Consider the following 1,153,433-nt stretch of genomic DNA (forward strand, 5'->3'; position numbering starts at 1 on the left):
GTCACTTTTCCGTCGAGACGTTGAAGTCACCAGACTGCAAATTTAATAACAGTAGCGCCACAGCCGTAACAATTCCGGCAATCACTATAATTAACTAAATTTATCGTCAATAAGTTTACAATTATTACTTCTGTAAATTTCAATCACTCTAGCCAGCTACTAAATTAGTTTAGGTAGACAGTAGTGACTAGATACTCATATTAATAAATTAATATGAATGTTGACTGAGCGTAAAAGTTCATAGTGGAACAATTTTAATCTAGAACATACGCAGATGCGATTAGGCTGGGCGAATATGATATTGATTATTTTGGTTTTATCCATTGAACTTACATAAGTACATTCAGTCTGTCGGTTTCCTTTTCTTCCCAAATTCATTTAACTGAATAAAAACATATTATTTTTGATAAATATTTATTAATACAATAAAACAAAACTATGTTTCATCTAAAAATGTATTAATTAATAAATAATAATATATGAGTACCTACAGTATTAAAGTATTCGTATCAACTCCAATTTTGATGAGTTGTATTGAATTTCGAAATTTAATTTTTGATCTTCAATATTTTTTTTTCGTTTATTCGGTATCATAGTGTATCTTAATCTTCTATCTTCTAATATATAAAAAAAATATTTGTTTGTGGGTTTGTTTGTTTGTTCGTTTTGAATGCACTGCCATACCGTTCATCCGATTGCGATCAAACTTTGTCAACTTATTGCTTGCACTTTTGCAAAGAGTATAGGCTATACTAATATATAAAAATGAATGTCTGTCTGTCTGTATGTCTGTCTGTCTGTGTGTCTGTCCCGTATGCGTTCCTATACCATTCATCCGATTGCGATGAAATTTTGGTAAGTGGTTGTATGCATACCCATGAAGGTTTCTGAATTAGAAAAATCATCATCTTCTTCTTCTTCTTCATTCTATTTTCTTTTATTCGTATGGTTCCTATACCATTCATCCGATTGCGATGAAATTTTGGTAAGTGGTTGTATGCACACCCATGAAGGTTTCTAAATTAGAAAAATCATTATTTTCTTCTTCTTCTTCATTCTATCTTCTTTTATTCGTATTGTTCCTATACCATTCATTCGATTGCGATGAAACTTTCATCGGTTGTTGTGGTAACACCCGTAAAGGTTTCTGAATTAGTACAACCATCTTCTTCTTTTTCTTCATTCTATCTTCTTTTATTCGTATGGTTCCTATATCATTCATCCGATTGCTATGAAACCTTCATAAGTTGTTGTGGTAACACCCGTAAAGGTTTCTGAATTAGTACAACCATCTTCTTCTTCTTCTTCTTCTTCATTATATCTTCTTTTATTCGTATGGTCCCTATATCATTCATCCGATTCCGATCGTCAGTGGTTGTGCCAACACCCGCGAAGGTTTCTGAATTTGTACAACCATCTTCTTCTTCTTCTTTATTATATATGTATTCTTTTATTCGTATGGTTCCTATATCATTCATCCGATTGCGATGAAACCTTCATCAGTTTTTGTGGTAACACCCGTAAAGGTTTCTGAATTAGTACAACCATCTTCTTCTTCTTCTTCATTATTTCTTCTTTTATTCGTATGGTCCCTATATCATTCATCCGATTGCGATGAAACTTTCGTCAGTAATTGTGCCAACACCCGCGAAGGTTTCTAAATTAGTACAACCATCTTCTTCTTATATTCTATCTTCTTCTATTTGTATGCGTTCCTATACCATTCATCTGATTGCAATGAAATTTTGATCAAGTGTTGTGCTCACGCCCGCAAAGGTTAATGAATTGATAAAACTATTTTCTTCATCTTTTTCTTCAATTCTATCTTCTTCTATTCGTGTGCGTTCTTATACTATTCATCCGACTGCGATGACATTTTGACCAGTTGTTGTGCGCACGCCCGCAAAGGTTTTTGAGTTAGTACAACTATCTTCTTCTTCTTCTATTCGTATGCGTTCCTATACCATTCATCCGATTGCAATGAAATTTTGATCAAGTATTGTGCTCACGCCCGCCAAGGTTTCTGAATTGAGGCAACCATTTCTTCTTCTTTTTCATCTATTCTATCTTCTTCTATTCGTATGCGTTCTTATACCATTCATCTGATTGCGATTAAATTTTTGTAAGTTGTTGTGCGCACACCTGCAAAGGTTTCTAAATTAGTATTATATAACATACAAAGTTCGTTTAATCCAATTTTGGTTTGTTAGTGCATATTAATAACATTAATAACGTTTGCGTATTTTGGATTCGATTTTAATTTAGTGTTCTTTTGTTTGACCTTTACTCCTATTAGAATTATTTTCATATTGATATATTGTATTACACAGATATTTTAATATTAAAAAAATAATTACCTCTTATTATTTTTTAAATATCTAAGATAAATATAACCACGAAGCGACCCTGTGCGAAGCCGGGTACTTCAGCTAGTATAACATAAATTATTTATAACAATTATATACACATCTAATTTAAAATTAATCCCGACAGAAAAAATAGGTACTGTATGTTATTTATAATGCATGAGATACGGGTTTCATAATTTGATGGAGTTTTATTGTATTCTTTTAAAATAATTGTTAACTGAACGTGAAAACATTGTAATAATTAAGCACTCATATTGCTGTTAAAGTATAAAATGTGTCTTGCCGACTTGCAAAAAATTTTTATACACAAAGCGGCTATCGGTGGCTATCGACGCTAGTTTATCATATGCATGCATTCATGCGGTTAATTGTTACAATAAGTTGACCGTCTAAACTGTCCAAAAGTGCTATGTAGTAACAGCCCGTCTCTTGGCTGTATTCAATTTTAGAGTTTGACAGTTTTGACTTTTAGACAGTTAACTTATTGTAACAATGAAAATACTTCAATACATAAATATGATAAACTACCGTCGATAGCCGTCTTGTATATAGAATAAACCCGTTTGATTTGATTTCACGTCCAGAACATGAAGCAAGTGATTATCGATACAATTATACAATACCCGATACAATTAGACGTCATACTAATTGGCTTAAATTTTAACTAGGTATGTACCAAGAAAGGTCCTCTGACACTGGTCACTGATTAAGTTAGCTATGAGTGAATTTACAGGACGTATAAAAGGACAAGTGTAGATAGGCAGCCTATAATTCGGCATTATAATTTATCTGAAAAAACCTGTCAGATTTATTTAAAACGGTTTATAACTTGCACTCCAGTAAGTAATAATTAGTAATCACAATGCACATTAAAAATGGCCGTCATGGCATGAGTAACAAAATCTGAATAACAATGGAGCGATGTTAATATTCCTAGAGTTAATAATTTAAATTATTATAAAAATAAGGTATTAGACTCCATGTGTTTATCATTCAATTTATTTGGTATATACCTACCTACCTACTTAATTTGATGATTTCAAATTATTTTTGCTAAAAAAATATTATCATTATTTATTAAAGATTTGAAATTCAGTCACCATAAATAACCAAAGTTCAACAAGTAGCCTGCGGATACCACTGCTTTATATTATTATCGGCGAATAAAAGTGATATTATACAGAACTTACAGCCAAAAGCATTAATATCCATTTTTCACCTAAAATATAAATAGGTATGTAGTATGTACTATGTAGGTACCTATTATAAATGATGAATGCGACTAAAAGAAGAGATGATTATTTTTCAATATTTTGCTTCTTAAATGATTAGTAATTTTATTACACGATTTTATCATAATATTTGTAGGCCTATAGTTATAATGTACTTTCATTATATCAGATTTGATTACAATAGAAAATAATTAAATAATTTGGTTGTTACCTTTAAAGTATGTTAAAATTTAATAAAAAATGGTATTACAGTGTGAATTATTAAAAATATTTAGTTATTACAATATATTATATTTTTATAGTATATATAACTAGATTTTAAAATATTTTTTCGTATATTTATCACCGTCTCAGTAGCGGCGTTCAGTTATTTTGCCGAGAGGCTTCTATGTGGGCTGGTTAAAACTTTAAGCGATAGACATGGCTCTTTTAAGCACCTCGGTGAACGTTGATAGGGGCGTTTAGATAAGGAACACGGCTTAAAGGGATTTATGTTGTTTTTTGTCAGCAATGATTTGTCGACGCACGTCCTTTCCGTGTGATACAGAGGCCGATCTTTCTGATTTATCGCGGTGACATCCCATAAATTGCTTCATACAAATAAGGCAGATACTATTAAACATATTGCAACATGAAAAAGATATATGCGTGCTTTTTTTAACTGAATAAGTACATTTAATGATAATAAGGTATTTTAGCTAAGAAAACGTATGTATATTTTGAATTGACTCTATAATCTGGTGTGGACCTTGATCGCTTCTCGATAAATTTTCTATGTTTTTTTTTATAAGAAATAGTAAGTTATTGATTATTCTATAATTCTATTATGTTCATGATATGGGTCTGAACACACATTAAAAATAATTTCTAACTAATTTTATAGATGCAAGAATCGAACTCACAGGCCACGGTTTCAGAATTGGACATTCTGCCTTAAGATAATGGCGTAGATAATACCACAATAATACAATTTTCAAGATTTATTACAGGATACAAATTATTGATACATATCGACTACCTCATGGAATAACACACTAACTCTAAATTATCAACTTTTCAGGAGAGCAAAAAAACCATTCAAAAAAATGTGTAGCAAAAGCCGTTTATTATGTGCAAATATTATTTAAATTATAATTTTTATCTTTAAATAGAGTATCATTTAAGCATACAATCAACTTTTGCAAGACAATAATTTGGGAAATAATACCCTAAATGTGTTTTTCCACGTTAAGTTTGACAACTAAAATATTACATCTAGATTTGGTGTGATTTTTCCCGTTTATATATTTATAGAGGGTGTATATATCTATACTTGGTGTGTTTTTCCACGTAATTATTTTTTTTTTCATAAAAAAAGTACCACGTAACTTGAGATGGTGTTTTTTTTCATGCTAATTCTGAAAGATAATCTTAAATATCTCGACTTAGAGAGATTTTTGTTTTGACTTTTACGGGGAATGACATACTATGTGCTCTTAGTGTTTTCTCTGTCGATGATATTTGATTAAACCAAAAATATGTTTAGATATTCTGATGGAATATGAAGAGATTTTTTAATTAAACAATATTTTATCGCAATAAACTGTATTTTAACCTTGAGGAAATTGTTTTACAGAACATAATATTATAGTAAAATAATTGCAAAGTTACTTAATGAATATTCCACTCAACATAATAATGATTGGTAGTATAAATTAAGAAATGATAGGATAGTTTGTTACCTATATATTTTACGTAAATTACGTTGCAGCATTATAAACGTTATGTAAATTAAACTTTTTTAAATTAAGTATAGGAAAACTATCATATAATATACAACTGTATTCTTAAAATTAGATTTAAAATATGTAAAAATAGTACTTATAAGACTTCTATACTTATATGCAGCTACTTATTTCTATCGCACCTCACTTAGCTGTTTGTAGATGCCAAAGGTAACAATTAATAGCCATCCTATCATGAACAGTGAGGTTATAGATGGCATATTATTTTCTCTTATAATGAAAGACTCATACTTCACTTTGTGACACAGTTAAAACTTTTGTAAATCAAAACATGCTGTAACAGTTGTAATGTGATTTTCTTTTGCACGATTTATATCACCCTGTTTCATCTCTCTCGAACGTTCTGTAAATAATAAATGTTGCTGATAATCACTTTATTTTTTATTAAATATTTAATTTACTCAATTATTGTTTCCGTTCCTGTTCAGACGAAGAAATACGAGAAAAATATGCCTTTATATTGGCGTTCAGTGGCAATTGGAAATTGATATTATTTTGATCCAAATCATATGCTATATTGGGGAAACATTTTCACCATATTCAAATTCTCGTCTTAATATTCTTTTTGGCTATTTTTTCTAACATAGTGGGATTCTTTTCTTATGAAATATATTATTAACATGTTCAATTATACTATTTTTTTTTGCTTCCTTGAGTGCATGAGAACGGTTGTTGTACCTGCCTTGACTATACAATAGCAATTCTGACTCTTCCTTTTTTTAAAAGCACTCACCACCCACATATTTGAAATTGAAAGTGTTTGTAAAAACATAGTTTTACATACTTTTATTATTTCGTTATTGCATGACAAACCATAAATAAGTGCTTTTAAACGTCTTAAAGAAGCTGGTAGTTTTTGGGTTTTCTTTTGCACTGACTTGTCATATCGTAAGATGTAATCCCATTGTTTCTCATGATTGCCAATAATACAAAATGAATCAAAACTAACTTGACGTTCGGATTCACTCATTTTTTGGGCACATATTTGAATTGGCAAGAATTTTTACATAGTGCTTCCATGGTATTCAAATATTCTTATATTCATTCACATATTCTTCACCTGAATTGAATGCTTTTTTGGCTTTCTTCCTTTTGCACAAGTCTTAAATTACAGCTCTCTTCTTTTTCTCGATTCAAGTGTGTCAATTTATAGTGAAAATACTTTGTACAGATGCACTAAGTAGGTACAACGTCATGTCTGATGACGTGATGTCTACAAGTGCATTTATGTTTCTAGGTGGAAAAGTACTGACAGAAGTATACTGTTATTTATTATGCTCTAAAATAGAGCGATATATTTCATTCTGTGTAAGATCTGCTGGAGATTTCGTAATTTCTTCGATCAAATCATCAATCATTCCCAAGTCTCCTCCAAATTTTTGCGTCATAATGGCACACTGGAAGAACAACTAAAACCCGACAATCCAGGATCACTAGGACTATTCGGAGTCTTCAGATGGGGATAAAATCAACCTGGACTATCCAATTTTCACCCAAACATGCAATAAACCTTTTTGACTTTTTTTACTACCATATTTATCATAAAAGTATAGTAAAAAGGTCAACACATGTGCAAAAATAGGCAAGTATTACCTTATTTACTTATCACAAGTCGTCGTGGAATCAATACAAGAAGAATAATTATTGTAGGTTGTAAATTGGAAACTAATGGTGCAAATATGCATTTATACGATGCTTACTAATGATAGGAAGACGTTATAGTTTATATTACGAAACACAGAATATTATAAACATTGAAAATCCTGTAGGAGCCAATAGTACAGACAGAATATTTAAAGTTGAATCATTTATAATTATAACCTAAAAATGTGTTGTCTGAAATAGGAGATTTATTTTTTTATTGTTTCCATCCTTTATTTTATTAGTATCTTGAGCTTATTGTAATATTCGCCAAGATCTAGTTGGCGACATATTAATTAAATGGAATAGTTCATAACTTAAATCCATTAGAATTTAAATTCAAATTCCAATAGTACCTACCATAGGCCGATAGTAATGGCGAAGGGTGGAGGTATGCTGTAAAGATTCGCTATAAATAGTGCACACTAAACTTTTTTAGTCATATGTATTTGTTTTTATTGAACTAAGACTACAATTTACAGATGGTGTTAGTTAGTTTTTAAAAATCAATTAAACCCTGCCTAAACGAAACCATAATAGTTTTGGTCTAAGTTGGGCAATACGACAAAATTGTGCACACTTTTTCATTCATAGTTATTTGTTTTCGTTGGATTAAAAATACATATTACACATATTGTTGGTTATTTTTTTAAATTCATTAAGCCCTGCCTAAACCAAACTATAATAAATAAAAAATATTATTCTATTTATAAAATATTCAAAGTTATGTATGATTTAATTGCATAATTTTAGATATTTTATAGATACACATGTATTTTTTGACTATTATCTATTATGGCTTGGTTTCTCAGGGTTTAATTGAATTTTAAAAACTAACCAACACTATCTGTAAATTGTAGTCTTATTTCAATGAAAACAAATATGTATGTCTGAAAAAGTTTAATGTGCTCTGTTTATGGCGGATCTTAACAGCCTATCTCCACCCTTCGCCACTGGCCGATAGTATTAATAATAATATTAAAATTAGTCATTTTTTGTACACAATAACAAAAATAATACAATTTTACTGTCACAAAAGCAATTTGTGATAATGAAAGTAGGTGCGATTCATTACAAAGGATAATGATTTTTCAATACAGTGTTGTTATATGTTGATAAAGGCGAGATTTGAAGGTGAAAGTTGAATTAGTGTCATATTCCACGGTGAAATCATAGTTAAATGATACACTAAAATGATTTATGTAGGGAGCATGTATATTTTTTCCGAGTAATAACACACCAACTACAAGTGGATTATTATTCCATGTAATTTAAGATTTTACAAAAAAATGTTATATAATCATAACTCTACTTACGAGTATTATTTTAAACAGTGTTTTGGGTGTTTTTCGAGAAAAAAATCCAAAAAAAAATTGGCTGGTGTGGTATTTTTTTCTATGCAACAATAGCTCAAAAAACATAAAACACACTATTTCGAATTGGTGTGTTATTACATGAGGCAGTCATAGATACGAATGCTCTTAAATCTACATCGAATGTATGTAATTTTCTACGTTTATTATTTATTATATGACATAACAACGGATCTAAAAAATATTATATAATATATTGTTTTGTACTACGTGAACGTACATCATGGAAATTAACTATTTTTGAGTATTATGTTTTTTGTAAAAATTATAAATTATAATTATTATTCTTACGCGCTACCGAAACATAAAGCTGTATGGATATAATAAGTAGGATTATCTAAGTGATTTTATATTGGGTTTTCTTTACCAACGTGGTTCTAAATTAACATTTTATCTTTATTTGCCGCCATATTTTTTACGACTTCATGGTGTAAGTAAGAATACTGTCAGTAGTATTAATGAATATCTTTTTGTGGACGTATTACACGAATAATGAGTTTTGAGATGAGACATTTAAATATAATTATTTCTATCGTTACTGGTGGTTTAAAGTTGCCTGTCTTACCTACCAAAATAAAATGTCATTGATTTCATATATAATATTAGGTGGATAAAATGTTTCTACTTTATATTTATTCAGAGGGGGTGGGGGGAAAGAGAATTATTGTAAAAAATTCAGTGTCTAGAAATGTATCATTTTAGCAAACGAAAAATCTGTATTATTGCGAGTATTTGTAGATTGCTATATAATATAGGTATACGATTCCTACAACCTGAGAAACATTTTCTGAAGTGGGAAGATAGAATCCTGTTTTTCCGCAAGATCGGTCGTCATGAATGTTTAATAAGTGAAGCTACTGAAGCGACACCTGGCGATTTCAACTCACGACTAACAGTCGGAATTGCTTTGCCCGCTTTCCTGCTATTTCAACCTGTTCACAATCAAACCATTGAGAGATCCATTAACATAGCAATATCAATTACATTTTTTAGAAACGCTGTGAATAGCTAAGTGGAAGTCTTATAATAAAGAAAAAGCCTCAACCCATTTTCAAAACTCCAGTGATTTTAAGATTAAAAAAAATGTTTTCATTTATAAACTTTCAATTAAATATTATTTTGTAGGTATCGTGTCAAGACAATAATAAAAAAAACATAAGTATGAAGAAAAAAATCGATTTCGTCATATGGGTTGATTGATTTTAACAAATAACAGCACATATAGAAAATGCATTACAATAACTCGGGAATGTAAACATTTTTAATTTTTATTGATGAAAGTTTCATACTACTCTATAGTAGGTGATTTTAGCGATGTGAGTTTTGCCCTTTGTCTCTCTAGTCTCTGTGCATATGACATGACCACTGGTTCTGCAATCTGATATGAATTTTTAGCGGCTCCTAAAAAAATCCTAACAGATTTTTTACAAGAACTAGCTATTATCCATATACACAACTGGGATGCTATATATATGATATTAAATTATATCACCTTGTTCGATCCTAAGGGATTTATATGGGCATCCACAGAGTGGAGGTTTTATTAAAAGATTTTTGTTTTTACGAGAGATGATTGTTAGTCATTTGCTTAACCTATTAGCTTACCACACTTTCAATGCACATTAAACACATCATGTAAATTTGCCAAACCTGGATTCAAATCCGGGACCTATGTGACGTGATGGTTGTATTTTTTTTTTTAAATAATCATGTGTATAATTATGTACCTATTTAGTTTATGAATAATGAATATTTATATACAATATTTGTAGGTAAGTAGTATTTACCACCAGTTTTGGATCGTATATTGGATCTAGACAAGTACTTTAATGGAATCATTGAAAGAAGTACATAAAGCATTTTTTGGAATTAAAAGAAATAAATATTAATAATATTTATTTATAGAATCCTATATTTGAGGAAAAATAAAGGTACGTACTGCGCGAGTTGTCTTCTGTACTATTTGATTAATATATTTATTTGTTTGACATTCCAGAAATAGTTGTGATTCGTGGTTTTTATTAAAAAAACCGTCAGAGATTTGTTAAATTAACTGCTATTAAAATAGTTATTAGTGTTTTATTTTAAATTGATGTAAAATAGAGTTTGTTTTTAAAACAATACTATTTTTTATTGTTCAATTATATGCATAATATTTTCAAAACATGCAAATAATTAATTCATAATATTATAGTATTTTATATATAACAGTATTTTATTAAAACATACATAAAAGAGTTTGCCTCCACCCCTGTAACTACAGGCATTAAAATGATCGATGTATTTGATACTATTACGTATATAATCAAAGGCTTTTATATTTTTGATCATTTTCAATATCCACAACGTTCACAAAGTGTAGCTTATTCCTAGTGAATATGGGTACGTCGGCAGCATTGGATGAAATAATCCAGCGGGATGACACATCTGACACTGGCGCCATAGTCCATTGTTGAAGGCGCATTCTCTCGGATGAGCACACATAATATGAGGCTTCTCTGAAATGCTGTCAAAATCTATTTCTCACATCTCGTCATCTGGCGTTTTCCAGCCTGTGAGCTTCTTTTGTTTGAGTTTCCACGCGTGGAAATCGTAGTGGCATGTGCAATTCAAGTGGTGCGAATATTATTTTAATGAATGCATCCAGTTGGATATTTCAGCATAATTTTATTTATATTATAGGTATCTGAATCTTTCAGATTTTAATTTATATTAAATTATATCATATAATATAAATTAAAAAAAGGACAAACTTATCAATCTATTAACTATAATATTATTTTATAATTATGTAGTACAATTTTTCACAGTAAAATATTTGATTCTAGAGATGTGATTGTTATAATTTTTATTATGGATTGTAGATATGTTTAGCTATTTTTGCCAAAAAAAAGATATTTGTTTTTATCAAATTCATTCTTCAAGATTATTTTTTTCTAGGAAAGAGAATTTTGAAATCTCGAGAAATAAGAAACTGTTTCTGTCAAGAATTTTCGAGATGAGCAATGTTAATAACATCCTCTATGTATAAGTCTTTATGAGGCACAGTTATTTGATAACGGAGGCCTAATTACAGTATAACATAATGTATGAAGTTTATATTATTCATAATAAATATAGCCATATTCGTTAAAGTATGTAATCAATATAAAACATCAACATTCCATACGTTTTAAGATTGTCTATTTTCGCCTTATGAATTATCTGTTATAATATATCTTCTGTCGACAATATATTTTTTTGATGTAAGTGTTGATTATAAAATATAAAATATTTATAATTTATTTTGAAATTAAAATGGTAACGTTAGAAAATAATAATTCGCTTAAATTATAAATAATCTTTTAATGTATGAAAATGATAAATCATATATAATGTTTTTTTTCAAAACAGTTATTTAATTAAAAGAGAAAAAATTGTTAAGTTTATTATTTCTCAGACTTCACCGCGAGCATTATAATTTTCTCAGGTGTCAACCTAGGGAAATTTACTAAGTATTGAAAAACAAAGTTCTTCAATTCAGTATTAGCATAAAACGAAAACATATTGTTGGAAATGAGAGAAATATTTGAGACTAACAAAGTATTGTTTGATCAAGTCGTATATTACATTTATTTCAAAGAATGTAGCCAATATAATATATATGCGAATTATTTACGTACGATGGAAAGAGATAGAATGAAAGGCTTACCACGAGATTTTATTTGTTTCGGAGTAAACAAAGCAAGTGAACGATGTTTACTTTGATGTCATTTTTCACAATGGAAAGTATTTTTGGGAGCTTATAAAAACTTTTATTTTCTACGTTTTATGAATAGCTTCACCGAGTTTTGTTTAAAAATTAGAATGTATTCATTGAAATATATTAACATACAAACAGTTATTGTAAGTAAACCTTGGAATCATATTTAATTGGTAGAATTCCATATTTAGACTGCATACTAAGAATTGAATTAAATTCCACAAATTAGTTGTTTTAGTAGATAAGTATTAATATTGTCATACTATTATTAAGAGTATAGACTAGTGGATATCAAACAATGGTATGTGACTTTCAGAGGTAGCGGATTGCAAAGATTATTTTGGGGTTTCCGTAGATAGAAAAAACTCATTTACTATTAAGTTTATATACTATTAATAAATATGAGAGTGATTGGTTAGGCCAAGTAAATCAAGAAGCGGCTTGATTGTATCACTTTAATACATTTTAACACTATACATATTTGAGTAAAGTCTATTTAATTAAACCTTTCGTTTGGATGACAATCATGTACGTAAATAGGGAATCGCAAATGAGATCATCACGCATATTTTAATATTTTGATTTGGCAATAATTCTTCATGCTCATTATTATTGGTTATGGAATATGTTTGCAAAACCTTGTCAAAAAGTTCAACTGCAAATTTTAATGAAAGTTCGTATTTACATATTTTTTAAAGTGTTTAGTGATGTACAAAGTTAGAAACAAATATTAATACTTTCGACCGAAGGTACTTGATGGAATTTGAATTTAAATTCTAATGGATTCAAGCTCTGTACTATTCCATGTAAGTCGTTTTTTGCGACCCGGGTTTCGCCTTTCGGCATCTTCAGGCGTCGTGTACACTCATCAAAGGCAAACACACACTGACAACGAACACCCTTAACTCTACCTTATATAGTAAATCAATACAATAAAGTCGCAAAGTTCAGGGTCGCATAAAACGACTTACATGGAATAGTACAGAGCTTGAATCCATTAGAATTTAGAAACAAATGCTCACCACTGAGCTACGTACAACTCTTTAATAATTAGTAATAATGGTCGTGAAACACATTTTGTTGAAATAATTAAGTCATTAATCTACTAAGTATGCTGATTGATATATATTTAATAGATACATTATAAAGACAAAAAATAATAAAAAAATATTTCTTGATTTCATTTAGGTCATTGATATATTACGTGTACCTATAGACATATTATCAGCCAAGCTGCTTATTTACTACCTATTTTAAGGTATTGATACCTTGTCAGTGTTTATCAAAATTTTCATTTTCACTCCAGTACAAGACACCTGGATGCTACGAGTATCATAGTTATATTTGTTTAAATATGATATATATTTATGTTTATTACGTTATTACAACAAATAAGTATTATTATATTTTTTACCAACATTATAATAAAGTATAGTAGGTAGGTACTATAGTGATATGTGTATAATATAAAACTTCAATAATATTATATTAATTACTGTAATTGTAATAGATAAAAAAAATATTGTACTTTTTTCTGTGAGTAATTTAATAACGAAACCAGTTATGCGTGTTATTAAATTATGTGAAATAAATATAAAATTGTGTTTCATTATAATCAATATTGTGATTTTTTTTGTTCCATAAATTAAATTTATTTTAATTTAAAATATTCAGATAAATCTTTGCTAGCGAAATTCATGCCCACTACCCACACGACCCACTAGTCGAATTATATTACGATCGGCAGCAAAACTAGTGTTTATAATTATTATTATAGTGAAAATATTCAAGGAAAAAGAATAATACACATAATATATTTATTACAATTCTACTTTAAGTTATCTTTTCGTATGGCAATGTTTGCATGTCTTGTTTGCCTTTTTTAACTAACTTTGCCTAACCACTTTTTTACAATTTGTACTTCGTTAGCTAAGAAAAATATGTTGTAACTATAATAATAATGTAAGCTAATTTCAAAATTTCGTTGTTTCAATCATTTTCCTATCAATATATACTGTACAGATTTAAATCTAAAAAGAATGTTTTTCTGTGTAATAATATATTATTCATAGAAAACAGATCAATTGCAAGCTTTCTATTTTAGTTAACTTTACTTTGACCAAATTGAAGCCACACCTTTCGGTATGGTGTTATATTGTAAGTAATTTTATCATGTTTAATATAACATAATATGTTGCAATAATGCCTATAAAATTTGTTGTAATTCATTACAGGCAGTTCATTTATTCCCTAAATAAAACAGTTCCTATAGTTCTGCAATCACACTACACCTTACAAGCATACTGTTAATAATACATGTACGTTTTATATATACATACATACATATAATATATACCTAATAACATATTATCCACGCTCAGTCATCTGCCACTCTTGACCCTTGGGCTAGATCTGGTTCTTGACCTATTTTCATATGCTCCCATGTATGTTTATTATTATATTATAATTAACATTATATTTCATTAAATAATGTAAATATATCAGTTTGTATATCAATTTGGTATTGTTACTATCATATTGTTGTTATTACCCTCACCTCGCCTCATTTATGAGGCCCACGGCTGTTTTTCAATGCCTACTAATTCTGGCTTAAACAGGCTATTCCTGTCCGCCCTCCCCTATAAAGTAAGTACTACTTTAAAGTAACATGATACTTCAAGATTACGGCACACAGTCATACTAGAGTAAAAATTGTGATATATATATATATATAATTATATAACAATTATAAGATGGATCGTATTTGTTATAATTAACAATGTATACTTTAACTTTTGATTAATATTATTTGCGTAACTGAGTATTGTTTTATTGCTCATCAGTCAGTATCCGTATAGTATAATAAATAATAATAATAAGTTGTGGTATGTTAAGGAATATATACATACGCAGCGACTATTATAGCAATCACTTCAATTGTGTTAACATCAATATTTGGTTGAAAGATATTATAAATAATCTAGATTTTTTACAGCTAGTATAGTAGGTACTTATCAATTATTTTAATGATAGGGATCAAATGATAAAAAAAATAGATCTTGATAGATACAAAAAGCTAATATTTATCAAAATATTAAAATACTCTGATAGAATATTTTAAGACAATGTAAGTACATGTGGCATTACAAATATGTTAACTTTTATTTTAGAATCCGGTAATTATTAATTAATAAAAGTAGTGTAATATATATATAGTGTAATATATATCTATAAAAATACTTTATATGTATCATCATTAATAATATATTTTCCAGTAATTTCCAAGCAGGATATACAGAACTCTAGTCGTGTCGGAGTTTTGCAATAAAAGGCAAACTCTTCCGAAACAAATACCTATAACTTAGCATCTTTATTATTTATATTTATTTAAAACAAGTAGGTTAGACGCAAATTAAAAAATAATTATCAGTAATTTTTACGACGTATAAAATTATGTCAACCAGATACAGGTTCTATAGAAATTTAAAAAATATTTCAAAGATTCCTCCAACCAAACCAACAAAATGGTTAAAAATCATAGTATAATCGGATAATACTGACCTTTAATCACTATATTAATTAGGTATTTATTTATCTATTTCGTTTTTTTTTTCGAAAATACTTAAATGATAAGTACCTGCAACATATTTCTTAACTTTGAAACAGCCTTTCAGTAGGTATATAACTACGGTTCGGTTGCCGGAAGTGTTCATTACATCCCTTAGAATCCTATGCAGGCACGGCACGACACCGGGGGGGGGGGGGTAATTTAGATGTGGCTTTGGAGTGTGCGGCCTCACTACGTAGCCCCATCAGGCTTGGCTGACAGGTTGGCATCTCCAATAACACGTGACGCGGATGATTGGAACTAATTGCCACTCGGTCGGCCATTGTATTCCGGCGACTGCATCAGAGGTCAGGATTCCACTAGCCAGAGATCAAAGGACAAATTTACCATAATATATCATTATGACCAGATAAACAAAAGATTTATTGCGCTATTATAATGCCAATATCATTGATTATTTCAATAAATTTAATTGCTAATGTATAATCACTTATTTTATTCAAATTGCTTTATATGCAAATTAAACAAAATATATTATGATAAATATATTTCCAAAATTGATAAGACAATTTCACGATACCTATATATTTCGATTTTGTAGTGGTTGTTAATAATGTCTTAAACTCATGCATCCTAACTATCAATATAATATTTTCAATTAAGGAAATGAGTAAAAGTACAATCTAAGTAAAATTGAGGGTTTCTGCTGTGTCCTTTATCATATCATCAAAAACTATTTCGATTTAATTGCATGTGCAGCCAAAATTTAAAACATAGGTAAGGATTATTGTATAAATAGCATACAAGTGTGTAAAGGCGTTCTGCTCTGTTTCTCAATGACAAAATATAACATAAATTTATTTAAAATAAATTTAGAATTTATTGTACCTACATACAATTACGTTTTTGAACTGTGAATTTTGGAAAGATAAAGACAATTTCAGAATACAGTAAATTATGGTATGAAAATAATATTAAAAATCATAATGCAAAATATGTATTACTTAAAAAATATAAGGCGAAGATGGTAAACCATTACTATCGAGTCAAAAAAAGGTTAAGAAAGGAAACCTTACGTAACAAAAATTTGCTTACACATACATAGATATTTTGGCTACTGTCACTCAAATGTCAGCTTTATAAAAGAAAAAGGGTATCAGATATAATTCGTGTATATAACTTATACTAGGTATATTTTTTGTATCGGTGTATTAAACAACTATTTAAAAAATAGGCAGAATTTTTGAAAACTGTCAAAACAAATGACTCAAAAATATTTGAACGGTAAAATACAAAATATTGTCAATTACTGAAATTATACCATAAACTAACATAAGTATTTCAATATTTCTAGTATTTTAGTCTTCTTAAAATACATTAGCCAATAACAGATAGGTAAAGTATTACGCTGATAATCGAATCTTAACACGGTATATAAAGATACTAGGGATAAAAAGAATACAACGTTTTACATAACAATAATAAAGCCTTTATTGACGCTTGATCCCAGATTTGAGTGCTGGAGCTTATAAAAAAGGATGAAAGAGAGCTGGCAGTATTTTTAAAGGATTTTTTCAAAATTATCTACGTAGTATATACGTTTTTATATAAATTAATTAGTCGTTGTATTAAATATTTATTAATAGAGTGAATTTTCAATGCTACTATACTATTATGGGTAATAAAGGTATATCAATTATTTACGTGCATTAATTAATATAGATTGGTATTTATTATAATATATAATACAAGTATAGTAGAGATATACTCATTATTTTGTCATCAATGCTATCATTTATAATATACGTTTATTTTTGAGGGCGATTGAAAATAAATGGTAAAGCATTTCTCTTATTTCAAACGAAATACGTATTTTTTGGATTGTAATCAATACATTTCGTAATTTAATACAATGATAACAGTTGAAGGATTTCACTTCAAAGCACCGAAAACAACACAAGTTAGTAGACTATACCATGCACTTAGGGAAGCCATCGGCCATAATTACCATGTCCAATTGTGCGTAATACGATATCTGCATCAAATAGTATAACAGTAAACATCTGAATAGATTAGATTTCTACCTAATAAATAATACACCGAACAGTAATTTATGTCACTCCTATTGTTATATATCCGTATATTATATTTTATGTACATATCGATATGATATAGAACATGGTATATGTGTATTATATTATATTTTCCTTATATATTTGCTTCAACTGTGTAAAGTTTTGTTTTATTTTACACTGCGACAGGTAGCGAGGCCTTTTTACTGTAGTGTAGTAGTGTAGCTTATTAATAGTAGTGAAATAATCAAAAAAACATTTATGTTTGAGAAATTTATATAAATGCATTGTAATTTCATCGCGGATCTAACCCGGAACCTCTGGTATAAGAAGCCAGTGTTTTACACATTGGACAACGAGGGTCTTTAAAAATTTAATGATATACAGCTATCTTAAATAAAAAGTAACGAAAAAAACTTCGCTTATATTTCAATCATATTATTTACTGATATCATTGTAGTAAATATTTATCGTAAGTGTCAATACAATGCGTAAACATAAACACCTTAAAAATATCTCTCTCTTGTGCGATTGATTGCTCAAAATCAATATTTCGGTTAGATACCAAAACAGATGAAATTGAAAAAAAAATGTAACAAGCGATTTATGCTAGACACCGGATTTGAGGCCTAGCATACAAATTGCTGATTATTTTTATTGTCTTCGCTGGTGGGAGGTTTATAGAGGCTTTCACCTATTTTTCAATTGACAAGATTTTTCAGAAAAATATAGAATTGATATTTCATTTTTACAAATTTAAATTATATTTTGAATCAACCAAAATAACATATAATATGTATTGCAAAAGAGATAAGGTACTGTTAATATCATTACAATGGCAGAATTCTCCTACGCTACATTAAAATGGGTGTAGTGGTAAGCACATTTCCCATAATCACAAATACTACTGTTATTATTTTCTCTCTCTCTAGTTTTACATATACCTACCATTATATTTTTATATGTGAGTCCTTGTACTAGCAAAATTTATGTGGTTTTATAAGTTTAATCAAAATATTAGTTCAAGTAACCTGCTGAAATATATTCTAAGCGCAAATACTAATCTCAATTATTAAAAAATATAATCTAATGGTACTGTTCGGTTATACGGAATACAGCGGGAAACGCATTTTGAAAATAGCCGAAAACTGGATTATTTTTTAGTTTTACCTAACCTAACCTAAACTAACCCAAACTAACAAATAATCCAGTATATCCGGTATTTCCAAAATGTGTTTTCCGCTGTATTCCGTATTACCGAATAGTACCTACCGAAGTTTTTAATGAAAAGTTAAATTAAACTAGACTTGTTTAACTAGTATTAATATACACATGCATTCCCTTATTTAAATAATATAGCATATATTAGGGGGTTTTCATATATTTGTCACTTTTACTTACCACTTTACAACATAACACTTAACACTTACGTATAACACTTAACACTTTTGTCATGCAAAATTCCTGTTTTGAAATAAATTATTGTATACGAGATTTTATTGTGCTTAATAGATATGATAATTATTTTCTGCTTTATGTAATATTAATTCTTTAAAAATATTTCACTAAATATACCTAGTAACTTTATTTTCACTCTTTATGAACAGTGGTTGTTCGTCATTTGGTCTAGTCAAAGTGTTTTTACTATGTATTAAAGACACACAGAAAAAAACATAAATGAATTTGATTTGACGATAGTCTCGAAGATAGATGTTCTGCCGATAGTCCATCGTGGGCACAAAATTTCATATTTAAAATAAATTTAAATGTGTAATAAGTATCTATTATTTCTGTTTATTTTGTAAATGATTACAGGAAAGAGCCCTTGTTAGATGATTCAAACGAATATAATATGTACAAATACTGTAAGTGGTGCATTCATAACTACGCGAACAATAGTATATTGTTACTATCATGCAGTAATTGGCGATGTATTGTGATCGACAATAATGCCACAAAACTCATTTATGTGCATCACGTAGTCATTATAAAATTATATACAACATTTTTCTATATGCAATAGTGTGATAAATTTTCCTAAATAAAATACAGCCGAATAAAAATTCACTCATAATGCTTTGACTAATAAAGTTCTCGTCTCTAAAATCACGGATTATAGGTTTGAACTGATAGCTAGTAAAAACCACACAACGTTTTCTTTATTCAGAACAAGGGTCTAAGGTATTTGATGAATGGCGAACAACCACTTTTCGGTTTGTTTACACAACTTCAACTTTTTGTAAGGATATGTATCCACTACGGGAATTACCGTTTTTAATTTTACAATATATACAGCAACAGTTAAAAATACGTAACTCATGTATTAATCTACATCTAATTATTTTGGATATGTATTTACAAAGTGTATTACAGTGTGAATGAAACAGATTCTTAAAAAGATAGGTTGTCAATAACTAGCTCAACGAATTAGGGACACATCATGTATCTTTGCCTATCCCCTGACTAAGTGGCATATTCAATATCTCGATAAGTCCATGTAAAAAAACTGCACAATACAATATCTGTTTAAAAAATCGTAGTTTGCTGTTGTGTATATAATAATAATGTCATTGTATGGTAAGTATTCACCTTAAACACCGTATAAAAAAATGCATCACTATTGATATTTTGAATATTTTCTTTAGGCATCCTAATCATTCGTTAGTATTTTATGTTGTAACTTCAGTCAGCTAAATTCTAATCCATGACTAACTGATCACAAGCATAATATCTTACAATTGTGTATGTTATATGATTTTATATTTGGTACGAGGGTGGGTCAATAAGTCCTTAGAAAAGCCGACAGGTGGCGCGACTAGTACTGTAAGCGGTTTGTTTTCATGCAGCGGCACTACCGATTCAGTATGCAGCGAAGTTTCAATCAGATTGGTCGGGTTGTTGTGTGTTTCTCGTACATTTAAAAAAAAAATTTGCTTGTGGAAAATGGAAAAATGGAAAATGGAGAAAATTGAATTTAGAGCTGTTATTAAACATTTTAATATAAAAGGGTTAACAGCAAAGGAAATAAAAAATGAGTTGGATTTAGTTCACGGCATATCTGCTCCTTCACTTGCAACTATTTATAACTGGTTAAATGAATTTAAACGTGGTCGTACATCAACAAAGGATGAACCACGCTCAGGACGTCCTGTAGAGGTGACTACACCAGAAATGATCAATAAAATCCACGATATGGTGTTAAGTGACCAAAGATTAAAGTTGAGTGAGATAATTGAGGTTACAGGGATCTCAAAAGGTAGCGTCATTTCTATTTTACATGACAAATTGGGCATGAAAAATATTTCTGCAAGATGGGTGCCGCGTTTGCTCACAGTCGACAATAAACGCAATAGGGTGGTGGCCTCTAAAGCCCTGTTGTCGCTCATGCAACGCAATCCGGATAAATTTTTTCGTCGCTTTGTGACTGTAGATGAAACATGGATACACCACTATACTCCCGAGACGAAAGAACAGTCAAAGCAGTGGATTGCGAAGGCAAACCATGTCCAAAGAAGGCGAAAACCGTAAAATCAGCTGGTAAGGTTATGGCTACTGTATTTTGGGATGCACGTGAAATTATTTTCGTTGACTATTTGGAAAAAGGAAAAACAATAACAGGGGATTATTATGCATCTTTATTGGACCAGCTAAAAAACAAAATTGAAGAAAAACGGCCTCATTTAAACAGGAAAAAAATCCTCTTTCATCAGGACAATGCCCGTGTTCACACATGTTTACGATCAATGGCTAAAATTGAAGAATTGAAGTTCGAATTGGTCGACCACCCACCGTATTCGCCAGATTTAGCCCCCCAGTGACTTTTTCCTTTTCCCAAACTTAAAAAAATGGCTAAGTGGACAACGTTTTTTTTCAAATGAAGAAGTCATCGATCGGACAAATGCTTATTTTGAGGACCTTCCGAAAACTTATTTTTCTGACTGAGAAAAAATTGAGAAACGTCTAACCAAGTGTATTGAGCTCCAAGGAGATTATGTTGAGAAATAAAAAAAAAATACAAAAATCAAAACTGTTTTAATGCTTTTTTCTAAGGAATTATTGACCCACCCTCGTATTTAAATATTTGAAATAACATCAATTGAAAATAGACTAAGTATCTAGACATGGTTTGATTTACATTATAATTAATTATAATGTAATATTTTATAAAATCAAATATCTGTAAATTTATATTTAATTATTTATTTTTTAATAAGCATTTCTATTGAGTGATCTAGTATAAAAAAGCCATAAGAATTTGAATAATTGTATGAGGTATTGCTTTATTTTGTTTGTTTTGGAATTATCATAATATCAATAAATATAAATGTATCACTATTTTACATATTCTGTCAATGATCCTATTGATGAATCAATATACTCGTACATAAATAATGATAATAGAAAATATTTATTTCAAGACTGTTCTTTTCAAAATTCTAAAAATAATGAATTTTCATTATGAATTTATTGGTAGAATTTCATTTAAGTTTGGAGAAGAATGACGCGTAGTCTTGATAATAGAACTTACTATCGACATTAAACAAAAGGTAGTAATTATTTATTTTACGTTATCGATTTGAAGATTTATATTCATAAAACCATCAGTTTTTTCGTGTTTCTAATCAAAAACTTTTATTGACTTTGAGGCACAATATCAGACAATGTACTTCTAAGCCCAGTGTGAAAGAATTTATTTTATCGGCTGCTGAGTATAACGTATAAACGGATGAAAAGAAATCTTGGTGCATCCTGAAAGGTAGTTAAAATTTTATAATGCTGAAACGTGCTTCAGATGCAAAATAAAGATTAAGAGAAACTGAAGTATAATGTAATAAAAATAAAATAATAATAATTACGACGACGTATTAATTTAGGGTTAGAAGAATATGTTACTTGCAATTGTCATTTTTATATATGTATACAGAGATAATTAAATAATAAGTTCTTCTAAATTAATCTAAATTAATTATAATGTTTGAAAACTGTGTATTACAATGTATTCTTTAAATATAAAAGTTTATATTATATTATGATATATTCATATACCTGTGATAGATTTAAAAAAATATTTTACCCTAATACGAACATAGTTATATTGATTTATTAGAATTGTTTAGACTGTTCGAAAAATATAATTGTTTAACGATACCTACCACTTTTTTTATTAAAGATAATTATATAGGTATATACTTAGGAAAACATCTTGTTATAACAAAATGAATTTGACAAAGAATTCTCTCAATTCTTTTCTATGATATGGACGTACGGACGCTAAATCAAGATATGTCACGGAGAGAAGAAGTTATCGAGATGTGGCTGTATAAACGAATCGTCAAAATTCTTTGGACTGACCGGATGAAAAATGTTGAAGTTCTCAATAAAATGCAAAAGGACCTCAAAGTTTTGCGTAGTATCAAAACGAGAAAACTACAGTACCTCGGCCACATTATGGGAGGACAGAAGTACAGCATTCCCTAACTTTTCATCCAAGGAAAGATCAACGGTAAACGTAACAGAGAACGACGCCGTATTTCATTACTTAAAAACCTTCGTGATTGGTACAAGTCCAACTCCACTGAACTATTCCGGATAACAGATAACACAGATAAAATAGGCCAAATGGTGGCCGACCTCCGCTAGGGGATAACACAATAAGAAAAAGAAGATAAAGAAGTAACATTACCATGAATATTATTTCCATACAAATTATATACTTATACAATTTAAAAATAACAGTATTATAATATGAGAAATTATTATTATTATGTTCCTCTATATTACAATAATTATAATAATATTTCCTGCAATATGATAAAAATAACTATACTATGGAAAAGTTTTAAGCATTATAAAATACCAAATGAATAATACTAATAACTTCTTATACAACTCTTAAAAATACAATAAAATCAAAAATATGATGTTCTGAATATTTTTCGCCACGATTCTTCCCTCACAATTCTTCGCCAGGAAAATTTTTCTCTGCATTTAATTAATAACATATTGTCGATATATGTGCGTTTTCTTTAATAATATTGTTTATATGAATTGTTTTACATTTTTTATAAGTTGTATTGTGTACATTGATTACTGTACTTTCTGACTCTTGTATACAATGTGTCATTTTATAGATGAATTTAATCGAGTTATCAGAAAATGGTATTTGAAAAATTATTTCATATTTTTGATATATGTAAATACAAATATTAAGTATTTCTATTGAATTATATACTGTCAAAAAATATATATATATATATAGTATGGAGAGAAAATTCAAAGTAAAAAAATATGTTTTAGGACCTAATTATAGTTATTATTTTTATAAAATGTATGAGTTAATACGTAAAAATAGAATCACTAAAAATTAAGAATCCTTTCTCTTAGCAGGAAAATAAAAAGATATAGTATACTATTCTTAGCGAAATATATTATTCAAGGTATATTATCAAAATTTATTTAAAAAAAAACGCGATTTGAATACGTTAAAAAATAACCAATTATTTTGGCATTACCTAGGAAAATGTTTAAAGCTTGCTAAATATCTCACAAACTTAATAGCTAAATACTAAAACAATAGAAGCCATACAAATTTTAGATAGATAGAGCTCATTATTTAGAACTCTTTTGTATTAAAATGTATGATCCATTGTTGATATTTGATAATTAATTGAAATTAATTACGAAACAAAGGCCGCAAACAAAATTTGGCTTTGCATAAATTGTTCTCAAAGGAATGAAGAAAATCTTTATTATTTTCACTTTGAATTTGTACCTTAGTAAATAATCGGCTTTAAAATAACATTTTAAGGAAATCAGCCTCTCTACTTTCTTTTACCCCTTTCTACCTACTCACCCTCACTTTAAACCATCTGGCTCATTCTTTTCATAGCCCTAGAGCCTTCATTTTCTATAGACAGGTTTTTTTACGAGGCGTCCGTGATAGCTATTCTTCTTCACTCTTCATTTACGGTCATTGCTTTTCACGAGTAAAATGAGGTATGTCTAAACATATTATTTCCTTTTGTGTTTATAAAGGATTAGTTTTCATTACAATATGTGGGTTATAACTACTTATTGTAAACGAAAAAAATAACAGAACAACTAGCGGTTGTTTAATCATATTTACGGCCTTTATAATTGTTGTATACCTATGCTAATCTAATTGTGAATAAATTATATCTAAAAAAGTGATAATTTAAGAATGAATAGGTTGTAAAATAAAATACCTATTAATAATAATATATTATATAAATTATTCATAGGTAACGATTTAATATGTCAAAGTAAAAATACTGACCCAGTGATCAAAGAAAACGTCCCCACAGCAATTTATGAATATTAACAGCCCAATAAACCACATCCACACCGCACATTCAGTCTTAATCAGGCATATCATGGGAACCAACGTTTGATATGAAGCATCAGCACTATTTTAGAACTTTTTTTTTTTTTTTTAACTCCCACCTCCACTACCGTTATGTATATGCAGCCACGTCATACGCAGCCGGCTAACATAACCCTTACGTGTGCCAGATCAAAGAATTTAAGCCCTCATTTTGTCCCGAGCAGAGCCGCACGGGACTGGTGATGCAACCTTGCACCGAAGTGCGAATGCATGATGTTAATTTATATGGCAACTATCAGAGTAACTTTAATTTGAAGAGTCGCAAAGAAGGTCGAGAGTGTCCCGCTCCCCGTACGCTCTGGCGAATTTAGTAAAGGCCGCAAAATTCGCCTCGGTTGCCACCATGTCCGCGTGTCCTATTGGGCCCGAATGGGGTCGGACCCGGGAAAACAACTCTGCTCGTTCGAAGCCTATAAATGAACAGTCCCACAAGACGTGTTCTGCGTCCTGCTGGTCGTGTCCACATGAGAAACCCGACCCATGTCTTGTCAAACCAAACCCCTGCAGTTTGGCCGCAAAGTTTCCATAGCCAGTCATGAATTGACTAGTCCAGTGGATCGGCACCAGTCTTCTCGTCATGTGTCTCACCGAGACATCTGGAAAGTATAGAAAAGTCTGGCGGCCTTTAAGGGAGGCCACCCATCTCGCCTGCCATGCCGCATATGCGGTCTTGTAGACCAGCTCAGATACAGTCGTTGTGTAGCTCACGCCCTCCACTCTCGATAGCGGTATCAGAGAGACACCGGCGAGAGTTGTATTGATCCTCCTTATAAGGAGAGTGATTGATCCTCTAATCTGAATGTGCAAGTCGAGGGGAAAGACCCCCGCAAGGACCGCCAGGGCATCCGTAGATGTAGTCCTATAGGCCTAAGTAAGGCCAATTAGAGCAGCCCTCTGTCCGCTAAGCAGAGTCCTTTTCACAATTGTCAGCGAGGCTTTGGTGTGCCATACGCTGGAGGCATAGCCAGCGATGCCCATGAATATAGCCTCGTAGGCGATTCTCAGGGCCCGAGGATTTAGGCCCCAATTGTTGCCCGCCAGGCGAGCAACCTTCTGATAGACTGAGTTGGCCTTAGCCACAATAACTTTAGCATAATTCAAAAAGGCCTGCTTCTCGTCCAGAACGACCCCCAAATAGGTCACTTCTCGAGAAAACCTTATAGCAGAGTCGCCGAAACGCACTGCGGGTGATCGCTTATTTATGTTTATCCTTGAGCTGCCCTTGAGGAGGATAGCTTCCGTTTTTCCAGGTGCAAATGCAAGCTTATTAAGCATACCCCAGTTTAGGATTCTCGATAATGCGTCCTTAGCTACGCACTCGAGTGTCGGACGGCTCGACGAGCCAACTAGTAAAAGAAGGTCGTCAGCGTACGCGACGAGAACACAGCCCGGTGGCAGAAGTAACGTCAAAACATCGTCAAAAAGTATATTCCATAGCAAAGGGGCAAGCACTAAACCCTGCGGACACCCCATGGTGGTCTCCCTGTAAATTAATTCAGTGCTAGAGTCGTATATAATTTCCCTTTTATTAAAATAGCTTTGCAATAGGGCAAAGAGGTACCCCGGGATCTGTCGGAGCCGAAGCTTAGACAGAATTAATGGCCACCATGCGGTGTCGAAGGCACCAGCTATGTCCAAAAAGAAGCCTGCCACAATGACTCCTTCTGAGTCCTCAACAAATTTCTGTGCAAATCTGATGGCGTCCTCAGTAGACTTACCGGGTCTGAAGCCAAATTGCCTATCCGAGATAGTGTAGATTCTCTCAAGGTGGTCCTCCGGCCTTCTGCTGATTAACCGCTCCAATATCTTACCTAGCACTGGCAGAAGAGTGATTGGACGGTACGCTTTTGGGTCATGCGGTGGTCGTGTGCTCATCTTAGGTATAATCCTAAGGAGACCCTTCTTCCAACAGTCTGGGAAGACGCCCCTGCTCATGCAGTCAGCATACAGCCCGACTATCTCATGAAGCGCTCGACGCCACGCCCTTCTGGCAATCACATTGTTGATCCCATCAGGTCCGGGGGCTTTTCCCGCCCTGAGGCCATCAAAAATTAATCCCACCTCCGACTGAGTAAGCTCAGGAGAATGCTGAGTCTCAAACGGCAAGATTGCAGATAGTCTAAGTTGACAGGTTCTGTCATCCTCATGTGCCGTAGGTATGTCCTGTGGAATTAGAGCTTCCAGCAGTATGGATGCAGACTCTGCGCTGTCCATCGCAAAGGTGCCATCGGGGCGCCGCGTAGCCGCCATGACATTATCAGGCCTTGAGCCCAGTTTTATCACGCGGAAAGGCGGTCTCCACGGATTATAGCCCCCCATTTCAGAGACAAAATCCCGCCAGTGCCTTTTCTTGGCTTTATTTAACTTTTTTTAGAATTTTGCCCTTGCGAATTTATAAGCAATCTCCGTAGGTTCGTTATTTCTGGGTAAGTCGTTCTGATATCTTCTAGCTCTTTGCAATTTTCTTTGGGCAAGTCTCATGGTCCTTCTCAAAGACGTCAATTTTGGTATCCACCATGGCGCAAGGTTGGGTGGCCTCAGAGAGGTTCTACCCAGCGTGGACTCCGCAGTTTGAGTAATGAACACAGTCAAGTCATTGGCTCTTTGGTGGAGATGGTCAGCCGACATGGCAGAGGCCAGTCCACCAATTTTGACGTCAAAAGCATCCCAATTGACACCGCTCGTCCGAAAGCGCCTGGGAAGTAGTACGCTCTCGGTTTGGCTCAATGGAGCCGCATCTCCCGCAACTTTGAATAAAAATGTGATCAGACAGTGATCGCTAGCCACCGCGTCCATGTGGAACTGCCAGTCCACGGCGCGTCTGGCAACGCCACTGGATGTTAGAGTGACATCAATATGTGACTCACCATTTCTGGTGGAGAAAGTGGCCGGCCCGTCAGGGTCATTTAGCACTGTCAAATCAAAGCCGGCCAAGAGCTCCTCGAGTGGCTCAGGACTGTCCTTGTTAGGTCTGGGCAAAGAGGGGGCCCAGAGCAAGGACTGGACGTTAACATCCGCCCAACAATTATCTGCTTGCCTCTGCAAGCATATAAGATTTTCTCCAGTTGTTTTGTGCAATACAGGGTAGAAGAACTGTACTGAAAATACACAGATATAACTACAATGGAAAGCCCCCTGTTATTAGCAATCTCCGCCACCGTGAACCAGAGCTCATTGGATAGATGCGAGAGTTGCAACACAGTCAGTGCGGTGTCAATTACAAATATACAAGCTAGAGATTTCGGGGTAGCTTGTATGATACGGCCACCGCTTAGGCCCTGATTGGGACCAAAGGAGTATGGCTCTTGTATCATAATTATGTCCGTATTCTGATTCCGAGCAACCTCAAGCAGCTCGGCAGATGTGGCTCGACCTCTGCCCACGTTGATCTGAGCGAAGGAGATCATTGCGGACCGTAATCAGTGCGGCTTCTTTCCTCCTCAATAGCGTGTAGGCGCGCGGGACAGTCGGGATCGGTGGCCAAGTGGCCGTTCGGTTTCTTGTGGCGCGTGCACGCAGGGCACTTGCCCGGTTCGTCAGCGGTGGGGTCAGTCTGCTCTGTTATGCCTTTCTCTAGTGCAGTGGCCGCACGTTGTAACCTTAGCGTTGCAACCCTTCGCCATGTGTCCGTATAAGTGGCACTTAGCACACTTGACTACTCCGCAAAAGTCACGCACAGGGAACGAATTCCACCCCATGAAAAGTCTGCCATCATTAAGCAGCGCCTCTCGAGCCATTCCCGGGATTGACATTATCATACGACAACGTTCGGTCTTCGGTCCCGTCTTGTGGCTCAGTTTGGTTCCAGCGTAACCCTCAAATGCAAGGCCAGACGCCTCTTGGGTGTTGTTTATGATTGCCTCCTTGAGCTGCTCTTCTGTCGTCTCAATGGGTACATTAAAAATTATGACGCGGGGAAGCTTTTTCCCCGCGACTTGGGCCTTTAAGCCGGCGTCAGTCAGGCCAGGGGCAGCCATGAGCCGCTTAGCCTCGTCGTTACTTTTGGGATGCACGATGATCCCGCCTCCCCGGATCTTACGTACCCCGGTGATGTGCACTCCCAAAGTTTCAGGCACTATAGTTTTCATGACTGCTTTCTTTGTGGCAGTCGATTCTTGACCCTCCTTAGTCGGATAAAACATCACCCCCGGCCTGGCAACAGTTTAGTTGGTTGAGCCTCTCTACGGGTTACGTCACTCCAAAGAGCCCTGGGAGGAGCATTAGAAGGAACCTGGATGATGGCTCTTGTTAAGGAGGCACGATCCTTCACAATTGCCTTGTGCGCCTCCAGCTCTATCGCCATGGTCCACGTTTCAGTGATTGCCATCTCGAGCTCCGCGGCTACTGCGTTCACGATTGCTCTGGCAATACGACTGTTCTTCTCGAGAGTGGCAAGCGCCCTCTTGATGGCAATCGTTGCCCTGGACGCACTCTCCTGAGACTCAGAGAATACTCAAAGCCACGAGACTGATCTCCTCGCAAGATGCTGAGGCCGAACCGGCCCTTGACTTAACGCCCTTGCCCTTTGTAGTGGAAGCGCTCTGCTTGTCTTTCTCTTTTTCTTTATCAGGCCTTTTATCCTTGACCTTGGAGCCACGTCCGACTTCCGTTTCCTAGTGGACATTCCTTCCACTTGCATGGGGTCCCTTTTGTGGTTGACCATGGCACTAGGTAACACTCGTCACACGTTACTCACTCAAACACAATTTATCGCACAATAAATATTATTGTTACGATAATTAGGTAAACTGGAGCAATAAAATTATTCAAAAACATTCACAAAACATTGGCAAGGAAAAAGTCACAATTCCCGGGAAAGTCCAAGGGGAAAACACACAAAAAGTTTCACAAATCATATTCCAAGGGCAGGCAAAGGTATTAGTGAAGAAACGGGATCAAAAACTTGTGAATAGCAGGGTCAAAATTGAAGATAACGAAAGCGAAATAATAGCGATGCAAAAACACGTCCGCACAGCTCGACAGTTCAGTCTCTTCTCACTATTTTAGGACTACGAATATCAGCTCAGTGGGTCTATTCTATGCTTATCGACCGCTAAAGTGATAAAGTGATAAATATTATCAAACTTAGGGTAGGTTTGTATCAAAATATTAGCACTTATTGTAACAATTACACGAAGTTGATTTTTATTGTTGCAATAAGTGCTATATTTTAACAGCACCTATCTTGCTGCTGTTAAAATATTGCACTTATTGCAACAATAAAAACCAGCTTCGTGTAATTGTTACAATAAGTGCTAATATTTTGATACAAACCTACCCTAAGTTTGATACTATTTATCAATTTAGTGTTCGATAAGTATAGAATAGACCCACAGGAGTGATTATGCAAGGTTGAGGTTTCTATGCATCTAAGTTTGCTTAGATCGAGTTTAACCTATTAAATGGCGGGAGGTATATATTAACATGGCGGGCCGCAAATTTTAATAAAAAAAAACTTTATAAACATATTATATTTATGGATATGTATTAAAATTATACCATAAAGACTTTTATTTCAGATAACCATTATTTCAAGAAAACAAGCGAATGGGTCTGGTATTATGAGTGTAAAGTAGAGATAACAGATTGTAAAGAACCTACCTAAACCAATTTTTAAGTCCATGAGCAAGTGAATTCATTTTTCCGAAGTCTCTTCGAAATTTTAGTGTTGAATGATGTGCCTTGATTTAACTATTAAAAGCATTTATTATTATGTAGAGTTTAAGGTAAATAACATATTTTCTTTTTAAAATTAGAGGTATTGTTCATGATTATGACTATCATGCATATGTGGGATCCCCCTAATCTAATCTCCCATATGTAGTGATCAAGTCATCTTCATTGGGGGTAACTTGATTTCTCTTCCCTTGCCTGATATTTTGTTAAATATATATTTTTTTAAATCAGTTATCCGCATTTTGTGAATTATAAATGAATACATAGATAAATTTTGCAACTATTATGTTATAAAGAATTACTACAATCACAGTAGGAGAAAAGTTATAACAACAAAAATAAAACGAGGATCAAGTTTCCCTCCTTTCCCCTAAAACGTATATACTCGCTCATTTTCCATGACCGGCTTTGTGCAAACATTATTGTAAGGTCTTAAACACACTTGTAGCATACATCTAATTAAAAAGATTTAAGTATGGCCATGGGAGAAAGGAGCGTGAAAAATAATTAAAAATTAAATAACACGATGTAAAAAAGTTAATATAACACTGCAGAATAATCCAAGTGAATATTTTTTTACGTTTGGCGCCGTAAATTTTATAAATGATATATATATATATATTTGAAACAAAATTGGTCTTTGTGGCGACCAGGTCGGATGATCCGATGGGTCCAATAGATGGTTGCTTGGGCCCAATAGCAATAATCTTGGACAGTTATTCCGTTTTCGTACACATTTCATGACCTTCCCACCACATGCATATATTGGGTAGCTGACAAAACTAAACTCAAAGAGCCTGCTGGCAAAGACACCACGTCCATTCAAAAATTGTCTGATGTAATGGTCCGCAGTCAAAATGGTTATCTCCATTTTTTTCACCAGGTCGTCAACACCGCATATTATATAATAGTAATATAATAAATGTAGATACTTATTAGCATAGGCGACTGACAGCCTTCTCCACTGCTTAACTGCAGTCCTTTCGACATCTGAACTGTGCCACTCTTAATTTTATCCATCAATGTTGAAAGACCCCTTCTTCATCTTCTCCAAATTTTGACCTAATCAAATACTATCAGATTTTATAGATTATCTTTGTAGACTGAAGACTTTATGACCTAAAATCAAAAGCCTCGGCGACGGCAAATCAGGGAGAGTTTGTCTTAAATCTGGAGTTGGCCATACTTCTCTAAAGTTATATTAAATTCTGAACAAAATAAATTGACTTTTTCTCGTACTGTTTATAAAATGAAATCCAACAAGCTAATGCTATCTATCTAAACGTATAACCGATATATATGACAAATTTAGTATGAATTAACCATACTTTTTCAATTCATTGTTATCTTGAGTTATCATATTATTCTGAAATTGCATTCGCGTATTACATTATTTGTTCAGCTTATAAATATTTCTCTTAGCTTAGATATATAATTATATGTTTTATACTATTTGAAAAGTATTTTTTTTAAACCTGTATTATTTTTTTAGTTGTATAGATTTATTAAAATAAAAAGGAATGTTTTATATTTTTTAAATTGATTAAATTTTGCAAAAATACCCACCTCGATCAAATCACGTAAGACAACTTAATAATCTGTAAAGGTTAATGTTGGAAAATACAAGAGAATTAGTATTGTTTTTATCTATATCTATCTAGAATTAATTAATAATGAAAGAGGCTAAGAAATATTATTTATTGTACGAAAAATACAAATCAATTCGTATTTACCTAATACTACAGAATAATATTACTTATGTAGGTAATGGTTTCATTATACGAAAACAATTTCGTTAGTTAACTTTAATATAATCCATATCTAAGAGATACTTGTACATATTATATAATTTTTTACATCAGTAATGTTACTTATATTTATGGATTGATTATGAATATATCTTAATGTAGTGGTTGATTTAGTGGATAATTGATTCTATCGCGTATTTTGTATTGAATATTGAAATAAATATTCTTGAATTTTCAAATAAAAACTTTTCCATTAAATTTATAAAAAAAAATATCCTTACGTTGTCGGAGTAAAAAGAATCTATCTACTACTTAAAACAAAAAGGTGTATATCAGCCGAAGTTTCTGAGGCTCTGATTATATTGATACTCAATATAGCTGTACGTTAAGATGAAGGATCACCGAGGCCATAGAAGAGAAGAATCAAAAGTGACTACCTACCTACCCGATTGTTAGCAGCTAGTGACTGAAAGGGGAGGGTAGAAGGGACTATCGGGGGTCGAGAGGAGTCAAGAGTGGTTCGAGACGAGAGGTGCTTTGATTAAAATGCTTATACCCTCCCCTTACACCCTTTTTCATCTCTTTCACCCTCTCCTCTAGTGACCCAGCGGCCTTGTTTGTGTCGAGATTGAAATTTAAAAATTTCTCTCTGCATCTTTTTTGAAACCAGAATGAAAGACTTTCTCCGATACGGTACGATTGATCTCACATACAACGCACTTTGCTTTCTTTCGGATGCCTAAGCCCGATGTATTTATTTTACGTCAGAATTTATTAGGGTGTGTTTTGATATGCTTTGAACATAATGATACATTCCTCAAATAAAAATGTAAAATATATTTTAACTTCTAGAAAAAGTTGAGGACAAATTAAATACAGCTTCCTTCACAAGATTTTTTATGTAAAACAATAAATTGTATACCGTTGATTTTGACATTGCATCGGTGTAATCACAATATATATTATTAACACTTATTTAATATATTAAAATATATTATAATAGTTATAATCAATAAAAATAATAACTATTATTACATATACTATTATTCAATTAAAATTAAGACAGCAGGTAACAGAAGTAATCTATTTGAATAAATGTATCCAAGTTCTTACAAAAATAGCTAAAATTATTTTAAGCAATATTTTGTTTATGATATAAATATTTTTCAATCTGCCCTATTAGTAAAAATTATAATTTAGTTTTTAAACCAAGGTTAGGTTGATATTATAATTCCGTTATATAAAAAAATATTTTTATTTTTAGGTTTTAAGTTTTCAAAATCATAACATTCTCGGGTTTTAAATACAATCGCATTTAATCCAAAATTTAGATAGTATTATAAATCTTTTGGAGAAAAAACGTTATATGATATATTTGTTCAATTATTAATATGGTGTGGTGAAATTTTCTGCGTTTTTAAAGTTAATATAAATAATAAAGTATGGAATTTTTATTTACAATTTTAATCATAATAAGTGTTTTATATCAGTGTGAAATATTATACTAAATTATTTAGCCTGTAACCTTAAATGGCTGTACGCAGAATAATGTAAAAGCGTCCACTAGCCTTTTTGTGGATTTTTTTCATATCTTTCTTAAAAAATCATCTCGACTTTTTTAATATGTCTGTCATGGCGAAGGAAAATAAAGGAAGTAGGTAAGTAATCACAGCGACTCCTCATTTTGTGGCAACCATTGTCTGCGGCGATGAAGTGACTCATCTTCTTTATTCTTCTCATTGTTATCATATTTTCATACTGCCACCATACCTCTTCAATGTGAACGCACCTTCTTTTTAGAATTTCATTGTGATACCTTTTTGAAAATACATCGTGGCAATATGAATTATGCACTACGTTATGAGTAGATAAAGTTATGTCATATTAGATTACCACTTTGTACAAAAAAGCAAGGATATTCACAATAAAGTAAAAAAAAGTCATATTTTAAAAGGAGTATGTTTTTAAAAAGTTATCATTTTTCCAATTATTGCAAAGCAATTATATCGACACATTCAATTTGACAATGCCTATCAGTACTTTTTACACGATATAATTAGACAGTTTTTTCAAAGTATCGAAGAGTATCCATACTTTTACTATGCCATATAATATATAAAATTGTATGTTAATTATTATATCCTACAAATATTAATTAATAAAGATATCATGTCTTTATTTTTTTCTGTTTTACCTAGAAAATTTTTGAGAGAAAATGGTAATAAGTAAAATTAGTTGGAATTATCAATAAAGAAAATATGTTATTTTCATGTCACAATGATATAAAAATAGGATATTTATTACTAGTTTTGTCATTAAAATATACATTTCCGGTACAACTGGCGTATAGTATTTATTAGGTATATTAAAATAATGATAATTATACTGTTATATATCTAATATTGTAAAGTACTACGTAATATGTCGATGAAAAGCTTATAAAAAACTTGGAAAAAATTAATTTAGACAGTTGTTATTTTGTTTGTAATCATATTTTTGTAAATAATACGTTTGCAAATATTATCAAGATAGAAAAAAATTAACACAGTTTTTAATAAGTTTCTTTATGAGTGCTTGAAAGAAATTTGATAAGGCTTTAAGGTTGATGAAAAATTTATAGCGCTTTGTAAACTCACTCACGTTCGCCCAGTGCTTAAGTTGTCGGAAAAGAATATTAAAAAACATTGAAATGTTATTTTAAATTAAAATTCTGTGTTAAGTTGAAGGTAAATGAGTAGTAACTTTTTATCTTACACTTTTTTTTTAAAATAATATAAACATATTCTTGAGCATGGGGCATAGAAAATATTTATTGTACACTTTTTTTAACTATGTTTGTGTGATATTTTTGAAAAAGAGAGAATTGAGAGCAATTTTAAACTTAGACGGGCTCGGAAAAATCAGAGTTTTAATTTTGAAAGCCACTACTTTATGTTAAATGTGTATAAAATAGTTGTTTACAGAGGGATATTTTTTAAATTAAGGTATCTATAGAAAAAATACTGAAATTTTCCAAATATTTCCAGGCTTTCACAACATATCTTATTTTACCATCTAATCCAGATGGCAAAACATGATATGTCATGGCAATTGATCAAATTACATAGTGTTTGTTGTATTTTTAAGTTGTTTTTAAGGTTTTTTTTTTTTTAAAAAGAAAGAAGACTGCATGTTCTGAAAAACATAATTTTATTGTAAAAAAAAAATCACATTGTATAACAACGCGAAAGACACAAAGCTTACAATTATTGTTTTACATTAAACATCACCACTGGTTGGATCTAAATCTTCTAACTCGTTAAACTCTAGAACCTCTTCCGTTATGGGTAGCTTTACAAGGTATCATACATGTCATAAATTGTCTTTTTATCTGGGATAAAAGTGTAAAAATGTAGGAAGCCAAAATAAGTCACGTCATGACATATATCGTAGTTTTCCATCTTAAGAAATTCAAATAATGGACAAATCACATATTGACACAGCTTATTTCTTCGAACATAATATGAGACCTAGACGTACCATATTTTGACAGCTTGTATATTTCACCTAGACGAGTCTGATGGTATACATAACTAATTTGCCAATTTGACATATCGGGTATTGCCATCTTACTACAGATGCTATCTCTTTTTATTCTAAAAGGAAATGATTTAAGTCGGAATTAGTAGTATTTTTCTTCAATAGTTATGATATCTAAGGAAAAATATTATTGTGCTATTGAAATCATTTTCACACTTCATTCAATAAATCCTATATCTCGATAATATTCATTCGATATGTTTCTTTTTATTTGAGTGCACACAATAATATGTGCGAAGAAAAATGTAGTTTTAATTTAAATATTTTCACAACTAGGTAAGTATCGTTAGTATATATTGATAGCACATACTATTAATATTAGTTATTTATCTGTAAATGTATGGATGTATGGACGTTAGTTTCATGACTTAATTTTTTGGCTTCGTTCTAATAGTATAGGTAAGTGATATTCAAACAATATTTCTTAGAATCTCGGGATTATATGTAATGATTTTAGTAGTTTATATTTAAAACGTGGGGTTCCGTCGACGTTGTAAGCTTAGAGAATACTTATATTAATATTTGATAGTACAAGTATTATTGTTATTTTATCGATGAAGGTATATAACATATTGAATACATTTTATTTCGTGATATTTAGATAATCATTGATGCGTGATTATGTATTTTTAATATTTTATGGGGAGTATCTCTGATAAATTTAAAAGGAGGCCCCGTAGGTAAATACAATCTAAATAAATTAATTTTTTAGATTTGACCTTTGGGATTTTGATCCAAACCCCAATTTATGTACCATTATTAGTACAATTAAAATTATTAATAATACGAATATACGCACACAATGGCCGAGCGGTAATGTGCCGGATTTTAATATCGTGAATCCTGGGTTCAAATTACAGGTCTGGCAAAATCAAATATTATTTTTTAAATATGTGATGGACCCAAAATTTGGACCGTTGAGCAAATGGCTATTTCTCTACATATATTTTTCGTAAAAACAAAAATCTGTGAAAACAACTTTTTTTCTATGATCAAACGTGGTGATGATGTACTTATACGAATTACTGAAAAACCACAATTGTCATTATAAAAACTATGAATTGGTTGAATAAAATTGAAATTAAATTAAAATATCTGAAAATATTATATAAAACGACAATCTTTCTGACTTCACTTCAACAAAAACTGTAGGACAATCGGAACGATTTTCAAAGTTTTGGGTGATACTTGCGATGTTGAATGTCGCTATTTTGATCTGTCAAACTTGATATCACGTTTCACAGCGGCGTGCATTTTGGCGGCGCAAGTTTTCCTCGCCGTATAGCATAGAGTCAGCACAAAATGCTTGGCATCATGTGCTCTTCAACCGATATTTTCCACTTTGAGATTGAAAATAAGCCGCACGTTACTGAAAAACAAACTTATGCACCAGACGATAAAAAGTGATTACCTAGTCATAAAACGGAAATTATATGTTCACCTTCGGTAAATGAAATGACAATATATTGTTATCTCACATGAACCAATTGATTATTATAAAATTTATAAAATTTTATCGTAATGGTTATTTCAATGGAACGTGATTTATTTAGATTTATCTTCTTCAATTCTAAATTTATATAACCAATTAATAATTTATATGTATATTAACTTTTTTTAAAGTACATGTTTTAAGATTTTGACGGATACCAACGTAGAGAAAATTTTATAACATCAATGAACAAAATTATTGATATATATATAAACGAAGCAATATTTTCCAACAATCACTTGAAATAACAGCGACATGATATTATTTTTTCCTGTGACTTAAAACTAACATAACATTTATGGAAACTCTCTGGAAAGGGTGGAGCGATGCCCCGGTACGTTCCGGTCCCACTATAATACTAGTTGGAATAGCCTATACACAAGAATATGTACATTAGAAATATTCTACAATAAAATAAACAAACTGAATGGATTTCAAAACTACGTAAGTCATATTATTTTACTAATTTAATTGGATCAGTAGCTAAATTGGTAAAATTTACAACTAAAAAATAATGTATGCACTCCATTCGGTCTAAGATATTTTTGAGGACCTTTTTAATGATTATGAGGCTTTTCTAAAGAAGGTACTTAATATAATATATAGTGAATATACCTATATACACTGAAATTACGCATTTAGTAGAATATTTGCAAATATTATGCATTTTTGTTTTGTTTACTGTATTCCTAAGTTATATAATATAAACCATTTAAACTGATAGTGATACTTTTTTTCAAACAACGTATCGGATGTCACATATACTACAAATGACCCCAGGCGGGGACCACGTTCCGATGTCAGTGAAAAGTTATGCAACAACCGAGATGTATGGCCCCTGTGTACAATATTGAATTTATTACCGTGGAGTTACCACGGTTTGTACCCGCGGGAAATGCGAAAACTACTCACGGAAAAGTGGTTGGAACCGTGATCGGTTGCTTATATTAAGCTGTCATTCATTTGCATCGCAAAATTCTTTATTTTCATCACTTTGAAATTGATATATCTTACCATAAGAGTTTACTATACAATTTTATTTCTGATATAGCTTATATTGTCATTGAAAATTGATATTTTGTATGTATACTTTTATGTATGTTTGTGTGTATACTTTTTGTATGTATACTTTTAAATACAAATAAATGAACTGTCAAATAACTTTTTATCCTATTCATGCCATGGAAAAACAGAATTAATTAGGGTAGTTAATTTAGGGTAAACAGAGTTAGTTTAGGGTAATACTATAATATTAAATAAATTATATATATTGCTTTATATGGGGATATATTATAGGCTTGAAAATAAATGTAACAAACACGAAAGTTATGTTCAACTGCTTTGCGGGCCAAAAACAGATCTTCATCAATGGCACTCAGCTCGAACAGGTAAAAAACTACATCTATCTAGGACAACACGTGTCTATAGATGGATGTATATTTGATGAAATTGTTCGCATAGTAAAGCTAGGCTGGAGTGCTTTTGGCCGCCTGAATAATATCTTCAAAAGTGACCTTCCACTGTGCCTAAAGCGCAAAGTGTTCAACCAGTGTGTGTTTCCCGTGATGACATATGCATGTGAAACATGGACCCTAAGTAAAAGAGAGATCCAGAAACTTAGAGTAGCACAACGCGGTATGGAGAGGTGCATGCTGGGCATAACGCGAAAGGACAAAAAGAGGAATGAGTGGATAAGGAAGCAGACAAGGGTTTGCGATGTGATAGAGTTCATTAAAAGCCTCAAATGGAGATGGGCTGGACACATTGTTAGAATAAGAGACAATCTTTGGATGAATTAGTCATTGGATACCCAAGGGGTACAAAACGCCCGCAAAGTAGACCTAGAGGCCGCTAGATTGATGGAATGATAAAGTTCTGCGGAAGTACGTGGCAAAGCAACGAACAAGACCAAGAGAAGTGGAAGCAGCTTGAAGAGACTTTCATCCAGCAGTGGATAGATTCAAGCTGATGATGATGATATGGGGATTAATAAAATATGATGACGTAAATTTATTTTAAGCGAAAACATATAGTTATTTGACTATTGAATCAATCGGTTACAATATTAGAATAAGAGGAATTAAGATTAATATAGATACATTTTAATTGTAAAACAATGATAAACACATTACACACAAACGTCATAGTTTAAGCGTATTTTACGTGTTCATTGTATAAGTTTCGAATACGTTGTCGCATTTAAATATCAAATGAAACTTTGAATTTATCAAAAACTCTAAAATGTATTTAACAATTTCATGAAATTCTATGTGATATTAAACGTTGCAAATAATTAGATCAGAGGTTATTAACCTTTCATGAATATTTTTTTAAAATCGTTTAGGTACTGATATCATATTAATGTCCTGAAAAGTAAATTGAAAAATCGACATATAAAACAGTAGGTTGTGATATACATAAGCAAATACACATATTGTAACCCATTATTATTTTTAACCTTAAATTGTATCTAAATTTATTGCCAATAGTATTTTTTCGTGGCAATATTTTTCATCTTTTAACTAATAATACACAACCAGTCTACTATAGCACAGAATGTTTCCACCTATAATTAACTTTAATTCATCAAAAATTGAAATTAAAATTAAAATAGTGTTTATTCCCCATATTTTGGTTAAAACATATTTACACAATATGGTCTTGAACTAAAAGGCAAGTTAATAAAATAATTCTAACATGAAATAATATTTGCTGTAAGTCCGTAGTAGGCGACAATGTTCATCACCGATAACCGCGTAATATTCCTTCATTCCATGTTGCTACAAAAATTCCAAGTGATACTTTATCTAAATTAATTCACGGCTCAATTAAATCATATGAAATATTTTTTTAACTTCATTACATACTATAAAGTTTTAACTTATAAACTTGTAGCAATCATACAACTCAGCATTACATGGATGACATGCTTTAATATGTATGTTTTGTTGTCAAAACAAAGCAATTGAGTGAAAACGATCGTCAGCATTTCCTCAATCACAACTAGATCGGTAGTAATTGCGACAATACTTTTTGTAATAATATAGACTTATTTTAGTATAAATAAGGACACTCCATAAATCCTTACTATCGTCACGAGTCCGTCATTTGACATACTATTCTCACATTGAGTCTGGCCACTCGATATAGTCAACCATCATTCCAGTCGAGTCCAGTCTCTCAGTTCATTATTAATATAATTAATCTACCGATCACATCGATCTAACCAGTACATTCGTATCCGCAATAATAACCTCATGCTGTCATCATTATTATTGTATTTATGTATTCTTGTAACGATAAATAAACTTTCTCCTCACAACAACCAAGCAACTATGACTTTATTTTCACACACTTCATCATCTCCAAAAACTTTTGCCAATTAAAACACAGTTCTTCGTTAGAAATGTCTGAATTAGAGAATTAAGTATGGTCTAGTATTTAGCATATGCAAAGAGGATGTCCCAGAGGTATGGAAAAATGCCAGCATTGTCATTCTTCACAAAAAAGGTGACAGAGAAGACCTAGAAAATTATCGTCCAATAAGTCTACTCCCTATTCTCTACAAGACGTTCACAAAAATTCTCTCAAACCGTCTGCAAAATGTACTAGACGAGAACCAACCAAGAGAACAAGCCGGATTTAGAGGAGGATACAGTACTATGGACCGGGAATGGGACGATTTGGCACCGCGAACTGGCCTCCGCCGATTGGCCTCCGGTAATTGGCCGCCGGTACAATCGGACGCCGGCCCAATTGGACGCCGACTCAATTGGCCTCCGGGAGGATTGGACGCCGCATAGTTGAATTAAATGCGCAAAGGAATAGACGTACGTTACGATTTGTTGGAGTAAATAAGCAAGTCAGTTTAATATGCTTCTATCTTCTCAGTAGTTGTACCTTATACATTTCGCGCTTGACACATTTTTAATATAGATTGAGAATAATTATTATGCCTTATGATGTTTATTAAAAGAAAATAATTCTTGCCTCGCTAAAACTTAAAGATGTGCATAATCAATTAATTTATTGTCTATACATGGGTACTTATTTATATTTACAACAAATATTAAAAATAATGTTAGATGTTAGAATGAAAATTACATTATATTTCAGCGTTTTATCGACTTAATATTATAATAAAGCTTAAACATGTATATTATTATGCATACATGCGTCTTTTAAGATAATATGAAATTACAAACAAAATATTAGGTAAGTTATCTGCTAAGTATAAATGTTTCAGTAGTTTGATTGATAAACTACTTAGGTACTGGGTGCCGGACGAAATCCCGAAGGCCGAAATCCCGAATGCTGAAATCCCGAATGGCCGAAATCCCGAAAAATAAAAAAATACAAACATCAATAATTGCGCAATTTTTGCAAGAGAGACAAAAGCCCATTTTTTGTGGAAATATAAAAAAATGTAAAATACAAACATCAATAATTGCGCAATCGTGAGCGCAATTTTTGTAAGAGAGACAAATCCCATTTTTTCGGAAAATGGGATTTTCCGATTGCGCAATTTTTTTCAGGAGAGACCATTTTGTGGAACGAACGGATTTTGTGTCTCTTGCAAAATTGCGCAATTCACGATTGCGCAATTATTGATGTTTGTATTTTACCTTTTTTTTATATTTCCACAAAAAATGGGCTTTTGTCTCTCTTGCAAAAATTGCGCAATTATTGATGTTTGTATTTTTTTTATTTTTCGGGATTTCAGCATCGGGATTTCGTCCGGCACCTAGTACCTAAGTAGTTTATCAATCAAACTACTGAAACATTTATACTTAGCAGATAACTTACCTAATATTTTGTTTGTAATTTCATATTATCTTAAAAGACGCATTTATGCATAATAATATACATGTTTAAGCTTTATTATAATATTAAGTCGATAAAACGCTGAAATATATTAATATAATAATAATAAGTAATTAAGTAATAAGTAATTTTCATTCTAACATCTAACATTATTTTTAATATTTGTTGTAAATATAAATAAGTACCCATGTATAGACAATAAATTAATTGATTATGCACATCTTTAAGTTTTAACGAGGCAAGAATTATTTTCTTTTAATAAACATCATAAGGCATAATAATTATTCTCAATCTATATTAAAAATGTGTCAAGCACGAAATGTATAAGGTACAACTACTGAGAAGATAGAAGCATATTAAACTGACTTGCTTATTTACTCCAACAAATCGTAACGTACGTCTATTCCTTTGCGCATTTAATTCAACTGTGCGGCGTCCAATTTTCCCGGAGGCCAATTGAGTCGGCGTCGAATTGGGTCGGCGTCCAATTGGGCCGGGGTCCAATTGTACCGGCGGCCAATTACCGGAGGCCAATCGGCGGAGGCCAGTTCGCGGTGCCAAATCGTCCTAGACCCCTATGGACCATATCCAAGTCGTCAGAGAAATCATAGAGCGGTACCAGAAATACAAACTGACACTATGCATGGGTTTTATAGACTATGAGAAGGCGTTTGATTCGATAAAGAAATGTTCAATACTCGACGCACTCAGAAAACAAGGAATCCCTGGGCGCTATATAAATATTTTCAATAATATATACAGTATTCGGTTGCTTATATTAAGCTGTCATTCATTTGCATCGCAAAATTCTTTATTTTCATCACTTTGAAATTGATATATCTTACCATAAGAGTTTACTATATATTTTGTATGTATACTTTTATGTATGTTTGTATGTATACTTTTTGTATGTATACTTTTGTATGTATACTTTTAAATACAAATAAATGAACTATCAAATTACTTTTTATCCTATTCATGCCATGGAAAAACAGAATTAATTAGGGTAATTAATTTAGGGTAAACAGAGTTAGTTTAGGGTAATACTATAATATTAAATAAATTATATATATTATATTGCTTTATATGGGGATATATTATAGGCTTGAAAATAAATGTAACAAACACGAAAGTTATGTTCAACTGCTTTGCAGGCCAAAAGAGATCCTCATCAATGGCACTCAGCTCGAACAGGTGAAAAGCTACATCTATCTGGGGCAACAAGTGTCTATATATGGATGTATATTTGATGAAATTGTTCGCAGAGTAAAGCTAGGCTGGAGTGCTTTTGGCCGCCTGAATAATATCTTCAAAAGTGACCTTCCACTGTGCCTAAAGCGCAAAGTGTTCAACCAGTGTGTGTTTCCCGTGATGACATATGCATGTGAAACATGGACCCTAAGTAAAAGAGAGATCCAGAAACTTAGAGTAGCACAACGTGGTATGGAGAGGTGCATGCTGGGCATAACGCGAAAGGACAAAAAGAGGAATGAGTGGATAAGGAAGCAGACAAGGGTTTGAGATGTAATAGAGTTTATTAAAAGCCTTAAATTGAGATGGGCTGGACATATATCTCGAAGAAAAGACAATCGTTGGACAAATCTAGTCATCCAGTGGTATCCAAGAAGTACAAAACGTCCACAAGGTAGACCTAGAGGCCGCTGGATCGATGAAATGATAAAGTTCTGCGGAAGTACGTGGCAACGCAATGCACAGGACCGAGAGAAGTGGAAGCAACTTGAAGAGGCCTTCATCCAGCAGTGGATAGATTCAGGCTGATGATGATGATGATGATTTAAAGGTACAGAGAAGTTATTGTGACTGTAAAAAACTTAAAGTGATAAAATATTATTAAGACCATTTTATTATTTGCAGTTGATAGTTAATATAATTAATGTGTTGGTTACATAAAAGCCGGTTAAAAAAATAGATACAAAGAAAAGCAGTAATCCTCGTGTTGTTCAATTTAATACATTGGATTAAGCAGCGTCTGCAAAAGCCTGCGCAGTGAACTCTTGACTACAAACTCTTTTAATTGAGTGTCACAGGGCATTATGTAAACATTCATTACATAGCGCATGCAGCATTAGTGAAATTCCCCTTCCTTAACAAGTGACCGCTTGTAAAATATTACCCGATGGCTGTATACCCAGTGCACCCCCCTGTCCCCACGCATAATTGGGGTTGGGTTAGGTTATAGTGTACAGCAAGTTTAATGCTTCGTAACTGTCTTACTCCGGGTGTAATAACCTGTAAAACGCCCTGCATTCTGTGAAAGAAGGGGCGAAGGAAGTGAGCAGGGGAGGAAAACTGCTCTAATGGGTCTGGTAACGTTTTAGTCCGTGAAAGGGTTAATGTGCTACGCAGACGTTTAATCCGGCAAGGCATCGCAGCAAGTAGTTTCACCACACAGCGGAGCGATTAGTTTTTCAACATTTTATTGCATTTTTTTCCAACATATAAAATTACATTAGTTGTGCAAAGAGAAACCCTTGGACAGTCGTATTATATTACCTAATACTAACGCAAAAATATACGTATACTAGAGAAAGGGTCGAGTATTATTAGTTCAATAAGTCAGGTTTATTTTACTACCGTTTAATAACGAAAAAAAATGTACATACTACATTATAACATTTTCGGACTTCAAATATGTACACATCATTTTTATAATATTAGTATCGTAACACAATAATTATGTTTATTATAGTAATACACTTTGAATGCTTTCATGATTTAACCAACTCATATCCTAAACCTAGATGTGTATTATAAGATTATATTATAAGATTTGGATTTGTTTTTACCTTTGTTATGCTACTATAATTAGTCACAAAATTTTATGTATGATTAAAACGTAAAAGTTTAGTAATTTCTTAGTACTTACCTATATTAACATAAAAAATAAAATTGTAGATCTATAAATACCTACCGTAGTAGAAAAAAAACAATATTCTGTTAATTGAAACCAAATAACCTACATATTTAATTGATGATATCATAGATAATTTAATGTTAAGAGATAATTTTCTTAACATCTCTGTGATAGAAATGATAGTTTTCTTTTTGGTTTTACTATTTAATTAAACACGTCAAGCTTAATGCAACGTCATGTATTAAATTTTAAAAATAAAACGCAATACAAGAAAGATTTTTTTGAATCAGAGAGCTCATTTTCCAGCCCAAAAATTAAGATTGGCAAGACAAAATAATGGTTTCGTATAAATCCAAATTTTTCTAATTGATAAGATTATCCATCTCACCACCAGACCTAAAATATGCATATATAACAAAATATATAATGTATACATATTATATTCTTTACACTACAACATGTAAACTTTGAAAATTGATGAATACAAAATTAATAAACGACATAGTTTTTTTTTATTGTGATTACTCATATAAATGTCTTAATAAAGTTTGACCTACCTTAATACAATTTTACCTTACCTACTCTCGAAAAATTGAAATTACACCAAAGTGGTTGAAAATTTACTTCAAACCTCAGGCTACATCACCAGTCTTATTAATTTAAGAGTATTAATAACACTGTTGACGGCAAACTTGTCGTTTTAAAATAGTTCAGGTAGCGTCAACAATAATTATTTTGTACAATAATGTAAACTTTAAAAAATGCATCATTAAATGCATATGCTCAAAGTATTAAATATTAATTTATTATGTATGAATAACATAAATAACAATTTATTTATTTATTAAATTTCTATTTTTTATTTGAATAGTGGTAGGTAAGTTTTGTATAATTATAATTATTAAAACGCAGTAATATATTAACATACATATTTCACACAATTTAAAATTATCATGCACAGTTTCATTCACTAAACTAAACATTATAAACTAATAATATTGTAGTGTCAGTAGATTATGAGAAAGTGAAAAATATAATTATTGCTTTGTTTTAATTACACCATGAATAAATTGAAAGTCACTCCTATTAAATTACACATACTTTACTTTCATTAATTAGCTGAATTGCATTTTTTTATTCAGTCAAAACGTCAAAAAAAAAACAAAAATAAAGTTAATTGCCTGGCAGGTGAAAGTCATCCATAATGTTTTTTTTAATCTACAAGTTTCCATGAAATCAAACTAAACTTTTTAATATTAAAAAAAAACTTCTTACTATACTGGCATTAAACCTACAACATATAATCAGTAAAAAATAACCCTATTTACTTATTATTTATATTATTTATAACCATTCACTACGTGCTTATAAAAATAATATTTGATATTTTATAACATTCTCAAATATTTCCAAGATTTGTTTTTATCAGTTTACTATTCTTATTCTTTTGGTGCCGTTTTGTTGGTGGTTGGTGACTAAATTATAGTTAACTTTAAAAAATATATAATACATTAATCCATCCATGATACAATTTTGGAATTCTATTTTATTTTTTTCTAAATTCTGAATTCAACATTCAAATTATGAGGGTACTTTATAAATTTATTGTCATTATACCCATTCAAATATTTATTTTAGAAGATGTTGGGCAATATTAATTACATGTTAACATAAAAAGAAATCATCCATGTTATCTGATTGTTTATTAATGAAACAATTTTAAAAACAACAAAATTAAAATATGTTACCAACCAGTTTAAAGAAAATGCAGTATTTTGGAAAAAAAACCTACACCAATCAATATTCACTTAAAACTTATATCTTCACCTATAATGAAAAAGGGTTTTATAGAATAATAATAGAATAATACTGAAGTATATAAAAACGGTGTGTTTAAATATTTTGTTCATAATTGGTTACGTTATGAACCGTCGACAGTTTGCGGCTTCTGATGTCTCAGAAAGATAACAGTTACAAATTATATTTAACGACTCAAGTTCTACGTCTCAGGCCACAGTCAGTGGATGTTGGGAGAAGTAGAACTTGGCCGCAAACCGGGGGAACTTATTTACCCGGATTGCAGTTATCTCTGAGCTGAATGCAAACGGGAAATCCCCTATTTCTATTCTTTCGGGGATTTTCACAGATTAAAATTAAGCATATGAATAATTTAACTTTTTGAACTTAAACCGCCAGAAAATAATTAGGGTTTATAATTTAATGGTTCAATAATTATGGTAATCTGTAAACTAATTTGAACACCAAGTTTCAGAAATAATTTTCTGAATCACTGAAAATGATCTAATAAAGTATTTATAAATGAAAAGATTACATTGACATATTTTACTATATTAATGAATTTTTGCGTTTTTTTAATGTATGCGTATAGACGCATCCTCAAAATTCCTTGGACTGACCGGGTGACAAATGTTAAAGTTTTCAATCGAATGGGGAAGGAACGAGAAGTTCTACGTAGTATCAAAACTAGGAAACTATAGTACCTCGGCCACATTATGAGAGGACAAAAATACAGCATTCCCCAACATGTCATTCAAGGAAAGATCAATGGGAAGCGTAGTAGAGGACGGTGCCGCATTTCGTGGCTTAAGAACTTCCGTGATTGGTACGAGTGCAGCTCCATTGAACTATTCTGGGTAGCAGACGACAAAGATAAGATCGCCTTGATGGTGGCCGACCTCCGCTAGGGGATGGCACAATAAGAAGAAGAATGAATTTTTTCATTGATAATATTTTAAGATTTTCGTGTTGTGATTGGAGGATATAAAAGCTTGTTTGTTTTATTGTGCTTAATGATACGCATTTAATATAGGATATTTTAAAAATGAATATTATGATAAATTATGTAGTTTCTTTATTTTTGGGTTAAATCAGTTTTAATGTGAAACCAAGCTGCCGCGATGTTGACTTGTACTTAATTGTAAATTTAATCAAAAGGACCATTATTTATCTGAAAGTAAGTTAGTATAGGTACATACGCTGCGCAATTCAGATGAATAAAAGGTCGTATAAAAGTGCACGCCGTGGTTATATTGAGTTGTTTTAACAGGAAACGTTCTGTAAGGAAGGTAAGCTTACCTTTTTCCTTTAATTTCCTTTTCAAACTCAACGTGGATGAGAATTAAATGCAAATGTTTACAAATAAAAATGCGCTTTTGCAAGATTTGTGTTCTCTATACAATCGTATACACAAGAATATACATTGATAAATGAACAAAATTTTATAAACAAAGATTATGAAATCAATATCAACAAAAAATATTTTTTCTTGCTACTAAGGCAAATTATATAATAACACGCACTCCACTAAAAATGAATAAAATTACCTTTGAATGAAATAACACACTAATAATTATGATTACACTACATATTGGATTGTAAATAGTAAAGATATAAAAAAGCCTAACAATTACATAGTACTTATTTGTTATTTTATTAATATATATTGTCATTACAAGACATAACAGTAAAAAATGTTAATTATGTTTTTGAGGTTTCATTGAAAGATGAGAAATGATTAAATTTATATCTATAAAATATATTATAATTATATTTAAGCTGATTAAAAATAATCTTTAGATAAAATATATATATGTTGTGAAATTTATAAGCACCTAAGTTAATTTATCTATAATTAATAATGTTAACTACTTGTTCCGACATATTATGTAATATTTTTGGTTTCTCTAATAAAAATGTTTAATTTTAGTAGCATAATACACGAATATAAATTCTCCGAGGTATGTACACATTTTAATTGAAAGTCTGCGGCTTAAAAAAGTTTTTTTTGCGGCACGGCATAATGTTGGCACTTGCAATTTACAAAAACAATATGAATTTTTCAACTTGCAGGTATGCGGTAAACTTAAGGTCCCTTATTTCTCATTCCATTTTGGCGTGGCAATTAAATGACGTTTTATTTTCTGCGGTTTATGAAAACCAAATTTAATTACATTAGGCGGCAACGGAAGTGACTTTTCAGAAGATATTATTTTTATGTTTTTAACCTGCCATTCGCAGCGGAAATTAAAACAGTTATTATATTTTATGGGCTGTTAGTAAAACGATTTTTCGCGAACAGAAGCTGAAATTTGATTGGTTTATATTGAAATTATATTTTTTATATCAAATTGTGCAAAGTCGAAAATGAGTAGCTACATAAAATAACTGATTTGATTACGAGGATTTATAATTTTTTTTATTTTTCTTAATAAAAAAAAACCACCTCGTGTTATATGAAAATGTAAATTACAGTTACCTACACAGAACAAATTTACTGTTGTGGTTAAGAATATAATATCTAATTAAATATTTGAACTCACGACTGTACACGGTTTAAACCAAATGCCGCCTATTCGATGCTTGCATTCTGACGGTGCTGTTTTATGGTAGCGAATCATGGCACCTTATAAAGACTCATGACAACCGTATACTGAACTTCGAGAACATATGTTTGCAGTGGATACTGGGTGTGTGGTGGTATTACTTTAAGAGTAATGAGAAGATACGAGAGAAAACCATGCAGTCTTTCATCACACTGAGAGTGAAATGGTGATAAAAGGCCTGGCTCGGCCATATGCTGCGGATGCCAAATCAGAAATTCATCTTGATTTGCTTGTTATTCAAAACCGGATTCCGGCGTGCGGAAAGGCCGCTAAAGACTCTCTATAAAGTGTATACGGCAGAGCTACCGGAAGCTGTTATGACCAGGAATGTCGCAAGACTGGCAAGCGATAGGGATTCTTGGAGGCACCTTCTGTCCATATGCTCCAGTTAAGAGTCGAACATGGCCGAAGAAAAAGAAGAAATATTTGAACACAAAAATAATACTAATACTATACTAATAGTTACTAAGCCAACAGGGTATATTATGTGACATTTTTTGCGTAAATTAGTTATCAGTTGACGTTATATGATTCGTAAGCATCATAAATATAATCAACCTAAATGTATGCACTACTGAGTAAAGACCTTTCCAAGCTGATTCTATTCCGGTCCAGTGGATTTAAGGTCTAAATTTCATAAGTTTTCCACCTTTTGGTTATTACAAACAACTAGATTCGTCTAGTGATTATCTCGTATTTAAGCTATGTGCCCAGCTTATTTCATTGGACATGTTTTGCTATAACTCTATTATATTGCATACCATTGTGCATTCCTTTGTTTGAACAATCTTTTTTTATCCCCATGCAATATACTCGGAATCTACTTCTCAATAGAACACGATTGCAATTGAGAGCCATGTTCCACGAGCTTACTGCAAGTATACACTCGTGTAACTTTTAAAGAAATTACTTAGGCGGGTAAAAGTATTCATGTCCAAATATGTCTTTCAAATAATTTCATCATATATATTATGTCCATCAAAAATACTTATTGTCCCAGAAAGGTGTAGTTCTTCATCTGTTTAAGTTGAGTGCCATTGATAAAAAAAATATTTTCCATCAGCCGAGTAGTTAAACATGACTTATGTATTTGTTACGTTTATATCAATACCTACTTAGGAAATGTCTTCACTTGGAAAAAAATACAATATTATATAAAAATGTCATCAGCAAAACACATAATATACCCATATTAGAGGATTATTTTTTGAGATTTTTATTGATTAATGAGACATGAATTAATTAGAATTGGTAAAAAAATTATATTAGTCGAAATTATTGTAATAAAAATATTATTTATTTATTATTTCCTGTAAATTTTGTGAACCTGTAGACTTTCCATCATATTATGTAAAGGGAAATTTATGTGTTAAAATAATAGAAAATAAAATGCTGTAATTAATCATGTTAAATGCATACTAAAAAATATTGTCATTCATCATAATTATCACGAAATGTCGACATATTATATTTCTACAAAAACATTGAAATTTTTTTGAGTTCTTACTAATAATTTACTTACAATTAATACAATACCTACCTATAAGAAAATAATTGTTACCAAGAAATGCAAAGGCTTTGCAAACAGAATGCGTCATATTTTTTTAACGATGAACAATATTTGTAAGTGTTTACTAAGCATCGTAAAGTCCTTCTAGAATTCCCCGCATCCAGTTTTTCTTTAAATTAAAAACTACAAAGTAATAGAAAAAGCGCCTTGCCTTGTGCACCTTAGCAACACTTGAGCAATTAAAGCGAAACGTCATACGACCTCTGAATAAGTACACGATTAACCCTTTTATATCATACAAAAACCATTTTTTATATTATTAAGGAATATTATAATACTATTATATGGCATCTAGTTGCTTCTTCTTATTATTGTTGAATTTTTCTTTATTACATTTACTTGAAGGTGTAGATGAGATTTAAAATTAATATGTAGTTTTAAGCTTATCTTATAAATAAAATTATATGTTCAATTTAAAATTATTTGTTATAATATTTTAAATTGGAATTAATCTTTGAATTTTTTAAAAACGTTTTTAGATATACACATACGTATTGAATAATTATTATATATTCTTAAACTAACTGTTGGTTATAGGTATTTACTACATATTATTTTGTTCACTCTATGTTCCAAATAGCATAACACTCCACGATTTTTTTAAACTTTTAATACATAAAGTGATGACTTAAGAAAATACATTGATTTATTTTAGTCTGTTTATGATTAATCTATAAAATATATATTAATCAAGTGCTGAAATAATGATATAAATTCATTTACTACTTTCTTGTAATGAAATGATTCTTTTTCTATTAGTAGACGACTCTTTTCAATATATTTTTTAGAGAGAATTTGAATAGGATAATGGATTTTAGTTACACGCCGATAATATTATTCATATTAAATAGAAAATTTGTATTTCAAATATTCAGATGTAGTGTAGATTATTTACATTGGTATCTAATTATTTACATCAGTCACTACTTTGAATGCATATATTTTCATATAGTTATAGTCGTAGATTTATAAATTGTGGTTAAAAATAACTTTCATGTTGCTATTTGGATTATACTTTCTTATACTTTTATACTTTCTTTTATAATTTATTATAAATTTTGATTGAATTGCATGGCGATGTAACAAAGGAAGAGAAAACATATTGAGGTGAAATTCACAAAAATAAAAATTGAAATATGGCTATATTCAACATGTAGGTGTATTTAAAAAAATACCCAAAGCACCCAATTTAGTAAAATGGCCGCCTATCATGCCGATGGTTTGATCTCGCGGCTGAGAAAAAATAATACATAGTTTGTAACGTGTGTTTGATCCAGTGTAAGCACCTAATGACTCCTCCACTGTGTGGAGACCCATATGCTCTACTTGAAAGTGTAACTGGTAATTTTCTTTTACTTTATATTTATTTACCTCATCAATATAAACACGTGTGTTATAAATTATTATAAATTAACCTTGATTTTTTTATAACAATGGCAGTAGGATATTCAAAATATAATATTTTCTAACTACACCCAATTATATTTATTTATAGAGCAATGCAAGTATAGTATTCCTTTGTTCATTATACAAAGAAAGATCAAGGGTATACGTAGCGATTAGTGTCCTACAACGGTCGTAATTCGAACAAGTGCAGTTCAACCAAACTGTTACGTATAGTAAATGTTTATAAAGATCACCCTAAGGGTGGGCGGGGCAATCTTCGATAAAGGAAGAAAATATAATAAGGAGGAAAACGATAAAACGTTAAATGGATGTAAATATTAGCATCCACCAATACTTGTGGGACCAATAATCATTCCTAGTAGATAAAAGTTACTTAGCAGAACGAAACATATTTTCTGGCTGCGATAAACTCAACTTATAGACTCTGGCGGGTTATTTTGAAAGAGACGGTCTTTCTCTGTGAAAGGGCGGGAGGTTTTACTGCGGCCGCCGCATTTAATCTATTTAACTCGGATACAAGTACGCGGACGGAGCGAATTTTTATAGCCCCTGCGACACTAGAACCAGACGATTAAAGGAACTCTTCGCCATCTGTCTTGTCGACTTGGAAATGATACTTGACGTGTTGGCGTATTTTTAGTGATAAAAAACTGCTGACCTGTGGCGCCATATAACTATATAAGTTATCATCTACCTTTCTACTTAAGTAAAGATATTTTAAGTTGAAATAGTCAGAAGTAAGAAAAACTTAGTTATGATTTGAATTTTATTTGGTTTCATCCCACGTTACGTTTCTTCATCCGTTATGTGGGCATATACCATTGCGTAACAAATTTTAGATGCCCTTAAAAGTATTAGTGAGAGTTCATATGGAGAAGCCTTCAAGAGCTTCCTTGGTGTACACCGGAGTACGAGTGATTTCTATTCTAGTATACCGACCGTTGTCAAGCAAACAGACCTTTTCACTCACCGGCAAGCAACGCAAACTTTTGAAACTGAGAAATTTTCCCTCTTAGAAACAATGACCAGTCAAAATGATGACCGGACGCACTACTGCGCGAGTCTAAGAACTTTTAACTACAGCCTAGTGCTTTGGTAATAATATTTGTATAACCTTTAAAATCTCAGTATGTACTATAATAATTATTGCACATATTTGTGGAATATAATATGGAACATTATAATATGTAAGAAGTCAAAATTATAACATTAGTTTTTTAAATGGTGATAGTCTTAGATTACATTCCAATAATATATCACGTAGGTAAAAAATCAAATCGAGGTTGCTATTGGGTAGGTATTTATGTGTGGAATTATTATATGCATATTATAATCTTTTATTTAAATTGGATTTGTGCATGCTATTGGTGAATTATTTACATAATTATTTCTATAATTTACACAACACAAATAATAATAAATAAAACCTTAATTATTTACTAGGTATTTATTTACTACTAAGATTGATGAGACATAATATTATACATCGTGTGTATGTTAGGTATAAGTAAGAAAACATATTAAAAATGGTTTAAAATAAATATAAAACCATATTCTTTACAAAAAAGTAAGTACCTACCTATTTAATATGACGTGGTATAATATTTGATGTTTTTATTAATACGGTATTTTACTTACGGCCAAAAAAGTAATGGTCAAACAAATATATTTTGTTATTGTTATATTAGCATATTTATTTATTAAAATTTATATGAAACTCCGCTTATCATTTTGAATTTATTTATTTTTCATTAATCATTCATTTATTAACGTGAAGTAAACAAAGTTTAATTTTTTTTTAAACAAACAGTCTGAAATTTTTTTTCGTGTTTCTTTTGAAACCATTGATAATAAAAACAGAACCATAGATATGCAAATATCCACAGATTCTGAATAGGCAGGTTGCCGTTTATTTACGAAAGAAGTTTTTATTTCACGGAGTTTTCATATTTCAGAATTTATTTATCATACACACAAAAAATGAAACAAATGGAAAACACATTTTGCTAACACGAGTCTGTAAAAGAATATACATTTTATTACACAGCTACTGTGTGATTTCAGAAAATAGCTTCAGGAAAGAAAATATTTAAATATTTAACAAATTATATCCGTGGTATATGTCATCAAAAATCCAAAAATGAGTTAAGTATGCAGATGTCTAAAATTTCAATCATTCTATGGAGGAGAACAATCACAAGTCATGAAAAAAAAATTGCTTATACCCGTTTTCGATATTTTAATATGGTACATGTACAGAAATATACAGAAAGCTGTTAAGAAAACAGTGTTATGTGATTTATACCTCTACTCCCAATTTGCTGTGGCGTGAATTAATACTGCAGTGCTGTTTGAATCAGCGAAATATACCAAAATAGGTTGGACAATGCCTATAGATAAAGCATAAAAACGCCAGTTTGATGCACTTTTGTCAAAAAAAACTCTATTACAATGAAATTATATACACTTGGACCTATTTTCTTTCTTTGTGACGTCAATGTTTTTTTCCGGTAAAATCATAAGTTATGACTCTTATGAGTGATATTTCAACACATAAAACGTATCATAATAAGCGTGCATTCTACTTTACATTGACATGTTATTGACGTTTGTAATAGTAAGTTATTTCAATGATTATTATACAAAAAGGTTAGATAAAGAGGAAGCCAACTTGGATCCAACCAAAGGGGTTTTTTCATTAGATCTCCGGCTGTGCCTACCAACCCTGATGTTAGTATTTAATGTTGCTTTCTATAAACGCCTACTTTGTACATTCAAATTAACCATCTACGATTGTGATGATAGGCATTCATGGAGTTAAATGGTGGGTAAATTGCACCTGTCTCAATAAGCAATAGTCAAATCAATTGACCATAGATTTTTGATAGGTACCTGGGCACAATCACATGGAGTGTAACAGTGTCCACTCAATAATAGAGAGAATAAAATATGAAGAAAAAACAACTAAGAAGACATACTGATATAAAATCCACGAGAATGGTGTCAAGTAGTAAGATCAGCGGGGGAAAATATCCATGTTTATGTTATGGATCGAGATCAATTTTATGAAATTTCTGATTTATTGAGGGTACCTTTCCAAAACCGCAAAGTTAATACGGAAAGACAGAAATATTCATGGTTTGAAATAAAATCGTCAGCTGAATACAGAACTATTATAACTCACATTTGAAATAATTTAGAAAGGAGTTCTTTGAAACAATCTACTTACTTACTTATCACTTGTATAGATAAATGTATCTATACATCATATTTTAGTAGGAATGTTGATGAAAATAATGATGTATAAATGTGTCTATATAAATAATAAATAACATAAATAGGATGTTTCAAAACTACTCCTGTAAAATATTTCAAATGTGAGATAAAATAGTTCCCATTCAGCTAACGAAGTGGTTTTAATACAGAAATTTGGAATGATTTATTTCAAAACAATTAAAAATACGGGAACTGTATTTAGAAAAATGAGTTATATTTGATCCAGATTTTGAAAAGAAGCCACTAGTGACTAGATTAAGAAGATTTAATTTTACGTTAAAATTAAGGTAAAACGGATGGATATTATATAGTGGATATGTAGGTACTTTATAGTGCTCAATTTTATATTTCTTCTGAATTTTTCAAATGTGTAAAACAGTAAAATATTAAATATCATTTCAGGTTTCATTATTTTAGTCATATAAAAACTGTAACTGTAAGATGTAATAATCTTATTTGATTGTTTTACTTAAGATATTGCATTGTTACTTCACGAATAAATTAAAACTTTAATGACACATAATCATCTTCTTATAAACTATCTATTTCACATTTATTTAAGTCCTAGTCCATACCAAATTATGAAAAAAACTTGATAATAATAGTATTATGTCAGCTAAGTGCTCGAATTTCATTCAGGAGAATAGGTATATGTCAATTTTTAGACAAATTACTAATAAAAATGAAAAAAATATGCAGATTACATAAACATTATTTTTTTATATTGTGTATAAAATAAAAATTCCATTAAAAATATAAATATCTGATTTGATATTCAACTTTTAAGTTAAAAATAATTCTCCTGCAAAATACACTTTTGTGACATATACCTCTTCTCCTTTTGACCACGGATATTAGTTATTACTATAATTTCTTTTATTTTGTTAACTGTCAATTCACGGTAGAACTGCATTGTATTGTTGTTTTTATTTAATAAAACGCATTTTTTTGGAGTACTTATTCCACTTTTAATCAAGAGATTAGGACCGGTTTCGTCCGCCTCAGAGGGACATTTTCAACTGAATACATTTTTTAAAACAATATTTATCAAACAAAATCCAAAGCGATAGAAATAATATAACAATAGGTACCTATATAAATAATTATCCGTCCAATAATACCTTCTCAATAACAGATTAATTTAAAACTAATGAGGTTGGACATTAATATTTCATACTACGTCAGGGGCATTAAAAAAAATATTTTAAATATTAAAAAACCACAAAATATGAAACAATCTACACTTACAATTACATTAATATTAACAAATTATTTGTTGATATATTAATGTCCAACCTCATTTGTTTTAAATTAATCTGTTATTGGGAAGGTATTATTGGACGGATAATTATTTATGTACCTATTGTTACATTATTTCTATCGCTTTGGATTTTGTTTGATAAATATTGTTTTAAAAAAATGTATTCAGTTGAAAATGTCCCCCTGAGGCGGACGAAACCTGTCCTAATCTCTTGATAAAAAGTGGAATAAGTACTACAAAAAATTGCGTTTTATTAAATAAAAACAACAATTGTTACTATAACTTGGCTATTGGCATGCTCCATACCTCTCTCCAGTCACTCTATCTGTATCGTAATGAAATTCACGTATTAAATACATTTTTAATTTAGAATTGTTTCTTCTGGTAATTATTATAAAATATATTATATCTTATTGCAATTTATATTTAATTTAAAGTGTGACCCAAAGGATCCCCAAAGATGTCGAAGTAAACATTATTATATTATAATAGTGAAAATAAACATATCCAAATGGTGGAAACAAAGGAGAGTATTTTCACTCTCAAACTAAAATAACCTTTAGTCATTTTTGTTGACAATTATCTTAAGGTTTTATCCACAGTTTTATCATAGAGGAAAATTTATTATTTTTTCACTTACCATTTTTTTTAAACTACATACTGATATATTCCCTATATTTGCAACTCAATTATAATGATATACATACCTATGTAGTGTTATATTATTTATATCATTAATATGCCATTTTTCATGTACATTCTCATATTTAACTAAAAACGTTGTTGTTTTTCATTCTAAAGAGTAAGTAAATAAATTTCAAAAAATATTTCCTAATATTGACGTAGGCGTGCTCTAGTCTGAAAAGTTAATTTAACCATGTTAATATATTTCCATTATATTGTGACAGTGTCACGTGTTACAACTAATAGGTTGAACTGAAAACAGACAAAGATTAAAAAGTTTTTTTTCACTGTAAGGTAAAATATATTCTGTTCATATGCAATAAGGTGGTAACATTTACAGTATACAATATAGCGTAACAGTTAAAAAGCGGTCTTTTACGTCTTTCAATTTGTTACGTGATCCGTATTTATTTATGTGAATGGAGAAGACAGGAGCATCGATCATTTTTGTCCATGATGTATTTCTTTTTTTAAGTGTTTTTATTGGAATAGGATTAACGACACTAGGTACAAACTACCATTTTTTGGGAGCAAAAAAGACAGGTCATATATTTATATAACTCTGTCTAGTATAATATAACATAGAATAATAATATTGTAATATACAAAAAATGTTTATATTGTAAATATTTAGGGAAACATCAAATCCATCTTAAAAAGTTGGAGTCAGTCAGTGATACTGGTTTATTTTAGATATTTTATAATATTAATAATATATTATCTAGTATTACATCTGAGAGTAATATTTATTTCGGATTTTGGCTCCGTCAACTTTGCTAGAATAGAATACTTTAAGCTAAAGAGTCAAGCTGTATTTTTCAAAAATTACTTTATAATTACTCAAGATAGATTTCGATTTAAGGTTTTTTTATTAATAACAAGCTGAAATACCCGGTTTCGCACAGAGTCGCTTTGTGGATACATTTATCTTAGATATTTAAAAAAAATAATAAATTATTATCTTTTTAATATTAAAATATCTGTGTAATACAATATGGCAATATGAAAGTCATTCTAATAGGAGTAAAGGTCAAACAAAAGAACACTAAATTAAAATCAAATCCAAAATATGCAAACGTTATTAATAGTATTAATATATAGTAAAATAAATCAAAATTGGAAGGAACAAACAAACAACAAACGTTGTATTTTATATAATACTAATTTAGAAACCTTTGCAGGCGTGCACACAACAACTGACAAAAATTCCATCGCAATCGGATAAATGGTACAGGAACGCATACGAATAGAAGAAGATAAAATAGAAGAAGAAGATGGTTGTACTAATTCAGAAACCTTCGCGGGTGTTGGCACAATTACTGACGAAAGTTTTATTGCAATCGGATGAATGGAATAAGAACGCATACGAATAGAAGAATATAGATTAGAAGAAGAAGATAAGAATATAGTTGTACTAATTCAGTAACCTACGCGGGTGTGGGCATAACAACTGACGAAAGTTTCATTGCAATCGTAACCGCAAAAGTAAAGACGTAAGTAGAGAATCTAAAGTATTACCAATTTTAAAATGAACGAAAATATCGTGCATTAACATACTGTGTCTAGTCTATTTACAATCATGCCAATAAAAACTAATGTTATGGTATGGTTCATAAGTAGATAATATTAATAAGTATGAAATTGTATGCAACATAAAAAACCAAAATTTTAATACAAGTTAACATAATATTATGTTAATAAGACATGTATTTAGAGTTTTGATTCTTGGTAGTCAAACTAAAGCACATTACATTGCCTGAATGTTAAAAGCTGTATGGTCCCGTCAGCGAATAAAAACCGGCGTTAAAAAACACTACTATCAACTTAACGAACCAGCTAGCTGGGCTGACGTAACTCTTCTTTATGATTATCCCCCTCGACGTTGGGTTCGCAGCAATGCCGAAGCGAAATTTCACACAGACAATTACGTTTGTTCACCTGAGACTTAATTGCCTCTCGCAAATTTCAGGCACCTACATCGTTTTACATAGTACTACATAGATTGATATCTGGATTTTGTCACCGTTGATGTAAGTAGGCTGGTGTAGTAACACGAAGCATTGACGCTCTTCAAAAGAGAGTGTGTAATAATGAGGTGATAAAAACGATAAAATGACGCAAAATGGCTCATAGTAGCGTTACCTAAATATTACGCCGAGAATAAACTGGGGGTTAACGATCAGCTGATAAAAACTTCGTACAATTTGTCGTGTCTGTAAAATTTTATTTGTCAAACTATTTTTTTTGTCATCAACATTATGTGTTTACAGATGCTAAAATTATATTGTATCTACTATTTATATTCTACATTTAGTTATGTGTTGAAAAATACTTTTAGACCGGGTACCTAATTAAATAAAATGGCCTTCACAACTTTGATTTTCTGAGGCAGGTGTGGCTTTAACACATACCCTGTCTTAAAATAATAACAAAGTAAACTTATGATGCCAATTTAAATGTGGTAACGTTAAAGTTTTTATACTAACACCATAATATCAGTCAAACAAAAATAGATTACGTTTCTAAAATAAAGATTCGTTTGTTATACCAAAAAATACTGTTAAAAATAATATACATAATAATTATTTGCACTGAATGGCTTTTATACCCACAACAATAGCATTTTGGGTACTCTACTTTCTGATTAAGCTATCGATGTACTCTCAAGGTGATATTAAACATCTCGTTAATATTTGACACCATGTTTTGTAATTATGAAAGAAGGTATAATAATAGGGAGAAACTTTGATTAAAGAACGGTATCCGGATCTCTATAATATTTTTATTGTTTACATATTTTTGTTGTATTGAAAATACTCAATAGAAATGTTACTAAACTATTTCAACGAATAATTCATAAAATTTGAGACCACTCAGATATATTTCTATTTTTTTATAAGCATATCATATGAAAATTACTACATAGTTAATTTCGTCGTAATTAGATAGGATGCCCGTAACCTAATCTTAAAACATATTGGCGCGAATCCAGTGAATATAAGCTCAAGTCACATAAGCCGTCTTATTTTTTCAAGTAAGATTTATTTAGTATGTATATATTTGAGGTGCCTTCAAATTACTTATGTAATTTAAAAAAATGACACATTAAATTCTATAGGTATAATATTATATATTTGATTAAAACAATACGATATAAGAAAACGGTAAATAATAAAATGTATATATACAAAATAATAGGAAAAAACATACAATCAAAAAGTTTTTGTATATTTTTTATTTTGTATCTCTTCAAACGATAACATAATACAATAAAAAAATTCAAAATATTCCAATATTATCTATTTATTTTTTAATTCACTATGATTTTTGAACACGTAAGTGCAAAATATTTTTTCAGTTTACCTACACTAAATCGACCTTTGATTTTTAATTTATTTCAGTACAACTTTGCAACAATATTAAATAAATTTATTAACCAATAAACGATTATCAATATAATAATAGCTCAAAAATAATATTATATGTTTCTTTTCACATAAATTATAAATTTTGTACTTTCATAATGGTTATAAATAAGCTAGGTGTCAAATTGGTTACCTATTATGAACTTAAATGATATTAATAAAAGCATTCTTCTGTGAAACGTATTTATTGAATAACATTGAATGAACTCTCAATAATGTATTTTAGATTGTCAGCTGAACCAGGAAGGATGTAATTAATTGGCGTTCTCTTCAGCTACACAGTAAAGGTCAATCTTCCTATTTCAATTTAGAGTCATAGCTACTGGTAGATAGCTGCATCATTGTACCGTAATATCGTTACAAGCTAACTGCATGCAGATGCAGACTACATGCATAATAATATGGTAGTAGTATATACGGCACAGGGCAAACACAATACATCTATTATAATGTACAGCTCTCAACAATGGGACATTTTACATGTATAATTTACTATTATACTAATATATTTAACGTTAGAATAAAACATAATTATAATTTATTTTAAATAGCGTACTTTAGAGTAATACACAATATTCTGTTTTGTTTTACTTTGATTACTTTTGTTGACTTTATTATTAGTCACAAAGTTTTTACTGCTGTAGGTGTCTCTGAGTACGGTACAGATAATTATAATCGTTATTAACAAGTTAATAATAAAACCCTACTCAAAATACTATGGCATCGTTGCTATGCTCAAAGAATTGAACTAGTAATCTGGCATATGTTCATGTGTAGAAATCCTTAAATCAACGGTTTCATACAAACATGCTAACTGTATTAGCAGAAAGTCATTTATGTGTGAAGATTATTGATACTCTATATATTCCGAAATCATCTACAATAGTTACGCGTACCCAATTGCTTTATGATTGTGGCATATTAAATTTCAAAATTTAATGAAAATAACCACAACTATAATTATCAACAAAATGCAATACTAATCTTTCAGAGTGGTATATTTTTGATAGGGTAATTATTTTTCATTTAGAGTCTACCTGAATCTGTAATTTTTATCATTGACTAGATTTTGGCTGCCTCACGAAGATTTTTTTAAATACTCTTTTTATGAGAAATCGATGTTGGCCACTTGTTCATTCTATTAGGACATTAGGTCATTGCTTTAAGTACAAATATATATTAAAAACCAATAATTATTATTTTTTTCCATATTTTACGTTTTCTATACACACGTAAACTTATTTTACGGCTTGTATGTGCAATAATTATTTGATAAATTGACAAAAAATGGGATTACTTATAATGTAGTTTATTGCTTAGCTTTTTTTATTCCCCGCTGAATAAAAAACAAACCATTTTTCACTCGCAATCATGAAAGTGAACTTACATGATAAACTGAATAAAAGCAAGCAGTGCGCTGTTTGTTTCTCCAGTGATGAATCCCCGGTAATTTTGCTTTTTGGCAGATGAGGTGGGTAATGCCAAATTGCATTACAGTAACCACCCTCCACATCTCTGCTGGTACTGAAGCAGACATATTTCGGATATTACGAAATGCATATTTAAATCCTAGGTTGAAACTAGTGCATATAGCACACAATAACGGATAATAATAATTTGTTAACCTTTTGAAATTTATTCACGCAGCATTCAAGATTTTATTTATTAACGGTGCGTGGATAAATTGAATATTACTAACCCAATGTTCTTATTTTCATTTGATTTATTTTATTAAAATTCATAATATTTAATATTAATTTTATTTTTAACCTTAATTACAAACTTAATTATTATCTTAATCTATTATTCCTTGAGGCTAGGTGAATTGAATTAATTTAAAAAAAGATTTTTTCATAGTTCATGTATACTGTATGGTCAAATATAAATACATTGGTAGAACAGCAATGGCAAACCTTTTAATGCTTAGGTGACAGAAAACAAAAACATATTTGTACTAATGACTAATATTTGGGAAGAGAATATAAACTAAGAACATCATTATGTATTCTATATTAAAAATAGAGAGTATCAGTTGTTTATTCTCTTAAGGTGCAGGATAAACCTGTCACTGGTAATGACAATTGGGAGGGTGATAACTATGTTCAACCAAATTGCTTCGGGTATTGATATATTTCACTTGCGTGAGGGTGAGTTTAGGTGGACGCTATTTTATAAATTCTTCATTAGAAAATTAGCTGTACTTCTTTGAACTTTTATAGAAGTATAATTATTATATTTTCACACTGCTTTTGTAGGTTTATATTATGTTCTCTTTTTATATTTTAATTTTTATTGTTTTTATTACTTTTTTCTTTATAATAATGTTTCATGTCATATTGTGAACGTCCTAAACTTATAATTTGTAATGTCTACAATATGTAAAAAAAAAAAAAAAATGTAGCCAAATAAATTTGTACTGTTATTGTAAAATCACAGAAATGCATATTCTGCTAATTGTAAATAAATTATATTTAATTTGAATAGGACGTATCACAAAACCAATTAAACACGCTGGTGCAAACACAATTAAATTCATTGTTTAGGTATTTCCAAGAAGAAAGTATGAGCATCCCAAAACATGTACCCATTCGTTAGTGAATATCCATTCATTTAACTCAGATGGTTGTTCATAATAGTATGGTGGCTGTCCAGTCAGCTGTGTTAATAAACACAGAATTGCAACTATGATGTGGAATAACAAACAATCTCTCTATAGGAATATAATATTGTTTAATTAATTTCATATACAAAGAAAGCAGAATTTATACTTGCACGACAGGTGGGTATGGGTGCCATAGATTCACCACCGCTATGCTAAGCTAAAGAGCGTGTTACAATTATATGTAAAATACTGTTAATCTATTTACCTAAATACGAATATTTTATTTGTATTCTTTGTAGTTGATATTAATATAATATAAATGCTACAATCAAATGAAAAAAGACGTCAAATAACAGCTTAATATTGAGTATAAAGAAATACCTATCGCAAGTATTGCATGGAAAAAATGTGCCTATAATTATAATATATTATTTTCTTTATTATTAATTACAATTACAGATTTAACCAGTATAACATAAATGAAGCATACAATAAAATAATAATGTCGACGAACGTAATTTTATTAATGTCGTCACGTAGTGATAAACTACTCGTTACGAGTGAGGGCGGTTTTTTAGAAATATAAAGAGAATTATATAGTGTATTCCCTGTAAAAGTATGTTTTATTCAAATAGGCATGTGTGTTTTCAAATCAGTACAATGTGTCTGCTATGTTGTAGGTTTATACTAAACGTGAGGGTTCTTGTTTTGGTACTTTCGCAGCACAAATGTATATTGTGGTTAGACATCATTGTGGAGTTATGAATAGAAGTGTGGCAGACGAGCAAACACTACATACTCCAAACATATTAAATTTTCATGTCGTGAAAGTTTGATTTAAGTAATTGCTATCAATTTTGGAATGATGCTTAGAGACATCAAGTAGCCATTAATTTATTTATACGTAGTATACAACACGTATACAAACAAATGCGCAGTTTTTAGCGGGAATAAACGTATTTTATCAAACAGAAATAAAATTATCTTAGGGCTGGTAAACTATTATAATATATATACCGAATATTGCAGAAGATACCTACATATTATTCTTTCTGTAGAGTAGGTACTTAAATATATCATGGTATTTTTTTATTTGTTATTTATCACAATTATTTTTAATCTCATTGGGCGTACGAAGAGGAGAAAAGTATATTTTTTGTATATTATAAATGATTTGTATACCTATATTTTATAGTTATTACATTATTATTATTATATCAATACATCAATAAAATGATAATAGCAGCATTATCGTGGGCTGAGATGTTTTTTTAAATTATGAAGTCATTGTTTATCTCTGGTACTCTGTGAAAAACACAAATAATATAAATAGTGAAATAAGTCGTCAGATCAACTAACGAGTGCCATTATGGTATCCAAGGATTTAAAAAGAACGGGTAATTTCAAGGAAAAACCAAAAAAATTCTATATAAAACTGTTCTGAGCCCAGTATTAACGTATGTCATATAAATGAGAGAAAGGTAGTTATATTTAAGATATATTTTCAAGATGATGACATTTCAAGGTCGAGGTTTAATAAAGAACTACAAATATTTTATAAGGACCAAAAGATGACGTAATATATTATAAACACTATAAAGGAGAGCTATGCACCTACACATTCCTTGAGAGCAAGATGAGACCTCCTGGGCGACCTATGGCTGGATTGCGCCACACGGGATTTAAGAATGTTCGGTTTAAGCATCTGGAGAGTGTCAGCATTTTTAAAAGAAGCCAAGACCCGCCTAGTGTTATAGTGAAATGATGATGATTATTATACATGTTCCTTCTTCTTTCAACTCCTTTTCAACTCTATTAAACATTTGATCTCTTCCATCGCTTTCCTCCATTCAGCGTGTTTCTCGACAGTCCCACTCTACACTCCAGTCATCAGAGATGAGGGTATATTACTTCATACACATCATATATCCTTTCGAATGGTATTATTCCTATCATATTTACAATAAAAACGATTTGTGGTGCTCGCGTTTTTGTAATGCGATAGATATGGCTTGGTATTCCAGTCCCAATAGTTTTATATTTGATTTAAATTAAGAAATTTTTTCTGTACTTAACCGTATACAAAATCGCACTTTAAAAATATTATTGTTACTATAGATTCTAATAAGTAATATTTTACATCAACGCGTCATAATATTTTCGGCTCGTGAAATATGAAAGCATTTCATCCACTAGAAATAGATATCTCTTATCTGAACTAGCATCATACGCCTTCATCAAATTCTCAGATAACGATCAACAGGGGAGCCTTATAAGGCAGTTAAGATAGCTACAATTCCCTTATTTTGTGAGCCTGTTTCATCCTAATACGGATTTTATTTAGAGAGCTGAGAACACCATTATTTATGAGATAATTACTTTTAACAGTTTGTTTTGTGAGTGTTTATTAATATTGTTTCATGTATTGTTCCAGTCGTAATGTAGATTTATTGTTCCTGTCTGTAATTAATTTATATTATTTCAAGTTAAAATCGTCTGAATAGAAATAAAGTTTGTGTTAAAATATCCTGCTGATTTTTAAATGCATGATAATAATTATATAAGTAAAATTTAATTAAAAACTGAAATGTTTTATATATCTTGATTAAAATTAAAATTTGAGTATTTGTGCTTTTCTCCTCACTTGGTAAATAATAGGCTTATCCGATAGTTTATTTATTAACAGGATTCGAATTAAACATGTCTAAAAAGGTTAATTGCGCACAGGAGGAATTCTAAGTGACAAATATATTTTGTCCCTTGTGCGGGTTTCCACTTTGTACATATGGTAGGTGGATATATTATATACATCGTATTGTGTGTATTATATATATTTCGAAACCTCCCAAAATTTCACAATTAAAAAAAACAAAATAAATATAAAAAAATCGATAAATTTTAATTGAAATAATAAAAATATTGTGGGACACTTTATCTAAAAATTATATTTCATTGTTGGTTTTTTTTTGCAAAGCGTTTTTCTTTTTGTTAATTGATTATTATATAATCACTTAACATTTTTCAGACAAAAAGAAATATAGAGAAAACTTAAAATTACAGGCAGAATTACATTCTCGTTTTACATTTAATAAAATAGTATACTTAGTGTACATAAAATATATTAAGTCAAGCTGACGCTTAAACGCAAAATATTTTTTACTATATTCTGATACATTAATAAGTCGACTAGTAAAAATGGAATGTTAAAAATACCTAAACATATTTTTCTATACTTTTACATTAAATTTCACTGGTCTAGTTCATATTGACTTAGTATACAGTTTCCAGCGGCGCTAAGGGGATACATATACTAACAAGTATCATCCCGTTGTTCCCTACAGTAGGTGCAGCTGGGAAATTCAGGATAAACGTAATGGCGACCCGCATATTGACTGCGAGCTCAATTTGTACCATTCGCTTGAAGCTCTCAGTGTGTTATCCGCTTTATCGAAAGACTTGAAATAGCCAAATAGCAAGCATTTTACTGTTTGTTAGATATTTATTTCATCTCATGAGAATAGAATATGCGTGCGCCTATTTATATAAAATATATATAAAATTGTATTTACCTAAATAAACTGATATTTTCCTAATAAGTATGGTGTTGAAAATTAATCGATATCTTCTGTCTCAACTCTTATTTCAATTTTAGATGAATTATTTTTAAGTCATCAATATTTTTTCATCTAATTAACGATTTAGCGAATGTCGTTGATTGTGAAAAAGATTAAATATTTAATAAGATTCATCATTTAAATTAAAAATGACTGCGGTTAATGCAGGTAAAATAAATTGTTATATTATATTTGTTATATTGTAAATTTATTATAAGCTGAAAATAATAACACATACCTATACGTAAATTTAAAGAAAAAATATAACTTGGTATAAAATTCAAGTAACTCGCTGTAAAGATAACGTTGAAAAATTATTTCCTTATCATAAAATTTATATTATGATAAATTGAACCAACAATTTATTAAATGTATATAATATTGACTTATTCCATTAAGTTTCTACCACAACCATTTACATATAGAATAAATATTGCAATATATTACAAGATTTTGGATGTTTACATATTTTTTTTTTAGAATTATTATATAACCATGTCCTTGCCTTTTCGTACAAGGTGATTGTTAGTAATTTTGAACAATCACATACACCCAGGCTTTGAGAAAAACATATAAACATTGTGTCCTCACTGGGAATTGAACCCAAAACTCTCGGGCGGAAGGCCAGCGCCTTACCCACTGCACCACGAGAGCCACCTAGGATGTTTACATATTATTAATATTAGGTAGTACTTCGTTTATATTTGCACGTTTATTTAAATACGATTACATCTGTAACGTTACCAAACATTCTACAATTATTATACTTGTTTTTATTCAATGTAAGTATTACAATAATTTAATATTAAGCAGATGTTTTGTATATTGAAATGAAAAAAGAAAACTTTATTTATTGTAGGGAATTATTACAATTATTGTTGTATCTTATTTTTATATTCAAACGATTTTTTTCACATCAATAACTGACAACTGATATACAAATAAAAACTGATGGCCACTAAATATACTATCGTATAAAGATATTGTGGTATTAATGAAATTAAAATCAGGACGTGAACCTAAAATGTTGAACTTGTATACCGATGGGATGTAGGTTCAGATAGTCTCCTCGAACTACTTTGGCATCTTTGACATAAATATAGAAGCTTTACTTCTAGATATCCCTCGAGTGATCGACATTTCCTACTGCTAACCGATGTATGCTGAGATCAATAGTGGATTGAAAATACGGAAATACGGTATACATTTAGAATTCTTTAAGAACATCCTGCGTAATCCAGCGCCATATTTTTTTATCTGATGACTGATGATGGTATAATGTGAGGAAAAACGCGCTAATCGAAGGACTGTGTAAATGATGATTTGGTCACGCTTAATAAAACAATGAACTTATTATCGTTAGCAATTACCAAAATATTGTAATAACTACTTAGTATTCTGGGAAAGATTTTGGTACACATCCGCCAAAGAGAATGAGAAACCACATAATGTCCAAATTAGAAAATAGGTGAGTTTTCTACCTTCTTCGTGTACATACCAAATTCACACACGTCGATGTCTTTTCAGTAGAAACTAAAAAGCTGTATCATGGATTACAAAAATTCGAACCACATTTTCCACACACACAAGATCTCTCCCAAGATTGCGGGCATATTTCTCGCATGAAAATACCAAATGCTATCAGAATTGGTGACGCTGACATATTATAAGCACACTTCAGTGGATGGCAAACTTAATCTTGGTTATCTGCTCCTGAGACATTCCCAGGCTAAAAAAAACTGCTGATGCTTTACAAACAAACGTAGACCCTCATGATACACTCGACTAAGACCGAGTGTTGCGCGGAGCGAGTTGGTTTGGAGGGATTTATTTTTGTGTTGCCATATAATGTTTCGGGATTATGACCGAATTTTTTTCATCATCTTTGTTTTTATAATACGAAAGTCTAAACTACTTGTCTGATGCATAGTTATTACCTCCACGGTGAAACTGTGTAATCTGGACACTTACGATGATGCGTATATAATTTGAAAACACTTCTGAAAAAATATATAATTACTATAACAAATCATCTCCTATATATTATTATCCTAAGAGATTTTGGAAAATGCACTAACAGCTCATTTAAGCGACATTTTATTATTATTTTTACATCTTCACTTCGAAATGTGCGCTACCGATTCATCTACCGATTGAATTGAACACATTTCAGAAATTTTCCATGATTCTACATGTACGTGACGTTTATATCCGATATTTTCTTACACACCGTATACAATCGCCATATTTACTATTTACGCCTCACAGAATGACGTCTTCGTCGCTTAAGACCTTCTAATCCTTTATTCGACAAACGGATTCGATTATTTTTATTCAAATATCGTAATGTAGGCATTGGCTCACTTTTTTCCGGTGAAAAAACCATAATCTTAGTACAATTCACTACGTATAATATCTTTTGACAGCGGGGTACGCCAATGTCCGCCATTTCATAGATAACGTGATATTCCAAATTTGATTTTTTTAAAATACTTTGTGACTGTTCACTCATTTTTTTTTATTGAATAATTACCTAGGCTACTAATTTCCATAGATCACAATATAGTCATATTATACTAACAAAGTTGCCATTGCAAACAATGAAAGAAATTAATACGAATTGTTATAGTTATCAAAATGTGTGATATTGTATAATATCTACCTATTTTTATCGTCCCTATCATCATCAATCTTGACCTATCCACTGCTGGTTGAAGACCTCCTCAGCCTTATTCTACTCCTTACTTACAACGTAACAACGTCGTTTTTGCGCTCTCAGCATTTTTAAAGAATACCTATTATCATTTGTTGGTATTAACAGTCAGTCAACAATGCCAACTAATGACAAATATGTTCAGTGTGAGGATGTGTCGGTTCCTGAGAGAACATTGCTTTAGGTGGAATTTTTAATGAAAAAAGTGGAACAGCTGGAAGAAAAAATTAATAATTATTCGTGTTTGTGTCAGTGCGTACGTCTTCCCCCGCTACCGCCTGCCGCTCCGCAGTTAAAACCGAAGCCACTAATTGCACCGACGCTAATCGGCGTAATCGACGTTAATGCAGATGTTAATGAGCCCAAACCACTGACAGCTCAAAAACACTTAAAGACCCGTGCAACAACTATAATAACAAGATCACAAAAAATTGCCGGAGATTTGAAGGACACAACTCGTGCAAAGGAGACTTCAGCGGGAAAGCGAGATGTCACTCCCAAGGCCTCGACGTCTCAGAAATCTGATGGGACACCGGTATCAGCAAATGATGTGTCTCTTGGAAACTCCACTACCGGTGAAGAATGGTCAACGGTAGTGAAGAGGAAGAGGGCAGCCATTGCGATTCGTGGTAGCTTTGGTGGGGCGGTGAGGGGGGCGGAGGTGGTTAAAAATTACCACTTCTACCTTTTTCATCGCGACACCACAGTTGCGAACTTGAACGACTATATTAAAAAAATTACTAATTGTACTGCTGATTTCACAGTAGTTAAACTGAAGTCAAAAGGTGATTACGCTTCATTTAAGGTAGGGATCCCTACTAAGCTAAGTACGTTGGTTTTGAAGGCGGAAAATTGGCCCCGCCATTCATTTATTAAAGAATGGGTTGCCAGGATGGAAACACCACGGCTACCGAGTAGCTGACTTAATAATAACAATAAAAATAAGAATTGCCCTAAGCAATTATTATTCTACTACCAGAATGTTCGGGGCTTGAAAACAAAATCTGTCGATTTTTTGAGCAATGTTTTGGCTGATGACTATGACATCATAGGTTTAACTGAAATATGGCTCAATGATAGTGTTTTTAGTCGTGAATATTTTGGAAGTGAGTACTCAGTCTTTAGGAGGGATCGAGACTCCGGCGCAGGCCACAAGCAGGGTGGGGGTTGTCTTTTGGGGGTCAGAAGTATGGAAGGGTTACAGGCCGAACGTTTCCGTGCTTTGGAGACTCAAAATGAGGACCTTTGGGTGAAACTGACCTACGACGGAGACACTATTTACGTTTGCGTCATTTATTTTCCACCAGCAAGTGACTTGGAGGTGTATAAGTGTTTTATTGAGAGTATGCTATCTAATATCAACTTAATTGGAGATAGAAAGATTATTGTAATGGGAGATTTTAATCTATACTCAGCACGTAGTGGTAAAAGAGTCAGCGATGAACTTGAATTTCTATCTTCTGTTTTTGGATTTTCTCAGCACAATGATGTCTCTAACTCTAGCAATGGACTTTTGGATAGGGTATTTAGCAATATCGACTTATTGCTTTCACGATGCACATCTCCTCTTGTACGCGAAGATGTGTATCATCCAACTTTAGTTTTTCTGCTCAGGTTTCGGTCGACTCGTCCGCTTCAGACTCCAATTCCCTCTTACAAAACCAACCAATTCGGCGGGTGGAGGTTTGAAGGCGGAAACTTCAAGCTACTTTACTCATTGATGAGTGAAGTGGACTGGATTGAGTTGCTCGAGATTTGTGATGTGAATGAGGCGGTACAATCTTTTTCCAATATTGTGTATAATATTTTTGATCAATGTTTTTCGAGGAAGTCGCCATGTCGTGGTGGAAGGCGATACCCGAGGTGGTTTTCTCGGCAGATTATTGGGGACATTAAGGTCAAGCATAACAATCATACAGTATGGAAGGCTGGGCATGATCAGACTGACTATATCATGCTTGGCATCTATCATTCGAAAGTGAGACAAGCTGTTCGACGGGCCTATCGAACATATATGGAAACGGTAGGAGATTCCATTCGCGAAAATCCTAAATTGTTTTGGAATTACGTAAAATCGTTAAGACGAGATGGTGGGTTTACTGATAGGATGAGTTGGAAGGGCCAAGAGGTGACCGGACATGGAGTGGCAGAAGCATTTGCTGGTCATTTCAAGTCTGTCTACGCAAGTAGTATTCCAAATCTTGATGTTGCCTCAACGTCAGGAAAACCGTCATGTGGTGCCCAATCCGTCGATATTTTTTCAATTAATGAGGGCGATGTACTTCAGTTTATTAAAAAACTGAAAAATACTCGCTCTTTTGGACCTGATTATGTTCCTACATTTTTTTTAAAGGGTTGTATTGACTTCGTTAAAGGCCCGCTTTCAAATATATTTAATCTCGCAATGGAGACAGGTATCTTCCCGGAAACGTGGAAGATGTCGAAGGTTACTCCAATCCATAAGAGTGGTACAGAGTCATCAGTGGAGAATTACAGGCCGGTAGCTGTTCTCTCTGCACCAGCAAAAGTTCTTGAGATGATCATGCACAACATGATTTATCCAAAAATTGAGTCATTCATAATAAATGAACAGCATGGATTTAGAGCAGGCCGATCAACGGAAACTAACCTGATGGTATTTACCGATTATGTGTCATCGGCACTGGATAGAGGCCACCAGGTTGACTGTTCTAACAATGACTTCTCGAAAGCATTTGACAAGGTCGATCATGACATCCTGATGGAAAAACTCCAACTTATTGGATTGTCGGATCGATTTTTGAAACTATTCGGGAGTTATTTTAGGAACCGTCAACAATACGTATCGTACGGCCTTTATCAGTCACAGACCTTTTACACATTTTCTGGTGTCCCCCAGGGCTCAAACTTAGGGCCGTTGCTGTTCACGATTTTTATAAATGACATAGCATTGGTAATAAAAAATTCTATGTTTTTGTTGTTCGCTGATGACTTGAAACTCTTTTTGGAAGTTGTCACCTTGGACGATTGTCGTCAGCTCCAACTTGATATAGATAATGTATTAAATTGGGGCAGGCGTAACAAACTAAAATTCAATATTGATAAATGCAATCTTTTATCGTTTACCAGAGCCTCAAAAGTGTTGTTTTTCCAATACTCGATGCATGGCAGAGTTCTGTCACGAATATCATCTGTAAGGGATCTTGGCATTACGTTTGAGAGTAGACTGACATTTATTAGCCATATAGTTACCATTTGTAACAAAGCGCTTAAAATGTTGGGCTTCGTCATGCGTACTTCCCGGGTCTTTTCAGATGTTACGGTATTAAAACTTTTATTTAATTCTTTAGTTCGAAGCAGACTTGAGAGTGGGTCTATTGTTTGGGCACCGCACCAGTTGAAGTATGGCCTTATGGTGGAGAGGGTACAGAAGAAATTCTTGAGACTCCTTTACTTGAGGTTGTATGGATACTATCCGTGGCTTTATCCAACTGACTTTCTCTTAGGCATGCTTACATACTGCAGTCTGCAATTTAGAAGAAATCTTTATTTAGCTACGTATTTTTTTCGACTTATACAAGGTATAAATGAGAACTCTGCCATTCTGGGCAGTGTTGACCTGTGTGTCCCTGATAACTATCTTAGAAATAGAGACCACCAGTTGTTTATTCTCCCAAGGTGCAGAACCAACCTGCCACTGGAAATGCCAATTGGGAAAGTGATAACTATGTTCAACGAAATTGCTTCGGGTGTTGATATATTCCACCTACGTGAGAATGAGTTAAGGTGGATGTTGTTTTATAAAATCTTAAAATAGGGTCTGCTTAACTCATCCGGTGTACTTCCTTGTACCTATCTAATTCATCTACTGATATATCTCTTTTTTTTATGTAATACTGTTATATTTATATATCTTTGTTTCTAAATGTCATGTTGTGAACGTCTTAAACTTATAATTTGTAATGTCCACAATATGTTAAAAAAATAAATGAATTGAATTGAATTAAATGAATTGAATGAATTGTTATATTTATCAAAATCAGTGATATTATATTAATATCTACCTATCTATATATAATGCCATTATTATCACAAGCCTCAATAAATCCACTGCTGGATGAAGGCCTCTCTACGTTGATTGTATTCTTGACAGTATTGAATTTCTAATGCTATTTATCTACATATTCATATCGTCATCATAATCATCATCATCATCAACCAGGGTCAATCCACTGCTGGATGAAGAGTTCCGCAACCTGATTCTACTACTATTGGTTTAACGAATTTGTGATATTATACATATTTCTATCCATCTTATCATCATCAAGATGAACCAATCCACTGCTGGATAATGGCCTCCCTAGCCCGAATCTACTCCTTTCTGTCATATGAATTGCTGTATTTATCAAAATCAGTGATACTATATTTATCTACAAATTCATTTTGTTATCATCATCATCATCAACCAGGATCAATCCTCTGCTTAATAAAGACCTCCATAGACTGATTTTACTGCTTTTTGTTATATGAATTTCTGTATTTGGGCATTTTCGCCAAAGTTTGTACATTGCGTTTTTGGCATGTCCCATGACTTTGATTGATTTTTTCATAGTTATTATATTATAGAATATTGGAAAGTTATGTATTTTTAACATTCAAATTTATTAATTTACTTTATTCGGTCAGTTAAATACAACTGTCTGACCTGTATATATTTTTAATTGATTATTTAGATCGAAAGGTAGTGTGTTTTTACCATGTTCCACCTCTAAATTCAAATAAACAAAGTCTGATTTCGTCATTAATTTTGAGTGTGTAAAATTTAATTCGAAGTGTCTTCAACAGCTTATATTATATATTTTTGGAAAATATACAGTTTTTCCGTAAATTTGGACCAATATTGAAAAAAACGTCACGTTTAAAGTGTGTCCTAGGATATTTGAAAAAGTGGAATTCCACATTCCGTTACCACGATTTTAGCATGAAGTCGAAAAATTTCCACTATAAATATGTATTTTTTTAATGTAGCAACACTTTTGTATAACACTGATCGCCATTTACAATTTAAATTGTTGGTGTGTGTCGGTATCGCTATCGGAACAGGTTGCTTTCTGGGTTGGTCATTTAAGAAGTTCCACTACTGTTACCATGATTTGTAAGGTAAGAAATCACATATTTCCATTTCACATACTATACATATGGAGCTTATCTTTCATACTACAGATATAATAAAACATATCGCAGGTTTAACAATAAAACTAAGCTAAATTTTGGCTTCAACCACTTCTGAAACAGAATCCGTTACTTCCATTCCGAAACTATATTGGTGGTAACGTATATGTGGAATGTAAAAGTAACGAAATGGAATGCATAAAGTTGGGTTTACATTGTGTGTTTAGTTCTTCATAAATTATAAAAAGTTTTATTTTGTCTGTTCGTATGAAAAACAAAAATATTTTCATTAAAAAATATATAAAATAACCTGACTGTATAATAAAGATTAAAAAAGTATGTGATATGTCTGAATACGCAAAACTAGCGCAGACAAAAGTATGGAGAGATAAAAAACAACAGAAGGAAAAGAAAAAAACACCAGATTGAAATAATTGCGAGACAGCCACTGGCTCTGTCATACTCTTTCTGTTAAACGCCACCAAAATTTTAAAACTTCTCCATACATTTAAGGCATAGAAATTTATAAAAATGTATGAAAAAGTATTTTTTGCCACGTTTAACAGAAATGTGTACCCTATTAGATTTAATGCCTGGAACTGTAGGTATTCGCGAAATGTCAGAAAAGTACGTCTTGATTACAATCAACCTGTATAGCTACATTTTGATGATGATGAATACAAGTAAATTTCAAGACAACATACAGTCGAACTTGGTTATTACGACGAAGATGGGACCGACTGAATTTGCTTGTTTTGAATAAATACGACACCCGTCAGCATTCGCGCCCATGTGCTCTGACCACTAAGCTATACGTATAATATCTAATTGCAACAAAGTTAATTAGTGGTTTTTACAATATTCTCTGGAGCGCTTTTTAAAATGCGTACGTTTTTGAAAATTAACTTTTTTATTTTAAATTAAAGTATTGAATTACGAGTACATTAATTATTACTAACCGGTATCATCTATTCAAATTTTATTTATAGTTGCGTACGTACGTATTTGCATTTTCTAATAATTGGATAAACTATTTTTTTATACAACGAATATTTTACAAGATTTAAGAATTTAACATTGAACATACATAATTTAAAAATACTTCCGAGAAGTTGTTTGTGGCTCATAAATATTAACGATGACTGTAAAAATTATGTAAAAGATTTCGATAAAGAAAAGTAAAAATACACAACCGCCAAGGGAAAAACCTGGGCGGATATGAGTACAAAGTAACTATTAATAATAAAATCATATTTCGGGATTACATCTATAGTGACAACATGGTGGTAAACGGAATAGCTATATCAATGTGGCTGAAATGAAAAAGAATCATGCTTATAAAATTTCGCTCTCATGAATAAAATAACATTATACGTTCGCCGAAATGTCCGAAACACCTTGACAAAACGTACTGTCTGTCCACTACGGACACTAAAATTTATGATTCGACCCTATACCGTATCGTCTCATAAAAACAAACGCTTATACACGGCAATAGGACAGGCGTGGGTCGGGAATGAAACTGTATAATGCCGCCTTGGGACACAACCCATAGCGCACTTGCTCAGACAGCCAAACCGAATGGAAAATATACAGTAGGTATATTATTTTATATTTTACAACACAAATATTTTTTTCTAAAAAAACGCCAAAGGAAACTTTATCAAATGTTGGTACGTGGAATATTATAACATAATTTATGTTATTTATTTCGGGTGAGTCAAAAAAGTGAGCATCAGGCTCATAGAATAGGCAAAGATGAGATCAGTTGCGCGTTAGCACGTTGGGGTCGCAAGGCGGTACTAAAGGCGATGCTATATCCTGTTTACAAGCGTTCGTTTCCGATGATAAACGCACAAGGGTACTTATTTTCTTTTAACTGTTTACAATTTTCCGAATATTTTTTCATTCTATTTTCAGTTACCCCTTACGTATCAGCTATAATAAAATATGGAAAATAAATTAGTGATGTCGACGATTTATTTGAATTTCCAATATTTTTCAGGAAAGTGGTTTTATATAAAAAAACATTATATTTCTTTTTCAAATGATTTCACAACATAGAGTGAAATTTATAAGTTTAAAACCCCAATCATCCTTATATATAAAATAAAATGAATGATACGATGTGATTATTTTTATTATTGATTATTCATTTTTAAAAAATAGAATTGTTAAATGATTATGTTTATAATAGCCACTGCTTATTTTTTTAGGATGCTATTTATTTTTCTGAATTTAGGTACATTTAGTTTTTGAAGTTATACTTCTTTTGGCGCATTTGGGAAATCAGATCAGAGTGTATATTTGGCGTATGACATGTAACACACAATTTATTTTTTCACACGAAAAAAAAACGCACTCGATTGGATTCGAACCACTGATTGTTCGGTTATCAGCCGAACGCACTATCTGTACGCCACAGTATGATACTGCAATCGTGATGATTATAGAGTATAATATTATAGTTTAGAATTGTTCCGTTGCCTAGGCAGCGAATTTATTATTGTCGGCCATTTGCAATTCCTTACGTAAACAAACTATTAAACGTCAGAGTGACAGTTGGTACTTTAAAAATAAAAACAACGAGAAATCATTATATAATTTAGTAATATAAGTAAAAATGTATAGAAATAAACCCACGGCGTTTCAATAAGCGGTACTTTTTCTTGAGTGTTTAATTTAACAAGATAATTAAGAGTAAGTCAAAGAACACAAGTTTTGTTTTTGTTCTGTTACGCCAATAAAGTATAAATTCTAACGCGCGTACATAAGTACACACCGTTTTTTTTATATAGGTACATAATTATGTTTATTGTAATATAATATATTATAAATAAATTGACCAAATATTATACTAATATTAATACAATTAGCGCAAATGTCGTAATCTGGTGTAACTATTTTTTTTTATAAAAATGGTGATGTCACATTAATAGTTTTCCAACTCTGGCTGTTGTGCGATATGACGTTTTCCATAACGAAATTCAATAGTTTTAGCCAGTAGATATTCGATATTTTTGGTGGATGCAGGGCTCAAAATGGACCTGAGCGTCGTCCCTGGTCGTAAAATCGGCAACTTTGTCGTTCTGTCTCGTGAAAAAAATATTTTAGCATTTGAGCTAGAATGGGCATATAACAAAAAATCTAACACACCTCTTATTATAAAATACACATTAAATTGGATAACTATGTTACTTTTTTACAAAATTGACGAGCACTCTGGTTCGTAAAATTTTCCATTTCGAGTGCTGGGTGAATGTTGTTGTTAATCTGTTAACGTATCCGTAAGATCGTCACTTACTTGTTCACGCACCTACACTTTTTTTCAAATAAGCGATCTAAAAAGTTTGAGCTGCTAAATCGGGTAATTTTGATAGCTTGTGTATGAGCCAAAACGTGAGGTTAAAATAACCATCAACATTTCTACTGTGATATGGCACAATACTGTTGAAATTAAGTTTTGTCCATTTCGGGATCCAAATAGAATTAAATTGTATCTCTGTAGCATTTACATAAGCTGTAAACAATTATATTACAAACAGTAGTTAGTCACTATAAAGAACTGTGTACAATATACATTGCCTGTCCATACATATTATTATATTACTGTGTTTTTATGAACAGGATAATATACACATCGTATGCCAAATAAAACTGTTTAATTATTCTAATCTTATTCACAAAAATACGGTCGTACATTTAATGAAATTATACGTACGTAGGTACTGGAGTAGACTGTAGTAAAATATTTACTACAGTTTAGCCATGGCTCAACACATAATACTGTTGATTAGATTACACAACTATTAAAAGTCAGTTAAAAGAGTGTAGTTTCTAGGTTTTTGGTTTTATTTTACCAAATTATTTCTATTTCTGCCAAATACTCTACGTGTGTTTTATGGTGTCAATCCAAAATCTTTCGAAATCTAAATTCTTTTCAGTAATCTCAAAATCATGATTTTTTACATGCTATAGTCTGGTTCCAGGAAGACGGTGTGTATATTTTCTTCAAAAATAACCATAATCATAAATCAAGGTAGAAATCAAATGATGGGAAAACCTCGACTTCGCTGTTTTGTGAAATAAAAATGGACGTGTTGGAGGTACTGAGTATGCAAGTCAGGGTGGAGAATGAAAATGAAAGAGGAAAAATAGTGAGGCCATGGCCCGATTTTGGTTGTAGAAAAATTGGAAGAAGAAGTGTTATAATTTTAGATCATAATAAATATAGGTCAATCATCTTTTATGCATAAATATCGTACCAACAATAATTAAATTTTTGTGGAATTTTGTGGGGTTTCGTGAATTTATTATTCTTGGGTTTTCAATTCACCAATATCGGCTGTTTTGTTTATTTTTATGTCCACTGAGATGACAATGGGATTAATCACTCATGATATTTTTTCCAAAATTTTATTTTTTTCTTTTTTTTCCCAAACAACATTTCTATAAACAACAATAATTTTCGCACGTTTTTGTGGCGTATTCGTTTTCGTGATGAATTTTTAACTACTCGGATACATATCCGTCAACAAAAGAATGAGTAATGAAGTTTAAAAACGACTGTATCTTCCAATATATGATAATATGTGCGCTACTTGATACAAAAATATTTTCATAAAGGTACTTACCTACATAATAATATATATCAGTGGCGAAGACTCCATACAAGGCGATTATTTAAAGCCTACCTTCTTAAGAAAAATATTTTTAAATGTTATATTGACATATTAAATAATATAATAATATATTCAATATGCTCAGGGACATCTATCGTATAATTGTCATAATAATTTTACGATATTTTCCACTATTTCAATAAGCACCATTTATGGCATGTCTCGAAGGTTTAAAAAAATAAGCGACATCTCGTTTCGCTTAACAAATTGTATGGATTACGTTTGCGTGAATCGAAAACTTTTTTATATAAAGTTTGTTTCTCATAATTTCAAGACGTCTGCAAGCGGCCCATATAAATTGGTAAGCTATTTAAGGAGCGCTTACGCTTACATATTACGTAAGTGCACATTTATTCAAAATAATTTATAAGATAATTTAAAAAAATAATTTCTAGGGATTCAATCACATATAAATATTGATTGTTGTTAAAAATAATAAATAATAAATCTATCTCGTGATTTTTATTTGTCAGTTTATTCATAGACTAAGACAATTTATTCAGCCAATTATGTAAGTTGAAATCTGATATTGTATCTAAGTCTGTGTTTTAAATATAGAAGTATTTTAAAGTGTCTAGTTTACGAGTTAAATTATAAATTGTTATGGAACAAATTCACAACAACGGATATTTTCAATATATTTTGAGCGTATCTTGCGTTTATATTTAAGAAAATACATAATTCAAATTCATTGCTTAATTTTATACCATCAGTGAGCTTTTGAAATTTCATCGGTTTTTGTGTACCTACCTATTCATCAGTAGTTATGTCGGATTATCTTCTTATTTCCCGTAAATACATCTAACAAGTGTGCTTTCTCTACAGCCTTCCTGTTTCCAAAAGTCACCCTTCGCCACTGATATATATTGCATTCAATTAAGCATCGTATATGTTACTTTCTCATACATCTATTTAATCAAAAATTTTCTTCAATTAATTATTATGCTCTCTCAAAATTGCAAATGTTCTAATATTCTAACAGTTTCCTATAATTTATGACACTATAACTTAATTAATAGTACTTGAATTAATCTTATATTTTATAATAAAAAATAACGATAATAGTAATAATAAAATATTTTTTGCAAGCTTTATTCTTAAATTCTATTAATTTAGTATCTCCTATATATTATTATCCTAAGAGATTTTGGAAAACGCACACACTTTTTTATTTAAATACCGTTTTGTTGATTATTAAAGGAATTAACTTCAATTTTCAGAGTCCCAAATCTACTTCCATTTGAATCAGGCACAATCTGATAAAACTCGACACAATCACAGATAATATCGTTTTTAAATCGCCTTTTACATCCGTCACCATACATTTTCGCATCTTGCTGTCCGTGTACCTCAAATTGATTATAATGTCGTTAAATACTTTCTATATAATCAATATTGCAAAATATCTAAATTAATATTCCACAAAATTATTCAAATCTGTAAGTAGCACATTGGCGTATTCTTGAGTTTTAACAGAACATATGCCTCACTAATTATTACGAAAATATAATCTAAAACTACTTCACTGCCACTTATCTGTCAAACTGAAATATATGATTGATTTTCAATTGTTTTCGCCTATAACAAGTTCATTTGACGTGTCAGAACTCAAATTTAGAATTTGCAGAAACAATCGAAAAATGTGACATTTCTATTAGCATGTTAAATAATCAATATCAATCAAGATGAGTTTTCTATTAATTAATAACAAATTTGATTTTTTTTAATACTTCTTTGTGGCTGTTTACGCACTATTTTTTATTGAATAATTAATAACCTAGGCTACTAATTTCCATAGATATAGTCATATTAATTTGCCATTGCAAACAATGAAATAAATTAATACGAATTGTTATAGTTGACAAAATTTGTGATATTGTATAATATCTACCTATTTTTACCATCTTTATCATCATCAATCTGGACCTATCCACTGCTGGATGAAAGCCTCCTCAGCCTTATTCTACTCCTTACTTACACATGAAAATCAGTGATATTATACTATCTATATTTATAATGCCATTTTTATCACGAGCCTTAATAAATCCACTGCTGCATTCTTGATAGTCTTGAATTTCATCATCATCATCAATCCACTGCTGGACGAAGGGTTCCGCAACGTGATTCTACGACTATCGGTTTAACGAATTTGTGATATTATACCTATTTCTATCATCCTTATCATCATCGACCTGAACCAATCCACTGCTGGATAAAGGCCTCCCATAGCCTGATTATACTCCTTTCTGTCATATGAATTGCTGTATTTATGATATTATATTTATCGACATATTCATATCGTCACCATCATCAACCACAATCAATCCACTGCTGGATGAAGGGTTCCGCTACCTGATTCTACTACTATAGGTTTAATGAATTTGTGTTATTATACCTATTTCTATCGTCCTTATCATCATCGACCTGAACCAATCCACTGCTGGATAAAGACCTCCCTAGCCTGTCATACTCCTTTATGTCATTTGAATTGCTGTATGTATCAAAATTGGTGATATTATATCTATTTATATTGCCATTAACATCATGAGCCTGAATCAATCCACTGATGGATGAAGGCCTTTCTAATTTGTTTGTATTTCTGTCGATCATATGAATTGCTATATTTATCAAAATTGCTGATATTATATTTACCCATTCATAATATCGTCATTATCATCATCAACCAAGATCAATCCACTGCTGGATGAAGGTTATCCCAACCTAATTCTACTCTTCTTAGTCACATAAACTGCCATATTTTTTTTAAATTTGTGATTTTATATACCTACCTATTTTTATCGTCATCAACCTGTATCAATCCACTGCTGAATGAAGGCGTCTTTAAGCTGATTCCACATTTTTAGGTTTTATAAATTCCTGTTTTTATCAGAATTGGTCTATTCCTCTCAGATGTAATATGTATTGCTTTATTATTTATTAACATTTGTCTCAATATGAATGTCCCGCACCGGGAAACTATATTGGCTAAGGTTAATTTTGAATTCAAAATTTGATTTTTAAATATTATTCTATTTTTTACATATATTTATTTTTTATAGACAATGAAACAAAACAATGTTTAAATTTGTTTTTTATGCTGCTAACCTTTTTTTATTATGTAAATAGGACCCAAAAGAGATTAATATTTGGATATAATGGGTCGCTTTTTATGATAATCACATAATATTGCTGTATATTCGAATGAATGAGATGTATAATTATTTATCATATTTAAATGCACATACCTACACATATATTGTATTAAAATTAATATGTCATTAGTAGCAATCGGCGATTGTCAGCTGTTCTGCTAGGCCTAGCAGCCTGAAGTGGTGTCAGGTGATATTGTGAAGGCCTGACTCCAGAATAGACTACGCATATGACTCCAAATTTGTATTGGCAGGGACGAGATGCAAATCGTAAAACTGACAAATCAGCGAAATGTCAAAATGTCTGACGTAAATGAAAATCCATCCCGAAGGGAAAACTATGGCGCCGTTTATGCATACTTCACAATTATATTAATATACAATACCGCCAAGCCATCTGCAAGACCTAGCGAGACAGACTGGCGAGAGCCAGCTGGCTCAGCTAGTCTCCTATATATTATTATCCTAAGAAATTTTGGAAAACGCACCAACGGCCCATTTAAGCGACATTTTATTGTAATTATTACATCTTCACTTCAAAATGTGCGTTACCGATTCATCTACCAATTGAATTGACCACATTTCAGAAATTTTCAATGTTTTTACAGGTACGCGACGTTTATATCCGATATTTTCTCATATACCGTATACGATTCGCCATATTTCATTTCACGCACAGCAGAATGACGTCTTCGTCGCTTAAGACCTTCTAATCCTTTAATTGACAAGGCGCCACTGTCCGCCATTTCATAGATAACATGATATTCCAAATTTGATTTTTTTAAATACTTCTTTGTGGCTGTTACGTACTATTTTTTTATTGAATAATTACTTATGCTACTAATTTCCATAGATCACAATATAGTCATATTAAACTAACAAAGTTGCCATTGCAAACAATGAAAGAAATTAATACGAATTGTTATAGTTATCAAAATGAGTAATATTGTATAATATCTACCTATTTTTATCGTCCCTATCATCATAAATCTTGACCTATCCATTGCTGGATGAAGGCCTCCTCAGCCTTTTTCGACTCCTTACTTACACATTAATTGTTATATTTATCAAAATCAGTGATATTATATTATTATCTACCTATCTATATATAATGCCATTATTATCACGAGCCTCAATAAATCCACTGCTGGATGAATGCCTCTCTACGTTGATTGTATTATTGACAGTATTGAATTTCTAATATTATTTATCTACATATTCATATCGTCATCATAATCATCATCATCATCAACCAGGATCAATCCACTGCTGGATGAAGAGTTCCGCAACCTGATTCTACTACTATTGGTTTAACGAATTTGTGATATTATACATATTTCTATCCATCTTATCATCATCGACTTGAACCAATCCACTGCTGGATAATGGCCTCCCTAGCCCGAATCTACTCCTTTCTGTCATATTAATTGCTGTATTTATCAAAATCGGTGATACTATATTTATCTACATATTCATATTGTCATCATCATCATCATCAACCAGGATCAATCCTCTGCTTAATAAAGACCTCCATAGACTGATTCTACTCCTTTTTGTCATATGAATTTCTGTATTTATCAAAATCGGTTATATTATATTTATCTACATATTCATATCGTCATCATCATCATCACATCGACCTGAACCAATACACTGCTTAATAAAGACCTCCCTAGCCTGATTTTACTCCGTTATGTCATATGAATCCCTGTATTTATAAAAATCGGTGATATTATATATTTTATCTGCATATTCATATCATCATCATCATCGACCTGAACCAATCCACTGCTTATTAAAGACCTCCCTAGTCTGATTCTACTCCTTTCTGTCATATGAATTGCTGTATTTATAAAAATCGGTGATAATATATTTATCTACATATTCATATCGTCATCATAATCATCATCATCATCATCGACCTGAACCAATCCACTGCTTAATAAAGACCTCGCTAGCCTGATTCTACTCCTTTCTGTCATATGAATTTCTGTATTTATCAAAATCGGTGATATTATATTTATTTACATATTCATATCGTCATCATCATCATCATTGACCTGAACCAATCCACTGCTTAATAAAGACCTACTTAGCCTGATTCTACTCCTTTCTGTGATATGAATTTCTGTATTTATCAGAATCGGTAATATTACATTTATCTACATATTCATATCGTCATCATCATCAACCAGGATCAATCCACTGCTGGATGAAGGGTTCCGCAACTTGATTTTACTACTAAATTATACCTATTTCTATCGTCCTTAAAATTATTGACCTGAACCCATCTACTGCTGGATAATGGCCTCCCAAGCCTAATTCTACTCCTTTCTGTCATTTGAATTGCTGTATTTATCAAAATCGGTGATATTATATTATATCTATTTATATTTCCATTATCATTATGAGCCTGAATCAATCCACCGGTGGATGAATGCCTCTCTAAGTTGTTTGAATTTCTGTCGGTCATATGATTTGCTATATTTATCAAAATTGCTTATATTATATTTACCCATTCATAATATCGTCATTATCATCATCAACCAAGATCAATCCACTGCTGGATGAAGGTTATCCCAACCTAATTCTACTCTTCTTGGTCATATAAACTGCAATATTTTTTTAAATTTGTGATTTTATATACCTACCCATTTATATCGTCATTATCGTCATCAACCTGTATCAATCCACTGCTGTATGAAGGCCTCTTTAAGCTGATTCCACATCTTTAGGTCTTATAAATTCCTATTTTTATCAGATATAATATGTATTGCTTCATTATTTATCAACATTTGTCTCGATATTAATGTCCCGCACCGGGAAACTATATTGTTTAAGGTTAATTTTTAAATCAAAATATGATTTTTAAAATATTATTCTATGGCTCTGAGCATTTATATTTTATAGACAATGAAACAAAATAATGTTTAAATTTATTTTTTATGCTGCTAACCTTTTTCTATTATGTAAATGGGACCCGAAAGAGATTAATATTCGCGTTATATTGGATCGCTATTTATGATAATCACGATTGAGATGTATAATTATTTATCATATTTAAATGCACATACCTACACATATATTGTATTAAAATTAAAATGACAGTGGTAGCAATCGGCGATTGCCAGCTGTTCTGCTGGGCCTTGCAGCCTGAAATGGTGTCAGACGATATTGAGAAGGCCAGACTCCAGAATAGACTACGCACATGACTCCAAATTTGTATTGGCAGTGACGACATGCAGATCGTAAAACTGACAAATCAGCTAAATTTTCAACTGTCTGACGTGAATGAAAATCCATCCCGAAGGGAAAACTATGGCGCAGTCTATACACGCTTTACAATTTTTATATTAAAATCCAACACCAAGTCACTATGACAAAAAGCTGTCTCCAAGACCTAGCGAGACAGACTGGCGAGAGCCAGCTGGCTCAGGTAGTAGAATAATAAATATCTATAACGGTTTTCCGTTGAGTTTTTGAAGCAAGTAATAATTTCATGTCCATAAAACACAATTTCATATAATGCAGTGGCCATAAAGGAAAATTAAATTGCTATAAGAGTTTACCGTTTTTTTATATGGCTTTTTTTGTTTGCCGCTAAGTGATCTTACGCTATCTCACTGGGTGTGTTTTTATGTCCTGTTTCTTTACCCATACTCAAAGGATGTTCCTCGTAGAACTTATTTATTTTATGACTGTCACGTACTAGAAACGTCAAGGCAACGCAATTTTTATTTATTACTGTAGCCGTAAAAAATCGTACCTAAAGATTTTGCTAAGCATTCGAAAATGGGAGTGAGATGAAAATTTAATGACCCTAGTGATAAAATATTGTTGAAATACATCTCCATCAAACTATAAAATAAACATATTTTGTAAAGACATGTAGAAAATTGCATTTTGAGTTTTATTTGTGTTAAAATTTTTAAATTTAAATTGTAATTATATAAAAAAACGTTAAACATCTATTTCACAATAGCAAAGTCTAATATCTATGAAAATAAATCTGAAAAGAGGTGACTGAGGCAATGGTTAAATTAACTGCAAGTTATTTTGTATTGTAGTCATTTGTCGCCAACTTTACATTATTATCGCCGATATTTGTGAAAAAGTGTGCATTTTAACACAATTTTAGACTAACCCTAATACTAATGTAGCTATATCATACCTACAAAAGAACAGCACAACTTATTATATATAAATTGGCAGTGAAATACACTGAATCATCATTATTTAGAATACTTAGATAGACATTCACAAAAAATCGCATGAATATGATAATTTTTCGTACATGTCTTACAATAAAATGTCAAAACATGTCGCCATCTTTCATTTCGCCAACGCACAGAATAATCATTGTCATATGGCTACTAATTCGATCACATTAAAATTCGAGGAATCAAGATGATGCGTTGTAATATAAAACGTTCATGTGTAAGTGGAAGAGTGGATGGTAAGTAGCTAATATTACTAAATACCTATACGATAATATTGTCATTATCATCAGCCGGGGTCGATTCACTGCTGAACGAAGACCTCCTCCAGCTCGCTCTATTCGATCCCGAGTCCTGCGCTGTGACGTGCATCTACCAAACTTTCTGAGAGTTTCTCGATACCTACAGCAGATTTTAGGGCATCTCTGTGGTTGTCTAGTATCCCTTGGGTAACACTATATGACGGTATTTGTCCAGAAGTTGTCCACTCGTCGAGAGACATACTCAGTTCATTATCATTTAATCTACCTGACAACCTTTATTCTATCGCATAATCTTCGTATACATTGGTCTATTTTGTGGTCATTTCGCGTTATGCCCAATGGTGATATTGTATTTGTCTCATTTCCTTGCTATGCTTAGCATAAGTTAGCATAATGTGTTGTATGAGTAGCAGCGTTGTCAGATGTCCCGATTTTTGCCAGACGTTCCGCTTTTTAAACAAAAATAAATTGCCCCGCGCGGGACAACTAAATTCACGATTATTCAACAAATACAAAATACGTTCCCTGAAAAAAAGACTAAAAATATTTTCAAGCTAATTTAATTAATATTAATTAAGCGAACCAACATCTACTTATTGCTATACCGAACGGGTATTTTTTCAGATGAATTTAAAATGATCAGATGCAAGAAACATACCAATATTATGTTCTATTGTATACTATATTGTATCTATACTAATTATTAAATTTATCATCATAATTTTTATACTCATGTACCCACTAAGCAGCGAAAGAAACTCTTCAGGAAGTATAATCTCCTGCCAAGTAAAAATAGATCAGTGTCGGAAAAATTATTATTTTGATAGTTAAAGAGTTTTGTAGTTTGTGTTGTACCATTTAATTGATATTATGGAACAAAACATTAGAAATATTGAATTATGAGTTTTTAAGTGGTCCCGTTTTATGCTCCTTAAGGTAAAAATCGCGATTTGGCAACGCTGTAGGTACATGTTTATAATAAATAAAGTCTGAAAAAAGCAATAACAGAAATAGTGTGAACACTATAATATATATATATATATATACGTAGACTACAATGTTATAAATTTGATATTAAATTAATTTTATATTACCCCCTTCTGACAGGATTGCCATTATTTTGTGATAAAAATATTATGCTATGCTACTATGTGCCAGAAAATAAAATTTCTTTGTCTCGCTCTTCGTTGTGATGTGACGTCGAAATTCGCAAACGTTTGCCAATTTCTCGCGGAAATATCTATGAACTCAATTTTGGAATATTGAATAAAGAAACTGAAAGGGAATTGCTATTTTATGGATAGTACTTGTTTGGTAGCACACGAAAGAGTGTGTATTGTGTTTCGTATGTATTTTATCGAAGCAATCATCAAATTGAACTCATTTCGGAATATTATGCGATATTTTCATATTGAAAATATAATATTTTGTTTGTTGTAAACATGTATTTTTTTATATTTGCAAGGAAATTAATTGTTTTATTTAAATATTATCGATAGTATAACAACAACATCATCATCGTCAGTTGAATCAATACCAGTGATGTGCGGTCCATAGATGCTGTAAATGAAGAGCATCTCAAAAATTATCTATACAGTATTATTTAATAATATTTTGTATTTATTTATTATGAAATAATACACATGCAGTTATACATAATATATTGTGCTATTGGAATCTCTTGTGATATTATTAAGATCCCATATTTGACATGGATACTATTCCACTGGTAGCACATATTGGCGTATATATAACGTGAGGTCACCTTTGAAGATACCATTTAATCAATAAAATATGCTCCATGCCAGTTTGATTCTGCAACCAATCTCGTCATATTTTTACCCCTATCCAATATACATATTATTTTGTCGCCTGAAATCTGCGTAGTTGTTAAACCCGCTGGATTTGAGTGCTATTGGTTACAATGGGGATTCGGTCAGCTAAGCAATTTGTCAATACGTTTGCTTTCAAGACATTTATTTTTATTGCAATATATGATAGAGAAAACTATATATATACATAAAACAATGAAAACTAATAATTTAACCATGTTGATCGCTATGGTTTATTACCTGTTTTTAAATGCTTATAACGCATTTGAGATGTTTTTCCAATTCCGTCAAAAATGGCAACTGTCTTCTGAAAATATGAATTAAGGTAGTATTTGATTGATGGGTGGCGTCATAACTTTTGTAAATTATAGTTTTGACGTACCCGCTTGCACTTATTAAAATAATATATTATAATTATTTTTTATTTGAGATTTAAGAATATTATATTCATTGTATACGATTTTCATAATTTGCTTGTGTCTGAGACTGTTCTAAATTATATATATTTAAAACAAACAATTTAAGATGAATTCATGATAACACATTGAAAATAGTTTACGTGTATCTATTAATAAATTTAGTTCTTAACAAAATACCTAAATTTAATGGTATTAACAGGTTCTGTGTATCATAAGGATTAAAATGTCTGGTTAATATTATATCCAACCATTCAAATTGATATCTCTAGTCATATAACAATCATTAATCTGTCAATCTTTCAGAAGATGTACGAGAAATAAAAGAAGTTTATTAAAAATAATATTATATATTAGTCCAACATTTCAGAAATAGGTTTATTTAAAAACATGCGAAATGCTAAATTTTGGTTTACGGATATATAATAAAAAAAAAAAGAAAATTCGATTATCGCTTCACGAAGGGGCATATGGACTACTACAGTATAGGTATTTTATCACATCATTGTACGATGATTTTCCGTTAGTCATTCATAAATTACTAGTAGTAAGTAGATATAACTATACCTGGGCCGATTGATCAATGACTAGAGCAGTCCCCAACCGGGAAAAATGTGAGTGTTTTAATATCACTCGGCTTAAGATTTTTTAACGATTTTTATCACAATATTTCAGAGACTTTTTTTAGTTATCTCAATTTTGTGTATGTCTTGCATAATAAATGGTGTGAACTACATTCTTCGTATATGTTTGTAGTTATCTAATGTCGAAGGCTTCGTAGCGACTTGCTACGAAACCTTCAGCCATAATCACTGATGCGTTTTTCACCTACAACAACAGAATACGATAATAGAATAGAAATGCTAAAGCTAGTCGCCACGTAAGATCGCTTTAAATCCGGTTTTGATATATGACTTAATGATAGATAAAACTTAAGATATACAAAGCCTTTGAAACATCCTAAGATATTATTAATATTGAATGCGAAGTATACATATTGTGATACATACATAAATATTGAAAATAACACATTCTTTAACACGTTTATCCCACATTTATCCACACTCAATAATCGTACCTTAGTACAGCCACACCCACAAGGTAACCGACTTCATTTATTTTTGTGTTCTTTGCCTACCACTTATTGATACCTTTTGGATTTAGGAATGGTTATCATAATATGCGTATAGCATTGGTATATTACTATCAATAGCGTATAGCCTAAGTAAATAATGATTTAATTGTCGAAAATTTTATGATAGATTTGAATAAATTGTATTAATGTAAATGGAGCTAATGATTGAGGCTGATTAAATACGATTGCTTAATTTAGGAAGGTGGTAGTAAGTACTAATATATACATATTTGATTCAGTATAAATGCGCATATAATATACTTTGACTATAATGTGATTCCTCAATACTCGAAAAATATATCTCAGTAGATACTTCTATCAAATTTTCTGTGTAAGTATTTTATTCGTATTAATTATTGATGCGCTCACTTGGCATGATAAAGTCATATAAAACTGACAAAGATTTCGAAATCTCTTGTATATTAGTATCGTAAAGAGAGGTCTCCCAGTCGCAATCCACTCAATCAATTTCATGCACTGGCGAGCGGGCAAGAGATCGATCGTTCGTCTCTCACAAACTGCCATTGGTAATAGACGACCCACAAGAGATGAGCAATATATTAGCATGTAATGCAGGCGATCCATTGACAAGCCAAAAGCCCGCGAACAATAAGTTACCGGATTCGTCCACACTATGCTATTGATCAACAGATGATCAACGAACAATTGTGATAGTTAAATCTACAGTAGTATCTTCCAATTAAAGAAAAATATTGTAATATTTTTGTGAAGGTTTACATCAAATAATAGATATGTACAAAAAAAGGTCATTATCTTTTGATAATTTATGATTTGCGTGGAAATGATCTGGGGCATATCAATATATATTGATGACGCACTGTGTCTATTGTATTATGTGCCATATATTTTAAAAAAATACATGTCAGTAGATATATAGTACGGAAGTACATTATAGATAGAAAATACAAATAAATTGTATGAATTAATAATCCAGAGATTAGCTGGCAGTAGGTTTGGACATAAAATATGCCAGAGTAACCTCATACTGTCCATTAGCGTAAAGTATTAAACTGACGTGTTTTTCCAGTAATAAAGAATATATGAGTAACATGTATCATAAATTCAAAAACTAATAGTATCATACCGCGGTAAATATATAATAGCAAGATGCTTATTACTGGTTTAAAAAAATTGTTGCAACGCAAAAAATAAATATCTAACTCTTTCGATCTCAAGGAAAATTGAAAAAAAAATCTAATTTTGTTTTATCCTATTATTTTGAAAGTGTTCTACGATATACAATATTATACCGTAACGCTCATCTTCGTGAATTTACCAATATTGAATATAACAAATCACCCAAAAAATCTAATTGATTAGTTTTATTGACATGTTGATACAAAAGTAACAATGGAATTAAAAATAAACAAAAACCTAATTTGAACGAAACGAAAAGATATTTCCCAAATCAGAAAATAAAATACAATATTATTTCAGTTTTCCAACATATCTTATATAAAATATTCAGTTCACGATCTCAGACATTGAAAACATTTTGATAATCTATTAAGTATATAGTCTCTACGACACGTTTTTCATATGTTTAAGAATAACTACGTGGAATAATAAAATAATTGTGATACCGAAAATGATACTTAGTTAATTGAAAGTACCTAGTTATCTTTGTAAAGTAATCATCATAATAATAATATGTTAGATGTGAATAGTGCTATCATGTTATTTTTGTAAGATTATGTTCTATTGCAATGAAGATCTAAATATATTTTATGTCAGAAGCAAAAGAAAATATTGAAAAATTAATATCGTTAAAAGTGAGAGCTTTATAACTCCTTTATACGGTATTATATCAGTGTGAAATAAGATTGTCAAACACATCTGCTCACACAAAAATCAATGTCAAAAATTATTCCCGACTTCTCTAAATTCGAGGAAAATGAAAAATGATTTGAGAGCAAAGCAACTTCACGCGACACTTGATTGATTTCCTAAGCACTTTTCACTGAGAGGAATTTACGGGTTAATATCATTTTCAGATATTTAAAATGTTTAATTGACGTGTTTTAATATTTTGACAGCTTAGCCTTTCCTCTTTCAAAGTATTGAAATGTCTGATTTTGATATGCGCTTGGTATAACAATATTATATAGTTTTAAACATAACTACCCACTTAAATGAAATTGAAGACGTTCTATAAATTATAATAATCATTATTGAAATATTCTAATTTAATTTAAGATAACGAAAGATGAACAGAATGAGAAAATAGATTGATTCAATTTGATTTTTTTTTCATATAAAATATGTAACAAAATGTTGGCGCATTCCCTTTCAACCGTACCTCACCTCACTACTCTTACGTTGCTATCTGACTAAAGTAAGTATGTACTCATGATGAATCATGGAAAAAGATTTATTCTTGATTAGTTTTAGTTTCACTTTTGAACCTTTTAGGATATTGAATACGTAGTCTATTAAACTGGCATAAACAATATAGTTATAAATCCTATAAGTTTCATGAATATAAGTCTAAAACGAAATATTTTTTTTTTCTACACTGATGAAAAGGAAAATATTTCAAACGCTAACACTTTATTATTAGTATATATTTATACGAATTATTTGAAAATGAACTGGTTTATATTTCCACCATCAAATATTTACAAAATAAGTAATTTCAAGCGGTACAAGTATTATCATTCTTAATATTGATACGTCTTTTTCGGGACCTTATGATTGAAGATATTGACCCAGATGATTTGGTCGTCTGATAGGTTAGCCTTCTACGTGATTCGGCTCAATCCCTCTCGGTATTCAGTGGCAATAATAATTGGTTTAGTCCGTCCATCTGGAGGGAGTTCTTTCTCATCCTCTTCAACCTTCGATTTAACCAAATATCTTAAAAATTATCATTATTAAAAATATCATCCTTCCTAGGGAATCCAATTCCGAGCCAAAATTCTGATCCCGGGATTTCGGGATTACAATTTGACAATCCCTGGATCCCGGGACTGGTCCCGGGATTGGCATTTTTTCCATTGTTAATATAAAATTTTTATATTTACAAATAACATTGATAAAATCTTAGATTGAAATGATTAAAATCTTAAATTATACTAGATAAATATATCTAGTATAATTTATACTATTTAAGACATTTATTGTTAATATTATATACGTCCAATCTTGGAAATACACAAGTTTAATGGAGTAAATAATATTGTAATATAAATAATAATGTGAATTTAATATGAGATTGCTGTTTCTGATAGTAAAGACATAATGAATGGATTAGCGAGATTCAAAATAGTAAAGCAAATAATCATGGCGTACTTATGGCCTTTCCGCTTCATAAATCTAATTAGTCGGCCAAATATGAAACTGCCGTAAAACGTATGATATCATGGTAGAATTACTTTGTTAAAAGTGCGAAGCATTGTTTTTTTCCAATCTTTCTCATTTTTAATAATTTATGTGAAAAAATAAAATGAATCGGCAACCTACACATGGATATAAATCAAACTTCATTCAAACAGTTTATTTCTAATGTAGTTATTTTTTATTAAAAGTATTTTTTCTGTTTTATTTTCGCTTTTATTTTATTTTCCATAAAAATTGATAAAAAAATCAATCCCGAAATCCCGAGATTATGTTTATCAATCCCGGGATTCATAGGTATCGAAAATAGCTCAGGATCCCTAATCCTTCCTACCGGCCATATGACCAAAAAATTAGAGTCCGGCATTTAGGTGTAAATTACACCTAATCTATTTTAATATGGTAAAATATGCTTTGTTATCACTATGTAGGTATACCTATTTGCGTATATTATGAAAAATACTACGTACTCGTATTCTACGTCGCTTAAAAAATTGTTCAAAAAATTAAGACGTATTTCGTTCGCCGTAAAAGATATGGCTTATTTCTGTATTTACATTGTGTATTCTGAAGGGTCATTTTAGTAGAACCAACTGTCATTTATATCTTTGACCAGGACAACTGACAATATCACAAAGAAAAAGTTATCAAAAAAGTAAGACAGGAACTCTACTCACATTTACTTTTGCCGGACACCAAACTCATTGTTTTTTTTTTGTTGATATGCTTTGTCCCAAGTTTTTTTTTATTATTTATTTAGTTATACGTTTTACGTGACATTGCGGCAGATGTTTCTACCCTACGTGATTCCAATTTTGATTCAGGGCGTCTAACGTCCTCCTAGCATTCACAACACGGTAATCAAATTGTCTTGAGAGACGACAGGTGAACGCGTGTTCATACATATTTATTCTACAAGTGAATCCTCATAAAAAAACTCCTATAACGATTTCGCTGGTTTAAAACTGTACCCTTTTATATACAATCTAACATAGTATAATATTGTTGTTCCTTTTGTGGAATTTTGGTAATATTAGGTTCAACAGGAATCTTAATTAATTGTTGACACGATTATTTTAATGTTTGTACATAAGTTTTTGTATAATGTTTCAACAAACTATTTTTATTAATAATAAAAATAACTCAATGTAGTATATAGTATCCTTTAATCGTACTGGTGGTTTTATATACGTGGTCCTCAAGAACTAACAGGTTTGGAGACTCCTATGTCTAATACCAGTGCAATAAAACGTGATTAAGTGTTAAAATACAACAATAATAATTAGATTGCCAGGATTCTTATATGCGATTGCTATTTTTTACTCGTTAAATTTTTATTTTCATTCTAATATAAATTTTGAATAGTTCTCAAAATACTGAATGTCCATACCCTAATTACATTTGAAACATGAATACATAAAAACGTAGGATTCTGAAAATACTGGTCGATAGTTTCTAGTCTCCATAGTGTCTTTAATAAAGGTTGTTTTATTTTTATAACATAAACAATCATTATTGTTATGTCTGCTCTAAGTTCAGTGGCAGTCAGAGCTTATTGAAAATATAATTCATTTGTATTACTTTTGTCAAATTCGAATTTTCTCAATGGATTTTCTTTTGTTTATTATAGAAAATTTTGACATTTGATCGACACTCTTTGGTTATTTATAAAATATAAAGTCACTATACAATGGATCACAATAAAAGAATAATAATATTCATTTCATTCAATAAACTTCACGAATAGCTAGATATTTGAAACTTTTAGAATATATCAGAACACGATGATAATGCATTCTTTTAGCCATTTTAAAGCAGAATTGAATTCATTTTCAGTTAATTCTGTTTTTTATGGAAAGTTATTTCGGAAAAAAATCGTAAAAAGTAAAACACTATTGTTGGTTGCTAAGGGGGTCCTAGCAACTAAATTATTAATATATACTTGCGTTACTATGGAAATCAATATGAAATGTCAAAATGACATTTCAGGATCCTATATTTATTCAGTATTTCTATCAAGTACAAAAAAAAGTATATAATAATACATAGAATTGTCAAGTTTATATGATTCAACAGAAATTTAAAAAACGTGGTATATAAAAAGTTCTTTTTATCTTGTAATTATTTTTAATGAAAGTTATGAGTGAAATGTATTAACTTTAAGGTTTTACTAAAAACGTAACGGTCCTCCCCAAGTATGTAGTACCTAGTTACCTTAGTAAACATTTCAACATAAAATAGCATAAGATTTTTTTGTGAAATTTTACATTGTTTCTAAATAACTCATTCAGTTTATTTACGTAGAATATACTTGATATATTACTAGTCAGAGCTGAACGTATTATGCTAATATATCATGAGTTTATACTTGAGTGCGTAATTGCGGCGCAGAGCAAGTAGTGATGTTTAATTTATGTGCATACATTATTTAATTAATGTATCAAAATGTTGTCACTTCAATGGAATGAATGTTTAATTATATTAATTGCATAACAGCTGCATTGTGTTAAAATTGTTTACATAATTTGTGATTATAAACATCACATAACATTTATCATTTTTATGCATTATACAAATTGAGCTATTAAAGTGTTTAGTATTAAATTTAAACAATATTCAGAATATATAATTGGTATTATGTACAAAGTAAATCAACAGATGTGCCGCAGTGCTGTGTGAAAGTCGAAAATGAAGGATTTGCTAGTTCCTAGTTAATCTGTAAATTTGTAAAACCTTGTCTTTTCTTACCTTAGAAATTAACATTTAATCACAACATATAATATAATACTAACACCATAAAAGAATATTGTTGTAATCGAAGTAATATTAAAATCGACATTGGAGCCATATTTTTTATATTAACGCATCTATTCCATACACAAAGTTGCTATCTAGGGTAGTTTATCATATTTATATATTGAGGTATTATATTTGTTACAATAAATTAGCCGTTTAAACTGACAAAACTGTCTATCTCGCTTTTAAAAGTTTTTTTAAGTTGCTGTTAAAACATAGCACTTTTTGACAGGTCAGACGGTTAACTTATTGTAAAAATTAACCGCCTCAATACATACATATGATAAACTACATTCGATAGCCGCATATAGCAGCGTTGTGTCTATAATATATGCGCAAATGCCCATAGTTATAGCATTTTTTCAAATTATTATTATTTTGTCAACATAATAAACATTATAACTTAAATATTCATCAAATTTAACAGATAAAAATTTCAAATACTATATTCGTTAAATTATTCAAAAGAGTTTGTAATTGACTCAAATTTTTGTGTTCCGTATTTACTTTGATGAATATTGCATATTTTATGATGGTTTACTATTATTATTATTATCAAAAGGCCCATTCCTTCGTATTTACTTAATTATTAAAATAGTATAAACAATGAAAACTTATACCTACACATTTAAGATAAAGTAGATACGGTCGGTAGGTAATGAGTTCCAACGTCAATGATAAATACCAAGAAAAAAGTTGTTGTCTCTTAAAGCTCATAAATGATAGTAAGAAGGTATTTTTTTAGATAAATAAGAGAAAACATACACATTTGCAATAACAATAAAACAAAATTAACTAAGTATATCCCTTACACATACATTCTTCTGAAAATGCTGACATAAATGATGATTGTTTGTACAGTTAGGTGGCAATCAATAATGTGCCAAGCAGTATAAACATACCAGCTAGCTATTTTATTAAGGGTGTATTCATAGTGATTTAGTGTTATAATGCTACTACCTTTTATCCAACGACAAAAAATATTTGGGACTCTTAACACGTATATAGGTAGGCTATAATTATTTTAATAAATAAGTATTCTTTCAGCCATTGCATATTAATAATAATATCCGAATTTTTAACCTTAAAATAAATTAATCGCTACATTATCTAATTTGATTTAAGAAACAAAAATCGATTGCCAAAGTAGCTTGATTTGGAAGAGCGCTGATGAGTAGGTATTAAAATTGACCAATAGTTAAAATTTGTCGCTATTAGTATGTCACGCCGTAGCATAATGGATAAATGCGACGGATGAGGCGTAATCTCGGGAGATACAGGGTTCGATTCCCCGTCGGGGTGACTTACTTTTTTCAAAAAGATTTTTTCTATTGGTTATAATATACTCTCTCAGAAAGTGTTCTTCAAAATTATATATGTTCATTACTTGTAATATTTAATTCATTCGTTAATATTATAGGTTCAAAAGTTTCTGACTTATGAGACATATTATTTAACTTTTAGTTTTAATAAGAAGGCAGCCAGTGTTTAAAAAAAGGTACCAAATAAAAATAAAATTAAATTACCACGTTCCCTCTTAATTAAAGCACATGGGTCTCCATAAATTGAACATCAAATTTATAGTTTTTTTTCACCAATCGAAAGTTCAAACTCGAAATTGACGGTATATTTATACAAAACGGCTGTCTTTCCATCTTAGCCGATGTGGGTGCAGAAAAAAATATTTATCACTTTCAACTATTAATTAATATTATAACAATATACAACTAAGTCATATTAAACAAACAAACGAAACAGAATGAAAGAAAATTATTGAATAAAAACAAAATACAGTTGATGCGTCACCATATTTCGACTTATTATGACCTCTTTTGGCTATTTTGTCTTAGCGAAATTATATTTGCTCGTTTTAAAATTACTGGAGGTGCCCATTCAAATTGAAGCATGTTAATGTTTATCAGTTGGTGGAAAAGAATATGTATTTTTTAAATTCATGACAGAAAATACTTATTTGGTTTACGTGTTTTCAAATAATATGATTATTGTGTTAGAAACATATCACCATAGTTTCACGTAAGCTCGCATGCTAGAAATACCAAAATATTCAATACAAAAACATTTTGATAATTATTTGTCATTTATAGGTTCAAGCTACTAAAATCAAAGATACGTGAATCACGTGACTCTTAAAATGCGTAAATCTACGAAATTAAAAAAAATATGTTCTATCACACGTGAGACTGGTGGTGTGGCGTGATATGCGTGAGATGACTTTAGTATATTTTGTATAAAGTATATTTTGCTAACTGATACAATTCGTTTCCCACTCAAAGTGTGCTACGGGATGGGATCATCTATCTTATAACATTTTAAATACCAATTAAAACAAAATTAATATTTTTCCCGTTACACGAACTTATCGTGAGCTCACATGCGCCCAAGTGCCCTGATGGTAATATGTTCACGGCATTTGATGAACTGATTAATTTCCCATTAAACAGTCTTTGTTCATCTACAATTTTACGGTTTTTCGATCTCATTTTTAAATATATTTTAACATATTCCGATAATAATAGTTAAATTGAACATTAAACTTATGGTTTTCACAAACCTTCACGTGGGTTGCATGTATCCTACGGAGCTGAAATAAAAGTTAATAATTAAATTAGTTTCAAATCATTTTATGTGACAAGTTTATTTATAGTTAAATCTACATAATATTCAGCGTCAAATTTATTTGCCATAGTTAAATTTTTATAAATATATATATATATATATATATTTAATACCTTTCAGTCATATTACAAGGTTTTAACATACGGTATCGAATCATTATTTTAATCTATTAAATTATAACTAACAATACGTTAGTAACTAAAGCAATATCAGTATCATATTAATATGTTCTTTGTGTAACCAGTTATATATCTTATTATAAATAATTTTGTATATAAACTAAATAAACCGAATACATTTTAGGAGGTCCGCAAACGCATGGACAAGCACAGGGGCCTGTATTGGTGGTAGAACCTCCCTCGCAATTGATCTTCAGCAGTTCGAGGGGTGCACGAGGTGACTGCGCTGCTCTTGGAAGTCCACCACCTACAATCACGTGGCTTATGCACGATGATACATTAGTCACCAATATACCGGGATTAAGGTAAATACATATTATTCTTCTTTCCACAAGTAACCTATTTTGCTGTTAGTTATCGAATGGGCTTTATTAGTTCCAGATATTTAACATATTTTTGAACTCGCCTCAAAGCTCAAACTTTGGGCCATTTTTCACAATTTATTGTATGGCTATTGTTTCATGCCTGCATTAGATAGTACTTACGGCCTTATGATGAAGAAGGTTCAAGATATGATTTCAAGACTCCTTTACTTGAAGTTGTAAGAGTTACGATCAGTGGCTACATCTGACTCATGGCTGCATATACATGACGGGTGGAGATCGAGTAACTCAAAGCAATAACTTTACATTATCCATGCTTACACACTATAGTATAAGAGTTAGAAAAGATTTTTGCCTGGCTACTTATTTTTTCCGGCCTACACGCGGTGTAAATATGAACTATGCTGTTGTACTACCTTCTATTGATGTGTGTTCCCTGATTATTTATTTATTCTACAACGGTGCAGAACTTATCTGCTATTGGTAATGCCAATTAAAATTAAATACAAGTAAAATACCATATTGCTTCGTAAGTATAGTGGAGGCTATATTAACAGACTTTTTTAACGAGAAATTTAATACTAGTTACTCATACGCCCTCCTAAGATTCAAGGCAAATCGGGATACCAATAATAATGTTTGACTAAATCAATTCTAATATTAATATATTTCAATTATGTGAGAGTAAATTTAGACGAAGGAAATGTTTAGAAACTCAGTAACTGTTTTTTTTCCATAAATGTTTAAAGAATCGTTGGTTTTTGTATTTATTATCCCTTTATGCTGTTTTGTGTCTTAATATTATTAACACTGCTACTCATTATTGTTATTTTTTCATGTCATAATAGTAACACCATGAATTTATAATTTTAAACAATTCTTTCCAATAATAAAATTTAAGGAAAAGCCTTTTTTGATGAGAGCTATTACTAACCGTAATTATTGCACTTCATACAAAATTCTGTTGTCAAAGAATGTATTATACATTTAATAATACACAAATAAACAATTCTTTGATCATATTTGGTGAAATCTGCCGTTAACACGGGTAATCAATCCAGTCGTTGATTAAATTACATACTTCGTTAATTGAATAGTATGCTTAGATATTTGATATTAATTTTAGTCCATACTTAAGTATCTTTTACTCATTATAAGTATTATGATATTAATTATCAAACGTGTATTATGAATTATTATCTAACGAATTAATTAATTAAGAAAATAACATTGTGTCATAATATGATAATTATCGTATAAACAAAATGCAACATAGCTATTTTCTTCTCACTAAAAAGGCTGAAAGATGAATATTTCATTTGACTTAAACGCTTTTCTGCCTGATTTTGGAAAATTCTTATTCATTATAATAATATATACTTTAGTTACGCTTATTGTATCTTTTATATTGAATTAATTTATATAAAAGTAATCACAAAAAGTGTCTGAAAGTCATGAATATTTTCATTGTTGTTAGTGTAGTAAAAAAACGGAATAGAATTAGCATTATTCTACTTTGTACAAAAGTAGCAAACCTTTTTTCAAAAGCTTTTAAAAAGTTGATTAACGCGATTATTCGGATTTTATAAATGGTAGGATAAAACCTGCTATTTGTGAATTTTAATTTGGGAATTAGAAATGCTCATACTAAAACCACTGACCTCTGCTCTTTAGAAGTTCTCGATATTCCAAATTCCCATTTCACCCTTATCTTCACCGAGAGCTTTCAGACAGCCAAATAGGAGATACAAAACTAAAGATGAGTGACGATTTATAGAAATTATGATAAATTCATTATATGACATTATATATACGTATGTTTACCTAGTAAAATAAAAATATCTAGATTCTGAAAAAATATGATTCTATTAATATTACAGGTACCTACTAAACATACAAGATCCTTGGAGTATGTAGATAAATAAAATATTGGATTTCAGGATTTGTCGAGTTTGTTTTATCTGTACAATACATAATATTATGTGGAAAATGAATTGATAAGTAATATTTAGCAGTGGCGAAGGCTCCATACTAGTTGATTATCCAAGAAAACTATATCTTCAAGTATTTATTTCAACTTTAAATACATTATTAAAACGTGGAATATTTTAAAATATTGAGTCATCTACGGTCAGAATTTGAATTTAGAATGGCGACTGTTTAAATTAGTCAAGTCAATTAGAATCAAACAAAAAATTACACGCGAGTAGCGACATCTGTTTTTGTTCTTTGAATGACATCATAATCGACAATTTTTTTCCATACTTATGATGACTCATCTCTTCAGGCAAGTCTACAAATTTTGTCTCGTTTGGTAAGCGCTCGAGATACAGCTTACAACTCTTTATGAAAATTTTATTGTCTATGCCTGCCGCTTTAAGCAAATAATAAATAAATAAGATGATTTAAAAAATTATTTCTATTGGGTTCAATCAGATATAATTATTAATTGTTTTTATAAATAACAAATAATTGTATCTCGTGATTATTATTTAGATTAGTTCAGTCATAGACAAACATAATTTATATCATTTTAATTCAGTCAGATTGTTGTTCCAAGCACGGTGGTAAAGTTTTATTTTGTTAGACAAAATTCAGTAATTTATTGTGTTCTGAATGTGGATAGATTATCTTATTTTGTACCCTAAGTCATTTGTCAGTGCTTTAAATATATAAGTATTTATTAAATGTCTAGTTTTTCGATTGATTTTGAAAATTGTTGTAAGTACGACAGACAAAATTTTAAGAATATCATTCTCGAGTTTGACGTTTGTTAAAAAAAATCATATATTATCAAAGCTGGAAGGTCAAGGGTTCATTTAGATTTGCACACAGCAAAAAAAACTTATATTTAGATATTATCACAACAATTTATATCATAAATATTCGTTTTTAACTAACTGGCAGTTATAAAATGTGTATAAGTGTGTCGTTGTCATTTTGGTGTGCACCTATTCATCAGTAGCAATATCGTAAGTATTATCTTCTTATCTCCCGTAAGTATACCTTATAAGCATGCATTTTTTCTCTGATCTCCACAGCCTACCTCTTTCTAAAAGTCACCCTTCGCCACTGATATTTACGTGTGTTTTTTCTCTTTTTTCTTTTTCAAGCACACGACAAATGATCACAAAACTTTCGAATTTAAATAAAAAATTTCTTACACAAAAAATATTTCACATGATAATTGTAGTTTATAGGTGTGGATGTTGTTAATAAAATGTAAGGAACATATATTATTTTGAAAAAAACACTTTCTGATAGAGTATATAATAACCAATAGAAAAAATCTTTTTTGAAAAAAGTAAGTCACCCCGACGGGGTATACTCGGGAGATACAGGGTTCGATTCCCCGTCGGGGTGACTTACTTTTTTCAAAAAAGATTTTTTCTATTGGTTATTATATACTCTATCAGAAAGTGTTTTTTTTCAAAATAATATATGTTCAATAATCAGAATGATATATTCTTAAATCTTGTGAATTATTCGTTGAATAAAAGAAATAGTTAATTATAAATTATTAGCAAGTGCAAGTAGCTACATCTAAAAAAATATTGGAGAAATTCCACGACGTCGGTTAGTAATCAAAAGTAATAGTAATATACCTAGGTACTTTGATTTAAGAAACAAAAATCGATTGCCAAAGTAGCTGATTTTGGAAGGAACGCTGATGGGTAGGTATAGAAATTGACCAATAGTTAAAATTTGTTCGCTATTAGTATGTCACGCCGTAGCATAATGGCTTAATGCGACGGATGAGGCGTATACTCGGGAGATACAGGGTTCGATTCCCCGTCGGGGTGACTTACTTTTTTCAAAAAAGATTTTTTCTATTGGTTATTATATACTCTATCAGAAAGTGTTTTTTTTCAAAATAATATAATATGTTCAATAATCAGAATGATATATTCTTAAATCTTGTGAATTATTCGTTGAATAAAAGAAATAGTTAATTCTAAAATGTAAGGAATTACACATTTATATAAAAAAAAAGTTTTATCGATGAACATGTTTACGTCCCTTCAGAATGCATTGATCAGTCTCAAAGCCCTCACTATTCTGTGCCCGATAAACCTGACACAAATATTATATGGTTTTAGTTTTGGTTGATGACTGTACTGTGACTATGCAGGTAATTTCTTATTCTTCGACGACGTTCATTCTTTAGTTGGATCATGAGACAATTGCACAGTGCCTTTAAGAATCCCGATCGCTCACCAATCATCTTGCATCTTCCCAGGGCATGCTGGTATACCGTTACTCTGCTGTATAGGTGCAATCTGTGGATTGTAATAATTGGTGGTCTTCGAAAGCTCCGGAATCTGGTTGATTTGAAGACCGAGCAAGCCAAGTTGGAATTCTCTTGAGGCAACCATTGCACATAACTGAGTCAGGCTCGTGTTTTTTGAGAGTTTGTTTAATGTTAAATCGTTTAATGAGAGGATGTTTAGTCCGTTTTTTAATGTCCTCGTTACTCCTAAAATTATACCACCATACACCTAATATCTGCCGCAAAAACGTATTATCTTAGTATACGATTCCTCTGAACCTTTGTATGGTGTGTTCCGTCAATGCTACAGTAAATCATCACCGTTAGAATGAAAGCGTTGAATATTTGATTTTAACCGTGGGCAGTTGTGAGTACGCAGGTAATTTACAGTTGAATATATATTTATTTAATTTTATTATATAATATTCATATGGTTTAAGTATTATACAGATAATAGTGCGAGTAAGTTATTAGTACACATTATTATACCATGTTAGTACTTAAGAAAGTAATTAAAACTTTATAATCAATGTGCAAAGGTATAGTATAGTAATTATATAAATATATATAATTATTATAAACTAGCACTAATCTAACTCTCATCTTATGGATTAGCCTTTGAACGTTGTCGTTCTAAACCGCTAATGCTTGGCATCAGAGCTGAGGAGGAGGGGTCTGCCAGACCAGGGATTCTGTTGCTTGTAGTTGTTTGTTTCTTGGGTCCGAGAAGGGTTTAAACCACTAACGGAGTAAGACCCTCAGGATCAGAGAAAGACCGCAGCTGTCTAATTGGATACTGCGTCGATTTCTTTAAGAACTAACTCCCAACTCAGACATAACTTCAAACTTAAGCGGAGTAGTATCTAATTACATTATTTCAAAACTAATTAAAACAAGAAATTTATCATGTGGAAAATACTGAAGAATCTACTTCATTAGAAGTATGAAATATTTTCACACTTATGATTTCAATAAATATTACTGAGATGATTAAACTTTATGTAGGTATAACATTATTTCTGGAAATACAAAAATTATTTAAATATTTTAATGTATAATTAGGCTGTGGAATTTTTATAACAGTCTTCTTATCAGTGTTCTTATTATAAAAACGCTATTATCATTTTAATAGAGTTGGCAGAAACATATAATTAAAAATAATTATAAAAACTGTATATTCACTAGATATAAAATATGTAACATTAGCTTGAACAACATTATTAAAAAATATCATAACAATACTTATAATATAATAATACAGTGTTATATTAAATATACGAAATTTATTAAGTATCAAAATTTGAGTGCTGTCGGTTAGAATACAAATACACTTAAATTATAATAGATTTAAGTTTTGTACTACCTATTCCATTTGAGTCGTTTTTTCCGACCCGGGTTTCGCCTTTCGGCATCTTCATGCACTATGCGCCAATTATTGTAAATACACACTGACAACGACTACAGCTGATTCTAAATTATATAATAGATTAATACAATAATGTAGTTAAAAACTTTATTAGCTGTCTAGTAAGTCAAGGATCACTATAAAAATATAACAAATAAATTGTGAATAGTTAAAGTATTTGTAAAAAATAATATTTAATATATCATTAGATACCTAATCACTAATAATATATTCAATAGGCGTATATATCGTCAAAACCTTACATAATAAATATACAAAACTTAAACCGATTAGAATATAACTTCAAGTCCCATCAAGTACCACCCTCATCGAAAGTATTATTATTTAAAAAGCACATGTCATGCTTGTCGAATTAATAATAATCATTATCTTCACTTTAAAACATTTCATATTTTTAATAAGTTCAAGCAAGAAAAAAAATTATTATAATTCTAACAGACTCAGCGTAAGGTTATTTTTATCTATTTTATACGTTATAAGCGATCAATTTTCTTAAGTAGAGGTGGCGCAAAAGTAACTTTCAAATTTGTTTTTCTAATCTATTATGAACAAAATTAAAATATAAATACAGTTCTCCAATATAAATGCTTGGTCGATTAAATATGACTGATTTTTTGTTGCTCAAAAGAATGAACATTATAATACATTGTTTATAATGCTTCAAATACACTCTATGACGATCGCTCATATATATGTTGAAAAACCCGTTTCTTGTGTTGGCGTCCTAATGCACAGGGGTGTTACAGAGTGTAAATACGATGTCATAGCTGTCATACAATATGTATGTATAATGTGTCGGAATGGCATAGATTTGATCATAGACACTAAATCGCTCTTAGCATATATGTACCCGATCGTCATATAGTATATTTGAACGTTAAGCTTATCACGGTTAATTCTTCATAAATAATTATTTTGAGCTCTTTATTGTTTATGGTTTATTCATGTATAGTTTTCTTTAATGTAGCCTTGGAAAAATAAGTCTGACACAATCAATTTTCATGACCACCGAGGTGAACTAAATATTCCGTTTATTTAAACAAAATCGTTCGAAAAATGTTCTGTTAAAAGTTATATTTTGTACCCAGTTCTACAAGTACAATTATTGGTAACTCTATCCTGTTGAAATAGAATGAACTGATTTTGTTGCGAAAAACATCATTGCCTTGTATTGATAGTACTCGTACAGAGTAGCACTGTGTTATTATTACCGATAGTAAAGAAAACGTGACGTATACATTTTGAATTACACTTTAATATTCATTCAGGTTAATTTGATATTGTGAGTCCAAGAATATACATATTTATTATTGCCCTTTGTAGTTAATTGGTGGTTAACTTTTATGAAATTAACATTTTTTTTTTGACAAAATATCAGAAGATAATTAATTTTAAATGGTTCATATTTTAAGAAACTTAAATATCAGCGGTTAATTTATTTTAAATGTTCACGTCAAGTCGAATTTCATATATTATTCCGTGTCAAGCCTACTGAGCTTTCGTTTTTAAATTAATTGATTCAGCGACGTATATGTATGTACCTACGTGTAATATTTTCACGAGCTTTAAATGGTGGAAATTTAGCGTGGCGTATTTATGTACGATCTTTATCGCTCTTAAATCAACAAGTTGGCGCAATTCCATCGCCTGTTCGAGCAAGCCGGTGTCCTTATATTATAAAACAGCTACACCGACACAATATTAGTTGTGCTCCTAAGTGTGTAGAATAGCAGTTATACAAATTCGGTTAGCACAAGCGAAGCAGTACGGTAATCCTCAATATGTGTTTGAAAGACACTAAGTACACAAATATTACAATGGTTTTGAAATAAAGTTTTTTTTGTTATTTATATTGACAGTTATTTTTAACTATAAAACCATCCTCGAAACGGTCGACTATAACTTTTTCCGACTATAATAATCATTCCAAATATGGGTTTATAGCTCAAAATAGCGGTCAACATAAATAACTAAGATTAAGTAGAATTAACAAAAAAAAAATGTTTCAAAACCATTATAATGCAGTTACTACTTACTACTACCTAAATTACAGTTCAATTAATTCACTTTATGACAACCTATAAATCAATCAGATCCCGATATTCCAACAGTAGCAACGTAGTCAGGAGGCGAGAGACAATGCTTTGAATTATCCCATCTCTAATAATCATGTATATGCAGCCGCAATTTCTGCACAGCCATCTCCCATTACGCCATCCTCCATGCGATATAGCAAAATTTTCAAATTCCTCAAAGTAGGCTATAATCGTAGAGATATGTGGTAGTGCTAGTTACAGAATGTCATCGAACAGGAAGTTACACAGTATCACTAGAGGTACCTTATGATAGTCCATCAATGGATCAATGACAGCAAGTTAACGCCCTACTTGCTTGTAGTTACTAGCACTATATCGAGAAGAACTACTGCTTCAAATAAATTTAACTGCACTGAAAAACAGTGTATGCAAGAACACCGAACTTTACGAACCTACCAGCGGGCATATTGTGATATTAATATTCAAAATCACCAAAACAACTCGGTTACCTATATGGGCATTTTAAATACGATTTTCTCTTCATATTTTTAAGATCAATTTTTTGCCGATCATATTTAAATAATATCTAATAAACTTTCATGTGGAGTGGGCAAGCTAAATATTTTTGTAATATTCATAAATTATTTATTAACAGTGATTTATTGTAATAATATTCTACTCATATGTAATATTAAAACCAAAATTTTAAATTTGCATTAGGTTTACCAATTTTATTTTTACTACTAAATGGCATAATATCGCTCACTACACCATTTTTGCTCCCATGAGAAATTAGTAGTACCCGATAGCTAGTTTCAATATTTCTTTTAAATTTTTACGGATATATTTTCAGATAGTCAGATAGATATGCTTTCCTGGCATACTTTCATTATAAGCGTGGCAGTTGTCTATCATTGGTTGTATTTTATGGATGAATTATAGCAGTTTTGCGATATTATGATCGAGCATGGACGCCTCCGATTCATATTTGTACTACTCTCATAATATCAATAATTAATCGTCGATATAGATAAGTAGTTATATATAGATTGCTAAAGTTAAGATAATATTATGTATGTACATACTATTATCACGAAATAAAAATAAAACCGTTTTGGATGCTAACGTATTTTCACTTAAAAATTTTATCCTGAAATGAAAAAAGTTTTTTTACGTAGATAAAGAAACGTCTATTTTAATAAATATAATTATATGAAAAAAAAATGCTAACATTATAATATAGGTAATTCTTTCTTTCTTCTTTCAACCATGTCCGATCCTAATAGGATCATATGGGCCTCCACAGGGTGGAGGTTTGTATTAACAGATTTTATTTTTTACGAGAAATGGATGTCAGCCACTTGCTCAACCTATTAGGTCCATACTCTGACTCATACACAAATTGAAAAACAATATGTGTACTTGCCAGACCCAGGATTCGAACCTGGGACCCTCGACTCTATATGCCGGAATTTAAGCCACGCGGCCATCGTGGTAATTCTACCTATTGAAATATATTATGTACTTTATATTTCTCAAAAAAAATTATTATTCAAATAATAAAAACTTTTAACTTGCTTATTATGCTTTTACAACTATTAATGTACCTAATTAGGATATTTTCTATTTTTTTCTATTTTATACATAGTTATAATAATATGCCTAATAAAAATATATTGACCAAAAATAAACATTTAAAAAGTTTTCCGATAAGATACAATATGATATTTTCGCACAAGCATGGGAGTAGAAACTAATACCAGTTTTATAAAATAAAATGATTATAAATTTAACAGTGAGTTGAGAATCTGTTTAGTGTTAGGTGTATCCTATACACCTATATACACTCTATATTAAGTATATGTCTAGCAAATAACATTATTATATTACAGCCATATAGAGAATATCTACAAATACCCTCCGATATCAATCACGAGGGAATTAAACATACTGTAATATGCCTAGCCCAAATAAATTAAAGCACACCTTAACGAGATAAATGTACAATTAGAAATCTTTATAAAGGTTGTTTATTACGTAACATTCATATCATGTAATATGTTAAAACAGCTATGATAAAATGTTCTATTTCATTAACTAAGTGTAAATTAATGTTTGGAAAAATGTACATATTATTATGACGTATTTATATTAAATGAATCTGTATATAAATTAAATGACAGAAACTTACATAATGTATCCGTATATCTAACAAGCAATCTTCGTAAACGTCTGTAAGGATAGTGCATTCGACAATAAAAATCCGTATGCTGCATTTGGGAATGAAAATAGTATTTTTATATACGACCAAACACAGTGAATTCAATGATAAGTTAGTCATAAATGGAGACGTTAAAAAGTATAGATACTTTTCTTTAGATGTAACCTCCCTAGCCATAACCAAGATCTTCTAATAAGCATAATAATAATAAACATGTTGCTTTAATGCTACTTAAGCGTTCATATGACTATTTATGTCGTTTAAAATTATAATTTTATTGTCAATGACTGTGGTATACTACGAGCCTTTCATGATTCAAAAAATAATCACACCCGTTTTACTTGCAATGATTTCTTGAATGATAGAAACCGTTTTCATTCCAAGCTACGATATCATGATGAAATAAACAGGTTACCATGTTGAACGCTAACACTTAAGAACAATATTTTTCACAAGCGTCAATCACAAATAAAATGTTTTAAAAAGGAAGTTTCACAAGGTTTTGATTGAATTGAAAAAGTTAAAATTTCAATTACAGCTATAATAAAGGGAGTCGACGATTAGGTTTCCTAACTTCAGTTGAATTTGGCGAAACTTAATTTTCAAAGTTCAATTTGGAACGAAAGTATTTCAATAGTCAAACGAAAGAATGAAGCCATTTTTGGTTTGGTAGACTTTTATTTATTTTTCGAGAAAAAACTTTTACAAAATATAAACACACCGTTAAGTTTGCTTGAATAACTTAAGTATACCTATTTGTGAAAATATTGAATTTCATGTGATATTACTAAGAATAAAGTATACATAAATTTTTCATTTTGACTACCTATTTGATAATACTCAATTTTATTTATTTTACCTAGAAAATGTGTGTTTTTAATTTTCTTCGAATAGTAGTTTATTCCACTAATAAGATGTTTTCATTATTATATTGGTATTAATCAAATTATTACATTTACCAAACAGTCCACAATAATGTCAGGACCAAAATTTTCTTGATTTTCATTCCAAATAAGACTCACACTAAAAAATAACTAACATATCTACCTAATTACAGTAAAGTTGCAATACAAATCACTCATGGATAATTTATATAACTTAAACTTGCTTAAACTACACTATAATAGTTTAGGTATGCTATGAGCAATCCGACAAAAATAGTGCACACTTTTTCAGTTACTTATTTGTTTTCGTTGAATAAAAATACATAGGTATTACAGATGGTTTTTGATAGTTTTTTTAATTCATTCTGCTCTGTCTAAACCAAAACATAATCGTGAAAAATATTCTTCTATCTATAAAATATCTAACATTATGAATGGTTTAATGGCATAATTTTATAGATAGACGAATATTTTCTGACTATTATCTACTATGATGGCATTGATTAGGCAGGGTTTAACTGAATTAAAAAAAATAGAAAATACGATCTATATACTGTAGTATTAGATAAAAAAAATGATAATATAGTTATGAATTATTGATCATCATAAAAATAAATGCAATACTATTATTATTTTCAACGTAGTTTGGTAACGAGGAATTATAATGAAATATCACCAGATATGAAACGTAGAAAATTACGTTTGATCCTTTCAACAGAATTTTTAATATTGTGATGGCAAACGAGCGGAACATAAATTTTAAACAAATATTTCATGTTGAGCCGTTATTAAATTTGTTAAAATTTATATCAATGTTTCACTTTTTACTACAGTTGTTAATTTATTTTTAATCCACCAGGCTTAACCGTTCACTGAACATCTAAACTGGAAATCCAATTTACAATGACATTCAATTTTTATTCTTTACAATAATCTAAAATAATGAGATTTGCAATGAAGAAACAAATGATATAGTTTAAATATATCGTGGAATCTATAATTGTAACTAAAAGGAATAAAACCTAACTTCTGTTAAATAATACTTACATAATAATTATCTAAATAATCTATTTTTCGAATTTAAAATAATATTATTGCTATAGATATGTCTGCAATAATCAAAAAGATAATATTAATGCATTAGGACCCACAAAAATGATGATTTTCGTTAAACTATTTTAATTAAATAATATAGAAAATAAAGCTAACATTTTTATGTTGTCTTTGTAAGTATGGGGATTAAATTGTAGAAAAGATACATTTTAGAATTATTATTAGTCTCTTCGGCTAATAGTGGGGCGTTTGGATATTTCCCAATTTATATGTCAGAAATAGTTACATAAAAAAAATATAATCTTATAACGTGTACCTTATATCAGAAATCTTAATCTTTTTAAAATTAATATTGGACAGTGATTATGTGCGACCATTTAAATTGAAATACAAGATGATGATCTTTCTGTGTATGTTGAGCATATGAAGCCATTTAACGAAAATATGGGAGTTAGATTCATTATTAGATCCGAGAATTATTTATATCTATAAATGGTTCTAGGACAATTACCCTGGAAAAGAACACCCCGGTTAATATCACACGTGTAACCACCCCCCCCCGTATAAGAATAAAAAAGGTATCTAAAAAAGAATTAGCGGGGAGGTATAATTGTGTGTCGGCTATGGTTGATGATGAGGATGATGAATAATGGTATTATGACAATTCGTAAAATAAAAATTAGGTAGGGACCTACTAACACAATATACAAAGATGAATGAAACAATTCTCACGAATTTTAAAAATTTGATAAAGATTATATAATATATAGTCTTTTAGTAGTTACTATTTATAGAGATGCAAGATAATATAACATTTTGTATGATGGCGACATAGATTAATAAAAAGCATAAAATAACATAAAAGCGTAATAAACAATAATAAGTTTATCGAATATGAAAAATTTCAACTAAAATATACCATGTTTTACCATTTTTTGAATATATTGAATATAGGATGGCAACACTACACATTTTTTGTACTTATTGGCACAAAATGCATGTGCCTTAAAACATAAAATAAAAAAGAGTAAAAACGAGAGGTAAAAAATCCATAAAGCCATAACGGCGATTCTGCAACGCCGTAATCGAAAAACATTCATCGCCGCTGTAGTTCGCCAATTCACATAAAATAAATTGCAACACATTGACGGCGAAAATTTCACTTGTTATTTATTTTTACATTAATATGGCTATTTTATACTATACATTTTTTTCACCATTTATTTTTTCTCAGATGCGGCATACAATATTTACTATGTGAATTAAAAAAATGATTAGTTGTATTCCATATATTCAACCTAACTACTAGTTTATATTACACATATCATTTGGATTATGTGTCAAAAGTTTTAACCATTTTTTTCGTCTAAACAAAGGCTTCCAATTTGGTTCACAATATGGTAATATTGCAATGAAAATGTATTGTGTTAAAATTTTATTATGATATATGGAAATAAATTTAAATGTCACAACCCTATATGATATTATTATTTAGTCGATGGTGATGCGATTCATTCAAATATTATACTTAATGCACTTTGGTTTTTGTTGATAAAGTTAATCATATTATTAATTTACATATATTTTACTTACCTTACAAATATTAACAACCAGCCGAAGCATGGAATATCTTTTAAAATTCCAAAAATATAACAAAATTCTATATAAAGGAACTTAAAATAAATTCTGAATGTCCATCAATTAATTTAGAATATCCACCGATTTCTGTTTTGTAAACTATATTAAAGCTTTCGAGTGTGTCGAATGGTATAAAATATGGTTCTATCATTTACTATTAGAAATGGGTATACTATATATAAAAATAGATACGTTCCTACTGTCTATAATATGATTACGCACTACATTCCAAAGATAGAAAATAATTATTGTTTAATTTGTTATTGTTAAAGATAAAACACGAACACAGTAGTCCGGATTAATTTTATTTATATTAAGTAGTTCACATTATCCTTGTGGGAATACCCTCCATTTCAGTTATGTTTGTTTTGAGAATAGTAAATAATAGTAAAGTTATGAAGAATGTACTGTTGCATAGGAATCCATACAAGCAATATGGATAGTTTAACCGAGAAGTCAGCACAGCCGTGTTCTCTGTTGATTAACGCGCCCTGCGGCAGTATCCGTTGAACGGACCTCACACTCTCATCGTTTAACCCCGGTCTCTTCTGCAGCAACCAACCCCTACATTAGTCTGTAGTCACCAACGAAACCCATATTTTATTCCAAGCATTTACAAAGCTGCCGACAAGTTTCCTGCATTCACAACTTGTGTACTGGGTCTCAGCTAGCGGCATTCACTGCCTGTAATCCACTTAGCATTCCGAAAATCGTTGCTGTACCACTCGCGATTAGTAAATTTAACCTAGGAATTTCTTCGTCAGGACACGGAAATATTTGATACGTATGTAAATTTAATACAAATGCAATCAAATAGTAAGCAAAAAATACTTGTTTGGGTACATCAACTATTGATATAAAAATAGTTCAAATATGAAATAATTTATAACATTGTATTAGTACTGAAAAACTACAAAATAATCCAGGTATGAGAAAATTAAAATTTATATATTTAGTGTGACCTTACTGGGAATGAAACCAGGTACCCCTGATGTGAGAAATCAGTGATTTACGTACTGGACTATGAATGCTTAGCATCATATTGAATTGGCTATTGAAATATGACAAATGATGATACAATATCTATGCAATCAATAATTATTACATTTTAATGATTACAACTTGTGTGATTGCATTAAAGAAAAATATATTTATTTATTTAATTTATCCTTTTATTTATATATAGCCATAGGTATTAAAAGTTTTAATCAGCATATAAATTATTAACAAATTTAGTTATTGTTTTATACACACATTATAATGGAATGTGTCTAAAGATATTGCATAAATATAGAAAATAAAGCCTTTTTATGTTTGCTTATTGAAATCGCTGCACCGAATTTTAGTTTGTGATAAATGTCATTGATATTTCAAATATTCTATGAAAATTAATGGTAGGCTTAAATTCATATTTTCAATAGAAAATTTATCGGTACGTTTTAACAAAAATATTATCTAACTTTTTTATAAATTTAATTTCCATCAAGTACATTTCCATGTATTCTCAGTCGACTATATTTATAAATCCTATTGTATACCCGGTATATGTACATTGTAATATTCTTGTTATATTTTTTAGATATAAAATACAATAAATTTTGTTTTGAAAGCTTTATGATATTTTCGTATTTATTAAATACAAAAATTTGAAAACATCATAAATTCTGTGGTTATATTATAATATCTATATATATAAAAATCTCGTGTCACGATGTTTGTGGTCGAACTCCTCCGAAAAGGCTCGACCGATTTTTATGATTTTTTTTTATGTATATTTGTTAGGTATGAGAATAGATCAACAAGTATATTTCATACCGCTAGGTGATTAGGGTATCTCTATCCAGAAAATTTTTTCTTTTATTTTTTTGAAAATTTCTTTTTGTATTTTTTTTATTATTTTGCATCAAAAAATACCTCTAACCCCAAATTTTCACCCTCCTACCCCCACCCTCTCATTTTTGAATCGCGATTTTATTATTTTTGTATGAACACATTTAACCGTCGTTCGTATTTCAAACAGAACGAAATTATTTGTGTTGTTGAATGACAGATGGTGCTACTTCCGAGAAGAATTCAAGAGAAGCGTCGCGTCATTTTGACATTTCATTCGGCATATCACAACGCAGTGCGTGCAAAATTTTGTACGATTTATTTTAATTTATCTATTTATATGCGCGTGTATTACAGTGCATAATGCCATCAAGACGCAAGGGGGCCATTTGGGCCGTCGAACGAATAAAGCAACAAACATGCAAAATAGTAGAGCAGAAAGAACAGACGAACAAATCCAACAAAATAACAAAAACGTGCGTGTAAGCATGTCGCAATTGCGTGCATCCCAATCACAAGAGGCACGAGCTGAACGAAATCAACAACGACAATTGGAACGGAGCCAAGCGCGCCGGTTCGTAGTTAACACACGCAGAGCAAATAACCGACAACGCCAACAAGTACATCGAACATTTACATCCGCTTCGTTCCTTTGTCTCGCATTCGAGTACGAGCCAGATATTGAATATTCCGCTCATCCGAAAGTGCTGATTGGTGCTATGGACAAAGAATGTCTCCATTGTCATGCGCTCAAATTCAAACATGAGTCAGCCGGGATGTGTTGCGCATCAGGAAAAGTGCAACTACCAGAAATTGAGACACCACCAGAACCATTGAACGGCTTGCTCATCGGCACGGTTCCAGATTCAAACCTGTTCCTGAAGTCCATTCGCACATTCAATTCATGCTTCCAAAAGACTTCGTTCGGAGCAACAGAAATAGTTCACAATACTGCGGCAAATGGTCAACAATTCCATTCTACGTTCAAAATCAAAGGCCAAGTATACCACAAAGTAGGCTCATTGCTGCCAATGCCAAACGAACCACATAATTTTTTACAAATCTACTTCATGGGCGGTGAGGACATCAATCATGTGGATGCACGTTGCGGCTACAATAGCCTCAATTCGCCTAATGCCAGGCGTATCGTCGGCGAACTGGACGTCCTGTTGAATGAGCACAATGAATTATTGAAATTCTTCAAAGCACACATGCACGAATTGCAAAGTGACAATCACGCTATTGTCATCAATTCTGATAAAACACCAGCTGGAGAGCACGTGCGTCGATTCAATGCGCCTGTTGTTGACGACATTGCTGGAATCATGGTTGGCGACCGCACATCGACGCGAGAAATCGTGATTCGAAGAAGAAACAATAATCTGGAGTTCATCGCTGACACACACCGTTCATACGACGCTCTCCAATATCCGCTAATTTTCTGGAAGGGTCAAGACGGATATTGCATAAACATTAAACAACGAGATCCTGTCACAGGTAATTCATTCATTATGAACATCATTACTCATTTTGAATTGAGAAAATGAATGGTTGATGTTTTTTTGTTTTTATCGGCGGTCATCGTCTACAACGCTCTATTCCTCTTTCTGTCATATATCCCATCCCCACACACTTACGATACATTCGTTATTTTTTATTTAACAACCAAAATATTCACTAGAAATAATTTATATGGCAGAACAACGTTTGCCGGGTCAGCTAGTAATTTATATTTTTTTCGTACTCAATTTAGAATAACATAGGTACCGTGCTTATAATTATTTTGTGTTTTTTTTATAATATCATGTTCTATTCCAAATTGTTTTTTACTGTGCTAATAGATATTTGCTTTTTTATCTCAATACATTTTTTTCTCATGAACTTTTTAGATACAAAAGAATACACAAATTAGAAAAAATAACGTATAACCTTAAACTTAAACTAATTTTCCAATTTTAAACAATTTAATTTACAGAAATATTGAAAAAAAAATAGTTCAGTATACTACGTAAGCGTGGGTGTTTTTATGACTGAGTGTAGTCCTGTTGGGAAAATTACAAGATATACTAATAGTTAATTTAAGTAACATACTAAAATGGTTATTTTTATTTAGTTTTAGCTTTCATACTCATAAAAAATTGTTTGCTTCAACGTGTTTGGTAATATCAAACTTTGCTGTTATTGTCATCACCTACGACTAAAATTTTATCTATGATCGCTAATTTCAGTTCTATAAATTATGTTTTACTCGTGAATCTCTAAAGATATTAAAATTATAAGCATTTGGTTTATTTTATATAGGTGCTACTCACTTATTGTTTCAAGGTTAAACCAAAGTAGAACATTATTCAGAATATATTTTCATGACGCTCAACAACTTATGTACATTCAAAAATGTATATGAGGTTAAACGTAGGATTCTTCGTATAAAACATTTCATTCCTTATGTAGACATTTCCAGTGTCTAACTCGACGCTAACTACCCTAATGGATAACTGATGTCCCGCTTGCCGACACTTTATCCCCTACCCCTCTGCCTCGCGACCTCAAGATTTTTCTTCCCTTTGGCGATCACCGCATCAAACTCGTTTGTTCTCGCTACGATAATAATTTCAACGTTTTATTTTTTTCTACCACTTTCCGAGTTCTTTTACGCATTTACGTACCCGTCAAAAAGTTTTCGCGGATACTTTTTGATACTTTAGATGAATTCGACCATAAAAATAATACCATTTTCATTAAATAATTCCAATCGCCACGTTGAAATTAACCTAAGATAAACATGATTTCATTGATTTGATAGAAAAAAAAGTTCATAGATTTATATGATTGCTTATAAAACTGATTAAATGATTTTATATATTAGTTGTTCCTATATTATAAATATTTTATTTTAATTTTATATATCCTGTTCATCTATACAGCTGGCAGGTAGTTTTTCTACTATATTTTAACGGCTTAACATTAAAATTGCGCTAATTACGTGATTTATTTCTTCTATTGCTCACGAATTACATTGATTAAATTTAATTATTATTTCCGTTATTATTTCTGATTTCTCTTACATGAAGCTTATTGCATCATTTTCACTGACTCGGCGTCGCTCTAACTACTCATACGTCTGTCAAAACTATCAAATATCACGCTTATGTTTATTGGTATCATCATCATCATCAGCCTCTTCAAGTTGCTTCCACTTCTCTCGGTCCTGTGCATTGCGTTGCCACGTACTTCCGCAGAACTTTATCATTTCATCGATCCAGCGGCCTCTAGGTCTACCTTGTGGATGTTTTGTACTTCTTGGATACCACTGGATGACTAGATTTGTCCAACGATTGTCTCTTCTTCGAGCTATGTGTCCAGCCCATCTCCATTTAAGGCTTTTAATAAACTCTATTACATCGCAAACCCTTGTCTGCTTCCTTATCCACTCATTCCTCTTTTTGTCCTTTCGCGTTATGCCCAGCATGCACCTCTCCATACCACGTTGTGCTACTCTAAGTTTCTGGATCTCTCTTTTACTTAGGGTCCATGTTTCACACGCATATGTCATCACGGGAAGCACACACTGGTTGAACACTTTGCGCTTTAGGCACAGTGGAAGGTCACTTTTGAAGACATTATTCAGGCGGCCAAAAGCACTCCAGCCTAGCTTTACTCTGCGAACAATTTCATCAAATATACATCCATCTATAGATACTTGTTGTCCCAGATAGATGTAGCTTTTCACCTGTTCGAGCTGAGTGCCATTGATGAGGATCTCTTTTTGGCCTGCAAAGCAGTTGAACATGACTTTCGTCTTTGTTACATTTATTTTCAAACCTACTTTGTTGCTTACTTCAGCGAGTTCCTGCATTCTGCTTTGGAGGTCTTCTGAGTCTTGCGAGAAAATTACTATGTCATCGGCAAAGCGCAGATGACTCAGGTATTCTCCATTTATGGGGATCCCTTTGTCATTCCAGTCAAGTTGCCTGAATAAGTCTTCAAGGGTAGCTGTAAATAGTTTAGGTGAGATTGTATCACCTTGTCGGACTCCTTTGCTGATAGGAAATCTGCGCGATGGTTTATGGAGAATTACAGATGCTGTTGCGTTACTGTATATATTATTGAAAATATTTATATAGCGTCCAGGGATTCCTTGTTTTCTGAGTGCGTCGAGTATTGAACATTTCTTTATCGAATCAAACGCCTTCTCATAGTCTATAAAACCCATGCATAGTGGCAGTTTGTATTCCTGGTACCGCTCTATGATTTCTCTGACGACTTGGATATGGTCCATAGTGCTGTATCCTCCTCTAAATCCGGCTTGTTCTCTCGGTTGGTTCTCGTCTAGTACATTTTGCAGACGGTTTGAGAGAATTTTTGTGAACGTCTTGTAGAGAATAGGGAGTAGACTTATTGGACGATAATTTGCTAGGTCTTCTCTGTCACCTTTTTTGTGAAGAATGACATTTTTAAACTGTAAGGTTTAACACCGGCAGTGATCACCGGATGGTTTATTGGTATATTTATATATAATAAAATCGTTTTTCATTTATATTTATATTTTATATATTATATATATTTAAATTATTTAAAGGTACATATTATGTAGGTAAAGTTTTAGTTTAAAATATTTTTCGGTACAGTTCGGTTATGAGGAATACAGCGGAAAACACATTATGAAAATACCCGATATACTGGATTATTTGTTAGTTTGGGTTGGTTTAGGTTAGGTTTGGTTAGGTTAGGTTAGGTGAGGTTAAGTTAGGTTAGGTTAAGTAAGCTTAGGCTAGGTTAAGTTAGGTTAGCCTAACACATAATCCAGTATATCAGCTATTTACAAAATGTGTTTGCCGCTGTATTCCTCATAACCGAACTGTACCTATTTTTCTTCTTGAAGCATCTCTTGGCATTCTCGAGATAGGTCACAACCATCTCGACTAACTACTCAACTGGGTACTCATTGTCAAGAACAGTTTGATATTTCACTTATATCACAATGATTCTATAGCCATAAAATGCCGCGTCTTCCTCTGCCATGTAAATAGAAGTTATTTTCTTGGATAATGAGGAGGAGAATCATGTATGATTGTCTTTTCATCATGTAGATAAGGTAATGTAAGTTTCTAGTTTAAATACTATATAAAACTTTCTCTTTTACATTATTATTTGAGAATGATACTATTTATACTCTGTAAACCAAAAAAAAATACGTATTTACTTACTTTTATAAAACCATTTCTCGGAAGCTAAATTATTTAATTAAATAAATAAATTAAACCAATGATGTAATCGGCCAATCGTCGGTTTTATCGGGAATTCCGTCAATGCAGGACTCTCTTTGTGTATGTCAACAGAATGACATGCGTCCTATTAGTATTACGAAGATCCCATGATAGTAAGGAAAACATAGTTAAGAATGTGACTGATCGATACGTTCACGGCATCTTACCTGAACATATTAGTTGAATCGTTAAGCTCAGCACCAACTTTGGCGTAGCTAGGCCAACAAAACCAAAAAATACGGCTGCCTGTCATCAAATTATATCGCCTGTCCCGAGTGTTTAGATACATTTGGGAAATCTAAACAGGTAATACAGTCGCTTTTTTCAGTACTCTTGAGATTCCAGGGGACTAAAGGAAATATTATATTCATATATATTAAGGGATAACTAGGATGTTTATAAACATTTTTATAAATATATTAATTTTACGCTGTTATCTATTAGCATTTTGTTTTACTCATTTTATTGTTATTATAAGTATATTTGAAATCATATTATCCATACTATATAGACAAATAAATGTTTATTATATATTCAGTATTTTTAGTAGGTACATCATTCATACAATGATAAACTAAGTGAACTTTTTTTGTTTATACCAACAAAAGAAAAAAAATGTTATTGAAAATCTGTTCATATTTTTATGATTCCACCAAAAGTTTGACAAAAGTATAGGCAACTAATATTTCAGCAGAAAATTCTGATGTCAGATGACAATGGGTTCATGGCGTGACAGATCAATCACGCCCTTAACACGAAGGCTTCATTCAGTGAAAGCGGAACACGGTTCTTTCCAAAAGCACTTTACCTTAATCACTTTTGTTTGTAGGAAAAATAATCATATTATTATTTAATAATTGATTATTCTCGTCAGAATCCTATCACATAATAGCATCCATAAATCTTAATAATATTAATAATTGTATCCATATTATTACATTAAGTCATGAGAGTGCTGTTTTATGAAATAATTTATTAATCACGCATATTATTTTAATTTGTAAATAATATCGTCAACTCAACTAATTTATTGAGTGCGATTTAACAGTTTTGAGATAATTGAGTTTGAAGACTGAATCCAAACATATGTGATGTTTGTATGTACGAAATTATATAATATATTCCGGGTACTATAGAGAGAGATATTGAGATTGATAAAATATCGCAATATCCATTATAGATAGAACAAAACCACATATATTTTGTGATAATTGACAGCAATTAAAAAAGTATATTTCACTTGGAAGAAGTAAGGGACCGACCGAGTAAAAATAAATCAATACTATTAAAATGTTATTTTTTTTTTATTTATAGAATTCAACATTGGATTCTTTAAATGTTCTAACACAATTATTGGATACTTTTGTAGGTTTTGAATATAAAAGGCGAATTTATTAAATTTAAAATATAAACAAATGCATGTAGAATACATTATTCGAAAATAATCAATAAGTATATTGTTCTCATATTCGTGAATTTTTTTAAAATCATATTGTATCAAAAGAAAGGATATGACTTTTCTTAATACTCAATTTCAATCGGGTGTATTGAGACTTGTATAAAATCAAAACAACAAGGAAACGAGATAGAGAAAGGGCTCGTGCTAAAACCGTCGGGTTTGGAGCCCTCCAATCGCAATAACAACCGAAAGCAGACGTGTTTCCATAAAAGCCGCATTACTTCAATTGTTCTCACTGACTCCCATACAGATGTTCAAATATTTCTGAGAAAATCATGTTTCACTCGTTTCCCCTGAGAGCGTCCTGAGGCTACGTTGTTTTATAAGAAGATAACAGCTGAGATAGACGGTTTTGTATTAAATGTCATTTTCACAATATAAATAATATCATAAGGAATTTATTTCTTGTCCAAAAGTCATGAATAACAATTATATGAAATATAAATAATTAATAATGTTCCTAACGTTTAAACATAAATATTGAATGAAATTATCCTCTATTGGTGAAACTAAGTTAAAACATTTTTCATATAAAACACGAAATACACTTTTTATCACGGATTGTAGCCCTGTATTGATAGTTTAAAAATGATTGATGAAATATTTCAATCGTCAATTTTAAATAAATTGGCTAAAAGTAGAGACAATATTGAGAATCAAAAATAAAGCAACTATAAAATTAAAAAAAAATACAAATTGTAACTATTTTTATATTTTTTTACCTCATTGAAACATGCTTTCTGAATTACTTATATCATTCACACAGGTATTTTTTGACTGCCTGATTTATGATTCTTCGTAAATTCTACGATATATGTACTTAAATATACAGTAACCGGTACACAATATACGTGGCGTAACTTGGCATGTACGTAAAATCATTAGTAAAGAGAAAACCTGACAGAAAACAATATACCATCCTGTCTAAATAACAACGTACTTATCAACAAACAGAATCACATATAGTAATATTATATATAATACTTATATACGTGTAACACAGTCTGCTTGTGATGATACGAAGTATGTAATGTTATACAATTTTACTATCATCTATCATCAATATTAATAATACATATAATTAATAGAAGATGAAAGTACTATTTGGTGTGTAACAAAAAGAAATATTGATTAAGTATAAAGTATAGAATGATGTTATATCAAATTAAATTAATTATTTCCTTTTTACATTATTTTGATAACAATTAAAGATTCAGATTTATGGTACATACGGTTACTTATTAAATAGTGTTTATTATTATTATATTATTAATATCAACCGAAGGTACTTGATGGAATTTGAATTTTAATCGTAGCAGCGCGGACGGTACAGCTGTTGTGTCGGCATTAGATATGATTAGCATGTTATTTAAATGTGGTAATTAAATGTTTCGCGCGAATGAGTTAATTCTAATGGATTTATGTTTTTTACTATTTCATTTGATTAGAGGTGGTATTTGAATTGTATTACTCAAATGAAATAGTACAAAACTTAATCCATTAGAATTTTTATTATTATTGTATAATATATTCTCAAAAGAGATTAGATATCTTACTGTTAGATACTCGTACTCTATCTATACTCTAACTATTTTTTGAATGTACTACTAAATAATAGTAAAGTTGTAAATCACGTATTAATATATTACCATAATATATTAAGATGCAATATTTCCCAACATTTCCTGACCTTTATTCTGTAATATGACATTATGGTTTTGCGATTGATAGAATGATTGATTAGAAAAATCGATGAATATTAATTATAGGCAACTACAGCAACAATATATTTAAAAGATTATTACCAGAATCGTTTCCATTTTGGAAAGTGGTAAAATCATACCCAGAACGTGTATTCGAGTCATGAAAATGCTCTGCGTAAAATGGTAAAAGCTAGGAGGTTAGTTCTGCGCGCCCCGGTGCGCCATCGATCTCGCTGTCAGCCCCTATTTACGCTCCGATACACCAACCCTCGTTACTGGACACGGCCGTTATTAGATTTGGCCGCTACGTAACGGCCGTTAGGACGCACGTACCTTGCGATGCCGGAATATGCAAGCGGACCGTTAACTCAACCTAACCGACGAATATTGCTAATGCATTGCTAAGATTGCATCTGAAATCGAATCACTACGGAATATATTTTTACACGTATATCAGACTAATAAGATAACGATGGTTTACTACGTGAACATGATTTATTTATATTTTTTTTATAAATTATCAATTTTATTATTTTACCAGAAATATCCGACGTGTTTTTGAAAATGTTTCTAAGTATACGTTTCAAATTTTTAAGAACATTCACAACCCTTTGAAACTGAAACTTTTTCTATTGTCGATATTTATAATCAATGATCCGATAAATAATATTTATTTATGCGTACGCATACCATACTATCAATCTGAAAAGAATTGGAGGGGTGTTTGTCCCGGGCGTTACTATTTTGGAGGCCTACATTTTTAAAATAGTTAGCAATGGATAATATGACTAATATCATTATTTCATAAATATCAATTAACACACACTTTTAATTACGTATTGAGATTCAATTTTGAAGCATGTCTGTGAATGTAAAAGAATGAGAAATATCATTTAGTGTGTATACTGAAAATAATCAATAACATTCTACGAATAACAATGTAAGTAGGTACCTACATTAAATAATTTTAAAATAATTGCTAAGTTTTCTGGAATGAAAACGTGAAAAGTTTTTTTTTTAAATATTTTTTGTATGTAAATAAATAATTGATATTATTTGCTTCCTCATAGTTTTGAATTTTAAAAAGGAGTGTTTAAATATAGTGGTTGCCCCAGACTTTACATTTTCTCTGAAATTCTGTGTACATATTAATATGCATACTATAATAACATGATATTATATATCATTAAATAAGTTACTTATTTCCATATAATAAGATTCAAGTAAATAACTTATTTTGTTATAAAAGCCTTAATTACAACGGAGCCTTTGTTGCAACGTTTTGCAAAAGCTTTTATAATTTCTTCAGTAGACAATTACCTACTAGTGTAGGATTTGTTTGTATGTGACTATCCGACCCGTGTAGTACATCCGCCGTTTAACGACGCGTATATTGCCAATAAAGAGCTTTATATGTATTTTCCTGAATATTTGGTTCATTTGTATTCTCTAAATAATGAATCTTTATACACACTTAAGTTAATTTAATGTATTCTCTTCAATTGTATCATTAATAAAATAGACTACTTATATTCATATATCTATGTACTTCGATAAAAATATACGATTATGCCATTTATACAAGTAATACGTTATATTTATTTTTTAATAAATTTACTGTCGTAATATGAGGCTACTATAATACTTATATTGTAAAATAGAATTCTAAAAAATAAATTGTATTTCAATACTAACTTAATTAAACATGTAACGATTTAGCGTCAGAGATTAGGGTAAGCACAATATCGCGCCATTTCCTCGGTTCAACGTCGTGGTTCGAGCATCTTGCCACACCACACCTGCAGCATATCGATCGATCGAGGCAAAGGACCACGACTGTTTTACTCTGCAATCGCAATGTCGTGATCACATCGGTCACCGAGGCCTGGTACGACTGCCCACTTAGTCGAATGTAATATATTGTATCCCTAAACCACCAACTAAAAAAATATGTAAAAAAATATCAGTAAGTAGGTACCCATTTTAATATTTCATACGAACTTTTTTTTTGTCTGTGTTAAGAAATATATCTAATGACCAGTTTTTTTCTCTGAAAATTTAGGCCCATTCATAAAATTTGATTTACTTCAGCATTAAACTCACATTTTTTATAAAAATGTATCCGGAAAGTATTTTGTAAACGAGCTTTTTTTAAAGTCTGCTGGTATTTAAACGTATAAAATTCTTCCAGCACGGCATTTTTTATTTGAGATTAACTCTAGAAAACACTTTTATGATGAAATGGAACATTGACAGTGAAAGATTGACAAAAAAGATAAATAGCTTAAAAGCATTTTGAAAATACGTACACAAAACAATGATATTTAAGTCATTCATTTCTATCTATTATAAACTTTTACAAAATTTCGCCTTTGGATAAAATGTTTACCATATTTTTTATTAGTTTGAAGGGACTTATACTTAATATACCTACATCTATTTAACTATTATAGTAAATAATCTGAATCTTGGACGTATGTCATTATAAGGGTTTTAGAATCTGGAAACATTTTTTAATATACTCCAGCTGCAAGATAAATTCATTTCTATAATTAGCTTATGTACCTACTTAAATACTTAAAATAGTATTATATTTATTTATTTATTTGCGTGTCAATTTATAATATAAAACTATAAGAACATGATTTCACATCGTAGTCGAAGAATTTTTGAAAATACTGTGTGTAAATTGAGAGCGAACCACTACCTGTTATTCTTAAAACAAAAGGCATTTTTATAATCCTTTGACCTTATGATTTTTACTGAATTGGTCATTGATAAAATAACTAAAAATGTAATTTATGTGTTGCGTTCAAAGTCTCGTTCGAAGTATAAATGATAAGTAAGTAGCCGGTCTTTGATTTTCAGGTGAAAATATACTTAGGTATGCATTAACTGTTGGCAATAAACTATTCCATCAATATCTGGTGGCTATGACATGTACATATACGAAAATCATTACAAAATGGCTGCTCTTTATTTGACTCAACCAAAAATTGTTATGTCATTGAATATTTTCTGTTGATGCAAATACCAAATGCTAGAAATGCATTCAATTATTATATGTAACTCTAATTCTTACTTTAAAAGAATGTTGATAAGCTCAAGATGTTTGTATACGAATTATTACTTTTGAAGATGTTTCGTGCTTAGAAATTATCAGTAAAATTTATCAGGTACATTTTGAAATATGTTCACGACTTCGATCAAGGTGTATTTTCTATTGAAATGAAAGTATTAAGCAAAAAAGTAAACAACAATAAATTTTTATTCATTGAGTATAAGATAGGGTGCAATATAGAACAGTAGAAACAATCAAATATCAGAGAAAAACCCTGTTATGGTAATATAGTATTCTTTTTTTTATTATTTAATTTCAAACTTATATTTAAAACGAAAATTAGTAAAAAAAGTTGTTTCGGATTTTTAGGTTTACGTCAAGATAAAAAGATGAAATAATTATTTTCTTAAGAACAATTGTTAATAAAATAATGAAGCGAATTTTAGCAAGGGCTACACAAAATATTGAAAAAAAATGACAATGAAGCTAATGGATACGTTATAATTATACCGGTATTATGATGAAATTAAGATTATCTTACTGACAAATATTAATCATAAGATTTTGGTTTCCTCGAAAAGCGCTCAACGTCGTTTACAGAAGATGCCTCGGGACAAAGACGTCGTGTCGTTTTTATGTACCAATCAAATAAGCCCGTCACAATTATCTCAGCTTTGAAATAGGGGCACTGTTTATTTGCGGATTCGATCGCAGAACAGAGCTTTAATACTACTATTGACATTGACAAGGGAATAGCATTCGCACATCACACATTTCCAACCTAATGTTCCAGAATCATAAAATGAATGCAATATTGTGCTGTAGTAAAATATGTACGTTTCTAGTACCTATAATATATTGTATACAGTATAAACAGCATTAATAAACATTAGGATATGTTATAATATAAGAAAAATAAATAGCATTTCACACATATTGCAATAATAATTGTCATTGCTTGTTTATTTAAAACATAAACTAAATATTATTAGACATATTATCTACATAGGCACAGTATGAAAAAAATAATTAACCAGGGTTTCGAACCGTAATTTTTTTTAGTTCCGTTACAAGCAAAAAAAATATATATCGGTTCGGTTTCGGTTTTCGTTTCGAAAAAAATAAGGTTTTTTCCAGTTTTCGGTTCAGCTCCAAGTGACTAATTTTTAAATGTTTTCATTTGTATTAAAAAATTATTTTCTACCATAATTTAGAATGACCATATTTTATTGACGTAATAGTCTCACAGTCAAGACCCAGGACGTAAGACGTGTTGCGCCTCCGATAATTTACCGACAATAATTATTGTAGTAGGGAGTAAGATCCGAAAAACCGATAGTCTTTTTTGGTTCTTTCGGTTTTCAGTATTCTGTTCAGTTCCAGTTCAAAGCCCTGAAATATACGTTCAACAATAATATCTTGCTCCATACGTTATGTAAAAAAAATCTCAATATAAAATTTATTATATTCGATATAAATATTTCTATGACCAAAGTACATCGAATATTTTATGTAAGGACATGAAATAGCAAAGGACTTTTAGATTTAGGGAGTAGATACTATATAACATCGTGTATATAATGTCTATATAACTGTAAACAAGTTTTTTATGACATCATGACAGTAAGTTGTTTCTGTAAAATTTAAATATGTAATATTAATCATAAAATGCTTCGACAGCTAAGATATTATATTAAATTTAGAAAGTATGTTTATACGTTTTTATTTATCATAATAACCACTCTAGAAAACATAGGTTCTAACAAATATAGTTATTTTTATTTATATAATCTTAAATTTACTTTTATAATAAACACGAAAACATCATGGAATAATTTCACATATTATGATCATTTACACAAAGTTTTTCACGTAGCAGTTACAAACGCTGTAATTATTCAGCTGTTTCATGATGCGGGCGCGTTCCATGATTGGAATGAGGCTGTGGCAGGAATGGAGTTGGAACGACACGTTTCCCGACTGACAAAGGTCCGCATTGATCCAGGTCGCTTAGCAATCATTTTGTTGCCCACCTACTATGTGTATTTTTTCCATGGCTGTTTGCTTTTTTAATCGATTCGTACAATCAGATTGACGCCATAAAATTCATTTTCTTCTCAAATATCAAAAAAGTTATCGATTTAAAAAAATATGTTTTTATATTAATACATAAATTATTTACGAGTTACAATTAGTTAATTTATAAAATAAATAAGATTTTATAAATTGTGTTATTTGCTTTCTACGTAAGTTCATAAATTTCTATTTAAGCAAGCTGTTAAGGTTAATGGGCTTAGATATTCATACAATATAAATAGTAATAACTAGTCGTTTAGAATAGTGGCTTAGAGTATTTCATTATCATCTATTTAACTCAATTACACATTACGATTATAATATTATTATGTAATAAGTATTATGTATCTATCAACATTGGCATAAAAGCTTTTGTGCTTATAATACAACATTTTATTTAATAGCTCATTTTAAAATACAAAAATCCCTAAATAGAATTCATTATTTAGTTACCTAAGGTAATATTTATTTTCCTGCGATTTCTGTAAGAATGTGATAAAGGTTGAAAATGATTCTCGTTTAAAATAATGAATAAAGTGAAGCGCTAAAATTGCTGATTCCTTTTTTTTTAATAAATTTTCATCTTATCTTGTTGTATAGGTATTTAATAATTATTTATTCAATACTGAATAAGCAAAGGATTTAAGAATAGCATTTGATTTGTATTAAAATATGTACATTTAAATTTAGAATGGGCTGAAAAACATACTTAAATATTATTAGAAAAATCTACTTAAAAATGAAATTGATTCAAAATCATTACGAGTTTTACCACGTATAATAATTATGTCAGTTCAGTAAATTAGTTTAGCAGTTGCTAAAATAAGTTTGTTTGATTTATTTTTTTATTTTTCTGAGACTGCTTCAAGATAGGTATTTATATTTAATAATAATTTGACAATTCCAAAAACGTAAAATGTCGATAATCTATCAATGTGTAGATCAATTTGCCATAGGCTGATTTTGTATTAAACCCCTAATTTGCTTTGTTTATTAATAAATTATGTTTTTATTAAATACAAACTGTTATCAACACTGTTTTTACCGGATTAATAGAATTGTATTACTTTATTTAATATATATTACTGCAAATAGAACAATTTTATTTGATCAATGCTTTTTTTCAACTGTACTAACCATGGCAAATAACATGTCAGTTTTGACAATGATGTTGTTTAAACCATGATTTATTATTGTATTTAAGTAACAACAATACTTCATTCTTAATTAAAACTGATATACGGCGGGAAAATCTCATTTATTTTGGAGCGTTTGGGCTTAATTATGTTGCTTGAAATAATTTTGTTTACTGTTTGATCCTTTTCTTATTTGGTACGAACAAATTTGATACTCCCGGGTGCTATAGAAATAAATTGGTAAATAAGCCAGAGTACGCAGATGTTTGATGTAAATTAAAGAGACTTATTTCCAACTGTACAAGAACTACGCTACATGCTAAACGGGAAAATACATTTTGTTTCTTACGTAGAAAACACATATCTCTTAAACCTTTTGTTAAATAGATATAGATACATAAATGTAACATGATATACCCAAAGTACATAATAATATCATACAAAGTTTGGTGTGAAAAGCTAAAAAATACACACTTAAAATTAATTTAAGTTTTCAATTTTTTTTATTCAAGACCAAACGTTTGAAGCACAATTTTAAATATAATATTTTTTATATAAAATGAATACAATAATAAACTCAATAATGAAATTGTTACTTTTAAAGTGAATATCGTATAAATTTAATAAATCATATAGAATAATACAAAAACTAACAATATTGTAGATATTTAAAAATAAAGACACAAATACCTAAATGAAAGAATATTTAAACCAATATTTCCATTTATTATTATTAAGATATAATACATATACCTACTTATATGAAACTGAATATGAAATATTCAAAACCTTAAATCTCGCTGCGCTTGTATTAAGTAAATCATAAAAATATCCTTATTGATTCTAGAGAAAATTATAAAATTTTTACTTCAACCGATGATCACTTATAATATCTACTAAAAAACCAGCCATAGAATTCACCCCGTACGATACCCGGCCTTAATCGGGTGTATAACGAGGCTTAATGAGTGACAAAATGCGTCTACAGTCTTGGGAGCAATTATCCAAGAATAAAATTACGACGCACTCAAGTTAAGTATATTTCTATTGAATTTCTTTCTTTCAATGGCTCATTGGATTTCGGACTCTTGTAGATCGGGCTACCTCTCTGTAACTGTATAAAATTCTTATCAAACTCTCCTATTTATTAGAATATAATTAAAATAATTCATATTGGCACAAAAAACCACTTCTTTTAATTTCATATTTAACCTCTTTGTTCTTAACCCTTGTCCGCTCTCTATATGAAGCATATTATATATTAAGCGTCTCATCGAAGAATTCCTATCACTTGCCATTCTTCTTGCGTCTTTTCACGTCATAATAGCTTCATGTAGCTCAGTATACCATCATCAATGTTGTTATTCAGTGGTATTTTAGGTTTCCGAAATCCTGTTGACTTGAAGAGAAGGCAAATCAGACTCACTTAAAGGGGATGCTTATACTATCAGAAGCGAAAAGAGGCACCTAACGGAAAAATACGAAGCTTGCAATTTGAGATTTTTTTTGATAATTTACAATTTCAACTGTAGTAATTAATAAATATGTATCTGAAAACACTAAAAAGATTTTTTATTTTTTTTTAAATTTAAAGATAAACTGGCAATTGTAAAAAAATGTAATAAAATGTGAATTCGTTGCAGGGCAAATCTTATTATTACATTATATTTTATGGCCATATTTATTATTAAAATTTAGTTTATTAAGTTTTAGATTTTATGTGGTGTAGATTTTTGACTAATTCATCGTTTTAATATTTTTTATATATATTTTAAAAAACATCGATTTTAAAAAAAATATAAATGTGTATAACTTGAAATCCTTTTATTAAAACTAAATTTTATTTTAGGTATGGTCACAATATTGAAGTTTGAGTTGATATAAATAAAAATGATTTCAAGTTATACACATTTATATTTTTATAAAAATCGATGTTTTTTAAAATATATATAAAAAATATTAAAACGATGAATTAGTCAAAAATCTACACCACATAAAATCTAAAACTTAATAAACTAAATTTGAATGATAATAATGACCATAAAATATAATGCAATAATAAGATTTGACCCTGCAACGATTTCACATTTTATTACATTTTTTTACAATTGTAAGTTTATCTTTAAGTTTAAAAAAAAATAAAAAATCTTTTTAATGTTTTCGGATACATATTTATTAAATAATACAGTTGAAATTGTAAATTATCAAAAAAAAATCTCAAATTGCAAGCTTCGTATATTTCCGCTAGGTTCTCTGCTGGCATGGTTATGCGCTGGCATGCCGAACCAAGTTACTTTAAATATTCGTAAGGTTCCATAATCTACTACAGCATTCATAGAATTGAACACACAGTATTTGGTTCGGATACAGGTTAACTAGATATTTCCATTCCAGTGCTCTATATACATAGAAAATTAAGACCGTTGACACTCTGAATGTACTATTCATCATTAATCACAGATATTTTTTTGTAATTGGGGTACATGTTGGTTTATTTTACTTATACATAAGTATTGATAATTTAATGGTGGTAATTAATACTACTAATTTTAAAATAATCGTACGTTAACATAAGAATTTTGCATATCCTGATAATTTAGTAACATAAAGCATGAATTATTAAAACAACTGTTATTGGTGAGATTAGCGAACATAGCTGCGGCGGATGCGATCTACAAGTAATGTATTATGTAGATAGGCCGGAGAGGATTGGTTGCCCGCCCATTATGTTAACCCGATCAGCGTTATCGGTCCTCTACACTGAATTATGCGTTCCTACACACCCTTAATGACAAATAAAAACTAACCCTTCTTGAAAATCTGAATAATTATTCTTTTTATACAAGCAACGCCCAAATATATTTTATGACTTTGTCACTTTTATGAAATTTATATGATTTTAATATTCTCTTGATGGTTTCTGCCATCATAAATAAATGTCCAAAATTTATTTATGTACATCTTCATAATATCAAGTATTTGAAAATAAAATCACCCAAGAATACTTGGAGCGGTTAAAGAAAATCAAAGGTGGCGCATTCGCACGAATACTGTGTTCTGCAAATAATTTGAGCCCAATTTCGTCAATGTCTTCAGGGCACATAGACTAAGATGAACCAGTCACCGTCAGATGTGATAGAATTTGAGCTTCTTGGCCTTCTTGATCCCTGGGCTACCGCCGGAGGATATGGGTAGATAGCATAAAACTGGATAAAGATGTCTGGAAGATGCTATTATACTCGGCCATATACATCAATGGTCTATATCACTATCTTTATATCCCAGCGTAGTCGTAATTGATTTCCAAAGGATTTATAAATAGAGCTACTTACGGAGATTGCGTACCCAAAAATATTCCTTTTAACGACAATTTCCTGCCCTTTTCATTTCCTTGGATGTTAAGATGAAATAAAAACAAATTTCTCCTTACGCAAAATATGAACTGATTATGCGATTTTTCTGGGTTCAATTGTTGATATAAGCTTTTTTGGATTATTGGCTTGTCTTGAAACCTCAACTTTTGTGATTTGTTCTGAAAAGCTCTGTGAAAGCTCAAAAATCATTATTATACGCCAATACACTACATCTTAGAAGCATCTATAAATTCTTTCAATAGTCCGTTACTTAAATGTCCAGGTCTTGACTACATAGAACAGTGCAATTTTTTTTTATCAAAATCAAATCCAATATTCAATCTTTAAAACAGAGTATATTTGTATGGAAACTGAGAAAATTGTTGGCAATTACTCGACAACTCTTAAAATTATATTTAAAACGCAAAGCACTACCTACAAAATACTTAAATACCAGTCGATTTTATACCATTTCAATTAAATATGGTTTATAGTTGGTATCTATAATATCTCTCTGGGTATAATAATTAATTACAATTATCCAATAAAAGTCTGAGAGTAGCTCGATTGGTAGGGCGTTTGATTTATAGTAATGATTCTTGGAAACGATATTGCCTGCACTCTCAAAAATCCCACAATTACAAAGAAACATTTCTATAAAGGTCACATCTATGCGAAGGTACCAAAATATAGCTTTAAAATAAAATCTTTTAAGATTATATTTGATTAATTATGACAGAATTAGAAATGTATCTTAAAAGATTCATGAGCAGTATTGATTTATTGTTTCTCTGAAAATATATTAAATAAACGCCATTTATACGACTTAGAAGATATTATCTCAAAATACGTATTATGAGGATTTGTTGTGAGCCATTCAATTCATTGCGCCGAAAAAAATCGTGACTTAGCATTCGGCCTGGTTAAAGAATATACAAAACTGTCATAAATACTTAAAATTATTTATTTTTCAAATTATAAATAATAAATTAATAGTGATTATAAATAAATTTATTTTAAGTATCCACGATGACAAGTGGTAGATTGTCTTCTTCTGAAGCTGTGGGTTGCGAGTACATTACAGGTCAACTTAAATATTATTTTTTCAATGTGTGTTCTGATCCAGTTAATATAAATTTCTCATTAAAAAGGCGCCCGTAATGGCCGAGCGGTAATGAGTAGGCTTATAAGTTTATGTGTATTTGGTTCGAATCCAAGGTGTTGCAAAATCACATATTGTTTTTTCAATGTGTGTTTTGACCCAGATAATAGGTAGAGCAAGTGGTTAACTAAAATATTTACTTGATACATAATATGAACTTTAGTTGAGAATTTGGCGATATTAATATTATTTTTAATATTTTTTTGATGTAATATTTGTACACAATTTAATTACATAAAAGACAATAACGTAAAATAAATTTCATTCGTAGGTAATAAACTATTCTGACGAATAGAAATACTTATTGTTACCCAACCTGGCAAGACCATTAACTCCCTTTGTTTATTGTCGTTGTAAAGCTCTTAGATGTGTGATCTTGACATATTGTGTAGCTTATTAATCTTAACAAATGGCCGTTTAATCACGTGGGTTGACCGCACTCTAGTAAGACTAGCCCATAATGTAACAATAAAATTAATATAAGGTAATTTAACGAATTGCGTTAACTTATTAAATAATATACCTAATTCTTTTGTAATGGCGAAGATATCATTAGAAAAATATACCCATCTTAAATGCAATTTTAATGTATATTGATAGCTGTGCTAAGTAAAAAGACAGTATTTTTGGTTTAAGTGAAATGAGAACTCAAATTTTAAACAAGCTTTTCTTTTATAGTATGCAAAATTATTGGATTGTTTCAACATACTCTCTAAAAATACACTGTCTATTTAAAGATTAAGTCAAAATAATCAATTAATTTTACATAATATAAGAGAAAATGTAGTTTCAAATTTGGGTTAACATTAACTAAAACCAAAAATACTAACTTTATACTTAGCCAGAAAAGCAATATTAAGCATATCTACTGGTTTTGTAAGACAAGAATCTAGAACTATTTTATTAGTAGATGCTTTTATTTACATCATACTTAATAATATTTATACATATATATATACTATTATATATTTAACATATCCGATACTAAAAAGATCATATTATAGACCTCCACAGAATATAGGTAGTATTAACAGATTTTTGTTTTTACGAGAAATGAATGGTACCCACTTGCTCAAGCTATTACAACCATTATCTGAATCTAAACACACATTAAAGAGTAACATGTAAAATTGCCAAACCCGAAATTCCAATCCGGAACCCACGACATTATATAAAGCCAACAAGTTACCGCTCAGCTATCGTAGGAGTAAATAATTTATTAGTAGATAGAAAAATAGACATATTTTAATATTAGACTATTCATATAATGGAAGATCTCTACAAACATAGCTTGGCCATAATATAGGTGAATGATGTCAAATACCTACAAAAATAATCGAGATATAAAAGCAAGTTCGTTAGAGATGTATTTTCTCCCCAGGTATTTTCAATCTATATGGTGAGCAAATAATGAGAAGAGCTCTTGAGAATTGGAAGAAAGACGTCGCTGTTAGGGGTAAAAAGCTTTTTAATTTTAGATACGTAGACAAAACATTGTTAATTGAAAAATCGATGAAAGAATTGCGTACCTTGTTCAACTGGATTGAAATAAAATTGTAATGATGGGCTAAAGATAAACATATTTAAAACAAAACTAATGATTAACATAGAATCAATGTAATACTAAGTAGTAGCTTAGATGACTGTTGAAAAATATAACTGTGGTCAGGGAATATGCTAACCTTGAATTTAGCCTCTCTGATACAAGTGGATGCGAGACTGACATCAAAATGGGAATAATTGCAATGACAAGAAAATGCTATATCGAAATTGCAATTATATTGTCTTTCCGTCTTCCGTCACTTGAATGGTATAGGTAAGAGAAAGAAAAAACAGTTTTAATGTGGTGCTTCAGGTGCTTGAGACGGATACTGAGCTTATCATAAACGACCATACTGACAAATTAGTCCATCAGCGAACTCTACATTTACCACCTTACTCGTTTTATCTGCATTGCTCCCACTAATTATATGGTCATAACAATCTGAAAAAATCCCATAGTATTTTGCTAAAGCTAAAGCCAAAGATCGGAGAGTTACGAAAAACTCCCTCTAGGTGATTGGACTAAATACAAAGTGACACGTGTTTTGTCAAATGATGTCTGCTAGATGTCAGATGATCACATCGTCATGAGGTCCGAACGAAGAAGAAGAAGTTAATTACATTTAAGTTTTAATACAATAATTATGAAATAAAATTTCTTAGCTTGAACAAAAACCGTATTTGATAATCTAATAATTGAAATTATATAATGATGATATTTATATTGATTATAGGAACTTATATAAAAATATACTCAGAGTAAATATGATAAATATCTTCAATTTATCTTTTTGTTTTTGAGCTACAACTGAAGAAACTCTTGTTCCTCATTCTTTCTTCTACATTTTTATCGTTATACATCGTTATAAATCGATCTTTTGAGAATGGGCTCCATAACGATCTCGAAGAAAGAGGAAGAACACGCGGTATTAGGTCAATATCTAAATAATCAGGCATGGGAAAACTTTTTGGATGAAGAGCCACATAAGGTATATAAAATAAACGGCGGACCGCAAGTTAAATCCTATTCTTACACATACATACTCGTACATTGTTTATTCTCATGAGAAAGAAATTTTAACATAAAAAAATAATTGATTCTCTAAGAGTCAACAATTTAATGAGACGAATGAATTAGCATTTTTCAACATTTTTTAATTTTAAAATTTATGCTTAGAGTATTAAGAGTACCTACTGATATTGATAATTGAAAATGTTTGTTCACATATTATTATGTAGGTTGATCAAAAAATAACAAAAATTTTTCGAGCAGAATCTTTAAGTTGTTTGAATTTGTCCGAATTAAGAGTGTTGTAAAATTTGCAAATTTCTTCTCGACTGTACAATTCATGTATTTCGAATTTAATTTTAAAAAAAGTCGTTAAAATGGAGAAAAAGCAAACTTTTTCAGAAATACGATCAAAACTCGCTGACCCCACAGAAATACTGAGGGCCGTAGTTTTCCCAGGTCTGATCTAAATAGAAAAAAAACCGACAATGAGTCTTACGTAATATCTGAATAATAATCTGAAAGTCAATATATTATCATGTCATATTTTGGATGTCCAGATATTTTTTATATTGAAAACATTGATTTTTCTATAAATAAAAATATTAAAGTAAATGCTTATTATTCATTACATTTAACGATGTTATGCTGAATAAATTCGGTTTTTGCTAGTTTCTCTTGCGGTTAGAAAATGTTCGTTACCCCAAATATACCCTGTAGTATTATAATCCAGTCAGGCACATTTGCGGTATTGTATTTTAATGTCGCATTATGTAAAGTCTAGGCTTTATGGGCATAATAAACGTTAGCTAAGTAATAACGACCAAAGCGTTAACACTTCAAAACAGGGAAATAACAATTTTCCACGATTTACCATTTATGTTGTCTGTAGATATATCGATCATTGGTTAAAGTAAAAGAAATAAAGTTTGATTATTTCTCTGAATGATTAAAAACAAACTACAAAAGTAGAGGAGGAGAAATATCTATTTATCAAAGAAATATAAAACAATGACTAGTTATTGATAATTCACATGATTGATGACTTGAAATAATTACTACGCGTTTAATTATTGAATTGTTATTTTATTAATATTATTACTATTGAGCAAGGATACTTCAAAATTTGAATTAAAATCCAATAAAATTTGAATTGTTATTTGTATACTATTATACTAATTTGAAGTCTCTGTGGATTTAAAGAATTGTTTTTACATTTAGCGCTTTATGAACAAAATCATTTTTTTGATAAATTACGGTGTTTATAAGTTTTTCTAGAGTAATTTTTAGAACTATAAAGGTCAATGACATTGTATGAATAAATTACAACTAGGAACACTATTTTCTATTAAGGGAACAAATAATATGTCATTTATTAAGCTGGGATATTCGCGATAAACGGGTTATGTTGTAAGGATAAAGGAAATGCAACCCTAACAAACCCAAAATGAAAAAGCATAATTTTAAGATAGCTTAAATACGTTAATAGAGATGCCACTACACTGGGTCTTCTAAAAATAAAAATACAGCTCACGTGAAAAAATATTATCTGCTAAGATCCATTCAGAATTTGATGGATGTTGAGAGTTAGCTTTCTTATGCATTTCCAGATCATGCCCACGTGACGTAGCTTCACCGTGCAGATAGTATTTACCCACTTTCTAGGACTCTAGAATAAGGTTGGCTTAAAGACTAGGGAGGCCAGGTTGAGACTCTTTTGACGCATCGTAGAACATGACTAAACTAACAACAAATTCTATCTAAATGCCATGAGTCGTATGGTGTTTTGAAATGTGAAATTTGGCAATGTGAAAATATGCAAGCGCTGAACAAGCAACATTTTGTTCTAACCTAATACAAGAATTGTGGATTTCAAACATTCCGGATTGGGTATTACTCCAATTCCATTCCTATTTATATTAGGCTATAATTTCTAGTTATATTAGGTGATAATAATCTCGAATATGGTAATAATTAACATAAAGAACATTAGTACTGGCACTAAGCATATGCAAGGTCTCACCGATTTATTTCCATAGCAAATATTGAAAATTGTTATATTCTATTTTCTCAACATATTATTATCACGATCATACTTAGATTACAATCATAATATGTATGCAAAATATGATTTGATAGACGTGGGAATAGGGAATATGTTTACTAAAAATTGGTTAAACTGAAATAGGTATATATTTCACGTGTGATGTATTTGTTTATATTATTAAGTCTTGATGATTTTTAAAAGCTATCATCAGACAGACTAGGAGTTATCAATTATATTAACTTTTGATAAAAAAACAAAAGTTTGACGAGTATTAAATTAGCACCCCTTAAATTAGGATGCCCATATTCAATGTAATTTTTTCATTTAACCATGTCCGATCCTAATAAAATCATATGGGCTTCCACAGAGTAGGTGTTTGTATTAACATGTTTTTTTTTTTACGAGAAATGGAGGTCAGCCACTTGCTCAACTTATTAGATCCATTCTCTGACTCATACACAGATTGAAAAACAATATGTGTACTTGTCAGACCCAGGATTCGAACTTGATACCCACGATGCTATAGGCCGACGCTTAAACCGCGCGGACATCATGGGTGTACCTTATATTTTATTTTATATACAACTTCTACAACATTGCTAAAATATTTTTTATTTAACTTATAAGAATAAAATAATGTTTGACACAATGAATATTTAATAATATTCAAATAAATTATATCGAAATCAATTACAATATATTATTTATTGGGATAAAGAAAATTCCCGTTTAGCATTAGAACTGAAATAATATAAAAAATATATATCCGTGTATTAATCTTCTAATAAAATCACATTTCAGAGCTGGAGACTGGAATGGAGTGTAGGAAATTCCGCATGGAATTTCCAACAACGTGACATAAACGAATTTCAGTAATTTTTATCCTCTAGGAAATTAAGTTTTACACATTTTTTTGAATAAATACCGAATTCAGAAATATTCTATGCTGCGAAAAAATGCGCGAATAAAAATTGAGTCTATACTAACAGCTTTATTATTATGTTTATTCTGTATTTCGTAGGAATATAAACAAAGATATTTCTTGTATCGCGATATTGTTAAAATTGTTTCCTTTTTTTTAAATTTAAAATATTTACCCTTTTTTTTTTAGATAATTTGAATAAAATTTAAACATTCCACTAGACGCAAAATGATCTGCAATTTCCAGACATAAAAATGTAGAAATGTTACTGTGAAATAACATATTATCTAATTATGAATTGGTAAATTATAATTTTACTTAGCGACATTAAATCCAATTAATTGTGGTTTATTATTGTTAATTTCATACTAAGACAATAATCTTTTTAGAAAATTAATATTAAAATTATTTTATTTTTGAGACCAAGAATATAGTTATTTAATCATGCTTGTGTATTTTTAGTATAATCATGATAATAAAACGGGTGAAATAGTGAGATGACGAGCGTAACGTCCTGCATCTGAGCTGTATGTATAATGATCGACGCATCTGGAAAAAAAATCATGCTCCGGTTTGGGCTTTATGTATCAGTGATCAAATCTCTCTAAAAACGAAATAGTTTTCTGTCTATGTATATAGTTTAATATTGTTACGATACAGATAGTAGAAAAATGAAACATACAAATATTTCTGCAATATTTCGATGTAAGATTTTAACAACGAATTCAATAAATCAAACACATTTTTAGTTATTATTTACGGAAATATATCGAGATAAACAAAAAAACATATTAATTATATTTCATTTATTGGACGTTTAGCACAAAAAGTTTCACAAAATTTTAGTTTTGTCTTAAGTTTTAAGTACGTAAGTAATTATTAAATAAAGTAATTCACTTTAAAATACTGATGTAATTCACAATTTATTTTGAATTTCTTTTATTATATTCTTAAATACCAACTTACAGTTAAATCATAATCAAGATTTTAATTTAATTAGGTTTTACTTAGAAAAAATATAAACAGGGGAATACACAAAATTAATATACTCGAGTAGATACTTATATAATTTACCTCACAGTTTATTTTCCCTTAATAACCCGCTACCAACATTCTAAAGTCTTAATAATCATTGTAATCTCCGACGAATGTCAGTGTGATCTTTATATAATTAGATTAACAAACAACCTAATTCTTGCGGGTGGGAGACGCTTCTGTCACAAGAGGATGGAAAACCGGTAAACGGGAGAAAATAGGTACACGCAAGCTTTATAATGGGACATACCCATGTCTGTCAAAAGGGATTTCAAAACACGATATAATTACCAACAAATAAACAAAAATATTTTAATACTGTTTACATGTTGTTAACTTATATTTTATGTAATTAAGTTCGTATGTGATAAAAATCAAATTTATAGATCTAGTAACATCATCGTAGATTTATATTCTACTTCTTAAACATTTTTTTTGACAAATGTTAATAATTATAAAAGCAACGTATATTATCAAAACGGAAGATAAACTTAAAGGTTTTTTTTATGAGGAATGATTGTTAACCGTTTTCCCTAAAATGTTCCTATTCTATATTAAACAAACATTAAAAAATAATAAGTATTTTTTGAAAGAAACAACTTCAGACTCGAGCGGTCTACCAACTGTGCAACCGGAGACATAAGATTATATTTACTTGGTAAACCATGATGGCCGCCCATATTACAATAGTTTAATTATTATTACTTAACTAAAATTAAGTGGGGTGGAAGGTCAGCCCCTTATAAGAGGCCAGAAGCTTATAATAGTTTACAATTTGTTTTATCTCTTTAATATAAGTCGCAGAACATGTTTTACATAATGTTGGGTATGATAGTAGGTATTTAAATAAAAATGATTACTCTAATTAAATTGTTATGCATAAGGTTAAGGTTATAGGTAGGTATTTGATATTGCACAAACATTATAATTTTTAGTATCAACTCGTGAGTACCTATTGCAAAGTTTATTGTAATGTATTTTCTAAAAAAAAATCTATGCTCTCTAAAATGGGTTGTCATGTGCAGTTAGAGATAATATTTTGAGATAGCATCGCTGACTTTAAGATATTATCAATAAATCTATTGTACAAATATTAGACCTCACTTATCAATCGATAAATTTAATACATCTTGTTGTTTTATTATTAATATTAATTTAGCATTCGAAGGTTGTCCACCTCAGACGCTATGGATCGCGAGATCGAATCCCGCATGTGGCAAATTCAAATATTACTTACAGGTAACTTAAAATCATAAATGTTATAAAAAAATTAGGATACCTTACTCTGCGGGTCTCGATTATCATTCGTTAAAGAGGCTAAATTGTTTTTTTACCTTTTTTAACAAGAATTAACTGTTTTGAATTATATTAATGTGTATATTTTAATTTTAGTATATATTGCTATTATATATCTAATAATTATAATAGAAAACCACAGAATTATGATTTTTCTATATTTTAAATATTCCACCTAAAATATAAAACAATACTAATACGAGTATTTTCAGCTCATGTACTATTCCGTTCACGGGATACGGATATTTGAAGTTTTTATACACCATTATATTACACCAATATACTAAAATGGTACATAGTCAATTCGTCTGATTTGGTTGATTTTAAGCTTATATTTGTATTTTTTGGTGCTGAATACTAATTCATATAAAACCTCCCTAAAGCTAGGTATAAAATTTAGTTGTTAAATAAAAAAGGTATTAATTTTCTTTAATATATTTTTTTCAGTAAATATGTCTGACTGAAAATAATCATCTTTGATTCATCAAGCTGAAAGACCGGCGTTCCAAAATATTTTTCACAATTTTCATTATCGTTTTTCAATTTCATGCAAATCTTTGGCTATTTTATGTTAAAAAAATAATAAAGCTACCATCTGTGCGTTATTAATTTAAGCTTCCGTTTCCCCTTCAAAAAATGCAGAGCGATCTTTATCGCATTAATAAAAATTTTCTTCCAAATTTTCTTACTCGAAAATTATTCAAACCTTCGACTATTTGCTTATTGCTTATTCAAGGAGATAAACAAATACAACATAAATCCACTGCCTTTGTTTCTTACCGATTATTTTGTATCAAAAGGGGTATCCCCTTTCATACGGCGGAGATGGAGTCCCGCCCTCATTGTTTCTGTTTAATTAATGATATTATCTTTTGTTGTTCAGTATCGCAAAATAGGCGGGAAAAAAGATAACCAACTTGAAACGATCCAAACGCAAAACATTTTTGATACTAGCCTACTTTTACCGCAGCCTGATTGATTTACACACTAACAAGAAAAGCCTCTTAGTTATGTGTACGTGATCAAAAAAGACACGCTATTAAACTTAATTACTGACCTTCGTAGGAATAGCTTTCTATTTCCCTCCAACGTAATACATCATATATTATTCTTTTTTGTAACCGTAATTCTTCACCACTGAGATTCACTATATCAGCTGACCGAGATAGCTATATTGTCATTGAAACTCTGTCATTTTTTTGTGCACTTGTGACCATTAATTTAAAGATAATAATATGCCCGTGTATTCTTTCTACTTAGCCGTTTTTGTGAGTCGGGACTCTTTTATGTAATTATTTAATTTTGACTTTATTAAAGATAGCTTCCTATTTCTTACCAATGTGATACATCACATGTTATTTTTTACTGTTGAGAATCATAATGTTCACCGATCAAAATAGCTTCATTATCATCGACAATCCTTGGCCATTCTTTTAAGCACTCAGAAGATCTAGAGATTATGTTTGTGTCGTCCTTTACCTGGCAGGATTGGAATCCTTCCACGTATTTTAACGAGCCTATTTTGGATAATCAAATCCTTCAGAATGTAAAAGATCGCGCGACAGCCTTAAGTATCTATACGTAAAGCTGAAGATGTCGCAAGGCAAAATCCTAAGCTCTGCAATTATAAAAAATACAAGGTTTCAATATCTTTAAATTGTTTTCCATGTTGATCATTGATGACCCGTGATCCGGGGACCTCATGCGGCTTCAAGAATATTCTTTACGGTCCGGAAAAGATTTTTATCATTTAATATTTATTTATGACCTCCACAGAGTAGAGGTTTGTATTAACAGATTTTGTTTTTTTACGAGAAATGGATGTCAGCCATTTGATCAGCGTATTAGATCCATACCCTGACTCACACACAAATTGAAAAACAATATGTGTACTTGTCAGACCCAGGATTCGCCGCGCGATCAGGCCGCGCGGCCACCGTGGGTAATATATAGGTATCAAGTATTTTTTAGTTTTTAAAATATACTTCCTAGTGAATGTTTATTTATGTCACTAATAATGATTAACCCTAAGAAATGTGAAGGACGCTGACAGTGTCTAGATACATTGTATTGCTCATCCACGTTTATTTAGAACATACAGTGGCCATATTTGTATAAATACAAAGCCGTGGGAAAATGAATGTTATTTTTTAATGAGTTTTTGATCCAGTCCAATTACCCAATGGATTAAGTAAATGGCCAAGAACATTCCTTATAAAAAATTTGTTAATATTAGATCATCTCAGTAAGTGAAAATATTTTCGATTGTAATGATACAATACCGTGTAATTCTGTACTGTAGATAGGTGTTATATAATTATACTACTTACAGTAAATTGCATTGTTTCTTTAGTATTTGAGTTCAATAAGTATTGTTGTAGTCGAGTTCAAAATTTGGACATACATTTGATAAAATCGTAAAGTCATCAACCTGATGATTTAAATATCAAAATTTGATATAATACATGTTTTTCATATGAGTTTTATCAAGGAACTAACGCAACAAGAACTGTGCAAAATTTATTAATTAAATTTATGATTCATTTATCGAAATGTGACTAAAAGACAAAGATGGTTTCGTCGTTTACCGAAACTATATACTTGAAGCTAGACTGAGAGGTCCCCAGGACCTTAATGATGGTGTGTTATAAACGATAGTAAATCAAAATCATGATATAATGATGAAATATTTAGCAAACCAGCTCCAGTCAGCCCATTAAATGATTCATTAACATTATAAAAAATGGTAAGGTGTCTAAACTGGGATCCTCGTGAATAGTTATCCAAAATCAATCATCAACAAAAAATGACCATCTACACATCTAGCATCTATAGTCTGAAAAACGAATCATCAGTAAAGAATTGTATTTTCAACAATTTAACTGGGTAAAACAATCAATTGAATACAAAAAAACAAATCCTAGCCAACAGGAGGGATGTAATTTTTAATTACGATAATGTCGTCCTATAATGTTTTATACTGCATATAAACACCTTTTAGAACTAAGGCAGTTTAAATGGGGTCATGACACATCTACCATATTCTCCACCATCCGATTCCACCACACCTTCTTCTCAGCCTACAGAATCATATTGGTAGACAACAGCTTAGTACCTATGAAAGATGATGTCAGACAAGGCGTGATTTATTTTTTAGCTCAAGATCGAGAGAATTCAAACCCCAAGGAATTGAATATTTAAGGACAAGATGAGAAAAATCTTAAATGATAATGGAAAATATGCCCTGGATTAAGATTAAAAAAGAAACAAAATTTTATTGTATCATATAACATGTTTTTAAAATATCGCATTGTTTATGCGACGATCCAATATAACTTCCATTTTGTGTCTTTAAAGGCCTATTATGATTAGCTACGGTTAGGGGCAGTTATTATTAGTAATTTATATTATTTACTTTTTTATGTCATGAATAAAATCATATAATAAACCTTAAAATGTGTGAAAAATTAAGAGATAATGTGTATTTTTTATTGTTAATTTAGTCCTGATTCTGATACGTCATACCAACTTTGTAATTAATATATTAAACTCTACCCGACATGATCTAGTTTATCGTGTTGAGTTCTGTTAAAGTTAAATTTTAAATGAATATATTTTTAAACAATTTATACCTATATATACATATATATATGTATATAATATATATATATATACTGAATAAATACTATGAGTTAATCTTTGTACCACAAGTTTGTCACATCATTCTCACAAATTGAAGGATCCACATACCTACTTCATTTTGAGTGGAAATGGTGGAGAAGAAAATCGTGTGGGAGTAAAAATATTTTTTTTACGATTTTGAACAAAAGCGATAAATTTAAGTTGCGGTAGACCACGTGTATTACTTTTATTTAAAAATAATTATTGATTTACGATACACGTATGTGCCTAAAAGCAGTAATAACAGGAAGCGTATATGAAAGTAACAAACACACATTCCGTTGCACGCCTGAAAGAGTTTTTTCAAAATAAATAAAATTAACCAACGGGGACACTGTCATTCTATCGTACAAAATTCAGGTACACAATATACCTAACTGTGTTGAAACCCGCTTCATATACTGCGGCAGGATTAGCATTTTTATAAAGTGGAACACGCCGAAGCGCGTTGTGGCTTTTTTTCCAACTCTATGTATTGTGTATTTTATTTTTTTGTACCTAGTATTTTCGTCGGCGCTATGTGGAATTCACATTTGTCATACAAGGAATTACAGAACCAACATTTTAGACTTGCGGGTTTTAAAGAGTTTTGTTTTTTTTTTCATTTGACGTTTGTTCACAATCATAATTCAAAGAGAGGTTTTGTTTAGATTCTGGTAAACTTTCTTCAACGTACCTAATTTATTATTTTACAGTTGTCTATAATGAAATACATTTTTTTGCGACTTTTAAATTCAAAAATAAAAATTACTATTGTATAAGAAAAAGTCTTCATTAAATTACTGTTAAAACTTATATTCAATTATAATAAAATCAGTTTTATTAAAAAATCAGCTAAATTGACTCAAGCCATTTTTATTTTACAAAGCTTTGGTGCAGTACTAGATTGTTTTTAATATACCGGATGCTGATATAAACTATCTTACAAATATTAGATTAAACCACTTGTAAAATATGCATTAAAAGTTATGAGAAAAATATACTTTATGTTACCGATTAGTTAAGTAAATGGTAACTAAAGAGTGCTACGTTCGGTGAATAATTGGCAGAATGTCAACTTCAAACCCCATATATCGCAAGTTTGAATCCGGAGTCATTTATTTCTGAATTCAGGTGTAGTATTTTTAATAATAAGTGGATTCAGAGCACGTATGGAAATAGTTAACCATCACTTATTATTGTACTATTTTCAACTTCTATGGGAGGCTACGTAAAATCACAGTAGGTTCAATAATTATTAACGAAGAAACTATAAACATTTTATTTTTACAAATCGACTGCTTAATCTGCAAACTGGCTAACTCCATTTGGAGTTTGGGATTCCAAAAATACCCTTGGATTTTTTTTACAAATAAGCTGCACAATGAATAAATACACTATTTCAGGCTCCCTTTTATAAATAAAGGAAAATTATATAAAGAGCGGAGTTGTTCCATTTATGATATTGAAAATTTGGCAACTGCTGTTTTGTGTGAAGAGTGATAACGCATTTATTTATTGGTTTAGGAATTTAAAATTTTGTGTGAGATAACATGCTTTATAATAAAATGCCATTTTTAGTCAAAAATGGAGTTAGCTGGTTTGCAGATTAAGCAGTTGAAATATTGAAAGTTACTGAAAATAATAGTATTTCACAAGCATATTATGTAATAAACTGTGTAATTATTATTTTTCAACTGAATATTTATTTGTATTATTAAAATGTATTCATAATTTTATTTTTCAGATAGTCAAAAATACTTTTTCATTAAAAAATTCTATTAAAAATGAATAATTAACAAACATCTCGTATAAATTATTGTGTTTTATTATTGTAGGTCCCTAATTGGTACTAAAATTCTAAAATTTTTATCGTGTATCATAATATCAATCGAAACTTTCGTACTCACAATTGAGCCAATGTCATCAGAATATACTAGGTTGCTAGGCGTGATAATAACCATAGTAACGCATACTGCTTTCGTATTTTCAGAATAGCATTGGACAATGGCTCGCTGGTTTTCAGCGCGTTTCCGGCACTGGAGTTCCGCCAGGACGTCCATGGCATCGCATACCGGTGCCGCGCCTCGAATGCCGCCGGCGTCGTCCTCTCCAGGGACATGCAGGTTACAGCAGGTAATAAACACTTGTCATGTCATAATTAATTGGATATTACATAATCATGTCGGACATTTTTGAAGAGTTCACCTAATCCTCGATAAATGATGATGACTTATTATATAAATTGAGTTATTTTATCGGTAATACAAAATAGAATGTATATTATGTATTTAGGTTTGAGTTTATAATATCAAGTTTTTTGCTCAATAAATTATATTTTGGTTATTAAACCATTGTTAAAACTTAATTAATAAATGGGATAACATTAGCTTATATATTTTATTTATAGGAAGAGTAATATAACGTCTCTGAGCTGTACCTGTATTGTGACAATGTTGTCATTTTTTTTTTTGTTATTGTTTATTTTCTATTCATTTAGGGAATTGTACTGCATACTTTATAAAAAAAACTCTCAATATTCTCTACACCCATAAAATATAATATAGTTAGATATTTAAACATCATACTTATCATGTCTCATTTTCAATTTATATATATATAATATATTATACTTTTACTCGTATAATGCATAAGCAAGGATAAATTAATAATTTATATTAAAATAATACACAAACTATAATATTTATTTCATTTAAATTTACGATCATGATCGGACCGATTAAAGTAGTTAAAACTGGTTTTGCCCATTTTATGTGCAATACTATTATATTGCGTTTTACGTTTAGCTACAAACCATTCAAGTGATAAACACTGCATTCATAATATTCTTAAAAATAAAATAGCTCCAAATAAAAAAAATCGTTTTATTAGGTATTTAACATTATAAATACCTATTATACTATTATACTTAATATGGACGTATACCAAACAAATTCTTAATTAATACCTATGGTTGAACGGTTGATATAAACACCTAATAATATAATTCATAGTATTATTATGTACTTCTAAGTATCACAGTCAGTTTAAAAATATAAAAAGGTGATCATTGCTAATATTGTCATATTATCATACCGCTAATTAGAAAAATAGTATATATTATCTAAATTAGCCAACTGTTGTAAATCTGTACAGCAGCAATGCTAGATTTACCATAGATTTAATTAAAGGGGCCCAAGAGTTTTCGAATTGAAAGGAGCTTCAGAGCATGGAAAGATGAGTTGAAATAATGCTTTAAAAATATTTTGTAATCACACGACTAAATACATATTATTTGTCGGTGAATTAAATAATATATATATTTAAGAAATCTTGTGATATATTTCATTTGTTGTTTTTACAACTCGAACATGCGTAATAACAACTATGCTTAGCAAATATATGGTAGTATTCAGTAAGCAAATATATTTGTTTTTTAATTTTAATAAGTTGGGTTTTATGTAGAGACTACAATGTAAATACGGCCCTGTAAAGTAATTTCATAATTTTATTTTAAAATAAATTATATTGAATTGTATTTAAAAATGTAGGTTTTCGATAATCAAGAGTACATTAATGATTACAAAATATGAAACAAACGGGTCTACTTATTGTCAACCTTGGTACATAATAATATAAAGATTAAAAAACGTGAATACGTTTCTTTATTTCCTTTTTAATGGGTAAACCATGCTCGTCACCATGTTTTTGCATACATATTCCACGCAGTGCCAATAGCACTATGACAAAATTCTCGAAACATTTTCGCATTGTATAGTTTATATTTGGTGCGCGTAGACGGTGTTTCACATTATGGGCTGAGTGCCATTACACGCGGCAACCTTTCACGATAACACGATCACTTCAATTAGTCCGGCACAGTGGATGTGAAAGAGGAACACGGCTTTCAAGAGGGCGGTGTAGAGCGACTGGATCAGGCATATGCAACGTACGGCTCACCGAACTCATACATAACGTTATCAATGCACCAATCGTCAAAATTGGAATAGTACCTATTCGTTGAACATGAAATAAACAAGCATTATTGATAATGTTGCACAACGTATTCTAAATACATCGTGAAAAGAAAACGCCAACTAGGTACTCGAAAACGCATATATATTATATCGAACAAAAAATCGTTATGACCCAACATAATAAGAGAATAAATAAAATTTATAAGTTGATCTAAAATTAAAAAAAATATCGACTTTCTCGTATTGTTTGAAGAAGATACGTGATTTTAAAAAACCTTGAAACTAATTAATATGTTGCTATAATATGTTAACCCACTGGAGACAGTGAATTTTTCAGGATCACTTAAAAATGCACACATGATTACTAAATTATACTTTCTAAATATTTATAGGTATTGAATTCTACTATTTTAATGTATCTTTGTATATCAGTAAAATCAAAAAAACATGTCATTAGGTTGTTTTTTAGTCTTTTTGTATACAAAATTACATAAATAAAACGTCCATGATATAAGAAAATGATAAAAGAAAGATATACTAAAGCTGGAGCTAAATATAATACCCTTTAGGATATTGAAAACGTTGAGGGCCATTATACATTTTTTACTGTCATACCTACTAAAGTGATCATTATTTTGACAAATTTAAATACAAATAGATTTTATAGATCCAATAATTAATTATTCGAAAATATATTAATATTCACCATATCCTGTATCATGTGTAATTAGAAAAGTAAGATCAAATGCAAATTAGCTTTTATTTGTGATTGATCTTATTTAGTTACCGATCTAACTGTCGTTTACGCAACTAATTATTAGTTATTATACTTTTTCGGGTTTTATGTTGAAGTTTCTTCATATTTTTTTAGTTTCCTGTTGCTTAAGTACCATTTTTAATAATCGCGACATCTTTTAAATGTTCTGGTTACAACTTTCTGGTGCTTATTATAATTATGCCTTCCGCATAGCTAAAGGTATTCTCGACATGAATTTGTTGGACCATCAAGTAGGCTTTCATACTTTTTTAGACGTCGATGAGCCTCATTAAATTATTATTTTACATTTTATCAATTTGGACACACAGACTATTAATTTTAGAATTCTTTGGAGACGTATTATTAAAGAGCCGGTAATTTTCTTTTGTTTATCTTATGATATTAAGGCACCACCCTTAAAACTCTACGAATGCGCCTTCTACGCTATATCTCAACAGTATCATTATTCCATATATATTTTTAAACTTTATATTCTATCTATGGTGAAAACCAGATACCCAATCATGTGAAATTTCATTTATATTCATATTATCATATCGTGTTTTTGTATGTAACAGAGCGTCTTACATGGGCTAAGTCGGCGGAGCATTGAGCGGCGCGCGCAACTCAAACGTATAACCGTGTGTGAAAATGTTCGTAGACAAAGTCTTTTTTTGGTTATACGCTTATACGGTTATACGTTTGAGTTGTCCGTGCCGCTGAACGCGTCTACCTTAGACGAGCCGTTACTGCTGTTACTGGCTGCATATTATGCGATTAATCTGCTTTTTGCAACTTCTGGTGCTTGCAATACATGAACCAATATTTTAACCATATCCAGTGCTCGAAGTTATGTTAAAACAATCTATATTTTATATGTGACAAAAAATCAAAAATAATCTTACTCATTTGGCCATAATATAAAATAGTAAAAATATGTAGCTATATATTAGTATATTATACATAGCTAAATATGTTTAATATTGATAACTACATAAATCATCTTTAATTTGTAATATTTAAAACCCCACCAAATATTCATTTTTCATTTTAAGATTTTCATAAAATACTGTAAAATGGTTAAAAAAAAAAACACAAAAATCATAATTTTAAGAGTAAATCAGAACGAAAATCGATTTACTGTATTTTATAAGTTATAGTTTTGAAGTTATTATGATTGGATATTAGGTATTTTTATATATTTAAAACGTAACTAAATGTTTAATATACCTGGTGTAAATGAATCAATTTGGTAAGAGAAGGCTGGATTGGGGTCTGTTCCGGCCGTGTAGAGTGTAGAGCATATACACTCGACAGCGGTCAGTGGTAAGGTGCAAATATTGCCTCATGGAAAACGATCAATGCCACTGTACAATATATGTATGCCTCTAGTATACATATATGCTTAATACCTACTTTGATAGGATTAAATCTATACGATTTCACTGATTTGACAATTCAAGAAACCTTTCAATGATGCCCTATCTGGGTGTTATGTGTTATTTACTTAAAGAATATATTGTGTAACAAAAAAAAATGTTTTTATTAAGATGCATAATTTATTAAGATATTTGACAAAGATATATTTTCTATTTATCCGGAATAGTTTCATTTTAATGATAGAAATAGAATAATTACGATAAAGATAATTGAGGTTATTAATAAAATTGGTATTAATTGTTACCAAAAAAATAAGTGGGTTGTAAAAACCAAAGAATAATTTACTACTAACGTAAAGTGAAGGTGTACTTTATATATTATAATATATATATATATATATAATTTTAAAAGAGGAATATTCTCCCCCGTTTATATAAAGTTCAAAAAATATTTGAAGTTTATTATATATTATTTAGGACATATAAAACTAATTAATCCGTAGTCATTTTCATTTCGCTGATGCCATTCTTATATATTATTTTGATGGTACTCTTAATTATTGTTATTTTAGAAAAATCGTTTTTTTGTATAAAATAAATTATTCAAAAACATTTTGCTAAATGAAAAGCTTAATTAAGTAAATTTTAATGAATAAAATTTATTTATTTGACATAATATAATGAACATGAAAAAAAATGATGAATTCAAAACGTTTATAACGTGACATATTTTATATAAAAAAAGTAATAACAATATGAGTTTAAAAAATTACATGAAATCACACCGAGTGAATTAATATTTGGTAAGTATATCCAATTTTGAAAAGTTATAACACAACGTCCACATAAACCCACCCTCATAGTGAAATATAATATGAATATTCGAAGCTATTTGATTGAACACTGCCATTGCCATCCCATTACCAATGGCATTACCAATTATTAACATATTTTGTACTAATTACAAGCGTATAATTATTATACAATGAACCAGTTAGATGAGGTTAGGTTACTATCAGAATTTTATAACTATACTACGAAAAACTATGAATAGATTTAAATTACTAGCTGATTTGTTTGTTTATAAAATTACATAACGCATATGAAACTATCAATAAATATCAGTAGTAAAGTGTGCCTGTTGAAGATAAGTAGATTGTGGTAGATAACCGAAAAAAATTCATAGGACAGCTATATTTTCAGTACTTGATTTTTAATTTTGTTGATCATCAGTATTTTGTTAAACAAAAATTCTTTTTCACCTTTGGCATTGAGTTCAGTGTGCCTAAATTAATATATATGTTCAAAAAAAAACTATCAATATTCCGTCACCGGAGAATCCATTAGGTTTAAATACCTACAGCCTTAGGTCATGTGTAATAGTATGACACTGGTTTTGCCATTATATGTGTAAGTGTTTTTTTATAATACGTATTTTATCATATGTATGGGTGAAATGTTTGAAATTACTTACAGGTAAATATTATACCTACAGCGTACAGCCAGATGTTGTTGAAAATTATTTTTGTAAACTATAACGATGAAGTTTCTATTTTAATATTTTGTTATTAGGCAATTAAAAATTATTTTTTAAAAGAATGTAGGCTTTAAATAATCGCCTAGTATAGAGTCTTGGCCATTCATAAATACAATAAAAAATATTATTAAACGGTTACAGTAATTTAAATAAAACCTTAACCGTTCAAAAACATCTAAATGTACCTAATCATAACGTTTCAAGTGTAAATATCAAATTTTTATTTCATGTTATTTAATATTTAAGAGTATAACATATAAGCTTAATGCTGCTCAATTAGATCAAACTACTACATTAAGATCACGTGATGTTTACCTATCTGGGTAAAGGCATCAACAGCTGCCCAAACAAAATGGAGGCCATTGTAATAGCACAAGATATTCTACAAACAGTCGATAATTATCTTTCAAAGAAGAAACACAATACCCCTAACACGCATCAACATAATTTGCTTCGTGTACTCGATCGTTATAAATATAAGGAAATGCCCAGATGTAGAATTAAGACAATTTTATTTTATTACCGACGATCTCATAAGAAAAACTTAATTTTATGTAATAGTACCTACGTATCGTCATTGTAATTGGCTCTACAAACCAGTCTCAATCCAGCATGCAAGGAATTTTAAAAATAAAAATGTTCTAAAAATACTTCGGAACAATTGTTAAAACTACGTTTTTTTAATGCAAAAAAAAATAAATGCATGTATATAGCTTAAGTTATTTGAGGAACACAACATTTCAAAATAACAAATATCACACAAACACTTTTTTTCGAAAACGTATTAAATAATTGAATGCAATGCAAATTATATTACAAAAATATTATGGTGCCTAAAATACATAATTTAATAAAAAAAAACAGGGTTGTTGTAAATTAAATTATAATATTATATTTTTCAATTAATGTTTCTTTTGTGTTATCTTATTTTGTAGAATTTGGGACTCGAATTATTATTTTAAGTATTAGATACATTATTATTTAACAAATAATGTACAAACTACAAAGTATTGCTAATTTAATAACACTTGAAAGATTTCAAAATGTTTTCTTGAGGTTAAGGTAAACAATGCAAGCTTTTGTATCCAAAAAAGGTTTTTAAAGTAAATGAAAGGTTTTCGAAACTTTTCTCGTCAAACACTTAAAGCGCTTTTCTTTATCTTGTCCGGACCTTTTTCAGTACTGAATTAACGTTCACTTTAACTTATTCTGCAGTTGATTTATTTAACAGGTAAGCTCGAAATATCTTGAAGAAAAGTACGAAGATATATTCATTGAATACCAAAGCTTTTATCAATTTGAGCAGATGACATTTAAACTACAAAGTCTCAAGAATGCCTTTAAAGTCTGCATATTTTGAATTTTCAGATTTATTAAATTACTCAAAACATTCCTTTATTATAAATTTTGAATAAAATAAAGCATCAAATTAACATAATTTTATTATAAATAAACTATTTTTTTATTCAGTGAATAATTCACAAGATTTTAGACTGTAACATTTGCTTTTGACCATACATAATTTGAAACCGCATATATATTATAATATATTATATTAACATCTATCGACAAGAAAAGAAAACTGTCTCGGTTGATAGTGAAGTCACTCGTCACCGAACACTTGTCACAAACTGGCGTGTCAATCCGAAAGTGATGTAAAAATAAGGAACTTTAAATCATTATAATATAGTATAAGACTACGATGTGATATATCTATATAACAACATAGTCGGGTCTCACTGGTAAAACAATAAATATCACATCCAACAATAGTTTCACGTGTTATTAATAAAACATGTATCAGATTCATTTATAACCAACTACAAAATATGGAAACCGCAACGTGAAACAGCGTAGAACTACTACATATATATACATACTAGAAGAGTCTTTAACAAAAATAAGACGCCCAGCGGGAAATATCCTGCGTTTGCTGGATTGGCGCCAATATGATTTACCAATTAAGCCACGTACGTTCTATCTAATTACGAAGAAAATAATCAATACCTAGTATTTACGTCTCCAAACATTTTAAACAATTTTGGAACTGGATTGAGTCAAGTTATAAATAATAGGTACTTATTTTAATTGCAAGCCGACGTCACGATCTCTCTAAATTATAGTTTTAACGTACTTTCACTTGCAAATAATTATTTAAAAGACTGTTTTATTTATTCAACCACAATATTTGAGAATGTGACAATCTTTATTAAGATTTTTTTTGTATGTATTTATCTGGGATGTTTTCAAATTACGTATAATTATTTTTACTAAATTATTATATTTAAAATATTTTTTGGTACCTATTTAAAAATGTACTAAAATGGTACATACTTAAAATAATCAGAAGTCACATGTTCAAAAATATTCTTATAATAATATAAGATTATTATAATAAGATATAAGTTACTGGTCTATTTCTATACCGGAAGACGTTTTCTTTTGAGACAATATTATTATTTGTACGTATTTGTCAAAAAAGCCATAAAAATAAACGAAATCCTCTCATAGACATCCGAATTTCCATAACAATTTTATTTCATATAAAAATAAGGCGATTCAAAAGGGATGCGACGGCATGGTGGGAAAAAAGGGAAAAAGTCGCAAATCCAATCTTGGTCATCGGAGGCGTGCCTTTATTTTGCTCTTTTCTTGTACCTATGCATTATTACAGCTGCTGTAAAGATACTATAGCGTATAATCTAAAATATTAATAATAAAACTAAGGTGTATGATTATATTTATTAAAGCAGGAATATTTTAAGATTATAAGCAGGTATGAATTATGATCAATATCCTTTTAAAAATATTTATTTTAATATGGTGTATGATAGCACGGGGCACCTACGTTAGTCCAAATGTGTTTATAAAAATATGAATGTCTATAAAATGTTGTAAACTCTATATTTATTTATATAAGTGTGTGATATTATTATCTTTTATATTATTTTTAATATAGCCATCAGAAAGTATCCATTTAATTTGTTGTTGACGGAAATTTATTAATACATGTATTACGTAAGTTTGATATTTTTTAATTTATGTTTTCTGGAAGAATAAAAACATGATTTAATAATTAAATTAAAATAAATAATAATAAATAAAATGAACACATTAATTAATGAAATATGTAGTTTATGAGTCGGGACCTAATTATTTATTTAAGATCAAAAAGATGCTACTAGTTATAAGTTAAATTATATAGAGAACAATATCATATAATAAATATAATATATTAAACCGTAATCTTATTTAATATTCTCCTCCTCATAATAATATGAAGATAGAAATCATAATAGTTTTTAAAGAAAATTAAATAAATATTAGATATACCTTGGCGGATTTTTTTTATGGTACAAGGTTTTATTTAGATTTATTCAAAATTTGTCGTCGTACAGCTCACACTAGTGTTAAAACTCATTTAGTGCTAACACCACGACTGGCGCGTTTGGAGTAGTTGGCCATTAGAGATAATTAACGTGTTATTTCAATGTGGTAATTAAAAGGTCAGCAGTGATTGTGTTTTAATATATTTTTTGATTTAGAACAGGAATGATAATTTTCTCCCTCAATCTTCTATTCGATTATATTTTTTCACGATTTTTGTCTTCCTCTAATGTACAGAATATCTTGTCCCATACTTACCAATTTAACAAGGTATATAAAATGCAATAAAGCAATACAAATATACGAAAGCTTAGCGCATGTATTTTAGATTTTTGTACCTAGCATAAATGAAAATCTGAAATATTATTCAATAGACATCACACGAAGCTTCGCAATGCCTGACCTGTGCGCCCACAGACTGGAACATTTTCCGGCGCCTCCAGTTTACAGTGTCCCTGTCCTTTTTATTTAATTTAGACGCCCGAACGTGAGGGACGACTTCACCCTTCGGCCGAGAGGAATTTTTATCAGCACCTAGCGTCACTTTGTTGGGGGTTTGATTGCAAACCAGGATACAGCGTTCGGCAATTTTGCAGCGAAGCTTTTTATCGTATTTTTATCGGGTACCTTCGTTCTTCGGGTGGGCTGATACTGTAAAGTTGGAGCTGTCAATGAAAATCCTCAGATTGGATTTTTCAGATTACTTCACATTGGCGTATAATATAGTGCATTAATGATAAGCAAACTTTAAAATGTAAGATTTGGTGTAAAAAATCATCTATTAATATATATATATCTAGTCAATATAACAATTTTATATAAAAGGGACGTATAATGTGTATTGTTGAGTAGTGCGAGTTAAAATCATCTATATATTTTAAGATGATTAATAAGATATGGGTATTTAGTTAGAGATACTTATCTTTGACACGAAATAATTTGATGCAACAATTTGATTTTGTTGTAACAGATATAGTGCATCATTCAATATTATAATACACTTTACAGGATAAGATTAATTATAATAATTAATATATTAATTTATTTATAAATGATACAGATTATGGGAATAATATAATAGTTTCATTATGTTTAATTCATCATTTTTTAAAAATCATAAATAATCATGTCCTTGCTTTAGTACAAGGTGGCTGTTAGTAATTTTGAACATACACAAACACCAAGGCTTTGAGAAAGTCACATAAATATATTGTGTCCTCATAGGGAATCCAGCCCAAAGCTGCCGGATGGAAAACCAGCGCCTTACACAGTGCACCACGAAAGCCGAGAGTATTAAAATAATTGATAAACACATCTAGTATTTCATATATATTTTTTAAATATACTCAAAAAGTAATGAGATATTTAAATATTTTTACTGAAAAATGTTTCTTGTGTACTACAAAAACAACATGGATATAAATCCATAAACGTAAAATAAACAATTAACTGTCGAAATTGATATTTTTAGCCTCACTGCATAGTGTATATACCATGTAATACGTTCTGGGACATTTTCACACAAAGTGACAAAATGTATTAAGGTATTTTCTATTGAAAAAAAAATACATTCAAACAGCTTGAAAAGAAAATCACGTATTAAATTCAAAGCATATCCATCGTGTGCGACGAAGCAAACGTGACACGTCACCTCAAAAATATTTCTTTGTAGGAAACATGTCACATATGACAAGAGTAAATTATTAATGTACGAAATTTTTATTTCACTAAATAACAAGGGTACAGTAAATTTAATGTGCGACTGATTGATATATAATGATGTTTAGTTTGGAATCAGATATATACGTAATGACAATATATAAACTATACTTACATATCGTTATATCTCTGTGTCAGCAATCAATCGGTATATAAATTTATCATTCATAATATACTGTTTGATTACCAGTGATAAGCATATACCAGTGATCATTGTAATTTAAAAATATGTAAGTAGGTTAAATATTTACTGCACTACAATGTAGTTATAGATATACTTATATATACCCATATTCAATGAAATTTATATTTTACTCCCAATATTCATTTATGCTGGATATGTATGACACCACTGTCTTTACAAATGATTGTATTTTCTTTTATTTTGTTAACTGGTGAAACTGCATTGTATTGTTGTTTTAATTTAATAAAACGCTATTTTTTGTAGTACTTAATCTACCTTTAATCAATAAATTAGGACCGGTTTCGTCCACCTCATAGGGACATTTTCAACAGATTTCAATGATTGTATTTTACATTTTAACCAAATTTATAAATAAATCTTTTATAAGGAAAACATTATTTTCAAGAGATTTGACGTTTACTTGGTGGTGATTCATGATTTTTACAAATTTATCTATCAATAAATATTTGTGATATAGACTAACATCTATATCAAGTCTTTTGCGTCACGTGTTTTTTGTGCACTGGTATTATTATGTTACGTAGTCTTCGCCTATTGACTTATCGTAGCAGATACTATATCTCTGGTACCATTGAGAGGAATTAAAAGCTTTCTTTTCTATTTAGCCTCCTTATAATATTTCTACTTTTTGAATATTGCTTTTCGTCTGCTTCCGTTTAGGTTAAGGCATTTTAATGTTATACACGCGATATCAAACATACACTGAAATATGTGCGCGGGGAATATGGTGGCGGGGAAGTTGAAGGGAAAGTTGAAGTTTCAGAAATTACCGTGGTGACGTAGAAGACTCAATATACAAGTCGTACTGTATACATACAACTGACTTTCTCTTAGGAATGCTTACATACTGCAATCTGCAATTTAGAAGAAATCTTTATTTGGCTACGTATTTTTTTCGACTTATACGAGGTATAAATGAGAACTCTGCCATTCTGGACAGTGTTGACCTGTGTGTCCCTGATAACTATCTTAGAAATAGAGACCATCAGTTGTTTATTCTCCCAAGGTGCAGAACCAACCTGCCACTGGTAATACCAATTGGGAGGGCGATAATTATGTTCAACGAAATTGCTTCGGGTGTTGATATATACCACCTACGTGAGAATGAGTTTAGGTGGACGTTGTTTTATAAATTTTTAAAATAGGGTCTGCTTAACTCATCCGGTGTACTTCCTTGTACCTATCTAATTTATCTACTCATCTATCTCTTTTTTTAATGTAATCCTGTTATATTTATATATCTTTGTTTCTAAATGTCATGTTGTGAACGTCTTAAACTTATAATTTGTAATGTCCACAATATGTTTAAAACAAATGAAAATTATTTAATATTATATTTGTTTTGACGCAAATACTCGTAGTTAATATTTTCACTTATAATTATATATTTTTTACGTTTATTTTTATAAGTGGATATTATCATTTATATAATTTAAATTCTGTAGAAATATAGCTGTATAGTAATATAGATAATATATTATACAATTGAAAATAAAAGAAATGTCAGTAGAGGGGCCGGGAATGTTGAATGGGAAATCATGAAGAGTAGAAATTATGGGGAGTAATCACGGTTTAAAATGTTTTTGATTTTTATTATATCGCTATTGTCATAAATATTACGTCACTAATAAATTTTATTTATAAAAAAATAGTTCATAATATTGTTAAAACCAGAAAAACATAAAAAATACCATAATTTTTATTATCATTATTTATTTGGAATACATATTCTAAGAATAACTAGCTCTTATGAAAAAGTAGTCCACTTAAAACTAGGCAATATCATAACTATATTGTTTTGTAAAATATATTATTATTTTTTCATAAAAATATTTTTTCTATCTTTATAATATAAGAAGTGTGTAACCGGATGTACGTTTTTATGAGTGCAAAACGGTCGCAAGCTCACAAAGAATATTTTAATTAAAACGCCAGATGCTACCCCTTTTTATTGCCCGGTATACTTCGGTCACAAACTACGTTCTAACATATTGATGGAAGCAATAAAGACACTTTTATGAACATGCTACACGATTTCCAATTACTTTTCTCTTAAGTCAGAAACAACAAAGAGCTTTAGCAAGATTCGTGTTAACAATGGCAAAATTTATATTAAAATATATATTTGTTATTTGGACAAATATTTATTAAAAATAATAAATAATTTTACAAACTGAAGTACCCATACGTTAGCGAAGTATATACATATTATGTATTGTTCTCTTAGTGTCTGTTGTTAATATATAACTTTTGAAAAAACAAAGAACATATTAGAAGATAACTTAACTATCTTTTATACCCCGTTTACACGTGCATGGATATACTGCTGACAGTACGTATTATCGCGGCCATAATAAAAATGCCCATGTATCTAAATGTTTTAAGTTTGCATGCATGCATCAAAAAAGTTTGGAAGCTTCTGAATTTTCACATGGCAGTTGCGATTTGTTCGATATCTGCGCCTGCGCAGTAGAACGATAGTCGCGAACCTGCCGGTAAAAAACGAACTACACCGCGCAGACTCATTCTGAGGTTAACCGATGTTCACGACCTGTCAAATAGTACTATAAAATGACAACATTGCATCTCGCTTACTCTTGAAGAATGAGATTGGCGAGACATTCAGCATTTTTACGTGTAAACAGTTATTATTGTGATACTTTAAAATACACACTATTGCTGCAAGTAAATCCATGCGCGTGTACAGGCGCTGTTATTCAATAAACATCATAAAAATGTTATATTTTTTATCGGACATACATAATTCGGAGCATGTTAACATTAAACCTATTTGAAAAAACAGGAAAAAAACATTTACTCTTGCAAATATAGTATTTTCTTTTTTTATAATTTGTAGTCGTAGTTTCAAAAGTTTATGAGTCTATTACATTTCTATTGTTAGCCCATCTTCTTCTAGAGTTTTCCTGCTATTGCATGTCCTACCTCATAAGTAGTAATTTTGGGGAGGTGGGTTTCATTACCTTCTTTTCTCCTCATCGCATTTCTACCAGTATCGACATTATAAAAGGCGTTGTAGAATTCTACAAAGCTACTCACCAAGTGATTCCAGTTCCTTAAAACAGTCTAATAATTAACTTTTAGTACCATGATTTGACTCTTCACAGTCGCTTGCCATTATTTGTTTAAGCTTTGTTTGAGATAGAATCATTCCCAGACTGAAAAGTTGCAAGCCTATCTTCCAACTCAATCTGAAATTCAGCTCTGTCTTTTAAGTGTCTAAGAACTATCATTTTCGGTTTCTTTAAAAGGATGGATTTTTTAAGTCAAGAGCAATGCGGAACCGCATTTATATCTTACCACAAGGTGGTCTCTACTGGTATAGAATCGGTTAAGTACCGTTCAAAAATACTATTTATTTTATAATTTATTTAAAGAACTGCATTTTATTGTCGTTTTATTATTACATATATTATATTGTCTAAAATCGAGCATTTTGTGAGTAATACAATTAATAAATAAAAAATTATTCCTGATATTGTTAATAAAAATAGGGCAAATAGTATATATATTTATTGTATGTAATACAGGTTGAAAAAACCATTAATTTTACTGCTTTTTTTACTTTATTTTACTAACAGAAAAATCAAGCGATGTCAGTTGTTCTGGTAAAAATATATGGGGGACCTTTTAGAAAAGAGAAATTGAAAATTCACACTCAATTTAGTTGAAAATCGGAGCTATGTCATGACATTTAGTAGGTACTTAATAACAATGTGGTTGTTTTAAGTTTGAGAATGTTTGTTAGGGCATTAAAAACATTTATATTGTGAATACAATAGTCTTCACATGTGTTATTACTTGTGTGATGTATCTTTTGTTCAGCCTGAAATATTCTACTACAAACAAAATACAAAGTGAATATGGTCAAAAAACCTAAATTTTTACATTCCTAAATTCTGTTTTTTGTTTATGATAACCGGAAAATTACTCGTATCTTCTAAATATATTAGAATAAGAAATTATTATATTAACGCAAAGAAATTACAATATGAAAGTATTATCTTGACAGAAAAAAAAAATAGTATACTTGTACATGGTGAGGTAAATAAAATAATAATACAATGGTTATATAAATCGTAAAAAATATCATGACGTAACTCATTTATATATCTTATTAAATAAATCTAAAAATTTATCTCCAAGAATATTATTTATTTTATTTCATAGAATTAGAGAAAAAAAATCCCCCGAGGTTCCTTTTGTTAAATTTTTTACGTCAAGTCATATTCTTTTCAAAAGAAACTTACAACAATTTCAAAACAAAAGAATACTTTCAGACTTCCTTCTCACTCTCCCCCATTTTCCCCTCGTACGCATAACCACTTTAAATGTCTACCTGTATTCACTTCTGCCCTAAACCTGGCTTTTGTATTTGCTTCAGACATTTTTATGCAATAAAGTAGGAGTTGCAAAATACAACATGTCATCACAAAGACCGTAAAGTGGCTATAGAGCCTATCTTTCTCTAGCAATCCAGCGTCTCTTTTATTCAGCGGTCTTACATCCAATCTTCGAAATTTCGGACTACATTTTTCATCACAAAATAGCTCAAATATCTTGTTAAGTAAAACTCGTCTATCTTGCTCTATTGTAAGTGGCCTTTATTTTTACATGATTTAAAATACTTTAAAATTGTCCTTCATACTTATTAGATACATTAAACATTACAATATTTTATATAAAATACTAGGTATAGTTTTTGCATTAGAAATAAATAAATATTTTCAATTAAAAGCTAAATAATTAACAAGGGATAATGATAATATATGTATATAATACGCCCACGATGGCTGAGATCTGACGAGTCGACCTATAATGTCGTGGGTCCCGGGCTTGTGTTATCATCCTGTGCTTAGAAAACATTCACATGTTGTTTTTTAATGTATGTTTGAACCCAGAGTATGGATCTAATAGGTTAAGCTAGAAGATAACATCAATTTCTCATAAAAACAAAAATCTGTTAATACAATATCAACTCTGTCGAAGCCCACGTGATCTTAGGATTGAACACGATATAAATATAGTTTTAACATTTCTTTAAAAACAAAGAATGATTTTTGGGTTCTAAAATATCAATTGAAATTTGAGCGTTTTTTTATAATCTATATATATAAAAGAAAGTTGGGTTAGTTACAACATTTACAAGAACGGCTGAACCGATTTTTACGATCTTTGCATTGTTGAATTTGTCTCAGCCTCGAATAGCAGAATAACTATTAAAACATTGGAAAAATTCACGGGAAAAAAAATATGAAGAAAATTAATTTTCTCATACATTTTGACATTTTGAACAATGAACGCGCAATCGAAAATAAAAGAAAATCACAAAAAATTTAAATCCATATACAACGATACATGACAGAAAGAATAAACAAGAAACAAACAAACAAATGAAAGGCGTTGCGTGCATTATCTATCCTTTGACAGTTGATTCAGTTCAGCCTTAGATAATCCCGAAAGACTTTGTTGTATACTCTGGCGAATTTTGGAGGAAGTTGTCCTGCCTGAATCTTTTTTACTTCTTTGACAGCGTCCAAAAATAAAGCCAAGGATAAAATTACATGATCTCATTGCTGGTATTGCTCAATATTTACTTACCAATTTCAAAAACCATCATTTGAACTTCATTTGACAATCGATCTACGTGAATAATCGAGCCGATTACCAGCTAGGTGCGCAAATAGCTATTTCGATCGTGATTTTCAAACGGTAAGTTGCCTTTGAAGATGTTCACTTTGTGATGTTATCAAATTTGTGTGTGCATCGATAACTGCTTCATTATGTAATTTTGAATTATGTGATTAATTTTCCAGTGTTTATCATTTGATGATTCGTCAAAATGCTGACAACTATTTGCTGCGATTTTGTCGATTGCTTAAAATCGAGACGGAGCGCCTCACTTTCATTTGGTTGAACCAAGTCAAACTGCGATCGGAGGAGTATATTCATTTACGCGATGCAATCAGCACCGTAGGAGATGCAGCTAATGTTGGTCGATTGATTATTCTATCGGCGATGTACATTGGCAGCCCACGTCATATGCATGAATATGCGCAAGATGCAATGACATATGTTCGTCATTACGGTCGTCCAGATCTATTCATCACCTTTACATAAAATCCGAAATGAATAGAAATTGTTCAACTGCTACTCCCCGGACAAACATCAAGTGATCGGCACGACATCACCGCACCTGTGTTTAAACAAAAAATCCTGTCGCTGATGAACTACATTGTTAATCATCGCGTCTTTGGGGATACTCAATGCTGGATGTATTCGATTGAATGACAAAAACGAAGCTTGCCGCATGCACACATTCTTATTTGGTGAGTCGAAAGAATTCGACCAGACCAAAAAGATGACATCATATGTGCCGAGATTTCTGATCCCAAAACCGATCCAGACCTGCATGATGTTGTAATTACTTACATGATTCATGGACAGTGTGGCGCCATCAACCCCCAATCACCGTGCATGGTTGACGGCAAGTGTTCCAAGCGTTATCCATGAAGTTTAACGGCGGAGACTATCACTGCCAATGATGGTTATCCACTGTATCGGCGTCGATCACCCAATGATAACGGTAGAACTATCACAACGAAAATGAAGTGAAACGATATCGTGGTCGACAACACTTGGATTGTTCCGTATTCGCCACTTTTTTTCCAAAACATTCAAGGCGCATTGCAACGTGGAGTTTTGCAATTCAGTGAAGTCCATCAAATACATCTGCAAATATGTCACCAAAGGCAGCGATATTGTAGTTTTTGGCGTTCAAACTCCCAATACCAATGATGAAATCACGCACTATCAAGTTGGTCGATATGTGAGCTGCAATGAAACAATTTGGCGTATTCTCTCATTCCCCATTCATGAACGTCATCCCACTGCTGTACATTTAGCGGTGCATCTGGAGAATGGTCAACAAGTTTATTTCAACGCATCGAATGTTGCTCAACGTGCTGAAATATCTCCAGCGCCAACATTGACCAGTTTCTTTTCGATTTGCCAAAGCGATCCGTTTGCACGAACGTTGTTCCATTCTAAGATGCCACGTTATTACACTTGGAACGCTTCATTGAAGAAATTTCAGCGTCGGAAGCAAGGCGATGCGGTTCCTGATCATCCGGATGTGCATTTTACTGATGCTCTTGGTCGCATTTACACAGTTTATCCGCCGAAGAATGGCAAATGATTCTACTTGCGGTTGTTGCTGGTAAATGTTCGTGGGCCGACATCATTTGAATCACTTCAAACTGTCAATGGTGTAGTGTGCCCAACATTTTGTGCTGCATGTCAAAAACTCAATTTGCTAGACATGACAATCGCTGAAGCATTTGTTTCTGCATCTCCAAGTCAGATACGCACATTATTTGCTATCATTATTTCGACATGCTTCCCATCAAATCCACCTGAGCTGTGGAACAAGTACAAGGATGACATGTCAGAAGACATTTTACATCGAATTCGTGTCAGTTCAAAGAATCCCGATCTCGAAGTGAATGAGGAAATACATAACCATGCTTTGCTTTTGATCGAAGACATATGTTATCTCATGTGCGGCAGTTTTTTAGTCAAGTTAGGAATGCCAACGCGACATCGTGGAATGAATGACGCTTTCAATCGAGAATTGGAACGTGAACATGAATATGATTGAGATTCATTGAACCAATCAGTTCGAACGAATGTACCACTGTTCAACCCCCAACAGAAGGAAGTGTACGATACGTTAATGAAGGCAATTGATGATGAAAATGGTGGCTTATTTTTCCTCGATGCGCCCGGTAGAACTGAGAAGACATTCCTCATGTTCATGATTTCGCCACTGTTCGTGCGAGATCCGAAATTAATGTAGCAGTTGCTTCTTCCGGGATAGCGGCCACGTTGCTAGGAGGATGCTGAACGGCTCATTCAGCGTTGAAATTTCCGATAAACCTTAAAACGACTCAAAAACCGACATGCAACATTGCGAAACACTCAGCAATGGCCAAAGGTTTGGAAGCAAGTAAAATCATGACCTGGTATGTCACCTACCATCACAATGGCGCACAAACGCGCATTGAAAGCACTCAATCGAACTATGAAAGATCTGCGATCAAGATGTTTTGGAGGCGCAATGATTCTACTATCTGGTGATTTCCGCCAAACACTACCAGTCATTCCAAGATCAACCGCTGCCGATGAAATAAACCCTTGCCTCAAATCATCGACTCTGTGGCGCTATGTGAAGAAACTTCAGCTGTCGACAAACATGCGTTGCATTGCTAAACGATCCATCTGCCGAAGATTTCTCCAAGCAATTGCTGACTATCGGTAACGGCCGTGTTCATGTCGACGAATCGAATGGATAGATTTCGTTTCCGCTGAATTTTTGCAATTTCGTCTCAACGAAGGACGACCTCATCAACAAAGTGTTCCCGAACATCATTGCTAACCACGACCAACAAATCACAAGGCGAATCCTTGAGTGTTTGTGGCCTGAATCTAGAAAATGAATGTTTCTCTCACGGTCAATTGTACGTAGCATGATCACGTGTCGGCAAACCATCCACTTTGTTCGTTCTCGCACTTGACAACAAAACGAAAAATGTCGTATAGCACAAGTTACTTCAATGAAGGGAATCAACCCGAGTGCAACCCATCCACCAAATAGTTTAACAAAAAGTAGTGCAACAATGCTACGCGAATCATATCTATTCACTTCAATAAAGCAAATGCCTTGCTGCCACGTGAATTACATTAATTTCAATGTAATTAAAATACTTTTCATTTTGATTTGATTTTTGCACATTTATTGAACTTAATTAATTTTGAGTATTCATAAAAACTGAATTAAATTCTGCTAATAAGTTAACACAAGATTTCTTGATTCAGAGGCGGTACGAAGTTCGCCGGGTCAGCTAGTTATTTATAAATAAAACATTTACATTTCATAATAAATTGTATTATATAGAAATCAGACAATTTATTTTACCAAGTTATTTATACAATCATAATATATATATATATATATATTAATATTAATAACCATGCCCTTGCTTTTTCGTACAAGGTGGTTGGGTGGGTTAGTTGCCTTGATGTGGAGCTAATGAGCTTCCTCCATTTATATCTTTAATTTTCTTTATGGTCAGGATTAAATATTTTGTGTAGCTTGAGTTGTTCTATTGCTTAGTACTTCGTGAGGCTTTTGGAGGTCAATTTCATGATTATGCTATCTGCATCGAGTCCTGAAAGTCCATTGCTCCCTTTCTAGTAAACGACAGTCGCTGATGACATGCCACACAGTTTGAGATGTGTTGCCGTCACATGGACAACAGTCATCATCCCTCAATTTAAATCTTTTTAGATAAGCTCGCACCGCTCTGTGCCCTGTTAGTATCTGTGTGAGTTCGTGTGATATTTTTAAGTAACAAGTTTAAAACAATCATATTGTTCTATCCATTTGTGGATAAATTATCATATTAGTCAACTTTGTCGATAATTGCGTCATCTAAAATATTTTTTTTCGCGTTAGCTTTGGGGAAAAAATATGTAAATCATCAACCTATTCTAACATATTTTTTATATATTATAATGAAGAATGAACTGTAGTTGTAAAATATAGCTAATTTGGCAATGAGCCTAATGAATATTGGTTTACGTTGTTTTAAGCTTTTATGTCGGTACGTATGAATTTAATTGAGTTATAATATATAATATATGATTTAACAATCTCAGCTATAATTTTAACTTACGTAGTTTTTACCCGAAACTCAAAAATTTATAAACATTTAATTGGCTTATGCTTAATATGCATAAATATGTGAGTGAAAACAATAATTGGGAGTTAATTTGAAACTGTATTTGTCATTCGAATTACACAAAAAAATATGAGACGCTTTTATCACACTTTCCGCCACCCCCGATGGAAATTGTCACCCTCCCTTCCCCACCCAGGACGACGTCAAGTGTATCGGCGACAAGGGAAATCACAGCGGCTCGCATGCCATACAAGTCTTTTTATTATTCATTCGCCACACGACGGCTGCGAAACAAACTTTGCGAAAGCTCAGAAATATTTGCTCACTTAAGAACTTTCCGACACGTCAATTATGATCGAGCTTATTAACTTCGATCTGAGAAATAGTTTACGTAACTTTTACGGTAAATAAATTTGAATTTCGCTGACAGGGCGCTTTAAAATAAATCTACCTTCAAGGTATGTTACAAACAAATTTGCTATTAATACAACAATTCTCATACTATGGTTTCAGCCAACTTCTCTTATATCATAGTTATTACAAACTATCGAATAATTATGATATAGTTACATAATAATGATTGTATAATATTCTTGGACTTTTAAATTGTCCACCCACTTGTATTGCATTATTTTTATACATTATTAGAGCTGATTTAATTTTTTTTACAAATTTTAAAATATATAGACACATCAAACAAAAAAGTGCAATAGTTTTGATCACATTTGTTATTCCATAATTTTATAATTTTATAATTTGGTCAGCTTTGGTTTGGGCGAACGGTAACGTGTCGGCTTATATCGTGGGTTTTGGCAACAATTTATATGCTGTTTTTTTTAATGTGTAGGTTAAAAAAGCGACTAATATCCATTTCTTGTCAAAAAACAAACATCTATTAATACCGTAATAAATGATTTTCTTAGGATCGAACATGGATTTGTTCTTCATTACTTTTGTATTACCATAATAAAACATAGATTAGGTAATTATTACTTTGTAAATTTTCATTAAAGGGTATTTTAAACCTTCGATATTTACATGAACCATTTATTATTATTTTTAAAGATATAATACAGTGAGTATATTCATCTGATAGAAATATCCGATAAAGATAAAGTCAGTTTTCGCTGAAGGTCTACCTAAATTTAATATAAATTGAAATCCTCTAAAATAACCTCTGTATCAAAAGTCCATTACCACCTAAAGAGATAGCGAAATTTAAGCTCTGTCAACAACATAATATTTAAGCATGTAACATGTTTCATTGAACTAACTAATTTGGATAAACCTCAGACAAATAGGAATACATAAGAAAAATACAATCCTGCCGTTGTCTAGTTGTCAAAATTAGTATTTTTAGAACGTTTATTAAATTTATATAGAACTGGTCACCGAAACTGAACTAATTTAAAAAATCTTATAGTTGCACGTAATTCCATTAATTCGGACACGTACTCTGATGTTAATGCAGCAACTTTATACAATCTTATTTATAATCAAATATTATTACATGAAATAGGTATGTATTTTTCAAAACACTTTCTAAATCTTTATTTTTTAATTATATCGAATAAAAGAGGATTATTGAAAACATATGACGTATACTACACGTAATAATAAATCGCCCCTATATATTTTATTATGTATGTATCTATATTCATTACGGTTAATTAAATAGATTGATTGTTTGATTATCATTTTATATATTACTACGTATTAAAATTAAAACTGTGTATCATTTATATTTGTATGTCATTTTATTAAACGAAGCTTAATGTGTTCTTTTTTTATATTTTTTTAGATTATCGAATAAATAATACATGCATTATTTTAATTGTAGTATAAATCTTAAAAAAATATATATTTCGTTAATATTACAAACTTAGATTTAAAATCAGATCCAGTGTTTATTCATTCAGTCCCTTTTTAATGTCAGAATATAGATTTTATTAAATAAAAAATAAGATGATCAAATAATCAGCAAAACGCTAAAATTGCCACTAGCTTTCTATAAAAAACTCTCGAATGGGTTTTTCCAAAACAAATATGCAAGCTAAATACGGATTCTATATTGAAAATCTCAGTTTTAAAAAAATAAAAGTATGTTGTGAAAGGAAGAAAAAAAAATATTTCTCTAAAGAATAGTCAGCAAGTTGTATTTACGACGGAATTTTATTGGATACAAAGTTTTTAATAAGAATACACTTAAAAAAAACACAAAAATGAATGTGTAAATAATAAACGAAAATAAAAATAATATTAGGTTAGTATCTACAAGAGATTGCAATCCTGGAATTGGAATAAAACAAACAAAAATATGTCACAATATTTGTTTTTGCTATTTGTACAAAATTAATATGCATTTTTTCTAATAAACAACTACACAATTATTAAAAAAAATACATTTTGGGAAAATATTTTATTTTCATTGTACGAGGAAGTAGTAGTAGCGAAATCTATCATAATCAGGAAAAAATAGGTAAGCTTGAAACTATTTTAAAGGAAATATTATAACAAAGTATTAACTATTTTGGAAATAAGTAATATTCACTAAATTGTAAATAATGAGAGAAAAATATTTATTAGAACGACCAGTACGTGAACTCATAAAATATGATATGCCATAAATATGAAATTATAAGGATATTTCTAAATTGTAATTTATATCGATTTTAATATTAAAAAAAAACACTTTAGTTGAAAGTACGCCATGTTTTACGAACGTAATAATATAAAACGTTACAGCAATCTCAAATTCAAGCATTTTCATCACCAGTATTGCTATCTTGAGTATCCTAGGATTGTATTGTTGCTTTACATAAATGTTTAGAAATAAAACATAATATTATATTATCTTTGTGCGAATGATAAAGAATTATAAGTTTGATTTTTTACAATTACACACCTAATTAACTATCATACATACCTGTTCCGTACATCAAAGTGAAATTGTCTGAAGTTTGATTTTACAAAAAAAAATAGTGAAGTAGTTACCTAATAAAAAAATCATAATATGACAGTAAAGAAAACATTCGATTCAAAAACAAAAATGCATTAGAAAACAAAACCACTAAAACAAAACCACAGAAACAATATCACGGAACTATTCATAATATAATAAGTCACAGTAGGGCCACTATGACACCAATCCACACAACAGCCTCCTGTTTGGCCTAGTGTATGGCTGAAAGTCCTCCGGAGAAGCCATACATGCTGCATAACTCCTCGATGTGCTCCGTGATCTAAATCTCACCACACTCAAAAAGTGAGGAGTCTTTCAAACCCCACTTATACATCATATAAACATAACTGGAATGCTCACACTAAATTTGATTTAGATATACGAAAAATTTATCTAAATTATTACACCCATCAGGTCTAATTCATATTTTGAGTCTATTCATCACAGAAAACAGTTTGTTTTTTTAAATATAATGCCCTAAATTTCATTTTTTGGCATTGTCTGGATCTCGGGTACAGAATAAGTTAGTTCTAAAGTTAAAAAGGGACGATTCAAATCAACATTTTCTAACAAAACAAAACGTGTTATAGTAGCTGCTTTATCTATAGATTGGTAGAATTTTTTTTTACTCAGATGACGATTATCATTGGATGAGCTGTCAATGGCCATTTAGGTGGACAAAATTTATCCTCTTCGTTAATGAATTACTTCGATTCAATGTTATATAATATCATATTAATAATTCACTTTATACTTTTGCTTATTTTTATTTATTTACTATCGCCATATGAATATAATATAAAACATTTTTACCGACAGTTAGTTTTAAGTACCTAGCATTACAATAGTAAATGTAGAGTGTATATATAATATTTATGTACAAAGTAAGTATTTTCACGAATTTATTCGTATTTAAGATTTTGAGAACTAAGCTAAATTCCTCTATACCTATAAGTAGTAGAGTGTATATATAATATTTATGTACAAAGTAAGTATTTTCACGAATTTATTCGTATTTAAGATTTTGAGAACTAAGCTAAATTCCTCTAGACCTATAAGTTAACATTCATGAGAACACTCAATAGATTGTTGGAAATCTCTATATGAGTCCCTCGTGGTTTTAAAGAGGACAATCCTGAATCATAATGATATCCAATTAAACTTTAAAACTATTTAATCTGAATGATTGGTGGGAGTTGACTTATTATCACATAAGGAACCACCAAAAAATATATTTTCAAAGAGATCAAACATTTATTTTTATCCAGTCGTATTATATTGTGTATTGATAAAATGTTACAATTTTAGACATGGTTACCTTGAAGGCTGAATATATTACCATTTTGTAGCGCATTCTATTTTTGGTTATTGAATAATGGACCCTTTTCCCCTAAATTATTAATTTCAACATTCATTTCAGTGTGAGTGTGAACAGGTACGCCTGTAACGGATTACCTATAATTTCCCAAATTAACACCGAACGCCGATTTTCCGCTCGAAAGCGTAAAATCAGCTTTTTATTCATAAAACACCACAAAGATAAAATAAACATAAATGATTCTGTGTTAGTATTCCATCTGTGTAATAACAAAATAATGATGATAACGGGACGTGGACTTTTATATTAAGAATCGTAAATTGAAGTTTTTTTTAATCAGCGTCAGAAATATTTTTATTTCGTTATCCTCATTTTTCAAGGTTATATTGCTACAGTATTTAGTATCTAGGTACCTTATATTTTTCGTCAACTTTTCAATTTATCAAATAACAGTTTTTTAAACTTACATATCGATTGTTTATGGTATATTTTTAACAACTAACACGTAATAAATAAAATGAATCAACAGATTTGTTCATGTAAAATATTTATAAAAAAGGTTATTATACTCGTACTATGACAAAATACTAGAGATTAATTTCTTTAAATGATACAACTAAGCGCTCATTTTTGTTTATCGTTATTTCTATAAGTAAAATAACAACATGCTTTGAACTCAAAGGCCAGAAATACTGTTATTAAAATTTGAGGATAAGCTTAACTGGCTCTAATTAAATTTGTGCTTTGAGGCTGTATCGGACCGAAATTGTATCTATGCAACATAATATCAGATAAAGGCATCAAAAGCACGCGACGTGCTAGTATCATTGTGAAAAATAGGGGAGAATAAACTAGACATTACGTAGGTATTTAAAGTAGAATGTGCATGCAACATTTTCCCATTTTATATTTTACTAGCTAAAGTACCACGTTTTGCACGAGGTCGTTTTAAGGGCACACATGCTTACCTAGAGTTTCTGTTTTTTCATTTAAAGTTGAACTATGACATTGAATACTAGGTATGATTTTTAAAGTGAAAGTGATATTATGTTACATCTCTTTTACGCATGCTAATATGATTAAAAAGTTATTCTTTCTCTTTCTGTCACATTCGAATTTGTTTACCGAAGTTTAAACATTTACTATGCGTATTAGCTGACGTGCTTCGTCGTTTACAAATTATACATAAATTTAAAAAATATATGTATTTATAATATTAAATATATTTTATAATGTACACAGATTTTTTTAACAACTATATTATATATACTTTTATTTATTTGTCGCATATTTAAAAAGTTCTTGCTATATTAAAATCTTTTTTTTAGCCGGCCAAATAAATCCGTATTTTTGGCCATAGACTAGTAGAAAAATCTCTCTGCTCTGCTGTCAAATATTATGTTTGCAAATTGCAAGGTACCTAAAACAATTGTGTTTTATATCAGGAATAAGAAACACTATCTGTAAGTACAATATTATGTTATTTATTACTATCGTAGTATTCTGTGTGTTTTGCATATATTATTCAAGTGTTTATTTATTGTTTTCTTAGTCTATACATACTTTCAATGTTTCATAATTCCGACGTAATACAATCCTTTTTTTGAGGTTAGTTACATTCATTCCAGAATTATATAAAACCTGTGATTTCATATATATTTGTTTGATATAATCTAAGGCGTTCTAGTTGTTATTAAACATGTTACCTACCTGATTACTTTATTTTAGTTAATCAATCTTTTTTGATGCTTTGTATTATCACTAATCCGTTTTAATTACCACTCTTCAAACAGTCGCCAACCATAAAAGATTAAAAATCACACTATTAACAGTTCCTATGTTATGTTTTTTGCAGATGGAGAAAATGTCTACCGAGATCTTTGCTTGTCGACGGTTTCATATGAATAAGATGGAATGAAATAAATCTTTTAATTAATAATGAAATAAATCCGACTTTCGGCATACGTTTCGAACATGGCGTGATTTATGACGTCGACCATCAAGCATATACACCCATTTTATAGATTTAATAGTACAATTACACAAGGTAAATATAAAGTGACTAATGTTTAAAAAATAAAACAATTTTATAAAAACATTTTTGCACTAAATTTATTATCGATAATGATATAAAAGTTGCTATTTTGATTCATAATATAAAATATAATATAATTATGCATATCAGTTACTTGTATCATACTAGGTATGTCATTTGGTAGAGCTTACTCTCCAAGTCTTGTCTTTTTCAGCCTCAATATCACTTTGATATTAGAAAAATTGTCTTTCCAACACCAATGAAAGGTGCATGTATCTATACACACACATTTCAAAGGCTTTAAGTTTTCTAGATGCTGTATATTACTTCTTCTCTTCGGCTATATCCGCATCTTAGTTGCAGCATATGGATACAATGCGGCGCCTCCAAGAATCTCTGTCACTCTAGTTTTTTTGCATCGTTCCAGGTCATACTAGCAGCCCGTAACTCTGCCAGATATGCTATATAGATAGTGTTTAGCGGCCATCCAGAACGCCGGAATCCGGTTGGCTTGAAGAACAGGCAAACCAGATTGGGATTCTCTTCAGGCACCCGCAGCACGTGGCCGGGCCAGGTACAAAGTTGCGTATTCACTCTCAGCGTGATGGGAGGCTATTTGGTGCGTTCTTTTATCTCCCGTTACTTCTAAAATTACCGCACACCCAGTATCCGTCGTAAACATCTGTTCTCGAAGCTCAGTATACGGTTGCTCGGAGCCTTTGTAAGGTGCCATGACATAAAAACTAGTAAGATATTCAAAATAACTGCTAGAATGAATACATTGTTGAAAGGAAATGAAAACTGATAATATGATATATCAATTAATTTGTCCATCTGAAGTTGTAGATAACAGCTAATAATTATATGCCAGTAATTAAATGCTGACTTCAAATGAAAATTGACAATTAAATATTGAAATAATATATTACCAGTTTTGATTTTTTTAAGTACTATACTATATCCATGGTTCATATTACAATGTCATAGTAAAACTTAGAAGAATAAAATATGTCGTAAGACGAAATCAATCTTGGGGTTTTAATATAAGTTAAATAAATAGTACACAGCTAATTTGTTATTACTTTGAATACATGCCATGTCTTTACATTAATAAAAAACAGAAAAACAATTTAATAATGTATAAATATCTAGTTAGACACGATGACCTCCATTTAATTTCCTCTTATTTTAAAATTCACCAAGATATATTCTAATAAGTAGGTAAGTATATTACATTTGTACATATAATAAGTAAATCAAGTACTTAACATAAATAATTATACTGTAAAATTAAATTACAATTGAAGCAGTATATATGGACCCCACAGAGTAATTAACAATATAATAATTTATATAATTATATCGGGTATATACTATATTGACACATTTTAATGAAGTCTATTTTTCTTGGTACCTACGTTCAATGATAAATGTTGTTTTATATTGTAACATAAACAATGGTAATATGCATTGATCTTTCTGATTTTTAAACTGTGATATCTATTTTATATATCTATTGATTTCTATGTGTATTATTGATACATTATTTATTTCAAATACAATAATTTCAAAACTAACAGTAAATAATATATAGAAAGCGTCATGTTGTTTAGTTGGAAAATCTACTAGGAAATTCCATCCAATCCAAATCCAATTTTTACCAGGTGGGTACTTGTAGGTCAGTTATTTTTGGAATAAAATGAATCCCTTAAAAAATATGAAATAAGAATAGAATGATAAATATTTGTGAAAATTTACCAAATCAACATGTTTAACGTGAATATTTTCACACTAAAATGATAAATATTGTTAAGAAAATATACACAAACAGTTCATTCAGAAGTTATGACGTTTAAAAGATCCCGCGAGTTAACTCGTGCATGGCACTGATCAGTTATGAGGTGATATCAGTTATAATCATTTATGAGGAATGGTTATAAGCCATTGGCACAACCAATTTGGTTTTTGACCTTGAGAACAAAATGTAATTTTTACACGGGACCAAACTCCACGGCTGCAGAGACGAATGCTTATACAAAATATGGCACAGTGGAATCGCCAGCAAGATCTTTAGGTATCATTATTTAGATGTAAGTATACATATTATTTTGAATTTCATAAAATTACACTCGTGGGTGTCTAGTAACAGTAAACTATATTAGTAAATTAGATATATCTTGATGAACTATAAAATAGTGATGTAATATAGACTTGTTGAAAATATATTAAGCATAATAAAATTTAAAATAAAAATTTAGAAATTCAGCCTTTCTGGTTCTCTAATATTCATAGATCTACTGGTTCTGGGATCTACTATTTCTGGCAGTAGACAATTCATATAAAAGTGATATATCTTTTTTTCAATCCAAAATGTCTCGTCTTTTTTGATTAATTCTATTTTAACAGGAAAATTATGTCCCGTCCAAACTCCAAATAAACAGACATCTTTCTTAGTAATATGAAGCTGCCCCTGAATCTGGAAGTACCAATCGTGAATTTTATCTATTACCATATTCCTGTCTTTATCTACTTTCCAAAATTTAATTTTTTTCTGTACAATAGCTTCATCTGCACTTATTCCAGCAGCTGAGAAAGGACATTTTATTTCAATAATTGTATCATCATCGCTGACGCCATCTGGCGTTGCACCGATAAAATCATACACATCATCGATAAACAATCCACATCTCTCAATCTTAATTCGTTCTTGTACACTAAGCTGTTGTAAAGCTATTGATTCATTTTCTTTACCATATTTTACCGCTTTCACGTTGGCTAATGATTGGCTATATAATAAACGTTTTACCAAAGGCCCAAATTTTGTATTTTCTCGCCGCTTACACACCTTTCCAAAAACAGAGGCAGTAAGAAGGTTTCGTCGCCTTTCTAGCCATTCTGCACATTCAGATTGTAATACAGTGCGTCTTTCTATATCCCTCCTCTCATAGTTTGTCAGTTTGAGTTTTTTCAAAAAAGTTTCTTTTAACAATTATTGATATTGATTTTTGTCCATATCAGGTTTTTGGCAACTCTCTCCATAATCTGGATTAGATAAAGGAACAGAATGTATTGGTTTTCGCCAAGGTTTTCCTATTTTTTTTTTATTTATTTTCAACCTTCTTGATTCTAAGCGATTTATGAAGGCTTTTGGGCTATTTTTATAAACTTGTTTTTGAATTGTGCAATGTAACTTATTTGTATTAAATGCGATTACCGCCGCTGCACATCGTCCCATGTACGATTGTCTTTGAGAGTAGTTAATTCTCTTGCCGCCTACAAATTTTGCAATCATGTTATTAAAAGATTCTGAAATATTAGTAGAAAAATTATAAATTAAACTTTTTGAATTTAGCACCAAACGAGAATTATATATCATTAATTGAGAAAATAGACTGCATTCTTTTAATGCTGGTACATAATTTACATCAAGCATGTCCTCTGTATTTGGTTCATTTGTACAAAAATATGGTAGACAAGAAGTATGGTCTCCAAAAACATGGTGCGGTCCATTAATTAAATCTTTTTTCAAAGCGATAACCTTTTCTTCGAAAGTACTATCTTGTAGTTTTCTATACTTGATTGCACCTATGACGGCTTTCCGCAGACGTCTTTTTCTTGACGCAATGATTTTTCTTACATTCAAGGGATATCTTGTGTCTTTGGTTAATGCCTCTATTTTGCCACAATAATTTCTAATTAAATGGTTTTTACATTCAACTTTCTCGACAGTTACATTCGGATAAGGGTGACAATCAAGAATTTTTTTGTATGTGCTGGAATCTCCATCAGCAATCAATTTTGAATAAATCAATCCATGTGTATTAATAGATTCTTTAAAGCCTTCTAATATTGCTGTAGATTCCATTCCAGCTGACGGACCGGTGTAATTTAAAAAGCATTTATGTTGTTGAGCAGGGATATTTTTATTTTTAGCTTTGGCGCACAAATCGCAATATTTATTTTTCACTGACATGTACAAAATCTTCCCGGTTCTTTGACCAATGATCGTGGCAGCGCCAGATGCTGCGGAATAATTGCATCTGTATGAACGTTTCGACCAACAGCCGTCTGCAACAACTGATATCATGGGAATACCAGAAGAATCGACGTCACCATTTTCGATTGCAAGTTGTCGCTCTTCTTTCGCAGCGTTTTCCATACTCTTATTTTTGGTTTCTTCAAACCACTCGTACACCTTCTGTTGACTCTTTCTGTATGTTCTTGCTGTAATCGATGGTACATCAATTGCAGAACACATTTCTTCCAGATTTGAAAATCCACTGCCGATACTGATTATACTGGATACAAATGCGTCACACAGATTCATTTTGTTTTCGTTCATTTCAGTGGTATATAATTTAAATTTTTTACCACAAAGTTTACATTGGATAAAAAATGTACTACTAAAGTTTTCCCGATTTTCCCCAAAAATTTCTAAATGAGATAAATTACAATTAAATGGAGAATCATGGTGGCTAATTAATTGAAGTTGTTGGAAAAAATATGAAAAGTCTATAATTCTACGGCCTTCTACACGGAATTTAGGACTTGAATCTTCAATTTCATTTTCTATAATAAATTCTTCGTGTTCGTGTTCAAATGTGGGATGAAATTCTGGTTCAGGTAGTATGCTTTGAGGATTTCCATGCTCAGGCATAGTCTTCGGCAATATATCAATACTATAATACATTCAAAAATATTAGTTTAGTAGATAGTTAGATAGTTAACAGAAAACAAAATGTATAGCTGGTATTAATTATTGTACCAGATTATAATTTTTGTCACAGACACACTAATTTCGAATAAGACGTGGCAAAAACATAATATAAAAAAATATAAGTACAAATGATCATTATACTTAATTGTGTGTATTAATAAGTAATACGCAAAACTTCCTTTTGCAAGATAAATAAATATTGTGAACCAAAATTTTCTGTGAAATGTGGTTTTTTCAACTATGTATGATTATGTCAAATTATAAAATAATAATTTCAAGCCTTTGTGTTTTTAATGTATTAGTATTTCCATCTTTTCTCCTACGTCTTTTTTTGGAACTTCCAGCCATCGGATAGTGAGTTCGTGGCATTTTTTGTAAGTACAATCGATATTAAATAATTGTGATAATATTGTTAGGTGCCTATGTCAAAAACCGAGGATGAAAATTTCGCATTCCCGCTGAAATAAATGACGTTCATAGTATTGCCAGGCTAAACTTTCGAAATTAAAGTTAGTTTTTAAAAAAAAAATTACATTGGAAAATATTATGTAAGTACAGGCATCCATTATTATGTTATTTGATGAAAGTATTCTTTAAAATCATCTGTATTATTATAATCTCGCAAATTCATAATTTAGTAAAAGTTAAATTTTCTGTAATATAAATATCAGTAGGTACCTAACCTAGGTAGATTCATAATTTGGCTAAGTAAAAAATATAGATATTTTTACTTCGCGATGTGTTTGAGGTGTTCTAAATTATGTAAGTATGTTTAATAACAAATGTGAAATTCGTAAAACCTCATGTGTATTATTTATTAAATAAAAATAGTAAAACTAATAGTAGATACAAATGGTGAAAAACTTCTTTCAATTATTTACTAAAATATCAATCCAATAATATTTTAGTAGATATGGCAATACTGGACGACCTGATATATTTCACTGAAATAAAATAAAATCTATCACAATTTATAAAATACATACCTACTACAATCATAATTATTTTGAATGTAGAGGGAGATAGTTATAGAAAGGGACAGAAAACTGATTGCTATGTTGCAATATTAGGCAAAATAGATTGCAACAGTGTTAAAAATTGTAATGTATGATTTAGTATGACATAACGTAAAATTGACGCAAATACAAATTTCTTCAGATTTTTTTTTGTTTTGTCCTCAAATGTCAAAATATGTTTTCCTTTTGAATAATTTGTCCGAATTTATGTTTGTATCACCTATTTTTGTGCTCAATTTGTAGCATTCACTTTTATAAACATATTTTTATACAATATTCGTGGATTGGCGTATTTTTTTGGTCATATGAAGTGAAAATAGCACCAGCTAAAGATTCCATACATCTAACGCCAAATTTGCAGGCGGTCTGACGTCCCATCGAGTTGGTCAAATATTTCGTGAAATGGTTGTTTTTAAAATGTATCTATTTAGTATTATAAATTTATATTTAACAAGATATTTCATCATTTATTCAATGATTAATGATAACCCTTCTGATACGTAGCTTTAGATTATTTGGAATGTCTATAATTATCGCATATTTTAATAACAAAATATCCAGTCGATTCCGTTAGATTTAGAGCCAACAGAAACTGCAAATATTATAATTATACTGAATATATTTTACTACATTATGTTTGATAACATTAAAACTATCTATAATAAACGGTTTGACATAATATTTAGTGGAAAAAACGGTTATCAACACAGTCCATTAATGTCACAAAAATATGGCCTCGTTGTCCATTATTACATTTCAAGCTTCCAAAGAATATTATTTTACGTCATAAAAATACTTTATGCAGTTATCAAATGTTTAACATAAATATTTGCCGATGAATAAGCTTCATAATTATATAAATAGTTTTTCTATAAATCTTACGTAAGATTCAGGCTTAACCTCCGAAAATACCAGAAAATAGCTGACATGGAACACCTTCCCCCTTAATTTAAACATAAAAATAATTGTATTTAGGCAAACAATATATCAAATAAAAGAACACCAAATTAAAATCGAATCCAAAATATGCAAACGTTATCTTCTGATGTGAGAAAAATTAACTACCATCTTCCAGGCATCTCCATCACGAAATCTCTCTCACTAGTTGGTCATACTCAGTTTTTCTGCGTACTTCTTGATGTTATCCGCCCATGTACTCTGCGGGCGGTCCAGGGCTGAGTGCCTACAAAGGTTTATTTAAACTTTATGGAGATATTTACAGATTAGGTATAAATTCAACTTAATTCATTTCATGAATTATATATTTTATTTATAATCGTTTTCTTTTCATTGTTAATTAAGAAAACTATATTAATCAAACATAAAATCTTATTAACTTTTATATGGTATAATTAATAAACAGATTGAATGCATAAATAACACCAACCATACAACAAACAGTTGACTAAGATCTCGACCCTACAAAGCTGAGTGCCTTAATTATATCTCTTAAATGATGACAAAGGAAAAGGTTGTATATGTATTTCAGGTATTAAAAAACCACTGTTAGGTATATCTAATAATATAATATATTCACACACGTGCCTTTCACGTGTATATATTCTGTAACAAAGGTAGGTATTACGTCATAATATTTTTGTAAAATCAATATTTAACATTATAATTTCAATAAAAATAAAAAATAATTTCGACAATGAACGCAAAAAAATACAATTAACATTATACTATTATCGTATGTAGGTATATAATATTAACATCAGTTATTTTAACTTTATATAAATAGTGAGCCCTTATACTCTGGATTTTACCTCTAGTTTATTACCATCGATAATGGTTTATGTCCGTTTCCCTTCAACCTTATAATAGACAAACTGATCGAAGAAGTTATATCGTTCAGATTAGTCTACAAACTTAGGATTAAAGAGGAAATCCTCAATAATGTTTACTACATAGACGATGCTATACTTATTGTAGAATCAGAAGACGACCTTCAAATTATGCTGCACAGATTTCATTAGAAAGCACAAAATTCAATTTGGCATTATTTATTTATATTTATTATAGTAATAATACGAGTATATTATATTATAAAGCAGAAGACGGAGCTGCCCTTCACGAATTTCTCAAAGTATTAGGCTATGCGGATGATCTAGATTCTGTTGGTGGTCGGGGAAAAAGATGACATTAATTTACGAGATTTAATGCACTTCTAAGGAGGATGCAACTTAACGAATAAATATTAAAATAAAGTTTAAATGAAACATGCTACATATATAAATTTATTATTGGAAATTTCTTGAAAACCATCAATTCTGCACCAGTTTTGTGATTTTTTTGAAGATTTTTAATTATTATATTATTACAAAATTATAAAACTTAAACAATGTACTTAGTACTATTTATATTTCCATTCTCTGAAGAAATTTATTCAAATATATAAAACTCGTAGATTGATATCAACAACAAAGAAATAAACACCAGGTAAAACAAGTTTTTATTATGTTGATTTATATAAAATATGTACAGATTTTCTTAAATATAGTCCGAATTTACATGGTAACCGTCGCTACGCCCGATTCTTTTTTGAACTCTAATGACTGTAATAAAATTATCGATTCGTCAAACCTTTGATGCCTTCAGCCTATATTATCAACAAAATTGAATTCATTAGCAGTACCCGCACGCACGGTCGATTTGGCGCGAATATTTTAATAGGCCCATTGTGCGTCGCACTGCCGTTCTCACTCTTGGCAATAATTTCTACAATGTACTCGTAATTTATTCGCTGACATGTGCACACTATGTACTCTGCATACTGCACAGTGTAGTGCGGTATATCGTTAATGGCCAGTCATTCACATCATCGACAAGTGCAAGCTAACACGAGAGCCTAAACCAATTCCACGCTCCAAATTGAGCCGTTTCAATCATCGATCTATATACTGTTATGCAAAGTTTTTAGTCATAAATTTCAGTTTGAAATAATTATTGGTGCATTAATTTAGTATGCATTACTACAAATTTACTGGTTAGAGAAAATTACCAGACAGAGGTAATCATAAAACAGTATTGATTTTTTTTCTGGAGTTTTTATCGAGAGATGTCCTCCAAAAACAAAATCAGATAATTTACACATTCCTAAATTAATAAAGTATGGTAGTTTTATTTTTATAGACATTCTCACTGGTCAGCAAAGCAAATAGTTTTTACTGATCGAATCCTAGTTATCAAAACTATTTTATTTCACTATGTAGGTATAGTTTATTGTTGTTTTACTTAGGTATCCCTATATAATATTATTTATAGTGTGGATACGTATTTCTACGTAAATTTTTACAAGGTATTTTTCTATATAATTTTCTCTTTATGTTTTTAATAATTATTTATTTAAAAAACACTTATAATAACAGTCATATAAAGTAAAAGTTTAAAATATATAATACGTACAATAATATTGTATATACGTAATAAAGTATAAGACATGCGAATATGGAATATGGATAAAAATATATTATAATACTTACCGTAAATGAGAGAAAATATATGTACTTACGTAATATATTATACACAAAAAATAGAATAACTATAATGGTATTTTTATATGATAAATAATAAAAGATTTATCGAATGAAAATGTGTCATTACACGATAGTAATAATGATTTATTTGTATATTGATATAGGTGCAAACTACCATAATATATGCTTAAACTGTATGATAATATTTATACAGCCGATATAAGACTATCAAAGATTTTTGTCAAATATCTTTCATACAAGATATTTTATAAAATCTTTTATCACATATTCAATGTTTTATAAAATACATCTGTAAAAAATATATATACCACATCACATTTTATCAAACATAAGACTACGGTGTAGTGTTCTCAGGCCATTGTTACAGTAGCTCGTTTTAAAATATAAATCAGCAAGAGATTAACCAACAAAATTATCGATCACAGAATACAAAAAAATATGAAACGTTTTTTAACCCTTAGTTTTATAAAATATTTTACGCAGTGTAATAATATATAATTGTGTTTTATAAAAGAAATGCTATAACATATGTGATAAAATATCTCTGACTTGTCTAAAATCAACGTAACAGATTTTTTCCGACGAACTGTTAAACTGTCATTATTAATATGTTATATCGGCAATAGTAATCGTACAAGAAGTTAAAAAATCTTATATATTTTTGGAAGGTGTGTATTAAATTCTTCCTGTTTATACTCGTACATACATACTAATATTATGGGACAAAATTTGTATCCTTTCCATGTAGGGATATTTAAAAGTATATAATATTTTTTACGGTCTGTGTATTATATTGCATCGTTTCCAATTTTATTCTCTAAACCTTCACTGAAAATGAAACAAACAATACAAACGTCAAATATGAATCCGAAAATCCAATGTATTATTTTGCATGAAAAATTCATCACGAATCATGAAAATGCCAATGCGGCAATAATTCAAAATTTCGTAAAAACGTCAATACATTGATATACGAACCAAGAGAATGGTAAAACATGCAAAATGTTTTCAAATGGTATAAATTTTTATCAGTCTGGAATTCAAACTACATGTGCAAATAATGGCTATTATAAAATTGACAGATTTACGAATAAAAGTTTTTTGAGTGCCGTATAATATAGGTACCTAACTACATTTTTGGGATCTCAATATTAACTAATTCAAGAGTGAATGATACTCGTTTAATGTATTCTAATATCTATATTATAATATAATATTGATACCTCCACGTTTCTACGGGCATGGAGGACCCCTTAATAGTAAATCACGAGCGAAGATATGGATGCCACATTCATGTTTCTCATATCCCGCCAAAATCCTTCCATCGCCGTTTTATGCATAAAATGCTCTTTAGTAATCAACTATAAATGTTGCTTCTTTTGGGCTCAATTCTTAGAAATCTCTGTAACTTTCAGTCTGCCTGCCAAAAAGGTAGCTTGGACGACCCTTACGGTAAAACCCAGGCAAAAGCCAAACATTCGCCGCATGCAAGAATGATAGAGAGGGGTGGTCGTTCAGGGGTAGATTGAAAGAGACAGCGATAAAGCTCAAAAGAAGGAGAGCTAGCCGCAACACTGCAGGTAGAAAGCTAGTTAGCGTAAGACTCCCAAACGCGACAGGCTGTGTGCCCTGTGGAAGCTTAATTTTTAATTGACAGCCTAGGCGCCCATTTTTAATAAATTTAGGGCTGTTAAAAATTTATAAAGTGTGAAATTGTTAATGTGTAGTAATATTGTGTTGTGTATGTAATGTGTGTTGTGTAATTTTTTTCGTGAACCTAACTAATTAGGTAATAAAACTTTCGGCAACGATTGGTGCTACGAACAACGTGCGTTCATCATTTTACCCTCCCGTCAATCCTGCATTCATCCCCAACTGTCAACGCTGAACGTGCTCTACCGGACTAAAAACCAGCTACCATAGACCGCCCTGAACTATTCTGAGCTAGTCGAAGGGTGGAAGCTGGTCGTGTGGCTCCCGCGTTCTGTCGACGGCGCGCTGAGAGGGCTTCATTGACGCCCGGTTGACCGGAGAGTCGAGCTCTGAGGTCGGATCTGCCGTGCGGCCCCGACTCCCCTCCCTACCCGGACTTCCGGGGTGTCAATCTTGGCGAGCCCAACGTGGACCTGTGACAGTACTTGTCATGTTGGCAAGCATCTGTCAGAAATAGGGCAGTGAAGAACCGAAGGAGCTTCACCGAACCGATATCCTGAAATGAAGAGTCAGTGCTAAATTTAGTGTGCTTAAAGCGTTTGACAGTTGACGTGGACAGTGACATTTTGACATTTGTGACAGTGGGAGGACGGTTGTTGTGGTTGACGACTGTAATTTTGACGTTGGTGGTGTTGTGATAGTCCGCCATCTTGGGACGGCTGAGTCTGTTGACATCCGCCATCTTGGATCGGCTGTGAAGGTTGTCAACTGTCACTTTGACGTTTGTCGTGTTGTGATAGTCCGCCATCTTGAAACAGCTGAGTCTGTTGACATCCGCCATTTTGAATCAGCTGTGAGTGTTGCCATTTGTTACTTTTGACAGCTGTCATCTGTCAGTTTGACAGTAAGACATTTTTTTTCTCGAGTTTATATTTTTCTGTTGATTTTGCAATACGAACAATTGCCAGTGCGTGCAAATAAGGATCAATGACACTAATAATAAATTTTAAATACTAAATTTATTTTTAACTATACGATGGATAACTGCGATACGGACTTGATGGAAGTTATTGAGTGTACCGTGCAGTGTATCTGCGAGAAGACGGCGCGGACCAGGAGGGATGCCGGCTACGAAATGTCCGTGGAGAGGCGTGGTACGCCAGCGCGGCGCGGACGACGCGGTAACAGACCGCCACACAGCCGGTTAGCGCCTATAAAGCTCTAACTGGAGAAGATGACGAGGAAGGAGACCCCCTACGGAGGAACGACCAGGCCAATATAAAACTTTCATTTTAATTCATATTTCATATTGTTGTTTATTTTCGTATTGTAATGTTTGTGTATTGTTATCATTGCAGTGTATGTCTTATTGATGTGTCATTTTGTTGTTAGACCTACAATTTAACTACAGTATATGCCGCAGTTTGGTACTGCATTAACCTATGTTGTCGAACACGACGGAATAAAATAGAATAATTAAATATTAATGACCTTATTCACTCAATTAAGATGAGATGAAAAATGTTGAAAATGAATCTTAATTCTCATTTATAAATCTACCTTGGCCAGGTTGATGACTCTGTATTGCGTATTTAGTACGGAGATTAGTGTACTAAGTATGATAACCATGAATACTTATTTTAAATTTTGTTTTGTAAGCACATTTTGTTAATTGTATCCCTTGAATTTTGCCTAGGTTAATTTACTTAATGACGACTCATGTATGAGCGTGTGACGAGAAGTAATAACGGTCGTTAGCGAGGAGCGTTTGTTAAGGAGGAATGGAGGTATTGGGATGAACTGCCGTGGACCGACGGAATAGGTTTTAGCTACGCGCATCTTCTTACGGGGCGGTTGACTAGATGATGGCGCCGTCGGCTGGTTGGTTGACTCGTTGAGGTAGGACCATGCCTCTCGATCGGGGATTGATCGAGGAGGCATCTGTCGTCTCTCTGTCAGGATTAAGGCGAGCCCATGAATGTAGTGACATTGAGCACGAGTGCCAGTGTGCGCAATAGAGTAGTGAGGCGGAGGGTGTCGGTGTGTAACGAATCTGTTCGCGCCAGGTACGCCATAATTGTGTTTGTATTTTATTTGTATTTTCTTTGTGTCACGAGTCAACAGTCGATCGCGGCCGGATATTCTAGTAATGGATGGTGTGTCCCCCACAACTATCCCGTGAGTTGGTGTCGTGTGATGGGGACAGATTTTTGAGGTCTAACGGACGTGAATTCGCAGCATCTCTGTGATAACTTAGCGCGCGTGGTAGATAACGATATGCCTTCAGCCGTGTCAGAAAGGACGCATGTATGTACGCATGTAGATACAGGTGATGAAAATAGGGTACGATTTTTAGTGTGCGCATTCGTTAGGTAGGAATAGTTGTGTTAGGATGAACTGCCACGGGTCGACGAGATGAGTCTTAGCTACGCGCCTCATCTTGCGAGAGCCCACTGTGGAAGTAACCTGCATCTAGGTAATGGTACCGATCGTGAGCGGGAGACTTGACGTGTCGTGTGTGTTGAGAGGAAGCCTAGATCGCGAAGTGTAGTGCCGGCCGAGTGATTCCGCCGTGCATGAATGGGTAGCGAGGCGAAGCTAAATTTGTTTTTTTTTTATTGTGGCACCTTGGTTTTGTCTTCTGTCGGGAGTGATTGACTGAGAGGCGCCGTTCGTCACTCCGGCGAGTGTGTGGGAGGCCGGCTCGTACGCCTTCGGTAAGACCCTCTCACCCTTGTGTGAGAGTCCGTTGGTAAACCCCTGTCGGCACAGACCCTCTCACCACCGCAGGGGCCGTTTTTCGACTCTTCGTCAAGATACGACTGGCGGAGGGCGGTATTGAGGTGTATTTTTATTATGTGTTGAGGGTCCCTTATCGATCGGTGGCCGGATATTCTAGTAATTCGATATGCAGGGTCGGAATGCCACAACCCTCTCGTGAATTGTATGTCGCTAAGTGAGGATGAATCTTTAAGGGCTAGCGGACGTGAATCCGAAGCATTGCTGTGATTACTTAGCGAACGTAGTAGATAACAATGGGCTTTCAGCCATGTCAGAAAGGGCGACACTTCAGCATTCGCTCGCTTAGCCGCGAGGCAGAATGGCGTCGTTGTGTCTACCCGAATTACCAGAAAATCTAATTCCATTTTAATTTTTTTTTTAATTAGTAGTGGGGGGGTGAAGTAGCGAAAAAGTGCAGTAGTGTAGTGTTGAAGTAGGCGATGAGGATAGGCCCTCAGAGGAGCTAAAACGGGCGATGCTCCACCATCTACTCTTTCGAAGAAGAGTGGATACGGGTGGTGTGGAATCTACCCTTATAGTTAGAAATTCAAGGTATTTATATAAAGGTGCAAGGGGAGGCCTTCACCGAGAAGGATATAAATCGAGGAGGTTTCAGACCACGGAAATCGGTGGGGATAGCCACCGTAGACGTACGCGACCTAAAACGGTGCGTAGAAATAAACAGGTAGAAATTAAAATAGCACGGACTGCCGCCATACGAGTCGAAAACGTCGTTGACGCAATCGCTCGCAACCTAGCGATGTGGGTACTTCAGTTACCCGCCTTCTTCTTGCGGTTCGAAACGTAGGTAGGAAGCTTGCATCAGGGTCACCTCATGGCGGAGGGACGGGTTTTTAAGGTTTTATACTTTGTTTATTGATTGTAATTGTGGTTTTCATCCTAGTTATGTCTTGAATTTCTGTTGTGATTTAAAAATATGTTGTTACTAGCGTAGTGAGGCAGGAATGATAGAGTTTTACCCAGAAGTCGATTGCTGTTAAATTGTCTTCTTTTTTCTTTTATTGTAATGTGTAATAGATGTTGCTTTGTGATTATGCCTGTCAAAACATAATTTCTCGCAAATGTAGCGTCACCGAGTAAGAATACCGGTGTGCGTAATTGGTAGCGAACTGAAGGTGATGAGCCTGTAACGATGTCGTTCATGCCAGATTCCACCTTGTAAGATTGTGCTTTGTTTTTGTAACCGCTACTTAGGTGACAGGATAAACTGAGGCTGGTTATCACTGTCCACCGCGGGGGCGCTGCAGCGAGGTATACTCTGCTGGTGGTTGAACGATGGGGGGCGATGTTCACGCTCTGAGCATGTGGGCGAGGGATCGACCACGCAAAGGTCTGTCTGAACCACTCGCCTCAGCTAGGGGCGTCCGTCGACCCTCCCTCGGGATATGAACGGTGGGGGATAGTCTCGTTGGTAAACCCAAAGTAACTGTAAACGGTTGGGTGTTGCGACCAAATGGCGAGGACCCAGAATAACCGTGTGTGAGTGCTGCTTAGTGCTTGTTTATAACCATGAAAGTTGTAAGCTTAAAATAGAAGTCGCGAATGTAGCTGCGTCATGGAGACTCGTGACGTGTGCGAAAGGTAGCGAAAGGCATTGTTTAAAAAAAAAAAATATTTTTGTAATGGAAAAGGGTCGTTATTAATAAGATTAATTAATAAGCTCTTCAAGCAGGATACGGAGGCGGACAATGACGTCCGGTCTTGTAATGTAAATTCCTTATAGATACGAATTATATTTCATGTCTGAAAAAAAAACTATGTGAACTTAGGTTGCTCATGGCGACGCCCCGATGCCTTTCTTGAATTGTAATGAATTACTTGCGAGAATATAATTTTAAACTGACCCTAAGAAGGGCCCGTTATATGTAAACTTATTGAGTTTGGTCATGTCACCGTCAATGAAGTAAATGGGGCAAGGAGCACACCGCTGTGTTGCGGTAATACGAGCGAGGATGGAGGGACGATGGCGGGAAACAGAATGGGCACTTCGCTCGAATCTGAATGGGGCCGCTTGATACCTCCACGTTTCTACGGGCATGGAGGACCCCTTAATAGTAAATCACGAGCGAAGATATGGATGCCACATTCATGTTTCTCATATCCCGCCAAAATCCTTCCATCGCCGTTTTATGCATAAAATGCTCTTTAGTAATCAACTATAAATGTTGCTTCTTTTGGGCTCAATTCTTAGAAATCTCTGTAACTTTCAGTCTGCCTGCCAAAAAGGTAGCTTGGACGACCCTTACGGTAAAACCCAGGCAAAAGCCAAACATTCGCCGCATGCAAGAATGATAGAGAGGGGTGGTCGTTCAGGGGTAGATTGAAAGAGACAGCGATAAAGCTCAAAAGAAGGAGAGCTAGCCGCAACACTGCAGGTAGAAAGCTAGTTAGCGTAAGACTCCCAAACGCGACAGGCTGTGTGCCCTGTGGAAGCTTAATTTTTAATTGACAGCCTAGGCGCCCATTTTTAATAAATTTAGGGCTGTTAAAAATTTATAAAGTGTGAAATTGTTAATGTGTAGTAATATTGTGTTGTGTATGTAATGTGTGTTGTGTAATTTTTTTCGTGAACCTAACTAATTAGGTAATAAAACTTTCGGCAACGATTGGTGCTACGAACAACGTGCGTTCATCATTTTACCCTCCCGTCAATCCTGCATTCATCCCCAACTGTCAACGCTGAACGTGCTCTACCGGACTAAAAACCAGCTACCATAGACCGCCCTGAACTATTCTGAGCTAGTCGAAGGGTGGAAGCTGGTCGTGTGGCTCCCGCGTTCTGCCGACGGCACGCTACGAGGGCCTCATTGACGCCCGGTTGACCGGAGAGTCGAGCTCTGAGGTCGGATCGGCCGTGCGGCCCCGACTCCCCTCCCTACCCGGACTTCCGGGGTGTCAATATGATAATTTCACTTCAGTAATGAATTCTTAAATTTATAGATTTATTAAAAATGAAATTGATTTTGATTATAAATCAATGATACTAGCATTTATAATTTATATGATATACATTAAAATAGAACATTTTAAAATTATTGACAATGACGAATTTAAAATTTTAACTGAAATATCAATAAGAATGCAAAGAATAATAACAAATTATACTGAAAAAATATTAAACAATTGTGCTATATTTTTTTAAACTAAAATAAAGAAAATATATTTGTGTGAATCTACTAAGTACAAGATGGAAATATTTTATTTCATACAAAATATTTTATGCCCATACTCTTTAAAAATCATAACAAGATCAACCTATGTATCGATACTCTTTTCTATTATTTATGTTGGGTTATATAAATAGAAAAATATTTTCAAACATACTCTTTTTAAGGAAGTTTATACAAGAAAAATATGCAAAGAACGTTGTTATTGAATTCCTGAATGAAAATTTTCATAAGTGCTCTCAGTCCTACCAGGAATGCTTTGTAGAGCTTTGGAGTATGTATTTAATAATGTTAGCTTCTTAAATATTATAGGTATGTAGGTATAAGTTTGTGCTTAAGAAAAAATTAAGTAATTAATTAATATAATAATGAAGACTTTACTTAATTAACATTCGAAAAATACTAGAAAATAATACAATAAAATCGTCGTAGGCGTTCGCCTGAATATTATACGTTAATTTAATATATTATATTCAAATTGTATATTTTTGGATCTATAAATCGTTTAATAAAATCTAAAATATTGCAATTAGATAATTTAGATTTGAATAAAGACATAGTAAAGAATTAATTAATATTATACAATTAAAAAAAACTCATTCATAAGGAAAACGATACTATCGATTGGGTGAACTTGATTGAGTTTTAATATTATATTTAGTATATAAGTTTAATATTATTTAATTTGAATTGTTTTTGGGAACCCGGGTTATGTTTTTTTTATTTCTTAACGTACCTATTATTTACATCCATCCGCCTATGTTGTTTTTACAATATTTTATTTAGGATATTAAAACATAAATAGTTCAATATTTAAAAAAAAGAAAAATTATTATTTTCCCATAACTGGGGGTCCATAATTCTGCTTTCCAAGTATGCATTTTTTCAATACAAAAAAATATATATTCTGTTTAACACACGTGGCTAATTGATAGTTAGTGGTATAGTTAGTAATATAAGTGAAACAATCACAAACACACAGACTTTAAGAAAATCACATAAATATATTATTGTGACCTCACCGGGAATCAAACGCGGAGCTTCTGAATGTAAAGCCAGTGCTTGACACACTAAATTGCGAGGGCCGTAATAATTTTCAGTATAGAGTAAACTACTCTAGGATTTTAATCAGGGATACAATGTTACTCATAGTCGATGTGTATTGTGCCTGAATATGCCTTCAGGTGAAAAGCTCAATTAGAATTTACACACATACGAATAAACTATCATTAGATAAATAATCATATAATTAGTCAAGTTCTGTAAAAATGAACGTCAAAACAAAACACGTTGTAAATTTTACTCGATAATTCACAAAGCTTATTAGAGTAATTAAATACTAATTATTATTTAAGAAATATATATATACAACATATAGTTATTCACAATAATACCTAATATTTTAATGTTATATGTCGTATTATCCAATCAATATTTAATAATACCTATTTGAAATTCTATTGTATGTAACATATTTTATATTATAATATAATATTCCAGTATTTACTTATACCTAGTATTTTCTAATAATTCACAGTGGTTTCTGAAGACTCAACTCCTCGAGTAGTTTTTACTCATGCAAGCTTAGGAGCACCTGCCGTTCTGACGTGTGATAAACGTGATCACATCACTGTCACTTCCTGGCTGAGAGATGATGCTATCCTGGTACCGGGGCCGCCTGATTCTGGTGAGTTATTTTGTTTAATGACTTATTTAATGTAATGCTTTATGTAATGTTATCAGTAATCACATGCTTTGAACTATATGATGTTATTCTATGCTCAAATTAAAAACAATGCATGAATACCAATTATTGTTATTTAATCGGCAGCCTTTTTATTGAAGTAAATATATATTTTATAACCAGTCACAATTATTTTATTATCTCTCATAACAATATAAATATAATGATGATTTTAGATGATAGCATCATTTACATTTTTCACGCGTTCACTCTCATATTAGCCAAAAGTATGAATATTCAAAAAGTTTTTTGTAAAATACTATATCTTTTCTTCAAAAACATAAAAACAAGTAGGTAGCCGTCTCACGAAGCTTAAATAATTAAATGCAGTAAAAAATCATGTATTCATGTTGTGATTTCGATTAAATTTTTCGTTAGAGCTTTTAACGAATATTTTGTATTCAAAAGCAAAAAATCACTTTAAATTGTAGTTTATTGAATACATAAGTGACATACTATATTAAATTACATATACCAGCAATATATAATATATATCTCGTATATAGATAAACATATATAAATATTAATATTATATAAATATTACATAGATATTATTACTTATATTTTATTCTATTTTTTATTTTACATACTTACATTTAAAAACAAAATAATTAAAATATATACCTACGTTAATACTGAAAAAAACATTTTTGTAAAAGTTTTGAGAAGTATGGAAAGGAAAACTTGGTTAAGGCAATTATTTTTTCAGTCATAATTGTTCAACTTTTATAATGCAATACTTTTTGTATTATCACGTTTGAGAGTATTTTGATGCTATAAGTTCAAAGCGTTTTGTTTTATGGTGTTACATAAATTATTTTTACGATGTTAGGGTAAACTTTGTAGCAAAAGAGTGTTTCTAAATGCATACAACTATTTCCTACTCTAATAATTTCACGCGATCAGTTTTAGATAAATTCTCTTAATAAAGTATTTAAAATACAAATAATCATTATTTATAAAATTAATTATTAAAACCTTGGCATCACGTTTTTAAAATGTCTCTATGAAAGTTAATTTTTATACAATTATTAAAATAAACATTATAATTATTTTATAGCTACTAATGAATTTTTTGTACTTAATTTTTCATAAATATAATATAATATGATAAAAAACATGTTTTAAAATAAAGCGTGGTGAAAAAACTAATAATATGAATATAAGAAAAATATGAATAATACCATCGTGATATTATAATAATAGCTTTATAAAAAAAATAATGACCCTTATAAAACTCGTCAGATGCTGTAAAAGATTAAAGCTTAGTATTATTTTTCATGGTGTAACTACAAGGGGCATAGAAGATTATTCATGTTTTTTTGACAAGTAAACAGTTCTATTCAAATCAGTTAACATTTTTTATGCCTTGAATCTTTCGCAATACTTCCCTTTAAAGATTTTTCCGTAAAACGTCGGGAATTGATGCTTCGCCCTGTCTGATAAGAATAAAAAATGGACTTTTAATAAAAGATAAGCCTCGTTCGCATAAGCTTTTTTAACACTTTCAAACCTGAATAGATACTCCCTGAAACTGTCAGGAAACTTTTTATCCTCGTTTCTCAATACGCCAATTGTAAACTTTTATTATATTGCAGGATTTAAAAGGATCATTAATTATGACCCACCTTCAAACAAGAATAAAAATCCTCTAAACATTCTATTTCAATATTATATTACAATATTGAGCTTTATCAAAAATAATAACCGGCAACAAATTAAATTAATAATTTTGTACTTAATTATTATGAAAATATACATTAATAATATTTATTTTGAATAAAGATTAAATTTAGTACACACGATGTATTACTGATTTTTTTCAGATTTTAAATTTACGTAACACTGAAAACTTTAGAGACGGAATTAGAGTTTCAATAATGATTTTAGATTATTAATAAATTGTAATATTATGTTTATTGTTAAAAATGTTTTTAAAAAAATAGCCAACACATCTTATTTATTGAAAAAATATGCCTTAATGTACAGAAAATTATACACACATTGATGACTTCGCTGTTCCTATAAATATTTATGGATTGAGATCAATATTAGGTGTTGAGTTTTATTAAAATCATCATAAAGTCCAGGACTAACTGTTGCATTTGATAAACATACTATGAGAAATGGAAACTGTATACATAATTTACTATTACTAATGAAAATATTATGAAATACGTGCATGCTTTATTTTTTAAATTTAATTGATTATAATTAATTAAAACTGAAACATAATAATAATCAATCATTGTATAATAGTTTTTTTTGAAAAACGTATATGAAACAAATAAACATTTAAATTATAACTCATATCTATAATATTTGGATGATCATTCTGGTTAATAAAATAGGAATCGTTTTTCTTTTAGGTCATACAAAATGTCCTATTGTTTCATACAAACGCCAGTAATGTCTACCCCGTTGAATCTACGGCGTAGATAACGACATCCATTATTTTCATAACTTTTTATTGCAGACAGATAACACCACCAGTTGCGTATTCCCTTTGGAGATTCATCTCGCAAAACGATCGCTATCTCTGTCAGACGAGTCAGAGGCCCTCTCTTTCTTTCGTCTCCAGCCCATTCAAGCGAACAAACGCGGTCTTATCAGCTGGGAAGCACGCGCACCTTATTCTAGTCACTTCTCACAAGTGGTTTCTAAGCTGTTCTGCCCCGAGTTATTGTATCGCTTAAGAATATCTAATTGATGCTTTGAAATATACCCCAAAATATTAAATTTGTGGGAAGCCGTTCTTACAATACACATTACTATTATTATGACGCATTTCAAAAAACACTCTAAAAGGTCAAAAATTATCGACATATTATTGTTCTAATTATTCATTATTTTTGTTTTATACAGCCTTGAGAGTTTGTCCATGTATGACCTCATGCCACTGTGAGGGGGTGAGTTCTGATAGAATATCATGATTTTCTACAAAATAGTGAGGTAGGGAGGGGTTGTGAAAAATATGACGCCATAAACAAATAAAATATAAAGTCGTATTTTTTAAAGAATTAAATTGTCAGTCAGATAATTATATATTTTAAAAAAACATTAAAAACGTGTGAAATCATTTATGGATTGCCAATTAATGGCCACTAAAACATTATAATGTCGTCATCATTGTATTATTATTTAACTAGGTAGGCACTATCACTTTGTTTAAATATCACCACATACTTGATTAAGGGGGTTGGTCTCGGTGATTCACTGTCGTAACGAAAACGTTTATATTTCAAGGATAATATTAAAATATTAGATCCATATTATAGCTATTTGAATTACTTGTGATATCTTAAATGCATAAAGTACTGGCTTCTTATACCGAGTTTGATTCCCTGTTCGTGATACATATTATATGTAATTTTTCCAAGTCAGGTGCTTTTTTGATTGTTTCACTACTGTATTTAGTCCCATCTAGCTATTTAACGCCTATTTTTTCAACGGTAATTATTGTTAATATGTAACTGTAAATAACACCATAAAATAAATCGAATAAGACACATAAAAACGAAAAAAATAATTGCGAAAGAGTACCACGTATAATGACACGTAAATGGACTAATATCTATTATTTAATACATAATATTTGCATAATTTTAATCATATTTGAAAATACACTTTTTTTCAAGACCAAAAAAAAAGAATTTTCGAGCGGATCATCTGAAGGTTAAAATATTATAATATTCATATAATCATTTTTTTGGTGAAAGTAAGAGTTCTTTTTTTGTAATATTGTAAGCAAAGTTATTTTTCAATATTTTCAAGAGGTTGGCGAAAGCATTATACTGTGGTGGGGCTTTATATATTATATTTCAGATTATAGATTATCATTATTTTCAGAAATTTTAAATTAATACTTTAAATAACATAGGCAATTAAATTAGTATTATCCGAATTGTTGTCGATTTGATTCTATTTCAGCTTGGAAATTGCGTGTGCAAAGGGCTGAAAGACATTTTTATTCTTGTTTAGACAATCTGCTCATAACCACATACAATAGTTACATACTAATGATTTTAAATATTTTTATAAACAAACTTTATTTAAAAGTTGGTAAACTAGTTATATAATGTTTGAGGCTTTCACAGTTGTTTTTTATCGTAGTATATTCTTGGGTTTTCACCGTGTCTCCTTCTTCCTTCTTTACTCGACGTTTCGGGCTCGTTGCAGAGGCCATTATCAAGAGATATGTTTTATGATGAAATGTAGTGTATGTATGTGAATGTAAACGTTGCTCTAAGAATGTCAAAATGAATCCGACGAATTTGACTTTGAGACCAAGATATTGGGTCGGAATAAAGGATATTTCGCACGATTGGTAAAGGAGGCCATTGAAATCCACAGAAACCCTGAAAATATCAATAGGGATGATGGATTACGGTTAAAAACGTCATGGCTTCCGGCACTATCAGCAATATCTAATATTCGAGCCAGTATCCCCGGTCGCAATGATTGACAGATTACTCTGAGCAACGTTTGCTCTTAGATAATCGGATTCATTTTGACATTCTTAGAGCAACGTTTACATTCACATACATACACTACATTTCATCATAAAACATATCTCTTGATAATGGCCTCTGCAACGAGCCCGAAACGTCGAGTAAAGAAGGAAGAAGGAGACACGGTGAAAACCCAAGAATATACTACGATGGTGACATGACCCGGCTCACGGCTAGCTCAATAATGCTACCGGGCCGTCACTGAGGAGACTAGTGATGAACTAGGAGAGGTGGATCTCCTTTGTAGTATCACAACTTTTGAATTCCCGAATAAAACTCTCAGCTGGTGTGGTGCCGAATTTATTCAGGTACTAGAGTTCACGGTCACACAATAAGGTTAACTGTCATTGTTCCCGTAATTAAATCTCATTAAAGTATCAGCAAACTATTTATTTGTTCACTATAGGATCTCTGTGAAATCTTTCACGAGTTCCCAAAAAGTCACACCTAATTCAGAGAATGTATACGCCGATATTCTTTGGATATTTTTAATTCAAGAAATATTTTCCCATAAGAAAGAAAATATAAATTATTCTTTGGTCACACAGTATTGGGTTTATAAAAAAGAATAGAATTTATTTGTTGTTGTTTATAAAGTTTATTTATGTTCACAGCAGGTTTACAAATATTTATTTGTGTTCACAAACTTGTTTACAAAAGGTTTACTTAATGTTACAAATTTATTTAATAAAATTTGTTTTTATGTTTACAAATTTATTTACTAAAACTTGTTTTATAATTATGTTTACTTAATAAAGTTTCAAAAATTTATTTTATAATCCCGAAAAGATTTGTAAAATTTATTATTACAGACTGAGTTTATTAATTTGTTTTTATAAAACAAATCCGATCGCGTAATTTATCCCGATTACGTCACCTCGTAGGATGAGTAATGAAAAATAAAATTACTCCGCGTGTACGTCACTACCGGCAGATACGTGCTATTCGCGCTGCGTTTTAGCGGCCGACGTCACTACCGACAGATACGTGTTATTCGCGTTACGTTTTGCCCGCCGAAGGGGGGACTTACTGGTACGTAGGAATCGCGAATGTACTGAGAACCATGTCTCACAAGCTTGCAGTGAGGACTGCTGCTTGCTGAAGATCGCTGGTGAAGAGTGTAGAAACTAATGATTTTACGGGAAAAGTGGTCGCCTTTTATACCCTTCGGATAGAGGTTTAACAGGAAACAGTCCGTAAGGGATAGCAGATCTATATCTTTCTCTCACGGGATGAATTTACGTATATCTCCCGTTCCTGGCAACTTTCTAATAGAGATATCTTCTAATTTAGTCGGGTTAAATTTACTCTACTTTATTTTCGCAAAATTAAGACTTAATAGGGGTGTTTCAAGCACCCTCTAGAACATGTCCCTTAAATGCGCAGTTAGGATGACGTAAGCAAAATAGTTGATTTTATATGATTTTTCGTGTTCAAACGAAGGGGAAAGTTTCTAGCTTTCCATCGAGGTATCGGAATAAGTATTCGGGTACTAAATAAGGGAATGGCAGTCTTTAAATTTAAAATGTCAAAATGAAAGGTTGACACCCACGTACTAGTCCTTTCCACCACTCTTGGCCTTTTTAGGCCAATAGAATTTTACTAAGTTTTAATAAAACTGTTTGGAGCCGCAGAAACTTTCTCATTCGATATTTACTTTTCGGACGAATATTATTACGAGAAAATACTATAATATTATACTTAACATTTCAACTTAAATATATAAATGCTTAATCCTAACAAGATGTTATACACGAACAGTTACTAACTTATTTAATCTTGCATAGTGACTTTTATATAGTAATATGGATGTAACCTTGAATCTATTTTTACCTCGCGAGCCAGCACAGCTGGGCCGTAAATTCTAGTCGGACAGAATTCAGTTAAAGTTCAAGGTCACACGCCAATTTGTATTTTTAGTTGCAGTATTTAATTCTTTTATTTACCCAAGATGCGATTAAGATTTATTATTATTTATGGGTAGAAACCCATCTATGCCAGAATCTTAAGTTTTTCCAATTGTTACTTTTACAATATTCGTTATAGTCAGTATGTTATAGCATTAACAAAATCTATAATTATAATTACGCGTCTATAAATATAGGTACGCGTTTACAGTATTTTTATAACAGTAGTTAGCTTCTATCTTGTATTGATAAAATTAGTATAAAAATTCTTTATTCACAATTATACAGTATATAAATTTATAAATATTCAATTTTCTTTTCCAATTTTCATACACTTCTATTATTGCTATAAAAGTTATTGAAGCATGTCCTTGCTAAATTTTACGTAAACAATCTCTCCCATAACTTATTTCCTAAGTTTAATGGAGATTTCCCGGAAATTTATATTAAAAAATACATCGCGCTGATATTTCACGACGTGACATTTCGAGGTCTGTGGTCACAGCGTTCCAATTACACTGGAGCACTCTTGATTTTCGGAGGCGAAAATTTTTTACGTAAAATTTTATTATATTTACAAAGAAAAGGTTAACAACATACATTTTACTTCCTAATACTAAACGATTACGCTAGTGGTTACCTGTTCATGGTCTTTTTGACCATTTCATTCTTGATTCTTCCATAGTTTAGAACCATGGGACTTATATATCCTGTCTGAACCGTGTCGTGAGGTTGTCGCAAGGCTATTGAGAAGTAGAATTGACTACAAGGCTAGATTTGTATAGTTATGTCGTTCAACCATACTCTGCCACAAACACTAACTGAAGGTCGGCGTTTCTGCTCGTGTCAATGGTAAACTAGTTCATTGAATAATTATGATTCTTGTGTAGAATATCGGCATTCCGTTTCTACGGGAAAAATTGTTTTTAAATTTTGTATTTTACTTTATTTTTTAAAACATTCATCAAAAAAGTATGTAGTTTTGGTCTCTCTTCGGTGACGTATTACTGTATATTATATATCATATCAATAATTGGACAAAGTGTTTACCCTTACCCGGACCAACACCTGATGTATATATAAATATATATATAAATCTATTAAACATAATACTAGGTTAACCCAATACCTGTACTTACAACACGTCAGGACTGGGGTAATGATGTATATTAATAACACTAGAAAATAAATATTAACATTGATATGTATGTATGTGAAATGTAAAATTTTCTCAAATATAAAACGAACATAACGCTGGTTTAAAGGTAAAACTCATTATGTTACATTTTGATGTTCTGAGATAATGAGGTTTGAACATATTTTTTGCAATTAAAAATCCAATTTCAAATTAAGATTTTTTCTTCTTTTTGCATAAAATGTATAAAAAATCAGAGAATACATTGAAGGTAATCAGATTCTGTAAAAAAATTAGGAACATTTAAAAAAAAGAGTTTTTGTATATAATGAGTTTTTCCACACACATGTTTGTTAGTAAAGTGATAGTATGTCAATACTTTGGCAAGGGTTTCGCAATGTTTTTTATTGTTTTAGATTCTTTTTGAGTAGGTACTTACTAAATTTAATAATAATAAAAGAATAAAAATATTTAAAAACAGTTTTATTTTAACCAAAATAGGAATTCGTAACAATTAAAATTGAAAACAATTAAACATACACTGAGGTTAATAATAATTATTTCACATACACTGGTGATGATAATAAGGACAAAACAATAATTATGATAAATTGAGGGATAAACAGCATTAAAAATATTCTTTATTCCTCAACAATGTCTTCCAATACGTCTGGCTCTGGTAATGTGTCTAATGTGTCGCGATCAATAGATGGTAAATTTTCGTACCAATATCTTAGCTCTTCCGGAATGTTACCGTTTTTACACAACTTCATAAGATCCTTTTTTCAAATTAGATATTGGTAATATGAATTGATATGCACCTACTAATTGTAGAATAACATTACTCCGTCTCCCTTTTCCCGCTGCATAAATTTTTCTGTAAGGTCCTGTATGGTTATACCGATATTGGATAATTCCAGGTATTTTTTTCTCATAATGTAGACATTTAATTTGGAGCCACATTACTAGCTCTCCATTATCATCTATGTTTCTATTATTTATTATTTTAAATTTCTTCGTCGTATCGGGTCTTCAATAGCTATAATGTGTCGCTCCAGAAGTTAGCGAAGATAACACCATTTTCCTCGGCTTGTAAGATATAGTCGAAGTTGCAGCTTACTGGACAAGCCTTGCATAAAAACAGGTGCTCCATGCTTTGCATTTAACCACACTCGCAGGTTGGGTCATCAAAGAACCCCCATTTCACCATGTTGTCTCGGGTGCGCCCTACCATGGTTCTCAGTCTGTTTAGGGCTTTCCATGTGTGATACCTAAGACTGGCTCCATGTGGGAGGTGCTCTGCTGGCTTTACCTAATCTACGAAACCCTCAGAGGCTAGGTTCGCCGCTCATGCGGATAGTCTTATCTTATTCGGGTGGGACGGTCAGACGTATTGTTGTCGCCATAAAGCCTTTTATGGATTTTAGCCTTGTTTTGCACATTTGATACCCATGCATGACGAGAACTTTAGTGACAGGCGTAGATTTCAAGCACCCCGTCACGATCTGGCAGGTTTCGTTAAGCGCAGTCGTCCACTTGTCTCGTGTGCGCAGATATGTGCCACACCGGACAGGCATACTCGGTCACCGAGGTGCATAGTGCAAGGGCTGAGACCCTGAGTGTATGTAGTTGAGCTCCCTACGTATTACTGCTTAGCTTTCTCATAATACTTTTCTGTTGCTGCTGTCTTCATTTTAGTATTATTGCAGTGTTGCTAATAGGATCTAAGGTGATTCCCAGCTATTTGTTGGCTGTTTGTGGGTTCTAAATGTACCCCATCCCAAACGACATCAAGCAATTTCCCTGCGTCCATGTTTTGGAAATGGAACGCTACTACCTGTGTTTCACCTGGATTTGGCTTAAATTGATTGAGGTCGTAGTATGTCTTTAACTCGCTTAATGTATCTTTAAGCTGTTTCTCAATCACTTCGAAGCTATTGCTTTGGTATAACACGGCTAGACCATCTGCATAGAGGAAATGTTTTGTGTTGACTCCGATTGGCTGACCATTAGTATAAACGTTGAACAGTATGGGTGCCAAGACGGCACCTTGTGAAAGGCCGTTCCATTGTTGTCTCCAACGGCTGCGTTTTCCGTCCAGTGTTACAAAGAATCTTCGTTTGGCCAGAAGGTTTTCAATCACTCCTGTTATTTGGAAATCATTCCGGAGGTTGTAAATGTAAAGTTTACTCAGTAGAATTCTATGGTATCGTACGCGGCTGTTAAGTCTACGAAGGGAAACTCTTAATGTGACCGAAAACCAGTTTCATGTTTGCCTTACTAGTTTTATTGGCTGGACTTTTTTTCCCCTCTTCGGTCATTGTTTCTGAATGATCCAGTTTCGCTTAATCCAGCCAAAGCTGTATTAATTGGTCCATTTGAAATTCATAACATTTTTAACGTTCAGGCAGTATTTACATTAAACTTATTAACAACATCATTCTGATTATTTAGTATAAGTATCATTTATTCTCATCTTGTAAAAAAAAATCAACCAGTAATATACAGTTGGCACAAGATGATAGTTATCGACAATGCAAACCACAGATAATACACTCACTAACTTACTCAAAGACCTGTTTACAGTTCAGGAAAAAATCATTATGTGCGGGAATGACTTTTTCCTGAACATAAATCTTAAATAAGTACTGATAATGATTTCTTCCCCAGTTTTTTTCCGTTAATAAGCTAGCTATCGTCACAGTGACTTTTTCCAGCAAGAGATATGGTAAAAATTAGTGGATATAATGAAAAAACTCATTTTGGCCAAAAGTGCACATAATGAGTTTTACCTCCAAACCAGCGATTATTTAATTATTTACCCAAAAATAATATTTACTGAAATATAATAATTTCTCCTAATGATCCATTGCGAGAACCGAATGGGTTGGGCGATTGGTTAACAAATATAAAATATAACATTGTAATAAACTTATTTGTGTTACTCAAATTATATATTCGATAAATATTTTTTTTCAAGAAATAATTCAGAAGTTTCGAGACTGAGAATTCAAGATATTATTTTTTTAATTTTTTCTTTACTTATGTATAATATTATATCTTAGGTGTTTTCAAATGGTGTACCTACATATAAGGTGATATTCAAATTTTATTAGACTTCTTTCACTTCGAGAAAGATTGTTTTAGTCAGGAATAACTATAAAAATAAATGAAATTTTGTTCATAATATGAATAAAATTTATTGTATACCCTTTCAAATAGTAGCGTATCCAGTACTCATTGTAGACATTGCTGATTGTAGTATTACACAGTAAATATTGCTGATTGTGTATAAATTATATAGGGTTGGTATTTATATTATTTTATTAACTCTTAATATTAATTTATAAGCGCAAAGATCAGAATCGGTAGTGTGTGGCTATTAAATGATAAGTTGGGAGGGTTGAAAATGATCAAGCCGCAGTGAAAGATTATTTGGAGCCTTTTGTTCAATGGGAATAAATTTACTTTGAAGAAGATGAGTCGCTTTTCATCCGCAGCTGGAATGAACGTTTTTAGTAACTCTTTTTTATACAATAGGTACGCCGAGGCTTACTTATATCCGGTGGATATCTAGTTGGCTTTTAATGAAATCCATCGTAAATCGTGAGCATTTTTGGGAAAGCGCCAATATTGTTTTCCGGAAAACTAAATCGAATGGAGTTTTTACAGGAAATGTTAGTAGGAAGAGTGTAATATTATCATCAGCTTGAATCAATTGATAGCCGGACTAAAACATCTTCAAGCTTATTCCACTATTCTCGGTTGTGTACATTCCATTACCATTTACTTTACCTATGTCGTCAATTTAACGGTCTCTAATTTTTGGACACATTGTACCTCTTAGTATGACTAATTATATTTTATTAGAACTAAACTATATTGTGCACATTATTATTTTTATAATTAGGCAATATGATGATAGTATGAATAACAAAAATTAATATGTATAAAATCGACATTTTCATATTGGCATTGTATCATTTTTGAGAAAATAATAATAAATTATACCCAAATAATTATTAGTAAGTATGTTAAAATCATTGTTACATATAAACTGGATTAAAATATTAAATTGGTAAATATTTTAGCGGCATTTGAGAAAAATTTAATTAAATTAAATTTTAATCATAAAATTATAACATATTATAATAAGATGTGATCGTTTAAAGAATTCACATCTTATTACATGTTTTATTATAAGTTTGTCTCTGACTTTAAATAAAAAATATTTGTCTTTTTAATGTTTTTTATATAAGTATTAATTAATTAAAACACGTTAAAATGTAAATTTTCAACAAATTGTCTCAAATTGCATGCTTCATATTTTTCCGCTAGATTTCTCTTGTAAGCGGAGCATTCATTAAGCATGACCTTTGAAGATGTCGAAACATGAATTAAATACTTTATAATAGTATGATTTGTACTTGTAAAGCTGTATATGTATTATAATTAATGATATATTGAATTTCTACAGGACTTCGAAGGAGAAACTAATTGGGAAAGTGTTAGCATATTTACCGCTTCACACTATAACGTACGCGATATAAGGATCGCTGTAATAAGTTTCCATTACAATAGGAAGCTATCTTGGCTTAAACGGGAAACGGCGTCTCTTTAGGGGTTAACTTTAGCATTGTTGCCACATAGCGCGATATTCGTTGGTGGAGTTGCTAGTCACAGCGACAAATCAATTTACTGAATCGCCGCACCGCGCAAGTTAAGGCATATAAATTCCTTCGCTTTGTTCGATTGTGTGTACAAACGGCTGATAAAGTTATTATTACTTGGCTAGATATCGGAAGTTCAATTGGAGTTTCCTCATTCCGTTATAGGTAGTTGATATATACACGATGCTTAGAAACTTATCTGTATCCGGTTAAATAAAATGTCTATGGTATCAGTGATATTATTTCAAAATAAATGCCAATGATAATTTTATAATGCTCATATTAATAACTCTACAGTGGCAATAATAATGATGAGCATCATTTTCTCTATAATAATTTAAATTCATATCGTTATCGATATAGCATTAACTGACAAATTCGAACTCGAATCTTTTTCAATTACAGGACATTTTAGTATCATTGCTATTTATACGATGCATATTACTTAGGGCCGTATGCATGAGATTCCAAATTAGGTACCTTCAACCTAAATAGTGCCAATTTGCATGCATGAACGCATGACGTCACATTTCGTCACAAGTCAGAATAGTAGCCGTTTTTTTTTTTTTAAATATTTATCCCCTTTTTATAATTAAATAAATGAAATGGTCAAGAAGTGTGGAATTACCTAGTATCCGAACTGCACTGTATAAATTGAATAACTATAAATGAATAGTTAATATAAACTATAAACATTTTTTTTTACAACTGTACAGTGTTTTTATAATAGAATTGAATATCGGACAAATTATTCCCAATAAACATTAATTATTGAGTAATCGAATGGCAACATAGGTTTGCTTTCTGCAGTTAGTTTCACGTATATTAGGTATATTATGACTAACTTCACTTTTATTACGAGATGTCAAAACGGAATAAATGACGGAAATGAAAAGGATTTAGATAATAATATGTAATGATCTTTGTGTAATATTATCATTTATACCAATCACCGTATGACAATCTTGATTTTATCAGTGTGGTTAAGACTTTTGCCTTGTTTATTACAGTTATCTTAGAATTAACTAAGTAGGTAGGTACCATAATATTTTGAAAGAATGCAGAATGCTTCCAATTATTCTAATTGCATATTTTAATGCCAGATACAGCAATACCTGTCTTTGCGGTCGTTTAGCGGAGGTATTTTATCGTAATCTTACGTAAATCCATCTTATCTCTCCATGAAAAATACTGCGTTTTTTGATGTAATCGAAATACGAGAGCATTGTACTCGTACCTACTATCTAGAATTTTAGATTATAGACTATGGATCAAAATTGTACGTATTTTGTAAACAGTACGAGTAGGTACTGTTTTAAAGTTCACAAATGTTTTACAGATTCTAAAAAATGAACTAGGGTCTCAAGCAAACGTCTGTTGTAATGAATGCATTATTAAAATGACATATAAAGCAGCCATTTTGAATAAACAGTGGTGACGTGACGTGTCGTCATATCCCTACATCAGAAACAGTAAATCAACCTAAATAGCGGAAAATTAGGTATTTAGCTTGAAGGTAATTTGAAATCTCATGTATTCGGCTATTAGTCAGTGCAATTTTATAATCTCAATTCGTTGCACTACGCTACAATATTTCCTTTATTGTATTAAATGTCAATTCATAGTGATACTGCATTGTATTATTGATTTATTTAATAAAACGCAATTTTTTTTAGTACTTATTCCACTTTTATTATTTAATAAATTTGGACCGGTTTTGTCCGCCTCAGTTGAAAATGTCTGAGGCGGACGAAACCGGTCCGAAATTATTGAATAATAAAAGTGGAATAAGTACTAAAAAGTTATGCGTTTTATTAAATTAATCAATAATGCTGCAATATTTGTTTATCAATGTAGAACTCAGTAATGTATAATATTCTCTTGAAAGCGTTACCCTCCCTAATAGGCCAATAAATACAACGGCAAATTTTTCTATAAAACGTGTTTAACTTTACGATTTGCTACTATATAGGTACTTTAAATAAATATAATTTTAATAATTAGGTACATATATAAAAAAGATTTCATACTAAATAATATGTAAATTATTAAATGAAAAAGAAAATGTGAAAAAAATCAACATACTACAATAATTTAATATTCTTACGTATATTTTAATCATAAACTAATGATTTACTCATTATCGTAAATTTGAAAATTTGATTTAACTTTTCATATTTTCATACACGTAAAATAATCAATGAATTATATTAGTATTAAATTTAACGTATACGAAGAGAGTCATATTGCGTTATGGATGTAAAATAAGTAGAAGGGATTATAAAATATATTTGAAAGCCATTTAATATAGTTTCTAAAATGAAAAGTTTTCAATTATCCATTGTTTAACTTAATGTAACTTTTTTGAAACTGGCTGTAGTCAACTTCAGGATACGATTTCAAAATATTATTATATGACTTGGCAAATGAAGTAATTGGATTATATCTTAGACTATTATTTAAGCAACACATACTATAGTCAATTTTCTGTTTATTTTAAAGCTCCTTTTGAACTATGCATATATAATAGAATACATAATGATAGTTGTTATTAGTGGGTGCATATTTATTTTAAATTACCATCAAAAATACTTTTGCCTAACTAAAGTGGCATTTAAATAAAACCCAAATCAATCTTAACTGTTTTGAAAATATACATTTTTTATCGATTATAAGTACAAAGGAGAAAAATGTAAAAGTACTTCAACACAATATAAAAAAGAGTATGAAAAGGAAGGTATCTATATAAAAATCAAAACGGACATGCATGAAAAAAATGTTATAATATAAAAAAATGTACTAAGTTGTTGTATGGTAAATTTCTTTTTACCGCAGACACTCCGTTATAGCGGCATTTAAAATTCATTGAAAAATACGCCATGAAACGTATCAGATCGTTGAGATCGCTACTGAGTGAGCGAGCGTCTAAGTACTCTAAGTGAATGCTTTTTCAACCCCTATCAGGATGTACTTACAGGAATTGTTTCACAAACTAGACTGCATTATAATATTTATTTATGTATACTACAGGATATAAATTACCTACATATAGTTGTGTAAAAATATATATAAAAAAGGCCTTCCATCCGGGAGTTCTGGGTTCGAATCCGGTGAGGTCAAAATATATTTACATAATCTAATATGTTATTTCTTCAAGCCTGGGAGTTTTATCACTATTATTGTGCTTCATGGCCTGTTGTGGAGTTTAATAAAGAAACAAAAAAAAACAATTAACTGCACACACCTTTGTTTTGAGTTTACGTTAAAGATTTTAATAGTAAAACCACCCTGTTTGAGAGAAATAAAATATAAACCAAGTTTTTATTTTTAATAAACATCCATGTGTTTTAAAATAACATGAAATACAATGTATATACCTACATGTGAATGTAAAACTTAATAATAATCACATCTTTACCGAAAATGCAATTTATTAGTTTTTTTGGATATACATAAATAAAAATTAATATTTTTCTTTAAGGGTTTCCTTTCAAAATGTTTACTGTTTTTTTAATTGTCATTGTCATCTTGTAACGAAATGGTATTTTTGTCATTTAAATAAAATAGTTACACATCAAATATATTTTTAATGTAAGTTGAATAGAAGATAATGTTTTTTTTTCCGAAATATAGATTATAAAAAAATCACAAAATATATCATTGAACGACCACGGTATATGAATTATTCAAAAATCGAGAACATATGCAAATAATTATATTATGTACATCGTAAATAACAAAAAAAAATGCTACAGGCGATCTTCGTTTGCTACTAGGTATAGTTTGGTCGAGCTGCACTTATACTAATCACGTAGGTTTTTATGCAAAGATATATAATGTTTACCTATTTTTCATCTTAAATGACACTTTTAAATTTATAAAATAAAAGTGGTTTAAAAATATTGATATTAGTTTGGTATTCTAGTCACACTATTGTTTTAAATTCCCGATTCTTACCGATTGGTTCATCAATGACAATATATTTTGAAAATACGTGTAGTATAATGTTTCTAAGTTATTATTATAAAAAACGTACGCTTTTACATAATATCTCCTTCCATGGGGAGAAGGTTTTAATTTTAACAGATTTTTAACGAGGAATAGTAAACACCATTTTTTTTTAAACTGATCCTAGTATTGGATCATATTTAATACACATTGGAAAATACAACATGCATGTTGCATCACGTAATGTCAAGTATATTAATTATTATAACAGCAATTTTCACTAATTTCATTATTAATTTGTATGAAGATACTGAATAGGATTTCACATTTACTTATTCAGCAATCAGCCTATCACAAACTACCGTCTGTGCTCTGTACAATCAACTATTTTGAAACCAATTTGGATAAATCTTGCAAAATTTCTGTAAAGAGATCGATATTTAAATTAAATTAAATTAAATGATTCCTTATATTTATTTATATGGATATTTCATTATACTATAAATATACATATAGGTAGTTAAATAAATAATGAGTTACAAAAAGTATATTTTATTAGTACAACGTTATATTATGTAATATGTAATTAAAATGCACCATAATTTGATGATATATTTTATATGCATACATGATATTTTTGAAACGAATTATATGTTTTTGATTTATATAACTACCTATATAGAAAATGGATACGAATATAAACCGTACGGATTTTTTGTTGTTGTATGGTTTTGTATTTTTTACATAATCCTGTACCTATATATCTTTGAAACAGAAATAAAATAAAATGAAAAGGACATAACAACTGCAAGAAACATGTTCTTTAACTCCCTGCCAACATTGTTGGAAGAGATCTGAGTAGCTTGAAGAAGAGGTTGGTGAGTTGCATCGAATGTAAGAGTATACATATTGTAGGTGGAGAAAGCTTGAAAGGAGAATAATAAATATCAGTAATGAGATGAAGAATAATTAATCACATACATTTTTAGGACACTCAAGTACCTAATACTAAATAAATATTAAAACACTATTTGATTAAAATGGAACATCTATCATCTTTATAAAATTTTGGTTTACTATTTCTCAAGGTAGTTCCCTATTATCTAACCCCCGAATGTACCTTCTCCTGTCGGCCACCCATTACTCAACGTCCAACTCGAATGAACTCAATTTGAACTTTCGCACTGACGCCATTACCTCTTGTATTCGGTGGATGATTACCAATAAGGGAATATTGAGTTATTTGTTGAATTCATTACGTGCGTTACTATGATTACTGGTACAGCGGGGATTTGCAAATTAGATTAATACATATTAAATCAGATACGAAACATATCAACGGTTGGAAGCACATACGTCATACATCCATTTTTGACAATTAATACTGAGTTAATATTGTAGTTTAGTGTATTTAGTTATTGTCTTTACTGTGTCCAATAATTGTATAATATGGAAGATGTATTGTTATTGAATAATCTGGATTTTAAACTTGAGAATTGATGCTTAATCTATTCATGTTATTATAAATAAATATATTTCGATGACAACTCGTTTTTTTGTGAATATCTACAACATCTATGCTTAAAGACATCGATATAGAGTATACATTGCCAAATTATGGAGGTATCTTAACACAATGCTTACGAGCCCTTTTAATTAATTTTGTAATTAACGTGTTAATTTGCATTTGAAAAGTAATTAGCAAAAACATAATTTTGTGCGACCCGTAAGCTATGGGTTAATATACATTTACAAGAACTGGTATTTAACTATGTAATCAAAATATTAACAGTAACTGAATTAAAATTTAGAAGTAGATTAAAAAAAGCAGTACATTAATAATTCAAACCCTCTCTCCATAGATCATGATACGAACATTCTTTATAATATATGGAAAAAATAATGCCCCTAATAGTGTCTAATAACACATAAAATTTTAATATTTTTTATTTAAATATACAATTATATAATATATACTATGTCGAATAATTGATTCATACAAGGTATCTAATTATATTAATAATACCAATAAACGGTTTAAGTGTCACTATATCATTTTTTATACTCAACAAGTCCGGGAATTCTCTTTTGAAAATTCTTTTCATAAAAAATTCTCGCAGTTATACAGATAAATGAAAAAGTTCAACTTCCGGTTTGAACTCACTTTGAAAGTTTTCCAATTTTTCCTCGAGGCAATCATTATTGAAACTAATAACTCTTCTCAGAGTGCGATCGCCTTCCACAACTTCTACTGCTTTCAAACGCTTAAGAAACTGTTTATTTCTTCTTTCAATTTACGGAACCTGTATTGAAACTTTATCCTACTTTGTTTATAAAAGTTTTGAATGAAAATACTTCATCTTCATTCATTTAAATTAAATAAAAAATGAATTACCAAACGTATTTAAAATTTATATAATTTAATTTTTATATTTGAAAAAATACGATTGCACGTATAGTTTATTAATTTAAGAATTGTAATATCCCATACATTTTTTTATTTCCGGTATTTCGGTATAAGATTTTAGATATTAGATTAAATATAGGGATTGGAACAGTTTAAAGTGCCCACCACCACCCGTCATATATGCACAACCGTGGATATGCACGGCCGCTTTCTATGACGCTTTAAACGTGTCTGAAAGAAGTGATTTTAAGTGCTCATTCCGTTTCGAGACGGAGCCGCACGGGACTGATGCTGCAACCATGCACCGTAGTGCTTAAAGAAGAAAGTTAAGAAAGAAAATTTAGGGATTGGAACAAAAAAATTAAATATTCATAATTTGGAAACACCTCATAAACCTACCTATATAAAATCCTAAAAATATATGCACCCGATTCGAATTCGCATCCCTCGGATTCCGGATAATTTGCTTTCTGAGATGCTTCCAAATTATGTATAATCAATAAAGAATGTTACATTGTCAAATATTGTGCGTAGTTAATTAAACATAAATATTGGGTGCCTTTTTATTTAGTAGCTGTGCGTAAGCAATAATGCTTACGGCAATAAATTCAAGGAAAAATCATACTTATCAAAAATATTTATAGTATGAGTGTGCGAGAAGTTTTACAGTTACATTAAAAAGTATTTACTCGAAAAAAAAATATTATAAATTATGCTAGATTAATCATAATTTTTTCGGAATTACTTAAAATCATCTTCAAGCAACAGTCTTTAATCTTATGCGGAAACATCCGACCATGTCCGATCCTAATAGGATCGTATGAGCCTCCACAGTGTAGAGGTTTGTATTAACAGATTTTGTTTTTTACGAGAAATGGATGTCAGCCACTTGCTCAACCTATTAGGTCCATATCTTGACTCACACACAAATTGAAAAACAATATGTGTACTTGCCAGACCCAGTATTCAAACCGGAGACCCACGGCGTGATAGTGCGGAAACATATTGATATTTAAAAAAATACACAACAGAAAAATCTAGTAAATTGACTTATACCTACGATAGATGAAAATTTTTAAATTAAAAAAATAGAGACTGGTTGTATTTAATAACTTAATATATTATTCGCTTAATTATTATAAATAATAATATGCTACAAATGACTAAACTAGAATCAATTAAACCATTTTTAAACACAGTATTTTGGGACTTCAGCGACCCGGGATTGCCAACCTTAATAATTATTTGAAAATCAAGTAAAAGTTTTTTTTTATTAAAACTTTTATAATACTTATAGCGGTTCCTTAATTAGAGACGTTAATATGTTTTACTGAATTTAATAAATTTGGTAATATTATTTTTTTCGCCATAAAACATTAAATGTAAAATGTGTTAATGCATTCCACTTCAAAGAAAATATTCAGATTTACGATCAAACAAGCAAAATAAAAACCGCAAGCAGTACAAAATAAAAGGGTAGATATTTGAAATTGTAGTGACAACGTGTAAAAGGGAGAAAAATTGAAAAATGTTAAAGAGAGGAAGCGAAAAAACGCTGGAGGCTGGAACACAATCCCAGGCCTGGCGCAAGCCGAACCGCTTAATTGCATTATTTTCCATAATTTATCGAGAAAAAGTGCTAATGGTGGAAACGACGAGGCGGATGAGGGGTTAAGGGCGTTTTCAGACAACAGGGGCTAGGGGCATGCGACCCCTCACTTGCCAAATAGCGCCTCGTGATCGGGTAGTTTTTCAAAATAAAGAATATTTGCAATTGAAATTATCAAGAAATTTGTGATGTTAGAGTCAATATTATTTTGGGTTGGATAGTCTATGAAGTTTAAAATAATACAAAATTTTTGTTGAAATATTAACACACAATATGTCACACTGATTGTGTATATAGGTAGATATATATATATATATATCAAATAAATAAAATTGATGTGCGTAACATATATTATTATGTTCATGCCATCGCATATATTTTTATTCTGTTATTTTCTCTAAATAAAATGGAAAAATGCAAAATAAATCATATAGACAAATATGTATATTTTGAGTAGAGGTAACTACGTCTATCAAATACAGCTTAGCTACATAAATGCCTTCATGGTAGTTCATGTTTATCGTAAACTATTTATATATTTATACATTTCTACTAATATTTAATGCCTACTTTTAAAATAGATTCATATTTATATAATGTACAGAAAAAAATATACAATCGATATAATATTAGAATTTAGTGATGAATAATTTATAGTTTTTATAGTTAATAAAATTTTGATATGACAGCAATGAAATTAAATAATAATATGGTGAAATATTGTTTTTAAAAAGTGAATGCAAATTAAATTATAATAAAAAAATCTTTCCATCGTTGTGCTGAAACAATTCAACTTAAAAATTATATTATAATAGACTACCTACTTATGACTATATTATTATTTTAATGGGTACTAAGTTAAAAAAAAAAAAATTATGTACGTATATTAATGATCAGTATTGTGTGTTGAGCAATTTGAAATACGTGATTTAATATTATATAAGTATTAACTGTGCGTGCGTCTCTGAATAAAATAAAAAAAGAAATTGTGGGGGCTCTAAAAGAATAAAGAAGCAAAGACCTCAATAACAAGTATTCAGCTACCGTGGCGAAAGTATTATGGCGGTATGGAATGAAGCAACTTAATAAGGAAAACCAAGGAGGGAGGCATTCGCGTGATTTATCACATTGTTCCCCTATATCTCTCAGGTTCATAGCATAATGGGGACTTACTCTTTTGGTTTTTTTCTCTCTTAACGCAAGCAATTTACTCGAAGATTTTGCAAAACAAAATCCAGCAATTACGTTCTTACGTACATGAAATATTTGTAATATTCTCTGAGAATTTAAAAGGAGAGAAGTTATAATTCATCATATATTTTTTCAAAGAGAAAAATATAATAACAAAAAATATTTTTTAGGCCTTACTTACATCTATGTGTTCAAAGTCAACTTAAAGTAAGTTAATGTCATAAATAATAAATAATTACAATATACAAAGAACTTTTTATATACCACGTTTTTAAATTTTCTGTTGAATCATATAAACTTGACAATTCTATGCATTAATAAAAACTTTTAAATTTAATTTTGACATTTCATATTGATTTCTACAGTAACACACGTATATATTAATAATTTAGTTGTTAGGACTCCCTTAGCAACCAACTTTCCATACAAAACAGAATTAACTGAAAATTAATTCAATTCTGTTTAAAAATGGCTAAAAGTATTAAATGAATACGTTGTCGTCGTGTTCTGATATATTCTAAAACTTTCAAAAGTCTAGCTAGTCGGGAAGTTAGTTAAAAAATTTCAATCGTCCAATACAAATCTTGGACAAACAAGAAAAAAATGTACTGGACACACAAGAAAAAAATATTACTAGACAAACAAGAGTACGAGCTAATTAATAAAAACGTATAAAAAATACTAGGTTTGTCAATAAAGAATATTATTTAATGCTAACTATTAAAAACAAAATAAATAATGATCTATAAACAATAAAATATTAGTTATATAATAGATCAATGAAAATCTAGATTTCAATAGTATATCTCATATAATTATGTTTACGTATAATTATAGTACTTACATACATAATTTATTTTGTGAATAAAAAATACGGATAAGTCTTGTAATATCTATATAATTTATATATTATACGTTATACTTTATTTATAAATCAATTAATTCCGACCATGTCCGATCCTAATTAGATCATATGGACCTCCACAGAGTGGAGGTTTGTATTGCCACTTACTCAACCTATTAGATCGATATTCTGACTCATACATAAATTTAAAAACAATATATGTAGGTACTTGCCAGACCCAGGTTTTGAACTTTGAACGACGCTATTGGCCAATGTATAAGCCACGAGGGCATCGTGGATGTGATTAAACATCATTAAACACCAACAATATAATCAATAATTTATTATACAATTAACTATAAATACGTATTGTCAGCTATGCACAATTAAAAGAAGAAATATTTATTTTATTTGAATAATTTATGATTAGATATTGAACAGAAACTCGAAAATATTAAAGTGAAATTTTACTCAAAAATTGATTGTACCTAGCTAAAATTTACATTTAACAGTATTAACATACCATTTCAATTAATTTAGTTTTGCGAATTTTTGGAAAATTAATGAAGTTTTACAAAATAATTGCGCTTTGAAAGTTTTCACATGGTAAATTGGCGTTTCAACATTTGTAACTATGTACAAAAGGATCTGAAGCTAGCCGCGAACTGCGGTTTTCAGCAAAGCTCTCCCACGAACTTTGATTTTGTAGCTTTTGCTCAGCGACGGAGGTAAAGGGAACATGGCAAGAGTGAGAAACTAAACGTCAAAGATCGGTTCGAGATGTTAATTTACATTTGAAACCCCTCGGTGAGCCAACAACTTTGGAGATCGAGTCCGCGGCCTGTTCGGTGACAACTCAAACGGTATTTAGTGATTAAAGCGGTTCATTGTTGCCAAATATATCAAATCTCTATCGTTTATAACCTAACCACTAGGCAAACAATCCTTTGTGTGGGTATAATAAATTCGTTATCGGCTAAATATTAGGTGAAATTTCTTGATTACCAAGTTGTGGCTTATGTGTTGTAAGCTCTGACTAAATCAAATAACTATGTAATATGTAGTGTTGATAATTTAATTTATTTATTTAATATAAAATAGCGCTCGGTCGTTATAAATAATGCTTAATTCATTTTTAGTTATAAATCTATGTACCTACATACAAAAAAATATACTGTTTGAATTTTTGAACAAAGCTAAAAGACATTTTAATGGTCAAACAGTTAGAAAAAAATGAATTGTTGGAATTGAAAAATACACGGAAATATTTTAAATTACAAAAATCTAACTGAAATTGGTTACAAATTTTCTTGTGGCAAATGGAGTTATGAAACTGAATCAAAGCTCGACTCAACCAAAGATAATCCTGAAGGCTTATTAAATTTTGTATAACTCAGAATGTGTTAAAATAATTATTTTGAATATCGTTTTAGACTGTTTCATTGAATAAAGTCTAGATTAAACTAAAAGGGTAAAACATATCTGTACTAAAATTAAAAAATTATTTGATAACAATTGTAAATAATAATAATATATTTTTATATTTGATTATCTAAATGGGTACATGTTTTTGTTGGAATAAAAAATTTTTTTTTGCTGAAAAAAGATCTAAACTTTACACACACTATAATAGTAGCATACTGACAACTTAAACACAGATACTGGAATTATGTACCTACTCTATAGAGTATCTTAAGATTGCTAACTACTACTACCCCGCATTTCGCCGCTTAGCATTTCTGAGACGATTATATTATAATACCTACTCGTACACCATTTACGACCACGTCTAAAGCTGCATTTATATATGGAAGCCAAATCTTGTAATGGAATTCCATCACAAATGATGCTGACCATAATTACAAACAAAACGACTATATTAAAACACTAGTTTCATTTTCAGCAATGTTACATTACGTGGTTTGGCATATCTGCAATGCGACTTTATATTATCGTTATATTTTATACCACGTGATTGGGATTGAGGGTTTAAAATATTATTATAAAGCACTTTTATTGATTTTTTTTTTATTTTTTTTATATCAAATGTACTCTATCATAGTACATACAATATTTTAGGAAACTGGAGTAATATATGAAAAAATATGTACAGAATGTTATGTCTACATAATAGTTCCTACCTAATTTTCCATAAATAGTAATACGAATGAAAATATAAAATCATGGTTGCGTATTTTACCTACTTACTCTTTGAATAAAAAATCTTCATTGAAAACCGCTGTGTTGGAAAAAAGGGTTTCTTTTGAATACAAGATAACGTTGGGATAAATTGGGTTCCTAAATAATGCGTAGTCAATAAGGTTTCAGACATCACAACATTGTTATGTTTGGGTATTATAATGAAAGATTAACGGTAATTTTGTTATTTGTTCCACATAACAAAAAACGAACCTCTATCAATCTAGCGGCCCAAAGCAAAATCTTCGTGGCTAACTGACCATAGTTTCCTCTATGAGCCTAGAGCTTAACAAACAAACATTATATGTTATATCGTGTGGGCGGGACCTTTCTACATCCGTTTCTCGATCTTTATTTTCGCATCGTAGAAGCTTAGCATTTTTACACTCACCATCAACATAAAACAAAAACAAACTATTTATTAGGAAGTATTTTAATTGAAATATAAACATATATTTCATCTTGAATAACATCGTATTTAAATTTAATTTAAAAAAAGCATTTATACGTATAATAATATATATTTCAAAATCAAAATTCCGCATGTATCTATATAATATAGAGATACATAATTATTATTATTTATAAGCACACCTTGATGAAAATAGAAGAACTAAGTTTGATGCCAAACTAGAGTAATAAGATACAATATGGTATATTACGTAAATTTTCAATCATAAACAGAAAACAAGTATTTTGTAAATATATCATCGTCTTATTAAGTCTGCTTAATACTGATGCTAGATAATTCATGGTTCAATTTTTTTTTTCTCCTCGACCAATAATGTGAAGTCTACGACACCCAACTTAGTGTAGCACGGGGTGGGTTGGCTCTTCTGATATCACCCGTTCATCTACTAGGATTTCCCCCATTCTTCGATGTCCTGTTCTAAAATATTTTCTTCCTACCGGTTGGTTATCCGTTCCACTGAAATGGTGATATGCAATGGACGGTATTATGAAATTGTGAATTTTATTAAAAATTGGATATCTTTATATCTGATATTATCCTTCAATGAAAATTTTAACATTGATTGCTTGCCATGGTGGTTTTAATTCGTGTAGTAGATCAAATGTTTATGAATTTTTATACATGATTTTTACAGTCGTTAAATGAAATTTTTAAAAATTGAATGCGTAAACTCGTGTAATAAATAATAATTCTCACTTAGAAAAGTTAAACGTCGTTGATGACGGGCATCATGCACCTAATAAAGATAAATTAAAAAGGGTTTGCATTCAGCAGTATCTTTCATTAGAACTGATTACTGATTATGACAAAAGTTTTGGAAAGCTCTGTTATAAAGGCTTTATAAAGCCACCCTACCTAGAGCTAATAAAGAATAATTACGGCCGGAGAGGCTTCGACTGCGTGGCGTTGGCTCATTTATTATTGTTAGCGCTCGAAAGTGGTAGTTTCTACGTCCTGGTAAAGCTAGCCATCGTGCCACTAACATGAAAAAGTGATGGCCGTTTGAAGAACAAATAGGGTATCGTGGGTCTCAAATTACGCGAAATCTCTATGCTTTCCCAATAACGAGCCACGTTTAACCACTCAGATATTTGACAGCCTTTTTGATTTAGGACCGAACGTCTGGTGTAATAATTAATCTTGACATCGATCGAATTTATCAAATAAATGTGCCATACGTGCTTCATTTGATGTAATTTATTCCTTATATATAGGTACCAGGAAAAGAACAATATAATTATAAGATTTTCTTTGCATAACAACCTTTGCGATAAAAGTAGACTTACTATTTTCTGTTGGATATAAATAATTCTAGTATATAATATTTAAAACCATATGAAAAGTTTTGGATGATAATTAATCAATATTATTAAAACATATTAAATAAAGTGACTTCTCAAAAATATCTTGTAAGTTAGAATCATAATTCAGAAATCATATTATTATTCAACTACAATTCCCCAAAACTAATACTGAATTTTATAATTATTATTCACACAATGATCAACAAAATTCAAATTGTTGTTTTATACATAACTAAAAGGCGGCTCTCGTGGTGCAGTGCGTAAGGCGCTGACCATCCGGGAGCTCGGGGTTCGATCCGGGTGAGGTCAAAATATATTTACATAATCTAATATGTAAATTTCTCACGCTTGGGAGTTTCGCCACTATAATTGAGGTTCACAGCCTGTTATGGTGTTTAATAAAGAAACAAATAAATTCAAAGTCTAATGACCATTTTGTACTACAATAATACTAGACCATTCTTCAATGTTTTTTTGAATAGATAGGTACTCAAATAAAAAAAAAGTATTCTGTACGTAAGTACATTGAAAAGTGGCGGCTATAAATTTTGTTATTATTATGTCGATGCTATCCTTTCAATATTTTGATTTTTCGTTATTATGTACCTACCTACATTTTTATTATTATTAATTTGTTTCTTTATTAAACGCCATAACAGGCCGTAAAGCCCGATAATAGTGGTAAAACTCCTAGGATTGAGGAATTTACATATTAGATTATGTAAATATATTTTGACCTTACTGCGAATCGAACCCAGAACTCCGTGATGGAAGGCCAGCGCCTTGCGCACTGCACCACGAGAGTATACACGTTTTGTGATTTTTCATTGAAATATGCTAAATATTGATGGTTTCATATTTTTTCTGTATATCTTTGCACAATAATTGACACGATAATATAGGCATATGTATATTTGTATAATAATGTGACTACGTTGATTACGGTATAAGTTAAATATATGGAGTAGGTAACATCTATTTTGAACACAAAATATAACATTCAATTACAATCAATCAAATCTTAGAATTTTATTTATCTTGGATGTAATTATTTAATGCAATTATATGATTAGTTGTTTCCAAAATTGTGTTGAACAGAAATACATATTGTGGCTTTTATGGACACATGATTTATTAGGTACATACTGTGAATTTTACTACATAAGTATAAATGAATATACTAGGTTTCTGAAATATCTAACAGCTAACTCAATCATTTGTCTTAGTATTATTTTTCATCTTCTAAAGATGTCCAATAGAAACGTAAGGGGAGATATTTATCGGTTACTTGAGATTCAGTCCGTCACGGACAGTCTCTTGCAATGGGAATGGGACAACTGGATGCCAGGACAATTGGACGCCGCACTATCGTAGACACGTAAACAGAACATGGACGAGGAATTTTAATCAGTTCCTATCTACTACTTAGTAGTATTAATTAATTTTACTCTTAACATAATGATTTTTTATTGCGGATTGAGAATTACTATGCCTAAGGCTTTATATAAAAATAAAAAAAAACCTTTTTTCGTTGGAACTTAAACATATGCACGACTAAATCATTATTTACGTGTGCATATTTAAATTCTCACCAACTATTAAATCATAATATAATAATTTAAATTTAAATAATAATATTAAATATTTTTTTTAAAAGTACCTATAAGTACCTAACGTCTATTTATTTTCGAATTGCGTGGCGTCTAGTTGTACCGGCGCCAAATCGTCTTAGACCCCTTGCAACTTATCTCGTTAAGAAAAGACAAATAAAAAAAACTAGTCATTATTGTACGGGCCAAGGAAACTTATTAAGATAGAACCCAAAGTATAGTCTGTAAATATGTTGGAGTTATGTTAAATTTTTATTGTATTCTTGCTTACTATAAAGTATCAAGTTTGTAAATACACATATAAATTGTTTATTATGATTAACCCTTCACCTTGTTGTAGAGAAATTCTAACTCCTAATCTCTATCACCCGATCAAAAATATTAACCTTATATCATATACCTATATTATATAGGGTTAAAAGTACCAAATTTTACTATATAATATTGAATTTTAGATTTTATTATTTAAACTTGGCTACATGTAAAGAAATTCTTTAAAATGATGATAAACAGATTCATAAAAAATGTCATTTCCACGGTTTTCCTTCCACGGCTTCCTTAATTTACCGTTAATGGACGGGTAAATAAAATAACCAATGAATTAATACAGTGCTGAACTTTAATGTATGCATTTAAACACTTTAACAAACAAAAAATTAAAAGTGTATCAAGCATTATTGATAGTTCAATTCCTCAATCTGTCTCCCTACATTTCCTTTAGCTACAAAACGTTAGCTGCGTAAATTGTTATGCTTATTCGTGAACTTTTTCGGATTCTCATGGAACTCCTGACACAACTCGCGGAACTGCAGTTGGGAATCGCTGTCTTAAGATATTAGTGCACAAATATTTTGTTGATTAACTAAATATTTTGCACTTTGTGGTCATCATGACGAAAAATACATAATTTTGTAATTGATTCGATTTGATAACATAAATTTAAGTAAGTAATATCAGTCTTAGTTTGATTATTCCACATTCAAATTACAATATGCCACGGTACCGATTTATTGGCTCTGAAATTGGTAAAGCAAACAAACATTTGCGAATTCTTAGCCAATCGACTTGCTCTATAAATTGATATTTTATTCATGTGGTTCATTATTGCGAAAGGAAGACTAGCCGGCTGGAAATAAATGTATCCAGATATTCTATGTCAGGGAAAAGGACAGCATGTGAAAAAACTACAGGAAAACTTCCGACTCTTTTCCACGATATTCATGTACTGGAATTTAGTGAGGTCATTTGCTTTTTAAATGACCGCAAATAGCAAAGGCTGACGCAACGTCGTAACAAATTACTTTTTAGATTCATATGCGTTCGTTTATTTGATTATTATTTCTATTTTTAGGTTAAACGTATAAAATATAAAGATATTTATTTTATTTATGAAGTCTTGTTTTACTTATATAATTATAAATTAATTTTATTTTTTCACCCTAATGCCAGTTTTTATGTTTCTCCGTTTACTTTACGATTATAATATTACGATATATATAAAAATATAAGCACAAACTAACATATTTTGATAGAGAAGTAATGTCTTATAGTATACAAAATTAAAGATAGATAAATATTTATTATTTTTGACATTACAAAGTTGTTTTTTAAATACAATTAATAGGTAATTTAAAATATAACTGATAGTTTTATTGACCAATTTTAATTATTTGTCACTTAAAAATGCAATGATTCATAGTAATAAGATGCGAAACCAATTTTATGTTAATAACTGGGTGTTAAGTTTTAAAATAAAACAAGTACAGTTTTTTTTAATTTTTAGTTAGTAATGGCACCTAGTAGGCAAATAAATTTGTTCCATAAAAATCAAATTAGGTAGTTGCAAATTCCTTTAATATAATCTACTTATTTTTATTGTGACATTTGGAAGAAATATTTTATTTTATAACATTCATTTTTATGGCAAATCACTTACATCATTAGAAAACAAATCTTATGAAACCATAGCTACCAACTAGCTAACTTTAATCCCCGTTTCTATGAAATTACTTTAAGTGGACTTCACTTACATTCACGGCCATTGAACACCGCTTAGATTAATAAGTATCCATTTGATGATTATTTATATATTATAATATATATATATATATACATATCTTTTTAAGATTACTTGACAATGACAAAATAAATACATTAATATCACTTTATTTAATAGAAACCGTGTAATACAATTTGTCATGATTATTACTTTTTTTTTTCTAATACTGCATATATTTTCTTGTTTTCTAATACTGTTGTATAACGTGAATACCTTGAATTGATATTATGTAAAATTAAATATGTGTTATTAAATAATTTTTTATTTGAATCTACTGATAATAAGCAAAGTTCACTATTGCTGTTATTAAAAAAAATGAAAAATAAATACCATACCTTTTTTCACCAACCGCAACTTAACATGCATTAACATCCAACTCTTGGAGCTTCCGGCGACCAGCCATTCATCCATCATCGCAGCAGGATGTGCTCTGCACTTCCGGTTGCACTTTCAGCTATGTTTGTTGCGATGTACTGACCTAACTATTACGGTTTAACGTATATGCATGTAGGAGATTACCAGGAATAATAATGCGTCAAAAGATGTATATTTTGAATATAAACATTTTTTAGGAATCACAAAGTTAAAAAATTATAAGCTAAACAAATAATAAATCGTAAGATATGGTTTCCATGTCAGAATAAGTGCACAATCAAGATGCATAAAACATTTTTTGTCATAAGTGAAAACTTTTCTCTGCTCATTTCACCCTCATACTTCTCTTTTTTAGTCAATATTGACCTTTTAGATAGTGCATAATAGTATGATGCCACGCAGTACATTCAAAAATGTTTGTCGCTTACCAGTTTTTTTGTTTTATAATTCTAAAATTTTGCAGGTCCGCCACGCCCAAATACAATATCATGACGTCTCTGACATCATGACATCTAACAGTTATCGGTGTGAAATCATGTTGAGGCTCTCTGAATCTAATCGTAGTATATGAGTGAGCTAGATTCGATATCCCATCATTACATAGAATGTGACACACCCTATACCTACTTCAAGCTTCTTTTTTCGAAGCCCAGTATATTGTGTTGCTTTATGTATTTGGACGATTATCATGACTTTCTATGGTAAAGCAGCACTGTCATAATGTAAACATTATACCCGATTTTTTACTCGGATTCCAGTAACTGAATCAGTCCCTAATAAACATATGGTATAAGATTGACAGTGTAAATTTTTATGGAAATCTGAATTTAGTTTATGACCTGATTTTTGGACTCAAAATTATATCAGAAAATACCACCATCGCATCCTAATCTATGTGTCTTTATTTTGATTATGATTTTTAACTACCTATCTGTTGAGGTATAATATTGTAGTATATGAAAATTTTCAAAATAAGTATTTTTGCCGTTCAAAGATATGTAATTATAAAGCATATACCTACACGTATAGTATAATTTATAATGCTTAAAATAAATGATAAAATTCATAACTTTTTTCTACACGGAGAATATTAAGTGGTACTTACGTAAAATTAATAGTAATAATATTACTTATCTAGTATTGTTAATTAAACGATCCACATCACATATAAAAAAGTCTGAGTTTATCATCAATATCAATTATTTTGGAGAAAAATCGTGAATATACTTAGATATTTTCACAGAAGTACACAGCAGTTGACTGATGTTTCAGTTTGGTGTTATATATTATAATGGCTTGGTCTAGCAAGGCTGCTGTTGCCTATCGTAAATTACATCGCTTAGTGTGTGAACCTTCCGACGTCTACTAATGACCCGTCTCAGCTTAAAACAAACAAGTACAGTGCAATTCTTAACTTTTTAACTTTTAGTACAGTTATCCGCATTATACCTCCAGCTATTTTGACTATGTTTGACATCAGTAAAGTTATTTATAAGTAATGATTAAAATATTAATATAGATCTGTATATTTCATTAATAACTCATGTAATTACCTACGCAAGGTAACTATCATAACACCATTGAAATATTGAGAAGTCAATTTTATTAAACCATTAACAAGTAAACTTTTTTAAGAATTCTAAGCAGAGTAATATCTACCTATTTATATTAATATTTACAAAGACGCATTTTTAATTCAAATACATGTTTATTTTTTTCATATAACATATTATTATATAATTAACTATTTCTTTTATTCAACGAATAATTCACAAGATTTAAGAATGTACCGTTCTAATTAATGAACATAATATATAATTTTGAAAAATAATTTCTGAGAAAATATATTATAACCAATAGAAAAAATCTTTTTTGAAAAAAGTAAGCCACCCCGGCAGGGAATCGAACCCTGCATCTCCCGGGTTTACGCCCCATCCGCGCATTACCTCTATGCTACGCGATGATATACTAATTACGACAAATTTTAATTATTGGCCACTTTTAATACCCACTCATCAGTGTTCTTCTAAATTAAGCTACTTTGGCAATCGATTTTTGTTTATTAAATCAAAGTAGATACCTATTACTTCAATTACTAACCGACGTCGTGGATTTCTCTAATATTTTTTATGATATAACTTACTTGAACTTGCTAATAATTTATAATTAACTATTTCTTTTATTCAACGATCGATTCTCTGCCGGGGTGGCTTACTTTTTTCAAAAAAGATTTTTTCTATTGGTTATAATATATACTTAATATATTTTCTCAGAAAATGTTTTTCAAAATCATGTATGTTCAATATTATTATATCTTAATTCAGTAATCATATAAAGTAAGTGCAAATTCACCAGATATTTTATGGGTAAATAGTTGCATTTAAAACGTTAAAGTTTATTGAAATATAATCATATTTTACAACATATTCACAAATCAAGACTATTGTGTGCAGTATTATTATAGATTTATTCAATATTTTCTGCATTCAATTAAAACATAAAACCAGAAACAACAACAAAAATTTAACAATATAATAGTTTATAATCGCTTTATATATGATGAAATTTTCCTATCACACTTGCAAATGAAAAAAATACTTCGTCCCATTTTCATTTATATTTTTGGAAATAAAGTTTATTTTACTTTACGGTTACAATGAAGTGAAATGTTTTTAATTAAATGTCCTCACATCGGATACGTCAAATATACGCAGTACATTTATTTTGTAACTGTGCGCTATAATTGTTTCGCGAGCATAATTCGTACAGAAATTAAATGTGAAACAGTAAACGAAAAACGTTTTGCTTTGTGAAATTGTTGCAAAAACTGCTATTCATGTGAATTCAAAATTAGTGAATATTAAAACATGAAAATTCAAGAGTACGATAACTTTAGATGCCATGAATCTTTTTAACCTCTTTTATTTTAACAATCATTTTACTTCTATTATTATAAGATAAAATCATAAGACACATCTCATCTGATAACACATCATGCCACTTACATACTATGTTCATACGTCTTGATAAAAAAAATTCGGCGGTTATTGGTCAAATTTATTTAATGTAAGTGGATAATAAACCATCTCTTTTACTCAACAAATAATTCATAAGATTTAATAACGTAAAATTCTGCACTAGAAAAACCACATTTGAAAAAAAATAGTCCGATACTTTAACCAACCGATAGTCAAATAATAACACAATTTGATAAGCATTTCATGTAATGTAAAATGAAATTATCGTAATTTTGTAGGGGGCCTGTAGCTTAATTGATTAAAAGCATATTGGCGCGATACCAGTGGATATACGGGTTCAAATTCCGTCAGGTATCGTATTTTTTTTTAAATATTTAACTATGCATTTTTACATGAGATCATCTTTAAGCATATTTTTATAGAAAAGATTTTCCAAAGTGAAGGATTGCTTCAAATTACTTTGAGAAAGTATATTATCTCCAGGCCTCCTGCCAAGCGTTTTCCATTGTGTTCCGTAATCTGAATTCTTTGAAGAGCAAAACGCCCCTGTTTCGGGACTTCAAATTGTATGAAAGTGTATATTTTGTAAGGTGAAGATTATTTATGACAACGTTTGAATAAAGTTTTTATTGATAACGCTTCAGAATCAAGCGACGCGACAGTGTCAGACTGGAAGATGATAAATGACAAAAAAGAGTTTACCTTTCAAAAGAATGTTAAAAAGATAGTTCTTAAGCTAGTATCTAAAATGAATACTAAAATGATTATGTGAGAACTGCCGAATTACATGTCGGTCGACCCTCACTCATATTATACAGAGCTTATTTTCTTGAAAATGTAGATTTATTTATTCCTTTGTTTTGTATAAAATAAACCAATACTGACTTTAGCATCCATTAAGCTTACATCATAATATGATGTGATATATTTATCTTTTTGGTAGCACTATAGTGCAATTTCAGCAAAATGAATCTTTACATTCCCTCTCTTTTTTGATGCTGTTTTGTAAGCGCAAACTATGTATATTTTTTCTCTGTTCTTCACTTCAAAAATATTTTTGATTTTTAAACTTCTGTTTCTCATGTTCAGAAGAAGTGTGTCTTGTACGCATTTGATTTTGATTTGGTCTCAAGCAAATTTATAATATTTTTGTGTTACTAATTAATATAAGCAGTATAACTCATAGTCTTAGGTATATTATGATTTTAGTTTTACGTAGTCAATTATTTGATTCGCTTTTCCATGCATTTACCGTTTAAAAAAATCACAGTAGATATTCCAAAATAATTGAAGAGTTATTCAACTAAAATTTAACATATAATAATATATTTATAAATAAACAGCAGAAATTGCGGTCGAGTCAAGAGGTATCTATCGTCAAGAAAATACGTGAATCCATACAAATACGATCCTTACGTAATAAATAACACGGTATCTAATTGAAATTGATCTATACAGATCAAATAACTGAATTTAATCGAAAGCTACAAATAAATTTTTCAGTTACTAACGTAACAGTTTTAGAATAAATTAAAATTTGTTTTCATATTTGATATGTAATTGATAATCTAAGTATTGTTTAAGATATCCATCAGATCATATTATTAAATATTTTAAGAATATTATTATTCTGAAAAGCTCAATATAATTTTCTTCTTAAATGCTATCGGGCCATTCCTTCACGATGATCGGCCATCACCAAAGCGATCTTTGCTCAATCATTGACTACTTGAAACTATTAAAACAGAGTTACATGTATACCAATCACGGAAGTTATTAAGCCACATAATATGGCGTCGTCCTCTGTTATGTTTACAAATGATCTTTAATTAGATGACGAGTTGGGGAATGCTATACTTTTGTCCTTTTGTAATGTGGTCGAAGTACTGTAATTTTCTGTTTTAGATCGTGTAAGTCCTTTCCCATTCGTTTGAGAAAGAGTCTGAACTTTCCATAACATTTTATGATTTTGAATCACTGTGCCTGTTATAGGAATGTACATATAAAATATTTTAAGGTTTATTAAATTCAATGTGTATCAAAGTTTATTTTAATTAAAGTATTTCAAACTGACGTATGTATATACCTTAGGTAATTATAAAAGAATGGCTAGTTATTTTGATGCTGTAATAATTAACAATGTATTAAATTTATTGGTTTGTATCTATAAATTTAATACTTTTCAATTGCAGGTGCTCGATTTATTGCTACAAGTAGAGGGGAGCTTTTAATTCGTGCCGTGCAACAAGATGACTCGTCTGCAAGCTTTAGCTGTTTGACCCTCAATACTCTTACTGGAGAAAGAAAAAGAAGCCCTTCTGTGATACCCACTATCAATGGTAGATATTCATTATAAATATACTATACTATATTGTATTTAAATTTATATAATATAATATTGAATTGTCATAGTGAGGGATTAACAGAATGATAATAGGTTCACGGGCAGATAATTCAAAATTCTTTAATAATAAAAATGTTTAAATGATTACAAGATGACTAAATCACTATTTACCTACTCTTAACTAATTGGAATTTGGTTTTATATTATAACGGGATACTTTCCTCATTATGTTACATGTAAATCATAAACACTTAGGTACTATAATAATTAATACTTGGAAATTTAGTTTAAATTCTAATTGAATTACTAGAATATTGAATTAATTTTAAATGGTAGTAATGCAAAATAAGTTTTTAAAGTAGTATTATTAAAAATAATACTATATATCTGAGGAAACAAGATATTAGATTAGCAGTATTATCATTTCAACCCCCACGATTGCCGAGCGGCTAACGTGAGGGCTTATAATGTCATAGGTTCCAGGTTGGATTCCTGGATCTGTCAATTAAACATATATTTTTTTCAATGTGTGTTTATGTATAGGTGCTCTTTATGTATATGCTCAACCTAACACGTTAAATAAGTGGTTTTGTAAACCTCTTTTTGTCGTAAAAACCTCTTAATACTAATCTTCGCTCTGTGGAGACTTAGGTATATTATATTATTCTTAGGATAGGACATGGTCCAAAAAAATCATTTATCATAGGTGATATTGGTAAGAAGTTTTACTACTACTCTTGATTTGATGATTATTTTATTTTCAGTCAAACATTTATTAATCATTACAATGAGTTATATACTGTTTAATAATAATAAAGACTGCATTTTTTTAAATTCTTTCTAATCGCAATAAAAAGCCATGCAAATAATATAAATACTATTATTTAGTAATATTTTACTACAAAATGTAGATGTAAAAAATATACTTTGTTTATTTTACAGTAATATCTTAATAAAAAAGATATTGCTTCACTAACCAACTATGATACTATTAAATTAAGCTATGAACACGGCAGGATAACTTTGAATGAAACGTTAATGACGTGCGATAATGGAGGAAAGTTCAAAAGAAAATCGTCGTCAATGTGTACGCCTTGCTGACAGATGAAAGATTACCAATCGTTTGTCTTTGTCGAGATGTGGTGATATGAACAGCTAGGAGTTTTATGTTTTGGTCAGCGTTTATTTGTTCAACAAAACGCCTTGTGAATATATTTTCTTAGGACGATAAAAATCCTTTACGTAAAAGACAATCATATACTATGTATAACACTAAAAAATATTATATTAAAAAAATATATATAATAGAAATATAATGTCATGTCATACGTAACCACCAATTTTGATAATTAATATACAATTAGACTAATTGAATGCACTTTAATTTAATAATTTTATATGTGTACGTACAATATTTAGTTTTGGTTATAGCATTATTGCGTATTCAAATTTTGTTTTCTGTAGTTCCATAAATAATAAAATTTCTGTATACAGTTGACTTATTGAAATAATATGCAGAATGTTATGCTACTGTATTGGCATTCCTCATTCGCGTAGTCTTTCATTAGTTATATTTATTAGTATTGTTTGTCTGAAAACTGCAAAGATTTATATTGGCCATGAAAATCTTCGTTGTTTTGTTTTATTAACTTATTTCAAATATTAAATATGAAGATTTTTAAATTCATTAAATTTAACATACACGTTATTACATTTATTTTAGATGCTCCTTCTGGAATGGCACCTCGACTTCTGTCACCAACATCAGAAATAACATTAGAAAGTGGAAGAGATTTTCACTTACTTTGTTCTGCTATGGGGCATCCCACGCCAACATATAGGTAAATGTTATATTTTTTTATAAACTCTACTAACTCTTGCATTTCAACGTATAATAATTATTTTTATTTTATGACCAACACTACTCTTTTAACGTTCTGATATTACAATTACATAAATAAATAAATATATTATAAGTGTGTATGTATTGCCTGACTCATTAACATCTGGCCTTGGATCACCAGACACATATTCATATATTCACTCATATAACAGGACTGTGTAGAATGGAAAACAAATATGCACTGAAACCAAACAATATATTCCAATAAACAATCTAACGGAAACAAGTGTTGCAAAAAAAATACAGCGAATTTTTCCAGATAAGAGTTTGTAACCCGTGATAAACGGTTTTCAAACCATACACTCTACTACTACTTCACTGTGTATGGCTATCTTTATAATATACTCTATGCGTATAACTATAATAGTTTACTTATAGACTATAAATTGTTATTAATGATGAGTTGATTGAATTAATTGTCAAATTTAATCTATTAAGCCATCATTCAAATTACGCTGCTCTTCAGGCCATTAACCTCCATAAACAAGGGCATTATATTAATAATTTTAGCAGAATATTCTGTTCAAGAAAATTATATTAAACCTTTTTAACAAAACTTTTACTGAGTAGGTATTGAGGGTAGGTAAGGATTATTACAATCTTTAATTAATAATAATACGAACTTGGTAATGATTAGGTATGTATTAAATAATCAGCAACTTTGTAACGTTTTAATGATTTTATGCGATACAAATATATAATTAAATCAGTATTGTTTCAAACCTATCGTCGTATCTACCACCGTATTGTATAGCTTCGCAATGGGAAAATCCAATAGTATCCCAGTATTGCATAAGTTGGTTTTAAGAATTATTATCTCAGCACCTATTAATCAAAACTTGTTTTTTTTAAATAAGGTATAAATATGTGATAATATCTTCATCATGAAGCTGGATATATTCACTGCTAAATTAAAGCCTTATCAATCTGATTTTATTCATCTTGGTCATGTGTGTTTTGTTACTTCGTACTTCTGCAGAACTTAAAGTATCTCGTATATCTTAATAATCAAGCAGTTTCTAAGTTTAAATGTCACATGCTTTGTATATTTCGGGTAAATGAGTAGATTTATCTAGTAATAATTGTTGTTTCTTTGAACAGTGTATTTAATAATATTTCAAGTCATAATTATCATTTAAAAGTAATGTAACATTTATCTATAATTATTATTGCTGTATATTTATGAATATTACTATAATGACGCAATATGTTATAATATTTATAATATTGTTAAGTTAATATTTTTCGACCCTTAAATCATTAGATTTATATAAAGAAAAAAATAGATAGCATCTAATTATTTTATTAGAGACAGAAGGACCTTTGCGATACTGCGATAATCAACCGTTAAGTTTTTTTATTTATTAAATATGAATCCAATCGGATAATATTCAATTAAAAAAGTAATCCGTTCATCATTTTGAATTTATAATAATTTATTTAGAAGTTAAATCAACAGTTGTCATTCATAACCATTTTTATGTTTATATAGATTGACTTATAATTACATATATACGTATAATTTAAAATGATATTTGCATTGAATTTAATGATAGACAAATTAATATATCAGTGTATCTTTATATAACCTACCTATATTCATTGTTATGTAGATCCACTCAAATAATACATGAGTAGCTTGAAAGCTTGAGATTTGTTTACTCAATTCATATTCGATATCCCCATTTAGCTGGTTCCGGGAAGCTGGCGGTCAGCTCACCCCAGTTATTGGAGCTGCCAGAGCGATAGTATCGCACGACGTGCTTTTTGTGCGTCGTGCTGAGCCCTCTGACTCAGGTGCTTGGGCGTGCGTTGCCCGAAATCAATATGGAGAGCAGAGACACCGCACGCAGGTCACGATTAACACTCCACTGACGGCGCATATGCAGCCTCAATTATTGGTAAGTTAAAAAGCAATGAATTTATTTGTGATGGAAGATTAGGCATAGAAAATTAATATAATAACATACCTATACGTATAATAGCGAGTGAGTTATCATTTACTTTTATAAATTTAAGTACAGTCGAACTAGGGTACTTGAAGAGATTTTAATTTATATTCTAATTGATTTAAGTTTTGTACCATTATATTTTAGTATTTTTTTGCGACCTGAAAACCTTATAGTATCTTCAGTTATAATTGATACCCATTGATGGGTACAGATACAGTACAGTACGATACATACAATACAGTATATACAGCACCCAAATACAGTGCATTCTTGTAAGTGTGCATTTACCGTTGGTGGGTGTGTATAGTGCTTGAAGAAAACGGAAGAAAAGTCGCTAAAATAAGTCGAGTGCAAAGTATAACATTTGAACTGATTATAATGTGTATATTATATTGATAAAACGTCATAAGCATTACAAAATAATATCTCTATTGTATGATGGTTCAGAAGTCATCAAGTTGCAAAACCCGATCTGGATATTTTTAAAAGATCCTTTTGATAAATTCCATTAAGGCAAATCTAATTGATACGGAAGTCCCATCGAGCAATGTATATTTTAAGATTTTTTTAGTAAGTATATATATATATATATATACGAGATATATATCTGAGTATTTTCAAATTATGTTTAATATAATAAAATCATAGATACATTTTACTACAATTACTCAAAGGCTTAGGTTTTAATCAGAGCGGAGGGATCGTAAACTAAAAAAAGGAGAATTGAGGAGCTTAATGAAATATGAGTCTTAAATTTGGGGCATTATATATTTATATTTTACTATTATATTTTTATAATTCCAGATTCTTACTTTCAAAAATCTTTTCGGTATGACAACTACAGGGCACGCTATTGGTCAAAATGTACATATACTCACACGCCATTTTTCATTGTATCAATGATTATTATTCATTTATTCAAAATGACTCCCAATTTTGATTGAGATGACATTTTACTGATAAATTTAAAAAATATATTTTTCAATTTTTCTTTTAGAAAATTAGAATCAAATGTTGACAAAAAGTCAAATATCTTGTCACATTTTTCCGAGATTTATTACGTGCACGTTTCTCTATATAGCATTTTTCATTCATAATAAATAATAATCTACTAATAGCAATAAACTTATTTTCATACATATAAAAAAAGAATATGTACTTCACCACAATATATAGTAATTAATATATGCGAAAAAGATCACCGACTACATATTATATATTAACTTTTTTCCTAAGATGGCCGTAATCGTAGTTTTTTTTTTATTTAAAGTCAAAATTAAGTTTCGTTGAATAAGTGCAGAAACCATCACAATAAAATAAAAAATGTAGGTACTTATGCATACACAAAATTAGAAGGAATATATAGAAAAGTATTAAACGGCCTTCTTCTACCCAGCTACCCAGTTCAACACCTTTGTCTGTTTTCCAATCTTTTTTTTTGTGTTTTTTATAACACGGCAACAGTGAATTAATCCCAATTAATATAGTGTAGAAATAGTAAAAAAATATGTAGAAGTATCAATGAAATAATCACAAAAATATCCAGGATTTGATAAAATAACATAGACATATTGTGACCCCACCAAAAATTGGACCAGAAACCTACCAAGTGATAAACCGGTACCTCACACATTAGATTACGAGGGTGGCGATAATAATTTATATTATATGAGATATAAATATATTTTTTTATATTAGTTATTTCGTTAGTTAAGCTGGCATTACATACAATTCAGGTCTATCACCATCTGCACATCCGTCCTCCAGACATCTTTATCCCGTTGCTTTATATCTTTCTCTTCAGTCGATCACACTCAACCTCTTCACGTTCCTTTTGCCGTTATTTGCCTCTCTCTTTTGAGATACGTACAGGGGTTCCTTGATTCTTAATTCGTATATAATTCATGTTAAATATATGGTAGGTGTTTTCTGCCGTTTAAATTGTCATAAGATTTTTCTAAATGACAAAAATTCTTTATAGTATATAATTAACATATTATTTTTACTTACATATTATTATTAATATATCTCTAGATATTATGAAAGCGAGTAACGTTTTTAATATAATTGAGTGACGTAATTCTTCAAATTAATATTTTAATCGCGTTTGATGGATTACGCAAATCATTTTAAAAGCTCGTCATATATTGAAACAATTCATCAAAGCTCATGTTCGCCGCTTATTTGACTACCAATTTTGAAACGGGTTTTGCACACTTAAAGCTTTATACTGTGTAAAGAATGTTTTTGTAATATTTTGTGCTCACATTTAAATATTTTTTTTTTGTTAATTTACGGAAAAAATACGCCTATATTAAAATGCCTAAAATTCCAAAACCATAATGCAATTATATTATGATGGCTATAAAATAATTTCCATCCCTATAAATGACTAAAAATACTATTATAGAAGAAATAAATATAAATGTGTTTAAGATAGAGAATACCTACAATTATATTCAATATTATACCAAAATATATTTTAATTTCAGCGTATTATATCTGTATTAAAAAGTTTCTATTTCAAGTGAATTTTAAAGGAGTATTTTATTAATAGATACATAATTTTATAAGAAGACTTAAACAAAATAAGAATGAGTAAGTGTGGTAAGGACACATTTATGAAAATTTTAAGTACTTTCACTTTTAATTCAATGAATAATTCACAATATTCTAGTGATGTAGCACTTTTATTGAACATACATAATTTGGAAACACGTGACTCCTACCATTAAAAAATATTGATGCTGGGCGGGAAACGCACCCGCACCCATCGGATACCGCCCAATGTTATTTACCAATTTATCCATCTGCACCATAAATTTATGTAATCACGAAAAAAAAAATAATATACGTCCCAAATATTTCGTTAATTTCAGCAACCATTTTTTTAATTAAAGATATTAACAGTAGGTACTACTTGCTTTAATTCCTAAACGGCATCAGGATATATCAAAATTTTTGTTTTAAAATACTTGCATTTGCTAAGAAATTACGCTATTTTGTTATTCAATGAATATTTACCAAGACTCAAGAATGTAGCATTCTTTATTCAACGTTCATAATTTGAAAAAACCTTATAAATACTCATACTAGAAAAAATCACCCAAAAATGGCTGGAATTTAATGGACACGGCTTTGCGATCCATCTGGACACAATATTTTTCTAATATATATAATATTATATTTCAGCGGTGCTATGAGATGAGTTATGTAGTTACTAAATTATTCGATATTTTTATCAATTGTAATAATAATTTATTTATAAATAAGTATGTAGTTAACGTTAAACCGATTCAGTTTGTAAAAGTGGAGCGAGGAACAATTATTATGTAACATCGTATAAATAATTTTCTTTCTATAACTTGACAGAAGAAAATTTATAATATTGAGGATTAATTTAACTAAAACTAAAAATTAATAAAACGATTAATTTAATATTTCTTACGAATATACCGTATTTTATTTATGTATACATGTTAATCATTTTTATGATAAAAGTATGCCAATATTGCCATAATTCAGTTTCACATTTATTGACTCAAGCGTTGAAACATTTTCATACATTAAACCGCTAAAACTTCTAACGATTAACTGTTTATCTCCGAATAGCTATGCAACTTCCATTAGAACCATTCCAGCGTTAAGGGCGTAAAGTATTAGGCAATCAGAAGCAGTGGGGCGGAATGAGCACTCAACCGGTAGTGCGATGGAAAATGCACGGTGCGTCCATTGTTGCCGTAGTTCCTGTAATGAAAGCCTGAGGCACGCGTACTCAAGTACCAACGATCAACCGACGTGTAATGTTACTCCGTTCAACCGTATTATTGCATGTCTAGCTACCATTTTCTTTTTAATGTTTACTCCTGTTTATACAACACAATAATCCTTCATATTGGGGATTATTATATAAACGTTAAGGTCTATTAGAATTAGATTATAAAACGTTCAAAATTATATGAGGGAAAAAACAATTTTTTTTTTTTTGTATTAATTGTATTTTAACTTGCCTATTTGAATTAACATTGTACCAAATGTATTGGTTGATATACAGTTTTGGGGCTGTCATCGTATGTTCTTCCCACTCCTTTCTTTAACATTTCAAGACCGTTGCAGAGACCATTCTCATATCGTTAATTTCTATATTAGTTGCGACCAGATATTATATTATATAGGCCAAAAGCCTTGATGTTTTCACGTAGCCCATCGGCTTTATTAATATTGTCAAGGTTTATAGTGAATGTGAGATTATCTCCTTCAGGCCATCTCACATGGTAGCAATTTTTTCATGAAATATTCGAACAAACACTCCTTGATACGTTTTAATATGGTTTGATGCTGTTGATGTTTATTGAGACAATTTTATTGTCTCAATTGAATAATCTACATTCGATAATTCATTATGGAGAACAAAGAAAATTATTTATGAAAGAGGAATCAGAAGATTGGATAGATTTTTAGGTACCAAAAACCTATCCACACCAACCGCTATTTACACGCATCATTTCAGCATCACCCAATTCAGAAATTGTGGTCGTGGGCTCGAATCCACGTCTGTTAGGTTTACATGTTGTTTTTCAATATATGTTTTTTATATTCAGGGTATGTACTTAAAAAGGTAAGTAAACGGTTAATATCCACCATGGCTAAAATATATTTTCGGAAATCAGTAAAGAATCGAATAAAGAATAATGAAGAAGAATAAACACATCGAATTGTAGAGGTAATGAATAAAAAATATTAACGTGGAAAAAAATATTTAAAGAAAGAATTTAAAAGCCGTACTATTTTTAAAAGGAAATAAAAAAAATGTTGTTGTGTCTTTTGTAACAACTCAAATTATTGAATCATTATTAATCAGGCATTCGAAATACTATAAGAACAAGAAACTCACTGACATGGTGAGATACATTTATGCTGTATTCTATTTATATATTTGTGGTAAAGATATATTTTAAGATATCCTTGAATATTGTTAACCGATATTTTCGATCTCAGTTGTTTTCATCCTTTTATCGTATCATCATAGTAACACTCCCCTTTGTGTCTGAAGGGATGAAAGGTAAATTTGCAAAGCAATATATTGCAATTAGCGGTGCGGTGGACTCTATCGCCCACCCACTTTTCCGACCAATAAGCGCTTGAATAGGAAACTTAGATTGGGAACAAAATGGGCCAAGGGGGTAATGTGTCATTTCCTTCGAAGGCGAAAGGTAAAATCCTAGAGGACATGTTAATGGCTTTGAATTACATTAACACCACGTTTGCCGATCCAACGATTTTTGGGTGCGACCACAACGCTCTTTGCATAAATTAAATTACTGTTGTTGTTCTACCACGCCTAGTTTTGCAAAATGTATATTAAGCGTAGAAGAAGTTTTCACACTCAATTGCATAAAAAACAAATCATACATGACTAGATTACTAGATGATTTATATGAAAAGTATTAAAGTACTTACTTAGTTCCATAGGTTAAGGTAAAAGTTCGTGCGATAAAAATTTTATCAAACGAAAACATAAAATAATAATAAAAAAAACAATAATTATGAGTTAGGTAAATTTAAATAAATTTCTAGCTGGACGCAGACAGTTCATAAGCCAGTGCCATTTCTGGAAAAAATGTCACGTAACAAATTGAACAAAAGTAATTTCACAAAGACGCCAATAATAAAACCTTATAGAAAATAATAACTTAATTTTAAATTATAATTGGAAATTGTTGCAGAAAAATAAATAAATTTCATTTATCTTATAAATGAGCATACTTAAACTTAACTTAAATTGTAATTAACATTTATTTAAATAATTAATAAAGTAAATAATTTTATAATATTTATAGATTACATAGAGAATTAAAATGTATGTGAGTACATAATAATAATAATAATAATCAAAGAGTAAAACATAATAACAATGAGAAAAGTTATTCAATTAAATGAAATAAGTACATATTATATATAAGCTAATATTTATAAAACTATTGATATTTTAAATAAAGGTTTCTAATTAATTATTGTTTAAATTTATTATCAATTTTTGATAAATTATAGTAATATAATTTCCTTATAATAAATTCTTATTAATAGTACAAGCACCTAAGAAATAGTAAAACATTCTGTTAAAAAAAAGAAAAGACATTGAAAAACAAAATCACTGAATTATTCATGCAACGAGTCACAGTGAGACTGGCAAGGCATCAAGGATCTATAAAATAGCTTATAGTTTAGCATGGTATGTACCTGAAACTAATCCGGGGAAGCTATACATGTTATATGACTCCACGATGCGCTCCGTGATCTGATTGTCACCACACTCTTTTGTGGGGACTCTTTCAATCGCGAATTGCATAATATAATAACACCTGAGAGGCCCATACCGAGTTCTTCACCGCCAAAGTTCACTAGTCACGATACCAAGCATCCTCTTGATCGCTCTCAGCTTAGAGCAGCTCTTCTTCTGAAATCCATAAAGGATTCCTCGAACGGAGACGCTTCATTGATGGATACGTTATGTCAGCATATAGTGATAGTTTTTTCGTTGTTTATAATTTTCTCATTCTCCTTCGATGTGGCTGTGTTTCACCTTCTCTTTGGTAGAGGTATCCCTGACATCACAGGCAGCCATAGAAACTGCGTGCAACTAATAATACGCATAACTACGTTAAGATATAATATATCGATATCGTTGATATGAGTTTTTTTTGGGATAAAACGGCGGCATAATATTCAGCAACAGAACGCACTCGAACAAAGTGAAACTGTGCTCAAAGTATGTGAGTCACAGCCACAACTTGCTTTACCCTTGACATTGGTAATATGTCTTTGGCAGATTAAGTTATGATTATTGCACTACATTTTTTTCCATATTTATAGTTCAATTGTAAATTTTCTTCATGTGTATTCTGGTGGAAGGAATATACTACAGACTTTGACGGATTAGATTAGAGGCACTAATTGCAAAATTAATTTTCAAGACTTTTCAAATCCGTATCAAGAACAATCTGCGCGTTCCTAAGACGTTATAGTAATATCATCTGCGTAACTCCCTGCTTTTCGTTTTGGGTAGGTCAGTAGTGTGTGTATACATATTGAACAACGACGGTCCCAAGATCGAACCATGAGGTAGACTATTCTTAAAAAGTTTTCTTTAAATATTATAAATCTAATGTTATTAATGGCTATATGAATTGTTTGTGGAATAGCAATTCAGTCATCAAAATAATCCATTCTACGAGTATATAATAATACTTAACACAATTTTATAACATTCTGTTTTTCTGTTAATATTAAAATAATTGATATATATACCTAAGTTAGTAGGTGTAGGTATTATGTATTTTATTATATTTAAGTAATATTTAATTTATGTTATTTTAGTTTAATCGTTATTATAGTATTTCAATACATGAGTTTAATAATATAACTTTGTCGTAATAATAAAACTCATATATGATCCCGAATATGAAATCGTTAGTAGGTACCTACTTACCATTACTGTTATAATTAAAGTATTTTAATAAACATAAAAACGCTTTGATAAATATACAAAGCGGTGGTTTTTATTTATTTTTTTAGTGTGAAAGTCATTAAACAAATATTTCGTATGTAGGAACACGCGTATATTTTAATATTTATGGGCAGCGCTATCCAATATATTTGTATGAAACAATATTAAGCTATACACAGAATAGTAAATAGGCGAACAGAAATGCATCAAAGGAAGTCAATAACATCCGATATTGGTATTTGGTTTTGGTCCAGTATTCGGTATGTGATTGTTGGTGCGGCAAAGAGAATGCAATTATTATCAGAGAGCCTCTCGGTGCTGCAATTTATAATTAAAGTTTTGATACAAAACTAAAAATAATATTCCATTATATTATATGATTCATATTGCATTCAATAAATACAACGTAAAGTATTAAAAATCCCTAAATATTTTCATTATTACAATTTACAATTTCTTGAATTAAAAAACATAGTCTGCGGAAAAGTCTTACTATTATTAGGTTGGTAGTTTATAGTGTATTCTAGAATACAATTTGAGTATTAATTCTCTTAAATATATTATACTTTATGATGACCGAATTATGTGCGATATGCCTTAAATTGACAAGTATTATATTGCTCCGTTATTAATAACGATAAAATTAATAATTTAATCTATCTATTACATAATTATTAACAATTAAACATATTTTTAAAATAAAATCTTGCACAGATTTTTCATTTTATAAATGATACAAAAAGATGGAACAAAAATTTTGAAACGCGTACGAGAATATTATTAGCAGTCTTTAAATTAACTCAATATGTATTTTATATACCATTGCATTTGCGATTGGTTTATTATTATTTCACATTAAATAATATACCTATGTGTTAACATGATGAAACTTTTTCGAGGGAAAAAAATTTTCTTAGCATAGAAAGTAGCATATTTTTGATATCTCAATCCCCAAACAAGGTTTGTTACTATACAAAATACAATATTCTATCACTATCTTATTATTTTCAATTTTTATTTGCATTTTAATGCTTTTTATAATTAACACACGCATCGTCTCTTATATTCACCCTGAGCTAAAAATCTTATCACTCTATTATCTCATTCAGACACCCTCGAAGCTCGTTTCACCGGAGCAAAGTGGTTATTAATGTAGCGAGATTCCACTTTTTCCATGTTGATCGCCTCGTCTAGTCTCGTCGCGACCACTTCGCGTGCATTAATATTCATAGACTCGTCGTTTTTAATTTCCTACACAGCCGACAGGATTATATTTGCGTCGCTACATATCCTTTGAAAAAACCCAAAGCTAATTTAGAACTTTTTTTTAAAAATTATAACATGAATCTCAGTTAAATATCTACACATGAAAGGATTGTATATTATGTAAATATATATTTTTAATTAACTATTTTTTTTATTCAACGAATAATTCACAAGATTCAAGAATGTAACATTCTAATTATTGAACATACCTACATAATTTTGTAATGCTAATAATAACTCAAGTTAGGAAGCGCTTCAGAGAGTATTAAGAGCAGTTAAAATTTGTCGCAATTAAGTATGGCGCCTTAACATAGTGGTCTAACGCGAAACCCGAGAGATACAAGTTCGAATCCTGCGTACTTTTTTTAAAAAAGATTTTTTCTATTGCTTACAATATATCTATTCTCAGAAGTGTTTTCAAAATTATGTATGATCAATTTTTATATTTATATATACATAATATATATTTGATATATCTTTATGATTCTTGGCCAATACATATTATATAAAAATAATATATTTAAATAAAAAATCTAAAGCAATACTAACTCTATAACAATTAATTGATAGAAGAGAGAAATGAATGAAACAAAGATCATAATGGAAAAAAATGCGGTAAACGTAAGAAAGGTATTGCGATAATACTGAATCTTCCTCCTCATAATTATTATTCGTCCCTCTTGAGTGTTATGACTTCCATTGGCCAGTATTATAGCACTTATAACAGATTATTTGCTATTCCTTCTTGCACTCCACAGTTCTGAACGTATTTGGTAAAGAGATGTTCTGGCGTTTTCACATGGTTTCTCTAGTATTCCAGCAATCATTACATGCCATATTTATTCATCGGCTTTACAGAACTGACTAATATCAAACGCTCCAGATTGTTGGCTATCTATAGGTAGTATGTTAAAAGAAACGCATAATGATGAAATCCTATTCTAGTTATAATGCTCCTTTAGAATATAGGTGTTTGTGCGCTTAACGATCCATGAAATTTGGAGCATCTACCTCCAGCACCATATTTTAAAACTATTCAGTCATTTTTTATTTATTTTTTTGCTTTAATTTTGACTTTTTTACACTATAAAGACATATCGATTCTACAAGGTATCCTTCAGCGTACCTGGCCATGCTTTTGCTCTTCCAAATTCTGTATAGCTTCGATGTTTGTTATTCTTAGTCGCCTAACAAATTTAATTTATCTTAAAGTAAAAATAACAACAATTTATACCCAAAAAAAAATAGCTTAAACAGGTCATACGGAAAATTTATTAGAAAAACACGTTTTTTATTATTCTGATAAACAGTTTTTGGCTATCACTTATTTACGAATTTCATGAATAATTACAAATACATAATATGCTCACAACATGCGATGAAATGGAAATAGAAGTATAAATATCAAAAATAAAGTTTTTATTTTCTTTTCCACTAAACTTTTTGTCTGAATTTTATTTTTAAAGTAAATTTCTAAAATTAATTTTATCGAATATAAAATAATGGTAATTATACGACGAATTATTATTTATAGATATATAAATATTTATAATACAACATCGAACTATTTTTTTATTTTATATTCAATGGGTTATATCAATTACTAAGAAAAATATTAATTTTAAGATTTTTTTGCAAATTTCTTCAAGTAAAATACATATAATATAAGCATTATATGCTAAAATTCAATTAGTAACATTTTTCGTCAATATTTTTAAAGCGTATATCTTACGGAAAAGCTATAAAACTGTATCCAAACTAATTCGCCATAAAAATTTGGCAATTTTGTGTTTACAGCTGCCTTTTAACTGAAGAAGATATCGCCATTTTAAAATATCGTAAAAACTGAAGATAGGCCCGACGTATTTTGTCACCGGCATCTTGTACACTTTTTACGGCGTGTTGACGTTTTACTTCCACAAATGGCTGAGATTTTACTGTCACCAAAAATACTATATCTCTACAATTGCTCATAGTACAAAATATTCTTCTTGGGCGAATGTCATATATTCTTATCTACATAGAGCATAAAATATCGAACATATTGGCATGGCTTCTGATTTATTTTGCCATAAAAACAAGAAACATATTTGATCAAATTGACACATTGCATGTTTTCTTAGATACAATATTGCACGCGTATTTATAATAAATATATTTTTGCATCGCCACAATAATAAGATGAACTATCGAGAAACAACGTAATGGAAGTCAATATGATGCTATAAACCTATCTTCGTGTAATCCAATCATGTTTATAACTATGTTATTACATACGTAGTATAGATACACGCACTTATATGGAAGATATTATTAATACAAAGCCTATAATGGAAATGTTCAACTAATATTCAACTTTGGTCGATTTCAAAATAATATGACTGTATTAAATTGAAAAATTGGGCTTGAAAACAAAATCTGTCGATTTTTTGAGCAATGTTTTGGCTGATGACTATGACATCATAGGGTTAACTGAAACATGGCTCAATGATAGTGTTTTTAGTCGTGAATATTTTGGAAGTGAGTACTCAGTCTTTAGGAGGGATCGAGACTCCGGCGCAGGCCACAGGCAGAGTGAGGGTTGTCTTTTGGGGGTTAGAAGTATGGAAGGGTTACAGGCCAAACGTTTCCGTACTTTGGAGACTCAAAATGAGGACCTTTGGGTGAAACTGACCTACGACGGAGACACTATTTACGTTTGCGTCATTTATTTTCCACCAACAAGTGACTTGGAGGTGTATAAGTGTTTTATTGAGAGTATGCTATCTTATATCAACTTAATTGGAGATAGAAAGATTATTGTAATGGGAGATTTTAATCTAAACTCAGCACGTAGGGGTAAAAGAGTCAGCGATGACCTTGAATTTCTATCTTCTGTTTTTGGATTTTCTCAGCACAATGATGTCTCTAACTCTAGCAATGGACTTTTGGATAGGGTATTTAGCAATATCGATTTATCGCTTTCACGATGCACATCTTCTCTTGTACGCGAAGATGTGTATCATCCAACTTTAGTTTTTCTGCTCAGGTTTCGGTCGACTCGTCCGCTTCAGACTCCAATTCCCTCTTACAAAACCAACCAATTCGGCGGGTGGAGGTTTGAAGGCGGAAACTTCAAGCTACTTTACTCATTGATGAGTGAAGTGGACTGGAGTGAGTTGCTCGAGATTTGTGATGTGAATGAGGTGGTACAATGTTTTTACAATATTGTGTATAATATTTTTGATCAATGTTTTTCGAGGAAGTCGCCATGTCGTGGTGGAAGGTGATACCCGAGGTGGTTTTCTCGGGAGATTATTGTGGACATTAAGGTCAAGCATAACTATCATACAGTATGGAAGGCTGGGCATGATCAGACTGACTATATCATGTTTAGCATCTATCGTTCGAAAGTGAGACAAGCTGTTCGACGGGCCTATCGAACATATATGGAAACGGTAGGAGATTCCATTCGCGAAAATCCTAAATTGTTTTGGAATTACGTAAAATCGTTAAGAAGAGATGGTGGGTTTACTGATAGGATGAGTTGGAAGGGCGAAAAGGTGACCGGACATGGAGTGGCAGAAGCATTTGCTGGTCATTTCAAGTCTGTCTACGCAAGTAGTATTCCAAATCTGGATGTTGCCTCAACGTCAGGAAAACCGTCATGTGGTGCCCAATCCGTTGATATTTTTTCAATTAATGAGGGCGATGTACACCAGTTTATTAAAAAACTGAAGAATACTCGCTCTTTGGGACCTGATTATGTTCCTACATTTTTTTTAAAGGGTTGTATTGACTTCGTTAAAGGCCCGCTTTCATATATATTTAATCTCGCAATGGAGACAGGTATCTTCCCGGAAACGTGGAAGATGTCGAAAGTTACTCCAATCCATAAGAGTGGTTCAGAGTCATCAGTGGAGAATTACAGGCCGGTAGTTGTTCTCTTTGCACCAGCAAAAGTTCTTGAGATGATCATGCACAACATGATTTATCCAAAAATTGAGTCATTCATAATAAATGAACAGCATGGATTTAGAGCAGGCCGATCAACGGAAACTAACCTGATGGTATTTACCGATTATGTGTCATCGGCACTAGATAGAGGCCACCAGGTTGACTGTTCTTACAATGACTTCTCGAAAGCATTTGACAAGGTCGATCATGACATCCTGACGGAAAAACTCCAACTTATTGGATTGTCGGATCGATTTTTGAAACTATTCGGGAGTTATTTTAGGAACCGTCAACAATACGTATCGTACGGTCTTTATCAGTCACAGACTTTTTACACATTTTTTGGTGTCCCCCAGGGCTCAAACTTAGGGCCGTTGCTGTTCACGATTTTTATAAATGACATAGCATTGGTAATAAAAAATGCTATGTTTTTGTTGTTCGCTGATGACTTGAAACTCTTTTTGGAAGTTGTCGCCTTGGACGATTGTCGTCAGCTCCAACTTGATATAGATAATGTATTAAATTGGGGAAGGCGTAACAAACTAGAATTCAATATTGATAAATGCAATCTTTTATCGTTTACCAGAGCCTCAAAAGTGTTGTTTTTCCAATACTCGATGCATGGCAGAGTTCTGTCACGAATATCATCTGTAAGGGATCTTGGTATTACGTTTGAGAGTAAACTGACATTTATTAGCCATATAGTTACCATTTGTAACAAAGCGCTTAAAATGTTGGGCTTCGTCATGCGTACTTCCCGGGTCTTTTTAGATGTTACGGTATTAAAACTTTTATTTAATTCTTTAGTTCGAAGCAGATTTGAGAGTGGGTCTATTGTTTGGGCACCGCACCAGTTGAAGTATGGCCTTATGGTGGAGAGGGTACAGAAGAAATTCTTGAGACTCCTTTACTTGAGGTTGTATGGATACTATCCGTGGCTTTATCCAACTGACTTTCTCTTAGGCATACTTACATACTGCAGTCTGCAATTTAGAAGAAATCTTTATTTAGCTACGTATTTTTTTCGACTTATACAAGGTATAAATGAGAACTCTGCCATTCTGGGCAGTGTTGACCTGTGTGTCCCTGATAACTATCTTAGAAATAGAGACCACCAGTTGTTTATTCTCCCAAGGTGCAGAACCAACCTGCCACTGGTAATGCCAATTGGGAGAGTGATAACTATGTTCAACGAAATTGCTTCGGGTGTTGATATATTCCACCTACGTGAGAATAAGTTTAGGTGGATGCTGTTTTATAAAATCTTAAAATAGGGTCTGTTTAACTCATCCGGTGTACTTCCTTGTACCTATCTAATTCATCTACTGATATATCTCTTTTTTATGTAATACTGTTATATTTATATATCTTTGTTTCTAAATGTCATGTTGTGAACGTCTTAAACTTATAATTTGTAATGTCCACAATATGTTAAAAAAAATAAATGAATTGAAATTGAATTAAATGAATTGAATTGAATTGAAATCAATGATGACTGTACATATTTTAGAAATATACCTCGATTAACACATCAAAATGGCACATTGCCATAGCACAAATAATGTAGACACATACCGTTTGATATTTTGGTTACATATTATTATCATTAGGGATAAGTATAGTACACTTATTAGAAAAAAATCATTAAATTAAAAATTATGGTACCAATACCATATTTTTTTTTTTACTGTAAAATAAAAACAAAAACTTTGTTACAATAGTACAATGACAATTAAGTATATTGTAAATGGTTATTATTAGTGAAAAACGAACAGTTTATCAAACTTTACAAATCTTTGTTAAATACACTATATTACTAGTATCATGTTAAGGTAAGATACCTTGAAAAAACTTTAGTAGTTTTATGATAATATCATTAAAAATAATTGGAATTTTATTCCATTCCATTCGTATTTTCCTTTTATGGACGGGTTAAATTATAACGCTGAGAAAAAATTCTACAAAATTAATAACAATCTTTGTATGCCAAAAGAAATTCTATATTTTTTTGTACGAAATTGCTCTATTTGGATAATAAGTTCAGCTTAACATTAACTTTGTCAAATATGATATGATATAATAATTAATATTGATCAATTACGGTTAAAGATACTTACATAGAATGGAAATTTGTAATGCTTATTTGAACCACGCTACGAGTATGATCTACGAATACTTCCGTTTAAATGTATAACAATACTGACAAATCTGCTCCAGCCTACTAAACTATTTATGTTTCCATTCAATAGTAATTTTTTTTAATACTTAGTAATATTTAAATCCTAAAAAAAATATATATTTATAGATAGATATGTGTATGTACCTATATGTATGTATTATTTTATCTGTTATATTATGTTTATATGTATTTGCGTATGTATATATATGTGTATGTATATAAAATAAACAATAATAGATAAAAAATATAAATTTAAAATGTTATAAAAAATACTTACATAACATAAATGATGACTACACTACTATCGTGAGCGATAAGAGATTAAAAATAGATATATTGAATATATTATACCCTCAGAATCTTCAACTTTTGTAGTCATTATAGTTGTTATGTAATTATTGACCATTCCAAAAATGAGTTAGATCTCGAAACAGCTGTCAACGTAATTGACTTAATTAAAGTAGAATTAACAAAAATAGCTAGGTATATTTTAAAACCATTACTTGGGTGCTATCACCTACCAAATATAATGTGAAGGAAAACTAAATTGGTATTCGCAACAAGGTGTCTATGCCTATCGACTAATACTATAAACAGTCAATAACTGTATACTTAAATTTTCTACTGATGCTACGAGTATAAACAATCTAAATATATTATGTTCGTTTTATTAAAAATAGTTATTGATACAACACATAGTTACATGTGATACATTCAGCTGGAAAAAAATAATCAGTAACTAGTTAATGAGAAACTTTAACTCTAAATGAAATGTATATTATGCAGATGAATGGGAATATCTTTTTATTGTTGATCGAAATAACCAGGACGTTAAAAAGGTATAATATTATAGTATCTGAAATCAGCAGTGATGATTTTATAAATGATACCAAGTTAACTCAAACAAATGGTCTTGTAGCAAAGGGGCAAAGGAGTTTGTCGTTTGTTAGTGCTACTAGAATTGTTATACCCTTAATAGGAGCGAACGGGTTGAGTTTGTTCCCCTAGAGAGATAGGGTTGACTTGGGTGGAATGCCGGAATGTTCTCAACAATAGCGGCCGCAAGATGCCGCCGGCGCTATCCCTAGCGATGTTTTACAGTGTTTGAACAATGGATCGTGGTCTGAGTTCCGACTACATTTACTCTTGACTTGTTGGGGGTAAGGGAAGCACTATTCTTCGAATAAACAATACAATTATTGTTATCTGCTCAGTGAGACTATCTGAGCAGCACCTAACGAACTACTATGAGCCACGCACCTGTATTATGATTGATAGAGGACCTGCTTTATACGTAAGCTTATGACAATACAACAAAGAAATGCCGGTGGGAAGTTTCATGTGAGTTATCAGCTATGCGGGGTTATCCCAAGCGAGTGAGGGTTTTGTATGTACTACAAGAGAAAATTCTTTATAAATTATGGTTTAGGTACTTGAGAAAATTATTTTTATACAAAAATAGTCTCTCCATATTTTTATAATGCGTGACTAAATATAATATTATTAATTCAGCATTTTAAACACAATCTTGTAGTTAAAACTTACAACGTTTTTTTTAGTTTTAATGAATATATTATTATTAAATATTTAATTTATAAAAATAATTTGTGCCATTGTGATGATGAATAATTCTATGGTTTTTGTGGTATCCAATATTAAAACTTTCTTGCTCTAATTTAAGAAAAATATACATAAGTCATATTTTTTTTTTGATTTTGATTTAATATTCATTATTTAAATAGTAAAAGGATCGAATATAAATTTCCCTTGAAAACAGTCTGCTTAAAGTTTTTAATAATTATTCAAAATGTTAAGTTATTTTTCGTGAAGAGCTTATTTTATTTATAAAAATATTTTCATGGTTATTAATTATAAAAAAAATCAATACTAGAATCAATGTTATATCGAGTCGAATTGATTAAGTATATGAATCAAAAATCCACAGTTTTATTCATTCTAAATATCTAAGTTAATGTCATAATAACTTTGGAATAACATTATATCTAATTATAGATCAGTTCAATTTTGTTTTATGTATTAACAATTGTATTTAACAACAAAACAAATTTAATTTTAATTATATATTGTGTTTTTTTTTAATTGTGTGCCACCATTGGTGAACCACGAATATCCAAAAATATTTTACTTATACTGAAAGAGTATGATACAATAGTAGTCAGTGATTGCTTTGTTTCCACGTTTCCGCGCACTTTCGATGTGTCCCGGTCTTTTTAAAAACGTAAATTTTAATTCGATATGAATTTTAATTTTGATAATCCTCTGGGTGGGTATTTTTGGATATACATACGTATGTGATTCTAAAATTTCTTATTAAATTAAGGATGTGATATAACATCGCGAAAAAGATTGAAAAACACTGCTAGATACAACGTTTTTGTTTATTGTTTATTTTTAAATTTGTAGACTCTGACAACTGCTTCAAACAATGATCCTGTGTCTAGAGCTAGCTATTTGTCGGAAATTTTATGACAGCACGAAACATCAGCTGTCAAAAAGTCTAGACCAAAATATTGTAAAATATCAATTAGTATTTTTTATGAGGTGTACCATTATTTATTATCTTGTATATTATTATAATCATTACCAACCACATTGGAAAGAATACATACAATTTACTTCTCACAATATTGTTTTCTCCATAGATAAACGTTTATTGTTCATATGCAAGTGAGTACCTAGTCGCAATGTATGTAGTGTATAATAATTATGTAAATTAATACATCAACCTGCACATCCAAACATTTGTGATTATATTATGTATATACAAGGGTTGTGACATGACCCGGCTCACGGCTAGCTCAATAATGCTACCGGGCCGTCACTGAGGAGACTAGTGATGAACTAGGAGAGGTGGATCTCCTTTGTAGTATCACAACTTTTGAATTCCCAAATAAAACTCTCAGCTGGTGTGGTGCCGAATTTATTCAGGTTCTAGAGTTCACGGTCACACAATAAGGTTAACTGTCATTGTTCCCGTAATTAAATCTCATTAAAGTATTAGTAAACTATTTATTTGTTCACTATAGGATCTCTGTGAAATCTTTCACAAATTCCCAAAAAGTCACACCTAATTCAGAGAATGTATACGTAGATATTCTTTGGATATTTTTAATTCATGAAATATTTTCCCATAAGAAAGAAAATATAATTTATTCTTTGGTCACACAGTATTAGGTTTATAAAAAGAATAGAATTTATTTTATTGTTGTTTATAAAGTTTATTTATGTTCACAGCATGTTTACAAATATTTATTTGTGTTTACAAACTTGTTTACAAAAGGTTTGCTTAATGTTTACAAATTTATTTACTAAAATTTGTTTTTATGTTTACAAATTTATTTACCAAAACTTGTTTTATAATTATGTTTACTTAATAAAGTTTCAAAAATTTATTTTATAATCCCGAAAAGATTTGTAAAATTTATTATTACAGACTGAGTTTATTAATTTGTTTTTATAAAACAAATCCGATCGCGTAATTTATCCCGATTACGTCACCTCGTAGGATGAGTAATGAAAAATAAAATTACTCCGCGTGTACGTCACTACCGGCAGATACGTGCTATTGGCGCTGCGTTTTAGCGGCCGACGTCACTACCGACAGATACGTGCTATTCGCGTTACGTTTTGCCCGCCGAAGGGGGACTTACTGGTACGTAGGAATCGCGAATGTACTGAGAACCATGTCTCACAACTTTGCAGTGAGGACTGCTGCTTGCTGAAGATCGCTGGTGAAGAGTGTAGAAACTAATGATTTTACGGGAAAAGTGGTCGCCTTTTATACCCTTCGGATAGAGGTTTAACAGGAAACAGTCCGTAAGGGATAGCAGATGTATATCTTTCTCTCACGGGATAAATTTACGTATATCTCCCGTTCCTGGCAATTTTCTAATAGAGATATCTTCTAATTTAGTCGGGTTAAATTTACTCTACTTTATTTTCGCAAAATTAAGACTTAATAGGGGTGTTTCAAGCACCCTCTAGAACATGTCCCTTAAATGCGCAGTTAGGATGACGTAAGCAAAATAGTTGATTTTATATGATTTTTCGTGTTCAAACGAAGGGGAAAGTTTCTAGCTTTCCATCGAGGTATCGGAATAAGTATTCGGGTACTAAATAAGGGAATGGCAGTCTTTAAATTTAAAATGTCAAAACGAAAGGTTGACACCCATGTACTAGTCCTTTCCACCACTCTTGGCCTTTTTAGGCCAATAGAATTTTACTAAGTTTTAATAAAACTGTTTGGAGCCGCAGAAACTTTCTCATTCGATATTTACCTTTCGGACGAACATTATTACGTGAAAATACTATAATATTATACTTAACATTTCCACTTAAGTATATAAATGCTTAATTCTAACAAGATGTTATACATGAGCAGTTACTAACTTATTTAATCTTGTATGGTAGCTTTTATGTAGTAATTTGAATGCAACCTTGAATCTATTTTTGTCTCGCGACGTAAACCAGCTGGTCGGTACTTTTGACTGAAATAGATTTTCTTTAAAGTTCAAGGTTGAGCGATAATTCGTATTTTTAGTTGTGATTTTTGATTCTTTTATTACTTAGGATGCGATTAAGATTTATTATTGTTTATGGGTAGAAACCCATTTATACCAGAATCTTAAGTTTTTCCAATTGTTACTTTTACAATATTCATTATAGTCAGCAAGTTATAGCATTGACAAAATCTATAATTATAATTACGCGTCTATAAGTATAGGTACGCGTTTACAGTATTTTTATAACGGTAGTTAGCTTCTATCTTGTATTGATAAAATTAGTAATAAAATTCTTTATTCATAATTATACAGTACATAAATTTATAAATATTCAATTTTCTTTTCCAATTTTCATACACTTCCATTATTGCTAAAAAAGTTATTGAAGCATGTACTTGCTAAATTTTACGTAAACAATCTCTTCCATAACTTATTTTCTAAGTTTAATGGAGATTTCCCGGAAATTATTTCCAAATTAGATCGCGCCGAATCTACGCGACGTGTCATTTCGAGGCCTGTGGTCACAGCGCTCTAATTACACTTTAGCAGTCTCGATTTTTGGAGGCGAAATTTTTTACGTAAAATTTTATTACATTTACAAAGAAAAGGTTAACAACATACATTTTACTTCCTATTACTAAACGATTACGTTACTGGTTACCTGTTCAAGGTCTCTTTCGACCATTTCTTCTCTGCTTCTTCCATAATTTAGAACCATGGGACTTATATATCCTGTCTGAACCGTGTCGTGAGGTTGTCGCAAGGCTATTGAGAAGTAGAATTGACTACAAGGCTAGATTTGTATAGTTATGTCGTTAAACCATACTCTGCCACAAACACTAACTGAAGGTCGGCGTTTCTGCTCGTGTCAGTTGTCCAAGAATTAATTATTTAAAAAATCAGGAAAGCTTAATTTTTATAAAAAAAGCATACAAAATTTTAGGTACATTTCCCTAATATTTTTTGACGTAGTCCTTGTTACGATCGATGCACTTGGTGAGTCGTGGCATTAAGTCATTGATTCCCTTGTCGTATAACTCCGCCGCTGCCATCCTCAAAAATGTTCTCACCTTTTTCTCCACGCCCTCGCCAGTCTTGAAATGTTTTTCAGCCAAATGTGGCTTCAGGTGAAGAAAAAAATGGAAATAACTCGCCGCCAGGTCGGGGCGCTATGAGCAGGATGACTGGAGACATCCCATTTGAATGAGTCCCAAAGCTTCAAAACGACCGAAACGCTTTTCACACGATTTTGTTTGTGAGCTTCCGTCAGCGTTTTGGGCACCTTATTAGCATACCTTTGCATACTCCAATTTTTTCCTCAAAATCATTCATATGGTAGATTTGCTGACGTCTAGGATCAAAATTTCGAGCTCACAGACGTCAGACTGCGATCTCCACGAACTTTATTATTAATTTTCTTCAACAAAACGTCACTAATTGAGGACCTACTTCCTCTCCCCTCTTCATCATGAACACTCGTTCTACCACTCAAAAACTCAGTACACCACTTCCTGACATTCTGCTGGTTCATCACATTACCATAATTTGATGTGGGACGATGATGGATTTTAATATCGTGAACTCCCTCCTGGTTGAGAAACCGAATGATTGAATGCACGTCGCAAGTGGCAGGATTTGACAACGGAGCATCCATCTCAACCGGACGCAAAGGTCATACATACTGAAACAGCTACTGAGCCGGCTCACCTCTCGTTCTGGAGAGGAAAGTCTACACTACACACCAGTGTTGCAATTTTTTGAGAAATAACATCCGCGTCGCCAAAAATGAATAAAATGAGTGGATATTATTACCTTTTTATTTTTTATATTAATCGACACTATTTTTCTATTATAATATTATGTATGTAGGTACAGTTATATTTAATTACGGACATTAAATTTATATATAGCAAAATAATTTTAGTTATGAATGTATTGATTTTAAATTAATAATAAATTAATCAAAAGTTCGTTTTCAGAGTAGCTTTTCATAAAAATTTACATAAAGAAAATTAAATAAAAATACTGTTTTTTTATTATACATTTCAAATATAATTGAATATGCAGGAGAACAAAAGTTTTTATCGAATAAAAAGGTTCAACCATAAACTTTTGGTATTCAAAGATAACACTACAAAAATATTTACCTTTGGAGGGTATCTTTATGTTAAGGAGATATTATGTGGTCATTTATATAACGATATTTTAACTTTTCACATTTAGTCCGGATTATTTTAAGTGGTTTAATAATTCTTAAAATTATGTGGGTATGATGGTGTGCTTATATTTCCCTTTGATAAATCTATTTGGACACGTTCTCATACATGTATGTAAATTACTCCCTTGGACTAAATGATTAATTATGCATACGCTAAACGGAATGTATGTGTTCCGTTTGATTATGCACGAGGGACAATTTGGATATAGGTCGTATAATTGAAATGACAATGTTTTTTTGAAAAATGAAGGGAATAATGTCATAAACTATAGCAAAAAGACACAGCAGAATATAATAAAAGCTTTTACCAGAATTACTATGGCAGCTACGACGTTTGCAGTAGAAATATATTTTCTGTAATATTGATTTAGATTTGTAAAAAGAAAATACTTCAAAATTTTTGATATTATAATGTTTGGAACGACCTATATATAGGTAGGTACTACCTTATAATTTTAATTTGAGTTTTCTTTAAAATGCTCATTCTTTGAGTAAGTTTTTAAGCCGGTCATTAATTATATCTTTTAATTAACTTAAGTTGCAAGAAGGTGTTTTTAATTGAAATAAATAACCCTAGTGCCCAAATACCAATTTTTCATATAACATTTCTAGTAGTAATTTTTATCTTTTTAAATTAATTTTCTTTAAAAATCTGCAAGTATGGGGTTTGGTGTAAATAATTATTATATTTGTAAATTATCTAAAGGTGATTAAGTATCTGTGAAAATATTATTTAAAACGTCAAATTAATAAACGGATGAAACCAGTTTTTTTTCTAGTTATAAAACTGCAGGCTGGCTAAGGCATTTTTGAGGTTCTTCCATTCTTGGTCCCCAGTTATTGATTATCACAAATTTCTAGCTAACGTCATGGGTTCATTGATTGAGTGGATTTGAGGAGGCCATTTTCTTTCCGTTTTAGCTGTGTATGCACAAAATGCAGTTATTTGTCCAGGGAACTGTATCATCAGTTTGGTAATGTCACATCACTTACATTTATCTACCATCTTTATTGACCATTTGTGGTTTTTCATGTTATGTTACGTTACACAACATTTAAAATTTATATGTTAACTTTTTATGGTTTAGGTATAATCTGTAGGTCACTTATGAATACCATTTGGATACTTTAATATGCTCCACATATCAGTTTATTCCCGCAATCAAACTCGTCATAAATACCTATAGATTATATTGTCTAAAATAGGTATAGTTCCTGGTCTGCTCATTCCCATTGCTCAGTGCCATTTAAAATGATTGACTTTGAGTAAGATAACGAGTATAATATTATCTTATTCTTCGGACGTTTTTATTTTAATCTACTAAGCCGCTTTCATTTGTAAGTTTCTGGATTCTATCATCGATGGTTATTTAGATGTTTAAAAAGGAAACAATGTCATCTACAGTGTACAGGTGGCTGAAATAATTACAGTTTACGAAGATTCCTTTATTTTTTCAGTGAAGTTTCACGACAGATTTTCCACAGTAGCGGTAAATGATTTCGGTGAAGTTGTATCGCCTTTCCAAACACCTGCAAGATGGACTATAAAGTTTTAAGCTATGTACGCACAAAATAAAATGTTTTTAACTTCTTAAAAAATGTCATAGTTAAGCATAGCATAAATTATTTTAATGGGCTGTTGAACTAAGTGGCGCCTATGCAGTTGCCACCTCTATATACCTTCATCAAAATAAATGGTGAAAACTTACTGCTTGTTCCAAGAGCAATTTGAGAAAAATTATCAATTTCAATCAGGCCGTTACTTCTCTATATATATATATATATTTATACATCCCTCCCGCAAGATAATGCTTTGTGGTGCGTGGGAGTACTTCATTTTGAAGTTTGAGTAGAGGGTGGCGAAGGGGGGGGGGGGGGAGATTTCAGATACTTGGAACATAATATAGTTATTTTTCAGTAAAAGTGAAGAAAACACAGACTTTGTAATTTGATATCTCTGCGCAGACTTGGAATTATTATTAGTGACACAGTAAAGTTAGGGTAAAGTTGTATAGAGCGAATGATTCAGTATCTTAAATATTTGATAAATCCTTATTTACTACATAATATTGTCTAGGTAAAGACGATTTGGTTATCTCACTGACTTGGATCATTGATATCAGAAGGGTATATTTAGTTATGTATTATGTTCGACTATCCAGCAGGCTTCAATGCGTCCTTTGGTCGTTAAGTGTCCATTGGGTACCACTATATGGCAGAATTTGTCCACTTACCGAGCTGCAAATCTAGTTCATCGTTATTTCATCTGCTAAGCGATCTCTATCACATTGTGTACTCTTGTTTGTCTCCTAATCCGTTGGTTTTTTTGTGGTCTTTCCGCATTATGTCCAATATTTCCATACGACATTCTGTTACTCGTAATTTCTCCCGCACAGTGCATACGTGCGCAGTAGTATACATTATTAGAATGTTTGATCACTTTACGTTTAAGATATAATGCGAGATACTATTCAGGCGCCCAAATGCGCTTCATACCAATTTGGTTCTACCAACAATGTCATCATACATACCACAGTTAATTGAAATTCGTTATCCGAGATAGACGGAGTTGTTGAACCTCTCGATTTAAGTGCCACTGATTAAGATTGTTTTTGATTCAGCAAAGCAATTTAGGTAGATATACAGCGCTACTCGATAATATATACTAACGAGGAACTAAAAACCGAGAAGAGTGGAAGAATTTATGGAAGGCCTTCATCCAGCAGTGGATCGATCCTGGCTGATGATGATTATATAATATATATGGATACGTATGTTATTCAAGATTTTTATATATCACCTAAAAAAAACTTGCTTTCACAAAGTGTTTATCTTTGAGATTTGTTGAATTAGATCATTTATTTAAATGGCTTTTCATAATCAATAAAATCAAAATAAAATTGTAATAATTTTGTATCCACGTTGTCCTTATGCGTAGAGAAGTCAACTTTGTATAAACATGAAGCCGTGGGTTGCGGGTTTGAATTTGCCGCTGGTCAAATAATGCATGTTGTTTTTCAATATATTATATTATGCAAGAATCAGACAAGTTGGGCGAATGGCTAATAACTATTTTTCATTAAAAAATAACTGATAATATAATCTCAGCACTGTAGAGGCCCATATGCCTACTCCAATTTAGATCTAACATGTTAATTTTCTTTTGCCTTTATAATATAACTATAAAAGATTATATTGATAAAGTAGGTAATTCATTTTTATAACGGCTTTCCACTAAACCCTAAATAAGAGTTAAGTGATACCTTATTTCATATAGATTATTGGAATACATTTTTAATTTTTAAATGCATTGTTATTACTAAAATATGCATTATGTAATGTGAAAAATAATTCATAATTATTTGGTAAATATATTACGTAATTAACACTATTTTAATTGCATTACATAAATTACATATAGATTTTATTGTTTTTTTAAATTCAGCCATTGAAAAGAATTTTAGAACTCGAGTGCCTTATTTAAACTGCAAGCAAAAGTTGCCAAACGAGTCTCCAGCCGCCAGCTTTCAAGTGGTTTCCCTCAAGTGTTTTAAAAGTTAGCAAAAGTTTCTGTTGCTAGTATTTGCTTCAGTAAATGTGCATCGCTGCTTTCAGTCTGAAAGGCCACAAGAAATAAACTTTTGCAACTGCGTGTGACTGATTCGAAAATTACTACTCTATATTAAATAGTTGAATCAGTTTCAATATACTCGTACTAACTAATTATTTTAAGTGTTCTCCAAAAATACACCTATAAAAGTTGATCATTAAATGAAATATAATAATATATAATTCACTCTATTTCTCCTATTCCTCTTTGTGCACTGAAATTTGTATCCATGTTGGCCAGATATAAAAAAAAGAATATCATATTATTATGACTGTTATGACGTCTAAACTCATTCGCTGCTGACTAGATATTGACTTTTTAATTAACATCTTTAAAATTCACGTTAATTACATCGATCGGCCGCCTAGTCATTACGCGCCAGGTGCGTCTTCAGCGTCCAAAGTATTAATTAGTCTTCGTGGTATCCACTGTATTTAAATTGAATTGAAATTTCAATGTACCACTGATAAAAAACATTTTACAAAGCTAAATATGTTGATACCTACTTATAGTAATATATTTTCTTTATAACTACAAATTTATTGTCGCAAACAAAAATGGCTCCTTAAAATGTACCTACCTATACAAGATTTTTGTACAAATAACTGAATTAAGAGAGAATCTAAGCTACAGTAATTACTTAATCCGCATTATTTAACAAAGCTCAAGACCAGTTTCATCTACTCAGATGTACAATACTGTAAACAGAATTAACTTCATCAGTTAATGATGCCGATCTTTGTTCATTTATCTGGATTGAGTATGTACCTACTATAAATACTATAATATATTTTCATTCTACACGGATTGATATACAGTAATGTAAAAGTGATTATTGTAATAACTAGCTTAATTAAAAATAAAATTAAAATAACTATTATAGCAAAATGTACCTAAATTTAATATTATGATTAGTATACCTAGTCGAAAATAATTATTTTATTAGAACAATGCTACCTAGTACTAAAAGAGAAAATCTTTTTAGAATAATATAAAAATGTTAATAAATATTTCTTATTCAAAGATAAAATAAATGAAGTATTTTATGTGATGAAGGATTTAGGGTGAAAGTAAAATATCCAGTAGGTAATTAGAAAATAGTCGTTAATAAAAGCACTTTCCATAGCTGTCACTTTTTATTCGTTACCAGACTTGAACCTATTTTAATTATATTAGTTTAATCAAATATATATAGCCGCATAGAAGCATTTCACGAATTAGTAAGAGGCTGTCACTTACGTGAGCCTGTGTTAAGAACATTTGAACCTGGCTCATGGCAAATGCGTCATGACGTTTCTGGACCGACCGGGCTGAGTGACACTAAGCGTCGTACGCGAACGGCCCCGTTCAACCTGTCGACCAGGATTATCGTCGGATTCTCCACTTTGCTAGGATACCGTTTTTTAAGCCTCTGTCATTTTGACCTGCCACGAAGCTAATGAGATATCACAGGAACGTTTAAATGAAAGCAGTCACGATTACTGTGTTTAAATGCTAGTTTATTCGGAGTTCTGATTTACATATTAAATACAAAAGCAAGATAGGTGAATAGTAAATGTTAAAAAAATATCTGTCAACCCTTATAAAGATAAAAGAAAAATACCCTCTGATATAAAATAAATGTTTAATTCATATAAATTTAATTACATTATTTAACCACATGTGTGTAAATTTTTGAAAATCATCCTTCAACGATTATACCAATAAATTTTCATAATGTATTTTTGTTTTTTACAAATAGAATCATATAGGAGAAATTCTATTAGAAAAACTTATAAAACATTCAAATTCAAATTTCGATTATAATTGGTTTCATTGCACTATACTAAAGTGAGGTGAAATTATTAATGAAGTCATATTGTAATGCTCTTAATAAAATAAATTTAGTGATGGAATTATGAACCATTCAATTCAATTCAATTTGCAATAAATTTATGTAATTATATACTCCCGGTTTTGGGTATTCGATATTAAACACAAAACATATTTAGGCCCCGATAGCCGAATATTGACTCGTATTAAATAAAATTTATTGGTTTTTATAAAAATATATCAATCGAAGAGACAATGATGTAATTAATATAAATAAGCGCATAATATGTGACGAAGCCAAAAAAATTTACTTCAAAGATAGTATTTGGATCCATTTTTCTTGGAAGGAGCATTATTGTGAATAATTTTTTGTCACAATGTAAAACTTTTTACATGTATCGGCATAATTTATATACTTATATTTCATACCCGATTAATCTTTGAGCCCGCCAATTTATCCAAAAAATTATTTAAATCCTTATAGTTTTCTTGTCTAACAAAAGAAACGACGGTATTATAACTGTAATACTTTGTTAAAAAATATCTTGTTATATATTAAAGACTGCAAGATTTAAGTTTAAAATGTAGCTTGGTGAATTGTATTGTGTTTGAGTGTTTAAATTATAGAACTAACAGTGCATAATTGTAGACAATACAATATCAACTCAATTTGCAGTTTAGCAAATAACGACAAACTTTATCATTATGTACGTTTTTTATTATTTGTTAAAAGTAAATGAATATCTTATCAACTCAACTATATCGTGGTAGTACTGTCATCATTTCAACATTTAAAATACTATATTTTATATAGTTAAATAATATTTAACGCTCGCGATGGACAATTTGTAATATAACCATAAGAAGTCATGCGTTTTGATTTCAAATTTGATGTAATTGGACGCGAAAATGGAGAAAATAGAGTAAGTTGAGCAAAGGGATTACGTTCACTTGTTGTAAAAAATGTGTTTATAAAATTTTCCGTGAATCGGCCAAGATCAAGATCAAAAAAAAACTTTAAATATATACACCAAGAAAATAACAGAACCTTTTTATCCCCATAATTATATAGTCCAAATTCGGTAATACAGCTTTTAAGTAATTTGCAAGTACATACTTTATATATATATAATACTACTTATTTTAAAGTCAAGCGTACTCTTACTTTTTAATGAAAAGTTAGTAGTAGATAGAACTGTAATAATTAGAACACTGTAACGTTTGAGTGAACAATATTATTGAGTATATAATTATATAGTTCTAAGTTCTTTTTAGGTATTCGTAAATGACAGCGGTGAGAAGTTTTACTATTGTTTGAATATTATGTGGGAAATTTTAAATGTAAGCCATCGTTTCCCATTTTTATATTTATAATTTATATTTACTAATTACGTACTTATAACCGTTGAGAAAGATTTCCTCAAATTTACTTGTTTGTTTGTTAATGTTAATAAATACAACTGAATAGTTTCGATCGTTGTGTTGTGATAGGTTTCAAAATTGTGTATGCGGAATACATTAATCCCACATTGTGTTTCAGGTTGCAAATACAGGCAGCACTGCCATGTTCAACTGTTCTGTGGGAGGCAGTCCATCTGGGAGGGTGCGCTGGCTGCATGATGGCGTGGAGTTGGTGGGCGGCGCCCACTCCCGCCTATTAGCCTCGCGAGATCATCACTCTCTAACTGTGGTTGGAGTTTCTAGATCAGATCGTGGAATGTACCAGTGCATGATTACAGGAGATGAGAGCCGATCTGCACAAGCTACTGCTGAGCTAAGACTTGGAGGTACTGTGATTAATTGTACTTTTTTTTTAAATAGCAGTATTTAAGTTAGTATTCTGTTAAAACTTTGAAATGTTTTTGGTATTTATTTTAAAAAAATCCAGTTTTACGTTTTAAATTATTCATGAGTTTTATTTAAAATTGGAAATTTATTTAATATATCTCAATTTTAGTTATATAATATCAATATTACAAGTAATTCATGCTTTTCTTTGAGTAAAAAAGTAATAAATTACCAATTCTGAAAAAATATACATAATATAATATGTATTATATAAGTAGGTACGTGCTTAATATTTTTTGATAATAATCTTCTTACCACAATGTATTTTCAATTTATGTGAATAGTGAAAAATTAAATAAAATCAATTACGCATTTGATTCCAAGCCATATTAGTATATACAAGTAAAATTTGATGATACAAAATATTCCAATAATAAAAATTAATTTAACTGCAAGTAAGTTATGACTAAAATTTTGAGAGACCATGAAACAGGTTAGTAATTAAAGTGATTGCCACCTTGATATAAAACACAAAAGCTGATTGCCACAAATCAACACAATTTGTTAATGCGCTTCAAAATATAACAAATACTGATTCATTTCATCGTAATTAGATAGAATCCTTACGACGGCTAGTAATTAAGATAAGTATGTAAGTACCTAATATTAGTAACTTGATTTAAATCACAAAGCCTATTTCGAAAATTAACACATTTTGTTCAGTGATTCAAGATGTAAATACTACTGATTAATTTCATTGTAATTAGATAGGACGCACGTCGTTCAATTGGTAAAACACATTGAAGTGAATCCATGGATACGGGTTCATATCGGGCGTCGTATTTTTTCCAATTTTTTTTCTATTATAGATACCAGTATATGTTGTCCGCTGAGTGGGGGCGCCGCAAGCTAACATTTGACATAATTATGTCAAATGATATTATCATTCAATACTTTGTATGCTATAATTATATAGTAATGTTATACTATGTATGTCATGTTCTTTTATTAACTGTTATAATATTACGTAATGATGATGTAAGTATTAATTTAAACTACTTTTGGCTACTTATAAAAAAATATTTCATAAAGACAATAAAATATTGCATCATATAAATTTGATTTAAAGATCTCTTATTTTAATATTCACTTGTACCTCATTATAAAAAATCATATAGATAGACTATTTAACTAAAAATATGTAGAACTTAAAACTTAATAGAGAATATTATGTAAAGATTACTAACGATATGAAAATATACAGTTCATAGTCAAAAAATCATATTATCTTATAATATTGTTATTATACTGTAATTATAAAATATCTAAAGTTTGTATGAAGTCTCTGAAAACATTCAGACGAACAAAAAAATATGTTTTGTTATTTGTAAACAATATTAAACGAATTCAGCGGAATCCAATGAATATTCATGATATTTTTTATCAATTACCTTTAATGTTAAATGGATGTTCCGAGCAGGTATAATACCTATATACATATTTTATATTACTTTAACAAAAAGCGTGATTTTTTATTTAAAAATAAAATAAATCTAAACAATTTGAGTAAAATTAAATTTTGTTGTCAGCCAATATCGAGTTTTATTTTTATAGGACGCACGTAACTCAATTGGTAATATACATTAAAGTAAATCCAGTGGTTACGGGTTCAAGTTACGTCGGGTGTCGTATTTTTTCTTGAAAAGATTTTTTCTAATCTGTATATGCATACGATGCTTTCAAATTATGACGTATGTACTTATAATATTTTAACTAATGCATTATCAACAGGCATTAATTTTAACTATCATATTATTATATAAGCAACATTATTTATCATTGTTACTTATTATAATGATAATTACATTACAGATTTTACAATACCTTTACTGTAATATTTAAATCTATCGCACTAATAAAAAACTCACTATTGTCAGAGTATTATAAATTAAAATAGACCTGAAAGTAAAAACGGCTTTATTTGTATACGGCAGTCTTTGCTGACGTTCATTTTCCCGAAACTCATTTGTCTTCACATTCAAAAATAAGCCAAGCAAAAAAAATAAACAGCGAATGGGTCTGGTCGGAATCGATCCACATCCCATAAGCGGAGAACATAATAGTGTTCTTGCCTCTCGTAACGGAACTTGGGGCGCGTTTTAAATCCTCGGACGTGAAAAAAACGAAAAGGATAAAACAAGATAACGACAGGAAATGGCGACCTAACGGATGGAGTAAACGCTAACGTGCTCGTTAGCCTCGGCTCCTTCCGCCACGGTGCTGGCATGATCGACAGGGGTTGCTACTTCTTCTTGGCGCTTTCCATCTTTTACCCACGCAGCGGATCATTTTGTGTTAGGTACTCATAAAAAATCGAATAAAAAGTTTACGTCAATTTTAATGACACGAATTCTTGGTTATGTTTATTTCATTTAAGTATTATGATTAATGTCACCAGTGACATAATATATATATTAACCGATTATTATTTAACTTCTTTATTTTAGAAATTCAGTAGACAACGCCATGATCCATATCACCGCTATATGAATATGAAAAATTAGATCATACGGTCAGTAGTTAATTATCTGATGTTAAAAAATATACTATAAGGACCATTCAGTTTTTTAAAAATAAAAATACTTTCTAATATAACTATTTATTATTTAATGAATTATGTAAAAGAATTAAGAATGTGATTTTTTTTATTGAACATATTAAATACTATTAAACTACCTAAAAATATTACTTACTTACTGTACTGTAAGAATTCCTACTGTAGTACCGCTATATTATTAGAAATTCATTTAAATAAAAACTATGTGCACCAAATGTGACTTGAATCTACATTAATAGCACTCCGGGAACCGTATTATCTATTGTAATTAAAATTATTGTTTTTGTAAGTATTTTAAAATAATTTTACTTATTCATTTTTTATAATACTACAAAGGTAAATAATACTAAAACAATATTAAGCACTGATCTGTCATAATTTCAAATATTTACTAATAAACATGAATACTTCAACATAATACTTTACATTATATACTCGTAGATGAAAAAATGTATCCAAATTAATAATCAATTATTAGCATATTTTTATTTATACGAAAATTGCATATAATTTGAAATTTAAATTTGTACAAACTGAAGTGCAGACTCTGATAGAATTGCATATTCAAGTTCGTTGAACGATGCAAATTTAACAAACACGTGATGCTTCAAAAGTCAATATAACCATGTTTAATTAGCATAGCTTTACGATGAAATTACAGAATGAAACTTGACGCTGATTTTTGCTCGATGACATAATATCGTGTTTGGAAAAGAGATCTTTATGTTTGGTAATATTCAATGAAACATGAAAAGTAATTAAATATATTTGCTTTTTATTTAAACCTCTACTTCAAACGGTCGATTATTATATTATATCGTTTTTTTACAATGATAATAATATTACGTCATGCTTTAAAACTTACAACGAAAATAATACGATTTGTTTTTTTTATGGAAAAGGTTAATACAGATATAATTTATTGCACTCATTAACTGGAAGTATCCAAAAATGTAATAATTCTGAAATAAATCAATTGTACCCGTAAAACTAACATGCCTGATAAATGAATTCCTGGGAAGGAATAATAATAACTTAGCACGATGATATTTTTATCCATAAACATGACAATAAATTAAGTAGCTTGACATCAAAAAATGATTTCATTTAAATTACCTATATCTACTTGATACTATACTACTAACAGTATAGAAGCCTATTTTATTATATCTACATAATATGGATATAGGTATCACGCACTCTACCTAAACATCTAGTTGAAGTAATTTCAATTTCATATATTATAATACTCTCAAGATACATTGGTAAATTTTGATATATTATGTAGTTAACCGATTTAAAATTTAGTGTAAGAGAAAATTACTGTTTTAAACTGACATCATTTATCAAATTTATCCGTTATATTTATTGTATTATATTTAATTAGCAAACGTAGAATTCTAATCTTCTATATACACCAGTAGGTATTGCATATATTTGGATTCACTCAAAAATGCCACCATACCACTAAAGTCAGTGTGATATTTTATGTGAACTCTTTTTATACTTACCTGTAATATCTTTAAAATTGTGATCTTGTCATTTTTTTATTGACGACAAGAAGGTGTGTAAAAAACCTACTTTCTAATAATGTAATTTTTGAGTTAATCAACGATACTTTCCTGTTTTAGACCTGATTCAGTTGAAAATGTCCCACTGAGGCGGACGAAACCGGTCCTAATATATTAATTAAAGTGGAATGAGTACTACAAAAAAATTGCGTTTTATTAAATAAAAACAACAATACAATGCAGTTCCACCATGAATTGACAGTTAACAAAATAAAAGCATGTATCAATGTTAAATAAATATAGCCGTCAGGGTTTAAGTAACCATCATCTGAGGGGCCCAGGGGGCAGAGCCCCTCCCCCCCGCGAAGTGCAGTAATCTGAGCGACCGAGGGGAGCGTAGAGGCACAAACCGTCGAGTTTTCTTTCGAAGTTTATAAAATCCACCGAATTCCTTTTTTAATTATTTATTTATTTAAGAAAACCAAATTATATTATTACATATTTTATTTGTCTGAATAACTTGATGTTACTTTTGAAACGGAAAACAATTTCTTTCAATCTCGTCCAAATAACTTGAGACCCAATGAATATTTCAAGAAATATAGAAAAACGACTCTTTAAGAAGAAGTAATTAAATACAAACATTTCCAATTTTCCCGTCTTATTATCTGGATCTCAAATGTAGGAACTGGAACAATCTTAATTAAAGTTCTGGCGCTTCAAGATCGTTTAATGTTACCTTGGAATATTGATTAAAATATAATTTATTACCGTATTTGACTGTAATCATAACTAAATTTCCGCAATAAATTTGTTTGTTAGAATATTTTCAATTAAATGCGGCATAATTTTTACACATCCAGTACATTTCCACCGTACTATAATATTACTTGTTTAAATCATTGTTCCCAGAAAAAATACGAATAAGTTTTAAAATATGTACCTATTGATAAATTATTCATGGTGTACCTAAATATAAATTTCATAATTCGTGAATTTTCTTTTATTCATAAAATAATCCCTATAATAAATATTCTAACATCTATTGGATTACGCACTAATGTCTTATTAATTAAACTTTCCCAAAATCTTTTCAATTTTAATCGTGCATAAACTAAATAAAAACCTATTTTCAGAGATATATCATTTTCAAAAACGCGTTTTCTATCCGATACCACATGTTTTTCATATCTTTCCGTCCATCTGTCACAAATTAATTGTAATGTCGTTTAAAACTTTATATATACTGAATATATCACAAATCACAACACATACTTATTCTTACCCTTATTCTAAATAACCATAACAGAAAACAATTAAGGTACCCCAAGTCGATGCTTATCATTATTTTAAGGGTTTATTTAATAATTATATTAGAACTAAGTAGTTAGGAATCTACTTATCTAGCGATACAGCTGACTCCGCTAGGTTATATAATTATTTCAACCAATATCATACATACTAAGTAAGATATCGAATATTAAGCGTATTACATATTTTTTAAGTTATTTATTTATTTTTAAGTTATATTTTTATTTTATTTATTGACTGTAAAATTTTAAATTTCACATCTATTAAAAATCATAGTTCTTATATAACATTAATATTATATAACAAATTTTATTACTTAAAACACCTTGCAAATGGTTGAAAATATTACGTACTCTATATCAAACCGTTTCAGGGCATCTCATACATTTTCTTTTGAAAATCTATATCTACTGAAATTTCGGCTTCCTCTTTTTATATCTCGCAACCTCACAACATATTCGTTGTACTTAAGTACCTCTCCAGCTCTTTAAGGGTTGATGCCTTTTTTACGCTCTTTGGTTTTTATTTCTATTTTATGATTAAGCGCTTAAGTATAGGAGTACCTTCAGATCTTTTTAGGAAATATTTTCAATACAAAATTATACATTTGGTTTTATTTACAAAATTTGTGATTAATATTTATTCATTCATTCATTCACAAACAATTAATTATTAGTCAAAATTTTGTATCAATAACAAGCTGAAGTACCCGGCTTCGCACAAGATCGCTTCGTGGATACATTTATCTTAGATATTTAAAAATGAATAATAAGTAATTATCTTTTCAATATTTAAATATCTGTGTAATACAACATGGCAATATGAAAGTAATTCTAATAGGAGTAAAGGTCAAAGAAAAGAACATTAAAATAAAATCGAATCCAAAATATGCAAACGTTATTAATAGTATTAATATGTAATAAAAAAATTCAAAATTGGATAGAACAAATAAACAACAAACTTTGTATTTTATGTAATACTAATTTAGAAACCTTCGCAGGTATGCGAACAACAACTGAAAAAGTTTCATCGCAATCGGATGAATGGTATAGGAATGCATACGAATAGAAAAAGATGGTTTTCTAAGTCAGAAATCTTCGCGGGCGTGCACACGATAACTCACCAAAGTTTTATTGCAATCGGATGAATGGTATAGAAACGCATACGAATAGAAGAAGAAAAAGATAGTTGTACTAATTCAGAAACCTTCGGGGACGTGTGCAGAACAACTGGTCAAAATTTCATCGCAATCTGATGAATGGTATAAGAACGCATTTGAATAGAAGAAGATAGAATAGAAGAAGAAGAAGATGGTTGTACTAATTCAGAAATCTTTGCGGATGTTGGCGCAAATTACTGACGAAAGTTTTATTGCAATCGGATGAATGGAATAGGAACGCATACGAATAGAAGAATATAGACTAGAAGAAGAATAAGAAGAAGAATATTGTTGTACTAATTCAGAAACCTTCGCGGGTGTGGGCATAACAACTGACGAAAGTTTCATTGCAATCGGATGAATGGTATAGGAACTATAATATGAATAAATGAAGATAGAATGAAGAAGAAGAAGCAGAAGAAGATGGTTGTATCAATATAAAAACCTTTGAGGGCATGAGAAAAATACTTGATCAAAATTTCATTGCAATCGGATGAATGGTATAGGAACGCATACGAATTGAAGAAGTTATAATAGACGAAGAAAAAGAAGATGGTTGTACTAGTTCAGAAACCTTTGCGGGTGTTGGCACAATTACTGACAAAAGTTTTATTGCAATCGGATGAATGGAATAGGAACGCATACGAATAGAAGAATATAGAATAGAAGAAGAATAAGAAGAAGAATATTGTTGTACTAATTCAGAGACCTTTGCGGGTGTGGGTATAACAACTGACGAAAGTTTCATTGCAATCGGATGAATGGTGTAGGAACTATAATATGAATAAATAAAGATAGAATGAAGAAGAAGAAGAAGAAGAAGAAGAAGATGGTTGTACTAATTCATAAACCTTTGCGGGTGTTACCACAACAACTAACGAAGGTTTTATCGCAATCGGATGAATGGTGTAGGAACCATACGAATAAAAGAAGATATAATAAAGAAGAAGAAGAAGATGGTTTTTCTAATTCAGAAACCTTTGCGGGCGTACGCACAACAACTGATCAAAATTTCATCGCAATTGGATGAATGGTATAAGAACGCATACGAATATAAGATAAAATAGAAGAAAATGTTGGTACCATTTCAAAACCCTTTGCGATCGTGAGTACAACACTTGATAAAATTTCATTGCAATCGGACGAATGGTATATGAACCATACGAATAAAAGAAGATAGAATGAAGAAGAAGAAGAAGTTGGTTGTACTAATTCAGAAACCTTTGCGGGTGTGCACACAACAACTCACCAAAGTTTCATCGCAATCAGATGAATGGTATAGGAACGCATAGAACAGACAGACAGACAGACTTTCATTTTTATATATAAGATATAACCTATAATCTGCGCGCAAGTGCAAGCAATAAGTTTACAAAGTTTTATCGCAATCGGATGAACGGTATGGCAGCGCATAAAACACGAACAAACAAACAAACAAATATTATAGTTGTACTAATTCAGAAACCTTCGCGGGTGTGGGCACAACAACTGACGATAGTTTCATTGCAATCGGATGAATGGTATAGGAACCATACAAATAAAAGAAGATAGAATGAAGAAGATGGTTGTACTAATTCAGAAACCTTGGCGGGTGTTACCACAACAACTGACGAAGGTTTCATCGCAATTGGATGAATGGTATAGGAACCATATGAATAAAAGAAGATATAATTAAGAAGAAGAAGAAAAAGATGGTTGTACTAATTTAAAAACCTTTGCGGGTGTGCACACAACAACTCACCAAAGTTTCATCGCAATCGGATGAATGGTATAGGAACCATATGAATAAAAGAAGATATAATGAAGAAAAAGATTAGGAAGATGATTTTTCTAATTTAGAAACCTTAGCGGGTGTGCACACAACAACTCACCAAAGTTTCATCGCAATCAGATGAATTGGTATACAAACGCATAGGACAGACAAACAGACTTTCATTTCTATATATAAGATATAGCCTATAATCTGCGCACAAGTGCAAGCAATAAGTTTACAAAGTTTTATCGCAATCGGATGAACGGTATGGCAGTGCATAAAACACGAACAAACAAACAAACAAATATTATTTTTATATTATAGATTACTTATTAGGTATTTAGTAGTTACAACTATGTTCTTCTATTACAATAATATTTATATTATTTTAACTACATATTTTTTTCTATGTCAAATAAGTATTTTTAACTGGAATTTTGTTTGGAAAAATATACCTAAATTATTATTTTTTTCAATTCCTCCATAAATTAATATCTACCATATTGCACCAATTCAAGAGACATTTGAAATATTCTTTTATAATAAATATATTATAATATGTAGTGTAAAATAATACAAATAGTTACCCAAAGCGGAGAGTATGTTATAGGTAAATACCTATAATATATACCTATTATATACTAAGTATTTTTATATAGCTCTCATCTTGACTCTCCCATATCCCATCTGTCACTTTCTGCTCCCGCGTTCGATCACTTTTTCCCGCGCTATGTTGCAGTTTCCTCACCGCATGCATGTTTTAGTGCAATGTTGGTCCGCCATCTAGGTGGGCCAGCCGGAAGCTCGAGGTTCACTTGATTTATTGCCGCCGGCGGAAGTTTCGACGTGCTTCCGTTTGCGCGCGCGCTACTGTGCGACATCTATGCACAGTGTTGGTCCGCATAAATCAGCTGTTTTTCCTTCCAATGAATATAGCCTCCACTGTAGCAATCTTTAATGATATATTTTCGTATTTTTTTCATTCGTTTCTCTTTATTAATGTAAGAGTTATACAAGCTGAGCGCAAAAGATTTAACAGAAATAGTACATTTTTAAATATTCTCTAAAAATAATGGAGAATAAAAAAAAAACAATAATTTAGTTATATTTGTAAGTATTCTTATTATTAGGGTTATTTAATAATGAAAGATGGATACATATATATACTATATAGTATAAAATATATACTAACACTACAAATACATTTAAATCTTTTTATTGATTCATTATTAGACATTCATATTTATATTTTATCACACACAATATATAACGTGCTATAGCCGACCTTTTGATAACAAGAATTAGTTTAAAACTGTTTAGTTAACCTTTATCTTGAGAGGTGGAAGTATACTCGGAAGAAACGAAAAGCATTATAATCATTTTTACCTACCGTCGATTCAGATACCATATTAGATATTATATATCTACTATTATTACTCGCGATCTACTATTCACTGCTAGCTGAAGACAAAGGTGGGTTTAGGGACTTAGAGACCCGTATTATTGGATGATTTTGAGGCCCCACGATTAAAAATTAAATAAATACTATAAATTTCAACTACCAACGCACCTAATAAAAATATCAATGTAGGTATCTCGTCCCTATCCAATTGTTGATGAAAGCGATAATATTATATAATATTGTTAGTTTTGTATATAAGTACGTATCAGATTGAGTGGTTATCTCATAGTCCCTTTTAATGTTAGCTGCAGGGATTTAACGTGCTCAGTCTAAACGTAGGGTCCTGTGATACGCCTGATTAAGACCAGATGCGAACATTGCCAGCAATGGCTGAAAGCCAACGGAGTTCAGATCCCGTCCGACATCAATATTTTTTCTAATATGAATGTGTTTCAAGTTTCTAGTACTCATTCTGAATAATGTATGTTCAATAAAAAATGCTAAATTCTTACATCGTGTTTATTCATTAAATTAAAAAAATATTTTCTTAAAAATTAATCATGGTTATTTTACTATATACCTACATAGGCGTGGGTTAATCCACTTTCACCAATTTCGTAAAACCGTCATAAGTAGGTATGGCTAAGATAAAAAAAGCTATATTCACTTGTCGTTGGCCATCATGTATTCTTTTTTCGTCTTTGTGGAATAATTTTCCGGCAGGAGATGCGTATCGCGCGCCTTCTCAACAAATTCGAGTCAATTCAATTAAAATGAATGGCGGGAAAAGATAACTCGCCGATAAAAGGAGTGAACAATGTGTTTTCTTTTCGTTTAAGCTATTCTCCTCGCATATTTATCTACTCACTTGCTTATTTACTCGAGTATAACATTGTTAATGCTGATTCTTACTTTACGATTCCTACAATAATGTCTTAATATATAGTAGAATACCATACGTACACCTAAGTATATAGTAAAAGTGGTATTGTAGGTCATTGATAATATTAGCTATAGTTTAAAGACAATATTCTTTTTATATATTATATTGCCAGTGTTTTACCACCTTTTCATGTAACTAGTTTATAGCACATGTTAAAAAGGAAAAAAATATAATATTATATATATATATATTTTTCGTCCACTTTTTCCTCGCTCTCAGTTGAATTATGCAATAACACGACTTATTATTATATTGTATACTATTTTTTTATAATTGTGGCTATTTTTTGTTGTTACAATAAGCTATTTAAAAATATGTAATTTTCAAAAACCTCAAAAGAATACTTAACTAACCTATAAAAAAATACTTTTTTATCGAGTGGGATTTAACCTCACACCACTCACTATTCAGTTGGGTACTTTTATCCACGAAGCTACCGATCCGTCCGAATTATTGCTTATATTATGCTTTCTGAGGTATTTCAAATTCCTACGGGTCTATTCTATACACAAGGCGACTTTCGACGGCTACAGTGATAAAGTGATAGTATTTATTACATACTTGCATTGAGGTATTAAAATTGTTACAATAAGTTAGCCGTCTAAACACTCTAAATCATCAAAATTTTCTATTTCGCTCTAAATTTTATCACAACCAAGAGAGGTGCTGTTAAAATCAAGCACTTATTGCAACAATTACAACCAACGTATTGTAATTGTTACAATAAGTGCTAATACCTTGATTCAAACCTACCATAAGTTTGATAATATTTATCACTTTATCACTTTAGCGGTCGATAAGTATAGAATAGACCCATTGGAAGGAAAGGCTTGTAATTTAAATTAAGATAATAGTGTTACTAATATGATTCATAGAAGAAGGTATTCAAATTTGGTTATAATGTGTGGGTTTCCATTCTCTATCAAGATTTTTGCAAATCCAAGCTTTGTACCATGGCAGTTGTAGTGATTCTAATTTTACAAGCATACCCGCGCGCTCTTATTAAATTACGATACCTAGTTATTTTTCAACCATTTATCCTATCAATAATTTGCAAGCTTAATGTAAACACGTCTCAATAAATCTCCAAAATTTTCTATAATCGGCACTATTCGAATTTAAATGTAGTTATGTCTTTTTTATTCTCTTATCTATTTTTCTCTTCTTTCTTACATGTTAAATTTCAATATTACTAGTGTAACTGTATGATTTTAGTTAATTAATATTATATTTCTATTCTCCTTATCTAATTTCTTTCTATTTTATTTTATCGCTATCCTGTCAGGTTTTATTATGAAAACTGACTGCAAAGTCCACCTTTTAATCTTTTTCTTACATATTTATAATAAATATACCTGTTTATTTTCATTTTAACAATAAAATATATAACAAATATTATATTTTTCCAAGATTTTTCAATATTATGTATTTTCTTTAAAAATAGTTTGTATATATTCAGCATTAAATAAAAATATTTGAGTTAATTATTTATTATATTATATAAAAGCATTAACATTACTATTTTACACTATTTTATATAAAAGCATAATAATTATTAGTTGTAGAGGAATCTTTCGGCCTTGATTTGTACATTTTGCCCTCTCCTAGGTATATAATATATACAGTATTTTTTACGGATAACATCATAATTAGTTACCATAATAATTATGATTAATTTGCTCGTCACCAAATTACAATAGAAAATGTCTATACAGTTGAATCGTGTTCATTTTTTAAGATGCGTATATTATGAAAAAATATTAAAATATATAAAAGAAGCTTCAATTTAAAAAAAAATCTGCTTAAGCTAATATTTAGTAATGTTTTTCTATGAAAATAGAGATACAGTAACAAACAAAAACATCTAACATGTTACAAATATTAATAAAAGTGTATGTATTACCTATGTAAATGGCACGTGTTCAACCCAACATATACATCATAATAATAATATTTATATGAAAATAGGTACTTACATTTCAGAAGCTTTCAGTTGGTACACGCTTGGGCCTGTATTATATTACCTTACTCCTTTTAAACGATTATGTAACATTTACTATGACTTTTAATTACACCAATTTATCACAATATCCAAGAACAACACACAAATTGAAAATTAATTAGCTACTTTTAATTTAATGATTTTTCTTTAAATAATCGCGATAACTGGTAACATATGTAAAATAATATTATAGATATTGTATCAATTTTATTTAATAACAGTCGATGTTAAATTTTGTATAAAAATAAACGGTACTGTTCGGTTATACCGGAGGCAGCGGAAAACGCATTTTGAAAATAGCCGATAAACTGGATTATTTGTTAGGTTAACCTAACCAAACCTAACCTAACCTAACCTAACCTAACCTAACCCAACCTAACCGAACCTAAACTAACCCAAACTAACAAATAATCCAGTTTATCGGCTATTTTCAAAATGCGTTTTCCGCTGCCTCCGGTATAACCGAACAGTACCAAATAAACTAATTTGTCAATGTAATTTTGTCTTTTTGAAAACTTATAATTCTGAATCATACATAATTAAATAAACTATAGTAAAATAATAAAAACAAACTTTAATAATAATACTGTATATTGATCGTATTAGATTTTTTTAAATGCAAAATTGTGTATTATTTATTGAATTTCAGTTAGAAGAAAATTTAAACTTAAGTCTATTATATTATACTTCATAACCTTTTACTCCGGCTCTAGGATGAAAATGATGTTATATATTTTATTAACATATATTAACTATTTATTTATTTATTACTACATATTATTAATACTAGTGAATATCATTTGATCTAATTTTATGCGAAGTAATCAGAGGCGTATGTATCAGTGTAGTAAAAAGTGCATAAAAGTGCAAAGTTATAAAACGTATACTATTACAATCCAATTAGCATAATAAATTAGTTTAGGTAACTAACATCTAGGTATTTTTTATGTCAATAATCAATGTAGGCACTGTAATGAAGGAATATAATATATCATACACTAAAATACCTTCTAATGTAAATCAAATAACTTTTTTGCAATTTATGTTTTTGTGGTTTCTTCTGTTATTTTATGTGTGTTATAAAAAAATAATTTTAAAGTGTATGTAAAGGATGTTTTTTTAAAACCCGATAATACTTGAAATTCAATAAAATAACACAATAAACAATTAACTTGTTCGAAAGATACGTGGCTATTTTTGTAGAAGCGCATTCAGGACGTCTAATTTTGGACCACTTTTTTGAGTACTGCTGGCCCTATACACAAACAATACAAACAATGTTAGCTTCCAAAGTATCAATTTACAATTATTTACAATTGGTGGTTTATCATAATAAGCCAGTGACTTTACCTTACCTCACAGGAAATAATCCATAGGTTCCAAATCCAGTCATCAACTGTTTAAAATAAATATAGAGGATAATAAGGCTTCAAAATTATATAAATAGATTATCTACAACGTTTAAGGTATGTCCAGGATCATGCTTTGAAAATAGATCAAAAGCTCCATTTTGACCTACGCTGAGCATGTCCCCCCGTAGATGGTTGCGGTCGCCGTATATCACGTGACGCCACCCTGTTGAACCACATGTCGTCAGGATCAATGTCATCCATATTTAAAAAAAAACCCATATATCATGATCCGGTAACGATTTTCATTGACCGTAACGCAAGCTCCGGCCTAATTTTTGAAGAAATACGGTTTGATGATGCCACCAGCGGGTAAGCCGTGCCAAACGGTACATTTTTGTAGATTGTATTGTATTGGAGTCTATAGTGTCTATTTTAGATTGGTCAATTATGAGAATTGTGCTTATTAATAAACCCGTTACATCAAAAATGAGCCTTATCACTGAACTCAATTGAACTGAACTGGCTTAGAGCCCAATCGGCGAAATAATGACGCATATGATGGTCTCGTTGGTTAAATTCATGCACCAACTAAATGTTATAGGGCATTGTTCCCCAACCTTTTTACACCTGCGGAGCGGTAAAAAATGGAAACATTTTTCGCGGACCACGAATACTGAAATAAAAATGTTTTTTAACGTAATATTTTTTTAATCTTATATTATGACAGATGAATATAACTATAACTAACAAATATATATATATATATATATATAACAGTCTGTTACAATTAAAATTAAACAAAACAATGGGTTTTATTCAACAAACTAATGCGAAACCTGCTGTTGCATCTTTGTTAATACGAGGGTGGGTCAATAATTCCTTAGAAAAAAGCATTAAAACAGTTTTTATTTTTATTTTTATTTTTTATTTCTCAACATAATCTCCTTGGAGCTCAATACACTTGGTTAGACGTTTCTCAATTTTTTTAAACCGTCAGAAAAATAAGTTTTCGGAAGGTCCTCAAAATAAGCATTTGTCCGATCGATGACTTCTTCATTTGAAAAAAAACGTTGTCCACTTAGCCATTTTTTTAAGTTTGGGAAAAGGAAAAAGTCACTGGGGGCTAAATCTGGCGAATACGGTGGGTGGTCGACCAATTCGAACTTCAATTCTTCAATTTTAGCCATTGATCGTAAACATGTGTGAACACGGGCATTGTCCTGATGAAAGAGGATTTTTTTCCTGTTTAAATGAGGCCGTTTTTCTTCAATTTTATTTTTTAGCTGGTCCAATAAAGATGCATAATAATCCCCTGTTATTGTTTTTCCTTTTTCCAAATAGTCAACAATAATAATTCCACGTGCATCCCAAAATACAGTAGCCATAACCTTACCAGCTGATTTTACGGTTTTCGCCTTCTTTGGACATGGTTCGCCTTTCGCAATCCACTGCTTTGACTGTTCTTTCGTCTCGGGAGTATAGTGGTGTATCCATGTTTCATCTAAAGTCACAAAGCGACGAAAAAATTCATCCGGATTGCGTTGCATGAGCGACAACAGGGCTTTAGAGGCCACCACCCTATTGCGTTTATTGTCGACTGTGAGCAAACGCGGCACCCATCTTGCAGAAATTTTTTTCATGCCCAATTTGTCATGTAAAATAGAAATGACGCTACCTTTTGAGATCCCTGTAACCTCAATTATCTCACTCAACTTTAATCTTCGGTCACTTAACATCATATCGTGGATTTTATTGATCATTTCTGGTGTAGTCACCTCTACAGGACGTCCTGAGCGTGGTTCATCCTTTGTTGATGTACGACCACGTTTAAATTCATTTAACCAGTTATAAATAGTTGCAAGTAAAGGAGCAGATGTGCCGTGAACTAAATCCAACTCATTTTTTATTTCCTTTGCTGTTAACCCTTTTATATTAAAATGTTTAATAACAGCTCTAAACTCAATTTTCTCCATTTTCCATTTTTCCATTTTCCACAATTTTTTTTTTAAATGTACGAGAAACACACAACAACCCGACCAATCTGATTGAAACTTCGCAGCATACTGAATCGGTAGTGCCACTGCATGAAAACAAACCGCTTACAGTACTAGTCGCGCCACCTGTCGGCTTTTCTAAGGACTTATTGACCCACCCTCGTATATTGGATATTCTTGGCTGCAGTGCTGTCTCTAAAAGACGAAGTACTGCATTCACGTACAGTCTATTCATTTGTTTCGATTTTATTGACGACATGGACAAAAATGCTTTTTCGCTTAAATAGGTTGTTGAAAATGACATTAATAAATTTATAGCTTTACAGCTTAAAGATGGATATTCATCTTCCACTGATATCCAAAACTAATGTTCCTTGGCCGGCCCGGTACCATTGAATCCACGGACCGTGGGTTGGAGACCACTGTTATAGGGTATAGTCCAAAACCTTTTCCAAAAATTTTCACGTAGTAGACAGACATTCTGCTATCAAGGACGAATCAATAAATTTGGATCTTCTTTCACACTTTTGTTTACAGCGGCTATACTCTCTTTAGTGAGAAAATTATTTAGATGCTAGTTAATGTTATTGCATAATTTAGTGAGTATGTGGTACGAAATTTAGCCATAGTGTTGTAATATGCTCAAAATACTATGTCTTTACTTATCACTAACGCCACCTATGGTGTAGATGTATAAGCTTGTTGACTTGTGTTGTCTATGCAGTGATGCCAACTGTACTATAATTATAGTATTTGTACTATAATTTTGACCCGCGTACTATGTACTATATACAAGTCCGACAATACTATAATTTTGAAAATTCGGAAAATAAGTTCGCAATAGAATTTATCCAAAAAAGCACTCGTTAATTACATAACAAGTAATTTTTATCTAAAAATATGTCTAATTAATCACTTTACGTGTAATTTTTTGAAAATGCATAAAAGTATTGGTTATTCAACGAATACTATATTTTTTGCCGAAATACTATTGTAGCTGCAGAATAATAAGCGATCGAATATCTATTGTTTATAAAAATATCAAATTACTTTGCAGTAATATATTCCCAGCGAATCCATTTCCAGTAAACAATTCAGCTAGAACAGCAAGTCGATTGGCAAAATTAGAGACGGTGTATTATTACATCATATCACAGCACATTCTACCATTACGGTGTATTAGCTGAATAATCATTTTTCATAGTATTTTCTTACAACTGTAATAACAAATAATATTTCATTTCGCTACTCAATTTAAAACACTGACTCTATAGTTAGTCTAATATGATTATGTACCAGAATTTTATGTTAATGTGTTACTTTTATTGTATAAATAACGAAGAACAATTTATCTCAATGTCACTCGAATCCAAGTACTTAGCTCGTAACTATCATGTATAATATACTACTGTACCGATACGCTGCTAATAAATCTCACCCTGCTACATCGTTGACCTCGTTATCATCATCCTCAACCTACACATCGAACACCACACTAGTGACCCAACACTATAATTTTGGAAGCTCTGTACTTTTAAAATATGGCATAACTGTGTCTATGAAAAGAAATAAACTCACTTCCCCTGTTCGTCGTGACACCCGAGCACGTTGTTTCTATTCTAAAAACCTAAATACGATTCATAATAAATAGCTCGAAGGATGGCTTGCTCAACTGGACGGTTATGTATGCCATAAATACCACGAAGTCGTCTATTAGTTGCGCGAATCGACGACTGATTTTCGAAGTAAATTTGAATAATTTAGAAGCGTTGCTCAAGTATGCCTCTATTCATAATAATTCGACGGACTATACAGATCATAAATATTAAAAAGTGAGAGCAGTATCACAACTAGGCTTGACAGTACTTTCGTATGTTCTATCTAACCGAATAAAAAACACCGTTTATATATTCTAAAATAGCGTTAAAACAGCTTTTGAAATTTTATTGGAAGAATATTTTCATTTGTAATAAGTTATGTAGATATATAAACTGTTATATTGGTGGTTTCTTAAAAAATATGATAATATTTTTGATTCGTGGTTACGTATAATTAGTAACTTAATCCAGATTATGTGTATGCTTGAGTAAAGACGCCTTTTCACGCAGCGTTTTTCGGTACATAATACATGTAAACTGAGTCTATACATTATTATGCTATTATCGGACTATAGACTAAGTTATGAGTTAACCTAATGTGTTGTTATAGTTCATTATACATAACTGCAAAAAATAAGTATGGAATATTAAGTGAGCCTTAAAATAACTTGGCATACTCATCTAATAAGTAATACCGATGTAATAAGTTAATGTTTTTCAATCACTGGAATAACTTATAAATAGCGACATTTGTGATTATTCACTATTTAAGGTACTCATCTAAGCACCACTCAACAGGTCTATCATCCAAACGATTAATATCTGCCAGTATATGTATATAACAAGGTGGCATCCTATTTAGTGTCCAATATTGTTTCAGACATGGCTCCTGAACTTCAATACACATTCATAGAGCAGGCTTTGCGAGGAGGTCCAGCAGTTTCCTTGAGATGCTCTGCGGCAGGTGCTCCCCCACCACATTTTCATTGGCTTCTCGATGGGCAGCCGATTGCTGAAATTGTTTCATCTCATAGGTAGGTTATATCATCCATAAATATATTAGAAGAATAGAAGAAAACATAATATGCCAATTATGAATTTTTATTACAGCAATTTATTCTCTGTGTCTTAATTTTGCTTTCTCATTCAAATCATTACTCTGTGCAAAAGTTTAGTCTTTACGCACATTTAGTATGTATGTCATTTAAATTCCGAATAGTATCCCATTTATGTCTACAATGTGATCTGGATTTTGGCTGCTTCGTTAGTATATTTCTTTGAATCATAAATAATTAAACTTTACTGAATGCAGAATTCAAACCCGCGTCACACTGTTTCAGAACCGGGTGGCTTATAACTGGTCCACGTTAGGTGCTAATAAATAATATTATGAATTAATTAAGTAAATTATTTATGTCTTAGATTCGAAGACGATAAATATCGTTGTGTTTATGTGAGCGGAGAGTGGACTTGTTATTAATAATATTATGCAAAAATTCTAATATTATGATGATATCAGAGATGTATTTTATATAATATTCTGATACATTTTGGATCGATTAAAAGTTTTGTAACCGATGCAAGTACTTATTGTTTTATTTAACAAATTAAAAATAAATATAAATTATCAAACCATCAAAATTGTCTATTTAATATTTCAAAATATATTATTTATTAAGTACCATATTTTTTCAGATATTCGACTGGACAATATATTTCTAAAAACGGTGATGTAATTGCAAACTTGAACATTTCATCAGTTCATACAGATGATGGTGGTCTTTACACATGCGTAGCAAGCAATACTCTTGGAGAAGCCAGTCATACTGCTAGATTAAATATTTATGGTAAGAGTTTTTTATTACTATTAAACTATTTCAACATACAAATCGAAACGTATGTATTTTATTTAATAATAATGTTCCCTATTAACACCATTTCTAGATATATAACATTCATGACAAATATAGAACTAAATATAATTATCATGGTCAAAAACAAGGCAAACACGGTGCCATAATAATAATTGAAATGAGTAGTAAGTAGTGTCAAAGGAACTCATATTAACCTTTTAATTTCCAGGAAAATTTCACCATTTATAGGTCAGCTATTTTTGCAAAAAATAAATCAAATTATACACAGGAATTTTTGCGCGAACATTATTAAATGAAAAATATATGATGTTGACAATCAAGTCGCGAGTTGACTCGCTTGCGGCTTGGTGATACATTCGAAATTTTACGATTCAACTCGCCTCTGACGCCTCCGGATTAGAAGGAAAGAGTCACACTCATTTACTATTGACATATTATACATGTTGAGCTACCAAATGCTACCCGAATTTAGGTTTGTAGGTGTGAACCTGCGGTAGTTTGAAAATCTGAGGCAAAAAGTTTACTCTAAGGTTGTTTAAGATTATTTTAAAAAGTGATTGTGGTTATTTAGGAGGTTAAAAATAAAAACAAAATTAGAGAGAGTTTTAAGGTTTGCTAATAATTAAATTTTGAAGTTTCGCATTTGGGAGCAATAGTTTGGCAAATCCTTGTTGAGGTTTTGAGTGAACAAGAACTCAGAAAGTGTTTTTACTCTCTCTCAATTCTATTTATATAAGCAGCGTAGTTGAGGTTCAATACTGAACAACAATATTATTCTAGTTGCTATCGCTTTAAAGAGCTAAAGGTAGTGATTAAATATTATATAATTACACGATATTATAAAATAGTTTCAGTAAAACGTTTACCACATTTTGCTCTGGGCAATGTTTGCTGTCAGCTAAACCACAGTATTTGTGTGACAAATTTTCATATCGATGGTCTATCATTGACACCTTGTATCTGACATTTATTATTTTGGATAGGGGGTAGTTACATTGTTATACAAAAACTATTAAATGATATTAAATAAAAACAAAAATACCGTTATATTAAAAATGAACTAAATTATTTTTGCACTAAGCGTATTTTTGTTTTTATTTAATATTATCATCTAATAATTTTTGTATAACATTTTAACTACCCCCTATCAAAAATATTGAATGTCAGATACGAGGTATCAATGTTAAACCATTGATATTACACTTTTTACAATATTATATTTTTTAAATAATCTTTTAAAGCACCTACTTCAAAATATCGAGAAAATAATACACAATAACAGTCCGAATACAATAAGTTTTAGTAAATCACGATCAATGATTTATGACTCTGATAAAACGATTAAAGGTTTATAAATCTTACTAAACTATTATAACTGTAAATAAGTACGAGTAAGATCAATGAGGACTATTATTTAAAATTAGATATTTTATAAAACACATATTTTTACTGAAATCCAGACAATATAAATAATACATTAAATATTGCAAATTATATTATTATCAGTTGTAAGATTTAATTATGTCACATACGACCATATACGACTCCTATCCAATCTCTCAAAAGGCTTTTCCAAACTTATACTAATGGGAAACTGTGCGTGTGAAGTAGAATGGCCGTAAGTAGTTATTTATTTAGGTGATTACTAAAAATATCCTTTTTTAGGGCCTCCTTCTATCCGTGCTATTGGACCGATAAGGGTAGTAGCAGGACTTAACACGACTCTTCATTGTCCATACTCAGGATATCCCATTAGGTATGTAATGAATGTAAATTTATATGCTACATTTTCTAAAAACATCATTTAAAAGATATTTATCGTAAAATAATATTTTGAATTTTTTTTTTGGGAAAAGAAATATATTTTTTTTTATTCAATACTCACTGTACCGAAATAATCTCTAAATAACATGAACCCTAAATAAAGCTTCGCAGCAGCATGTGCTCAACATCTGTCGGCTTTTAATATTTTCTTTATCACACCCGATATTATCTGTCAAAACAAAAGCCTAAAATTTCAGTGAAAGCTCTGGGTTATAACTAAAAGCTATTCTTTCAAACCTTTTGGTAGCCGTGCGTAATGAAAAATAGTAAAAGTTATATATGAATATCGCTTTGTTTTGAACTCGTGCTTGTATTTTCATTTTTAAATAATATGAAACAATTTATTTCTGTTCGTTCTAATGATAGTTGAATTTGAAAAAAATATGTTGAGTGTCTTGAAAATTTTAAATTCAAATTGAGCCTCATATTTTTTATAATTAGTTACGAATGAAATATAAAAAAATATACTTCTTCTCTACTAATTAGTAAAGACAAACAAGCTAAAATCAATATTTTTCACATTATAAAATCACCTTTTCAATACATTATGTATTCTGTAAGTAATGCTCAGCCATCAGTAATGTGTCGGCCTATAATGTTGTAGGTATCTAAATAAATTGCGGGTCTGGCAAAAAAATATGTTGTTTTTCAATGTATATTTGGACACATAGTATGAACCTAATAGGTTGAACAAGTAATTAACATCCATTTTTCATAAAAACAAGTTAACCTTCACACTGTGGATGTTTATATTATGATCATCTTAGGATCGAGCATGGTAAACAAATTAAAAATAAAGAATTTTCTTGGATATAACCTAATTAGTATCAAATGGGAAATAATACCACATTGAAAGCTTAGGCGTATATAAATTTTGCAACTTTACAACTTTTTCAGTTCGGTTCGATGGACTCGGAGGGGTCAGGAACTGGGTGGCAGTTTCAGTAGGCTTGGGTCAGGGTCAGAGGGGGCCTTACATGTCGCGAGAGTTGATACGGTGGCCGATGCTGGGGCATATACATGCATTGTTACCTCACCTTCCGGAGAAACCGTCAAAAGAGACCTACAAGTTGTCGTTAAAAGTAACGTATCAAATTAGTTTTCTGATTTATATTACTTAATCTCACATGTTAAAAATAATTTTAAAATCATATAAATTTACACAATATGTCCAGTAAAAGGAAGATACTAACTCTGTTCCTAAAAGAACCACACACAATGAAGTTTCTGTCAATTTATAAAGATTTTCCTGCTGGAAACTAACAATTTGCAATGCACTCCGATATGCAAAATTACAATAATATTATTATTTATACGTCTTGTATTTATAATAAATCAAAGATATCTGATAACAATCTGCAATAATATATTATGTTGCAAAACATAATATGCAGGAAGTATTTTGAATTAGACACAATATGATTTTTTTTTTATATAATAACAGTAAGTACCAGTTGTAGATAAAGTAGAATAAAATAACCATACGATAAAACTATAAATGCAATTTATTTAACAATGCCCCTCATCAATAATTGTATGAAGAAATATTTGAAACACATATCTACATTTATATTAATTTGTATTTATTTATGAATAAAATATGGGAAAGGTTGTTTACGAAGATTAATATATTTTTTTAAATACTGCTACCACTGAATACGTCAATGATTTTTATTTTAAATATGCATTAGTTAAATAATTCTATATAGTTTGAGACTTCGAGGAAAGAAAGAAGAAAACACGAGGTGAAAACCCAAAAATCCATTACGATTATGATTAACTAATTCACCTAATATTTTTTTCTTTTAGCACCACCAAAGCTTGTACCATTTACATTTCCACCAGACCTAGAAGAAGGTAGCTCAGTTCAATTGCTATGTGGAATGACTTCAGGAGATAAACCAGTTCATTTTCAATGGTTGAAGGATGGAATTCCTATTCCCAATTCACTACAAGTAAGTGTAACAGATTTTTTGTAGTTTTTTAATATTAATTTATAAGTTAATTAATTATAACTTTGGTCTAATTATTTTCAGATTCAAGAAAAAGCTTTAGATGAATTCAGTTTTTTAATATTTAGCAAAGTGACATCAGTACACAGTGGAGACTATACTTGCGTTGCTAGCAATAATGCTGCCAAAGTAAATTACACATCCCAACTCATGGTCAAAGGTATGATACTTATTCACGTAATGAATGAATTAACAATATATTTTTTTATTAATCCTAATAAAAAGGTGTCGCCTTTTTTATTTAAGTTGCACCTCAGTGGTTATATGAGCCACAAGACATATCCACGTTACTTGGGACGCCTATCGTTATCCATTGTGCTGCAAAAGGTTTTCCGGAACCAAAAATAACGTGGTTTAAAGGACAAGGTAAATATTAAATTTGTCATTTTATATACTCGTATTCTACTACCTAAAACGTAGGCTAATATTTAATATTTTTTCGATAACTTGGTAGCAATAATCTAATATATAAAAATTAATATTTGTGTGTTTGTTTGTTCGTATTTAATGCGCAGCCATACCGTTCATCCGATTGCGATAAAACTTTGTAAACTTATTGCTTGCACTTGCGGGAAGAGTATAGGCTATACTAATATATAAAAATGAATGTCTGTCTGTCTGTCCCGTATGCGTTTCTATACCATTCATCCGATTGCAATGAAATTTTGGTAAGGGGTTGTATGCACATCCATGAAGGTTTCTGAATTAGAAAAATCCTCACTTCTTCTTCTTCTTCATTCTATTTTCTTTTATTCGTATGGTTCCTATACCATTCATCCGATTGCAATGAAATTTTGGTAAGTGGTTGTATGCACATTCATAAAGGTTTTTGAATTAGAAAAATTATCATCTTCTTCTTCTTCTTCATTCTATCTTCTTTTATTCGTATGGTTCCTATACCATTCATCCGATTGCGATGAAACCTTCGTCAGTTGTTGTGTTAACACCCGCAAAGGTTTCTGAAATAGTACAACTGTCTTCTTCTTCTTCTTCTTCTTCATTTTATCTTCTTTTATTCGTATGGTCCCTATACCATTCATCCGATTGCAATAAAACCTTCGTCAGTTGTTGTGTTAACACCCGCAAAGGTTTCTGAAATAGTACAACCATCTTCTTCTTCTTCTTCTTCTTCATTTTCTCTTCTTTTATTCGTATGGTCCCTATACCATTCATCCGATTGCAATAAAACTTTCGTCAGTTGTTGTGGTAACACCCGCAATGGTTTTTGAATTAGTACAATCATCTTCTTCTTCATATTTTTCTTCTATTCTATATTCTTCTATTCGTATGCGTTCCTATTCCATTCATCCGATTGCAATAAAATTTTCGTCAATAATTGTGCCAACACCCGCAAAGGTTTCTGAATTAGTACAACCATCTTCTTCTTCTTCTTCTTCATTCTATATTCTTTTATTCGTATGGTCCCTATACCATTCATCCAATTGCGATGAAACCTTCGTCAGTTATTGTGGTAACACCCGCAATGGTTTTTGAATTAGTACAACTATCTTCTTCTTCTTCCTTGGTTCCTATACCATTCATCCGATTGCAATGAAATTTTGGTAAGTGGTTGTATGCACATCCATGAGGTTTCTGAATTAGAAAAATCATCATCTTCTTCCTCTTCTTCATTCTATCTTCTTCTATTTGTATGCGTTCTTATACCATTCATCCAATTGCGATGAAAATTTGACCAGTTGTTGTGCGCATGCCCACAAAGATTTCTGAATTAGAAAATCATCTTCTACTTCTATTTTTATGCGTTCCTATACCATTCATCCGATTGCAATGACATTTTGATCAAGTGTTGTGCCCTTGCCCGCAAAGGTTTCTGAATTAGTACAATCATCTTTTTCTTCTTCTATTTGTATGCGTTCTTATGCCATTCATCCGATTGTGATGAAATTTTGACCAGCTGTTGTGCGCACGCCCGCGAAGGTTTTTGAATTAGTACAACCATCTTCTTCTTCTTTTATTCGTATGCATTCCTATACCATTAATCCGATTGCAATGAAACTTTGGTGAGTTGTCATGCGCATGCCCACGAAGATTTCTGATTTAGAAAATCAACTTCTTCTAATATTCGTATGCGTTCCTATACCATTCATCCGATTGCGATGAAACTTTTGTCAGTTGTTGTGCGCACACTTGCGAAGGTTTCTAAATTATTATTATATAAAATACAAAGTTTGTTGTTTGTTTGTTCCATCCAATTTTGATTTTTTTTTTACTACATATTAATAACATTAATAACGTTTTCATATTTTGGATTCGATTTTAATTTAGTGTTCTTATGTTTGACCTTTACTCCTATTAGAATTATTTTCATATTGCCATATTGTATTACACAGATATTTTAATATTAAAAAAATAATTAACTCTTATTATTTTTCAAATATCTAAGATAAATATAACCACGAAGTGACCCTGTGCGAAGCCGGGTACTTCAGCTAGTATATTATAAATTATTATTATTTTTTGTATTTTTAGGGCAAAATTCAGCTGATTTTCGACCATTAAATGACTTTGATAGTCGCCAAATGATACTAGTAAATGGATCATTGACAATTGCTGCTGCATCTCCATACAATGAAGGGCAGTATCTTTGCAATGCAGAAAATGGTATTGGATCTGGACTTAGCAAGCAAATATATCTCACAATCAATGGTGAAAAAAATACCTTATTAACTTATTTGTTATATATTTTTAGGTAATATTGTAATGCAATATTTGAATGAAATATACCTCACACTAAATATATATATATAAGTATATATATAACGTCAATAATTGTAATATAAATATTATGCAATCTGTGTAGTGATATACATAAAGCCTCGAAAGGTTAACTGTACCAGGTTAAAAAGGCAAAGTGAAATACTCATTAAGTAAAGTGACGAGTTGAATAAATTCAAATAAAATTTCAAAGTATCAGCGTAAACTCTTGCAAAGTACCTATAGGAAAATATGGAAAATTTTGTTCCAAAATTTGACAGTATTCTATTGTGAATACGATCCTTATCTGTGATGATGTCAATGAAGAAGATATGGCTAGATAATAGTTGCTATTTGTCACTTTTTTATGGTACCTTTCTTGATCTTATTCTAGAACCTGCACATTTCGAAGTAACATCCAAAAATATGTCTGCCAGAAGAAACGACCCAGTTACGTTAGTTTGTGAAGTTTTCGGGGATAATCCAATTAAAGTACAATGGACTCACAATTTTAAAAGAGTTGATCTAAATACTTATAGGTAAACCATATTCCACTATAGACTAAATTATTTATCAGAGCAATCAAGTTAAATGTTAGTAGTATATTTTGCCTAAGGCGATTTCAAAAGAAAATACTTTATATTTTAGAATTAGTATGTCTGAAGTTAGAACTGAAGCTGGCCTTCGTTCTCAACTTGGACTTAGCCGTGCTGAGCGAAGAGATTCAGGAGCATACCGATGTCAAGCTGAGAATGCCTTTGGACGCAGTGAACACCTTATCCATTTAGCTATAGAAGGTAACAAAAAATATAAAAAAATGGTATTTTTTAAACATTGAATCTACTGAATTTTTTATACAATTATGTATATGAAGTTTATACGGGCCACCAACATATATTTTGGTTTTAGAACAGTTAGTATTGTTGATTTGAATTCTACTTCAATTGAGTCATTTACGATGATAGTTGTTTCGGGCTATAAACCCATCTTCAGAAAGTCATCTATAATTTACCGTTCCGAAGATGGGAGCAAACAAACAAAACGGTTTTTAACGTAAATTAGTCAATTAAATTATAATTAAGAAAAATAACTTTGTTTCAAAATCACTATAATGTATTATTGTAGTTCTACCACGTAAAAGCAAGTTCAATTGATAACATATTATAATTTATTTAAATTTTTCTTTTCAATTTTTTTTTAAATTATGTATTCTTAATTATTGAATCTGTTTAACTAATAAAATATATATAATAGATATTATTTTATATTTAAAAAATGCATGAAAATTCAAGGATTCTCTCCTATTAAGTTTTTACAGAAATTTATGTCACATATTGTCGGGTGTGTAAACTTTATCATAAAAACATAATTTGTTATAAATTTTTTTTATTTCATACTTACATTGTTCGCAACGATTTAAAAATGTATGCGTTTTTAAAGAAATATTGATGTGAAAATGTGTCACATTATTAGTGTATAAATTACAGATGCAAGATTTATTATTATGAAATTTTATTTATGAGGGGAGAGCATATTTTTAAAATCAGACAATACGAGCATAACTGTAAAAGGATTAAAAGATCCCCCTTTTTGTATCGTGTAACATCTTTAAAGTATTTATAATCAAGTGAATTTCACATGTATATTGAATATTACTACATAAGTGCTAATTTAAATCGAAATTTTCATCTTTTTAGAACGACCCGATCCACCAGTATCCCTACACGTGGTTGAAGTAGGGGGACGTGTTGTGAGACTATCTTGGATCAGAGGCTTTGATGGCAATACTCCCTTAATGGGATATTTAGCACAATATCAACTATTAGGATCAATTAACAAAGACGATTGGTTACTAGCAAAAGTAGTCAACATTTCACTGAGCGATGTCAAAGTATCTCAGAATAGGTAAGACGGTCAATTATTTTAGCAAACTCATAACATTTACATTCTAATATAATTAATATATCTGGAATCCACAAAGTCACACAAATTATATAAAAATAAAATTATATTATATATTATTATGAGAGATAATAGAAAATAGTAATTAATTTTAGTGACTAGAATTTCGCTTTTGGTTTATACTCTTTGAATATCTAGCATGTGATATATTATATTCAACTGACATGCACTAGATTGTGGATGATTCATATTCTGGTTTAATTTATTATAGGGAAGCTCTCTTGCTCTACCATAAGATGCCTCAAGCATTTTGAAAACTGAAAAGTAGATTCAAAGTTGCAATATATTAACGATTACTATTTTTTTTTTGGTTACAGTGAAGATTTGGAAAGACATGGTGGCGTAGCAGGATTATCAGAAGCTATCGTTTGTGATGCCATTGTATCTGGTCTTCATCCAGCAACTGCGTATACAGTCAGACTGGCAGCATATAATACTATTGAACATAGCACTTATTCAGAACCGGTAGTAGTTAAAACACAAGAAGAAGGTAAAAGGAAATACACAATACATAATATGTATCATGGAATATATTTAATTCAAAATATTCCAGTTTATTAAAGCTACTAACAGTCTAAATAATAAAGTCTTTTCAATAATAATTCATATATATACCTATTTATACATTAATATATTGTTTGCTTATTCTTGTGGTGCAATATCCCTTGAACGGATATATCCATAATCATGAGGACTAATGAACGTCCGGTTGCTTCAATCCCCAAGGGATTTATAGATATCATAATGCTTCACTCACGCTTGACCTTATTTTCTAATAATAACCTTTCCTTGAACCATAAGATATATTAACTTGTGTGTATTTCTGCGTATCATACTATAATAGAGCTATTACGGTCAATATTATTATCGTTCGGTAAATTAAAATTATTTTTATCATAGCTGTATTGTCATTTTACTGAAAGTTATTATTTAATATCAAACATTGTTTAATAAGTCATGGCTTAATATCACAAATTAATAATACTTCAATAAGTATTATAACCTACTCATGCTTAGTAGTCCTATCAGTTTAAGTTTTAAATAAATTAATAAATAATGAATGTGTTGTCACGTCCGTTCACCATCGATTCAAAGTAAAATAAAATTTTGAGATTCAATTGGGCAGATGACTATCAAAAATTATTGCTCTAATTTTTTTTAGTTTAACCATCAATTTTTTTAGGCTTGTATGATCCGTTTATAAGAAGGGGAAGCACAGGCAAAACGAACCCCATAAGGAAAGACGATAACATAATAAATAGTATTAAATGTATGATACAACTTCATTATGTTATTTATATTGCATGCTTAATCACGCACAAATTTATAATAATGACATAATAATCAAATGAAATCATTTCAGTACAACTCGTAGAATCATTTGAGCAGCTATTGGCTGTATTGAATCCTGTTTTCAGAATTGATTTAAATGTAGTCTTGTAACAAAGCTAAGCTGACGTTTCATTTTCTGTAATTATTTCGATTTTTATAATTTTGATTATTTGTTATGCTTAAATTTGGCTCATTCGAATGTCCCTTACTTAAATACAACTATCTTAATTGTGGGTAGTTAAATTATTTAGATCTGGCTTAAACGGATACCATATCCACTTTACCCATACCCAGTTTTTGCGGTGATCTCTTTTTAATTGAACTAATCGAAAATTGCGATTAAAACAAAATAATAATAATATTCAATATAAAACAAAAGGCATAAATTTACCCCCCCCCCCTCCCGACCATGTCCGATTCTAATAAGATCATATGGGCCTCCACAGAGTGGAGGTTTGTATTAAAAGATTTTGTTTTTAAGAGAAATGGATGTCAGCCACTTGTCTTGCTCAACCTATTAGGTCCATACTCTGACTCATACACAAATTGAAAGAACAATATATTTTGTACTTGCCAGACTCAGGATTTGAACCTGGGACCCACGAAGCTATAGACTAACGCTTAAACTGCTACAACATAAGATTATTTTGATTTAGTAAAATAACTACTATGAAATAATTGAGACTCAACTCTATCAAAAATCCTAACAAACATTGAAAATTATAATATCGTTAGTGACAATATGATGTCAAAATTGAACTATGTGACTCGCTTTGCCTGGACTTCCCCAATGTGACAAATAAAATTAATGATATAACTAAAATGGTATTATAATACTAGTATCGTTAATAATGTTTTTTTATTATTTCAGCCCCTATGGAACCGCCTACAAATGTGCAAGTTCAAATCGGAGGTCAAGGTGAATTAATGGTTACGTGGAAGGTAATGACTGTTATTATAATAAATTAACTGATACTTCATACATAATAACAAATATTGATTAATAATATTTAATAATATGTTATTTTACAGTCTCCTCCCCACGAGTCATGGAACGGCGAGTTACTTGGATACTTGGTTACGTGGAGTGAAATAAATCCAAACAATCCGTTTCCAGTATTCAGCAGCAATGTCAGTAAATCAGTAACTGTCAATGGATGGTCAAATTTGGAGCTAACTATAACTGGATTGAGGAAGTTTACTCGATATGGAGTTACCGTGCGTGCCTTTAATGGAGTTGCGGCAGGACCTGGTTCAATTCCTGTCACCGCCACTACCCAAGAAGGAGGTAGTACTTAACATATTTAATTTATAAATCACTGTAACCAAAAACGTTCAATTAAATCTTATTCTATACTTAGAAATAATGAATATAAATTTAAAAGTGTTACTGAAAAAAGTTACAAAGTCTAATGATTAAATTATCTATAAGACATTTCGCATTGAAATTTTGTTTATAGCAAATGTCCCAATGTTGTGGTTTGAGAATTTTGTGAGACATGCACTGAAATAAAAATGACATGCTTTAATTAGTATTACAAGCCAATTACATTTTATTTCTACAGGCCCATGAGCGGTTTAAGCAACGGCCTATAACGTTGTGGATCCCAGGTTCGAATTCTGGGTCTGGCAAATACACATATTGTTTTTCAATTTGTGTTTGAGTCAAAGTATGGACCAAATAAGTTGAGCAAGTGGTTAACATCCATTTCTTGTAAAAAAAAAAACAAAAATCTGTTAATACAACATCCACTCTGTGGTGACCCATATGATTTTTTTAGGATCGTACATAGTAAAAAAAAACATGATTATTTACAGTACCTATATCAAAACGACAGACAAGCTACCTACCATCATGTTAATACCGATATGTTTAAATACTGCGGAGACAAATTATTTTTTTATAACTACTAATTCAATCATATTTTATGAAATCATCATAGAGTGTTTAACGATAAAACGTTTTTATGAATCCATATCTTTAATAATATTTAGTATACTTATATCTAATTTTTTATAAAGAATCTATTTTTTCACCTATTTATTACATTTAGATTAAATGGATAATTAAATAAATTATTACATTAATCATCAGTTCTATATTATTCTAAACCACCCGCATATAATGCATATCGTTTCCATTGCGTCCTATTGTTGTGTGTGAATATACAATTATTGATATTAATATTTAACATCTCATACTATGGATTCACTATAAGCCTTAATTACTGAGCACTAAATGTGTCTAAGTAAATGTAACAAATAGATTAATATGAATTATCCAGCGATAGTCTAATTTACAATATGTACAATCTATTAAAAGAATTATTATTGAAATATTATTAATTAATAAAAATGTATATTTCAGTTCCAGAGGCAGCGCCAAGCAATATAATATGTTCAGCTTTATCATCACAAAGTATTAAAGTATCTTGGGAACCACCTTTACCAGCATTGCATGGTGGCGTTTTACAAGGATTTAAAGTAATCTACAAGCCAACTAATGGCCAAGACCGTATGTTTATACGTTTTTAATGAAATACCAGCAAATTATATTATTTAAGAAATATCTCCCAAAAAAAGTCATAATGAATACAAACATAACAAAGTAGTTTCAATTTGCATAATAATACTCATAACCAATTATATTTTTTTTACAGAAACGTCAGCTATATCAGGTGAAATAAAACGGACGTCGAGTGCAGAGACGTATTTGCACGGGCTACATCGATATACTAACTATTCTGTACAAGTTCTTGCATACACTGCTGCGGGAGATGGGAAAAGAAGTTTTCCTTTACATTGTTTAACCGATGAAGATTGTAAGTACACATTTAATATCAATTCATAAGCGGGCAGCTGCTATATATCACTAATTTTTATAACACTAATAATTACTAACATAGTTTATAGTCGAACAAGATTTGGTTGTTTTTTTTTATTAAAAGATCTGTAAACAAATATTCTAGGTATGCCAAATTACGTGAGTTACATTCCTATCGATATTTTATTGCCAACAAACTCCTTAATTATTAAAATTATATGAAACTTTGATTTATTAATTCTCTTGTAATTAAAAGTAAATACACATAGTTTTCTACTACATCATTAATACTATGCCAAATAATTATATAACCAGTATATTACAGTAAGTTTACAAATATTTTATCTTGCCTTTATTACAAAATTTTATTTTGTGTATACAACTTACTATTGAGTTGGCCATTTAGTTAGACAATGAAGTGTAAAAATAAAAGTATCTGTAGTATTTAATACATAGAAAAATATATTTCGTTTACAATGTATTCTAAATTATTTATACTTTTTTTATCCTTTTAGTACCAGGACCACCCTCAGATATCAAGGCTCACGCTTTGACTGGAGATTCTATATTAGTTAGTTGGCTACCACCGGTGTTAAAAAATGGAAAGATATCACACTATACAATTTATTCAAGAGAAGCTGGAAGGTTAATATTATTATGAACTATTTTCTTTTTTCACTTTTCCATTTTACTTGATGTTATTAACACTAATTGTGATCAATATAATAAAAATTCTCACTTGATTTTTATTTTTAAACCAGTAAAATATAAAATACATATTATGTAATTTACATATATACTTATTGACACTACAATAATTATAACATGAAGCCCAATGGCAGTAGTGAAGTAGTAGAAGCAGGTTTTGAGAAAACCACATAAATATATTGTGACCTTCCCGAAAATCGAATCCGGATCCCCTAGATGGGATCCCAGTACCTTATGTACTGAACCACGAGGGCCTCAAGCGCGAATTGTATCATAATTGTCCAGGCCAATTGTATTGTAAAAGTTTATCTTAATGTCAGTATTTTTCATCTCATTGAATACTTTTTAAACACAATATTCACGTAGGTATCTCAGCATTAATAGTATCATTGTCAGTTTTTTAATAGTCAGTTCAACTATTTCATGACGATTTGTAAATCAATAAATTTATAATATTTAGGTCAATTTAAAATGTGTACTACACTCTAGTACGTATTATGCGATGCATCGTGTTAGTGATACAGGATTTGAAGATTTCCGATGTTATTTTTTTTCCATTCTCACCCCCTACATAAAAGTTGAATAAATATATATAATTATACTCAATCCACTTTATAGATTATGTACACTTAATATTATTACAGAGTTGGTAAGCACACGACAACTACTGTATCATCAGATGGAAGTGGCACCGTAGCTGGAGCTGGACATTTACTAGGCCCAGGAGGCTGCTTCGCGGCAGAAGTTAGAGGATTGGTAGAGCATCGTCTTTATGAATTTTGGGTATCAGCTTCTACGGGACCTGGTGAAGGCGAACCCACATCAATTGTAGCACAAGGAACGAATACTAGAGGTAAATTAAATATTATATTTGTATAGTGTCATCTATTCTTATCTGCCTAATTAAATCAATTTAACTATGGTTAACATATTATATTTTTGTCTTCATTCAGCCCCAGCACGCATAGCGTCTTTCAGTCAAAACCTTCAGCTACCATCAAGATCTTCAATAGTTCTATCATGCCTCGGAGTTGGCAATCCGACTCCAAGAACACGATGGATGCATCGTGGAAGGCCTGTTACTCACAGCCCTCATTTTCAAGTGACACAACAAGGACACTTGGATATTCATAGTAAGTGGCTGAAAACAATCTATTATCTATATTCATTTATATATTATATACAATTGGTTATGGTGAAATAATATTGTTAGATAAATTTTAATATTATTATGATTTTCTGTTAAAACATTTTTGTTGATGTATTAAACCAAACTATTGATATTAATACTTACGCAATTTTAATTTAGATATATACATGAATACGAGAAATATATTTTTAATTTTAATATTTTTCCTTTGATAGTTTTGTGTGTTAACTTTTGTTTGTTTAGACCTACATTTACTAAAATAAGATATCTTTTCACAGCTATGGACGTCAGTTTATCTGGAAACTATACGTGTAGTGCAAAAAATCTTTTTGGTGAAGACAGCATAACGTACGGCATTGCAGCTTTGCTTCCTCCTGGAGTTCCTCAATTGCGTCTTCAACATGCTACAACCGGTGCCATAAAAGTGCATTGGTCTCCAATTCAAGACGGTGGATCGCCAATACAAAGTTAGTAAGCATTGTAAATATATATTTATAATATATTATTATACAGGCACTGCTGACTTCGGTGATTGACGTAATCACTAAGAGACGTTTTATGTGACTGGGACATGTGTTCCGAATGCCGTCAAAGAGTGTGACACTTCGTATCCTTGTGGCACGGTATCAAGGGTTCCGTCGTCGCGGCCGGCCCTCCCTCTCCCTGCAGCGGTGCTACAAAAGCGATCTACGCGCTGCAGGTCTGGAATGGCAGGAGGCGCAAGATTTGGCGATGGATCGAGGGAAGTGTCGCGAACTTGTGCTTGCCCTATGCCCCAATGCTGGATAGTGACAGGGTGAAAGAAGAAGTAGAATATTATATACAATTTAATATCATTGGCATATGATCAAAAATAATACTTATAATAAAACTATGATGATTTTATACTTAAAACAACTCATGTTATAAGTATCACATTCTGATAATACGTAACCGATTTACTTTTAATAATAATTATTATTAAAACTAGTTCATTAGACATAAAGGACATCATAAACTGATATAAAATACTTATTTTGCTATTTTTACAAACAAATAATTAAATTGAGAGAAAATCAATACACAAGACTTAAGTAATATGTAGGTCATAATAATAAATTAAATACAGTATTCTAAGAATATCTTGTTTAAAAATAATTCAAATGCTTAACCTACATTTAGGTACTAAGAATTGGAAGTTAAGACCATTGCGGAGATAATTAAAATATGTTCGTCATGTAAAAAAAATACTCACGTAGCTTAATATAATTCGTTTTTGTTATAGGTTATACGCTTCATTATTCTCGGGAAGGACAATCTTGGCAAACAATGACTCTAACTGGTGAACAGCAATCTTATACTTTGGAAGGCTTGATGTGTGGTTCGGCATATTTGATATATGTAGAAGCTCATAATGCAGTCGATAAAGGGCCACCTAGTTTACGATTAAGGGCTACAACTAAAGGAGGAGGTAAAAAATTATAATATAACTAAACCACCATAAATATACCGAATGTTACAGCCACTTTGAAATCAATTTATTTCCGGTTAATACAATAAACATAATTACAAGGTAAAAAGAACTTTTTTATAAACAACGTTTTTAAATTTTCTGTTGAATTATTATGCTCAATATGCTCAAACTTGTACTTGATATGAAGTAAATAAAAAACAAACAAATATAGAATACTGAAATGTCATTTTGACATTTCATTTTGATTTCTATAGTAACGCACGTATATATTAATAATTTAGTTGCTAGAACCACCCCCTTAGCAACCAATTATAGTCTTAATTGAAAATTAATTCAATTCTGCTTAAATATGCATTGGTATTGTGTTCTGATATATTCTAAAAGTGTCATATGTCTAGCTAGTCGGGAAGTTAGTTAAAAATCGATTGCAAGATTTGTACTGGACAATCCACCGTACAAACAAGAATACGAGCTAATAAAAACGAAAAAAATTAAAGTCATTGTTAACGATACGTTATTTTATTAGTGACTGGTTTTTAGCTGCAAACTTAATGATAATAGATGAGAAAAAATTATAAAATGCTTTTATCCACTTTTACAGTATCGAAAGTGCCAAATGAGAAAGATTTAATCTCGACCAATAGTACAAGCTTAAAATTGAATCTTCTGACGTGGGATAATGGAGGATGTCCAATAATCGAGTTCTTCATAGAGTACCGTCCACTGACCGAGTCGACTTGGGCAGTAGAGCGCACGGGACTCAAAACTGAAGGATTAGTAATTGAGAATTTAGTTTCGGGAACTTGGTATTATTTGCGAGTTACGGCAACAAATGGAGCAGGTTCTACGACAGGGAAATTTTATTTCTCAACATTAACATCGGAAGGAGGTAAGAGTTAACAAACATGTAAAATTTAAATCAGATTTTTAAAAATATAAACCATTATAATATTCTTTTCAATATTTATGAAATAAAATATGAATCTATTGATAGGACACCAAATACAATTAAGTAACTTGTTGAACTGTAAGGAATAATTAACAATATATATTATTATATAAATAAGTGTATGTCTGTAATATTAAATATGAAGGGAATGGGACCCAATATTTTAAGGTGGATCTAAGAACATGACAAAGGACATAAGACTGTTAGTTTCAAAATCGGTTACCTTCATATTCCGCCATTCAGAGATAATCGCAAAAAACTGTCAAGCACATTTTGAACTGCAAAAAGAATTTTTAATTTATATAATCAATCGGAAAAAAATAGTGAAATATATTAACGTGTTTAGTGTCATAAAAATAATTAAGAAATATTTGTTTATAGTTGGTAGGTAGTCAAATATAGCGGCTGATGAAAATTACCCACATTGCAATCTACCTCTTAACGTTAGTTAACGAATGATAATGGATTTGATATTTTATGAATTACCCCATAAAAAAAGTAAAAATCGAGCTAACCGACTTTGAAACCAACAGCCTCATATTATTCTAAAATAAAATTTTTGTGTTAAACTTTCAACATTGTTAATAAATAATTTCTGTGTATTTAATTAATTTTAGTACGAATTGCATCTCCTGCAGTGTTTCCTCCACATTCAGATGCCGATCATCCTCCTACAGAAATATTCAGTAGACTAAGCGCCATATTGGCAGGATTGGCCTTTTTGGCACTATTAGCCTTAGCCATTCTACTATTCGTTTTATTTAGAACCAGAAGGTAACCATAGACCGTATATTATTTTACAATAATATGTGCAATATAACTATCATATTTTAAAATTAAATTCTAATTTTAAATAACTTGAGCAATTATGTTTGTTTCAGTTCAAATTTATCAGCCTGTCTTTTTAAAGGCTATAGTAGGGGAGACATATCAGAGGACGAAAAATCAGTAGAAAATCAAGACAATAGAAGAAACTGTCAACAAGTTTATACGTCGTCTCCAATTAAACATCCAAACGGAAAGACTGATCAACAACAAGCGGGTATAACATATTATAATAGTACATTAGATTATATATTATAATATTATATACATTATATTATTTTAATAATAGCTTTTCACCATGAATATAATATTATGTAAAAGTAAACACTAGAATATATTCAGTTACGATTCATTGGGTTTGTATTTAACAACCAAATTAAATAAATTTTGTGAATGGATACAAAAATATATTCACAAAATATGTGGGTAAATTTGGTCAAAAAAAAGCTTAATCATTATACTGCCCTACTAAGTAAAAAGACAGTGTTTTTGGTTTCACTATCTTTTTATATATTGTGTCAAAATAATCCAATAATTTTACATAATAAGAGAAAGGGTGGTTTAAAACTTAGGTTCTCGATTCACTAAAACTAAAAACATTATTTCTCTTGCTTAGCAGGGTAGTATGGACATTGTCGAATTATTCGATTTTATTTGAAGTAGAAAACCACATGAAAAAAAAAATTTAGGTACATCACCTTCAAACTTGTAGTAAAAAAATCATTTCAACTGGTATTTTGATAAATCCAATTTACATAATAATAAAAACAAAAGATAAATATAATCTACCAGGTATATAAAACTTATAATTTTCACCACGAATGGGAAATTGAATATTTATTTGTGATGGTGAATGAGTTGAGTGAAAGTATTGTTCTTTATTTATAACGTCTCAATGTCATCAGTTAAATATAATACGTTTATTAAAATTGATAAATGAAAATGTAAAAATGTGGTAGATGTATATCACAGGCTACTTGTCGTTAGCCATACGAAGTATGCGTTGTTTTCGAAAAGACTTTAACTTTCAAATGAAGCACATGTATAATAATTATTAATAATTACTTAATATCATTGTAATTTCCTCAGAGATGTATGAAATTAGCCCATACGCAACATTCAGTATGGGTAGTGGACCAGGAGGAGGTGTGGCGAGCAGTGGAAGATCAGTAACAGCTTCCACTCTTGACTATACGGTGCAGTTTCGGACGTTTGGTCGTTCGGAAGGTGAAACGTTGGGGCCAGCTCCCGGTAGACCAAATCTGCATGGTCATGACAGGAGGAGTGCAAAACATCGATCGTTCAGTAGTTCAGGTATGACCTTTTACATGACTTAAAGAAACTATCATTATAGTACAAAACCAATATTGGATATATTTTTATTTTTTTTCTTGTAAACTTAAAATTACTATAGTAAGTAATAGAAAAAGTTATATCGGTCATTTTCTTCGCCCCGTGTTAAATAACATTTATTATATTATAGTAAGTTATGCATATTATAATACACTGAATGATATGATAAGATGGATTTAACATTATGTAGACTAATTAGTATTATTATAATGATAATATTAAAGCCAGTAATTTTAAAAGTGTTTTAATTTTATACACAATACCAATTAAGTATGTAATAAAATATTATATTATATTATTTTCATATTTTCACATTTTTATGGCAGATGAATACACGTTATCAAAAGCAATGACGATGGCTGCAAGTGGGTCTGGTGGAGGCAGTGGAGGGCCTCGTTGTAGAGCTCCGAGACCTGGTGGTACTCCAGCGCCAGTTCCTGCCGACTCTGAATCAGACTCTAGTGGAAGTCCTTGTACAGAGTGCAATTCTAACCCTTCTTATAGAGTGCCAATTAATACACCAAAAGGTAAGCGTAACTTATTAGTGACACTTTAATCAGACTGCATATTTTTCTAATCACACTAGATATTCTATCATACCAAAATATGTCGTAGATACCTATACAACTATCCGTAGAAGTATTTTTAATGTGGCTAGTAATGTAAATGCATTTAAATAATATTGTAAACAAATTGGTTATAAGTTTTGATATGTGAATCAGCATAATTATTTATATAATTTTTAATCATTTGATAAAAACACTTTTTTAGTCAACATGACATCTATTTAAAAAGCTTTTTAAGAAAATAAACTATTTTTGCATTATATCATAGACTCAAACCATTTTTTCCTGTATTCCTGAATTTTCCCACTTAGACATGTTCCGGCCTGTGGCGGATTCAAGTGCGGAATCTCAATCAGAGATGTCACCAGGCGGTGGGAATGGAACTGCGACGCACCGCACTCCGCGCCGGGCAGCCACGTACCTCACCGGTGGCAGGTAGCTAGGTAGAACCCTCCCAAAGTAATACCAATATTTTCTTCCTCACTCGTAGTATGTAATGTTGACACAATATTGTATATTTGATCGCATGTATTTCACAAAAAAAAAATACACAATAATAATATGCCATAGTTATAATAATGTATACTTACATCAATTCTTCCGGCTGAGTTAATAATGAATCTTATTAATTTTTATATCATTTGAGAAGTAAACTGGATTATTTAAAAATCGCAACATTTTCAGTCGAGGAAAAATCAAAATTCGGTTTACGTTTTCATCCATCATTCGATTATTCTCATTCGCTGCTGACTAGATAATGATTTTTAATTACCATCTTTAAAATGCACGTTAATTACATCGATCGGCCACCTGGTAATTACGCGCCAGGTGCGTCTTCAGCGTCCAAAGTATTAATATCGGTATGTACCTACGCGTAATGTATTAATATGCAACTTAATGCATAATGAATAAATATGATAACACGAAAATTTGTGTCTTTCGAATAATCCAGTTTAACAATCTAGTTCCATCAATACATTAACGTAATCATATTATTCAAACAGTCAATGTAATTCGGTCTTGTGAATAGTGATATTGAGGGGCCTATGTCGAAGGGTTAGTTTAAATTAAAACCACAGATTCGGAGAAATTGAATATTATGTAGGTTTATTTTAATTTTTCACCCAAATTATAGGAAATAGATGGTCATGAAGATAATAAATCAAAGGTGAAACATTGTTTATTATTGTTAAGTATTAGGGTACTCAGTTTTTAGGGATGAAACACAATGTATATAACTATTTTATGAACTGAGTTTTATCGGTGTTATTTATTGTTTTAAAAAATTAATATTGGCTGGAAGGTACGCGCCCTTTGGCGCGAAAATGGTTGCGTATTAAGTTAACGCATAAACAATCAAGGGTCAGTCGCTGACTAACTGTTATCTTTTTCTTCAAGCTACGCGGGGGTAGAAGTAGCTGTAGGTACTGTAGGCTCTAGCATTTCTCAATTATTTCGTTTCATAGTTAGAAACACTATTACGGATGAAATATTATTTATTTCCCTAATTTTGTCGATTACAGGATTTTTGATGGGACTTTTAGGTATTTACTAAGTATATAAAAATAATATATGATATTATATGAATACATTTTTGTCTTTCAATAATATTTTATCACGTATTTAAAAGTAGTGCATGTCGCATATAAAATATGACCAACATTTTTTTTTTTTTTTTTTTTAAATATTATTGTCAAACTAAATAGGTACCTAATACTTACTAAAAAGATTGCGAGGAAAAAAATGATATACCTATTTATATGTGATTTCAAAAAATTGCTTTTGATTAGCATTTTGACTGACGTAATATGTACCACGTAATAAGCACAACATAATATTTGCCTATTTGTTTTTTTTGTTCTGTTACAACTACTCATAAGCTACTTAACTAATAAATATGTCCTGATGTTCATACCTAAGATAAAAACATATCGAAAATAATGCACTTTTAACAATTATTTTGCAAGTATGTGAAGTGCTCAGATAGCACGGTGTAATTGTCAGGGGAAGTGTATTATGCGGAGAGGTATGAACCGTTGTATATCTATCCCATTGCTTTAAAAAATCAAATTGAATGTTTTTTTTGTAAACTTTTTATTTCTGTTTATCACACGGACCGTCACTAGTTTATAACTAAAATTAATGCACCAATGTACTTAGTAGCCGGCATCATCCTAAAAATGCGTTACTAAGAGTTATACGTTACAAACTATTTATTACACTATTTGTATGATAGTTAGTGAAAAATACATTATTATGTAATCAAGAATCCGTTTTTTCAAATCCCTCTCCCATAACAGGATTTTGGTTTAGCAATCTGTAAAAAATGCCAAACTAATAGCGAACCGATGTTTCAATTAATAAAAATTATAATTGGTGCTCAATATCCTAAAAGAATATTTATATAACAATGAGAATAAATACAAAACAATAATAGCCAACGTCAAAGCAATTATATTAATACATATAGTTATATATTTAAGCAATTGAACAATCCACAAAAGTATTCAGGAGATAATTTTCAAAAGCGGGAGTCCCCAGTTCCCAGTCTATTGGGAGTGATTAACAATATGTCATTTCCAGAACTCGCCAAACTCAACATACGATTATTTTAAAAGCCTACTAAATATGGGACTAATTATCTACAACAAACAAATCTAGCATTCATAGCATCATAGTTATTTTCAAATAGCATCAAATTCATTTCAACCAATCACGTCATTGCCCGATGCATACCTTATTAAAGTTATCAGAGAAATGACGCGTTTGTTTTATTGCTAATAAACGGAAATGTTTTGAGAAAGGGGTATTAAAATATCGCATTTTCTCGCTTTATCAAAAAGTGGATTTGACAAAATTTTAAAACTACCTCCTAACATGTAAATAATTTTTGAAAAATATTAACAACCGTATGGTGCCAACAAACGGGTTAAATGCACGATATAAAGCATTATTAAAAATATTACGTTATCCGTCCTGCGATACATTGGAAGTGAAGACATTGAGTGCAAGAACGTAGTGGTCGCGCGGCGGCATCTTGCGAAACTCAAACGTATAACCGTGTGTAAAATGTTCGTAGACAGTGTCTTATTTGGGGGATAATACACACGATTATACGTTTGAGTTTCGCAAGACGCCGCCGCGCCGCGCCCACCAAACCACTACGGTCGAGCACTAAGAGTGACATTGGTAGGAACATGAAAAATAATACTTGCCAGTATTAGACAGATTGTAAATAAACCGACACAGAAACGTAGGAAGATGTATTTTAAAAGAATACTCGTTTTTCAGGCGTACAATAATAATATATTGACAGCAAATCCAGGTTATAAAAAAATATAAATCATAATATTAATCCTATCGACCCATTAGCATATAATAATTTTATATTGATCGAGTAATCATGATGAACCAATATGATTAGTTTAGGATTGCATGTTTTCTATTTTTTGTAAGTAGGTATTTTTTACATGAATTTACATGAATTACATGAACATTTTAATTGAAACTTGCTTTACACCAAAATACATTTTCTAACGAAATCGTTTAAAAATTTCAAACACGAGAAGTTACTTTACTTACGCAGTTTTTTTTTTGTTGTATTATTCTCGGTTGCAGCAATTTTCATAGAAACATTTTGTGTACGCTGCAAAAACGAACTACTTGCAAAAACAAACAGGAATAAAAGAACTCTCATTTAACCCGTAATTTTGTTAGCAGACCTCATCTGATAACATCCTTAAACTTTTATGTTGTGAGATTTTTTACGTTCCGCTACATAAAGATGTAAAACACAGAGGGTAATAGGAGTATGAAAAAACTCATAAAACCCTTAATAGCGCAGTGTTTTCCATATTTCTCTTCACGGCTGTAGTGTAATAATGAAAATAGCGTTAACTCTTTGTTCACATTCTATAGCTCACGTGTTTTATCAAATTAGTCATATATATTTTAACGTTATCATAAATCCGTCAAAATGACTAACTCCGAAATATTTGTACCGTCCATTACATTAAACAGTTTTTTTTTTACATACTGAAATAGAAATATCAACGATATTGTTAGAAGTAGCATTTTAAAAACTTACTCTAATTTATCCACAATTGTTACATAATGTAAACACACAAATAAGTCATAGAAAATAGAAGGTTTTATACAATCTTTCTATACTTATTAAGTGATTATAAAAGCATGTTTTAAAGCTAGCGTAAAATTTAATACCCTACATACTTAATTAAGTTTACTTTGTTCTAACGTAACACGATAGAGAATTAAAATAAAAATAACGTATTTTTTATTCATACTATAATATCACATAAAAGTTTCTAAGTTGCATACGATTATTATCGATGATAAATAAATTATTTAAAAAAAAAAACACAATGAGTCACTACTATAATAATATGTGAATATTTATATATTTTCAATGAAATGATTTAATTTAAAAATTCAGTGTAAAATAAATTAAAAATAAAATTTTCTATTAATAATTACGATATATAAATATTTTAACCTTCCATATTTCAGGCTACTAAACACCCATTACAAAATTAGCTCTGTAGTTGTATACATATTTTTTTTTAAATCAGTTTCTTATAATATATATTGACTAATGAGTCTCTTTCAAATCATATTATGTTACAATGAAACAGTTTTTTATCTGAAATCCAATACCACTAAGATTACTAATTAATAACTTTTTAAAATACGAGAATGTTTAACAGCGGTACCTATATAAAAAGTGTCCATACTTAAGCCCAGAAATGTCTACATAAATACCAAATTAAGACTATGTTAAAATTATAATAATTATGAACAGTACTCATGTGGTTATGCAGAAAGTAGATAGTTCAAATAGAATACACTCAAAAAAATAGGCACTTTTGCTCTATGTATGAATATTAAAAACTACACGCCCTATACATAGGATATAATATTTTTTAATGATAAATACATACTAATAAATATTATACAATATTATGAGTGTGAATATTTTTTAGGAGATAAATGAAATATTTATGTTGTTTTAGTATAATGTGACTATGTTATGCGAATCGATGGTATAATATTCTACAATCAATAAAATTTTCTTTATGGATTAGTGGTATTATTTATGAAGAGAGTCTGTGTGATTTATAAAAAAAACATCTTAAATTATGTTAAATAAGATAACTAATTTTTGGGAGAATTAATGGGAGAATGGTTGAATTACTTTAAAACGTAAATTCTGAAAAATATTCTTGAATCAAAGCAAGAAATGAAAGCCTAGAGAATAAGACAATTAACAATAATATAATACAATAAGCCCAGACTGCCCAGAGGCAAAGTATATTCGATTAATGTTATATATTAATTTAAGAATGTTTCGGGCTTAAGCCCGGAATCTGGCAAGTTCACATGTTATTTTTCAATACGTGTCTGTATCCAAATTAAGACATAGGTTGTGCAAATGGCCAAGATCCATTTCTTATATTCCAACATCTATTAAAACTCCTCCTCGCGAAGTGACCAAGAACCAACTATTAAAAAGTATAGTAGCCAATAATTTTTTTGGCTACTATACTTTGTAGACATTACAATGTGAAACATCGAGATCTGAAATAAACGTTACGGAATACGTTACCTGGAAAGTGGAAATCAAAATGTATGAAGAAGAAAACGACCATCGCTTCACTAGATTAAAGGAACGAAAGAGGATACGTTAAAGCTGTTTGATGAACAGAAAGGGTCTAATGTTATATGTTGATATTGAAATAAAATAGAGATATCTAATAGATATTGGCTGATAATTGTAATGCTGTAAAGAGTAAAGCGAGGATTAAATTGAATTTGTAATAGTAGGAAAAGTGAAGATAATGACGTGTAAGAAAAAGTAAAAAATGCTCAAACGGTTAAAGCAAGATTAGACAAATAATGACTCTTAATATCAAGGCGTTAGATTGCGCTGTCACATAGACATGATTATCAGTGAAACTTGAATCCATAAAATAAATTATGATATGTAAAAGATGTTGAATAAGCTAGCCTTGTAGGTGTATAATATATTAATAATTAGGGCGCTAAGTGTGATCTAAATATGTACATGATGAAATACTGTCGATTAAAAAAAAACACTGTAATTTAAAGGGTTAACAATATGTTTATTAAAAGCTCACATGAAGCACACTTAGTTTAAGTTGGTTACCGGCCGAGCGGCAGCTGTCATGTAAACTGTTTGTCGAAGAGATCCGTTCATCTGCGCAGCCAAGGTTAAAGTGACTAAGTCCAAGGAAAATAAAGCCCTTCTCTTCTGCCGCAGCGTTTCAGTTGGTGTAAAAAAGAAAACCAATCTTGTGTCCTTTTCTACTTGCTCGACCCTACACTTATTTAGTCATTAGGTATATTTGTAACGTGAAAGGTTGTACACGTGGGAAGACTGAAGAGAAGAAAAAAGGAGAATTGAGGAAATCAAGGCTCGATTTGGATTGGAGGAAGAAGAATAAGTAAATTTTTACACGAAATCGTTTTAAAATCAATACATTTTTATTACTCAAGATCAATATAAAAATACCTTTTTCGGTTAATAAAAAACTCTTTTAGACATAATGTCAATGTTAATATTTTCAATTTTAATATTACCAGCACGTAATATATCTCACCGAATAACGTGGCGTCAAACCAACGACGACAGGTCTGCAATATCTTTTCGCATAAATAGCCTGTAAAATTTTAGTTTCACGACGTTGCTATAAATTTACCCATCGTTTCCTTGCGTTTACGTTTTCTCCGACTTCCCTTATTGCGTAAGAAGAAATCGCAAAACGATCCGTCGTGTAGTTTGATAGCAAGAGTTAAAGAGGCTTTCAATCCATTATCTAATATCCTGTTTTTAAGACACGTGGTAAAACATGTTACATATATATTACGTTTATACTATCATTTCAATGATAAACTCACAGCCGGTATAAATATACTGCAATCAATATCAGGGCGAAGTAACGTTGTAAAAGTTTTCCACGAAACTATAACATTCAAGTTTTTAATTAAATTTATTTTTAATTAGTGGTTGTTAGAATATTAATTATTATAAAGATTATCTACGCACGATATATTTTGACTTTGAAGTAATTTTTATTTTAATGATAATTAATAATAGTAGTATATACCTACATTTTAATACCTAAGTAAAAATATATCAGATTTTAAAACCTTGTCATAATATTAGCTACCTATATATTCAACAGTAGTGTTTTACAAACTGTGGCACGCATTCCCTTGGATGGCACGGGAAAGATTTGAAGATTTACGCGGTTGATTTTTTGTCGTAATAACATTTGACTTATCAGAGTTTTTATAAATGCACTAGGTATACATTTTTATAAATTACTACTTTCTAAACATTTGAATCATCATCAACCGGAGTCAACCTATTGTTAGATGAATGCTTCATATTATTCTCTTTCCACTCTTATCAGTTCCTAATTCATCACTATATAGTATATCCACCTAATTTTATAAGTTTGTCAATACGGCAAGTTTGAGGGTGTTATGTGGTCGTTTACCAGTGTATGACTGCATATATGATTGTCTACTCGTTGAGCGATAGATCCAGCCCATTGTCATTTAATGTTGTTCGCGACCTCTATTACATTGCATAATCTTGCATGCTTCCTTATTAATTGATTTAATTTATGAGCTTTCCGTATTGTGCCCAATATGCACATTTCCATACCACGTTCCGCAAATTTAAATATTGGGAATGTAATAAAACAAAAAACCATTAATCTTTTCATGAGATTTTGCGATTAGATTTACTGGATAATTAATTCATGATAATTAATATTCACCTCCTGCGGCGAGCTTTATCACGTATGAACACCGAAATTTACGTTTTAGTTTAATTATGTAATACTAGCTTGAGCTTGATCACGAGGTCGCTTCGTTGATTGATAGATATATCTATCAAAAACTCTAACTCTAATCTAATAAAACAATAATAATTACATTTTTAAATGTCATATTATAATATGTCAAACTGCAGTATTTCTGACAGCATTCATTCGTAAAAAAACGAACACCTAATTAAAATCAAATCAAAATCTTCAAATTTTATCTTAAATTGTGGTAAAAATTAAAAATTGTAAAATTCGAAGGGACAAACACTCAAACGTATTATATAGATTATAATTATTGTCACTCACTACTGTACAGCGGGGGTAGAAAAGGAGCTATATAATATGGGAAAGGGAAAGTTACTAAAATTCCAAGTTAGATTTGCGTTGAATAGGTGGGTATTTTGGTGAGTTTAAAACGTTGTTAATTATTGTGTTTATATTTTTATTTATATATGTAAATTGTAAATTATTAATTTTCAAACCTATTGTGTTCATGCGATAAAAGATTTTAAATTTACTACTAATGACATATTATGATGATTGTTATTTTTAGATATCTAATATGTACATATTTATTTTTATTATTTTTATTTTTTCCGATTGCCGCTGTTATCTAAAGGTTTATTTTTATCTTTGCTATCTGAAAGTATCTTCCTTAATTTAAGGCATACAATACTGGTCTTATATTATCTAGTAAGCATTTTAAAATGTCTATAGATGAGTTTTTATAATACATGTTTTAAGCCAGTAATTAATTACACTATTTTAGGTATGACTGATATTTCTCAGATGTAAATAAATTTTAGTAAGTCTATGAAGTGTTAATCATTAATAAACTATCTATATACAAAGTTTACGTGACATAAAAGTTTGTTATAGTTTATAAATACCTTTGTAATGAACATATTTTCAGTATATAGAAGAAAAAGCAATTACTTTAGGGAGCAAAATGAAAGGTCTCAAATCTGACTCTACTCCGAACATAAAAAAGGTCTCAATAGAGGTACTAGCAACTTGTAAGTTTGGAAGATAGTGTTTTGTAGTGTAGTAGCTGTACAGCATATAATATAATCATTTAAATATTGAATTCAGGTATTTGAAACGGTATTATCATTTATTTAATCAATAAAATTTTAATACAATTTTGGTCTGTGAAACTTTAAATTTCATTTTAAATTTGATTGATATATTTTTTTAAATCATTATAAAACATTATAATATATACATGCATACTTTTTTTAGAATTAATAATATACACTACATTTTCATTTGTGTACCTATTCAATTCCCACGACAAAAGGATTTTTTTTATATCATGGCCTGTTCTCCGTATTTTCATCAGTACAATCTGTCGACTATGCCAAAAAAACTTCTGTCATACATTCATTATGAAGCAAAGTTTTGACTGGTTTTTCCACAGCGACTTGTCACAATTGATTGATCATTTCGATCTGAAATAAATACTTACCGGAAAAGTAATTTATCATACATCCAACCATAGTGATGGATCAAGTGAGCCAATAGTAATGCCAAGATCATCGATATTATTTATATTATTTACCTAAAGAAAAACAGAATCGGTTTATTCGAAGGATTTATTTAAATGTCACGAAGATTGATAGTGTGGGAATAATAATATTTCAAGATCGTTTTGACAGAATTTACTTATTATGATTCTAATTAAGTATTTATTAAGGCATTAAGTATAACAAAATGTTAATAATATAATTGTTAAAACAATAGAATATTTCATACATAACGAGAAATAGTTGACAGCCACAATAAATATTATATTTATTATAATTAATTATCATGGGTTATTTTACCATAAATAATTGTGTTAACTGTCTTAAGAATATTAATCTATCTTTGTAACCGTGCATCAGTTATACTTAATTGAGATTTTCTAGGATTTTTAAAAAAAATTTATATAATGCGTCAAATACACTCTATGACGATCGGTCATATATATGTCGAAAAAACCGTTTCTTATGTTGGCGTCCTGTGTCACAGGGAGTCACAGAGTGTAAATACGATGTCATAGCTCCCATACAATATGTATGTATAATATGTCGGAATGGCATAGATTTGATCATAGACACTAAAACGCTCTTAGCATATATGTGCCCGATCGCCATATAGTCTATTTGAACCCTAATACACCACCATAGAGCGCTAAGGCGTACACTTTGAAAACCTCTGTTTTAAACTTATTTTTACTTTATTTCTCATAATATTTATATATTTATAAATCCAACAATAGGTGCAATTGTTTGCAGTGTATTTGAAAATTAACGATGAATTACAAATTTTAACCAGTAATATTAAGCGTATGTCAATAATAATTATAACTTTTTAAATATAAATGATATGATATATCAGTTCATTTGTATCATGCTTGAAAGATAAATGTTTAAGTTAAGACAGTGAACAAAAGGACTGATTCTCTTTAATGAGATAATTTATGATTGAAAGCAAAAAAACTTTCGACTATATATCTACTTAATACATTACATTTTTTTTGTATTGGACGTTTATCTCTTACAGAAGAAGCTTTATTTCTATGCAAGCAAAGCACATCGTCTCACCAAATATTTTTTGTACGTGTAATACAACATTTTATAATAATTGAATTAACCATAACCAATTGAACACTGACAGAAACATTATTTCAATTATTTATATGATATCGGAGAATTAATAAAAAAATGCCTGTAAAGCATTTAAATGGAGTTCACCCACGATAACTCCGATTACGTCAATATAATAGAGTTAATAAATAATTTTTGTAGAGGATTGTTAAAATTTATTGTTGTCACTTATAGAGTGGGTTAACGTTTTTGAAAATATGGAAAGCTGTATTTAAATTTGTATTGAGTACATACGTATAAGTTACCTGGCTTGAAAATTTATCTCAATGTACATAAGTTTCATGGAAAAAAAATAAACATAACTTTAGACTCTTCGCAGTTTCTTCGCATACGAAACAACGCAAACAAAGTTTATTTTAGCCCTCGTGTGATGCAAAAGACCCAACCTACTACTATATCATTCTGAGTGTTGCCTGAACTTATTTATAAAATATTTACACTTTGTGATACTTCATGTTTTAAACATAAGGCGCGGGTTGCGGGCGCTTTTGATAAAGATGAAAAACTCCAAGCGAAAAAACAAAAAGCAAATTAAAATTTAATGCTAAAAAATGCAAATAGACATGCTTCAGCCGCGAAAAGTATAAAAGAAATTCTGACGCAATATTATTTTTCTGGTTGTCAAAGAAAAGGGTTAAAAAATCATGTCAAACTGTCAAAAAGAGTAGTGTATTTGACAGGTAAATTACTGGAGTATAAAATATACTGAACCTCTTAGTTAACCATATTATAAGCCGATTGTTTTATTTAAGATTTAATTATATAAATAAATGTATTTAAATACACACAATTATTATCTACCTACTATTAATGTTTTTTTGTAAAATTTAACACAAAAATAGAATAATAATTATTGTTAATAATAATTTATTATTTGTATAATATTACATCGTTGATTTAAGTCTGTTAAAATATAGGAGCTAATTCTTCCAATATGGTATTTTTTTGGAGGAGGCCAAGACCCGCAAAGCCTTATAGTGCCATATAATATGGTGAGTAATTAATAGTTACGAACATTCATTGAATCCTGAATTAGTTATTGCGATAACGTAGTAATAGTAAATATTATACCGACATAAAAAGTAAACGTGCGTTTATATTTAGCTATGAATACATTATAAATGGGTAGTAAGTAGTTACAATCAATACAATCGTCGAGTCTCCACTTTCCCTTCCAGTAGTTATCGCGATAAGATGCTTTTAAGACCCAGCGGCACGCACTTGTTCCCTAGAGGTCACTTATCCAAATACTATTGTCACTCGACAACTCAGGATTAGGCTCCGGTTCTCGGCGCTTAAGGAATTTAGAAGTCTCTAAGGAACTTTAACAAGAAAAACATTCAATGCTATCATGAAATCGAACCTCGCAGAATTGCAGGAAATATAAAAAGAATGCTTAGTAATTCGAACTGAGTGCCTTCAGAAACTGTTTATAAATATAACTTTCAAAATGAATATAAGATTTCAGCTATTTTTGCGTCTATTATAAAAGATTATTGATAATAATATACTAAATCTAAAAAAATATTTTCTCCGTTCTTTTTTTTTTAAGAACAATATTATCAAATTCGTAAAAGTTTATTAATAGTTCTTTTGATAATTATTATACAATTAAACCTGTTTCATTAATATTTTTATAAAGTTGACTTACACGACATATTCTTTCATAATATCTAGGGAGATCTATCTTCCGTGAATCATATTTTTTTTAATTGGCTCTACAATCCTAAGAGGTTTATTACCATATTTTTGTTTAACGAGAAATGGATGTTTGTCACTTGCTCAACCTAGTAGTTCCTTACTCTAGGTTGGACCTAGAGTAAGGAATTGAAAAACAACATTGGAATTTTTCTTACACCCGGGATTTTAATCCACGAAATTATAAGCCTGACGCGTAATTGTACAGCCAACGTGGAGATGCATTACAATATATTATTATCGATAAATAGTTTCACCAACACTTTCCACGTGTGAATTATGTTTTTTTCTTGATTTACCTCATCTTGCATCTACATGTTTATTATAGTAAAATATAAAGGTTTTACTTCGTATGCAACCGGGTGTTCTCAATTCTAAATATCACGACATATATATATTTTGGATGTGTATATGGTGTAGTTCTAAGGCAAGTGTTGTATATTTTAATTATTCTTGAAAACATCTTTTTAAATGGACTGAAAGAATACGTCCTATGTGTCGCTAGATTTCAAAATCAGCCTAGTCCATAATAGATGAATAGAAGAAAAACAGTTTTTTGTTTTCTCAAATACACATTCACAAGGGTGAAAGTTTATATTATTTCGACTATAGAATATTTAAAATTAATAAATTCCACATTTTGATAATGCAGAAATGTTAGAAAGCAGTAATTCTTCAGAAATTCACAAAAAAATAAAAATACCTAAAGGTGGACTTGCCTGATTTTAAAATGTAGCGACACATATTATTTTATAATGTTTGGAACAATATTATTAGAGATAAAATCGATTAATAATAAAATGACTATAAATATTAAAATAGCACTTTAAATATTATTATACTATGGAAAAACCAACTAACTGATATTAGGTTACATAATATATTATATATATCTTTATACATTGCATGCATTAATAATGTCATTTAAAATACGTTTTTGCTAACAAGGTTGATGATTTTTATAACGTCGCCAGCGTCTTATCATAAACATGTTGACGTGTTTAATTTAAAATACACGTAGTAGAATTTTGTAATAATATGTAAACATTAAAACTACTTAATAATCATTCTTAGTTTAAATGCTACTCATAACTAAGTTTTTAGAGAAATTAAATGTATAAGACGTTAGCACGTAGATAAAGTACTGTAATTATAAGGCAACATAAAGAATGGCTTTTATACGTGAAAGTTTGGTGGAAGTACACCTATCTGATTCGTAAATCAAAATTTTACTGCTAAATAGAATTACACGAGAAATAATTTATTTCGCAAACGGCAAAAGAAAAGTACATCCTTAATAACAATTTGAAGTACTTAAAATCTAAAACAATAATTTATTTCAATCTATTTCACCCAAATTGTATTCCAATAATTTATACCCTTGCTAAAATTTAGTTCAGACATTAATTAATATAATGTATACATTTAATAAACCATATACTTATATTTATAAATTGTTCTATTTACCACGCAACGAGTCATCTTTTACATATTATCTTTCACAGATTTTTAATATATTATTTTATTATAATATAATATAAAAATATTCTTAGACGGGTTAAAAAAATTACACCTAATATACACACCACAACTTTTACGTAAGCAATTAATTTCACTGTACGTATAACGTATGAGAAGATAATATAAGAAATGTTGCAAAGCACTTTCTAGTAAGTATACATATTTAAGCCTGATATTATTTGAAAATAAATCTCAATATAACATGCCTCTCTTATTTCATAAATTATTTCTGATTGCAAATCCACAAGCTGTAAGACCATATGTATATTATAAGTTATAAGTGTACGTATTTTTATTATGCATCAAAATGCGAAGTATAATAATTTATATTATTTATTTTTATCATCCCAATATTATTGATTTTTTTATTATACAATTAATTGACAGTGAAACTACTCCATGTGAGACTATTTTGAATGAATAAGTTATGATCGACCAATATATTATTATTATCCTTACTTTGGTGTTCATATTTTATCAAATATTATAAATTCGAATTCTTCCATTTAAATAAAAGCAAAGATATCTAGCAGTCTCGTGTAAATATACATTTTACAAAACTTTTTTATTCTAGGGTCACGATGTATTAAGTGACGGCATAACGGTTTCTCTAGAAATATATAAACGGGGTGAATATCAAAATTTTATTTTCAAAAAATAACAAACGAAGCTTGGTCCAACTGACCCATGGGTCGTTAGAGGGTGGTTGTAGGTTGTAGCGCATGTAAGTGATAGGTATCAGCTCTGGTTTGATATCGGTCATTTGTCTGTAGACCGACAACGGACCTCGACCCGTGCCCTTTGGTGGAGAAAGGTTGTGGTTCATAGGGCGCTTGGTCGAGACACGAGCCATTGTTAAACGAAACGTTTGGCGATATAACAATATTCTGAGGTACTTTACCACAATTCATTTATAATAAATATAAATACTCAGTTGGCATACTTATATATTCTTTTATTTTTTGAGCATCTGAAAATATGTATTAACATACTCGCGGTTAATTGGTCAAAAAATCTTGCATGTCTTAGAATAAACAAATAAGATTCAAAACGTCATATTAAATAACAACTTACCATAAATAATAATATGTAGGTACATATTTTAAAAAAAAAAATAAGCAAAGTAGGCGTCTTATACAAAAGACATATATTACATTTACGAAAAATTCAATTCCCAACGGATCGACAGTTTTACAATACTGTGTTTTTTTTTTCAATTGTATTGTAAGTAGATTTGAATCTCACGTATGGGTAGTATTTTTTCTTCATTCTTAAATCAATTTTGAATACATTTATAATGTTAAAAATATTCAAGTTTTTCTTATAAGTATTACGATTACATAACGAAATTTAAAACCAATCAAAAATATATATATTTATATTTTTTTCAATATGTTCTGTAATGGAACTTGCTCTCGACTAACCTCTACATACGCAAAGTAGTTGATGTTTGATCTCGGCTTTGATACAAGAACTCTGAGCTTTTCGTCGACAAGTACTAATGCAGGACTGAGAAAAATGAAAGTGCCACTTATTTATCACGTAAATGTGAGCGTATTTTTTCACTCCTTCGTAATTTCTCCTCTCCGCATCTTTTGTACAGATAGCTTTGTATATTATTGAGGGATATTATTTACGGAAGCTTAGCTTTTCATTAAATCACAAAAAAGGAATTTAATCTGTTATAAATAATTATTTTTATCCAAATATTTTTTATTCAATACAGCATAAACCTTCCCAAGATCCAATAATGTTAGATTCTTATTGCCTATTAAAAATACATACTTCCGGAAAACCTGAGAAACATACATAGGTACTAACAAACTGCCCTCTTGGCTCCGTAAGAATTTGGTATGTGGAGTTGCGAGAGAGAAAAAGTGGAATATTCTGGCGAGGGGAGGTTTGTATGGTCATGTTAGGTTGGTGAACTGATTGACAATGAAAAGTTAATTTTTTTTTTGCACAATGCGTGTGCACAAGAAGTATTAAATTTAGAATCCGTCTTGCTTCAAAGGGGAGGTCGAAACTGATCTCAAATATATTCGTTCCTACGGGGGGGATAATGTTTGAGATGTCCAGTTGGTTGCTTGGTATAAAAAGGGTGTCAATACCTATTAAAATAAATAAATAAAAAAAATGGAGCGAGTAGAATATGAACTTACATCATTCACTGCTCGGTTGAATATTCTTATGCATTAAGTGACAAATTTATGAAAATTATTGCTAATAACTACACCTAAGTGTTTCAAATCCTGCCCATCAGCATTATTATTTAAATCATCATCAATCGTTGGCATCTTGAGTTATGTATTTTTATTGATATTGAAATTTTGGGATTTTGTAAGTTAAATTTTTTTATAACTCTGAGTGTTTGTAATTTGAAAACCTCATTTGGCATATCAATTAGTACTAATTTGCACGAACCATATAAGGATCAATAACTTATTCAATAAGCTTTATTGTATAAGAGCGCTCACACGGAAAATAAATTATATGAATTCGAATCTAACTACTAATACCCTTAGGTTCAGACTATTGTTCAACAAGCCGTTAGTAAAAATATATTATTCCTATTTCGTTAATAAAAAGGTAGATATTTTATTCGATTAATATAAAAATTATTATTACAGTAAAGGCTTAAATTAGTTTGCAGATAAATTATTTTATATATCGAAACAGCTGTCAACATTAATATTTGTAGAATTAACAATACTCTAACACAATTTAAAGTATAATAGTTTTATACGTAAGTGCAAGGAAATATGTAGGTATTTGTATTTTAGATTGATAATATTTCTTTTATTTACTGAAAAATGTCTCCTATAAAATTGGTGTTTTCGAATTTCCCTTTATTGTATGTGTGTCAAATGGTTATTTTTAGCTGTGACCTCATTGAATCAATATAATGTATTATATCATTTTTTTGATATGTAAACATCTTTTGGAAAACATTCTTTTTTGAGACTAATTTTATATCATTACCGAAAAGACCCATGTTATTCTCATATTTTCTTAGGAATATATGATTTTGATTACATGAAATAATGTGAAAATCGAGTAAATATTGTTTAGTCTGCTGTTTTTCTTGTTTGGCTAATATAACCAATAAATGTATTACTTTCATCCACATACTCGTATTAGGCTTTTAGCCTTTCAAAATAATTCAAAATATCTTATTAACTATTAAATTATTGGCCAATATACCCCGAATCGTGCTTTTGTTTGAATACATTACACATTCTGAATGGTAAACTATATGAGTTTGAATACCGCTGCGTCTATCTTTATTTTAGATCTTTTTTAATAGGTTTTTCAAAATGATTTGTATTCAATTTCATACAGAAAAGAAACAATAGTAACATAGATATTATGTTAATGAATTTAATGATGATTTTGAAAATAATTCACGTAATTAAAATATGTAAACTAATGACAATATATGATAGTAAAACAATAATGTATCCACAATTCCATACTAAATGGAAAATGTCTTATTATGTCCACAGAGAGATAGCGTCACCAACACATATCACGATATTCGATATAAAGAGACATATTATAGAGCATTCAATGTCGATGCAATAGGTGTCTAGGATTACTTACTTGCTTATCAAAACGGCCGCCAAATAAATTTCACATTTATTATTGATCGATAACAAACTTACACGTATGATAAAAAAATATTCGAAACCAACTTATAATTTTACTATCAAAGTGTATAGCTACTCCTTTTTTCGGCTACGAATTTGCTTATCTCTTTTCAAAAAGTAGTATTTACTATAACTGATGTATTGAAATATCATAGATACACTATACACGTTGCAATCATGGCTGCCATAAGTAGATACACAACAAAACTATATCGATTGTGTTAAATAGTTACATATGTAGTAGGTGTGTATGGCATATAAAAATGTTTTCGTAGATGTTTATCCTTCAAAATACGCGTCTCCAGTGGTGTTGTAATGAAATTCAAGTTATCATTCGAACACCCCTTTGGGGCATAAGCGCCCCCCTATGATTGAACGAACGTCGCCGTCGAGGTATTTCAACAACGGAGAGCGACAGAAAGAAGTAAAGTTGTCGAAAATCCACGGCGGAAATTTATTTTTTCTGTCGCGAATGAGGGAAACACTCACCGGATATCCAACTAATATTTTGATTTGACGTCATCGGGCATTTAAACATCACGCCAAAATCGATTTGTCATTCTGGCCTACAGCGCGATTTATCTGGATTCAATATATTTTTACTTTGACAACCTATTCAGCGTGAAATAATGGCGGAATAAAACTTTCCCCCTGAATAAAATGTCGTTAGATATGCTAAGACGGCACAGACCTGTCACGAACCTATTGAATGTAACGTAGACAGACGTTCCGTTAAAGCGATTTATAGGCTTTTATGGGTGCCCGTTGTTGCATTCTGGGTCAACTCCAAATAGATAGTTACATTACAATAATATTAATATTTATAATTCATTATCAAATAGTAATGTGATATATGGAAGCATTTTAAATAATTTGGTAGCAATTTTGATTTCATAAATTCTTGTATTGTCTTGAGTTTTTTTTTTAAATAGACCCGAACACACATCCATTGGATTAAGGCCAGTGTGCTTTACCAATTTACCCACCCGCACTGTCCCTACTTACGATGAAAGTAATTAAAAGTCACGAGACTAAGGCATTTATCAATAAATATGTATGTTCAATAGATAATATTAAATTCTTTAAATTTTTGAATTATTCGTTGAATATATCTTTTTGTTAAATCTAAATTATAATATTATTATTACTTTTTTTACCGTAATACAATTATGCTGTAAAAGCTATTTGTACTTATTAATCGTACATGTAAAATGATTCTGAGTCTAGATACATAATTATTTATATCATCCTTTTTTTATTAACTAGAACATAATATTTTTAGATCGATTGAATATTACATAAAATTTACAGTTCATTTTAATTATGTTTTTTTTCTCTTCATAAAACTATGTTATGGTTGTATTTTAATTGTTTGATTACGTATCTACGACAGAATATCTTTACTATTCAGAGATAATATTATAAACAAAGAAGTGTTTCAATACTTAACTATTTTATGTAAATATGGATGTGGTGTGTACATATCAAAATACAATTATCGCTAACTATCGCAATTATAAGTATATGTATTTTACAAAAAAATATATTTATATATTATATAAGATGATTAGTACACATGACACTATACAATGAGAGTAAGCAAGCGCACTTGCTTAGAAAGAGATACACTTTATGTCCACAAGTGTGAAAGAATCGGAGTGTATGCGTGTGTACGATCAAAAGACGCATATCTTGGCTCCCTCCGGCCCTCGCCATCCCGAGACGCTCGTATAAAGTAATAGTGAGTTGCGTGCTACAGGGATAAGCTTTAAAGTTCTACATCAGGCCCTCGAGAGGTTGGCTCTTAGCCTTTGTTGGCCTCGCTGCTGGAAGTGAGGAGTCTACCATTAGCCTCTGTGGTCTCTTGTTGCTCGAAACCGGACCCGCGTACGGCATCTTGCGTGACACTATAGACTTAAGAAAATGAGGGTGGCCATGATTGTAGACCTAAATATCTACCAATAATTTTCAACATTAATCTAAATACAATCAGAAAAATGATAAAAAATATATCCATATGTTTGAAAATATAAACATGATTCATTATTTTTATAAAAAAAAAAAAATATTATCAATCTCTAATATTACTATGATTTGATAGCAATCAATTTTTAACTTACTTCCCGACTAGCTAGACATTTGAAACTTTTATAATATATCAGAACACGATGCCAATGCATTTTTTAATACTTTTAGCCATCTTCAAGTAGAATTGAATTCATTATCAGGTAATTCTGTTTTGTATGAAAAGTTATTTCGGAAGAAATCCGTAATCCGATCCACTATTATTGGTTGCTAGGGTTGTCTGGGGTCCTAGCAACTAAGTTATTAATAATATACGTGTGTTTCTATAAAAATCAATATGAATGTCAAAATGACATTTCAGTATTATTTCTATCAAGTACAAAATTTTTTGATCGTTTAAGCTAGTCAAGTCAAGTTTATATGATTCAACATAAAATTTAAAAACGTTGTATATAAAAAGTTCTTTTTATCTTGTAATTATTTTAAATTATCTTTACAACCAACGTTACCAATCATTCGGTCAACTTATATATTAGGTCAATGTACACATATAATATTGCAGGCTAATTACCCGAACCTGGGACCCTTGATTTCAGAATGAATGTCTTGCCACTCCTTCACGGTGGACGCCACTCATCTACAGTTCGAAACATAAGCGAAAAGAATGGCCAGCTCAGTGTTTATAAAGATACGTCGTCCGAATAAAGTTTTGGCATTAGAGAGTCTCGTTTATACTCGAATAAATGGGAAAGAACGCAAATGGGTCGTGAAATTTCACTACCCCATATAAGGTCTCCCTACCATTTGTTGGTTTTTTAAAAGTCACTATTATCCTTTATCTAATGACGATGAAAGCTTTCTATGGTTTTGTGCTTCCGGTAGGGTTTCGCCTATTAGTAAGATACCATATATTATATTGTTTGTTAAACAGAGATTTACTATTTTAGTCGAAAGCATCACGTAATTTATTTATTTTTAAGAGTAACACAATAAAAAAATTACATTAAAAAAACATCATCTTCGAATACTTTTAATCAAAGCAAAGTGTATTAATTACTTTTATCGAATAGTGAAATTATTACGTAACTATTTCCTGTTTAACCTCTGAGGTCCCGACGGAGAATAAGAATAACCTTGAGAGATATATTTTAGGTTGTATCTTATATCATTGAGTTGTATTTTATCGCTGACAGCCGTTATATATATTTGATATATCACATTTTTTTACAATGACAGGGAATAATGATGTTCAGAAAGTAAACATATTTATTCAAATGGGCTTTTTTACAAAAATTATTGATGTTACGTATTCGCTCATCCAACTGGACTGATTCATTGAATAGAAATATACAATAATCAAAAAAATACATTTCAATTAGATTCACTTATAGGATTGGAATCGGCAACTCACCTATTATAAACCAAACGTTGTAGCTTATGATTTAAGGGGTGCTTGTGTAAATTCTAATAATCAATTATATGGAATTAATCTGTAAAGGTAAATTTAAACCTTTCATTTTACATCCAAATATAGAGGCCTCCTTAGAATATCAACATATTTTTCAGAAAAATATGTTGCTAACCAGTAGCCACTCATCCAGCAGATTTAGTCCTTGCGCCAAAACTAAAATAGTAATGTGTCGCGGGTTTGAATCTACAATCCTCGACTTCAGATACGAGAGTTCTAAAAACTGGGTTAGCGTTGTTGTTATTAATATGATAGATTGAAAACAAGGAGATATCTTTCCTTAATACACAATATAATACCTAATGATTTTTGACATTTTAGTGTATAGGTACGTTTTTAAATGATCAAGGAAAATCCATATTCAACCTAAAGGTAGGTATCATGAGAGTAAATTTTTGCTTAAATGTCAAATTCCAAGACTTATGCTACCATTATCCCGGACGTGTTCGTGTTACCAGTATTATCTTAAAATTTCATCTTAACGGTGTACTCGAGCAAAACATATAGCTACGAAAATGTGAAATCACGAAACAAAACTTTGATAATACGCAAATTCCTCAAAAAATTACGATGATTACATTCGATATCCAAAGATAATTTTATTTAATTGTAACTATAACGATAATTTGAAAAAAAAACGTAGAATAAAAAAATATTATCTTCAAAAAATATGAGATTTTTATTAAGCTTGTTTATCAATATGTGATGTCCATCATCGATGTATCATCTACGGAGAAGTTGATATATATTATTTACAATCATAATTGACCGTGTTTTTAATTACTAAATAAATAAATTAATAAATATTTTAGAGGTTATATTGAAGTAGTCATGTTAGAGTAAAATTTGTCACCACAGTGCTATCGTAATATAAAATGGTTAAAAACTTATCAAGTGCGCATGTAGGTGTTATATTCTGCTTTATTTCTGCAACGATATACACAAGTGGACACTTATAATAGGCTTGTTGTTTTATAATATAAAGAAATAACAAAGTCTTTATTGTGTTAGTTATTTTAAGTTTTTGTACTATTTCCTCATAATAAATAATAAAACAACACTAACAAAATGAAGTGTTTATTTTATCAATAGCATGTCTTTTTAACAAAAAATAACAGTGATAGAAATAAAAAAAACACTAGGTATTAATTAAAATAAATGTAATATACATAAAAATTCAAGATATATTATTAAAGTTATTATAATAGTAGGTAATATTATATTTGGGAGTATATATATATATATATAACAATGAATACAATCTTAAGATTATATTATTATTATTGATAAGCATGATGCATGATTAATTTTGAAACAATTATTACATTTATCTCGTGATGAAAACATCCTCATATTTGCTCATTATTGTATTTTTATTGAATCACTAAAGCACTATGTTATGCCCTTTTATATAATGATCATCTTTGTTTTATAGATGTAAAGCATTAAAAAAAAAACATTTACGTAAATTATATCCAAAAACTTTCATATTAAAACGAAATTATTGTTTAGTCTCTATATCCGTTTTTTTTTTAATAACGTTTAAAATAAAATTATTTAAACTACACATTTTTTCTCCTAAAAACTTGAGTTTATTGATAAATTGTATGTATTAGATTAATTATAATAATTTTAATTACCAGTATTAAATTGTTATCAGATGTCAAAATGATCTGTTGATTAATTTCATTTCGTAATCTAAAAATGTCTCGATTTTCAGTATGTACATACGATTATAAATGTATATTTAATCAAATATATAAAATGAATATTATATCTTTTCCAGGTTTCAACACCGTCATGAGCAAGAGAGACGGGAGTTCACCATACACGTGTAAAGTGAGTGAACAAATCTACAGGGACTTATTATAGATTAAACTAGTCTACTAAACCAAAGACTTTTGTAGAAGAAATATTTTAATTAAGTGTTATATATTATATTATTATACTCGATTACATGTTATGTTATAAGGATTTCGGGGTTGTATATCAAAATTTTATAGTCTATTATAATAACAAAAATACGAAACATAATGTACTGATACAAAATCAAATGTTTATTATGTTGATTCTGTACCTATGTAAGGTTTGACGATAAATAAACCATTCGACATAAAACCATAATAGTTGTTTTATTATTCATTAATTGATTTCATTTAATAGGTATACATTACACACAATTATATTGATAACAATAATCATTGCTTTTGATATAATATAATTTTATATGATCATTCGCAATAGTAAATCATCTGTCATATAAATTAATTAAACATAAATTATAACATTCCTTCCTGGTCAGAGCTTATGAGCTTCCATAAACTAGAGGTTATATTAACAGATTTTTATGTAGAATAGTTGCAGTCGTTGCAAGACCAGTGTTTGTAAGATTGGGACGATTGGGCACGCTGGACCCAAATCACTTGCAATAAAAAAGTATGAAACAATAGAATAAAGTTTGTTTTTTAATTAAAGAAAAATATTTAACTACGTGTACGGTAAAAAATATTTAAAACACTAGACTGTGCACTACAATCATAAAACTCTAGAAAAAAATCTAGAACGACATGTTTCTAATAAAACGATTCAATACCAATATTGAAAAAGCATAAAGGCATCATGCATTATAAAAAAATATTGTTAGACGAGAAATACAAGTGGCCAGTATTTTGATATCTTGTAACCTTGTTTGTTGATGAATTGAATGCGTTACTGTTCAATTCAGTTTCAATTCAAGTTCAATTTTTAGATATCTAAGAGTAATTTGTTGATAAAAAGAGAAAGCAAATAGCTTGATTGGTTTTGATATATTATCAAAATATCTTTTATTTTTCATAATACTTCTCGATGAAAATAATACTTAATCTTAACTATATCCACTGATAAACAATCTCCCTCAAGGAAAACATTATATCTAAAAACCTCGTGCACATATTTATACGAGGACCGACCCTGAATAGTTGTTAACCATTTTCACAACTCATTGGGTTCTTGTACAAGTAATATTGAAATATACATTAAAAGAATAACATACATTACTTTTTACCAGCCGCTGGTTAGAATCCGATATCTATGGGTCCGTGTTTATAAGAATACAACCACTCTAAGTACTAAGCCAAAGTGGCTGCAAATGAAATTAAAGTAGTTGAAAAAACGTGATTATAGTTGAAAAACTACTTATTTTTTTACTAAGAAAATTTAAGTGCCACCTGAGATTTTTTTGCGATGTAAGTGAAATGGGATTTAAAAATAAAATATTACAGTAATTTATCACAAAAGTGACACAATCTTATATAATAACAATTTATATCAGATAAATACGTTGATACAAAAGTCATATAAATATAGCCTTAAATAAAAATTAAGTATGTTTGTGATTTAATAATGTATCCCTTATTATTATCCTTCATTTTAGAAACTATCTACTATATATAACGCAGTAAGAAATATTCTCATCTCAAAACCTCAAATGACTAGACAATAACAATAAAACGTACCCCCATACCGTTGTATAAAATGTATACTAATATAGTACATGATGGACGAGGTATTATTCGAGAGGACGGAATAATAAATCAGACATTTTTTTATACAAACTTACCTACGTTTCTTTTTATACGATATCATGAAAATGTAGCTTCGTTCAGTTAGTATGGAAATCGCAATATTTTTCCGGAACCTTTTTATTCCTCATTTCTTGTTATGGCACGTAGGTATAGGTATCACGTTTCATTTTTTTATGAAACCAAATAATAATATCAAAAGAAGATGAAAAATTTCCAATTTTGTGGTCATCTTTTGTACGGAAGAAGTTGTTTTTATAAGACAAGTTTTATTACATTTTTATTGTGTTTATAAGCCACGTTCTCCTACTGTCTTGATTAAAGTCAAACGACCTAAACAGAGCGAACTCACTTTGAATAAAATTATAAGTCTGATTAAAAAAGGTGATCAACGACTCCTCTACCTACGTGATTACCATTATGCTTTAAAATATTACGTTACATGAAAATGTATTTTTTCGTAACATATTTTATTAACATTTATAACATTGATATTATCAGAACATTTATAACTTAATATATTTCACGCTTTTGATTATAAACCTTTAATTTATCAAATGAGAAAATAGTCTTAAATATATTTTAAGAGTTATGGCAAATATTATACGATTCATTGAAATTTATAATAAACCATAGGTCACTTTACGTTTTTAGAGTTGAAAGTATTTTTCGTTTTGTTGCTTCGTGTCATCAGACCACAAAGGTCTTTGTGATACTGTACGTAAATAAAACTATTCACCCTTTCTGAGAAAATAAATAACAACAACAAAGCACCCATCATGATAAAAAGCATATCATAATATTATAAATTCGTTTAATCTAAATATGTACATAGTATGTTTTAAAATAAAACATAATTAATCCACAAAATATATGGATATTATTATTTTAACATTATGACTCGTTCTGCCTACTTATAGTATTAGGATCAACGCACGAGGATATATTTTTAATAGCCATATAATTATTTTAGGCAAGCTTGTACAAGATTTTATGCTAAATTATGTCAACGTTTAATAACAATTTGATCAAATTTATTAATCTGTCTTATTTTACAAATTAAAATCTCTTGTTTTGTGATGAAGAAACATGAAGTTGTATTAATTGTTATGTTTTCGTCTCCATACCATTAATACCTAAAGTATGCACCATATTCTAGGATAATAGCAAAGCGGTAGAGTGACAATTATCTGTAATATTCTATAAGCAATTATTGACATAGTAAAAAAATATGTTTTTTTAATATTATGAATGGAAATGTTATTATTGTGTTTTCAAATGAGTGCTTCCATTAGCTGAAGGGACAAAGATACCCCACTTACGACATTGTAACATCCTCAGGATGTACCAAAATTAATAATATTCATCCAAAAATAGGATAATAACCCTTAAAAATGGAGGTTTCTAAAAAAAAAATGGACAGCTGGATAATGGCATACTATTAAATTGCTGCAATATCTCTCACATGAATGCATTTTTCTCCAGTTTCTCGATTCAGTCAAGTGATTTATTCTATTTGCGTTCATATCCCGTATGATTTAATAAACCTTTTCGAGCTTTTATATAAACCACTTAGAGCTATCCACGTTTAGTTATTCCATACTCTCTAATATAATTTTATATTAATTTAGATGAAGGTTTTCTCTCATTTTTTGTTTCTAAAACTGCTTAGCTTTCAATAGTATTCATATTCAAAACGTTGAAAATACTCTTGTTCATATCATTATCATTTAATTGTTTTTAAAATGTTTGTTTGTGTATGCTATTACAATACTATTATTAAGAGCATATACATACTTGTGATTAATATGCAATAAATTAAATGTTGAAAAAAGCAATATTTATTCATTGATTTATTTCTTGAAAATTTACAGAAATAAAGTGAGCTAATAAAAATATGAATAGGTACTAACTTATTCAAAATTATTTAAGAAACGGTTTATAAATATAACGCATAATATTATACTGTTAATGTAAACTTACAAAAATGTATACAAAGTCATGTTTAAAACATGTATTTTGTTCTGATTCTGCGACAGCTTTGGTTTTAGCAATCAAGCATCATATAGTTTGATATTATCCAAATGAAATTTTAAGAGCAACATTCAATTATTTGAATTAGTTCAGTGTTGCCATGTGAGATGTACTATTTCCCCGTGAGGTTGAATATCGATTCCCCACTTTGCCCGCTCAGTTCTCCGAAGGCTCTGACTAAAGGAGTGCACCGCGCTTGCGCTAAAGTTGCAAATAAGAAAGAGAGAGACGAGGAAAATCTGCAATACGCTGTAATGCGAAAAAACGAGACAGCTACATCTCTCATCTCTGGACCGAAGGAATAGGGTGGGAGTGAAGTGCCTCTCAACTGTAATTTTAGCAGTACTGTCTGACACTCATTTTTTCAGAGATAAATAAAACCATTTTTTTTCAAGAGATTTAAAGTACTCATTATAATACTTCTATAAGGTACTGGTAAGAGTTAATATTAGGATTAAGTATGTTTTTATGAAATTAGTTAAATTCCATTATTGATAGCATTATTTTTAAATGAATAATAATTTTCGTTGCGATCACAGAAATTGTTAAGCCTAGAAAATTTGAATTAATTTAATTAAACATTAAATGTTATATAATTGTTATATTGTAATCGTATATCAAGTATATTTAACGTGATATAAAGAACATCTAATGCAATAAAAATCTTTCTAATAAAAGACAATTTGAACTTTTTCTTTAACCGTTTTGATCAAATCAAATGCATTTCAATACATTTATGAAGAATGTCATGATATTTCACATAAAAATACTGAAAAATTTATAAATCAGACAATTGCGAATTTTCCAATATATATCTGTGTGTTTATCAAAAATATATCTAATTCGTGTATTTTAATGATATTTTTGGTAACATTTAAACAATATATGATTACAAGTTTCTATTGATATTTGATTATTATTTGAAAATGACAACATTACATAAAATATTGAAATTGCAAAGAATGTACTTTTTATTATTATTTACGGTTTTCTAAAAATGCCAATATTGTGAAATATAATGGAAGTACTAAGACTGTTGTACACGTCGACATGTTAGAGTAAAAAAATATTGCACAGTGCGATTGTCAACAGGTAAGGATTAATACACTTTCCAATTGTAACTTGAAATCAAACACATTTAGCCTCGAAGTCAGGCTCATCCTGCCGCCACACGGCCGAACAATTGAATATACACATGAATAAATTAAGCTAATAAGTCCGTACCAAATGTGATAAGATAGGTAAACACTCCCGGTTTGGCTGACCTGACCTGGGTTAGGGAGACGCTGGCACAGATTTAGTTGCGAGGCGATCTCACCGCGAACGGTCGTGCGCTGCCCGGGAAATTCACTTTTACCGCCACCCTTCCCTCAAGTTTGCTACCCTGTTACCTAAACTTTTCCATTCGAAGCTAAACACGGAAAAAATATTCTCTGAGCCACTTTCTAGCACTGACTTTACAAACTGGCGTTCGAGTTGTAAGATTTTTGAGCTTGCTAAGCTTTTTATATAGATATCAAAATAAGAGAGGATGCTGTTTACCGATCATTTTTTTGCTTTTTACGGTGATTGTGAGGAATTTAATCTTAATTAGATTTTAAATTATCAACTGACTTTTAAAATTAGAATCCAGCTATAAGTTATTAATCCCTGTTATTTTAAGTATTATATTTATCTGTCAGTACATTAAATAACATCGAAAACGAAAATATGTACACGTGCGTCGTGATTATCTTAATTGAATTTTAAGTTGGTTGTTTATTTATAGTAGAATTCGGAAATAGTTATAATTATGGGTAAGTTTTATATGCCTTATATAAAAAATGAATTTTAAATTAGTTGGTATACCAATGCCATTACAATGATACATTGTTTATATTCAATTTGAATTTAACACACAAAATATATTTTAATATTAATGTGCATAATGTATAAGCACACATTTTTTTAATATTAACTACATTCATTAAAATAAAAAAATATTTAGTCATTGATTAATATTTGTATATATCACTATGAATGAGGTTTATATTAAAACTAATAAAATACAGTAGTATTAATATTTAACATTTTACTGTGATTAAAAATTGTGATTTTAATAAACTTGGGTGAACGAAGTTTCATATTAAAAGAATTTTTTCGTCGTTACATTCTCATTTAATTTATTATTTCAACGAAATCTTAAGACTAAGATTTAAGAAATAAGAAAAATTGTATTTGCCCCTGAACTGGAAATCCGGAAATCGAATTAAAGAACGGCACGCAGAGATTAAATGCCATCTCTCCGTGATTAGTATAGTATTTAATTTAATATAAAAAAACGTAATTTCATTTTATAAGATTATTCTTTGATAGTATTTAGGTTTTTAATGTAAAATCAATGACATCAGAAAACAAATTTATCAGCAATATTTGTAAATAAATAAATATTCTTACTAATAGAACAATACTATCGTATAAATATATTCACTTGACAGTGTTTGGCAATTAATTATTAGTTTTTTATTAACAAATATATCAATATAATCTCCAAATAAATTTATATGTATCCCTTTATATTCATAGATGCTACCAGTATAAGTAATTAATATTTCTTTCTGACCATGTCTGATCTTTATAGGATCATATTATGGGCCTCAACAGAGTAGAGGTTTGTATTAACAGATTTTGTTTTTTACGAGAAATGGATGTCAGCCACTTGCTCAACCTATTAGGTCCATACCCTGACTCTCACTCAAATTTAAAAACAATATGTGTACTTGCCAGACCCAGGATTCGAACCTGAGATCCATGGCGTGATAGTCCAACGCTTAATCTGCGCGGCCGCCGTGGGTGTAATATTACTAATGTTCAACTTATATTTTCTTAAATCGGTACATTAAAAATTGTAGTGATATAATATAATATAAAAATAGATTTGTCTACTTACTTATAATATTCTTCATTTTCTCTCATGAAGACACATATTATGCTTTACCTGAAATAGTTTAGAAGGTATAGTGATTTCTACTATTTTTATCAATTAAGCAAAGTTTTACTCTTATCATTTGACATAAAGCTTTCATTAAAAATATAACATTTTCAGTAAATATTTAACAACATATCTAAATTACGAAAGAGCTGAAAAAATGACAAACCATGTATTATATTGTTTTTTTTTGTGTAGCTGTACAAAATTATGCCAAGTTCTTCATTTAATTACACTTTTATTTAATTACCCACAGTTGATACTATTGAAAAGCTACTAAATTTAGTTTTTTGTATAGAGGCATAAAAAACTTACCCGTTTTTAAATCTTACCTGAAAGAATCTTTCGTAAACAAATTGTAACAGCCAAAGTTTTAAAAAGTTTCTGTAATTATTTCAATTGTGTCGCTTTAAAGTTAGAAAACTTTCACATAAAAGCATCTGCGCTCGCTTCATCTTTCAGTAGTAAAGGAAAACGAATAAGATGTAGACCAACTATCGGTAAACAAGCTCATAAATAACGTCTAGAGCAATGTACTTTTAAAGTATAAGCTTACTTTACTCACGGTAACATGAATCTTCACTTAAGCTATTATTTTTCCGTATTCCCTCTGTTGAAAGTATATAGGAAAAGTAAACATTGTTTGATTTGGTGAGTTGAAAAATAAATCTAGTTTATAAAAGGTAAAATAAGTCAGTATTCTGCAAATAGAATCCACTATTTCTGCAGTTACATATACAACTAAGATTTTTATATGAGTTTAAATACTTAATTTTCTACACTTCTTATCATGATCCTTGAAAATAATTAAATATATATATATATATTATATTATGGTATTGTTTAGTCTCTTATATAGTTTAGTAGTTAGTTAATTGATAAAAATAGTAGAAATCACTATACCTTCTAAACTATTTCAGGTAAAGCATAATATGTGTCTTCATGAGAGAAGATGAAGAATATTATAAGTAAGTAGACAAATCTATTTTTATAATATATTATATCACTACAATTTTTAATGTACCGATTTAAGAAAATATAAGTTGAACATTAGTAATATTACACCCACGGTGGCCGCGCGGCATAAGCGTTGGACTATAAAGCCGTGGGTCCCAGGTTCGAGTCCTGGGTCTGGCAAGTACACATATTGTTTTTCAATTTGTGTGTCAGGGTATGGACCTAATAGGTTGAGCAAATGGCTGACATCCATTTCTCGTAAAAAACAAAATCTGTCAATACAAACCTCCACTCTGTGGAGGCCCATAATATGATCCTATAAAGATCGGACATGGTCAGAAAGAAATATTAATTACTTATACTGGTAGCATCTATGAATATAAAGGGATACATATAAATTTATTTGGAGATTATATTGATATATTTGTTAATCAGGATCGGACATGATAAAAAAAAATGTTTAGTCTCTAATTTGAGTTTCCTTTAACTTTTTAACCAATGAAAAAAGGCAACATCTTTAAATTTTAAATAGGTATGGTTATAATTTAATTCTGAAAAACTTATATCCCTTAAATTAACTTAAAGCTACCTTTTTGATGCTGTCTATAAAAAGTTTTGTTATTTTTATTGAGTGTTATACACAAAAATCGTCAACACCAAATCATAGAAATTGCAGATCAGCTAAAGCCTCTTCGTTTAGTTTTTCCTTGCTATATTATATTCTGTGATATCATACATTTTGAACATTTTTTATAGTAATTAATTGCAAATCCTCTTACTTTGGCTCCAAAAATTTTTAAATTACTATCTGGTACAACTCCCCTTTTAAGATTTAAATATTTTTAGTCCATCCTCAAATAAACGGCCAAATAGTATTTTCAGCACCACCAAATGATAGATATCGGTGTAGGTATCAATTCATTTTCATATTCTATATAATATCCCTGGTACACTTATCTGTAACAAAAAAAAATCAAAGTAAAATTTGAATCGTTATTACATGTGTACACTAAATGTGTTGATTTACACTATACTAAAGAAAAATCAATTAATAATTAATTATATTGCATTTAATATAAATAATAGTCTTATAATCTTTCTATAAATAATGAAAAATAAGAAATAATGATGATTTATAAAATATATTTAAAAAATTCTCTGTAGAAAATTATCATATTTTTTTTAAATCAGGCGCACAAAATATGTGAGGATAAAATCAAAAAAAAAATATACATAAAATGGTAAACCTTTTGAGTGTTATAGAGAAATATTTCAAATTAACTAAATCAGGTTTATTACCGCGACACAAAAAGTTCCATAAACTTATATGGGGAGTGTTAAAGTAATAGAGTTAATCATTCTATGTAATATGTATGCGGAGCTGTTTGCGTGATTTAAACTCTTAAATATATTTTGGTCGATGGAGAATTAATTTCTTTGGTTTTTTACAAATATTATGCTATAATTTCCCCATTAAAGCCACTTTTTATAACATTATAAATTAAGGGTGCGCTTACTAATAATAACTCATAGTTTAATATATTATAATGTTTAACAAGGCTTTTGGATAATTTTATTTTATCGCCACACATATTTTAACGTATTTTTTGACGAAGTATTATAAAATATAACGCAATAAATAAGATTTTAATTTATCAGCAAGAACATGGTGGGTAGCTAGATATATTTATTTAATATTTGTTTTTTTGTGACCTAGAATATATTATAGGCATTATATTATTATCTTGTAAACATTATTTACTATTAAATTAGTCCTGTTATATAAGAACAAAAAGTTGGAGTTATTAAAAATATTTTATATAGGTATTCAAACTAATTTTAGTATATAATTAAAAATAAGAAATTAAGTAGTTGCTTAAGTGGAAGAGCTGTTAATATATAAAATAATAGTATACAACCAGAAAATATACTTATATAATTCAAAAAAAATTCCTTATGGTTTACAATAGTTAAATAATTAAAAATAGTAAAATGATAAACTGAGAAAGTTATAGAGAAGAAAATCACTTCCGGTCAATATGGACGCCGGAAATAGTTGTTTTTTTTGCCTCACATGATTGCGACTACCGTCGGCAATTTTTCCACCCGATCTACAGCATCGCTCGCCGGCCGGGGTAAATAACATGCCACCCAGAATCAAAGCAAACGAAGGCTTCGACGGAAGCTCAATCGGTGGGCGAGAGCGGTCGTTATCCTGAACGACTGCCTGAGGAGCGAGTGCCGAAGAGCTGGGAATCGATCGGCCGACCGTGTCAAATACGGCCTTTGCAACCCCTTATGTGCATCGAGTCAATATGCATCTGCGACGGAGAATACTAGCACTTCTGTTCATTTTATATTATGGTAAGTCTTTACTCTCTTTTACTTCTCTCAATACATTAAAATAAGAAATGCTAGGTAGTTAATTAAATGAATTACATACATATAATTATGACTAATCATTTGTATTAATATACTAAGAATACTTGAAGAATGTATGTTTTTATTTTACTTGTGAAAACTATTTCTATTGTTTCTTTTTATATTTTTAGATTTTCGGATGCTTTCGAAAGTATATTAAGATATATTAAAAATAAATAAACACAGTCAAACACATTGCATTTAAGAATCAACTGTTAGGGGGAAAAAGTACTTTTCGATAACTTTTCATTCACATTCATCCATACACATCTTCTAAAGTTGCTTACGACTCATTGATACGTAATTTATTCTATAAAAATATCAACTACACCAAACAGTAGCGTACTATATTTTTTGTAGAAATTTAAAAAAATATTATTTATAAACCTACGGCTATATAGTCAGATATTACATTTGAGAAGTAATTATGACATTACTTTTAATAATAACAATTTAAATTAGGTAGGTTATTAATGAAACATCAAATAAAGTATTTTTCTCCTAACATATTTGACATAATTGTAACAGTCATGTTTTTTAATTAAAAATATTTAAACAATAAAATTGATTTATACTTAGCTGTCAGATATCAGATCCAATATGACAAATTGTATTATTATTATTTCTACCTATCATACATTTTCTCTATCAACTTATCAAGGATGCTATATTACTATGCATACTAATATTAGATTTTGAATATTAACGATGGTATAAGTATATTTCATTTCACTTATTTTCAGAACTTACCTATTGATAATTCTCATATGATTCAAATTATAAACATGTTTCAAAATATCCTACGCCAACTGATTAGTAACTATTGAATAAATTGATATTATATGTATTATTTGAAGGTATCTAAAAGATTTTATTATATATTTTATCAAGTCAATGATTTTAATTTGCTAGTTTGCATACCATTATTATTTAAAATATGCGTGATAATTAATTATTGTTATATGTAGGTAAAGTATATATTATCTTTTTAAAAAAGTTAACAAATGGTTTAATAGTTTTATTATAATAATATATACTACGTTTTTTTAATTCATTGGAAACAGAAATTTTACAAAATAAAATAACTATTTTGAGTTAATATTGTAATATATTATATTATTCTTATATCATAATAATATATGATAAATTTTATTAACTAATATTAGTTTTAATAAAAGATATACGTCAGTGTTTAATTTAGTGGATTAATAAAAATTTAAAACGAGTAACTTTTTCTCTTTTAGTAAACTCAGTGAATAATATAATAGTATCAGATAAAAATCTGTTAAGCATCGCTCATCACATATCACTTATCAGATATAAGCCACTTTACAAATTGCGATAAAAAATATCAGTATAAATATTTTATCCTACTTATTGACAATAATTTAAGCTCAAAGCTGATTGTAGAATAGACTGTACTGCTATACTAGTCTCTTATATTATACTACTCAACTAATATAGGATAATGTATGTAATGGAGGCTTATTTATGTTAATAATGCATGCGTTTTACTACGACCTCCATCAAGGAAACATTATCATAAATATTTGACTGAATATTATTTATGAATATAAGGGTGACAGAAACTTTAGTGGAATATATAAAAACAATTTTAAATTGAGTCGGATTTCACTGGCAGGTGTAGCGGCCTACCTGTGACGCAACACCATTTGTTAACATGACAGGTGTAATTTATTATTTCCTCGTCTTCCCTATCTGAAAATATATAAACACAACATTGGGAAAATGTCGACGGATTTTTTACAGATATCAAAAACACAATCACGAGTTGAGTAATGAGCCTTCCGGCATAATTTATTTTTCAGACCTGTAAAAGAGATTTCGTATAAGGCAAAAGTCTTCAAAATGCTATCATAACAGAAGATTCTACGGTTTTGTTTCAGATACTTCCATTATCTTTTGAAACGACCAGTTTTTTACGAATAACGAAAAAGGATTAGACTATTGTACGATATAAAAACCGAAATTAATTGTTGTTTTATTCCGAGAATTCTAATTAGTCTGATATAATTTAAAGCGTGCAGTTTTGAAAGAATAAACATCGATATCATTTTTTGGATAGAAAATATTATTATTATTATCTACTGTTTTTGATAATACAGAAGAATCACTTCACCTTTATTTAAAAATATATTATTTTATAAATTATTAGGTACCTAAGTCCCATTCTAAAATCAAACAATTACATAATAGTTTAAGCGATATAATATGTATATTACTATTGAGTACCAATATTACAGATTGTTCACTCCATAATTGAAAAATATATTTTAGCTATGTAGCTTGTTTGTGATATAAAAATAAATATAATATTAAATAAAATCACTTCTTCATAATAAATAGTTCTTTCTCCGTATTTTTTTTTCATATACCATATTATGCAAGTTGATGTACCTACCATTAGGGATTGCAATACCGGTATTTCAAAACCGGTTTCCCAGTATTTTTCGATACCGACATACCGGTTTTAAAAATAAGACAATATCGATATTTTCGGTATTGAAAGTTGGAACAAAATGTATTAATTAATATAAAAAGTTTAATAGGACTGTAATTTTTTTGTTGGGGTTACGCGATATATGGTTTACTTTCATTGCCCTTCGACGACTCCTTGATGACCAGCAATGACATGTGCAGATATTTATCTATACAAAATTAGGTGGAATTACCAATGGGGCACATACATTAATGTAAGAATACGTCATGATATATATTTATTGATCGATCATTTGAAGTGCCAATAGTTCAACTACTATAGGTATTTGTAAACATCAGTATGTCTACAATATCTTACATTTATCTATTTTTAAAGGTTTTCATATAATATATGAAAATACATAATATGTACATATTTAGAAATTTTTGCTGTGAAGTTATAATATTTTAAAGAGATTTTTATATCTACTCGTATATTTATTAGTAGATACTTCTGTTTTTCATATATTTGATGAATACTGCTATTAATACCGGTATTCAATAGTAAATACCGAAATACCGGTATTGGTATTTTGATTTAGTATTGAAATCCCTACCTACCATTTAATAATATAATAATCAACTTATCATAGACATGTCATCGAAAATCGATATCACTTATTACCTCACTGTGTTTGATCATAAGAAGGTTGTAATATGGATCTCCGCAATTAGAAATGGATGTCAGCTACTTGCTCAGTCTATTAGGTTCAAAATCGACACACAATAAAATGTATTATTGTTAATATTATTATCATTACAAATTTCATAATTAAACTTCAAGATAAGAACCCTTTGATAAGACCTATTTTCTCCGTGTTAAGTCTGAGGTAATTAAACTTCAATTAAAATTATTATTTATCCCTAGTCAGGCGAAAGATATTATACTTTATTAGTAAATAATTGTGATAAAGTGGTTAAAGAATGGCTGTTTCTGAAGCTATGCATCACAGTTTTAGACAAAAACATGTATATTGTATTTTTAATGTGTGTTTGATCCATTATGTGAATCTAATGGTTTTGAAAAATGGCTAATAACCTTACTGGTAAAAAGTTAAATTATTACTTCCACCCAGTATAGATCCACATAGGGTGTAGGAGCGAGCATAGTTTGAACAAAAAATTTTGAGATATTCTTTATACTTAATATTTTATATAGAAATTGAAGCATGTTCTTATTTTCCTAAGTAGTATAAGAATGAAAATACCCATTATAACCAGTACAATTAAAAATATGATTCTAGCTTATCGTCCATTTTGATTTATTTTGCGCAATTGCCCCTTAGATAGTTTTTCATCATATCATTAATCATAGAACAAAGATATTTTCAATGATTTACAGCAGATGTTTGTTTTATTTATTGTTTTGTGCTTATGATTATTATGATTTATGATAAACAAACATCGTATGTAATAATGATAACTATGAAATTCGAAAACGCAAGATATTAACGATAGTATACTTTTTATAAAGGATATCTTTAAAAGCTCAATATAAACTTGAATTTTAAAAATAATACAAAAAATTAACTTTAAATCATTTTTTGTATTCAAAATATGAATACACGTCATTAATATTTAAAAATGATTTCGGGTACATTGCTACCTCGGTTGTTCTTGACAAAGCGTATTTTGTTGTCCAACTTTGGGCTATTTTTAACACTACTGGCTGTATATTATAACAAAAACATGAACAATTTTGGTTTCCACGGCGTTTATTGTTACGGGTTTATAAACACTAGTAATTCTACGTAGGTAGTCCCACAGAAAATAAAAGAAAGTTGTCAAATCGCACTACCTTGGAGGTCAATTATTGACGGTTCCATTTCTCGAAATAAACTTATCGCCATGTTATGATTTTAAGTTAATTAAGTTATTTTATAAGTCAATGGTTGCGTTTGCCGTATGGTACGTAGCACCCGCTATCCTGTTGAACCACATGTCGACCCAATCAGTGTTATCCATATTTTAAAAAAACATTGGTAATGGCCCGCTGATGATCTCTGTTGTTCGTACCGAAAGAGTCCCGCCTCATTTTTTGAAGAAATAAAGTCCGATGATACCACCAGCATGCAAACCGTACCAAACGTTGCATTTTTGTAAATATAATGAAGTCTAAAGGGTCTCTTCTGATTTTTTCTCACTCAATATTAATTAATCTTATTGAAAAATCTGTTAAATCAAAAATGAGCCTCTACGCTGAACGTAATTTTGCGATAAATGCAATTATAAGTTGCGCGAATCAACGACTGATTTTTAACGTAAATTTGGATAATTTGGTAGCATCGTTCAAGTGTGACTCTATTCATGATGATTTTCTAGACCAAGGTTTCCCAAACTATGTTCCGCGGAACCGCCGAACCTGAATAGGTGTTCCGCGACCATTTGGAAAGGTTTTTTAGACTGCAACACATTTAAAGATCTTCTATTAAGTAGAAGTAAAATACGTAAAACTAAAATAATTAAAGAATCTACTTCAAATTGAAAGGCGAGTGATGATCAATCTCCACTAATGTTTATGACGTCAAGTATCTAGATAGGTCATGGCTCCCACAAGAGGGGGGGCTGACAGGCCTCTAGCCTGGGGGCTTGGGCTTGCGGGGGGCCCGGCTCGAGAGATCGACCAGCCAAGTGAGATAAACACACATCACAAACATGCACTAATGGTAAAAAAATGTATTTTGATAAATTTTGTCAAATTGATAATATGTGGTTGACTAGTCTTGTCAGTTTAACGACAGTTGCCAAAATTGGCAGAACGGTTAGCTGCGCTAATAAATAACCTACAAAATAAACTAAGTGTTCTGTTAAAATTTCCGGATTTGTAAAGTGTTCCATTGCAGAAAAGTTTGAGAAACCCTGTTCTAGACTATATTGATTCAAAATGTTTAAAATGACCACAGTATCATAGCTTGTTTTGATAGTTAACTATTTCGTATGTTATAATTAAGAAAAAAACACTCATTACAAACCATTAATTAATATTACACTGCCATTATAGTATGATAGTAGAATGGTACATTATGCTATCGCTGATAGTTAATTATATGTATCTAAACAAAAAAATATATAGACATTATAATTTAATTGAATTATTAATACCACTCATTATTTGCGGGATACTATTAATTATATACATTAATCTAAATGGATATGGTTTAACACAATAGAATTACATTGAATTAATTAATATTATGTACTTACTTATTTTGTTTAATGCAAATAAATTCATTTGAGTTTATTAAGTATTATTATTTTGCTAGTTCATTATGTATTATATTATAACGATTTAAAAACATTATTTATCTGCTTTGGTCTAATGAATTTAATCAGAGAAAGGATTATTTTCTTTTTCTTTCATTCAAACGATAAAATAAAACAGAGTATTTACCTCCTCAGCAAGATCCATTTGCTAAAACGATTTACATTTTAAGACATTTAGATTCTCAGGAGATTCAGAGTCTCAGATTTCCGATTCGATTTAACTTTGTACGAAATTTAAATCAAAGTTTTGCACATTCAAAACTTTTGAGGATAGGACAATAATTTAAAACAGAATTGGGGTACATATTTTCCCATAGAACATTAAATTCAATTTATCAATACAGAGCTGAACAGCGAAAAGAAGATATCCATTAATATCAAGTTTTATGGAGAATACAATAGGTATATTATAAAAAAACACAGTTAAATATTTAAAATATTTTTTAAATGTTGTATTAAAATATTATAGAATTCAAAACAGTATACGTTCTGTATTGTATATTTAACAGTGTAGTTTAAACAGTTAACCGTGCAGCTTAAGCGTCGACCTATAGCGTCGTTTGTCCCAGGTTCAAGCCCTGGGTCTGGCAAGTACAGATATTGTTTTTCAGATTGTGTATGAGTCAGAGTATGGACCTAATAGGTTGTGCAATGTAGCTGACACCCATTTCTCGTAAAAAAAATGTTAATACAAATTTCCACTCTGTAGAGGCCCATATTATGATGTAATTAGGATTGAAGATGGTCGAAAAAAATGTATTATATCTAAGAGTTTTTATCGTATATGAATGGTGTGTAATGAAAACAAGGTTATGTGATATAAAAAAACCTTTATGAGACAATGAGCATGACAAATAGTTTGAAAAATCGATAACTCTCGATAAAATGAGTCGTCCATTGTGTTCCGTAGAGATAGAGAACAGTTACAGAATCAATAAAACGCAACGTCGAGAGAATTTAAATTATCGTGGAAACATTATCGTCCATGAGTGATTTGATCCAATGATCCAAGTTGATAATAATAGTAATGATGAATATCGTCTACTATGTACAACATCACACTGATTTATGTTAATAAATATTTCAGTACCTACATATTAATTTCTCTATGCATATCATACCATAAATTGTGACCTTTTAAAACTTTACCGCCATTAGTGTAGCATTTGACACACTTTCGATCATATTCATATTATAATAACTATGCAAATGTGAGAGAAAATCCTTTTTAACGTGGCAGCTGCACTTTCATTATAATAGTGAAATAGAGAAAGCGCGAACCAAATCCCGGCATTCAAAGCTTCCTCATTAGCATACAAACAACATGCCTGGCGGGCAGCTCTCTCGCCTCCATCCCCGCCGCCACAGACCAATCCCCTTCCTTCCTATTTGCACTTAGCACCTGGATCACAATGACAACATTATAGAGACCGCCGTGGTTTCCTTGCAGGAAGCTTTCGATAAACTTGCAGACCGAAATCTAAGTGAAGCACTTTAGAACGAAAACAAAGCTCCATTTGCATAACTGATGGAGGTGGAATGTAAAATCTAATTTACTTTCATTTTATAATCTCTCCGCAGAACCGCCATACCATTTACTGTGTTTTCTATTCAGAAATTTCCGCAAAACGAACTATGTGATATACATATTCATGATTTGTGTTTCCGATACGGTTGATTTATTTCTGAGAATTTGTTCTCTGTTAGTTCAATATTAGATTTACGGTTTTTGATTTGTACGCATATTTTATTGCAATGTATTGATCAGTATTATTATCAATTGTAACAAATCTCTTTCCTATTAACGGCCCACGTGCTCGTCGTAGGTCAAAATTGAGTTTTTATTGTATTTTCAAACCATGATCCTAGACACTCCTTAAACGTTGTAGATAATCTATTTATATAATTTTGAAGCCTTATTGTCCTTTATAGTTATTTTAAACATTTGATGACTGCATAAAGTATTTTTGTTACATAAAATAGTATTCTTTTAAACCTCTCGCTCTAATGTTTTAGAATATAGTCATATTTCGGTACATAACTGTGCAGTGGTGTTAAAATTTTTTACATTTATTAATTTTTAAACGCATTTATGAAACTATTAGTATAATTTATTACGAGATAATTTTTGTAAAATATTCACGATAAAAAATTATATTGATAATCTCTGTGATCCCAAATTTGACAAGAATTAGGCATTTTATTATTCAAAAAATCGGCAAGATTAACACGTTTGAAGATGATTTTAAAGATATTTATTATAAGCTATATCTTTGACCATTCAAGTGTGATAAACATTTTATGAATAATGATTGCTTTATAATAATTATTGACCTAAGAATAAGGTAGTGTTTTTTTGAAATACGCCATTTCTTTTGTCATTCCCTAGTGGTTAAGCTACAACATACGGCCGTAGCCACAAATTGACAAACTATAATTAAAGTAGGGAGTAAAATTATGTTAACGCGCGTGTTTGAACATGTACCTAACAGATTTTTTTTAAATTTTTTTTTTAAATGGTACATGTTCAAACACGCGCGTCAATATCATTTTACTCCCTACTTTAATTATAGTTTGTCAATTTATGGCTACGGCCGTATGTTGTAGCTTTACCACTAGGCAATGACAAAAGAAATAGCGTATTTCAAAAAAACACTACCTTATTCTTAGGTCAATAATTATTATAAAGCAATCATTATTCATAAGATGTTTATCACACTTGAATGGTCAAAGATATAGCTTATAATAAATATCTTTAGAATCATCTTCAAATGTGTTAATCTTGCCGATTTTTAAAAAATAAAATGTCTAATTCTTGTCAAATTTGGGATCACAGAGATTATCAATATAATTTTTTATCGTGAATATTTTACAAAAATTATTTCGTAATAAATTATACTAATGGTTTCATAAATGCGTTTAAAAATTAATAAATGTAAAAAATCTTAACACCACTGCACAGTTATGTACCGAAATATGACTATATTCTAAAACATTAGAGCGAGAGATTTAAAAGAATACTATTTTATGTAACAAAAATACTTTATGCAGTCATCAAATGTTTAAAATAACTATAAAGGACAATAAGGCTTCAAAATTATATAAATAGATTATCTACAACGTTTAAGGAGTGTCCAGGATCATGGTTTGAAAATACAATAAAAACTCAATTTTGACCTTCGACGAGCATGTCCCCCCTTAACATATTTTTAATTAAACAATTAAATATTAAAAACAGATCCATTTGTTGAATATTACTGATATTAACTTTATTCAAATATACTTAATTTGTTGTATTTGATAAATGCATTCATTCATAACAGTACATAAGTAACGTATGTAGTATAATTTTTATTTCTAATTGTTTTAAACTGTGTACAATTCTAATTAAGTTATTATTTGCGAACCCAAATTCGCATTTCGGCATTTTCAGGCACTATTAGAAATCACCAGTGAAAAATGCACACTGACAGAATACAGTCAATTCTTATTTATACTCGTATAACAAAGTAATACAATAATGATGACACATAGCTTCTGTATATTAACAGTGAGTTGAATAATGTAAGAGGTACTATATTCTATAAACTTAAAATTTCCAATGTTGTACCTACTTCTTTACTTTGTAATACGGTTTCTTTTATTGTATTATACATTGTTTATATAAACGAGAATTAACTGTATCCTGTGTCAGTGCGCATAGTGCCTGAAGATACCGAAATGAAAAAGCAGGTCACAAAAAATACTCAAATTTAATAAAACTTAAATCAATCTATTAGAATTAAAATTTAAATTCCATCAAGCACTTTCAGTCGAGAGTGTTATTAATTTTTGTAGTAATAAACTTTATAACTACCAAACTTACGAATTGATTTTTTTTATGAAATTTTAACCCTTTTGTTGAGATATATGTATTAGGTAAAATGTATGTAACAAGGAAGGTTTAAAATAATTAACATAATACATATTATTAATCTGACCAAACTGTAATTGAATAATGTAATATCGTGCATGAGTAAATAAATAAGTTTATAAAATATATTTTATATCGCAAATTATGAATGAAACTAAGCAGATTGCTTGTCAAGATAGGCATTTTTTTTTTACAATTATTACTTTATTATCCATTCATTTTACATATTGTAGTCTTACGCTTGACTAAAAAATAAATAGTTATTAAAAAACATTATTCCAACCACAGCATACCAACATGCAGCTCATGCGATATGAGGAGAGCGTAGAAAATAATATGTATGTATATACATAAAAGGTCACAGTCTAGCATAGTTGTAGTGTATTGTAGGTACTTGTGAGACTGAGGTGTAATCTCAGAATCCCGTTAGATTCTTTCAACGAATCTATTATCAATCAGTGGTTTGCACCTTTTTTTGACCAAGGGCCACTTTTCAAAAGAAAATTATTATCTTAAATGCCACTTAGGGATGTCGGTCTAACTGTTGCATAGCAAGCAACTTATGAGTTAAAAAATGGAAAAAAAAACAGAGGCCAGAGTGCAGTAATAAAAGAAAAGAGTATAAAATTTTAAATGTCATCGTTCTGAAATTGATAATAAATCCATATAAATACAGATCGTAAAACGTTGCAATTTGTAAAAAAAAGATCCAATTAGAACCTTCAATGAAAAGTTTTATCGAATACATTTGACTCTTAATATTAAATAATAATATGTATAAAAATACAATACGCCAATTGACAAATGATTAATTTGAAAAAAATACATATATCCATGGATATTTTTTGGCATAAATTCACATCTCAATTTTAAAACGACAAGGTTTAAATACGTTTTTTTCCCAGATATACCAATATAAGAAATATGAAATGTTTATTTCCACCATGAGAAAAAATATCATCATAATATTATTTTATACCTTTACGGTGATGTCTAGAGTTTGTTCGAGTTTAGCTCTCGAGTACACTACAAATTCTTGATTTTCATTTAGAGCGACTCTGAAAAATACCCCGTAAGTACGTTAAGTAATCTAAGTAGCACTGTCTTTGACTTTGCAATGTCCTCTCTTTTCTAAAAATTATGTTATACTTATGTATTTTTATAAAAAAATATATATTCATTCAATTATTAACTACCTATGAATTCTCAAAAAAGTCGGACAAGTCTTATTTTATTATACATTGTGAACATATTATAAATGGTAGTGATTGCAATACCAATTGGAAACATTGATACCAGTATTTCGGTATATTATCCTACTGAATACCGGTACCGATATTGGTATTTGTTAAAAAAAATATCAATAAAATTCCGTCAACTTTTCTGCACACTGAAAGAAAATTCTGTCGAAAATCAAGAGAGAGATTTTTTAACTTTTTAAAAATTCCACCCAAAAGTCGAGAACTGCTACCCAAACTAAATATATATAACTTTTGTTGGGTCATTTTTTTTAAATTTATCTGATTATTTTGGATTTAATAAACCAATATTTTAACAACAATAAAGTAAATTTCATGAATGATTTTAATTTTGCATCTATATTATTTGTAATATATGAAATTTAAACTGTCAGCATTTTGAAGAATTATTATTAATAATTAATGTTAATTGCCTATATTACGTACGTATATAATCTCTTCATGAGATTCAGCGTTTTACTTGGTGGTAATTTATTCATGAATATTTATGAAATGTTTGCTTTCGATGCTGATCGGAACAATAATATCACGATTAAAGTTTCATAAATCACGGAATCACATTAAAATAGAATGTCAGAAACATTATGTTACTTCGCGAACCGTGTTATGATTGCTGACGTATGTTTTTATTAATGATGGATTCCCAAATAGACCGTCTACGTCTGTTTGAATAATGTTACGCTTGCGACGCGCCTGTTTTGCTTGTTAAATCTTTTCTAATGCGCTCGGCTAAACCTTGCCTTCGCCGCTTCGCCTGTTCGCGCAAACTTCGCGCTGCGAACAAAATTAAAGGGCAGACGAGTACCATTGTTATTTTGCAACTTAAAAGTTTTGCGAGCGTTTATTTGTCTCGGAGGTGTGCTGCGGCTAAAATAATAATTACATTGCCGACAGTTCCAACTTTAAAATATTTTTTTCCGGTAACAAAAAATACGTTTACGTAATTTATCTACGAGGATAAGTTTTCACTACAAAAAACAAGTTTGTCAACAAATGAAGAACATAAATTATGAAAATTTATACTTCGCATACCTACTTTTGTCAATTTAAATTCAGAATTATCATAATACCAGCTGAAGTACCCGGCTTCGCATGAGGTTGCTTTATTGTTCGATATACATTTATCTTACTTCTTCAAGATCAAAATAACTGTGTCTAGGCATACAATACCGTAATATAAGCCATCGAAGACAAGTGCGTAAAATATTGGCATTACTTTTGGGGGCTCCACATTCGATCCCGGTGAGGTCACATTATATTTATGTGATTTTCTCAAAGTCTGCGTGTTTGTGATTGTTTTACTTATATTACTAATTACATTACTGTTTCACTACACTATTGTCATTGGACCTCATAGACTATTATCCTTGTAAAAAAATATTTATATAGATATAATATAATACTTACACATATTATTATGTACTTACGTGAAAATGAAAATAATTCTGACAGCACTAAATGTCAAACAAAAGAACATAAAATTAAAATCGGATCCAAAATATGTAAAGGTTTTCTAAATCTGTCAATCATAAAATTTTAAGGAACAAACAAATAAACATACTTTGTATGATATGACACATAAATATACCTACTATATAAATAGCAACTATTGACAGTAAAGTTAAAAGAGGTTGAGTAAAGATTTTATTCTTAGCATAACTTATGTATCATAATCAGTCCCTAGCTGTGTGAAGTAACTTTAGTTTGTTGGAAAAATACATATTATAATATATAAATTATTTGTAACATTTATTATCTATGTATGGTTTTGTAACCAATTGAATCACTAATAGTAAGGTGTGCAATATTGCGTGGTTGTAGATTTGCGATTTACCATATAATTTAATAATGAACGGATTAAAATCATTACATCGCAATGCATACAATATTTTTGACGGTGCTACAATCTGCATCTATGAACCGCACTCCTCATTATATAACGTTTTATGTATTTTTTTGTAACAAGTACTGGCATATTGTTATGTAGTAATAATTATCAGGTAGTTAATTATACTCAAAACTACATTTACTATCCAGTAAAAAAGTGCTCATTTGATGTTTTATGTCATAAAATCCTAATACTCTCCCCCCTTCCCCTTATTTATGAAAACTACATTCTTAGGTAGGTAATGAAAGTTTAAAATTTTACCGGTTCAAATAGAAACGTTGATACATTTTCCTATTATCACTTTTTCATTCGCGAATTTGACTGACTAATCGTTTCTTTTGCACTTTTATGTTCAGTTTCCTGGTTATGAATATACCTACATTCACACAAGTGTCGTCCGGTGGGTACACATTTTTATACCAGTTACGCTCTTTTTGTTTTACGCTTTAAATATTTTTTATTTCCATACCACCCCACCGAGTTGCACAAAATAATATATTAATATAATAATTATAAATCATTATCAATAGGCAGGTACATACTATCTTGTCGAGTATTTCGGGGGACGCATCCACAGTATCTATGGACTGCACGCCACTTATGCATAGCTAATAATTAAGTTCTCGACTTATTTCAAAGATAAAAATAATGAAATATGTTTCTATATTCACGACACTCAAGTGTGAATAATTAATTATAACAGTGCCGAAGTGCTCCAACCGAGAAAAGGGTATAGGTGCACTCAGGTTTACTACACTACTGTTTCTGTCATTTTATTACTGTAAAATTATGCATGTTTTTTCAACTGAATATATTTTTATTACCAGTTTTATATCTATAATAATAAAAATAACGTATTACTTTGCTTATAATATTAAATACTTTTCACCCATACACATAATCATTCGGAACGATTGTAATATAATAATATGAATAGTATAATGAAATGATATTTTCTAACAATCCCTCCGGGACCAGTTAAAATAATGTTTGTTTGTTAGTTATTTAGCCTCAATTCGAACGTTTGAACTATCAAAATTGCTTTTCAATAAATAAAAGATCAATTCTATTTATATTCATGTGAGATGAAATCAATATGAAGCAATATTTAACGAGGTCTTGACCTAATTACATCACCTCTGGATTATGATGATTATCCTAGCGTTTTGGTGTTTTATAAATCATATAAGTTTTATTTGCGGCATAATATTTAGTGTAGATTATTTTAATGAGAATTACAATATTTAAAAAAATACTTATTAAATAGAAATTACTTACGTAGGTATAGTGTTTCTATTTGTAACATCTGCATAATGACATAAAAATATATAAAAGGATTTCGTCAGTCGATGATTGTATTGAGTCACAATCTGACTTAGATAGACTGTATATTTATAGATAGAGTATTTGTAGATATATGTCTACAAATGCTCCTCAATAACATTCTTCAGAAGCATGAACCCCATCAACATAGAATATAAACTAGGAGTCGAACCCTTGAAACGCAGTTAAAAAATACGTGACCTGGGTGTCATAATGGATAATAAGATTTAACACACATATTAACGAAATTATCAATAAAGCATTAACATAACTAGGTTTTATTCATCGGATCTCTAAACCATTCAGATCACCTGACGTTCTGAAGGTACTTTATTTCTCATATGTTCGATCCATAGTTGAGTTTGCTTCTGTCGCGTGGAATCCACAGTACGTTACATACATAAACCGTCTCGAGGCAGTAAAAACCCGATTTCATAAGTACGTCAATTTTAAAGCTTACTGTTATGGTTTTTATAATGACAGAAACGACATAGCTAATTCTATTTCGACCACTGCAACTTGTATGGTACCATCTTTAGAAAGTCGACGTTCTCTATCTGATCAGTATTAATCTTTTCAAAATTATCAATGCTTTTGTTGACTCGATAAACCTACTCGACAGGGTGGGTTTCCATTGTCCATCAAGATTTACGCGAAACCAAGCTTTGTACCATGTCAGTCGTAGCGATTCTAATTATGCACAAAACTCTTTTATTCGGCGCTCTTGTTTAAATTATAATATGTATTTCTCCACCGTTGATCCTTTCAGGAATTCACCTGCTACGTTTAAACGCGCTATTTCCAAAATTTTCTATAATGGACATTGATCGAATTTTTAAATGTTATGTTTTTTTTACTTTCATATTATTTATTCCCTTTTTCTGTTCTATCTTAGATCACCCATATTTTATATATATTTCAATAATTCTTAACACACATATAATATAGATATATACCTATACTTATATATTAAAAAACATGTTACTTTTTTGTCTATAATTATTCATTATTCTTTCTCATTTTTCATATGTAATTTTATTTTGTAATTTCTTTATATTTATGTTCTTCTTACTTTCTATCTTGTTAGGCTTAACTGTATTATAATTTATATATGGAAACTTTGCTGGTTGCAATAAATTTTCTCTTTTCTATTTTTAAATATATTTTTGTTATCAAACTGTTTGTTTCCTCAATAAATAAATAAAAATAATAATATTTCATAATATGAAAAGGTGACTATTATATCAATGGATACGAAAATACCAACATAAAGGTATTATTTTAGAAATAAAATATTAAAAGCATCTTAAAATTTAATCGTAATTTTATTCTATCTACTCATATTATAAATTTTAATTATATACTACCTGAACCTACCTACGGTATTAATTGTAATTAATTTTACGCGAATAGTCTTCAATATTAATTAGTAAATACCTTCTTAATTCCTAAATTAAACTCTTGTAACTCTTCATTCTCAAACAAACTTGATGAAGATAATCTCAACTTAAATAATTAAAATCCACTAAAAACTCATAAGGTATGAATTAAAACATATTCAAATTGAAAACGTTTCTTTCAGGACCTTTAAATTATAATAGCATTGTTGAATAAAATATGTAGTACTAATATTATTTATAATATATACCGAGTTCAAGAAGTTTTACATTATAATAATAAAATACTGTATTAATACTTTCCATATTATTATAACATTGCATTTCTTCACTACACATCAATCTTATTTATATTCAATTTTAAAACCGAATATATTATATAATATGTATACTTGTGACGTGCAGTGGATAGTAATTTAGGGTAGCAAAGATTTAATGTAATAGGAATATACCGATAAATATAAATATAACAAAGTTACTTGTAGAGACCAAGAACTACACGCATTTCTGATAACGGTAGGTACCAATTATTAAAAAAAAATGATTTTCCCTTTAGGGTCCATATACCGATATGATTGTTAAAACTGAAGAGTTTGGAATATCTTGTGGAGCTAAATATTGTGAAAATTCCTTAGACTTTGTAGGTAATACGTCATATACCATTATGGTTCACTGTCTTTTATGATCATATAAAATAGATTATTAAACCCATACCTAAAAGAAAATAATATGTTCCTTATTGTAAACTTCATTATGGAGTAGGAATTAGTGAACCTTAATATAATAATAAAATAAACTATCATATATTATATATTTTATACGGTATACGGACTCCTAAGGAAATATACAAAAATATAATTTATCTCAATATGAAGCTCAAATGATATTTTCGGAAAAGTGATTTACATATTTTCTTTTGTTCATACTTTAAATATTTTATTTTTACACATTCAATTTTCATTGTTTTCGAGATTGCAGAGAAAATATGAACACCGTGTATTCGTTTAAAATTTTCTTTTGGCGCCCTTTGCTCTTGAAAAAAAAGCATCATAAACCTTTTCAGTGAAAATCATAAAGTGAACGTCGTAACAAAGTTTCAGCGAAACATATTTTATATTTTCTCAGTGTAATATGTACCTACTGAAAACATGTTATCATGCATACCTGATATAGGTATACCTTATTTTTCCAATTTCTTCGTTACGTCTGCTCTCAATATGGCAGTGAAAATTGAATATTCGCCTCGTTTCGAACATTGTGCGAATTCGGGATTTTGCGAGCTCGAGTAAAACAATCCAACCGTAAAGATTGGCCCTGTTTTTGGCAGAGTAATTTGGTGCGTGTGTTTTTGGGTGTGAATGTGAATGTGATCTTGCGTGTCTTTGATATCAGTGAATATCAAATTTTTGATAACATGGCCTGATATCGCAGCATACTTTCATAATAATATGTAAATTTTATTACAGTATAAACAGAAAGTCATTTAATAATATTATTCTCTGGGTAATTTTCTTTATATAATATTTTGAGAAAAATTTATTTTATATTGAGGTTCCTTGTGTACATTTGACTGTTACAAATGAGAGATAAGAATACTGTTATCTTTTAAAGTTGTCTTTATAATATCCGTTAATATGGCAAGGTTAATTATATGTATAATTAAATATAGATAAAAATACCTATACAAGTATATAACTTATACGCCCCTTTAATCTAATACACTACAAATTAAGGTATCAGTACTGCCATATCTATAATTATATAGGTAATAAGATTGAGTAATTAAAGAGACTCATTTTGATAAAACAATTTTATTATATCTAAGAAACATTCATAGTGTGAACCTAACTGCAGTACCACAATCAATGTTTTAAAATAAAGATAATATACATATCAAATTTTTTTTTAACAACTTACTAACAACGACTAACATGTCATTACATTTTTCTTAAATTTTAAAAGGAATCATTTAGAGATTTTTTTATATCTGTGATCGCCGTACCTTGCGGGTCACCGAGATTGCACGAACCCCAATTTAGAAAGACACAGAATGTAATCTCAGATTGTAGGAGAGACACGTCCGAAATTTAACCATTGACGTGTCTTTCTCTGTTCACTTGTGCTGAGTGCTTTTATTAGGCCTTTTGAAGTAGTCTGTGGGTTCGTCTTTTTATATCTATGTCATTTACTTTAAAGGTGAATTCAATTTATTTTTTTCAAGAGATAGATAAATACAAAACAAATGAAATCATTTCGATTCAATAAACTTAATTTTAAGACCTCGGGTGACATTTCATGAAATGGAATTAGAGGTTGTAGGTAATCGAAATTTTGTCTCGCATTTCTCGATAATTATTTATAAATGAAATTCTCGAGGTTTTTTCACCACATCCATACATTGAATAATACAATCCTTGAAATCTATTAACTATAAACAATAAGAAATCTTTGAAACAAACTTTCAAACTTCATTCTCGGCTGGAAAAAAATGAAAAGGAATCTTTTAAAAAATCGGTTGACGTTTATTTTTTACGGATTTTTTCGGGAAAACTACTTCGACGAAAAAAATCATATATAATGTTTATTTTTACCTCTAATAGTCTTACAGAACTGATGAATAAACTTGAATACTAAGTACAAAAAATATTTTATACATCATTACGGTAATATTTTAATTTATTTACCTAAATTATATTTTAACTAAATTAAATTGTTAAAAAAATGTATTTGTTCTGTATTTAAGAAATATCCTGAAATAATCTTATATTTTGAAAGTAAAACGATACGACACTGAAGACTAGATGCGACAAATCAACATTGTATCATACATCAATAACTACGAGTATTATCGACGCAGATATAAAGAAAACAATTTATGAAGGACGAAACTGTATTTTTTGCTTGATGTGTACGATATTTAAATATTTGGACAGTGGTCATAAGCGGTTCATCTCAATGTTCTTGATAAATACGTGACAGAGCTAGTCACTAATTGCCTTTTCTCGACTGTGTAAGTTACGACGGATGCAATGTCACTTAACTGACCATTTGTATCTGATTATAAATAGATTTTTGCTTAAAATTAATTTCACAAACATAATTTGGAAATACCTCAGTAACATACATATTAGAAAACATCTAGAAAAAAATATTCCTATCAATGTGCTTTATTAATTTACCCACCTGTGCTTTACCTAATTACGACTAAATTAGCTAATAGTAATGCAACTATGGTGAATTATTCGTTGAATAAAAAATAGTTTATTAAAATTTATGATTCACACTTTTTTACAGAAGGCGGAATAAAGCACTGCGCGTGTCAAGAACATGGCCCGGTGTTTCTTCAGGAGCCACCTTCCCGACTGGTGTTCAGCAATAGCAGTGGAGCAAGTGCACCATGTTCAGCTCATGGGTTTCCACCACCTACTATATCCTGGCATCACATGGATGGATCTACTGTAATACCAATTCCTGGCCTAAGGTAAGGTTTAAATAATATTGATTGTTTGAGAAGTATAATATGAATAGTTTGAGATTTTCTCAGCTGATTGTTATTATATTATGTTTTTGGGTTATCATCGTATGTTACTACTTATTTCTTTCTCGACGTTTTTTGCTCATTACTATATTATGGGGTTATTCTCATAATATAGTGTATTGGTGTGTAAGTACTGTTAGTTGCATGAATGCCGAGTTTGGTGTTAGTGTATCAAAATAGGGTAAGTTTAGCTCTAGAACTATTCCGAAATATTTAAGAAAGAAGGAAGAAAAAAACACAGTCACAACTCAAAAACTTAATACAATATTTATAATGCAGTGTATATTTTTGATTTTTCACTATATTTTATAATATAATTGATACTTCTACAAAGTAAATCCATTATTAGTGTACTTAATGGGCATAAATATGTAAAAACAAAATGGTTTGATCACACTCACAACATGCTTTGAAATTTTACATCATATATCAACATTATAATATTACGAATAGAGATTTATAGTAAGCGTGATAATATACAATTATAAATAATAGTCTTATATTGTTTAAATCGTGTATATGTTCTTTATTCATTGGATAAAAGTAGTTTAAGTAATAATTACCAATAAAAAGGAGAATGTCATAAACAAAATTAGGATAACTACCTACTAACGTCGCCGTGTTATTAATATCATAAAATTATTTCAAACTTATTATTATATTCTATAAAAGCTTTTTCTGAATTTGGAATCTTCAGTTATATACAGATAGATTTATGAAGAAGAATAATAATTTAACAAAATTAAGGAAATTCCGCTAGTTCAAATGTTTTTTTCTAATATAAATATTTCAGAGATTTTTCAAAATTATGAAGATAGCTATTTTCAATATTATGAATAATTAAGATGTTTGGCGAAGCCTATCTTAGTAGAATATTATATTATAATATTATAAATAATATTATTTCCTTTGTAGCTTAAAATTCATTTTTAGTATTACAAGTTAAGAGATAAAATATTAATCTAGCTGAAATGTGCCGTTTCAAATCGCGTTAAAATAATAATAATCTTCGTTCCTATAGAGCAAAATTTACGACCCCAAAATGGTTTCAAAGTACACTAATAACTCTCGTACACCCTGTGAAATGTATTGCTTTGAGGTGGGGTGGCATCCACCTAGCCAATAAGAAGAAGAAGCAAACTTAATTTTAAAAATGACCGGCTCCTTAGCGTCTTTATCACTTTAATCCGCACATTTGTTCAGCCGTTGACTTTTCCGAAGCCGTTTGAGCTTTTTTAGAAGCTTTCTCGGAACTTATGGCGTGATTCTAAAGAGTGCTAAATGTATTTCATTAAAAATACTTCTTATACACTTACTTTTTATTATAATCATAATATATAATACAGATACTTCCATCGTTTCAATACAAAGTATTTAGCTAGTTTTTTTACAACTATAACATAATGTCTAGTTGCGTATAAATATGTCTTTTATATTTTTATATATTACATAAAATATTATATAATATATCTTATTTAATTAATAATTTTATTTCGTCGGGTTCTTTTATATGTAAATAAAGATTCAATTTTCACATATTTTTTCATTGGCTCTGTAATCCAACGTACATCTTAGCTGCCTCCGGGAGAGGTTTCGTAACAGTTTTTTTTTGTTTTAGAAAAAACTGATATTAGTCATATTAGGTACATGATCTGGTACCAAACGCGTATTAAAAATAATATGTAAATTTTGCAGTTGCAGGATTGGAACACGCGACCCACGATTTTATTCGTGGAGAGGTCCATCCATTGTCCATCGCTGACGCTTTTCATAAACAACATATATTTTATTATATAATATATAATTGCATATTATTTTCTGGACGTTTAACTATGAAATTATTACAAGTAAGTAGGTATTTTAAGAATGAATTTTTTCGAATATTAGTAGGTCTCATTTTAGTTTTTCATCATCGTCACCATCTCCTTAGATCAATCCAATGTTGGACCCATTTTTTTCTCACGTAGTTCTACAAAACTTAAAAATCTTGTCAATTACGCGACTTCCACCAAAATAAACATACACTATAAAACTAGATATGACTTTAAAATAAATAATTTTGGCCAAATGAACTATGCAGCCCTGAGTCTCGGTCTATGGAGCGCGCCCCATTACTCTCGCTAATGGAGCCCCCTTTGAGAATCGCGGGGCAAGATCCGTCCTTTGTGCCCTATAGAGTTCAGCCCTGACACCCCTCGACACCCCCAAGCTTGCCAGCTATTCCTCCAGTGGCTCACCTATTGATTGCTATATGTTACGGAAAATTGTGTGCCAGAAAGTAATACAAGATTAATATAGAAACGCAGGTGAGTTAAATAACAAAACAATTCTACTATTATTAAAAATATGAATAAAGTTTTTTAAATTTTATTAATTAATTGAATATTTCAAATTCATCTCTAAATTAGTTTAAGTACATATTTCAGTGAGTACTGAATTATGGATGCCCATTTAAATAAAACCAATAATTTATTTATAAACTATTGTCATATTTTTGCATACATATTATACAATTATATTAATATTATGTACATACGCTCACATTTTGCCTTCGTAAAGTACCATGATTTGCTACTGTAAAGCAGCACCGCCAGTATGCAATCGTTGAATAGTCAGTATTTGGTTTTGACCGAGTACAATCGTGAGTCCCAGACATATCGAGTTGAATATTGGTTCAGCTATTCCCATTCATATAGCGAACTCTCTCTGCAAAATTCCATCTCCCGTGATTTGTACCCACAGGTATTTGAAGCTGTCAAAGCTCTCGATGTTTTGCCCGACGCTAATCAGAGGAAAATCTGGATCAAGACAGGTGCTATTGCACAAAATATAAATTATGTTTAATTACAGGATATAACCATGATCCTTTTTATTCGGTGCAAGGTTGCATCACCAGTCCCGTGCGGCTCTGCTCGGGACAAAATGAGGGCTTAAATTCATTGATCTGGCACACGTAAGGGTTATGTTAGCCGGCCGCGTATGACGTGGCTGCATATACATAACGGGAGCGGAGGTGGGAGCTTTACACACCATGATCCTTTTTATTATCGGTATAGTTAGTTATAGTACAATAAAATTATTCATAAGAAAATATGTGTTGAATTCAATTTGAGCGTTGTACCAATTTAGGTTTGATTATGTTCATTCAATTGTCGCTATTATTACCAAAACGATTTTTTCTTAATATCATTAAATGCTGTTTTCTATATTTCTATAACCTTTTCAATTCGGTTCATAAGAAATGCCACTGTTTTCCTGAGGCATGAACAACAGAAAGCCATTGTCGCCACTCGAAAGATTCGTATCGCGCTCATTATGTGGCATTCGTTAATGGCCTAACTCCTGCCATCGGAGGCCTGCCAGTATTGTTATACTCAGCATAAGGATTTTTTAAAAAAGAATCTTGGAATATTCCCGCCATAAGATATAAAACATTATTTTTTTTTTGCCGTGTTTTTGTGTAATTAAATTTCATTAGCACTGGATTATATTTAATCTTAATTAAGGTTTCCGCAAGGTATTGTTATAAGCTGCTGCAAGATTTCAAACTTATTTTACGAGTAGATTTTTTTTATCCATTTTTATAAATAAAGTGAAATTTTTAAATTAAAATAATTTAGTCTATTGTGTTTATTAACATTATGACTGAAATAAAAATATAATCAATGTATGTTTAAATCATATCTAAAAATATAATAAATTTATGCAGGAAAATATCGCACTATTATAAATAGAAATACCTACATAAGTTTATTATCTAGGTTTCACCTTTTAACATCTTCAGGTGCAATAAATATCTCAGTGTATAACTAACTGGTTTAGGTAGAGTGTAGACATAGAGACGAAGATGCAGAACTGTAAAATCAATGAGGTTACAAGTGTGTCCTATTATAGACAATTAATACTACTACAAAAAATCTCGTTTTAATTAGAATTTAAATTCAACTAAAATTTATATATTCTTTGGTTAATAGTACTCAAAAAGTGAAAAAAAAATATTTTTTAGGTGCCTGTGTAAAGCGTATAACTCTGTTTTAGCGAATAATATAATTTATATAATCTCGTATTAAAGTATTTTGATATTTATTTTGAAATGTATTTTTCCGATAAGCCCATAAGGAGAAGAGAAAATAAATTTCCAAAGCCCACCTAAGCTTTTTATCTCCTACACCGTTGTTCTAGAAATTAAATTGATAAATAAATTTTCAACAAAATGCTCATATTTTCTGATTTAAAACATAATTTTTTACAGCAGTAAACTTTTTTCGACTTATTACTTATTAAATTATTTAATTATTATTCACTACGTTTGTTATTATTGCTAATTTATATTTATATTGCATTTTTTTAATTCATATACGTTGATATAGATACTTTCAGAAAAACTTACTACTTGACACGTTTTTTTCAATAAAAACAGTATGCATACTACGATAAATGCGAAATTTATAAATACATCTTATATATTAAATTGTAGTTAAATGTAAAGCTCTTCTATAACTAGTGTAACTAATATAATATGTAATAAATACATAGTGTGTTTGATAAGAAAAATCTTCAGGAAATATACCTACTTACGCCGCCAAACCTTTGCGCGTGTTAGTAGAAGAAAAAATAAATCAGCAAGCACTTACTCTCGAGAAGCTAAATTTGAAATGTATGAATGGAGGTTTCTTTTGAAATGGCCGTGATATTTAATAAGCGAAACGCCTCGCTTTTGCTTTTATGGTGGTCACTTTTTTCAAAAAAAAAAAATACAACTTTATAAAATAAAATTAAAATTTTCTCTCCTTAGAGATATAAGCAGGGGAAAATAGAATTTCCAAAAGTATGCTGTTTTATGAAAAAAAGTTTATTTACTTAAAAATTTATATGTAAATATTTTTCCACTTTTAAAGAAAGTTGTATTTTAAAGGTTTCATCTTTCACGTATTCATCCCGAAATCGTCGTGGCCACGACATCTTTTGTTGACAAGGTACTTCGAAGATTTTTCGTAGAATATATTTAAATAAGTTTGTAAATCCTTTTAAACATTATAAGAATTAACTGATTATAGATTAAGGTACTTTAGGTAAAGAGACGATTATTTGTAATATAATTTACATTAAGGTAGTCAAGTAATTATCAACTTTTTTAAAACAAAAGGATTAATAATAATTTATGTAGTACTTATTGTATTTTTAATATATTAATTTTTTTTATAATATTTATAGTAAATTGTAATTGGAAACCAATGATTACATTAGATCGATTGGTTTGACTGTCAATTATTTTTTTCAATCACCATTTCACAATGAAAAATAGTTGTATAGAATAGAAATACAAAGCTCTGGTATCGAAGGAAGGTTCATTGTTTTATTAATCAATACATCAACAGAGCGTGTAGTCAATTAAAAGAGATGCGGGCTTGTGAAATGTAAGTGTGGTTTCTTGTGTGACTTTATACACCTTTATTCATTTGTCAGTCGGTTCGTTATGTTGTCATGGATTTTATTTCGACCACATTTTCCTCGGAGAATACAAACAGTGACGTTAATATTCCCATCTCAGAAATTATAATATTCTATATTATAATTTCTGTATTTTATATTGTATAATTATGCCGCCCGTTCTACATTGTTAAATACAAAGCTACAAAATTACGTTCAAAATGTTAAAGGTTCAATTTTAATCTAGGTCAAATGATTTCAATAATAATGTAGCGGTAGATTTTTTTTAAATAACTTCATGTTGACAATGTCCCTTTGAGTGCATAAACCAGTATTTATATTATTATTAAATAAACATAATAATTACGTTTATTTAATAATAAATATAAATTATATCAGAAAAAAATTGTAAGTTAAGGTAATTTAAATAGTAGGTTAGATAGTAGGTAGTTGCTAAGATAGCTAGTAGCATTTTTATCCGATCCCTCTCTTAAAATATTTCAGATTTTCAAAGAATCTTTTTTTAAGTAAGATGTTTTTATCAATCAATAAAATAAATAAGAATACTTATTGCTTTAATAAATTTATCACTCTTATAAAGTTGGACGAGTGATAGTTCGCTAATTAAATCTTAGATATTTAGTTAGAATCCCGAATTCACAGGTTATTTTCCAAAAAATATTTTGACCAATACCATCACTCATGGGGTTTGATAATTGGCTAACCTCCATTTATCGTAAAAAATCTTTTAAGAAACCTCTTCCTGCGGTAACCAAGATTCATATTGGATTGAATATATAAATTTTGAAAACATCTCATGCATATACCTAGTAGAAAAAATCTTTAAAAATAATTAATGTTACATTCTCAAATCTTGTGAATTATTCGCTGAATAATCGAAATAGTTTATTACAGATTGTAGAGCTAATGGAAATAGAATAGATTTATAATAAAATATTTTTGACAGAATTTTATTTTTATTTCGATTTACCAAGAAAGGGTTTTAAAAATTTGTGTATTTACCAAAATATATTTATGGATATTTCTTGTATTTTTTAAAATTGGCACGTCCTTGGGAGAGCCATTCAACGTCATCCGCTACCTGCGGTCACAACCATCTCAGACACTAATGAAACAACGAGGTGTCCTTTCCACTAACCACCTTTGCTTTGTTGTTGTTTGCACAGCTTTTTAGAACAAAGTTCTGCTTGCGTCAAATATTTGTTTACCTAAAACAATTTTGAACGTATTTGCTAGAGCGTTCATGCTTCCTTTCTATTAAATTGACGGGTACTTTTTGTGCGCAAAGAAAATTGAGCTATCTCCGTATACTGTTAGTAATCTTTCATTACATAGGCTCGTTGAAAGATATAATAACGTTTAGAGTACATTTCTTATACACGCGTATATACAGTTTTAAACAAAAATATGATTGAGCAAATTGTTTTAACATATTATTTTTACAATGTGAAGAAGTTATTTATTTTAACAAATAACCTCCGTGGATATACATAGACTTACTAATAAAGTGACGAATACAATGATCAGGCGAGATACTAAAATTATTTATGTTGGTTATTATATTATTAATAAGAGGTGTGTACCTTAGAGATCAGAAATAAAAGTACCTTTACGATTTATTGTTAATATAATCGAAATTAAATAAATCAAAGGTTTTTTTATCATTTATTTATGCATGAAAATTACCTAGGTACCTACTTATATGAAATATTATAATATCAATCGCCATTTTTTAATACGTTTTCATTCTTAGCAAATATATCTAGAATAATATGCATTAATTTCAATATTATCTGCGAGTTATTAGTACCTATATCCCATCCAAATTGCACCCACGTTGGCCTAATAATTGGTAGAGTGCTTGTCTCTATATCAAAATTCCGTGGGTTGCGAGTTTACACGGTAATACGTAATACACGGGTGGTCATTTTTTTTTCAATTGGTATTTAATATCATTCAAAGAATCACAATATTGATTGAGGAAATGGATAACAACTATTCCTGATAAAAAATCTGTTAATAGAACCTTCACTCTTTAAAGCTTATAATAATATGGTCCAATTAGGAGCAAACATGGTGATGTATTTTTTCCGACTATGTCTGATCCTAATAAGATCATAAGAGTTTGTATTAACAAATTTTTGTTTTTGCGAGAAATGGATGTCAGCCACTTGCTCAACCTATTAGGTCCGTACTCTGACTCATACGGAAGAAAAAAAAAATGTGTATTTGTCAGACCCAGGATTCAAACCTGGGACCCACAACGATATGCGGCCATCGTAATGAAATATGTATTGTTCTTTACGATAAATGAATAACGAGATCTAGACATCTAATTATTATCATCATATTTTATGACAAAAAAAAAAATGTAATATAATCGTATATTATAAATTACTTATAATATACGACTTATAATAAGGAAATGTGGCACGGTTTTATAGGAACTAACATACATACAAGTAAATTGTTGACTGGTCATGATAGTATTGCTAGCATGCTTGTTATTCAGCCAACATGTCTTATTGATTATGAATTGTACAATGCTAATCACGTTCTTTATGCATATCGTAGAACTTTTACTGAAACTGGAGTTTGAATAGCTCTATCCTTTTCTTTATCGTTTTCCTTATATTACATTGACCAAGCCGTCTGTCCTGCATACTGCTACAATGTAAACGTAAAGTTCTCTTCACCTAGTCTGCTCGACAGTTTCATATTATTTTTTTATTTCACCTGCTTATTCATGCTTCTATCTCCCAAAGGTACTCTTGTATTAAAGTGAAAGCAAATACAGTCAAAGTAGACTTAGTGACCTAAAATCTACAGATGCCTCACGTCACATATTTGAACTCCATGAAATGCCCGATTAATATCAGGTGTGGGATAGGTGGGTTCTATTAGATTGTCTTGTAACAGATATTTTTTTGTTTTGATTTGCTGCAAGAAAACATAAAATACATCATGTGGTAGTAGTAGTCACCATTTATCCATAATAATATTTTCCACTATATATTGGAAATGTTATGGCCCCATAACATCCACAGCATATCGCGTGTGGATATAACGGTTATTCGTATATCAAATGTTAGGTTCTCTGTAGTATGGAAATAGTTATTCTACTTATTTACAATAAGAGATATTGTTAGTTTAAATATAATAACTTTTCACCAAATTTTAAGAGCATCACCCGCCATCTTTAACATACAACACATACACTGTACGGCAAATCAATTTAATGAAATGTTCACATGTTTACTATTTAAATATATAATTTCTACTGAGAGTTTAAGCAAAACCAAATAACAGCTGAACTATATAAATACGTAGGTACTATGGGACTGCCAGTCGATAGGATCGAACCTAGCAGAGCTGTTTACCAGGCCACATATGGGCCCAATTGTCTGCGCCGATTTTATAACATCAAGGCCTACTCTAAGACATTTGAAAAGTTTTAACTCCTGACTTTTCTGCTTCAGCAGAGTTTTATTATATGAATACACAGGACGCTAAAGATACATGACGGCAGAGTACCTTGTCGAGATTTTGTTTTTTTTTATTTTCTAAGCTCTTCTCTTTTACATCAGTGTCGTGCGTCTCTATTTAAGGACAAGGTAGTGTGACCCTAAAACCCTTTTATGCATATACGTTTATAACACCATGGATAGCAGCCGTGCACAAATCGTGGTTGCATAATTATAATTAATACATGACGGGTGGAGATGAAGTAACTCAAATAAATTAAAAGATTTAGTTGACTTTTATGCCGGATGCCTTATATTATAATAATGCTTGATTAAACTTATTAAAAGGTGTATTATTTGTATTATTTATGTAGGTAATATTTTCCTCAATCTTTTTACTGTTCTGAGGGAGTTTGTATTAGTTAACTTCTTATTATAATAAAATTTGAGAGGATTTATTATCATAACTTTATAATACTCGTATTATATACGTTTAAAGTATTTGACTTGGTTTTACATGAAAATTTACGATTCACTCGTTTAATACCAAAACATAAATCATATGCTAGTGGGTGCATTGAGTTTTTATAATCGCTTTATAAATACCGTAAAAAGCGGTGTGACATTTTCATATTTTTGCCGCAAAGCTTTCAATTTACCAGAGCGGAAATATGTTATGCTATTTTTAGAAACATTAAAGGTTTAGTTGCTTTGCTTAATAAATTTAGTTCGTTAGTTGACATTCATTTAAAACCAGAAAGGTCTTATTTTTGTAAATACACTAAAGTAAATAACTGAGATATGATGTCATTAAAATTCGTAAAGGTTTACCATTTAAATCCAAACTATTCAAATAATATCATAAACGTTCATTCAGTTCATGATATATGGCCATGCAACCGTAGTCGTCGCGATCGTTTTGGTATAGAAATGTATGGAATATTGCATATGCATTTTCCATGTTTCAGGCTTTAGTATCCATTTATCAATCCTTATTGTTATAGGATTTTTACGATACCCACCCAATATTTTTTGCCATATAAAGAAAAATGCAAGTATTATTCTGATATGAAATATGTTTCTCATATGGCATCCGCTTGGATAACGCATTCGCTAAATTTGCATACATATTGTGTAAATAAACAAGTTTTCGAGATTGAAATGTGTTTCTTTACACTCATGGGGATGAAGAGATATTTTGCCGAGTTCACATTACGTAAATATTTATTATACGCGTCTAAATTCATAGTAAATGATGTTAAAATTTTGCATTATAAAAGCATCTATAATAAGTGGTATAAGTGTTTAATTTACTACCTACCTAATGTTGTTTTATAATAATACTTTAAAACACGATAGGCAAACTAATACCACATCGGTTTCTAATGTTTTGGGTCTCGAGCTCAAATCCCGGGTCTAGAAAATTCACATTTTATTTTTCAATATGTGTTTGGTCCGTATGGACCCGATAGTTTGTGCAAGCGGCTGACATCCATTTCTTTTTAAAACAAAAATTTGCTAATACAACCTCTATGTAAAGGCCCATATTATTATCGTCTTGGGATCGGACATGGTAAAAAGTAGATACTCCGTTACATTACTTTTTACACTTTCATTTTTATATTAATTAATTAATGTGGAAAAACTCTTTGTATAGATGAATACTCGTGCATTTACTGTCTACTATAATAGGAACATTCATATTTTATTTTATTTACTTTTAGAAATAGGCGTTCGTTTTATTAATTTAGTTATTACATAGATATCTACATAATATTATTCTATAAAAGTATATCTTAAGGGCGGACGTTTTAAAAAAAAAGATTTTTTTTTCGGTTAGGTACATGTTCAAACACACGCGTTGGCATGATCTTACTCCTTTCTTCAATTTTAGTTCAATTTATGGCTACGGCCGTATGTTGTAGCTTAACCACTGGGGAATGCCAAAAGAAATGGCGTATTTCAAAAAATCACTACCTTATTCTTAGGTCAATAATTATTATAAAGCAATAATTATTCGTAGGATGTTTATCACACTTGAATGGTCAAAGACATAGTTTATAATGAATATTTTTAAAATTATCTTCGAATGTGTTAATCTTGCCCATTTTTTGAATAATACGAGTATTGCCTAATTCTTGTCAAATTTGGGATCACAGAGATTAGCAATATAATTTTTTCTCGTAAATATTTTACTAAAATTATCCCGTCATAAATTATACTAATGGTTTTATAAATGCGTTTAAAAATTAATAAATATAAAAAATCTTAACACCACTGCACGGTTATGTACCAAAATATGACTATATTCTAAAACATTAGAGCGATAGGTTTAAAAGAATACTATTTTATGTAACAAAAATACTTTATGCAGTCATCAAATGTTTAAAATAAATATAAAGGATAATAAGGCTTCAAAATTATATAAATAGATTATCTACAACGTTTGAGGTATGTCCAGGATCATGCTTTGAAAATAGAACAAAAGCTCCATTTTGACCTACGCTGAGCATGTCCTTCTTCGAAGGTACTTTGGAATTTAAATTAAAAATTTAAATTGATTTAAGTTTTATCCTATTCCATTTGAGTTTTTCTTAATATCAATAATTAGTCAATGATTAACTTTATTCGTTGCCAGTATGTATTTGTAATTACTGAATGCGCATAGTGCCTGAAGATATCGAAAGGCAACACCCAGGTCGCAAAAAATAACTCAAATAGGTAACTATAAAATTCAAATAAATTATAATATTACCATTGTGTTTAAAATAATTTATTCATTCATATGGCGGCAGGATGGGGATAAAAATGGATACATTTCCATAGAAAAAAACGGTAGCAATATATAAACCCAACTATATAAGTATGACGTTACATTTTAATAGCTATAATTTAATATTAGTAGGTATAGTGATTACTGATTATATATTTGTAGCTCAAAACAGCAGTACAACAATCCACGATTGTAATATTATATAGTCAAATTGCCAATTTATTCAGTATTTAAACTATATTACCTAAGTATTGATCCTATTATAGGTTCCCGGTTTGTAATAAGATTATGGTGATGTAGTTGTAAGTATGTAAGTCGAGTATTACTGGCTAATAGGTACATATAAGGAAAGTCTTATAACATCATTTTGAGCTCGGCTTACTTAGAAAAAAGTATTTCATTTACCGAAATATATGTAATTGAATTGCACCTATACCCGAACAATAATTGAATGCTGCTTATTTTACTTTAGGGTAAATTTTTACGCAGGTTTCTTTCAAATAAAGTTCGTTCGTGCCATACAAAAGTAACACGTTTTCGTTAATTTCATCGGAAAAGGGTCTATAGCTTACTATGTTACGGTTTTGTTTGGTGTTTATTAAAGAAATAGTGACCCAGAAAGTCCCTTGGTAATCTAACTCTTCCTGTAATGGGCAGCCATACAGCAAAAGATATTTTTTGGTGTAATACTAATACAACCCTTGTATCTAAGTATGGCATATTATACCTTTGACATTAATATATAGGTATCTAGAGACATAATTATGCATACTATTATTATATTCGTATTTTCAGCGTATTTGAGTACTTGAGTAAGTATTTGAATAAAAGTTTTTTATGTACTAATTTTTACTACAATACAAATGCAAATTTAAAGATATTACACCATCGGCTATTTATTAATATTTTATTCAATAAAACCACATTACAAAAATTACAAGAAATTAATAAATTCACAAAATACACCTGTAACTCTCTAATGCATAACGTAGAGCATATTAAACGTAAGTATAAAGTAGCTAATTGGTTCATTTTCTTCCTGGCACTACAATTCTGGGTCATGGCCTCCAACATCATTTGCCTGCAACCAAGTATATCTAAACTTAATGCCTTCAAATATTTAACTCCTAATTCAAATCCGATTCAACACTCTATACCTCACATATACAAGGTTGACCAACTTTTCGTTTGGTTTCCGGGATATCAAAATGACAGTTTTTTTCATGTTTCAATTATATGTGTATGGTCTAGTTATTTAAGGTGTCCAAATGTTTTAGTCTGGTCAATACCTGGGTTATCATGTAAATTGCACATCACTTTATTGTATATCCGGTTCCGCCCAATCTATGTGTTAATAGCTATGTCTATATTTTGTTCACTTAATCTTCCACTTTTTAAACAAAACTTTTTAATTCCGCTTTTTAGCACCGAGTAATTTTTCACATGCCTTAGATTGGACGTGTGAAATGCGCACTCCGTCAACTTTCTACACTACAATTATTGTGCGTAGAACATTTTTTTATTTTAAATCCTTATAAAATAATATTAAATATTGCATATTTGCGTAAAATTAATTGCGTAAAAATGGCACATAACATCATTTAAATTAATGACCTGGAGGAGTTGTATAAAAATAATTGGACCGTTCTGCTGTGACAGCTTTTATAGAATATAGATCTCGTAGTAATCATGTCACCAAAAATCATTTTTATCTGACAACCACAGGTATCGTAGGAGGCTAGTATATAAATATAGCCATAAACCTTATATGTAAAAAAAAAAACAGTATCGAAATGCTTAACACGCCTTTCTTAAAATCTAAAGTTTATCATTATTTTTTTCTACGCCTATCTTCTACACGCCCTCAATGGTTATAATAATAACAGGAATTAATGCAAAATGATTCTTTGAATATTCCTATAATTATATCAATTTTATTTTACAAACTGTATTGTATGGTAAAAATTCTTATCGTGTATAGCCATGCATTGATGGCAAAAGGCCTTTGGCGTGTCTTTACTAATTATTCCTCAGGTCCTACACATTAACCCAGTATTCTATGGGAGACTTAGGTCTGAATAAACCACTGACTGACGCTTTCATTAAGAGGCTTATTTGAATAATGAACGAAGTAGGTGACACTCTTACTGATTACTGAAAATAAAAGATTTATTTACGCAGTCACTCTAATAAATTATTCCTAACACACAGAGAATATCTCCTGAAACTCCATATAATTAAACTCTAATTTCACTTATCATTATTTAGAAAGGCCTATAAATATGCTTCTATAGGTACCAGGAATACAGCTCTATTACCTATTTAGTAGATACTAAAACAAAGTATATTATTATTATTATTGGATTAACAAAAGAATCTATTGTTACGTATTTTGTAAAATATAATGTAAATTGCGGACGGTAGTTTGATATTATGTTGCTTTAATTTAATTCTAGTTAGATTATATGCGAAGCATATTATTAACACAAATATATATTTTAAATAATTTTGTGTGCTTGGGTATATAACAATTTTTGCATTCACTCTACCATGAAACGAAATTATTATCAAATTATTATAGTAATAGATTTTTGTCTACTACTAGAAAACAACCTTAATATTAATATATCCCGTATATATGAAAAAGTATTTTAATTGATATTATTAGATATGTATACATTTATTTGCTTAAGTAATATTTTGATCCAATGCACTACATACAATACTGTATTATGATGTGTTATGACAACAGATATATAGTAAATATTATGTGTAAGTCAACAGAAAATAGAAAAGGTTAAAAATAGTGACAGAGAATATACAACGTAATGATTATTTATATAAGAAAAAATAAAATAAATATTTATAAAAATACATAGATCTCAAGGGTGATATTGAATATGTTAATCGCATAATAGATAACATCGTGAAACATCACATCTGTTTTGCAATTAGGCTTAGTCTTGGAGACTGCAATAATCAATTTAAATGGCGATCAATTATTAAAAATGTAATTTGCCAATTATTTATATTTAATATAATATCTTACATTTTTTAATGCGATTCGTAATATAAATTTCTAATATAAAAATGTAGTATTTTTAATAACCATTTATTTTATTCAACGAATAATTCACAAGATTTGAGAATGTAATATTCTATATGTTGTACATACATAACTTGAAAACACCTCACCTATTAGAAAAAATCACATTTGAAAAAAATTCGACGCCCGACGGGATTTGAGGCCGTAATTATATCGATTGGTATCGCGCCAATATGATTTAACCAATTAATCCACGTGCCTCCTACTTAATTATGATAATTTTAACTAGTATATCTTACATGAAATGCTTATTAAATCATGTTATTTTTGACTATCGGTTTTTGTGTTATAAATTAAGATATCATTAACCAACGTCCGGTTCTCGCCAAATATTTTGTTGTAACATCTACTTTTTTACATTTTTTTCTAATAGGTATATATCTGAGGTGTTTTAAAGTTATGTGTGTTTAATATGTAGAACTTGCTCCAATACTATATTATTATCTGAGATGTCCATAGAAACATCAAAGTTTTCCGTAGACTGTAGAAACTTGTAGTTTTATCAGCAAAAGAGAAAACTTGTTATTTAGTTGGGCTGTGATATTATTATATCCAATTGACTGAAATGGATATGTAAGTACGTAATTAAGTCTATGGATTTATTAATTTATTAATGTTACGAACTGCTGCTAATATTAAAAAAAAATGTTAAACTATCATCTACAACTTAAGGGGGGACATGCTCAGCGTAGGTCAAAATGGAGTTTTTATTGCATTTTCAAAGCATGATCCTGGACATTCCTTAAACATTGTAGATAATCTATTTATATAATTTTGAAGCCTTATTATCCTTTATATTTATTTTAAATATTTGATGAGTGCATAAAGTATTTTTATTACATAAAATAGTATTCTTTTAAACCTCTCGCTCTAATGTTTTAGAATATAGTCATATTTCAGTAAGTACATAAATGTGCAAATACTATTTTATGTTTTAAAAATACGTTATGCAGTCATAAAATGTTTAAAATAAATATAAAGGATAATAAGGCTTTAAAATTATATAAATAGATTATCTACGACGTATAAGGTATGCCCAGGATCATGCTTAGAAAATAGAACGAAAGCTCCATTTTGACCTACGCTCAGCATGTCCCCCTTTAACACCACTGCAGATGCATGTACTAAAATATGACTATATTCTAAAACATAAGAGCGAGAGGTTTAAAAGAATACCATTTTATGTAATAAAAATACTTTATGCACTCATCAAAATGTTTAAAATAAATATAAAGGATAATAAGGCTTCTAAATTATATAAATAGATTATCTACAACGTTTAAGAAATGTCCAGGATCATGCTTTGAAAATGCAATAAAAGCTCAATTTTGACCTACGCTGAGCATGTCCGCCCTTAATCGATACTATATTTAGTTACTTTCTGCTTAGAAAATCTATGGAATTAGTCCTTTTCTACAAATTTTATCATGAATGCGTATATTTTTTGGGTAGAGTTAGCGAATTTAAGTAGTTCTTTTAGAATCATAATAGTTTTGTACTCTTAGCATTATGGAGATAAAAATAAATACTATAATATACCATGACCATTCTATACAAAATTATTTCTGAAAAATGTATCAGGCTTTTACTTGTGAATAAATTAATAAAATTTTTGAAAACATAGTCTACACGAGATAAAAAAAATAAAAAGAGAAAACTATTTAACGGATAATCTAAGGGCAATAGTTATTTAATATTAAACGGTTAAAAGATGGCTCCATTGTTTTTCAGTTTTATTACAGCAACTATTAATGAATGTATCGAGTTTTTCAATTGATTATTTAGGAAACTCACCAAACAACAGAAAGTTTTGCCAAACAAACGGTCAACTATACTAAGCCCTAACCCTCATTCAATATTCAAATGCCGCTCAGTAAGCTGGCATTCATTTTGTTTACGATCACCCCCGAGTACGCGGTGGACCTAAACAGATTTTCCTTGTTAGAGCCACTTTTCCGGGCTTATCGGTTACCTCTAAGATTTACCATATTTACCCGCTTTTATGCCTCCTCGTATTATACACAACGGATTTATAAACAGGGGATTAACCCTTTTGCCAGTAATTATGTCGGATAGAGCTTGAGGTCGTCTTTGGCGAGTGTCTTTCTTTTGGAACTTTTTAACAAAGGAAAATTTATTAACATTTTTTGTGCCTATTTAATTATATATTTACAATTGAAACTTTATATGATACTATGATAGTATCTAAAATAATTATATTTGCTAATATGTTTAGATAGTAAGCCAAACTAATAAATAAAAATAATTTATTTCGACGACAACTTAGTATTTACTGTATTTTGTAAGAAGTTTTTTTTTAATATTATATATATTTTTTAAAAATTATACGATAATATTACTAGAGATTTCAATCCCGGGATCCCGAACTATTTTCAATACCTATGAATCCCGCGATTTGTAAACATAATCCCGAAACTTTCGGGATCGATTTTTATAATCAATTTTTATTGAAAATAAAATAAAAACAAAAATATAACAGAAAAAATACTTTTAATAACATATAAATACATTAGAAGTAATCTTATTATAATATCTTTTCATAAATAAATAGAACTGTTTTACTTTCACATTTTTTTCATATTTACTCAATTAAACCTACGTATTTCCAAGATTGAACTTCTTTTCTTCTTTCGACCATGTTTAATCCTAATATGATCATATGGGCCAGACATACACAGAGTACAGGTTTGTATTGACATATTTTGTTTTTTACGATAAATGGATGTCAGACACTTGGACTTTAACGCCGTGGGTCCCAGGTTCGAATCCTGGATCTGGCAAGTACACATAGATTGAACTTACACAATATTAACAATAAATGTCTTAAATATTATAAATTATACTAGATTTATTTTTGACCGATTTTATCAACGTTTTTTTTTTTTTTTTATATTACGAGTAACTATTGAAAAAAGCCAATCCCGGGATCGTCAAATTGTAATCCTGAAATCCAGAGATCAAAATTTTGGTTCGGGATTGGATTCCCTAATTATAACTGCAATAATATAAAAATAATTGAGAAAAATATTAAATTCCTCAAATGCATCTTTTAATTATTGATTGTATTTCACAACATTATCAAAACTATACCTTAGTGTAACAACCTAAATAACTATCCACTAAAATACTAATTTGCGAAATTCAATGTAATTATTCCAGCTGTAAAATAGATTTTTTTATTTAAATATATCTACATTTTAATAAGATATACTATATTTTATATAGATATTTATATTTTATGTAGAAAAATACTATACACGAAAACTGTTTGCAATATTTCGTCTTACATTTTCTATCATACCGATTATCTAATTTTTATTCATTATTTGACAATTTTAAATTATTGGTTATGTATGTATTAAATAAATTTCATTTTACCCATCATAAGATGTAAACGTTTTGATCGTATTATTTGTCGAATATTACTATAATTTATTTAAGTATATATTTTTACAGTAATGTTATTGTAGGTATTTTATGTTTAAAATATAAACCATTGACACTAACTTATTATATACATAGAACCTTAAAAGTAATTTTTCGTAACCATATTAATTTATATCTTGTTTTAGAGGGAAAAATGTTTCTTTTCATTCATAACATTTATCACTTTATCGGTTCTACGGTAGGAATGTTGATTTTAATATCATGACATATAATTTTCATATAATAAATTTATCGTGAATTAGTGTCTTGCATTTTTGTAAGACAAAAATTATTGTCCTACTGAACCGTACATAATACATTAAAAAAAATACCTGCATTGTTACACGTCGGCTTTTAAAATGCTTTTTATAAATTGACTATTTTTTATGATGTAACTTTTCTTTTTTTATAATTAATCCCATAAGTCCCTCTTCTATTTCAAGTCAGACTTAAGCCTCGGTGGGTATGATCTTTTAACAAAAAAAATGTTTAAAAGGAATTTTTCTATATTATCCTGAATAAATTGTGTAATGTAGGGAAAAGTATCAGTATAGCGAAAGTTTAATTTTTAATTAAAAACTTCGTGACAACACCCATTAAGATTCCCAAGCCTTGGTGAAACGGCCCACTCGAACTTTCGTGAACGCAATCAAAATAATTACCGTAACAGTTTACAACAGAATTACTTAACCCACTTAAAAATGCTTTAAGCGTTTTTTGTAAAATTTAATCATAGAATATTGCACTGTTTACGATTAAGTGCTAGTGCGTGTAAAGGGTTAATAACGTTTAGGGATGATACTGTAAACGAGTTACCTGGCTATATCAATTAGATGCATTGACCCATGTCTAGTAATTAACACCCTGTGCAATTTCACATTTCCTATTCTGAATTGGATCAAGGGAATATAGTCATAAAGTCATATAAAACATTTAATCTACCACTAAAATTACTAGTAACATTTTTTTAAAGTAATCCCTCAAGGTTTAATTAGCCATTTTAAATTACTTCGATTCTTCCTATAGATAATTCATAATTTTAGTCTAACAAAGTCGAAAATTACGACTGTATGTCACCAAATTATATCGTATGTCTTCTCATTATTGAAACACTTGTATCCTGGGGATCCTCTGCTTTAAAGACGGTGTCTAAGATCGGTCATTGTATTGACTGGTAAAACAGATGAGTGCCGTTCAACTTCAATTGAGTACCTTACACAGCAAATAAGCATAGACATCCAAAGAGTAATAAATTTAATAATAATATGCAAAATACTCGTATACCAAAACTATGATAAATTTATTTAAAACTAATAACTTTTGGCTCACGACTTAGAGCCGCCTCCAAATGAAACCAAATATTATGGATGGGTGTATATTTTTATTTTCTCATTTAATATTATTCATACATAATTTTGAAAATACTTCTGAGAAAATGTATTATAACCGATAAAAAAAATCTTTTAGAAAAAAGTAAGACACTCCGCAGGAATCAAACCTGCATCTCTCGGGTATTGCGCCCGCGGCGCATAGACCACTATGCTAAAACTGTCATACTAATTTTAACTATTGTCTCTTATAATACTCCCCGAAGCGCTTCCCAAATTGTGCTACGATTAGCTATCGACTTTTGTATTTTAAATCAAAGTAGGTATTACCTACTTTAATTACTAGCCGAAGTCACGGATTACTCCAAGATATTTTTGTGTTGGAACTTACTTGAACTTGCTAATAATTTAATTAACTATTTTATTTATTCAACAAATAATTCACAAGATTTACTAATATTCTTATTATTGAACATAAATAATTTTGAAAACACTTCTGAGAAAATGTATTATAACCAAGAGAAAAAAATCTTTTTGAAAAAAGTAAGACACCCCGCAGGATCAAACCTGCATTAGCAGGTTCCTGCAGTAGGTAAGTACCAGTAGGTGCCTATTTGTTTAAAGTAATTGAAATGTTTCTTACATCTAGCTTGATGCTTCAAAATTATTGTCAACGTAATATTAATAAAAAATAGCAGTTTCATTACTATTTAAATATAAGATTAAAACATTATGTTACATATTCAGTGTGATAAGTTAATATTATTATTTACTAGTTAACGATTGATTTGCAGTATCCTTCATCGATGGAAGCACTTAAAAGTCCGCCTATAACTAATTCATGAAATTCAATTGAAATGCTCGCTTGTGAACCTACGTGTGCAAAGTTATCGCAGTTTACCGTACAGCTGTAGGTTTCCGATCAAACATACTTAGAGCCGGCTTCTACATGTTGCGGGGTGTCACCTTACCCTGGCTGTGCTACGAATCTACGTGGAAGGCAAACAGGCGTCAATTAATTGGGATTTCGAATCCGAACGAGCGCACACCCAACGTTACTCGTTGCGCGCCAGGAACCTACTTTGGCTGAAATTAAAGGCGAGTTTTTCGCCATCTACTATTATGGTGAAGCTCTATACCTTTTAACGTTTGAAATTCACTCTTGTGATATTAACACTTCTATGTGGGCAATGAACATAATTTATGTCGATCGATCATGTGTTTCCTATTAGTAAAATATCGTCTATTCTATCTTATCTATAATGTAAGCTTGAAGATCTGAGATGATATTTATCCTAGACGCATAGGCGCCGAAACTGCAAATCCTTTCAGATGATGCTGCATAGACATAATATATATTATAACATGCACGTTTAAAATGGCATAAAACAGAAATATTGACGACGATAAGAAAGTAGTAATGAAAGTTAATTAGAAGCCAACTGAAGGAAACGGCACAATTTACAAGACACCAATGGTTAATTAAAAATGGCCATTAGTATTATTAAACATTACTTTGTTAAGCGATACATTGTCCAAAATACAAAACCATGAATTGGTGAGTACCTATCAACGGAACACACGTGTCTTACTACACAATGCAATAGCTAACTATCTCATGATCCCATGAAGATGAATAATACGCAATTAACATTAACTGGGTGATGCCTTAAATAACTAACTCTCTCAAAAAATATATCAACAATGTCATAATATTTATATTACTTCATAGTGAGACGAATCAGGTAAATCATTTTTAGACTTTCGCTAACTACTCAATCAATAGCTAGTACACATAATAGAAATATGTGAATGTCGACAAAGATCGGCTGCTTCTTGTTTCACTTTGTATGGTTGATTATATTCACTTAATCTCTTAATAAAAATAAAAAAATGGAAACATATGCAACAACGGTAAATTTGTAATTCTTCATAGAACATGCACTGAATGCTTCCTGAGCATGTACGAATATGCCCAAGACGCCATCACGTGCATTTGATTTGAGGTTAATCCATCATTTTTCATTACTTAGCCTATACTTTTAACCATAAAATTTTAATTCGTGGCTAATTATAAGATGGACCGCCACAATCTTGGCAAAATATAATTATATTCATGAATATGTTAATAATACTGCCATTTTTTATTAACCTGTAATATTTAGAATCACCCAAATTAAATTGATAAATTTGCATTACCAGATATTCTAAAGCTAGAGCTAGATTTAGTATTTGATTCATCAACAAAAATACTCTTGAGAACTGAGATAGAAAACTCAAAAGATATTATTTAAAAATGAGAAATTCTACTACGCAAGAGAATTTTGGATAAAAAACAGTTTAAATACCATTATAGATAAAATCATTTAAATAGGTACCTACGTCAATTTACAAAAGAAAATCCAATATACTACTAGAAATTTGAGGGCGCGTAGAATTGTAGGTCGGAAATAATTATATCTAAAGAATTGTGAGTGAAAAATATTCCTAGACTACATAATTTACCACCTCTTTACCATATCCTTACTCACTCATGGTTTCATTTCAGAAGGTTTTGATCTAAAATTAAAACTAAAATAAATAGGTACCTACCTACATGTAATTTTTCACGGATACCTACATGTCAGTTTTAACCAAAAACCTATACGTATAGTATAATTCCGTGAACGTTGAGAGTTGTTGTAGCATGCTTTTAGAAGGTTTCAGAAATCGGCAAAGGTGTATAAATCGGTATGAGTTGATAAGGGTGGTACAGATGGGCGTCAAAGCCTAACAGACCAGGGGTGGGTGACGTGAAGCGTCACAGCGTCGGCGGAGCGAAATAAAGGCGGGAATGGCGCCCCAAGCTCGACAAAGTCCCTAATTCGATCAATCCTCATTATTTGTTTTTCCTTCGAGTGACAACATTGTTTTTGGGTAGCGTTATTAAGGTTGCTTCTTTAAGAATGTTTCTCTAAATTGGTTCAGCTCCTCCCGTTTGACTTGGGTGCTGGAGTTGTTTTGTTATTCGCGCAAGAGTATCTTGTGTCTTATTTGACAACTTGTCAAAGCATAGTGTCAAATTTCCAATGAATATTTTCAAGAAATGAACATTTTCTGACGTTATATTGAATAATTCAGAAGAATCTTGAGAATAAGCCACAAGCGGAATTTAAAATACCAATAAAATGACTAAATATCTCAGTAAATTTATTACACGAATTTTCCGTATGAACACATTACTATCATATTATTTCACCGTAAAAAGTTTTCAAACTAGACTGGTCAACTTATTTTAGTGAAATACTTTTCCTAATAAATTTCTATTACAAAATTATTGATTAAAGTTAATTAATTTTTTTTTCTTGAATTTAAATGTTTCAACGTACGAGTATATAAATACTCGTATACCAAAGTTTAATACCGAATTTCTCATAATATATATATTTTTTAAATAAATTAAAAGTCACATGACATGAACTGTTTTAAAAACAGCGGTAAAATTATTTATAAATAACAAATAATTTAACATTTCTGTATTTTTGCTACCACTGGTATCAAATAGTAAGGAAAATTGAATTTCCTACATCTCTCATACCTCGTGAACAAGTTTTCCACTGCAGTAGACTAACTTTTATAAGTTTCTCAAAGCCGCAGATGAGATATCGGTAGAGATGTTAATTAATTTCCATAATTGAGGTTCACTGGTAGCTAGACGATAAGTTTACTGAGTTTCTGTGTATACTTCAAAAACTCATTCAATATACAAACGAATTTTAAAGAAATTTTCTTATACTCATGATTATACGGCTCGGCGTGGGCTTGAAATATTTTTTTAATCTCTTTTTGGGATCGTGTATATTTGATTACTCATCTTTAATAAAATAATATAATTCATTCAATAATTTTATCCTTACAATATATATTAGATTTTTTATAAAAATATTATTTTCTAGTATAACTATTAGTAAGACTAACCTGACAATAAATAAGTCGTCTTGAAATTACAACAAGAATCACTTTCAACTAAAAAAAATATGTATTGAATTTAATATGATACTATTGTAAAATGAAATTCTAGTAATCAAATGCTATTAATATAATATATAGAAAATAATCTATTTCTGACATATTATCGAAAATAATTTTTTTGTTTTATGTAGTAAAAATAAGACTCTTAGGCATATAGACCTCAACATAATATATCTATCGCGTATACACGTTCAAAACAACATTGTTTTCATCAATCCGTGGGGTTGACCGTGGCTTGAAAGTTTTATATAAGCTAAAAGTAAACTAGCAGTAATCATTTTAAATAAGGCGATTACATTATATGTCAATGCGTAATTACTTTTTCCCCGCTCTAATTGTCAGAGAAAAGGTGATTTTTAATCTTTCAAATAGATATTTTGAATGACTTGGTTAGTCCAATAAAGTGTTTTATTCTTTATGTACATGTATTTTGAGTACCAGTAAAAATAAGTTAAGTATATTATTTTCTGTATATCTATGGTCATTTTTCAATATAATTTAATTATATATTTTCATAAACTTTCATGTTTACAGCAAAAAAAAAATACAACAACAAGTCAACCGATTAAAATAATGTCTGAAAAATAAACTGCTGTCAAAAAATGTTTATTTCTGTAATTTCCCAGAGGTATAGGGCATTTTGACGTTTGAATAATTTCTACATTTTGTTTTTAGTGGAAGTAAAATTTCTTAATTTATTTATACTTACGTAATATAATATAAGTTTATATTTGATCTACACTATGCCGACAATTTTAATTTTTTTATGATTAATTATGTTGAAAATATTATACTTTCTTATTAGGCAAAAAAAGATCCCGTGTTATGAAAGGTAACTCTACAATATATAGGACGTTCGTTAATTTATATACTAGAGTATGAATAAAAATAATGAGCGCATTGAGACAAGTACGTGCATATCGGAGCTTGTTTTGAAGTGATGCACGCATGGTTTCAGTTTAATTTGATTCTGACATTTCAAATAACAACATTATAAGTGGATCCTTGTTTGATACTATTGAGAAATTGCTTTAAGTAGAAGTTTATTCTTTTGGAAGAAACCAAAATAGATCAAGTCATAATAATTACTTTGTGACTACATATGAGGTTTCTGCTCTTTCAAACTTAAAACTTAAATTTTGAAGTAAGAGATTTATATAGGGGAGAAAGTCAATTAAAGTTCAAGCTTTAGATGTAAATAAAAATGTAAAAAGGCTTAAAGGTTTATCTTGAGCAAACAGACAACTGAAGGTTTCTCAGATAGCTACAGATATTATTTGCATCTTGGTTGGTCCAGTTTGGAAATAAATTGTGAAATATCGAATTTTGTCATGTGTATGCTAACACCTTTTCTGAAAGACATAAGGTACCAATGCAACCAGGAGAATTTGGAGCAGCTGGATGAGAACCCAGTATAATCTTTTCATCATTTTTTTGATCAAAATCGTTGATCAAAAATGTAGGTATATAACAGAAGATATCGTACTAAAATATAGGATAATATGGAGACTAAGTGTAAGACTTCATTAACCCTTAATGGTGGAAAAATCTGCTGCCTGGATTAAATTTTTTCAATTTCAATTTATTTATTTTACATATTGTGGACATTACAAACTATAAGTTTAAGACGTTCACAACATGGTATTTAGAAACAAAGAAATATTATTAAAACAGTATTAGGTACATAAAAAAAGAGATAGATCAGTATTAAGTTATTCTACAGTAGAAATACGTAAATACAAAAATATAAAGTGTATAGGTACAAGAAAGTACACCGGATGAATTAAGCAGATCCTATTTTAAGAATTTATAAAATAACGTCCACCTATTCTCATCCTCATGATAAAGACATTGTTTCAGCTGCTAAACAACCTACCATGTAGTCCTTACCTGGCTTTTAAAAACTCGAAACAAGTGTATCTCTTGTAGTAAAATATTAAAAAAACACAATGTTTTCATCTTTCATAATTTTCTTGGTGAGTTAATTAATAAAACCCATTTGTATGTTCGTATGTCAGCTTTTTGAATTTTTTAATGATTAAGCATGTAGCATTTTAACATAGTTATTCACAAAAACGGTAACTGTGAATTATTATTATATCCAAGCGACAGTTCTCATTTTCCTCTGTGAAATACTCGTAATATTATTACCAAGAATCATTTTCAACACTTTCCTTTGTTTATACAAACTTTAAGCTAAGTAAAAACTTTGTTGACCTTATTCAAAAAACAACGATAGAGTTTTCATTTCAAAATGAATCTTTTACAGCTTACTAACTTGCGTAATATTTTAGATAACTTACAATGTAACTATATAACAATAATATTATTATAATATATTATATATTATATAAAATATGACAATAAAGTGTACCCATCCTACAATTTTTACTCTGAAAAATATGATAATCATGGCCCCCACATCATGAAGCAGGCCCCTAGGCCAAGACGTTTGGCGGGCCCCCTACCCATCGCTAAGGTTAAGGGCAGTGTACAGTGCTACATGTACTACAGTAGTGTTCCCCACTTGTATTTCGTGGGACCGTAAGATTCCACGAGATGAAATTAGGAGTATATTTTTTCGTGTATGTTTAGCGATTTTTTTTGTAATAATATTAATAAATCTTCTATTATTGAGTTGTCTCAACTTGGCATCATATTGCGGAGTACTGATCATGATCCTATTTTGTGGTATTCAAGTAACATGCGACCCTTCGTCATATTGGATAAATAGCCATTGTCATTAATCAAGATGATAATTACTAAGGTGTACAATAATCAAAAGCATAGCGTTAACTAATACGTTTCAATAGAAAAAATACAAAATCAGCAAAAAAAAATTATATTATTACGATACAATACAATAATATAATGGTTTGATTTTTAATAATTAATTATGATGTAATTATAAAACTCACCATACTTAATAAATTTAAAATGTAGTATTAATTCATTTAAAATGTATAGGCACTAAGCTGATTTATTTATGTACTTATATTAATTTACATCGTCAAAATATATTTTTATTAATCCGCTCAGGATTTTAATTATCACTTTTAATTTGCATACATATTACTATAAAAGTAAAAACTCAACAGTCGTTTGGATAAAAACGCAGTCACGTACAACACTCCCCAGCACACGTTGTAATTTAGCGGTGGACTAAATTTAACGAGCTTAATTGCTGCAAAAATGTCATTTAATAGTCCTCGTGACGTATTTCAATAATTTCACGCAAATTAAGAACTGCTATATTATATTACCAGTTATATTGCAGTATGCTTTTCATAAAAAAATAAACACCGGGTATAGATCAATATATGCATATATAATAATATGTAGTATACAATATTTTTCTGCACTTCATTTGCACGTTGCAGTTAAGCATAATATTATTATCAATATATTTTGATGTGGATTTCGACCGCCTGATGGAGAGATTTTGTAATAGATTTTTTAAATTACAATAAATGGATGTTAGCAACTTGCTTCGCCTATCAAAGTTCATGTTCTGGGTACAAAAATATATTTAAAAATAGCATCTAGATTTTCCAGATCTAGGTTCGATCCCGAGACATACAACTTTATACGAAGACACAGTACCGCTAAACTATCGCCGGTGCATTTTCAATTTATAATATTCACAATAAATTTACTATATAGTTACGATATCTATCAATAATACCAGTCTGGTCGGTGGGTAGATACCTGTTTGAAAGTGATATGTATGTGTATTGTTTACTCCCTTAATGTGGTGACTTACTTAAGTAGTACTGTTATTTACGGTTTAGCTAATTTTGTATGTAAATAAATGTAAAAAAAACATATTTTAGGCGTATTATTCTAATTTCATTCATTTCAGTGTGGTAAATAAACCCGTGTCCGGAAATTTGTACTTATCCAGTTTGCCGTATTACACTTCCCCGTAAAATATTGTATCGGGGCGGCTCTCGTGGTGCAGTGCGTAAAGCATTGCCCTTCCATCCGAGAGCTCTGGGTTCGATTCCCGGTAAGGACACAATATTTATGTGATTGTTTAAAATTGAAAACCACCCAAAAACAACCACCTTGTATGAAAAAGCAGGGACATAGTTATTAAATTACCACATTTAAATAACATCTAACCTAATGGCCAAGTACTCCAAACGCGCCAGTCGCGGTGTTAGCACTAAATGAGTTTTAAAGAACATCCTACCTCTTTGGGTCGTATAGTACTGAGATAAAATTCATGTCTAAATAAAACATAGTTCTTGTCGAATCCAGCGGCAAACAATTTTTGAAAATAGCCGATATACTGGTTATAAACGTTTAGTTAAGTTAGGTTAGGTTAGGTTTTAATTCTTAAATTCATTTTGAAAATTGGTGCGGTTCCCGCCTGGCTTCCTATAAAGTGTAAACAGACTTGTACTTAATGCGTAATAAAAACTACCGAAACACAGGAGAAAGACAGTAAAAAATAGGTATAAATAAATTATAAATACAGAACAATGCGTAATTTTTTCATCTCCGATAAGAAAGCTCATGGCAAACTGAGCTACGGTGAAATGTAATACGTACAATGTACATGTAACAAATAAACCATGGAAAATAATATGTACGTACATCTCAGAGTTCAAACCTAAAATTTGCTATAATGCAAAATATTTGATGTTTTATTTTATAACTAGCTGACCCGGCGAACTTCGTACCGCCCCAGAATCAATAATCTTGTGTTAATTTATTAGCTGAATTGTATTCAGTTTTTTATTAAGTTAAAATGAATACTCAAAATGAATAAGTTCAATATATGTGCAAAAATCAAATCAAAATGAAAAGTATTTTAATTACATTGAACTGTACACACTGTATACCCACGATGACCGCGCGGATTAAGCGCCAGTGTATAGTGTCGAGGGTCCCAGGTTCAAATTCTGGGTCTGGCAAGTTCACATATTGTTTTTCAATTTGTGCATGAGTCAGAATATTGTCCTAATACGTTGAGCAAGTGGCTGACATCCATTTCTCGTAAAAATAAAATCTGTTAATGCAAACCTCCACTCTGTGGAGGCCCATATGATCCTATGAGGATCGGACATGGTCAAAAGGAAAAAAAAGAATGAAATTCACGTGGCAGCAAGGCATTTGTTTTATTGCAGCGAATCGAAATAATTCGCGTAACATCTTGCAAGACGAATTGGAAATTGAATTCGTTTAATGGCATATCGGTTGGGATCATCGAAATTCTCCGAATGAGAACTTCCTCACCTTTGAACATTCCTTTGATTATCGTCGCGTGAATCAAATTTCCCATGAGTTTTCTCACCACCAAACGCGTTCCGTTACATAGTTTTGGTTGGTTCAGATTTCAAAGCATGATGACTACCGAGCCAACCTTCAGTTGTTAATTGTGCGGTGGCAAGCCAGGCAGATCCAATGAGTTTAAAAATTCAGTTGGATAGTTGGTTGCTTCGTCTTCGTTTGTTACACAGTCGATAGATTTTAAGGAATGCAGTGGATCAACGATTTCATTTTAAATTGTCAAGTTTAAGTGATCCACATCTTTGTTCTTTGCCGCAAGACTGCTCGTTCACTCAACCAATTGTAATTTTTGTGATTAGCAATGATGTTTGGTAACACTTTGTTGATGAGTTCGTCCTTAGTTGAGACGAAATTGCAAAAATTCAGCGGAAACGAAATCATTCCGTTCGATTCATCAACAAAAACACGGCCGTTACCGATAGGCAGCAATTGCTTGGAGAAATCTTCGGCAGATGGATCGTTTAGCAATACAACTTGCATGTTTGTCGTCAGTTAAAGTTTCTTCACATAGCACCACAGAGTTGATGATTTGAGGCAAGCATTTATTTCATCGGCAGCGGTCGATCTTGGAATGACTGGTAGTGTTTGGCTGAAATCGCCAGATAGTAGAATCACTGCGCCTCCAAAACTTCTTGAGTCATTGCGTAGATCTTTCATAGTTCGATTGAGTGCTTTCAATGCGCGTTTGTGCGCCCTTGTGCATTCATCCCAGGTGATGATTTTACTTGCTAACAAAACTTTGGCCATTACTGAGTGTTTCGCAATGTTGCATGTTCGTTTTTCAGACGTTGGCAGGTTTAAGGGCAATTTCAACTTTGAATGAGGCGTTCGGCATCCTTCTAGCAACGTGGCCGCTATCCCAGAAGAAGCAACTGCTACAGCATTTTCGGATCTCGCACGCTAAAATCAATGACATGAGGAATGTCTTCCCAGTTCCACCGAGCGCGTCGAGGAAAAATTAGCCACCATTTCCATCATTAATTGCCTTCATTAATGTATCGTACACTTTTTTCTGTTGGGGGTTCAACAGTGGTATATTCGTTCGAACTGATTGGTTCAATGCATATCGATCATATTCACGTTCACGTTCCAATTCTCGATTGAAAGCGTCGTTCAATCCACGATGTGGCGTTGGCATTCCTAAATTGACTAACAAACTGCCGCACATGAGGTAACACATATTATATTCGATCAAAAGCAAAGCCTGGTTATGTATCTCCTCATTCACCTTGAGACCGGGATGCCCTGAACTGACACGAATTCGATGTAAAATGTCTTCTGACATGTCATCCTTGTACTTGTTTCACAATTCAAGTGGATTCGATGAGAAGCATGTCGAAATAATGATAGCAAATAATGTGCGTATCTGATTTGAAGATGTAGAAACAATTGCTTCAGCGATTGTCATATCCCAATGAGTATCGTTTTCAAGGAAATTGAGCTGTTGACATGAAGCACAAAATGTTGGGCACTACACCATTGACAGTTAGACATTTCGACTATCATACTTTCTTTTGTTTGTTTGTTTCTTGTTTATTGTTTCTGTCATGTATCAGAGACGGCGTTGTATATGGATTTAATTTTTTTGTGATTTTCTTTTATTTTCGAATGCGCGATTTTCATTGTTCAAAATGTCAAAATGTATGAGAAAATTAATTTTCTTCATAATTTATTTTTTCCGTGATTTATCCGATATTTTATTAGTTATTCTGCTATTCCGGGCGGAGAAAAATCCAACAAAACAAAGATTATAAAAATCTGTCCAGCCGTTCTTGAGTTATAAATGGTGTAAGATAGATATGCCTAAGTAATCCATCTCCAACTTTATCTGGATGTAAAAAAACTCTTTATATATAGAAAAACGTATTTTTATTATTTAAACGTCTCCAAAATATGAAGACTAAATCATAATAAAGCTGGTATTTCATAAATTTATTTTATAAGATGCGGAACAATAAAAACTTTGAATTCCAATACTTAAGTACGTACCTAATGTTTTACTTCTTGAGATGTGAGGCCGAATTTATTCCGCACAAAGTTTCATAACAAGAAGTCTCGCCAAACCGCAGTTGAAAAGAAGGTTTAAAGTACTAGGGCGTTTCTTCACATTCGTTAAACATACAACACCGCGGGTACGTATGTGTGTATGTATACACGTTTCAAATTGAAAAATGGTGTAACTCTCTAACTGGGGAGGGTAGAAGTGAGGCCACTTGAAATGTGGATATATTTTTCCTGGCCACCGCGAGACTTCTACGCTACGCAAATTGAAGAGTCCTTGTAACCCTTCATAAAATGCACGACTGTTTGAAAAATATGCCTCATGAAAAATGTTATAATATACACACTGACTTAGGTACAATAGTATTATTATAAACTAAATTAATTATCTCGTATTACCGTTTTAGTAGAATAACTAAAATCTGCTAATGAAAAAACATGAAAAATTAATATATCTAAAATACCTATATTCTTTCAAAGATTTTATGATAACTAAATACCGTTTTTTTATTACATATTATAAAAATAATTGAAACCATTAAAGACTAATATTTATACTATTTATTTAGTAAGTTTTACAAAAATTTAAATAATAATTGTTAAAGAAATTTAAATTCATTAATTTCTTTGAAAATATTGTAAAATGAATGTCAAATAAGAACATTAATCATAAAATATTATCATTGACGTATTTCTTTGAGAAAATTTTTGGAGTCTTTTGCTGCTTTGTCCTTTTGTTCTCTTTGAAAGTAAAATACTATTTGAAACCGTAGTGTTCATTAAATTTTTCGTCATCTCTTTAAAAATATATACCTAGTTGATAATAATATAATAAATCAAATTTTATTTTTTATCAAAGTTTTTTTATTATTTCTATGGTATATATTTTACAACCTTGTTTCACCAATGTTGCGTTAATTTTGTATCTTAACACAACACATTGCACTCAATATGTAGTAGGTACCCCTTGTTGTAAACCTTCCTGGCCATAACGGGTGATCTATGGCGTATTTTGCGTTTAATTCTAAATAATGGCGCCCGTGCCGCCAACATTCACATGGTGCTTATAACTAAATCACCAGCTTGACAACTTTTAACGCATTTTAATAATAAAAAACTTTTACATTCTTTTTGTATCATTAAAAGATTCAACTTAACCTAGACTTTTTTTTCAATATATTTTCCTTTATGCTACAATTTTCTTATCTGGTTTAACAGAGCTTTGTGTTAAGAGATTATGTATATCGTATAACTATTAATACTTATTTAACTATAAAAAATATAAATATCTACGATTATGTGTATGTATAATAATATTATACATACATATATTACATATATATATGTATATTTGGGTATGTATGTGGGCTTATTTGTGGATATTTTGTTATAATAAAAAGAATAGCATAGAATATTTGTTTAACTAATATAAATTTTTTAAAGTCTGACATTTACTAATTATTATGAATTATTAATAACAATTTTATGTATTATTTATTAGAATACTTATTATACTTATTAGTGTACTTGTATTATTGATATTATATCATCAGTTAACTCTACTAAATTCCAAATAAGTTGCCATTGTTTTCTCAGTATTGACGATTTTACACATATTGAATGTATTATTATTGATTAATTTCTAATGATTTATCATTAGGATTTTGAAAATTCATATGCCAATCAATTATATTATCAGTGATAAAGTAGAACACAAACAGAAACACTTAAAATTTTTATAATTTGTTTGTTATATTTTTTATTGTGATCTTTGACTTAATAGATAGGTGATAAAATTTTTACCTACTTTATTGTATTAATTTATTTTATACGTTAGAATTAACTGTATTTGTTGTCAGTGTGTATTTACTGTTGGTTAGTGCACATAGTGCCTGAAGATGGCGAAAGGCTTAACCAAACTCGCAAAAAACGACTCAAATGGAATAGTACAAAACTAAATCCATTATAATTTATTAATATTATATTTAACATAAGGCTTATATCCAGTCACACAAAACTCCTGATGCACAACACGTAGATTCGAAGAGTGCGAAGCTGGCCTATATGCCACAAATTAGAATTCTTCAACTTTTCAAATATAATATGACGTATAGACTGGCGCACTATTGGAGGATAAGGAGAATAGGGGAGCTACCTTGGTTTATCAATCAAACGATGGTGACGATGGTATTATTGTATCAAATTTACTTTATTTATTTTATTATTAGGTATATTAGTTCACTGGGAAAATAAATATTTTCTATATTATTTATTATTATTTGGAAGCAAAAAAACAACATTATCTTTAAATTAAAGTACGTTCAACAGTAATTCTTAGGGGAATAAAAATGAATCATTATTTTTGAAAACCGTATTTAAGAAAATATGTACTTCCGCAATGCTTTAAGTAAATACATTTTCCTCGGAGAAAACTTCCGCTCAGTTTTTCATGATGTCCCAATGTGATTTGATTGCCAGGTGGAATGAAATTTCCCGTTTATAACGTCGTTATCGGCAACGGTAAACATCATCGTTGTCGTAATATATTCATCTTTTACGTATTTCAAGGCCCATAATTTTTCAATTCCTCAAGAATTTTTACAGCAAAAATCCATTTCTACATTTAACTTGCAAAACGTTTTGGGCATAACTCGTTTTAGGACCGTCGTTTGATACGCCATCTTTTATAAATCTTCATCTTAATGTTTAATATATAAAAAAATCAGTGCATATTTTAAATGAAAGTCTTGTGTCTTCAGGAATATTATAAATAATACTATTTACGCATATGAAATAAAATAGGTACTCTTTGCATTTGTTTGAATTCATATTTTGGTTACATGCATATTCTATGATTTTATGTTGTCCTTAAAATTTAAAGGATAATATGAATTTTGAGTTATTTTAAGAAATAATAGTTGTGCGTATTTAATATAATTAGAACTATCGTGACTATTGGTGTATTTTAATAGTATTGACACAATAATTAAATAAAATCATTAAGATGAAGGTAATTAGTAATAAATGAATCGATAGGTAGGTACGTAAATATGTGTGAACTGCGGGATCCCTACAAAACCGTCCAGACATTACCGCCCAGAAATTAAACACGTGTCAATTATCGGCAATCCTGTTGTTTTTAGTACAAGTGTTAAAAGCTGATGATTTTAAGTTATTACTTTACTAACAGCTGCAATAGAATAAATCTCAAATTACACTGATTATCGTGAGTATGTAAATTTCTATCGATACGCAATTCGCAAAACCAAACAGCACTTGTTTTATATAATATTTTTTTTATTTTTTGCGTGCGGTTTTGTCCGGGCGGTATTGACGACCACAGGTAGGGGCAGATTTAGTTTAGTGGCAATGTTTGGCTATGAATGTCCGGGGGGTTTTGTCGGAATTCCGTGAACTGAGACAATATTCACTGTGTGCGAAATCGTGCACGTACACCAACAAACCCTAGCGGTGGACGCTTCACGACCGATATGGCGGTAACCGCCGAGATTTTTGCGACCAAAAAATGTCTGTTACTGTCTGTATTGCATATAAAACGGTGTCTGAGTAACGTATGAATATTTTGAAACATAATTTTATCCGCCATTTTTTTTAAGATTCTTACTTATAAATTAAAGAAAGACGTCTGTTACACACAATAAAAGTTGAAGAGGGTATCTTTATAAATATTGCTTTTTATAGAAGTAGTTCAATATGAAAATTCTTGCAATAGTCAAAGAATAATCAAGATAATGGAAGTTGCTACTTAGTGATAAAAATATCTTACTATGTACTATGCACAGCAAAAGTTTTTTTTTCTCATTTTGCGATTGTGATGAAGTGAAAAATTTTGAACCCTAGTATTTTTTTAAATCATATTACATACAAAAATATGATTTTTAAAAATGGTCTATGCTTGATATATTAATATATATTTTATAATAAATCAATAATTTTTGGAATGTGTTAATTCTCGTGGAAAGTCTTCAAATATGTATAATTTTGGAGATAACTGGATTAGACTAGAACTAGACATTGATAACATCAATAATGTCAACTGTTACGTTTAAATTTTGACTTAAAATAATATTATACCTAGACAGCTACATAACAATATAATGATATAATGATAACAATATAACAATAACGAATATTTGTAAAGTACGTCGATGGCAATGGGTGTTGATGCTAAACGGAACCGGAAGTATTACTATGACTTAAGGAACATAAGTCCAAACTAAAATGTCACCCATTAATTTATTAATACCGTCATAAATATTTATTTATTTCATTAGAGGTTAAGCTGGCCCAACACAATAATATCACGGCTGTAGGTAGTCATGTACCTGTAAGCGGGATGATATATGAAGCAACATTAAATCATAGGAATGAGTACAAATGCTCCTCTCGGGAATCACAGCTTTTGTTTGGTCTGTATTTTCGCTAAATGTATTTAATGAACCGACCCACAGCGCTCATATAGATATATTATTTTCCAGATACTTTTGAATAAATTGATCGATGGTCCTTGTATACTTTATTTTTGTACTATTACACACCTGCTGTAGAAATGATTAATTGTTATACCGTATTACAATATCCTGCAATATTAAAAAAAAACATTCCCTACATTAGAATGGCAAAGATTATTTACGGTTGTTTGTTCAATTTCAACATATTATTATCTAAGTGATACTTCACCCATTTCTTAAATTTTCACTCTTTATAATCAATTGAATTTTTTGTACCTTAAATTTTAATATGTCGTCTTTATTTTGAAAAAAAAAATAGCAATAATACTTTTACATCGAATAATTATTAAATTCTGATTGAATTTAGTATTGTTCAATTTCATTTGAGTCGTTTTATTGCAACAAGGGTTGTTTGCCTTTCACCACAATCAGGCAATATATATATATATATTATAAAACATTAATACCTACAATAAAATAATGTACAAACCTATTACAAACTATTTATTATAAAATATTTTTTTGAATATTTGAGTTTTTTAAATCATCTGCATGCCTTAGTAGGTAATATAATATGGTTTCACCTTCTTTTGTTGTATTAATTTATTATATAAAGAGAATTAACTGTATTCGTTGTCAGTGTGCATTTACTATGGGTGAATGTGCATACTGTCTGAAAACGCCTGAATTCGAATTCTTGGTTACAAAAATGACTCAACTAAAATTGTACAAAACTTAAATTATTTATAATTTAAATTCAAATTCCATCTAGCATGTATCCTCGATCAATAGTATTTATATATTATTTTAAAGAGAAAAATTATTATAATATACAGTTAGAGCTTTTAATTTTATAAATAAATTAGCTGCAAGTAATTTTAAATTACAAATTCATTTGTAGCCAACTCCATGCTTGTACTCTGATACTTATATACTTTTTAAGAATTTAATGCACAAAAATAAAAAAATACTAAGAGTGCTTCTTTTCTATCATATCAACTCTTCAGTTAAAACATAATATGAATAATGCCTTCAAGAGTTTTACGGCTTTCCTGTAGCAAGTGGCGAAACTAAGTCCAATATCACTTTCACCTTCGATGTGATGAGAGATTGCATAGCCCGCTCTATTATCCCTATTGACTTCATACCACCGTACACCCAGTATCCACCGCGTCGATCTGCTTGTGATTATCTGAGCCTCTGCAATATACAATGACTCACTACCGTAAAGCAATACGGTAAGAATGCAAGTATTGAAGATGCGGCATTTGGGTGTAACCAGGTACAGCCATAAATTCCAACAACATAGTCTTGGAAATTAGGTATCACAATGCTATGCTTACGGGCCTTTTTAATTAATTTTGTAATTAACGTGTTAATTTGCATTTGAAAAGTAATTAGCAAAAACACAATTTTGTGCGGCCCGTCAGCTATGGGTTAAAAATGAACAGATACCTAGTTATTATAATCTGTTGTAATATATTATTATGATTTAATCGTCAAGAGTTTCACCAGACAAAACTATTAGTTTGTTCTCTTTTTCCTTCATTGGATATACCTAGGTACTAGTTGATAAATGGAAAATATAGCTCAGCTTAATTCTGTGGATGATATTATGTCCAGTTGTTTTGAATAGAAGGCCGACCATCTCCAGACTCTTATCTGGTAAAGGCATATTCAACTATGCATCTTCACCTTGGCCATGTCACACATATAAAATCATCTCTAAGACATGGTCATAAATCAAGACTGCCGGAAATGTTGCAAATCTCTTCAGCGCTCACAGGCGTGATAATGCCAAGACAGTGTAGTCACGCAGCCAGCCGAAATAAATAAAAAAGCATTATGAAAGCTAAAAGTGAGTAAATTCCTTAGGTATATGCATTTTTCAGCCGAAAATATCCTATCGATGCTGTGTGCGACAGCACATTCAATTACATGTATTTTGTGAATGACAACAAAATTACATCGATAAATTTGACATGTTTCAATCAAGACAAGTTTTTATTTGCGACTGAACTTAAATGTGATAAGAGAATGCATGCTCTACGCTTTTTTTTAAGAAAGTTATGTCCACCGTTCACTCAGTATCTGAAGCAACCATCTGTTCTACAAATTCAAATACTTTTTTTTTGAGTTTCATCGTAGGTAAGGTAACATGACTTGCTGATATAAAAAATACAAGTATAATGAATAATGTATTATTATATACATTTAAAAACATAATATCTAAATTATATCTGAAGATGTATATGAAAAATCTACATCTATAAGAAAAACATATGTCAATAACATTTAAAAATTGTTAATTATTAACGGCCCACACGCTCGTCGTAGGTCAATATTGAGTTTTTATTGTATTTTCAAACCATGATCCTGGACACTCCTTAAACGTTGTAGATAATCTATTTATATAATTTTGAAGCCTTATTATTTTTTATATTTATTTTAAACATTTGATGACTGCATAAAGTATTTTTGTTACATAAAATAGAATTCTTTTAAACCTCTCGCTCTAATGTTTTAGAATATAGTCATATTTTGGTACATGAATGTGCAGTGGTGTTAAGATTTTTTACATTTATTAATTTTTAAACGCATTTATAAAACCATTAGTATAATTTATGACGAGATAATTTTAGTAAAATATTCACGATAAAAATTATATTGATAATCTCTGTGATCCCAAATTTGAAAAGAATTAGGCATTTTATTATTCAAAATATCGGTAAGATTAACACATTTGAAGATGATTCTAAAGATATTTATTATAAGCAATGTTTTTGACCATTCAAGTGTGATAAACATTTTATGAATAATGATTGCTTTATAATAATTATTGACCTAAGAATAAGGTAGTGTTTTTTTTGAAATACGCCATTTCTTTTGTCATTCCCCAGTGGTTAAGCTACAACATACGGCCGTAGCCATAAATTGACAAACTATAATTAAAGTAGGGAGTAAAATGATATTGACGCGCGTGTTTGAACATGTACCGTTTAAAAAAAAATAAAAAATAAATCGGTTAGGTACATGTTCAAACACGCGCGTTAACATAATTTAACTCCCTACTTTTAATTATAGTTTGTCAATTTATGGCTACGGCCGTATGTTGTAGCTTAATCACTGTAAAATGCCAAAAAAATGGCGTATTTCAAAAAAACACTACCTTATTCTTAGGTTAATAATTATTATAAAGTATTCATTATTCGTAGGATGTTTATCACACTTGAATGGTCAAAAATATAGCTTATAATGAGTATCTTTAGAATTATCTTCAAATGTGTTAATATTGCCGATTTTTGAATAATAAAATGCCTAATTCTTGTCAAATTTGGGATCACAGAGATTATCAATATAATTTTTATCGTGAATATTTTACTAAAATTATCTCGTCATAAATTATACGAATGGTTTTATAAATGCATTTAAAAATTAATAAATGTAAAAAATCTTAACACCACTGTACATTCATGTACCGAAATATGACTATATTCTAAAACATTAGAGCGTGAGGTTTAAAAGAATACTATTTTATGTAACAAAAATACTTTATGCAGTCATCAAATATTTAAAATAAATATAAAGGATAATAAGGCTTCAAAATTATATAAATAGATTATCTACAACGTTTAAGGAGTGTCCAGGATCATGGTTTGAAAATACAATAAAAACTCAATTTTGACCTACGACGAGCATGTCCCCCCTTAACGCGTAACGACAGACCCGAGGATACAATATAGTGTGCAGTATTGTAACAATATTGTCGATCTCGGGTTCGAATCACGGGTTTAGAAAATCTACATATTATTTTTGAATGTGTGTTTGGTCCCAGAGTATGGATGTAATAGGTTGAAGAAATTAATAATATCTATTTTTTATAAAAATAAAACCATCTATTAATAGAACCTCTAATCTGTGTAAGGCTGTATTATGATGAATGTAATATAATCTAACATTTATAATTACCTAGAAGCTCAATAATTGTCATATAAAGCAGTACCTATTCATTAATAGTTGTAATACACCAGATTATAGTAAAATATATTATATGTGCTGTACGTATAAAGTGATAGAATTAAATACAGGTTAATTTATATGAGTATAAATGGGATTTCTTTTTTCCGCTGACTGAACTAATCTCTCGCCCTGGCCGACCGCTTCGATATTCTCTCGCCTCATTCATCCACGACCACCAACCTTCCCCAGGCCTCACCGACCAGCCGAATCCCCACAATTCTCCCCACAACCCCACATTTCTTGCTTGCCACAGCACAAAGGACTTCATAACAATGCCCGTCGTTATTTACTACTCTACAGTAATTAAGTTCGTAGAACAATGTACGGCAAATCTTGTGATGATTAACTTTGTTGCATTAAAACATATTGGCACATTTATCATTGAGTTTATGACCGTTACTATGAGATTTTTATGCGCCAGATTGGAGGATGTGTGCTTTTATACGAGTTTAATTATAAAATGGCAATTTAAAAAAAATAAATTAAATTTTTATCGTCAACTCGTTTAATATAAAAATGAATATGTTATGAACAATCAAAGATTTAATCTGTGATAATAATATCTTAATATTAGTACAAATTGAGGAGTTGTATATATTGTTCTCAAACAATAAATCTAGAAATAAGTTATACAATTAAAAACTATTGGAAATGTGGATACAAGACTGACATAAATGATGAAAATAAGATCTATGTCAAAACTGTATCCAAAATTTTCCGAAGAGATGATGACTTTCTTATTACACCATGTTAATAATAATAATAAAAATAATTATAAGATAAAAATAACTATTTATATACCACGTTTTTAAATTTCTTGTTGAATTATATATACTTGACAATTATATGTATTAATACTTTTTTTGTACTTTATAGAAATAATGAATAAAAAATATAGAATACTGAAATGTCATTTTGACATTTCATATTGGTTTCCATAGTAACGCACGTATACATTAATAATTTAGTTGCTAGGACCCCTTAACAACCAATAATAGGGTTTTACTTTTTACGAATTTTTTTCCGAAATAACTTTCCATACAAAACAGAATTAACTGAAAATGAATTTAATTCTGCTTAAAGATGGCTAAAAGTATTAAAAGAATGCATTGTCATCATGTTCTGATATATTCTAAAAGTTTCAAATGTCTAGCTAGTCAGGAAGTTAGTTAAAAATCTTTTAATCGTCCAATACTAATCTTTGACAAACAGGAATATGAGCTAATAAAAACGTGGTAAAAATGGCTTGATCGGCCTAAAGTTAAATATATTTAAAACTAAACAGATATACAAAGATTGTAATAATACTATACTAAAACCCAGTCTGTTCCTAAAAAATTTTAGAGATAGTCACTGAATATAGCTGGGATAGGACACTGAAAAAGGAGAATAGCAACTGGAAAATGGTATGTTGAAACTCCAACCAATTTGGAAGATCAAACACATTATGATCATTTTCTTTTTTACCAATTACTATATTATGTCATTGAGACTACGCCTTTATTTCACTCACTGCAAAAGGAATATATCACGACAGGATTATTAAGTTGTTATAACTTTGGTTACTCTGCCTATTAATGATTGAATTTTACGGTTAAGGCAAGAGAAATACAGAGACTGAATACTTTTGAAATATAGTATCGGAAACGAATTTGGAGACTCATGGATGGCTAAATGTACAAATGATTCCAACTCAATAAACTCCAGATTTGAAAGAGACACCCATCAATTTACCTCGATTGGACTTTCATTTTTTGGGTCATATAGTCCGCATAAAGAATATCAACCTCTAAAATTTGTGGTATTTGATAAGGTTGAAGCGGAGGATAAAGAGATCCTTTTAGGTGCACGGATCAAATCATAAATACCGTATGGTTCCTACTGAAATAGGCTACCGAATACCAAGAGGAGTGAAGCAAAGCCTCGTAGAGGGCGAATTATCCGGATCTTGACATCCGTCTAAAAATGAAGAAAAAACAAATTCTATTTAATAAAATTATAATATTAACCTTACTTAAAAAATTTCACTGTTTGTTAATAATTTTAAGCTACATCGTCATTACTTAACAAATAATATTATCGTTTTTATTACTTCAATACTAATATCGTTTTTTAATATATATGTATATAATATATTCATTTCAATCTGCTACCAAGTTAGCTTTAATGTAATTTGCCCGCTTCTTCCGTTTTAATTATCACAAAAAGAAGATAAAAACCACATTGCTTTAAAGAATGTGGTTTAGGTTTATCATTATATACAATGCCATTGTAAGACACTGTTTTATCCAGGCAAAGTAAATTTTACTAATTTAATTTTGTAATAGACTGTCGAGAACTTATGATAGACTTACCGAATTTTTTTACATTTCATTTATTATAATATACTACAGATCAAATTTATTTTTAATGCGATAAAGGGTTATGAAAATAAATAATTATGTTATTACGGTTAGAAAATATTTGTGCTCGTACATAATATAGTCTTTTTTATTATTTATTGACAAACAATAGTGTCCAATTATGTTTTGAATTAGAAAAAAATGAGGTTATCTATTTGATTCGTTTAAAATAACATTACTATAAACATATTATATGCAAAAATAAATTATACATAATTATACATTAATAAACAATAGAATAATGCATACTTGATGCTACTGTATCTACAGACTTAATGACATTAATAAAATACGTAAAAATGTATTTCTTTAGAAAAATTCCTTCAATAGATTCTGTCACATTGCGAGTATTGATGGCAAAATAATAGTGGATCATCTGTTGCAAAATTTGGCCAATCAGATATACTATATCAGTTGATACTAGATTACTTTTATTGAAATGAATCCATAAAGAAAATATTCCAAAACATAAGTGCGATCTTTACTACAGAGTATTCATGTATAAGGTAAAATGGAATAAGTTAATTTTACCCTACCTAGTGCATGCTCAGTGCCCTGGTTTATCGGAAGATGAAGGAATCAGTGATTTTTTTCTACAAAATTAGAGAGAGAGAACATGAACAACAAATTCGCATTCAGAAGAGAGAAGACAATGTGACATCGGGTCGCAGTCACAAACCCTTGGTATATAGTATACATACAGTACTCAAAATGAAACAAAAAGGACAGGAACGCAGCTTGGAAACTATCGCTCCGTTATATAGAAAATTTATAAATTATGTTCTGACTTATGAATACTAATAAATTAATAAATTCGTTTACGTTATATTTTTATACTTAAAGTTTAATACAAAACACCATGGTCGATATGCAACAGGAAAATTATTCATATTATAATATTTTTAATAAAATATCGAGTGATCCGATTGGTAAAATTTTCCATCTCGAGAACTGAAATATTTAATATAATATATATATATATATATATATGTAAATAGTGTTGCTATCATTTGCATTATTCACTAATCATTTAGCCGTTAGAGAGTCCTTCTTAATATGCCGGTATATTATTTTTTCTGTTTTTAAAAGCATAAAGCTTTTCCTCCGAGAGACATACTGCTTTTCTCTTTAAGGGGGGACATGCTCGTCGAAGGTCAAAATTGAGTTTTTATTGTATTTTCAAACCATGATCCTGGACACTCCTTAAACGTTGTAGATGATCTATTTATATAATTTTGAAGCCTTATTATCCTTCATAGTTATTTTAAACATTTGATGACTGCATGAAGTATTTTTGTTACATAAAATAGTATTCTTCTAAACCTCTCGCTCTAATGTTTTAGAATATAGTCATATTTCGGTACATAACTGTGCAGTGGTGTTAAGATTTTTTACATTTATTAATTTTTAAACGCATTTATAAAACCATTAGTATAATTTATTACGAGATAATTTTTGTAAAATATTCACGATAAAAAATTATTTCGATAATCTCTGTGATCCCAAATTTGACAAGAATTAGGCATTTTATTATTCAAAAAATCGGCAAGATTAACACATTTGAAGATAATTCTAAAGATACTTATTATAAGCTATGTCTTTGAACATTCAAGTGTGATAAAAATCTTATGAATAATGATTGCTTTATAATAATTATTGACCTAAGAATAAGGTAGTGTTTTTTTGAAATACGCCATTTCTTTTGTCATTCCCTAGTGGTTAAGCTACAACATACGGCCGTAGCCATAAAATGACAAAATATAATTAAAATAGGGAGTAAAACTATGTTAACGCGCGTGTTTGAACATGTACCTAACCGAATTTTTTTTAATTTTTTTTTAAACAGTACATGTTCAAACACGCGCGTCAATATCATTTTACTCCCTACTTCAATTATAGTTTGTCAATTTATGGCTACGGCCGTATGTTGTAGCTTAACTACTGGGGAATGACAAAAGAAATGGCGTATTTCAAAAAAACACTACCTTATTCTTAGGTCAATATTTATTATAAAGCAATCATTATTCATAAGATGTTTATCACACTTGAATGGTCAAAGACATAGCTTATATTAAATATCTTTAGAATCATCTTAAAATGTGTTAATCTTGCCGATTTTTTTAATAATAAAATGCCTAATTCTTGTCAAATTTGGGATCACAGAGATTATCAATATAATTTTTTATCGTGAATATTTTACAAAAATTATCTCGTAATAAATTATGCTAATGGTTTTATAAATGCGTTTAAAAATTAATAAATGTAAAAAATCTTAACACCACTGCACAGTTATGTACCGAAATATGACTATATTCTAAAACATTAGAGCGAGAGGTTTAAAAGAATACTATTTTATGTAACAAAAATACTTCATGCAGTCATCAAATGTTTAAAATAACTATAAAGGATAATAAGGCTTCAAAATTATATAAATAGATCATCTACAACGTTTAAGGAGTGTCCAGGATCATGGTTTGAAAATACAATAAAAACTCAATTTTGACCTTCGACGAGCATGTCCCCCCTTATGGTAACGTCAATGCATTGCGCCAAAACAAGTTTTTTTCTCTCATTGGGACACATTATCATTATTTTAAAGCGCAAACGAAAAACAAAGCTCGGCATGCCAAAAGTTTTAATCCGTTTCTAAAAAATGGCTTAAGTACATTTATTTTTTTATCACCTCAGACGTTTGATTTGAATATTTAACTGCTCGAATAAATAATATGTTTTGAATCAATCGAGTAAAAACTTGCCACCTTGCTTACTTAAATAATACGAACTAATATAAAAAAAAATATTTTATAGATTTTATTTAAAATAAATTATCTAAGTACTTAACAAAATAATTGTGCACATAACGTAGGTAATATTTTTGTGAAAATCGTTTTACATGAACCCATATTTTTTTAAATGTTGCATGTTTTTAAAAACTCACACGTTTATCTTTGCTGTTTTTCTTTCATGTCAAATATTTTGCTTTTTTTAATTATCTAAGCCTAAATCTGCTAATGTCATAACAATGACAGAGTGGTCTCAGTGCTGTGCGTAAAATATCAAAACGAGGTCAAATTTTACTTATGGATAATATTTTTTATAGATATCACTTCGTTTTACGGCGCTCTTGTACTTTCAAAACAATCATTTTGTTTCTTCACAGTTATAATTATCTACTTTACTGAGTTTCCCTCGGAGAAAAATAATTAAATGGTTTAAGATAATGATCTTAGCTACTATTCGTAATAATTACTGCTTTGTTTCAAAATATTTCTAACTAGTTATACTTATCTTTTATACTGTAGCTATCCGTTTATTTGAAATTGTCTTATGTTTGTGAAATATATTAAATTTAGTCTTAAATTTTTAAAGACATTTTTATCGTATATTCTTATTATGTTATATCAAAATTACTAAAGCTACCTTAAGGGCCCACATTCACCACGTAGGTCAAAATGGAGATTTTATGGTATTTTCAGAGCATAAGCCTGGACATTCCTTGAACGATGTAGATAATGTATTTTTATAATTTTGAAGCATTATTATCCTTTATATTTATTTTAAACATTTGATGACTGCATAAAGTATTTTTATTACATAAAATAGTATTCTTTTAAAACTCTCGATGTTTTTTTTTGAATATAGTCTTATTTCAGTATATCCATGTGTAGTGGTGTTATAATTTTTTTAGATTTATTATTTTTTAAATGCATTTATAAAACCATTAGTAAAATGTTGTTACATTATATAGTGCAATATTTACGATAAAAAATTAAATTTATAATCTCTATGATCCCAAATTTGACAAGAATTAGGCATTTTATTATTCAAACAATGTGTACGATTAACATATTTGAAGATAGTTCTAAATATACTGATTATACGCCTTTCTTTCTATTTAATCTTGATTTATTAATATAAAGGTCATTTTTATTAATAAATCAATTTTTATTATTCGGACTACATCTAAAATAAAATTTGATATAAATAAAAAGAATTTCAAATTATACACATTTATATTTTTATAAAAATCGATGTTTTTTAAAATAAATAAAAAAAATATTAAAACGATGAATTAGTCAAAAACCTAAATCACACATAATAAACTAAATTTTATTAATAAACATGACCATACAATATAATTCAGGTAATAATCAGATGTGATCCGGCAATAGATTCACATTTTATTATTTTTTTTACAATTGTAAGTTTATCTTTGACTTTTAAAATTTTCAAAAAAAATCTCAAATTGTAAGCTTCGTATCTTCAATTCTCCGTTGGCATTAGGATCCCCCTTAATAAAAATAACTAATTTAAATAAAGCTCAAATTTATGATGAAGTGTGTATCGACTAATTAGTAATATATTCTCTGCAATTTCAAATTTATTCATACTATAAAATATATCATTAAAAATTAATATTTCTCAATTTTATCACGCATTAAATTGCTACTTCGTAGTGTTTGTAGATTTTTTCAAATTGAATAATATACCTACTACATACTAAAATCAATACTTACGAAAATTTAAGATTTAAAATACTAAAATAAGATATTTTTTCCGATATTAAAATTTTGGTTGACTTATTTATATCAACAAAAAAATATAACTTCGCAATGAAAAATAACAATTAAAATATTCAAACCCTACACAATTTGCTAATTTTCACCATCCGCTAATTGTTGCTGGGGTCAAATTCTACCGCCTCACTCACTTTAAATTGTTTTTTTCTCAAGACTCCTCTGAAATATTCCCTCATAAAGCTCTACCTGGAAAAGTCATCCTAAAAGTCACCTCCATAATACTAATTAGAGTAATCCCCCACGGCGCACAGCTTTTTGATTGAAATGGTCCACTGGCATTTCCGTCACGACCGCAATGCTTTTTGTCTTTGTGACTTTTTAAATAGAAAAATGCCGACGAAGACAGGCCATGCAAATTACAAAAGAACGAGCTTTTTAGAGTAGGTAAATAAGTTTCACAGTTTGTTTCTATAACAAACATATTTAAATAAATTTTGTTTTGATTTACACAGCTTAAAGTAGCTTACAGTACACTCGTATAATATACATTTTACGTAACTATCTAAATTGTGAGATGCATCATTGCCTTATTTTTGTATTTAACTGAAATTTAGCTATTTCTTCATAATTAATATCCCTATAAAGCAATATTAATAATATAAGCGGCCCCCGTAGTCCAGTGCGTCAGGCGCTGGCCTATAATCCAGAGACCCTGAGTTCGATCTCGGTAAGGTCACAATATATTTTTGTGTTTTTGATTGTTTCTCTTCTATTACAAAATACACTGTTATTAATTTGACTACACTATTATCATTGTCTCATAGTCTGTTGCAGTATTTTAACTAGTTAACTGATGATTGTACAAAATTATGATAACAATATTAATTTTATGATAATATAGTCTCAAATTTATATCATCATTTTAAGTTCCAAGAAAAATTCTTTATAGATGTATCACATAAGCAGACCATTAGGTTTGATAATTTTGACACGAAACAAGTCATAGTGGGAGACGTAGATAGTGGGTAGAAACCAATGCAATACAATTGATGCAAGTAAAGTTGTAAGACATGTGAATAGCAACAATCTCATTAGCACTGAATAACTGCGCACTTGAACAATCTGTTTACATACATGGTTAAATGATTCCACTATAGAAATAATGATCTAATAATCCCCATATAACGTTAATTAAGGATGATAAGTATATAATATTATGTTAAAACAACATTTTTATAAATAATTTAAAATAAACAGTTTTAAATAATATTATAATTAATGGAATTTTACTTAGAAATAAATAATTCAATATGTCTATATAAATTTCAAAATATGGAGAAGTACAACAAGATACATTTTCTTTTACCACAGATTGTTTATCCCTGTAAAAATTCTTACAAAGCTTCATCATTTAGTATTTTTTTCTTCTTTCTTTTTTCATAAGCTTTCTGACTTTAGTAATGATAATATAAACTCATTCTATCTCTTTTAAAAAAATAAGTTTCTTATGAAAATTTCCTGAAAAAGATCTGAATGTGGATTTGAGTTTTTCACTAATTATATGCACTTAAGAAATTGAATTACTTTAATCTGTATCCGCGATATATTTATAAATACTGTCAGAAACATAATATTATGTTAAAATACATACTTTTCGAATACCTAGATTTCATTATTAAAAATACTAATGGATATTTTTCTAAACGAATAAAAAAAATATTATTATATTATTTTCAACGCAATTCTAGCCTAACATATTATTTTGGAGGTAATTGAGATTCAACATTGTATCCAAGTTTAATATAATATTCTATATTGATAGGAATATACATGGCGGACTAAACTAGCGGTAGTAAAAAATATATATCGCAGTGTAAGCATCAATGTGTAGTTTTGGTCTATATTCAGTAATAAAAAGAGATCAAAATGACATCCTTTATATTGCGAAAATTTCTTATATGCTTCCTTGTTCATTAGTTTATTTTGTGGCTTTTTCATAATATATGACATACAAAACTAGATCATATACTACAAAACGTTAGTAACTAGTGGTCTAATATATTATATTGTTAATGTCATATATCTAAACCATTCAATATAATATTAAGATATTAAATATGAATCCCAAAGATGTTGAAGAAATACTTTCTTCCAGATAAATCTTCTACATTGTAAATTAAAGCTAGCACTACGTTACTAAGGTTAATGGTTAAAATACCTGCAAGTCATTTGTATTGAAGTTTTATTTGTAAAAAACTACACATAGTGCACTAAGATTTATTTACCAGAACATCACTGAAACAAAAACAGTTTACGTGCCTAAAACAAGTCTTTATGCATTTAACCACTGTTACAATTTAAATGAAATAGCATGTAGTGTAGAAGATGTTAGTAATTAAAACGAGTTATTAAGAGTAGGCTGCTATTTTTGATGTATTTAAAAACAATGCCGTCAATGTAGAGAGTAATGATCATTTTATAGTTATCAGAGCAATTATATTTAAAACATCCTGAAATCGCTGCGTCTTGGTAGAAAATATTCTGTTATGAAAGTTCTTATTAATACTTTTATTATTATTATTATTATTATTGCTGCTTATATCTGTCATTTAGTCTGATATATAAATATAATTTATAATGCTTAAATGAAAATCACGCTAACAGAACATTGAACATGAACTACTTGTTGGTTGAACCAGGTGTCGAGCTTTAGTATAGAGTTCTTTGATATCCCGGCCTTTGCCCGCTGTCCGTATCCATTGCTGATTCTGGCATTTGTTTCAATACTAAAATGCCGTCCACACTATAAATAAAATGTCGCTCCCAGTTAACCAATGTATAATTAATTATTCAGATTCTAGGTAGGTAAATTTAATTTAAAAGCTTATAGAGAATACTAAAAATGTGAGGCTTTTTTTGAAATAGAAATTACAAACAAAGAGACATAGATATTTAAAAATGTAGAAAACAAAGGAGATTCGAAAAAATAATTTCCAGATAAGTGCTTTATTCAATATTTAACCGATTCAAGTTCATTATTGTAATAACTACGTAACAGATGATATTTTCAAATTCCGTTTATCTGACTACCCACAATATGACCATCTTTACATAACGTATTGTTAATGACTATTAAAAATAAATAAATGATAATTTTTAAACTGTTACAATAAATTATTTAATAGGTTATGATAAAAATAAAGAAAAATTAATTTAGCCGTTTATTTCAAACTTTAATTAACTAAAAAATCAATAAAAAATATGTAATGGTATTTTAATTCTTTAGTTTATGGCAGGGGTTCCCAACCCCGTGCCTGCGGGCACCATGGCGCACGCGGAACGATTCGTATGTGCCCGCCACTATTCGACAGAGACAGAATTTTCACACTAGCCTGACACACGCAGAAAACCCGAAGTGAACGAACGCCACGAACTTAGCCTAGGAAAAATTATGATAAACTAGCTGACTCTCGTTGGCTGATTGATTTGGGATTTCTCACAGACATCATGGAAAAATTGAATTCTTTAAATTTGGAGTTGCAGGGGAAAGACAAAAACATAGCTGAAATGATAAGCTCTGTAAAGTCATTTAAAGCTAAATTGGATTTGTTGATATCACATCTGCAGATCAATTCTCTCGTGCATTAACATACGATTAAAATGCTAGGTAACAATGAATTAAACGGGTCATTATTTATTAAGCATCTTCATGTGTTAAAAAACAATTTGAAGAGAGATTTTTGCAGTTTACAGATATCGAGCCAATTGTTTCCTTCTGTATCAATCCTTTTACTTGCCAAATAAATGTAATGGAAATGGCCGCATGTATTGCAGATTTTGTTTACTTTGTTTACGTTTTGTAAATACATTTCTCTGTGTGTATGCAATTTGAATAATAGTTTTATTATTTTGAAACATTTTTTTTTATTATTTATTAATATTATTATGAATATAAGAAAATAAATTATGGGAAAATGAGAAGTTATGGAAGGAGTTTGTCGATTAAAAATAAGTGGTGCCCACCACCCTACCGATATTTTAGAATGTGCTCTAGAGTACAAAAAGGTTGGGAACCCCTGGTTTATGGTGTAAACGGTTAACTCTTAATGCATAAACATTATAATATTTATACTATCAACCGAGGGTTCATCAATCCATTACACGTTATATTATTATTTTAGATAAAATACAAGCTTCACTACTAAATCTGTATAAATTTATCATGATTAGAACCGGTTTCGTCGACTTAGACCGACATTGTCAATATATGCGGATGATACCATTCTTGATTGATAATACAGAATGTGGATTGAAAATAATGTATATAATGTGTGTTATTTTTATTAATATTTTGATGTTTTTTTTTTATCAAAGTATTATTCAAATACGTGTGTACTATGTAATATTGTATATAAATATCGTGTATATTTTACCTCTATATCTTTTTTTTTAATTAATTATGAAGACTATTTTCGGAGAATGTACAATATTTCCATTCGTGTGAACTGAGCCTTCAGATTAGGTAGAGTAAAACGAAGCTTCGGAAGCTTTCGTGGTTGGCTCGTAGCCAACGCAGATCACAGGGTAATCAGATAAAGTATTGCGACACGCGTGGTGGAACAAAGTGGTAAAACTGGCAATATGTCTCGTCTCATCGCGAACGATGAAGCAGGCAAAGGAAATGGAAGTCTTAATGGTTTTTGTCTCTTCGAAATTGACAAAATTATTCCATAATCTCCATCGATTATGTGGTTATGTTTCAATTCTTTGAGCATTTTAATAATTATCTTAGAATGCTATATGTAGTACGCAGAAATGGCTATAGCTTTGAAATATAAGGCAATAATCCATGGTTTGATTTCATGAAAAAATATAATATATGCCATTTATTCAGGGTTTTTTATTGTTTTTGCTTCTAAGACCAATTTCGTTGTATTTAAAAAAATGACATCTTATTTCGGACTTGAATATCTCTCTAAATAGTTTTTTTTGTCCGTATTGTTTTTTGTATTATATATTTATTAATTAGAATCATTTATTTTTATTAGCTCGCCGTACTTTTCTCTCTCATGGTTACTTTTTATTATAAAGTCTCTCAGTACACTCAGTTAAAGCATACTTGAGTGCTTGGTGACCTCAGTCTTTGGTATCTGCTCCTGAGACATTCCTAGGCATCAAAAACTACTCCTGCTTCATATCCAAACGTAGGGACTTGTGATACGCTTGATTAAAATTGAGCGCAGTGCGGGGCGGATTGATTTGGAGGGATCTATATACTGTGTTATTTATTTTCTTTGCTACAACATTGTGTTACCATATTAATTTCTAAATATGAAATTAAATATTTTAAAATACCGATTTTAGAAATACATATTTATAAATAATTCTCCTTCATTATTTTCTTATGTAACTTTAGCTATATCTAAAATATAATATCGATTACAATATCATAAAATATTTCGAACATATTATATACGTGACTTGAAAATACAGAAAGAAACAAGAATACGTACGATTTTTTTTAAAGGATACTACAATATAATATCGTCTCTGTTCTGGCAGAACATACTAACTGGAGAATACTAGTTTTGAGTAATTTGACTTTGAAGTTGTTAAAATGTTTGAAATAATGATCTATCATGTGAGTTTATTAAGTAATCGAAAAAAGGATGACTTTAAAATAAAGACTGTTTATTTATTAAGAAGGTTTCCAGACGGTAAAGTTTGAAATAAGGAATAGTTTGGTACTAACTCAATATGTAATTTTTTCGAATTAGTGTGTTCTGCCAGAACAGTGACGATATATTTATTTATTACAATATTTTAAAAATATCAATTAGTATTAAAATCAATTATATACATACCTTGAATTCATTTAAGTATTCAATATTAAAATTAATAGCATTATCTGATCATAAATAATACTTTTTTAATGCTAAGGGATTACTTTTTAAGCTTATAAATTTTATAATTTATTTCAACAAAAAATATTAATTACACTTTATCTAAATATGTCAATTGATATAAATATTTGATTACAATGTATATAAAAATTTACACAATAACCTGAGTAATACTAAATTAATTAAATTAGATATTTTTCTACAAATGTACAACTCAGCATTCTTTTAAATTAAACTATAAATTGATTTTGAAGAAGTTTTTTACTATTCAATCTCAATATTTTGATCTATGATCCGAGTTTCGCCTTTTGGTTGATCTAAAAACATTTTTCAAACATTCATTTTTATTTTTTAACCGTATTCTATGCCTAGTGTGCATTTACCGTAAATCACCGAGAATGGTTAGTGCCTCAAGCCGCCAAGTGTCAAAACATGAAACCCAGGTCGCAAAAAAATGAATCAAATAAATTAGTACAAAACCTAAAACAATTATAATTTATATTCAATTGAGTACTCACCCTTTGTTGATAATATTAATTAACTCAATGAAATAAATGAATATAATGCATACGTTCAATCTATCTGTGGCATACATAGTCAATTCAGATAAAGCCAATTATTAAATTTAAAAAATATGTTATAACTTGTAAGACTTCTGTGAAAAATAAAATAATTCAACCTCTCGTACTCTTGCAGTCTAGTTAGTTGTTCAATTATCTTCCCCAGATTTCAGATGAACGTAGTATATGTAATAGTACAGTTAGTTGGCATAGCACCCACTAATATTGCATTGTACCCGTATATATGCAATACTATTACTTTGAAACAAAATACTTGTAGAGGTATAAATCTAGTGCGGAGTTTATTAATCCTTTGACTTTGCCAGTCTTTGCCTACTATCAAATAAGAGACTCGTAAGCTTTGTCGGGTTGAATTTCTATACACAAAGACAAAGTAAAATATTTCTCATGCAATATGATAATACCTAATTGTTTTTATTGTATATTTTTGTTGTTTTTATATTAAAACATAAAATACAGCAGCAATACAAAGCAAAATACTTACCTATTGTAAATATTTAAAGAAATAATATATTATATCATGGTTTATATTAGTATATAGGTAGCCAAATTATAAATATCGTATAGCATTAGACGTCGTAAAATAAATACAATGGCATCATAAAATCTACGTGACAGATTAGGAAAATTAAGAGAGGAGAAGAAAAAAGTAAAATATATAAAAAACTGAACTGGAACATCAAAATAGTGTCGATTTAACCTAAAATATTGTATCCACTATTTGTTAACGTAATGCCAAATCACCAGTAAAATTGATAGATTTTTTAAATTAAACCCTTTTTCTTTAATGAAAAATGTAAAATATTTATTAATGTAGCATATAACATTGCAGAACCTTAGAACCTAATAAAAGAAAATAGAAAAATATTTGTACCAAATGGAATTTAAACTCACAACCTGTAATCTTTACGCCATGTCCGGCGATTCGGAATTGCGATGGTTGTGGGTAAACCACTAGCTTTTCAAAACGGAAGTCCCAGCCTCAATGCCCGCTGAGGTTACAAGTTCATACCTAGTCAACAAGCCTGGTTGGTTTTGTGATTGTTTCACCACTACTAATATTTTATTTACCGATTACTTATGTTTCATTGACTCTACAGTGTGATTTGAATGTTTCATGAAAAGATTTCTTTATACTTATATATTATACAGAGAAAAGGTCGTTAGCCATTTACCTACTTAACTTATTAACTATATTATATACTAGTGTATTTTACTATTTCTACACTATTAATTTAATGTAATGGGCCACATGGCATGCTGTAGTGCGGTATTTTTCAAATTTTTTTCCGCGGCACCTCTCTGGGGGTTCTGCGAGTCAAAAAAAATCGACAAATAGACCTAAACTTTCACTAATTGTGTAAAAAAATGTAATTGTTTTTAAATATATTTTTATAAGGATGGGATGGGGCTCCCCGAAAAATACTTATAATTCTAAGGATTCCGTGAGTCCACAAAGTTTTAAGACGATACAAAGCGTTAGCGTTACAAAAATTCCCATGTCATGCAAAACTATTTTTTATTTGCTTCTGAGCTATTTCAATAAATAAACTGCCATTTATTTACTTTATTCTGTATAAAATAATATTTTTTGGGGCTAATTTAATGTATCACAGTACTAAATCTTCTTGGTTGATTAGGTTAGATCAAATTTCTTTATTGACCACATAGCACTTTTATGATTGCATTTAAACCAGCTGACGGTAAAAAAATCGTTTAGGCATATCACGATTTTACCTTAAATAAAAATATCACTTTCCAAATAAACACAATAGCTACTTTTATATAATAATTTATATACTAGGCACCCACAATAATTCATGATACCTGAGTGTCATGTTTTATTTTCATTTATATTACAATATTTACATCAATAATAAAATTTGACTATCGCCAAAAGTCTACTACAATAACGTTAGTTATGTCATTAATATTATTTGATCATAAAATAGATTGCCTCCTGATTGGTGAAATTTAAATTAAGAAATAAATAATAGATGGATTGAGAGCTTTAAGCACTCCAACGTCCAACTTTTTTGTAGTTTTTTTCTAATGGGTAGATTTCTGAGGTTATTCAATTTAGGATTATCTTTCACTTTTAACAATAATAATTGGTTATAATTTCATTCAAATAAATTATACATATCCAACGATGCTTAATTCATTCTTGAATACTACTTATTTAAATATTTATAATCTAATTATAAATAACATTTTACTGCAATTAGAGTACCAATTATATAAATATACCACTCAGTTTTCCTTGGAATATACTTTTTGAAAACTATTAAACAAAAACAAAATAATAATTATGTTTCATACTTATTTAAAGTACTGAATATTTTAATCCAATAGCCATGCTAACTTATGTATTTAACATAATATACTAAATGAGCGTGTATACAATATAATACCTCATTGTCCATCTAAGTATAATAATAATCATTGATATTTACTGTGAGAATAATAAAAAGGATTTCCTTATTTATATAATATACTATTAAAGTATATCAATATGGTATTTAGTACTTGGATATATCAAAACCTTAAGGCGTAAGATAATTTAATAATAATAATTATTGAGAGAAATTGCTCACTCGCTCTATTGCTTACCTCAAAAAACCTTTTATATCCGTATCATTTAATGAAACTCATCATATTTTTTTTATTAGTTTTTCATTAGGTAGAATACAAGGAAGCTTCATTATTAAAAGCTGTATTCAAGAATAATGCTTTGATTTCATTTACAGCACGTATTTTATTAAGAATTGATTTGTTTTATAACTTCATAGCATTCACTAAAAGATTTAGAATATAAAAGCTATTATTTATGAATATTTATAACACTACTCACACTACTTACTTACATCAAAAAAAAATTTTTTTTGTAATAAATTGTACTTATTTTATTTAATTTTTTGTTATTATTATTATTATATTTTATTTCTATATTCTCTTCTTCTATCTTGTGAGGGTAATGTTTGACTTATATTGTAACTCTCATGTTGTGTTACGTCGTGAATTTAGATTTGTTATTTCCACAATGTTTTGTATTCTTAAATAAAATAAATAAATTACTACAATATTGTATGGCTATCTTCTTTAGCAGAAAATATATTACAGTAAAATATATCATGTTTCCAAGCAAATTACGTTTTATTTCAAAATATATGAATTTAATCATCCAGCTATGATATAAAGTTATAATCTTACATGATAGATTGCAATTCTGATACTTTATTTACCTATGTACCTTATTAACTGCAGCTAAGAATAAATTAAAGTAATTTTATAGCGATTTTCATTATATAATATGGTTCTCCTAAGAATTTTCAACGTGATTCAAATATCATCGCATAAGGTAATTTTTCTCCCTATTCCTTTATGGATAAAAGTTAAGTGCACTCCTTTTCGTTTTATAGTGGAACTAGAATACCGTGCCAACGTGATCACTTTATGTACTCACTACCTACCTATTTGATTTCGATGTCGATAAAATATGGAAGGGTTCAGCTTGGGATTTTTATTTCCGTGTGTGAATGTAGATTTCCATCAAGAAATATACGTTTTAGAATAAAACTTCTTTTTTCATACACATATTATAATACTTACGCATATTGTAATACTTTTAAAAATATATGGATAATGGAATCATTACATAATTATAATGCTTTTAAAATGATCCTCACAATAATTTTATGAATAATACCTCTGACTATTAATTATTATTCTTTTCCAATATCTTATAAATCATAAAACGTATATCTAATAATCTTAAACGATTTAATTGCTATTATTCACGTATCATTATAGTAAAATAAAACTTTTAAAATGCTTTATAAGTCCGTGGTTACATTTATATAGATAAAGGTCTAAAAGTATGCCGTTTTTATATAGTCAGATGTTTTTTTTTTTGTAAAAAGCCTCGAAAATAAACTATCAATCTGGAAGACCCTTACACCAGTTGATTGAATGTTTCCTCTCACATATTGCAGAGTCAACCGTATGTCATGGAAGGTAAGGTCTATGCTATTCGGTTGCTAATAAAATCCGATAAGTGTAGGCCTTCCCGGTCTACGAGCTGAATATCAATGAACGGTCGAGCAAAGTCATATTTACACAAGTTCTGACCAGCAGATGGACGCCCTCTATTGGCTCAATAATCTTAAAAATATATCCAATACTAACGTAAAATTTTCATTTAACTATTTTCTAGTAATAATCATGTACATTATGGATTAAACCACAGTATTATATATATTATAATCAATAAATACTTTTTATATTCCTTGACAATCAAATTGCCAACGATTTTTCACATTACTGATAATATGCATTGAGGTGAAATAAATAAAACGTAATGCACATGCGTAAGGTCTACTCTGGCTGCTCATTCGGGGGTTTTAGGGTCAATTTTCGGTGAGATTACAGTACAAATATGTATTGTTTTCAATACCTGGTATTTTTATGATTATTTTTCTTATGCCTACTACTGCATTGCTTTTTTTACTACAAAACTATCATTGAACTTTATGGCATGTTGTAGTGTTTATTTATTTTAATGATTAAATATAATGCTTAAAGATAATAAAAAAAGTTTACACACTAATTTGAGTATTATTTTAATGTATAATGTGGAGTATTATATAAAATTAAATAAATAAATCAATAATATTATGAAAAATACATTTTAAATAATATATAATATTTAGAAATAATATAAATTGTCTTCAATGTTTTTTATAGTGTAATCGATATTAGCCGTCTTAAATTTACAGATGTTTCTAATTAAAACTGAGTGAAAATATCTTCGAATAAAAACATAAAAATTGATCCAACAACATTGCTGTTGTAACTAAGGAATTCAGCCCTAAGGTTTTTTTATTTCCGGTTTGTTTTGACACCGATTTTGTGTCTTTGAACGAATTTTCCTCCGATTGCTTTTTATACTACTTTTCCTTTCAAACGGCAACGTTACAAAATATTCAATATCCGGAGTTGTGAATATTTACGCTGACAATAAAATGTATATACGTAAAAAAAAGTTTTATTTTGAATATTTTTCTTATCGGTTAAAAGACTGTTTTTTTAGTTTTGAGTAGGTACGCCGAATAAATAATAAATATAATTAATTTAACTTTTAAACTTACTTGATGAAAATAAGATAATCTCTCAACATTATATATAATTTATGAAATGATCACCTCTATGTTTCAAAATAGTAATTGCACTTTTTTACTATAATGGATTATTTTTATACCATTATGTGTTAAAATGTAATATCAAACAGTTTTGTTTTAATAATATATTTTAAATTTTCCCTTTAAAATAAAAGATTTATATGCTAATTATTATCTATAAATAAAAATAAGTAAATACTTTCTCTAGGTATGTACGTTGAAATGGTCGCATGTAAAAGGGATGTTACTTACTCGCGTCTATCCACGCACGTGCCAAAACTATAAAACCCGATATCATTGGATTGTCAGATAGAAAGTAGTCAACCCCTTTCAAGGAACCGTAAACATTGCCTAATTTACACCCTACGGCATACAGTGTTATTTAGTTACCTTACCATATATTCTAACCAAAGTTTTCTAGTAATAACATAAAACCAAACAAATAGTTGACGGGATTATTAAAAGATACACATATTATTAAAGTATGTAGGCAGATTCAATAAAGAGTGTCACATAAGTATTAAAATTTTCTGTATGATTCATTTAATAAAAAAACATATATAAGAAATATCGAATCTCTAAGATGAGATTTATAAAATAGCAATGCTTCTAAAATTTGTTTAGCTTTTCATTGAAAAAAAAAAACAATTCTTTTGACTGCACAGCTACACTGTGATATTGGAAGTTATGAATAAACATATCACTGGTTTTAATTATGTTTAATAGTTATAACGTCTGTAAAAACGGCTGGTATCATGAATACATATGACAATTTGATAAAGCTCTGAAGAAGCTTTTTTGAACCCAGTAAGTAGAGTGGATCTAAAGAATAAGCTCAACTTGAAAACCTACCTACAATGTAACTAAGCTATCTATATATATATAAACTCATATAATATAACTGCAATGGCATGGTATGCCTACTGCATAGAGATGACATGCGTTCTGAAAATAATATCTAGGTGGGAACGTGGGAAGTAAAAGGTGGATAAGTCACAGCTCCGCTGAGTAAAAGAGATTTTTTGTAGAAGATTGGCGTAGATTATTGGTCACAGATTGCTGTTAATTGATGAGAATTATTGACTAGACTAAAGGTAGCTTCGAGCTGTGGTATGTGAAAGGTATATCGTTACTATTTGTCAGGCTACAATAATTATTATCAAAATACAAATTCTATGTTAAAATATATAATATTACAATTTATTCTTCGATATGTTTACACAGTTTTTGTTTAGTAACTGATTTATATAATATTGATTTGAAAATTTTATTACAATCCTTATTAAGAAAACAAAAATTAACAATGTGTTGAATAAATGATATAAACTTCTTGTTATACATTTTTTTATCACTATATAGGTACTTGCTTGCAGTAAAATTATAATTGTACGCTGGTCAATTCCATTATATTATGCTCAGTGTACGGTATATTTATACAATCAAAGCTTACACCACATCTGCCGCGGGGGAAAACAAACACAACGGAAGGACTGTGGCAGCAGACATATCCGCTAAGCACATTCCAACAGAGTGAGGTCACCGGAACTTAAAGTTCAACTTCCGGTACATCATCCTCCCGGGTACGAATCCTGGGTGTGCAAAGGGACAGGATCATCTGTGTGAATTGGAATGATTCAATTAAGGGCGCGCTAAGAGGGAATTATTGCTTGTTCGCAGGATACCGCACCGAAATAATGCTTTTTACGATACCCACCGAAAGCTTAAAAGCTTTCATAAAACAAATTTTCATCTACACGGTCATAGTGTATCGAGATTTATTATTATTTATTTCGATTAATCACTGATGAAAAGCATTATTTCTTACATTTATGTATTTATAAATTACTAAACACTCTTATTGTCACACGTATGCATAGTATATCGATACGAAATCACCATCGGCGTATTTAAATATTTCTCCTCCTCAAGCTTTATTCAATCTTCTCGGGCTTTTTTATTTTTTGTGCCACGTAATTCTACCAACTATCAATATTCTATCTAGCGTACCTTGGGACGGCCTTTTGGTGATCGTACGAGTATTATCTTCAACCACTTGATTTTCGCATTTGTATATTGCTCATTCTATATCGACCCATTTTCATTTAAGGGTTTAATTTATACTTATAATGTGGTGGCCTATGATCATTTTATGATAGAACAATATAGAAATGTTCACTCTTTCTGACTATATATTCAATCCTTTTTGACTTGCTTTGTTTGCGTCATGCTCATCTTACCCATGCCACGTTGTGCAACTTTATATTTCTGAATTTCTCTTGTTACTAAGGAACCAAATTTCACATGGCACAATAAGTACACATTGGTTTACCAACCTCCGTTTCAGATACAGTGAGAGATCACACAATATTACATTGTTAAATCGTATTATATAATATATAATATGTGTATGTATGGTCTCGTTGGTAGAATGTAACCTTCCGATTCCATCGGACCGTTCGAATCTCGCGTCTGGAAAAAAATATATGCTGTTTTTTTTCAATGCGTGTGTTATTCACATCTAAAGCCCAATGGATTATTAAAATTGGTTTTATTAATTCCTTTTAAAAAAACACAGTCTTTTTAATCTAAATTTACTTTTTTTACTTAATATTTCAATCTTTTTGGAATGATTTGGTTGTCTGTTCGTACTTCCATAATTATTTAATATGAAAAATTATATTACGAAAACACTACAGAAATTTGTTCATACTACACAATAAAAAAAAACTCTTTTGTAGAGACATGTATTTTCAGGAACTCCTCTACAGTGAAAAATAATTTATTTATATTTAACACAAAAATAAAGGAGTTTGAAGTTTTCGGTGTATATTTTTATGTTGAAAGCTGTTGAGCTTTTTTTTAAATTTGCAAATATATTTTCGCAATTTTTACGTCATTTTCCTTTCTTGTTTTCGTGAATTAAAAACAGGTTTTGTTAAAGGAAATTCATTATCGCTTGATAAATAAACAAAATTAAGCAATTTTCTTTAATGTGGTTATTATTAAAGTCGTTCATTTTTTTTCTCAACAATGGAGAACAAACATTTGGTTTTTTATCATTATATTGCCATCATTAAAGGTAAGTATTTAGAAAAAATAAAAAGAATAATAGCCATATTTAATAATTTTGAAATATTCAATTCATTTTCGCTAAATAAATATAAATTATTACAACTTATATTTTCGAATGTTTTATGTAAATATAAGGTCCAATTTATGATTACTTACTTGTATCGTAAATTGTGAAAAAAAACAAAACACAATAAAAAATCATTTAAAAGCATTTTTAATGAAAATAATATCAGCGGGATTGAAGTTTCAAACTCAAATATAATGAAATTGAAAAACTTTTACCTCTGACTTACTTGTAGTAGGTAGAAATTTTCCGACGGCTTGTATGAGAAAATAGAAAAACCAATTCTGCTCCGTGCATTATATTTTCCATGTACGCTCGTTTTGTGAAAATATTTATGCATCTTAATAACTGAAACGTAAGCTCAAAGTGGTTCATGCTTATAAAATGTATGAAACAAAAAAAAAGAATTGTTCGAGATACAAGGTAAAATTTGCAAGAAAGAATGGTTGCAGGAACTGCAAATGTAATTGCAATGCAAAGAAAGATCTCGTTTTAAATTCAAATAACAATATAATGAGAAAAAAATCTAGCAATGCATCTCTTTGTACTTAAAATCCCCTTTAACAGTGTTTATTAATTAATAAAAAACAGTAAATGAATATAAAATATGTATCTACTTATATAAATAAATATATATATTGTAGTATTTTGGTTTAAAAAAATTGAACTTTGTATTATGAATACCTACATCAAAGGTGAAAAAAACTGATAGAACTGGCAGTTTAGGTACAAAATCTGAACATAACTATTTTTCGTCAATGTCGGACTGAATACATACTGATTCTGAGGAACAATTATTGTAAGACGTCTTTAAAGATAGAGAAAGTTTTTACGCGCATCACATCAAAGCCTGTTGCAACAGCTGACCTTAAAAGTATGTAAATATAAAGTAGGTAAAAACTCCATTACCTACCTATTTAGTCAGAGGTTACAACAAAAAATACAATAAGTATAATAGTACAGAGCTTGAATCCATTAGAATTTAAATTCAAATTCCATCAAGTACCTTTGGTCGAAAGTATTAATATAATAAAATATAAATCAAACACTGATACACAACAGCCAAACGATCTAAGTGATAAGATTTATTTATTTTATTGACCGATATTTTCATGTTAATTAAGATGTTATTAGTTTATAATAGGTACTGTATAAATATCTAAGAACTAAATATATTTTAATTAAAATCATTTATTTATTTCCTCACCTACAATTCAGACGTGGGTGTCCTGCAAATACTTATTGTTTATATTTATTTTATATATAACTATACAATCCAAATTATGATGGTTTTTAAACAAAATTATTTTTGATAATTTTACTTTAATTGAATCATTTACGTTGACAGCTGTTTCGGGTCATAAACCAATCTTCGGAACGGTTGACCATAACAATTTAATTAAGTACCTTTTTATTTTAGCATTTAGTTAGCAATCACTGTTATTTCCTAACACTATTTCCTTTAAAAATAATTAATATATAAACTATATATTTTTTACAAGATATTTTAAAAGATACGATAATAAAGATAACGACCGTGTAGTAAATATAACTGTGGAAATGACACTAAAAATAAAATATAATAATACGACATCATTAGGTATTTGTTATTATTTCTAATAATATTTATCTTTCCACCAAGTAATAATAGAACATACAGGTAAAACGTTAGTATGTACCTATATAATAGTAATATAACTAGTAATGTTATAGAATTGTGAGTTTTGACCCACACTTTTACGATAAGGTAAGTAAGTAAATAAGATAAACAAAGTAAATATATTCACACGATCTACTCTATAATATACTTCAAGTATGATATGTATTTTTATAGCTTTGAACTTTTTCTGAGGGTTCAAAATTTTATGCAGTTTTTATGACAGTCCAAAATTATTATTCTTCCACAAAAGGAGCCTCGAGAATGTCTTATTCATTCAAATTCATCTCCGCCGCCATTGTGTAAGTATATACGTTTTCTACCACATATACTTATATAAATCGACTTACTCATATTTATTTTACAAAAATATAAATGTTCTATTCTGTCAAATTAAGCTAACCATAATATGCTATAATAATCAATGTTATTTTAATTCGTGTCTTCAAATCGTGTTTTTTAAATATATATTTGGCAATACATAGTAATATTAAGTATAATATTAGTATATTCATTGTCTTAATGTAACTATTCAAAAACACTTTTCATAACATTAACTGATGCCATTCTTAAGGATAAAAAGTAAAATAGAAATTATCTATAATGCGCAACGGAAATACATTTATATACTATTTAACAGTTCACTCAAAAATATGTAAAATACTTATATATATTTAAATTACCCACATACTTTCTATTCACTAAAATTATTTCTAATTGGTGCCTGTTTTATTATTTTTATAAACAGCGTATAAACACTTATAAAAGTTCTAATGGATTTAAGTTTTGTCCTATTCCATTTGAGTTGTTTTCTGCAACCCGGGTTTCACCTTTCGGCATATTCATGCACTATGTGCACTAACCAAAAGGTAAATACACACTGACACTGTATTTAGGTATATATGTGGGCTTATTCGTGAATTTGTAATATTAAAAATATTACAAATTTAAAAAAGTGGAGTATAAGAATATTTTTTTTTTAACAAATATGACTTTTAAAGACTGATATTATTGATATAACTCACTAGTTAACTCCATTAAATCAATACGTTGCCATTTTTTCTCCCAGTATTAACGATTTCACACCTCTTGAATGTAATGTAATTGATTATTATCTAATGATCTATTATTAGGGATTTGACGATGTATACGCCTATTGATTGTATTATTAGTAATAGGGATTTTTTACAAATACATAATTTTTTGTTCGTTATATTTTTATTGTGATCCTTGACTTGAGTGGAAGATGGTAAAATTTTTACCTACCTTATTACATAAATTGGAATTAACTTATTCGTTGTTAGTATGTATTTACCTTTTGGTGAGTACACATAGTGTATGAAGTTGATGCCAAAACGTGAAACCCGCGAAACTTAAATCCAATTTAAATTCAAATTCCTTCAAGTACGGTCGATAGTATTAACAATAATATTTATAAACGTTTTACCATTTCCGTTCAACTATGGACATTTACTAAATATTTATACTAGTAACTAAGATTGATTGCTATTTTAAGCCATCAAGTCTACCTACACGGTGGATTCAAATAAATGTTATATTTTCTCAAAATATTTATTTATTTCATGTAAATTCAAATCCAACATTCCAATCTTCAATTGAATCCATTCAAATTGAGTTCCACAGAATAGAGTACGAATATTATAGTTTTCTTTCCAATATGGGTACATACTAAATACTAAACTATACTAAAATAAGATATGGAAGAGTTTATTTATGTACTTAGTATTAATTATTATAGCGAATAATAGAGAACGTCACTAAGAAAGAATTATTGTTTTTTTGACACCGTGCAGCAATTTAAATTAATAAATGCTATTAATTACTATATCGTCCATACAAAAGCATACTTTCATAAATGAATATAATGCGTAATATCTGTGATATCATAATATGCCTCAAACAATCCCGTGAGAGCTTCCCTATTGTCACAGTCATCGTAGCAGGAAGCACCTCACATCCGTCCCATAATACACTGCACTAATGTTCTCTATGAATATTTTATCTATGTATATGGCTGTATTTTTCAAGAAACATTTTTATCTCAAACAGTCCTTAAGTGCTATACGTAATATTAAAAATTAAATCTCTTTCAAAAATAGAACAGTCTTTTTCCTAATCGAATATTTTATATTTTTTTACCAATGGGCGTTATAGTCTGAAAAGTCAAGTGATCAAGTCTCTCCTTTCATCAATCCAGTAGAGTCGTAGTCTTCACACAATTGCTTTCTACCTGGGCGATAAGTGAGAATTATTTTCAAAACTTGTACCTATTATGGTTGAGCTTACCATAATCTTGAAACTCTACACCGGGACAAGAATGGGAGATAGGTCAAAGAAACAAATTTAACAACTAAAAATTGTTTTTTATTAAAAGAAGAATTCTGCTGCAGCAGAAATTTTAATTGTTTTATTTATTTATTGTACCTATTAGTCGTACTTCTCGCAGGAATGAGTTTTTTTTAACATTTACTCATAAAAAAAGTTGCACGTAATGCCGAAATGGCCAATTTAGTTACTCGAACTGTGTATATATGAACATATTTATATATTATCCAAACAAGAGCTTCGATTTCAATTCGCAGACCATCAACAGCAGATTGAAGTGTACTGTGCACAATATATGCTCAAAATCCAATGCCGATGATATTGACACCAACTACTTGTTTGCATCAGCTGTTAACGTTATTTTGCCATCTTCTATGTACGCCTCCAAAATTCGTGTTACAATAAAATTGTTTCTACAAAATGCATTTTTTATCAATCTCATGACGATGCACTGTTCAAATTATGTTTTCAGTCATCATTTTTGATGTCTCGCTGTGAATAGACTCAAAATCAAGCAGTTTTACATGTATACCTTCCAATGGTAACAACAACAGGCGCCAGTTTTACTTCTTTTCTATTTGAAGTGTTGTTAGTAACACTTACAAAATGCGTCTTCTATCTAAAGCCAATCATAATAATGTATTATTGCCAATCATTCATTCGCGGAATAACAGCCGGGACAAAATTCCAAACAGGCCGGGACCAATGTGTGAAACCGGGACAATCCGGTAAAACCGAGACGTATGGTAAGCCTAACTATGGCGGACATTTTCTACTATTCCAATTAGGTATATTATTATACCTGAGCCACCACAGTTCTTTAATATGATGTATATAATGCTTTGGTGAACTCTATATATTGTAGAGCTTTTCATTGTCTCTTTGTTTCTTATATTATTTCTGCCTGGGAACGTTTTATTTAATATGTAATGTATTAGGCATTTAAAATTACAATACCCACAATACATAAAATAAAAAAATACGTATTTTAAAATAGTTCCACAGTATTAATATTTTAATTGATATTCTCTACCTTCATACTAATTTATCTATCGATTTATTACTATATTGTATACTAAGTAGCATTAGTGTACCATATTATAGAATATAAGTGTATTAATAAAAGTCAAATCAACAAACAAATTATGTTTTTTAAGCCAGAGATAATTGCAATTTAATTAAAGTATTTTAATGTAAAGAAATTTTGATTTTGCAAAATGTTCAGTCACAATGAAAACTGATTGCACAAGGGAGAAATGGTAAGAAAAAATCTATTCTGTAACTAAATTTCATCTCAAAAATTATAAAATATAACGACACTGTCAAAGTAAAGCTACGAAGCATTTTTTACGTTATTTTTTCGCAGGCAAAAAAAGATAACAAAAGTGGTGGATGGCGTATTATATTCGAAATAAAGTACGCCGCAGCGCAAGCAATTTGTCCGAACAGCGTTCAAGATCCCTTCTGTAAATTTTAATACGTTTTGGTATATTCGTATTCTAGGAAAAGTTAAGATAAACATTTGGTTAACGTTCGTTTATAACGTTCAGTGTTCGCAAATATCCTGGACTCGCGTCGTATAATATACCTATACTGTACATTGCTTTGCATAAACGGTCATAAAATTCTCTTATTCTATATTAAAAATTGAACCGAACTCTTTGGCATATGGCAAAGATTTCCAATATTGCCAATATCAAAAATATGTTTACATTTTTTTTATCTTCTTTAGGAATAAAATATAATGCGTAATGGCTTATTTGACTTCATTTTGATAGACTGAAAACAACCATACGTATTATTTGAAAAGAAAATAATAATGTCAGAAAATAATAAAATTTTTATGGACTTTACAAAATCGTCAATCAAGAAATTATAATCGATGATATGAATAGAATAAGTACTACCAAATTGAAAGTAAATGTTAATTTATTAACATTTATTTGATTTAAATAATGTCAGATGCCTACGTATTAAAAAAATGTATTTTAGATTTTGTTGTTGAATTATTAATAACCATGTCCTTCTTTTTTCGTACAAGGTTTAGTAATTTTGAACAATCACAAACACCCAGACTTTGAGAACATCACATAAATATTGTATCCTCACCGAAAATCGAACCCAAAACTCTCGGGTGGAAGGCCAGCGCCTTATGCACTGCATCACGAGAGTCGCCTGTATCTTAGAATTAACGAATATTTTTTTTTTGTTTAGATTAGAACCTACGAAAAGATTAACTGTCAATCTGACTCACTTTTTGACATTCGGTATAGTCTGATAAATAATCATAAATAGAGTGGTAAATTTATTTAAAAATAAAGATTTTTGACGCACCACCTAGAGTCACCTCCAAATAAAATCACACCATTTATGTATGAGCGCATTGTGTCCTTCTCATTTAATATTATAGGTTGCGTTTTTTGAACATGCAATAATAATAATTTCAATACACAGAATTGCATATTTATACTTATTTTAAATTAATTAAAATTGTTTAGACTATACACACACAGTTTATCTATATTTAATATAAACAAATCTGGTTCGTATCAGGTACCATAGTCCCAATTTATATTACACCTCAATGTAAAATATATATATATATATATATATATATATATATATATATATATGTATATATGAATACAGATTAATAATAAAGAAATAAACATTATTCTTATCACTCTGTGTGACTAAAACGTAATAATAATATTACATTATGGTTATATTAAGTGTTTATTGCACGTGTTTGATAAAGTACTACTTGTTTAAGGGAATATTTGAACTACACATTTAACACACAAGTCGTGCTAAAAATACATTCATAAAAAAGGGTAGATCCAGTTTTAACGATATGCAAATTCTCCAGCGTGCTTTGGTAAATTATAAAATAAACGTTAATTAGCGTAAAAATGTAATAACCACAGTTACGCTGTAAACATCACATTATAAAATAAGTTATAAGACACCTGTATTAGCTTATAAAATCAAACAAACGATTTTTTATGATTTGATTATAAATATTACTAAATTATTTTTATATACACGTAATAATTGTACCTATACAAATATTATGTACTTAATTACGTTGGTATGAAAAATACACTGTTTTAAATACATGATTTTCTGCATTTTAGTAACATAACTTACTGAAGTACCCGGTTTCGCACAACGTTGCTTTATTGATAATTATTAATTATACATTAAATTATCGCACAAGACAGTAATAATTAAATTTTTCAGTGCAGACAGCAGTAAAAGTCCAAACAAAAGAGCAGAAAATTAATGTCGAATCTGTGGTAAAAATTCAAAATTGAGAGGAAAAATAAAATACAAACATTCCTTGTATTATATTTTATATAGGTAGATACTACTAGTAGAAGTATCCAATTTTGTATGAGGTTGCTTAATCGATCGATACAAATTTACTAAATACTTAACAAAACAAACATAATATAACTGACTTTTATAAAATAATTTAATACAATATATAACGATGATTATTAATGATTACTTATTATTAATATACATAAACATGAAATAAATATTTTACATGTACATGTATATGTACGTCTTGATAACGTTAACATTAAAAATTAAGTACTAAATTTAATAAGAAACACAATATCATGAGAATAAAATTTAATTAATGAACTTATTTTATATACAAAAATTGTCTATATTAACGTTTTTATACCCAAGCGCTTTAAATCACTTAAAAATACTAGGTTATTTTGGGAAGCAGAGATTGAATTAAATTAGTTTTAATGGACGATTCAATTAAAACTTTTAATAGCATTGCTTTCATTGTTCTCGAAATCTTTAACGGTTGACGATGTTGCAAAGAAATTAAAATTCAAAGCGTTATAAAGACGAACGAGGGATGCATCAAAATAGTAGTCGTATAGCAATTTAGTTTTATAAGTTTTCCAACCGCCAATTTCCAAACAAAGTATTGTTTTGAATATCCATACACTATACATTTTTTATTAAAAAAAAACAATCCGTATTTGATAAGAATTTTTATATATTTTTGAATACCTATTTTAATTATAGTTTAGGTTGAAAATACTCTACTACTTTCAATTTAGTTAATTATTAATTTGAAGACAACTTTCAACTAATGTGATAGTAACCTGAAATAATTTGTACTCATTCAAAAATAATCCGATGATATTACATTAGGTGTAATATATTTTTTACTTTAAGGACATATTATTATATCGGTATGTATAGTTGTTATTAATTCTCCATCAATGCTATATGACATAAAGTTTCTTATTCGGACATTATAACGATATGGTTGTAATTAATGATCAACGTATTTACGTAAATTTTAATTTATTTTATTTTCTAAATAGATTGATAGAGTTACCTATTTTGTAAAATGACTTATGTATGAACTATGAAATGAACATTATTTAATTTGTGGGAAATATAAAGCTTTCTAATATAATAATCCATACATAAACTAATTATTATTTACTTATAAAAATTGAATAATTTCGTCAAAATGTTAAATAAATATTATTTATAATATACCGGCAACACCATTTCGATGATCTACCAATTTGATTACGGTGGATTATTTTCATTCTTATAATAACAAATGAATTCAACGGTAATTAGTCCATAAATATTACATGTATATGTCATAATAATTTCGTATTGTTCTATTCCAGGAGTCCAATGAGCAACGGTTCACTGGTCTTCAATCCGTTTCCGTCGCTGGAGTTCCGGCAGGACGTGCACGGCTCCGTCTACCGGTGTCGGGCGGCCAACGCGGCTGGAGCCGTACTTTCCAGGGACATGCACGTTACAGCAGGTAAAGAAAGCATTTTGATATTTATTTTGTTAATTAAAAAAAACCCATCCGCAAAAGAAGATTCACTGAAACGCGAAATATCGCAGGGTTTTGATTATTTTGCATTTTTTTAGTAAATATTTTTTTTTGCATCAAACTATGAAAAAGATAAAAGCTGTATTATTATGTATTTTTTATTATACGTACTATGTCACCATCTTTCATAAAATAAGTTATAATCATGAAACGTTGGCTAGATAAGTATATATTTTTACATGTGACATTGTATTCCATATTAGATATTCCATTTTTCAAATATCTAATTATGTATTTCCATTTAATACACAATGGCAGATTAAAAAAAAAATGAATGTACCATTTACTACAATTTCTTGAGTATGGAGTGAATAAGATAACTTTTTGAATAAGTACCTGATATTTTTAAACGTTAAAGAAAATTGAATTAAATAAATGTTTGGATATCTATGCACTACATAATATTCAGAAGAAGAAAAAACAAAAAAAAACATCTTAAAAATGAGTATGTTATGTTAAATATATTTAAATATAAATAATCGCGTTCAAAAGAAAAAAATGAGTCTTATAACAATATTCATACGTAGGTAGTATATAGGTATAATATATTTATGGTAGTAGGTATTTACAACTTTTTCACCAAATTTTCTACCAGAACTCTTAATACATTTACGGAAAATTTTATAAAATCATTTTAGCTGGTAAACTTTTTCCGACCTATATAAAAAGTTACTCTTTGAAAATCAGGCACGCATGTTATTTAAGGAATAAATTTGATCATACCAAAGAAAATTGTATAGTACTTAATTTTATATTGAAAATATAATTAAGCAAAGCTGTAAAAGTGCAAATTTATAATACTTTCAATTATTTGGTTAATATCAATTAATCAAGTAAAATGGAGATCAAAGCAACAATAATAATGTACTTATTATTAATGTCAACAAATAATTAATGTTAACGGTTTAAGAAACAAATAATTAAGGTGTTTTAATGAAACGTTATGGTAACTGTATTAAACTATCTATGGAGATAATCAAGACGGATAAAATAGTACACCGGAGATGACGCGTTTAAACGATAAGAGTGTGGTATTGAACACGGGCCAATGACAGAGAAACAGTTAATTATGAGCATCAAACAAAGCAATTATCAGTAAAGTGAGATCATTTTCACTAATATAGTATAACTACTAATAATTGTAGTGTTAAATAAATCTAGATTGATAATTGACATCCACTCATTGGGTAAGCATGGCGAGTAAAAAAATAATTATAAAGAACAGAAAATACCTAGTGATTTCAAAGAACGAGATAATTTTCTAAAGATTGAACTATGCATGGCAATATGATCAAATTTATAATAGTATTAAATTATTTGTTAAATCAAATTAAATCTTATAAATATTATTAATATTAAAGTATGAGATTAATTGATTTCAAATAATAAATCTATAACTACCTAGGTAAAACATTATAATTAAGACCCTTTAACATTTTGCTTTTAATGGAAAATTTTACCGGTTTTGCCATTTTTTTTACTAAATATTAAATTACTATTTTTGATGGCGTGTGCTTTGGAACATTGAATATTGATTTCCGTCAAAACAAAGCACATCCGTTTGTTTTTTACCGGTTCATATTTGCCAGTCAGCAAATATTTTCCTATGCTCATTTTCAACATCATAAAATAATATTAACTGTTCGTAAAATATTATTTAAACAAACAAAAGTATGAATTTGGTATTATAAGTTTTTACCAATTACTTTATGGCAGTGATTGGTAATTTGTATTTATGATCTTAGGATTTGGATAAAAGTTACATGCTGTTCTTATTAATTCGTTAGTTTTTCCAACAAAATGAAAGTGTTCTGCTTCATCCTGCATGCATGAAGGGGAATTGAGCAAATGACTAATACCCCCTTAAATCCATGATGTAGGTAGTAGAGATAAATACATATTTTCTGAAGACATGGGTGCAGATTATAATTACACAACTGATAAAAATACAAATTGTTTTATTTGAATACGTATTTGATTCAAAACCTAGTGGGTTGAACGAATAAATAGCAATCACCCCTCATAAAAATATATTAATAAAATCTTCATTCTATTGAGCGGTATTTTTTATGGTTGACAAGATCCTAAGAAAATTTTGAAAAATCTTGAGAAAAATCTACATATTAAGATATAGAGGCGTAACTTATAATATATACGTGTAGAGAGAGGACAGATTCTTCTGGCATTGCGGCAACAACAAAATCACTTTGGTATGGTATGGTGGTAATTTTAAAGTAACCGTACCAAGACGTGCACTGCAAGAATAATCTGAAACCATTCCACATCAGTAAGCAATGACATACCTAAGTAAAGTTCCACCCATTAGGAGCCCCAAATTTCAGACTCTTTCGATTTTATGTAATTTAATTAACCTTTGCATTTTATTATTTTTTTATGCTATCTTAAAAAGATACATACAAACAAATTCTTTAAAGTTAAGTTGGTGTACACATATTTAACATTTTATCACCTCTATTGAATATATTCTGTAATATTATAAGTAGTTATTGTATTAATCCCCCCCCCCTTGTAATATGCTACCCTTAATTAACTGATGATCTAAGCACTTTTAATCACTGGTAGTTCAAAATATATTTAGTTTCATGCAATTAATTTGGTTGTCGTATCGTTATAATTTCCATATAAATAACATAATTTTTATAATATTATAAACATAATATTATGATACATACTTCTGAATATTGTCAATTTTCCGGCAATACAAATGAAAATAATTTAATCCACGACTCATTCCGGGATACATAAATATAGTTATATTATTGTAAGGCGAGCTAGCCACTAGTCTCCGTCTCACACCAAGTTTCCTTGACACCCAAAAACCCCAGTTTTCTTGCCGATCCAACGAAACGTGATCAAAATTTCAGATAGAATCACTTTCTCATCGCCAAATAATATTATTATTAATGAGTTACTTTCAGTTAGAAACCAAGTTTTACCTTTTTGATAAAGTTGATGAGACTAATTGTATTAAAATTTAATGATTTTCATTCCAGGAACCTTTGCCAAACTTTTGCTATGTTACTACTATTAATTATATTTTCCTCATACTATAATAGTTTACTCATTAATAAATATAATAAAAAAAAAAAAAAAAAACTATAACATGCTTCTTAATCTAAAATAATTCATAATTATTTCGATGCTAAAAATTAAATGAGTAAAGAGTAAAATAATAAGTTAGGAGCATCACCACACATGTATACATTTTATACGTGAAACAGGATTCAAATATTTAACTACTTTGTGGAAGAATTATAATATTTAGTATCCTTATATGGTATTTATATATTAAATAATAATATTATTTTTAAAGCAGCCGTGACACTAACGTACATAATTTTAATATTTTGGCCTGACTACTCCTCCTTTAAATACAAAATATGAATCTATTTTTTGCATTGTAATCGCATATTTATCTTTAAATAAGATGTACTCACATCATTTGTTAAAATTTTGACATCTTAATAATTATTCATTACGATATCAGAAAATTTATGAAAATTATTCTACGTCTAACATTTTAAGGGTTAATAAATTTTCAATAAATAAAAAGTTTCAATAAATTTCTACAAATCTTTCTTTTATTTAGGAAATATGATATCATCATTATAGTATGCCTTTTAATTATATTCTTGGCTAAACGTTGTAAAGTTATTTAATTATTTATTCATAATCAATTATTTTTAATTCAATTGGATAATAATATAGACAAGATTTTTTGTTGTAAGACTATTTTTTATTAGAAATACATAACATTTGAAAGTCAAAGAAATATAAAAATCTTGATTAGAGTGGAATTCGAACATAAGCCTCTCGCTTGCCCGGATTAAGGGGGATATGCTCAGCGTACGTCAAAATGGAGCTTTTATGCTATTTTCAAAGCATGATCCCGGACATTCCTTAAACGTTGTAGATAATCTATTTAAATAATTTCCCGTTTAAAAAAAATCGGTTAGGTACATGTCCAAACACGCGCGTTAACATGATCTTACTCCCTACTTCATTTATCGTTTGTCAATTGATGGCTACGGCCGTATATTGTAGCTGAGCTACTTGGAAATGCCAATAGAAATGGCGTATTTCAAAAAAATACTACCTTATTCTTAGGTCAATAATTATTATAAAGCAAACATTATTTGTAGGATGTTTATCACATTTGAATGATCAAGGACATAGCTTATAATCAGTATCTTTCAAATTTTAAATGTGTAAATTTTTCCCATTTTTTGAATAATAAAATGCCTAATTCTTGTCAAATTTAGGATCACAGAGATTATCAATATATTTTTTATTGTATATATTTCACTATAGTAATGTCAACATAAATTTTACTAATGGTTTTATAAATGTTTTTAAAAATTAATAAATATAAAAAATCTCAATACCACTTCACATGGACGTACTGAAATATGACTATATTCTAAAACATCATAGCGAGAGGTTTAAAAAAATACTATTTTATGTAATAAAAATACTTTTAGCAGTCATCAAATGTTTAAAATAAATATAAAGGATAATAAGGCTTCAAAATTATGTAAATAGATTATCTACAACGTTTAAGGAATTTCCATGATCATGCTTTGAAAATAGCATAAAAGCTCCATTTTGACGTACGCTGAGCATGTGGGCCGTTAACTCGAAGGATATTTTTAAATTTCGCCACTGTGATTACTATTTTTTTAAATCAAACATTATTAGATTTCATTCATAGGTAGCGTCAGGATTTTTTTTTTTAAATTTTGATTTAATTAAGTAGATATGTTTTATTTGATACTGAAAGTACAAAATATTTAAGAAAATCGTATTCTTTAATTGTTTTAAATATTTTATTATAGTATCCTACATTATCTACCTATATTCTGAAAATAAGTGAGATATTTTAATTATTTATAAATAACTCTGGCAATGAAATGATTTGGTTAGTCCCGGTAATTGCTTTTTGAATAATTAAAATAAAAGCGTAAATAACAACACGTGTTGCAATTTCAGGCAAATGCTATTTTCATTAAGTATATGACTTTTCGTAACAATCTTATACGTGTGAAATATTTATATTAATTATCTAACATCACAATATTTCATAAATCATTTCAATATACATAATATGTAGGTATACAGATTTGTCTATACTATAATGCCATTTTATTAATTATTAACGATGTTTTTTTAGATTTAGTTACGATATTTAAAAAATACTATAATCATGAACACTAATTAACTACATTAATTTCAATGAAATTTTCCAGATTTTCATTGTCGTTCGCTAAAGTAATAAAAATTGGGTAATAGCTCAAAAATAATATATCACGATAAAAATAATCATACGAAAATAAATATAGGTTACTGCCAAAATTTGATAAGTCTCATAATAATGTTATGGAGGAATTGCAATTGACATGCCCTCTAAAATCAGGCATAATTTTTATTTCTTTGTGCTTTATGCGCATGTTCTATACAGGTGACCTTGTATTTTTTTCTAGTTTACATATTGTATTTATGTATAGACACATAATCCGTTATTAACTCTAAATATTTACTAAATTATCAACTTTCCAACTTTTGGCAGCAACCCCACTTTAATAATAGAAGTCTTTCAACAATAAAAATATTTACATATTGTAATATTGTAATATTAATTAATGTTATCTTCATTTTTGAACTGTTGAGTATCGTGACTTAAAATATCCTAGTTACCACTTTTTGTCTGTCTCTTGTCTGCATAACTGAACGTATTGAGAGGCCATCTTTTACATCGGCCGTCGATATTTCCGTTGAAGACATATGTAGGAGACATATTTTAAACACCAATTCTTTCATATCTATTTCTTTGCGATAGAAAATATTCGTCTTTTTTGTAAATCATGGAGTCTAAGCATGCACCTTTAATACCCTTTCAACTGCATCAATTATTGTGCGTCTTTATTTCGTAGTTTAAATCCACACCAGAGAGATCAGTTCCATGGCACTTATTTTACATATTTTTTTTGGTGCCTATTCTGAGGTTAATTCTATTTTCGCAACATCCGATATTTGTAATGCAAAATACCAGAAAAAACAAAATCCTCAGCCACCTTTGGTCCTTGAAGTGTGTCGCTATTAAACAACTGAGTGCTTTGCTATATTATTACGATTTTAGTTTTGGATTCGTTTATTTCAAGCTTTGTGTTCTACTTTCCACCTCCATGCGTTTATTGTTTATAACGACACCTATGTACAAGTTAATAAGTCACATGCGCATTATATGCTCTGCATATATATTAAAAAGGTTAGCCAGAAGATGCATTCTTATGTTTTTTTTTTTAAATTTGTACTTATTTCTTTAAATAATATTTATTTATTTTCAATAATATATAATAATAGTATTAATACTGAAATAACAAAAAATAAAAAAAATAAACAAACATATAAACTCTAAAATAATAATATAATATTATGTACTCATGGAGAAAAGTTGACAATTACTTACTTTTCTTTAATTAGCAAAATAATCTACGATAATAGGTTATCCGTCGCAAACAATTTAGAGAACAATATATCGGTAGACCCTAAAGGTTGTAAATATGCATAGTTAACTAGAAATTTCTGATAGAAATAATTTTCTTATTTCAACTGGGTTAAAGCAGAAGGTAGCATGTTTATTGAACTATTAGGTTGATGCTATTGTTTCGTTTTGTAATTATCAGCTCCAATAACAAATAATAATTTTCCCAAAATTAATGGACCAAATTTTATTGGCAATATATAGTACTGTTATTTAATAATTCTATGTTTCTCTATGTAGGTAATACAAAATAGCGCTAGCTAACTTGAAATGAAACAAACACAAATAATTCACAATATATAGAGCACGGTGAGTTTTGGGCTCTATTGGTGTAGAATATTCTTGGCAACCACTTGAAATATACATAATAATTACAGAGTAGGTAGATACATATCCATTATAATACGTGGTGAGGTATTTTGGAATCCATCATCTGATCATAATAATAAAGGAATATTCGGAATCTATTATTTAAACGAAAATGTACAGTTAAGATAGACAGCATTATCTTCAGTTATTATACTAATTTATTCTAACTAACGAGTATCTCGAGAACAGTTTCTTTTGAAAACGTACTCAATATGAATCTATGTACTTGTAAAAGAACAAAATCACATTTTGTTGTTAAATTCCAAAGAGCTGGCAGACTCAATTTAGTTTCCCAACTTCATTCTAATAAGTACCTTTGTGTGTTTACATTATCTTTTAGAACACAAACGAACAAACTATTGAGCGGCTTTTCGAGAGGTTATCACTACTTACTTACTTTTGAAAACGTACTCAATATGAATCTATGTACTTGTAAAAGAACAAAATCACATTTTGTTGTTAAATTCCAAAGAGCTGGCAGACTCAATTTAGTTTCCCAACTTCATTCTAATAAGTACCTTTGTGTGTTTACATTATCTTTTAGAACACAAACGAACAAACTATTGAGCGGCTTTTCGAGAGGTTATCGTTATACTTATATGTATATAATATACGCACAGTGGCGAATTTACAAGTGTTTGCTAGTGCGCGCGAGAGTAAGACCCCGCGGTGACAAGGAGCTCTTAATTAAAAATCAATTACATAATAAAAAACAATAGCCGAATTCTGCCAACTGCAATTAAGAAACAAAATGATATTACAGTTTTATGTAAACGTTTATTTCTAATAACATATTCAGTAAATCAATCACTTTAGTACAATACGCCAGCATTAATGAATGTAGAATTATTATCTCTTGAAATATTTATTGTTGAATGACGAAAAAAAAAATTGATTATGGAGAAGAATACACTGTTCTTAATATAGTTTTCAGTATTTAGTTTCAATATTCAACAAAGCACAAACATATATTTCATTATGCCGAATGCTTCGGAACCTTTAAAAAAACAATAAAAATACATGATTGCAACAAATTAATAGTGTATTACGAGACCCTCTGTAGAAAGCTTTGATCTGAGATACATTATAAATGTGGAATGGAAACTAGAAAGGATTCAATTTACTCAATATTTGGGCTATTTCATGTAATTTAACGTATAATTTTTAAGAGGCAAAAAAATATATGAGCATCGAAAATAAATGAATGATTAACATCATCAGAAAAAAAATGATTGCGTCGATTTTAGAATAAATATATTTTTAAGACATTAATTAAGAAATGCAGTTTTCCTGCCATTTTTAGGTGCCCACCTAGATAAATTTAGATTTTTTTCAATATGGTCCAATCAATTTAACTTTATAACCGTCGATAAAATACAGTATGATAAAATTATAAAGAATTCGAGATATTGGGGACGTATATTTGATACTTTTTCATCAAAAAATGTCGTATAAGATTTCATAATACAGCGGCAAATGCCATTAATATACATATTTTATAAGAGAAAATTACATTTTTAAAATCTGCTCGTTTATGTCCAGATATTTAGGGTAGTAATGCTAGACTTGGATTGGGTTACAGGGTCTTTACCCTTCGTAAGGGTGTAAGGGTGTGTGTTACACAGTTTTAGTGTGACCCGACGGTCATTGTCAAGCCCGAAGCTCTCGCTAGAATGTCATTACTAGGAAATGGTTTTCCGATACCCCAATACCGTTTCATAAATAAACCGTCTGCTCATTACAACATACGAATGTATTAGTTTCTGTTTCTATTTGAATATAAAACATGTTAAAGTTTCTCTGTTAAGTAATTTAATATACACCTTTCTAATATTCAATATTCTTTCTTATATTATAAATTCACACTCTGTGTTTTTCGTAATTGGACATTTGTTTTGCTTTAAAAATATAAACTTGTTGTAAATAATATTATCAGACATAAAAAATACGGAGAAATAAAATAATAATAATATTTCAATGATATTAACGTAAAATATGTTTATTGTCGTAATAAAATAAATTTGATATCTTTTTTCCATTTTATTAAGTATTCCTGGTAATATACCAATAAATTCTTCCTCTACTGTAAGTATTATACAGTATAAAGACGTTTATTTAACGATTTGTGTATAAATTACATAATGTTGAAAAACCTAAGAAACGTACCTATCAAAAAAATCCTTGAAAAAAATCGAGTAAAACCCGAACTCACATTTCACTTTCCGGGTGCGTGCTCTATCTTTTGAGGCATCTATCTGTCTATGACGCGTGTGAGCTATTTATAAAAATTCTGCCAATCAAACCTTATAGTGCTGATCAAATGTTTTTTATATTAGTTATGTTTCTGTTTTTATACTAGCTATGTTACCGTTTAAAAAAAATCGGTTAGGTACATGTTCAAACATGTTAAAAAACATAGCTTATAATTAATGTCTTCAAAATTATCTTTAAATGTGTAAATCTTGCCCATTTTTTTTAATAAAAAATGCCTAATTCTTGTCAAATTTGGGATCACAGAGATTATCGATATAATTTTTTATTGTAAATATTTAACTATAATAATGTCAACGTAAATTTTACTAATGGTTTTATAAATGCTTTTAAAAATTATTAAATACAAAAAATCATAACACCACTTCACATGGACGTACTGAAATATGACTATATTCTAAAACATTAGAGCGAGAGGTTTATAAGAATACTATTCTATGTAATAAAAATACTTTATGAAGTCATAAAATGTTTAAAATAAATATAAAAGATAATAAGGCTTTAAAATTATGCAATTAGATTATCTACAACGTTTAAGGAATGTCCAGGATCATGCTTTGAAAATAGCATAAAAGCTCCATTTTGACTACGCTGAGCATGTGGGCCGTTAAGAAAATACATTTTTGAATATGGCTTAAAACCATCTATGGTCCATAAACATTTATTAGATACCTACATCAAACATGTTCGTCACCTATCAATAATTATCTATCGATTGATTAATTTAATACGAAATTGAGATTAGGTTACCTGTTAGGTTATTTAAAAAAAATGAAAATCTATCACTTAATGCTATATCATCAGTGAGCTATTAAAATTTTAACATCTTCAGAAGTCTTTATTATTAATATATGTTTATTTTTCTATCAATCATCACCTGTGCTGATTGCTGATAGTTTAAAGAGTTTACATCAACTGGTAGAAAAGGTTAATGAGGTCAGTAATTCTTATGGTTTAAAAATGAACCTCAAGAAAACAAAACTATTACTAGTATCAAAAGCAGCGACACCAGACACCAACACAAATTTTGTCATTAACAGCGAACCAATCGAACGTGTGACCCATTATAAATATTTAGGTACATGGGTCAATGAGAAATGGGACCAGTCTCAGGAAATAAAAACTAGAATTGAGATCGCAAGGAGCGCCTTTCTCAAAATGAGACACCTCCTTAGCAATCGAGATCTTAACCTAGGTCTGAGACTGCGTATGGTACGTTGTTATGTGCTCTCAATTCTTTTCTATGGTATGTAAGTATGAACGCTAAACCAAGAGATGTCACGAAGACTTGAAGCTTTCAAGATGTGGCTGTACAGACGCATCCTCAAAATTTCTTGGACTGAGCAGGTGACAAATGTAGAAGTTCTCAATCGAATGGGGAAGGACCTAGAAGTTCTACGTAGTATCAAAACCAGGAAACTACAATACCTCGGCCACATTATGAGAGGACAAAAATACAGCATTTCCCAACTTGTCATTCAAGGAAAGATCAATGGGAAGCGTAGTAGAGGACGGCGCCGCATTTCGTGGCTTAAGAACCTCCGTGATTGGTACGAGTGCAGCTCCACCGAACTGTTCCGGGTAGCAGACGACAAAGATAAGATCGCCTTGATGGTGGCCGACCTCCGCCAGGGGATGGCACAATAAGAAGAAGAATCATCATCATTGACTTTATAGTCATATCTGGATCTTAGCGGCTTCTAGAATACTTCACACCTGTATATTCTGAACTGTAGTTATTCAATTTTAAAGACACAGGTATTGTTGTCATTAGAAATTTTGGTGACTGCATTTTTTCCGTCCTTATAATATGACCCGCTCATCACAATCTTTACAAATAGGCGATAGATGTATTAATTGTACCTTAAACCCCATCGTTCCAAAAAGTCGTTTTAGGATCATTTTCTCGATAATAAAATTATAAATACTAACCTAAGTAATATTATTACATATTATATTATTATGCAATCGTACACAAATCTTTTTTATTGGGGATCTATAATAGTTCTCTTTTGTTTTTTTTAAACACTCGATGCTATTAGTATTACGTCATAATATACTGATTCTTGATATTCAAATTGATTCCTCGCCTTTTTCATTATCTTTCATTATAATTAAAATATATGTATTTTTATCGTTTTTGTCAAAATAGAATAAACAAAAACAAGAAAAACTTCTTATTGGTGCGTGTAATTCTTTATACAATAAAAGTAATGCTAAAAGTCTACAAGTGTCCGTTCGCGTGACGTAAACCTACTTACTTTTAATTTCTGTAAAATTTTTTTACAACAGTCATTTTTCATGAAAATTTTAAAGTCACTGACCATACCCTTTTTTGCTGTACGATCTTATCGTAGGCCAGGATTTATTATATGAGATTAAATCATTTTTTTGTTCGGTCATTGTGTTTACTTTTGACATGATTTATTTATTTATAGATCTTATTAATAAAACAATAAAAAAAACCACCACTAAAATAACATATTCACATTGACATAATATATTTTGTAAAATTCTAGTTTAACAAGTACGTTGAGAAAAAAATGAATGTTAATATGTACTGATACTAAATATATTAAATTAAAGTTGAAAAATGTTATTAAAAATAATGGCTTAATTACATAGTTACAAGTCAATCAGTATTACGGATTCATTTTTATTTATAACTACATTGTTATCACTCATAACTGTCAACACCTGTAACATAATTTATATGCATCTACAGTCATTTTGATGTACTGTTAAATGTAAAGATATTTTCTAGCCCCACCCTGAAATTGCAATGAGCTTATTTATGGGGATATTATAATAAACAATAATATAAAAAAGGAAAACGTACACAATAATTTAATTATTCTTATAAGTTATTTAGATAAAAATTATAGAAACTATAATTCCCACTAATATTTTACGACAGTGATACTTGTTGTCTTTATACTGGAGTGAAGAACCACTAAAAGTATTGTTGTTCTTCAATGTTGATGCAGCTCATGTCTAGTTTTGGCCTCCTTCATTGCTTTCTTTTAGTTGGCGCAATCATTTGTGGTCTCCAGTCACTGACGATAAGAAGTGCTCTTTTGTTACCTTTCATACCCTCCTACCATTGAATCCTCGACCTTCATCGAGGTCACCTTCCTTTAAGATTCAGCTTCATTAGTTTTATAAAGGTGAACAGTTTCAAAACTTCATGATATACTTCAAAAAATGTCATATCCGGTATATATATTACACCAAAAAAAAGTATAAGCTGAAATTATCGCCAAGTATTCATTTCCAACGTTTAAATTTCTGGCTTCGAATTCCCGTTATTCTGTTTAGCCTCAATAATAAACATTGTTTTTTGTTAAGACTTTATTTTCCATAAATTTGTGAAAATGAAAATTTCGTATTATTGCAACCACATCATATTTATTTACTCGGAAACAACTGACAGGCAATAAAACAACTGTTTTACCATTGCGAAATTTCTTGAAGCCTTATTTCCACTCAAGTGAAGTTATAGGTTGTTTATTTTACTAAAACGACGAATATTTTTTTGTGTACTCAACCATCTGCCAGACTCCCTCTTGCTCGTTTGAAAAACATCGATTCGTAGACAAACAGAACTTTCGAATTGGACTAGTGAAACAAAAATAAATAAAAAAGCACACGAGAGTTTGAGTTTTATGGGAATCGCAATCACGAGAGCCGACAAAGCAACGAGAGCTAGCGCCAGAGGCCATGTCAATCCAAATCAGCCATTTGCAAAACACAGTTCGTGTAGAGCAAAATAATTTTCAATCGTGAAATGCGCTATATTTTCCAATAATATAGTAAATATCATAGTAGATAATATTATAATGGACGCAAAATACCATTGATAAATTAATATTAACGATGCTGAATGGGGAGAGTGCTGTTTATCTTCAAAGATATTTTAAATATGTGATGGATAAGGGAACTCTTGTATACATATTTACATCTCTAACTCTAGGTAGAGTTGCAATTTTGTTTCTTGGTTAATAATTAAACATGCTTTTAATATTGTTGATTATTATTTTGGTTTGTAACTCTACATTATTTGAAAGCAGCTCTATTTTTAAATAGTTGGAAACCAATATCTCACAAAATAACGAGATGAATCTCGAACTAGCTAGCAGACTGAAGATTGAAAATGCAACGTCTTTTGCACTGAAAAGTCTAGTGATGTCCTAGCTACTATAAAAAAGACAAAATACAGGGTGTACAACATGACCGTACAACCAATTGCTCTATATAGGTGTGAAACGGAGAAACGAGAAAAGGCCAGCCAAGTATTCGAAAACAAAATTCTTCGGAGAATACTTGAATGGGTGGTTCAAGAAAACAAAGATGGCACAATCGTACGAATCCCGAGGTTTGCGAAAAATTTAAGCTCAATATAGTCAATGTGTTGAGGACGTAAAGATTCAGATGGGTTGATCACGTAGTTAGATGCGATGAATCTAGGGAAGTTGATAAAGGAAGCCATCACCCCCAATGGGCGAATAACGTCAAAGAGGGTGCAAAAAGGCATAATGTGACCGACTAAAGAAGAAGAGAGGGCTCAGGATAGAGATGTTTGTAGTATGGTTTTGCAATCGGTCGTATACCTGAATGATCTGTAGCGCTAATTCAAGTAAGTAACTAACTAATTGTATGTTTACGTACATCGTTCAAAAGATTATAGTAATATTAAAGTAATACAATATACGCATTTTATAAAATACAATCATAGCTGATAAAGAAAAATAATATAACATTTGAAATTAAAAAGTTCTCACTCAAATAAATTAAATATTTTAGTTTTGAAAATGTAACACCTTTATAATACGAGAAAAGTCTTGGTTTAATATCAAAATTGACTACTGATTCGTAAACCGTTTCGTATATTATAACATTAACCTAACATCATACAATATAATTAGGTATTATATTAATAATTTTTCTTATATTATTTTGAAAATGGAAATTATTGGATGATTTATGTAGATTTTATTCAAACGATAACAAAATTACCACCGACATCATCCGCAAATAATTCAAGCAAAACCCCTTTAAGATTTTACCGAAAACATAATATTTTCATATTAAGAATTCTCTTTTTATAAAATATTTTGTTTTTGTTGCTTTCTTTATTGTAATAAAATATTTTCTTGTTTATTTGCAGTTGTGTGGCAAGAGTACAGCGTGCAGGTAGTGGGTGCACGTGCAAATACTGGCGCTACAGCAGTTCTCACGTGCTTGGTACCAGCTGCTGTGAAAGAACATGTTACCGTCAACGCATGGTATAAGGACGACTCGATGCTTTTACCAGGGACACCTGATTCTGGTAATGTACATTAAGATTTTCCACCACTTTCACTTACACTTTTTTGCTGTTTTGTCGAGGGTTTTACACAGTCGCCACTATTGCTTCCTGGTACGAAATCATTTTGAATAATGAGTATTGTAGTATAACTTTACTCTTATCAAAATAAATAGTATGATATTTTTTAGAAGAAAATCACCAATTAAACCTCCCACTATTTTCACTGATATAATTTTAATTATCATAAATTAATAACAAAAAGTATTATATTCTAAAGATATTAATATTGAAATAATTATTTCTGGATTCTCTTATCAAATAAATGTAAAGATTTGCATATTATGAAAGTGGTCTGTATTTAAAATAATGTTATCCAAAATATTAATCTATATTCATTATTATAATAGCTCGGACGGAAGTTGTATTTTAATTAAATTAGAATTGTGCCTCCATGTTATATGCGTCATATAAGAGATTTTTGTATGCGAAATGTTTATACGCCACAATAATATTTTTTTTTCAAATTAAATCGAACGTAACAATAATATAATTACTTCAATGATATTCAGCATTTCTGAGAATTTCTACTGGAAAGCTATTTTTTTATACAAGTAAGCTATTTTCGTTCCAAAGCGGATCATGTATATACATCTCCAGGTATGGATATATTTTCTGAGGATCTTTTGTTAGACACTTGCTCAGCCTTTCGGTCCAATTCCTAAAGATACTAAAAATATCGTTACTCTTGTCCTATACCTACCAATACCTACTTGCTTTCGATATAATATATTTACCTATTTTTTATTCTAACAGCAGATCGATTATAATATAATTCTTATTTAATAGTGGTAGGTGGTGATTTTCTATACCAATGGATACGATATTGACTATTTATAGTTTTTTTTCCAATATAGAATCACTATAAATGCCTTAAATACACACGTCATGTAGATTAAAAGAATAACATATTTTATTATAATATTCGACTATGAAAACAATAATTAAGAACGAAGCATTTTTGTATATATTCCACGATGTTTTTTCTTTATTAGTATTTTTTTTTTGTAAAAAATGTATTAGTTTTAGTATTGCCAACATTATTAATTTGATAAAAATTTTACATTGCTATTTTATAACAATTCAATTGTGTCATAATGAATAAAGTTTTAATGTGTACGCATTCTGTTGTTTTTGTCTACCGATCTTTATGGCAAGATTAAAATTTGTGTCATTCGGAAAACATTCAAACTTTTCCTTGTGACAGAACAGTCAAGTGTACACAACAGAGTTGCGTTACCAACGCAGAAAAACATTTCCCTTCCCTTATCGCAAATAAATGCTTCGAGTATGATGGTCCCAATTCAGTTTGTTATCCTAAAAATCCTTTATCCGAATGTCCACAATTTTGTTTCGAGTTCAACCATTAATCACAATACAGAAGCACGAAGCACGACTATCTGACTCGGCAAGATCATTTGCCATGATAAACCAAACCCTCTTTTTTCTTGCGTATATTTTGGTTTTTGCCATATCAGGAAAATAACAAAACTATTTACAATATAAGAATAAGTACAGACCTAATGCTTACTTATGCTGATAATAAAATGTATACTCAGAGTAGAATTTATCGAAAATCTGCAAACGTTAGTGCTTATAAATTTTCTCTTTGTTCTCGAGTCGAAAATTTGATTAAACCTTACAATAATTCAAAAAAATATATAAGCATAAGTACATAATAATATACACATTAAAATAATAATTAATTTTCAATAAATCAAAGTAAAATAATGTTAATAAGTATAAACAGTTTATTATTTTTTTATATTTAGAAAAAAAATTGTACCTAAGTAATAGGTAATAAAAATAATTTGTTTACTATTTGGTTATATATTTTATTTGATTTTATAAATTAGAAGGAATTTACACGTGCGCAAAAATGTAATATATTCCATTCAAAGTGGATCACAAACGACTTCATAGAGTAAAAATTTATTTCAATATCCTTTTTAACACGGAATGGCTGTTAGCTATTTGCACTTCTTGGGCCCCTTTTTCTGAATCGAATACGTATCGAAAAAAAAAATTTTGTACTGGCCTCTTTGGAAACGAATATTTTATTATTATAATGCAGGTAAAAATAGATGAAACAAAAATTTAACAAAATTACAGTAATAAAATTCATTGTTTTATTATTTAAAGATATTTTTTTATATTAACGCATAAAAAACAATAAAATAATTCTCATGAAATTCATATTGTTTATCTTTTAAAAATGTAATTATAATAATTGCATTTAATGGGGTAATCCAATATTAGCACAGTTATAGTTTTGGTTATACTTTTATAATGAAAACTATTTATACCCTGATATTTGGTCCCTACTTGTGATCTTTTTTACATTTTCCATTATAACTTGCTGTCGCTTAATGGAATTTCAATGCTATAAATTAGTTCTAAATTAGCCATTAGTAGACGTGGACAAGACCATCCAACTTTACAATTAATTCAAATCGAAACCAAAATCCCTTATCAAATAAAAGTAGTTAATCTGCTGCTAAATGGAGGATTAAATGAATTATGCAAACCTTCATAATTATTTTGTCGTAATGTTCCTTAACTAAAATCTCGCCCAGATCGTGTAATATATTTGATGAAATATTATCTTTAATAAATTATTACTGTCATGAAATAGTTTAGTTAAAAGCATAAAAGTCATTCCACGGAAATTTATTGTTAAATACCAAATACATTATATTGAAATATTTGTGTTACTCCTATATTAAATATATATCTTTGAAATCTACTTTGCTTTATATACCTACACACCTCACTATTTTGGTATAAAAATAATCCTATGAATACAAAAATCCATTAGATTTTTAAATATAATTTCAATATATATACTTATATCTTGCGATGGATAAGCAGCAGACTGTTTCTGAAGCTATGAATTACAGGTTTAAATCTCGCGAACTGATTTTTTTAAATATATCTTTAAATTTTGAGATTAGGATGATTAAATATGAATGATTTACAACATTTTTTCGTACAAAAATACACAAAAATACATATTTGTAAGGCAACCAAAATACAGTTAAATATATAAGTATTTATTATACATATCATTGGTACTTATCATCGGTATACGACGAATATCCATCAACTGATATATTTTGCAAATCCGATTTACATATTATGACATTAAGAGCAATTTCTCAGAATCTATATTCAGGAAGATCCTTCTATCTTCTAAATAAGATAATATGTTGAAAATTATGTTTAACTAAATGACTAAAGTAGCATTTCATAACAAGCATGTTTGTATGTTCGTAGATTCCTCTATTCATACTTTAATTAAATACAAGATTTTTTTGATATTAAAATAATACGAATATCATATTTTCTTTAGATATAATAATATATACACAATAGTACATAATAAGCACATATTGATACAATAAAAAAATATTGAAAGTGCTGAAGAAAAAGATATACGATGTCTTTGTTTTCTGGAGCTGTTGTTATGACTATAAAATACATCTTCAGTTGTTTTTTTGTTACTTTAAGTAAATTGTCTTTTATAAGTTAACTTAGAAAATAAAGAAGGATATATGGGTTATCTTTTCAGCGGTAAACAATATTTCACAAGTAAATGGTTTCTCGACGGATATCCAAATGTTTTTTTGCCGGAAGTCTAGCAGTCTTTATCATACGCGATAAAATAAACACGGAGACTATTATATTATGAAATGTTGTTTTTCGCTATGATAATACATAATTTTATAGATAGATAAATTGAATACTTGGAGAATAACATTTTTAAAAATAATTCTGCATTTTTATATAAGTAATAATATATTTTAATCAGATATGTAAAGAATTTTAATGCTATATAACATAATATTATAAATGTACTATACATTAATTGTTAATAACAATACACATATAATTAATATGGTCTAATTATTAAATCTATGGTGCCGTCGTATTACTTGAGACTGGCAATTAGATATGCCCAATATATAATATATTTTTAAATGAGCGCGAACACACACGATAGAAGTACTTTTTTGTTTTGCTCTCCATTTACGGACACACTTGTTAGTAAATTGTATCAATTAGCAGTTAGCATTAATCCATATGACGAAATATAATTTAATCGGTGTATATCCATGGATATTGTATATTTCATCTCTAATTGAGAGTCGTTAGTTTTTAGTGGCGTTTTTTGCGTTACACATGATCGGTATCCACTTCGCGATGCATAAAAAGATTTTACTTTATCTTTTTTAATAACACAAAGTTACTAAAATTCCGAACAGATAACTGTCTAATATATAATAACCAATGCACTTAAAAATATCTCTAGTCCCAAAAATACATAGAGTGAATATTAAAGGAAGTCGTGACACTCCAGTTGTCGTAGAGCCGTTGACAATGGTGACTTTTTTGAGCCTATCTTAATATTTATTAGTGTTCATCCAACCCTGATATATAATAAAAATTCCCGGCTTTGTGCTGGCATACAGGTTTATTGAGAGAAGGCAGCTTTTGATAAAATTTAGTGTTGATTACACGTTCCTTCCGAAGCGCCGAGTAAAACGTAAACGCAAATGGGTGTGGCCCTTTTATTTGGCGCGCGTTTTGGGACATTGAATTGGGACAAGGGTCGCTATGTGGCAAAGATGAACGAGGGCGCCTAGTGGGAGCATCTCTCTGAGGGAACAATGGAGAACGGCCGGAGTGGGTCGGACGGAACCGTTTTCCTCCCGAACCTAGCTCCAGGCACTCGCCTATTGGGTATCTACATGTTTTTTTTTCGCAAAAGCCATTTAACTTATCAACAAACATCAAACCGGAAAACGTATTTTTATTTGCCGCAAAAACAAATTTTCTTTCGTGAAAACGATAATGATTTTACGTCATATTTATAATGGATAACAGCGGGCGGTGATTAAAAAGTTGAAATGTTAATGGGAATTTTATTCATTATCAAGATTAAGTCTTTGCTCACTACTACCATATTTTCATATTATCTATAATTTGATTAGAATAACAAATATTTTAATTTATTGTTTCTATGTTTAGTAATAATTGAATACCTATTTTAGCATAGCCAAAGTGGGTTGTGATAATTAAACATGGTTCAGAATTTTAATTCTTTGGCGTTGTAATTTTTTTTTTTCAATCAATATGCAAAATTATATTCAGGGCATGTGATGTTCCCATTATCCTCATTATTTCTACAATTTTAATAAATTTGGCGAACAGTTAATGATCCAAAGATGAAGACTCGATATTTAGCGTTTATTAAAAAATGATCTAGACTCGTAAAAATAATGTAAGCCCAAGATTTAATTAAACATACCTACCTAATAACTAAAAGGCAATTGCAAATTCTACCAACAGCGCAAATTGATTAATTATTACTATGCACCTAAATAAATTACAGCGTGATAAACAATGACACCTGATGTAAAATTATTGAGTCTGTGATCGTAATTATTAATATGTATTTATTATTTCATTGATATACCTATATATTCAGTTTATTCTTTCAAGCTAAACCGAATATCATTTCTGCAGCGCTCGAAATGGAAAATTTTACAAACCGAAAATATTAACATAGTAAAGTAATATAATTTTATGCGTGTTTTATAAAAAAAAAAATTGTTATATAGCCACTAGCTCAAACGCGACACTGTTGCCGATTTTACAACCCTAAATGGCGCTCCCTTGCGCTCCGGTCCATTTCAAGCCCTGCATTTATGAACAAAATGTCACGCGTTACTTTTTAACTACAAATAATATATAATAGTACATTAATCACAGGTGTGTTATTATTGTTTTCAGTTGCTATTATAATCATCTACCTCCGTTCAATAACCAATCTTTGTCACTATAGTAACAAATAATAATTGTTCGTGAAAAATCTTTTTACACAATATTATGAACATAATATGTATAATATTATTTCGCATTTTTTATTATTATGTTCCTAATGTAATAAAATGTACCATTCTCTTAAAAATTGAAACGACAAAGAAATCCGTATTAAATATACAAGTTTTATGAACACTTAGGAAATGCAGTAAAATCAGTTTTAGCTACTACATTATAATATTATATATTCTATTGTGCATTCTACAATCTAACTGGCATTAATGTATATATCAATCCGTATATTACTCTATAAAAAGAGTGATAGTAAATTCCGTCGTTATAATCATTTTGTCTTTTATAAATCTTAGAATTGTTTTGAGAAAAACAATGGAAACACAGCATAACAATTTACGAAGACCGAAACACTTTGTTGTACCATGTGTGCAATTTATGGACTGCTCTGACCCTTCCTTGACAGCTGATTTTCCTCTTTCTTTTAAGTTGTATGTAGGGTATAGTATATATCGCATCCCTCCATTCATCTTCCATTTAAGATTATACAGTAACTACCTGTTATTTTATTTTTATATGAATTTTCTAAGCATGTGAGTAATACACTTTGAATCTTATGAATATTAAAAACAGCAATTACGTGAATACGCAAAGTATCCCATAGTATGATTTTAAAGGATATAATATAGGTTTTATAGCCACATTAATTTCGTTTAGTTGCATGACAGTATTATACGCTCATAAATTATTTTTAAAATATTTTTTTTTATTATAGGTATACAATTTTTTTTACTGTTATTCAGTAATCTTACTTAGTATAATTGGATGAATTTTTATTACTAAACAGAGGTTAAAATATCTTCATCTATATTCTATGCAGATGCCTATATAGTAATTCTAATCGAGTTATTATTTGAAACTAATCATACTCATCTTTATTTATATACCATTTTATAAATGGGTGACTTTGACATAGTTATTTTTACAGTTTTAATAGATTTATAAATCCAAATCCTATATTTTGAATATGTTTTTGATGACCTACAGTACAATACAATAAAATAAAAAGTACGGGGGTAAAATACGGGAGTGGCTTCTTTAGTTTAAACCAAGGTGTTAACAATTATTGATACTTACCTTGATTCCAAGCCTAGATTCCTTATTTAGAAACCTCGAAAACACACATAGAAAAATATTAATCAAAAAATAATATTGGTACGGTTGCTAATATTAATGAATTTTGTTAACGCTTCAATCGAATATCTATTAGTTAATTTTATGATAATTATGTAAAACGAGGATGGCTTAATTGGTACATCACACTGAGGAGAATCCCATTGATGCGTCTTTTTCTAAATGGTATATTTCTGAGGTGTTCTAAAATAGTACCTTTATTAATCTATTCGTATTATTCAAATAAATTTCCACATTGGTATATTATATTATTATACTATGCATAAGTAAAGTTAAAAGCCGTTTTCATATGTTATACAGTATTATAGTTAGGTGTTTAAACCTAAGTCGTGACTATTTCCTAAATCTGTCTTCATCACTATGTTCATAATGTTTCATTAAGTATTATGTTGAAGTTTATTTACATAATATTATACATTTCCATTAATTCGAAGATGATAAAATGCCTTATGATTACATAATATATCTTAATGTTATATGTATAGTGTATATATATTAATTGAGTGTGTTTAAGTGAAATGTCAACCACTCACTTCCACTAATCGACATTACACATTTTTTATCAGCTGATCGCAATTTGATGTGAAAACCGTGAAAGTAATTTCAAACATATTACCATCAAATACATTGTGACGTGTTAATAATATTACGTTTTGCTATTTTTCATCCGTCAGTTTGGTTTAACGCAGCACATAGTAGGATATATGAAAATAATAAATTCTTTAGCTTTCAAAGCAAATTCCATGCTATGAAAAATATTGATGTATGTTTTAATACTTTAATAACATTTTATAACAACAGATGGCAATATATAAATGAACTATTCGGACATACTTAATGATATAATATTAAGTAAGTAAGTACCCACGGTGGCCGCGTGGCTTAAGCGTTTGACTATAACGCCGTGGATCCCAGGTTCGAATCATGGGTCTGGCAAGTACACATATTGTTTTTCAATTTGTGTGTGGGTCAGGGTATGGACCTATTAGGTTGAGCAAGAAGCTGACATCCATTTCTCGTAAAAACGAAATCTGTTAATACAAACCTCTATTCTGTGGAGACCCATACGATCCTAGTATTAGGATCAGACATGGTCGGGAAAAAAAGGAAGTTTGTATACCTTTTATTTATTTAGCTGAATAATTTCATGATAAATATAAAAACAAATATAATGAATGCACTGAAAATCAATACAAAGAAATTTTAGTACTTCGTTCATAAAGATTTAATTAGAAATAAGTGCTTCTTTATCTAGATTAACTTTGGTTATAAAGAAACATCAAAGTGGACTAATAAAAAAAAACCTTTATCAATGTTTTAAACACTTATGTATTAAGAAACCATATATTTAAATAATTGTGCAAAGACTACTAATAATTCAACACTAAAATAGTTTCTTTAATTATGTCGCTACTACTAGTAGGTAGGTAGTGATAATATATATAAATTATATTATTAATTCACGTGTTTCATACAGAAATATCAAAAAATACATAGGTATATGAAATTAAAATAAATTATGTCATTAAAACGGTTAACAGAATGGTAACCAAAATTAAAAATGATATGATATTGCTAAAAAATGAAAAAAATTACTATTTTGTCACCATCGAAAATCGATAGAGATTGATGATGTTTGAATGTTTTCGTTTTCTTCTTTTTATGATTGCACGAATTTTCATCAAACTTTTTTATTTTGTGAGTCATCTTTACAGCACCCTGTGCGGTCATTGTGTTTGTTGTATATACGTTCACTATCAAAATGCATTTTTTCTAATAATTGCTTCCTTTAAATATTTATAATTTAATAGCAAATAAATTAAGAAGCTGCAATTATAATTTAATGTTTACTCTTATGTTTGTACTGTGTATTTTTGACAATTTTTAGTGTAAAATATTATCGCTTATTAATTATTCATTTTAATTAAAGTCTCTACTTTTTGTCATTTTATTTCATTGCTATTGGATATAGAATATTTAAAATATTTTCAGATTGTGCTGAATGGGTCTTAAATCCATATCTATTGCAATCTGGGCGGTAATATTTAACTTTTAAACCTACATGATAATATATACTTAATCTTAATCCCAAATCACGCCAAAACAATCATGTATTTGGAGTGTTATTTCAAAAAAAATGTATTTAAATGTTGTATTCATAGATTTTGTATATTATTCATTGTTAAAATAATAAGTAAATATTTAACATTTCTTAACTATATTATGTGGTGCCTATAATATAAAATAGAATAAAATAAATTTTATTATAGGTAGATAGATACCTAATCCATATAGGCTATTAACGATTAGAACTGTAATATTAATACTATCGACAGAGTATTTAATGGAATTTAATTTTATGTTTTGTACTATTCCACTTTAATTGAATAGTATAAAACTTAAAGCATTAGATTAGAACTATGTCAATAACCAATCATATAAGGTGTAAACGAATTATATCAGTAGTCTTGATAAAATTGTGACAATCGCTATCGACTAATAAGCCAAACTGAATTTCACATACCGATGTTCTAACATTGATACCTCGTATCTGATTTTCAATATTTTTGACAGAGTTAAAGTTTTATTCAAAAATTAGATAACAACAAAAATACGGTTAGTGCAAAAATAATTCCGTTTTTTTTAATGTAACTGTATTTTTGTTTTTATTTAATTTTATTTTCTGATTTTGTAAGTATAACATTTTAATTACTCCTATCGAAAATATTAATTATCAGATACGAGGTGTCAATATTAGAAAACAATAAATGAAATATATTAGTCCATATTAATTAATACCTAACGACTATAAGACTATCTACCATATGAAATAAATTAAAGGTTCTGAAAAAATAGGCCACGATAAATAATCAATTTGGTGCGTTTTAATTAAGCACCCGTTAATTATTGAGATTGTTAATTTCTCTACCAGACTATGTAATAGATCTGATCAATTAGTAAACAACGTACATGGAGAGGCTAGCATATTATATTTCCACCCATTTGATCCCAGGTGGACGTTACGTGGTGACCGGGAACACTCTGCACGTGCGCGGGGTTCGACCAGATGATGCACACGCGCATTACTCCTGCTCCACGGAGAACACGCTCACTAATGAGCGTCGACGTAGTCCTCCCGTCAAAATGCAAGTCACAGGTGAGTCATAACTGTCATAAGTATGATAAATTTTATAGCATAGTCATATAAAAAGATTTTTAATTCAATTATGGTATTTTATTCGGCTTGAGAAAATGTAACATTATTTTTTTTTCAATTGACCAGATCCCCCTTGATACAATTACGCGTAAAAGGTGAAAAACATAGATGCAGTCAACAAATATTAAAACTCGGGTCCACTATTTAGACGGAATGTCATCAATAATATCAACATCGAAAGTACAATTATTAATAAACATGTCAAAAAATGTTATGTTAAAACGACAACCAATTTGGAGAAACAAAAACATTGTTAAAGCAATTTAACGGCATATAATCAGATTCTTGAGTGTTTATTTTTATAAGAATACTAGAAATTAGAACTGTATATATAGACGGATTCTGTAAATATTTAAAATTTGAAGCTGGTTGATGAAATAGTAAAGTTCTACAGAAGTATGTGCTAATGCAAATCACAGTTGTGAGAATAGCGAAATCGGCTCGAAGAATCCTTCATATAGCGGTGAATAGATTTAAGTTGATTATTACGATGATACAGCGAGAAAAATATAATATCCTGAAGAAAATTATGGTATTTAGTTAAGTCCAATGTCGATGACAATAAGTTAGAGTTTAATGCAAACGAAGGGACCAAATCAAAGGTGCTACTGGTTTGTACTACCACGTATCATGTGTATTTTTAATATCGAGAGAGGTGGAACCAATCAATGATCATAGAGTTATCAGTCATGAAGTCTCGTCAAATAAGGGGGGACATGCTCGTCGAAGGTCAAAATTGAGTTTTTATTGTATTTTCAAACCATGATCCTGGACACTCCTTAAACGTTGTAGATAATCTATTTATATAATTTTGAAGCCTTATTATTCTTTATAGTTATTTTAAACAATTGATGACTACATAAAGTATTTTTGTTACATAAAATAGTATTCTTTTAAACCTCTCGCTCTAATGTTTTAGAATAAAGTCATATTTCGGTACATAACTGTGCAGTGGTGTTAAAATTTTTTACGTTTATTAATTTTTAAACGCATTTATGAAACCATTAGTATAATTTATTACGAGATAATTTTTGTAAAATATTCACGATAAAAAATTATATTGATAATCTCTGTGATCCCAAATTTGACAAGAATTAGGCATTTTATTATTCAAAAAATCGGCAAGATTAACACATTTGAAGATGATTCTAAACATACTTATTATAAGCTATATTTTTGACCATTTAAGTGTGATAAACATCTTACGAATCATGATTGCTTTATAATAATTATTGATCTAAGAATAAGGTAGTGTTTTTTTTGAAATACGCCATTTCTTTTGTCATTCCCTAGTGGTTAAGCTACAACATACGGCTATAGCCATAAATTGACAAACTATTATTAAAGTAGGGAGTAAAATTATGTTAACGCCCGTGTTTGAACATGTGCCTAACCGAATTTTTTTTTATTTTTTTTTAAAACGGTACATGTTCAAACACGCGCATCAATATAATTTTACTCCCTACTTCAATTATAGTTTGTCTAATATGTTAGACGTGTAATTATGTTTGTATAATAAAATGCCTAATTCTTGTCAAATTTGGGATCACAGAGATTATCAATATAATTTTTTATCGTGAATATTTTACAAAAATTATCTCGTAATAAATTATACTAATGGTTTCATAAATGCGTTTAAAAATTAATAAACGTAAAAAATCTTAACACCACTGCACAGTTATGTACCGAAATATGACTATATTCTAAAACATTAGAGCGAGAGGTTTAAAAGAATACTATTTTATGTAACAAAAATACTTTATGCAGTCATCAAATGTTTAAAATAACTATAAAGGATAATAAGGCTTCAAAATTATATAAATAGTTTATCTACAACGTTTAAGAAGTGTCCAGGATCATGGTTTGAAAATACAATAAAAACTCAATTTTGACCTACGACGAGCACGTGGGCCGTTAAGCGATGAGTAATTCACGTAAAGGTGAATGTTTCTCTAAATCGTGGTGAAGTTGACTTGAAAAAAAAATCAAACCTAGTACCAGTGTTACTCGATTATTATTGAACTATGAAATTCGCCACAGTAGTGCATGCACTAAGTCTGTTGTATTATTTACAATATACATAATGTACCTTGTTGCGTAGAGATTTAAAAAGTTATTTAGCCCATTGCCCCGCCCCGTATTTGAAAAAAAGAATACTCAATGCTCTTCTGGAAATCAACTTGTTTAAGCAAATAAACGGAAGGATACAGTAGCAACTTTGTATTCTTTTATATGTATACGTCTTCTTACAGAATAGGTTGAAGAAAGGTGTCATTAATAAGATGCTTTGATTTTTAAATTATAAAACTATTTATTTACATCAATAAAACTACATAAATAAATGAAGACAACGAAGCATAATTACAATATAAATTACGAATATTAAAAAATGCCGGTGGACATGAGCGCATATTGATATAACTAAAAAAATAATTGTTTATTTAGAAAATATATTTAACACAGCACATAATATTATAATATATGCAAAGAGTTTCTCAAAATTTTCGTCTGTTTTTTTCATAAATGTATTAAAAGTAGAGATAGGCAACGATTTGGCTTCCTCATAGAACTGAATGAAGCATGCCGACAACAGCCGATAACTCACGAGAAATGGCGACGCGATAAAAAAAAATGCAGGGCATCACGGAGGATTTACTTTGGTCATTATAACGTACCCATATAATATAATGTTATCGTGGAAATTTTGCCGCAAATTGATTACCAGCCTGTTTCACCATTCTTTTTCACCATACTTGTCGGCTTCACCATACTTTCATATACCATGCCGTCCCTAGGTTTTATTTGACTTCCTACGCCCACTTATTCATATTCAACGGCCCCCAATTGATTCCGAGGCTACTACCACCCCCATGTATCGCTCCAGCGCCATTTAAAGATCTGTTTCACTTATTTTGTGAAACACTATTGTAGAGTTATCGGCATTGACGTAATGCAACGTACCAGATGGACCGAAATCTTCAAGATAACAGTATATCTTATAATAATCGATTAGATGTGTAAAAATCATATAAGTAAACGAATTCAACCATACGTTTATTATAAAAAGCATGTTCAATATAAGTAACTATGCAACAAATAATATATATGGTTAAATTACGATTAATTACGTTAAATGAATTGCGTTTTTTTAACGTTATTCTTTTAATTAGTGTATAAATGCATTCAACATTACAATAGTGTATACCTTAGCATTAAATGATACAAATAACAAAAGTAGGAATTTTAACAATATATTACAGCAATTTTCATTGTAGCATATGAGTATCACTGTTATCATTATTAATCTGTTCTTAATCTATTTCCATATAGTAAATATTTGACGATCGAAAGATCGCATCTTATTCAAATAGAATGGTTGAATAATTTACATGATTAAATTATCTGCTTCTGGCAGCAGTTTATTATAATGATGGTGTATATTATTATATTTCGCATACGTTCGAAATGAAATGTTATTTAATTGTATTATACCGATCCTTCAGTAAACATGAAGCATCATGAGATAATTTTGTCAACTACGACATTTATCTCATCCAGTTTATTAAACAGTTAATAAATCTAAACTTTTGCAAATCTTTATTTATGACACATTATACTTATTTTTATTTTTAAGAATTGTTTATTGTGTATTGGAATCCAATAATATATTATATCGTAATAGATTTGTGAGTTTTCACCGCGTGTACTTCCTTATTCTTTCGTTAACGTTTCGGGCTCGTTGCAAAGGTCATATATCTTGATAATATCGAGAAAAGCAAGAAGAAGTATACGTGGTAAAAACCCAAATATCTATTACGATATCAAAAAAGTCTCAAAAATTATACAATCTATTATATTCTGATCAGTCACTTTTCATTTTCATCTGAGTGGAATACGCCATTGACTAATGAACATTTCACATAAAAATGCTAACATATATTACGTATACAATATTGATTTCATATGAACAATCTGCAAGATTATATTAAAAATATAGAACATTATAAATAATAATATTCTAGGCAGTGATACGTTCCATAAAATTTTTAAAGAATTATTTTTAGAAATTAACAATATATACACCTACATTACAGCCCAAATTAGTTTCAAACATAAAATAATATAAATGTTGAAACACTACAATAAACATCGACGTATTCTAGTATATTCGAATCGTAGCGTTCATATTTGTACATTAAAAGAACGTTAAGTTAAGTAACATAACAATCAGCAGTGCAACTTGAGACGGAGCTTTTCACAGGCTGCGCTGCTGTTCATAAAGTTTATCACGATGCCAACTCAAACAAAAGCTTCTCATTAACTTTGCTCACAGCTACAGGCTTCGACGGAAATCCTAAACTATTGTGTTTGAAAACTAAATTGAGTGATTTGAACCCGGGTGATAAATAAAAATATCTAATAATAATTAATTTTACCTACTACAATAAGTACATAATTATAATATGTCAATGTATTGTGTGGAATTAAAATGTTCTTATGACAAAAAACTAACGTTCAATTAGCAAAGATTTTTCTTAGCTTAGAGACTTTTTAAACTTTCAATGTTTATATTAACTAAAACGAACAAATATACACATGAGCTGAACAAAACATTTCACTTATACAAAGGCTACAAAGCATTCCAAAAAACTTATACAACTTAAAACTAATATAATGTATTAATTTTATAATATAATTTGAAGAACGAGTGTCAATTTAAATATTCCTTATTTCCCCGATGCAATTAAATGACTTAAATAATTATGGTAAAATTGAGAAATCTATAAGTAGTAACTTTCAAAAGATATAATTTTATTTAAGTACAGAGTACCGAATGAGTTTTCTTTAAATCGTCTAACACAATATAACTTTAAATGTTTCATAATATCAGAAATCCTATCTGTCCGTCAAGGCTGACATAGTTATTTCCAGTGAGCTTGGAATTTACGTGGGTACGGCGGGGTCTGCATTCAGCCAACTTGGACTCCCATGGAAGTCAAGGCTATATTCTGTGAGGATCAAATGTCATTTATTCAATGCGTGCGTGATATCTATGCTCCTGTATGACTGTAAGACGTGGCATCTTATTAAGCTTCAGAGGTCTCGGCTTTTGAGCTTTGAGAATCGATTTATCCGCCAAATCTTAGGAATATATTGATACGACCGCGTTATAAACACTCAAGTTCCTGAGTGAACACAGCAACCCTCAGTGATTAAGGTAATCATGAAGAGATGCATAACGTGACTGGGACATGTGTTCCGGATGCCGCCAGAAATGCGACACTTCGTACCCTTGTGGCACCCTCAAGGGTTCCGTCATCATGGCCATAGCCCCCAGTTGGCGATGTACTGAGGGAAGTGGCGCAATTTTGTGTTTGTCTTATGCCCCAATGCTGAGGCGTGACAAGGTGAAAAAAGAAGAAGAATATCAAAATTAGCTTCAAGCAATGTTGATTACGTTTGGTATTCATTTTTAACACGTACATAAATAATTACATATGACAATGACATTAATGCAGAATTATAATTGACTTTCTAAATAAATGTGTGGTATGTAGTTAATAGGTTAAATAATATGAAATAAAGCAGAAATGTCTAAACTAAACACCCAACAATACAATAGTCAGAATATTGAAACTTTAACTGTGAATTCAAAATGAAAATTTCTTTATTATTACAATGATACAATAATATAGCTCTTTAAATGCTGTAATTTATGAGTTTAATAAAACTTAGCGAAAACGTAGATATTTAAATTATTTTGAACAAAAAACACATTCTAAAATACTAAGTACCTAAGTAAGTAAAGTAGAAATTTTTATATCAATAATATTCATTTTTTTTAATATTTATATTGCACTTATTATAAGTACCCATACTAATAGTTACGTATTATTTTTCTTTTTATTCGAAATCTGATTGACGAAATTGAAGTGGTTTTCCAATAGGTATTTGGATCCAGAACCTGTATCTACTATATTGAACGTATAACTAGCCATCATAATATCTTGTAAAAACATTAAAACATCTCTTCAATAATATACACTTACATCAATCTAATACGCAGACCATGTAGTTTTTCAATGTGTATTTATTCCAGTACAAGTGCTCAATAGGCTGGGTGAATTGTCAAACAACTATTCCTTGTAAAAAAAGGTCGGTTAATACAACTTCCACTTAGCTACTCCACTCAGCTAAGTGGCACGTGGCTTAGTATCGTACATGGTGATTTACTATTTTTAACTTCGGTACACAATCCACACTTTTTAATACAAATTTATTTAAAGTAATCATATTTGTGTAGAAATATAGATAATAGTGTTAATTAAATATAATAAACTAAAAGTTAAATACGTCTTATTATTGATTATTGTGATAATTTTGTGAAGATTGTATATTCTGTTTTATTTTAATTTCTTTCTACTCTAAAATTATGCAAATAACAATTTATAATATCCAAAATTGTAATTTAAAAACATAATTATGAAGATAAAATTTACTTCTACAACTTGATAATATTTTTCTAGTAAGAAGTATGACATAAAAATACATTATAAAAAATAACAGCTTGATCCTGACGTTAAAAGATAATATCCTGTAGGAAAAAAACATGAAAAAATTTAATCCGAATAACTATCGTTACGGTTATTTGTCAAGGCTCTTGTCAAACATCAAAAGCTGTCGCAAGTCAAGTGTTTACACGTGTAAAAAAGATGTGAACCCAAAGGAAAACTTTCAAAGTGACTATGGCTGCAAAAAGGTCTAGAGATGGATCTCAACAGTGACGTTTCTGGGTTATCGTATCAATTATGTGCCAGAAAGGATAACAAAGCGTTATATTGACTGTCAAGTTGCTTAAAATATAATCAGTTCCGGTATCGACCATAGTCAATTTAATATCTATGAATAAGTCAACTGTTTATATCACACTATTATAAATTAATAAAAATCACGGACTCTGTAGGTAGTTGAGTAAAGCAAAAACATACCGTGAGTTTGAAAAAAAAATGTTTAATAGTGACCATTATGGGTGAATTTGAAAACTGCAATTTTTACATACATTTTTATTTTAAATAATCAACATGTAGGTATCAAAAACCGTTAAAAATATTTGTTTATTTCTTATTAAGTTATTAAAAAAATAATCCAAAAAAAATATATACGAAATCTGCGTATTTTATTAATATTTTGTTTTATGTATATTTTTATCATTAAAATGTAATTTGATAAGTTAAGTTGACATAACAAATTCTGAAAAATTAATAGTTTAAACCTTTATTTCTGGAAAATACAAATGGATATAACTTAAAATCTTCTTTATTTATATTAATTCGAGGTTTGTGACTGTGACTACACTAAAGCTCGATTCGATAAAAATTATTTTGTCACCTAAAAAAACCTATCAAACTACATTTTAATGATACAAATAAGCATATAATACGATATACCAATATAAATCAGACTTCCTAAAAACGAACACTTTACATAGTTTTTTAAACTGTTAATTTATTAAATAATTACAAAATAAATAACACATATTTTTTATATTCTTAGATGCGTATTGATTATTTAAAACAAAAGCTTTCAGTAAAATGTACGATTTACAAGTTTTTTTAGCTTAGAAAAAAAATATTTTATAATAATATTAGTTTATATTTATAATATTATAATCTTGCCTCTATAGAATAGGACCCGCTGATTTCGTTCTTTTTTCTATACTTTGTTTGACGAAAAATTTAAATTAGCGTATTCTTATAAGTGAGACCGTAACGTTACTTCCATAGTAATATAACGTTGCAGCCATATATATTAGACCTGCTTTATGGCTAATGTGGATTATAATAATACCTGCCTTACAGGTCATTTTTCTAGGTCCAATCACTATTTTTTAAATTAAATTACAGCATCATGTTGTATATTCATAGGCCACCCGCCGAATACGTCACTGGGTCACTTATACGAACAGTATATACAATAAATTATGTGCTACGTAATCAATTCTCAGCGTTTCCTGTCAAAAGTTTTCGTACAGCAAAATTGATAAACGTTTGATGTTATGGAATAAAATTATAATAAACATTTGGTTGTGAAGTTTAGCAATTTCTAGCTAAAGTGATTAATCTTACGAGACCTTATTTTGTAGCGTGTTTCGCTAAACTTCGTCAAGATAATTTGAATTTATTAAAAGTAATTTACACACTTTCTGAGGGTTAGATTTTTTTATGCTATAATAATGAAAAGTTTTTTGATTTATTTATAAGTATTATATTATTATGCACTACTACAACAATGAAAATTTTTCGACAAAAAAAAAAAATTATTATTGTAAAACAGACCGAAAAATATGTAAGATATTTTAGTTTGGTACGAAATGAAAGTTTTAAGGGGGGACATGCTCGTCGAAGGTCAAAATTGAGTTTTTATTGTATTTTCAAACCATGATCCTGGACACTCCTTAAACGTTGTAGATAATCTATTTATATAATTTTGAAGCCTTGTTATTTTTTATATTTATTTTAAACATTTGATGACTGCATAAAGTATTTTTGTTACATAAAATAGTATTCTTTTAAACCTCTCGCTCTAATGTTTTAGAATATAGTCATATTTCGGTACATAACTGCACGCATTGGTGTTAAGATTTTTTACATTTATTAATTTTTAAACGCATTTATAAAACCATTAGCATAATTTATTACGAGATAATTTTTGTAAAATATTCACTATAAAAAATTATATTGATAATCTCTGTGATCCCAAATTTGACAAGAATTAGGCATTTTATTATTCAAAAAATCGGCAAGATTAACAAATTTGAAGATGATTCTAAAGATATTTATTATAAGCTATGTCTTTGACCATTCACGTATGATAAAGATCTTATAATAATGATTGCTTTATAATAATTATTGACCTAAGAATAAGGTAGTGTTTTTTTGAAATACGCCATTTCTTTTGTCATTCCCCAGTAGTTAAGCTACAACATACGGCCGTAGCCATAAATTGACAGACTATAATTAAAGTAGGGAGTAAAATTTTGTTAACGCGCGTGTTTGAACATGTACCTAACCATTTTTTTTTTTTTTTTTTTAAACGGTACATGTTCAAACACGCGCGTTAATATCATTTTACTCCCTATTTCAATTTTAGTTTGTCAATTTATGGCTACGGCTGTATGTTGTAGCTTAACCACTGGGGAATGACAAAAGAAATGGCGTATTTCAAAAAAACACTACCTTATTCTTAGGTCAATAATTATTATAAAGCAATTATTATTCATAAAATGTTTATCACACTTGAATGGTCAAAAATATAGCTTATAATAAATATCTTTAGAATCATCTTCAAATGTGTTAATCCTGCCGATTTTTTGAATAATAAAATGCCTAATTCTTGTCAAATTTGCGATCACAGAGATTATCAATATAATTTTTTATCGTGAATATTTTACAAAAAATATCTCATAATAAATTATGCTAATGGTTTTATAAATGCGTTTAAAAATTAATAAATGTAAAAAATCTTAACACCACTGCACAGTTATGTACCGAAATATGACTATATTCTAAAACATTAGAGCGAGAGGTTTAAAAGAATACTATTTTATGTAACAAAAATACTTAATGCAGTCATCAAATGTTAAAAATAATTATAAAAGATAATAAGGCTTCAAAATTATATAAATAGATTATCTACAACGTTTAAGGAGTGTCTAGGATCATGGTTTGAAAATACAATAAAAACTCAATTTTGACCTTCGACGAGCATGTCCCCCCTTAAGAGATAAATTATTAATAAGATTTTATAACATGGGTTATTACTTGGTATTCACCAGATATAGATATTTTATCTACAAAACGTGTTTTATGCACTTGGTAAGCTCTTTCAAGTATGAATACCAGAAATTATATTTAAATTTGAGTAGAGTTATAATTATTGTCAATACTGAGTAATAGAAAGGGACAGTTGCTATTATTACAAGTCATTATTGAATGGAACGGGTTGGACTTATTAAAGGGAAAAGGAGCAATTAGGGTATATTATTTAAATATTTATATATTTTTATTAATAAATGTACTTGTGTTCTGGGAATTCAAAACTATTGATTTTTAAACCTACTTTGTTCATACTTTGAATAATTTTAAATTATTATTTTTGACAAATTTATGATTATTTCCGATTAGGTGATTCAGAAATTCTAATTTTCTTTTTTAACATACTTATAATATAAAAACAACCAAAACCTTCAACAACCTACTAAGTGAGCATGATTCATGTCATAGAAACAATATTTATATGTAATTCATACCGAGTAATAACCCGAGTGATTAAAAATTTTATTATTATTTTCTTTGGTAGACTTATATTATAAAATAATATATTATTAAGTATTAACATTATTAAATTTCTCAAATATACTTTTGTACTCGGTAACTAGATTTATTTAATTTATACCGTGTGCTTTTTATTTAAGATTCCTTGGGAACTTCACCTCCACGTATCACGACCCCTCTCGTATCCGATCTGACAGTAAAAAGAGGTGGAGATATCCATATTAGCTGTGCTGCTGACGGAAATCCCACACCATCTCTAACGTAAGTTTTAAACATCAGTATACTCTAATAAATACTTTTATTTATTTTTTCATATTTTTGAATAAATTTAAATCCCAATAAAATGGAATTATGTATAAAATATCTCTGTAAAAATTTAGTAAAAATACGTTTTCATATATGTTAGGCCAAACTCGTTATAAAATAATAATGTGTGAAATACGTTCTCAAGGTGAAAACACTAAGCCCTACTATGTCGGTGGAAAATCACACCATTTGCGGAATTCTTGTTTTCTGTTTAAATACAATCACAAGTTCAAAACGAGGTGGCTCTGTCATTATTAAACCAAGAAACTTGCTACGAATGAAGTAATAGGTCGTTTTTATTACTTAAACTAATTAAGCTTTACAACGCCAGTAAGTGCAGGAAACTGGGCTAAAATTGCGATGTTGGTTTACCGCTTTTCTAGAATAATACTTACTTAACATTTTGTAAATTATGAACTGAAGATGTAACGCCATTTTAATTGATTTTGAGACATGTCATATTATATTTTAACATAGTAGCGTATTAGCATATAGATAAAAATACATTAATACATTTTGTTTTTTTCGTAAATATTGTACTATATTTTTCTATCAAAACATTATTGTTTTTTATCATAAAATATGGTCAATATACAATTTATTCATTTTTTTTATAATATCGTCTTCTGTGTGAGTATATATTGTAAATTCCTCATTTAAAATACTACATAAAGATTTCAATAAAGTTGATCGTCAATCAAAACTTCTATACATAATCAAAATTCTAAACAAGGTACAAGTGCATCTAGTTAGTTCCGCATAAAACGGTGGCAAACTACGAGTATAATAAATGCAGTAACAAAAACTGTAATTTTAAATTTGTAATCAATATCGTAATATAATTCATTTTTTAACAGTAATTGAATGATTAGGACTCGGAAAACATGTGGTTCTAGCACAATGGGTTACTTTGCATGCTGCTTATGAAATAATGGTTTTATTGCAGGAAAAGTCCTCCGGCCTTGTAATTTCTCGTCGTAGTAATGTGAATTGGCCTCCACGATAATGTGATTTAACTCGTTTAGAATTTTTCCTGTGGAGTTATTTTATATTTAGTGTACGCCAAGAATCCAAAAACCATCGATGACCTCAAATCCAAGATTATTCGTAACTTTTCACATATACGTATCCATTTATATCAAACCGTCCTTGGAAATTTTGCTCAATAAGTCGTTTTTTCCTACGTAATTCCCATGTGCATTAATTACATTCATACTGAATAAAATAACATAAGAAAACTTGTTTACTTCATTGATTTAAAATTGCAGTTCTTATTGCGCCATCTTTAAGATAATCTATCAATATTGTGTTTGCTTTTAGTGTAGCGTGCAACAGACAAGTATCTACATAGCCATATGAATTGATGGCCACTCTCGAAAAATTATTTAAGCGTGTAACCGCCCGCCCATTACGTCGTTTGGTTTTGAAACTTACCTCTCTATGCCCCGCGAAGGCATACAACGCTGACTGCTTCTACATGTCCTACGGTGGAAGGGTCGATAGGTAAGCGGGGGGCTAAACGCTGCATTTGATTGAGCGTTCTTGGAGGACGGTTTATGATTTTTTATAACTTCCAAACTCAACTGTTAGATTAGAAATTTTGGTAATACAACCGTATGACATTAATTCACCAAAACCGTTTTTGACGTATATTTATTTGAAAGACAATAAATACCCATTGCCTTATATAATGTATTTTTACATTTAATTGCAATTTTATTTGAAAAGTTCTAAGCATGAAATAATACCCAACAATATAATATTCCAAAAAATGTTATCTGAATTACAAACCCATGCCCCAGAAAAGTCTATTTTTGCCATGTAATCTTAGAGCTCAAGTAATAATTTATAAAAAGTGATAAGCTTAAAAAATATTTCAAGGGTGGTGATCAATTTTATTCACGTCGTATCTGTTGCGTGCTTCCCTATAGACAAAGTAGACAAAGTTAACATCGATTTAAAGTCTATGTTATAGTCGGAACGAACCAAACCCCTAAAAATCTATGTCGGGATTTTGATATAGGTATCGGTATTTTAGTATGCCGGAATTTCGACTTATCGGTATTCTATTATGCAAGAATTACATTTTTTCGGGATTAAAATCAGCACCCTATTAAATATGGCGTCTTAATTTAAAGATGTTACACAATAAACTTCAGCAATGGTTAACAATTTACTTTGGAAACAAACTTTCTGGCATTTCTGTTTGTTGTCGGTATCTACTGTTTTGCATTGAAAAACTTTGTAAATATTGTTTATACTTTTGGGTGCTTTTAGATAATAGCTGTTTTGAAGTTTTTTTTATATGAACATTCTAGGTAGTATACAAAATCTCTTTCCACGAAAAACATATTACGTGATATAAATACACAAGACTTTCACATTCTTCGGCATCACAAAATAATTTTATATTCATAATGCATTACCAAGTTTTTCTTATCTGTATTGTATATTTAATAATTGAGTTAGTATTTATTTCGAAGTATTCTATTTTTTTTTATATAAACATATAAATTAATACTGTCGACAGAATTTACTTGTTGAAATTTCAACTGAAACTTTTATCGATTTAAGTTTTGTACTACTTTTGTATTCGACACATACATCCACGACGGCAGCGCGACTATGTGTCAGCCTATAGCGTCGTGGATCCCAGGTTCAAATCCTGGGTCTGACACGTACACATATTGTTTTCTCAATTTGTATATGAGTCAGAGTATAGACCTAATAGGTTGAATAAGTTGCTGACATACATTTCTCGTAAAAAAAATCTATTAATACTGTGGAGGCTCATATGATCTTATCGGACATGATTGGACTACTTTTGACTACAATGAAATAGTACAAAACTTAAATAAATTAGAATATTAATTGATATTTAAAATTTATAAATTGGATTTTTATTTTGACTGTTAATACCATTAATACGATTAGAAAGTCGGTAGACTTAGATATGTTACGTTTTTAAATACTAATATTTCTTGATAATTATTAATAAACACATTGATACATTATAACTTGGATATATTATTAATTAGTTATTTAGAATCTTATATACAAGATATATTAATTATTCTGTATGTATGTATGTTTATAATATAACTTTATTTATTTGTTTATTTATGCATACTAAAACAATCGAACCCTTACCATACTAATTATAAGTATGCAAAATATACCTACTCTTAAGTATCTGTTCTACAAATATATGTTTGTTATTGTGCTGAAATGTGTGTGGTAGATTATTTTTCTTAATATTATAATATATTATTATCTTTTTGTGTCATATCTGGTATGAGACGTAGGCTGTGATTTTGGCAATCATTTCTCTATTTGACGCTTCTTTGAACAGGGATACAAATAAAAATTTGGTGATGAGATTATAATAAAATATGTAATTATTATTGTGATATTAATTTATTTTTGTGTTTTGTTAAGTTATTTTTTCATAAATAAATAATAAATAATTAGATTTATTTAGTTACCACCTACTGTTTTATGTTAGTGTCAGAATTTTCATCTCAATTTGTTGCATTTTAAGAAGCTATTAAAACTTTGACTCGAGACAGTGTAGACGTAATCCATCCACAGAGAGTAGCGCATACCAACACCATTAAGTCGTCAAACTTTTAACACTGAAACTTCTTTTACGAGCGAATGTATGCTACGGCAGAGTGTGCCGGGCTGGGACTATACGGCAAAGTGAGCTGCGATAGGTATAAAGGAGGCTTTTGTGGGGCGCTGAAAACGCGCAAGGTATTAGCGTTTACGGGTGTTTAACTCTGAAAAACACATCCCGAAGGTATTCAACAATGTTTCGCCCTATCCCCTATCTGCCAATAAAGGCCCAAATACTTGAATTTCTTATAACCTATTTCGTTGGTCGTAATACATTTACCGGCATATTGAACGATAATATTTTTTGTTATGTAATCTCACTATACAAAACTAATCTCGGGTACCATAGTCCACTGACTCGACATTGTAGAACGATGAATAATTATAGTGGGAATTATAATGTGCTCTTCCTTCATTTAAAATAAACTTTTCTGAAATTAGTTACCGTTCATAAAAACTGGTCAACTTTTTGCTTGAATAATTAGTGTTGCTTTCTGTATCTGATAATTGGAACTATCGAAAAATTTTATCTATGTAGTATTTTTTTCATGACTTGTATATTATTAGAAAGAGTTGAATGTTAATCAAATAATAAATTTCATATTAAATTAGTTTTTAATCCCCGGTTTTATTCTAAGTCGTTTCGTTAATTTCGTTAACCTTTGTGTTCCAATCATGAGTACTTTATTAGGATTAAAAAAATATATTTAGAGAAGATTATTAATTAAAAATAGTATTAGTTCTGAATTTTTCTTTGGACGTAGATTTGATAGCGTTACTATTATTTATAGCGTAAAAATTTTAAATTTAGGTGAAAAGTAATTGCTTCAGTCAATGTAATACTCAAATTATGATCTTTTATATGTAATCACAATTTTAGCACACTTTTCTATATGTTTTATATACTATTTTTGTTCTCGAAAATAGATCTAGTAGACATAGACAAAAAGGTGTCAATATTTGATGAAGCACTTTCATACCGCTAACATTGATAGGAAAATACGCTATTATCTGCTTAATAGGAACAATATCTTAATTATCCGTATCATTCAGTAACTTAGTGATTGGCATCTCTAAAATTTAGTCTCTGACGTTTTACGTTATTAAAATGTATGCAATCATCACCATCATTCTTGGAGTATATTATAATAGCCATCAATGCATTAAATTATAATACGTGTGTCTCTATATTTTATAAAAAATAAATACATTCAACATCAATATAAACAGTACCACTATATTATTTGCAAATACCAATATTTTTATAAAAATCTAATAATGTGATCATAGTGTGAAAAACTTTTTTTGCTGATAAAAATATTTTTTGTTGGTTTCAATTTGTATCATACCGATAGCAAAAATAACTATTTATCTAGACAAAACTTTCTCCAAATCATACTCATTATTTAAATTTTAAATTGAAATGCACTAAATATGGTTGTAAACTCACACAGTGATGTTATTATTATTATTTTTATCCTTAAAATGGTGTTTAATTGTAGAGTAATCCGTTTTTTATTTTATAATTAATAACAAATGCCAGTATAAATACAAACATTATAAGCCCTGTACCATATAATATGATAGATTATGCATTTATGTGTTGAATATTAAAATAACTTGAGTTGATAATAATTATTATTCACTGGCAAGGTGTTGTTAAAACAGGTTTAAAAATGAGAATCTCAAGTACTATAATATACACTTACCTACTTATAATATACCCATCTCTCATTAAAATTTAAATAAATTTTAATTAAATATTAATTAAATTAATAATAATCACATTTTTCGAATCAATTCACCGCCATATAGTTGCCATAAAACAATAAAATAACACAGATTTCAAACCTAAGCCAATATACATGTGTTAACTTTATCTAAATATGTGATAAAGATTCAAAATTGGAAAGAACGAGCACACGAACATCTATCCATCTATATATAATATATCCATACTCTAAATAGTAATATACAATGATATTACACCAACGTATTATCTTGGATATATTTTTAGTTATAAAAAGAAAAGTAGTCATTTCATATTATCTTACGATTTTTTAAGGAATATATATAATATATCAGCTACTAAAATGTAGTATAATAATGTACCATATAAATTATATCCAATACAATAATTCACATTGTACTCATTGCGTGTACTAAAACCATATTATTATTATTTTATTCGATAAACGGTTTCTTTCTATATAATATACAACAATTAAGACTATCGACAAAGTAAGGCTCTTATCTAGCTGCAAAAAAAAGATTTTCCAACCTTGTTGTTTTGAAACTCGTGGCGTATCAGTAATTAGATCTTTAAGTTCTCGTACGAGCGAACTCTGAAGCTAAATTGTATTGGTACTGGTCCAGGTGGCTACGCGAGGAAAATGGAGTTTTCCGGGAAGTGCAGGCTTCGCTGCGAGTTTCCGTCGCTCCCGATCTTCTAAGCCTGCGCCGCGTCGAGCTCTCAGATGCTGGCCGGTGGGCATGTAGAGCCGCGAGTTCACTTGGTGAGCGCAACCACGAGACTAGACTGACGGTCACCGATTATCTAAGTGCACATTTGCACCCGCTGCTACAGGTTTGTATATTATCATACTGTCTATGTGTGTATATATAATATAATATGTAGAAATTAGTTATGACTATTATATGGAATATTGAAGTACGTAAATAAAAATGTCCAAATGTGAATATTAGTAGCATAAGTAAATTTAATTCAAACAATGTACCGTAGGAAAGTCAACTAGTTTCCATAATGACAATTAGATAAGTTGTGTATTAAGTATGTATATTGTAATAATAGCACAAATAGTTTAATAAGAATATGGTATAAATATTAAAATCTCAGTAGATAGGGCACTCAGTTAGACTATGTTATAATTTAATATAATTCAGAATTTATAATTAACTATTTCTTTTATTCAACGAATAATTTACAAGATTTAAGAATGTACCATTCTGATTATTGAACATATATAATTTTGTAAAACACTTTCTGAGAAAATATATTATAACCAATAGAAAAAATCCTGAAAAAAGTAAGCCACCCCGGTAGGGAATCGAACCCTGCATCTCCTGGGTTAACGCCCCGTCCGTTGCATTTACCTCTATGCTACAAGGCGACGTACTAATTGCGACAAATTTTAACTATTGGCCTTTTTAATACCTGTTCATTCACTCACTCAAGAATTTTTTCTATTGGTTATAATATATTTTCTCGGAAAGTGTTTTTCAAAATTATGTATGTTCAATAATTCAGAATTATTCATTCACTGTACCATAAATACCTCGGAAATCTCTCTCCATAGAGACAATACATTCATTGACTATCACATTTGATAAATATTTGATAGAATTATTTGTTATATTTATATATTTTCATACAAAATCTTAATTTTATTACGGAACCATATTTGTAATTAATTATTTAGATCAACGTGTTCTCATTAATGCGGTGATTTAAACCTTATACAAATACACGAAGATACTTTAATAATCATATACCCAATTTCAAACTGCTTTACATTGTCAATATATGAATCGAGCAGAAATTGATATTTCAATTAGCATTGTTATTATAAAACATATTTTTAATTACTATTTATGATTTTTATGTGTATCCTATTATTGAAATAAGTAAATAAATGACATTTTAGCATTTCATAATATATTATTTAATTTAATGATACAATAATTTATGGGATAAATAATAAATTATATTAAACTATTGAGCATCTGAAAGTCTAAATATATTATAACAGACAATCTATTATAATACCTATCATTAACGTACAAAAAGTTTACAACCAGATGATTTTGTAAATATATATGTAAAAGTATACTATTTCTAATAAAAATAAACCATAAATTGGAAGCGTTTATAGTAAATTTATTTGATGTAATTAATACTACCTACCGAGTCTTCTAGATATTCCGCTGTATACTTTATTATAGGTAGGTACCTACTTTTATTTTCCAGTTACCGCTTATCATTTTTCAACGTCATTAGGACACAGAAAAAAATATTTTTAAACTGTCAGTGAAAAATCTTTATTTTTATCATGACGTGTATTTTAAAATGTATGCTTTCGCCGTATGAAATTCACAAGTAAACTGTTTTTTTCCTTTAGAAAGTAATACTTATACCTATGAATTTGTAAATAAAAATATTCCTTTCAAACCCCTAATTATATAGGGAAATAACAAAAAAATGAGTTAATACGTATGATGCAGAGAGTGATTTGTTTTTTAAACTCTAAACATGTAATTTTTTTGTTTAACACCACCACAGGCTGTGAAGCCCAATTACAGTGTTAAAACTCTCAGGCTTGAGGAATTTACATATTATTTGATTATGTAAATATATTTTGACCTCATCGGGAATCGAACCCGGAGCTCCCGGATGGAATGTCAGCGCCTTACGCACTGCACCACGAGAGCCGCTTTTTAGGATTAAATAAGTAAATCACAATTAAATAATTAAACAAGTGACAAGATGTTCAAACTTTTACGTTTAAAGTTTCAGTTTACTTAGCTCTTGTGCTTTTATTTGTTTTAAATCTGTATTATTTTTAAATATTAAGGAAGTTTGTTATATAAATAAAATAACGTTACGTTTACGGATGAGATTAACAGCTGTGAAAATGTAATAAAAGCGATGGTTTTATTTCACTTCAACTTTTTTGTATTACTAAGTTTATGTTAATTATAGTCACCATTATAATAAATGTATCTATTATTTTTACCTGGCTTATTTAACATTACATTATTATTATCGTAAGAGTTTTTGGAAAGCACACAAATATCATAACATTTTAGATTTTTGATAATTTTAGATTGTCACTTCAATTTTTAGATATTACTAGCTGAAGTACCCGGCTTCGCACGGGGTCGCTTCGTGGTTATATTTATCTTAGATATTTGAAAAATAATAAGAGGTAATTATTTCTTTAATATTAAAATATCTGTGTAATACAATATGGCAATATGAAAATAATTATAATAGGAGTAAAGGTCAAACATAAGAACACTAAATTAAAATCGAATCCAAAATATGAAAACGTTATTAATGTTATAAATATGTAATAAAAAAAAAATCAAAATTGGATGGAACAAACAAACAACAAACTTTGTATGTTATATAATATTAATTTAGAAACCGCACACAACTGACAAAAGTTTCATCGCAATCGGATGAATGGTATAGGAACGCATACGAATAGTAGAAGAAGATGATTTTCTAATTCAGAAACCTTCGTGGGCATGCGCATGACAACTCACCAAAATTTCATTGCAATCGGATTAATGGTATAGGAACGCATACGAAGAGAAGAAGATGGTTGTACTAATTCAAAAACCTTCGCGGGCTTGCGCACAACAACTGGTCAAAATTTCATCACAATCGGATGAATGGCATAAGAACGCATACAAATAGAAGAAGAAAAAGATGATTGTAGTAATTCAGAAACCTTTGCGGGCAAGGACACAACAACTCACCAAAGTTTCATTGCAATCAGATGAATGGTATAGGAACGCATACGAATAGAAGAAGAAGAAGATGGTTGTACTAATTCAGAACTCTTTGCGGGCGTGCTCACAACAACTGGTCAAAATTTCATCGCAATCGGATGAATGGTATAAGAACGCATACAAATAGAAGAATATAGAATAGAAGAAAAAGAAAATAGTTGTAACAATTCAGAGACCTTTGCGGCGTGAGCACAACAGTTGATCAAAATTTCATTGCAATCGGATGAATGATATAGGAACGCATACGAATAGAAGATAGAATAGAAGAAGAAGAAGAAGAAGATAGTTGTACTAATTCAAAAACCATTGCGGGTGTTACCACAACAACTGACGAAGGTTTCATCGCAATCGGATAAATGGTATAGGGACCATACGAATAAAAGAAGATAGAATGAAGAAGAAGAAGAAGAAGATGGTTGTACTAATTCAGAAACCTTCGCGGGTGTAGGCACAATTACTAACGAAAATTTTATTGCAATCGGATGAATGGAATAGGAACGCATACGAATAGAAGAATATAGAATAGAAGAAGAAGAAGAAGAAGAAGAAGATGGTTGTACTAATTAAAAAACCATTGCGGGTGTTACCACAACAACTGATGAAGGTTTCATTGCAATCGGATGAATGGTATAGGGACCATACGAATAAGAGAAGATAGAATGAAGAAGAAGAAGAAGAAGATGGTTGTACTAATTCAGAAACCTTCGCGGGTGTAGGCCCAATTACTAACGAAAATTTTATTGCAATCGGATGAATGGAATAGGAACGCATACGAATAGAAGAATATAGAATAGAAGAAGAAGAAGAAGAAGAAGAAGAAGAAGAAAAAGATGGTTGTACTAATTCAAAAACCATTGCGGGTGTTACCACAACAACTGATGAAGGTTTCATCGCAATCGGATGAATGGTATAGGGACAATACGAATAAAAGAAGATAGAATGAAGAAGAAGAAGAAGAAGATAGTTGTACTAATTCAGAAACCTTTGCGGGTGTTGGCATAATTACTGACGAAAATTTTATTGCAATCGGATGAATGGAATAGGAACGCATACGAATAGAAGAATATAGAATAGAAGAAGAAGAAGAAGAAGAATAAGATGGTTGTACTAATTCAAAAACCATTGCGGGTGTTACCACAACAACTGATGAAGGTTTCATCGCAATCGGATGAATGGTATAGGGACCATACGAATAAAAGAATATAGAATGAAGAAGAAGAAAAAGATGATGATTTTTATAATTTAGAAACCTTCATGGGTGTGCATACAACCACTTGCCAAAATTTCATTGCAATCGGATGAATGGTATAGGAACCATACGAATAAAAGAAGATAGAATGAAGAAGAAGAAGAAGATGATGATTTTTCTAATTCAGAAACCTTTATGGGTGTGCATACAACCACTTACCTAAATTTCATTGCAATCAGATGAATGGTATAGGAACCATACGAATAAAAGAAAATATAATGAAGAAGAAGAAGATGATGATTTTTCTAATTCAGAAACCTTTATGGGTATGCATACAACCACTTACCAAAATTTCATTGCAATCGGATGAATGGTATAGGAACGCATACGGGACAGACACACAGACAGACAGACATACAGACAGACAGACATTCATTTTTATATATTAGTATAGCCTATACTCTTCCCGCAAGTGCAAGCAATAAGTTTACAAAGTTTTATCGCAATCGGATGAACGGTATGGCTGCGCATTAAATACGAACAAACAAACACACAAATATTAATTTTTATATATTAGATATTTTAGATTTAATCGAGCATATTTTCAAGAAAAATGGAAAGACATTTATATTTATATTATTATATTCTGGGTGTTTGTGATTGTTCAAATTACTAACAACCACCTTGTACGAAGAAGCAAGGATATAGTTAATAAAAAAAATACGAAGTCACTTATACCTAACTTAATCCGTAGGCAAGTGGCTATTTTTTTGCTTCAACGTCATACATTTAGGATCTATCTCAGGGGTTTCCAACCTCGTGCCCGCCACTATTCGACAGAGACAGAATTTTCACGCTAGCCTAAACACGCAGAAAACCCGAAGTGAACGAACGCCACGAACTGAGCCGATGAACGCCAAAGCACGTGACAGTAGTCACGTGCTCGTACCGTCCCGATTGCTTCGGCGATCATCGGCTCAGTTTGGGTTTTCGGCGTGTACAAGGAGTGATGTGCAAATAGCATTCCCCACCTCGAACCGCGTTGTTGACATTGCGATTGCGATTGCTGCCCCGTTCGGGTCGCGACAGTTAGCTAGGAGACATCTTCGTCTGACGAAACACGAATTAGGAGTTTTAATATTCCTTCTATATAGTTCTAAAATGAGTGGACCGAGTAAAAGACAACAAACCTATAATTTTAACACTAACTGGGAGGAATCATATTATTTCTTTAATGTGAAAAATAAATGCGTCTGTTTGTTGTGTGGTAGTAGTATTGCAGTGCCGAAAAAAACATATTGTTGAACGACACTTTCAGACAATTCATGCCACTTTTGATGTGAATTATCCACTAAAAATATGTCAACTAAAATCAAGTCTAACTGCACAACAGACTGTTTTTACTAGATATGTGGAAAATTCTAAAAAGCCCACAATTGCTTCTTTCAAAATTTCTCACATGCTCGCAAAAATGAAGAAACCTTTCATCGATGGTGAGTTGTTTAAAAGCTATTTTTGACTGGTGTCGATTGTTCCTTTGGTAGATTTTCTAACAAACGTGAGATTGTCTCAGCAATACAAGACTTACAGTTGTCAAATAACACCGTCACAAGAAGAATACATGCAATTTCAACAGACATACAAACTCAGTTAAAGACTGCCGTGGAAATATGTGACTGGTTCTCGCTACAATTTGACGAGTCAACAGATATATCAGACACCGCACAGTTAGCAGTTATGGCGATAATGGTATTTAGTAACTTCACAGTAAAAGAGGATATGTTGCGAATATTACCAATGAAAGCACAGACAAGGGGTGAGGATATTTATAATAGATTCAGAACATACGCCAAGTCAATAAATATGCCTTTGCACAAGCTGTCTACGATAACCACCGATGGGGCGCAGCAATAGTAGTTAAAAACAAAGGATTTATTGCCCTCTGCAAGAAGGATGAATCATTTTCAAACTTTATGTCCTACCACTGTATTATCCACCAGGAAGCTCTGTGTTGTAAAATATTGCCATTTGAACACGTTATGAAAATAGTTAGAAAAATAATCAATTCTATTCGAGCAGTTCCTTTACAACACCGACTTTTCAAGGCCCTGTTAGAAGATACTGAAGATAAAAAACATGATCTTATTCTGCATACTGAAGTACGTTGGCTCAGTAAAGGAAAGTTTCTTACAAGATTTGTGAGTTTAATTGAAGAAATAAAAACATTTATAAACGATAAAAAGGAAAATTATGATGAACTAGCTGACTCTCGCTGGCTGATTGATTTGGGATTTCTCACAGACATCATGGAAAAATTGAATTCTTTAAATTTGGAGTTGCAGGGGAAAGAAAAAAACATAGCTGAAATGATAAGCTCTGTAAAGTCATTTAAACTAAATTGGATTGGTTGATATCACATCTGCAGATCAATTCTCTCGTGCATTTCCCACATATTATAAAATGCCAGGTAACAATGAATTAAACGGGTCATTATTTATTAAGCATCTTCAAGTGTTAAAAAAACAATTTGAAGAGAGATTTTTGCAGTTTACAGATATCGAGCCACTTGTTTCCTTCTATATCAATCCTTTTACTTGCCAAATAAATGTAATGGAAATGGCCGCATGTATTGCAGATTTTGTTCAAGGTAAAACAAAAGAACTAGAGTTGATTTTGGAGCTTAAGAATGATATTTTGCTTAAATCGTTAATATCAGAGGACTTTTGGAATACAGTGGACAGAGAAAAGTTTCCATTTTTTGAAAAAAGCGGCATATAAAATTGAATTATTTTTCGGTTCGACATATTTATGCGAATCATTGTTTTCAAACATGAACTTAATAAAATCAAGATATAGATCTCGACTCACCAATGAGCATCTTTATGATTGTTTGCTAACAGGATTATCGTACTCTCCTAATTATGAGGCACTGGCCAATGATATGCAATGCCAAAGATCATATTGACATATTGATATTCTATTTTTTTATAAAATGTTTTCTTTGTATTTGTGTTTTTTGTTTACATTGTTTACGTTTTGTAAATACATTTCTCTGTATGTATGCAATTTGAATAATAGTTTTATTATTTTGAAACATTGTTGTTTATTATTTATTAATAAATTATGAATATAAGAAAATAAATTATGGGAAAATGAGAAGTTATGGAAGGAGTTTGTCGATTAAAAATAGGTGGTGCCCGCCACCTTACCGATATTTTAGAATGTGCTCTAGAGTACAAAAAGGTTAGGAACCCCTGATTTATCTCTATAGAAGAAAGTTTTTTCAACATCTCCTATATTTTATATAATATTTGAATGACCTGTCCACACAAAAAAAGCTTGCAATGTTTTATCTTAAACTACATGGGCATGAGTAAATTTATGTTGTTAGAATATCACTGAATATTTATGTTTTATAACGGAAAGATAAAACATCTCATGTGATGGGCGTGTAGTAAAACTAAACTCATGTTTAACAGATTTATACACTGCCGGTGTAATTATGTAACTTTCATAATAAGCAAGGATGTGAAGTGGGCAGGTATCTACCATAATAGAGTGTACCTATTCGCTTATGAGTTTCACTAGAGTATGTATACAAACAACGCACCTATAGAATTGTAAAAACCTATGTGTAGTAAATTTATATTATGCTAATTTTTAATTATAAAGGGTTCTCCAAGTTCTGGTGCAAATTTATTTTTAAAATAAAACACACATTGGCATCGTTAACTTTTGCGAATATATTTTTTATTTAAATCGATAGTTTTATGTTTACAATTACACATGTAACACAATATCATTAAATTTAAATAGTCTCCTTGGATTATCTTACATCTCACAAACCGTTTATATCAATTTTCAATAACTCTTTCACACATTTCGGGCTCTATCTCGGTCATAACGCTACGGATGTTGTCATGCATCAAGAGTTTGTAGATTGTTGGCATAAACGCCTCCTTTTGCATAAACCTATAGCTATACAAAAGAAATCTATAAGTATCACATCGCAAGATCTTAATTGATAATTAAAGTCACTAAGTTTTGAAATTAAACGGTCATTGAAATGTTCACGCAATAAACCCGGTGTTTCCCAAGATATATGACATGTGCCCTATCCTATTGGAACGAAATATTTTTTCAAATAGAAATATTTCATTTCCAAGACACAAAAAGTCAGTTTGCTTATTATACGAGGGTAGCCGTTTATATTTCGGGAATAACAAACAAAAACGAATTTTTATCAATAAAAACAGTTTTATTGTTTTTCAAAATATTCTCCACGAGAATTTATACACTTTTACATGCGTTTGAACCAATCTGAAAAGCATTTTTGCCACTTTCTAGAAAGTAATTCCAAAACATGGTTTGTAAATGCATCAACCCCCTCTCCTGGTTTAGATTTTTCCGAAAAAAACAAGCGACCATTTGCTTCGAAGTGCTTCGAGCGCGAGCAACTTTTGTTGGTTTAAACTCTTTTTGGAAGACCCATACGGTCGATTGCTGTTATTTTCGGGCTCATACGTATAGATCCAAGATTCATCACCTGTAACAATCTTATTAACGATTTTTGAAGCACCTCGATCGTATTTTTTGAGCATTTCCTTGCACCAATCGACACGCGCCTATTTTTATGCGATTGTCAAATTATGCGGAACCCAACGGGAACATAGCGTCCTTACGTCTAAATGTTCATGCAAGGTCTTATACACGATAGTGTTACTAATGCCCAGAGATGTCTCATTCTTACGGTATGTCACATGATGATCTTGCATTATCAGTTCACGCACAGCATCGATGTTTTCTAGAGAAACAACTGATTTTGGACGACCTTTACGCGGCTCGTCTGTGAGCGAACGACAGCCACGATAAAATTCACTAAATCAGCGATATAAAGTAGTTTTTGATGGTGCTTGATCTCCATATAAAGCATTAAGTTCAGTAATGCACTGTTTCCGTGATAATCCACGTCAAAAGTAGTTAAAAATAATCGCAAAAAAATTTTCAAGAGTTAATTCCATTTTTTTGGCCGAGATAAATTTTTCAAATGAATTAAAAAAAAAACAAAAAGCGTCCGTTTGTTAAAACGTTCTGAGTACTTTTGCCGTTAAAAATGTCAAACTTTAAAATACAGAAGTCAAATTGCACCTAGCAATACCAGTGTTGCAAATTCCCGAAATATAAACGGCAACCTATGTAGCCGACGCCATTGACCGTAATGGTCGCTCTTTTATAATTTTCGAAAAAGTACGGCCCGATGACGCCTCCAGCGTAAAAATAGCACCAAACAATAACTTTCACAGAATGTAATGGCCTCTCTTGGATCACTTGTTGGTTTTCCTTGCCCCAAATACAGCATTTTTGCTTATGCATGTACCGCATTCATTACAGTGAAAATTTTCCTCATCACTGAGATGATTTTTTTTTTGATCATAATCGATTGCCCGCTCTTCCAAGACATAATCGGCAAATTTGTGATGCTGACCGTGGTCTTTTGGCTTTAGTTTTTGCGTGATCTGTATCCTATACGGATGTAAGAGAAGATGTTTATTCAAACATTTGCCATAAATAGCCATTTGAGAGGCCAAGTTGCTGCGATCTTCTTGGAATTGACATTTCTTGACCTTCGGCTACACTTTCTAGTACAGCAGCAGTTTTCACGTGGACGTGCTGGATAAACATGTACAAGTATCAGACAATCCAAAAAACTACCAATTCTTTAAAGTTGTTTAGTCAGCTTGCGAATACAGCCGTTGAGCGACAATTTTTACCAATGTTTGATTTAATTTATGCTGTATTACCGTCGAAGAGCCATTTTTGTAGTATTATTGTACGATTTGTATGCACTGTATGGTAGAGAAACGATTCATTGTATTAAAACGTGGTAGACTTTCAAATGATGATATGTCAAAAAATACGCGCGAAATATTTGACAGGTAACAAATGACATGACTGTGAAAATCATACCACGAGTTGAATAATCCTTATTAGAGTTTTCTAAAGAAGAAAAAATATGTTTCAATTTGTGTACAATCATGTATTGCGTATCACAAAAATATGGAAATAAAAATATTATTCACGATAAAGTTTAAGTGTTTCTACGCGTTGCATTCATTTAATTATGGGCTTGACTCGTTCTATGATACTTATGCACTACCATCCGCAGGCTCGAATCCATGGATAGTTAAAAAATAAATGTTCCTTTTTTTCAATGTCTAATAATTTATTACATTAGTAAATTATTTTGGACCAATGAAAGGACTCAGTGGTATAGGGCGAATAACTAACAACTGTTCCTCTTACAACCTACAATCCGTGTAAGCCCAATTGCTCCGAATAAGATCAAAGTGATAATACTGATAATAATCTATACGCACGCACAAAACTTAGTTTTTTTTTTAATTATGTTCATCGACGTTAATATAAAGCTTCTCAAAATTAACTCACTTGCAACAAACAATTTACCAACAGTGAAATGGTGCGATGAGGTGCAAGTAGAAGAGCCTGCATTGTCATATCATATAGGTTCAATCGGAGCTAATAATAAAATTGAATCTCGAGTAGGTTAACTGATCCTATAGCGCCGACTGAATGGTGAGATGAGGTGAAGTGTGTATATTCCTTTATTAAGTATATCTTTCATTAAATTAGAAAAACCATCTTTATCATAATTATGAATTGAATAAACGTTTTTTTAAATTAAATGTATCAAATGATAACATATTATACCTACGCATATCTCACACAAATTTATTAATTACCAAATGAATATAAGCAGTATTGCAAGCTTGGTTCAACCAGTGTACATGATAATATTTTGCATAGCTATAAAATGTAACCACTCACGACATATTAAATTAATTAAATTGTCATGAATAATAATGCCTGTATGTGGGGGAAACATTCGCTGCGCCATTTATTATGACGTCACGTATTCAAAGGCAAAATTCACACATATTATTAAAATAATAATAAATGTTCTTAAGTACCACCATTGTTTTCATTTTGAGATGGAGTCTTTTGACTATGCTCTAACAATAAAATAAACACAGTCGTATAAGCCTGGCTTATTAAGGGTTTTCAGATTTTCGAAAACCGGAGATTTCAAGTTTAATTTAAATGCTAATATGATTGAATTTCAATTCTAAAAGCAATTACTTAAAAGGTTTGATAATAACAACTATTTTTATATCAATATTTTCCACATTTAACATGCTTTATATTTTAACACGTAATGAGTTATAACTATTTTTAAAGTTATCAATTTTGAGAATAATGAAGGAATAACACCTAAATGTCCATAATAACCAACAATGTATTTAAATATATAAATATTTATTGCAAATAATTTCTTTACAGTCTACTTAAATAATACATTCAATACTTGATTACTTATGAATAACATATTATTTAGTTAGGTATTTGATAATGTTAAAATATTTAAAGATAATATAAATATCTGCATACATAATATAAAGATACGTTTAACTATACAAAAAAAACTGTTTTTTTATAAAGTAATATTAAATATTTTACATAATAATAGGTACTTTACTGTCATTTTTTTTTTATTGCAAACAAAAGTTTCCTCTAGAAGTTTGAATCGAAGTGTCAACACTGTGGCATTTTATGCACAATTTAAAAGTTTTTAGCTTCCCACGGAAGATATTTATGTGAGAACTTTTATTTTAATCATATTTTTTATAATAACATCATTAAATTCACAGTATCAAGTTGAATATAATGAATTATATTATTATGTATACAAAAATAATATGTCCAATGCATTGAAAAAAAACAATTAGTATTTTACTATAGTATTATATAGAATAAAACAGCAAGGTACAACCAATTCAACGAGGTAAATATAATAACTATTGGTTATATTATTACACCCCTCGAAAAATAGCGGTGAAAGCTTTGTGCTCGTACAAAGGCTTTCTGCCACCTATATAATATGTATATACCATGCTAGTCTATTCAGCGTAGCAAAAACTATGGAGCTTTTGTAATTTTTTATTGATGCAAACATGTCAATAATGACATGGCAGTTTACACTCAAAATTATTTTGTTAGTAGATCATATTGTATGCAATGTAGCTGTATCATAAATATACGCTCTATATTAACATTTCATTAATTATTTTTAAGTGTAACTAATCGTCATTTTACATATATTATATAATATATAGTGACAGTAGCGAGGGATGGAGGTAAGCATATTTGCCATAAATAGTGCTTACAAATTTTTGTTACTCATATCTATTTATTTTAATTGAACTAAGAATACAATTTGCATATGGTGGTAGTTAGTTTTTAAAATGTAATTAAGCCCTGCCTATACCAAACCATAATAGTTTAGGTATGATATGGGCGATCCGATAAAAATAGTGCACACTTTTTCAGTCATAGTTTTCATTGAATTAAGAATACATATTATTACAGCTGTTGGTGGTTAGATTTTTTAATTTTTTAATTCACACAATCAATGGGTACCTTTTAATTAATTTTGAATTACAACATTTAAATAACATGCTAATTGCAACTAATGGCCGTTTAACGGGGACACGGTAGCCGTGTAGTCCGCGTCGTCGAACGAGATAAATAAAAAAAAATCTTCTATCTACAAAATATATAAAATTATTTATGATTTAATAGCATAAGTTTAGATGTTATCTATTGTGGCTTGCTTTACGCAGGATTTAATTGAATTTTAAAAACTAACTAACACTATCTACAATATAATATAGCCTTGATTCAATTAAAACACATACGTATAACTGACAAAGTTTAGTATGCACTATTTATGTCGGATCTTAATATCCCGCCTCCATCTTCGCCAATGATATATACCTATATTATTACATTACCATGTTCAATCTTAAAAAAAATCACAAATGGGCCTCCACAAAATGAAATTGTACAAACAGATTGATTATTTTTAAGAGATGTGTATGTCGAACCTATTAGATCTATACTACTGTAATGCAAACACACATTGAAAAATAAATATAAATCTGACGTGTTACCATTTGTTGTAACATATTTAACACAGTCGTAACATATTGAATATTATTCTGTATTACTATAACTTTTTCTAAATCACACGTGCTTTAACTGTTGTAATAGTATATTAAAATAATAATTATATTATTGCTTGTTTGATATCCATTTTAATGGAATATCGAGATTGGTATAATACAAATTGGCATACATTGTATCTAATGACGTTATTTTATAATAAACAATGTATTTTCATAAAATTAACACATTCGGTTTAACGCAATAAAAACCCAGTAACGTAGAATAAAATTATATAAAGAAAGGCGAGGTTAAATTAAAAATCAGTGAAGTATACAATTATTGAAAAGGACAACATTTGACAGGTGACAGGTAAATTACAGTTCGAAGTAACATTTCCCACCACTTTTCTTTTCTTTTCTCTTAAATCCTAGTCATTATATTAGTTTGATAATAACGACTTGTTATTTTTACCTGTATTTTCTATTGTTAGGGCTATGTGTATACATAATAAAATACGTATTGGTAATGCTCGCGATGTCATCGGAAGTTTAGTTCAATTAACAACGCAACACATGCACGCCCCTGTGTGTGTCGCTTTGTTGTCACGGACTAGTTTTGCTAGTGATGACAGTTTCCACGTACATAATAATATATAACATCGGTGGGAAAACACAAGAGCGCAACGTGATGAACGTGGTTGCATTAACACAAATATGTTATATTACCTCAAAAACTAATTAAAATGAAAAGCGTGAAATTACTCATGAATTCCTAATTTTTTTAATCCTCAAATGAGTTGATTTTTAATGAAATCATGACGTAATATTATTTGACCCGATATTATATAATAATACGTAAATAGGTTCGTTAATTTTTATTTTTGTGATATTTTTGACAATAATTTCTACAATTAAAGGTAAGAAAGATCCATCATAGAACCCGTAATTGATGTCAATTGATAAATGCTGAAATAATCATATAATATTAATTATAATAGGTATATTATTAAATGTTAAACTATATTTTTTTATTTAAATTTCTGTGTGAGAAGAAATAAAAGGATACCAACTAATTCCCATAAATATTTAAGATATATTTACCATATGCCATTCATGATAAATATAACATGGACATAAAATGATTAAAATAAGCATGTTTTCTATATACCTTTTGAAACCAATATTGATTTTCCACTGCGGCAAAAATTCTGTAACGTAAAATTAGACACCTGTGATCCTTACATATTTGCACGTTTGAACGATGCAACATTTATGGCCAATGGATTTTTGACTTTGGCACGCAAATAGAAAATAGAACTTCAGAAAAGTCGTCAGACTTCGAAATATGTAATAATGCATATTATTCAAACATTGTTTTTCAACTACCAATCACTTTAATATCGATCTAAATCGTTATTTTTGGTAAAATACATACATTTCTATATACAATTCAAATAATATACGAAGCGCTATTTTTGCATACTTTTATTTCCAAATTTATAAATTCAACATAGAGAAAGTAACCGAAACATATCATTGCAGGATTATTAAATTTCACCGATAAAAAGATTATTGTAAATGCTTGTCAGTATTTGTAGTGGTCAATTTAGTACTTACTTAGGCTAATTTAGACTACATATTAACATCAATTAAATCTTAAAATAGTATTAAAAGCATATACTTAAGGTACAATATTAAACATATATAATTTTGAAAAACACTTTCTGAGAGAGTATATTATAACAAATGACATTAATATGGACGAAGCATCTGGGAATAAAAATGATACTCACTTTTTTGTCGGGTCTGCCGAATGGCATAATCTGTTCTAACGCCATTACAATAAAGGTGATATTCCTATAAATCCCCGATGCTTTTTGTTGGGTCTGCCGAACGGTTCGTTCGAATGGGTTCGCTCAAATGAACATTGACACTAGACACACTGTTCTAACGCCATTACAATAAAGGTGATATTGCATAAATTCCCGATGCGTGATATCGCATAATGGAAATTGCGTGACTACCTATACATGTGCGAATTTACTTACTAGCTACTGTATTGAATGCGTTGTCCATTAATAATGTCATTGATTATAACCAATAGAAAAAAATCTTTTTTTGAAAAAAGTAAGTCACCCCGACGGGGAATTGAACCCCGTATCTTCCGGGTTTTCGCCCCATCCATCGCATTTAACCAATATGCTACGGCGTGCCATACTAATTGCGACAAATTTTAACTATTGGTCAATTTTAATACCTACTCATCAGCGTTCTTCCAAATCAAGCTACTTTGGCAATCGATTTTTGTTTCTTAAATCAAAGTAGGTAACTATTACTATTATTTCGATTACTAACCGACGTCGTGAAATTTCTCCAATATTTTTTAGATGTAACTACCTACTTGCACTTGCTAAAAATTTGTAATTAACTATTTCTTTTGTTCAACGAATAATTCACAAGATTTAAGAATATATCATTCTTCATTATATTGCCCAGATATTACTCGGAAAATCATTTGTAAGATATCATTTGAACATTAGGTCAGATAGCAGGTCATTATTTAAGAATAATCACAACATTAGAAATGTAATTAATCTATGAAATTATGTCATAATTTAGGTATATTTATTATAATGCATGTGCTTTAAAAGTACACGACGAATTGTTCGCATGATTTTGAGTACTCACAACATCCAAATGCACGATTCCACAAGAGCTTATTTTGAACTTTATGTGGTTGGTCATTGGGAGAGCCACGTTTTCGATGTATATTTGATTATATTTGACTGCGCGCTTCCGTTTTGGTGCAAAATCATAAGTCATGTTTTATTGAGAAAACATAGATATCATGTCTCCAAACTTTTTGGTCACCTACTCCAAAGGCAGAAAAATAAATAGCAATAGCATGTACCTCCTCCCAATATACTATGTTATATATTTTTGCCATTTAATTGAGGTGAAATCTACAGTAAATCTACGTTTGCATACCTCAACGGATCAACTTGCGTACCCCCTGAGGTATATAGTACACTACTTTGAAGACCACGCTATGCAGGTTGAAAATGTGTTATTTATAATAGCAACTCAATACATAAATACTCATTTATATTGTATATTTATATTTCATATATTGATGTTGTGAATATATACATTAGGTATATGTGTCGATAAATGTATTTAAATTGATAAACACATCATTTTTTTCATTTAAAATTATTAAATATCACCTACTTATGTGAAAAATAAATTTAAAAAATACTTTACCTACAACGCCTTTGTATACGAAGTTATAATCTTAATTTTAAAATTTTAATTAATACTAAACTCATAATTTTAATTGAATTTTTCATTTTTTAATACTATACAACTATAAGTATAAACAGGATTTGTTTATTAACCTACCAATCAAATGTGGAATAACATTAAATAAATATTAAATATATTCTCTAAATTATTTGAAACACAGTATATTAATTGAATATTTGTAACGGTGCAAATCATTTATTTAATGCAATGAAATTGTGATGAATGAATTGCAAATATTATTGCGGAGTGTTTGTTCAGAAAATAATTACTTCCGGCTGATTGCTTTCGAACACACAACGGATACCATTTAATAACTTATTATCAGAATGTTAATTACATATAATAGCACCCATCAATGCGTTGTTATATGCCTAGATATAGTATTTAATATTTATGTATAGTGTTTCAGGATACTTTATACAATAATTTTTAATAGATATCATTAAATTTATAAAGCATACAATATATATTAAATTATTATATATTTTATTAGATATAATTAGCTATATTGTGAAAAAAATGAATGTAAATACAATTGAGCTTTTTCCCGGAAAATTAGCGTTATCTTAAAATCTCTGTTTTGAAATAATGTCAGTCTTTTAGTGCAATCTTTTGTCGAGGTTAAAAATAATATGTTTGTCTGGTAGGTATATAGAATAAGAATAGGTATAAGTATGGTGCACCATTTGAACTGATTTGCCAAAAACTAGCGTTATCGCGTTAATGCTTTATTCCGAAGAAGAGCTCAATTATTCGTCAAATGGTGATAGTAAGTAAGCTACAGATTTTATACTAGTTATTAGAAGCTATGTATAACAGTTGATGTACTATTTAGATAGAAGGTTGTTATTAGGTCTTAGATTTAAAAACAGTTTGATTTAAATAATATAATTTATAAATAACTCAATTTATTATAGATATAACTTTATTCTGCGTTAACGTACCGTAAGTGGAAGACTTTGATTACTATTATAACTAACTTTTAATTACTGTAGACCAATAATTCCCAAACGGGGGTCCGGGAGTAGTTAGATAGGTATAATAATAGAGTCAACAAAGGTTTAATAGGCCTGTTTCTTAAATAGTACATAATTTAAAACGTTTGATTGATTAAAGATAAAGCAAAGGTTATAGTTAGGAAACGAAATGTTGTACCAACAAATATACAAATAAAATTGAGAAATTATTGTTGGTCAGTAATGAAGATAGCCACTTACCATGCATTGTCTGTTTTATCTGTGTAAAATTATTAAAATCATGTGTGCTAATTTTACAATTACGGCAAAGTTTGTTTTCCAAGCATTGAGAACTCTTGCATCCAGAGTAGTACAAGTAACTAGATTATTTAGGACTAACACATTACAAGGGGGCGGAATATTACGAAAGAAATGCGAATAATATAACTCATGGCGCTAATAGTATTTGAATATTCAAGGATGTGTATATCACATTTTTAAAGAATTTGTTTGCTTTTATCCGTTGAAGATAGCCTTTTAGAATTAATCAACTTTATTCTGCCCATGGAAGATACTATGTTTTGGTGTATTACTGCTTATTGACGTATATGTATCCTTTTTAATTTACCCCAAATTTTATAAAAAGTTGAAAATCTCTATTATTATATTACGTCTTTTATGAATTCCTAAGCGACGCCCTTAAATATATTTCAAATAAGACACATCTATACATATGGGTGGTTTTCACAAAATTACAACGTATTAAAAAATATTCGACAATGGAGAATTATATATAATGAAAACCACGTGATCAGCGGATTGCTAGCTATTGGCAAGAAGAATTGGGTGGATTTTTTTTAAACCTTTGATACGCAAACGACAGCACAACCATTGCAAAATCCGAAAATCAAATTATTGCACTCTTTAAATTCGTATAGTTGAAAAGCAGACCCCTGGGTATAATCCAAAATAAAGACCATGGCCAAAGATTGAAAAAGTACATAAGTTGCACAATAACAATACATTTTAAGTGGCGTAGCACACTGTTAGAAGTCGTGCGATGCGATTAATTTCAGAATGTATATCGCAAAATCACTAATAATAGAATAAAACACAGATTTTTTAGTTTTTATTGTTGTCTATATTTTTATGATGTAACTTAAACCATACAACAAAAAAAGATTGTTGGCTCTATTGAAATCGCATGTTTGTGGATTTCGTGGATAAATAAATTAATAGCTATATCTCCAAATCAGAAGCAATTTATGTAAAACATTTCAACATAATACATCTCAAGAGAGTTTTGCAGCTCTTGTATTTAATAAAAAATGATAACTTGTGGAGACTAATCATTAATAGAAATATTGAAGGTCAAAAGAGCTCCCTTAGTCAATGATCAAACCAAGTGAAGAACGCTAGAATAGTATGAATATTTTTAATTACCATGCGAATAGTGGATCGCAGAGACCGACACAGCTATATATCATGAGAAGCATTTAAATGGAGTTATAATCCTTAACAAAAAGGACCTTTTATTTATTGATACATGAAAATACCTTCATTATAATAATAATGATAATATATTTTAACATGTGGTGAAATTGAAGTTTAAGAAAAGCTTAATGCATAGGTATCTACACTATCTACATAATCTCAACTAGGTGAGAATAACATCAAAAACCTTACGTAGGGGCTTATTTATTTTCCATTTAGAGTTGAATTATACAACATGGGATTGTTTTGATGTAGGTAAATAGGAATATTTTTGTAATGTGATAAATTTTCATTCAGAATTCTGCCACAATTTGTTTATTTGAGATTAAAGAAAGCTTTCGCTACCCAGTATACTTTATCATAACAAGTTTTCTCATATTAATATTTCAGCCGGAGCCCGACTTTGAATAATTTTATGGAATTAAGACGCAGGGCCTTAAATTTATTCAACGCCACAAATAAATTAAAGTTCACTTCCTTTATTTGAATAATTTATTATTTCACATAACCGCGGGTTCGACCAAGAATCGCCTGACCTCACGTTTATTTCTCTCGCCCATGTTAGATTCAAATCATAAATCAGGCAAATTAAGCAAACAGATTATAAAGCTTACTCGCGTGCTAATCAAACACGACATACAATTGTTCAGATTTGGAAAGTGATTCGGTTAGCAGTGTTAATCCCACAGACCATAGTGCACCTACTAAAGCTTCAAAGAGAATGCGTTTTTCGGTTTCCTTTATTTACAGTCAAATAATCTACATATCTTGATGTTTTAATACATTGATAAGGCTAAAACTGCTGCATTTCTTATAACTAGCTTTAAGTAAGCTTTTAAGTAAGTATACCATTTAACAAAATATGGTCGTACATTTAAAATGAAAGATATTATAGAATGCAATACTAATAATTACTTAGGTATAAGTATTAAGTACGTATAATATGAAAAGTATCCCTCTTTTTATGTAACATTGAATATAAAATAGCAAAATTATAACAATTTTCATTGAAATTATATATTTTAAATAAACGCAGTTTTAGCTGATATGCATGAGCTGAATTTAGCTACATAACAAGTATAATATATATCTGAATGTATTCTATTTGTATAATATATAGGTACATATAATATTATATTTATGGTAGAGAGTCTTTTGTACAATTTACGAGATTATAATGTTTGAGACATTCATGGTTATTTGTTATCGTAACAGATATTTGCGTTATCACCGTATGTTCTTTCTCCTACTTTTCTTGACGTTTTGTACGTCATTGTAGAGACCATTTTCTTGAGAATGGTCTCTACAATTAGCCCAGAATGTTGACGAAAGAAGGAGGAAGAACACGCTGTAACAACCCAAAAATTTGATACGATAATTTACTAATACAGTTCATTAGTGGTACTACGTTAGCGGGTTTTTTATATTTTGTCTGAAATCAGTCAATTTATTGTTTTAAGTACCAAACTATTAACTCATTTTAACAACGATCCAATTATAATATTAAAAGTAAAATTTTAAATTGACAAACATGGTTTTCAAAATAATTTTATACTGAAAAGGATTCTCATTAAAGAAATATGTAATCTCTAAAAAATCAATTTCATTTACTTATGTCGACTTGTTACTAAATATCAAATTAATCTTAATATCTACTTTAAATTATGAGTATTTTTTTATAATAAAATATATTTACTGAATATATTATTATTATAATGATACCACAATAATTCATAGGTATTAAATTGCTTTTAAAATTAGTATAATATAGCTATTATCTTTTCTTTATCAATTTTGAATAATAAATATCACGTTTCATATTGTATTTTCAATAAAAATAACAGTTTATTATTTCTACCTTACAAATAAAATAAGGCTTCAAAATCATGAATAATTTAAAGAACAATAGAATTTTCATTTGGTTGTTCTGGGCATGAAAATATTTTCGACTCTCCTATGACTAATATTTTACGTTAGCTGTAATAAAATGTTCCGAAAAGTTTTTATTTGCGCTTTAAAAGTAGTTGACTTCGCATAACCACAGGTAAAGTAAAATACAAAATACACCATATAATGTTTACTTTATAATACGAAATACAAAATTCTTAAGAAGATGTTGTAAATTATTGATTTCTTAACAAAATATATTATAGTAATAATTGCGAAATAAAAAATTACTTTGATATTTATACGAGGAGACCGATTCACAAGCTTATTAAATAACCCAATCCTGCATTTCATTGCAATGTTGAAAAAAATCTGTCATTTTATTAAATAATAGCCACGCTCAAATTTTGTCACCACAAATAACATTATTTGATAGTATAGACGTTACGAATTTGTTGTAAATTTAGAGCTACATTAATAAAAAATTAATTTAGCCATTTCTGACCATTTCAGAAACCATGAAGTAAGCAAATAATGCGTTAAAAAATAACATTTTTCATCTGCAGTCATTTAAAATAATGTTACCGTAATATTTCAAAAAATAGTGGTTTAAAAATCCCTATATTAAAGTAATATTAATGTCTCAAAGATACGGACTTTCATTTCCGTCAGAAATAAAATTGTTATATATGTAGTATATGCTGGTGACCGATTGTAGTTAGTAACTTACTTTTTGTGAATAAAAATATTTCGTTTATTTTTTTTAAATTTACATACCTTTTGTTTTGTTTACAATATGGGATATAAATATTTTTTACGACCGGCCGTTTCATAACGGGGTGGAATTCAATTTTGCTGGCCGGGCAACATTAAAACATTTTAAACGCCGAAAACACATATTGCCGCCTTCTAAAACTCAATTAAACGCGGCCGTATTTTCGGCGCGCGTTATAAAAAGGTTTCATCGCCAAATTTTATATTTATATCAAGACGAATGGAAATCGTTTTTGCGCCTATTTTAAAGCAATTTTTTTTTGTGTATCGGATACGGCGGGGCCAGCCCATCGGGGCCCCACTTAGTTCGGAATAATAATAACATTACTCGGCTCGCAAAGCTGAAAACTGAAAACTTGTGACAGTTTGACAGGTTTCGGAGTACGAGATAAATTCATTTCGTGAGGCGGTGCTACTACTAGCTACCCGTTTGACACATTTCCACCATATTTGGTGCTGGCCTGTTTGTCGTTTGTCAGTGCCACGTAACCTTTCAACAGGTATCCGACACGCCGAATTAATTTTTTCATCTGCCGTCATATTCTGACATATCTATTGACCTTACTTAGCACAATATTTTATCTGTATTATGTAAATATATTATATAAAAATAATATGAATAAAGCCATCGACAATCAAAGTAGTTTACACAGTTGACACACCACTATGTTTGATAAATATCAGTGTTATTGAGAAATATTTAATTTATTCTCCCGGTATATACAATTTAAAAAAATTAATTTTATTTACACGGAGGACGTGTCTTAAATAGTGAAAAATACATAATTTGGGGGTTATGTTAGGGATCTAAAGCTATACAAACGTAAACTTAGTAGGAAAAATATTTATGGCATTACGATGTCATTTTTTATCATATGAACAAAAATTTAATAATAAAATATTTTCATACCATAAAATAGTCTATTTAATATTTAAGTTTCTCTATTATAAATTTTTAAAAGTTCTATATTTCGTTACATCCGTGTTTATTGCACCATAAAACTTATTCTTTTTCTGACATCATGCGTATACTATATTATTTGAACGTTTCATAAAAACTATTACCTACCTAAAAATATTCTGTAAAACTTCTTATTGAAGTTTTTGTATCACAAGTGTGCAATTTTTACTATCCATATTTACCATGCAAGTTATATTATAGGTACTACTATTTTGTAAATATAATTCGTATCTATTCAATGAATAAATCTATTGAATTATACGTACATATTATTTACCACTACTACTTTCCTACACATTTCAGTATCCACCGGTAGGGGGATATTATTTTCTATAAAATACACACGGCCCACGATGACCTAGCGGCTTAAGCATCGGCTCGTAATGTCGTAGGTCCCAGGTTCAAATCCTGGGTCTGGTAAGTACACATTTGTTTTTCAATTTGTGTTTGGAGTCAGAGTATGGACCTAATATAGATTGAGCAAGTGGCTAACATCCATTTCTCGTAAAAACTAAGTATGTTAATACAACTTCCACTCTGTGGAAGGTACTGCCAAAAGTTGGTAAGTCTCGAAATCATATTATGGAGTAATTGCAATTTGAAAGTTTTTCCATGCCCTATAAAATCAGTCACAATACTAATTTATTTGTGTATTGTGTGCATGATCTATATATCGTATGGCCTTGAATGTTTTTTTCTATCATAGCTATTTATACAGATAATCCATTGTTAACTCTAAATATCTAAATTATCGACCAACCATCTTTTGGCAGCAACACCACAATAATCACCTTTGGATCGAACATGGTGAAGTAGTAGTAGTGGTAGAAAAATATAGTATGCTCTCGAATGGAAATGGGGAAATGGTTTAAAATATATTATTGTATTATAACAGCACAGTCTTTTTACTGATTAGCAATAACTTTTTACAATCTCAGTAATAAGCTTTAATAACTAATAGATGAATCTATTATACTTAAATATTTAAACGTACAACAATAATTCCATTGAAATACATTCTCATGCATGTTAACAATTGAGAAGTGATATATTAGAACATATTATTTTATTGATATTAACTCAATTACTTTGTGACCCGATGCAGTGTGATCTTTACGATTCAAGGCCACGGCATGACTTCCAGTGTAGTAGCTCAAGTTCGATATCATATTATTCATTCTTTTTATACGCAGTCAGCATATATTTTACATTCCTCAGACATTCATACACGTACGCTTCAACTTTCGCACATCTGCGTCCCGCCAAAGCAGTGGCCGTATTAAATGCCTGAATTGTTTATGCTTTCGCTCATCAATACTTCATGAGGGCTTTGGGTACAGTGCGCCGCTCGGAAACCGCGGCCTGCTGAGCGCTGACTTGGATATTTGTGCCGGCCATAATATTTCAGTGAATGTGCCGGAAATTTATATGCGAAGTTGTTTGCAGAACACACGAGCAGTGCGGCAATCGCATGAAATTACAGGACATCATTTCTGTTGATAAAACAATGTCTATCTCAAAATTCCGATGGTAATTTAATTTGGCTGAAAATCCCAATGTTTGTGCCATATAATATACAATATTGTCGGCAAATATTTAATTTGCATATGAAACTTTGAATCACATTTCCGCAACACAGATTATTTGTAATGTAGGTATATATATACCTATAAATACCAACTTATTTACCTCTTTCAATATAACTTTCTAAATTGAAACTATATAATTTCATGCAACATATTATACGTATTCTTTTTTTAAATACCTATTTCTAAAATAAATAGATATATATATATTATAAAATATTATATATGTGTGTATATATATATTAAGCCTAATATTCATTATTAGGTAGCAACATAATATTATAGTTTATCATGAGTATTTTTATTTCATGCCTATGGGCATAAATTCCATACAGCATCATCTCTTATTCTGTTTTCGTAAACTTAAATCCTAATTCGGTTTTTAAATGCTAATTTAATGTAAATGCACTATAAATGTATTTTATATTAGTTTCTTAAATGATATATGTTATATATTAGTAAAATACAATGCAGTTTTCACATACTTGACATACATACATATCATTTTATACGCATAATTCAAAATATGTACATATGTATATGTAAAAATAATGAGACGTTTTTGCAATATGTCTTCTTCTTCTTCTTTGTCGTAGACGCATGGGTCCTCATCGTGACCACATTTGTATTTCGTCATCCTTTGAGCGACCAAGACCTTCCATCCTTCTCGATTTTTCGCTTCTCTCAGGGCAGAATGGATGGTGCCCCCAGTCAGCTCTTTCACTTGGTTGCTCCAGCGCGCAGACGCTCTTCCTCTGCTTCGCCTTCGTTCTTTTATCTTTAGTCTCTAGATGATTGACTTGTTCGTCTTGTGCTCCGTCCAAGAAATATGAAGCATTCGGCGCCAACACCACATCTCAAAGGCATCAATATATTATAATAAAATATAGTAAATGCTATTTTTTTAACCCGCCGCGGAATATACGACAAAACACGGTATTACTGTATACCGCTTACCTTACAATTTCAACCCAGCAATGCGTAGATCATTCTTGTAGTTGAGACGTACTTAAATTTGTGAATTTGTGTAGTATACATTTAATAAAATTATAGTGCACAATGTTCGAATAAATTGCTTACTCAGTATGTTATATTCTTATATTGGGTGTATACAAAGTGGTATAGAGTTTATAAACCTCGTCCGATAAATAAAAGTGAGTAGACACATTTGCTTTTCCAAAACAGTCGCATAAAACATGGCCGTTTGTCTTACAATGGAAACCCGTATTTTATGGAAGACCGGCGGTGCACTTTTCCACAAATAACAGCTATTCTCTCTACATAAAGTAATCTTTATTCCATGAAAGATAGTGTATTTTCTTATATGTTAGATTAATAGTGTATCTTTCCCACAAACCATGAGCACGATCAACACAGTTACTATTACTCAGTTTTTCTATACATAATATTATTATCTTTAACGATAACTACCAGTTATGATTAAATAAAACATTCACTTTTATAAAATTACCAGGAATAATTACCCACATAATATACTATTAATAGTTTTTTTTCACACTGTTATGCATTTTTTTCTGTTATTTCTTGATGGAAAATCATGATATTAAAAATAAATTACAACATACTTATTTTTATTTTAATTAAATTAATATGTTTATATATAGTAACGTTTACCACATTTATGTTATTTTAGTACCACTTTCGTCTGATGACAATATTATTAATTATTGGAGACAAAAACCTATACAATAGCAACTATATTGTTGGTAAATGTGCCACAGCTGCCGTCATGAGATTTTATAACTTTCTTTTTAGACCAAACCAAACCTAACCTAACCTTACCTTTCCTAACCTTACCTTTTCTAACCTACAACAACCTAATATAATCTTATTTTGTGATAATGATGCATCAAAATGTATGTAAATTTCAAATTTTAAATGAACAATTATTGGTTTGAAAAGCCTATGCGCCGACAGAAAAAGGTATTTATTATAATTGTCTACATGGAATAAACTGTTTTCGTAAAAAAAAAATCATAAAATCTCATGACGGCATCTGCGGCATGAAATTATTGAAAATGGAAATGGTTCTATAAATTCAACACTGAGTAGAGTAGTTAGTTTGCTTGGCAATCTTGGCATCAATTTTAAAATTATTTTTAGTATTTTTTTTCACTGCCAAAAGAAAATTTAAATTATAGAGAGTGGAAAGTGTTCACTACTAACCTAATTGATTGCAGGATTGCAAATTTTGTCAAACCAAAACCTTTCATGTTATTAAAAAAGACCATTTGGTTGTCGGTAACGACCATTTACTTAATGAAGCTAGTGGTAATTTAGGTTTTCCATTAACCGATTGCATACATTTTCACTACTAGGTGGAATAATATCAATATATATATACATTATGATTATTGAAATATAAAGCACTATATTTGTACATTATTTATCAGTAATTTTATTAATGTTTGAATACGAACTAACAATACATTAAATGGACTTTAACATAAATCACAATATATAAATTAAATTAAAAATATTGTACAAGAGGGTAATATTATATTCTTAACACAATCCATGTATTATCAATTCATATCCCATGACTGGTTGAAATTCAATATTTTTTTACGGTAAAAATACTTATTTGCATTTAGATCTACTAGTTTATGAAATGGCTAGTAATACACTACAGTACTTTACTATGCTACGATACCTTTATAGTATATAATATTATATACTAGTCCAGTCCATATATTCCTCCTCGGAGCAAATTAGGTGATTTATTTTTATACTACAATGACTTTTTAGGAAGATTTGATCCTACACAATGAAGAATCAATCTTGTAATAACTTAAATATAAAATTGGCTGTATGATTTCAAAGGTCCAAATAAAGCATAATAAATTAGATTATAATTTATTAAACCAAATCAATCATTTTGATTAAGGTTAAGAAAGCTCGAAACTAGTAGTCTGAGCTTCCTTTAATTTGTTGTTAGTAACTAGCGTGAGTTATCCACAACAAGTGTCATTGACGTTAACTCTATTCAAAATTCTCTCTTATCGAATGAACTATTAGATAAGTACGTCTTGTTGAGAGCACTTCAATCAACCAACATAATATTGAGAAACGTAATGTTTTCGTGTTCAAGATGGTAAGTTTACCAAACTCGCGGTGAAGATTTTGATCGAGATATTAAGTTTTCACTCTACTTGATACTTCATAAATGAGTAATTGTGGCTAGCAAACTACTAGATATTTCGAAGGTAATTTTCGACAGATATTAGATCACATATTATCTTTAAAACTTACAACCCGATGTAGGTCATGGCCACCTAAAAAAGCAACTCCACTGCTTTTGATGTGTCAAAATATCATAGTATACTCATCCTCCGTTTTTCTTTTGAACTATCAAAGGAGAATCTCTTGTATAGTTCGAGATCTTCCACCCTTAAGACATTTCTGTCCAATGTTGTCATCCCACTTTCACATTTATTTTGATATGACAGGTGAATCATTTACAATGCATACGGATTGTGGTTGTATTTTTATCGCCACGTGCTATCTTCTTCATTTATTATTCATTTATCAAATGGCTTTCTCAAGATCTCCCTTTCAAATATACCAACCTTCTCTAATATTTTATGATAAACCCCAGAATTTCTATAAATAGGTTAGTATAGACATGACGAGGATTTTAAGTGCTCTATTTTTAGTTTATTTTAGAGGATTTTTTATCTGAAGTGTCTATGTAAACCGTAATAGCATTAGTTTCCCAATATGATTATGTTTTTAAACTTTTGACTAATATCATTTTGAGACGTGATAGATAATCCTAGAAACACAAATACGATATGATTCTCAAATGTAAAGCCATTGATTATGGGCGATGAGATTTACAAAGCCTTACTTGTGGGCATATATTTTTTTCAAAGCGTGATTTTACTTGAAATCTTATTTTATTCGTAACTTCTTTCAATGCAATATATACGTATTTATAACTAATTTCAACCTTGTTACGACATTTATGCCTTTGAAAAATCATAATTTTATATATTTTATAAAAAAAAACGCGTTTATAGTTTCTAATACCCTTCCTTAGATACCATGCATTAATGTTTGAAAACATAGTTTTTCTATTTGTAACCAATATAAAAACATTTTTTAAATCTTTTTTTCGACCATGTCCGATCCTAATAGGATCATATGGGCCTCCACAGAGTGGAAGTTTTGTATTAACAGATTTTGTTTTTACGAGAAATGGATGGCAGCCACTTGCTCAATCTATTAGGTCCATACTCTGACTCATACACATATTGAAAAATAATATGACGTGTACTTGCCAGACCCAGGATTCGAACTTGGGACCCACGACGCTATAGTCTGACGCTTAAGCCGCGCGGCCATCGTGGAGATTTTTAAATCACTAGTTAGGAAAATAGTAAAAAAAATATATAGATATCAGTGGCGTGTGGTAAATTTAGCGTATAGAGATGTTGCTGAATAAAAATCATAACTTATACCTAATATTCGCAAAATTATCTACGTAGAGTTTTCGTAGATAATTCAGTCTTGGGAGATGGTGTAGTATGGTATATGGTTTTTCTGTTTGATATCTCTCGAGATATTTAAAAAATATTTACATACTTTATTATAAAATAAATACGTACAATTATGATATTACGTTATCTATAATTTCTGGGGATGCTTCGCATCTACAACATATATTAAAATTAAAATTTATTTATTGACACATTATAATGACCTTTACAAACTGTACTTTACACTCACTATACTAGCCCGGTCGCTTGTTTTAAATAAATTAATATATTGCACACAATATACTGCAATCGCATGTATTCATGGTAACATTCTTAACCAATATGCAAGTCTTTTTGTTATACTTTTAATATATTTCTAAATAATGACGTGTCTACTATATACTTTAATTATTAAATAATAATTATTATTAAATTAACTAAAAATCTTTATAAGACTATAAGAATGTGCTTATATATAATTGGAAAACCTTAAAGTAGATATTTATTTGTAATAACTACAGCTAGATTTAAAATAAGTTAATCAATGTTTCACGACTAGCTTTAAGGCAACTATTTACCAACTTCCTACTTACTTCCGAGATACTACGTGTCTCAATTGAGTGTACATAGTTTCAAGAATCTCAATTAAAAACTAAAGCACAAACGGCATTTCCAATTCGCATTGGAATTTTTTTTAAATTCTCTCCAGCGCGAGCAATAATAATTGTGCCAGCGTACAATTGGAAAAAAGCGTTTCATCAATTTAGTGGACTAATTGATTTCAACTTGCCCACCAGTCCGTGGCTCTAGCCCCGGGGATATACCGGATATCCGCCAACTAACTACATCATTCGGCCATGCAATACATACAAGAGAGATATATAATCCACTTCTAGTCCGTTTGCTTAATATGATAAAATCCATAACTATATATTATATACATTTAGTTAAGGTATACTGTGAATTATTAAACAATTTTGAATTCGAATAATATAAACCAGATAATACGAAAAATATATTCTGCCGGCTTACCAAAATAAATTGTTTTATTAATTTAGGAGGGTAAATTGTTTTCAGCACTCATTCAGTTACTTGCTCCGGCCCGGGAATATATCGGATATATGCGTAAAATAACAATACTACTGGACACTAGAGGTAAAATGACTGAAGTTTGTGAAATAACATACGTGCGTTGAGACAAAAAACATAATTTTGTTACTATTCATAGTCACTGCTCGATTATTTCGCAAAGGATATTGATAAACATTTTTATGTGATGACATTAAATGCATTTTTAATAAAATCACATCCATTTTAAATAATATTTCGGTTTTTTTTAAAACCAAAATTCTTCTTAACCATTTTGCGGTGCCCGATACTACACCTTGTGGAAGAAAATTTGGTGTGGTGTGGGTATGACCCCTATATTCTGAAGCGGGTCTCTAGGTCAGGCCCCATCTAACTATCGACAAAGTTAAGTGCAATGTGATGTTCTATTTATAGTTGCGTTTTAGAAATTCCATACGTAAATTATCATTATATCACACTAAACTGCATCGCACAACTAGATATTTTAAAAAAAAATGGTTGGGCCAATTATGGTGGCCCTCATTCCTTGCTTCCCTCCTACCAACACGCCGGGCTCTCTCTATGCTAGAGCCACCAAGCTAACGCCCTGTCACTCCCCATTTGTGTGGGATTTGTTCTGTGTATAATTATTATAGTGGAAATATTTCATTTTGATTTTAATAATATCTAAAATAGGAATTATTATCATCATGTATATAAATTTTAAAATACAATTAATAATGCCATATAATATAATATAGTGTGTATATTTGGGTATGTGTGCTTATTTGTGGATTTGTTATAAAAAAAATAATAGCATGTAAGAATATTTTGTATATTCAACTTTTTAAAGACTTATGGGTTTATTGATATATCTCGTTAGTTGACTGCTTTAAATTCCATTAATATATATTTTTTAAAACTGATAGATATTATTTATATAGGTAGGTATCTCATTAGTTAACTTCTTCAAATTCCAAGTATTGACGATTTTAGACCTCTTGAATTTAGTATTTATTAATTATTGTTTAATGATCTATTATTAGGGTTTGACGATTTATACGCCTATTATTTGTATTATTAGTGATAGGTGGGTGATAAAGTTTTTACCTACTTTATTGTATTATTTTACTATATAAGTTATAATTAATTGTATTCGTTGTCAGTGTGTATTTACCTTTTGGTGAGTGCACATAGTGCCTGAAGATACCGAAAGGCGAAAAATCCGATCGCAAAAACCGACTCAAATAGAATAGTATAAAACTTAAATCTATTAGAATTTAAATTCAAATTCCATTAACTACCTTCGGCCGATAGTATTAAACTTGTGAATATTATTTAATTTTTTAAACATATTATTTCTGTCTGAAAAAAATATATTCTCCTCTAGTTTAAAATTCTGTTTTTCCATTCCAAGACTATTCGTAAAACCATTCTACTGCAGGTATATTTTTTTAAACTGATACATACAACTATATAAATTAAATAAATTATTTATTTCCTAATATAATAAGTTTTTTAGTATACTCATATCACAACAATGCTATCTAAGGGCTCTAAGGAATACCCACAGTTACCTATAAATATTATGGACACATTAAAGTTTTCCTACCAAATACGAAAAAATAATACTCTATGTATTATTTATGTAATATCATTTATCATTTTACTGTACAGAAAATTATGGGTATGTATTTAGATATAGAAACAGCTAATATTAACTTACGTGTAGCTTTTATTTTATTTTATAAATTCGATCCAAGTTTATAATACATAATATAATATGTAAGTAGATTCTTTTCTCACATTTCCAGTGCTCTTTCAGAGGTGGTCAAGATATTTCGACACATAAATAGATATATTTCCGCGCCATTGGCTACATGTCTGCCATATTTTCCGACTGCTGTGTGCGTCGATGCAAGCTGCAAAACAACGATGTGGTTTTGAAAGCGTTTCCGTGTTGACAGTTTGAGTCATCGCAAAGTGAAAATGGCGGTGCACGTTTTTATTGCGGGCATAAAGTGCGAAAGGTATTTTATGATTTCAGGTGATATTTTGTCATTATATTGATAACATAATATATACTGCCAAAAAGGCTAGGAGATAATAATATTATATTGTATTTATTTTCATATTAGGTATTCATGACTATTGTCCGGCAACTTCATCTTGGCTACGTGGCAAATCTGTGAACTACGTACAGCTAATCGAACTTCCGGTTTCAAATTAGGAACGCCCCCAAATTTTTCATTACATTTTTGACACTTCGTATTGGACGCATCTATCAATTTACGTAATTTGAAGCTTTTTATATTCAAAAGATGTCTAACACAATACGAAATGATGTTCGAATTATTATCAGTAAACTTTTGATTTATTGCGAAGAAGAAAAAGAGTCGTATTTAAAAGGTGAACCTATACAATACTTTCAACAAGCCCATTTTACGGGTTCCTGTCATGTCAGGTATGTCAAAATTCAGTGTTGTAATACTAGAAATATTTCCCCAAATACTGGAAATTATGTTTGTATATTATAAAGTTATGTGTATCGTAATCAATTTTATTAATATTTTTAGACGTATAATAATTAAGTATAAATGATCATTAGTTAGTTAATGAATTGTCCTATTTTTTCCTAATTTTTAAACCGATAAGTAGGTACATATTGTTTTAAAATTTATGTAAGGTGGATATAATTTAATTTATAGAAAATTATTTTCACAGTATGTGTTTCTACAACAATTTTACTAAAAATACGATATAAAGACATCATTTGTAAATTATAAAACATGTGATTGGGTCATCAATATAATATTGAATATGTTATATCTTTCACTTCTACTTTTTTACTCATAATTTGTGTTCTAGTTATTTAATTAATAAATACCTGCAGCAATATTATCAGTTAATGTGGGTTCAATGATACATTTCCTTCCAAATTCAATAATTACGCTGTAATAATTAACCTAATATAATAGTAATAATTAAGAGGTGAAATTATTTGAAAAAAAAATCTATTGATATTTATTGAACAATAATTAGACATATAAATTAATGTACTTATAAACTTACTGAGAATAGAATTGATATAAACTTAAAACCTAATTTCGCGGGATATGTTTTCTCAAAAAATGACAACACTGTGAAATATTCTATACGCGATAAGAGCGACTTCCTGTTGTTGCCTAAATAATGTTGTCGTACAGTATCTAAATTTATTCAAACATTACTTAATTACGCATGTTACGAGTACTTTAGTACTTATCGTAGTGACTCTTTTAAATATAATTAAGTATATCGTAATATAAAAATACGATATAATAATTATAGCATTATGATATCTTTCCATATTTCAAAATTATATTAATATGTTACTTCATTTTTATCATTTTTGAGAAGGTGGCTTTCATTTGTGAATAATTCACTACGTATTCTCCTCTTCACTCTCTCATGCCCCCAAATTCGTCACGTTAGTGATTGACTGACGTATGTCACTTTATTTAATTTTAAAGATATGGTTGCTGTATGAAAATTGTAAGTCTTAATATTATAGCGACACGATAGAGGATGTGAGGTGTGCAGATCCAATTTCTTCATGCAGAGAAAAGAAATAGGCGAGGTGAAATTGTATAATTATGATCATATGCCGACAGTATTTAAATTGCTCTTGCTGTATCGGGTTGTCTCACTCGGCGTCTTCCAACTTTTTCTTGATACCCGCCGAACTATTCAATGGTGTAGATATTTTTTGCACAGTAACTTACCGAATGTTATAGAAATAATATTAGATATTGTACAACAAAAAACCATTGCTAAGATCTTTTAACTACCATAAAAATAGATATTTGTCAGAAAATTAGATATTTTGAGTTAGATATTATATATAATATAAATTCATTTTTAAATAATATGGAGTGGCTAGCTTATCGGCAAGCGACGAATAGTTGATTGGTTTAATGTCTAATATCCGATTATAAATTTTGTTTAAAATACATAATTTGAAAACACTTCTGGGAAATATAACCAATAGAAAAAAAAATATTTGAAAAAAATACGACACCCAGCAGGTTGAACCTGCGTCTTTCGGGATTCGCACCCACGCACATCGACCATAATGATATAGGCATATATCATCTAATTGCGACAAATTTTAACTAATGGCTCTTACAATACTCTCTGAAGCGATAAGTGTTTTCAAATTATTTATGTTCAATAAAAAGAATGTTACATTCTTAATTAAATAAAAAATAGTTTATTAAATTTTGTTTCCACACATTAAAAATTATAATACTGAATAAATTTACTGAATGAAAAATAACCGATGGGTATTTATTATATTTTTAAATAATAATGCAGATTATTGAGTGAGTACAGCGATTTCCGTTATATATCTCTATTTGACCGATTCTATATTTTTAGAAAATATTATATTACCTCCTTTATATGGATAATATAAAATAGGGTTAGGTTTAGGGTTTTTATACCAGCTCGCTTTCTTGATCCCAAAATCCCGGGATTGAAAAGGTTCATTTCCTAAGGTTTTGGAGTTTTTTTTTTGAGAAAAATAGCGTAATTTCATGAACTGAAGAAATATAAACTAAAAATGATAATTTCATAATTTTAAATTATATCAAATTTTTTTTTAGTCCGTATAATTTTATATTTAAGCGAAAGAATATCATATTTTAGGATTTTATAAGTTTTTCTACCTAATTAATATATATTGCAAACATTAAAATTTTTCAACATAATATTAAGTAGGTAGGTACGTAATACTATTGTTTGTATAGAATTTTTTCAGAAACTCTTGTAACAACATAATAGTTACGCACTTTTTTCAGGATAATAAATATAGTAATATTAATGGTTACACATTTTGTTTTAAATCTTTAGAATTAATCATAGTAAATGTATATTGTCTTTTATCGATACTGGTATATATATTAAAATAATAAAAAAATAATTATTATCCCAAAATCTCTCGAAAAATATTGTCTGGGATTACAATCCCTAGTCGAATCAGGTTGACATTCATAATATGGTTATATTATCAAAGGATAATTGTACCAAATCTGCATGTCAAGTTGTCATGACCTATAGTTACAAAGCGTCGGCTTAAATTTTAAAATGTAAAAAAAACAAGTTCCCGCCTGAAAGGAAAAGTACATTAGAGGGTTAAAATATTTCAGCCACGAATTATGTTCCGCTCTTTATGTCTATTTTATTGAAATAAGGCCCCCGTGAAAATAAATTAGAGACGCGAGGGTCAAACGCGTGACAGAATACATCGTGATAAGGGTTAAGAAGACTTTTAGGGTGGTTAATAATATACTGACAAGATAAATTTATTATGGACGGTCTCGTTACTACAGTGATGTAAGAGAGGGAATCCGATAACTAAAATATTTTCATTAGCCCACGTATGAAATGGCGTAGTCTTTGAATGAAGGTAAAATAACAACAAGGCTAAGAATATTAATAAATGAAACAATATTGTGAACCCTAGTATATGAATATAATATAAATTTTTTTCTTTGTGTATTTTAGAAGAAATGTTAAATAAAATTGTATAAATATTTTTTTACCATCGATTAATATTGATAAAATACACAACCCTTCTTCTGATCAACAAATTTATAATACCGTAACTACAAATCCAACATGGCTTATTATTTCACAACCGTTTTTTTTATTAATAAAAGGAACAAACATTCATTTCTTCAACAAAAACATGATCATAATATCAGTGACGTCCCGTGGGGGTAGGCAGATTGAGCCACGCTTGGGGGCGGCAGTTACTCGAAGGGCGGCAAATCGAGGAGAATCATTTAGACATGGCAAAAATTATTTTGTTTATATGCCTACAATAATAGGATAGTAAAAATGGCGTAAATTTAATGGTACAACCAAATGTGAGTAAAATATCAACCACATAGAAACTTAGACTCTGATGATATGGGTAAGTATAATTATTCGTTTTTTATGTCTAAGTTTAATTTTGTATGTATTAGTGGTAGGTACATATATATTTTGTTAGTAATGTATCCATATAAGGGTTTATTAGATATTGAAGTCATGAAAGGGTGATAAAAAATAATGTATAAAAAATGGGGCGGCATTTTGGCGCTGCCTATGGGCGGCATTTTATCTAGGGACGTCACTGCATAATATTATGCATTATCTTTCGTTTTAGTCACAATCAATGCAAGGCTTTCGATATATATGGTGTTTACTTTGTAGTGACTCATGAACAGTTTATGAAAAAAATCACTTACACAATAGACCTGTATGCCTTATCTGGGGAAAATTTTGTCACCCACATAAGTGTTGAAAATTCGTTGGCATGTATTGAGGCTGTATCCGGTGTCTCTCTAGTGAGAACTATTTGTTGTACTATTTATTATATTGTGTGTTAGATCATGTGATTTTGTTTCTGTGTGTATTTATGTTGTCATCTACACCTTGACAATATACTCATAAAAATTTTAATTAATTTATTATTCCATGCACAATAAAAAATTGTACCTATCCCCGTCCACTTAATATTGTAAAGGGAAGACTTTGACTTTTCGAAATAATAGATATTGTGTATATAGTTTCACTTTGTCTTAAGAAGGTATTGTCATGTTTTTTTAAGTAATTAGCTCATGTTTCTACCAACCGGCATTCTACTCGGTACAATCTTTAATCTCCGTTAACTTAAAACTAATAAATCGCGTATATACAAGTTACCTAAAACTTGAGCGACGAATTGTCTACGTACCTTATATTATGTCACGGCCGACAATTTTGAAAATATTAACAATGTATACAAAATACGTATTGTGGTAGGTATATGTAGTATTTCATGGTGTAATAAATTTAATATTAAGTTAGAAGTTTTCTACGTAACCAAATTTTAGCTGTGAAGTGGCGCGTGGCCGAAATTACGCCATTAACAATTCATATTGTTATTATTGGGGCAATATCAACTACGATTAACCTCTGTAAAAACATAGTTATTTTTTATTATAAATATTTAAGTTACTAGCCCCCATAATTATGTTTATTCAAATTAGTATAAAGTACCTACTACATCATAAACTTAGTATGGTCAAACGTCGGTGATAGAATACGCGAATAGCTGTTAGTACATAGGTATATTTGAACAAGAAATATTATAAACGGGTCTGGGCACTTACACAAAATTTAGTGAGGTAAATTTATTGATTTTCAATTATTGGTTACTTATGGCGTCTTTCTTTTCCTATTGTATCCTAGATTTTTTGTTGCCTCAGCGTGTGTCAATATTTACCGCGCTTCCCGTGTAATAATATTATTTAAGTTCACTGAAATACTTTCCGATTATACCTGCAAGAAGAATTTAATTAATCAAAATAATCCATTGTAATAATTGGATTGAGATAAACATAAGAAACCCATCTGCAAAATTTCTAAATGGAGATATTGAGCTTCAAAGTCTGTACATGTTTTTATAGACTTTATGTAAATGTTGGGAACATGGCAACTATTAAATACTGTGACTATTATTAATATATTTCTATTACTACTAAAAAAATATAAAATACAGTAATATATCTTAAGATATTAATCAATAATACGGTTGGTTCCTTTTCATTGTATGACATTTTCCATACAAATAGTCACTAGAAACTATTTTACATAAAGGAACCAACTGCTGATTCTCTTTTTTATTATTTCATATTACTTGCAAAGTCGTCAACTATTTATTTGTCATAAAATATCAAATTGCAAATAAATATTTGTATATTTTTTATAACTTAAGCAAAATAACTTAAGGTAAAGATAGAGTACTCCATACCATCAAAGAAACCTTGACCTCTTGCCTCTTCTGACAGTTTGATACTGACTATGACAGGTACTTAGCAGTTGGTTTTTTTTTCATAACAGAAAATTTGAGGTTTAAAACATTTGTCCGTTAAGCAAAATGAAAATAATGTAAATAAAATGAAAGCTAGACCGAATTGAACTTGAATCTCTTTGACAAATTTTAATTTGAATTTTCCATCCATAACTCAAAATACCTAAAAACGTTAGTTGGTTCCTTTCTGCTTATCACGATTCAATTACTGCTAGATTTAAATTGTATTAATTAATAGTAATATGAAATTAGGCATCTTTAAAATAATATGAATAAACCAAAATGCTATCGATTGGACTAGGTAAAAGTTTGAACCGTGGTGATTTCATAAAATGCGATTATTATTTTAACTTAAACATTTTAAAACGTTTTTTTTTGTTTTTTTCGTATTATGCTGACCCACTTATAATACAAAAACTATCACGAAACATTAACATCACTTTAGTTACGGCAAAATCACCCGCACATGATCGAATGACTATCGTGGCAAAAAACTTAGTATCAAAGTCACCGACAGATAAACAATAACTTTGAACCATAATGACAATCAAATAATTTTTAACAGACTTTTACCTTCATTGTCAATTAATTTTGTAAGTATATTGTTATTCTAATTCAAATATTGTACGAAGTACATATGGAGGTATCTGCACAATCGAATCTATATTTTGAGAATGAATGAATTTGATTCTTGTATACTTCATAGAATCACTAAGATAATAAGACAAACATACCTAACTTTAGAAACATACCCATTTCTATGATTATTTGTTTTAAAAACTACATCTGCAGTTTTATTTTTAGTATTTATTTCAATAGGTAAGTATACAACTTTGTCATACGTCACTAAAACGACATTGCTAGATAAAATAATGTTTTTTCTGTTGCTTTGGTTGGGTGAGTTTCGTCCACTCACTTATCAACCCCATAATAATCTTAAGAGTATGGCAAAAGAAAATACGCAAATTCACTACTTAATTAAAAAATGTGCGAATGCATCTGCTAAAAATAATCAAACTCCCAATGTGTCCAAGAATGGAGAACAAGACAAAAAAATGTTGCATGTGCTCACCAGAGCATTAATTTTTTTTCAATTTAGTACTGTATAAGTAGATATATATATATGAAGAGTTGATAATAGCTTCCCATAAATCCTTCCTCTATTCATCCCTTAAATTGGACACCTTCACGTTACGACGGTCCATAATGCTGTGATTTTGGATGGAATCGGTTATTCAACCTTTTTACTAACCATATAATATATTATTATGAATATCACTTGATCTGTTAAAATATGTAAATTTAATATTATATAAGTTGTTTGAACTACCTACTCCATGAAACTGAAATTCAGTTTAATTTTTTTTATGTATTAATTTAATTATTCTATTAAAATTATGGGTTTAAATTTCCATACAACATTTTTTTTCGGAAAACTATGATTTAGTGAATATATTTAAGTGTTTACCTTTTATTGACTCCTTTTTACCGATTTATAAGACACAAACAAAGATTTTAGTATTATAAATTCTAAAACTACTATAATATGCTAAATATATAAATTATATGCAATATAAATATTACAATTGTTATAAAATCAGTGAATAAATGTTATAATTATAATATTGGTGATAAAAATCGAAACCATATGCTTCGGTGGTAACTTTTGTGTAATATAACATATAAAACAGATGTCTGTAATAATGAAGAAATGTTATAAATCGTTGGAAAAAATATCTGCTGACAATTCAAGATATATTCTTCTTTATCCGCAAAGGCCAATTTCCTGTGGAGCGTAGCGGTGTTTTTTTAAGGGACGTGTATAATTAAATAATTTAATTGAACCTTCTACCCGATGAAACCTTGCAGACGTGTTAATTGAAATTGATTGAAATAGCCTCTATTCGATTATTCAAAAGCATGACTTGAAACCAAATTTGCATCTCACCAGATAGGTAGTAGACGGGAAAATTTTCTAATCCCTTAATAAAAAAACGATTACTCTAAGCTTTTTAGTAACAAAAATGTATTCTCAAAATTGTTCTATAATGCTGTCATTATTTTAGCTATATAACTTTTCAAAAGTCTTTTATGCTGTCATATTGGATCATAACAAAATTCTCTTATAACAATATTATTGTATGTAATATATGACATAATATTACAATTTAGTATGTATATTTTTTTTACTTCAATCTCGGTAAAAAAAAAACTAGCGTAGGTGTAGGTACATTTTTCAATTATTATGTGTAGATTGAGGGTTCGTATTTGTGTTTTTGTGATATGTAAAATAAATATTAAAGTATATAAGTTGCCTGGTGACAATAACAATGATATCAATCATAATGAGTTACGGAGTAGCACAAGTACCTACATACATACTTAATACAAGCAAGCCGTCTTATTAATAATTATTATACTACAATGATAATGGTTTTACTATAATCTTCAATGAATTTTAAACATAATAATATAATATCAATCGTATAATAAAATTGACCAGATATTTTTTTCTATTTTATAATTATTGTAAGTGATTTTTTTTTATTTTTGAGCTTGGTGCGATTACAGCCTTAATTTTAACCCCCTCTCCCGATTTAAGCTTCATTATCAAAAAATCTTTAGATAGGTAAATCAACTTTGAAGATTCTTTCTATCTCAGCTATTTTTACAGATTATTAAAAAAGGAAAACGATATTGAAGGAATTTCAAACATGAGTATAAGGTAAAAAAAAATGAATTGATACGACATGCCCCATATGTTATTAAAAAACTAGATGGCAATGCCATCTGTCAACATTATTGAGTATGACGATGTTCTAGTGGACCTTTAAAACTATTATGAGACTATCGTTTCATTTGTTTTCTTTCACGACCCGATTAAAATATTTGATTCTTTTATTTGCGTGTCAGTATATTTTTCAAATTTAGAATTTTGCAATTACGTGTATGCTTTCTCTCACCTTAGTCGTTTAATACGTTTTATCCCTATTTCACTCTTTGTTACACGTTTACATTTATTTTCTCTCATACGTTACATATAAATCAAAACAAATATAATATATTATTGTAAAGGTCCACGCGGATTTACTTATTTGGTTATGTGTTTCAATACATCTATCGAATAATGAAATAACCTCAACTAATTCGCATGTGTACCTAATATGTATGCAAATCGAAGGTTTCTTTGTGAAAATATGTGACAGTGAAGCACCCCTCAAGTGGCGTGTAGACAGGGTGACACTACCTATTGCATAATATGAAGAATATTGTCTTTAATATTTATAGTGTATCACGACTTTACGATCTATTGTTACATCTACATTATAACGAATAGTACTTGAATTTAAATGTTTACGTTTTCTTGACTCTCTCAATCGACTCAAAAGAAACAAAGAATGACTTCAGTATTCTAGATACAATAAAACATTATAACTACTTTATTTCAGATCGTCAATTCAGGTGGTACAGCAGTATTAAACTGTTCAGTAAGCGGCACCCCCTTGGGTCCTGTTCAGTGGCTTCATGACGGCTCTCCAGTCAACGGAGGAGAGACCAACTTAATGAGTGGAGGTATTCACGGAGACGGGCAAGTCCGCGTCAACAATGCACTCACACTTGTGCTTAATTCAGTGCGAAGATCGGATGCTGGAATGTATCAATGCATTGTCAGGAATGATATGGAAAGTGCCCAAGCCAGCGCAGAGATACGACTTGGAGGTGAGCCGTCTTTATTATAATATAATAGTTGATATATTGAATGTCCTAAACTATGCCTAGATAGTTTTACCACATGTTAAAAGCAAATAATTATGTTATATTACAATAAAACTTCTGAATTCAGTATCTTTAGATAACGTTCGCAGATCATTTTTTGAAAATATATACAATTTCAGACACGGCACCGGAGTTGCAGTACACGTTCATAGAGCAAGCTCTTCGTGGAGGACCTTCAGTATCTTTGCGCTGTTCAGCATCAGGAGCACCTCCTCCTGGCTTCCAATGGCTTCTCGATGGGCAGCCTGTAACCGTTATGACACGAGGAATTAGGTACAAGACAGACACTAAGAAAATTACACGAGACAGTTAACGAAACAATTAAATTACAATTAATAAATGAGGGATGATAGACAATAATAATAATTGCTTTTTAATTCCACATACCTAAAATTGCGATAAACGCAATGTTTTAATAAATTTGTCTCAGCGCTTCTTTTGTACAAGAAATTTACCAACCCGTACCCAACGATCAAAGAATGTATTTAAATATTTCTACATTTATAATCATTTATGCCTATATAAATCCACTGTTAGATATAATTCTCTACAACCTGATTCCATTCATCTTGATCCTGTTCGTTACATCTATTTTTATCTTTTTATCTGTCATATATTTTCTGCCTCTTGGGTACCACTGAGTGACTAAACATTCTTTATTATTATAGTGACTCTACTATTTATAGTTCATACCGTTGGTCCCTTTATCCAATAATTATATAATTCTAGTTTGTTGTGCGTTATGTGCAGTGTACCTACTTTTCCATACCACGCTGTTCTACTGTCATTAACTTGCGTAACGTTAAAACAGATTATAATAAATATTCTGTTTTCTTACTAATTATCCCTCGTTGGCCGCATTCATGGTTGATAAAACTCGACTGCAACAAACAGTATATTATCTCTATTTTAAAAAACGTATTCTGTTTGTATCTAATGGATTTAGAAGGCCATTTTTATAATCTACATCTCTAAAAATATAAATTTATATGTATATTTAAAACTCTTTCTGTCTATTTTGTCTAATACTTGTTAGGTAGTAAAAATAAAGTCTAAATAATTTATTGTATTTGGACTGGCGTTCATCGGAAACCGGAAATGGTCTACGGAAAACCAGCTACGATTCTAGAACCATTGTTTCCTTGCTAATGCTTATTTTTGATACAAAGAAACATGAATATCTTTTATAGTGCAATAACTTATAATTAATTGATGGAAATTAACGCATTATTTATTTCACTCAGATATTTTTTTTCCTTTTTGTACCGTCATTAGCATGTGCGAACAAATTTGAAAAATATTTATACGAACATTTTTTTAACTGGAAAAGTTTCGTGGAGATTGACTTTTTAAAGCGAATGGCTGTATGAATTAATATCGAAGCATGTTATAATTACCAAACTACCTAACCAGTAGTTGTCAAACTTTTGTCGAGATGGCCTGAAAAATTATTTCTCATTTGTTTTTTATATATATCTCAGGTATCAAATTGGACAATACGTAACGAAAAATGGTGACGTCATCAGCCATTTAAATATATCTAGTGTACGTTCTGAAGATGGTGGCCTCTACTCATGCCGCGCTGCTAACTCACTAGGTGAAGTCACTCACACGGCGCGACTTAATATTTATGGTAATTTCAAATGCATATACTTAAGTGAATCTTTTTACATTTAAAATACTCTCCACAATATTATATATTATTATGTAAGTATAATATAAATTTAAAAATTAAAATAAATTATCCAAGTTATTTACATTCATGATAACTTAAATTTGATGAAATAGTCAATTACATTTGAATATTTCATTAATATAAAAAAAAATTACATTTGATATAATTTTAAAAGATGACTGGAGTTGTTAATAAATAGTTTTTTAATATTTTTTCAGGACCTCCGTATGTCAGATCTGTCAGTCCAATAAGAGCGGTGGCTGGAAGGGAAATAACATTGTTTTGTCCTTATTCTGGTTATCCAGTAAGGTAAATAGTTATATAGTACATACATACTTGCATAAAAGGGTATTTTTATTTACAGGCAAAAAACGTATCTGTCTTTCGTATCTTTTAACTTTGGTCTATCACAGCAATAAAAAGATAAATAATTAATAGTTTCATATTTGTTATATAATAATATTATGTACGTATCTTATTTAATCGGATAATATTGTTATAAAAAGGTAGATACTATCGGAAAATGATTCAGTCGTTATTTTTGAGTGCTTTTGTTTTCCTTGAGGCAATGCTTTCAGATAAGTATTATTGATCGCTTCTAAGAGAATGGCCTGGGGTTCATAAAATGCAATTATGGGAAATCTTTATTTTATTATTTTCACTCTTCTTCGCATTTCCTTTTTTCGTCCCTTAAGATTTGATCAGGAAATTTATGTTTGTGTTTGTGTATTAAAATCATGATAATAATTTTCTATTCTTATTTTCTCCGAAATACAATTTTGGAAAATATATAGGTATATAATAATGGCAGTGGGCACTTAGGCAAATACTTATAAATACCTCTGAACAGTACCTATAGTAAATATTTTATACCAAAATTTTGGCAATCATACAAAAAATACCTATCTCTTATTTTCGAAACACAATTTAAACTTATTAATTATTTTTATTTATTCTCTGAATGATTAATGAAAAGTATCTATAAATTATAGTATATTATTATATAATTGAGATTATATTATAACTGATCGTTTCTTTTTTCCATGTTCCAGCTCCGTACGGTGGGAACGATCTTCTGGCGGCTCATTAACTGGAGGAGTTGAGTCCCAAGGAAGTGCAGAAGGAACTTTGAGGCTGGCGCGAGTCGAAAGCTCCCATGCTGGAGCTTATACGTGCATTGTTACTGCACCAGAAGGACAACAGGCCCGCCGCGATATTCAACTCATTGTCAATGGTAAAAATGCAAAACCTCAGTCATATTATTATTTTCAAAAGAGCTCATTTTAAGCTTTCAAATATGTATCTTAATCACAATAAAGAGATTGCTGGTAAAGACTGTATATAGGTTTTGATCGAGAATTCTCAAAAATTATTGAGAAAAAAACAGGAAGAAAAGCTCAAAGCAGTTTCATTCTGGATGGAAAAATATTGATGAAGATTTATAGTAAAAATGAGCAATCCCCAGGCCACGTTAATTTTTCGCGATTTTTTAAAAATTAATCTGTTGAATAATTAATAACATTTTACTGCTCTGTAAAATAATCGGTTAGTATCATTACGCAAAATATACTTAGGTATAAATGCGGTCCCAAAAAAGTTTTTGGTATTTAATTTGACTCCAGTGAAAAGAAATATCGCTAATCACTGGGAGTACCTAAAGTATGGGTGATACTTTGTTTTAAATAAGACAGCAAAAACACTAGTAACGTGAGACCCTAGGAAAGTCCTATAGGTAAAGAAAAATTACCACCTATTTACCTTGATTAAAATAAGATTTACAAGTTTTGAAAGATTTTTTTTACAAAGATATATAATTCTTGATCTCAAACACAGATAAATAAAAAAAATCAATGACTCTCGGAGACTCCATCTCCTTTTTGATGGAAGTCTCCTGCATATGTATATACTAAAACAACAATTACCCATTTTGGATAGAAGATGTTAATTATTTTCAAATAATTATATTTGTTTTGCTTGTTTCAAATGATTTATTAAGATTTATATGTACCTAATTCAAGTTATTTATAATTAGAATTTTTTAATATTTATAAATTATATAAAAATACTAAATATCTACAAAATGTATATAAAGGATATGTAATATAATATTTAGTATGACTGTATGTATTATATTATTTTATAGATCCTCCAGAGATTCAACCATTTTCATTTCCCAGCAATCTGCAGGAAGGTCGAAGAGCTCAAGTCAGTTGCAGTGTAAGCTCTGGAGATGTTCCAATTTACTTCTCCTGGTTCAAAGATAGTTTACCAATTCCAGCCTCTCTTCAGGTCAGTATAATAACCTGAGTTTTATATAAATATATGTGTTTTTAATTTGATATGTATTTCCTAGTATTAAATGCTGCTTTCATAATTTCTTAAAATATAATTGGCAAGTACCTACCTATTACCAAGAGATGGATCAGAGAGTTCAGATTTTCTACCAATTTGTCAAATAATTTTCATAATTGGACGTATATCTGCAAACAAGATCCAACCCACACGTATAATATTTTGCGAAAATTTAATATTTGAGGGATGATTGATTTAAAAAATATGATGATTGTGATTATTTAATTTAAACATCTGATGGGATAATTTAATAAAATCAAATAATCATACATCATTTAAAATCAATCTTAACTCAAATATTGAATTTTCTCAACATGTTACGTGTGGGTTGGATCTTGTTTGCAGAAATACGTCCTGGCAGATTGTTAAAATGGAATTTTACATAAGATTCTACCTAGGCTGTAACCACAAGAATGATGTTTTCCATACATAGGATATCAATGTAACTATAATAATTGTAATATCGATAAAAATAAAGTAATTGGGTTGAAATTAACTCAAAATGTCAGTATGCTTTATGAATTATTATATTAATATTAACCAAGTATGTAATAATATAATATATTTATTTTACATTGTCTATATTATTATACACTTGACCACATTAATAAAAATACACGAAAAATTTTATCATAGATACCGTGCTTAGTTCCTGTATAGGTATTGTTCTTTTGAAACTTTTTCAATATAGAATAGATGATTATTTTCAGAAATATAATGAGAATTTTTTTGACATAGTTAAGTGTAATTTTCTAGTATAGTCTCAAGCCTTCCGATGATACAGGTGAACTTATTTAATATGTTATTATTGTTGTGCTCTTATTAATTTTCCCATACTCTCACTAATGGATACTTACATACAAACATTACATTTATTGAGGTGCTAGAAAAAGCTAACCATAAACATTTCGACGCATCTCAATACAAACTTACATTCCCTTTTAACATTTTTGTTTTAATTTTTTGTGTAAGTGTTTACTGTTTAGTGTCCAAACGTATTTTTTTGATAACTTTCGTAAGTATTCTATAGATTCGAATGTAGAATAGAAAAGCTGTCACTAAAAACAAAATATATTAATTACAGTTTAACTAGAAATATATATTTTAATTAGGTGTATCACATATTGAATATGGATATAAATATATTATAATGTGTAAATATTCTATATTGCTATCCATCCATGCTGTAAGTACTGAGGAAAAGTAAGACAAAACATTATACATTTTTATTTGAAAATGTGATGAAATAAAAATTGCGTTTTTGAATAAATGATAATGAATAATTAATACTTATTATGTTCGAGCACTGTAAAGTGCTATAAAAAATCATGCACAGCAATAATATTTCCATTAAGATGGATGCAGAAATAACTTAACCACAGATATTGTATTTTAAATAATTAGGTTAAATGAATGTAGATTTAGGATTAGCTAACTGGTTTTGTGACGGTAAAATAAGTAACACTCTGATGAACGTTTACAGGTAGAAGAACGTGGTGCTGAATTTTTCAGTAATCTAGTGTTTAAAGACGTAGCGTCTCGACACACTGGAATGTACACGTGTGTGGCAAGCAACGCTGCCGCCAAAGTAAACTATACCGCTGAGCTGGTTGTCAAAGGTACCATAACGCACTGGCACTAGCCGCCCAGCCTTCGCACAACCAACAAAGGGAAACTAAGAAATTTTCTCTTCAGAATATCAATTTTTCTTCTTGATAAATATTATACTACTGGCCAGAACAATAATTGTCTAATATAATCTCACTGTAGTTGATACTAATTTTATTTGAATTAATTGCAAATAAAAATGTTCTGGGATACGTGACAATTTCTTAGTTTCGTTTTCCACTGGGCTGGAAATCACAATCAGCGTTGCACCAGTGCACAGTGACTTTGTACCCTAAAGCACTTTCAGTGGGATTCCTTGATATCACAAGCAGCCTGCCTTATACACATTGTAAATTATTGAACAGTGATAGTCATAAATCAGATACTTATATACACTATAACGAAATAATTACTTAATAATGCGTTGAAGAATTAAGAATAACAACATCATCATCAATGTAGAATAATAAAGTATACCTACTAAATTTTATTGTACACCTCGACATACATAATTGAAAACACTTTAAAGGAATATACTTAGATAGCTTTTTTGTACGAGTATTACATATCATATACATAATAAATATATTAGTTAGTTTGGTATAATATGTTTATAATAATAATTAAAGTGTAGGTATACAATTTCTCATTTAACTTAATATCAATAAAATTTTCATCATTATTAAGTGGAGTGTCACTCTTGTGAAATAATTTAATTGACTATTATTATCATTTGGATCATTGCAGACAATGTCTGTATTGACTGTACTACTATTATTTATTTTTGATGACAAATCGGACTTATTATTTTCATAAAATGTTAAAATAAACATTGCTCCCATATTGTGATTTATGACAGTCACTTTTTAATTACTAGTTTCACAGTGCTCCAGCTATGGCATACAATATCATTGGTTTCTTGATAGAAAAAGCCAATATTATTTAATTTCATAATTGTAAATATTGTGACGTAACGCTAGTTGAGTAAAATAATATACTATTATGTGTATTTGTATCTAGAAACTAATGATATTTATTTTCCCTATATGTTCCTTTCCTTTGCAGGACGCTGGAAGAATTCATTGCAAACACAACTCGGCACATCTTAGCACCTGCACTTGTATATCGCCTCACATTTCATGTTCTGTACTTTCGAGCACCTTGCACATAACGTTTTCAATTTTATTCTGTTTTGAAGCTATGCTTGCTGTGGACTTAGATAGCGCTTGAAGGGTGAATATTATCACGTATATCTTAACTACATACTTCTCGTGCCTATTATCTTACTGCTTATAAACAGTACTGCTTATACCTATCAAGATTTTTTTATAAGAAAAACTACTATTTGCACTCGGCACCGTATTTTTTCAAGATAGAATATTACGAGTACCTTCTTATTCTTATCTGGAATAAAAATGCATTTTGTTAATACTTACTACGTAGGTGTTGAAGTATTATTTAGAATTAATTAAAAATCATGAAAATGCATACATCTATCATTTTAATTGTAGGTATATTATGCTGATATTATTTAATACATTTTATACTATTTTAAAGAACTATCTGAGATACTATATGTTTACACAAATAAACTAGTTATTTAATAGTTACCTACCGAAAAATTAATTGGAGACAATCGTAATAATAAATTATTAATATTGTTTTCAATGAATAGATTAATATTGATTAGGTGAAATAGTATTTAACCTTTTGTATCTTAGAATTGTTAATAGATAGATCCATTAGTAATTTTAAAATTTTATGATATTTTAGTGATTATACATAATAACACATCTATGTTTATAATTCATGTCTGCTGCTTTAAATGGGAACAGTTCCACCGAAATGGTTGAATGAACCTCAAGATGCCTCAGCACTGGCTGGAGGAGTGCTTTCTCTGCATTGCAGAACAAGAGGATCACCAGCACCACAGATCACATGGCTTAAACAACAAGGTGACATTAAACTGACTATTCGTTAATATACCCACATAAATTAGTCAGCTACAAAATTGTAGTTTAGGATAAAACTGAATGTTGATTAATATCTGCATAGTCACAATATTGAAGCTCGATTTGACATAAATAAAAACGATTTCAAGTTATACGCATTTTCATTTTTCATAAATATTGGTTTTTAAATAAATATAAAAAACGTTAACAATTTACTGTACCTAGGTACATTACAGAAAAAAATATTGAATTTAATTTTAATAAAATACATGAACGTTTTTTTTTAACTGTAAGCTTGTCTTTGATTTTAAATGAATAATATTTTTCGTTTTAATGTTTATAGATTACTTTAAAATCATGTAAGTAAAATAACGTGAAGTCTCTAGGTAATGTTTTCAAAGTTTATTATTTGATAAACATTATAAGGTATCCAAAAGTAATGAGAAACAAAAATATAATTTAAGTTCAGTAAGTACATATTTCAAAAATACGTAATAAAATCGGTACTGTTAAATAGGTTTCGGGTAATGTAGCAAGTTTTATGATCAAAATTACGATAAAAAGTTAGATAAAGCTGTTCACTACTGCCACATGTTACAGAAATTGGAATTAATTATAATATCACTATAATATATTTTTTTTCAATTTTAAGACACATCGATTTAGTTGTTACATAACTTGCAATTAAAACCTAAATGACTCCATACTTCACTTGAAAAATTACAAAAATGAAATACTTAGAAGAAAATCTTTTTCATTTATTTTTAGGATAGTTATTTAAAATCTTCTATATTTGTGTTGAATGTGAACCGTTTAAATTAATTAATATTTTATCACCCCATGGTGACGGTGGGAAAATATTGTAACTACTAAAATATTATAGTGTGTTACAGATGAAATACTGCATTGACAACTTTACAATATAAGCATCGTTGCATAAAATGTGTCAAAGTGAAAGCTTCGTATTTTTCCGCTAGGTGTCTCTGGTAGGTGGACACACATACAAATATATTTTGACAATAATGTTGACTAACTAACTTCTGCCATTATTTATTTATTTATGTAAAAAAATAAAATATATTGATTAAATAACAAATTATTAATACAAGACATTCACAATAACATCATCAAGTAAATAATAGGTAAATCAAGTTAATAAAAAAACATGGACATGAAAACAAAAACACCAAAAAATATTTTTTTGGCATGTTTTTTTATTATTTTCTAAACAAAAATAGTAGTACCTAGAATAAAACAAATTAAACAATAAAATACAATAAATTTTAAAAACAAAATACATAGCTTTATCACAAAAATGTCTATGTCTCTAGGAAGTGCACAACCCTTGATATTGGTCCCTGATATCTTTTTTCTTATTGATTAAATCGATTTTAAATCTTTGCCAATTGATTCTCTTTTGTCAGTTTCTAGAGAGACAGAAATATGCCGTAAATCTACTTTCTGAGATCATGAAAAATTTACTCCTCCATTGCAAAAATTACTTATGCAGTGAGCGAGAAATCTAAACCTCGCCATACCACCTCCTGTCGGCTTCTTGCCCAATGCCGATCACTCATTTTGATTTATTCATACAAATTACAACAATAATATTTCCTTTACTATTTCAGGACAAACAATTGGAGACTTCATACCTCTGGTCAATTTGGGAGGACGGTTTAAGTTCATGAGCAACGGTACTCTTTCAATTGAAGGAGCATCATCCTATGACGAGGGTCAATACATGTGCAAAGCAGACAATAGTATCGGAACGCCACTCTCAAAAGTTATATTTGTATCTGTAAATGGTAAGCTGTCATAATACTATTAGGTATGTCAATTCATTTGATTCTTAGTCCTAGTATTCACAATCAATTTGAAAAACAAAACAATTAAAAATATAAAACGTCTCTGTTCTGGCAGAAAACACTAACTGGAGAATACTAGTAGGTACTAGAGTAATTTGACTTTGAAGTTGTTAAAATGTTTGAAATGGTCTATCATGTGAGTTTATTAAGTAGGTAATCATAAAAAGGATGACTTTAAAATAAAGACTGTTTATTTATTAAGAAGGTTTCCAGACGGTAAAGTTTGAAATAAGGAACATTTTGGTATAACTAACTCAATGTCATTTTTTCGAATTAGTGTCTTCGGCCAGAACAGTGACGAAAAGTACTTTATTAAAAACGTGATTCACTCATTAAGACGATTCCTGACACGTGTCACATGACAAATAAAATATTACTAAAAAAGTGATCGCGATAATAACTAACTAATTCACACTTGCTAGGGAATGCAATAAACGAGGGTTACTTGGATTACAATTTTGTTAATTGACGATTGTCATATTTACAATCATTATTGATTTTCCAGACCCAGCTCGTTTTGAGATGCCATCAAAGAATGTTTCTGCTCGTCGTAATGAGCCCATCACACTCATTTGTGATGTCATCGGTGACAATCCAATTCAAGTTCAATGGACACATAATATGAACAGACTTGACTTGAATACCTATAGGTAAATTTTATTACAATATATATTTTTTACGTCTTACATATGTATTTTCTGAAACTATAATATATCTTAATAGTACAATTGTTTAAACTTACCTATTATCTTAGCCACGAAAACATCTTCCAGTTATGTATACTGTTTTTTATTGTAGATTAAGTACATCTGAAGTGAAAACTGACTCTGGTCTAAGATCACAATTATTCATAAGTAGAACAGACCGTCAAGATTCTGGAGTTTACAAATGTCAAGCCGTAAATGCATTTGGGCACAGTGATCATTATATTTATTTATCCGTCCAAGGTAAGTCTTCTTATATCTTTTCTTAAGAAAGTCGCCATAATTTTGAAAATTGAATTAAATAATGACTAAAATGCAACAAAATCCAAAGTATGAGGTTTTACCCTAAAATTCTATGTGACCACCATCAAGGCACAAGTTTGAAAAAGAAATGTGGAAAAAAATGGCATCAAATGTTATTTCGTGTCACGTCCTATTTGGTATGAGTAAGTTAAAGGTCGAATCACACTACATCGTGTTGGTACCAAGGCGTCCAAGAGACGGGACACGGTCGCAAATTGTCATAGACATTTTGAATGTACCTACTCATTATTGACACTATTCTGGGCCGGGCCAGCTTTAGTAATGGGTTGGCAGCACATTGGTACCAAAATATTGGTGGACATTTTTTCTCTCCCCTTGTTGTCTCTTCTCTTTTCTTTCTGCTACCAGTACCACATGGTCAGGTGGTTAACAGTCAATCTTTGGCAGTCAATCTCAATACAGTATGCATAATAAGACTCGGGCAGCGCTCGGTACGGGCAAGGCCCTTAAATCAATTTTACTTCATTGATACTGTAACCATTTCTTCTCAAGCCATGTTTAACACCATTTTTAAGATAGAATATAGGTACCCAGTGTATTATATTACTTTTTTTATATTAAATGTCCTCAAAACCTATAATTAGAAATAAGTATATTTTTTTAACGTCATTTACTCAAAATAATGAATTTGACACAATATGGGCTCATCGTGTCTTACAATAAAATTAATTTTTTTAAACATCTTATATTATCGTGGTATTTTTGTTATTATAAAAAACAATATAGCCAACAAAACCCATAATTTAAAGCCATTGCTCGAAAACTCTATTTACAATGCTCACACTTGCTTATATGCAGAAAGACCAGATCCGCCTCATTCTCTGATAGTATTGGATACCAAGAGTCGCACTGCCCGATTAGGATGGGCGCAAGGCTTCGATGGGAATTCACCACTAATGGGATACAGTGTCCAGCATACACTATTTCATGGGCTTCATACACAAGCTCAATGGGATGACGCCATTACACAGAATATTTCTGTACATTCACTGATCATCAATCAACCCAGCCAACCATTAGCAACCATCAAGTGAGTAATTTCTTGCCTTTTATAATTATTTCTTTTTTGGTTAGTAATTAGCTTCCGTAACACAAATTATAGTGCCGCAGATGACCGCATGACCATTATTTATCATTTTTTTGGTGGAAACAGTTTATCCCATTTAGACAATTATATTAAATACCCGTTTCTGTCGGCGGAGATACTTTTCAATCCAATAATTGTTAATTTAAAGTTTCATACATTTCGATGCGTCATTATCACACACAAAAGTTAGGTTAGGTTAGGTTGTGTTTGGTCTAAAAAGAAAGTTATTAAAGGTCATGCGGTTATCTGCGGCACCATTACCATTAATTTTTCTCATTAAAACATTAGTATTATCAATTAGTATATATATTAACATGTATTACTTTTGTAGCTACTAGGATTGCATTATTCTTTTTCAGTTCAATTATCCCATCCACCAGTCAGTATGAAGCCATTGTATCCGGTTTACGGCCGCATTCCAACTATGCTGTGAGAATACAAGCTGTTAACCAAATAGAGCATAGTCAGTTTACAGAACCCGTCATAGTAAAGACTACTGAAGAAGGTTATGAATCATATTTTGTTTATTATATTATCATTAAAGAGACATTTTTTAATATCATGTAGCATATAATATTACATGTCACGTATAGCGATTCCAATCCTGGAATCCCTAACTATTTTCGATACCTATGAATCCCGGGATTAGTAAACATCATCCCGAACCTTTTTTATGGAAAATAAAATAACAACGAAAATATAACAGATAAAATACTTACTTTAAATTAAATAAATCAAAAAAAAAAGAAAATTATTATACCAGTTTGGACTCAACTTTATGCTTAAATTAGTATGAAGCAATGACATTAATATGGACGAATCATCTGGGAAAAAAAATGACACTCTCTTTATTGTCGGGTCTGCCGAGTGGCATAATCTGTTCTAACGCCATTACAATAAAGGTGATATTGCTATAAATTCCTGATGCTTTTTGTTGGGTCTGCCGAATGGTTCGGTTCGAACGGGTTCGCTCAAATAAACATTGAGATTAGAAACACTGCTCTAACGCCATTACAATAAAAGTCATATTGCTATAAATTCCCGATGCGTGATATCGCATAATGGAAATTGCATGACGTCTACCTATACATGCGAATGCGCGAATTTACTTGCTAGCTACTGGATTGAGTGCGTCGTCCAATAATAATGTCATTGGTATGAAGCCATAAAATATGAAATGTAATATGATGACAGAAATTTGAAAATATGCCTGGGTACCAAATTAGATCCAGATCAAATGATGAAACAATTGATGCTTTGGTATTACTTCGGGCATAGGTATTCAGAATAATGTGTTAAGACTTAAATCTTTAATTTTTTATATTGTATTTATTGTCAACACAATATATTATTTTTTATTTTAATTGGACTTGTATTTGTATTTGTTATCTTTTCATAAATAAATAAAACTGTTTTACTTTCACATTATTATTTATATTACAATATTATTTACTCCATTAAACCTATGTATTTCCAAGATTGAACGTACACAATATTAACATAAATGTCTTAAATAGTATAAATAATTATACAAGATTTATTTTTGACCGATTTTATCAACGTTATTTGTATATTTAAAAATTAAATATTAACTATTGAAAAAAATGCCGATCCCAAGATCGTCAAATTGTAATCCCGAAATCCCGGGATCAAGATTTAGGCTCGGGATTGGATTCCCTAGTCACCTAGATACACTTATATTATTTAATTACAAATTAACACCAAAGATATACCTACCTATTTAATATGTTAGGTACTTGTCCCTGCATTTATCTAATAAATAATGTCACTCATTTTTAAATAGAATTGATATCATATTGTGGGGTATTATCTAATGACCAAGCATAAGATTTTTTGCACCTTCAACAATAATTTGATACAAAAATATAGTGGTGTTAATATTATAATGTCTTTATCTTTTATTTTATAGCTCCTTCCGAACCGCCTCACAATCTCCAAATACAAACCGGCGGACCTGGTGAACTCCATCTTAACTGGCAAGCACCTCCGCGAGACTCTTGGAATGGAGAGTTATTAGGGTATACCGTCTCCTGGTATGAGCTGTCCCCCGGGGCTAGTAGTTCGACCACCAATAAATCAGCCACAGTGAACGGCTGGTCAACGACAGAACTGACATTGAGTGGACTCAGAAAATTTACTAGATATGGAGTGGCGGTTCGTGCATTTAATGGCGTGGCCACCGGACCAGCCTCTAAGCCTTCAACAGCCACAACTCAAGAAGGGGGTATAAATTATTCTTACTATGCATCAATTTCATTCTAAAATTCATGACATATATCACATAATTAGTATTGATCTTAATTTTATTGTCCTTTTTAGTTCCTGAAGCGCCCCCTACAAGCGTATCATGTATACCACTGTCACCCGTAAGTGTCAAAATAGCATGGCGACCTCCGCCATTGGCCCAACATGGAGGACTTATTACAGGATACAAAGTTTTTTATGTTCCACAACTGAAAGATCATGGTAACTATTCTATAACAAAGTTTCTTGAAGAGAAGTTGAAATTGTTTAAAAAAAATTTAGCAAAATGACATAAAAGCCGATTATTGATTGTAGAAATATGTGTATACGGCATGTCATTAATATTGTTTTTTGCCATATGCCCACCCAACAAGTTTCGTGTTAAATAAGCATGATAAAAGGATAATAAGTAAAATAAATGAATTTATTTATTTTCTTAATAATTCATGAACGTCGTCGTTGTTTGCTGATTCATAAATGTAGCTGTTATCTTTTGGTACTCTAATGTATGTGAGCAAAACACTTGTCGTAAAATATTTTTACATATTACATTACAATACCAATTCTACGTTTCGGAAAAAACGTAAATAACTTAACGTTTGAAAAGTATAAAAAATTATTCTTACTTCCGTTATTTTCAGTTGAATATAATGTGGGAGAAGTGAAGCGAATATCGACAACAGAAACATACCTTCATGCAATGCATAAATTTACAAACTACTCCATACAAGTTTTGGCATACACAAATGCTGGAGATGGAAAACGCAGTTCACCAGTGTATTGCACCACCGAAGAAGATGGTAACTAAAACAGCACCCATAGACAATCTTAAATTCTTAAGTTAACCATCTTTACTGGATCGTAGCATATCTTATTTTTAATTTCTAGTTCCATCCCCACCACAACGAATAAAGGCCTTAGCTCTGACAGGAGATTCTGTCCTAGTCAGCTGGCTGCCTCCACTGAATCGGAATGGAATTATATCTCACTATACCGTGTATCATAGAGAAGCAGGACGGTAAGTTTTTCATACCAATAATAACAATCTAACTGTTTTTTTATAACATCTTACATAATATAATAATTATTACCTACTCTATAAAAATATAAATGGGATTGTATAAACTACATGCAAAAAGCGGTAAAACATGAATTCCGACCACAAAAAATAGTCATTCCACTGTATTTTATAATTCTTTTGAATTTATCTTCATCAAACAAATTGTTTTAATAAACAATGGTTTTGCAATGCAAAAATATTCCAACAATTTTATTGATAAAATAATATTAATATGGTGTACACAATTTTTGTTCAAATCTCAACTTCATTTAATTTTACTACTATTTTCAATAGGTATGAAGACACTATGTATCTGCTCTATTATTTCAACTGTCTATACCCGCAGTGGCCGCGCGGCTTAAGCGTTGGACTATCACGCCGTGGGTCTCAGGTTCGAATCCTGGGTCTGGCAAATACACATATTGTTTTTCAATTTGTGTGTGAGTCAGGGTATGAACCTAATAGGTTGGGCAAGTGGCTGACATCCATTTCTCGTAAAAAACAAAATCTGTTAATACAAACCTCTACTCTGTGGAGGCCCATATGATCCTATTAGGATCAGACATGGTCTGAATAATTACAATACACCAATATTGTAATTTTTTTTTTTTACAGGATTGGAAAGCATACCAGCTACACGGTGACAGTTGACAGTACGAAAAATAGTGAATTAGTTTATGAGGTGCGTAATCTAGCTGAGCATCAATTGTATGAGTTTTGGGTATCGGCAACATCTGGATCTGGTGAAGGAGAACCTACTTCTATTATAGCCCAAGGAGCAAATACAAGAGGTCAGTCAGTATAAATAATGTCTTTGGTAAAATTGACAACTACCACCGCATCATAAATAATATACTCGTACATTCATCATTCATCATTGAACTGTTTGTTTCAACAGAAGTGTCAAGTGTTTATTAAATGTGAAAGTGGATGGGTGATAAAGTGTGCGCTTATGAAGTCATGAGTTGCACGTTCAAATCGCACGTTTGACAATTTTTTCAATGTGTGTGTGAACCTAATAGGTTGAGCAAATGGTTAACATTCATTTCTCAAAAGAAAAAAAAGATATTGGATTGTAGAGTTAATAAAAAAAAATATAAAACATTAATTTTTTTATAAGAAAAATTAGTGCAATGGTATATGGAAATTTTACCATTGGTTTCTATCTATGACCTACCTATGATGCTCTGACCTATCTATATAATATTGTTATTCTATAATATTTTCCAAATATATCAATTTCAGCTCCAGCTCGTATAGCTTCATTTAGCCAAGTGATCCGAAGGGCAGTCGGATCTGCAGTCACATTATCGTGCATGGCTGTGGGGAACCCTTCACCGAGAGCTCGGTGGTTACACCGCTCCCTTACTATTACTCATGCACCGCATTACCAAGTGACACCTCAAGGGAATCTCAATATTCACAGTAAGTAACTTTGGCCCCATATTTTCACTAGTGTAAGATGTACCGACTTATATTTTTAAATCTATGGCGTTATATTGATCTTAGGCAGGCATTACACATTCAATCTGAATCGTGATCGAATCAGTTTAGTCCGTGATCGTGATTCAGATGGATTGATGAACTGGATAAACGACGTTGAAACGAATAGCCTCAATTAATGAACATGCCTAAATTGTGTTAAAGAATCAATTAATTTAGAAACGTTTATGTGCTGCCTGGTGTCTTTAATTCATTATTTCAAAATCTAAAACCGGACACTCATTAGTGAGCCGCAACTGTAAACGTTCCAGATACTGAAACCATCTTTTGCAGGCCTTCCATCGACTGTTTTCGAATGCGATTTTACGCAAGATGGCGTGCGAAACGTATGATTTGCGTTCATCCAAATTTTGTATATAAGCATCTGGTCGAATCCGAACACCAAATGCCCCTCTACCATAAGTTGAACAAACCGATTGCCAAATTTGGCAGTCTATGTTTGACAGATTGCAACTGACAGAACGCATTTGTTGATATTGTCATGGGTACTTACTTGTTTTCTTCCGTGTTTCATTATTATTCAGTGAATTATTTTGATTATTGTCTAATGGTATTATCTATTTAACAATTGATCCTATAATTATTGGTACTTCATTTTATTCAAACATGACTGCTTTATTTATACTAATCTTTGCTTTCGTAGATGAACCTAATCTACAATGCTGCAAATTTCATAAAAACGATGACGCTTTCGAATTCAAGAGTCTCGTTAGTAAATACACATCTTCAGACGCAGATTCATGAAAATCTAATTAATATAATATTATATTTTTAGCAACTCAATTCACATGGCTGGAATCGATGTATGCATAATAATTATATGGTATACTATCACAATAACCATTTACTTTTATTTGTGTACCTTTCACATTAAGAGATTTCCTATAAATAAATATTGTAATGATTATATTTATTCAATAACGTTTATTTGGCATTCGGATTATCTGGCCATAATGTAATATAAATCAAAAAATAAAAAAAATATGTTAGTATGTAATTGCGAGTTTAACATCTTTCCTTTACCTACTACTAGGGATATCTAGCGGCAAAGTGCGGAAATTTATCGTTCTTATTTGACAGTTAAGCGCCCATAGACATCAAAAAGTGACCATAGAGTAAAATATTCTTCTGTTTTTATATAAGGAATGCTTGTTCCAAATATACGAGCATGTCCAAACACCGTTATTCGAATGGAGCATTATGTAACACAACTGCACCGAATATACAAACTTGCACGTAATTGCATGAATGCTCGACTAGTATTATTATGGTAACAAATGGTTCCAGCGTAAGATGAGACGGTCATAAAAGGTTCGTTTTGGCCTATTGATGTGAATTTTTTAAGTTTGCGAACTAATTATTTGACGTCCATACTGGTTACTGTATCTGCAACGGTCACCGTTACGGTTTGCTAATGAGTACCCGGCATAAGATGTGCCAATACATCTTGTGGGTCAATGCGTCACCTAAAGCGAGTTAGATTTTCTTATTTTTGCAACTGTAAAAGTGGAAATTCTAGTCATAAAATGAATAATACAAAAAATATCTTCTCTACGTTCCTTTTCCTCATGATAAATCTTTAATGCTGCCTATGATATTTATCAGGCTTGGATGCAGTATCATCAGGAAACTTTACTTGCACAGCATCTAATTTATTTGGAGAAGATTCTATCACATATACAGTGGTTGCCATTTTACCGCCATCTGCAACAACATTAGGTCTTCAATATACAACAGCATCCACAATTAAGGTGCACTGGCAAGCACCAACTGATGGTGGTTCACCGATTCTAGGTATGTACCAATAACTACCACTTTAATTTACCAGTTGTATATTTTTATAAAATATTAAAATATTAGTAGGTATTTACTTAATTTAAAAAAAGAATATGACTACAACAATAATTTGGCTATAAGTAGTATATTTGTAAATTTAATATTAAATTAACAAATACACACCTACCTACAGCAAATATTAGTGAATACCTAAGTCAGTAAAATTATTTGGGTGATAAAAAGAGTGGACTGTATTGATTAGAATGGGTTAGTAGAAAATGGCGGGAATGGAGGAGCCCAGGCACTAGCCTAGTTGTCTGTGGCAAAAGATATCCCTCGCTCTGAGCTGAGCTCTGGTCATGGCTTTAACATTTGGGTCACGTGGATATTGTAGGCAGCGAGCCAGACATTCATTAGTTCTGAATCATTATTCTGACTATTATCCCATGTAATAGACGGCAGATTAAGCACTGGGTGTTGTCTGTATGAATGTTGGTAAGTCACTATCGTTAAGTATATGCCAAGGAAAGGTCTGGCAAAGAAATTTAAAGTGAAAATTGACCCAAACACTGCATTGCTTAATATTATTTATTTTCTAAAATTTAGTTACAATAATTGAATTATACAAAAGTAGGACAAAGGACAAAGGTATAATAGTACATTTTAATTTGACTTTCACAATGTTGTTTCTTTTTAAGGTTATACATTGTTCTTCAAAACAGAGTCTGAGAGAACTTGGCAAGCAATCGAGCTATCTCCTGAGGCTAACACTCATGCATTAGAAAGTCTTAAGTGCGGCACATTGTACATGATCAAGCTACAAGCACATAATAGGGTTGCAGCAGGAGCTACAAGTGAAATACTTTCTACCAGTACTAGAGGATCAGGTGAATACGTAGAATAATAACTATCTACTTATTTTATTGAGTCTTCATATCAATAGAATTATTCACTAATACTATGTGTATTTTTTTCTAGTACCAAATGCGCCTAAGCCAACAGAATTAGTTTCATCGAATTCATCGGCCATAAAAATTAATTTATACACGTGGAGAGATGGAGGATGTCCGATAATAAAGTTAAGAGTTGAATATAGAGCTATAGGGGAGACTCATTGGACAGTGGCCTCAGACGGCGCTTTAGTTGACAATTTAGTTATAAGTCAGTTGCTCACTGCGCAGTGGTATCAATTGAAATTATCTGTTATGAACGATGCGGGGACCACTCAAGCCGAGCTTAATGTAGATACAACAAAAGAAAATGGAGGTAAACACTTTTTCAAAACTCTACATCATTTCATAATAATATTTATACACCCTTAGAAACATATTGGTCTATCTGCAAATGTGTTATTTTACAGGAATATTAAATAATGTTCTCTATTTGCAATTTTGATAGTTTATAAGAAAGTTAAATAATGATATTGATATTAGTCTGTAAATAATAATGTAGACGATTCGGTAAATAAAATATGAAATGTATGTGATATATTATGATCGAATAAAATTGACTAAAAAATTATTAATTTGAGTAGGTATTTAAAAAATTCGTAATGCTAATTTCTTTTTTATAGGTCGTATCCCAGCATTGGATCCTAGTGTGGCTTTGGCCGGTGGAGGAGCACAGGCGGGGAGCTCCTTCAGTTCTTCATTTCTACTTCCAGCCGCGAGTGCAGCACTTCTTCTTGCCGCTCTCACCCTTCTAGCATGTATTATGTTTAAGACAAGGAGGTTAGCATTCAATCAATTACTTTAATCCAACTAATAAAAAATAATTACCTACATACGAGGGTGGGTCAATAAGTCCTTAGAAAAGCCGACAGGTGGCGCGACTAGTACTGTAAGCGGTTTGTTTTCATGCAGCGGCACTACCGATTCAGTATGCTGCGAAGTTTCAATCAGATTGGTCGGGTTGTTGTGTGTTTCTCGTACATTTAAAAAAAAAATTGCTTGTGGAAAATGGAAAAATGGAAAATGGAGAAAATTGAGTTTAGAGTTGTTATTAAACATTTTAATATAAAAGGGTTAACAGCAAAGGAAATAAAAAATGAGTTGGATTTAGTTCACGGCATATCTGCTCCTTCACTTGCAACTATTTATAACTGGTTAAATGAATTTAAACGTGGTCGTACATCAACAAAGGATGAACCACGCTCAGGACGTCCTGTAGAGGTGACTACACCAGAAATGATCAATAAAATCCACGATATGGTGTTAAGTGACCGAAGATTAAAGTTGAGTGAGATAATTGAGGTTACAGGGATCTCAAAAGGTAGCGTCATTTCTATTTTACATGACAAATTGGGCATGAAAAAAAATTCTGCAAGATGGGTGCCGCGTTTGCTCACAGTCGACAATAAACGCAGTAGAGTGGTGGCCTCTAAAGCCCTGTTGTCGCTCATGCAACGCAATCCGGATGAATTTTTTCGTCGCTTTGTGATTGTAGATGAAACATGGATACACCACTATACTCCCGAGACGAAAGAACAGTCAAAGCAGTGGATTGCGAAGGCAAACCATGACCAAAGAAGGCGAAAACCGTAAAATCAGCTGGTAAGGTTATGGCTACTGTATTTTGGGATGCACGTGAAATTATTTTCGTTGACTATTTGGAAAAATGAAAAACAATAACAGGGGATTATTATGCATCTTTATTGGACCAGCTAAAAAACAAAATTGAAGAAAAACGGCCTCATTTAAACAGGAAAAAAATCCTCTTTCATCAGGACAATGCCCGTGTTCACACATGTTTACGATCAATGGCTAAAATTGAAGAATTGAAGTTCGAATTGGTCGACCACCCACCGTATTCGCCAGATTTAGCCCCCAGTGACTTTTTCCTTTTCCCAAACTTAAAAAAATGGCTAAGTGGACAACGTTTTTTTTCAAATGAAGAAGTCATCGATCGGACAAATGCTTATTTTGAGGACCTTCCGAAAACTTATTTTTCTGACGGTTTAAAAAAAATTGAGAAACGTCTAACCAAGTGTATTGAGCTCCAAGGAAATTATGTTGAGAAATAAAAAAAAAATACTAAAATAAAACCTGTTTTAATGCTTTTTTCTAAGGAATTATTGACCCACCCTCGTACCTATTAAATCAGATTTCATTACATAAACTTGATAGTATTTACAAGCCAATTACTTAGATGGCATCAGTAGAATATTATATTTTAATAAATTTAATGCTTCTTCTAGCTTTTATAATAGGTACCCGCCTACTGTACACTTTTAGATTACATATTTCACTATTATAGATGTAATTGATCAAGGTAATAATACTCATATTCACCCAATGCCTGATTTTAAATATCATAAATACCTATCTGTATGTAGATACCTACACAGTAATTTCTTGAACATCATCATTATATATAATAATAATAGGTTATCCAAAAATTAATTAAAAATGTCGTTTTTTTACAGATTCCATTGTTTGGTGAACAATCGATACTCCCGCGATGATCGCAAACTAAGTGAAAGTAATGATCTTGAGAGAGAGAAACTTCGAGAGGGACAAAAGCTTTACTCATCATCATCCATCAACGGCAACGAAAAATCAAATGACGATTCTTCAGGTATATCCATATAGCAATACGTAAATTTTATTACAATAATATGAGGCGTCTTAATTCCAAATAGCGATAAGTCCACATTTGGTCAAAATCGAGAAAAAAATACGCACGTATTCTTTGTATAATTTTACACAATATGTATTGATCCATAAATTCCAAAACGCGATATAACCCTATGAAAAAAAATATTTTAAGTCTCGATTTATTATAAAAAGCGCCAAGTCCGTGTTTCATATTATTTAAAGCTTGGTTGATTTCGCGCGCGTTTAAGTCAACCAATAAGGGAACGTTCAATATTGAAAAGGGCGTCTCCCATGCTGTACCACCTGGTAAACTCATGACAGTGCCACGGAAATATGTGCCTTATGCGAAGTAAATTAAAAAGTGAGGTACAAATAGCGCCACGTCCAATTTTATTTTGCCTATATTTATTACATTTAAGAGTTTATCGGCTGAAACAAATTGCCATTTGGCTCTAATTTCGACATATAATACAACGGAAAAAATAATCTCACGTTAAAACAAATAATTGAAGCTTGAAACATAAAAATGTTGTTTCCCGAAAATATTGAATTGTGGACTTGTCGCTTTTTGTAATTAGACGCCTCCTACCAAGCAAACACAATAAAAACAATCCTATACATTTAAGATATCACTCTGTTCCTTTGAGAATATGCAGGCATTTCCATTACTGCTTAGGTATGTAATTAAATTATCACTCAATTTACCGTAAATTTGAATACAATCTCAATTATAATATATCACCATAATAATATGTCATTTGAATCATTAAAAAAAGACTGTGTGTGGCGGGTACCTAAGACAAAATTGAATTTTTTGTTTTGCTCACAATTTTCATAATTCTCCATTATCATCATCAATCTATGGCAACTGTGCATGTTATCACTGTAATCCATCCCGTCTTCACATCTACTAAGGTTCTCCATATAATATCGAAGTGACTCATCAGTTATATGATTTTCAAGACATATTTGTATATCTACGTAAAAGATAAAATAGTTACCCAAAGTAGAGAATAATAATTATTATGTATCATGTCTTGTCTTTGATGCTTCAAATGCATTTTTGGTCTTCATATTTTCGAATCACCTGTGATGATTTTTCATTATAAATACCAGCTAAATCGCTGTACCACACATAAAAAAAAACCCTTCAAAGATGTGCGTATTCCTTGTAATTGTAGTTACTTTTTCTTCCAGCAGAACTTTATGAGATAAGTCCATACGCGACTTTCGGGGAAGTGACAGGTAGAACAGGACGAGGATCTGGCGGAGAGCATGCTCTCCACTTCCGAACATTCAGTGCACCGGAAAATGAAGCTGGACCCGCTCGTCTTCCAACAAATCATAGAAAACATCGGCGTTTACACAGATGTGATACATTTGAATATGGTAAAGAATTAATCTTATTATTAGGTTGCATAATATCACTGTAGATTCTGGAATACCTCCTATGTGTACATTTCAACAGTTTTTAATTGTCTAGGTACATCATCGGATAAGTAATATCAATTATTGTTGCCACAGAACAGATAATAAATAGAATACCAATAGGCTATATTCAATACGCCGCATGGTGAAGCAGGTTTTTGAATGTGTGAATGTCCTACGAAAATGAAGCACGCATTATGCACGTGCAATAGTGTGTGTAATACACCAACATTAAAGGAGCGTAAATGCATAAACCGAGAGCAGTTTTCAGTATTCGACTTTAAACGTATTTTAGACACGTGAGTAAGTTTAACACGGATTCATCCTTACTCGAGTCGGTTACCTGCTATCGCCTTACCCGTTGTGTATTTCAGTTCCCATTATTTCTGAGTTCCCTGATTGTTGCCCATTTATAATACCGCTGGAATCGCCAAAATATTCTAAAAATAATTACAAGATAAAAAGAACTTTTTATATACAACGTTTTTAAATTTTCTGTTGAATCATATAAACATGACTTGACTAGCTTAAACGATCAAAAAAATTTGTACTTGATAGAAATACTGAATAAATATACTGAAATGTCATTTTGACACTCCATATTGATTTCCATAGTAACGCGCGTTTATATTAATATTAATAATTTAGTTGCTAGGACCTACATAGCAACCAATAATAGTTTTACTTTCTATGGATTTTTTTCTGAAATAACTTTTCATACAAAACAGAATTAACTGAAAATGAAATCAATTCTACTTAAAGATGGCTAAAAGTATTAAAAAAATGCATTGGTATTGTGTTCTGATATATTCTAAAAGTTTCTAATGTCTAGCTAGTCGGGAAGTTAGTTAAAAATCGATTGCAAGATTTGTACCAGACAAACAACCACCGGACAAATAAGAATACGAGCTAATAAAAACGTTGTAATAATAATAATAAAACTTTCATAGTAATGCTCACTAATTAGTATGACATGTGCTTATTTTAGGTTTGTTTCAATTGAAAATATTCCAAATATCTATATAAAACTTTTTAAAAATATTATAGCTGCATCTTCAGCACTCCTTAACTCTGCATATAAACTGTTGTCGATTCTGATATTCCAGCGGCTGGAACCCATTGTAGAAGGCAGTGGCGAAGGGTGGAGGTAGGCTGTTAAGATTCGCTATAAATAGTGCACACTAAACTTTGTTAGTCATATGTATTTGTTTTTATTGAACTAAGACTACAATTTACAGATGGTGTTAGTTAGTTTTTTAAAATCAATTAAACCCTGCCTAAACGAAACCATAATAGTTTTGGCCTAATTTGGGCGATGCGACAAAATTGTGCACACTTTTTCATTCATAGTTATTTGTTTTCGTTGGATTAAAGATACATATTACACATATTGTTGGTTCATTTTTTAAATTCATTAAGCCCTGCCTGAACCAAACTATAATAAATAAAAAATATTATTCTATCTATAAAATATTCAAAGTTATGTATGATTTAATTGCATAATTTTAAATATTTTATAGATAGACATGTATTTTTTGACTATTATCTATTATGGCTTGGTTTCTCAGGGTTTAATTGAATTTTAAAAACTAACCAACACTTTCTGTAAATTGTAGTCTTATTTCAATGAAAACATATACGTATGTCTGAAAAAGTTTAATGTGCACTATTTATGGCGGATCTTAACAGCCTACCTCCACCCTTCGCCACTGGTAGAAGGAATACTCGGGCACTACCAAGGAGGCTTTCGACGAGGGAGATCATGTGTTACTCAAATATTCACTCTAAGGCAGATTCTAGAAAAGACCACTGAATTCAATATTAACATGTATCACCTGTTCATCGATTTTAAGGCAGCTTATGATAGCATTAATCGATACCGGTTATACGAAGCAATGCGAGAATTTGAAATTCCGACGAAAATAATTAAACTTGTAGAGATGACAATGACACCAGTACAATGCCGGGTAAAGCTTCAAGCGGAAATATCCGAGCCATTTATATCACTGAATGGCCTAAGGCAAGGTGACGCTCTGGCATGCCTTCTTTTCAATATTGCGCTAGAAAAGGCGACATGGGATGCAAAGATTGATGCCCGTGGCAACGGCACGATATTTACTAAGCCTGTGCAGCTGCTGGCGTATGCCGATGATATCGACATCATTGCCATATCAGAATTGGCGCTGAAGAAGGCATTCACAGCACTAGAAGCCTCTGCCAAAAGAATGGGTTTACAAATAAACGAGGCAAATAAACTAAATTCATGCCTGTCTATGTCACACCACGAGAAGTCGCACCAAAGTTAGATATTGGTGCATACAAGTTTGATACGGTCGACAGTTTCATATACCTTGGATCTCTTGTAACTCGACATAATGATATTACAGAAGAAATCAACAAGAGAATCATGTCTGCGAATAAATGCTACTTTGGTCTGTTAAGACATTTTAAGTCCCGCTTACTATCTCGCCGAACTAAAAGCACTCTTTACAAGACACTTGTAAAGCCAGTGCTCACCTACGCATCGGAAACCTGGACATTAACTCTGCGAAATGAACGAGCCCTGAACATCTTTGAAAGAAAAATTCTCCGCTGTATATATGGACCGATCAGGGATGGCACCAATTGGAGGAAAAGATATAATGCTGAGCTCTACAGGCTGTACGAAGATTGCAGCGCAGTTCAATCAATTAAGATTGGAAGACTGCGATGGCTAGGTCATGTGCACCGTATGAATGACAATGAACCGGCAAAGAGAGTGATGTCCAGCAATCCAGTAGGACGTAGAAGAAGAGGGAGGCCAAAGATTCGCTGGTTAGATGGAGCTGCCAATGACTGCCGTATTCTGAGGGTACCAAATTGGAAAGCGGCCACACTGGATAGGGACAGGTGGAGGGAGCTGTTGGAGGAGTCCAGGACCCACACCGGGTTGTCGCGCCCCTGATGATGATGATCTTCAGCAATCATAATATTCTTGGGAGGAATTCTGGAATATTCTAAAATATTGGTTCCACAATCAAATAGTGGCATGATAATGTTAAATCTGTGTTTTTGTATTTCTTTTGTACTGGGTAAGTGTATCGTTATCATTTATTTTAGATGAATCAACTCTGTCAAAAGCGATGACAGTTGAGATGCGAGCCGGACATCTTGGATTTGGGGGTCGATCAAGTGGAGGTAGCAAAATCGGTCGAGGATCCGGCGGTGCAGCGTGGGAACGCCGGAAGCATCGCGACCCTCCAACCACCGACTCTGAAGACAATAGTGATAGCCCTGGAAACACCACCACAAAGGGTAACTGAGCATGATTGAATCGTTTTACTAATAATTACAAACATGAAAGATTTACAAAATTAATTTTAAAAATACAACACAGATGTCACTGTGTATTCCAAATTTAAATGTATTTTATTATAGCAGTGCCATCTTTGGATTTTCATAAGATTTAATTAATTATTAGCAGTACAGAAATGAACCGTCTTCTAAAGACAGGCTATAAAATTAATAATCCATTTTGAAAAATGTTCAGTGTATGAATATTAGAAGTAATGCAATTTAGTTTTTTATTTTACAGGCTCTAGATGTACTTCTCCATCTCCGGTGAGCGGCGAGCGCAGCTACACTCCAGGCCGAATACAAATAGCTCGATGCAGCAGGTAGAACTCAGGTAGCTTGCCCCTTGCCCCATACCGCGCGCTTCTCCCAACACTAGCACCGCTTTTTCGCACGCCTGCATTCCTAGCAATATTTTTAACTAGCCAAAATTACCATGTTATTGAATTTTTCACTATCTCTCACAATTCTCATTTCATGTGAATACATTCTTTTCTGTCTATGCATTGAAAATAACTATTTTGTTAAACAAACGTGACAGTCACTTTGAATGATTTAAATTATAAATTTAATCTATTGGCATTGGCATAATACATTTCTTTTTAATAAAACATATTATTTTTATGATTGAGAATAATGGATGTTTTATGTTGTTAGAGAAAGCTTAGTGTTATTTATTGCTCATAGATTAAATGAATTAAAATTTAAGGAATATCTAGGTTGTTATTTATTTCATATTTTTTAAACTATTTACTGGCTTTATTGCCTTTAAAGCAATATGCATTATATATAATGAATTGTATAGATATTATAATATATGCATGAATTCAACGTAATCAACCTAATCTTCACAATAAACAACATTTCAATCAAATATCCTGTAAATAAAATATATTGATTCCTAATTGTAATAGTTGAGAACCAGATAGAAAAAAGGCCTAAGTAAAATTACTAAATTTTACTGTGGTAGTGTATTAAGAATAATTTTTATTCTTTATCTGTCACCAAAAACTAGTAAATGGTCAGTATGCTTACGTACTGATACACCAATAAAATATTAAAACGTTTACACTTGTTGTTCCCAAAACTACAACTAAGCACTTCTACCGAGTTTCTCAATTATCATTGTACGTATGTCATAAAAATTATGTTGTAAGTAGGTACTATGCATTGTTTTTTTTATAAGGAAATGAAATTATAAATCGTTGAAAACCGACTTCATATAGTAGTTGAAATTTGACTAGTTATGCAATCGGAGATCAAAAGATAATTTTTCAAGACTGATATAATATTCTGTATTGTCGTTGTTTTGAGTGAATAGCGACATCTAGAGATGAAATTATGAAACATGCAACATAATACTATTTATTGAAAATTTATATGTAAACAATCTATATTTTCTAAAAAATCATTAAAACTCTAAACTATTAATTAAAAATCTTTCTTATGGGTATAATAATAATTGAAATATTATGTAACTATAAAAAATCAAACAAACTATGTACTGTAAAAATGAAACAATAATGCGGTCGGTTGATAGTGTGCGTGCGTATGGGGAGTCGTGATAAATGTCTGGCAATCGATGACCGCGTATTCGTACATATACAATCGACGAACCGCATCATTTTTTTGTTTTTACTGTACATACTTATATTACAAAAAAAAATCTTAAGAATACTTGTAATAATCAGATGGACCCTCATATTAAATCATTTTTTTTTTCAATAATAATTGTACGTTTATTAACCTTTAATTACCATATAAAATAACATGTTAATTATATCTAATGGCCCCCTAATTAGGAAATAACAGCTGTGGCGTTCGTGCTGTAAGGATTAATAACCATTATTAACCATGTAACCATAACACATCACCATAGTATCACTTCAATACAAAAGAACATGGACGAATTTTAATTATTTTCAATCTTTCAATTCTTATTGTTTAATTTAATAGTATTAAAACAGTTATCATTATTAAATCTCATCTTTTTCAATTTGTTGTTTGATCTCTAATTACATAATATGTCAAATTATCAATATTGCAATGTGTTCATAATAAAAATAATTAATATGTAATGAACAAATAATAAAATAAAATGAATGCCTACATAAATAATTACTATGGCTTAGTACCTAGATAAACACAACGTATCAGAAAACTAAAAGTTAAAAATATAGTAGAGTCATTTTCTACAGCATGTTTAGGCATCTCTTAAATTAATAGCTGTCAATGTAACTGCTTTTATATTTCTACCATATAAATAACTCCATGTATTTACCATTGTCACCGTTTTAGTGGTATATATCTGAATGGCCGTGGATGTATAGAGCCTGGAGTAACAGGGATATCTTCACCACATCCAATTTCTGATTCCATCTCTAATATTGCTGTGCCGCCAGATATAACAATCCTAATTGATAAGTAAGTGGGTACTACATATTATTATATTATTATAATAATACTTTAGGAATTTATTATTGAGTCATTGGTTGAATTAACAATTACATAATTACAAGGTTGAACTATATTATTATAGTAAAAATATATATTTTGTATATATCGCACCGTGAGTGTAAAACCAAGGCATCTGCAAAAGACATATTTTGGATAAATTAGTGTTTGAAGTCTTCGTTTTGTTAGGAGAAATAGAATTTCTAAAAATAAAACCATAATATTTGGTTTATATCTACATTATATTGCATGTTCTTTCAGTTACTTCACTTTTACATTATCAAGTTCACGACTTTTGCAGTTGTTTTGCATTTAATCTTGAAATTGAAAAATTGGCAGATGCCTTGGTTTTACACTCACAGTGCGATATATTAGACAACCATTTATCGGTGCAACAGGTCACACCGACTTTAAGTTTTAGTAGTTTTAACCGCAAACTATAATATGCTGATTATGTAGACCGTTTGCACATGAATAATGCATACATTACAATGTGGGAGTCTGCGACAGAATAAACGAGGCACAGAAAGGTAATCAGTGAGGTTACAAGCGGCAAGCATGAAGAATACACTCTACAAATTACACACTGCCAGATTCACACTACCTAAAGCTGGATATTGGAAGATCGCTCGCACTATTGTATCTTTTACTTCCCTCACCCCATCGCTTCCTCGTACACATTCTTCATGCCGATAAGTGAGAGACATGACTACCGCTTGGTACCCCAACAGTTATCGTACCATGGTTCGCTGCATCCGTAGCAGGCCCTTGCATTTTCCTGCATGCAATTCTTCATACCCAGACAGTCCATGGAATGAATACTTAGCCTGCAGCACACACACATGTGGTTGTGGTGTGCAGTGACTCTTAATCTACAATTTCAATTTTGTTTGAAGTGCGACAACAACGAAACAACCAATATTTTTGCAAAACTGAGATAATTGACACAAACGTTTAATTGTTATATAAAATTGTATGCAATCAATGTAATAGTGCTTCATTAAAAACTTCCTCAAAAGAACATGAATTTACAATTTTTTCTGCTAATTTTCTTACTTAAGTAGGTAACTACATAAATTTTTTTTCTAGCAATTTTTTTTATATAAGTACATAATATTATATTGCTTGATATTCAAACGCATAACGCAGACCAGTTAAATTTGTCATTCCTGTTCTTGGAGAGGAAATTTCCATCTTGTTTGTTGTTAAGGCTACATAATAGGCTTCCTTTTCCATTTTTCATATAAAATGTATATTGTATTTTCTTTTTATTAGATTTGCAAAATCTGACAACCTTGGTTGTCTATTTATTTTTCGATGCAAAATGTCTTAAAAAACTATAATTGAATATTTTATTTTACGTTTCAGGTACCAACAGAAAAAAGAGCAGGAACGAAGAGAATGCACTATCCACGTATAGTTGTGATTTTTACCAAATAAAATAAGTATTTATTACTCCCATAGAAAACTCTTAATTATATGAAAAAATGACTGTACAATTTATTGAAAATGAAACATATCAGAATAGACTGGTAATTAATATTTAAAATATATATTTCATATTTTACTTTAATTGTTATTAAAAAATATATAATATTATACACAACTTGACTTATCTGTATTGAAATTAAAGTGTAATAAATTGTGTGTAAATAAAATATATTACTCGTTTTTATTAATTCATTCATTAGCACAATTATTTTAAAAGTAACTACTATACCTACCTATTAATCCCTAAATAAGAAAATATTATGCTTAGTATAGTAAACTAAGAGTCATTTGAATACAAACAAAATAATATATATACGTATGTAGGGGGGTCAACAATCCCAGGCCGTGTCAGCAAATGCTCCATGATTACAACAACGCGATAATCAGCGAATTGTCAAATCATCGCATTTCGCTTCATCTGCTGTCAACACATTCTGCAAGTATGACACCAGTGAGGGTCGACAACTTCAAGCCTTGTAAGTGAAACGCTGCAAGGTAACATCAATATGGCAGTCAGCATATACCCAATTGTGACCTACAACAATAGTAGCTTGCTGCAATTTATCGAATATTCATTTCAATAAATAGCGAATCACAGTTGATGGAAAATGTCATTCTACCAACACGCCTTGGACATAGTACTCACTATCAGAACGCCTCGGACTGAGCAGACCTCATTGCACGTTACTGTGCATGGTTAACTTCACACCTGTCATTGTGGTTATCTATCAGTAAATGAACTCACACCTCAATTCACTCAAACAACCTCCATCCTCCAACACCTTCACTGCCAAATATATACAGGCAGAGCTAGGCTAGGTACAGAAAAAACTTCGAGTCCGGGGCAACTAGGTATTCTTGATACACCTAGGCAAAATTCAAAACTAATTGTTGTTCAAGTGTTTAATACTATTTATTTAGATACAATTTTTTTTTAACAAAACCTTATCACAATTTTGCATCAACAAATTTAGTGGATAATTCGAAATAATCGAAAGAATGTGCAATCTTGCTAGTCTATTTTGTTGCTCTTGATTCACTGTTGATCATAGATAGTTTTCTTTTACACTCACAGACATGGTAAAAGATCGAAGTAAGTAGAATGGTGTCAGATTCTTGTAACATTGCAGGCGACTCATTTAGTTGTTAATTTCAAATAATAACACTATCACCATGGTAAAGTGATTTCATCGTCGCCGCAATGCCAGAAGATTAATATGTCCTTTCTCTACAATAATAAAATTAACACTGGGTACAATAAAAACAAAACAATGATTCGATTCGTGGATTGTATGCGTACGAATATGTATACCGTCGTCAGCGCTACGAGTACATCGACTGGCAGGTTATTAGTAGCATTAGTATAGCTAAACATCCGCACACACACCATCGACCAACCGAATCATTGTTTTGTTTTTACTGTACCTATATGAATTTATACCTGTGTAGTAAATCCCAAAAACTTACATCAGCTGGAAATAGGTATACTGATAAGGTTCTGATATAAGTGTTAACTCATGGAAGAGAACCGAGACTCAATATATCGAAAATTTCCAACAGACCTACTGCAAAAATTTATTTCGAACATAATGTCCATACTTTCTTCACAGTTAGGTATGTACAGTGGAACCCCGATCTACCATTCTCGCATAAATCGTTTTACCGCACGGATCGTTTATTTTTGAAAGTCCCACCAAACACCCAACACATAATGTTAAATAATCCCACATTAACCGTTCCCCGATTTATCGTTTTCCTCGATCTGTTGTCTAAATATTATGGTCCCGTCACAAATAATATCCCGATTGACCGTTTTTGATGAATATTTTTCATTTCGCTTTCGTAGAATTGTTTATGATACATACAGACCTTTCAGTCGCATCGTTTTGTTTGCACAGGTCGGCCGGTGCTCAGGCTTGCCACGCATCTTGTATCACGAATTTTTATAAGTCGACACTAAAATGCCCCCCATGAAGAAAACTAGAACTCTAGCTGAAAAACTGAAAATAATTCAAGACGTTGAAAAAAATCCAGGAGAAAAACGAGTTTTTTTTTTTTTATATATCCAGCATTTATCGTTTTTTTCTATGTCCCTCGAAAACCGCAGAATCGGGGTTTCACCGTATACAAATTTGTATTCTACAGAGTACTAAAACTACGTATAGATTACGACCCCCAGCTACCAAAATGACGTATTGTACATACGTATACTGCCATCTGCTGAGATATTTAAATTTTATAATAGCATATTGTTATTTTTCCAAATTAGGTATAAGTCATTCCTATAACTAATAATTATTATAATAAGATGTCACTGCTTTCATTATCAGACTAAGAAACCAAAATAATTAGCTAAGAATGATAACATAACAGAAATGAATGGATTAACAATAATTTATTTTTATACTATTCGACAAATATACTTAGACACAGTCAATGACAACAAATCTATATTGTCTATATCTACTACTTACAGGGATGGATTCAACTAGTCAGAGACACCTGCTCTCAGCACCGATTAGGCCCCAATTTAAAAATATAATACATTATATCAATTAACAAATGCCACGACAACCTTCATTTAATAAATATTCTTTTCTAATACACCGAGCCAGACCCGGGTCCAAACCAAAATACAACTGTTCTTGAAATGAAATTTGTATAAAAACTGTTCGAAAGTTGTCTCAAAACTTACTATACTTTACGAATATTTTTTTGCAAACAGAATAATATATTTTTTCTTATATTTAGCTGTGGATGGAAAACACTGTTCACGTACAGTTAGATTAGGTAGATAAGTGCAGGAATTTTTAAATCTAATAAGTTAAATATCATAATAATTTAACCTTCTTATAGCAATTGGAAAAAAATATTAGCTGGGAATGCTTGGGGGCATTAAAGTTTACTAATTGCTTTGTTAATATAGACATAGGTTTTTGGGATTTTTTTGAGTAGAGAATGACTATTATTGCTTGTTTTAAAATTTATGAATTTGGGGATTTCCTTAGAGTTAAATCCGCATCTATTATCATTCTAATCTAACTTGAATTAATGAAAATCCTTAGAAGTTTTATGATCTCATAAATTAAAAATAAATAAATTTAATTACTTTAAAGGGTTATCAATATCATATTTAATCAACATCCTCATAATATTAAATTAATGGGATAATTTAAGGATTTTTATGGTCTGTATTGGCTACCAACATTTTACCATATATTTTTTAAGTACTAGTGGGGCTGAAAAGACTCTAGCCTAGGGTCCCGGGTATAGAGGGGTCCAGTATATTATGAACAGAAGATAGTTTATTAAGCACATTGCATTATTCTCTTGAATCATCATTTAAACCGATTTATTTTATCTTGAATCCTGTAGAGCAGTGTTTCTCAATTAAATTTAGTTACGGAATAAAAATTATAAGGTTTTTCTCTTAATTAAATGATGAATATGGTAATGGGTTTCTTATTTAGGTATTCAGAAATAGTTTTCCTGACAAAAACTCCTTAATAGGTATGCACTGCAAGGCAAAAAAAATATTCTTAATAGTTTCACTATTAAGAATAAATTAAAATTATTGGTTCCCAAAGCATGAGTCGCTTAATTTCTACGCTACTCTCAAATTATGATAAAAAGTAAATTTTTCATACATTACTAATTATTTTTACTGTGAATAGTATTTTATTTAACGTATATTACCATTTGAAATTGGTAGAGAGGCCCGCCGAAGATCCTGACCTGGAGCCCATGATAGGATGTGGGGGACATCATGTGGAGGCAAATAAATAAATATAGAATAAGAGGAGTAATGGAAAAGAAAGAAAAATATCAGTTTTGACGAAGTATGGGTCTCATTTTTTGGGTAGGTACAAGCGTGCAAAAAAAATATTCTCTTTATTGGCAATCAAGGTAGTACCTACATCAATCATCAGTACCTATTAATTATATTAAAATAAAAACACAATTTATAATAATTATGAATTATTTATTTCACCGTTTAAATTTACAAACCAAATTCTACCACCTAGTCATTTTATGTTATATTTTACCCGTTATTTTTATTTTACATTGTTTTAGTCAGTGTTTTTTTTTAAATTTAAATATAAAAATCTCCATAGGAGCTTGTATTAGATATACAATTATTCTTTAAATTGCAGTCGTTAAAAGTTTTCATTGAAACATCATGTACAGGATTATCTAAGGTGATCTCCGTTTACTCTTTTCAATCACTAACCATTATAGTTTTACAACTCAAGGTTATTTTTATACCATGTTCATTAAATATAAATAATTTATAAAATTATAGAATTAATATAGTATAGCTGATACAATAATAAGGTACATAAAATTAAAATGTTCATTGATTAATTTACCTATCAATTTAAATTATATTTTCTCACGTGTCTCTCGTTTCAGCCAGTAACAGCAATATTAGTAAAATCTTTGAAAGAAGATTGCCCTGCTAAATTCCCTATAGATTCATTCAAGCACTTTTGTTACAGACTTGTTAAAGTTTGGTCAATTAAGTAGCAACAAAAACGCTTGATTGAATAATGGAATATATTCTAATAAATTTACGATATTATTAAGATCTTGGTATGTTTGAAGAATAATTAATGGCAATCAATAATAAAATTATAATGTTTACCCGCAAATCTAGAAATATTTTTAATTACCTGGTTTCTAATGATAAATTATTGATATCGTATAAATTTAATACGCAAAGTTGAAGTAAAATTAATTTGGCACACAAGTAGTTAAAATAAAATATTCTATAAACGCATTTTCTTTGGTGATACAAAAAGACATGAGATTCACAATAACAGAAATGAACATTATAAACAAGAGATAGTATTTAGAAATGGTATTAATTATTAAATATTCCACAACATCGCAATTTTTATTTAGATTATTTTGTTTATGTTTTTTTTTTAAATGGACTCTGTTGCACCTATTCATTAAAGATAATTCACTTAAAGAAATGTTTCTGTTGGTAAAAAATATTGTTTCCTTTTTATTTTATTTATACACCATCTTGTAAATACGAGGAAGAGTATAAAATAAATATCGGAAAATATTTTTCTATATTTTCCAGTAAAAAGTTGTCAAAGAAAATTCATATTTTTCTTTATAAATAATTGTCATATTTATTTGGTCGTATGAGAATTAATACCTGTATTATGTATTATGTATGCCATTTGCCATTTGCCATTTAAGGAAAAGATAAAATGGTCCTTAAACTTATTATCATTTCATACCAATTTGCTCCCTTTTATTAATTATTTATTTTTGTATATTTTTCAAATGTTATGTGAATAATAAATATTATCTTTTACGGCACTTAGCGAACAGAGTCCACAGTTATTAGTTAATTTACTTAACGTAAAATTACTTAATTGAGGCAAATTCCATTTGTATATTAAAATTAAATAAATACGATTTAAAACAATATTTTTTTATTTATAATTCTATTCAAAATCCACTCAGTGGATAAATTTCACTTAATTTTTATTTACGTTTTTTTGTTTAATCCCTGGCATGGGTCACGGTTTATGTAATTCTAGCATTATTATCAGTATAATATGTAAACATTATATATTTTGTATATTTATATATTGATTCTCTTTTAATTAAAACTTAATCATTATCGACATGATTGACTTCATTCCGCACACATGAGTGACAGTATAATACAAAACGAAAGTTATCAGCTTTTTAAGTACAATATTTTAGTTGATATAATTAAATTTTTTTGATTTGTTACTCATATTCAATCTCTACCTAAACTATGTGACTTTCTAGTTTCTTAAATATTATTAAACATTATATGTTTTTTTTTCTCCATGATAAATCAACATAATATATGATATATGTATAATATAACAGAGTGGTTTTTGAATGTTTTACTTCCGACCAGAAAATCTAACACTAGCTCAAGCTATGATAGGGTTTGGGCATTTTTTTCATTCGACTAGTGGATTTTTGTATTTATAACATGTTTGACGTGCTGTGCAAAACAACTACCATGGTCTCATTTTTACAATTAAGTATGTGCACATGTTATAGAATATATAAATAAATATTACACGTCAATGTCGTTTTAAGTAGTTGAAAACTAAGTGAGGTTCGTGTAAATGTCTTCTTGCATTACATTTTAGTAGCTAAGTAAGATAGAAGTACAAGAGTAGTGAATATTGGATTACATGATAAATAGTAGAGCATACATTTCTAATATTATTAGACAATAAGAATGAGTCGAGAATGGGGATATGAATCGCCAACCTTATAGGATAAGAATGATAAGTATACTGTTATTTTATCATGCATATTATGTACGAGAATAACTACACTATTTAGTTAGTTCCAGACCTATTCATAGTTATAGCAATATGGTAAGTACTAAATAATTGATGTACACAAAAAAGTTATATCGTAAGATATGAATACAAACTAGAAACCATGTTGACTTCTACGAATACATAATATTGCTCAAAGTGTTAATAGTATTATTTTGTTATCTGGAACACATAAATGGTCCTAAATAATAGCGCAAAAATTAAAGTACGGAAACATGAAATTGATTCGATTAATTAAAAATAATCTATCATCTATACTTTTTTCAGTTATCATTGTAAATGCCTTAAAAATACATATTAGCAATGTTGGAGAAAACATTACCTATTAAATAAAAAATAATGTCAATGTTTAAATTAGTACTTTATATATAATCGGATTTTTATATTGTTTACGCAAAGTACATTAAATTGTAAATATTTCATGAATAGACATAATAACATTTTAAAAGAAAGTAAATGTTGTATTTAGTGTATGTTATATTCACATACAATTGAGGATAAAATGAAATATTGATGTTCAATTTTTCAAATTTAAAAAGAAAAAAAATGGTCATATTATTGTACAGAAAATAATAGGTAATATTTTTATTAGCACACTGATCGGCCTTTCATTATATTTTTTCACTACATAACAGTGCACAGTATATTATGCCTATACCTCATGTAAAACTTTTCATTATACTTTTAATTGACAATATTTTATAAAAAAACAACGTTTTGATTTGAAGGTAATCGTAGTCAAATGATATCTTTTAAAATCGACGCCTCCTTCTACCTAAACGAAATCTGAAGATGTATCTAATAATTACTATTGATTTCCATTATAAATAAAATATTATTATCTGTCAGGATTATGTGTTACAAATAAAGTAATATATATAATATAAAAAATGTAATTAAATCTTCAATGGTTTAAATTGTTTAAATGAACACACTGATGATGAAATAATACTAAAAGTAATAATAATTATAAATGGATTCATTTTTAAGTATTGTCTTCACTTGACCTGCTTTATCCGATTCATGCCGTCTACTTCTAAATGATATCGAATTATTGTGATTGAATGACACAACAATGTAATAAGCTATTCTTTTGTATGCATATTTTATTATAGATAAGATAGTATATAATTCAAAATATATTATGTTATATTCATATTTTTTCAGGAATGATGTTTATTTGATGAGACTCGATATTATTATTATAATTCCATTAAAGTGCAGTGATCCTATCTTAATCCATAACGTAACATTAATAGTTCGATGTGTGAATTATATAAATCAATAGTTAAATATGTGAATAAAAATAAAGATGTACACACAATGATCTACTTAATTTAAAGCAAGTATTGCATTTTTAGTAATGATAATATTTACCTAAGGATAACCAAATACATTTAAACGTTCCACTTATGAGGGATGAGGGGTGAGGGATGGCTAATCGACGATTTTTATTGAAATGATACCAATACTATTCATCAATACTTTATGAAGATACGTAATCTATTGAAGATCGAAAATTGAAGCTAGTTCTAGTAAGTTTAATTACAAGTAAGTATAATGTATGCTTATTCAAGAGCGCTTTAATCAAGACTTTTACAACATGATAATAATTTACAGCCAATTTTGCTATTTTATTCGTAATTAATAAAAAATTTAGGCGAAATCGCCTTACATTGTGTATGGTTTTAAGATTTTAAAGGCTCGAAAAAATAAACTGAGAAAAAAATATACTTGCATAAATCGAAAAGTCATTTCAAAACTGTCTAAAATATATCATATTGAATAAATAAATCAATAAAATACCCATACCCTAACGAAAGGTATTTTTTAATATTTGCAAGATAAAATTATCAATTAAGAATTATATCGGAAGCCCTGAATAATAATATTAAAAAACATTTGTTACTATTAAAAAAAAGTATTATGATGTGTATGCAATAATAATAATTCGTGATTTTGTTTACCACGTGTAAAAATAAAATAATTACATTAAAGTAAGTGTCTCAGTTTATTTTTAGCCCCACAACACATACAATATTTATTATAAAAACGTCTAAAACAATAACATTCGAACCAAAGAGGGTTATTTATTATACTTTGTTCTTTTATCGATTTTTATTATTTAATATTTATTAAAAATTACTTATTACATTATTTCGAATAAATTGTTGTGCATCTAGTAATTCTAATATTTGACATAATGACAATATAATAATATGAGCACGCTCATTAAAGATTAACAGAATATACATATATTTCGTCGCCAGATGGTCCGTTTCATTCATAATTTAGCTTGAGATAATATATTTACAGAATAAAATCAATATTTATATAGTAAGTACAAAACAATATAGTATTCTTCACTGACCAATTTTTTGATGCATTTCAATGGTTTTATACAAAACTTTGGACTTTGTTACATAAGATTATAAAAATTAATATTGAAAATATATAATACGTACCTAGTCAATTAGCTTACTACTGGGTAGGTATTTAAGGTAAATGATGATTTAGTTAATTTTCCAAATTGAAAAATAATATTGAAAATATGATCGATAAATTAAAAATAAAAATATATACTTATATTAAATATATGATAAAATAAAAATAATTTTATAATTCAAGTTATGAAAAAATATTATGTGAGATAATAATGATCTGAAACTAAGTAGGTATTTCAAATCTGCAATCAATTTAAGATTTCACTAAATACCGTTGGTAGTAAGTATGATATATCTACACGAAATGCCTACGTATAATAAAAATACATTGTAGTTTGCATATATATGATTTATCTAGATTTATGAATTGAAAACATACAATTAAAAAATATATATTATATCAAAAACTTAATGAGCGTGCTTTCCAGCGCATTTATAAATTTTATTTTCGAATGCTCACTGACGTCATATTTTTTTAAGTCATACCAGTAATAGATGCCATATTATATATTAATCACGACTCGAAAAATCGTAATAATCCAAATAAAGTTTAATATTATATAATAATATATACCTACTTCACTTTGAACACACACTGTTTTGAGCGAAGCACCCATTGTCACTTCATTCTCCGGCCTTTATAAATACTACGAATAACGAATCCTCAGAAAATAAAGGAACCTTTACAGATATTCCCCCGATTTAAATTGATCAGGTTTTTCTTTTATAATAATCCACTTAATTGAAATATATCACTCGATGAATAGTCAAAACTTCGAACATCAAACACCTAGTCTTTTGGTCCATTGACAAAACAAAAATATTTGTATGGGCTTACGATGCGTAACAACCATGTGACATGTTACTTTTATAATATTTCGAATTTAATTGTTTTTTTTTGTTTACGACCTCTTGATATTCTTGTCGATTGTATTAATTACCACTTGATCATAGAGATAAAATGTAAAATACATTGATTAACTATTATTGAACAATTATGTGAGGCGCAGACAGTAACACGGCAACTGTTGCGATTATTGTGAAAAGTGTGAATATGATGAGACAAAACCTGAAAGAAAGAAAAACATCATTAAAATATTACATCATAATATAGATAATTTAAAGCACACACGATAATATTAGGTTAGTTTGAAAAATACTGAAATAATAATGCTTGTATATTTCACCCTGTCAACGGGATTCGAATTCTAAAATTCATCATGTGTCAATAAAATACTGCGCGTATACATAATATACCTGCATTCCAGATTATCCATAATTATTATGTTTAGTATTATAATTGACTAGGTCTCATGGATGGCTAGGGACCAGACAGTGTATTTAGAGATTATGTCAAAATCAATCAATAATCAATTCATCAATCAATCAATAATTTTACATACGATAAGAGAAAAATGTAGTTTAAAACTTGGGTTCTCATTTCATTAAAACCAAAAACATGGTCTTTTTACCTAGCAGGGCAGTATAATGTATAATAATATACCCCTTTTTTCTTTTCTTAATTCTCAAATTCCAGATATAATTTGATTAAATTATTAAAACCTATGAATATATGAATTATTGCAAATTAAGCCTCTGATTAGTCACTGTTCATAATAATAATTTATGCTACCATTTTTATTTTTGAAAAAAAAAACAACATCGATCTAGTAAATTTATTAATAATTAATGTGTGTAAAATATACCACCATAACAGTAATATACATGAAAACTTTCGTCTAGTACTCTATCTAGTACGTACATTTAACTTAAAATTTATCCATAAATAAATCTGAGTGATAATTATTTAAATATATTAAATTCGAAATAATCTTGCATTTTCAATTACGTAAAATAATAAGTCTCCTTTAAATTAAGAATAATAATAATAATGTAAGATAATAATAATTATATTTCCTATGAGACCCACTGCACAGAATTACACAATCAACTATACATTCGTAATCATCAATATCATACTATATCCGTTTTATAAGACTAGTCTCTGAAAGGGAATAGATTAGTCAGCCATGGAATAGAGTAATATTGTTCTTGTGTGAAATTCTATGCATAAAGACCCTTTTAAACAGAATTTAACCCCAAACAATACCTATCCAAACGTAATCATTATCAATTGTGTTGAAATATAACAGTCTCGTATACATCTTCACCATAAAGAGGAGAATTTTAATCAAACTGTTTACGGAATTTAAGCCATTATGGGGTTTAACGATCGCATTTTTGTTCAATAAATAATAATTTTATTTAAAGACTTATATTGGATAATACAAATTTGTCTGTTTTCATACTTACAATACAATATGATTATCAGTACTGATTTTATTTAATAAATCCGATTGGCAGGGACGTAGTGAGGGTTACATTTTTTATCATTATAAATGAATTCATTTTTTCTAATATTATAATACCTAAATTGAAAACAATAAGATATTCTGTAATTCAATTAATTATTTTCGTTATAAATTAAAATTATTGTGACTGTATAGGCATTTGAGTTAATTTTATAATTTCATGCAATATTAAGAAATATTTAATACCAAGGGAACGCAAACGATATTCATACTAAATGAACTTTAACTCCGTTCTTAATATTTCCGTAATCTAGCCCACGAGGAAGCTTTGTGTATTGTTAGGGCATATGATTGTAGGAACCTAATATAATGTATGACCCATTTACCCTTTCTGCTCGGGAAATTACTGAATGTGATCGCAGGCTCTTATCTAAGTCCCTGAAATCGTTTTACTTGGCTGCATTAATCTAATACCTACGAAATAGTCAAATTCAGGTTATCGGAAATGGTGTTTGATTCAAGCAAAGACGCTGCCACGCATAAATGCGATAATAATAGAGCTTTCAAAGTGATGCGACATTTAATTAAAATTAACGGAGCCAATGAATCGCGCTTCCCCGATTAATTTAAGGAAATTTCAGGTACTATTGTAGGCAATCAAATAAAAATAAATTAAATAAGCTATATGACTAGCAATTAATAAATACTGGATATACATACTTATGTTAATAGGCACAACATTAAGTAATAGAAAGATGATTAAAATATTCCACTCCTTTGTAACATTGTTACATGCATTCTGGCACTTTGGCCAATCGTTCCTCACCAAGCACTACAAGAATAATATACACGTGCCCAGTATGGCGTGTACTCTAATTTAAAATCTAATTCTGTATCGTGAAATGTAAGAAAATATTAATATAGATAGATAAAATACTGGAATATAATTATGTATACGGAAAGTTGATTTGCATAGCACGAAAATGATCGTGCTCTACGCAACGGAGTGGGTATATACGTCGTAGAGCCTCTACGCGTCGTAGTATAATAATATAGCGCTTAAACAATAATGTCTACGTCATTCTCTCTTATCAATACATCTAAATTTAATCAAGTGACCAATAAAAGAAATAAAATTAATATAAATTAAAATACATTCATTATCGTTAATTTCAAGTTTAAAAAAGATTTCTTTCAGTTTTGATTATATGATTATATGATTATATATTATATGATTATATTTTTACCTATCAACTACCATTGCAGCAAATTTCCAATCACTGATGAGTTCAGCTTCTTCGTCAGCCTTCTTCATTCTGCCAGTGATAAATTGGACCTCTTTCAAGATGTTGTGAAGTTCTCGATGTGTACTTGAAATTGGTAATGCGTTGCTCTGATCTTCGACCGTTGACGGCCTGTTAAAACTTCTTCGGTAGTCTGGCCTGCTTTTTAATATGCCAAAAAAGATTAATGTAAAATCATTCTGACATATTAACAATGAGTAGATATATAACATAGTATCTGTAATAAATGGTTATAAATAAGAATTTACGTATTACAGAATTTTTTAATATTATTTAACATTTTTTAAAGCTATCTCAGTATTCACATTTAAACTAAAAACAAACTAGTATACGAGATTCAAGTTAACAATATATTTTTCACGAATTTTAGATAAAGTTTAAAAAAAATTATCTCTTTTTTCATATAAAATATTTTTATATGAAAACCTATGTATTCTTATAAGAGAAAACTCGTAATGTAATTGACAATGCAACGAAACGTTAATTCAAACAAAAGTAACTCACGCCTACATATTTATTGAATACATTCATACGTTTGTTCTATTTACCATTATTTACTATAATAAGATTCCATATACATGTAAAAGTGCATTAATAAAATCGCCTATGTACATTCAGAAGCTAAAACTGTTTATTTAATAAATCCGACTGATTAAAAAAAAACCTTTGCATAATTTCATTGAAGTAAAATGTAAATGCGGCGTAATGCAAAAATAACATAAATAAACCTTTTATATTAGTCTGTCATTGGGAAGATGAGTAAATATTTTATTCAACTCGTCAACTAAAAATCACCAATTCAGTTTCATTTCGATCCCACTATGATACGAGTTTTCCATTAATTTGGCTGAAATGCATACATGTTACCAATCCAATTATAAAAGACCATTCCGCACAATATATCCAACTAAATAAATGAGCAGGAGTACCTGGCGTAGGCGGTATGTTAATCGCAGGTAAACTTCTATTTTGACCGCTTTACATCGTGGTTAACGGGTTTAGTTTGGCCAACTTTACCAGTTGGAAACAAGTGAGTTAAATTTCAGTCCTAACTTTTTCATTTTAAAATGCAATCACAGTAGGTGTTGCTTTCGAGAAAATACAATTTACCTTTTAAATATCTTCATTTTACTTTATTTTATAATTTATTATTTTTACTCCATACGTAGTACATATCTAATATTTTTATCATTGTTAAAAAAATGTCTCTTCAATAGAAAACTTTATACTTTTAAGAGCAAAATTTTAATAAAATAAATCTTCGACGTGTATTTACAATTCTGATTAAAAGATAATAATTCAAATTATTTTTCATATTGAAAATGGTTTCTACATGTACTCTAATTTCTAAACCAATAGAATTTTGCCATATTGAAGAGAAAATGATCAAAAGTTATTACATTGTTCAATGTTAATTTTAATAATATAGTATTAGAGAGAGTTATTTTGGGTATTCGGTTCCAACAGTGTTCGGTTAGTATAATTCTATACTCGATAACAGTCAGCGTAAAAGGTATGTCGGTAAAATAATATTATTATTAATTTCTGTACTCTCAAAGCCACTAAATAAATTTATTATGCTCCTCTGATTTGAAAGAGAGAGAGTACTTGAGCCTAGTTAAGTACTTAAAAAACCCTTCGTTATGGGGCTACATTGTAAGTATTAATTAATCACTGGTGCCAGATTGCTTCTACTAATGGTAATCAAATTGCTCAAAACTTTATAAAACATCGGAAAGTTCTTGAACAATTCCAATAACCGCTGTCTGAACTTGTTACTCGCTCAGTTGCGATAACCATCCATCTCGATTTGAATCATAAATCTAAACTTGTGTACTCAATTAAACTTCATAACATCGCGTCTTCTCCATATTGGAATTTTTCGAACCCTTTTTTTAACAAACTGTTTATAATTTAATAAATAAACCCTAGTCAAATGCGACGGTATTCGATAAAAATAACAAGCCATCCATCAACTCTATATTGTGTTTACATACTTTCATTACCTACCTAATATAAAAGTTATATCGAAAAAAATGAGGACTACGGAGAGATAATTTTTTACAATATTTTTTTCAGTATGTAACTGTGTAATTAATTTTTTAGTCATTAAATCAATTTCTATACATAATATAATTAGTTATGTGTATATTTCATTCATTATTATATTATATTGACTATTATATTAATCAGTTTCAAAATATATATTACGCTTTAAATGTATTTTTTTTAATTATACAGATAAGCATTAAATAATATGCTGTTTGTTACATATTACAAAGAATTATCAGTAGGTACATAATAATATTACAGTGATGAAATATATTCATGAAGTGTTTTCCCACTATAACTTTTCGAAAGGGAGAGAGAAATTTCATTACAAAATGTAGCAATTAATTATTCGTTAAGTTCATTATCAAATTTATTTCATAAATTAAGACAGCGCTATGGAAAGTATATTTTGTACTTTCAAGGTTTTCGGTGAACTGATCTGCCGATAGTCAATAGCATTAAAAATGTATATACTTTTCTCATGTTCACAGACAATTATACGAGAAATAGAGCGGAGTAGATTGGCAGTATATGCTTTATCTCAAAGGCACCATTTCAGCATATTAATTTTCTCAAACATCTTCTGTTCCTTCGTATCGTTTTCAATTAAATTTTCAACCTCCTTCATTGTTCGCTATCCTCCATACGCAAAATCTTAACAAGCATTGTCTGACGAAACTGTTTTATGAACAGATAAATATTGTTACTGACATTATCACCTGTATTTAATATATTAATTTTATTCTTACTATATATTAAAATATAGTTGCCTATGTGAATATTTTATTTCTTTTATAATTTAATTTCATATTAAACTAAGTAGACTGAGAAGATCATTTAATTGAATAGGTATTTTCAAAAATCATATTTTTATTTTAAACATCATTTTTTTTATAAATATACATATATATAGTGAAATTACCTGCAACATACTATCTCTCTTCTCTTCGACCATATCCGATCCTAGTAGGATTATATGGGCCTCCACAGAGTAGAGGTTTGTATTAACAGATTTTGTTTTTTTACGAGAAATGGATGTCAGCCACTTGCTCAACCTATGAGGTCCATACCCTGACTCACACACTAATTGAAAAACAATGTGTGTACTTGCCAGACCCAGGATTCTAACCTGGGACCCACGGCGTGATAGTCTATCGCTTAAGCCGCGCGGCCACCGTGGGCGTATACTATACTTAGATACTATACTATTATTAGTATAACATACTATATTTATACGTTAAGTATGAAAAATTATGAAAGTATATTGATTTTAATCATACGAAAAATAATCACATAAAAATACATAAAAAATTCTATTTCTTGTGATGAATGAGATGAATATTACATTTTTGTACATATCTAAAGACCTTCATCAAAAACAAAAAACAACAAAGAGAATATATTTATTTTCTACACAATAAAGTTATTGTTTCATTGTCGAAGAATGCATTGTTATTGGACAGTCCCTGTTACATTAAATTAACCCGCTTATCCAATATATAAAATAAACGTTTTAAATGAAAAAATAATACCAAATTAGACACAAAAAAGAAACTATAGATGGTGTTTGATATAAAATATAATTCTAAAATATTCAACATAGCTACATAACATTTCTTTTTTTATAACCACTCTGTAATGCCAGATAGCATACCATCACCTTCCACTATTAACTCATCTTAGAAATAAATATAAAGATTATTAATTTGTAAGTAATTGGAGATGCGGCCATTTTGTGAAAAACATAGAAAATAGTTTTATTGTCGATCATTAAAATTGGGACTTACCCAGAAGCGAGGTTTCCCGTCGAAGCTGCGCTGTTTGGACCCCCGCCCGCCGTGCGTCGAAAGTCATCGTCGATATCGAGTACGTTGGCTATCAACGACTTGGAGGAGCGTTCTTGGAGCTCCAAACCCTTCATTTTGTTGCTCATCGCTATTGTCTTGCGTGTGATCTTCTTACCAGGTCGCGACATACCCAGCATCCACGGAAGCCATTGCAAGAATACTGATTTTATCTAGAATTTTAATAGAATGCATCAATTAATTTACACAGTTATGTACTTTATAATTATAATAAATATAGATAATATTATCACGAACTTGATAAATTTATACGGAAAATAACCAACTAACGATTTAAAGGAAAAATATTCAACTATTCTCAAAGTTTGTTTTTGATTTTCTACAGTTCAAAACCAACCTAACATAAAATACATAATTTTGAAAAACCTCAGAAATATTAGTACATGATTATTAGAAAAATACCATACATTTAGAAAAGGTTAGACCAAATTGGATACTAATTATTAACATCATCTACTGTTTGAGTGTGTGCTCTCACCCTTTAAGGCTTAAGCTGTCGATCCATTTATGACCAAATTTCACTAAGAATGCTACCAGTTTCAGACTAAGGAGTTATAAAAATTATAGTCATGCCGCCATTACCCTTGGAAATATATTATTATTAGTCAATACTGAATAATATCATTGTAATTGTACATAAATAGAGAATTTAACTCTAAATTTGATATTAGACCTGAGTGTATAAAACAAGTAGTAACCACTTGATCAGATCCTGAAAATTATATTATTTAGTAAATATTAACTATTCAAATATTAAACCTATACCGCCCAACAAATTCACAAGTGTTTACTGTAGCACTTGCTAAAATCTTATTGAAACCTATCTATTATTAATAATGATGATATTTTGCTTCAGTCAATAATAATACTTTATTTAAGTTTTCTGATCATGTAGGCTGGTTACTTTTAGCATAAAATAATACCGCGAAATAGAGTAATATAGTAAATTATTCCGACTTATATAATATGCATGCATAAGATACAGAAGTTTTTAAAATCGAAAGGAATTAAACCAATGAGTCGATTTATTATAGTACGATTGAAACAGATTATTAGCGTTAAATGGCTTAAATTTTTTGGTGGAACACGTATTTATGGTGGATAATTTAATAAAAAATCGGAAATTACTAATATATCCATATATGTATCAAGTTACTTATTCAGATAATATACTAAAATCATAAAATACTCTTTATAAATCCATTGTTGAGTTTAAGATCAAAATAGACAGAATTTGCGCCTTTTAAATTATATATTTGTTTACGAAGCGTGTTTAATGTTTTGAATTGCTGGTTCATAGCTTTCTTGCTGAATAATTAAATTAATAAGCAAACAGGTAAAACTTTATGACAAAGGTGTGTAACTATGTGTGTTTATTTTGTCGTTGTTTTTGGTTAACCTTCAGCACGCATTGAGTAGATGTAAATACATAATTATGAGAGACTAAATAAATACGAATATAAATTATTACAGCTCCTTAAATGTATTAATAATATAAAATCAAAAATAAGTGTAATTTAGTACGCTTATTTTTCTATATCAAACTTAGAAAGTCTATTCTTACTATTCGATATCTCAAAGACTAAAACTCTCTTACATTTCCTGTTTATTTCTTAATAACTTCTACCTGATTCAGTCAGCAATGTTCCAACCTACTATCCATTTATCATAAACGCAGCACAAAGTAAATATCGGTTTCAGAGTGTCCTCAAAAATCTCTAATATCCAAACTTCTTAGAGATCTTATTATTAGTAAATAAATGTTTACAAAATTGGTCTTATGTTGTAACACAAAACCGGTTTTAGTATATTATAGATGTGGAAGTTACTATAAATTTAAATATTTAACAAACATAATAATAATAATTTTGTTTCAACTATCTCTTTTCGCATAGAAATAAAGTAAAAACAATAATTAATATAATATATTATGTAAAATAAATCTGTCAATATTCCTGACATTGAAATATTGATGTTACAAAAACCGTTTTATTTTGTTGACTACAGCTTGACCACCAACAATGGAAATTTTTCTATTTCTTTGAAGCTGAGAAAAATTGCGTGCGTAGTTGAGTTTCAAAACAGTCCATACATACTTAAAATAAAAAAATCTTATTTATTTAAATAAGTTATCAATGTGATAAAACGTTTTCTTGGTTTAATTATAATTCATAATCAATTTGTTCATCGGTGGTGGAACTTTATATATTTCAAAATAATTATTATTATGATAAGATATCATATGAAACGAATGTATCACATATCTGTACATTGATGTACAAAATAAACGAATACGTCTCTAGTTTTTACATGCTAGCAATGGCTTATTTTTAGTTTTACAATTATTTGTATTTACATGATTCATGACAACATGTATTTTAATATGGCTACTGAATTTATCACTTAAAATTAAAGCTTAGCCAATATTGTCACATCATTACCAATGTTTGCCATTCAATTGGCAGATATGAAAAGTATTCATCGTCCTGTGTAGAGAGAGATAGATATAAATCAAAATTTAATCACGATTACAATCAATCGCTGCCGCCCGATATTATTCATATTGAATGTTTGCTCAACTTGATTGGTGTACCAAAACCAGAGAACCAACCGCGTTATGAAGTGAGACAAGACCTATAGTTATTGTGACAAGAGATGAAAGATTTCAGATTACTAACATTTACTATTATTTTCATTATTCAGAAAATAAACTATTTACTCAACAATGTAAAATATTATCATATTATTTTAGTAAAGACTAGTATTAAATTCGTTTAAAATGGGAAACTTTTGAATAAAGTATTTTATTTTAAAACTATACGGTACGGACAAATATAGACCCCTAAAAACAATCCTACCCTCACCACACCCGATCGTAATACTGTTTGATGTGAATATTCACCATTTTTTTATTCCTGAAAATGTTTTAGGATTCACCCAGTTACCCAAGACTGAGGACGCCATGCACTCATATATACTTTGACTGAGTTTACATACCTTAGTTAAAATTACGCATGAGATTGAGAAGTACGGAGAAAAAAGATAAAAAAATATAAATCAAACGCTAATTAAAATAAAACTGTGACTCAAGTGAAGAGATCTTCACGTTTGTAGTATGACGTGGTAATTTTGTTAAAAGCAATAAAATTGGTGTACTGGTGTAAAAATACGGTACGGAAAAAAATATTTGGAATTAATTATATTAGTTATATTAGGTTTATTATAATACACCCACGGTAGAATAGTGACAGAGTTCACCAATCGATCGAATGTCACGTGTAGCAAAGCTTCACATTTATTTTTCATTATGAGTTTCATATAATGGATTTCACGAAATTATATTAATATAATCGCCATTATGTAAAGATTTATGCTCTCCTGTTGAGCACAAAATTTGTAATTTACTATATTATTACCATGGTAACTTTTACATCATACTAATAGAGGCATGGTTTGCTTTTCTGTGATTTAATTTAGTTACAGATCCTTAAAACACCACGAATAAATAAATATAGTCATTTGAACTGAAATATAGAATAGATTGCACGTGTTCACAAAAGAATAATTTACCTATTTGAAAAAGTTTTATGACATCTCATATATTTTATATTAATTAATATTGATGATAAAAGATATATTTATAATGAAATATGGATATATAAGTATCTTCTAAAGATATCTCAAATACATCATTGTTGACCTTTACAAGGGACATGGGCATTTATTGTAAGTTGAAATTAATTTTCTAATTATTTAACAACGGATAAAAAATAAGTAAATTATTTTGGAATTATTGAATAATAGATGTCTTTATAAGTAGTAAAAAAATTGTATACACCTACTATGAAAAATACCTAAGAACATTTTCTATTAAAATCTAAAATTGGCAAATAGTAATATAACATAATTATACTAATAACAGAAAAAGTTATTTCGAGATATTTATTATATACTCACAATAATTTATTATAATATTAATAAAAATAAAAATAATTGAATTTTCCTTTAAAAACTATGTGTTTGGATAGTAATATATTTAAACAAGTACCTTTTCTAAAGACCAAAGTGACAATCTGAAATGCTTATTTTAGCATTGTAAATATATTAAAGTTATGTCATGATACATCTTTTGGAAATATAGTCATAGTTGCTCGATAAAATAGAGATTTGGGGCAAAACCATCAACGCATAGCAAGCGAACATCTCGATTCGATAAATGGCTGCTTTTGAAACCGCTTTGTGGATGTTCGACATGGTATTACCCACAGAAACGATAAAGTTTTTACTACAACCATGATCTTTGAGTTGGACATTTTACAGAAAAACAAGAGGCAAATTGAAATCCACGGTTGTTTATTGTCCAAAAACTTTTTTATCTCCAACGCATATTAAAATTATATCTACTGTTTTCCAAATTCAATATAATATACGAGTACCTATATTATATAAAAAAAACATATTTAATAAAAATCCTCTCGTACATACTTTAAAACAATAAGAGGTAGATAGATTATCATTTTCCCTGCTGAATATATAAAAACACAGTATTTAGTACAACAATATACATATATGAATGGTATAAAAAAATATAATTATACTCTTCCACAATAAAAAAGATCAGTTAAAATATTATGTTACATTTTATGTCGCGCCCAAAAAGCAAAATTCTATACACAAGACGTGACAATGCAGTGACAATACAATTTATTAAAAATTGGGAGTGGTCCGGGTCTCCATACAATGTTTTTAAAAACTCTTTTGTTAATTCGCTATTGATCTGCTTCATTTGCCGGTTTCCAGATAGAAATATTAAAAAACATGGACGTCATTGATCTAATTTTTGAGATAATAGAGCGTGAACTTTGCACTAGGTATCTTCGTTTATTTTGTTGTGAATAGAGGATAAAGGCTGTGTAGAGGGTAGGTCTGCCGATACCGCTTGTTGGGTGATGTTGTCACCAAAAGCAGTTACAGGAGTAGAGGCCCACTAGTACGATTATAAAGAGATAATTATCAATTTTATTTCTAAGGAAATTACACATTATTTTAACTGATTACGAGGAATGGTTGTAAGTCATTAACCTCGTTGAACCAAAGTAATGTTGAAAAAACGGTGTGTATACTTATGTACGCGCGTTAGAAGTTATACGTATTTAGCGTAACAAAACAAAATAAGCCGTTACCTGAGTCTATTAATATTACAGTGGATTAGGTTGATGAAAACGTACGCGATTCATCTGTGTCTCATATAGCACATGATAATTATTTTTTAATTATTCTATTGGACCAAAACTTTACTCATCTTTGCCATACAGCGGTTATAATCGATTCAGAAGTGCCTATGATGAATTAATAAAAAATCAAATTTTAATATATTTTTTGAATTATTTACCAACTCATTCACAAAATTCATTTATTTATTGATATATAATTTTACTCAAAAATAATAATACCTACATAAATATAATATAGTCTCAAATATTGATACACAATCTTTACAATGAAAAATAAATATACACTAGAGTATAAATAAAGTTTTATGAATATAAATTAACAGTGTAGAATTAGTCTCCAGAAATTTGTTTATAAACATATATATTTATTATGATACCATATTGGTTATGTTTACAACACGTGCTCTTTACTTGATTGTATTAAACGACTAACTAAATGACACTATGCGCATGCGCATGTACCAAGCATTGAGATCGAAATGAATATAACCATATTTATAAATTATGTGTTACATCGGCGCTCGCAACTTCGTCACACGCTAAAAATATACTCTGATCTGTTTTCCCAAACGTGCCAAAAGAAGTATAACTTCAAAAAGAAACTGTGAATTTTATAATTTTTCGAAACCAGAACTACACTAACTAACACTAACAATAACAATGTAGAAAGATAAATATATTATACAATATTATCAATATTCATATGCTGCTTGACGCCAAAACAACTGTGAGTTTTATATAAAATATTGAAAGAATTTTTTAAGTTTTGATAAAATATATTTTATTAATTTAATCATAGTTCTGATATAATTTTGGTGTCGAGTATTTCATTATTATTTTGGTTACGTTAATTTAAAGGTAGTTTGATTGTTAAAATCTGCCTACTAATTTCAATCAGTTTGCCGATTTGTTGAAATATTTAACATCAAAATACTTGAAGTAAACAAAAACCTCTACGGTGTAAGAAAGTTTCAAAAACCCCTTTAGTTATTTGAAATTTTAAGTTATGGGCAGAAAAAGGTGGCACCAAAAGTAATATGCCCCAAGCGGCCCGTAGACTTGGGCTGTCCCAGGGCGCAGCTGGGAAATACCCTTGGAGCAGGTATATTTGAAAGCAAACGTGAATTGAAGAAAATTTCGAGTTTTTTTTTGTATCTGAATCAGCATAAAAAGTTTCCCGCTTTCAAAGAGTGAACCTATTTTGTATGAAAACTATTCACGAATAGCAGCAAAGCGCAAAAGGTTTTTGAGGATCATTATGCTAAAGATGAATATTTTTGGGGGTATGATATGCATTATGTAAAATACGAAATTATTTGAAGTTTTTTTGCGATGAGAAATATTTTAATCTTTGCAGAATTCAAAATACAGATGGACTTTTTTGGCCTACATAGGTATCCTACTTCTTTTTATGAATGTATATGATTTTAATTATAAATAATATTTATATTGAATCCATCCAGAAGTTCATAAAGTATATTAAACTAACATCATAAACTTTCCAATACAAAATATTGCCATATATAATATTCATTAGATATCTTCGTCCAATCTTAGTACAAATAATAATATTTGTAGGTATTGGAAGCTATAATATTTTTAATGAAATAAATATTATTATGTTGTCAACTATTTTTATTTATAGTAACTTCACCAAAAATATTAAAATACAAAGACCAAAGTCTGTCGACGTTAACAATAATTGATAGCACATAGTTTAGCTATATATTAATTATTCAATTCGTCACATTAACATACTCAAAATTAGTTATATAACATAATAACATTTAAAAAAAAAATGAACCAATCAGATAAACCACTATTTTAGTATCTATATAACAAATACGATAGTAATGTCTGTGAAATTGTATAATATATACTAAATTTAATTTAATAAATAATAATGTGTTAATAAACTTTTTGTCATCAATTTATATACAATAATGACATTGGTATTAGTATTTTATAAATATGGAAACGTTATTATTTCATTTGATTATATAAATTACTCTTCCAATTTTATTTTGCAATTGAAGTAGTTCAATTATTGTATAGTTTGGATCCTGGCAATTTATTATGGATTATTGGACATCGCAACGATGCGATAATACTTTTTAAAAAATCCCAATTTTTGATTTTAAGAAAATGTAATCATGGGTGATGAAGATCATTCGGACCTTCGTGAATCTGCTACAAAATAGAAAAGTCAATTTAACGCATAACCCAAGATGTATTCATTAACAAACTCTTTACTCTCGTACTGAGTACGAGAGTAAAGAGTAAAGACTATTGTGTAAAATTTGGACTAGGGGCACCATTGGATCATTTTTCCCCGAAGATTGCAATGAAAATGCTGTGAATAGTGATCGATATTGAATCATGCTACAAGACTTTTTTTGCCTCAAATTTATGAACAATAAATACTTGCATAATATGGTTTTAACAGGATGTTGCAACATCGCACACAATTTATACTGCGATGGAAATTTTGCGGAAACATTTCCTGGTTGAACAGTGTAATAATATGGTGACATAAATTTTCGTTCTTGTTTACCTGTTGTCACAGCGCTATTTTGGTAGACTTCTTAAAAAGTTTCAAATCGTGGGTCTGGCAAATACGCATATCGTTTATCAATTTGTGTTTGAAGTCAGAGTATGGACCTATGTTGTAGCAAGCATCCATTTCTCATAAAAAAACCCAAAAAAATGTTAATACAAACTTCCACTATGATCTTATTAGGATCGAATATGATCTTATAAACGGATATAAGCGATGATATGCGCGACAGTCTGAGGCGACTAATATTATAAATGAATACAATAAAAGAACTAAAGACTTCTTCAAAATATATAAACGTATATTAACGAGGTATAAAAAATGGAACGGTACATTAAAAATATCCTGAATAAGTTCTTAATGTAGTAATTAATTTAAAATGAATGTATATTCAAAATATGAGTACCATGATTTTTTTCAATAATTCTACATGATAATATTATATAAACGGCAATATGAAACACCAATAATTACAGTGTCTTGTCAAACACTTCATAAAGGTTTGAAAAATAAGCTCATTGATGTGTATTGTGACCTTAATTTGAATCAAACTTAGAACCCTCAGTACATAATATAAATAATAATATAAAAAATGCATTGATATGATAGTATTAATATTAATTTTAAAAGATTACTTTAAGATTTACTTACCCATTGTGGCATTTCATGAATATCAGCCGTTCGATGATGATAATTCAGCACCACAACAGTTAAAACCACGGATGAGGCCACCATAAACATTATGCAGTTGAAATATGTACCTAGAGTGATAGTTAAATACAATTAAAGTAAGCATATTCATAGAAGACCATGTTAATAATACAAAATTCAAATAATTAAATAGATTATGATTTTTAACATCCATACATCTTTTTCCGCAACTTTTCTTAGCCTTTCATTTGATAGATTTCAAATGATAAAAATATTAAGAATGTATAAATAAAATTAGTTTTTTTATTGCGAACATAATATTAATTAATTATTCAATATGTAATATATAGGTTATAGTTAACTTGTTCATATACATCAAAAAATTATTTGTACAAAATAAATTGATAAAATAATTATCACCGTTCATGCACTTATATAATTACATATATCTCATAAACTTGAATTAATTTGATGTACTTACACAGCAATTAAACTGTGAATGATATTAATATCTGATTGAGAAACTATAAACCTCTAGAAATTGTGTACTTAAATTAGGTGATAATCTCGATAAACGACCAAATCATTTCCACCATTTGGTACCAGATATTGGATATGAATAAAATTAAAATGACGAAATATACGACAAAATGAAAAGTTATTTGAATATAGTATAGTTTCAATAAAAAAAAACTAGAATGATTGTAATTTGGTAAAATTATGTTTCAATATTTTGTAAACATTCATTTATAAAATTGATTCAATACTTATTTATACTGAAATTGATTACTCTATCTAGCTCTATACTAAAAACATAGATGGCAAATCATGTGATAAGTCATAATATAAAACACTTACTATGTATACTCTAAAAGCATTCTACAATCTGTAATTAACAAACCTCAGAAGCTGAGTAAAAAGCGGCAAGGTATCTTTTCGTGAATACCTATAAATTTATTTATAAAATTTGAGCATTTAGGGAAGGAAAATTATTTCAAAAGTAAATGGTTTAATTAGATATTTCAAAAGTTGATATTATGATACTATCCTTCATGAAACATGATAATTAACTTTATAATATTGACTGACCAAAAATAAAACCAAAATATAATGTGCAGGTTAATCCATTTAACAACTCACTAACATGAAACAAACTTTTCTCTTGTAAGTCTGCCACTCATCAGTATTAAATAATATAAAAACGCCCACGATGCACAGGCGGTAACGTATCGGCTTATAAAGTAATAGATTTTGGGTTCGAATCCATAGTCTGGCAAAATATCACATATTGTTTTTCAATGTGTGCTTGGACCCTGAGCATGGATCTTAACAGGTTGAGCAAGTGGATAATATATATTTCTCGCTAAAAAAAGATCAGAATTCTATTAAGAAACCTTTTAGTGAGCCATCCAGGATCCATATCGGACTATTGTAATGGTAATTAAAAAAATTAAAATATTTTTTTTTTTTTTTTATTTTTTATTTTTATTTAAACCAGCTTCATTTTAGAATAACACCATTTTCAAATCAAAAAAAACTGAATCTTACATTCTTATTTACTCATAATATTTATAAATATTAGGTATTTAACTTTAATTTGATTAATAGATCAGTTAATGACTAATAGGGTTAATGTTAATAATGTGAGACAGTATAATCTTGTTACGTGTTACTGGGAAGTTAATAAAAAAGTTTAAAAATTATGATATTAATACTTGGTAACACGGTAATCTACTTTTAAGAAATTAAATATACATTAAACTTATTGCAAATATTATTACTCATATAATATATATTTATTAGTTGCGTAATATTTATTACAATAATAATATTTAAGGTGTTAACATCTTGATTTTTCATATACTAAATAAGTAAGATATGTAATAATAATAATATTTGTATGGTGCGAATGTAGAATACGCTGTAGCACAAGGATGCTACGGAATATTGATAAGGTATTGATGTCAACTCCAGGTGTCGTATAATATTTGCGATCACATACGTGGCCTGCAAACCAAACGAAACACTGTAAACTGTAATACAATTATGACAGTTTGTGTAAAAGTTTGATTTGGTAAATAATCAAGATTTTTACTATTTTAATTTGTGCAATATAATCAAATTAAATCAATATAACATATAAATAGATGATTAGATTAATGTCATATACCTTACAAAATTATAACATATGCTATTTTTATTTGCACTATAATTTAATATGGACCTTGGCCGTCTCACGAAGAGGTTTTGTTACATATTTTTTTATATAAAAAAAACGGATGTTAGCCACATTGCTCATTCTATTTGGTCCATAGGCTGGGTATAAACATTCGTAAATTACAACATATGAATTCAAATGGGATTCAAAATCAAGACCAACGACTTCGTAAGTAGGCATGTTATCATTCGTCTCGCAATTACGAGATATTAAAAATCTTCATAATTTCTTAATATTATTAGAATTGGATATATTTCATAGATTATTTTTAATCATAATAATCTCTATCATTATATTATTTTTTACATGTATTATATATATATATATTTTTTTTGTCTAATTTTCTTAAAAATTGAATGCTAACTTATTTTTATTGATCGTAATATGTGTATAAGCATACTATGAAATAACCTTCTTAACATGCCTTTAAGCTTTTTTTAGAATATGTGTATTTAATAGGACCTAAATATACATCCACCGTAATCTAGCCGGTGTACCCTGTCATTTAAGCTATATATGGAATAATTAATTATACTAAATTTTTCTTATAATATGCATCGATCTATCTACAAAATATATTACTTGATATACGTTTGTTTATTATATTGAAAATCTGTAATATCGTCAATAATTGAAAAAGAATTCTCAAATTTAATAACGTTTTCTGTTAAAATAAATCGTTTTATAAATCCAGATTTGAATATAAGAATGTTTTTTGATGACATAACTCCCCAATAATTTTGTGAAACCGTTTTCATTTGAATAATCTGTCGCTTCAAAATCAGGAAAACTAATTTGTTACGAAGACGGTTTGCGATCATTATTTTATTCTGGCTGCCTACTATATTCCTCCCCCATTATAAACCCCAACACAAATTTTGCGTAGTAAAATGACGAGCCTTCGCTTGTTTATTCGTATAAGTTGGTCGCTCGCGTTGACATGAGAGATGCTATGCTGTCAGTCATACACGAGAACTGCGACGTGACTTTGAGCATTTTGGATGAAAATTTCCGCGCCACTGTTTGAACACATTTTCTCGACGGAATTAATTTAAATTACATTTATATTTAGCCATACTCTACCATACGAAATTTTCTTACTTACATTATTTATAAATACGTAAAAATTTTCCCTCAATAATAATATAAAATTAATACCGCACAAAGCATATTATTATGATACTATTAAGATTATTATTATATATTAGTAGCAATTTAATGGGTAGCATATACATAGTAAAACTGATATGGGTGGATTGTTTTGAAAGTAAATTTATATCGAAAAACATGACTAATTTATTTTTTTTTGAATTCCAAAAGAAAATATTTGTAAACTATTACTTTTCTCTACTTATATTACGAGGGTGGGTCAATAATTCCTTAGAAAAAAGCATTAAAACAGTTTTTATTTTTGTATTTTTTTTTTATTTCTCAACATAATCTCCTTGGAGCTCAATACACTTGGTTAGACGTTTCTCAATTTTTTTTAAACCGTCAGAAAAATAAGTTTTCGGAAGGTCCTCAAAATAAGCATTTGTCCGATCGATGACTTCTTCATTTGAAAAAAAACGTTGTCCACTTAGCCATTTTTTTAAGTTTGGGAAAAGGAAAAAGTCACTGGGGGCTAAATCTGGCGAATACGGTGGGTGGTCGACCAATTTGAACTTCAATTCTTCAATTTTAGCCATTGATCGTAAACATAGGTGAACACGGGCATTGTCCTGATGAAAGAGGATTTTTTTCCTGTTTAAATGAGGCCGTTTTTCTTCAATTTTGTTTTTTAGCTGGTCCAATAAAGATGCATAATAATCCCCTGTTATTGTTTTTCCTTTTTCCAAATAGTCAACGAAAATAATTCCACGTGCATCCCAAAATACAGTAGCCATAACCTTACCAGCTGATTTTACGGTTTTCGCCTTCTTTGGACATGGTTCGCCTTTCGCAATCCACTGCTTTGAATGTTCTTTCGTCTCGGGAGTATAGTGGTGTATCCATGTTTCATCTACAGTCACAAAGCGACGAAAAAATTCATCCGGATTGCGTTGCATGAGCGACAACAGGGCTTTAGAGGCCACCACCCTATTGCGTTTATTGTCGACTGTGAGCAAACGCGACACCCATCTTGCAGAAACTTTTTTCATGCCCAATTTGTCATGTAAATAGAAATGACGCTACCTTTTGAGATCCCTGTAACCTCAATTATCTCACTCAACTTTAATCTTCGGTCACTTAACACCATATCGTGGATTTTATTGATCATTTCTGGTGTAGTCACCTCTACAGGACGTCCTGAGCGTGGTTCATCCTTTGTTGATGTACGACCACGTTTAAATTCATTTAACCAGTTATAAATAGTTGCAAGTGAAGGAGCAGATATGCCGTGAACTAAATCCAACTCATTTTTTATTTCCCCCCTTTTATATTAAAATGTTTAATAACAGCTCTAAACTCAATTTTCTCCATTTTCCATTTTTCCATTTTCCACAAGCAAATTTTTTTTTTAAATGTACGAGAAACACACAACAACCCGACCAATCTGATTGAAACTTCGCAGCATACTGAATCGGTAGTGCCGCTGCATGAAAACAAACCGCTTACAGTACTAGTCGCGCCACCTGTCGGCTTTTCTAAGGACTTATTGACCCACCCTCGTATAATCAAGTGTGTTAAGTAAGTTTATTTTTTTCTGTTGTTTTTTTTCTTTTTTTGTCAAATTTTAATACGCGCATGTAATTTTCATACATAAAAGAGAGGATAAATATAATATAAGCTTAGTTTGTTCCATTTAATTAATAAGAAATATTCGTGAAACATTAGTTTAATAATATGAAAGTAGGTTTCTAGACGTTGCCTTAATTTTTCATAATATTGTACGATTAAGTATGAAAATGAATTTTTATTGCTGATTTTAGATTGATTGACAACATTTTCCATTTTGTTATTATTAAACAGTTAGTCACGAAAAATAATACAAATTTCATATACATGAGTTGTAACATGGCTTGTGTATGTATGATGATTTTAGCTTGACTTTAATATTATCATAAATATTTATTAGATAAAGATTTGGCGGACCATGTGCGAAAGCTTTCCTATGGGGGTTTGTCACGCTAAAAACAAACCCTTTCTAAAATATCTCACCCTTATCAAAGTCAACTTTGAGATTTAAGGAAGAAACCTGCGGCATCTTTTCCGAAAAAAGTAATTTATCGAGACCAGGCATTGAAAATCAATGACTTCGCCGAATATAAAAGGTAAAAATATTTTATTATTCCATGTGTTTACTTTAGATAAATAATACATTTCATTAAAATTGAGGAAATTTACGACAACATTTGACTCATAGTAATTTACGATGCTATGAAAAAATATCATAATCTAATGTTATGTTAACTTTATAATTTTTGAGACCTCTATGAGTTCTTTAAAAAATACCGTCAAATTACACTCAAATTTGATTAATTATGCTGTGTTACATATTTTTCTTGAAGGAATAATTTCTTTGATTTTGTCAAAAATATTAACAATAACATTTTGGTGATTTTGGGAGTGGAGTTATGTTTTATGCCTAAAAAATCAATGTAGAAAAAACATGCAGTGTTGGATAAAGGGTTTTTTAATTAAATAACTTTAAAAAAAATACTTGATTGATGATGAACTCAATTAAGTCTAATATTTCAGTGTGAAAAACACATTTAATTGAATACATAAAATGAACAAAATTAACGTATTAAAAATAAAAAGAAATAGTAGCAGGTCTGTTATTAATTTCTCTTCAGGTTCTGAGGTTTTTACCGTTTATATTATATATAGGGTTAAAAGATATGCAGTATGTTTAAAAAAGCTGCATGCAAATAAAGCTGAGATCTGACAGAATATTCTTGAGACAATACAATAACAAACATGCACAAGACCAAAAGCGACAGTTATTATAGTAGACAAGACAAGAGGCAAGGATGCATGTCACCCCAAGGCTCTACTGAACACTTGTTATAGGGATAGCAAGAATATTTGATACTTGGAGGTTGTAGATCTCGCGGTCGAACTAAAGACCCGCCGCGAGGTCGGTTATATTTTATTCTTCTTTACCAAACATTTCAATTCATTATTTTATCTGTACACGTATTTAAATGAGCATTTTTTATCATATTTTAAAGGATGATTCATAAAAAAGTAACAAAATAATAATTATGAAAATTAAATGTAAAAAATATTCATATCATCAGCTCCTCGGATGAACGCCGTCCTGGAAACATTTATAGTTATATTTTAATTTAATGGTATATACAAATGTTGATTTATCTTATTTAATTTTTGATATTTTTTATTTGTGTTATGGCAAAATTGTTCCTCGATTGGATACCCCTGCACTTAATCATAAATGTTATAATAAAGAATAACAATGTCCTTATTTAGGTATGTCAGTTAAAAATATAAAATATTTTTTTTCTGTTATTTAAGTGTTAGTATTATAACACTATCAAGATAACCAATCGATTAACATTACATTCAAAATAAAACTAAAAAATAATAAGGAAACAAAATTTTAAACCATTTTGATAGTCTTGGCAAGCATAATTTTTTTGCCAAAGTTCACTGCGATGTATTTTATGTATTATTTGCGAATGACTTTTTTAAACTATAGCCAATTTAATTGTATTGTATTACTTTATGATTTTAGAGCAGAATTTTATTCAAAATATTTAATTACTGTCATTTATATATCAATATTATACATACAGTCCTAACAATACAATTCAATTGATTATATTAATTTCATAGTAGTTTGTAATGCATCAGTTTTATAATTAAATATTGACCGATACAGTACAAAAAATATTCTCTTTGTTATCCGTATACTTATATAAATTTTTGGTATTTTACATTTTAGACAATTAAATAAGTATATGTTTATTAATTAAGAATTTAGGCTTACATGAAAAATTCATAATTAAGATTTATAATTTGTAATTACATACATCCATATTTCGAAATATTTCTGGATTTATAATTACTAAATATAATTAGATATTTAAAATGTCTTTTATCAAGCAAGCCTAGATTTTAATTATATAACAGGAAAGGGCTTGAGAGGAAATGAATATTTTACTAAGTAGAGGAATTAAATAATTGCAAGGGAAGTCAGTTCAAGTTAAGCCATGATGCACATAAATAAATAGCTTCAAGAGGAAATTTTTTGGGAGACGTGAAATGAAAAAGCATAGTGACGTTGTAGGCCAGATGGTTTCATAACACTACTATAATAATTATTATGGGTGAGTACATTTCGTAAATTGAAATCGTTGGTCGATTGTAGATGTTGAAACAGTGCACTGTCGAATATTTTTGGAATGATCTAAAGAGTTGATTTTCAATACAGCGCGTGGCTTTGTTAACGCATTCAATGTTTATCAATATTCGTATAATAATATAAACTGACAGTTCATTTAGTTGATTTTTAATAAAATCATAAATGCCTTATTTTTAATATACAGCCAAAATTGTGGAGGTACGCAAAGACGATACCACTGTTATTTATTACGATACTTACAAAACACTATGTGTTCTGCACAAACGGTAACATAAGTTGAGACATTGCCTGTGATATGATAGTATTTAAAATATTATCAATTTAAATTATTTCTAAAATAGAGTGCTATCGTCTCCGCGTTCATTTTCACAAATAATTAAATCTATTTCTTGTTATCGGCATAGTTCCATATTATTATAATCTGATGGATTGTCTGGCAGTTTAAAAAAGAGCCTATTAAAACGCTTTCCAGAAGAGTCCTTGTGATTGTAAGCATTATTAAAAATATGTGTGAAAGATGTGCAGCAATGAAAGGTTATTTTTCCATGATTGTCGTAAGAATTTATACTATATTTATTTACTGATTATACTCTGGCACACAATATAATATTTAAAATAAAAGTTCCTGTGAGCGGTAAAGATATTTTATACATCGTGTGTTTGTTTTGGAAGAGAGATATTTTAGATAATTGCCATGAAAAAAATGGTGCGGAGCAAGAGAGCTCTCACCTATCAGAGGAATGGCATCGGAGGTCTTGGTTATCACGTTAGCCACCAAAAGCGAGAAAACTGTCTGTGACAGCAGTATCGTAACACCTGCAACAAAAACACTCGTCCATTGTCATTTTACCAGCATCATCCGCTGCGAATACTCCATATCAAGGATAAAATATTTTTGGAACAATATACACTTGAAAATTTTAATCAAATTTACTTCAGTGTTTTATTGTTAAGATATTTAACAACTACGATTTAATATATCAATTTAGTTTTTATTTATCAATGGACTGAGTATTTATTATATAGATAGTTAAACTTTGAATTTTTAGCGCCTCCTCAGTAATTATTTAATGTTTTAATTTTATGTAGACAATTGGTTTTTTTATGTACGTCATGGGATGGAGAACGATTACGAGATGGTAGAATGATTTGATAGGTGGCATGGCGTAGTACACAGCTTGAATTATTGTTCACTTGACTCCGGGCACTTGGAGAACAAAGACGAATGAATCACCAAGAAAATTGCGTATACCAGCGCGTTCAGCAACATATAAAAGAAAAAATATTTATTAGCCTAGGAAATAAAAGAAAACCGAGATCCATCTTTTAAATAATGTTTCGTATCTGTTTATAAAAATCAAGTTACTTTAAATTCACCGAAAAAGTTTTGATGAAGTTTCAATTCGCTCCAACCCTCCAAGTATCATGATAACAATAAACTTTGGCAATCCACCGGAACAATTTATAATTCACACAGTTTTTTCCAGTGAAAATGAAACGACAAAACATTAACATTTGACAGAAACAAAATGGAACCATCTCACTTTACTGAAAAGGCAGGCAATGTCTTAGCTTAGGTAATCGATTCAGCGTAACAGTATCGGGGCAACAGGATTGATGTGTAAGATTTACGATGCCAAAAAACGTATGTTAGGTGTGTCGGGTATTTTGTGTAGAGAATAAATTGAAATGTGATTACGTACGTGAGGTGGCGACGGGCTGTAGAGCGTAGACCTACACTCTACGCCGTAGAGTGGGGGCGCGAGTGAGAGACGAGGACGATCAGGCAAGCCTCTCCCGCCTCTCTGTGCACTTTATTATTGGAAACACTTCACGCACTCAGATTTGAGCTTTTATATAATTGTAATATATTTATTCACAATTAACTCGGATATATATAAACGTTATGCTTTTCCTTTTTGACTTCGATTTTTATTCACACTGCAATATATACATATCTAAATAATAAATTTGTATGATGTATGGAATGATTCTTATTATAATAATACACTTCAATGATATATATGACAAAAGTATTATTTTTGTATACAAAAATGTTATAAAAAATATAAATGAAGTGGACCGAAATTATATACGAAATTACATAAATTTGTCCACGAACTTAAAAAAATATCGTAATTAAATTCAAGTATTATTAAAAATATAGATATGGCCTACACAAATGAAATATATATTTTTAAAAAAACTCACTTTCTTGGTGTAATGGTGGTTACCCATTTAACGAACCGCTGGATCCATGTTTCAGATCTATCACAAATAAATAATTTTGCCAGACGCGAGACTCGAACTCACCGAATATTATTGTATTTAGTAGTACTCAACCGTAATTTTATTCTTTATTATAATAAATTAATGTACTATTAAAATTCATAATTTATAAATTTAATTTGAGCTTTATTCAGGGAACAATATAATATAAATACAAAATTCATTTAGTGTTTTTTTCGATATAAAAAATTAAAATTATTGCTTATAATCATATCATTTTATTAGATTTTTGATAAACTTACTAGTCACTATAAATTTCTAATTTATCAGAAATAAACATAATATTTAATTAAGACAGGAAAGGTCCCATTGGCATTTTTGACTAGGTAGCAGTTAGACGAATAGACTACTTTATTGGTTTTGCCCTAGTTCTAATTAAAATCAATGAACCATTCGTGAAGGAGTTTGATTGCTTCAAAACTATCAATGTTAATTTCGACAAGTCATTCCGATTCTAACAAAGACTCCAACAATCTATTCTATTAAATGATTGTTGATATGTGACTTCTACTATGCATTCGAGAAATTTTAAATTTTTATTTTAAGTTAATTTATTGTTACTATTTTATCTAGTGTTTGATAAGGATAATCGTTTTTTTCAACTTACAATTAGTTACCAACTTTATAAGTTTTTTGTACGTAGCCTAAATATAATTTAATTAGGGAGCTAAATTTTCATATCTCCATGAGGTCTGACCTCACTCGTAATATAACATAAATATACCTAACCATAGTTTTCAAATCATTCTGTAAAAAAAATAGTCATAATCAAACTTATTGTATGTATCATTTAAACTTTAACTTAATATTAATAACAAAAAAAATACGTTTGTTAATCATTATTAAAGTGGATAAATTTACCATAAAAGAAGAACATGACGAAATAAATAAACTTCTTTAATGACAATGTTCTGTTATATCAAATATGGGATGTTTTTAACATACAAGCTTTTCAGAAATGAAATAACCGATAAAGTTAACATGGTGTGCGCAATCTACAATCTTTAAAAACAACTTTGGAAATGAATTGTGGAATATTGGAAAATGACTGAGCATATTATAACACCCGCAAAATTTATTTTCAATACTTTTAGGCTATCTTCCGAAATATAGAAAAAATACAATATTTATTAAGTATATGGTTATATGAAAATATCAGTAGCTAATTTAGTTTACTTAACATGTATATTTAAATCTGAAGCCCGTTAATAAATTTAGAAGTCTAGACAAATAACATATATATATATATATATTATATAACTGTTCTGAGAACAATATATAATAATCATGAAATAATAATTATTCTGTGTTACAGATGAAACTTTATCAGAAAATAAGTCTGAAATAAAATGAATTTAGTCAATTGTATGCCATTGGCAATCTAAAAGATAAACCTTAATACTGTAAAATAATTATTGGTGACATCAAACGTTTTCCTGATCCTAAGTTACAGGTGTAATACGACGCGGAAAATTATGAGTATACTCATTAATAATTAAGTAAGTACTTATATACTTTTATGAAAAATTATCTCTCCTTTGAGTGCAATTTTTTATATTAAACCTCTAATTGTGTATTTATCTAATCAATCCATAAATCTCCAAAATAGTGTATATTATTTGAATAGTTCAGTATATATTGCAGAGTGCGATAAATATAATTTTAAGCTCATGCCAAAGGCTTTTCTTCTCCTCAAATTAAACTTGCCCCCTCTTTAGTTACTTAATGGATGAAAATAATGAATTCTTAATTTTGATTGGTGAATGATATCAAATTTCCAACATGTTAAAACCTTCTTAAAAGATGCACTATAATTATAATGATTTACAATAATTAATAAGAAACATTGTTTTAAGATCGAGAATAGTAAAATTAATTAATATGAGAAAAAATCATGCCATGCACGTATGAAATCGTGTAGATATATGCAAATAAAGATTTTTATGTTATTTTTCCCGTTTAATTAATTTATAAATTTTGGTACAATTTTTAATATTCAATCGTTTAGTTGGATTTAACTAACGAAGTCTGAATATCATATTATAAAACGGGATAATTTTTTCGACCAACTAAATAAAATTAATATTCACATCATTTGCATTCACGTTAATTAATGCTATGAAGTTTTCATAGTAATGTATAATAGTTTCTAAAATAATATTCTCATATCTATTATTTCCGTTTTTTTCATGATATAACAATTGTTATTATATCCACTTATTTCAATGCTAAAATCGATGCTGTAGTGTAAACGCATTAAAATTATACGCACAGTAATCATTTTAATTTATCTGAATGTATAATTTAAAATGTGTGTATTTTAAAAAAATCAGTACCTATATAAAATCGGTTTCAGAAAAATGTACTATTTAAAAATCAGTGTGTTATGTACAAAGGATTATACTTAATAAAAATATGAATATAAAAAATCTATGCATCAAAAAAATTATCTCAATGAAAGTAAAAAAGTGCTAATATATATAAATAAATTATTATTATCATAAAGCTTACACATACATCCATAAAATTGGCTATGTTTCAATTATATTTATCATCTACAAGAAGCCAAATCGATTCCCAAGAAAGACAAAAACACGCTACAAAAATAAAAACAATGGATTTTGGGCTTTGAGGCCACCAGGAATAAGGGCCATTCATTCGATTTCATTCAACCGTAATTTGTATTTCTTATATTTTAATGACGTTTTTATGTAATATATATATTATTAATTTATATTTTTTAGACAACTAATTTATTAACATGAAAAATAATAAAAAGTCCATATGATTAATCAATAAAATATGGTAAAATACTGTAAATAATATAAGCATTGAAAATAATACATTGCCATTACATTTTTTTGATGCTGTACTAAGTTATACCAAATATATTCTTGTATTAAAAATATAAGACAATATTTCCAGAATGTTTCATCAACATTCTTCAATATGTTATTTCAAAAAGTAAAACATTAATTATTTATAATTTAATTCTTTTTTTATAATGTAAGAACAATAGTTTGATGCTATATGTAGTTATGGTTTAAATTAAGGTATCTTTAAACCGTATTTTTATTAAAAATATTTCACACATTTCAAAAGACATTCTCTTTAAATTTAAATAGAAAACAATATCGATATGACTTATCAAATAAAAATAAAACAGACGAACTTGAGAGCTTTATTTTTTTATTATCACAAAATTATGACCAAATTGTTTTCAACAATGTATACACAAAGTTATAATGTAACTATTCAATTATCAACTAATAAACTTATCTGCTATAATGTATGTGTTTTCATTTGCTCAATATAAACAGTTTATTTAAGTTTTAAATGTATTTTGCCCATAATCAATGATATAATTTAAACAGTATGATGATTATAAAAAATCAAATTAGTTTTACAATGTGTTAAGGTTTAAATTAAATAATTTGGTGAAATTTTGTGATTACAAAAAATTAACTCGCGAATTAAACACAGCATACAATTTCATGTGAACGAATCAAAATGAAAGTGACCGACACACAACAACAATGTTTAGACAGAATAATGGCGGGAAAGTCTGGGGGTGGATGGTTATTGGTAATTGTGGTGAATGTTTGGCAGGGGTGTACCTAACAGGGGGATAGCATCTGACACCTGCGGCAACGTCTCCGCCACCAAGTTCAGGAACACCGTGAGGGACAGCAGAATGGTCACCCCTGAAACATATGTATGGCACACAGCCGATATTTAACAAAACAATCTCTCGCCAACATTATCGGAATACATTCTGAAAAAGATGTCACTTAATTCGCTCCAAATACCCTTGGCACTATAAAACCTGTAATTTTTTTAATTAATAACATCTGCATAACAATACATAAACATGTAATTAATACATAAAGTAATAAAAAAAATCTTCATTCAACTGTTCATACTTCATAATATAATAATTATAAAAACCCATCAAAACACGAGTTTGATGAACGGATAAGATGCTGAATTACTTGTATCTCGTGACATAATTTCTTAATTTGATAATATTATACTTCATTCTAAATCACCAAATGAATAAATATCGTCAATCAATTTATTAGTCTGCTATTTACTTTGTAATTAAAAAAACCAAATATTACTTTTAAATAGTAGAGATAAAATTACATGAAAGACTTTAATATTACATGTAGTATGTATAAATGTTTACGAAAAAATATTACCAACCCAATTGAGACAATATTTATAAATCGAATTGGATACCGAGCAACCTTCATTTTTCATACGAATAGAAAATGCGCTAAAGTCTCATGGGGTATTTTTATTTCAATTACGGAGATTTTCACTTTTTCCGAAGTGGCAAACTGTAATCCTGTCCAGATTTTAGAAATATCGGTGGCTTTGTCTAGTGAAGTAAAGTAAGATAAGTGACCAAAACTTTATTTCGGGAAAAACCGATATTGGGTTTTTCGGATATCTACGATCGGCCATTTCGGTGTTGTCGTCAAATGAGAATCGAAACGGATCGTGCAAGGTGTGCGGTAAGTGAGTATTGAATATTCGTCGCACGTATCCGGCGAACACGAATTTAACGACGATAATATCTATTCGGAGAGGAAAGTTAAATGCTGCAAGCGACCATTAGGTTCGATCGCGCTCTGTTTAAATATCACGCTCGGATAAAGTAATATTAAAATCATCTGTTGAACATCATGCTTAAAATTGTTGATTTACAATATCTTTTGGACCACCAACATATAATAATGCATAAGTAAATCAGAAATAACATGTTAATGTTTTACAGATACTTAGCTGTAATAATTTATTTAATTTTAATTTTATAGATCAATCAACTAAGTACTGGTAAACATATACCTAAGAATAAAAAAACTCTTTATTTAAATTATTTACATGTATATAAAAGTTACGATCATGCGTAAATATTTAAAATTGAATAAACTCTGGCACGATCTGGCATAAACTTTGTATGCAGTGGGTACTACGGTATTATTGGTTTTCCGTTTTCTCCGCTTAAAATATTCCTTCCAAATGTATCGAAAATATTTTTTTTCTATTTAAAATAATGCACTTGATTGGCTTAATATTCTAGCAATTTACTACTACCTAGTGCTTGTTTTTGGACGATTCCATAATAATAGAATCAAATAGTATGGATATTCTTAATCAAATACCGGCTTTTAAGTTAATGTATATTAAAGCTATCATTATGGATTGAATGGCGTTCAATAAAATGTAATAAAATATATGAAATAACTAAATATGACAAACGAAAAAAAGATGAAAAGCAAACTTCGGCTATTGTTAAACGGATAGTTCTCTTAATAGTGAATTACAAGCTTGAAAAATATTTGGCAAGTTTTATGTACAGGTGATATTAAATCTCGTTTAGTGGCGACACCACGGTGGCAACAGCGTAATCCCCGCAGCTAGTGAATCCTCGGATTACTCGCCGATAAATTTCCTCACCGAAAAAATAAAACCGTCATTCGGCTACGACGCCCGGCGCCGCGACGCCCGGATCTCATTGCGGGGTCGAGGCTCTGCGCAACTTTTCCACAAAACGTGTTTCCCGGATACAAATCGAAAAGCGAGAGAACATGTCAACGGGTGATATACGGGTACATCTTCCCCCTACGGTAGATTGAATTTTCTCCTATTTAACACCTCGGTCGCTATCGGCTTCTTCTAACTGATAAAACATCGGCACAATGTATTTTCCCTCTTAAGGCTCGATCAACCAATAGTATTACAAACTATAGATACAAACTTGTAACTTTTAGCTATAATATTATATGGCCAAAATAATTACTTTAAAAGTTGAATTCTAAATTTCAACTTATTCACAGAGTGATTCCCAAATTGGTGCCCGCTGTGATGGAAATTGCGAGATAGCATCTCGGAAAATATGACAAAGAGCAACAAATAGAACTCCTGAAATAGAATTTTAGAAAACTTTTGATAGGTAAAAAATTGTAACAATTAATCGCTGTAGAGCTGATCATCATAATCTTGCATGATCCTTGGCTCATTTAATAGAATATATGATCCTAAATGTCAATACAGCGACAATGAAGCTATAAATCACGTTGTATAATAATATCTGGTGATGATCAAAGGCGGCTTTTTGAAAATTTAAGAAGTGAAAACTATCAATTAACACTAGAAATGTTTATAGCTCTGCCAAACATCAAAGTGTTTTTATCTACCCAAATTTTTCTTACAAGTGTAATATAGTATGGTTGAAACTAACGTATAATAATATTATACTTACCCATTATGAAAAATATGTATTTTTTGTTTGCTTGTATAATCAATAATATAATATAAATGTAATGACAGTGTATAGCTAAATAAAACTCAGTTGAGACTTTGTAGATTAATATTAATTAGAAAAAATAGAATTTGAAAGCAAGATTTTGAAAGAGTTTTGGTATTCAGCACTGCAACAACATACGTGTGCGAATCTGGATTTAGTTCTCTTTTGTCACTCAAACCATCATTGAGAAATTGCCTGAATCCATAGGAAGATCTTAGGATAGTAACCAGAAAGAAAGTTCTACGTTTTTACAAAACCGTGAATGGTGTGCAATAATAAAGATAACATAGAATTTTATGTTTACACTTGGGTTGATTTTACTACTAACAATTTTGTCCAATTAGTAAATTAATATCTATCTGTATGCCAATTAATTGTATGATAATTTGACTATTTATTTTCAAATAATGTGATATGATTTACAAGGGATGCAAATATTGATCAAATATTTTCTACGGGTGTGGTGTTACAGAAAAATGTTAAAAACCCTTATAATAGATAATATTATATTTTATCGAATACGATAAACATGCCTCAACTTATTTTCTTACTAATATTTTTTCATGTATGGTGTATTTAATGACGATCTGTTTACAAAGCAATATTTTTTATGTGTGACACCATCTTACCTTAGATATCAATACTTCCACGTAGGCTTACACAAATGATAAATATACAAACATAGATCATCCCTTTGATAATAAATAAAAAATGATTTATCCTAAACTCAACAAATTTTCAACCTGCATTTTTACAAAACACAATATGTAAATAGCAGTGTTTGGAGTGGCAATATTTGTTGTGAAATCTGTTTTATATATATTGTACAGAAAGCAAATTGAATATCTGTAGATAAGTAAAATGTCGGTTCAAAACGCGACTTGCAGCAGATAAACTTTTCCTCCAAGTATCAACGTACCCCCGGGGCCACAAGGTTGCGAGGTTTTCCCGCCTCCTGAGATAGCGTGGCGTCCTTCCGGTGAGTCGTCGCGACGGTGCCCGGAGTGTGCGCCATCTACCGGCTCGACAACGACACAAGGACTAGACGAGCGACACCATCTTACGATACAAAAGGAAACACCGTACGAACAAAACCTTAAAGTATTCACAATCACGTGTAACAAAAACACTTCTTCAAAGGGCGACACGGGGGAAGATATCACTTGGATTATTCTGTGTCATGTTTCACTGTTTTCATGAATGGAATCGCAACCTTCAGACATTTAAGCATATATAAACAATTCAAATTCATTAGCAGTTAATGTATAAATCATTATACCTTTGAAATCTTGGATAGTTTAAATTATACACAAAAAATTATATATCTAATAAAATTAAAAGAACAAAGACGCATTTTAATGATATTAGTATACTTATTCCCCATTCGCTTTGATATGGGACTGCATAATATGGATACTAACATAAGTGACATTCTCTTATTCCTTTGGATAATAAGAATAATTGTTGTTAATTATTGATAGAAATAAAAACAAGAAAAAAAATTGTATGTACTTAATGTACGTAATATAAGAAATATCATTAATTGACAATGATCGTCTCAACTTAAGCGGCCAAAATCAATCTTAATCATGAATGAATTAAGTAGGTTAACACTATTAGATAATGTCTTTTATGAAAGATTAAACCTTGAATGCTCTACAATGCTACACGTCAACTAGATTTTTTTTAAATTTCCTCGTCTCACAAAAAACACGTTTCTGATATTTTGAGCCGTTATAGATTTTTTTACTAAAATAAACAGTGTTTTGCCTAAATCGTCCGTTGTTTGAGCGTTCCGTCGAGAGAAACCTCTGCATAAATGAATATCAAGCAGGATTTGACGATACGAGGGAGGCCGTTGCTAGATATTATTGAGCACCACGCCTTGCCGTTGCCGCAGAACTCTGTCCTCATCAACATCAATAAATCTTTTGACAAGCTAATGTCCTCGCCCGCTCCTCACCGCACACAATGACATTCCTTGGCTTTGATTTTTCGCCCTGACATATATATTTTTTCGGACACATTTATTTTGTTTACTTACTTTTCTAGGAAGAAATAAAAAAAAACATGAATTCTATTTCAATTTTGTAGAATAGATATATTTAAATTGTCATATTGTACAGGTATGGTGTCACTGACAATTAGTGTAGATTAAATTTATATACTATTAAACATAGGTACTTGCTTGCTTCATAAGTTTAACAAACAATATGAGATCAAAGGTTCTAATCCTTTTTATATCCCTTTACATAACGTTTTTGCATAAGGTCATTATATTTTAATTAAATATAAAACCAGATGAAACAGTTTCCGCACCTACTTATATATTATATTTAATTAACCCTTTTTACTTTCCCAAGAACGCAGTTCTATGTAATATAATTTGAGATAATTATGGAATAAATTGCATTTTGTATTCAATCATTTTTTATAATTTTTATTATTAAGAGATACTGGTACCTACACTATAAATGAAGTATTATTTTTAGTATGACAGCACCAAAATAAATAATATTTCTTACAAGTAGACAATAAACATACTATCAGTAAGGACTAATATAGATTGATACGAAATATTGCATATTACAAGTTATGCTGGATTATATAAATAATTATTTATAATGGTTTATACCTAAATAATATAAAAAAAATATGTATTCATAATGATGTCATCAGTGAAATTACTCACAATTTTTCATAAAACATCGTACAGAAAAGAAATGTGTAAAATCTTTTCTGTACAATATAATATTATTATAGAATACTCATTTTATGAATGGAGTTAGTTATTCTTACTGTCAATAAAATTCATTTGACCCATATGATTGACCGACACGGATGTTTACCAAAATCACCTATTTGTAGGGTCAGAATATCAATATATTTACACCATGCTGTGATACAGGTATCTTTTGATGCTACGTGATAAGATAAGGTATATGTTACAAATTGTTCAACGACCTACTGTGAACCCAATAATAGCTTCTTGACCCAATGTAGAAGTTACTGTTTCGTGCCAGGTGCTTTTATCATATTTATTTATGAAGTTACACATATTTTTATTTTTATTCGTCCTAATGCTATATACATATTGCATTAAAATATATTTAGAATAAACAAAAGATAATATCAATAAACTTAGTTAAGTGACGTAGTATTCATTAGTGTAACGAATATAAAACCTAGCTTCTTGTATTAATGTATATACAAGGACCTAGGCTAATTAAATATGAATCAAATAATTATTGATAGGTATATTGTGTTGTAAAAAATTCTGTCCGTTAAAAAACTCAGCTTCATTTCATTGTATTATAAAGATAAGAATTATATATTATGTTATTTTTTTCTCTACAATATTTTTTAAGTATTCATAATAATAGGATAGTAAAAACTCGTTATTTTAATATACTTATTAGCAAGAAATAATTCTAGTCATATTAAAATTGGAACATCTGAAAAAGTCTTATGAATAATCAAACATTTATTAGACACTTTCGTCAGAAAGTATTAAAAATTCAAACGATTTGAAATCGAAAGCGCAAAGTGTTGGACATAATAAAAATTCTGCCTCACTTCACGAATTTTTATTTTTAAAAGTGTATTTTTTAATGAATTCGCTTAAAAATGCTAATGCAATTATTTTCTCTGAGTTCGAATAATCCAAATCAATATTCTCCCCCGCACCCTTATGGAGATGACTTTCCACAGCGGTACCTATAAGCGGCACGGCATCTGACGTGGTCGGCATCTTTTCCGCCACCAGATTGAGAAACACTGTGAGAGACAGCAGTATGGTGACATCTGCGAAAAAGCGGTTAAGACATCTGACAACACAAAATGTTTACAAAGCAAGAAATAGGTGTATAAAACTCGACGTAAATGGCCGGAACTCGGACGCCACTGGGCAACAGAGTCGACAATTCTCACACACTTTGAGTACATTCAAAGAAACCCTTTCATCTATCACATTTTATTCACACAAAATGATATCAATTTACGAGAATATCTGAATTCCGTAATAAAAATAATATCATACAGGACTCGTACAGTCATTTATTACCTTTTTTATTGTTCACTTTTAAATCCAATCTTCCAAATATTATTTTAGTTACATGGTTAATATAAAAGTAATTAATGCATGTAATGATTTATATTAAAATATATGTGTCACTGTTAACATAAAAAAATACTTATCCACATTTAAAAATGTAAGAATGAATAGAATAAAAGTAATAGGAATGGTCTGAATAGTTTAAAATATTTTCAATTCATAATTCATCAATTATCGTCATTAATGATCAACTAGAAATGAATACTAGGATTAATTAATCAAATTATCATTATTGACGCTAAATATTTTCTTTTATAAAACTGCCAATGAATAATCATAATATTATTTGACATCTTTTCACACACAAATTTGTCAGTACAAAGAATTAGTATATTTAAAAAAAGTAGTTTTTCTGAGATGAGATAAAATTTTTAAAAAATGGTGACCATTTATTTGAACGACTATTATTATACGTTTGACTATATTAGCAAAAACAATACTCACCAAGAGTCAATTTTTCGCCAGAATCTGGCGGCAATGTAAAACCCAGAAGAGCCATAGAAGAAATGAGAACACAAGGAACGATCAAGTTGAAGAAATAGTAGAGGGTCCGTCTTCGAATCTGGATTGTGAATGTGACATCTACGTATGGTTCTGGACAGCACGCGTATGTTATCGTATTTTTTTTGCCTGGCATTCCTGTCGAAAAAAGATTTAAATTCAAATGAATTAATATAAAATCAAACATAAACCATTGATAAAACTAACTTTTCACCATTTGAATTATGTTAGTTTTAATTTAGTTATAAAATTGTATTTCCCATTTTTTTCAAATCGTAATAGGACCAAATTAAAACAAAATAACACACTTTACTTACAATAGAAAAACGTGTCGTATCTTTTAATGAAATTCCATGTAAAATACATATAAAAGTAATATATTGTTCAATATATATTTCGGCTGTTTTTTTCATTTCTTTATAATCTTTCAAATTTGTATGGTGTATAGCCATGGCCTCTAGGGTCAAGGGATTGGAAGGCAATTAATGATTTCAAAATGTGGTGTTGGCGATGAATTTCGCTTCGTATTTTTTGGAGAGAGCACGGGATAAACTAGTCAATCATCTAGAGACTACATATAAAGGAATAGCTCTGGACAATATGTCTGAGGCGCATTCTGAAGTTTTTTTGAATATAGTGTTCGACGCGGATCAGATAACCTGGAAAACTGGTGGTTTTGGGTAGCCTCCAATGAAAGTAAAGCAGAGGAAAGGCGTCGAGGCGCTGGAGCGACTAAGTGAATGGGGGCTGGGGGCAACCTTTACTATGCACTGAGAGAAGCACATGACGGAGGAGGGTGAAAGGTCTTTTTCTCTCAGAAGATGACCGAATTTCAAGGTGATCACTTTCTTTAGCCATGCGGGAACCACCAAAAATAACTCGTTTTAGTTAATAATTTAATTATGACTTTTTATGTAGACTTCTTGACTAATCCGCAATTTTGAAAAGTATATAGTTTCAAGTAAGTAAATTATTAATTGTCCTCCAACGTAATTTATTTAATTATATATCCGGAAACGTGTTCAAGGAATGAAAATAAAAGCTATTGTGTTATTGTAATGAAAAACTTGTTATTCGTTTTAATATTTAAAATTGGATGTTGTTTATAAGTTTATGCTCAGTAATTTCGTGTTCATTACATTGAGTATTAAATTATCTTATGAAAATCATTAATAAAAGATGCTAATTACTTATGTATATAACATGCCTATTTTCTTTTGATTAAAATTAATGTTCTCGTTTCATTCAGTCTTGGTAAATTAAAATAAAGCAGATAATATTTTCATCGTACGTGGTGTAGGATTCGTGATGATATTGCTTTCCGTCTTCCTTATATGTATGTCGACAATTAACCTGAAATCTAATTTCTCGCACCTGACGTGTAAGCTAACTTTGACATTTAAAATAAATTAAACACTGTCACTTGCATATCTTTCGTGATTAAATGTCTCCATTTTGTCCTGATTCATCAAATCAAATAAGTACTTATGTATGGTGACTTCATTTTTGATATTTTTAAAGCAAATAATAAAACATATTAATTATATATAATGACACAGTAACATCAAAAATCGTTTCTTTAAAATTAAATAATATTATTTAAGTTTTAATAGTATATCGGTATTATTAATAAGAGTTTTGACTATTTTAAATTTACTAGTTTCGATATATAGATGGATAGTTTTGGTATAACATGTGAAATCAATTAAATTTAAATTTACATTTGGGTGGATTTAAAAAAATGACCTTTAGCGATTTCATTTAACAACATGTGTGACTGACTACTCAATGCAAAAAAAATCCTTTTAAATTTATTTTAAACCTTAATTCTGATTAAAACAAGTTGTAGTCAGTAGAAAATATACGCCAGTCTTCCAAATAGGACAGTTAAGTGAGCTTGGAGCAGACAGAGAGATGGATACATAGCCTAAAGGTGGTCAAAACCTTTGTGGATTGCAGCATCATTAATGATGATAACAACTATCTTTATGGATGTATTATGTAAGTATGTTCCATTATAAAATGACTAATAACATTGGCACCAGTGAGATACACCAATAATATGCTAATTACATAATAAAGTATTTTTTTAATTCCACGAATAATTCACGAGAAATGTAACATTTTTTATTGAACATGCATATTTTGAATCTAGAGAAATTATGTAACCTAAAAAAATCTTTTTGAAACAGCACATCTCGCTAGAAATATAATGATTTTTTTTCTAGTGGTTTTTGTCTAAGGTGTTTTCAAATTATGTCTGTTAATTATATGTTTTGTCTCAGAACGGATATGTTTATAAATAATATGTTCCATTAGAGCTTTAAAATATACGATAATATTTCAAAGCTCTAATGGAAAATTATTCATTATATTTTGAACAGTTTGTCCTTTTACACATATACAAAAATATTAGTCTATGAACGTCATATGACGCTATATCGTCGCTATAGGATTGGTTTGTCGAATATCCATTTTTGTCGAAATCGACCTTTTAATGCAGAATATTTTTTTGTATCTAAATGGACTAGAACCATCCTTTTCTTTAAATTACTTTGTAATGGTAATAAATACATCATTAATATGCTGTAAAAATAACAATTTAAATATCTCCATGTATTTAAATATAGGATTATGAAATTTGTTTTTTATCTCCTGAACATTTGGTCTATTCGACAGACCAATCCTACAGCGACGATATTATACAAGAGGTTTTATTTAGATATACCTATTATGTAAAAACAGCATTAGCTATATAATAATTTTGATATATGTATGCCAGTTTCAAAGTAATATGTTTTTTAAATACTGTAAAAAACTAAATTAAACATTTAACAAGAAATCTTTAGAATGTAAAAAGTAATAAAAATATATTGTATTCATTTTACTAAAATTAAGACTAGGATTTTCTTTATCTCTGTTATATTTCCTTCCGGATTTACTAATCCAACAAATGGGTTAAACGGAGATTTATTAGAGGAGACTGCATCAGCGAAATTATGCGTAGCTTAACACCCCCCCTCATGATTGTTTCGCCGAAAAGACAAAGTTTACTTTTCCCTTGGTCGGCAAAAGAAAAATGAAAGACGCCTCAGGGAAAGTGTGAACCAAAAAACGAGATGAGACGAAAAGAGAAGAAGGTTCCATATTTGCCTCAGGCAAACTTTTTACAAAGAATAACTTATGTGCATAGAGGTCGTTAGCGCTGGCTTTTGGAAAAAGTTCTTTATTCAATCTGAAAAACATCATATTTGCGATAAAATATTATAATTGCTTTCTTTTCGTAACCACGTCAAAAAAACAGCAAACATATTTTTCCTGGTATAAATTTGTAAATAAACTTCCTTCAAAGATAACTTTTATCCATATATTATATTAAAAACACAATCTTTAGTACCTGTTTAAATTTAATTTAATTTCATAAAATCTTTATAATATGTACATATTTTTTAACACAATAAAAAGCCATGAGGTTCAATGACAGTAAAGCAGTGAAACATCAGTGTAGTTAGTAATAGAAGCAAAACAATCATAAACACCCAGACTTTGAGAATATCATATAAATACCTTACTGGGAACCGAACCGGAAATCCCGATGAATGGCTAGCGCCTTGCGCATAGGACTACGAGGGTCTAAACTGCTTTATATTCCCGTTATTTTTAAGTAAACTAATGGTAGTTGATAACATGTTAATACTTGTCATACAAATACTGATGACATTGATGAATTGGTAATTTAAATTAGTGCAGGATAAAGTATATTTTTTTATATAATATTCAAAAGGAAAATATAAATGTTATAAAATTATTTGAATATAAGTATTAAGGAAGTATACCTACCCACTATTAATTATTATGTATGATACTAAAATTCTTACGTTTAAATCTTTTGTTATTATTTTTGTATATGGGTGTATAAAATATGAAAATAAATCATGATAAAAGTTAGTATGATTTTAATAATATTTTGATAAGCACATTTTCTTGCAGATTATGATTTCGAAGCCAGCCAAATATGTTAATAAAATAGCCTGAGACTGTATTTTGTCTGGCTAATATACGGATCTTGTCGGTTTAAGTATGTATAAATTTTTCGCCCAGGGCATAGTGTCCCATTCTTTCTTTAAAATATTATGCCGCCGGAAAATAAACACAATGGCAAGTTTTGTAAAAAATATGCAAGGTCTTGTGCCGCTTAGTGAGTTTGTAATCATTTTTCAAGCTCTAATCTTTCTTTAAGTCGCTTGCTCAAATGAACGGCAATAATGAAATTAAACTCTTTAATTGTTTAAAATAAGAAACAAAAAAATGCACTCAGTGTCATTTCTTCTTTACTAAACGACCTAATAGAACACATTGAAACGACAATATTATTAATCTTAAGAATAAAAATAGTTTTGTACGGTATTATTTTTGCAAACAACTATTTTTAAGCTGATACATGTATGTATATATTATACGAAGACTTAATTATCAACTTTATTACGAACAATTATAGGGCATATTTTAAAAATACTTTAAACTTCAAGCTTAACATTCGACTTGAATTATAATTCATTAATATTGTTGACACCGGTATTATCCTTCAATCTAGAGAAATGAACATTAACCTGTCAGCGATTTCTAGAAGTTACAAGTATTCCAGCGTAGTATCTTACGAAATATCTTTGGCCCCATCTGCAAGGAAGGATAGCGTTTGACATCGTCGCTACAATTATGAGTTATATTATAGTGTCACATCACGTATTTACGTACAAAGATTAGGTATAGAAATTTCAAAGGAATAAGCATGAAGAAATCTCTATACAAGGTATCACGAAAAACCACGGCGAGACACAAGCACAGCACACAAACTCGTGTGCTGTTTCTTTCACACTAAAAATCTGATAAGGAGCTGCCTGTTTGAGAAAAGCTTGCGATCCCTTTTATTTAAACACTCTTCATACGGATCTTCTTGGATCTTCAGGCAACATATTGCTGAACATTTTACTTTAAACGGGTACCCTTGGCCAGTAACCATACAAATTCAGATTATCATTTAACGTATCTTTCAAAATTGTTAAGTTAGTTTAAAATAGAAAGGCGAAGGATGTATTCACATAGAAGCTAAGTGCATTCTAACTTTTCCATGTTTTAAATAAAAAATTTTCTTTTTATGCAAACATAGGATCCCAAAGTTTAAATTGTTAATAAAGATGTCTCCTTACTCTATACCGCTTATAAGTTTATAATTATTATTGAAAATAAGAATATGTATATATTTCAACATGCAGTAAATGTTTATCTTCTTATGTTAATTACAGTGCTTTATTTTTAACAATCTGTATTACCAAATTATTTTACACACATATCACTTGCCGCCCATACCTTACAAACATACTATATTCATAGTTAATAACTTTTCATTTTCCAACTGATATCTATTCATTTATCTATAATATAATAAAACTAAACTGTTAGTCAAATTTACATGAGAGCGTGATTCCATTTTCTGATATTAAAAGTCTCTAAGCTTTATTTTACCGTTAACCACTAATTTTCTCAAATTTAATCTTTTCTATACTCTTTCTTTTAACAAACTGCATTTTATATTTAATTTTTATTTTCCTGGCAATAGGTAAGTTCTGTGATGAGCTTAATGTCATCAGCTTTATCAAAACCGATGCAATAGATCAGCCATGTAATATATGGATGATCAAGTACAGGCAAAGTTCCTCACAATTAGTGGACCATATGAAAAGTGCAGAAATATCACGACTTTTGTGTATTGGTAATAGTGTACAGGAATAATTGCGAGTAAAAGCCTCGCGTGCTCTAGGTATAATGGTCAAAAAATATTTAACCATATAACATTAAATTACTTAAAAATTGGAGGTATATGTTAGTGCACGTATTAATAAAATAATAATTCACAAACACTTATGTGACAGTATTTTTCTATTTTGTGATTATAATATATTTTATTTGGCCATACGTTTTTTTCAAACAATGTAGTTATTATAACAAAATATTATACGTCTTTAATACAAAGTCTTTGGATTATTTAGGCCAAGCTCGCTTTCAAGGGTCATCAATTGGAACTGACAATGATTTACGAGCCTGCCTGAAGTACCAAAACTCCATCTATGACTAAAGCGCAATAAAAAAAAGAAATCATAGATATTACGGTAAATATTCAACTTCTTCACTTCTTAATTAATCGATTTATAATTTAAAAAGCATATTTGAGTAGCAATATTTCAATAATATCTGGTAATGAAAAATAATAAATATATACACTCACCTATAAGATACCACTCTCCGTTGGTGATGAAATCTGACAGATCGCCTCCTTCGTCTGAATTCAACACCAGGTCGAGCTGAAGTCAATTTAGAAAATATTAAACATTGATTTACACATTTTATAATTTAAACAAGCTTTGCATAACAAAAATTATTGTGACTGATTTCATTTACAATTACGTAAAAATGCTAATAACAGATAATAATACTGAATACATTGCACGAGATTAAACTATTTGCATTTTGTTTATTTGATTCAGAATAGTTAATGTTTGGTTATGCATATGTTTTATACTCAATCTTGTAATTACATAATAAATATACTGTATGCTAAATAAGAGTTATATTTCATACAAAATATCGATAGTGCAAAAACAATAAAGTATATAATATATATTAAATATATAATATACGGAATATTGTGAGGATGTAAAGTAAATAATAAAAATAAGTATAGAAACTATATTTCAATGTACTTATTGGATTTTATTTTATAATAGTGAAAGTGAATTTTACTATTTCTGCACAATCTATATTTGTATTAAAGAATAAAAGGATTTAATCTGTGATTTTTTGCGACATGCTTCAGTGAATTATTTTTTGCATAAAAGTCGTAAAAAATTCTACTTTAAGATTTGTTCTCAAAAAAATTCTATAAAATGCAAAGGTTCATGCTTTTTAATTTGTACAAGTTTGAATAAATTTTAGTAATGCACATGAAGAATTCAAAGTATGCAAAATACTTGTTCACAAATTCTGTTTCTACGTGAGATAGTAAGTAGGTATGTAACCAACAGTTTTATAATATGTGTCACGAAGAAAACTCAGTGCTAGAGAACTTTCAACGAATAATTTTAACATGCAATGATAACAGAAACAATTTTGAGCGGAAATCTACAGCAATTATTTCTCTAAACGTATGCTTAACAGTGGCGACATCTTATAGTTAACTTAAACATTTACAACTGACAGTCAGATAATTTAAAGATACCTAATGTAGCGTTTAAATTGAAAATTACGTAAACAGCTCTTCTTAAGATATTAAAAATAAAATACAATATGAACATAATTATTAATACTATCTTCATAAGATAATGCAAATTAAAGAAAATATATTGTAGAAGTCACTCTTTTATAGTAGGTATTACGTCATGATATCTCAGACAAAATATAGTAAAAAAAAATTATATTCACAATAAAATTATGACAGAAATTATTCATGCGCGATTTTAATAACATGTATTTATTTATAATTATAGTAGTATTCTAATTATAGGCCCAACAAACATACTGCAAATTTATTTACTGGCAAAAAAATAATATCCACTGAAAATGTCGGACCGCACACCTACCGAAGGCCAGCGATTAAGTAAACAGATTGCTTTCGGCTTTTCTTTTATTATTCATTGTGCAGCACGCTATGGGACATGTCGTGAGGAAGCCTTACATGTCATAGCGACCTGGCTTGCATTTTATCACCATTAATATTCTGGGAGGTGAGTAAATTTCATACATGACAGTCCATAGCACTTATGAGAAGCGTCCTTACCTGAACACTACAAGAGGGCATCCTACGCTGTAATGGAATTTATGATAAGCTCGAAACATGAGGCAAATGAAAACTTCTGACGTTAGACAATTTGGAAATATACCCTTATTTGTATGAATATTTGTTTGCATATACAGTATTCTATCTTATATCTTATTTAAAAGCCAGAATTAAAAAAATAGCTTTGGACATTCATTTTATTAAATGCCATTGTTAAAATATTCATAAATATACTGTTTCGTATTTTCCCTAATACTAATTATACAAAAATAAATAAATACTATAATTAATATAGAAATCTTTAACTTCAATTATTTTTTAACACCTAGAATGTTTTATGGAAAATATAAGTGCCTATAGATAATGATGTTTACGTGAAATGAACCTTTCTTAATATTTTTAAAATATAAATGTATTAACATAACAAATGATTATAATATAACATACAAAGAACAAACATAATATCAATATTTCAAATACTTATCTAGGAAATGCATATAAATATAATTCATTTAAACATACTTTTCTCTAAAGATAAAAATAAATTTCCATAAAGATAAGTATAAAGTATAAAGATAAAAATAAGTAATTAAAATATATATTATGTTTGTTTCTAAATTTAAATAACGCATCCACCTGGTCTAAATAATTTAAATAATTTTAGTGAAATATCTCGTACTAACCTTTCTTACACGGCAATTTTATGTGACAATGAAAATCCACGTGTATTAAGCTAGGCTGAAATTTTCCTATTAGAGTTAATATGGACTATATTGTGTACTGCAATTTAGTAACACAGGGTTCTAATACCGTCGACGACAAGTTCATGTCATGATTTGTGGAGGGTACCCAACGCTCGGAGATTATTGTACCCGGCTCATAAACTGACCGCATCGCTCCTCGCTAAACGTCGAGTTAACGGAAGCTTGTGGACAGAATAACGCTTTCCACTGAAAGCGCTAAGGCGGACGATAAAATATATTGCCGTATTTTATGAAGCAACAAAATTCCGTCGGGTAAATAAAATACCTTTCTTTCGTATTATTTTTTTCCAAATATTTTGATATATCTGAATATTTGAGAAATATTAACGTAGACAAGGATCTTTTTGTTTGATTTTTTTTTGGTATAACAAAATATATAGGCTAGGAAAAATAAATCAGGTGGCTACTTTTTTATTATTACATATATACTCGTACACTTTAATAAAATTACATTTTTTGCAGAAATATTTTTTTTGCAATATCATTGTCTAGATACCTACATAATATGTTATGATAATTAGAATACATAATTTATATTTTTTTAGAAACAGCAAATATACTTAATAAAGCTTACTATCAAGTATTAGTGAAACACATAAGGTAAAAAAAATACTTATAGTGAATACTGAATACCAAAAAATTTACAACATTTCAAAATCATCATTAATTACTAGCGAGTAAATGGTGAATTTCTTAGAACAATATGTAACATTAGACTAGACAACTACTATCATAATATATATTTTATTAAATTTAGTTTGATTAGTTAGTTATTTAAAATACGTTACACGTATTATTATTTTTTCTCAGTAAAAAATAGACAATGAATTATAAATACCAATAGAATAATCATCGACGTTTATAAATTCATTTAAAACGTATTAGTACATTACTGCCCATTTACAATAATAATAAAATAATCGAATATTAATTTTCCCAGAAATATTGTGAAATAAATTTCGCAATGATAATATTATTAGTGTATTTGGAGTTTAACTTTGGGTTAATAATTTTCTCCTCTTGAAAAAACATTTACCGAGGTAACTTTTTCGCTTTGAGTCATCGTCGGTGTTGTCTTACAGTTTCGTTATAATTAAGTTTTCCCTCATATTTGTTTTCTTTTCTCCTTTGGGTTGGCTACGGGCTACGGAGCTATAAAGATCACTTGTGATTCTTAACTTCACTTTAACTGGAAGCCTAATGAATTTAATTACAACAGTTTTAAGGAATACATTTGTAATAAAATTGATTTTAACGTTCCCTCATAGGAATATAAAGACGGCGTATACAAAATAATTAAATTATATTAGTGTATTATGCCAAAAATATACTACACCATAGAAAAAAATGTTTTGATTAAAACATTTATAAAAAAATATTCTATAATTTATATAACTAAACATAATTTAAGAGACGTCCCTTATAATGTAAAGTATCCATGTATAAATATTAAAATATATTATACTGTAGAATCCATTACTACCATGATATTTTTCACTCTTACTTGAATCCAATGTATTAGAATATCTAATATAACGAAGAAATGGCATACAACCATTTTTATGAAATTTCCTGAAAAATTATTCACGTTACAAAGAAGAATCTAAAATTCTTATTGGATTTGAAACCGATTATGATAATAGATAGAAATATTATTGAAAGATTAAGTTGGTCAAATATATTATTTAATAATTTTATATTACATAATATTGTAGCTTATTAATCTTTTTTATTATTCCATTTAACTGATATTTTAGGATCCGAGGTTGATATATCTACTTTGTATTTAAAGTATTATTATCTTTATGTTTCATTACCGACTTTCAGAAAGTTTCCAATACATTAGCTAGTTCTATTGTTTGTGGGTAATGACTTTTAAATAATATTACTAAAATATTAATAAAATATGTATATTTTAATGTATGCCAAACAATGACCGAGCGGTAACGTTTAAAGTCATGGGTCTCGAGTTCAAAACGCGGGTCTGACAAAAAAATCACATGTTGTTTTTCCATGAACCGAATAGGCTGAACAACAGCTTACACCCATTTTTCGTTTCAACAAAAATCGGTTAATACAACCTCTCACAGGCTCATATGATCTTTTTAGGATCAAACATAGTAAAAAAAATTGAATGTATTACTTATACTAAGATATTTTTAAACACTCTGATTTCCAACAAAAAATAATGATGTATAGATTTGGTATATAAACGAGAAACTATATTCTATTTCAGTACATGTCTGACGATTTTCGTTTGATCAGTCAGTCAAAAATATAATGAAATAGAATAAAACTTAAATTTATTATAATTTAAATTCAAATTCCATCAAGTACCCTCAGCCCGTAGGAGTAATTTACATGTGTATATTTAACCTTTTATAATAATAATACTATGATTAAAATATTGTATAAGTATATAAACATTTAAATATTTTGATTTGTCTCTTGATATGTACTATTCACAAAACAACACATTTTATAAACAACATTCCCTTTTCATTTTTTTTTTTTCGTAAAATATCCGACGAACTGCGATTTATGGCGTTATAAAAAATACTCCGACATATTTTTCATGCTTTTACACTGGATCGGGAAGAGGTAAATCGAAAATTCTTCGGTCTGAGGTGAAAGGATTCCGACGGTTGGGTCTGCCACTACAGGCTCTACATAAGTCAAAACGCCAAACACTTGCACGCCCCGCCAGCGCTAACAAATTGGTTTCCTTCGGTGAAATTGAACCGTCGAAATTATTTATTTATATTTTCGCCATTTTACTACGTATATACGGATAATCTACAATTAGAGAGTGATATAATGCATAATATTTATAAGAAAAAATCGTCTATTTTTCATCTTCCTGTGGTTCTATTCTATACTTATCGACCGCTAAAGTGATAAATATTATCAAACTTAGGATATGTTTGTATCAAAGTATTAGCACTTATTGTTACAATTACAGTAAGATGTTTGTAATTGTTGCAATAAATGCTATATTTCAACAGCAGCAAGAGAGGTGCTGTTAAAATATTACATTTATTGCAATACCTACCTATAATCTAAAACTACTAATCTACCTATAATCTTATCAATCTATATACTTTCATATTACTTTCCTGATTTTCAAAATTATAATATTTTTATATATAATATACTGTACATCAATATTAGAGTACATATCTTATAATAAAATACATATGATTGAAATTGCATGAACCACTGATCAGTCAAATGTTCTTACGAAAAACATTTAAGCACCTTCTTTAATATGTTGCGTACAAATTAGGAATCACTGCTATAATCCAGTAAGTATACCAACATATTATTCAAAATAAGATTCTATAAATATTTTAAAATTATAAACAAATATGACGTGATCTATATACTTTTAAACCAACCAGTATAAAAAGTCTATAAAATAATTCTTTCGTATCTCTAATGAATATTTTTATTTCAACGAACAAAATAATCATATTATTATGGTACGTGTTGTGTAAATATTTATGTAACCATTTTGATGGTCTAACCTGTGAATGTGAAATATTGAACCCAACCAACCAATTTCTCATAGATTGGCTGGAAAATCATGCGCTCAGCCAAACAGCTGTTGTAAAAATTTGCCGCCATTTTTGACAGGAGAATAAAACATGGCGTCCGTCCGATTTCGTCAGCGCCTAAACTAATTTCCGGTGTTATGGGAAGAAGAACAGCAACTGCTGCGTGCTTCCTGTTCAAAAAAAGGTTGTCAGCAGATAAAAAAGCTCATTTTTGTACTTTGAATAAACGAGTATCGATTTCATATGAGCTCACAAAAAAAGATAAAATTATATTTCCACATAAAACATTTTAGGTGTTCACGAATGGGGTCAGTGGGAATGCTGTACTATTCCATCTTTTTATGAAGCCTTAAATAAGCAGATTTAATATAAACAATAAAATACTTACCTTCAATACTCGTCTGGAGACAAATCATAAATTTTAAAATATGATATTTATGATACAGAATATATAGACATCTCATAGGTTTATTAATAATGCGTCAAGCAGCATGCATTATGTACATCGATTATTATAATATATATGTACGACATATCAAGTTATTTAAAACTCATTTTATGTTATTATATAATTTATCAGAATATTTTTTTATTGAGGAATAAGAAATTATTTAAATGCGTATACAATATAATATTGTTGATAATATTTTTTTACAACATTTTAAAATGAGTTTCAAACATTGTAGTTTATTCATGCGATAATTTATTTTATTTACAGAAGCAAGTTTTAAGAGTTTTCTTATGACACATAAACCGTTATGGTATAAGTATAAAGATTATTTACAATATTATAATAAAGTTAGTGCAATGTGCATTGCTTAAAATGGGACGTTTTCATTTCTGCCCCATGCAAAATAGTACACTTTAATTCGCTCTTTCGGTTTGAGAGAGTCGAATTAATTATCACATGGTTCCCTTGCATTGAAGACTTCTGCTACCTTTGAATATTTACTTATTTTAATGGCGTGTATATAAAATAAATAATAAAATGTGTGGTTATATGTTAGTATGAAAATACGAGCTTTCAAAGACTAAATAAAATTGTGATATAAAACAGAAAATAATCTTCCTAATATAATTATTTCTCTAAAATTTAGACATTATTATATTTATTTATTAAGAAAATCATTTATGATATATTGTTATTGATACTTATTTATCATCAAAATGTATTGTTTATCTTTATAGCGAAAATGCAAATAGGTTTACTTAAAAAATAACAGAATGCAATGAACGTCCCTTCTGATTTGAGCCTTATATTCTCTTATATAATTTGTACATACGACTATTATAATATTTTTATCCGATTAATCAGTCTCAAATAAAAATTCATCTTTATGACTAATCACCATGAATATCATCAAAATTGTAGGCATTTTTTTCAATCAGTAGCAATTATTGTCGTTATAAGATTCATTTCTTGGCATTTAGCTGATGAACGGCACGTATTTTGGTTTACCAAAATTACTTTCAAAAAATTAAAACGATCTCCCCATGTATCCATTAATGCTAATATGCTATAAATACCTAATCAAATTATTTATTTTAATATTTTGTTCTGTAGACGAGACGATTCATGGGTCGTTTGTGAATTTCCAACGTGATTTTTAAAGAAAATCACCTCATTCGATATGCAAATGGCTTCACGTAAAATAGATCAGTGTTATAACGTAAACTTTAAATAGCTGGCGGATCTGCCATATGTTCTCATATCGATAATGGCTCGAGAAGAGGACGTTACAACTAACTTGTTCTCATAAAATTCATCGAAGTTTTCTTCTTGGAAAATTTAACCCGTTTACCTGACATTATATTCTAATGTAACATAATGATGTTGCGTATTAATGGCTTCATTGTGGACTTTCGTGTTAGTATCTCAATTTTAAATATTTATACTTTGCGGGTCGTGCTTAAATTTACAAAACACTAATTACCCTAGTTTACGCAATATAAAGCTTAATTTTAAATGTTAGCTCTCCGTTTGATTACTTATTAATTAACAGTACACTCTGAAAGAGGTTTCAGTTTAAAAATGATTGTTTTTAGCAGTGAAATAATAACTAAATATAAGTATTTCACTCTACTTTAGTGTTTTTGATGAAGACTATCACTTTTTAATTATTTAAAATAGATACAGTAGATATTTAAGCCTTACTTACATAGTATACCATATAAATACAAGTTTACGTAGTAATTGTTGGCTTTCACCTAATCTTCATTACTTTATTTTAAATAAAATTAAAATTACAATTTATCAATTAGGTATTTAATGATTTTCAATCATTTAAAAATGCTTGAAACTCTTAGAATATAATTCTAATATTTTTTAATGCGCCTTCATAAACCTTTTTTTTATTTATTTATCTATAATTAAGTTTTTTTTATATTTAGGATATACTTAGGTAGGTATTTGAATAAAAATATTATGCAAAAAAGACGATATTTTACAACTATATGTATAATATTATGATGTAAGAATAAAAAAAACATTTGTGCTATTTGAATACTACAAATTTAATATTCTATATTATGTATACTCACTCAACCATATTATAATATACGTATACGTGATTTATGGTGCTAAGCGAGAAAATTAAAAGACAATCATTTTTTTTACGTCAGTAGTAAGACTTGATAAACCACATCAGTAGATTGCTAATGATAACTACATATATAAAATCAACGTTTTGTGGTACTTTTAAATAGTAGTAAGTTTCAACGCTAAATATTGTGCAGTCAAATATGCGTGGTTTTGAAAGTTTACGTAGAGATTTTAAAGCTCTTAATAAATCATATTATGAAGGAATAATAATGTTGTGTTGTTTGTGAATATATTATTTTGTTGCTGTAAATGTAATCGCTTGTACCTGATTGCCATCATACGTCCAGCTACCGAACTTCATATCACAGTGTTGATCGTCAAAGGGGAACCAAGTGATGTCTATCTTGCATGTGCTCTTGAAGATACCAGGAGGAACGTACAAGCAACTGCCGTTGTGTTTGACCACAACGTTTGTGTGGTAAGTCCCGTCGAAACCTTCGTCTGCACTGTACGCGCCACCAACACAAATCATATTAACCAGCGTTTCTCATCATCTTAACATGACGATCAAACAAACAATTGAACTATAATTAGAAGAAGATTCATCTCCAATCAATCTCTGCAGCTTGACACGACTTCTGGTAACCGAATAAATCACACAATCTATTCAACATGTGTTTACAGTCAGAGGTATCATTTAACATTTAACATTTAACAATTACTATTCTATTAAATATAGACATTTAACATTCATAATAGTATTTATATTATATTAATGTTCTCAAATTAGACTATAAAAACCATGATATTTAAGGGTACGCCTTTTTATCTGGTTTTCATATTAAAACAAAAACTAGTTTTATTTAAGATTACTTATGGGATAAAAAGTGCTGTGTTGTTTCACGATAACAAATATTAAAACAAAACACGAACACGGTTTATTTTTCAATCAAATATATTACGTTAATTAAATTATTGACCTATAAATATATAAAAACAACTTATTAACGGAAACATAGTGTAATATGTTGTATTACTTTTACGATTGTATTGTAATTACTGAAACAACAAAACTCTCTAATCACATTATTTAATAAGATTCAGAAAATTATTTATTTGCTGTTTATTTTATCGATTCGTGGTTATTTTTTTTTGCTGGTAATCAGTGCGGTTCTTCGGGGACATGTTATTTAAAAACACAAATCCCACTGAGTGGGGGGTCATCACTCTTCCCGTCTCTCTTACACTCGCTAAAGCCTATTCATTAGGGACCGGTCTAATGATGATCGATCGATGCGACGAGTGCACTTAAGAATGCTTTCCAAAGACAAATTACGTGGTCGACAATTTTAGATTTACTTATTACTCACTCAATTAAAAATGGTCATGGATCGCTTCAGCCAATAATTGTGATTTTATTGACCTTCCCTTTATTATGTTTTTTTTTTAATTTCTTGTAATTTTTCAGTAAACAAGGAACATTAATAAAATGGTGAAAATATAACTATATAATATTGAAAGAAATTTCTTGGGTTGAGAATATTTTTATATGATTGTTAATATCTGGAAAGGTTACTTGCACACTTTCATGTTTTTTATGTTAAGATAAGCATCGAATAAAATCGATTATAAAACTTACCATTAAATTTAATTACGTAATTTTAAAAACATTTAAAAAAATTCACATATGGATTTATTATATTTTATAAAGAATTAATTAATTATACCTCATTTTATATGATTTACTAGTTGACTAAAAATAAGCAGCTTCTACAAAAAAGACTAATAATCTGAAATCAACATTTTATAAATATAAAATTACCGTTTTCAAAATTTACAGATATCTACAACTATGTTGTTGACTATGTTTTTTTCATAAATCATTAACGACATATTACGAGAAATTATTAGAAAACTTTTAAAGGTATAATAAAACTATTTGTAGGTATAATGTGTATTAAATTTTGTTTTACCTATTCAAAAACTTGTATATGACAAATTTAATTTCCAATATCCATTATGAATCAGCTATTGTTAATACAAATCTGTAGGATGGCGTAGACATTTCCTGGAAAAGCTGTGCCGTGGCCTTATCGCGTAGGTATTTAAATAAAAGATTCAAAGGCTGTAGCGCCCGCTACACGAACGCCGCTGTATGTCAATAAGTTATGTGGGGCGACCAACGCCACCCCCAATCAACAAGCCGCCCATAGAGAAGGCGTGCTTTCTGGCTCTACCATTTCGGGCTAAAGGCAAGGGTTTACGATTATTTTTTCAATAAAGCTGTTATTACCATATGATGGTGCCAATTTAACTGAGAAATTTATCTTAAAAACATCTTAAAGATATCAAAAACAAACATTTGCAACGCTTGCTTTTGAAACCAAGAGTGCTGCATTCAACGTCTAGAAATTTCATTCCATTACTCTTTAAATCAACCAATATATTGCATGCATTATATTGGTTGAAGATACATTTTCAAAAGGCATATAAGATCCACATTAATTAGATTATTAAAAGAATGGTGATAATTGAATCATTAATTATTTAAAATAATTTTATTAATAGAATGAATAATATTTTTTATTTGAAAATAGTTTGTTTCAATGGTAAAATACTGTACAATAATAAAGTACTAATTATACTCTTTACTTCTTATTTCTTCATATCTATAACAATAATCGATTGCTAATCACTTTATTACACATTCTTTCTCTTTTGAGATCACAAAGTTTTATGTGTAAGCTATATTTTGACCTAATCGAATTCATTCGTAAGATATAATATAATACAAGCAAAAATATCGCCTTCTATTTTATTTTTACGTATTGCGATACTATACTTTACGTAAAATTATCCGGGTAGCGTTGTTATAACGAATGAGCGGACCAGTGCGACGGTTGTGGAGGATGTTGTTTTTAAATTGGGAAATTTCGACCCATTTTAATTGATACAAATAGCACAGAATCGTTCGGCCAAATATTTATTACGAGAATCCATCGCTAAAGTATTTCACTTGAAATGTTTTGCCATTTAAAATTTTTTAGTACGCACAGCTAATATTTCCGTTGCTTTGATATACGAGTATTATAATTTGGCTACTTCTAAAATATAGCTTATATAAGTTACTTAGGTATTGTTCAAATTCCGGTACACTTTGTATAAACAAGTTTTAATACTTTGGACGCGGAAGACGCACACGGTGCGTAATGACCAGGCGGCCGATCGATGTAATTAACGTGCATTTTAAAGGGGGCAATTAATATCTCATTATCTATTCAGCAGCGAAAGCGTTAATTTGATAAAATGTATCAGTCATTTTTTTAAATATGATTACAAGATGTATTATAATCATGCCATGTCTATAGATAACATGTATAATGTGTTTAAATGAACAAGATAAATATATTTTTTTTTATATGGCTGTAATAAAATTAATAATGAATATCTTGTTTATGTTGCTTAAATATTAATTAATACCACGATTCTTGATGCTATTTAAAGGTACGAGTGTATCATAAAATGTAATAATTTCATACAAAATAATATATCATAAGAAGTGTGCCACCATTTTATTCCATTCACGTATTTCGTTTCCTCGTATGAAGCGGTATGTTATCTTAAAGTAATACTAAAATAATTTATCACGAAACTACTTACAAAAAGCGGCTTGCTAGCATATAAACAATTATAAGGTAGACCAGTAAAAGGAAATTTAGTCTGCCAGACACGACCGCACCATTTCGTTAACAATGAAAACGAGAACGTCGAAACGACATTTCATTATAAAAATACTCATTCAAACGGTCCCTGACTTTTTTAGTCATTCAAAATAAAAGTTTTTTCTGTTGCGTTGAAAAATGTAGGCTCTACTGCCTTTGGTTTTGTAGGATTTTTATGATGCTGAATGTATTCACCTAATTGGTAGAAAAATCAGTTGTTATATCAAAAGTAGTTTTTTTAATTTTTTAAGCTGAACATGTAGTCTTAAAACAGTGTTGGTTTTATAAAATACTTCAAGAATAATTATATCTAATTTCATTCTATGTTCAGATGTTTTTTTAGCACACGATTTAAATCTATTAAAAACAAAACACTCATCATAAAAGAATATTAACATTAAAATGATTACAATGTTCATATTATTCGCATAATCATAAAACACTAATTTAATTTAAATATTTCAGATTGATAAATACGATAATATACTGTAGTATATAGAAGTACTTAATTAAATAAATAAGTTAAAGGTTTTTTTGTGATTTTTATTACTGTTGTTAATTTTGAATTGTATAAGAGAGACGGAATAGGAGTCATACAGTCATCTATTATCTGACCGGTGGCCCCCCATTTAACGAGACTCCTAGACCCCTTCTAGGAAGGTTATAGTGATCCACAACAACGGCTCGATGTCTTACATACGACCACCATTGGAACCAAAACACCAAGTCTTAGGTTTCCATTTAATCCATTAGACGGCTCTCTCAGTAGGAAACATGGATACTGGATAATCCAAATAGAATTGCACACATCGGCCTTGACTTAGTAATACTATTATGTACCTACTAGGTACATAATACTTTCATCACGAATATTTTTTTTAACTTTTTATACATATCTAATAAGTTTATGCATGTGAAGTAATTTTAATACATTTACAAAAATATTTTTCGTCCGTTTATAATAAAATATCATCGGGTATCAAAATATTTAATAAAACGTGTTTACTATTATAACCGACTTTAACTTTTAGAACTCATTCTTAGAATTTTTATGCAGTTGTAGATATTATCACTATAAATGTGATGTCCGTATGATTCTTCTCTTTTTAAGCAAAACGTGATGGTGCAATTTGTTTCCTATTGTAGAGTCGTGATATACCTTACTTATAATATGATGCATAATAATATGTATATTGTAATACAAGTTTAATAAATATGACCAAACCATTATTGATAAAGCATTTAAAAATTAAATAGATCTACAGATACAATATCTATATTTTGGAAGAAGAGTTTGAAAAAACTACAAGTAAATAGTTAGCATGAAGTAATTGGTTAATAAAAAGAATGTTATGTTACTTTGTACTAATTTTTAATATATAATAAAGCATTTTTGTAAATTTAAAACTAGTATGCAAATGGTATTAATTCCTAATATATTATGGATTTAATATTTTAATGATAATCTACTAACAATGTTAATAGTATGCTATTAAATGAATTAAAACTAAATCTACTTTAAAACTACATAAATACAATTGTATAGTATCTCATCCCCGGTTCTTTGCTGAAAATAAAAGTTATTAATCATAAACCACATAATAAATCAAACATAAAACATAGCTTCAGAGTATTATAATAATTATATTCAGAAGTTTTGTAATCAAAATAATAATATGTTTATCATCGTGAATATTTTCTTAACAACAAGTCTATTAGAAGTATCCTTAATTATGAAACCAAATAGAAAAGATTACGCAAATTATTATGATTTTAATAATATATTATTGCAATATTTTCTTTTGAGACTAACGCGCAAAAATCGTTGAATCAAGGCAGAGCAAAAAAATATAATTCTACGTTAACAATGGCGTCACATTGGGTTAGTTTATGGAAAGCTTTGTCACCAGCATTATATTGATTGACATCTCTTGTTGGCACTTAACGACTTCACAAAGGAGCCAAGGTTTGCGTAAGTATTATAAGGAATAAATCGATAATAAAACCGCATAGTTACAATAAATCTCCTTCAAAATAATAATTTACTGTCGTGTTTTTTTTTTTACATTATTTATATTTTTCCACAATTTTCTATACTCATGAATATACGAGCATAATGTGCATAGCTACAGGTACACATGAACTATTAGTTATTTCAACACCTCGTTATAAATAAGTTTGAACAAGGTATATAGTTAGCTAAAAGTTAAAAATGTGTAAGTAACAATTTTCAAAATTACAGGAGAACAATTTGAAATACGAGTTTTATTAATTGTATAATATATTTTTCTCTAATTTCTCTAAATAGCTGTAATTTTGTCACAGAATATCTCTTGTTAACGTACTTTTTAGATAGGATTTTAATAATAATTTTACTAAATTAATAACTCATATTAAACGCTCGATATAATATTTACCCCCAGTGCTCGAAATAGAAAATCTTATGAACCGGAGCGCTGAATAATCATTCAAAAATATCAAATTATGTTAAATATTTTTCGGATATCATAACATATACTTGAAGGGGCTCTGCGCTAATACACATTACCCCCCCCCCCCAATACAACAATAAAATGTAGTTCTTTTTTTAAATGGGTACACTACTCATTTTTGCAAAATCACTTATTTTTCGTCAATTTTCTTAGAATTGGGCTCTTATCTTCAAAATTCTAGAAGCTCGTAAATTTGTATATTCCTTCGCTGCAAGGTTCTTTTGTGATTTAAAATTATTTTTCAGGTTCCGGAGACCTATTAATTTAAGGTCCTGGACCTGTAGCCCCTTTAGCCCTTTTTGTAAACACATCTGAAGTCCGAACAGCCTATATTATATTATAGACCTTGTAGGACTAATCATTAATAAATAATATACAAGTTTTTTTCCCACGAATCAGTTCTTACAACTTTAAAAACTACATACCTACATGCAATATTATCTCTATAACATGGAACGGTATCTTTCAGAATTTCATGGACAGGAACGGTGCTCCGGTGCGTTCCGGTCTATTTCGAGCCCTGTTTATCCCAAATAAAAATGTAAAAAAGTATGTATTTTTTATATTTAAAGAATTTATCTCAATTTTCAGGACTATAATTTTATATGTATTAGATAATGTTATGAGGTAAATGTTTTTATTATTTACGTCTGTGTCTGTTCTTTGCGTATCTGTATCTTGTATATCAATGCAGTTAATTGCTCTTTTACTTTTGTTTAACTTTTATTATTTAACCAAGCTTCTCATATAAAAGGCACTAAAAGGAACTTTACTTTGTTGGCTTACTAAACTGCACTCAACCATGTGACTAGCTTTTGTTTCATCTTATTTTGTTAATTGTATCGAATGACTATACAAATTATATTTCATTTTACTCTACTATGTCACAATGGGTAGGATATATCTATTTTAATAAATTATTAAAATGAATTTATAGATATCTATTTTAGTTATTTATTTTGAAAAAAACACCTTAAAAATAATATAAAACTAATAAAATTAAATATGGCATGATAAATAATAATAATTAAGTAAATTAGTACTTTCTTACATAAATAAATAGTGATTGGTACAGTTTTCATCTACATATCTATAAGACACTCTCAACTAAATAAAATTTCTCATATATTGCATTAAATTAAATTAACCGTCACATTATCTACAGCATGAATTACCTAACTACAGTCATTTAATTAATATACTATGTAAGTTCATCATTGTATAATGTTTGTATGAAATAATTTATTATTTTTTCATGAAAATAGGTGGATAAATTACAAAAATATTATGTTTATGAAATGTATTACACCTAGTCTTGTTTTAACTCGCCCTATGTGATACATAAACCAGGTGAAACAGTCTTACACCATCTGTATTCAAAGTAATCTTGAAACTAAAGCTCACTCATTCTTTGTTTAACGGCAACTTTGTATCGAAACAAAAACCCCGCAACGAGCTTTAAGGTCTAAACGTTACAGTTTTACATTGTACGTGGAATTTTAGAACCGATTTAGGAGACTCACGAGTTGAATTGAAAAGATTAAGTATATTCGTTTAGAGAATAATTATAGCTTTATCGGTAATACAATTTTATTAAGTACTTTAACACATAAATTTATACCTGATTATATTATTTATTCACCTTTCAAAAAGATAAATTTCCATATGTATGTAAAAACGTGACAATTAATATTATTTTTATTTAAAAGTAAATCATTATTGGTAATTGTCAAATATTATAATGGTTCATTAATATTATTTATATAAGTTAGATACAAACGGATAGATTGATTTAAGAACCAATAAAATATATAGATAACCTGTATTATAAATAATTTTATGTGATAATTAATAATATTACGTACCTATAGGTATGAGAGTAAATATAATTTTATTAATGCTTTTTGTCGACTTCATCTTTGACAATTATTATTATCCTAACTCAAGCTGAAGTTACGATCATACAATATAATAATGATGAAGCTCCGCAAGTTACCTTAATCTAAATTATACGGAATTGCTTAGACATTGATTGATGTTCTAAAAAGGGTATGAGAATGCTTCATACTCACAAATAATAAGGTTTTACGTTTATTATTTGCACTGATTTTTGCTTCTCTCATATTAAATGCTCCATTAAAGTGAAAAACTTTGTCATCCATCTTTGGAGCACACCTGTGATAGAGTTTTAAAGAAGTAGGGACGAATAAATTTGAGGCTTGGGGTAAGAAGCTTCAGAAACATTTCTCGACTCGAGAATAAAAATAATATGTTTTATAAAACTCAGCAAATAAATCCCTAAGTTTTTAGTTATAGCTAAATTTAGATATAGGTATGTTATATACAAGTGTATAAAAATATTTTATCGTCGGTAGATAAAATTAATTAACGGCTATCACTTAAACATTATATTTGTAATGTATAAACGTAATATTGTATATATTACAGGTTAGAATAACCACTGAATTATAGATTTTTTTTAACATTTTTTATATTAAATTACATAATAATAAATGAATGAATAAAGATGTCTTTATCTTTTGACGAAGGTATTATTTCTTTGAATGCGTTATAATATTTCAATATATAAAGAGATGATCGAATATACACAGTCAGTTTTATGAAGCAAAGTAAAAAATGATATGGGACAATCAAAATGTATTAAAAAACTTTAGTTCTTTCAAAAATTCATAATAACTGTTGAATTATGTAATCAGTGTCAACTTTGTCGCCATCACCTGAAACGATAATATGATCAACTAACTGTATACTGCCTAATCCCAAAAACGGTCCATTTATCGTAGAAACAAAACAATCTGTCGCCGTGTTGACACATTCGCAGGTAAGACTCATCCGTACAAGTAGAAAGCTCTCCATCGTCAACACGAACAACTTTATTTTGTTTATCTGTGCAAACTGAATGGGGCCACAGGCACACCTGCGAAAATTTAAGGTAGGGGAATTCCTCGTGTAACTAAAAGGAAAACAGATACTCCTACCCACCCTTACAAAATCGTTCTTCAACTTCTCACCCTACATTTTGCCCTCTAGTTCTCCACAGGGAAAGCTTAATGAAAATTTCACTTAAGTTCCACGCGATTGCAAAATACAGATTTCAAGGCACGTATGTAAACTAATAAAAATACTTCGAAAGAGAACTTTAAAATTACAAACATCTTGAATAAATTACTGTATAAAATGATATTTTCTTGTAAAAAGAGACAAAAAAATCCGCCAATGTAACTGTTTTTTTGAGAATTGCAATTGATGCATGATATTATTTTTTCTTAATTAATTCATTTAAAAAATATATATTCAATAATAAAACAACTAAGATATTGCATTCTTAACTGGAGAATATTATAATATACATAATATAATGGCCAAATATACATCCCCTTTTTAGTGAAAACTCTTTTTTTACCATTCCTCGTTTAGGTGAAACATTTCTTTCATATGGGAATAATTTATAAATGGTTAATACTAAATAATTTTATTCTACTAACAATTATTTTTCAATAAATGTACAAGAATTTTAAAAGTCATTCCCACTAGTTTCCTACTTCTAACTCATACCTGTTGTACATCAGCACGTCGGGTTTCCACAGTTTATTTGGTGTTATCCTAAGATCCTTCACACCGCCGTACTCTGAATCGTTCCACCGCAAGTTGTAATCATTCCACTCCTGAAGATGGCAGGTATTGAAAAAAAATGCAAAATTATATTAAAACATTTGTTGAGTTCAACTACTTCACACACACATGAAGCGCTAATGACACCGACTACCAACAAACAAGCATAGATTTTTATTTCATTTTTTCAGACCGATTTTTTTTAAATACTAATGATTGCTAATTCCTAACACAAAAGCTCTAAATCTTAAGAGCGCAAGGTGTCAACTGATTTTGCGTGATTTTTTTAGCATTGGTTGATAAATATCTGAAGCTGCATTTTGTTGATGAATAATATGTCATTAACGCATCGAGTGATAGTAGTTGTTTTTGTATGTTCTCTTTGTGTGCAATAAAGTAAAAAATGTTCATAGTATTTCTTTGTAAAATTGCAACAATAAGAATAAAGCTCGCACGTTTTAGGGACATTACAAAAACATATTACTTTCTTTTTAAGAAAAATATTAAATAATCAATTTAAAGTTAACTATGTATTGATGAACGTCCGTAAAACGTAGATATAGTAATTTGGCACTGCAGTTGAAATAAAATACTTGTGGAAAGTTTATGATTGAAAAATGAGTGTTTAGCTTCCATTCGTGTTTGTTAGGTAAAGAGTTTTGTGTGTTTGTGCTGTCAAGGAAACTGAAGAGTGATTGATCTTTAGTGTCGATAGAATATTGATGCAACGATAGGAGTAAATTTTGTCTAATCGATTTACTTTCAAGCAAACCCAAGTCAAAATAGAAATAAGAAGAAGAGTTATTAAGCATTGATATACAGCTTAAGTACTTATTTACAAAACAATAATACAGTAACGTTCTGAACTGTAAGTTAGTGTACATAAATATAGTGTAATAGTTTTAAATTAAATAAATAATAATTTAGTAAACTTTGTTAGTATAAATCATAACAGTCATATTAATAAGAAATAGTCTTACAGAAAACTTGCACTGAATTGACAATGCAAAAAAACACATTACATATTTAACTACAATCATTGCTAAGTGAAAATTCATGTTATTGAAAGTGTATAGTAGGTATGATTTTAGTTTGTATAAAATATATTAAATATTCGTTAATGATGAAGTAATGGAAATGATATTTTTTTGCAGAAAACAATTTGAAAATATAAAATATAAAAGTACAACATTAAGATATAAAAGACAATAGATGTTCTACTATTTGTATGACACAAAATTGCAACTCTTGAAATTTGTTAAATGAAAACTTGTAGGTAATCAATTGAAAATAAATATAAATTTAGTAGGATAGTGGAAGTGTATTAGATAATGATGTATGGCATTTTTACCGTATCCAATTTTAAACATGTGCATTATTACTTTACTAAAAGCAGTTTCTAGTACACAGATATTTTCAACAGATAAAAAAGTGTTTAAAATAAAAGTATTTTTACACTCAGGAAAGCAAACACCAATATAAAATTTATTAGATGTAATAAAATGAAATAAAAACGTGAATCAATATGTTTCATGCAGATACCTAAATAACTACATTTAAACACTCATTTACTTAATACAAAACAATATCTATAAAAAATATTTCTAAAAATGATAGAAGAATATTGAAATTTATGAAGAACAAAGATAACAATATTAAAATCATTGATATAAACATTTGTCATTAGCAAGTCGGTACCTACTTAATCTATTCAAATGTTTTTTTGTATCTTGTAAAATATTTTATGGTTTACTGAAAATTATTATGATAAATAATACAAAAATAGTATTTTAATTATTTTATAAAGAAAAAACTTAGCACATAAAAGACTAATAAAAATAAATATTTTCTCCAGTTAATGACAAACTATTTCTGAGTTCTTTTTTTATTTTTTAATAATAAATTATTATGAATAAAACAAATGATGGAAAAAATAATCGTAAATTATTAATTTCATACTTACATGCAATACCAATTGTATCAACAAACTATTGAGAGTAGGATATTTGGGAACTATATTTGGGATGCAAAACTATAACGAAACAGGTGTAATGTGGTCACATCCACTTCTGCAAGCTTTGTTTCTGTAAAGGAATGGCTGTTACTGTTCTCATTGATGGAATCGGTATGGCATTTTAACAAACACCTCACTAATGCAATCAATCAGAAGTAAAATTAGTAAGTGTGTCTTTGATTTGTGGTTTAGTTTATTTTGTTAAGTTTGGAATATTTATTATACTTGATGTGTTTAGTGGAAGTTTATTTAAAAATTATATTGCACCGCCGCATTAACTATGCCTTATCTTTTATTTTTTTAACCCCTTGTTTACAAAATAAATAACTATTTACACAGCTTTCATAATAAATATATCTAGTTATATGGATGATATTTTTTATGGATATGAGTACATCAATACAACTGATATATATATATATGTTGTGCAAATATTCAATATATCAAATAACATTTTCAAATTTAAATATTTAGTTTCACAATGATTAAAGAATACTTTTCCAGTTTTATTTTTAATTACATTACTAAATATTCATTTTTATCAAAATTGTATCAGAAGTCTTATTATATTATTTATATTCGTAGAATTGAATACTCATTTTACATGTAATAATAATAAACATTCAGCTATGAATGCAAAAGGTTTACTTTGAACAAGAGATTGTTTTCTTTTCAGCGGTTAAAGTAAAATAATATTTAATTTCTTATTTTATACAAGACAATTATTTATTATTATTTTTCACACACACGGCATCAAGAATAATATGATTAAGTAGTCAATTGTTCTTTTATTTCATTATAAATCAGTAAAAATACTAAAATAAAATTGTGACGAATATTTAAACAATTTTTTATTAGTGCCCAAATAGGATTTCGGACATCCATTACCATGAGAACACATTTACAAATATATAAATAATACTTTTATCTTTATTTTCTCAACGAATATGTTAAATAAAGTATGAAAACCATTCATATACACATAATTAATTAAAAATTGTGTTTGACTAGGTATAAAAGTAATATTTAAAAATGTATTTAATACTTGCAACCCATATGCAAGTGAATATTTACCAAACGACATTTATTGTAATATAAAAAATAAACTATTTCTAGTCTTCGGAAATTTCTTATTGCAAAGCAAAAATTTATCTATATTTGTGAATAATAAATGTTTTTAAAATGTATTTCTTGTGAATTAAAACTAATCAGTAATTTGGTTTTTGATAAAAAATGTTTATCTATTACTTAAAATGTTGATCTAATACTTAGAAACAAACGAAACTTTCATAATTTCATTCTGCTGAAATGGAAAATTTTGATTTTCTTTCTTCGATAGTAATTCAGTCGCCATACAATCTGAAGGTGAAAATTTTTGAAACATATTTAAGTAATTTAAAAAATAAAGGTTACAAATTCAATAAAAAAAAATTTCTACACGAGCGTTCATTCTGCCAATTAAATGCTTAAATGTCAAGCAGCCAGTTTCATAAATTTATTTTTAGTTTGAAAGGTAATTACTTTATATAATTATTTTTTCAGAAGTCGAAACTATTTTTTACAATAATAATATGTGTTACATATTTTTATTCGTGAAATAATATGCAGAATACAATATATTTTAAATAATTAATTAACAATTTTAAATATTGAAAAAAACGTGGATAACGTAAATATATTGAATTGCTAATATTTATATATCATCTAAAGACATGTATTACTCGTTATTACGTTATATTAATCGTTTTTCTGGTTAAGTAATTTAATATACGTATTCATTAATTAGAAACATCTTTATAATTTGTTGATGCGTTAAAGTAGGTAGGTAGGTGGGTAATTAAAGTTTATTTGTTATACAAACATCTCATGGCCTCATTCTTGAGAATTAATCGTATTCAAATCCTTGTAGAACGGTATTTGAATACTTAAAAGTTACCTTTCTAGAAGCTTACATATATTTTCGTTTCACCTGGTGCAGATTACATGATTTTAATGAAAATTCGTTTGTCAACAGTCATTTTGTTCACATGCTGGTTACAAAAATATTATTAAGGTATAGAAAACTATACTTTTTTTCTATATAAGTATTTTTTTTTATTCTTACGTGTATTTTAATATTTTCTGGATATTAATTGTGTCCAAAAATATGTCGCCCATAGAATTAATTTCACAAAAAACATTGTTCTTATACACATAATATAGCATAAATCAAAAAAGCAAAATATTTTTTTCAGAAATGGCATATTTACTGATCTTACAAAAACTGATTCAATTTAACTTTTATCTGAATGCCAGTCATAAAAATTCTAAATTCAAATTGGAATAAAGATGTCCTTTAAAAGTTTAAGCGCTAATATTTAACCGTCAATTTAAGATAACGGATAAAGTGGTTTTATTTGTTTCTCGTTAATGTTCCTTTGCACCTTAGCTAAATTAGGGGAGAACGAATTTATTACAACGACTTAATGAGATTTTTTACGCAAGCGATTTACTTACCTTATATAAAAACTTTTACTTATAAATATTTTATGCTCAACCTTCGTATACATGTGGTGAAAGCATGACTTTGAAAGTATAAACTATGCTAAAGATGAATTTATTATATACATAGCATAATAAGTTTATTTATTTTGGAATTGAATTTTAAACTTTTACTCAGAAACACTTAAAAAATATCATTTTTAACAATTAAATAAATAATTATTTCATGATTTTAAACTATGTTTATTTTTCTGATGAAATACATTACTTTTTCCGTCATTTAATTAATTGTTTTTAGTGTAACCTAATTGTTATTTTAAGGCTTTGAAATTGCTTTTCCGTGTATAGGAATAATTTACAAACTTTTATGCTCAAATCATAAAACCCAAAACTCAATGCTCGATCAGTAATAGTAGCATAATATTTATATTTATCACCTGAAAACATTTCAAGCTTTGCATTTGCTAAATTAATGATAGCTAGTAATTGAAATCGCTGCAATTTTCAGTGCTAGTGATTTCACGATTGTGACAAATAGCATCATTTATATCCGTTACAGAAATATTGAAACGTATTAATTTAAAACTGTTTCAAACTATACAATATGATAATTTAAAATAATAGAATTCTTATAAAAAAATGTTTTCAGCACAATTGTAAAAAAGCAATTATGGTATTATTTATATTTAAACTAGTTGAACATAAAATGTTAATTGTTTCATACCAACATTTTTGACATACAAATAACTGTATAGTGTTTCTTTATTGAATGAATATGCTAGGTTACATAACTTTTAATTGACTGGGAATTGATAAATAAAACATAATATTTAAAAAAAAAAATGGATGTAGTTACGTTGAAAGGGGTTGATTAAATACATCATTGATATACTAATAAAGAAAGTATGCAAAGTTTCTTTATTTGTAATTTTAACTGGTTTCCGTTTCATAATATTGATTTTAACTGTAATTGTTCTGTTTAACAAACCACAAATACCTACGCAGTGAAACATTTAAAACGCCATGAAAAATGTTGTCTATCTACATAATACATGCACAGTTTTGTGACTGATGACATGTCTCTACATATATATTTTTGTACTTAATATATTTCATTATTTTATCAATATACCTTCTAATATATTCCATGGCATTATAAAATATATTCCCGTCCAATCAATATACAAACAATGATTTTATAATATTTGAATATCAATTTTAGTGTAAGAAATTTTATTAACAAAACCTGAAAAAAAAACATAAGTAACTAGAGCCTCGGCAATCGAATCAATCAACTTCTCACATAATATAATGCTAGCAGGATAATTTTTATTCAGTGTATATTAAAGTTATTATGGCGCATAAAAAAATCGAAATGTCAGGAGTTCTGACAACAGAAAATTTCAAACAAACAAACAACCAGACTTTGTATTTTATATAATATTATACAGATATCTTGAAAAGATATTTTTTAATTGTAATCTTTTGTATACTTTAAATCATCACTTCTTGCGAAGTTCTGCCGTGTGTGTGAAGAATAGTATGTTTTTATTACAGGTATTTTTTGATATACACTTACCAAAGACAGCCATATATTTGTAATAAGGAGTTGGTTCTTCTCGTCCTATATGTAAGATACAACAGAAAGGGAAACATTGGCAGTTAGTAGGTACCCACTGAACATATTCATGCAACAGTTGTGGAGAGATAGGGCGACATGAAGAAGCACGTCCTTGCCGAGCTCCGCCCATATCCGCTCACAAATTTTGCAAACCTTCTTATATATTGAGAATAATTTCAAAAAATATATATTATTTCATCGACCTAAAAAACAGATATTCACGGTTCATCATATTATAACCTTTACATACAATTTACAATAACTATCAGATTTTTTTTCCATTCTGATGTGTAAACAGGGTCAAATGAACATACCTACCTATAAAATGTTATTTTGTACCAAAAATCTAACACAGTATATAAAAAAATAATATTTTCAACAAATAAAGCAGTAATTAATTATTTAAAATACGACAAAGAAATGTGTATTCTTTTCATATTTTGTTGTGTAATAGAAATTCTATTATGCAAATAAAACCTCTACAAAAAATGTATGTTGGGTTCTCATTAAAAAATATATGTATTCAACACTGGACAGCGGTATCCTTGAATATTATTTATACCAACACAAAGAGGCTGACATTTATTTCTACTTATGAAAGATTATTTGCATGAGAAATGAGGTATTTTTTGTGCAATGGTAGAGAAACAAAACTCAAAGCAAAGTTGCTTTTGGATGATTGGCCGCAGCTCTTTATCATAAGTCCCTTTGCAGAAAAACACAATTCGGAGCTTTTGAATGCTCTCATTGCTTTTTGTGAACGCATCTGTTTTTGAATGAGATAAAATGAAATTCTACTTGTGTATACGATATTAGACGCAAAAACATCGCCTTTAGAAATAGATTATTTAGGTAACTAAGTACTTATTAAAAGTTTTTTAAGCCAAATGTGCATTTAAATTGGAGCAATGAGTTATATACATACATACATATCACTGTCAGTATGAATGCTTCCCTCAGTAGTTGATTGAATCAATAACTATTCGAGTGTAATTCTTCTTTACGTTTCATTGCTTCTCTGAAGATTGGCAATCATAAATCCTTAGTGAGTGCCTGGAGCTGTTTTTCTTAAAATCATCTCTTGAATGACAATTTGTTTGAAATTATCTAAAAATATCACCACGCGTTCAAAATACTATTTTGCATAAATACTTTTGCTGTTTAGTCACTCTCAATGTAACATCGCGATGTTTTGATGTAGAATATTCTATATAAACACCATAATCTTTTATATGATATTATTATCTTGTAAGTACATGCTCTATACGTATACGATACACATAATGGTACACACCTTACATATTTTATATTTTGAAATATTCCAATTATTAGTTCTAAATGTACCAATTTAATTACAAATAAAAAATTCTAGGATATAAAAAATTATGCTTCCTATTTTTACAAAATATATCTATTTGAATACTAAAGCTGCTCCACGATTCTAAGAGCTCTGCAAAGCCACTGTATTATTCAAAACATCAAGACATTCGATATTTTAGTTTTTCCTGTTGGCCCGTGATGCATGTGAAACATTTTTCACTTCATAGAATACTCCAAGATAAAGTTTTCTCCTGCCGTGGAGAAATATTTATATAATATATTAATGTCCCATGTTTTTTTATTGTAATATGCCTTAAATGTAATGTAAAGTTAGCTCGTTTGCGAAAATTTATAATATATAAATACTAATCAAACCCTAATTTATAAATTCATTCACTAGCATGACAAGTAATAATATAATAATATGTAACCATGTACTTCCCAGCTTTTATATTACAATCATCGCAATACCGAAGAATATATTTTGATGTTATGTAATAATTTCTCAAACGCTGTAGTCATACTTAGAAGGTGAGTATCTATCAGAAATAGTATTTAGACGGAATGTAAGTCCTCCAAGCAAAGCAGCTTTCGCCTGCCATCTGGAACAATAGGTCGTAAGTCACGTGGGTGCATTGGAGTTCTGAAAATTTCTGAGTGCACCAGTGGCTGCTACGTGACTCAAAATAGTAAATTAGCATTTCAAAATTTTATCTCACACCAAACCAAAGTAAAAATATTTAATTTATGCAATGTATGAAATATAACATACATCACATTTTTTGTATAAAACAAAGAAACTAGTTCAAGTAAAACAATTTAGGCACCTACCAAACTTTTCTATTTGTTCTATCGACTAAATACATATTTTATACAAAAAATGTTAGCTCTTTTACCTCGATACATTTGAGCTATTTTTTGTAGGTACGAGGTTGCAATTTTGGGATCCCGCACTATGTTTGATCACGATATCCCGGAATCAAAAATACAGAAATCTCAATTTGAGAAAAATAGCATATGTTCTTGAACTTAATATATATAACTCAAGAAAATTGAGAGTTACCATATATTAAATATCATATTAAAGTACCTATATGGAAATTTTATTTTATGGCAAACTGACAGCGTACTTACCATTTATGTACGAGTATATTAGGTTTTTACGAGACGATTTTTATTAATATTTTTTCCCATTTAATAATAATAATAATGAATTAAGTATAAGATAAAGTTTATAATATTAAGATTCTTTGCTAATGAACGGTAGGTATATAATTTTAATTATTACATATAAAACTATTTCGCCTATTAAATCATAATAAAAAATTGGAAAATGTCAAAAATTCCAAATAGATTTTTTATATTATAAAAATACTACCATGTTAAGAATTCTGAAAATAAATACGTTTTTAACAATCCCGAGATTTCAGTCCTTACCAGGTAAGTGATAAATGGTGTTTATCCAAATATTATTTTATTATAGGAATATAATGTAGAATATAACAGAAGTTTCATCGGGAGATCCATGTCTGTCGACATTATATAGCAAACGACCTGACGATATCATGATTATTCCACGAAAGAAAGGGACATGTACGGTTTGAGAGGTTCACCAGTTTTTTTAGCTGAGCTTAACAAAGCCAAAAATAAGACTGTCACTAAAATATATCGTCTGCTCCCTAGGATTTAAGACATTTGGACCATGGAGAGTCTAGGTACCTTCTATTTTGAAGACGGTAGCTGATATCGGTCGTCGTTTGACTGATAAAACAGGTTAGTGCATTGACTGATTACTTGATACAGCGAATAAGCATATAAATCCAAAGAGGTAATGCAGTCGCTGTTTTAAGAGCGGTATGATTATTACCTATGTATTAATTAATATCATGTATCATTATGTATTTATAGGTAATATTATATAAAACTGTTTGAAATTAAATAATATGAAGTATAAATAATCTTTGTCAAAACGATAAAAAAATTAACATAAATTCTACTGGTATAGTATATAATTCAAAGGCATGTGTTTATAGTAATAATGTTAACCACGCAGATATTATAATATGTTAGCATTGTGTTTACTTAAATAGTTATATTAATTTACGTTTGATCACTTACAAAAATATATAGGTATTAATTTCACTTTCCAAGCCTACCTTTTACCGCATTAGATCTACATATGAAATTTGTACCACTTTCGCAAAAAAATAACTAACAGTCTTGAGACTCAGACGTCACTGTGTAGCACCCTAAAATTAATATGCATGCAAGACAAGGCATCTGCCTAGGGAGGAACTTTGGAATTGAGATGACGTTCAACTTGCAGGCGGGTTAGTACCTTCATTCGACAGAATACTTCAATAGCGAGCACAGGCTTCCGTACTCCCACTCTACCATGTCGGTCGTGTTTACTCGAGGACGATAATAATACATTCCCCTCAGTGTAATATTTGCAAATATCTTATAACTTACTACAGCATGAATATTTGCTTTGAATGGTAATAAACCAGTTAAGAATAATATAATTATGCAAACAACATAACGCAAACTATGCTTACGAATATTACGTCATATTGGCTTATGTGTAGAATGAAAAGTTTAAAAATCGTTAAATATACAAAACATTTTGAGAAATATGATATTAATATAAGACTAAAAAGTGAAATCATAATATTGATAAATAATTCTAAAAAAATATTAAATAATAAGTTAAATAAATTCATCCTTTTATTTTTTAAATATGAAAAAGTAAATACTAACTTAATTAATAAGTTGCAATAAATGCGTAATAACGTTTTTTGAATGTGTATAACAGTGGTACTTAATCCATGTTATTAAAAATATTATATGGTCTGTATTACTGAACAATCATAATCTAATCATACTTGACATTTAATAAGACAGTATAGCCATAAACATGAAATCAGTTTATGTGGAAGTCGTAATTTAATTCAATTTGATCTTTAAGTATTAATTTGATGAATTACAAAAATATTTATCAACAAGTTCGATCCGTATTATATAACGAAAATAATATGCTACAAGATATTAATATTTTATATTTTTCTCTTTTTTGTAATATTTTGGTAAAACAAGTATTACCTATTTCAAGGCCAAATAAAAGTGTAAGTATATAATAAATATATTATTATTTTGGTTTATTTAATGTATGATTTGTTTTTTGGGATAAAAAAAACATATTTCATAAGAAAAAGCGTTTTAGATAATAATTTGAATAGTTTATCTTTGAAAATAACATTCTCTCAATAATAATGGTTATAACTGTATGCTTCATATATACCTACTACAATTATATCATCAAGTGAACACAAAAAATTGTCATAAAATATTCACGACAGCTGAAAGTATTTTTTTTTTGTAAATTATATCAGGTATAGTGTTTTTTTTATATCAATTACATAAATGAAGAGTAATATAAGTAGCTTATATATTTGAAATAAAAATATATGTAGTTTCTCTCAATAAGATAAAACTATAACATTTTCTTCTTAGTTTCGATAAACTAATGACTATTCTCTTAGTATACTTGTACAATGAACATAAATGTATGGTTTCAATAAATTACATTCATGCCATTATATTGTATAATTAGTAGTAACTACATATTACGATATAATATATTATAATATGAACGTTATCTTGCTTTGTATTTTAACCATTATAATTTATATGTCGAATTAATATTATATTATGAAAAAATACTGTCGGAGTGATCGATGATGTTTTTTTTACGATTGGCATTTCATAATACAAACTTGATAAAATATTTTAAAATTATATATATTATTAACGATGCATGATGATCATAATTGGCCTAATGTAGATTTTTATTCGAAAGAGCGAATTTTTCAAAAAAACTTCTAAAATATAATCATAATATTCCATATCAAAAATTGGGGGAAAATTGGGCCAAGGCGTGTATTACTCGTAGACCGATTGATCAAAACTTTTAAAGCTCTTCTACTCGATCCAGAGCTTTTTGAGACGCATTTCGTAATGTATTCATCTTCACTCCATACATAAATTGGCGTCGGAGTAAACGGGAGTGACGGGAGGTGTACTAACGTGGCGCCCCCTCGCGAACAACTTTGCCAAGATACGTATTAAGCTTTATACCAAACACGTCTTAAAATAAGTATATTTAACACCATTTAAAACTACGGTCAATGTACGGTTAAATAAATTAATTTTCACAACAGATTATTTATATATTGAAGATACCATCAAATTAAAAATACTCAATACCTAATCATTAAACAAACTTATTTACTAATAATTTATTTATATCATTGTCTATATGTTCATCGCTAGACACATTAAGCATTTCAATTAATCTTGAAATATAAATTAGGTATAATTTATTATTATTTTAAATCTAAATACAATATTTAAGAATGTCGCATTCTTTTTTTGAACATGAAACATATATCAAGCAACCTCAGACATGTATATAATACAAATTAGAAAAAATCGTGAAATAATTACTTTATTTAGCTATCAATCCAAGTAGTTTATTGGTTGATTCGAATAATGAATGAATCACTATCTCTATTAGCAAAAATTGTATGTTCGAAATTTACTAGGTCGAAGAATATTTTTTGATTTTGTCTAATAATGATATTTCTGAAAATGGATCACGTGTTTTTAATTTCATTTTTATATCAATTCAAAAATACCAGTATTTAATATTTTAATAGTTATGCGACTACATGAATATTGACTTTACATGATATTCTAAGGTCATAAAACTAATGTGGAAGAGCAACGAGGTGATAATTCGTCTACGCGCGTAATATTAGACTTGAAAAACCTGCGATGAACTTTTGACAAATTCGTAAAATACACTTGGACGGAATGAGGCTTTCCAGGGCGGCGTCTTCTACCTCTTGCGTTTCTACACGGCTTTATTACGACATGAGATATTCAAATACGAATTGGTTTAAATGTGAAGCTTACAGAAGCTCTGTCAAAAGTGGCCGTTTTTATGAAAAGTAATATCACCGACAATAATTCGACATTATTGCATCATTCACACAGCATTTTTGAGCATCAAATATTATTTTCTGAATTATGTTGAGGTTGATTATTCTGCCATACAAAAATAATTGAGAAATTCGTAGGTAGGTGGATTAATATTAAAATAACAAATATTCCTGATTACAATAACAATAATAATTACAAGATAAAAAGAGCTTTTTATATACTTACCACGTTTTAAAATTTTCTGTTAAATCATATAAACTTGACAATTATATGTATTAATAAATACTTTTTTTGTACTTGATAGAAATACTGAATAAATATAGAATACTGAAATGTCATTTTGACATTTCATATTGATTTCCATAGTAATGCTCGTATATATTAATATTTTAGTTGCTAGGACTGGACACACAAGAAAAAATGTGTACTGGACAAACAAGAATATGACCTAATAAAAACGTTGAACATTGAATTTAAAATTATTGATGTATGGCATGAAACATAATCACATTTGAGAAAAGATAATTAATGGAATATATGAACTAAGTATTTCTTGTAAAGCTAAACTATCATATCTACCACTACCATGATGAAGGTGTGTGACATGAAATATGCTCATGATGCTGTTCAATTAGACAACTCAATTGCGACCATTCAAGAGACAATCGACATGCTGTATAAAAATTCGTCTCGCGTCGGTTTGAAAATTAGATCGAAAGCTTTGTGCAATAGTACCTGTCCTGATCCAGTTTTCTCCCTGACTAGCAATGGGCAGAATATCGATAGTGTTGATAGCTTTAAATAGATGGGTGGATTGCTATCCGATTGAAAATTTCTGGAGCAACTTTCAACTCGATGCGGAATATTTGTGACTCACGACTGCAGTCGGTTAAAACAAAACGGTACTGTGTTGCGGTAGCTAGTCATTGCAACTTACAAAGGCTCAGAGCAGCCTTATATTGAGCTTTGACAACGGCTATTTGAGACTGATACTGAGTTTGTGGTTTTATAACTTTAGTGGTAACGGGGAGATGAGAAAGAAAACCAATCCGCCTCTCATCACACTGAGAGTGAAGAAATGACTTTGGACATGACTTGACTACGTGCTACAAATACCTTCATAAAATTTAAGCTGGCTTCCTATTTTTCCGGATTCCGGTGTCCTGGAAGACTACTAAATACTATTCACAGAGTATATACGGCAGAAATACAGAATATTGGTATAGCCTGGGAAGATCAAAGAAGACTGGCAAGAAACAGAGATTCTTAGAGGGGTGTATGGTGCCCATGTATTCCAACTAATGAGACATAGTCTTAGAAGAAAAAAAATCATACATAATTATAAAATCCATTGTAGTAATAAAGTGAGCCAAACCTAAATTTTACATCGGTTCTTAGGTTCACGTTTGACAAAAATGACAGTTTTCCTCTATAAAATGACATAATTATAACACAGAGAAAATTAACAACATAATCATATTGGTAAGCAAATATTACTTAATTATTTTGAGATATTTTTGTCCTATCTTCTAACTCGATGAATTAATAACATACTTCAATTATAATGCATTTATTCACCTCCATGGAAATTTGATAATAACTCGGCTTAAGGGGTTAGAAAAATCAATGTTGTTGTATAATATTTTCACGAAGATTGCAGCGCAGTTTGATCAATTAATATGGGTTGTTTCTACTGTTCTAGTCATATGCACCGTGTGAATGACAATAGACTGGAACAAAACGCTGATCCTGAGGAATCTAGCCAGGTGCAAAAAAATATAGGAATACAAATTGAAAAGTTGTCATTTTAAATATGGGTACATGGAGAGATTTGTTGGATGAAGCCATGACTACTACCAGCTTGTAGTTTACATAATGGTGACTATGCTTTCTAGTATCATAAAATAAATAATGAAAGAATTTTAATATTTATTATGTATTTTTTTGAATGCTTATACTGTATTTCTTAATTTATTTACAGCATATTAATATATAATATAGGTTTTTTATGTGTACATATTCATGGATAACGTAAAAAAAGCAAAGTTAATAAATACGAACTCCTAACGAACCGTGGAACAAATTTAATAACATCGATGAATTTCAAACCGATGCAAACGCCATCTGACCGATGTTTGCAATAATGTGTATGCATCACAAAACGAATACAGCGTATAAACAAATTTAGACTCTATAATTTCCGCCGAGAAATAAAATATTCATGAATATACCGAGCGTCACATTCAAACGTCAAAACAAATTTAACATCGTATATTCTGGAATCTAATAGGCAAACATTCATTTCTGATGTTACTCAAAATAAATTTCGGATTCTAGTTTTTTTATTACTAAAACGATAATAATATAAGCAACAAAAACAATATATATCGATAATAAATATCTAAGACATAATATGTTAAATAATTCACTATTGTATTTATTAATTAATAATTTATTGATACAATAGTAAGTGGCTAATATTGTATAGAAATACTCGTAAAATTATCATTTACGATATTGCGTAATTTTGTGTAATGTATCAGTCGTTATAATAATTAATACAATTACTTAATCTACTTTATTGTTTTTTTGGTATACAACTTATAGGGGTTTTTCTTTATCCAAAACCTTAAAAATCGTAAAATGTATTACTGATACAATACAATTAAATTACAGTAGAAACTATGGCCAAAGGAAAAATAAAGAGAAAACCCATCATTTACGTTGTTCAATAGTTTTCATTTCATTTACTTTTCTTTCCGGGTCAAGAATAGAAGTAACATAAAAAATGGGTAATATTTTTTCTTCCTCTTGCGTTTTTGTTTTCACTTCGCGATTCAAACATCAGGGAAACAATAGGTTAGCCCTTTCATAAACTTCAGTGCTCAATGAGGCGAACGATACTTGTCGTGATTTCGTAGCCGTGGAGCTCTTAACCCATCGGCGTAGGCTTTAAGCCGCAAGCTGGCGGAGGCCGGAGAGGTACGGAACAGGCTCCGGGGACTCCTATCAAGACAATCGACCCAGAAGGTTGGCCAACCCCGCTTGCGGCTTGCCAACTTACATCCTAGACCTACAGTTTCGCTTCGTAGGTTGTCAATCTTAACATAGATGCGTAATTATTAATATTTGTTATTTTTGTATTAATATTAGACTCTACGTTTGTATGAAAATATTACATCAACATTGATTCTAATTGATCTCTTCGACATATGCCTACTTATCGTTTGTTATGAACATTACATTTAAATATAATATATTTCAGTTAAAAACTTAAAAAAAAATATTTATAATTCAAATGGAATCGTACAAAATTTAAATCAATTAAAATATAATAATCTACTTCATCTTTAAATTAAAATATATATTTTTCTATCTCATAAATTAAATTAATTTGGATTTTTTAAATTAATGTAATCTTTAACTTGGTATAGTTTTGACTATTATTCAATAATTAGTAATGATAATAAATAATTTTTGTTATTACTTTCATTTTATTTATAGTGCTTGCTTACTTCAAAAGTCGCTCATATCAGTATGTTGTTTTGGACTTTTTGAACACAGTACAAATAAAATCAATCTCTTACTTAATTAAACTGAATAAAAAAGTTGTATAAAATCTAATAGACCACAAAACATTAGTCATTATTAACTGTAACAAAATGATTGATATTGTGCATCTCTGAAGATGTATAACGACTGATAAATTGGAAAGGTTTATATTAACATTCTATGATAAATTACGAAGCCTTTGTTGCGGTATACAATAATCTATTGCGCTGGCTTAAGCAACTTTATATAACTATTGGAAAGGAGAATGATATGTTTACCCAACGCAATTAATCATATTAGATTAATTCATATAATTGATTAAATATTGCAGTCTAGAAGTCTATACAAAGTTTCAAACATTTAACTTTAATTCGATCGACCTGCTTTCAAAAATTAATTATTTCAGCAAAACCATATTATTCGAAATATTTATAATTCATATCTAATAATATTATATACCTACCTGATCAAGTAATAAATGATCACTGTATTATTAAAATAAAAAAGTGTGAACAAATATTTGTTAAATATTTGATAATTAGTATATGATTTTTATTTTAGTTTATACAGTAGCTTCGTTTTGTATGATTTAAAAAGTACACTAAATATACCAAATCGTAAATAATAATTTAAAGTTGTGTAATATAAAATAATTTTTCACTATTATACAATCAATGCTATGATCGTTTTAGATTTTCCAGCTCCGTACTTTAGAGTTCCAGCTCGTATGGTAGGTTTGTAGACCCTCTTTGCGCTCCGCCTCATCTCGCGACCAAACCAATTTATTGTTTTCGCTCCAACTGAATATTTGATGAATTGACATTGAATTACGGCTGGTGCGGGCCCAGCCCAGTTCGGTTAGAACAAAAGGACCCAAGTTGACCGCAACGCGATGCGGGGTCCTTTGTATACCGATATGTATTGCTTCTACGAATACATGACATCTGTCTTCGGCTAATAATATCTGAATAAATAACATATTTTTAATTGAAAATGAATTGGAAAGAACGGACCCTGTAATATTTCTGTACCTCAGAGTCAAGTTAACATTATGTATAAAAATAATATTTTCGGGAAAGACTTTTTCAAGATTTTTTATGCCCTTAATGTAATTGCGACTTTATTTTTTTAAGAATTTTGCGTTTCTGTTATGTATCGACTCAAAGCATGAATTGAGCCTGACATATTTGATAATTCAGGTACAAGTTACAAAATTTGCATGTATGTATTTTTCGGCTAAATACGACAGGTACAGATATTAAACCAATCCAACATCTCCAAAATTCTTAATTTTAGATATTTGAATGTCACGTGAGCAGGAGCAGATTTGTCTAGTCGAGGGCCCGATTAGGACCATTCATAGATAAAATATATTCAAATATTAACCAAAAAATGTATTTATCTAAAATGAAGTTAACAATAAACCGTTTTTTAATGTAAATACATCTAATAGTATATGTAATGTTGTCGTCTCAAATTCTACAATTAATGTACGAGTTATTGTATTAATCAATTGATTCCGAAATATATTATTGTTTCCCTGGTTTCGAAATCTTCAGAAGTATTGATTATCTTTTTACGTTTTATTACTCATGATTATTTTGTCTCGTATCTAATATAATAATATGTATAAACTTAGCAAAAAAAACAGTTACATAGTATGAATTCTACAATAAAAGTTTTGAATGTGATTTGGAAGCCATTAATTCTAATAATTAATAATCGGCTAATTAATATTATAAGACCATGTTTAATAATTTTCATTAATTTTTGCATGAGGATTTTTATTTTTGGGGCCTTCTTATAAACGTGGGCTCTACTCCTGCGTGCACTCAGAGTAGTGGTAAATCAGACCTTATTAATAAAATTAAGTTACTCATGTATGTTTGTTTATAATATGATGTTTAGTTTACGTAGACCAATACAATCGTATACTTATTACATATTTTCAGATACTTTTCGAGCTTAATATTGGGACCATACCTAAATAAGATTTCATACAAATAAAAAGGATGTCAAGCTATAGACATTTATATTTTTATAAAAATTGATGTTTTTTAAAATAAATATAAAAAATATTAAAACTATGAATTAGTCAAAAATCTGCTCGAGAAAAAATATAAAACTTAATAAACTAAATTATAATAATAAATATGAACATAAAATATAATGTTATAATAATGTAACTGGGAGATAAATATGTAACAAATTCTAATTTTTTTAACAATACTTGTAAGTTTATCTTTGACTTAAAAATATTTTTCTTTTTAATGTTTTCAGTATTATATTGCTAGTAATAAGTTAACAGGTTCCCTCTCGCCCTACTTTCGCATCTAATAATAATTCTCATGTCATCAAAAGAATCGCAATCTCTAAGATAAAGTCAAGAAACACAATCAAAATAAATAAGGTTATTTCAGTCATCAGATGAACTAAGTATGATGAAAAACTCTCAATTGCTACCAATCGTATTTTCTTCGCCAACACAAATTTGATCGAAAATCACATATGAACAAATAAATTCCAAATACTCGACGAAGAAATTCACTACCCAAATTAAAGTCACCCACTCACTCAGGTTTCAAATCCCCAGATGCTTTTTTTTATAAGAATCGTTAGTCAATTTCACAAAAAAAAACACGTACATGGTATAAACGTAAGGCATAAACCTAATTAAATTAAAAGTTTAGGTTCTTACATTAAAAGAAATATTTATTAATTGTCAAGATAATGATACAAAATATTAATATACCTAATAATTATATTAAATTCTACAGATTTTTGTTTTAATAAGTTTATAAATATTTTGGTTGCCAGATAATTATTAAGGTAGCCAAAATAGTTATCGACTAATAAACCGATCTGAAGAATTTGTCAGTAAACTTATACGATCCTTTTTTTAAACGGAATTCTACCGAATAACTGCCAACTCAATTAATAAGATAATATATAAACACATCAAATATATTATAGTATTCAACATTCGTAGTCATTTATTCTAAATTAAAGAAATCAATATTTTTTCTCTTATTTATTGGTGGAAAGACATGTTATTTGAAAAAAAATAACGATACAATTACATATTATTATTTGTATGTCGGCTAAATATTTTTTTTATTTTTAGTAACTTTTCGTAATATATAAAAAATGATCTGATTGATACCATAAGATGTGTTGGCACAAATTGATAAAACCGTATTATAATCCCAGTCTTTTTTTATAAATATAGAAAAGTTACAGTCTTTTAAAATTACAATCATAATAATAATAGCGTTGTTATTTCTTTCAAAATTAATATTATAAAAAATTTTCTTACTTCTAAAACTTTACATCATAGTTTTATATTGGCATAGAATTTATTATTTTTAGTTGCTGATAAAAATATTGTTTCAAACAATCAATAAATTCTTTGAAATACTAATACAATGTTTTAGCTTAAATGATACTATTTTTTTAAATTAACGTACTTAATAAATAATAAAACATAATATACTAAGCAAAATAACAAAAAGGGCTCATTTTAGTATATAATCTGTTATCACTTACAATGAAAGCAATGATAATAAATCCATAATAATATAACAAAAGGTTTGACAGGATTGAATAAAACTCTTTTAAAAAAAATAATAGAATTCAATGGATGTCAAATAAAGGCTCTCAGATTGCTTTATTCATATTATGCAATCGAATTAATCACAGAAGCGATTATAGGAGGTATATCTGTTTTTAATCATACTGAATTGCTATTTTACAGAGCTTTTGGTCACATCAGTAGCCAGTCAATGAAACCAAAATTACCATTGAATATATTCGATTCTGTTCAAATCAGAAAATACGAGAACATGAATAAGCGTTGGCTATTATTTACATTTATGTATGGTATATTGATTATTGGATTTCTAGTTTATTTATTAGTATTTTGGTTAGAAACAGTTTTTTTATTGATGACAATATAAAAGATTTTTATAAAATAAAAACAATAATTTTAATTTTTTTACATATAATTTAGATGCAATCTTTTTAATACATATGTTTACAATAATTGGATCACGTTATGTATTTACAGATTTCACAATATACCCAAATAATTTACTTCGTTCACTTCCAATTATTTACAAAAAACCAAGTCCATCTTTTATTAAATTTAAAATTTTAATTTTATAACTGTAAGGACTTGAATAGTGTAAGTGAAAATTAATGTAAAAATGTGTTTTGTCAACACTACTACGGATCGTAGTGTCTTAGACACAAAGACACCGCGTCTCCGTTTACCTCCGTAGTATATGCTTCAGAATGACAGAAAATACGCCGCAAGTTGCCGCATTAACGCAGTAGCTTGCAGTAGACGGCAGTAATCTGTTGCAGACTTTGCTAACTTTTAGTAGATACCGCAAGTCACCGCGGTTTACCGCAAGCTGCTATATTTATGCGATAACTTGGAGTGCGTGTGTGCGAATAAACTCGGTTTTGCTTTACTGAATGTGACTGGCCCACAAAAGGCAATATTAGTAATAAACGTTAATTCAAAAAAAAGTTGTTACACGCTATTAACGCGAGATTTTGATTGTAGATAATATAATACGTTTGATTAAGACCGAGTGTCGTACGGAGCGGTTGGTTTGGTAAGTAAATGTTTATATTGTAGAATTGTGACCAACCTATTATATATTAATATATACTCACATAAACAAATGTAAATTAATTCTAAACTAATTTTGAACAGTGATAATATGATTCAATATGGTTAGCTATAGGTTTGTATTTATTGACATCAGAGGCAGTCAGTTGATCATGAACAATATTTTTTTCAACTCAACTAAAATTTCTAAATTTAAAAATAGTCAATAAGTAAATAAAACATAGTTAGGTATATTATTAATAATTTATATGTTAATAAACAGATAAAATTATTGCCCACGTCTCGTACAATATTAATAAAATACACACTCGAACGGCTATCATTTTATAATATAATAAATTAAAGGTATTAAAATCATTTGCGATTCTACGAATTACGATAATTACACTTCTATAATTTAGGTACTGAATTATATTATCAACATAATATATATATATACACATATTACATAAGTATAATATTATTTTAGTCTACGTATAATATTAAAATGAAACAAATATGGCTAATTAAATAATTAGGTAATTACTTTTATATCATCATGTTTCTTTAATTTCGACAAATTCTCACCCATATTGAACAGTTTACATATTTTATAATCTGGCTACGTTTTTGTTTAATCGAATCATGACAAATCTAATCTAATACGATTATATTGTACTGTTTCATGAATTTTAGAGGTAGAGTGTTGTCAAAAAATTTTATTTGTAGTAGTATCGATTAATTTACATGAATAATCTATTTTCCCAGTAATAAAACAACAATAATTTAAAATTACAAATTGAATATCTTTCACATTAAACTTTAATAATAAAAAAAAACTAGCAACAAAATTGCAGTTAGCAAGCTGTTTTAGTGTAAACACATTTAAACATGGCTTAACCAAGTGTAATTCACATGTTGCAAAAACAAGAATCCCTGCACTGGCCATTTTCCAACTTTTCCGCGATACAAGACTCTCTCTCCAACTTGTTGAACTCATAATAAAAGGCTCATTAGTGTTTTAGTTAAACAGAACGATATCGTTTTTTATTTCGTTTTTTCCGGATCATTACCGGAAAAATCACTTTCCAATGTCGGAAAATTGCCAGTTCGATCATTTTTATTATCAATTTTCTTTCGTCTGTAGCTTTTTATTGTATCAATTATACTCAGAAAAAATAATATTACATAATTTAATGTTTGACTGAATAGTTGGTATAACTTTACTGTACACCTAATTATTAAACATATTTTTATAATATAATATATTACAAATATTAGTTATTTTTAGACGTAAATATATTTTTTAGCCTACGGCGGATTTTTCAGTTACGATGATATGAGAATGACATAGTAATATCTATATACAAGACTGTATGTTATTTAATTAACGCATAAAGCCTTGATAATGGATACTACAGTGTCACTCGGAAATATCTTCACAATCAACAGTATTCTTCATAGTCTTCTTATTTCTGGTCTAATCTTCTGGATTTTATTTCAAATAAATAATTCAATAATATAATTTATCATATGATTATTGAATTACTTTGTAACACCATCATATATTTGTTACCAACAATTACATTTTTGAGAAAAAAATAAAGTCACTTACAATATATCTTAATATCTGCTCGAATATAGTATATTTGGTAATATACCTATGCATAAATATGTATTTCTACAATTATTCAGTGATATAATAGTATGAGACATTGCAATATCAATCCATCCATGATGTTACTTAAGTATGTATCTTTTTTATTTATTTATTTAAAAAATCTTTGAAATACTTAATCACAAGTTTGATTATCATCGTCTTGTATAATTAAAATATATTTTTTTATTAATCATTTAACGGCACTCATAAACAACACATTTCAATTACTGGTTTCTACCAATTAACGATGTCGTACATTCTCATAGACAACGTGTAAGTTCAGTTCTGCAAATGTATTTGAGATTGTTATTAAGAGGCCAATTTACGATAAATGAACGATAATTATTGTGTTTCAGGAAGGCAAATTGTTGTATTTAAAACTACAATTTATTGTTGTACCTAATGCAAAATGGATCCCTTAAACGTGTTATTTTTTTACTATTTTTTTCACAGATTAATTATTGCCCAATAATATTTCAGTGGTAGAATTTTATTTAGTTTAGAATACTTATCTCGTTTTAATATTATAATCTTTGGTATAAATATCTTATTTTCATATAAGCACTGAAATAACTAATTAATTGAAAATAACTAGTATATATGTATATAAAACGTTATTATTGTGATTAAACTATAATAAATATAAAGATATATATTTCTACTCAATTTATAATAATATTAAAAAAACATAAATACTTAATCAACATGTGTATTTGATTAATTTCTTATTAGCTAAAACCCCGATGCATGGAATATCGCGAATCGTTATGAGTTATTTTACCGTGTATCCGCTGTTTAATGAATGTCAACAAAATGTAAACATATTGTCATGTGGTGCATGGAAAAAGACACGCATCGTAGTTACTTATAGTAATATGTGACATGTCTCATTCGTGACTTGCGAGTACTCATGCTATCTAGAGATACGTATTATATTTTGGTTTAACTGATTAAACCAAAATATTATAATACTTCTATATAATACTTAATTCCACCTGAGTGGAATCGAAATCAATTAAAATCTGTATGTCTTTCCACCAAAATAGTTTAAGAAAACAGTGTTTCAGAACTAGATATGTTTTCAAAATTTTTAAAAATTAGAAACTTCTTTGTATAATGGTTGACCGGAAATATGTTTATTAACCATTAAATAGTCAATATCTACAAATATGAGTTTTCATTTACCATTTCACAACAAATATTTATATAATTTTTTTTTGTATATTCAGTTGATATTCACCAAATATTAAAAAAAAATATTAACTATACGTGTTTTACTCACATAGTAAGCTTTATCAAGTATGAGCACCGAAACCTTTTATATAAATAATTTGATACCTGTGTAGTTAATACCAAGTTATGTAGAATCTCATGAAACAAATTGATTTCATAGATACTGTGAAGACTTTTGATTCATATTTCTACTGTCACGGCGTTGGCAAAAGTATTCTTTAAAAAAATACATCATTTTTAAGAACTTAAGGAAGAAAAATTTTAGAACAAATTCTAGAAAAAGTAACTTAACGTTAGCTTGGGTGTGTTTCTGAGATTTTTCATTCTTAGAATTCATTAATGAAAACATAATATTTTGAATATTTTATTAATTGAACTGGTGTATCTTGTTAATTGCAGAGTATTTGGCGATAAAACCATTACTTCTAGAAGTATTATTTTTTGATGACATTAAAAATGATTATCTTATTCGCTGATGTGATTATATGTCACTTCCAGTGAATTGATTCTTACCACCGTACGTGCAAGTGCACCGCATATTTAATGAACCGCCAAGCCTTTGAGACCATCGAGCTTCACAATCGAGGCTTCGTCGAACAGGTTGTATATATACATTCTCACGTAATATGTAGGTATATAATCACGCTGTATACATAAATTCACACGTAGTTGGTATATATACTATCAGGTTGTATATATATTATATAACACGTTCACATAAAATAGGTAGGTGTGCTATCTACCTCTGGCAAACCATCACGTTCTACCGTTTGACTCGGCAGACAATACTACACGGTATGGGCGTAGATAATGACTTTCAGATTGCTATCAATCCAAAATATTCCGTAATTGAACAGAAGATTTTCCTTTTTATATACATATGTATATAAATATCAAATATTATATACTTTTAACGTATTTAAAAAAAAAAAAGATTTTTATGTAACCATAGATATGTAGGAAGATACCCATCATCCCATCATCATCATAGAATCTATCCACTGCTGAATAATGGCCTTTCCAAGCTGATTCCACTTCTCTTATACTCCACAGACACTTATATAATATAGGATATCTTCATAAGAAACATATTATTGAGAATGTTTGGAGCCGTATGCGATAAATTTGATCGATGGCGAGGAATATACAATCATGAACTGTACGTAGGTATCGTCTGGTTACCAGAAGAGAAGAACTGGTATTTTCAAAAGACAAAAAATTTTTGACTGGTTCTGACTTTTTTTTACTAATTACAAATCCGTCAGGTTCCAGTCTGGCACCCTTGGAAGAACGACGCCACCTTCGTAAAATGGCGGCCAATAAAAGTTTTTTGATAATATTCCATTAAACGCTTATTCATACAGAGATAGTACTCTTAGATGAAATAAAGTTTGTTAAATTCTACATAATAAGGTATTTTTGGGAATTTTTGGTGAAAAACGGTTTTACCACAATTTGAGAAATTAATATTAGAATGAGATTCAGTCAAAAACCTTGTTTCTCGGAGATACCAGATCATGTTACGTTTGTATAGGCTGACAACCACTAATATTATAATATATTGATCCCCTGTCATATCACACGTGAAATTAAGACAATTCCGTTAGGCAGAATCAGTGGCGCACCCAGGGGGGGGCAAGGGGCCCTGGCACCCCCCAAACATGAAAATTATCAGAAGTATTTGAAATTGAAAGGCAATAAACTATACCTTGGGCTTAGACAAATAAAAACACGGCAAAAAAATGATTTGTTATTATTCTCCAGCACCTTTTTTAGAAAAATTTCTTAGATTTTAATTTCTAACACAAAAATTTCGAAACACTAATGTCGGGTTTTTTTAGAAACCCAATCCCTAATGTCTAATGAACTGTCAAAAAATTCTCGGTGTTCACCCGTATTCCGGAGTGGTGTAGGTCATAGTTGGGGAGGGCTGTCAGGGCTCTAGAATAGGGGCCCAGGCTGTGGGGGGCCCGGCGTGTCGGGTTGACCAGATAAGTGAGATAAATACACATCATTAGCTTTAATAGTAAAAAAAGTCTATCACGCTATTATGCTCCATAGCCATAACCATTTAAAATTTTATAATTGTGCAATATATTGTCTGATTATTATGTTTCAATACTCGACAGCTCCATTATTAAGTAGATGTATTAAAAATCGCCAATATTCACTGTATAAGTAGATACCTACCATTAATTTGAACTAAAACACAATTTTAAAAACGTTAATGTAGTGTTTCACACTGCCTTTGATCTTAGTGGTAGGTAGAGGGCCCGCCAAATATCTCGCACGCTCAACGGTTACCGCCACTATACCTCCAATTAAAAAAAAACTAGGAGAAACTGTAAAAATATACCGCCGTGTATTATGAAAATATGTAAAAATAATTATATGAAGAAAAAAAGAGCCTATGGGACTAATTTATATTCTCCTTGCCCCCCCCCCCCCCAATATTAAATCCTGAGTGCCCCATTGGTCAGAATGTATCGATGATGGAAGACACAAATCACATAAGAGGATACTCTTTAATAGAATGCAAGAAGAAAGGGGTGTCAGCAGACCTATACTACGTTGGGTGAGCTATGTTGAAAGTGACACACAATTTCTGAATTGTTGACCATCAAACAAGCTTGCGGAAGACAGAGAACCAGGGCCCATATCGAACTATAGTGTCAATGATTCATAAATACTATAGTGGAATAATTTAACCTTGAACTTGCGCTAACCTGCGCAAATTAAAATTTCTTAGTGTGTACGAATTACATAAGGCGAATTTAATAATTATTGTTGCCGATACTATTTCCAGTTACTCTAATATGAAACGTATTGCATCATTTTCTCTCATTGGTGTAACTTTAACTACGACATATTTCTATGAAAACTATCAAATTTAAAGAATAGAATAGAAAGAAAAAATAGAATAGAAACTCTAGAATACATGTATGTGTGGTGACAGATGTAATTTCGAAAAAACTATTCACTTGACATTTACATGATAGTATATCACTTCTTGCACCTGTAGCGTAGGCCTACAATTTCTGTACCATGAAAAACTATCTCATATACACATAAGCGATGTGAGTGGTTCTGGGTTGACATTACAAAAAGCGCGCGATAATGTGATGGACCGGGGGAAGTATCAGATCTTCCGTTTGCCTTATATGGTATGAGGCTAGGACGTGACAATATGAATTAAGTAAATAAACGAGTAGCGGTAGTTTCTTATACATATATGTCTTGATTTATAATCAACCATAGAGTTTAGAATGCTTAATCATAACAGTTATATTTTTATTACTAAAATGATTCTCGCGTTCTCACGTTAGTCACATAGTACTGTAATATGACGATTTTTTTCTTTTCTATTAGTCATTATAATATAAAATATCTAGAAATAATATATCATAGTATGTATTATGCATTATAATATAGTATAAATCATATTGAATAATGGATAAATATTGTCCTCACAATATAGTATTTGACCTCAAATATAATTAAAAAATTGCACATAAAACACCTGTTTACCATGAATCATTCCACTGAAACTTTCATTAAATAAAAAATAGTGATATCTTGTGAGAAATAAATAAATACATACATCATAGAATAGAAATAAAATAATAATATTCAAGTAGTTAATTATTATTAGTAAATTGCTTAATTTGCGAGGCGGCATATGGACGGAGCTCACAGGGACGGACCTGAAATCATGTCACTTACCAAATTCAACCAAGCGTTTGTTGTCAGAATTTGATTTTTCTCATCCTAAAGAAGCACAGAACGAAAGAAAAAACAACTAAAACATCTGTCATATAACCATTCACGTCATCGGATTGTATTCAGGTGAAAAATCACGCTAATTATCTTTTATTTTTCTCACATTATTTCATGACATCAATTTTCTTATCATTTGTTATGATAAATAAACAATAGAATACAAATATGTTTATTTTATCTTAATATATTTTAAATAGACATTTGTAAAAATCAAATTAGTGAGGTATTTCGATGAATACAATATATTTAGATATATTATAGATATCCTGAAAAAGAATCCTAACACATGAATGTTACTCAATTAAATTTTATTTCATAGGTGAATTTCTCATAAAAGTATAATAGATATTTCGGCTATTATTATGATCTTTTACTAATAAAAATACTAGAATTTTTAGTATCAATAATTAAATTTTCGAATAGATTGATTATTTTATTTTTGTATAAAACCATAATATTTTTATATTTATGATGATTTATTCAATTCATAAATAAAAAGAAAACTTAATTTATAGAGATAAATTAATATTTATTCGAGAAAATTATTAAAACAACGTGTGGCATACATAATTAATTTGACTATAATAGTGTATATATGTATGCCAATACTTTAACGCATTTATTAAAACCAAATCGTAGGTATATAAATCAATAGAACAATTATTGAAATCAATATTTTATTAAATTGGCAATAGCTATAAACTACAAGTGCGATACAATTTAACATAAATAAAAAACTTCCCGCTGAGGAGAAAAAATAAATTGAAGTTTTGATTGAGCGCTCCGGATCTCTCTGAAAGTTTAACATTCAAAGAAAACATTTAATTGTCAGCATTGAAATGTCATAGCAATAAAGCAAACAACCACATAGTATTTACATAGATATAACTTGAAGTAGTTTCAAAGTAGTTTGCAGTACACAGGCCTGTAATAATTATTGTTCGTATGAGTTGGGTCACTTCACAATAGTCGACATTGGTTGCTCTTCACCATTATTGCACTGAAATACTAAGGGATAGTCTTGAATACACATAGCAAAGCTCATAAATGAACTTTTGATAAGCTGTGGAGATATTTTTGAATGCTATTCGAATTTAATAACTCTTTGTTACAGTTTTGACTAAACGTGATATATTTTTACTATTATAATATCATAATTCGTACGCGGAGAATATGGCGATAAAAATTAAAACGATATTATACAGAATAAACTAAAAATCAGATTCGATTTCATTGTTTTCGAAAAATAATAAGACGGACAATGACTGGGTCTAGGTCTATCTGCCCACGTTACCAACTCTTGATTAAATTTCAATTTTATGATTATCTCTGAACAAACCTACGACATCGACAACTACTAGATATATATGCATGCTTCACTACCTCTACCTAACCTCATTACAACACTATTACTATCTGACCACTTGACCTACTCGTGACGGATTATCACAAGTGCTTTATTTTCGAAAAATTATATATAAACTTTAGGAATTTGCGCCATAGAATACAAATGTCTAAAATAAAAATGAATCTAATCAGATAGTACCATCTTAATATTTAATGGGATTCTAATGCAAAAATGTCAATTTCTTCTTCAAATTAGTATAAAACATGAAAAATAAACGTCCAAACTGAAAATCAAATGGATTATAGAAAATTTAAAATTACTCATTTTAGAATTTAGGGGCTGTTTGTAAATTTTGAAGCGACTCATTTAATATTTTTTAAATTACCCTTGGGATATTTGTATTATCGTATCACTCACTGTTCATGTTATACAAACATGTAGATCAACATGCATAATTCGTTTAGACTTTCCGAGACATGCCTCCAGACTAATAGTCAAAACGCTGATCGAACAGCACGTATTTCGACATCACAGACACGAATGAATGTCAACAAATTCCTTGTTTATCGTATTAGCATGTTTTGTATTAATTTTAGAATAGAACATTTTCATTGTTATTAAGTTTGGTATCATATCGTTGATACCATTATTTACTCAGTTTAAATAAAATTTATGACATAATTTCATTTTATTTTGTATAAGTAAATAATCTGTAATCATAATATTAATTACTTTAATCCACTAAAATTAATATTAATGCTATGCAATATTCCAGATAACGATATTTTAAAAATTACATGTGGTGCATCAAAGTAATATTATGTAGTTTATAATAACAAAATAATTTAATACTTGCACACTTCATTGTGCTTATGACTAGTGAAAATTATTTATGTTTTAATTTTTTTAATAATAAGTACTTATCATAATCTCTTTTAATAAACTTGTCATCGAATTCATATGTGCTCAACTATTTGCAAATCACGGCTATAAGGAAAAAGTGTCATTAGACAGAAAAGAAACTCTTACGAAAACATTTAGAAAGCCTTATAAGAAAATTTGTTCCATTTACCAAGTTTTATATCAAAGTAACAAACAACAAGACACGAGACAGAGAATTTGAGCAAGACCTTTGGGATTAGTAGGAAAATGGTAACAGCGCAACCTCTGAAACTTTCTTATGGCTGTTTGTTCAAGAAACCTTCGAAGTTTCTCCCTTGCTATAAGACCATTTCCATATTAACCAATACGGTTGTTTATAATGAGACCTTGTTTTTACATCTTTATTATTACGTAAGTAAAGAACAATATGACTGTAATAATTATTTTATCCGTAATATTCCACGTGAATAATGTGTACGTAATATAACAAATACTGTTATAATAATGTGACTTAATGTATCATAATATAACATAAACACCATCAATTATTAGCGAAAACTTCCTATTACACGGAGAAGCAGAATTATTATCAATCTAGAAGAATAATCAGACACGACGTATAGACAGGAAATCATCGTGTTATATTTAATAATGAATAGAGATTAAAACCATATAATACACGGCAATTCATTTGAACGAATTTAGCTTAATCTTAAATTTCAGAGAAACTTAATGTATTCAGTATATTTAAGAAAAATATTTTTGTTCTGAATATTTCTTATTTTTCCAAAACTAAATAAATGTTTTTACATCAATTTAAATAAGGGTTTTTGTATCAATAATTTCCTAATACTTGCAGGTGGAATAATAAAGAAATCCACACTATTGGTGGTAATCACACTACATTTTGATCGTATATATCTATTATGTATATGTTTAACAAATTCCCATAAGTAGATTGTTTTTTTTAATAACATTAGTACGAACATTAAATAATTATTTATCATTTAACACTATAGCGCCCTCTTTGGACAAAAGACAGTATGTCCACTGCTATTAGTAGAACAGCTTAATTTTGAAATTGCGCAGATTGCGATTCCTTCTACTGCGCAAGAATTACATAGGGTAATTTTAATTATTGTTACCGTTATTATTTCCAACTGCTCTTACAAAAAGTCTATTGCATCATTTTCTCTCACTCGGTATCGCTATAACTACGTCATATTTTCTGTCAAAACTATCGAACCTCAAGCTCATATAATATGTTTATAAGACTAACGGATTTGAGCTCCATGCCTGGCAAATTCATATGTTGTTTTTCAATTATGTGTATTGAGTAGAGCGTGAATTTTATATTTTGAATGATTAACCGAAGTGCACACCAGAGAATTGAGCCAATGGTAAGACATTTTAATCCTATGTCAGGTAAAATTAATAATTTGTATAATACAGCAATTGAAAGTAAATCAAGAGTACAATAATGTGTTTTTAATATAATTTATATTAATTACGATAATGTTAAATCGGTATATGCATATTTTTACCGCCATCTCTTTATATTATATGCTATCTTCTATTGAAAATCGGTGACCAACTTGCAGCACATCTTTTTATCTTGGAATATTCATATAAAATCAGCAACAACTTGAACGTTGACCTTCTTTTAGAAGTTGTGTAGTCAAGAGAATTGCTTTCTCTACTGCTTTTTAATTTTTTCTTGCAATGTGAGCTAGATTAAAATAAATGGTACGTAATATTACAGAAAATAAAGCCGAAGTGTGCCGCCTTTCTTCGCTTAATGGTAGATATAATTTCTTTCAGCGAACTTGTCTTAAAACTCTTCATTAGTAATGTGACCAACCCATAAAACTCTCATCACTACATTTCGAAAGCTTCCAGAATTCTTTGTAGACTAGTGTGGATACTTTTATAGATATTCCATTTTTTTAAGTGCTTCTTACCACCTCAATATTTATATTGATCTCATGATCTGGGTTTCTTATAGCGACTACGGTACATCAGCATATCCGGCTTTCCCCTAATGTACTAAGGCACATTTTCGTCATTGTGCTTTTTGATGCCCATAATGACAGCACGGTGTTAAGCAATAAAAAAACATATTTAAGTATGCGTAGAAATCAAAAAAGTATTATCCTTGAACTTTACTGTTGCAATGCACCTACACCTACTAATAGATGACATCATTATTATGCGTTCAACGCATTCTTCAATACCAATGACATTTATTATTTTTCTGATAATTCGTATATTGGTATATTCAATACCTCTGTTCAGGCACTTCAGTATTCCGTCCTGACACTCTGGTCAGGGAACATACATTACAATAGAATAAACAATAATTATGCCGTTCACTCTATATGTCTCTTATATCCATTTTATACTTAATTATATTTTTAATTACTAATTTCCTCTTATTTTTCTTTTAAATATGGCCGATATTTTTTTTACTTATTTACCTATGTTATCTATTTGATTGTAATAATTTATTTTTATTGTATTATCATATTCTTTGTTTTGCCGTTTATATTATTCTGATTATTGGTCATACTATTCTCCTCTCGCTCACGATGGCCGCATGGCTCAAGCATCGGCCTATAACGTCGTAGGTCCCAGGCTCGAATCCTGGGTCTGGTAAGTATACATATTGTTTTTCAATGTATGTATGAGTCACAGTATGAACTTAATAAGTTGAACAAGTTGCTGACATTCATTTCTCGTAAAAACAAAACGAAACCTCCACGCTATGGAGATTCATTTGATCTTATTAGGATCGGACATGGTAAAAAAAATCTCCCTAATTTATAACCGAAAACCGTAAAAAATATTGTAAGGTATAGTTTGTAAACAAATACTTTTATATAATACTATAAAACATTAGGCACTTATTCGATCTCCAGATAACAATAAATGACTTGCGAGTAGGGTTTTTAATATAATCCCATTTTATGTGAAATTAGTATTATTATTTAAAAATCGGAGACTATTACCGTAATCCACGCACGGAATCTTTACCCATGTCAATATATTCCCAGTTTGCTGTGTATTATCCTTTATTTTTAAATACTGAAATGGTATGATGTTATCCTCTTATCAGGGATATTGTCACGGGACAATGGAGATAGCCCCGGACATTCATGCATAATCACTGTGCAATATATTTAAAGCGGAAATACGGACGAGTGTGCAGAGCAGCTTTTTGCATACGGTTCAGTCCACTACTCTGCTACTGTTCATTATTTTAAATTACGTTTCGAGCATAAAAATGCTGAAAGTTACAATTTCATTTCGAAATTTTATTTTAGCCCAATGAAGAAGATTGTATATACTTGGACCAATTTCAGCTTTAATGTTAATTTATCGTTGTAAAAATAAAGATAAAATTCTTTTTTTCCCTAATAAAATATGAAATAATATAATATAGAACGTTTTGTCCCTAAATAATATTTTTGTGTGGAAAAAATAACTTAATGTACATCTAAAAACATGCTATTTGTTTCGCAATAGGCTCAATTAAATAATGTTTCCGAGTAGCTACATTTGTTATTATTCACTAAAAATTATACTCACGCCAAGAAATAACCGTAATAATAAAATGTGATTTTATTTTTTTATTAAATATGTAGATAATATAAAATTCGAAACATTTACCATTTTGTCGATAGATTTTTCTATTTTTACGCCACTATTAAGACTGTATAATTATATTCTAGATGTTTATATGCAATAAATATAAATAATTATGTGATATATAAATGCTAGCGAATAAACTCTAAATTTGAGGATTCTTATGTTAATAATAATATTTTTCTTTTTTTGTTGAGATCTTATAACTGAGAATGATAACCCAGATGATTTGGCTGTCGAGAAGCCAATTTTAATATTATACTAAAATAGAACCACGTTAATTTTACGGTCAATAACTACATTTATTTTCAGAACTCTTTATTATTGTAAATATGTTTTCAATTTTCTTCACTGTTATATTTCGGTAGAATGGTATGATAATGAAAAAAATACATACCTAATTATTTTGTATGATAATTTTAGAATCATATTTATTAACATAACAACGATAATTATGTTATCACTTCTCATAACTAGTAGTTTAACATTTCAAAGATCTTAGAAAAATCAAACGTAAATATATATTGACATGTTACTGGCATATTTAACCCTTCTATAAATATGTAGCTCAATTTTTCCACCTTTGTATTTGAAAAATGGCCAAAGTTTCGTAAAGTAAGTAATTTCTCAATATCGATAGATTTATTTATATACAACTTGTGTATGGATTTCTAAAGTAAAGGGAAAGTTTCAACGTAAGCTCTCTAGTGGTACCTTTAACGTATTCTATTCCCATCAGATCGATTATTTAAGTTATCCGCATTTTTGTGATACAATTGTTATACAGGTTCAACCCTATTTCATAATATTATTCTTACTGAAAACGCTTTTTGTTAACCGTCTTGGTATTTATTTAATATTTTTTCTTCCGTTAACTTCAAATATCAAATCTACAATAAATTATTTTGGACCACTATTTGGATAGTTTTACAAACCAACTTACACTAATAGTATTCTTTTTTTTGCAAATAGGTATAGTTATTGTATATTTAATTTAATATAGGCTAATCTCTTATTCTTGTCGCATCAAAAATATGATGTCATTTTAATTTAAATTGGATAGATAATACTTTTCTTTGGTGGATATTATAATGCAAATGGTATTGTATAGTATTTTATAAATATTTTTGCAGCATTGTATTTTGTAAACACGTCCAAAATTACTCAAATGGTACGAATACAAATATCAATTGTATGCGTATATAATTGTCACTCTGTGACAATAAACTATACATCTATCTCCGCTACCTCTATTTTCAATCAACATACATGACCTGCTCCTATCCACTCCCTCATAATTATAATAAAAATAAAATTAATATGAAATAAGTAGACACAAAAGAAAATAAAGCTTGATGTACATACATACCATGATGATATTGTATTTCATTAAATATTCAACAAAGTTCCTATAAAATCAGAAGTATTATAATATAAAGCTTATACCGTAAAAAATATATAAATTTTGATATCGTCCTTTCGACTCGTGGCATCGAATTTTCTTTCGTTATTAGATTATGTAGCTGCTACGCGGACAGCTCTACGAGCGTCTACGAGTTGGAATAGTTTGCAGTCACAGATGTCGTTAGGCGACCGGCTGTACACTGTGATGGCGCTTAACCGTAAAAGCGCCCTTGCTTAATACACAAACAATTCATTCACAGCACTACAAATCACATTATATTGAATTTATATATTTTTCTTCGGAATTAACCAACTAAAAAATATGATTATAATAATTATTTCATAAAAATAACTATTATTTTTTGTTTGTTTCATTCAAATCATAACGTTTATAAAACTATCACTGTCTTTATTTAATTTACTCATTAAATATAGTATAAAAATAACTGGACAAAAATATTTTATTTTATTATAATTTTTTTTAAGTAAACATTAATTGAATTAGCAATTATATTAAGTATAGTGGAACTCTATTTTACTATTTTTGAAAAAAAAATTGAATGTCAAAAAAATTGAAACAAACTAAATACAAAAATAAAATAAATAAATGGGTACCGTAAAATGTTTCATGGGCAGGTTTATAGCCTGAAATACTTGTCCACATAAATAACTAAAATATAGTAGAATTAAAAAAAAAGTTTATTTCACAACCATTTGGTATACTTAAGTAAATATAATTAGACTTACTTCACTACCTGGCTTTGAACGAAACTAATTTAAGCGTTTTTATCATTATCAAAATATATTACATTTTTGGTAATATTTTGTATCAAATTTATACTTACGTTACGTTTGATTTTATACATTTATAATATGACAGTTTCTTTTCTAGTATTTTACCATTTTTTACGGAGATGAACTGTTGAAATATTCTTCTAAAAGCGTATCACAGAAACTAGTCATCTGTGACGGGCCGTGCGAAAGAGATGAAGCGTGTGAAATGCAACCGGACGTCCATCTATTGTCTCGTTTGCGCAAAAACGATTTCGATAGAATCCGAGCAAATGTTCGACTTTGTAACCAAATGAGAATATCATTTTGACTTGCTCATTTACACAAATCTATGGTAAAATATTTACGGGACATATTATTAGAAATGGATACCATATACACTTTTCACAGCGTAGACCTAAATATGAGCACATAGAGATATCTAGATTATTAGTTTAATATAAATAAGTCATTGATAGACATTAAAAAATTAAAAAAACGGTATCCATAATATTACCCATCAATTTTGAAAACAGCGAATGATACGGCGCATCCAGGAAAAATGTCAAAATATATAAATTATTATGATATATTAAAATACCCAATCTTAGAATTTAAAAAAAATCATAATATAAATGACTCGGTATTCTATTTGCTGGTCATATTTGGGGAATATGAACACGGAACTTTTCAAAGGAAGTATTTTTTTTCAACATTACGATAATTGGCGATAACCATTCTTTTTGCAGTCGTGGAACATTGAAATATTTATTTCTATATTTTTCCACAAAAAACCTTTAAATAAAAAAAAGATTATATTTATTAAGTTCTTGCAACACTTAAAATGGATTTTGTAGCTTACAACACATACATACACACTTAAATGCCCTTTAAATTTAAACCACCTTTATTGGAATAGTGGGACGAAATCTGCATACTTCTAAAATCAGATTATGTTGACTTCACAACCTCAAAAATTGGCTCAATTTCCGAAGGGTTAGAGATCTGATACAACTGACTTAAGATATGGATTTGTACTACAATTTTGTCACCAACATTGATAGAAGACGGCAGCAAAATAATAAGAACGGACGAAATATTAAATAAATGGCACATATGCCGTAAGTATAGTATCTATGACTACCCTATATAGATATATAAAATAAATTCATGAGTTTAATGGATACTTCATCACTAATACTTAATACTTATCGAATACTTGACAACCCCAAAAAACCCCGTTTTATTTTAAAAGCTTTAATAATATCTTTATTAAACTATCAACATATATTAAGAATGAACATACATAATTTGAAAGCATCTCATATATACACCAGAAAAAAATCTTTTTTTGGAAAAAAATAATACGACACCCGACGGGACTTGAACCTCTAACCACTGGATTCACGCCAATGTGCTTTTCCAATTAACCTACGGGCATCCTACTTGATTACGACAAATTTAATTAAATGAATTTAGATGAAGTGCGTTAATAATACATTATGTTCAATATAAATATAATATTGCATTCTCAAACCTTGTGAATTATTCCATGAATAAAAGAAATAGTTTGTTAATATACAAACATATTCATATACTAAGCATACCATATGATAGTTTTCATACAGTAAAGGTAATTAAACTATTTCTCTGAAGATCAATCTAGTATTAAGTAGGTATATAGTGTTTGAGTACCTGTTTAATCTTACCGTCCTTTTCAAATAAAGCTTAATGTAATACGACGGCTATAACGTTTATAGAAAGCTTCTTAACTCGACTGTTTAATGAGTAGATTTATTTACACATTATCATCATTGCAAAATAAAATGATAAATAAATTAGTTTATTAATGGACACTTAAAATACAGATAGTATTTTATTGTTAACTTGTAAGTATAATATTATGTAGGTGCAGATGTGTAATAATATATTGTGTAATATTAAAAATATATAAATATCATATTTTAACACATTTTTATAAAGTTTGTGTATTCACCTGTCTAACAGAGCTGAATTTATTGAAACATCATAAGCTATTTTAGTTTATAAACAGCTCTTTTTCTCGTGACATCTATATTTTTGTCTCTTTGTTTGGAGTTTTCACATTCAAATAAGCTGTCTCAATCCACTGTTTATACAAACGTTGCGTCAGCTTTCTCAGTTTCGCATGATACAAATTTCCTATTCAGACAAAGTCAACTGTTTAGACTCAATAGTTTTCAGATAAAATCAGCTGAAGGCTAAAGTCGATTAAGCGAATGCAATAAAAACCAGCCTTATATCTACGTTTTAAGGTAAACCTATACTAAAAAAGTATTTCAGAAGCAGGTAAATATTTTAAAGTATATTTAGTTAATTATTTGTTGTTATATTTTATTAGACTTATATAAATACATATATTTATTTTTAGTGGTTTTACTACATTTAATTTATACTATATTTCGACTTCATTTATTGGTTATTAAAAAGTTTTTGAAAACAACCAGTAAAAATGAATTTTAATTTTACTGAAATTCATTAGGTAATAATAGTATTATTAATCAATGAATATTATAAAACATTTGGTTATAGAGATTTGTTTATTTATTTTCGATTCTTCTCTCTGTGTTTTCTTCTCATCACTAATAATTATTAAGCAAAATTGGTTAAAACAAATCTTTGTATACGAGTCTTCGATGTTGGTGTTACATTCTATGCTATGTAACGTGTGTCTCGAAATAGTATGTTATTTTCCAAAAAAAAAACATTTTGAGCGAATGATTTATTTGTATTGTTATTTTATGTTATCTCTCAGATGTTAGTAAACTGATGTACTGCTACTGAGTATGATAGAGCAGTCAAACTGACTATCCCTGACTAAACGAAAAGAAATATAAGCACACAAGCTATTGTTACATACGATATTAAAAAAATAATCGCGCAAAAGTGGCGCACACTTGAGCACTTTGTTGAGCGAAGGGGTAAGTCTGCTTCATACATCTACATAATGTGGCAGATAAAACAGAAATGGCGGCAAACTGTGTCATATTTTCACAAAAAATATTGTCACGTTAGGGAGAGAAAAACTCGCGCTCGTTTAACAAATTACGAACGAAAGCATTTTTTTTTCAAAGTGGTAACACAAATATCAAGATACTCGCTTGCTTCAATATTATTTTCATGTAAATATTACATTATTTGATTTCCATTTATAAATTTTATATTCTACATAATTTACGTACTACAAGAGTTTCATAATTCAGCAGATTTTTAACGAAACTCTAATGGGTTCAAAAGAGGGTATCAGTAATTTAAGTCCTTATTAATAACTTGCATTTTGCGGAAAATATAGTGTTTATTGCAGATATTCAATAATGTTTGCAAATACATAAATAGGGTAACAAAGGCCTGCAACAAATACGGTCTAAATTTAAATACTAAAAAAAACATGTAGATGACAAAACCTGCGAAGTTAATGGAGTACCCTTGGAGAGAGCATATTCCATTGTATACTTACGAGTTGCACTCTAGATGGTAAATGGGACCATAGTATTGAACTGAAATGCCGAATCGAGAAAGCCAAGGGTGCTTTTACTCGATTAAGGAAAATACTATGTAGTTACGATGTAAACCTGGGACTCAGAATGAGAATGGTTAGATGATAATATGTCTTTTCAGTCCATTATATTATATTATATTATAGTAAAGGCGTGGATACTCACTGAAACAATGCTCAAAAAATTTGAAGCTTGAACATAACAAATGTTGGGATGAAAAAGACCAAATAAATAATTAGGTAAAGATATAAGAATAAAAAGTAGCATAGTTTGACCACATCCTGTGGGATTCCGAGATATATCGACTTCTGCATCTAATCGTTGAGGGAAGATTCTCTTAAAATATATATATATGTACTCGCCAAAATGTAGTTCGCCGGGGGTGAAAAAAGTAATTTATTAATGATAAATTAATTAAATTAATAAAAAAAAAATAATAAGTCAGTATAATTTCCTAATTTTCCATTTAATATTCAATAGAAATCCCAATTAGTAACTATATTTTATCATTATTTAAAACTTTATCATTACTTAACGTTGGTTTTGCACTAGGTAATTATTTTTGAAAATCATTCCGAATTTTCACCCACTCAAGTAAGTACATAAAGTAATTGAAAATTCTCGTATAATATATTAGTTTTGTTAGTCCTTTTATTCAGGGCCTTAATAGCGAGCAATCGAGCGCAACGAAGCTTACACGTACACATAGATCCGTTTTCACATTTCAATAGTTAGCCTTTCAAACCCGATCATTGTACATCGTAAATGGGCTCAATTCCGTTTTGTTCTCTTATATATCCGATTCAATACTTTTCCGATTACAATTCAATTATTAATAGTAGACCCGTTTCGATCTAAATCAAATTTTAATACAGCCGCAGAAATTCTCAATGCTTTTACAAAATGAATTATTTATTTATAACATCTGATTTTATGACGAAGTACGTTTGACATAACCGAATAAATTAAATCTCACATTGTGAAATTACTATTTTAGTACGCATTATCTTCCGTCTTATAGCTACACGTACCATATAAATATGGTTTTACAACTTCATCTCTCATTTTTACTTCGTAAGTGTACGTAGGTAACTTTATAAGATTTTTTTAAAGATTAAACATTGTCTAATTTAAATCAATGGTATTCAAACTATATTCCTCAGAGCTCTGGAATTTCACAACTTTTTTTAATAAAAAATAGTTTTCGTTTTTATTACAAAGTATATAACTTTATGACACTTATATTCTAACTTGTAGCATTTCTACAAAGGTTATAAATAAACGATATTTAAAACGTTGCAGGTGTTGAAATATATTAATAGAATAAAAAATGTAAACGTCGTAGCCTTAATATAGCAATATTTGATATATATTATGTACATGAGATTACTGTGATTATTGCAATGTTTTGTAATTATTATTTTTTCTGTGTGTGCATTATATCTTCAATTTTATAATTTTAAATAATATTATAAAGTAAAAAATATTTTGTAAACTTGCTGTCCATTGAACTTTTTAATTTGGGAGAAATAACAAAATTCTGAGTTCTATATTTGCCTAACATCTGATGTACCTACTTACCAAATTAACGTGATGATGTTTATAATAATATGCTTTTATTTATTATATTGATACATTATATGTGATCATGAAATGTTAACCCATAGCTTAAGGGCCGCACAAAATTGTGTTTTTGCTAATTACTTTTCAAATGCAAATTAACACGTTAATTACAAAATTAATTAAAAGGGCCCGTAAGCATTGTGTTAAGAAAAGAAAAGAGACGGAATCATAATGACCTTTACATATTTTCTACAGAATACTTATTTTCAGGCTTAACTCCCAAAGATACCAAAATTTACCATCACGGGGCACCCGGGCTCTTAAAGATCATTATTATGGATGTATTGGCTACAATATAAATGGAAGTTTCAATTATATACAGTAAGCAATATGTAAAACATTTCTCACACAATATGCTTAAATAAACATCTATATTTTCAATAATACGTTAAACCAATCAAAAACAAATATTTTTATCGTCACACGCAATTCTGTTGACATTTGCGAGCATTGTTTGAACCGTAATCAAATTAATTATTATTTTATTTCGTAACAAAATTCGTTTATTCAATAATAAATAATGAAATCATTGCGATTACAAACATGCATATTGCAAACAGGCGATATTAAAATAATTCATTTACTTCATTTTATGTAACAGAAATGTTCGCTAAAGTTATACCCTGATATTTTGGTAAAGAAATATTTTACATTGAATTCTCTTTATTTCTACATATTCAATATAGTATATATCAAGATATTAGAATATTGTGAATTAGAAAAAACTATTTCTTTTATTCAACGAATAGTTTACAAGATTTGAGAATGTATCATTCCATATTATATCAAATATACATCACTTGAAATTTTTCTTGAAACTTTCAATTCTTGGCAGTTAATATAACACAAAAACCGTTAGTCAACAATAACGTAATTTGGTAAGCATTTCGTGTAGGATCTACTAGTTTAAATTATCGTAGTTAATTAGGAGGCCTGTAGCTTAATTGGTTAAAGCATGTTGGCGTATGGGTTAAAATTCCGTCAGGCGTTGTATTCTTTCAAAAGTGTGACTTTTTCTAGTAGGTATATATCTGAGGTATTTTCAAGTGATGTATATATTAAATTAGAATCATTTTGAACAGCTCCAATGTGGTGTATCACACGTACTCAAATTTATTAAAAATCGTATAGGTAATGGAAATGTGTACCGGGAATACTAGACTGCTGTAGTTGAACAAAATAGTAAAAAACACAGCATTCTTGAGTTAGTGAAAGAATTTTAGGGTAGAAAAGACGTACGTGAAGATGAAATAAGAAGTCGCACACAAATTGCGAAATATGCGATAACACGTCGTATTACCACTACCTACGTAAAAGAACAGGAAATTTAATTGACATGAAAATTATGTTTGTGCAAACATAGTTCAAAACATAGAGTTGGTGTCAAATACTTCGTAGTTCTTGGACAGAGCACAGAACGAACCAGTCAATCATCTAGAGCAGGGGTTTCCAACTTTTTTGTACTCTAGAGCACATTCTAAAATATCGGTAGGGTGGCGGGCACCACCTATTTTTAATCGACAAACTCCTTCCATAACTTCTCATTTTCCCATAATTTATTTTCTTATATTCATAATTTATTAATAAATAATAAACAAAAATGTTTCAAAATAACAAAACTATTATTCAAATTGCATACACACAGAGAAATGTATTTACAAAACGTAAACAAAGTAAACAAAAAACACAAATACAAAGAAAACATTTTATAAAAAAATAGAATACCAATAAGTTAATGTGATCTTTGGCATTGGAGGGTATGACGATAATCCTGTTAGCAAACAATAATAAAGATGCTCATCGGTGAGTCTAGATCTATATTATCTTGATTTTATTAAGTTCATGTTTGAAAACAATGATTCGCATAAATATGTCGAACCGAAAAATGATTCAATTTTATATGCCGCTTTTTTCAAAAATGGGAACTTTTCTCTGTCCACTGTATTTCAAAAGTCCTCTGATATTAAGGATTTAAGCAAATTAAGCTCCAAAATTTCTAACTCTAGTTCTTCTGTCTTACTTTCTGCAATATATGCGGCCATTTCCATTACATTTATTTGGCAAGTAAAAGGATTGATACAGAAGGAAACAATTGGCTCGATATCTGTAAACTGCAAAAATCTCTCTTCAAATTGTTTTTTTAACACGTTTTTTTAAAATGCTTAATAAATAATGACACGTTTAATTCATTGTTACCTAGCATTTTATTCATATGTAGGAAATGTACGAGAGAATTGTTCTGCAGATGTGATATCAACAAATCCAATTTAGCTAATTTTCCACATATCTAGTGAAAACAGTCTGTTGTGCAGTTAGACTTGATTTTAGTTGCCATATTTTTGTCTTTCTTACTTCAGATTTAAGTGGATAATTCACATCAAAAGTGGCATGAATTGTCTGAAAGTGTCGTTCAACATTATGTTTTTTTGGCACTGCAAAACTACTACCACACAACAAACAGTCGCATTTCTTTTTCAAATTAAAGAAACAATATGATTCCTCCCAGTCAGTGTTAAAATTATAGGTTCGTTGTCTTTTCCACTCATTTTAGAACTATATAGAAGGAATATCAAAACTCCTAATTCGTGTTTCGTCAGACGAAGATGTCTCCTAGCTAACTGTCGCAACCCGAACGGGGCAGCAATCGCAATCACAATGACAACAACGCGGTTTCAGGCGGGGAATGCTATTTGCATATCACTCCTTGTACACGCCGAAAACCCGAACTGAGCAGATGATCGCCGAAGCAATCGGGACGGTACGAGCACGTGACTACTGTCACGTGCTTTGCGTTCATCGGCTCAGTTCGTGGCGTTCATTCACTTCGAGTTTTCTGCGTGTGTCAGGCTAGCATGAAAATTCTGTCTCTGTCGAATAGTGGCGGGCACATATGAATCGTTCCGCGGGCACCGGGTTGGGAACCCCTGATCTAGAGACTCCAAATAAAGAAACGACTCTCGACAATATGTCTGTGATGTATTCTGCAATTTTTTTAAATTTTCTGGTGGTTTTGGGTAGCCTCTAGATAAGGCAAAGCAGAAGAAGACTCGGCACGCTGGAGTCACCATATGAAGGAACATACAGAGGGCAGATTTCACTCTACCCTGAAAGAAGTAAAAGTCTGAGAGCGGTGGAAAGTTTTTGTTGCTCAGAAGATGACTAAATTTCATGGTGGTCACGATTTTCAGCTATGAAGGAACGACTAAGAAAAGAGTGAGGGAATGTATACGTTGTTAGAGGTATCCAAAATCTACTTTGGGATGTAGTGCCGATGAAGATTTTAAAATCTTGATAAACAAAAAGAATATGTTCTAATTAATATTTGTTCCGTATTCTACCTTATATTACAAGGTTTCGTTCATTTCTAAATATCGCTTTCCTTTCATCAAAAAAATTACTTTATAATGAAGTAAGACAACATATTTCCGTCTTTCTTTGGCTGCATACTCCATCGTAAGTGTCATTATTTATTTGTACCCCGACGGTGCGCTTTACACGTCTTGCCAATTACATCTCGTTCACACTACATTTTCCAATTTATTCCGCGGCCGCCCGCCTGTTGCGAGGGGATGGCGTGTTCTCCTCGCGCTCCATTTTGCGAATTTTAATAATAAAGTAACTAACTATGCTCGAATTACGCCGCTTTGCAATCACGGACGGGGTTAATTTGTTAATGTGTACACGGTGGAGTATCGGCTTAATCCGGCGACGAATAACGCCCTACGCAATAAACTGGATCATTTCTTTTAATGACAAAATAGCTCGAGACGCGGAGGAAACCGTCTCGACTTTTACCGCATTTAAAACTGAATGAAAAATGGACCCGATCCGTTTAGCGCAGATGTGACTTTCATCTTATTGCGTAGGTAGAGAAAATTCTTTCACTTAATTCACATTTTTTGGATAGCTTTACTAAGCAATAACGTTTACATTGTTTATTTTCTTACTACTAAGTACTATTTTTTACGACGTTTATGTTTTCAATTTAAAACACATTTTATATCATATTTTGGAAGAAAACAGGTTGATAGTAAGTAGGCAAACATTATTTTGTAATATAAGTCTGGGTTTAACATACATAAATAATTTACACTAATTTATATGTAATTCTCAATTGGTTTTTATTAATTAAAATAATGGCAATTATAATTTATGTAAGTTGTGTACTATGCCATTTAGGTCGTTTTTTGCGACCCGGGTTTTGCCTTTCGGCATCTTCATGTGCCGTGTACACTCACCAAAGATAAACACACACTGACAACGAAAATCTTTAACTGTAGCTTATATAATAAATCAATACAATAAAGTAGGTAAAAACTCCATTACCTACCTATCAAGTCAAAGGTCACAAAAAATACAACAAAAAAATTATGAATAGTGTCAGTAAAAAACCTAATTAGTAAAAACCCTACCTAACAATACACTCGATAGCATATTATAATAAATCGTCAAAGCCTAATAATAAATATCATTATTCTTTATAAACAATAAAAATACTACACTCAAGAGGTGTAAATCGTCAATTCTAGGAACAATGGTCATAATATTGGAAAATAAATAATGGTGTTAAGTAATGAGATATTAGTCTTTAAAGTTATTAGTTAAACAACCAACACTCAATAATACTCTTACATGGTACCTACTTTTTTATAACATTATTTTTTTAAATGTACATAATATAAACTCACCCAATATGATATATGTAGTATATACACACCTATAAATACCTGAATCTTCACCCATACATTCTCACACATACATCAGATTTTCAACGAACGCAGATTTAATAACATTTTAATATTGTAAATTTATAATTCCAGAAAGAAAACATATTTTTGTTTATAATGTGTGAATGTACTTTTGATTAATTAAAACATCGCTAGTGAAACTACCAACACCCTTAAATATATTTTTTTTTTGTTGCAAAAATGTGATTTTAATATCACGACAAAGTCAGATGTCATAGCTTTGGGGTTCTTACAAATTCTTGAGCGCATGATATGAAAAATACTTTTTTAAATAAATACATTCAGCAAGAAGAGTACTCTTGTAAACTTTACGCTGGCAGAAACATATTGCATTCTTACTGTCTAAATCGCCCACACTATATCGTCTTTAAACTTTTAGAGAATTGTATATTAATTATTTTTTTGCAAAGAATCATTTACTTATAACTATACTATTACTTGTATAATATATTACAATTACATATGACAAAACAAAACGAGTTAAATATTTATTTCAATTTCAAGAAAATGAAATTTATCTATCTCTTACGAAACCTTTGTCTATTTTATTTGAATGATTCTCTCTCATACTATGAAAAAGTAAATTTACATATAAATATTATAAAGAATATTGTATTTTTTTGTTCTCATTCAAGCCTCATTACATCCCAAAATGCTGGTGATTTCACTATCTCAGCTTATTTCCACTACAAAAAATATCTACATCGAAAGTTTCAAGTGCTTAGATGGAAATATGTTCAACATAATAAATTAAATAGATATTTCTTAATCTATGCTATTCATTTATTTTTATGTATATAATTTATAAGCAATAATGTGAGTATTTATTATTGTTGATTAATTTTTTCTAGTAAAATCAATGTTCACTTACATCTTATATATCATTTTTATATAATACTATATTCGATTACGAGTATTATTATAACATAGCTATATTGTTCAACAGAGCTATATTTGTGTTTTCAGAAAAATAGCAAAAATGTAATATAAAAATCGATAAAATGCCTTAACGTTTGCGTAGTGTAGATGGCTTTATACTAAAGCACACTCGTTCTACTTTTATTACATGGCCACGAATATTAAAAGTGAATCGCACTATCTGGTGGAAAAGCTCGCAAAACTTTCTGAGGGAAAAAGCTCCATACTTTACTACTCCCGTTTCCTCGCAATTCAAACTAATTAGTGCACCAACTGGTGCTTACTATGAAGTATTGATAAAATAAATAGTATTTAACGTTTTCAGTGTAAGTTCGTAAATTATTTGTGGCTTTAAAGATATTTTAAGACAAAACGGTATTTAGGTAAAAGTAGGTAATGCAATTTAAAAAATATTGTTTTGCAGTACTTCCAAAATGTATATTAACAACCTAAATTCGACACTAGATTAAATGTAACCTAATCTCTTAATCGATGATAAATTCAATATGGATGTACACATACCTAAATGTTTTCTTATTTTACTGAAAATGTATTTTATTGTATGTGGTGTAATATTATTTCATTCACTCATTCAATATACCTACCGTTTAATATTTCTATACACATTTTATGTTACATTATTATTATTTTGTATACTTACTGTGATTATGTATATGGATTCATGATATAGTATATTTTACCAAGAGTATCTTTAATAGTGACATTAAAAATACTCGGTTTCTTATTATGATGATTTAACAATAATTTGAGAATAGTCAAAGTGCTACGTATATGTATTTACAAATATGTTAGTCACATGTCTGCCCAAAAAAGAAAATCTAGGCTTTATAATGGATCCACAATATTTTTCTTATATTTTTATATTCAATCATGCAAAAATCATTTTCTTATTAAAATTATAGGAAATGTACACGTTTTTTCTAGGTTTTCTATCAATGCGATCCACATCTACTCAAAGTTACAATTATTTCTTTGCTCTGTGGATCTATTTATAACACGTATATAATACTATCTAGTATTAGTTTGTATGTTACCATTAATGTCAATATTATTTTATGGGTCGCAAAGTGCTTTATCCAAGAAAAAACATGGTGTTGCATAAATACGATTAATTAAATGTATATTGTTATATATTACACGTTCTCTGTGTATTTATATATAAGTATTGCAACCTTTGCTATTATCGTGTTTTGTAGCATGTTAGATGATTACTGCTACAGTAAAATAAAAAAGATGTTTAAATTATATTACGCTTATATTCAAACGTTTTTGCCTAATGGTTTTATTAATTAAAGCATTTATTACAAAAGAGTATACGTCTTCAACATAGAATTTAATATGCGTGGTAGGTACCTAAATAGTAATCACTAAAGCATTATGGTAGTACCAATAACCAATTTAACGCCATTAGATCAAAAACTAATCAATCATATTAGATAGATCACTTTGCTAACATATTTACCGCAAATTAGTTGAACAAGGTAATCATTTCTACTAGGTATGTTGCTACGTATTACGCATAGTTATGGATTAATACTGTTATGCGCTGATTGTTTTCGAAAGTTTTAATTACCTTGTATAGAGCATATCATTTACTAATAGTTATATGGTTTTAAGCCTCATATCTATAAATATTAAATGTATGGATATATTATTTTTTACTATTATTTATTAATGGAACATATTTTGCCTTTTTTATTTTTAGTAATATTTCCGCATTTTTATATTTAACTCCAATACTGTTGATACCAGAATTGTGTTAGCAAGTATACATTCTCATATTATATAAATTCATAATTATTTAATAATTAATCAATAAAGGTAGGTATTACAAATTACAAATTATAAATTCAACAGCAAAATAAATAAAATGGAAAATTCTTTAAAAACAAACAATGAATGTGATGTTTGCTACCAATCAAACATATCGCATAATGCTGAAACCGGTTATGGAGAATTATATAGAAATAGCATGTACTAAAATTTAAAAAAAAAAATTAACAATATTATGTATTTGTTATTTCATACCGTCGACTCATAATAAGTTATTTTTATTTACAAATAAAAGGATCTTTTTCACTAAAATTAACAAATAATAATATTGTATGCTATGAAATTATGACATAAATAGGTATTTTCATGATTTATAGTAAATCAATTCAAATCATTAATTAATCTATAGTAGAATATTAACTGTGTTTCATTTAATATAGGTATTCGATTCAGAAAGTCCACATGTCAAGTAATAAACTATTAGAACGTTTTATAACCCTCCACGCGGAAGTTATTTCTTTAAAGTGACGTTTATATTGTGAAAACCACTCAGCGCCAGTAATTTCATATGGCACACTCCATTTATTCCTGGCCATATAGGAAGAATTATAAATGCATAAACAATGCTTGCCCGCGAAAGCCCATAAATATTCGTTGGATAGCGATGCAAGGTGCACTGCATTCACATAACAATAAAACAAGACAAACTTTTTTTAGTTCTCATAATAAATTAACAGTACACAAAAAAATCCTCATATTGGCTAGCCACTGGCATTCATTTCATTCGTCTATAATTTATTCGCTTTGTAGCCATAATTATTGTTTCGTAGTATTTTCAGTCACTTTGTTTTTTAAACCAACTAAATAAAGGTCAGTAAAATTTAAAATTCGCGGAAAAATGTTGACCAGTAAAAAAAATATTGTAAACTTGCTAGAAAGCGTCAGTCAAATTCGGTTGATTTAAGAGAAATAAAAAATGTTCACCACTCTAAAATAATTACCAGCAAAATCTCATTTGCAGCACGGTTAAACTTTGCTCGTTTAACGGTAGCTGATTCAGGTCTTATTTACATTTTTTTTTGGTTGAAATTTTTACAAAAAACTGTTTTTTTTATCACTCTAAATAATGCAAACTTCATTCCGAGTATTTTTCATCAGCAGTTGCTTTTTAAGTCATTAAAAAAATGTTTGAATAATTTTGTTTATTTTATATAATTATTTAGACAGGATAATAAAAATAGTCGACGCAATAGATTTTCTATATAACTTTAACATAAATAATATTGGCAAATAACAATAGGAGAAAAAACATTTAACCTGCAGTTATCGTTGTTCGCCTGGATTATTATTTGTATTCCACTCCGTTGCAGAAAACAGTAAATATTTTCCGTTATATTTAAATTTATAAAAGTTCTAAGATGCCGTGTATCTCTCGGCACATCGTTACGGACATCTAACTTTTGTTTACTTTTCAATTCTTGAAAAACGTATTTTTCGTTAGCAACAGCGGGAATAGAAAAACAATGGAACTTTGCATTTAAAAGAAAATATACGACCGAATGCAGCGAGTAGTGAGCTTTTATTATGTATTTTATTTATATGTAGGTTAAACGTAACGTTTTTCTCGATTTCCCAGGATAAAGTAGGTCAGCACCGAGTCACCTGTGAGGGATGGGGAAGGGGGGAGCTTTGACTCTAACGGGACTCGGAGGCTGCGTGAAGGGCGATAAAATCCCACATAAAATAATCATCGCACTCGAATATGTCTTACAGCTTTTTCGAGCACTTTCTTTACACGGGGGCTCAACTTGACTTTTCGCTTTATCTGCGAATATAATAAACTCTTGTCTCTTGGAAAACGGCAACTTTGCATATTATTTTTTGATAAAAAATTTATGGCTGTACAGAAATAATGTTACTTTATTTCGGTGCTTTTAAGATTTATATGTGTTGTTAAATTTTATAACTACCTATTTTCAACATACATAAATGTTATACGATGAAAATTATTTTTAATCATAAAATCAATGCGCATACAATATACTATCGATACACGATGTATAATATAAAATCAACATAATTTTATAATTATATATTTTGTGAATTCAAAGTTGTCAATCTTGAACAAGTGGGACGACACGTATAACTCGGATAACAAATGTTGATACGAAGGACTTCAAAAGAAATCTAAAATGGAATGCATTTCGGTGTCGCAATAAAATATGTATTGAAAAATGACCACCATAATATCAGTAACATGAAGCGTAAGGCATTATGTTAAGCATAGGCCGTGAAGCGTAACATGTTTAACCAGTGTATTCTGCCGGTACTAACTATGTGTGCAACATGGGTTTTGGCAGTACAAAGAACTGTATATTGAGCATAACGCGCAAGAATCGAATAAAATGACTAAAAACCCAAATAAAAAAGAATAGATCATCTTTTGACTAATCTCACCATTCAGTATTACTCGATAAATATTAATGGATCTTACGATCGACCATGAGCCTATTAGATTCATTAAATAATCAGGCTCAGTGGAATTAGAAATAATTTTCTATAGTCGCAATAAGGGTAGGTACGGCAAAATAGTTTTGCAGTTATACTATGTTTATTATGTATTATATGATTGTATTTAAACAGAGTATACGTGAATTATTATGACGAATTACTATATTCTTGACAATTTATTTTGTATATAAAAATGTGGATATATTATATACAAAATACACATGTAAGTGAGTACAAGGAATTTACCTATATTATTCGTTTATTAAAAACAGTTATATGTCACTCTTTTATTGTTCGAATTAGGTATATGTATATGACATTATTTATTTAGTTTAAATCGGGATCTAAAAATAGATAAGGTACGATGAAACAAAATATTAACGTCCGAAAAGAAGGCATACATAAAATGGAAGCCTTCATCCAGCAATGGATTGAGAGTGACTGGGATGATGATATTTTATAGTTAGTCTATTACAAATGGCAAATATATTCAATTCTAACCTGATCAGGGCCATTTTTGCATACCATTACTACGTGCTATTTTCGTTGTCATTGCTAAAAAAATCCATTCCGCTGAATAACGATTTGTATTTCAATTACCGTGAAACCTTACTCACTACTCTACTCAATTTCCTATAACGATGGTTCCATCGTGGAACGGTATCGCCGGCTACCTTTTTTTCAATTCCTTCGTGCATTTTCTTTTCATTTACACAGTTTTACACTTTTACGTTTTATTATGCAGTATGTATCCGACTACTAGTAGAATTTTTCTTCGAAATAAAAACAACAGTATTCTAATGAAATGTTAAAAAAATATTACACCGTAACCATGTACGATCTTTTTCAAAATAATCCTTTTTTCAACTGTTATAATTTACTATTAACCACGTCTTCTCTTTCATCTCTTTATTTCACTTCTATCGTAGAGTTTACTCACATAGTAAACCCTAACAAGTATAAATTCCAGTATTTTAGCTTTGATTTTTTATAATAATCATTGTAAATAATAAATCATCAATTAGAAAAAGAACTACTTATATAGTGTGAGAAATCGACAGCTGACAGAATTTCTAAGTTACAAGTGAGAAAGGTGGTGCGAATTTTTAATAAGGAATTCGTGAGTAGAGAGGAGTGATAAAATTAGGATATATCGTTAATTTATGTCATATTGCTATTTAATTTAATTCTAGGAATTCTTTACTATAAATTCTTAATCTTGTTTTATTCACGTGTTAAATAATTTCAGAATGCCTCTCTTTAATTTTACTAAGTAACTATTTCAAAATATTTTGTTGTATCCTCTACTTCACATTATTAAATTTAAATTTTATATACATGTCATTAAATGTAAAGTATTTATTAATGTGACCTTTCCAAATTTATAACGCCTCAATATCATATATTATATTTAACTTATTTTACAAAAACATAAATAAATTTATAAAAGACAAATTTATAACAAAAACGTAGGTGCTTATTTTAATTGTTTATTAATATGTGATTAGCACAATATTGTTGACCATGACCGTCTCACCTTTAGGAAACTTTTGTGTAATATTCATCCTATGAAATAGGTCACCAAGTCTGAACCCAATTAAAGGGAAGGGTTTTCAGCGTAAACGACAGTCGCTTGTTCTGTCTCATTTTTATGAAGTTAACCAGAAGACATGAGCAAGGGCTTTTACATATATTTATAAAAAATATGAAATAGTAACTATTTCAATATTATAATATTAAAAATATAATGATAAAATAAAACTATTATTCAAATAGACGTGCTATATCAACCAGAATTAGTCGTTAATAAAAAAACATGTAAAGAAGTGTAATATAATTTTATTAAGTATATATAAAATAATACCAAATCGCTAATATGCTAAGTACGGTATATAGGTTATACAAGAACTAGTCGTTATCTATTCCCACAATCTATTAGATCAGTATTCTGAATTAAACACGCACTGAAAAATAACGTATTTTTTACAGACCACGGGATTGGACCTGCGACTCATGGCTTCAGATAGAGGTGCTCTATTAACTATATAGTTGCAATGCATAATATATACCTATGTATATTGTGATACAATTATAAAGAATGGATGAAACTTCTCGTGTATTACGATTTCGAGGTAAGGATTATAATAATAATCTTTATTTTGATGAAAGCATATAATTATTTCAAATTACGATTATTTCTTGTATATCAAAGCTTTTAATTTGATATAAAATTTATTTTCCTGTATTTTTTCAATTGACATGATATATTTATCATAATATAATATTTCACAAAGAAAGCACATTTTGATTACAACTTATTAATAATACATTTTATATTTTTAATGATATGTTTATCGGATTATTATTTATATTATGGAAATCAAAAATTCAAAGAACATTCATACAGTTGCTGAAAAAAATTGTTTACTGAGCTTAGTCCATACCAAGATACATATGCGTGAATAAATAAACACTGTATAAAAAATGTTCGAAAGTTGTATTAAAACAACTATTGATGAACATTTGAAATGTTCTGATACAATAATGTCCATATTTTTCTTGTATCTCACCTTATAAGGAAAACATTGTTCATGCACTGATGTTCTTGGCCTGGACTAGGCTTTAGTGAAAGGAGACAAAGACTAGTAGCAACTCGTTACATTAAAAGCACGTCTTTGTCAATTTACTTTGCGTCTGTTTCTAATAAAAATCACGATTTTATCTAAAAAGACAGGCTCACACGACTAAAATTTTAAAGGGCATTTTATTTTATTTAACGCTCGTAAAATGTAATTAAGCTCGCTTTAATAGCTCTTGACGGAATGTGTTACACGTGGATATACGTCTAAATTATGTATCACGTTACTGCAATTACAAGCTGTAAGAGTAAAACTGAAATAATCTCATCGTCAGTATTTATATGGATACTGTAAAAAGGCTTAATAAAACCCAATGGTGCATTAAATTTACTATGTTAAATCGTTCCGAAGACTGTTTAATTAAAACGAAAAAAAAATCAATTTATTACTAATAAAACTGTCTATATTAATAATTTTATTGGTGTGTACTAATAGTAGTAGAACTACATTATAAAATAATAAATGCATATTCTCAATTTCTCTCAAATTATGTAAATTATAATTTTCAGTTTTTGGTGATCTTGGTGAATTTAATCATTGGTGAAATACTACTACTTCACCATGTTCAACCCTTAAATGGTCATATGGGCCCCTTCAGAATTAAGATTGTATTATCAGATTTTTGTTTTTACGAGAAATGGATATTAGCCACTTGTTCAACCTATTTGGTCTATACTCTGACTCCAAACACAAGTTGATAAAAAATATGTGTATTTGCCAGATTTATGATTCGAACCTGGGACCTACGACATTACATGCCGACGCGCCGCTCAGTTATCGTGAGCGTGGATTATTAGTGAAATACTTAGTGAGAATTGATTTTCATTTAAAATTATAATTAGGTAGGTTCCTACTAATTTTTGTTATTTGAATTATCTCCAAACCGTAATGTCGATTACAATATTATTATAATAAAAAATAACAGAAAATTGCAAATCTATTGAATTAATAATATAATTATTTATCTCTTTGGATTAAGTACCTACTATTAAATTTCAGTAGATGCTAATTTTCACAATTTTAATTTATTAATATTATTGTATTTTTTTTGTTATTTATAAACAGTTGAAGTCTTATTTTTATTAATTGTATACATTTTGGTTGTACTCATAATATACAAAGGTTGCCGAAAATCGAAAGCTGGACGGTGACGTATTTATAATACCTACAGTCTATGAAACGGTGAAAATATTAAATCATTTGGACCTATATTATTCTATTTTATATATAAGTAGCATCGAAGTGTATTTTAAAAACAAAAAAGTATTTAATTAATATGAGTGAAATAATACGTAATAATAATCAACATCTGTAAGGTGCTTTAAACCAATTTATAATTACTTTTCTTCTCCGATTTGTCAATTTGATTAAACACGTTTAATTAAATTATTTCTTTTATTATAACGTAATCAAAATGCTTTAAATGGTACCTATCGAGTTTGTTTACCGTTGTTACATAACAACCATTTTATAAAGAAAAGTGTGCGTCATAAGGCTCTCACGTTTTATTACTCTTAGTTCCTCTAGCACACAAAGAGCACCGCTCTTCCCAATTTTCTTTATTGAAGTGAAATAATGACTTTTCACGTTTTACGTGGATAGTACCTACGCCACTGACAGGCTATGCCGTTGTGTTATTGTGGCATGCAACGTATTGAAAGCAAAGGCACAAACAAAACGGGCGTGACAACCGCAACAATGAGCTTTCAGACTGTACCGGTTGCCGTTGGGCTAATCTGCGTCAGCTAACTCCATGCTGACGACACCCATGCGAAGGCTGTCTCTCATATCAATGTTGATGCCTGCATCGGCTCATTAATAATTCCGCGATCGTACATTTCTCATCATTTTTGATCCTTTCATAAAATATTTCTCATATTTTTTTTTAATAAACCGGCTTTTAAAGATTTTATGAACTTCTCTTATATTCAAGTAATAACTACTATTTTATAATAATAAAATTAGATGTTTAGTGGATATGGAATATTGTAAAAAGAACATTTAAGTACTTATATTAGAATATTTAAATCGGATATAAAATCGTGAAAACCATAATTAATAACTACTTATTGATCCTTTCATAAAAAATTGTCATATATTTTTTTTAATAAACCGGCTTTTAAAGATTTTATGAACTTCTCATATATTCAAGTAATAACTACTATTTTGTAATAATAAAATTGGGTGTTTAGTGGATATGGAATATTGGAAAAAGAACATTTAAGTACCTATATTAGAATATTTAAATCGGATGTAAAATCGTGAATACCATAATCAATAACTACTATTTTTCTAATCATTATACAACAATAAATTAGATGTTTAGTGGATACGGCATAATATTGTAAAAATAACATTTAAGTATATTAGAATATTTAAATCGGATATAAAATTGTGAATACTTTTTTTTAATAAATCACCCGAATATTATAATACTGTACGAATACAGTCTTCTATTGTTTTATACCCATATAAATCGATTGGTCTCACGGTCACGTTATATACCTGATATTTTGTGTTTTTGGACATGGGATTGGATCTGAATAGATTCTTCAGTGCGAAAAATGCTGCATTTCCACTCTTCAGTTTACTGGCGAGTTCGAAGTTCATCTCATTTTTTAGGGGTTTTCCAGTACTTAAAAACCCAACTGAAGAGAGACAGTTCAGGATAGAGATTTCTAGATGGCGTTTGTGCTGTCGCCCATGAACATAAGTCGTCCGTAACACTAGCTTAACTAACTTAGTATATACCCGTTTTCTTAACGTCAGTTTTTGGTGTTGTATGTGATCACAAAGAAGCGGTTTACGTGACTGAGATATATCCTCAAGATACCGACCAAGAATGTGACACTTCGCACCCTTATACTCATAGCATAGTCATACAGATGCTGCCACCGATTCTCTCTCATGCCACTGACTGTAATCAGCGACGCGTTTCTTTGACGCAACTTACGAAACTAATTCAACATTTAATTAAAAAAACGGGTCTTCGAATAGTTAAAACTAGTCACAGTCATTAAATGTATTATATTTGAATTTTAAAAAGATGCGCATTTCGGTGTAAAATAATACCCAAAGCATAACAAAATTCCTGCATTTATTAATTAGAAAATTTTAAATATATTGTCATTGTTTTATAATATTGCGTCATTATTAAATGCTCCACTGACTATTATACTACAAAAATCAATCGTTACGCTCTATAGATCTGACATGGCAAAAGGCAGCGGACGTAGGGATGGACCGAGAAAAATACCGTAATCTTCTTTTTTCTGTAATGCTATCTATGATGCTGAAATCGCACAATATAAAGTATGTAAGGTAAGTGATAAACTCAAAAATTTAAATAATAAATAGTTTATTTATTAGAAATTGACAATAGTTGTATATAAGTGCAGTGATAGATACTAAAATTATTATTAAATATTATTCCAGATACCTATTAAAACTTTACCTTGAATAATCGGGGTGCATAGAGTTTTACGACAGAAAGACCCCTTTTAATGGTAGTAATATTAATAACCCCTTTTAAAATAATTATTTCGAGGGTAAAAGGGATAACACGAACCGTAAAATATTTTCCAATTTTCTCCACCATATACAAAATGGTTAGCTAAATACTGATGATTTGTTTAAATTATTCATTACTATGATAGCCATAAAAGTCACTTTACGATCCTCAAAACGTCAAAATAAATGATAATTGTTGTTTTCTCTTTACGCCATCTAAATTAAACTAGTTAAGCTGATATAACCTAGTACATATTCAAATTGTGAGTAGTAATAAAACAGTCTTTTATATAAAATAATACAGCGAAATTACATATAAAGGAGTTATTATGTTATTTATTAAATCTTAATATCATAATAATATTATCAATATATTATATCAACATCATTTTTATTAATTAGTAGATAGTGTGTGACAGATATATACTCTCATTTCATATACTTACTAAATAAAGGAACATCATTTTTAATCATTACATAATAAAATTCTGTTACTAGTACTAAATAAATATAAATCATACTACTTTTATCGGCCGTTAAAAGCTTTAGAAGTAGGCGGACTACAATAAAAAAGATTGTTTTAATTAAATTGTAATCTTCGATTTGATTTACACTTCATTGCTCTCTACTTCAACACAATCTTTTACGCGCTGGTAAAATTTGTAAATGCATTATTGAATTACATTGATTAATTTCAATAAAAATATATATATATATGGAAACTCGATTTCAAAGTTTTCAACAACATTGCCTTCATTTAAGTCATAAATAATGACAGTCTCTGTCTATATTGCCTTCTCGACGTTAATCTCTTACAAATTTTCTGCGTCCCTTGTTAATGAATTTATAAGCTTTTGGGAATTTTAGAGGAGGCTGCAAATGGGAGGTTTACTTTTACTAGACATAAAACTTGAACCAGTAATTTTTCATACCCGATAATCATTAAAATTAACCAGTCTTGCGATAGTGTTAATGCCGCTTCTGTTGGAATATTTAAACCCTCTTAAAACCGTTTTTAGTAAGTAATAAATTTGGTACAAAGGTATTTTAAGAATATTTTATCTTTTTTTTTATACATATCATTCTAAATTTGAAAAATCCAACTAAAGATCGACGGTTGTCTTGCAGAATTAAAATATAAGAAGTCATTCAATATTTTTAAAGTTTCAATGAAAATCCTAATATAATATAGCCTTTTAAAAAATATATTTCTTAAGTAGGTAATATAATATTAAGTATGTAAATAAATTGGCATTAATAATTCTGTGGAGTTAATTTACATACACATATACAATAACTATCAAAATAATTACTTATATATTTTTGTATTGTTTGGGATATTCACCACAATGCTTTATATTAATTATTTTGTTAATAAATATCGAATTAATATTTTGGTGAATAAATATATTTTATAAGTAATATTGCCGAATAAATTATTTGTATTTCAACATAGATTGTTTAAAACTATACTTTTACTATTTTCCTAGTAAATCTGTTAAAACAATTGACAATAATACTACGTATAAGATATCGATATTGGATTCTGCAAGTAGTTATTTAACGTACCTAGGGCGCATTTGTAAAAGTTGAAAACTTTTAGGTCGTATGCTTTATTTTGTGAGACCAAACCGAAAACAACAAAATTTTCGAACCCCCTGGATTTCTGCCAGAAAATACATGTTTACCAAATTGTAAAAATCGCGTAAAGCTTGACATTCGATTTACGTTCAACTATTCCCAGTTTTACGAAATTGAAACATTTCAATGCGCTGTGCAATTTAAATTCAATAAAAACGTCGCGAAAATGTCTCACACATATATCAAACGTTTTAAACATGTGTGGAGGTACAAGAGTTGAATATTGATAGTTTTTATCAGAAATAACTTTATGCTAATACAATGAAAATACGCGGAATGTTCAGTAGAAAGAGAGCAGCAGCTTGTTAAACAATATTCCATATTTACGTTAAGATGAGGGTCGTAAAATTTTATATTGCCTGAACCATTTTGGTATTGAAATTCTCGTATTTTACTAATGCTATTTGTTATATTTTGTTACACGTATATACGCATCTACATATACGCTGTGGCTTATGTTCAAGTTATTTCAATTGTTTTCCATTTGGTATAACTTTCCTGTCATAATATAGTAAGTATTACAATGATAAATATAATTTGGATTATTTGTACATACGGAGCAGGACTCGAACCAGTATCCATTGATTCCAGCTAACATGCTTTACCAATTAAGTCATCTTAGTTAAACCTAATCACGACAAAATTAACTAATAGCTATGCGACTGACATTTGTGGTTAGAATCAATGTGTTAATAATAAGTATCTACTTACTTTGATTCCTCGCCGGCGTTGTGGTATTTCGAAGTTTTAGTTTTATTTACTTGCTATAATTTTTTATTGTTCAATGCATAAATCATTCGTTACACAATATGGAAGTCACATAAATATATTACCTTTATATATACGGATATATTCAATAATAAATGCTGCATTCTTAAATATTTTCAATTATTCATTGTATAAAAATACTTTTATTTCTATATTGGTTTGTATTTATAGATTAATTATTTCGTACCCACGTATATATATATATATATATATATATATATATATATATATATATATATATATATATATATATTGTAATCTTCATTTTGAAAGAAGCTTTAGAAAATTTAATAAATAAATGAACAGCGTTGTCATTGAATTGAAAAAATAAATGCAGTATCAGTTAACTACGTGTAGGTTTCAATAGTAACAGTATTATTATTAAAATGCCTTTAATAGCTGCAGTATTTTGTTTAAATTTTAGAAAAAATAAATTTTACAACATACATACAATTAAAAATCATATTAAAATGAAATAATTTTTTTAATAAAGCATATATATGTAATTACTAAAACAATATCAATAATGATATTTATTTGAATTTAACGGAGTATACTATAAATGCATTAATTATTTAAGCACAAAAATATCCTAGACTGCTTTCAAATAACAAGAAAATAAAGTGAATGTTTTCTCATTACAGAACAAAGCAGAATATTATGTGATCCCTAAGGAGGCTGTTGCAATCTCATTTAGTTAGAGACGTTGCACTAACGCGCATAGAGCACTGAGCACTTCCAGCCCATACCACGCCACCATGCATTCATTCGTTCCAATTAGGCGAAATTATATCGCGATCTCAAGCGAGCTTTCGAGGCCTTCACAAAAGCTTGCATCAACAGTTTTTAACCATTCACAGTAGTTAGGCATTAAATATTCTCGAGCATGTTTTGAGCCGGCTGCTGCCTACGGTAGAGTGTATGCTGCTTTCTTGGCTCCCGACTACGTCTTATTAGCGTAGCCCGGTTAGGCAATAAAGCTTGGAAACGCCTATTAAACATTTAAAGGCGGTGCACTGTTTGTTATCTGATTTCATTACCATTAATTCATTTAACTTCATGCCGTCTAATCCTAGTATTTTTTTCAATTTAAAATAATTATAAGATTACGTGACAATGAAATCAACTGCGCACATAATTAGTCATAATTATGTATATTTTTTTTTATAATAAATTACAATATTATTATTGAACGATATAAGATATTCGAATATAAGTAGGTAGGTATAATTTTATTTTCTTATTTTTTTTTACTTCGCAATAAAAATTCACTTAGATGATCATTCTATAAAAACAACCATAAACTTTTTTTTATGTAGTCAATATCGTTGCCATATGGCATTAATTATTAATTAATAAAGTTATATTATAACAATACAAGTAGTTACTAAAGCTAAATTTTAAAATAAAACTTCTCAACTGCAAAAGATGCAAATGTCATAATTATTGTAGACTAAATCCTTCATAATGGTATTAGTATTTACGTTCATATTTAGTGAGATATCTTATTTTCGACATTATAATGCAATAATGCTAAATTTAAAAATTAACGGTCAAATTAACGTATGGGCGCATAAATTTGCATAATAAAGAAGTATAATCGTATCACAAATTACGATTACACCGTAAAATTAGTTTTTAAAAAACCCTCATGTACGAGGGTGGGTCAATAATTCCTTAGAAAAAAGCATTAAAACAGTTTTTATTTTTGTATTTTTTTTTAATTTCTCAACATAATCTCCTTGGAGCTCAATACACTTGGTTAGACGTTTCTCAATTTTTTTAAACCGTCAGAAAAATAAGTTTTCGGAAGGTCCTCAAAATAAGCATTTGTCCGATCGATGACTTCTTCATTTGAAAAAAAACGTTGTCCACTTAGCCATTTTTTTAAGTTTGGGAAAAGGAAAAAGTCACTGGGGGGGGCTAAATCTGGCGAATACGGTGGGTGGTCGACCAATTCGAACTTCAATTCTTCAATTTTAGCCATTGATTGTAAACATGTGTGAACACGGGCATTGTCCTGATGAAAGAGGATTTTTTTCCTGTTTAAATGAGGCCGTTTTTCTTCAATTTCGTTTTTTAGCTGGTCCAATAAAGATGCATAATAATCTCCTGTTATTGTTTTTCCTTTTTCCAAATAGTCAACGAAAATAATTCCACGTGCATCCCAAAATACAGTAGCCATAACCTTACCAGCTGATTTTATGGTTTTCGCCTTCTTTGGATATGGTTCGCCTTTCGCAATCCACTGCTTTGACTGTTCTTTCGTCTCGGGAGTATAGTGGTGTATCCATGTTTCATCTACAGTCACAAAGCGACGAAAAAATTCATCCGGATTGCGTTGCATGAGCGACAACAGGGCTTTAGAGGCCACCACCCTATTGCGTTTATTGTCGACTGTGAGCAAACGCGGCACCCATCTTGCAGAAACTTTTTTCATGCCCAATTTGTCATGTAAAATAGAAATGACGCTACCTTTTGAGATCCCTGTAACCTCAATTATCTCACTCAACTTTAATCTTCGGTCACTTAACACCATATCGTGGATTTTATTGATCATTTCTAGTGTAGTCACCTCTACAGGACATCCTGAGCGTGGTTCATCCTTTGTTGATGTACGACCACGTTTAAATTCATTTAACCAGTTATAAATAGTTGCAAGTGAAGGAGCAGATATGCCGTGAACTAAATCCAACTCATTTTTTATTTCCTTTGCTGTTAACCCTTTTATATTAAAATGTTTAAACAGCTCTAAACTCAATTTTCTCCATTTTCCATTTTTCCATTTTCCACAAGCAATTTTTTTTTTTAAATGTACGAGAAACACACAACAACCCGACCAATCTGATTGAAACTTCGCAGCATACTGAATCGGTAGTGCCGCTGCATGAAAACAAACCGCTTACAGTACTAGTCACGCCACCTGTCGGCTTTTCTAAGGACTTATTGACCCATCCTCGTATAATAAGGTAATTAGGACAACCTTTTGAACCCAAGTCAAGTTCAACATATGGGGATGAACTACCTATATAATATTATTAAAGGTTATCATATCCAAAACCATACATCTTCACTTTTTAATATATTTTTAATAACGCGTTTTTAGACGAAACGTGGTTAACGAATTATTTAAAATAATAATTAAAAAATAATCGCCATCCTCTAGTAAATATTTTTTTGTACAAGTCGGTTATCCTGGATATAGCGGGGAACACATTTTGAAAATAGCCGATATACTGGATTATTTTTTAGGATAACCTAACCTAACCTAACTAACCTAACTTAACCTAACCTAAACTAACCCAAACTAACAAACAATCCAGTATATCGGCTATTTTCAAAATGTTTTTGCCGCTGCATCCAGGATAAACGTATAGAACCTCTTTTTTAATTTCAACTGATTTTTTATTATTACATTCAATTTGTGAACATTTTGGTGCAAAGAACAACACAAACGTGGACCTACCAAATCAACCCGCTCCGCACCACATTCGGTTTTAATCGAACGGATCACGAAATTTTATGTTTGGATGTGAAACATCAGCAGTTTATTACAGCCCTCGTATAGCAGTGATTAAGGCGCTGACCTTTCATCGGGGGGCTTTGGGCTCGATTCACGGTGAGATCACAATATAATATATGTGATTTTATCAAAGTCTGTGTGTGTTTAGTGATTGTTTTACTTATATTACAAACTACACTACTGTAATTGGGTCGCATGGCATGTTGTATGGTTTAAAAGAGTATACATATTTTAATAATATATATTTTATAAATTAATATTTTTTTACACTTGGGAATATTTCAGGAGCATTTACATAATACTGAAGTCACCACGCACTGTAATTTACTTTGACTGAGTATTGACTTATGTATTGAAAGGTGCCCATAAAGCAGAGGAACAAGAAGAAAACAAGAACTAATAGCAACAGAACATTACATGAAAGTACACATATCCTTTGCTTGCGTATCATGAAGAGTAATAAATAGAGATATTGAATCTTCGTCCAGATGAAGCGTTCTTTAAATTCCCTATACAATAACATTTAGCAATTTTATTTTTACGTGTCATTTTTGTATGTAAAAATGTAAATTCACAACGCTCATTTCAGAGTTTCTAGAAAAATTAGTCATTCTAGTGATCCTTTTTTCCATTACTTCCATATGTTTATGTTCCATCTATATACGTGTATATATATAGGCTTTTCATTTTGATAATATAGTAACACATAATATATATATATATATATATATACAATTTTCATTTAACTTAGCCGCCCTGAATTATATTAAAATAGTTTATTTTTATTGAGCTAAAATATGGACTAAGCAATTATAATATAGTTTTAAAAGTATGTTTAGTTAATTTAAAGTAATTAGAATATATTTAGGTAAGTACATACAATGATGGTTGTATAATAGTAACAACTATAATATATTAGAAACTCGTTACTTTACTAAATACCTAAACCACAGTGACTGTATACTTGGTGTATATTATATTTCAGATATTCAGAAGTTATCTTCTTTAGACAGTTTAAATAATATCAAGTAAAATAAGGTCCCTGCTAAGTCATATTCTAAATACACGTGGCAATCAATCACACATATACATAAACTAACTGACACTATTCATGAATTCACAACAAATAATAAATGTTGGCTAATCACGCACAAATTAGATTTATATTACCTACTAAATAAGATTAAAAAAAACATTTAACAAGTATATTATGTATTCTTCATACACGTTAATTTAGATAATGATGATGATAGAAACGTACCACGATTAGCGTATAATTATTTCTCTATAGGAAAAGTTTTAAATTCAACGGCCTTATAATAATATATTAAGCAAGTGCTGGTAATTGTTCGTCACAACAAACCCTTCAGGGAGAGGAGAAGAAGCAAGTGCACCTAATTTGATATTAAATAATAAACCGTAGCGACGAATTGTATTATGTTGCTGCGGCCAACATTCGCATGGCGGTGAAATTAAATTTTGATTGACGGCACAAAATTTACCCGAGAGGTTTTCCGCATTGTAGATTTCATTCTGACAATAGCTGTAAACGTTATTTAGAATCCTGGTAATGATTTATAGTTACAACAGTTTTAAACTATTTACAATAATTATTGTACCTAACGACATATCGATATGAGAGAGCGGTTTGTTAATGAGAAACCTTTTTGTTTTATTGCTTCCGGAAGTAATATGTGACCTTATAGTTAATACCCAATCATTACGTATTTATATCGGTTTCATAAGTACTTATATTAATTACATAAATATTTAAGTTACATAATGTAGAAAATAGCAATATAATACCGACGTAATACATTTATTACACCTACACACTGATAAACTGTTTTGAATTTGAATTGAAAAAATCGTAATAATTTATGTTTTATAGTGCGTGAAATCCTAATTTTATAAACACAGAAAACTATAGAATACAAACAAATTTAATATTTGCTCGTGAGTGAAATAGAACATATTACATAATTCAAAAACACTTCTGAGATAGCACATAGCAACCATGACTTGGGGCAGCTTCTCTGTTAATTAATGGTAATATATATCATATTTTTCATCATAGTTTTTCATATTATTACATAATTTTTATATCATATTCAAACTGCAAAAATACTAACTATACGTTTTTATCATCAACTTAAACAAAGAGTTAATAACAAAGAAGCTAAATTAATTCAAATATCATATCTCACAAAAACACAACAGTACTTAACGTAATATTAAAATTACTATTAATATAATTCCAGTTTTTAATTTTTTAAATACCAATAGATGACGGAGATTTCACTGCAGAATCTATATTTTAGTAGGAAAAATTCAAACACATTGTAAATAACACAATTATCAATGATACTTGCTGTTATTAGACTGTATTGTACCAATCATAAATTTTCCGTATAATTTGGGACATTGATCAAAAAAAGAAAATCGTCAACCAACCACAAGTATCATGAATAATATATTAAAATATTAAAATACAGCTATATATTATAATATTCTAAATTTACTCGTTATATTATAAAATTACATAAAATATTGGGTTACAAATAAACAGAATAAGTAAGGATATTATACTATTTATCCACAAGGATAAAACTACATTTTTTTTTAGTATCCCGACAGTTAAAATAAATCAACTCAATTTTTATTTTTTGTTAATATACGTTATAATTACAAACGTCAAATAATTATTGATATCATTCTATTTATTACAGGACCGAGTATTTTCATCCAATCCTAATAAAATAGAGAATTAAGAACTTAATAAGAAACCTAATTCACAGGATTCGTAATCTCAAAACTTTTTCTCTGTAGATAAAAATAAAGCAACTTGACAAAATGGCCATTAACACTTCTATTACACACGTTTTACTGTTTCCATTTTTTGTCACGCAAGCTACTCAACACTATGTGAACTAAACACAGACGGCAACTTCACCGTTGTCTCAATTACTTAAGTAGATATAATAACTTACAAATTGTGAGAGAAGAAAATATGAATTTACTTATTATTAGATAAATATACGGCAGATCTTTATATTATACTACGCAAAAGATATTATCTCTACAATAATTCGATAATATTTAATATTAAATTATTTACAATGTTATTGTAATTGGTATAATAAACAAAATATTAGTTATAGAACATTAATAGCATTGAAATTTTGATGTGCCTATATATTATTATTATGAATAATACAATATTGTGAGGTTACGTGATTCATTTGTATGTAAATGATTTATTATAGTTATGAAAAGCGTGTAATACATCTACAATGAAATATTCAGAGAAATGTTTTTTGTTTGTAGATATTATCTGATTGTTTCCAAATTGTAATAAGTAATAACGTATGTGTTCAAAATACGTTAAACACGGATCTCAAAAATAATATCATTATTTTGCACATTTGCTACAATATTGTATTCGTTCAATAATCATAAAAGCTCTGAAAATATCGTCGAATTTATTTTAGATTACTCTGTGACAACATTTCACGTGTCGGTTTTTTGTAAAAATATGACATGTTTTATGTTAAGCTGATACTCAAATTTTCTTTATACGATAAATTTAATGTTCTATTCAATATTGGAAAAAGTCTGTTATTATATGAATGAAAAATTCCAAATTATAATACTTACGTTTTGTATAAGTATACATCTTAATAAAAATCTTCATATATTAAGAGTGTTATTTCTGCCAACAATATACCTACTTTTTTATATACATGTTAACGTTAGTACACAATTTCACATATCCAACTAAAGATAAAATGAATTGCTACTTAACTAGATAATCGTGTATAGATTCCACAGCATTGAATAGCTTTTGCATTACCCTTACCATAATGTATAAATAAATAATGTTCCCATTTACCAACATTATATTAAACTAACTTTAATTAAAAATGGTATATTACGATTTTTGCTCCACAGTCAAGAATATGGACCTTGATAAAGTGGACTTACACAAGTTATACTAACAGTTTAATAATATAATATGTATATTGTATACTATGTACGCGAATATATATAATCTTAATATGTATATATCTTATTGATATTATCCAAACAATACGATGCAATGTTTGCATGAATAAAACGAACGATCTAATTATTTAAAAGCCTCTTTCTTAACCTGATGAAATGTATATCAACAAGCATTATATATTTTTGGGATGACGTTATACGTTATGTCGATAACATGACATCTTGTTAGTAATGTTAAACAGTCACAATTATAATATTTTCACATCAAATAATCTACTAATTTGATGATGCTATGTCTTCAAAATCAAGAAGCGTATATATTATGAAGTTAGACTGTTCGGTCCATATATTTTACGAACGGCTTACAAGAAGTCTATTCTGTCAGGTGTGGTGATAGCTTACCACGTCGATGATCTGCTGCAGCGTGAGGCCGAATTTGACTTCCAGCGCCTCCGACTCGTTAGCCACTGGCCGCTCCAATGTGTTGTATGTGCCCAGCAAGTTATTCAGAAGGCGCTTCTCGTGCGGACCTCCCTCCGAGTCTGTAAGAAATCAAATTCACCTTATTTATACATTGTCAATTATCTAGTAATCAAGTTTTACCACGGTTTACAGAGATACTTTAGTTCAAGACTTCTCTCAAATAAAACAAAAACATGCCTATACAAAATCTTTATCAAGCCCATACCATGGGTCGGAATTACGAAAACAATATGAAAGGAATCTGGCTAGCCTTGAAAGGAAAATATTGATAAAGTGTCTTTTGAGCCATATTTGTAGATATCGCGTGGAGAGGAAGGTACAATGACCTTTTTGTCAACTCACATTGAAACTGAGACGAGTTTGTTGGACAGACCATGGCTCTTTTATGAAGGTCATCCAACTACTAAAAGACTCTTTTCAATATATCAGAAGGAACAAGAGTGCCAGGATTTTTTTTTATAATTATTGTACTGTTTAAAAAAAACACCATTCATTCCTGAGGCTATGACAGTGAAAGAAGTTTACTTTTCCTGGAGGTGACCATAACCAACATTGATTTATAGTGCCAATGATGATGGTACATTTTCATTTAGACAAGATTTAGATGATTCAATGGGGAAAATATTTTTTGCAAAATTGTTAAATGCATACATAGGTATTAAAAGAAATATACATTACATTTAAATTAACATTAAAATGGGCGTAGATTTGATTTATTTAAACTACTCCATAATATAATAAATTTTGTTCAAGTGCAATTTCCAACACAGTTAACATAAAATATATTCCATAAAAACAGTAATGAAACTGGGAAAAAAGTTTGACTCATAGTTCTCAATCAAAAATATATTTTACATACCTTCTGCAATGGGATAGGTATAGAATATCTTTAAATTATATATTATTGATAGTTCTCACAACTGCCATTAAATTATTCAGTTATACAGAAATATATTCAAATTTATCATATCACATTATAGTGAAAACTTCAAGAGTAACTCGAATGCATTCAAAACTATAAATACTTGTACGTTCTTTATAAAATCTTTTTATAGTTGTCATGATTTTAAATGTTATTTTAGCATGATTGAATAACCTTAGATCTATTAACATGAGAAATAATTATCGATCAATAAACAAATTAATTTATCACTATCATTAATACTATTTTTTTTCAGGTAATATTAATATTTCAATTAAAAATAAATCACTATATAGAGCACATGGTAAAAGTACATATTATTATAAAAAGAAAGATAATGAATCTACTGGAAAACCACTTAATTCAAATCCCACTACGCCCAACTCTTTTTAAAAATTTGATTACTGTTACTGAGGTTTTTCAAAATTATGTATTTTCAATAAAAGTTCTAAATCTTGTGTATGGTCAGTATTGAACAAATAATATAATCATTTTTTTTTCAATATTATCTTTGGCGGTTTTCAAGTATTATGCTCACGTCATTACGTACCTAAACTTAAATGTTTAAATGTGTATGCCAGAGATAAATCACCATCTATATATTCATATAGATAACTTTAAAGGAGATATAAATTAGTGTTTTTTCTCGTAATAAACATCAGATGTTTTTAGTGATAAGATTAGAGGGGTAATAAAACAATCCAGTGTTGTTCGTTGCTATTAAATGCATTATGCGTAGTAAGAATAACAAAACATTTTTAAAAAATATATTTAGTTATAACATTGGTCGTACTTATTCCACAAATATTGAAATACAACTTGCCCGGTTTTATCCAAGCGGACATTATTTATTGGTAATATAAATATGCAGAACGACTTATTTATAAAATTATTAGATTACTTACACAAATACACACATACTTAATAAATGTATCAACATATACATAATAACCTACACTAAACAATGATAATAAAACTTAAGGTACCCAGGTACCAATCAATAACATACTAAACAACTAAAGGGCCATCCAAAAATCTGCAGAATTGAAGTCAGCAAGTTTAACGGAAGTAAGTGGTAGAGAAAAACGAAGGACCGAGAGGAGTGAAAGAGTCTAGGAGAAGCCTAAATCTACAAGTAGATCGATTCGGTTGATGCTGACGATATGATGGGATTGGAATCAAATTATGCTAAATTGATAATGTGGTATACTGTACTATTGAGATAGCAAAATAAATAGGTAGAAAAGTAGGTACAATAATTAATATTATTATTGAATTAAAAAGGACTATTTTTTACTATTCATTCATATTATTGTCAATCCATTTGTCAATTTGATTGATATTAGAGTAATCAAATGTTTATACCTACTTATAATTATCAAAATGCCATAGACAATATTTTATTACAAACGAAACATTATAGCAACAATAATATATACAAATACATTTTCTCCTGTAAACGATTTTATCATTTCGTAGTCATTTTCCAGGAAATTTCACGCAACAATGTTTTATTTCCAGCATGTTGACTACATTGTCATGTCTGATTGATAAGCTTGTCAGCAACGAAGAGCAAATTGGAAAATATCTTCTCAATTAAACATGTACAATAAAAAAAAATCACACCGCCGTATACACCATGTTAATAATCAAATCATTTCACGTTGTATTTACAAGTTATAACTAGTGATATATTATTATTTAATTATTCATAATATTAAAAGTAATATATACGTCAATGTTTATCAAAATTCGATAGATATGTGGATAGAAGTTTAAATTAAAAAATGTGATTTACTACCAAAAAATACATTTATGCTTAAAAAAATATTTATCAAACGAATTTTATTAAGGCTTATAATTCAGTTTATCACAAAGCTTCAAAATCAACAATCTAACATCACCATGTTATAAAATGCTTGTGTATAGAAACAGGACAACGTTTTGTAAAAATATGGCCCATAATAGAGTGCAGAAGATGACGGTGATATCACATATTAAATAAAAAAAATGTGAATAGAGGAAAAATAAAATTCTACGACGTTGTACTCAGGCCTTTCAATTCTAATTCTGAGAACATTACAATATTTTTCATCGCCTTCCTTTATAGGCATTTCTACTGCAGAGTTGTTGTATTTTTATAGGGGAAGTATACAAAACATGCCTTTGAACATCATTTTAAAATAGATAGGTAGGTACTTGAATATTTTTGGCTGGGAATGTGTTAGTTATGGGTGATATTGAAGTCTAGTCATTTGTATAGCGTCGTTTTTATAAGCTGATTATAATAATATCATATAATTAGATTTATATTTTTGCTTCTTCTTTGAGTCACAAAACCGCTCTGGATATTTTTAAAACACCCTTTATTATAAATTATATGAAATTTCCTTACAAATTACGGTATTTACCATCATTTTAAGTACGTAGTAAGTATGAAGTAAAACAGTGTTTTGTGATTTAAACTTTTCTGAAATCTAATTTTAACTTTTAATAATTTCTCAATGATTAGGTACATGTAGGTAATCTTTATGTTTAAAATTATTAATAGGTTAGTAGCTCTTTTTAAACTGAAATTTAAATCCAGTTTAAAGGCAATTTAGTTTATCATATTATTTATTAACTTCAATCGAAATAAACACGTCGATCTATTTACTATTTTAGAACGGACTGAAATATAATTTATCACTTTAACGAGAAGATAACCCCTTTGACAGGGGAAGAATGAGAACTGTTCAGAAGACAATAGGAGTGGGTGAAGGTCTCCATTTACAGTGTCTCTATTGATAAATTTTCCGCTAATTATATTGCGTCGAAGGAAGGAGCTACGGTAAATCGCACGCGATAATTTGGTCCCTGATAATATTTTGATTGAGTCATATTCACACATACTTACCTACTTGAAGAGATATATTTTAATTTAATGGTGACGCACGAGAAATTATGTCTATAAAGCATACTAAGTAGGCTATAATGTGTTGTACTAATGCTTAACATCCGAATACAGTTAAATATCACTCTTATAATATTAAATTATTTTAAAACACAATTGCTCACCGATAATATAATAACATAGTATCCCAAAAATCTAATACATTTAAATATATTACGCGAACTAGAAAATTTCCGATAAAAAAATATTATTAATTATAAAAACCTAATATTTAGTGCAATATGAAGTTGATAAATCATATGGTTATGTACCTATTATCGTATCGCATACAATAACTGTCTCGTTAATGTTAACGAGCCCTGAATTAAGCCTGTAAGCTCTAGTCGTTTGGTATGCCGAATACGTCATCTTTTTGTAAAATATTTCAGTTACCTAGATATTCTTAGCGAATAATCCAGTGATGAGGTATGAAGATGAACGAACGCCGTAAAATGATGACATTATAACAAATTACCGAGGGGTAAAACATGACTGCTTGTTACCACCGACTATCCTTTACCGAGTTATTAAGATATTGTCGGTACATGCGGTTATTTTCAAAACCCTAATACATTTATGTGGTTGTCTCCAACCGTTGTCACTGAACTGAACAAAGGTTTCATGTGTTGTACATAACATTGTATACAGAATTTTCCAAATTCTCTTTGGCTTATTAATATTCCTGGGAATACACTTGAGAAGTGTTACCCGAATATCGTTTTGGCAATTTAATTTATGAAGCATAATTGGTGTATACACAATATTATGATGTAAATCAAATACTTAAAAAACTGAACTAAAAACGTATTTTGAAACCGTAGTCGTAATTTTAAGCAATCTACTCATTCAAAGTCCAAAATTTAAAATAACACACTTTTGTTTTTATTATATTAGAATACTTTAAAAAAATAGAACAAATAATTCAATTTTTGAATTTAACATTTTAATCTTGAGCCATCTTACTTTATTTTTATATTTTGAACAACGATTTAAATCACTCGGCACAACATTTAGAAATTTTATAAAAAAAAATCCTTCTTTACTTTCGCATAATCCAATTAAAAATTCCTTTTGCATTAATATCAAATTATACAAAGATCGTATTTATATATGATTAAATCTCTTTCATCACTGTAAACTCTTAAGCACATTAAGCGTTATCAAAGAAAAACGTGAAGAAAAAATGCACTGCAAATATAAAGCAACGACTAATAAAAGCACTCGAATTTTTTCGTTAAAATATTCATGGCAAAATACTCAAGATAAACTACCGGGTACTTAACCTTAACTTTGAGGAACGATATGAATCACAAACGACCCCAAATAGGATACTTAAGTATCCTCTAAGTGATAAAATTAATAACATTTTTTTCATTATCAGTATGTCATGATAAATAACTGAAAAATATACTGTAATTAAAATTTAGTAATCTTAAATGCCACATAACATGCTCCGGAATTTATGAATTATTTCTAAGCTATGCGATATCATTATCCATTGAAAATACTATGGATAAATTCAATTCATATCGAGATATATTTTAAATGAAAAAAAATACTAATATTTCATCATAGTAGATGAGACTTTCGTTTATTGTGTTAACTATATTGATATTATGATATTCAGGGTTTTATATTATTTATTTTCGAATTAATCAAACATATTAAATATGAGAAAAATTATTTACGTTTTAAAATCTTGTATCATTAGTATACTGGTAAACATAACATGTTCTTCGTATTTTACTGTAATATAAAAACCTACATGAAGAGCCTCCATAAAGCTCATAATAATATAAAGTTAGTGATAATATAATTAAATAATATAATGTTTAGTCGTACATTTTGTACATATTATTCACCTTCCTTGGTGCTACACCCCGGTCTAGGATTTGGCTTCCTCCATAAGCGCCTTATACTAAACTTAATCCCATTTCTTACAAGTCCTCTCTAGTTTCCATGGGCCTTCCCATATTTTTCCAGTCTTCCTTCATACAGTAACTTTACCTCATAATTGGCCTCTGTATAGGTCGCTTCCGCTGCCCGTTCTATTACCCACCTTGTTACAATATCTAAAGCCCTGTCATATAGTATTCTCTCAGTGTGATCGCCCATCTCAATCTTTACACCTTACAGAATTTACCAGTATCTAGGTTCCCTATTGGTATATCTAATCCTTGATCATTTTTTTTATTTATAAGTCGATTCAAGAATTCTTCGGAACATTCTTCTTTTAAAGACTGCTAACTTTATTTATATTTTATAAATTCTCATTTTTCTATATTTGTTAAAATTATAATATTACGTTATAATTAATTAAAACATTATGAGGGGTTGATTTATTATCAGATTACATTTTCGCTTTTTTCAGCTTTTGTAATATTCTATAAAAAAATATTTCAACATTAAAATACTTATTAATAACATAAAGTTGAAGTGACAGATATCTCCATTAATAATGGAATAGGACGTGACATAAAATATATTATCATCCTGGGAAATCATTCCTAAAAAACGGCTCAATTTGTATGGTGTTCAACAAATTCAAAGTCTATAAAGACAAACAAATTCTCTTGGCGTACTTTTTATTCTGCAATCTGAGCCACCCAAATATTTCACATACTTTTTATATCAAATAGTAATCTAATATCGTTCTCATTTTTATTCAATATTTTATCTTATTAACTACATTATAAAAGCATTTTTTTCTGCAATATAAATAACGATGTAAACCTCGGCTTATTAATTATGCCGGCATGTTTACACATTGGTATATAACATATACTTACCAGTTTATAATGTTATTGAGATTTTAAAATAAACATCTGTCATAGAACCAAAAATTGGGGTACAAGATCGAAGAGAATAAAATTATCGACTCAACGATATAAAATATTATAAATATAACATATTGATATAAATAAGTTTCGTATTATACAGCTTTGAGTATTCACTATTTTATAGTAATAGTAATAGTTGGCAATCGCAAATTGGGTATTGTTCAATAATTCTACGATTTGAGCTAAGTATTGAACATCGACTAAATGGTCGTTAACCTAAATCAGCATTTCACTAATATCAGTTCAATTACTTCGTTTTGTGTGGTCTTTGTAAAAAAATACCACTATTGTACTATTTTATATTTTATCATGAATTCAAAGGTTTATTTTTTTCAAATAAATTTACCCAATAATTATTGTATGTAAATGGTATCAAACACTTTTGATTTACCAATTACAGATTATGATGTTATTAAAAGTCATTAATTAAACAAGATTTTTTTTAAATATGCACTATCAATTCAACGTTTTTATGTATCTTGTATCATAACTTCCTTATATATATGCATACACGAAGCTATTATAATAACATATACATAAATATTTCATTTATTTTATATAGTAACATCTAGACGCGTTTACCTTAGATATAATATATCTGAAGTTGAAAGCTTAAATATAATATAATAAATATGTCATTGTCGTGTTGCGTAATTCGAAGCTGAGTATAAATACCCATTATTTTTGTTGTAAAAAATTGCAAACATTTCTATTAAATCATTTGTGTTTTTATAAAAGAACGCGAAAAATGACATAAATTGGATTCTTGTATATTTTATGTTTGTCGATTCGAATACGCGAGAATCAAGAAACCGTAAATAAATAAAAGTTTTGGAAAGCATGCTCCGGGAGATAAAATTTCGCCTCATTTTGTGTGACATGGGCGTATAACGACAGTAAAAATTGTCGTTTGTTTTTATTCGACGACGGAAAAAAGTGAGTCGCGTGCGAGAGTTTCTCATATTGTTGAGAGTTGTTCGGGAAAAGGTCGCGTCGAAACAGTTGGCGGAGGGGTATAAATCTGTCCGTGAAAATTAAGGGTGCTCCCAGACGAAAGAAAAGTGCGCGGAGCTGATACGAGAACTACGCGTAGCGGCCCGGCGATAAAATGAAAAAGTAACACGCCCAGTAGGCGGTTTTATGTTTAACCCAATAAACAAACATACCTTTCACGAATCTTTCCAATTCTAGCGCATCACTTTGACTGTTTAAGGAGGAACACTTTAATATGGCTCTCCATTTTCACCGCTCTTTTACTAGATAACTATTTTCGGACACGAAAGAACAATAGACGGTAGATAATTCTCAGAATTTTCTTAACAATATACTATCACTTTATTATCAAACTATAATGTAGCAGATTAGTAGAAAAAACATTATATTGTTGTTTTTAGTTCATTATCATTGCCTCTACAATGCAATATGGTTGCTGGTCGTGTCCCAATATGAGTATTTTCCAAATACTTGATTGAAAACCATGACGAACGGCTTAAGAAACTGATATTATCCTACTCTTTCATCGCTGGCACTTTGTATATACATTTGCACTAATACATTCTTACTAATTACAGTATAAATGACCCGTTATATCAGGGCGACACATACTTTTATAGATGATTTCAAGATAACTATGTAACAACTCCTAAAAACTTTCTGTCATAACTTGATTTTGTTATATGTGATTAAAATGTAGCATTCATAAATGAAGTATCACATAGTTTATAGTGTCTATACTATAAAGTGTAACTCTGTATTCTTGAATCTACATTAAGCATCTACCATAATTTAAAAATTATTATGAATCTAAAGCCAATTACTTTTTAAAGCTCTTAATAATAATAAACTGATGTCATACATCTCTTAAAACTGCACTCAAGGCATAACTTATAAAATAAACACTTTTATATAAATATCCCAGTCCAGAGACGTTTCATACAAGCACTAAATGTGAGTTTGAAAATATCAAATTATCACAAGAAAGCAAAGAGAATATTTGAAAAACTAAAAAACGATGAATAAAGGAAGCTAAAGCAAAATGTTTAACTGGCTAAGTGAATGGCTGATTGGGCTAACTTAATAGTATTTCTATCAGCTCTAACATCCCCTTTAAGCTATAGGTACCTAATTTTTTTAACCTACGCACATAAAAATTTATAGAAAATAGATTTCGATGGCAGGTTTTTGATTTATCTAAATACATATATTAAACGTTGAATGGCCAACATATTTTAAAGATTTTTAATGTGATAAAGCACCAAAATTAGTAAAGGATATTGTATGATAGGTAATTTCTTTGGCAGCATATTAATTTGGCGAGTTCATTTATATATGCAAAAATTGTGAATATTTACAATAAAGGGAACTTTGGTCAGCTGCCCAACTTTTCTAGGATTATTAAGGTGGATATAGGCAAATCCTCTGCCATAGGTCGTTTCATCTCTATAACCTGATAAACGTAACACAATAGTAAATATATGCACTTTGTAACAGTTCAATTGAGTCGCTTAGAATCATAACTCACATATTGCAATTTTGTCGTTTTTTAGTTAAATATGCCAAGTGATTCTAAATGAATTAATCTATATACCGAAAAATAGTTGAGTATTAAAAGTCAATTTAAAGCATGTGAAAATCGTTGACAAAGTTCATTGTTGGTGTAATATGTCGTATATTTCAAAGAATAGAGTTTTGTCACCAACGCCTTCCTAACCAATCGGGGAGCTCTATTTCGCATAATATGCTGTATGTCTGCAACGTTAGAAGTATTAGGTATATATATTTAAAAAAAAAAAAAAAAAAATTATTTGACTCTCTCACTCATTAATATTCTAGGGAGTTCAATACTGTTCTTCTAATTACAAAAAATAGTGCTCTGTTGGTTTTTAGGGATTATCTCAAAACTTGATTTTTGGAATATGTGAGTTATGATTCTAAGCGACTCAATTTTAATACCCCGAAATTGAATCTTAACTAGCTGTAATATATGTTAAAATGCGTTATTTCTTCATATATTTTACTTTACATATTATATTACATGCATTTAGCCACAATCCAAAAATAGTTCAGCGAGATTGAGTCCCTATAAATAAAATGCTTTCCGGGTCTGCTGTAAGGAAATAGAATACAATAACGGGCATACATAAGCCGAAATATTTCATCTTGAAGACATCCGTAGAAATAATATTTGCTGTCAAAATTTCAGAAATGAAGAAAAAAGCAATCTCCTGGAAAGTGAAATATCAAGTAACGTTTAATATTTTCTGTGGAAATTCTCAGCGTATAAGCTTATAGCTATGAAAAATATATAGTAATGCGGATATTGTTTTCGAAACTGATACACGTGCTTGTTCGTGAAATAATTGGTCGACGAGTGATTTCTTACGCAGTATAGAAAATATAAAAAAAACTATTTAACTTATATAATATACTTTTTTATATATTAATAATAGGCTTTTTTCAGATATATTTTCTATAAACGATATTTTCATCAAGTTAATAAGTGTGTACCAACTTAAATTCAATACTCACTTCGATAGAAAATACAGTTTTATTTGGTTTCGTCTATAGCAAATAATGCCCAATATTTTTATGTAGGACCTAATTAAAAAGTCTACGCGGAATTTGGTGAACCCAAAGTAAACCAAAGCATCAAAATATTCCTACTAAAATGGTAAGGTCATGTCTAACAAATAAGCTTGGACAGACAGTCCGGAATATTTTTTATGCAAATCTATCTGGTCGGAGGTATATCGGGAAATCAAAGTTCATGTGGTTGGATTGGATAACTAAGAACGGACAACTAATTATTAAAATTTACGTCTCAAATTGAATAAAAATATCAATATGCAATTAAGGGAGGTCAGGATCTACATCAGGCTACAACAGTGACAAAACAGAACAGCCAGGGGAAAAATGAAACATTAATTTTTGTGGAATCTATTTAGGTTAGGTTAGGTTAGAACATTAATTCGTTGTACCTAGTCACCCAATCATTTTGAACATATTATATTGATTAAGATGAGATATCCAAGCTTGCCGGCAACACCGAGTTAAGTCCCGTTTATTTGAGGCTTTCTAAAGATTATGAATGCAGAAATTAGGTATATAATTTGATTTATTATCGCGTATTGAAAATCTGTGCTATTAAAAATCTATCAACATAATAGATATAGGACAATTTCAATATTAAATTTATATTTTTCCTGAAAGGACATAGTTATATTTATCGTTGTTCTATTTTGTCAATTTCTGTTTTGTCGCATCTTAATTCCTACCAGTACTAATTTAATGTCCACGATGGCCGTGTGGTAGCATTTAGACTTAATAGTGTCGTGGGATCTCCGGTATGAATTCGGTGACTGCCATATTCCCGTGTTATTTTTCAATGTGTGTTTAGACCTGGAGTATTTATAGACCGAATAGGTTAATCAAATGACTAACATCAATTTTTCATAAAAACAAAAATCTGTAATAAAACCTCCACTTTGTGGAGGTCAATATGATCCTCTTAGGATCGAACATGTAATGTAATATAATTCAATTGGGTATATCCATACTATGATTCTTCAAATGATACATTTGGTTGAAAAATATAAATAGGTATTGCTAGCTAATACTTATTTCACTGACTCACTTGACTTATTGTCAGTGTATATGTAAGAAATGTAGACTAAGGATTAATATCATCTTATATGGTATACTTGTACAAAAAGCAAAAATAAATATAAAATCATATCTTTAATTGAATAATGTATTGCGTTTAACTTCAAAAAATATAAAAATACATCATTTTGGAAACACTTAGGAGAAAATATATTATAACCAATAGAAAAAAGACACCCAGCAGGAATCGACCCTGCATTTCTCGGGTTTCATGCCCATGAACATAGACTACTATGCTATAGGCGTCACTTAAATTACTAACCGATGTCACGGATCATTCTAAGATTATTTGTTGCAACTCACTTGAACTTGCTAATAATTTTTAATTAACTATTTTTTGTGAAGCATACATTCTTAAATCAATCATACAATTGTTCGTAGAATAAAAAAATAGTTAATTTAAAAAATGTGTTCAGTGCCTGTAATAATAATTTACCTTAATGCTTGTAAAGTTCCCTGAAAAACAATACGCACATCCAACGGTAAACAAAGACCAACTAAAAATTTCGATAATAAACATGTAAACGGGTTATGAATACTAATGCTTTGTGTTATTCAACTTTTCAGGTTGTATATTTTCACCGTGCTGCCGCCCCCGTTTGGTGGTAGTTCGCGCGACTGCATTGTAAATGCGACCTCATCAATTTTATCGCGCGGTCAGTCAATTTGGCTCAACAATTGGCGGGCGTGTAAAGCCTTTTTTAGTTTAGCTTAGCGCTTAACAGGGGGCGAGTTTTTGTGAGCTTTCTATTAACTGCTGATAACAAAGGGGCGGCGTCGCGGCGTCGATGGAAAACAGCCGTCGTCGCGGCGCTACGCCACTTGCGGGAAACAAAACCGGATAAAACAAAACCGGCGCGGAAAACCTTTGAAGGTAGAGGCCGAACCTGTTGTGGCTTTGTTTGGGTACCTGCAGTTTAATAGAACGCGATATTTTAACCAGAAAAATCAAAATCTCACCATGCATGTATCATAATATAATATGCAACATATTATCATCACCATTCATCAGAAAATATGAGTAAATACTACAAATGCATATTTAACAGGAAGTTTATCTTTGACTTTAAAAAAATCTTTTTAATGTTTTCAGATACATATTTAATAATTAATACAGTTGAAATTGTATATTATCAAAAAAATGTCTCAAATTGCAAGTTTTGTATTTTTCCGCTAGGTGCCTCTGCTGCCATGCCTCTCCCCCTGAACAGATTTTTGTTTTATGACAAATGGATGTTAGTCCACAATCTGGATCCGGGATCCGAACCCAAAACCCATGACGTTATAAGCCGACACGTTACTCGGCTATTGTGAGTGCCCAAAATATAATATAAGTTCCACATAAATTACATATCTGTTCCGATAATTAGTATTTAAAACATTAAATAATTATTAAATAATAACGATTGGTGTGATAATCGACACACATTTATAATTATACCAATTTAACTCAAGCACATGTATTTAAATACATACACTTAGAATCGTTATTGAATCAAATACAACGTAATTATTATTTTTATCAGTAGAGAGTTGTATAATTGACGTCATCATAAATTTCTTGTGATATTTATACTTATCAAATTCAACAGTATAAAAAGATCCTTACAAAGTAATAAATACAAAGCATTATTTTTAAAACGTTGGTGTATTTTTCCACCCTGTAGATTTAAATTGAACTATGAATCACCGGTAACCATTACTGCAAACAGCCATGGCACTAATGTAACGCAACTTTATCATCTATTCACTGGAATCTTCACTTAAAAGCAACCTTCGTTAAATCGCCTCCGAGGAATAGAAATATAGTCTCCATAATGACATGAAATAAAGTTCCGACACTAAATGCTTTTCGACCGTGTATAGAATTTCAAATCCTTAAGGAATTTTCTGCCATTGATCGCTACTTATTTATTTAGATTACGTTTTTGATATTAATTAAATTCAATATATGAACATATAAGCATGATAAATAATAGAATATTTGTAAGTGAATGTAGATATAACAGAGTGTTGTTTAACAGTAGTTTTGATCTATTTTTTTGTTAATTCTGAAATATTTTAATTATTTATGTTGATCCATGTTTGGAAATAAAAACCCATCATCAAAACAATCTTAATATAAATAAAAAAAAAATTTAAACAACGAAAAAGTGTTTGCAATTTGCATTATAAGAAAAATGTGGTATTTTTCAAAAGACATCTTACAACTTACTTTGCAGTTTGCACGTGACAATTGCATAATAACATTTCATTTTAATTATTTAATTTAACTATTTCATTTTATTAGATGTAAAAGATTATTATTTAATAGAAATGAGGATTTCGAGTTATGTCTGTATATATGTATTAAGCGGCTAAAGTGTCGGACTATAGCGTCGTTAGTCCCAGGTTCGAATCCTGAGTCTGGCATGTATACATATTGTTTTTCAATTTATCTATGAGTCAGAGTATGGACCTAATAGGTTAAGCAAATGGCTGACATCCATCTCTCGTAAAAACAGGATATGTCAATACAAACCTCCACGCTGTGGAGGCCCATAATAATCTTATTAGGATCGGATATGGTCGGAATGTATTTCCTTGGACTGACCGGGTGACAAATATCGACGATCTAAAACGATTGGAAAAGGACCGAGAAATGCGTAGTATCAAAACTAGAAAACTTCGGGATAAAGTCAATATTATGTCAATATTATCAAAAGTACGGCATTCCCCAACTTGTCATCAAAAGAAAGGTCATTGGCAAACGTAGCAGAAGAAGACGCTGCTTAAGAACCTCCGTGATTGGCACGAGTACAGCTCCACTGAATGGTTCCAAGTATCAGATAGTCGACCTCCGCTAGGGGATAGCACGACGAGAAAATGACATAAGAGAGTAATTGTCAGAGATGGCGGAAATGAAATTAAGTTACTAGAAAAATCGTTGACTAAGTAGATATTTAATCAGTTTTAAGAAATTACTTTTGAAAATCCTAATATCCATATCAATTAGATATCTTTAGACATTTTTTCATTGTATTATTTATCTCAACTTGCTGAATCGGAATAAATATTATAAGTTATTCTCAACAAAATTATTAAATAATATAAATATTAGTTATTAGCGTTCAATATATTAAAAACCTTTTATAACCTACCACATGATTGAATCTTTTTCAAACCACCAAATTCTCGAGAGCACTTATAGGTATTTTTTGATATAAAAACTCTCCAGACGATGTGCCAAAAGTAGGCTGATAGATAAAAGTTCTTATTTTATTTATCCCACTAAATTATTAAGAAACTGAATTAATTTTAATATATTGAGAAAACAAAATAAATATGTACCTACATTTAATTTATTAAATTTAACATTTTTTCACTAATTTAAATAAAAAAACTTGTATATTAAACTGTTTCAATGTACCAATAAATTGTTGTGCCCAATATTTTCTCATTTGACAATGAGCAAATAGTTTATTCAAATACACTATTGACTTTATCACAAATAAACTCAAATTCCTATTTCCTAGTAAGATAAAAAAAAATTCAATATTTTATTGAAAGCATTCGCTGTAAATAATAAAAAATATGTATCAACAACTTGATAATATGATCGAAACTTTAATCATACTTTAAAAAACATTATTAGACAATAAATTAAAGTGTATTTTAACGTTTCGATAAATTGTAGCCATAAAAGAAATTATGATTACAAGATAATAAATAATATGTTATTCGTAATTGGGCAACGCGAGGCATGCCAAGAGATTTTTTAGGGCGTCGAGAGCTTTTCTGTTTACCAATTCCGGCCAAACTTTCCTGCAACTTTTTAAGATGTTTTTGGTATTGAATAACACTAGTAGTATCTCCATAAGCTGGATGCATTTCTGACAAACCAGGTTCCTGTGTAAATGCTATGCTTGTATCTCTGGATTATACGTTGTCCAGGAAGTTCTGCGTATCAATGGTTAAAATTTTACATGGTTCTGTAATTACTACCAAAACCTCGATCACATTATACCAGGACAAAAGTACTCAATTTTCCATACAATAAAATATCAACAATATACACAGCAGAATAAGATGCCGGAATTTCCGTGACGGGTATAAGTGCAGCTCCTCTTAAAGTCTGCTCTAATCAATTGAGGAATGAACAAAAATAATTCGATCCATTTTAATACTATATAGATACTTGTATTTGTGTTAATTAACACATTAATATATACTTCAACAGAATTAAAAAAATAAGAATTAAAAAATTCCATGTGCATAGTAATTTACACAAAGTTATATAAACCAATTTATTTTAAAGTTATTGTTCTCCCGGTACTTTTCCTGATTTTTTCCGTTTTTATATACAAGTGGTTGCATACACGTGTGATATTTTCATGCACATATTAATTGTATACGTGATGCTATGAAAACTATAATACCTAGCCCGTTTTTTATTCATAGGTCACTTGTACCCCATTAATCATCGGGCTCTAAATTATTATTTATCGAGCAATATGACGAAATAAATTATTTAAAATTAGCTATATAATGACTTAAAATTCATAGGGTAGTAAAATGAAATGCACAATAAAAAATAATATTGTTAAAAATTTAACTGCTTTTGTATGACATTGTATCAAAATTAATGAACCAATAAAAATGTTACGTAACCGAATGTATCTTTCAGGTTTCTCGTTAAACACGAAAAAAAAATATATTTAAAAACAAGCAATAAAATTTCCGTAGTCTAAAGTAGATCCCTGGGAGGAATTTACGTTACAACGGACCAAACGATTTTATAATAAAGATTAATGTTCCCAAAACAGCATGAGTACTTTATAACAAACGAAAACACAAAAGCATTCTAACACTGCGATCGTAGAATACGTTAATGGTTAAAATAATTATTTGTTACAGAGAAATAATTTATTTATAGTTGAAAACAAATACATAATATAATTTATAATCATTTATTATCATGTTAAATTAGCTAACTTAACGGTTATTATATTTTAAAGCATTCATTAAAGTATTCTTGTTGAAAATTTTATAGAAATGTGAACTATTATAATCGCGTTTTTAATAATATGATGAAAAGAAGACGTAAATTAAATAATAAAAATGAGTGTCAGTTTACATAAGTAGAAATATGATATATTTCTACTTATGTATTACTCGATCGAATTTTTCAGTCAATTCGAAAATATTATTTTATAATAATCAAAAATATGCAATAAATATCCTCAAGCAACGCAAAAATAAAGTGGGTTACTTTCTTGACGGTGCTTTAAAAAGGTATAATTATTCTCGAGTGTGTAGAAATACGGGTTAAACTTAAACACGTGTTAAATAATGTGTTCTTTTTAATAATTACGTATGTATTGAAAAGCGCATTCAATATTATTAATATTTGAGGACACTCGGTAAACTTTGTATAGCTTATGTGTTATGGTCTGACCATTGTTAAGTAATAAACGAAAACTGGATTCATAGTCTTCAACAATAGCAGTCGGTTATTTCTAAGTCATTAATCTGTTCATTGATGACGACGAACCTGAAGAGATGAATAAAATATTAAAAGACTTAAATTAAGATAGGTTGAATGCATGAACAGATTTTCACACTGGGTCTTCAAAATTTGATAACCACAGCACAAGTATGCATGTACATATTATCTTAGATGTATATAAGGTCTTCACCGGATTTTAGTTTCAATAATGGTGATTAAAATATGGTGATAATCTCTCTAATTTATACTAACGGTCATTTAATGTGAAGTGAATTTCAATTGAAATAAGTATATTTTTAAAACATTAAGCCAAGTGGGATTCGATTACATATCTTTCGTTTACCCGAAAGACGTATTTTATTTTTAGTGACATACTTTTACATAAAAAAACCATTTCTTGTTGATTTTATGCATTTTTTTTAATTAAAAATATTTACAAACAAGTAAATACCCTTAAATATATATTCAAACGTCAATTCATAAATATATAGTGAACACTGTTAATTCATAATAGTATATTATAATGTTTCCATCTAAAACTATTTTACCATAATAGTAATACAATCAAATAATATGAGTAAAATCAAAACATGAAACCGCAATATGCATTTTCATTTAGCTTTCATAATTACATGCATTTTCCATATGCATGAATATACTCGTAGTTGTGGCAGAATGCACCTGTGATACTAATACAATATCACCAGGTAGGTGGTACAGTTTTACGTAGTAATACAGTGCAACCTAAACATAGTTGTCACATATTCGGAATGTTTTCATTAGCATTCCAGTTACAGCACGATTGTAGTGGTTAATACCTTCTCCGTCCCATACACTACGTTGTTTACATTTCGATATTTTATGGTAGGTAAATCCTCTTTTTCACATACAAGCAATTTAATTGTCTGTGGTGCATGCTAGTAGAAATAAAATACATGTTTGTGCCGAAGTAAATGTTATTTTTTTGTTGATATAAAATTTCTGGTTTTCTTTTGAATATTTTTATTTTATCTACAACGGTAAAATCCGATTTGTATATTATTATGTGCATTTTATTTGAAGAAAAATAATTTATCTTACTCTTTCTTGACGGTATTTTGAATCAAACCATGTGTAAATAACCATGTAGTTCGGTATTGATTATTATCGTGAGATATTTCGTCAACGACTTTCAATTGAATATATGAATACCGGAATTCGATGTCCTCGGATAAGTATTATTAGTAGAAAAAAATCGCATGCAACATAGACTGTTCGATAACTTAATTAATAGATCACTCTGATAACTATCTTAGAAATCGAAAGCATCAGTTGTTTGTTCTCCCAAGGAGAAGAACTAACCTGCCATTGGTGATGCCAATTGGGAGGGCAATAACTCTGTTCAACCAAATCGCTTCGGATGTTGATATATTCCATATACGTGAGGATGAGTATAGGTGGACGTTGTTTTATAAATTCTTAAAATAGGGTCCACTTAGCTCATTTGGTGTGTTTCCATGCTTTATTATTTATATTTTTTTATAATTTTGTACCTTTTACTTTACTTTTCATACTGTTTTTGTGATACTGTATATATTTATTTATTTTTTACACTGTTTCATTGTTTTTAAATGTCATGTTGTGAACGTCTTAAATTTGTAATATGTAATGTTCACAGTATGTAAAAAAAAAATTGAATTTGAATTTGAGTTTCAACTTTTTTTCAAGATTTTTTCTAAATGGTATACCCACCTACATATTTATTAGGTTTTTCAATTTTTTTTTATTTTTAAATAATATATTGAATATTAGGGAAAACTGTCAAGGTAGATATATCTCTAATTATCAAATAAATGATAAGCAATAACGAAACATCTGTGTGTTTATTATACAAATTACGAGAGTTTTTATAGCGAGAAATCTCGGTCAGTGGTTTTCGCTGAACTGATAAATTACTTCAACAGTGAAACACATTGCGCAAAATTTCCAGTCAGTAAATAACGGGGAATATTTCAATTGTAAATTGAAATTAAACCACTTAGTATAAAACTATCAAAACGTTAATGGACTTGTTGATAATTAAAATTTTATAGAATGTATTTATGTATACATATCTGCATAATTTAATCAAGATTTTCAATTAGTGAAACAATAAAAAATACATTCAGTTAAATGCGACACCTTCGAAAGCTTTAGAAGCAGATAAATAATTAATATTTTATTTTAGTACTTAAGTACACTGATATTAATTAGCCTTCTGGAAGAGGGTATTGCTCCGACACGCGTCCGCTAAAGCAATTTATTTAAAATTTGAGAGAAAACAGACGAAAAAGTAAATCGAGCAATTAATTATTTCTTTAGAATTAATTGCTTTTATTGTTTAGGATACCGTAGTAATATTTTTTCCAATATAAAATAACAGCATCTTTTCTATGAGAAAATCTGTATTTTTGCTCACCTACATAAAAATATTATTATCAGCACGTGTGTAGTAACAAATGAAGCTATGTGCTTTGCGATAAGAAAATTATTTTTCTCGTAGCTTTTCCTCTATAATAGATAATAAATCGTGATAACAAATGAGCATTATATTTATCACCCGGCTTCAACACACACCGACTTCATTTCCCATTTCCATCGCCGGAAGTTCACAGATACGGAATACGCATCAGAAAAAAGATACACAGAGTACCGTTTTTGTTACACGCCCTGATGTTTTCCTGCAAACATAACGTGATATTATATCAATAAGTCATTATAAACATAATCCTAAAACCGATGTACACCCAGTAAATTATTATATGTATAAAAATATTTATTATTTTAAGAGAACTCATAGTAAGTATTAATTTCTTTCTTGACATGACATGAAAAAATATGTGTTAATATTATTTAAATTAAAGTAATATGAGTAAAAAAGTACATATAAGCCTACTTACAAAATAACGTCACAACGACCTAACCTAATTCACCCTAACGTAAGTAGAATATATCAATATCCGAAGCGATTTGAGTGAACACGGTTATTGCACAGGTAGGTTTGGCACCTTGGTAGAACAAACATATCAGAGACACTTAAAGTTAATACAACCAAGAATGGCCAGTAAGTTTCAATTTACACTACGTATAAGTGGGAAAAAAATACAAAGATCTGAAATGTGATGTCTCATGTCCAACTAGAAGGACGATGAAAACTTGCCTTTATTACTTATTTTAACAACTCTCTTATATGTATAAATGTTACTTTTTTCCAGCTAGTGAATAGTAATATATTAAGTTTATTATTTTCATAAAAACTCTTTATAAAATCATTTCATAAAAAACCTAATTTTCTCATAAATTTCATTTGTTATTTACCATTTATATTTTTCGATTGTCTCTTAAAACTATAGGTAATATAATTTTGCCTTGAACTAGTTATTAAGTTATTATTTCTCTCGTTCTCAGTTACAAAATTGGGCTGGGGTAAACCACCCTGATTCCCACCCTTGCCACCGCCCAAGCCCTTGGGCAATCTACTAAAGTGATGCCGCAGGATATTGCTTGACGAATAGTGCCCCGATATTGAGTAAACTATTCCGATAACAGAGAATAAATCTCTTTACACAATGTGATACTCTACATAGATAAAACTGATGCCACCAAATTTAGATAGAGCATCTTATTTATCCAATGTGCTAAAATCACGCGTTGCAGACACAGTAAAACGATACATAGCTTTCATTGAAATATGTTCTCGGAAAGAACTTCACAAAAATGTGTCCTGGCTTCATCTTTTACTTTCTTCACTAATGGTTTATTCTTTTTTCTACGTAAAAAATTAAATAAAACCTTTTATCATATTTTAATATTCTTGTATTTTTTCCCAAACCATTATCATTACAGTTTATTTGCAGTTGCAATAAATTATTATAAATTATTTTTTTATTCAATGATGAAATTGTATACAAGATTAAAAATTGTTAAATTCAAATTATTAAAACACGCATGCAAAAAAAAATCTATAAAAAATGGATCGAGTGAGATTCAAGCTCACACCTTTCACTGCCCAGGTAACTGCTCTTATACTTTAAGCTACCGATACATCTATGACTAGTGCGAATTGGTTATAGCAGCTGCTCTATTTGCCGTTTTCAAATTTTATCATTGAAAGCTATCCAGATTTTTAATTAAATCAAGGTAATGATGTTACTGACACATATATATAAATTATGGCGTCTGGTATTCAAATTTTATTGATGACATCTTTGCACAAAATTATATATATTATTATCAAATACCTACAGCCAACTAACTATACACAAAAGCAATAATTTATTATATAAGCTATTTGATTTATTCGAATATATTATTTAGATTGAATTAGCAAAGTAAACGCTGAATTTCTTTAAAAAGATTGGTGTTAGTATATTTATTAAAGCCAGAAAGATTTCCGTAATAGGTACGTCTTAAAGCTTGGATATAATTATTATCTTTGTTACATATATAATGACTTTAATTAAGTTTAATAATTAATTTAATGCCATCTCAAAAGGCGGCGTGTTATCAATATCGCGTGCTCTTAAGATCAAACAGTATTATTATGACTAAATTTAATAATGTACATATCACGTTTTAAATATTAATAATCATTAATAAATACGAGTTTTTAAAGACCTTTTTGGTATTTGTAATAAGAAAATGTGCTTTTATAGAAAATATTACATTAAGTATATTATATTATACTGTGCAAATATATTATGTATGTGTATATACTACTCGTATAATATTGACGCCTTATATATGCCGATATGTCCATAAATCAATATTTGTTGTAAGCTCCGTTTTTTGTGTTTCAATAGTAAATAATTGGTTATAACAATAATTTATATTTTCCATCATAACATTTTTTTTTAAATTATAAGATAAATAAAATGGCATGTCAGCATTTGTCCACATAATTTTAATTTATCGGTTTCGGTAAGTTATAAACATTTTTTTTAGAATTATCTTGCAATCAATAATATAAAATTACACACCTATTTAATAATATGTAGATAGTGAGGTTTTGGTTATATTGAATAGATTTTACGTGGGGGCTAACAACAAATATTTCAAAAACTGATTTAGACATTTCTTCAAAAACTACTGGTATATAACTTTTTTGAGTGTCAAGCGTAAATGGTTGATTTTCCCATGGTGTCTTTTTCTATCGTATTTTAATTTCAACTTAGAACAATAAAATACCCCTTTATATTCGCCCATATACCTATTTTTAGAATAATTATATGAAAAATATATTTTATATCAGTTCAAATACCTACTTAAACAATTTCTGTATATCGTTAAGCTTTTAAACATTTTTAAGCGTTTTTGGAGTTATAGATTATTGCATATTGTGTAAAATTACACTTAATTATAATATGCGTTGTTTTTTTTTCTAAATTTTGACCACATTGTGAGATTTTTTTTAAATTAAACAACTCACAATATCTTAATTTATAGTGGGCTATATTATCGCACTATAATATTATATTGTTAATATTATTTTATCAGTACAATATTTTTACATAAAATTATGTCTTGTCATTTATTTGAAATCATACGAAGAAAATGTTGGTTTAATAATTTATTATGTGTTTTATTTAGTATAATAATAATAACCTTGTGAGAAGTAATTATGGTGAAAATTCTCTAAATACCAAAATAGGATCTGGGTTATATTCTGAAGAGCGCTTCTTCAATGATATTAATTCTTCTGTTTATTTACAACAATAATAACAATAGTCTTTCTCTCAAGCCCATTCGTGGCAAGTCCAGGCAGGTTTCTACATTGTGTTGTGGAGAATCTCTTGACGGGCGTTTGTAAAGCAAACAATGTGTATTTTACGGTGTCTCTCCTTCCGTCGCCGTCGTTAGAAAACCGATATCTCATTCGACGTCTCGTATAAACGACTCTCCTTGCCACTTTCCCGGACTTCGTGAGACTGACGAGTCACCGTCACGAAAGACCTTTATTCAAAAACGAGCCCTTCAGTTGATCTCTTAGAATCCAAAATAATTTCTGATAGATTATCATAATTAACTCTTTACCATAGTACAATACTTAGATATAATAATTAATTATGACAAAAAACTTCTTGATAGACATAAACATTATAAATATGTTTCATAATAACTTAAAGAAACTACATAATTTGAAATGACCTAAGAAACATATATATTAGAAAAAACCTGGTGCTAAACAGGACTCACATCTGCATCCATCAGATTCTGTTAAATGTTTTTTACTAATTTAGATAGTTACGATGAAATTAACTAATTTAAAGCGCTACTCAAATGTTGTTAATACTGGATATGTAACGACTTCTCCGGTTTGAATCAAGGTACTAATAAAGTATTTCATTATTTTTAACGTAGGTACTTGCATTTGCTAATAATTTATTAACATAATAAATTAATAGATTATAAAACTTAAATAATGATTAACAAGTTTAAATCGGTGTTTACGTTAAAACTCAAACAAATAACAAAAGATTGTCACCAATATTAATGGAACTTTAGAGACCTTTCGACACACAGTTATTATTAAATTTCAGTGCGTGATTAGTATTGCACCGAAGTACAATGCCCGAAATTTGATAAAACGTGGGCGTAAGTCCAGGTGGATATCAACATTTTTTCTAATATATATATTCTTGAGGTGTTCCATATTAAGAATGTTGAATAGCGAATGATACATTCTTAGATGGTGTATTTTATTCATTGAATTAAAAAACGTTTAACGTATTAATTAACTGATTTAACAGATTCGAGTTAATAATGGAATCATTCATTTTGCATTTATCAGAGATAGTTAAAAAAAAAAAAACAATAGTCGTATCTTCTATAATTTACCATTGGCAATTTAATACCTATAATGTATCTGCAAAAATTGAGTATGTAACTAGACATCAAAAAATATCATGTTTTTATGTAATATGTATATTAAAAAAAATATCTAATATTCAACATTAATTGAATAAAATAATCTAGAAATAAAATCGTAGTTTATATGGACTGTTCCGGACTTGATGATAACCTGATAAACAAAAATTATAAATTTATTTAACGTATTGAACCTCAACAAAGAATAAAAATATTACGTTGAAATACTATGTCGTAAAAATGACCTTCTGAGATGACTTAGTTACGTCACCCTATATCTCTTCAGCCCGAGTGATTCGTCTTATCTGAGGTAGGTACTCACTTGCCACCGGATCTCCCTACTTCACCCTGATAGTGACTACCAGTTTTCTATGAAATTCGAAAGAGGAAAAATACTCCTTCAAAACTTTTCCTTTGATATAATTTTCTTCGCAACTTACGATAGACAATAAGTCTAGACGCGTTTTTCTAGATCCTTTTAATGCAATAAACTTTCATTATAATATGCTTAGTAATATCTCTAGCTTTTTTTTTAATTCAAGTATTTCATTTATATCATTTTACATATTGTATAATATATTTTTTAATTTTTCCACAATCAGGAATAGGTTTCTTAACAGATTTTTGTTTTACGAGAAATAAATGTTAGTCACTTGCTCAACCTATTGAGTTTATGCTCTGGTTTTAAAATTTCGTTGAAAAAACAACATGTTAATTTTCCAAACCCAGGATTTCAGCCCAAGACCCGTAACTTTGTAAGTCGACACGTTACCGTTCGGTCACGGTGGGCTTTTATACTTACGAACTCTAAATTAACCAGTTAAATTAACTAGCAAATTACAAAATAAATATTGGCTATCAAAATAAATCGATGTACATAATTCCTTCCATCACTTATTTTATAAAATTATTATTGAGCTAGTGTTATTTTTTTTAGCACAGTATAATAGTTTTGTGTTTTTTTATAGTACCTAACGCATTTAACGGTTGATTTGTAAAATATAATTTTACATGAAATTCTAATTGATTTATGTATGTATTAATCCATTTGAATCATTCTTTGCCTTCTTTGGTTTCGCCTTTCGGCATCTTCAGGCGCACCAATGACAAATGCACACTGACACAGAATATAGTATTTTTTATTTATATAAAAAAAATTAACAATACAATAAAAGGACGTGAAAACAATATTATTAGGTAAAGAAGCAGATATTTAAAAATACTGTCCTACATTAGATACCCTATAATTAAAATTAAAATTGCTTCAACTAATCTTGGTCAGTAGTTTTAATTGTACATTAAATTAAATTTTTAAAACATGTTTCTATAATTACTCAATTCATGTATCTAACATTTTGGTAGTTGTTATATTTATAAATATAGCATGCACGTGGCAAAGTTTTCTCTTATCTGGAAGTATTTTATTATGAGAAAAATATTGTATACATCGTAAATTCAAGATTCATCTATATTAACAGTATTTATTCGTTTAATGGAATGATCATAAAACGTGAACGTGATTCAGATTGAAAAAGAAATACGTTAAAATTTGCTGTATTCATTTGCATACGAAATATAAAAGTTTTATTATTATATAAAGCACATCATCAAAATGAATCCGTAATACGACCTCGCATAAAAACTTTCGGTGCATCTCAAAATAAATCAAACGGCCGTAAAATCTTGAGAAAGCCCGCGAAACAAAGAAGCGACCTTACACTGCGACTGTTGAGGAAAGAAAGGGACGGGGTTGGTGTAGTGTGGGGATACTGAGACTCTCAGGTGATTTGATTCTCACAGTGTTTACTCAACTGCAAGCTCACGGCATGTCGACTTCGACTTGTATCACAATTCCCGACAAAAGATCGGATGAACATTGCCAGATCGAGGAGAACATAAAAGTGCCCGGATCGATCTTGGGCGACCGAAATGTCCCACCCACCTGGTGATAGGGGGTTAAGGGATGTTTGGGTGTATTTTATTATTTCTTGCAAAAGCTCTTGGATAAAGTGCAGCTACTTTCGCTTTTCGAATGGATAATATGCGTAGGCTCTTCTTTTTTGCTTTTAGAGAGATCTCAAAGATTGTCGCGAATGTAAGGACGCTTTGTTGGTATTATCCGCGATGCTCGGCTTAAATAACTCCTTCTTTTGTATAAAAGATAAGTCTTGTACGAAAATGTGCGAGATTTCTTAACAAAGAAACTTTCCTCGAGTAATATGTCATCCAGATTTATTATTTTGGTTTACACTTGTTTGGTGTTAACGATGGCGAACTGTAAATTTTATACATAATATAAACCTACCTCTTTCTAACCCGCAAATAGTGTGTTAAGTGAATCCCCTTTTAAGTATAATGAATTTTCTTTCCTTTATTGGATTCACAATATTTTTTATGATAATTTATTATCGTGTCTCTTTTTAGACATATTATATAATAGGCATCCTTATTTTCTTCAATGTAATGTTCTTTTATAGATGAAATTAGTAAACATGTACCTTATTTCAATAATGATATTATCATTGTATATTAGACTGTACTATAAATCTACACCAAAATGAGATTTATTCATTATGTTTTATTAAATACATACTATATAAAATAATATATAAATTAACTATACTTGTATTTATTGCTCAGTTAATAGTTAATAAGTTCAAATTTTTCAGTATTTTGAATATAACATTGAAACTTTCTTATCACGTATAACCATTAGTCAAGTCTAATGTACGAGTATATTTAACTTATCTATTGAGTTAATCCCTTCGTCAATAATACCTGTATTTATCTTCTCTTATGTGTGGCATAACAACGTTTGGTAAAGAACGTCTTCGGTGATGGTGCATGTAGGATGCACGCGTCTCCAGGGATATCAGTTCATTTCCTCGCTACGGCATAAACCGCCCACTCTGTCAGTATAAGAAGATACCCCAAGTATATATATATTGCGATAACCTAGTTTTCTAATCGTGTCTTGTTCACTCTATATAAACTTTTTGCCCTGAATAACTTCCAATGCGGATTTTGTAATGTCACTTCAGAAGTGGTGAACTTACAAGTATAACTGCAATGATTTAAAAAATATATAAAATCCACAAATGCTCTAATAATTATTATAAGTAAAAGTAATCAATCGTTTGTTAATTTAACTCCGAATATTATATGTATAATTAAACGATAATTGTATAGTTTCATCTCTCAAATAAAGCGTAAAGTAAGTAAGTATAAGGTATATTATTAGAGAAAAGTTCATGGTTTCCTGGATTTTTTATAAATAAATAAATAAAAAATTGCATGTTTCTTGCATACAAAAATATAAAAGATGGATAGCTAATACAATAGATATTTTATAAGTACATTTTATTCAAATTCACATACGATGATATTTTCAAACCTATGCCTAATTTTATTATAAATCCATTTTTATTTTTTACCCGAAGACGCTATAATACATTAAAAATATATATGTATATAATATACTTATATCATAGTATCGTGGATCTAGGTAAAATAAATAAAAAATATAGGGCATGGTTTATCAGCCAAATGCTCTTAAAATGACGCTGGAAAAGTAAGCAAAGACGGTTCTTTTTATGAACTTCATACAAGAATGTGGAAGGACATCGAGTCCCATGAAATATTTTACGACGCATTTGAGGTTGCCGCATTTTGAAAAATGATTGAAAAAGTTAAAAACACTTTTATATAGCTGTTTGTGAGAATTAAATTCATGATACAATGTAACAAAATATTCTTAAACATAACTCTGTTTGCTTCGATACCAATAAAATACATAATTTTTCAAACGTTTTAAAAATATTTCTCTTAGACTTTTTTCATTTTTTAATGTAATCACACTAATTGAGTGCTAAATCAATCACTCAGCGTCTATAATATTTAAGTTTTATATCGACTAATAGTGATAAATCACCTTCAGAGTGTCAATCAGCGTTATAAATAATGATGATATTATACAGTACAAAAATTCTCAAATAGCGTGTCTGATAATTAGCTAATGATCCCTGAAAAATAGCAAAGAAAACTTTTATGAAGAACAAAGGAAGAAAAAATAGAAACAATCATTTATCATTGTAATTTTGCAAGTGTCCTCAATAGAACAGTTATCTAATAATCTAATTGATGAATGTTGTATATCACATCATACGAATCATTTTCTGCGATTACGATTCTTATGAAATGGAATAAAATATTCATCAGATCTGTCATAACTAGTGTGTTTTATTTTATAACATTATTGTATTGTAATCGAATATCGAAGAATGTTCCAAGTGGATTAAAAATTATGAAGACATAGAACAGACAGAGAACATAATATTATTATGAAATATTATGTCGAACGGCCCACGGTGGCCCCGCGGCTTAAGCGTTGAACTATCACATCGTGGGTCTCAGGTTCGAATCCTGGGTCTGGCAAGTACACATATTGTTTTCCAATTTGTGTGTGAGTCAGGTTATGGACCTAATAGGTTGAGCAAGTGGCTGACATCCATTTCTCGTAAAAAACAAAATCTGTTAATACAACCCCCTACTTTGTGGAGGCTCATATGGTCCTATTAGTATCGGACATGGTCGGAAAAAAAAATGTCAAAAAAGGCTCTAGGTAAGTACGTTGCCTTCATACATATAATTAAATAAATAGAATAAAAAAAATGATAATTGTCATGAATAATCTATAAATGATCTTTGCCATATTATTGTAAAAAAAAAACAATTTTATTTAACTTCAAATACTTAAAGTAATATTATACATTACAAATTTACGATTATCATGTGGTGTATTGCAATTGTTTGACTAAAAAATGGCTGTAGACATAGATAAATACTAACTTTATGCATTAAAACGTCAAGTAAAGAATTGTGATACATCTGGGATGTGAAAAGTTAACGAATAATCTGAAATTCAGCTAGACTTTTCAACTTTTTTTGCCGTTTTCATAAATTTCAGCCTTTTGTGCTCGACAGACAGAAATACACGCCCGAGAACATTTCACTATAATTTTTAAACAAAACTAAAATATATCTTTTTATATCAAATTCATACAGTAAAAACAAAAGCGGTAGACATGCATTTTTAAACTCAAAATCTGTTCTTAAAATATATTCGTTCCTAATTCATTTTTAAGTTCTTTCTTTATAAATCTTAGTAGGTGACAATAACACTACTAATTTATGAAAATTATTTTTGGAAATCGGTAATATTTAGTTTCCATATTTGATACTTACAGTTATTTGTTTAAATGATTACAGATCTATTTTTATGATTTTGAGTCAATCGATTTCAGATAGTTATTATGTTTTTTTAATTTTTGCTAATACCTAATCAATAAAATGCCAAACTATCCTCTACTTTTATTTTCTTGTATATTAATGACTATATCACATACTTAATATACATTTATAATACTTATATAATAATACATTTTTCAAGTATTATAATTACACTTATAATTACAATATTAAAATTACACTATAATATTATAATATTATAACATTGTTTAATAATTTTCACATGATATCTAAAATACAATAAATTGTATGCTTTAATGTTAATTAGAGCTAATGAATCTATTTTAATTAAAGTCTATATACTTTTGCTTTAATTATGGAATATTATTAATAATTTATTCAGCAAAATTCGAAAGATTTATTGCATAACACTAATAATAGCATGAGTTTCAACGTGCTACGTATTCACAACTACGCATGAATACGCGTACGATAAAATGATCACCTTCGACTGAGAAACGTGGCATAGAAACCATTACTTTGCTCCAAAACCACATTTAATTTGAAGCATCCTTCACATCTGGCGTATGACGAAATAAGCGGTCGTAGACTCTCGATATACTGAGCTAACCTCACTACTAACTGCGATGTTTTGGTTCATTATCTCCCATTAATTACCCGTACAGCAGTCGATCCGCGGTACAGGGTGCGGTAAGGCATGGGCCGGGGATGATTCGCCAGAAGGGGTGAATTAATCTACCCTCCCCCACCGGCCAGAACGGCCAGGCATAGGCAGGGCGTGTTGATCAACGGTTTCCGGCGATTAGCAGAACGATGGCCGCCGTATATATTTTTTGCTGCGGTGAAAGCTCATAAAATATTACGTTCATAGTGAATTCATGAAAAAATATTATGTTACACAGCGATAAACGGCAACCATACACACAGTTTCCGGTGTCACAATATTACAACTGCTTGCTTTCTTTTAATGTTGTTCTATACATTAAACCCAAGGATAAACAGATCACAGATTTTTCTGCTGTATGTACATTTCATATTTTCATATATAGAAACCCTTTACAAGTATTTTCCTCGTGAAAAATCATATTTTTAATATTAATTATAATATAATATAATATAATATATATAATATACCTACTATCTATAACATTGAATATAATTAACTGTATTGTATTAATTTTGTTATAAAAGTCAGAATTAATTGCATTCGTTGTCAGTGTGTATTTACCTTTTGATGAGTGCACATAGTGCCTGAAGATGCCGAAAGGCGAAACCCGGGTCGCAGAAAACGTCTTAAATGGAATAGTATAAAACTTAAATCATATTTGTTTTAACTACATTTCATTAAAGGCTAGTGGTAATTATTTTAATTTTCTTTTATAATCTATGAATGTTTTAACTACAAGTATATAGCATACTCTACCTAACTTACAATTTCCATTGATTTATTAATACAAATTTAATTATATTTACTCAAACAGAATAAAAATGGTGCGTTGCCCATCAGGTGGCCATTAGATATAATTATCATGTTATTTAAATGTGGTAATTAAATATTAATTAAAAGGTCCGTGGCGAATGGGTTTTAAGGTGAATACCATACTAGCAGGAAAAATTGAATTGAAGGTTGCAATTTGAGAAAATTTATTTATAATTTACATTAAAAAGTGTTGTAATTGATCAATACCTAAAAATTAAAAAGAAAAATGTTTTTTATTTAAAATAATAAATAAACTTATCACTGAAAAAATCTTACAAATGCGTTTTTTAAAGGATCCTATCTTATTATTACTTATAAATATATGTTTTGTATTTTTCATTAAACAGAAATTATGTTTTTCTGATAAATTAAAATGTGTATAATCGATGTTTGGTGTTTAATCTTTAAATATATATATATATTTATATGTACTGAATACTAAATATTGCATTGTCGATTATTATTTATCGATTGTGTAGTCTTTGGTGTGGTCAATTATAATATGTACTTAAGGGCGGACGTGCTCAGCGTGGGTCAAAATGGAGCTTTTTTTCTATTTTCAAAGCATGATCCTGGACATACCTTAAACGTTGTAGATAATCTATTTATATACTTTTGAAGCCTTATTATCCTTTATATTTATTTTAACTTATTATGTATAGGTTGGGAGTAAATGTACATAGCTACCAACAAGTTTTGTATTACGTAATATACGCTTTTTGTGTTACTGTCCCGGGTGATAAAATAACTTGCTATGCCCCTGAATCTAAGTAATTACTTTGAAGACATTACCAACGCCATCTGAAATGTTTTAATTCAACTCGAATCCTACACATACAAAACCTATGTTTCTGCGACTTTACCTAGTTATGCACTAATAACAATTAATACTACTGTCTCCTAATATTTTATTGTTTTTATGGCAATTAGATAAAGCAAGAGGTATTCCATTACAAATATATTTCAAATTGTATGTACGTATCAATGAAATATTTTTAACTGAATCACTATCTAATGTTGTATGATTTCCATCGCGTATTATGTGACTAGAATATTTCGCCTGCCTAACTATTATTCCTGTGTACGATTTCCCAACGGAATCAGCCTGATCAACAGATGAACGTGAGTTCATAACTCCATCTAGAATAAGATCTGGGGAAACGGCTAAAGTATTTCCATTTCTTGGCATACCGGATTACACCATTAAGCCGAGAACAAGCGACTTCGTAAGATAGTGATTAATTTCTATAAGTGCCTTTTCTGTTAATAACGAGAGAAAGATTCTATTACCATCATAAAACAAACTGAAATATATTATACTGCATAAGAGATACAAATTTAAGTAAGTGTAATAATATTTGCAAGCTTTTATGCTTCTATATTATATTGTTATCAATGGACAATTATATTAGTATTCAAGCTATTGACTAATTGACGTCGTGTATAATATTTACTATTTAAGTTATATTATCCAAATACTAAAAACATTATATTCCATTTGCATTTATTCAAATACCTTTTTAAATAGACTGCCATGTTCAATCCTACGAGAAGCATAATATGGATCTTTATAAAGGGGAAATTATAGTAACAGACTTTTTTACGAGAAATATTTATTAGCCATTCACCCAACACATTAGTTTATTGTACGGGGACCACATTAAAAATACAACATCGATTTTTAACAGTAGTGGGTTGAAACTTGTTACGCTCTAAACAGTTTAGGGTTTGTGATTTTTTTTTTAATTCTAAAAAAACATCGTTTTATTTTTTTAAATATACCAGCTGCCTGGAACTACTCCCTATAGGAGAAAAAGTGGTGTAATGTGATATTTTCTATTTACTGTAAAAATGATATTGGTATATTAGAAAATTCAAATTTTGATTTTAATATTATATAAAAGTGGAATAATAATATGATAAAAAATATTTTGTAAATGAGTTCACTAAGCCCACTTCACATGCATGTTTATTCAATTATCAGGGCACTCAAGTTGTTTCAATCGGTTTAAAATTCGCAACAATCAATAATGAAATACTTTTTGTAAATGACACTTTTTCACATTATAGAATAAAGCGCGACCCACATTGAGGTGCGTGTCACGGTGCATGTTGCCTACTGTCACGCTGTTGCGGCGACAATTTAGTGTATGGTTTCGTCATTTTGCAAAATATTTTGAAGGTGCACCATCGCCGTAAATTCACTGAAGAATGACACTGATGAGTGCCTACTACGATATATTAGTAATATGAATTATTATTAATTATTCATGCTAATATCAATTAATTTTAACAGTTTTTACGTACGTTAAAATACTGCGGAATGACATCTATAGATAATAGAACCCAACCTGCATACCATAGATAATAGACAACATTTTTATCGAAAATACATAGTGCCAACCGCTAAAAACAAAAAAAAAATCGTGATTTTGACATGACGATCGAAAAGTGTAGGCATGTGAAATATGATAAAAACGTTCAAAACGTCATGCAGGTGTCGATGCAGTACATTTCAACGTGAGGTGACCTCATTGTTGTTTTAGTGAGTACGGCAGATTTTTCCAACTGACAATGTTCGATTAAAGGTTTAAAATGTGCTACGGGATGGGAGCATCAGTTTGATAACATTTTAAACACAAAAAACAACGACATTACACATATTTTCCCGTAACGGCAGCCCGTGGCAGTAGGCGACATGCACCGCAACACGTTTCATATAATACTAACGGACTACTATACTAGATAATCTTCGCTAGACATTAAATTCGGGTTGGCATTGGCGTTTAATATAATATATTACGATATTGTGGCGATTATACATCTTATTAGTATAATTAATACGTTTAATATATCCATCCAACATAATATACATAAATATTTAAGAAATTAACATACAAAAGAATATTAATTGAATAATTTGATATTAATATATTCCAACTGATATGATTACATTTTATTGATTGTCTAAATGTATTTATTATGTAATATAAAGTAATAGTAATCACGCGAGTGGATGAAAAATAAATACAAAACTATTAATAGTCAACAACAAATCACTGGAATTATATTTACTTTCCATTTGCAGTTGATATCGTGCACGGAACGTATCTCATGAATACAACTATACCCTTGAGGTTAATAAAATATTCACTCCACCAACATTATGGTAATTTCTTTCACCGGATACCGAAGCCGTGAGCTGCGTATGCGCCGCCATATTTATTGGCCAATTCCTCACATCTCAAATCTCGTATTTCCTCTTCTGCTTTTATAAACCTACTCGACTACCCTCACAGTGGCGTGTCGCGTCCACATTTATAAGGACATGTTACTGGCTTTTTTGTACATTATTTGACAATCCCCACATAATTCTTTTCGCTCGCATTATTATTTAACGCGGCACAACTACAATATAAAATGGCCTCTCACAGCATTCATGCATATTTCAAACGTTTTTCTTTATACTTGAATTTTCGTTTTTTATGATATATTGTTATCGTTTATTTAACACATATTTATCCAATGGCCTCACTTAGAATATGGTTAAAAAGAAGTTTCTAAGAATCAATAAAATAATATTATTTATAAAAAAAAAACACTTTTATTGCAAGAATATTTTCCAGATTTTATCAGTATATTGGTGAGAAATAAACTTTTTTCGTATTTCATATCTATTATTATTACAATCAATGTCTTCCAAATAATCCCAAGATCATCAGTTATATAAATTTTTCGGCATCATCATCTACAGACCTATGTAAGTGTTAGTGTTCTCCAGGAAACATTTCTATCTTCCTCTGTCTGTTATAAGCTATCTCTACAGCACTACTTTCGTTTCAACACAGTTCGACTACCTCATTTGAAGTTTCCCAAAACTTCTTTTTCTATTCAATCCATTGAAGTCACTTATTGGTTGAGTGTCTTAGATCATTAAGACTTGGCCCTATTTAATGGAACAACCCAACTTTTATATTTGAGACGATACATATCATTGTATGTACTATGCATAAAGTTCGTGGCATTTTTTTTCGCTACGTGACACATTAACATATCGCTCTTTGGAGATCTTTCTTAAGTCATTTTTTAGAAAATATTTAGGTTTTGGTAAATCATGCAGTTAATAAGTTTGGTTTTCTTTGAGGTGAGTTTTGGTTCTAAGTGTATTTATAAACCTAATATGATTATTTATTTGCCAGTAGTTCTACTAACGTCTTAGCTAATGCCGTTTTCAAGAGTGATGCGTGATCCCGAATGGTATATAAATTCATTAAAATTCTTAATAGAAGCCATTGATCATGAGCGTTGGTTGAGCTTGAAAGAACCTCACTTGTAGGCTTGTACTGTATTCTGGCTTGATTGATCTGTAGTATTAAGGCCTTGACAGCTTCTTCTAATGCAATGAATGCCTCTTTCAGGCTGATTTCGATTTTGCCATTATAACAATATCGTTGGCATATTCGAGGAGATGTGCGACTTTATTGCATAAAAAAGTAATTTGGATCAAAGCCGCACTAAAAAACAGTTGGTATGTCACTTTTATAAACACTTCATTCGAACCCACACTAACTGCTTCAGACCCACTTTCTCCCGACGACGACAGCGTGAAACACACATTCAATTTAAAATTCTAGTATATAGTATACCTACTCACAAGTAGTAAGACTAAATTAATAGTAATTTCTAATAAAAATCAACAATATATTTTTTGATCAAGAAACAAAACCAACAAAAAAAATAAAAATACGATTTAGAAATAATTTAATTTCTCTTTATAATCATTAATTATAACAAATATATTATACACCTTTGGCGCCACTGCGTCAAAGGAAATATATCTCATAGCAGGGATTAGCACGTTTTGCTACACAGGAAATACCCAAAACTTAATAGATGATCAATCCTTTCGAAGGAAAAGTCAAGCAAATTGCCTGTAATTTATGATTTACTGTCCAAACCCCGTACAAAGTAGACTTATGACAAAGTTTCTTATTACTTTGAGTAATGTCCTTGATTTATTTACTACAATTTTTTAATTTGTTTTAAAGCAAATCATTTCATGATTTTCTTGTTTTAGATATTTGATGAAAATGGATAGGTACGTTTTAATTGGCATTTGTATTACAATTAAATATGTATCCTCTAATGTTTTAATAATTCATCAAATGAGATAAAAGATAAATCCCATCCCGGATACATCTGAGGTGTTTTCGAATTATATATGTTCAATTAAGATTGTTACATTCTGAAGTCTGATGAATTATTCGTTGAATTCTATTTCCACATTAAGCCAAACTAAATTAGTGTCTAAGATTTACATCTCATTTAAAAATTGTTGGCTTTTGAATTCTGGTATATGCTTGATAAAATCATGTAAATTTCATACAAGCCAACGGAATTCATACCCAAGTTTTGAAAGTTATTACTTCTTTTTCTTCTCGGTCGTTTCTTCATAGATAAGGAACTTGACCACTGCAAAATGGAGACATCTTCTGAGCGATTGTTTTCTCTCAGATAAAAGTAATAGATACCTCCGACCTTCACTTGGTTGATTGATCAAGATCTATTTTTTATTTTATATAGCTTCCTAAAGCAACTATTGGTTTTCGTAAACATTTAAAAAGTAATTTAAGTATTGTATTAAATTCGGGTACCTACCCTGTATTTATGATCACACAATAATTGTCTGCACCCAATTCATAAAAAAAACTTTATGATACCTACTTATGATTTATGATGAACTGCTAAAATAAAACTAGACATTTGAATATTGTTTTGATATACATGTAAATATTGATAAATTTAAAAAAAACGGTCGTTTATTAAGTACGTAAGTGCCTGATGCTATATAATATTACCCAAAAAAGGAATTCGCTGCTCAACAATTAAATCTTTGACATTTTTGACGTTAAAATTATGACTGGCGTTAAATAACAAAAACAAACCATTCATATCCAGTTTGAAGTACGTTTCAGCCAATGATACTGCCAGATACACATCCGTCACTTTTGCCCTACTCACGGGCGACTCTTCCTTTTATGAAAATTTCATTCATTTCCTTAATAACCTTTGTTTAATACATTCTGCTTTTAACACTCAAGACGTCAAAATTTTGCGTTGACATCTTAATAGTCTCAGAGACTATGGAGAATAGCAATGTTTCAATTCAAAATTTTCGTACATTATTTTCTGGTATATAATAACAATATACTTAGCGCAATTTATAAAAGTATATAGCTACTATAATTCCAATATTTAAATACGTAAATTGAGTCCTAATAAATTTTTTTTTATGAAGTATTAACTTTTTTTCTGGATCTGGCATACCATTATTTTGAAATATATACTATAGCTGTAAAGTTTTTTAACACAATCATAAATAATATCAAAAACGGATAGGTATTAGATTTAGTGTTCTTATACATTGGTGTTTTTTAGAACCAACAAAAACGCCGGCATACAGTGAGGTTCAAAAGTGGTGGAACTTTTTAACCAATTATGTATGCGTCGCATATAAATATAATATGTAAATGGAAAATCGGTGTTTGTAGCACTTCTAAAAACGCCAATAAGTAAGGGTTCTTATTATAATTATTCTCAGTGAGGACAAACTTCATAATTTAATTCTACAAACCTACTTTAATCTTTGTTTATATTTTCTAATGGTAGAAAATATCTGAGGGTATGAAAACCCATGAATTATTATAAAAAATGTTAATTACCTATTATTAATATTATTACATTAATACAATTTCTGAAATACTATTATTATGTTTGGGAACGTTTTTTTGTGTATTCATACATACATAACATACATAAATATAACATACATAAATAAAGACAACTCGTTTATTCACACAGTCAATAGCTAATAGTGGTGGTACCTATAAGTGGAATATTAATTGAACAAAAAACAACATTTGTGGAAATTAATATATTTTTAACATTACAATATTATATCTTTAATTTGTAAATTTCCATATTAATGTTTTTTTAGATTTTGGGCAAGCAGTCTATGTGCAACTAATTTAACCTTGTCTTTAATATTTTTTATATCAAGTATTAAACTTATGCTATTATGTTCATATTTAGTTATGATCATCTTTATATTATTAATAATTACTTTTAACTAACAACTTTTCTAGAACTATCAAACCCAAATCTATAAGCTATTAAAATACAATTATTAAAATGGAAGCTGATTGCAAATTATCACCAGCCGCCATTTTTATATCGTATAAACGAACTTTAAAACTAGGTTTTTATAATATGTTTTATGACACTATATTTCACCATTCGCTTTATTTAATTATTTACAAATATTTTGGCAAAATAATCGATTTTTATGGTTATAATATATTATAATTAGGATAATATTAAGCTTGTACTTTTATTTTACTACAAATATTTTGGCACCTTGTAGTCAAAAGGTAATATTACACGTATTTTATATTATTAAATATACATATAAAAAGCAGCTTTCGTAGCCTTTATTAGTATTCATCTTCGATGTAAACTTATCAGAATTACCGAAGTATAAACTGCACTTTTTAATGAATTTCCCGCTGATTGGGGAAAAATGGCATAGTGATATATATTAATACATACGTAGAGGGTATTGCTCAAGAAACAGTCTAGATTATCGGGCCAATATTTGTCAAACGGTTTTCGCAATTTCAACAATATGTGAAAGCCTCACTGTATGAGAAGGTACCATTTATTGTGGAAGGGCACTGAGGTATACACAAGATCTAAACCTGGTTGGCTAAGATGCATGAAATGTGAAAAATGGGCTCATGCTGATTGTGCTAATTTAGATATAAAAACAAAAATATTTTTCTGCGAAGTTTGTTTTTCATAAAACATGTCATTTTTATTTGAAATTATACTTCTTCTTTTCTATTTTTGACAAATATTTATATAGTATGCCATTTTGTACACCAGGTGGGGTAAAATGGTTTTTAGCTACTCATGTTTTTTTTTTACTATCACGTATGTAATATTTTGTTATTAAAAATATGTTATATTAGTGTTACTTTACAGTCATATTTATACTTATAATAAATTACATATTTTGATATTCTTTTTCTCAATAAACTAAACACTATGCCATTTTGTACACCCTTCCCCTACTTATGAATACAAGACTTTTGAAACCTATTTAAACATAATTATTAGGGTATTTTACATGGGGATCGATATGTTCCATCTATATCTATAAATGGACATGTATATATTCATATTTCTAAAAAATAATATTTAAATGACTAAGTGAATGTAATTATAACATAATTATGAACATATTATTATGACACGTACATTCCTTCTATAGTTAAAAATAATACTTGACGAATTCGGATATGCAAGTCGTTACAATAGTTTGTATGTGATATTAGTTATTTCCATTTTTCAAACAATCATCAATAACCACCAAATTAATGCCAAATCGACTGGGAGAAAAATCTGAAAGTAAAACAAAAAACAATATCAATCCATCATTCATATTCGCTCAGGTTGGACTCTCTTACGTTTTGCAAAAGTCATAAACATCTTTTTATCTACTTCGAAAAAGTATGAAGTTACAGAATAAGGAAATAAATAATACCTAGTCTACAAATAATATAAAAGATATTTGTGTTAAGTTTCGAGTTTTTCGTAACAACACTAATATTCAACACCGCCGGGTAAACAAGAAACCTCTGTGCTCCGTGGAAAACACGCCGCATTAATGTAACACGGCGCAGAATTATAAATTTGTTGTTTTTGTATAACATTTTTCATATCAAAGTTTTTCGCGGGAAATTTTCAGCAGGCACGTACAGATGATTAGGTCGATGTTAATATTTAAGGAAGTAATTTAATTTTTGAATAAAACCATATTTTAAACGTTTTTCGGTCGTTGGGTTTCGAATATTTTGAAAATGTTCGCTCTTCCGGCTATAGCAGAGTTGACCAACAAATAATTACCACCATTAGTACTGTTATGTTCTCGGCAACTGAAATCCTTACCAATGGACCCCGATCCTTCACGTGGTCCGGTGGAAGATGTATATTTATAATAAGACTCAGTGGATGTTAATCTTCAGTGATGTTTATTCCTCATGGTCTCTAAGTACAATTACATGGTGTAAATAAAGGGAAAAAACTTAGGAGAGTTCGATCCGCAATGATAATATTATGACTACGTATTAGAGATATAGATACATAGGGATGTCAAAAATACTTTGAAGTACTAAAAATACTTTTCTTTCGACACCAATACCGGTATCGATATTTTCTTTTGACATGAAGTCTTAATATGTACAATACAGTGGCGAAGGGTGGAGATAGGCTGTTAATATACGACATAAATAGTGCACACTAAACTTTTTCAGTCAAAAGTATTTGTTTTCATCGAACTATGTAGATATTGTTTGTTACTTTCTAAAATTCAATTAAACCCTGCCTAATCCAAGCAAAGTAGATAAAAGTTTTAAAAAAAACACTCGTTTATCTATAGAATATCTGAAATTATACCATTAAACTAAAAATAATTAATTTTTAGATATTAATAGACATAAGCATATTTTTATCGATCACGGTTTGGTTTAGCGAGGCTTAATGGATTTAAAAAAAACTAACCAACACCATCTGTAATATGTAATTATTTTTAGTTCAACGAAAACAAATAAGTACTTCTGACTTAAAATGTATCCACTGTCGGATCACACATAGCATACCTAAACTAGTTTGATTTGATTTATTGAATTAAAAAAACTAACCAGCACCATCTGCATATTATATTCTTACATCTACGAAAACAAATAAGTACGACTGAAAAAGTTTAGTATGCACTAATTATGTAGAATTTTAATAGCCAACCTCCACCCTTCGCCACAGATACAATAAATCCCTATGTATTGTTTACTTGACATAATATTTTTGGTGTATAGTTAAAGCTTTTATGTTGTGAATTTGAAAATAGATTTGAATGTCTTATTGTTACTTTGTTATTTGTAGAATTTATTGATAATATAATATTATTGATTTTACACTCTGTAGAGGCCTATATGATCTTCTTAGGATCGGACTTGGTCAAAAATTTGAATTTATGGGGAAAAGAGATATAAAATGTATGAAACAAGCAAAATACTTTGTATTAATTGAACAAAATATATTATATAATCTTCCGATACTTCTTCCACCGTGGGTTGCATACAATCTCAAATTTCTTAATCTTGATAGTTCTGTAAGATTCTAAATGTAATAAAATTCATAAGTCACAACCAATGATATATTTTGTGATGTCACCTTATCAATAATTATTATTACTTTGCTTTAGTTTGTGTACAAATTTTCATTAAGGACAAAGTCATTTTAGTTCTCACACATTATAAAAAAAATGTATTCATTCATATTTTTTGTATGATTAATTACAAATAATAAACTCTTATTATTGGCGTCTCTTGTCATAATAACATAATAATTGTTTTAATTAAATATGAAAATTTTGTTAGTATTAGGTGCTTATCCTAGACGTGTAAACATTTCGATTAAGTAACCAAGCTTTCCCCAAACTTTTAAGCAATATTACGCAATGCTTATATAAACTTAATTCACAAACCCTTCAAGTATTATTATCCCAGTTTAATATTATTTCAGCAGCTCATTTGACTATCTAACTACATGTTATATTAACTCATTTAGGACAAGAAGCATCCTTAAATTATTCTCACACATTTCAGAAGGGGCATATTTTCATAATGTTGCAACATAATCGTTTAAACTCAATTGTATAATATTATTGTTTCTGCGCTTTCAAACAAAGTAATTAATCATCACTTTTATGTACAACATCTCATAGTATTATTTATTACACGATTGTTTCAATATTGTTTTTTAATAGTTTCTTCATGGGCTATGAAACAATTAGAGAAGAGAGAATCTCAATAAAATCCATCTTCTATTACACGTACATAAATGGCTAGTTACTTGATAAATTATTATCCTTTAAAACTTTTGTGTAGTGCCAATAATCATACTTTGAATAATTAGTATTTCAGTATACAGTATTCACATAATTATTACTTACCTATTATTTTGTGCAAAACTCATTTATTTCACTCCAGACGTAATACAATTATTACTACTCATGCAGTCGACAAATTATTGAGGATAATTGGCTGTTAATGTCCACGCATTATATAAAAAAGGAATATAACGAAATCAATAGTTCAAGTCTCTGTCTAATATTATTATTATCTAATATTATATACGAAACGATCTTAATAAAACTTTTAATTTATATTTTCATATTTACATAATATGTATAGTTGATATTTTTATTTTAATAACACTCAATTAATACGTGTGATTGAAGATATTATTATTTTATTAATGTAATATTATATTTTAATAAAAATGCATTGGTAAGAAAGACAAATACTAGTATTAAAAAAGAAAAATATCAATCAGGGAATATGAAAGTATTTGAGTGAATGAAACTTTATTGGTAAGCAAGGAAGGTTTTTTTTATATTTGATGAATGTGAATGTTCGATTTTCCGTTCGCAATAATAATATTCTCTATAGAAGAATGCGGGAGCACCTTAATTATATTCGTATTAAGGCGAAGTCGTTTTCCGGCCGTTTAAATTGTTTTCACCGGGATGGCGTTCTACTTCATTTGATGTCTTTTCTCAGATTCTAAATGTGTTTCCCTTCGATAAACAGGGAGGCTGAAAAAACGTAAAGATTCGTAAACATTTTGTTGAAACGGAGGCAATAATGAGATATTTCCAAGTATAAGAAGCAGTTCTGTAAGCTTTTATCATAACGAGCGATTTTTTTATTATTCTTTCTCTGCAGTATTGAGATTGAAGATAAATTTGGCTAAAATAATTTTCACCGGTTATGAAATTTTTCTGTGTCAGGAAAAATAATTCTTTATTTTTCCATTGACAAAACGTTTATTTTAAATGGAACAAGACATTTTGAAAACGTTTAAATTTCACACTACACATATATAAAATATAACAAAATGGCTTACATATTGATTAGTGGATAGATACATAAGATTATCCAATTGCCCATTTTCGTAATTTTAAATTAACATTAAATTAAATTAATGTGTTCAAGTATTCTGTATTTTTTGCGTGTGGTTTATTTTTTTTCTGAAAATGATATTTATTTAAAAACGTGTTTTAATTTCAACATGTTGAATAACAAACAAAAAATTCATATTTTTAAATGTTTTTTTGTGAAATTTCAAATGAAACATTTCGTTGTTTGATGTTCGCCATATTGATAGAGTGAATTTGACATTTAAATGTAAAATCCAATTTTAATAAATTTAATTATGGTGCCTCACACTGCAAGAATACATGTTGTATTTATTTTCTATTTTTTTTTTAATTAAATACTTTAATATTGCGGTTTTGCCATTAGTAAGGGTATGTTGTAAAAAAATCAAGTTTAATAATGAAGTATATCACATGTACCTGGATTCAAAACTCTCCACCTCCATAAAACTTCTAAAAGTAAAATGGGTAGGTACAGAAAGTTATTTTCTCTGAAAACCAAAAATAAAGAAAGCCACTCAGGAGGTCACGGGTGCGCTAGAAGGTAAAGAGCAATGACCATGAGCATGTGACCTTCCTAGCTTCAATAATTGGAGAGGTGCTGCATAAAATCGCGCCGCTGGAGGATAGCGGTAAAGAGTCAAAGCTCGACGTTGCACGAAAACGTACGACGTTCTACGAAGAAGAATAAGAGAAGAAGAAAATGCGGTTTTATAGAATTATCTAATAATCTTAATATTTTATATTTAGAGTAGGAGAAATAGTAAATTGATTGTAAAATTTACTTTATAACGTTGCGAACACGCCATTTACAAATACAGAATATATAAAGAATGTCATAAACGTTAATAATATTGTTATATTATTACTATATAGCAACAAAGACATTAGGCTATCCATATGAAGTTATTTATATCGTCAAATTAATCTTTAGATTACGGCAAACATATTATGAAAGTCGGCAAAAAAGATAAGTAATGCACAATATTAAACAAAAGTGCGCCCGCTGCAAATGTCATGAATTGTTATCGCCAAACATAAAAAAATATTCAATTGAATTGAGTTTCCTAAAAAAGGGTTCTTCATATTGGCCATAAAACGTAATATTTCCTTTTATTCATAACTTTTTCTTTGCTTTATGGCACAAAGTTTATCATCTAATACTCTAGTTAGTTTTCATATTGAGCACCCAAGATTTATTACCCGTAATAATTTATAAGGTTGTCCATTCCTGATCGTTCCAGTCGCCACATTGCGGACCAATATTTTTTCTTACTACCGCTTACCATTAAGGACCACTTTATAATGGGCAGCAAGATTATGTGTTCAATAAACGACTGATATTACAATATATTTAGAAATCTGTACCTCTGAGACTGCCTTATGGTAATTTACTTTCGAGTGTAAATCGAATGAGAACCTGATAACTTTTTACTAAACAATGCTTCTTGATAAACGCGTGATTATAATTAGTTCATTCCAACTTTACTTTACATTATTGAATAAATTTACATAATTTTGATCGCCACTTAAAATCAAGCCAATATTCTCTGAAAAAAAAATATTCGCCGATATAATTGCTTGAATTTTATTATCATAAAATAATTCTATAGTAATTAATTATACATAATAAAAATAATATATTCTTAACAACAAATTTAAACACGTAAAACTCCTTACGCTGTGGGATACGCTCTTTAAGAAGAATGTGTCACTGTCATCGTATTCACTTGAAATTCTAAAATAAAAATGATGTATATAATATATCTGCTTAAATATAATATAATATATTGTTAGTTGTAGATATTGTATAAGAATTAAATTGATATCTTAAGGTAAAAAAATATATTTTCTTAAAAAGATAAAATATATTATTTATAAGTAATAAAAATATAATAAATCATTAATACTTTCAACAAATTTTACTTTTTTATTTTTTGGTGTATTCCTCGCTTATCAAAATAAATATTCCAATTCTTCTAATATTTATTTTTATTTCAAAGTTCCATTAAATTATAATATAAGTTATATATATCACATCGATTACGAAACTAAAAGCTTACAAGACTCCCATTAAATTCACACTTTTAATTAATTTGGACCTACTTCGAGAAAATGTATTGTTTTAACTAAGCCGTTTAAGGGGGTACATGCTCGTCGAAGGTCAAAATTGAGTTTTTATTGTATTTTCAAACCATGATCCTGGACACTCCTTAAACGTTGTAGATAATCTATTCATATAATTTTGAAGCCTTATTATCCTTTATATTTATTTTAAACATTTGATGACTGCATAAAGTATTTTTGTTACATAAAATAGTATTCTTTTAAACCTCTCGCTCTAATGTTTTAGAATATAGTCATATTTCAGTACATTACTGTGCAGTGGTGTTAAGATTTTTTACATTTATTAATTTTTAAACGAATTTATAAAACCATTAGTATAATTTATTATGAGATAATTTTTGTAAAATATTCACGATAAAAAATTATATTGATAATCTCTGTGATCCCAAATTTGACAAGAATTAGGCATTTTATTATTCAAAAAATCGGCAAGATTAACACATTTGAAGATGATTCTAAAGATATTTATTATAAGCTATGTCTTTGACCATTCAAGTGTGATAAACATCTTATGAATAATGATTGCTTTATAATAATTATTGACCTAAAAATAAGGTAGTGTTTTTTTGAAATACGCCATTTCTTTTGTCATTCCCTAGTGGTTAAGCTACAACATACGGCCGTAGCCATAAATTGACAAAATATATTCTTTTCAATAAAAAAATATACTTTCAGGATTTTTTCAAATACACAATTTAAATTGTAAGGTATGGTATGGCCACCATGGCTACAAAATATTAAGTTTATTTTTTTGTCGTTGAAAAAAAAATACATAAATTCATATAGTTTTTATAATTTATAATATATTTTTTTTAAAATTAGATGCCTCACGAAACCTATGATATTAAATTATTTCTAACGAGTGTTTATAAAAAATCATTGATTATTATTTCAGATTAATTTAAAATATTAGTACCTCTATAATCAAAATTGGTATAACAGTTTTCTATTTTGGTACTTAAGGAATATTTTAATTCTATTTTTGTAAGAATTTTAGAAATGTTATGTGTTTAAATCATGAACGAATTTATTTATACAACAATCAATACTTATATCAATAATTATATTATACAGAATTAACTAGTAAGTTAATGGTTGAATTAATATTATAACTTTACTTTAACTGTAAATTCTTGGTGAATAGGGATTGAATTTATTGACAGCATATTGGTGATACTTGTATTCCACATAAATTAATAACGATCTAACAGGACATTCTCATTTTTTAGTTCTCTTTAGTTTAGCTTTAGAATGTCCAGATACTCAGACTAAACCCTGGCTATTTTGATGTTAACATATAATATAATCTTTTTTTTTATTTTAATTAATAATACATAACATGTTAATATGGTTTCCGATTATCTGTATAACGATGATAAAAAAATACATAAATAGGCAAAATATTAGCACGGTAATATTAGATCAAAATTATTATACATTAGTTTAATAGGAAATACTATATATTAAAGATTGCTGTTTACCTAAATTGCAAGTCAGGGCATTTTGAATGTTATTTTGATATTCTTATACTTCATCTTGTAGGAACGCCGTTGGCAAATAGATTAATATATTCTAAATAGCTGCCGCACTATGTAAACACTTGTTTAACCTTCGTGGAATACCTGTCTTAATTTAGTATCATCTAAGTTGAGTATCTTAATAACGACGTTTATAAGATACCCTAGTATTTATCTTTAAAAATATGTGTTTGACACAATCTCAGCCTAAATTCATCTTCACCCTAAGTTTATGTCGCAGATAATGCGATGATACCGCAGAATAATGGACTACATAAATAAGGAATTTCCCGCGAAACTTTTAACGGGGTCTGGTTCACCCAGGGTTTATGTGGGGCACTGTGACTGGGAGGCTGGGGGCTTTAGGGGTGCGCGCGACGAGTGGGCGGGGCCAGCGCCAACCCAAACCACCTTCAGATTGATACACTCCATCCGCCGCCGAAGCTGTTAAAAGCACTGTGCGCCACAAACTTACAAACAATGAAAAATAATAATTTTGCATTTTTAATTAAAGTTGGTTATAATTCATTAAACAAAGGAAAATTTAACTAGGACTTACTAAATTAAATTTTATATGAAATTATCGTACTCCAACTTTTTTAGGTTAACAAGGCTACCATAATATGTTTTTATCAATACAACAGTTTAATTAAAGAATAGTTTTCATATTTTAGTGATAATTATGCTTATTCAACATATTTTATGTTTATACGGAATATATTAGGATACCTTAGAGTTCTTTAAATTTAATGGAAGCATATATCGACAAATTAATGGTTTGGCAATGGGTAGTCCCTTATCTCCTATTTTGGCAGATTTCTTCATAGATATAGTCGAATCTAAGATTAGCAATTTAAACTCATTTAGGAATATCATTTACTGGTATAGATAATATGTAGATGATATCTTAGCTTTGTGGTCAGGCACGGAAAGACAATTGGATATTTTTTTAAAAGACATAAATAGTATTAATAAGTCAATTCAATTCATAATGGAACTAGGGAACAGTACAATTAACTTCTTGGATTTAACAATCAATGTTACAGATAACAAACATACATTTAGCATTTTTAGAAAGGATACCTTCAGTGATAACATTATTAGTAACTCTTCTAGACACCATATCTCACATAAATTATCAGTTTTCCATGCTTTTATACATCGTTTATTAATGGTTCCTATGTCCGAAAATAGTTTTGCTTTGGAGTTAAACACAATTAAACAAATCACTTTTTATAACGGTTATGACTCACGTTTGATTGATCGCATTCTGGCCAACAAATCTAAAAAATTAGCTTTATTAAATGTAACTTCTGGCTTGGTGAAAGATGAAGCCAGTGTTAAAAAATGCTGGGTTAAATTATGTTTCCTAGGAAGAGTGTCTGAGAATATTTCAAGAAAAATAGATAAAAACTTTTCAATGTAACATTTTACAACACACAAAATTTGAATTCAATACTGGTGAATACTAAAGATAGATTAGATAAACTTAACCATAGTGGAATTTATCTATTAAATTGTGACTCTTGTGATGCCAAATATGTTGGACAAACGGGACGTTCTTTTAACACTAGGGCCAAAGAACATTTAGCTTGTGCCAAAAATGGTGTTGAATCTTCATCTTTTGGAAATCATTTAAGTTTAAATAATCACTCGTTTAATATCAGTAAAAATTTTAAAATCCTGCATTTGAATGAGAAATCTATAAAATTGGATAAACAGGAAATCCTAGAAATTAATAGGTATAAAGTTTTGCCCAATTCTAATTTGTTAAATGATCAATTATATTTTGTGTCTTCTCCATTATTATACCCTATTTAATATTTAGGATTGTTATAACATAACTTTATATATTGTACATTATTTATTATTTTAATTTTTATTTACTTTTGACTCATATTTTGGTTGTATTTGCTTTGTATTCGATCTCACTTCAATTGATAATATTAATTATTTTATTTTTTGTAAAAAAAAATTATTGTAAATTTTGACTAATCATAATTATTTGTTGATATATTAATGTTATTGTAAGTGTAGATTGTTTCATATTTTGTGGTTTGTTAATATTTAAAATATTTTTTTTAATGCCCCTGACGTAGTATGAAATATTAATGTCCAACCTCATTAGTTTTAAATTAATCTGTTATTGGGAAGGTATTATTGGACGGATAATTATTTATGTACCTATTATTATATTATTTCTATCGCTTTGGATTTTGTTTGATAAATATTGTTTTAAAAAATGTATTCAGTTGAAAATGTCCCACTGAGGCGGACAAAACCGATCCTAATATATTGATATGAAAAGTGGAATAAGTATTACAAAAAAATTACGTTTTATTAAATAAAAACAACAATAAATAATATACTTTTATTAAAAACATATAATAAGGAATACCCTATACTATTTCTGAAATAGTTCTTTCATAAATATATTTATGATAAATTATCTCTCGAAAAATATAACACAATGCGTATTATTAAGATTAATTACCACAGATCACAGTCACAATCATAATACTAATTATTATTATCATCAAACACAAACTGCGGTCCTCGAAACTTTCCGTATAATTCGTACACAAATGTAGGAAATTCGCTCAGCTGCTAACTAAGTTCCCGACCGTGAGCCACCCGTCCGCCCTACAGCCCCTCGCCCTAGAGACAGTCCGCCCTACATTTAGCCGCCCACGAGGTAGGCGACGTAGGCACTCCGAGCCTTTCGAAGCAACAGTGGCGAGGCGAAATACGGCGTGGGTGTCATTGAGAAAACGTATAGAAACGTTTACTTTCACAACCTGAGTACCGATAGTGTATTAGCGACTTTTTTCGCATAAATCTAGACTTCGTTTAATATATCATTTCTAGCGCACACTGTGCGAAGCGATGAAATTAGGTGTGTGTGCCTTACGATAAATTTCAACATGTTACTTATTTTACGTATATTATTCAGGTACTTTGGTTATTTCTATTACGGATTGAAATGTTGAAAACGGCTTTTAGCTTACAAAATAACTGTTTATTTTGTAACACGTCAGTAAATAAAAATATCGTTTTAATATTTTTTTATAACAAAATTTATAAATCTTATGAAATCACATTTTAAAACATATTTTCATGCCCCTTCAAATATTTGAAAAGGGTAAAAAAAGGTTTTTTACATCGTTTTCAACGGGTAATATTTGAAAATCTTACAAAAGTTATGAAATAACATTTAGATCATAAAACATAATATTACGCTTCTACGTTTCGTGCTTCATTTTGTATCCTGTCCCTCTTTCATCTCAAGCGTGAAAGTAGAACAATTCTGTTGGGCAATGCATGTTTCAAGGATAAAAGATACTCAACAATCAGATTTTCATCAGTGTTGCCAACCATAGTATAATGCTATATATTATTATTATCGAGAAAAATTGTAAAATTAATACTTGACTTTTTTACACCAAATATATTGAAGGATTGTAGACGAAAAAAGTAAATATTGAGTAAACCTTAATGGAAAAGCACACTAACATGAATCTAGTGGTTACAAGTTCAATTCCCGTGGGGTGTCGTATTTTTTTTTTAATTATTTTTTCTAGTGTAGAGTGTGTTCAAGAAAGACTTTAATTTTTACATCTGTATACTATTAATAATTAGAATATAAAAATGGCAACACTATTTTTAATACACACACAAATTACTATTGCTTTACCTAGACCAGTACTTTTCAAACCGGAGGGGCCTGAAGCTCCTGCCAGGGAGCCGCGAAATATTTCGGTATATCAACAAATATTTCCCAAACTTAAATGAAGACCAAAAGCACAATTGGATAAGAGCACCATTATTTGCTAAGTTCTTAAAATATGATCATATTACGTGGGCAGCTCAAGAAAAATTGATTGATAATTAGATCAGATAATTCCCTTGAAGTAGAATTTAATGAACGAAGTCTTGCAGAATTTTGGATAAGGCGACAGCAAGAATATCCATCAATCGCAAAAGCAGCATTGTTAATCATAATTCCTTTTACGACAACATACCTATGCGAAACAGCATTTTCATCATTACTGGTAATAAAAAAATAAACACAGGTCGTGTCTTTTAACGGAGATTTTGGAGCAAACCCTGCGAATTAGCATTTTCAAGCAGATATTGATTTATTATGTAAAATTATGCAATCACACCCCTCTCATTAAATTGTTTTGTAAGATGTAGCTGTAATAAATTTAAAGTCAAGTTTTGTTTGTTTTGTTTTTTTAATTTTTGCTTCACAAGCGGTGAATGAAATTTTCTATTATGTGTAATAAAAATGTACCTATAATAATAAGTAATGGTAAATAAAGTACTATTTTGGGAGCCTTGATTTTTTTCTGATTTTAGGGGCCGCGGTATGAAAAGGTTTGAGAAGCACTGACTTAGGCTATGTAAATTTGACTGTTAGTATAGAATAGCGTTTTTTTTGTAATGTGGGATAGAGGAATCTTGCGGCAGACAGAAGTACGTGGAAACGAAAAGAAATTTGACTTAAAAAATTGATTAAACTTTACGTTCGTTAATTAAACAGTTACAATGTCGTATTAAAATTGTTTCAAATGTTTATAATCACAAAATCCAATCAGTGGATTTGGGGGTATTAATAATTAAGAAAATTTCATTTTTGTAATTTATTCGATACCCTCGGGGGTATCGCAGAAAATCTGCGGAAGAAATTTGCGCAGAAGATTTGTCGGGGAAATTATTATTCCTGTCAAACATGCGACATCGTGGCCCACTCGACCGCGGAGTCGCGGACTTTTTGTCATGTAAAATGCAGAAGAGGTGTCGGGTGAAGGTGACGACGGCATTATATTACAGCCGTTACACTGCTGCCATCATATATTCATGTCATTGTGACGTCACTCATCCCTGGTTGTCCTACTGCTAAATCGTATTCAGGGCATCAAAAAAGCAAAAAAAAAACATAGGCGTAAGAGGATATGTTGAAAATATTTTTGTCACATTTTCACTTTTCTGTCAGTATTACACACATAAAAGTAGACAATCTTATAAAATATTTATTATCATTGTCAGATTAAATTACTTTTCTGTTCCCAGTATTAATATATGAATCAAAATGCTAGATGCTTAGCAAATAAGACGACAGAAAATTTTCTATATACTGAGAGTTTTGACTTAAGACTTTTTGGGGCTGTTAAGGCTATATATACTTCAGCTGAGGCATGGTTTAAAAAGATTCTGATTACGCGACGCGCAGATTGTGTAAACGACGCGTGCAGAACAAAACCTAATTTGTAATAAAACTTCAACATGCGTCCATTTAATGTTATGTTTATTGTTATATTAGTAATAATAACAATAATATATTCATTGAAATGTTTTCTTTTTCGAGTAAATGCGTAACGTTTTTTAGTAATCTTTACACGATTTAAGAATATATTCCTCCGACGCCATCACAAAATAAATTGACGTGCTCACAGCTCGACTATCGCTCTCCGATTGGCAAAGAGTCCGAAATTTTGTCCCATCTATTGTTGAAAATTATTTGCCGTTTCACTGAAGTATCCTCTTTAAAGAATTTGCATTTGGGGATCAACGTACAATGTAGACCTGTCTGTACAGTGTACGTCATACTTTTTGGGAGAGAAAATTACACATATTATATGAAAATGCAGATACTGTTCTGGTTGGACCACGTTTATAGAATTTTATTATGGAGGAGTTACCAACACAGTAAACTATCTATGCATCTTCTGAGATCAATATAATACCTGGACGGCCGAAAGTGAAATGGCTGGACCGTAGTTGGACGGGTGATTTAAAGATGTTCGTCCAAAGCTACTGGAAAGTGACGTCACTATATCATCCATAATTGAGAAAAATTTTGCAAACACCAAGACCCGACAAGGTTTGTATTGCCAAAAATAATGATAATCGTAAATTGTTTTAATGTTTTCTTGCACAGCATTATCTATATTATTTTTTCGAGATTGAACGAGTGAGTCTAGCCAAATTGCCATTTTTATGATGTTGTTAACTCGTGTGTGTACAGTTTTTTTAGAACATATAGGCGGTGTCGGTATGAATTATTTGAAACTGTCAGATACCTACTTCTTGAAATAATGCGGTTGATGTTAAAAATTTCTACTTATTTGAAAATTTAACAAATCGTCACCGCAGCTCTAATTTGTTCTTTTAGTAATGTTAATCGTACATGAATATTGAATCTAAATGTGATATGTTTTCCAAGTTCGAGAAAATAGTGTAATAGTAACAGTAAAATAATCACATAAATACCCGGACTTGGAATCAAACCTGGATCGCCCCGATGAGAAGCCAATGATTTACGCATTGGACTACGGGAACTGCCAATATATATAATATTACGTCGTATATTCGTATTTACGGCAGAGTATATTAAGATTATTGGTAGCAAAGATTTATTTGTTTACTTTATGGTTGCCATTTATCCATAATTTGACAGTAAAAAAAATCAACGTCGAATGTTATATTATTCATATTTCAAAAACTAATTCATTTAATTGTCTGTTGGCTAGAATTATTTCAACTTCTCAAAAAAGCACCCCAATCCGTTTGACTGAACGATATTTCTTGTGCGAAAATAGTTATTAAACAACTATTGTTTTGTAGTGAGTAAGTAGGTATTGGTTTTGTATTAATAATCTTGTGAATTCGCGTGAGCAATTTTTGTGTGTACTAAATAAAACTACTGATATCTCTCAAGTCGCGAAAACGTTCAATCAACAAACGAAATATATTATGTATAAAGAAAGCATTTAATTTACCCACCTAGCTACAAAAATACTTAAACAGTATGAATAAGCCTGTCATCTTTTAGATCATTTTCTTTTTACCAAAACTTCATTTACAAGTACAGTTAAATAATAATATTTTAGAATAGTGTCAGATTTTTCTGGCAGTGTAGGCGATTCATTTGGATGTAGGTATTATTATTTTCAAATGACACTAACACTTGTTTCGTAGAGATTTTATTATGGCTGTAATACCAGAAAACTCTTTTCTTCTTCTACAGTAGCAATAATTTTTAGCCCTACAATCCGATGTGGATATTTGCCACTTACAGAAGAGGTTTAATAACAAATGTTTACGATAATTAGCAGATGGCTATTTTTTCAATTTATCAACAAATCAACTTGCCAGACGCAGGATTCAAACTCACTTACTATGGTTTCAGATGTGAAACATACTATAGTGAACATAATTTGATTGATTACCTACATCAAAGCTTCTCATGATTTATTTACATAATATGTGTTTAATTAGATTAAAATAATAATAACGCATTTAAAAAATACGTTTTATTTCTTTTCATACAGTTTAAAAAGATATGAATTTTAATATGAAAACATTCCGTTTAATTGCGCTAGCAAATGCACTTCTTATGTATATCAATAAGCATAACTGAATAGAATACGACGTTTAATTCAAGATTTTGTAGCTTTTTGCCGCCAGGAAAACTCCGTGCGGTATTTTTTGATGGAAGTTTTTCCTCGTCGTAGAGGTCGTTTGTGAAATAGCACTCATTAAGAAAAGTAAACTGCTTAGGAAATGGCACCTAAGAGCTCATTGAAACTGAGCGTACAGTAAACGAACAAGATAGTACAACAAGAGCGTTTATAAGCATGAAATCAAACATATTTTGTTTATAATTTATGTGTACTACAATAATTTATAAAAATTGAAAACATCATGTTACATTATTCAATTTTTTGTCACAACAGGTTACAAAACTCATTTAGAATGGTAAAATATAAGACAGAAAATAATATTTAGAAAATTAGATAGTTATACTATTGTGAGCTTACCGGAAATGGAACTCGAAACCCCTTATTTCTCATCGACAATGCCTTGTGTACGTTGCTACGAAGACTGATAAAAACCCGACATTTTAAGAAAAAGAACAAATGGATATTTTTTATATATTTTGCGTATGAAAAATCAACAGTTTTCTTGTTTAAAACCCTTTTTACGCTATTTGGCTAATACGGCTGCTAAATGGCGGGTCTTCAGAAGGTCGTTTGACATTATTCCAAATGGCATTACTTTAGTCCAATTTTCCTATTACGTTATGTTCGCTGTGTTGGGTTTACTTTCCTTAATGGTTAAATTTTGGTAGCCAATGATCTTCACTATGAACATACCGGATAAAATAATTCTGATTTTTATGTAATTCACATAATGTATGCAATCAAATATGGCTTATGTGGAATTCATAATATTATGTGATTTTTGTCTACGTATTTTGTCTATATATTTTTGGATCTACACCACTAATCTAATAGTTTTATCGAATGGTTAACAAACTATTTTGATTACATGCGATCGATTTTGAAGATCGTATGAGATTGTAGATGCAATGAAAAAAATAATGTATAATTTTAAATAAGGAATTTTGAAGGTACATAGGAATTTAAAAAAAAAACAATATAACGTATGAATGCCCTACTCCACTTCACACACTTGTGGCATAGCCTCGAAGATTTTGTCGCTGAGAACAATGCTACTACAGCCTGAAGTGATGCTACAAGAGCAAACACGCTATAGATCTCACATGCCAAGAGGCGGGAGACGTGGCACTGGAGTCTAAGAAGTGACACGACCTTGTGCTTTGTCTATGCTCTGGTGCCATAAAATAATAAATTTAAGTAAGTAGTAAGTATTCATAGCAACGATACATAGAACAGTTAGTTTAATGACAATTGTTTCCTATTTTGTAAAAATATTCTTGTCTTCATTCAGATATTTTCTAATCGAAGCATAGGTATAAATTATTATAAATAATAACAATATTAAATAATGCGTTACTTAAAAAACCTCGAAAACTTAATAATTGAAACAATCCTAGAAAAAATCTAACACACTTTTTCTCCTTTCCAGTGGGTACTTTACACAAATAATCTTCCAATGCATATTAATTTATTGGTGAAATAACCCGCTCAATAATCGAAAGAAGTATGATCGGTCAAAGATTTTATTTTCTAGGATTATTTGAATGTCTTTTTCTGAAGATTTTCCAAATTATCTAATTTTACTTAAAATTCTTAAATCTTATTTAGTTGTAAAAATAGTTACATTAAAATATTATTTATACTATGTATCTATGATTTCACTTCTGTTTTATAGAAAATATCAATAATTTGTTATCATTAACTTCTATTTCGGTAGGTGGTTGTGAAAGCAGTATTCAATATTGATCTAAACAGTTTTTACGACACTCTGTTTCTGTATCAGATAACGGTAGTATTAAGTGATAGTAGCACATTGGGATACTTTATTACTTCTTAAAGATTTATAGGATTCCGCGTGTTGGACGTATTGGATTCTGTTAGACCACACCGATAAATCACTTTGGCTTTAATGATTCCTTTCGCGCAGATGTATTACGCAAAATATTTATGAAGAAACCTAAAATATTATAAATAATCTTGAGTAGGTATATATTGGTTATTTGTTTTATATCAAACTATCTAATAATTTGACTCTTTAAATCTCAGGTTAACAAATAGTATTTTTTTTAAATGTATTTATTAAGCTATGAAATCTCAGTTGAGGCGTATTTACCTTCATATGTATAGAATATATATAAGATTAATGATGATAAAAATAAAAATAAATATATATTATTCATAACAGGTAGCTACATAATAATACATGTTAATTTAAACCATGCAGTATAATCATTTTATCAGAGAAGAGCTCAGATGCTTTCAAATAAAGAGAAAAAAATAATCATTTTATTCTTGTATTTTACAGTCTCTCCTAAACATTCGGGTACACCTAAACACTTTGGTGTTTGGCTGAGTTATAAATATACATAGATGAAGTGATAATTGATAATTTTGACTTCTTAAATTTTCAATGAGTCTTCATCTTTATGCGTCATAAAGCGTGCATTGCCAAATAACGTGATTTATATATTTAGTTTTACTTCCGCATTGACATAATATTATGATCATGTATTATATCTAAGCAAGCTAGGGATGCCGGAAGATTATAGCGGTCAGCTCTTTATTGATTACTTGTTACAAATCGGGGTTTTAGGGTAATAGGGGCGAAACTACAAAAATGGCTGTTTTGAGTTAAATATTGCATCGTAATGCTAAAACCCAGTTCTATATTATACGTAGATACAGAGTACGTATAGCGATTTGCGAGATATTACTTGACGTATCTACAAATCTATAAGGAATTTTAATGACATATAGGCGAATATCTTCTTACGACCATATGACTTCGGCGGTTAACCAAAGGTACTCCGGCATAAGCGGCGTTTCGCCTTTATGTCACTGATATTAAGTTTTGTTTATGGAAATTCGTCAATTTTAGTTTGGCGTAAGGGTAAGTAAAAGTGGCGCATGAATACGGTAGTTTTTTCTCCAAGCTCTGTCAGTTTGGCCTAATAGAATCTCCAACTTGCTTATGTGGCGAATTGCACGATGCCGATAACATCCTCTGGGAGTGTCCCCATATGTCGGTTGAAAGGGAAGGGCTTCTCAAGTCGGTCCGACCCTGAGTTGGACCGGTCGGCCATTGCAACTTGGTGTCTACGAGGGAAAATTTCTCATCTTTTAAAAAGTTTGCGCCATTTTACGGCGAGCCAGAAGGTCTTTTCTCATCGAGAATTTACCGTAATACATTATATCGAAGTAGATATCACGCACACTCTAGTCAGTCTAGTGCACGCCAACCAAGGTCTTAAGAAGGTGCTCCTGGGATATTTTTGGCAAAAATTTGAAGAGCTCCTAACGTTCGTTGCCACGGTATACGCCTGCATAACGGGTATGGAGACGTGGCGGGTGGTAGAGGGAAAAGCAAGTAAACACTTGCTATCGGTTCATATTTGTATATCGACAGTGTTTTCAAGAGGTAGAATGATTGTAGAGATCTTAAAACAGAACCAACGTACAAACATTCCATTAAGTAATTATTTATGTATCTTTATTACAGTATTATGGCAATATTAAAGTTGTTTAGGTTATGTTTTTTCAACTCTTAACCGATTGCATTCTATTTAAATGTAATCTGATTAGATATTTACATACTTACCGCATCATTATAAATCTTCCTTTCTCAGATAAAAATACAGAATTGGAAGATGAAGAATCGAATGTTTTGAACCTAATAATAATAATAAGTAATACCTACACCAACTAATGATTATAGTTTCATGCTTAGACTATTATACTTATTTCATGGAAAATAACTCTGGTAAACAGTTAACCTTAAGGGCGGACGTGCTCAGCGTGGGTCAAAATAGAACTTTTTTCTATTTTCAAAGCATGATCCTGGACATACCTTAAACGTTGTACCTAACCGATTTTTTTTTAAACGGTACATGTTCAAACACGCGTGTTAACATGATCTTACTCCCTACTTCAATTTTAGTTTGTCAATTTATGGATACGGCCGTATGTTGTAGCTTAACCACAGGGGAATGACAAAAGAAATGGTGTATTTCAAAAAAACACTACCTTATACTTAGGTCAATAATTATTATAAAGCAATCATTATTCGTAGAATGTTTATTACACTTGAATGGTCAAAAACATAGCTTATAATTAGTATCTTTAGAATTATCTTCAAATGTGTTAATCTTGCCCATTTTTGAATAATAAAATGCCTAATTCTTGTCAAATTTGGGATCACAGAGATTATCAATATAATTTTTTATCGTAAATATTTTACAAAAATTATCTCGTCATAAATTATACTTATAGTTTTATAAATGCGTTTAAAAATTAATAAATGTAAAAAATTTTAACACCGCTGCACATTCATGTACTGAAATATGAATATATTCTAAAACATTAGAGCGAGAGGTTTAAAAGAACACTATTTTATGTAATAAAAATACTTTTTGCAGTCATCAAATGTTTAAAATAAATATAAAAGATAACAAAACTTTAAAATTATATAAATAGATTATCAACAACGTTTAAGGAATGTCCAGGATCATAGTTTGAAAATGCAATAAAAATTCCATTTTGACCTACGCTGAGCATGTCCCCCCTTAATTAAATATCAAATGTATTTTTCAATTGTTGAGATATGGCTTAAACTTAAACCATTAGCAGCTTGTATTAAAAATATGATTTTTTTCTCAGACATGCAGAACATCTCAGGATTTACCTCATGGTTGCAGAGCTCAAAAGTATATTTTCGAGAGTTTATCCCTGATACGTTATCAGAATGGTCAATAGAATTACCAATAGATAATTAATTATGCAGAATATTCACATGAATCATCATTAAAGATAGAATTAAACACTGGTAAATATTATGTAATTGATGATATTATATAAAAAAAAATCCATTCCAGAAGTTACTTCATGGTTGAACAGCGAAACATGATTTTTTGAAGAGATTGTACCTGAGCCATTACCAGGACGATTGGAAGAATTTTTTCAGTGGAAAATATATTAGAACCTACTCATGAACCACCATTCAAACCACCATCTGGAATTGGATTCCGTTCATGCAAGAATCGAAAACCAAGCTAAGCATTTGGTTATATACCATCCATCCGCAAGGTACTCTGATGTTTATATGTTAAATAAAAAATACACTGTAATCGAGATGGATCAACAAGATTTTGTTGATTTTCCTGAATTACAAAAATGCATATTAAAGAATAAGAAGATTGATGCGGATGGAGAAAAAGTTAATTGGTTGAAGATTAAATGGTTCCAATATAGAAAGGATAATCCAGACATCATCTGTTTTAAATATAGGTATGACGAGCCATTCAAAATGCTCCAAGTCATATAGGACTTAAAAAACTTAATGTTCAATGGGCATTATTCGGGAACAATATCATTATTTTTACAATCCTTTAAAGTTTTCAAATCTTGAAAATAATCAGGAAAACGTGTATGAATAAGATGCAGAATAAAACGATGTTTATATTAATTAGATTTAGAAATAGATTATGATAAAATATATTTCACCTATATTTTGTATTATCCATGTTTTATTAAGAATAAAAATTTACCACTTACCTACCTTATTTCAAAATATGTTGAGATACAAAAGGGCGAATCTCTCCCTTTAATTATATTTTTTTCCAATCTAATTATTGTCTTAAAAGACAATAACAATGTTTTATATTACTCTTATGAATATGTTACAACAACTTTAATAAATATGTTTGTAAAATTGTTTTTTTTTTAACAATAAAAACTATTTTACCGTTTTCCTCAGTTACACTTTACTTTTGTAGTTTCGCCCTTATATCTATTTTATTCCTTTATACCCATGAAATATATATCTATTAATTTTTAAAAATTCATTTTAATGGTTTTTTTTTTATTTAACCAAATTTTAGTTATTTGCATACAGAATTGTTTTGTACTACAAACCTATCCGCAGAAAGATATAATAAAATAAAAACAACTAATTGTACATACTCAAAGAGTAAACATTGACGATCCACAAATCATATTTTACAAAAATAGTCTATTAAATCTATATGCCTACCCCTCACACATAACAGCGGCATATTAAGTAAACTAATATTGAATAAACAAAACCAATGTTCCCAATATCCATTTTCTCTTAATAGAGTTAGACCACTTAAACACTAATTCAAAATGAATTATAAATATAAGGATGAAGCCTAATATCACTAACAGTGAAAATATAGATGTTTACGGAAAGTTCACATAACTTATATAATACATAGAGGTAGTTAAATAAATATTAATAATATTCGAAATTTCATCAATATGAAATGGAAAATGTTTGTCTATTTTTGCATGGTACTTATTACAACTATTAATATAAAACTTGGTTGTAATTTTCCCTTTTTTGTGTTATATTATATGTTACTACAATACTGAGGAAATATATTTTGTCGAAATTTTATAAGCAATCTACAATCATTTGCATTCAAAATTATAATATGTAATTCAATGTTGCGCCATATTCCCAAACTGTGTATAAAAATGTCAAAGAGTTTGAATTACCCCGTTGGGTAACCTCATTTCTCTCAGGTATGTAATTTAAATTTTTCCTCATTTTTTTCTGCCACGTTGAAACATCAACTATAAAAATGGTCGTTTGCATTTTTACGCCAAGTATCGTTGATTAAAAAGTAACGTTTAGTTTTTTTATAAATAATTGAGTTCAGTTTCAAAAGACGTTAACTCACGTTTTCTTAGTTCCTAGAGAAAACGAGAAATTTATTATTCTAATTTAAATAAGATCATTAAAAATATTTTAAAATATACATGTCATTTAAAATTACTGGAAAAGCATCAAATTGGGTCTTTAAAAACTTTGGGATTTGATATTGTATTGAAATTAACTGTTATAATATCATACATGGAAGTACTGAGGAAAATGAAATCACTTACAAATAATAATATTCTTTCCATTGTAATAATTGAATAGTGTGATGTTAAGATCGGTTATATACTCGGAAGCAGAGTCAATAAGGTTTTAAATTACTATAATTTTTTCGAATAATTTTCAAACCAAACAAGATGTATTATTTTAATAATCATGTAGAGACATGCAGAACTTTAAATTTTTCATCAAATGGCATTACTAACTGTTGCTGTTCATTTATCGTGACCAGGTACATTTCAATAATCTTATATTAGGGTGTCAATTAGAAGTTGTATAATATACAATTGTCATGAAAATAATCCTATAGTGTTTGTTCTCTATATTTTTATACGGTGCCTAGCCATAGGCTCTAAGGGCAAGATAGCGGAAGACAATAATTGATTAATACTTTCGAAATGTGGTGGTGGCGCCGAATGCTTTATATTTATTGGATAGAGAGGACGAACCGGTCAATTATACAGCGACTACAGATATGGCTCTCGACATTGAAGTTAATCCAAACCAAACCCGCCCCGCACCACACTCGATCTCAATCGAGCGTATCACGGTACCCTACAGTGGCGATGTGAAGCATCTATTTAATGTATGACTGGGAATGTCCTGGGCCCAGATACCCAAGACTGAGGTTGCTGCGCTCTAAGTGAGCTCTGACTGAGTTTAAAGAATTTACTTTAATGCAAAGTGCCGGGGAGAGAAGAGCACATGGAAATTACAAAAATAAAAAGAATTTAAGGTATATGTAACAAACGAAGCTAATCATGCGGACAGCAAAACTTATGTAAAAAGATCTTCACGTCTTTCATGGCTCTCAACGTTTGAGACCAGTGTTTTTTTACATATTGTTCTGCGTGGACTAGATAACTTGGAGAGACTGATGGTTTTGGGTAGTCTCCAGGCAATGCAGAGGAAGAGCATCGGTGCGCTGGAGCGATCAAGCGAAGGAATTTAACCGCTTAAGATCTTCAGCCATGAGTAAATGACCAAAAAGATGAAACACACATAATAATAATACCTACTTGCTTTTAAAACAACTACATTAAATAGGAAATCTTTTCGTATTTCATTTGATATTTAAAATATATCACAGTGAAAACAGACCAATCATAAATTTTATTCGCTTTGATTAATTTTAATCGTAAAAATAAAAAATGCATTCATTGCCATGAACTTTCAATTATAAAAAAAAATATAAAAATACTATAAACACAAATGAAGTATAAATACCCAAATACTTATGATACACGATTTTATCACCGAAATAGTTATAATAAGTAATAATATAGTGATTATCAGTAGCGTATGTTATGAAATACTAAATTATCTGTTGGTAGGCACAAGTAAATTATTATTCCTTATTACCTAACTTCTTCGATGATTGCAGAGAAGGAACGGATCAATCATGGAGGGTAATCAAAATTAATGGACCATGGAGATATAACGAAAACGAGAAATATAAGTTGACAAATAATACTCAACATTATAGGATGACATGGTTGATATGAAAATTATTACAAGAAATTATTTAGACTGTGGACATAGTATTATTAAATTGATAAATAAGGCTGAATCCTCTAATCGCCTTCAGAAAGTTTAAATATGTATTAATATAATATTGTTTAGGTTGATAATCACATTATAACATTCATACAAAATACATTGTTCATACAAAAAATAGTGATATTATGTTGTGCTAATATTTAAAATAAAATACTCATCAGGATAATAAGCAAGTATGTATAAGAAAATAATTACCTATTTTTTAAAAATTCACATTACTATTATTCGGCGAAAATCCTGTCGAAAAGTGGGTCACGAATTAAAGCTCATCATTAGGTCAAATCCTCGTAGAAACTATAATATATAAAATACCTACACAACGAACAGGTATAGATGCTTCATTTTTTCAGAAACATAGACAATGTGATTCATAGAAAGATTTTTTTTAAATTTATAATAAAAGAATTTTCTTATTATAATATTTTATGATAAGAAAACAGCTTGTAACAATAATAAAATCATCACCTATAATATCAGAGAAATTATAAAAACTAAATCAATAGTATTAATTACTTTAATTTTATATTATTAAATAAGAGCTTTCCTGTTATGGTGTTAATCGTCTACTTTCGGCGTAAATACATTTTATGAATTAAAATAAAACACAACATGTAGTACTAATTTCACTTTACTAACGAACTTATTTCACTCGTGTGTTTATTAAATTTATTAATAATAATATATTTTGTAAATAAATAAATTAATTAATGGTCTCTAAAGTTTATCATATTGATAGAAATATAGTTTTCTAAGTTTCTTTATTAACAATCGAGGATTTTTTTCCTTAATTACTAATCAATTTTATTTTAATTCAAAATGATTTTTTGAATCCTTTATAACTTATTCATAATTGAAATATTCGTTTTTTGCATCTTATGTATGTAAGTACCCATAACTAATAATGTTTAATGTTCGAGAAAGAAAGATTTCAATGAAAAAAGCCAGAGAAATTTAATTGATATATTTTTAAACAAAGAATTTATAATAATTTTATTCAATTATTGTTCACACAGTTATACTTAATCTATGGTTCGTAGTACCTATATTCAATAAATAATTTTGTTTTTAAAAATTTATGTATTATCGTATATTATTCCTTATCAGTTAAAAAAAGTCCATGTAAACTGAACGAAATCGGTCATGTTTATTATTAAACTAAGTAGAATTAGTACTTGCTACATAATATTGTGTTTTATATTAATTAATTTAGAGCCTATTTTTTAATTAAAATCACATATGTCATATATTTAATTTGCTTTATATTGAAAATATATAAATAAGTTCTTTCCTTGTAATATTGTATAACAAGCTACAAGCATATATGCTTGTAGTGGAAAAAAATGCGATAAGTTTCTTTTGAGGACCATCATAAAAGTATGACAAGATCTTTACAAGAACAGATGATATATCACATCGAACAAAAAATGGAACTGGTACTTATTGATCGATGACTCTTATAAGACTGCTTATAAGTTTGAGCTACTCCAGAAGCAATAGATTTTGTGTAACCAATAAATTGAAAAATAAATGATAACTTTTTGTGTGATATGTCCGATCCTTATAAGATCATATTAACCGATTTTTGTTTTTACGAGAGATGGATATTAGCCACTTGCTCAACCTTTTACCACCTATGTTTTATTGTACATAATTAGAATATGTAAAAATCATTTAAATAGTATCATAACCTGGTATCTTGGAAATTTATAAAAGATTTAACAATTCTAAACTATTTCATCGCCATCGTCATCATCATCATCATCATCATCATCATCATCATTGTATTATCTATTTATTCTCAATTTACTTGCACTAAACTTGATTATATCATATATTTAACTGTCTTCTGGGTATTCTAATATATCTTGGATAGGTCTGGCGATTATCGTTTCTTCAAACGAATTGCCTACCCTAATCAACTTCAAAGTCGTGAGACTTTATATTATGTTTCTTCACGCATTTCCTTTATTTTCGGTTCCTGCGTATTATACCCAATATGCATAACTTGATATCATGTTGTGTTAGGATTTTTGAACCGTTTTTGAATTTGCATCCATAATTCGCTCCCATATGTTAGTAATGCCTTCACAGATAAAAGAAAGTCAATCTTTAATACTGTATTCAGATTTCCAAATGGAATTCTTCCTAGTTTGCATCTCCGGACAGTTTTTTTGCAATCCTAATTGCTATTTAATCATAATTTTTTTCAATGAAAATATTTTGTCGGTATTTCAATATTTGAATGGTTAATTTTTTCGTGCCAACTGAGTGAGTAGGTACAAAAAATCCGTAATAAAGATATTATGATATCCTTTTTAGCGTGTTCTTTCAAGAGACAAGATAAAAGATATTTTTCCATTAAAATTAATTCGGGTTTTATGGGATAAACCTTTTTTCATTGTACATCATAAAGAAACAGAATGCATGATCTTCGTATAAAAAAGCTTACAATGTATAATAAGGTATAGCTGCTTTTATTATCTCATATTTTTTTTATTTAAAATTGAGGCTTTAAAACTAACGAGAAAATCTTGTTTAAGTGACGAATATTATTATCCGTAAGTATTTTACTTTGATTGAATTTTTTACTACATTCAATCATCTGGATTTTTTATGTTTAATTAAAAAATGCTTATGAACAGTTGTATAATTCAACTGAATAAATAGGAATATTGTTTTTCTTTAAATATGTCTACCAATTCGTTTATGGTTTCTAATTGATTTTGTTATATTATATAAATAAAATTCTAATTTGACCTGCATAATTTAATCATCAGTAAATAAGTATTACTTAACAAGATAACTTTATTGAACTTATGTATGATTATATGTTCTACATTCATTTTTCAGTTAGTGTCATTATTACAAATACATACTATTAAAAACGGTACTTTATGAGTATCCATCATATTTTATTTGATAAAATTCAGAATATAATATTTAAGTGTAAGACCGTGTTGTCAAAACAACCCTTACTTTATTACAAATAAACATTTTTTCATCATACCATGACGTTATTAAATTTTTGCATTGTTTAGTCGTATGCCCAACCCCTTTGTGATAAGTTACACTCAAAAAAACTCACTGAAGGATTGCGTCGACGTCGTAAAGTTTGATGCCATAAGAACCAGATATATGTTAAAACCCAGTTTGTTACGGTACACTTCACTCTCATAAAACTCTTGTTCAACGAAGGTTATCGCTAGTTTTTTTAAAGCTACTACAAGATCCAATAATTTAATATAGATCAAAAGTTTATTTGTCAAGATCAATTTCGAAGAGACTATCGTAATATATATTACGTACATTATTGAAACGCTGTTACGTATTTATTTTTAAAGGATTATCTAAAAAGATTATTTTCTTATTTGTGCCACTATTCACATTGCATAATAGCATTATCCAAGTGCATTCTAATTTGTGATAATATAATTCATATTATAATGTTTAATTCTCACTCAAACATCTTAAAGTCGTGTGTTGCTTGGACTTTTAATAATTAAGTATTTATAAATTATAATAAAACTAAGTGATGGTTAATCTCAATAAGCAACTGTTACCAATTTTACGCTAGTTTATATATCCACTATTAATAATTCTTTTCTAGTCTTATTTTCAAATGAGTTAAGTAGTTATTCTCTTTCCATGATTTATTCGTGAATTAACAAAAATTAATAATAATTATAGTTCTTACTTATTTAAATTATATTGGAAAATTAGTATATACAACAAAATTCCAACATTATGTCAGTAATTTCTAATGGCTATGTAAATCCAAATTAAGATACAAATCTCATTATAAATTGTAACAGATAACAAATGCTTTCATCTGAAATAGTATAAAAATCTTAAGGGCCAAAGCAATATTCCTGATTTTAGCAATACTTCCGCTGTCAAAACGACGAAATCATAAAAGGTATTGCCTTATCCTTTTTAATCATATCAAAAATATTTGAGGCTGAATTTCCGCATATAAACTCCATGATTTGATTATACTGTCGGCAGCTTTGAATCTGGCAACGCTGCGGAAACACGAAAGGTCGGTTAACATAAAGTTTCTATTTGATGCTAGCAGCGAAGGCTGTTTTTTATTAATTTATGTCAACAATCCTAATAATCATATAGACTACTTACTATTTATATTACTATCGATATTTAAAATAATATAATAAAATAACATGTATTTGTTCGAAGAATAAGATTTGACAAATATACTTTTTCAGATTTCATATCTTATTACAGTCGCTAGGTTGATTGTTATTTTCACTGATATAACCAAAGAAAAAAGAAATACACTTACTAAAAACAAAAAAAATATATTGAATAAGCAAAAAACTAAATGAAAAAGGTTTCATAACTATTCGTGTAGTAGTTATATTATATACCCTGTATATAATTCTACAATTTCTCTGAATGGAAGGCTATTCTGCTTTACAGTGGTTTACAAAAGTATACATACACTTTTTCAACTACAAACACAAATAGTTACATTATTAATAATACATAATTACGTTTTTGTTCACAATATTAGTTCGTCACACTAGACATTTACGTTTGATAAATTCTTGTACAATTTTCATAATTGAAATATTTGGTTTTGCCAGGAACAAATTTATTGTGAAATAAGGGTACAACCTGCATTTTTTCAATTTATTCATTAACATTCTCTCTCCTGGTCATAGGCATTACATTGCCAGACAATGTGGTTAAGATCTTACGTGGGATGCCCACACTGACACTGCGGGCTATCTACCACTTTAATTTTGTACAATGATTCGTTGAGACTGTAATGCCTTATCCTGCTTCTAGCTATTGTCACTATTATATCTCGTTTTGTTAAAAAAATGTTTACTAAACCAATTTTTAGGAGATCTACTATAATAATTTTGATAGTAGTGTGTTCCCTTTTCTTTCCCAAAATTTTCTAAATATTTACCGTTATTTTCGCTCATTGTTTGGTAGTTATGAATAAGATTAATTATTGTCATATTTAGTTAGATTTTTTTATAAAAAACACCTAATTTTTTTAACCACAGAAACGTACAACTAACGTGAAAAATTAAATTTGAAGCAAAGCTTCCTCCTAATGATTAGTACAGTTCCGTATTGTACTCGAAATTATACTAAAAAGACTGAACCAATTTCTGTATTTGATAACTTGTATGAAAAACTTAGGTCTCAAGATGAATACAAACTTATTATTATTATAATAAATACAACTCAAAATTCACGGGCGCCGACTGAAAAATAAGGTAAGTTAAGCCACTCACCACTATTTTTATGAAGGATCCCTATTTCGCATGCATACCAGGACCAAATTTACTACAGAACTAAAATGGCTTCAGCCCAGGATATCCAAATTAGTAGGTTCCATGTGGTAGAAATGATTAAAAAAAAAAAAAAAAGCATATAAAGTGTAGAATGAATTAAATTGCGTGTCACGGAGTAAAAAGAAGAAACTCTGTAATAATGACGTTTACAAATTATTTAAGATCAATTTAATATACCAATGTCTTTATATTGAAAATTTGGTAAAAAATCACGTACGCGTCGTACACCAATATCTTTAATATAATTTAGTTCTAGTGGTCAATAGATGGGTTTGTACAATTTTATGAATCATTTCAAGACGGTCTCCGTAAATTATAAATTGCGTAAATGTGCACATTCTAGAGTCCAATTTCCACAAAATGATTTTCTACATAAACAATTAATCTTTGCACAATGATTATTAAATTTTATAGTACACTTCAATATATTTCCATTTATTATTAAACTTCAGAAATTATCTACTTTCAATGATACGTATGAGCTTTTCCACCAATTTTAATGATTCGTGTGATATCATGGAACATTACAACTAACTCCCGTCATAATACGAACTAACATGAGAGCGTCTGGTTGTAATGAACTAATTGGAGGTACCCCATCTCCACCCGTCATATATGTACAGCCGCGGTTTGTAATAAACTGTCAACCTTTACCATATATGTGCATATGAAACCATTTTCAAACGTATATGTATATTATATATTGATTAAAGAGAATTACTTGTTTGCTGACATCTAAAAAGTATGTGATGCACCCACCCACTCTTCTTATCGGGATTAAATTAATTAATTATTAAATAGGTAATAAATTACGTAAATACTACCAGTAATAATCAAATGTAACCCATCAGCAAAAGCATTAATGCATGCCAACGGTGGGTTTAGACTTTAAAAATATTGTAGAAAAATACAAAATAATATTATAAATTATATAAAATAAATTTTGGGCAAATTGCGGATTATACCTACTGATATCTATGGTGGTTCTTACAAATAATTTTATACTTCAAAATTGATGTTCTATTAATGGTATAAAATTAAGATATTTTGCAGCTCAAAGTACAATTCAATTATCTTATAAGTTAATTTTAATATCACAACATCCAGTTTACGATGAAAAGATTCTATTGGTATATAATATATTAGTCTTCCAATAAGAATTTATAGATTTTATTGCGACCAATCATTTTGAGATTTCTGTTTTATTATAGGCGAGAGTAAAATATAAGCAAAATGCACCTATCATATTTTGTTGACTTTTCCAATTACTAAAAATATTTTATTAAAATACTCCGTATTCCAGATTTTTTTTAGCTGTACGAATGACAAGTAAACATACAAAATACATACCTTAATATGAAAATAGAATAATACACAAAAGGCATACATTTTATTATCTTCATAATATATGACATAAAAAGAGTCTTTCCAAGTCTCTTCGGGCCATACCACCCTTTGTATTTTTGTATGTTACTCTTTGTTTATTTAAGAAAATTAACAATACTAAACAACATTTAAATAATTTAACATACTTAATTGGTTGTTGCGTACAATATGAATAGAATATCTCCGTAGTTTTTATTTTTTTCCATGAGCCACGACATTTATAATTCTTTAAATTAACACTAAGATGAATCATAGATTAAAATATCATTTAAATGTGACAGAATAAAATTTAAAAAAAAAAATCTCAAATAATACACGATATAATCATCCATACAACACAAAATTAATAATTACAAGATAAAAATAACTTTTTATATACCACGTTTTTAAATTTTCTGTTGAATCTTATAAACTTGACAATTCTTACTTTGTACTTGATAGAAATACTGAATACATATAAAATACTGAAATGTCATTTTGACATTTCATATTGATTTTCATAGTAACGCACGTATATATTAATAATTTAGTTGCTAGGACTGGACACACAAGAAAAAATGTGTACTGGACAAACAAGAATACGAACTGATTAAAAACGTGGTAATAAATGAGATCTCATTTACTTAATATATTTTCACTCTTAAGTACAATATTACTATATTTTTATCTTAGTACTAGAAATGTAGTTTTACTAATTCTGATGTTGCCTTTTTTTAAAAGAACCCGTATATAATTTTCTAAGAATTATATAATGATATTTTTCATTTACATGAAATTTACATGTTTTATATACAAAAAAAAATATTTAAGCTAATATATACAGTAGAATTGAATTATGAATAAAATAATAAATGTATTGAAAATGTCAACGCCAGCGAAAAAAATACAAATGACAAAAAGCCGATGACATTAAAAACATAAATTGAATAAAACTTTCCCTCATCCGCTTTCGAATTTTTGTTTTAAAATATCAAAGACAATTTGTGTTTCGACTGACTGGAAAGTAAGGGGGCAATGGATGTGGTAGTGGGTAAAACATTTCCGCTTTTCTCTTTTGAGGCATCAAAAAGCGACCTCGCTACCAGAAGCGCAATATTATTATACCATTTCTTTATATATTACAATATTTACCAACCCTCGGAAAAGCAGTGAGCGAGTAAGCTATTTCCATAATAGAAAATTCTGTAACGTAGTAGAGACATTGGCTGCTGTGAAATCTCATGTCATAATACCAGGATTTATTTTGAATTTAAGAGCACATTCAGTCTACTTGAATACTACTTAAGATATAATATTATGATACCCACGCTAATATTTAGTATACCTGTACAACCTATTCATGCTTTACAAACAAAAATAATTTTAGATATAATCTTGTGAACTAAAGTGGATCTATTTGACATATTTGATGCAGTTTGTTCTGAAAGAGTTTCAAAAAAAAAAGTATTAAAAAAATAAAAGTAGAAGAAATACTATACTAAATTGTATCCTGAATTTTATAAAAATTACATTGGTATATACTTATTTAATTTTATGTACAATTAAAATTAAAATACACCACATTTTTTGGTAAACTCGATGAAAATAATCCAATTCTTTTCTTGTAATATTTTCTTATATGAAGATATTTTGAAATCATCGTAAAAAGTATTAGATACATACCTTTATAAAACATGCAGTAATTTACACATATAAATCAATTAGGTAGATTAAATTGGACATAAATACTGCACAATCTGGGGTTTCGCATTGGGCTTCGCTTTTAGCTGGGGCATCGCGGGATACAGCACTTTTATGGCAATATGCCTATATGTTTACATTCAACATTCAAAATATTATGGAAAATTTCATTTTTCAAATCACCATTTTTTTATAAATATCTGCAAAATAAAATGGACTGGTGATATTTTCAAGCATCCACTTTTACATCATGATTTTCATACATATAATTTGAAAAAAAATCATTAGTAAATACTATATAGGTACTGGTTGCGCCGTCGCTTTACCGTCGCTAGTAATTCAATTAAAAATACAGACAAAGTCAGGAGTAACTTCAAGTCAGCCGTTGCGCGTCAATCATTACGCAAGACATTCATAAATACAAATCATTATCATTCATCATGTATCATTATCATCCATAAACTGTGTACCAAGTGCCACGAACAGGGTGACCCAAAACAACATTACCGCGCGAGTGACAGTTGAAACCAGACCACGGAGCTATCATAAATCATCATAAAGTTCAATTTCTGGCATTTTTGTACATCACCTCCCTCCCTTATATCCGGACTACTCATCATCCTTCACCAATAATATAATCCACTTGCAAAAAGCTCAACCAGTGGGTCTATTCTATACTTATCGAACACTAAATTGATAAATAGTATCAAACTTAGGGTAGGTTTGTATCAAAATATTAGCACTTATTGTAACAATTACACGAAGCCGGTTTTTATTGTTGCAATAAGTGCGATATTTTAACAGCAGCAAGATAGGTGCTGTTGAAATATAGCACTTATTGCAACAATAAAAACCGGCTTCGTGTAATTGTTACAATAAGTGCTAATATTTTGATACAAACCTACCCTAAGTTTGATAATATTTTTCACTTTATCACTTTAGCGGTCGATAAGCATAGAATAGACCCACAGGTACGTATAATAAAGGTAGCCTACGTAAAATAAAAATTCCCAAGTAAAAATTTCCAAAGATTTCCCATGTATGTTATTTTATTTAATTTTATGTTTTTTCTGTTCTATTATTAATTTTTCACTGTTCATACTTCATGGAAAAATATTAATTGCTTGACAAATGACTAACTAATAATGTAATGTAGGTACATCAGTACAAAACCGCCATTTTATAAAAATTATAAATAAATTGTGGAAAGGTATAAATAATAAATAGCTACTTAAATACATATAGGTACGTGTTTGTTTTTACAACAAATTACATATTTTCATTTCTTTTGATGTTCTTGTTTGGTTTTCTTTTGGGGATACAAATTGTTTTTTTAGATTAATGATGTTTTTATTTATATGTTTCCCGGAATACGCTAATTGAAAAGACAAGCACAAGAATTTGTAATTCTGATTGGCTACGGAAAACAAACAAAGGCTATAATATATATATTAACATACACTAAGATAATATACTCGATAAGTTTGAATTCCGCTTACGTAAATGTGTAAACATTTGTTCCGTATATGTGCCCCGTCTAAACCTCGCTTGCATCCGTATTTCACTGAATTCCCGAATCAAAAGTCAACAGAATTGTCAATCACTTTTTCCAGTTGACATACGTCGGATGATATGAAAGTAAACAGACTTAAAAGCTTTGAATCCGCTTTGCTGACAATGCGCAAGCATGGTTTAAATGTATTTCGCGTGTATGAAAATCCATTGACACGTACAAATTCAACCGTTTATAAAAAGTCATAAAGGCCGATTTCAATAAGCCTCACCCAAACGTAGCCTGCAGTACACATATTATTTTCAAAGCACGTAGGTTTAATAGTTGGATATTTTCATTTGTCTCATCATCATCGTCATCTCAATCCCTATTGAATCACTGACGGATGAAGACATCTTCTTGCTGTCTCCATTTTTCTCAATCTATAGTTTTTTTGACACGTATTTCCGCTAAAATAGAATATTATCTCATTGATCCAGCAGACACTTGGTCATCCATTAGGTATTATGATATCTTTTCAGTATCACTAGATAATGACAATTTTCCAGCGATGATCTGTTCATCAAGTGCTGTGGCCTATCGATCGCCCTTTTATTGTCTTTCTACCTTGTATTAGTAATAAGTTCAACATTTTCGTTTGTTTTATTATCCATTTAAATACGTCTTTATCTCTGCGGGGTATCCCAACATGACTCTTTCATTAACTCTTTTTTACTCTTAGTTTTAAGGGTAATTTAAAGATCATATTTTGTAGCCATATTATGTTATTATTTGAAGAACAGATCTTTAAACACTATTCGATATAAAAATAGTAGGAGGCTATTTTATTCGGATGCTCAAATGACTTTTTATCAGCTTTGATCTACGGACATGTTTTCAGAAATTTCTTCATCTATGTACCTTTGCATAGTTTATGTTCGCAATATTTCATTTTTGTACCACGATGGTAGAGCGCTTACGCGTCTGGTTCATAATATAGTGGGTCTCGGGTTTGAATCGCGGGTATGGAAAACTAACTTGTTGTTTTTCAATGTGTGTTTAGACCCAGAGTACTCAATAGTTTGAGCAACTGGCGAACATTGATTTCTCTTAATAATATCTGTTAATACAACCTTCACCCGGCATATAATAGGTAATAAATATAATAATCTTAGGATCGTACATGGTAAGTAAAATATAGTCAAACGATATATATCATTATATTTTTCATCACTAACCAAAAAATGAGTAAATATTATAAAAAAGGTCCCATAGTGATAATCCATAAAGATACTATATGTGTACTGGGAGGAAAAATTGCAGCCCGTGCAAGAAACTTTCTCTATTTCGATAACTGCAAATAAATCACATATGATAGTATCGACTGGAGGAGACTAAAATTTGAGTTGACCTATAGTGCCATCGAAAAAAGAAGAAAACATTTAGAGGTACAATGCGTAAGGCATCGGTTTCTCATTTGAGCGCTCCAGGCTCGATTTCCGGAATAGTTTCAATACATTTATGTGATTTTCTCAAAGCCCGAGTATTTTTTTGATGGTATTACTTACTCTACTATTGCCTATACTACTGTTTCACTGCCCTACTATGATTATATAAATATATATCTAATATATTTTTTTTAAATCATCATCAGTATATATATCATTTAAAATATGATAATTTTAATACTCCGATATCATGAATGAAAATCATGAGTATAAACAAAACCTTACCGCTTGACAGCGCATGAAGGAAAAAAATGAAAATATCTGAACAAAATACCAATCTCGTTTGTTTCCATCCGTTATGGATTTTTACTTGTAGAGTTTGTCGGAAACATTTCCCGCAAAAGTTTTCACATATCAAAGGAAAAACACAATAGACGCTCCCGTCTGATTATTTATATCCTTTGGTTACTTTGCAAGCGGTCGTTCATTTGCTCACACACGATGGAAGCAATTTCATGCGAAACAGTGGCATGAAGGCGCTTGGTACACTTCTGGCGGCGCACATCGCAGATGCCACATCTTTTTAATATATATCTCGCGCCACCTACCCGCGGTCGTTTATCTCTTCCTCCGTACAAACAGCTGTGTCCCGGCCGACTTCCAAACTGATTAATGCCGGCCAAACAAAGCTCCAGATTAATATACGTCACATAATATTTGATCGAGTGTAACCGTATATCTGTTGAGTTAAAAAATTCCTTCTAGTCGGGCGTCAAAATATTAAACTGATAGCAGAGCTTCTCTCATACTTATTTGACAAGTGTACTTTATTATTGTTGGGTTTACATGACTGCTTAGACTGAAAGATTCGCACATCATCTTTTTGAAAGTCGAGAAATCTTGTCTGCAATAATTCACAGCAATACATTAATTGTATTTAGAGTTCATCGCATATACAACAATATAATTATTACTACGCCATATCACTGTGAATATTATTATTACATGATTGTTCATTCACCATTCCCATTACAGATGGAGCATATTAAATGATTACAAGCTAATAAATGACTTAACGAACATTTTTGAAGTTTATTTATAAATTATAATATATAATATTTTCAACGGTTGTAAATAATTCATTTAGTCTCAAACGAGATTACATTTCAAGCATCTATGTATGGATAATAGTATATGAAATACCATAATATACTTCTCGAGTACTTAATCCTGCCGCATAGTGGGATAATTCATATATGAGGAAATATTTAAGAACTTTTTCCGGAGATTTTCTAATTGTGGAGATAAAAAATGCATGGTACTGATTATGAAAAAGGAATAAAATATTTTGAGAAAAAAATACTAAAAACCAAACAAAAAAAACAGTATTGTGGAATTTCCATAAATTAATAAAAAAAAATCGTTAAATTGATTTTAAATGAATACTTATTAGAACGCCGCAACCAACAAAGTCACCATTGTCAACCCATCGATAGTAATCCACGAAAAAAGTATGGAGCCATAAAGGAATTTTGATTTTCTCTAAAAGTGTAAAGTTTTTCAGAAATGTTCAACTCAACCAGAAAAATCTCACGGCTGTTTATAAATATGAGTAAAAGTGTCAGGTGATCAACAAAGGTGGCATTTACACGTGATTTTTATTGGTTCTACAATTTTTTTATCTTAATAGTATATACGATAATAAATAAGTTAATAATAACTAGTAAGTAATTTGAAATTTGTGAGATATGTAATTAGATTAAAATTGTATTCTAAATAATATTGGTTGAGCTGATTTTGGCTTTGACGCTATTATTATAGTAAGATATTTTTTTAAATACGATGATTGACATAGTGTTAATATGAGATTTTCCTTGACAAATGTATTTTTTTATCAAATTAAAATATATAATTCTCTAAAACCACAAATACTTGTATATATTATATACAAATGTATATTTTATGGGATAATTGATGGCAAAAAAATATCCGCCAATTGATCTACAAACGACTCATTCTGAAGTGAACTGTTTCAGTACATAAAGCTTTGATAACTAAACTTTTTATACTGTCGGTGTACTTTGAATCATATTCCATAAAATAGACTGAACATAATACCGATTAATTCAATTAACTAAATGTATACTTAGCGCTTCAACAGGTAGCAAATCGAGCATGTCGACAGCTTTATGTATTCCTAGAACCAGCAAAAATATCACATTAGAAAAATAAAACGGAGCGTTGTAGCAGCAAATGGGTGCTACTTTGGTCTACAAAAACAACTAAAGTCTAGTACCACGGCTGTCGTACAAAAATCCTGATGTACAAAACGTTCATCTGACCAATATTGACCTACGAGTCGGGGTGTTGGACTCGCTACAAGGCCGATATACGTGCATTTGATGTATATGAGAGAAAGGTACTGCGTAGGATATATGGACTAACGTACCAGACTTAAGCGAATAACGTATACAATATAGCTTGGAGCTCTTCGACCTCCTTCGAGAATAATGTATTTCTACATTCGTTAAACTTTATTCGATGGGAAAAAATGTAACCTTATTTATTGTGCGTAAAATTATAAATTGTCGAGATGTTGAAATATTTTCATTATTACATGTTCATTAAATTTAATGTTTAGTTGAACAGAGATGTAAATAACGATATACAAACTGATAAGCAAAAAAACACATCATTGAATTAATTTATTATAAAATAAATACCTTTATTCATTTCTGCAGATCTACATAATATGTTATTTACAAATATTTTGCACAGCATAAGGTTAATATTTGAACGAAGAAAAATAGCCAATACACTCCAAATTGTTTATGGAGGACGAATAGTAATTAATATTTTTGTTGTGGGTCTCGAGTTTGAATCACTTGTCTGTCATTTGGATATATTATTTTTTAATATATGTTTGGTACCGGCCAATATAGATCCAAATCAAATTTTTAAAATGATTTTTTCCTTGAATAAGCAACTGTTATAAAAAGATTTTTTTTATTTTTAACATGACTTCTCATTAAAATAGGTTGACAAAAAATTTACATCCGAGAGCTGAATTATGGTAAGTTCATGTTGACAACTTTGAAGGGAAAAAAATATTATACCTACATTATATATATATTATAATATATTCTTTGTTTTGAGTTCTTTCTAGTTGAAATTTTTTGAAATGTAAAAACGGATTTAACAAACATTACCTCGAAAGACATTTTAATATTTTTTTCAGTTATGTAGTACTGTTATTTTATTATACGATTATAGAGGACAAAAAAAAATAACGTAGTATTAACTTATTTTCACTAAATAATGAATATCTACCAAGTATCATACATTAATATTAATACTATCGACCGAAGGTACTTGATGGAATTTGAATTTAAATTCTAATGGATTTAAGTTTGTACTATTCTATTTGAGTAAGAAATAGTCCAAAACTGAAATCCATTAGAAATTATGATAGTTTTTTTTTTGAATGGGTGGGTTTGTGTTTATTTTGATATTTTTCAATGTTGAATTTAAATACTCGCAATTTAAATATTTACATAACTACGCTGCGTTTAGTTAAATATAGGTATCAATTTTTATGTTGTCATTTTTCAAATTAAGTTTTGAAAAGACAATTAAAACCGGTACGTTTTCGTAGAAGCGTTTGGGCAAGTTGAATTGAACAAAACTTGAACACTTAAAGCGTAATATAAAAACACTTTCGGGAATCTGAGCTGCAGACCAAGGGACTACTTCTTGGTAATTCGTATAAGAGTTTTTCGAGCTTGCCGTTATTATATAATGAAATACTCACAATATACCTCGTGTGGCCTCAGTAGGCATCGTTCAGTTTTTATAACATAAAGTTTTCAAATGCTTACCTATACCTACTTATATTTTATAAGATTACCTTCAATTAATATTTTTTGAAAAAAATATGTGGACATCAGGAAAAATATTTTATTTAGGTATAATATTTAATAAAGACATTTTAACGCATTGACTGAGTATAAAAGTAAACTACCCATTTTCGCGTTTAAGTGGTGTATATAGGTATTTTGTCTTGGGTTCATTGAGATGAAGCCTCTAGTTTCTTGTTCTAATTTTCAATGTAATAATTAATATTTCTTTTGGATTCCGATCTTCCCACTATATCGATTTCGTTTGCATATTAGAGATATTGTATAGCTTTATTATACGTAAGTATACGACCCGTGCTGTTAGTATTAAGCATTTGAAAAATATCGAGTTAAGAGCATATTAGCCTGGACATGATGATACCGTTAGAAAACATGGTGTTTTTTAGATTTATTTCATTACGAAAACCATAATTTTCTCGGTTATTTTTAAATATCGTTTGTCGTTTAAAAAAGACAAGATTTTGGCGGAAAAGCTAATTGTTTTGAATAAAAATATAGAACAATATGCTCGACTTTTATTATTTTACGGCAAAAAAGCTAATCTTACTGAAGGAGAAGAAGAGCTGAAAGCGTTTTCATTTTATATTATATTCTATGTGCGGCCTTAAAAACGAAGTCAAAAGGTTGGATATCTATGGTCAAAATCGTATTATGTTGCTAAGTAAATATTTCATAATCAGTATTTTTTTTCGTACTCATTTGAAAAATACTATCCAATGTAAAAAAAAAACAGAAAAAAATATTTTGAAACCTTGGAAGAATCTGTTTGTTCGAACCAATAAAAATATGAAAACTTAACAAACAACCGAATATTCAAATTTCTACTTTGGTAAGTAGTACAATTCTATTCAAGGTTAGGTCAAGGAAAATTACTGATAATAAAAGATATATTAACCGCGCATCTCCTATTATTATTCTGATAAATATTTTTACCATAATATATTTTATTTTATAGATGTCTCAGATGTAACAATAAGTAGTAGTTTCTTTTTTGTACATTTAAAAACGATAAAAAACTCTCCCATTGCAAAAGTATGAAGTACACTTATATAAAAATAAATGAAAGAATCAACGATAGTGTATAAATATACTATATAATATCCTCATATATTTTTAAATTAGAAGAAGTATATATTTTTGTTTATTAGACAGCAATATTAAATAATATTATTCTATTATATTTATAAAGTATCACAAGTAAGAACAATTACATAAAATAATTAATATATAAATATACATACTTGAAATTAACACAAAATTTTACTAAGATAATCTATTTTATAAAATCACATGTAAAAATTATAAAGACATTAATATTTAAACCTAAAGATATCATTGTACTACGAATATTTACCTTAATTTGAAATATTCAGTTATATTATTAAAATCAAGGCCTTATGTAGTGATAAGAAATTTATTAGGCTATATTATTAATTGTCTACGTTTAAATTAAACCAAATTAGCCAACTAAATTGAAATATGGTATTATTTCTAGGCCACGAAACACTGTCGCCAGAATTCCGCTTTTCTTCCTTGAACAGAAGGGATGAAGGGGGGCGACGGCGACGCCAACGCCTTAATGAGGGTGAACCCTACCCTCCCCCCTTCCAGCCTCTGACCCTGGCGATCCACCACTTGGCACCCTGCACAGGGGTAAATAAACAAAATTTAAGAACACTTTGCGATAAATGGCAGAGAACTTCCCGGCGTGAAAATTGAGCGGCGCTGACTCGAGTATGATGCCTTAATCCCACACTTGTGCGAGTGAGGAGGCTTCGCGGCGGAAATGCCAAGATTTTTCAAAGAGGCTTTTTAGGAATCTTTGTCGACAAAGTAGGTAATTATTAATACCACAAGACTAATAAAACGAGAAAAGCTTCCGACAAAGGAGCACTGATTCCGAGTGGAAAAATTGACGCAGCTTTTTTTAATGTATTCAGAGGTAAAATTAAATATGCAAACTCCCTATATTTCCTTACAACTTAATAAGATAAAAATAAAGCTTATAATAAACATGTTATTTGTTAGGTCTTTTGTTATATTTTTCTTAACGATTTTCTAACAAGTGAGTTGTTATCATTTCAGTAGCATGATATTTATAGCATTCATATATTACTGACTTTATATATTATAAATATTATTTGTTTTTATATATAAAAAAACATGTAAATTCAATTGGTTAGTTGTTAGTCATAAATTAAGTGTAATTAAATATTGCTTATTCAGGCATAAACAGTAACACGAATTCAAATACTACACCTACACATAGTATGCATGTTTGTTTTGTCTGATAAACCAATATTTTTTTAACTTTATACAAAACAAAATGATGTTTATGAATTTTTCAATTATTTTACCTGAAATAAAGATATTTTCAAATCAGTGAGAAGCTTTGTGAATAAGATAATATTTATGGTTTTTTGGCTCACTGGTCTTTTATATAATTCAGGATCAATATTTTTTTATGATTTTATCTATTTTCAAGATAGCTTCAAAATATTTTTCTTATATTGTCAGAAGGACAAACAATCCTATTCTATGAACTATTTCTGTGAAATATATTGAATAAAATAAATTGCATAAAGCACGTGTTTGAAAATGTGTGTTATTGGGTCAAGTATTTTGTGTTTACAGTTGTGGATAAAATTGCATCACATTTCTGAATGCATTACTAGAGTAATCAGTGAGAGTGTTTGGATGCAAGCCAATTGATTTACTAAATTAGTAAGTACCAAGTGATAAAAAACATGATATGTGTAAAATATGAGCAGTTACAACTATTGCGAATAGAAATAAACCTAATCAAAGTGAAACAATGACTAGAATCATTGCAATCATTGACACGATTGACCTTTCATAAGCAAAATCCATTGAATAAAAACAAAATACTACTCTAATACTAATAAGAAACATGACATTTCAATCATAGCCAATAATATATATATATATATATATATATATATATATATATAAAGCATATATGATAATTATATTAAATTTATATAAAAAGTAGGTATTATTAGTACTTATATGTAAGTTAATAAAATATAACTGCAAATTATATTAGTTGATAAGCATAAAAAGATAAGAATGTATTACAAAATACTTCAATTATAATAAAACACTGTAAATATTATGTAGGTATACGTCAAAATAAAAAAAATAAAAAATTAGCATTTTCGGTCCTAAACGGAATATACCCAAAGTGGTACTGAGTAAAGTTGACTTTACTGGAAATAGTTGTTAGCAATTCTTCCATCCATTGAACTCATGCTGTAGATCAAATACACATCGATTGAAAACAACATGTAATTTTGATCAGATGCGGGATCAAATCAACTTCCAGACTTCTGGGGGACGCTTTGCCAACTACGACACCGTGAAGCAATAAGTTATACAATAATAATATTACATAAACTGTGGATTCTATTCGGATTAAAAAAATATATTAAGCAATGCGGGAAACCAAGTAGCATTCAAAAATATATTCATTTATCATCGGTTACTTAAGAAACTCTTCTCTCAAAACCGACTTCATCAATAAGGAACTTTTTTGAAAGCAGATTTTGTAAGTAATCATTTTACAGAAGTATCATAAGTACATTATTTTATTCATTTGCTTTCTAAGAACGCGAGCCTTTGCAAACAAAGGCAAACTTTTAAGCCAGCAAAAAGTTATCGTATCGTGCGAAGAATTAATATTTAAAGGAAATGCTAAAAGATATAGCCGTGGCTTGGCATACTCTGCTTACAAACATTTTAGTTGTATAATAATTTAGTTGTCAATAACAAAATTATTTATTAATCATTAAAGTAAATCATAAACAATGTTTTGTGAAATGTAACGAACACATATTTTTTTCTGGGGTCATCGTTATCATGGTTTAAAAAATATTTGTAAATATCAGTTTTACAATCTTTTAATTTTTTTAAACAATATTAATTAAATAAACTTTTTATATTTCAGTCATTCAAATTGCCAATAATAATTTTTATAAAATATAATTGAAAAAATAATTTATTTTAAGACGTTTTTCTTCGATAATATATTTAATATTTAAATAAATGGACACGTACGTAGAATAGTAATCAAAATTAAAGATATTACGAATTATACGAATTTTCAATTGTTATTTAAAATTAATTATGTTGAGTAATACCAAATAAATAGTAATAATGTATGAATCTCGTATTTTTGTAGACATATCTAGAATAAAATACATACATACCTGATTTTTTTTTTTATTCAATACAAAGTTCAACTTGCAGTTACTTTGTAACATTAATTTAGTTAATTCTTCGTAGTATAATAATTAATATGTATACCTAGAAACCAATATATTGTACGAGTATATCGAAAATGAATACTTTCAGGAACACTCAATTTAAGATATTTTTGTAGTACCTATGTTTATGGGCTTTTGTTGTAGGAACATCAGATTTGCATTACGAGTAGACTCAAAAACTTAAATGAGTCTAAAATGCCCACGATGGCCGCGCGGCTTAAGCGTCGGCCTAGAACTTCGTGTGTCCGAGATTTGAATTCTGGATCTGGCAAGTGCATTTATAATATTTTTCAATTTGTGTATGAGTCCGAGTATGGATCTAATAAGTTGAGCAAGAAGTTAACATCCATTTCTTCTAAAAACAAAAATCTGTTAATAATACAAACCTCTACTATGTGGAGATCTAACCAGAATCGAACAAGGTAAAAAAATACAATATAAATGTACTTCATTTCTGCGAAAAGTACAGAATTAGTAGGTAAGTCAAAAGATTTTTAACACCTTGATAAAAATTTATAATTTGTAATTAAATGTGTAAATATGGTTTTTAATCCCAAAATCCCGTACAATTTATTGGTTATAAAAACTTAGTGCTTAAAATGATGTAATTACATAATTTATTATTTGCTTTTAATGTTTATGTTGTCAAAAATATCATATTTTCTCAAATTAGCTCATTTGAAGGAAGAATAACATGTAAATAATAAAAATATTTATTTAATTGATTGATGTATTGGTATTTTATATGCTTATTAATTTAAAACTGTATACGTACTCAAGTATGATAAGTAAGTGCTGGTAGATATATGTTTAATTTGAAAAAAAAAACATGTTTATACGTTAATATTTTACTAATTCCGTCATACTGGGATCCCAGGATTGAAAAAATATTAATCGAATAATTATTCTGAAACTGAAAAATTGATTGTAAATTTTAAACGCAGTTAAAATTTTAAATAAAATATAGTTAAATATAGTTATCAAATTAAATAAATTAAAAGTATTACACGACCAATTTACGATGCAAATACGTTACGCGGTAATTTGTACAATATTTCAGGTGTCTCAAATTTATTGAATATTTACATAATCTTTATTTATTCTAAGAAATCATTACCATAAAGAATTTGTTAAGTGTCTCAATTTATCTTATATATTTGTTTACTAATTACAGTTTGCGTATACAGAACCCAGCAGAGACGCGCACCTCCGACCGAGCCTCCAGCCGGGCGACCAGAGGGACCTCGTAAATCAAACGAGTGGTAAGCCTAAAATTAAATTGCGTAAACACTGTTAAGTGTTACACACAAACACTTTAAAGTAATTAAAGATTCGGAGGAGGGTTCAGAAGAACGGTTCCATAAAAGAAGTAAGTATTTATCTACCCATTTTCGGAGCGAACTTTACCCAAAAGTTGAAAATAATCTCCGTTGATTAAAAGAATATGTAAGGGTTTTCCAGTGTAGATTAAATCGTAAAATGAATAAAGTCAGCTTTGTTATTTTTTGTATAATAACACAATTAATGAGCTTTTTTCTATAGTTTTTAGTTGTAGAGCTTTTAACTAGATTATGTGATCAACGTAATATAGATAATAATTTTACAAGTTAAGTTGTATGAAACCAAATGTTCAATAGGTATGGAATGATTTCAGATTTTGACAACTGATTGATTGATACTTGAATAAATATCGTTTGTATTTCACGTTTATAATCGATTTTATTTTTCTGACAACTTTAAAAACCTATTACCGTACTACAAATTTTGTCGATGCGATATTTTCTAGTATCAATACTAAATCCGTATCCGTGGTGATATCACTTTTTCAAATATATTGTTTACTTACTGAAGTTTCAAATATATTGTTTACTTACTGAGTTGAGTAAGCTTTTATTATGTTTACATTATAATAATAATAATTATTGAATAAAATTATCATACTTCTCTCTCAGCGATAAAATATAAATCTTCAAAAGCTGGATCCAATATGAAAAAATAAAATCATGAATATATGTATATTTCACGAGAGTTATTCGTTTTTCTGTGAACGAACACACCGACCAACGTAACGCGTTGACCGGAAAATGCAACCGCTGGTTTCCCGTGTATATTTCACATATTACCCATTTCGACGTTGGTTAAAATTCATGCATTTTTATTATTAGTTTTTCAGGCAGTTTTTGCGCTTTAGCTCACTTCAGTGAATCAACAAGAGATATTTTTTTATTCAGAGAATTTAATATCTATATAAATCTCATATAATTACTTTTTGCGTAAGTAATACCGCAGATGTGCCAAGCAGCAACCGTATATAAATACACACATAGTTATACCTACATCTACATTGACAAATATTAAATATCAATTTACAATAATTATATTGTTAGAAAAATACATGCAATTTTATTACATTATATTAGATATTGAGACGTTCAAAACTATTGGCATTGCATTTACATAATTTAGTGCTTCCGCAATTGCGAAGAAGAGCAAGAGACGTTATTTTTTTGGTATGTCGTTTTTTTAATTACATACAGACTCCAGTTTCTCTAACTAATCTGGAATGACATAGTTTTATTATAGTGAAACATATTTTAGTAAATTACATATTTTTATTTTTAGTTAATTGAACTATTATAAAACCAATATTATATGTAATATATAAATGTTGAACACAGTCCAATTTGATTAATGTACTTACACTTTATTAAAGAGAGTAAGTTAGTAGTTTAGAAGCGGCAGAAGTATGATCTTTATCATAAAAGACTAAAGAGCAGAGAAAGCCTGACATGCAAATTACTTTCAAACTTGAGCACTCGACGTTACAGATCTGTGACATTTAATCTAATGACAGGTTTTTTCCACTGTACTTACTTCGTCATCCCGTTAAAAAGTCAGAGGTACTTAGGTGAAGATGGGACAATTTACAGCAAAGTATTTTATATAATTTTAATCTTTTAAACAAAATCAAATCTTTTAAATTTTATTAATTATAATAATATAAGTATTCATATCGGATAGTAATTATTTTGACCATCGTGAAGTATATACTGAGATTTTAATCTCTTGTTTTATGAATCTTGAATTTTTTAAATTAATATTTTTGTGCGTATTCAACATAATACTTTATCTATTATTAATATAGATTTAATAACAAATTGATAACCAATTTTCATAAATAAAATATTAAAATACCTCTTGCATACATTTAGTTTAACTCCATAATCCTTTATTTGAATACCAAATTTACCAAAAATAGTGATTCACCTATTCGACTTTTTAGTTTAATTAACTTTGCAGTAAAATATTAAAATATGTACAATGTTTAATCCTTCTCTAATTCATAAATAACACCATGTAAGATGGTAGAATTATATGTGATGATATTGGTTATTATTAAAACTGAGATAAAGACAAATAACTTGGGTGTCAAAATAAAATAATTGAAAAAAGATAACGTGTTAATCGAATATAGGTGTGGAGTTTTTGTAGCATTGGATTGAAGATTAAAAGGCATTGAGTGAAGACAATAGCTCATCAAGTATTAAAATATTGTCATCTCTGATAATTTCTTGACTCGTACTTTTGAAGATGTTAAGATAACAATAGATAATGAAGACGACTGCCGGTGAGGAAAAGACGAGTTTATAATTAATTCGAAGCTATTATGTCAGAATTCATTGTACGCAAATGTATACCGTAGCATCGCCAACCGTTATCTGACTAAAATATCGTCAAGGGCCAAATAAGACAGATTCCGGAAGCTTTGAACAATGTATTGGCCTGAGGTACATTAGTCAACGTCCGGTAAATTTACACAGCTTAATAGAAAATTTGGGCAAGCAAAACATTTCACTCTAAAGTATTTACCCCCTTCGTAAAGGATCTTTCGTTATTCCGTCGACGTTATTTTTTCAGCCGTGGAATTGGAAGGCTTTTCCTTTTGTTAGTGGTGCCTCTTTCAGTTTTTACTCAGATAAAGGTTAGAGTATATTGCGGCCTCCGAGGCTCACAAAAAGTAGAGTGAGCTTATTAGCCAAAGCGATATTTGTTTTTTTTTAATAATTAAAAATTCTTATCAGATGTTTAAAACATAACATTGACAGGTACCTACAATTAAACCAAAAGTGGTTATTTTACAATTACTGATCGGTAATAATATAATACAAAGTTAGTCTAAAACGCATAGAAGACGCTGAGTGAAGAAAACTTACTTAACAAGACTAAGATAAAAGTACTTGCATATATCCTATGGCATAAAATATAAGATCATCAAACTCGTATAGCTGCGGAAGATTTTATGGAAACCTCCTGGTTTAAAAAAAACATGAGGAACTGGTTCCATTGCAGTGCAGCATCAATATTCAAAACAATTACTTCAATGGTCCAAATCTGATTAATGATATCTAATCTTTTTCGAGAAAAGGAATATTAACAAGAAAAAAATTGGTAAAAGCTGACGCCAATTCAATATAAAGAGAATAATAATTGCCGAGTCATGGATTCGATAATATAAATAAAGTATAGCATGAAGTTGTATGTAAGTATTCAATTAACATTACACATATTCAAACTATTAATTATTGTAAGTTGATATAGTGTTATCATGTCTCTATCTATTCTATTCCCGATTTTAAAAAAAAAAGTACTAAAGCTTTTTCAATAAGTCCATAATAAGTCATTTCGTGCTTTTTGATTAATTTATTAAATTATATAATTTCTCAAATGATAAAATTTCTAGTACCTTCCACAGTATTACTTACAATTCAATGTTTTCCCAATAATATTAATAATTTATCTGCTTTATTGGCCAGCCGTATTTTTATTAGTGTGAATGCCACTCGTAACTCCCACTTTTGGAAATGGGATATTGATTACATATTGGATTCCGAACATCAGATTACACATGCGAGATGGCATCAACAAAAGAAAATTATTACACCTACACTCGAAAGGTAATTTATAAATAAATAAGATTTTATTGTACCAAGTTATTCATTATTGTAGCAATATACCGCTAAGTTCTTATGTATATATTATATTGACAGAATTATTTACACTTTTTCACTACTTATATATTTTTGCTATTTTAGTTTTTCATTAACCCATTCGTTATTTTTTTTTTAAATATATTTCTTATCATTGACAGACAAATTGTCGGGTATTTATTGCGTGTAACTTCAAAACGGCTTCATATAAACTTTTCAAAATCATTTATTATGTCATAAAATTATTTTGCGGTTAAATTAATAACTCTCTTTCTTTTCAAGCTAAATACAGTCAGAGCCGGGACACCTGACCTTGATATTTTAGGTATGTGGCCCGCCAACCTGAGGTATTCACGAGAGATATGCTCACTAAAATTCCTCTCATCCTTTAGATAATTTCAATTTTCCCTTTCCCATTGGACGTATGATTAATTGCGAAAATTTTACAGGCGCAAACTGGAACACACGCGTTAAATTGCATTACCCCTGGAAATCTTGTAGGAGCGTGCTTGGAAAGATTTATGAGGCACTACTGTACGAGTTTCATGGAACCGGTCTTAGAATCATTCTTTAGACATTCTTCAGACAATCATGTTAGCAAAGAAATATGTTGTTTCACAGGGACTTCCAACACTTTCATTATAAGTCTAACTGAATAGTTCTGAAATTTAAAAAAAAACACTATAAAAATCTTATAATACTAAATACCTAATTAATGTAAAACAATATATTATATTACATAACTCATTAACTGACGGCATCCCCCTAAAAGAGAAAAAATAGTCCTGATTGATATTAAAGTATGTATAACAGAAACTTTTTGTATAATGTTTTTAACCAAGATAAAGTGACTGAATACCAACTTGAATTTTTTATATTATAAAACCGATTTCAAATATTAAGTTTATTTGATGATTTTTAAAGATTACTATCTAATTTTAATTATAATAAATTTTCCTAATCGATAGCTTTTTTGGTATAATTTGCAAAACTGCAAAGATAGAAATAAAAAACATTTTACTTTTCCTACCTCTATACATTTTGCAGAATAATCAAACAGTTTAAATTAAGTACCTATCGTAATACTGCTTACAATCGCACAATATATCCCAGCGGACGGTATAAAAATAATCATATAATATATACCACACTAACTTATGCTATATGTAGGTATATAGTTATCCAATAAAAATGTTGGATCATTATACCAACACAATATAGTTAACACCACCTAAGCTATTTTTATCAATTTTAAATTCATTTTGTATCAACGCTTACTCCAAAATTACTTCATATTTAATTGGTAAGATTTCGCATAATTACTAACATTCATACAAACTAAAATTTAAACTTATCGAGGTCTACCCAACATTCAATTACCTTAAATTTTGATTAAAGTTTTATGAAGCAACGTGGAGCCAGCCTATTTAAGTAACAACATTGACTCTTATAGTGTTCTGGTCCATATTTAATATATAACATTTTGTATTGAATGATAATTACCTTCCAAATAACCAAAATATAGCATATTCTGCGATAAAAGGATTTTTTTAAGAAATATTTGCGATATAATATGTAGATTTAGTATAACGTTATTCCCGTCTTTACTAAAATGAGCGAACTTCCCATTAAATTTAGTATAGAATCTTTTTATTTTATGCATGTATAATTTAAGATTAGTATAGCAGTCATAATATAATATATCACGTAAAAATATGGCTATTGTCACGTGATGAAAGATTAAAGTAGCTTTTTTCAGCGAAAATTGTGTCACACAGCTTTGTTATTTTTTTTCTACTAAAACTACACATAGAAAACAACCAACTCACATTGCAGTATCCATCTACCTTTTAAATGATTTATTTTAAATTGGTTTCTTTTTAATTCTTTTCACTAGACATGTACCCGTCGCGCCCTAACAAGCGCCTTTGTTAGCAAGTGCGTGAGTGAAAAGTTTTTCGGTAGCCACCCAAGTTATTCGTGGTGAGGATACTTTGTTACCATCCTTTTTAGACACGGAGAAGGTGTGGCATATATCACCCAGTGGGCGTGCACATGGAAGATCTACTATACTGCAAATCCAATGCTTTATCTATACAAACAAAATAATAAATGAATATCAAAAAAGTACATATTGTTTCTCTCCGAGAATTTAAATTTAAAATATATCAGCCTTCAATTAAAAAGATTAATACAATGCTAATAAAACATATTCAGATATGATAAATTTTTTTTTCAAGAAATAGAAAGAGACAATTATAAATTATTGGATGTATTTCATTTATTTTACAAGTAAGTCAATTATTAAATAATTTAATTAAGTATGTATTTATCACCTTATGAGACCCATGACAAATTTTCTTAATTTTCATTAACTATGTATAAACCTAATTTAACATTCAAAAGATACTACTTTGAATTTAATTAGCTTTCATCTCAAATCCATTACTATATTTAAATTAATCGATATTTAAAGACCTTGATGTGTCTACACTATTATTATTGGACTGACTTCAAGCAATACAGGAAGACGGAACTTGACGAATAACTACATGTATATTATTGTTCAACGATTGTCAGTATTATTAAAATAATCTCATAATATAAATCAACATTTTCAGGCATCCGCGATTAAGCAATTGTAGTACCTATTTCAATGAGGTTGAAAATACATACAAAATTTATCGTATAAATTTTATCGTGATTTATTATGAATTTCGTTTTTAATATTAAAAATCAATAATAAAAATATTCCAACATCTTTTTTCTTTTTAGACCGAGCTTAAAGCTATTCTTTTTCTTCGAAGCCTTAATTATTGCTTTACTTTGTCTGTTTGCGGTTAATTAATAATGATTGCTGGCTTGCAAACTTTTTGCTTTTAAAAGAGAAACACTCTGTGTTAGTTTAGCTTCATATTATTTAAACAGATTTAGTGGAAACTAACTTTGGACATATTTAAGGTAAGAATACAATATAAGTAAGTATATTACTAAATAATATATGAATACGATTTTCACTCATAAATTTTAATATAAGTATTATAATTTTACATGAATTCAATTTTGATGTGGGAGAAAATTCATTTATAAGCTGTACTGAATCGAAAATGCGCACAGTTTTCCAATGTAATAAATTCAGATACTGCATACCGGACAAAATTTCGAGATACTTCATTTTATTTTTCTGCAGGCAAAATCTTTCAGTGTATTTCACATAAATCATTTAAGATTCCACCTTTTTTAGCGTTTATTTTTTGCTTACTATAACGACAAGCAAATTGTTTCACAGAGAACTAATTTTTCAGTCGAAATGTCAGTAGGTACCACCTTATGTCATAAACTGCATAATATATATTTATATTATAAATTTTATATTTTTTATGTAAAATAAATACCATAAAAATATTACCGTTTCCGCTGCCATATATTATATATACGAGTATCATAATATAAATACACATTAATAGATTCTTTTCAAAGATTTGAATATAATACATATCATATTAGCATGTTTGTAGGTATGTATTAGTAGAAACTTTTTTTCCCAAATAAAATGTAACTATAATAATGTTAGGTGACCATTTTATTTTATTATATAGGTACTTAATTATTTTTACCTTAGAAATTATATTATAAATACGTTTCATATTTTGATTAATACCGCCTTTATTACTTTATATTCAGACTGAATTAATATAATGCCTGAATTCCAAATCGCTTTTTTAAATAATTTAAATTGGCTTACATAGCAAGAACTTTTCAAATACTTCAAGTACACATTACATTCTAACATTTGTGAAACAAAATAAATTAGTTACCGCTTATAACTCTGTTTATGTAAATTAGTTTCGTATAATTTATTGAACAATTTTAGAAATTCATTAGTTTTTAATTTAACTTTAGGTAGGTAGCTAATCCTAAGCCATCCAATTAAATATGGCTAGATAGCTTTGTTCCATTCCGTCGGCCTAAACATTTTTCCGCGTGCTAATAAAGCGGTGTGCAGAGGATTGTGGAATTAACATTCTGCCGGTGATAATAATAATTATTCGTGCACAGCATTCCCTCATAAAATATTGCGCGGGTAATACCTGTGCCATGACCCTCGCCCTAATCGAAACGTTCGCCCCAAAATAATAAACACAGGTCAAATAAGCTGTAATTTATTCAAATAAACTTTCATATATTTTTAATAAAAAAATAAACGTAAACATGTCGTTTGAGACAGTTTAATCTGAAAAGTGTACATAGGTACACGTGTTTTCCTCACGCGGTATTATTCTGCTTAAATATTCTTCTGGATTTTATCCGATCTGCATAAAAGAGACACAACAATAATAATCTTTTTGAGGCTGTGTCACAATCGCCTATTTACGATATGTATTCGAATTAGTAATATTTTTATTTCAATTTTATTTTTCACATTCATTTTTCAAATTCACTTTTTCACTGAATCAGACACCTTACCTAACCTAATGTATATATGTAGTTATATTATGTATCTTTAAAAAGTACATTGCATATTGTATACTTAGTAAACTTGTTCCATATTATCAAATCTATATTTTATTTATATAAATAACTTGTTGAAAATAAATATAAGAATTAAAAAATAAAACTTATGAATATGTTGTCTTGTGTTTTTCGTAAAATATAATGATATACCATAATATTTGTCAAATTTTTAAATATTATTCTTACACTCCGATGGCACAGTTTTTTGTTATGCGGTAGGATTAAATGTTACTTATAAAAAAATAAGTTTTTTAATTATTATTTTACTATAATATATTCTTTTTAAAAACATTTTAAGACGAATCATCGGGAATCAAACCCAAAGCCCCCGGATAAAAGTTAAGCAACTTAAGTACTGGGCTGCGAGGGTCGCTATTCATAGCCATACTATTTATTTAGGAAATGTTTTATAGTAGGGAAAATCATGGCGTTTTAGTGCAACTTAAAAAAATCCAGTAAGTACAGATAGTTAATACCAAAGATGGCATAAAAAAGTAATGGATTTTTGGTAATGGAGATAGATAGCAAGATATCGTAAATTTTTTATTCATAAATTTACCTTAAAACAGCTTATTTTTCAATGATATCATCAGAACGTAAAATTTATATTTAATAAAAAAATCTGTGCTGTCATTTGAGATCACATTTTCGCAACTTATAAATGCGATTCAATGTATTTCAATTGAATAGATTAATGTGGAAGGTCAGCTTTGAATAGAAAAGGGCATAAGAAATTGTAATGGGTTAAAGTGCCTATTGTGAGAAACCGATGGAGGACGATTAGATCTAAATGTTTTATTACAAGCCAGGCATACCGTTATGTTAGTTGAATACCCTTACATCGAAGTAGCATAGAAAGTTTAGATGATTTTATCAAGAGATAAGTTCAGTTTCAATTAGATTAAAAACACAATTTACACTGAACTTCTCTCATTGTGTTTCAAGTCGAGAATTTATTGCAATTAGTTGAAACATATTTGCTATCAAATTTTACCTGAACACAATGAATAGTTCTTTAATTCTATGCAATTATGATAAAATATTCAAATATATACAGTGATACTACTAAAGTGTTCGATTCAAAACTACCCTGGATCTACCATTTTTACAACCATCCTTATTGATTCGATGCTTTATTTTCTCTTAAAAATTATATTTTTTCATAACATTTACTACGGTAATTAGTCAAGATAATATAATACTTATAAATAAGCAGACCAATATATTTATATTATTTTCCAATGTATTTAGTCAGAAACTAGAAATAATTTAGAAATGGAAATGAAACTTTAATAAACTATATTATAATCTGTTAGTAATAATGAATTTGAATTTCCATGCGCCTGTCAATTACCTACGTGGTCGCAGTCATGATTTATTCTGGATTGGAACCGTTTCCTCGCGTCAAGCCTATCAGGCACCATTAGCGAGGGGTGCAAGACTAGTAAATGCGCTCCCTAAAGACATAGACATTTTCAATGATGTACTTTGCATTTTATTTTTGAAACTGTATTTTTCTGTATAAAATTGTATATTTTCCGTTCTCAAAAATTATATTTTTCTGTATTAAATTATACTTAAGTATGTTTTGATTATATATTTTTTTTTTGTTATTATTATTGTTATTATATATATATTTCTTTTTCTATATTCTCTTCTCTCTTGTGAGGGTAATGTTTGACTTATAATGTAAATCTCATGTTGTGTACGTCTTGAATTTAGATTTGTTATGTCCACAATGTTTTGTATTCTTAAATAAATAAATAAATAAATTAATAAATTATATATATTTCTACCAGTTAACAAATTTTTCAGAAAATTATAATAGTATTTTCTCGACATACCCATCCCGTAAAATATGTAAAAATATTAGTGTTTCAGAAAACTTTACAACAAAAACGTAAAACATTGTGGTAATGGAAAACGGTTAGAGATGAAAAAATTTTCGCCATTTTTATACATAGATTCAAAACAAAGCAATCAAAAGTTTTGACGGGAGTTTTGCTCTCACATATATGTACACAAACAAGCTGTAACATATATGAAAAATACACACGGGAAAAACGCAGCATGTTCAGGGGATAAGCTCGCATTCATGGACGGTGAGGATAAGATACAGTTATATCGTAAATCTTTGTTACCATGACATGATAACCCAGTGGAAAGGCGCTTGTTACCCCATACGATTTCCATTTGACCAAGTGGAAAAAGAAAAACGTACAATATTTCATACATTTTTTTATGATTACATTGAATAATTTAGTTATAAAATAATGATGTCAGCTGAAAGACATTGCTTTGTATAATATGTAGTTTATAGTCAATAGTAAGAAATAATAATAATACGAGGCATCAATCTTGGTATAAGATAAAACTAAATGTCTGTATTGTTTATATTTTATTTTATTTTTATCCTATACAAGTTTTATTCAACTACGTATAGGTACCTGTGTCGCGTAGACTATCTACAAGATATGTCTAAAATACATACAAGAATATCAGCATCGTCTTGCAGAGATAAAAATAGAGCTTTTATTATATTCACCGAACATATTGTAATTCTACAATGAAATAATTTAATAGATTACTAAGTATGAATTCCATAAATATTATTAGCCCATTATGATATCAACCAAAATACAAATAAATTAGAAGAGTTCCAATGAAGTAGAAGAATTTTAGATTTTTTTTGTACTGTATCGGTGAACATTTATAGCTAATACTTTAGATGGTAGCAGTAAATTTTGGAGAGAAAAACATGGTTTAATTTCAAGTCGATGAGTTTTCTGAAAACTTTTGGTTGTTTAATACCCACTATTTACAAAAGGATCCTTTGAAAACCTTTACCCAACTGTGAAAATAAATGTTTGGAGTTATTTATTACACGGCTCTCCAAGGCGATTAGCCTTGCGAAACGATCGACATAGCCTTTCGATTTATCCTAATTCCGCAAGCATTGTTGAAAACTACGAGAAGAAGAATCTAGAAAAAATACTCTTTGTATTTTTATAAATGTGTTTCTATTCTTTACTTGTTTTGCTTTTGCAGTCTTTAGAGTATGATTTATCAGGACCCAGCATTCACTTATATTTCAATTCTAAACCTTTTTACAGTTTTTATTGTTGACCTACTTTTTGTGGCGATATAATCGCATTAAATAAATCTTTCACGTATTTGTAGATTCAACAAATTTATCAGTTGATACCGAGAAAAAATGGCAATAAAGCGTTAGCTTGACCACTTTTGTATGGTTTTTATCCAGCATTATAAAAAAAAACCCATTTAATTTTTAATCGCGCCAAAAAGGTACACGCTTAATGTCAACAGGATTTACAAAACAATATTTTCCGCCAAATATTATCCTGGTGTAACAACGTGTACGATAAACCTTAAAAGAATATTATACATTTAAAGGTTTATCATATATCGTTTAATTTAATTATATGTGACATCATTTCAAATATATTTTTGTTTGAAAAAAATACGATAAATAATATTATCGCATAAATTACACAAGTAGCTATTATATTTTGACGTGATAACAACTAAAATGTAAGTACTTACTTTCCACGATTCAAAATTTAATAAAATAACTGTGTTATATTATACTCGTATACAAAATATTTTGGTAGGTTTAGGTTTAGGTTAGGTAGGTAGGTAACAATATTCCTGCTATTGTTGCGGATTTAGAAATAACTATATGTATTTTTATTGACTGAGGAAAATCACAATATTGTTATGAAGTTGGATAGGTACACAGAAAGCGTTTGGTAGAAAAATAACTAGTAGAATTTTACCTGAAAATCTGGAATTTCCTATCACAACAATAATTCGAAAAATATTGAGAACAACAAAGTGTTTTCTGTGACATGGCTATGCTTTTAGCCTTTGAAAAAAAATAACAGCTTCATTACAAATACTTTTGTTATTTTGGCATGCCTTCTTATTTGCAAAGAAATATTTTCAGCAAATATATTTATTTCGTCTATGATTTAAATTATTACAGAGGCGAGGTCAGTGGCCGCTTTTCAACTCCTAGATGCGGGTTCGATTCTCATATCTAGCAAAAATGAAATGTAACATGAAACGTATGCTATGCAAGGACTCGATTTGAACAAATGACCAACATCCATTCCCTACAATAATAGTATGTAATATTTATAATCTTCACTCTGTGGAGACTCATATTATGCTCCGCTTATGTTATTTAGTATTTAGTTTTTGTATACCAATGTGCTTTCTTGCTGCAATTGTATTATGAGCTGAATATCTCTACATGTGAGATATACCTACGTATTACGTACCGCAATTCAACTACTTCAAGGAGCTAGACATTCTGTCTGGTAGACTGACAAGGCACCCTTGAAAATTATTAAGCCTACATAAAGATGGAGTGCTAGAAAACTACAACTTTAGCAGCCATATAATATAATGCAGAAGGATTTTTAAGGACGACACGTCAACAATTAGCGTAACATAGTGCCAAGTTGAGAAGAATAGAGGCGTTCGTTTGAATAACCCTGCTAATCTAGATTACTTTTATGTAGACATTTCTTGGATGTGCTTTACATTATAATATATTATTTTATATTTTACGAAGAAATCGTTAAATTTTCTAATGATATTATTTAAACTACATCGTATTTTAATAGAAATTTTGCTATTATAGATATTGTAATTTCCGGAGACTCTAAATACTATATACTACTCCGACAAGGTTTACAATCCCTCACCGACCTTAATTTATGACTGTTATAATGTACAATATCATAATATTAAATAATGATGTTTCTTCTACTTATTACAACGCATCGCAGTTTGTATCATTATTTATATGCTGGACAAATACTCATTGCAATGCTTATCGTTGGCACATCACTATTATGCTTATGCATATTTCACAATCAAAGAAACATTCAATAAACAGTTTTCATCGATTCTGTCTAAATCTAGGAAAAGGAATAGTCTCATCGAATAACATGGTAAAAATAGTCCTGGAGAATTAAAATTTATTTATCAGATATTCCTATGCAAACTTTTGACATGAGTTTGACATGAGTTTCATAAAACGTATGAACATTTTATACGAGTACCTAGTAGCTAATTAAATGAAAAGTCCGAAAAAGTAAGTAGGTAATTCATTATATAGTGAACGGAAATACAATGTATTACTTACACATGTTTTTCAAAATAATTATCTTATTTGAAGTTTTCTACACAAAAAAATCGTTCTGAATACTGTATCGTTTGTGTTTTACTAGACCTTATTATAAGATAAAAAAATTCATTGCAAAGTAATAATATTTTTACCATAAAAATATTAATTAATATTATTATAGCCCAGCCCAATCAATTATTATTCGTAACGTTTTATTTTCAAAATACAATGTAGGTAGGTACTTTAACGCTACAATATTATCAAAATTTAATCCGCCAGACTATAATGATATTATCCTTTAAGTAAATTTTCATAAAACGACGCGATTTTTACGCGATATAAATCAGTTTCATTTGACGTTAAAAAGTAATCTCCATTTAACGCGCTGGCCAAGTTTGGTCTGAGACTGGGGCGCACGTTTTTTTTCAGTGTCGTAAATATATTCAGCTGGCGATTAATTCAATCCGGGCCATGGACGAGGGGTGGTGTGAGAGACCCCAGACCTGGACGGCCAGGTAGGTGCATACAATTTCACTTCACTCGGTCCGATTCGCGGAATTCACGGTGCGTATGTGTTGGGGTTGATGACAATAATAGTGCAATCTCCGACAATTTTCCGTCAAAATCACTATCATTATCAATACTATACATTTATATACATATGGCATTCAAAATTTAAATATAACATTCTTTATGTCATAATTAATAATTATTTTTATTTAAAATTCATGTTTTTTATTGCGTAGAATAATATTAGGTATTAACTTTGGCCATCATTACAAATTCATCATTAAAATTACGTGTCTGAAAATTTTACATAATATCATTTTAAATCTATGTTATAATCTTAAGAATGGACCCGATAGGGAAAACAAAAATTTGTCGTAAAACCACTATTAATAATGCTGTGTGGTGGGTGACTGAAATTTGCACCGGATTTGTAGAGCCTATTAAAATATATCAATATGCATTCATTATTTAATATTGTATATGTACTATCATTTTAACTTAAGTTTAAAAAAATATGTAATAAATGAAAAAGTATTTGTCTTGAAAAATTTGCATTATTTATATGGTCGCGTTCTATTGGCACAGAAGGGTAGTTTCATTTTCTCTTGATCACGAAGCGTAACTAGATGTTGCTTGGTAGATAGCGCGATATGAAAAATGTACGGGTCTGAAAATCTCGCCGAATCTTCCACCATTCGGAGAAATATAGAGACGAAATTGATGTCTCAGAAGTATGTCAAGTTCGTTAGTTCAAAATATCTTACCCCGGGGACGAATTTCTGTGGATAAATTGTCCGAGACCTGTGCGAGTGAACGTATAGGTGTGTGTGCGCGTCCTCGAAGAATGCGCGCGCTGAGCGAAAGAAAAATTAGCCGGTTGAAGAGAAGTGGCGCGCTCATTGTGAGCGAAACGACGGCGGCTGTAGCCCGGACCTGTAGCCATGGCAACGAGCTGAGGCCGTGCGCGACAGGGACGGCGATATAAACCGACGCCCGCCGAGACGAGACGAGAGCCGCCGGATAAGGGCGAGCGTCGCGGCGCTGGGCGGCTGGGGTGCGATCACATTGTTCAGGGGACGTGTTCGTCAATTTTTGGCGGGACCTTGGATCACGCACCCGCTTGACGCCAGGTGACCGAAGGTGCTCATAAATAAATTTTCAATTAATAAAGATTTATCAGAATTGATAAAAAGTTCTTTTCATCAAATTGCCAGTCGATATTATCATATTTTCAACAAAATTGCATTTATTTAGTACAATACTTTGAGTCAGATTGAAAACTTCATATTTTACAAATAAAACTATTTTTTTTAAATCGACATTTAATTCAATTGGTACCTATATAATTACATACATGGTTATCAATGATTTATTAAATTAAATACCATGTTATCGCAGTTAGATATTTTTACCTCAAAATTGCATTGGTTACTTCACATGCATACAATTTTAATAACATACTAGGTATATCTCAATATAAGCAATCATTGTTTACGTAAATCTAAAACATAACACAGTTATTTCTATTAAGCACAGTAATCTGATATCAAGAGAAAATATCAGATAATTTATAAAAGAAAATCTCTCTTTCGAAAAATATTTCTAACCTAAAAAATATTGATAATCAATGAAGTCCCTCGTAAATAATATAGAAAAGCTTCTATTCAGCCCAAAGCGTATATTCTCATATTATGAGCTATTGTTTAGTATGGTTCAAATTTCTCTGTTCCCTGTAACTAATATTCGCGTATCGTCGTCGGCTTCATATAGACAAGAGTCAATAGAGAAAGCCTTTTGGAGTGTAACAAAGCGAATATTCTTCAGATGCATCTTAAACTTTGGTTCGAATAACAAAAGACAAATTTACTTATATTTTTATATATATTGTTGTCATATAATATGAAGAATGCAAACATTATTGTGATAGTCAGACATATTGTGTATATTACATAATTATTTACATAACTAAAAAATATTTTAATTGTTCTGAATTAAAATAATCATGGAAGTATCTGAATTCTTGGTGTATTTTATTCTATGGTAGATTCTCATAGCCTCATGTAAAAATATTTTACAAAATATAATTTTTATATAATTTATTTAAATTCTAATGGATTTACGTATTGTACTATTCGATTTAAGTCGTTTTTTGCGACCCGGGTTTCGTCTTTCGGCATCTTCAGGTGCCATGTACACTCACCAAAGGTAAACACACATTGACAACGAACACTCCACGGTGCCTGAAGATGCCGAAAGGCGAAATCCGGGTTGCAAAAAACGACCTAAATGGAATAGTACAAAACTTCATTCCTTTAGAATTTAAATTCAAATTCCATCAAGTACCTTCAGTCGATAGTATTAATATCATTTATTCAAAATTAAAATTAACATTAAATATATGCTGAGGATTAAAATATTTCATTAATGAATTTAATGATTTTCGAGGCAGGTATTTTATCCACTACTCTAATACCGGTTGTAATTTTATATATGTTTATTAACTGGACGATTAAATAAACTGATTAATTTTGAACGGAACAACATAAGTCATTTAAAAAACATCATTGTCTATTTATTGAGATTCGTCAACTTTCGAATTCTAATTTCTATCTCAAAAATGGAAAATCAAGTAAGGATTCAGTGAAAACTCTCTGATGTGCTGCGTTCACACGATGGTCAAAGATAAGATGAGAAAGAAAAAGAACAGAAAAGATATTATAGTGGAAAAATTGGAACCAGCTCTAATATAGATAGCTTTATCGCACTGAAAAGACTAAGCTGCCAATAAAATGTAAATCCAGGTCAATAAAATAAATCAATATTCATGCGAGTGAGACCACATCAAATTCACGATCAATATCACTAATTTTTAATTTAAAAAATGTGAAGGAAATTCTCTGGCAAACAAATTCTATTATGGTGTACAGAAACACTTCAAATCAAGACTCCTCTCAAGTTTATTCAGTCTTATAAAAAAAAGATAAATAGAAACTAAATATTTTTGAAAAGAAAATACTAAGATGATTTTTTGAAATTGTATGCGATGAAGATGACAAGTGGCAAAAAAATTAAAACCACAAACTATACGCGTTTAATGATGATCCCCCTATCGTTTCACACCCAACCATCAAAGAGGTACGTCTTCAACAGACCAGAAAGGAAAAAGAGTGTCATAAGAAAAAAAACACAGCATCATTGAGGCTAAGATGGTCGTGGAGATATTTCATGGAAGTGGTCAAGACCCGCATTGGGTTGTAGTGCCGATGATGACGATCAGTAGAAAATTTTGACACAACAAAAAATCATGAGAAAATGTATTTAAAATAAGCTTGATAGAGTTTTTAATAATTCAATCTTTTCAGTTCTACAAGAAATTTTGATGTATACACATTTCTAAAGAGACAACATTGGGTTTTTATTAAGCCATATTTTCTAACATAAATATATTATAATATATAATGTTTAACGGAGTTCTACCATAAAAAATAATAGATGAGTTCTTCATCACATTGTAGTTTTTGTAGTAATTAAAATCACCAGCATTTAAAAAATGCATTGGATATACAAAATAAGTTTTAATTTATTAATAATGAGTTTGTGGACCAATCTTTTAACTTTTTTCAATAGTACATAAAGAAAAAATCTTCTTTATTGCCCGCATTTTTTCAGATTATTTTCCATCTCTCAAAATAAATCTCGGTAGAATTTAAAATCCTACAGCTTACAAGTCTTAATTTAGAAGTTTGTTGAATGTGACAGGTGGTGATAGTCAAAAAACAAATGTAAACTTTTCCAAACAATGTACTAAGGTTGATTTTTATAAAAATTAAAAAATGTACTTTTTACCCATAATACATTTTCAATAATATTGTACAAGTGCTAAATTTAATCCAAACAGTTAGTACTACTCTATCCATATTGAATAGACATTGTTTATAAAAATGTTTTCAAATACGTGACGGTTTAAATAGAAATGTTACTGAAATTATGGAATCAGTATTTGCAACCCCTATCCCAATATGATTATAATTATAACTTGATAAAACAGCGATTTTAAAGACCTACATAATATATTAATTTTCCCCACTAGTTCAATATAAAAAATGGATTGATTATGTTTACACATTCTTTTCCTATATTATGGAGGTATGCATGCTAAACCAGGGATAATACAGATAATTGAGATTTTCACGTTCTGACTGTCGGGATGTATCCCCATAATTATTCCTTGGACTGACATGGTGATAAATGTTTATGTCCTCAAATTAATGGGAAATGACATAGAATATCATATAAGTATAAAAATCAGAAAACAACAGTAAGTACCTTCATTCACCACATTATAATACGACAAAAGTACATCATTGCCAACTCATCCAAAGAACGATCAACGGTCAACGTATCAGAAAACAACGCCGTATTTCATAACTTTAGAGCATCTACGATAGTCAGCTCTCGTGGTGCAGTGCGTAAGGTGCTGGGGTTCAATTCTCGGTGAGGTCACGATACATGTATGCGATCTTTTGCAAAGCCTGGGTGTTTGTGATTGTTTTACTTATATTACTAAATACACTTGTATCATTGGGCTTCTTGGCATGTATACATATGTTATCAATTATAAATTATATTATATTAAATACCTATATTAGACATGGATGCAACTCCTTAGAATCATTCTCGATAGCAAAAAATAGAGCAAAGATCGTTGTGATGGTGGCTGATTTTTTATCGGGAATGGCAAAAAAGGAAGTAGATGGATTAATTTTCTCATATATAATTAGAAATTGAATATATAAGAAGTTAAATACAATTTGTATATTATATTTTTATATGTTTTACGTATTGTTACGATTATAATTGTATCGAAAACCTATCCATCTCTTTGAATAACACTTATTCGATTTTTGAACAATCATATTTTGATTATTTCAGATTAAAAAATATTAAAAGTAATACTGAAATCTTAGTAATCGGGATTTAAACAACGCAAACTTTAGGCAGCAAAGAATCTATAAATATAATTTATATTTTATGTTGATACATAGGTTATTATTTAAATATGAGTTTTAGTAAATAATAATAACATGAAAAACCGATTAAGAGCCTTAGATTATAGTTTTGCTCGAGAGTTTCGTGCGGTTAAAAGCATCTGCCCGCATTTACTTTGGCTTGTAGATTTTCGCTGACCGAAGTCTCGATAGTTATTAATGACAAACACGACTGGTTATTAGTTTCAGCTCAGAACACACAATAAAAACTTGTTATGCCTAACCAATGATCTATGGTTCCTAGTTAATGTAGCCATAAAACTTTTTGACGAGCACTTAATTATGTTATGCCCATAAACAGCAATTATACTAGTAAATATTCTCATATAATTTGTCAACCCTACTTTTTATGCTTACTATCATTTAATAACATGAATTTATATAAGTAGTTATATTCATAATCTGAGTTATGTTTACTATCTCCAATAAATAATGTATACTGTAAAATCGGGTATATACTATCAATTAAAGCATAACTTGATAAATTACTAAATTTCCACTGTCTGTAAAAAATACTTAAGTACCTACTCATATTTATTAAAATAATATTTAAAACGACAACACCCGTAACGTTTAAGTCTAATTAAAGCTGACACAGTAAATAAATTCATAAAATTTTGTTTCATAGTAATGCTCGAATTGCGAATGTTATACAGTGTCTAAACGTCAGAGCACCGTTTATATGTAAGTTGAAAGACGGCAAACAGAAAAGGTGGTATTGAGATATACGTGAATGGGCTAGGGGGATATTTACTTTTATAGGTGGCAATGATCACGTGGCACCCACTATATTATATAATAGTGATTTTCAACTAATTTTAGTTGGCGGAACCCTTGAATCATTTTGTAAAATTTTGGTAAATCCCTATCTGGAGAACACATTTTAAAATTCAGATTGAAATATAAAAGAGACGTGTAATTACCTAAATCAATAAGCTGTCACATATTATCTTATTAAATTGCCTTCTATTACTATTATTTAGCTTAAAATTTAATGACGTTGGTAAGAAGTTTCATTATGTACAGTTTATTATTTTTGTAGCAAATATATTATGCATTAAAATTCTGATATATACATTCATACTTATTCAACGAATATTAGCGCCGCATGCAAAAATTTTGACATCTCCAGCGAAGCAACTATAAAAACAATGTATTATTCATATGCCATTCTTAGTTTAACTCCCCCTTAGAATGTTCTACCACGAAATCACGCATGATATACCTACTTTCACTGGATGTCACTGGCGATTAGTAAGTAGTAATAGGATGTAGGTATACACACAATGGCCGCACATCTTAAGGATCGGCCTAGAACGTCATGGGTCCCAGGTTCGAATCCTGGGTCTAGCAAGTACCCATATATCGTTTTTAAATTTATTTATGTGTCAGAGTATGGACCTAATAGGTTGAGCAAGTGGCTGACATCAATTTCTCGTAAAAACAAAATCTGTTAATACAAACCTCCACCCTGTGGAGGCCCATATGATCTTATTAGGATCAGACATGGTTCAAAAAAATTGCATAATCGTATGGTTAACTTTACTTACCGATTCTAAAGGTTCTACATTATTTATATAGAAAAGTTATTCTACTTCATTAGTTACTAACCAATATTCAATTAGTTATAAACCCTAAGTAGATAATTATGTAGCAAAATATTAACACACTACAAATAAAAGTCAACGCACGCTATCGGTGTCAACACCACTGACCACTAAATTCGTTACTTTTTATTCCTTCATCCATTATCGCTACGAAATTTTTAGTCCTCAGTATGTCCTTATCTCTAAGGAAGTTAAATTTTTAAAATTAATTAATTCAATTTGTTTAAAAAAACATATGTTTTTACTCTATTACCAAAAACTTCATGCAAATTCTCGCTGAATTAATGGTACTACTTACGGATATCCTCAAAGTCCGTCATGTACTTTCATTCAATAATTATTTTCTAGTACAATACTTATTGGAATAGATCTTCCCATCATAAATTATAAAGAATATTATGCCATAAGGCATGTCTTTTGTAGAACTGATTTTTTTACTCGTATTTAAAAATATGTTTCTTTTAGTACCTCTTTTAAGGCCAGCAAAGAAATAATATTTTTGGTTTACCAGTAAAGTGGAAAATAGTTTCATTTATTTTTTACTGTAGGCAGTAGGCACTTAGGGTAAATGCAAATTCTTATGAAATAAATTACGTTTACTTTCCAATAAAGTCTCAAAATATGATGGCAGCAATATTTTCCATAAATTGTCATCATAAAAACTTCTAAAATCGCTTCTCTTCCATTTTTCACCCTCACTGTGCGATTCATACAAAAATTGTACGACACGCTTTACACAAAATAAAGGAAAACTCAGCGAAAAAAAAAAGAAAGAAAATAAAACTCCGCGACACTTTTCAAGAAAGAAAGGGGATGTTAGAAGCTGAGACAACAAATTAAAAAGAGTTACATCGCGTGGAACATGGTGTAAGAATCCACTGACCGACTGTCCTGGGAAAGCTGCGACTTATATTTTCGCAGGGCAGTGGAAACCCCCCGCCGCTGAGCCAGTCTCCCCACGGAGTATCCGAAAAATTAAGCTTCTTTGAAATATCGCTTTCGGCTATAGTCTACTCCATACTGTCGATGAAAACTCGAAAAGCTTTTACGAAAAGAATCTATTGGTTTTCATTTTGGACTGGTGATTAATGTTTTTATTATTATATTTATTCGAGGAAAAAATATTGCATCGTCATCTAAAATATTTAACACACGGTAAACATGTTTTCCGTTGTGTGTTGAAAGATTGTCAAGAAAAATGAAACAACATCGTTTAACACATAATACACCGATGTAAATAATTCATTCTTTTAATTTTAAAACTGTATGTAAATCACAGGTTATGTTAATTAAGTATATTATATTATGTTGAATACTAACAACTAAAAAAATAATTTATATCTATAATTTATAATTAAATAATTAATATGAAAAATATGTTTTAAAAATGTGCTGTCAATTTTCAGACCTTATTACAAATCTTAAAATTATAAAAAAAACTATTAACAGTAAATACGTATTCAGTATAATTTAACATGTTATATGAGGGGCAAGTTTATCCTTATAAATACTGTAATTAAGCATTGTTAACAGATTCATAACATACAATTTTATTTAACAATATTCAACCGAGAAGATGAAACTGGTGTTAACCTATATTATATTATTTGGATTAAGTTGTATTATACTTATATTGCTTTTGTATTTTAACAAAATACTCTTCATCATTATGTTCAATTATCAAGGTTTGTAAATGTTTAATTTGACATGGGCTTATAATTAAAAAGTTTATTCCATATTATTTCAATAAATTTGTGAAATAATTTTATATGACAGGACCAAAAATAATGTTTTATCCTATGACAACATTGACATATTTGTAGGTCTCTTCATTTACGAGACCTGTAAGATAAATCATATTTGATGAAAATGCTGTTTGTTAACTCCAGTTTTTAGTATTACGACCTTGTTGGGGGCAGGTACTCTTTGATAAATGACGGTGAATAACGAAAGTACGATGAAAACAACCCAATAATACTACAATGCGCAAATCACAAAAGGTGACCTTACTTTTAATATATAATATAATACTATCTGAATTACAAATTTTAATTACTCATTCATAATCATTTACCTAATCTATAAAGAAACCTCTTCGGGAGAAATCCAAGATCCATATTAGATTACAAGAAAAATTACCATTGTTTATTACTTGTACATTACTGTCACCATTCTTGTCACTCGATAATACTATTCTGCTAACAATGATATCATAAGCAGATCAATATAGTATAACAATATGCATAGCTAAAGAACGCGTTGGTTTGAATACCAAAATAGATTGGTATATATCTATTTCGATAAATCCAGTTTATTTTACATGAGTATGCAAGTGCTCTAACTACACAATATACATACTGACTGTTTGAGTACAGCGCGGATGAGAGGGATACAACGTATATATTATAACGTTATATTTATGCAATCGCGCAATAAAGACGCAAACTTTTCAGATGTTACACATGTCTCAGACTTAAACAACCTATACATTAAATACAGAAGTCCCGATGATCCTAAAAGCCTGTTGAACTAATTTGAGTAGCTTTTTATTTTCCGTACATATTTTAGAACGCTCCTAGAGGATGTGGTTTGTCTGTGGTTTCCACATTTACGTGTTGGACGGGTGACCAAACACATAGAGCCTGCCAGCGAAGCCACCATGTCCAGTCAAGAATTCACTTTGTAATGGTCCGGAGTCAAAGCGGTTATCTCAATTTGCCATTTAATATACTGAGACAATATAAAAGCTAAAAAAAATATATTGCTTGCTCATAACATAAAAAAATAACTTATAATATTTTGCGTTCCCAAAGGTGAAAAATGTTTGAAATGTTTATTAGCATGACGTAAGTTTGGAAAAATCTGGTATAAAATATTTCGAGGATTTATCGGATGTTACGGTACTTTTTTTAATCTTCTATAATACACTTATTTTACTTAAATAAACAGTGAGTAGTAAAATTCTGTGTCAGCTGGACATTTGCAATAGTGTTTGAGTTTGTCAAAAGGTCAAACCTGGGTCGCAAAAAAACTATCCAAATGGAAAGCCACTAAATTTTATTAAATTATAATTAATGTTTATACATAATACAAACTGATCTAATCTACTAAATATCCTTAAATTTCTTGAGATATTGTTATAAAATGAAAAAATCTACGACTTCAACATCTACATAAATTCAAACGAGTATATAGCGAATATTATTGAAAACACGCTATCACATGTCTTTTTATAAAATATTTGATTTTCTCACTCAATTTTGTGCCATTATACTGACTCATTTATTGAACTCGCGGTTTTTGTTTCCTATATCAAAAATTAATGAAAATCGCTCACTTCTCTAAAAATAAGTTCATAAAAAAAGGTTTTCTGGGAGTTTAACATTGAATTTCTTCGATACGGGAAATGAATGGATGCTTTTCTGCACCTTATTGGTTTTACACATCTTATAAGACGGTGTGCTTAGAACGATGTTTATTTTCTTCGGAATGACGGTTTTATTCATTTTAAACGCGGTAAAATCCAGAACCTAAAGTGTTTTTCACTTTTTTCAATCAAAACCTGAACGTCCATAAAATAAGTTTGTCAACTATTATGAATAGTACAAATTATATGTAAACAATAACAAAAGTGCGTTACAAATAATAGATTTATAATATTTATATAATTGGTTCTACAATTCATGATATTCATACAGGATCTTGACCGCCTCCCAAAGAGTTGACAGTTTTATTACGAGAAATGACTATCAAACATTCGCTTAACTAGTTAGGTCGATGCTCTGGATCCTTATAAATTTTCCAGACGCAGGATTTGAACCCGTGATGCACAGCTCCATAATATTCTAACCATAGTCGACGTTATTCATAAAATATTACCATCAATTTTCTAGCTACTTAAAGTATTAAAAAATAAAGTATACTAATATAATTTATATTTTTATCGACATTAAATTTATTATAGAAAGTTCTTTCACATACTGTTTACAGAAGCATAAATGGTTTATTATAATCATAAAACAGGAACAAAAAAATACTGTAAACACTTTTTTTAGTAATACTTCATTGAGTATTGAAACACCCGCAAAAAATATTCCTTGGTTATTGGTACTAAATGTGACTCAGGATTTTATAGGGGAAATAAAAATAGCTCGTCTTTTTTCCAATTTTTATTCCATCTGTTAAAACAAATCTATGTAGATATTATTATGCATGTAATGTTGAATAGTGTATTTGACATATAACGTATAAAAATACCGAATATTGTATACATCCAGACTCAGCATTAACCAGTACGTTCTGAAAATATATCACTAGTGTTCATATTTGAATTATGTCTTTAATGGTACGATATTATGAGAATAATATTATAGATATAAAACATCCATACATTGAATTTACTCAATAAAAAATAACGTAAGCAATTAGCATACCTACATTATAATACATTCCTCATCAACTATGTACCTATTTTGTGTCAGGAATATTATAACCCATGATTATTCGCGTACTAATTTGGTGTACTGGTGTAATATATTATGGAGTACTTAATCGATTCTGATAATTATGCTGTCTATCAACTAAATATAAAATTGTGTTAGCCTCCAATATTTTAATCTGGCCTAATCAACTACAAAACACTGATATTATGATCAGATGATAGGTACGGCGTGGAAACCCGGTGCATGATCTGGAAAAGAAGAATATATTTTACGGAGTGCGCATATCGTACAGTATATCAAACTGTGTCGCCTTCTTCAGCTGGGAATGGACATATGATGAACGAGTCAAAGAAAAAGCTGGTCAACTTCACACATAATAAAAGAATAATTTTAATTTTGAAGACATTGGGAGTCTAAAACTTAATGCCAGTTGCTTTGAACAATCATGTATGAAGGCGTATGCTAAAGGAAGCTATTACTTGCATAATGTTTGTACAGCTAAGAAGATGAAAGCATTCATCCAGCTAACCACTGCAGTTAAAAAATATATTATAATTTATTGATATAATCATTGTTTTTGGGAGAGGTTTGACATATGTTTTAATGAGTCAATTATATTATTAAATATATTGTCGATCATAAAAATAAATAAACTTAGTTCGTACTTATTTTGTAGATTCGCTGAAAAGACATTTCTAAAATATCCCCAACACTGTGTTGACGTTGTAAGTATAATATTCCCGAAATGAATTTATATATGATGAAAAGTTATGACCACTCGATGATATATTATTAGCTTTTCAATCTCTTGTATTATATCGCTCAAGTTGAAAAAGATTTCTTTAACACGGTGTCATGTGTCCTATTGGAAAAATGGGTGCCATATGACGTGCGTACGACAAGCAATCGAAAGAATAGCCTCGCCTCGGTCTGATACTCACGGAATGAGAAAAAACGGTCGACCGTTTCCAATGATCGGCCTGTTCATTTATCACGATATTGCGGTACATCCCTTTACATTATCTGGCCGACATTTTCTGACTTGCATCGCAGCAAAAAAGAAGTCATTATTTATGGTCGTAAGTATTAGAACAGTTTCTATTAAACTCGTGTAATAATACTATTTCATTTGAGACATCTATAGTAATCATCTATAAATTCTGATGTACATTCAAAATATTAAGAAAGTTTTTCTGGGATTAAAACACATCTTGTGAGTGTTGGTTAATATAACTTGACTAAGTATGTAACGATTTTCCATCTGGAAAATGATTTCACCTAGTACTTATATAATTATGGTTAGCTACACGTATAACTTCATTAAATACCATTTAAACGAGCTGTTAAGACAAATTACATAATAGCAATATGTACCTACTATTGAAAAAATGTCTTGTTTCAATTCGGTATTTTGATCAGTTAGTATTTGGCAGGTTACTAAAGGGACACACAATTTGTATAATGGAAAAATTCTATTTTATTAGTATACCCCATTTTTTAATTATTCATTGATAAATGGATTTCTGAATTTAAACTTATCAAATAAACTGCAACGATGAACAAAACTAAGGAATTAAAACAATTAATGATCTAAAAAAATCCACAAAATTGTTTTGGCCTACTACAAAATTATGATATATACTAGCAATTGTATTTAAATATATATTTACACAACGTTTTACACAATTATACAGCCTAATATTTTAACCAAAAATGTATAAATTATCCGCTGTTTAATAATACCACATCCTAACATTTTGGCGTTGATGTTGATGTTGAACTACAATAGTAAAGTTATTGATAATGTATATTGCTAGAAATTTTTATAGTTGTTAGTTAGTTATTGTATTTGATTTTTGGGTTATCGTCATAATGTTTTCTTCATTCTTTCCTTAACGTTTTAAGTTCACTCAGAAACTATTTATTCTTTAAAATAGCCTCTCTAACGACCCTGAAACATCGAGGAAAACATATATAATATTGCCACCATTTTTTAATTCACCGGATTTACCTACTTTTTATTAAATATTTTACAAATTTAAAAACAAATACGGTTAAGTATTACGCTTATATCGATGAAACCAAGAAAAAAACGCTACAGTTGGTTAATAAAAAACTGTCGTTTTATCATGATAATGCTCCAGTTCACACAGCAGTAATATCAATTGCCAAAATCCATGAATTCAAGCTTGAATCACTACTATATCCAGTCCTCTTGCTAGATTTAGCCCTTGGCGATATACATATATTCCCAAACCTAAACAAATGACTCGCTGAAAAGAAATTTTATGGTAATAGTGAAGTGATCGATACTGTGAATGTCTATAAATATTTTTCCAACTTTCTTTATAAAAAATTGGTATAATGAAAGACTCTTGATTATCGTTGGACTACGTGTACCAAAGTTAAAAGACATGAGATTTAAAAACTAAACCAAAATAATTTCTGTTATTTTTTTGTTTGCCTGCCGGATTTATCGTAATTATTAAGTAATACATACTCAACTTGCTGATCAAAAAAGTGATAATTTGAAAATTTACGAAAGAGCAAATTGAAATAAGAATTTTAATTATTTCGTTATGTATTTTTACTCTATAAAATATCTACTCTTGAAGGTCCTCATCAATGACACTCAAATTGAGCTGGTCAATGACTACGTCTATCGTAGACAATAAATATCAATTATTGATGGTGGGGTGATATGTATGATGAGATTGATCTAAGGGCCAAACTAGCATGGATAGAATTTAGGTGCTTGAATTAAAAGTTCCCTCACATTGTATTTAAGTGTAAAATGTTCAACCAATGTATGCTACCAGTGCTTACGTATGCATATGAAAAATGAACCTTTAACGTAAGATAAACCCAAAATTACGAGTAACACAACGTGGCGTGTAAAGGTGCATTCTGAGTATAACGCTTTAAGACCACAAAATAAATCAACAGATATAGAAGCAGACACAAGTACATTATGAAATAGAGGCCAAGGCCCACTAAACGACTACACTAATGCTCTTATACCTACTGGATAAACTAACTCATAAAGTTCGGTAGATGTGCGTAGAAGCGAATAACTAGGGACCGATATGAGTGCAAGGAACTAAGGGAGGCCTTCTTTCAGTAATAGATATCAACACATAATTTTGGATCGTTGATTATAATATTCAAAGCAATCTAACCCCATAAATAATTCATGTTTACTAACATATCACTTAGGCCATTTTGACATAGCAACTGAATTTTATAAACACCCACATTAAATTCATTGTAGTACCTACTGTTTTTATTAGTATTTTTAAAAACTATTAACTTATTACCAAAAAGCAAACTTTTTTTAAAATAAGGGCTAGGTATTTAATCAACCAAAATATAATAGTACATGTTGTGTCTATGTCGTTTATTTTATTTAAATAATATATTCAAATTTACATAAAACGATTGATTACTTTTCAATATAATATTGAAAAACGTACCGTGACATTTCCAAATTTATTGTATTTTATGAATATTCAAAGAAAATCAACGTAAAAGTACTCGCGCGCTCGATCGAAAACACAATAAGCTAACTTAATCCTCTTAACTAAAAGCTTGTTTAGGTAGACTTTTATCGCCAATATAACCTTTTTGTTATAATGTACGTGAGAAAAATATTAAATAAACTGATACAACATGATTAAAATCAAATCACGTTAAAACATGTACGTCTATAAAATGAGCGATGAAAACACGAACGACGAAGACTGCGCGCGCATTCGAACTTTCATAAAACAGGATTGAAAGCTGCCACGGATGGAATCGCTCCATAAATCGTCGAGCTTTAAATTACCTTGCCTACTGAAACATGGCGCTTTTGCCATCACACACTGACAGATATACGTACAATGGCACCTGCTTTATATACTACATACGTCTAGGTAGCTCATATAAAAGCATTTGTACCTGGAGACGCGATTTATATGACCATATTACACCTCCAGATCTGACTTAAACATAACCAACCTAAATATTCAAAACAAAAGTCTTCTATTGTAATAAAAAAATATATATTTAGCGCTATTGTCATATTTATATCCACCGACTTAAGCATGTGCTACCCTGAATTCTACTTAACCATAATATACCTCCAACAATATCGCTCAAACTCTATAATTGAATTCAATTCAATATCGATTAACTTAAAGCTAATAAATCTCAGCTTGCAATAATTTTAATTGAGATGATTTCATTACATCTGTATACCTATTTATTTATCAATGCCATGGATAAAAATTTTGCGGATTCTGTATTTGATTGGGGGGTTACAGATTTTAGACCAACAGGGATTTTAATATTTGGCTATTATATAATTATTAATGTACGCCATATAGTTTTAATAAAAACATTGAATTACCTTTTTCAACTATTTAGGTTTAAATGACGGAGTTTCTAACTATAAATAATATACCCAATATATTTACAGAAACATAAAAAATTATGTTTTAAATAATCGGCTTCTGTCTCTCCTACGCTCACGTAAGACTTCATCGTTTGGTATTAATGATGAGAAATTTTGCATTCTTTATGTGTAATATGCTACCCAAAACATATAATTGAACCTTAAGGTGTAATACGATCACACGCAGGTAACTTCTCCGAAACAAACGAGCCTAACGACGATTCATATTTTGGAAAACGGCAAATAATGTGTGAACATGTCGTGACTTTTAGTGGTTCCAAGTGCGAATACGTTTGGATTTTATTTGCAATGTTTTACAGCTTTTCCGAGTTGAATAACAATTTGTTACAGAACATGGCCTAGACATTTAATACCAACTTATTCATTATATTATAAACGATGTCATTTATCCTTCTTCACATTGCTCTCGACTACAATTCGCTCGTAATAATAATGTATATACTACCATTCAACAATTTTATTGTCATACGAATAACCAAGTATACTAGAAAAATCTTGAAGAAGGGTTGACTTTTATGAATACTGAATAATATTTTTACTTTTTAATAAGGTTTCTCATATAAAACATATACCTGAAATATAATGAAAAAATATTTTATTTTTAAATACGTTTCTATTCACAGCATATGATAAATGTATTATTACATTACAATTTTGATACAACATATCAAATAGTATTTTGTTGTATTCAAATAGTATATGTTTGTAGTAAATAGTTGTATTCAAATTTATTTAAAACGTAATTAGGTTAATTTTTGATACCATCAAATTAACATAAAAGTCATTAAATTTAAAATAAATACACATTCTTAATAATACTAGTTTTGTATGTACCTATGTATTGACTATAAATTCTAACAATAAAAATCTACTTCCATTTGTTATCAACCATTATTTATAATGATGACAGTTTATCAGTAAACCTTTGCATATACGTCATATACTATAATATTTGAAATGTAAATAAACAAAATCTTGTAAAGGTTCTGAATATCACAGCAGACCTAATGAGTTTAATTGTAATAAAATTCAATAGATACTTACCTCAAAATATATTAATTCAATTTCAGTATAGCTTCGCAATAAATTTAAAAAAGGTCTGGCTCTAAGCTGCAAGAAATTACTGTCAGCCATTTTCTCAATCCAATAAAACCTTGCTCTCACTGACTTGATATCAATCACAGGATTCGACAAAATCTACTTCATACGAAGAACAGATTAATCGGAATTTCTCTATGAATTCATCGACTTTCATTATTACCAAATCTTAGAGACAAAATTTTTAGTACTCTGGTAAAAAAACCATAATGTGACATAAAACCAAATGACAGCTAATCGGTTAACTAATTATCTTCCTTTGACAATTATGTCATAATCACCAACGTGCATGATTTTTTTAACAGTACCATACATGGTAATGAGGTGTTAACATATTTTCATTATGACACATTATAGCATCATGGAAAATCACTGTGCAGAAAGCCACGTAATATGTTAGATTTCATGTGAATATTGGGTTCTTACAGGATATTTTCATTGGCGTATAACACTTTCTAATGTATTTTTCTTTTCGAAACAGTTTTTTTTACTATCTCCATATTATTATGATCTTGGGGTATCTAAAATTATCTGCCCTAGCTCTGAATCCAAATACATGTTAGAAACTTGTGGTTTTGATCAAGACCTGGGAGTCACTACACCGATTTTCAGCTTGAGAGACGGTTATATCGCCACTACTCCACTGCTACCACAAATCATATATAACCAATATAATATGTTAACAATTATTAATAAACTATATTGGTACCTACTAAAATATAATATGACTATTAAAATCATGTAACCACTATTACTTCCATATTCTTCTTCTTTATTGATAAGTTGTTTAACAATAATTTACCCCAAAAAGAAAACAATAATTGTCGAAATTGGAAAAAGGTATTTTTTCGAATTATCTATTAATCATATCACGTGCACCTATTTATTATAAAAAAAACTTTTTTCTATCAACAAGGCCTTATCTCTTAAGGGGCCGTATTTGAGATTTTTTCGCTCTTGTTCTTTTATTCCTACATAAAAAATATACCCAAAGGCTGTGTAAATTGACTGAGCTTGCTCTAAAGCTGGAAGAAAGCCAGATTCTTTTTTCTTGTATCGTACAAATATCAAAATTGATCTGTTTACAAATGGATAAGGCGAAATAAATAGAGTTTTAAACTTTTAGCACATGACATAAAATAAATCTTTATATTCAAGATGACAGTTTCGCAAGTTTTTATATTGAAATATTATTATCAATAACCAAAGGATAATATAAATATTCAAGTGAAAACACAATATATACTTTTGAAATTTGTCATATCTGTTTCCCTTATTCCATAAAATAAATAGAATCCTTACTGTCATAAATAAATCGTCTATAATCATTCTTTTACGATTAAACAACAATAATTAATGCACTTTTTATTATTAACACATTCAATTTGAATAGTTCATTTATTGATACTAAATATTAAAATTAACACAATTTGATATTTTGTGATTAATTTGGTCCACAACTATGGCTTAGTCCGTAGAGCGCGCGGCTCTGAAACCGTAGATCCAGGGTTCGATCCTCAAATCCGCGGCTTCAGATTATTATTTTATTGCGTGTTTAAGCCAAAATAAGGATGTTATAATATTATGATCCGTAAAACATAGCTGTTAATGTTATCTCCGCTCCAACGAGGCACATAGCGCCTATAATAGCGCTATACTCCGTCTGATAGCGAAAATGGTCATTTCTTTTTTATTTATTAATTTTAATAAACAAAAATTTAAAAAAATTTAAATAATAAAAAATAAATATTGCAAATAATAAACGGTTAGAAAAATATCTAGTCACGGATCTTTGTTGCGATGCAATATAATATGTATACATACGTCCTAAGGAATAAGCTGAAATATTTTCACCACTATCTCTTTATGATAAAAAGTATGATTTAAAGATCAAGTATGTTAATATTATCCATAAATGTTTTTTTACGTTTCATTTTGAAATTCTTTTTGCTTATTGTAAAAAAAGAAATATATAAAAATCAAATAATCGTACTGTTATTTTATTGACCAAATAACGTAACAACGATCTACTTTACAACACTTATAACATAAAAAATACACTTAAAATGTTAATATGGATAAACGTTTTATCGGAAACATTCAGGCGCGTATTTTTACGATCAAATTAATTGAACCGTTTTATCATTGGGGTTTTTCACCTTTTATGAAACACTCAAGTGTTTATCCTATTAAAATAACGCGTTTTCTTGTTAGAAAATTTACAGGTTTCGAATTTTCTCGGAAAATCCCAAGATTCCCTGGCCCGTTAAATTTCCGTGAAACGGTGTTTACCTTTTCATACAACGTGAACGTTCAACGCGTTAGGCAGGTGGTTGCTTGATCGATGAGGTTACTTGACTTTTAAGGTATCTTTAACTTCTGCGACCTCAGTATAACGAAGTTTCTTCCTGGGGCCAACTACTTACGCGTCCCCTACATAAACGCTTATGGTTATTTTTCGCTCACATATGCTTGCATTGTACAAAAATAATTTAATAAAATAATCATATGCTAAAACACCATTTTGGGGGTTTGGCCTTATTTTAAAATGTATACAAGGAAACTTTTCGGGTAGTATCAAAAAGCTTTTTAATAAAAAGTTTATACGCTCATGAATACATGGGTAAACATTTTGAACTTTGCTTATTACCAGCTTTATGATTAGGTACTATCATAATCTCAATTATAATAATATAATATATAAACATAATATTATGATGGCATACAGATGATCTAGTATTATCACTTTTTTTGTTTCCTTTGTTTACCGAATGATGGGTGACGCAGTTGCTATCTAAACCCAAACAGCGTCGTATTAGTGAAACAATAATAATATTATTCCGAAGTTATCCATTACGGACGATGCCGTGACATACTACTTTGGCCTTGCCAGCCACTTGTAAACACATAGGTAGTATTTACCTATAATTATTAAAAGTATTCTTTTCAAAAGATTCGTCGTTTACTTTGTGACAAATTATGATAATTAATGAAAGGTATTCACCACATATAAAAAATCTTTTATGAGACGCATTTCTCTCACTATGTGATCTTTATTATTGTATGAGTACAGAAATTGATTATTAATTTAGACACATAAAAATTGATAATTATTCAGAATTTGTGAAAACGCCTAGTTAAAGATAATAATTTAGATATACAGTTAATCGACATAAATGAAGGAGGTGTAAAATAAAAAATCGTTTAGATTTTTTATACATACTTTATATAAATAATAATACATTATTTCAAAAAAATATGTTATTTTGACTTATGGTTTTTACCATTCTACTCAATTCCAGCTTGAAAATTACATTGAATAGCTCATTTTTAACCCCCAACACATCTTCTTCTTCTTCCACGGCGCTACATCCCGGGGTGGGATTTGGCCTCCTCCACAACCGCTCTCCACTCACTCCGGTCTCTCGCCACACTTCTCCAGTTATCGGGTCTTCCTATATGAAGCCAGTCTACTTCTACGGCGTCAGCCCATCTCCTTCTTGAACGGCCTCTGGGTCTCTTCCGTTGGGGTAGCCACTTCGTCATGATCCTTGGCGCTCTAACTTCAGGCATTCTATCCACATGTCCTGCCCATCGTAGTCTTTGACTTCCAACACATAGTAATAATAAAATAAAGAAATATCTACGGATATAAATAAATTCACATTGTCACGAATGGTTATCACTAGAACATAAAACTCATAAATTACCTTTGTATAATTATAATTATAAATATCTATTTGATATTATTTTTGGTTATAATGCAGTTTATCAATTTAGTCAAGTCAGTTGTTTATGTTTTAAGAAGAATATAAACGCAATATTATCTCCAGTGCATTCCTTTATCTTTAAAACTAAATTATGTAGTTTTGTATATTTATATTCAATACTTACTCAAAAACGATTATTTTTTGGGTCTCCTGCAAAACATGGAATCGGATTAGGAAAAAAGGTTGCAAAGGTAACGAATAAAAATACCATCTCGAGAAACTTTATTGACCCCTCACAGTAAAACACATTTATTGGAAGAAGTTTCCCGGTATTTCGACAAATATTTCTGTCGTATAAAAGATATTTACAGTTTTGATAGTGTCTTTTCACTATGCTTTGCAGCGATAAATTTGTGTAAACATGTTAATCAAGGAGATTTATTTTTTTTATTGAATTTCAAAGGTTAATTTTTTACATATTTCCACTGAGTTTGCAAACAGTAATATGTTTATGTGGCCATAATAAAATAATAAGATTTAAAATTGTATAAAAGCACTAGTAGGTATAATATAAATACTACTAATATAATATAAGATAATATTATATTAATTTATAAAATAATTTCGGTTATCTTTAAAGGAAATAGTTCTAAATTGTATCATAATTCCAAATACAACCACGTCAGTATCATTAAAACCTTAAATAATCCTTGTCTAATATATAAGTTAATAACTTCAAAGTAAATAAAGTAGTATTCACTATCTTAACCCCCTTCTGGTATTAGTCCGAAATCGGCTTCTGATGATCTGATAACCAGGAGCTGCAGTTTAGCTTAGATTAATATTTTTTTATATTCAAATATTTTTACAAATGTTCAAAACTGTATCTATTCTTGTACCTAAATGTTCTGCCAGTGAGCCATTTTCAACGATTAGATTTTATCGTAATTTTCTGTTACCTGCAAATTATATATAATGCCGGTCAAGAGCTCACATGGTGTTCCGTTTCATTTTAATTCTTTAATTTATCGAATTGTTATTGTGAACTGTACGATTTCTATCATGACCTTAAAAATATATATATAAACCGTGTTCCAGCCCAAGTTATTGTGCCACTCTTCAGTCTAATAGTTGTGTTCACGTCGTTCCCAAAAAGAAACATAATATGAAAAAATTTCAATAAAATTGTCGATGTTTAACTAACTATTGTCTGTCAAAATTGATCGAAGAATGAGTATGTAGTATTTTATGTAGTATAAATACTCAAGATGGTTATATAATAAAAGTGTAAATACTGAAATACTTATAATGTGTGAGTATAATACGTAAGCGCAATCTTAATAGAAGATTTTTCTACCTATAAGCGATAAAACAGTTTTATAGGGGCTCAAACAATTAAGTCAATAACTTCTTCTCACGTTATCAACCGGTTCTGAAATATATTTCTCCGAAGCGGCAAAAGCTCCCGTGCATGTGCTGGGTATTAACTCTTGAACAAATACAGAGTGCCTACGAGTAACAAGATTACATTTTGATCCCGCGCTGTGGCTCTACGCCTCGCCTGCAAATAAATAACCATTGGCAGGCGCCTTAGGAGAGTCCATTCCTCTAAGTAATGACAATGATCCTCTAAAAATAATAGCGCTGTTGATGATGGGTTTAATTTCAACGCTATCACGTACCTCTCACGACGTGCTGAGCGAACAAAAAAGCCACTCCAAATCGATACACGGACCGAGAGCGATATACTATTTATCGTATCTCTAATTTTCGTATCGAAAGCTTAATTTGTATAGACTTAATTTATAGTAAATAATTAAGAGTACCCTTGAGTATACATAATATCAAAATAAATAATGAAATAACAATAAAACAATGCAAACACACTGAAATAAAGAAATGTTGACGACAAAACCATTAAAATACTGCACAATTTCGAGATATCAATTTATCGATTTATTTTTAAGTTATCCTCGCCAGTTTGTGTTACCAAAATAAATGACGATGAATGACGAGTAGGTCAAATTGATAAGCAATAATAAATAACGAGATGATTTCTATCTTGTAAAAAAGGGTCTTAATATTCCCATGACATTTTGATATTTTATATTGGTGCTTGTAATTTTAATTGTAGTAATGGATTAACAAAATTGTTCTTGTACTCGATGGTTGGCATGGCGTATCCATCATGCATTACAAATGTATTTACTCTATACACAATTTAGAACGCTCAATAAATATAGATAAACAAATCCGTATCAATTTTTTTTTCAAATATATATTATATCATCATCATCATCATCAGCCGGGGTCAATCCACTGCTGGATGAAGGCCTCCCCAAGCTTTCTCCAACTCTCTCGGTCCTGTGTCATTCGCTGCCACGTATTTCCGCCGAACTTTACCAGTTCGTCAATCCAGCGGCTTTTAGGGCGACCCTGTGGCCGTTTCGTACCCCTTGGGTACCATTGGATGACGGCATTTGTCCAGCGGCCGTCCTTTCGGCGAGCAATGTGCCCCGCCCATCTCCATTTCAGCTGTTTGGCAACGTCTATTACATCGCGTACTCTTGTCTGCTTCCTAACCCATTCGTTTCTCTTGCGGTCCTTTCGCGTGATGCCCAACATGCACCTCTCCATGCCTCGCTGTGTGACTCTTAATCTTTGGACATCTCTCGTGTTAAGGGTCCACGTCTCGCAGCCATACGTGAGCACGGGTAGCACACATTGGTTGAACACCCTACGCTTAAGACATAATGGTAGGTCACTCTTGAAGATACTATTCAGACGTCCGAAAGCACTCCATCCCAGCTTTGTTCTTCGAGCAATTTCATCGTGCATGCTTCCGTCTATAGACACCTGCTGTCCGAGATAGACGTAGCTGCTGACTTGCTCGAGTTGGGTGCCAGAAATACAGATAATCGCAGGGTCCGAAAAACAGTTACTCATCACTTTTGTCTTTGAGACATTTATCTTTAGACCGACCGTTTGACTGACATCCGCGAGTTCTTGCATTCTACCTTGGAGGTCTTTCGGGTCTTGTGAGAGTATAACAATATCATCTGCAAAGCGCAGGTGACTGAGGTGCTCTCCATTAATTGGAACACCTTTTTCCTCCCAATCAAGTTTCCTAAATAAGTCCTCAAGAGTAGCGGTGAATAGTTTAGGTGAAATGGTATCACATATAAATGGTATCACATATATTATATATATATAGGTATATATGTTTCGGAGGAATTCCAAAATGTATTTGTTCAACAACGAATCCTATGTTTTAAAAATTAATTTAACAAAAAAATAGTTAACATACATAACTTGAAACACCTCAGATAATACACCCACTAGAAAAAAATATATTTGAAAAAAATACGAAAATCGACGGGATTTGAACCCGTATAACATTGGTATCGCGCGAATCTGTGCAATAACCAATTATGCTACGAGCCTCTTAACAATATATGGAATGTTACATTCTCAAAATCTTTTGAAGTATTTATTCATTGAATAAAAAGAAATGGTTTATTAAAAAAATATTTGTTTGAATATTAGTTTATACCGATAATTTGTATACCTATCCGTAACAACGTGTAATTTTATTATTTACATGTGCGATTTTTTAATTATATACGTACCTTCATGGGTGGTACATACTTTATAATCTCCTTTGTGGTCAATTATCAAGAATTTTGCTATTATTTATCATATTATACCGAAATACAACATGCGCGTTGGTTTAAATTGCCATTTGTCAGTTCTACAAAGCGCAAGACTTATTTTGCATAACTGTACGTGATGACTTATTCATAACTTTCAAGTTCCATTTTGAGAGAAATTGCGTCGTAAATAGTAGTTCTATGAGTGCTTTTCTGTGTAAAAATTGTAGGGACTTCGCATCTTAAAAATATTTATCACCTCGAACACCGATCACCTACCGTACTAGGTGTAAATATATATGGAAATATTTACCTTGGAACTATAAAAATCCCCATTCATTCTCTAATTTTTACGACACAAAAACACTTACTTCTTACGATATCCATAAAATTTATACAATATCAATAAATATTTATAAATTACAAGAAAGATAATAAATGGTTGTTAGCCACTTGCTCAACCTATTAGGTCCATACTCTGACTCCAAACACAAATTGAAAAACAATATGAGTAATTGTCAGACCCAGGGACTCCACGGCATTATAAGCCAACGCGTAAGTCGTTCGGCCATCGTGGGTAAAAAAAATCTGTTAACACAAACCTCCAATGTATGTAAAAAAAAAACACCTGTACTTACTATGTTTATGACAATAACTAGTTCAAAGATTACTATATGTATTCGTTAATAATTAATAATATCATAATATAGACAAATGTATATACCAAAGTAATTTAATTATAGTAGGTACCTATTCTATATTATATATTATCCAAAATGATTCTTTTTAGTCATAATAATCTTTAAACGAATGGAAAATAGTGGGATTATTAATAAATTACAAGAGCTGTATAATAATGATTGAAAATACTATAATACAAATTAATTATAGTTAATCAAAAATCCTTTTTGAAAATTTAAACCATTTCTTGTTGTAAGTAGATTATCATTTTCAAGCAATCGTGGAAAATTTGCTTGGTTTTTCCACTTTATCTTTGCTATTTCGAGATAATATTATGTATACTTACTTACTCGACTGCGAGCTTTCTTGACAGACTAAGGCGCACTTGCCGAGGAAGGCATTAAATATTATTATGTGAGCAAATGACAATTCCTTGCTAACAATAAGACTCTCGGTTAACTCACTAAAGTTATCATACATAATACTGAGTTCTACTCAATTCGAAGACAAGAGTATTATGGCAGTAGGTAATAGACCATTATGTTTGGCTTTTATTCTTTGGTTATTGGTTATTAGTTATTTGATTCGGAAAATATTAAGTTTCGGGATTAATATAAAATCGACCTAACCCAATTTAATTCTATAATTGAAATATGTTTAACATATTTTTTAAATTATTAATGTAAAGTACAGCACTACTATAGTTCTGCCAGAGACATTTAGAGAGACATAGAATACGATGCATGCAATTTAATATAATTTACTAATAATTCACACGTAAGTATTTTATTAATCAATAAGTACTTTATCTTATTCTAATAAATAGTATATATTATTATATATAGATCAAAAAGAAAAATAAAAATAAACATAACATATACATATACATACATATACAAAGTCAAAGGTACATTTAAAACTGAAGTATACTGATTTAAAGAAGAATGTTCTTTAATAGCTTTCATCTTATTGTAGATTTTATTTCATAGTTATTTTGCATCATTAAAATATAATTTGTAAATTCTCTTAAATGTGTTTATAGCTTTATGTATTTTTATTTAATTTATAAAACATTGTTTTTCCCATAAAATAAAAAGAGGGTATACCATGAAATCATTTGTATTTATATTGTACCAAGCTTCGGTACGGTTATAATACCAAATAAAATCGGATTAAATAAAATCTATTTTTATTTGTGTCATATTTTATTGTCATTAAAATGTTTTTAAATAAGTTCTTTCAAAGGCAATTACAATCTCTAATAAAAATTTTACGGATAATATTATATTAATATATAATATTATTTATTTGTTTATTCATTGAAGTTTAAGATATAATGCATGAGTTGACCAAATAATTATTTAAAAATGGCTATAACCGCGAATATCTTATTTACCAATTATTATTAATATGACCGTATTCTCAATTTAATCACTACGACGATTACTATAATAATCTTTTAAGTATGGAATTCATTGATCATGAAATATTAATTTTTAAGATAAAAAAAGTGAATTATAATGAAATAAACATATTTTCTACAAATTTTAAAATATTTTAAACTTATCCATCAAAGGTACCCGAAATTCGTCAAATTTTTGAACTTTATACAGTACTTCGGCCCTTAAAAAGAAAGACGGAAAAATACTAATAGCCTACCTTATTTTAAATGTTTGCCTATATTATGTAATGTCAATATTTACGAAAATAATAAATAAATATTGTGTAATGAATTGCCTAAGTGTCTGAAAGTAGGTAAAAAGTAACATTATTTCTGTACTTTATAAAACGCCACTTTTTTATTTTTTCTCACGTACGCTAAGCCTGTACGCTGTGAAAATTTTAAAGTGAACAAACTTTTTTTTTTGTATTATCAGATTATATTAAACAAAGCGTAAAGATTTTGTTAAGCTAACAAATTCATTGGCCCATCCCTATATCGTAGTAAGACTAGAGTAAGCGTACGTATTGTTTGGGGAGATAATAAAATTATTAATCATTATTACAAAGAGACAAATGATAAATGACGTTGTATTTAGGGCAATAATAAAGAGAGTATTAGTAAATAAACAGCTGCTTATGAAGAATTTATGTGGACATGTCTCTACGAAAATTATAATTTACAATGCCTAATTATTATTACAAACAAAAAGTAGATTTTGTATTTGATATGTTTACAACCTGTATTAAATCTTGATGTACAAACCTTGGGTTCAAGGACTTCCTGTATAATAAAGGTTGTTAATTTTAATATTTAAACTACTTGTGGTGTTTTATTTGAAGCTTTGTGACTATCTCATTAGAGAAGCGAGCTCTTACCGCGAAGTGACGACGTAATTCAAAACGTGTTTTTTGATGAATCTTCAAAAACCGCCCTCGACTTTTTTCACTGAATTAATTCAAGATTTTTGATTATTACTGAGATTTTTATAAAAACGTTTGTCCATTTTAAATTTAAATTCATCTCTCTAAAAATATAATGAAACGGAATAAATTTTCGCAAATTTTCATTCATTGTAGGTTTATTTAAAGTCATTGAATTTATGCAAGGTATGTATATTTCTTTTAATTCTAAACCATTTATAGGCTTTGTTATGAATAATTAACATTTTCTTCATAAATCCTTACGGTATTCTAGTTAATTTATTTTACTTGTTACATATTTAATACTGACAAGTGAATTAACGAATCATTTACATATATAAATAATTCACGTATGTATATTATAATATAATGATTTTGTAAGCAAATAACTTTTGATGTAAAATTATTAAAATTTAAATCGATTACAATATGTATATATATATATTTAAAATGCATCGATATGATTAAAATACATATTTAATTAGTTGAAAATACTCAATTAAAACCCGAAAATAAAATGTTATTGAAATAAATATATTAATATTAAACCATTTTTCACAATATAATAATAGAATAACCAATATTTATACGTCCACAATGGCCGAGCGATAACGTGTTGGCTTATAATATTGTGAATCCCGAGAAAGAAACTGGGGTTTGGCCAAATTCACATGTTGTTTTTCACCGTGTGTTTGGACACAGACTATGGACCTAATGAGTTGAGCAACTGGCTATTATCCATTTCTCGTACAAATAAAAATCTCATAATACAACCTCTGTTATGTGAAGACACATAATATATGATACTCTTAGAATCGAACATGGTTATGTAATATAAATATTAAAGTTATAATAAAGCTCTAAAACACTTATAAGAAAATGATTACCAACAGCATTATTACACCTCTACAATATTTGTAATCTTCTTTGATTTTATAATATAACAAATGCAGTGGCCGACATCCGGCATTATTTATTCATTACAAAGGTAGCGCAGCCTTTCGAGAAAATTAATTTAGCTAAACAGTCACCTGCATATCACCAACTACAAAATGTCACATCCCAATGAGTTGGGTTTTAACCAAATATCAGTGGCGTAACTTAAAAATAAATTATTAGGAAGTTTTCAACATTAAATTTATTTGAAACAATTTGAAGCCTTTTCGATGTTCTAATATTTTTTATTGTTTAGAATTATGTTTTAAATAACTTTAAATAACTAAAAATTAATAAGTTGCGGCAACATATTTAATTTAACACGTGCCAAATAGTCGTCATATTGTCCACTTAAGAACAAGCACCATTAAAGCAGCAGTATGTTTTTTAATGAAAGCGTATATTATATTTTAAATATGTCAATGTAGGTAATCCAATAACGTGTTAATGACAATTTGAAACTTTACTCCTGTAATTTAATAAAATCAATTTAATTATTTTTTAAATATACGTTCATTTATATATTTTTACAGTATCCTAAAAATAACGGTTGTAATTTCATCACAGAATAACTCTTGCTGACAAACGTTTTAGAATGCTGTAGAAGACATTTTAAATAGTATAACACTAAAATAATTCATGTTCAGCAAATCATTGTGTTGTTGTTGTTGGCGTAGGCGAAATCGTTCATACGACACTCTAGTTCTGAGGTAGCTATAGAAATATTGAAGAATGACTACGTATAATATTGTTTTCCAAACCGTCTTTTGTATTACTTTTTTGTCGTGTGGTGAAATTAAAAATATTTTCTTAACAATAATTTAATAACACGTTGATTTTATAAATAAAAATTTTATAAACTTCTACGCAAAAGGAAAAAGGAGAGCAATCTTCTTCTTTTTGGGATTGTCGAGAGAAGATTGAGCTTTGGACAATTGTATACATATGTGATATTTAATCGGTCTATTGGAAATTTACTAATTCTGTGCCACTGATTCGATATTTCCCAATTACTTTAAGCATTTATACAATATTTATAAAAACAAAATGAATACCTTATATACCACCAACTGAAAATGACAAATACCTTTTGAAAAACCTCTTTAAATAAACGCACGTAGCTTTTTAGTACGCTTATCATATTCAACTAGTTTTTTTAGACTTATATTATATATTTTGTATATTAAAGATCATTAAATAAATTAGTTTTTGATGATAATAAAGTGCCCAAATATAATATTAAAAATAATAATTTAGTCATATATATATACTGATTGTAAAAATAGCTTTAAATGCAAACAATAATTCTTAATTATTCACAATGAAATTAATGCGTAATTATTTCTGTAACTGTCATACGATTATGTCCGTGCCTTATAATATTTTCCGATGAAGTACGGTGACTCTATTATATAATAGGTATTAGGTCGATGAAAAAAGATTACCTTCCGACAGGCACGCCAATGATTTACAATCCGCAGTTCTGATTGAGTTCTTTGAAACGTTTTTTTTTTGTGTGTCGTTGTGTTTCATTGTGGGGATGCTGTCAGTCGTTTTCTATTTTCCCAAGTTTCCCATTGGCCCCGGGAGATACGCGAGGCATATGTCCTAAGCAGACGTAAAAACAAATAAGTTTTGTCCTAAATTACGCCTTTAGCAACAAATGGGTTGAAACTTAACTAACAATGATTCGATTACAGTATTTCAATCCACATTTTGCTATATTAATATGTTAAAATACACTCTGTCATATGTTACAAGTTATGTATATTAGATTTAGTATTATAAAAAACAATACCTTTACATCATAAAATGGTCATATAAAATATTATAAAAAGGTTACAGAAGATCTATGATAGCTTATGATTAAAAAAATACAATATAAAAAATACAAATAAATAAATATAAAGATACGACGAATATAAAAGGTCTCAAATTCAATTCAATTATTTTTACGTTCTAAATCTATAAGTGGTGTATACGTTTTATAACTTTGCATTTTTTGCACTTTTTACAACACGATACGCATATTTGTATAAACTATTAGATCAAAAAATGATGCTCACTACTCTCAATATATGTAGTAATATATAAATAAATAGATAATAATTATGTAAAAACAATATTTTTAGAATATATCACATAATTTTCATCATAGAGCCGGAGTGCAAATTTATTTAGCATATACTCTATTTTATTCTGTTGATATTTATATTATATAATGATATTTAATCAATTAATAAGTCAAAATAATTTTCTCAAATTATTTTCTATATACTATATATATTATATTGTTAACCAAATAATGTTTTTTTCCGTCTAAAAACAATAATTACCTACGGCTTCTTTTTTCCAGGTAAATAAATAAAAAAGGTCCCAAAAAGGTACCCGAATCCCTGAAAAAGAAATTAACCTTTTTTTGTCGACGTAATTTAATCAAAAATGAGAATCGGTAATCTGTTTTTCTACGTAAAAACTACGCAAATTAAACATCATCTATGAGTGACATTCACTGTCTTTGCGCTACCGACCCAATATATAAAACCCCTTGATCCTTACTACCCGTATCTATAAATGTGTATGTACTGACAATGTTTGTAGTTACGTGAACAGTAGATAAGCATTTTTGTGCCCTGTTTTTTACAGCCAGATAGACGGCTGATTTTTTTTTAAGCAAAACGGCAAATTAATCTAGAATGTTAAATGATCCGCGTTATCGTTCCCTATGTAACACCCAAAAGCACTCAAGTCACCAGAAACCTTGATTGTTTTCACGGCGCGTGACTCTGTGCTCATCCAAAAGCCGCCCACTGAATACAACCCACCACACCATCATGTCTTATAATATTATACCGTGCGTCGTCTCAACAACAAAAGAGATCCCGAATTGCGTCAATTTTAGTCCCCCGTATACAGTCACTTCTTCATAACGTGTGTGAAACACGTTTCTGTCATTCCAGCTTTACCGAGTTTAGCCATTTTTTTATAGTTGAGAACAAATTGACTAATCTTACTAAGCGTGTTTATCAAGACTGAGATAATCCGTATCAAGCATGTATGCTAGCTTTAGTAACGAGAACATGCGCAATAAAAAAGACGGAATATTCATAATCTTGTTTATACTCAAACCGTAGGTACAATACTCAAACTATGTACAAAAATAAAATCAACATTTCCGCTCTAATATAGACATTTTTTATCCCAATGGTAGTAGTGTAGTAAAAAGTAATATAGTAAGGTAATGAAGTAAAACAACTGAACACCAAGGCCTTGAAAAAATCTCATACCTAAATAATATTTCGTGACCTTGTCGGGAATAAACCTGTCACCCTCAGATGAAAGGCCAGTGCCTTAGACACTGGCTACGAGGAATTTATAGGATTATTTAGGGCCAGGGGTGGCTCTATTTTAATGGTTCGTAGGGACCATCCCCATATCACTATCATTTCAAAAATACACGTCCGATATTTTTATCATTGTCACAATATACCTTCTTAATTAAATGAGTAAATGAACTATTTTATCCACTCAACCCATCGCAATTGTATAGAGGTATTTATTATTATTATACAAATAAAGCAAGAGATGATAAAAGCCTCTGCAACGAGCCCGAAACGTCGAGGAAAGAAGGACACACGGTGGAAACCCAAAAATCTAATACGATAAAAAAAACAACCGTGAAAGCCTTAAACATTATATAGTCGCATGGACCATTTTGAACCCGGAGTCATTTTGATTTCTAGGGGATACGTTATATCACTAATATATTTTAATAAGGTAACATCGATCAACACGTATTATAAAAAAACTACCATAATAATATAGTATGCAAATACATAATGAGTGTGGTAATAATTGATCGTTTCATATTATAATACGTAAGCTCATAAAATATTATAATATTGTTTATGCATTTATGCTGATCGATAGTGGACGAAACTATTTTTACAAATGTCTAACATATATCAAAATAAAGTTCACACACTGTAAATCCTGTATTAGAAATAACTCTGTAACCAAAAGTGTTCCGAGTAGTTGTAAGCAAACCTTCATTGAAACCCACAAGCAAATCTGTTCTGACAGCTTGGTATTAGTACAAGTAGTCCTACACCTTTTCTAGTAAAGGGAATAATGGTTGAAAGGTCAATAACATATATCATTAGTACATATCTGTGAGGCCAACGCTTTAAATGTACAAGTCAATTTTTGGTGAAAACATATTAAGTGCATATTTATAACATCAAATATTTATATTTACACTAAAAAGTGCGAGTTAAATGTATCTAACTATCATAATATGACGTCGAAATAAAAAAATCTTCTTAACTATTTGCGATAATAAGAGTATAAATTTAATAATGCCTACATGTATTCTGTTTATTATTGGTGTTTAAAGAAGTAAGATTAGTGTGCGATTTAAAAGTCAATTTATGATCGAATATCTGCCACAAATTATGTTCACGGTGAAAGCAAATAAAAAAACGTGTATTGATACTAAAGTATAATTTTTTGACAGTTTTCCATTCTTCCAATCTCTTGGATAACTGTAAACACAATTGAAAATCTTCGTATCTATGGCAAAACAAAACTGTTAAATGTATCCTATGGATATGTTATTATTGAATAATACAAACAGTAAAGAGCCGATATTAAGGAGTTATCGCAAGACAATGATATGCCACATAATTATGAATTTGTTATTTTGAATAAAACCAATTCCCAGGGCATACACTCACGTTTTACTTAAGACATTTTTTGAAGAAGAAAAAATACACTGTTGTCTCAATAATTATGATCAATTTGTAGTTCTTACAAATTCAAATTTTGCTATAAAAATGGTTATAACAATAATATGATATGCCATGCCAGTCAAAATTGATATCGGTCAGTTATCCACGCTTTTTGCTCCAAACAGTATTAGATGTGAGATATATCGAACATTTTAATGAGGATAGTAATTTTTCCTGTTACAATAGTGAACGAACAAGCACATTAAATTGCTCATATCTCCAAACTATGTTTCTGTGGCATATCATTGTCTTGCAATAACCCCTTCATATGAGACTTTTGAGAAAATCTAGGTCAAGTATATCCAAATTTAAGCAGAAACGCAATATTAAAATGTATTTGGTCGTTAGAAATAGAAAAAATAAAACCATCGTTGATATGAAGTATAGGGGGAGAATTTCCAAACATACCAAATGTCATTTATTTAATGAATATGAGAAAAATTTGTAAAACTTACATTCACAGCAAATTTTATTGAAACCATACGTATAACAAAGATAAAATATATGATTAATCACAAAAATTTAAATTAATAATTATATCAGTAAATTTTTCATAACCGTTATGATTTTTAAAAAGTCAAGTTTATCTGGAATACCTGGGCATTAAAAATATTTTTATCAAGCGAAAGGATAGATGAGGTATTATAACATATTCAACCATTGACATCTTATGAATCCTACGACACCAAACAAATCAACAATTTCACAAATGTAGAATTTATTCAATTACAATTCCGTCATGTAAGCTCATTTCACTCATATTATATTAATAAATGATAGTTATATGGTCGTCTATCGTGGAATATTCATAATCACTTATTGTGATAAGCTGTCTAAAGTAACACCCTTACGTTTCATAGCAATATCACCTGTATATTCAGTAGGTATCATACTGATGAGGGCTCTCCTTGTCATCCTTAATTATGAAGGTAAGTATAATGCAGGTCTTGCGTCTTAAAACATTACATTAATGATAATCGCGAAATCTCAAATAACACTTACAATCCATCAATATATAATTATTATTAAAAATGTAATAATTTACGCATTTGAATACGTACGCGAAAACACTGGCTACATAATATATGCTTTCATGGCTTTTCCATCAGAGTCTACCATTATTTTAGAACATACAAGCAATGCAAGCCGTTCATATTGTATTTTGGTTGGGTTACGTTCGGCTTGGTGAGTTTATTAATTAACACCACATTTCAAACGTCGTTAAAAGCTTATATCATTATTCAAATGGACCGACACATCTTCCGATACATATACTATGATACACAGAAAGGTTTCCAATACAAATTTGTATCGACGAAATATCCACGAATGTTTTAAAAACACGAATGATAATAATTTTAGGTTTTTTTCCAGAACTTTACTAATATGTATATTTTGAGGTTTTCCATATTATATATTATGCATACATTTTCAATACCTCAAAAATATCGTATTTTAATCAATGTAAGTAGATACGTCATATTCTTAATACTTTGGTTTTAACTCACACAATTTGTCGCCTATATTACGAAATTTGATTATAATATAATATGATACTAAAGGTTTCTTAATTGATAAAGCATAATAGCCGGTATCCGATTGAGGCAGGATCTTGAGTTGAGTCCCGCTCGTAAGCTTTATTATTTTTTTTTAAATCGATGTGTGTACTTATGTACGCGCGTTAGAAGTTATTATACTTCTTTGGAGTAACAAAACAAAAAATTATTGTATTGGACCAAAACTCATCTTTGCCATACAGCGATTATAATCAATTCAGAAGTACCCATGATGAATTAATAAATAAATAATATTATTTCAGAATTTACCTACTTTGGAAGAGACAAATCTCAAAACCTGTGTTTGAAAAATTTAGCAAACCGCTATTTCGACCATCTTTGCTTAAACAGATGACTATACAACTATTTTCGTTAACAATAATACTTTATTACAAATCAAAAGCAAAACATAGCCTATTTAATGGTTTAACTGAAACGTGATATTGGCTTTTGTGATGAAACATAATATAATTATTGTATTGAATTTTTATAAACCGCTAATAAATAAATTGGCATGGGATATACGAAAAATATTATCCCAAATTATAAAAATATGAATTTTTGTGTATGAAGTGTCTAAATATTGTAAATTTACAACATACCATTGTTTGAATTATTTACCAACTCAATATTCACAAAATTTATTTATTTATTGATATATAATTTTACTCATAAAATAAACAATACTTACATAAATATAGCCTCAAATCTTGATACACAATCTTCACAATGAAAAATAAATATACTATATTTTATGAACATAAATCAACAGTGTAAAATGTTATAATAGTTATAAAAATGAATAATCATAATAATAAATTATGTTGCAACTTCCGTCATACGCCAAACGCGTTACATCGGCGCGCGCAACTTTGTCACACACCAAAAATACACTCTGATCTGATTTCCCAAACGTGCCAAAATAAGTATAACTTCAAAAATCTTCATCTAAAATATTAAAAATCGTTTTGCACGTATAATATTATATACATAATATGTAATATTATAATATTTTCTACATATTATGTTGAAAATATTACAAAATATGATTATAATTTTAATTAGCGAAAAATAAAGAAATCATTCAAGGAGCGTCATATTTTCAATCTAAATCAAGTCCGATTTCTCGTATTAAATAGAGTTTATCGACATATATTTGCCAAGGAAAACTAATATATTACCACCTTAACACCATTGTTCTTAAAATTGAATCACTTTGGAAGGGCCTTCTTAATCCGGACGTCTTAATTCAGAAGCAACCTAAACGCTTAGTAAGCCGTAGCTTAAGATATGCCTGATCATGCCTTAATACGATGCTATTAAAGAAGAGTTTCCAAATATGCGATCGTTTCACACACCTATTATATTAACTATGAAAGAGAACGTATATTATATACAATAAAAATATCGTAGAATATCGCACTTAAGTTATTATTGGGATGACACCATATTAGTATAGTAATATATCGATCAGATATTCAAAGAAAATAAACACTTTCACTGAGTTTGATTTGTCAACTATCAAAAATGAATTCTCCATCTCAAATTAAAATGGCTGTTAATTACGCATACCATTTATCGTAACGCAATATCTAATCATTATATTATGTTTATGGACGGTTTTAAAATATAGTTTGTATCGTTTTATTGTAAATCTTAAATTTGATGAACTATTATAATCATTCATTCATTATATTGGTGCTTCATAGATATGTTTACAATAATACACCGACAAAGGAACTAGATTCCATTGTTTAATTATAAAACAAAATTAATGTAGGTGTCCAAAATATAATACAAAGTATTTTATCTACCGAATAAAACTTGACGGTTATACTATTTTAAGATAATAGACCATAATAAATTATTGATAATCAGTTGTAAATGCATAATAATATCATTTAACAATAATATATCAACATTAATATGTTATTAATGCAATGTTGAGACCTTCTTGTTCAAAATTTCTCTCTTTTTTTAGTTCAACAAACATTGTGTTAACTTTATTCTTAATGTAGTAAACTCAAACTCGATTGAACTAAATCGATCATTTACAAATTACCATCAAACTACTCCATTAGTCCCCTGAGCCTAAAGACTTTTCTAAAACTGTGTCATTTTTTTATATTTACCTGTAATATAATTTGTATACCCCAAAGATAATAAAAAAACTTATTTATATAAATCGAGCCTAAACATATTATGAAAATAAAGAAAATAAATGGACCCTTGGTCTACTGATTACATTAGCTAAACAAGCAGAGCGTTGTAACGGATCTCGGAGCAGGAGCATGGAGCAGTGGAGCAATGGGGTGTTGCCTGGAGCAGTATTAAAGCCGAACCACCGAAAATGTGTAGTGCTCCACTGCTCCGGATGTTTTTTTATGAATAAATTTTCGTCTTAAAATCAAATGAAAATATTATATGTTGACACTTTGCATTGCATTTTTAACATTAGAATTATTTGAAATACGGCAACACTGTCGAGTGCTAAATAACCTCACTTTTTTGACAGAAGAGGTATATAATGAAAGACGATTTGCTGCCTAAAATTTGGTTTAATAGAATTAATAATGAAAAGGACGAATAATAAACCTTATTTCAAAACTATATTATATACCTATCAAAACTTTTTACCTGGAGCAACTCAAAAAAGGGTCTGCTTCAACCCTCTGGCTAGTGATTTTGCATTGCAAGTTCATTTGAAATCAGCTTCTAATTTTACATTTATTTGCCAATTTGCAGTGCAAAAGACAATTATTTATATCAAGAAAAGTAGGTATATAATCATCCAATAATATAGCACTTTGGCGTTAATATTTTTAGTTTAAAAAATTGAGTAAAACCTTGTATAGCTTGCACACAAGTAACTAAACAGTGTAAACATTACGAATATACAAAAGTGACAACCATTTTTTTAAATTAAGAAATCAGAAAATAAATGCCTACATAGCAATGTTATGCAATGCATTATATGCATTTTACCAACATAACCATACTTCATTCGTTCAGTAAATACATTCAAATATCATAACATAAAAAAAATTATAACACAAATTCTTTAACTAGGTACTTTGTATTTGTTTACTCGTACTACTAATATTAAACTAATAATTTGTAATCGTTAATTTATTACTCGTATATTTTACGAATATATGGTGCGGTTACAATTTATTTAAGGATTTCCAAAATATTTATGAAATTAAATGCCACATGATTTAACAAACATGTTTATTAGAAAAATAATAATAATTATATCTGCTTATCCGAATACCCCCAGGTAATATGGATTTGATACGCCAAAAAATCACGAAAAGAATTCCGACGTTTCCAATATCTCTATCATGGGACCTATATGTTTTAGAAACTTGATACCGCTCCTCGTCGCATCAATCTTGTTTTTCTTTTATTCAAAACATTTCTTCGTTTCTGAAGCTTTCGGCGTATTTCATAGAATATCTAATCGGATTCTGTCTATCTTGAATATCTCATTCCCAACGCTGTCAGCCCACATTGACAAAAGATGAACATGTGGAAAAATTTATGATGTATTATTATTGTTTCATCAATAATTTCTGCGCTGCCTTGATTATCGGTATAATTTAAAGATTATCATCAGACAATTAAATACAAATCGGGCACATTGTACGATTAGTGCTTAGAAAATTAATACTATCAACCGAGAGTAGGTACTTGATGGAATTTGAATTTAAATTCTAATTGATTTGAGTTTTGTACTATTCCATTTGAGTATTTTTTTGCTACCCAGGTTTTGCCTTTTGGCATCTTCAGGCACTATTGTACAAAACTCAAATCGATTAGAATTTACAGACGTACATACTTATCTGAAGAATGGGATGGGGGAGCCACTAACAAAAACTACCCAATCAAGACTCGTAACTGGACAAAATCTGACATTAGAATAGCGAAGGCGAGTAATGTAGTTCGTAGTTCTATTTTTGGTCATTCTACAGATAAGTTTGTGGGTCTGTTATTAGTGTTTCTTTATATTACATACGATCAATGTACCTTTTATAGTATGTGTTGTGAAAGTTTACGTTCAGTTACGATAAGTTTAAGGTATGCTGTGAACATTATAATTACTTCTTATTATAAAACATTCTTTAACCTAAACTTGTCAACATGAATATCATAATAAAATATGTAATATACAGATATAGGTTATAAAACAATTAAATTAACCAAATTTAGTACAAATTAATTACGCTGAGGATGGGCGAGCGGTTACGCGTCAGGCTTATAATGTCGTGGGTCCCGGGTCTGGAAAATTCATATGTTATTTTTTAATATATGTTTGGACCCAGAATATGGACCTAATTGGTTGTTTCTCGTAGGTGAAATTAAGATCAATTAAGACATCTTTTCGCGAGGCGGCCCAAATCCACATATTATGATTGTAAACCATTTTGCCAACCTTTGTAGGGTATAGTAAATTGAAAAATCGACGTAATATTTTTTATTTCAGTATTAATTACTGTGGAACCAAAGATTAATAATTAGCATTTAATAAATAAACGGCTTGGTTGGCTGATGTGACTTTGTATGCCGCCATATGAATATATATATAGACATCCACAGTGGCCGCGCGGCTTAAGCGTTGGGCTATCACGCCGTGGGTCCCAGGTTCGAATCCTGGATCTGGCAAGTACACATATTGTTTTTCATTTTGTGTGTGAGTCAGGGTATGGACCTTATAGGTTGAGCAAGTGGCTGACATCCATTTTTCGTAAAAAACAAAATCTGTTAATACAAACCTCTATTCTGTAGAGGCCCATATGATCCTATTAAGATCGGACATGGTCGGAAATTATGAAAAAAATTATATATATATATATACATAGGTACATACTTTATAACATGTTTCGCACTCTACTGAGATGATTCAGAAATTATTAATGGCGTCCGATATTTTAACAGTATTAAGTTTAATATAGTTTACTTGAACATAATATTACAATACAACCACTAACGTTTTTTGAAACCCGCTTTGCCCATAATTTAGTTAAATTGGTAATACTTAGCAGCAAAGACTTTAAAACTGAGAAAAGTGGTGGTCATTGACCAGTGAGCTGATTATGATGATGATTGATGTAGTGTCTTCCAACATTTTTATTATTTTACGAAAATATAAGTTTATATTGGCGTAAAAGAATATTTTAACGGGAATATTCGCTTTTATTTAGCGAATGCTATTTTGTCGTAAAACTTCCAATAAAGTGCCTTTCCAATCGACTGCCGCTAATTTGGTGGCCGATAACCATTTAAAACGCGTGATCCATGTAGCGACTAATGAAGTAGAAGATCAAAGGTTCAGACCATTTGTTATGTTGGCGAGTTTGGTTGTTTCTTTCCATCCAACGAAACACAAATAGGATGAACGTTTTTCATTCGGAAATTGGGAGTCTGGAAAATCAATAATTATTCGATTACTTTCTGTCATTTATTTTTTAACTCTATGTCATCAAAATGTTTTTAGAGTTTTTTTTAAGTAATAAATCATCAAGACAATATTTTCATTTAAATTTCATTAATTTTGACTGAAACCGTCATTACAAGGACATTATGAAATAATGCATTGACTTTTATTTTTCTCATAAGTTAGTATTTCGCATTTTTTCGAGTACCTATGTACCTATGTTTTAAAAATTTATATGTAGGTAATATAATTTAACAATTAATCTCTGTAATGGCATTATATAGATATAAAATAAAAATAAAAACGATACTAAAATATGAGTAAACTATATATTGTCATGCTGAGTGAGTGCTTTATCAATTAAGGTATTATAGTTAAGTTGGTTGCTTAATTGAAAAAGCACTTACCCACCATTTGATAGATGTGGGCTGATACCCTACTCGGTCCAAGATTATTTAAAGATTTTTCTAATACCTACATACTTATGTTTCTGATACTATTATATTAGGTACCTGCGTATTGTTTTAAACGTATTCTATAAAATATGTAGGTACACCAGAGCCAGTGTGGCATACGTAAAGTAATGTATAGATTTTATACCTACCTCAAATATCATATTTGTTAAAGTCAATTAACCATTTAAGTTTATTATTATTAGAAACCTGAAGTTCCTAAAACTAATGAAAGTAGATAAAAATCAAAGATCTGAAAAAATATTTGCGTTTTCTCAAAAGTGTTATTTTTGAACATGCGATACACTGGTTCTCAGGTACAGAAATATATTCTAACAATACTTACCTAATCGCGATAAAATAATTGGTAGATAATATGACTATAATAGTGAGATTTTATGTTATATAATATGTTGAATTACGAGTAAAAGTATAATAAGGTAGGTACTATGTTGGTAATCATATCGTGACTATATTCTATAAAAAACGCTTTCCTGGAAAATGGACGAAGTCTTTTCCTGTTCCATACGAACCTGATAATCTATTGAAGATTACATAGTATAATAATAATAAAATATCGACCATTTTTGTAATAATGGAGGCAAAATTTGCCAAAATATACCCGTGTCCAGGGGAATCCTTTCATCACCGCTTTATATAAAATACAATTTATCTTCTAAGCTAAACAGAGAAATTATTTGTATATTGTTAAAGTGAATATTTCCATTGAATAGTACAAATCAGTGGGTCTATTCTATGCTTATCGACCGCTCAAGTGATAAAGTGAAAAATATTATCAAACTTAGGGTAGGTTTGTATCAAAATATTAGCACTTATTGTAACAATTACACGAAGCCGGTTTTTATTGTTGCAATAAGTGCTATATTTTAACAGCACCTATCTTGCTGCTGTTAAAATATCGCACTTATTGCAACAATAAAAACCGGCTTCGTGTAATTGTTACAATAAGTGCTAATATTTTGATACAAACCTACCCTAAGTTTGATACTATTTATCAATTTAGTGTTCGATAAGTATAGAATAGACCCACAGAATAACATACTTCCTGCAATATTAGTTTAGGTAATAAATTACTATATATTGCGTTGTATAATATAGGTAAATAAATCAGTGACCAAATAAATACCTTTGACAAAGTCATGAGGATTTCATAGAATACACGTTAAATAGGATAATGTAATATAATTCCCACTAAACTTGTTCTGCGTAGCGAATTCTAATAGTGAAATTTTAACCCACAAAAGATAAAGTTTTGTATTCAGTTGGCGACTGCGTACAAAGAGATGAGAATATTTCCACAAGAATAAACTGCGTACCTATCACTTTAGAATTAATGAATTTAAAATGAATGTATACAGGCTGGTATACCTAGCTAATCCCCTCCATTGTAATTTTTAAAGGAATACCTTCTCTAATTTATTTTTTTGTTATTTCAAAACAAAAATACATTTTAATTAATAATACGTATGTATGTATATATCTTTAAAAAAATATTTATTTCATTTGTTTATGACCACCTAATTTAACACTGGTATGTTTTCGTCATTTTATGAATACGTTTTGTTATGGTTTCATTATTGTTAGGTAATAGAAATTTTTAAACGCGTAAAATACGAAATAATATTCATATTTCTGCTAATATATTATGTGATGTATCTTTTCTTTCACATAAATTTATAAAACATATAAGGTTTCTTTATTATCGTTTAGCATAATATACGAAAATTCGAGGTTACGTAACAGATTTGTGTGTTACAAAAAAATTATGTAAGCGACATGCTCAACATATAGGTTGCATGCTCTGAGTCCATCACACATACTGAAAAATAACAAGAGATTTTAACAAACCTGGGTTTCGAACCTGAGATCCATAACTTTATAAGCCGAGACTTTCTGCTTGGAATAACTTTTTCAAAAACCAACAAAAATATCAACATTTTTTTAGTATGTTATATATATATAATATAACGTATAATTTATTTAATTTGTGATTAAAAGACCTTTTCCGGAAAGATCAGACTTCATAGTTGGTACTTACCTAACTATAATAAAACATACAGTACATATTACTAAAACCTCTTTAGGTGTAATTAAATGAATACAAGAAGTTGTTATTACTAATTAATAACTAACTAGCAATGTATAGTGACTTGGTTTATTATACTCTAATTTGATCCCCAACTATAATTTACAAGAACAGCGAAATAATTATGGTTTATCGAAACCTTTATTAATTACCGCTAGTAGTTGACGGCAGATTTAGTCGTTAAAATTTGACAACCGATTTTATAATGGCTAAGTGTGTGTAGTCACCCTATCGTAATCCATTAATGATATCCAAACTTATCTTCTCTGGGTTGTTCTCAAAGTATCGTTTGAGGCAAACTTTACTATACGTTGGTTTAATAATATTAATATTATTCATGTGCCAGTATATATGGAAATTGGTAAACACAAAATATAAATGAAGCAATCACTAGTTTTCTAAATAACAACATTATGAGTATTGTTATTGTATAATAATTATATTGTTTGATAATATATCGGTACACACACAAAAAAAACTAAGTAGCACACAGTTTATTATGATATTTGTATAGTATAGAAAATCTATAAAAAAATATATTGTGATTATTCCAATTTATCTTTAAAAGATTTCTAGGGGGAGACGCATGCCAGCAGAGAACCTTGCGGAAATATACGAAGCTTGCAATTTGAAATTTTTTTTTTGATAATTTACAATTTCAACTGTGTTAATTAATAAATATGTATCCGAAAACATTAAGAAGATTTTTTATTTTTTTTAAACATAAAGATAAACTTACAATTGTAAAAAAATGTAATAAAATGTGAATTCGTTGCAGGGTCAAATCTTATTATTGCATTATATTTTATGGTCATAATTATCATTAAAATTTAGTTTATTAAGTTTTAGATTTTCTGTCGTTTAGATTTTTGACTAATTCATCGTTTTAATATTTTTTATATTAATTTTTAAAAATATCGATTTTTATAAAAATATAAATGTGTATAACTTGAAATCTTTTTTATTTATGTCAACTCGAGCTTCAATATTGTGACCACTCCTAAAATAAAATTAGATATAAATAAAAAGGATTTCAAGTTATACACATTTATATTTTTATAAAAATCGTTGTTTTTTAAAATATATATAAAAAATATTAAAACGATGAATTAGTCAAAAATCTAAAACTTAATAAACTAAATTTTAATAAGAAATATGACCATAAAATATAATTTAATAATAAGATTTGACCCTGCAACGAATTCACATTTTATTACATTTTTTTACAATTGCGAGTTTATCTTTAAATTAAAAAAATAAATAAAAAATCTTTTTAATGTTTTCAGATACATATTTATTAATTACTACGGTTGAAATTGTAAATTATCAAAAAAAAAACTCTAATTGCAAGCTTCGTATTTTTCCGTTAGGTGCCTCTTTTTGCCTCTGATAGTATAAGCATCCCCCTTAATACCATCATTATGAAACAAGAAAATGACAATCACCTACTATTAAAAAGTAACACCAAACTGGCTTCATTTACGAGTTGATTTTGAAATTCACCGCATACTGTGGTTAAATAAACGTATTTAAATATGATAATTTCACAACAAAGTTTATTAAAATAAATTTCAGAATGATTTTGTTCGAAAACCTATTTAACATAAGTTTTAATATTTTTTAAGCTTTGTAAATCAAATTTACATACCAACATAATAATTATAGGATTACAGTAGCAAAGTATACCTAGCAGCGCTCGAAATGGAGAATTTTACGAACCGGAGCGCTCGGTAATTTTATGAAAATATTAACATAGTTATCTAAATTTACGTGTTTTATAAAAAATAAGTGTGTGATTTTTTGTTATATTATGGCCATTCTAGCTCAAATAGTAAAATTATTTTTTCCATGATACGGAACGACAATGTTGGCGATTTTACGACCCAAAACGGCGCTCCGGTGCGTTCCGGTCCATTTCGAGCCCTGAGTAGCTGTAAATGTTTACTTTATCTATGATTTTTTCAAAATTCTCGCGGTTTAAATGTGCAATCAGAATTTTTTTTCTAATGTTAATCTGTGGATTTCTGATAACTTAATAAATCATAAATATCAGTTGTTTTTTCCCTTCAAGGTGCACAATAAACGTGTCTTTGGTAATGCTTTTAAAACATTGCTTCGGATGTCGATATATTTCACTTGCGTGAGGATGTTGTTATAATATGGAAGTTGTTTTATAAAATATGAACTTTATAGTCTATTTCGATTATTCAATCCGCTTTTACTTTACAATTTTATAAAACAGATATCACACATTTATAATACTTATATAAGATTGATATATTTATAATTCATGATAATATCCTACTGATGTTATTGTATTCCTCAGTTAGAATGATATAAATTTAAGTAATTCATTTCCATTATATATTATGTAAGTATTTTAATAATGTGATCAACTATTGTTTTAGATTGTGCTAGCTTAAGTTTAAGGCTTCCAAATATAATATGTTTACAAAGCATGGATGCCTTACTATGACGACAATCATCGTAACGACATATAGGTTTTAATTAATATGTCTGTTTTAATAGTATTATCATAATATTCGTAAAAATGATTTTGTAAAGAGGACTTATATCGATAAAGTCAAAAAATCGACAGAATTGATTTTCATACGTAATAGGCACCCATATTTACTGAGTACTAAATCTGCTAATTATGTAGGTAAGTTATTGCACACCTATATATCGTTATAATAACGTTTTATTAGCTTCCTAGTATGTGACAGTATAATTGAACCATTTTATTTGTATGGTAACATTTTACTTATATAAAATAATAAAGTAAAATTTATCATATTTACAATGACGATATCTTTGTATTTGACCTTTGCACCCACAGTCGTGTGGATTATCCAAAATAATAATTTCCGGCCCAATTAAAATTCAAATTGAATCGGTTCTGTGTGGCAAATGTACACATAACAAATCCTTTAAATTGTCGTACCGCAGGCGGCGTAGGTACCAGGGTTCCAGAAGAGCCAAGCGAAGGAACATCGTTTCCGAGGACTGTCGCCTAACCGCATCTGGGTCACGGCATCCACTTCATCAATATTCTAATGGCGGAATCTATACCGGCTTAGCGGACGCGTCCTGTCCGCCTGGTAAAGGTACACCCTCAACCCCTGTATATGTGAGCACATTTGTGCGGCTTACCACCTCCTCACACTTTGCACGGTAAATATTATATACTCAGGGACCTGATTTTTGAACCTTGCGCCTGAAAGTAAGTTGTTGGTTCTTTTGTATTTAGTGTCCGCCAGCCCAAACTTTCTAACTTGGTTAAAATACACAATACCTAGTCAAATAAATTACAAAGTCACTTAAAATACAATAATATACCTTAATCATATTAAAGTTCTATTCCGTATGAATCGATATTAGCACTCAGGTTTCTTAGTAACACAAATATATAACTGAATCGAACTATAGTTACTTACTCTTTTTAGATACCTAAAAAATTTAACTGACATCAAAAAATCTTGCAGTGTTTTTAATAAATAAACACTAAGTTACTGAATCGTAAAATTTTATACAAGAATAATGTAATTTTCCATCATTTAATATAGTATTTTTGTACCGATCATGGATTAATAAAGAATGCACCGGTATAAACAATAAGTATCTGCCAAATTCATATGTGATACTTATATAATATGTATCATACATAGTGCCTAAAGATACTAAAAGATGAAACCAAGATCACTTGTACAGTTTAATGTGAAAACTTACAATAATTCAAACGTCAGTGCCCTATATTATTATTTAATAATATGTATAGCAATCGGCTTAGATTCAGTATTTATTGTTTACCATCAGTTGCTCCCAGTTCCGTTGTATTGTAACTAACAAATTCACTTTTAGACGCGAGGTTCAAAAATTGGGTCCCTAGCCTCATTCACGCCCACAACTTATATGTAAACCTTCTGTGCCTTCGACCCTCAGACCCGACGAATAAAATGAGAAAATTGAAATAAATCCGAAGTGTTTTACGGTTGATTTGCGTACCTGGCATGTATATTATATGTATTAAAAACTTTAAATTTTTCATTCCTAAACATGTTTTCCCAATCGTTTACTTTAGTAACCGCATGTGTATGAATATTTCATCAAAAGATCGTAAACTAAAAGGTAGTATTCCGATAAAGTATTAAGTACCACACTGAATAGTTTCGCATTTATCCTGGAAACTGGTAGCTTTGAAAAAAAGAGCCAACCGCACACAAGTTTTTGGCTTGATATTTTGTATTAATAATTAAATACAGTTATAAGATATTGTAGTAAAGTGTATATGAATACTTTTAAACTATAAACCCACTGCATTTAATAGAAAACAGTAAAAAAAAATAATTCAAATAATAATGCATAGTTTAATCGTATAGCGCTAATCTCATTTTATTTACCATCTTCATCTATGTTCAATAGTATACATATGTGCCTTCATTTAAACTTATTATATTACCTTTAAAAAATGTTAAATAATTATTCTTTGCTGTGATTAAATCCTTTCATATCATTTTAATTTTATTAATATCATGCTAATTTTAAATTCGCTCCTTTTCTCATATTAGCCTAACATGGAATCAAATACGAATTTTGTGGTTTGGAACACTACACATCTGGGTCAAAGTGACAATATTAAAACAGAAAATTACATTTCCTTTTAACGTAGAACATTGGATTTTGACTGGGACATTGCCGTAATAAACTTTTTAATATCGTGTTTGTAAGCACGTTCTACCTTTTGGCGGATATAAAAAAGTTTTAAATGTTTATTACCATATTGGTTACAGCATTAAAATGAGAGGTTGAATGACATTATTTTTTAATTACGTTTTTACTCAAAACACTGTTTTACACATTCTTACAGATTAGTTGCGGTCATTATTTTATTATAAATGCTATTAAATTGAACATCTGCTGGTTGCAACTGTATTTTATTAAATGACATTGGAAAATCAACTTTCTTCTCTTTAAGATAATAATATACGCAAGAGTAAAGTACATAATATTATGTTTTTGTTAAATAAAAATATCGCATCCGTGATATTATTTAAAAGAAGTACCCTGATTATTTTTCAATATTTCTCTACCTACTAATACCTAACTGTATCTCATAACTTGTCATTCAAGATAACTTAATTTGATAACTATTCAATTCGTGGATCAATTCAATTAAATTACAAATATCCATTTAAATTTATAATATACTTATAAATATTATGGAAAAATTTTAATGTACCTATTAATATTGGTCAAATAAATCTTTTCATTATCTAGATCAGTATTTCTCAAATGTACAACATGCTAGTACTCTTATAGATAATCTTATATAATATCTGCGTACACCGTGCGTTTTAAACATCCCTCCCCAGAGATAATAAATTTTACTTTCAGATTGAGATAATATAACGGTTTTTTTCTCATATTGTTCAATGAGACATAAACGCAATTTGATATTTTTTCTATATACCTTTTTTGATGAACATATAATTTCAAAATACGAAAATATAGAAATTTTAAATACAATAGCTATCTACTTATAATAAAATTGCACATTGTACTTGGGCCAAATTATACTATACATACTATAATTATTATAGTACCGCTTAGAACTTGCGAATCACTGATAGATCAAAAAATATGAAAAATAAGTTCAATCAAGTATACGTATGTTTCAGTGGCGAAGACTCCATACTAGGCGATTATTTAAAACCTACCTTCTTTTTTACGATCTTTTCCCATATTTCAATAAGCACCATCTATGGCATTTCTCGAAAGTAAAAATAAAATACACCGCGTTTCGCTTCACATATTGTATAGGATTATTTTCGCGTGAATCGTCGGGTTTTTCAATATGAAGTTTTTTTCTTATAATTTCAAAATGTCTGGCGTCCCGCATATAAATCTACAAGTTGTTTCGTTAGCGCTTATATCGCTAGAGCACATTTATTCAAAATAATTAATAAGAAGACAAATTTTAAAAAAAATCTATTGGATTCAATCAAATATATATGTATTAATTGTTGTTAAAAATATAAAATAATTTATCTCGTGATTTTTATTTATCTATTAGTTCACTCATTAGATAATTTAGATATCTGATATTGTGTACCTACCTAAGTCTGTGTTTTAAATATAGAAGTATTTTAAAACATAATATTATATACACAACCACGGATATTTTCAAAGATGATAGGTAATATATTTTGAGCGTATATTATGTTTATAAATGTATAATAAAATACATAAGTAATTCAAACTAATTGCTTATTTTTATAAACTAATTATAACAAACCAATTAAGCTTTTGAAATTTCTTCGTTTTAGCGTACCTATTCATCAGTAGTAATATTGGGTTATCTTCTTATTTCCCGTAAATATATCTGACAAGCATGGTTACTCCCACAGCCTACCTCTTTCAAAAGTCACCCTTCGCCACTGGTATGTTTGAATATTTAAATACACCGAGGATACGTGAACCACCGTTTGATAAACAGTTGTCAGAATTGCATCCCGTTAAGTTTTTTTTACGACGAAAAAAGAATCGATATTATAATATCACTTATACTTATAAATAGAATTTTAACTAAAATTCTATAATATTTTTTTTTACTCTAAGTTTCGTCTAAAATATCATACTGATAATAACAATCTAACTGTAAGTACTATTACGGGTATGTTGACATTGGCAATGACTAGTTTCGTGATATCCTTCCGAATATCAAACATTGTCATCTAAACGTACTCATTATGAAACGAAATCGCTCGAAAGCCGAGGGATAAAGTTGTAAGTACCCTACGAGAGGACGTTATTTTGGGGTTCAAGACACTGAGCAAGCAAAAGTTAGGCGGCTTTGAAGGGAAAACTCCATATGAAGCTGCTGCCCGGACTAGATATAACTACACATCCTAACGAGGGTATTATGTTCAGTAAAACTTAATGACTATTTGATTATCTTTTGATAAAATTACTCGAAAACAATACGGTTAAAATATTTTTTCTTTGCCAATATTTAACCTCACCAAGTGTGCATTTATGGTAAAATATATGAGACGTGCATTTTAAAATATATGACAGACGTGTTTTTTTTATAATTTGAATAATTCACCCATTTTTACTAACCAATTTATACCAAATTATTTTTTGTAGATAACTTACGATGTTTTTTAAGCTCTAATCATTTAAATTATATATGCCAACCTGCAAATCTATAAAACATTCTATTTTTTTAAGTAAACATAAATTATTACCAACTAAGAAAATCAGTATAAACTAAACTTATGTTCATCATAAAATATCTAATATACCATAAATTTGTATTGTACTTACTTACGCGGGTAATTTTTAATTTAAATTTCTTAAATTTACAAAGAAAAGCTTTTGTTTCCGTTATGATGAATATATTGAAGTACAAATTTATTATGATACATGAATAAACTTTTTTCATAATATATTTAGGTAAGTAAAACTTTCAACAATTTTATATGTGCTGTACTTATCGACACCAGGCTACATCCATACCCAATAATCATATTATGATAGTTTAGAGCAAAACATATTTATCGGGCAAAATTAATTTTGATCTTAACAATTAATAGACTACTAAGATAACAAGAATAAAATAATTTAAATAATGACATGATTACACGTTGAAAATAATTCTAAAAATTATTTCATTTTATTACTTTTTATAATAAATAATCTAACATTCTTAATTTATGTGAATATTCGTTATTGAATAAAAAAAATTACTTTTTACCTTTCATAGTAACATTAAAGCATATTGGTTTCGTAAAATGTAGGAGAAGAATTTAATTAAATTCCGTACCATGCACATTGTCATTTCAGTGCTAGGTACTCGTAATATTATCATGTTACGGTATTACACAAAGAGTTTTAACCTATAGCCACACTTCGTAGCTTGTAATAAAATGCGTGAAATTTGTTTAACAGGGATGAATACGGGTACTTGTATTTTGTATTATGGCTTTCGGATCGCTTTTTAAATACGTCGTTCGATTTGGCTGTGCTATTGTGAGCTATTCTTCCCCAAAATATAACTCTTCTCAACTGCGAAAAAAGCTTCCGATATAAGCAAACGTATTCATTTTTATCAGCATCGTTGAATTTCCTTTAGAAAGACATTCAACCGTGATACTGATATCGTCGGAGCGCACATACACAATACTATCAAATAAAAATTTCTTAAAAGATACGAACCAATCGCCCTAGAGGCATTTGGCGATATATTTCAACTCATTGAATAGATTGTCAGTATTAGTAATTTTAAGATATAATACATATAGTGCACCAATCCTTAAAACTAATCAAGTATATATCTACTAGATTTCCAATCGGTAAATAGGTCTAAAAATATAGATTCCAAAATAAAAAATATTTTTAATAACAATAATAAGAGATTATTAATTATCTTTTCTTCATTTATTAACAATCAACCCTTGTGAATATCATTTTAAGATACCTCCATATTGTGAATAATTTAATGTTGGAGATGAAAAAGTGAGTTACCTTTTTATGATATTGAGTATTAGTTAAAATGTATTTTGACCTACAGATTCTTCTTAAAAAAACGTATTGGATCATTTTTATTAAGCCAATCAGCGCTAATGATCGCAAGAAATCTAAGATACTAAAGAAAGGAGAGAAAAAACGTAATATTACATCACGCTGAAAGTAGAATTAGAAAGTAGGATAGTCAATGTTTTTTAATTAATCAATCTTTGTATGTATCAGGAAAAAAATATACTTACTACGAATATTTTGTCAATTAAAATTATGTAACAGACACTTTGAGAAATATTCATTAACCTTGAGATATGTTTGAATCTTCTTAAGAAACTATTTATAAGTAACAAAACTTGGTCGTCTCGAAAAGCTTTTTATTTTACATCAAAGTTAAATAAAAAAAAATATACTCAGTGAATAGATATGGAATAACTCATAAACTAAATTTTCTTTCTTTGCGTTGTATCATTAAAGCGAAGTTGTATAATTTATTACGCAAACAGTGTAAGATAACATTTTTAATTAGTCTTTAAACGAGTTTTGCACAAAAGAAAGATAAATGTCAAGCAGAAAGGTTGCCGTTAAAAATAAACAATAGAAAACCCGTCACTAATTTATAAAACTCGCAAACCGAAAAGAAGCTGTAATGAAATACGATTGTAAATATGAGATGAAAACCGCTGAGAGACATTTAACTCTTAATTTAAAATATTTCTCTTCACTTCACAACAAGTAAGGCAAGTGAAGCCTACATTTAAAAGCCAAGAAAAGGAGGAGATCTAAAGGAGGCATAAGAATCTATTGACTGAACTCATCTCGACTACTCAATGACAATTTAAATTCTTGCGTACACGTTGTATGTACGCGAGAAACCAGGATATATTATTATTGTTATTATAGGTCATGATTAAATTCCATACAAATAATATTATGATGTCACTTAAATATCTACATCTCCTATTAGTGTCTACCTTTCTTTAGAAATATTAAAACATACCATTAAATGTAGTTGGTATTATGTACGAGTATATTATAAGTAATTTATTATTGTGAGTTAGATTGATTTTCATTTATAGTTAATACCAGATGTAATTATATAGGTACTTAAATATGGGTTCAAAACGATTTTAACGTAAGTAATTATAGGACTTTATTACAAAACACTCTTTATAGAATTTGAAAGTTTAACGGCGTCATTATGTTATAAATATGATAAGAATTTCTAAGAAATGATCATTACAAAAAGTTTTCTTTGATTGAATATGATTAAAATAATATTAAAGTATCCATAAAATCATTTAGATAACGATCATTCCAGTTGGATAATTTCCACAATTGAAAGTTGGCGCGGGCTAAAACAATTTTCGATATTTTCTGGCGCCCTTCCCTCGTAAGGGAAAAACTTTCGACTGTAGATGGGATTTCGCCGATAAGATGTTTCTAATTGGGTGTGATCCCAACAGCTCGGGTGAATTCAGCCACCCTTCATAGTCTGCAAAAGGGTCGACGGTGTCCAATTAAAAAACCTCTCACTAATGAAGAAATTTGCCTTTACTGCTTTACCTTTTATGACATTTTATATCTTTTATTTTAAGTCTTGGTGGCGCATTCAATATTTGGACAACAACAATATTCAAAAATTAAACCATTTTATTATACATAATATTATATATTACAATAAATTTAGGGAATTTCAGCTAAATACAAATAAACATATCATCTGATTTTATGAGGAATGTCAAGTTTGATTATATTTCTACGATTTAATTTATTTTTAATTTACGGAAGGTTATAAAGAATAATTTAAAACGTAATATCCTTTTTGAAAATACATAAATTGGAAAAGCCTTAGTAACATGCATATTAGAATCATATCGTATGTATTTAACATATCCGCAAGAAATTGGGTTGATAAGTCAGTGGTTAGAGCGTCCGCCCAGCAAGTGAAGTATGTACGTTCGAATCAATACCGGTTTATTATTTTTGTACGATTCTTTAATAAATATGTTTCTCGGTACCTGACGGGTTCAGGGTTTTGGAGGCCCTGACTGATTTTGAGAACCACCTCCCCCCTTACGATAAATAATAAAATAAAAACAAAAAAATCCAACTACCTGCGTACCTATTAAAAATAACAATCTGGCTCTTCCCTATCATACGTATATCTTTGAGTAATTATATTATATTGCCCTTTGAGTCTTTTATAGTTGCAGGTATTTTTTTATTTGGGAAATATTTTATATTACCTTCTCATTTTGTGCGAAATATCATTTTTAGATTTTGACTTTCGATGCCGTTTTTAAATCTTTCGAAAAATCTATTCTGTCATCTGTGTCAAAGAAATTCATTGATATTTCTGATGATATTTTAAATAATTATATATTTTCAAAAAATAAATATCTATTCAGTGATATATTATAATATACAATGCATTGTTATTAAAAAATGATTTAATTTATGAATTAATTTAATCTATCTACTCACCAAACAATGCATAATATTATGCAAGATAAATAATGTTAAAACTACATGGGTGTTAATTTAGATAATGATGACAGATTGTTTTTATTAACAATTAGACAAGATTTCTATGGTAATATTTCATCATTAAAGCTTCTCATACCTGACATAAATATAGAGTAAATTACATTAAAATAATAAATTACTGCAAATAGTGAACATTATACATTAAAGGATTAACGCCTCGACCTTCCATTAAGCCAAACGATTGTATTATTTGCGTAAACTCTATCCTTTCGCAAGAACAGTAACGTACAACCCTGAACATCAACCTAATATATGAGAACATTACACCATTATATATATGCAAATTTTGAAGTAAAATGGGATATATTATTAAAAAATATACTCTTTCATCAAGTGTAATAAACACATAATAACACATTTACTTCAAAAAATACTGATCTTTGAGTTTCAGGACTGTTATCCTATTATGGATAGAATTATAAATGGGTCAACTGGTACGAATTGCATACGGATACCGGTTCATGTTATTGAAACATTAACTTATTTTTGTATTTATTCTAAAAAGAGTATAATATTTCCGAAAATTTTAATAGCATACCGATCAATATTTTTGTCTAAATTTCAGCATGAAAGTATATTTATAGTAATATTTTTCATATAGAGAGATGATACTATAAATTATTTTATAGAGATATTGAAATTTTCTTGATAAATAATAAACTAGTTTTAGGTTACGTGAATAATATGTACCTAGGTACTGAGATTTTAACTTAGAGTTTTTGTATACATTATCTGTTGTTCGACATTTTTTCTGCGACTTTGTGAGGGTGCTTTACATAATATATTACATTTGCATAACTATAGTTGACATTAATTCGATTACATAATAATATATATATTATGTTGAATTTTTAGAGTGGATATACAAATAATGTTATTGATAATGTTAGGTTAGGTAGAAAATATAAAAATTTCTAGAATAGCATATTTACATATGGTTCAATTATGTTGTGCATAAACAGGTATTTGAAGTATCTAAAGTAATATTACGAGAGATAACATTTTTGCTGATTATTGTTTAGAATCATATGATATATAAAACGTGAAACAAATTTTTAAATAGTTGAGAAGACCAAGCTAGCTGTGACAAAAGATAAGAATTAAGGTGAGCTAAAAAAATTCAACCAAAAAACTTTTAATATCAAAATATTCCACTTTCCTGAGTAAAATTCAGATCCATATTGTTAATTATTATTCTAAAATAGGATCTGATTAACTTAATCCTCAATACTGACGGTATGTTTATGTTTTTTAATTTTTAACTTATTCGTTTTTCTTTTTATATCATGATGTGCACGTTTTGCATTAATATTTTATTATGTTCACAATATAATTAAATTCAAAATATTATCTAATCATTTACAAACCACACCCAAGCAAATTTCACTGACTACTTACAGCATAATCAAAATACTAATAAATACAAAATCGGTGAAAACATTTTTGTGTTAAATTAGGTAATGCAAAAAATATTGACCACGTATAAAAAAAGTAGTAAAGGAAAATTGTAATGTGGGAAATGCATCAATTTTTTAACTTTTTTTATAATATAATAGAGGGGATGGGAATTTTTAATTGCAAAATCGTGATGAGTAGAGAGTATTTTGCGTTTAAAATCATATTAATTATCAAAAATTACTAAGATTAGAAAAAAGTTAAATTATTATATTACTCGTATGTTCATTGACATACTCCGAGTAATATTAATTTAATTTCAGCTAAGCAACTTACAAGATATACAATTTTATTGTTTTAGCTTAAATAATCAAGGTACTGCAAAATATTTTATATAATCTGTATCAAAATTACCAGTAAACAAAATCCCCACGCAACCAGGTAATGAATAGTATTCATTCTAATTTAGCTATGTAAATTCAATAGTACAGTCAATAACCCCTGATTTAAATATCAACCTTCTTCAAACTCGTTTCCAGAAAGATCTAAGTATATCAATTTGGATTGACGTTTATTTTTGACATGGTTTTGCTTTTTGATTTAATTCTATCAGCAGTGACTTATTATTTTACCAGTTCAATGTATTAATGAAAATTAATCAAAGAAAAGGTATTTTATATAAAATGGGTTTTACATCGTTATTTAAAAATTGAATTATTCTATTCACATAAATATATAAATGTATAAGCACACATACATTCTATTCTGTTTATCCATATTTTTTAACTTTAATTCAATATGTAATAAAATCTTATTTGAGTTTTACCTGCCTAAATTTTCTGTAACTTTGTTTCATCTTTTTTCAAAACTGGACATAATGTATTAATGAATCATATTATTTGCAAATATAATCATTACACCAATTCTGAATTATTTATTCAATATTTAGTAAATTAAGTGCGATATAGTTCAAACATAATATGAAAACATTGTATAATATTATGCACTATTGCATTACTTATTATTTTATGCATTATTGCACGTAATCCGTTTGTGTTTTGTAAGTAAACTAATAAACTCATTCCAAAAACAGTTTCTTGTAGGTATTTAATTATTTTTGTATTCTAGTAAATAATAAAGAATATACAGTATAAAACCAGAGAGTACTCATCTTTCCTTTGTCAGGATAATTATTTAACTTAAACTTAACTTGAGTTTCCAAGGAATTTGGGGTTCGTAAGGTGATAAGGTCCAGGAATGCCTGCACCCTACTTATGTCACCTACAAATATTTCACACGATCTTGTTACTTTATTATCTAGTAGACAATTTTCGTTTATATTAATACACATAATATGACCAATTTATAAGCTTTAATAGTAGGTTTATTAAATACCCACTTCTTCAGAGAATTTAAAATATATATTTTTAAATAACGGTTTAGGTGGCATTACTTACGTTTGTCAATAATTATTATACCGTGTCCATCTAAATAAAAATATATGAATTTCGTAGAAATTTCTTCTGACGGTATCATGTAAATAGGTCAAGCCTAATAAATCGTAGCCATAAACCCCGTTGATGGCTCATTTAAATTAAAAAGTAATTGCGTTTCCTCTACGTCGGTTATTTTTTATTACACCACCCTTTCTTTATTTCGGTATAATTTCTGAAATATAATATAAAAAAATTGTAAAATTGAAAATATTGGTACATCTGCATCAATATTTAAATACAATATTTTGACTATCGTCCGTGGTGGAGTGGCGACAGACTGTGTGTCCCTGAGTTGCGGGCTCATATCTCGCGGCAGGAAAACCCACACGTTGTTTTTAATGTACGTTTGATACAGAACATTGAACTACCTAATAGTTTGATCGAATAGCTAATAACCAATTCTGGTCCAACCAAGGCGGTCAAGATCAACATCTAATCATAGAGCCAATCAAAAACAATGCCAGACAATACTACCATGGCGTGGAAAAATAAAGATACTTAAATATCTTTCAACTCATAAACTGTTTCCGATCCCATTGCTATATTACTTTGCCCAAAATCATAAGTAATATTAAATCTTGAATAAATAATTGTCGTTGAAGGTGAGTTTACAAAAATATTTCGGCGTGAATTATTTTTAATTAAACGGCCAGTAGACATATTGATCATAATACGTTTTATTATGATTTAGCATAACAAATAAGATATTATATAATTTTCTAGTATATTTGAATGATATTTTATATAAGCTATGTAGAAAAAACAGTTTTATACCGTCTACCAACAATCATGAATAGACATTTTTCTCATCGTGCTTCGAATTTCCCAGCCGTATCCTTAGACATGCGCAGCTCATTTTTTATTATATGAATGAGTGAGCACCACGATGACAAGACCATTTTCATAATTACTATAAAATCTGCAATCAGGCAGTCGAAACATAACAACAAAATGTTAGCACGAAAGCTGAAGATGAACGCATTTGTGTAAACTTTTTTTGAAATTTTAATTTTCTGTGCATTTTTTCTTTGTGTCGTAAACTTTTTACGCAATAAATAACACATGAAAATAAAACTTTACACGAGCGCGATCTGTGGAAAGAGTTTTCATCCTCTTTTCCTCGTGCAAACGCGAACGGCAACAGTTGTTGCGATGCATTCAACAGTTATCTTTTACGACGACCGACCGCAAGCGGCGGGAAATACAAACAATGGAATTTTCGGGCGTCCAATTTCCGATAGTTTTGATAGTTAAATGAAATTAGGGGTGGTAAAAAAATTCTTCACTGACCTCTGGCAAAGAAGGTGAGCAGTAGAAGGCCCGAGAGCAACAAGCCGGGCACGCTGCGCGTAGCCATCCTCCGCTAGCAGGCCACCCCCCCTGACTGGTCCGTCATAACAGGGGAACACCTCTCGCCGAGGAGTTCGAACCACCACTTCACCACCGGTTCACCATCTGATGACGAGTCGCGATGCAACGAGTGCGGGTTCGGAGGGGAGTCGTCGGCGAGCGTCGCGGGTGACGGCCGGCGGGCGTCTGGCGTCGAGCGCACGGCGTCCGTCGGCGGCGCGCGCCAGCCCGGGCCGCGCACGCGCCCCCGTCGTGGCCGCGCACCCAGGTAACTCGCATCCCCTCCTTATCAATCGGAACACACTTAATACCCATCGTCGCCATATATTTCATCTCGATCAAAATCGCATTCCAGATGACAATCAAATTTAGATGCGCTTTCGTCCCCGCGAGACTACACAATTACCGACTAAATTGTACCTTCTTTTCAATATTCTGAATAGATCATTAAAGCATTGATGACAAATATACGTAAAATTTGTCCATGCACTTTTTTTTATACTGAACGAAATAAAGCTACAGCCTCTCTCGAATATCAAGCTCGCCTACGATGGACTCGTTATTTTGCTTAATCGTTCACGAGACACTTAGGGCCAATACACACGGCAATGCAGGTTTTACTAAATTCCAAATGTATGCAATTGAAATCAAATACGACCAATCCAGTTGGACGCATTGATTCGAAATGGATACATTTGGAATAATGTAAGGTACTTATACGTTGATGCAGCGCCGTCTGGTTTCCTGTGTGTATTAACCCTAACAAAATAATGCTTTTCTAGCACCACATTTTAAATATTTGTAGTCTCTGACTTTCTCTTCTTCTTGCATTTACCATTGAAGTATTTAATACTGTAGTGATTAAATTATCTTCTTTTTAACCAGAAAGAGTATGGGCAAGTTGTGTTCCTCTGGACAATCCCCAGTCTTAAGCTTTCCTGATTTTTTTTCTCAAAAACTATAAAAAAAATATAAAAAAAGATTAAACTATTTCGAGCTCAGATAAATGATGCATCACTTTTTATTTTTTGTTTCAGAGAATGTTTTTCAATAAGCGAGATATAGACACTTTTATAAAAACCCCTAAATTGTCCAGAGGAACATGTCCATGTATGTTCCTGTGGACATAGGGTCATATTCTTCTGGACAGTATTGTTCCTCTGGACAGCACATAATCAATCATTTTTAACTTAGGAATAAACTATATATAAAACGATATTCATTACTCAAAATGTTTTTATTTAAATACACATTATAAATCATACATTTTTGTTATACATATTATAAGTACTATTTAATGTGACAAAATATCTGCAAATTAATAGAAACTCACTACTAACAGATTCGTCCGATTCAATATTTAAAATATAACACTTTTCACACACAAGAAAACCTTCATCGTCACACCCTGGCATGTTTTCTCTGTGATTTTTAGCAACACATCACCTATGAACGTATTTCTGGCATGTGTCACATTGTATTGCAATAGCTTCAGTACCATCCTTTTACAAATGCCACAAGCTACCAATAACTCGTTACTTAAGATCTTTCAATGCACGTTTTGTGGCATTTGGCTAATACCGAGATCGATAGAATCAGTTGTATCCCTTCTTCAGTTTTGGATTTGAGTTAATATATTCCATATCATTTTGTTTTTAAATTCCCTTTTTATATTTCTTTTCAATGTCACTGCTATTAATTCATTTTTCTCTGGTGTTGGTCAATATAAGGATTTTCCTGGTTTCTTACCACGAACCTTGAGGGTATTTTAAGGAAAGGGTCAACTATTTCAGGTAACTTGTTTGTATAAAGCATTTTCTTGCAACTCGAGGTTAGAAGAAAATGTCTCGTGTACCTGCTCAGTGGGCATCTGAACAAATTCGATTGACTCAGAATTCTTTGTTTCCATGATTAAAATAGAGCTGTCCTCCTGTTGGTAAAAGATTTTGCAGACGATCTTTAACGTATGCTGATAATATATAATCTTCTGTAAAAATAGCATCGTTGAGAGGAGCGATACCTGAAACTTAGAATTGCCTATGGCAGATTGTTAGTAAGTTGTTATCTATGAGCTGAGATACCCTGTCTTTCTAAGTTTGCTGCGTGGTACTGAAATATTAACTGGTTCGAGATTGAGTTACTTTGTCCAGATAAATATGATACATTGTTCTTCTGGACGTGTCCAGAGGAACAATCAAATATTTGTCCAGAGGAACATGACATGGTAAATTTCAATGGTTTTTAATATTTTACTTCTTGGGGTTACGTTATCAATGAGGTAATTGACTCTAAAGCATTCTAAAACAATACACTATTATGTGACATTAAAAAATACCAGATACAAGGAGTCTTTATAATAAAAAAGTCACTTAATTATTAACAAAAATACTTACTTTTCATTGAAAAAAAGACAAACAATATGATTGACTTTCATTGACATGAGACTAAACGTCAGAACAGTTTTACCTGGTGTAAAAATGTGCATTCGAATGTATTGAAAGAAGTAAAATATGATTACCCGTTTACGATAAAACACCACTGTCCAGAGGAACAATCGTCCAGAGGAACACTACTTGCCCCAACTCCTACATAAAGGCACCGGAACCTGGAGGTTCAGCGAACCAGTGACTCTGAGCCAATTAACGACGCCGGCATACTTATCATTTGCCCTGTCCATCTAAGTGAGGCAACCATCATGGTCAAAATGCAAACTCGACCCTGGAATATCCACAAAAACGGAAAAAAAGGATCGACGAACATACGAAGCAGCGATCTCCCTCAGCAGAATCATCACAGCCGATCACAACACCGCCGCCTTCCGACCTTGGGGCATAACATCCGTAGAATAGATGCGAAGTTGCCTCGCCTGGATGCTGCCAGCTACGTAGATTAATTTGAGGCTTTATATCAACGGGTGCTGTCGGACTCCAAAGCCACATCCTCTCGACGTCTTGTTGGAGAACAGCTGCATCATACGTTGACCTAACCGCAGAGAAAGACCACAAGGGTTATCTCCCTTTACTGCATCAATAAAAGGATGGCGAAGGGGACTTCAGGCAATGGACAGGCAGCTTCAGCGGCAACAATAATTAGTGTGGTATTTTGGCCGGAGAGCCGGTAAAGTATGTGTGCGTTTATGACGTCTGTGATACATTGTGCCTATATCGTCGAATGAGCGGAATGGCGGGCAGTACATGATAAGCCTCGTCAATAGCAGATGGTAAATCACGTAGCCGACGCTGAAGGATGCGCTTAGGTTAGTTTCCAATATACCCTTTGAACGTCCATTTGCAGTAAACCGGTGAGTAGTTTCTTTTCAATTCTGGCTGCCAGGGATAGGACCAGCTCTGTTATTGGACCAGCGCTCGGAATGGACCGGAACTACCGGTATTAAAACTGATTTAACATAATGCTGTTGGCCAGTGGCCACAACCAGAATTTGATCATTTTGAATATAATAATAATAATATAATAATATGATAAATACGAGTGGATATTTATAAATTTAATGAAGGCTTAATTAAGTAGTAGGTACTTCGTGTAAATCTGCTAAAATATTAAGAAATCACTCCGATAAGCATTTAAGATCGACAATACAGTGGAAACAGGGTTTTCTGATTCAATGTCATTTCAACAATTGACTCGTGTTAAAAAATATTTATGACGTGTCGTAAACCCCTATTTTTACAATGAATAATGAATGAATGCACCATTATGCCATTTTCCTACAAAAATGTTTTTGGGATGAAACGATTGAATAGTCTACCGTAATTAGTTTATTTTTAAGGGACGTTTCTATTGTGTTATAATTACATACGTTGTAACTTGCTACTTTTAAAATAATAGAAATAATACATACCTACTATGTAGAGAACTTTTAGTTAATTTTTGTTTGTAAATTTGTTTTAAAAAAATATGAATATCCTCCAATAAAAATTTATTACTATCATAATAATAAATTATTGTTCTGTATTATCATCATTCATCACCGTGGCAATAATAATGAGAGTAGGTAAGGACAAACATCATAAATTGAATCGTTTAGTTTAAAATACACTCACAAATTAGGTAGGTACGTATTCAGTGCGGACATCTAATAATTTTAGGTGGAAGTCATAGATTAAATAAATACGGTGGTAAGTTCTTTAATCTGAGGTGGTAAGCGTAGGTATATTATAATAATGGTAACCAAAGCATCATTGTAACAAATAGGTCATGGCCTCCACAAAGGGGGGCTGAGAGGGCTCTAGCCTGGGGGCCCGGGCTCAGGAGGGGCCCGGCGAGGCGAATCGACCAGATAAGTGAGGTAAACACACATCACAAATTTGCTTTAATAGTAAAAAAAAAAGTCGCATGCGGCGCTATTTTCTTGCAATCATATTATTAAAGTTATGTGGTTATACGATACAATTTTTAATTGTATAACAATACTCGACATCTCCATAATTCGTATGGATGTATTAAAATATACAATAAAACACTAAATATACAGATTATTTTTACCGCGTATATACTGCCTTTATTCTTAGCGATAGGTAGGGGGCCGCCAAAGATCCTAGCCTGGGGGCCTGCTTCACGATGTGGGGCCCATGATATAGGTACATACATACACTACAATATTAGTCCTCATAATGTTGAATATAGGTAGGTACCTACTGATTAATGACAATTTTATATTATTCTATAGGAATCATGTTTAGCAACTCGAGTTTCACCTTCCGTCATGTTTTATCTTATATAATTAATGATACACCATTGGTAATTTAAAATGCTATAATTACGTTGTTTGGTGATGATGGCTTGAAACTTTTCTTAGAAGTAGGTATGGCCTAATGGCCCTTATGGTGGAGAAGGTTCAAAAGAAATCTTTGAGGATCCTTTGTATTGAAGCTGTGTAGATACCATCCATGGCTTTATCCGATTGATTTATCTTAAGTATGCTTACATACTGTACTGCAGAACTAATCTGCAATTGCTAATAATGATTGGGCAGGAAATAACTGTGTTCAACCAAATCGCTTCGGATATTGGTATATTCCACCTGCGTGAGAACGAGTTTACGTGAACGGTTTATAAATTCTTAGTTTTATAACTTCTTAAATAATTAAATGGCCTCGTTAGCTTATCGGTGAACAAATATGTACTTACTGTATAAATTTTGTATTTACTCGTCTCTGTATAGGTACCTACTTACTATTTTTTCTAATAGTTGCTGCATCTATTTCTTTATTTTTTAAATACTGTTTCTTTGATTTTTTTTAAATATTCTGTGCTCGTCTTGAATCTATAATCTGTAAAATATGCTATATGTAAATTAATTTTTAATTTGAATCTTTATGGTAGGTATGTGGATATGTTGTTTTTTTATGTCGAACTAATTAACAAACTGAACTATCCCAAATGAGACAGTAATATAAGTTATAAGCAGTGACGAGTGGTGGTAGAAGTATCATGCCTGCTGATTTTTTTTTTCTAGATGCCTTTATGGATACCTCGCATTTACTATCGAGGTTTCTTAAGGACTTTGGCACGCAAACTACTCTACTATGGGTGGTAGATAAATTAAGAATAAAGAATAATACAATTTTTGACGGTATACTTTGTTGAGACGAGGTTCTTTCGCCTGCGGCGCCGACAATCCTTTCCCACTTGCTCAATATACATCCACGTAAGAACTTATTTTACTTAAGTTTATTGTTTCATTTATACATCCAAAGTACGTAGGTACGTAACGAAAAAAATCAAGCATACTTTTTTTCGGAAAATTACAGAGCGTTCCTGTTTGTGAAATTTTCCATTTCGAGCACTGTATTGGACGCAACATACCTGACACGGCAACATCGCCAACCTATTTACGCTACTCAGATGCACCGTCATCGAGAAGAGCGGCTGTGTAGAATCTTATCACTTAATTGCCACAGTTAACTCCTAGAGTTTAGGCTTAGAGTTTAGGCTTAGAGTTTGCACTTATTACCCAGTAAATTGAACCCCCTCCGGGGATTAGGTCAAACTGATTTCTGGCATTCGTATAATAAAAATTTGGTTGTAACGTAGAATTTATTAACATTACATTTTATTTAAAAATTAACTATAAGGTATTTACCTAACAAACATTTTACCTAGTCCCATTTTCTAAGAAATCAAGGGTCAGGTAACGCCGTGAGCTTGTAATAATATACGAGGGCAGCTGAATCTCATCACTTACTGGGGCGAGTCATTTGATTTTGATTTTCGAAAATTAACATAGGTAATCTATAGAAAAATATTGTAAACTCTACACTGTCTGTCTTAATCTGTAAAATATATACCGTTTCCATTATAAAATCTTGTTTATTGGATTAGTCACTCCCAGCATTAACGATAATATATAGAGCTTGTGGTTTCTCGACTCTTTTCATTTCTCGAATTCAAGAATATCTGTTTTCTCCCGATTTGGCGAATGATTTTCATTTCTCGATAATCTCGAGAAATATCTTCTTTAACTCATCCGACCCAAATGATCTGCCCTTTGCTTCACAAAAAAAATTAGCAGAGAGCTATTTTTTAGCTTTACTTGACAAGAAAAAATTTATCGGCGAATTTAAGAATTTCCGGTTTGGTTCAAAGGCTTTTTTAGCTTTTCTTATGCCATATTTAAATTCCAATTCTGGTCGGCAGTTTTCTTTTTTCCGTTTTATCTTTCCTATGTTATTTTGGTCTAGTTATAATTTCTCAATAAGAATTGATGGTACTGTTCGGTTATACCGGAGGCAGCGGAAAACGCATTTTGAAAATAGCCGATAAACTGGATTATTTGTTAGGTTAACCTAACCAAACCTAACCTAACCTAACCTAACCTAACCTAACCCAACCTAACCGAACCTAAACTAACCCAAACTAACAAATAATCCAGTTTATCGACTATTTTCAAAATGCGTTTTCCGCTGCCTCCGGTATAACCGAACAGTACCGAATTGATCATTTCTCGAGAAATGAGAATGCTATAAATTTTGGAAAATTAATTTACCGAGATGCGAAATTCACTTTAACTGAATTGTTAAACAAATTTAATAAACACAATGCTTACCAACTAGTCGTAAAAAAATATTAGGAGTACGAAATAAGAATAGAGATACGTTTATAAACGTTTCTTTTCAGAAGAGCCCAAAGAAGATTGAGTTTTGGACCACTTTGTATGGAAACTTCTATGTTACTGTATGAAATTTACTAATTCAGCGGTGTCGGTTCGACCCATGCCTTTTCGTCTTTGCGCATATATGCGTTATAATTAATTTGGCATATTTAACTAATTTTGAAATTTTTCAAACGTAGGTATATAGGATATTCCTTTTCATTTTGCATACAAAATTAAACTATATTTTTTCATATGAGATATATATATTACTTTATTTCCTGTAAATGTTTCTATCAATGCAATAAATACAATGATAATCGTACAACCATTTTTAGTTCGATAGATTCTTATTTTATGTATTATCTATTTTACAATATTTATGAGTTGTTTACATACAACGTCCTCCTCGTATGGTATAAATAAGCAGCCACCGAGTCACCGACTAATGGACACTGTGTTTAAATGTTAAAAAGTACTTTTTTAAAACATAAATTTGATATACTTATGCCATGAACCAATATAACAAGCAATAATTTATGTTTATACTTTTATAAGACTTGTGGCGTATTGCAGAAAGAAAATATATATTATAAATAGGTAAGTGCACACCGATAACTACTACATATACTTTGTGAAAATCCTGAACCTAACATTTCTTCTACATTTTGTTTCATGTTTTTAGAGTAGACCTACCGAATCTTTAACCTCACGATATTTGACACAAATTTAATTGGTCATTCTTCTAAGAAATTTTAATAATAGAATTATCCATACATTCAGTCTAATAATTAATTGAATAACGGTAAGTTCGTACGACACCCATGAAGCACTGACTATCCGATTAGGAATTCAACTTATCAACGTAATTTTTGAAAAATATAGGATGCCAAAACTAGACAATTTAAAATGATTTATGAACTACTGTACAAAATAAAAAAATAATATATATTTAGTCGATACACTGCTGGACGAAAGCCTCTCCTCGTTAATTTCATCCCTCTTACTCCTGAGTTTTCCGGTGTCACGTAATCTAATATAAGTCTATGATTGCATGAGTAAATTTTGTCAAGTGAATCAGTGGTTGTAATGTAAGAGAGATCCAAAAATTAATAGTGCTACCTAGCATTACAAAGCTTTAGTAGGCGCATTCTGGCCATAACGTGGAAGTACTACAAAAAAACCTATTGATATGGAAGCAGACGAAAGTACGCGATGTGATAGGTGTACAATATTAATTTACAAAAAATCCACACAGAGATCTGAAATTTTCTACCTCAGACATAAATTTCTAATATTTGATAAACCTACGCTTTGCTATATACGCACTAATGCATTATTTTAGTTTCTTCAATACCGACCGTTGCATTGTAAGAGACACCTAATAATTCTTTGAAAATAAAACAAGGCTTGAAGTGTACCCGAGTTCGTATCACTAATTATTCAAAATACTCTAAGGCCGGTTTCAGACGGGACACCGGTATCGCGCTTGTTTATAATAAGGAGGCCTTTATATTCGAATAAAAGGGTATCTGTACTATGTTTATGAACGCCCCGAGCTAATGAGTCAAAGCGTGTATTAGTGCAGGATCCCATAGACTTGTCGTATACATAATATGCGGAACGCATTCTGACAATTGGAGTAGGTTTTAGGAGTCACCAAGATATATAATGTCGATGTTGCCAGGCGATATTAGTGGTCAATTTTTTTTTATTGAGGTTTTAATTTTTTTTCTTATAACCCACCAAAAATTGTTCTGAGTTCTTCAATAAAACCAAGACGGGATCAGGGATTGATTGAAAATGCAATAATTGTACCATGCCATCGGCATGGTCGTAGAACGGTCCGTCCCGTTTGAAAAAATAAAAATAGCGGGTAGTGAAATGTGTTCAAAATTATCAATTCTTAGGACCCTTCTTGGCTTAAATTATTTTATTTAGTAGCATTTTTGTATATAATCACCTAAATTGGTTTCTTTACTATATCTATGCATATGACATTCGTTTTAGTATTATGGTTAATCCAGAAACAGTGTAGGTTGCATATATAGGTAGGTGAATAAATGAAATAACGATAACCACTAACCACACTAAGTACCTACATATTTATTAAAAAAAAAAGAAACAACAAGTCAAGTGTTCAAACTCCTTTAAGTATCATGATCACAGTTTTTACAAACACTACTTACACATTTGCACAATGATATACATGTCAAAGCCGATTTCTTATAACTACGTGATAATGTACGGCAGTTAGAATTACATTTGCATGGTTTAATTAAATAATTTGGTAGAGGTTCATTCGTCATTTGTCTTGGATACGAATTATTTTCTCGTAACTCATAGTCAAGTTGTAGGACATCAAGAGGCTCAAATAGTGGAACATATGAGCTTTCCCGTAAATAAACTTATGCTGAAGGCTTTAAACAGTGTAAATACAATGAATCATATGTGCCTATCACTCTTGACAAATTTAAACTAAATTCAATATTTTGGGAAATAAATTTATGCCGAAGCTCATTCGCTATTGGTTTTTGTTTATATAATAAGTAAGTGCAAACTTTTTCCAGGTCTTGAAACTGCTGTGGTCTCCAATAAACCATTTCCTAAAGCTGAAAGTGCATCCTGAACAAAACTCGTTGACGAGATGGTTAAAGCTTGTTTCTTTGTACATATGCAGTCACTAGTGGTGTCGCAGCCGGTTAAACAATGTAATGCTGGTATAATATTACAAATATTTTCGCCAAGAGGTTCAGCTGCCAATTGGCATTCTAAAACATGGAATTTCTTCTAAGATCCCTCAAACCATAATCCATGGCAACCAATCGTTGCAAGTTTATTCCAGAAATGAATGCCTAAAATTAAAACATCTGTATCGGGACTGTGATAATCTCCAAATTTTGCATTTTTACAGCATGAAATATATGACAGAACATTCTCCAGAGTCTGCTTCTAAATGATTTTGATTTTAAATCAATGGCGTCAGTGAAAATTGATCCCTGCAATTTAAACCATTGTGTGGGGTCGTCAAATCCACCACAATGTACAGCTCACTTTTTCCGTTGATTTTTGCAAATGTGGGAGCATTTTTGCAAATACATTTAACAAGCTGTAATTTATTTTGAGGGCTCACAAAAAAATCTTTGCAATTAATCCACCACATACCTACTACATACACTAAGGGACAATCTCCAAGGCTTAGATATTATAAGCATTTACACTGTTTAAGGGCTGCAGCACAAGTTTATTTATGGAAAAGCTCATCTGATCCACTATTGAGCCTATTGATTTCCTACAACTTCTAACAATTATGAGAAAATAATTTGTATCCAAGACAAATGACGAATGAACCTCTGCCAAATTATTTAGTTAAACCATGCAAATGTAATTCTGACTGCCGTACATTATCACGTAGTTATAAGAAATCGGCTTTGACACGAATATCATTGTGCAAATGTGTAAGTATTGTTTGTAAAAACTGTGATCATGATACCTAAAGCAGTTTGAACACTTGACTTCTTGTTTCTTTTTTTTAATAAATGTGTAGGTACTTAGTGTGGTTAGTGGTTATCGTTATTTCATTTATTCACCTACCTATATATGCAACCTACACTGTTTCTGGATTAACCATAATACTAAAACGAATGTCATATGCATAGATATAGTAAAGAAACCAATTTAGGTGATTATATACAAAAATGCTACTAAATAAAATAATTTAAGCCAAGAAGGGTCCTAAGAATCGATAATTTTGAACACATTTCACTACCCGCTATTTTTATTTTTTCAAACGGGACGGACCGTTCTACGACCATGCCGATGGCATGGTACAATTATTGCATTTTCAATCAATCCCTGATCCCGTCTTGGTTTTATTGAAGAACTCAGAACAATTTTTGGTGGGTTATAAGAAAAAAAATTAAAACCTCAATAAAAAAAAATTTACCACTAATATCGCCTGGCAACATCGACATTATATATCTTGGTGACCCCTAAAACCTATTCCAATTGTCAGAATGCGTTCCGCATATTATGTATACGAAAAGTCTATGGGATCCTGCACTATATGGTACACTTTTCAAACGGCCGCTACATTCTCAAGCCGCCGATACACATGTTTTTATGACCGCAGCCAGTTTTATGTTCTAATTTATATCGCAAAATTATGCGTTGACTCATTAGCTCTGGGCGTTCATAAATATAATAAAAAGGACCCTTTATTCGAATACAAAGGCCTCCTTATTATATACGAGCGCGACACCGGTGTCCCGTTTGAAACGGGGGTTATACTTTACATTTGATTGACAAGACAAATACTTTTTATGTTAAATTTAGTTTCCCAAATTGCAACGTCTACGTAAATTATTGAATAGTGAATTTTATAAATTCATCGTTCAAAAATGGATAGTAATTCATCTTTTCTGTTAAACACAGTGATCGATTACTACACTTGGGAACAATAGGTCTAAACCGATTTTCAGGTACCATAGTGAAATTTTACAGATCGGAGAGAACAACTTGGTTATTCGAAAACCACTGCACTCGAGACAAAAATAATCTTGAAACGCATATCATATCTCGAATCAAATTATGTAACATTATTCATCCCTCAATAAATTTATAGCGGACGAAAACCATAAAAGAATGTCGTTTATTGCTTCGACTGAAAAATCCCTTAAAACTGTACGAGATATTCTCCAGTATGTAGAAATCCTCCCCCAACCCTTTGCAACAGCGGCTGAATTATTTCTTTGAATTTCAATAGTAATCCGCTATCTCAGATACTCACCCGAACGGCACTCACTGTACGACTTCAATTTATAAAACATTGTCCTTAGTTAAAATTTTAGGGGAACTTTCGGGTCCGTGTACTGGGATAATCTTTTGAAGTTGAAACATTTTAAAATTTTAACGTGTTACTAATGATAGTCTTTTTATATGAATAATAAATTATTTGAACTACGGTAACTCAAAACTTACTTAAGTACTTGGTGTAGGTACGAAGATATATAAAAAAATCAACTTATATCTAATGACATACATGATAGGTAGAGTGCTTTTTTTATTACTAAATGAGCATAATATACCTTTTTTGCGCACGTAATCATGAAAAATAAAATACACACAACATTGTCTTGTTATGTATATGGCCAAACTTTAGCAAAAATTATAATATTATTATGTTAATTTTCCACCATTAAACATAGTGTCAATAATATTAACATTACGCCCTCCGAGTATGTTTGTTTCTACTTATTTTTTAATGTGGCTACAATCAAAACTAAGTGTTTTTTTTTTAAATAAAATAGAAAATATTTTTACACGTTATACAAGAATTCACGATTACATTTATGTTTTTCATTTTAAATTTATATTATAACAATTTTATGCTGAATTCAAAATAAAAATAGGTATATCATACTGACAGTTATTCATAAGCAACAAGAAAAATTCATTACATTTTAAGGTAGTTACAATTTATTATATATAAGATCGAAGCCTCTCTTCGACACTTATTGAGAGTAAATAAATATCGTAAAACATATTATGTTTATATAAATCTACATACCTAGTGTAATTAAAAATAAATAATATAATAATTAACCTTGTTGCATTCAATTTCCATATTTACCAAAATAGTTTATTCCGACGATCTAATTTACCAATCTACGTTACTTAATAAATAAATGTGTCTATCATGTTATTCTTTTTTTTCACTCACATCAATTGTATATTATAGCATAATGTTCTCATTTAAATTACTTTTCTATGTTTTGAATAAAAATTATTATGGACATGTAAGTGTTCCGAAGTATATTCGGTAGTTAATCCAATAAATATTTATTATTCACGTCGCCGATGTCATAACATTGTTTTTTTACTTCCAACTGTGTCTTCACGTCGAGCTTATAGGACGCTTGTTTCAAATCCTGTAGGTACATATCACTGGCCGTAAGTATGGACATATCAAATGATGCATTATGCTAATAGCGTTTTTTTAGTCTTCTTCTTCGACCATGTTGGATCATATGAATACCATGCGGCGTCTCCAAAAATCTCTTTTGCTTGTCAATCTTCTTGCATTTTCCCGGGTCGTGTTAATATTTTGTAACTCTGCTATAATACAGTCTACCGGTGGTATTCTAGGATACCAGAATCTATTTGGATTAAAGAACAGGCAAATTAGGTTGCCTTCTTTCTTTCTATCCTTATGCATCGCGGCACGCGGTAGCCAGGTCCAACATCGGTTCTTTCAGTACAATGAGAGCCTGCGTGGTCCGTTATCTTATTTCCTCATTAAATACTTCAAAGTTATACTGCCGCACAACCAGTATTCACCGCAAACATCTGCACTTGAAGCTCAGTAGTAGGTATACGGCAATCGGTCGCTTTATCATTCGTAAGGTGCGATGACTGGCTACCGTAAAGCAGCACCATCACAATGAAAGCGTCGAATACACGGCTTATGGTTTTAATCGAGTACAGTTGTGAATCCTAGATAATCCGCATCAGTTGAGTGTTGCTCCAACCATTACCATTCGGATAGCTGGCTCTCTTTACAAATTTCCATCTCCCGTAATACCCACCCCCAGCCATTTAAAACTGTGAACTCGATGTTTTGTCTGTTATTAATCAAGAGATATCTGATTCAGTACAGGTGCTAACTATTTTACACAAAACGTTGGTTTTCTTCGTGTTGATTTTCAAACCATCGTGAGACGAATTATTATGCAGCCTTTCGATTATCTTTCGAATGCCCTTGATTGAGTTGTCGAATAAGATAGTATCATCGGGGCGTATTATTGTAGTAGCTAAATGTATTTTTTAATGTAAATATTTTTTTATTATGTTACATCACTGGATATACCTATATTAGCTTTTGATTGACGTATAAATACATATTTAATATACTATAATACATTATATTATTATTTGTGGTCTTTGATCAAAATGTGATAATTAATGTGCAAAGTTCATTATTTCGAGATAGGCATGTACATACTATACTGTATTATATTTCATTTGGACAATTTAAACTATTATAGGGCGCTGTAAAAACATATTTCATGAGTATGGGCCTAATCGATTGAGCAAATGGTTAACATTTATTTCTTGTAAAAACAAAAATCTGTTAATACAATCCTCCACTCTGTGGAGGCTTATATTATGATCTTATTAGAATCGAACATGACCAAAAGAAACAAAATATTAGACACAAAATGCGCCATGAGACGGAATAGTGTGAAAACCACTGAGGTATTATAAGTAAATGCGAACTCAAAAAATGATATTTTACTTGCGGTGAAATAACGATTTCGCTTGGAAATAAAATTGTACGCATCTTTAAAATAAAAACTACCAAATAATAAAATTTATCACTTTAATAGTTTTCCACATCACTTGCCAAAAGCTTACGGACATTAGAAATTACGCATTCAATACGTTGAAAACATGGCATATTATAAAGAAAAGAATAATTTATTTGAAGCAGTGAAATAATACATTTAGATATAAAGTATTAACTGGTATATAATAAATATGTTAGTCATAAAAGATAAGTGATAAATAAACTTTAATTTCAGGTCATTTTACCATTCATACCAGTCATATTACATTTAATTTTGTTTATTTCACATTATTACAAAAATAATGAATATGTTGATGATTAAGTTTATCTCTATCTCATTCAGCTCTCGTCGCTTTGTCAAGCTATTTACTTAGCCCAGATGTAGGAAAAGCGATACCCGTGTTAGCAAGGGGTCCCGCGAAAATTCATTAATACGCCTTCACTCGGCTCGAGCTTGACAAAACCATTCGGATTCATTCAATTCCACTATATCCACAATTCCACAATTACCGCTAAATTTTAAAAAAATATAGAAAGTCAGATTTTATTTTAAAAAATCTTTCCACGCGAAATTTAATTTCTAAGTATTAAATAAAAAATAAATAAAAACATTTTTTCAACAGTGACCTAAAAAAACTGAAACCTATGAAAAACTATGAAAACCAAATGTTTCTAAAATAAACGAAACCTTATCTCATTGAACCGATAGGGACGATAACGATATCGGAATTGTTGAATAACTATGTTAAATAGGTAGGTCTTTGACAAACAACTCAAGTCCAAGTTTTTAATTCGTTAATATCTATTATCGTAATTTTAATTTAAGATTAACGTGAAATTAATTTATTCAATTTAATTGAATCCATTAACATGACTGAACATTAAAAACAACAACTTTCAAAAGTTTATAACATAAGAAAAATAAGTAATACAATGTAAGGATGCATAATAATATATTACAATAAGTATGTAAATGTTAAAAATACACAGCAAAAACAAAAAAATTATTCTGTGTAAGCATGCTTAAGACAAAATCAGTCGGGAAAAACAACGGATACTACCCATATAGCCTCTTGTAAAGATTCCTGATTTTTTTTAAAACCCCTTTATTGTTAAGCTGTGTTTAAACTGATATGGGAACCAAACATTCGACATACTCCAAAGCTTGTTTTGAACTAGGTATAATATAATATAAATAAAATTTAACTTCAACAAGACCCAGGAATCATGCAATCAAGCCCAACATTTACAGTGCATGGGTGCATAATGTCCTTTACGAAAAATTAAATATGAAAAAGGTGTATGCATGATGGGTGCCGCGATTATTGATTATTGACCAAAAACGTATCCACTCGAATGAATATCATCGCAGCAGTTGGCGATGTTTAATCATAGTTCGACTTCTTGCACCGTGGCATGACTATTGGCAAAAATTGAAACCAACACTGCACACCAAGACGTCCAAACAGCAGTCAAAACAATGAACAGAACGAATTGTGGAAAAACGGCTTATAATGCAGTAGAAAAAGTTCTATTCTACCAGAACAACACGTCATCACTCAAAATGACACTTACAAAAGCAAAATTGTATGAAGTGGGCTTCAAATTGGCTCATTATCCGTCATAATTCATGGACTTAGCTTCCTGTTCAAGAAGAAAAAATCATCGAATCAGAATGTCATCGCCACAATTTGGAAAGTTCGACAAATGACATGATACACTTTATAGCATATTTAATTGTATTCAATGAGCAAAGAAAAATCTGTATCTATTGTCGACTGACGTATTTACAATACGTTAAATATTATTACAGATGCTCCCACGTGGAATGCATGAACCTCCATGGAACGGAATATTAACAGAATTAATTATTTTATTTAAATTAAAAATGGAATTTTTACCAGATGCAGGATTGAAAAGGCGGGTGCCCCCCCCCCCCCCCCCCGCTTCAGAGACGAGCAAAGTTGGGCACAACAAATTTTAAAATATCCAAATCTTGATATAATTTATTCTGAAATCGTAGTTGTACCAGTTGTACCTATTTTTATATATTTTTTATAAACCTAGAATTTTTTGCGTTTCTATTTATATGTATAGTTTTGTGAAAACTTGTTTTTATTTATATTTATATTTCATTGTATTTATTTATTGAATTCTTTAATTTTAAAATAGGTACAACAATAAAATGTGATGTGCCATTTATGAATTTAGGTAAATATGTGGGTCTATTCTATACTTATCGAACACTAAATTGATAAATAGTATCAAACTTAGGGTAGGTTTGTATCAAAATATTAGCACTTATTGTAACAATTACACGAAGCCGGTTTTTATTGTTGCAATAAGTGCGATATTTTAACAGCAGCAAGATAGGTGCTGTTAAAATATAGCACTTATTGCAACAATAAAAACCGGCTTCGTGTAATTGTTACAATAAGTGCTAATATTTTGATACAAACCTACCCTAAGTTTGATAATATTTTTCACTTTATCACTTTAGCGGTCGATAAGCATAGAATAGACCCAATGATGTAAAACAAGTATGTAATAAGTAATAACAATAATTATTATAATATCGAGATTTTATAAACCAACCAAATTTTATTATACAACTTCTAAACTGCCAATATTATACTAATATAACCTATACGGCCCACGGCCTACGCCGATATTGATAGGGCTGATAGGGGTGTTAAAAGAGAAATGAAAGTAGACTGTGATAAACATCTTGGTACCTATTATAACCCATACCTTCACTTCACGAGCTCCCAACCCATAGATCGCGACCTCTGGGGGTGTCTCGAGGTGATTCGAGGGGATCGGCAACTACTCTTAAACTATGATGAAACTGTGAATGATGAATGTGAACTATGAATTGTGTGCCGATGGTTAATCACTTTTAGTCTAGTTATTTTTTTATGCTAAAATAACACGGCAATTATGAATTACCGTAATTTTAAGTCTATACGGAAAATTTCATGTCACTGTATAGACAATTCTTTATATCTGAAAACACTGGTTTGACTATATCTGTTATTTCACGAAATCTTTCCTGTATGTTTCCTTGTTTACAAAAAAAAAGTGGTCTTTCCTCGCTCTATCCGTCTTTAAATCTGCTGGATCATCAATCTGTACCTATTAATATTTTGCCAAAGATCAAAATCCTTACCCTATCTTGCCGTTGATACTAATCAAAGTCTGGTAATTTAAAATCATATCAGTATGTACGCTTTCCTTCTTATATTCTTTGATTTATCTTCTTGTGTATTGATGATAGGTTTATAGCCCGAAACAGCTAACATGTCAATGTAAATGTCTTAATACTGGAAATATAACAAAAACTTTATTCCCAAACCATTGATGCCAAAGCCACATGAAAGAAATTTTGATGATTACTAATTTATTGACATGGAATTATAGACAGTCTTTGAAGATAATATAAATAATAATGATTGATCACTAAATGATAATCAACATATTATAAAGTTTTATTTTATGGTTATTTTTATGTGTTTTCTCACTATAATGTCATTTTATACTAATGTAGCGGAGAGGGTCGCAGCACGAAAAGAGTTGTGAACCAGTGGCGAAATTGATAAATCAACATTTCAAAAATATTTGATTTAAACGTTAATTAATATAATCGCGAATACTATTGCTAGAAAGATATTGTATAACTACTTTATAATAATCTAATATTCTTACGTAATGCTTATTTCGAAAAGGTTTGTGAACCAGTGGCTAAATTGATAAATTAACATAAAAAATATTTGTTTTATTAGTTAATTTAATCGCCAATTATTACTAAAAATGTATTGTGTTACTAAATTATAATATGATAATATTATGTAATACTTATTGCGCATAATTTAATAATGATTTGGACCGGTTTCGTCATTCGAACATTTACACATTATCATTCTCATCAGGTGATAATGTTCCAATAAAGTGGATGAAATCGGTCCTGATGGTTGTCTGGAATAGTACGTGGAATAACCACATTACTTTGTGTTTTATTTTAATTAATTAGAATTACAATCCAGATGCAGATTAGTGCTATTCAATTTTAATTTGGATTTGAATTTAATGTAGAAACTCCATAGTAGTCTCCAATAACTATTTTTACCACAGGGTGCATATGGACACCGAAGTATTAAATGATATTATTATTTTAGTTAGAGTTAGTAACAGTAGTAGGGAGAAACATTAGTAAGTATATTATACAACCATTCCATTGATCCAGATACAATAATTTATTATTCATGCCATTAAAAATCGTAAATTATTTTTAATTGTCATTTTCACCCCAGGACCGGAGGTTATAATATTAACAACTTTTTCACGAGGAATGGTTGCTACTCATTCCCCCAACTCGTTTGGTCTAATTTTTCAGGATATTTGTTAGGCGGTTTCATGGCCCCGGCCGAACCCAAATCAGCAATAGCCGAAACGGGTGGACGAATTGTTTTCAATAAGGCATTTTCTTTTGACTTAGCATCGGGTAGAGTAGTTGTTGCGTGATAAAGTCCTTAAAGTAACTTTGACAGTAATAGCTTTCTATAAAGACATCTAGGAAAAAACCCCATAGGTCTAATAGGTACATATTGAAAATAACGTCATTTAAGTAAATCAAGCGCAGAAACAAGCCCCTACCCCTACCATCAGACGTAGACACCCTACCAACTACGTTATCGTGGGTTTTATTAATTACCTACGATAATTCATTATTTCTTGGGATTTACCTATCGTTTATGGAAAAGTGCAATGAAAATCTTTAACATCCTAGTTATAGAATACGCACTGCTTTATAATAATAAAAATCATTTAAGTACGTGAAACATGCTCTCAAAAGTTGTGATGTCTACTCATTCTTTCATTAAATATTTGTATATCCTTAAAGGGAGCCACCCCTATGCAATGCATGTTCTGCATACCTACACGTGACGTCACTGGCAACGAAATAACCCTGCGATTCAGCGAATAGACCTGCTAGATATAGAAAATTTTATTTTTAGGTAGGTACCCGTCTACTCAGTTCGTCAAACCACACATATCGTGTCGCTTTTCAAAATTGTCAGTAATACTATCGTTTGCAAATACCTACTTATATAATATTATCTTATAAATCTTATAATGAACACAATAATCATTATTTTTGGCGTTTCATTTTACTCAATAAAATGTTTCCTTCATAAATTAGGAAACTTTGGCGTGAGTTTTCTATTTTCTGTGAGTTCCTATTTAACTAAAAAAATAAGTGCTTTTTTATATAAAACGATGTAGGTATCATATTATTTAATTTAAATAAAATCATCAATGCTTTAACAATGCCTCAATCCTTATAGGTTCGTAGGGCTGGGTGCGTGATCGATATACTAGATATGAAGTGAATGCGCATGCGCCAAAGCCCTGGGCTAAAGAACAACTTCCGCAATGACTAAATGCACCGGAACCACAAAGAAGATTATTTTATTTAACATCTAATGGGTTGCGGTCAGCCGACGAAAAAGCTCAGCTAATTTATTTTATCAACACAAAAAAAATTGTATTATTAATTTTTTTCTAGAAGTAGGGCAGAGCGGGGTCATTTGAGCCACGGGGTCACCTGAGCCACCCGTATTATCACTCTTACGCTGCATTATAGATACAAGCGGTGGATTCCGAACAAAGCAGGAGGGGTAGGCAGCCAATCCGCAATTGCATCAGTCACCGTCCGGTGTTCGATGTGACTGTGAACGTGCGATGTTACTATTTTCACGCCAAAAGTAAAGAAAGCAGTTCCTCATACTTTTTGGTCTCAAGACTCTCAAGCACATGTCTGTGGTGTACGGCAATCAAGTAAATGTATTTTGATTTAACAATAGTGTGTTTATGCGATGACAGTATCAAAAATAATCTATTTTCAATAGTCTATGGGTGGCTCAATCCAATTAGTAATAATTTGGGGAAGGGGTCATTTGAGCCATAACAAACGTACACCTGAAAGTAACAGATACACCTGAGAAGGGCCAGCTTGCTGCAGAACAAAGTAAACGGAAAAGTGAGGGTAGCAAGAAGATAGTAAAATCGAAGAAACTTTCAGTGAAGAAAGCTATTTTGAAGAGTTCCTCTGAATCTGATGGAAGAGACACGACCTGTTAAGAAAACTAAAAATCTCCAAAAGAAGAAAAAAGTACAGACAAGTATAACTATATGTTCCTATTGTTTTCTAATAACTTGGATTAAAGATTTAAGAAAGATTTTGTTTGTATTTTATATTGCTCTGATGAAAAAAACCTTTCTACGCCCACTGGCTCAACTGACCCCATTGGGTGGCTCAGTTGACCCCACTAGGTGGGGTCAACTGAGCCATCTGGCATTTGTGACATTAATGTAAATTTAGTCTTGTAAACATCGTCTTTGTTACAGTTTTTTGATGAAGTTACATGACCAAATAAACAACTTAACTGGTTTAAAAGATATCATTTCTTATTTCTTCATTAATTAGAAGCCATACTGCTTTGAGCAAAATCATGATCAAGTGACCCCGCTCTGCCCTAATGCAATACCAACACTAATATGATTAAAAGTCATTATATATAATATGAATAATTTACATGTTTCGTTAAGAACTTTTAAAGAAAGTCTTTTCCAAATTTTCTGAAAAACATGAATTCACAATTTTTCTATTGTAAAAATTGTTGTTGAATGACAAAATTTCAAAATAGAATAATTTTAATACGACTTCAAGCAATCTGTGTGTATTTTTGTAATTATTGGGGAAATGATTATTAGAATGGGAACTTCATATTATTAGTCTATGATTTTTGTTTTGACCAGTGTTGCCAACCGTACTATAATTATAGTATTTGTACTATAATTTTCGTCTGCGTACTATGTACGATATAAAACAGGTATAGTACGCCCAAAATACTATAATTTTGAGAAATCGGAAAAAAGGTTGCTGATAGAAGAAAAACAACGTCAAAATAATCCGTGAGAAGCAAAAAAAATAATCCCCATGTCTAAAAGAAAGTGACGTTAGCCACAGGTTTGCAGTTTGCAAATGCATAATTCATAAAACGGCCGCTAGTTATAAACTACACAAAAAAACAGTACTATAAAAGATTGTTTGCAAACCTTTCTGCAAAATATAGAGACTAATTTTATAATCCCTCACTTCTATACTACTGTGAAGCGCAATGGGTATCTCGTAAAAAATTAAATAAAAGGGTCAAATTAATCATAATGTTGAAATTTGAGACAAATTTGTTTGAGTAAAACCTTGTTTATTTTTTTTTTCATTTTTGTATTCTTAAGTAGGTACATTGTTGACTATTTAAAAAGGTGTCTGTATTATTACATGAAAGAAGGGGGGGAGGCGTCTAGATTAGATTTTTTAAAAGGGAGTAGTAGTAACCTAAAGTTTGGAAACCACTGACTTAACATTTGAATTTTGTCTAAAAAAAACAAGACGTTAATTACCTTCCCTTCCTGGATATTTTGTCTAAAAAAACAAGACGTCAATTACCCCACGTATGCAGAAAATTATTAGTCATTCAACGCGTACTATATTTTTTGCCGAAATACTATAATTTTGAAGTCACTGTACTATAATTCCACTTTCAAAATATGGCAACACTGGTTTTGACATAACTAGTATATTAATCTATGGTATTAGTCTATGGTCTATGGACATAACCTCGAAAACTTTGACAGTTCGTTCCATTTGCACTATATTTTTTACATTATATCAGATTATAAATAACCTCTAGTGATGAATAATTTAACAATAATATCAAGAAAAGTTTGTCAGTGTATAAGAATGAGAATGTATTCCGTCAAACGAAAAAAACCACTCAACCCTCTTGAGGCTGCAATTTTACCAAGTAGGGAAATAAAGTATCATTAATATCTTCTGCTCGATGATAATCTCATTTGATATCTGTGTGGAAATGCTATAAATTAATGCCAAAATGACTTACTCTCGTACGTACTTTAGATAGGAATAAAGATTTAGTTTAAAGAAATTTATTATAACAATATTTTGCCTCAGTTTTCCAGTATCCCGTCGCGAAATCTTCAGATCGAAGAGTATATGTTTGTGGTTTAGCTGAGACCGGTGCGCTGGGGATGAAATTACAGACTATCGGTAAAAAGGCCGAACTAGAAAATGTAATGAGATTGACAGAATATCCGAAAAGACTTCAATTTGGTGAAAAATTTGATGTAGGTACCAACACCTATACATTTAAAAATAATATTATGTTCATAGGTACTAATAATTAAACAAGGAAAATCCACGCTTACTGGTGAAATGAACATGCATGCATTAAATTGTTCTCTATATTTTGCTAAATTCAAACTCTTCTAATCTTACTTAAACATATGATTTATTAAAATAAATAAAATGAGCATGTCATGAGGACAAATGAAATGTTTAATTTTAGTCTCCACTTTTATAATCTCATCTCATCAATGTAAACCATCCCATCTTCACTTCCACTAAGGTTCACCCCATATTCACAAAGTTACCCATCAAATGCATTCTCTTTGTGACATATTTATATACCTAATACATATGTAAAAAATTAATTAGATGAGTAGAGACAATGTATTTATTATGACTTGTCTTTCATGATTCGAATGCATGATGTACTAAATTGAAGTGTCATCCGGCGATTTCTGTTTTATCATTGATAAAATTTCCATGGTACTTGAAGCGTGGTTGACTTCGTCAATCACATTATCAAGACATTAGAAGTTGTATGTACTATGTGTTGTCAAAAATATTCACATTTCCCACGGCCTCAACGCTGCCGTTATTAATGCGGTTGATTGCCAACCAACAAGTTGGTGGTATGAGACTGACCATGGCTTTATGTGGGCGTTTTTCGAATAGACTGACTGTTTTTTACTACCGGTGAAATTGCTGTACCACGTAAAAAACTTTAACTTCAAAAATATTTTTAACAATAAATCTTTAATATCCTGCTTTTTTAAGACTGCCAGATTAAAGAAAGAATGCTCTAATCCATTCATTACTAATGTATTTTTTCCAGGTAACAAACATATCTTGTGGATATGGATTTTCAGTTTTTTCAGTCAAAAGCACAGATTGTTTCAAGGTGTTTGGTACTGGACTAAATACTGATTCACAAATCGGTTACCACGCACCTAGGAGATCTAAACCATTAGAAGTTTTGCTCTATCCCGCGCCTATCAAACTTCCTCTTAGTTCTCCAGAAACAACAAAAATTACAGCATTATCTGGCGGTAGAGCTCACTTAATTATTGTGACAGATGCAGAAGGAGTGTATACAATAGGCAATAACTCATATGGGCAATGTGGTAGAAGAATTATTCCTAACGAAGATTACAAAAGTAGCATGGTATTACAACATATTAAAAACGCTGGCGGAGAAACTATTATTGATGCCCAATGTGGACAAGATCACAGGTGAATAAATCGACGTAGTCTTTTAAATTATTTTTTTTTTAGTATATCTATATATATCTTCTAATAAAGTAAATTATTTCAATGATTCAATGTCCAGGCGAACCTTGATTTTACATGACCGAATTTCGTGTTTTCTCAAAATTACTCAAAATTCAATTTAAATCAAAAATCCAATTTATTTGAACACATTCAACAGCATTGAAATAAATTCCAGACGCCCATTCTATTTACAGACTTCATGACTGCAGTACTCGACACCAAGGTTACACACATTGCGATTATCTATAGTACAACATCTTTTTGGCTAGTGTTAAAACTGAACTAACATGCTCCACCCATTGTAAACCACACTTCCATTATAAACTAACAAGCTCCTCCCATTTAGTAGAGAACAGCGCCTAGAAGCGTAGCCAAGAAGATGTCGGCGTACAATAAGTTGGTTGTTTTATTTTTTCAATTAAATTACTTATTGCTTTAAAAATATTGAAGATTACGATTGAAGCACGCTCAGTTGATGGCATATTTTTATTTTTTGCATATTGTCGTCTTGGTGCCAAATAGGACTATTCCACATAAATTAAAAAATGGTTTTATTTCACCAAATGACTCTTTACTTTACAATAACAATTTGTATGGTGGTGAAGAGAAATAAGTGATATTTTTATAGGAACGTGGTCTTATTACAATTGTTAACCCATTGGAGACAATCTGAGTCAATTTGGCGCTGCTACATATTACTTTGTTAAAATTCCTAAAAAATTTATTTCGGCTGCTGGTCTACTTTTTTCTCATTTTTAGTCTGTCTTCAATGGGTTAATACACAATTAATATGTAATCGCAAAACTTAAAATTTTCAAAAGCCCATATAAGTACATAAAATGCGAATATTATCTGCATTTTTAAGATGGCGACAATTTATATTGATTTATTTTGTATTTGCCTGGCATGGTCAGTGTGTAAAATATGTATCAGAATATTATGTAACTGAATAATATAATAAATAATGAAAAATTTTTAGCATGTTCCTCACAAAATCTGGAAAAGTGTATGCTTGTGGTTGGGGTTCAGATGGTCAACTAGGAAGGGGTGATTATGAAACGAATTCTAACATAGAGTTGGTTAAAGGAGACATCACCAGTGAGAAAATCATCAAAGTCTCCTGCTCTGCTGATTGTATCCTTGCATTAAATGGTAATTTAAAATAATATAAGTGTTAAATTGTGTTTGTATAATCATTTTTATATTACTATATATATTACTACTTATATTACAATCTATAGATGTTAGGTAGGTATATGAATACTGTGAGTCAAGTTTACCATCATAATGATCAATTGAAATAAATGACCATATGTATTTGCTTCAAGATAAAGCATACATTGACTAATACCTACAGTATGAAGGTACGTTAACAGACATTTCCGTTGATAGAGAAGTTTCATTGTTGCCTCTCAATCTACCTCCCAATACTTAAAAAATATTTTTTATGGAGTTAGGATAATATAGAATTTGCATGATCTTAAGAGGAAAGGCAATTGATACCTTCGAGATGTGTTATTGGCGCCGAATACTTCATATTTCTTGGACAGAGCGCAGGATGAACCAGTCAATAAAGTCAGATAAAGAAACGGCTTTCGACAATATGTCCTAAGACACATTCTGCAGTTTTTTGGACATATTGTTTGGTGCGGACCGGACAACCTGGAGAGACTCGTGGTTTGGGGTGGCCTCCATGGTAGGCGAAGCAGAGGATCAAGAGTGATCGTTTTGGGATTATGTTAAATCATTAAGAAGGGATGGTGGGTATGCCGATTCGATGAGTTGGAAAGGCGAAGTGGTGATCGGACATGGAGTGGCAGAAGCATTTGCTGGTCACTTCAGGTCTGTCTACGCAAGTATTATTCCTTATTTGGATGTTGCCTCAACGTCGAGACAGCCATCATGCGGTGCCAAGTCCATTGATATTTTTCCAGTTGATGAGAGTGATATGTTAAAATTTATAAAAAAACTTAAAAATACTCGCTATTTGGGACCTGATAACGTCCCTACATTTTTTTTAAGGGGTGTGTTGATTTTGTCAAAGGCCCACTTGCATATATAATATATAATCTTACAATGGAGACAGGTATCTTTCCGGAAATATGGAAGATGTCGAAGGTGACTCCAATTCTTAAGAATGGTACAGAGTCATCAGTAGAAAACTACAGGCTGGTAGCTATTCTCTCTGCACCAGCAAAAGTTCTGGAGATGATCATGCACAGCATGATTTCTCCAAAAATTGAGTCATTTATAATGAATGAACAGCATGGATTTAGAGCAGGGGCCGATCAACGGAAACCAACCTGATGGTATTCACTGATTATGTGTCATCGGCGCTGGATAGAGGCCACCAGGTTGACTGTTACTATAATGACTTCTCGAAAACATACCATGACATCTTGATGGGAAAACTTCCAACTAATCGGGTTGTCGGATCGATTTCTCGAATTGTTTGGAAGTTATTTTAGGAATCGTCAGCAATACGTATTATATGGCCTTTATCAGTCAAAGAACTTTTACACATTTTCTGGTGTCCCTCAGGGCTCAAACTTAGGGCCGTTGCTGTTCACGATTTTTATAAATGACATAGCATTGATAGTAAAAAATGCTATGTTTTTGTTGTTTGCTGATGACTTGAAACTCTTCATGGAAGTTGTCACCTTGGACGATTGTCGTCAACTCCAACTTGATATAGATAATATATTTGATTGGGGCAGGCGTAACAAACTGGACTTCAATATTGATAAATGCAATGTTTTATCGTTTACTAAAGCCTTACGAGTATTATTTTTCCAGTATTCGATGCATGGTAGAGTTCTCTCGCGAATATCATCTGTAAGGGATCTTGGGATTACGTTTGACAGTAAACTGACGCTTAGTGGTCATATAGATACCATTTGTAAAAAGACGCTAAAAGGACTTTGTCTTGCGTACTTCCCGGGTCTTTTCGGATGTTATTGTACTAAAAATTCTCTGTAACTCCTTAGTTAGAAGCAGACTTGAGAGTGGGTCTATCGTTTGGGCCCCGCATCAGTTAAAATACGGCCTTATGGTGGAGTCCAAAAGAAATTTTTGAGACTCCTTTACTTTCGGCTGTATGGATATCCGTGGCTCTATCCGACTGACTCTCTTAGGTATGCTTACATACTGTAGCTTAAAATTTAGAAGGGATCTTTATTTAGCGACATATTTTTTCAGACTCATACGCGGCGTAAATGTGAACTCTGCCATTCTTGGTGGTGTTGGCCTGTCTCTGATAACTACCTTAGGAATCAAGGGCATCCGTTGTTTGTTCTCCCAAAGTGCAGAACTATTCTGCCATTAGTGATGCCAATTGGGAGGGCAATAACCATGTTTAATAAAATCGCTTAGGATATTTTCCACTTACGTGAGAGTGAATTTAGGTGGACGTTGTTTTATAAGTTTAGGGTCTATCGATAGTTCACCCTGTGTGCTTCCATCTACTTTTATTTTTATTGCTTTATTTTATTTTATTTTTTTTCTTATTTTATTACTTATTGTATTAAGTCACATCTCTCTGTATTTTTTTATTTTATGTCGTAAACGCTTTGAATTTGTTATGTTCATTATATGTAAAATAAATTGATTTGATTTGATGGAAAATCTTGGTTGCTCAAAATATGGCGGAATTTGAGCATGATCCTCAGCCAAGAGGGAACGACCGAGAAGAGAAAAATATTCAAAATATGACTGTCAACAAACGGAGAGTAGTTCATACTATTAGTATACCAAGCCTATTAAATTTCCAATATGTAAATGTTTGTATTTTTAATTACAGACAAAGGAGATGTCTTTGGCTGGGGCAATACAGAATATGGTCAACTCTTCAGTGGTGACAAAAATAGTCAGCAAGTAAATATGTCAAGAATTATAATTGAAAAAAATCAATTTGGAAAAATTACAGATATATCTGCGGGAGGATCAGCATGCCTAATTTTAAATGGTGGGTACACTATTCTAAATTTAGAACTTCTATTCAATCTGATTGATTATTTCTAAGGTTTGATTTATACGTCTTATAATAAACTTCGATGGGTTAGTGCACAAACATTGCATGTCCAATTTTGTATATTTGGAGAAAATCTAATTTTAAAGTTTCAAATTGAATATGACATCTTACAAAAAACTCTATTTGGATGTACAATAATAACCTATTTGGAGCATAAAGCAGTCATTTTGTGTTTAACTCAATTACGGAAAAAAAACCAAACATACATCTACAATGTTTATGCACTAAACCGTTGACTTGTTCGTGGTATCCATAATAATTTTCATTCGATTCATTTCAAAACTACTCGAAAGAGAATTTGTAATACAGTATAACCCCTATTTTACGTTTTTTAAGGGACTGAAGAAAAAAAACCTAATTGGAGGGAAAATGTAAAAGGGGAGTATTGAAAAAAAGAACATTTAAATTTTATGTTTCTAAAAAAATAACGTTTTATTAAAAAACAACATTCAATTAAAATTTTTATTGAAAAATCGTTCGAATGTCACGACCCAATCATTGTCAAGTGCGCGTAACTCACATATTTTGAATATTTCCGACGTAAATCGCGGGAAAGAAAAACGTAAATGCGGGTATTAAATGTACTGAAATACATGGGACTGAAAAAAATACACGCAATTTCCGGGAAAACGTGAATTCCGGGCACGTAGAAACGAGGTTATACTGTATTTGTAAATCAAGTAATGAGAAAAATTAAAAAGTTGATGACACCAAACTACTTCTGCGCATCTATTCTATACACAAGGCTGCTATCGAGGGTAGTTTATCATATTATTTATATTCAAGGCGGTTAATTGTTACAATAAGTTAACCATCTGAATTGTCGAAAAGTGCTCTGTTTTAACAGCACCCCTCTTGGCTGTGCTAAGTTTTAGAGTGAGATAGATAGTTTACACAGCTAACTTATTGCAACAATTATAATACATAAATATGATAAACTACCCTCGATAGCCGCCAGTGAAGGGTTTTGAAAATTACAATTTTTCTTACAATATAATAATTTATTTTATTAGATAACCATTGATATGCGTACTATTTATACATAACCATATTATTATAATATATCACTGTCACTCCAAGATATTGTACTGAGATTACTTGTTACCTTGTCTTTCAGAATCTGGTGAAGTTTTTTCTTGGGGTTATGGAATATTAGGCATGGGTCCAGAAGTCCAGCACAGCTTGAAGCCTTTGCAAATCCCATCTACTCTTTTTGGCAAGAATGAATTTAATCCTTTATCAACAGTTGCCCAAATTACATGTGGAATGAGTCATATGGCTGCTATTACAAATCAGGGAGATTTATATACGTGGGGTAAAAATAAACATGGCTGCTTGGGACTCGGTCATCGGAATGACCAATACTTTCCATTAAAATCTTCAATTGGGTGCGAAGTTCTAAAAGTATCTTGTGGTATTGACCATACAGTTGCCTTGTGTAAACCATTTGTTTAGTAAATAAATGATATTTGATATGTATATTACTTATTTAAGAAATATAAACCCTTTTACTTTACTTACCGCTGAACCACGCATCTCCGTATACGTAAACTTTATTGGACATACATAATTCGGAAACACTCTAGAAACACACATGTCAGAGAGGAAAAAAATTAAGCAAGGTGCAGTGTGAAACCGCATTCATCGAATTCCGACCAATGTGCTTTACCAATTTAGCCACCTACACCCTACCTAATTACATACAGACAAAATTAACTAACAGTCATGCGACTGAGTAAAAAGACCAATCCACAGTAAACTGTTTTCAGAAAAAAAACAAAAACTATAAATTAGACTTACCTATACAAAAATAACAAATGACACAACCAGTGCTGCCTACTCGTCAAATCTGATTTTTTATCAAAAATATTGAATAAAAGAGTACTTTTTACATTGTTTTTATTTCAAAGATATTTCTGAGATTATGGCAATATGCACATTATAAAGTTTATATTATATTCTATTTTCATTGGGTAAAATCGTTGATTTTCAGACATTTTTCAAAAAAAAATCTACCAAATTTAAAAAATTTCACCCGTCAACATTATGAGACTTCTAGAATCAGAACTAGATATTTGTTTCGGTTATTTTTTTAAATGAAATACATAAAATATGTTACTTTAAGTCTGGAAATAATGATAAGTGGGTATTCTATGTGCCGTGAAGATATTATAAATTGATGCGTAAAAGATTGGGAAGCACTGGATAGACCGTTTTAGACTTGATAGATAGTTTTTTGTTGGAATAAGGCATAGGTACATTCAACAATTAAATTCAGCATATTTCAAATAAACCATATCGTTTTTTAACACACACAGGTCTCCAATTTAATACATATCTGTTACTCATCAAAAATAACACAATATAATTAAAAAACTGAAAACAAAAAAGTATTTTTTTTATTGCGAATATAAATAATTATTACATAATATTTTTACTGCAACACCACACCAGACACAAAGAAATTATGATGCTACTGAAAATACACTTAAATCTACATTCATAAAAATTGAAACTTATATTTTTTTAATAAAATTTCTTACATTATGTATTAGGTATTATCATCAGTACTTAGTACGTACATCACTCGTCGTGCTTAGGATGTTACAATAATTATATTAAAAGTTTAAATATTTTCTCTCTGGATCATTACTGGATGTTGATCCAAAAGATTTTGAAAATCAAGAAACCATATCAGCCTGAGGCTTTGACGTTGGCGTTAAAAGCCAAGACTCTCAAAGACCAACAGAGCCATTAATGTGACAACAGCTTTAAAAATAGATACAGAATTTCTTTACACTGCACATTCAACGCAAAACAATAATTACATAGGTAAGTATGAATAAACTGTAAATATGATGGGGAACAATAATTATTCTAAATAGATTGATTTTACAAAAGTACATACCTACATGTTAATGGACAAGAAATTTAAAAGTCAATACTTCAGTGTATGTAGGTACTGAAAATATATTTTTTTTTATCAACCAAAAATGTCATTCAAATATTAGATTAGCAGGATTATTAAATTTTTCTGTTCATTAATCTCTTACGGAGATCCCACAGCGTGTATCTTTTTTCTAAAGGAACTGCCACATTGCTGAGACGATTCTATAGTATTCGTTTTTTAATATACATATTGGACCCTACTATAGAGGTACCACAATATAATAAAACCCACATCTGATCCGATGTATCGACGTGTCTGCATTTTTTAAAACCTGGGAATGTCTCGGGACCGACTACCCAAGATTTGGGTAAACATTCGCTCAGATTTGCTTTTACTGAATTGACTTTTAAAATACCTCGTAGAAGAACCCCCAGTATAGCTGAGTTAATAGAGCGGCTGTTTATGAAGTCGTGGATTGGAGGTTCGATCCCATCGCTTGACTAAAATGCATGTTGTTTTTTCAATATGGGTCTGGGCAACTGGCAACCATTCCTAGTAAAAAATCTGGTAATATTACCTCCATTCTGTGGAGTACTATACACTCAGACTAGAATCAAACATGGTAAGTAGGTAACATTAAACATGTGAGCATGAGTGATGAAAAACATTCAGTTTCGGCTTTTTAACTTCAGGGAAATTTTTAAACTAGGTACTAAAAGTTTAAGAGGTAGGTTGCCAAAGTTAAACTTTCTAACTTATTGTGCCACTCTGCACCTAAATATTGTATGAATATGTTCCACTAAGTTAATAACAACCATATCACTGTTTACATTCCTCATGGAAAGGTTCCAATGTTCTGAAGTCACGCCATGTCGGAGGTAAAGCATTATGCAGGTGATTTCCGCATCGCTTACATGCTTCACTGAATAAGTTAATAAAACTATGAAACCATGTCATAAAGGAACGCACTGCCAACTCAGGTAATGTAGGAGAGTAGAAATGCAACATAGCCGCATGAGCATTTTCAGTAACTTTACGAAACACCTGGTGTCGCGATTCTGTCCACAGGTCCAAAGTTTCACCGTGACCTTTCACAACGACCCATTCAATCATTAATCCCTTGAATGCTACAATAGCTTTAAGAACATGGCCCAAGCTTATTTGTACGACAGCATTTGTGGCAAATGGTCGAGAAACAGTAATTTTCATGTCGCTAAATAATCTGTCAATCGTGTTTATTACACTGTCCACATTGTGAGGAGGCACATTATGACTGCTAGTTTGTGTTCTTCTTCTTTTAGCACTGCTTGAATTTATATACGACCTCTTCAAAGAATTCTGGCTTAGCAACGATTGGGCCAAGCTACTATATTCATGTATTTTATCGGTCCATTTGTAACTGTTTACCAATTGCGTATATAAAGCCTGCCGATCTTGCGTAATTTCCTGACTTAGAAATGTTGTATTGCCCAAATTGAATGGACCCGTAGGTGGAGTTAATGCCCCGATAGACTGTTCGACATCTCTTAGATTTACATTGACATTAGTTAATAAATCTTGAAGCTCTATCAAAAACTTTGTCTCTTTTCCTTCTTCACCGTGCTCAGCACCCACTCCATTCCCCAATACATCGAAGACCTGACCAACACTAGATCTTAGAACCCTCACCGCATTCAGCGCTATATTTAATTGATCAGTATTAAGTATGGGAAGAGCCATATTGGCTGATATTCTTAAATGAATAACCTATTCGAAAGAATCTTCGCCGAAATGGAGAAAACTATTTTGTAGACGCCAAACATGCCAAAAGCATAATAGACCATAGACCACCAATCCATAGACCAAAAAGTATGTTAGTCTATGGCAGCAACGATTGACGGCGCTCATTGGCACGCAGGATTTACAGTCTTCGGACTTTTTTTCGCATGAAGCACCCCAGATCTGCGGACTTTTTAATCCGCAGACCAGGCTCGTTGGATTTCAAACATGTTTGATATTTTACTTTCCGAGTTGCCAGACTTCGTCCGTCGATCACTATGCAAATTCGATATTACATTAAGCGCTTGGTCGTAGTGATAGAGCGTGTACCGCGCGGAATAGGTGCGGGGACGGGCGTGGGTGAAGTGTCCGCAGTAGCCCGCGCTCGTCCGGTCGTGTTCAGCGTCAAATCAGGGATAGGAAACCATAAACACAGAAAAGTTTTTGCTATAAAACTCCTATTTAAAATGGAAAACTTTGCAACAAAAGATGGGGCAAATGAAATCAATATAGAAATCACTTTAACAGAAGAATCTTATAACTTATACAAGAAACTGCGGGAACAACCAGACAAGTTTTTCGAAAAGAGTAGCATGTCTGTGCAAATATTTGAATAAAGCCGTGTTGATACGGTCCAAGTACGATCCAAGTGCACTTGGACCGAGTGCCATCTAAGCGCACTCGTATGAGACATCTTCATACTAATTATTCATATCCAAGCTAACTTGGATGAATAGGACGCGGTCCGAGTAGCTTGGATAGGAATAATTAGTATGAAGCTGTCGCTTGGATGACACTCGGTCCAAGTGTACTTGGACCGTGTCAACGCGCTTTAAGTATATTCTAAATGATTTAAAGTTTTTAACTTCTTTTTTTACTTCTTAAAGATGCACTTAACAAGCCCAATACAATTTTTCACACATTAACATGATGAGGTATACAACGTCCAGTTTATTGTCCTAAACGACCTAAACCTAACCTAAAGTTTCAAATTGTACTGGAATGTTTGATGTGCCTATGCGTAAATTTGATCGTATTCTGGGTGCCTTTTTGTGTAACGCACTCCTTTAAAGCCCAAAAGAACTGTTAATGTACATTTTAAACATATTATTATATTGTTTTCGCGTTCAATGCAGAAACACGAATTTTTACAAGACTATTTATATTCACGAATTCGGACCTGCTTTACATTTTTTGGCTACTCATTTTACTTAAATTCAATAGAAGCACGGGTAGTCAAATGATTTGTTGTGAGCCAGGAAACTGGTAGGCATGCAAAGATTGTATGTGATTAGACTAATAACTAACTAGTGTTTCCCAACCTTATTTGTGCCATGCCCCACTTCAACGCTTCAAAAATCTCCATGCCCCTATCAAAATTTCATAGTTAACTAACAAATTCTGAAAAAAAATGAATTGCTTAAAATATGAAATGCACATAGGCAATAAATACTATGTTCAATTATACTTCCGTAAGTAAGTACCTACCTACAGTGACGCACCCAGGGGGGGCAAGGGGCCCTGGTACCCCCCAAACATGAAATTTATCAGAATGATTTTAAACATTGAAATTGAAAGCCAATAAACTATACCTTGGGCTTAGACAAATAAAAACACGGCAAAAAATAATTTTTATTTCTAACATAAAAATTTCGAAACACTAATGTCGGGATTTTTTAGAAACCCAATCCTTAATGGAACTCTCAAAAAAAACTCGGTGTCCACCCGAATTCCGGAGTGGCGTAGGTCATGGCTGGGGAGGGCTGACGGACTGTGGGGGGCCCGGCGTGTCGGGTTGACCAGATAAGTGAGATAAACACATATCATAAATTAGCTGTAATAGAAAAAAAGTCGCCTGTAGTGCTATTATACTTCAAGCCCATGAACATTTTAGATTATATAATTGTGCAATATATTTTCTGATTATTATGTGTCGATACTTCACAGTTCCATTATTAAAGTAAATATATTAAAAATCGCCAATAATTCACTGTATAAGTACCCTTAATTTGAAGTAATACACAATTTGAAAAACGTCAATGTAGTATTTCACACTGCCTTTAATCTTAGCGGTAGGTAGTGGGACCGCCAAATATCCTAGCCTGAGGGCCCGTTTCAGGATGTGGGGGGCATGGTGTAGCTACACCGTGTGCAATAGACAAAAGACCGATAAACGAGAAATTAGGCTGTGTTGTGTTGAGTAGGTTTGTGTATAAGTTAAATATGCACTAATACTTTTTTTTGTCCATTTTCAATTAATATTTTGGAACCTCAATATTAAAAAACCAAAAACCGACGATAAACATTCGACAAAAAGAACGACTACACCCACTAATCAGTGGTAGTCTAAGTCAAAAGGACATTTTTTTCAGTGGAATTCGGCATAAATATTGCAGAGCTCTCTAGACCAAGCGGGTAGCACAGCCAATAATATTTGAGTAATGTTTTAGCATACTAGGCGTACATGTCCAGCATGGTCGCTGTTAGTCACTTCCAATCCACCAGTTGCTGATGACACGCTCAACGGTTACCGCCGTTATGCCTCAAATTTAATAAAAACTGGGAGAAACTGTACAAATATACCGCTGTGTATTGTAAAAATATGTAAAAATAATTATATGAATAAGAAAAAGAGCCTATGGGACTAATTTACATTGTCCTCCTTGCCCCCCCCCCCAATATTAAATACTGGGTGCGCCACTGCCTACCTATGTATAATAATTATTATATTAAATTTGATGTATAACTCGCAAGAAAATTAGTGCGATTCTTATGCTTGATGTGAGCTGCAAAGAGTTTTTATGCGAGGTACTAATTTGGTCAATTTTAATCTTAAATCTCCACAGTTTGTGATATCAAAACGATTTTTTTCAGTAACATATCATTTACAGCGCTAAAGCGCCACATTCACCCAAATATTATGATAGGAATGGCAACAGTAATTTTCTCGAAAAGTCATGGTTCCAATATAAAAAATATATTTTCGAAAATGCGTTTTTTAACAAAAAATGTACCAAATATTTGATGATTTTCACATTGCGCCCCAAAACATTCAAATTGCCCCCCGGTAGGGCGTACGCCCCACGTTGGGAAACACTGGATTAGCGCTTACCGATTGTGTAACATGCGGTATAAATACACTGAAATTAACTTTTAACAGAACTGCTCACAAACAATATATTTTTGCACTGGAGAGTTACCCTATTATTTGGCCTATTTCAATACACAATAGCAGTATTGTTCTTAGCTACTTAAAAGTGCTCATAAAACGAAAATGTACTCATGGCAACCAAATACAAAAAAAGATGCTAGCTAACAAATTGCTATTTTATGATGTTTAATTATGGTATTTTATGTACTTTTAATAATTATTTTGGAATACCTATCTATTATAATTAAATAATAAAATGTTCCTCAGAAATAAAACATTATAAAGGAATCACACGGAATAAGTAATTACAATCATATTAACGTGATGCTATAAATGTGAATAATGACAAATTTAATCGAATCTAAAAAAAGTTTGTACCTATTTCGATCGCTCACTAATCATCTAATACTGTCAACTTCGGTGTTTCCGTCTCCACTAAACACTTGCAAACGGAATGATTTTTTTACTGAAAATTCTGTGGGCAATTTCTAGGTTAGCTTAACTATTTGAGCTCATAAAGTTGTTTCATCAAATTTAATGTTCAATGAGCTACTGCTACAGCTTTTTTAGTTGCCGTACATTATTTTTTTTAGCACCTAACTAGTCAAGTCAAGAGTACGTAGTATAAAAACGAAAAGTATTAGCGGCATTGTTACTTACCTATGTTCTTTTCTAGAGTGAAAATTTCGTAAACAAGTCAACTGCTGTTTTATATGATGATTAAATAAGCAATTATTTTGACAAATATTTTTCATTTACGTCAAATTTAGAGTTGAACACGTTCGTGTCAGCCGGCTTTTAGTGCAACTACATAGGTTTTACGGTACAAGAAGTACGTACGTATATTGAATATCAAATACTTGCGAATAGGTTTTAAATAAGATAATTTCGCTTTTTGATTTAAAAAGTTACGTTTTCCACACTTATACTCTCGGGTCCAGTGCTTTTGACTTAAATTTTTGTTCAGGCAAATTTAATTTTTTACTTTAAAAAATTTGCAGTTTATTATATTATATTAATTGATAATCAGACACAAATAAATTTTGTGGTTTGATCACTTTTTGTTCTAACCACCCCGTCTTATCTGTTTGAATCATGTGTTGACACTCGAGTTTGCAAATTGGTTCATCGATACGTATCTCTGTCTTATTCCTTCATTAACTTATGCAATACTGTAACATGCGTTAGAAAAGGACCGACGTATATAATTGTGACATACCATAGAGGACAATTTTATTTAAAATGCTCTGTTTCACCTGTCATCATTCATAAATAGGTATGGATTCTGGGCACGGTGCCGACCTCTGGTAGAGTTTACGCTTCATAACTTTACACCCCGGCTCTAGGATGAAAATGATGTAATATATTCTAAAAATATTTTATTTTTATTATATTTATATTTTTTTTTATTATGAGTGTTAAAAATTATTGAAATTTAATCAAAATATTTTTACATACTTATAATATTATCTATATATTTATTTAGTACCTACTACATATTATATTAATACAAGTGAATATCATTTGATATAATTTTATGCGACGTAATAAGGCAAAGAGGCGTATCGGTGTAGTAAAAAGTGCAAAGTTATAAAACGTATACCTACTTTACATCAGTTCGCACTATCTATTATGCTTTGCGAAGATAATACCACAAACGCACCAGACGCGCGCGATAAGCTCATGGTGGTTTGAGACACCCGCTGCTCGTTCGTTTCCCGCATTGGCGCCCGTCCATTCAGTGCGGACATCTCTATGCGCGCAGTATAGGAAGAGCCCGCCGCATGTACGATCTTGCCTGCGCCAAAACAACACGCGCGAACACTCGTTCCCGCGCATTGTCTACGGACGTGTTCATACGTTTGAGTACCCGCACCGCCGCCGCGACGCGCCCGCCAAAACATTCCGGCCGAGCACTTAAGCGATCATTCAGACCGAAAAAAATCTGTTTTAAACATTTTCATTGATTAATTTGTTAATTTACACATTAGAAAATGAGAGATTTACCAATTATTTTTTATTTGTATTTATGAAATTCATAAAATAAAACGTAAAACTTGTGTTGTTTTCACTGCTTTATTATTTGTATGTAAGTCTGCATAATATAAATAACACAACATTGTAGGATTATCGGAAGACATTACTATAATCGCAACTTTTGACTCTTGACAGCTCGACTTTTTTATTCGTTCGTTGATCAGTAACATAGCATAGACAAATCGGATGATTTATTGTCCTCGGACTTTTGGCTCGCCAATAGCGGCCTTTACACACACATTCTTTACCGCATGCTCAGGAGCGTACGCGCCAAAGCCCGGTATTGCGTACAACAATTCAACGGTTTTAGCAAGAGTGTGTGTGAGTGTGTTATTTTGACACACTGCATTTTGACATTTAGCACAAACACAGTTTGGTAAACAAACCATTCTTGAGATAAAACAATTCAATCAAATCCTTCCGCACACAACATAGGTAACCAAAATATAACGCGTGAACAAGTTTAGCTTTATTTTTATACAAGAAGGCATATTCTGTACACACTTATGTGTACATTATAAATGGATATACCTACCTACAAAGAGGAAATATTATACTAGCTGTAGCTTGTGGTGGCGCAAGTATAAGTTTAAGCCAAAACAAAAAACGAAAAGTATGGGTTAAAGACTATAAACGGCGTTTTGGTCACCTACTTAACTCTTAATTCGTGAATTACGTCAAAACTATCCCGATGATTTTAAAAATTATTTAAGAATGAACAGTAGTTCATCATTTGATTACAGATTCATCCTCAATATTCCCAATCTCCTAATCCATATTTGACATGTTTGCCGATGGAAGCTCTTGATCCTTAGTGAAGAGCAGCAGATCGTAATACCACAATGATGGCTCATATACCTACTTCATCTCTTCCGCTACCGCTACGTCGACTTTCCTATACTTTTTTAAACTCTTTCCGAAAAGAACCCCTCAGGCTTTGATTTTTTTTTTACTACAAAGTTTCTATTAGCCTCAGGAAATCCTATTTCGTTGAAGAAATTAATTATTTTTGCATACGCTGCATCGCGTAAATTTCTATTTTCATAAACCGCCAATTTGATTCTCCACAAACATGCGAATATTTTATACATGTCCATAAGGTCCGTAATAAATTGGCGAGTGACGAACGTAGTAAAACGATTTGACGTACGGCACACGTAAAAGATTAAACGTGGTAAAATGTGTTACAAAACGACTTGACGTACGGCACGCGTGAAAGATTGGACGCGACTAACCTCACTCTTTCCGCTGTTCGCTACGCGACTTTAGACACACGGTCATTCCCGTGCGACGTCGCGCATACGAGGTTTTCACGCAGACAAGATTGTGTGTGTGCAGGCCAGTGGCGCACCCAGGATTTACAATTAGGGGGGGGGGGCCAAGGAGGAGAATTTAAATTAGTCCCATAGGCTCTTTTCTGCTTCACAGCCTAATTTCTTGTTGTCTATTGCACTCGGTGTACCTACACCATGGTCCCCACATCCTGAAACGGGCCCTCAGGCTAGGATATTTGGCGGGCCCCCTACCTACCGCTAAAAATCAAATTGTGTTTTAGTTCAAATTAAGGGTACTTATACAGTGAATTATTGGCGATTATCAATACATCCACTTTAATAATGGAGCTGTCGAGTATCGACACATAATAATCAAAAAATATATTGCACAATTATATAAGTACTTAATTGACAATGTTCATGGCCATGAAGTATAATAGCGCCGCAGGTGACTTTTTTTACTATTAAAGCTAATTTATGATGTGTATTTATCTCACTTATCTGGTCAACCCAACACGCCGGGCCCCCCACAGCCCGGGCCCCCAGGTTAGAGCCCTGTCAGCCCTCCCCAGCCATGACCTACACCACTCCGGAATTCGGGTGAACACCGAGAATTTTTTGACAGTTCCATTATGGATTGGGTTTCTAAAAAACCTGACATTATTGTTTCGAAATTTTTGTGTTATAAATTAAAATCGAAGAAATTGTTCTAAAAATGGTGCTGGAGAATTACAAATCATTTTTTGCCAGTGTTTTTATTTGTCTAAACCCAAAGGTTTACTGGCTTTCAATTTCAATGGTTAAAATCATTCTGATAATTTTCATGTTTGGGGGGTGTCTTCTTCCCCTTCTTTCATCGGCTTTCATAATTTCACGAAGGACTTTTTCGGTTTTCGCTATTTCGCGGATTTTTCTGCTCTTATCATTATTTTCGCGGTGCACTTGCAACAAGCCAGCAGTGCACCGGTTAAGAACTATTGGTCTAGAGCCACAATATTTATGCTGAATTCCACCGAAAAAAATGTTTTTTTTTAAATTTACACCACCACCGACTGTGGTGGGCATGGCCCCCACATCATGAATGTTTGGCGGGCCCCCTTACCTATCACCAGGGTTAAGGGGAATGTGATGTTCTACAGTAGTGTTCCCAAATGGTATTCCGTGGATTTATCTATATTGTTAAATAATTCATTTGAATTCTTTATTTGTCGGACCTCATATCATATTATCGATCGTTATCATACTATGAACCACTGGTCGCGACCCCCTCTTGTGGTAGCCAAGTAGCATTCGACCCTTCGATATTGGATAAATAACCATTTTTATTTTTCTAGAAACACTAAAAATAATTGTAATATAAAATGATACACGTGAATTATTATCATGTAGTTACGTATATCATATTTTCATCATACTTCATATTTTGTATGTTAATTTTGATGAAGTAGTATAGCGCCACATGCGATTTTTTTTAAATATAACAAATTTCTGGTATGTGTTTATCTCACAATTAGACGAGCCGCCACGCCGGGCCCTCTAAAGCCCGGGCCCCCAGGCTGTAGCCCTGTCAGCCCATGGTGGTGCGTGTAGTCGTACTTTTCGCCGAATTTTTATCGTCGATTTTGGGTTTTTTAATAGTGAAGTTCCAAAATATTAATTGAAAATGGAAAAAAAGTATTATTGCATTTAACTTATAGGTACACGAATCTACCCAACAGAACACAGCCTAATTTCTCGTTTATCGGACTTTTGTCTATTGCACTCGGTGTACACCACTCCGGAATTCAGGTGGACACCGAGACATTTCCATTAGAGATTGAGTTTCTAAAAAAACCCAACATTAGTGTTTCGAAATTTTTGTGTTAGAAATTAAAATCTAAGAAATTTTTCTAGAGGGTGCTGGAGAATTTCAAATCATTTTTTGCCGTGTTTTTATTTGGCTAATCTATTGGCTTTCAATTTCAATGTTTTTGGAGGGGGCCAAGGCCCCTTGGCCCCCCCTGGGTGCGCCACTGGTGCAGGCCGCTAATGGAGCGCTGGCATAAGAACAATTTTTCATAATTTTTGTGTTAAACATTTGTTTTTTTGAAGTTATACTTATGCGTTTGGAAAATCAGCTTAGAGTGTATTTTTGGCGTGTGACATGTAACACATACCGTCAAATCCTCCAACATTGTCAATGGGCGATAACTTTGCCCAAAGAACAAAATTATCTGTACTCGCTTATAAACAAAAAATGGCACAAGTATGAAAAATATTAAAAAAAATGGGAAACACATTATGATTTTTCTGACAATACTCAGAGTTTGGCCTGTTAGTAGCTTCACTGCCAGCGTTGCCATGTCTACTGAAATTTCAGTAGATCTACTGATATTTTTGGCAATATACTGAATCTACTGATATTTTCTGAAATCTACTGATATTTCTTCATTTCACAAAATTCCCACCAGCCGGGAAAAAAACTAGCCATTTTTGAAAACTTGGGAATCTGCGGCCCGCGGCGAAATTTTTTTCCTAAAACAAAAATCTACTGATATTTTGTCGAATCTAATGAATTTTTTTTACACATTCTACTGAAATTAAAAAATTTGACTTGGCAACACTGCTTCACTCAGTTGCAAGTTGTATCCCATCGGAGTTGGCGGGTATTTGAGTGGTGCCAAAAATAATAAAGTTCTAATTGTTGCTACTGGGCTTACACATAATTCACGTAAGTTATGCTTGTTACATATTATTGATTGCTATTTAACAAACATTTATCTTAGGGTGTTATTCAATTATTACCGACACATTCTCAGAGTATCGTCTGTCATCGTTACCCACCTTTAGGGTTATTACTTTTGCAGTATATATACATATATATATATATATATATATATATATATATATATATATATATATATATATACTTATATATATTTATAAGGTAATTTATTTTAGTTACTTTTTGTTGCGTGCTTTAACATTTTTGTTGTTTCTAGGATGAGAAATACTGGAAGAGCCAAACCTCGTATTAAAAAACGAAATAGCAGAAGTCAAATAGGTGCCCGAATGTACAAAAATTATTCAAAAGAAATGTTGGAAATGGCAGTTGAGCTGGTTAGAAAGAAAACGATTACATCAAGAGATGCAGAAAAACAGTTCAACATACCCAGAAGAACAATGTTAACCCTTAGAATGCTACGCAACGATATATCGTTGTTTTTGATATTGGCCACAACGATCGTCGTTTTGCATTTGATGCCTGAAATGTTAAGTTAATTTTGGAACATACTACTGCTTCAGCGGTATGAAACATGTTTGATATATTTAGTTTTATTGTTGTGTAATATAACTTGATTTATATTATATGTTTTGTGACTGGGTAGGGTTAGAACTTATAACTAGGTATTGTATTTTTTTTCATCGCATCAGCATTTTTATAATAAAAGCATTAATTTCAAATACAAATTTCAGTTTACAATATAAACAAATTTCGTTTTTTATTTGTTTACAGTCAAATTCTGGGTGGAATGACAATTTTTTATTTAATATTATTGTAGCCTGACGATCTTCTGGTGTTTTTGCTCCCCTATAGCAAAAGAATGACGTACAGTAGTTTGAGTTTTTTGTAGTAGTATTTGAGATTGAATCCGAGAGCATCCAAAATTTTATGCCCCACTTATGATGTTTTTTATTTGGCAAGTATTGTAGAATTTCTGTATGGTTTTTTGTACCAACCAGGGATTCATCAATGGAAATATACTGATGCGGCGTATAATGATGTCGGAAGAGAGTATTGGCATGATCAACTTATGGCTGAAATTTTGCACAAGGGTCATATTTTTGATGATTTCGAGGATATAAGATATCATTATTTGTGAGATGCAGAAATTTTAATAACAGTAAAAACCTATCTCTAGCCATCATTTTCCTAAACCACGGAATGCACCTGGAGTTTTTGGACCAGTATGCTAAAATATTTGGTCGTATTGTTAACCCCATCTCCATGATAATAGCCACAAAAGCCTTCATTTCTCCCACTGTTGTCGGACGCCATTTTTTACTCTTGAATGAGTAGATACGGATGTAGAAGTTATATATTGTTGAGCATATCGATTAGTTTCCAAGACAATAAATTCCCACAACTCTTCCGTAAAAATAACTCAAAGTATGATACTGGCAACCAGTGGCGCACCCAGGATTTAATATTGGGGGGGCCCAAGGAGGAGAATGTAAATTAGTCCCATAGGCTTTTTTTTTTCTTCACAGCCTAATTTCTCATTTATGGGTCTTTTGTCTATTGCACTTGGTGTACCTACACCCTGGTCCCCACATCCTGAAACGGGCCCTCAGGCTAGGATATTTGGCGGCCCCTCTACCTACCGCTAAGGTTAAAGGCAGTATGAAACACTAAATTAACGTTTTCCAATTTGTGTTTTAGTTCAAATTAAGGGTACTTATAGAGTAAATTATTGGCGATTTTTAATACATCCACTTTAATAATGGAGCTGTCGAGTATCGACACATAATAATCAAAAAATATATTGCACAATTATATAAGTACTTAATTGACAATGTTCATGGCCATGAAGTATAATAGCGCCGCAGGTGACTTTTTTTACTATTAAAGCTAATTTATGATGTGTGTTTATCTCACTTATCTGGTCAACTCGACACGCCGGGCCCCCCATAACCCGGGCCCCCCAGCTAGAGCTCTGTCAGCCCTCCCAAGCTATGACCTATACCACTCCGGAATTCTGGTGGACACGGAGAATTTTTTGACAGTTCCATTAGGGATTGGGTTTCTAAAAAAACCCGACATTTTCGAAATTTTTGTGTTAGGAATTAAAATCTAAGAAATTTTTCTATAAAGGTGCTGGTGAATTACATTCTGATAATTTTTATTTTGGGGGGTGCCAGGGCCCCCTGCCCCCCCCCCCCCCTGGGTGCGCCACTGCTGGCAACGCATCAGTCGGTGGTGGATGTTTTGGGCCCGGAATTTCTTCAAATGGTGGTATATGAGTATAATAGGCAAAATCTCCATCTAAAAACACTTCAGAAAATGCTTCTTCGATTTCAGGTTCACTATCACCCATGAGTTGGTTAGTATCCACAAATTCACTATCAGAATCGGTAGAGCTGCTAATTCTTTTAGTCCCTCGAAAAGCTGCCATTATTTCGCTATCACTTTCGCTGTCCGTAATCATTTTGCAGGAATTCAAATTATAATCCAAATGAGGAATTATTTTCTCAATAAGATATTATGGGCAGTACGTGTCGTTAGCTAATGCAATTGAATGGAATTAAAATAATATTTTGAAGTAACCGATTGTTTCCAATAGCTGTTAAAAATAAAATCTCGATAGTTCGTTTCGCTCGCACACGTGGTCGTCAGTATGATAGAGCGAGAAAGAGAATTTCAATTAATTTTAAAGGCAGACGAAGCGGGGGATATCTAATAGCCTCATTATCTATTCAAAATGATAAACTAATTACAAAACGTGTTTTCAAAATATTCCGATTTCGCAGAATCAATTAGAGTGGTAGAACTAACTGTCAGATCTACGCAGAACACTAAAAAGGTTCGGGCTGAAAAAGGATTAGATGATTTAATGGAGTATTTTAATAATTTAAAGGAAGTTTTAAAACACATACCTTCAATGAATATAATGAATTTCGACGAAACAAACCTATCAGACGACCCAGGGGCAACGAAATGTATATTTCGAAGAGGTGTTTAATACCCAGAAAGGATCGTTAATTCAACAAAAGGCTCCATATCCATAATGTTCTCATCTACAGCTAATGTTACATGCTTGCCAACTTATGTTGTGTACAAAGCTTAAAATTTGTACACAGAATGGCTAAATGGTAGCCCATCTGATGCCAGATATAATTCTACTAAATCCGGGTGGTTTGACTCACTTGTATTTTAAGACTATTTCAAAACAATTATACTTAATTGGGCTGAAAATCTGTCAGGTCCGAAGGTCGTTATTTGGGACAATCTATCCAGCCACCTGAATGTCGATACTCGATGTGATAGAAATATGTGAAAGAAAAAATATAAAATTCGTATTTCTGCCACCGAACTCCACGCACCTGACGCAGCCGTTGGATGTAGCCTTCTTTGGACCTTTAAAAAAAGAGTGGAGGAAAATTTTGTTCAAATATAAAATAGAGAATCCGCAACAGACGTCTCTAAATAAAAAACACTTTCCAAGATTCTAAAGAGTTTGATTGAAAATATTCAGTTGAATGAAAGCAATAATATTAAAAACGGCTTTAAATCAACTGGAATCTATCCATTCAATCCGCAGCCTGTTTTGAAGAGGATTCCTGAGTACCACGAAGAAGTAAATACATATGGGATCTATAAAACCTTATTGAAATACCTGAAGGAAACAAAATCTCTGAAACCTATGGAGTTTAAACGTAACAAAAAAATCGTTACTGAACCAGGAAAATCAATTAGTCTATCTGATATTATTCAACATTCCACATACGAACCAAATCAAAATTCTACTGGTTTCGAAATGGAACAGTTTTTCGATGAACAATCTGGATTACCTACTGAGATAAATCAAATTAAAAGCAAATTTACTATCATCTCAAACGAAGTAATAAGAGCAGCGGTTCCCATAACCATCCTTTGCGAAAAGACAGCAACCATGATGCATATTACCACAATAAATCGTGGTTGTGTTGAAGATTATAAAGTTCCTCAGAGGTACTTGGTGGGGATCACACCCTTCCACTCTAATAACGTTCTATAAAAGCTACATCAGATCCATAATGGACTATGGAAGCTATATTTACTTTCCAAAAAATAAAGGAGCAAAGCTACAGTTAGAACGACTACAGAACCAAGCTATCAGATTGGCTCTTGGCCTAAGGAAAAGTACCCCTACTGACATATTACTACTTGCCGAGGCCAAGATAACATTACTAGAAGAAAGATCTAAATTTCTATGTAAAAACTTCTTGGTAAAATGTATGTCAAATCGTACTTCTAATACGAGATACAATGTGTCAACAGATTTCTACAAACAACTATAACGCGAGATCGTACTCCGAAAAGAGATTTCAAATTTTAAAAGAAAGTATTCAAGCTGTAAATTGTATTGATCATCTGATTTTAAAAAGAGACTTCTACAACTTTTTTAATTATACCTATGAAGATATTATATATAACGTTTTAACTAATACAAAAATAGGAATGGAGCTATCGCACTCTGACTCTCCCGACTTATTATTCAAGTCCAAATTTAGCAATCAAAATGTAGTCCAAATTTTTACGGATGGAAGCAAAATTCCCGATTCACCTTCAGTAGGTGTAGCAGTGTTCTTCCCCCAATCCAACACGTCGGTTACCAAAAGTGTCCATAGATTCACTTCCATCTATACAGCAGAGTGCTTAGCCTTATGCGAAGCCACTAAAATTGCACTTAACTACAAAAATAAAAATATCAACATTTTCACTGACTCCTTAAGTCTGATTCACTCGCTCGAAAATCCAAATTTCAGCATCAAAACTAATGACTACATTCTTAATATAAGAACCAACATTTCCAAATTTAGCAATAGTAACGAACACGGCACAAATATACAGATATACTGGATTCCAGCACATAAAGGAATTAATGGCAATGAAATTGCTGATCAATTGGCAAAAAAATCTGTAAAATACCCATCAGAAAATATAAGAATTCCATACACAGATTTTAAAGCCCAGTTTAAACAAACAATGAGCGAAAATAACGGTAAATATTTAGAAAATCTTGGGAAAGAAAAGGGAACACACTAGGTAATTTACATTTACTGCTAGTGTTTTTTATACTATAAACACAAGTTTGTATAGTATTTCATCGAATTTCGGCATTATTGGGTTCTTTTTACAGAACTTGAAATTTTCACATATTTTGGGGTGAAAAGAGACGAGAAGGGGGTGAATAGAGACGCCATAAGGGGTGAATAGAGACGCAATACGGGGTGAATAGGGACAGCCTGTGGGTGAATAGAGACATTGATGATACAGAAAACTAAAATTTAAATAGTTTGAAAAGTCACTATGTTTGGTATAATATTTCTTCTTTTTCTTTTTTTAGAAAGATCACTGTACAATATAAATATGCCAAGTGTTTTAAACCAGATCCCCGAAGCACCAAAAGATACCTCAAACACAACCCATAGGTTTTGAAGAATGCTGTACAAGCTATTATATTGTAAAAGCTTCCAATAATACTAATTAATGTTAATAACTAAATAATAATGTTTTATTCATTGATAAATATCTTTTTAAATAGTGCACATGTAAAATTAATAATTTCATTTAATACCTAAACTCCATAGATTTGAGCATTTTTAATTTTCAGTTACCTACTCATCTACCTAATAAACTCACAATATTAATTTTATGTAACTAGATACCTACATTACAATTCGATTCAGTGGCGCACCCAGGGGGGGGCCAGGGGGCTTTGGCCCCCCCCAAAATATGAAAATCATCAGAATGATTTTACATATTGAAATCGAAAGCCAATAAACTATACCTTGGGCTTAGACAAACAACACGGCAAAAAATGATTTGTTATTCTCCAGCACCCTTTTTTAGTAATATTTCTTAGATTTTAATTTCTAATACAAAAATTTCGAAACACTAATGTCAGGTTTTTTTAGAAACCAGTTCCCTAATGAAATTCTCGGTGTCCACCCGAATTCCGGAGTGGTATAGGTCATGGCTGGGGAGGGTTGACAGGGCTCTAGCCTGGGGGCCCGGCGTGTCGGTTTGACCAGATAAGTGAGATAAACACACATCATAAATTAGCTTTAATAGTGAAAAAAGTCGCCTGCGGCGCTATTATACTTCATGACTATGAACATTTTAATTTATATAAATGTCTAATATATTTTCTGATTATTATGTGTCGATACTCGACAGCTCCATTATTAAAGTAGATGTATTGAAAATCGCCAATAATTCACTGTATAAGTACCCTCAATTTGAACTAAAACACAATTTGAAAAACGTTAATGTAGTGTTTCACACCGTTTTTAATAAACTTTAGTTAAAGTCCTAATTAAATTATAGGTAGGTACACTGAATAAAACTGAATATCATACGTAATAATGATCTTATTTATTAATAAAAATTAAATTGTAAGTAAGGTATCCATAAAATTGAATCATGACAATGACTGACAAACTCAACGTGAATAATGGCCTTGCATCTCCTTGTAAAGTTTAGGTAAGTCAGGTTCGTATGTTTTTGATTTAATTTTAAGCACGATTCCAGGTTCTCATCAATAAATCGATTTCTCAATTTACTCTTGATTTCCTCTCTTGGAAATCTTTTTACTAACCACGAAACTTGCAATATTAACATTGTTGAAAGATTTTATTCAGTACCTAATTAAATACAGATCTTTATTTTTCTTGACCCTTCTCAGCTGCTTTCTTCCTTGCATCATCGACAGAATATTTAGCGCAAAATTACGAGTTTTTAGTTGTAGTATCTCTCTAAATTTGAATGCGTCAATTTTTCCTGACACATAAATACTGGTCGGGAAGCCATTTAAGTTTTGAATAAACGCGAAGTCTCGGTCTATTCAACATTACATTTACGGTTATCCTCTTCCATTTTCTTTGCTTCTTCTTTGTAGCCATGTCAAATATGACAGAAAGCATCTGTGGCAGAGCCGCACTCAAGGGGCAAAAGAGCCGCAGTTTGCCGACCACTGCCCTAGCCTGTGGGCCCGTTTCAGGTTGTGGGGGCCATGGTGTGGGTACACCGAGTGCAATAGACGAAAGACCGATAAACGAGATATAAGGCCGTGTTGTATTGAGTAGGTTGTGTATAATTTAAATGCAATAATACTCTTTTTGTCCATTTTCAATTAATATGTTGGAACCTCGATATTAAAAAACCAAAAATCTGCGATAAACATTCTGCGAAAAGAACGACTACACCCACTACGGTGGTGGTGTAAATCAAAGAACATTTTTTTCGGTGGAATTCGGAATAAATATTGTATTGTTGTTTTAATTTAATAAAACGCATTTTTTTTTTTAGTACTTATTCCACTTTTATTAAATAGATTAGGACCGGTTTCGTCCGCCTCAGAGGGACATTTTCAACATGTAAAAATATTTATATGAAGAAAAAAAAGAGCCTATGGGACTAATTTACATTCTCCTCCTTAGGCCCCCCCAATAATAATTCCTGGGTGCGCCACTGATTCGATTTAATAATCTCAAATGTATGCATATTTATAAATGACCTACATCTACCTACCTCCCTATACATTTTGTCTCTATTCACCTTCCAAGTCTCTATTCACCCCAATTCAAGTTAAATAGAGACATCAAATAAAATTGGCTGTTCTTTAATAACCGTAAAGGATATTTGAAAAATATGTCCATAAACATGTAGAAGGACTATAAAAACAAGTTTTAAGCTAATCGTGTTGATATAATTTGGAATAGGTATGCAGATACATTATCGTCAAGGGAAAAAAGTGTCTCTATCCACCCCATTCTACGGTACTGGTTCGGAATCATTAAAATTTGAAATAAAAATATCATCGGATCTGTGGGAGCAGATCAAACCCCATAAAATTTTTACAATAAGGAATGAACCTAATTGTCCCAATTTAAAACGAACGCGTATTGTGGCGTACCTACTGTACCCACCACTGAAAGGAGTTTGGACACGTCATGTTCTCAATGACGAAATTTACAAACAACAAAATTAATTGTATTTGGGTACCTATTTCGAACAGGTGCTTTTCGTTTTCTTTGCGAAGCAAAATGCTAAGAATATGGTGGTTATTTAAAATGTGTAATAAAACAAGAACTATGATGGTGGCCTTAGATTACCTACCTACCTATAGAAAAATGGTGGCATAATATAATTTCATGTCTAATCACAGGTTACGATGTTAATTTTAAACATACACAACAATCAAAAAGGCGAAGCGGCGAAGGAATTGACTCATTAATCAGCAGTTGTGTACCTATAAATAGAAGACAGTTGGCGAACAATACAATGGCTTATGGTGATTTAGAACCTCCAACATTACACCCGGAACATATTATTTACCGTCAAGTAAGATATGAAATAGCTACTGATAACCAACTGCACAGCAATGTGCTGCTATCAATCTGGCAAATGAAATATACTTACATTGCCACTCTTAGGTTCCGTCCATAATTATTGTGGACTTGATCTTTTTTTTGTCCACTATTAGACAATATCACAAATGGACTTTTATAAACAATATGATAAGAAAAAAAACGGTCTGTGCTATCACCGGATGGAACAGGGAGTCTTGTCAAAGCAATGAAACCCCAACCAAAGCCAATTGGTTACACGAGGGCAAAACGCATAGGTACCTACTTTTATATGTAGGCGTGTTAAAATTTTAAAATATTAGCGGTACCCCTATAATCCAAATGATCTCACAAGCACACGACACACTTTCCATTACTTTTTGGTTAGAGCAATTGATTAAATCAGGTGCTGCAATACCGGATGAGATTAGACTTGATGCATCTTCCGCTCTAATAAATTCACTTATAAATTGCTTTACTGACTGTACTTATTGATATTAAAGAATTAAGTATATTAAGTAATATTTAATTTAAAAAAAGTATAAAACGTCTGTCAAACAAACAATGTGACAGGCCAAAGTGTTACATAATATGAATTGATAGGAATCATTTTATATCTTCTGTTACAAAATGGAAATGTTTTTCGCAGATAGACAAAACATTAAAGATATTTTACTGTCACTGTATTGGATTACTGGTAGACGAAACATCTATAAAAGATATAAAATCTCTAATAAAAAAACATTATAGGTACCTATTCGCTGCATTATCCACGCATGAAAATATTCAAACTAATTTAGCTAAAAATTTCCTTATATATGTGGCAAATGGAATTTGTGACAATTTATTACAACATGATGATAATGTTAATTTTGAAAATATAGACGATAATGTGTGCGAATGGTTTGAAGAATCTGTCAATAATGTAAAAAGTGATATGAATAGGTAATACCGATAATGAACAAATAAACCAGGATAATTTATATTGGCTTCCTGGCATGGAAATCCCATTAAAGAGCATTTGTTCTAAAATTCCATTGTGGACAGGTATCATGATACTGCTAAATGGCAGTAGTGGCGATCTTTCCTGCACAACCTCGAATGTAGAGTTATTTTAAGGATTTAAAAAAATTGACATTAAAAAATGAAAATTTGCCCATCAGGGCAGATTTGTTTTGAAGCAAACATTTATTTTCTCTGGAAGGCTAGTTGAAAATTACAGCTTCGAAATATCACACTGCTCTCGGAAGTGAAAAAAGTTTTGAAGATCTTACAAAAGAAATAAGTGATGATTTTCCAGAAGAATCTATTTTTTCGCAAAGACCGCGACCGGAAGAAAATTGACGAGGGCAAAATGTTGTGAAACGACGAAATCGGCAATCATATTTCAATAAACAACCGGATTGGAGTTCCGATACTGCGGATGTTGTATCGGTGAAGCCAATTAATATTTAAAAAAAAAACAGACATTTTATTGCCAGCCATTTCATTTAAATCTAATTTAATAGCATTAGAAAATACATGTGCTTTCGACGCAGTTGTTCATGCACTCATGATAACTTATCAGAAAATTTTAATAAAAGTGTTGCGGATTCAATGAGAATTTTTAAATTAAGTGAATTAGTAAACTGTGTTAGTGGAAAACTAGTGTGAAAAACTTCAAAAAAATTAAATGTGATTACAGTAGTGAGGCTAACATTTCTATCATTACAAAGATCTGACAAATGTTCTAAACGTAATTGTAGTGAACGGATTCACTTGATTGAATTTTTTGTTCCACTCGACTACAATATTTTAACAATTTTTGGTATAGATAGCTTGCTTGCTATAGTGTTGTCGGATGAACAAAAGTGTAATAATATATTATTTAATTCTAAACAATGTGATGGTAAAATAAAATCAATTTTTTCATGTAGTTCCATCTTATATTCTTTGAAATATTTGGTATTAATGTTCAAGATGTAGACAATAACTAACTTGTGTCAGAATTGGAGACACTGTCACGGAATGGTTCGGGGTCACGACCGGAGTCAGACAGGGTTGTGTCCTTGCACCGTTTCTCTTTATCATTCTCTTTGACTTTATACTACAGAAGTCAATACCACCCGACCGAGGCATACCTGTTACCCCCACGGTGAAGCTATGCGACCTGGAATACGCCGATGATGCTGTCCTATTAGACAACTCAATCGAGGGCATTCAAGAGACAATCGACAGGTTGCATAACAACTCCTCTCGCGTTGGTTTGAAAATCAACGCGAAGAAAACCAACGTCTTGTGCAATAGTACCTGTCTTGATCCAGATTTCCCTCTGATTAGCGATAGACAAACATCGAGAGCGTCGACAGCTTCAAGTACCTGGGGGTACACATCACGGGAGATGGCATTTAGCAGAAAGAGCTCGCTATCCGAATGGGAATGGCTGGAGCAACGTTCAACTCGATGCGAAATGTCTGAGACTCATGATTGTACTCGGTCAAAACCAAATGCCGCCTATTCGACGCTTGCATTCTGACAGTGCTGCTTTACGGTAGCGAATCATGGCACCTTACGAAGGCTCAGAACAACCGTATACTGAGCTTCGAAAACAGATGTTTGCGACGAATACTGGGTGTGCAGTGGTATGACTTTAGGAGCAATGAGGAGATAAGAGAACGTACCAAGCAGCCTCTCATCACGCTGAAAGTGACGAGGCGACGTTAGACCTGGCTCGGCCACGTGCTGCGGATGCCAGAAGAGAACTTTAACCTGGCTTGCCTGTTCTTCAAGCCGACTGGATTCCGGCGTCCTGAAAGGCCGCTAAATACAATCTACAGAGTGTATACGGCGGAGCTACGGGATGCTGGTTTGACCTGGAACGAAGCAAGAAGACTGGCGAGCGACAGGGATTCTTGGAGGCGCCGAGTGGTGTCCATATGCTCCAGTTAAGGGGCGGATATGGGCAAAGAAGAAGAAGAAGAACTATATCCGATATACCTCTAACTTTACATATTATACTTAATAAACAATTTAAATTAAAAGCATTGATTAATTTTATTCCACCATCGCATAAAGACTGTAGTGGTCATTACATAACCCATGTACCTACACCGGTCTTCAGATCAGTGGGAATCAATCGATGACCTTCAACACAAAATCAAACTAATTTCAAATTCCCTAACTGTTATTCCACATTTATTAATGTACGTGGCAATGTAATTTTTAATTTTATTTAATAAATCTTCTTAGTTGCCACATATGTACTATTAATTCTTGTATTTTTAAGTTTCTCTAAGGTGAAGTGTAACACAAAATATTGCCATCAACGGGAAAATACCTCCCATGTGGTCGATATTACGAAAATGAGTTAAATATAATATTGCATAGAGATTTAACTATGTTACCGATTGGAAATATCTCCCATGTGGTAGAAAATACTGTTATTTAATTTAAGATATTTCTTTGCATCTTCTATGTAGTCATTTAAAATAATTACAAGATAAAAAGAACTTTTTATATACGTTTTTAAATTTTCTGCTGAATCATATAAACTTGACAATTCTATGTATTAATAATTTAGGACAAATAAGGCAATTGTCAACAAATCATTTTTTTGCTATTTTGCAACAAACAAATATAGAATACTGAAATGTCATTTTGATCTCCATAGTAACGCACATAATATATGTTAATAATTTTGTTGCTAGGACCACCCCCTTAGCAACCAATAATAGTGGATTGGATTACGGATTTCTTCCGAAATAACTTTTCATACAAAACAGAATTAACTGAAAATGAATTCAATTTTACTTAACGATGGCTAAAAGTATTAAAAGAATGCATTGGCATCGTGTTCTGATATATTCTAAAAGTTTCAAATGTCTAGCTAGTCGAGAAGTTAGTTAAAAATCAATTGCAAGATTTGTACTGGATGAACAACCACCGGACAAACAAGAATATGAGCTAAGAAAAACGTGATAAAATACCGTTTTGAAATACCTCTCATGTATTCCATAATTACATAGGAGCTATTATTTACCGGACTTCTATGAACATAACATCAAACGCGTTTCGAAACATACACATAGGAGGTATTTCCCGCCTTTACTTAGAGTTTACAGCTTGCATAATTTTCATTAAAAAGCATTAAGCTAACTTTTCGCATTTTAGTGGTGCATTGCGTGTTATAAACAACATAATACAATTGGAAGGAATCGATCTTACTTTTTGTAAGTGCATGTTAATAGAAAAGAAACTAGCAGATTTCTTCGAGCATCAGGAAGTGCATTCGTAGGATATGGTAAAGTTTATGAAAATGTGGTGAACGATTCGGAAAAAAGGTGTTTATCAGAGGATTTGTACACACACGACCCATAAGAAAACGATGAAACAAAAATGCTATCGAACCTAAATGTTCACGAAAAGAACAAGACCATGATATTAAATTACCAAACCAAGGGGGTGAAATGAAAGTTAGTAGGAGTTTTTTATTAATACTTTTTTCTTGGAGGAAGATACTTTCAAAAGATGGAATAAAATTAAAAAAACTGAATATTACAGAAGATGGTGCAGCTGAAACTAGTATCACTGTACAATAACCACGGAGAAAACAAAAGAAAATTGATACTTCCCAGTCTATTAATAATTGGCTAGATTTATTACCCTAGTTCCTAGTCATTACTGCAGGAATTGTCAACGAAAATGTACATAGAACCAATATTTCGTTCGAAGAAATGGTGTACTGAAACAGAAAAGATAAATACGATACTTGTTGCAGCTTCAAACTCTGTCATATTCCAGAAGAGGAGTACAATGTGCATGTGATGAGAAAAGACCAGGTTCGCGTTGAAAAAATATGTGCAAAAATTGATGCTAAAGTCAATGATAAACACATTGTTGTGGCAATGGACCTTCAAAGCATCTCATTGTGCCCAAAGACATTGCAATTTGCAATATATTATATAATGAAACACAGGTTCACAATTTTTCAATATGGCAAATTGTGATGTCAACCTATATGTGTGTCATGAAGTTAATGGTGGTGTTACTGCTAGTGAATTTACCATGTGTATAATCGATTTTATCTTGACTTGTGTGTGATGCAACCACTGAGAAATTACAATAGTGTCATGGTTGCGGTATCAGTACAAAAGTAGAATCCTTGCCAGTGCCCTCAGTGATGTTGTTGAAAACAAGTTGACCATTGAGCAACTCTACTCGACTAAGGGACATTTAATGATGAAAGTAGAGTGTCTATGCCACATTGGAGCACTTGTTTATACCTTCAATCAACTCGGCCTAATTGCGATGATGCGGGCAGCGAGAAGCTCTACCCTGTCAAAGTAGCACACTACGATTTCTTTTTAAATTACGAGGGTAATGGAACTAATTTTAAATCAATCAGGCCTGGAAACCAAATCGGAGATTCAACAGTGGCTGAATTGTGCAAACTGAAATACACCCCAGATGGAAACTTTTTTTATAAAACAATATTTATCGATGCATGGGCAATACAACCTCAGTGGCGTACTATTGGAAATAATTTTGCATTAAGCAGCATTAAACCCCTATATGACCAGCCCATCCCAATAACAGATTCTGAGTTTAAAGATTTGCAATTTCTTAAAGGTGCAGTAGAAAAAGACAGGCATTCATTTTATGCCGGCGCTCCATTGGCACGCAAGTCAGACGATTTACAGTCTTCGGACTTTTTTTTCGCGTGGAGCACCCCAGGTCTGCGGACTTTTTAATCCGCAGACCAGGCTCGTTGGATTTCAAACATGTTTGATATTTTACTCGCCGAGCCGCTGAAATTCGTACGTTCACCACGCTTTACCGTCACATTATTTATATCTATGCCGACGGACGACAGCGCCATCATTATTTTACTGTCATTCAAAGTGTTCGGACATCTCACATCGATAACAACAATGGTAGATCTACGAGTGCATTCGAAAAGTTTCTTGGAAGATTTTATTAGTTGTTTTAAAGACAACCCATCGTTGTGGAAGACGACCAGCCCACTATACAAGAATCGTGATGCCAAGTCCTTGGCGTATGCGGAACTTTTGGAGATTTTAATCAAGGTGGAGCCGCAGGCAAGGGTCGACGATGTTAAAAAGAAAATACAGACATTGAGGTCGGGTTACAGAAAGGAGAGAAATAAAGTAAGGACATCATATCGAAGCGGAGCCGGCACAGACGCAGTTTATCTACCCAAACTGTGGTACTATAAAAATTTGGAGTTCTTGAACGACCAAATGGAAGGTACGTAGGAATGCTTTAAAGCTATTTATTATACACGTGCAGATTATGAAATTGTCGTACCTAGCTCTGAAAGTGACATCGCATTAGATTAGCTACTATTAAGCAATTAAAACATACAGCTATGAATCATTTCTAGTCACAATAAAATTTCTTATTCTTTGCCGAGGTAGGTAATAAATAATAATAATATATAGGTACGAGGGAATGCTTTAAAGCTATTTATTATACACGTGCAGACTATGACATTGTCGTATCTCTGAAAGTGACATCGCATTAGATTAGCTACTATTAAGCAATTAAAACATACAGCTATGAATCATTTCTAGTCACAATAAAATTATTTATTCTTTGCTGAGGTAGGTAAGAAATAATAATATATAGGTACGATCATGGCGGTGGAAGCGCGGCTTATTGAGTCGTGGTCGGGTCCCAGGTTCAAATCCTGGGTCTGACAAGTACACATTGAATTTCAATTTGTGTATGAGTCAGAGTATGGACCTAATATGTTGAGCAAGTGGCTGACATCCATTTCTCGTAAAAACAAAATCTGTCAATACAAACCTCCACTCCGTGGAGGTCCATATTATGATCGGACATGGTCGAAAGAAGAAGAAAAGAAATGATCATAAAATCAAAAATCGCTCGAGTTAGGTTCCTTCAGAGACAATCAATAAATCGTCAATCATCAATCAAAATTAATGGTACAGTTTGGTTATGAGGAATACAGCGGAAAACACATTTTGAAAATACCCGATATACTGGATTACACCAATTATACCAATATCAATATTAACCGTATGAAGGAATGGGTACTTAGGGGAGAGATAATAAAAAACAAGTTTGAGTATTATGTTGTATTTTAACAATTTACATTTTGTTTTACAGAATCGAGCTCAATATCCAGCATGGTGGACGATTTGGAAAACATGTCTCCTGATGAGAGTTACTCCAACTCGTTAAACAACGAAGATTGTATTGAGGTAAAACATTTTAACTAAATTGTTACATTGGTTTAATTTATCTATTGCTTATCATACTTTCTTGCCATGTGACAGCCCCGGTAGTATTAAAATATTTTTCGAAATCTCCTCGCGCTTTCTTAGCATTGGCAGTCGAGTTCCGATTAGTCGTTGCTTCCAAAGGCGCTAAGGTGTCCTGTGACCTCAGTCCGAGCTCTATTAAACCTGTCTCAGGATTTTCCCTATCAAGGTCATGAGAAGGAGTATAAGTATGTGTTGATTTGCGACGAAGAAAGTTGTGCATATTTATATGTGTGTGCATATATGTGTGTGATATTTTCAATTTTCATGTTTATTGGAGCTTGAAAAATGCGGAATCTAGCAGCTAAAATGCCAAAAACATTTTCTATAATTCGCCTGGCTCTGCATGTCCGATAATTATATATTCTTTTACTGTGATTTAATTGCCTTTGTGAATACGGCTTTATGAAATCGTTACGTAATGCAAAGGCTTCATCGCCAATATAAACAAATGGCAGTGCATCAGAATTAGCAGTAGGTTTTTTTGGTGCAGGTATTTTTAATCTTCCTTCGTCTAAACGTTTGAAAAAATCAGATTTTCTCAGTACGCCTCCATCAGAAATACGTCCATTTGTTCCAACATCAACATAAATAAATTCATAATTAGCATTTGCAATCGCCATCAAAACAATGCTGTGGAAATGTTTGTAATTATAAAAGTGGGAGCCGGCGCCTGCAGGTGGCACGATTGCAATGTGTTTCCCATCAACTGCGCCCAGGCAATTTGGAAATTGCCATTTACTATTAAATTCTTCTGCAATCGTCTCCATTTCTTCGTGCGTATCAGGGAACTGCAACAAAAAATAATCAACATTTTATTTACAGATAGAATATTCGCCTTCAACATCCACGTTGTCGACTACTCCAAGGTCGAATCTCAATAGAGCACCAGAACCCCCATCGTTCAAAGGAAAAAAATCGAATGATAGCGCCAACAAAGTGTTAGAATTAATCACCGACAAACTAAGCAAGACTGAAGATGAATTTGATGTTTTTGGCAAAATGATGGCCATGAAACTACGATCGATGTCACAGGGACAAAGATTGCTGGCCGAGAAGCTGATGCATGAAGTTGCCTTTATGGGACAAAGTGACAAAATAATGCCAGCAACTACTGTTCATACTCAACCAGTTTATCGTATATTAAGCAAAAATGTACAAAAGCCGGTATAATAAATTAATGTTTTTTGTATGAATAAATATCTTGTAAAAATATTTGTTTTTTTGTTTGTTTTTATGCCTATAAACCTTAGCTTAAGCGATACAACAAATGGTAAGTATTTGAGCTATGTTAGCAAACCTATATTATTATGTGGCCTCATTTAGAAATCAAATTCCATGCTTGCTTTTCGAAGAATATGACTAGTATTACAATACATTCAACAGGAATAATTAAGCAGCTTGCTTACAGCCTATATGGAAAGTCCTGGCTAGGTACAGCATTCTAATGGTCTATTGAATATTTAGCATGTCAACGATGGCCTTATTTGTGACTATATATATACCTATCTCAAATGCATCTTGTCTGCCATTCTTATGATGTTGCCGTCTATGATTTATATAGGTAAAACAATCCACTAAACGTTCACTTTATAAGACCAACCAATGTCTACTTGTTAATGATATATTTGTAAATTTGCCCAACTTTATTAGATGACGTATAATATAATACACACCTTGAAATATTCTCCTTTCAAAACGTCAATGATGACTTGGCAAGTTTCGGGAATTATCTTGCCCAGAGTTTGTCTTCCAATCGCAGTTCTATAATGCAAGTCAGTGAATGTTCCGCCGGCAGCCAAAAATCGCAGGGTTGCACATAATCTATCATGAGGAGAAATAGCTTCCCTCATCATAGTATTTTTTTTTTTAATAAATGGGGAGACCAAATTATACAGTTCTGTGTATACATCCTCCGACATTCGCAAATAATTGCGGAAATCGCTCGGTTGCAAACGCAATTCTCGTATTAAATTTGTGTGGGATAATGTCGTTCGTTTCCTTATCCAATGTTTCACCCAGTATTTGTGTACCCTTTGCTTCGTTATTACATTATCTGCCACCCAATAACCCAAAAAACATAAAACGTCGGTATCATTTAACGCCATCACGATTTAACTGTCAGATATACGTATATTATCTATGCTGTCAAAGTCGACTGTTTTACTCGTCAAATTAATTATATACTCGTTTCGTTGAACGTCTGTTGGCCAGTAGCAGAACGTAGAAAAATCTGAAGACTTATTGTCGTCGGACTTTTGGCTCGCCAATGGAGCGCTGGCATTGATAGTCTACCTCACAAGTCAGACTCGAGATTTAAACATAAGGCTAACTCTGTAAACAAGACTCCTCAAGTCATTGGGTGTAGCAAGAAAGGGAGTTTGGGAAAGCATAACAAAGCAGGCTCCTGTAAAATCAAAAAAAACAGTAAAAAAGTAGGTATTGTCAGTAAAAACATAATCTTACACACCAAGATTGAATTTTAATATTTCTAGTTTTGTTTAATTTTGCATGTACTTTTTACTTAATAAGTATTAAAAACAAAAGTTTTTTGATTGATTTGTTTATTTTCAACTGGTATTTTAATATCCTATGTGGTTGATTATTATTTTTGTACATCTCGAAATATCTGCAAAAGCTCCCATGTGTCCATTTCATGTCAAACAAAACCTCCCATATGTAAAATCACAAAAAATGATATTTGTATTTCAAATTTTAAGGGTTTTATTTGTTAACATACATTCTTGCAACTAAAACTACAAAGCATATTTTTGATGTTTTAAAAAACAATCTGTAACTCTCAAAAATCAGTTTTTAGTGCCTCCTGAACAATTACGTTTTTGACACATGGGAGGTATTTTCCCGTTGACGATATATGCATACATTTATAGTGTATTTACAGATTTCAAATTATTTTTATATTTGATCAATCCATATTATCTAAAAACTTACAATAATTCTCCTGGAAAATCTTGTTTTTTGACAAATGCCCTTTTTGTACTAGCTCTATTATTTTGTTTTATTTTTTTTTCTGATGTAATAATATCGATTTGTCCACTATATAATATGTACCTACTGGATATTTTGTTGATTATTTTTGGATTTTGATAATAATTAATTATGGAATATTTAGATCTACCTGTCCATATTGTATTCATGTCTATCTTGATTTTATCATAGTTATGTTATAATGTACTACCTTCATTAATATTATAACTTATTTGGCCTCAGTAGCAATTTTTAATTGATTATTTTGTTAATAACAATTAACTATACCGTGAATATTTAGTCATTCTCAATAGTATTTCTACAAAACTGTATTAAATTTTCTGTTTATTTATTACTTGTTTATATCCATTAAAAATTTGATAAAATTAACATTTTATTGTTTTATTATTGATTAGATGAATTTAAATAAATTGAATATTTAAATGAATGGTTGATGAATGAACGATGTCTCTAGGTAAAGTTGTTATCGAAAAATAGCTAGAAAAGTTTATTAATCGGTAAATATATATTCAAACGTAATGAGAAAAATAAAATAAAAAATTAAGAAGTATCGTGGAGTTCTATATACCAAAAATACGTAAATCTGGATGTTTCAATACCTTTATTTATTTAAGTACCTCTTCCGATTGTAAATGCTTAGCGGCGAATACAAATATTCCATTTTTAATCAAAGCCAAGGACTTTTTTGATGAACTTCGAAACGAAATTATAGGACTTTGCACCAATTTATAATATGGAAATTACAAAATTTTAGTAGGTATTTTTAGCGTATTTTTTAATGTTGAACTTAAGACTCAGCTGAACAGGAACAAGGACATTCATAGTTTAGTCAGAAATAAACCTCAGCGTTGAAAGGACGTCATTTTAATTCAGTCTAACCTCAAAAACCTCTAACCATCGGGGATTTATTTTAAGAAACGCAATTATTATTAATTACAATTCTCGGTCGAATGAATAATCATTATTATTATTAGTATTATTATCTTCAAACATAAAATGTATGCGAGTTACTTGATGCCGGCCGAAGGAATATACAGGGCTGTCAAAATAATATCAATCTAATGGAACGTTTTAAACAGTTACAAATTTAAAGTTAAAAATTGCTAGTAAGCTATTTTCTTATTATTCCATCTGTACAGTAGTACAGATGGAATAATTACATATTTCCAAGCGTCAAACAGCATACAACATTCATTTAAAATAAGTATGAAAAGACTAGCTGATTATGTTATATTATTTTTGTATTGTTCTTATTTTTTTGCTTATCAAAATATTTCACATATTATCTGATGATGTGTATTTTGGGTATATCGTAATATGTATCTTGTATCATTAAAATTGCTATAAAGTTGATATAACATAGGAAAATCTGTAAATCATTAAAATGTTAATTTAGTTATAGTTTTTAACTAAACCTGTGCAATTACATATTAGATTTAAACACTGTTGTACTGTGTGACTTCTATAATATCAGATAGCCTTACGCGAGATGGGCAAGATAAAAAATAAAACTGTAGGATGTCGGCAGAAGAGTAAACAAAACCCAGCTCATTGGATAACCGAATGGTAAGCAACTGTATATATTATATTTTTCCGCTAAATTGCACACAATTAAAAACAATTTATCATAAAAACAAGTAAGACGTCTTCGACAGCCCTGGGTGATTCGATAAAGTCGGCAATTTTTTTTGTCTTGTTCTCTGCGATCCGCTAGCTTTGAATAAAAAATAATCTGTGGGTGACCACGTTAATAATCATTTTTTATAAGTATAAATTATTTCTTGCATTGGCTTTACTTACCAACAAAATACAATAATTATTGTACCTACCAACTAAAAGTAAAATTGCGTTACTTGTTTGTAAAAGTGTCAGACTAAATTAATTAAACTAATCGGGTAAGTAATAAAAAGTCATGAATTGAGTTAGCATTTACTTGGTAGAATTCCATTTTAAAAGAAATGAAAATATAATTAATTATATTTTTATTTCTTTTAATAAAAAGTCTCTTTCTTTTTATAATAAACAGACATCACTATATTAAATTTTTTTTTAAATATGCATTAGAATTCAACAATATGTACCTATTTTTTTTTAAATAATTATGTAATAGGTCTTACACATTCAAAATAAATACTATTCATTAATAATGTTTTTTGGATAGCACATGAAATAAAAATGTAGGTAGATATGTATTTCAACATCCTTCGTATGTTTAGCTCTCGGACAATTTCAGATTAAAACGTTATTAATATATTATTATTAAGTTTATATCGTGGATATCCATCATATTGGTTGCAATATTTTTCACCAAACAGCTGATTAACAAATTGAATTTAATAACATTTACGTATATTAGAAGATATCATTTTTTGGTCACCCCATATTTTATACACTTTGACAGTATTATGATTTAAATTAAATAAGAGATCATTATTTACTTTAGACCAAAGCATTGTCGGCGACCTTTGAATATTACCAGTAGAGCAACAATTCCGGACCACATGTAAAAAAATCATATTTTCAATTCTCAAGGGCAATTCTGTAGAGCGTCCCCTTAAACCCTTAAGATAAGAATAAGCAGGGCTTTTTTTTAAAAAAAAAAGGTGCCGGAACTCACTTCATGTCAAGCTTTTTACTAAATAAAATTATATTCAAATGTCACTTAAATGAAATTTAAAGGAGCTATGCCACGAAGCGAACAAAAAAAGGTTGATTTTTACGATAATTTTTTATTTTAGTCAAAACAAAGCTTCAGAAACAATAAAATACATACATTATATTTGAAATATATTGTACAAATAAGACTAACTTTAAAATATAATTGTAAATACATATGTAATGTATTTATTTATGAACTTGAATAAAAGTTTAGAGTGATTTCCAAAGTTTTTTCCAATTCTCGTCTGATACATCATCTCGATTCCTTTTCTTAGTGTTAGAGTCTAAGGCCGAATGTCTTCCTTTAAGTAACCACCTATCAACATATTTTGAAGGATCGAAAAGTGTCAAGGGTGGTCCCACGAGTTTGATGAACAAGAGTGCCGAAACTGTTTTAGTGTTTAACGAAGCTCTTGTTGGGGTAATAATAAGATTCATTTGCGAAAACCCCCGTTCACATTCACTTGAAGAAATGGGAATAGAATTCAGAGCATATACCAAACGCAAGAGTTTTTCAGAATATGTCTTTTCGAGAATGTATTCGCGAAATCCACGAATCATTTCTCGTTCATCTAGTTGTAGCCTGATCGAAATGTTTCTAATTTCCATCTCTCCAAATGTCAACCGATTATCAATGTCTTCAGGCCAATATTTTTGGTCAAGTACGCGAGCCCAAAGTGCAAACTCAACATCTTTATTATCTAGCAGCCTTTTTTCAATTGACGTTTTCAACGTGGAATAAAATATTTTCGGATCAATAGGAGGATCATTTTTAGAAACTTTTTCGTGAAGTAAAACTCCACGAAAATGCAGATTGCTTATAGCAGCTGCAGCACATTTATAATAGGGTCCAAAATTCTGTTTTCTTTCTTCAAAAACTTGAACGAGTTCATTTATTTTTCGATTTGCAATGTAAAGGTTCACATTGCGATTTTGTAGGTCCAAACTAAGTTCCGACAATTCTTGGAGAGCGTCGCACATCAATGCTAGATCCAATAAAAATGCTGTTGATGTTATTTTGTTCTTTAAGCCACTGTAAGTACACTTGTCATTTTTATCTCTTGTAGGGTCATTCATCGCTTCTTCAAAATGACGCACAAGGGATTCATAATTATTCCACACAGCCGAAACTGAACGAAAACTAGATGCCACCCATCGGGTACTTAAAACTCTTCCGATTTTCAGTACTTCAACGCCTAGTGATTCTGCACATAAATGCAACTCTCTATTATTTTTCGGCGACGCGTGGTATAAAACATAAAGTTTATCAATAAATGATTTGAATCTATTGATCCCTGAAATTTTTTTTACAACATCACTTACTGATAATTCTAATCTGTGATTAGTACAATGCCAAACTATAATTGAAGGAAATTTTTCTGTCAGCAATTTTTTCACTCCATTTTTAGAACCTAACATCACAGCAGCGCCGTCGCATGCAACCGAAACTAAATATTTTTTTAAATATTCTTCTGTCATCCCATATAAATCAAGAGATTGGAGTAATGATTCAAATATTCCTTTTGCCGTTACGTCTTTAAGTTCAATCAAATCCAAAAACAAATTAATTGGTGAATTCATTCCAACACTTTCGACACAGCATCGAACATACACAATGAGGGTGGTTTTTTGGCTTATGGTGGTAGACTCATCAATTATCAAAGAAATTATATTTTTCGATTGAACAATTTCTTTGAAAACATTTTTTCTCATTTCATCACATATATGATTTACAATGTTAACACATGCGTTAGTGGAATGGAGAATATGACCCATTTCGATCCCATTTAGTTCTTGGAGATTAATTTCACTTTCAAACATATTGAATGATTGATTTTCCTTAGCTACTTTATATGCAGTTCGAAAAATGTTTGCTGTTATTACTTTTTCGCGAGATAACGATTTTAAAAAAGTATTTTCAATCTGCTTTTTTTTGGCTTCAGAAATGATTTTTAACGCTGCTTTGTGTGCAATAGATCCTCTGTGATCGAAAATTTTTTTTCGAAGTGACCCCAATTGTAGCTTCCTCTCTTTCCCAGAATACGTGATTTCATTATTGGCCCATTCTTTGGATATTTTCATTCCCATTGTCGTTTCAGTTCCAAGAGTTCCAACGTTTCTGCAAATTGTGCAGCCAAGTTTCATTTTGTGTACGTTCAACCATTCGTTTTTTGAGCAAAAATCGTTTTTTTGATCTAATGACCAGCAGTCTGGCCAATCGTTTTGAGTTCGACCTTGATCCCCGAGATCAGCTAGAGATGATTCAGGAACATCTACATGTACCGATATTTCCATATCTTCTGTCATCGTTTCTGTTTTGAGCTTTTTATTTGCGGAATCGGCGCCGCTGCCGGTGGTTGAGAAGTAACAGGAAATTTTTTTCATATTTAAACTTGGGGTTGCACTAAATAATATATAAAATAGTTGCACAACACGTAATCGTAACACAAACTGACTAAACAAACGTAAATAACAATATACGCAGATGCTGCCATGCGATAAACGTCAAACTGTCAAAATCATAATACGCAGCATACGTATGAAGCTAGTTACAGACGCATGTTTGCTATTTAAACTATACGGTTACTTCACTAACACTAACACGCCAACATGGCTTCCACCTGTACCTTATTTTATCATTTTAACGAATTATTATTGTAATTACTTAAGCGCAAATGTTTTTTCGTTTAATTGATTTTGAAATAAAACCGTGAAAAAAGGTGCCGGAACACCGTTCCACCGCGTTAAATGGAAAAAAAAGCCCTGAGAATAAGTCATACAAAATCGAAACTGTGCGGTGTTATTTCTCGGTACCTATGTTCTTTTGCCGTATAGGAATGAATAGGCTGGTTAAAATATAAACTCTGTATTTATTGGAGGCCAGACTCATAAAGATTCCGTGAAAACATTAAAATACACAGTTATATATCAAGTGCTGCCATAATAATACCTTAAGTGATATTATTTAACCGCTTATATCAGTAGGTAGTTATATTATGATTCGTTTTATTTAGGCACAAGTTTGCATACCTACAACAGTTGTATATGAAGTACCATGCAATATGTTTGGTTAAGGGGGATCATATGCCAACAGGGAACCTAGCGGAAAAATACGAAGCTTGCAATTTCAGTTTTTTTTTTTGATAATTTACAATTTCAACTGTATTAATGAATAAATATGTATCTGAAAACATTCAAATCCCATCAAACACTTCATCATTTTATTGCCAGCCCTCGTAACAGGTGTGTGTCGGTCATCTATATATATAAAAGAAAGTCGGGTTAGTTACACCATTTATAACTCGAGAACGGCTGGACCGATTTTTACGATCTTTGCATTGTTGGATTTGTCTCAGCCCCGAATAGCAGAATAACTATTAAAACATTGGAAAAATTTACGGGAAAAAAAATTATGAAGAAAATTAATTTTCTCATACATTTTGACATTTTGAACAATGAACGCGCAATCGAAAATAAAAGAAAATCACAAAAAATTTAAATCCATATACAACGATACATGACAGAAAGAATAAACAAGAAACAAACAAACAAATGAAAGGCGTTGTGTGCATTATCTATCCTTTGACAGTTGATTCAGTTCAGCCTCAGATAATCCCGAAAGACTTTGTTGTATACTCCGGGAATTTCGGAGGAAGTTGTCCTGCCTGAATCTTTTTTACTTCTTCGACAGCGTCCAAAAATAAAGCCAAGGATAAAATTACATGATCTCATTGCTGGTGTTGCTCATTATTTACCTACCAATTTCAAAAACCATCATTCGACAATCGATCTACGTGAATAATCGAGCCAATTACCAGCTAGGTGCGCAAATAGCAATTTCGATCGTGATTTTCAAACGGTAAGTTGCCTTCGAAAATGTTCACTTTGTGAGGTTTTTTTTTTTTTTATAGAATTATTAATAACCATGTCCTTGCTTTTTCGTACAAGGTGGTTGTTAGTAATTTTGAACAATCACAAACACCCAGGCTTTGAGAAAAACACATAAATGTTTTTGTCATGACCGGGAATCGAACCCAGGAACTCTCGGGTGGAAGGCGAGCGCCTTACCCACTGCACCACGAGAGCCGCCCACTTTGTGAGGTTATCAAATTTGTGATTGTGTGTGCATCGATAACTGCTTCATTATGTAATTTTGAATTATGTGATTAATTTTCCAGTGTTTATCACTTGATGATTCGTCAAAATGCTGACAACAATTTGCTGCGATTTCGTCGATTGCTTAAAATCGAGACGGAGCGCCTCACTTTCATTCGGTTGAACCAAGCCAAACTGCGATCGGAGGAGTATATTCATTTACGCGATGCAATCAGCACCGTAGGAGATGCAGCTAATGTTGGTCGATTGACTATTCTATCGGCGATGTACATTGGCAGCCCACGTCATATGCATGAATATGCGCAAGATGCAATGACATATGTTCGTCATTACGGTCGTCCAGATCTATTCATCACCTTTACATGAAATCCGAAATGAATAGAAATTGTTCAACTGCTACTCCCCGGACAAACATCAAGTGATCGGCACGACATCACCGCACGTGTGTTTAAACAAAAAATTCTGTCGCTGATGAACTACATTGTTAATCATCGCGTCTTTGGGGATACTCGATGCTGGATGTATTCGATTGAATGACAAAAACGAAGTTGCCGCATGCACACATTCTTATTTGGTGAGTCGAAAGAATTCGACCAGACCAAAAAGATGACATCATATGTGCCGAGATTCCTGGTCCCGAAACCGATCCAGACCTGCATGATGTTGTAATTACTTGATTAATTGATGAATTACATGATTCATGGACAGTGTGGCGCCATCAACCCCCAATCACCGTACATGGTCGACGGCAAGTGTTCCAAGCGTTATCCATGAAGTTTAACGGCGGAGACTATCACTGCCAATGATGGTTATCCACTGTATCGGCGTCGATCACCCAATGATAACGGTAGAACTATCACAACGAAAATGAAGTGAAACGATATCGTGGTCGACAACACTTGGATTGTTCCGTATTCGCCACTTTTTTCCAAAACATTCAAGGCGCATTGCAACGTGGAGTTTTGCAATTCAGTGAAGTCCATCAAATACATCTGCAAATATGTCACCAAAGGCAGCGATATTGTAGTTTTTGGCGTTCAAACTCCCAATACCAACGATGAAAGCACGCACTATCAAGTTGGTCAATATGTGAGCTGCAATGAAGCAATTTGGCGTATTGTCTCATTCCCCATTCATGAACGTCATCCCACTCCTGTACATTTGGCGGTGCATCTGGAGAATGGTCAACAAGTTTATTTCAACGCATCGAATGTTGCTCAACGTGCTGAAATATCTCCAGCGCCAACATTGACCAGTTTCTTTTCGATTTGCCAAAGCGATCCGTTTGCACGAACGTTGTTCTACTCTAAGATGCCACGTTATTACACTTGGAACGCTTCATCGAAGAAATTTCAACGTCGGAAGCAAGGCGATGCGGTTCCTGATCATCCGGATGTGCATTCTACTGATGCTCTTGGTCGCATTTAAACAGTTCATCCGAAGAATGGCGAATGATTCTACTAGCGGTTGTTGCTGGTAAATGTTCGTGGGCCGACATCATTTGAATCACTTCGAACTGTCAATGGTGTAGTGTGCCCAACATTTCGTGCTGCATGTCAAAAGCTCAATTTGCTTGAAAATGATACCCATTGGGACATGACAATCGCTAAAGCATTTGTTTCTGTATCTCCAAGTCAGATACGCACATTATTTGCTATCATTATTTCGACATGCTTCCCATCAAATCCACCTGAGCTGTGGAACAAGTACAAGGATGACATGTCAGAAGACATTTTACATCGAATTCGTGTCAGTTCAGAAAATCCCGATCTCGAAGTGAATGAGGAAATACATAATCAGGCTTTGCTTTTGATCAAAGACATGTGTTATTTCATGTGCGGCAGTTTGTTGGTCAAGTTAGGAATGCCAACGCCACATCGTGGAATGAATGACGCTTTTAATCGAGAATTGGAACGTGAATATGATCAAGATGCATTGAACCTATCGGTTCGATCGAATGTACCAATGTTGAACCCCAAACAGAAGGAAGTGTACGATACGTTAATGAAGGCAATTGATGATGGAAATGTTGGTTTATTTTTCCTCGATGCGCCTGGTGGAACTGGGAAGACATTTCACATGACATTGATTTTGGCCACTGTTCGTGCGAGATCCGAAATTTCTGTAGCAGTTGCTTCTTCTGGGATATTCCGAACGGCTCATTCAGCGTTGAAATTGCCGTTGAACCTTCAAATGACTGAAACACCAACAAGCAGTATTGCGAAACACTCAGCAATGGCCAAAGTTTTGGTAGCAAGTAAAATCATCACCTGGGATGAATGCACAATGGCGCACAAATGCGCATTGGCAGCACTCAATCGAACTATGAAAGATCTGCGCAATTACTCAAGATGTTTTGGTGGCGCAATGATTCTACTATCTGGCAATTTCTGCCAAACACTACCAGTCATTCCAAAATCGACCGCTGCTTGCCTCAAATCATAGACTCTGTGGCGCTATGTGAAGAAACTTCGGCTGACGACGAACATGCGAGTTGCATTGCTAAACGATCCATCTGCCGACGATTTCTCTAAGCAATTGCTATCGGTAACTGCCGTGTTCCTGTCGACGAATCGAACGGATTGATTTCGTTTCCGCCGAATTTTTGAAATTTCGTCTCAGCGAAGGACGACCTCATCAACAAAGTGTTCCCGAACGTCATTGCTAACCACAAAAATCACAATTGGTTGAGTGAACGAGCAATTTTTGCGGCAAAGAACAAAGATGTGGATCACTTAAACTCCACAATTCAAAATCAAATCGTTGGTCCAATGCATTCCTTCAAATCTATCGACTGTATAATAAACGAAGAAGAAGCAACCAACTATCCAACTGAAATTTTAAACTTATTGGATCTGCCTGGCTTGCCACCGCACAATTTACAACTGAAGATTAACTTGGTAGTTATCATGCTTCGAAATCTGAACCAACCAAAACTATGTAATCTATTTCAATTTGATTTGATTTTTTGAACACATTTATTGAACTTAATTCAATTTGAGTATTTTAATTCAGCTAATAAGTTAACACAAGATTATTGATTCTGAGGCGGTACGAAGTTCGCCGGGTCAGCTAGTTATTGTATATATTTAATGTGATGCGCAGGATACACTGCACAAGCTATAGTGTAGGCAGACAGTAAAATCAAATTTAAGTAGAAAAACATTTTTATTTCCATAAGAATCAATACTGTAAAACAAAATTTTAATATTATATAAATATGTAGTAATATGTCTACACAAAGTAAAACCATCTGAAATCAGTAAGTAGAATAACTTACCTGAAATATTTAATATTTCATCATAAATACAAGGCACATATACAAAACTTGTATTCCATAGTTTTAGAAAATGTAATAATGATAATAGAAAGAAAATAAAATAGAAATATTCATCAAGAAAATTCTTTTCATTATGACACATTGTGCAACAAGTTTACAATTAAATAAAATTGAACTGCTGAAAAATATTGTAGAGATGAATAATTAATAATATATGAATGTCAATGTAAATGATTTAAAAAAATAATAAAAAGCTCTTATTGTCTATTAACAGGAATGCATTAAATGACACATTCCAGTCAAAAATAAAAATTTACAAAACAATAGTCTAGGATCATTCATTATATTATACTACTTCAACACTAAGACCGTCGGGTGAGATTTAATAATGATTATCATTGTAAATCCAAAATGGAATAAAAAAACTATCGACAAGCTGTATCTAACTGGAAAATCTAAAAAAATTGAAACTGGGATGCAATGTATAATGTACCAAATTGTAATTTTACCCTGTGATTGTTTTGAAAAGGCACTGATATCGAACGCTTACTTCGTTACATTGAGCAAATCACGTTATATTGATATACAGTAGAACCTTCATTATCCAGACAAATGTGAATGAGAGTAGGTAGTCCAGATAATTGAATAACATTTTTTTTATCTGTGGAATTAAACTGATGATCATAACGAAATCCAAATACATAATATGATTCTGGATAATCGAGAATCTACTGTATATTCAATTTAATAATCATGACGAAACTTGAGCAACGTCTCGCACATTTTGTACAGTTCTGTGTACTATGTAATATTAATTTAAAAAATAAACACCAAACTAGATTAGAATTCATCTAAATATTCCATATCGACAAATCATCAAACAGCTTCATATATTATTTCTGACCAAATTTTAGAACAAAAACAAAAAGTCATTATAGATGACAATTGATAAAGAAAGTAACAAAACCACGAAGACAATCTTTGCTATCTACTCATTACAATGTAACATTTAAAATACATACAAATCTGTTTTTACTTCAATCAAGAGATTGTATTGCTAATTTGTATGAATAGCACCATCGGCTTTTAACATGAAATATAATATTATATCTTAGAATACTCTTATATATATGATGCCTTTTATCATCAAAGGCACACAATTTGCCTAATAATAAAGAGATATACATAACACTAACCAGCATATTTTTATATAATAAAATAAAAATCATTTCTTAAATACACCCAGACAGATTTTATTTATAAACCTGTGATAAAAATTAGTGCCTATAATTACTGTCGAACCATTCGAATCCACTGTGAACCTCAATCAAATTAATAACAATTTTCGAGGTTTTCGGTTCGCCAAAATTCAAAGGTCTATATCATAAAAACTAATGTAATTAAATTCCACCATGTTTGCACATTTTGTACTGTATTAACAATCTAATCCTCCCAATTAATACTTTTCCGCCCAACCAATCAATACATTATACAATTTTTGGTTAATATTTTGTGAATCTTGCCTTCTAATCATTTATCTTTAAAAAATACTAGTACAATAAAGTATTCAGATGACACACAGAAAAAACATGATTTGATATTTTCATTCACATCTACAAGTTAAAAAATATAAAATAACCATGAAACCGAGGTTTGTTATCTCATCTTTATAAGATATACATACTTGAATGGTGTTTAGACAATTTTTGATGGAAAGACATGAAATTAATTAAAATAAAGCTTACGCAACCTCGTTATTCCGGTCAGCGGTCGAGACAGCTTTTGTGATTATTATAAAAAATATATAACCAAATTAAATATAAAAACACAAATTTCTGTATATCAGATTCAAAGACAGTGGTACCCACGCTGGTTAGTATCATGACCCCCCTTTAAAATAAAAAAATCCTTGTCGCATCTCCCCATCCTACTCACTATATTTACCTTACATATTCCATATAATGTACTTATACATAAATAATTACAAAAATATTTTGAGGAGCAAGTTTGATGGCTAAACTTATTCAATCATTGTCAGACAAAAATCTGCAGTTAAAGTTTATGACAAGAGGTAAATATTTATTTTTCTTTTTAACACTACATCAGGCCTAGAGGCTCAATGACAGTGGTGTAGTTTAATAGTAGTGTATTTAGTAATAGAAGTGAAACAATCACAAACACCCGGGCTTTGAGAAATTTACATAAATATATAGTGTCCCAGAACTCCCGGATGAAAGGCCAACGCCTTACGCACTGCACCATGAGAGACACCTTTTTGCATTGAAACAAAAAGGTAATATTATGAAGTATTGCCAAAACAAGCCACAAAAAAATGATCGCATTTACAACTTTCAATTTATGTGAATTAATTTTTCTACAATGACTACTGTCAAGACAAAAAAATATATTCACTCACAAAATTATTCAGCGTTTCCCATTGAAATATGATATTTGTTTAGGACACTTCATAGTAAATATTTTTGGAATTCTATTGTTAAAAGAAAATAAATGCTTTTAAAGCAAATTTATGTGTTTATTTGTAAATATTTTCAAAACTATTCTATATGTATGATTTTCATAAGCCAGAGCGTTGCAACCCTATTTAACCTTCGATGACACCCTTGAAAGTCACGACCCACCGGTTGGGAATCGCTGACTGAGAAATTTACGCAATCAATAAAAAGTACATAGTAAATATTGAAATAACATCCAGAAGATTTTACTCTAAATAAACATTAAAATTAACTTATAAAATAATACTTAAAACAAGAATAAGTACACATCTATTCATCTTAACAAATGCACTAAGGCAAAAATCACATAAGAACAATATTATAAATAATACCGTTGCTCTGTCTTGTAAAACTCGTAAATCCCCTTTCGGTAAAATATGAGATTTTTATTAAATATGTAATATCGAATATTCAAACCTGTAATATTCTTTCACCAATTACATCTAATTATTTTAAAAATCAATTCACTAAATCCTTTTGATTCGTTTCTGTCCATACAACAGATTATTTTTTTTCAATTAAATTTCGAAATTCTACAGTAGGTTTACAGTTTTTACTGTCACACGAAAAAAAAATATTTTGAATTTACTAGTGTTACAAGATAGACTGACATTATACATTAATAAACCATTAACGAATTGTGGAAATGGCCATTCATCTCCATCCAAGGACAGAATTGTCTCTAGTGATTAGCAGGCGCAGGCTGAACATGATGGAGCAACATGATCTGATTTATAACCCGTTGAATGTTTGGAATGGCCGGATCGCCTGGTGCAAGGGCTGCTTTTTTCTTCAAGCATAATCCATGAACAACATTCATTATGGTTTCGTATGTATCACGTCCGACGATTTGAAACTGTAAAAAGACAATGTACACAAAAATGAAATTGATAAATTATCTGCAAACCTATCGTTGAAAGCTCTAAACAAACCGTGCGGAGATTAATGATGTTATGGATATTTTGAAATATGCAGTGAATTTCAACTCACGTTTGGCATATTGTAGATTTGTGTGTCGGGACGGATATGAAGCTTGGCGGGAGGGCCGTCAGCAGAGCGCGGCGGAACAATGAGCGGCCTCTTCCGGGACGACACGTCAGGCGGCGGGATGACTAACTCCATCTCCTCCTTCTCCATGTCTCGGCGTGGACAACTGCAGACTCGCACGCCAAGGGACTGCCGTCCCAGGATTTCCCCACTAAAAAGCACAAATCAACAGCCGCTTCAGTGTGGGAGAATATTTAACTAGCAGTGGCATGCAATGACTTTTGTTTGCGGGGATGTTAAAAAAATACACCTACTATTTAATACATAATATCGTCGCCGTAGATGTCAAGGGAGCCACTCCACAAAATCATATTGCTGAGAAACAGGCACTCAAAGATTTTGTGTGACAAAGAAAAGTAACATTTTTTTATTGAACTTTTTTGTTTTTAAAGATAAAACGGTGAAACTTTCAACATAGAATATACTTTGTAGTGTTATCTTTTTATTATTTTCTACAAATAACTAAAAAGAAGTTGTGTTATATCTCTTGACCACTGAATATTGAAATGTACAAAAAATTTAGTCAAAAGAGTTTTGTGGTTTAACCCTTAACACTCGAGTGCCGCCATATCGGCGGCATTATAAGTTTCCCGTATTACTCGAGTGCCGCCGTAGCGGCGGCACGCCTATAAAAACGTTTTTTGTAATATTTTCAGAAATTTTTATAATGCGATTTCAATCAAGTTAGAATGAATAATAATAGGTTATTACATTTATCTGAGAAAGAAGTCGGCAAATGAATACTGTGTGCGTAATTTCAACATAGTATTTTTATCGGAATCTTCTCTTTTTTTATTCGTAGGTTGTCGCTTGCAAGCAATGTTTTTTTGTCACATAAATTTTATTTATTGAACGTTCCCAGACTAGAGTGAAGTGTTTGTCACGCATGATTTTGAAGTGTGTTTATATTTTTTATTGGTTCTCGCTTGCGCAGGGGCGTCTCGTATAGTTTACAGTTTTATATTTGAATACTGTTTTTGATGACAATACTTACTAGTATATTATGCCGATTCGGAACCTATATAATGTGAAATACTCTAATGAGTCAAATGAAAATTATTACGTATCGATTTATTATTTTTTGAGAAATCTTTTGATAATGTGTACCGCACTGGGAATGAGTTGTTATGAGCCCGAAACTAATTTAGGAAATTTACGAGACAGCCGCTTATATTACAAGTGTATTTGAAGGCAATTCATTTGGATCATATTTACAGTCATAACTATATGTATGGACGATTTACACTTTATAGCCACTTCTCTACATACCGCTATTTCATTACGATTCTGTGATAAGCCAGGATTACATATTGGAGATTGCTTTGTGAAATACCACACAATGAAGAATTATAAATAAACTAAAAATAAGTACAGTATATTCATTATAAATCTATTTTACAGAATAAAAAAAAAAAAATTTTTTTTTACATTTTTTTCATCAATTAAATGTTTTATATTGAAATTATGCTTTGTACGGAAAAAAGTCTCGAGTGGGTGGTATGTACCTATAAAAAAAATTTCGAGTGGAAAAGGTTAAATCCATTGACCACTGCAACTTTGATGATTTTAAAATGCTTTTGTGTACTTTACTCATTTTTGCCAAATTTGTGGCTCGACTCCCTTGACATCTACGGCGACGATATAATGTATCTACTTGGGGGTTTGTACTTGACTGAATTTTGAGACGAGCCATAGGTATTCCAAATTAAATATTTTTTCTCTTTATCTGATATAATATAATTTATATACATACATAATTCAATCACGAAATTACCATGTAATATTACTGTACTATGGCAAAAATTAACCAAGGTTATTTATCAATATTCATACCCGTAAAATGTAATAATTTCATAGGTAAGAAAGGATGAATCCTCTGGCATTTTGGCCATGATGAAATCACTTTGGAAGTGTTAGTGTCATTCGAAAGTAACGATATTAACACCTAAAAGAGTCGCCTACACTGCCAGAAGAATCTGACATTCTAATTAAAACATCGAAAGTACAAAAGTTCACACACTATAATTTATTATAGAACTGAAACCCACAATTAAAAACAAAGCGTCTTATTTAAAACACTACAAAAAAATCATCAGGCAATAAGTTCGCATATTATATTAAGCCAATAAAGCAGTATCAAGAAACAATTCCTCTGTGTCAACTGGTGTTAGAGATACTTTTAAAGCAAAATTATTTACAACGAAATAGGAAGCAGAAGATTCGAGAGTACAGTACAGGCGGTCCTCAACTTTTGAATGTTCTACTTTCGCACAATTCACTATTTCACATATATTATATTTACATTTCTTAAAATAGAGATTTTTATAAATAATGCAAAAACAATGCACTTCCATGCAGTCGCTCCTCTCTCCTTCGCTCCCTGTCACCTTCTCAAATACGTAAAAGGGTGGTATTCAACTATCTCTTGACAAGTTTATAAAGAAAACTCCTGATTGCTAACACGCCTCATTAACTTTATTATACCGATTGATAAATAAATATTTAAAGTACACTTTTTGAAGTTTTTTTTCATCCCTCTACTTTCGAACATTCAACATTCGAACACATTTTCAGGAACCAAGTACGTGCGAAAGTCGAGGGCCGCCTGCATCTGATTCGCTGATTCTCTCTCTCTCGACCATGTCCAATCCTAATAGGATCGGTAACCGGACAAAACAGAACATGGCAAAACCGAACAGCCAGGGGAAAAATGAAACAATAATTTTTATGGAATCTATTTAGGTTAGTTTTTTTTTTTTTTAAATGCATTTATTCAAGTTGCTTTATAGTTTACATCGTTTAGTATTTTGTTTTACATTTGTATTGGATTGCCTTCTTATTTGATATTAGGCCTTGTTTGTTATGTACAAGGCGAGTAGTTGTCTGCAGTTAGTTACATGTACAATTTACAGTTACAGATTTTTGACAATATTAGAAATCACCAAATTAAATTTGAATATTAATAAATACAAAAGAAATATATTGAATAGAGAAAGACATTAAATTTACAAATTAAGTTATGAATTATTGTTTATATCTAATTCTGTACATTAGAGGATAAACTACGGAAGTCCAGTTTCTGAGTTAAATATGCAGAAAATTTTATTTTATTTCATTACACGAATGAATGAAACACTGAAGTCCATAAGTAGTAAATTAACCGATATAGCTAATTAAAAAATCACCGAAGTCCAATTCACTTAAGTGCATAAACAACAGGTGTCCTTTTTACGATGTTTATGCTCTAAGAAAAATGTTAATAAACCATTATAATAATTCCATAAACACGGAAGTCCAAGAAACGTTAGGTAGGTACATTTATTATCTATACTATAATTTTCGTTTTTCTTTGTACAAATCCACACGCGCAGTCGGATTTCGACAAAATTTGGACAGTAGACGGGGGCCGACGAGCCGGAGTGCGTGGTCAGGGTCTCAAATTTTAAATTTAACCCGTTGCACCCCGGGGACAGTTTTACGGTTTATGCGGAAAAAAAGTCGGCCTGTACAAGGTCTTGTAACGCGGAAGTTATTTACTGCAACCCCCATTTTTTATTGACAATGTCACTAGAATGTGTACATTTAAAACATAATGGCGTTTATTTCAGCTTGATCGGAGGTCAAATGGCAAAGTTAGATGGAAATAATTGTGTTATTAAAATTAATAACCGGCAGGTCGCCGCGGGCGACGTGTTACGCATAGATCGGAATGCTTCTCTCAGGGACAATAATTGTATGTAGTGGCATCAGAGCCGGAGTGCGTGGTCGGGGTATCGAATTTCAGTTTTAACCTGTTGTACCCCGGGGACGCATCAGAGCCGGAGTGCGTGGTCGGGGTCTCGAATTTCAGTTTTAACTCGTTGCACCCCGGGGACAGTTTTATAACAATAAATTGAATTTGTACTATTTTTTAAGATATTTAAATGCAATTAATGTACAAAAAAATAAAAATCTAAAATATTATATTTTTTTAAATTCAATCCTTTGCACTCTACGTAACTCCCGGGGAGCGCCGGGTGAGCTAGTTATACATAAGTAAGTATTACAAAAATGTTTGATTTATTCTTCAAAGAATATAACCACATGAATGAACCCAAAATTGTGTCTCTATCGCCATATAGGGGAGAGCAGGTAGGATTCGTACACAGGGAGCATTCGTACAGTGGTTATATCTTCACTATCCAATTCATTGACGTGCTCGTGTTTGTGTGCGTCACTCCCGCTCATACGCATAGTGTAACCGCCGAACAGGGCGTCAGTGCGGCCAACGGCTTCGACGGAGTACGCCGATAAGTGTTTTCGCTCTACGTAAGTATTTTTTGTATTCACTTTTGAACACGCTTAACTGTTATAAGTTTTGCACGAATGATATAAGTGACGTAGTATAGTTTATGGAGTGATAACTTCGTTTAATATGTAAATAGTCATTTTAGGCTAACTATAATGGTTATTTTTATTTTCAATTAATTTGTTGATTTCTCCGTTTGGGGTACCTTCGTGCAGTTATGAGTGGGGTAGATTCGTACAGTACGAATGCTCCCCATTCCTAACTGCGTGGCAGTAGAAAGATTGTTCACCAAAAATATTATTGTTACAGAACCATGCCGCGAATATATGTGAAAAAGGGGACAAGTACAGGAGACGTTGATGAAGATGCAATGATGCAGCCGTTAGAATCCACGCAAGGTGGACAATCAACTTCTACAGCGGGCCAAGATGCCATTGTGCCAGAAACTCTACCTGCAGAAACAGAGATTACTCGACAAGATCTTCCACGGAGCTCAGCGCCAGTATCACCTACAACTGCGCCTGCATCTTCATTAACTGTAGGATTAATAACTCCAGAAATTATCCAGCCCTATCCCAGAGTGGATAGAAATGCGTTAAAAAAGTCGAAAGGAAAACTGCCAGGAAAATCGAGAATATATACAGATACCCCTGAAAAAAATAGACTAGAAGAAATAGAAAAAACAAAAAAATTGAAGAGCAAGAGAGGAAACAAAGGCCTAAGGAGATGAAGCGAGCATTACATTTACTATCAGATACAAGAACCACAACAAAGAGACAGAATAAAACTTCAGGGACAGGTAAACCAAAGAGGCAAAATAAAACTGTAAAGACTGATAGTCAGGATGAAACTGATTGTGAAGATGAGACTGATTGTGAGATGAGGCTAATATGAGTTTAAGAGAAAGTTCTTGTTCTCCCATCGAAGAGACGTCTGAAGGATCGGATACTGAGAATGAAACCTCAATTACGTCAGAGAACATCAAAGAAGAAAGCTTTGTGATAGTATAGTTCGAGAAAAAAAGACCATTTTATATTATATTGGGCAGGTGCTTAAAAAATATAGTCCCGTTGAAAACAAAGTTTCAGTTTTGAGGAAGAAGCCTCATACCTGGAAATTTGTCTTTCCCACTACCAAAGATGAAGGAACAGTTTACATATCAGATGTGGTATGTATATGGCCGCTATCAAAATCTGCTTTTACAGCAAGAACAGCCCACACATTTAGCTTCGAAAAAGACTTATCTATGTATAATGTTGGATAGTACAACTATTAAATACATAAGATGAAGACCTATTACTCAAATCGTAAATTTTATAATGTTGATTTATTCGTTCCTTTATTAACAAAAAAATAAATAAAAGTGTTATGTTTTTATGACTAAGTAGTTATAAGCACTTTAAAAACAATAACTGTTAATTATTACTACATAAAGGCTGATTCTGTGTTAACTTTGATCTCAATACATGATTATATTACAATGAATAAATAGCATTTTCTTTGACTGTACGAAGGTTCCCCATTATGTACGAATGTGCCCCACACTATGTACGAAGCTACCCCACCTGTGGGGTAGTTTCGTACGTTTTCCATTTTTCAGTAAAGTTACCGTAGCTTCGCCATGTTGGTTTGTATCTAAACTACACTTCACTATTATTAAAGCCAAATATGTCGGGTATATAGCAGCATTAAAGTTATTTTGAAATAGCTTACAGTTTTTTTTTATACGGCGTAGAGTAAAAAGTGTACGAATCCTACCTGCTCTCCCCTACCTATTCAAAATGGATTTTCAATTAAATAAAATAAAAATTTAATTTGGGTTTCATTTGCCAAGCAATGATACCTGTGACGCCTGCGATAGCCCTAAGATGAGTCTTAAAGATGTTAATATTTCTTTTGAAGAAAAAGAAATTCAAAGACACCTTTTGGAAGACCACATACAGGAAGCAGCTGCAATTAAATAAGATTGATAAAACTCTTACAAAAGAAAAATTTACCAGTATGAAAGTAATGGTTGACTTGGAGAAGTGTTTACCTACTCCATATAGTTTCCATCTGAGAAAATTGTGGACTCAGAATTTTACAATTTACGATGATGCAAATGGTTAGTGGACACTGATGTGGATGAAATAAAAAGTGGAAGGGGTGGCAATAAGATCGGCTGCTGCTTGATGAAATAGGCATCTAGCAATGTTTTAGCAAATATTGAAGAGCTGACGATTTGGTATGATAATTAATTGCCCTGGCCAAAATAGGAATATCATGATTGTTTTTCCATATACCTGGTTTCTGAAAACCATTCCTACGCTGAAAATCATAAATCACAAATTCCTATTACGAGGCCTTACACACATGTACATCGACACTGACCACTCTATAACAGAACATCAAAAAAGATGCTGAACGGTATGCAGATAACTGTTACTCCACGAGATTGGGTTCAGTTTGTAGGGACATGTAAAAGAAACAAGCCTTTTAAAATTATTAACATGGAGTTAAATGATATAAACAATTATTGCTCTTTGTATGCATCATCTTCAGCTCCTTTTGTGGCTCGAAAAAAGAATATTGATCGCACACCTTTTTTATTTATATCTTAAGATGGCGATGGTGCTGGTTATCTACGTTATAAGGCGAAGTTCTCCGATGAAGATTTAAACTGTGGACCTTCGACCTCCGACCTTCTTGCTCGCCGTAAAACTTTTTAAAAGCTGACAAATTTTCCCCCGTAGATACCAAGTCGCAATGGCCGACCGGTCCAACTGAGGGTCGAACCGACTTGAGAAGCTCTTCCCTTTCAATCGACATATGGGGACACTCCCAGAGGATGTGATCGGCATCCTGCAATTCAGCACATAAGCAAGTCGGAGATTCTATTAGGCCAAGCTGACAAGAGCTTCGAGGCAAAACCACCGTGTCCGGTTAAGATCTGCAAACTATGAAACAATGGATATCTCGGAAATTCGAGAATTTTATGATAGAATTCTACATAATTCCTCATCAGCTGATGTCCCGGAGAATGACCAGGAATAATTCTCATTGCGTTGATTTTTTTCTAGAGCAATAATAAATTACCTATGTAAATTAAAAAAAAATATAATTCCTTTTCATATCAATACGTTAGAAGATAAACCACGGAAGTCACGTTTAGACTTTTGTTCAGGAGAGTGATTTTAGTGTACATTAAATGTTTGAACTTGAATAATATTTTTAATAACTATAATAATTAGGGTCTGTAAACGGTATCATTCATAATTAAATTTATTTTTGACCATAGTATGGATAGAAAGACCAAATCATTTAGAATTAATAAATTAATGGACTTCCGTGTTTTATGTTCTAACACATAATGTAGAAGTACCACTAAGCAATACTTTGCCTATAGATAATACACGGAAGTCCATAGGGGTATAAATTATTTTTATTTCCTGTGCATCATTAATAATAATTATTTTATTATAAATACACAAAATATTTCAGTAAGTCTACATATGAAAAGGAATTATATTTATTTTTTTACATAAGTACAACATTATTTGAAATTTATTACTGCTCTAGAAAAAAATCAACGCAATGAGAGTTATTCCTGGTCATTCTCCGGGACATCAGCTGATGAGGAATTATGTGGAATTCTACCATAAAATTCTTGAAATTCCCGAGATATCCATTGTTTCATAGTTTGCAGATCTTAACCGGATAGGGTGGTTTTGCCTCCAAGATCTGTCAGCTTGGCCTAATTGAATTTCCGACTTGCTTATGTGCCGAATTGCAGGATGCCGATCACATCCTCTGGGAGTGTTCCCATATGTCGGTTGAAATGGAAGAGCTTCTCAAGTCGGTTCAACCCTCAGTTGGACCGGTCGGCCATTGCGACTAGGTATCTACGAGGGAAAATTTTTTAGCTTTTAAAAAGTTTTCGGCATTTTACGGCGAGCGAGAAGGTCTTTTCTCAACGAGAATTGACCGCAATACATTATATCAAATAAGGGATCACGCACACTCTAGTGCACGCCAACCAAGGTCTTGCGAAGTTGCTCCTGGGACACTTTCGGCACAAATTTTTGAGAGCGCCTAACGTTCGTTACGGCACGGTATACGCCTGCATAACGGGTGTAGAAACGTGGATGGAAAAGAAATTTTGCAGATCTTTGTAATTTGGCCGTGCTAATTAGACGTTTTGAACATGTGGAATACCAATGTGAAACAAAATATTTTGCTACCTTGTTTTTCTACGGAGGTCCTCAGTTTGGAAATCTTCATCGGATAACTTCGCCTTATAACGTAGATAACCAGCGCTATCTTAAGATATAAATAAAAAAGTAATAGAAAAGGTGTGCCATCAATTTTTTTTTCGAACCACAAAAGGAGCTGAAGATGCATGCAAAGAGCAATAATCGTTTATATCAATTTAACTCCATGTTAATAACTTTAAAAGGCTTGTTTCATTTACATGTCCCTACAAACTGAGCCCAATCTCATGGAGTAACAATTATCTACATACCGTTCAGCATCTTTTTTTTACGTTCAGTTATAGAGTAGTCAGTATCGATCTCCATGTGTGAATGGCCTCGTAATAGGAATTTGTGATTTATGATTTTCAGCGTAGGAATGGTTTTCAGAAACCAGGTATATGAAAAAACAATCATGATATTCCTATTTTGGCCAGGGCAATTAATTATCATACCAAATCTTCAGCTCTTCAATATTTGCTAAAACATTGCTAAATGCCCATTTCATCAAGCAGCAACCGATCTTATTGCCACCCCTTCCACTTTTTATTTCATCCACATCAGTGTTGTGTCTCACCACTTGCATCATCGTAAATTGTAAAATTCAGAGTCCACAATTTTCTCAGATTGAAACTATATGGAGTAGGTAAACACTTCTCCAAGTCAACCATTATTACTTTCATACTGGTAATTTTTCTTTTGCAAGAGTTTTATCAATCTTATTTAATTGCAGTTGCTTCCTGCATGTGATCTTCCAAAAGGTGTCTTTGAATTTCTTTTTCTTCAACAGAAATATTAACATTTTTAAGACTCATCTTAGGGCTATCGCAGGCGTCACAGGTATCATTGCTTGGCAAATGAAACCCGAATTAAATTTTTATTTTATTTAATCGAAAATCCATTTGAATAGGTATATGGTGATAGAGCCACAATTTTGGGTTCATTCATGTGGTTATATCATTTGAAGAATAAATCAAACATTTTTGTAATACTTATTTATATATAACTAACTAGCTGTATCACCCGGCGCTGCCCGGGAGTTACGTAGAGTGCAAAGGATTGAATTTAAAAAAGTAAAAAAGTATAATATTTTAGATTTTTATTTTTTTGTACATTTATTGCATTAAATATTCAATTTTAACAAAAAACTGTCCCCGGGGTGCAACGGGTTAAAACTGAAATTCGAGACCCCGACCACTCACATCGGCTCTGTTGCCTCTCCGGGGTGCAACGGGTGAAAACTGAAATTTGGGACCCCGACCACGCACTCCGGCTTTGATGCCACTACATACAATTATTGTCCGTGAGTGAAGTATTCCGATCTACGCGTAACACGTCATTTGCATCTAACTTTGCCATTTGACCTCCGATCAAGCTGAAATAAACGCCAATATTTTTTAAATATACACATTCTAGCGACATTTTCAATAAAATATGGGGGTTGCAGCATTAACTTCCGCGTTTCAAGGCCTTGTACGTGGCGACATTTTTTCCGCAAAAACCGTAAAACTGTCCCCGGGGTGCAGCGGGTTAAATCTGAAATTCGAGACCCCAATCACGCACTGCGGCTTGTCGGCCTCCGTCTACTGTCCAAATTTTGTGGAAATCCGACTCCGCGTGTGGATTTGTACAAAGAAAAACGAAAATTATAGTACAGATAATAATATGTACATACCTAACGTTTGTTGGACTTCCGTGTTTATGGAATTATTATAATGGTTTATTACATTTTTCTTAGAGCATAAACATTGTAAAAAGGACATCCGTTGTTTATCCACTAAAGTGAATTGGACTTCAGTGGTTTTTTAATTAGCTATATCGGATAATTTACTACTTATGGATTTCAGTGTTTCATTCATTTGTGTAATGAAATAAAATAAAATTTTCTGCATATTTAACTCAAAAACGGTAAAAACTGGACTTCCGTTAATCCTCTAACGTACAGATATTTAGACAGGAAATAAAAATAATTTATACCTATATGGACTTCCGTGTATTATCTATAGGTGTAGTATTCCTTAGTGGTACTTCTACATTATGTGTTAGAACATAAAACTTGGAAGTCCATTAATTTATTAATTCTAAATGATTTGGTCTTTCTATCCATACTATGGTCAAAAATAATTTAATTATGAATGATACCGTTTACAGACCCTAATTATTATAGTTATTAAAAAAGTTATAGAGTTTCAAACATTTAACCTACACAAAAATCACTCTCCTGAACAAAAGTCCAAACGTGACTTCCGTGGTTTATCCTCTAATGCAGGGATTTCCAACCCCGTACCCGCGGGCGCCATGGTGCCCGCGGAACGATTCGTATGTGCCCGCCACTATTCGACAGAGACAGAATTTTCACGCTAGCCTGACACACGCAGAAAACCCGAAGTGAACGAACCCCACGAACTGAGCCGATGAACGCCGAAGCACGTGACAGTAGACACGTGCTCGTATCGTCCCGATTGCTTCGGCGATCATCGGCTCAGTTCGGGTTTTCGGCGTGTACAAGGAGTGATGTGCAAATAGCATTCCCCGCCTGGAACCGCGCTGTTGTCATTGTGATTGCGATTGCTGCCCCGTTCGGTTCGTGACAGTTAGCTAGGAGACATCTTCGTCTGACGAAACACGAATTAGGAGTTTTGATATTCCTTCTATATAGTTCTAAAATGAGGACCGAGTAAAAGACAACGAACCTATAATTTTAACACTGACTGGGAGGAATCATATTCAATGCCAAAGATCACATTGAAATATTGATATTCTATTTTTTTATAAAATGTTTTCTTTGTATTTGTGTTTTTTGTTTACGTTTTGTAAATACATTTCTCTGTGTGTATGCAATTTGAATAATAATTTTATTATTTTGAAACATTTTTGTCTATTATTTATTAATAAATTATAAATATAAGAAAATAAATTATGTGAAAATGAGAAGTTATGGAAGGAGTTTGTCGATTAAAAATAGGTGGTGCCCGCCACCCTACCGATATTTTAGAATGTGCTCTAGAGTACAAAAAGGTTGGGAACCCCTGCTCTAATGTATTAATTATTTTCATCCTGCTCCATGCTTCCAATCTAAATCTTCACTTCTTTTATAATTCCCTTCGTTGGTCATCGTTTGGTGGTTAGGTTAGGTCATTATTTCGTTGTACCTAGTCACCCAATCATTTTGAACATATGAATACGTGTATTAAATAAGGCTCTAACTACCAAAAAGTAGTATTGCCTGTAGTTACAAAATACCGAGTCATTGCAGTAAAATTTCATGAAGCAGACCTTTTGAAAAATGTAGTTTTACAGTGTGAAGCAATCACGGCAGCTTCTATAATTTTAGGTATTAAGAACTCGCATGTGTCAACACACCATCGTCAGCTATTTAATATTGAATGCCGTTAACCACTGCAGTGCTACTTACACCATTATAAATAAAACACGCCAACGGACTAACAACGTCGACAGGTTTAATTATTTTGCTGTATTTTTTTGACATGCAGAATTGGAATGCAGAAATTAGGTATATAATTTGATTCATTATGGCGTATTGAAAATCTGTGCTATTAAAAATCTATCAACATAATAGAGATAGGACAATTTCAATATGAAATTTATATTTTTCCTGAAAGGTCATAGTTATATTTATCGTTGTTCTGTTTTTGATTTTGTCACTGATTCGCTGATTACTGCTAAGAAACCCTGAACAAATCTACACAAAAATTATCTACAACTCTATAATGACGTAAACATAATATTACAATGATGAATAAAACTGCACTGGAATAACAAGCGTTGAGTGCCCAGAAATCACTGTATCATGTTTAGGAATTTAATGCTTCAAGATTTGCCGTTGACAAGTATTCAGGTGTCTCAATACCATCATGAAATTCTCAGGGGAAAAAATTAAGATTTCTTGTGCAGGCCTAAAAATTTATTTCAAATTATGAATCATAATGAAATTTTTGTGGCAAAAACAATTCAAAAGGATTAGAATCGAATTAATGTAGATGGACATATATATTGTGGTACCTTTTCAAGTACTTGTAGAGATATTCAGCATGCACGGTATCTACGGATCGCACACCCCTCTTGGTCAGGTAATCTATGAATAAAAAATGGGATGATAAAATACTGACGTGGAGTCCTCGAGAGTGAAGAGAACTTCAATACGGCGTCGGTTGATGCCAGAGACGCATGAGTGCTTGCAACAGAAGCGGTAGACATGCTGGTGGGCGTGAGCCCCGGCCGGAGGGTGCGCCGGCAGGGTCACCGCCACGCTCAGCCACTTGTTCCTCTCCTCCTCGGATCCGCAGTATGTCACATTGTTTTCATCCTGTCTCGCCGATCTCAGCACATGCATTATCACATTCGATGGAATATCTGGATGGATACATGATTTTCATTAAAATGACAGAATTGATAAATCAACATAAATCATAATCTATTATAATCCTGATAAACTAGATGAAGCTCTGTAGCTGGAAGGATATCTAAAAATGGCATATTTCTTTAGGTACTTCCATGGTGTCTGTTTTCAAATATGTAGAGGTCGAAAGTGTGAATAATGCAATAAGACATATGGATTAAATTATTCATGTCTCGAGTCTTTAATCGGAATTTTCCTTTTTATTTTTGTCAGAAACAAGTAAACATTAAAAACTGTATTTACCTAATTAATTTCTGATAATATGAAAGATTTGTTTCACCCTTTACATTACCCCATCGCTCATGCATATGGTTGTACGCAAGAATTAGTAACATTCTATTCATCTCTGCCTTATTAGCCAAGAGACTGATTGCTACACATGAACTTGAAGTAGGTACCTAATTGTTCAAAATATTGTAAGGATAGAATGATGTTGCTATTGATGAATTGATGAATCATCATCACCTGGGGTCGATTGACTGCTGGATTAAAACCTCTCCATAGCTTCTTCTACTCTTCTCGGCCCCTAGTTCTTAGTTGCCACGTACATTTGCTGAACATGGTGAGTTCGCCGATCCAAAAGGTTATGGTGGTGTGGTTGTTTAATGCCCCTTGGGTACCAGCGTATGGCCTGCATTTGTCCAAGCGATATGTCCGGCCCATCGCCATTTCATCAACATGAATGTATCACATCACATACTCCTGTCTGCCTCCTTATCCATTGCATGGAATGGTACATGTTACGCCGGAATGGACCGTTCCATGTCGTGTTGCGCTAGTCGAAGTTTTTGGATTTCTCTTATATAAGGTCCATATTTCACATGCATACGTGAGCATTGGTAGTACACAATTCGTTAAACTTATATGCTTTAGGCATAATGCGAGGTCACTTTTGAAGAGACTATTCAGGCGCCCAAATATGCTCCATGCCGATTTGGTTCTGAGAGCAATCCTATCATACATATCTCATTCAACACAAATATATATATATACTAATAAACACAGTCGTTCACTTGCTCAATCTGAATGAATGCCTTGATGAGAGTTCCTTTGAGTCTTTTAGCAGTGAATAGTTTGGGTGAGATCATGTTGCAGTGTCGAACACCTTTGCCAGACAGTTTATGAAAATTTACACTTGCTGGTGCATCGCTGTATATGATATTCAGGATGAATACACACACACAATTCAACATATAAAAAGTAAAATTGTGTGAAATTGAAACCAGACATTAATAGCTTTGAAAAAACAAATCAGTTCATATTATACCCCACTTATTGCACAAGTGCGGTATGCTCTATTTGTCTCTCTCTAGAGACTGTATCGGAGGATATTAGTTAATGACTAGTGTTACGACTATCTCTCTTTGTAAGCTATTGTCGAGCCATTTGCCAAGGAAATGCAGATATTTTATTATTTTGGCCCCAGATATTGCCTCCGGTTTTCATACAATTTAAAAGTGTGAATTACAATCAAAATAATCTATAGACTATAAAATGCAAAATGCAATAAACTGTTAATAAAAAACTAAATTGTATGATTTTTTAATTCATTTGTAGTCTAGTACATATATTTAAAACAGAAAACAAAGGGAAACTTATTCATTTTAATATTAATAAAGAATCTATTTCCATTTTAATGTTTGTATCAGGCCGGATTAGAAAGTAAAAGTTTTGAATTAAGCCGTTTCTGAAACATAACAATTTGAATTAATCCACCTATGCAAGTATGCATCCAATCACATACTACTAAAATGTCAGTCACATGAGCCAAAAGCTGAGCTCTTACTAGTTAATGTTGATATTTTGTATGTAATAAAGCCAGGTTTGAGGCTGTCTAAAAATTCCTATAAACTGTATTTTTCTTTACAAAATGTCATTCAAGATTAATTTTTCAACAATTTTGGAACAAGCCGTGTTTGCAAATGGTAGCCTCAATTAAACGATTTATTTACATATAAGGTGAGGTAGAGATAAACCACTGTAAATAATATGGAAGCAAAGAAAAATTTACCTTTGTTGGATGGATCACTGAGCACTTTATGGTTATGACATCTAATGATGCGAGTCTCCTGTTGTTCGTCACTGGCCAAAATAATTGTAGCTCTGACCCATAATTGTCTATCTTCTAACTCACTCCAGTTCCAAGAAAAGCGAACTGCCATCTCAGACATCATACCCAAAAACACGCGGTTTAGTTTCTGAGAGTACTGGAAAAAACCAACAGTCGGCCATTAATAAATAAAACATACTTACCAGACTCAACATCTTCACTATGAGCATACGTAAAAATTTTTTGATTCCAAAACCATTTAAAGTAGGATTAATCACAAAAAACTTTGACTATAACAAGAGGGAGTCGTAAAAACGATTAGTGTTACAACCAACGTTCCCTCTAATTTTTCTATTGTGTGTGCGGATCATCGTCACCCAGTGCGGTAAATTTACACCCCCCTGCCACAAATACACATACAATTTTCCATTAACACTTGCATTTTTAATGTATTTATTAATTTCAGTGATTTTATATAATAACACTAACAATGATAATTTTTGAAGTAAATAAAAAAAAAATAGGAAATAAAGAAAAAAAGTATTCGTTGATAAAAATATATTAAATAATAAACATACAGAACATTTTTTTTATATTTATATTAAATCTACATACATATTTGTATATTGGGTTGTTTTTGTTCAATATAAACCCTTTTATGTAAAATAAACATTTATAAAAAATATGTTTTGTATGTATGTATTTTCACCATGACGAATGGGGTGATTTATATTTATATTAAATCCACATACATATTTGTATGTTGGGTTGTTTTTGTTCAATATAAACACTTTTATGCAAAATAAACATTTATAAAAAATGTGTTTTGTATGTATGTATTTTTAACATGACGAATGGGGTGATGCAACAAATATTTTCCTGATTTATTTTTCAACTACGTAAAAAAATTCTTTTTCCGAATTTTGTCACATTTCTATTGTACCTACTTTTTTATACAATATATCTCAGGACCGGCCTTAAGCAATTCAACGCCACAGGCAAAGCGAAAACACTAGAAAGTAATTAATTTTATGAAAATTGTATAATATTCTTACCCAATTGCTTGGTACTATAATATCACATTGGAGTCCAACCAGTTAACCAATTTTCTGCACAATTTCAAACAAAACCCTTATTTGTTTGTCTCGATAAAAATATGACTTAAAATGTTATGAATTAGCGTATTGAAAATATTATATTATTATTATAAATGAGTTTAATTCAGATACTAAAAATAATGATATGTTTTCTTTCTTTTACAATATTTTTGTGCGAGGACTGTGCGGGGGATGAAAACATGTGTGCGGACACATTTTGGAAGGCGCGCACACCTTACAGGGAACATTGGTTACAACACTTGATGGCGATATGCAGCGTGTTTAGTGTGATTGAATTGGTACTCAGGAAAAAAAAATCTGCACTGTTCATTACGTATGGATGATGTAATTTTTGTGCTTATTCATCTAAATATTGTAAATAAAGATGGTTTGATATATTTGGCTGTCTATCAGTGTATAATAATCGACAAGGCCCACCCTGCCAGAGGCAGCTACATTTACATTATGATGTGAATATTTCAGTATAAGTCGTCAATCAAAATAGTTTTTTTTCCATTGGCTCTACAATCCGATGTGGATCTTAGCCACCTCACGAAAAGGTTTAATATTTTTTTTTAATACATGGATGTTAGCCACTCGCTCAACCCATTAGGTCCATGCTCTGGGTTCAAACTCACTTTGAAAAACAACATGTGAATTTACCACTCTGGATTCGAGACCCATGACTTCATAAGTGCATCAATGAAAGTAGTAATTAATAAATTAATACTATCCATCCATGACAATTTCAACATTTGGTGTTTATCTTATAAATATCTGTACATTTAATAACTTGAATTGAATTGGCTCAAATGAATCTACTCATCGAAATGGTGTGGTTCCACAATGAATCCACAATTCCAGCAAATTAAATTTAGTTAATTAAGTAAAATTAAGTTTTTACCACAAATACATAAAATTAATGTCCTTCTGCATGTCCTTTATGCTATAAAAATATTGTACATCGTCCAAACAGAGTACACATTTTAGAAAATATTATCTTATTCAAATATATAATAAATAATATGGCCATTTCGCATACGATTTCCAATTGATTCAATTCTATATTATTTACAACATTATTTTGTCCATTCTACTGACTAATCTCAAGCTCTACATGAAATGAAGTAAGTCCCTTACAAGACAGGTAATCAAAGAAACCAACACACAACAAAATTAGTATACCGACCATTGGTTTCTTGCGATCATTTGGATCTCCAGTAAACTTTACTTGAAAGTTGTGGATACCAGGGAAGTCTCCTCTGGGTGGGGGTCCAAGCTTCTCCTAAAGAAAAACATGTAAATCAAAGTCAATTTTCCATATGTCTGTCGTTTGCTGGTTAACATATAAATGAAATGGACTTCGAATATAACAGACAAAATATCCGGTCAAATGTGAAAATTGTGAAATACATCCTGTTAATGTTATATGTACATGTTTAAATCCAAGTGTGACCGCTTGTAAACAATTTTTTGCGCATGATAATCACGTCATACCTCTCGCACTCAAATTTGAGTCATAATGCCGTCATGCTCGTAGGCTGAATGTAGCACTGACGTTTGAAACGCAGGCCGCTAATTCACGCAGCTGTAAAGCAGTTCAATTTATTTACTCAAAGTAAATGGATGCATTTATTACTCCATTCAATAAGCTTCAATTACTGTAAATTACAATCAAACACGTCGTCGTAACCCTACCCTTAAAATATGGGCAAATGGAAAAGAATTAATTTAATGTTAAATCAAAAACTAGAAGTCATACAAAAATTGGAAGTCTGGAGCGTCTGTGTCTCGTAAATGTGAGCAATATGGCATAAGAAGGCAAACCATGTCGGACATTAAAAAAAACAAATTTGCGTTAATGTGATGTAGGTGCGAACATTAATCCCAGAAAATTGGCGTGTGAAACTTCACTTCTAGTTGGGTTCCAGTTCGGGCAGCTGAATTGAAATTAGTAAATAATGAACATACCATTCATGTGCAGACAAAACTTGATTCTTTTATAATTTTTAACTTTACACCTACATACGAATAAAGTTTATTTTGGGAAAAAATGTTTGCTTATTGATGTCTATTTGATAGTAGAAAACTTTTCTGTGAATTAAAGTTTTCATACCTACCTCATCGTCGTTTAATTAAAATAACATTGGTATAATTATATTGAAATTCTACTGTACTTATTATTTTGCCTAATTCAATAGATCCTAAATATTTACATGACAAGAGCATTATTAAAAATGTGCACTTTCGAGTTTCGTAGTTTAACCCTTTTACTCCCATGGGGCCGATATTTCGCCCACCATACCTATGCGAAAACTCCATCTGGGCCGATCCATCATCGGCCGAAAGTTTGGAACCAAATTTACGATTTATTCCAAATTTTTTCCCGTCATATTTCGTCTCATGTAGACGAAGCATTATATTCACTGTGTGTTTGGTGGTGAGTAACATTTATTTTAGTGTTGGCATTGTTTATAATTATGCCATACCCTAATAACTCACAAGTCATAATTGCTCTGCTGTCGAACTTGAGACCAAAGAGGGTCATAAAAATAATAAAACATTATTTTTATGACACATTTTAAATTCTGATATTTCTTTTAGTTGTTTTATGATTCATATATCACATTACAAAATGAATTTTGTAATTTTTGAACTAACAATGGATGCCACTGTATTTTTGGTAAGATGGTGAAAAAATACATGAATATAAATATTATTATAAATGATTTAGTGCTTTGAGACTTATTTTTTGAAATGACTTCATTCCATATCAGTTAGTCGTCGATACTGTATCGAATTCTATTGCGATTTCGTGAATTGAATAATATTCTTGAATACCTTGACACTATACGATTTTTTTTGATTACTTTATAAAAATTCTATTTCATAGAGAAATAATAATATGTTTATTTTTTTTCTGTTACTACATAAGGATAGATTATATTATAAAATTTGATATATCAATTATAAATAAAAAAATGTTGTCACACTTGTTTTGTTGTTCAAACATAGTTTTATCCGTTCATTTCTAAATAAATATTGATACATTATTTTTTTCTTTTGTTTTATTGATGTAAACTATCAATATTATTACTTATTATTGCTTTATACACCATTGAGAACACACAAAAAAAGTTTCAAATTTTTAAAACATGTGTAGAATTAGTTATTTAAAAAAAACTAAATCGACGATTTTTTGTCAAAAAACGCTTGGGAGTTTTCGCATATGCTAGGCTAAATCAGTTGGGAGTAAAAGAGTTAATTATCCCAAAAAATAGAAAGAAGGCTGTGACCAATTGGGAAGAATGCTCGTTTGTAGCGTTCTATTGATGGAATAGATGAGAGTACAAATGTATTCAGAGGATAATGAATCTGGCATAAGAGTCTATAAATTCACTATTCAATGAATACAATACTATGTCTTACTTAAGGTCTAATTCCACCAGTCAACTTAAATAGCAATTACACACCATCTTGATTGTATTAATGCTTGATTTAATTTGTTCATATAATATGTTGTGTTGCTTGTGTTTTAGATTATACAAAAAGGTATACATTGGTCAACTTGGTGGCAACATCGTGAGTAACAAGACTGCTTTCATAGTATTACATTCTTACTTTAAATAAAACTATTGGAGATTGCATTTGGACATTATTTACTAGCAGATTATTTAGGTTTCATATTGTTGTCTGTTAAAATAATGAATAAAGTCAGATAACCTTCATTACATAAACGTCAAACACACATTCTGTCAAAAGCATTGATAAAACACGCCGCATGCAACCATGCTTGGAAGCTCATGCTTACCTTGGATATTTTCGTACGTTCTAAATCGAGCCAATTGTCATGAGTTGTGCTGAAAAGTAGAAACTATCCTACTCTCCTCACAATTCAAAATGACATCATAGCCGAAGGTCGTGGGGAGTCATTGAATCTGCTCATACAATTTGCGCTTTACACTCATAATACAAGTCTTTATTATCAACCATTGTTACTTGTGGACTACATTGTTATTCTAGCGAAATGAATAGATTGTTTTTTGGTCATTATGACTTACGGTAATATATTTTAAAAATCAAATATAAATAATTAAATATTTTCTTACGGCAGGCAAAAGTGGAAACTTGATGTCCAAATCATCACCATCATCAAATGAGCCTGAACTAAAAACAAAGAGAAACATATTTAATTATTAGTGTGTGCAGAGCAGGGGGTGGTATCCTTCATGCAGCTATCGTGATCGCTTATACTCAGTCACCTAAATAGAAGGCACTACGGTAGTAGTGCACAGCCTATTTGACAGAAGGGCCGCAGTGGTGTTGAACAATAATGATATATTATACTACACTAGACATACATTTTAATTATTTTAAATTTAATAGTTACATATTATCATAATATACCGATTTTCAAGATCAAGGATGCTAAACCAAAATAGTGTCTGGATGTTATGAAAAAAATTAATTATATAAGGGATGGTCTAGAATGTCATTTTCATCAACATATTTTTAAATGTATGAATTGCAGAGAAACAAAGTACAGCCAAATGATAAAAAAAACATATTCTTTTTTAAATCACGTAAGTACGAATTAACATTAACAATTAACAGTAACTCAAATTCGCGTAAGTGAAGGACTTACTGTACATGCTACCTATTCTTTTGATAAAGACACTAATTAAATAATAAGAAATCTTAAAATAATAATTTAATGGTTTATTTTTGTGTAATATAAACATAGAAACTTACTTTCCAATGAAATTAGGGTGTCCATAGAAATCATCACTCACGAGACCCGGAAAAAATTCATCAAAATCTATGCTGTTCATAGAGTTGTTAGTTTGTGCCATCGTGTTTGCGGTCTTTTGTGCTGAAAAAATTATGAAATAATTAATATAGAAAGAAGATGGTTTGATAAAACTACAATTTGGAAAACATTAGAATATACAAGCATTTAAGTTTTAATAACGAATGATAATTATTATTTTGTGATATGAGAATATTCATGAAGTAAAAAAATAGTTTAATATAGGTCGGCAAACTTTTCAAACTTACAGGCCACATTCAACTTTTCGTGTTGAGAATTGGGATGCAAGTGTTAAAATGAAAATAATGACATTATTAAAATATGAAGTGCAATTTCCAATTGAAACATGCAATTATGTTCATCAGTTTTATATTCTTTCTAAAAATAGAAAATCCTTAATTTTTTTTGGTAAGCATCGATAGAAGTGCGAATTATTACATTCGTAACAATAATAATAGTAAAATTCGTACATTCGGTACAAGTCTGTTTACTGGAAGCCAGGCGGGAATTGCGACAATTTTCATAGCCGATTTCGGTAAAATTAATGACTTCAAGAATGATAACCTAACCAAACCTAACAAATAATCCAGTATATCGGCCATTTTCAAAATTTGTTTGCCGCTGGCTTCCACTGAGCAGACAAGAACAGTACATTCTTCTCATTATGTTGTATTTTTAAAATTTCCATCTTTGATTGGTTTAATAACTCATAGATATTTATTAAAAGGGTTCAATTACGAGCCAAACTGGGACGGCAACAATTGGGAGGAAAAGATGCTAAACTCTTCAGTCAGTAACCCAGATTGAAAGATGAATAGTAGACGCTAGTTAAAATAATTATTGTTGAACATGATTCAATAATATTCGTAATAGATATTTGTGTTGTCACCGCATGTTTTTCTTCCTTCTTTCTTCAACATTTCGGAAGCGTTGCAGAGGCCATTCTCAAGAGATGAGGAATCCGAAGAAAAAGAGAGGAAGAACATAACAATGACAACCCAAAAAATGTATTACGATATGTCCAAGTACAAGGATTGATCACCCTTCTTCTGAGAGGGATCAACACCACCATTGAGGGCGTCCATCTGACGCCTCCGCCTAGATCTGAAGACGTACCTTACAGGCACACTGTTAGCACGTTAGTTTACAAGATAGCACTCAATACATGGGAGTCGAGGTGGTCGGCATCCACCAAGGGACGACAAACGTATCTGTTTTTTCCAAATGTGTCATGCAGGCTTCAGATCAGATAACTACTACCAACACACTGGGTAAGCCAGTTACTGACCGGCCATGGTGACTTCGCAGCCGTGCTGCATGATTTTCGCTTGACAGGACATGGGCCGAAATGCACATGCGGGTACGACCATCGAGACGCTGAACACTTCCTCTGGGACTGCCCGTTGATGGGATCCGACCGAGCGGAGCTTTTTGCCAGGGTCCGTCCACACATGGGCCCGATTGGCCACGCCGACTTGATATCAACCAAGGCCAACTTTGAGGCATTCGAAAAATTTGCTGCGTCATATGGAGGACGGAATAATTCCGATCCTCCTTACATTCATCACTTTCAACTCCTGACTTCTCTGTTTCGGCAGAGTTTCAGTACACGGGTACAGAAGACACTTAATGTCATTAAAGATAAATGACGGCAGAGCAAGTCAAGATTCTTTTTATTTTCTAAAACTCTTTCTTTAAGCACTAAGGCGCATGGTTGCTACATCAGTCCCGTGCAGCATCGCTTCGGGACAAAGAAGTGTGGCACTAAAATCTTTTCATTCTGACACGTTTATAGCGTCATGGAAGGCGGCCGTGCACAAACCGCGGCTGCATATACATGGCGGGTGGATATGGGGAAACTCAAATCAGGTTTAAACATTCAATAATATTCGTTGCATAATTTGTACCTACTCAGTTCTTATTTATATGAGATCGAATGACTTTCTGTCAGCATCTTTCACATCTCAAATCACACCCTTAATATTTTTTGTAAAATATCAAGATTACAAAATGTCACTGAAAGCAAAAGGAACAAACAAAATCCATCAAAATCATAATAAGGAAGACATGTTTAAATCTCCGTATTGGCAAGGACAAAACTACCACCCAATAAAAAATGATATTGGAATACACATTGTTGTACGTATTTAACTGCTTTCTTTGCCTAGATACAAATACAACGCATGGCAAATGTTTCGAATCTTATTTGCTGATGCTGCTTTAATGCGTGTATCAATTAAATCACCGTGTCTATTTGATGTTAGGTAGTTACGTACCTTTTCATAAAAAAACATGGCTTTCGGCAAATCTACACATAAAATAATTAAGAGATAAGTACTTTGAAAAACAATATAAAACTGATGGCGTATTTAATGAGAATATATATTTAAACTTAAAGGCGAGTGCTTACGGAGAAACAATAGTTAGAATAGATATTTACAAAATATAAAAATCAACAAAATAGAGTACTTAGTGATTTCTATATCAGAAAGATTGTGAAATAGGTAGTACCTACTTAAATTATTGCCGGCATACATTCGAGAGCAGCGAATTGTATACTGACTTAAACAAAGGTGACAATTAAATTTTAAAAGAATAAAACTCACTTACCGGGGGAGTTAAATGAAAACTCAACACACTCGTCAAGAAATATACTAAATAAACAATCATAAACAGGAAAATCACATCACACCACAGAGGCAGACAAAACACAGAGATTATCTATGACACAGAGGACCATAGATAATAATATTATATGTCCATAGACAAAAAAGAGGTTTTGAAGCATGCACTATCTATGCCTATATAAAAAATAAACCTGACGGCTAAAATTATTAAACATGGAAACATGCTTTGCCTACTGATTCTCTGAAATTAATTCATAATATATTAGTCTCTAAAACACAAACATATTTGAAACGTCAACTTGTTATGAAATTCTAACCTCCTATCGTGGTCTACAATAATACAAATTTAACAAACTGTCGTATTCATTCATTTTAAATATACAAAATATAAAGAATGCTTCATAAATAGGTAGCCATTTAGTTAATTTATAAGATTTATAGGTATGACGAGTTTTTAAAAATTACTTTTGATTAGAGCTTTTCATAATTATTGACCACTTGTTCATGTCGACAGTATGATATTGTGACTTAAGCGTCAATTACATTGAAAATTTTTTACGAGCTGATTATTGGCAAATTTATAATCTGCCTGTAAATTCGCCCAGTGTAATCATCGATTAAGCTAATAAGCAGGTTGTAAACACCCCACCGAGAAAAGTTGAAAGCCGGTCAACTTTTCACACTACACGCCGGCGTGTGGGCTTACTGCGTCTGCGCAGTAGAGCGATGGTGGTGGAAAAACGAACTACTCATTTTGAAATTTACCTTTTTGACGTTTAATGGAAACATTGTTATGGAGCGTAGCGACCTCCCGGTAAAAAAACGAACTACGTTCCGTCAAAATCGCTCGCTGGCTTGTGGCTTATCAGCGAATGGAAAGTTTTGTGTGTAATCATCAAAAAATCGCAGTAGCCGAACCGCCCGCTTTTAAATTCGCCAATAAACAACTCGTAAAAAAGCTCAATGTAATTGACGCTTTAGACGACAATCGAACCAATGACATTAATATGGACGAAGCATCTAGAAAATAAAATGACACTCACTTTGTGTCGGGTCTGCCGGATGGCGAAATTCATATTTTAATATCGGTATCCTACGCTCAAATGAACATTCTGCTTGCAAGCGGTCTGGCGACACCGCTGGGTCTGCCCATACAAAATTTCTGACTGTCAGGTTTCGACTCCACCGTTATTATTGTGTTACAAAATGCCAATGTGGCTAGTTAAAAATTGTAAAAAAAATCTACTAAACACTCCAAGAAAGATGGGATATCACTTTGCATGTGTTAGTATTATTTATTATTTATAAAATGCCATTTTAAGATATTGATAAATGTTTATTCAATGCAATTGAATGACAGGAACCATTGGACAGTCAGTCGCCTGTGATTCGCTGAGCTCACTTGCGTCTAATCTCCGAGAAGTCGCAAGTAACCGAGAATCTGTTTCTAACGCAATGAGTCATGACACTAATACGCCATTACAATAAAGGTTATATTACTATAAATTCTCGAAGCTTGTATCGCATAATGGAAACGGATACGTCAATGGTCACGTGACATCTACCTATACATCTGTGAATGACTTTCATGCACAATTTCTCGTGCGCGCCGGGTATGAAGTGAGTCGTCCATTTAATATGTCATTGAATCGAACATATTAAATTCGTTAGGTAATATAAAGATCATTCCGGGTTGATTTAACACAGTTTGTAGTTTAGAATCTCCGTTACAAAATATAAATAAAATGAAAATAAATTCTTTGTCTGACATAATAATAATTATAGTAATGATATTAAATCGAACTTGCATAGAAAATAGTGCTGGATTTTGAGATAATAACACCAAAAGCGGCGTCTTGTTCGCGTATGGTTACTTATGAATAATAGGTATTGATTATTAATCTATAATACATATAATTCAAGTGAACTACTATGGTGTAAATATAATATAACATATTAATATGAACACCTCACGATATATAAATGCCGAATAATGCGTATCAACACTTTGACAGATTGCCATTAGTCTATGGATCGTCCGAATTGGTTTGACGTTTCATGTCAAACCATTTCTGATGGTCTGAGAACGGTTTGATTTTCAATGATACACTGAACCAAACGTCAAATCTCAAACCATTTCCGGTCAACTACAATTTGTATGTACAATTTCAAATTTAACAAATTTTAAAATACGTTGATGAGCAAACAATATACTAAACCAGAGGTACTCCAAGTGGAACCCTAAATTTAATTGCCAATAATAATGAAGTTTAATTTAAATAAAATTAACTTCACCTCTTGAAGTTAGAAATGAACTATGATTAAACCAGGGGTTCACTGAAAGTGGCCCTAACTTTTTGTAGTTTGTGACTACCAAAATAATCGAGAAAACACTGTTAATGACGTGTACTTGTGTTCTGAATAAACAATAACTCGAAAAGTTCTGAGCGTTTTATTACTGGAAATAAAATAAAACTGTGTTACACACCCGCATACATAATCAACGAGAACGACTAGAAATAACAAGTTACTAAAAAAGTAAAAAGATTTTTTTTTTTAAATTTTGTACTATCGAGGGGTGCTAAACACCAGAGCTACCCGACACCCCCTAGATAATATGTCAGTACCTATACGTTTTACAACTTTGCACTTTTTACTACATCAAAACTTTTTACTACAACTCTACAAAAGAGCAGACGGGTCTATCTGAGGAAGCCTACCAGGCCGTACGCCTCAGCCACAAGGCGGGTCCCAGGACTGGCAGATGCCATTATATCACTTATGTACCTGCCGCGGTGTGGTCTGCTCTCATTGCAGATGACAGACTGTACATGGGGTGGGACTCTTTCCCACTCCAAAACTATCTAGGGGTAACCAAGTGCAATAAATGCCACTTATATGGGCTCATGGCCAAATCATGCTCGGCAAAAGACGTCACCGTGCGGACTGCCCCATGAAGGAAGCTTCACCAAAATGCGTCGCCTGCCGCCGTCACAAGCGGCCATATGACCACCCGACCCATAGTGCAACATGTCCAGCTCGCCTGTACGCGGAGCAGAGGGAGCGATCAATGACGGACTACTCAAATGAAATCCCTCACCCATCCACAGCATGACTCGCTCATAATAAGCATCATTCAACAACCCCCGCACCTCGGTCATGCCAGATTTATTATCAAAATGTAAGAGGCTTAAAAACTAAAGTAAATACATTTAAAGAGGGTATATTGTGTGCCCGACCATCGACAATTGCTCTAAGCGAAACATGGCTCGACGGCACCATATCGGCCAATGAGCTGTTCGGAAGTGAATATTCTGTGCATAGAACAGACCGTCGAAATGGTAGACGAGGTGGGGGCGTTTTGCTGGCAATTAGAAATGGGGTAGCATTATCCACACAAACTTTATATCCACTCAGATCAAATTTGAGTGAATATGATTTTGATTTTAATTTGTTGAAAGTTAATTTTAGCTTTGTTCGCTGTACTTGGCCGCTGTATACTTCTCTCCCGGCAGCTCAGCGACTACATACAGTGACTTTTTTCACATAATAGAAAATTTGGTACTGCCCAACAAAAAACTAATTGTTTTTAGAGATTTTAATCTGTATTCCGCTGGTATAATTAAATCTGATTATACCAGCTTTAATAATTTATTTAATTTAAAACAATTTTCTTCTATGAAAAATAGTCTCGGTCGGACGCTTGATTTGATGCTATCTAACGTTTGGTTGCACGGTAGTCAGCGAGTTTGACGAGCCTTTTGTTCCTGAAGATGTCTATCATCCCTCTACTTGCACAATTGTATCTTTTAAGCATGTATCGCACAGAAATGATCCCGCCACTGAATAGGCATAATCCACAATGGAATTTTTCAAATGGAATTTTTTTAGCGTTGTATAATTCTCTTAGTACTACAGATTGGACCTCTTTATATGAACAAATTGATGTAAACACGGCATTAGATATTTTCTATAATAAATTTTATAACAGTCTGGAGTCCTGTTTCCCTCACCGGCTCGTTCATCTACCGAAGTACTCATATCCTAAGTGGTTTACGCCAGAAATTACTCTACTTAAGAACATACGGGTTTTTTCCTTATGACAATGATAATAAAATGAATTTCCCGACTCGTTTTCTTCTGGGTATGCTATCAATGCAATCCCTGTCCACCCGAAGAATGATTGCTCTTTTAAAGCATTTCTTTTTACTTCTTCGTGGGTTCATTTACAATCCGTATATACTGGCAAATATTAATTTTCATGTTCCCACCAATATCACTCGTAACTCTACGGTTTTCAAGATACCTCGTCGCAGGACAGATATTATGTTTCATGATGCTGTGTATCGCGCGATTAACTTATTTGATGGCACCATAAAGGTTGATTTATTTTTTATTAACTATATAATGTTTGTGGACGTGTTTAATAGGTTAAATTTATAATTGTATATATTATCATGTTTCTTTAATATTTACATATTAAACACTGTCTTTTCTACTTTCTTGTTATATTAGTTCAGATATTTTTATAATTTTGTATTTATTATGTATTATGGCGCATTGGCCAATCGCTGTAATGCCGTAATACTCTTTTTCTAAATAAATAAATAAATACGCGTGTTTGCCTTATTACGTCGCATATAATTATATCAAATGATATTCACTTGTATTAATATAATATGTAGTACTAAATAAGTAAATAAATAGATAATAATATTATATGTAAAAATAATATGTTTAAATTTCAATAAGTAATTCTTAACACACATATAATATTGTATACCTACTTATCTAAAGGTACTTAAAAAAAGTTTTTTTGTCTATAATTATTCCATATTCTTTCTCATTTATCTCTTTATCTAATTTCTCTATATTTTATGTTCTTCATTCTCTCTTGCATTATATCTTGTTAGGCTTAACTATATTATAATTTATGTGGAAACTTTGCTGGTTGCAATATCTTTTTTCTAGTCAATTTGTATACATATTTGTAATGTAACTGTTTGTTTTTCTTAATAAAAAAATATAAATATAATAAAAATAAAATATTTTACATCATTTCCATCCTAGAGTTGGGGTGAAAAGTTATGAAGCCTATTCTCTACACCAGGGGTTCCCAACCTTGTTGTACTCTAGAGCACATTCTAAAATATCGGTAGGGTGGCGGGCACCACCTATTTTTAATCGACAAACTCCATCCATAACTTCTCATTTTCCCACAAGTTATTTTCTTACATTCATAATTTATTAATAAATAATAAACAAAAATGTTTCAAAATAATAAAGCTATTATTCAAATTGCATACACACAGAGAAATGTATTTACAAAACGTAAACAAAGTAAACAAAAACACAAATACAAAGAAAACATTTTATAAAAAAATAGAATATCAATATGTCAATGTGATCTTTGGCATTGCATATCATTGGCTGGTGCCTCATAATTAGGAGAGTATGACGGTAATCCTGTTAGCAAACAATCATAAAGATGCTCATCGGTGAGTCGAGATCTATATCTTGATTTTATTAAGTTCATGTTTGAAAACAATGATTCGCATAAATATGTCGGACCGAAAAATGATTCAATTTTATAAGCCGCTTTTTTCAAAAATGGGAACTTTTCTCTGTCCACTGTATTCCAAAAGTCCTCTGATATTAAGGATTTAAGGGGGGACATGCTCGTCGAAGGTCAAAATTGAGTTTTTATTGTATTTTCAAACCATGATCCTGGACACTCCTTAAACGTTGTAGATAATCTATTTATATAATTTTGAAGCCTTATTATCCTTTATAGTTATTTTAAACATTTGATGACTGCATAAAGTATTTTTGTTACATAAAATAGTATTCTTTTAAACCTCTCGCTCTAATGTTTTAGAATATAGTCATATTTCGGTACATAACTGTGCAGTGGTGTTAAGATTTTTTACATTTATTAATTTTTAAACGCATTTATAAAACCATTAGCATAATTTATTGCGAGACATTTTTTGTAAAATATTCACGATAAAAAATTATATTGATAATCTCTGTGATCCCTAATTTGACAAGAATTAGGCATTTTATTATTCAAAAAATCGGCAAGATTAACACATTTGAAGATGATTTTAAAGGTATTTATTATAAGCTATGTCCTTAACCATTCAAGTGTGATAAACATCTTATGAATAATGATTGCTTTATAATAATTATTGACCTAAGAATAAGGTAGTGTTTTTTTGAAATACGCCATTTCTTTTGTCATTCCCCAGTGGTTAAGCTACAACATACGGCCGTAGCCATAAATTGACAAACTATAATTGAAGTAGGGAGTAAAATGATATTGACGCGCGTGTTTGAACATGTACCTAACCGATTTATTTTTTATTTTTTTTTAAACGGTACATGTTCAAACACGCGCGTCAATATCATTTTACTCCCTACTTCAATTATAGTTTGTCAATTTATGGCTACGGCCGTATGTTGTAGCTTAACTACTGGGGAATGACAAAAGAAATAGCGTATTTCAAAAAAACACTACCTTATTCTTAGGTCAATAATTATTATAAAGCAATCATTATTCATAAGATGTTTATCACACTTGAATGGTTAAGGACATAGCTTATAATAAATATCTTTAAAATCATCTTCAAATGTGTTAATCTTGCCGATTTTTTGAATAATAAAATGCCTAATTCTTGTCAAATTTGGGATCACAGAGATTATCAATATAATTTTTTATCGTGAATATTTTACAAAAATTATCTCGTAATAAATTATGCTAATAGTTTTATAAATGCGTTTAAAAATTAATAAATGTAAAAAATTTTAACACCACTGCACAGTTATGTACCGAAATATGACTATATTCTAAAACATTAGAGCGAGAGTTTTAAAAGAATACTATTTTATGTAACAAAAATACTTTATGCAGTCATCACATGTTTAAAATAACTATAAAGGATAATAAGGCTTCAAAATTATATAAATAGATTATCTACAACGTTTAAGGAGTGTCCAGGATCATGGTTTGAAAATACAATAAAAACTCAATTTTGACCTTCGACGAGCATGTCCCCCCTTAAGCAAAATATCATTCTTAAGCTCCAAAAATTTCTAACTCTAGTTCTTCTGTCTTACCTTGAACAAAATCTGCAATACATGCGGCCATTTCTATTACATTTATTTGGCAAGTAAAAGGATTGATACAGAAGAAAATAATTGGCTCGATATCTGTAAACGCTAATGCTTAATACATAATGACCCGTTAAATTCATTGTTACCTTGCATGTTATTCATAATATGTGGGAAATGCACGAGAGAATTGATCTGCAGATGTGATATCAACAAATCCAATTTAGCTTTGAATGACTTTACAGAGCTTATCATTTCAGCTATGTTTTTGTCTTTCCCATGCAACTCCAAATTTAAAGAATTCAATTTTTACATGATGTCTGTGAGAAATCCCAAATCAATCAGCCAGCGAGAGTCAGCTAGTTCATCATAATTTTCCTTTTTATCGTTTGTAATTTTTTTATTTCTTCAATAATTAAACTCACAAATCTTGTAAGAACCTTTCCTTTACTGAGCCAACGTACTTCAGTATGTAGAATAAGATCATGTTTTTTTATCTTCAGTATCTTCCAACAGGGCCTTGAAAAGTCGATGTTGCAAAGGAACTGCTTTGAATAGAATTGATTATTTTTGTAACTATTTTCATACGTGTTCAAATGGCAATATTTTACAACACAGAGCTTCCTAGTGGATAATACAGTGGTAGGACATAAAGTTTGAAAATGATTCATCCTTCTTGAAGAGGGCAATAAATCCTTTGTTTTTACCGACCATTGCTGGTGCCCCATCGGTGGTTATCGCAGACAGCTTGTGCAAAGGCATATTTATTGACTTGGCGTATATTCTGAATGTATTATAAATATCCTCACCCCTTGTCTGTCCTTTCATAGGTAATATTTGCAACATATCCTCTTTTACTGTGAAGTTACTAAATACCATTATCACCATAACTGCTTACTGTGCGGTGTCTGATATATCTGTTGACTCGTCAAATTGTAGCGAGAACCAGTCACATATTTTCAAGGCAGTCTTTAATTGAGTTTGTATGTCTGTTGAAATTGCATGTATTCTTCTTGTGGCGGTGTTATTTGACAACTGTAAGTCTTGTATTGCTGAGACAATCTCACGTTTGTTAGAAAATCCATCAAACAAACAATCGGCACCAGTCAAAAATAGTTTTATAAACAACTCACCATCAATGAAAGGTTTCTTCATTTTTACGAGCATGTGATAAATTTTGAAAGAAGCAATGGTGGCCTTTTTATAAATTTCCACATGTCTAGTGAAAACAGTCTGTTGTGCAGTTAGACTTGATTTTAGTTGAAATATTTTTTTCTTTCTTACTTCAGATTTAAGTGGATAATTTACATCAAAAGTGGCATGAATTGTCTGAAAGTGTCGTTCAACATTATGTTTTTTCGGCACTGCAATAATACTACCATACAACAAAAAGACGCATTTATTTTTCACATTAAAGAAACAATATGATTCCTCCCAGTCAGTGTTAAAATTATAGGTTCGTTGTCTTTTACTCGGTCTACTCATTTTAGAACTATATAGAAGGAATATCAAATCTCCTAATTCATGTTTCGTCAGACGAAGATGTCTCCTAGCTAACTGTCGCGACCCGAACGGGGCAGCAGTCGCAATCGCAGTGACATCCAGTGTTGCCAAGTCAAAAGTTTTAATTTCAGTAGAATGTGTAAAAAAAATTCAGTAGATTCGACAAAATATCAGTAGATTTCTGTTTTAGGAAAAAAATTTCGCCGCGGGCCGCAGGTTCCCAATTTTTCATAGTCAGCTTGTTTTTTTTAGGAAAAATATTTCGCCGCGGGCCGCAGGTTCCCTATTTTTCATGGTCGGCTCGTTTTTTTAGGAGAAAAAATTCGCCGCGGGCCGCAGATTCACAAGTTTTCATAAATGTCTAGTTTTTTTCCCGGCTGGTGGGAATTTTGTGAAATGAAGAAATATCAGTAGATTTCAGAAAATATCAGTAGATTCAGTATATTGCCAAAAATATCAGTAGATCTACTGAAATTTCAGTAGACATGGCAACGCTGGTGACATCAACGCGGTTCCAGGCGAGGAATGCTATTTGCACATCACTCATTGTACACGCCGAAAACCCGAACTGAGCCGATGATCGCCGAAGCAATCGCGACGGTACGTGCACGTGACTACTGTCACGTGCTTCGGCGTTCATCGGCTCAGTTCGTGGCGATCGTTCACTTCGGGTTTTCTGCGTGTGTCAGGCTAGCGTGAAAATTCTGTCTCTGTCGGATAGTGGCGGGCACATACGAATCGTTCCGCGGGCGCCATGGTGCCCGCGAGCACGGGGTTGGGAACCTCTGTTATAAGGTATTCACAATGATCCTGAAGACAAAACTGGAAGGTTACGCGGAAAACATAGTAAGTGAATACCAAGCTGACTTCAGGGCAGGAAGGTCTACAATGGATCAACTCTTCACAGTTTGCCAAATACTGGAAAAATTCTGGGAATTTGATGTGGAAATTTATCAGCTCTTTGTTGATTTTAAGCAGGCATTTATGACAGCATCGACCGAGAAAAACTATACACTGTCCTTCTGGACTTTGAAATCCCACCGAAACTAGTCAGGCTTGTTAGAATCACACTGCGGAATACACACTCCCAGGTGAAGGTGAATGGCCAACTGACGGAGGGCTTTGAAGTATCTCGGGGTCTAAAGCAAGGAGACAGATTGGCTCTCATGCTGTTCAACTTAACCCTCGAATCCGCTATCAGAAAGTCTCAAGTGAACAGGAGTGGCACTATATTAAGCAGACCGAGCCAACTGGTTGGCTACGCAGACGACCTCGACATGATGGGCAGATCCATACAGATTGTGAAGAAAGAATTTGACCACCTCCAAAGGGCCGCACTAGAGATTGGCTTAAGAGTAAATGAAAACAAAACTAAAGTCATGGTACAAAGCCGACAAAATCAGAGTGGGCTGGGCCAAAGTTCCAGTTTTGGAAAACATCAATTTGAGGTTGTCAACCGGTTCACATAATTGGGTTCCAATATTACAAAAGAGAATGAGGAACTGGAAGAAATAAAAGCCGGAATAACCGCTGCAAATAAATCGTACTTCTCATTGCTGCCCATATTCAAGCCCAGAAATGTCCACAGAAAAACTAAGACCCGGCTCTATAAAACCGTCATACGCACAATCGTTGGATACGGGTGCAAGTCATGGACACTAAATATGAAAGCAGCTGAAATGGTGGACTGCTTTGAGAGAAAGATCCTGAGGCGGATTTACGGACCCATGAATGATGGTGGGGAGTGGAGAATTAGGTACAACACGGAACTATACCGCTTATACCAAGATTGAAAACTCTCCACGTTCATAAAACTCCAGAGGCTAAACTGGGCAGGCCATGTCCAGCGCATGCCTGAGTCACGGATACCGAAGAAGATCCTTGAAGGAAACCCAGGAGGGAAAAGGCCAGTGGGAAAGCCACGCACACGATGGGATGACAACATTAGAAAAGATGCCAACTAGCTGCTAGAAGAACTGGAAAAGACGTGCGGAGGACCGTTCCGGCTGGAGGACGGCCGTATAGGAGGCCAGGGATCGACTTGGGCTGTAGCGCCATCGAAGAAGAAGAAGAAGGACCGACCTATTCAATTGTATATTTACATTAAACGTAATGATCGTCTTGAAAAAGATTTGCCTGCTATTTTTTATACAATTCGATTTTTCATTTATGCATGAATTTCGTCGTTTTCGTTTGCGCATCGATTGGTAAACATAATATGAAAAACCAAAGAAAATACACATGCATAATATGTCGTCATTATTTTAAAATATATTATATAGTAATAGGTAATAAATATTTTCTCTTCAAAATGAAACATTCGCGTGCCATGCAAAATCATCTCGCGTGCCACTCGTGCCATAGGTTTGCTATCACTGACCTAGATCAAAGACATTGCACGGTTGCATCTCTTTGACCTAGGTAGAAGATAGAAACTTTTTTGATCGACCCACGACCCCCTCTATAAAAAAATGTTCAAAAAGGAAAATAACTTATGTAGGTACCTATGTTATTCTTACATGATTTATTTTATTTTGACAAAATCAATTTTTTACATAATAAACCTATGATAATCAGTGGCGCACCCAGGATTTAATATTGGGGGGGGGGGGGGCCCAAGGAAGAAAATGTAAATTAGTCCCATAGGCTCTTTATCTTCTTGACAGCCTAATTTCTCGTTTATCAGCCCTTTATCTATTGCACTCGGTGTATCTACACCAGGGGTTCCCAACCCCGTGCCCGCGGGCACCATGGCGCCCGCGGAACGATTCGCATGTGCCCGCCACTATTCGACAGAGACAGAATTTTCACGCTAGCCTGACACACGCAGAAAACCCGAAGTGAACGAACGCCACGAACTGAGCCGATGAACGCCGAAGCACGTGACAGCAGTCACGTGCTCGTACCGTCCCGATTGCTTCGGCGATCATCGGCTCAGTTCGGGTTTTCGGCGTGTACAAGGAGTGATGTGCAAATAGCATTCCCCGCCTGGAACCGCGTTGTTGTCATTGTGATTGCGATTGCTGCCCCGTTCGGGTCGCGACAGTTAGCTATGAGACAACTTCGTCTGACGAAACACGAATTAGGAGTTTTGATATTCCTTCTATATAGTTCTAAAATGAGTGTACCGAGTAAAAGACAACGAACCTATAATTTTAACACTGACTGGGAGGAATCATATTGTTTCTTTAATGTGAAAAATAAATGCGTCTGTTTGTTGTGTGGTAGTATTATTGCAGTGCCGAAAAAACATAATGTTGAACGACACTTTCAGACAATTCATGCCACTTTTGATGTGAATAAAATTGAATCATTTTTCGGTTCGACATATTTATGCGAATCATTGTTTTCAAACATGAACTTAGTAAAATCAAGATATAGATCTCGACTCACCGATGAGCATCTTTATGATCGTTTGCTAACAGGATTATCATCATACTCTCCTAATTATGAGACACTGGCCAATGATATACAATGCCAAAGATCACATTGACATATTGATATTCTATTTTTTTATAAAATGTTTTCTTTGTATTTTTTTGTTTACTTTGTTTACGTTTCGTAAATACATTTCTCTGTATGTAAACATTTTTGTTTATTATTTATTAATAAATTATGAATATAAGAAAATAAATTATGGGAAAATGAGAAGTTATGGAAGGAGTTTGTCGATTAAAAATAGGTGGTGCCCGCCACCCTACCGATATTTTAGAATGTGCTCTAGAGTACAAAAAGGTTGGGAACCCCTGATTTACACCATGGTCCCCACATCCTGAAACAGGCCCTCAGGCTAGGATATTTGGCGGGCCCCCTACCTACCGCTAATATTAAAGGCATTGTGAAACACTACATTAACGTTTTTCAAATTGTGTTTTAGTTCAAATTAAGGGTACTTGTACAGTGAATTATTGGCGATTTTAAATACATCTACATTAATAATGGAGCTGTCGAGTATCGACACATAATAATCAAAAAATACATTGCACAATTATATAATTAAAAATGTTCATGGCCATGAAGTATAATAGCGCCAGGCGACTTTTTTTACTATTAAAGCTAATTTATGATGTGTGCTTATTTCACCTATCTGGTCAACCCGACACGCCGGGCACCTCACAGCGCCCGGGACCCCAGGCTAGAGCCCTTTCAGCCCTCCCCAGCCATGACCTACACCACTCCGGAATTCGGGTGGACACCGAGAATTTTTTGACAGTTCTATTGGGATTGGGTTTCTAAAAAAACCTGACATTAGTGTTTAGAAATTTTTGTGTTAAAAATTAAAATCTAAGAAAATTTTCTAAAAAGGGTGCTGGAGAATTACAAATCATTTTTTTGTCGTATTTTTATTTTTCTAAGCCCAAAGGTATAGTTTATTTATTGGATTTCAATTTTAATGTTTAAAATCATTCTGATAATTTTCATGTTTGGGGGGTGCCAGGGCCCCTTGGCCCCGCCCTGAGTGCGCCACTGATGATAATGATGTGCCTGATGATGCTTGGCTGGATTAGTAATGTTTAGTTCGAATTTGTTAGCTTTGTTGCCTCGGAATTTTACATTCAATTTTTATACCTACATAATAATATGCGCAATCAGGGCTCGAAATGGACCGGAACGCACCGGAGCGCCGTTCCGGGTCATAAAATCCTCAAAATTATCGCTCCGTCTCGTGAAAATATTAAATTGACCCTCTGAGCGAGATAATGTCATAATAAAAAAAAATCTAACACACTTTTTAAATATAAGTGTAGGTATACAATTAGATAACTTCATTAATATAAGATTTAATAGATAACCAAGTTAATATTATCATAAAATAATCGAGCGGCGCTCCGGTTCGTAGAATTTTCAATTTCGATCGCTGTAGCGCAATGCACATAAAAACTGAATCCGAAGCTAAACTTTAGTTACTATATTGTAATTACAAATGGTATTCCAAATGAAAATCTTATATCTATACTGCGTTGCAGTCAATAAATTTGCGATTGAATAGAATTGGTAGGTATCCATCGTCCACTTATAAGTGTAGACCGGTGGTTTCCAAACTTTATGTTACTACGCCCCCCTTTTAAAAAATCCAATCTTGGCGCCTCCCCCAGTTTATTTCATTAAATAATACAGACACCTTTTTAAATAGTCAACAATGTACTAATACAAATAATATGAAAAAAATAAAATAAACAAGGTTTTCTACATAATATATTTAACTATATCAAGTATGTATATCTATCATTTAAGTATATCAATCATCATATAGGTATCACGTCAAATTGCAACGCACACCACATATTTAAAATATTTTTAAAACACCTGAAACAAAGAATATTTTTTTACTAATAATGAAATATTATGAAAAGTGCATTAGCAAACTAACCAAGAACTCAGTAAATAGACTTTTGTTTGCTTCAATATATCTGGCGCATGGCGAACTTATTTAAGCTCCAATTTTTTATAAATGCCTTCACTCTGTCTTTTTAAATCAGTGAATGCATTAGTGGTCCTTGCATTGATTTATTCACTCATTTTTTTTAATTTCAATCAAATAGACAAGTGTAACAACAAAATTATCATTCCTAAACAAATTTGCCTAAAATTTCAACATTATGATTTGACCCTTTTATTTAATTTTTTCAAGAGATAGCCAGCGCACTTCACAATAGTATTGAAGTGAGGTATTATAAATTTAATCTCCATATTTTCACACAGGTTTGCAAACAACCTTTTATAGGACTGTTTTTTTATGTTATTTATAACTAGCGACCGTTTTATAAACTACTAACTGACCCGGCGAACTTCGTACCGCCTCTGAATCAAGAAATAACTTATTAGCTGAATTTAATTCAGTTTTTATGAATACTCAAAATTAATTAAGTTCAATAAATGTGCAAAAATCAAATCAAAATGAAAAGTATTTTAATTACATTGAAATTAATGTAATTCACGTGGCAGCAAGGCATTTGCTTTATTGAAGTGAATAGATATGATTCGCGTAGCATTGTTGCACTACTTTCTGTTAAACTATTTGGTGGATGGGTTGCACTCGGGTCGATTCCCTTCATTGAAGTAACTTGTGCTATACGACATTTTTCGTTTTGTTGTCAAGTGCGAGAACGAACAAAGTGGATGGTTTGCCGGCACGTGATCATGCTACGTACAGTTGACCGTGAGAGAAACATTCATTTTCTAGATTTAGGCCACAACGGGAACACTTTGTTGATGAGGTCGTCCTTCGTTGAGACGAAATTGCAAAAATTCAGCGGAAACAAAATCTATCCATTCGATTCGTCGACAGGAACACGGCCGTTACCGATAGTCAGCAATTGCTTGGAGAAATCTTCGGCAGATGGATCGTTTAGCAATGCAACGCATGTTTGTCGACAGCTGAAGTTTCTTCACATAGCGCCACAGAGTCGATGATTTGAGGCAGTGGTTTATTTCATCGGCAGCGGTCGATCTTGGAATGACTGGTAGTGTTTGGTGGAAATCACCAGATAGTAGAATCATTGCGCCTCCAAAACATCTTGATCGCAGATCTTTCATAGTTCGATTGAGTGCTTCCAATGCGCGTTTGTGCGCCATTGTGATGGTAGGTGGCATACCAGGTGATGAGTTTACTTGCTTCCAAACCTTTGGCCATTGCTGATTGTTTCGCAATGTTGCATGTCGGTTTTTGAGTCGTTTGAAGGTTTATCGGCAATTTCAACGCTGAATGAGCCGTTCAGCATCCTCCTAGCAACGTGGCCGCTATCCCGGAAGAAGCAACTGCTACATTAATTTCAGATCTCGCACGAACAGTGGCGAAATCATGAACATGAGGAATGTCTTCCCAGTTCTACCGGGCGCATCGAGGAAAAATAAGCCACCATTTTCATCATCAATTGCCTTCATTAACGTATCGTACACTTCCTTCTGTTGGGGGTTTAACAGTGGTACATTCGTTCGAACTGATTGGTTCAATGCATCTCAATCATATTCATGTTCACGTTCCAATTCTCGATTGAAAGCGTCATTCATTCCACGATCAGGCGTTGGCATTCCTAACTTGACTAACAAACTGCCGCACATGAGATAACACATGTCTTCGATCAAAAGCAAAGCCTGGTTATGTATTTCCTCATTCACTTCGAGATCGGGATTCTCTGAACTGACACGAATTCGATGTAAAATGTCTTCTGACATGTCATCCTTGTACTTGTTCCACAGCTCAGGTGGATTTGATGGGAAGCATGTCGAAATAATGATAGCAAATAATGTGCGTATCTGACTTGGAGATGCAGAAACAAATGCTTTAGCGATATGATTGTCATGTCCCAATGAGTATCATTTTCAAGCAAATTGAGCTTTTGACATGCAGCACAAAATGTTGGGCACACTACACCATTGACACGGCCCACGAACATTTACCAGCAACAACCGCAAGTAGAATCATTCGCCATTCTTCGGATGAACTGTTTAAATGCGACCAAGAGCATCAGTAGAATGCACATCCGGATGATCAGGAACCGCATCGCCTTGCTTCCGACGTTGAAATTTCTTCGATGAAGCGTTCCAAGTGTAATAACGTGGCATCTTAGAGTAGAACAACGTTCGTGCAAACGGATCGCTTTGGCAAATCGAAAAGAAACTGGTCAATGTTGGCGCTGGAGATATTTCAGCACGTTGAGCAACATTCGATGCGTTGAAATAAACTTGTTGACCATTCTCCAGATGCACCGCCAAATGTACAGGAGTGGGATGACGTTCATGAATGGGGAATGAGACAATACGCCAAATTGCTTCATTGCAGCTCACATATCGACCAACTTGATAGTGCGTGATTTCATCGTTGGTATTGGGAGTTTGAACGCCAAAAACTACAATATCGCTGTCTTTGGTGACATATTTGCAGATGTATTTGATGGACTTCACTGAATTGCAAAACTCCACGTTGCAATGCGCCTTAAATGGTTTGGAAAAAAGTGGCGAATACGGAACAATCCAAGTGTTGTCGACCACGATATCGTTTCACTTCATTTTCGTTGTGATAGTTCTACCGTTATCATTGGGTGGTCGACGCCGATACAGTGGATAACCATGTTTATAATATATGTTTATAACCATAGTTGTCAGCATTTTGACATATCATCAAATGATAAACACTGGAAAATTAATCACATAATTCAAAATTACATAATGAAGCAGTTATCGATGCACACACAAATTTGATAACCTCACAAAGTGAACATCTTCGAAGGCAACTTACCGTTTGAAAATCACGATCGAAATAGCTATTTGCGCACCTAGCTGGTAATCGGCTCGATTATTCACGTAGATCCAGCGCTCGGAATGGAGCGGAACGCCTCGGAGCGCCGTTCCTGTTCGTGGGATTTCCAAGGATGGCGTTCCTGTTCGTTAAAACCTCGAAAATGGCGTACCGGTTCGTAAAATATCCGACGGACAGCGAGTCGTCTAGTAAAATCCTCAAGCGTCGTACTTAATATTATTACGTTCCGGGTTAGATTTAAAATTTACGAAAATGAATTGATAGGTACAAAGGTACAAAAACATAAATATTTTTTTTATTAAAAAATAATTTTGCTGGTTTAGAACCACTGAATTTTCTATGACCCGTACATAATGTACTTAAGTTTTTTTGAAATAGTGATAGAGTAAATGTAAGACAACGTATTTGAGAACTAACCTTTTTCAAGACAATACTGTTTTCAACGAATTTGGCATTGAATGCACTAATAGACAGACCCTTTTGCGTCAATGGTGATAGAACAATAAAATTGTATACAAAGAAATGCACTGGGTAAGATTTATTGCATTGTCGCACGTTATGGGACAATAATTATTTTGAAAAAAAAAAAATGTTTTTATGATTGTAAGGAAATGTTGGAAGCTATTTTACATTGGAATGTAGATTTACTGTAGTATTAATTTATAAAACGAGACATTTATTTTTTTGCAAGTTCATACATATTATTTTAATACAGTTAAGGTTCAGGTGCATGCCTAAATATAGTGAGTTAATAACGTAATAGTTATAATGCACACTGGAACTTTAAAATTTTTAAATGAAACACATTAAATACATGTATTATCTTTACTCTATAAATGACTTAATTAATTTGTTAAATATTGCACAAAAATAACATAGTAAAAATAGTGTGAATAAAACTACGTGCCCTACCTAAGTATCTACCGAGATAGGTAGGTATACTATATCTGTCCTACCGAGGGCTGAAATTCTTGAGCACGTTTATGGTAGCCAATTGTTTTTTGTAATGAAACTTTAAATTTTGTATCGAGACAACCATAATTGACCGAATTGTCCATTTATCATATTATTATGTTAGCGAAATTTACATGGGTTTGACGCGTTCATAGTTTTTGTATTTCATAATGCAATCGGGGTCGTTCATTGGTCGTTTATCAATATTTAACCCAATGCTTACGGGCCCTTTTGATTAATTTTGTAATTAACGTGTTAATTTGCATTTGAAAAGTAATTAGCAAAAACACAATTTTGTGCGGCCCGTAAACATTGGGTTAAGTTGTATGCAGCCAATGATAAGCGTTTTCATCAGAGAAAGCAACAAAATTAGACTCCTTATTTTTCCAAATTTAATCATTTTAAGTTGTGTTTTTTTGGTTTCCCATTACCTAACCCCCATGCTTTGCTGCTCTACACTAATTTATTTTTTATATTTCTTACATTATTGATGAATTAATGAAGTTCAGCGGAAATACTTTGCAGTGAAAAACTAAGTAGGTACCGAGAGAGATGGAATAAAATAAGGGAGGCCTTCATCCAGCACTGGATCGACCGAGGTTGATGGGTTGGGTTCTAAATAATTATTATTGCATACATGAAAAAACCTAACTATTGGAGCTGCTTTGCTAAATGTTTAAATTTCCGAAAAACATGTGCTCTGACATCGTTTAAAAACTCTTTGTAGGTACTTAATAGCTTAAATTGTTGTTTAATAATTTATAAGGGGGTAAAATATTTCATATTAAATAGTAAATACAGTCATGCTTTTCCTTGTGACCAGAACATACGTATTTGCTGTTTTACCTACCTACTCAACGTTACGGAATCGCCAGATAATAATTATTTATCCTAATGTATTATAATATTTTACATTGAGTGACAAAAAAAAATATCATTTCCTCATATATTTTTATTGTTTTAATTTTATATGGATATTTTTCGGGTTGAATGAACTGTGTTTTTGATGGTTAAACTAACAAAATAATACATTTAATAACTGAAATCAAATAATTCCATAATTAATATAGATAAATATTCGTGAACATCGTATGCATGTTAAATTTTTTTGTATTGTTTAAGGTACAATACGAAATAAAAATATTTAAATAAATCAATCAGAATCCAACGGGATAAATATATGAAAAATTTCCCTGTATATAACAATTTCTATAACATTGGAAACCTATTAGAATAAATTATCCTACATGTCCACATGATGTAAATATTTTTTTTCTAATAATATGTACCTACACTTCTGAGGTTGTTTAAAATGATTCATATTTAATAAAGAATGCTACATTTGTAAAACTTGTGTATTAGATATTTTTTTAATTAATTTATTAAATACCATGCCCTTGCTTTTTCGTATACGATGGATTTTAATTTGATTAAAAAATAGTTTACCTTAATCAAAATATTTCGAATTTACGAAAAATCAGAGCTTTGAAAAAAGCGGCATGTATTTTGTTTAAGCCGAAGTATCTTCACTCATATTTCTATCCACTCTTAGTTGCATATTTTTATTCAAACTGCTAAAGAAACCAATGGGAAATTGTGATTAGTGTGTCTATTATTTCATGTATTTTAATAATGTTTCCCACTCCAATTAGATTCATATACGTTTAGTTATTTATATTTGTATAATTATTAATGTATTTTTTAGAAAACGATTTCGTAAACTAAAATGACTATATTTGTATGTTACCACTAATTGTTATAGCCGATAGCGTATTGGGAGAAGATGATGATGAAAAAAGTACATCATGTAAAACTAAAAGATATTTTTATGTTACAGATATTATTATATCTAATATCACACATTTTTGGAAAATTGTCGAGCGTTCCTGTTCGTGAAATTTTCCATTTCGAGCACTGCGTAGATCGATTGTCAAATGAAGTTCGAATGATGGTTTTTGAAATTGGTAGGTAAATAATGAGCAAAACCAGCAATGAGATCATGTAATTTTATCCTTGGCTTTATTTTTGGACGCTGTCGTCGAAGTAAAAAAGATTCAGGCAGGACAACTTCCTCCAAAATTCGCCGGAGTATACAACAAAGTCTTTCGGGATTATCTGAGGCTGAACTGAATCAACTGTCAAAGGATAGATATGGGATAGATAATGCACACAACGCCTTTCATTTGTTTGTTTGTTTCTTGTTTATTCTTTCTTTCATGTATCGTTGTATATGGATTTAATTTTTTTGTGATTTTCTTTTATTTTCGATTGCGCGTTCATTTTTCAAAATGTCAAAATGTATGAGAAAATTAATTTTCTTCATATTTTTTTTCCCGTGAATTTTTCCGATGTTTTAATAGTTATTCTGCTATTCGAGGCTGAGATAAATCCAACAATGCAAAGATCGTAAAAAACGGTCCAGCCGTTCTCGAGTTATAAATGGTGTAACTAACCCGACTTTCTTTTATATAATATAGATGGATTTGCAAATTGCAAACCTGTGGCCTCCCTTTGCATCCCTCCGCGCCTCTCAGTTTGGAAATCGCTGGTGTAGACGATGTTGAACGTGACTTCACTGTAGGTTTTTTGAAGTACACCCGATCCTCTTTTTGCAGGGCTTTTTTTGCACTGTTTCGAAATAATTTTGTGTTATTTATATTGGTCACTACAAAGACAATGCACATAGTCTAATCTCTTTGGGTCACCACGATATTATTATTGTTGTGAATAATATTAATTTAAGTACAGTGCGAAATCTTTTAGGCGGCGGCTTGGGGAACTACACCCCCTCCTCTCGTTTTTCAGTACTTACAATCAGGGAACTCAGAAATAATTTCTTTTCCGTGCTACTTTGAAATCAAAAACCATAGACAAGATACAACACGAGCGCCCAGGTCTCACGTTAATGCCAGCGCTCCATTGGCGAGCCAAAAGTCCGAGGACAATAAATCGTCCGATTTGTCTATGCCCTGCTACTGATCAATGAACGAATAAAAAAGTCGAGCTGTCAAAAGTCAAAAATTGCGATTATCGTAATGTCTTCTGATAACCCTATAATTTTGTGTTATTTATATGTAGACTTGCGTAAAATAATATAGCAGTGAAAACAACACAAGATTTACGTTTTCTTTTATGAATTTCATAAATACAAATAAAAAAATAATTGGTAAATCTCTCATTTTATAATGTGTAAATTAACAAATAAATCAATGAAAATGTTTAAAACAATTACAGATTTTTTTGCGGTCCGAATGATTGCGTATTAATTTGAAATAGAATTTGCATTGCGATCGACGGACGAAGTCTGGCAACTCGGAGAGTAAAATATCAAACATGTTTGAAATCCAACGAGCCTGGTCTGCGGATTAAAAAGTCCGCAGACCTGGGGTGCTCCACGCGAAAAAAAAGTCCGAAGACTGTAAATCGTCTGACTTGCGTGCCAATGGAGCGCCGGCATAAAGATTTCACAATCTATACATTTAATTTATTAATATAATATTACTTTTACTGAATTTTGAAAACCTACCTACCTAATTTTTAAATGTGGTGTTTATACAGTTCTATTTGGTTCTATATAATACCATAATCATAATAAAAATTGGGAATAAAAAAATATATTCTGGTAACATTAACATAGAAGCAGAAGCCAATGAGCGAGAAGTAAATAAAAATCTCGCTAACGGTTATCCAGAACAGATGTGATTTGAAAAACGTCGTTGGGGTTTGGTTTACATATATTATTGAATAAGTTTTTGATTTTGACATATTGATGAAACAGGGGGTCTACACCTCACCCGCTGGATTAATAATTTACTGATTAATTTTCCATTAACATAACCATTCCCACGGGAGATAAAGATACACAGATACGCAGTAATTTGCAAAACGATGGAACATAAAAGCAGACTCAACCATCAGGTATGTCTCAAAATGAAATGCCTATATACCTATCTAGTATTGTTGCATGTTAAATTTCATAACGGGCACTAATTCTTTTCCGTTATATATGTGACTAACTCATTTTTTCTATAGGCGATCAACGGACAAGACAATGCATTTGTGACTAAAGCCAAACAAACTCTCAAAGGAATCGGTGTTGAAACCAATACGACCAAGCGGCTTATTTTGAGAGATATTAGCAGTAATATTCGATTACAAGCGCCGTTAGTTAAGAGCAAGCCCCAAGTTTTGGCTAATGAGAAAGATTCAGTGGTTCCTGCCAATGCCAGACCTGTAACCCGCAGGTTTGTTATTTCAAATATAGTTTTGACAAATGTCTACTTTATTTTTTTAATAGTATGAAGAGGGCATACTAATATAAGGCTAAAAAATATGCTTTACTCCTCTGAAAGAATTGCAGTTAGTGCGAAAACCTCCCCATGAGGCTTATATTTCATTAGAGTCATTAGACATTAGCAGTTTTGAGTTGCATTATGACTGAGATTCGTAAACACATAATATGATTTGCATCCTGGCTATCCTCGTTTGGGTGTACAACATTTGACTTTCATTAACATGGAGGGCTTTTGGTAGCGGACGCCCTTAAAAAATTGTTTTTTGCAGGCAGATATATAAGCAGTCTACCTACATTTAATTTTGTTTACTATTATATTGATTTTTCATGGAAGGCTACCCATCAATTACGGACAGTTTTTAGACTCCAGAGGTTTTATTTTAAATGTAATTAGGTATATTTGTTTCATTGAATACTTATTTCACCCTTCGTGCTCCAGCATCGGAACACAAGGCAAGAACAAGCACAAGGTAACATCACATCCCTCAGTCCATATTCATGGCCTGCACCTCCTGCTGTGTGAGACTGTAAGTGTTCATAGATTGCTTTAGTAGCATCGTTAGAGTGAGGCAACGGCTACTGAATCCATGCGGCTGTACCACAAGGGTTTGGGGCACCCATACAAATTTACCTAAGCCTCAAAGTCATCCGTGTTAAATTTGGACTAATGTTACTATACTTTTTATTGTTTCTTTTTTAGCTACAAAAATGTGGTTTCGAAAGTGGATACGAGGCTTATCAATAAACCTCAAGGGTTTACGGGAACTTCCATCTATCAAGAGAATGAAAAACCACTGAGAAGGGAAGAAAGTACTGTAAGTCATGCGGCAAGGGCTGGTGCAATTACCACTAAACTAAAACAGACTAAGGTATTGATTTTATGACAAATACATTTAAAAAAAGTTATGGAAAATGGTATCCACCTGATTCGTGTTAAAATGGTTTAATATCTTTTCATTGTCTAGTTGCTAGGTTGAAATTTATGATAATTTTATAAAATTTATCATTTGAGGGTTTTAGTTTAAAAGTCGGTAACTTGAATATTCCGCCATTTTGAGATAATTGAGAAAAACCGTCAAGTACATATTTAAGAAAATAGAATATCGTCACCGTTCAGGCAAAAGTCACCAACCCTAAAAACATAGTTTTGAGATATCGCAATTTTAAAGTTTGAAAATGCAGGAAAAATCAGATTTTGATGTTTTTAAGGTTTTATCTACATTAAATTATTTTCTCATGTCTTCTTAATAATTTCTTTAAGGTAATTTTACTTTTTGATGCTAATTAAAACATCTGGAAGGTTTTGAAGGAGGCAAGGTAGCTCAATTATGGTTTGGTGACTTTTGCTTGTTAATAATCTGAACAATGTTAGCCAAAAGAAGGATCAGTAAAATTCACCATCCATAGTATAGTGACTTTTGCTTGTATATTTATAACGAAGAATTTTTTTTTTGTATAGTCAATAATGTCTATTCACCCATAATGACTTTTGCTTGTTAAGATTTTATCGAAAGTCATTTAGTGAAAAACAAATAATTCAGATTTAAGCAAAATTTTACTAACTAATGTACTGTGGTGAGTTTTGCATCTTAAAGAACATAATTTTATGCTTCGGGTGACATACTCAACTCAAAACTGCCATTTTCAGGGTTGGTGACTTTTGCCTGAACGGTGACGATATAATAGTTTTGTTTAAACATCCTTAGTAAACAATTAGAAAAGGCGAACAGTGAAATACAAGGTCCTCAATGTCATTAAAATGAATAAAAAATGGCAACTGATGAATACAAATGACTTTGCGATCAGCCTCCGGTTTTATTATATCTAACTAACAAACAAAGCTGGATTTGATATTTTCTGAATATAATATATAATATTTATATAGATATGATGGAATAATATAGAATCACAATCATGGAGAATATAAAAAAAAACTATTTATAATCATTTATTTATACGGTCAGAAACATACATGTATTATATTTAATGAAAATATTATTTCCATGAACAGATATCATAAGTTTAGTATGGCACACGGTATAAAACCACATATGGTTGCTGTCAGAACATTTTTTATATCTTTATATATGACATATTTGTTTTTCATACTCCTCTATATACCAGTTTGTGTTATTTTTAGATATCTAGTGTTGCAGCTAAAACTTTATCCAAAGAAAATTTGGTACTGAAAGAAAATGAGAAAAAGACTACTAAGCCTGTTAAAATAGACGGCCTGTTGAAAAGTCAAAATATTTTAAGTGTTCCGAAGAAACTAATTAAGACAGATGGAAAAGATGTAAAAAATGTAGTGTCTAAGATATCTATTAAAAAGGATTCATATTCAACTGAACTTTTGGAAAAAGTTGACGACATTGACGCGGGAGAGGAAAACAGTCCTATCTTGATGGGAGTATACATAAAAGATATTTATGGCTACCTGAAAGGATTAGAGTTGAAATATCCTATCCGTCCTCTTCATTTGGGTTATCAGGTGTGAATATACAAATTAATTTGTTACTTTCTCGTCCATTTAAAAAATTTATATTTTAGACTAGGAGAGATTTTTTGAGAGAGATGTCAAAGAATAAATGAGATTTTTTGTTTTATAAAAAAATCAGTTTGGATGGTTATAATATTATGTACACCCGATCCTCGTTTTGATCGGGGAATACGTACCAAAGACTACCGTATAAAACAAAACCGTGTAAAAAAAGATAAGGTGCCCATACAAAAATGGTAGATAGGTTCGGTTCCATTACTTAAAATCAACTCAAAATACGAAATTCTTGAACTCAAAAAATATATCGAATTTCTTTATTATTTATACATAAAAATACATAGTTTTCGATTTAAATTAAATTTAGCATAGAGAAATATATTCATTCAGTGTCGCTACTTGACAATAAACGTGCCCGTTTACTGCTGTTTTTTACTGGTTAAAAACACTCATTGCTGGAAATATTTAATGACGCTGACGCCGAAGCACGCGGCGCGTCTCGTATCGAACCCGAAGTGACTGACTAGTGACGTCATGTATGTATGTATGTATGCTGGGCGGTATCCGGTGACAATACATGTATGTTCCAGTGGCGTGCAGTCCATTGCAACCCAATTTTTTGTAAATATGTACATACGTATTTTTATTCTTTTTAGTTTTTTTTAAACCGTGTTTAAGCAAAAAAATCAGTGTAAATAATAAATAATAATCGGTACTAATGTTAAACTGTGTTATTTCGAAACCATGCAAAAAGAGGATCGGGTGTATATACTTACTTATTTCAACTTGACTACCAAACATTTTTTAGTATTTGATTTGACCTTCGTAAAAAGAACCCATGATGGCCGAGCGGTTGACATATCAGCTTTATAATGTTGTAGGTTCCAGGTTCGAATCCTGGATTTGGCAAATGCACATATTGTTTTTCATTGTGTTTGGAGTCAGAGTATTGACCTAATAGGTTCGGTAAGTGGCTTAAATCCATTTCTCATGAAAAAGAAAGGTTGTCCTTCATGCAAATTATATGTACTTAAATTACAATTATTATTTAGAACCTGTGTCTTATCTCAATATGGTTTTATTGATTGCATTCTAGATTTTTCTGTCATACATATTTATTATTACTAATCTAATATATAATGAAATATTGTTTGTAGCCACATGTGACTCCAAAAATGCGCGCGATGCTGATCGATTGGCTAGTGCAAGTGCATGACCAGTTTAAACTATTGCTGGAGACGTTGCATCTGACTGTTGCTATAATCGACCGATATTTACAAGTAAGATTGTCATTTAATTTTCATCATATTAGTTAATTATAATCACCATCATCTTATGTTCTCTGGTGCTTTCTTTTTCGAATATTGCTGACCAAATTGCAGTACTTGTCCTGGGCCCCCTTACAGAGTTTGTGTAACCAAAAGAATCTATTTCTGCCTATGCCGACCTTTACGTTTCCCTGCTGTTAGAGTAAATCATACATATTCCAGAAAATATGGCCAGAATATGCAGGTTTAAGCATTTGATAGTATCTATAAGTTCCCCATGCTTGTGTTTACATTTTGTTGGTGACATGATCAGTCTAGATTCTAGAAGATTTATCTCCTCTTGCAATTGTTTGGTTAGGGTATGAATAAATGGTCAACAAATAACGTTCATAAAAAATTCCACAATACTTTTACAATAATTGTTAGTCACATGTTATTCACTCACTGCCAGCCAAATTTTACTATCTAGGTAGATACCTCTAGGCCAGCTGTTTTTGGAATAAAATAAATCAAACAAAAAATATGAAATACACATAGAATGAAGAAAAATTTTGAAGCTAACAAATTTAGACGTTTCTCTATTTTTTTGTCAACATTTTCACATTAAAATAATAAGTATTGTTTTGAAAATATGTATACATAACCAGTGATATCAAAAAGTCACATCTTATTACTGAAGAGATTATATGCTCTTACATTAACTATTATTATCCAAAGATATGAATATAATCACAAATCAAATTCATATGCAAAAAAACAATGTTGCTCGATTGAATAAAATCACGGGACTTACCCGTATTCCGATTCCCGTATCGCATGTTTGCCGATAAGCGAACAGATGTTGGTACACCCCTAGCGGCGGCATATAACGAATTTCGAATGCAACACTTAATAACACTACATAAAATTATGGTAAAACATGGTAAAATTACTAGTCGATAGATGGTCATATACGAAAAAGTCAAAATAAATATTTAACAACTTGCTATGATGTCGACAAGATCTATTGAGTAAATTCGCTTATGTCCTGACAGTACATAAAAACTTTGGTGAATAATCTCGCTCGTGGCAGTTTAATAGGTATTTTAATTTGTGGCAATCTCTAATATTATTTTCCCATTAATGCAGGCTCCTAAACCAATTAAAAGAGATCAGATACAGCTTGTTGGAATCACCGCTATGTTTATTGCAAGTAAATATGAAGAGATGTATGCACCCGATATACAGGACTTTGTATATATTTCTGATCACGCCTACACCAAATTAGACATTTTGGAATGTGAAAAGTCTATTTTAATCACTATGGATTACAGCCTTGGAAGACCTCTGCAATTACATTTTTTGAGGAGGTAAATTATCCTTTTTTCTTTTCTACCTATTTTACTTGTCTTGCTTCGCTTTGGTTTTTCTATAAAGAGGACGTTTAATATCTGAAGAATGATTTTACCAATAAATTTCTTCAATACTGCTTATTTTTTATATTACAGTAATTGAAGTAATACTGTACATACTGTTTACCATAGTAATTCGATCTATATATTAATAGTTATAATTCATTAACGTGTACATATTACACAGAAGTTGGGATAGAATGAATTTATTTGAAAACCACCAGTAGACTCGAATGATGATTCACTGTTGAATGACTAAAAGTAGAAAGAACCTCAACTTCGTTCAATTCAACTTGCAAGTTGATCAACTTTGTTGAAATGTGGTTCTCATAATATGTCAATTGACATTCAACCGTCATTCAACACTGTTAAATGATAAAAATCGCTACTGGAGAATACAGCATTAGAGGCATTAATTTTTTTTAATAATCAATAATGTAATAATATTAAATCAGTGCATTACCGTAATATGCAATACTATGATGTATGCACTATCATTATATATAATATTATAAGCATACATGTTGCATTTTAATTAACCGAAAACTGAGTGCTGAACACGCCATGTAGTATATAAATATTTGTGTATTGCAGAGAAGCCATTTAGAATAAGCATTACATAAAGCCGGGTACTCATTAGCGAGTCGTAACTGTAACCATTCCAGTGGGTCTATTCTATACTTATCAACCGCTAAAGTGATAAAGTGATAAATATTATCAAACTTAGGGTAGGTTTGTATCAAAGTATTTGCACTTACTGTAACAATTACAATAAGATGTTTGTAATTTTTGCAATAAATGCTATATTTTAACAGTACTATCGATACGATATTTGGCTACTGGGGATTCTTTCACAAGTTTGTAGTATCTTTTTCGCATATCTAAAAATCCCATCATCACTATTGTACCAGAAGTCTATCAGGCGATCATCAATGGATTGAAAGAACATGTCATGGCAATGTATATTTATTTTCTGAAAAAAATAGGTACATCAACCCAAATCATCCATATTCATATTTGAGTACGTACCATAAGCACATTAATTAAAAGTTTCCTAAGTTGTGGTACAACACTATCTTAGTATTTTCACTGTTTGCGGTTAGAACGGGTGTCGCATTCAACGTCCACGAGCGACCGCGAACCGCCTTTTGATTCGCAGCAAACACCTTCAAACGGTGGAACGCTGCGAGCGGCCAACTTGCAAAATAATTATTTAGCGTCCACACTAGTTACTATATCTACAACGGTCACAGTTACGGCTCGCCGATAAGTACCCGGCTTAATATGTAACAGTTTTGGTTTGTTGTTAACATGTGTGGTAGGTATTTTTATTTGATATTGTCATTTTTACTTCATTCGGATTTACAATAATAAATTTCTCAACAGATTCATAAAAGCTGCTAATGTGAGATCGACCAGAATTCACGTACTGGCCAAGTTTTTGGTGGACTTATGTTTGGTGGAGTATCAAATGGCTCATTACAGGCCATCTGAATTAGCGGCCGCCGGCGTGTGCTTCTCTATAGCGATACTGACTTCGAATAAAACACTTGAAGCATGCTGGACACCCACTCTGAGCTTTTACTCTGGCTACTCGTATGCCTGTATTCATCCGATTATTAAAAAAATGGCTGGTATTTTAGCAGAAATTGACACTTGCAAATATACAGCAGTTACCAAGAAATATAATACATCCAAGTTCGGAAAGATTTCCTCGATTCCAGAGCTTAAGAAAGTCAAAGTAATTTCAGAATCGGCTCTTTGAATCTCGGATTAAAAAGAAATGTGATAAAATAATTTTGTATTTCAAATATTTTTTTGATTAATTCTTTTTAATCGGTTACAAAATGGCCACAGATATGATCAAGAAATCATCATATCGCAACTGTGTTGGTGAGGATGATTTCCCACGAACTTCTGTTTTTTATGACATATTGAAGTTTTTAATGTGTTTGTATTGTATTGATAATTTTAGTTTGATAGTATCTGTTTTAGTGTTTTTACTTGTTATTTTAAGTGTTTTATTTAATATTCATTAACGGCCCACATGCTCAGCGTAGGTCAAAATGGAGCTTTTATGGAATTTTTCAGAGCAATAACCCTGGACATTCCTTTAGAATGCTACGCAACGATATATCGTTGTTTTTGATAATGGCGAGGAATGCTAACAACGATCATCGTTTTGCTTTTGATGCCTGAAATGTTAAATTAATTTGGGAACATACTACAGCCTCAGCGGTACTAAACATTCTATCTATTTAGTTTTATTTTTGTGTAATATACCCTGATTGATATATTATGTTTTGTGACTAGGTTTAAAAATGACAACTATTGTATTTTTTTTCATCGCATCTGCATCTTTTAATAAAAACATTAAGTTCCAAATACAAATTTCAGTTTACATTATAAACGTATTTCATTTTTGATTTGTTTACAGTAAAATTTTTGGTGGAAGGGCATTGTTTTATTTTATTTTATACATTTGAAACAGTGGGAAAAGTATTTTAGAGCAGTGTTTCCCAGATACACGGATCGTCACTCCCTGAAGGACCGTAGATTTTTTATTAAATTAAAGTGGATTTGTACTATATAAAAACAATTTTATTTATAAAAAAAATAATGAAATAAAAATCATTTGCAATATTTTAAATATTCCGATAAACAAACACCATGAAGACCCTTTCACAAATCAAAATATTAAATTAAAATTAAAATAATATTTTGAAGTAACCGATTGTTTCCAATAGCTGTTAAAAATCAAAGCTCGGTAGTTCGTTTCGCTCGCACACCTGATCGTCAGTATGATAGAGCGAGAAAGAGAAGTTCAAATAATTTTAACGGTAAATGCAGCACGGGATATCTAATTGCCTCATTATCTATTCAAAACGATAAATTAATTATGAAACTTGTTTTCATAATATTCTGATTTCAAAGAATCAGTTGGAGTGGTAACATGTCTAAAAACAATTTAATATTTTCATTTATCGACAATAAATGGTAGCAATTCTCGTCCGGATTTTGAAAAACATCGTATCAGCCAAAGGCTTAAATGTTGTAGATAATGGGCACGATAAACACATTTGAAAATAATTCTACGAATAATGTTTGCTTTATAATAATTATTGGCCTAAGAATAAGGTAGTATTTTTTTGAAATACTCCATTTCTATTGACATTTCCCAGTGGCTAAGCTACAACATACGGCCGTAGCCATAAATTGACAAACGATAAATGAAGTAGGGAGTAAGATCATGTTAACGCGCATGTTTGAACATGTACCTAACGGAAAAAAAAATATTTTTTTAAAAACGATTAAAATAAATATAAAGGATAATAAGGCTTCAAAATTATATAAATATATTATCTACAACGTTTAAGGAATGTCCAGGGTTATGCTCTGAAAATACCATAAAAGCTCTATTTTGACCTACGCTGAGCATGTGGGCCCTTAAAGAATGAGAAAATGATGTTTTTCATATTTGGAATTTTATTATTTATTTTGTTCCATGAATACATTCACATTTAATTGTGTCGTTCAAAAACACATTTACATTAATAAATTAATATTATATAACTTGACAAGAGGAAATGTAATGTGTTTTGAATAATTGAATGTATATTATTATATTTAGTGCATTTGGAACATTCCATAATTAATATAGAGTGATAACTGCTTAAATCTTTTCTGATGATATAGAAAGATATCGGCAGGTATAATAATTATATTTTAAAACTAGAATTCCTTATTTCAAAGCATGATTAAAATATTGTATGCAATTCAATTTCTGAACTATTTTTTATTCTGACTACTAATGTGACTTAAAATATGGTATTTCTAAAATTATCAATCATCATTTTGACTGATAAAGTTATTTCAATACTTTGGGGTATTTTAATGATAATATGATATTATAATGTAATGTAATAATGTAAATATTTTGAATGGCAAATAAAGGAATGAATTGAACTGACTTCAGTGTAATTGTCTTATTTCAATGTTATCCCCTTGTATACTTTTGACTGTGATAAGATGAGTTAAGGAGATTGTTGGGTTGCGACCTTTGTACGCGTACACACAAACAATTCAATTTGTGCTTCATAAATTAATGTCTGTCTGACCTGCATTCAATTGAGTTGTGAAAAAAACATGGGACTGTTTATTAAGGCGTACTTATTTATTTTAGTTTGTTGTACCATAGCAAAAGCGAATAATGGTGAGTTTTTGTTCATTTTACTGATTAATTTACAAAGATATTAATTAACAATGCCTTGACATTAAGTCAATCACATTCACATTTCTTCGAATCTATACAATTTAAAACTGTTGCGCTGTCAACGTCTTATTAACTGAAAAGGTTTAGTAAAGTTAATGACATTTTCAGTAGTGTTAATAAGTGATTTGGTGTTTTATTAAAGTAACTAGCTGTAGTTACATGAAAAATTATAAAGTATTTAGGATTGTGAGTATTAGTAGTGATTCAATATTATACTTATAATCTGTTAACTACACTTAATGTCAATAGTTACTTTAAAAACAGTCTGATGAATGTTGTTACATACAGAAAGTATTCTACTTTTAGCACTCCAGGCTCATCAAAGAGCTTATAGAGTTTGTGATTGTAACGATATCAACGGATGCCATCCTTTCTTAAGAAGAAGAAATCTTATTTATCGTTATACGACATAATATTGTTATAATGGATTGATATAAATCTGTAGGTTACTTACTATATAACCAAAAAACAATTAAATATTTGGGATTGTTTGTCATTTGAGCATTTTTGCTGTCTGCTAAAAATGAAAAAACAATTTGTTATTAATCTGCATTCAACAAAATTATTGTAATTGTAGTTACATTCAAATGTGAAAATCTAAATTTATAATATTGCTGAAATATAATTATTGTCTTCTTCTGTGGGACTTGTGGGCTACAAAAGTCAAGGGACCCCAAGAAACGCGCTTAATGTGTCTTCATGTTAATCTGCTGTTGCTTCCATGACATATTTAAAAAAAAAATGGTATATTGTCATAATATTTCATAACTAAGGCATCCAATGTGTTATTGTGTATGGAAGAATTATTATTATAACCACAGAAGCATGAAGTTCGATAGTTTTGACAGAAAATATCGTCGGTGTTTTGTAAAAAGGGCGAATCAACCATTTTGGCGAAATCGAAATTTTAATGAAAATACAATATGTACCCCACTAGCTTTGTTGTGTAAAAACGGCGAATTTTTATCTCCACAGGAAAGTACTTAAAAACGATAATCGACTAAAATTAAATTAATTAAAATTACGAAATAAAAATCAAATGTGACATATTAGGCCTTTTAAAATATTATATAATAATACCTATTATAATGACAGTATTCTTTCTAAGCTTTATTATAAACTTGTTAGATATTTATAATCATCTACAGGTAGAAAACAAATAAATGTCAAAGTTAAAAATCCTGTAAAGTAGCATTTTGGTTAATTCGCCCTTTTTAAAAAACACCGACGATATGACATAGTTAGAGCGGCGTCGAGCGAGAGAAAACGATACAATAGGCATAGGGCAATACGAGCAGCCAGAAACAATATCGGTGACAATTATTAAATTTACCCTATGTAATTCGTGCCGAGTATAAGAAATCGCAATCTGCGCAATCTCAAGGGATATTCTACTATAGTGTATATCTTTATTATTTAATTAAATAAATAAATATTTCTGAGGGGAATACTCTTTATATAGGTAGTTTAATTTTTTTTTTCAGATGATACGAAGGTACTTGAAGAAGGCGAACAGAAGATGGGTGATCAAATAATGATGATTCTTGAGCATTACAAGCAAGAAAATCCTGTAGGCATTCCTGGAGTTAAAATACCTGATCCAATGGCGGTTCCAGATATGAAGCAAAGTTTTTCCGTTGCCACTATGATGTTTAAAAACATAAACGTATATGGATTAAGCAAGTTTAAGATATTGTACATCAAGTCTGAGATATCTCTCATGGAGGTTAGTACTAATATTTAAATAGTGTAGGATTTTTAAACGAGTCAATAACACGAAAATATACTCTACGAAGGGACATTATTAGACAATTAGCCTTTTATCGAAAAAATATTATATTTTCATTGTAAAATCATAATGTATCAGGAGCAATTGGAACATTGTAATTTTTTTCCACAGATAAGCCAAAGTTTTTTTAGTGGTTTCGGAATCTGTTGGGTTTCCCAAAATTTTATGCATTATTAAAAAATATTTTGTTGAAAAGATCTAAAAATTTAATATTGTTCAATCACGATCTGCTTATGTCAATATTCCATGACTTTTTCACACATATCAGGCTCTATCTCGGCCAGAACGTTACGGATGTTATCCTTAAGCTCGTAAAGAGTTTGTGGATTGTTGCCATAGATCAGTGGTCTCCAAACTCAATGAGAATGTGAGCTACTTTCAGAAATTGAAATTGTGTGGTGAGCTACTTATACATCATATTCCTTCTTTATAATTTTTTATCATCATCCTTTATCATACCATTATTATATTACTTAAAATAAATTAGGACATCCGACTTCCAATAAAACATAAACTGCGTACTTTAATTATTTATTTATAAACAAAATAATAATTGAAAAATATCTTTATTTAAATATTTATTGAAAAGAATGGCATTCACTTTCCTCCACATTTTTTTCAATTCTCGGTGAGGACCTTGTCACTACCACCCGAATGCAATTATTATCAAGATGTACATCAGTGAGTCTGTTTCTATATTTACTTTTAACCACCTTCATAGTGGACAACGTTGATTCACATAAGAACAAAACAATGCCTTCATTTTGAGTGCAATTCGAACTAAAATTGAATACTTTTCTGTCGGGACGAAAGGCCATACAGATTCTACAGTTGAGGCAGCACTCTTAAGCGACAAATCACATTAAAATTCTATCAATTCCATTTCTGATGAAGGGCCATCTTGAAAATTTTCGACAATACAGCTGGATAATTTTTTTTTGAGAGGCAAATTTATAAATATGATAAAATATTCTACGAGAGCTACCGAAAATGCCGCCGTTTGGCGATCACTGCCATCTTCACCACACCACACAAAAGGAAATCCAACGGTATCAAATCACATGATCTTGATGGCCAATAATTAAAGTCGCTAAGTCTTGGAATTTAACGGCCATCACACTTTTCACGCAATAAAGCCAGTGTTGGAACCACATGTTTTCCAAATCGAAATCTTCCATTTCCGGCCATAAAAAGTCAGCTATAATTTGCCTATAGCGGACGTTAGTGACTTTATAGGTTACTCTTTCATAATTTTTATATCATAATTTCTAAAATTTGGAATCGATATTTCTGGCTCTTCGACCACACTTTCGCGTACAGCAGCAATGTTTTCGCGTGAACGGGCTGGACGAACATGTACAGGTGTCAGGTGATCCAAAACATTATCAGTCTCTGTACCCAGTACCAGTCTGTGTACCCGGTTTGTGCTGACTTTCAGCTCCTGCGTTAATAGCAATCGAAATATAGTTATAGATAGTTAGTTATATGATGCGATTATTAATGAATTTCGTAAGAAAGAGTGCCGATTTTTTTTAATTTCAGAAACTAGATAATTATCTCGCTTCTGTTCTCTCAGCATCCCTCATTTGAAAAGTCACCGCAGGTGATATTATGATGACGATAATTCCAAATTCAATCAATGATGAGAAACTCAACAAAAACCCCCTAATCATTTTGTTTTGTTTTTTACAGGTCAATGCAGCATTGATCATAGACAATCTTCAAGTGTTGGGTAATTATACAATGTCAACCTGGCTCAGTAGATCCCAAGGACCATTTGTTGTAAATTTAACAGATGTGTATGTACAAGGAATTGCCAATTTAGCGGTAGAAAGAGATGGACAACTACGAGCCCAAGATATCAAAATGGACATAGCGTTTGGTAAAATCGATTTGAATTTTGAGAATCTCGGTTTTATGGGGTCTGTATTTCAAGGAATTTTAAATTCTGTTGGTACTTTTCTGTTTGATTCCATTAAACCATTTGTTTTAAAAGAAGCCTATATTTCATTGCGACAAGAGATTAACACTAACCTTGAGAAGGTAGCGGGTGATATGCGATTCCCCAATTCTATTTCTCCTTTAGACATGGTGATTGCTGATGCACGAAACAAAGTAAAAGGCATGGGGATGGATCCATACTTGGTGAAAGATTTTGTTACCGGCTCAGGTAACTTTAAAGCAAAATTATCTCACACATGGTTGACTGGAATGTCATCATTTTATAGAGTGGGAAACATATCGCTCTCTGTAGAGAATCACACTGTTATTGCTGATTTTAATATTGGAACTCAACAGTTGCACGGACAAACACAGTGGGACGTATATTTTATGGGAGGAATCATGTCCAGGGCCGGCAGTGCATCATTCTCAGTGGATTACATCAGCGCAAGAATAATATTAGGTCAACCTTTGGATACTCGGAAGCATCCTGAGTGTAGAGATTTCCAGTTGGAAATAGGAAATATTCAAGTGCGATGTGACGGTGCCGGGACCTTAGATTATGTTATGGAGTTCTTGGTCAATATCCTTCCAAATTTGCTACGCTACCAAATAATTGACGCTATTGAGGGCCCCATTAAAGACAAACTGCAGCAGACCTTTGATCAGATTAACGTGGAAGAGGTAATTAAGAGCAAAATTTCTGAAGTTGATAATATGGGACAAGATGGATTTAAACTATCGACATTGAAGCAGCTTGAACCTACTTCGCAAAATGAACAGGACGACTTTTGGAAATTCTAATAATAAATAAATTGTAATTTGTCAGATGGCTTTTATTTTCGATCACTGAGGAAAAAATAAATTATTGATCAAATTCAATGGTTATTTTGTATTTGTTACCAACTAAATTAATACTATTTAGAAATATAAATCGTTACTTATTGTTTATTACCTAATGAATTATTATTTAGCAGGAGGATTAGTCATTAGATATTGTGATAAGGTTTTTAAGACAAAGAAGGTTTTATAAGGCTAATAAAAACGATCAAATCCGTGTTGAAGAGTGACACATATTTATGCAAAACAATGACCTATCTACTTAATTACGAATAAAAATTATGTTTAAGGAATTATACTTTTTGAATCAATAAAAATCATACAAGATATTAATAAAATACTATTTTTATTTTCCCTATTTTTGTAAGTATAGTCGAACTTGGTTATTACGAGGAAGATGGGACTGACAGAAATTTGCTTGTTATAAGTGTTACTCATTATATCAGAGAATAGGTATTTTAAATAAGCGGTCACATAACACTAAAAGTCGCAATTCAAACAAAAATACACAATTTGAATTTTTCACGAAACAAGCATGGCATCCATAAACTACAAAAGAAGTTGTTTATTGTAATGAACGCTGATAGGTACCTACTTACTTACAAACCTTGGATTTTTTTTCAACCGTATGTGTGGATATTTTTTCAAGCTTGTCGGCGAAAATACCAATTAGGTAGGTACTTAGACACTAGTGTCTTAAACGTAATCCGAACCCGGCGGCATCCTGTATGGTCGGATTTTATTGCTTAGGGTGGAAATGTTTTTTAACGATCTACACATTAATAGTTTTAAGAAAAATTTTGACGATATTTTAGCTCGGTAAATCCGATAAGTAGCTCATTATAAAAATGAATAAATGTATGGAGAAAATCAAAAACTAAAATGTCAACGAATGTTTCCTGGTTACATCCAAGATCTCGCTATATCCGTGATTGTAATAACTGAGCTCGACTGATGTCTTTTTTAAAAGTGAGATTATTAATTCTAATTATTAATGTAAACAATTACCCGAAAAACAGCATGATGTGATTTCTGTAAGCAATGTACATATTTTGTACACCAGAAACATTAATAAGAACATGGTGGAGAATATGTGGTGTCACAGCGTATGACTATGATATGATCACTATGATTTCCCAAATTTTCATTTGGTCGTGTTATCTCTCGGCCTGGTGATATCAATTATGTTAGATTTTTCTCTTTGAGGTTTGATGAAGTGAAAGGTTTATACTAACAATCCAAAAATAATTGAAGAGGCTAAAGAAAACATCTGATCAGTAATTGGAAAAATAGAGTCGCAATTATGGATTAATGTGGTGGAAAACATTGCCAAAAGAATCAGGTAGGTATGTTGTGTTCTATACGTCATAAACGTTACTTCTTCTATATGGATGGAGCCTAATTAATAATTAAAATTGAAGCAAAAAAAGGACCTTTGGTTCACTGATTAAGTTAACTAGCGACTTCACATTGCAGGTTTATTTGTAGAGAACTTGACACTATTGTTATAACATTTATTTTCCAATTTGTAGTGCATATAAAAAGACAATCAGTCAAGATGAGTAGATAAGTAGCCAATAATAACACTTCGCCATTATTATTTAAGGCGAAGTCTTCACTGAGCCTTTTTTAAAGAGGCACCTAGCGGAATAATACGAAGCTTGCAATTTGAGACATTTTTTTGATAATTGACAATTTCAACTGTATTAATGAATAAATATGTATCTGAAAGTCCATGTCCATGTCCACGTCCATGTGCAGTATGACTACCGAAATATGACTATATTCTAAAACATTAGAGCGAGAGGTTTCAAAGAATACTATTTTATGTGATACAAATACTTTATGCAGTCATCAACTGTTTAAAATAATAATAAAGGATAATAAGGCTTCAAAATTATATAAATAGATTATCTACAACGTTTAAGGAATGTCCAGGATCATGCTTTGAAAATAGCATATAACCTCCATTTTGACCTACGCGCACATACCCCCTTAAGTTGTCTTTTTGTGTATGTTTGATATTTACCTACCTGTATAATCTCTTCTTAACATACCTACTTATGTGTATATTTTTCAACAACAGACAAGTTGGCCATCTCTGTTCTATAGAATGTTTTTAGCATTGTATGTATTTCGATCTTTGATTACATTAATAAAATACAAAGTATTATCTATGAAAATAATAAATACATATTACATACTTAGTATGATGTAGTTTTTCCAATAACTAATTAAAATGATAAGATCTTATAGGAAAATGTCATAATGATGTGTTGACCTCTTAACATTGATTTCCATTTAGGTAAATCATACTCGCACACATTAATCTAACCCAGTGTCTTTCATTTGTCTAAGGTGGAGTACCTATTTAATTGAAATTGTATTTTAAAAAAACCTAAAATGAAGATGAAGATGTTAACAAAGTTGTGCACTGTTTTTCTTTGCTGTTCTGTTGGTGCAAATATTTGTAAGTGTTTTGTGTGTGTTTTAATATTGTCATTTACACTGACACCTGTATTAATAAATTGTGAGGAATGATTGTTTTATATGATAATAATAATATAGTCTGATATGTAATATATAAATGATTATTTTGAATAATATGTATAAGTAGTTACCTACATACCTACCTATTTTATTTCATATCAAGAAGTTACATAATATTATAAAAGTACCATAAGTACCACCCAAAGAGGTTGGACGGTGCTTTAATCTCTTTGGGTAGGTACACCGAATATTTTTTCACAATTTTACAAGATTAACCTACATACGTAATAACAGTAGGTAGGTACCTAATACATAATTTTATATAAGTACCTATGCTAGGAAACAATGTAATGTCAATTATTAATTGCAACTATAAATCATTTATTGTTACTGTAGTAATAAGTAGGTAGTACCTAGTTCATATCAATTTCCAATTATTAATTTATCAGTTTTTCAAATTTTAATATTGCAACTTAATTAATTGGTGGTTATTGAAAACTGATTATTCTTTAGATAATGAAGCACAACTACTCGAAGAAGGTGAACAGAAATTGGGAGACCAAGTAATGATGATGCTAGAGCACTACAAACAAGATAATCCTGTGGGAATACCAGGATTACAAATAGACGATCCAATGAGTATTCCTGACATTAAACTGAATATGATGCTAACCAAAACAGAATTTAAAAATATGAAAGCATACGGAACTAGCAAGTTTACAATACTATATGTGAAATCTGAGCTATCCGAAATGAAAGTAAGTGATACAGTCTGATTACAGTAATTAGTTAGGCTTCACACCTAGGATTTGGAATACCCGATTCGAAAAATCCTTAAGAAAATAACTTGGCCTACATAATTGAACTTGAATATTTTTTTTTACCATGTTCGATCCTAAGATCATATTGGCCTCCACAGAGTGGAGAATTGTCTTTTTACGAAAAATTAATATTAGCCTCTTGCTCTACGTATTAGGTCCTAGACTCTTGAGTAATTAAACAACATGTGTTTTTTTTCCAGACCCGAGATTCGAACCCGGGACCCGCGACAATATAGACCAGTGGTCTTCAAACTTTGTCAACTCACGGATACCTTAGAATTATAAGTTTTTTTCGGGGAACCCCATCCCATCCTTAGAAAAATATATCTTAAAATACTTACATTTTTACACAATTTGTTGAAGTGTAGGTCTATTTTTTGTCGATTTTTTTTGACTCGCGAATTTTTATATTGACTCGCGGAACCACGGGGTTCCGCGGAACACAGTTTGAAGACCACTGTTATAGATCGATGAAAACATTTTTGACGCCCCCCCCAATGCATTTCTTGATTAAAACTAATACTGTTTTATGCAATTTGGAGAATCTTTTTCTAATAAATCCCAATAGTATGTGTGTCGTTAAAATATTATTTTGGGGTTATAATTTTTTGAACTATGTGTAACACTTCCTCATAAAAGTCTAATGATATAACAGTTTGCAATTGGTATAAGTACAGTTATTCAATATTCATGTTGATCAAAACAGGTCACTAACAATTTTATAAATATGTAAAACAATAATTATTGACATATTATTATGCTTTATAATATTTATATTATTCATACCTTCTAATAATATTATTCCAACAACGTGGGTGCTGCAATGTGGGTGCGCTGATTAAGACAATTTAGTGTATCAAGCAGTACATTTTAATTTTGAATTGTTTGTTCGGTAATTGAGGTGTTGAACAATAAATGGGTACACGTGACATAGGTATACGTAAAAAATGAGTTATGATCAGTTTTCACACTTATCACCTATATTTTATGGATGAGAAAATAATTTACACATGTAACTACTTCTCTGTACGAAAACTTCGAGTATTTAATAATATATATCCTATTAGGATCGGATATGGTTGAAAGAAGAAACTGCTCTCAGGAAATGTGTGGAAAATAATATTTTTTACGTCTACTCAACTTGATCAACTACATATGTATCTGTGGGTCTATTCTATGCTTATCGACCGCTAAAGTGATAAAGTGAAAAATATTATCAAACTTAGGGTAGGTTTGTATCAAAATATTAGCACTTATTGTAACAATTACACGAAGCCGGTTTTTATTGTTGCAATAAGTGCTATATTTTAACAGCACCTATCTTGCTGCTGTTAAAATATCGCACTTATTGCAACAATAACAACCGGCTTCGTGTAATTGTTACAATAAGTGCTAATATTTTGATACAAACCTACCCTAAGTTTGATACTATTTATCAATTTAGTGTTCGATAAGTATAGAATAGACCCACTGGACCCCGTTAAGTAATAGAGTATGAATATGAGTAATAATGTACCTACTAGAAAATATGTTCATATTTATATGTATTTTTTCACTATTAATTAATGATGGAAAGGCATTGTATAGAAATAACAAACAATTCATTATGTAAGTCATAATTTTGTTTTTGTACCTTTTCCACAATTTAATTTTCAATATAATAACTGGTTTCATTCTATTGGACATTTTCAGGTGGTAGCAAATAGTTTTAAAACTCGATATTTAACATTTCAAATACCACATACAACTTCACATACATACATATTCTAAGCATTGATGGGGTGGGAAATATAATAAAGTATTTTCATGTATTGCTTAGATCTAGTAAGATAGAAATATATTATAAAAGTAAATACAGATATAACTTTTTTCTTTAAAAAATATACGTATCGGTTGAGATTATTAGCGCCCTAAAATCCCATGCCATGGATGACCGGGTCGCCTTCCCACGGGCTATCCCCGTTCTAAGATTGTTGCAAATTTTATAAACTTAGTAATAAACAACTCCATAATTTGCAAAATGTCAGTATTTCTGCAATATTATGAAATCCTCTGGAAGTAAATTAACGAGATATTTATCATGAGGGTCTTTTCGGATGTTATGGTATTAGAAAATAATTTCTTTCTGCCTTGTGGTGAAGAAGGTTCAAAAGAATTTTTTGAGGTTCATTTACTTAGGCTGCATTGATAATATCCACGATTTTATCAACTGAAGTTAGAAGAGATCTGTATTTATCTAAGTACGTACTTTTTCGACTTATACGCGATTTAAATGAGAACTACCATTTTTGGTATGGTCTGTTCCCCCCTGATAAATTCTTCAAACAGGCTCTACCTTGTGTATTTATCATTCGGAGTAATTTTTGTATTTATTCTTTATACTTTTATATAATTACTATTTTTTAATACTGCTTCTATTTATTTGTGTCCATGTCATGTTATGAACGTCTTGAATTTATACTTTGTAACGTTCACTGTATCTAAATAAATAAATAAATTCGAATTCGACAGAAAAATTCGTTATCCAGTTTAGAATTAACGTTTTTTTTTGCATCCTCAGGTGATGGCTGGTGTGATGATTGACAATTTACATGTAATTGGCAACTACACATTATCAACGTGGGTAAGCCGTTCGAGTGGGCCATTCTCTGTTAAAATGAAGGGTGTTTATATAGAAGGTTATGCTACCTTAGCAGTTGAACGAGATGGTAAATTGCGAGCACAGGATTTGCTTATGGACATAAAGTATAATAAAATTGATGAAATGAACTTTGAAAATGTACTCGCCATATTTCAAGGAATTGTGAATTCCTTCGAAGACACTCTTTTTGATTACGCAAAACCATACCTTCTTAAAAAAGCATATACTATAATGCGACCTGAAATAAATACACACCTTGAAAACGTTGCCGGTGATATGCGTTTCTCCAGTTCTATACCACCCCTCGACATGGTAATTGCAGAGACAAGAAAATATGTGAGAGAAATGGGATTTGACCCTTTCTTTTTAAGTGAATATACTGCGAGTCCAGGAATACTTCAGACGAAACTCTCACATACTTGGATAACTGGAATATCGTCTTTTTATAGAGTTGGAAATATTTCACTATCCGTGGAAAACCACACAGTGATAGCCGATTTTAATGTTGGTACAAAATATGTAAAAGGACAAACGCAGTGGGATACTCGTTTTTTGGGAGGTATAAAGTCTAGAGCTGGGTTGGCTTCATTCTCCGTTGAATATATAAATGTAAGGATAGTACTTGGCCAGCCATTGGACACAAGAAAACATCCACAATTTAGAGACTTACAGATAGAATTGGGAAATATTCAGGTGAGATGCGATGGAACTGGAACATTGGATTATGTGATTGAATTTATTGTCAATGTACTACCTAATTTATTGAGAGATCAAATCATGGACGCCATAGAAAATCCAATAAAGAATAAAATTCAAGAGTATTTTGATAATGTCAATGTCAATGTTGAAAATTTTATAAAGACGAAAATTGTTGATATTGACAAAATGACGCTGAAGAAATATAAAATTGCTGCCGTGAAACAAGTAGAGCTGCCACCTGATGCAGTGGAAGATGGCAGTGATTTTTGGAAATTCGAATTATAATGAATTTAGAAAAATATTTGTTATAAATATTAAATTAGAAACATTGTTTAGGTGCTTATTTAATTATGTACCTATCGTTGGATGGTCTCAATCTTTGATAATATTATAGGTACATCAGAAAATTTGTAACATCTTGATCACCGATATATTTTAAAATCATTGATTATAAGTAATATATTGTATAAAAATATTACATAATATTATATAACTACTTCTTGTACCTTTTTATTGAAAAAATAAAATATAACATTCTAAATAGTTACAGACGTTTTTTCACCGTAGGAAATACCTACCTCATTTGAAAATACTTTACCGCTTCATTTTAATTATTTAATTACCCAATTTAATCTCATACTTATTCGAATACTTCTAAAGTTTTGCCCCCCTCCTTTGCCTCCCTTTTAGGTCTATGGTAAATCTAGCTCTATATTACCCACCTGAGCAATGATTATAAGTGAGGTGTTATTTTATTGGTTATCATTTTTTTGGTGGCTAATAATTAGTGTGCAATAGAAGATTTCCATGTATTTAGAATAGCGTATTAATTATTGTTTCGACCTCAGTAAGTAGGTAGCGATTTTAGATAAGGGGAGAGAAGAGTCGCTGACTCATTATAATGCACTCTATGATACAAATTAAAACACCTATTTATTTGTGTTTTTAAAAATATCCTAAATATATTAAGGTAGGTATGTAGGTTTATTTTCGCCGTTCTTGCGCTACCTACTACATAGAATGGTTCTCTTACAAATTGTGTGGTAATATTGAAAGATGATTATAGTATTCAATTTTATTATACCTAAGCCACTGCAACAGCACACCTACGTAATTGCTGATTAAACTGGCAGACTTTTTTTAGCGCTGCAGGCGGAAAAAAAATGTGTACGAAATTTACCCTCAATATAACTAATATTTACATTTGGGTTCACTAATATTCCTCCCATGGAGTGTATTTATGCCTCACCGCATTTTCCCCACGAGACGTCATTAGTGCATTTAATTGTTATATAGTAAAATATTATTAGATATAAGGCACGAATCAATAAGTAAATTTATGACTGGCCGAATTCCCAGAGTATGTTATATAGCAAGGGATATATAATATTATAGCAAGGGATTTTTTTATATAAATGAATAAGGGGATACCTTTTAGATTATGTACTGATTAGACTAGATTTATTGTATAATTTTAAGAACTAGCTATATTCCCACATCTAATTTCCACATCATATAATCGATAGTTTATGATGTTTTGTGGAACATCTGTTATATTCCCTATAATAGATGATATACCTAAATATTCTCACGGTGACCCTAGCCTGTGAGAGGATTCTATGTATGTGAAAATATATGCATGTGTAGTGTTTGACCTATATATTGGGCATAATATAGTTATTGCAAAAAGGACTCTTGTTTCAGACGCCATACCGATAAGTTATGCTAAATACCTGATTTTAAAATTGTCAATTAATTGAATCCAATAAACTATTTTAATAAGATAAGATCGTTTATTACTACAATACTACTTACAAAATTACTACTTTTGGATAATTATAGCAGCCTAATTAAACCGTGCTACTTATAACATAATGTAGTATTATAAATATTGTATTATAATACTATTATAAGTTGTAGATGCAGACCAGGCGTAGTACTATTAACAGGCAAGTGCTGTATCTACGTAAGTAGGTATTCGGTACTTACTTCATAATCTTACATTACTATGTACATGTATGCTTGTATCTAGAGATTATTTTGTATATTCGTTAAGTTTTCACGGCGTTTATTTGGGAAAGTATAGCGCCAAGTCGAGTACGAACAAAGTTCTTTCTTTTATTACTTTGCCGAGAATTTAATAACCAAAAGTTTCATATTGCTCTACAAAGAGAAATCCGTGCGTGTCTCAAGAGTCATATTGTGTTTATGAGATTAGATGTTTACATTCTTGGATGCGATACTCAGAATCACCAAAATATTGCGGAAATATAAACTCGCGATAAAGATACGTTATGGTTAATAATATGTTATGTTATGGTATATAAGCTATGAGTAATGACATTGAGAACGAATAAATAATATCTTGTCTTCTCGTTATCATAATATAATATCAAATCGTAAATATCATAATATATTATACAAGTAATTGAAAATACATAAATGTATCAATACTATTAGTGGCGTGCATTGATTTTTGAGATAAGGTGTGCTCTTCAAAATAAGTGGGTTCATTTATCTAAATAATTTGAATACTGAAAATTCATATCATTAAACATTTTGTAACGAGTATGTACCTACTGAACATGCTATCTATGTATTTATACTGACTAATGCATTATTTTTGTGGAACGTGAATCTTTTGTAAAATAGTATTTATTATTTAATTATACATAATAAGGGTACACGATGGCCGCGTGGGTTAAGCGTCGGCCTATAGCGTCGTGGGTCCCAGGTTCGAATCCTGGGTCTGGCAAGTACACATATTGTTTTTCAATTTGTTATGAGTCAGAGTATGGATCTAAGGTTGAGAAAGTGGCTGACATCCATTTCTCGTAAAAACAAAATATTTTAATACAAACGTCCACTCTGTGGAGGCCCATATGATCTTATTAGGATCGGGCATGGTCGGGAAGGGTTTGTAAACCTAATACAGTAATATAAAGTAAACATATTACCTACTTGAGAACAAAATTAATCCCTATATGCAAAATAATTAGGTTTGCAACCCGCTACGAACGATTTCAAATATTTTACTTATATATACTACATAGGTACTATCCGCATGTTATTGAAATGTTAAGATTCATGTAACGTAATTTCGACAATGCATGAAGCGAAAAGTTCCTACACCGAAGTCACAATATATCGCATACCACATCACATCACCAACCTCACGCGTGACAGAACGGTTTTATTTTTTTTAAATTTACACATTTAAAATTCACGTGACCTCACATATTTTTACTCTGGGTTTTGTTGTATTTATATATGAAAATGAACACGATTTTAATTGAAAAAGTCACAATAGATAAAGGTTATATACAATCATGGATCGTCTGATTATCGCCATCGCCATCGACATAATAATATTCACTCTATAATAAATACTTGGAAAAAATTATGTCTATTCCTCAATCACAATACTGGTAAAATAAACAATTATAATATATCCGTTTAAATTATAATCTATTTAGTTGTAAGTGGCCTTCTCTGCAGGTGATATTTTAAAATAGAAGGAACCATCTTAAATATGTAAATTAATATTTGGTTATTTATTATTTACCTACCTTAAACTAGTAGCTTATCAGTCTGACAGCTGTCTAGATTCTAGAAGACTGATAAGTTGATAGTCTAGCTAGAATTAATAGCTACCAGTACTGATATCAATTAGAAACTGAGTATTGTGTTTTTGTATATCGCTTAATGTAAATCTATGTAAAAAATCAAATTGTGTTTGGGTCGTTCGAAAACACATTTCTTGAAATTAATCGATGAAATTATTTTCTTTTTGGATTTATGTCATGGGTTCACGATTGATAAATGCAAAAGCAGACACAGTTTCCATTTCCCCTTTCTAATCCGCAAACCCCTTTTCACCATCATTGAAAACAATGACAAACTGTATGAGTACCTGAATCATATAAAATATTCTGTAGCATGGTGTGACAGTAGTGTATTTCTAAGCATGATATATTATTACGGTTTATATCTGCTAACTTGATAGCATGTGAGCTCACGTGATATGATCATAATCGGTTTTCGGCTTAAGGCGAATGATCAGCCTAGCGAAAAAATACAAAGCTTGCAATTTGAGACAATTATTTATTGCAAATTTAAATTTTGTGGTGTGTTTTAAAATATATTTTTGATATAACAAAAATACTTCAAAATAATAATTAATTGTTTAAATGTATTATGAACCTAGTATTATTTTGTACTTAACAATTAATAAGGCAGGGTATGTAGTTCCGCCACTGCCTACGATTTGATTTTTAGAAACCATCCCATTAGGTATTGTAATATGCCCAGCTAGGTGGGTTAAGTGATCATTAATATTCAATACATACAGCATTCCTTCATAAATGGCAAACCTTTTTATGCTAAGGTGCCAAAAAAAAAACAACTAAAAAACACATTGATATAATGAGTGGCGTGCTAAGGGGTCTTTCCACCATTTTTATAGTCTAAAAGAAATCATGACCCTTTTCAGTTCTTTCTTCCTTCTTCAGTGCATCCTACTTTCCGTACAGCTTTTTGACCGAAAATAAATATGCTTTTTAATTCATTCCAAAGAATTTTCCACATTTGCCAGATAACACATATCGAAGGTACCTACGACGTTATGTCATCGTGGTTGGGGTTATAGGTACAGTCGTTTTGTATGCTAGCAGAATTTCAGCGCAAGAAAATATGGCACGAGTATCATAGGTTCGCCAAAGCTGTTCGATATTCTAATTTTAGTTATTATGCATAAATGAAGAAAGTTGAGTATATAAATATTAAGATTATATAGGTACATACATATAACATGCATTGTAATAAAATAATACAACATGTAAGTGTAGATATACACCTAAGCTATCGTTAGTTTTATTATAAAGATACCTAGCTTAAGTTTTAATACATCGTTTTTTAAAAGTCAAAGTTAAGAAGTAGCGAACAAATAAAACACTACAAGAATAGGGCAACTTTTTCAAAATCGTTTAAGATGTGAAAAAAAAACTTTTGTTATCCTGTCGCCATTGTGAATGCGCCAAGATGACTTATTAAAAGGTAGCGCTGGTTTAATTTCGTCCTTCCACCAGCGGCAAAGGAATTTTTAAATAGGCATTTAATTTCTCGTACCATAATTTATATGTTACGTGCCTCCCCATACATTTCATGGCTGTCATAAAGGAAGGCTTTCGTTCGAAAGGGGCGCCGCTAGACGGCCCGCTTGCCAGCGATCCATATCTCCTGCGATGCCTTAACAACTAAAGAAACACTTGCCTAGATATATGCAATGCAGATTATCTTATTTTGTATCTCCAGAAATATTTTTACGTCTGTAGGTTTCGTCTGCTGTTTTCATTACTACTGTAAAAATCTGTAAAAATGTCTACACAATATCGTCTGAAATAGGTAAGAACTTAATGTATTACTAGTTATATAGTCAAAATATTACTTAAATGGATACATAATATTATTTAAGAGGATATAATATTATTATATAGTATCTATAATTAAACATTATTATTAGTATCTCATATTATCGATATTATTCAATCCTTCGAGTGGCATCGTCTCGGCTAAAATACAACATAAACAATATAATTAAGTAAATAAAAAAAAATAGTACAACGTTCGCTGACACGTAATATTTTCATGTGAAGTAATGTAGGGTAAAACATTTAACTTCACGAATTCGGTCCTCATATGAGCTTCTGAAGCGGTTTGTATGGAGTTAAATATAACATATGTGATGATCAAATTCATTGGATCCTTGCTGTGATTCAAACATACATTGAAAAAACAACATGTTGTTTTTATCAGATGCGAGGATCAAACTCGCACACGCGGTTTTAGATACTGTAGTATCCACTCCAGTAGATACTCTTAGATAGTAATTTTATATTCAATATTTTTTATTATTTAGGATTTCTGTAATTATTTGTAGTCAGCTTTTAAGTATATACGGCATTAGTTTAGAATTTATAATATAGCAAAAAATTAACTTATTTAAGCCAATATTATGTCGATAAATAATAAACATCGGAGTTATCGATAATTATTCATTTACGAGGTGTTGCATTTAATTTGAGCCTTATTACGATCGTTGGCGTCATCGTATATTTTTGTCATGACTTTCCTTTTGCGAAACTTAATAATTATAAATAAGGACGATAGTAATGTAGAAATATAGCTGTATAGATCATATGAATATAATTTGATAAAAGTAAGAGTAATTATCTGTTAATAGCTCCCGCTTTTGCTCGTTATTATCGCAAACAAACGGAAAAATATTTGCATAATTTTTCATTTCCACCGCCGGCTCACTACAAGGAGTCCCGCTGTTAAAAGGCGAAGCAAGTAATTATGAGAAAAGAAATATTATGAGGATGAAATATTCGACGGCCGCCCTCGGAGAGCCACCCCCGTGGGTGGGATTTTGGCGGACAGGGGCGGCAGGAGAAGCAAAAGTCAGAGATGAATCTAGTATGTGAGGGATGAAAAGTTGGCTAAAAAACTAGTTAAAATTTGATCGTTGTATTGAAAAAAAATATTTCGTTTCAGGATAACTAACAGAAAACTGACATATTCTCGATTCGAGAGGTAAGTAATCGACAATCGGTACTTCCTTTGCGGTCGGATTCAACCAAACATGTTTATTTTGATACTAATTTACATAAAAGCAAATTTATATGATTATGGAATTGATTTTTTTTAACTTATTGGCCGGAATCCGACATGCTCACGTGACCCGTCAACAATAAACCTCGGGAAGTTACATTTTTAGTTCGGCTAATTGCAAAGAATGGCAAATGGCAAGTACCTATTATTTTTTCAGATACCTGCCTGAAGTCGAAGTGGATATTTAGTACCGCTTACGCAACGAGAATGTGCATATTGTTAAAAACGCGCCAATTTGAAATATAATCAAACTGTGACTGGACTCACAATTACATAATATATCGATATATTATTATGATGGTAACACTACTGAATTATGATATTTGAGATCCTCATAAAAGAAATCTATTGCCGGCCATCAAGGTAAATTGAAATATTATCGATTATACCAATATATTACTAGGGGAGAATGTTGTACCTGTGGACAGGGGCTTTATTTCGGTAGGTATTCATATTTTTGCCATACTATGTTCTAGGGATTTACGCACATATAACTCTGACAACACTCAATCCAATTTTTAGTCCAGGAAAGCTGCCAGATTTTGAATTATTTTGAACTTGTGTTTTTTAGATCCAAAAGTATTTGAATAATTACTGTTTATTTTATCATAATTATTGCGAGATCATTGGATACAATTTATAAGTGTAGTTTGATTTGTGAATTATTATCCGTTATACCCAAAAAACTTCAGCACACTTTTAATTAAAAATTTTGATTTGTTGTACCTTTGGACATATTGCTGGTTGTACCTGTGGACGCGTCCGAAGGTACAACATGCATAGATTTTATTGCTATTTACATGATTTTAAGCTAATAAATGCATATTTTTTAGAAAATTAGCTATTAATGTTACAACCATCTTTAATATGTCCATTTTACACATTTTTTTCACAGATTTATTTAATTTGTTGAAAATATTATTCTGTTGGTAGGATTTGATATTTTTTCAAAATTGTTTTCACCATAGATGATAGGTAAACCTGATCGACTAAAAATCAATTTTCATTCAATGTCGACCCTAAAACTTTTAAAATTGAATATAATGATGGCTAGTGGTATATTGTCTTGTATGTCCAAAGGTACAACATAATATGCTGTCCATAGGTACAAAATAGTGTTGTACCTGTGGACAAGTTCCCGGTGTTCGATTATTTTTCAATAAATCAAAACACTTTGCAACAAATATGTTTTTTATTTTCTAATTATAAGCCCAGAAAATCACATTTATTGATGACATCAAAAACATTGCATAATATTTGACGATTTAGAAATGAAAAACTAAAAATTGTCCACAGGTACAACACCTTCCCCTATTTATACAGATATCAGAGGGTATACGTAAAAAAAATGTTAAAATGTATTTAATTTTTTTAGTAGTTACAGTGATGTGAAATACAGATACACAAATATTGTAATTACTGGTTTCCACTTGTAAAAAGGATACACCTATTATAGCCAAAGGTTATAATAGAAAAATAAATACATGAACTACAAAGAAATTTGACATTCAAAGAGTATATTTTGTAATCGCCTAAAATAACATTTAATTATTATGTAAGTAGGTACACAAGAAGGAAAGATAAAGAGAGAAAATATACTCAAAGAATGTCCATTAAAATTTATTTATATTTATATATACCTACCAATAATAAAATCGATATGAGAGTATATAAGAGATAAAGAGAATGGCAAAAGAAAAAATAAGATAAAACATAGAATTAAGCATGTTTCATAGATAAAAATGAATGGCGATTATTTTATATAGGTATCCAAATTTTCTTGAATGCACCGTAGTTTCAAATAACGCTGAACAAATAGTATATCGGCGATGGCGCGTTTAATGGAAGCAAGTAAGGTATACAATGGGTCAATTACGGATAAATATTTATATATAGGTATGCGTATTTGGATTTAAAACATTAGTGTTTGTAATGTTATACCTAATCGTTCTCCCCGGTTCACTCACTGAATAGGGATGGATTACACTACAACCGCCAATTTTATTATACATGTCATTATAATATACTTACACATTCTGCTTTAATTTGAGAATATTACGGTATGACGAAAACATTGAAATAAGCAATCTATAGATAAGATGTAAGAATATTTATTTGCTATTGGTTTATCTATTAACTGTCTCCTAAAATATACAAATTCTAAATATAATGATATGAGGAAATTTATCACTTTTACGCTGTTCACTTGTTTATACTTAAAATCATAAAACGTAGTCTGCCCTGGCCTGGCTACTGAGGAAATAATTTAAGTGCTTTTAAACGAAATCAAATTACATATTTTGTTCTTTCTTACTCTGTGAGTTTCTTAGTAGGTAGATTTTCAAGTCAAAATGGAAAGTAAGACTGCAAAAGAGACAAAATAAGTCGTGTTTTTGTATTCGTGACTTTATTTTAAAAATCATACATTGGGTGTAAGATGTGAATATTTTTTTGAAGTATAGGTATTCACATTTACAATTATTTATGTATTTGAAATATTGTGCGTAATGCGTATATAACTTTATAGACTTTTTAGACACTGATGCGTCTATTCAGGTCTAAACTACTGTCCAAAAATATAAAATTGCAGCAAAACCAATTGCTCCGTAGGGGCTTGAAATATGAAATCCAACGGAGAAAAAGGAGACGGCTATCCAAGTATTTGAAAACAAAATTATAAAATACTTGTTCCGGTTAAAATCAATCAAAGGTGGAGCATCTGTACGAATGCTGAGCTCTGTCTATAATAATTCAAGCCCAATATAATCAATGTCTTGAAGGGGCGAAGACTTAGCGCTCGTCCAGCGTACGCGCGTTCGGCGAAGCGTTGAGCGGAGCGCGCAACTCAAATGTACAACCGTGTGTGAAAATGTTCGTAGACAATGTCTTTTTTTGGTTATACATTTATACGGTTATACGTTTGAGTTGCGCGCTCCTCAACGCTCCGCCAAACGCGCCTATGCTGGACGGGACCTTATATGGAATGGATTTAGAACTCTCCATAAAGTTTATGAAGGAACCCCTGCAGGAACCCAGCCTCTAGGTCCTTCCCGGAGGAGATGGGCCGATACCGTCAAGTGGGACGTAGAGAGGCTGAGTGTGACAGACTCTAGAGAGAGAGAGAGAGTTCAAGATAGAGATATTTAGAGAACGGTTGTGCAGTCGGCCATGGACATGAATAGTATGTAGCACCAGCTACAAACTATAAAAGCTACAGCTATAAAAGATAAGAATGTGTATTGATCCACCAGTATAAGTTGTCCGCTGAGTGAGGGCGCCACATGCTAACATTTGATATATTATAATTTCATGCTTTTTATACTGTGATGAGCTTAGTTCTAAATTTGAACACCGGACGATTTATGATCGTATATCTATACTTAGAAATACATTTAATTCCACATATTTTCAATAAAAAGATAGTCTTAAGTCATGTGTATATTCAGCCTTGAATTAAAAATAATTAAAAAAAATAAAAATAATTTAATTTAATTAAATGGAAAAATATTCATTTTATTATATTCAGTGCGATTGAAAAATAAAAATGATTAAAAAAGGAAATATATTTGAAGTAAAAATCACAGAACTAGACCCATAACAAGTCACAGTAGAAGACATGAATCCACGGAACATCTTCCGATTCGACTATGTGGATGAAACCTCTGCAGAGAAGGAATATACATTGCATGCCTTTACGATGTACTCCGTTAAATTAAAACAACGGTATATTTACGAAATTAAAAGTAAATTAATCGTGCTAGCATCTACTCGGTGTAATTCAATTATACAAAAAAAAGATGTACAGACTTATAAACTTATCTGAAGAATGGGATGGGGAGCCACTGTCGAAAACTACCCAATCAAGACTCGTGACTGGACAACATCTCGTAGTTCCATTTTTGGCCATTCTACAGATAAGGTTGTAGGTCTGTAAGTACTAAATTCTATAAATTGGTTTAATAGTCGATAGGTATAATATATTTTGGTTGTCATGCAGTTTTTAAATAAATACAAAGTACATAAAGACAATATATTTTATAATAATATGCTACTTATTGTTTAATTCAAATGTGATAAATTAATTGAAACAATATGAAAAAAGTCAAATGGCGTGCTTATATTTAATATTTTTGCAGGTGTATTTAAATTGTCTCGCTTTATGAATAGCGTTTTCCGTCATCCCTAACTCATTAACGTCATATTTATTTTGTGTCCATTTCCTGCAAACATTGAATGAGAACGCGCTGCAGGCTTTTAACGAGAAACTGCCGTCGAATTAGTAACTGAATTGCCGTGAAGTGGAGAAGGCATATTGAATATGAACCGTGAAGAGACCCTTTCTATCATTTTAATTATAAACGTTACTTGTGTCACTTTTATTTCGTTAAGATTTTTACAAATGTATTTACCTATATAATTTACAATGTAATTTAAATATTATTCAATAACATTTATTATTTTTTTTAGAATGATTAATTGTAGCTAATATAGTAATTAAGTAGTCATTTGGATTACTATTTTTTATAACCCAGTGGTTAAAAAACTGAACGCTGGTTGTGGTGCCGTTTCCATGGGACGCTTGATTGTAATAGACGCGTTTACATTAGTGGACACCTTCATAGAGGGTTCTTTCATGTCCCTTAATTAAGAGCATACATAAGTGAAACGGCAAATAATTTTCAACAATAGGTGGGACGAAGTTTCGCACGCGTCGCCAATCGTAGAGCGGTAGTCGAGGTGTCAGTACGTCACGTGTAAAGATGACTATAAAACGTTACGCATGTACTCGAAAAAGAAAACATGTCAATGAATATATTATTATTATTAATAATATAACAATAAACATAACATTAAATGGACACATGTTGAATTTTTATGACAAATTATGGTTTGTTCGGCACGCGTCATTTGCACAATCCGCGCGTCGCATATTCACGATCTTTTTAGACCATGCCTCAGCTGAAGTTATAGCCTTAAGCAAGTAACCGGGTCGTCTTGGGGAGTATAACCACACATGATACCAGAGCAGACAGATCGTCGGTCACTATTAAAAAAGTCGGATCTGAAATTTTGTCGTTTTCGGATTATTACGTAAAAGTTATTTAAACATTTATACCACAATCACAGTTTTTTTTGTTTGTTTGAAAAATTTCGAGATACTCAAGTTAAAAATGACGGATCTACCGAGAGTGTCCGAATAACAATGTAGGTTATTACCAACCGACATTGTCGGCTGGGCGTGGGTGAGCAAGATGCGTCGGATCTGACAGTTTCTAAACGTTTAGAAAAGTTTCTATAACCCGTATTTTTATTCATTATGGCAAACAATAGGTCACAAAGGATATTTGATGAAACATCTTTGATTGCTCGTACTGAAAAATAGCATTTTGCAGATCCGACTTTTTTAATAGGGACCGACGAGATGATCTTAGACATTCCGATAACAGTACACTTTGTCTGACATATTTATTTGTTTTCAAAATATAAAAAAAATATAATATATATTCATAATTTTAGATATTTTATCTATAATGATTTGGATTAGGTATGGTTTAATTGAATTTTAAAAATTAACCAACACTATCTATAATTTGCATTCTTAGTTCGATGAAAATAAATAAGTGACACGTGACTGACAAAGTCTGAATCATTTATGTCGGATCTCCACAGCTTATCTCATCCCATCATCACTGAGACATAATGATATAACGCAGAAATCTCAGTCCAGAGAAAATTTTATTTATGATGACGACATAATTGGGCTGTCTTCGAATTGCCTTTGAGGACATCTCCTGCGAGATGCATGACGCCAGTCACTGATCTGCCCTCGTATCGGGTAAAATGCAATAAAGTGACCCTGCTAAAGGTGAATGATAAGACAATTTTCACTGCAATATTGTGACAAGATTCCGGATGTATGTATGGTATGTGACATTGTACGAGTATCTTATCAAAGGCGAAAGTGTGTCGATTATCGTGATTACTTGTAACGACTGAATTACAAACACTTGCGTTCAAGAACTGATGCGTTAGTTTTTGATGATGGAGGCTGAGACATTCCATCGCCATGCCAAACAATGCTACAAAAGCAATCTACGCGTTGTAAATTTCACATGGCGCTAGACCGACGTAAATGGTGATCTCTTGTACTTGATCTATGCTACGATTGTGGCGCGCGACATTAAGTTACGCGACAAATTTAACCTTACTCAACAGTTTTGAAACGGACCTCACTTAACGTAACTTAACCTACGCTTACAATAAATAATAAGATAGTCGAAGTACAAGTCGTCAATAACAATATTATTCGAATTATCAGTGAGAAAATAGTTCACTATTTTAAGAATGTAATAATCTTCAATGGCCATACATAATTTGGAACAACCTCAGAATTATATTTTAAAAGAATCCTGGATCTTTTTGAAATGCATTAAGATTTTAACTAACATCGATCGTAATATGGGCGAAAAACCTATACCCGGATTGTTACAGTTCAAGTTCCAGGGGTTTCAATCTTTTTTCTAGGATATTTTAAAATAGGTTTCTGAGATTGTTCCACATTACCTATATACTTTCTTGATAATGTTGGATTGATTCATTTTCAAATTGTGCAAAATACCATTTGTAATAATTGGGCATAGGGTTCAAATAAAAAAAATAACAAAAGGTATTTAACTATTTTTATTTATCAGGTAGATTTGTAAGAGATATACTGTGATGAGCGAACAAAAGAAAGATCACCATGTTCGTACACTGTCGCGAATAGCAAGTTTAACAAGGCGTAGCTTATAGTGTTAACACTGTTTATTGTCTATTTTCTTGCGTAGAGCATCCATACGTTTTTGCTAAAATTCAGACTTTTAAATATAAATATAGGTAAGTATTTCATACACAAAGTACATCGTTGTAGAAGTCATAGATAGTTTTTATTAAGCACATACAATAAAAAATAGGTACACACAGTACAGTAAGGTTTATACCGAAATTCCAAATGGCCAAATCCCGAAAGCCGAAATCTGAAAGCCAAAATCCCGAAAGTTGAAATCCAAGTGCCAAAATTTCGAAAGCCAGTAATGAATTTTTTTTTCTTAAATAAGTAAAATGTAATAAATTACCTACTATTGTCATCGGGTAGGCAACTTTGTAATTTTATTGAAAGCAAATATTAAATAATTATTAACAAAAAAAACTCTTCAGAAAAAATAATATAGTATGCGTATTCGGTATAAAACAATAATAATCACTATAGTTCAACAAAGTATTGTACATTGTTTCAATTTTAACAGATTAAGGATTATCTATTGTACATAATTTGTATAATTCGTTTACATTATATTTGTTTTGAGTATCTAGGTATATACGTTTGGTTGTAATGTAACTATTGTTTTCATAAAATTTATATTTTATTTTGACGTATATGAGGCATATTTTATAAATAAATCTTACTATGTGATCTTGCTCGCATTATATTAAGGCAACCGATTGGAAGAGATTTTTAAATTGTCGACCAAAGTTAATAATATAATTGAATGCATTTTACATACTTATTTAATGAGGGCACATACAATTTTATTTTTTGGAATTTCGGCATTCGAAATTTAGAAATTTGGCTCCTTCCGATAAAAAAGTAAAGAAATTCGCAGAAAAAGCAACATTATTTGCTTATTTGTCAGTGCATTTGCACATGTTTTGATCCCCAGCGGAATGTCATGAGAATTTGTATGAAAAACATTTTAAATGTCTTATTAAAATGTTAATGAACAGTTTTTATAGAAGGTGTATCTTGTTATGAACTAAGCTACGCAATGAATTATTTGCTAGGTCATGAAAATATATAACATAATCAGCTGTGTTAAAAAAAAACATTTTTTTACCTAGTCTCAAGGTAAATACAATACTTGTAGGTACTTCAGGTTGATTAAACAAATAATTTCGTTAAGTATATATACTTACTTATATATAAATATATAAGTAAGTATATAATTTGAATTATAATGAAACAAACCAATAAAAATTTATAATGCTAATTAACATTTACTTTAGGTATGAACGATAGTAGATAAATTAACTGTGATTTGACAACATTCCAGCAAGAATGAACAATTGGCACCGTTAAAGTGACTACATACTTAGTAACTTACTTGGTGATAAATGTATACTATATCGGTTTCAGCCATAACTTATTGATGTAATTTAAGTATAAAAAATACTGTTTTCTCGTTTGTGAAGTGTTCACCCTACTCTGATAAAGTTTTGTTATTTTATTTCCAAGGGTAAGAAGGTCTGGCCGGCTGGCGAAACTTTAACGAGTTTTTCGGGCTGGGCGTCTCGCGGGATGCGGATCTGTTTTCTCCTGTCCCCCGATACGGGGACATGTCCTCGAATCCGACTCTGTTTTATTGGGACAAGTTCGAGATACTTCGGTATTGTGGCCCTTGACGAGATAAGTAATCGAAAGATATTTTCAGAATACTGAAACTTATTGATCATTTCGAAAATTGAACTGCACCTAAAGGCAATTATAAGATCATTTTATTATACAACGGTTGATAGCATAGAAATAAATATTCAATGATTGCGCAGCATTGAAACTTAATGATAATGCGGATTTCTTTGGCGTCCTCTTATACATCTCATTTAAATTCTAAATAATGATGGTTCATCTTCAAAATAATTTGTTTATATTTGTATCATACTGCAAAGCATTTTTATGGGGCTTTGACAGGGTTACCCAAATACATATTAGAGCATGACAGTGTGATGTTTGTTACAAATGACCTAAATTAATAGTTAGCGTATTATGTAAGTCTTTTTAATTCAATCTTCACGTGCGTACGGTATACTTTTTTTATAGAAAAAAATCGGTTTTGGAACACAACATATTGAATATAAGTGGCATTTAACATGATAAACAATTCCAGAGTAGTTATAACGGCAAAAAAATGCTTATGAAGATTGAAGAGAATGAAGATATTTCACTATGGCTATATTATTGACATACATTTAGTTGTATTACGTTTGGAATAATAGGTGATTAAGATGTATTGTGCTGTGGCAAGATTTTTTGAAAATAACATGTATTCATAATTAAACACATGCTCATTCAATGGTTAAATGAAACACATATTTCTGTTGAGTTGTCCAATATTAAGAAAATTAAATTGTCCAATTGCAGTTTTTCACCCAATAGCTATTTGGTTATAATACCATTATAATTTATCACACTAGCTTTCTGTTAATAATCTATTTTTGAATCTATAAGAAACACAACTTACAAGTTTTTCAAAATGTTAATATAAATTGTGCATAAAATTTTTAAAGATATATTAACACGAAGTACTCTTAAAATAGCTGCAGAAAGAGAGGAGATAAACTATTTTTTTTGAAAATGTTAGGATTTTATAAAATAGTATATTAAACACTGAAAAACTTCTCATTTAATTGCGATAAAGAATGTGATTTACGTGTTTTTTTGTTCATCGATCTCCATCCGGGTACTTTCAAAATAATAACAATACCAGGGCCCAAGAACAGAGGTGGAGACGTCAGTCAACTGGCGCCGTAGCCTCTAAACTAATTTCCGTCGTGTCAATCGACACAATCGCCCTCGAAGACGTGCCCATCACAAAGGATGCTGTGGGCGGGTAACACAGACCGCGTCTATATAAAATGTACCCTTTCACATTTTTTGCACTCTGAGCGCCTGATACAAAAAATGCATACAATAAAATGCACAATTTATATTTTGTAATTGGAATTTAAAATTTCAATGAAGAACTTGAAAGAAATCTCTCTCATTCATCAGTTTGTTAATAATAGTATTCTTTCATACGAGTAATTATGGGTTAATCGAGTGAGATTACGCTGGCCGTCGAAAAAATCTATCGTCGTGTAATCATATTTTTTATACAATATACAAAAATATTATTTTGATCTGACGACTTTGGTGGGCAGGATATGCGTACCGTAGATATGATGGCGGATGTTTTGTGAAAACACTAAAGGGCATAGACACCTGAGGTTTCGACAGGCTGATAGTATTGATGCTGATTTTAGATAAAAAAAGTATTCAGGATTGGCACTTCGCTAGAGAAGGCGAAATTCCGCATTGGATTGTGGAGTCAAAAATAATATATATATATATATATACTCGTACATATAAAATGCATTGTATTAGCTTTAAGATAAACAATACTTTAAATAGTACCGTTAAATTTGTGATAAAGAATTTAAGCAAACATTATAAAGTCAGTTAATAACACTTTTTACAGTTAAGTAAAGATACGTTAAGATTAATACTATGATTTTCTAAGCGGCAGACATTTGAACTAAATTGTACATTGCGTTCGCCTTAATAGAATGTTTCCGCCATTTACCCTAGTCCACTCTTTCTTTAAGTGCTAAGATTGTTAAACAGAGACTTACCCCATTCCAATGCATTAGCCCCCGTCCACCCCGACCTTGATAGCGTGGCGAGCCTTGAGGATATAAACAATACAAGTTGTCGGCTTAAAAGCTTCATAACTCGCTCAGTTGCTACCTTGTATTTCTTTTAATCGGGCGCAGTGCCTTTCCAAAAGAAATGGCCGAGAGTTTATTTAATCCTGATGATTATATGCTTTGATACGAATATAAAAAAAGAATTATTAAATACGTATGTTGCGGTTTTGTAGAATCTATTTTATGATATTTTAATTCATACATTAATAAGCCATTTGGTTTATTAGGCATGTAACATAATGTCTTTATGTAACTATATGCTGTCTTTAGGTGAATAACAAGTAGATACTGTATAAGTAGACCAGTAATTTTTACTTAAGACACTCATCTATTGATATACTAAATTCGTAAACTTTCGGGAGTTGTCGTTGGACGAGGGGTAATTCGGGATGCGGGGAAATGACTAATTCAACCGCCCACGTACACACTGCTTGTGAAATATCTTAAAGAAAAAAATGGATGAAATTAAATCAACGGTTGATTTTGGTTAAGCGTTATTGATTCATACAATAATCAAACCAGACATTCAGCGATTATTACAATGCAATGATCTTCGTAAATTATGAAAAGTGGTTCACAGAAAAACGTATTCTAAATTTACTATTCTTACCATAGTGTAGTATTAAATCCTTCCTCGATATCATCATCGTGTAAAAGCAATACGAAAAATTGGTTACACACTCAAAACATTCAGTTTATAAGTTTATATTTATTTTTTAAATTATGCAAACACCCGAATTTTATGAATTAGTACAGAAATTATTAAGGAAACTATAAAATGTTCAAATGATGCTACACAACTAGTGGAAGAAAAGATAGCAATGGTTACAGCTGAAGAGTTGTAAAAAGTATGTAGTCTTGCAATAACATGTTAAAATCATTATTCGGATACCGTGAAAGTCATAGACGATCTGCTAGAGGTGACAAATTCTATTAATTTAAGTAATGTGTTATGTAGTAAATCTGCTACATGTGACAGTGGTAGCTCGGCAGATAGAATTGTACCCTTCATGTACCTAATATAGTATATTTTGCTTATGTGTATCCATATTTTCTCATTTCTTATATTCTTCTCGAACACTTTAAGTTCACCCGGTAATGCCGAAGATTGCCGAGTATCCGATAATGCCCGATGTCCTAAGACTATTCATTAAACCTCTACCTATTACAACTACTGTGAGAATATTTTTTCCACATGATTTTTATATTTTAACATTTTTATGTATGTATTATCTTACGAGTACTTTAAATACATATTTCAATTATTTTAAAACTTATATCTGTTTTTTTTAATATTTGGACTTGTAATGTTCATTCATGTAAATAAATAATATTATTCACAAAAGTGAAAGCACAAAATCATTCTTCCTAGCATATAAATCGATACAAATCAAGATGTTACTTATTTGTTACGTAAATCGATGATAATAAATACAATTATAACGATGTGGAGACTTTTTCATAGATGTAAATAAATAAGTGAATCGCGCCATAGAGGCATAATGTTTTAAGAGCTGCTTCTCCACAGGTCTCGGTTGCTCCAGGGGTTTACCACCCTTAAGCTTTAGCCCGCGGGATGCAGGTTGCATTAAGCCCAGGGGTAACCAATTTTTCTAGTCACTGTTATCTGTGAAAGTAATAAATCTAAAATTGTTACTACTCATCAAGGAATGATAGTCGGAAATGAATATATATTATTTATTTACATTTATGTTAAAACACTTCCACTGTTGCACTGGTCCTTTGGTTCCACTATATCACTGAATTTGTCTAGTGGTTGTCCACTCACCGAGTCACATGTCTGGTCCATTGCCATTTTACCAGCTTGGCAAATTTTATTATATCGCATACTTGTATATTTATATCAGGAAAGTTTGAGAAACATTTTTAGCCGTTGGCAATGATGATGAACTTTTCTAAAATTATGTAGGCACTTACATTTAATGAATACTCGTATAATTATATATTATATGCTATGATATGTATGTATGTGTGTATCTGCAAATCTGGTGTAATAAGAATGTCATTTATTGATAAATTAAAAATAAGCCTGCTCCCATTGTGGTATAGTTGCTAGAGCGATCGTCTAAGAAGCTGTGCAATGCGGATTTGATTATGTAGCTGGAAAAAAATGCATGTTATTTTTAATGTGTGTTTCATTCAGTCTAAGGACTGGACCATAGATTTAGTTTGTTAATATAACCTCCACCTAATGGAGGTCTATATTATGCTCCAGCCAAGGAGCAAACGTGATATATTTGTTTTATTTATAATTTGTATAATAATTAGTTATGGCAATTAGAATTTTTTTACTATTTATCGTTATTCCCTATATCATTTATTTTTCATTCGATTTGCAATAAAATCATGACCTATATATTGACTGCCTCGCAAATAATTTTCGTATCATATGTTTTTACGAGAAATTGATGCTGGCCTCTTGTTCAACCTAAAGTGCACGATCATTGTCAATACACACATAATAATAATAATAATAATTATAAGAATATAAATAAAATTCGTAACCTACGACTTAATAAGCAAACACGTCACCGCGTACCACACTGCTATATTACATTTATTATACAATAAATGTTTTTCTTCGATAAGGTTCCAAAAATTGTGGGTTCATGGAAAATGCTTTATGGACGGCCCTGAGTAGAAAAATGCAGGATGTATAGTTTAGCCTGGCGGAGGTGGTTACTTAACCAACGCCGGCAACAATGGCCGCGCGTACCTAGCACAAGTAAAAGCGCTATTAACAACGAGTGCTTAGTGCAATGCGTCCGCCGTATCGCCGCGCACTACACTGTGCATCTACGCCAGAGAGTCTACGGCGTAGAGCCTCAACGATTTTACCTTCGTATGCCAAGATTTAAGCCACAATATTAATGATAAATGAATGAATTCTTATTCTGTTATTCTATTTTGTAAATATAAAAAATAATAACAACAACAAAAAACAATTTTAAAATGTTGGTGAGTCAAATAAAATGTCTTATTTCTTTCCTATAAGTATGTATAACTTCTGAAAAATTATTCTAAAATATTATTTTTTATTGGTACAGATACATAAAAAATTACATATAAAAAGTTGACTTACCAACACTTAAAAAAAAATAAAACTGCCATTTTTGTTTCTAAAGCCTTCGTATAATAAAATCAAATCATGTCGATTTAAACCAATAGTATAGTAGTTATTAACAACCATTCAACTGATACAGCAGATTGAACTATTTAAGAATGATAATCATTAATACTTAGATATGTAGAATTGTGGGGATATATTATTTACAGTAGATTTAATGACTATTTGGTGGTAAAACTCTCTAAATGTATTTGCGCAATAGAAAGAATTACGGGCTCCGGCAAACCTCTTCGCCTTTTATCGAGATTGTTTCAGTAAACTCCAGAATTACTATAACAATACAAAGGCTATGAATATCTAAACCAAACAAGAGTTAAAAATATTATATTATGTATTCGTAGGTATATTATAAAACTAAAATTTAATAGAAAATATACATATTTATTAAATACTAATTCTGATTAACATGGGCAACAGATTTCAGTTCAAATTGGTTTAAACTTCATATTTTGAGTAATTAATCCCATTAGTGCAACTGAAATGATTACGAATGAAAATATAATTAACATACCTATTATAAGAATAAATTTATTCACCGTGATAATTAATACGTGTATTTCGATATATTTATGTATTTGTAAAATAAATTATCACTCTCATATAAATGTTAAAATATCGCTCGTGTGTGTATATTATAATTAATGTCAATTTATTTTAAGACTTATTTTTTTTTATAATGAAGATCTATAACACTTAGAATGCGTAAAATTGTGTGCAGATAATAAAATAGCATAACAGCCAAATGAATACGCCATCTATGTAATAGCACAAAGATCGAGGAAAGATTCCTCTTGAGCGTACGCATGATGTTAGTTTTTTCTATGTTACCAGTCACAGATAATATATTAATCTATAATTTTCTTAGGCTTTGTTATGCTTTACGTATTTCTGTTCTAGTTTTCGTCACATATTATTGAGATTACTACAGTACGAATTAAGGGTGTATGAGTAAACGGTAAGATATTTACACGTCGATAATTAGTTATATTTGAATGAAAAATATAATATAAATAGAATTAAATAATATGCACGCAGTCTATAAAAATAAAGTAATAGCGGGTTTTGTTGGTTTCTTGGTCGAACTGGCCAACCGTTGTCTGTCTGACCACACGGGCTATAAATGGCGACAGAAAAAAACTAAACAGAGTTCTCTGGACGGCAGCCAACCTTAATAAATATTTCGGATTCATTAAAAAAAATCAGTAACGGAAATGCAGCAAACTTGCAGGAAATATCGCAATACTATGAGCTGTACGTACAAACAATTCTAGACGTAGAATTTTAAAATGGTTGTAATTAAACAATATATTTTAGTTGAATATTAAATAAAGAGTTTTATGTATAATTTATTTGCTAGACACTTCATTATGGCGATTAATTACAATGAAGAATGAAGTGTCCATATAATTTTTTGTTTCCTCAATATAAGTAATAAATAGCTGTGGTGGATTAAAAAATGGAAAAAACCCCAAATTTTGATATACTTACATTGATGCCGTAACAAAATAATATTGAAATTAACGTAGTTATTATTTTTTTCTAAATTAAAATTCATATAATATATCGGTTGTTTAGAATATTATTTTAAATGCGACAGAGAAATTTATTTCGAGACGGAGTTACAACTATAATTTATTAAGGTAGTTTCTCAAAAATATACGATGAAAGCAATACAATTTTTGTACTAAATTTCTCGCTTGTCAAGTTGCAATTTGTCACTTTAGCATTTTTTGCTGAGTAATCTTAAAATTCTAAGAACAATAATATGACGTGACATTATATAAATTAAAAATGGAAAAACATGGATTGAGTATTAAAAGGTCTCAATTACGAAGCACCATCTATTATCAATTGAGAACATTGTAATAACCGCGAAATATGATTAAAAATGGGTATATAATAGAAATAGAGACAGACCCTGGGACCTTTTAATATGTCATTAAGTGTATTTTTTTTTTAAAATTAAGTAATCCAAATTTTCAAAACAAAATCCTTTTATTTTTAGTAATACGTACTTATTAAATTGAGGCACTTTGTGATACAAAGTCAAACGACAATACGTCATTATTTATTAACTTATTGCACGCGGTGCTTTTAATTACTATTTAATTACCGCATTTAAATAACATCCTAATTGTATCGAATGGCCAATTAATTAGTGTACAAATGGTGTACCGTCCGCGTGGAAAGGATTTTAAAGACATTATTGATCAGCCTGAATCTATCCACTGCTGGACGAAGGCCTCTCCAAGCTGAATCCACTTCTCTCGGTCCTGTGCGTTGCGTTGCCACGTACTTCTACAGAGCTTAATCATTTAATCGATCCAGCGGCCTCTAGGTCTACCTTGCGGACGTTTTGTACCTCTTGGGTATCACTGGATGACTAGATTTGTCCAACGATTTTCATAAGTACATAATATTATTACCTAATTATTTTCTCGAAAAGGATTATCGTACATCGAATCAGACTAAATAAATAAGAAAAATGACAGTAACACATTATTGTGTTATATAAGATTTTCCGATGACGAATTTCATATTAACCAACAATCATAAAACTGGCCATTGTGTCAGCCCTTCGAATAAAATTTGTTATTGTAAGGCTGACGTATAAAATTTCCCCTCATTGCTCTACTAGTGTATCACCCATAGAAATGCATATTTCATCTCCTGAGCGACAATATAAGCGAACACATTATTAGTTTACGAGTCATTAAGACTCTCCTCTACGATCTCATATAATAATTGCGCAGTATGCGAATTTTCATTAAAATGAAAATAGCAATGATACATTGGTAAAAATTATGATTCTTAAACAAGATACAAATAGCAATTGAAAGAAATGTTGCTATTTATAAACAAGTGACAGAAAATACAGAAAAATATTTTTAGGATTTAATTGCATAAATGGTAAGTTTGTGAGCAAAACGAAAAATGGCGGGTGATAGTAATACGTCCTGCTTCTACATTTTGCTGATTTTTATTTAAAACAAATCTATATGTGTCTAGAAATATAATTAAATTAAAAAATAAACTTTCAATTAAAAAAACCATGTTCTAAAATGAGCGTTTGTTGAATGAATCATATTAATATTATATTTTCGATTTTTATGGTAACCTGTTTTACCGTTAAAACGTAATTACTAAGTTTTATAATATAATACTGTAAGAAGATTTTTTAATAAAAAAATATTAATATCGTATGTAGGTAGGTATACATCGACGTTTATAGAAAATATTTGAGACTTTTCCAAGCCAGCTGTTTTCATTATAATATAATGTTAAATTCTTCTGCAAAAATCATATGAAAATTTTTTTCTATACAAAATAATTAAATTAATGTTTTTAGTTTGGTCTGTTTCAATATCGAAATGGCTTGTCTATCTATCATGTTTTATAACATCTACATACTAATTACTGCATATTAATTGCGGACTTTAGGAATTAGTAACGAGAAGATAAAAAAAGCTTTACAGGCCTTTATCATAATATCAAATGAAGCAGCGGCGTTGGACTGAGTTGATCATTTGACACAGAATATGGCTTCAGAAATTTTAGTCCGGTCTGCATTTTTTTCCAAATCAAATGGATTCCAGCGTCTTGGAGGGCCGCTAAATACCATCCACTGGATCTATGGGATGCTGACTTAACATGCGAAGATGCACAAAGGCTGGCGAGCGACAGGAATTTCTAGAGACGCCACGTGGTGTCAATATGCTCGAACTGAGTAGCGAATATGAGCTAATGAAAAAGAAGAGAATTATGTAATCAGATGAAAGTAGGTACTTATATGAGTTTTAATTTATATTCTATAATAAATACCTGCTATTACGCTGATGTATTTTTTATGTGGATTATGGTATTAGTTAATTTTTGGTATTGCAAACAATGCCATTAGCATACTGTCACTTTACGGTTGGAATAAACGCATTCGCGGATTAATAACGTTATTGACATGTTTTGTGATTGTGTTGAAATATTAAATTAACAGATTGATCATTTTATGTTATTGGCATTTTTGAGTGACATTAACATCATTTCGTACTTTTAAACCATAATACAACGTTGGTATTGTTAAATGTAATATACAATGATTTTTTTAAAACAATATTTTCATAAATGTGATATCTATAATATTAAACGTTTAATTAATGAAAATGGAAACGTAAGAAAAAATAACACAATACGTTGTAAAAAATATTTTGCAAACTAATACATTTAAATTTACTAATTAACGTAAAATTATTGCATAAGTTATTATTGCATATTAAAATTGGACAACATATTGCGTCATCATTATGAAATGATATTACCTTGATTTAAAGTAAAAAGATTTTTGTCATTTCTTCACGGAATTAGAAACACCTCAATAGCAAATTTATAGCTTATGTGATTAAGAAAATTCAACATAAAAGTGAAAGATGCTTGTTTGAATTCCATTTGGTTTTTTCAAAATTGTTTATTATTATTATATAAAAATACAATGCAATCAATTATATTAAAGATTTTATTAGTTTTAGTGCTTAAAAGTAAATCAACACATATGTTTAGTGCATTCAGTAGTAATTAAAATAATCACGGTAAACATTTATTTTTAAATTGACTACTGAAAGAATATTTTTAAGGAACTGTGCAACCGTATACGTGGTATTTAATCAAATATGAAACGTCGCGTGTTTTTAGTCTTAAAAACCGATGCAAGTGATCTTAGATGTGTAATTCATACGAATGTGTTCAAAAAATCAGATCATGAATAGATATACCAGTGCTTGATGTTATCATCATGTTGCGGATAACGCGGTTAAGCCACGTTTTTTAGATACCGACCAAGAATATAATACTCCACGGGCTGAATTTTCTTCACCATACAACGTTATTACAAGATAGATCTGCGTGATGCAATATTTATATGTAAAATTAACAGATTATTAAAAGAAATTCTTTCTTTAATATTTTACGACGGAGTGTGACTTGATGAAGTAATATTATAAAAAAAATGAGAGTTCCATATTAGTAACGAGAAATAACCCATATTTTATAGTATTTGTGTCGCCGCATGATACTCACTATATTGGAAAATGCTTTTCAGCTTATAGCCAAAGTATCAATAAGAAATAGCGAATACTAGAATGAAAGCTCGAATTATTTAGTTTACTTATTGTGCAAAACAAAATCATATATTTATCGAAAATACTAATGATAATGATGAAAAAGAATTGGTTATAAATCTTTAATGGTAATCGTGATACCATTGCAAGCGAATTTGAAAATCGTAATTTAAAACATTTTATTGATAATTTTCATTTTAAATGATTAAGTCGTATCTGATATTTATCTTTTAAAAAATCGGACAAAAAACTGTATATTTATATCATTAATTAAAAAAAAAACTTTATAAATGAATTTTAAAATCCGTATTGATTATTTAAAATAAATGTTATTAGTAAAATAATGTATTAATCTACATTTTTTTTCTGAAAAGATTACACTCACCTTTAAAAGTAGGTAATCGGTGCTTATTTGAAAATATAAATATAATTATTAAAAATATAATATATAGAAATTTATGTTACCTCATCTTATATAGTTCTTTTTAGTTTCCAGCCAATACCTTTACTATAGCATTTAAACTTGAACCGAGAAAATATGGAGTGTGGGCGTCAATAGCTCTATGATGGCAAAACCATTTCTTTCGAATGGAACAAACAATACACAACAAAGGTCCCACTTAAAAGGGAATGTAGCACTTAGTCTATAGAAAGGATGAAAGTAAAATTTTATGATCTGAGACAGAGAAATACATTCTCTATGTTTAACTCATTATAAAGAAATCAGCATCATACATTATTTTTTAGAAAAAAACAATAAAATAGTATCAAAATCATCAATGGGTCTACAATCTAGTGTAGATATTGGCAATTTATCGAGGTGGTCTTATAACATTTTTAAACAACAAATAGTTATCCGATCAATTCATAAGGTCCATCTCTGAATTTAAAAATAAATAGCCATATTGGAATGGGTTGTGGATCGTGGTTTACCTTTAGAAGCGGACATCCCACTACTGCTCCTACCCTTGCCAGTATTTTTCAGTCATAATTATTTGTTAGTTGATGAGGTGGAAGAGAGAGAAGGTCGTTGTTTCTTGGAGTTTTGAGGAGGGGAGAGTTTATTGCCGATACAAGAATACTTTAATAAGGATATAAAGATGACAGCGTGAGATTATAATCGCGGATACGGATGTGCCGGTAAGATTGATGTGATCAAGAGATTGATTATATTAATGAACTGAGAGACTTGATTCGAGTGGAATAACGGTTGACTACGTTGAGTGAAGGACTCGTGACAATAGTAGTGCGTCGCGTGATGGACTCGATGAGTTAGTGAGGATTCATGGATTGTCCTTCTAATTTATACAAACGCAGTACATATAATACAAGAGATATTGTTGCAATTGACAAATCATAACATACTTTACTGATCTAGTTATGATCGAGAAAATGATGAAAATCATTATCGTTTTATTGTTTTGTTTTAACAAGAAAAATACGTATTTTAATTGTGTCACTCATTTAATGCTAAGTGGTACGATTGCTGCAATTATAATGTACTAATATTTTGAAAGATTTTGTAGGAATATTATTTTCTTCTTCTAGATTTCCGGGTGGGATTTAGCTTCTTCCAGAAGTATTTTACACTGAGTTATATTATTTGCTGCTATTCTCCAGTTTTCAAGCATTTCCATCCTGTTCCGGTCCTCCACAAGGTCAGATCAATGCATCATTGCATTGTTATCATCTTCTATGTAAATTGCTTCCACTAGGGTATCCCACATCTTTAGAGCGTTATCATTTGAAATTCTCCCAATATTACCCACTCATCACAGTATTTGTGCCACAAAATTTACCTATGGATTGGTATTCCATTACGATGCCAAGTTAATTGTCCATTTTTCTTCTGTTGGCGCCATTTTCTAAGTTCACTCAATTTTTTTTCTTTCAAATACAGCTAACTTATTTATTTCATTCTGGATTAGGCACCATGTTTCACAATCATAAATTAGTATTGGTATTAATATAATTTCATGTAGGTATCAAGAGTAACCCAATATATTTGATCTTAGCGGGTGTGCACTATCTGTTTCGCGTCATTAGGCAGATTTTCAGTTTTTCTGCTGTCTTATTCTGTATATAATATCAAAATTTGTCTACTTCTTCATACAGATTTTTATGTAATTTTCTGTGGCATTTTATTAAATTACAATTATAGTAATAATATACAAATATATATTATATTAAAAAAATATAACGCAATTATAATATTTATAATATAAAAATCAATGTTTGTTTGTTTGTTTGTTCGTATTTTATGCGCTGCCATACCGTTCATCCGATTGCGATAAAACTTTGTAAACGTATTGCTTGCACTTGCGCAAAGAGTATAGGCTATATCTTATATATAAAAAATGAATGTCTGTCTGTATGTATGCCTGTCAGTCTGTCTGTTTTTCTGCCTGTCCCCTATGCGTTCCTATACCATTCATCCGATTGCGATGAAATTTTGGTAAGTGGTTGTATGCACATCCGTGAAGGTTTCTAAATTAGTATTATATAAAATACAAAGTTTGTTGTTTGTTTGTTCCATCCAATTTAGATTTTTTTTTACTACATATTAATAACATTAGTAACGTTTGCATATTTTGGATTCGATATTAATTTAGTGGTCTTTTGTTTGACCTTTACTCCTTAGAATTAGAATTATTTTCATATTGCCATATTGTATTACACAGATATTTTAATATTAAAAAAATAATTACCCCTGATTATTTTTTAAATATCTAAGATAAATATAACCACGAAGCGACCCTGTGCGAAGCTGGGTACTTCAGCTAGTATATTATAATATATATAATTGAAGTATTTGATATTAATTAATAAACATTTGTAACATAATTAATATTATATCAAGTACTCTTATTGTTGTGGGAAATATGATGAGATTAGTAGAAATGGTGATCATTGAGATAAGACAGTGTATAAATAAAAGATAAATTTTCCACGCGTTGTACAATATGGTTGCAAAGGTACTGGATACAAATTTGCAAAATGTAAATACATCAAGTCAGTTAACATTTCAGTGATCTCACTCTATTAGACGAACTTCTCCGGAAGAAGAAAAAAGAGTTCCGCATAAGAGAAACAATGATAATAAAAGTGGAACAGTGGAACGAAAGGAAGGATATTAAATTTAAATGTGGAACTCACTCCTTGGGTAAGTGGAAATCGCACACCTAGATAAAGTGGCAGCGCAGAAGGGTTTTATTCAGTGACTAATCCAATGTTATTTGTGAGTTTATGTTTTATTTTTAAATTAAAATAGTGTAGCTTTTAAATTAAAACTGTTAACAAAATAAATAAAATTAAACGCGTCTAAACGAATAAGACAATATTGTAACTTCTAATAAAACCTTTCATCCGTTATAAAGTCATAGGGTTTCGTCGGTTTCGATTACTTATAATATTATAACAGTATTTCGGATGAAATTGTCTTTTCAACACATATCTTCAAAAAATAAACAATTAATATAATATTTAAATCTAAGAATTTATTTGTGCTAAATTAGTATTTCTTACGTACAATTGAATTAAGATCCAAACATTAACCGCTAACTGAGCGATATATTTAGCCGACTGTCATTTCAGAAGTGTGACGATATTTTATTTCATTGATTTTACAGTCCGACGAGGGATCTTGGCGGCTCTCTCAAAAAATATTTATTAGAAATTACTGGACAACCAAACACATATTGAAAAAAACAACACGTGAATTTTAGACCCGGGATTCGAGTCTGAGATCGATGACTTCATAAACAAATACATAACCACTCGCAGGCGGTACTTATAATATCGCAAAACATCATTTAATTATTTTCCAAGGGTATTGTTTATATTTTTCTCGTGTTTTTTATTTGACCATTAAATATAAAGTCGATTACATTTTGCCATTGCATGAAATAAGTTGTATTTGAAGTACACCACTGATAAATATTAATTAATTATAATATTAATATATTTTTAATATTTTATTAAAAAAAGAAATTTATCCATATATATTGTATTATTTTTAACACTAAAACAAGTCTAGAGGCCCAATGGCAGTAGTGTAGTTTTTAACAATAGTTTATTTTAGTAATATAAGTGAAAAAAATCACAAACACCCAGGCTTTGGGAAATCACATATATTGTGTCCTCACCGAATCGAACCCGGAGCTCCCGGACTGAAGGCCAGCGCCTTACGCATTATACCACGAGAGCAAGAGAGCGAAAGAAGGATTGATAGTTTATGTTTATGGTATGATGATGGCATGGAAAAGAATACAGTTAAAATTTTGTTTTTACACGCTATGCAAAATATGCACAATTCTATACATACTACGTTTCGAAAAGAAATTATGAATATTGTCAACATATGTGAAAATATAATATTAAGCTAAACATGTGACTAATACGTTCTAGTACTGTGCATATTATTGTTTTTAGCTTTTTATCTATTCATGATAAAATGATCCATTTAAAATCATTCTTAAGATATTATATATTTTTATATACGGTTGCAGTATAACAGGTCAAAGATGATACGTAGCTTCTATTTTGTTTAAAAAATGCCTACTTCCTTCACCAAAAGATACAAGCAAAGCCATTGAAAACTGAAAAGCTCAACGAAAATACGACAGCAAAAAGGCCGTACATGGAAAAAAAGAACCATCGTGAAAAGTTTTCGTTCACAGTAATCTGGGTCGATTATCTGAGCACTTTACCTTTTATCTGAACATACGAGCTACCTTTCAACGTAACAAGAAAAGTCAAAGGAAATGATGGGTAAGTGAATGTTTCTTGTATCACTAACCTTTAAATTTATATACCCCGCCCGGAAATGGTTGGCCTAAAAGTTTCACGGGGATTGTTTTATGATAAAATTTTCGAGGTTTTCTTTCAAGTACTGTTCAAGGTCTCATATACAAACATTTTTTATACCAGAAATATTTTATTTAATAAAAATAAAAATACTACAAAAAAGTTAGTAAATTTTTTTGAGACTTCCGTATGAAATTACATCCTAATAACATATACGGTTATTGATTGAAACTTTATATACCTACTGTAGAAGACAGGATTGTTAACCCACAGGCTTCAATACTTTTGTTGGTAGGTATCAATCTACATAGTAGAGTTAACGAATATTTAAAATTTAGGAAAACTTCAGAAATTAACCAAATTTTGCGTAGTGAGGTTTATAACTAAAATACATAGCTATCTGGCAATATGGTGTGATTAGAAATAGCATTCTTAGCTAAATCAGTAATTTTCATCCTCTAAACTGCGATGGATATTTGATATTGTTTCATATCCCATTCAGTATATTTCTTTTCTAACATATAATTTCTCACATCGCATATGAAAATACAGAGACTGCTTTGGATTGGTCACATGTATAGAATGCCGAAGGATATACCAGCAAGGCAGAGAGCAGAGGAGTAAGAGAAGACCTGGACGGCCGAAGTTGAAATGATAGGACTGTGCCACAAGAGATTTAAGAATACACGGTCAAATCAACTGGAGAGTCGCAGCGTCAGATTGTCTAAGATGAAGCAAGTTTTTGAATGAGGCTAAGACACGCCAAGGGCTGTAGTGCCATAAATGATATAATTTCTGAAATGGTTCCCAATTGTATATAAATTATAAATGATTGAAAATTTTGTGTAATGGTTTATATTGTATTTATAGTACAACCTAAATAAATAAATTACATTTTACATTGATAAGATTATCAACGTATCAATAACATTGTATTCTGAAAAGAAACTGAAGGTGCTCAATCGAAATAAGTTTTAAATTCAAAATTATTTAATATTTATTTACTTCCATTAAAAAGTGTATTAATGTACGTATGTATTAATTTCCTATAAATCATAATAATCTATATAAATCTGTATATCTATATAATATGTCAAACGATAAAACGTATAATGATCCAAATGAACGTGTATAAATGTCCAATATGTTTAAATAGCATATTGGTTGTCGTTTATATTGAATTTATTAACAATGTCTTTAACTTACTCACACAAAGTATTAATCCTGGACACATTGTAAACGAATTGTTTGATAGATATCAAATGATGATCAAAAGCTACAACAGTGCTTAAAGCAGAGTCAAGCAATATCAGCCAATTAATCAGAGTGACTTGATGCGTATGCAAATAACGATTATCTACGGTGGAGGGTCGCCAAATTGCAAATATTCATACATGTAGCCAGAAATGGATTGGTCAGATATAATGATTCTATAAACTCTTTATGTGACTTAGTCCCATTACAAATACATCTTATTTTTTAAAAAGCAATAAAAAGATAAAGAGAAGAAAAACTTGTCAAAATAATTAAGTACCTACCTACATATTATTATTCAAAATGTCGACATGGCAGTTAACATAATGAAATAATAGGTTGGGTCTACAATTTGGTTTCAATTTTTAAGAAAACTGGTTGATGGATATTCAATATACCTATTACATACATGGTTTGGATCAGAAAAAGAAACGGGATTCAAAACAATTCTTTGGAGGTGGATGGATATTCTGCTATTTATTCAGGACCAAACTATGAAACCTATGTAAATTTGAAATAATCTGACAAGTCTATACATTTTAAAGAATGTAACATTATTTTTCCCTCCCCCCCTGTTTCGTTGATGACTCTTGTTGATTGTTGATAAATCTGTTATTATTTTACATTATTATACATTTATGATATTATTAAGCTTAGCAAATTTGTGAAATATGGGTCTCTCATACTTAAATGCTACTAGATATATACATATTTTTATATTTTTCTATTAATATTCGTGGGATATTTATATATAGGTACTTACTAAATATAATAAAAATATCTTTATCAAATTTAGAATATATAATTTTCTGTAAACTGATTCAACTCATAATATGGTACGACTCGAAGCTATGTAGCGAATTAGAGATACACACCTACCTATTGTACTAATATGTGTGTACATTTAAAATTTATTATTTATTACGTTACCTATATTTAGACACGAATTATTTAATACGGGATTCGAAAGCTTTTTAGTGTGTATTTTGTGTTAAGTTCACAATTCACAAATACAGAAAGTGATTTATTTATAACCTCTAACCTAATTCAATTATATAAAATTAATTCGAATATCATAAAGTTTTCATGCGGTAATTTATAGTGGTTACCTTTACATGCAAGTGAGCGTGCAGTGATTTATTTAGGTTTGAAAGCACTGGACTAGGTAATTCTTTATATAATCACAGTGTACAAAAAATAATGACAAGCTCATGTTACAGTCGAAGTAAGTCAACTCTAAAACAACCCTTTTATATGAACTATATCCATAGCGTCATATTAAAACATACTACTTGCTAAATTAAGATTTACCTAATTATTTGAAATAAGTAAGTTCTGAGAGTTGAGAAGAATTGAATAAGCTAGTGGACTTCTATAGCAGTAGATGAACCACGGGTAATGATAATAATTATGAAAAAAAAGCTATGCATATGTTTGAATATAAGTTAAATGAATGTAATATATAATATAGTTTTTTAACATTTAAAAAAACAATAAATACATAATAATTAATGTATTATGGGAAAACTTATCGGGATATCTTCTTGTGTGTCATTGGCCCCATACGGCTCTGTTTGGAAGACTAGGGTATACGCTGAAAAGAGAGTGATTTTTGTATTTATTTGTTTGTGTATATTTCCAGTGGCGTAGTGTTGGTGTGGCAGCTTTGATAAAAACGTGTAATGGAGCGGGATGTGTGCGCTGATTGATCATTGATTGTCGCGACAGCTGCTAACTCTTCGCTTTTCTGCTATCTGCCCATGTGAATATATTCATGATGGCATTTTCAGTGGTTTGAAAACTTTTCTCTTTAACACTGAAATAATTAAACCTTAAATCCAATAGGTAGGTACCTCAATAAGAGCATAACTGATTTAAATAGAATTTTTAGAATTGGTTGACTGAGGTGAAGTCATAAGTAAAACAATTAAAAATAAATTACTATTTTCCCAATGGGTATGTACAAAGTGGAAGTTATATTGACATCCATTTTTAAGAGGAATTATTAACACATTTTGTGCTTTTTGGAAAGTGTAGGATTTAGAAAAGGGCAGAAAAGGGCGGTCTACCAACCATTTCATCATGGAGTAAAAATGTACAGATTTGTAAGAATACCCTAAGACTGTTTATTCAATAAAATATTTTTGCAAAATATATTATATATTTTATTTGCTTAATTGATATTAATTACATCCCGGGGTGGGATTGAACCAAAGTATCTTTCATTAGCTCAAGTTTCTCGGTAATCTTTGTTGGTAGCCTTTCCATCTTGTTTTAATTCTCCTACAAACCATCAATATAGGTACCTTTTTCGCGGTTAATCTCTGAACGGCTTCGCTGGGCTACTCACCTGCCCAAGATCATTGGAGTCCTGTCGTCCGTCATTATTCAGTGTAATAAGTTATCACTGATCCTATACGAGACAACTTTCAAACTGGCTTTTAACTGGGATATAAAAAGTTTGCTTTTATGACCCAGTATTTTTAACCCACTTCTTTTGCCGTAATTATTTTATATGTAATATTTTCGAAATTATTTGTTATTACGCGATAGTATTTTTTAATGATACATTCTTTCTGCATAAAAATGTATATTAAAAGGAAATTATATTTTAAGTATTAATTGTTATTTTCGTCTCTTTTTTGTCTAACAAATTGTTTTGAAATACTAAAAGGGATAAAAAGGAATACACGATATTATTTTGATTAGATGCTTTTTCTTTTTTACAGTTGTATAAGAATAGTATCAGAAAAGTTTTGTAGAATTGAATATAATTTTATTGATGAATCAAATTGGACATTATTAATTTGGATATTTCACAAATGCTATAATGTGTTGCTGTTAATGTTACTTTCAGTTAAAATTTAACTTGTCGAAAATAGAGTTTACAATTAATAGTAGTACGACGAATAATTGACTTACTCTTCATTAAGTGATTTGTATATATTATAGAAGTTTAATGGAGGCGATCCATTTTTTTCTATATTAAATACATATGCCCACGATAGCTGAACGGTTACCGCATTGACTTATAATGTCGAGGGTCCCGGGTTCGAATCCCTGCAAAATGTTGAAGTTGTTTTTCAAATTTGTTTGGACTCTTAGAGTATGGACCAAATAGAGTGAGTCAGTGGATAACATCCATTTCTCGGAAAAAGAATCTGTCACATTCAGTCTGTAGATGTCCATATGACCTTTTTAGGATCGAGTATGGTTTAAAAAAAGTAATTAATAAGGCTAATAAAGATGTATATTTGGCATTACGTATATTTTACTTTTATTATAGGTATTGATTTCACTTGGTATATAAACATTAAGACTCTCAAAAGCACTATCACCTATTTTCCGTGTACCTACCCAGAGACTTTAAATTTGGTATTCTATGATATATTTTTATGAAAAATGGATGGCGGTCCGGTGCTCTAAATATAAGATTATTCGACATTGATACATTCGCAGAAAAGCCCTCATATATGTTATGACGTATTTTAGGTTCTTATATAAAGTAAGTGTTTTGATTTTTAAATTTCCTTAGCACACACTGTATTCACCTTGATAATAGAAAAATAAGGCCGGAGGAGGAAAGAGCGAACGTCTGAGGAGAAGCGTGCGAGCGACAGGGAAGGGTAGATATCGAACTTTGTACGCGGGCAAAGATACCACCTACCTTTAAAGTTTTTCGACTGTTATTCGACCCTTTGTGAAATCAGCTGTGAACGGCGGTGCGCGAATTACATTCCTCGGCGAGCAAAAGCCTTTCTGTTGTGCGGTCGCCATTTACAATTTGATATTTGCCAGATATCGCCACCGGACAATTTCCTCTAGCAGGAAGTCGGCGGTCCAAATTTAGCTACTTTGTTAAAATCTACTAAAATATTCCTGTCTTGGTACTTGGTACTTGGTACTGGTACTGCGCAAGCAACCACCTGCCTCCATCGATCCCCTTGCAACCATGGCCAAATTCACCCGAACGGAATACAAGAAAGCAATCACTCAAGCCAAGAAAGACTACTGGCGTAATTTCGTTACCATTGAGGGAGGTTCGGACCCCTGGGGTCCTCCATGCCGTGCATTGAGGCTGGGACTCAGACCGACGAGCCTCCTGTGCGGCATCGAGAAACCGGGTGGCGGATTCACCAGTACCGAGTCTGAAACGGCTGCGGTCCTACTCGAGGCTCTCATCCCTCTGGATGATGAGTCCAGGGATGATGACGCCATGAGGACGACCCGCTTTGAGGCTTCTCTTCCAATCGACACGGATCATTCATCGTTGCCTTCCGAACAGGAGATCAACCAAATCATGCGCACGTTGACTGCTGGCAAGGCCCCGGGCCCGGACTGCATTGACAACTTACTTGTCAAACGCACATGGGCCATCGCCGCGCCAGAGATTACAGCCCTCTTCAGTGACTGCATCAGAAGCGGCACGTTCCCCGACTGCTGGAAGAGGGGCTTACTTAAGGTAATCCCCAAAGCTGGCAGCCGAGAACCGTCAAGCCCCAAAGCCTACCGCCCTCTAACACTCCTGCCCGCCCTGGGCAAAGTGCTGGAGAAGCTACTGTGCCACAGGATTGAAGCCCACCTGGAGACACACTCGCCGCTTTCCGATAAGCAATTTGGATTCAGAAGAGGCAAATCAACAGTCGACGCCATTAGGAACGTGATTGCCATCTCTGAAAATTCTCGCCGTAAATACGTCCTAGGAGTTTTCCTGGACATTGCAGGTGCGTTTGATAGTGCGTCCTGGCCTCTTATACTTCGAAAGCTTCGGCTGAAGAGACTACCAGGAAATTTGTTCGCGTCGATTCAAAGTTACTTCACGAATAGATCGATCGAGTTTCGAGTTGGATCAACAACAATAGAGAGAAACACCAGCATGGGATGTCCCCAGGGCTCAGTCCTCGGGCCCCTTCTCTGGAACGTACTCTTCGACGATCTCCTTAGAATTCCGCTTCCAACCGACTGTACTGTCATTGCCTACGCAGACGATGCGCTGCTGTTGGTCGAGGCCGACAGCAGGGCGAAGATTGAGAGCACTGTTGGCGAAGCCTTAGCATCAATTGAGGCTTGGGGTAAACTAAATAGACTATCATTCGCACCTTCCAAGACAGAAGCCATTGTCCTCAAAGGACCGAGACGACTGAACTGCTCGAGACCACCCACAGTCCGATTCAGTGACACGAGAGTGAAAGTGTCGAAGATCGTCACCTATCTAGGCGTCAAGATGGACACCATGCTAAATTTCCAACACCATGCCGAAACCCAAGTCCACAAGGCTGGGGTGGCCTTCCAGAGGGTCGGCCGCATGGCTGGTGAAGGATGGGGCTTAAGAGTAAGGGCGCTCAAGATCGCCTACGGCGCCATTTTTATGGGAATCGCGGCTTACGGCGCCAGCGCTTGGTGCCCGCGCATTCCCAAGAGTGTCAAACTTAGAGCCTCTCTTTTAAGAGGACAGCGCAGCGTGCTCCTGTCCATTACCAAGGCCTACCGTACAACCTCAACTGACGCGCTCCCGGTCCTGGCCGGTATTCTCCCACTTGACCTGCACATTCAGGTCAGCGGCGCTTCAATGCTGCTCCTCAAAGGTGAGGAGGCTGACGTTGGTGATTTTCATCTCGTCCCCCCCCCTCGACAAGCCGGCGAGGGATTAGCACTATTGAAGCGCAAAATTAGACTCATGTCGCTTGACGCGGCCATTAAGACCTGGCAGCGAAAGTGGGACGAATCTACTAAGGGCCGGCTCACATACGCGTTTTTTCCAGACATACAGTGGCGAATGGAGATAACCAAGTATTTGACTCCAGACCATTACACCAGTCAATTTGTGACTGGCCATGGTGGTTTCGCTGGCAGGCTCTTTGAGCTTGGACTTGCAAGCCGTCCGACATGTCCATGCGGAGGGGAAATACAGGATGCCAATCACATCCTGTGGGAGTGTCTGAGTATGTGCTCCGAACGGGAGGAGATGCTCAGGTCGGTCCAACCAGTTGTTGGACCCATCGGCCCGTCCGACCTGGTTGCTACTAAGGCCAACTATCTTGCATTCAAAAAATTTGCGGCGTCTTACTACGGGCGTGAAGATCTCTTCACATAAATTTTGCTGCCTGTATGATTAGCTTCGTTCTTTGATATAATAAATAAGTAGCTTCATTTTCTTTTAAGTAATTTCTATGTGCTTTTTCTCTCCCTGGCACTTTGAATTAGAGTAAACTCAGTAAACTCAGTCAGAGCTCACTCTGAGCGTAGCAACCTAAGTCTTGGGCACCTTCTCCCAGGACACTCCCAGGCCAATTTTTAGATGCTTCACATCACCAATTGACGGGTCCCGTGATACTCTCGATTAAGACCGAGTGTGGTGCGGGGCGGGTTTGGTGGAGGGAATTTAACTTCAATGTCTTGGTACTGTGCTCAGACAGTATGCAAACATGTAAAGTTAGTGGAAAGTGATTATTCACCTAATACATACATACATTGAGTCTTAGGTACCTCACACGTATATTAAAATAACTATTTCTTAAATTATACTCAAGTTTACGTGATAGAATTGTATTGTGCTTGAAATAAAGTTTTTTGTTAATTCTACGTGTTTGAGTTATTTATTTTTACACTTCATTTGGACTATAAATTCATCTTCAAGCCGATTCTAATTTATAATTGGAGATGTACCTAAGTTATCTTAGCATCATTTTAGAAGGGTTTAGCCTGAAAAAGTTATCAGCATAAATAACGAAATATTGTATAATTATCAAACAACTTTACTTTAAAAACATATAAAATATTAAATTGAGGTAAAACGACCTTCGTTTAGGCAATTTTAAAATCTACTAAAATATTCACGTCTTGTTGTAATAGTCTCATATCATAGTTTTCATACACCATCTATTTTGACCGATAACTATAACTTGAGTTAGTATCTCGTGTGAGTATTGTCGGCATATTGGGAACTGTTAGTTCCAAACCTCGAGTTAACAGTGGTGCGCAAATTTTTTCGATCAAGAGCCACATTTCCAAAATAAAATATTTTAAGTGCCACTCAAGAAAAGTATCTAGTACTTAAAGATAAAAATATTACAACATATTTTCTACTTTGACTCTGTTAAATTAAATTATTATGAGGTTTACTATAAAACTGTTTTAGGGCGTGTCTACATGAAAAAAAATCGACAAATTTATAAAATTTTCTTTTCGATAATTTCTCAAACAAGTATTTTTTGACTATCTTTCTATGAAGAATTTTTGGCATATATACACATTTATCATGTTTAATTTTACGTATATATACGCTTAGTCCATAATAAATGGTATACATGAATCATCCTCAATCTATAGTATTTAATATCATAATTTGTTAAATTATTATGATATAATCAAAGAGAACTAAAAATAATTTATATCAGTGTTTTTATCACATATTTTCCATCCGGATACAAAGAGGAGTCCACGGCATCCAGTTTGGTAACCCCCGAAGAAAAGAGCGAGTTTCTGATTACGCAATGATATTTTCTAATTATAATTATTAATTAAAAATATTTTTTTTTAATGTGCTGACGTCATAAAAAACGAATGTGGTATCGGCATAAGCATTTGTCGCTACCTTCTGTTAAATAATGAGAGGGAGTCTGGCATATGCGTGCAAATATATAAAAAATAGATAGACGATCGAAAGAATGAATTCATTATTCGGTAAAGGGAGGCATAATAATTGGTGTCCCGCGGGCATGTCGACGGTAACCGACTTGTCGCAGACAGCCGCGGTTTGTTTTAAAAAATAAATAAATAAACAGAACCGATTTCGCCGCTCTCTCTTAATTTCGAAGATATGCGAATGTAGCAACGCTCCCTCCTACTCTATTGAAAAATATAAAGTCGTTAAAAAAGCGAAATTGAAATCGCTCCAGAAAGTATGTTTCTGTCGATTACTAATGTGGCTACAACAATTTGCTGTGGTTAAATTTACTTCGATAATTTGAATTTCTCACGAGCGTTTATTAACGTTAAATATACACAGTGAAAGGTCGTAGATAGAAAATCTTCGAGAGAAACTATGTACCTACTTCTCTACTTAATAATCAGTTTTAAATTTGAGTAACCATATAAAATAAGAGGTTGTTGTTGAAATATTATTATATTAACATAATCATATTTTATTATTTTTAGATTGTATATAAAGAGAAAATGTTATTAAGTTGATTAGAATATTTTTTGTTGCTTGAAACTTTTTTTATATTTTCTGAACTAGCTATTCGGTGTAAAATGTTACTTATATTGTTTCATAATAATGAAATAAAAATAAAACTAGCCAAAATTTAAGTAATATTGGAATATATAGCAAAAATTTTCAATTTTAATAATATAACGCTATTAATAGATTGCTGTCCAGTAATTATAGTTTTAAGTAATAACTAATAGTAAAGCATATAAAATTTGACCGATTTTTATTCCAGTATGAATCATTTTCCGCAAACTACATAATTACATAGAAAGGAAATATTATTTTTTTATTAGGTAGGTACTCAATTATTTTACCAACTTTGTATTATTGTTTCAAATTACTGAAGGTTTATAACAGGCATATCAATTGGAATAACAAATAATGTTGTAAGTTTACTTTACTACATGTTATTACGCTATGCAGGTTTAGGGCAGTGATGAAAAACCCGCGGGCCGCCCTCTGTGGTCAAGCACGGATTGCAAATAGAATATATCGAATAATGAATACAATTATATTGGTTTCGTGAAATAATCGATTTGGATAGTTATACAATAAATATATAAATGCTATTAAATTTGTCTTTAATTGCTCACCACTGATTTATGCTTTTAATATTTAAGGAACGAAAGTCGTAGTAACAATTTATGCTTTGTTTATATTTACGATGTTATTAAAGATATAAAATAAAGTAAGAACATATTTCGATACCACAGTTCTATACAACTCAAAATTTCAAAGTTTTGACTTAATAATACCTTTCGACGCAGAATTTTTTTTTCTTTATAATTAAAAAAAAATATCTAAAATTTCTTCAATAGCTCATATTATTATCAAATAGCCATATCATGGATTAATCATCAATTAATTCAATAATTCAATAAACGGGAATGTCTAGATACACTACTTCTTAAACGGTAAAATTTAGTTCTGTAATAAATAGATAAATTGAACTAAATAAAAAATAAACACATTTACTTAAAAAATGAAGGTATTGAAATGAGAATTGGTGCAAAATTTTCAAATGCCATTATCTTAGAATAAGATATTTTGATTTGTTTTCCTATAGAACATTTATGTATTTTATATGATACTAAAAAGCGGAAAACAATTAAATAGCTTCAGTATAAACGTATATCTACAAATGTAGACAATTGGTTAACTATGGACCTAATAAAAATGATCTTAAAAAGAGTAAAGAAACGATTTTTTAAAAATAAATAATTGGAAATTAGTAAAGTAAAATAAAATGCAATAAAATTCAGTTAAAAAAGTGGAAATGTCTGAGTGCAACTAGCAAAAACTAGTATCTTAAATACAAATGCGATGACTGATAATGATGTATCCGTAATCATTTGTGCTATTATGATTATTCTTAATGCGTTTTCTTCACATATCAAGTATTTATTTTAATGAAAATTCATATATAGTCGCCATTCGAAAAATATTGGGAATGCGTGATTTAGATACGAGTATCATTATTGATATAAAATCCCATTCAATAATATGTAACCAAAATTTTGCTATAGAGTCGTTTGCATGCGCCAATGTGATAGGTACGAGTATCTGAGGTATGACGACATGATGACATTAACACGCTAGGTATCTTTGCATAATTTATTTATATATTTGATTCAGTACCAAACAGTAGCAGCTATTGACCAATGTTATATAATATCTATATCTGCCATAATTATATTGTTTATATTATATAAAGTGTGGTACAAACATGTGTATTAGATATTGTAGGTATGCAAATCGACAATAAAATAAAAATATAAAAATCATCGTTTTACATAATGTAATAAGAAAAAAAAATCGGTATGACATTATGACAAAAACACATAATAATTGTTGATGCATCATATTATTATAAATGGAAATATAAAAGAATACACCAATCTCGATGTTGGTATCGACTAAATACACCATATGATAGATAGCGTCATGGGATACCAGGTCCTTTGTGCACTTGACTATTTTGTAGACCGCAGAGTTGCAAAAGGCGTTGGTGATAAAATGAAAATTAATACCTGCTATTATTTATATAGGAATTGTAAAGAAACCTATGAAGAAGTAAATAAAAGATTTTTTTGAATAAAAAAAAACATTTAGAGTGTATTATGATTGCAATGAAATTTATCTACTAAAAAGAGGTTATATTTAACTGATAATAGAATATAATTGTAGATAGAGTCTATAGAGATTCAGAATTGCAAGGTTCATTTATTTTAAGTTTGTACTGTCGGATAATAAAAGTTATCAGTCTGGCGCACAAGTTAGTGATGCATATTTGATTGCCAGGGTGACCGAATGTAGGCATTCCGACTGAAACTTTGAATGGCAGGCTATTTTAGTATACCGTGGGTGAATGCTTTCTGTTTGAATCCTATCACCTGATATCGATATGATAGTCTCAGTTCAGGGGAGAGAAATAAAATTAATTGAAAAACACATCGGCGTTAAATACCACTAAGATTATTTTTATGAATACATAGTATTTCGTAAGATTTCTGAAACACACCCACAGAATTTAAAAAATTGAATGGCACTTAAACAAAATAGACAGCGTATTTTGGACGGGTTACTTTACGAAAAAGATGTGTTACGTACATATATTATTCATTTGAATAATAAAATAGTTTATTAAATGTTAGTACGTATTGTTAACCTGACAAAGAAAAAATGTTTTTATTATTTACTTCTAAGTTTATTTTATGAACAATGTGTATTACCTTACGTATTTGCAAAATATGACTAAGCAGGGCAAGTAAACTATTTTAGCAAAATACGTATGATAGTTTATTGATATATTCATTGTTAATAACTAGGTGTAGCACTATCTGTTTATCGTGTGACCAAATAATATATCAAATATATCCGTCTAACTAAAGCTATTCAAAGAAATAAAAATAAGTAAACCTACATAATTTGTTTGTTAATTAATTCTATGATATTTTAGTTATTTTGGTTTTCAGGTGTTTCTAGAAAATAGGGCTACAAAATCATCGTCGGAACAGTCAACGGTAACTAATGTTAGAGATTTAGACAACCCACGTCCAAACTTGGACAGTCATAAATGTGCGAGGGATATACGCATATTATATTAACATTTGTTTTCCCAATTGTTCACAATAATGCTTTTTTTAAAAATTATTTTTGTCATATTTTTTTCCTCACAATTGTGGCATTTTGTCACAATGAGTACTGGCTGTTGACAAGTATTCATTATGCTAGGAACCCCGGCTGGTGTTAGATGCATCCAGAATGACCGCTTTTTAAATTCTTCCAAGAGAAGAAATCTTAATATCTTTTAAATAGACTTTTTATAGATTTAAATACCATTGTATATCAAAACAATTTACGAAAAAGAATTTCTAAGTTATTGTGTAATGTATTGAAAAAACTCCAAAGATTTATTTGTCGTCGTACCTACGAGTATAAATAATATTTGCGAATTTCCTGTAATTTCAAATCCCATCAATAACTTTGAAGTAAAAAATATCCTTTCTTACAATTTCATCAATAGATATTATTTGATCGACTGCCCTGAGATGGTGGTGGAGGCTACCCATTTCAGGAAGGCGGAAGTGGCGTACGTCAATTCTACTCAATTGTTTGAAGGTATCCTACAGCGATGGGACTCTCCTGTGAGAAGTTCCCTATCGAAAGTTTGAAAATATTTACGTGAGGCTGAATAGTGTAGCAAAAACTAAACAATATGAAAACATTACAATAATTATATTGAAGAGGCATAAACTACTAAAGAAATAACAGATATTTAATTTTGTCAATTATTTTATAGGTTTGAATTTTTCACTCACACAATATAAAAAACGGAATTCATTCCCGTTTATTTATGATTTTCAACAGGTATTTAAAAACCAAGTAAAATAATACATAACATTGAAACCTTCGTTTTAGTTTTTTGAACCGAGTGTGATTTAACTGCACAAATTTTGCTTGGCGTATGTGTGGTTTATTCATTAACCTACCTAGCCAAGTGTCTTGATTTTGGATACTTTTCATTATCCACGTATTCAATTTTTAAAATTACATCAAGATAGTCACTATATTTGTAATTTAAACTGTGGCTAATAAATTACATTGTCAATTTATATTCATTCATAATTTGTGGCGTCAGGTGTTACTCTATGTACGTGCATACTTTCTAATATTAATAACTAAACACAGGATTTTAGAAGGTAATATTATTTTTAATGATGATAATACATTACTGATAAAACATCCCCGTTAGAAACAAAAATAATGATAAAAATCTAAAATTGTCTGTGTTTATTACGAATATTTAATATTAGCAGTAACCATCATATTATATTATCAGACCGAGATATATTTTTTGATTTATTTGACATACTAATACATTTTTATTTCGAGTATACAGAAAATTTGTATTTATTAGTATCCCTGTAAGTCGCAATTAGCAAAGTTTTTGTAAGGACAATACGGTGTTAAATAACTTTATCTTGAGAAAACTGCTAATTAACGTCATGTAACGCAAAAAATTCAAACCATGTAGATAGTCTCAGAAGTAAGATTTAGATATCTGATTAACAGAATCGAAAAAAGTATACGATAAGATTTTCCTCGCCCATAAGATTTGCTTAGAATCAAAACGGTCAAAAACTCGGCCACAATTTTATTCAGTTTTAGTTTTTTGATTCTGTACGTCTCATATCTGTGCAGTTTTATCTTGAGATGTGATTGGAGCACGTAGCACTTCGTCGGGACAGTTTGCCTTCCAACAATCCGTTTGATGTACACGTGCACACGTGGAAGACGGAGCACGTTTTATGAGAATTATCGAAGTGTTACTAACTGTTGAATAATGAAATAAATCAATCATCGTCACAATAACTGTCTCGATATTAAGAATTATTTATTGATAAATAACTAAGGACAGTTGTCGACAAAACGGTAAGGTTAGTTAGCACTTGTGATTAATTAAACATATGTTTTAATTTAATTTTATAAGTCTATAATGAAAATACACAAGATATAAGAATATCACTTACTTAATATTAAATATACATAATTTTGAATAACTTCAAAAGCATGCCTTATTGAGTATGATTCAAACTCACATCATTCACTGTCCGGGTGAGTACAATTACCGTTCCATTTCTTACTCTGCGGACTATTTATAATAACTACGCTACCTATCTGAAGTTTTTTAAATATCGCCGACGGAAGGCAAGCATTTTTTTTTAAATCAATGTAATAATGATATTATTAACGTGATATGACACGTCGCCAGGAATTAAAATTATAGTTATGTCGTACTTGCTCTTGTGAATATGATATGTAGTAATTTTCTTTTCATTGTTGAACACTAAATATGTAGAACTTTTTCTATTATCTATGCATAAATGTTTCTGACAGTTTTCAAAATTCTGTTAAATAATAAAATAAACTACGCAGTAAACTTTTAATATTAACATAAAAGTCAGAGTTTGTAGAATAATTTTATTTCCTCAAAATGATTTCGATGGATTTTAAAAGACATAAACTAATTATATAAACATTATTGGTAATATTGGTAAAAGTTATAACCGTGTTTCGGTTAAAGTAGATCCGTAAACATCATGCACAGTAGGATCGAAAAGTTTTCCGCCTTGGGACGCGACAGGAAAAAGTCTGACTGCTTCATATCAAAGGGTGCATACTGAAATTATGTATATCTTAGAAACTGTTTATGAATTTATTTCATATTAATATTAATCCATCCCGAAACAAAATACATGCATGTTACACAATTATAAAGTAAATAAAATCAGTAGGTACCTACCTACATTTTTTACCTGTAAAGAAGAAAATTATAGAATAATGTTTCTTTTCGTCAATTTTACTCCAAAATTTACTCACCGCAATGAATAAAGAGTCATTATCAAAAACACCTTCTCTATGCAGGCAATGTCTGAAAAATCTTTTATATCTGAAAACAGTAATAATTCATTTCACTACAAGACCGATTTTTTTTCTCATGTAGAGTTGAAAATAACAGCACACAAATAACGTTGGTCAACATCAATTATGTTAACTTCCTCTAACGTCAAAAAAGTATGACATTTGAAATTAATAAAATTATAACTATAAATGATTATTTGATATGATGGGTTAATTCAGTATTCATATAATGAATATTTTGCGTTATGTTTACTCCTAGGGGTGCATTTGGGTTTCCATTGAGTGAAGGTTATAATTGCTGAATTTACTAGTTTTTATTTAAGGTATAAGTAGATAACAAGTTATAAAATATAAAAAATACCGAAGACAGTGTAGGTACTATAAATAAACACAACTCAAACACAATAATCGTATTCTTCTTGGTTATATAGGTAAAAAGGTCAAATTCACTGCAAAATGATAATTTACTTAAAATGAAAACTTCCGCCAATATATTAAAAACATAACTTCGCCTGATAAATGGTAATGTATTTTGTGAAAAAAGTGAGCGCGGGCCGTATCGTTAAATAAAAGAAGAGAGAAAATGTGATGGGAGAGACGAACAACCGTCAGCCAACTTTTTCCATTTTGTATCAATCATATACGTGTTAAGGAAAGACGCGACACGAAAAGTTGGATAACGGTTTTAAGCAAGAGAAAAAATATTTTCTCAACAAGCAGGTCTCGCAACATTGACTTTCTGCGGAAAAGCTCAAACCTTTCCGGTGGCAGGTCGCTGCCGGCTGTAATATAGCGTGTAAATTGATACTGTTGATATCAGGTTAGCAGGAATTTATTACGAAAGTTACTAATGGTAATTTGATGTGTCATATTTTATGAAACTTTAAACGTTTAACAAAAATTCGATAGATTAAAATTTATACAAAGTTTATTCGAAATACGAAAGCCAAATAAAGCGACTCGCTAGATAATAAATATCAAATATGAAATTGTGTTACCAAATTTTGGAACATTATTACCTTACATACTATCATATTATTAAGTGATTCTAATCTAATGGTGTGAAAATTACTATACAATAATATAAATGTTTGATCGTTAAGACAATATATACTTTAAGACAGCAGAAAAAGTATAGAATTATTTCGACTGATAAATAGTGTTTTTTTTAAAAATTTATATTTGGGTAAACACTTAATCGATCAATCTAATTAATATCTAAAAACTTATATGATGATTTTATACCAACCCACATACGTTTAATATACCCAAAAATGATAATATAAGTAAACATGTACAATGATCCCTAAGCTATCCATACATATTAATCTGGTGCATCCCAGAAACTGTACAGGTTCCAGGTGTGAAGTAAACACCGAGAAGACCACGACTTTACTGAATAAATATAATGAAGAGTGACTCACCGTAGTTGTTTGGCCTGCAGACCAGGTCGGAGACTGCTGAAGATTAAGTGGAATTGAAGAGCCTGCCATTCGATTTGTGTTGTAGTATCATTGAAAGAAAAACGAGTAGAATGGATTTATACAGTATGAAGGTATATTAAAATATGTTTTATGAGGACTCATCGCTATATATTTATCCGATTCTTCATGTGCTAGATACAAATATATATATTGATTAAAAAAAAAATAACAATTATGACATTCAAACATGCGACCATTTAAACTAGAGACAAACATGTTAGCCGCTACACTATGGTTGGTATAATATATTATTATAATGACTCACTTTAACTAATGTAACACAATATTGGGAAAAGTTTACCTCACGTTTGAAATATAATATGTACAGTAATTTTGTTTTTGAAAATGCGTTTAAAACACAAAACGTCTAAGAGTTTCAATATATTCATCAGGCAACGACGATGGTCTGTTGATGGATGAAGTTATGTCTTAACTACTTCCATTCTTATCGGTACCTTAGTTCTGTGTTGCCACGTACTTCCGCTGAACTTCATCAGTTCGTTGATCTGGTGACTTTTAGGACGGTCCTCTGGTCGTTTATTGTTACTTATGTACTTATACCACTGTGACAACATTTTTACAGTTTATCTCATGCAATAACAAATTAGGTGAATTCATCTTTATTATTATCATCATTTGCCGTATATATTCTTGGAAAAATCAGGTTAAATAATAGGCCCAACTTTTATTCATTTTCGTTTTATACAAAATTTTATTATGACGTTTATGTAATTATTATTAAATGATTATGTTATTAAAACTATATACAGACATATGTCTTTATTCTTTACTTCCTTCAAAAATCATGCAAGGGTCCTCGTCAGCATTACTAATAGAAAAATTCGACCAAAGTTTTCACAGTTTTTTTTCAGTTTTTTTTGTTCATTTTCGATTTAATTATTTTTCCGTCCAATTTGTTTTTATTTTCACAATCAACGTCTCAACTTTACTTGATTTTTTAAAAAATTCATTGCAATTTACTTTATACTATATTTTTTGAACTATATAATGTAAAGAAAAAAAAAATCATAAAAAAACTATTAGCTTGTGATTGAAGGTACAATGCCCAGCAAGACCTCAATGATTTGCATACTGTTGTAGAGAGTTGACTATGCCACTAGTGACCACTCCAAAATTCATTAATCTTTTGAGTGAATAAGAATTTCCATCATCCCATGGTAAGGAGATAGTGAAAACACTCTCTGGTAAGTTCATTGACTTCTCGGCTTCATCTTTCCCAAAAATTCTATCTATGACGAACGGTACCACGAGATTTTAAAAGCTTAAAAAATGTTACTAGTGTTAGTGTTTGCAGAATGGATCTAGAATTTTAAAATATATTATTGACAGCCATTCATAGGTTATAGGCCAAAGTTCATCATATAAATCTGCTAAGTATTTCAAATGCTAAAACTTCTATTATATAAAATATTATATTTAAGCCCAAAGACTGTTTATACTGGTAGGTATCTAATATGATCTTAGTATACATCAGTGTTTGTCAAACTGTCTGCCGCGGCACACTAGTGTGCTGGGAAAAGTCTCAAGTGTGCCACGAAAGAAGAAGCCTCAAAACTGTTCATTTTAAATAATGCCAATTCATTCAAATTTTCTTCAATTTTAAATAAATTCAACATCTACATATTCAAATATATATTTGTCACGTCTGTAGGTACATAGTGGTCGACGTGACACAGGGATACAGTGAGCAGAAATAATTTCATTATTCGATGCTGAAAATATGGGTTATTATTTTCTTCACGAGGACAATTGGTGGCTGAAAGTAACATTTCTTAATGATCTTAATGATCTTTTTGAGAAATTAAACATTTTAAATTTAAGCCTCCAAGGAGCGGACGAAAATATTATTACACAGGAAAATTAAAATCTTTCGCTGACAAGTTAGACACGTGGACCAGAAAAGTTAAAAACTTACAGCTTGATTGCTTCCCAGGTGTAGAGGCTTTCTCAAATAAATTAAAAACTTTGTCAGAAGTGCAGATGACATTTACTCCGTTCTCCTCCTACATCAACTCCTTTCTACATCAATTACAAGTATTTTATATCACTTGATTATCAAATGTACGAGTGGGTCATCAAACCATTCGCAAGATTTGATACACCCGACACTAACAGAGGAGGAAATTTTAATAGATCTAAAAAACGACCCTGTGGCCAAACCCTCATTTTCTAAGCTAGAGTTGTCAGCATTTTGGATATTGCTTTGGAGTCAATATCCTCGATTGGCGATGACAGCGATTATTAAACATATTATGTTGCCGTTTTGATCGTCGGTATCTTTGCGAATTTGGTTTTTCAGCGCTAGTGGAAATTAAATCAAAAAAACGAGACCGGTTACAGATCGCAGATGAGGAGTTACGTGTTTGATTATCTAAATTAGAGCCGCGTTTTGACAGAATTGCATCCTTCTCACTAATAAAATTATTACGATCTATGTACATATTATAATATGATTTCCGTTATTCATATTAATAAGGTACATTTCCTTCTTTAAGGAATTTTTATTTGGTGTGCCGCGGAACAAATCCCATTCACCAGTGTGCCGTGAGGTAAGAAAGTTTGGCAGACACTGGTCTACATATTTGACTTTTCAATTAAAATAAATAAGAATATAAAGGTGAGCTGTGATATATAAAAGAAGGAAAAAACAAATTAGAACTAGGAGGACGAAACAAAATTGTTTAGGTATATGAAAATTTTGATATACAGAAAAATACTAAAGCAATAATATGGCCCACGTACTTATTAAAAATACCGAAATTCTTTCTGAAGGTTTTGCATTCCGTAACTTTTCGGTTAAGGAAATAATTAAACAAAACAGAAGAAAATTCCATGGCGCTGGCCCTAAGGGAACGCTTTGTAAAGTAACAAAAATGAGCAAGATGTTTTTAATATCTTCACAACTCTATTAGGCAAAGTTGAAAAGGATTATTGAGAAAGTTTGAAGATTTCATTGTTGTTTCTGCTTAATGTTTACGCTTTAAAATAACTCTATGAAGGTATCTTCTACGCTTTTTATTTATCGTGATGATAATTTTATTGAAAAATATACAAAAAATAAGATAATATTTATTTTTATAAATATAATTTTATAGGTGCATTCAAATTTGAACATGTTAACCATATGTATACATAGATGATCTGGTTTATATTTGTAGACTCCAGTAATATATTATGGAAAACGACAGTGGTATTGTTTGAGGGGTTGAGGTTTTTTTTTTTTTCAATTGGGTAGGTATTTTGGTATCGTCACAAAAATGCTTTTTAACAAAATTTTATGACAAATGGATGTTAGCCATTCGTCTGTATCTAAAATACATTAAAAACCCAACAAATGATTTTTTTAGATCCAACATCTAAACCTGAGACACACATGCATCAAGAGATTAAAGAAATAAAATTGACATATAATAAAATTACATAAACAGTAAAAATTACTATGTAGGTATATATGAAAAACATTTTAGCCGTATTTCAAATGCTTTGAACGAAAACATTTCTAATATATTGGATTGTATTATATGGACTTTCATGCATATTATTTTTGTTATAATTTTCCCAGTGGTATAATTAATTATTTTTATGGCATAACTTCAACCTTGCATAACTTGTAATAGATACTTACAAAAATAGTGATATAAAAAAGTATTTTTTCTTTATATTGGAATAATGTATCATTTCAGAAATGCATATTGTAAACAGTTATGTAAAATTTATGGTCATATATTTAACTTTGAATTCGATTTATTCAACTTGTCTACACTTAGATACGTTTAATTATTGGTATGTCAATAATTAATTGCTGTATCAATTTAGGAGAATACAAGTCTGTTACGACTACTCGGCTTAGGAGCAAAAATAATAATTTACTTACCTCTGTATTTACTGCTTTGAAATCATAATAAAATGAACACATTCACGCTAATGAAAGAAAAAAACAGAGAAAAATAATTTGGTAAAAATGCTATCCGAGAGTTGTAGCGAATCATACGCTACATGTATGGGGCGCTACGCCGTAGATCATCGTAGCCGGGCGAGCTTAGGGCGGCTACGGCGCCGTAAATTCACGTAGCGCTTAACTGTCAAGCGTAGAGGAGCTGCCACTTGCTGATGTCGGCCGCTGCGGAGATCTCGTGAGCGCTGGAAGAGTACGTGAATAAAGAAAAAGTAACCCGGGATACCAATGCCGTACCAAGCACCAACGATTATTTAAATTATATAATTTTGGCAGTATATACTATATAACAATACTAAATTGTGCAAGATACACAACTTTGTTAATGAATACCTCTAGTGCACTGCAAGAAATACGTACATATAGATAGATAGTAGAGGTGACTAAATGAATGAAGGCATGATCAAAATTAATAAAACAAAATTTAGGTTAAAGATACAAGAATATAAAAATGAAGCAGTATACGGATATAATATTTTTTTCCCCGGCGCTACAATTTTATGTGGGTGTTGCCTTTATCTGCCTTTATCTAGTTTTGTCAAAACCTTCTTCCCTACAGCTTACAACGCTCAATTATTTTTAAATCCAACTCGCCACTGCCTTTAAAACTTGTACGAAGTCAACCAGGTCTTCATTTGCCTTCCGGCTTCCTGAATGTCAGTGTCTTCGTCATGAGTGACTCGTCTATCCTACGTATAAGAACCAGTCATCTTAGGTGACCCGATTTGATAGACTGTGCGAGCTCGCGTGCGATGTATACAACTGTCGATGTGCGATTACTTTGGAATGGTGTTAGTGTCATTTGAAAGTAACAATACCAACGCATAAAAGATTCACCTGCACTGCCAGAAGAATCTGACACTATTCTACAAAATATCGTAGAACCATGACTGACTACAAAACCGTCCGCCAGGCATATCTATTCTGAATTCTCTCACTATAGTTGGTCACACTTATCATCACTGCGTATCTTTTGACTTTGTTCTCCCATCTTCTTCACAGGCAGTCCATAGGGCGAATGTCGGGGGAGATTTCTTCACAAAAAATATGGAGCGACCTGGAAAGATAACTCAATTTATAAGATAAGCAGATACTCCTGTCTGTGAGTATCTGTAAAACTAAAACTCGACGGTACCAGTTGTTAAAATTTAATTTGATTTTTTATTTTATTATTATCTGATTCTTTAAAAAAGCTAGTAAGTACTTACTCATAGTTTTAAAATTATGTAGATAAAGAATTTTATAATAATACATTATAAAAATAATTTTAATGTTATATAAAGTACATATATAAATAACTATTATAATAAATCTTGATAGATATATACGTACTAAGCACACCGCTGTAAATAAAACTCTGAAAGATAAACGTACTACTTGCTTACCGTTTTGCAACATTTATCGACGTATTCTGTAGAGATTCAGTATAAAAGAATACTACAAGGATAAAACATATCATTATTTTTCTTTTACAATATTTTTTATACTTAATAAAACTAAAGTAAAGTAACAAGTATTTTAATCCCATTTAAGTATATATCCTACAGGAATGAGAGACATATATTTATTAAAAACTTATAGATAAATTATCTTTTTAATGTTGGATATAAACGACAACTGTATATTATTATTTTTATAATAAAAAATAAAAATTTGCAGTAAGAATAATTTTATTTGAATAAAAAGCATCTAATATTTGATACGTACATTGAATACTTAATTAATATTTTAGTCATGCGTTCAAATTAAATATTCGAAATGTTTCAAGAAAATTAAATTTGCAACAAAAATACTCTTCATGCCCTATTTACAAATTATTCAGGTGATAGATTCAAAATTAATATAAGATTAATAAGAGATATTTTTTTAAATAGTCGATTATATTATATAATATAATGTTTTTCTTCTTCTTAATGCTAAAAACCTTTGTAGGTTTTGGTATCCTCCAGCATTTGCCTCTATCCAGATCTGCTCAATGCAGCTTTACTCTAGGTGTACTTGAGGTCATTAAATATAACTCGATACAATCCCTCCTACGTTATCGTTTGCCTTTCGGATTATTAAATATCAAATTGTTTGTCACGATTGATTCGTCCATTTGGTGTACGTGTCCCAGCCACATAAAGAAACTCAGTATGATGAACTGTATCATGTACAGACTCATGTACAATGTATATAGCTCGGTATCAATCTCCGTCTCCATCCTAACTGTGTGTCATTGATGGGTCCAAAAATACTACGTAGTAGATTCCACTCAAATGTGCTTTTATAATTATTTTTTTATTATATTATGACAACTAGACTCATATTTATTTTTAATATTATTCTCATTGAAAGAGAGTATTGATAGTCAGTATAATATGAACTCGCGAATAAGATAATTGTTGTCTTCGGCAAATCAGTGGTATAGCCGTATTATACCTAAATACCCGAGTTCCTGAATAGACAAATCAGTATTACTTGATGATTGAAATGATAAAATTAGGGGTCTCAAATGTCCGAGACTTGTACTTCGTATACCAATCGAGAGTGTTGTATAAGCTCTCGGATATTGCCATATTTATTTTTTATTATTTTTCACCACTAAAATTGGCCACGAAAGCCAATTGTAGTGAAGTAGTAGTAGTAGTAAAATAGTAATGTAGTAGTATTAGTGAAATAATAACAGAAGCACCAAGGCTTGTGAAAATTAGATAATATGTATATAATATCACTCGTAGCTCCACGGTCTTCAAGATACCTCGTCGCAGGACAGATGTTATGTTTCATGATGCTGTGTATCATGCAATTAGCTTATTTGATGGCACCATACAGGTTGAATTGTTTTTTATTAACTATATAATGTTTGTGGACGTATTAAATAGGCAAAATTTATAATTGTATAAATTATCATATTTCATTAATATTTACACATGCTGTCTTTTTATTGTTATTTGTAATTAAGATATTTTTATACATTTGTATATATTATGTATTATGGCGCATTGGCCAATAGCTGTAATGCCATAATACTATTTTTATAAATAAATAATATATTGCGACCACACCAGGAATTGAACCAGAAACTTCGATATGACAAACCAGTGCCTTGCGCAATGGACTTACCATGTCATAGAAAATTCTGTATCACGCTCAATCGTATTATAAGAAACACAAGATATTTATTGCATGGCGAGACATGGTGCTGGACTAAAGAAATCCGAAGTATACAATATAAAAAAAATGTTATATTAAAATTATAAAAAACGTGTATCTTTCAATGAATTTAATGGTCTTAGAACATTTATTTGTGGAATAATTCACATTAGAAAAAAAATGTTTTCACTGAATGTCTATCATGATTTTCTTCCCAATCTCAGTAAAATATAGTATTAGCAGCAAACGAAGAAAAAAATAATACAGAGTTGTAAAAATTATCCCAATTATGGAATTCACGTCAGAGATAATAAAAGCGAAAACGTGAAATGATAATAACGTAATAGTAGACATCCGACCAATAAGCTTCCCCCTGCTTTAACGGCAGCAGTTCTGCAAAGCGCGGCAAGTAGGCAATCATAAAATTTTGCCCGTATATCTTTTTTTATTTGACTTACTTCCCATTACCGTCATCCGTGTTACAAATTCATATCTCAAACAGTAAGAGGTCTCTCCATTCGCTGTTATCCCGCCAAGAACCTCTCTCTCTCTCTCCCTTACTCTTTCTGCTTTTTGATGAGTGATCGCTTTAACTACTAGGAAATGACAACAATTAGTTGTCTTATAAATGATAGAAAAGATTATACTTTTAATTATTTATAGAACATTTATGAAGTGAGAGCAATGGCATATTATTGTGGAGGACTCCATGTCTAAGGGTGGAAGTAGGCTATTATAGAGATTGAATATAAATAGTGCACACTAAACTTTGTCAGTTATACTTATTTGTTTTCATTGCACCAAAAATACAAATCGCAGATGGTGCTGGTTAGTTTTTAAAATTCAATTAAACCCCTGCCTAAACCAAACTACCACAGTGGAGTTAGGCTGCGGAGATCCGACAAAAATAGTACAGAGTTTGTCAGTTACATTTTTTTCATTAAATTAAGAGTAAACATTGTAGATGGTGGTGGTTAGTTTTTTAAAATTCATATAAGCCTGCCTTAACCATACCATTATATATATATATATATTTTATTTTATTATTATTTATGAAATATTTTTTATTATCTATTATGACTTGGTTTAAATCTAACCGATACTATTTGCAATTTGTAGTATTATTGAAGTTAATGGCCCCACCAAACCACACCCGCCTGCACCACACCTGGTCTTAATCGGGCGTATCGTGGGACCCTACGTTTTGATGTAAAGCATCATTTTTTTATAACTGGAAATGCAAGACTAAGGTAACTATGCACTCAAATGTGCTTTGACTGAATTTATATGACTTTAAATTAAGGTACCCATAGGAGAGATGAGTACGTACAGGCAATATTAAAAACTGTAGTAGGTAACAAATTAATGCTAATACAAAACTGCCGAACATTTTAAGTATAGAGAACTTCACGTTGGCAGTATGGCACCGCAAATTTTTTAAATGCAATAAAATTTACCTTTATGGCGACCAAGTTGGATGATCCGATGAGCCCAACAGTTGGTTGACCAACTTGAGCAGCTCTTCCTTTTCCTTACATATTTTAGGACATTCACAGAGGATCTGGTTTGCATCCTGTATTTCTACGCCACATAGACATGTTGAACGGATAACTAGAGGAAGTTAAAAGAGCCTGCCAGTGAAGCCACCATGTTCAGTCAAGAATTGACTGGTGTAACGAACTAGAGTCAAAGCGGTTATCTCCATTCGCCATTTGATATTTGGAAAAAAAACATTCATGTCTACCTGCCTTTGGTGGAGGCATCCCATTTTTTCTGCCAGGTCTTTAACGCCGGATCCAGCGTCATTAGACGGATAGTTTGATTCCTCATGGATAGTTTTTCACCAGCAAGGCTGTGTAAAATGAAACCGACATCCGCCTCTTCACCTTTGAAGAGCATTGTGGATGTGTAAAGTACCAGTACATGCAGATCAAGAGAGAGTAGCCCAGACAAGACAGGCAGCGCGTCCGTTGAAGTTGTACGGTAGGCCTTTGTGATTGACAAAAGCGCACTGAGTACAGTCCAATAAAAACGAATATGCATGACTGATGTTTAGTGTTTACCATTTATGTTGGATCATAACAGCCTATTTCCACCCTTCGCCACAAGTGCATTCCATCAAAGGCGAAGCATTCGGAAACTTGCCGACAACGAGTGGTTCTACCTCTCCGACTGCTCTCCATGGGATCTGGTGCTGATTCTACATAAGATGTGGATGTGAGATATGCAATCACATCGTTTGAAATAATAGTATGTACGAGGGTTGTCCAAGAATTAATGACCTTTATTATTTAAAAAATCAGGAAAATTTTATTTTTATAAAAAAAAACTACGAAATTTTATGTACATATACCCAATATTTTTCGGCGTAGTCTCCGTTACGACTGATGCACTTGGTGAGCTGTGGTACTAGGTCCTTGATTCCATTGTCGTAGAGTTCCGCCGCCGCCGTCCTCAAAAATGTTCTCACCTCTTCCTCCACGTCCTCGTCGGTCTCGAAGCGTTTCCGGCCAAATTTAGCTTCAGGTGAAGAAAAAAAATGAAAATAACTCGGCGCCAGGTCGGAGCTATGAGTAGGATGACGGAGGACATCCCATTTGAATGAGTCGAAAAGGTTAAAAAACACCTGAGCGCTTTTCACACAATTGTATTTGTGAGCTTCCGTCAGTATTTTGGGCACTCAATGTGCACACTTTTGCATACCCCAATTTTCTTCTCAAAATCGTTTGTATGGTAGACTTACTGACGTCTGGGATCAAAATTTAGACCTCACGGACTGTCAGACAGCGATCTTCACGAACTTTATCATTAATTTTCTTCAACAACACGTCACCAATTGAGGACCTATTTCCTCTCCCCTCCTCATCATGAACACTCGTTCTACCACTCAAAAACTCAGTACACCACTTCCTGAAATTGCGATGGTTCATCAATGAGACGACGATGGGGATTCAACAGGATGGACTCCCTCTTGGTTGAGAACCCGAATGATTAAACGTACCTCGCATGCGGCGGGATTCGACAGCGGAATGTCCATCTGAAATGGACGCAAAGGTTATACTGAAGCAGCCACTGAGCCGGCTCACCATTCGTTTTGAAGTCTACGTTACACGCAAGTGCTGCCAGCTTTTGAGAAATAAGATCTGCGTCGCCAAAAATGAATAAAGGTCTTTAATTCTTGGACAACCCTCGTATATCAATTTATTTTATTTTCCGATTTGACGGAAAAATTCATTAAACTATTTTTGTAATTTTGTTTTTATTTCACTCTGTCATATACATAAAACACACTGCTGATTTTTCAGGAATGACTAAACTAAAAAATAATTTAGTTACTTAATTTGTGACCGTCGTTAAAGATGACAGTCATGCTTCTGTGAACGAATTTAAAACTGCAATTTAATACATTTTTTTGATTTTTTTGAATTTAATTAGGTAATCGGTTTCTAAAAACATTATTTTTCATTTATTTTAATAAAAAAAGAATCACAAAAACTATGATTTTTTAAAAACATGGTTACCTTACGAAAAATATTAAACTAAGTATATTTAATACTAAAATACGTATAAAATCTGGATTCAAAAAACGTAACGTTACTCAAGACATAGTAACATTTTTTGCTAAAAACGCTACTCTCACCATTGAAAGACAAAGCATACCTAAAAACTTCTCAAATAAAAATTCGTACGTAATTTAATCATATTTTTTCTAGCCTTCCCCTATCGAAAACCATAATATAATGTTCTCATTCTATTGTATATTGCCCGCTATCAATGTTTTATCACCAGTGGACGTTGAACAAACTTAAGTTATGCAGATATATAGGCACCTACTTAAAAATATGTGCGTCTCAAGCAATGGATTATAATATTATCGATACAGTCATGTTGCAAGTATAATATTATTATTAATGAAATTTTTAATTATCTCTAAATTCAAACAAGTTTTTAATGATCAATTAAAATTAATCTATTATTTATACTTTATTTACTATAAAGGTAATTACGTTTTAACAATTTTATTGAATAGGTAAGTAGTTTGCAATGAGATTTATTCGAGTATTATAAAATTATATGTATGGCAACACGAATCCGCATGAAACGCACACAGCAAAACAAAATGTATGGGCACTAAAAGAAAAAAGATTCAGAGGGAAAAAATAATAAACTTATGACTGTGTGAACGTAAGCTTTACATCTTGAGCTGAAAATAATAATGTTCTAGTTGAATTTTGAAGGTAAATTTCAATACAATTCATTCAACAATAAACATTTATAAAATCATGCAAGAAAATGAGCACCAAGCACATGGTTTCATACATAATAATATGTTATGTTAGTTATTATTAGCCTAGAAATAATATACATAACAACAGTCTACTGAGAAACACAATGTGGTTGTGAAACTGAAGTAGAGATTTTTTTATGGTATTATTATCATTAATTGATATTTCCAGAAAATACTTAAGTATACTGTAAAATGTTCTTAATTTTCTTCAATATAGATTTAACAATATTATATAAAAAAAAATCTTTCTTTTCTATTAATAATTTAATATTTGCCATCTCAAACCCATGAAGTTACTAGTAAGAATGTTGTATGGATTTACATAAAATCTACCAGATTTAAAAAAATCTATATTGGTGGTATTTGTATCTGTTTGCGTATATTTATTTATAGTATCTATAACTATTATATAAACGTCACATGCATTGAAAATAAATAGTTTATCATAATCTATATATATCTATATATATAAAACAAAGTCGGGTTAGTTACACCATTTATAACTCAAGAACGGCTGGACCGATTTTTATAATCTTTGATTTGTTGGATTTGTCTTCGCTCCGAATAGCAGAATAACTATTAAAACATTGGATAAATCACGGAAAAAATAAATTATGAAGAAAATTAATTTTCTCATACATTTTGTATGGAAAGGCTTTTGACTGACATCGATGAATTTGAACGATGAAAACCTCGCGCATTCGAAAATAAAAGAAAATCGCAAAAAAAAAAATCCGTATACAACGCCATCTCTGATACATGACAGAAACAATAAAGAAGAAACAAACAAACAAAAGAAAGAAAGAATGATAGTCGAAATGTCTAACTGTCCATGGTGTAGTGTGCCCAACATTTCGTGCTTCATGTCAACAGCTCAATTTGTTTGAAACGATACTCATTGGGATATGATAATCGCTGAAGCAATTGTTTCTGCATCTCCAAGTCAGATACGCACATTATTTGATATCATTATTTCGACATGCTTCCCATCGAATCCACCTGAACTGTAGAACAAGTGAAAGGATGAGATGTCAGAAGACATTTTACATCGAATTTGTGTCAGTTCAGGGAATCCCGATCTCGAGGTGAATGAGGAGATACATAACCAGGCTTTGCTTTTGATCGAATACATGTGTTACCTCATGTGCGGCAGTTTTTTAGTCAAGTTAGGAATGTCAACGCCACATCGTAGAATGAACGACGCTTTCAATCGAGAATTGGAACGTGATCGTGAATATGATCGAGATGCATTGAACCAATCAGTTCGAACGAATGTACCACTGTTGAACCATCAACAGAAGGAAGTGTACGATACGTTAATGAAGGCAATTGATGATGGAAATGGTGGCTTATTTTTCCTCGACGCGCTCGATGGAACTGGGAAGACATTCCTCATGTCATTGATTTTGGCTACTGTTCGTGCAAGATCCGAAAATGCTGTAGCAGTTGCTTCTTCTGGGATAGCGGCCACGTTGTTAGAAGGATGCCCAACGCCTCATTCAACGTTGAAATTGCCGACTGAAAAACCGACATGCAACAATGGCCAAAGTTTTGTTAGCAAGTAAAATCATCACCTGGGATGGATGAACAATGGCGCACAAATGCGCATTGAAAGCACTCAATTGAACTATGAAAGATCTGCGCTCAAAGAAGTTTTGGAGGCGCAATGATTCTACTATCTGGTGATTTTCGCCAAACACTCCACTTTCAAGATCGACCGCTGCTGATGAAATAAATGCTTGCCTTAAATCATCGACTCTGTGGTACTATGTGAAGACACTTCAGCTGACGACAAACATGCGAGTTGCATTGTTAAACGATCCATCGAGCGGATTGATTTCGTTTCCGCTGAATTTTTCCAATATCTTCTCAACTAAGGACGAACTCATCAACAAAGTGTTACCAAACATCATTGCTAATCACAAACATGACAATTGGTTGAGTGAACGAGCATTCTTGCGGTAAAGAACAAAGATGTGGATCACTTAAACTTCACAATTCAAAATCAAATCGTTGGTCCACTGCATTCCTTCAAATCTATTGACTGTGTAACAAACGAAGACGAAGCAACCACTATCCAACTGAATTTTTAAACTCATTGGGTCTGCTTGGCTTGCCACCGCACAATTTACAACTGAAGGTTGGCTCGGTAGTCATCATTGAATTGAAATTGAATTACAATATGTGAACTTACCAGACCCAGGATTCGAACATGGGACCCTCGACGCTATAGACCGGCGCTTAATCCACGAGGTCATCGTGTATGTACAGTGTGTACAGTTCAATATAATTAAAATACTTTTAATTTTGATTTGATTTTTGCACATTTATTGAACTTATTCATTTTGAGTATTCATTTTAACTTAATAAAAAACTGAATTTAATTCAGCTAATAAGTTAACACAAGATTATTGATTCTGAGGCGGTACGAAGTTTGCCGGGTCAGCTAGTATATTATATATATAAAAGAAAGTCGGGTTAGTTACACCATTTATAACTCGAGAACGGCTGGACCGATTTTTACGATCTTTGCATTGTTGGATTTGTCTCAGCCTCGAATAGCAGAATAATTATTAAAACATTGGAAAAAATTACGGGGAAAAAATTATGAAGAAAATTAATTTTCTCATACATTTTGACATTTTGAACAATGAACAAGCAATCGAAAATAAAAGAAAATCACAAAAAATTTAAATCCGTATACAACGCCATCTCTGATACATGACAGAAACAATAAACAAATAAACAAAAGAAAGAATGATAGTCGAAATGTCTAACTGTCAATGGTGTAGTGTGCCCAACATTTCGTGCTCCATGTCAACAGCTCAATTTGCTTGAAAACGATACGAGTTACACCATTTATAACTCAAGAACGGCTGGACCGATTTTTATGATCATTGATTTGCTGGATTTTTCTCCGCCCCGAATAGCAGAATAACTATTAAAACATTGAAAAAAATCACGGAAAAAATGTGAAGAAAATTCATTTTCTCATACATTTCGTATGGAGCGGCTTTTTTGATGACATCTCGAGAACTGATTGACTGATTTCGTTGATTTTTTTTGTTCTTTATTTGTTCGTCGTTTGTTGTTCGTTTTGTACGTCAAAATTGAGATGGAGCACTTCACTTTCATTCGGTTGAACCAAGCCAAACTGCGTTCGGAGGAGTATATTCATTTACGCGATGCAATCAGCACCGAAGGAGATGCAGCTAATGTTGGTCGATTGACTATTCTACTGGCGACGTACATTGACAGCCCGCATCATATGCATGAATATGCGCAATATGCAATGACATAATATTATGTTCGTCATTACGGTCGTCCAGATCTATTCATCACCTTTACGTGCAATCTGAAATGGATAGAAATTGTTGAATTGCTGCCCCCGGACAAACATCAAATGATCAGCACGACATCACCGCACGTGTCTTCAAACAAAAAATCCTGTCGCTGATGAACTACATTGTTAATCATCGCGTCGTTGGGGATACTCGATGCTGGATGTATTCGATTGAATGGCAAAAACGAGGCTTACCGCATGCACACATTTTTTTTTGGTTAGTTGAAAGAATTCGACCAGACCAAATAGATGACATCATATGCGACGAGATTCCTGATCTCGAAACCGATCCAGACCTGCATGATGTTGTAATTACTAACACGATTCACGGACCGTGTGGCGCCATCAACCCCCAATCACCGTGCATGGTCGACGGCAAGTGTTACAAGCGTTATCCACAAAATTTGACGGCGGAGATTATCACTGCGAACGATGGTTATCCACTATATTGGCGTCGATCACCCGATGATAACGGTAAAACCATCACAACGAAAGTGAAAGGAAACGATATCGTAGTTGACAACACTTGAATTGTTCCGTATTTGCCACTTCTTTCCAAAACATTCAAGGCGTATTGCAATTCAGTGAAGTCCATCAAATACATCTGCAAATATGTCACCAAAGACAGCGATATGGCGGTTTTGGGTGTTCAAACACCCAATACCAACGATAAAATTACACACTATCAAGTTGTCGATATGTGAGTTGCAATGAAGCGATTTGGCGTATTTTCTCATTCCCCATTCATGAACGTCATCACACCGTTATACATTTGGCGGTGCATCTGGAGAATGGTCAACGAGTTTATTTTAATGCATCGAATGTTGCTCAACGTGCTGTAACACCTCCAGCGACAACATTGACCAGTTTCTTTTCGATTTGCCAAAACGATCCGTTTGCACGAACGTTGTTCTACTCTGAAATGCCACGTTATTACACTTGGAACGCTTCATCGAAGAAATTTCAATATCGGAAGCAATGCGATGCAGTTCCTGATTATACGGATGTGCGTTTTGCTGATGCTCTTGGTCCCATTTACACAGTTCATCCGAATAATGACGAATGCTTCTACTTGCGGTTGTTTCCGGTGAATGTTCGTGGGCCAACATCATTTGAATCACTTCGAACTGTCAATGGTGTGGTGTGCCCAATATTTCGTGCTGCATGTCAACGGCTCAAATTTACTTGAAAACGATACTCATTGGGACATGACAATCGCTGAAGTAATTATTGTTTCTGCATCTCCAAGTCAGACACGCACATTATTTGCTATCATTATTTCGACATGCTTCCCATCGAATCCACTTGAACTGTGAAACAAGTACAAGGATGACATGTCAGAAGAAATTTTACATTGAATTCGTGTCAGTTCAGGGAATCCCGATCTCGGAGTGAATAAGTAAATACATAACCAGGCTTTGCTTTTGATCGAAGACATGTGTTACCTCATGTGCGGCAGTTTGTTAGTCAAGTTAGGAATGCCAACGCCACATCGTGGAATAAACGACTCTTTCAATCTAGAATTAGAACGTGAACATGAATATGATTGAGATGCATTGAACCAATCAGTTCGAACGAATGTACCACTGTTGAACCCCCAAAAGAAGGAAGTGTACGATACGTTAATGAAGGCAATTGATGATGAAAATGGTGGCTTATTTTTCCTCGATGCCACTGTTCGTGCGAGATCCGAAATTGATGTAGCAGTTGCTTCTTTCGGGATAGCGGCCACGTTGCTAGAAGGATGCTGAACAGCTCATTCAGCGTTTAAATTGCCGTTAAACCTTCAAACAACTCAAAAACCAACATGCAACATTGCTAAATACTCAGCAATGGCCAAAGGTTTGGAAGCAAGTAAAATCATCACCTGGCATAAATGCACAATGGCGCACAAACGCGCATTGGAAGCACTCAATTGAACTATGAAAGATCTGCGATCAAGATGTTTTTGAGGCGCAATGATTCTACTATCTGGCGATTTCCGCCAAACACTACCAGTCATTCCAAAATCGACCACTGCCGATGAAATAAACACTTGCCTCAAATCATCGACTCTGTGACGCTATGTGAAGAAACTTCAGCTGACGAAAAACATGCGTTGCATTGCTAAGCGATCCATCTGCCGAAGATTTCTCCAAATAATTGCTGACTATCGGTAACGGCCGTGTTCCTGTCGACGAATCGAATGGATTGATTTCGTTTCCGCTGAATTTTTGCAATTTCGTCTCAACGAAGGACGACCTCATCAACAAAATGTTCCCAAACATCATTGCTAACCACGATCAATAAATCACAAGGCCAATCCTTGAGCGTTTGTGGCCTGAATCTAGAAAATGAATGTTTCTCTCACGGTCAATTGTACGTAGCATGATAACGTGTCGGCAAACCATCCACTTTGTTCGTTCTCGCACCTGACAACAAAACGAAAAATGTCGTATAGCACAAGTTACTTCAATGAAGGGAAACGACCCGAGTGCAAGCCATCCACCAAATAGTTTAACAGAAAGTAGTGCAACAATGCTACGCGAATCATATCTATTCGCTTCAATAAAGCAAATGCCTTGCTGCCACGTGAATTACATTTATTTCAATGTAATTAAAATACTTTTCATTTTGATTTAGTTTTTGCACATTTATTGAACTTAATTAATTTTGAGTATTCATAAAAACTGAATTAAATTATTCAGCTAATAAGTTAACACAATATTTCTTGATTCTGAGTCGGTAGGAAGTTCGCCGGGTCAGCTAGTATTATATAAATAATAGTTTTCATAATATTATTTCTGTAAAAACAAATCAAAAACCAGGAGAAATGATATGATTTTACAATTGGGAGTATTAACAGCATTAGAGTACATATACCGAATAAATTTTGTAAGTTTTTACAATTTCTGATTTGTAAAAGTAGAACTCATTTAAATGAATGTCGCGATTTCTATTATGTGGAAAGAAATGACGTAGGCGCTTTGTTATTTATAAGCTTTCATTTTGGACAAAGATATAACGTAGTTCTGTTTTAAGGTACTAATTTCTTCTTGAGAAAATAAACCATATTCGTAAAGAATAGATTTATTATACGAATACAGATGGAAAAAAAAGATTTGGAAATATATTACGATAACCATATGATGTTACATAGTAAGTATATTGCAAAAAAAACAATCACTAAAATAATGCATATAAAAACTTAGTTTACTATCGATATTATGTTTTTATATGAATGGAGAAATTCAAATATTGCAATCAAAACATGTATCTTTACAAAAGGTCAGGTGTAATTTTATTTATTAGAATAACTTTGATCAAGTATTATTTTAATTAAAAATAAGTTAATTACCATTTTCCTCATAAGCGGAGCAAACGGACCTCTATGGCATGAATTTTGTATGAATAGTTCTTTTACGATAAATGGATATTTCCAATTCACCCAATCCATTAACGGCTATAAATACATAACGGGTGGAGATAGGGTAATTCACACGATGGCACTGGATCAATCATAGTAGGTATGTTGGAAAAATAATGTAAAACTTCTGTCTAGCTGCGGGGTCAGATGCGTGACCTACGGTTTCATAGACGGCCGCTTTGCTAACTCGGATACCATGAATGGGTGGTTGCGTGAGACTACCTAAAACGATTGTGACAATAACTGTGATCATTTTAGGACTATTTTGTTTTATTAAGTAAATTGATAATGTATAAAAAAATTAATGCATACATAATATAAAATATATTCTGTGTATAAAACCAAGTAAAAAATTAAGCTTATTTGTATTTTATACACCATTTTACAATAAATCGATTTAGATTTTTATTTTTTTATGAATGATTAAAAAAAATATGTGTTTATGTTATGAATTATTTGACATATTATATAATGTAATGTTTGTTACGCCATGGTATACATATGCGAAGATGTAGCGTGCGGTAGTAGAAGAACAAGATTTTTAATAAAATCTTATTATTAAGTAAATAATATAAATACAATTCTATTCAAAGTACATAACTGTTCGAAAGAAGAAGAGCTCTGATATAATATCTCGAAGGTAGAATATGCTTTATATTTCATAGAGTACAAGTATTTGATAGCATTTACAGAATACCGTGGCTTAAGCCGATTTGTTTCTTTGTGTGTTTTGTATCAAGCCTAAGTGCAAAGCTGTTATTCATCTTTATGTGAAATAAAATGTATAACAACATGTGGTTTGCCACATTGTGTATTATTCAATGTAAAAATACAGAATGAAATCATAGCACAAATATATTGTATTTTTCATGCTAATACAAACGTTTTAAAAAATAGTTTGCCCACACAATCTATTTTTTTATTTCTGAAATTATTTGTTTCGAATTATTGGTCATACTGATTACTATTATTATTTTCAAGAACAATGTATGCATAATAACATATCTATCAGATTAGTAGATTATATAAAAATAATATGATGGGCGATTTAGAATTGAATCGATCGATTGTTTTATTTAATATAATAATATTAGCTAAAAATACGTGTTTCTGTCACAACAAATTAAATTGTCAGTCCCCTTGGATTCTCAACATTTTGAACTTAGGGAACCTTGGCTCAGAAGACGGTGGCTGAAATCAATTGTCGCTTGACTGATAAAATAGGTGATAACAGTTCAACTGACTACCAGAGACAGCAAATAATCATATAAATCCAAAGAAGTAATGCAATCGCTGTTTTGGATACCTCCAGAGTTATCCAGAGGACTAAAGGAGATATTTTATATACAAAAGGAAATCTAGGATATCAATAGTTTCATAAATATTATTTTATATATTATATGTAATTATATCATTTTAATTTTACACTTTTCACAATGTTTTTCATTCTTTTATAATTATAATTATGCACCTATATATTAATTCCCTATGTAATTCTCTCTGTAATCTATGATTTTATTAATTTTGTATTTATTTTCGATACAAATAATGTTATATTCTTAAATCATGTATATCAATCAGTTTCTAATGAAATAAGGATATTATCTAATGTTCATTTATTATGTATGAAAAAAGGTATATTTAGGTTATAAAGTTATCATAAAAATATCGTGCATACAAAAATATTTTAATAAAGGACAATTAAATGAAACAAACATGCAAATTAATGAAAATTTATATTTTTAAATAACATATTTTTTACAATCCAAAGTTGTACTTAATAAGGGTATATGCTGAAGTGAAAATGTTTTTTTTCATTATTATTATTAAAAATATAATACAAACTGTCATTTGTAGATGGTAATACAATCTAGTGAGTATTTAATGTTTTCTATACTATTGTGGTTTTAAATTCATTTAAATTATCATTTAACGTGATGTCGCCTATGGTGTATTGATACTCATGGATTCCCAAACTGTGTTCCGCGGAACGTGAATAGGTGTTCTGAGAATTTATCAGAAGAGTATTTCAGTGTGTCAAAACAAGCTATTATTATTTTCCTTCAGTTTACTACGAAATCATTATGTGAAGCAGGTTTTCTTATTATGTCGCAACGAAGTCAAAGTCCAGGAACAGGCTCAACGCCACACCAGGTAGCATAAGAATTCAGATTTATTACATTATTATGGCTGATATCAAGAAGATTTGCAATTCAAAAATACGAAGCCCAGAGAGACTCAAACCCGCGTCTATTGGATTCGCACCAATATACTTTACCAAGTAATCCACGTGCATTCTATTTAGTAACGCCGATATTGTTGAGCACTTCAAGATATAAAAACTACTGGTTTTTATTGTAATTATATAAAATGCACATTGTTCATTTGGTAAAGTACATTGGCAAAAATCCAGTGGATGCGGGTTTGATTCCCACTGGGCATCGTATTGATTTTCAAAGAGTTTTTCGAATTGGTATATATGTTACGCCGAATGTGCGAAATTGACTATTATATGAAATGGGCTAAATTTTTTCTAATTCATGTAATAGTCAAGCCTGTTGCCTTATTCATGAATTAGGTAAATTTTCTGCCAAGTACGTGAATTCGCCAGGGTATGGAATTCTTAATCTGTCAACATGACAGTAGAAAAAGTAAATTTAATACGGATGGTTTTATTAGTTATAATTGGACATAATATAATAATATTATTATTAGGTTAGGTTAGGATATGTTAGGTTAAGTTAGGTTTTGAAATTCTGAATTATTCAACTGAATGTACATTTTGAGGTTAGCTAACAAGTGTCAACAAACTATCACAAACATACAATCGACCATTGTACGATTGATACCCAAGCACGAATCAAATCGCGAAAATAACTTTTAATAAAATTCTTCCGTTATCATATAATAGTTCTAGATTTTTTTGCGCATAGTAAATGGATATGAACGCCATTTTAGTTATTGATTGGTATACGAGTATTTTTATATTACATAATATAATCAATGACATTCGACACATTTGGTTAGTTTGATTAGTTTGCAAAAAACACCACCGGAGCACGACCATCTATTTTGACCATATACGTACATTTTGACCAATGCATGAGCATTTAACACATTTAGTTTAGTTGCAAAAAATACCACCGTAGCGCTACTATCTAATTAGTCCAATGCATGAACTAGGCAGAAAAAATACTGCCGAATTCACGCACTCGCCAGATATTTTATCTAATTCATGAATAAGGCAACGGGCTTGCATTTTTCATGATTTAGGCAAAATTTAGCCCATTTCATGTAATGGTCAATTTCGCACATTAGGCGTAACATATATATAGGTGTTTTCAACTTATGTATGTTCAATAGCAAGATACCCTTAATGATTAAAAAATATATATATTTGAATAGATAATAAATATACTCAATCACTAAATAATATTGTATTATTTCTAAAAAAACACCGTATTTATGCATACATGAATAATATGGTTTTCTTATAATATATCAGACATATTGAAAACTCTTTAATCCTTCAAAGAAAACTCAGACTTTATTTTGGGATAAATGTTTCTTTTTTACAATTCGAACATCTATTCAAATCAATCCCCGCACCCCGGTGTCGTGGGTGAGCATTTTTCCGACCACTTGGCCATCTCGCTTTTATCGAAAGATGTTTCTCATATTTCATATGTCATAAACCTTTTGATCCCATTCGGGCGAATGGGAAGGTATAAATGTACGCGTTTACACCGAGCTTCTGTTCGCCTCCATACAACACAGCTTTCAATATATTCCGAGGCATTACGCGGGCACTATATTTTTTAATGCAACACTCCACGGCGGTGCTTTTACACCCGACTCCGTATCTTTTAGTGGTCCATTATTTGATCAGAAACCTATGCAATAATACAGCTGCGAACGATATCCATTCAACCGCTTTCAAAAGACTCCAGAATTGTGTAAATTTAATTAATGATATTTACTGTAATAACCGACACTTTAAATGGGTTACACTAATTCGAAGAAAATATAATATACGACACAATACTGGAGAATAGTTAGTTATTTAGTATTAAGAAATGACATTTAAGTATTGTAAAAAAGCACTTATAACGAAACATGTAAAAAAAAGAATAATTCAGAAGATACGACATATTATTATAATGTTATATTTTTATCTCACGATTGTTGAAAAAAAACTTCCTATCTATGAGTCAGTAGACAAGCGTTTCCCGATGAAATTTAGTTAAGGAACCCATTTTCACTTTGTATACCATAATGGCACCCCTTATATATTTTTTTTTACTTTAACGCATAAAAAGGTCAAATGCCTACTGGAAACTACATTTCGTTGGGGGTGATTAAACGTTTCACAAAATTTCATTATTTATGAAATTATATTTTTAAGTATTTAATGTCAACCAATAATTTTTAATCTACGTAAGAAAGAAATCTTGCGACTTTAATTATCGATTATTTAATATGTATAAGTAGTTGATTATATCATATTATTAAGTTGGTTTAGGAATTATTCATATATTATTTTATTCTTGTAAAATATAGAGAAATATACATACATAAATTTAAAAACACTTCTGAGAATATAATATATTATAAACAATATAAAAAAATTCAGGGCGCGAAACCCAAGAGACGCAGTGTCGATTCCTGCCGAGTGTCTTACTCTTTTCAATTTTTTTTCCTCTATTGGTTATAATATATTTTCTCAGAAGTGTTTTCAAAATAATGTTTTTTCAATAATTAGAATGGTACATTCTTAAAATCTCGCGAATTATTCGTTGAATAAAGGAAATAGTTAATTCGAGAAATATACGATTATAAGTATAAAATATAATGTAATAATAAATATGTAAATGATAGCATACCAGACATAGGATTATAACAATAATTAATATGTTTATTTGATCCAAAGCAAGCACTTAATGAGCTTGGAAAATGGCTAATATGTAATCCTCGTAAAACATCTTATTAGGTACCTAAACTTTGTTGAACATGACAATATACTAGTAACATAAATTTGTACGAAAATACTTTCTTAATGAAGTACTGACATAACTGACGTATATATATATATATATATATATTGACCATGCGTCGATATGTGCCTTAACAGAGTGAAGGTTTATGTTAACAGATTTTATTTTTTACTAGAAATGGATGTTCAGTACTTACTCAACCTATTAGGTTCATACTCTTACTCCAAACACACATTGGAAAATAATATGTGTAGTATTTGCCAGACCCAGGATTCGAACATGGTACACACGACATTGCTAGGCGACGCGTTAGCCGCTCGGTTACTGTGGGTATATATACTTAGATAAAAAAATATTATAATATACTTATATAGTTTTAAATTTAAAAAATGATTTTTTTTATTAAATAAAATACTATATATGATAATTGTTTTCTAAATTCTGTGCATAAATCGCAAAAAATCTCGCAATGGGATTTTCCGTAAACTTTGCAAAAAGTAAATTATATCTTGCGCCCCAATGAATCCGAAAAGTGAGATTAAAGATGTAACGATACAATAGCGGAAAAACGATGACAAACACAATAAAAGAAAATTGAGAATATTCATCAGGATTCCGCCCCCAAGTCGAGTCCCGGGGGGGCTGTTTGGAACTCAATGTCGCCACAGCGATCGCTTTATCATGCACAATATGTTCGGGGTCCAAACTCACTCCAAAATATTCACAGCACTAAAATTTATGTAAAATCACAATTGCGAAAGAAATTTTACTTATCAACTGATTTTTAGTTATTAATCCACAACGGAAGACAATATCTATACCTATAAATATTTTTTATTAAACTAATTTTATTCAATGAATAATACACACAATTTAAGAATGCAACATTCTGGTAAATTACAGTGCCCAGGTTGCGATAGTTAAGTTTAATTCAGTATAAATATCTAGATTTTTTCTAATATATATTATATATTTCCTTACATTATATTTCGTGTAGGTATTTTCTATTGTAGTCAAATTGAAAGAGAATTTTCTAACATGATATTTTTTACACAATAAATATTATCATCGTTTTGACAACCTCCAGAAAACACCTTCAATCTCATCTGTATATCGTAAGCTCCCTAAACTATCATACTAAGAAAAAAATCTTTGTCTCTTTCTATACTATCCCAATTCAGGTCTCCCGACCCTCTACTTGGGACATAGCCTGTCCAATGCTCCACTTTTACGAAAGAGATGGTAGGGGGATTAATGTACGACCCGTAACGATCCTGTTAATTAGGTACTTATAAAACATTATTTAATTGAGAATATTGCTACGAGAAGTATTATTTACCATTTCATCACCACCAGTTGTATGTATTGTTATCAGTCTATTGGTGGATAATGGAGTTACAAGGTATCTTCAAGCACTTCGTATTTTGACATTATCTTCATAAAAGAGTATTGTATTATATCGACTAATCAATATACTGGATAGTCGTCTGACCATTATGTTCATTTTGGTTTTTTATAAAAAATATGCAAATAACAATAAAATAAAATTGAAATGATACAGAAATAATGAAGTTAAATAAAAATATAATAATTATTATATTAAATTTACAAAGTTTCTTAAATTAGTTGATACAGAAACGGATAAGAAAAAGCACGCGATTTATAAATTTTGTATAGAACACCATAGTTTTTAATTAAAATCTAGTAACTAGTAATTTGATGTACATATAATATGTATGTATATTTATTATATAATTAGGATAAGTTAATGTTAGTTAGTAATACTCTATATATCTTGTAACTGAAAAGTTTTTTTTGAATGTCAGCTTACTGTATAGTATTTGTTATCGTTATCATTTAAGAGCTAAAATCGAACTAAACACAATCAAAAACCGGAAAGAAAAAAGGATGTTATTTGACTATTTTTCATTTACAAAAGGTATGCTGTTAAGCAAGTTTTATCTGTGAACTTTGAAAAAGATTTTTTAATATTAAATACCTACATCAACAAAATATAGGCATATTCCATTTGAAATGAATTAAAAAATGTTGAAAAGAGCTTACGTAATAAAGGTCATTCAGATAGCTTGTCAGATTTTTTTTTGAGTTTTCGAACATTTGAGCTAGATATTACAATGTATTATACACTTTGTTTTTTTGACGAGAGAATTCATAACAATATTCCGTTTGAGTCAAATGCGCGATGTTTCTTTGACAACCCTGTTGGTTATATAGCCTTAGGTAAAGCACGTCGGCGTCTCTCATTGAGAATTCAGCTCGCTGTGATACTTTCAACTCTTGGGATGCGCATCAATGGCTGTATACGTAATTGAGAATGGGTCACAATTGAAGGGACTATCCCGGCCGGGACACACTTATTGCGTTAGGCGATAAAGAAATTGTAGAGCCTTGCGCGACTGCTAAGTGACGATTTTTAAACGATTCAGGATGCCGGGAAAACTTGATTTTGCACATAATTTAAGATTAACAAAACACAAAATAATGAAAGTGTTGAACTTAGGAATTGTATTTAGCAAGTTGGATATCATCTACTTATAGGAAATTTATATCTAATAAATTAAACATTATATTATACCTATTGAAGCTATTGCCACTACATTATATTAAATTGTAAAACAATATATTTTCCAATACAAGTAAAATTGAAGAGACATTTTTGCGTGCAGTGTAGTGAATTATGCAGATATGTAATTATTAAAAATCATCAAAGCTGATTTAAATTGAAAAATAAAACGCCTAAGTCGGCCACTCTCAGATTCAAAACACTAACCTTTTAGTTGATAACCAAGCACGTTACCAAATGCACTAATCAACATATTTTTGTCACACCTTTTATTTTGAATGTGGTTAATACAATCCTTGTTCATTTGTAAATTCTCTACTTCTTCGTGGGTTCATTTACAATCCTTATATACTAGAAAGTATTCATTTTCATGTTTACACAAATATTATTCGTAACTCAGCAGTCTTCATGCTATTTCATTAATTGAGCTGTCATGTTACATTGTGTTAAAGGCCCAAAGCCAGATGAAGGTAGAAAATTAAAAATGTTGATTATGGTTGAAAGCTTAGATTGAATAATCTGTTGACTTTGTAGGACAGTTGCATATGTAGAGAATATAAAAATGGGAAGTGAGTTAGTTTTTGGTTGTGATTGTAGGGAGGTATAATTCTAGAACGTGGAAAAATAAGGGATAAACCAGGGCCTGAACAAAAAAAAAAATCATAAGTGCGAGTTAGAAAGAATTCCGCACGCTTATACCTTCGCAATATGCATTTAGAGTAAGATATAATTTTTACGGCTGAATTAAATAGATTGGTACGCGTCGCCGGTAAATATTGATTTAAATGACTAGAGTCATTTAAAAATTGCGAGCACGTGTTGTTAAAATTTATAGTTTTTGTGTTAAATATTATGTTAGAAGTAATTATTTTAAGTTAATTTAGTCGAAAATATGGTTAACTATGTTGTGTTTAAATTTGGTAGACATATTGAGAAGCAACATGACGGTATAACGTTTCATAGCTAAGTTAATAATAACAAATTCGAGGTTCTACTGTGCGTTATACGCAAGAAACATGGCTTTATTATGCCGAAAAATACCGACTCTCTTTATATCATTACTCGTGTTAAAGAATATGTTTTTCTTTCAATAGTTACGTCTTTATCAATATGCAATAATATTCATTAAGTTTGTCACATAAATAAAACGCATATTCAAAATTGGTAATATTTGAGAAAATTCAAGCAGGCATTGTATTTCTTTTTTTAATTCATTAAGTCGTGAACTAAAAGTGTTTTTAATGTGTTGGGTCTATGAGAACTGGTTTTCATATTTATATCTTATTGATATTTTCTGTGTGTTTCTACATGTCATTTTGTCTTTATACATCTTTATATAAAATAGTATTATTGTAAACGTTTTCATGAAGGTATATTTCGTACATCAGATGTCCGTGGTTATAGAACTTTTACAATTAATATTTTGTCAAGATATGCATTGTTTTTTTTAATTTTAATGGTATTTAACACTATATGGGTCTTAGCTTTCTCCAGTATCTGTCACTACTCAGGCCTATCTAAAGCCCATTTTTTCCACTTTTGAATGTCTAAACTATTTAAATACAACTTGATATAATATTGATATTTCTCACCGCATTCTTTTATTTTATTATATATGCTACCATCACTGTTAACGGATACACGAAATGGTTGATCTTCTCAAAACTGCTGTTGTGTATCATCCTAAAAGTGTCACGCGTTCATATAATACAAAACTATTATACTTTTAAAATGAAAATATTTTTAATCCAACGAATAACACACAATAATAAAGAATGTAGCATTCGTTCTTAAACATACATATTTATATGTAATTTTCTGACATTGTCTAGGACGGACGCGGTAAGTACCTTAATTCAAAATCGCAGTTCAAAGATTGTTTTCAATATAAATGCAATTTTAGATAACCTCTTTGTGCAAGTTGCTTAAGGCATAAAGTCCACTAAAGCAGGCTTACGGGGCGCTCGCGCATTTTCTATGTGAATCATCGAAAATACAACGTAATCAAATACGCCAGCGTACACTGGATTTGACGACGATTTGTGCCCGCCTGCCCCATGAGTCACCGTTTTTGGCTTCTCAGCGATACGAATTAACGAAAATACAACGTAGTCCATTCATTGAACACGGCAAGCAAAATCACGCTCCTCGAAGCGTCGTCGATAAAACGGGCGAGAAGCCATTATTTAAGAACAATGAACTCTTTGTTTAGTTATTGCGTGTCCGATATTAATTACAAGCCCCAAGAAATTTAATAATATTTTTATTGCTTTGTTATGAGAGACGCTGATAATAATAATTATTTTGTACTCCTTGAGCCCCTTATTACATAGGTGAATGGTAATGCGCGGTTGGGAGGGGGCCTACTCAGTAGTGAGCGCACCGAACGCTTTTTTGGTGGGCTTTATGCCTAATAGGCAAAGCATATTGGCAGGCATCTGATGGATGCAGGTTTGAGTCCCGATCAATATCAATATTTTTTTCTAATGTGTGTATATCTGATGTGTTACAATTTGTATATATGATATTTTAGCGTTTTCTAAGGTTCCACAAATACTTCTCTGACTAAAAATAGAAAATTTAAATGACACAATGCATATGGTTGTTATAATTCAATAAAATATATTGTAATCATGGTGCCAATTTAGAGGAAAGCGTTAACACTGTAGTCAGAAGTCTGATATAATATATTATGCAACAAGGCGGAGCACACTCTTTTTTTAAAGCCGGTCAAATTTCCAGATCGTTCTAGCTTGCGGTCAAAACTCACGCAGTTTTTCTTTGAACCGACGGCTTTTCCGAGGGCCACAGCCGCCTCTCCAATTAATTATCGCTATTATTAATGGTGAGCATTAGTCACGTGCGCGTCAGCTACGCCTTTCATTTGGCGGGAACTGTCAGGCGTCGGCGGCGTCGGCGTCGGATGGGGTCAAAATTGTTACGGTGCCCGATGGTGGCGTCGAACGCACGCATACATATCACTATAAGGATAACACCGCAAATACTGCAAGCACCACTTTGTTAGTAAATATGTCCCACGCATAATGTATGTACTTCATTTCTATGAGGAAGTAATGGGTTATAATTTTTTTTATTTATTAATATTTATGTGATGTAATTATTCAGGTGATTTACGCTGACACCTTTATATATATATATACAGTTCTTCACTACATCGGATTATTTATACCCCCTACTTCAATATTTATAAAACTATAGATGCGTCGCAAAATCTTCCTTTAATACATAGCAGTAGCTCGGCAGTCACAACCGATGTAGTCCAGGATTCACCTCCATAATAACTGTGCAGGTGATTTTTTATACATAACTGTTTTTTATGTAAATATAATTCACTCGTGGGTTATATATAGTACACATTAACAATGAAGCATAAACTGATTGTTGTAACTTCTTATTTTCTTTCGACCATGTCCGATAATAATAGGACCATCTGGGTCTCTGCAGGGTGGAGGTTTGTATTAACAGATTTTTGTTTTTAAGAGAAATTGATGTTAATTACTTGCTCAATCTATTAGGTCTATACTCTGACTCAAAATAAATATAAAATTAATAACAATATGTTTATTTCCAGACTCAAAATTCGAAACTGGGACTCATAAAGCTGACGGGGTATACCGCTCGACCATCGTGAGCGATTATTGAAACTACATATCTTATAAATTAAAATCTAATTTTCAGTGTCAAAATGAAATGAAAATACTAACATGTATTTTATTAAAGAGGATGTTTACGGTCGTGAAATTATAAGCTACATATATGCGAGTACTTGTAACGGTTAGCGAAACAAATTAATTATAGACATATGCAAATTCACAAACGTTGGACTGTGGTAAATATTAGAAAGTTGTAAAATACAAATGTCGTCACATTATGGACGGTTCAGTTATCTAATAATATAATGACACCTAAATGATTTAAAAACATGATTTAAAGAACAAAAATATATATAGTTATTGTGATTATAAAATAAATGTTTAGAATAATATTATTTATAATACGAGTACTAAACAATAATTACTGATAACTATCATTAAAAACGTCATAAAGAATTAAATTAAAATAATATATTTCTACATAAATAGTTACGATACGAAATATAATTTACCGTGTTTTAATATCTTTATTATATTTACTAGCAATAATAATAGTAAATAATAAAATATGTAATAATTTAAGTGCCATGAATTATTAAAGAATTAATATTATAAGTAAAAATAGTTTAGGAGAAATTTTCACATCACCACGTACATACTTATATACATATTTTACAGGATACATAATTCAAAGATGTAACTACTTTGTACTTCTGTATATAAATTTTTCATATTATGCTCATAGCAATGTATTTAGATAATTTTAATGTTTTTTTTATTAATAAACAGCAAAGTTATAAAAAAAACATCAATGATTTTCCTTGGATTAGTAATAATCAACCACTTTAGTCGATTAGTTACCTATGAACATGGATAATTATTTTAATCATTATTAGAGTATTGTTGTCTTAAATTTATTGAAACTACATCAACGACACTTGAAAATTGTATATGACGGAAACAATCACTTAGATCAAACAAATATAATATAAGTATATTCTTTGTAATAGAATATAAAAATGTCAGAATTAGAAAAAAACTCTGGAATATTAATAAGTGGTGCAATAAGTGCTGTAAGGACACTTCAAATCTGGCTAAAATTGCACGGAACAAATCGTTGAAAAACCAAAAATAAAACCGTTAAAAAGTTAAACCGAAGTGGAGCACCCTCCAAGGGTGTTTAATGGCCCGCCTGTAGGTATGTGGGGTGAGTTTGAGGGGTTGATAGAGTATTTTTCTGCGTGGCATTAATATTTCAAACATGAGAACGTAGGCCAGCCAACCAACCACGAGATAAAAAGTAAAATACACGTAATCTTCTTTCGTTCTCCGCGCAGTTTTATCTTCCGATCATCAAAGATATTCTTAAACGCTTATTTTATTTGTATATTTTCCATTTCTTTGAGTTAAAATTGAGAGGGAATATTTTTTTATTGGCTGTTCATTGTTTTGTATGGAAATATGAAATATGCTAAAATTTTGTATCTTTTACGTCAGAAAGGTGATGCGTGCCCAACATTTATGGGCCTTATTTATAAAAAAATGTACATTTAAATTCGTATTATATTTTTAGCATACAATTTTATTCTTATTTCAATTGATATTTCGGTTAATATAAGTTTAACAAAATTAGAATATTTATTTTTTGTGGAAATTAATGAAATTAATAGGTAGCGAAGATGTTCAATCCAATTTTCTTTTGTCGAGATAGAACCTAAACGTGTGATGCAAAATATAACAACTAAGACAAATTATTCGGTTAGCAATATGTCGATCTTGGAAATATTCCAACAGGGCAGAATTCAGACATAAAGCCCTGCAAATGTTCTGAACTCCCAAATAAAGTTTTTTAATAATGTACTTTTATACGTTAACTTTTTAGTTTGAAAAGTTTAGTGGGTGCACTGGAATATTTGCGTATATATTATATATGCGTGTTAAAAATAAATTTATTTATTATGGAAAAACACACGGAATTAATGATTTAACACTCAGATTAAGAAAAATAAATAATATGCTTACATATTTCTTATATTTTTTTGTTTTCAGATTTTTTATATCCAATAAATTATATAATTAATTTACATATATTCCACATTATTTAATAATCATCCTGATCGGTTTCGTCTGCTTTAATAGGTTATATTCAACTAATACAACATAATACATATTACAGCTATTAATTTATACTATCAATTAAAAAAATAGTATCTATACATTGCTGTAATAATTGTTTCAGATGATTATAAAATGATGTGGAATAACAATAGAATAATATTGTGTTTTATTGTTATTAATAAATTATCTTTCCTACAAGAATTTATATTTAACAATTATTAATATAATATTATCTGGCGTTGATGAGAGCGATTCCGTATGGAGTTTTTAGTATTTATAATCACGGTACGTAAAAAAAGCATTTTAATACGATACATAGTTTAATAGCACCTTCCGTATTCAATCTGTGTGTAGACGCGAATGGAGAATAATTACTATCAAAAGATAATCACGAGAAGTAAAGCTGAGCAAACACTTTGGAGTAATGAACTGGTGTTTCATTATCTAACATCATATGCAGCCAACATATTTTAATTGCGCTCAAACCAAGCAAGTTTTAATTGAGTTTAGCTCCATTGACTTTGGAACTGTCTAGGCACTCACTTCCATGAACGCCTCGGTGCGTTACCTCAGACTCCTTTCGACTTCTTCTAACTACACTCTAGAATTTACACTTGCTTAGACTAGAAAATATCGATGTGACTTGCGGCTATAAACTGGTTTTCTGCGTAAATTGCCTTAAATTAATCTTCTAAACAGTATACAATCAATTTTCAAAGTCTGATTTAAGGCTGAAAGCTAGTGAAATATTTATTAAGCCACGATGGTTTTTCGAAAACCATTATAATTATTTACTATCGAAATTATTTAATGTAAGCCATTAAAGTATTGATAAATATCTTTTGAATTTAATTAAATCACAACCATTACGTATTAAGTAATAACGACCCATGAAAATAAAACCAAATATTAACTAATTGATTTTTATGAACTATGTTTTTTTATTTTACAACTAGAATATTATGAACTGTGATATCGAAGTCCCAATGAAATTAACCTATTTATTAAAACTCAAAGCTGCTGTAGATCATAAGCCGGTAACCTTTTAGAGTCGCATTCAACTTTTAATATTTACTTTTAATTAAGTGTTTATGAAAAAATAAGGTGTGTACAAAAATACGTATATTTTTTATTATTTCAATCTTTAAAAATATAGAAAGAGGTATGAAACAAAGATGATTTATAAAGATGAAACCAAGAGAGAAAAAAATAAAATAAAAATATATATTAGATTAAAACTAACAAAATATATCCAATTTATGCATCCCCGTCTGTTGTGACTTTTGTGATTGTTTTCTCTTAGCTTAATTATAGATAATATATATATATATATCCATATTAGAACTTGAAGTGAAAATTCGAGTCGAGAAAAAAAATGTTCTTTGTAAAAGTCATGCCAGACAGTGCTTATTCATAAATGTATTATTTTTAATTCCAAAATTTATATACGTAGATCTTTTAGTATATTGAGTTGGTTTTGCTTAGTACCTACATTGTAATTTTTAAAAATACCGTAATAAAAGTTACCTTATTGAAAATTTAATTTAGGAATCTGCAGTAATACTAACGAAATTGGAAATATGTAATTATCATCTAACTGCAAGCGCAGACTTACAATATATAAAAGTATGTCCATTTTGTTCAATAATTCTATCAGTACACGAATTATTATTGAAATAATCATGTCAGCGAGCTTCGTGTTATGTCGATACGTTCAACCATTTATTGGCCGTGAGATATCCACGTCTGGATCGCATGCGATCTATAGATAGTTTGTATCCATGAAAATTGCATAGATGCTTCACTAGTATAATTATTTCAGCTGCGCACTAAGAAAGATGTACTGTTTTTACGTAAGAACTTAATTTATTGTAATTTATAACAGTTCTTGAGTAAAGCATTTTGGCCTACACAAAATTTGACTAACTGCATCCTTGACCTAGATTAGTATTTTCAACCTTTTTGAGTTAGCGATACGTTTTAAAACTAATTAGAATTTCGCAAAACACCAAATTAACCGTTAAATTAAAAAGTTTTTCTTGAAATATTAAATCATCTGCATTTACTATATAATAAAGCTAGAATTTTTTTGACACACTAGTGTATCGCGACATATTAAAAATACTGGTTTGTATTAAATAGTAAAATATGATTGTTATTTTCTTTTTCCATTTAAACAACAATAAATAAATAAATGAATCATCCTTCAGGTTTCTAAAATATATCAAAAACATGACAGTTATGTTTTACAACAATAAAATGCAGTTTGTTTGAAAACGGGGATGTTGAAATAAATGTTCTCAAGCTGTGAAAAAATACTCTCCATGTTGTCAAGTTACACCCCTAGCATAGAGAAGTACAGGAGCGTATAATATTATAATAAAAATGTTTGAAAGTTGACACCTTTACACTGGTAAAAACGAATACGATATTAAAGTGATATTAAACATAAAGAAATGTAATAATTTGCATGTTATCATAATTTATATATTTTATCAGTTTGACCTAATACGAAATATTACTTATTTAATATAACAAGAAATTTATATTTGTTTTGTTCTAAAGGCTTATTACTTCGGCACGAATCGAGTTCTAAATACTATAGTCTTCATTTTGAACTTTTTGATACATTCATCAGAATACATCAAGCTTCCCTGAATCCTTGTTCTTACCGTCCACCTATATTAAATTTTGTGTAGTGTAGTACTGAATTTTTCCTATGGATACTGTAGGTAGCTATGATAACATTTGAATCTTTGTCCCATTATAAGGTTTAAATTGGTCAACATTACTCTGGATTTTCCATGTTTGGATTTCTTTCACCACACCAACTATTCGTGAATTTTATTTTAGAAAACTTAGATGGTCTTTTAAAGCTCTAGCCCATGTATCCGTAGAAATGATAAATTTTAAAATCACGTTGTAGATGCGAAATTAAATTTTAATAAATAGTTGCATGAACTGAATAGGATTTTCAATGCAATAAAAGAAAATTTCACGTTTTCAGTTTCTAGAATATTCGAAAGGATAGTGCTACATATATTATTCAAATACTGAATTCCGAGAAGGGAACCCGATAGTCGCCGATAGCTAATCTATATTGATACCTGTTCACTAGAAATCGACCTGTCACCAGGAATGATCGGCTATTATTACTTGCAAAACTTAAATCTGGTTAAATTATTATAAGCTCATTACGTTGTACAGTATTTTTTTTAAACAAAACCGTTCTCCACCAGAAGTTGTTCATTATCGGAATTGTCTATGAGTGTAGGAAAATATTTAATCAATATTTTGCTTCAGTAGTGACAGTACATTAATATTAAATAAATATTCACCCAACCAATTGTGTCAACGGGTATATTTCTTATATAACTAAGGTATACAGATAATTTAGCATTCCATTTTAGAATTCAATTATACTTGTTTATTTATAAACTATAAATAAGTTTCTATTATGTGATGTTGAAAAATAGTTACATACTATAATTATTATACTGTTTGACGAAAAGGCATATTTTTCTAACGTGATATTTTTATCTTAGTTCTGCACTGTTAAGAGAGGTAAGGATGAAGCAAATAGCAGGACATCCGGAGAAGATGGGAGACAAGAAGAAAATGAAATGGAATAAATAAAAGCGCTTAATGTTCTTATAAAATAATTCTTTCTGTCCCGGAGTACCACAGTCTCGCCTTTGCCCTTCCCTACAAACTTTGGCTTTTGACTTTAACTTTCACTCCCAAAACCAAGTAATTATTTGTTTTGTTTTATTTCTGTTAATCCAATTAAATCTGCATTGAATGTGATTACAAAGTTACTGAAACGTTAATAATATGATGTTGAACTTTAATTTTTATTGAAATGTAATTAGTATTTGAGAGTATAATATCGATATTTAAACATAAAAGAAAAATAAATAAATTGAAAAATAACCATTTAGTTACATTGTCTATGTTTAACTTCAGTTATTTTTTTCATTATTTTTATAGATAATATGAATATATATATATTATATTATATGTAAATAGAGTATCCCAAATTAATAGAGTATCTATATGGTATAAATATTTCTATTTAGTCAAAATAAACTGATTTTATAGAAAAAAAACACACACTATTCAGTCCATAATTCAATGTAAGTGACATTAAATATAATATTTATTGTTTCTTCTGAGGTCTTGGATATTTAAACAATAGTATTTTCGTTGCCAAACGGAGCATATTATGGACCTTCACAGAGTGCAGGCTATATTGACAGACGTCTTTATAAAGAATAGTTATTATTCATTCGTCCAATCCATTGAGTCCTCGCATTGGACACAATAAAAATTGTCTTCCCCCCGAACCTATGACTCATGGATTCAGAGTTAACCATCCTACCAACCAGATAACCGTGGGTGCGTCTTTTGCGCACCATTTTTTTGTATCACCATGTTCTTTTGCTTTTTCTTATAAGGTGGTAGAAAAAGTTAACAACATTTGGTCATTTAGATATTCGCATTTATGCTGATATTGAAAAAAAAATCCAAATTGTAGTTTTTAGGTTAAGTTTTTTTATTCTACCATTTATGTATTTAATTTTCTTTATGACCAGAATTACATATTTTGCGTAGTGTTTTGTTGTTTAGTAATTCGTGAGGTGTTTGAAAATCAAAATGATTATGTAGTCTACACAGAGTTCCGAGAGGTCAATGATCATTTTTATGATATTCGGCAGTCGTTGATGACATGACACCTAGTTTGAAATGTGTAGTCGTCACATGGGTAGCAATCATCATTCCTCAATTTAAAGATTAGATAGGCTCTCAGTGCTCTGTGGCCTGTTAGTATTTGTGTATTTTTTTGTGTTAATGGTAATGCCCACTAATTTTCTTAAATTTAAAATGAAAATTTCTACAAATATATCGATAGGTAGGTATAACAACATCTTTTTTTATTCAACGAATAATTCACAAGGTTTGAGAATATAACATTACTTTATTGAACAAATATAATTTGAAAAAACCTCAGATACCTACTAGAAAAAAAATTGCAAAAAAGATACGACGTCCAGCGGGACTCGAATCCGCATCCACTGAATTAGCTCTAATGTACTTTACCAATTGAAGGATGTGCGTGGATTATTTATGGTTTATGTAAATCCAGTCGCCAAAAATAATGCATTTTATAAGCACTACGTTATTAGATAGGACGCACATAGCTCAATTGGTAAAGCATTTGGAGCGAATCGAGTGGATGTGGGTTCGGATCCCGCTGAGCATCGTATTTTTTTTTCAAAGAGTGTTTTTATAGTAGTTCAAATTATGTATATTCAGTAAAGAGATATGCATATATTCTTTAACCTAAATGAATCCAATACTGGATAAACACTTATCCAAATCTTCTCAGTTAAGTGCATTTGATTGCCAGGTCTGTACCTTAATATCTTGTCAATTTACTAGCCTCTAGATCTATTTTTTAGTTTTTTTACCTTTTGGGTGTCACTAGACAGTTAGATTTGTTGAGATTATCTCATATTTGTGCTGTGTTCTGGCTGAAGTTTGTAAATGAGAATTTTTGAATCAAGAATTCTCGATAACTATTGAGAAAACTTGATTCTCGTTACTCAAGATATCTTTTAGATTTTTGAGAATATAAGAAATCTTTGATATGAATTAATTAAAACCGCGAATTTCTGAATTTAAATAAGAAGTCTCGTGTCTAATTTTGAACTATGCGGTGACGAGATAAGTACTGCGTATTTTAAAATTTTGATTAGTGCTTGTCGTTAGCTAATTATTTTAATCTGGTTAATCTATAATGCAGAAAAAATAGTCTATCTAGGTAAGTGAATTACAATAATTTTTGCTACATGTGATACAAATAAGATCTCCGTGTGGCTAGGAACTACGAAGGATAGAACATAATAATTAGTGGAGACCTTCATTTGTCAGCGGATAGATCTATGGTGATGGTTTTGTATTTATAGTTTAACAGGGAGTACAATTTATTTACCCTATTTACTATTGAGAGATAATGTAAAATCTTATTTTCTCGTATTTTAAGGACGGGCTTGTAGCCCGAAACTGTTACAATTAACATTAATAATTATCAAAGATTTTATATTCACTCTATTTATTAGCCACAACTAGTAACACGAAATAAAATGTAATGATTGCTAATTCATTTGATACATAGACAAACCGAGGGAAGATTAACGATGATTGCTAATTAAATTTTAAAAAATAATCTTAAATTATACTTAAACATTTTACATTTCATGCTTAGGGAATTATTATGTATTATATGTATTTCAGGTACCTAGGTATTTACATATAGGGTTATAAATAAACGTATTCATAGTAGAGAATAGAATCTTATAAATAACACATAATATTATACTTTACCGAGTTTCGGCGTACTTCGACAGTTTTTGCTGAAACAGTGTTCGATTTTAGCTGAACACTCAGGTAAATAGATTTGAATGCGGAGTGGTCCCAATGACATCGTTCCAGGTACGAGGTGTATAATTATACCTGGCGGAAATTCGGGCAAATATTGACCCTGTTTATCCGGTGGGCAGCGTACGAGGGACGAATTGCCAAGCACTGCAAACATAACCGGCTACGCTTTTGCCCGCCGCGGCTCTGATGTAATCAACGCTACGCTACCTCTAAGCTACCTCTACGCTACCTCTACGTCGCCTCTCGTAGCTTCTACAATAAATGCACAAAGAAAAGGTTCAAAAGAATATATAGACAGATGGCCGCATTAAAAATATTATGTTATGTTTGAAAAATATGTATGTTTTTTAACTTAAAAAAAGATAAATTTAAAAATACGTTGAAAAAATAAAATTATACACAATAATAGCGGTGTTTTTTTACTTGGATAGAATTTACGAAAAGGTTAATTATCAAACCGAGCTGTGATACTACATATGGAGTGAGACCAATCCAAAATAAACCCTACAGACTCCATTGCATCCACTAAAATCGACCGTATGGTGTGGTGTATACGCTGGTGGCATCATAAGACCATATTTATTAAAAAATTAGACTGGGACGGTCAATGGACATGTTGAGAATGATTTTTTTTGAAAATTTCGATGGAATTGATCCGGGAGACGTGGTTTCAACAGGATGGCATTACGTACAGTGCGGCAACCACAACTATCAATTTATTGAAATCAACATACGAGTATTTTGGCGATACGTTGATTTCGAGAATCGGACCTATCAATTGATCTCTCAAATCGTAAAAATTGACACCTCTGGATTATTTTATGTAGGCCTACGTAAAGTTATCAATTTATGCTGATAAATCAGTAATAATTTATTCCTTAGAAGCCAACATTATTCGTATTATTCAAGCCAGTGGTGTTCGAAAAAGTGACTCAAAAATGGACGTTCAGAATGCGCTTCGTCAAGTACCGCCAAGGTGGCCATATGCCTGAAACGATTTTCAATTCATTTTTTTTTTCATTTCTTTCATTCTTTCATTTCATTTAATTTCTGAAATAATTTAATAATATACTATTGTAAAGAAAGGGTGCAAAATACTTGAGTATGTGAGCTGAAATATCAGTTGTTGGTTACAGATGTGATTACGAAGACGCCTATCATGTGGTTGGAATATGCTCGGCATGAAGACCGACTGTATTATACTCTGCAGTATTATTGCAGAGCCTCCGAATTCCGTCGCCATGGCCGGCCCTCCTTCGGTCTACAGCGATTCTATGAACGCGATTTACACGCTATGTGTTTCATTTGACAAGAAGTGGGAGATGTGCCAATAAAGCGAGAAAAATGACAAGACTTTTTCTATGCTCCAGTGCTGAAGCGTGATTGGTCAAGTAAGTAATTTTATTTCTAATGTAAACTATATTTACATTAAGTAAATGCTAGTATCTAACGACTCTTTACAATATAATACATAAGATGTTGTAATAAAATTCTTATGGATTATTTAATAATTGGGTTAATTTTTAATTATGCCTTTGTTGGTACCTACAATAGCTTAGCCTTTTTTTAGTTTTAATAGGTTTGTTCAATTTTAATTGAATTCCAAAGGAATAGGAAACTAATATGACCAATTTAGCCTGGTGCCAGATAAGGATCATAAAAAACGTTAATATGAGATGTTATTTTTAAAATAATATCATTTAAATGAAAGAAGTCAGTTCAAAAGAATGTAATACGTGCTGGACGTCACCATTATTTATAGTAACACGTCTTACTATTGTAAAAATTAAATAATAATTTTGGGCCGGTATGTATAAAACTTTAATGATGGCCCGCCATTTGAATTGATGTACCAAAAACTCGTTAACTGTATTATCAATTGATTGGCTCCTTCAAACGAAATAAACTGTTCAGTTATTCTAAGCTAACAATCGGGATACATGTTAATCGCGGGAAAATCTTTGTGCAAGGCATTCTGTAGCGCGAGGCGAAGTCTGGCGGCATCTCGCGGGTCAGGGAGAGACGGGGCGCGGGAATTTTAATGAAAATTCCATCAGTCTTTAATGTTTGCCTATTCTGTTTATCCTCGGAGGTCGCCTTTATTGTGGTTCCGTTCGCATAAAACCCGTCGTTATTGCCGAGTGAGCATGTACAATTCTGTCAACGGGTACCAGCGGCCCGCAAAATACCAGAGCGCGCTCCCGCATTATTATTTAATGCCATTATATTACAGATATACGGTTACAATTAATAATAACAAAAAATGTATCAAAATTTATGAGTTATGTTTATGTACATAAATTTACAGTACATATACCATTTGAATAATATATTATCAGACAACTACAAAAATTATTTGATATATATATATACCAGTTCAGGTAAATTAGCACTCTCAGACTTCTTTATACTCTTGATCTATCTTGACACTTATAGGTACTCTATATTAATTGGTACTGTTCGGTTATACCGGAGGCTGCGGAAAACGCATTTTGAAAATAGCCGATAAACTGGATTATTTGTTAGTTTGGGTTAGTTTAGGTTCGGTTAGGTTGGGTTAGGTTAGGTTAGGTTAGGTTTGGTTAGGTTAACCTAACAAATAATCCAGTTTATCGGCTATTTTCAAAATGCGTTTTCCGCTGCCTCCGGTATAACCGAACAGTACCTATTAATTATAATATATTATATTATGAATCATTGTTTTACATAACACCGATCAGTTTACAATTCAATATTTGTGGTAGATTGCGTTTTAAGCGTAAATGGTTAGTTTTAACATTATTTTATTTTTTATGTAGTCTTGTATTTTAAAATTCAAACTATATGTCCATTTTTAATAACCGATATAATTTATTTAAAAAAACTTTTTAAAAAAATATATGAAACAAAGTCTTCATAAATTAAAAAAAGTGGAAAATATATTGAATTAATATTCGCATTTTCATTATGAGTCAAAATTGTTTATTTTTTATGATAAGATTTTGTAATTTAGAAAGTTCCAATGACACTACATTAACTGTATCTAAAATTATATAAGGACATATAACAATAACCATCACCAGCTTAAATCAATATACTGCTAGTCAGCTATATGAAAGCGTATTCAAACTGATTCCATTTTTATCGGACTTGTGCATTATATTACTTTCGGAAAACTTTGATATTTCATTGATTCAGACACAGCAAGGTCAAAAAAATCTATACAAACAAATATTTATTGTAAATGCTTACCTCAATTATTTCGTGATAATAAGCAAAAAATGTGTTTAGGTTATTTACGTAGCTTAATTTATATTTTTTAATTTACAATAAGTTATTGGTATTTTGTTGACCATGGATGAAAAATTTGATACGAAAATGCTACGCGGATTTTAGGAAAGCAACCATCAAAGGATTCGTTTGAAATTGATCTAAGTTTTCCACTTGGCAGAATACGTTTAATAGTTGTGGTCAGTGAAAGATTGTTCTCAAAAGATGGGATCATTGATTTCATTTCGATTTACAAATTTATAAAGAAGTCATCCCGAGGCTAAATAAAATTTCAATGTAATAAATGAACAGTTCAAATTTAATAGAATGTGATACAGTGAAGAATGTTTGTCAAATGGTGTCAAAAGAAAAACCAATAATTTTACTTTAGTTGTATAATAAGTAATGTATTTTTTATATTATTAAAAAATATCCATCCAAGCTAACGAAATCAATCCTGTTAGTTATTGATAATTTATTGCTATAATATAATATATGATATTTTTAACATTAACATAATATATTATAAGAGCCGAATATCACACGATGTAATTTATATTTGCTGCTTTACTTTTCATACTCATAAATAGTAAATGTCAACTGTAGCCACCTAATTCAATGAGTAATTTGGTAACCTTTTCACTATTGTTCCTTTACTTTAGGCGAAAAGTTTTCTGAACAAAACTGAAACTGGCAAGTGAGAGCATAATATAATTCTCATAGATAAAATGTATTCTCTACCAGTCGTCAATTTGTTTGAATAACGTTATATTTATTATGATATTTTATAAATTGACTGAATTTTTAAACAGTAAAAATGATAAAAGTACAAAAATATGTTTTTATTCAATTTTAATGTTCTTCCACAGATGTGATAATTGTAAACATTAACATTAAATAACATTAGATAACATTAAATGAAATAAATTATCTGCCATTCAATATTCTATCATTTAAATTCACGGAAACTTGAAACACATCCATCGTTTGACAGTTATAAATAGAGGATTGGAGCGGACCATTTTTTGTGTTGCTCCGCTCCGAGACATAATCCTTGCTCCAGCTCCACTCCAGGGTCTTCTACGCTCTTACCTATTATATATTATTATGTATACAAATGTAATTTAAAAAAAAGTAGTTTTGGAATAAGCTTTCTTATTCGTCCTTTCCATTATTAAATCTATTAAGCAAAATTCCAACAGCAAATCGTCTTTCATTACCTGCCTCTTCTATCAAAAAGTGATGTTATATATAACTCAGCAGTGTTAAATATAATATTTTCATTGGATTTTAGGACGAAAATTTAATAATAAAAAGAAAACATCCGGACCAGTGGAGCACTACAAATTTTCAGTGTTCCGGCTCCGCTCCAGCTCCGAGTAAAACCCCATTGCTCCACTGCTCCGTGTTCCTGCTCCGAGCTCCGCTCCAACGTTTTGGTTATAAATAGTATTTAAGACACAAGATATTATGTGAATAATTCCTAAAAATAACTTAAAATCTCCGGACATGTTGGTCGAGCAGAGTAGAATAATAAGAATATACTTTCATGTAGTTGATTTTTCTTCTTGCTACCTTAATATTATGGATCTTTTGATTTTCTACCCATTCCATCTATTTATGTGGTTTCTGCATTCAAATTAGTCCGATTAGTCTTCTATTATCATCTATCGGTCTATCTAGTAGACGAACTTCCGATACTTATATGCCCTGTTCAAGGTCTGTATTATAGAATTTTTGAAAGGTTGTAATTGCATTGAATTGAATTAAGTATACTTATTTTGTTTAAAATAAAGATTGCGGTAAACGATACTGTTTTTAAACATTATTTTGGTAGTTAAATATGGTCGTTAACTTCGATAGTCGTTTAATGTGGGGCTAAGGTGAGATTATGAATGAAAAGAAGGTGAATATGCAGTAAACATGCTCTTTTTTTACAGTTATTTATCCAAACCAACTCTTGTTGATATATTCATGCAAAACCAAATTTATGGCGCCCTAGTTTTAGTTTGGTATATCTGTAGTGTATTATTTACAAGTAGATACGCTTCGTAGGTGATGTTGGATGTAGTCGGTTCATACAGAAATGCAATAAATGTTTCACAAGAGAGGGGCGCTCTCAAAGACATAAACTTGAAAATGAAATTGTGTGAAGGAATCTGTCTAACTAGCAGCTTTGTAGTATTATATTCAGGGCCGGAATAAACGCAATTGATACAAAATGGGAAAATGAAAACTACAAAATTTATTACAAAATGTGTTAATAATAATTTTTATAGATAAACTTAATAGCTCTTCTTAGAAAAGTTTTTAATTTGTTATAACATATTCTTATTTACATAATTATAAGTATAATGCAGTGTAAATAAATATATTAAAATGGTTAATTTAGTATTTTTTTTATAATTATGTTCGCTTTAGATATTGATATAGGTACTCGACAGTGAAAACTTTTAAAGTTTTAAAAAAATCTTAGGAAGATAGTTTTTATTTTAATAAATTTACCATTTTAACATTTTACTAAGAATTAGCAGTTAACATATTAAGTTTTAAACACAAGAGATTTAAAAAAAAAAAAACTGATATTTTTTTACTTAGAAATAATATTTGATATTTTTTCGCAACAAATTTAACAATGTTTAGGTAAGTATTGTTGTTCCTACACTTTTTTCTTATTCACGTAATGCTTTACCTAAGCCTTGCTCCCTAGAAGCAAACCATTCTAATCTAAGAAATGCTTTTTTACACACGTACTCGTCATTCGTTTAGTTTATTTTCGTATTACGTGATACATTATGTCACGACATTAAAGTTTACGATGAATTAGAGAACCCTGCATAATCCAAACCACCAAAATCTCACGACTTAAAAAGGCTATTCATATTAAACGAATGGACTTTAGCTGACGAGTACGGAACGTTTTTGATATACAACCATCTGGGTGGGGTATTAGATGACCCAAATTGAGGCGTAACCCAGCACGCAAGAGCAGGAGATAGATATAAGCGTAGTAAATAGTTGGTATCTAAAGTGAGGAACACCATCTAGTTATACATATTCAATGGAAGACTTCCTGTAGACCCAACTCATATATAAACGTATCGTAGAGAGCAACAGGATGTATTGTGGTAATACCCGCAGCACGAATTAATGTTATACAACTTGTGTGAGTCTGAAGAAATCCAAACCGCTGAGTATATAGTTGAGACCTGTATGTGTTTCCACCTGACGAAAACACGCACGCATTGATAAGTATCTACAAGTGCATTATTGACGAGGTATTTTTATGATAATATAATTTTGTGCTAGTGCTCATGGCGATTGAGTTAATGTCGTGAAATATTTTATTAATATGGAATGTTTGGAATTACTGATAATCGGTTTCATATTTGATGATAAATACTAGTAAAATCAATAAAAATATTAAACAATGTATGAAATTAAATAATCAAAACAGTAAATCTGATACAAAGGTGAGGTGCTTCATTTCCTGAGACTCGAAGTGTACAATGAAGCGTTTAATCATGGCGTACCGCAAAGACGGTATCCGTTGCCGAAGCAGCATATGATTCAAAAAGTGACAAGTGCTTTTACCGTGATGGGCGCTTAAGTCTTTCCGCTGGGAAACAACTCCGTGTTATATTGCCTGTCGGTTCGACAGTTCTCATGAATAAGGTCCGCGGGAGGCATGGGGTGGGAGACTCGGGCGGAAGTGGGCTTGAGGCTTCGAGGGAAGGTTTTGGTGGTTCCGGCGGATACTGTGGCGCGTGCGGTGGACGACTGACTGCCGAAGCACAAACGATGCGATGGCTGTATCGGCAAACTCTTCAAAGTAAATATTTTAATTAAAATATTTGACGAAACAAGCATTCGCTGGGTCTTGTTTAGCTGTATGAATTTCAACAATTAATTATACATGCTATGAGTAAAAATAACTGCGTGCGGTACACAATATTTAACATTAAATACATCCAATATAAAATAACGCTATTTACTAATAGTTTAAGAACTTCATCATGCAGTAAAATTTTGTAATATACTTACGGTTAGTTTCGTAGTAATAACGTACTTACATATTAACACTATCAAGACATTTATACGTATCTTACTATTTTTCAGTGATAATATGTTTTAATATAAATTTAGTAGTTATTATTTCAATATAGAGTACTAGAGAGAGGTCTATCTATAGTAGTATTGATAAATCTGTAAAATTTTAGCTTTAAACAATCTGAAGTTTGAAGATGATATTATAACACGAATACTTACACACTTCCAAATTTCAAATATAGCCCAATACTGTAATAGTATAGCATTTTACCAAAAGATTTACAATACCTGATCCTATAGAATGAGGCCATATGAACTAATGAAGTAATAATGTAAATAAAAAAGGCCGTATCCTAGAAGATGTTTTTTTATCTTCTATTTCTCTAAAATCTTCAAGCTTGATTCATTGATAGGCAATTTTCATTCAATTTACAACAACACGGATTATATTATAACAATATAACATTATTATGAAAGCCATCTAGCTGGCAGAAGTACCTGAGCATTAAATAGTCCCTAAAAGTCATGCTTTAATTCAGCTCAGTGTATAATTGATTGAATCCAACGCATCTATTCTGTACACAAGGTGGCTATCGGTGGCTATGGAGAGTAGTCTATAATATTTATATATTGAAGCGAGTAATTTTTATAATAAGTTAACCATCAGAACGGTCAAAAAGTGCTATGTTTTAACAGCATCTCTCTTGGCTGTGTTAACTTTTAGAGTAAGTTTTGACAGTTAAGACGGCTAACTTATTGTAACAATTATAATACCTTAATACATAAATATGATAAACTACCCACGATGGCCGCCGATAGCAGCCTTGTGTATAGAATAGATGCGCAGGACTTGATTGCAGCTAAATTTAGTCATGGCGTCCAGGAATTTTTAGCAAGTCTGTTCGTCAGTCTTTGTTCATCTGTTTCCTAAATCATAGGGCGCCATATTAATACCAACATAAGTATTTTTTTAAATACATCAAAGATACAGTTCTCAATACTACAAATAAAACAACATGGACAACAGCAGATATAAATATGTTACGATTTCTGGCTGTTAGGTTACAGGATTTTAATTTAAGTATCGATTAGGTAAAATTTTATTATTATTATTTAATAGAAATAAACACATTAAGAATATGAGCCTAATAAGTTCAGTAAATTTAATGTATAATGATACGTTTAATTTTGGAGAAGAGCCAGTCACATTAATTATTATTGCTAAAATTAATACAAATAATAATATAAGTATTTTTCTTTTAGTACTTGGTTGGTACAGTCCAATAACTCGTTGTAATAAGACGTACAGCAAAAAGTGGAAAACCGTTAAACGTATCGGATTTTAAACTGCTATAAAATGTGTATGTAGCATATTGCGCAAGAATAAAATATGTATTTTGTTTATTGAATAATTCAAAGCTTTGTTTGGAATTCAGAAGAGAATGAGACTGAATTATTTTCTCATAATAATTGACTTTGCCTGCACAAATTTATTATTTTTGAATTATTCGTAATTGCTTTGGGAAAAAATAGTACCATTGAAGACTCATACTGCAAATTACTCGTAGTTTATTAAACATTTATAACGTAATTTGAACAAGAATATATGTATTGAGTGTTCAAGCAGTGTGTGCTTCCCGTGATCACATATGCGTGTGAAACATAGACCCTATGTAAAAGAGAGATCCAGAAACTTAGAGTAGCACAACGTGGTATGGAGAGTTGCATGTTAGGCATAATGCGAAAAGACAAAAAGAGGAATGAGTGGATAAGGAAGCAGACAAGGGTTTGCGATGTAATAGAGTTTATTAAAAGCCTTAAATGGTGATGGGCTGGACACATAGGTCGAAGAAGAGACAATCGTTGTACAAATCTAGTCATCCAGTGGTATCCAAGAAGTACAAAACGTCCGATAGGTAGACCTAGATGCCGCTGGATCGATGAAATGATAAAGTTCTGCGGAAGTACGTGGCGACGCAATGCACAAGACCGAGAGAAGTGGAAGCAGGTTGAAGAGGCCTTCATCCAGCAGTGGATAGATTCAGACTGATGATGATATATATTGACTTGACACACGTTGATTATAGTAAAATAATCCGAATGATAGTTTTGGAAATTTTGATTTAATTAGTATTTTAAGATATAAAACCCATTATCGAAATTATTTTTCACTAGCTGATAAAAATTAATTTTACTTACTTGGAGGAATAGAACGGCTGTTTATTATAAAAAAAAATGAATTATCTATTGCCAAAGTTTGATGGAATGTGGTGTATAAGCGCAGTTTTCGTAGTGCATATTATAAAAAATGGGATTTTTAATTAATATCATAAGTAATCGATTGGACGATTTTGGTGGAGAGGATATGTGCAATGCATGGATAACTATGAACGGTGCAACTAGATATTTTGTAAACTCCTTCGAAGGCTTCGACGGACCGATGGTGTCAGCGCTGATTCCTGGTGCAACAGCATTCAGGGTTGGCACACGGTAGTGGTAAATAAAATAATATTTTTATGTTCTTAGATATGTATTGATTATTTAAATATTTTCAAATGTAAATGTATTCACAAAATGTATTCAATTACAGTTTTTGCTAAACACATTACTCGCACCTTTAAGAAGTCTTTCAAGCAGGATTTGGTTATTAAAATGGACATGTTATCTATTAATATATATATATATATATATATGATATTGAATAATAGTAAAAATATATTATGCGTAATATTTTTCTATTTTTTATAATTATTCTGCCCGCGGAAAGAATTAAATATTAATAAATAATGATAAACATGTTAGTAATGGTAAACTGGCTAAGTAAAAATATGTCATTGCCATTCCAATTACGAAGAATATGAATATGTGCGGTGTGGATTAAGTAATTTGGTCAATCCAATCGATAAATACTCTGGATTTAAATACAAAATTCTTATTCATTAAAAAACGAGACATTATGATAAACTAAAGAAAAACTGTGGATCAAGATTTTTGAATAAGTATGATGATAAGAAAAAGGAGATAAGTCTGAAAAATAGAAACATGGTTTGAATATTATATCAAATTAAATATTTCAGACGTTTACAAAATTACGTAAAAAAAGATTTGAACTCAATCATATATTTACTCTCTTCTAGGGTAATGATTTTAGACTGATTTCCCCTTTTCTTCTGCAGATTTGATATTTGCTTTTTTCTTGCAACAAAATAGAACCAGCAATATTGATGATCGCTTTCAAACTTTAAAATCTAACAATGAGAACATACTAAGTTGAGAGAGCTTTAAAATAACATTACCATGGAAAGTTAAAACCAAAAAGTACATTAATAACGTCTGATAACATTGATGTGTATAAGTATTTTCAAATTAGAATAACTCCTTCCCGGCTTTAAATTCCGCTGCGTGAATAGTTCATTGTAATATCGAAGTTTAACCCAAAGGAAGTTCAATAGTAGTGGTCGCTCCACTGAAAGACTGATTTGAAACAAATCACTGGGTCGACCTTCTCTCTTCTCTCTTTGCGTACTAACTCACTCCATCTTGTTTATTGTTACACCGCCGACGTGACCAACCGCCGCAGTTTGGGTACACGCAAACGAAAAAGTCAACGTGGGAAATTTATATTTTGTGGTAGGCAATGAATTTTCGTAGAGCACACAAAGGGAAGACGAGAATTATTTTTAGATTTAAAATACGTACCGAAAGTGATAAAACATAATATTATGATCTTCAATACCATTATGAGCTCAAACAAGATGCCACAAAGAATATAATTATTGTTTTAATCCTTAAAAATATAACATATATTAATATTTGGAGGTGGGCAAGTGAAAAAATGAGAAAACACTACAAATTATAAATTCAATACGTTCGCCATATGACTCTGAAAAGTACACATCTTTCAATTTATATATGAGTGATATTATCCATTAAGCTACCGATCTATCTTTCGAATAACTGATAATAACTATGCCATCTGGGGTATTTCGAATTCCACCAAGAAATGGCTACAATCTTAGGATTCTAAATTCCGTTCGGTATTCAGTATTTTTTTCAAGATTTATAGTTATAAATTTATACAATATACAAATATCATGACGTGTATGCAGTGACCTTGGTGGAAATATTGGACCCCTATTTAAAAATCATGGAAGGGCTCCACTAAGTGTTTCTAAAAAAATCCGTTCGAAATCAACAGCTCTATTTAGTTCATTTTTCAAAATTTATTTTCCTTCGATCCATTCCAATCCAATTCATTTTCCCCATTAAAAATCAATCTTAAGACATCAATAAGTTTTTTTTCAGATTTCTTGCGAATTATATTAAATCTATATGTTTTGTGGATGGCATATTCAACAACTATAGCACTAAGATTTAGACCACCTTGTCCTGTTGGCGACAACGCTATGCGTACTCTTGTGATGAGGTAGCCATACCACGGTTGGTTTTAGAAATACACATACGTTCTTACATTATTATTGTCATACATACCTACTACTGTAAGTATAGTTCCGTATCAATTAGTATAATATAATAGCGCTTGTAAACGTGCATGGATTTACTTGCAACAATAGTGTATATTTTAAACTATCGCGATAATAACTGTTTACACGTAAAAATGCTGACTGTCTTACCAATTTCATTCTTCAAGAGTATGCGAGACGCGATGTTGTCATTTTATAGTACTATTTGACAGGTCGTGAAAATCGGTGTACCTCAAAATGAGTATGCGCGGTGTAGTTCGTTTTGTTATCGGCAGGTTCACCACTATCGTTCTACTGCGCAGGCGCAGATTTTGAATAAGTCTCAACTATCGCGTGAAAATTCAGAACTTTTTGTTTCATGCATGCAATCTTACAACATGCATGATAATACGTATTTACGGGTGATTTTTTTTGTTAAGGCCGCGATAATACGTACTGTCAGCAGTAAATCCATACAAGTATAAACGGGGTATAGCTCTATATGACAGCGATGAATCAAATAAAAAATAATATATAGTTCTTAGAAGATTAGAAAACCTTCTTAAGTATATCAAAACGTATCGTGATTGATACTATCGAGTGTACGGCTCACGCACCTCTAAACAAGTCAAAGTTTGTGCAGACTTTCACTTGGCTAGGGTTGTTTGTGTTTCAGTCTGACGTGTCGATTGATGGGGTGGGACTTCGATTGGGGGCTGCTCCGTGAGATATTTTCTTTGCCGACACAACGATGAACTTTGGCGTAGGAGTTAATTGTGTGACTTTTAAAATCGCTGCCAGAAAAGCTTATCGCGAGTATGTCGCTCACCGTTTTTGTTTTGGAAAATAATACAATTAAGAAAACTGTCCTATAATACAATTATAACTAGATACATTGTTATATTACTTACTTTCGGGGATTGGGATGAAACCGACTTCAACGGTCTTATAACAGAGAGTTAGCAGCAAATTAGACAAAAAGGAATATTATTTTATATTGAAGTATTATTAAAAAGGTACATAGTTGACAATTAGGTGTGTAACAAATATTTTACTTAGCCTGAAATTCTGAGAAATCAAAGCTAAGGTTGAAGGTTATGCACCGGGACAATATCTATAGCCGGACTTCGTTCCTTACCAGGCCTACAGGGCGAGTCAGTCAATTATAATTTTCAAAACATAATATTAATACTTTATATAAAACATTATTATCACTTTTAATATTAATATTACACCGTTTTCCATCCCAGTTAAATTATTGGACTCCTTCTATGCTTATAGCCACAAAAAATAAACTGGCCTAGTGCTGCCAACTGAATAATTTTACAACGTTTTTATTATCTCGTATTCTTGTTTGTACGGTAGTTGTTTGTCCAGTATAAATCTTGCAATCGATTTTTAACTAACTTCCCGACTAGCTAGACATTTGAAACTTTTGGAATATATCAAAACACGATGCCAATGCATTCTTTTAATACTTTTAGCCATCTTTAAGCAGAATTGAAGTAATAAGCAGAGTTAATTCTGTTTTGCATGGAAAGTTATTTCAGAAAAATTCGTAAAAAGTAAAAAACTATTATTGGTTGCTAAGGGGGTGGTCCTAGCAACTAAATTATTAATATATACGTGCGTTACTATGGAAAACATGACATTTCAGTATTCTATATTTTGTTTGTTTGTTTGTTTTTTATTTACTTCATATGAAGTACAAGTTTGAGCATATTGAGCATAATAATTCAACAGAAAACTTAAAAACGTGATATATAAAAAGTTCTTTTTAGTTTGTAATTATTTATTGTCGATTAATACGATTCTCTGTTTTTAATTTTACTATTCATCCGCATATTCTTCACAAAAACTATCTTCCAATGTATATATTGGGTATTTTATATGAAATACACAGATGCATATTATCTTGGTTCGGCTCTCTTGTTCTTATAGGATATGGGTTCTCAACCAATATTTGAGTCTTGCCCCCTTATTTCTAATTTTTACTTTACCTGCGGTCTTCCATATTTGCATAACATAATATTCTCGTTAATGCAAAAATAAACGTATATTTTTTTTGCATTTTAGTATGACTGATTCTTCAGTTTAACATTTAATATATTTAATATATATATAAGGAATATAATGGGGAGAGCTGTAGATCATTGGCATTGTGGAATAAAATTGGTGGCCAGAAAACCAATAACTTAGATTGGCAGCCGATACCACGCTAATCGCTGCTGATGAAAGATTACTTACAGAGCTGCTACACCGGATAAAAGAAGAGAGTCGCAGATACGGTCTTCATATTAATAGGAATAATACCAAGTTAATGTTTATCGATCCGGCTATTTTTTTTACTATCAGCAAGTTTTCAAGAACCTAAAAACAGTGGGTGAGCTTATATATCTGGGATCCACCATTAATGGAAAAGGTAGATGAGAAACAGAGAGAAGAAGGGAACATTTCAATTGCCACGAAAGGGATTCAATATTCAAACATTTATTAGTGTTATCGATATTTTTGTACAGTATCAAGTCATAGACCCTTAAGGCAAAGAGAACGGAAGGCAATTGATGCCTTAGAAATGTGATATGGATCCCAAATGCTTCGAATTTGTTGAAATTGTTTGTACAAGATAAACCAGTGAATCAGTAAGAGATTACAGATAATGAAATGGCTATCGATAGTATGTTTCAAATGCATTCTGCAGTTTTTTAGACATATTTTTGACGGGGATCGGATAACTTGGAGAGCTTGATGATTATGGGTAATCTTTAGGGAAGGCAAAGCAGATGAAAAGGGTCGACGCGCTAGAGCGACCAACTAAAGGAGTTTACTGGGAGTAGCCTTCACTCTGCCCTGAGAGAAAGGGGTGGAGAAGGAGAGTCTTAGTCGCTCAGAAGATGGCAGCATTTCAAAGTGGTCACGATCCTCAGCCATGAGGGAATGACTATGAAGAAAGAAGAGACATCATAAGTTGACAACGAGTTTCTTAATCGAATCTTCAGTTATGTTTCTAAGAATATTTTTTTATAATATTTAATTATGGTTGTATAAAAATAATTATTTTGTTTTCTATTCAGCGGCAAACAGAATCTTTAACGTGTATTTTATGTTCAATATTAAAATTTAGTCAGTCAATATTTCCTATTTCATTAAAATCCATATTAATAATAACATATTACATAACTATACATATAAAGGCAGTTTGGCGAACACTGAAACATATAAAGAATGTGTATATTTACTATTTATTGAAAATGATTAAAAAACATATTCTTACTGATGTCATTTAGATTTTTTCTAGATTTTTCCAACGTGATCTATATGCTATAGTATTTGAAGAAACTGCTGCAAAGTTTATTTGTTTGGAAAGTGTTGATGGAGACGACAATATTGATGACGTCATTAAGTCGAAGTCTCAAATGCAAAAGGGTAAAAATCTTTTAATGTCTATGGTAGGCCAAAAAACTTTTCTCGTTTTATTTATACACATTTCGTTAACAAACGATTTGAATCACAAAAAGTAAAAAAAATAACGTTAGTTTCAACGACTTAAATCCCATGAACTTAAAAACATTTTTTCAAATTGTTGTAATAAAAAATACAAAATTTTGTGTTTCTCTGGTAATCTCGTTTAAAAAGCGAAAGCTGGAAAAGATTTTTTATAATATATCGCTTAGGCAAACATTGAAAAACAAATTTATGCGTTTGGCCTTGAAATGTTTTTAAATACGAATTTTTGGAAAAAAATATTATTTATTATTTCACAGTGCTACATCGTTAAATAAAATGATTATATAAAGACTGTGATTATTTGCGTTCCGTATTAACTTAGAACTAAAATCATATCCAATCGTTAATCAAAATTAATACGCAGTTGAATTTATTAATGAATTTTAATAATGTTATGACAAATATATTACGAGTATGATAACAAATGATATAAGAAAGGGTTTTGAGATAAATTTTTAGACTTCCAAATAATCGCAAACAGCTATCCAATTAGATATGTGAATGATAAACAATGGCTATAATGAATTTGTAATGAAAAAATATGGAGCTGACATAATATTATTTTTTATACTTTGAATAAAATAATATACATAAAGATGAACGTTTCGAATAAATGATGAGCTTTCTGGTTGAAGAAATCATTTTTTGTAGCTTACCGCAACCTACGTTACAAGGTTAGTCGAGACATCCAATTTAATTTGTGTTTAATCAATAAACTTTGAAACTGCAAAAGGTTTTAGCATACGTAGGATATATAGTCCTTCGAATACCGTATCCTTCCAAAATTGCAGCCCTTTCCACCGAAAATCCCTTTAAGGGCTAGGCTCCACCTTCACAGAGTGGTTTGCGCAGATAGAGGTGACTTATCGTCCGCTTGTACACGTACCCTCACTTGCCGAATCTATAAGCTTTTAGGAAATTATCGATACTTAAGAGTTTTTTGTAACAGATTTTGTGTTTTGTCTATGGAAAAGTGTATTACAAACAACCGGGTATACCATAACATATTATTTTTTATCGTATTATAATGTATATAATTATATTTAAATAATACTTTTTCTAAAATATGAAATTGATTTGAAATACATTTTCGTTTGCTTAGAAAATGCAAAAATTACAATATTATACAAATTTGTTATTAGTTTCGATTATTATACCTGCTTTAAGTTACAATAATAAATGGTAGGGTAGGTAAGTAAGTATATAATAATTTTTATGCGCAAAATAAGCGCATTTTTTAAAAAGTATCGCCATGCATCTGGATTTGACAGCTTTGTTAGTAAAGCCTTTGTACAAAATGCGCTATGTTGCTATGGTTATGGCAAAAATAAAGCGTTATTAATTATTTTTTCATGAATTTGCACAATATGTATGATTTTGGTGCTATTTAAAAGGTTAGTATCCTAGAATGAATCAGTTTTTTTTTTACAATATAAGTGTGGACTCTGAGTTTGATTTTTTCTATATTTTCGCAATAATCGATTTAGATGTGATGTACATGTTTTTAAATTTGTACTAAAGTTACAATAAGCCTTAATATTTGTGATTTAAACGGTATTGTTAATTATTGTTTATCAGGAAAAAACTTTCCATTATTATAAGCGAAGTGGGTTTATTATGCACAATTTGACCACCGCAAACGGTAGAAATATCTGCGAGAGTTTTAATTTTTCAAAATTTACTGATCACCGTATAAATTGTCGGACGGTCGTTCACTAATGTGTAATCCTCAAAAATAAATGGGCCCGGTTCAGCAGAGGAGACTTACGAATGCCGTAATTATAATTGGTGGTGGCGCTTTTTTATGCTTGAGTATGATTTGTTGGCCGGGAAAGGGATCGCGCATCGTCCGGCCGCCCGCGTGCGCCCCGCAGCCCTCCCGAACGCTTCGAGGTCTCGAATTTAATTTCTCTTTTATTAGGGGACGAGGCTCGTATCCATTGAAATGTGGAGTTGCGGGTCAGTTTGTGTGAGCGTATGTGGCCAATAAACGGCTCGTTAGAACCTCCTTTTTTGAGCGTCCGAGAATAAAGAAGTAATCACATCGTATCACTTTAACCTTATCGTGTTTTATGAATTGGGGTTATATGCTACGGTGTCCTATGTATGAGATAAAATTATACAGATATGACGAGTATAAATTTGGATAAAAGGTTTTAATGATTCGCTTCGGTGTGTATTTGGGGGATTACAAAACTAACTTTCCCTTCTTAGCTTTGATATTGATGGGTTTGAAAAATGTTGAATGCTCTTCATATTTGAAAATATAATATAATATATTATTTAAATAATACTAATAATGATACATAGGTTAAACTGCGATAGAAAATTGGGCTGCATAAAGCTGTCTTTAGAATACTGAATTCTATACCTCACCAGTCCTTTTCAGTTCTATATATCTCACCAGTCACACAGTTGCTTCACCTCATTTTTGACTCTCCCTGAGTCTCCTTGAGTCGTGTCCATCCAGACTCATCTTTAGTGTTCGATCATTCGGCAATCTCTCAATGTAACTCGCCCACCGTAGTGTAATTCACAAAATTTATCAATGGTTTGGTGTTACATAAGGATATCCAGGTCATGATTCATGATCTCATTTAGGTCTCATTTTTCAAATTTTGTCAAAAGATTTGTTGTATTAATTGATTCCATACTTAGTATATAATATTATTATTTGCGATTTTGTCTGAGTGTTCATTTAAATAATTATAGTTTATTGAAAGAGACTAGCTACTCAAGTCTGTCGAATCTTCAGTTGACTGATCGGGTATTCCGACGTGGGTTAAATATTTATAATCGAGTAATTTAACGGCATTGTAGGAAAAAAAAGCTTTTTCTATCTGGTGTCGACTAACGTAATTTTAAAGTATTGTCTTGTTACATATTTACCAAAATCAAAACTATGTATGCGGATGATCGAGAAGAAAAAATACGAGACTGGTTTTCCCTTTCACACAAAATGCAACGCTTGCGGCCAAAAGCTTTCGATTACTTTCATTTAGACCACTTTAACCTGCACCCTTCACACATGGACGAATATATTAATTGTTGAACAATTTACCTTGACGCCTGCATTTGGTCAGCATCCATTTAAGTTCTGTTAAAGGTGTAGATTCTTTTGAAAAAAATAACAGAGTCAGTTTAAACCAAAGGATAAAGGAGAGTGACCTGAGTACCTATGTAATAATTATTATGTTTGTATAAATTTACTATACTTTCTTATATGAAAACCAAAGATCACAAATCTTAATTAATAAAATTAACATGTCTCCTTCTTTTTATTAATTTCAATTATATATATATTTCACATCTTTATAAATGTTTGTCATTTTTCTTTAATATCTTCATTATTTTGTTGTGTGCATGTTTAGAAAATAACACTCTTGGGACCCAAATTATTAATATATGTACAAACTTACAACACATTTATATTTAATAACCTTTCTGTTGTCACCTGATATCCTTTCACATTTCATTGTTAAAGAAATCTACGCGACAGCGCGATTTCACGGGTTAATATTAAGCGTCAGTTTAATCCTTGCATTACTGTTGGATCCAGCGTTGCCAATTTAGCATTTTTCTTGCCAGATCTATCAGTTTTTGATAGCCATCTAGCTTGCAAAAAAGCAATTGGCTTGTAGCGTTTTTACTAGCGTTTTTTGATGCCCCCAACAGCTTTAAATATGTTGAAAAACGCAAAATATTTAGTTTATTTATTTTCATGCGCATTAAATTTCTGTTAATCAGATACTTAATGCAGGTAGGTTGTTATGTTCTTTAATTCTATATGTCTGTCCTACAAGAAAGAAACTCTCTTCTTCAAACATGACACGAAACTTAAACGCCGTTGACACAATATAGGCATTTGTTGTCAATTTTGAAATATATTTCTGTTAAAATGTGTGGTTTTTACACGTATCGACATTTTTTTCGATTTTTACACTTTATTTTCGATACGCGAAAACAAAGCTATCTTAGGACTTCGTTCCTGGTAGAATAAGTAAATTTACTTGAAATTTTATTTTCACAAAATCTTGTGTTTTTCCTTGCCAAATAGCTTGTTTTCATATCCTGTCTGGCATGTTTTTGTCAACGACAGTCAACGACAGTTGTCAACGACACACAAAAAAAAATAACTTTAACATTTGGAAAGTAGTTTTCACATATATTAAATGATTTCACAAATAAATAGATGAAATCACATCAAATAGTTTGTTTCACAAAACAAAAATCATAAATCACTCATTGTAAATATAAATTCACTCAATTTTGACAACTGCACACATTTGTAAAATTGTTTTCACCGATAAATAATATATCGCACAAAGAAAAGGTAGAAATTCACAAATGTCAAACTAATAATTGTAGCAGCAATACAATTTATTAGAAGGCAATCGCAAAAATGATGCTTAGGTGATAATATAATTTATGTTTAACGCAGTAATATAAATATGTATTTATATTCGTGCTGCTATCGTACAAAAAGTAGTATTGCCTGTAGTAACAAAATACCAAGTCATTGCAGTAAAATTTCATGAAGCAGACCGTTTGAAAAATATAGTTTTACAGTGTGAAGCAATCACGGTAGCTTCTATAATTTTAGGTATTAAGAACTCGCAAGAGTCAACACACCATCGTCAGCTATTTTATATTGAATGCCGTTGATCACTGCAGTGCTACTTACACCATTATAAATAAAACACGCCAACGGACTTACAACGTCGACAGGTTTAATTATTTTGCTGTATTTTTTTGACTTGCTTGAGGTACTTAGACTATAGTTGAAGTTATTGGCGTTGGTATGTAGAACATTTTTCTATAAAAATGTCAGTTTTTATTATTTTGGTACTTAGCGCCTTAATTAATACACGTATTCATATATTTTTGATGTAAATCTACAACCAAATAATATCACCTAGGTATATCTTTTTTGGTTCATCGATATAAATTTTGGTAAATGTGGCGCAGATGCCGTCATGAGATTGTATAAGTATCTTTTTTGAACTAAACCTAACCTAACCTAACCTAACTTAACCTAACCTAACCTAACCCAACTTAACCTGACCTGACCTAACCTAACCTACCCCAACCTAATATTACCTAATATAATCTTAGTTTGTGATAATGATGCATCAAAATCTATGAGCATTTCAAATTTTAAATTAACAATTATTGGATCGAAAAACATATGCGCCGACAGAAAAAGGTATTTATTATAATTGTCTACATGGAATAAACTGTTTTCGTCACAATTACCTAAGTTTTAATTAACGTCACTTTTTAAATAGGTATTTATAGTATTATTTGAATCTGAAAGTAGGTACCTAATACATACTTATGTTTTGCCAAAATATTGTTTAAAATCATTAAACCTAATTTTCTTAGTGTTTGTATTCTTTTACGATTAATTGGTTACAATAGTATATTGATACGTGAAGACTACTTTTTCCTTAGTGCAAATCGATCATTTGAGTGTTGTAGTTGATTTGTGAATATCATCCATTTTCGATGTGGCGAACATCTTTTTAAATGTTGTCAGCGCTTTGTGAAAACAGTCTATTCAATTGTGCGAATATATATTCCCCTTCAAGTAATACCTAATCCAACATTTAAAAAAATTAAATTACACTCTTTTTCTTTTGACAAAATGTATTTTATAGTGCTTTTTTTTCTTTCACACGATCAAAACTAAAAAAATTACACTATTATTTAGGATTTAGGGAAATTTTCCAATGAAACTTCCAATATACGTTACGGCACGAATAAGCATGAAAGTATTTTTAACCTTTAACATGAGAAACCTTTTAAAGCTTTGTTTTGATGTATTTAGACAGTATCTTAAAAGAAAAATATTTTCTTCCGACATCTTTGATCGTGTTATTTATGTGATTATTTTCAACGACAATAACATCGACATTTTTTTATTCGCAATTCGCAGAAGGTTTGTTGTGGGCGTTTTATTAGAATATTAATAAAAAATAACGTAGCTTTGATATTCACGTAATGTACGACGTTGAACCTGATTATTTTTCCATAAGTAAACACCATTTTTCTCAATTGTGCGTAGAGCAGCATCGAGCGCGATAAATCCGTGTAGGTTTAAATATTATTTTGTTTGGCCAGCGTATAATTTGAACAGTCGCCCACCAGGCGCGCACACAGGAAAATGTTATGGGGTTTGGCATGGTTTCGAATATCTATAAGTAATATATTAATTTATTAGTATTTTTTACAAAAAGGGGGATCATTATATCTCATTCAATTAAGTATATTTATATTAATTATATAAAGTGATTTTTTATTTAGATTACTAAATATATATATAGGAAAGATAACACCAGTTCTCGTGCTCCATCACTCGTTAATACCAGTACATGGCCTACATATTATATAATCAATAATTAGTTGCATAGCATTCTTGAATATGGGTTGATTATCTGGTGTCGTTATGAGGTTTCCTATAAGCTTATTTTAGAACGCGTTCAGAAGATTTTTTTTCGATGTCTTTATTTTAAGACAATTAACTATTTTCCTTTCGATAATTCGTCAAATGATTATTTTCCGACTGCCTTTTTACAAGGCATGGTTATTTTTCACTCTCTTGAATCTCGTCGGTATGTTCTGCTCTTGAAACACTTTTGCTTGTTATCGCGAGGGATGGTTTCCAATCCTGGTGTCCTAATGAATTTGAATTTACATGCGCCTGTCAATTACCTACGTGGTCGCGGCCATGATTTATTCTGGATCGGAACCATTTCCTCGTGTCAAGCCTATCAGGCACCATTAGCGAGGAGTGCAAGATTAGTAAATGCGCTCCCTAAAGACATAGACATTTTCAATGATGTACTTTGCATTTTGTTTTTGAAACTTTATTTTTCTGTATAAAATTGTATGTTTTTTGTTGTCAAAATTTTTATTTTTCTGTATTAAATTGTACTGAGTATGTTTTGAATTTATTTTATTTTTGTTATTATATATTTTTTATATATTCTCTTCTTCTCTCTTGTGAGGGTAATATTTGACTTATGATGTAAATCTCATGTTGTGTACGTCTTGAATTTAGATTTGTTATGTCCACAATGTTTTGTATTCCTAAATAAATAAATAACATCAAAACAATATGTTTTTAAATATAATCGCAGTAATATTACATATTACTCAATAATTTGTGATTTTTTTAATATTGGGAAGGGGTACTATAGATTCGAGGACCCGCTTATGTGCGTGCCTGGTTCCCGCGCTATCCCGCTGTCCACGGCGAGTGCAAAAAAATATTTTCTTTCGCCCCAAACAATACCCGGAATGCGCCAAACAAAAATTAAACCCACATCGGATTTTTAACCGCACGATGAAATGATAAATTAAAAATTACCTTGTTTGTACATCGGCGTTGGTTTTTTGTTTGTGTAAATATAATATTCCTTTTTTCCGACCTTACTACATATTTTTGAAATGAAAACAACAGCTATCGTGGGGCAGCTTTGTAAATGTAATTTAACGCTAAAAGCAAAATATACAACCTAAAATACATATTGGCGACATCGATTCACAATAAAAAAATGTGTAAAATTATGAATATTATTTTAAAATTTTGCAACATTGATTTGAATTTATTTGAGATAACGCGTAGTGATTTACAAACGTTTTCGTTGCACGACTTTCTTATTTAATAAAAAAAATTCACGATGCATAGTGGTCCACGATAACCGGTTTCTTACAATACAAAAAATAATATTTTGGATATATATAAATATAATACTTATATAATTATGTACTTTCATATCATATGCACATATCCACAAAAGCAAACGTTGATAAGATTTGAAAATTTAATTGAAATTTTAATATATATAAGGCGATATACATAAAACGTTTTTTTTAAATACCTACAATATTTTTTAAAATGTATGCATTGGTTTAAATTTTAAATAAACTTACCTTTATAATGCTTTAAAAATGCATAATATTTTATTGTCCAACAGTTTTATAATTCACTCTCATTCATCACGTTTTTCCGTATAACGAGAATTGTAGTGATGCCGTACTTTTAAGTATTTTTAAATACCTAAAAGTATGGTTTTATTAAAAAAAATATATCTTTTGGTAGGAAATTAATCGCGGTATCCCAGAGTGTCAAACCTTGTACTTTAACTTGTAACTTCTAAGCACGTGAATGTAACCTATTTTTATGTGAAAAAAATAATAAAGCTATCAATAACCAAAAATATTCACAGTGGAATAGTAGATAGAATTGCCGGTCATAAGTGTATTGGTTGGCCGATTCTAATCCCATTGTTGAGTTGTTTTTTTTAAATGCATATTTTGAATCCAAATCACGGGCTCAATAAATAGCTAACAATCATTTCTCGTAAAACATATACCAAAATACTTTCATATTTGTCGACACATATTCAAGGCTTATGAATAAATAAATAATTATCAGATATCACATAAACAAAAGACCGATTAATATATTTTACTTTATAATATTACTATATATATTTTTTTCCTAAACAATATACAGTTCCTATCAACTGTATTGCCAAAAAGTTTTTCAGTGTTATAATAAAGGCATTTACTTTACAAGAAGAATACAGCATGTAACAAAAATATTTTTTTTACTGTCTACAAACCGAAACTGGAATACTGCCACAAAAGAAATTAAATCTTTAATGTCTCGTGTTTAAGACTATTCTAGTGAAAACATTTTGTAAATAAATAAATTCGTACACAGTGCCAAATCATTTTATTTTTCGTATTGCAACACAAAAAATGGCTACATTGCTTTTATGTATACAATATAATATATTATACAGTGCACATTAATCTAATTACTATTTGGAATAATATTCGGTGTTTCAAACATGGGGACGTCGTATAATTTTTCTTTAAAAAATGACAGTTTCTTTCCCTTGATATTTTAAATGTTATGTTTTATTGATTCTTAAGAGCATACATGCTCAGCGTAGGTCAAAATGGAGCTTTTGTGGTATTTTCAGAGCATAACCCTGGACATTTCTTAAACGTTGTAGACAATCTATTTATATAATTTTGAAGCCTGATTATCCTTTATATTTATTTTAAATATTTGATTACTGCATAAAGTATTTTTATTAAAATAGTATTCTTTTAAACCTCTCGCTTTAATGTTTTAGAATATTGTCATATTTTAGTACATCTATGTGCAGTGGTGTTAAGATTTTTTATATTCATCAATTTTTAAACGCATTTAAAAAACCATTAGTAAAATTAATAAGTAGAGATTTTTCTCTATTTTTATTGATTTTTCGTTTTTACCTTAATGTATTACTTTATTTCAATTTTGTATAATCCATTGCATACATTTTATTTTACTATATTATATTATTGGGCATTGGCTAATTACTGTAATGCCATACAACGGTTTCTGAATAGATATATAAATATAAAATAGCTTTGATTGATGATTTAACTTGTGATATGGCAATAGCTATCTATTTAATGTCTTAATACCCAAATATCGTAATCCCTTTTTAAATCTTTAATAATTTTTAGAAAATTGGTTTTATCTAGAGTTTTTTTAATAAAATATTGAATTGCTGATTTAAAAATAAATACTGTGTGATTTTAAATACAACATATTACAACATGTTATTATTATCGAAAACATTTTATGGAACTATATTGTATTATATACATCAAAATATAGTGTTGCAATTATAGGTTCCACGGCACTATAACATTAAGATATTTTGTAAATACTATAAAAAGTTTATTATAAGAAGATATCTAGATAAATTGTATTTTTTAAACAATCGCTATAAATAAAACTAGTAGCTTGAATGAGGGGATCGTAAGAGCGAGGCGTGTAAAAATATTGCATAGCAATCGTAATGAAAAAACATAAGAGAGACAGTATACAGTAGCTATTTTCTTTTATTCGTTGGCAATAATATTTTATGTTAAATATTCCCACTGTTTGTAGAGTGAATATGCCGCGTAGTTTAGATGCGTCTGGTAGGGTGGCCAATCGTTATGCAGTTTATGACGTAGAAGTAAATATTAAAAGTACACATATACTATCAACTGAGATAATTTGAGTTTGAATTCTAATTATTTTATATACCAAATTAATATATATAATTGTATATTAAATAGAGAATGAAGATTGTTGGTAATTTTTGAAGTGTTTGCTTATATCGTAAATAAGCGGCGGACGTCAATTACGATTAAATTAGTAATATCATTTGCCTTTATAGATGAAAACCGCTCGCATTCCGATTGGCGAAATTCGTAGTATCTCCGATAAAAATAATTCGCATAAGCAATTGATGCTTGAGTACTTAATTTCAGTATTAGTAATTTACTTGTTGAAATATTATGGCATGTCGATGGTAAAGCAAGAAAATGACTCATTGAAGTGAGGGCTACGAACGGCTTGTCGATGGTAAAACTGGGATAATAAATGAGGGAGGTTTTTGAATTGTTAATTATAATGTCGATTTTAAAATAACTATAGTGAAACGATGGTAGATTGTCTACAATCCAACTAAAAATTCTGGATGGTGTTACCGGTTTACTACTAATTTCCCGATATATTACTCATAAATCATATAAAAGTTACTGTCTAATATATTTAAATTTCGATCATAAAGGCACTTAAGATCAAATTCGACTCTATTTTCATGGGTCTACGCTGCTAGGTATATGGTGCTCGCGTATCGACAAACGTGTCAAACTTAGAAGCGTCCTTCTAAAAGGGCAGTGCAGTGCAATGTTGTCAATTAAAAAGGTGTACCACTCAACTTTCACGGACGCGCTCCCAGTCCTAGGCGGCACCTTCCGCTTGACCTGCACATACAGGTACGCGGTGCATCCACGATGCTCCTTAAAGGCGAGAAAGCCGTTGTTGGTGACTTCCACCTTGCCCCGCTTCCTCGTCTTGATGCTGAAAAAGTATCCTCAAGGAAGCAGACTATACGTCTTATGATGTTGGATGCGGCGTCGAAGACCTGGCAACGAAAGTCGGATGAGACGACCAAAAGTAGGCACACATATTTATTCTTTCATAACGTAAAAAGGCGATTGGAGATAACCAAGTTGACTCCTGACCACTACACCAGTCAATTTATGATAAGCCATGATGGGTTCGCTGTCGAGCTCTTTGAGCTTGGACTTGTTACCCGACCGACTTGTCCATGCGGCGGAGAAAAACAGGATGTAAACCACATCCTCTGGGAATATCCGAGGATGTGTTCCGAGAGAGAAGAGATGCTCAAGTCGGTCCAACCAGCTGTTGAACTCATCGGGCAAGTCCAATTTTTTTTTTTAATGTGTCACATAAATTTTACTATCCGTATTAATTAGCTTTGTTTTTTGTTATATATGTCAGTAAATTGCTTTTCTGTTTGTTAATTTTCCATGTCTTTCTCTACCACGGCATTTTGTATTAGAATAAATTCATTAGAATCAGTCAAAGCTCACTTGGGAGCGTAGCGACCTTAGTCTTGGGTATCTGCTCCTGAAACATTACCAGTGCGGAAAAATGCTGAAGCTTCACATCCAAAGGTAGGGCCTCGTGATATGCTCGATTGAGACTGACTGAGGTGCGAGACGGGTTGGTTTGTCGGGGTCTGTGTTTGTGTTGTCTAATATATTAAATTAAATCATGGTCATATCTATGTACGGACGATCTGTATAGGTACGGTCGCTGTATAACAGATCACATAAATTATACGGACAGCAAAATACGCAGCCTATGATAATTTTCTCTACGTGCAACGTCGCATATTTGTTTGTTATGTTAGAGTACTTTTTTGTTTTATTTCAATGCGTGTGCAAACTTTCAAACAATTTTAATATTTTACCAAGAAACATTATTTTAAAATTATAATTATTGTAGTATTTATAAATTATAGTACACCGAGAATATATTTATTTATTTGGAACATCGTTATGAACTCATGATACTTTCAAAAGTTATAATTGAACTCAAGTAGAGTCATAGACTTTTCGTTTTTGAAGGTGCGCAGTGCAAACTAGGGTACTTAATTTAAAAAAGTGGTAATTAAGATTAAAAAATACCATGTCATCACCAATAATCCGATACCCCGAAGTTTCTCTTCGGTTTCTCCAACAACCCTCTACAAAGTTATCACTTTCCAACTAGACACTACAAGCAAACGGAAGCCACCAGTAGTTCCTAATTTTGGCTTGTGTCTTCTTCTGTGTCATATTATATAATATATTAATCGATTTTTTCCGATTCACTGTCATTCATAAAAAACTTCGCCAGTACAATATCTCTATTTTAATTGATTGAACTGCATTGAAATTTTTGTACAGACTGTGAATCTCGGAATTGTATCTTATATATATAATTAAATAAAAGTGTTAAACGTTAAAAAGTTATTTGTATGATATTATAAAAATACAATTTTAGCTTTCTGATGCAATATCCTGTTGTATATTACCTACAAAAACAAAAGTTGTACTATACTATAGTAATGGCAATGTTATTTTATTTGGTCATCGTTCAAACAAAATCAATTTCACCCAACTTTCAATATTAGTTTTTGCTTAACTATTGTGTAAAGTTTGTAGTAGTCATATTATTCTGTGTGCTGTTGTAATATTTTCCTGATTATTTCGATGCAGTTATGGTCCATTATTTCTACTGGTAAAAAAGTTTTGCTGGCATTCACTATTATTGAAAGTAAAACAATCATTATAACTATGTAAATTGAATTCGTTCAATTCATTTTAGTAATCTAGACGCAAATAATTTTCAAATTATATAATTTATAATGCATTATTGCATACGCTGTGGAGTTTATTATTATTATTAAGTAAATTCATGTACCGACTTTTAACTGACCGATGAATGTTTTATAAAAAAAAATAAGTTAAAGAAAGAATACAGTATTTATATTCTTTATATACAGTGTTGCAGTACCCAAAAGTGATTGCCAAAAAGGCATATTTCAAACAAAAGCTTCCCCTCTGTTACAACCAGTTAAGATATTACATTAGCATATTTTAAAAACAAAGAAGTTCATTTCTGTCATAACACTCTATTTTTATAAGTGTAATCTTTCAAATGTATTGTTTTATTGTGAAATATAATATAGGCTTTTTAAATCGTACATTTTATTGTTAAGGTGTTATTAATTTATGTTGATAATAATTATTTGAACAAAATATTGTGAATAAAATGGGTAATAAAAAACTGTTTCCAAGAAATTTTCATGAGCATTTAAATATAATAAATACATAACATAATATTAGTAATATAAATTAATAGTTCCTCTCTAATATAAAAAAAAATAAACCTTCATAGTCCACCATTAGATCTGGAGCGGACAGAGGAAGCGAAGGTGTGAAAAGTTATGCGCGACAGAAGAAAGTGCAAGTGAATATGATAAACCATTATATCGATATATAAATACATTTACTAATTAGCTAAGTGTATAAGTTCAATAAATACTAATTGTATACAATATCTTAAGCTAAGGAGTTTGAACTACTGACTTGGCAATCGTCGTTAGGAACGTGGCAATCCAGAATGAGTTCTGTTATCCTTGAACAAGTATTTCTTCATGTTACTTTCTAAATACCATATGATTTATCGGTAGCTTTGTGGTATTGAAACTGATATTTCGTATGTGTAGATCAAATAATGTCAAAATTAATCTACTGTAATTGGTCATAGATGGCAAAAAATCCATTGGTCGTCCTATTAAAAAAAAACAAATTTATCACAAAATGACTATGATAATTTGTACGATTTTACCACGTTTTTTTTAGCTCGTATTCTTGTCTTTTGTTCGGTGGTTGTTTATCCAGTACAAATCTTCCCGACTAGCTATATATTTGAAACTTTTAGAATATATTAGAACACGATACCAACACATTCTTTTAATACATTTAGCCATCTTTAAGTAGAATTGAATTCATTTTCAGTTAATTCTGTTTTATATGAAAAGTTATTTCGGAAGAAATCCGTAATCCAATTCACTATTATCGGTTGCTAAAGGGGTGGTCCTAGCAACAAAATTATTAATATATACAAATCGAATACGAAATCAAAATGACATTTCAGTACTCTATATTTATTTGTTTGTTTGATGCAAATTAGCAAAAAAATGATTTGTTGACAATTGCCTTATTTGTTCTAAATTATTAATACATAATATAATTGTCAAGTTTATATGATGTGACAGAAAATTTAAAAACGTGGTATATAAAAAGTTCTTTTTATCTTGTAATTATTTCGTATTTACTCGAACTTACACGTGCTTAAAATAAATATGAATATATGAGTAGGTTGTCCTATGGCATTGTCTTTTTTAAAGGTTTAAATAAGATAATACTTACAATAATAATAAAGTTAACAATTCCGATGAAAAGGGTTATCACCACGAGAGTGCACAATTTTATTGACAGAATTCATCTGAAATTTCGATCAGTACGGTAAACGCTGAAGTACAGATCGAATATAAATTGATGTGAAGTTTTATTAAAAAAATAAATTGACTTAAGCGTGGCGTAAGCGTACTACAAAATAAACAACCGCCATCAATCACGCGACTCATCGCAAAGTGACAATAAGGGGCGAGGCAAAAAGTTTAAAACACTTTTTGCCAAAATTTGAACTTTCGTCGATGGTTTTTTTCTATCAATTTTCGCTGGATGGAAACAAGTTGACTATCATAGTTTGTCACCGGACTAAAACTAGTTATATTTACGTACACTGCAGGACGAATATCATATTTTTCAGTATCTATCGTTTCAGTATCTATAGTACGGTTCATATACGCACTATTGCTATTGGTTTATAGTTTTATATTTTCGTATATATTGGCTAAGTTTTGGATTCGAACCTAGGTTTGATTTTTAGTCCAATAATATTCAGGATTTACCTGGAAATAATTATTTTAAAGGGGAGAATTTGCATAGTGCACAGTAATAATATACCAAAAATCAGCACTCAAACATGCTATACTATGGCCGTCATCTAAAAAATGTTAGTTTTTCAGCTATCATATCTCATTGAAAAATATTTAAAAAAAAGTTAAGGAAAATTTAAATTCTTTAACAAGTGTTATTTGTATCGTATCTCCGATTACCGAGCTAAAGAGTTGGAATAAATGTAACAAATAAATTTTGAATTCATTTAAGAAACCATTATGTTAAGAATACTTTTAATTCACATAGTTTTAATTTAATTTAAGCACTGTATATATTTGCAAAGTCTAATTACTTTAAGGTAAAGGGTTATCTTGATTTAATATGGCTAGACTATTTGCTTATATTGTACACAAATCATTATGTTTATTTTCTAATTTTACTTGAGTATTTTTAATACTATACTTATGTAAAATGATCACTGATATTTCGGTTTCCAATATTTTCCTTGTTGTATTATACTAATTATTTATTAAATATTTGGCGTATTGGTTAACAGTTAGGATACACAATGGTGATTGTATATAAACGGTTACTCAAGCTACTGATAAGTTTGAAGGCTACCTTGTATCTTTGACAGGTTTCGAGGTCTTCATTTCCAAAATGTTGAAATGTAAGTAATAATTTATTTTATGTGGAATGTCAAATACAATTAATTTGTTTGTCATAACTCAAAACAGGTTTCATCCTGATGAATATTTTCAATAAGATTAGATCAATATACATTAGGAAGTTACTGTTTATAATGAGATTATAAAATTTGTAATACACGAAATATATTCTAACGTACTCTCTGCCAATTAATTAAAAAATGAAAAATAATCATTTCTGCTCTATTAATATTATTTTAAAATATTTAACTGGATTAATCTTAATAAAAGATTTTGTTATAATTTGAATTACGTACCTATCGAATTTTAATTGAAAACGTTTCAGTTTTAATCAATTAGAACATTTTATCGTTTATATTCTAATAGATGAAGTTGTAAATTTCTAATATGCTTATGGTATATTGTCACTTTTACGTAATACCACTGATCTAACAGTAAAGATTATTTAATTTTGACTTTTAATTTGATTTAATATAATATATAAGTTAAAAAGCTGTACATGCAAGCAGTCATTGTTTGTGATGCATTTTTACACTCTTGCAGCTAATTAAGACGCCGACGAATTGTCTTGCTGCTCAATATCGCAGGGCCCCGAAGTGATAAAAAACGAAAAAGGCTGCGACGCTAGGATATGCAAAAACAAATATGTTAATGTGGGTGCTTCGGAGTCATCCAGAAGTGACAGTGAAATGATGGCGATGGAACCGCCCTCCAATCTGGATCCGGAATGTGCTACAGCGAAGGGGACGGTCAGGAGCGCCAGACTGAGCGCCACTGTTAATTTATTACTAGCCAAAGGGTGGTGGGGTGTGTGTACTACAGACCTGGGGGCAAAGGTTTGGTGTAGGTCCTCCGCATCGGTGCCTCTTAACATTTGTACATTATTGACCCGCTTATCAGTTAGCAATATGCGTTTTCATAAAAAGAAACAACCAAATAAAAGAGTTTCAAAACACCCTCTAACTTTGTAACTCAATTTTTCAGATTCCTAATATTTTAAATACATTTTTATAATTGAAAATTGTTTATCATCTAAAGATTTTATTATCATTTACATATGGATTCTCAACCTTTTTCGAGTCACGATCCCTTTTGTAATAGTTAAATAATGCTTCAACCCTCCACCACAGTTTCATAAAATACACTTTAAAATCACGATAACATCAAAATAATGATAAGATAAAAACTCGTCAATTACCATTATAAATCATTATACTTTCTTTCACTATACCAATAATGTTTATGTGTACGTGTATATTTTTTTTTAAACGTAACTGTTGTTTCATAAAATAAAAAAAATGAAGGTGTACTAAGTAGATACTAGTTCAATTTATGGAATATGATTATCAATGAATTATCACATTTGTTTTCATTTCACTAGTCACTATATGTTTACGTTCGAACATTACAATTTTCAGTCAGTTATTTTCTACTGTTTTTCTTTGTAGATATAATATTCATTGCATTTTTCTTATTTCATACTGAGAACTTTCAACTATTCAAATTTTCTGAAAGGGGTTTTTGACTGTCGAATTTCGGCTTCCGAGGCGTGGCGAAACTTCATGTAATTTTTCTTTTCTAATTAAAATCATCGACGGTTATAATGTTATTTATTAAGATTTTTATTAGTTATTGAAGATAATATTTTACACTTCACGACATGATATTACGATATTCGATAGCGAGCCGTGAGTTGAGGAATATCAAGTCGAGTGAAAATTTTGGCCTATCTGGGGAATCACGGCGTAGAGTGGACAGGGGTGAGTCAAGGATGGCATCTATCTGGGTGCCGTGTAAGTTCAGGGTGGAGGGAGAGAGGTGGTCTGGCAGACCAGCGGGAAACCCCGCGGGAGAGTAGGGGTTGGAGGGATGATGGTACAATATAATATAACATTTATTTTAATATAGAGAAGAAAGTAAACATGCGTGTCATAGATGATATTATTATATGTATAGTAAGCGTGATGTGAGTTTTCACAACAGATGATAGTCTATGAGATCGATGGTATATTGGTGATAAGTTATTGAAGTGATTTAATCTCGTACACCCGTAATGGCATTAAAAAAAAACACAAAGATTTAATAGTAAAGTGTTTTGCTATCATCTTGTTTTTTTCTTTGATAGAATCTCATGACTAAAGATCATGATCCCGTTGGGCGTTGGGCGGTCTTTTCGATGATTTGCCTCATGGCAGGCGGTACAATATTTTAATATCAGATAATACACCCATTTTAAATGTCTTTTTATATATCGGACCATCAAATGCGTGATTACATCCTGTTTTTTTCTTCCTTATATAATGCCAAAGTCAAAAAATATATATAAAAAAATAATTGGGGGAAAATCTTTTGACCTACATTTTATTACTAAAAAATAGTAAGCTCAATAAAATATGAAAATAGAAAAACTTAATAAATAATGTGGATACTGTTGAAATAGTTTAAAACTTTGGTAATATACTACAGTAATATTAAAATATGTTTCTAATTGAAAACAAATAATTATGTTATATTTTTCTAATAAAATTTTTCGTTTTTGGATTCTCGGTTAGGTATGCTGGTATTAAACATTATTATGAAACTATAGATTTTATATTACAATATTCACATCATATTTTATGCCGGTAGTCGTATTCTATGGTAATTTGCTTCAGTTGATAGCCGTATTTGACAAATCTTTTATTTACATTGCAATGGATGAGGTGATGTTTTGGTGACGGAGGTCGAGTTGCTCTTTGTATCAAAAGGACGAGAGTTTGGGGAGAAGGACCATTCGTAAAATAACTGACATTAGTAGAAAAAAGAATTTTTAAAATAATTTCAATTATTTAACGAGTGAAATGAGTGAAAAAATCTACCAAGGGGATTTAGTTACTTTTATTACATTGAATATGTTTTTAAATAATTTTCCTACCCATGATTATTAGGCATATATTTTGTTTAATTCTATAGTTTTCGTTTTATTGATGTCGATAGTTATTTCGGACAGTATGCCTATCTTAGATAAAAAAATGATGATACATATCGTTAGGTCTTTCTAAAAAGGTGTCGTTAGATGATGTTGATGATGTGTTTGGGGTAAAAAATAGCTTTAAATATTAGAGTGTCTAAAATTTTCTATACAAAAATCTTAAATTAAAAATCGTTTATGAATTTATATCAAATAAATGCTTTTATTTTGTAAACTGTCAATTCATGGTGGAACTGCATAGTATTGTTGTTTAATTTAATAAAACGATTTTTTTATGTAGTACTTATTCCACTTTTAATCAATAATAAGGACCGGTTTTGTCCGCCTCAGAGGGACATTTTCAACTGAATACATTTTTTTTAAAAACATTATTTATCAAACAAAATCCAAAGCGACAGATATAATATAACATAATATTTCTTTTATATTATAACGTTATATTATTTCTGTCCGTAATAATATCTGTACGTAATAATATAAAAGAAATAATATGTTATATTATATCTGTCGCTTTGGATTTTGTTTGATAAATAATGTTTTAAAAAAAAATGTATTCAGTTGAAAATATCCCTCTGAGGTGGACGAAACCGGTCCTAATTATTGATTAAAAGTGGAATAAGCACTACAAAAAAAAACTGCGTTTTATTAAATTAAACAACAATCAAATAAATGCCGCTTAATTTAACACATTTATTTATCAACTAAATGATGCTTAATATAAATTCTACAGTATTATTTACAAATACATTCAACGACATACTATAATCATAAACCGATGAAAGTATGTATTAGAGTATATGCTTGATAGCTTTTCACTCTGGCTCTAGGATGAAAATGATGTAATATATTCAAAAAAATTTTTTTTACATAATATTATTTGTATAATATGTATATATTACTACATATTATATTAATACAAGTAAATGTCATTTGATCAAATTTTATGCGCGGTAATCAGGTTAAGAGGAGTATCAGTATAGTAAAGAGTGCAAAATAGTAAAAGGTTAAAAAAACGTATATTCTACTTGGTTATGTAAGACAAAATTCATTGGTAGTTATTTTGTATATATACTTACTAGGTACTTATATTATAAAATATTTAGAATATTCATTGAAACTTGTGTTTTAACTGGCATATATAATAATATTATATCAAAAAATGTTTATAATTTGTGAACAAGGTACATAGATTACTATTAAAATAGCTTGAAACTTCACTAATACTTAATTAGGTCCATATCTCTGAGAAAAATATAATTCTGTTCCGTTCACTTGAAAAAGGAAGTCCGTATACCGATAGTAAACGAAAGCTCCATTTTAATTTTAACTCAAAGCTCTTGCGAGTGATACGGAGTGCAACTGCCGACTTAGTGACGTGCTCAAAATAATATAGATACAAGGTCAGATTAATCTCTTAATAAGTAAAGAAAACAATGTCACAAAATTATGTATTAATTAATGAGATAATATTATGAATAAGATATTTTTATATTATATAAAATATATAGGTCGAGACGGATTTAAAAATAGCGGTTACAATAATTAGTTGTTTGCGTCAGTATAACGTGGATTGAATCAGTGTCAAATCTTTATTGAAGATTTTTGAATAAAGTAAGATTAAAAGTTTTATTTTATATACCTACTTAACGAATTTCTACTAAACATTGAAAGTTAACATACAAATAAAATATATTAGTTTGTTTAATGAAGTTACTGAAATTAGTTGATGATAATGTAGAGAAACACATTTAATAATCGTATTTAAAATATATTCGTTGTTATTTATACTTTATTGTATATCCAAAATATATATATAATAATATTAAAATTAGTGATGAAAACAATAGAACAAACCATATATTTTGTGACTGAAAATGCTTTTTCTTAACTCATGACAATTTATAAACATCTCGGATAGAGTATTTGTGAATAACGCAAGCGATTGTATTATTGTCTATTTGTGATGGAAAATCATTCGAAAATTAATTAGAGCCTCGTCGCCATTCATTATTTATTTATTGAAAAAAACCATATATGGGTGAACAGTTTAACAATATGCACCATATCATAAGTAACAACTTTATTATTAGGGACATACAATATAATGATATCGTGGTAGAATAACATTTCTGCCACAATTAACGTATTTTATACTATTTAGAACTACTTAGGTACTTACAATTTAGACTATGTTAGAAAATACATTATATCTGTTTACCTTAAATATTTAGTAGTATGAAAATGTATTAATAACATTATTAAATGTCGCTTACCTTTGCATACTACTCCTTTGACCCCATTTGCCCTGTTTATTTTCAAGTCTCCTGTATACCCATATCTCAAATGCTTACAGTCACTCGTGTATTGTTTATGCGACAATCTGATTAATTATTATTGTATGATATATTGCACGATTATGCAATATATAACCCACTGGTGTAAAATCACAGCAACGCTACTGCGCCGAGTATATCGTACTCCTTACCTTTCTTATATTATAAATAAACACTTCGCCATTTTCTCCCCTTCTTTCCCGCCTTTGTGTTTCTCATAAAGTGCGAGTCTTGTGTTATTTATTATGTCTATTATTTAGCCCGTCTTACAATAAGCTTTGTGTACTTACTCTGTGCTAGATAGTTGATTCCATCTAGGAGGGACGTGAATGGGGATATTTTATGAATACTTCATCCAATTTGATTACTTAAACGCTTTGGTATTGTGTCGATAACATGAAAATTATCTGTTGTTAGTCAGTAGTAAAACAATATATATCAACTATTAAAAATAGTTGATTTTAATTCAATATATTTTTTTATCTGCTGAACACAGTGCAATAATGTAAAAAATATGTATTAATCTTTTTCTTATCGTGGCATCCCCCAGCGGAAGTCGGCCACTATTAGGGTGATCTTCATTTTATTATCTGCTACCCGGAAAAGTTCGGTGGAGCTGTGGATCATGGAGATTTTTAAGCTACAAAATATGTGCCATCGTTCCCTGATACGTTTACTGTAGATCTTTTAGTATCTAACTAAAAAGATTACTCTCTGACTGTACAGGTTCAATCACACATAAAATTTTGGAAGAGATTCCTTAGGTCATCTAAGGGTATTTCAGAGCCGCTTGTGGTGGAGAAAATTGCGAGGTTGGTCGAGTAATGCGACTGTATAGCCTTCTCAATGGTAGCAATGGTTGGAGGAATGCAAGACTTTGCAGTTTAGAGGACGGTAAAGTTAATATGAAACATGTGGAACATGACGTGATGATCTGTTTGCTTATTACAACCGACTGCACTACCGAAGTTAATGAGGTGGTTTTAGCGGTGGTCAAGACATCGTTGAAAAAAGTCTAGGAATATCTTTCGTACAGACATGGCAGAAGAAGATTTGTGTATTATATATAAAAAAATGGCATTAAGGTGCGTACTAAAATGCTAAAGTAACAATTGCTTTATGGCTATAAAAATGTTACTAAGTGTTTTTCAGGATAATTATTATTTAAAATAAAATCACTGTAAAATACTTATATTATTCAATGTAGATTATTCACCTCGTAGTGAATAATCTGTAAGATTACGATTAATTACTTTTAAACTGGCGTTGATGTGGTAAAACTTGATTATAATGAATTCGTTAATTTTAAGCTATAAAATTTATAAAATCTTTATTTCCAAATCACTATTACTTTTAAGCTATTCTAGTTTTTTGGATATCTATGGAGATATGTAATATATATAAGTGGTATTGATTACACATTCATATGGGTTTAATTTGACCAATAGGGGACTGTTAGTAATTGTATCTTTTAAATAGTATAAAAAGGGAAAATTTACAATGCACGCTTTTCGATAATTTAGGTCAATTGTAAACAAAACCCAAAACAAAACAAAAAAAGAAAAAAAAATCCAAAAGCAAACAAAACAAACTGGTGGCGGAGGCGTCGGTTTAAAAAAGGAATCTTTTCCGCGTTTCCTTTGTTTCTCCCAGTGGCGGCCGTCGAAAATGTTGATGGAAGGATGGGAAGTCACTCCTCGACTGGGGAGATGAATGAACTGGCAAACGAGTAGAGATACTCGTACACCGGAGGGTTCGGTAAACAAGAGTGTTGTATTGCGGGCGGCAGGGGTGCCGGTTTGATATTGTTGGTCAGTTTGAGGGTTGACACCAATGGTCGCAATGCTTACATTAAAATATTATTAATAAACTTTGACTTATTAACGTATCAAGTTATTGTTTAAAAAAAATATTTATAAAAATAACAATAAGTACAAGTTAGATAAAATTTTTTGTGTTTTTGAACTAATACTTAATAGGTGTTTTCAAAATGTATTGTATACTCAATAAAGAATATAACATTCACAAAGCATATTATGAATTATTTATTTTATTGAGTAAAAAAATAAAAAAAATCAAACGCCAAATTTCTTAAAATGATAATATGTAATATGACTTACATATCTATTATGTCATGGCTTGATAGTACAGTGCTTTTTTGCAATGGGTTAACAGACCGAAAAACATATTATTCTGTTAAAATACACAATATTATATTATTTTTGTAACCTCTGACTAGATAGGTAGGTAATGGAGTTTTTACCTACTCTATTGTATTGATTTACTATATAAGGTAGAGTTAAGAGTTTTCGTTGTCAGTGTGTGTTTGCCTTTGGTGAGTGTACACGACGCCTGAAGATGCCGAAAGGCGAAACCCGGGTCGCGAGAAACGACTTAAATGGAATAGTACAGAGCTTGAATCCATTAGAATTTATATTTATATAACGTAAGTGCGTAGTTGTATGAAATTTTTAAGATTGAGACTTCTATAAAAAGTATGGTGACAACTTATGGAATTACGAGTATTATTTTCATCCCTATTTATTGTCACGAGTTGGAAAACCGAAGGATCGCGTTCGATGACTCGGTCCTCCGTTGCAGCCGCGAGTTACGGCCCCCCGAGGCACAATATAGTTTTGCTTTCCCCCTATGCCCCGATACAGTTTCACTTTTGACCACCACTGACAGGGGGAAGATACCTTTTTTAGTACAATCGACGACCGGCCGATGCAGACGATTCTTTTTTATTGCATAAAACACTTTTCAAAAGCCGGTGGAAGATAAACGGTTTTCATTTGAATAAAAAAGTGAAACCATAAAATACGATCGTTTAGCTCGCATTGAAATTTACAATACATTTTTTGATGTAATTGTACAGAATATTTAATTTTTAACAAAACTCAATTGACACATTATATTTAAATTACACATTGCTAGAAAAACGATTGATTAACGATATTGATTTAGAATATAATAGAAAAAAGAAACTTACCATCTGTTTGTCTCACTTGTAATGTAATACATTTTCTGTAAATAGTGTGAATCCACAACTTAATTATTGCTCGGTATTCATTATTAAAATTTATAAGTTAAAAGACTACATTTGCACTATACAGTATCAAATATTTAAACGTTCCTATACAGAATAGATAGTTAATTTTATTAATTCTTATAGTTTTATGATACATTGAATATTTCAGAACAAACTAGTGCACATTATTTGACATGGCTATCTACTACAGGAATACAATTATATATTTGTGACAACTAAGAGTTATAGAAGATTATCCAAAGAGTCAAACTTCTCGATATGGCTTATGATTGTAACATTCAACATTCCGAGGTGTGTTCAATACTAGATGTATAATAATCGCTGCTGGATAAATATTTTCCCATAACTCCTTTTACTCTTTTTGGTCCCTAGTTATTATCTGTCGAACTTAGCGGGTTTGTCGATATGCCTAATATAGGACGCTATTGAGATCGATTATACTTGGGTAATATTAATAATAAGATATATAAATATTAATTGTTGCTCACTAATTCTCTTGAATCTGGCTAACACAATTTTCTTGTTTTAATCAATGTTATTATTTTGGACGTATCTATTTCTGTTTGATATTATTCGACATTTTGTAAGATTATCACACATATTATGCAGGTGTGGCAATCTTATATAACAATATATTAAAAAAGACTACTATGTTATTCAACGAATAATTCAGAAGATTTCAGAATGTAACATTCTTTATTGAATCCACAAAAAGTCGATTTCCGATATTAACGTAACTCGACAAGTCTTTCACCGCTGAAGACGCGCCAGGCGCGTGGCCTTTAGATCTAATACTTTCACTGCTGATGAGTTAATTACAAAATTTAATTATCATGCTAATTGCTTCACGCCAGGCGTGTCTTTAGCAGTGAGCATATCGTTGTAATTAACTAGTCAGCTGGGAATGAGTTAATTAATACTACTAGTTAATTTAATCGTTATTGGGTAAGATGCCTGTAGGTCAATTGGTCAAGAATATTAGCTGAAATCGAATGGATGCGGGTTCAAGTCCCGCCAGGAATAATGACGTAGACGTATGTGTGAGTTTCTATGTATAGACACGTCCGCAGTACCTAAGGCTAATGTTGTGTAGCGCGATTGGTGGGGTGATTTTTTATTTTGGCTAAATGTGGGCGGGAATATGATAGTGATTATCATTCTGAATTTCGATTGGTTTTCAAACATTTTTTTTAATAGGTATGTTTCTGAGAATTTTTAAATTATATGCGTTATCTATCTAATATATAAACATAAATATTTGTTTGTTTGTTTGTTTGTTCGTATTTTATGAGCTGCCATACCGTTGCGATAAAACTTTGTAAACAATATATTGCTTGCACTTGCGCGAAGAGTATGGGCTATATCTTATATATAAAAATGAATGTCTGTCTGTATGTTTGTCTGCCTGTCTGTCTGTCTGTCTCTCTGTCTGTCGGTCTCGTATGCGTTCCTATACCATTCATCTGATTGCGATGAAATTTTGGTAAGTGGTTGTATGCACACCCGCGAAGGTTTCTATTTTGAAAAAATCATCATCTTCTTCTTCTTCATTATATCTTCTTTTATTCGTATGGTTTCTATATCATTCATCCGATTGCGATGAAACCTTCGTCAATTGTTGTGGTAACACCCGCAAACGTTTCTGAAATAGTACAACCATCTTCTTCTTCATTCTACTTTCTTTTATTCATATGGTCCCTATACCATTCATCCGATTGCGATGAAACCTTCGTCAGTTGTTGTGGTAACACCCGCAAAGGTTTCTGAATTAGTACAACCATCTTCTTCTTTTATTCTATATTCTTCTATTCGTATGCGTTCCTATACCATTCACCCGATTGCAATGAAATTTTGATTAAGTGTTGTGCTCACGCCCGCAAAGGTTTTTGGATTAGTTTTATATAGCATACAAAGTTTTTTGTTTGTTTGTTCCATCCAATTTTCATTTTTTTTTTTACTACATATTAATAAAATTAATAACGTTTTCATATTTTGGTTTCGATTTTATTTTAGTGTTCTTTTATTTGACCTTTACTCCTATTAGAATTATTTTCATATTGCCATATTGTATTACACAGATATTTTAATATTAAAAAAATAATTACCTCTTATTATTTTTTAAATATCTAAGATAAATATAACCACGAAGCGACCCCGTGCGAAGCCGGGTTCTTTAGCTAGTATAATATAAAATATATAATACTATTCTATCAAATATTACTTTTATCAATTTATTTATCGCTGGTTCAGTAAGAAATTACTTCAGATTGGCGATGTTTTACTAGTAAATTATTTTAATTCTATCAAAAGACAGTCACGGTATCGATTCCAATAATTGCGATCGCAGTTAGGCAAAATGTGGGCAGAAAATCATTGTCGAGGAAAAGCAGCCAAAAGACGTAACTGTAGAGTAAGTGCGCCGGTAGAGTTTGACAGAAAGAACTGGTGCAATGGCCACAATAAGAAAATTACACCCTTATTACTATTATTTTAGGTATATGTAAACAAATTTTAGGAATATTATATAAAGTTATTTTCTGTAGGTATTTTAAGAATCACTCATGTTTCAATGAATATAATAAAATTTAATATTCAAGACCAAGAAATTAAAATGATTCACTAATTATTCATTAGTTTTTAATAATGTTATATTTTGGGGACGCAAATTATAACATATTATAATCTATTTTTATTTTTTGTTTCGACTATTTGCATGCGAAAATATGAATTTCTTAACAATTGAAGGTACAATTTTAAAAGAAAATTGTCAATACATACTTCAAAAAACTACAACTTTAAGAAACGTCTTTCTACCAGATAATAAAACATATTATTATAATAATATATTATTACTAGATGACCCGGCAAACGTTGTTCTGCCATATAAATTATTTCTAGTGAATATTTTTGTTGTTAAATAAAAAATAACGAATGTATTGTAAATATGTGGGGATGGGATCTATGACAGAAAGAGGAATGGAGCGCTGTAGACGATGACCGCTGATAAAAACAAAAAAACACCAACCATTCATTTTCTCAATCCAAAATGAGTAATGATGTTCATAATGAATGAATTACCTATGGCGGGATCTCGTTGTTTAATGTTTATGCAATATCCGTTTTGTCCCTTCCAGAAAATTAGCGGATATTGGAGAGCGTTGTATGAACGGTGTGTGTCAGCGATGAACTCCAGATTATTTTTCTTCTTCGAATCACGATTTCTCGCGTCGATGTGCGGTCGTCAACCATGATTCCAGCAACGTCGTCAACAACAGGTGCATCGAATCGACGCACGTGCTCTCCAGCTGGCGTTTTATCAGGATTGATGACAATAGCGTGATTGTCACCTTGCAATTCGTGCATGTGTGATTGCGTCTTGCTAGCATTGTTCACTGTAATACATGCACACAGATAAATAAATTAAAATAAATCGTACAAAATTTTGCACGCACTGCGTTGTGATATGTCGAATGAAATATCAAAATGACGCGATGCTTTTCTTAAATTCTTCTCGGACGTAGCGCCATCTGTCATTCAACAACATAAATAATTTCGTTCTGTTTGAAATACGAATGACGGTTAAATTTTTTCATGAAAAATACTAAAATCGCGATTAAAAAACGGGAGAGTGAGGGTAGGAAAGTGAAAATTTGGTGTTTTTTTATGCCAAATAAAAAAAAATACAAAAAGAAAAATTGTCAAAAAAATAAAAGAAAATTTTTTCTGGATAGAGATATCCTAATCATCTAGCGATATAAAATATATTTAACAACCTATTCTCATATCTAAAAGATATACATAAAAAAAATCATAAAAATCGGTCAAGCCGTTTCGGAGGAGTGCGACCACAAACACCGTGACACGAGATTTTTTTAAATATAGAGAAAAACACGTCTGCGATGGTCCTTATAAAATTGTCAGTTTCTGGGTTCGAATTTATTATTATAAACACACATATTATTATCATAATGTAGGTAATTGTAAACAGGTTATATTAACGAATTCTTGTTTTACGAGAAATGAATATTAGTCACTTGCTCAACATAATAGGTCCATACTCTGGTTCCTGAGTACATATTGAAAAACAATAAATATATTGTGATTTTTTTCTTGCTAGACCCGAGATTAGAACCTGGGTTCCTCTTGGGGACCCACAACATTATAACCTTATATGATATCCGCTCGGTTATTTCATACAGCCTCCATTATTTGGAGTTTTGGAGACCTATATAAGGATCGGACATAGTTAAAAAAAAATAGTAATCAGAGATAGATAAATTTCTTAAGGCCAGTTCGGGATATTTTTGGGATTAGTGTTTAGTTTTTAGAAAATTGGTCATTAAGGATATTGGCTTTTGAGATCATAACCCAAATCCACCGAAAAGGTATTCATAGCATTATATTTTCTCATATGAGTATAATATTATTGTATGTATGTTTTTAAGATAGGGTCTATCAATTTCGTGTGTGCTTCCATGTACTTTTATTATAATTATTTTATTATTGTAATATTTACTCAACTGTTATTTTATTTGAAAATTGTTAACTCTTACTTTATATCATGTCGTGAATGCTTTGAATTTATAATTTGGCATGTTCATTATAATATGTAAAATAAATAAATTTGAATTTGAAATTACTGTGATTTTTAATAAAAAAAATATGAGTAAGATTGCTTAAATAATCTCTCTCAATCTGAATTTTATTCTAGATCGCAATCAGCATTTGCAATATCAATGTCTTCTATCAATGGACTATCTACATTTTCAAACCTCTAGAAGAGTAGTTGGTAGTAGGCGGGAGTCCCGTGGGGATTCGCTAGACGCTGCGCCCGAGCGATACCAAATTATTTATGACGCCTCCGTGTTTTCACAATAAAATCGAAAGGGAATTCGCACCGTGCAAAAGCTCATTTCCAAGTCTAGCTATTAAATGAAATTAATAATATTACGATGAGGAATTTTCACCGGAAAATATTATTTTTGTCAACGTAGGATAGGCACCATTAAAATAATATTACAGTGTTATATCGACGTTGTTATATTCAGCAGAATGAAACTAATTATTTAGTAAAATTTAAATGATATCACTTTAAAAATCAGTAATATGTTAACAACTAATTTTCTTTTTAATCTTATGATAAAAACAGACAACTTAACAATAAATTCATTAGTAGTAAGTAGTTGTGTATTCTTTAGTAATTGGTTTGTATGTATGTAAAATACTAGTAACATTTAACTGGCAGTAGCAAAAACTTCTTACTAAATGACAATTTTGTGTATACCTTGAAAAATATATTTTAATATCTAAAATTAACATTTCACTTTACATATTATTATTTATATTGTGTGGCTAATCAGTTTTTAGATTATATCAAATTATTGAAGGAGACAGTCGAAAATACAGTTTTGTTAAAGTTCGACCATAGCATCTACCGAAAAATTATGATTCCACAAATCAGTATGCGGAATTGTATAATTCGGGATTCATAATAATTTATGACTCGCACTATCTATGTTATGTAAGTGATAGGTATACCATAAAATAGTTACTTTTTAAAATGTATCGTATTCTATAATATCTATTATTAACTGGCCACGTGTATACTATTTATTTTTGTTGAATCGATAATTTATATTAAGGGGGGACATGCTCGTCGAAGGTCAAAATTGAGTTTTTATTGTATTTTCAAACCATGATCCTGGACACTTCTTATACGTTGTAGATAATCTATTTATATAATTTTGAAGCCTTATTATCCTTTATAGTTATTTTAAACATTTGATGACTGCATAAAGTATTTTTGTTACATAAAATAGTATTCTTTTAAACCTCTCGCTCTAATGTTTTAGAATATAGTCATATTTCGGTACATAACTGTGCAGTGGTGTTAAGATTTTTTACATTTATTAATTTTTAAACGCATTTATAAAACTATTAGCATAATTTATTACGAGATAATTTTTGTAAAATATTCACGATAAAAAATTATATTGATAATCTCTGTGATCCCAAATTTGACAAGAATTAGGCATTTTATTATTCAAAAAATCGGCAAAATTAACGCATTTGAAGATGATTCTAAAGATATTTATTATAAGCTATGTCTTTGAGCATTCAAGTGTGATAAACATCTTATGAATAATGATTGCTTTATAATAATTATTGACCTAAGAATAAGGTAGTGTTTTTTAGAAATACGCCATTTCTTTTGTCATTCCCTAGTGGTTAAGTTACAACATACGGCCGTAGCCATAAATTGACAAACTATAATTAAAGTAGGGAGTAAAATTATGTTAACGCGCGTGTTTGAACATGTACCTAACCGAATTTTTTTTTATTTTTTTTTTAACGGTACATGTTCAAACACGCGCGTTAATATCATTTTACTCCCTACTTCAATTATAGTTTGTCAATTTATGGCTACGGCCGTATGTTGTAGCTTAACTACTGGGGAATGACAAAAGAAATGGCGTATTTCAAAAAAACACTACCTTATTCTTAGGTCAATAATTATTATAAAGCAATCATTATTCATAAGATGTTTATCACACTTGAATGGTCAAAGACATAGCTTATAATAAATATCTTTAGAATCATCTTCAAATGCGTTAATCTTGCCGATTTTTTGAATAATAAAATGCCTAATTCTTGTCAAATTTGGGATCACAGAGATTATCAATATAATTTTTTATCGTAAATATTTTACAAAAATTATCTCGTAATAAATTATACTAATAGTTTTATAAATGCGTTTAAAAATTAATAAATGTAAAAAATCTTAACACCACTGCACAGTTATGTACCGAAATATGACTATATTCTAAAACATTAGAGCGAGAGGTTTAAAAGAATACTATTTTATGCAACAAAAATACTTTATGCAGTCATCAAATGTTTAAAATAACTATAAAGGATAATAAGGCTTCAAAATTATATAAATAGATTATCTACAACCTTTAAGGAGTGTCCAGGATCATGGTTTGAAAATACAATAAAAACTCAATTTTGACCTTGGACGAGCATGTCCCCCCTTAACTCTAGCAGGTACTATTGGTTATTGATAACAAATTTAATAAAAATAGTGCAAGTGACGAAACATATTTTTTATTATTATTTTTCTTATATTGAGTATTTTTAAAGTTATGACATCCTTAATCACAATAAATCAGAATTAAAATATGACATATGTATCGTGTTGTATTATGATCAATGCTTTAGGCCAGTGTTTCCCAACCACCGGTCCGCAGAATAATTTCTGCTGGTCCGCAAATAGATCGACGCACATTTTAAAATGTATATATCAAAAATTCCAAGCAAAGCTTATGATGCCACTTTGCTGCTCAGATATTAAGACGGTACTTCAGTGAAACGGCAAATAATTTTCAACTATAGGTGCGACGAAATTTAGGACTGACTGGCAATCGGAGAGCGAAAGTCGAGGTGTGAACACGTCTATTTGTTTTGTGATGGCGACGGGGGAATTAATTCTTAAATCGTTAAAAGAAGACTAAAAAACGTTACCCATTTACTTGAAAAAGAAAACATGTCAATGGATATATTATTATTATTAGTAATAGAACAATAAACATAACATTAAATGGACGCATGTTGACTTTTTATGACAAGTTATGTTTTGTTCTGCACGCGTCATTTGCATAATCTTCTCGTCGCGTACTCACGATCGTTTGAGTTGAAGTATAGCCTTAAATACAAACATTGCATCAGTTTTGGATATCACCAAGAACACTTAGATTTATGTAGGGATTTTCAACTACATATTAATGTGAGAAGAATTTTTCGACCATGTCAGTAATAAAATCTAAATAGAGAAACCGAATGGATGTCAATGCACTGCTTAGTTTCTCCGACATAGCATTTAAGTCACTGTTATTAACTATTATAGCAAAAATGCAGAAGCAGATTTCGCATTATAATAATTAACAATTTATTTACAGTTCAGTTTATTTTTATATCTGTTAACAATAAAATTTTCATGGTAGGTATGTATTTTTTATTATTTAAAATCAGACTTCTACAATATGTGTCTACGACTTACGTCTATTAGTTATAAGATAAGATTTAAAAACTATTAAACAAAATACAATATAAATAATCGTTTTTATTTTACGTTAACGGTCTGCAAAAAAAGTTAGGGATAAAAAGACTGTGACGCAAGTGGAAATAATAATTATTCGTTTAGGTAAAACATACTTACTCTATTTTTTTCGTTATTTATTTGCTGTCCTTTAAAATGTGCTGACCCTAAACAGTCCATGCCCTATCACCGTCATGGAACATCACTATATAATAAGTACTGAAAAGATCATATAATTAATATATACCAACTTTGGTATTCAAATACTTCGTTATGCAGAAAGAGAAAATATAATAGCAAGCAAATAAAGAACATAACAAATTAATGATGCTATAAAATTGTTATAAAATGTGTCGATTTAAAATTCATTCAAATTATTTGTATGTTTTAAATAAATTGCTTATTATATTTATGAACATACTTCAGCATGCTAAGAAATAATCTTATGTATTAGGGTATGTAGGAAATTTTACCATAAAATATGCAAAAAATGATTTTTTATTATTATCTGATAATATATTATATTGTGTGGGCATATTTTATATTTTTACGCGATTGCACAGGGTAAATTAAATTTATTAGTTTTTTTTTTATTTCTTTATTGTGTTTTTATAGCCAACGGTTCGGCTGTTATTTCAAATTAAGCCATAATCCACTGCCGTACAGTAAGTTGTTAACCAGTCTGATAGTACGAGGGGAAATATTATTTTTATTTAGCAAAACAGGAATGAATATTTTTGGAGCAATTAAAAACTGATCGTTCATTTGGAAAAAAATAACGAGACATTTAAATGAAATTGTCTATATGCACCGAGCTTGTATCACATATTATTCAGTAGATAATGTATTGTTTTTAATGCTAGAATATACTATATTATACATTTAATTAAAGGCTCAAGTCTAGTATCGTATGATAGTTGTAAATGGGGTATATGTAGTATCTTTCTGAGATATATCTGAAAATCTTCTATACTTTTAGTGAAACTGTTTTACTTGCCAATAATTTTTAATTTATATTTTTTTTATTCAACGAATAATTATTTTATTCACAACTTTTTAGAAAGATACATTCTTTATAATTCGGAAACTACTCATAACTGTATCTAAAGAAAGAAATAGAAATAAAAATGTTTTAAAGAATACTTGTTTGTATAAAAATCTATGCCTTTTAAAATAAATATAAAGAGAGAAAACTATGAATTAGTTAAAAATGTCTATCAGGCTTGAGAAAATTGTACTATAATAATATGTATGTAGTACATAGCTCCCACATCCTGACACGGCCCCCCAAGCCAAGATCTTTGGTTGGTCCCCTACCTATTGCTAAGGATAGTGTAATGTTTTACAGCACCGTTTCCTAACTGGTATTCCGCGGAACCTTGGGAACTGTAATACAATCAAAAAAGAAATAATATATAGCACCAGCATTTCGCGCAGCTACATACATTTAAATGTTAATATTATATGCCAAATAAAATAGGGCCGCGGGCGATTTTTTTAATTATTCATGAATGGTATTTTTCATCATAATTCAATGATGACCTCATAGAAATCATGCAACCCATGAGTTGGGAACATATGATTGAGGTAATTATGATAATATATTTTTTCGTTTTCCAGTGCATACCTACAAACGATCTTGATAGTGTTTCTGTCCGAAAAACGATTTTCGAATAAGTAATGATATTAAATAATCTGAATACCATAATTTATCATTTATATGAGAAAAACCTTATATTATGTTTATTCCGCAACCAAATTTAATTGAAAATGCTCTATATATTTAAATAAATCAGTTTAAATGATGATACAAAATGATATTGCTATGTGCCTAATAAAATAATAGTTGGATGGATGAAACAAAGGTCAATATTTTAAAGTCACCTTTGTCTTCTATTTAGAACACTTAGCTGGCTGACCTGCCAAGCCGGGCTCCAAGGCGAGACCAATGTCATCTCCACCCTTGTGGGGGACATGATGTTGTATGATATCAACGAAACCGAACCCGGAATCAGTATATAATATAATAATGCCCTGAATCAATGGTATGAGAAAATAATTTCAGTTTAAAAGGGTTATCATATTTAACGTGTTTAAGTATCAGCTAAAATAATAATTATGTGAAATAAAATCATGAAGAGGTATTTTAATTTATGTACAAATGTATATTATATATGTACCTACCTATATAGAACAAAAACTGAAAATAGTTGTCATTACCACTTTCATTAATAATAATTATAAAGTATTATTACGTATCACTTCATAATGAAGACTGATCAAATGATATTATAATAATGACAGGCCGAATGAAGTTCCTCGTTCATGTAAATAATAATATCGTTCATTTGTATTTTGCAAATAGCTGTGCAAATATTTCAAATCAAGCGATAAATTGACCATAAACAAAATGAGGATTAGTATAACGTGCTTTTAACTCTGACAAAATTATATTGGCATTCGTTAACGGAATAAAGGTTCTGTAATACCTTGCGGTAAAACAAAATAAAATGGATTGATTTCGCGATTAAAAAAAAAAAACTAGCTGAGCGTATAATATTGTTTATACTTGCTATAATTATAATATAATGTAATGCATATATACGCTGGCTATGCACTAAATATTAAATGTACTATGTACTCAACAGATACTCTAAACTGGAAAAGTCCCAGGGTTTGAATATTGACGAATACAGAATCCAATAAACTAAGATAGTAAATTTATGAAAAAGTGGAAGCTTAATCTTCTGTATATGATTTATTTTTGGATGAAAACATTTTTAAACAATATTTGATTATGGGTAGGTATGTGCGATGCACGTATACAATGTGTCTGAAATTAAAAAGGAAATGCTCTGAATATAATGATATTTACATTTTATATGGATTCTTCACACATTCAAATGATATGTCCGAATTGGAAATATGTAAAATAAACATAAAATGCTTGTATCTTCAATATTCTTAGGATTTAGAGATGGATTCATGGATGAGGTTATGCAATTTTGTGAAGTATTTCAAGAAAAGTCAAAAATTTTGCAAATATGTACAGTTTTGGAATTTAGGAGCCTAGGGGTTAAGCTTATTAAATATGTTTACTTATAACTCAGGGTTCCCAAAAAAATTTGTAGAGCCCTGCTATTTGAATAGTTTCGATTGAATAAGGTTTGCCTATACTTTATTTCCAAAGCGACTGGTCATTTTCTTTTTTGTTGAAAACTAAAAAATATTTACTTTATTTCACAGGCCAAATGGATTAAGTTTACTTACATGTCTTAATATAAATAGTGTTAAAACTATTAATAATAATTTAGATAATGAAGATAAATTCCGTGAAAAAATTAAAATTACCTTAAAACTACCTACTCTAATAAGTTTTTTTTGCCCTATGTATGCCCCATATGTAATAGCTAACGGCACGTACAAGTAAAAATGCGGCCCCGTGGAAAACCAGTTCCAAATATATTTCTAAACGTTTAAACTAAGTAATATCTTTATCCATAGACAACCTCTGTGATGGGCCAGATAACTTGCACATATGCATGGTTAACCACTGCTGAAATGTTTCACGTTCAGTGGATCCGAAAAAAAGAGACTGAGATCTAGGCGGTCTGATGGTGTTTACAAGTATCTGTGTGTACCAATAACTGGATAGAGAGACCGGAATAATTGAGAAGTATATTTAAACGGTTTAAAGAAAAACATATTGAATTATCATAAATTCCATGTAAATCAAGTGAAAAATCGCAAAATGAAAAGTGATCATAAATAACATTGCACGTATATGGAGTATTAAATTTTGTATTTTTCTTTACATTATTGATAACTTAATAATTATTTATCAGATGGCTAAAATATAAAATGTAAATTTACTGACGCGTAGATAAATATAATTATGTTAACATTTCATAATAATATTTATTGCACGTCGTTTGTTATTTAATTGTATGATGATTCAATTATTCATAAAACCATTCCGGACTTTTGATTTCAGCTTTGTTTTAGCTGTTTCAAGCCTTGTTGCTATTGGGCTTATATTAAAAGCTAGTATTTATTGCGCTATCGGACAATTTTTGGGATTAAATAAACCAACGTTTAACAAAACTTTCCCTGAATTAATCCACTTAAAAAAAACTATAGTTTGCTAATTTCGTTACAAATATAAAATTTTACAAATTTAATTTTAAAAATTAAAATAATTTTAAAAATTATCAATAAATACTTTTAAAATAAAATGTTATGAAAATTTATAATTATTTGTCCATTTATAAGTATTATTTTTCTTAGAGGATAATCTTATATCTCAATTTTAGTAATTACTTCTGTAAAGTTATATACCTATAAGTTATAGGTATATAACTTTACTATTTATTATTATTTAAATGATGTAAGTAATTATCTGAATCCAGCTTGTTCTCTCGGTTGGTCCTGGTCTATCACAGTTTCTAGACGGTTGGAGAGTATTTCTGTGAAAACTTTGTAAATCATTGGTAAAGACTGATCGGCTGATACCTTTTCAGATTCTTAGGGTCTTCTTTTTATGAAGGATGATGACCGAGGCATTTTTTAATGCTTCTGACGTGAAAGCACTCCATTCACGACTTTACCGGCTCTCTTTAGAATGTTTATCGTACGCCCATCTTCTCCTGGAGTTTTCCCGATTGGCGTGCATATTATCGCATCTCTACCTCAGACGTAGTAATTTCAGTTAGGCAGGCTTCGTAATATTCCTTTCTCTACTCTGACTCGTCGCATTTCTGATAGGATCATTTTTAGCCTGGAAACCCGTAAGTATATCTTTCAGCTCATTCTGAAATTCAGCATTGCCTTTCAAGTACACTATGGGTTTCTTAGGCAGCAATTTGGAACTTCACATTACGGTGGTCGCTGCCAGTATTGAATCGAATAAGTATCGTAAAGTCTTAAAAAATATATTTTCTGTCGATCATGATGTGATAGAGGTCGCTCAGCAGATGAAATAGCAAAAGAAATGTTGGACACTATAAAATAAATGAGCTCATTATGAAAATAAAACTAGGTACCTACTCCTGGATTAAACAGTATCTATTACTAATTCTGTTATTTGTTTTGATTTTCCCACTGACAGCGGGAAACTGTCATTTATTGTCAAAATATGTAATTTTATTGCATTTTCTTTTTTAAAAAAGTGGTATTTTTTGCTTTCGGGTGGTATTACTGCTTATATTTTTTTTATTTTCGGGATTTCGGATTCCGGAATTCCGGCCATTCGGAATTTCGGCATTCGGGATTTCGGCCTTCGGGATTTTGGCTATCGGGATTTCGGCTTTCGGCCTTCGGGATTTCGGCCATTCGGGATTTCGTCCATTCGGAATTTCAGCATTCGGGATTTCGGCTTTCGGGATTTTGACCTAAACCCCTAATAAAGACAAAATTAACTAGTAGTATATTAAAATGAAGGGCTCGTCAAATTGCGTTATTGTTGGTAATTGGCTTTTGTGGTTTGAATGAAGGAATTAATAATATACACTGGCGTCGTATTTTTCTCAAAGATTTTTCCATTTCGTAAGTTTCTGAGGTATTTTCAAGATACATTTATATTCAATAAAGAATGTTACATTCTCAAATCTTGTAAATTGAATAAAAAAATATTTATTAAAATTATTGTTAATTTGGAACCGCTTAAAATTAACTCCTCATTATATTTGTTCGATGTAATTAAATGAGAATGTGTACTTTTATTTTATTTTATTCACAAATATACGTGGACGTCTCCTGATGGACGCACGAGGACGCAGATTGACCACTTCTTATACAGCTTGAAGCACCGAAAGGAACTTCTCGACGTGCGTACTTACAGAGGCGCCGATATCCATAGCGATCATGAGTTACTTATTGGAAACATCCGAGTAAAACTCAGTCGCCAAGCGAGGCCTCCAAAGTGCGAACGAATTGACGTTGAGAAGCTCCGACGCCGAAGAATTCGGACCGACTTCAAAACTGCTGTACGAGATAGTGTAGATCGTATCTACGAGCGGCACAAATCTGAATCCGACCTCATTGAGGCGGACTGGAGCCTCATAAAGAGTGCGATTGTGTCGTCGGCTCGTACCGTCCTTGGTACCAGAAGGAGTGAGCAGCCAAAGTGGATGTCTGACGAAACGTCGGTTGAAATTGGTGAACGAGCCAGGCTGAAAGCCCTGAGAGACGAGGAGAGAGACCCCGACCGAACCGAGGACCGCCGGACTGACTACCAGACCCAAGACAGGGTAGTCAAACGATCCGTGCGGTTGGACAAGCGCAATTTTATGAACCGGCAAATTGAAGCGGCAGAGGAGGCAGCAAGCAGAAATGACACCAGGAAACTCTTCCGAATCACCCGTGAAGTCTGCGGCAGGCGACCACCGACTCCCGGAGCCATTCGTGGTCCCAGTGGAGCAATAGAGTCTGACGCAGAATGCGTCAAGAAGATTTGGAAGAATCATTTCTGCGGAGTGCTGAACCGCCCACCCCCCTTGGATCCCTTTGACATATCTGCGGAAGCTTTACTTTTGGACATTCCCCGAGCGACCGACATTTCCAATTGCCCGCCCACGCACACCGAGATAAAATCGGCTGTGAAAAGGCTCAAGAACGGAAAGGCACCGGGGGGAGACGGGATTCATCCTGAATTCCTCAAGTACAGCTTGAGCGCAATCCTGCACCCTATGTTTCATCTGATGACAAAGGTGTGGGAAAAAGAGCGCTGCCCAAGGGACTGGGTGAACGGTGAAATCATCACACTTCTTAAAAAAGGTGACCCTCTAAGCTGCGACAATTACCGAGGCATTACGCTACTCAGTGTTCCGGGAAAGATTTTGGCAAACATCATTTTGATGAGAATAAGGGACCCAATAATGCACGTCCTCAGGAAAAACCAAGCCGGGTTTCTGCCTGGTCGAGCGTGTGCAGACCAAATCCACAACCTTCGATGTCTTCTCCAGCAGAGCCATGAGTTGAACAGTCCGATGGCCTGCTGTTTTGTGGATTATGAGAAGGCTTTCGACAGTCCGCACCGCCCCTCCCTCTGGATGATACTGGGAGCATACGGGATCCCTCCCAAGATCATTGCCATAATCAAAAGCCTGCACGAGAATAGCGAATGCTGTGTCAGAATTGGAGACACTGTCACGGAATGGTTCGGGGTCACGACCGGAGTCAGACAGGGTTGTGTCCTTGCACCGTTTCTCTTTATCATTCTCTTTGACTTCATACTACGGAAGTCAATACCACCCGACCGAGGCATACCTGTTACCCCCACGGTGAAGCTATGCGACCTGGAATACGCCGATGATGCTGTCCTATTCGACAACTCAATCGAGGGCATTTAAGAGACAATCGACAGGTTGCATAACAACTCCTCTCGCGTTGGTTTGAAAATCAACGCGAAGAAAACCAACGTCTTGTGCAATAGCACCTGTCCTGATCCAGATTTCCCTCTGATTAGCGATGGACAGAGCATCGAGAGCGTCGACAGCTTCAAGTACCTGGGGGTACACATCACGGGAGATGGCATTTTGCAGAAAGAGCTCGCTATCCGAATGGGAATGGCTGGAGCAACATTCAACTCGATGCGAAATGTCTGGGACTCACGATTGTACTCGGTCAAAACCAAATGCCGCCTATTCGACGCTTGCATTCTGACGGTGCTGCTTTACGGTAGCGAATCATGGCACCTTACGAAGGCTCAGAGCAACCGTATACTGAGCTTCGAAAACAGATGTTTGCGACGAATACTGGGTGTGCGGTGGTATGACTTTAGGAGCAACGTGGAGATAAGAGAACGTACCAAGCAGCCTCTCATCACGCTGAAAGTGAAGAGGCGACGTTGGACCTGGCTCGGCCACGTGCTGCGGATGCCAGAAGAGAACTTTAACCTGGCTTGCCTGTTCTTCAAGCCGACCGGATTCCGGCGTCCTGGAAGGCCGCTAAATACAATCTACAGAGTGTATACGGCGGAGCTACGGGATGCTGGTTTGACCTGGAACGAAGCAAGAAGACTGGCGAGCGACAGGGATTCTTGGAGGCGCCGCGTGGTGTCCATATGCTCCAGTTAAGGGGCGGATATGGGCAAAGAAGAAGAATTTTTTATATACCTATATTTTTATATAACGAAACAGGTTTAAGCAAACTAAAACTTAATAACTACAAAGTAACAATTTTAGTCGTCGTTTAAAAAAAGAAGTGTGTACATATTTAAAAAAATCATTATACATGTTAAAAAGTCAAATTAATCCAGTATAATATATATATATTTTTTAAATATTTTTTACATGAATAATAGGCACGAATAATAATTGTGACCAAAGTTTGGGCAAAAAATGTTTCTCTCCTATTGAAACTTACTTGCCATATATCTCTCACGTGGTATCATTTTCAATCCCGATATTCTAGAAAATTTAAATTTTTACACACCCGTCAATTACATGCGTGGTCGCAGCCATGACCTATTTTGGGTGAAAGCTGTTTCCTCATGTCAGGTTCACCAGGCACCAATAGCGAGGGCTGTGCGGTTGGTCAATGCACTCCCTAGAGATGTAGATATTTTTGGCGATCCATTATATATTCTGTTTTTTAAATTCTATTTTATTGTTTAATTTGTACTTTTTGAATCATTGTTGTTTTCTTAAATTTAATTTCTTTTGTATAAAACTATTTTTGCTTTCTTTTTTCCTCCACTTTGTTTTTTCTGATTTTCCTAACTGATTACTTGTAATTTTTATTCTAAATGTCATTTTGTGAACGTCCTGAATTAATAATTTGTTATGTACTCAACGTGTCTTTTTCAAATAAATAAATAAATAAATAAAATATTTTGTTATTCTATGATGCCTGTCATTGTTGACAATAATTTATATTTACTGGCGTATTTATAGTAAAATAAATGAGACATCATTATTGTGACAGTAGATAGAACGTTTTTTATCGGATTGGAAAGCACAGTTCTAATGCATTTATTGCAGTTATTGTCACATGAACATCGGCCATGCAAGCCCGATACAATCAGCATAATCGATAAACACCGACACAGCGGCGAGCGAGACTCGCAAGTTAACACAATTATTACGTTGTTTGACCTCTAATTGCTCGCTGTTTCATAATAATTATCATTTCATACAAATTAATATTGTGACGATAAATGACTACGCATCAGTTTTGAATGCAATTATTATCCCTATTGTTGATTGCAATAATTATTTTATTGTCTGATTAATTGTATACTAGGCTTATTTGTCGATTGAATTGTGATGTTAATTGAACGGGTTCATTATTATTAGTTAACAAAGTATTGGATAAGTGGGTAATTAATTATTGTATACACAAATCTTAGATTGGATAAAGTTTTGATAGATTAATTTATATTTTTGTACAAGACGAGGTTATCTGATGTAGATATTCCCAAAGTTTTTCCGTGTTTATAATTAATTTTATTCCAAATTGTTAAGATAATATTTAAATAATAAAAGTAAAAAGAAAACTACAGAAAAATAAAATATTTATATTTTGGGCAGTATTTATGAATTAATCTGTGCCACACATATCATTCATAGTTGTGTGGCCGTTATCGGATCAATGTGACCCAGTTCTCAATTACAATATTATTTCTTAATATTCATTTTCACCTAGAATCAGCCAGTATTAAATTATTGCAAACCAAACAAAATAACTGACCTCAATAATTGAGGTCAGTTATTTTGTTTATAATTATTATAATATTATTTCCTAATATTCATTAATCAGTGACAGCCAGCGAAATGTCTAATTATCGCATAAGCCTCAATTACATTGAGCTTCTTTACGAGCTGTTTGTTGGCGAATTTATAATCTGCCTGTAAAGTCGCCCAGTGTAATCATCGAACAAGCTAACATGTTCGATGATTACACTGGCCGACTTTACAGGCAGATTATAAATTCGCCAACAAACAGCTCGTAAAGAAGCTCAATGTAATTGAGGCTATACTCAATAAAAATGCTGATCCATATATTATTGAATAGTCATTTCAACATATTATTAAATAGGGCGCCTGTAAATGAATAGTGGAGCATAATTGATTAGAGAGGACATTTTATCACAACTTCCCAGACAGAGCATATCTCAGTCCGATCAGTTATCTTCATTTCAGTCTCTATATCGCTCTGTACAGTACCTATCTCATTTACCAAGCCTCGGACCTCGGGACAGTTTCATAACTCTTTTACCGACCGTTTATGCTGCAATAAAAGCTCGTTCCTCCATGCATCGAAGCAACCATCAAACCTGACATCTCATCTTTATATCTTCACCCCCAAATTTGTATGTGCAACAGAGCTGTGTAGTTTTTATTTCAATAGTTCACAACTGGTCGTTGAAAAGGTGTAGGTACATATTATTTATTCGGAAAAAGCTTTATATAAATCAATATAAATAAAACGTTACAACAAAATTTATTTCAATGATTGTTATTAATGTAAAAGTAAATTATTGTAAGCACAGCTTTATTTCAAAATAATATTTTTTGTACTTATATTTTAGTACGTACATTAGTATAAGCTTAGCTTTAAAGTTCTTGCCATAAGACGGCAATGTCTGTTGAGTATTCATGTAACGGTAAATGTAGAAGATTTTTTCGTTTTTTAGTTTGGTTCAAAGGCGAGAGATTCGCTTGGGCGAAGTTGCGCTTTGAATTATAAGCATACTCTACATCTGTCTTTGATATTCATTCATTCAATGGTAAATAATAATGTTGGCTCGTTAAAGAATACATTGAAAAAGATAGGAATTTTATTTTTCAATATAGAATAATATAATATTAGCACTACCTTTTACTCTTACCTTTTGCAGATCAAGTTGATACTTCTATGTTGTATTTTCAATTAATTAAGATAATTTGAAACTCCTCAGAAACATACCTATCAAAAAAACACCTAATTGCATCCATCGGAGTACCCGAGAATGGCCAATCTGAATTACCAATTGAGAAAGTAATACAATTTAATATTTCAAATTTCATTAATGGTGCAGATTATCTTATATAATTTTAAATCAGGGTAAACTAATCAGATATCGTCAACATCTCTTCAAATTTTTAACTTTAATGTTGTTGCAGTGGTTAACAATTTTAACCGAACTAGTTATTTAACGAATTTCAATATACAAGATTTAAGAATATAAAATTATTGAACAATTAACATATTTACATCATTTTCAATACCCCAGGAATATAAATATAAGAAAAAAATATTTGGACTGAATGGGATTTGAACCTGCATCAATCGCTTTCCACCCAATGTGATTTTAGCTAACAAGTAAAAGAAATTATGAATTCACTATTTAAAAAACATGCAGTTTTAATAAAAAAAATGTTGTATGTACGAGTAATATGGTAGAATAAAAAATATGGTACTTACTACTTCTTGTGGTAGGTATTTAGATAGTTTAGTTGTGTATACACCATGCAGTGAATATAGTGAAAAAAGAATTGTCAAACCACAAACAATGTCATAAATTCTGAGGTTTTAAAAATACCACACATTGTTACACGGGATAATCTCGAGAGTAACAAAGGCCCGAAACGAATTTGTAACCCACAACACGTATCGCGCGAGGGTATATTTCTCGAAGGGAAGAGGCTTTCTCGTACATCGGCTACATATCGGCGAGGGTGGAAATCCCGAGCCCCAATCAGGAGATGGCTAATTGTGCCAAGTATCACCGATTTTTTTTGGCCCTGAAATCAGTGGACCACATGCCGATTGCTGCTCGACCTAACAGACACCAAATTAGGAGTTTGGGGAGGAAACGGAAAAAGAAAGCAATATCTGTGTTAAATGCTTTCCTGTAGTGTATAATTCATTCTATATTAATTTGTAACAGGTTTTTTTATTATAATTATCTAATCTGCTACATGTAATTAAGCTGTTTAATGTATAAAATAATTATTATTACGTACATATTTGTATCTGTCAAATTAACAATATAATATTTTGATATTTATTAAATGGGCACCCATATATTAAAGTAGTCGAAAATCACTCGAATATAAAGTCGTAGGTCATGGTTAAAGTCTCGAGTCTTTTCAATGTGTGTTAAATGTTTGGTCCTAGAAGATACCTACTTGAGTCCAGGGAACACAACAAAATACATCTGTATCATAATATGCGTTAAAGTTTGTCACGTAAAATAAAAGTAATAGTAATATTTGAGGGCATTTAGCGAATTTTGTATTTCTTGTGTTTTATGGCAAGTCCGTCATTAAGTCATAAACCAAAGTCTTGGTCTTTGGCAACTGGATTTTGTATATCGTATTAATCTCTTCTATGGTTGAGGCGATAGTGGTTGACAATTATTAATTCTCATAACGTACTTTTTTTGTAATATTATTAATAACCATATCCTTGCTTTTTCGTACAAGGTTCTTGTTAGTAATTTTGAATAATCACAAACACCCAGACTTTGAGAAAACCACATACTTAAATATATTGTGTCCTCACCGGTATCAAACACAGAGCTCCCGACAACGTACACTAAGGTAACTTTCATATTATTCTACTTAGAAGCAAAAATGATAATTTATCCTACGTTAAAGGAGCATTCTTTAGAAGTCGAAACTAAAATAAATACGCTTAAATTGAAAAAGGTCTAAAAACATAATTGCGAGAAAATTCATAGATAAGATCTTGAAATGGAGAGTTCTAACTATCGATTATCAGCGAGTCCCTTCACCAATTAAGCTATCAACCCGTTATATTTATATACTAAGTGTAACTGAAAAGAATCATAGATGGGCACCCAAGTGGTACTAAATACCTAACCAAACGGCCACCCTAAAAATTACTGAATCGACGAAGTCATTATTACAATGTTTTTATTAGGTCGTATTCTTATTTGTCCAGTGGTTGTTTATCCAGTACAAATCTTGCAATCGATTTTTAACTAACTTCCCGACTAGCTAGACATTTTAAACTTTTAGAATATATCAGAACACGGTGCCAATGCATTCTTTTAATACTTTTCGCCATCTTTAAGTAGAATTGAATAGATTTTCAGTTAATTCTGTTTTGTATGAAAAGTTATTTCGGAAGATATTTGTAATCCAATCCACTATTATTGGTTGCTAAGTGGGTGGTCATAGCAACTAAATTACTGATATATACGTGCGTTACTATGGAAATCAAAATGACATTTCAGTATTCTATATTTGTTTGTTTTTTATTTACTTCATATGAAGTACAAGTTTGAGCATATTGAGCATAAATTGAACAGAAAGTTTAAAAACAGTTCGTTTTATTTTGTAATTATTTATTATGTAAGTGACAAAGAAGAACTAGAATAGTGGAATGAAGTAGTGAAGGCTTTTAACCGGTTGATGATGATGATGATATAGCTAGTGTAAGGCCATACATCACAGTCAAATGGATTTTAATAAAATGGTGAAAAAAGCAGCAAGCAAGTTCACGATGTCAAGTAAATAAAAATAAATAACGACGGAATGAAACGGGGAGAATGAGGACAGTGACCACGTGCGGAAATCCAGCTCCCACCCCTTTCTCATTTTCACCTACAAGTCCCAACAACTAGTCACCCTGCCAGACGCGGGCAGTGGGCACATACTTCGCCAATTGATTAGTATGAACAGCGGCCTCCAAATTACAGAAAGTTACTTCATTTGGTAGCACACTTTCGGCATCGTAATCACGGAGTCTTTTCACAGGAGCGGCGGGCTTTAGGAGATCAGTGACGTGGTGTGAACCATTAATTTATGTAATAGAGTATCTGTTTTAGAGACAAAACACGCAGTAGGCTTAACAAAACAAGTTATACAATAAAACTATCCAGTTTGGAAAGCCAGAAAGACGTAAAGAATAATTAATGTCAACTTCACAGGGTAACAAAATGAAATAATAATCATATTACGTTCGCAAATATATTTTTCAATAAAACCCTACGAAAAAAGCTGTAAATTTGTCACGAAATAAGTCTTGCTGACGGGAATTTTGGGAGCTATGGCAAAAAATGATACCCTCATAAATAATTTATTACTGATTTAGGGCTTATTATATTTTAGGTTTACACCCTGCAGCGGTGCTACAAAAGCGACCTACGTGCTGCAGGTCTAACATGGCGGGAGGCGCCGTATCCGGAAATTTGTACGTAAACAGTTCACCGCAGGACACTTATTCGTGCGCCGCAGTACGTGAAACATGAGTTCGTGTAACATTTAATCAAATGACGAGTTATTCGTTTATCTTTTCATCGTGGAGTATATTTGTACGTATGCTACGCCATGTGGAGATGTCTTTACTAGGTTAGGTTAGGTTACGTGAGGTTAGGGTTAATCTAATTGAAACAGTACTATTTGCAAACTATTGCTGCATTTTGTAAGATACGTACAAATGTATTCCACGGTGAAATGTTCAACAAAGAACTTGTCATTTGATACAACGTTATATGAAATCATGTTTCACGTACTGCGGCGCATGAATATGTGTCCCATGATGAACTGCATACGTACAACTTACATGTAACTGGGAGGCGCAAGAGTTGGTGATGGACCAAGGGAAGTGGCGCGAACATGTGCTTGCCCTATGCCCTAATGCTGGGTCGTGACAGGGTGGAAGAAGAAGAAGATCTTCAGCTATCATGCAGCTAAAAAGGAAAAAAATAATAGCTATCACATGCATACGTGAATCCTATAAATTTATTTGTATTATTTAATAATACAATCAGTGGTGGATAGTATGTGAAAACTTAAAGTGCTTCTGCGTGTGGAGGCTCCCTTGCAAAAATATTGCCGATGCGATAAACCGATCGATTGATTATTTGTAAAAAAAATGCTTTAAAAATAATTACACATTTAATAAAATTAAAATATAATAATATGTCATACTTTTAATAACAACGATAACGACCGGTAGATATCGTGCACTTCAATGAGGCATTATCATTAGTAGATGAAACTGGTTCAAATCATTGCTAAATGATGTGAAATTAATAGTATTATATTATTATTAGTATTATATGATACTGTGTTTTCTTTTAATTAATAAAATGTTCATCTACCAAGAATTGATAGTAATTGGTGATAGCAAAGTTTCAATAATTTTGACCCAGAAAAACTTGGCTTGATAGTTTTATTTAAAAATAAAAAAATGTATTTATGCATTGACAAAATATATTATTGAAATTTCTAAAAATTGTTTGAAAACAATATTGATTCAATTATCTGAATGCCACTGGAGTTGGAAGGTTAGGGAGGCTACCGAGGGTGGCTTATTGTTGGCTTTTATGAAAAGGAACCTCATTGTGTAGAGACTTGACTTGCTGAAATAGTTTCAGTTTAAACTTCAAAGTGGTGAATGTAATCGGTTACTTAAAAAATAATGCACTTCTTTCATTGTTATCTTAACATATCGCCAGATAAAAGCTTTATTGATTTTAGAAAATGACAGTCTTTTACCGACTGTTGTTTATTGGTGGTTACGCTGTAATATAGATAATAGTACAGCATTGAAATAATCAAATAAGTAGTACGATAATAATATGAAATTGATATTTTCTGTATATAAAGCTCTAAGTAGTACATAATATAATATATTATCGTGATATCGGGTGACACTGTCTTTTTAAGTGAATGCAACTGATCTTAAATCAACTTAAATTATAAGTTATATATATATTATATGATTATCCAATGAAGCACTTGAAAGAGGTAAATTACATTATATAAAATTATACAAGTGGCTACAAGTATTATATTGGTAGCCTTCCTTAACTTATAAATTTAAAGAGTAAATGAAGCGCCTAGTTTCAAAAGCCCCTAAAACGGTTTTTGAAAATTTTTGAGTTAGATATGTAATTAGATGAATATTTTTGTTACCTATATGATGGCCAAAGATTAAACTTTAAAAAACTTTAAAAATCGTCAATATGTATGATCAAAAATTAGGGTAAATTTGAAAACGTGCTAAAATGGTTGGGTGTGCTTTTCAAATACCCCTAAAATGGAAAGCCAAAATACTCCTTAGAATGTTACGAATTAAAAAATAAATACATAAAGTTCACAGATTTAATAGATATGATTTCTTCTCATTTTTCTCAAAACTACCTAAAATAGTTTTTTTCATTTTTCTCAGAACTACCTAAAATCGTTTTAGGGGCTTTTGAAACTAGGCGCTTCAAATATATGTTATTACCTATACAAATAATAATATGTGTCGCTAGATTTAAAAATCAGCCAAGTCCACCTTTAGGTATTTTTGACTTTTTTGTGAATTGCCGAAGAACTACTGCATTCTAACATTTCTGCATTATCGAAATGTGGAACTTATTCATTTCAAATATTCTATAATTGAAATAATATAAACTTTCACCTTCCTGACTATGTACTTGAGAAATCAAAAAAGCTGTTTTTCTCCTATTCATCCATTATGGACTTGGTTGATTTTGAAATCTAGCGACATTATAATAATAATACATATACGATAGCACAGTTGTAATGTAACCCCTAATACTATTAATTAGAAAATTCAAGTATATAATCTAAATAAAAATTATATAATGTAATGCTATATTTTTGTTTTGTTTATTAATTTTAATTTTGGTAATATAACTAAGTGGAAATTGATTTCGTTGTAGGAAGTTATGAAATGCTATTATATATAATATGTATATGTAGATAAAATATTTGTAAGATATATACATATATTATATTTTAGATAAAAGGTTGTTTTGAAATCCAGCATATTATCTAGATTCGCTCAAATGTTTTTTTTAAAAAAAAAATGAGCGGGAACGGTTTGGAATTGTATTATAAATACTTGTATGGAGAAAGAACATAAATTTCATAGAATAACGTAATGTGTTATTTTTTCACACGATACAGTTAGTTTTAATCGCGTGGGTATGGTTCGGGCAGGCGAAAATCCAGTGTACCGCAATTTAAAAAAGGTGAGCTTTTAAAATTTCAATCCCTTAGAGATATGTTTCAATAGAAGCATTTAGTTTTATTGAAGTTATACTTCTTTTGGCGCGTTTGGGAAATCAGATCAGAGTGTATTTTTGGCGTGTGACATGTAACACATAATTTATTTTTTCACACGAAAAAAAACGCACTCAATAGGATTCGAACCACCGATTGTTCGGTTATCAGCCGAACGCACTACCTTTACGCCACAGTAGGATACTGCAATCGTGACGATTATACAGTACAATATTATAGTTTAGAATTGTTCCGTTGCCTAGGCAGCGAATTTATTATTGTCGGCCATTTGCAATTTCTTACGCAAATAAACGATTAAACGTTACAGTGTCAGTTGGTACTTTAAAAATAAAAACAACGATACATAATTATATAATTTAGAATATAAGTTAAAGTGTATAGAAATAAACCAACGGCGTTCCAATAAGCGGCCCTTTTTCTTGAGAGTGTAATTTAACAAGATAATTAAGAGCTTGTCAAAGAATCTAATTTATTACAAGTTTTGTTTTTGTTTTGTTACGCCAAAGAAGTATAACTTGTAACGCGCGTACATAAGTACATACACCGATTTTTTTTGCTATTATACGTGTTATTAAAAGGTTAATCAAACATACTTTGTATGTATTTTATTGAAATAAAAAAAATCAATTAGTATTCATATTAAAACGTGTATGGTAGAGATATACTTTGCCTAAAATAATTAATAAGAATAAATAATGATGAAATTTCGGAGTTTTAAATCATTAATTTATTTATTGTTATGTTACACTAACTGAAGTAGTATCATTAGTAATTTTCTATCTTCTATGTTGGCTTCTCATAAAATATCGACGTCATGCCTTCAAGAATCCTTGTCGTGCACCAGTTTTATTGTATCTTCCCAGGTCTTGTCAGCATCCTGTAGCTTCGCTATAGCGCACAATCAGACTGGCTTCAAGAAAAAGCAGGCTTGGTTCTGACTCTTTTGAGGCATCCGTAGCACATGACCGATGCAGGTCCAAAGTTGATTCATTTCGTTATATAATATGACGATTGATTGCATTGTCTGCCTTTCTATTTTGGAGTTGAGCTTAAAGTCGTATACTACCACACACCCGGTATCCGACAGAAGCATCGGTTTTTGACGGTAAATATATGATTACTCTGAGTTATTCGTAAGATATCATTCATGACTTGCTACTAGACATGCGTTGCTCATGTACGACTTACTTTTAATATATGAGCCTGCCTGTTAAGTTAGTCGTACATCAACTTCTTTACGTAAGTGTCATGAATGATTCGTATTCATTTAGCCAATGTTATTCTCAATGTTATCTTTTGTAGACAGAAGCAAATTAGAGCGTTCTATAAAAAAAATTGTTCTGAAAACGGGTTAATAGCCCAAAATAAACAAATAATACAAATAATAGTAGAGTTCTACCACGTAAAAGCTAATTCAATTATCTAAAAAAAATATATTAAAATAAACCACGCTATCTAGTAATTTTTAATCCTATTCTGTATTATTTAATCGAATCAGCGGGTATATTCTATACACAAGGCGATTATCGACCGCTAAAGTGATAGTATTTATTACATATTTGTATTGAGGTATTATAATTGTTACAATAAGTTAGCCATCTAAACAGTCAAATCTGTCTATTTCGCTCTAAATTTTTTCACAGCCAAGATAGGTGCTGTTAATGTAAAGCACTTATTGCAACAATTACAACCAACTAATTGTAATTTTTACAATATGTGCTAATACTTTGATACAAACCTACCCTAAATTTGATAATATTTATCAATTTATCACTTTGCGGTCGATACGTATAGAATAGACCCACTGAACTGGTTTCATCCGTTATGGTACGGCATTCTCAAATAATATAAAGTAAAGAGTCATAGGGGTATTTCTACCATTTTTTTTAAAAAGACTAAGTTATTCATTAAAAACATTATTAATAATATTTTTCTACGCAATTATAACAATTTTTCTGTTTAAAAAAATACTCTGATTTTCCGAAAATTTAAATTGAACTTATGTTTTATAGTTATTTCACATATTCCTAAAAAGATAACTACGTTGATATGTAGGTGTATTATAATATTTATACATGTACATATATTATACTACTTGTTTAAAAAAAAGCTTCCACATTTTAACAGCATTCAACTTTCTTAAAAGTAGTATACATCGGTTCATCCCTCGTTATACGAGTATAGTTTCCGGTTTGGTCGTTTGCCAAATTACATTACGTGTCTTTTGACAACGACCCCGACACCGAAGGAAAAGGCGTCTAAGATACCGCGACGTCTTCCCATGATAGATTGAAGAATTGCACACTAGGTGTACCTACATACAGCTTTTATTAAACTTAAAAACAATCATAACCGAAGGAAATATTATAACATTAACATTATTTACTGGAGTAAATAAAAATCATGAATTTTAGTCTACTCAATGTGTTTATATTTTAAATATTTTATAAAAAAATATATACTTATATGACAATCATTTCAATTACAGAACACGGTGGCTTTGCCTCCAAGCTCTGTCAGCTTGGCCTAAAAGAATCTCAGACTTGCTTATGTGGCGAATTGCAGGATGCCGATCACATCCTCTGGGAGTATCCCCATATGTCGGTTGAAAGGGAAGAGCTTCTCAAGTCGGTTCGACCCTCAGTTGGACCGGTCTGCCATTGCAAATTGGTATGTACGAGAGAAAATTTCTCAGCTTTTAAAAAGTTTGCGGCATTTTACGGCGAGCGAGAAGGTCTTTTCTCATCGAGAATTGATCGTAATATAATATATCGAAGTAGGAATCACGCACACTCTAGTGCACGCCAACCACGATCTTGGGAAGTTACTCCTGGGACACTTTTGGCACAAATTTGAAGAGCGCCTATCGTTCGTTACGCCACCGTATACGTCTGCGTAACGGGTTTGGAGACGTGGCGGGTGGTGGAGGGAAAAGCAAGTTACGTATTTAAAAAGAATAAGGTCAATATAAACAAATTCTCAAACCAAATTAATATATACCCATTTATAAACAAATATATTAGATTAAATAAAAACCATTTAGTATAATATTTATAATTTAAATCTGTGTATACGGGCGACCATATTTTTTTTATGTTCCGCCCCAGATGCATAATATAATATATTAAGTATATAAATAAATTTATAGAAAGTAACGACGCGTGATCTCCTGGAATGTTGTTTTGATAAAAATATAAATATGTGTACAATGTAGACTGTTTAAACTACATTTAATTTCATTGCTTTGTTTGCAGCTCTAGATATATTGTGGTGAGTTTCAAACAAATGATTATGTATCTGTAAATCATTCTATAATTTGTTTACGGATATAATATATATATATATATATCGTATAAGATTAGGTTTTATACATACTTTGGAATCAACTAAGAAGATACCTATCAATTAAAAAAACTGGACTTCCCTTATTCGAATGGGACTTAAACGAACAACTATTGCAATCCGGGCGAGCACATTTGATACAAATTTACTTACTGCCCATAATACGAGTAGATACTAACTGTACATGCAGAAATTTCCACATAATATAGTATTATCTCAAAATCCGGAAATATTGGCAACAATATTATATATTTTTTAAAACTACTGACCAACCTACTAATTTAACTGCAATTGATATACGTTTGAATCATGAGATTCAAACGTATAACTGAATCTTATATAACTGAACGAATCATTGAATAATGTTAACTTTTCAAATGTTGTGAATACTTGAATAAAAAAAAGTCAAAATAAAGACAATTTTTTGTTTGACTATCAATAACTCCATATTATTAAATAATTATTTACGTTACATAATATGTTCTACATTATTTTATTAAGTCGTTATAATATATTGCCATTCAGATATCAATAGTATTTTACATTATTATAAAATTATTGTACGAGTATTATGTAATCTATATTTTTTTTGTATAAGACAGTCTTATATTAGATTTAGTTAAATAATTGTTTTAATGGTTTTATAAGTAAAAAATTGTGATTTTTTTTATTTTTATATGTTTCTTCTCTTAACGCTATACTTTTGTATTTATTTTTGTAATATTATTCCGTTGGATATTGGTGGACGAGAAAAATGAATTAAAATGCTATAAATCCATTATAGAGAAAGATAATTATTACGTTTTATAATATTTAGAGACAATTTGTTGAGAATGGAAGTCAAAACATTTATAATAATACGTAAGTACATAATATATCACTAGATTATATTCCATAATGGATATTAAATATGTAATATCTACTGTTGCAGGAAGGAAAGTATTCCGAATTTCCTGATGTATTTACACTTAGTTGTCGGAATTTTTCTCACAAAGAAAAACGTTGCGACTCTTGGTTGTAAATAATAAATTCAGATGTGTGTCAAAGCACGTCTCGGCAGCTGCTCTTTTTGAATCAAAATCAAAAAGCAGCAGACAGTTGTTGCACTAGATCGCAAGACAGTTGCTATGGAAATGTATGGTTAAAATTACTACCCGTCAAATATATTTTTTACAATGTAAAATTATTTTTCGAAGACCAACGTTATATAAAATTATAAAAACTCCAGAATACTCGTATTATAAAAAAAATCGTAGGAAGAAGTTGGAAAAAGTGGGATTTAAACTCACACTTTTCAGTGTCTCGATAAGTATTCCGTGTATATTTAGTAATGAATAAAATATATTAATTAAATTAATAATTATTTAAAAATATGTACAAGAACGCCATTAAAAAAATTTGTTAATACCTGATTCCATCTGTCATCATGTCTGGGGAATAATTAAGAAAACGGTTAATTATTAAAACCTATATTGCACTTATTTCAATTAATTCGCATGATTCATAGGTGGATTGGTTACTTAAACTGTAAGAGCACTTATCCGGATAGTGAATGATGTGAATTCGAACACAATTCTTTTTAATAAGGATGTTTCAGAAGTTTTTCATTAATAATAATCTAACATTCCTAAATCTTGTGTATATTTGGTAATGAATAAGAAAAATAGTGATTAATAATCTTAAACATAAAAATGATATAAATTATATTTTGTGTGTTGAAAGATGGAGAAACAATTAAATAATTGTGAATAATTTTATAAATAAAAGTAAGTAATTCGAATTTGATTATGATAATAGGATGACGCATCGACATCACACCTAGACAAAATAATATACCTATAACAATGTTTTTTACTGTCCGTAAGCCATATTTTTATCTTAAAGTGTACACAGTTAAATATGTGAGATAAATACTAAAATTAAAAAAAAATGTCTTTGAGTTTTTAATTTATATAGGATACTAGCTGAAGTACCCGGCTTCGCACAGAATCGCTTCATGGTTATATTTATCTTAGATATTTAAAAAATAATAAGAGGTAATTATTTTTTTAATATTAAAATATCTGTGTAATACAATATGGCAATATGAAAAAAATATTCTAATATGAGTAAAGGTCAATAAAAGAACAGTAAATAAGAATCGAATCCAAAATAAGAAAACGTTATTAATGTTATTAATATGTAGTAAAAAAAATCAAAATTGAATGGAACAAACAAACAACAAACTTTGTATTTTATATAATACTAATTTAGAAACCTTTGCGGGTGTTACCACAACAACTGACGAAGGTTTCATCGCAATCGGATGAATGGTATAGGAACCATACGAATAAAAGAACATATACTAAAGAAGAAGAATATGGTTTTACTAATTCAGAAAACTTTGCGGGTGTTACCACAACAACTGACAAAGGTTTCATCACAATCGGATGAATGGTATAGGAACCATACGAATAAAAGAAGATAGAATGATGAAGAAGAAGAAGAAGATGGTTGTACTATTTCAGAAACCTTTGCGGGTGTTACCACAACAACTGACGAAAGTTTCGTCGCAATCGGATGAATGGTATAGGAACCATACGAATAAAAGAAAATAGAATGAAGAAGAAGAAGAAGATGATGATTTTTCTAATTCAGAAACCTTTGCAGGTGTGCATACAACCACTTACCAAAATTTCATTGCAATCGGATGAATGGTATAGGAACGCATACGGGACAGACAGACAGTCAGACAGACAGATAAACAGACAGACAGACATTCATTTTTATATATAAGATATAGCCTATACTCTTCGCGCGCAAGTACAAGCAATACGTTCACAAAGTTTTATCGCAATCGCATGAACGGTATGGCAGCGCATAAAATACGAACAAACAAACAAACAAACAAATATTGATTTTTATATATTAGATTATTAATGAAATTTAATCAAGAAAATCTATAATATTTATGCAGTATTTACTTTTTTCTTTGTATTATTTTTTTGATATAGTTTGTGTACTTATATGTGAATTTTCATTTAAGTCTATCAGCAAAAAAATATTCCAAAATCTATCTAAGAAGCATAACAATATATTTTTATACACATTATCCTTAGTACAGAAATCATGTAAATTTAGTGTTTGAATGTGAAATTTACCTTTCACAAATACGAGACTATTCTCGTCTATTTATTAATATACTTATTTCATCAGTGATTATATAGATAAAAATTAAAGAAATCATACTAGGCATTTACTGTATATTTTATCTATGATAAATTACTATTACATAATATTCTGATCAATCGCTTGTTCTAGGGTCGTAAATCCAATGACATAACATACGTTCACCAATAGATTTACTTCTGAGACAGAAAGTATCACATACCACTTTGTATAGTCACCCGTCTGAGATTAGATGAATTCCTGTTCGATTTCTAGCAAGGATGTGATGCCAGATGTAGTGGACTGTCCGCTAGGCTGTACGTGCGAGGCCACCCTTTTACGTGCTACCACACGTGATATAATCTAACATTCACGCTTCAAAGCTAGTGTGAATTCTTTGCAATAATATGTCTTTAAAAGTAATAATTTGATTAAAACAAATACAATATTATTGATCACGTAAACAATTTGAACTGCCAGCTATCTATGTAAATACTTTATATTATTAATCATTAACTAAAATAAAAGAAAATATAAAGTACTTTAACTACATTATTAATTTATTCGGTTATATATTATATTATTGTCTATTATATTAATTAGTGCAATTTAGTATGTATACCTATGTAATTTTATCCAAAAATTTAGTACATCATTAGCATTGAACTATTATTATCAAATGATAAAAAACTATAAATATAATAATACACTAAATTAATATTAGTTGCATGTTGTTTTGTTTGGTGGTATCAATATCGAATGATATATAAATATTTAATATAGAGAATGCTACCACAAACTAATATTAATTATAATATTGAAACGTTCGATACTAACAGAAGTGTGGTATAGATTTGAAATTGAAGTTATACGTGTGCAATGTGCGAAGAAACCTGCGAGGGGCATTATCACTGGACCCTCCACCTCCGCCAGAGGACGGAATTATAGGGATGGTTATAAGCCAAATGCTCTTGAGAAGTCGATATTCCATGTGTATAGTCAACATGCAATAAATAATGTTTATTTTTATGTATATTTTTAATAAACCGTACCTAATTTTTCATATTTATAATGAAACAATATCGGTTTCGCTTAAAATTACTTTTAATTAAAAAAAACATACTTAATAGGTACAACATATTATAGCCGTTTGTGTGGTCATTTATGTGACTATTCACGTCCTTTCACCAAGATATTATTCTGAAAAACGATGTTATAAGTAACTTAGATATTACATATTATATTATGAAACCAGATTACTGAAAAATCTAGATCAAAATTTACGTGAAAGTAGGTATATTCATCTTTATGGATGTCTTTCAGTAAGTCATAAATTAATTAAACTTCTTAAAAAAATGTATACCATTATTCTAAAATTGTATTTATTTTATGTCAATTTAAACATGATTATTATTAACTTATCAGAAAATATTCAAACAAAAGGTATATTAAATTTATTAAATTAATACTATCGATTGAGGGTACTTGATGGAATTTGATAAAAAGTAGAAAGAATATTATTAATATATCTCGTTAGTTAACTCCTTTAAATTCCCATTAAATTTCCAATACGTTTCCATTGTTCCCAGTATTGACGGTTTTACACCTCTTGAATGTAATATTTTTATTGATTATAATTACTAGTGACATGTTATTAAGTTTTGACGATTTATACGCTTATCGAGCGTATCACTATAGGCTCAATAAGCGTATGGGTATTTTATAAATACTTCAACTATTCATAATTTGTTTGTTATAATTTTATATTGTGATCCTTGACTTTATATTGTATTAATTTATTATATAAGTTAGAATTAACTGTATTTATTGTCAGTGTATTTACCTTTTGGTGAGTGCACATAGTGCCTGAAGATGCTGAAAGGAAAAACTCAGGACGCAAAAAACGACTCAAATGAAATAGTATAAAACTTAAATCCATTAGAATGTATATTTAATTATTTGATACCTTATACACTAATATTTACACACCTATTATTTAAGAATATTAGATTCCTATTAATGAAAATACGTCGTGTATTTAAAATTTTTCATTAGCTATAATTGAAGGCGTCTCCAGAAAAGGGGTCTATATAATACATCATGTCAAAAAGTGATTTTATTGACTAAAACGGGTCTAATAGCGCTCACGATATTGGAAAGTTGTATTATTTTAACTGCCACACTTTTTGAGATATTAGCAACACTAAAATGCTAATGAAATAAATCAATCATCGTCACAATAACTGTCTCGATATTAAGAATTATTTATTGATAAATAACTTATGGACAGTTGTCGACAAAACGGTAAGGTTAGTTAGCACTTGTGATTAATTAAACATCTATAAGAATAATAACAAGTCTCTAATGAATATACACACCGGTTGCTCGGCTTAAGCGTTGGACTATAACGCCGTGGGTCCCAGGTTCGAATCCTGGGTCTGGCAAGTACACATATTGTTTTTCAATTTGAGTGTGTCAGGGTATGGACCTAATAGGTTGAGCAAGTGGCTGACATCCATTTCTCGTAAAAAACAAAATCTGTCAATACAAACCTCCACCCTGTGGAGGCCCATATGATCCTATCAGGATCGGACATGGTCGAAAAAAAATGCTTTCCGCAGAAAAGGGGTCAATATGATTATTTTATTATCTAAAAAAAATAATCTATCAATGATAAAGAGTGTTTTCATGAACTTATTACCACAGATATACTCCAAAAGTCCGCATGATCGAATACAACGTTTTTTTCCTCTCTTGAACAATTTTTGTTTTTGCATATAGATCTCTTTTCCGGGGACGCTTTCAATTAATTTATGATAATGTTAAATATATTGAATCAACTGAATTGAATACTTATTACATAATATACAATTTTACAATTACCAATGTACCTAATAGAAGATTATTTTTTCAGAATTTAAAACTTGATACCTATTTTATTAAAATTTCATTGAAGAAGAGTATATATTTATGAAATAATCTACTACTTATTCATTGAATTATAGGAAGATAATAAAAAAGATCAAATGGAAAGAATTTTTTCATTCCAGTTTAAATAAAAATAATTATGTATCTCATGAATCCAGCAAAGTGTTGTCATTATCTGTGCAAATGATATTCTAGAATATATTATGCAAAGTGAACAATATTTATATCTTTGATCAGCAATAATTTAAGAATTAATTTTATAAAAAAAAATTAGGCAATTAATAGATACTGATTACCGTTACCAATAACGACAGCACATCTCTAGGCATAGGACGCAGGGCGGCGTTGCTTCACGTTATTGCCTACGTGACTGTTAGATATCAATCCACTATTTCCTGTTACTTATTCTCATTTTTCACTTCCTCTTTCGTGAAAGTTTTTTTCTCTCCCTCTCTCTCATTTCTTCCGGTACTATCTCTTAGGATAAATTAAGTGAGAACTACTTGCTGAAAAGGTGTCGGAACGAATGCTTACTATAGTGGACACGTTGCAAATTAAATCATTCCTCATATAAACAACGAACGAAAAGTAACACGAAAATAATACATATACATTTATAGAATTAGTAGAATTACATCGATACGGTAAAAGTTATTGAATGTAGAAAAAAGTTATATTAATTATTAAATTTGTGTTTTTTTAAAATCTTGATAAAACACACACACACAATATTTATGTAAGAATTTCGTAGTTTAGTCGTGATGTCATGACGTAGATACCTTTGGATTTATAATTAAAGGCATGCAGCTTACATGGTTATGGTAAATTTAGTGAATAACAGATGAATATTGATAGTTTTCCTTATAAAATAATTGATTTTTATATTGTATTACTTTTATCTGTTATTTGTCAAGTAAACTTGTTCACTGATCATTATTTGGAGTTATTTACAGAATATTACAAATTGTTTATCGCATGATACCAATTTTATTACATGGGACATAAAATGTCATTAATATTGGTATACGTATAACAGAAAGGGCAAGTTTAATGTTAGTTATAACATAATAAAATATATAATTAATACAAACTAATACATTTATAAAATAATATAGACAAAAACAATAGTAAAGTAAAATGTGATGATTTTTCTTCTTCATTAATTTTCAAAAAATATTAATCCACTATAAAAAAACATATGTTATTTTTTAAAGTCATTATAATAATAATCATCAGTGGCCCAACAGTTCCGGGTAATAAATTCCAATAACTTATTCCATCTCCCCCTACCCTGCTAAAGTGTTCTCCAGGTGTCTGCACCGACCGCTCTAGGATCGTTGTTGACGCCTCCAACCACCGGAGTCTGTACCTGCCAGTCGACCTCCGAGCATCTGGTCTGGTATCCGGAATGTAGGTACCTCAGCGAGTAGGCACTGTCTATTTTGACTACATGGCCTACGAGTATATCAAGTTTGATGGATACGGAGATAAATTCTTCTTCAAAGAGGTTGTAGAGCTCCAGGTTTTTCTGTAAACGCCATTTTTCTCTTTCTAGTATGAGCTAATATATCCTACGTACATATTGAATAATTTGATGTAATATTGTGTCGGTATATTTACTAAATGCGGCTATCGTAGTCGAGTGCGTTTTTCTGCTCGCTACACTACTGTTTCATGATATACTGCCATTGAGCCCCGTGGCCTGTTGTAGTGATAAAAAGAATATTAGGAGGTATCAGTAAATATTAAATTCAAATGAAACAACTTTAAAAATTGCAAAAATTTATTATTATCCATAATTTTTGAATATTTTTAATTAAATAAAACCAACATAGACTGCAACAATCGATTATAATTAATTTAAGACCTTTGAATAAATAATTAAACAATTTTTAATGACATTGTTAAGTGTTTTCAAAATATTTTAAACTACCTCCGGAATATTATAATATAAAAATCTATAAAATATAGTCAAATGATAGAAAGTTAGTAAAAGCTTACATTAAAACGGAGAAAAATGAAAATGTTTGAAATAATTGAATAGAATTAAATTAAAACATGTTAAAACAAGCCCAATATTTTAATAATATTTTTAATGAAAATTTAGGATAGAATTGGGAAAAAATTGGTCCCAACGGGAAATAAATTCCATCGGAAAAATTGATCTCGTCAGGAACAACTAATAACGATAAAAGGGATAACACCCTCAGGGCAGTGAGTCCTCACCTGTTTTTAACAAAACATAGACAATTGGTCGTCCGTCTATAAAATACTTATACTTACATTTCTTTTTTTAAATATTTCGTTATCTTATAAATAATACTTATCAATTCAGTGGATTTATTTTGAAGCCATATTAAATGAATATAAATAATTTTATTAATAGTCTATGTGAAACATTGGAAAAACTATAGGTACTTAATGTAAACAACAATGTTTAATTTTATACGTCTTTATCTATAATTCTATCACATCAACTGTTAGGTATTGAAATTCTTACTACGCATATAATAAGGTCCTTGCATAATATTTTTTGTAAGTAATAATATATGTAAAATATTTTTACTAATGCATTTAATGGAATTAAATAGGTTTGGCTTAAATATTTAAGACATAATTCGGTGGAGTAAGTAACCTTCCAATCAATATTTAAATGCGTGATATTATTCTAAGATATAACATATTAAATCAATTCTGTTAAAAAATGGCATTATTTTGATCACAAAATTGTGTAAGTATCGTGACAGATTTGACAGTTATATCAGCTAACCACTTAACCTAATGTGTGCAATAACATAATTGAATAACCTTTGATGCGACTCCGCACGCAGCACAGCATTATGAACTGCATCGTTGTGGCTGACCCAGCCCATTCATCGTGATACGATATATGTGTCGCTAGATTTCAAAAGTCCATAATAGATGAATAGGAGAAAAACAGCTTTTTGTTTTCTCAAGTACACAGTCACAAGGGTGAAAGTTTATATTATTTTGAGTATAGAATATTTAAAATTAATAAGTTCAACATTTCGATAATGCAGAAATGTTAGAAAGCAGTAGTTCTTCAGGAATTCACAAAAAAGTAAAAAAATGGTGGACTTGGCTGATTTTGAAATCTAGCGACACATATGTGCTAGTATAACATGGCAATGCACTGAAAGAACTAACGTGATTTCGTGCTTGACGTATGCTCCGATGCTGAATTGTGACTGGGTGATGTAAGTAAGTTAGGTATTATATTATGTAGATATGGATTTTTCGTTTAAAGATAGATTTGGTATTTGAATATTGAATGTATTTCAGTTTTAAAGTGTTCACAAGTAATCTTCTCGTTTAAATCGTGTCCGAACACGAACCGGCATGCGAGAAAATATCCGTGAGGCCGGATTCGGCCAAGCCGTTGACAGAATTACTGCGACAGGTCCCCGGGGATCGTTCGCCAGATGATGTGTGGCAATTCACCGTAGACGCTTTACGTTTCCGACCCGCTCCACCTTTTACAACCTCCTTCCTCACCCCCGCAAACGAATTGACACCGGACCTTGTTGAAAATCCCAACGGTTTTTTAACAGGTCCGGAAAAATGTATTGTTAATCAACAATGCTACCAGAAAAACAATATGAATATATATTATATATATCATAGTATAATATGTGTGTGTGTATGTATTTAATACAATTATTTATGTATATATTTTAAACCTTTACCTATATAGCTATTTTATATTATATTCCTTATATATATGCTTTTAATTATTATTATTTCATTACTATGAACCTATATTTTCATAGGAATATCATATTAAATTCAAAAGCATTCAGATAATACAAGAAAACCAATTTATTTAACTAGGTACCTTCTTATATATAATATATATGAAATTTGTTTAGAATTTTACAGTTTATCACTTATTATTATAGTAATTAACTTTTAATATTTTATTAAAATTAATACTACCTGATGTACAATTATTTTACATAATATTGTTTCCGAATAACTAATTTACTTATTTTTAATAATAATTTGGCCCATCATATTAAATGAAATTAAATTATTCTACTTAATAAAATGAATTAATGCCAATTTAAAACAAAAGTATGTACCACGAAATAATAATGATATTTGACTTAAAGTTCGAAAAATATTTTTCTTCTTTTTCTAGAACTACAACCCTGTTTGGGTGATGGCTTCCTAGGTAATGGTTTCCTTCAAAATCACCCTCCAAGAATACATTTATTCCATTCAGTTTTAGACGCTCAGTATCGAGCATAAGATTATATAAAATTCGATAGATATAGAATACATAATATATAAAAGGCGAAGTACTCAATATTATCATTTGATTATTATCGGACACTGAATAAAAATATAATGCACTTATTATAATAAACTGTCGCTTATAATCATAACAATAATGTTATATCGATTTATCATGTGTGGCCAACTCATATTATTTCAAGGTTAGCTACCAAATTCCTATAATAAATGAGCAAATAATGCATTGGGGTTTTGCCAGTATATTATGTTAATTTCTCATTTATAAAATCATCGAGATGCAAGTCAAAAGTCATAAATTATGTGTATGCGTGTACCTATTTACACATGATGTGAACGTCGCACTAATATTATTTTTCACTACTTTGTATAATTTGATGTATTTTAAGATGAACAATGTTCGAGAATTTAAATAAGCATATTCTACGTATGTATTATGCATTAATGTGTTTTTTTAGAGTATTGGGGCGCAACCATTTAAAAGATCCATCTGTATAGTTTTCCAGATATTCCAGTTTTCTGTAAGATATCCAAGTAATGGCCCTTTTAATTAGCATGCAATGTATTGACACAGTTTTTACAGGTACGTATGTATCATTGAATATAAAATAAAGATTTATTTGCGGAAATGATTTTAATTTAGATCTGCTTTACATAGGAAATACATGTGAATACTGAATATTATCATATTTTTTTAAAATCTATCAAAGCCTTTTATAACATTTAAAGTTTGAATAGGATATTTTTTAAATATCAGATCAACATTAATATTTGATATAGATTTTTATAATCATCAGAGCTAAATAATCATATCACTTGCTGTCTTATTTCGTTGGTGAAATTTTGATTTCAGAACAATTAATCCATTTAAACTTAATATGTAAACGTAGATTATAAAGAATAGAAAAATATGAAAGTGTAAAATTATGAATACGGCCGTGATCCACCAATAATTGCTTTGTAATTGACCAATCGATCGACATTGATCTGTTGGCCACACCTGTTATATTATATTATGTTAATTCATATATTTTTTTATTAACTACGTATTATGAAAATTTGAATGCAACGAAACGTTGAAGGAATCTGTTCCATGAGATATTTATATGGGTGGTTTTGACGTTAGTATATTTAAAATGATTTTTTCTGGAATGATTATTAGAATTATAATTATTTATTAAATTCGCCTAGTGCTAAATCCGTTCCTAGTATTTTCAACTTGAAAAAAGGTCCCGCTTGGGTTCCGTAATATATCAAAAATTTATATGGGTAAAGTTTTTCTGGGTGTAAGGGATAATAATACTGTAGAAATATGACAGGCGTAAAAGTAGGAAGCAGTAAGCCGATCAACTGGTGAACGGCACCAATTGAATGTGATATATCTGGACCCGGGCAGTGTTCTATGCGAATTATTAGAAAAGTTTACTCTCGATAAGGATTTTTTTTTTCAAATATATTATTATTGGAAAATCAGAGATGCATAGTTTTTCAGGTATGGTCAGACTGATTTTTTAAACCCGTTGTTAAAATTATTTTTTTTAAGTAAATAAACACTTCATTAAATGAATTCCAATAACGTAACTCTTTTCAAAAAACATTGGTAAGCAACGTTTATGTGCTTTAAAGGCGATGCTTATACCAGCAGAGGCACCTAGCGAAAAAATACGAAGCTTGAAATTTGAGACATTTTTTGATAATTTACAATTTCAACTATATTAATTAATAAATATGTATCTGAAAACATAAAAAAGTCAAAGATAAACTTACAATTGTAAAAAATGTGAATTTGTTACATATTATTTATGTCACGAGTTACGTTATTATTACGTCATTATATTTTATGGTCATATTTATAAATAAAATTTAGTTTATTAAGTTTTCATTTTTTTACCGTGTAGATTTTTTACTAATTCATCGTTTTAATATTTTTATATTTAATTTAAAAAACATCGATTTTTATAAAAAATATAAATGTGTATAACTTGACATCCTTTTTATTAGGTGTAATTGGTCAGTTTTAACGTTTGTTTCTGTTTTACACCGTATTATACATTAAAATTATAACAATATTCCCATTTATTAGCTGATAAACCAAAGATATTGATGAAAACTTTCTAATTTTATTAAACATCTTTGAAATAAACCCCTTTTTAGAAATATAGATATTTGATTGTATCATTTGAAATGATCGGCTTCTTTTACTAGTACACATTTTTTGTATGATTTGGTTTTTGCAGGGTTTAGAAATTATAGATTGTTACATACTGTGAAATGATGTTGCTTGTTTGTTAATTGTTTGCTATGTGTATTTGATCCAGTGTAGGGACTCAATGGGTTGGGCAAATTTCATTAAGTATTAATCGTAAAAAGTATGTTAATACGAATTCGTGTGATAAAGTGTAGTTTCGCATATTGTAATTAACTTTATCCTAGAAAAAATAATATGACTGCATATTATATATTAATGGACTAATATTTTATTAAATAATATCTAAATTTATTTAATATGTGATGCAATTTTAATATAAATAAACTGTGTCTTTTCAAGAAAAAATTTAAAATGATAACTTTCGGTCAGTAAATCTATGTATACCATAGCCTCTATTTATGACATATTAGATAATCAGTTTACGCCCATCTTGTCTACTATAATATGTATAAAGTAATAATTTCAAGTTTTTTTTAAAACGTTTTAAGATAAGAAAAATAAAAATAAGAAAAAAAAAGAAAAACGACAAATTAATGATGTTATGAATGCCATGTCGTTAATAAATTTTAACACAACCAATAGTCGTATATAGACAAAGAATACAGTATGTCACATACAGGGATTATAAGATAAGTACATCAAAAGCTTTATTTATGCAATTTGATGGAAATTTGGAAAATGATGAAGTATGTATAATGGTTATTTAAATTTGTTTGTATGGCGTGGCCGCACGCTTATAATCGGCAGTTTTTAAGCAGATAGGTGTGAGAGAATGGCGGTTAACGCAGTGTCTCAAATATTAAACATACATACACAACACAGGCCGGAAGGCAAGAATATCTGTCCCTTGCAGTTAAAACGTGACACTTTGTTACTTACATTGCCAACACACTTTTAAAAGAATAACAGCGATACGGGGACTGGGTAACGGATATAGTCAGTGGCGTCTTAAGTGAAGAATATAAATATTTAAATAAAAATATATTATTTGCCAAAAAAAAAATAATTTAATATAAATGATATAAAAATACCTATATTTTTTTTTATATAAAATATTATATAGACTACAAACATAAAACCCGAAGAATCTAAAAGCGAAAATTGTATCATGTATTATTAAATATTACGCATTATAACATTTTATTTATTTTATGTCAAAATAATTAAAAAAAATATTATAATAATTATTATTTTATACAATCTCTCATTAAAATATTCTTCAATGTAATAACATTCATTATAGTTACATAACAAACTGGGTAATGTTCAAACAATAAATAATCTAGGTACTTGAGTATGCATATTAATATCGGTAATTAATTTTAAGTACAATCTTCAAAATACATATTATATTTACACATTGTACTTATAATTTAATACAATAATAAAATTGTTTTATATATAATATATTTAGTATATACCTACTGAGCTAATTAACGCTTACAAAACATGATATTGTATTCAGACATGATCATAAAGTTCGAAAGAAGAAAAACTTCAATATAGTTATGGTCTATAGAAAGAATAATTGTTGAAGATCTTATATTATTAATTTAATAAGCTGCGTAAAAAGGACTTCTTTTTCATATCCAGCACGAGCATTAAAATTGTCATGCCATTGGTTGGGAGGTAGGGTTGGCAGGCAGTGGCAGGGACCTCCCCGGGGCCCCCTCGTAAGAATAGAACGTGTTTTATCTGCCATCGGAAACCCGAAATAAGAGAGGACAAACTTACAGCAGTAGGGCTCGTGGGCTTCAACTTGGGGCCCGACTGTGGGGATCGCAAATCGAAAATCGGAATAAGAAATAACTGAGAATTCTTTATGAGCCTATCTTCGGTGAGTCTAGAATATTATTTGATAATTTTATTATTCTAAAACGACTTTTTATGTAGCATCTGTAGTATATATGAATAATCGTCACAGGTTTTGTTGTAGAGATTTGTACGTGACATGACACGTTGTGCGGTTAAGTTGGTGTTTAAAATAAATCGGCTATAGTCATTATTTAATGATAATTAAAGGTCAATACAAATAGTAAAGAAATATTAAGTATTTTTTAGAAATATTTGTGGTGTGAAAATATTTGTCAGTAGTACCTACGAATATTTTAACAATTCAAATGCTTCTTGAACGGTCAGTTTTATTAAAACTCACCACATGATAATAATAATTATATGTTAGCTGATGCGTGTATGTTAACAAAGTATTCTGGTTATTATTATGATTAAAGATACCAAATCAATGATTATTTTAATAGCTTTGAATTTATTTATCTCTTGTAAATTACATGACAGACGTTATAATATATGACACAATTGCAAAGCAAAATAAATATTTATTATATAGTATAATTATGTGGTAGTCAAGAGATTTATGCAGCTCGACAAACGAAGATTTATGAACTGGCGAATTAAAGCAGCAAAGGAGGCAACATACAGAAATGATATAAGAAATCTCTCAGAAATAAAATTATCTATGAAGTTTATTGCATACGATAGCCGATTCTACGAATTAGTCTTGGTCGCAGTGGAGTAATATTATTAGATGTGGGATGTGGAATGAAAATTTGGAAGAATTATGTTTGTAGACAGCTGATCCACTCACCCTCCTTTCAATATATCTGCCGAAAGCCTTGTTTATGGATAGCATAAAAAACCGGGCCGTTTTCCTAACGGATCGATGATGAATGTAATAAATTCATAACGTTTGATGTCTTCTCCTGCAAAGCCACGAGCTGGACAGTCTATTAGCCTAGTGTCTTGTGAGTTACGAGAAGACTTTTGAAAGTCGACGCGGCCCTTGCGGATACTTGATGGTTATACGATTCTTATAATATCATCGTCATGATTAAATCCCTGCATGAGAATATCGATGTGCCAGGATTGTAGTCTTGACGATTTTCTCTTCGAATTCAACGACAAAAATTTATACCATCTGAATTATGCATAGCTATCATCTCTAAAATAAAGCTGTTCATTCTGAAGAATGCCTATGAAACCGTCTTAATAACAAAACTCTATCCAAAGTAGTCAATAGCCGATAATAGACAGATTGCAGAAAAATAGTCTCACGTTGACTTGATTATCAACGAAAATAAAATCAACATTATGTGCAATAGCACCTGTATTTCCCCATGATAAACGATGGGTAGAAAACATAAAGTGTCGATAGATTTAAATACACTGAAAATCAAAATGTAAATGCTTCAATAATTAATAAAATATAACAATATAAAATATTATTAAGAATTGCTTGAATATTCAACTCAATGCAGAGTGTTAGGGGTGGAAATTAAGTCTGTAATCATATCAAAGCAAATAAGATATTAGATCTCGATTGGATACTTGTTATTAATGTCTCTAGAGAGGTTTAACTTGGCCTTGATTTTCTTTTTACTAGTAATTATTGGAGGCGCTGCATGGTGTCCATATTTTCTGACTGAGAAGATTTTTTTTAATAATCATGAATTGCTGCCCAGCTCATTAAAAATAGATAAAAAAATATTTTAAAACAAAATACTACCGACTAAAAGTGTTTTATTAGTGGATATTTGTGTTTTAATATTATAATATTTATATCTATCATCATTATAATCAGCCTGGAACAATCAACTGTTGGACGAAAGAATTTTCACGGTGATTCCGTTAGATGTTACGGACTTTTGCGAAAGTTTATTGTTAATAAGTAATGTACCTACATACTACTTGTTTGGATTAATTATAAATGTATTCTGGTATTCTTCTACCCCGTGATTGATTCTTTATAAACTATCTATATTTATCTCAAGGGATGGAAGATATAGTTCCAAAGATAATCACACTGTATGCTTTGTTTCCGCGAGTAAAATCTCAGTGACAGCTCGTCGGGCATTACTTGAAGGGAGTATGTCAATATTTGGGTGCGTGCCTTGCGTAGATAGTCACGAAATGATGCCCCCTTTTTAAAATTCCCGTTGTCCTTTGAACGATTTTTGCGATCGTCTAGCCAGATGATTTATTAATAAACCTAGTTTTTACTTTTAAGTTATATTAAATTTCATCTATATTTAAAATACAAAAGATATTATGCTATTTTTTTACTGTCTAACACCAAATATTTGTTCTTAGTTGGTACTTATTCCACATTTCATTGAAAAATGTGTATTTGTATCAGTTGAAAAAATATTGATTTTGAAACGACAGAATATAGAAAAACTTTTAACAATCCATTATTATCTATTTAATTTAATCAAGTTATTAACGTTTTTACTGGATCTATAAAACTATACTGATCCAAAAAAGATTCATAGTAATAATGCCAGGTGCGCACATAATAGGGGAAGAGGAGGTCATCGATTTTGGACATTTCCTTCATAACACTTTCATTATTCATATTATCGGCTCTCGTAATTCAGTGTGTAAGGCATCCGGGTGTTCTAATTTTGATTTTAGATTCTTTTTTTCGATGTAATTTTCTCAAAACCTGAGTGTCTGTAATTTTTTCTATTAATATACTACTTGTTTCCTTATGATACTACTGTCACTGGGCCGCATGGGATGTTGTTATAAACATATATTCGTATATATATAATTTATTATCGCTATGAATTTAACTTAAAAATGAAAATAAAATGAGAACCATTTCATTCGTTTAATATTTATATGTTATTTGTTTGTCTACATCATTTAATTCTTAATCAAAGATTGTTTTCATCTGTGAAAACTAATTTTAAACTCTCATTCGGTCACCGCGAAAAAGTTTCTTGATTACGGTGCATGATATTTTTCCATTTTAAACCTGCCACACCACCGACAAGTTATAAGGGCATTCTGGTATCTTGATACAAGCGAGATGTCCGCCTGGGATTAGGTGACGCGCACCATTACCAGTAATAACGAAAGTTTCTGTAGCACCAGCCTCGCCACATGCGCTTCTTGCTAACCCTAATCGATACTTGAAAAACATCAACCCGTTTCCCTAACATGTTATCCTGATACTAAGACACTTGCAATTTGTGTTAGTACCTACATGTAAATTGCAAAATTAAAAAAAAAGTGTAAACAAAATAGAATATTTGTTAAATAGATAATTCTCCCGTTTGTACTTACTTATATTGTAACAGGGGTATATAAATTTTATTACCTCCGGTTCCATAAATTGTATTATAAAAGGTCAAATTTTAATAAAAAATAATACTTACCTAAAGAATTTGGTCTATAATAGAATGAGTCTTATACATGAGCTTTGTTACGATATTTGAAATTATTTTGATAGAGTATGGTTAAGTTGGTAATCTCCACAAATATTAAGTTGGTACAGTTACCATTCCGCTTTTCTTGCTCAAAAAATGGTGGCAATTTTTAAATTTGTTTTACACTTATTTAAAATAATAATGCCGAAGTATAGTATTATTAGCTGGTTGTATACGTGATTGTCTTTTTATATGCATTGAAAATTGGTAAATAATTATCATATCAATAGTGTGAAGTTCCCTGAAAGTCAACCTGCAATGCGAAGTCAATTGTATCTCACTTAATAAGTGGACCAGTGGTCCCTTTTTTGCTTCAGTTTGATATATTTAAGCTCCATCTCTATAGATGGGCATATTTGGGCAATGTGTTATAATATTATTAATACAATGGTAAGGTGAGTACTCTATTTTATTAATGTGGTGAAACTAATCGCTCAATAACAATTTTTAAATCATTTACTTAAAGCAAATGAAATTTATTGGATTGAAATCTGAAACGAATTATATTAATGGTCCGTTTTGTATTTCTATGTAAAAGTGAAAAATGGTCTGACTCAATTTACTAATTGAAAACGGGAAAGCTGTGAAAGATAAAACAAATTGTGTACAATGGGCGACCACATTTCTCATTATAATGAATCTTGTACAAAGTCTGACATTTTGAATGTTTGGATAACTAAACCATTATACATAATATAATAACTAACTACATCATCTCCCAAAAACATATTATATTATATAAAAAATATGTAGGTGTGCACGCGTTTTGGATGATACGACTATAAGTTTAGTTTACCATTGATTTTTTCCCCCTGTGAAACAAATATAATTTTGTCTAAGGTCGGGATTTAAATTCAAATCATCACTAAGATTATATTATTTATTAGATAAAGAAAATGTTTTTAATAACTCATGGTTTTATCAACTAACTAATTATTGTATTATTTGAGTACTATGCGGTAATTTTCGTTTAAAAAAATGTTCTATTTATTTTGGTTCTTTCTTTAAACTTTTAGAAATAATGCACTCATCAAATCAAAAGTTTTCGTTTACTAATATGAAATATTATACTACTGTAATGAAACTTTTAAATAAGTTCTTACTTAAAATCTAAAATTGTTAAAGAGGTATTGCAATAAACTATATTTTTTAATTATTAAGGAAATTACCCAGCCGCCTGCAAAGTTCGTGCACGCTTATTTTGTGTGTTTCAATCATAAACATATTTAAGTTACGTATATTAAGACCTGTTAAGTTTCTCGGAAACTTAAGCTGGTTATCGCATAGTCAAACGGTGCATTAAATCAGTTCTTTTAGCCGGTCTAGGCGCTAAGCTATTGCATTATGCAGCTGCTTTTTAATTAAGTATCCACTCCGGATTGCGCTTACTTCCCGTTCAATTGTGTAAATGTGGTGATTTAGCCACTTTATGATTTTATTAGTTTTTCAAAGGCCTCGCTGGGAGTAATAATTGTGGAAGCTCGCTGTGGATATTTAAGCAAAATGGGAAAATTTACCATTTTAAGTGGGAAAAATATTTTCTAATTAGGTGTAGCATAGCAGAAATTAAACTATAAAATACAAAACGTTCTTAATTGTATTTAAAATGAGTTTAATTATAATTTTACAATATTGTCATTTAAAATAACTATATCTACTTAATGAACATCAACAATATCTTTAATATACTTAGGTATATATCTGTATTACACCAAAAATATACTAACTTGAAAAAATATTCTGAAAAATATACTAAGGGTGATAAATAACGAATGTTATATTAGTCTTGTGAATTATTTATTGAATAAAAAATATCTTTGATTTATTTTAAGGTAAGTAAATACTTATATATCACTGCATATAAGTATGCGATTTTGGTAGATCTAACAATTCTGAATATCGATTAATAAGTGAGACTATACTACACATAGGTATATGATAAAAAAGTTTTCCTTGCTACAAATTAAAAACTGGGCGACAATACTTGCATTATCTCCATTTCATTCAATTGTGCCGTCTTCTATTGGTAGTTCCCATTTAATCCAGACCGCATTCTTTATTCCAGTCGTATTAATTTTATAACATTACGCCAAATTATGATATTGTGCAATCAAGAAAACTTTGTTTTACTTTGTGTTATTGACACCAAAATATTATGAGGATTATTAATTGTGCTTAATGGTGACTGACAATTTTGATTTACCAGCATTTGTATTTTATCGTCTTAATCCCCCATTAAGTGATTGCAATCTTACAATCACCAGAGTTATTATATCTTCTTCTTTCTTTTGACCATGTCCGATCCTAATAGGATCATATGGGCCTTACCTTACTTATTTTACATATATTTTAATTAAATATACAAAGATCCGTTGTTCAATTAAAAAAAGTACTCAAAAAATAAATGATATTTTTATGCCATAAATAAACCTTAAAGAAACAGTTTCCACTTTCATGTGTCATTTCACTACAAAGTCGGGTAGAAAAGGGAGATAAATTGATGAATAAAAATATCACATTTTATAGTAACGCATAAAATATAAATTCCAACCGATTGAATATCACATAGCAATCACATTTTGTTTGCGCTGTGATTGTGATTTCGCTCCAAACAGAATTCACTTATTTTGAATGTGACTTTGGCAATACGTTTTGAAAGTGAGCCACTCCGCCCGACAGAAGATATATTATCATTGAATAAATACTTGTCCGGAACTGTCCGGTGCAGCTGCAAAACTTTGGCCAGCCTTCTGGGACTACAGCGCGGACGCAAATTTAATGCGGAACGATTTAATCGGGAAAACAGGGAATTAAAAAATATTTTGACAGTATAATATTTTTTAATCACGCAAATTATTATACACCCAAAACGTCATGAGACAATCGTCATGAAATTTTATATTACTTATTCCACTTTTTAAATAAAATTTTGGACCTTATTTATTAATATATATTATTATTGATAATGTCTCTTTGAGGAGGACGAAACCGGTCCAAAATTTAATTAAAGAAGTGGAAGAAGTACTATAAAATTGTATTTAATTTAATTAAACAAATAATTAATCAAATAATACAATGCAGTTCCACCATGAATTGATAATTAACACTATAACATAAATATTTTTAATGCAAACGTCACCTTAGTATTTATATTTCAAGTTTACACTCGAAGCCTATGCCTATAAAATAATTGATTTAGATATTAATGCAGATTTGTGTAAAGCAAAGTGAATAATTAATAATAGTCGTTAAATTTAGGCGCACTATGAAGAACCCATACAGACATTATAAACTATTTTGTACTAGTAAAAATTTAGGTTTAAAAAATACCTTTATCTTTTACTATTCTTTTATATTCGATAGAATCTAGATTCAAAGAGTATACGACTGAAGACAAGGCTTTCAATTTATATGGTTTGTCGAATGCGATCGTTTTATTGGTTTGACCAGTGCACTAGGAACTGAAAAACAATTCAATAAAGATGAGTTATTAGCTCTACTGTATATCTTATAATATTAAAGTTTCTTTGACTATACATATATATAATGAATACTCAAATAAGTGTAATAAAAACTATAAAACAATATTCCCACAAGAAATATATAATAATTATTTTACAATTCGATGAAATTATATTAAGAAATTCAGTTCATACGTCATCTTTTCTGGATTCATATATTATATATGGAGACAACAGTAGTAGTTGAACTAATAGCTTTTCCTGACCTAACCGAGGTTTTCTTTGTATACAAAAACAGATAAGACAAGAAAGAATAATTGACTTACGACAATACGAGAAAATTCTCCTAACATTGAACCAATAAAGTTAAGTCTAAGATTAACATTACATTAAGACTATTAGTGCTACACATGACAATAATTTATTTATAAATTAATGTAATTTGAAATGCAGTAATGCGTAATAAAATAAGATAATAACTAGTTAATGTTGTTACACTACTATCTAGTAATTTTTTTATTATTAAATTAATATTATAGAGAGTGGTGTAAAATTTAGAGAACATATATGGAAATATCTAATTAGGTATTAACGTTATTATGGGCACTGACAACTTTATAACACGCATTATAATAATAATAATATTACTATAATATAAGCATATAAACCATTAATAGTTATTTAACTAAAATACCACTGGTTTTATTCCTTTTTATTTTATCACGGAAAGATTATTAGATGTACGTTATGTATTTGATGCACTATTTATTTTATTTACTATTATCACCTGGTGGAAAGATATTATATTAAAGGAAAAAGATCAAATAACTCTACAAAAACATAAAAATACTCAATATATCTTACAATAATATCGCATTAAATTTAAAAAAATCAATGAATAAACGAATTATACATTATGTAGCATTGATCAATTTGGAACACCTCAGAAATATACCTTTTATGAATAGGGTACAAAGTTATTAGTTAATTTTGTCATGATAAGTAAAGTTATGGTGCAGATATCTAAATTGCATGTTGACCAGAATCCGATTGATTTATAGTTCAAGTCCCGCCTGGCACCAATAGTTTTTCAAAAAATATGAAGTGTTCCAAATTATGTCAGAATCAGATTGCATGTTGTTATTTAACTCTACTTTGGGATAGAATCTGTGACGACTGGGAAAATTCAATTTATTTATTGGAAATTTTAATAAAATAAATACACTCTCATGATTATAATTACGTAATTATTATTTTAAATAAACTGATGAAGTATTTCAGGTTATAAAAAGCTAATGGTCGATATCAAAGACATAACCTAACGTAATGCATGATATAGCTAGTTTCAGAGGATATGTTCGATAAGCCAATTTTCCGCATGTAAAAGGATGTGCGTCTTCTTTGTAGAAGAAGTTACCAGTGCCCCAGAGGCATATCATGGTAACTGTAAAACTTTAAATAGGTATATAAATATATATTAATAAAATATTTTGTTACAACACTTATTTGATATTTTTAGTCCTAGTATGGTTATGGTTATTATTTATTGTTGGCTGTGTGGTAACGTATTCGTTTATTAAGTGACGGTTTTCATTTTTTCATTCTCATTTCTCAGTCATTTTCTTGTAAAAAAATGTTACAAAACCTCTTTGTAATGCATTCACTGATGCCGATTTATTGTCATTTTGTTTTTAGACGAATGAATACGATTTTGTGTAGAGGTTTTAGTGATTATACGTAATAAAAAAAATGTAAGGGAGAAAATTCTTCAAAAATAAAAATGATCTGAATATTTCCAATTAATCATACTACTTTAAATATAGTACCAATGCATAAAATAAATGATGAGACGGACTAACAATTTAATAAAAAATAATTGAACTGGGGTTTACGTGGTAATTCTCCATTATAATGGTCGACTATAGCCTATATAACTTATAATCAACTATTCGGAAGATAAGTTTATAGCCTAAAACAGCTCTCAGTGTAAAGTAGAATTAATAAAAATTACTTTGTTTAAAAACTATATGAAGGAGGTCATGTGGAAAGTTTTCCAAAATTACATATTTTTTTGGCTAACCAGAGCTAAAATTTATTAAATGTCCATGACCGACTTCACAAACCAGACCGATTACACTCGGCCTGTCTGCATTCTTCTTAGTGCTATGAGCTAATCTACTTTAGGGACAGTTGACGAATTGAGCACCTACTAGGATTTATATAATATATTCTTTTTAATACAACCATAGGTAGACAGGACAGTGGTGTAGTAGTAGAAGTAAAATAATTACATAATGACCCAGGCTTTGACAAAATTACTTAAATGCATTGTTAGCTCACCGAGAATCAAAACCAGAGCCTCTGGATTAGAAGTCAGTAACAACGTGATTTACCTATCTTCCTTAAGGCAAGTATTTTATAGCATTTACTAAACAAAACATGTATTTTTATAAGAAATAGTACAAAGAAAATAATATTTTTAATGTCAATAAAATTTATGAGTGATGGTGTTTTACTACTAAAATAAAAGACATGATATATTTTAAAGAATTTTATCGGTGTTTACTTACGAAAAAATGTAGTGAGCCCTGAATAATTAGGAATACTGAAGTATTGAATGTTTTGCATTGGATTCGGGCAGACAATTTCCGTTCGGTCTTACTTGCGCACATTATGTAGTTATAATGTTGGGTCCTACATCTCAGAGTGGGTCGGTATAAACACGTTATATCCACTTACACAGTCGGCATGTGTATACAACAAAATGGTGAACAAACTTTGGAGTTGAAATTAAATATAAACTCTATTTCTTTGTGTTATATCGGGGGGAGTCCCTGGGCTCATGAATATCTCGTTAAACGTGGTAGGTTTTCCCCTTTTTCTTCTGTTGCGTTTTTTTTTTTGTAGCGAGCCTTGACAGTTTCAGCCTCTTCAGTTTTATCAAGATGATTCGTGGTATTTTCGTATTTTAGACGCATAAATATTGTATTTGTATGAGATAAAAATGTATAAATAAATATTATATGTATTACTATTACAAGTGGCGGACAAAATGCAGTGTCCTCTTTTAAAGCCACGGATCATCTTTTCTAATGCTGACCAAGATCTACCTATACTAGATTGTAATACCAATGATGACTTGAATAAAAGTAAAATATCATTTTCGCTAAGCGGAGTGGGTGACAAAATATAGTTTTTTACGAGGAATACTTTTAATCTATTCGAATAACCAATTAGGTTCTTGCACTGGATTATACATACAATTTAAGAACATATGAACTTGGAAGACGCGGGTTATTTTTAAACAAGTGTTTCATTGCTTCATAGACAGACATACTATTTTACGTTCACCATTAAAAATAATACTATATATTTCATGTTCATGATACTGTTAAGTTCAGTCCTACAAGATGAGGCCCAAATACTCCAATGGTAATTTTCTTTCACTTTTTATAGGTTCCTGTGGGTCTATTCTATACTTATGGAACACTAAATTGATAAATAGTATCAAACTTAGGGTAGGGTTGTATCAAAATATTAGCACTTATTGTAACAATTACACGAAGCTGGTTTTTATTGTTGCAATAAGTGCGATATTTTAACAGCAGCAAGATAGGTGCTGTTAAAATATAGCACTTATTGCAACAATAAAAACCAACTTCGTGTAATTGTTACAATAAGTGCGAATATTTTGATACAAACCTACCCTAAGTTTGATAATATTTATCACTTTATGACTTTAGCGGTCGATAAGTATAAAATAGACCCACTGGTTTTGTTTCATTCTTATACTCGTACACATTTTTTTTTTTGAAAAAATATTTGGAAAGACTGTAGGTATATTTTTATTTTAAATTTAATCGATTTTACTATGATAGTAATATACAAGTATTTTGTATCTAGTGTTACGACTGAGAGGTGGAGAATCTAATAACCAGAAAGAACATGAAAGTGATATTTATATTTAAAAAAAGGCGATTACAGCATACAACAATAAATATTAATGTAGATATACTTATTTACTAAAATAAAAAGGGCCGAGTGACTTTTCCCATGCGCTATCTTGGCGCGTTCTTTAACATAAGTCCCGTCCCTGGCTGACTTTTCCTATAACCTTCTTAGAATTTTGGGTATGCTGACATTCGATTGAGCACACATTTGGTTATAATTTATAATCCTAAAAGCTAGTTTGAAAACATAAGTGACGAGATAAAACTTAATATTAATCTTAGATAAATAGCTATAAGATCACCCATAGTTGGTTCCGGCCTAATTTCCAAAGATGAATCAATATAGATTTCATTAGGTACATTAATTAATTTGAGCCAATAGCGCCAATAGATATAAAAATACAAGAACTTACAGGAATATACCAAGTTAAAACAAGCCACATACTTCCCCGACACTTACCTACAGACAGAACATACGAAAACAAAATACACTACACACAACTTCCACATCCTGGTAACAGACATCTAGAAAATATAGAACACATAGGAACAGTTGACGAAGACACTAAAACAAAATACCACATCACAGGATTGGAGATCTACACAGATGGCAGTCTAATCGATAACAAAGTAGGGGCAGCTTTTGTAGCCTACGAAAATGGAACATTAATAACACCCCGAAAATTTAAGCTCGAAAGCTACTGCACTGTTTTCCAAGCAGAAATATTTGCTATCAGAGAATCTCTCGAGTGGACACTCAAAAGATTAAAGTTCCACAGACACGACTATGTAAACATATTCTCAGATAGCCAATCCAGTCTGGTAGCTCTCCAAAACCCATCATCGACTCACCCACTTGTAAGAGACATTTTAACACTGTCAACACAGCTTCGAATGATAGAAAAAAACCCCAGATTCTTCTGGATAAGAAGTCACACAGGGATAGCCGAAAACGAAGAAGCTGATAAATACGCTAAACAAGCCACAACAGACAAAAGACCTTTAACCTATACACACTTCCCTCTGAGTTACGCAAAACAAAAACTAAACGAAGATACCATAGAGCTATGGAACCACAGATACACAACATCCGCCACAGGATAAATAACGCAGAAATTTATTCCAAACATAAACTGTGCCATCACTCTTGCCAGGAACTTAAAAATATCACACGAACTCACACAGATACTAACAGGCCACGGATCGGTGCAAGCTTATCTAAAAAGATTTAAATTGAGGGATGACGACTGTTGTCCATGTGACGGCAACACATCTCAAACTGTGTGGCATGTCATCAACGACTGCCCCATACTAGAAAGGGAGCGATGGACTCTCAGGACTCGATGTAGACAACATAATCACGAAATTGACCTCCAAAAGCCTCACGAAGCACTAAGCAATAGAACAACACAAGAACACTACACAAAATATTTAATCCTGGCCATAAAGAAAATTAAAGATATAAATGGAGGCACCTAATTAGCCCCACATCAATGCAACTAACCCACCCAACCACCTTGTACGAAAAAGCAAGGGTATGGTTATTATTAAAAAAAAAAAAAAAATTTGAGCCTATATGTAATAACTTACTGTTTAATTTTTTCCGATATAGTTCATCCGACAGTTCTTGTTTAACACCAATATTAATATAATCCCTTGCATATAAATCTACACTTGCATTTCTTTATTTTAACATTATTTTTAATTTTTAATTTACTACACTGTAATTGGAAAATGTATTTTTTTTAAACATATATAATATTGTCATATAATGGGAATCACGTTGTCAATAATAATAATACATATTATTATGTCGCTGTATTTATTTAAAAAAACAAATAAACCTAATTCGTATTAATATGGACTCTTAAAAATGTATGAGGATAGCCAAAAAGGTTTGAATCTCCGCTGTTAAAAATATTATACGACAAGCTGTCACGAGCCAAACTTTTTATACACGTCAATACAAGGCCTAAATCAGTTGCATGCGGCAGACAAGATACTTGCCCTCATGTAATATTAGCGCCCTCTGGCCCTGTATATTTGTGACGAGCTCGCAAGGCTTGTAGGGCGGCAGGGCTGCGACCGAGATGTAGCGGACATCATTTATCACACTGCCTGCCCAACTTTGCCTCACCCACCGCCCAAAGGATTGCCACCCCTTAAATCTGAGCGATATTCGCACCCAATCCAACAACCACTGTACATTCTTTCAGATAGAATCAACGTTATCTATTTGGTTACTCACCGAATATATTATTATCATTTAGTAAAATCTTAATAAAAATATTAACCGATTAAAAAAAAAGATAATATTATGATTAAAAAACACACAAAATTAAAATATTAATTATTAATTAAATATTAGTAATTATTATTAATTAAGATTGTAGATATTTGTAGACACCGTTTATATATTTCTATATAGAATTTGTGCACTCGCAGAGTAGAGGAAGAGGTCACTGACAAGAATGTCTCAACTGGCTTAGAATAATATTACGTTTTATTTTCTTAAATCTATATCAACAGAGTTCATTGTCATAGAAAAGACTATATTTACGTGAATGTAATGATTGTCAATGGATTAAGTCGTAAATTTGATGTTTAATGTAATTAATGTTATGGAACATTAAATTCTTGTACAAATCATAGTTTATAATGTAATTAAAATAATATTGAATCAATCAAGATGATAATAATATAAAACAACCATTTATAGTATTTTGTTTGTTATTTCATATTATTTATCAAAAGAAAAACTTAAGTACGTAATCTTATTTATTAAGCATTACTATGGTTCAAAATATTCAAGATTATGCAAACATAATGGTAACGCGTCATATAAAGTTAAAATATCTACTTAAAAATTATTTTTAAAGCTGTATTACTTTAGTATTTACTTCATTTAATTAAATAATACATATTCGTATGTGCATAATATGTTTACTTACGGTTGCATAATTTATTGATGGTCTGTCTCTGAAGCCATCAATCAGTATGGATTCGATCCCGTATCTGGTAAAAAAAAACATTTGTGGTTTGTTTATGTGTCTGATCCAAAACAATGACGATCACTTCATTCATTGAGCTATCTTTTCTGCTCCGGTTAGGTATGAAAATTGTAATTTGGTAATTTTATTTACATAATATAAATGTAATCTTCGAAAATATTTTTAATATAAAACTGGTAACTAATATCCTCACATCTTCAACTTGAAACGCCAGATGTCGTCCAACCTCCCAAATCAACCTGTAACACTTTGCAGAAAATTTTCTCGCCTTCGGAGGGAAAAGGAAAAACGTCGACCGCAAAGAAAAAACTGGCGAACAGCTGTTATCTAGTTCACACTGATTCATACCGACCTCTCAACTTTTCACCCCTTACAAACCTCCCCTTGTACTCGGAATCGCATCTCGCCACCCTGAGCTAATATTGGCTAAAGTCTTTTTTCACTGTTTTCTTAGGAACACTTTCGAAATAGCCGTCGTTGCTGTAGTGAGAATCGATTTAACACGGAAAATGTTACTCTGATAAAGTTCATTTGAACAGCTGTAATGTGGACCTATTTAATGTGGACTTTATATTTCATGGCGTCCCTTAATGTTTACTGTTTTTATAAAAGTAAAGTTATTTAAGTATTGTAGTAATAACATTACTTTAAATCACTTTTTATTTGAAGTTCTGACATACTTTTAATGATATCTATAAAGCAATAAAAAATGTGAACAAACGAAATAATGCGATAATCATAATAAAATGAAAGCTGTCTAACTTAAAAAAAATAAAGAAATTCAATAATCTATGAAATGGTTAAAGATTAATCATATACCATAACTAGAGACCAACACGTTTAACGTGAGGTTCCCCGGCAACGCAGCAGCTATGCAGCGGAGCCTCACATTAAACTTGTCAGTCTCTAACTAGTCGACATCGTCATCATCAGCCTGGATCAAAGCACTGCTGGATGAGGACCTCTTCAGATTGATTCCAGTCCTCTCAGTCATGTACATCGTGTGCTTATTATTACATCGTTTTTATTTTGGATTTCGGCCTTCGGGATTTCGGCCATTCGGGATTTCAGCATTCGGGATTTCGGCATTCGGGATTTCGGCATTCCGGATTTCGGCTTTCGGGATTTAGGCTTTCGGGATTTCGGCCATTCGGGATTTCAGCATTCGGGATTTCGGCCTTCGGGATTCCGGCTTTCGGGATTTCGACCAATTTTAAAGTTTTAAATTAATAATTGTAACTCATCGCGATTGAAAAGAAAGAAAACGCCACAGTTTGATATTAATCAAAAAACCGTGAAGTATCTTGAATTTTTAAAATTTTAAAAATATTTCAATAGTTTTTTAAAAAGAAATAGTTGTTAACCATTATATCAAGCCATTGAGTCTTTACACTGCATACAATACGAACCGAAAAATAACACGCTTTTTTACCTGCTCGTGTCCAAACCTGCGACCCACGGTTTTGGGTGACGTTGGAATTTTACAGCAAGAAATTATGGAAATAGATTTATTACTACTTTCATACTCATTAAAACAATATTTGATAGTATTAAAGTCTTTTATGTAAAACGATTGAAAATATTTGTAATACTTCTATAAAATCGAAAAATATATCTATAATTGTTTTTAAATCATATTTTGAACAATCTTAGAGTTCTATAATAAACTCAAATATTATTACTGGTAAATTCATATTCCGAACAAACTCATTTTGAGTTAAGAAACAAGTTTTTTTGGTCGCATACAGCTAGCAAAACCACCCCATTCTTGTTTGTAATTTTGCACAAACTCTCATGTGAGTCTCTTCTTATATAAACGTCAGCGTAATGTGGATTCTCCTGGGGTTTACTGGCTTCGCCTAAATTAAACCAGAAGAATTATTGTCTCTTATCGTTTGCAGATTGCAGGAAAAGCATTATTGTCGGAGATGTTAATGAAGGGAAATGTCTTTATTTTGGAAATTAGTTTCTACACAACACATTATTTGTATCCATTATGCACATATTTAAGACAATTAATTAATACATTTAAATATGATTGTTTTTATGAAAGAAATTATTTATTTGCGGTCTGGACCGAAATAAATTGACTGATTATTCTATATATTATTTATATAAATCCAAATGATGAGTATTTTTAATATTATCCTTTTCTAAATGGAGGTTAAGGTTAGGTTTAGGTTAGGTATCAATCATTCCATGTAAGCTATCGTAAAAAAATCAATAAAGAGACGCAAATTTGCGTCTTGCAGAATAGTGATTAAAACTGTGATGATCAAATTGTGCTAATATGTTTTTACTAAATAAATTTAAAATAAGCCAAAATGAAAATTAGCTTAAATTAAATAAAAAATAATTTATAGGTAGGTACTTAATTAATTATGTGTGCATTATATTGTTTTAACAGACTATATAAAATAAAGTTGGTTGAATCTGTATAGTTGTTATAATATAAAAAATGGATATTAATTATTTTGTAAATTAATATAGAGGTTGCAAAGCAGATGAAATGGCAATGGGCTGGACATTTCGCTCGACGAGTAGATAACCATTGGAGAAAAACCGTTGGAGAAAAACCATCATACAGTGGTACCCAAGGGACACTAAACTCCCACATGGACACACTAAAACCCACTGGATAAACAAACTCATAAAATTCGGCAAATGTACGTGGCAGCAAAGAACTAGGGACCTAGGAGTGAGCTAGAAGAGGTCTCTATCCAGCAGTGGGTCAACCCTGTCTGATGATGATGATGATATTAATATAACATTGTTTTTTTTAATTTTTCGTATGTGATATCACTGACGCACTTGAGTTGGCCTTGCGCGTGGAACAGCCTGTATAGATATAAATCCGTAGGTTGGGGTTCACGGGGTGATCAAGTGCAAGGACTTAATAGATTGGGCGAATGTATAACAAACTATTTCTCATATAAATATGTTAATTGAACTCCCATAATGTGGATGTCCATATATGTATTCCGATTGTGATCGATAATGGCAATTTATCTTACTCAGTTTTCGTAATGTTTTATAATTATTCAAATTTGTAATTTTTCAATATTAATTGTAGGTGAATGATTATTTTTGGTTGAGTGTATATTTTAATTTCTCGGGACCTAGCTTCGCACGAGGTTGATTCAACAAAACAATAATAATTACATTTTTCAATATCACAATAACTATAATAATTATTATCTAGGCATATAATATTATGTCAAAATGAAAATAATTCGGACAGTAATAACAGTCAAATAAAAAAAAATGGAATAAAATCGAATCAAAAGTGAAACAATGCACAATTTATCTCAAGCTGTCGTGAAAAATCTAAATTTGTAGAAACACCAACAAATAAACATACTTTGTATTTTATAATGACAAGTAGGTTCGTCGTAACAATAAATTGAACTCATTGACTGTAACTAAAATTGTTATCCAGTAAATATTCCATTAATAATCTTGGTTGCTAATAAAATGAACATTACACAATTGTGTTGAGCAAATAATAAAATTAATTGTAGTGGCATCTCGAATCTAGTACCTAAATGGATAGCTAAGACAATGTATCAAAAAGTTTGCGTTCGAGTATTCTCTTAACACCAAGCAATAAAAAGCACTGTT

At 30.6% G+C, this 1,153,433-nt stretch overlaps 10 protein-coding genes and 1 long non-coding RNA gene across 21 annotated transcripts; 8 read left to right on the top strand and 3 right to left on the bottom strand.

Annotated features, from left to right (window-relative positions):
- The first annotated feature begins 174,946 nt into the window (after positions 1–174,946).
- LOC147072211 (uncharacterized) lies at positions 174,947–176,442 on the top strand. Its single transcript, XR_015070593.1, has 3 exons — positions 174,947–175,023; positions 175,416–175,607; positions 176,023–176,442. It is a non-coding gene; the product is annotated as an uncharacterized LOC147072211 (long non-coding RNA).
- Positions 176,443–261,948: 85,506 nt separating this feature from the next.
- Positions 261,949–301,058, top strand: LOC147072212 (cell adhesion molecule Dscam2-like). Its single transcript, XM_085946702.1, has 27 exons — positions 261,949–261,957; positions 262,204–262,450; positions 280,974–281,127; positions 281,789–281,940; positions 283,633–283,723; positions 284,689–284,873; positions 285,601–285,752; positions 285,828–285,963; positions 286,050–286,169; positions 288,294–288,470; positions 288,913–289,057; positions 289,167–289,315; positions 290,216–290,423; positions 290,798–290,970; positions 292,684–292,754; positions 292,845–293,100; positions 294,181–294,327; positions 294,473–294,634; positions 295,152–295,281; positions 295,989–296,197; positions 296,298–296,477; positions 296,773–296,961; positions 297,759–297,944; positions 298,549–298,836; positions 299,514–299,670; positions 299,778–299,938; positions 300,811–301,058. Exons 1-27 carry the CDS (start codon positions 261,949–261,951, stop codon positions 301,056–301,058), a joined length of 4,482 nt encoding a protein of 1,493 aa, XP_085802828.1.
- Positions 301,059–301,429: 371 nt separating this feature from the next.
- LOC147072213 (uncharacterized) lies at positions 301,430–324,507 on the top strand. Its single transcript, XM_085946706.1, has 3 exons — positions 301,430–301,601; positions 301,952–302,075; positions 324,314–324,507. The coding sequence occupies exons 1-3, from the start codon at positions 301,430–301,432 to the stop codon at positions 324,363–324,365; spliced, it is 348 nt and encodes a 115-aa protein (XP_085802832.1). The 3' UTR covers positions 324,366–324,507.
- Positions 324,508–329,443: 4,936 nt separating this feature from the next.
- On the top strand, positions 329,444–537,144 carry LOC147072214 (cell adhesion molecule Dscam1-like). The gene is made up of 37 exons (XM_085946707.1): positions 329,444–329,602; positions 334,020–334,413; positions 353,308–353,494; positions 423,330–423,472; positions 437,917–438,078; positions 448,160–448,303; positions 458,838–458,958; positions 464,998–465,208; positions 506,237–506,507; positions 506,684–506,837; positions 508,046–508,197; positions 508,458–508,548; positions 509,292–509,473; positions 510,383–510,528; positions 512,054–512,210; positions 514,035–514,154; positions 515,780–515,956; positions 516,522–516,666; positions 516,815–516,963; positions 517,843–518,074; positions 518,491–518,636; positions 520,062–520,376; positions 520,472–520,618; positions 521,038–521,196; positions 521,285–521,414; positions 522,072–522,247; positions 522,702–522,881; positions 524,565–524,753; positions 525,434–525,622; positions 525,714–526,001; positions 526,309–526,465; positions 528,160–528,311; positions 529,529–529,720; positions 532,859–533,053; positions 533,334–533,415; positions 535,391–535,516; positions 536,915–537,144. Exons 2-37 carry the CDS (start codon positions 334,365–334,367, stop codon positions 536,964–536,966), a joined length of 5,868 nt encoding a protein of 1,955 aa, XP_085802833.1. The 5' UTR covers positions 329,444–329,602; positions 334,020–334,364; the 3' UTR covers positions 536,967–537,144.
- A 9,574-nt stretch (positions 537,145–546,718) lies between these two features.
- nAChRalpha6 (nicotinic acetylcholine receptor alpha6) lies at positions 546,719–828,810 on the bottom strand. Of its 7 annotated transcripts, XM_085947752.1 has the most exons (13): positions 828,536–828,730; positions 674,051–674,190; positions 634,326–634,370; positions 613,174–613,218; positions 607,043–607,152; positions 597,578–597,758; positions 588,842–588,917; positions 582,502–582,696; positions 575,245–575,331; positions 561,810–561,919; positions 553,290–553,519; positions 549,394–549,591; positions 546,719–546,903 (listed from the first exon to the last, which is right to left on the bottom strand). In XM_085947752.1, exons 1-13 carry the CDS (start codon positions 828,600–828,602, stop codon positions 546,819–546,821), a joined length of 1,569 nt encoding a protein of 522 aa, XP_085803878.1. In that variant the 5' UTR covers positions 828,603–828,730; the 3' UTR covers positions 546,719–546,818. The 7 variants fall into 7 exon arrangements, with proteins under 7 accessions (XP_085803878.1, XP_085803877.1, XP_085803875.1 ...); XM_085947751.1 differs by lacking the exon at positions 634,326–634,370 and having other exon boundaries at positions 549,394–549,588; positions 828,536–828,810; XM_085947749.1 differs by lacking the exon at positions 634,326–634,370 and having other exon boundaries at positions 828,536–828,783.
- Positions 828,811–850,706: 21,896 nt separating this feature from the next.
- Positions 850,707–858,564, top strand: LOC147072216 (RCC1-like G exchanging factor-like protein). Of its 2 annotated transcripts, none has more exons than XM_085946273.1 (6): positions 850,707–850,922; positions 851,090–851,262; positions 852,096–852,493; positions 853,512–853,684; positions 856,332–856,496; positions 857,680–858,564. In XM_085946273.1, exons 1-6 carry the CDS (start codon positions 850,811–850,813, stop codon positions 858,015–858,017), a joined length of 1,359 nt encoding a protein of 452 aa, XP_085802399.1. In that variant the 5' UTR covers positions 850,707–850,810; the 3' UTR covers positions 858,018–858,564. The 2 variants fall into 2 exon arrangements, with proteins under 2 accessions (XP_085802399.1, XP_085802400.1); XM_085946274.1 differs by having other exon boundaries at positions 850,707–850,751.
- Positions 858,565–860,135: 1,571 nt separating this feature from the next.
- MED27 (mediator complex subunit 27) lies at positions 860,136–861,277 on the bottom strand. The gene has a single exon (XM_085946275.1). The coding sequence runs from the start codon at positions 861,169–861,171 to the stop codon at positions 860,272–860,274; it is 900 nt and encodes a 299-aa protein (XP_085802401.1). The 5' UTR covers positions 861,172–861,277; the 3' UTR covers positions 860,136–860,271.
- A 17,424-nt stretch (positions 861,278–878,701) lies between these two features.
- LOC147072218 (uncharacterized) lies at positions 878,702–886,010 on the top strand. The gene is made up of 3 exons (XM_085946708.1): positions 878,702–878,761; positions 884,757–885,012; positions 885,898–886,010. The coding sequence occupies exons 1-3, from the start codon at positions 878,702–878,704 to the stop codon at positions 886,008–886,010; spliced, it is 429 nt and encodes a 142-aa protein (XP_085802834.1).
- Positions 886,011–901,208: 15,198 nt separating this feature from the next.
- On the bottom strand, positions 901,209–926,288 carry p53 (transcription factor p53). 4 transcript variants are annotated; one of them, XR_015070577.1, is made up of 10 exons: positions 926,180–926,288; positions 925,481–925,585; positions 923,512–923,632; positions 922,869–922,926; positions 919,949–920,044; positions 917,624–917,819; positions 915,323–915,566; positions 902,619–902,826; positions 902,127–902,484; positions 901,209–902,071 (listed from the first exon to the last, which is right to left on the bottom strand). XR_015070577.1 is itself a non-coding variant. In XM_085946392.1 (9 exons), exons 3-9 carry the CDS (start codon positions 923,610–923,612, stop codon positions 902,311–902,313), a joined length of 1,077 nt encoding a protein of 358 aa, XP_085802518.1. In that variant the 5' UTR covers positions 923,613–923,632; positions 925,481–925,585; positions 926,180–926,288; the 3' UTR covers positions 901,209–902,310. The 4 variants fall into 4 exon arrangements, 2 of the variants coding, with proteins under 2 accessions (XP_085802518.1, XP_085802517.1); XR_015070576.1 differs by lacking the exon at positions 925,481–925,585; XM_085946392.1 differs by having other exon boundaries at positions 901,209–902,484.
- Positions 926,289–935,297: 9,009 nt separating this feature from the next.
- Positions 935,298–957,445, top strand: LOC147072220 (G2/mitotic-specific cyclin-B2-like). The gene is made up of 9 exons (XM_085946712.1): positions 935,298–935,360; positions 935,904–936,167; positions 948,059–948,270; positions 949,021–949,189; positions 950,461–950,811; positions 951,975–952,097; positions 953,214–953,434; positions 954,863–955,532; positions 956,913–957,445. Exons 1-8 carry the CDS (start codon positions 935,298–935,300, stop codon positions 955,239–955,241), a joined length of 1,782 nt encoding a protein of 593 aa, XP_085802838.1. The 3' UTR covers positions 955,242–955,532; positions 956,913–957,445.
- Positions 957,446–957,580: 135 nt separating this feature from the next.
- Positions 957,581–962,654, top strand: LOC147072221 (uncharacterized). The gene is made up of 3 exons (XM_085946276.1): positions 957,581–957,689; positions 959,234–959,475; positions 961,231–962,654. Exons 1-3 carry the CDS (start codon positions 957,623–957,625, stop codon positions 962,281–962,283), a joined length of 1,362 nt encoding a protein of 453 aa, XP_085802402.1. The 5' UTR covers positions 957,581–957,622; the 3' UTR covers positions 962,284–962,654.
- The last annotated feature ends 190,779 nt before the right edge of the window (positions 962,655–1,153,433 follow it).

The sequence above is a fragment of the Rhyacophila brunnea genome, unplaced genomic scaffold (assembly GCF_057557595.1).
Source record: "Rhyacophila brunnea isolate RB1 unplaced genomic scaffold, BYU_Rbru_1.0 scaffold_2, whole genome shotgun sequence".
Classification (NCBI taxonomy): Eukaryota; Metazoa; Arthropoda; class Insecta; order Trichoptera; family Rhyacophilidae; genus Rhyacophila; species Rhyacophila brunnea.

Bases quoted from the DNA above. Each gene is read 5' to 3' on its own strand.
- LOC147072212 (XM_085946702.1), top strand. The intron at 284,874-285,600 runs GTAACGTATCAA...TTTTTCTTTTAG, and splicing joins CCTACAAGTTGTCGTTAAAA to CACCACCAAAGCTTGTACCA. The intron at 286,170-288,293 runs GTAAATATTAAA...TTGTATTTTTAG, and splicing joins AACGTGGTTTAAAGGACAAG to GGCAAAATTCAGCTGATTTT.
- LOC147072213 (XM_085946706.1), top strand. From the start codon at position 301,430: ATGGCTGCAAGTGGGTCTGGTGGAGGCAGTGGAGGGCCTCGTTGTAGA. The intron at 301,602-301,951 runs GTAAGCGTAACT...TTTCCCACTTAG, and splicing joins GCCAATTAATACACCAAAAG to ACATGTTCCGGCCTGTGGCG. The intron at 302,076-324,313 runs GTAGCTAGGTAG...TATCTTTTCCAG, and splicing joins ACGTACCTCACCGGTGGCAG to GTTTCAACACCGTCATGAGC.
- LOC147072214 (XM_085946707.1), top strand. From the start codon at position 334,365: ATGCATCTGCGACGGAGAATACTAGCACTTCTGTTCATTTTATATTAT. The intron at 458,959-464,997 runs GTAAGTTTTAAA...GTACTGGTCCAG, and splicing joins AATCCCACACCATCTCTAAC to GTGGCTACGCGAGGAAAATG. The intron at 516,964-517,842 runs GTAAGTCTTCTT...GCTTATATGCAG, and splicing joins TATTTATTTATCCGTCCAAG to AAAGACCAGATCCGCCTCAT.
- nAChRalpha6 (XM_085947752.1), bottom strand. From the start codon at position 828,602: ATGGCTACGCGCAGCGTGCCCGGCTTGTTGCTCTCGGGCCTTCTACTG. The intron at 597,759-607,042 runs GTATGAGTTAGA...TGGCGCGTACAG, and splicing joins GACGTGCTGATGTACAACAG to TGCAGACGAAGGTTTCGACG. The intron at 561,920-575,244 runs GTACACCCCTGC...CTATCACTCTAG, and splicing joins AGATGCTATCCCCCTGTTAG to GTACATATTTCAACTGCATA.
- LOC147072216 (XM_085946273.1), top strand. From the start codon at position 850,811: ATGAATAATTTAACAATAATATCAAGAAAAGTTTGTCAGTGTATAAGA. The intron at 853,685-856,331 runs GTAATTTAAAAT...TTTTAATTACAG, and splicing joins TTGTATCCTTGCATTAAATG to ACAAAGGAGATGTCTTTGGC. The intron at 856,497-857,679 runs GTGGGTACACTA...CTTGTCTTTCAG, and splicing joins AGCATGCCTAATTTTAAATG to AATCTGGTGAAGTTTTTTCT.
- MED27 (XM_085946275.1), bottom strand. From the start codon at position 861,171: ATGGCTCTTCCCATACTTAATACTGATCAATTAAATATAGCGCTGAAT.
- LOC147072218 (XM_085946708.1), top strand. From the start codon at position 878,702: ATGGCTTATGGTGATTTAGAACCTCCAACATTACACCCGGAACATATT. The intron at 878,762-884,756 runs GTAAGATATGAA...TCGTTGTGGAAG, and splicing joins AACATATTATTTACCGTCAA to ACGACCAGCCCACTATACAA. The intron at 885,013-885,897 runs GTACGTAGGAAT...TTTGTTTTACAG, and splicing joins CTTGAACGACCAAATGGAAG to AATCGAGCTCAATATCCAGC.
- p53 (XM_085946391.1), bottom strand. From the start codon at position 923,612: ATGGCACAAACTAACAACTCTATGAACAGCATAGATTTTGATGAATTT. The intron at 922,927-923,511 runs GTAAGTTTCTAT...CTTTGTTTTTAG, and splicing joins CACCCTAATTTCATTGGAAA to TTCAGGCTCATTTGATGATG. The intron at 902,827-915,322 runs GTCAGTATTTTA...TGTGCTTTTTAG, and splicing joins TTCACTCTCGAGGACTCCAC to TGGGGAAATCCTGGGACGGC.
- LOC147072220 (XM_085946712.1), top strand. From the start codon at position 935,298: ATGGCAACGCTGGTGACATCAACGCGGTTCCAGGCGAGGAATGCTATT. The intron at 936,168-948,058 runs GTAAATGAAAAC...TTTTTTCTATAG, and splicing joins CACTAGAGATTGGCTTAAGA to GCGATCAACGGACAAGACAA. The intron at 953,435-954,862 runs GTAAATTATCCT...ATTTCTCAACAG, and splicing joins CAATTACATTTTTTGAGGAG to ATTCATAAAAGCTGCTAATG.
- LOC147072221 (XM_085946276.1), top strand. From the start codon at position 957,623: ATGGGACTGTTTATTAAGGCGTACTTATTTATTTTAGTTTGTTGTACC. The intron at 957,690-959,233 runs GTGAGTTTTTGT...TTTTTTTTTCAG, and splicing joins CATAGCAAAAGCGAATAATG to ATGATACGAAGGTACTTGAA. The intron at 959,476-961,230 runs GTTAGTACTAAT...TGTTTTTTACAG, and splicing joins CTGAGATATCTCTCATGGAG to GTCAATGCAGCATTGATCAT.